Source organism: Castor canadensis, chromosome 11 (genome assembly GCF_047511655.1).
Source record: "Castor canadensis chromosome 11, mCasCan1.hap1v2, whole genome shotgun sequence".
Taxonomy (NCBI): domain Eukaryota; kingdom Metazoa; phylum Chordata; class Mammalia; order Rodentia; family Castoridae; genus Castor; species Castor canadensis.
Window position 1 is genome coordinate 54969806 of NC_133396.1, and position 1153433 is coordinate 56123238.

The 1153433-nt window shown below is 40.1% G+C and overlaps 4 protein-coding genes, 2 long non-coding RNA genes and 1 pseudogene across 18 annotated transcripts; 5 read left to right on the forward strand and 2 right to left on the reverse strand.

Moving 5' to 3' along the window:
- The first annotated feature begins 76705 nt into the window (after positions 1-76705).
- On the forward strand, positions 76706-374060 carry Shisa6 (shisa family member 6). 2 transcript variants are annotated; one of them, XM_020151557.2, is made up of 6 exons: positions 76706-77435; positions 98772-98932; positions 216494-216589; positions 362069-362125; positions 365705-365857; positions 367542-374060. In XM_020151557.2, exons 1-6 carry the CDS (start codon positions 76798-76800, stop codon positions 368084-368086), a joined length of 1650 nt encoding a protein of 549 aa, XP_020007146.2. In that variant the 5' UTR covers positions 76706-76797; the 3' UTR covers positions 368087-374060. The 2 variants fall into 2 exon arrangements, with proteins under 2 accessions (XP_020007146.2, XP_073902941.1); XM_074046840.1 differs by lacking the exon at positions 362069-362125.
- LOC141413824 (uncharacterized) lies at positions 252523-404680 on the reverse strand. 2 transcript variants are annotated; one of them, XR_012438751.1, is made up of 4 exons: positions 404545-404680; positions 313383-313496; positions 256328-256393; positions 252523-255311 (listed from the first exon to the last, which is right to left on the reverse strand). It is a non-coding gene; the product is annotated as an uncharacterized lncRNA (long non-coding RNA). The 2 variants fall into 2 exon arrangements; XR_012438752.1 differs by lacking the exon at positions 404545-404680 and adding an exon at positions 314189-314472.
- On the forward strand, positions 404607-739708 carry Dnah9 (dynein axonemal heavy chain 9). The gene is made up of 69 exons (XM_074046853.1): positions 404607-405081; positions 412556-412752; positions 415460-415618; positions 416639-416769; positions 422427-422638; positions 424443-424676; positions 433098-433265; positions 435531-435647; positions 438924-439074; positions 441503-441617; positions 445272-445340; positions 446910-447036; positions 449511-449766; positions 452279-452520; positions 458615-458750; positions 462481-462677; positions 462770-463194; positions 477366-477588; positions 478538-478704; positions 485511-486381; positions 489031-489161; positions 489817-489943; positions 494784-494936; positions 496073-496198; positions 498545-498784; positions 499382-499542; positions 526393-526549; positions 533649-533753; positions 543845-544002; positions 547785-547923; positions 550226-550513; positions 555355-555565; positions 559557-559684; positions 561345-561453; positions 563511-563658; positions 569474-569648; positions 574637-574810; positions 575302-575509; positions 583848-584013; positions 586093-586195; positions 586804-587043; positions 597827-597988; positions 600560-600756; positions 606980-607142; positions 608949-609072; positions 616190-616332; positions 617327-617488; positions 617694-617927; positions 627633-627893; positions 642254-642679; positions 648235-648354; positions 650664-650852; positions 654127-654362; positions 658441-658563; positions 659956-660160; positions 663012-663176; positions 667773-667913; positions 672764-672934; positions 673958-674080; positions 685763-685956; positions 688068-688216; positions 701574-701701; positions 704545-704772; positions 708832-709023; positions 710118-710309; positions 717768-717938; positions 724327-724509; positions 733335-733724; positions 739286-739708. The coding sequence occupies exons 1-69, from the start codon at positions 404665-404667 to the stop codon at positions 739511-739513; spliced, it is 13461 nt and encodes a 4486-aa protein (XP_073902954.1). The 5' UTR covers positions 404607-404664; the 3' UTR covers positions 739514-739708.
- A 1881-nt stretch (positions 739709-741589) lies between these two features.
- Positions 741590-780096, reverse strand: Znf18 (zinc finger protein 18). 8 transcript variants are annotated; one of them, XM_074046846.1, is made up of 8 exons: positions 764201-764271; positions 757236-757728; positions 755884-756046; positions 755389-755477; positions 748900-748984; positions 748183-748293; positions 742638-742829; positions 741590-742553 (listed from the first exon to the last, which is right to left on the reverse strand). In XM_074046846.1, the coding sequence occupies exons 2-8, from the start codon at positions 757620-757622 to the stop codon at positions 742042-742044; spliced, it is 1539 nt and encodes a 512-aa protein (XP_073902947.1). In that variant the 5' UTR covers positions 757623-757728; positions 764201-764271; the 3' UTR covers positions 741590-742041. The 8 variants fall into 8 exon arrangements, with proteins under 8 accessions (XP_073902947.1, XP_073902944.1, XP_073902949.1 ...); XM_074046843.1 differs by lacking the exon at positions 764201-764271 and adding an exon at positions 780034-780096 and having other exon boundaries at positions 741590-742829; XM_074046848.1 differs by lacking the exon at positions 742638-742829 and having other exon boundaries at positions 748183-748251.
- Map2k4 (mitogen-activated protein kinase kinase 4) lies at positions 764405-914077 on the forward strand. Of its 4 annotated transcripts, XM_074046849.1 has the most exons (12): positions 779534-779692; positions 791848-791880; positions 825738-825840; positions 855837-856011; positions 869013-869132; positions 876018-876137; positions 878373-878424; positions 880524-880651; positions 900862-900939; positions 904340-904488; positions 910253-910298; positions 911501-914077. In XM_074046849.1, exons 1-12 carry the CDS (start codon positions 779578-779580, stop codon positions 911612-911614), a joined length of 1233 nt encoding a protein of 410 aa, XP_073902950.1. In that variant the 5' UTR covers positions 779534-779577; the 3' UTR covers positions 911615-914077. The 4 variants fall into 4 exon arrangements, with proteins under 4 accessions (XP_073902952.1, XP_073902950.1, XP_020029589.1 ...); XM_020174000.2 differs by lacking the exon at positions 791848-791880 and having other exon boundaries at positions 779535-779692; XM_074046851.1 differs by lacking the exons at positions 779534-779692; positions 791848-791880; positions 855837-856011 and adding an exon at positions 764405-764537.
- Positions 914078-1003368: 89291 nt separating this feature from the next.
- On the forward strand, positions 1003369-1049173 carry LOC141414066 (uncharacterized). Its single transcript, XR_012439163.1, has 3 exons — positions 1003369-1003529; positions 1048257-1048441; positions 1048948-1049173. It is a non-coding gene; the product is annotated as an uncharacterized lncRNA (long non-coding RNA).
- A 61336-nt stretch (positions 1049174-1110509) lies between these two features.
- On the forward strand, positions 1110510-1112189 carry LOC109702175 (survival motor neuron protein-like; annotated as a pseudogene).
- Positions 1112190-1153433: the final 41244 nt, after the last annotated feature.

Consider the following 1153433-nt stretch of genomic DNA (forward strand, 5'->3'; position numbering starts at 1 on the left):
GCCTCTTCCACCTTCATGCCAGTTGTTTTCTATGTGACCTCAGTTTTCTGTTTGATCTAAGGAGAGTTGTTGACTTTCAGTTTGTTCAGCTTTTTTCTCATGGTGGTGGAGTGGGCAGAGGGAGGAAGATTTCCAAGCTCCTTACATGCCGACAGGGAAGTCAAGAAGCCTTTAATTTGGAATTTTACTCCTTAGGAATTTATAAACATTATTCAAGTCTTAGAATTGTAGAAAGAAAGCTTTTAACTACTCCTTTTTAAATTGCTTACTTACGAAAGAACTAAGCTTTTCCCTTCAAATAAGCATGTTTAGCAAATCTGGTTCTTTTCTTACAGAGATAGAAATTTTGAGAACTCTCCCATTTTGCAGGTAAACATGCATAGGTACATAAAAGTAAAGTTCACACAGCCAATGATAGAGCCAGGGTTTGAGTCCAAGCCCCTAGTCTATGCTTAAAAGGACAATAGTTTGAACCTTCATTTACAGAGATGATGGTCTTAACAGCAAAGAATCTAGAGGAGGATGTGGATGAAGGGAGGAAATGCTAGGCTGATTCAGAGCCATGAAGAAGCATCCTGATCAGAGGAGGGTGTGTTTTTGAAAAGAAAAAGGGACTTGGAGGCCATAGGAATGTGAGAGTCACCTTCCTTCTTACTCCCAGGAGTTAGTTCAGCACCCTATCCATATTCAGCAATTGTCTGCACACTGATGCCCTCTAGTGGTTGAAGAGAGTTCCCTTCCCCAAAACTTCGCTACAGTAGCAAACTTCAAGTTTGAGTTCCTGGGAGGGCAGTAACTGTCCATCTTCCATCCTTCTCTCTGGCTCAGAGACTTGTCTAACCAGGTTTTTTCCCCCCTGCAGATATTCTCTTTAACTTCTTTTTATTGAACAATCTTAAAACACTTAAAAACATGAGTGAAGGAATCCATTGCCCATCTGGAGACCCAGATGTACCTAAGTTTGAGGACAGGAAAAGAGAAGCCATGGAACGTCACAAAAACACCCCAGGATGTTTACACATACAAATCCATATTCTTGAAATAGATCAAGGTTTTGGGATCCCTAAAGGTTATAAAATTGAGGAGTATCTCTTGGATAAAAATAATACCAAGGTACAAATACACGATGAGGTATAGAGCCTTGAAAGGCTCCTTATTAATCAGTTTCAAAGTGAAAAAATCTTCACATATAACCATATACTTGTGCACATACAGAGAGGAAATGGAGACTGAAACTGGAGCTACTTTTATTAATATTACTCCCCAAATCCTAGAGCTAATGAGAATGACAGCACCTCAGAAAACTGCACTGTTATTTCTACAATATTACCACTAGTTAGAATATGTCTGGAATTGCTTCTTGAAATTGCCTTCAGATCCTGTGCCATATTCCTAGAAATACCATTAATAGTAAAAATTTTTATTAGTTAGGTACAGAGTCCTTATTTTTAAAAAGCCAAGTCCACTCAGAGCCTATCGCGATAAGTACAGTGATAGGTAGTCAGGCCAGATATGCTAGTTTTGGGTCCAAAGGAAAGAATCATTTTTATGATTCAAGCTGTGCTGATGGAGTGGCTCAAGTGGTAGAATGGCAGTGTGAGGCCCTGAGTTCAAACCCTAGCACAACAAAAAAAAAAAGAAAAAAAAATCCTCAAGCCTCTTTTCTTGCCCTTTCATTTGCCTCTGTACTATCCTGGGAAGAAGTTTCCCTGAAAAGGAACTCCAAAATATTTCTAGTGATAAAAAAAAAAACAAAACATTTGTGTTAGTTATGTATAAGGTGGCTGTGTGAATGTTCCTCACAGTCTTCCAACTACAAAAATAAATGACCAGAGGCCCAACTGTGAAACTCATTTACCTGTGCACACAGAAGCCAGGCCTTTGTGACTACTCCCAGTCCAGATCTCAGCACAGTAATAACACCAGGGAAGACCCATTCCCAGCTGGGGCTCTGCAGGGACCAATTTTGGCTCAAAGATACCCCAAAACTTGACCAGGCAACCTTTAGGCTGGAAATTTAAACCTAGTCTTTCTCTGTCCTTCACTCCAGGCCAGACTTGCATAGTGGTCTCATGATTCTCCCAGCTTGCCTGGTTCTCTCTTTATTTTTATTTTCCCTGAAAGATAGTGCACATTTAATCTTTTCTTGGTTTTATTTCTTGCAGGACCTGGTCCAGCTTTCCACAATGACCACTTTCAAGAAGGGAATAATTTTTGTTTTCTCTGAAATTCATGTAACTGTAGTAAAATCTGGCTCCATTTCTTTAAGCTCAACTAATGATAACCTTTAAGCCTCACACTTGTCTCTACTTCTTGTGCTCCACATTTGGGGAAACAGATAAGAAAGCCTGGGTGTTTCTTTCTTGGCACCAGCAGGAACTCCTGCTTCTGCCTGGTAATTCTCATCCTGTCCCTACCCCTCAACCACCAACGAAATCAGGCTCAGTCTTTTTTGCAATCTCTTAATCCATTTTGGACCTGGATATATGGCCTATCCTACTCTTTCAGAGCACTTCAATCGTGCAAGTAAAAAAACTTTTCATACTCTTGGTGAGTGTGTGACATCATTAATTGCAATACCTAAATCATCCACTTTGGGAAGGAGGCCACAACAGAAATTAGATATTGTTAGCTCCCAAATATTGGAATTGGTAACTGTCTTGGTCAGTTCAAGCTGCTATAACAAAATACCATAGGCAGGGTAGCTTGAACAATAGGCATCTATTACTCACAATTCTGTAGTCTGGAAAGCCCAAGATCATGGTGCCAGGAACAAATTTGGTTCTTGGTGAAAACACTCTTCCCAGCTTATAGACAGCCTCTTGCTCTTCTTATAAAGATACTAATTCTATCATGGGAGCTCCACTCTCATAACTTCATGTAAACCTAATTATCTCCCACAGGTCTAACCTCTTCATACCAGCACATTGAAAGTTAGGGGCTTCAACAGATGAACTTGGCAAGAGGGGAACACAAACCTTCAGTCCCTGACAGCTACTTAGGTCCATAATTAAGAAGAAAAGTAGCTTCATACCCTACATTCTTACTTGAGATGACTACTAGCTCTGCTCTTAGTTCTCTTCCTTCACAGTGTGTAAAATGAAACCACTCAGCAAATATAGCACTCCCCACCCACTGCCCCCACACAGCTATAATATAAGGAAGGGCTGAGAGGAAGAGGAGGTGACATTTTAGATGAATGTCATGTTTATGAAAAGTAGACCTTCTCTCTAATGTGGAGGGAGATAGCCATGAAGAGAATCAACCATAAAGTAGAAAGTGCCTGAATTGCCTCTCTCTCCACTAAGTTGGGACTAAAAGCATCTTGTCTGAAAGTTAACAAGCTCATTAATTGGCAAATTCAAGTACTGCTAGGATATATCGGTGGGGTAGAAGAGAGAAGGTATGAGTGAAGTAGGGGGATCCAGTAGTCCCTCTTAATCTGTAGGGAATACATTCCAAGACCCTCAGTGGATGACTACAGCCATGGATAGTACCAGACCCTGTAATTTTAATCTTTTCCATTGTAACTAAGTACTAATCCTGCAAATTGGTGGTAACTTTTGCTGTTTGAGGTATGACAACTAGCATGAATTTCTTTTGCCTTATTCACAATTTTATAGATAGGTGATTATTCTTATTGTAAATCTCAGAAATTTTTCTTTCTTTATTAGGAAACTTTTACCTTTCATGTAAAGGAAGCACATTACAGCTTCTCTTTGGCATATACAAATTCCTAGACTCACTAACCTTGTGCATTGGGGCCATTAAATAAAATGAGAATTACTTGAATACAAGCATTTCTATATCATAACAATTGATCTGATAACCAGGACAGTGACTAAATGACTAATGAGTGGATAACATATACAGTGTGAACAAGGTGATTCACATTCAAGGTAGGATGATGCAGAATGATGCAAAAATGATTCCATTACACTACTTGGAATGATGTGAAATTTAAAATTTACTAATTGTTTATTTCTTAAAATTTTTGTTTAATGTTTTCAGACCTTGGTTGATTTCAGGTAATTCAACCACAGGAAGTAAACTTTTGCTAAGGTGACATTATGTAGCTCAGTGGAAAGCTGGAACCCATCACTAGTTCATGTGGCAAGGATGAATAAATTTCCTAAGAAGGAGTGAAGGTAGATAATTCTGGATATCTTGAAGCTACTTCAGCCTATGAGGATGCCAGCATGGTCGGGAAAGCCCAGAAGCAATATGTGATGGGCAGAGAGCCTTGTAAGTACTGGCAGAAGGAAGAACATTGAAACAGAAATAAATCCAGAGCAACGTGTAGGGGAAGATACCTCCCTTTCCAGGCCCCTTGGAAACACCAATAAACACCAACCATGAAGTAATCATAATTCTTGGAATACTGACAACTGTGTGTCTTGAAAATTAGACACACAGGGAAAATCAATGGCATTGGCTACTCAGTGTTAGAGAAGAAACAAAATCTAACAGAAGAAGCAACAATTTCTCACTGGTGAGTCTGTAAGGGACACATGACATCCCTCTCTTTCCTTTTGGACCCAACATTAACACAATATGTGCCACCTCTATATTCCAAGCCACTAACCCCAATTCTGTCTCTTGTATTGGGGGGGGCATATTTAAAATGATCATGAAGTTAACAAAATAGACAATACTGCATCATAGGAAAAGAATATGACTGATCCATGTCTGAAAGTGAACAAAGAGTTATGGGTTCATCTACAGTATCAGAAAGGAAGTCCACCAACAAAAGGAGGAAAATAGTTACTATACAACAAGTAATAGCAGCAACTCAAACAGCAAAATGATTTTCTATTTCTGTTCCAGTTAATTAATATCCTTAAAATCACCTATGTATATTTTTAATGCAAAAACATCTTCAAAGAAATCGATTAAACATAACCTTTAATTTGGTACCCCCATACACACACAATCACTTCTTCTCCCACTTTTAGATAATGTCTATTTCAATCATGTCCATTATTTCCCCCCTCTAATTATGCTCACATTGTTCTCTCCACCTTGAACATCAGTCCTCCCACTCCAACTCCTGTCTCTCAGTTTAAAATCTTACATTACTAGGAAAACAAAACCATCCTTTTCCTCTCCCTTCAGAGACTCAGGGGAAGACAATGGCCCTTGGCTATGAATTTAATCTAGCTCTTTCAAGAAGTAATTACAAAGCCTCTGTTAGGTTTTTGTGTAGTTATGAGAGCAGTTCTTAAGAAGCATAAAGCTGGAAAATGGGCCCATTTCTTATTTTCAACAGGCCCTAAGGGGTCACAGTTAGAAAGGGTGAGAGCACTTACATTGTTGAAAGGTACATTATATGAGGAGTTAATGACACATAGAGGGGAGGCCTTGAAAACTATGGGGACATTAGAAAAATATTTCTCTTCTACTTTGTGGATTTAGACTGTAATATCTCTGATAATTAATATCACTCCCTGGAAGATGTGCATGTGTGGTGATGGAGGGAGTTTATATGTGTTGGTAAAGAGTTGTAAAGAAATTCCACAGCTCTCCAATGAGCAATCAGAAGAAGATGAGGATTGCCTGCAACTCATTGCAGTATAGAGGCTTCCAGGGAGCTGCATGAAGAGAGCCCTCACTAATCTCAGAGACTCGTGGGGCTTAGGGTTCCAAACCAGCCATCAACAGCTCCTAGGACACTATCTTAAATAACTCAGAGCTGGGTAGAGGTTCTGCTTGAGAATAATCTCTGAAGAAAGACAGAAAGGTCTGCTGGAAGGAGTAAAGAGTCACAGGAGGGTAGAGCAACTGGCTTCCCTCTGAGGAGTAGACCCCAACCCAGAAGAGCAGGAGTAGGAACTGAAGGAGACTTTAAGGGCATTCTCTGTGTAGGCTTCCATTGTGAGTGCTTTCCCCCTGGATGATGGTAAAAGCCATGTCAAGTATAGAGTTTTAAATGTTGTGCTCATATATTATCATTTCCCCTTGTTACTGCAATCCTACAGAAGAGTTGTGTTCAACAGATATGATAGATACATACATACATACACACATGGAAGGAGGGAGAGAGAGAGAGAGAAAGAGAGAGAAATAGAGAGGGGAAAGAGAGATAGAGAGAGAGAGAGAGAGAATGAGAGAGAGAGAGAATGAGAATCATCCTGGTGCTATGTAGGACAAAGGAACCAGGGAAAATATATATAATGAAAAGAGATAGGATCTGCTCAGCCACCCTTTTGTGGGTGGCCATGAAGCAGGAGAAGCATCCTCGTTACCCACTGCATTCCTAGAAAATAGTCAAAGGCCAGAGATGGCATTGGATCTGTGGGAAGGAGAGTAGGGCAGGGAGTCTTGCAAGGCTTGTAAACTACACCTTCCTCACTCTGTATGTATGAGAAGCTGACCTTTCGAAATGGGAAGAGGCTGGTGTGTGGGTTACTCTACTCACTCTTCAAGGCCACCTTCTCAAATGCCACATCCTTTCTAAGCTTTCCCTGAGCTCATCCACGCTAGAAAGAATCCCTCATACCTCTGAAGGCAGTGAACCCTTGATTTGGATCTCCCCTATGGCACTTAGCAAGTTCTGTTTGAAATGAGTTATTTTATAAAGTAACTTTGTTCAAATACCTTGGTTTGCTTCTAGTGCCCCCCCATTCCCATTCCACTTTTTACTTTTTCTCACCCTGCCTTCTGCAGTAAGATGCTGACATGCGTGCAAAACACCAACAGGACCCCTCTGCTGTCTGGCTTGTATGGACTTTGTCCCATGAGTCACTCTTGCAGGGGGAAGGAGGAAAGGTGATATATTTAGTTCCCTACTTTTCTCTGAGAGGTCATATTCTAAGTGGCTCTTTCACTCAAGTGAAGGTCAAGTCACACAAAATGGCAGACATTATGAGACTCTACCTTCTTCCAAGTTCCAGTATCCACTTTATACTTTAGTTCTGCAGGGTGTAGGGATGGCAATGTCCCGCTTCTAGCACAGGTAACCATACTATTCCTTATGCATCCCCCATGTTCATTCCTTTGTAAATAGTTCTTCAGCCTATCTTGTTCTATGTACACCAAATGCTTCCTATTGGGGCTTGGCCTGGTGCACCTGCTTACTATACTATAAATAAAGTAACAGCATAGATGCTTGGATTATGTTTACATCTGAACCATGACTAAATAGATCCAATAAGCATTTGTCTAATTAGTAATATGCCTGCCTGTCTACCTCTGGAAAAGAGTTTGCAAACTTGGCAGTATTGACTCTTTAGCCACATAATTCTTTTTGTAGTTGGGGGGAGGGCTGTCCGGTGCATTGTAACATGCATCACATCTGTTTATTAGAGGCCTATGAGCACTCTAAGTGCAGTATGACAACCAAAAATGTTTGCAGACATCACTAAATATTCCCTGGGGAGCAAAAATCATCCCCAGTTGAGACTCATCACCCTAGATGTTTGCCACTTTTGTCATTTTGGCATTTGTGTCACCAAAACAACATCACTACTTCGTAACAACAGTTTGTAATCTGCATGTATGTCTACACATAGCAAATACATGTATGTGTAAAAAGGGTATTTGAAAGGGCTTTCAAAGTTAGAAAATCAAAGATATATTTTAAATTAAATCTTTGTTATCAAATAAAAAAAAACTCACCCACAAATTGGAGATAACATTAAATGAGATTTCTTTGACCTTTACAGAGTTTCATGTGCTTAGATCTTCAAAAGATCATAGGCATAAGTGAAAATGTGGAAGTGCTAAACATAGCACATGAAATAGGAAATGATCAAAAGAAACAAGGCATTTCAAGGTACAATGGTGGGAACATTGTACTGTCCCCCTGGTATTCACTGGAATGACCAATTGCTTGCTGGAACAGAGAAACATATCACAAAGCTCCTATTTTGCTGCCTACCATAAAAGCACGTTAGGAACCTCAGGAATTTACAAGTCACTATTTTGGCCTTGGTATATTATCTCAGTGTTAATCCTTCTTCCCTCTTTTGCAACCATTTGCTCCTTCTCTGGTTCTTGTTCTCTTTTCCACCAGAGGACACTGTGTCAGTACCTCCATATTGCACAAAACCCAAGGGACACCATTCACTCTCACTTATTAACAAGTCAGCATGGTGCCCTTCTCTTTCCATCAGAGGGACTAAAGATGTTATGGGGTTGTTTAGAAAAGTATTTCTAAGTCCTGGGTGGATCATTGGTGGTGGAGGAAACTTTGACAGATTTTTCTTTAGTTTGTATGTTGAATGTCCTCAAAAGGAACATGTGTTAGAAGCTTGGTTCCCAAGGTAGCACTACTGGGAGACAGTGGAAACTTTAAGAGGTAGGGACTACTGGGAGGTCATTAGGTCAATGAGAATATGCTATTGAAAGGGATTGTGGGATCCTGACTCCCTCCTGTCCCTTTTGTTCTTGGCCTTGAAGTAAGTGGCTTGGCTTTGCCTCACACTCCCACTATAATGCACTGCCTTGCCATAAGCCCAACAACTCATTGAGTAAAAACTGTAAGCCAAATAGATCTTTTCTTTTTATAAGTTAATTATCTCAGGCATTCTATCACAGTGGTGGTGAGTATCACACCAGCAAGCATGACGTTCATATACAAACCAACAAGTCCATACTCATACCCTGACCACCTCCTTCATCAGGTTCTTATCTGCAGGTCACCATCAACTGGTTCTAGTCACTCCACTGAGGCATTTCAGACAAGGGATAGCCGATAGGCCCCAGAGTCTGACAAAATTATTGAAAGTAGCAAATTTTACACCTATTTACCCTGTCTTGCCTATTCCTTCCTATGGAAAATGGGAAAGCTCCTACCTACATTTTCTGAATGTTCTCTGTCTCTTGACTGACTCTAGTGTTTCTTCCCATGGCTCTGTGGGATGTGCCCTACCCCCTGTTTCTAGGGACTATGAGTACAAAAGCTTTTTCCTTCATAATGGTCATTTCTGGGTCTATATGTCTTGCCCTACCTGATTGGAACAAATCCAGGTTATGTTTTTAAAATACAGCCACACAAATATGCTGTCTAATATGGACTATTGTCCTTTGGAGGCTCGGAAGGGATTCAGAGTGTCATTGATCTCATAGAAAAGATGAGCTGAAAGTCAATCCTAAATGAGACCATAACACACTTGGGGATGCTGTGCTCTGTGGTACCCAGTGTGGCACCGTGAAGAGAAGAGAGTTAGTGATTCATTTGATGGTTATTGTGATACACTGTCTCATATCCTCTTATTCAGCACCTATACATGGAGGAAGGTCTGAGTTCAGGAAACCTGAGGGCATAGAGAAGGGAATTATGGCTAAGCCCTGCAGAGAGTCAAGCATCATGAGCATGACATTATTTCTTAACATAAATTGCTTGGAGAGGGGCTTTGTCCATGTTCTGTGGCTAATAACATGCTACTATAGATAGAGTAAGTTATACTGCTGGCCAAGGTCTAGGGGCCACATCCGGTGGTGGCCTTCTTGTTAACAGAGTCCTAGGTGGTATAAAGCAGCTTAGGATTGTAAAAGACAGGAAGCTACATGTGTGTCTATTCTGGTCTCTCTGCCTCTTCTAATAAAGCCACCAGGATTTAATCATGGGGTCCCACCCACCATGATGGTGTTATCTAATCCCAATTACCTTCTCAAAGGCCTCACCTCTAAACATCATTAGGGTTGCTTCCACTCACTTAACATCTCACAATGTGGAGTCCAACATTGATTTATTGGGTCAAACCATAGCAGGGTCTAAGAAGCAGAATAACTTCCTTGAAGGGAAAGATGTGACAGAAGGTAGGCTGTGGACCAGTCCAGGTGTCTGCTCCCATCCCCCTGCTGAATGTAAAAACAGAAGCCACACCTTTTCTGCATCATTCAGGGCACAATTAAGGTTGCACTGATGCTCAAATGGCAAAGGGAAGCAGAGTTGGCCCCCATTTCTGGGAGACATCCTAGAAGCCAGCCTTCCTGGGAGGCTGAGGGTCAATGCAGTGGAGGACAGTGGCACAGTGAGACCACATTGCCTTGGGAGTGCTGCAGCTCCAGCTGACCCAGGAGAGACAGCCTGCAGGGTATACCAGCAGCATTCTGTGTGGAAATCCTCAGTGTCCTCACAGGCTTGGGGCAGGGCTTCATTCAGCTGCCACATTACCACAGACATCAACAAGAAGCTCAGAGCTATGTGTTGTGTCCCACGGTTGGGGACCTGAGCTCTAATAGTGGGTCTTTGGGAAAGGTGATGCAATAGGGAGAGAACAAGAGCAGCAAAATGCAGTGCTCAAATCACCCTAATGCAACCTCACTTTTAATCACAAGTTGGGCCTCCCAAGGAATATGATCAGATATGCGAGCCAGGAAAACTAAGGCAACCCAAGTGCCCAAGATCTCTTGAATTTCCATACCCTTCCGCCCCTCCAGGGACCTTTCCAAGGTTGTTCTCTGGAAGAAAAATGATAGTGCCTCACAGCCTGCTGGGGCCAATAATTCATTTGGAAACAAGTTGCTTATCTCTGATCTAGATGGCAGCTGGGTGCCCCTGTTTGAGGTGCTCCCATGCTGGGGACCCATGCTGGGTCGCATTGACTGTGCTGCTTTTGCTGTGCCAAGGGATGCTAGAAGTAGGAAGAACTCCCTATGTTGGCCAGGTTTGGGCCAATTAAAGGAAAAATGAAAGCAGTTTAGTTGGCCGCTGGATAGGCAGCTTCCCACACTTCTGTGTTTTTGGAAAGAATGGTACTGGAAAAATGTTGCTAGTGATTTCTGTTGCTAAACCACCAGATCAAGTTGGTCACCTTTGGGTACATTGCCTCTGGTTCCCCAAACACCTCTTACCCTGGGTACCAAGTTCCTTTCCTCCTATGTGCCTAAGATAGAAAGAGCTTGAGAAATCACTGGTATCTTCCTCAAAACCAAGGGCTACACACTTTGCTTGGGTTGTACCTGTCTGGCATATTCATTCAAAACAGTCCTGGTTTCTGGTGTAGCAACACAACTGTCTGAGCAGTTTTTCAACAGACTCAAGAGTAGAAACTATCACTCAAGCTAACTACTTCCACATCCTTGAGTCTGTGACAAGGTTGTTTTTCTGGTCAGGAATACTCATCTCCTTTCTAAACTTTGTTGCTTTACAGTTATTGTGCCCCCAAAATCTATAAGAAGATGAAAAATTAAAAATAGAAGTTGCCCAGTATTGCACCACAAAATATCCTATAATCATAAGCATAGTTTACATAGTTATATTCATAGCAGAGGAGGTGCTAGTCTCCCTTTTTCACTTAATAGTACATACCTTTGTTTTCCAAGTTCTTACAGTTTTTCCAATTACGGTTTTAGTGAAGATTCAATATTCTGTGGAGGTTATGTTCAGCTTAACCACTTAACATGCTCTGGATGAAAGTGAACCGTTTTTAAAGGTGCATCTCTGGTCCCATGTCTTTGGTAAACTTTACCTCGGGGGCAGCTGACTCAAAGTCGGGGCAATACTCCCCACTCTGAACTTAAGGGCATGCCTTCTCTATTTGTCAGAGCCTGGCATAACATTTCTACATGTAGATGTGTTGTCCCTTTTTCTAGATACTGATGGTCTCAAGAACAAAACTGAATACTTTCAACTCTGAATCTCCTACATTTGCCAGAATATCTGACATTTTATGGTGCTCACTAAAATATGGGAAATAAACAATTGTGAAAATGGTGTCAGCATCACAGGAGCTCTTCCTTACAAGTCTTAGGGTTCAGAAGACGATACCCAGAGTATGACACTTTGGCATGCTGAATGCTTCGAACTAAAGGAGAACCAAGGTCTCTCAGACTGTCTCCCACACAGTCTCTTGACTCTCTGACTCTGTCTCTTGTGTTTTCTTTCCCTCCTAAAGCTCAAGGAGAGGCTTTCTATGAAGTTCTCTAGTCTACCTGAAGTCCAGGTTCTGTAGAGGACTAACTTGCAGGATGAAAGACAGCGTTGACACCACACCCTGCACTCCAGTGAATACCCAAATAGGGCTCATTCATCTTCTTAAAAAATCATTTACTCTTCTTTTAAAATTGTCTATAAACTCTCCTTGCCTCTCTCCCATAAGAGAGTACTTAAGCTTCAGCCATTTGGCCTTTTATAAAGTTTAATAGTTTGTGTGACTCTTCATGTGCTTGTGTGTTAATAAGTTTGTATAATTTTTCTTGTTAATCTGTCTATTGTCAGATGTTTAATAGACTAAAATTATTAAACCTTTAGGGAGATGTAAAATAGGCTCTTTATCTCCTGTACAAGCCACAAAAACTATACTACTCTGGGTTCATTTAGCAGAAAAAATGCTTAGTAAAATTAAACAGACGTCTAAACTAAGTCCCAGCAATTCCACTCCTAGTTATGAACTTATGAGAAAAGTATGTGTCCACAAAATGTTTACCTCAGTGTTATTCAAAATAACCACAAAATGGAAAATAAACCAAGTATCCATTAATAAGAGAATAGATAAAAGATTTACAGTGTATTTGTTCTATGAAACACTTTCAGCTGTAAAAAAAGGAAATTATTGATTCACAAAACTTGCATGAATCTCAAAAACATTATGCTGAGTGAAGAAAGGCAGACATGGAAGAATCTAAGAGTGAGCAAAACAAACTTATAGTGATAGAAATGTTGCCATTGTGAACTGATAAGCAGAAGACCCCAAACCTTACTCAATTTTCAGGTACTAGACCACAAACACCCACAACTGGACTGTGACTGCTGTTCCTTTGGCTCTTGAGAACTGTCCAAACATACAATTCAATAACACATATGTCCTGCATTGGGGCATTCCATTGAGAATATTTCACTGAAAGAATAACCATGATTGTGGGTCTCCCTGTCCTGGTGCAGCTCCTAGGCACTCAGGATGCTGGAATGGGAAGTACAAATAACTTACACCAAACATAGAGATGGCAGTTGACAATCAGCAGTCTCCTTGGGTTCCTATAATCCCTACTGTATTATGTCTTTTGTACCCTTGTGGGGACATGGAAGAGAGTAGAATATGGCCTGAGGACCTAAGATACCCACTGAGGGATATCTGCATTTTGAGGATGGAGGAAGGAGGGGACACAGCTTCCTTCTTGGCTGTCTTAATCTCCACTAGGCTTCTGTCTTTCATTGGTAAATTTATCTGCTTGCCTGGGCTAAACTGGCAGCTAGAAGCATGTGGGCAGTAGGCTTCTTTGAATCTGGGCTGTTTAAGAACTAGAAATGAATGGGCCTCGTGGCCTAAATTGAAATCACCTGAATGAACAAGAACTGGGTTAGGATTTTGCCTGGGGCTATGCATCATCTTTCTAGCACCAGGAAATGGATAGAAATGGAGGTTCAATAGTCCCTTCTTTCATCATGTTTTATACATGAAGCTATCATTTCTCCTAATGAAAGACCTAACAGCTACTGAGCCCTGGACTTTGGAGAGATAAGTAGGACTATTTAATGAATGATCCATGCAACTCAGGTTGGGCTGGTGGAGTGGCTCAAGTGTAAGGGCTCCTGAATAGCTCCTGATATGCAGGTTTTCTTTCAATGAGCCAGCCAAAGCTGGGGTCTCTCCTATCCCCACGGGGAGATTTTGCACATGATCACCACTTGCTGGTGTTCACCTAAAACCACTTCAAATAGTTCTCCTACCCAAATCCCAATGAGGAAATCCTTTGAACATTGATAGAAATGCAGATAGTATGCAATCAAAGTAAATGGCAATATTCATCAAATTTCTAGTAATTAAAAAGATTTGGGGAGAGTCCTCAGACAGCTGTGTCCAGTGTACATATTCTTCAATTTAATTAGATATGACTGGCTCAGAGATTTAGAGTCAGAAAATATTTAAATTCCATGTTTGTCACCCACTAATTAGATAATACTTTAAAAAATTATTTTACCTCCGTGGTCCTCAGTTTATGGATTTGTAAATTTTAGATAACATCAGCTTCAAACAGGTGTAATGCCACCTAAATAAAATCACCCAGCTATAACTCCAAGTGCTATGACTGGAAAATAGTAATTAATAAATACTAGTAACAACAATTAATAATAATGGTTAACATGAAGAAAGGCAGTAATAAAAGAAAAATAATGACTGTACAACTCTGATATTGGAAGGACAGCCTCAAATCCATCCAACCTCTTCAACCAGCTTCCCTCCTGAAGGCAGCTTCAGAGCTGTGATCTACAAATCCATACTGTCCAGCAGAATTTGGCTCTTCCCACCAATGGTATCAAGACAGGAATAAATATATTAAAAATCAAGATGAAAAGGCAAAACTCTGGCAAATAACTTGGTTTAGATCTCAAAACCCCATTCCCATGAATGGCAAAAAATATCATTTAACCAATTCAACACAATTCACTTGCTACTGTCTAAATTTTAATTCACTTAGGTTAATTTTAGGGTTTCTTCTCATCCTTCTTCATCCTTCTGGACATGAGTGATCTTGGTTTGTAAGATGAGATGTAGGTTGGGACAGGTACATGCCTAGTGTGAGCAGATGTTCAGGGTGTTTACAGCAAGGTGTGGCTAGAATTCTCAACCCTTGGATGTCTGATCTTGATCTAGTGTGACCTCCTGGTATAGTCACTGACTTGTCAACACTCCACCCCAAGGCTCCTTCCAGTATACAAACCATTCTTCAGCTTAGGTGCTTTGAAGCGTCTGTCTTTTTTCCTAAAATTCAGCTAGCTTTACTCCTTTTGGGGCTGGATTTAGCTCTTCCTCAAATTTCTTTATGTAATTTACAGACAAAATTTGCCACCTTCCTTTCTTCAGGCTTCAAATCTTGATAGTCTAACCAAGCTTTTTGAAATTCAAAATATTACTTTTTATTTTTTTTCTAGTACCTGGTTTTTGGAATAAAGATAGCATTCAAGATTATGGTCTCTGTTATAGATTTTCCAGAAAAAAGTAAATGATTAATTAAAAGTTAAAAAGTCCTAAATTTGACCATTTTGCTCACTGAACACTTTGGGCAATGTACATGAAGTCTTTTCTTTAATAATAAAGGAAAAGGGAGAAGATAAAAGAGACAAAACAAAATCATATCCAATAACATCTAAATATTACTTACTTACTGCAGATACAATTATTTCAGTACACACTGTCTGCCTGTACATCAGAAAGAATCCAGGTCATGGTCAAGAAAATATTCCCTTGCCTTTTACACATAGTCATACTCCACTTCAACAAGTCAGAGACCAGACAGGAGCCACAATGTTCCTCAGTGAAATCTGGAATGTACACAAGTGGAGAAGATGAAGGGAGGGGTATCCACCATGTTTGTCAGTGACGAGGTTGGGCTGGGAATACCAATGGTGTGCAAAGGCCATCATTACCTAAATAGGGCAAAAAGATATGGAAAGGGATTAGGAAAACCTCCAAATTTTAGAGGCCTTTCTTCTGTGCTTGGCCAAAAGTAGACCTGCCCTTTTGTGTGTCTGGCAAGGGATTGAGGAATGGAGTCAGTCAGATGCAAACAGATAGTCAAGGGAGGTATTGCCTTGGACCCTGACTGTGTTCATAATTACAAATACAATTCCCTTGTTAAATGCAAGAGAATCTGCTGCAGGCGTAGGATCTTCACTACTAAAGTAGTGACTCCTAACTTTAAGGCTGATAGGTTTTTTTTCCAAGTCAGGGAAATGGCTGTGTGCAGAGTCTTTGTGCCATCTGTCTCTCACCTTTGCCTTCCCTAGAGCCTGTCAATCAGTCCACACTCAGAAACTGCAAAAATTGAGCAGGATTTTGTTTAAGGTCTTAAGAATGGAGGTTTGGGAGACCCATGTTCACATAGCTCTGAATAAGCATTCTGAGGGAGATGTAGAAAGTTCAAATGTCTGTGGAATACTGAGTGTTGAAAGAAGCAGGGTCTATGTGAACAACAGAGAATGAAGAACATCATATATATAAACAAAATGGAAATGCTCATGAAATGAGACATCTTGAGCCTCTGGGCACAGTGTCAGTCCAGTCAGTCATTCCTACTGCTCCAGGTGCCTGTGGTCCGAGGGAAGAGGCAACCAAAGTTCACATTCCAGGCAGCAACTGCAATAGTGTGTAAGTCCTCTTTGGATGGCCTCCTGACTCTATTTCAAAAGTTTTTCAATATTGCTTCCCTTGTAATTTTCCTTTTATTTTCATAAGCCTAGATAGAACCCCACTGTGTACAACTCACCAATTTCTCCATTCCTTCTCAGTAATAAAGTCTTCTAGAAGCCAATAGAAAAAAACGTCAAGTCCAACCAAGAAACCTTTGGGAAGGAGGATCCCTGAACATCTGTAGTCAAGCCGGGATCTGATGAAAGAGGTCCTGACTCCAGAGCCCATGGGCTTTCTACTGGGTCAGCCAACATCCCTCAAGATTTAAATTGAGCTCAGAACCCCAACCCCAATTGCAAGGAAGACAAAAGCCAACTGCTGGACCCTCTGTGGGAGGCCCCTGCAGCAGTTGCATTTACAAATTTATAACGACGAATTGGTGGTTGTATTGGGAGCAATTAGCAGCGTTTGGAAACATCAGCTCAGATAAAATTAGATTTGACCTGAGAGATTGTTCCAAACACCAACTCAACTGCCTTTGATGTTCTGAATCCCATCAAATTGCACATCGTTGTCTCTTCCCAACTTTAAAGTCAGTCTCTTCATCAGAGAAGTGAAAAAGACCTGTTTTTTGTTAAAATCTTTAAAGCTCTTTCCTGGCAGGTGTTGTAACAGGCTGGCAGATGTGGCATCTGTTAGTTGTATCAAATATCACAACACTTGAGCTGGGGACATTAACTGAGCTATCACTTTGAAAGGTGCTGCCCAGGGTCATAGAATATTAAAAAGGACAATACTTATAGATGAAGAGACTGAGAGTCAGAGAAGTCATAAGACCTGCCCAAGGGCATACAGGTCAAATTCAGGAGCCAAGTCTTCATCTCATGACTCCAGTCTCCCTATGTTGTCTTCTTTTATACTTTCATAATGACTTCTGATAATATCTGGGAAAATTTTGACTTAGAACTTTCACAGTTTGGGGAAGAGATAAATTGCTAATTGAGAGAGACAGGATTTGCACTCTGAAACTTTGATTTCAGAATCTAATGCCTTCTCCTGCTATAATAAGGAAGAGAGGCAGATTGAGAGGAGGGCAGGAGCAAATGAAAGTTCCTGGAGAAATGGGTGTATCTGTTCTCTGTACTGCTTTATTCCAGACATAAGCTGTGAGGAAGAGGAAAAGAGGAAGCGGAGGAAGGTCAAGAAAGAAACATGCTATTATCTAAAAGCCTTCTAGCCCTGAACTCTGTGGGTTTTATAATCACTTCTTCAGGCTGAAGTTGTTTTCTTCTAACTTGTTTTTTTGGTTTTGGTAGGGTTTGTTTTTCTGTTTTTTGTTTTATCCAAATTAACATCTGGGTAAGTGGAAACTTGTGATTTTTATTGAGTATTTTTGTTGAGTAATTTTCCCAAGCTCACATAATAACAGCTAGGGCTAGAACTGAGAAAAAAAAAAAAGTGTGACATCCATTAAAGAACACGGAGTTGTGTTCCAGTCTTCTCACTTTGGTGTCCTTTCATCCTCCCTGGTACTTTCAGGAGCTCGTTTGGCTCCAAGTGAAATTTACTTGGGCTGCACATGATTCTTTCTGGGTCTAGATTTTCAGTTAGCAAATCTGACTGAAGGATTCAAACTGGTATCCTTCATTCACTCATGCACTCAATCATCGAACATTCAAGGAGTATTTGTTGTGCTTTTGTGCTATACAAGTTGCTAGGTGGCTCTAATGAATGGGGCTCAATCCATGACTTCCTGCAATAAATAAAGGAAACAAAAAAAAACTGTACACAACTGATGCTATCATTGGAACACCAAGGAGATAGGAACCACTGTCTGGCCTATATGAGAACAAAGACGTCACAGAGAAAGTGATAGGTGAACTGTATTTGAAATATGACTAAGATTTCAATAGGTGAAAGAGCAAGAGTGTGGGGCAGAGAAATCACTCTAAGTAGAAGCTAAAAACTAATTACTTAGAACAAAACCCAGAGTTCTTAACATGGCCCATGAGGTCACCATCATCTGGTACTTGTCTATTACTCTATCCCATCCTTACCACCCTTACCCTTGGTGCACACAGACATAAGGGCCTTCTTTTAGCAACCAGAATCCTTTACCTTATCTCCATCATGAGACATTGGCACTTATTTCTTATTATGTCATTTGCAGGAAAATGAATAGAACTGGAGAGCATCATGTTAAGCAAGACTCAGAAAGATAAATATCACATTTTTCTCTCATGTGCAGAATTTAGATTTTAAAAAAAGACATGAAAGTAGAAGTGTGACTATTTGGGAAGAAGAAGGGGACCAGCAGGATTGGTGAAGGCAAGGGGGATAAATAAAGTCAAAGTACATCAAATGCATACATGAAAATATCACAATTAAGCCCATTATTTTGTTTGATTAATATATGCTGATATACAATATTTTTAAAAGATAACATAGAAAGCATAGACATAAAAGGTCAGATTGATAAATTGGATCTCATCTAAAGTAAAACCTTCTGTTGCTCTTCAAAAGACAGTTTTGTCTTAAAATACATATATTATTTTCCTGAAACATGACCCTATATAAGTCAAGATTTATAGTAGGCTAATTTAAGCAGAAAAGGATAAATTGAAGTGTATTAAATAGTTCACAGAATCCCATTGGAATCAGAAAATTTAAAGATATTTCTGCTACAAAGGAAGCAAAAGATAACATGTAGCTTTTTCTTGGAAACACTGGTGCTGCTCTGATGTGTTTCTAAACAGCTATTCTATGAAGGACTAAATTCTAAAAAAATAATAAAAGTATTCTGGTGTGTAAAGTATTTTTGAATGAGTAAATGAACAAAAACTTGGGAAGATCACAGGTAATACCACTCCTAAGTATGGAGATAGTACAAAGTTTACTTAAAAAGACCTCTAAGAACAGTGTCCCTATTTTTATCCTTTCACTCAAACTAGTAACAGAATTATTGGAAATACAAGATAGGTAAGAGCAGCTACTGTAGCTGGATGGTAAAATATTAGGAGAAATTGAGGTCTTTGAGAGGGGGGATCTTTGTGGTTTTAATGCAAAAATGAACACAATTCCTAATCCAGGTATAGAACAGGCATCTCTTCATGGAGGTCCTTTTCATAGAGCAGTGATGGTGTAACAGCAGGAAAATAACTTCCTAAAAGGTCCCCATGGTGCCAATAACCTAGGAGTCCTCTCCAGATGACCAAGTCTAGATAGATGTACCAGATGGTGTTAATGAGCCTGAAATGACTCAAGCTATTTCTGCATTCTGCTGCCTGCCAGAAGCTCCCTCTTGGCCACAGGTCACTGATCTCTACCCAATCAAGTACCAGAGTGTTCAGTGGACTATGTCACCTTATCTGGTTGACATTCCAAGATGGCGGTGGTTCTAGGGCAATAAGCACTATAGGCAAAGACCCAGACTTGCTGTACTCCTCTAGGGAGGAGCCTGGCCTTGCACACTGAGATTCTTCTTCACAGGCCAGATATCAAACAGCTCCCTACACCCTTTTGTTTTTAGCCTCTAAGAGGAAGTCACATGATTGAGAGTTCGGCTCTCGATCAGATAAACCCTCAAAGCTTCAGTTGAATCACTGATGATGCTTTGGGTATGGAAAGTTATAAGGTGCCTTAACTCTCCAAAATAGTAACTAACATATATTGATTACTATTCTGTACCAGAGATTTTTCTAAACATTTTAGAAACATCACCTCATTGAATTTCAGAATAATGCTAGGTTATGGAAACTTTAACATTCCCATTAAGCAAATGAAGAGCTGAGGGATAGGAAGCCAATAACTTTTTCAAGGTTTTATAGGCAGCCTGTGGTAGGCCTGCATTTGTCAAATTTCAAAGTTCTTAATTATTTAATTGCTGGGCTCTGTTGACATGTCCATGATCTTCAACCCAATATGCCCTAATCTGGAAGTTGATAGTGCATATTACTACCTACCGATATACCTGTGTGTGTATGACGGGACATTTCTAAAGTTTGCTTTCTTAAAAAAACAAATTGTTTTCTATCATGGAAACCTTGGTACCTGTAGTCAAAGATATAGAGATATTCATTGCTTCAGCCATGAACAGAGTTGACTTAGGATCTAAGTGTCAGAAACAATACTGAGGCGTGGCCCATTAACCAGATGGGCAAGCATTATCAAACTTCATATAAACTCTATTAAGTTCAACAAAGATGCATTTTAACAGGGGCCTTCTAAAGGCATTTGATGCAAGGGATGCCTAGAACATAGTAAGGTGAGGTGATGATTTAATCTCCAAGATAAGTAGGGGTGAAATAGGTTGGTCCCATTCAGCCCTATTTGCTTCTAAACCACCACCATCTCTTTATTTGTCTATATCATCATTTTCATCTCAAAAAGTATCCAAGAGTACTGGGTCATTCTAGGAAGATTGCCCATGTGGTAGGATGGAGGAAATCTATACAGGGTGTCAAAACACAGGCGGACATCACTATTAACCAACAAGCCATTGCTTGTTCTGGCATCTATCTGTGAAATGTCTTACCAGATGGAAACGAGATGGAAATTCTTTCAGCTCAGTTGAATGGGAGGGGAAGGTCTTCAGCTCATGGCAGCTCTCACGTGCCATTCCAACACTGGGGACAGATGGAACTCAGGTGGGCATATGTGCTCTGATTAAAGGCTCTGCTCCTATCTTTGTGGATTCTTATCCAGCTGTCTAGGGAAGGGGGAAAATGTTTTTCATATTCTTACATGTGTAGTGGTCCAAAATCCTGGCTTTAGAAATGCATATGTCAAAAATCTGGCTCCATTCTTGCATTTCTGCTTTAACAATCTTCTCTTAAGATATAGGGTAACTGAAGTACTAATGATCTTCCTAATATTTCTGCTTCTGATTAGATCCAAGTACTACCAACCACAGCTGTAGATTGTCAACCACAGTCATCCTTCGTGGGGACTGTTTCATAAGGTTGAGGTACAAAGAGGCACAGAATATGTGCTGCTTGCAGTCAGGTGGGCACTTGACACAGAAAAGAGAAGGGGCTAAACCATGCATGCCCACTTTCTTCCTCTACACCTATCAATCAGATAGTCATTCCTTCTCCTGTGATGTAGACTGAGAGGATGGAGAAAACCCCTTCCCATTCTCAACAGCAGAGTGACACTAAAGGTGCCATGGAGGTTTTGACTCCACACAATTGTGTGATTAATTTTAATGGAAAGTGTGAAGAGGGTAGAATAGAGGGACCATGCCAGAGTAGACCAGACCTCCCATTCTTCAAAATTCTCCTGTCCCAAGTAAAGTAAAAAAATTAAAAAGTACAAAATAGGCTTTTAACTAGACAGAAAGCATTCTGTGTGTTTCTTACTACAACTTTAAAGACTTCTGAGATTGAAAAATAAACAAATTCCCTCTGGAAATTTCAAATACGTCTCTACCAGAGTTCTCTTGAGCTGATTGATTAAATGATCAGAATGCACCTATTATCATCTGTACAATAGTATTGCACTTCAAGCTTAGATGTGTGCTATGTCCAGGTGGCTTTGGCTATGTTGGAGTTCAGAGATGAGACTTTTTGTAAATAAAGATTAGGATTTGAAGAATAGGAAATAGTAGGCAGGAAAGATAGTCATCCACGTGGCATGATATTAAGATAAATTGATGACATTTACTGAATACCTACTGTGAATTAAATTATATGCTTCCTATGCATTCTCTAATATAATCAGAGAAGAGAAAGTACCCTCAATCAACAGATGAAAAAATAGAAGTTGAAGAAGTTAATAATTTCTTCCAGGTTAAAATGCAAGCAAGCAGAGAAACCACTCAAAACCAAGACTACTTAATTCTTAAACCCAAGTTTTGTTTCTCCCTCTTAGTGGTGCTCCTTCTGTAGAGAATGAAGTTGATTGGCCATTGAGGTTCATGTGTCACCACTAAAGATACAAGTCTGCTACAAAGTCTTCTACTGTCAATTTGTGGGGGTGGGGAGGGAGGGGGGAGGACTGGGGTCTGAACTCATGGCTTTCCACTTGCAAAGCAGGCCCTTGCAAAACCAATGCGCTATCATTTGCACCACACATGAAGTCCATTTTGCTCTGTTTATTTTGAGATGGGATCTCTCAAACTCTTTTACCAGGCTCAGCCTCAAACAAAATCCTCCAGATCTCAGTCTCCCAAGTAGCTAGGATTAGGCCTGGAGGTGTGGCTCAAATGGTAGAGTACCTCTTAGCAAGCACAAAGCCCTGAAGACTGACAAACAAACAAACAAAAAGACTATCCCAAGTAACAAGGATTATAGGCATGAACCTCCGGCACCTAATTTTAACCTTACCATAATATGTATTATGGCTTTATTTTAATCGGGTCAGGTACTTGGTTTAGATAAATGAATACAGCTTTTACTAGCTTAAATTAAAAACAGTATCATATATAAAAAAGCAGAATATTCAATATTGCATTGGCTTAAATATGACTGTTCCCTCTGAAACTCGTGCTGAAATCTGACTGCCACTGTGGCAGTAATGGAAGGTGGAACCTTTGGGAGTGAATTGTGGTTAAGACATTAAGAGGAATTAGTTCCTCCTATGGGGACTGCATTAATTCTCTTGAGATTGGATTAGTTACCTGAAGATGGGTTGTTAGAAAGCAAGGCTTCCCCTCGTGTTCTGCCTCTTCCTTACAAGCCCCCTTGCCCTTCTGATCTCCCCCTTGCCCTTCTGATCTCCATCACGTTATGAAGCAGCACAGGCCCTATCGGCACCATGCTCTTAGACTTCCCAGTCTCCAGAACCATGAGCTAAATAAACCTGTCCTCTTTATAAATTACCTAGTCTATGGTATTTCGTTGTAGCAATAACAACTGGACTAAGACAGAGCTCATTGAGATATTTGTTTCCTAGTGCAGGTGCTGCCATTAGACATGTTTAACAAAAGTGGAATTAGAAAATGTTACAGATGGATTAAGACTGGCTAATACCACACTGAGGGATTCTCCTTGGAGGCTTTAGGAGGTTTGCGATGGAATTTAAAGGGTCATAAGTTTGTTTTTTACAAGATGATTCAATGTTGTGATGCCTTGTCCACTTAAAATCATCTTCATTAAGCCAATGGTTTGGTTTTGAAGATGCTGAGGTATCACATCCCTGGAAACATCTTGTTAAAATGTGGCTTCCCCCTGGTCTACCAGAGATTTATTGACCTAAAAAGAAAAGTTGTAGAAGTAATGGGAAGAAATAGTAGAAATAGAGGAAAAGGAAATAGAGGTAAGATTAGTGAGTACTCCTGATACTAAGAATCATGTGGCCATTTTGTTGGTAGAGCCCAGAGTATAACAAACAAATGTTTCTGGTTAATTATTTATTGATCTATATAACATAGAGTGCTTACCATATGCCAAAATGCTCAATTGAGCATTAAATGTACTAATTCATTGAATCATACTGACAACCCCATGAATTCAGAACTATTACAATCCCACTTTAGAAAGAGAGAGAGAGACAGAGAGAAAAAGAAAGAGAAAGAAAGACAGAAAGAGAAAGAAAGAGAAAGAAAAAGACAGAAAGAGGACAGAGAGAAAGAAGAAAGAAAGAAAGAAACTAGTAGGGCCACAAATGATACAGCCCCAATATTTTGTTTTTAAACAACCTCCTAATTTTCTCAGATGATGTTCTCCAGTCTGACAAATTGATTCATGGGTACTGTGTCCACTTTATCATATGCTGTAATCATGAATTTAGTGAACATATTCCAATAATAGGTAGTATTTGCAATGATCTTCCTTGAGCCACAAACATGTCTTGTCATTGAATCCTGTGGATCCAGCATAGACCCTGGCAGTTGTAGCTGGTATTCTATAATAGTAGCCATCATCACTGACTTTGTAGTAGAATACAAAAGTCAGTTGACTGACTGCCAGAAGGCTTGGACTCATCTATCAAAAAACAAAAGCCCGGAAGAAAAGGGTTATCTACATTTGCTGTATATCACATTTCCCATCTATAAAATGAGTATCTTAACCTCTTCCTGTTTGAGGTTAGTTTAAGGAAATCAGTGTAAACTCTTTGTAGATGGCAACCCAGTGCAGAAAAATTCCTGCTTAAAAATATGGTTTCCCAGAGAACATATTTGAGCCAACACTTCATAAAGAGGCTCTCCAAGCTGGGCCTGGTGATGCATACCTGAAATCCTAGGACTCAGGAGCCTGAGGCAGGAGGATCATAAATTCGAGAGCAGCTTGGGTTATATAGGGAGACCCAGTATTAGAATTTAAAAAAAGATATCCAATGAAAAAAGAAAACTTTTTAAAGCTGACAGAAGTGCAGCTTCTTCTGTAAGACCTTCTTACACACCAGCCAGAATTGCTAACATAGAAAAGACAAAAATAAAATTCAAGATGTGGAGCAACTAGAGTGCTAGTACACTGCTGGGAGAATGTAAAAGGTACCATCACTTTGGAAAGTTATTTGACTTTACATATTAAAGGTGAATATGTGCCTATCCTATAAACACAGCAATTCCACTCCTGAGTATATCTAATTTGCATACGTTCATATGTTCACCAAATAACATGTAATAGAATGTTCATATCAGTACTAATCATAATAAGCTAAACTTACCAAATGCCTAGCAACACAGAATGGATAAATAAATGTGACAAGAGTTATACAATGACATACTACTCAGCAATGAGAATGAATGAACCACCAACCAACAGTAAAGAGGAAGTCCACAAGATTAGTGTTGAGTGAAAGAAATCAGACTATATAAAAAGGATGCATAACATATCAGGCAAAATTAAGTGATGGTGTTAGAAGTCAGGAGAGTGGGTACAAAATAAACTTCTGGAGTGCAGGTAATGCTCTGTTCCTCGAGCCAAGTGCTCATTACATGGTTATATGCAGTTTGTGAAAATTAATGGCTGTGTGTGTTTGCGTACTTTCCTGCATGTGGTTTATACAGTAATTAGAAGTCTCTGTGTGTGTGCACATATACATGCATACTTGCTTCATCCTCTCTGTCTTCCAAAAATCTAAATGGGCTCTATAGAGCAGCCCCTGAAATACGCAACTTCCTTAATGGAATTCCTATTAAGATTGCAGAACAAGCAAAAAAATAAAGATGAAAACTTCAGCCTTCCAGTATGGCAGTCAAACCTGTTGCCAACTCTGCAGGGAATGTTCTGTACATCTCAAGGTTATGGTACAGTATTGAAAACAATCTTGACAGACTACCTGTGTGATGCCACAGGTGATTTTGTCCACTTGAAAGTGGCAGGAAAGGAATTTATCTCTTCCTTTTCCGACTTCTTCTTCTTCTTCTTTTTTTTTTTTTTTGGTCTTTTTTGCAGTGCTGGATCAAACTCAGGGCCCTGCACGTGCTCTGCCTCTGAGCTCAACTTCCAACCCTTTTTCTAGTATCTTTATTCTGAATTAGAAACTCAAAGTCTGTCCCTAACAGAAAATTGAGCTCATGCTGGTGCCTCAGCCCAGGGGGCGGGCAAGGAGGGGCTCATCTGTTCTTTCAACCACTGATCTCATTAAGTATAAAAGACTCCTGAAAGTATCTTCATACTTTGTGTGGCTCCCAAGTATTAGGAATATAATTCTCTATTTGTATTCAGGTGGATGTTGCAGCCATGGAGAAAATTTGACTCTCCAAAGCTTTCTTTAAGAAAGTATGCTCATTCTTGGAAATGCATTCTCCCAAGAAGTGTGCTTTCTCCTGCCATATTGTCTACCTCACAATTCTTGTCAAGCTTGTTGATCATTTAATATGATATCTGGTATTGTTTTATTATGCCATTTTTTGGGAACAGTTAAATTATTTACACATTTGGCATACCACACAAGGAGAACTACTAAATCAAACTTTTTTGCTAGAAAAAAATTCCCTAAAGCAATATGCTGGTGTTTTCACTGTCAAGGATTTCAAATGGAAATTTTCTGTTTATTTAAAACTTACACTGAAGTTAATATTTATAATGTGTAAAGTACTCCTACAAGTAAGAAAAAATCCCAAGAAACAATCCCTCCAAGTAGAAAACAGACATCAACAGCAACTTACAGAATAAGTAAAAATGTCAATAAATGTAAAAAAGACACACAACCTTACCATTTATAAATAAATGCAAATTAAAATAATGATGAGATTATATGTGGGTAAGAATTGAAATTAGGGTCTCAAAGAGACATCTCCACTCCATGTTCATTGCAGCATTGTTCATAATAGCCAAGATGTGGAAACAACTCAAATTCCTATCAATAGATGCATGGATAAAGAAGATATGACATTAGAGAGATGGATGAGTGGATGGATGGATAGATAGATAGATAGATAGATAGATAGATAGATAGATAGATAGATGATAGATAGATATAGAGAGAGATAATTCAGCTTTTAAAAAGAAGAAAATCATGCCATTTGTAGCAACATGGATGGTCCTTGAAGACATTAAGCTAAGGGAAAAAGTCAGTCAAACAAAAGCAAATACTGCCAGAGTCTTCTTACGTGAGGTATTTAGAGCAAACTTATAGTATAGAAAATAGAATGGTGGTAGCAAAAGGATGGAGGGAGATAGAAATGGGGAGCTGTGGTCCAATGGGTATAAGGTTAAAGTTTTACAGTTAAGTAACTTCTAGAAACCTGCTCTCCAGCATTGTTTCTATAGTTAATAATGCAGTCATGTATTCTTAAATTTTTAAGAGGGTAGATCTCATATTAATTGTTCTACACACACACACACACACACACACACACATGCACAAATGGTGCGAAGAAACTTTTGAGGTGACAAATATAGTATCATAGTTGTATGCAGATGTCTAAAGTCATTAAATGTTATGCTTAAAATATGCAACCATCAGTATATTAATTATTCACACTTCAATGAAGCTATAAAATCATTAAGAAATGAAAAGATGGAAGAAAACTCAGAAGAGAGTGAAATCACAAAAATCAAGAAAGTGATTCATGAATAACAGTGATGAATGTAATAGTTAGTTCAAATAAATGTTTAAACCTCCCCCTAGATAAAAATATCCAATATTGTCCCAAAAGGCAATTTCATACATTATTGGGAGAGTAAAGTGAGAAAAGCCCCTTTAGAAGGGAACACATTTTATTTTTTTTTATTATTTTATTATTCATATGTGCATACAAGGCTTGGGTCATTTTGCCCCCCTTCCCCCACCCCCTCCCTTATCACCCACTCTGCCCCCTCCCTCTTCCCCCCACCCCCCTCAATACCCAGCAGAAACTATTTTGCCCTTATTTCTAATTTTGTTGTAGAGAGAGTATAAGCAATAATAGGAAGGAACAAGGGTTTTTGCTGGTTGAGATAAGGATAGCTATACAGGGAGTTGACTCACATTGATTTCCTGTGCATGTGTGTTACCTTCTAGGTTAATTCTTTTTGATCTCACCTTTTCTCTAGTTCCTGGTCCCCTTTTCCTATTGGCCTCAGTTGCTTTTAAGGTATCTGCTTTAGTTTCTCGGTGTTAAGGGCAACAAATGCTAGCTAATTTTTTAGGTGTCTTACCTATCCTCACCCCTCCCTTGTGTGCTCTCGCTTTTATCATGTGCTCAAAGTCCAATCCCCTTGTTGTGTTTGCCCTTGATCTAATGTCCACATATGAGAGAGAACATATGATTTTTGGTCTTTTGGGCCAGGCTAACTTCACTCAGAATGATGTTCTCCAATTCCATCCATTTACCAGCAAATGATAACATTTCGTTCTTCTTCATGGCTGCATAAAATTCCATTTTGTATAGATACCACATTTTCTTAATCCATTCATCAGTAGTGGGGCATCTTGGCTGTTTCTATAACTTGGCTATTGTGAATAGTGCTGCAATAAACATGGGTATGCAGGTGCCTCTGGAGTAACCTGTGTCACAGTTTTTTTTGGGTATATCCCCAAGAGTGGTATTGCTGGATCAAATGGTAGATCAATGTTTAGCTTTGTAAGTAGCCTCCAGATTTTTTTCCAGAGTGGTTGTACTAGTTTACATTCCCACCAACAGTGTAAGAGGGTTCCTTCCCCCACACCCCCATCCTCGCCAACACCTTTTGTGGTGTTGCTAATGATGGCTATTCTAACAGGGGTGAGGTGGAATCTTAGTGTGGTTTTAATTTGCATTTCCTTTCTTGCTAGAGATGGTGAGCATGTGTTGAAGGGAACACATTTTAATATTTACAATGTACATTTTAATCAACATTTTAAATTTTAAGCCTTTGACCCTTTGGTTTCTACAGAGACACTAATACAAATGTTAAAAGACACAAGCAAAAGAATATTCCTTGCAAGTTTATTTGTAATAGAAAAATGAGAAGGAACATAAAATTCATCAATTAGAATTTTTAAAGTAAATAATAATATTGCCATATCAAGTTGTTTAGTGCAAAAAATGGGAGAAGGGAATATATACTATAATTTTATAATTTTATAAAAAATAAATAAATAAACAAACATATATGTCTAAACTTAAAAAAAATCCAGATGAATATATAGAAAACTCTTTAGTGGTCATTTTGGAAAGGGTACAATGACAAAAGATATCACTTCTACTTTACATATTTTTGTATAGTTTGAACTTTTACAGTATGTTTTAAAACTGCTACAACAAGGAAAAACAATAAAGATTTTTTTAATAATTTAGAATATGCTCCAAGTGCTAGCAAGTGCTGGGAATTTGAAAGATTTTAAATATTTCTTCTTTTTGTGCTTTTCCAAATTATCTACCATGAATATCTTCTCCTTTTCAAGTCAGAAAAATTTAAATAATGAATATATGCAATTTAAATTGTAGCATATGGTCAAAGTCATGTATAAAATATGCACAGCATAAAGCCTCAAAAGATGTATACCTAAAAGTTAATGATAATGAAATGGGTGGAAGAATTATAGGAGGATTTTCCTTCCTTCTGCTCATTTGCAATCAACAGCTGAGTGATATGAAGATCAATGATTAGAATGACAGTAGATTTATCTTTATTCTAATTGATGTGCTCATTAGTACCTGAGTTCTCTCTTCTCTGGTTTCTTTTTTCATGCTTGTTATTTGCATGCAGCAGCCTTAATGATGGTGATAAACTACTGGAATGAATGTCTATAAGTAGATCCAATGATACTGTGGACATCGCCTAATAGAATAGAAAAGTCTTGAGTTCTTTGTGTCCTACCTAAAGACTAACAGGTGTCTGCATCAGTCCACACATGGAGTTATTAGTGCCTTTCTGGAAAATAACCAAGGAAACACACAAAACTAGATACATTCCAACAACTGTGTACAAATATTCAAACCCACAACTGGTCAGTAACCCTCTACCTTGGGTCTTTCTTTTCTTTTATAAACAAAACTGGCCAATGGTTGTGAACCAGTTTGCTCTAAAACAAAACTCCAGACATCAAAGTTTAATTTTGGGTAATTATATAGAGTGAAGAATAGTAGTTGATCAAGGTCCTCAGTCCTTCAGACCCTTGTCTTTCAAGAATCTCTCACCCAAATGCCCACTGCTACCACCACTTTGCTGGTATTCAGGAAAACAGCAATTATTTTCAATGACCCAAGTAAGCATACAATCTTTTACTTTCATACCATGTCACAGAATAGAGTTTTCAAGTTATTTTCCTAAATTGTAGTACCTGTACAAACTATGAAAATGGTAAAGGTTAAAAAAGAGTACACCAAAGTTTTAAGTGGTTAATCTAAATATATGTTCTTATGTTGACAAAGTTGTTTTTCTAGGCTCTTAAAACTTAGACAGAAACATTTTTATTGTATAGTGAATATTTCACTATGTATGCATAAGTCTTTTTTCATCTCAGGAAGATTTTCTTCTAACACATCTTGGATTATTGATTCTAGTAAAATTGTTTTATTTTCTACTTCAAGAATAATAACTGCATGGTGATTTTACATTCTCTGCTTTTATTATCTATTGTTTCTTTAACTGTAATTGTCCTTTATCTTCTTGGAAAACTGCAACTTGTCCTGTCACTCATATGTGTGTGTATATGTATATATATGACTTAATAAATAAATGATATAAAATAAGTAATACTAATAAATAAATTATATATAAATAAACATATGCATATATTACTTTTTGTGAACCAGTTCCATTCTCTAGCTGCTGTTAAAATATTAGCTTCATTGCCGTGTTCTTCCATCTCCTCTTTCATTGTATACTGCTACCTTTTTCCTTTTTTTTAAGACAGAGTCTTGCTATGTGTCCCAGTCTGGCCTTGAACTCTCAATCCTCCTGCTAAATTTCCTGAGTGCTGGGATTACAGGAGTGTGGACCATGTCTAGCTAATTGCTCTTTTCTTTAGCTCATTCTGTCTGTAGACATATAATCATATGTCAGAAACAATGACTCATATTTTACTAAATAAGTCATCTCCTAAGAACTTCTCATTGATTCTGAAATATAACATTTTCAGATATAAATTCTTACTTGTCTTCATTTTGATGCTATCTTTCTCTTCTTAGTATCTTTCTCTCTTGGTATATTTTACCAATAGATACTTAATCTCCCTTGATGCAGCATTGTGTTTACCTGGATAATGATAAAGTCCTCTGCTCAGATCTGTGCTGTTCACTTTTCAGCCTGATGTTGTCTTATCAATATAAATTGACATGACAACCCTCTGATCCAATTCTGATTTGGACAAAATAAGCCAGTGAGGAGCAGAACCCGGGGTTTTGATGCTGAAAGAGAGCAATGCAGACAGGCTCTGGATCCTGGGAAATGAGAGGGGTACAGAAAGTGAAATAGGAGTGCTTTTGTATTTTCTTTTTTGAAACATACCCCAGACTGGCCCTGAACTCTTGGTCCCTCCCAAGTGCAGGGATTACAAGTGAGTATCACCATGCTCAGCAAGGAGTATATTTTAAGTATACTTTATCTTCTTTGCAAATTTTCTTGGGTCAGCATTGGCTATTTCCCTTCCGATAGGATATTGATGTTTCCTATAAACATATGACAAAGAAGAATTTTTCAGGTTGTGAGTAAGAGTATGAGAGAACAACATAGGCTTCTGTGGTCAAAATATAGTTAGAAAACAGGATCTCCTAAAATTGACAAGAGTGTGTGTGTGTGTGTGTGTGTGTGTGTGTGTGTGTGTGTGTGTGTGTGTTTTAATATTCAGGCATTGAAACATGCTGAGTACACCGTGAAGTTTTAGAAAGTAGCTGTTTTTATTAAGTAACATTGCCCAGACTTCATGTCAATGATAAACGTTTTGATGAAGAACTTATTTGTCAAACATTTCCTGGAAGACACTTTGAGAAACAGGGTGCTAGCTTTTGTACAGTTCTTACTCTGACTCATCTGAGCCTTCTCTGCCTATGCAAATAGGTTAAAGGTCAACAGGGCTCCTTAGAAAAACCAGAGGGCGTCTCAGGGATGAGTAAGCCAGGACCAGGAATGTACACCAAACGTCACCTAGGGCATAAGTGTTTCCTGCCATCCATGGCAAAGAGTGAGGATTAAAGAGAGGAACACAATAACAAACATCTTTTATCAAGGCCCCAAGCCCTTCTTCATTCCATGTGTGCATAGCAGTAAACCTGGAAGAAATAGTACCCTGTGTTTGAGAAAGTTGCATCACTTCTTTTGTTCTGATATGGCCCTTAGTTTCCTGTAAAATTAAAAAAAGTATGAGACCAGAAGGGAATGTGGAGTTCATTGACAATTTGTAAATGGGAATACAGGAGGGCTTGAGTGGTAAAGCTGTAGGGCACCCCAAATAGCAGCACTGAGTCTGAAATGTAGATCTCCCATTTTCCCTAGGCCAGATGGTGCTGCCTAGTAAATAACTTTAAGAAATAATAATGTGCAGTTAAAGACTATCTTAGTCATTTTCATTGCTACTAACACAATACCATAGACTGGGTAAGTTATAAAGAAAAGACGTTTATTTTGACTGGTGGTTCTGGTCCATGTAGAAGACCACATCTAGTGACAGTCTTCTTATTGGTAGAGTCCTGAGGTTGTACAGGGCATCGTATGGCAAAAAGCCAGGTGCCCCAGAGACCTGGCAAAACTGGCTTTTATAGCAGATGTGCTCTTGAGGAAAGCCATTCACCCACTAATCTATTAATCACATGAATGGTTTATCCATCCTTGTGGGTAGAGTCTTAATCACCTCTTAAAAGTCCCACATCGTCCCACCTCTTAAGTCTCAGGGTGGGGATTAAATTTCAACATGAGTTTTAGAGCTAACAAACCATATTCAAGCCATAACAAAGACCAAATACCTAAAAATAAGATCATTTTATTTTAAACATTTTATCATTACAAAACAGTTGCAAATTTTAATTTTCTGGCCTTTCCATTGTGGCAGATAAAAATAAAGTATCATTTCATTCATTCATTCAAGTGTTTAATGAGTATCTATATATTAGTCACTATATTAGGGGTTTGGAGAATGTGATGAAAAAAATTGGTGCCAACCAGCTTATGTTTTGAATTTCTCTGCTGAGATAGCAGACGGGGAAGCCAGGGACCTCACACTTTGTCCAACATTCTGTATAATGTTTGCAGAAACAATGTATACCTGAGTACATTATGGAGGATAATTCAGAAGCTGAGAACAGAAGAGCATGATGGGCAGGGTGGAAGCTAAGCTCCTGTCACACCCAAGAATGGCCTTACTTTCTCCTCAGTTTCTAAGTGCTTTCACCTCTGCTACAGTGCACTTTCCAGATTTCACCAGCCAATGGAACAAAGAACCAATCAGGGATTTGGAGGGAGACCATGTAGGCTTTTCCTCACTAGCTCCTCCACTTAGCACCAGGTGACATTGATCAAGTCTTCATCCATACAGAGTCTCAGCTCTCTCCCTTTTAGAAACCCTCACTTGAAAATGAAATGGAATCACAAGTTTTAAGCCTGGCACACTTTAGGAGTTCAATAAATATCATCTCTTCCTTCCTACCTACTCCCTGCTTCCTAAGCTAACTTGTATCATAAATTGTCCACTAACTAAATATTAGTTCCTAATTGTATCTGGGTCTTCATTTCACCCCCCACAATATAAGGAGTAGGGCAGGAGGTGATAACAGGTTCATTTTAGTTCAAGCATTTTAAGATTCTGTCATCATAACAGATGCACCACACAGAGAAGAAACAGAAGAATCTGAGGTTTCTGTGACTTTGGTTTGTAGGGATGAGTTCCAGGAGGCTCCCCAGCATCAACCATGACCTGTGCAAAAACAAGAAAAATAAATGATTAGGAAAAGGCCAGCATTGCAAGTGTGCATAGCTGCAAACAATTCCCACACAGTTGGAGGCACTCTGCTGGAAACCAGCATTTCATTTGCAGCTTCATTTGCAGCAGAAAAAGTTGCTATTTGCAAGAATGTCAGTATCTGGCAGTTGGGATTCAGTGGCTCCTGGAGTGAGCCACCACCAAACAAGCAATTTTCACTTTGCAAGTCAGAATGACCCTCCTGCTACAGCTAGAGAGGAAGAAAGGTGTGGGTCTCTGTTGGGACAAGTTTGGGCAGAATGTCCACTGGGGCTTCAGATGGCTGTTTCCGGCCTGCAGTTCTTGCCACTTCCAAGCTCTTCACACCACAAACACACAGCTTTTGTTATCTGAGGAGTCCTCAGGAGCCTACCCATCTTTTGGAGTCAAAAAGAGGAGGAAGGCATGCAGTCCATGAAAAAAAGAGAAAATGAAAGATGCATCCATATGAAGCAACAACTGGAATATCAGATGGCCTCAGGTCCTGGGTATTTGTCTCAGATCTGTCACAAGTGCCTACTTCTCTCTGGATGCAGTTTATACAGGTGTACAAGGGTAGACAAGATGGTCTTGAGTGGGTTCCTGTCTCTCTAACTTTCTATGACTCAATTATTCTATGCGGGAAAGGGTGAAGAAAAGGAGAAAATGGAAGAAGAGAAGGAGAAGGTGGAGAGCAGGTGGGTGAGATTGTTCAAGAGGAGGGGGAAGGAGGAAGGACGAGGAAGACTGCAACAATAAAAAGGAAAACAACACAGATTTGCAGAAAGTATTCCTCACAGAGCTATAAGTATCTCTAAAGTAATCATGATTACAATCATTATCATAAACAATGGAAGTCCTAATTAACTTTGTAAAGGGCAGCATTCTGCAGATGACTCAGAAATGCTCTCCCTCCTGACGACCCACTCTCTTCTCTGGAACCCATGGGGATCCCTCCTATTTGAGGACATAGCTTCTTCCTCCCTTTGCTATCCACCTTACTCTGGGGAACCCAGGGAAGAAAGGGGAAGCACTGGACTATGAATCTGGTCAGCTGGTGTTGAGGAGCCCAGGGCAGCCTTCAGAGGTGTTGTCCTACAGAGACAGAGTTCCATCATTATCACATGCACTGCTTTGAACACCACTGGCTGTGCGCATCATTAATATCAACATTCTTCACTGCCATCTGAGATGACACATAGCTTAAGACTAGTGAGCCCTGGCCTCTTATTCATGGAAGAACCATGAGTGACTTTCCAAGTCACTAATGAGTTTTGTATGTTTATAAGATCCAGAATGGTGACAGTGGAACATAATCCACTCAAGGACAATTTCTGAGAAGAAATCAGATTCATATCGTTTTAGGGAATTGACAGGGTTTTAAAACTTTTTTTTTTAAGTGATGCAAGCCATTGTGATTTCTTACAAAGGCCCGTAAGTGATTTGGGATTGGCTTGTAAAAATGTAAGAAAATCCAAATTCAGAGTAAGATAATCCTAGAAACTGTGATGAGTGAGATCATATCAGTTTGTAGTTTCTTGACATGCTCTGGAAGAAAGGGGGTGGATGTGGATCCAAGAACAATGAGAAAGAAAAACCAGTGTTAACTCAAAAGGCAAGGTGAGAAATGAGGTTGCTACCTCTTATAAAATGCCAACTGTAGGGATTTTAAAAGCATTTGTCATGATTACCGATAGCATAAAAATGCTCCCAAGAAAGTCTATAAAACCAGGAAGGGATCTGCAGTAAATTCATCCTAAGGATGAGGAGAGGACAGCAATTTCAGTAGGTAGAAATTGAGAATAGTTTCATTCATAGGAGCGTTAAATTTAGTTTATGACTTTTTGTTCTATAAAATGATTCCAGTATTGTTTTTTAAATTATATGTAAGCATAGTTATTTTAACCTCCACAGGTTATTTTCTTGATGGCTTATTTTTTTATAGAATGGTGGCCTGGCATTTTAGTGTATTGTTCTTTCTATCTTCCCTTCCTGGGGAGTGGGCAACAACAAACTGGCTTGTGTATTTAAATTGTAAAGTGGTAGCTGCCAGGAGACAGTAAATAGAACCTAGAGCTCTCAGACAGTGAGGTTGTGCATGTGAGCATCAAAACCACCTAAAATGCTTGCTGAAAACATATTCCCAGAACCCTTAAAAGGTCTTCCAATCTTAGTCTGAGACTCAGAAATCAGAATCTCTTGGAGAAAGAACCAAGAGAATGGGAATAAGAAACTGTGGCAACTTTATTCTCTAAGGATAGTAGCAATGAAACATCTCCCATCACAAGTCCTCTTCTGCTGGTGATCTTTGCCATCATACCATCAAGAAGTGGGGACAACTGTATTTGTATTATACATGGAGTATTACTAAGCAAAGATGAAGAATGAAATTATGTTGTTGATAGGAAAATGGATGGAACTTGAGATCATCGTATTAAGTGAAGTAAGCCAGGCTTAGAAGGACAAAGGTAGCATACTTTCCTCAAATGTGGAAGTTAGACCTAAAAGATTATAAAGAAAAAAAGAAGACTCCTTGACTCTTTATGGGTTTATAGCTGGTTTCACCAATAAATTACAGTGAAAGTGGTATTCTGTGACTTCTCAAGCTTGCTCATAAAGGGCAATGATGCATCTACCTTCTTTCGAACACTCCCACTTGGAGTACTGAGCACCATAGAAGTCCAACTACGCTGGGGCTGCCTTGCTGTGTGGAAACCAAGACACATGGAAGGTCATCTGGGTGTTCTGGTGGACACTCCTATTCTTCTGGTCATTCTGACCCAGATATTTAAGTGAAGGAGACTTCAGATGACTCTGCCCAAAAGGACAGGCCTCCCAAACATACCCCATCTAATGAGAAAAAAACAGTAACACTTGAGCATAACTGACATCAGACAGCTTTAATGTCAAGATTTTTTTCACTCATTCAATAAAATATTTGCTGATCATCTATTGCCAGACTATTCTAAAACTCTCAGGATAGAGCAAAGGCCAAGAAAAATCCCCCAGTGTCATGGAATGTACATTATAAGGGTGACAGGGCAGGGTGTGGCTGGGGTGGGAGGTGGAGAGGACAGGCCAAACAACTAGACAAATACATTAAAAATCTAACTTAAAGCAATGTTAAGTATTGTAAAGACAAGAAAAAAGGTGGTGTGATAAGGAGGTACTACCTTAAATTATTCAGTTAGAGAAGGCCTCTGACAGGAATTGCTTTAGTAGAGACCAATGTCACTTTGTTTCATCCTCTGAAACAAAGCACCACAGACTGACTGGCTTAAACAATAGAAATATGTTAACTCACAATTCTGGAAGCTGGAGGCTGGAAATCAAGGTGTCCACAGGATTGGTTCTTTCTGAGAGCTGTGACAGAATGTCTGCTCCATGTGTCTCCTAGGTTTTGGTGCTTGTTGGCCATCTTGGACATTTTTCTTGACTGGAGGGGCTTTTACTCTGAACTCTTCCTCCATCTCTACTTACCACTCCCCTTGTATGAGTGACTTTTCTCCAATTTCCCCTTTTTTATATAGGCACACCCTAATCACCTCATTTTAACTTGATTACCTCCATCCTGACCTTATGTTTAAATAAAGCCACATTCTAGAGTACTGGGGATTAAGAATTTTGGTAGAGAGGGGATATAACTCAACCCTTAATAAGACCTGGAGGATGAGGTTGAAGACAAAAAATGAGTAGAAACAAATTTCAAGAACAGACCTGTAGTTCATTAATTGGCTGGTGGAGAGGAAGGGGAGCACAATAGTAGCTTCATTATCATCTCAAACATTCTATCAGCTATGCCCTGGCCAAGAGCAAGATGTCCCCACTATTACATGCAATGAGAGCAGAGCCCTGTCATTTCCAATTCCATTTCATTCCTAACCTGCTTCTCCTTTGCATCTCCACCAGCATGGCTTTGGTCGGGCATTTGTTTCCTTCATATTAAATTACTTCAGTTGCAATTTCATCGATCTTCCTGCCTGTAGTCTTTCTACTCCCCTACACATCAATCCTCTGGAATACCAACAGAATCATTTTCTAAAACAGAAATCTGATCAGATCTATCCAATTATAAAAATCCTCCATTAGCTCTCCATCATGGGCAAGATAAAGAACAAAAGTCTTTAGTGTGGAGCATAAGGTTTATAAACTCAGCGTAGGTTCAGCCAGTGTTTCTATTGTTTCTGTAAATTAGGCTCATTCACCATTACCCAGATTCACTGTGTACTTTCAGGGCCCTCTTTTGGCTCATGATTTCCCATTCTTTTTTTTTTTTCCTTAACATATGCAAGAGCCAATTCCAATCAAATTCATATCTACTAATAAACCAAAATAGCCATTTTTCTTTGCTCTTTTTGGAATGTCTCCCTACTCTCCTGAGCCTGGCAGGATTAATGGTTTTTCTATCACTATTCCCATGGCACTTTGCTCAGCATTTATTCCCTCACCTTATATTTATTTGTTTGCATACTGGTCATTTGTCACCCTTGCTAAACCATGAGTTCTTTGAGGTCAGTGACAGGGCCTAGCATAGTAGGCATTCAATAACTGTTCATCTGACCCAATTTAGTGGAATACAAGGAAAGGCATGAATCTGGTCTTCAGGTCAGCCTCAATAAAGTCACAGCCCTCTGGGTCACTGACATCCACTGGACCCAGCATCATAACATCTGTGTCAATGGCTGTGTTGTCATCAATATGGCTCAGCAGATTTTGGCAGCTAAATATGAATTCAAGTTCCATTCTGTCACAAACCCTAGGGCTTGTCTTAGCACCATCTTAATCTCTCTGAGCCTCAGTTTCTTTTTCTTTTTTTTTTCTGTAAAATGAGACTTTTGATCCAAGCAAACTGTAGCCTTTGTGCTTGATAAAGACCTTAGCATGAGACCCAGGTTTCTTGCTGAAGTCAGAGTTTGTGTAATACAGCTGTGATATCACACTCTTCTTGTTACTCAGTCTTGGTTGGTATCTTTTATATTTTTTACTAGCTGCTGTGACACTGATGTTACCTTCAGCAGTTTTTTAGACTTGCAGGTTAGGAGAAAGAAATGGTTAAGAGGGTAGATTTGCATGGTTTTTTGGTTTTGTTTATAAGCTCCTGGGATGTGGTAAATTAAAGCCACTTTTCTGAGAATTTCCCATGCAGGAAGCCATGCTGAACTTTTCTCCTGGCCTCCTGGACCCTCTTCCATTAATTTCCTTTAATTTTCATTAACATGTTTCTATGCAGACTGGAAGCCCAGAGAAATTCTTGTGCAGCTAATTTAACACCTGCAGGTTTTGAGAGTTAGTAGAAAAAGCACATCAATAAAATAATCACTTGCTTTCTCAGAGATTTTAAATGCAAACCCTTTAAAGGTTAGACTTCTGTTATGGTTTCTATTTATGTTTTTGCATCAAGTCATATGTTAATTAATGCTCTTGTCTTTTCAAATGTAAAGAGAGGCAAACAATCTGAATGAAAACCATTTTTGATATATGAATGGCCATCCTCAAGAAAGTATTCTGATATTTCAGATGTTTTCTTTTCTTTTCCATAGTGCCACAGCCTGCCTTAGAACTCCTCCCACAAAGGTAGGGGAGTCTGGCAAGTAGGGCATGGCCTGGGAATGGAACTAGACCCTTTGGCTTGGAAATTTTGAGGCAAAGGTGGAAGCTAGGAAGCTTTCTGCTCTAGTGAATTGCATTAGTGTGCAGTGTAGCTGAGAAGGATGGGCAGGAAAATCATCAAAGTCTTAAAGCATAGATGAGCCTTAATATGCAATGGGTTCACATTCAGATAAACCAACCTTAAGTTGAAAATATCCTAAGGAAAATGCACCAAATACAATCATCCTACAGAACACAGTGCAGTGCACAGTGTAGGCTATTTCCTTTGGAATCACCTGGTTGACTGGGACGGTTCCTAATACCCAGCATTGAGAGAGAATATTGACCCATGTATCACTAGTCTGGGAAAGGATCAAACTCAAAGTCTGAAGTATGGTTTCTACTGAAAGCTTATCACTTTTACACCACCATAAAGTTGAAAAATCTGAAGTTGAACCGTAGCTGAGGAACTGTACAGGGTTGTGGGAAGTCACTTATTTTCATGGCTGTGGGAAGTTTGTTCCTTCACCCTTCAAAAACCAAAATAACCAGGTGAGAGCAAGGAAGAGGTCCAAAAGCATGATTAGGAGAGATTTCAAGTCCCTACTAGAAGGAGAGGTGGGCATGCCCCTCTTAAGTAGGGTGTTTGGGAGCTGCAAGCCACCCTGGAGCTGCTTTTGCAGCAGGACACCATGTGATAATTCTCAGAGGATCTGACCATGTCCTTGGAGAGACCTGAGCACAGTGACACACTCCCACCCTCCTTTAGGGATCTCTGAGAGCAGAAATTTGCAGGAAAAGCCCTCAGCAAATAGGGAGAAGGTATCAGACAGAGGATGTGTTCCACCTATAAAACATCCAAGAGTAGGAAGAGGAACTTGGTCATCTCCAGAGCATCACTTGGAAAATCATCAATGTTAGAATGGTAGGCAGGAGCTAGAGATGTGTGTGTGTGTGTGTATGTGTGTGTGTGTGTGTGTGTGTGTGTGTGTGTGTGTGTGTGTGTGTGTGAGGTGTGCCTCAGCCAGCCATACTTGATGATATCCCTCAGGAGCAGGGTTAAGAACATGGAGCGCAAGCAAGTCCACAGGAAGATAAGGGGGATGTTGGTGATAACAGAGACTACAGTGAAGAGTTATGTTAAGCCAGGAAAACCTTGAACTCATCTGCATGGATGTCACCATATTTATGGAGACCAACAGGAACAGATGGAATGAGAGGGACCCAAGAAGGCCAAGATGCTACAGAGGACTGACAGTTAGGTGAAGTCATTTCTGATATCCCTCTTACTCCTCCCCTCCCTCATAGAGGAATGAAGTCTAGAAACATAGTGAGAAGAAGACAGCCCTGCAAGAGAGGAGTGAAAGAACAAGTAGACTCCCTCCCATTACACAATTATGAGATCCCAAACTGATTACAGAGGAGTCAGAGAATTTAAAATGGGATTTTCGGTTAAAGCCCTGAATCACTCTGGATGGACCTTCAATAATAGAAAGCGATGAGAAAGTTATGTAATTTGCCCAACTTGTGACTGAAGGAGTGGGAAAAGATTTGACAGAGTGTAGCTGAAGGTGCTGATGGGAAAATCATTGGATTTTAGGAGGTCAGGATAACTATGTTATCAGGCTATGAGGAAGAAACTCGATCAATAGTAAACATATACAAAAGCAACTTCTGAAGGATTCTCCCTCATATAACTTTTCTTTCCCCATAATCTCACTCTGAATTCCTAGACAGGAACAGCTTTATTGGGAAACTCAAGAATGTCACTCTACCTGGTTCTATTTCTTTTCTTTGTAGCTTGCTCATTCATGTTACTTGCCCTTTTCCCACTTCTAGTTTTAAAAGTGTTTTATAAAAATATTTTATATATGGAGTATTAGTTCTTCATCCACATGATACAAATATATTTTTTTCTGGCTTGTTACTTATATTTCAAATTGATTTTTGTCATTGCAAAATTGTAAAAGTTTGGGTAATCACACTCACCTATTTTTTCTTTATAATTCCCAATCCCTTCAGTTCATGGTCATCTCTTTTAATGTCTTTCTTACTTCTACTTCTGAATGATATTCAAGTGCTTGACTCTGCATTTGTAACAGCCTTATTCCTACATTTGTTTCGTATTTTTGTGGGAGGACTTGGGTAAGCAGGCCCTTCATATATAGGAAAGACAAGTGGCACATTTGTTGGATCCTTATTTGCCCATAAAGACCTTTTTCTTTTTTTCATTCTCTTCCCTTCCTCCCTCCCTCCCTTATTCTTCCTTCCTTCCTCTCCCTTCCTTCCTTCTTTCTTCATTCCTTCTTTTTTCTTTCTTCCTTTCTTTTCTTCCTTCCCTCCCTCCCTCTTTCCTCCCTCCCTTCCTCCCTCCTATCCTTCCTTCCTTCTTTACTTCCTCCCTCCCTTCCTTCCCCTTGGAAGTTTGAATATATCAGTCCTCTACTAGAACCCCATGTTGATGACCAGAAATGGACATCAGTCTTCTCATCAATCTCTGTGAGTCACTTCCTCTTCTTATCTTCAGAAGCTTTAAGTAAGTTAGGAAATTCAACAGGATGTTTTATAGGTGGAACATTTCCTTATTCATCCTTCTTCATAGTTAGCAAACAATCTTAAGTCATGTCTACTATCAGCTCAGGGAATTTACTACTACTACTGGCAGTTTTGGGGCTTAAACTTAGGGCTCTGCACTTGCTAGGTAGGCTGTCTACCATTTGAACCATGCCTCCAGTGCTTTTTGCTCTGGTTTTATTGGAGATAGGGTCCCGCCATTTGCCCAGGCTTACCTTTACTGTAATCCTCCTATTTTATGCTTCCTGCCATAGCTGGGATGACAAGCGTGCACCACCACACTCAGCTTTTTTCTGTTGAGATGGAGTTTCATGAATTATTTTTCTGGGACTGGCCTGGAACCATGATCCTCGCAAGACACTAGAGTTACAAGCATGAGACACTGGCACCCAACTGGGAATTTTATTTTTTCTCTATAATGTCTATAATTATTTTAAGTGTTTTATTCCTCTCTTCTCTTCTGAGCACCTATTATTTTTTTTTCTTACATTTTTCTTTTATTGTTTCATATGTGCATACAAGGCTTGGTTCATTTCTCCCCCCTGCCCCCACCCCCTCCCTTACCACCCACTCCACCCCCTCCTGCTCCCCCCCCTCAATACCCAGCAGAAACTATTTTGCCCTTATTTCTAATTTTGTTGTAGAGAGAGTATAAGCAATAATAGGAAGGAACAAGGGGTTTTGCTGGTTGAGATAAGGATAGCTATACAGGGCATTGACTCACATTGATTTCCTGTGCGTGGGTGTTACCTTCTAGGTTAATTCTTTTTGATCTAACCTTTTCTCTAGTTCCTGGTCCCCTTTTCCTATTGGCCTCAGTTGCTTTTAAGGTATCTGCTTTAGTTTCTCTGCATTAAGGGCAACAAATGCTAGCTAATTTTTTAGGTGTCTTACCTATCCTCACCCCTCCTTTGTGTGCTCTCGCTTTTATCATGTGCTCATAGTCCAATCCCCTTGTTGTGTTTGCCCTTGATCTAATGTCCACATATGAGGGAGAACATACAATTTTTGGTCTTTTGGGCCAGGCTAACCTCACTCAGAATGATGTTCTCCAATTCCATCCATTTACCAGCGAATGATAACATTTCGTTCTTCTTCATGGCTGCATAAAATTCCATTGTGTATAGATACATTTTCTTAATCCATTCATCAGTGCTGGGGCATCTTGGCTGTTTCCGTAACTTGGCTATTGTGAATAGTGCCACAATAAACATGGATGTGAGCACCTATTAGATTGCTCTTAGGCTTTCTAGATTCGTCATTTATGTCACTCCACTTTCACTTGCACATTTCACTTATTTTTTTTGCTCCAAGTACTCAGAGGTCTCTTTGACCTTGTTTCCCAGCTCAACAACTTTATCATCTTCTTTGTCCAGTTTATTATTCAACCTATCCCCCAAAATCTTAATTCTCGCAGTAGCTTGATATCAAAACTCCTTTCTTATTCTCTGATTGATATCTTTTCAAAAGACATTGTTCTTAATTTGTGGTTACAATATTGTCTCAAACCCTGTAGGCAGAAAGCTGAGTGTTTTGAAGCTGATCTTCAATCTTCCTCTAGAGTATCCTTTTTCTTCTCCTCAGGGATTATCTGTTTTGTTTATACTGATCTTTCTGTTTCCTTTCATGATTTTTTTCCTAATGCTTTGCAATCTTTCTTTGCAAGTGCTTTTGCAAAGGAAAAATATAAAGAGCTACTTTGATATGTGCAGACAACTGATGTGCATTTCCTCAGCAGTCATATGTGTCTTTTTTTTAAACAATAGGCTTCTTCCTTAGATGAAGGGACCAAATATGACTCCTCAATCAGCAAGCATAATGACAGAGAGCCTGCCTAGTAATGTTTGGGGACTGAGAACAAGGAAACAAGTCAGGGATCGCCATATTTGCCAAAGCATTCCCTTTGGGAATGGAGCTCTTGCATGCTTCAGTTTTGCTCGGTTTCTCTTGCAGTCCCCAACACCTTCACCAGGAGCTCCCCAGGGCAGATGACAGACTGTGCCAGCCACTTATTTACTTTTCCCATTAAAAGGTGGAATTTGATCCATCTTTCCTTGAGTCTGTGGGGGCTCTATGACTGCTTTGACCCTTAGAATATAGCTGAAGTGATACATCAGTTCTGAGAACTGGGGTCAGCTCTCATTTATTGTCTGTTAAAACATTTGTTCTGGGGGAAGTCAATTGGCCTGTGCAAAATCCAACTATCCTGAAACCACCATAATGGGAAGAGCCCCAAGCAGACTTTGGAAAGGGAAGATGAATTTCTGACTAGACCCCATATCTCCTAGCCACTTGAATGTCTTGCATCAACCCCAGGTTTCCTCATTCACATGATTTTACCAGCACCATCCACATCTGCCTGCGTGTATGAGAGTGAGAGAGAGACAGAGACAGAGAAACAGAGAAAAACCGTCAAAGAAATGATAATAAACAATTGTCCTAACCATTAAGTTTTAGAATGATTTATTTCAAAGGAATAATAATTGATCACCAATTTTTGGTGCAGAAACATGTAAACTACTTTCTTTATAAGGTAATTCTCAAGCTACTTTCTCAAGGGTAAAATTGTAGCTGTTAGCAATGCTAATAGACAAAAACACACTGATAAGGTTTTTAAGCTATAGTTCTTCAGTAAAAACCTTGAAGATGACTTCTTGATTCATTCTTGTATTTAAAGACTCTAACTTGAATCTTCCTTCATCTCTCAAAGGTCCATGCTTGACTTTGGTGCCTTGGAATGTTATTTCCTCTACCTTTGCTCCATCAGATAAAATCTGATAAACTCCCATATAGCCCTCAAAATTTAGGAGTTACTAGTGATAATTCTCTATTTTCCCTTGTTCTGTTATAGCGTGCACGCATGTGTGTGTGTGTGTGTGTGTGTGTGTGTGATTCCAGAATAAACTTGGGAGGAAATGGAAGTAGCAGCAGGTGCTCTGGCTGCCACCTTGAATCAGAAACTGTTTCAATTCCTAAAGTGAACACATGGTTAAGAGGGTTCATCATATATTTTAGATAGTTCCAGGAGCACTGGGCAAGTGAAGAATATGTCACTGATGTCTTACAAAAATTATTTTTCTGGGGGAAATTCATGAAAATACACTAAAATAAATATTCCAAGGGAGAGTATTAAGTCCCCTAATGGTGTCAAAAACTGGCTTCTTCCATCCAGGCTTGAACAACAGAAGGGGCAACATCAGAGAGTAGGGGGAAAAGCTGACACAGGATTTTGTGCCTGACATGAAAGTTTTAGACCAAATTTGTAATCTTTCTGTGAATTTGAAGAGTTTGTATTTTATATTGCAGGCCCTTTGGGTAGATGAGGGAAGCAGCAGAATATTAACTGTCTTTTTTGCTTGCATAGGTCAATGAGATGAGATAAAACTTTCAGAGGTGAGAGATATCAGGCAAATGTTCACTCCAGGTTGTATGCTAGAGTTCAAAGGCACTGGTGAGGAGAGACAGTACCAGTGAATGGCCTAAGATGACTTTTCTGTATGAAGCAAGAAGACTTTTATTAGCTCTGGTTGCTTGTCATGCTTGTCAGAAGTTTCCTCAGAGATGCAAATAACTCTTATTTGAGAGTTTAGGGGCTTAATTGGCTTCTCTTTCTATTTTTAATGCATGAATCCTGTGGTCCCTAAAGTCTATGGACTGATTTTTGAGGGAAGGGAATGGGGACATGACAGAAATGGGGACGTTCAAGAATGAAAATATGAAATCAAAGAATTAGACAGTTCTGACAGGCCAGATGGAAATGTCCAGGTTTCCTGGGAAGATTAAAATTTTGAAGCATCTTAAAACCAATATAATTTGAGTTTTTGTTGATTTCTTTATTTATAAGAACAACAGTACGTATAAGTGATTAAGCAGTCAGGGAAAACCAGCGGGATTGGGGTCCTAGCCTAGTCTCTTGTCTAGAACCTTCAGCTCTGGTCTGAGCCTAAAATGTTCCATGCAGAAAAACCAAAGTCTTACATGTAGTTTACAACATCCAATCTTTTTAGAAGGTCATGGCTTATTATTGTCCTCCTCATCATCAGCACCATTGTTATTATATTTGGATAATCATATTGTATGTTTGTCCCTCAAGCAAATTATCAGGTTATTCCCTCATTTTACAGCATGCTACTAAGAGCATTCTCATGAACACAAAATTCTCTACCTTGTGTTATTTTCAGTGATGTTTGAGTAGCTGCATTGGGCTGGTATCCCATACAAACATCCCATTGGCCTGCCTCTTCAGCTGGCTATGTTTTTGTCTTGGTCTGACTTTCTGAAAAGAATTACAAGACATGAGTCAGTGATGGCTTAAAAAAGATCAGACACCACAAAATCAATAATGCTCAGGAGATACCACTGTGTCTGGATAGGCACACCACAGTTTCCTTCCAATCCTCTGTTTCTAACAGCAGTTATTTCCAAAGCTTAACAGGTGTGTGAGTAACCTTGAGAAATTGGTGAAAAGTCAGATCAGAAATTCTGATTCATTGGCTGCAGAATGAGGCCTGGAAATAGCATTTTTAATGAGGACCCCACCCCCAACTCTGGCAAATGTTAATGCAGGTGGAACGCTGACTCTATGCTAAGAAATAATAGGCACATGTTAGACAAAGTAAACCTTACATGACCTGGAAACCCTAGTATATTTACTTAAGATGAGGAAGGACTAGCAAAAGAAATATTGTGCACCTGCATCCTATTCTGTTATGGAGAGCAGAGGTAAGGACCTCCCCAAAACAGGAATGAATGATAGATACTAAAATGAGGGCAAATAAACCCATCACTGGTGGTCCCAGATAACAAAATAAGAAGAGTTTGAAGGATGGCTGGGTATGCTTAAAATTAATCCTTGGAGAAAATGGTCCCATAGGAGACACCTGAGAGCCATGAGAAGAGGGAATTCTTCAGGAAGATTAGTAGAGGAGACTTAGCCTAGGCCAGAGAATGAATGAGGTACCAAATGCATCAAGTCCTTAGATGAAACCTCATAGGAAAGGAAATGTGCTGTGCCAAGAAGGTTTTATCTCTATTTCCAAGTCTGATCAATGGGCAGCAGCTCCCTGAAACACTTTATAAAGAGAGAGATTTTAAAGTCAGTTCTATGCTCACCAGAAAAGTGAGCATTGATTGATTAGCTATGTCTGCCATGGGCAAAGAGAAGGATCCTTGCAATTTTGCTTAGGCAGTGCTTGCAAAGTTATTCAAGTTCCACTGAAGCAGGAAGACTCAGTCATTCCTAATAAGCACCATCTCTTTCTTACTATTCCCAGTGAAGTGGAGATTTACCATGTGAACAATTATAAATGCATTGTGAGATTTTGTTTACATTGCTAAAGATAGTTGCCATGCTAAGACAATCTCAAGTGCTTATCTGGTGGAAATCCATACCTGATAGCCTCACTTACGCTCCATCACAGACTATCTTACAGATCTTCCATGCTCCTTACTCCACTCAATTTTCTAAGAAAGAAGAAAGAGCTGTAAGCGGTTCACATCTTTCTTGCTCCTTTCAAAGCTTTAATTGTCAGGCATTTCCCACTCCTACCCCAGTGACCTCAAGATTTAAAACACACAAAAATGAGCTACACTTCACAAATTGTTGGGTCTGCCTACACTCAAAGAGTAAACTCTTTTAAAGTATCTACTTTCAAAAAAAGATCAGTGTGCACACATATAATTGGGTGGCTAATACATATAATTGGGAGGCTAATTGCCAATCAAATCTGTTCATTCAAAGGAGTGCCTGTCAGCATTTTGTGGCCTAATTTGAGTTAATGTATATATGTGAAAGAAATAAAGCTGCAGTATAGGATGTTTTTAAAAGAAATATAGGTTGAAAGCTTTCTACAATCCAGATTTCTCTCCATTTCAGAATCACCTTCCCCTATTGTAGTAAATATTTTTGGTTGTTTCCTTGCCAACCTCCATTCTGCATCCCCCAGACTTTTCTCTCTTTCTAACGGCTCCCAGTCATGACTGGAGAAGCACGTTGTTCTAGAAAAGTTAATTTCACCCTAGCTGTGTAGGTAGAGTACATGACCAAACCAAGCATTTGGCCTGACTGGCCATAGTGATTGGCTCAATGTTGGGCGTGTGATCTTAACCTGTCTAATAGAGTAACACTTAGCATTATTACTGGGAACAAATACAGCCAGTGTCTGTTTCATGCTGGAACTGTGAAAGCCACTTGAAACTTCTGTAAGCCATTTTAAAATGAAGAGGAGAGTCAGCCTTAGGAAAAGGCCACTGCATATGGTAGCATTATTGAAGTGCTCAAGAAGGTAGACATACCTAAAGCCAAGACCAAGACTACCTGCGGATTTTTCAGGCAAATAAGTTGGTATATTTTCTCTATTGTTAAATCCAGTCTTAATTAGACTCTTTCTTTTCTGTTGAGCTTGCACTGCTGATACACCTAGTTATTCTGAATTGGAAGAATCTGTTTTATCAGCACTCTGTTTCCTATGACTCAACTTTTCTTTCCTGATTTTACTTTATGAATGAGATTTTGGAAGCAGAGTAATAAACATCTAATAATGACTAGAATGAAAATCTCAGTCATATTCCAGGAGATACTTTGGAAAAGAATATGCATCTTCTGAATCAATACCATTTACACAATGCTAATAGGAAGGGAATGGTAGACTGGTTTTGTTGTAGATGGAGATGCTTATGTACTATGGGGAGGAATTAATTATGTAAAATAGTGAAATATGTGCAGACAAATGCCAATTTGTCGACCCATAAACTGAGCTTCCTAAATCTTAGTTTGCAATAAATTGAGTTGTTTTCAAATGTATTAGGCAAATGAGCTGAAATGCTAGTATGATTTTTGTGTTAAATCCTATTGCCCATGAACAGGCTACTTTCAACAGACCTCCAGGGCCAGATTTTATTCTATCTTCTGTGACTACATCTTGTTTCTGCCATAGTAACTACATAGCTGCTCAAATTAAAAAACATGATAATGAAATGGAGTCATAGATTTATACATACAAAGGGGGTGCCAAGTGGAGTCTACCCAGCTAGCTTTTCCCATAACATTGGAAGTGGGTACAATGATCTTCTGTTTAATGCATCCTTAGGAATTTCATTTGCAGATCACAGCAGAAAACATAGCAGGCTCTTGAAGACAGTTCAGGAAGGAGTCGTTAAGAGACATACTTCTCCTGAAAAAGTAGCTTTAGAATCTTGTACAGAAGAGAGACATGTATGACAGGAATAGATAGAGTATGTTAGGGTAAGCTGTTGGTTTGGAATTGCCCTTGCTCACCCCGAAAATGTCATTATCTAGACATCATGGTCATCTCAGGTGCTGCAAAGGAGTTTTCCCTAGGCCTTGTGGCCCCTTCTGATCCAACCACAGAGGAGTTACAAAGCCACCAATGGAGTTGGGCTTGCCTTGCAGAGAAGAAAAAGCAGCCCTGGAAGTTTAGAAGCTTTCCTCTTGGAGTTGTCCTTGGTCATTTGGGCACTTCACTGGTCAGGAACATACTTAATGAAATCAGGTCCTGTTGGAGTAAGTTCAGCACTAAAAATTAAACAGGAGAAGAAAGCTACGGCAGGAGCACTTTAATATCTCCTTTTTCTTTTCTTGGAACATGGTTCTGGAGATGGGGCTGGTATCTTACCTTCAGCACTTTTTACTCTTTCCATGTAGCTCTCCCCATTGGTGCCACCACCAACTCATCCCCTACCCCTACCCCTGTGCACAGAGGTTCAACTTCCTCTCATTCCCCTACAGTGTGGATTCAGGGGATGTGACAGCAAAGGGCCTTGGAAATGTGAACATTTATATTTAGAAAAGGATATTTTTTGTGCCTGCAAAGTTATTTATTTATTTATTTAGGCAGTGCTGGGGACTGAACCCAGGGCCTCTCACATAACTAGGCAAGCACTGTACCATGGAGCTGCATTCCCAGTCTGGTCCTTTTTTTTTTTTTTTCATTGCTGGAGATCAAACTCAGTTCCTTATGCATGCTAGGCAAGTGCTCTACCACTAAGTTACATTCCCAGCCATTCCTCATTTATTCTTGAATGTATAATTAAGATGCATAATTTAACATCTGAAAATCAGTACATGGTATGTATAGAAACTATCTTGTCACTCTTGTAGCTCTCCAAAGTTATTCATCTTTTGTATATTCTTAATGTGAAATTTTAAGTATTTGCAAGCAGTGACCAAGCTATGAACTTTCCCATTGTTATGCAAATGGCAACCAATTATGTACACTGTCCTAAACTTGATTTTTTCACTTCCTATTCATGGAGATCATTTCATATCAGTCCCTAAAGTGCTTCCTTATAATTTTTATGGCTTCATAGTATTCCACTGCATGAATGTACCATTATTTCTTATGCCACAACAGATTGGAATGCAGTTTGTTTGAATTATTTTTGCTGTCCAAACAAGTGCTGCCAGAAAAACTTTTTATGTGGAATAAATCCCCAGAAGTGAAATTGCAAGTTTGTAATTTTGAAAGATTTCCAATTGCCCTCCATAGACATGATGCAACCTACGTTTCATCCTCTGTCCATGAGAATGTCTCTTTTTCTACACAGTCTAGTATGGTGTTAACAGACTTTGTTGATCATTGCCAGTTTGAGTGGTTAGAAAAAAGTTACGATTCTGGGAGTAGAGATCAGTAGTGGAGCACTTTCCCAACATGTGCAAGGCCCTTGGTTCCCTCCTCAACACTGCAAAAAAAAAAGAAGAAGAAGAAAAAAACTTATGAGAGTGTGATTTCACTTTTCATTTATATTCTTATAATTGAAATTTCTATCTTAATCTGAGATGTTTAAGTCTTTTTATCCTTCCTTACGAGCAACGTTTTTAATGGGTTTTGTCTGTTTGTCTACTGAATTGCAGGAGCTCTTTATAAATTGGGAAATCTTAACCTACCATCTGTGAAAAATTGTAGTATTTTCCCAGGTTACCATTTGTCTTTGATTTTGCTTCTCCCATGCAGAACTTTTATTGTTATTATCTTTATTGTTTTTGTTTTCTTTTGCAAAATTTGGGTGTATGTTATACTTTAGCATAATCCTGTATGCCCTTCATCCAGCTTCCTCAAATGATCACATCTTTTACAATATCACAAGCAGAAAATTGACACTGTATATGTAATCTACCAACATTAATCAGATTTCATTAGCTTTCATCACTTACTCAGTGTGTATTTGACTCTATGTATTTTTATCAGGTGTAGTTGTGTATCCACCACCACAGTCAAGATATGGAATGTTCCCATCCTTACAAGTTTCTCTCACACCACCATTTTATAACCAAATCCTTTTCTTTCCTACTTGCGACTCAGTCCTGAACCCCTCATCACAATTTAGCTGTTCCCCATGTCTATGATTTTGCCATATAAGTAGAATAATGCAGTGCTATGGTTTGGATGGGTGTCCCCCAAAGGTCCATATGTAAAACTTGGGTGAAGGTATTTGGAGGTGCTGTGGGCCTTTCAAGAGGTAAGGCTTAATAGGAGGTTCCTAGGTTATTGGAGGCTTGTTCTCAAAGGGGACTGTAGGACCCTCCTCTCTCTCTCTTTTTCTCTCTCCCCTTCCTGGCTGCACTCACTCACTCATACATGTGCTTCCATTATTGCCATCTGCTGCTCAGTCTTGGATTTGAAACTCCCTTTATGGGATGATTACCTCTGGTATTTTATTGTAGTAATGTGAAACCTTTTGGGATTGGCTTTCTTTAGTCAGCATACTTTCCTTGAGATTCCTCCAATTTCTTTCATCTAAAGTTTGCACTTTTTTATTGCTGAGCAATATTTCATGATATAGATGTACTATTGGTTAACCACTCATCATTGGAAGACATTTGTCTTTTTATTTTTTCTTCACATTTTGGGTTTTTATGAGTAAAGCTACCATAAACATTCATGTACAAGAATATGAAAGTAAGTTCTTATTTCTCTGAGATACATACCCAAGAGTGCAAGTGCTAGGTCATGTGGTAATTCCTTTGGTGGGGGAGGGCAGTACTGGGGTTTGAACTCAGGGCCTTGTGCTTTCTAAGCAGGTGCTCTACCAGTTGAACAATGCCCCCAGCCTTTTTTGCTTTAGCTATTTTTTTCAATAGGGTCTTGCATTTATGCCTGTGGTCTGGCCAGGACTGCCATCCTCCTATTATGCTTTCCACATAGCTGGGATGACAGATGTGTACCACTCTGCCCAGCTTTTATTAGTTGAGATGGGGGTCTCTCAAACTTTTTTCCTAGGCTGGTCTTGAATTGTGATGCTTGTGATCTCCACCTTCCAAGTAACTAGAATTACAGGTGCGAGTCATGATGTTTGGCCAAGGCAATTACATACTTACTTTTATAAGAAACTGCCAATTTTTCCAGTATGGCTATGCCATTTCCATTCCTGATAACAATGCAGGAGTGACACTATTTCTCCACATCTTTGTCTGCATTTGGTGCTGTCACTCTTCTGTATTTTTGCCATTCTGATGTGAGTATACTGCTAGCTCATCGTAGTTTCAATTTGCATTTCCCTAATAGCTAAAGGTGTTTAATATATTTTCATGTGCCTATTTGCCTCTTCTATATCCCATTTAGTGAAATGCTTGTTTGTATATGTTGCCCACTTCTTAATTGGGATTTTGGGGTCTTTTTACTGTTGAGTTTTGAGTCTTCTTTATATATTCTAGATACCAGTATTTTGTCAGAAATGGAATCTGCAAATATGTTTTTCCAATCTGTAGCTTTTCATTTCATTCTCTTAAAATCACTTACACAGAGCAGAAGTTGGTTTGTATGAGGTCCAATTTATTAGAATTATTTTTGGTGGTACTGGGGTTTGAACTCAGGGCCTCACACTTGCTAGACAGATGCTCTACCACTTGAGCCACTCTGCCAGCCCCTAGAATTTTTAACTTAGAAAAAAGTGAGGCATGTAATTGTACACACTACTCAAGTATGGCAGTTGAAAATATATACCCTTCCTGTATTCCATAGGAAATGTGGCTGTAGAAACAGAATGCCAGAGCTAGAATTTTCTACCCATTTTACAGATAAAAGACAGTTAAGTGATTTGCTTAAGTAAGGTGATTAATCTAGATGAAAATCCCTTAATTTCCAGCTCAAGGACAGAATGAATGAATTTCTGTGTGCATTTAAGCAGCATGTTGTGATATGGCATAAGACAGCTCTTCTGGTCATTTTTATAACTTAGAAGACACCTGGAAGGTTTTCCTAATTCCCCAGCCAATGCCATCTTTGCCTTCTTTGAATGTAGCCATCACCTTCAACCTCTTTTAAAAGCACTCAAACGCTTCCATGAATGTCTTTAGGACAGGATGTGGCAAACATAGACATCAAAGTCACCCTGGTTACCTCCTGTAGCTTCACTTCAGCAGTTATGGATGGAAAGAGATCCTATTTTGAGGTCCACAAATTAAGACACATAGAATTTTAATCAAGAACAAAGGCTTTTGATTAGGCAGTGAAAGAAGGGTCATTAATGAAGAAAGAATAGTCTATGGAATCAGGCTGGTCTTAGACCCTGCGTGCTGTTTAGAGCCCTGACTCAGCTCTTCATACTGGGATCTGGGAAGGATGTGAGAGAGGCAGCCTTTTGGAGTGGAGTTCTATCCATCGTTGTGCCCTGTGATTATCAAGTTAGTTCGGGCAGAAGCATCCTGCCTACTTGGCAGACCCTGAAAAGAAGGCTGGGAGAGCAGCAGCCTCCCCTGATTGCCATCTGAGGCTCCTTTCCTCTCCATTATCAGCAGCAACTCTGTGGGAGTCTTGTTAGGAGATGGCAGATGCTTTCTGCTTCCTGGTCCTCCAATGCTAAGGGGAGACTTTGAAGGCCTGGTTGCTGGCAGAGCCACCCTGCCTGCAGAGCTGGAGCACTCAATTTATAGGCCCTCCACATGGTGAGAGACCTCAGATAGAGTTTTCAAGAATACCTGTTGGAGAAGGTGCAGGAGAATGGAGCACTTGGAAATAATGCCAGAGAGCTCCACTATTCCTCTTTTCAGGAAGGGAACGTGTGAGGGAAGTGTGTGATGCCCAGTGTATCACAAGGCAGTAGCAGGCAGACAACAAACACAAGAAAGGTCAATAGCCACTAGACCCTGCCCTGGTGATAAAGGGAAGGGTCCAAGCACCTGGAGGCACTCGCATTGCCCAAGGAACCCACAATGTGTTCCCTGGTCCTCATGATGCTCAAGGACCTGCAGACACTGTGCTGACAGGGGTGGGATGGGGATGGTGGTCATCACTGCTGAGGGCGCCTGCCCACGCCCACTGCAAGGCTTACTTCTCTGAACCTGAAACCTCATCTGTAGAATGTGAGGTCCAGGGTTATAGCCAATTAAGATGAAGTGTATCTTTTAAAAAGTTGTACTCTAGAGTGGCCCTAGAATATCAAATTAGGCAGCAACTCCTGGGGCCTGAGCACCCATACCCCTCAGCTCTAGCAGAGCCTTCCTCCTGCCCACCCTGCCCTTCCTCCTTCCTTCTTTCTCTCCTCCTCCTCCTCCTCCTCCTCCTTCTTCTTCTTCTTCTTCTTCTTCTTCTTCTCTCTCTCTCTCTCTGTCTGTCTCTTTCTCTCATCCACTTCAAGGAAACAGTACACGCTCCCAAAGTAGGCAACAGTATTCTTAAGCTAAAAACAACATTCTCTGTGCCAGTATGAGATCACATATCCCTTTATATCATAGCTGAGGTTTTGCAGACAAAATGTGTTGTTGTTATTATACAAAGCTACTCTGTCCTTCCTTCCCCCTTGAGCTACCTTTGGAGAAGCCGAGAAAGAGTCAGAATGATATCTCAGTCTAACCCATTCACAGATTCTGTAGATTTCAGGGCCTCTTAGAGATCATTACTTCGTCTTTCAAGTTCTTCCCCTTATCCCCTTGTTTCTCTCTCAATGGTGTCCTGGTGGATGAAGGGTCACCTGCTTTATAGGGGCAGGAATGCCTCTGCCTCAGCCTCAGGCTGCCTCTCAGTGTGCATGAGGGGTACACAGGGCATGATCCTGTCTCTAGATGTCCTGTTGGTGTGTGCTGCTGGCACTTATGGCTGTAAGTCTGTGGTCTTATTCTTGGCTGGGCTAGGAAACAAGGTCTATCTCCACTAGCTGGGTCTCCTGTCTGCCTTTGCTAGTACTATGCACCCCACTGTGTCTTTGCAATTCCTCCATCTGGACCCCTGCCCAAGATGTTTGCCTCTCAGCATCTGCTTTTTGGTCACCATACAGTTAGTCTCAGGGAACTGGATATGATCGCCCATAGAACACAGGATGCAAGGCAGAGAAGCAAGCTAGCCAAAGGCCTCCCCTGCCTAACCACAGGGATGCCTCACATCATGCATTGTTATAATATAACATATATAAGTACATATGTATGCATATAAATGTATACATATGAACATATATGTAGTGTGTGTGTGTGTGTGTGTGTGTGTAGATAGTATTAAAGTAAATTAAAATGGATACCAGGTCTGAAGAATCCTTCAGCATACAAAACCAGTTAGGCCTCATAAATGGCCTTGCTGGGTTTGTAAATTTAAGTAAAACTTAACTTGACCTTTTTCTTATAAATGCCAGTATCAAAGTAAAACAGAACTTAATCTCAGTCAATTAGAAACACCCAACAAATGTAACATTCTATAACCAGGAACTTTCCACTGGAGTAGACCAAATATAGCAACTATGTAACTGTGACTGATCCCATAAGCTTGCTCCATTTTCCCATAAGTGCTTGCTCCTGAGGCTTTGTCATTGGAACCATAACCCTCTCTGCCTTGCTGGCATTCCCTGATTCATGAATTGCTTCTGACTCAAATTCTCTAAAGTTTTCTTGTGCCTCAGTTTACCCTTTAAACAATAGCTAGACAGATACTAACATTCCAGAAAGGGAAATAGGGCTGCATATCTAATAGTCTCTAGTCTTGCTCCTCATTATCAATTTCCTCTTTTCTCTCTGCCTTCAGCTACCCCACAATCACTCAGTTAGGAAAGAGTGAGATGCTCTTTCCTATTGCTCAGATCTCCTGTACTCACAGCTCTCTGAGCCAGTCGGCTGGCCTTCCTGGATGTGTGAAGTGGGAGCTGGGCAATTAGACCACTGCTGCTTTCCCAACCATGCCCGGCTCCCTGCCCTGTTGTTTACACTACACGATTTTGAAGGTCAGAAGTTCCTCTTTGTTTTCCTTCCAAAACAGTCTTTATGCATTCACTCTCCACCAAACCAGTTCCCTCTCTTCCCCAGGTAGATGAATGCTGTGAGTCTATGAGGAATAAGATCATGTGTACAGAAGGAAAAATGAGAAAAATACACGAATGTTTTAAAAATCTTGTCCCTGTGTTCCAGGAAAAGAAGAGCTCCCTTCAGTAAAACACACACAAACATGCCCCTTTCTCCAACCTGCTGAGCCCTATGGGAATCTTTGAGACAAGGACAGAAAACCTTGAATAGAGTGTTGCCAAGAAAAACCTCAACTCTTTTTAAGGTACAACAAGATGCTTCTGTGCTACAAGTGACGCAACATTTCTTCATTTGGTCACTGTTACAAAGAGTGTAGCAGAATATCAAGGGAAGGAGGTCTTGGTCATAGCAAATTACTCCTTTGGGAAAAAATGTCATCTTTTACCTTGACCATGGCTATGGGTTTGCCTATGTGACCTTGCTTTTTGAAGTCCCACCTGGGCTGAGGACCACGATCCTCCTTGTCCATGTCTCCATCCCAGTTTGGATCTTTTTCTCCAATTTTGAACTCCTCTCTCCATGGTGATATTTGCTTCCTTGCTTATTTCCACAGTCCAGATCTCTTAGCCTGGACTAATTAATGAGAACTTCTGCATGCCTCCATTAGCCCAGAGCCTATCTCTCCAGCCCTGACTTCTCATTTTTAACATGAGCCACCTTGGCTCATCCATATTCTGAGCACTGCCTGGAATTTTATCACCATCTCAGGCTAAGTGACAGGGGAATGAGTACAGAAGGAGAAGAAAGAGACAAGACAGTGATTGTCAGCTGCACTGTTTCAAATTAGACAGCCCTGAAGTTTAGTACCTATTTTTTAATATACTTTTTATCTGGGAAGATAGACAAAAACCTCAACATTTGCCTTGGGCTTTGGAAAGGAGGAAGGACAGATGGGTTGGTGGGTAGATTTTAATGTGCCCATTAAAATAACCTTTGGCTTCATCTGTAACATTTTCCATTTTTATAGGAATATTGTTTGTGAAATTAAGAAGTACTGATGAGTGTATATGTCTAGGATGAAAAGATAAATTTTTGTTGGGTGCTAGTGGCTCACACCTGTAATCCTAGCTACTCAGGAAGTATCTCTATCAGGAGGATCACAATTTAAAGCCAGCCCAAGCAAATAGTTCACGAGATCCTATCTCAAAACAACCCATCATAAAAAAAAGGACTGGTGGAGTGGCTCTAGGTGTAGGCCCTGAGTTCAAGCCCCAGTACCGCAAAAACAAAAACAAAAAAAGATAATTTTTTTTAAAAATAGTAAAAGCCAGAGTCTATGTACATAATACATAAATATTGGTTTGTACATGACCAATAATTTACTTTCTGACATTATTTCTGCACTTGACCAAGAGTCATAGCTTATTGCATCTTCATTGTGACCCATGGATACTGGCAAGTATTTGGCCTTTAAGAACTGTTGTTTGAACTGAGGAAACAGCTGAAATGCCCAACTGATAGATGGATAAAGAAAATATGGACTATTACTCAGCCATCAGGAAAAATGAACTTGAGTTATTTGCAAGAAAATGGAGGGAACTGGAGATCACCATGGTGAGCAAGATAAGCCAAGCTCAAAAGGCCAATTATTGCATGTGGTCTCTCACTCATGTGTAAAACCTAGACCTAAAATGATGATGATAATAATAATAATGATGGGACATGAATGGGGAGGGGGATAGCTGGTGGGGAGAGGGAAAGGAAAGGATACTAGAGAGTGAAGCAGATAGACATACACTACATATATACATATGAAGACAGCAAAATGAAATCCACCAAACACTGTTTGAAAGATGAGGGGAGAGAAAGAGAAGGAACAGGAATACAAAGGAAGGGTAAACTTATTCAAGGTACACTGTACGCATGTATAGAATTTACCACAATGAAATCCTTTTGTATTATTAATGCATACTAGTTGAAAAACAAAATTTTAAAAAAGAGCTTTTCTTTGAAGCTGGGTGTAATGATGCACCCCTGTAATCCCAGGGGTTAATTACAAGCTTTTAATTCTAGCTAACCAGAAGGTGGAGATCAGGAGGATTGTGCTTAGAGGCCGATCTTGGGGAAAAGTTTGAGACATCCCATCTTAATCAATGGTTGGTCACAATGGCATGTACCTGTCATCCTAGTTCTACAGAGAAGAACAAATAAGATGGTCATGGTCCAAGCCCACCTGGGCACAAAGTGAGTACCTGTTTCAAAAATAACCAGTGCATGTTGGTTGCTCATGCCTATAATTCTAGGGACAGAGATCAGGAGGATTGTGGTTTGAGGACAGCTGGGGCAAATAGTTTCAAAGAGCCTGTCTCAAAAATACCCAACACAAAAAAAGGTCTGGCAGACTGGCTCAAGAGGTAAAGCATCTACCCAGGAGGCACAGGACTGAGTTCAACCCCTATAACGGCCCCTCCAATAAAAAACACTATTGTTTGAGTCAAACATAAACAAATCTGACTTTCTAGGGGGAAGGGGCTGGCAGAGGAGTAATAATCCAGAGTTGTGAGTGAAAAGGAAGGACTGAATTGAAGTAAAAACAGAGGGAGTGGCTCTGTCCTTTGATGCCTATCTATGTACAAATGAGCAGCAGGGCATTGGGAGTGGGGCCTTGTTCTGATGTTTTGTTTTTTTTTTAACCTCTGTGCTCCTTGTCATCTGGCCTGTGTATGACTTCAGGGAACTCATCAGGAAAGAGTCTTCTTCAAAGTCTCCCAGCATGATGGAAAGTGAGAATCGTGCCAGTCATGGAGGAAATATATTTCCGTAGTGTCGAGCTCCAACGGCTAGGCTTGCCACTTACTTCCCTAATGCTGTGCCTGTGAATGGTTATAGGCTCCAGATTCGGGGTGGGGGTCAGTCACCATTTCGGGGTGGGGGTCCTCTCCATTTGCTCCTGCATATGCCAACACAATTCTTGTTGCATTAATGTGTTGGGGAAAGTGAGAAGATGGTAGCAGCATTAATTAAAAATAATATGCCACTCGAGAGATAGTTAGAGCTCACTTTGCTTAATATCTGCTGTATACCTTCCTTTTCAATTTATTATTGACACTCCATAGGTGCCAGGGAGGAAAAAATGGGAATATTAGGGAAGGGGCTCCAAAAGTGGTGAAGGCTTTCATTCTTGGAGATGTGTGTAAGGTAGATTTTGAAGGCATGAAAGAGATTATTAATGAGGAATCAGGGGGATTCCTTAGGTGGAAGGAAAGGATTGGAAGAAAATGTTAGAAATGGACACTTAAAAAAAATAAAAAGAAATAGTACCATTCTCCAACAAAAGGAATCAAGGATCCTCAGAGAAATGACTAAATGTAGGATTGGGGCAGGAGTTTTACAAGATGAGCCTGGGGGAGGGGGGTCTTATAGTTCTTGGAAGTGAGGAAGTGCTCAAAAAACAATCAAAACTACAAAAAAAAAAAAACTCAATGGAACATGTCAAATGGACAAAAGAGTCAGTTGAGAGAAGTCCCAATGGATAAGGCTGTAAGAATTTGAGGAAGAAAATAGTGTAGTATTGAATTATGACCCAAAGTATAAACACCCATTAGACCACCCTGATACAAATAAATAATTAAATATATAAATAAGTGAGGGAGAAGAGACAAATCTCTGATATAAAAAAATTCCAAATAATTTATGTAGATATGTCCCCACTCCTTATGTGTGGGCTGTGCAGTGACTTCCAAGGAGTACAGAATGAAGAAGGAGAGAAAAAAGATGGCTTCACAGTGGAAAGAGCTGACAAACCCTGCCTCACCATTACTGGTAAGTCATAGTAATAACATACATCCTTGATATGAATGGTGATTCATCTTGGTGGTCTTCCTCCCTGACCCTATATAGCCCCAGTCTAACCATGAGAAAAACTGTCAATCTCAATTGAAGAACATTCTATAAAATACCTTAGCAGAACTCTTCAAATCTGTTAAGATCACTCACAAACTGTAAAGTCTGAGATAGTGTCACAGTCTAGAAGACCCTGAAACACAACAACTAAACTAATGTGGTCACCTGAATGGAACTGTGAAACAGAAAAAGGACATTAGGGAAACCTGTAATTGACTATAGTTGATAATAATGCAGCAGTGTTGTTTCTTGCCACCATAAACCTCATCTAGAATATGGAATTAGGTGAAGAGTACAAAGGAGATTCTTACAGTTGTCATCAGAACCCAGAAGTTCACAGCCACCTCAACAGCCATCCTTGCATTGTAAAAAAATTAGGAGCATAGCTGTACTTTTAAATTTTAAGATGTTTTAAATGTTATAATTTCAGGTAGTCTCCTTTAGAAGTCAAAGCAATATTTTCAGCTATCCAATTTATTTGTTCTAGTTTTGTTGACAGTAGGACAACTGGGCTAAAGAAGGAAAGGATCCATAAAGTTGACATATATATTATTCAAAATTAAAACAGTCTTCACAAACCCATGTCTTTTATGTGCATCCTAAGATAGGAGGGTTTTCTTTCCTTGATATTCTCTAAGTTTGAAGTTTTCCACTTTATGTTGAATAAGGTTATTTTCATGTAATTCTGCATGCTTTTTAGGGAACTGTCTAATAAATTCAGTTCTATCTGTTTGAAGCCTTCTTCTGTTTCATGTTGTCTGACATCTTCCTGTGTGGCCCTTTGTTTCCTAATCAAAACCACAGCTTCTAAATTAAGTGAAGGAAGGATTTTGTTTTCTCAAACCTGGCAAATCAGAAGCCTGCTCCAGAAGGCTGCCACCTCTTTATTTGTTATGTTAACCAATTAAAAGTTGTTACTCTCTTGGTAATAAGGTGTGACCTGTTTCCTCTGGCTCTTTGTTTAATTTGCTAACTGGGATCACACTGGTCTTAGATTCCAAAATCATCCATGGCTTTGCTTAGGTCAAAGCCCTTTTCTGTTAGAGTGAAATATTGAACCATTACTTCCTTTCCTCTTCTCAGAGCTTGCTGTCACTGGAACTGGAAACAAAGTCAGTGCCACACAGAGCTAATTGCAGAAACCTCTTAGAACAGTTGTTCTCCACAGGGCAGCTGTTCACACAAGGGCTGTACCCTCACAACGTTTATGTGCCAAGAGAGAGTGGGGCATCCAGATAGAAACAAGGAAGCAAGAATGTAAAACTGCCTTTGTCCAAATATCTGGGAAATTGATTGAATAAACTGGATAACCACCACAATACTTCTGTCCCCTTTACACTCACATGCAAACCCAATAAGGAATTGGCTAAGATTTTAAATTGTAGAGGACATGTACTATGCTTCTAAAACAGCACGTCCCTTGCTGCCAGAACTGGTTTGGTTTGACTTTTGATCCAGCCCTTCTGTTTTGATGTAATTGAGAGATTTGGCAGAATAAGAAAAATGAATGCTTTCATTGAGTTTCCAAATTGCTTTCACATTCAGGAAATCATTTGATCTCACAACCTGGTATTGTAAGAAAAGTCAATATTACCTTCTCTATTTTACTACAAAGGAAATGGGGTCACAGAGTGTCATATCACCTAACTAGTAAACAGTTACCCCGAGGAGTTCAGGACTTCTGAGTTTATTTTTTAGGGTTTCCATTCTCTATGAATGCTCATATGCATATATATTGGGGTTTGATTCATTTGATTGTCTGATGAAATTCTCCTAAACCTAAACCTATTGTGCTTGTGCATGTGTACAGCCCATTCCCAATGTTGCTCTTAATTTCAAGATTTTTTTATCTCCAGATTAAGAACCACCATCTATACTTTGTAATTTTTACAAAAATGACAAAGGAAATTCTGTGATGAGACATTGAAGACCTGAAGATGAAAATTAAGACTAAATTCCTTTATTCCTTTGCTAAATTTTCTCCTAGAATATATTAATTTTCAGAGGGAATGGCATATCCTGAAATTAAATGTGTTTTAAATATGTCCTAAGGGGATAGATGCAAAAATGGAAACACGTAGATGGAGAAAAAAAAAACCTAGAAGATATCACCCCCCCCCAAAAAAAAAAAACAGGAAGGAGGGTATAATGAAAAGGAATATCGATAATAGTCAACTAGGCGTTTTCAATTATGGCATGTATGCAACTAGCACATCTATCATGTGTATTTTAGGAAGTCCGTTTGGGTTGGTGGGGTACCTAAAGAGGGGGATGGAAATGATATGAAAGAATCAAGTGTGGTCAGCCCAAAAGTCAAGCAGACTCCCAGTGGGCACGTGCTCATATTTGGCCTTGTGGGATCTGTCCTACACTACAGCTAGCTATTACCATCTGCAAGCCCTGGATAACCCGTGCTTTGCAATAAGTACCTGCTCAAGTTGAGAGCTTCAAGCCATTTCTTAGCCAGGGTCTCTATCACTATAACTTGATCCAGTGACAATGCCTTGCTCTGTCTGTAAATTCTCATGGATGTCCCTATCTCCAGCTGCTAGATGGACATTGAATCATTCTCTTTCCTGCTCTGAAGTCTTCCTGTCTGCTGGGTTTAATTCACTGCCCTGCCTTGACCTCCTCCTTCTGTGCAAACTGTCTGGGCTGACTGCCTAGCTCCAAATGAGTCCTCTGCTTCACTCTCCTCGTGTGCATTCACTGAGTTTGTGACTACTCTAAATGGCTTAAGCACAACTCCAGCTTTGTAAGTCTCAGGATTATTCCTGTCTCACTTTCTCTCTGTGATTTACGATTGTCCACAACCCTCTCGCTGCTTCTGTCACCATATCAATATGACCATGGCGATGTCCTTCAACTCCTGATGGTCTTGCCAGTAGGGGATTCCTTCTGGTAGAAAATCTGGAGGAAATTCCTCTCCAGTCTCCAAGATTTGAAGGGTGTTCATCACCTGTTTCCTGTTATAAGAGACAGAGCTGGGGCATGGGCTGGAGAATAAACAGACAGGGTATAAAATGAGTAGCCACCATTAGGTGCTGAGCTAGGATCTGCAAAATATACTAGAAAAGTAGACCCTCAAACAAAAGTCAAAAAATAATTCTCAGGTCCTCCAGTAATTCCCTTACCAAGCATATTTGGGTCAACTATCCCTTTTTTAATTGGTGCCCGACATTTGCAAGCTCTAGTTCAGTACCAATGTCTTGGTCAGAACACAGGATGTCAGAATGCATGTCTGTTCTCTGAAATAATTCCAGGATCCAATTAGCAATTTTGAAATTTGATGATAGGTAACAATAACGAAATCGGTCCCTTTCAGCTCTGCAACCTCAGTTATTTTAATGATGACATTTGTCTGTTCAGTGATTCACCCTTAACTTGGCACTTGACCAACAGATGGTCCAGCTAGATGGTATCTACTTCCTGACACAGAATCCAGAATTGCTGTTGCCTCATTTGACTATATTAATGACTGCCTTGTGGCCAGTCAATTGGATTAAATCGGTAGGTTAGATTCAATTAGTCAACTCATTTTTTTTCTTTAAGGGACAAAAAAGCCACATATTTAAAAAAAAATCATTTCTTTGTTTTAATTAAAGATATCACTGTCCATGATGTGTATTATGGAAGTCAGATACAGAATTCAAGGTGACCTCAATGACAGTAGACATAAAAGTTACATTCTAGGATAGGACACAGAGAGATTTTTCACAGTTTAAACTGATAGAGAAGACTGGTTGATATAAACCCTAATCTAAGAAAATATCACATCTATGGGTAATGTGCTCCCAACAGGCCTCCTATTTTTATGGAAAATATATTTTGTAGGTTAATTCGTAGTGGTTTTGAATAAAATATCAATAAATTCTGACCTAAGAGAAAATGTAATAGTGTTGTACAGAATCAGCACTTGCATGTCTGGGAGTGGCTGTGTGATTATCTTTGGCTTTCATTTGGCATGCGCTTCATTATCACTTTTCTCAGGAAGAGCTAATCCCAGTGTGTGTCTCCCCCAGCTGTCAATCAGTGACGTCACTCAGGGAAACGCACCTAAGAACCAATGATATTGGTGCCTCTCACAGTCTCCCCCCACCTTCGCTTCATAAATGTTTTAGTTTGGGGCAGTAAAGCTACATAATTGGAACAGAATTCTAAAAAACATGTATACATAGAGTAATAGAACCGTACTTGAACTGTTCCAACTGTCATTTCTCACTGAAATGTTAGGCAAATAGGATTTATTCTTTGTGCTAATTCCAACTCTGGTTAATGCCTGCTGACTATTTGGAGTTTTGTGTGTTGGAGAGCTTTCTGAGGCTATGGTCTCAGCAGGAAAGCATTCCATAATTGATTAGTGATGTCTGCCATGAGCACAGGAGGAGGGTGTTAGTGTGCAACAGGAGGAACTGAATTCACATTCCATGGACCTAGCTAAATGTGTCTGTTGAAAATGATTCAGTACAAGCTCATCCAGGATACACACAACTAAAATTAGCTGTTTCCTGAGCTAATACATGCTTGAGGAATGCAGAACTGCTTTATATATGCTAGAAGAATAGAAAGCCTGAAACTTTTAAACATTGGATGCTATAATCCCTTCTTACTTTTAAGAAAATGGAAATAACTAGACCAATTCTAACTAGTAGGATTCTAAACACCCAGGCATCAGATATCATTGCTATTAATGCTGCATCAAATGTGAAGAAAATCCCACTTGATGGTTCTAGATGACCATGAGAGCAAAGCAGCTCCTTAAGGAGGATTATTTCTTATAAGTTGCTAAGATATTAAGTTAATGTGTTGTTCGCATACTAGATCCTGTGTGATTCCAGCATGTCTTCTGAGGTGATCTGAATTGTCAAAGGCATCCTTCTGGTAGTGTAGTCCATGACCTAATGGAGAGAGTTCATGTCCTAGGGAGCTGCAAGACATTCACCCAAGAGGAAAACCATCCCTAAACTGCTCTCAGAGAGGTACTTTTTCCTCCCAATCTCTGGTATGTGATAGAAGGAAGATAGTTCCATGAGTTCCTAAATAGGATACCAGATCGCAAATCAGAAAGCATAATTTATTTATGTTTGTCTTTTAAGGTCTACACAATGACTTGCACATAGCGGGGGCTGGTGAAATATTTACTGAATGACTGATTGACAGGATAAATAATAAAGAAGGAGTGAATGAATACAGAGGTGAGTTAACCCCAGGCCAAGTTAGTCATAGAGATAATTTGAGGTCATCTTTACTTTCACATGACTGGTTAACTAGATCTAGGCTTAGATGAAAAGAGTTCAGCATATGTGAACTGTTGGGTGCTTATCAAACTTTGAGATGCCACAGTTCCAGAGTTCTAATCATGCATGATGCAAACTTCCTGTGGCTCCATAACAAGGTGGAGAATGCCAGAGAAGCCCTTTCCTGTGCTTCTGATTTGGAATCTTGCTCATCTCACAAGACCAATTGTGTGAAGTCTTGCAAAGGAGATGGAAAAGGACAACCATTTCCAGGATGACCTAAGTCAGCATTCTCTAACATCTCTTCAGTAAGAAATAGTGACAAATGAGACTGCTCCTTCTTTCTTCATTGACACATAAACTTGCATAATGTTTAACATAAATCACATTGCTACTCTATTTAGCAGGTGTCATGGGTTCAGTCATGTCTCTAACTCCCCCAAAATTAATATGTTGAAGGTTCAACCCCTAGTATGCCAGAATGTGAACTTATTTATAGATAAGGTATTCATAGAAATAATCAAGTTAAAATGAAGTCAATAGGGTGGACCCTAATCCAAGGTACCTGGGTTCTTATAAAAAGAGGGGAATGTGAAGACTGAGCATAAACAGGAAGGATGTCATATGAACATGAAACTGGCCAACTATAAGCTTGGTCCTGAACCACGGAGAGAGAGAACCAGACAGATCTTTCCTTCCCTGCCTTCAGAAGGAACCAATCCTGGCAGCATCTGGATTTTGGACTTCTAGTTTCCAGAACCACGAGACAATACATTTCAATTGTTCAGGGCTTGCAGCTTATGGTACTTTGTTATGCAGCCCAAGGAAAATAATATAGCTGCTAATCAAAAATGGCCTCAGACAACTTTATGCCAGAAGTGACTATGTGTCCATTTCTATATAGTGTCTATGTCTGAGGAAGGGGACCAGTGGGAAGCAGGAAGGGGAGACAAGAAGCTAATGGTGGAAGGTGAATATAATCAAAGTACATTTGATTGAAAATGTCATGATGAAATCCATTAAAATGTACAAAAAAAAGGAATAAAATGGAGTCTGTGCTCTGATATGTGGTTTGGTTTAGCTGTCAATTATATTGTGATAAACCACTATAACACTTAGTGGCACAAAACACCTAAAATAACAATGATTCATTACTTCTAATAATTCTGACTTGGCTGGGGCTCAGCTAGATGTTTCTTCTGGTTTCACTTGGGCCCAATCCAAGGCTGCCTTCACCTGAGAGCTCAGTTGGGAACAAAATGCTCAAGCTGGTGGAGTCTCAAATTTCAGGATCTCTTTCCATGTGGCATTCCAGGTAACCCAAGCTTCTTATCAAGTGGCTAGATTTCAAGAATGCAGAAGTGGATGTCACTAGGCCTCTTGAGGGGTAAACCTGGAGCTGGCACAGCATCAATTCTGCCATACTTTATTAGTTAAAGGAAATCATGAAGACAGCATAGATCCAAAGGAAGAAAAAATAGACCCCACCTCTTGCTGGGGGAAGTGGAATGAAGTGTGTAGCCATTAGTAAACTGTCACAAGGATGCTGTTTGTCCCCCTCACTCTTGCTTGTGCCCCTACATTTCTTTAAGCTGCCTTCCCCAAGCCTCAATAATGATTCTATCAACAGGACCTCTCTGAGATAGAAAGGCATGGCAGTAGCTTGGGCTATCTCACTTTCAGTCTGCAGAATGTAACTAAGATCTAGTCTTGCTTCTTGCTTCCCTGTTGCTCCTCCAGTCTCCATTGTGGTCAGTCACACAAGGCAACAACTGCTCAAGTTGAAGCTCTTCCTGTGTCTGCCAACATTGACTCAGTTGGCTAAAGTTTTGGCCAGTGCTCCTGGATATGTCCCTGATTTCAGCTCCCCAGCATCACACTGCAACACCCCAGGACACCACCACAACTGGAGCCCTGCTGTATCATGCCTGGTGGCAGAGGACAATACTCGTCCATAACCAACACGCTGTGTTATATCTTTTGATAATTGCCTGTATCCCCACATCTTGTCTATAGCATTCAATCAGAATGGATACTGTGTTTCTGACAATTCCCCAAATTGCAGTTGAAACTAACATGTTCCTAGACACCTGGTAAGCTTGACTATACCTTTGCCACAGTCTTTCACAGCTGAATATCTTCCCTTAACTTTATCACATCCTGGTGTGACTTTTTATGCCAGGCTAAGTTCACCTAGGCTGCTTCCTTCTCCAAGCTTCTTCCAGTGAACTAGCAGTTCCTCAGCCTAAATCCTATGTTTAGAGGCACCTTGATGACTTCAGATATGAATGGTTATGCAATTGGCAGATCTCCTGCATATTGACCTGCCTTGCTGCTTTTCTCCCCAGTCCCCAGGCCTCAGGTACTATTAAACAGAGGAGAGTACATGTCAGATCGTTTAGAGGAAGGCAAAGCTGCTTCTTCTTACTTAAACACTTATGCTAATTAGCTGTGAGGTCAACTGTATCGGGTAGGACACTTTGGTTTAAAAATAGAAAACCCAGTGAACAGGAACTTAATTAAAATAGGGATATATTTGCTCAAGTAACATAAAAGCACAGGTGTAGTGTAGGCAAACTTCACATGAAGTTATGTTCAAGGTTCAAATGGTGCTAACAGGACTGTGTTTCTCTCCATCTCTTGTGTCAGCATACTACCATGTTAGCTCCTGTCTTGGGCTTCCTGTGAAAGGACTCCAATAGCCCTAGACTTTCCTTTCATGGGACAAGGTACCTGCCATAGTGCCATTCTAGAGGAAAGAGTGAGCATCCTTCCCAATCCTGCCCCCATAAGTCCTGTGGTTCATTTGACTGGATGGTTTTTGCTGCTGGTTCACTCTGTCTGAACATCCAGGTTAAGAAGTTCTGTGGATTGTTTGCTTCAATTTGGACAGTATAGAATCCCACGAAGAGCCCCTGGAATGGGAGTAGTGGGAAGGCAAATCTCAAAACAAAATTTTGGGACTGTAGGCTGGAAGGAAGAGGAAAGTTATGTTGGGAGGCAAGGAATAAATGTCCACTACATTGACAGAAATAGCATGTTGAGTGCAAGTTCCTAAAGTGGTTAAAAGTCTAGAATAACGGACTTGAGTTTTTTTTTAATGAAATAAAATATGCATGCATTATTCCACATGGATGCAAAAAGCCATCCAATGTGAAAAATACTGTACACAACTATGAGCTCAGTATGAGCCAATAACTTTTTTTTTTTTTTTACTTTGTCAAGGAATTTATTTTATTTTATTTTATTTTTCAATTTTTCTTTTATTATTCATATGTGCATACAAGGCTTGGGTCATTTCTCCCCCCTGCCCCCACCCCCTCCCTTACCACCCACTCCACCCCCTCCCGCTCCCCCCCTCAATACCCAGCAGAAACTATTTTGCCCTTATCTCTAATTTTGTTGTAGAGAGAGTATAAGCAATAATAGGAAGGAACAAGGGGTTTTGCTGGTTGAGATAAGGATAGCTATACAGGGCATTGACTCACATTGATTTCCTGTGCATGGGTGTTACCTTCTAGGTTAATTCTTTTTGATCTAACCTTTTCTCTAGTTCCTGGTCCCCTTTTCCTATTGGCCTCAGTTGCTTTAAGGTATCTGCTTTAGTTTCTCTGCATTAAGGGCAACAAATGCTAGCTAGTTTTTTAGGTGTCTTACCTATCCTCACCCCTCCCTTGTGTGCTCTCGCTTTTATCATGTATGAGCCAATAACTTGATATGCCTGTCAGCAACATTAACAAAAGCTAATGTACTCTAATTTTCTCACTATTAGACTATTTAACATTGTAATTAGTGACCTTAGGGGCTAGTTTCTAACTTGTCACTAGATAGGATAAAGCAAATGCCATATAGTTACCTATAGGGATACCATTGAGGATAACTGGGACCCATACACTTATTCATTCATTTATTCATCCAATGTATTTTTGCTGAACACCTGTGGTATAGACTCAGATCTTCCAAAGCAGATACTGAAAATTTGGGATGCAGATTATTTTTAAGAGATCAACATGAGTGAAAACAGGGGAGGAAGTAGGATTGGACAGTGTGATGTAGGCCCAATGAAGCCTTAGCCTTGATGAGCTCTGGGACTTAGAGAAAACACAGCCCACCAGAGTTCTTGCATTGGACTCAAATGACTGGGTATTGTTACTTCCACCTTAATAATATGTGGGCCTTTTGGCGAAGGTGGGGTGTGTTCTCAGAAGAGACAACTTTGTGAAGCTGAAACTGACCCCAGAGGAGCTAACAGTTGGAGATGAGTCCTTCAGTGTCTACAACCATCTACTGTGTGTCAAACGTGATTGTAGGCATCGAGAGTACAACAGTCAGCAAAGCCCAAGCAAGAGTAGTCATTCTAGTAGAAGGTGAGAACAGAACTTTAAAAAAATACCTAAATGAATGTACATCAGTGTAAATGCTACAGTGGAAAATTCATCATGATGAGGTAAAGATAGAATGTGATGGAAGAAGTATTAGGTGTTGGTATGACGATTGTACTTTCTCCATTAGTGATTAAACAGAAGCTTACAGCGTGTGAGAAAGAATGCTACACACACATCTGGGGAAACCCTGCATACAAGAAGACAGAAAATACAGCTTTGAGGAAGAATAAGAGCACCAGATGTCTGGAGGGAAGAGTGGGGAGAAAGATGGAGGAGATGAGTTTGGAAGACCAGCCAGGACAAGGTTATATGAGGCTTTGGAGCCAAGTTTATACTTGGAAGCCATGGTAAAAACTCATGTGGGAAAATACACTAGAGATAGCTTGTAAGAGATATTCCCTCTACCTAAGTTCACATTTTATAAAGGAGAAAACTGAAACTGACAGAATTGATATGATTAGTACCATTTTCACAACTAGGGAGAAACCCTAGAGAAAGTCAGAATTGAGATACATAAACGATGCACCCATTAGGAATGCTATTAGCGAAGCAAAGACAAAAACCACTTGATCATCTCAATAGATGCAGAAAAAGCCTTTGATAAGATCCAACATCATTTCATGATAAAAGCTCTAAGAAAACTAGGAATAGAAGGAAAGTTCCTCAACATTATAAAAGCTATATATGATAAACCTACAGCCAGCATTATACTTAATGGAGAAAAACTGAAACCATTCCCTCTAAAATCAGGAACCAGACAAGGATGCCCACTATCTCCACACCTATTCAACTTAGTACTGGAATTCCTAGCCAGAGCAATTAGGCAAGAAGAAGGAATAAAAGGAATACAAATAGGTAAAGAAACTGTCAAAATATCCTTATTTGCAGACGACATGATCCTATACCTTAAAGACCCAAAAAACTCTACTCAGAAGCTTCTAGACATCATCAATAGCTATAGCAAGGTAGCAGGATATAAAATCAACATAGAAAAATCATTAGCATTTCTATACACTAACAATGAGCAAACGGAAAAAGAATGTATGAAAACAATTCCATTTACAATAGCCTCAAAAAAAAAATCAAATACCTAGGTGTAAACCTAACAAAAGATGTGAAAGACCTCTACAAGGAAAACTATACACTTCTGAAGAAAGAGATTGAGGAAGACTATAGAAAGTGGAGAGATCTCCCATGCTCATGGATTGGTAGAATCAACACAGTAAAAATGTTGATACTCCCAAAAGTAATCTACATGTTTAATGCAATTCCCATTAAAATTCCAATGACATTCATTAAAGAGATTGAAAAATCTACTGTTACATTTATATGGAAACACAAGAGGCCACGAATAGCCAAGGCAATACTCAGTCAAAAGAACAATGCAGGAGGTATCGCAATACCTGACTTCAAACTATATTACAAAGCAATAACAATAAAAACAGCATGGTACTGGCACAAAAACAGACATGAAGACCAGTGGAACAGAATAGAGGACCCAGATATGAACTCACACAACTATAACCAACTTGTCTTTGACAAAGGAGCTAAAAATATACGATGGAGAAATAGCAGCCTCTTCAACAAAAACTGCTGGGAAAACTGGTTAGCAGTCTGCAAAAAACTGAAACCAGATCCATGTATATCACCCTATACCAAGATTAACTCAAAATGGATCAAGGATCTTAATATCAGACCCCAAACTCTTAAGTTGATACAGGAAAGATTAGGAAATACTCTGGAGTTAGTAGGTATAGGTAAGAACTTTCTCAACGAAACCCCAGCAGCACAGCAACTAAGAGATAGCATAGATAAATGGGACCTCATAAAGCTAAAAAGCTTCTGTTCATCAAAAGAAATGGTCTCTAAACTGAAGAGAACACCCACAGAGTGGGAGAAAATATTTGCCAACTATACATCAGACAAAGGACTGATAACCAGAATATATAGGGAACTTAAAAAACTAAATTCTCCCAAAACTAAGGAACCAATAAAGAAATGGGCATGTGAACTAAACAGAACTTTCTCAAAAGAAGAAATTCAAATGGCCAGAAAACACATGAAAAAATGCTCACCATCTCTAGCAATAAAGGAAATGCAAATTAAAACCACACTAAGATTCCACCTCACCCCTGTTAGAATAGCCATCATCAGCAACACCACCAGCAACAGGTGTTGGCGAGGATGCAGGGAAAAAGGAACCCTCTTACACTGTTGGTGGGAATGTAGACTAGTACAACCACTCTGGAAAACAATTTGGATGCTACTTAAAAAGCTGGACATCGATCTACCATTTGATCCAGCAATACCACTCTTGGGGATATACCCAAAAGACAGTGACACAGATTACTCCAGAGGCACCTGCATACCCATGTTTATTGTGGCACCATTCACAATAGCCAAGTTATGGAAATAGCCAAGATGCCCCACCACTGACGAATGGATTAAGAAAATGTGGTTATCTATACACAATGGAATTTTATGCAGCCATGAAGAAGAACGAAATGTTATCATTCGCTGGTAAATGGATGGAATTGGAGAACATCATTCTGAGTGAGGTTAGCCTGGCCCAAAAAACCAAAAATCGTATGTTCTCCCTCATATGTGGACACTAGATCAAGGGCAAACACAACAATGGGATTAGACTATGAGCACATGATAAAAGCGAGAGCACACAAGGGAGGAGTGAGGATAGGTAAGACACCTAAAAAACTAGCTAGCATTTGTTGCCCTTAACTCAGAGAAACTAAAGCAGATACCTTAAAAGCAACTGAGGCCAATAGGAAAAGGGGAACAGGTACTAGAGAAAAGATTAGATCAAAAAGAATTAACCTAGAAGGTAATACCCACGCACAGGAAATCAATGTGACTCAATGCCCTGTATAGCTATCCTTATCTCAACCAGCAAAAACCCTTGTTCCTTCCTGTTATTGCTTATACTCTCTCTACAACAAAATTAGAAATAAGGGCAAAATAGTTTCTGCTGGGTATTGGGGGGGGAGAGAGGGGGCGGAGTGGGTGGTAAGGGAGGGGGTGGGGGCAGGGGGGAGAAATGACCCAAGCCTTGTATGCACATATGAATAATAAAAGAAAAAGAAAAAAAAAAGGAATGCTATTAGCTACATGTAAAAGAAACTTTGGATTCAGATAGGTCCCAATAAAAGGAAATTTAATTATATCACATTGTTAGGATACCAGAGTTAGAAGTGCCTGAACATAGATAGCTCCATGCATGGCTCCATTGTTCCATCTTCCATCCTCAGTGTATCAGCCAGGATGAGCTAGGATATGTTGCAATAGCTCACTTTAATTCTAATGGTTTACAAAAGCAAAAGTATGTATTTGTTAAATTTATCCTATTTGTCTGTGGTGGGGCACTGCTGGACTCAGAGTGACAAAACCACTGCCATACAGAAGATTGATGATCACCATGCCAAAAGAAAATGAGAACTTAGAATGTCCTGTAGCAGCAATTTGATACTGTGCTTCAGGAGTAACAATTTCTGCTCACAACTTGTTGACTGCTACTAATTACTTCCCCCACCCTCCACACTCACAAGTGGGCTAGGAATTGCAGTTCTACTTATACCTGGAAGGCAGAGACATTTAGTGAACTCCTTAACAATTATCAAACTGAGTATCAACTTCAACTTGCAGTTGATGTTTCACTCCTGAGTCATACCATCTTGAGATACAATACTCAATAAAGAATTGTCACTATTTCTAAGGTAAGGAAGATTTCCCCAAAATCCCCCAACAAACTTCCTTCATTCAATATTTGACAACACTGGAGTACATGGCCATTCTTAGCCAATCATTGTTGAGGGGAATAGGTAGGCTCAATCCAATTGGGATCCACCTTTTAGAACCAGGAATTGGCATACTGTTCTCTTAATTGTAGGGCTTTCTGAAGTTGGCATGGGTGTTGGAAAAGATGATTCTTCTCTGGCATTTTTTTTTTTGGTGGTACCAGAGTTTGAACTCAGGGCTTCATGCTTGCAAGGCAGGTGTTCTACTTCTTGAGTCACAGTTTGGACCCTAGTTATTTTGGAGATAGGGTCTTGCTTTTTGCACAGGCTGGCCTGGACTGAGTGGCAATCCTTCTATTTTAAGCTTCCTGTGGTCATTGGCATAACACTGCACCCACTTATTGATTGAGATGAGAGCTCATGAGCTCTGTGACCTTGAACCTTAATCCTCCCTATCCCACACTCCCAAGTGGCTAAGATTACAAGTGTGAGCCACAGCACCTGTCTCTTCTCTGGCATTTTTTAATGAGTTAAATCTACAAAAGAAGAATGCTTCAGTACTGTGAACAATTTAGATACTGAAATTAAAAAGGGAAGATGGGGGCAAGGCATGGTGTTGGGCTTACAATCTGGCCAACCTCAAAGAACAAATGGGGAGGATTTACAGGGTTATAATTTACTGCAAAATAGATTACAATAAATAATCCCTAAATTCCATCCAACCCTGAGATATTTCCTGTGAGTCTGTAAATGCTACCATTTATAAGCATGGGGCTTGGAACATATTTGTGTCTGTATGGGGGTGTCTGAGAAAGCTTAGTCAATTTCCCTCACTCAGTGCCACTGATCAAATACTAGAGTCCAGTGTGATAAAAAGTTATTTCTTCTACCTATCCCTAGGGATCTCCCAGATATGGAAGAGAAAATTCTGGGATAATGAAGAAGTGAAAACTCAGGGAAGAGGACAGAAAACAATGGCTTAGAAATTGCGCATAGTATGAAGATGAAAAGGCACAGGGCTGTTGTCTTCAAATATGTTCTTATGACTACCAAATGTGTATGCCTATATTGTCTTCTGAGCTTTCAATTGTTGTACTGGACAGCTTCACTCAGATACCTCAAAGGCACTTCAATAGGACCACTGCTAACCATCCTGAGCCTTCTTTTTTGACAAGGCTTATCATCTCCACTATGGGCACCAACTGCCAGTCATCTATTTCATACCTTCCTCATTTGCACCTGGATTACCAACACAACTTCCAAACTGCTTTTCTTGCATCCAATGCAGTGTTCCCTACTTCATTTGACTTAGAGATCCAACAAACCTGTAATTCTGACAATGCCTTCTCCTAATTAAAACCTACTAATAGTTTCCCATCAGTTGTCAAATAAATCCAAGTCCTTTGGCAGGAGCTGCAATGTCCTCCTGCTGCCCTTATTTGGAAGACTCCCTCTGGGTTTATACTAAACTGTCTGCATCCCTAGCTCACACACCCTCACCACTTCATAACTTCCTGGTTTTCCTGTTCCTTCTGCTGGAAGCATCCTTTCTTTCTTGTTTGTTATATTTATTCTTAATCATTCTTCAAGATGCTGCTCCTTATCTTGCTGAGAAGCTGTCTCTCCTCTAGGGCCAGGCTAGGTGCCTACATCTGCTCTCAGAACACTCTGAGACCACCTTTTGTCATAGGATATAACCGTGCCATATGGAAATTACTTGACTGTGTCTCTCACCAATGGACAAGCTCAACCTTCTTGTGCAAAGGGGCTGTCTCATTTATTCTTTATCTTATCACTTAGTACTGTGCATGGTATCGAGAATGCACTAAGCAACTGTTTGTTGGTCACAACCATTAAGTGGAGATGAAGTTGGGAACAGGAAGAAGTGCAGAGGAAGAGGGAGGAATGGGGGATAGTAGCAAGTGGAAGGTTGCCAAGGGAGTGGGTACAATCCCTTGATTGTGGGTACGCTCCCACAATCAGGATTTCCCTCTTGTGTCTTGAAATCTGGGATTCAGCTTCAGTTCACTCATTCTGGCATTGCCAGAGGAGTTGCTCAGTCTTTACTGGAATGGGGAGCTGGGTTTGGGTCACACATGAGTAGGACTGAATGGACAGTTAAAGGGAAAATTCTCTACTGTTATCGCTCTGACAGTCTGTTCCCTGCCTTGAATCAAAGCACACAGAGCAGGCAGGCAGGCAGACACCTGCTTATTGTTCTCATCACCCCAGCACCACCTCCTCCAAGGACAGGTATCAAAGTCTGTGATTATGACTCCTTCTTGGGGTGGCCTCAAAGCTTATGAAGTTAGCCCAAACTCTGTTATCCAGACGTGGCCACACACAGAAATGTCCCCCTCTCAAAACTCTCCTAATCAGCTATGGCATAGGAATTTCAGCAGGGGATACAGAGACTTCCAAGCTGTGTCTTAGAAGCTCAGACAGCCTCAATGCTGGGAAAAAAAAAATGGGGGGAGAAAGGGAATAGGAGGTGTCACCAAGCGCTGGGGCTGTCTTGCGCCTGTGAGTATATTGGAGGAGGGTGCTCAAAGGAAAGAGAGTAAGTTCAGTACATTTGGTGGCCCAATAGTCTCAGGCAAGTCACTTGACCTTGGCCTCAGTTTAGGAACCTGTAGTAATGGGTTTGACTTCTTTTCTTGGCTGCGAACATCACCACTAGGGAGAGGCAAAGGCTTGCAGAAACCCCAACTCCCCGCGCACAACCCGGATTCCCTTAGGGTGAGATCCGCCGCGAAGATAGAGGGGCAATGATGAAGGAGGTCTGGCCCTGCCGCGGGCCGACTCTTGGGCTCTAGAGGGGACACTCTCGCCTTGCTTCTGGCCCTCTCTTCGCCCGCCTGGTGCGCAGTGTTGATTAACTGGTGTCCAAGGCTTTGGTGACGCGGAGCTTCAAGTGCCGCGAGGGGGGAGAAGCAAAGAACAGTCCTCCCGCCCCCCCCACCCACCTCGGGCGCCCAGGCGTGTGAACGTGGGCGGCGGGGAGCGCTGTCCTCCCCTCCTCTCCCCGCCCCTCTCTTCCCCTCCCCTCGCGGCACTCCAGTGTGTGCGGGAGTGTGAGTGCGTGTGTCTCCCTCGCTCCTCTCGCACACGCTCCAGCACTAGTGCAGGCGACGAGCCGGTGGCTCTCAGCTCCGCTCGCTCTCTCCGGCCGCTGCGCTCCCGCCTCGCCGCCGCCACCGCCGCCTCTGCAATCTCAGCCGGGCATGGTGAGTGAGGACCAGCCACCGCGCGCGTCCCGGCTCCCGGCCGGACCCCAGCCTCAGCCGACTCCGTCCCGGGAGTCAGCCTGCGGCGGGAGCGCGCTGCGGGGCCAGGGCGGCTGAGAGGCTCCGGGCAAGGGCCGCCGAGGCGCCCTCGGTTCCCCGCGCGCAGGGGCACCCGGCCCGTCCTGGAGCGGGCTCCGCGCTCCTGCCGGCCGGGACTTAGCTCCTCGAGGGCTGCGCGCTCCCTCCCCGCCCGGCCGCCCGCCGCTTCCCTCCTGCCTCCAGGAGCGCCTGTCGCCCCACCCCGTGACCCGTTCCCCGTCTTGTCCCGCAGGACCCGCCCGGACGGGACCACGCCGTTGCCGCCGCTGCTGCCCAGAGCCGCGCTTCGGGTCCTGCCTGAGCCTAGCCGCGCGCGGGGCCACCGCTGTCGCCGGCGGGGGATGGGGCTGCCCGGGAGGCGCGCCGATCCCGCAGGGGGAGCGCGGAGCCGGCGCGCAGCGTGAGAGCCCTGAGCAGCCCGCGCCGGTCCGGTCCGTGCGTACCGCGCACCGCCGCCGCCCGCGCCTCGATGGCGCCATCGCCCCGGCGCCGCTGACCGCCCCGCACCGCTAGCACAGCTCGCGCTACCGCCCTCGGAGCCCGGCCGGCCAGGGTAGCGGCCTGCCGCGGAAGCTTCCCCGCACCCCCCCCCCCTGCGCCCAGCCCCGCCATGGCGCTGCGGCGCCTCCTGCTGCTGCTGCTGCTCTCCCTGGAGTCCCTGGACCTGCTGCCCGGCGCTGACACCGCCCGCGGCCGCGCCGCCAACCGGACCCTGAGCGCGGGCGCCGCTGCCGTCGGGGGTCGGCGTCCCGGGAGCGCCCTGGCCCGAGGCGGCCGCGAGCTGAACGGTACCTCCCGGGCACCTGGCGTCCCAGAGGCGGGGAGCCGGCGGGGACAGTCCGCGGTGGCGGCCGCAGCGGCGGCCAGTGCGACTGTCACCTATGAGACATGCTGGGGCTACTACGACGTGAGCGGCCAGTACGACAAGGAGTTCGAGTGTAACAACAGCGAGAGCGGCTACCTGTACTGCTGCGGCACCTGCTACTACCGCTTCTGCTGCAAGAAGCGTCACGAGAAGCTGGACCAGCGCCAGTGCACCAACTACCAGAGCCCCGTGTGGGTACAGACGCCCAGCACCAAGGTGGTGTCGCCGGGGCCCGAGAACAAGTACGACCCGGAGAAAGACAAGACCAACTTCACCGTGTACATCACCTGCGGGGTGATTGCCTTTGTCATCGTGGCTGGTGTCTTCGCCAAGGTCTCCTATGACAAGGCCCATCGCCCTCCCCGGGAGATGAACATCCACAGGTGAGAGCCACTGCCTGGTCCCTGACTCAGTCTTCCCGGGGCTTCAAACCCTCTTAATTTGCCTCCCTTGTCCTCTTCACACAAGCCTCTCTTGATGCTCCTAGTTCACTTCCAACATCGCTTCTTTTATCTTGTATGCTGTCTCCTCCATTCTTAGGAACAGGAAGGCATGTTTTGGTGTTAGGGAGATTTATAAGGCAAAGAACCAGTAGAGTCCATAAAGTTCAAGTATTAGAATTTTACTAATTCTGTAATCCTGAATGGAGATCCTAGGTGCTGTGTTCATGACGCGTGTGGGCACTTTGGTGTAGGCTCTTATGGACGTAGTTTTTTGAGTCAAAGCAGAGTGCCATTTTCAATACAGGAGTTGATCAGTGTTGGAACCTTACTGAAAAAGAGTAGCAAATAACGGTTTAGCGTGAACTGGGATGTTCCCAGGCATTAGGGATGGGTTGATATGGAAAGGCTGGTGCCTCTGCTGGAAAGATGGAATAAAGGTTTCTACTTCCACGTTGACCAAGCACAGATGGTGTGTCTGTGTTGGAGTGGGATGCTTCTCTTTCCTGCTGAGACTGGAGGACTTGTTCTCTGAGTTAATAGTTCTTGCTTGTACAACTTAGTTGGGCATCTTTTACTGTACACTTGGTAGAGGCGGTGGGGGCTGCCTCCTTCCAAAACTTACCCCAAGAGCTCAAAACATGGTAGCCCGTGATTCCGCTCTGACTACCTCCCTCCCCATAACTCTGGCTCCCAGGGAGTCCTTCAGAAGTCTAAAGGGACATCAGGAACCCAGTCTCTCCTTTAGGAACCACTCACCCAAGGGATACAAAGTTAGCTTTGCTCCCGTTGCCCTCCTTACCATGAATGGCTGGATGTGGTTCAGTAAAGTTTTTTCAGGGACCCTGAAGGCACTGACTTCCGGAAATGCCTCCATTTCTGGCACATGGTGTAGGCACTGACCTAATAATCAGGATTAGCTCCTAGACTGCTGCTTCTGAATTGGCTCACCAGGCCCCACCCTGCATTAACCCATCCACCTCTCTCTCATTGTCACACCCTGCTTATTATCCTCCTGGCCTGAAAATCCCCTCCCTCACAGCTATGGACATTAATCACCCTACCTTGTGGAAGAGATATGATGCAAATAGAAATTTCTCTGCATTCTGAAAGAGTTGCTTGATACTGTGGGTATTGAGAAAAGATGATACTCCCTGACAGGTTTTATTGACCCAAATCCACTAAAGATGTATACTTCAAACTTGAGGGATGGAATTGGGCTGACCTCAAAGGGAGCACCCCTCTTTCTTCATCCAGTGTGGTCACTGCCTTCGCTACCTCCCTCACCTTACTCAGCATCTCCCTCATATCTGGACTGGCCCTGGAGAACTGATGTGAGAATTGTTAGTAGTGGTCTTTGGTCATTCCCTACTCTCAAAGGCAGAGGACAGGCAGGACAGTGAGCAAAATAAGGACAAGATGCTTCCTCCATTGAGTTTCATCTGGCAGCCAATTCTCTCTTGGCTCAGCTTGGAAAGCAGAAAAGGAATCACCCGTGGGCAGGTGTCTTCCTGAAGCAGATGTGCTACCTCTACCTCAGGACTCAAAGGCTCCTCTCCTCTTTTCTCCTCTTGTCCTCCTCTCATCAGTCCTTCTGCTCTGGGTTTTATCTCTTTTTGGTTGATTCCAAAAAGAGATAAACCTTTCTTTGGGTTTCTCTTTTCCCTGTGCCATTGTTCTCTGTACTCTTAGAGAAAGCTGCCCTTTTGTCCTACTCTGCCGTCTCACACAGAGTTTACTCATCATCACCCTATGATAAGGTGGCCTCAGCTTCTGAAATTAAGCATCTTTAGATGTTGGCATTGGCACGTGACCCTGGGGAGGTCACTGTTCCTCTTTGTGTTTGTCCCCTCTTCACCACACAGACATCCCCTAGCCCAAACTAGGGTAAAGGTGGTGACACCATTGGGACATTTCCTCTCTGGGGTTGGGGAAGAGAGGAAACCACAGGAAATGAGGTGAATCTCAGGTCTCAGACCATTATGTAAATATAGGATGCTTCTCTCTCAAGTTCACCTCCTGATTTTATTCAGTTCACAGCTCCCCTCTCAGCAGTTGCAGTCTTGCCTTATCAGTGCTTTGGAAACCATCATACTGGTGCTGGTTGGGAAAGGGACAATATCTGTCTGTGTATGTTTGGGCAGGGCTGAGGAACAGGAGGACAGAGATGAGAGATCAACTAGGACACTTCATGGTGACCTTGGACAGGAGAGGAGAACATATTTTTCAGTTCTGGGTAACTCTGGGCATGGGAGCATCCCATCTTAAGTTTTTTTTCCCCAAGCATGTTAGAGTGAGTATTCACATCACTTATGACTTCCTGGATGGGAGCATGGGGTTCCTCTCATCTGTTCACACCTCAGAGATTGCTGTGCAGACTATCTTGTTGGAGAGTGAAGATAAAGGAAGGACTATTGGGGAAGGAGATTAGTATTTGAGCTGTGATGATTTTTCCCTAGGGAAAGTGGGGAGAAGAAAGAAAATACATGGTCAGAGGTGGAGGGGGAAAGTAGGATTGGCTTTTAGTTATAAACTCTGAAATAGTTCAGCCAAGACTTTTTCTTACTGAAAAGGAAAGCAGAGCTATTCTGGTGTGTGATCCTCTCTGACGATGGGACTTGGGCAAGCAGACCTGAGTCTGAAGGAGTTTCAGTGAGAACGGCCTCATTGCAAAGGGATATTTGTGGGAGTTTAAGAAGGAATGGAAGAAGGGATCGACCATCTGCTCTGCCTTGGTATTCCCAGGCTGGGCAACCCTCTGTCTACCCATGTACTCCTTAGGGTTGGACTTCCTTACATTCCTCCATCCCCTGAAGGGAAGAACAGTTTTTGTCTTTGCCAGAAGTGATTAGACCTTGTTGTCATGATTCTGAGTGAGAAGTGTCTGGAGGGGAAACTCCCAGCTGTCTAGTGGATTCTAACAGATGAACACCACGTCAAACCCAAGAAGCTAGACCCCAGGAAGGAGAAAGAGATGGCACAGAGACTCAAGACAGAGCCATGCCTGATGTGAACTGCCCACCTTTCCTCATTGGAACCCCAGTTACCACTAGGATCTTTATCCTTTCTTTCCCCTATTTTAGAACTGCCCAGACTAAGGCTTGAGCCAATGGACTACAGGTGTTCACCAATTTTAGTGCCTCCTGAGTTGTTCTTCCCTGGAGCTATGGGCTCAGAGAGCTGTCAGTGGGTGTTCTCCGGGGGTGTGTGCTCCGCCCAGGAACTGGCCAAGGAGGCTGGCCCCTTTTGACATTTTATTCTATTCTAGCTGTCACACAGCACATCCAAACCGGTTCCATCCTCCTCACCCTGAGTTGATTCATTAGTGTCTTGGAGATGAGAATCACTCTGAGGGAGGAACTGTGTGGCTTCTTCTTCTTTTTTAAATGGCTAATTAACAGATGGGTCAGGAAGCTATTAGGATGCTAAAGACACAGTTGGTGAAGTCAGAGGTGCCTGGGGCCCTCCCACTGCCTGTACAAGGATGGGGTGGGAGGGGCAGCGTAGGAAGGTGGGCAGCAGGGAGGATGCTCGGGCTGTGGGAAGAAAAGCCTGAGTGAATGTCACCAGAAGAAAAGAAATTCATCAACAGAGTCCTTCATCTTTGAGTTTCCCTGCTTAATTCGAGGGTAAGCCAAGGCGATGTACTATTCCACCTTTTTTCTCCAGAAATTAATTACAAACCCAAAGGGCTCTTACTTTTCCTTATAAGCCATGTAACTGCAGTAACTAGAACACTTTGGTGGCTGATTTAATGAAGAACTCTTCCTGGGCACTTGGGCAACAAATTATCTAGTTCCCTCAAATACTCCAGTTTTTGAAATACTGTGGTTTTCCTATAATAATTTGATCTCAACAGAGTCAACTTCTTTTTTACTTCAAATATAACAGTTGGAAGGAAAGGGAAAAAAATCTTGCCTTGGGCTGAATGTTTTAGCCATGTATGTTCTCCTATTTTATTATTTTTTTTAATGTGTGTAGAGAAAGTCGGAAAATTGTGGAAAGAGTTGAGAAGGCTAATGTTGGAGAGTTTTAGGGGAAGGATGGCAGAAAAACAAAAACAAAGATAGCAAAAGGAGGAAGGCAACTGGGGGAGAGGTTGGGACCACCACTAATGGGACAAAATGGCATTGCCTAGACCCTCACATGGGTGTGTTTTTTTCCTGACTCTTGCATATACATAGATGCATTAGGTCACCAGATGAATCCTGATCACCTAGAGTGGGCAAGAAATGTTTTGAACTAATCCAATATACCTTTATAAAGCACATGTTACCTTTGACACATGACACTAGCAAAGTTCACACTTGCTTTAGTAGTGCAACCATGCAAATACTTTCAGATATCCCTAGATTTTGACAATTCTCCCTGATCTCATCGCTCAGTGTCTTCATGCTCCTTTCTTGCCTTGTTCCATGCTCAGAAGGCCTGCATATTTGTCCCTTTCCCCCTACCTACAGCTCTGTCCAAGACTCAGAGTACATTCATTTTGGGGAATCTGCTGCTAAGATACAAAGAACTTCCCCACAGTTCTAGGCTGCCAAGATGCAGGTGGAGGAAAAAGTCTAACTCATTGTTTTCAACAAATTTTAATGAGCGTTCAGATTGACTGTGCCATTGATTCAGATCAACTGTGCACGAAGCAGTGGTTAAGACAGCTGAAAAAGTGAGCTGACTGAAGGAGATTAATTCACCACCCCAGACAGACCTGCCTATAGACCGGAATAAAAGGAAACCACACCAAAAGGAGCTTCATCCTTCTAGGTCTGTTGCCTAATTTCTCCAGGCCTGGCAGGGTTGTGTGTTAGGTCTTAACTCTATCTCTTTTGTCTACTCAGGGAGAACCCCTACCTATCATATATTGGAGCTAGCATCTCACTCCTGGCTCTAGAGGTTTACCACCCTCCTTCTTCCCTGCCACCCTCTCCCCATTCAAAGTCCTGTACAATCTATGTTTGAAATTATTATCGATTCAAGTACATTTTGTCTTACAATTTTGGTCATGTTCCTTGACAGTATATATCCTGTGGAACCACAAAATCATGGTTTGAATTTATGGATGTGTAAGATGTCTCAGATTAGGAGTAGAGAGACAGAATAGACGAGGGTGTAAGCTAAATTCATTGTGTATATGTCTTCTGCTGTGATTTTTTTCCTCTTTCCTCTGCCTTGAGAAACTCCAACCCATTATTTTTCCTTGAGTTACATTTATGAACTCACATCTGTAGTAATTTTCTTTCCGGATATTATTGATAGGGAAGAGGGATGGGTGTGTAGGGGGCAATTACCAGAAAACCCTCAGAGGGTCTCAGCCACTTGGCCTGGAGCCTGGAGCAGGCTTAGTTAAAAAGTACTCAGGACAGATTGTTAACTTTATTTGTTTTTCAGAAATAAAACCAAAATTTTATGAAAAAGTAGGGTGATACATTCTATTATTTTGTCATCCATTACAGAATCATAGAATTCTTATCGCACACAATTCATTTAATTTAATCTCATAGTTTTTAAAGTAGGAACTGAAATTTGGTGAGGCTAGGTCACAATGCCGGAGTTCCTCAGCTGTTGGGTGAGAGAACTGGCACTGAAAGCCAGGACTCTTGTGTCCTGAGCCTATGCTTGGCTTCCTCTCATCCAATGGAAATCTATTCTGCTTTAGTTTATGCATGATTCTTAGTTAACCAAATAACTTTCAGATACTTGGAGCTGTGAGTGACAGCCTTCTTCTTTCTCTTCCTCCTCTATATTTCTTGAGCTCTGCCTGGTTCATTGTTTCCATTCACTGAAATAATTTCTGTTGATCATCCCCAGTCCTTTGCAATTTCTCCATATTCTCTTCTAAAGGGCAATAACTTGATCTAAGTAAGCATAATCCTTTAATAAGATGTGAGTAACGCAGACCATTGAAGAAGGAAAATATAGCACAAGCCTATGGGAGGTGGCCAAGGGCAAGGAATCACTGAATAACATTGTGGGTAGAAATCTGTAATTAAAAATGCAGGCTGTGGAAGCTTCCTCTCAGCCAGAGATGGGGGTAGAGCTGTCTCACATCAGTGAGGTTCAGCTTTGCCATCATGGCCCTGTGTGTGCATGTGACCTCCAGGGTCACCCTCCAGGATGGCTGCTACATATGGAAGACATCTCTGTGAGCCATAAGAACCCAATTCCTGTGCTAGTTCTTCCCTTTCTCAGCTCTGGACTGAGAAACCATAGACTAGTAGAACTGAAACTTTGGGGCCCAATCATAATGTGAAATGAATCTGTGTGGCATAAAGTTTGGGGGCTGTTGCCTGAGATGTTCTTCCTTTGGAAGAACCAGGGACTCTGTGTCCTATTGTTTTGTCCTTCCCGGCAGTCACCTTGAGAGGCTACATGCTGATTCTTCTCTGGAAAATGGTTGCACAGCACCTCTCTTGGAAGCACTTTGAGAGTCCGTGGCCTGTTGTTTTGACTTTCTGTAATCGTAGCATATTTTTATCCTTCTAGGATAGATTTGATTCTTGTAAGCAGTAATAAGTCATGGACTGAGGCTGATGAATGAAAAAGGTGATGAGAAATCACGAGTGCCTCCAGTAATGAGAGCTGCTCTCAGAGGAGCAGCGCAGCCATCTCTGAAGGCAGGAGCCCAGAGGGGGCATCAGGTGGAGAGATGAACATGAATGGCAGCCCTGCATGGGAGGGCCCTGAACCCATGCCCACCATGTTGACCAGGCTGCTGCTCATGTGGAGGGATAATCATGGGTCTTCAGAAGGATCAGCTTCGTGTTCTATCAATGTGTTGAGCAAGCAGTGGGGTAGTTGGGACAGAGGACAAAAAGAAGGAGTTGAATATGCATCAAACATTTCAAATCACTGCCTGGAAAGGGTGAAAAAAAAAAAGAATGTCCCACATTTCTGCATAAAATAGTAGACAGATCTCTCGATTTAGCATCCTGCTTTGATACCGAGGGTAAAGGGACCCAGTTTCTTTAGGATGCATGCAGAGAGGAGGCATAGGATCAGAGCCCCTATTCACTGCACCCTCCTTCTCTCCATCCTGGGGCCACCGCCTCTGCAGTTCTACATTCAGATGGGGTCGCACTTAGGTCAGACAGCCACAGACACTGGCAAACTCAGGAGGTGAGGCTGCCATGAGCATCGCCCACAGACTCCCAGCGTGCATTTACTGCACCCACCTCCTCCTTCCGCCCCCAAGTTCACATTTACAGGATACAGTTGGTCCCCGAAATGGAGTGAGAGTGAGGGAGGCTGAGTATAAGGGCAGGTGAGAAGGGGCCAGTGCCTTTGCAGGTTGGAGAGCAGCTAGCTGTACTCCTGTGGGTGGGAGTCAGTGAATGGAGAGAGGCTGGGCACCTGTGTCACACATAGCCCTGCCGACACCTGTGAAGGCCACTTTTGGACACTCTGGAGAGAGCTGGTCCTGTTGTGTACTTGGGGAGCCCCTTCAATTGTACACAAGGTCTAGGATTAGGGCAACTCTGTCTCCCAGAACTTCACACTGCTGTGTCTTTTGTGGGACCCCAGAAAGCTGGAGTTGGAGAGGATCTGAGGTTTCAGTAAGATGAGGTCTCAAGCAACAGAGGACACTTACGAGGGCCCGTTCTCAAGAACATGATCTGTACCAGGCACCCTACTCAGCACTTTCCTGCATAGCCTCACTGCATCCTTCCATTACCCCTGTGGGTACAGAGGCCCATTTTACAGACAAGGAAACTGACTCCAAGAGTTAGTAACTTGCCCAAGCTCACCCAACTAGCACATTGCCCATCTCCGTCTCTCCTTGCAGTCCCGGAGGGCAGCTGACTTTCCTAGATGTAAGTGGGTCATTGATACTCAAATTACTTAAGAAGACAGAGTCTCACCTACTTGTGTCCTGGGATAGGTTGTCACCATAAAGGACTGAGAACATAAATGACCTGCCTTCAGGAAACTGCAGCCAAGGCTGGCAACCCCCACTTACACTACATGCAAAGACACAGAGGTGCCCAGGGTAACCAGAGGGCTCTCTTTCACAAATGGATTATATTGGCGATGGTGAAGGACATATAAAGAAATGTAAAAAGCAAAACAAAACCTTGATATTATCTGAGGAAGGGAAAAAAAAACTCAAATGCATCACAGCCTTAGAAGCCTCCGGGCAATTCTGCACCTAAGAATGGAGAAAAGAGCTAGAGGAAGGAAGGAAAGACTGTGCTCTGGGCAGAGAGAGTGGACCATGGGCCATCTCCCACCTTTAATTACTGAGACATACAGCTCACAAACAGCTCCATTTATCACATCCCCTCCACCCATTTATAACATCTAGTGCTGCATGGGTACAACACAGAGAAACACAGACAACTCGCTTCTTGTCCATTCTAGTTTTCTTCTTTTCCCATTCCATTCTCCTAGCTGTTCTTCTCAATGACCTATTCTTTCTCCAAGTCTTTCTGTTCTATTTGTTCTCAAATCCTCTGTCCTGAAGGGCAGACATCCTAGAAGCCCTGTGTTTTCTCTTCAGCAGCCAAAATCTGCTGCAGGCCGCAGGCTTCAGTTAGCTTGGAGTGGTGGCAGCTCCATGACAAGGGGCACCTGAGTAGGGACTCACCTCTAACTGACAGGGTGTGAAAGCTGTTTCACTGGCATCTCCTGGAACCCAGCACTCCTGAGCACTGTGTTTATCCTCTTGCCCTTCCTACCTTGTGCCTACTCCTAGTCAGAGGGATGGGGTGACCCTTGGATCCTCTTGCCTAAGGCTACTTTGTCTGTCTCCAGACCCCTGGGAGTTAAAGCTCCAGAGAGGCTCTGGGTGGCCAGAACCTTGGCCCTGTGCCCCATGCTGGGAGAAGACTCTTGCTTCTGCAGTGAACACTCATTATTCCCTGCTTTTTTGGCATTTGGTCTCGTGTACTGTTCCCATTAGCTTCGGCATTAAAGTCTCATTACTCAGGACACCTGTCCTCTGGACATATTCATTGTTCCCTTAGCCAAATGTCCTCTTCTGGGACGTGCGTTTTCCACCCAAACAGTTCCTTTTTTCTTCTTCCTTCACTATTGCTGCTCCCCTGAGGAAGAACTTGAACCCTGGGAACAGCTGTTAATTTTAAGTGGCATCTGAGAGTGCCTTCTGGAGCCCCTCCATTCTCTCCTTTCCGAGATCTTGGAAGTTAGGACATGTGCCAGGGGTTGGACAGGTTGGGGGCAGAGCAGGGAATTGTTAGTAGGGTTTTTCTCCCTCTATCCTGCGGTCAGACTAAGAACCTGGCCTCGGTCAGAATTTGGGCAGCTTTGTTCATCCTCCTCCTTGAAGTGACGGGGCGTAAAGCCAGCGCAAAAGCTGATGGAGCTGCAGAATGTGTGGTGAATCTGGAGTCCATCCTCTCCACTGGACTTGTAATTGGCTTTCTCAGAGAAACGTGCCTGAAGTTTCTAGGAGTCATAGCCCCTGGGCTTGTAAGACTGTTTTGGCATTGGGAACTAGCACAGCTTTTCCATGCTCAAACGATCCCAGCCAACTTCAAACCCATATCCATCCCTCAAGCATTTGCAAAGAATATCAGGTCTTTGAACAAAGAAGCTGTTGCATCTCCTTCTCTCTCTTTAAAGTCACATCATTAAAATGTTTTTGCTTGTTACTTTTGGTGTCTTATCTATTGTGGTGCTTCTTTTCCATTTGGCCTTCTTTTGATTCCTGGTCACTTCTGTCCAATTCTTTTCCTTTCCTCCTCTCCCTATGGTTCTCCATCTTGAGCTTTCTGGCTGTAATGTCATAAAAGCACATTGATTCAGACAACACTAATTCAAAATTTACCCAAATTAGACCTGGGGAAAGTTGTTTTTCTTTTCTCTGTATGATAAAAAGCTGAGATGAGCAGATTAATAGCTCAGACAAGACTGAAAAGATTGTTCAAGGCACATATACCATGGAGAAGGACAGATTGTCTTCAAGTAGGCTAGGTAGACAATTGGCACGCTAATTATGGATCATTCAGATCCTTCAATAAAGTAGCTCTCCAAAGATTAATTTTATCTTCCTTTTTAAAAAGTTTATTTGAAAACAAAAGTTTATTTGAAATCCTGCAATGGCCTGGGAAGTAGTAAAAAAAAATGCTTTTCCTTTAAATATTTTATAGTTTCCATTCCTGTTTCATTGATTGGGATTTGCTGACCCCTATTTCTGCAGACTTGGTGGTGTTTGACTGTCAGGCTGCTTCCACTTCCTTTTTTAATTCCCTCTGGGGGTTCCCTATAATTTTCCCTCTTCTTGTTTTACTTCTGTCTGTTTTTAGAATCCAACAACTCTCTTTTGGCTTTGAGAATTAAGTGTTATGAATTACTTCATGGCCTCGGGGATTCTTTCATCTTCTTACCTCGGGATGGCCAGCAGGGCCTGAGAAGATAAGGGTCTGGAGGCAGATTCAGGCACCTTGCCCTATTTCTGGGGGATAAGAGGACATTGAAATTTGCCTTTGTTCTCTGTGTGGTTCTTTATCAATGGCCTAAGGCACCTGTACATAAATCACTGTCCCAGCACCACTGTTTGGATGGAGGAACCAGCATCATATCTAGTATAGGACTCAATGTCCAGGAAGTGCTTAGCCAGCACCCTTGGTCCTTGTAGAAAGCACTCTGACCTCAGTCCCTTCATCTGCCATGTGCTCTTGAGCGACCTTTACAGGGACACCTAGCAAAGCTCTCTCCCTCTCACTTTTGGAGGTTGCCATTCTTCTTTCCTTGCTGGAGAGCATTTCTTGGAAGTTGAGATAGGAAGCAGTCAGATCTAAATTTCTCTCATTTTCTCTCCCATGACCTTGAGCAAGTCCCTCATCTCCTCTGGCTCCTCTGGTCTGTTAGGCCAGGATGTGGGATGTGGCCTGTAGCACTGTGGAGGTAGCTATAGCTTCCCTGGCCCATTCTGACCTCAGCACACCTTGAGATTTAGGAAAACAAGTCACATCTACATTTACAGGAAGTGTGGGAGAACAGACATTTTCTTTGTAAACTCCATTCAGTTAAGAATGCTATTGCAAATGGCCTCTTGAATGCTTGATTTTAGCGCTACAACTTGCTGGAGCTGACAGAGGAGAGAGATATAGGAGGCCTTTTTAGTGCCTCCCCTGGATATCCACTCCCTTTCCTTTTGTTCAGAGCAAGTGACCACTCATGCATTCACCCTGTGGCAGTGTCAGGATGCGGTTCTAAATCATTTTCATGGTGAGCAAAATTGACTCCTTTGACCAGGCTTGGGCTCAAAGAACTCGCCCAATGGAATGTATCCTTTTTTTCTACAAGACGTCTTCAGCAACACATTTCCTTGATTATCAAGGTGATCAAAGCCCCTGCAGTGGGTTCCTGGCCTGCATCAGTATTCCTACTTGTGAATCTGTGCTCACAGACATGGCTTCAAGTCTTCCTGCCCATGGGGAGGCCGTCCACCTAGAAATGGGACTTGTCAAGATAAACACTTTGGTCTCAAACTCAGCTTAAAGAGCTGAAGGTTTCTTCTGGGCTTGTTGTCTAGCCTTAGATAGCTAGGTGACAAAGGTCCCACCAAGTAGGGCAGGGCAGAAGTGTTGGCCTGTTTTCTTCATACCCGTGCTCTAGTGCCTAGAATAATGCCTGGGGCATAGATATGACTATGTGACTGGCTGAATGAATTAAAGTGGATAGGATTTAGGGTGGCATTTTTTGTGAACCCTACCCTTCCAATGCGAAATTCAGTCAATTGCACTTGAGCATAGAAATGATAATAATGTTTATACTTATTTTAAAGAAGGAAGAGAAGAAGGGAACATGGAAGGAGGGAAGAAATAAAGAAGGAAAAAGAAGAAAGAAAAAAGGAAGGAGAAGAAACAAGAAAAAAAATCACTGAATTCTTTACAGAAAATGTTGCCTTGGCCAGTTTGATTTGTTTCCATTCCCTGCCCCATAGATCCTGATTGTTTTGTTTATGCTGTGAATCATTTGCATTTCAATGGGCCTTCCTGGGTGCTTTTTTGAAAACTAGTGGAAGCACAGTTCATAGTGGCCTGCTAGAAAGAAACACATACTTTCTTTGCATTTGACCTTCCAGGTCCAAGTTCAAAGTTTAGCAAAAACTACTGTGTGATCACATGAATTCCTGTCTTTAGGCCCTGGTGGAAAATGTGGGCTGTGGGTGGTCCTTTCCAGGATGACCATGGCCACAGCTGGACCATGTAACTGGCGAGATTTGTCAAGTGGGCAAGACTTTTCTGTTCTGCCAGTCCAGGGCTTGTGGTTTTATAGATTGACTCTGTGTAGGGTTTATTTATTCAAATATTTATATAGTGCTTCTTAGATGTCAGGCTCTGTTGTAAGTGATTTACTAGCATTAACTCACTTAATCTTTGTGATAACCCTGACAGGTAGACATTATATTTTGCTGTATTATTTTAGCCTTAAGTTTCCAATGAGGAAACAGAACCTCACTCCAGTTAAGTAGCTAGCTAATGAGGGGCCAGTGTGCCAACTTAGGCATCCTGGCTCCAGAATCCTTGTGTTTGGTTATCAGGCTATACTGCCTGTGTTCTGCTCATCTATAGATTTTGGTCTCTTCCAGTAGCATTAAAAAAAAAAAAATCCCACACAACAAAACAAACAAGCAAAAAACCCCAAACCAAAACAGAACCAAACACACAACAATAGCAGCCCATTGGTACTTTGCCTACAGGTACATTTATTAACCCCTCCATCACCTGATTGGCCTTGTGACTTTGCTCAAAAATCCTGGTAACCATTTTATTTTCCTTCTTCCAAATGGCAGCTACACTTGATATATTTAGATCTTTGATTCATTCTCAAAACAATCCAAATATTTCTGGAAAGTCTACGTTTGGTATTGATGCTTCTAAATTTCCCAGGCCTGGGTAAATTTTCATGCAATTCCTGAGGTCAAAAATGTAGTATGTGGAGATGATGTAATTAGTACTGAATGAGGACCATGAGGGATGCCACACTGACTCTGCTTGGCTCCTGGCTGGTCATCCATCTATCCACAACCCCAGGACAGGCAACCATTGGGATGGAGCAGCTGGTCCTGCTTGCTTGAGAAACAAAACAAGCAGGCCTTGCCTTCCTTCACTGAGTTCTGGGATGTTTATTGGCCATGATGAGTTCCAATTGTGCTGGGGACAGCATAGACCTGCAGAACAGCTCAATGCAGATGCATAGACATTGTTAACTCAACAAATGAGATCTCCACATCCATTCTAAGCCTTTCTGTATGAGGAGAGCGGTCTTGTGCACACACAAAGCCAGCAGCTGTGTTTTTCAAGTGGACTGTGAGAGAACTGGCAATAGGGAGACTAAATTAAGCCATTCTCCTTGGTCTGTGTTTATTAAAAACATATTCATTTCAGTTGTCCTGACTGCATATTTTAGAGGACGAAAGTGCTCTGACTGTCCAGTGGATAGTTGTAAGAGGAGGTGACAGTGGATGCCTGCCATTCTGCAACATCCATGTCAAGTAAAATCTCAGATATCCAGGACTGAAATGACTGGAGTCCTTTACTTAACTGGAGTAAAATGTCTACACTCTACTTCTAAGAAAAACACAAAAGAAGCAGCTATCAAAGATTTTTCTTACAGCAAACAAAGCCCAAAACAACTTCCCTGATTTGTTCTGCACTTTTCATATGAATGATTTCCTAGACTGTCTACATTTTACTTAGCTTTCTCTGTGAAGAGAACCAGAGATTAGACTTATGGCCCTCTCACAAAGAACCTGAATTCTAAAAAAGAAAAAAAGGGAATTAATTATATTCAGTATATTCTACTTAATTAGCAGGGATGCTTTTAGAAAATTCTTCAAAAACAAGAGTGTTCTCATTAGCCTTAGGGTTAAGAACATTAACCAGAATAACTTATTCATGGAAGATTTCATCTATTTGGCCTTTTACTGTACCTAGCCAGAAGCCTCAGTTTCTCCTTGTTCCCCCAAAAAGAGAAAGGGCATGATTGGGGGTCTAAACCATCCAGTTTGCCTTGCTCTTGGCACAGAACAATTTTATTGAACAATAGCAGAACTGATTTTCTCACTTCCACAGCATTTATATGGCTCAGAAATCCAAGGACATGCCCGAGGCCAAAGTCTGGTGTCTGTTTGCTCCACTTCAGTGAGCAGCAATATTTATTCATGGGGTCCTCGTGAACAGGGTATTAATTGAGGTTAAAAATACTTACCAGGTGAACTAAGGGGCCCAGATTCCCCACTTAATTTGAGGACACCTATGTTTTACCACCTGTTCAATGAGTGAAGATTGGGACAAAACTTTCCAAGTTTCTAATTTGGTGCTCCTTTGCCACACTTGTTTTCAAACTTGAGGAAACTAAGGAAGACCAGGGAAGGAGGGGCAGAACTTGAAAGAGCAGGTTTCTAGCTCCTCACTGTGTAGGGTGTTTCCCTACTCCTCGTGCAAATCAAGGTATAGTAAACTATATGGTTTTCTGTTGAGGATTTCATTTGACAGAAAGGTTGGCTGCTAAAATAGTATATAAAGTTTCAAAGCTGTTGATGTCAGTGACTCACAAAGATGAAAAGAACTGAGCAATTGAGCTGCAGCTGGGTTCTTAGGTCTGGGTAGATTTTTTTCACTAAAGACTAAATACCATCTAAAATCTTGTTCGGAGATGCAGGGACATTGAAGGTGAAGAATTAAATCACAAATGTGATTAAGTAGACAGAAGTAAGTGGATAGAAGAATATCCATCCTTCTGTCTACTTAATCACATTTGATTAGGATCCAGATGGGTGGATGGATGGGTGGGTGGGTGGATAGATGGATAGTTGAGTGAATGGATGAATGGATGGGTAATCTATCTACTTCTGTTTGAAATATGAATTCACCATTTACTAGCTGTGTGAACTTGGGCAAGATATCTAACCTCTCAAAGTCTTAGTTTGTTCATCAGTAAAACAGGCTGCTGTACCTATCATATAAAGTTGTTCTGAAGATTTTAGGATAAAATACATGACCTTGGTCCAGTGTCTGGCACATAATAGTCCCTCAATAAATAAATCTTTACTTTCCTAAGTAGGAGAGATTATGGAGGTTATGAGTGAGTTATGAGCAAGTGTTTTTTTTTAAATTTCCCTATTGTTAAGAGAAGTTACCTGCCAGCTTAAGAAAGATGTCATATGTTAAACGCAGGTGGTAACATGTCAGAATGTTGCCTGGCATTGGTCCCTTCAGGCATTGAGATAACTAAACACTTAGGGAACTTTAAACATACTCTCATCCTTGAGACCACTGACAAGTTTTTAAGCAAATAAACAACTGATCTTGACCCAAATCACTCATTTACTAATTGTTTCCGCATGCCCAAATATTAGCTAGCATTGCTAAATTAGCAGGCCCAGCTGGAAAGACCAGGAGGACTCATTAAAAACCGAGATTTATAGGCAAGTAAGATGTATGTAAGAAGCAGTCCTAGTGTGCAGAAGGATGCTTGAGCTTAAGGCAGAAACCCTGAATTGGAATTCCTGTTCCATCATGTTTGAATACTGAAATTAGTGTGAACCTCAGTTCCTTGCTAAAAACTGGGGTGGTAATAGCTACAAAGGTCACAGGGTTAGAAGGAATCACGTGGGGCAAGGCTGGCGAACATATTTAGAAATTGTTAAGTGCTGTTCAAATGTAAGATGGTATTTCCACTGTACAGATAATTAATGTGCAATATCAAAAGTAGAAGAAAACTAAAGTTACCTGGCCTGAATGAACAGAATAACTGTTTTCTGTGACTGGATTTTCTGCCCAATTAATTTATTCTCCCTGCTTACCAAACATCAGAAAAAGCAAAGGAAGACGAGTACAGAAGGGAACAGAGAACCCAGACAAGAACACAGATAATTTAGGCAAAAGAATTCTTTTGTTTGATAGATCAGATAGTACAACAGTGGTTGGCAGGGGAGCAGGAATGGAGTGAAGGTGTTCTTAAAATTCCTAATTTAGGCACATCTGTAGTCCTCATCCATAGGTGCGATGAGCAGTTGGCTCCTACCCTCCCAGACACTGGGCTGGCAACCTTTTCCTCACCCTCACTGGCCTGCTCTCTATCTCCCTCTGAGATTCTTTCCCTCTGGATGGTGCTCTCTGGTCCACTCTTTAGTCTCTGAATATTCTGAACTGCTTTCTATCTCTGAATTTCCCTTTGATTCTCTATCTCTCATTTTCTTTCTTATTCTTTCTACCTGTTTGGTTTGTCTCTATCTCTACATTTCCTCTCTGGCTCCTGATTTTTGTCTCTTTTTCTTCTCTCTTGCTCTTTCTTGCTGGTCTCTCTCTCCCTCTCCCCATCTATTTGCTGTTTGTCTCCATGGCTCCATCTCCCATCCCATTTCACTCTTCTTCCCATCTCACTCTCTCTCTCTCTCTCTCTCTCTCTCTCTCTCTCTCTCTCTCTCTCTCACACACACACACACACACACACACACTCTCACACTCTCGCTGTCAGTCCATCTCTACTGCTCTCTTAGACCCTGAAATCTGCTTCCCACTCTTTTACAAAATCAGCTTCACTGTTCTTCAGTGACCAGTTTTCTTTCTTATGGTTAGAAAGTAGCTCAGGCCTTAACCCATTTCCTCTGGCGTATCCAAATTAATTAGGTGAGACTGGGATCACACATTTCAGAATTAGAATAATATTTATCAAGCACCCTGGAGAGCTAGGGATGGAAGATGGAGAGGAACCAGAGCAAGGAGGGAGGTCACTGAGCTGAGGGGTCCGGAGGGGGAGCTGGCAAAGGGAACTGTTCCTCAGCCTGAGAACTAGGGCTGCCTTTCTAGTGGCCAGAGGGCACTGAGAAAGGTTAGATCTTTGAGAATAGTTCAGGAGTGAATGGGGACCAGGAGTATTTTCCTGGCTACCATTCTCAGGCAACCTCGAGAAGTACGTTTTCCAGCATGGTCCCCTTCTTCGGCTGTGCTGCCCAGCTCAGCCCAGCCCACTGGGCATTTGAAGCCCCCTCCCAAATTACTTTCTTTCATTCCATGGCCTAGAGACAAGAGGAAACACCCTACCTATAACCCAGAGTTATAACTTGTTGACCCAAGCCCACTGAGCTTGCTGGTCTTCAGGAAGGTGGCCATCTAGCAGGGGCCGGACAGTCCTGTAGGGCCTCTTGAGAGTTGGGCTCTGAGAATCTAACTATACCAGGAGAGGAAAACCCAGATCAAAAATCTCTTCTTTGCTGGCTCTTCCTTGGTCTGGAGGAAATCTACTATGAAACTGTCATTAAAACTATCCAGGGAAACACAAGCGCACAGGACAGAAAGCCCTCCAGGCTGGGATAGGGTATTCATCATATGAATAGATCCTTATTGCCTTCTCGGTTTATATCATGGCTGGGCAAGTGTCAAGACCGGGGGGGACAGTGGTGACCCAGGCAGACATGGCTGTTCTTCAGAACACTCATTTTAGTGTTTCTAGACCCTCTGTGTCCCTAGAGCCCAGCTGGTGTTCACCTCCATATGGCTGCATAGTAGAAATCTATGAAACTAGACTGCATTAAGGTCAAACACCCACTCATTGAGTGTCCAGTAGATGTTGATCAGGGTTTCTTAACTTCATCTGTCCCATGCATTGTAGGATGTTGAACAGCATCCCTGGTTTCTACCCACCAGATTCCAGGAGCACATCTCTTCTCAGTTGTCACAACCAGAAAAATGTCCCCAGAGATGGCCAAATGTCCTGGGAGGGGACAAAATCACCCTGGTGGAGACCACTGATGTAGTCAGTCTTGGTTGACCAGAGGTAGTATATTTAACCATATAATCCCATTCCTCTTCACAGGCCCCAGAGAAGTAGGATCCTTTATAAGAACTTAGGAGACAAGTTTAAAAAGAATAGAACTTTTTTTTGGTAATAGCTTTATTGAGATATAATTTACCTGCCGTAAAATTCACCCTTAAATTAAAAAAAACTTATTAGGATATAGTTATTATACAGGGGGATTTCATTGTAACTATTCTAAATAGGCTTATATTGTACATTGCACCCTTAAATTTTAAAGTGTACAATTCTGTGATTGGCATATGTTCACAGAGTTGTACAACTATCACCGTTACCTAATTTTTGAAAATTTTCATCTTCCCCAAAGGAAAAGCTGTATCCATTATCTGTCTTTCCTCATTCACCCTCCCCAGACCTCAGGGTAACTACAGATCTACTTTTTGTCTCTATGGCTTTATCTAACTAGACATTTTATACATAAACATGATTTTTTGTAAAGGGCTGCAGGGGTGGCTCAAATAGACCCTGAGTTCAAACCTCAGTACCACCAAAAATGAAAAAAATGGTCTTGTGTGACTGGCTTTCTTTTGCTTAGGGTGGCGTTTTCAGGGTTCATCCATGTTACCCATGGGTCCTTACTCCATCATATCCTGACCCGTTCGTTCAGGGTCATTTGAACATTCGGTTTGTTTTCACACTTCAACTAAGATTAATAATGCTCCTTGAGTGTTCATACACAAGTTTTATGTGTATGAAACCTGTGCTTTCTTTGCTCTTGGGAGTACTTGTGGTAGAATTGCTGGCCATATATTTACAAAATGTTTAACATTTTGAGGAACTGCCAAACTGTGAACTGAACGGGTTGTACTATCCTACATGCCTACCAGCAGAGAGTGGAGATGCCTCCATCCTTGTCAACACTTGGGACTATCTGGCTTTTTGATTGTAGCTATCATAATGTGTATAAATAGGTATCTCAGAATAATTGGGATTTGCAAATCCCTGATGGTTAATAATGATAAACTGCTTTTCATGTATACCTTCTTTGGAGAAATACCTGTTTAAACATTTTTTGAGCATTTTGAAATTGAGGTTTTTATTTAATTGTTGAGTTGTAACATTTCTTTATATATTTGGATACAAGTTTCTTATCAGATACATGTTTTGCAAATATGTTCTCCCTTTCTATGGATTGCCTTTTATTTTCTCTGGTGCACAGATGCTTTTTAATTTATCTGTTTTTTGTTGCTTATACTTCTGTTGTTACATCTAAGAAACTTGCAGAATCTAAGAAACCACAAAGACTTAATTTTACATTTTTCTTCAAAGAGTCTATAGTTGCATTTAGGTATATGATCCATTTTTAATTAATTTGTGTGTACTAGTGTGAAATCAGGGTTCAACTTTATTCTTGACATTTGGAAATCTAGCTGTCCTAAGATCATTTTTTAAAAACAAAAATATATTCTTTTCCCATTGAATGATATTTGGTACCTTTATTACAAATGAATTGACTATAGTTGTGTGAATTGATTTTTGGATTCTCAGCTTTTTTTCTTTTTAATGACAGAATTAGGGTTTGAACTCAGGGCCTTGCACTTGTGAGGCAGATGCTCTGCCACTTGAGCCACATCTTCTACCCTTTTTGCTTTAGTTGTTTTTCAGATAGGATCTCATGCTTTTTGCCTTGGACAGAAATCCTCCTACCCATGTGTCCCATGTAGCTGGGATTACAGGAATGAGCCATAGTGACTGGCCCTGTATTCTCAGCTTCATTTCATTGATCAATATGTATATTATAATTTGTAGTTCCCTGTTTTCTTATCACAGAAAGATAGTAAGAAAGTGTCTTTGACAATTAGAAAGGTGAAGGAATCATCACATCTTGCATGGATGTATGATTTAAAACGATACATAAAATAACCAAATTGTAGAATCAGAAGAGATCTTAGAGGTCATTAGTTTAAGCCCTTTATTTCTAGTCTCAGAAGTTAACAAATCTTCCCAAAGGTTCAAGGCTGCTCAGTGGCAGAGCCATGTCTGAATCCAAATCTCTTGACTTCCTAGGGCAATGCGTTTCCTTATTCCCAGGCCGTGATTGTCAGCTCTCTGGCCCTACCTGGACTCCAGGCCTGCCCAGTTTCCTTTCACAGAGCAATGAGGTTCTGTGGTTTTTTTCCCTGATGAGTCCATGATAATGCACTAAGGTGGTGGCGTGTGACTGCTTCTTCCTTGACAGGCTGATGGAAAAGAAAGTCAGTGAGGGGAAAGCATTTGGAAAATCTGAAATTGCTATATAAAATGCCACTAAATGATAAGATTGCCAGCTTGATGCTCTTCTAGGCAGGTTCGGTGTGTCACAGGTGGCGTAATGGAGGGAAACAATTCATTCTCAGACACATTTTTAAAGGCCATTAGTGTCACTTTCCAAGGGGGCAGAGCACTGCAGCTGGACTCCAGCGGGTAGGGCTGGATGGGGAGGCCTGGAGGCATGCTGCCTCACCCCCTCCACACCTGCGGGATACCAACAGTAGAGACATGAGCCTTTGCTCTTCTGGTACAAATTAGGGGTGCACCAGGAACAGGAGCCCTGGTTCTGAAGTGATAATAACAGGCGTGGTGTTGGGTGGTTTGTCCACTCTCATCTGTGCCTCCCCAGAGCATCCCTGCATGGCTGTTTTCCATAGTCATTGGTATCTCACATTCACACCTGTATGAAACTAGGTGGAGGAGTGCTTCTCCCCAAATTGTGAGCTCCTGGAGGGCAGGAATGGGTCCCTACCTGCCCCTGTCTCTGGGGTGACTGATGCATCCTGAGTCCTCACTAAGTCCAGTGTGGGTGCTGAAGCTCAGTAGTGAATAGATAAAACCTGCTTCTTCTGGGCCTCTGAGAATCTTGCAGGAGCGTGGGTCTCTCCTGATAAGGCAGTCTTTCTTCTTCTGAGTTTGTTATTGTTCCCTCTTCTAAACTCCGTTTGACTTCACTGTCTGCACCCTCCATGTGTTCTGATGTTTATCTTTTTATCTGTGCATCCTGTCTTTGCAGCTAAATCACACTTTTTTGACAGCGGGAGCTGTGTGTTTGTTGTACTTAGTTGGGTCACCAATATCCAGTACATGCTCCTTGGTGTGTACTTGGTTTCTTGGTTGGGGAGGTTGGTCCCCCTGATAATTAGTGACTGTTGCAGAATTCAGGGCCCATATTGTCAGCCCTTCCCTGTAGTGGCATCCTACTGGCTTGCTGCTGTAGATATGTGCCTGGCATAGGTGGGTATTTGGAGACCCAGTGTTTTGAAAGGGCTCAGAATTTATACATGTAGAATGACTTAAAGAAAAAAACTATCATCATAGCCTTTCAATGTCTGTACCACTAGGCATCTTCTATCCTGTGTCCCTATTGATACCAGTGCCAGACGAAGGTGTGTTTATTGAGCACTGACTGTCATGTCTCTATCTTCTCCTTTAGGTCTGCGAATCAGAGGACCTGTGGCAGTAGGCCCTTTGCCATTGTGCAGTGCGTCTCACTTACTGTGTGATCTCCTTCTTGTTTAGGGCTCTGGCTGACATCTTAAGACAACAGGGACCAATCCCCATAGCGCACTGTGAAAGAGAAACGATCTCGGCTATCGATACCTCTCCCAAAGAGAACACACCAGTCAGATCGACCTCCAAAAACCACTATACCCCTGTGCGTACGGCTAAGCAGACTCCAGGTAAGTGAGAGCTGATAACCTTAGATCTTTGCTGAGACTGGAGAGAAGTCACCGTGCTTTCTGCTCTGGTGGTGCAGGTCGTGGAGCACTTGTACAGTGGAGGATGCACTGATGCAAAGGCAGGCTTGTGAAAGAGTTAAGGGGCTATCCTCCTGAGAAGGGTTTGGTATCACAGCGACTGCCAGTGCCTGCGCTGTATGAGGGCTGGTGTTTGGTGCATCTGTGATGTATTGAGTGGCTGGTATAAATGTGAAAGGGAGCTTGCAAATACCAGGGTGGACTATGATCACCTATTTGCCCATGTGGTGGGAAGGTGCCTAGGATGCTGGATGTGACATAGGAAAGTCTGCATCCAGATGTAGAAGCTACTCAGCTACTGGAATCTCAAAGAATGTTTCCTGAGGGTGAACCCTCTTGTGATTTATAGATTCTCCAGACACATGACAAGTTGCCATATAATGACATAGAGCTGTCCTTTGGTATCTATGGGGAATGGGTTCTAGGACCCCCTAAGGATACCAAACTCTGTAGGAGCTCAAAAACTCACATAAATTAGCATAGCATTAGCATATAACCTATGCATATCCTCCTGGATACTTTAAATTATCCTGGGTTACTTATAATACCTAATACAGTAAATGCTATGTAAATATTTGTTAAGCCATATTGTCTAGGGAATAATAACAGGAAAAATCCTGTACATGTTCAGTATGACAGTTCTTTTGGAATATGTTTGATTCATGGTTGGTCAGATCCCATTGGACTGAATTCTGTGGTTGGTTGAACACAGCAGGTGGATGCAGAACCTATGGACGTGGAAGGCAGACTACACCTTCCACTTTTTTACTTGATCTTCATTATAATGCCATGAAGGAAACTGGGAAGGATTTGTTGTCCTGGTCTTGTGGATCAATGAATGATGCTTAAGGAAGCATAGTAACTTGAACAAGATCATTAAGGTGTTAAAAATGAGGAAAACATTAGGAATAGCAGTAATATAAACTAAGTCTTTATTGGGCTCATGCTCTGTGTTAAATGTTATACTGAGCATTTTATATGTATATTATTTATTCTTTATAGAAATATTGAAGTACTGGTATTCTCATTTTATATGAGGAATAGAAACATTAAGTAACTTTATCCAAGGTCATATTGTTAGTGAGGGAGACAAGCAAGATTCAAACTGAGGCAAGTAATTAACAGTAATCAGGACTGGAAAAATCTAATATTCTTACCCAGTTGGAGAAATAAATGCAAAATATCTGAGGGATCCTTACAAGTAATCTTGAGAAGGCAGATCTGGTTGTAATCCTAGTCCCAGACACAACTTTTTTTTGTACTTGGATCTGCTCTCTTTACATCTGTAATCTTACACCTATAGTTTTTCAAAGGATGGGCTAAAGGATCTGAATTAAACCTGCAATAAGGATGTACCACAGCTAGGTGGCAGTAGGTGTGTCTAAATCTAAAACTATACCACTTGTGCTGCTAAAATCAAATCTCCTCTCTTTAATTTTCTGAAATTTCTTAAATTGCACTTGCCTTTAAGATAGTAGTCTTAACAGTTTTGAGCATCTGATGCAACCCCTCCAAAGTTAGAAATATCTGTTTCAAAGGTAAAGAAGTTGTAATCTGCCTTTGTAAAGTCTAAAATGTACTTTCAGCTTTAACATTCTCGATCCTTAAAATGGAAACAGTAGAAGGAATCTTGGCAAAAACATTTGGAGCACTAGTCACCTACCTCACTGTACACACAGTAGAAACACCTAGGGAACTCTTTAAAATGCTGGTGCCCAAACTCCACAGATTAACTAGAATTTGCAGAGAGGGATGGGGCCGACATCTGTATTTTAAGAAGTATCAAGATGATTCTGCCATGCAGCCAGGGTGAAAGATCACTGGTCCAGATGGATTACTTCATGTTTTGAACAAAGATACTGGATACCAGTGACTCTCCAGTTTGGCTCCACATTGAAATCATGGGGGAAGGCTTTAAAAATTAAGATTGCGTGGGCCCCATCCTTACAGCCTTGTTTTAAATTGATATGGAGGTATGGCTTGAGAATGGGGGAGGTGTTCAAAGCTTGCTGCCTTCAATGTGAGTGAACTCTGAGAACTACTGGGCTCTAGGAATTATAGAAAGGTGCCGTCTAACCATCCTTGTTATCTCTGATCACTGTTCAATCTAACCTTGATACTGTCACCAGCTTTGAGTAGGGTGTTTTTGTTTTTTCTCAAAGACTCATCATTGGAAGTCGGTCTCCTTGTTTGTGACTTTGGAACTTTGTAGCCACTTGGCTCTTTATCCTCACCCCTCTGTTCAGGTTTTCTCTGTCTCACTTGCAAGTGAGCTAGTACCCAGCCACTGAATCCAGACTGATTAAGTGGGCAGTCTTGATTTGCCCTTAAATACCCTTTACCAGGCATTTCTTCTGGTTTCTATACACATCATTTCTTGTGAGCCAAGAAGGAAAGCTTACAGTTGCATGATTCACTTCTATGTTTCAAGAAACCTCTCTCCGTTTTTCTCAAATTGTAACTCTTCCCTTTGCTTTTAGAGATGGGAATGGTTTCCTGGACTCAGGAAAGTGAAACTGAAATGTAAAAGCAATTTCACAACAAGTTACATATAGCTTGTAATGGACACAAAGCTTTTCCAAATAGCTCCTATCTTTTGCCACACAACGTTGCAGTTAGAGCAGAAGTTTAAACAGAACTTTGGGTAAATGTTCAAAGTGGAAATTTACTGTGATTTTGCCACTCATCAAATCAACCACCCACCAGTGGTAATAAAGTGACAAGAAGTCTTAGGGGGATATTAGGAAGATACACAGATATAACCCGCAGGCATCAGAGCACGGCTGTAGTTCTGCCATTCAAAATGCTGTGCTGGACTAGCAGCATCAGAATCACCTTCACCTGCATTATGAGAGCCTGCATTTTGGTGAAGCTTCCCAGCAACTAGAATTTTTTTGGGGGGGTGGGGATGTACTTGGATTTGAACTCAGGGCCTTGTGCTTGCTAGGCAGGTGCTTTATCACTTGAGCCATGCCCTCAGCACTTTCTACTTTAGTTATTCTTCATGTAGGACCTTCCATTTTTGTGCAGGTCTGGCCTCCTACTGCAGTCCTCCTACCTATGCCTCCCAGTAACTGGGATTGCAGGTGTATACCACCATATAAAGCTTATTTGCTGAGATGGAGTTTGCTAACTTTTTGCCTGAGCTGGCCTCAAACTGCAATCCTCTTCATGTCTGCCTCCAGAGCAGCTGGCGACTGTGCCTGGCCACAGCAATTAGAATTTGAGAGGCACTGGAAAGCATGGGATCAGTTTGGTTTGGGTCCTTTTTAATTACTGTGTGTGTGACCTTGCCCTTTCTCATCATGTGCCTTTGCGGTGACTAGCTTCTACTGCTTAGATCATTTTAAGGGTGTGGTGAGTTAAACCAAATAGAGCACTCCAACACGTCCCTATCCCTAGCAAAGACACTACTAGCCATGACCAGGCTATGGAAATACAGCTGTAACTCCTAGAAAACAAATCAAATGAATCTTTCATTCAAAGACAATGAATTGGAGTTCTGATACCAGGAAGGTCTGTGGGGTTGTGTCTGGGATGGGTCAGGATTTAGAAGTTGAAAGCACATACTTGTTTAGTGTAGGAAGTAGAGTGGAGGTCCTCAGTAGTTTTGATACCCAAGTAGCACACGTATCATACATTAAGTACTTACTATAAAAATATGAATGTAAAGCATGGCAGGGCAGCATCTGGCACGAGGGGAATTCTATCCTAAGTCTTCCCCATTCAATGTGCCAGGTACTGTGTGTGCTGTGTGCTTTATGTATAACAGAGAAAGCATCCCATAACACTTTGCAGGTGTGGAAGTTCCTCATCTCACATTGGCAGGAAGATCCTCTCTACTTCTCTGAGTCTTTTTACCCAAACTCCTCCGGAATGCCAGTTCCCAGCTTTAAAGAGAACTCCACGATAGACCCATGGGCTACTCCTCAGATCTGGCTGCCTGTGAAACCTTGCTACTCAAACTGTGGTCGCTGGACCAGCAGAGAGCTGGTGAGAAATACAGAAGCTAGGCCCTTCCTTAGACCCACTGAGTCAGAACCTGCCTTTAACAAAATCCTTGGGTGATTTGCTCACATGGTAAAGTTGAAGAAAATCCCTCCAGCACAGTGGTTCTCAGTCCCGGTCATACATTAGAATGGAATGGGAATTTCTGAATGCCTGGTCCCCATTGCAAAGATTCTGATGTAGTTGGTCTGGAGCAGAACTTGCGTGCTATTAATATTTTTATAAACTTCTACATTGTTCTTATACTCAGCAAGCTGAGATTTGAAGGGAGACTGTCAAAAAGGGACTTTTTGACTTTGGGTTCCCACCATGACTCCCAGGATGAAGCCCAGTTGGTCAGAGCCAGTGGGTTGTATAAGAGACAAGCCCTGTCGTGGCAGGGGGCCCAATGGAGTGGAGGACTCAGGCTCATATGAGAAATAGAGGGGTCAGATTGCAGCTAGACATGGAGACTCCTGGGAAGAGACAGGTGCAAGTAGAAATATCAGAATGAACAGAAGACCAGGCAGAAGCACTATGAGCTACACGTCTAATGCTGCAGGTCCCCTTGCTGTTGGCTTGGTCTTCATGGAGGAGAGAAAGGGAGACTGAGCACTTTCTTGCCTGACCTGACCTTCTCCTAAAGGGTCTGTCTTGGGTGTCTGGGGAGAAGAGGATGCCCTCCCTGGCAGTAGTAATGAGATCATATGCTGAAGTCTCAAGATTTTGATATCCAATTCCCAGTGTCAAGAGTGGCATCAGTTGGAGGCAATAAATATTTATGTTCCATCTGCACACCACTGTGCATCGTATAAACGAGCAATCAGTCATCCTGCCTATTGTCACTGAAACAGCCTTGAGTGGCACACAAAAGGAGCCAAGGGATATACTCTTTAAGCTTCACGCAGGCCAAGAGTGAAGGCCACGGGGTTAATGGAGGAAGCACTTTGCTGCCCTGCCTGGCCCACCCCAGCCTGGCCCCTCTGACCTCAGCTCCTACTGCCTTCTGCCTGTCTTCATTGGCTCCAGATGCATGAGCCTTCTTGGCTTTCCCTTGTCTTACCACTCTTTACCTCCAGGTATTTCCCCCCTCTCTAGTCCCATGGCCCTACATTTTCTGACAGCTTGTATCCATGAGGTGATATTCAGTGCTTAGGTGGCACCATTTCAGATAAGCCTTTCTTGACTCCTCACCTGTTCCCACCTCTCACCTCACTGTCTTCAGAGCATTTAAGCATCTCACATTATACATGTGTTCATTCCTTTATTTATGGTCTCTGTCTCTATTGAAATGGAAAAGTGTGTAGGCCAAGCTTTTATATTTTCATCACTGTGGGGTCCTCAAAACACAAACGTCGTCTGGAAGCTCCAGGCAGCTCAGTACCTGTGTGTGCAGAGAATTCATGGATGACAACATGGTTCTTTCCTTTGAGGTAGGCGGAGCATAGATATTGCTGATGTAGCTGCATGCTTGAAGGGACTCCTCAAGGTGGTCCATCCACCAGTAGCCCTCTCTATAAAGCAAGTGTGGAGTTGGAGTTGGGTGCTTTGGCAGTCCCCTAGGATGGTCACTAGGTGGGGAGCTGCCCCGAGAAGCCTTGGTTTTCAGCACCCACACTTCTTTCCAAGTGCCATGCCCCTCTCATGCTGTCTGGGGCCGACCCAGAACTTGATGGCTCAGTGCAGCCAGAGTCTGGGGGTTTTGCATCCATGGGGCCTAGAGAGGTCATTACCTGGGCAACCCACACATGCTGCCTACCCTGCCTGCCAAGAAAGATACCTTTGTGAAGGCCTTGGGGGCCAGGCTGCTCAGAGTCCCTGCTCCCAGGGACTGTTTTAGGGATGCCCACCAACCAGAAAACCAGTTTGTGCCCCTAAACATGCGAAATATCTGATCCATCTCTGCCTCTCATAGGAGGTGGGATCTTTCTTTTCTCAGTCATCCCCACGAAAACAGAGCAGTTTTATTCTAGAGGTGATAGCCTCACGAGGCTTTGGGGGTGGCAAGATCAACTGGCCCAATCTGAACTTGGCCTGTGACCAGACTGAGGCTCCTGAGGTCACCTAAATGGGAGGCAGTGTCAGTATCAATGCAAATAAGAAGTAAAGCACAGGAGGTACCACCTGACATGAGGGGAATTGTGTTTCAAGTGTGTGCTGTCCAATGTCTTGGTTGCTAGAAACATGTGGCTCTGGAGTACTAGTTATCAATGTTGATTTTACCTGTTTCTTTGTTTTTTAATGAGAATACTAAACAATGTGGAAATAGATATGCTCACCTTGTTATTCATGGTGTTCCATGGAACAGAGCTGCTATGTTAGTGGTAGCAAGGGTCCACCTGAGTAAGTTGTAGTCCTGAACAGAACAGAACCTCTCCCTTCGTGGAGCTGTCGATATGTTGTAGGAGATGTAACATAAACAAGTACATACCTTCTAAGTGAGAGATGCTCAGAATGCAGTCAGGCAGGTGATGTGGCAGTGAAGGCTGGGAAGAGTGGGGAGCAGCCTTTGGTAGTGCAGCCCTTAGTGGATGGGGGGTCCTGTTTTCTCGCTCCCTTCCTTGTTAGAACGAGCTTTTCCTCTCTTGCTCCTGGTTATTACTGAACCTAACTGGGCTTAACTGGGGGCAAATGAAGATTCAGAACATACATAGGATAGACAGACAGACAGAAAGTGGGGTCAGGTGTGCTGGGTGCTCTGGTGGAGACGCCCAACCCTAATTGCTTCTTTTCTCTATCTTGATTCTTTAAGGCCTTGCTCTTTGTAGTTCTTTAAAACCTTGTTTAAAACCTTTTTCCTTAGGCTTGAGCTGTCCCGTGTTTTTTCTTAGTTTATCTTTAGCCTAATCGCTCTTAAAATCTTTTGCCCCAGGCTTGCAGCTTTATTTTAGCATTCTGTCTTTAGCTTTCTTAAAGCCTCAGTGCTCAGACTTGCAAAGTCTCGGTCCTCTATCTATGTTAAAGTTCTTTCTTTGGCTTTGCTTTTCTAAGGCCTATGTTAAAGTTCTTCTATCAACCCCTCTTTAGCTATTCTTTTCCCTTCAGCAATTTCCCTGTAATTCTTCTCCCTTCAGTAATTCTTTTCCATTCCAAAAGCATCCCACACCAAAAAGCCCAAAGCAAAAGAATAAAGTCAAAGCCCCCAAAAGCCCAAGCCCCCAAAGCTCTCCAAACCAAAAGCCAAAGGCAAAAAGCAAAAAGCCCCAAGCCCTCTTTCAGTGGGCCTTTTTTTTCTTTATTCATATATTCATATATGCATACATTGTGTGGGTCATTTCTCCCCCCTGCCCCCCACCCCCTTCATTCCCCCTCACCCTCTCGCTTCCAGGCATAACCTGTTCTGCCCTTTTCTCCAGTTTTGTTGAAGAGTAGACATAAGCATTATAAGAAAGACAAAGCATTTTTGCTAGTTGAGATAAGGATAGCTATACAGAGAGATTCCTAGCATTGCTTCCACGCACAAGTGTATTACAACCCGAATTGATTCATCTCTACCTGACCTCTTCACTACTTCCCAGTCACCTTCTCATGTTGACCTCTGTTGTTTTAAGGTTACTGTATTAGTTCCTCTGGAGTGGGGTCATCAAACACTTTCAAGTTTTGTGTTACCTACCTATCCCCATTCCTCCTGTATGTGCTCTCCCCTTAGCGCGTGACCCAAGTCCAACAACATTGCTGCTTTTGCCCTGGATCTAAAGTCCACATATGAGGGAGAACGTACGATTTTTGGTCTTCTGAGCCTGGCTAACCTCGCTCAAAGTGACATTCTCCAGGTCCATCCATTTACTTGTGAATGATAAGATTTCATTCTTCTTCATGGCTGAATAAAACTCCATTGTGAATAAATACCACTTTTTCTTAACCCATTCGTCAGTAGTGGGGCATCTTGTTTGTTTCCATAACTTGGCTGTTGTGAATATTGCTGCAATAAACATGGGTGTGCAGGTGCCTCTGGAGTAACCTGAGTCTCATTCCTTTGGGTATATCTCCAAGAGTGGGATTGCTGGATCATATGGCAGATCTATGTTTAGATTTTTTTTTTTTTTAATCAGTGGGCCTTTTATAAATAGTGGCAAACAGGGTGGAGCAGAGGCTTTCTGGGAGGGGCATGACATTGTAACAGGAGAAGCCTGCATTCCTGCTTCTCTGAACACAAGCTTAGGAGATGCAGCTGTTTTGCTTTTTCTGTTTCGTGACCCAGTCTGTGCCGATCTTGGCCTACAGGTAAAAGCAATTAAACCACATCTCACCTTGCTTACGTCCAGTTCTCATAGGCTTTTCAGAATCTGCTCTCCACACCACAGGTGGCATTTGACCTGATGAGGAAACCCAGCCATGCACATCTGAGAGAGAACAGCTTGGGATAGCCCTGAGGCAGAAGGAAAGCTGGAACAGAGAGCCGACTTGGTCATGTGGTGAATGAAGGAGTGGGTGGTGTATGATAAGAACAGAGGGATAGACCCAGTTGGTCATGCAGGTTCTTGGAGGTCACAGTGAGGGTGTGGATTTTATTTGACGTGATAATTTGATGCCTGTCTTAATAAGACTACCCTGATTGCCCCGTAGTGGACAAAGACTTTGTAAAGGAAGCCGGGCAGCCACCTCCCCTTTGGAAGGAAGGTCAAATGAGAGAACCTTTTTTGCCCTTGCCCCTAGACAGACACTTCCCTGTAAAGCAGGAAAGCTACACAGTAGTATTCTATAGGTTTCAGAAGCAAACAAAAGGAGGTCTAGATCCCATCCCAGTTTGGACAGCGTGGACATTACTAGTCCAGAGCTCTTAGTCTAGGGCTCAGTAAACTTTTCCTGAAAAGTTCTCTGTGGGAACTACCTACCCGTTTTGGCCTTGGCAGCACAAAACAGCCATAGTCATAGGTTATTTGTGGGTGTAGCTGTGTCCCTGAAAGATACTGTTCATAAAAACAGGCAGTGGGCAGGGCTTGGCCCATGGACTTTTAATTTGTCAATCTCTGCTTTTAACCTCTCTTGGGAAGCCATACCCACCTTCCATTTGACATTTACTTTTGTGTGAAATGAAATTAGGGACCAATCCTCCCCAGTACATGGCAGGGGAGCCAATGGTAAGCACAGAGCACAGGAAGTTCTCTGTAAATGTTAGGCTCTGCTTCCTCTCTTGTCTTTCCTGAGCCTCTGACCAAGGGTGTTGCTCAATCTGATTTTCAAGCTGTGTGAACAGAGCCTTATGAGGGCCATTGAGGGAATCATGTCACAGCAGATATGGGAACATGCAGGATGTGCCAGGTGCTAGGGTTTGCATATGGTTTGTCTCCAAAAGGTTTGTGTGCTGGAGACTTGAGCCTAGTGTGGTTACATGAGAGGTTGTGGGTCCTTGGGGAAAGTGGCTAGGTCATTCGTGGTATGCCCTGAAAGGGATGAAGGAGGTTCTCATGGGACCCCAGATAAGTTTTCTAAAAAGGGATATTATAAACAGAGTAAGACTTTTCCTTTCCTTCTCTTTGCCTTCTGTCTGGCCACGTGATGTCTCTCCTGCTCCTGCTGTTGTGATGTCGTCTATGATGAGGTCCTCATCAGAGCCAAGCCAATGTGGTGGCATGGCTTTGAACCTGCAGGACCATGAGCTGAACAAACTTCTGTTCTTTGTAAAGTTCTCAGCCTTAGGTATTTCATTGCAGTACCAGAAAATGGACAAAAACTCTGGGCCTTAGTTCTCCTCTCTGATCTTTTTGGTAGTTTTATCCATCCATTGGTAATGATGAAGGAAGTTCATCAGATCTACACATGAAACATTACTGGGAGAGATGGCAGCACTCCCTGGATGGTGACAGACTCAGGCTTTAAAATGTCTTAAAGGATAAGAACTACCTCTCATCCCAATGTTACATCGACAGGGCCTTTTTGTCATTCAAGGCTTGTCCTTCCACCAGTACCTTGGATCCATTCATTTCTGGCCCCTGGAGACCTTGCTCTCTCTATTTGTTTCCTCTGCTCCAGCATCCTCTGCCACCCTGTGTCTACAGCATGTGAATGTGCTTGGCTTCCACCCTCACACAGGACAAGCTGCCTTCACCTCCTACCCTCTCACCTGTTCTCTCTCACAGCTAAGCTTATCTGCACCTGCTGCCTCTCAGCCTCTCCTCCACTTCTACCCTGCTCCACAGTTGACCCAGAAGCAGGTTCCTATTGGCTCTGCAGCTGGAACCCCCACCACTCCCTGGAGGCTGAAGTTGCAGCCACCAGACACATTGATTGTTGTGGGGACACACTCTCTTTAGCTTTTTCACCTTCCCACCTATGCCCTGTCCTTTGCTCTGTCTGTATATTCTCTTTTTGCACACTTTCCCTCTGCCTCACCTCTCCTTCCTTGTCTCCTGGTGTTGGCTTAGCTCTCTGACCCACTGCATGAGAATCCCTCCTCTGTATCCAGTGGCTTCTGGGTTTCTGGACATTGCAGAGACACAGCACGGTGCACTGAGGAAGAATGTTGGCCAGGTTCAGATCTCAGCTCTACACTTCCTAGCCATGCCTCAGTTTCCTGGTCTCTTAGGTCTAGATAATAATCCAATCCTCTCATGTGCTGACTGTGCTAATGACCTCTATGCTATCTGACACTGGCACAGCTAAGCCTTCCCTGCTGTGCTCAAACAGGCCGTCCACTACATGTTCATGAAATCAGCAGCCCACTAACACTCCCATATTTGGGCCAGAAGACCCAATAAGTCCTGAGGGGGATTATCGGGTTGTTTGAGAGTTGCCAGTGTGTAACTATGTTCAGTGTGAACAAAACAGAGCAATGCCATAGCTCTTGAAGCAGCTGATATTAGACTTCCTGGGAAAACATCTCACATACAGATCCAGGGAGGTGAATGCCTCTCTTCTCCTGGTGAATGAGTGGCACTGGAGTCACTGTGTCCTGTTGGAGACATTCACACCCCTGCCTGCTAGGGAGAGTGACCTAGCTCCAGGAAGCTGGAGGACTTTTCCAAGTGCATCCCACGGACTGCTCGTATAAGGATGCTATGAGACAGCCTCTATTATCAGACCCACTTCATAGATGAGGAAACTGAAGCCCAGGGGGCATCAGGAGCTTGCCATGATCACAAAGCCAGGAAAGGGCTCTTCTGGGTTCCTAACATGGACAGACTGATTATGGAGCTCAGCCACCCCCACATCCTCCAACCAAACTGATCAGAGGAGCAGCCAGGGAACCAGGAGCTCTCCAGCTACATAAAACTTATCCTGGGGCTAAAGGTCTGCACTGCCCTGCTGGCCACAGTGAATGGACCTGGATTCAGGGAGGACACCAGAATAGGCCACTGTTTGCTCAGCATCACTGTGGGTGTTCTCTCCACAGCTTCAGGATGGCATTCACTCTGTGAGGATCTTAGGCAGGGTTGGGAGCAATGTGAGGCTTTCTAGCATTAGTGGGAGGCTAACCTGGCAACTTCTAAGTTCCTCCCTTGATCAGATTATAATAGAACAGTAGCCAGCACTTATTGAGCACTGGTGGTGTGCAGGTCCTGTGCTGGAGCCCTCCTTGTGGCAGTCAGTCCTTATAGGAGACAGGAAGTGCCGGGCATGGGGGTGATGGGTCAAGCACAGGTGTGCACCCTGTAAATGGTGGATGTGTGTGACCTGGGCAACCCCCTCCAGAGCTGTCTCTCACCAACTGCACTTCTTTTGGGATTCTGTGAACCCAGACCCAGAGCTTAGGCAAACCCCAGGTTCATATCAGTGGACAGGCTCAGTGGAGAGAAGCAGAGTTAAGTCCCACTTCACATTTCATGCCATTCAGAAGAGAGTCTGGGTTCTGATTCTGGGAAGGAAGTGGCTTTTCCCAACCCAGGAAACCAGGATAGGTTTAGAACAGTATGCCTAGAAGCAGACCCTTCCAGAAGGAGATGCCCCTGTCCTGGCCAGGCTGGCTATGCCCAGGACATCCTCCCACCCCATAGGACCTGCCTGGTTGGCTGCACAGGTGTGGCCAGCTTGGCCAGAGAGCACTGTTCCCTGGCCCTCTAGCCAAGGGGGGCAGCCTAAGTGGGGGGAGCAGACAGAGCCTGAGCTTACCATGCAGTCCAGAAAGAGGAGAGTCACTGAGCTGGCCCACTAATTACTCCCTGTGTTTGCCCAGGGAGCAGGATGATTTAGAATATGTTCCAGCTGCTCCACAAATAAGGTGTGGGTGAGAGCGAGAGCAGAAGCACTGAGAGCAGGGTTAGAATTCACAATGACCTCCATGACTTGGCAAAACTGAGGCGCCAACAGAGCATGGCACAGTGAGGAAAGCCAGAGGATGCAGGGCCAGGGAAGCAAAGAGAGTGGCTGCCTGTGTGGCCCTCAGTGTGGTTGGAGGCTCTGAGTCTGTTTCTGTTGCTGTAACAGACTACCTGAAACTGAGTAATTTATTAAAGTTTGCTTAGCTCGCTGGTTTGGAGGCTAGGAGGTTCAGGAGCCTGGCATTGGCACGTGGTAGAGGTCATGTGTTGCTTAACTCATGGCAGGAAGTAGAAAGACAAGTGGACACGTGCAGAGGAGAGGAGATAGGGCAGAATTCCTACGATAGCTAACCTAGTCCTGCAAGAAAGGCACGAATCCATTCCAGAGGGCTTGGCCTGCACAACTCAAATACCTCCTACTGGGCCACATCCCAGCATCGCCACACTGGGGAATTAAGGTTCCACACAGGAGCTTTTGAGAGGTGCATTCACACTATAGAGCAGGGTAAGCACTCACAGGGACAGGAAGAGTCCAGCCTCTATCCTACTGGCCTTGGGAGGGCCTCTTCCCTGTGGGGTTCATTGTCCATTGTGTACAAATAAAGAATATTTGCAAATCAAAGGTGGTACCATGGAGCTATCCAGAGCTAGATGTAAAGCACTGACTAGTGCTAAGCACCATTTTGGTCCTCCAGGAACAAGATGGATAAGACACAGCTTCACCTCAGATGCTTAAATCCAAGAGCAAAAGATAAGACTATGTGAAAAAAAATCATCGGCCACACTGATGTTGTACCAGAATATTCAAAGGGAGGCTGCTGTGATGAGTGTCAGAGGGTGTTTGAAGGGCAGATGGGCTTAAATGAGCAAGAAGAATATGGAGGATGTCCCTAGATGCTTAACCAAGGTCAGCAAGAACCTAAAGGGTGGGAATGCTTAAGGGATGACCCAAGATTCACAAGCGGGAACAATTGTCAGTTCCTTTGGAAAGGTTGGTTCTCTGTCAACAGATAGCAGAGATTAAAGAATTGGGACAAAGGCAGGAAGACACTGGAATGCTCTGTTCTGTTGGAGAAAGTTGCTCTGAGCAGGGGGAGTTTTTCCCTTCATTACATGTACAGACTGTGTTTCTGGGGGCAGGAGATACACGGGCAAGGTTGGAGGGTTCCTAATGTTCAGAAAGCATGTGGCTCAGTGGAGTTGAAGACATGGGGACGGGCAAGGTTCGACCATTCAAGGGGCTTGGAGAAGAGGCCAGTGACAACCCAAGGTAGGCTTGCAGAGGAGGTGACCTGAGGACCACAGCACATTAGCAACACCTGCATGCCTAAGGATGGGGGAAGCAAGGTGGGTCTCAAGGTATACTGGTCCTTTCATACATTTAGAAGTAATTTTTGTCTTTCGCTGAGTGTTAGGCACCACATATGTGGGTGCCTTAAGACAAAAAAGAGTCTTACAGATACATAATCTAAAATCAGGTGGGGAAAGAAAGTAGAAACTGATGGGAAGTGGTAGGAAGGAGATTTATTTGAGGAAGTGATGTTGAAGCAGAGACTCAAATGAGTGAGCCACACGTGATCATCTGGAGAAAGAATGGTAAGTGTGGAGGAGAGAGTATGCCTGCATGTTTGGCTAACAAGAGACCAGTATGGCCAGCCTGGAGAAAGCTGGGGTAGAGATGTGGTACAAAGTCCAGGAGGTGGCCTGTGGATCTCACTGGGATGTTGGGTGTCATGCTAGGTGTGATGGAAGCCATTGGAGCGTTTTCAGCAGAGGTGCAATAGGATTGGACTTGAATTTTTCAATAATCACCTTGACCACCATCTTGACAATAAACTCTGGAGGGGCAAAGGTGGAGGATGGAGTTGGAAGTGGGGTAGAAGCTGTTACATCATTCGGGTAATAGGAAGGAGGTAGAGATTTGCACTGGGATGTTAGTGATGGAGGGCATGAGAAAGACTCAGCTTCCTGGGTTTATTTTTTAACTCCTTAATTTGAACAATTTTTAACCAATGAAAAGTTTGCCAGAATGATACAATGAACACTTATATACCCTTACCAGTTCTTAATATTCTACTGTATTTGTCTGTCTCCCTCTTCCTGTTTTTCATCACTATCATCATCATCGTCATCATCACCAGCAACAGAATTATTGCTATCACCGCTACTGTCATCATCACCACCATGATTTCATCCTCATTACCACCCCACCAGCACCATCACCATTTCCAAGCCACGTGAGAGTAAGTTGTCTGTGTCATGTCTGTTCATTTCAAAACTACTTCAGCATGTCCCTTCCCAGTTCAAGAATGTTCTCTTGCACAGCCATGATACAATTACCAGCTTTATGAACTTTGTTGTTCTCACACTGTTATCTAATAAAGAGTTCAGGATTTATTTGAAAGTAGAAATGACAATGTTTGCTGATGGATTGAGTGGGGGTGGTCTGAGGGAAAAATAGGAGATACAGATGATTCTAAAGATTTTGGCCGGAGAAAATAGTTGATGAGCTTGGCAGGTGAACTCAAGGACTTGGAATGGATAGGTGAGGGTCTTCCCCTAAAGAAGGTCAGGAGCATCTGAGTATTGACAGATGAGCTAAGGGGTGCCTTCAGTTTGCCAGTGGATGTTGCCAGAGCAGTCAGAGTCTGCTTTCAGTCTCTTGTCTCTGTCTCCTGCCACAACCTCCAGCCCCCTTCTCCCCCCTCCCTTTCTCCTTCTCTCCCTCCTTTCCTCTCTCTCTCTCTCTCTCTCTCTCTCTCTCTCTTACACACACACACACACACACACACACACACCCATGTGTACATATACAGACTTCCTTCTCCCATGGATCTAGACCTGAATGATGTAGCCATGGGCTATCTTACCACTCATCTCATGAAGCAGATCAATAACAGTGTACTCCACTGTAAGCACTTGAGCACAGGGTTGTGTCTACTTTGCTCACTCTATCACAATGTCCAGTGCATTTCACAGATCTTGACACCTAATAGGTATTCAATAATTATTTCTTGAATAAATGAATGACTGAATGATTTGTTCTTACTTAATCCATTAGGCAGGGTGCAGCAGTTATGATTTCATATGCTTGCAAATGACTGAATACCCAAAATATCAGTTGCTGATATAAAAGGAAGTTTTTCTCTCTCTGTCAGTCCAGGGACAGTATGAGTCTACAGTGTAAGGGACTAGGGACTGTCTGATTGCTCTGGCTTCTTAAGTATGTGGCTTCTATATTATGGCGTAAGATAGCTGTCCAAGTTCATGCCATTATATCTGCGTTCCAGGCATTAGGAGAGAGAGAGGACCAAGAAGAAAATTTCTTTGCAGATGCTACTTTACATTGACCATACCATGCCTCCTTAGTTCACATTAGCCAGTGTAGTCTTTATTTTTGATGACATGTGAACAGTTAAAGTATGGCAGTTCTTTGACTAGAGAAGCATGGCTCATGAGGGACAGCTAGCTTCTGTGTCACCGTGTAGCCTGGAAGGGGTCTGTATAATGTTTTCTATCAGAAATCATTGGTATAAAATGCCATCAGGTGAAATAGACCACTGTGACTACTGCCTGTGTTTCGCATTGTCAACACAAGTAGCTGTGTTCTTTATAAGGACTATGATGGCTAGGACAGACAAAGCTGCTGGACGCTGCTGGAGATGCATGAGCTCTCTAAGGTGTTAAGTCCTACTTCTGATGCTAATGTGGATGCCATAGAATGGCACGCGATAGTGAAGCCAACACAGCTGGGGCGATCTCTCCTGAGTACCCATCTCTGTGTCCCCGATGGAGCTCCCTGAAGTCAGAGGCTTCATCCTTTCCATCTTTGTGTCCATGCATCTTCACCATCAGGAACTCTCGAGTCTCCTTGTCCTTTGTGTCTCAGAGCCACGTGCCGAATGAGGGCAATCATTTTAGATTCTTTAGAAGTTTTGCAATTAAGCCAGTTTTTCCTAAATAGAACCTATGTGTGGAGGTTTGGCCAGAACTATCTAGAAAATATGTTGATGTGGACAGTGCCTCAGCCCCACCACCTACCCCTGCAAGGAGATGGGCACAGTGTCCCCAGGGTAAGGACCCTGCAGGGGTGGGAAGATAGCCCACAGCTGGGCCAAGTCCCATACTTGTGCCTCTTCTGCTTTTTCATCCTGATCTGTATTCAGTCTTCGTGTTTTCCTTTGTGTGTGTTTAGCTTAGGGATTTATCACCAAGCTTAGATCTGGGATGAAATAGATAAGCCTGCACTTTAATAAATGTGGCATTTCTTTCCCCATAAGAATTAGATGAAAGGAAATGGGGCCACTGAGGAGGCAGACTGGGCAGCAAGGTGGAGCTGGGTGGCTGAGGCAGACAGAAGACACCAACAGCCACACAGTTTGGGGATGGGGGACATCAGGGCACAGTTTGGGACCATTTTAACTGTGATATGACCAGGCTTGCCCTTGCTGAGAAACATCCTTGTGTTTTCCATGCAGTCTTACGCTTGCTGTCGACCCTGCTCTTGGGTGCGGTTTGAAGTCTTGGCTTGACACATCAGCCCTGCATAGGGGTCCTAGAAGAGAGGACTGGGGCTGCAGATCCCCACCAGACTATAGGGCAACCCAAAAGCATGATAGTAGTGGAACAGGTATGAGCCCTTCACCTTTTTGCAGAGACACTGCTTCATCTCTCTGGACCTCTGTTTCCTGTCTCTGTGAGAATAATGATAGCTACTTGGTAGGATCTGCTAGAGATTCTACACAGTGAATGTAAAGCATGTAGTGCAGACCTGGCACATGGTGATAGGCATTGAATGGCAGCCTTAATATTATTACTATGACTTGTCCTTCCAGGGCCCTGCTGATGGGGAGCTCGATGGTTTTCTTTGGTCCATGAGAACCCACTTCTTAAGAAGCTGCTGTAAGGGGATCCTATGATGTCAGTAACAGTATTATCTCTATTACCACATATAAGTGAAGCTTAGAAAGGATGACTGCCTTGTTGAAGGTCAAACACTTCGTTGTGGTTTCAAGGGCTTGTAAGAGACTCCCTCAACTCCCTTGGCCAAGCCCTGTCTCCAGCCATTCTATTAGTTTCATTCACAGTCATAAGGTCACTGTGACCAAGAGCAGCAAAGGAGGGGTTGAAGAGAGTAGAGAGAAAGAGAAAAAGAGGGAGGTGGGGGGGGAGAGAGAGAGAGAGAGAGAGAGAGAGAGAGAGAGAGAGAGAGAAAGAAAGAACGAGAGAGAGAGAGAGAGAGAGAGAGAGGGAGAGGGAGAGGGAGAGGGAGAGGGAGAGGGAGAGGGAGAGGTTATGGTAATGACCTATATTTTCAGTTTTCATTAGCAGACTCTTGCTCTCATGCGCTCAGGGATGCTCTAGGCAAACACCTGGCTCTTTAGCTTTTTCTGTAAAAGAAGCTACTGGTGACTTTGAGAGAATGAAGGCTTAGCTGAGGTCGGACAGTGACCCCACACCTGTGGGCCTGCGTGAGTGAGTAGGGCTAGGAGGGTGTTCTGAGTCTGTGGTTCTCTAAGAAGAAGGGAGAGGTTTTTCAATCTACACATTCTCAAATAGGAGCCACTGAGTAGACAAGCCTTGATAGCATTATTTGTGTTGTTGTCATAAAAAGGTTTGCTTAAGAACCTTACAATTTTGTTTCTGAAATTGCCTCTGGGTATTAGATGGGTATGATTAAAATTTACTCCAGGTAGATTGAGATTCATTAATCCATCATGTAGCTTTTGTATTTATTGACTACTTAATTGTGTTCTAGGCATTGTGGAAAGTACTGAGTAAATGAATGGCATGGATGATGATCTTCTCTGCCCATGGAGAACTCACAGTCTAACTGAGTTCAGCAAGGAAGAGTTAAATAGCACCACAGTGCATGAATTAAAACTCTGAACAAGACTGTGATCATAGAAATGTTCACTTATTGTCCTGAGGGGTAAGGCACTGCACTTAGGTGTTTGGAGAGAGATCACAGTACAACATATGAACCAGAACAAATTGAGGAATAAAAATAATACCTGCATCTCTTATAGATAAGAGTTCCTCTTTGTGTGTCCATGTAAACAGGAAGCATGCTGAATGTTCATTTACTCTCTGAGGCTTTGTTGAGTACCTTCTGCATACCAGGCACCACGCCAGAGGCTGCATTGGTTCCAGTTGGCAGCCTTTGAGGTATTGGATATTGACAGTGACCTTGAAGGCTAGATAAGACTTGGATGGTCAGAAAGCTGAAGAGAACTGTCCAAGATAGAAATGGTCTAAAAAAAACCTATCAGGATAGAAATATCAGGCTTCCTTTTTGAAGCATCCTGGTCTTTGGGATGAGGGGAATAGGACAGCAAATTAGAGAAGAGGTTTAGAAACAGAATAAGAGGACTGAATGCCAGAATTGTTTGAAGGGAATATCATAATGAAAATATTCTTTACATTCACATTTATACTCACTTTCTAAAAACAGCTGACCACCTCAATATCTGATTGTTGCCAGTATATAAAATATGATTAATTTTTATAAAATGACCTGCAAACTTGCAAATCCTCCTTATTCATTGTATTAGCTTTTTCATAGACTCTGTAGGATTTTCTACAAGATAATTTTGTCTACTGCAAATGAGTCTACATTTCTTCTTTTCATGTCCAGATGTTTTTATTTTCCTTTTCTTGCCTTATTGCACTGGCCAGGACTGCCTGTATGACTTTGAATCAGAGAAGTAAAAACTTTGCTTTTGATCAACTGGGGGAAAGCTGCCAGTCTTTCACATTGTGATAGTACCGCCACGGTTTTCAGAGATGACTTTACCAAGTGGAGAGAGTTTCCTTTTAGGGCTGATTTGTGGGTAGTTTAGATCAGGAATGGATCCAATGAATGTTAGATTGGGTCAAATGATTTTTTCATGTCTATGGAGATGTCATGTGGATTTTCTTTCCAGGCTGTTGATATGGTGAATTACATTGGCTGGTTTCAAATTTTAAACCAACCTTGCATTCCTAGGACAAATCTTACTTGGTCATAATGTCTTATTTTTATATATTATTGGATTTGATTTGGTAAAATTTTGTTAAAACTTTTTGTGTCTATGTTCATAAAGTGCAGTTGTCTGTAGTTCTGTTTTCTTGTCATTTTGGTTTGGCTCAGCATAATTCTGGCCTCATTTAATGTATTGAGAAGTGTTCCCCCTTCTCAATTTTGTAGAATTTTTGTAGAATTAGTCAGTGAATCCATTAAACCCTGGAGATTTTATTATAGGAAGACTTTAAACTACAACTTCAATTTCCTTCATAGGTGTACAGTAGTTCAGGTTATCTATTTTTCTTTAAAAAAAAAAAAAACAACCAAGCATGAGTAAAAAGCACTTGAAAATGTTGCTGAAATCTCAGAGCATCCAAGGTAATTTCACCTGGCTGAATTGACACAATGTTACATTCAAACAACCTAGTGAACCTTCAGATTTTTCATTTGATGTTTAAATACAAAAATCTGCTGCTTCTCAAGGTTATTGAACTCGGTTAATTGTTTTTACATAAGCAGTGACTGTTGCTTACTGTCCTTTTAGACAATATATGTAATAAAATTAATTGCTTTTCCATAGCACTCTGTGAAAGCATGTATATAGGCATGTATTGGTAGGTATATCAATTCATCATCTTATTGATCAGTGGATGTCTCATCGTCCATCCAGTCAATTGAGGAAGAAGTCATTATTTCCATTTAATTAGTGTCTTATATGAAGAGTCAGAAGCTTTTAGTAATTTTCCCATTGTCATACAGCCAGTGGCTATTAAACCCAAGACTCGAACTTGACTTTATATTCGTCTGTTTTTTTTCTCCTTCTCTAATCCTGTTCCAGTTACATCTCAGCTACTTTTCTGTCTGCTACAGAATAAAAATCAAGTAGATCTAAATCCTCATGCTGAATAAATGCACACACACGTTAAGTTTTCTGTTCTTTTGAATCTGAATAAAGGAAACTGAGCTAGTCACATTGAAATGGTGTCAGCAGATACTGCACAAAGCGCATTACCCTAGCGTCATTCTGAATTCATGGATGCTATGTAATATTGCCAATACTAAAAGGCCATGCTGTTAGAGCAGTGAAGGAAGATATTGTGAAGGTAAAGTGCATTTTGGATTTCAGTAACTCTAAACTTTAGTGTCTAACAAATCTCGATTCCATTCTGTACGCTGCAGGAACTTTTCTCTTATTATTTTTATTGCTACTAAGGAGGCATATTAGGAATTGATCTTTACAGTCTTTACCTTGAGCTTTGTGTGTGATTTGAACTTCAGTCTTGATAAGGTTTTTAGGTGAGTTGATATTGCCTAGCTCCTTTGTAGTCTGAAAGTATTTCACTCACTCAGAAATTCTTGTGTTTTGCAGGAAGACCTTCATATAAAAACCACACAAGCAGACATTCATATACACACACTTGCATACATTCATCCACATGTGCAACCCCTCTTATCTAGGAAAGAGTGGGGGAAGTGATTTGTATTATATGGGATTATGTTTAACTTCAAGTAACAGAAAACTGACCATGGATGGCTTATACAAATAAAGGTTAATTTTCTTACCTAATGAGAAATACAAGGTAAGCCCATTTCTGAAGTTGGTTCAGCTGCTCAGCAATGTCTTCAGCATACCAAACTCTCCCCATCTCCTCCTCTACCATCCCTAGCGGGCTTCCTTCTTTACTTATGCTGTTATCTCATGATCTCAAGCTGACTGCCCCAGCTCCAGGCTTTAATCTACATTTCAGGCAATAGGAATGGAGGAAAGGGCAATACTAGTGACCTTCATTTAGCTGGACATATTGCTGTCCTAAGTAATGTGGGCTTTGTGAGCCAGGAAGGAGCAGTACCAACTGACTATTTGTTGAATAACTCATAGTGCCTGATGCATCTTTTGGGTGTACTGTTTTGTCTCTTTATGGGTTCATATCAAACTTCCACATTGCAAAGTGGCTTCTGGTTATATACTCAAGCTAACAAAACTCCCCATGATAAAATAATGTGGAGGTCTCTTGAAATTCATTCTGTTTTGTAATGACTCCATTGATGCTGAATTCTACTTCTGTAGCACTTCACATGTCACCATCAGGATCCAATTTAAACCCAACAGAAGTAATGAGATAAGGCATTATGATCGCCATATGTCAGGGAAGAACCAGAGACCAAAGATGCTTGGTGATGTGTTCAACTCCTCCTTGTCCAAGTCTCTATCCATTCACCATCCCTCCTTCTTCCCACAGTTGATAAGGTCCTTAGGAGATGCTACCTGAGGATGACCTGTGTCTTGCTTTCTTACTTGAGCCCTCCCCAGCTGACCCTCTGGCCTGCTGCCCTTTACAGCATGCTAAATCTGATGGCATTTTGCTAACACATGTGGCATTTTGCTGGTAGAAAATCAACAAGGGACAAATGCTCAAAAATACTAACAGAATTGGAATTCAATTTGAACTGATATGCACCCTCGAATGCAGCACGTGCTGCACAGTTAATCTTCCCAGGTGAGACTCCGCAGATGGGGTGTCTGCCTGTCTCACTTTGAGCTGAAGAACTTCAGATGCATTGTTAGAAATCTGAGCAGGGATTGAATTTGCACATCCCAGTTGGGGTGTCAGACAGTTGGGGACAGATTCCTCATCTGAGACGTGGAGGCGTCGCGTGGTGTTTTAAGGAGCCGCTGTTCTCTTCCTTCTATGCGGCTTGTTGCAAATGGCACATCTGGGGTATGGATCCCACCACCCCTTCATCCCGAGAGGAGCAGGTCTTGTCTTGCTGTCCTGCAGTTGTGGAAGCTTGTGTCTTTAAAAGGATGGGTGGGAGGGGGTGTCATTTATTTGAAATGATGCTGTTGATGCCTTTTAAAAATGAAACCAACTGATAGCCCAGGGGCCTTTGACTGGGGAATTGATTCAGGCCTTTGGCTGGGGAATTGATTCAGCTTGATATAATAGATGATTAATGAGAACTTCAACTGTACAAGGTATGGATGGGACTCCCTAGCTGAGCAGGTGCACTATGTGTGCCTGTGCTACCAGGGGCCTGTATTCACTATAGAACACTGCTCAAGGGTCAGATTAGGGGACTGGGAAGTGGCCCTTTGGTCCTTTATAGAAGTTGGTGGCTGCATTGACAATGAATGGAATCAGAGAGAGGGTTGTACTGGTGACAAAAAGCTGTGTGCTTCACGTACTGGTGGAGGTGAAGCCCCATGTAGGTGACACAGCCTTGAGCTTTGCTGCAGAGGGACAAGAGTACCTCCAGCCAGGGAGGTTCAGCATTCTGGGGGTGATGGTTTGCCACACACCCCCACCCATCCTACAGCCCCCAAGCAGACGTGCCTCTTCCTCTACCCAAACTTCAAGCTTCTGGAAGAGAGTTAAAGGGCCCACAGTCATAACTGAGCTTACTCAGTTCTAAGCCTTTGGATTTGCTATTCTCTACTCTGGGAATTCCCTAACCCCATGACCATCTTGGAATCCTTGTCCCCAAAACCTGGTGTAAAATACCAGTGCCTCAGGGTATATCTCCTACCTTCATCCATTTCAAAATTCTCCTCTCCTTCTCTGCTGTAGCTTTTGCATCAGTATCTCTAGGTTGGCTGCCATTCATCTGCCCTTTCCTTGGAACACATCCAAGGAGAATCAAATCTGTCTCTGGGAAACAATGGTGCTGGAGTGGCAGAGAAAGATTTTTTTCCTGTGGGATCAGGGACTAACCTTAGTTTCCCTCCAAAGGATCCAGATTCCAGGACAGGGACCAGCTCTTGCCGGTCCATAGGACCCCAGGATGACATGTCCAGAATCTCAAAATCTTCTTACTTCTGTAACTGATACTAATTGGGAAGCTCTCAGAGACAGCACACATCTTGCCTGGGAAGCAGGATTCAGGGGAGGGAATTTCCAAGTGTTTATCAGGATAAAGAAAAAGAGATAACATCCTGCAGGCCTGATGCGGATATCTGGGTTTAGGTGAGTTGGCTTTAGGCCACCCTAAACCCTTCACTCTTCTGTGCTTCTGTTGGAAATGGCTCCCATACTCCAAACCAAAACTACTGATGCTCTCACTCAAAATTGCTGGTTGACATTTGGCCATTATTTTCATATTTATTAAGTTTTTAGACTACTTTACACAATATTTCAAAACTTGCTCTTTTCACTTAATATGTCATAACTATCCTTGCATATTAATGAATATACATATAGAACATTATTATTAATAGCTTTTTCATGCTATGGAAAAATTAATCATATGTAAAAGTAGAGAGAATGGTGTGTATAATAAATTCTCAGGTTGCATCCCCTTACTCTAAAAATTGTCAACTCAGAGCTAGCTAGCTAGTCCTGTTATTAATCTACAGCCCTACTGCCCCCAATCACACTCACAACACTGGGACCTAGATTATTTTGAAGCAAATGTGGGATATCATATTGTCTGTGACTACTTAAATAGGTTGAGTCTCTATAAGACAAAGGCTCTTGTAGAAAACACATCCACCACGCCTTTATCTCACATAAAGAAGTTATCAGTACTCTCTCAATCTCACCAAATACGCACCAAGATACAAGATCTCCCCTTATTGCTGCATGGGGCCTTCTTGTACCATGGTGGCATAATTTATTCAGCTAGTACCTTGTTGCTGGTGTCAGGAGGTTATATCCTGTTTTTCACTATTATGAACAATACAGCAGTAAATAATTTTGACCAAAATTTGTCCATTCCTGTCCAGTTATTTTCTTAGAGTACATTTTTAAAAGTGTCAAGGCTGATTTGAAGGCTGCTCAGGTTTAAAAGATTTAATCTGAACTGCCAGATTTCTTTCCACATTGGTTGTACTCATTTATGTAGTTTGTGAGCAGTACAGAAAAATGCCTAATTACTCTTGCTGTTTTCTTTTTATTCTTCTGTATAAACTTTAGAATTATTTTATCAAAATAAAAATGTGATGGAGCTAGTTTTTATTTTTAGTGTATTTTATATAATAGATTATTTTTAGGTTACTTTGTAGAATAATGCCAGGAATTCCTGTCCACGAACAAAAATCTTGTAGCCTTCAGTAAAAAAATTGTTTTAATCATCTGGGTTTCTCATATTTTTAAAAAGCAGTAGGTATTTTATATAATTTTCCATAATTATGAAAAGACTCACTTTTCTGTTTCTTCCCCCCAACACACAACTAATTATTGCTAATATTAAAGGATTAAATTTTAGTTCTAGGGATATAGCTCAGTAGTAGAGCTACTTACCTGGCATGAGTAAGACCCTGAGTTCAACTCTCAGTACAACAAAGATTAATTTTTATACATAAATTCTGTTATTGTCAGCCTTCTGAAAATTCTTATTAGTTTCAGTATTTTCTTCTATTATTTTTTTTCTAGATATATATTCTTGTCAGATGGTAATAATTATAATACTTTTAAATATCCATATCTTTTATTTATTTATCCTCTTCAGTTATACCAGCATGTCCTCCAAACAAAAGGCTACATGATGATGAGGATAGTTGACGCCAGTGTTTCACTTCTAACTTGAGTGTAAATGGTTCTGACTGTGGTTTATTTTTGCCTGAAAATGGCTATTGGTTTATAATTGATCTTAACTGAGGATTAATACATATTGGAAAATATTTAACACAGAATCTTTCAGATAGTAAGCATTCAATTGATGCTTTGTTAAATTTTCATCATGATAAAGATTACTGGTTAAGATTTATTTTTAAATTAAGAATAGTGTGGAATTTAGCTGTTGCTTTTTTGATGTAGTGTCTATTGAAATAATTACTTATTTTCTCTGATCTGTTTCTGTGATATAGTAACAGTGACTGAAGCTTCATTCTTGGAATATAAAACAAATTTTGCCAAAAGTTTTTCATTCTTTTGAAATAATGCTGGTTTACTTTTCTAGTATTTTTTTCATAGTATATGCATTGATTTTTATGACTTAAACTTCAGTCTATCATTTTTCAGCAGTACCTTATCTCTAGGTTTGAGATCAAGGTTTTATGCTATTTTTGCAAAATGAATTGGAAAAAATCCCCATCTCTCCTCTCCCTTCCCCTTCCTCCCCAATGTGTCATGTTCTAGGAAATTTTGAAGGCTGTGAAATTTCACTGGTAAGAATCTTTTTAAATATTTGTATAGATATAAACATATGCAGATATATGTATATTGATATATCTTAACTATATTTTAAATTTCTTCCATGATCATTGGGACTTTCGGGTTTTCTTGTTCTTGAATTAATTTTGGCAATTTATTCTTTCAAAGAAAATCATTCTTACTCTGTTAAGTTTTTGGCATAGAGCTGCAAATAGCCTTTTTTATTTAAAAATGGCTCTTCTGGACAAGCCATTATGCACTTTTTCCTTTTCTATCACCGAGTGCTTGAGCTTCCTCTCACTGTGACTGCAGCTGCTGGAGATTTAATGAGTTGTTTCACAGAACATATTAGAGTTGGAGTCCTAGTTCTTTTCCTTTTATTGTTGACTTTTGATTATAAAAGAACTTAACTGTAGGTTCTTCTAAAAGTGGCTATAATTGTATGTAAAAGTTTTTACATGTAATGTATTTGTTACTGGATTATTCTAAATATCTGTATTTTGAATTACATTTTTACCCATAGATTAGTCAGCCAAGATTTTCTTAAATTTCAACTGGTTTGCTTTTTTGTTTGTTGATATTTTTCCCTGAAGATCTAATTTTATTGCATTTTAGATCAAGCATCTGGACTATATTGTGCCCAATTTTGACAATTTTTAGTTTTTGTGTGTACATAAGACACATGATATAATCAATTCTTGTGACTATGACATAGGCATTTGAAAGAGTATCTACTTATACTGTATGATTAAGAGAAATTTTGTTAATCATGTTTTAAAAATATTTAGTATCCTTATTTATTTTTGGCTAATTTGATCAAAGTTGAATGAGAGGTATCAGTTTTTCCATGATGATTGTGTTTTATTTCCTCTAGTATGCACATAGGAAAATTAGTGTTGAATCCTCTTAAATATTGTGAAATTTGTGTAGATTACCATATTTATAACTTTTTAGAAGACAGAGTCTTACTGTGCAGTCCCAGCTGGTCTTGAACTTGCTATGTAGCCCTGACTGGTTTGAAACTCAAGATCCTGTTGCCTCAACCTCCCAAGTGCTAGGGTTATAGGCACGCATCATCAAGCACAGCTCAGTTTCTAATATTTTATAAGTATACTTGCTTTTTTTTTTTACATTAGTATGTGAGAGTTTATTGGGCTTACATATCTATTGTAGATGATACCCTTCCTTATCGCTATGGTTCTCTCTGTATCTACATATAAATGTATACTACGATGTATATATGTATAATGTATATATGTAGTTATTAATGTTTATTGTATATACATTATAAACTTTATTGTATGTATATTATAACATTATAGACATATATGTACACACTTTAATATTTTCAACTTTGACTTTTTGCTTATTTGCATTTCCTCATGTACCTTTGCTCATCCTTCTTAGCAAAACTTTTCATATCACTATATTTTAGGTATATCTCTTTTCCACAGTTTATAGTAATATTTTGTTTTGAGTGCCTGTGGCAGAGGCTTTTATGGCAATGAGGTGTTATGCCTATTCGTATTTATTTGATAACTGTTATATTAGTTCTCACATTTTTTACTTCTTTTTTTTGTTTTGTTTTTGCTTTCCATTATAAAAAGATCCATCCTTACTGTTTGCCTTCAGTTCTTTTCCTATTTTTGCCTCTTTTATTCTCCAGTGATTTGGAAGATATCCAGCTTATTTTTATTCTGCAGGTGACTTCCCCTTTCCTTCCTCTCTCCCGTTTTATCTAGAGTGAACTGGAGGGTAACACCATCTATTCCATCACCTAGAGGAGATTGCTCAGGAACTTCCTTGTGGCCTGCACTGCAGGTGCAACATGTGGGACTGGTGCACAGATCCCTGTTCCTATGGGGTCCTTATTTAGGGAAGGAGAGGAAACAAATGAACAAAGCAGGGAAGGAAGCAGAACAATGCATCCCATGCACAGAACTACCATGGAAGTGGGATAGGAAGTTCTCCTGGCTTCTTTAGATTAGGGAAGGCCTCTGAATTGTTCTGTCATAACAGAGTACCACGGACTGGGAGATCCCTCGGAAGAGATGAGTGCAAAATCAAGGTGCCGGCAGGGTCAGTTTCCTCTGAGGCTTCTCCCTTGGGCTTGCTGATGGCTGACCCCTTTCTCTGTCTCTCTCTCTCTCTCATTTTAGTAATACTGTTTTTACCTAAAACAATGATTGATTTAAAGGTATTCATTGTAAATTTTAATTTAATTTTTAAAAAGTATCTTGTTTCTATTTGAGCTTACAACATGATGTCATAGAATACAGAGGGATGGCAAAATGGTTACTAAGGTGACGCAAATGAACATATCTTACGTAGCTGGTTTTTGTGAAGCATAGCTAAAGTTTATTTATTTAGAAAAATCTCTAATACAGTACAATTTTATTAATTATAGTGTACCTGTAGTACATTCAGTCATTAGAGTTATGATGGCTGCCTTCTTGATGTGTGCTTACATATTCTTTCCTTTATGGGTGTGTCTGTCTGTGCCCTAATTATTTTTATAAAGACAACAGTCAGATTGGACTAAAGATTACCTTAAATACTCATTTAAACTTAAAAAATAATTTTCCATATTTTTATAGTGTACAATGCAGTGTTTTGAGATATGTATACATTGTGAAATGGCTAAATCATGCTAATTAATATATGTATTGCCTCAATTACTTATTTTGTGGGGAGAACACTTAAAAATCTAATCTTGGCAATGTTCAGGTACACAATATATTATTAGTAACTACAGTGACCACATTGTACAAGATATATCTTGAATTTATTGGTCAGGTCTAACTAAAATGTTTTATCCTTTGACCAACATCTCCCCAACCTTCTGTTGTCCAGCAACCTTGTTTTAACATAATCACCTCTTTAAAGGCCTTCTCTCCAAATGCTGTTACAGTCAAAGGTGTTGGAAGTTGGGGCTTCCTCATACGAATTTTCGGGAGACACAATTTGGCTACCATAGCAGCTTTTCTTAGGGGGTAACATTTACATTGAGTTCCAGGTAATGTAGCAATGGAGGGAGCAGCATGCAGAGATCATGGGGAAAAGAATTCGTGGAGGATTACACAGAGCAATGTCCCTAAAATGGAGGGAACAGAGTGAGTGTAAGGGCCCAAGGCCCTTTGGGGCAGGGAACAGGAAGGGAGGGGTGAGATGGAGTTGCAGAATTCCAGTGAGATTTATCAGCTTGGCTGTGACTTCATGGTGTGTGTGAACAGATGTCATTAGAGGGTTTTAAGCAGGATGCATAGTCAGATTGATATTTTCAAAAGTTTTCTTTAGTTACTCTGTGGAGATTGCAAATATAGAAGAAAGAAGCCCTTTGTATGAAGTCAGGAGAAAGTACTGGTAACTTAGATGAGGTGGTGTAGAATCAGAATGCAGTAGGTGGACTTGGGATATATTTAAGCAGGTTATAGGATGTATCAGTGGGTCTAGGGCAAGGGCAGTGTGTAATCGTGCAGAAATACGGAGTGGAGCTGAGCTGCTCACCTTGTGGCAGAGAGCTGCAATTTAAATAAAGTCCTACAACTTGAATAGAGTCAGATTTAACTTGGAACTTCTCACTCCATAGAGTAAACATCAAGTGTAGCACTGTGCTGTATCCTTGTAGAGTCAGTGTTCCTGCCCCCTTCTGAGCGATTGTCCAGAGTATCTCATTGGCTACAATCCTGGGAGCAGATTTCTAACATGCAAGTAAATGCTGTTATCAGTGTCTTATTTTTCCAAGAAGGAACAATGATACTTCTATGTATAAAAGACAACCACAGCATCAGTCCATGGACCAATGTTTCCTGAATAATTGGAGAATACAGTGACAGACTCTAGAACCCACAGAAATCCAGAAATGATGGATATTGTGCTGCTTTGGTAACTACAGCAAGTAGAGAGTGTTTCTTTGAATGTTTGTCCTATAGAGGTTCATTGTGTTCCAAGCTATAAGCATAAAAGTTAAGTGAGAACTAGGACTCCTGTCCTCTGGGACTCCAACATAGGCAGAGGGATGAGGATATGTTATTGAAGGTCGTGGCTACATCTCCACATTCACCACAAAGTACAGGGTATTGCTCAACCATCCTGGTATCTTTCTAAATTGTAAATTAACCACTATAAAATTAATAAAATACACTCCTACAATCTTAAAAAAAAAAAAAAGAATCATGAGAGAGAAAGAGACCAGGAACAAGATGTATCTTTCAAAGGCATGGCCTCGGTGACCTGCTTCCTCCATCCACGCCCCACACCCAACTTTCTACCACCTCCCAATCAAATTATGAGTCCATCGTGGATTAATGGTTGATTCGGTCATCGTCTTCATGATCCATTCACCTCTCAATGATTGGATAATCTACTAGCTGGGGATTAAGCCTTCAACACATGAGCATTTTGGGGGGAGGGGAGAACACTTTATATTCAAACCATTAAAATCATCAAGGAGGATCACTTCTATGTGTTTGAGCCAAGTTGGGATAATTCCCAGAGTTTTGGTGGTGCTGTCTTATTGAGACAAGAAAAAAAAAATGCGAAAGAACAGAGTTTGGGGGTAAAGGTGATCAGTATGGAGCACCTGGTGCAGGAAACTTGGTGGAGCCCAGGCATCCTCAGAGGTGCTGAAATGCTTCTCTTTTAGCATTGAAACCCAGAGCACAGAAATTCCCAGTGGGAAGAGATATCCTGCTGCAGAAAGAAGGCAAGCTTGGAAAAGAGGCTGGTCAGCCTTTGCAGTTCACCAGCTGTGTAACCTTAGTGGGGATTCCAGCATCTAGGCTGCTAGAGGTCTTGGGTGCAGTAGGATTAAGGATGCCACCACATAGATCTGTCTCAAGCATTCACTAGGGTCACACTTGTGAAATGGATAGAAGCCCTGGCACACGCTGGGCAGTTGAGCTGTCCTCAGCATTAATTTCCTCAGTATTGATAGGAGGCCAATTTGGCTGACTCTACTATAGCCTTTTGGTGGTCCTCAGAGACAGTCTGCAGTTTGAAGTCCATTTATCCAGCCTAGTAACTGAGTCTCACTTCAGCCTTGTGCTTTTAATTTTAATCGGTGGCTCTAGGCATCTCCCTGAGGCTCTGAGCAGTGTGAGGACTGTGTCCAGAGAGGAAAGACCACCCCATCCACCTCCTGCAGCTATGATGGAATGAAAACGAGGAGGAAGGAGGCAGCTGTAGACACAGGAGGCAGGGGCTGCAAGCAGGCTCTTCTTTATGCGCAAGACTGCTCCTTGTTGCCAATTTAACAAATTAAACAATTAATTAAACAAATTAACAATTGAGAGACTCAGTCTCTCAAGGATCATTCCCAAGTGGGACAATGTATCTTGTTCATAGCTGGATTTTTCTTCTATTAATAACAGATAACACTAAGGAAGTCAAATACCATTCTTCTTTTTCAGGCACCAGAATTACAAATGATAGGGTCCAAATGAACACATTCATTCAATCTGCTAATGTGCATTCAGAGCCTATGAAGCCTTAGACACATGTTTCGTACTGGGGATATGGCAGAGAGTAAGATTCTGACATCCCAGCTCGTGTGCAACTGCCAGTCATGGTATGTGTGTGGTTGAAGGGAGCAGACAGTAAGTAACAAACATGCTAACATTCCAGTATAGAAACCAAATTAATATAAATCATTGTAAGCTACTATTAATTAAAGGTGATTTTAAATGACAGTAAGGTGATGGAATAAATGAATGGTGTAACAAGTGATTTGAGACATCCTGGCAGGCTGCATTGAACAGAAGTTTATAGTTGAGGCAAGAGAGAGAGAGAGGACAGTGGCTTAGAACATTTGATGGAAAGGGGCATGCAGAAAATGGAAGCGCTACCAAATAGATTTTGAGTTGGATTCACTGGGTTTGGCTTGTTTATGGATTGGATGTAGGGGTACATCCAATGTAGGGATGTAAGAGAAAGGAGTAACCAATGGTGAATCCCAGGTATGAGACTATATTGTAACTGTGAATAGAAGAGAGTAATCAACAGCCAGTACTGGAGGCTGGAGTTGAAGACATATTTTGGACATGTTATATTTGAGACATTCAAAAAGAACTGTCCCATGTGCATGATGGATAAGTGTCTGTAGAGCTCAGGAGTGGCCTGGGCAGAAGTATAAATGCGTGTGTTACCTGCATCTGGAGAGTAATGGAAGTGATGGACTAAAGTTTCCTAAACAGAGAAAATTGACTGACTAGAGAAGAGGACCCAGAACTGAGTACTGAGTCACTCCCAAACTTGATGTTGGCTAAAACAGGAAGAGCCTGGGAGGAATCCCAAGAAGGACCTAACCAAAAGGGAGGCAGAGGAAATCCAGGTGGCTGTGTTGTCCCATAAACAGACAAGGAAGTATATCAGGAAGAGGAAAGTTGCTTACCCTGTTAAAAACTGTGGAGAGGTTAAGCAATATGAGAACAGAAAGACACCCACTAGGGTCATTTCATGAGAGTCATCAGCAACCTTGGAAGGGCAGTCTCCATGGAGCTTAGCAAATTGTTGTGGAATAAAGAGGTATAGAGGGGGAATGGAACTGAATAGATGACATTTTAAGAAGTTTTGCTTTGGAAGAGAGTGAAGAAATGATGCCGGGGCGGGGGGGGATATGGAATGAAGAATGTGTCTTTTGCAGCTGAGAGATACCAGATGTTTATATGTCATAGAGAATTATGGAATATATGAGTAAGTGATTGAGGATGGAGAAAAGACAGATAGAAGAGCGAAATCAAAGAAATGTTGATTGTATTAATTTGCAAATGGATTTGGCTGTGTGTAAAAGAGAACTTAAAGTTCAGACAGGGAATTTAAAGTGCTAGAGGTCACAATGACACAAGGAGGAGGAAATGTGGTCATTCCTAATTCATTATTACTGGAGAGTAGCTTTCTTACTTATGGAAGAGAGATGGAGTTTCAGAAAAATTAACTGTCCCATAGGAGGAAAGGGGACGCAGAGCTGAAGTATATTCAGCAGCTGACATTGATTTTCTATTGTCCCTTCCTGAATAAGTCTATCTCTAATGTCAACCCACCCACAGGGCCCCCTTATATAGGTATAGAATCTAGACTCTTTCTCATCCCTTCAACTCAGCAATGAGCTCTGCCTCCTTGAGTCAGCTGCCAGCAGTGAACTTGGTACATGGTTTGGTCATTAGGAGCCATTATCTTAGATAAGACAGAAGGTTATTTCATTTCCAAGTACTGGCCCAAGATAATCCTTCTAGGGTTGTCAGGGATCCATCTCCTTTATACAACTTGTCCCACCATCTTTAGAGTCATATTTCTGGGGGCCCATATTAATCTAACACTGGGCCACATTCCAAGCATCAGAATAGAAAGAAGCAGGAACATCAAAGGTGCTCTGTCCTTTTAAGGTCATGTCCCCAGTGTTGTAGATGTCACTTCTTTTTGTGTATAATATTCCAGAACTTGGACACATGGCCATGACTACCTGTAGAGGAGACCAGGAAATATAATATTTTTTCCTTGGTATCCATGTGGTCAGCTGAAAATTGGGGTTTCTCTTTCCGTAGAAGAAAGGATGAGCAGCTAATAGTAGTATGTCCCATCAAAGTCTAGTAGTCTTCAGCAGTTTCTTCCAGTCTGTTTAAAAAAGAAACAAAAAAACAGAATCCCTAAGTAAAGTGGAGAGAGATTGCCCTTCAGCAAAAGAAGGGTCAATTAGTTCCTTTGTGTTAGCAGGAAGAAAGGGAAAGTGGATGTTGATGCTGGAGGGTTTGTGAGTCTGGTGGTTAGAGGACAAGAAAGTTCCCTTCTGACAGCCTCTGTGTTGTCAGTTGCATCTACAGTGAGGTCATCAGATGGGAGACGGAATGTCAAAGAGTTTTGGAAAGAGAATAGTAGTTGCTTGTATTTGGAGAGTGCTTACTTTGCACCAATCTTTGCTTTAAAATCCTCATATGCATTAATTTAACCTTTTGAAGAGCAGATGAGGATGCTGAAGTCCAGGGAGGCTTAGTTACATGATTAAGATGCCACAGCTGGTGTGTGGTAGAGCTGGGACTTGAACTTAATGGTTAGAGCTCAGCATCTACATGCGTAACCCCTGTGCCTGGTGCCTCTAGTCTGTAACCAGAGGTGTGGGGCCATCTATCCCAAGAGTGGGAAGTGTTTCCCTCTTGACAAGACTGGAGACTTGCAGTCATGAGTTTAAAGTAATACCATAAGATCAGTGTGGGCTGGGGATGGATATCAGAGGGTAGTGCACTTGCCTAGCATGCATAAAACCCTGGATTCGATTCCTAACACTTCAGCCAAACAAAACAGAACCTCAGTTGTGCAGATGCTCCTGGAAAAATTCAAGTTCAGTTTCTGAATGCAGGTACAAGGAAGAGGTAGATAGGTTCAGCCAGAGTTAGAGTACTCTGACAGAGGGAGACATACCTGGAGACTGGAGACTGTCAGAAATACAGGTATTATTGTGATATTCTGTGGAATTCAAGAGGGAGGTGGTGAAAAGGCCAGGGAGGCTGAGGACAGTCACAGTTGAGAAGCTAAAGGAAGTGAATTTTCTAGGCAGTGGTGCAGGTGGGTATTTGAAATGACACTTTTGAAAGTTTACAGATTCTGTTATATAAGACCCAAGATAGGAGTCTGAGGGTAGATGGCTAGGAAATGGCTCAGCGAGAACCAAAAGCACTAGCAAATGGCTCCCAGTGGACAAACTATATACCAAGATCAGTTTGGCAGCTGACTCAAGGAACCAAAGCTCATTGCTGGGTTGAAGGGATGAGAAAGAGCCTAGATTCTGCACCTATATAAGGCAGCCCTGTTGGGTGGGTTGACATTAGATAGACTTATTCAGGGATGATAGAAAATCAATGTCAGTTGCTGAATGTGCTTCAGCTCTGCATCCCCTTTCCTCCTATGACCTGGGACAGCTGAATCTTCTGTATCTCCCATCTCCCTTCCACAAGTAAGAGAGCTACTCTCCAGTAATAATGAATTTTTAAATAAATTTTTGTTAGGATATGGGGAGATTCATAGTGACAGTTCTGATTAGACTTATGTTGTACATTATTTACATTGCCCCCATCGTCTTTCCCCCTTAGCCCCCTCCCCACCCCACTTAAAGCAATTGCAAGAGGTTTCTTAGTTCTGTTTCATAAAGGTATATGAAGTCCATCTACCCTGTACTGTCACCTTAATCTCCTTAGTGTCAGTAATAATGAATTAGGAATGACCACATTCCCTCCTCCTTGTGTCATTGTGACCTCTAGCACTTTATATTCCCTGTCTGGACTTTAATGTTTTCCCCTATAAAATCAAGCAGTTGGATCAGAATAATCATAGCTAATATTTATTGAGAATTACTGAGTGCCAGATGCTATTCTAAGTGATTTACATATATTATATTACATTTAATTGTCCTGACAGCTCCATCTGAGGTAGATATCATTATTTCTGTTTTTCCCAATGAAGGAACTGAGACACAGAAAATAAGTAACACACTGTATTCATTTCCTATTGTTGCTGCGACAAATGACTACAGACTTATAACAGCATAAATTTAGTCTCTGTGATTAAAACAGCACAAATTTGTTCTCATATAACTCTAGAGGCCAGAAGTCCAAGATAAGTTTCACTGGGCTAATGTCAGTTTATTTTCAGGGCTGGTCTTTCTGGGAACCTTAGAGCAAAATTCACTTCTTTGCCTTGTCTAGTTTCTGGCAGCTTCCCGTCTTCCTTGGCTTATGACCCCTTCCTCTGTCTTTGGAATGCATCAATCCAGCCTCTGCTCCCACCATCCATCACCTTGTTTCTGTTACTCTGGACCACTTGCCTTAACTTGTAAGGATTCTGTGATGCCATTTGTCTACCTAAATCATCCAGGATAGTCTCCCCATTTCAGCATCCTTCACTTGTTCCCATCTGCAAAATTCATCTTGCCATGGAAAGTGACTTAGTTGGAGGTTTAGAGATTAGAATATGAATGTCTTTGAGAGCCAGTCTTCCACACAGACCTGGGGCATGAGCTTCTCACTAGTGTGGACCTGGACCTTGGGCATATCCACGCTGTACTGATTTAGAAAAGGCACCAATGAGTCATGAAAGCCACTACGCTTATTCTTGTGCCGGTGGAACATCAGCAGTTAACCACAGCAGCTCTTTCCCTCTCAGAATCCAAATGCATCTTCAGAATCCTTCTCAACATTGTCTTCCAGGTGGTCTCATTAATTGATCTGATTGGTCATACCTGATGAAATCTATAGCCTACTCTCATTTTATCTCTGAGGTCCCATCTGATGACACCAAAAACTTCTGTGGTTCCACGTGACCTTTTAGAGAATTGTCAGACCTTTGTGCCCTTCTTGTGGAAGAATTCCCTTTTGTCAGTTCAGGGCTCTATGTTATAATTCAGTTACTAAGAAGCATTACTTCTTAGGGGAGATAGTTATAGGAAAACCAGGATTCTTATTTTGGTGTGCTGGCTAGGAGACATGGCTCTGCCTGAAACATTCATCTATGGTTTCAAGAGTTTGGGCCATAGGAGAGGGAGGTGAAGCACACAGGGGAACACTGCTCTGCCTTCCTGCCCCATCCGCCCAGGCATCAAGAACATACTGTAATTGCTGAGCCCTGTATGGGGTGGGGGAAAAAGAAAAATCACAGCATGTTCATACAGAAGCAAAAACAAACTGCCTTCAATATCAGTCAAGGGAAACACTTTTAAAGGGTTTTTGCAAGGCCTGAAGCCAAAGGAAGTCCCCAGCAGAGCCACCTGTCATCTAATCCTCAGCTTTATCTTGAGCCTTCTTGTTTGTGGGTGTCGTCTTTCTGGAGGAGCTGGGTTAGCTTCCTTGGAGCTGCACATTGGACCCCCCCACCATGATGCAGCAGAACTCTCATTAGTGTTCTTCCTCCTTATCAGCCTTCAAGGTAATGGTGGGGGCTGGGGTGGGGAGTTTTGTACTCTCAAGTCAAAGCTGCATTGTTTATCCCCTGGGTATACTGCAGACTCTAGGATCATTAACCACACATTCTCCAGGGCCTTAAATTCCCCAGGTGGGTAAAAATCCCATTGCAATAACAGGGGATGGTACATTGACCTTTATTTGTCTTTCTGATATTCCACTCTTTTGGGGGCCCTTAGGTTCTGCCAGGGCCTAATGAGCTGGTCCCAATGATTGCAGCACTTCGGGACAAATATCTCCTTAATCTCTCTCCTTTGCAGAGGTGCTGGCCAGAGAGCTGTGGTAAGGCTTTGCACCCTCTGGTCACACTGTGCATGAATGATCGTTTCTTCTCTTAAAGCATCCTTCAGTTGACCTCATTATTGTTCCCCTACCTTCCTGCCTCCTCCAGCCAGAGGCAGTGTCCAGAAACCTTCCCACACTGGCTGCCTTTCCTGGGAAGGCTCCTGCAAACCAGATGTCCTTGTGGAAGCCTGAGTCAATGTCAAGCAGGTAGGAAGGATGGAGATGTGGATGCAGCACCTTCAAGACTGCTGTAAGGGGAAGCTGCAAGTTGTAGAAGACTCCTTTCTCTTTACCTAATCTTGGCTGTGGGGGACTAGAGCTTAACTTTAGGCTTGTGGTTGGAGTTTTCTGAAAGAATCAAAATTTTTTCAGCCCAGTTTCCTGACAGCAAAACTGTGGAGAGTTAAAAAAAGACCACATAGTGTTACACAAGAAAGATCCTCAAGTTCATCTAGCATGAAACCATCAATTTGCAGATGAGGAATTTGCTCAGGGTCCAACAGCCAGACTCCATGTCTGGAACATCCAGATCCAGAAGTGGCTCACTTCTTCAAATGGCCCCCTAGGTAGCTGACTCTGTGCATTAAACTGCCTGAAACAGGCAAGCATTTCCTTGGCAGACACATGCGTTTCAAAGGTGAGAGACAGAAAGTCAGAGACAGAAAGCAGATGTTGAGGAAGTAGCTCGAGTGTCTTGGCAGCCTCTAGAACATCTGGAGCCAGCCCAGCCCTCTGTCACTTCCAGTACAGATCGTCTTGCTCCAGTTCTGAAGAGAAGACAGCTCCCAATCCAGCCATTTCCTGCATAGGGTCATAGCTCTCAGCAGCAGCAACCATACTCAGGGACTACAGGTTGCTATAGAAACTGTATGGGGAGAAGCAGAGATTAAAATCCAGGTAGCATGGAGGGGAGATGTTTGAAATTAGAGTGTTCTTGATGGAAGTGAAGTTCCTACAGGCTCTGGTGAAGTTTAATTGTAGGCTAGCGACTGTCACTTCCCATACAGAAGGGTTGTGGGTATGGGGACCTCTTGGGAAAGAAGACATCTGACTGTGATCCAGTGCTGTGATCTACGTGCTGTGTGATTGTGTGGAGGTTTACATCAGTGAATTATTGTGATTGTGTCTGTGTGGGTGAGTTTGTGTGTAGTGTGGTTGTGTGTGAGATTCTGTGTCAATGTAAGTGGTTGTGTGTATAAGAATATGAATGTGAGTGTTTAAGTATGTGAGTGGATGCATGATTGTGGGGTTGTGGTTATGTGTGTGATTTTGAGTGTAGTTGTGAGATTCGGTGTGATTGTGAGTGGTTGCATAAGGTTGTGCACAGTTGCTAGTGTGTGTGATTTTGTGTGCAACTGTATGGTTGGATTGTGATTGGGACTGAATATGACTGATACATAAGTGTGTATGTAATTACGTTGTGTGTGAATATTTTTGTGAGTGTGGTTATATGCTTGTGTGTGTGCATTGTGCATATATTGCATGCACTTTCTTCATTTGTGTATGAGGGAGAAAGAGACGGAGGAAGGGAGGGATGGCGGGGGAGAGAGAGAGAGAGAGAGAGATCTCACCTCATCATGGGGCAGTCAGAAAATTCTAACTATCTGAGAGCCACCCATGAAAGACCCATCTTGAGAGGTGGAACTTGGACACAGAAGGCTTCTCTGGAGTCCCCAGTGTCAGCTGGCCATATGTCTCCTCACTTCAACACTGGCAGCACTGGCGTTAGACGCAACACCATGGGGAACATCTAAGAAGCATACGCTGTGTGGGCCCTAGAGGCTTCAGGTAGGAGTGGGGCCGGGGCCAGGGCCAAGCTGTCCCTATTGGTTTGCTCCATACACTCAAGCCAGAAAAGTGAATAGACATAGGAACGGCAGCAGGATGTCTAAGGAGAGCTGTGTTCTCAGCTGTATTACAGACAGGCCTCGAGCAGGGCCTGGGAGGTGCTCAATATGAAAAAGCAAATGAACAAATTCCTTAGATTTTCCTCCTTCTAGAATGGAGAATGAAAGGTAGAAGGCCACATCAGATGCCCCTGGAGGATAAGAGCACTTTTCTGGGCACCCCTGAGTGGTTTGCATCATTCCTGGTGAATGCTGGGTTCTGATAAGCTAATAAAGCACAGTGGCTGAGAGACCTCTTTGCGCTTCAGGTGCTGCTCTGCCCCAGTGATAGGAACCAAGAGGTGCCAGGGGCAGGAGCTGGCTAAAAGCTATGGGGTAGTGGCAGGTGGCAGCATGAAGTTACAAAAACAAGATGGAAGCTTGATGAGGAGAGAGGGTGAGCTCGTGGAAAAGCACATGGCAGCTGATGTCCTGGCTTCAAGACCTACCTTCTCCTGTGTGGACTTAATCCCAACACCTGCAGTCAAAGAAGTGTTGTTGGTTCCAGCTGCAGCTTCCGCCGTGAGGATCCTGTGAAGTGGGAATGAAAAATGCATGGGGAGCCTTGCTGCTGCAGGGGGTCAGCAGAGAGGAGCAAAGGGTATGTAGGTGCTGAGATGCAGCAGGAGGGGTATTTCAGTGACATTTTGAGTGTGTTGGAGAGGAAGTGTTGGTGGTGGGGTGTCACATGAGATGATAAGGGACCAAAGCTGAGGCACAGCACCCTTTAAGGACTATGCTTTTATGATAATACTGGGAGAAGAGTTGGAGAGAGAAGAACCCAAAATTCTGCTGGGGACCTGCCAGGGACATTTGAGGCCTGAGTGAAGGAGACTCAGACCTAGGACCTGCTAAAATGGAAGACTTGACTAAGGGCCCAGTGCCAGGTGGTTCTTCTTATAGCCCTTAGCCACTAGCAAGAGACTTTATTCCACTTAGCTTCTAGGTGGTTGGTTAGTCAAAGAAGACCAAAGGGAGCCAGGAACAGTTGCTGTGTCAGGGGAACCCATGAGACCTCTGCCTCCATGGACAGCCTTGGAGACATGGTTCAAAGAATTCTTCAAATTACAGGTCTAGAGGTCACACTGACCCCAGTGTGGAGCTTTTGAGGCACTTCTCTGATTAAGTAAAGCACTTGCCCATGATGCATCTGTGGGCAAGTTATTTAACATCTTTTGTGCCTTGGTTTCCTCATTTGAAAACCAAGGACTGTAAGATCAGCATCATTGGGAGTATATTGTTTGCATTGAACAAGAACCTTTCTAAAGAACATAGTACATTGTCAAAGTTCAGTGAAATTAGCTGTGAATTCTTATTCTTAGTCAGTAGGTAAGGAAACTATGATTTGGTGAGTTTAAATAAATATCTAAGCTCAGTAAGCAATGCACAGGAAGAGGAATAAAGCTAATGGGAACAAAAGTGACTTGTATTGGAGAGCTTTGGAAGTGAGGTGGAAAAGGCCAAGGCCAAGGCCCTGTCACAAACCCATCCCCAGTGGGCCAACTAACCTATGAGGGCCCCCTTGGGAAGATGTCAAAGTGCTTTAACAGAGAGATCCAAATGCATTTCGAGAATGGAAGTTTCTTTCGTTCTCTCTTTGGTAACAGTCTGAGTTTGGGGTTGGTGGGTGGCTCTGCCATTCCTTCAGCCCACAGCATTAGCGTTTTCTGAGTAGTCAAAGCTGAGCCACAACCATCTGACCATCTGCACTCTGGGAATGAAAGAGACTGGAGGAGGCTCCCATCCCCACCCCAAACCTCCTGCTTAGCTCATGGGGGAGGCCCAACTGCCAGGAAAGCTGGGAAATGATAGAAACTGTCTAGCTAGGAGCCTGGCTCTGATTTATTACCACAAGATAGAGGAGATGGTGTTTTTGATGGGCCGCTGGCAGCCTTCACCTCCACAGTTAGCTCTTCTGGACATCAACAACTGTTCAGACACCTCTCTGACATGCAGGACACCCTTGATCCTTCCCCAAGGTTAGAGCTCAAGATTCCTGGACCTCATGCAGTTCATGAAGCCTGGATGAATCTGCTCGTATCCAGAGGTCTACAAAATAAAATATGTCATCCCCTGCCCCCCCCAACACACAGTTTTTCATCCATCCCTGCACAACCTCCTCCCACAATATGAGGTGGTGCAGCAGAGCCAGCAAATTCACAAGAACAGCTTGCATTCAGAGAGGGGAGTGAGAGTGACATGGTGCTGGCCCGCTGCAGTTATGGGTTCTGCAGGGTGGGAATTGTAAAGGCCTGCTGCTTTGAGAACAAGGGAAGTTCCTTAGTGAGACCTTAGTGTCACTGGGCAATATAAATTACTACATACAATTTAGCAGGCTTCTACTTTACTTACTTCCTATTAGTTCCACCTTCTAGTGGGCACACTCATGATTCCCTCCTAGAAAAATCAGCTTTATCATTTGCTTCTTCATGTCTGAACCTGTTCCTTTCATTTCAGTGGTGGTTGTTTTAAAGCCACATAAAAGCATGCTTGGGGGGAAGGTAGCATTCTTCAGTTGACCTTGGCCAAAGGGATCCATGCTTTTGTTTGATTGGAAAGTCTTAGCAGATGTTTGACATAAAAGACTGAAGGAAACAGTGTGTCCTCTAGTGTTCAGAATATGAAAGTAAACGAGATTTCCAACCCTATATCTCCCCTGAAGTGCAAAAATTTTAATTCCTTTTTATGTCTGTTTGCTAAATAACCTTTAGCTCACTGCCATCTGTACGGCACTTTGCTTTCTGTGTCAGATAGAGGCTAAGTCACTCTAATAAAGAGATCACAAAGTGCAGTGTCTTCAAAAGGTAGTTGTGGCTCACAAAGCTGAGTTTCAGGTTGGCGAGTCATTCTGGTCCACGTGCTAGGCTGGGGATTCGGCTTCCTTGCACATTGTTTCTCTGCCCTGATTAAGTTATTACTCTCAACTGTATGGCCAAAGCTGGGCTTCAGCATCAGTGTTTCAACTTATAGGAAGAGGGATAAAGCAGGTCCACCCACCTTTCAGGTTCAGCCTGGAAGCAGTACACAGGATTCTTATACATATTCCATAGGTCACACGTGAGAGCAAGGGAGGCTGGGAAAAGGAGTGTCTGGCCTCCTGAGCATCAGGATGACGTCCTACCGTGATTAATGGGGAGGGTGCATTGGGGTAGACAGTGAGCAGTGTCTGTCACACATGCTGTGGACATGAAGTCGGTGACCTCACAAAGTCCACATTGACACAGGAGGCAAATAAATATTCAGATTCATAGTATAACTTTGCCTAATGGCATATACTATGTAGAAAATAATGTGAGTAAGGTGATAACCAAAATTGTGGCTTTAGGTAGGGTTAGAGGAAAGACTAGTCCCATAGTTTATTTTACAGTTGAGAATGCTTCGGTAGATGTTTAGTTTCAACAAGAAAATGAAAGGAGAGTCCTGGAAAAAGGATGATTTCTTTTGGTGTCTTCAACTAATACGATGGAGTTTGATGTCTCAGTTGCCATCCTGATAGTATGAAATGAGTGCCAGGGACTAGAAACCTGTACCACTAGTCTCAGTCATGGAAAGGCAGGAACAGAGGGATCCTTAGAAAGCCTAGTCCAACCTCTTAATTTTATAGACAAGGAACCTAAAGCGCAGATGAAGAAATGATCTGATGCCAAGATGGACAAGGTATAGCTAGAGAGACAGATCTGCAGGAGTTCCATCGGTGCAATTCCAGCTCCTTAAACACACAAACACCTGTCTATACCCAGCCCTTTCTCCCAACCTCAGACATGCACACAAATGCAACAAGTTGAGTTTTCCTGGATATGGCAGGAGCATGGTGTGGTGTTCTGCTTTCTGCATCCAAGGAGAGTATGGGGGCTTTCTCACTTGCCCACTACCTAAGACTAAACATCTCATACTTCCCATTATAATGTCTAAAGTGCTTCATTAAATAACTCACAAACACCACAGGTACTGTGCTCTGCTATGCTCGCTAAACCCCCTCATTGCACAAGCTGATTCAAAAAGCAATCAAGTTTGTCTGACATGATTTGTTCCTTAATAAGGAAACTCTGTGATCTCACAGCTGATCTTTGCCCGGGGCTCAGGCTGCTGCCAGTACTCTAATTCTGTTTGGTAAGTATCCACAGGGGATTTTTCCTGCTCTGGTGGCAGTGATGCAGGAAAGAGCTATAAAGACAATACTTTGTAATGTGGAGGGGAGAGCAGACAACCTTTCAGGGTGGCATCTAAGGGCCCAGTGACAAGTGAGTTCATAAACAGAGAGGATATCAATTTCATGCATTTATTCACTGATGCTAAGCTTCCAAGGAATGGCCAGTGCTGCTGGAGTGTGAGTCATCTACATGAACGTCCTGAAGCAAGTGCTGATGGTGGAGATTGTGCAGAGTTGGCCTTTATCCTTCAGGGAGGATATGATGCTATGTGGATCCAGTTGCCACTTATTTTCTGTAATAACTTCTTTTGATTAATTTGACTGTTTCTCATGCTGAGGCTGTATCTGTCCTGCCTGAAACCCATCTTATCAGTGGCCTATCTGCTGTGTTTCTTTCTTTTGGGTACAAAAAGACACCTGATTGCCTAGGTGTGGCTAGTCCCTGGTTTCTCTCCTTTGTTTTTGTTTTGGTTCTGACTCTTCAATAACTTGATGTTTTAAACTTCTGATAGTAGATTTTTACCCTCTCTTGAGTAATAACTGAGTTCTGTTAAGTGGCCATACTCTACAGCATCATCAATAATTTACAGAGTGGTTTGTCAATAACTTTAGCTCTGTGTTAAATCAAGCGTGCAGATGTTCCCCATATAAGCATTTGCTCTGCCCTGGTTTTGTATGATGACTTCCTTAATTCGCTTTACAAATACTGTGTTTCTTTCCTAAAATTCTTCTTGTACAGAGATTCCTGTGATTTATCTTGGTTTTGAATTTCCTTTTCCTATTTCCACATCTAGAATAGAAGTGCCAGGAAAAGGAATTCATTCATTCACTCACTCATTCCCTCTCTCAGACATATTGGGACATTGTCTTCATCTGAAAGGCCAAAGCTGGGCTCCAGCATCAGTTTTTCAGCTTACAGGAAAATCAAAGGAAGAGGGAGGTGACCAGTCCACTTCTTTTCAGGCTTAGCCTCAGGTAGCACACAGTATTCTTCCATAGGTGAGGTCTTAGGTACCTGTTCACACCTGCAAGGGGAGAGCAGGGGGAGTTGGGGAATGGAGAATGTCTGGACTCCTGAAGATGAGGCTGCACTTCTCCTACCATGGAAAATGGGGAAGGTGCCTTGGAATGAACACTGAGCAATCTCCATCACATATGCCTTGGTCATGAAGTCTGTGCCCTCACAAAGTCCACCTTTACTCAAGTAGGTAAATTAATATTCAAATCCATAATAACTTCACATAATGGCACTGTGTGCCAGGCACCATTTGAGGTCTGAAACCACAAGAGTGAGCAAAATGAAGCCCGTGTCTTCATCGTGATATGCTATCATCTCCAGGAAATGGACAGTGAATATGTAGCCAGGTGCACGATGCAATTTCACACAGCTGCAAACTCTGTGAAGGAAAATAATGCAGGTAAGGAGATAGATGATCACAATTGCTCCTTAGATCGGGTGGTCAACCACAGAGGTGGAGAATACAAAGCCCCGACACTGGACTGCAGTTGGGTTGTTTGGGGAAACACATCAAGGACTCCTGATTGATTGGAACAGAAGAACAGTGGGATGAGGGAAGAAAGAGGCCACTAGAACTTAGGTATCAGGAAGGGCCTTGTGAACCACAGGAGAGCTCTGAACTTTATTCTAGTGAGGTGGAAGCTTTTGGAGAGTCAGGAGCAAGGGAGAGACATGATCCTATTTATACTTTGAAAAGATCGCCTCTGGCTGCTCTGTGGCTAGGAGACTAATAAGTATTTTCCTGGGAACCTTTGTGTTTGTGTGAATGAGGTTTTTCATTAATTGCTGCTTTCATCTATTAGTCCTTTTCTCTTGATTACCATGAGTTTTATTTTCTAACATTCTGAATTGAGAACTTAGTTAATTTATTATCATGCTTTTTGTTTAATGATGACATATAAAGCTATGAATTTCCTCCTTATTACAGCTTTTGCCACGTACTATAAGTTTTACTATGTATTATTCTCATTGTCATGATTTTTAAAGTATGTAATTACAATTTGATTATCTCTGTAATCCAAAAGTAATTTCAGATTATATTTTTGAACATAACATCTGCTGTTGTTTTGAAAATGCACACCGTTTATTTATGGATAAATTTAAAAAGCAAAACCCACTTCCGCCTTCATTCCCAACCTTGTATCAATCCTAAGGAATGAAATTATCATTCAGTTTGGCAAACACGCATGATACAATATGAACATATATAGTTTTGTTAAAACAAACTCATATTATAAATGTTTTCCTAATTCTTTTATTCAACAGTAAGCCATGGAAAAAATTATTAAATCATTCTTCTACTGTAGTGAGTATCTGGGTGTCTGCATTTTCTTGTGCAATAATTTGTGCTGAAATATCAGATCAAAATTACACCCACTTTTTTCTTTTTATAGAGAAAGGCATTGGTGTGATTTTAAACTGGCTATCAAACAAACAAACAAACAAACAACTATCTGATCTCTAGCATTTGCCAATTTCTGTGTTGCAAATACTGCTACTATGATGATTTCATGTAACGAATGGCTCTCAAAAAAGTCCTGGTTACTTAACTGTGGACTCTTGTAAACCTGGATCAGTCAATTCAAACTAATTCTAGCACATTACTGGGAAAGCCAAATTACTTCAGAAATATTGGGTTGATATTTGCATTGTGTGGCAGTGTACTTCCTTATTACTTCAATACTTTTGAGTATTAAGAACCTATTTTTTTGTTGTTGTTTTCTTGTTTGTTTTTGGCAGTACTGGGGTTTGAGCTCAAGGTTTGCATTTCCCAAGTACTTTACCATTTAAGCCATGCCTCCAGCTCTTTTAGCTTGAATTTATTTTTCAAATCCGTTCTCACACATTTTTGCTTAAGGCTGCCCTTAGACTGCTTATTCTTGTACCTGGGCCTTCCAATTAGCTGGAATTACAGGTGTGCACCTCCATGCCCCAGTTGTTTTTGAGACAGATCCGTGGTAACTTTTGCCCAGGTTGCCCTCGATCCTCTCATCTCTCTTGCCACCCTCTGTAGCTGGGATTACAGACATGCACCACCATGCCTAACCTGAATATTTCTATTTCTTTTCCCATATGGCCATTAAAAATTCTATTTTACTGTTGTTTAGTTTGCATTTATTTTCATGTGATTAATACCCCTTACATTTCTTCTATGAATAGCTTATTTATATTATTTGACCTCTCTTTTTCATTCAACAATATTTTAATTGAGCATCTTTTACATACTATGCATTCCCCTGGCTGCTAGGATACAAAAGTGAACAAGACTGATACTAGCCTCTGCCCTAGCAAAGTTTATATTCTAAAGGAACAAGATAACCAGGAACAAATAATCAGACAAATAAAATTATTGCAAGTTGGAAACAAACTGAAGGTTAACAGTCTGAAATAAAACAGGGAACTTCCTGTAGATACTATATTCAGGGAGGAGTCTCTCTGAGGAGGTGACTTTAAACCAAGACCTAAAAGGCATAAAGGAACCAGGCAGACATATGAGCAGAGCTTGGTGTTTTCACGTGGTCTTAGTAAGCTTTCCAAGGAACAGCAACAACCTTTGCAAAGTACTAGAGAATCCAGAGAGATTTGGAATGTCCAGCAAGGCTAGAGCATGGTGATGAGGGAGGAGAGGGAGTGAGACAAAGTGGGGGCCAGAGAGAACGGTTGAGTCATGCAGGACCCTGCAACATTGCACTTTTGCCCTCAGGGACCAGTCAGCTACTCAAGTATTTTAAGTAGAGAATTGATATAATCTTATTGAAACAAGAGCATGGGCATCTCTTTTCCTGTTGTGCAGAGGACAAGTTATAGAGAGACCAGGAATCTGGAACCAAGACTGTGTGTTGTGCTAATCAGTACTAATGCTGGGGAAGAATTCCAGGGGGGGCTCTGTTCAAACTCAACTCTGCTCTGCTGTCACTGACAGCCATATGGACCAAAATGACAACTGTTTGCCTTTTTTTTCCTTACTGGCTTTTAGCTTTTGGGTAATAGTTACACTTTGGTAACTATGCATGTTGCAAATATTTTTCCACAGTTGATTATAGCCTATTTGATGATTCAGAGTATCAAAAATTTAAATTCTCATAAAGTTCAATTTGTTCATTTTTTTTCTTGATTGGTACTGAATTTCCTTGTCATATTTAGGAAAATCTTCACTTTCATAAACTTATAAAATATGCTTTTATTATTTTTCTCACCATCTAAATATTGGGGGGAATATTTAGATGGGGAGAAAAGTACTTAGGTTTTAAAATGAATGTGGAAGTTACTTTGGGATATAAATAAAGACTAACATGATGTGTATTTTACTGTGTATCTTTATCTCTTTCCATGCTGTTTTTAAATTGGAACTCTGTGGTACATTTTGGTGTCTAGAAATGAAAACCTTCTCTCAAAATCTTTTACATGAACGTGTGAATATTCATGTCCATTCACTTTTCTATCCAATGAGATTTGAAAAGAGGTTGAATGGAATTCATGGCTTAACTTGGAGAGAATTGACATTTTAAACATCTTGGGTTTTCCTCTCGTAATATGTCTTTTCAGTTATTTGGGACTTTCCTTTTTTTTTTAATCACTATTAGCAAAGTTTTCATAGTTTTTTATCTGATACTTCTCATGAGTTTATTACAAGGTGTTCTTACCATTTTTCTTATTAAACATACTGGAGTTATTTTTCATTGGATTTTGCCACTGTCTAGGGAAGCTATTGATTTTTATGTGTTTTTCTTCTATCTCGTCACTTTATTGAATTTTCTTACTAGTTTTAATAGTGGTTCAGTCTTAGATTTTATAAGTAAGCTACCATATCATCTACCAATAATGGCAGTTATACCTCTTCTATTTTAATAGTTACTTCTCTTACTTTTTTACCTAGTACATTGATCATGATCTCTTTTGAAAAAGATAAATAATTATAGTAGTAACAGGAACATCTTACAGAAATATGTTTTGGGATTCATCTTTAAGTTAACCTCTTCATGTTAGCAAAAATTATTTTTTTATGAAAAAATGACCTTTCAGGTTACCAAAAATGACTTTCTGCAACTTGGAGTGACAATCATATGATTTTTCTTTTTTATAATGTTGTGAATTATATAACATATTTTGATTTTCTACTGCCGAATTTTCCCTGTGTTCTTAGACCGAATTCACATTGGCCTTGATGCTTTATTGTATTATTACACTGACAGTGTTTGCTAACATTTTATTTAAATTTTTTACATCAAAATTTATAAATGAGATTGGTTTAGAATTTTACTTTCTCCTGACATCCTTACTTATTTTGGTATCAGAAAACAAACAGAGTTCTGTTGCTTTTCTTCTGTTTGTTAAAATGAAAAGGGCTTTTATTGTTTAGACCCCAAGAATGAATTTTCCCCTTCTTTTGATGCTTTAAAAGGTTTTAATAGCAAAGAAATTAAGTTTAAAAAAAAAAAAACTTGATCACATTTAACCATCAAGTGATCTGAGCATGGTGAATTTTGAGGGAAGTAGCTCTTTGGATATCATTATCTTCTCTTGTTGCCAATATAGTAATTTTTATTATATCATTAGCAAATTTTGTCCATTTTATCTTATTTTTCAAATTTACTGATATAAAGTTGAGCATAATGTATAAAAATTCATTGCAAAGTTTCCACAGATGCTCATGTTACTTTTACTTTGTCATTCCTGTTGTTGGGGTGGGGTTTTATGAGGGTTTCCTTGCTTAAGTAAGGCCAGCTTTTCCATATCCACTGGGCTTGTCAAGAAACTTGGTTTGGGTTTGATTTTTAACTCTGTTTTATCATAGTCGATTGGTTTCTCTTTGTGTTTGTATTAATTCCATCTTCTTTATTTGGGTTTATTTAGTTTTGCTTGTTCTTGTTTTCCTACATTTTCACTTCAGGTTATAATTTCTCTTCTGATGAGACTTTGGCCATATTTAAAATTTTTAAATTTAAAAAATTCATCACTTGAATTTCCTTTTTTTTTTTTACACAAAATGTTATTCAAAACAGCTTTTATATTTGCAGTTAAAAGCATTGTGGATGACTGTGGTTTTAGCCATTGCTCACGTGATGTGCAATTCTGATCTGAGGTTGGGCCCTTCGGTATGATTTCAACTTTGTGAGTCCTCCTTGGTGGTTTAGAGATTGGTTTTTCTAAATGCGCTCTAGATGTTTGAAAATGTACCTTTTATTTGTTTATATCCATGCTTGGATATAAAATTACATACAGCTATGCTGTTTTCCCTGCTTCATATTTTAGAAATCCTAGTGGATTGGTCAGTCTTTTGCCATAAATGTGGTCTTGTCCAACTTTTTTTTTTATTTCTTCAAATTTTGCCCCAAATGCTTATCTGTTGTATTTTAATTTACTTTTGTTCAAAAAAATTCATGATTGCTATTATTTTGGTCTGTAGATTTTATCAAAACACAGATTTCCCCTTTGTCCATTTTGATACTTTTGTTGTTTTTGTGTTAGCTGTTATCTAATATTTCTATATTAAAATTAGCTGATTGATTTTTGATAACAAGCATATAGTTCATCTTTCTTTAGTGTATTTTCTGTCTTTTTCTATCATTTTGCTTATAGAATATATATACATGCATACATATACACACATGTGTATACATGTACATATACACTTGTACTTATATCTAATGCTGAAAACAGTGGTTTGGTCAGTGACAGACTGCATATGTGATGTGGTTCCCGAAGGTTATTTTGCCTAGTGACATCACAGCTGGTTTACTTTGTGTGAAAACACCCCATGACACCCACAAAATGACTAAATCAGCTAAAGACATGTTTCTCAGAATGAATCCCACTGTTAAGTGATAACGTGAGCGTGTATGGTGGGTGTGTGTGTGTGTGTGTGTTTGGCTTAATTTCTGTTTTCACTTCTTAGGAATTCCAGTCACAGCATGAATAATTTAGATTCCTCTTTATGTTCATTTGTTCCTTTGCTATCATTTTGTTTCTCTCTGCTTCCTTCCTTTCTTCCTGCCTGTCCCCTTCTTCCCTTCTTTCCTTCTTCTGTTTTTGTTTTTGTTTTGGGACAGTCTCCCTTCCTTTTTAACCACAGATTGTTTGGCAAATTCTAAGAGTGTTCATGTTTCTGAAAATGTGTTTACTATTTTAGATTTAACTACTTTTACTTCCAGTTTTTAAGAATGTTTTTGTTATTGTAAAAATGTAAAGATATACAGATGTTCAGAGAAAGGCGTGACGTGCAGTTATTGCCCAGTTTGTTTTATTTAACCTGCTTCTCACTCCTTCTACCTCATGCCCACCCTGGATACGTTTGTACCAAATCCCAGACAACAAATATTTCATCAGTAAATAATAAATGTTTTGTATGTATTTCTGAAAGATAAAAATACAGGCACTTTTAAGAAACATTGCCATAATGCTGTTATTGCATGAAAATTAGTTCCTTAATATATTAAGATTAGATTCAGACATTTTGAACTTCAGCACTTGAAAATCATCATCCTACTGTTTTCTGACACCTAGTTATACAGGTGAGAAGTAAAATACTAATCTTTTTTTGTAAGTTAATTATTTTGATCTTTGAAAATCACTAATATATATATATATATTTTTTTTTTTTTAACTGGGTCTTTCTGTGTAGTCTAGGCTGGCCTCCGACTCACAGTCCTCCTGCTTTAGCCTCCCCTATGCTGGGATTGCAGGTATGCACCACCACACCCACCACATTTGATTTTTTTTTTACTTGAGATGTACACATTTCATGTCTCTCGTCACCTTCTGAACTCTGACCATACTAGCCCTCTTTTGGTTTCTTGTCATGGCCATGTACAAGCTGCTCCCTCTTCTTAGAATGTTGTTCTCAGAATACTGGTTACCAGGGGCTAGGATGGGCATGGGAAAGAGAGGATGGAGAGAGGATAGTTAATGGTTACAGGGTACAGTTCAGTACAAGGAATAATATTTAATATTCTATAGCACAATCTGATAACTATGGTTGACAACAATTAATTGAAAATTTCAAAGTAGCTGGTAGAGAGGAGTTTGAACATACCCAACACAAAGAAATGATCAGATTACCCTGATCAGATCATTAGGCTTTACTTTATACCTGCTGAAACATCACACTATACCCCATAAATTGGTATAATTACTATGTGTCAATTAAAAATAAAAATATATTTTAAAAAGAATGCTGTTCTCACATGCTTCATCCCGCTGCACCCTACTTCCAGACCCCCACTTCCTAGACGCACTGCCGCGTTTACTCCTGACCTGTACTGTTACGAGACTATTTGCTTCGTCTCTGTCACTCTTCCAAAAGCTCTAACTGTGCATTGTGTGTGTCTGTGTGTGTGTGTTTTGGGATTATATATATTTGTATATATATATATATATATATGTATTTTTTTTTCCTACTATCCCACAAGCTCCCTGAGGACAGGAACTATGTCTAGTTTTGTTTCTCTGGGTACACTCAGCCCTTTGGATTCCACATCCACAGGTTCATTCAACCACAGATGGAAAATTTTTTTTAATTGCATGTGTACTGAACGTGAAGAGACATTTGTTTCTTCTCATCACTCCCTAAGCAATACAGCACAACTATTTGCGTAGCATTTACTTGTATTAGGTATTCTAAGTAATCTAGAGAGAATGTGTACAGGTTATATGCGAATACTACACCATTGTATACAAGGAGCTTGAACATCCTGGGATTTTGGTATTCTGGGTCCCTGGACCAGTCCTCCCAGGATACTGAGGGGCAACTCTATTTATGTATATGAGATTCTTAATGTCTATTAAATAGTTGAGTATGTGTTTGAAGGAATGAGGAGAATCCTCACAAGATGTTAATGACTTTATTATTTGAATACTTTGTTGTTTGAATTTTTTGTTTTATTTTCATTTCGTTCCCCGTGTTGTCCAGGCTGGCCTCAAACTCATGATTCTTCTGCCTTAGCCTCCCCAGTTAGCTGGGATTACGGGCACACACCACTGTGCCTGGCATATGCTCCTGTTGTTCTTACTGGATGGGCATTAGTTCTCACTCACGCTATCTGCAATTGCTTTTAACTTTTCTCTTACCTCTCTTACTCTGTTACACTTTTACCTAGAGTTTAGTAATTTGTATTTCAACCTTGTCTATTCTGGTATTTGTTCTTTACCAGTATTTGTTTTATGTTTTATTTCCTAACAACTTAAATTTCTTCTTAATGAGAATGTATTCTTATTTTATGGGTCTAACATCCTCTCAAGACATCTCTAAGGAAAGTATTTTCTGCTTCTGGAGTTAGCTCTATCTTTAGGAGTTCTTAAGTTTGTTTAGTCTAGTACTTATTTTTCATGATGCTCTATTCTTTGAAGAGTAGAAGTTATGGATTACTTTCTTTTAAAAGTATGAGACATTTCTTATCATCTAAATAAGTCATGACTGACTTACTTCCTTTTACAAATTAAAGGAAAATGAATAGCATAATAGTTTTATGATTATTCAAATTATCCTGTTTATCTGTGCTTGAGATATAAGGATCATTCGGAATATATTCACGGATTCATTAAAGTGTTTAGCTGACATTAATTGAGTTTATACTTCATTGTTATTCATTGGAGACCAAACTGTGAGTAGGTGTCTCATCGTTCCTCTATCAGTTCAGTGAAGTAAATACATGTAAACAGGTAGGTTACAGCATTGCAGTGTTACAGCAATCATGATAATGGATTTACTAAAAAGAGAAGTAGAAGACTAAGGTCTGAGAGGCTAGGGATGTAGCTCAGTGATAGAGCACTTGTCTAGTGTACACGAGACCCTAGTTTTGATCCTCAAAAACTAGGAAAACTTGAAAAGTATTAGAAAGAAAAAATAGTGATTCTTTCCTCTTGTGCCTCTAGTGTTCTGGAATAAAGTAAATACTCAATTCATTTTTAATACATTAATTAGCATTTGAGGAATTGGAGAATTAATGTGGGATTAGAACAGAATTAGTTATCTAGATGTAGTGGAGAAAACTATCCCAAACATTAGTTATATCTGAACTCTCTGTAGGGTACCTTAGATATCCTTGATGCTTAAACAAGTTAAGTGACAAACTTTTTCAGGGAAATTGAGAAGTAATAGGTCTTAATTCTCTAGTCTGTGATTCTTCCATGTTTGTTTGAGAGGGTGGGGGTGGTACTAGAGAGAGAAGAAAGAGAAGAGGAGGAGAGGGGGAGGGGAAGGAGAGGAGAAAAACAAAGGCAAGTAAGGGACAGTTGTGACAAAATGTTCATTTATAACCCTTTCTCCTTCCCCTCTTCTGTATTATGGTATAATAATGCCTTGCAGGAGGCATATAAATAATATGTTAATGTGAGAAACCTTGTTCTCCAGAGAAAACCAGCATTTTGTAAAAATGTATTACCTGACTGTAATTACAGGATTGAGAAATGTGATACCAGACTGACCATATACAGATGCTTATTCAAAATTTCTCTTTATTGGAGCTCTATCAGTTTGGATGTTTTTTCAAAAGCAAAACACAAAATGCTTAGCTAATATTTCATGAACAAATTGAGATATATTTTTCTCACAAAATGAGAGGTATGGAGTATTTATTAAACAGATCAATTATATACTAGCCAGCACTTCTGTCATTTTCTTGGCCTTTCCCCCCATGCCACAAGGTGGCTGCTATAGCACCATATGTCTCATTTACATTCAAGACAGGGCAATGTAGATAAAAAAATGATGTTGGCTCTCTCTCTATATATGTATATCTTTTTTTTCAAGAAAGATAATGTAGCCCCAGTAAATTTCTGTTCACATTTGTATACCAGAACTAGATAATATAGCCATCCCTAGCTGTAAGGGAGGCTAGGAAAGAGAATAGCTAGTGTTCCTGGCTTCTTTAGAGAAGGCAGGCAGACAAGAAAGAGAATGAGATGAATTCTGGATTTGTAATCAATAGTATTGACTAGAGGTTTGAGATTTTGCAAGGCAGATTTTTTTTTTTTTTTGCATCTTTTAATTCCCAGTCTATGCCTTTTTATTTAAAGGGCATCTGTTGCAGACAACATATAGATGGTCTTATTTTTGTAACTAGTTTGACAATCCCTGCCTTTTATTTCAGTATTTCCTCAATGTACTTGTATAATTACAGTTGATCCACCATGTCCACAGGTTCCTCATCTGTAAATTCAACCAACTGTGAATCAAAAATATTTTTTAAATTGCATCTGTATTTCATGAACACTTCTGGAAATTTTTCTTTTTATTATTCTCTAAATAATACAGCTTAACAGCTATTTAAAAACACTTTCATTGTACTATGTATTATAAGCAATCTGGAGATGGTTTAAAGTAAACAGGAGGATGTACACAAGTTTTATGCAAATATTGCAGCACTCTATATAAGGGACTTCAGCATATGGAGATTTTGGTACCTATGGTTGGTGCTAGAACCAGTCCTCCATGGATTAACCTTTAAAGGTGTCAGTCCATTATCTATGATCTCCATTGTTTATAAATAGAGTCAGTAGTAAATCTTCCCTTTGTTCCTTAGGGTTTTTTAAAATTCATCAAATACTATTTTTTTTCTTTCAGATCACCACTTATTTTATTGCATTTGCAGTTCTTTAAGTTTTTGGCTTTTAGCCGCTTCACTAGGATGTGCCTATGTTGTTCCTTTCTCCCTTCCTCCCTTCCCCCTTCCCTGCCTTTTATTATCAAACTTGGTGGTTGAACTTCTTGTGTATAAAGTTTCTTTTTTAAAAAATCAAATTTGGAAAAATTTAGCCAACATTTGTTCAGATTTAATTTTCTTCATTATTCTTTCTCTTTCTCCTCTCCTCTTGCACTTCAATAATGTATAATAGTTTGCTTGATATTTTCTCACAGGTTACTGAGTGTTTTAAAACCATTCTTGTGATATCTCCAATCTGCTACAAAGCACATCCATTAGTTTTTTCATTCTACATATTGTTCTTTTTAGTCATAGAAAATTTGTTCACGGTGTATAAAAGGGGTGTAAGAAGACATGACAATGAAACCCACAAAACACTGTTTGAAAAAGGGGGAGGAGAGAGAGAGAGAGAATGGGAATGTAATGGAGAGAGTGAACTTGTTCAAAGTACATTGTATACATGTATGGAATTATTACAATGAAATCTTCTTGGATTATTAATGTACAATAATTTGAAAATAAAATTTAAAAAAGGCTATTCTTTTAACTTTTTGATTTTAGAGTCACCATTTCTGTTTTATTTTTATCCATTCATTAATACCATATTTTGCACTGCAGCATTTCAATATATTTTTAATAGCTACTTTAAAGCCCTTGTTTTAAATTCCATTCTCTGCATCTTTCTTTGTCTAGTTTTAGTTGGATGGTGTTTTTTCTTGGTTATGAATTACTTTCCCTGCTACTTCTTACATCCACTTATTTTTATTTGTATGTGATGTGACATTGTTGAAAGTTAGGATTTGTAATCTTTCTTCAGAGAGTAATATTTCATCTGGTAGGCATTTAATTTGTAGATGGAATAACTTGATCCTTTCAAATTTATTTTTAATCTTAATTACAGTAGATTGAGTGTAGACAGTGTCTTGAAGCTATAGTAATCTTACTTTCAGCTATGGTTTCTTTAGCCCACGTTGTTCACTGACTATTGTGTCTGGCTACAACACCTTATACTGTGAAAATTCTGGAATCTCTCACAAGCTCAACTATCCTCTCCTATGCTTAAAGCCCTACCCTTATACATCTTGGTTTTTGCCCAAATTTGTAAGGTCAGCCCTATGTAGATTATAAAATTTATTTGCACTGATTTCTTTACTCTGGGCCTTTACTCTAAAAACTGTCAACCCTTCAGTAGTCTGGGACTTTGATCTTTGCTTCACCATCTCAGAGAAACCCCGTGATCTTCTACCTCTCTGTGATATGATCAAGACAGTGCTTGAAGCCAGAAACCTTGGCTATTATGGTCCTCATCTTGGGCATTTTTCCAGTGATTCAAGCCAGATGCAGCATATATTTGTTGTTTATGGCAGGAGGGCTAGTCCAGTGCCAGTTACTCCTTCATGGCTCTCACTTTTATGAGTTCCAATTCTGTTTGAAAACTTCAATGACATGTTGTTGTTTTTTCCTCCATTTTCACCCTACCACTTCCACCATCCCTGAGTACAGGCTTAAACTTTATCTGATTCTCTTTTTTTGAAGTTTCCATATCTCTTCCAGGATTTCATATCTCTTCACCAATTATATTCAACTTATCCTGAAGATTCTTTATCATATTTGAAAGTCGCTTTTGTTATTTCAAGATCCAAGTCATTTAAGGTTTTGCTTCCATTGTCTGTCTTTTTCTTAAGCGTTGGTCACGTTTTTCCTGTTCCTTTACATGTGATCTCTGCTGCCCCATCTCAGAGAAACCCTGTGCTCTTCCACCTCTCTGTATTTTATTGTATACTAAATATTGTGGATGACTTATTGTAGAGATTCTGGATTGTGTTATCATATTCTAAAGAGTGTTGTGCCTTTTTGTAGCAATTCATTAGATTACTAGTGGATCATTAGTTTACTTGTGGATGCACTTTATTGGGAAGGTCTCTTTTTTTGGGAAGAGGCTAAGGGTTAGTCTCTTCACCTGAGATGTAATCTTCACTCTTACAGCATGGCCTTTCTGGAGTTACATTAAAAAGTCTAAGATGTTTACTAAGTTTCTCTAAGTTGGTGGGACTCAAGGTGGTAGCAGCTGAAACCTCTGCCCAACTCTTGAAATTTGCAACTATTCCTTTTTCGTCCAACCTCTTGAAGTTAGGAATCAGCTAGGCAGGGATGTGAGAGGAGTTTTGTGAGTATCATCTTTTGCACTTCCCTCATTTCCAGAATTGTCTTTTTAGCTCTTCTGACAGTAGCAGGCTGTGTTCTCTGATTCAGGCCAACAATATATTGGTTTCCAGTTTGAATTCTAGGTGCTTTCTGCTCCATGGACCAAGGAATTCCCTCTTGACAAAGGTAATATAAATATACAGCAAATTAGACATGCTTCTCTTCGTTCAAGGGTAAAATGCCCTCTAGTTTCTGCCTGCTTTTGATCTTTCTGTAGTGCTTCCAAATGTTTGACTTTTTTTTTCTATTTTTTGTCCAGAGATTATCTTTAGTATTTCTAGGAGTGTTAGTATAATACAGACCATTGTCAGGACTAGAGCTCAGGACTTAAGATATTGGCATATAATTCCTTTTAGTCGTACTAAAAGTAAAAATCTAATTTTATTAATTTTCAATAAATTACTCTCTTCTCAAGGATACCAGCTAGCATATTTGACACATTTGGCGGGGGGGGGGGGGGCAGCAGGGAACTTGTTTATAAATGAGTTAGTCCAAATTTAAAATGCCAGGTTTCTATTTGAGTGCATTCTTCAAGGATCTTACATAAAGAGTCTCAGACTCTGCCATGGTCTGAATGTGTCTCTCACGATTCATGTGTTGGAAAAGTAATGCCAATGTCAGAAATGTTGGGGGCTGGGCCTAATGGGAAGTGGGATCATGAAGACTCCACCTTTAAGGATAGTTTGATGCCACTATAACAGGAGCTTGTAAAAGTGGATTTGTTAGAGGAGTTTGAACTGACCAAAGTAAAGCATATTCACAGCTGGGATACACTGAGAAACCCCTTGAACATTGACTTTGGAATTAATAATGAAAGACAACACCATACCAATGAATATTTTGGAATTAATAATGAAAGACAGCACTGTACCAATGAAATAGGTACAGTGTGTGGGGGGGAGTAGTTGTGGAAAGGGGGGTGAATGGAGGAGATGAAGGTGAAGAATAGAGTTTATGGACTTCATATACATAAAGAAAATAGAATGATGAAACTTCCTATAATTGCTTTAAGTGGGACAGGGAAGGGATGGTGGGGTGGGGGAGATGGTGGGGATAATCTAAGCAATGTACAATGTAAGGCTATTCAGAATTGTCACAGCAAATTCTCCCTGTACAATGAATATATGCTAATGAAAGTGGGGAAAAAAAAGAGTGGGTTTGTTCTCTTCCATTCTCCTGCCACATGAACACACAAGAGTTTTTCTCTTGCCCTTCTGTATTCTGCCATGTGTGAACAAAGTAACAAAACTACAACAGATGCCAGTTCCTAAACCTTGGATTTCCCAGCCTCTAGAACTGGAAGAGAATAGACTTCTTTCTTACACAAATTACCTAGTCTCAGGTATTCTATTATAATATCTCAAAATGTACTAAGACAGGCTCCTGGTAAAAATGTTAAATTACATCCATTCTTAAAGGGTAAATTGGGTGGAGAGGTATCCTTGGGTTGCTTAGTTTAGAAATTAATTTTGAGCTTTGGTTTAAATTTGGGGGAGCATTCGAAGGCTCAAGGGGAAAGGGAGAAAGAGGCCAGGAGAAGAGAGGAGTAACTCACTGGCATTACTGTTTTTGAAAAAGTGTTTTCAGGCCAGGTTAACGAGTCTCCCCTACCTGATGCCCACAGGAACAAACGTTTCCTAAGTCCCCTTTGTCAAGAAAAGTCACAAAAGAACTTGGAATTCCATGCTGTTCTTTGATCTGGCACTGAGAACAGGGTGAGTTCTTTAAAACTCACACCGTTCTAATTTTATCTAAACTTCATTAGCTTGTCTTAAAATAATTCCCAAGCCAAAGAGTAAAAGAAAGCTGGCTCTCATTGCATTCAACCCCCTTTGGGTTACTAATGAGATGTCTGAGACAGAAAGGATTGCTCAAGGTCATAGTACTTGCTGGTGGCCAACCTGCTACTTGGACCTGTAGGCTTTGCTTTCCTGGTCCAATGTATCCCAGTCTCCAACTTATCAGTCACCCCTTCCTCATGGATCCTTTCCTTTCCTTATGCACCTGCTGCCCCAGCAAGGATTGAATCCCCTGGTCCCCAGTCCTGACTTCCCCTGGTCTTCCTTTCCTTTTTCACATAAGTTTATTGATGCATAGTTCATATATCTGAGAGTGCACCCATTTTTCACTTATGTTTTACTACAACTTGAAATCTGGATCCAAGATCACAAAATGTCAAATAGAGAAGGAAGACTGTTCTAAATAAAATGACTTGAGAGAGTCCTGAGTATCTGTCTACCCAGTAGTATATGCACCTCTGTTTCAAGCAGGTAACAACCCCAGAACAATCATATTCCTAAGCTTCTGGCCCCAATCTCCTGGGATTCTTTCCCACCCATCTGCATCTCTTCTCAGCTTTGGCACTGGGTTTTCATCCTATCTGAGATTCACATAAGTGTGTCAGACTGGCACATGTAGGCTGTCAGATCTGATGCCCATACATAAGAGAAGACTTGTTTCCTATTTGTGACACCCTTCGTTCCCTCCGTAATGCAGCACCTGGGAGGAGAATTATCTATGAGCCATCTTTGGCATGAAAGAAAAAAGAAGAAACTCATGTTTACTTGCTCACTCAGAAAATAATTCTTGAGCACCTCCTTGGCATTGTGGCCTGTGCCAGGCACAGGGAATGTGTGGTGAGTCTGACAGAGACTCTGCCCTTGTAAAGCTCACAAGAAATAAATGTCCAGCTTCTTGGTGAGTAGAAGCTTTTTCTGTCCTGGAAGTTTGCAGTGCCCTTGGATGGTGGGTGAGGAAGTAGGGATTGGAGGACACAGTTGTGCCTATGATTGTGGAGTTGACGTAAAGAGCACATGTGCTATGAATCTGTCCCTCCATCCCACTTCCTCATGGTCTGACTTGAGATTTTTCTGCAAGCTTCTGAGAGTCCAGGCTGGAAAACCTGGAACATCCTGGAGATGTGTATGGGAAGGCGTCTAGATTTATTTTGAAATCTCAAAGTGTTATCCATGCTACCCCTATAATAGTTGGGCATCTTAGTTCACAGATGAGGAAACTCTGAGAGGAGACAGAAATTACCCAAGGTGATGTGATCAATTAGTAGCACAACCAGAACAGAGTCTCTGGCTCCATCTACCTGGTCCCCCATGCTTTTTCTACCTCAGGAATTCTGCTGCCCTCTTCATGTTGCCAGGTTTGCTCCATACAATCAAGCAAACTTCCCAGCCCAGCAGAAAACTCTGAATTCATAGCTTAGCATGTGGTTCCAGTTTCTTATTCAATAAGCACCAAGTGTCCCTGAAAATAGAAATGTGCCATCGTTCTCAGATGGTCACCTTGACATGTCAGGATACCCTTGCTCCAGGATAGGAAGCCCCCTAAAGGGAAATGAGAGAGGTGAGAGGCCTGAACGTTGAGTAGGGATGCTGGACTCTGTACTTCAGTTCCTCAAACTGAAGGGGCAGTGGGGCTTTGGCAGGCTGAATTGCATGATAAGCTGTAGAAACAGGACAGTGCCAATACTTTTCTGGGACTGCATCCGATAAACTGGGACATCCACAATATTTCCTGTGCAAACTAGGTTACCCTCCCCACTGCTTCGGCTGCCCGAGGGCATTGGGCAGCTGGGTGACCCAGAAATGGTCATCTCCTTGTCCAGCTCCATCTGGAATTCCAGCTCCCATTTCCAGGGCACTGACAACCTCTAGGTGGATGAGAGCTTGACAACATCAAATGGAATCAAGCCTATTCTTGTAGCAGGAAGCTTATCCCAAACAATAAGGGGAAAGAGGCATTTGGTTGTCTTAAAAAAACACAGAGTTAGGAAGCAAAGTGACAATAAATCTTCCCCATCTACTTTTATGTTTTATAGTCTGGAGAAGCAAAATAATTATAGGAAAGTGTGCCATGTTTTTTTTAAAGCCTTAAAGTCAAGAGACATTGATTTGGGTCGCTAAACTTGGAAAAATTACTTCCTCTCTGGGCCTGACTTTCTCAGTGGGAAAATTGGCTGAGATGGTCTCTAAGAATTTTTCCTGCTTTGAAAGTCTAAGATCATACATGATCTGTAGTTAACAATGCCAAAAAAGGAGAGTCACTGTCTAAGGTGTTCCTGTCCCATCCCCCAAAGCTTGGCAACCTAAGTGATTGGAAGATCCCACCAAGCAGTATTGGAAGCCCCAAATAAGGTCAGGGAAGGTAGCTTAAGCCAGCTGCATTCTCTACTTCCCTGCAGAGATGTGTACACTCACCAGCTCACTTCTATTTCCAGGGCATCTCTGAGTCTTCTATGCATTAATTTGTGTGTGATTAGTATTGTCATTTTCAAACTCTTATCAATGTGAACGAGAAGACAGAACCATCAGGCACTGAATGCTGCAGTTCATCACCAGCAGAAGTCTTAGGGTTGGGGGATAAGCATATTTACTCACTCATTCAAGATGACATGACACCAATATTTTCTGAGTTTCCAAATCTTCCAATTCCTGGACTGTCTGTCTATGGCTTTTAGTTGGTTCCAGTGGGAGAGGTGTTCAGAGGATATTTCAGCCACATGTTCAATGATGAAAAAAATCTTTGTATGCAAACCTCTATGTGGAATCTGCTGGCTTTGAAGGCTTAGACTGACAACTTATGAAGTCTTTGAACTACTAGTGGTATGAATATAGGCAGGCCTTTTCCCCTAGGCCATGCTGTTTTCTCCCACAATGGGAGTCTTCTCACAGGTAGCACGCAATCCCTGGCTTATCTTACCATATGCCCAGAAAGGCAGGACATTAAGGAAACAATCTAAGACAGCAAAATTCTGAAGTAGAAAACTAAATACTACAAAGGACATGGTCCCATAAAACTGACAGCTTCTGTGCCTTATCTCTCTCACCAAAATACCCACTTACTAGTATCAGTGCCCAGATGTATCCTTTCCCTTAAACTGTGTGGATATTTTAACCATTTGGATGGGAATGAGAAAGAAACTCTAGGGCTGGACTACACTCAAAGATAGTCTCAAAAGACTAACAGGGACCAATGTCCAAACGAATGGTTTTGAGGATTGATGAGTCTGAAAACTAAGTATTTGAAACCTGGTCAGATACCAGAGTAATAATTATTTCATTTCTAAATCCATTCAAGATAACGAGGGTATTCTTAAGTTGTATGCCATGATCACACATTAACCTGGAGCAGCTTGACTGTGCCTGGATAGTGCAGTTTAGAAAGAGGACAATGATTGGGTTTCTGCCCATCACTTAACACTAGCAGGTCATTTCCTTGAGAATTAGTTTCCCCATCAAAGAAATCAGAACATGTGACCAAAATATCCCCTAGATCTCTAGCTTCATAGCGACAGGGAAAGAGGTATAATCTTATGACAAAGGACAATTAAAAGTTGAAGTTCTTCCATTCACATTTATTCCAGAAGCATCATACACATGATTACAATAAATTCATAAAATTTAATTTTTTAATAAATTTTAAAACATATGCATATGTCTTGATAAATAAAAATCCATTCACTCTTTTTTGTTGAGAATTACGGCTTATTCCTTTGTCAGTTACGAGTTATACAACCTCAGCATGGTCTTTCCACCCTTCTTACCTCAGTCTCTTCATCTATCAAGTGAAGATCATGAAAAGTATGTCAAGCGACTTATGTGGACAACAGATGAAGGAGTATGGTGTGTTGGTGAGGTACTGGGTCCTGGGCCTGGGTCGTGTGAGTGCAGGTTCTCAGAACTGTGCTCTCAGTGCAGTTTCCTCACTTCTGTGAGTCTTGGCCCCGTCACCCATCAACAAGGATAATGGTAGGACTGTTTCCAGGGATAATTTTGTATGTGGAGATGATGAGGCGCACAACTGTGGGGCTAGAGTTAGAAGGGTCCAGAGCCTGGTCACCGGTTGCAGAATACCAGGGAACTTAATTAACCTTCTCATACCTTGGCTTCTTCTCTCAAAAATGGGAATGGTAACAGTGCTCATCTTCCAGTTTTCTTGAGAATTAAGTTCTTGGGGCAGTGCCTGTTATGTAATAAATAATAAACTGTGTGGGCATGTGTTTGTGAAGCATAAAACAGACAACCAGAGTTATTTAATGAAAATTTCAACAAACATTACAAATAGTAAAGCAGACTATCTTTATCTTACAGAGCTTATATTTGTGTGTGGGGGGGAAACAGATAACATACAAATGAAACAAAAATATGTAGTAGATGAGGTAGAGAAAAGTGATGGAGAAAGAGCAAATGAAGCAGAGACTGGGTGGTGGAGAGTGGTGAAGGGCCCTCCTCCAGGGGAGCCACCTCTAAGGAGGTGGGTTTTTTAATTAAGAATTGCATGGGTGAATGATACATCTTGATGCCACCTGGAGACCAGTATTCTTGGCAGAGGGCACAATGAATGCAATGCACAGGTCCCCTTACTCAAATGTACTTATGCTAACAATGGTGATAAAAATGGCAGTAATGATAAATTAAATGCAATGCTTTAATAATGCTCAGTGGATTATTTTTAAGATGTATTCAGGCACATTTCCTGATGTTAGCCTTTAAGTTATTTCAGTCAGCATGTTTTTAAATTGCAATGGAGGTGTTTCAAAGAGGGCGGGACTTCCCACTTTAAATGCTACCTGTCTAGTTAGTGGCCCCTGGTGTGGCTTCCTCCAGTTTTCTATCCAGAGAACTAAGAAGGCACAGAGAAGTACATCTGCTCATGGCTACTGAGCACAGTCAACCTGCTTTCAGAGTCTTGGAGAACTTCCACTCATACTAACAATGAACTGAATTTTTAAAAAAAACAAAAGTGGGCATCAGCTCTGTGGAAATAATGTTAAGTAGGTCTATCAGACCCTGCTATCTGGGTGGCCACCCATTAATCGAGAAATCACAGTTTCCAGATGAAATGACCATCCTTCTTCTCCCCAAGTGACACATTTTGTCCCTTTACTTCCTGACTCTTCTCTGCAAATTCCAGAAAACAGGAACAAGTGGGTGCAAAGAGCTGCCTGGTAGCATAACTTATCTTGGGAGGAATAGTCTGTACACATCTGAAAAGTTTTAGGTTGGGACAGAGACAGGAAGAGTTGTGGGGGCTGTAGCTTTTCTTATCCTGTTTCTGGTAGGAAGCCCCAAAGAACCAGTCAGTGGAGAAAGAGGAAATCCCATTGTGCTCCAGCAGAACCAGAAGTTCTGGTCTTAGCTCTGTTATAGACTAGAGAAAATCAACTTAAAATAGATCAGGTGGGAGAGGAACATACTGACTCATTGTGAATCGGCACAGCTTGGTCAAGGTGCTCAAGTGATACTTTTGGGTCTCTCTTTCTCTGTCTGTTGTTCTCCCTCCTTCCCCATCGCTCTATTTCTTTTTCGCCTGTGCTTCATTCTTGGGCAGGCTATTGCCATGTGAGGGAAAAATGGCCCCCAGCAACGCCCAACTTTCATCATCCCTGCAGCTTCACAGCCCAGAGGTAAGTGAAGCTCTTTCCCACATTTCCAGCAAACATTCTGAGATTCTGGATGACGTGTCTTTTGGATTAGCCCAAGAGTTAAACCAGCATCAAAGGGGTGGGGTAGTCTGATGGGCCAAACCATGGTCCTTTGGTCACCACTCAGGAGCCTGGGAGAGTAGGAGCCAACCCCATCTGGATCATCTGGACTCAGCTGAAGTGCTGTGGAATGGGGCTGACATGCCCCCTAATGCCAGAGCCAGAAGTGAGTAGAACTAACATCAAGCCACATCTAGGCAGTGGTGAGGATGGTTCATTGAGAATGCTCCCCCAAATTCTGATGATGATGCTGGGGGCAGGTGGAAATTATAAACAGGAAAGACATGGAAGGGCTACAATTATAGAGGAATTCTTAAGAAAATCCACAGCAGTTTTTGAAGAGTCCTAGTCAAAGATAAATCACCTTTCCTGAGCTTCTCTCTGGTCCATGTTAGGAGGCTCCTTATTATAAGCCAGAACGGAACAGAAGGAAAAGACCAAGCCTAGAGCACCTGGCCAGATTGCCAGTATAGGAAAAGTCAGTCATTCAAGATAACTGGAAAATTATGAACTATCCAAGAAATGAAATGTTGGCTGGCCTTGACCTTTGGTCTGGATCAAGGGCCAGAAGCAACCCGGACGTGGTCTGCTGTCTTAAGTTGCTTGTGAACCAGGGACTTCACACCAAAGACAACCCATCTCATGCACGGGGCAACAGGAGGTCATTTCTCTATATATAGTTGTGGAAAATGGAAGAGTGGAAGTTCTGGGCAACCAAGAGATGACTGAAGTTAGGAACCTGAGGGGATGTTTTGCTCATAGAGCTGGCAGGCAGTGCTTGAGGTGAGGGTGAGAAGCCACCACCCAGGAGTCACACCTGCATAGTACTCCTAACCTGGGCTGAGCTGCACACTGCAGGGAACTGGAGCTGTCTTTCTGCTCCATGGCATCTGGAGGAAGCTTACAAGGCAGGCATTCCATAATTCTTTATTATCCATCTTTATTTGACTGATTTATAATTGAACATAAGATATTCCTTTGCAAAAGCTCCTTCCTCAGAAAACTGCAGGCCAAAAGAAACAACAAAAGCTAACCACAGCATTTACTGCCTGCTTGCTCTCACTGGGCCCTTTGCTAAATGCCTCATGTAAGTTATCTCGGGTAAATTTTGCCTCTGAATTCACGAGTCCAATTAAATAGGATTTACAATGACATTTAGAGAAAAAGAAATGCAAAGCCTGCTTCTTTTGTTCTTGAGAGATGGGTCTATGGGTGATTTCTTTCTCTGTTCAGTTTTCTGTCTATTCTTATTTTTAATGAATATGTACTGTATTACTTTTTAAATGAAAAGAAACAATGCACAGTTAAAATAGAAAAGATGGCATGCATTAAACCAAGCACATGGATTGCAGCACTCACATTTCAGCTCAGCACACCTTTCTGCTTGGTCCCTCCTTATTGCTTTTCTTCTGGTCTCTTTTCCTGTGTTACACAACTCAATGTACATAGTTCATTTGCTGTCAGCATCTCTGTTGTGCACTCTCTCCTCCCTCTCTCTCTTTCTTTCTTCTCTCTGTCTCTTTCTCTCTCTTTCTCTCTCTCTCTCTATATATATACAGATATATATATCACACACACATAGTTCTTAGTTTACTTCCTTATCCCCATCTTTCTCCCCACTCAGCTGTTTCTCACAGACACAGGCGTCCAGTCTTGTTGTCATCTCTCAGTCTCTTCCCTTGAGTCTCCCAGCTCTGTACATAAACACAAGCCTTCAGTGGCTGCTTTTCCCACTCTGTATGTCTTTTATTCACAGACACACTCACTGCCAGGCCAACCTCAGTCACTTCCTTTCTTCTCTTGAGCCCTCTGTTCTCATCCATCTTTCTCTGCCTCCCTCCTTCCTTCCCCCTCCGCCTCCTCCTTCTCTCTAGCAAAGCACACACATGCTTGTTGATGAGTTGTGCACACTTACAACCACAGGAGTTATGGATTCAATTATCCAAACCCCACAATCCTCCCTCCATGTCTCTTGAAAAGTGAAGACAAGTGAGCATCCTAATTAAAACGTTACCCGTCTCATTGGCGCAAATAGACAGAAGCACTGGGGCTGGAAAAATAATGGCAAGACAATGTGTTTACCTTCCCCCAGCTGGATGAGTCATCTGTGGGCTCTCTCTGCTTTTACACCAGCCCTCTGCCACTCTGGGTACCATAGACTGAGGACAATTTGCTTTTTGTCCATCCCTTTGGGTAAAATGATGAATTCTTTATCTGGATTCTTAGGAATAAACATGCACTGTAATCCGGGCTTGGCTCAAATCCATGGACTCCCAAAACTTTTGAAAAGGCTCCTTTGTTCTTTGTCAATTGCCTCCCGTGATGCAGGATGGATGAGGGCCATTTTTGATAGAAGGGAAAGAGACTCCAGCCGTCCTCCTTAGCTTTCACTCAGGTTTGCTTTCTGCCTCTGTTAGTACAGATGTGTCTTAGTGGAAATTTCAGCTGGGAACAAGTTTCTCCTATGTATAGGGCTTTAAACTGAAGTGGATAGATTATATCCACTCAGAGCTTCATAACACCTCTACCTTATCAGGTCAATTGTTAGCCCACTCTCATGATTTTTGGAAAAATAGAGACTAAATTAATGAAGAGTTTCAATAGTGCATCACGTGATATTCCATGGGAAGCCTGTCTGGTCTCTGGCTCTGAAGCTTGCAGGAGTGTTTGATGCTGTTGCCTCTTGGGAGCTGGTAGAAGGCCAGTTGCCAATGTCACGCTCATTGTCTCCTGTGGGTTGGCAACAGGAAGAGTCTTCCGGTTGGTAGGAACTACATGTGTGACAGTTGCCAAGGGAAGAATTACTTCCTGGTGTATTGCATCTTTACCAGCATGATGGGCACACAGCAAGAATGGCTCCCTCATGATGTTGCTTGAGAATGTGGGCCTGTTCTGCAATGTAAGAAATATTTACTTCTCAATTTGATTCCCCGGGTGACATGAGGGGTGAGTTCCTCTGGTCCATTGGGAGAGCAGACCTGTGAGAGCCTGAATAATGGGGTCCAGAGAGCTTCCAGGTTGAGGAACACCTGGGCTGTTCTGGAAGCCCATAGAGGTCATGGAAGCTCCATACTCCTCCTTCTACACCTTGCTGTATGCATCGCTCCCATTTGACTGTCCCTGAGTTGTGTCCTTTCTTAGAAACTTGTAGCAGTAAGTAAAATGTGTTCCTGAGTTCTGTGAGCCATTCTGGAAAATTATTGAGCCTGGAAATGGGGTCATGGGAGCTCCCCATTTGTAGCCAGCTGGCCAGAAGTACAGGAAGCCTGATACTATAGCTTGAGTCTCAAGGAGGGAGCAGCCTTGTGGGACTAAGGCTTTAAGTTGTGAGATTTGCACTAACTCCAGGTAGTTAGTATCAGAATTGAATTGAATTGTTACACATCCAGTTGGTGTCTGGAGAGTTAAAAATTGCCTAGTGTGAGACACACACACACACACACACGTTTGGTGTCAGCAGTGTGAGTAAAACCAATAGCTCATCAAGAGTACATGAGTACTAGCCCTGTGGCCTGAAGAATCATTGTCTGCATCAGACTCACGAAGTCATCATCTTCCCTGAGGTTGGCTGTTGGAGGAGCAAGATGCAAGGTCCTCTCATGGAGTACAGGTGGCTGTAACACAGCTTATCTGGCTTTGCCCCCAGGAGAACACTAAGTGTACAAGTTTAGGCTTTAAATTTGAGGCTGAAGCCAAATTGGAGTGCTGGCCAGGACTGCTGTCCCTGCAGATCTAAGGGAGGAGGCACTCGCCAGTGCCATGGGAGAGTGAGGATGCCTTTCTAAAAGCTTGTCCCTCAGATCTTAAAGCTTCGTTGCAGCCACGGGTGCCCTGAGCTGGTGCTGACAGAATGCTGGCCTTTACACTGACTAGCTGCAGGATTCTTAAACACTCAGTGGACACTGACAGGTGGCACTTTAATATCTGCTCTTAAGCTGAAGGCTGCCCTCAGCAACTCAGAGACAATGACAGTTTTGTAATTCAGGAGGCAAATGCCAATCTAGAGCGTTCTGCTTCATCACAAAGACCCATCTACTTATGTCCTTGAAGGTTGGTCCTGGCTCTGGGTCCCTCAGTTCTTTCCAGCTCTCTGCTAGACGACTCATCCTGAATTGCACATCTCTATTTAGATACTAACTGCTCCTTCTATGCACCAGCCACATAGGATCACTGACAAATGGAAGCTGAGCGAACAGGTAACTAAGTGAATAAATATATGAAAATGTTCCCTCTTCGTGCTTGTATATGAGCACATGTGACATCAGAGCAGGGAGCCTTAGTGCAGTAGGTGATCTCCTTGGGGTCCAGAGCCTTTGAAGGCAGGAAAGGAGAAGCCAGACTTCCACCGGAGTACAAAGTTCATGGTTCTTTGGCTCCCCTGTGAAGGATTTTTGTGGTAGGTACCTAGAATCTCAATGAATTTCATTCCCAAGAAAAAAGAAATCTTCCTCACAAATGACCAGGTCCTAAGGTTCCAGCAAGCACAGGGCAAAGAGAGGTAGACTTGAGTTCCTTCTTTGTCTGATACCATGTTTTTTGGCTTGGTAGCCTTGGATATGTCGTGCAACCTCTCTAAAATTCCTCTTCCTCATGTGTAGAATGGGGATCACGTTGTGAGGAATGTACAATGTGGCCGGGAGGTTCAAATGAGATATATAAATGGCACCTTATAAAACCTCAGGCTGTAAATATTAGCTAATCCCATACGCTTCTTTATTTTACGCCTCCAATTCTTACAGACACACTTTCATGAGTATGGGATGGGAAGGGGTGCTGGGAGCTTAACCAGGAGCAAGAAAAGCCATTCTGGAGGGAGATAGTGAAGAGAGAGCAGGCTCATTGAGGAGGTTAGACACTGATGTCACCAGCAGGACCTAAGGTGGTCCCTTTTCCAGAGACCTCACTATTGGGCTCATGGAACATGTCTTGTATTTCTTCACCAGCCACCCTGGGCTGTCCATACTCACTCTGACACCATGATGGACCTTCTCAGCATCACACACCTGGGGCTTGCAAAGGCCAATGAGGAGGGAATAGGGAGGGTGGAAGGAGAAGTCACAATGTCTGTCCCTCCCCTCCATTCTTCCAGTGATCAGACAGAAGCCAAGCTATGAGCACAGTCTTCCCCTGACCATCTCTGAGGAACATTGTGCAATTAAGGACTGACAGTTGCCATCTGTCCTGTCCTTCCCCAGTCGCCCAGGGCACAGGGATTCAGAGCTGGCACATTGTGATACTCTACAGTGCTCATGTCACCTCTGATTCCTTGCAGAAAGTCATTAAGCAGATCTGTGTGGTATCTGCTCCAGCATCTGAAAACCCCTCCAGGGCAGGCAGCACAGAAGTAGTGAGAACACGATAGGATTCCTCAGGTTCAAGGTAGATGGAGTCTGTATAAGGTGAGACAGAGGAATTTAAAGTCAGACAGGGTGACCTGGGCTTAAACCCCAAATGGACTAATTTTCTGCTTCCTTTTTGGCACCCTTGATCTAAGATTGAGCCATAGATCTTCTTTAGGACCCTAAAATCACAAATAGTGTAGAATGTGCCATAACTTAGTTTTCCCAAATGCAGAATCTGAGACAAGAACTTGGCTACAGGTAGTTTATTTAGGAGAGGATACAGGGAACAGAATAAGAGAAGGGAAATGTAGGATAGGATAAGAGGAAAAGTTAGTCACAGAATGAGTGGATGAATTGGTTATTGCTGCAGGAATTCCGCCTCTCCGGGGACCCTCTCCTGTGCAATTAGAATGTGCTCAGGATTGTCCCCCTGGAGGCTGGCCATTTAGCTGCCTGCCTCCATCACCCAAATGCATGAGTTCCCTGCATTTCTGGCTTTCACCTTCCACATGGTCAGGCAAAACCCTGAGGTGTGAAGCAGAGGCACCTGGCACACTTAACACAGGAGGCTAGCCACTTGCAGAGAACTACCCATCACAGCTGAGATCGGTGCCCAGGGAATGGATGTGACCAGGTGGATCACTAGCATCAGCTAACAGAGTTCTGGGAAAATGTGGCTTTTTCATCTTGGCACAGAGAGGCAGAGATGTGGACTCCCTTTGCCCTCTGACAGAGTTGTCCTTTTCCTTGGAGAATCAGTTCATGGAACCTGTCCCAGCATAGCTTTGCTTGGTCAGGTGTGATTAGGTACCTCTGAAATCCTTCTCTTGACCTTTCTGTTGGGCTGTAAAAACCAAAACCCATTACTCTCTGACTGCTTGGTATTTTCTTTACCAAATCTGAGTCTTGGGAGGACCAGGAGCTATGACTGCTTCAACTTTGAGTATCTAAGAAACTACCTAATTAATGATTGTTGGTTAAATATTTATTCATTCATGCATTTGACAGAAATGCCTAGTATAGAAAGTGTATTTACTTGTGACCATTGCTTTCAATCATCAGGGAAGTAGCAAGCTCTAGGTTTTAGGAAGACCTTAAGAGCACAGGTGTCAATGGGGGCTCATTGTGATGCTCCTAGAAGTGATGGGAGCTTGGCATTGGGATACAGATAGGAACAATGTAGAAAGATAGATTGTTGAGGAAGAATCTTCTGGACTCAGTCTGATTGGGTAGGGTTTTTGGTAGTAGATGAAGTGCACAGAAATAGCACATTCAGCAGCTGCACTCATATGGGATGGGACTTGGCATTCATGTGACCTAAGGATGTGGCACTGCCATCATCTCCCCCTCCACATGGCTACATAGACATTTGGGCCTATAGCTCCAAATCAGTTACTCAGAGATCAACTCCTAGTGGAAAAGCAATATACAGTTTACATCTTAGAGCCACCTCCTGCCATGCAAATCCCCTTAATTCCAGAATGCTTTTAACAGAAGGTATCTCAGTCTTTACATTGGCCATCTAAGATTCACAGTTCAACATGAATTTTAGCTGACCATGCTTATGTCGGTCCCTTAAAAATTACTGCTGAAACTGCAAAGATGCATGAAAAAGATGCTGTGTTGCTTAAATTATTGAAAAACTAGGAATAACATAAATGTACAATGATAGGGATTAAAGAACTAATGGAATGGTATACATAAAACCATGTATATGTTACATATATATGCAGCTATGTATATGTTACCTGCACTGGTGTTTAAAATATTGGAAAACAAGAACAATATATATGTCTAACAATAGGGGAATTCACTGAAAAAAAATCTCAAATATGTGTGGTACATCTATCTATACGATAGAAAACTATCAGACGGGCAAATTGCCTCTGCCTATTAAGTACGATAGTGTTGATGCATATTTGTTGATGTGATGGTATGTTCATAATATGCTAAATGAAATAAAAGAATTAAAAATTAGTCTGTACACCATGATCAAATTGCTTTTACTGTATTTAAATATGACTGAAAAGATCTAGATCAATAAATTTCCAAATGTTTAGTTTCAAAATGGATTATGAGGGTTTAATCTACCTCATGCTTTTCAGTATTTGATTTGTAACTTTTCTGCAAGAAACATGTTTCATTTGTGTGTATAGTAATAATAAAAAGTTTTGAGGGATAATTCTGGAAACAAGCAGCTCTCTACAACTCTCTTCCTTCCCTTTTCTCTCCTATCTTGCAGCTTAGTATGATTGCAAGGATTAAGTAGAAGTAAGGTAAGGCCAAAAGATTTCAGCCAGCAGGAGCTTGGAGAAAAATTTCCTTGCTCGGACCTGGGCATGTGGACATGGGATCCAGGTTTAAAGGGCTTTTTTGTTTTTGTTGTTTGTGGTACTGGGATTTGAATTCAGGGCTTTGCTTCCTAGGTGCAAGTGGCTCTACCACTTGAGCCTCTCCCCCAGCCCTCAAAGGCTTTTGAAGGTCAAGGAAATGAGAGAGACATCCAGACCAGAGCTCAGATACAAGGTACGGATTGCCAGAAAAATCAAGGATTGAACTTGTAAAGGAGGGCCTTAGATGACCCAGGAGAGAAACAAAAGGACAAGCTAATTACTATGCTAATTGTGTCAAGCTAATTAAGTAAGGACATTGGGTACCTGACTTGTGCATTCCTGTAGGTTGTTCCTTCAACCATTTTGAAAGTTGAGAATTTATGAATTCTCAGTGAACATACCAGCACAACAGGGCAAGCCTGAGCACAGTGAACTGTGGTTGTTGTTGGGGTTATGAGGAGTATATTAATTCTCTGTTGCTACAGAAGAGTCTATCCCAAAAGTTAGTGAATTAAAGCAGAAGTACTTTATGATTTCTTATACTTCTAAGGACATCGGATGATTCTTCTGGTCTTTACTGAGTTCACACCGCTGTTGCACTCAGCTGGTAGGGAAGCTGAGGGCTGAGGTCACTTGTGCATGGAAGGCTAGGCTTCTCTCTCCTGTTCTCTCTGATATGCAGTAATATATGCTCAGCTTCCAAAGTGTTCCAAGAAGGTAAAAGCAGACACCTGAGAAGGCCTAGCCCTAGATTTGGCCCAGGATTGCTTCTGCTTCCTTCTGTTCATCAAAACAAGTTGCAAGGCCAACCCAAATTCAAGGGGAGAGGAAACAGACTCCACCACCTGATGGAGTAGCTGTATGCATGGGTAGGAATAGCAAAATATAATGGTGATCATCTTTTCAGACAGTCTAGCTCAGGAAGGATCCAGATATGCTGGCTGACATCTTGGTATCTCCAATATCACTTCCACTCCAAAGGAAAAGCCACCTAATAGGGCTGGGATCACGAATTGATGTTCTTGCTCTGAAATGATCATGGACATGGTGCAGTTGGCCTGTAAAAGGAAAGGCCAAGTGACTGTATGTCCAAACCAGACCCTAGGGGAATAAAAAAGAAAAAGAAAAAGAAAACCATGGCTGCATCTTAGATCTGGGAGAAGAAGGATTATAATAGCTAGGCCCTTGGAACACCACTGGTCAGCTACAGCTCCAGAGGTGGCTCTGAGCAAGTAGGAAGCTGTGCCAAGGCTCTTTTGAAGTCCCTTACAAGAATAATAATTGGCAAATGACAGCAATCCCATTCTACCTTCCAAGATCTGCTGACCAGATCTCTGGCTGAGATGCACCCACTCCCAGATTCTTGTGTCAGGATTTGGGGCATCTTCTGGGAGAGACCAGGACTAGATGGGTCCCAGGCCAGTGTTCTCAGTATTCCACAGTGATCCTGCAGTCATAATGATACTAAGGAAGGCAGCAAACATGGAGGAACTTGTATAGATTGACTCTTTTAGTCCTCAGGACAACCCTGTGTAAATGCTGTCACTACAGCTATTTTACCCATGAGGAAAAAGAGAAGTTAAGTAACCTGCCGCAGGTGGAACTGGCTTTTAACTGACAGCCTGATCCCAGCTGTGCTTCTAACTACCACTCTTTACTGATGCTCGGGCTCCTAGTTCTCCCCTGTGCTGTGATTCCTCAGGTCTTTGCTCATAGAATGCACTTGGTAATCTCATTTTATGACAGATTGTCATGAGGAAGGCCATGTATTTAACTGTGGATTCATTATTCTTGTTTCCTTCCAATATGTATTTGATGCATCCTCTTGTAGTGGCAATTATGGCAGTCTCTATCCCCATTGAGCCTAGAATAAGAGGAAGTGAGCTTGAGAGGCTGCTTGCTGATCCCCCAACCTAACTTAGCATCAGGAGGGGATACATGTGGATACAGGTGACTGGGGCGGGGCGGGGGGGGATTCATGCCTGAAGACAAACAAAGGGACTGTTTTCCACTTGTTGGTCTGAAGTCATAGAGGTGGGTTAGGTACCTTCCACTGCCCCCCACCCTCACCCCAGAAGCAGTGTTCCACCTTGAGCAGGAGACAAGGACAAAAGAGCAGGCAATGAGTACTGGACAGAGAGGCTGTAATGCCTCCTGGCTGGAGAGGCTGCTGTTCATCCCCCTGCCCCCAGCCAGTCTAAACAGTGTGGAGGGGCTAGAGACTGGGGACCACCAAAAGATGGAAGCTTTCCTCCACTGACCCTCTCTGCACCTTTCCTGTACTGCCTAGAGTCTCCCAGAGACTCAGTTGTCTTTCTGTGTGTCCAGTCTATCTTGTCTCACAGGCTAAATTTTTATACAGATTCTTAAATGACCTCCCCACTAATATCCACAGTGAAGTGGAGAAGGGGCTTGAGAAAGAAGCTTTGTCCCACTTTGCTCTTTCCTTGTAGACCCTAAGGTCCCAGAAGTCTTGCAGCCTCCCCAGAGCACAGAGAGGTGGTGGTGTCTTAAAAAAAAAAAAGTGAGATCCATATGCTATATCCTAAGGCCACATGAACATTAAATCACCCAAGAGCTACAATCCTGGGGTGGGGAGCAGTAAAAGGAAGAGCCATCCATCAGGAAGACTGATGGTCTGAGAGAGGTGGTCAGCAAAGGGAGAAGAGAAGGGAGGAGATCCCAAAGGCTTGGACTACATCCAAGGAAGCACAAAAGGCCAGGCTCAGGCAGAGGCAGGGGTTGTAGAGTGGAAGTGAGGGACCCCATCTCAGACATCAGCAAATGGTCCTCCACTGCCAGTCCCGAGGAGCCAGGCCCAGTGAAAGTGTTTCATTAGTTTCCTAAAGAAAGAAAATCCCCTGAAGATCAAACAAGAGGAAAAAGATGCTCTCGAGTTTCCCATTGGTGGAGCAGGAACAACATTTGTATCAGTGGGTACAGTTTTGGGGTCACTCCAAATGGTACAGCCACACCTCACTCCTCTCCTGTAGTGTAAGACTGATAGGAAAATTAGATTTTTTTCCTCATGGGAAGAGAAAATTCACTGCACAGTTTCCTATAAGGGTAATTCTGTGCAGGGGTGGGCCTTACTGACCATGGAAACCACAGGTCCTCTCACTACAAGTTTAACTTGTCGAGGGAGGGGGCAAGAAAAAAGCCCTGATATAATGTTGTTACTGAGTCCACTTCCTATGGATTTGTCAAACCGTGTCAATTGCACATCTGTCTAGATACAGAATCAAGGATGGTTGGGGCTTGTGCAGACCTTGCACAGCTTCATGTTCAAGCCTTTCATTTTACAAACCAGGAGAGAACTACTCAAACCCAGAACTGCTTGCAGCAGAAGCTATAAAACACATGAATTGGTGTTGGGAAATGCACAGCCTGGAGTTATACACCTGGAACTCCTGACTCTCATTCCAGCTTGCTCTCTCTCGCTCATCCTCCCTGTCTTTCTCCTATATCTTGTGTAATTTTAGCTCTGAGACAAAGTTTTATTCAGAATGGTAACTGAAAGCCATGCATCATCCACATGATCACAGTCATGTGGAAGGGGACTGTGAAACACTCAGATCTCCTCCTCATGCAAGAGAAGCTTCCCCATGGATTTCCAGAGTCTTCTCTTAGAGGAGGAATCTAATGTGATTGGTCCAATTCTAATAGTCCATGTTCACAAGAATCACTGACTTTCCTTGGATTCCCTCAGAAAGCATGATCCTAAGTTGTGGAAGGATGAGAACGTATACAAGGAAAGAGAGAAAGCTCATCCAAGGGTTATGTGCACATGTGGACAACAGGAGCTCAGTCCTGCTGAGAACATATGAAAGTGCCCTGAAATTGTGTGCTGAGATGCTCAGCTTGGGAGCATTTATTTACTGTGGACTCCTACAACCCTTTGATCAGAGGTGCTTAAAGCCCCTCATTTCATATTTGTGTGTGTGACAGAATGGTGGTGCAGACTCCCACAGCAGAGCAAAAAGCCCCGTAGCAGAAAGCAAGAGATACCAGGTGCAGCTGACTTGATCTGCTCTCCAGATATTTCTACATGGAGCCAGTTGCCACAGCAGTGATGGGCAAAGAAAAATGAAGGGCAGGAGGGTGTGAGACAGGGATACACTGGTACATTGAAATGGCATTGTTTTCCTTCCTATACCAAGAACATGGCTGGGTGACTATGAGATCCTGAGACCTGGGTTCAATCCTGGGGTCCCTTATACTTTAGGAGAAAGCAGTGGGTCTTACTTCTGAGTCTTCTTCAGAACCCCTGGGAGGGCATATTAAAACATTAATATGTTAATATGTCAGGCCCAAACCCATAGTTTCAGGTTCCTTAAGACTTGTAGACCAGTGAATTTGTGTTTTAATAAGTACCCAGGTAGTATTGGGAACCACAGCTGTGGTCTGTGGACCACAGTTGGAGAACCACAGGCTCAGCCCTGTGTCTCAGTCAGCTGAGTAAAGAGTTTTGAAATGGGGTTTCTGGCCTAGGCACAGTTAACACAGTGTCACTGTGTCCCATATGTCATTGCCCATCATAGACTTCATATGAAGAAGTTTGAATGGGATGAAACAAGATTCTAATACTCCTAGCCATAATATCGCCAGTGTCATAAATCCTACTGTTACCAAAAATGTCATCCTTCATTGGATTCAGTTTGCAGTGGATGCTGGATTTGACTCTGCAGAGTTGATGTGACAGGTTTGTAAAAAGCAGCATACAATCACCTATTTAAAGTATATAATTCAAAGGTTTTTAGTATTTTCACAGAGTTGTGTGACCATCACCACAATCAATAAAGGAGCTTTTTCATCACCTCAGAAAGAAACTCCATTCTCATTAGTAGTCACTTCCTACTTCCCCCCAACGTTCTCTACCCCCAGCCCTAGGCAACCATTAATTGATTTCTGTCTTTATAGGTTTGCCTCTGCTGGACATTTCATATGAATGGATGCAAGCAATTTGTGATCTTTTGCAACTAGCTTTTTTCACTTAACATAGTATTTTCAAGGCTCATCTATTCGTAGCAAGTATCAGAACTTAATACTTTTATGTAACCAAATAACACTGTTACCAATTTTGACCTCCAAATGGGTCCTTTTCCCTCTGGGAGTCTGGAGGCCAATAACAAGACCAAGTATTAGGTAAGCAGTGAAAGAAGTTTTATTCTTGTTCAAGAACAAGAGAAGCAGGGAGAAGAGGCCACACAAGTCAACTTCTTAACCTGAACAAGTGATGAGGATCTTTTTGAGGACAGTACTGGGGTTTGAACTCAGGGACTCATGCTTGCTGGGCAGGTGCTCTACCACTTGAGTGTCAGTCCTTTATGCTTTAGTTATTTTTTTAATAAGGTCTCAAATTTTTGCCTAATGGGCATGGACCATGATCCTCCTTCCTACATGGCTAGGATGGATGACAGGTCCATCACACCATACCTAGTTTTTATTGGATGGAGGTCTTATTAATTTTTTGCCCAGGCTGGCCTTGAATCACAGTCCTCCTGATCTCCATCCTTCTGAGTAGCTAGGATTATAGGTGTGAGCCCCCACACCTGGCTGAGATGAGGATCTTTTGATGGTAAGGGGAGGCAGACATTTTAGAAAATGGAGAAGACGATTATTCATGACTTTTTCCAGGAAGGGGTTTGGGTCCATCCAGAGACAGCTACCTTCCTTTAGTCCTTATATGGGCTAGTTCCAGTGTGGGAATTGAGGTGGGCCAAAATAACACTGTGATAGCAATGAGTCTCTGATGAGTAGTAGGCTAACACAGAGTACTTCGTAGCTGAAATTGGGTTTGTAGCATTGGCCAGGGTCCTGGATGTCTGTATGGTTGTCCTGGCAGCTATCTTATCTGAAACATCTTCTGTCTAGATAAAAGGATTGTTTTTCTCAGGGTTTGACAGGAGCTTGCCTGGTGGCAATCCCACTGTATAGATACACCACACTCATTCATTGGCTTGTGGACATTTAAGTTACCTCTGCTTTTGTACTCCCATGAGTAATGCAGGCTGCGCCAGCATGAACCTGCTGAGTGAGATTATAACAGATACAGCTGTTAGTGGGGAAAGGAGAGGGTGGAAAGTCCCCTGGATAGAGATGAGGGCTGGATCTAGAGATTGGATGTCATCTTTTGAGGTACGAAAAAGATGGGATACTCACAGGGGCTGTGCCTTGAGCAGGAAGGAGGAATAAAGACTCAAAACAGGGGTAAAAGGAGAAGCTAGAGGAGAAGGAGAACCTGGGATGAGAAACAGACCAGGAGAGAAACTGAAGCAATGGGAAAGGCTGCCTGAGCTAAGATCAGCCCTTACTGCACACTTGCTACATATCAAGCCATTTGATAACTTTAGAAAGGACATTTTCCATTAGACCTCTAAAAGAGACCCAAATATGTACAAGAAACTAGGCTACATATTTCACCCACGTATTATTATTAATGCTGCCAACAGCTTCATGAGATAGATCCTTTTATTTCCATTTCACAGTTGAGGAAACAGTAGCTTAGAAATGTTAAGTAACTTGCCCAAGGTCAAACATAAAGCCAGTTGTAACCTGGAATTCCAACACAATCTGCCTCTAAAGGAGAAAGAAGGTTAGCAGGTGATGAAGAAAACCAAATCAGCACAGTGCAGGCACATGATAGTCAGGACATAGCAGAGAACACAGAAGTGGATGTCAGAGTCAGGGAGCTCCCTTTCCTCTGGAAGCCCCTGATTGGGTGACAGCAGAGGACATTCAGGGCTGCATCTGGCTTGATGATTTGGGATTTGTCCCTTATCATCTATTCCACTCCTCTTCCATGAACCAACTTGCCCTAGAAAGACAGATCCATGGGGACACATAAAACAGAGCTAAGTTCTGAGAGGAAATAGAATTTTTTTCAGACTGACAGAGCTAATTGGTGATCCACAACAGGATGTAAAATTCTACGTTGTTTACAGAATATAGTAGCTCTGTGAAGCATAATGGCACCATCAGAAATGTGTCCTCACTGAATTAATGAGCCCCTCTACTCCACATGTTGCATGTGCATATGGTGAAACAGCATTTAATTGGGCCCTGTTGCTCTGGATTGTGTGACGGTCTGGTCAGGAGCTAGGCTAAAGATTGTCTTTGCTCTTCTTTTGGGGACTGAAAGGTAATTTGTGCATTATTCATTTATATAAACAAGTACGTAAGTTCTGTCTCCTTAAGAACATGAGCGATTCTCAAGAACAAAATGACAACCACACACCTAGATCATGAATATACCAGCAAGAAACAGTTGTTTTGCCTCTTAATAAAACCTCAAAGATCTGCTGGACAATTCTTGATTAGTTGATGGCATTTGTCACCCTCTGTGTTTAAGATAATTAAATAATTACTTAACACAATAGCTTTACTAAATAATTAGATAATTATGTAATTTCTTTGCAAATATTCTGTGATCTCAGTGTGCCTCTTCACTCTTGATCTGAATTGTTGAATAAAAATTTTTTTCCTTTTATTTTATTGGATATAAGTTATGTCTGAGCAGGCTTTTTTTTTTCCTTTTCCCCTGTCTTTTCCTTTTAAAGAAACAAACTCCTTTTGAGCCTATATTTAGCAGTCTACTCAATCTATATATTTTAACATTTGAGATCCTAAGCAGTAAAATAGAATATATATTTCATGTTTGTATCAAGATTGCTCATTTCTAAACCACATAATTATCTTCTGAGGAACTTACTCCTCGCACTGATGAAAAGAGTTGAATAAACGTAGAAACAAATATCAGAAGTTGAGTCATGGAAGTTGGCCATCCTTTTGCTCCTCCCACTCATCTGGCTCTGCCTCTGCTAGTTGAGGGAAGCATAGGTGTTGCTCTTGCAAGCCAGGGGAATTCATGAAGAAGAGAACTCTCTATCAGGGTACCATACCAGCTAAAGACCATATGGGCTAGGTTCTTTTGACTTAATTTTATGCCACTAGAGAAATATGCTATCAGCTACATCCAGTTATTTGTGCCTTGAATAAGTATAACATTTTGTCTGGCTGCACTATTTGAGAAGAGGTACCACCCTATAAAAAAGCCATTCCATATCTCTGTCATTGGATCAGCAGAGCAGTGGCTGACCAGCTCACCCATTGGCACTGTATTATTGTGTTCATAATGTTGACAGCAAAATGGTGTTTTCTGAGGACCTTGGTTCTTGCATTCCAGCATGGAAGAATCCAAGCAGAATGCATGACTGTACATGGGGGTTGTTAAAAGTTAGGGAAAGGGAGCTACAAAGGGAGCATGGTGGGGTGCAGGTGGAGTCCACTAGCCAAGAGAGCTTATTTCTGCTCTTCAGTAACCCATGGGGCAGGCAGACCCGGGAGCTTCCCATCCAATAATGAACGAGTAGGGAGAGGCATGAGCAGTTCCCAGCCAGGTGAGGGTGGTCTGGGCCATCCCTGGGCAACCTACATGAGCCCCAAACTTTTCCTACTTCTAGCCTGCCTCAAATTCGCCCTCAGACAATATTCCAAAAAAATCTTTTTGGGGGTTGCTGGAGGGGGCGGTCCATCTTCAGTATCTGCTTTGAGCTGACAAGGGGCAGCAGACCCTACCTTTACAGGGAAATTGTCTCTCCTGTTTTTTTCCCTTGGGGCTTATTTGGACACAAGGTGTCTGAATTATTGCCCAGCATAGTTAAGGTTCCTCATGGAGATCGGGGTTGCTCATGGAGACTTCGTTTATTTGTAGAGATCGATAGCCTTGTTGCCTCATTATTTGGGTCCTAAAGGCTTTCATTCTGGAAGAGATAAATCTGATTTAGAAGGCATGACCTGAACAATGAACAATGATAGAAGCATCAGAAGGGGCCCTTCCAGGTGTGGCAGGAAGGATAAAGTAATTTTGAAACATGACAGAGAGTCTTATGGTTACTTTGCCTGTTGGTGTTTATATCTGTAACTATTTTTAACTCTTAGATGGCCCTCTAGTTTGGACTGCCACTATAGTGGAAAGTTAAGGACTGACTATATTAGGGGCCAGGTGTACCAGGGGCAGGTGTTAGTCCAATTAGAGAGTAAACATCAATGAGTCAGTTTTGAACAGAAAAGTAGATTCACAGCATCCCTAAGCAGAAGTTAGATATCATTGAAAGTTATATTGCCTTTGTTTAAACAGAAGGCCTTGGCCAAAGACATGACTGCCTTTTTCCAGAAGCCTAGAAGGCTTAAATATTAGGGCACATGCATAAGGGCCCCTTTTTAAAATCTCTCAGCTTTGGTTACTTTTAGAGGTCTGGTATAATTCACTCCATCTAGAGCTGGAGAAGTCCCTTCGTTTGTGCAGTCCTTTTCAACTGTCTGGTGTGGCTGAGTATCACTTGTTTCTCTGAGGAGTTGGGGGATGCTGACTGCTTGAGGGGTCTCATCCTCTTAAATTGTTTCTCTGAACGGTCATCTCTGAAGACTTTGCAAATTTGGCAGTTTTGTCCCTTGGGGCAGGAGTGCTTCTCCCAGAAAGCCCAATTTTGTCCCACAGAGGAGGGGAAGCAACATATCAAACAGATCGGAAGTCAGTGTCAACGTAACCTTTTTGGCCAAATTAAGCAACAGAGATTTATTTAAAAGATGGGTGTTAAGCTGGTCCTAATAAATCTAATTGCCCCATAGGGGATGTACTGACACCTTTAAATTGCTGCAAGGTGTTAGCAGGTTAACAGTTATAAAGTTTTCACAAGGAAAATGCAAAATGACCCAGTAGTTAAGAATGTCTGTCCTGGTTGATAGATAAGCACTTGTCAGAGCCATTTTTCATGGGCTTGCCTGTAAATGTTCTTGCAGGATCAATACTGTAATGACAAAACTTAAAGCATCCATGGTTAATTACAATTTAAACATTGAATTTTGGTTAGATAAAGTAATGTTAGTGGTTGTCAGTACTGACAATTAAAGACCCTAACTTTTCCAATGGTTAGGAGAAGGCAGTGTTAGTGATTTTAAATAGCCCCTGTCTTGATGCTCAATTGTGTAGTACATATATTATTTAGTTAATGTCAGATAAACCAATGTTTTCTGATAGACAGATGTCAGGCCTAAATGGCAAAACTTTTAGTATTTGTCATGAAGAGCAGAAATGTCAAAGACCTTATTAGATAGAATGTGCCGTAGAAAAAAGATCTATAGCTGTTTACATGTATATATTTTTACAAGGCAGTAGCAGTATTAGAACCATTTAAAAGAATTTTTACTTAGCTTCAACTTAGTTTTTTGTGTTATCAGAAAAATACCTTGGAGTTTTGGCAGGATGTAAAGAATAGTAAATAATTTTAAATGGGCTACATAGAGAGCTAGTCATCTTATTTTTGGTTAGTAGGATCAAAGCATCTCCCAGTCCTGAAGGATACAGCCAAGTGGATATTTTAGCTTCCCCTATGCTGATGGTGGAAAGAGAAAGGGAAAGGAAGGGGGAGAATCCATTTACCCCTCTACCCCTGCATGAGAGCTCCTGAATGGAATTCCCTATGCTGGCTGGTAGAGAGTGAGAGAGAGAAAAAGGAAAAGAGGAAAGTTACCCTTTGGAGAGAGAAAAATGAGAACTTTCTAGATCCACAAAGCATCCTTTTGAACCTTTAGAAAACCTCAACACAGGTCCCACTGACCTGTTTCTATCAGCCATCTGTGGAGCAAGCGAGTGGCAGAGTACTCTGTCTTTTGAGTCATCTGTTCTCCTAAGGGCCTGTTTCTTCCACCCCAGCATGGGGGTTTTTTAGATGGGATGCTGATCCCGAATGTTGACCCAACTATTAAAACATCAGAACTACTATGCACTAGGCAAAGAGGCTGATACCAGAACAACATGTGAAATAAAAAGACAACAATATGTAGGAAGGCCATCTGTTGATTGTTACAAGGGAAACATCTTAATATGAACTTTTTGTACAACCAGTACAGAATTCACTATCACATAATAATATAGCAATGAAGATTAACATCTCAAATAATTAGATAAAGAAACAGAGATAAGGGGGTAAGTATAAAGTTAGGAGACCCAATCACTGAGGGCCATGGCTTGGATGTGGCTAAGAAATTACATCCTAGACTGTTGATGTTAACTAACAGAATGACTTGGGACACATAGCAGGGTTGTTGTTGACCTGCATGTAGCCCCTGGAGCCCAAAAATAACAGGCTCAGTTATTGGGAGTTAATGACACGTGTAAAATGGTATTTGAGGATTTGTTATTTTCTTGTAGCCTCCTAAAAACTTAGTTTTATCATTACATCTGGAGAATAAGTATTCGTTTGGTTTTGGTAAAATTTTATATCAGCCTATAGCACCAAAGAATCTTGATAGTTATTTTGATAAAGCAGAAACCATTTTTAAAATATACATCAGTACCTTAAATCTTGACCTTAGAAAACTCTCTAGGCAAGTTTCACACTATATCCAACACAATTGTACATATATAAACTTATAAACTTTAAGACCTTAATTTGTATCTTAAAACAATCTTCATAAAAACCTGAATTTAGGTAACACTGTTTTTAGTAAAACTCTTAGTAACCTTATACCTTAAAAGACTTGGGAAGAAAATTGAATTAAACCGTCTTTTTAATAATAGCAATTTACAAGAACACATGACTCAATAAACTTAATTATAAAAGAGTTAAATGTAAATTACACGCATGATAGAATGAAACAGATTATTGTTGTTGGTTTTTGTTTGTTTGTTTTAAAGCAATTTTAAGGTTTAAGGTTTTTTTTAGTTTCTTAGTTAGGCCTGGTTGGGATTAGAACTTTTGATAACTTTTGAGACAGTTGTACATATTAACTTTACAAAATCAACTTGAGAACCATACTAAACATCTACACACACACACACACACACACACACACACACACACACAGATATTTTGATCCAGGCATGCCAAAGAATATAAATGCATATTATGAGCTCAAAAAAGTAAAAATTAAATGGCCACAATTGGTAGTGGACAAAGACATACACAGAAAACACAATGATACACAAAGCAATCACATTAATTTAGAGTGTACTCTTATTAAACAAACCATTTCTTTGTCAATATCTTTAGTAGATTAGTCAGCTAGATTCCTAAGTAGTTCACAACAGATCTCCAATACAGTCTACCCTTCATCCAATCCTTAACAGACCAATGCAGCAAAAACATGTATAAAAACTATATTAATCTAGAGAATCTTAACCACAAGTTAGTTATAAATTTTCTGGAGGATGGTGAGATGAAGTCACCCATGAGTTTCCAATTCCTAGGGAGTGCCAAGAAGGTGCTGGACACATGGTGGCTTCATCATGGTGGCAGCATTTCCTGTGACCACATGGTCTCTCCAAATGGTCTCTCAAATGGAACAAAGACATGTTACATGCAACATACAGGCTCAAAATAGCAGTCTGTTATGGGAATAAAAGACATCTCCCCATGAGAGACAGGTGTCCATATAAGTTAGTCATCTTAATGAAAAGGCTGAGTAGTTGAAAAAAGCTAAGGTGGGATTTAAAAGGTTTTGTTAACCAACTCAGATGTGACATCATGTGATAGTTTTGGAGGATTAGTCATAGATTGTAGAACTTTTTCTCCTTAAATTTAATGTCCTGTCTTTTAGTTTTAAAGGGTTATCTAAATTTAGAATTACTAGGGCTAGTGCAAATGACAGTAAAACTTTAAGCTTTGTTAGTTAGTGTTCAGTGTACTCCAGGTGTTTATGATTAGATCCCGGACTTCCTCATAAAGGTAGACTTTATTAGCTAGAAAGCCAAGAATCCAAACCCTATAGAACCCAGCCATTTTCAGATCTACAGTTTGGAAAGCACCTTCAACAAGTTTAGAATCTGACATACTACTTTCTGCTATAGAGAACAAAATTTTAAAACAAAGATAATTAATTGTTAAGAATAAACCTTTAATTAATTAAATTTGCCTCCTTAAAATACCCACACATAAAGACCCATTCTTTTTAACTTCTTGGCTGCAAATAAACCTAATTTTATCAGCAGAGAACAGTTAAAGCTAGAATATTTTTAAGTGTTTATTATATATCACATTTTAGAATAATAATTATAATGGACAGCATTAATTATTACCATTAAGTTATCCTTATCTCGAGTATATATTTAAAACTCACATTTTAGTTTAAAAAATGTCATCTTATAAATAAATTCCCCCTTTTACTTTGCCTTTAGAGTAAATGAATTTTAAATAAGTTACAATTTTTTTTATATTACAGATATACTTTATGGATGACCAATGTCAAATCCTTAATTAAATAGCACTGTTTTTAATTTTAGAAAACATGCTTAAGAGAATTTAAATGCATTTAACATTTAAAGACAGTAACAATTAACATCACAGTTACACAGATGTAGGTATGCAGCAGTAACAAAAATCAAAGCTTTTAGATTTCCTACAAGCTTATGAAGACAGTGCCAGTTCCCCCAAAAGTGACCAAGTGGTAGTCACTTTGTATTAAAAATATAATAGCTTAGCACTGTAAACTTTTGTATAGCATTTAAATGAAAGAAATTTTATAAACAATTATCCTGGTAAAACGTAAAATCTCTCCTATAAGCCAGTTTTTAGCAAGCGTTATTAAGAGTGGCATATCTTTAAGATAGAATTAGATGCTAGCTTTAAGTGAGTTTACAAAATTTTGATTTTAGGAAATTAGATAACCTTTTAAGTTACAGCCATATTAGTTGTATTTTGTTACCTTTTGAACATTGAAGTTTTGTCCCTTTTAAAAAGTAATTTAGGCTCTCCCCCCTCCCCCTCCCCTTTTTTTAAAACTCCATTAATTTCCTTTCAAGATCAGACAGCCAGAGCCCAGAGGCTATCACAGGAGTTCTAAAGTTAGCGGTTACCCTAAAGCCAGCAGTAATCTACATTAGCAAAACAAAAGACCTAACACAAGAAGCAGACTAGGAATCTCAAACGGAAATTTTTTCATCAATTAGAGCAGGAACTGGGTTTTGGGGAGTGCAACTTCCTCCTGCCGCTTTTATTGCCACGGGGCTGGGGAGCCATGCGAGGCGTGGCTGGGGAGAGCACAAGTAGTCCTCATCGACTGCCACCCTATCACCCATCTCACCCCCAGTGCCCAAAGGCTCCGTGGCCTTCCCACTGGTGGAAGCAGAGCAGCGGTACTTTTTCACGCCCCCTTCCAGCAGGCCAGGCACTGGGAGGCTTCCAGCTGGAGGGTGCTGGGCGGAGGTTGCCGCATGCGCAGAGGGCCGGTGCAAGTGCCAGGTGCTGTAGCAGCTTGCAAGCCACCACCGCTGCTTAGCTGGTCATAGTCCCTGTGACCAGGCGGCTGGCTAGGCGAGGCTTGAGCACAGGCCTGCTGAGCAGCAATGAGTTCCTGCCCTTCCACTCGGTTGGGGAGGTAGCTCTGAGTAGTAAAGACCTCCCAGTTCTCTAAAACAGCTGGTTAGGGGAGAGACAGAGAAAGGGAAAGAAACAAGCGGGGCAGGGCGGGGGTTGGGGTGGGGTGGGGTGGAGTACAAGAAATCCAGCCTGAGGCATTCCTAATTGTCCCACAAGGTGGTTAGAGACCTTGGAGTATGATCTCCCACAGCATCTATTATCCCCAAAGGAAAGGACTGGGGAGGGGACCAAGGGTTGGAGAGGAAGAAGGGAAAGCTTGTTAGAGGTTAAGGAGGCCTGGCCTGCCCGTTCTCCGTGAGCCCCAAGCCATGGGGGGAGCACACATCGGGCAGACAGACTCTGCACCTGCCTCTGCAACTGGACTTGCAGGGAGGCCTGCCTGTTGGGCGGATAAGGCTGGGTCCTGACCCAGCATCTGCCAGCTACTTTCCCTGAGGACAGAGCTCAGCCGGTTTCCCTGGCAGTGCAGAAGGAAAAATTGTGAAAAGAATGAGAGTGATACTCTTAAGTGTAGGGTCTGGGGGCTCACCATTCCTTTCTCCTGGCTAGCTTCGCAAATTGTAATTTCAGAAGACCTTGGTTCTTGCGTTCCAGCATGGAAGAACCCAAGCAGATCGCGTGGGTATAAATGGAGTTTATTAAAAGTAGGGAAAGGAAAACAAAAGGAGCATGGAGGGCACAGGTGGAGTCCACAGGCAGAGAGAATGTGCTTTTCTTTTTCAGAAAACCTACACTCACCCATGGGGAGGGCAGACCCAGGAGATTCCCACCCAGTAATGAGTGGGGAGGGGCATGGGTGGCTCCCAGCCAGGTGAGGGTGGTCTGGACCATCCCTGGGCAACCTGCATGAGCCCCAGACTTTTCCTACTTCTAGCCTGCCTCAATATGGCAGCTTTCCCATTGGGTCAGAAGGAAGCTGTTTATCAGCTGTGACTCAGACCCATAGCCTCTTAGATGTAACACGTCCAGATTCCATGATTTCACAGTTAGTTTGGAGTAAATATACCAGTATAGGATTATTTGGCATTTGTATGAGTGCTCATGTTTGCACTTGATTTCATGAAGTCCTTTGAGTAGGGTTTTTGTCAAAGGTAACAATAGAAATTATTGGTAACAATAGAAGTTATTTCTGGTATGGATTTTATGGGTGAACACTTGGAAGGAAACTGTAAATGCCTTCCTAGGCTGTGAGTCTTGTAACTGAGCAGCCTCGGGGGATGTTTGTCTTCAAACTAAGGTCATCCACTTTGTTTATAAAGATCCAGTGCTTTCCAGATGTCTTCAGTATTCCATCTGTCAGTCATCTTCAACCATCTTTGAGGTCTAACAACTGATGGGAAGGTATGAAAACATTTTCTGCTTATCTAACTAAGCATTTCCTTTACTCTCCAACATGGTAATGGGTGGCTTACTGAGGACCACAGAAACTAATGTCCTTTCTTTTTGTGTCACTATGTTCCAGGCCCGCCTGGAACTCATGATCCTCTTGCCTTAGCCTCCTGAGGTCTGGGATCACAGGCACATGCCACCATGCTCAGCTCAACTTTTCCTTTCCTTATGAGTATTACTCATTGGCAGCTAAAAAACTCTATGTGGCTTTGGTTACATGTCAAGAATGAAGTGGTACAACTCTGATGAAACTCATAAGGAACATGAAAATAATGGGTGGAATGGAGCTTGGGAAATGCCACATAGAAACAGAAACATGGTGTTGGCAAAGGCAAAAGTTAGGGTGGGGCATAATCAAAATTTAAAGACCACAAGCAGAGTGGATCATGTAAATAAGAACTGTTCACATGTCCACATGCCAGTCTCTATGGAAATGTGGAAATATTAAAATTCGTTGCCCCCCTCAAAATAGTTGGGAGAAGGGTAAATAGTCACAATTGCTCTTCAGAGGGGCTGGAGGACTAGGTAAGTGGTAGTATGTATGCTTAGCAAGCATGAGGCCCTCCATTCAATTCCAGCACCAAAACAAAAAAAACAATTGCAAAGAGGAAAATGGCCCCAGGAGCCAAAGTTCTGACCCACTCTGACTCTACCTGTACAAGGCACACCAGCTCTCTGTGGGCTTAGCCCCACACAGACAGCTTTGCTTCTGCGGCTGTCTTTGCAACAATGTCAGTGGTCTTATGTCTTGATTACTCATCCTTCCCAGTTGCAGGAACCCTCACCAGCAGTGCTGCTGTGGGTGTCAGAAGCAGCAAAACCTCAAACTGCTGAGAACTCAAACTGTGAAAGTTCGTGGTAGATCAAAACCCCCATTTTTCCCATCCTGCAGTCATTTTAAAGTCACTAATACAATATTTCTGCTCCTGAAATAAGCCAGCTTTTGATTACCAGTAACCACCTAATTACCAAACTTGATTTTCTCTAATCTTTAATCTATTTGTTCTTCTGTATCTGAAACTACTAACCATCTTCCTATCGTCAAGTTTTTTCACCTTTGATGTCCCAGTGTGAACACAATCTCCATTTTATGCCTGGCTTTCCAACAGATGTATCTCCTTCATGTCCCATCATTTAAAATTACATATTCTGTGAAGGTTCTTTTTTTTAAATTTACCTACTGTTTCTCCTCTCTCTTACCAATATATTCTATTTTCATGGCTCTCACTTTCAACCTCTAGGGAGGTCCTTCTGAAATCTACTTCTTGAGCTCTGATTTTGGGCTTTTGCTCAGTCCCTATATTTCTAACATCTCGATGAATGTCTTTATACAAATGGTTCACCAAAGCCTTAAATTGTTATTTTTTACCTTAAATCTATGTCTCTTCCTGACTTAGTGTCTCCTTCATCAACCCCAATCACATTACCCTTTGAGCTTCAAAAAACCTGTGGCCATCATTGATTCCTTCACTACATAGTTTTAAATTATAGCTTTTTTCTGTAACCACAGGACATGCATCTTGAGTCCTGTTCTTCCACATGACATTGTGATTTCCATTTTCCTGAAATTCTTTCTTATTTGACCTTGACCTACTGATAGGTATTAGGCCCTATGCCAGGGTATGGAGACACATAGAAAAAAAAAGCATGGTTCTTGTGGTCATGGTTATCGGAGTTTCATAGAAATAGACATGTGCAAACAAAACAGTTATAATAACTTTGATCACTGCTATGATGAACAAGTGCTTAAGAAATGACAGAAACAGTAGAACCACATATGTAGGAAGAATCTGGAGACACCTACTTGGAGGAGGTAAGTGCTTGAGTTGAAACTTGAAGGAGCAGTGGAATTTTACTGAATAGGCACTTTGGGGACTGAGCATCCTATGACAAAAGAAAAGTATGTTGCAATATGTAGAGACACCCAAGAAAAGTGTGTAGAGAGCTACATCATTTGGTATTTGGATATTCAAAGTCAGTCATGCTAGGAGATAAAGGCAGGATAATATTTTATGCTACACTAAGGAGTTTAGAATTTATCCTTTGGTAGAAAAATGTTAACAGCAAATGGCGTTTCCAGACGGTCTTGGTTCTTGTGTTCTGGCATGGAAGAATCCAAGCAGAATGTGTGGGTGTAAATGGGGTTTATTAAATGTTAGGGAAAGGGAAATACAAAGGGAGCATGGTGGGGTGCAGATGGAGTCTGCCAGCAAAGAGAGCATGCTTTTCTTTTTCAAGTGCTTTTAAAACCTACAGTAACCCATGGGGAGGGCAGACCCAGGAGATTCCCACCCAATAATCAATGAGTGGGGTGAGCCATGGGTGGTTCCCAGCCAGGTGCAGGTGGTCTGGGCCATCCCTGGGCAACCTACATGAGCCCCAGACTTTTCCTACTTCTAGCCTGCCTCAAAATCGTTAAGGAATTCTGGGAAGAAAGTAACCTGATCACATTCATTTGTTTCTTCTATTTTGTTTGCTTGTTTTTGAGATTGGGCCTCACTATGTAGCTCAGGCTGAGCTTGAACTCTCAATCCTTCTGTCTCAGCCTCCTGAGTGCTGGGATTACAGTTGTGACCCATCTGGCCTGGCTGACCACATGTATATGCTAGAAAGATTGCTCTGGTCATTCTGTTTGATAATTGAATAAAAGCAATAGCAAGACCAAGGACATAAAAATAGTAGGTGGGAAACTTTAAAGGTCCTGTGAGAGATGATTGACAGTGGACTTAGGGAAGGGGAGTAGGGCTGGGATATAAGATGGAAGAATCAACAAGATTTGATGAGCTCAAACTAAGTGTCTAAGATCAAACAGATGAATGAATAAAGAAAATGTGGCATATATATATATATAATGGAATACTATTCAGCCTTAAAAAAGGATGGACTCCTGTCATTTGTGAAAATATGGACGCACCTGAAGGACATTATGTTGGGTGAAATAAATGAAGCACATAATGACAAATACCACAAGATGTGTTTGATTTGTGGAATCTAAAAAACTGATCTTTGAGAAGTACAGAGTAGAATAGTGGTTACCAGAGGCTGAGAAAGGTGGGTTGTTGGGGGTTGGTAGGGGAGAGGTCAGTCAATGGGTACAAAGTTATAGTAAGATAGGAGGAATAAATCCTGGTGTCTGTTGCACAATAGGGTGACTATAGTTAACAGCATTATATTCTATATTTCAAAACAACTAAAAGAGAAAATTTTGAATATTTTTACCACAAAGAAATCAGCTGATAGACATGCTTAATACCTTGATCTGATCATTACACATTGTGTACATGCATCAAAACATCACATGGTACCTTGCAAATATATACAATTAGTGCCAATTAAAAATAAATTTGCTTAAAAAGGTGAATTTTAGAAATATGATTAATTAGATATCTGGTATGGATCTTGTTTGGTTCCTTGAATAAGCTGACCCCCCAAAAGGGTTGTTAACTCCTGTAACAAAAACTGTCATCCTGACAAGCCATTGTCAATCACTTCAACCTACAGATAAGGCAAGTGCTTGTATCGAGGCCATGTATAAACCGAGCAAGCACAGTCTTTTTCCAGCTCTGGGAAAACTATGCGACAGGTCTGCCACAGCCCTTGGGAACCTCTATGGTGCACAGAGGGCACCATGATAAACAGGAAGCAAAGAGAGATGCTGTGAGGAATGGAAGAAAGATAATTTATCTGTTCATAATTTAGATTTTAATGTTGCTCTGAAATGGAAGACATCATTCTTGCCTTCTGGGACTGAATGCTGGAAGAAGACATCTGTTTATAGAGTTGTAGAGATTTGTGTTTAAATAATAATTTCAGCTCAGCTATGAGGAAGACAAGGAATGGGTACAGATGCCAATATATCCTTCTTCATATAACAGAACCTTGAATTCCAGGAGCTTCTTCACCTAGTGCTCTGTTCTTTTTTGTACTGAATCTTTGGTGGGGTGGCTATTCTTGTGCATTGTCAGATGTTTATTAGTATTTCTGACCTCTAATCCAGGGCATCATCCACTTCCTCCTCCCCAGTTGCAACAACCAAAAATGTTCCCAGACATTGACAAATGTCCCCTGTAGGGGCAACATCACTCCTGGTATATAACCACTGGTCTATTCTAAAGTTTCTTAAATTCCAGGGTGCCTGGAAATCACCTGGGGACCTTATTCAAATGTAGATTTTAACTCAGGAGGTTTGGGGTGGGGCCAAGATTCTGCATTTCCAACAGGCTCCCAGGAAAACCCAGGCTTCTGCTGAAAGGACCACAGTCTTAGGAGTACTGCCATCTTCTCTTCCTTCTACACACCTTCCTAGCATGCAGCACAAGGTGCCAGGAAGGATGCTTCCTGGGCCTCTCCTCCTGCTAAAAAGGATGCCCACCAAGTAGGGACCCCCATACATCTCATGTCCCTTCCTCCACTTTCTCAGTTGGAGGGGCATAGAGCAGATGGGAGTGAATTAACAAGACACATTGCAACTGTGTTGTTAATGCCTCTGAGGTCGCACAGAAAGCCTTGGGCATCTAGAGACCGGAGGAGCCTGGAGGAGTGAACACATCAGCCCAGGCAGCTGTGTCTTAGTCCACTGGGTGCAGTTCAGAGGCTACAGCCACTAATGGGACCAGATGGTCTGTGCCTTGTTTGTGGGCACGTGCCTCCCCCATCCCCCATACTCACACAGTGATTTCCCTATTTGTTCTTTCTCTCCGGAAACAGAATAGCCATTTTTAAATGAAATGGGCCTGAAGGCTCTCTTTCTTCTCAGCTTGTGTCCCATTGAGCTTTCAAATGTGAATATGTTCAATCATGGATCTGGCTTTAAAAGTCCTAGCAGCCAGCTTTATTGGGAAGCCAACTAAGGTCGTGATTTGGAGCAGAATGAAAAAAAAAAAAAGTCCCTCTACTCCCACTCCCTAAGACAAAATTCCTAGGCAGGGCTTTATCTCCCATTACATACAAATCATTACAGGAGGTGTCATATACTCACACTTTACTATTAACACATTAGGTTTAACACATTAGGTGAAACCCTTTATTAAGAACCGCCTAGAAAAGCCAGCTGAAAGCACTTTATTTCAAACCCTGCACTCTAGACCTCAGTGAGAAGGCAGAGTCCAAAGGCTGAAACAGGTATATCTATTCTCAGCCCCCAAGTAACCAGGAGGAGCTCTGGCTTATCATCCCAAGAAGCTGTTTCATCAAATTAAAGTACTTCCAAACTGTAAGACAGGTGCATGGTTCACTTTGCACCATCTTTATTTCAAAGTTGATTTTTTTCAGCATTTTGAAAATGAGGCCAGTTATGTCACCTGTGCTGTGAACCTTCACAAACCATGGGGAGATCCCAAGGAACTCTACCTTGCACATCACTTGAACCTGTATGTCTGTTTGGTGACAAAGGTTTCATGACAGCTCTTTCACCCACTTACCCTTTAAACTTAAGAGGAACCTGAATTAATATTGGGGTGGCAGGCATCTGTTCTACTACACTCCAAGAAACTGCTCTTCCCTTGCAGCATAATCTGTCCCCTCTCTAGTGACTGTGGCAGGAGTGTGTGGACGCAGCTTTCTTCTCCTGCCATCCTTCTCTGCTTCTGTAGGGATCCTCTGTCTAGGATGTACTTAGTTCTCTACTGTCTCACCATTTCATCTTTCTTTAAGAACCACTTCATGATTTAGCCTTGAAAGGGTGAAAAACATTTATTTAGTTGATTCAAAAGATTATGAATCCAGCTTGCCTAACATGTTCAAAGCCTTGGGTTCAATCCCCAGTACTCCTATATTGCAAAAAGAAAACAACAAGGAAAAGGAAGGAAGGGAGGAGGAAAGAAAGAAGAAAGGGAGGGAAGAAAAGAGGGAGGAAGGAAGGGGAAAAGATTATGAAACAAATAAGAGATATTGTGATATGAAACAAATAGGAGACTGGCAATGGTGGGAAGCTGTTACCACCTTAAGATCGAATGAGAGTAAGGTGTGGGGTGTGGGGGAGGGGCATTGTCTTGCCAAAGCCCAATTACATCTGGCACCAGAGATGCAAAAAGTATATAAAATAAAGATGAAATGCACTGATCTCTCCTTTCCTTTCTCCTATCCTCCATTCATCTCCCAGGACCTCCCACTGGCTAGAAATGAAGACCAGGGTTAGGGGCCAGCCTCCTAGGGCTCTGATGGATAGGACAGGGGAGAGGCTAGTAGACAAGCATATTCCTTTTCATTTTCATCCTAATCTGCATGGTGATTGAGTACTACTCCATAATATTTACACTGAACATCAAAACATCTGAGATCAAAACACAAATGTATGATATTCCATGTAGCTTAAGGAACAACATGACAGCTAAGACCAAAATGGTGAACACCATCTGTTGGTAGTAGACAGAAAGCATGGTCCAAATCTGCATTTTAATAAGATTCCCATGTGATCTATGTGTACATTAAAATGTGAGAGGCCTTGATGCAAAGTTTGTTGTACGTAGAGAAATTTTTAGACAAAGATAAGACCAGCAAGCGAGGCATGCACTGTGGGATTGGCTTAGTGAGCAAACCAACAACAATCCCCATCTTCCCAGTTGATGCCTACTTCCCCTCCAGTGCTTAGAGGCTCAAGTGGTTGTCCAGACAACTTGCAGAATGTGAGTCAGAAGCAGCGTGCAGGCTGTCCAAGCCAGCCCCATCAACCCATGTGAAGGCAGCTAGCTGCCTTCAGCTTGTCTCCTTTGGGTTTTCCCGGATGGTCTGTCTCATTTGCACAAAGCCAGCTCCCAGAGCTGCTGTTTAGCAGATGCAAACATCCTACACAATTATTCCTTCCCAGTCACAGCAAAATAGCTTCCTCTACCCACTTCATCTGGAATGTCTTATTTAAAGTTCACACCCGAGGAGATGTGGGTGTTAATGGCTAATTTCTCCTAAATGAGCAAGAAAACTGGGAGGCCTCTTCCCCTCTGCTAACAGCTGTGGGGTCAATGTCCATCTGTCTGGCCTCTGTGGGCTCTGATGCTGCATCTGGTTGGAGGGTCAAATGGGTACCATCAACAGCACAGCATCTCTCCTATTGGTTCAGGGATGCAATATACCAGCCCCCAGCCCCTCCTCTCCCCAGAATCCAGGCCCAAGGGTGTCCCTTTTGAGTTGCTCAGCAAAGTCCCTGCTGGGTAAGTTGGAGTCTGATGTCAAAAAATTGTCCTTTCCTGTGCTGCCATGTGAGGCATGGTAGCCAAAAAAAAGGGCCTTCCTGGCTCTCCCAGGCTGAAGGAAGTCAGGGGGAGGGGGGAGGTGGGGGGAGCAACAGAGCTGAGCAGGGATATTCTCCCCCATCCCTCAGTCCTCCTCCCCTTATCACTCTGCAGAGATCACAAGAAGCAGGCAGGGAAGCAGCACAGACTAGATGGCCTGCAGTGGCAAGAGGAGGCCTTGCCACGGGCAGCTCTTCATCTTTTCCAAATTATGACTTGATTTTACTCAATTTCTTAACTTCCTCCCAACAAAATGCATCCTATTTCTAATATGGAATATTTCTCATTATAAAGGGAAAACGTGCCCATTAAGGAAAATTTGGAGAACACAGAAGGGTATAGAAAATCACTCACATTATATCTTTACAAACCCCCTGAGAGCAACTGTTTCATTCCCCCACCCACCTCCACATGTATCCCCCCATTCTTTTACAAAGATGTAATCACATTATATATTAATTATAAACATTTTGCTTATCTAATATGATGGCATTAAAATATTCCAGAAAAGATACCATCAAACAACTACATGGCACCCACCCTTTGGATGTAACATAATTTATTCATCCATTCCCCTGTTGATCAAATTTAGCTTGATGTAGTTTTACGCTATTATAAATAATACTGTGATGACAATCATTGCACATAAATCTCTGCTAAGACTGTAATTATTTCCCTTGGATAGATTGCTACAAATGGAATTACTAAGTCAAAGGGTGTGCGTGTTTTCACACTCCTATTATTTATCACTATATTGCCCTAAAGAGATACGGTCTCACTTTATATCTTCTTTTCTGAATTGCCTGTTCAAGTCCACTCACTGTTTTAAATCCCCCTCCTAAGGAAGTTCATCTCTTCTTATTTGTCAGATTTTTATATGTGCTAAAATAATTAGTTTTCTAAATTTTAATTGTGGTAAAATACATAGAACATGAATTTTTCCTTTTTAAAATTTTTTTGGCAGTGCTGGGATTTGAATTTAGAGCCTTGTGCTCGCTAGGCAGGCACTCTCTACCACTTGAGCTACATCCCGCAGCCCAGAAATTTGCCATCTTAATCATTGTTAAGTATATAATGTTTAGTAATATACAATGTAAGTATATTTACATTGTTGTTTAACAGATCTCCAAAACTTTTTCATCTTGTGAAACTAAAACTCTGTACCCATTAAACAACAACTCCCCATTTCTCTTGGTCCCAGTCACTGGCAAATACCACTCAGCTTTCTGTCCATGAATTTGACTACTGTAGATACCTCAATGGAATCAATGTGATAGTTGTGTGTTTTTGTATCTTTCTTATTTCTCTTGCCATAATATTCTCAAGTTTCAACTATCTTATAATATGGGGCAGAATTTCCTTCCTTTTTAAGACAGAAAAATATGTCATTGTATGTACATACCGCATTTTATTTAGCTATTTATTCTTTGGTGGATACCTGGGTTGCTTCTACCTTTTAGCTGTTGGGAATAATATTGTTATAAACATGGGTATGTGCTTGTGGTGATTTTTGACATATAGTCTTCTAAACATTTTTATCAAATATGATCCGTTAGTCCTTTGTTTTGTTGCTTCTTCATTTTCTCTCATGTTTAGCTATGTGTTTCTTACCCAAATTAGAAAAATATTCACAAGTATTTTCTTCCACTTCTTTTACCACTTCATTTTTTTATATTAAATTCTACACTATAACTAGAACATGTTTTGACTAATAGTGTCTTTTCTACCCAGAATATGTGTGTGAGCAAGAAACACAGACCCACTCGAAATGCCTGAAATAAAAAGAAATTTGTTTGGCAATACAGGGGCATCCCATGGCTGTAGAAACAGCTGGGATTCTTGGGAAATGGGAGGCTATGAGGACAGGGAGTCTCCTTCTGTGGCCTTTATCTGCATCAGCTCTCTTCTCTCTTGATCATGGCTTTTGGTTTTCACAGTTTAAAAGTTCACAAACTTAAGGATTGCATATGATTTTGAGGGTCATGATAAGGACCCCAGATCCAATTCTCTATGATTTTACATGTGCAAATACTCCTCTGACTAGAGAAAGCATTTGAAGTTCTTGGTTTATAATTTTGGGAGAAAAACAAAAATTGGCTCAACATAGTTCATGGATCGGTTTCTCTTGTGTCACTTGATATTTTGCCTTAATTATTAGCTCTCACCAAGAAGTGGGAGAGGATCATGTGACATAAAAGAACAAGACTTTGCAGGCTTACTCCTTTATCAGGAAATTAGAGAGGGCTTCCAAATGGGTATGTGAGTTGTCCAAGCAGCCCAGTATGTCTGTATTGAAAGACACTTGCTTTTTCTCAAATAGAGAACCAATACTCCTTTTCTCCATTGCTTTTAATGCCATCTTTGGCCTCTCCTTATTCCTTATATTTACTACAGTATTTTTTTCTGGGTTTTCCATTTTGCTTCATTTATCAATTTGTATACCTGTGCCACACTGTTTTATTATAATATGTTGCTATCTGATGAAAGTTCTCCTTTATTATATCCCTTTCAAAATGTCTTGCCTCTCACATTAATTTTTTTCTAGACTGACTTCAGATTCCATTTTTTAGCTTTTTGAGTTTGCATATACATTGCTTTCACTAGAATTAGTTTGAAACTATTAATAAATTAGAGGAGAATTTACATTTTTACCATTATTTCCACTTATTTTTAAATAAAAATTAATTTAATTCAATTTAGTTTAGAGGTTTTGATTTTTTTAGGGTCATAGAACCAAAGAGCATGATTCTCCTTATCATCAAACAAAACAAGTGCAAAGTTACTCTCATTTAGTGTCCTTCGGAGTGAAGTAGTAAAGGAATATTGGGTTTAGTTTATGTCTGTGGACACTATCTTTATTTTTATTTTACTTTTCTGTGGTGCTGGGGATGGAAAGTGTACTCTGTACCCCTGCCCACATCCCTAGCTTAGTGCCCATGACTGTAATTCCAAAGGGCTGGGCCGTACAAAGCTGAGATAATTGTGTGGATGACTTAGGGGAGGCTAAAGCAGCTTAAAGGCTTTTCTCACCCAGTTCGAGGAGACTGAAAGTTTAATGACCATTCAGCTCTTCCCTGTGTGTACACAAAGCACGGATGTTCCATGACTCAGAGCCTCAAGTAATTAAAATGTGAACACAAACCACTATTTGTTAATTAATTACTTCAACAAATAATGCATGAGCACCCACCGTGGACCAGACACTGTGTGAGATGCACAGTGTCAAACAAGGCAAAACTTAAAAAAAAAAAGTGAAAAGGTGAGATTTTCTCTTTGCTGCACAATAAGTGATATTAGACATGTTCACCAAGAGGCAGAAGCCCACCCAGAGCCATAAAGAAGAGGATCCATGCTGTGGACATTCAGAGATGAGATCTGCTCACTCAGCCCTGGACCCAGGGGACCTTTGCCCTCTGTTTCAAGGGCAAGCCCTATCCAATTGATTCCCTAGGAGTGGGTCGCAGGGGTTGCCAGACACTTGCTCTAGCCAGGGCTTGGCTACTCTTCAGCACATTCATCTTTCCACTTGGCACCACTAAGCTTTAATCTTGATCCTGTATTCGTATTACTGGGCCCACTTCCTTTGAACGTGACCTCTGCTGACCGACTCTCTGTGGCCTTCACTTATTCGACTCTCCTGCAATACAGAGCATCTTTATTTCTCATGGCAGGCTGATGCCACTGAAGAACCACAGACTTGGGAGCAAAAGAAGCTTTGCTCAAATCCTCAGGACTTACATTACTTGCTGTGTAGTTTTGGACAGGTAACCTAAAATGAGGAAGATTTTGTTTTGCTTATGTGCTGTGTGTGGATAATTAATACTTCCAACGTGAGGTTATTTTAAAGTTTCAGTTAAATGAGATTTTTATATAAAACTTATGGTCAAGTGCTACATCCAAAGTGATTATCATTTTATTAATATCAGGCTCTTCCCTGTGAATCACAGCTCTCCTAAACTGAAAGATCTATCATGTGACTTCTGGATTTAGCCTGACTTTACCTTTCGGTGAAATTAATTCCTTTCTCTTAAGTCACTACATTAGAAAGAGTTCTGAGCTTAGTTTATTGGTAGAATAAAAATCTTTAGGCCAGCTCCCTTGATGAATGCTCTCTGCTTTCGGGCATGTACAGTCCACATTCTTTTGGAGTGTCTTTCCCTCATTTTTCACCCATGTAGCAGGCTTAGATAATACAACTCTATTAGAGGCAGAGTTGACACCTCTTCTCTGAGCCCTGTCCACTCAACATTCTTCCCATGGAGTCTGTTCTTCATCCCTCCCTGGACAGCTCCAGGGCACATTCTTTTTCTCTTGAAGGAAGCTTGCCAGGCTATTCATTATCATGGGGTCAGTTCTCCAAGAGTCACATTCTGAATTTCTGTGACTTGGTGGAGAATGGCAAGGATTATCTTTCCAAGCAGAGACAACCCTGTAAAGGAAAGAACACTAGGAAGTAGTTTGCTTTAGACTAATCCTGCCTCTTACAAACACTGAAACTCACTTTTATAGACTTGTTTTCTCATTTTTCTGAGAAGGAGAATATTAGTGGTCTCAGAGTTCCCTTGTAGCCCTGATGGCCTATGGTTGATAAACTTAATTAAATATGAGTAGTTATAGAGCTAAAATGCTAAAAAGAGTTGCTTTCATCTAGGTTAAGATAAACACTAAAACATTGAAAATGTGCCAGAAGTATTTAACCTATCTTTACCTATCTATCCATCACCCCCCTTACTAAGCTCCTATAAAAGATACAGCATTTCAGTTACTCTATAAGATTCCTTTCTCGTTTAAATTTAAGGTAACCACTAGTCTGACTTCTGTCATTATCAGATAGCTCTCTTTTTCTTTTGGGTTCTCTTTCAAAAGAACTTGATCTTAGCTTTCATGTGAGTGGAATCACATGCATATACTATCTTGTATTTGGATTTTTGCTTAGTATGTTTGTGAGAATCATCTCTATTATTGCATCTGCCAATACTTTACACTAGTGTTTCATTCTTTAGGATATGTACTTATTCAATAAGTGTATTTATTCAATCTGTATTTGTTGGACAATCTGGTTATTTCTTTTTTAACTATTTTAACTAACCACTTCAGAGTGCATTCCTACCAGCAGTGTATGATAATGCCTTTTGCCCCACCTCCTTACCAGCTTTGTTATTACCAATCTTTTTCATTTTAGTCATTCTGTTGGATATGTACTGCTGCTTCATTGTGTTAAAAGCATATTTTAAGTCATACAAATCGTGTACTTTTATAATTTGAAAAAATAAATATTTTTTAAACACACACACACACACACACACACACACACACACAAACTTGTATTTGACCTGTAGGTTAACCTGTCTGTGAAAACATGCAAGAAACCAAAGCACTCCAAGACAAGGTTTCCTCACTTATAAAATAAAGGATACACCTCAAGAGACTTTAGGAAGATAAAATGAGACAAAGGGTTACAAAGCACAGAGTCTGGTTCATAAAAACAGTAACTATTTTAGCCATTGTTACTTTTATGATAATGATGTCTGCATTCTTTGCCTGACGTAGCTCAGGTAAAGAACTCTCTTATTTAGTTAAGGTTGCCTTACATACCAGGACACTTTTGGGCACAATTATTGAAACAATGTTTTATGGTATAAAGTTCTAAGCATTTGTCATGAACTTAAAAAGAATGAAGAGAGAAGAAATTCATTCTATCCATGACAACTATCAGTGGGTACAACCTATGTACCCAGCACTGTTTTGTAGGTAATGGGTCCCCTTCCTTTGGAACACAAGTAGGGATTTAGACAGTAAATGATAGCTGAACAGATGAACATCATAGTTTTAGATAATGACACATTTCCACAATGAAATTACAATAGTACAGTGATGAATGTAGGGGAGCTTGCAGTAGATGGGGTGATAGAGAAGGACTCACTCAAGAGACACACTTGCAGTAAGTGCTCAATGATTAGGGAGGATCTAGGCTTACAAAGATCTGTGAACAGAGTCTCAGTAGAGGGAACTTCAAGTGCAAAGGCTATGAGACATCCATGAGCAGAGCATGGTTGAAGAGTAGAAAGAATTCTCTGTGGCTGCCGTGAGCCATGAAGAAGTTGGTGGAAGTGAAGAAAGCTAGAAGGACCATGGCATACAGTAAATAAGTGGATTATTTTACATTTTTGAACATGCATCCTTGAAAGATGTTAAGGAGGGATCCAGGAGATGACTTTGTGGGTATTTATGTAGATAATACATGTGGGTTTTTATGTGGGAAGCTTGGTCCTACCATTGCAGTAGGTGAGAAGAAAAGTGGTTGTGGCTTTGACTAGGACATGACAGGAGAGCTGAAGGAGAGAAGGTGGATATAAGATGAATTTTTCAGAGAGTCCTGATAGGCATTACTGAGGACAGGAGGATCTAGGATTGAGGATCTAGAATTGGGGAAGTGATGATGAGGAAGATTGGGGAGAAATAGTTTGGAGTTGTAGAAATAAACTTTTCTTTGGGCAACTTTTATCATCTGAATTGTCTTAGTTCATTTTGCATTGCTGTAACAAAATGCCTGAGACTGAGTATTATAAAGAAATTTATTTCTCACAGTTAAAGAGTATGAGAGGTCCAAGATCAGGCACTGTATCTAGTGAGGGCCTTCTTGCAGAGAAGAGCATGGCAGATGGCAGGCATCACATGGGAGAGAGCAGGAGCGTGCTATACCAGTCTCTCTTCCTCTTCTTATGATGCCATCATGGGACTTTTCATGACCTCATCTTATTTAAGTACCTCCCAAAGGTATCATTAACACGAATTTAGGTATTAAGATTCCAACACATGAGCTGTTGAGGGATACATTCAAACCATAGCATCTTTCCAAACGTTATCTTGAAATCCTAATTCCCATACATGTGAATGTGACTTTATTTGGAAATAGGGTTTTTACAGATGTAGTCAAGTAAGATGAGGTCATGCTGAATTAAGGTAGGTCTCAATCCATTCTGATAAGGGCATATGGTAACAAATGGAGAGATGAACAGACGGACACAGAAGAACTGAGAACAAACTGTGAAGTAAACAAAGTTCCTATTGGGTACTCTTCCGACAAATTTCACTGTGTAGGACAGCAGAGGAATGAGACAGTGGCTGAAGGGGGGTGGTGCATCAGTGAATGAAGGGTTGCATTTAAGATTGTGAGAGTCTAGACAAGTTTAAGTGTGAATGAGTCCTCTGAGGGAGAGAAATTGATGACTGGGGAGGATGGTGATTATTTTTGGAACTAAGCCCTTGAGAAGATGAAGGAGGTAGACAGAAACAAGGGCATTTCACTTATTACAATAGCAGAAAAGACAAAGAAGGGAAGAGCATAATGTAAATGAGAGAATTCCTTTCTTACTGCTCTGATTTCTTCATGGAGTCTGAGGCAAGTTATCAGTTGAAGGGTGTGGGGAGCAGGAGGTGTTGGAAGTCTCAGGAGCCAAGAGAAGCTATACAATATATTTGGAAATTGGAACAGCCAACAATCCAGGAAAGGAGAGCAGAATCACCAAAGCGTTGAGGGCTTCTTTGAGACTTATGGTCCTTAATCCTAAGGTGATGGTGAAGCAGATAGTGCTTAACAGATTCCAGGCACTCTCCTGCACCTTTATGTCCTTTTATTCATTGAATCCCTTTAGCACAAATCACAGGGCTAGGAAGTGGAATTGAGATTTGAATCCAGATGGTCAATGTGGCACCAGCGTTAAGGACCCTCCCCATGCATCATGTCACTGCTCCTTAGTATATGAGTCATTTTTTTTCAAGCCAGACTTACTTAGGCCTTGAATGGCAATGACAGTCTTTTACTGAGTTAAGTCTTAAACACTTAACATGTATTAATTAATTCAATCACCACAAACTTTCATTGAGTTCTATCATTCATCTCATTTTACAGATGAGGAAATTAGAGTCCAGAGAGGTAAAATAATTGGCCACAAATCCCACAGCTTCTCAATGCAGCTGGCAGTCTTTCTTTGCGGTGGCTCAATTGGGTGAGCAGAATGAAATAAGATAGAGACTAGGGATACTGAGCAGGATAGATCAGGACAACTCACCTGGATGAGGAAGGAATGCTCAGGGTGTAATAATCCATAAATCAAAACTCATTTCTCTCAAGCGTTAAAGTCTGAAGAATTACAGTTCCCCAAATTCTTCCCTCTGTAATTTTTTATTCTGCTCTGTCTGTGTCAGAAGGATGTCTCAAATGTTTTTGAAAAGGTGGTGTTTCTCAGACAGAAGCTTACCAGGCAGGCCCTAAAGGGTACATTGTTTTTGCACCCCAAGAACATTGAATTACTTGAACCCCAACACTCTCCTATGACCCGCTTTTCAACAACATTACTATAATTTGAAAATATGACAAAACACCACTAGATGTCCTACACAAGTGACAACGTTTGGATAATACTGTACAAGACTTTGAGTACTTCTGAGCAAAATTCTGTTCTCATTATCCAGAAGAACCAGTGAAGACAGGTATGAGATGGAGTATTTCCTTTTTGATATGATATTCCTCTCATTTAGTCAGTCTGCCTTCCCCAAAGCACATCCATGAGATGTGCAGAGAGAGCCCTAAACCACTGAGAGATGGAGCTTTCACCTGCTTGAATCTTGGCATCCTCATAGAAATAGTGGATAGAGGCAAGACTTCCCTGGAGCTTTGAATTATTCGAACTTAAAACTCTTCCTTGTCTTTCTCCCAGAGTAGTTTGAAATATTCAGTGTACTTGAGAAGGTTTCTTCCTCTACTAGTAGTAGTAGTAGTAGTAATAACCAGTTACAAACAAGTGTAAGTTGCTCTCACTTTTATCTTAATCTTTATCACACCCTTCTGAGGCAAGCACATTCCCATTTACAGATGAGAAAAACTGAGGCTTAGAAAGCATGAATGGGTGGGCTGGGCATGGTGGTTCACACCTGTAATCCTAGTTACTCAAGAGGCACAGACAGGAGAATTGTGGTTCAAGGCCATCTCTGGGCAGAGTTAGCTTGAGACCCTATCTGAAAAATAAACGAAAGCAAAAGGATTTGGGGTGTGATTCAAGTTGTAGAGCACTTCCTAGCAAGCATGAGGCCCAGAAGCCAATCCCCAGTACTGCAGAAGAAAAAAAAAAAGTATGAATGGTTTATCCAGAGTCAGCCCTGATGTCAGAACCAGACTGTTTTGTTGGAAGCTTGTGCTCTTATCCCCTGTCTATTACTGAAGTCATTTGGCACCTCAGGCTTAGCTTTCCTGGAAGTATGGTAAAATGACGGGAACCTATAGCACAGACAATCAGGAGGTTAGGAGTCTGTCCTAAATCACAGATTAGTCATTCTGTGACTTTGATCATCATTTAATCTCTCTGAGGCTGTTTCTTCATCTGCAAAATGGAGAAGACAATAATATTTTCCTCAGACATTTTCCTCTAGGTAATCAAAGGTGCCCATTGTCAATGTCTCATCCCCAAGGCTCATGGACAGATAATAGAAAGTGGTGGCAGTTTCTCAGGATCACTTCATTAAACCCCAGTAGTTTGGATGTACTTGTAGGAAGCTCAAGTGCAGAGTGTGAGAAGAGGGCAAGAAACAGAGGGGAAAGCAGGTCTCATTCTCCCACAGGTCTAGAACACTATACATCTGCAGGTGACAACAAGAGGAATCTGACCAACTCACTTATTTCATAATAGAGCCCTGAGGTCTACCCTCACCTCCCTAACCTTGTAAGATGTTTACAGCAAAGAAAAAGTTGCCCTTTCTTGCAGAGTGCCTGCATCCTATGCCTTTCCTGTCTGGGTCTTCAGGACTTCTCTTGGCCAGCATCCTGCTTACAACAATGAGACAGCACTGAATGTTGATTGCAGTCAGAGACAGGGATTTAGTTAGACTGGGCATCTTTCCAAGGGGATTGCAGCCAGCGTATCCAAAGAGAAAATAACTGGTGCACTGGGGTCCCCTGGAATAGAAATAAGACTTGGTGCCTTTTCCCCCAGCATGGAGCAGGCTGTGGGCTGTGCGGTGCATTGCTCTGGTCTATACAGAGGCCACCAGTCAAACTTCTATGACCTTGATTGGCTGGTTCTCCCTCCCCAGCCCCAGTTTCCTCATTGATAAATACAGAAGCTAGAAAAGGTGACCTCAAGCACTCTTTTAGTTGCAGTGTCTTCTGATTCTGTCTAGAGGAAAGGAACTAGAGTATAGACCTAAAATCTCTAAAGAGTAATACTGTCTCCACTTAGAAACCATCCTCACTCTTTTCCCCTTGGAAAATAATTAGGGCATGCAAGAAAACATATAGTTTTCAAACTTTTATTTTTAGACCATGTAACGCTTTCTTTAATAATAGAGGAAACAAATCTAACATCCCAGTTACAAGAGACCCTGGTGGAGCTCCCCAGTAGAAGTGAATGAGGTTGACCTAGACTTTGCCCTTGGCTAAAGTGGAGATGTCTGGAGAAATCATGTGTATATTTATGTTTATTTGGTTTTGCTTTTGAACACAAAATACCAAGAATTTTAAAGTCTGTACTGACAAAACTGATGATCTGAGGGAACATTTACTTGAATTGAAAGGGATTTGCTTATGAATTGTTTTCCGAAGGATAGCCCTCTTGTTGGGTGGTTATCAAGCTGTATTCTAGGTTCTTGGTGCTGTCCCACCCTGTCTGGTCTCTTCATCTTTTAGGCATCTGATGAGCTCTTGTGCTTTCGGGGGGCCGAGTACCATCTTGAAAATGAATGAGTTTGGGTCCAAAACTGTCTCCCTGTGTGACTGACTGACCTGGAGAATGCTCCTACTCACCTCTCTGAGTTTTTATTTCCTCCTCTGCCCAATGAGACCACTGGGCAAGGTGGTCTTCAAACTATTCTGGTGACCTAGGATCATCTATTCTGAGCCCTTGCAATTGTGAACACCTTGCCTTCACCAGTAGGCTGGCACCTGGGGATGGTCCTCCTTGTCTCCCCAGGCCACTGCCTAGGCAGAGGAAAGACCCAAGAGGAAAGTTTTGGCCAATAGCTCTACTAACTTCACAGGTACTGAGGACACAGTCCATGTGAGCTGTGTGGGCAAGCACTAGAATTGGCACATGGAATAATGCATTCTCAGCACTTGCTTGCAAGAGATTTTTAAACTAGTAAACATTCCTTATCAGTGTAATGTGCAGTTAGACCACGGCTGTCTCAGTTTACCTTGGTAGGGTAGGCTTGGAAACCACCTTATTTGCTCAGTGAAGAGTGACTGCATGGAGAAGCACAGGTGTCTTTGCTCCCAATCCCCTCCGTATTATAGAGCTGGGTTGTAGGGTCTTAGGAACTGAAAAGAGCCCCCAGGTTTCTCCAGGGGAAAGAGCCCTCAGGTCAGGTCTGATCTTACAGCTGGGACTCTGCAGCTCCTTCTGACTATGACTTTTTCTGGCCTGAGGTCATCTTGAGCACATGCAGAGTAAGAAGTTGCCTGGGAGCCCCCCCCCCCCCCCCCCCCCCCGCCTGAGAAAGGGAAAAGATACTGGGCTCAATGCAAGAGCAACTCCCATTTGTTGAGGGATTATTGGTACTGAGTATTAGAGGAAGTGCTCGATATGCCTCCTCACACTTAATCCCCACCGCCATCCTGTGCAGTAGGTGTTAGGATCTGCGTTTGATAAGTGCTTTGTCATTTACACAGGGAAAAGTGGCCCTGCTCTTTTCCTGGTCCTTGTACGTCATATTACAAAAAGACTTTTATTTATTTATTTTTTTTCATTTTTCTTTTATTATTCATATGTGCATACAAGGCTTGGTTCATTTCTCCCCCTTGCCCCCACCCCCTCCCTTACCACCCACTCCGCCCCCTCCCTCTCCCCCCCCAATACCCAGCAGAAACTATTTTGCCCTTATCTCTAATTTTGTTGAAGAGAGAGTATAAGCAATAATAGGAAGGAACAAGGGGTTTTGCTGGTTGAGATAAGGATAGCTATACAGGGCATTGACTCACATTGATTTCCTGTGCATGGGTGTTACCTTCTAGCTTAATTCTTCTTGAACTAACCTTTTCTCTAGTACCTGTTCCCCTTTTCCTATTGGCCTCAGTTGCTTTAAGGTATCTGCTTTAGTTTCTCTGCGTTAAGGGCAACAAATGCTAGCTAGTTTTTTAGGTGTCTTACCTATCCTCACCCCTCCCTTGTGTGCTCTCGCTTTTATCATGTGCTCATAGTCCAATCCCATTGTTGTGTTTGCCCTTGATCTAATGTCCACATATGAGGGAGAACATACGATTTTTGGTTTTTTGAGCCAGGCTAACCTCACTCAGAATGATGTTCTCCAATTCCATCCATTTACCAGCGAATGATAACATTTCATTCTTCTTCATGGCTGCATAAAATTCCGTTGTGTATAGATACCACATTTTCTTAATCCATTCGTCAGTGGTGGGGCATCTTGGCTGTTTCCATAACTTGGCTATTGTGAATAGTGCCGCAATAAACATGGATGTGCAGGTGTCTCTGGAGTAACAGCCTTTTGGGTATATCCCCAAGAGTGGTATTGCTGGATCAAATGGTAGATCGATGTCCAGGTTTTTAAGTAGCCTCCAAATTTTTTTCCAGAGTGGTTGTACTAGTCTACATTCCCACCAACAGTGTAAGAGGGTTCCTTTTTCCCTGCATCCTCGCCAACACCTGTTGTTGGTGGTGTTGCTGATGATGGCTATTCTAACAGGGGTGAGGTGGAATCTTAGCGTGGTTTTAATTTGCATTTCCTTTATTGCTAGAGATGGTGAGCATTTTTTCATGTGTTTTCTGGCCATTTGAATTTCTTCTTTTGAGAAAGTTCTGTTTAGTTCACTTGCCCATTTCTTTATTGGTTCATTAGTTTTGGGAGAATTTAGTTTTTTAAGTTCCCTGTATATTCTGGTTATCAGTCCTTTGTCTGATGTATAGTTGGCAAATATTTTCTCCCACTCTGTGGGTGTTCTCTTCAGTTTAGAGACCATTTCTTTTGATGAACAGAAGCTTTTTAGTTTTATGAGGTCCCATTTATCTATGCTATCTCTTAGTTGCTGTGCTGCTGGGGTTTCGTTGAGAAAGTTCTTACCTATACCTACTAACTCCAGAGTATTTCCTACTCTTTCTTGTATCAACTTAAGAGTTTGGGGTCTGATATTAAGATCCTTGATCCATTTTGAGTTAATCTTGGTATAGGGTGATATACATGGATCTAGTTTCAGTTTTTTGCAGACTGCTAACCAGTTTTCCCAGCAGTTTTTGTTGAAGAGGCTGCTATTTCTCCATCGTGTATTTTTAGCTCCTTTGTCAAAGATAAGTTGCTCATAGTTGTGTGGCTTCATATCTGGATCCTCTATTCTGTTCCACTGGTCTTCATGTCTGTTTTTGTGCCAGTACCATGCTGTTTTTATTGTTATTGCTTTGTAATATAGTTTGAAGTCAGGTATTGTGATACCTCCTGCATTGTTCTTTTGACTGAGTATTGCCTTGGCTATTCGTGGCCTCTTCTGTTTCCATATAAATTTTACAGTAGATTTTTCAATGTCTTTAATGAATGTCATTGGAATTTTGATGGGAATTGCATTAAACATGTAGATTACTTTTGGGAGTATCGACATTCTTACTATGTTGATTCTATCAATCCATGAGCATGGGAGATCTCTCCACTTTCTATAGTCTTCCTCAATCTCTTTCTTCAGAAGTGTATAGTTTTCCTTGTAGAGGTCTTTCACATCTTTTGTTAGGTTTACACCTAGGTATTTGATTTTGTTTGAGGCTATTGTAAATGGAATTGTTTTCATACATTCTTTTTCCGTTTGCTCATTGTTAGTGTATAGAAATGCTAATGATTTTTCTATGTTGATTTTATATCCTGCTACCTTGCTATAGCTATTGATGATGTCTAGAAGCTTCTGAGTAGAGTTTTTTGGGTCTTTAAGGTATAGGATCATGTCGTCTGCAAATGGGGATATTTTGACAGTTTCTTTACCTATTTGTATTCCTACAAAAAGAATTTTATTAAAGATTTTGAAAAACATCATATAAAGAAGCACCAAGAAGAAAACAAAAAGATGACTCCACCTCAAAAGTTAGGGTAAATAACCTGTAAATGTTACAAAAATAAACGTGACACATATATATGTTTAGAAAATCCAAACAATGAGCAAAGTAATAAAAATTTTAAAATCCTTTCATTTCAGTCCCTCTCCCAAAGGAGAGGAAATCTTATTAGTTTGTGCTCATGATTATTTCCAGAAAAAAACATTTGCATGAACCATCTTACTTGCCATGGACCTGTATGCATTCTCTTCTTATTAATATTTATTTATTTATACTAGAGTTTGAACTCAGGACCTCCTGCTTGCTAGGCGGGTAATCTACCATTTAATCCATACCTCCATTCCTTTTGGCTTTGGTTATTTTTAAGATAGGGTCTCAGATTTTTGCTGGGGACTATCGTGGACCTTTAACCTCCTACTTATGCCTCCCAAGTAGAAGGGATGGCAGGTGTATGCCACCACACCCAGCCTTTTTCATTGCGATGGGGTCTTGTGAACTTTTTCTCCTGGCTGGTCTTCAACCTTGATCCTCCTAATCTCTTTCCTCCTGAGTAGCTGGGATTACAGGTGTGAGCCACCACTCCTGGCTTGGATTTTTCATTGTTATTTATATAATATGGACTGTGCTGAAGCATTGATCTGTGTCTTGCTTATTTTTTTTAACTTTCTTTCTTGGAAATCTTCCCATATCAGCATGCATACAACTGTACCTCATTCCTTTTTACAGCTGCATAGTCTTCCATCACTACAGGGTAGTCAGTTCTCCATTGGCAAAAACTCTTTGCAATCAATTCTGTACTGTTTAGCCCGGAATCATATACTATGGAAAAATTCGAGAGTATATATAAGGAAAAAATTCCTAGAGTGGGATAATAAGTCAAATAATAGCACTGTCAATTCATCCTCCCATGAGCAGTGATGAAAGTACCTGTTCCCTTGGCATTGAGTATCTTTAAATTCATCAGTTTTATCACATTGATTGACTTTTTTTTTTAAAGGTATCTTATATTTTGATTTGCGTTTCCCTAATTAGCAGTTAAGATTAATCATATTTTATGTAACCACTGGTCTTTATTTTTTTTAAAGCTTCCTTTTTGGGGCGAGTGTGAGGTGGTGACAATTTCCTGTTCCTATTTTTGTGCACATTTTTTTTTGTGAGTGTGAGAATCTTCTCATTACTGATGTGATCGAGCTTTTCATAAGGAAAGAAAATGTATTGAAAATTTGTCCTTGGGGTTTGGTATGTATTCTGTCTGTTGTCTTGGGTGTATTTTTCCATAAAGAAGTTTACATTTGGTGCATGGTTGCAGAGCACCCCTCCCCAGCTTGTCAGAGACCAGCTCCACCTTTGTTCCAAGGGCGTGCTCTGCATTGCAAGCAGCTCTAAAGGGGGAGGGCTGTTCCTGTCCCTGAAGCTGCTTTGCACTGTGTTTCATCCCCACAGTGCACTTTTATTGCCCTGTTTGTACACCCGCTTTTCCTGAGCAGCCCCGGTATCCTTTGATTTTGTTTCTGTCCCTAAAGACGATTCACTGAATGTTTTAATGTGTGTAATCTAATTTATCAGTCTTCTCTTAATGAATCTTTGGATATGTGTACTGCTTGAAAAATAACAAAGAAATAGTCACGGTTTTAGAGATTCTGTAGTTTTGCTTCTTACTTGACAGATTTCATCATTGGGTAGGTTTTTACTCTCCCGCTCAGCAGGGATTTGTGGATATTTTAGTCTCAGAGTTCTTAAAACTGTAAATTATTTGTTGCCTTTATTCTTAAAGAAAAATTTGGCAATGAATAAAATCTTTGAGTAACAGTTTCTTAACCCAACATAGTTTATAAGTCTATTAATCTATCTGTCCATCCATCTATTCATCCATCGTCTGTCTGTCATCTGTCTATACATTATCTACATCTCATATCTATCTCTCTACCTTATAAACAAAATAAAATAATTACTTAATAGTGAAATATGTCTCCTGATACTCAGCATAGGAGACAGAACAAAAACCACCTCATATACCTTTCCTCAATTATATTCCCACTCTTACCTACGAAGTATCTGTTACATTAAAATCTACATTTACTATTTTGCTGAGTGTCTTTTTTCCGTTTTTATTAGGATATATTAATTGTACGGGGGGATTCACTGTGACAATTCTGAATGGATTTACCTTGTACATTAGGTGGATCACCCTCACCACTTCCCCCCACCACTGCACACCCCTCCCTGCCCCACTTAAAGCAATCACAGGAGGTTTCATCATTCTATATCATATATTTGTATGAAGCCCATCACCTATAATAATTACGCCCATGTCCTTAAAGCGTACGGTGTTATATTGCCTATTTTAAACCTCCTTCTATGTTTTGCCACCCTGTTTTTCTTCAGTTTGCTTTCTGTGCTGAACATCATAGCTGAGAATTAAGTATGTTGAAATTTAGAGTTCTGGTTCTATTCATTCCATTCCATTTCATTGTATGAACACACCATTATTTATCAATTTTCTCTTGGTGAGAGTAGGGACGTCTCCCCAGTTTGTTGCTGCTGTAAATAGTATTGCATATGAATTTGCTTGTGCATAGCTCCTTATGTGCACTTGAAGATGTATCTAGGGATATACCTAGATATAGAATCGCAAAATTTATGATATCCTTGTTCAATTTTATCAACCATTGCCAACATTCTTTCCAAAGCAGTTGTACAAATTCACCTGTCAGAAGGATATGTGAGTTCTTGTTCCTACTTATCCATGTCAGTAGTCTCAGGCATTTTAATTTTTGCCAGTCTGTTGGGTGTGAAATGACACCTCATTATGGTTTTAATTTGAATTTTCCTGATTACTTGTGAGACTGAACAGTACTTCATGTGTATTGGCCCATTGGGTTTTCTCCTCTATGAGTTGCCTATTCATTGATTTTGCATATTTTTTTTATTTGGATTTTTTTTTTATTAATTTGAAGTTAGTTATGTGTTTTGGGTATTAATATAAATGTATTTTCTAGTCTTTGACATATAACCTTATGATTGCTTTTGATTTATCACAGTTTAAAAGTTTCCCATTGTTTCAAATTGGAAAACAAAAGAAGAGGTGAGGGGGAGGCACAAACAACAGTATGTTGTTTAAAAGAAAGGAAAAACAAACAAACAAAATAAATAAAAGTTTTCCATTGTTTCTTCTCTAGTTTCATCCTTTTGAGTCTTATTTAAAAGTTATTTCACGCTCCCAGATCCAGTAGCATAATTCTCTATATTCTTTTTTTGAACAACTTTTAGGATTTGATTTTTTTATATTTAGGTCCTCAGTCCTCCTTGAATTGATCTCTCTGTTCTTTTGTATATTTGTGTGGGTATACTTTCCCTAATTGTTCTGCCACTGTTGAGTGAAAGGTCTACCTTTTTCGAAGTTTTTTCCTTTCTCCCTCCTTTTCATTGTTTCCAGTGAATTTTAAGGTAGAGGAATGGGATCAAAACATCTTTATTCAAAAATATGAGCAAACTCTTACATAGTAAGAGTACTAGCCTAATATGAGTTATACATTAACTCATTTAATCTTCCCAGCAACCCTACAAAATGGGTACTGTTACTGTTTTCCTTTTCCATTTGAGGAATCCAGAGTTTAGGGAGATTAAAAACATGTCAACTGAGTTGTAGATAACAGTGTTCATACCTTGTTGCCCTCCCATGGAAGTAAGACTCTAAATTCTTAGGAAGGTTGTTTTACTTTCTATAGATTTCATGTTTTATGAAGTTGCCCTGAGGTTTTTTTTTATTATTTGTTTTTATTTTTCAATGGCACTTCATCAGGATATATTTAGATATTGATCCCTTCTTATACTTGATTCTTTCTTTGAATCTAAAGACTAAAATCTCCTATCTGCTCAGAGAAAAAAAGAAACTATGAACTTTTAATTATTGTTTCTGAGCTGTCCTTTCTGTCTCTCTTGTGGGAGTCTTATTTTGAGTGGATTGTGAGTCCTAGAATTGGCCACTGTGTCCTGTCTTTTTTCACACAGTGTTCATCTCTTTGTCTTTCCCTACTGAGTGTGTAGTGCATTTCTCATTGGATTCTACTTCACTAGTTTCCCTCTGAATCCATTTTGTGGTTCAGATCTGCAAGTCCAGGCAAATGGTCCTGATTTGTTTGTTTCCTTCCCAGGACTTTAATCTAATTTCACAGATGCAAAAAATTCTGTTGAGTCTTATGGAGATCACCATCTGGATAGTATCTCATTTTTCCTCCAATTTCTTGTAGCAAATCTCCTTCACAGAGAGACTTTCTCTCTGGTTTCTTCCTTATCAGAGCCAGCAGCACTGTGTGACTCCAGGGAACTCAGCCTGGGACCTCTCTGCTTTAATCTCTTCCTGCCTGGGAACTGTGTCCCTTGCCTCTGTCCCTCTGACTTTGGGCTTCTGCTGAGATTTGGGAAGGGCATGGAATTTTCTCAGGAGGTCAAGGCAGCCTGAACAGAGACTGAGCTACACTAAATCCTCTGCTGCTTTGTGGAGGGCTGTCAGTGGTGAAGATGAGAGTCTTCATTGCAGAACTGGCTGGAGAGATGTCACCCATATGCTGCTTCTCAGAGTTAGGTGTAGCAGGTGGTGCCAGGCATGCTCTGAAGCCTGAAACCACCTCTACTCCTGGCATGGGTTGTGTGCTGGTCTGTCTGTGATGTGGCAAATGCTCATGCTACTTTACTGGGGTGCTTCACAAAGCTCTTGTTTACTTCTGCCTAGAGTTCTGCTGGATATGTGGCTGTTTCTCTGGAATGGTAATTCGGTAAAAGTTTGTACTACTTTGTCCTCTGGTCCTAATAGCTGGCAGAGACTTGGGGGTAGTTGCTGCAGGACAGTTCTTTGTGTTACAGCTAATGAATTCAGTGATACAGATTCTTATCTTTCATATCACCAACCAATCAAAGTCTATACATCACCAAGAAACACAAGAGACATTGACTCCTCTCTCTTCTGCATGGGGCTCCTCTTTTTAGGGACTGTTTATCCTTTCATGATGCCGTTGTACATGATAAACTTTGGAAAGTGCAGAGAAGGTAAATCATTCTAGACCTGGCCTCAGGTCCCGCTGAAGGATGACCTGTCATTAGTTCTAACATAATGGTTCATAAAATGTGAACCGTGGACCAAAGAGTATCAGATGCATCACCTGGGAATTTGTTAAAAAGTGGAATTATCAGGCTCCATCTCTGACCTTGTAGATCAGGAGTTCTGAGTGGGAGCCTAGCAACATTTGTGCCACCCAGGGTAGTTGGGCACATATTTGAGCCCAACTCACAGGGTAGTTGGGCACATATTTGAGGACCTCAGCTCACACAAAAACCGAAGCTGTCACTGTGCTTTTCCATCTTAATCTCCTGGCAGTTTTCCCAAAATGAGTCCTTGGAGATACCTTTGAAACATAAGGACTCCATAGAGAGTTTCTTGCTGATTGCCTCTGAGAAGACCTTAGATTTGGTTTCCATGTAGCTTTTCATTTGATTTAACTCAGTATTTTCCAAACTGATTTGACTGCAGAGTTCCTTACTCCCATCCAATGCTGTTGTTTCTGCCTCAGTGTTCTTGCTTTTTTCCCCACACTCAGACCCCAAGGACTTGAAACTCAACAACTGAGCTTCAACTTCTATAAACTTGGATGTTACCAAGTGGAATTCTCCTGACCTAACACTTCTATTTCGTGTTTTAGGTACAATCTCAGAGGAAAGATATAGTTTCATTTCTCAGGCCATGGGAGTGAGGGTTGTAGGAATGTTGTGGGTTTGGAAGGCAGCTAGATACAGGATAAGTCACTGACTAGCTCCATGAGCTTGGTAAAGTGACCATTTTTCAAGGGGTTCTCTTGAGGAATAAATGAAGCCAAATGTGCACCATGGAATGACCATTGTATTTGGAGTCTGAGGCCTAGATGTAAGTGCTGGCTCAGTCATCTACTTGCTGGATGCAAGTGTTTTTCCATCAATAAAATGGGAGACAATAACCAACAACCTACTAGGCAGTAATGATTAAAATGCAAATTAATAGTGCTTGTAAGAAATCTCCATAAGCTATAATGTACTATAAAATGTCAGCTCTTATTATTTAAAAAAAAAAAACCCTATATTTTCAGAGGCTCCATTCCTCTGCCTGGCTCACAGTAGGTGATCCAGAAACAAGTTCTCTTTCATACAAGCCCCAAAGCACTAGAGCAATGCTTAGTCCTAAGAGACCTTGTTACAGCTGACAAATAAGAATGATTTGTAAATAGCACAGGCCCTGTTTTATGTTCCATCGTCTTTGGTATTGATTTGTTTATCAAAAATTTTATTTATAAAAAGCACAGAAATAAACCAGCCCAGATTCTGCAGGATGTATCACAGGTTCTGAATTAATGAGGCCCAAATTTATGAGGGTTCTGAATTGTTACTTCCTTTTCTTCTGTGACCGGGTGAGGTGGGCAGAGACTGACGGTGTTTGATACAGAGGAGGGTCTCAGTGTTCCCCAGGGTAGTGCAGCTTCCACACATCCCTTCTCCCTCTGGGGAAGATGCATTTCTCCAGGTCCCAGAGTACATCTGGAGCTGTCACACAGTGTGGAATATGTGCAGAAACCTTTAATTCTGCTCTGACAATTGTGTGAACCTATGAGTTGTGACCACAGAGTTTTTCAGAAAGAACGTTCCCTGTGGAAAGCTGTGAGTCCTGAAAAATGGAGTAATGTATTCTGGAGTCAAGGAAGCAGTAGCAAAATTCTCATGGTGCTCATGCCCTGGGTGGCCATTGTCTAAGTGTGGTCCCTGGGTAGCAGCTCTGGCATCTCAGGGACCTTGAAAGAAATGCAAACTCTTGTGCTCTGTACCAAGTCTACTGAATCAGGATCTCTGGGCATAATAGGCCCAACAATTGGTTTGAAGTGCTCCTGAGTATTCTGATACATGCTCAGGTTTGAGATCTGGGCTAGGAAGGAAGGAAGAGTAGCCAGAATTCACCCTCCAGAGAAAGGGGGCTGGAGCCTGGCACGTAAATAGCACCTAAGACGGTCCAGCAAATGTTCCCTGAACCCACCTGAATAAAGTCAACTTGTTAAAACTTGGTTTCTCCCCTTGTGCTAGGATAATGAGTCTCACTGATGGTTCTACATTAGAAACCTAGAGAGTACTTTCAAAATACTCCTGTCTGTGCCAGAACTCTGCATAGACTGACTTAGGATGTCTGGAGTTGCTTTAGCTATTTGTATTTTGAAGAACTTTGGGATGGTTCTCCTGTGCACCTTGGGCTGAGATCTACTGACCCAGAGAGTGTCCTGCTAAGAAAAATTGATTTGGCGTGTGTTTGCATTGGTCATGAATTTCTCTGTTGGACATTTGTTTTACCTGTTTATATTAGCAAAATCATATATTCATTGTAGAAAAAAACTTGTAAAATATAGAAAAGCTCAAAGGAGAAATAAATTAAAACTCATGTTCCAACTATCCAAGGGAAGGTGTCAATAGCTGTGGTTTTCTTTCAATCTTTTCAATTTTTCTATTCACTGGTTTGAAATTTTACAGCACTGGTATCATATTTAATCTATCATTTTCTGTCTACTTTTAACTATATATCTAAAGTAATTCCATGCATTATAATAATTATAATTTTTTTAGTATGCACTTGTGACCGCATGACTTTTCACTTTTGCATGTGCATACTTTAGGTTAGCATTTAGAGAGTTCTTTCTTTCTTTACAATGCCTGTATTTCAAGCATATTGTAAAATCCTATTTTGAATGTTAGAAGTGAAATATTAACTTCTTTCTCTCTGAATTTCTTCTCCCACAGCCCTTAACATGCCCTGTCTTTTTCTTACCTCAACCCCACAGGCAGATGTCTGCATCTGGTTAGATGGGGGGTGGGGAATGTGGTTTTATTGTGGAAAATCAAGAAAGGAAAACACATAAATATTTTCCCAGTGTTCTATAACCTCCATTCTACTTGTCAGCCTCAGCTGTTGTTGAATTTCTCTTAAGTTACTAGTCTATAGCCCCATAGGAAATGTATGATTCAGAAATACACACATACACAAAGTAGCCCCCATCAAGCCCACTCCTTCATGCTAGGAAAGAAAGAAAGCAAATGTACAAGGGAAGAACAAGAAAGAAGAAAGGTAGGACAGAAGAAAGGTTGGTTGGACAAGTACAGAAGGGCTTAACTTAGTACGGTTCTATGTGTGATTTTTGATTTTATGATGGCATAAAAGAAAGCAGTATACATTCAGTAGCAATCAGACTTCAAATTTTGAATCTTGTTCTTTTGCTGGACTAGCAGGATATGCTATGATGTCTTTGTGATTCTGGGCAGTGGCAGCGAGCCACAGCAGTCGGCTCATGTGGGGAAAAACCGACCCTCTCCAGTGTGCAATGCTGAGCTGGGATGTTCAGTAGGTTAGGTGCGTTATGTGTATTTTTGACTTATGATGTTTCAAGTTGGCATGGGTTGATCAGAAATTGACCCCATTGTAAACTGAGGAACACCTACAAAGTAGCAATGTTCTGTTATGGTTTGTGCTCAGTCAGAAATACCAAGATCAAGCCATGTGTTTCCTTTTCCTTCCTCTCTTTTCAACATAACATTATTCTTGGCACAGTAATATATTGACATATATACTATTATATGTAATGTATATATGTGTATCTATGTATATTAATATATATAGAAATATATTCTCAGTAATATATATTATATATATATTATATGTTATATTTTTTGCTGGACTACTTGGACCTTCTGGCTTAGCTGCTGGTTTGAACATAAGCACGCCATCATTGTTGGGTGAGATGGAGCTGTGATTGTCTTCTGTGTGGGTGTTGAGAATGCGTCAGGTAATTCTGCCCCATCTTCTTGCAGGGCATTATGGGAAGGATGCTTACCGAAGTGGAGGACCAGATCTCCATAACTTCATCTCATCTGGATTTGTCACATTAGGAAGAGGACACACGAAGGGTACAGTGGAAACCATTTTTTACTAAAATACAGAGGTTGCCTAGGGAACCCCCAATCTGAAGTGTGAAGATGGTGTGGAGGCCAGAGGCTTATCCAGGACAGGAATAAGTGGGTGGTTCCATGGCATCTTGTCCTGGGGACAGGAGAGACCTGGAGATCACAGGTGTGACTTTAGAGGGTGATAGACTTCCAAGAGACATCCATCCCACTCTGCCCATGGCAAGGAGCAGGATGCAGATGCTTGTGGCTGCCTGTGGGAGGGGACCAAGGCAGCATGGTGGGAAACACCAACAATGGATGCAGCAGCATTTGCAAAGCGTGTGTTCACCTGTTGGCTATTATTCCCTCCCCATTGGAAAGCCACAGTCTATAACCTCATGTCAATGTTCTGTACATGGGTTTCTAAGCCAGCGTGCATGTGGAGAGTTTCAGCATCCTAAGTGTGTCTCTGTATACCTCTGTGATGTGGACACAAAGGTAGAGGTTATACAGACCTTCAAGCTGCAAGATGAAAGCTAACCTAGCGTTTCTGCCCAGCTGCTTTACAACCTAGCTGACAGCTTGCAGAGCATATGTGCAGGAGTATGGAATCCTCCCTGATTCTGGCTCTTGTTTAAACAGAATCCTACTAGTGTTGTGAGCATTCTGTCACACCAACAGTAACTGGATCCCCAACTCCTTTGATTATCTTCCCAACACCTGTGTGCTGTTACAGACCAAATGTGAATCCTGTTGCCGGGATAGTATATTCCTGTGTTCCTCTGAAATACGTGTCTGTTTCAAGTGTGAGTGAACAAGGAAGTCTGCAATATTGTCTTACATTCCATGCACCTACTTTTTAAATTCCCTATGTGATGTTTGTTCATCCTATAGAGAAAAATAATATCTGTATCTGTGTATGTATTTTCTGTTGTGTCTCTTTGTGTCTAAATAAAGTTTATTGAGGATACAGGTGGCATTTGTGGCTACTAAGAGTTGCCGAATCAAATTGGGACCAGTTGGCTCCAGAAGGGAAATGGGATCACAGTTAACCACAGAAAAATACAATCCTAGAGACACTCATATCAACTCAAACCTGGAATTTCCAGCCCCTGCGTCATTCACTTCATGATAATTTTCTATCGTTGTGAAATAGATCACATGAAAATTTAGCATTTTAAAACAATAATAAACATTTATTATCTCATATAGTTTCTATGGGTTGGGAATTTGGGTGCTCCTGGATTGAGGGTCTCTTGTGAGTTTGTAATCATGATGTCAGGCAGAGCTGCATCATCTGAAGGCTTGACTGGGAGGGATATGCTTCCAAGATGGTGCACTCACTTGTGCTGGCTGTTGGCAGGGGGCCCAGTCCCTCACCATGACATTCTCTTCATGGGCTACTTGGGTGGGTATATGTCCTCAGAGCTAGTGATCCAAGAAAGTTAAAGACATAAGCCACAACATCTTTTATGACAAAGCATATTGGTTACATGCCATCATTGTCATAACATTTTATAGGTTACAAAAGTCAGTCCTCTTTAGGATGGGAGGTAGCTAAACAGGAACGATATTAGGAGAGGAGATCATTGTAGGCCATTTTAGAGGCTAGTTTTCAATTACCCACAACTCATGAAGTGAAGCTACAAATCTGGACTTTTCAAACAGAACACAGCAACTCTTAGCAAGACTTCTCTGCTGCATGACTTTACACCCTTAATCCTACCCCTTGTAGGTGGGTCAACCTGAAACACCAAAAACTCCATGCAGTAGAAATACATATTCAACATTTAATGAGGCCTACTATATGCTAAGGAACATTCAGAAGTAAACAAAAGAGAGTCCATTCTAATGGAGTTCACATTTCGTTGGGCTAAGAAGACAAAATAAATTTTTGAAGATAGTTTCAGGAAAAGAACTGAAGTATGTAAGAGTCCAGAGAGTGCTGTGGAAGGAAGTTACTTGTGCCAGGGAAGACCTCTCAGGTAAGGTGAACAAAGACCCACACCCCAGTCAGGGGTTATAAGAAGGCTTGAGGTAGACATTTTCTTGTATAAAGAAATAGGAAGGAGGTCCATTGCTTATGTGAAGCAAGGCAGAACTCTAAGGCCACAAGAGTCAGGACTTCTCTGAGGTTATCTGGGAGATGGAGACCAGGTGAGAATGTCAGAAATGGTTGTCCTATGTGGAACTTTCCAGACCTCACAGAAAGATCCTGAATGGATCTCTCCATTCTGTCTAAATGATGCTCTGAAGAACAGGCTAGATATGACCAATCCTGCTGCCCAGCCAGCCATACCATGAGGTCTGAGGAAGCAAATAAAGGAAGAGAGGCAATGCTAAGAAATAAGATGAGTACTGGTGTGATGGTGGACACCTCGGATCTCAGCTAGAGGTAGGAGGATGGTAGTCTGAGGCCAGCCCTGGACAAAAACATGAGACCCTACTAGAAGAATAACTAAAGCAAAAGGGGCTGGAGGCATGGCTCAAGTGTAGAATACCTGCCTTGTGCCTGAGTTTAAACCCCAGTGCTGCCCCCCCCCAAAAAAAAACCAAAGGTGAGTATGTTGGAACAGATGATGGAATCAGAACTGGAAAAATGACAATCCCTGTGCCAGTTTAGAATCTCAGCAATAAGAGGAGTTGCAAGGTGGCTGCCTGGCAACTCAAGCCCCAGATATGAGCAGAAGAGGCAGTAAAGCTAGACAATAGATCCTGCTTTATCTCTGACTCGCTGAGATGAGAATGCAGCCAGGAATTGGTTTTAACATTCAGAAACTGTACAAATTTTAGCCATTGATGAATTTTGGTAAATGATCTGACAGGAATAAAAGGGAAGGATAACAGAAAGCAAGCATAAGAGCTTCTAGATCAATGTTATGGCTGGGGAATATGATAGTATGGATTTCTGAGGTGGTGTGGCTTTGGGTAATGGGTGGCTGAAAGAAGCAGAGAAGTTAATCAAAGCTGAGTACAGAGACCTCCTCCAGCTTCTTCAGGCTCTGCATGTGCTGCAGGATCCCACCCACTCCTTTCTCCAAGTCTGGGCTCACTAGTTTCTTTCCCCTGGACCCTTCCCCAGGTCCACTTGCTAGTTTGATCAAATACTCCCTAGGGCCATGCCATGCTCACCTCTTCTGCCAGCCCTTTTGTCTAGGTTCCCTGTGGCTTTGCCTTCTATAAGTAGTGAAGATCAGGTCTTCTCTTCTAGAAAAGAAAGTAGGGCTGGGCAGTGGCTCACGCCTGTAATCCTGACTACTCAGGAAGCAGAGATCAGGAGGATCATGGTTTGAGGTCAGCCTGGGCAAAGAGTTCCAAGAGACCCTATCGCAAAAAAAAAAAAAAACTCTTCACCAAAAAGGGCTGGTGGAGTGGCTCAAAATGTAGGCCCTGAGTTCAAACCCTAGTACACAGACACACACACACACACAAAATAGGAACATGGACCACCATGGAACCTCACCCCCACATCAGGATTTCAACAAGAAGTTTCCGACCATCAGTGGATTGTGGCAAAAAGACCCCTGTGCTATCTGAGTAAAGGCATCTAGCTTAGATATTTTCACAGTCTGGAGAGCCAGGGGAGTGAGTGGGTTAGACTATACTAAGGTATTTGAAGGCTGGACTCCAGATAAATCACAGTGCTCAGAAGGCATCCAGTCTCCATGGAAACAGTGAGGCAGGAGGTACAGCAAGAGAAGAGAGGTTCTGGAGGTCTTGCTGGAGAATGGCCTCTGTGACGCTAGTACTACCTGGAAGCATTCTTTCCTGTGCCTTTCCATGAGGGAGGGTGGTCAGATGGAGTGGGAGCAAAGTAAGGAGGGGCTCTCAGGTTTACAACCAAGGGCACCACAGCCCTAAGCCATCTACTTGTAATTTGATCTGCATATGTGAAGCAGCACCCCCCCACCCAACCCCCTCGGGTAGTCCATGCCTCTTCACTGCTGATTAACGGCTGAACACCAAGAACTAGTCATTGACTCCGTGTGCCCAGCTTTACCAAGGGTGTTTCACATGAACCTGGCCAACACACAGGGCTATTCCTAAATCTTCCCCTTAGGAAAATACGTGTCATCAGCACAATTCCATATGTTGTTGTAAATGAGTCAACCTCACACAATGAATGGATTTATATGAATGGTGAATTCCATCCTAACCCATCTCTTAACATAACTGCTATTCAAATAAAATAAAAAGATATAAGGCAAAGCAAAATCCAGTGCAATACCTTCAAGAGTTTCTCAATTGAATAATTATTTGCCAGCTCAATCATTTTGCTCAAAGGTAGTCGTTCTACAGAATTCCCTTTGCCACATGAGCCCTGTTAATAAGAATACCCATGACCCTTCAGAAAGCTGAAAGGATGCTGTGACCTTCCTCCCTATGGCCCAGGACTCTGTCCCCATATAGAGTAGTGTGAGCAGCAATTAAACTATTCAGGCCAATATCAGGATAATAGTGTCTTGCACCCACTTCCTGAGCCACCTACAAAGTCCACCTGTAAGCTAACACCACCTGGTTTGTCTTCAGAGACCCACTCAAGGAAACATGCTGGATACTGGCAAAATCAGACTACAAGCTGGCCAAGGAAATGGACATCACCCTCTGGCTCACCTCATCCTAAGAGAATGCTTGAGTTGAAATGGCACACTGACCGGTGTCTTCATGTGACATCTAAGCCATCCAGCAACTCATATTACTTTGATAAATAATGTCACAGAGAAAACTTCCCATCTACCAGGCCATATGCTGTACATGTCATTGTTTAATGCTTACCTGTGGGTCTGCTATATTGCTCATGTAGGAGCTGGGCCAATCTATAGGAACAACCTGCTGGTCTGATAAAAGGAGAGCAGAAATAGTAGAGGGAAAAAAAGATGCGTGTCAGGAGACAATGAGTCAGCTTGCCTTGGGAAGTTTCAACTCTTCCCTGTAGGGTGCATGGCTATTCTCATCAGAAGAGGAGTAACTTGTGTACAGCTGTACACTCCTATGGCCTACAGCAGTGGAACAAGAGAGCTACTTGGGGCCTTGGAATTCGTGAATGTATTCCTTTATTCCTTAGCTTTTCTATCAGGCAGGAGGGGAGGCTCACATGAAGCCTATCACACCCTGAATCTGGGTGATGTCTTTAAATTCTCTTTGGGAGAAAGCAGAAGATCAAGTTCTTCTGTTTTCCCAGAGGCTTGTTTGCCTAGCCAGAGGTCTATCATCTCCGCACTGCTGCTTTTTTTGCAAGCTTGCTAGTACCAACCTTGAGCTTTCTCTTGCAGTGACCCTGAGAGTTGGCCTTGGGAGTAGGCTCGTTCTAGTACAATCTCTCTTCCTGCTATTGGTCTTGGCATTGCCTGGTCATCTGAGTTGGAAATTTCCCCTTTTCAGTAGGCAGCTTTTGGTATTTTCTTCCTTCATCTTCTACTCACTGCCAAGAGTCTCACAAACCCTGATGGCTAAGCTATGGTATTAAGTCAAGTACTTGGGGTCTGTGGCCAGGAAAAAGATGACCTCTCTACCAATAATTACCAGGATTTCATGGTGGCCTAGAAGTATGGTATAAGATTGGTGTTCTCAGGACACCACTATCTGGAACACAACCATGTTATTCTGAGGCTCTGCTTCTATGCTGAGTATAAATATGGTGGAATAAAGAAATTCAAGCCCTTTCTGCTTGGAGTCAAAGCCTAAACCTGAGTCTCACTTTCCCCCATAGAGTGATATAAGCTTCCCTCATTCAATGATTATGAAAGAAAGAAAATAACAAAAAAAGTCATTGGGAGACATGCTCAACTCCTGGCTCCATCACTTGCTATGTGACTCTGAACTCTGTGACATTCATCTTAAATAAGGTCATACTGCCACTTGCCTTTCAGGACTACCATGAAGATAGTAGGATAACTGTATGAACCAGAGCATGAAGCACTCAATGAAAAGTAATTCTTCCTGTTCTTCCAGCTTCAGAGGTTATAGACTAACACTTCAGGACAGCAGTAAGGGCATCATTTGGGCACTGATTAGAAATGGAGACTCTTGAAGTCTCCAAGTAGAGACCCCAAACTGACTGAATCAGAATCAGCATTTTAACATCTCTTGGTAATTCTATACACCTTAAAATTTGAGAGGCATTGATATAAAAGAAGGTCCCCTCAGTAGTCTTCAAGGTCATTTCTAGGTCTGAAGTCCATTTACCATATCCTGTATATTAGAAGCTAGGTTGTCCTATAGCTGAATAGGAAAATAATTTGAAAAAAGGAATATAGAGGGACTTTTTATTTTTATTTATTTTTTTTTTCATTTTTCTTTTATTATTCATATGTGCATACAAGGCTTGGGTCATTTCTCCCCCCTGCCCCCACCCCCTCCCTTACCACCCACTCCACCCCCTCCCGCTCCCCCCCCTCAATACCCAGCAGAAACTATTTTGCCCTTATCTCTAATTTTGTTGTAGAGAGAGTATAAGCAATAATAGGAAGGAACAAGGGGTTTTGCTGGTTGAGATAAGGATAGCTATACAGGGCATTGACTCACATTGATTTCCTGTGTGTGGGTGTTACCTTCTAGGTTAATTCTTTTTGATCTAACCTTTCCTCTAGTTCCTGTTCCCCTTTTCCTATTGGCCTCAGTTGCTTTAAGGTATCTGCTTTAGTTTCTCTGCATTAAGGGCAACAAATGCTAGCTAGTTTTTTAGGTGTCTTACCTATCCTCACCCCTCCCTTGTGTGCTCTCACTTTTATCATGTGCTCATAGTCCAATCCCCTTGTTGTGTTTGCCCTTGATCTAATGTCCACATATGAGGGAGAACATACAATTTTTGGCCTTTTGGGCCAGGCTAACCTCACTCAGAATGATGTTCTCCAATTCCATCCATTTACCAGCGAATGATAACATTTCGTTCTTCTTCATGGCTGCATAAAATTCCATTGTGTATAGATACCACATTTTCTTAATCCATTCGTCAGTGGTGGGGCATCTTGGCTGTTTCCATAACTTGGCTATTGTGAATAGTGCCGCAATAAACATGGATGTGCAGGTGCCTCTGGAGTAACAGTCTTTTGGGTATATCCCCAAGAGGGTATTGCTGGATCAAATGGTAGATCGATGTCCAGCTTTTTAAGTAGCTAGAGGGACTTTTTAAATGACTCCACTGTCTAGATTGGGAACCAGAAATGGTAACAGAGTATTGCAGTTGTTCATTTTGTCTTTCTATGAGATGCCAGGCAGTACAATTCTTGTCAAATAAGTGGGAAATGCCCTGAAATAGACCCCAAGGAGAGTAGAAGGGGTTCAAAGGAAGAAAGCATAGTTATTTAGTGTCCTGAATGACCTCTTATAGGAGATAGGAGTTGATATGCTCTTTGTTGGGCAGGAAGAATAGAATAAAATTGAATTGAATTGAATAGGTCATTTCAGCATGGGAGCATCTATAAAGTCAAGGACATGGAAATGCTGGTGTTTTGGGAGTACAGGACACCTGTTGGGATAGCAGGAAAGGGACCAGAGGACAGAATACTTTCAAGGAAGACATGGAAGATGAAGCCAAAACTCAGGGATGAAAGCGGTGTTCCAAATCGTCCCAGACACAAAATACAAGTTGAGTTAAAAACTACTGGAAAGGCCAAGCACCAGGCTCATGCCTATAATCCTAGCTACTCAGGAGGCAGAGATCAGGAGGATGGCAATTCGAAGTCAGCCCCAGGTGAACAGTTCATGAGACTCTATTGGAAAAACTCCATCACACACACACGCACACACACACACACACACACTCTGTCTCTCTCTCTCAATCTCTCTCTCTCTCTCTCTTTCTCTGTCTCTCTCAGTCTCACACACACACACAGAGTTGGCAGAGTGACTCAAGTGGTAAGAGCATCTGCCTAGCAAATGTGAGGCTCTGAGTTCAAACTCCAGTGCTGCCTCCCCCAAATGAGAAAGCACTGGAATAGGAAAGTCAGGAGGAGGAAGTGATGTGAAAAGGCTGATCAATGGATGCTAAGGTGCAGTGGATGGGCTGAGAGAGTTCTGATGTGCTGTTGCACAGTAGAGTGACTACAGACAACAGTAACACGTTGCATGCTTCAAAGAGCTAGAAGAGATGATTTTGATGTCTTACCATAAAGAAGTGATAGATGCATGAGGAGCAGAGGTTTTCCCTGATTTGAACATTACACAGTGTAAACATGATTCCCCATTTATATGTGCAGTTTTTTTGTTTTTATGTATCAGTTGAGAAATAAATGTAACTAAAAATACTCCAGGTGGTTAGCACTACCTTTCCTTCCTCTTCCTTTCTACTCTTCAGCATTTAAGACAAAACTAAGAAGCAAGGCAAACACACAATGCAGCCTGTATGTGTGCCTGACTCCTCCATGAACAGTATGGACACAGCAAATGAAAGATCAACTCTCCTGGGCTCTATTCTTCCCATTGAGAGTTGCCTCTCCCATGTGAATCAGTCATTGGGTGGCTCATCCTGCAGAGCTGGAAGGAATTGACTGAGACCAAGTTGATGCTCCCTGGAGACTGCACAGTGGCTCCTGTTGCAAAGAGTTTCATTAGGTCAGACCTCAGTTTCCTCATGTAAAGCAGAGAACAGATGACTGATGAGATCCTTTTTTATTTGATATGCTGGGATAGTTCCAGGATAAGGCACTTTCTGAACATACAACTACTGCATAGAACAAACCAGTGAGTTTTCCCTCAGAGGCGGCCTTTGAGTTTGAGCGCCCTTGTATTCACAGAGTGGCCTTTTTTGCCCGCACTCCAAAGTAGCAGCAGGAAGATCCTCTTGATAGGAGCATGGTGATGGAGATGATGAAGTTGTACCCAAGGTGAACAGCACAATGTTCAAAGTTCATACCTGAAGGCCCTTCTACCAGCAATTCATAAATGTGCAGTCAGGCTTCAGAGGGGCCAGAGCTTATAAATTTTTCATTCCTTGATAGGATGAATGTCTGAGTCTTGTTCTATTCATCTGTTTCCCAATGAATCATTTTTTGCTTTTGACCTGGGGGAGTAATTCTGAGGGAGTATAGTGGTTTTCTGGTATTTTAATAACAGCAATTGAAGGCAGATGCCTGAATCTGCTTGATTTTAATGTGCAGGCACCAGCTATGTCCAGACTGGAGCAGGGTAGATTTGACAGAAGCTTATGCTTGTACATATGAAGACATGGATCCCAGAGCAAGTAAAGAAGGGGAAGCCAAAATGTGGATAATTTGGAAATGGGAAAATGGAACCTAAGCCAGAATCCACAGAGAAGGCCCTATGTGACTAGAGCTAAAGAAAGCTGAGTCTTTGGCAGCCTTGGGCAGGAACAGGGGTGGTGGCAATGGATCAAATGAGTAGAATAAGCAGGCTTCTCTGCCCTCTTTTGTATGTGAGTTGATGAGTTCTGGGGAGGTTCTTGAGTATTTTCCCCTCAGTCTGTGGTTCCAACTAAATTCTGTCATTTGAGCTTTTTCTTTAGATGTAAGACATTTCTTATCTTCAGGAGACCTCCTTGAAGATATCTCTACATATATGGAGACAGATTCTTCTTTTTTTTTTCTTTTATTATTCATATGTGCATACAAGGCTTGGGTCATTTCTCCCCCCTGCCCCAACCCCCTCCCTTACCACCCACTCCGCCCTCTTCCTCTCCCCCCCACCCCCTCAATACCCAGCAGATACTATTTTGCCCTTATTTCTAATTTTGTTGTAGAGAGAGTATAAGCAATAATAGGAAGGAACAAGGGTTTTTGCTGGTTGAGATAAGAATAGCTATACAGGGCATTGACTCACATTGATTTCCTGTGCGTGTGTGTTACCTTCTAGGTTAATTCTTTTTGATCTAACCTTTTCTCTAGTTCCTGTTCCCCTTTTCCTATTGGCCTCAGTTGCTTTTAAGGTATCTGCTTTAGTTTCTCTGCGTTAAGGGCAACAAATGCTAGCTAGTTTTTTAGGTGTCTTACCTATCCTCACCCCTCCCTTGTGTGCTCTCGCTTTTATCATGTGCTCAAAATCCAATCCCATTGTTGTGTTTGCCCTTGATCTAATGTCCACATATGAGGGAGAACATACGATTTTTGGTCTTTTGGGCCAGGCTAACCTCACTCAGAATGATGTTCTCCAGTTCCATCCATTTACCAGCGAATGATAACATTTCGTTCTTCTTCATGGCTGCATAAAATTCCATTGTGTATAGATACCACATTTTCTTAATCCATTCGTCAGTGGTGGGGCATCTTGGCTGTTTCTATAACTTGGCTATTGTGAATAGTGCCGCAATAAACATGGGTGTGCAGATGCCTCTGGAGTAACCTGGAGACAGATTCTTCTATACAATTGCACAGCTATAGTTTGGGAAGGACAACGGTTATAACTGTGCACTGGCTCTTTAACCCTAACCTGCTCTTCTCCTGGTCTTTCCACCTCACTAGCTACTCCATTGCTCAAGCAAAGCCCTACATACTGCATGCTATCCTTGACCTCTTTGTCTCCCTCACCACCTACCTCCAAGTCCACTACTATTCTGTTCCCTTCTCTTAAACTTGTACATGTTTCTCCCCTTCTTAGTCATCATCCCAGTCCTTGTCTCCCATCCAGATAACTTGTAAGGCCTCCTACATAGGATTCCATTCTTGTTCCCATATCCTGTCCTCTACTGAGCAGCCAAATGTTCTAACTCACCTCACCCTGATTTAACCTGGCTTAATCCATTTTATCCACCTAGGGTAAAGCTCAGACATACTGTGACTTCCTATTTTGCAAAACCTAAGGATATCTATTAGAGCCAGAATCTTAAATATTAACCCAGTTCTTTGGAACAACACTCATCCATCATAAAAAATATTGACTGAGTTCAAAACTCTTAAATGGCAATAAGCACGTGTTTCCCTCTCTTCCTATATCCCTTTGTTGATAGCATGACTCAGGGGTAAAGCACATCCAGCTCCTGCTTATTGCCTGAAGCTCTTTCTTGGTACCTGCACTCTAACCAACATTGACTTCCTTTCTTCTCTTCTCTGCTTGGCTTCTATGCATAGGCTGCTCCTTCTGTCTGGTATGGTCTTCCTTGCTTGTCCTTACTGGTCTAGTACATCCATTGTTCAGGTCTCTGTTTGAATTTGCTTTTCTACATTTTCATTGGCCCTTGTCTTAATACATTCTGCACTGCTATAACAGAATACCTAGAGTGGGTAATTTATAAGCAATAAAAATGTATTTAGCTCAAGGAGAGGGCTCATCTTTCTCTGAGTTTTTTTTTAATGCTGCGCTTTTGTTGATTTATTTATTTATTTTTTTTAGAAATCTGATGACAGTTTAAATCTTATGATCTTATAAGTTATTTGATCTTTTTGCTTAAAGCCTTGAGAACATTTTCTTGTCTCTAAAGTCTGTTAGTTTTTCTAGGATATCAGTGTGTCATCATTCCTAGGCTAGGTATCCACAGTCTATTTCTCAGAGACCACATCTTTTTTTTTATTATTTATTTTTTTATTCATATGTGCATACAATGCTTGGGTCATTTCTCCCCCCTGCCCCCACCCCCTCCCTTACTACTCACCCTGCTCTCTCCCTCTCCCCCACACCCCCTCAATACCTGGCAGAAACTATTTTGCCCTTATGAGAGACCTCATCTTTTTGCTGAACTAAATTAACTGTCTTTGAGAAGAGAAGAGGCATTGGGGATGGAAGGGGAGAGATGTACCAGTGTTTTCTGCCTCACCTCAAAGGCAGCATTTCCTCATATGAATTCAATCTTTTGTCCAAAACCAACTTTCATTTTTCATGAAAATTCAGTGACATTATTTTCTTCTAGTTGCCCAAGCTGAAAGCATGAACATTGTTTTGGTTGACTCTTCTTATACACATTCCTCACCCCCGTCCTTGTTCTGTGGGCTTCATTTCAATACTTTCCTGGGCTTGTTCACATCTGTCCACTCCCTCAAAGCAAGCCTTTTGCAACTCAGTTCTAATTTGATTTAAAAGCTGCACACCTGAAAATCCTACCTTCACCTTCTCTGCTCGCCCCTCACCACATTCCTTTGCCAAATTAATCTTCCTCCAACACCATTTTTACAAGTCACACTCACAATTCTAGAGTGGCTCCCAGTTTCTATCTTAATACCATTTCTTAGACTTGTAAGTTTCTCCACCTTCCCAGACATTCTGTTTATCTTTCTACTCTGTTCAAACCTTATATGGGTAGTCTTCCTTGCATGCTTTACCTCTTACTAAATGCACATATTTGTGTATCCATGAAAGCAGAAATCTTTGGCTTCCTACATCTTCACTTACTTTAAGTCCTGCTCATATTTTATGGCTCTATACAAGTCATTTTTTTCCTCATGCATTTCAGCCTCCAAGAGTTTTCCACATCTGAGTCATGAAGCAGTTACTACGTCTGATATACCAACCAGTCTTTAAACTATTTGTTCTCTTATAATGTTACTGAATGATTTGTGCATATACATATATCATGTTTTTTCAGTTTTTAACTTTTTGATTAGAGTAGATTTAGGCAATAATATGAAGCAAAAGAGACTAAGTCTTACCTGGGGACCTCTATATCTAACACTTGTTTACAAGGCATGACACTTAAATGTTTAACCATAAGGAGTTTTCAGAACTTTTAGAAGAGTTCAGAGTAAATTATGTTAGACACATTTATATGCTAGAGTTCTATAATTATCAAAATAATAGGCTATACTGAGATGACATCAAATAAAAAAATCTTGGTGACTGAATACCAACATAGGTTTATTTTTTCTTCACAAACTTTACTGTAGGTTTGGGCAATCCTTTCAAGCAAATGTGCTCCTCATGGTGCTTCACGAATGGGATTTAACAGGAATTGCACCATCCTGTAGCTGCCCTGAAGCAAGCAGCCTCCTTCATAATCACAACAGAGAAAGAATTAAACTGCACCTGGTTCTCGAATACTTACACTCCAAAACGACACTTTATGACCACGCACATGTCAGTGTTAAAGCAACTCACATGCCATGCCTAACACTAAGGAGGTGATAAGATACAGTCTTCCAAGAAAGTGTGATATTTTCACTTCTCAGTAGCAGAGAACAGTGTATAATGGTTAATGTTACTATAGCCCAGGAATCAGATGTTCGGTTTACTTTCTTTCCTGTACCCACAACACACTTCCTCCTTCTCCAAGGTAATGTCAAATGCTCAAACAGTCATGGCATTGAATTAGGGTCCAGGACCACTGAATGACAGTCCTTTGAGCAGATTTATAGGGGAGCCCTTCTTAATACTTCTGCAAATCTATAAACCGTAAATATGTAAACCATAATGTATATGCTTCCCTCCACACACACATTATGGCAGGGAAACCACCACACACTCTCCATTCAGAAAGGCAGGAAAGGATGGCACTGCCCTGTGCTAAGGCACAGGTCCTGACTGTCTGGAAGTTTCCATTAGCAGACATAGTGAGGGCCTTGTAGTCTGGGATGGAGAAGTTCTTGATGAGGCTGCTGCTCTGCTATATGGAGGGACAAAGGAAGCCCGCTGCTTGCCTTAGCCTCTGGCTCTACCCTTTAGCTGCTTTTACATTTTCTATTGTCTTCCTTGACCATATTTGAAACGGCCAAGAACCATGCAGCTTTCTCAGTTCACCCATTTCCCCAAGAAAGTCAGAGGCCCCAGGATTGTTTCAAGTACTTAGCAGCATAAGTTTCTTACCTATGTGATTCCGCTTTGTTCCATATGTTAGTAAATATACACAGTCCTTGAGATAGATCCACCACAACTCCTATTTCCTTTGCTTTCTAGGGCCATTCCTCTTTCCATGCTTTGTGAAAAGTATTCTAAGCCCATCAGCCTTAGGCCATTTGCACTGAATCACTTTATCCAATTAAAATGCTGACCTTCTTAGTCAGGGTTGCCTGGAAAGAGAAGGATATAAAATGGTTCTTCAATGTTTCTACTTTAACATGGTACATGCAGATCCATTCATGTGTCATTGACCAAGGCAAGTCATATAGCCCTGACAAACTTCAAGAGCAAAAAACCATGTTCTTCTGTGTATTGGACTGGAAAGGAGAGGCAAATTAGTTATTCAATTGTATGGGTGTGTCACTTCCTGGTTGGAAGCTGTAGGTTCTGACTGTGAGGGACCCAGGAAGGTCTTATCAAGTGAATAGGCAATGGTGTTGACCATAAGGCACCACAGATGCAGGTTCTCTCCCTTTGGGCCAAGACCAGACAAATAGCTAGAATGCCATGGAAAGAATTATAGTCCTCTTCCTGGAAGCTTCTAAAACTCACAGCTTCCCATCTTTTGGCCTTGATACCCTGAAGCAGCTTTCTCCTGGAGAAGGAGAGTTGAAAAAAGACTCATCTCCATATGGTTTGGGACTCCAGGGAGTAAAGCTCCTGAAAGACCACTCTTCTTGGTGGTTCTGTGGATGTAGTAAGAGATGTGTAGGCTACACATGGCACCCTACTTTAAAGTCACACCCCCTTTAGCTAAAGCCTTTCTAGTGAATTCAGATCATTATAACTCAGTTTGTTAAGCATTAATTGCTTCCAAGGTTAAGACTTTGTAGGAGGAAGTACAGGATGAAGCAGGGGAGAGCAGGATGGAGTCTGAGCAGCACTTTTCACACGCTGTCTCTTCACCTGGATGCAAATATTACCTAAGACCTGCTGCACTCCAAAAAGTGCTGGGAATATGACTGTAGGCTTTTTTGACTTATTTATTTATTTATTTTTGCAATTGGCGGGTTCTGTGGCCCATTCTAGAAGTTTTACTAGGAGCACAACAAAACTGTTGGCCTATTGTTGATGAAATGGGGTCTTGGGAGAGAGGTCAAAAACTCAGTGGCCCCCTATCTATACCAAATCTGGAGATACCAAGCAGAGTGGGGCTTGCCTGATTGTTAAGGCTGTCCTCTGGGTGGGAGTGGGCGTGGAGTGGCTCAGACAGGTGCTCAGGCTCAGCCAGCCTCTTTTTCATTTTGATTAATTGGTTTCTCTTTTGTTTTATGGAACTTGACAGCAGTGGTTGTGGCTTTTCGTGGTTGACTACCCCCGTAGTACCTAATTACAGAGGCGAGTTTTAAAAGCAACAATGAACACACTTTCTAAATATGTTCTCCATCGTTCCCTCCCTCGGAAATTGGAGGCAGGGAGAAAGGAGGGCTGGGTGTATTCCCAGAGGCATCCTGTCAATCAGTTCCTGGCAAGACTCCCTGGGGCCACTCAGGAACAGTCTATGAACACACACAGCACAGAGGGCAGGGGACATGCTTTGTGACCATGAGGCTATACCCAGGCACATAAAGCTCTTGCACCTGCCTTCTTACTCATGCAAGTGGGGGCTGAGGTACCGATCAAGAGCTAGGTGGGAAATTATACACTTTAAAGAAGTAGTTTTCTGTCAAATGAAAAATAAAAACATCAAGCAGCTTCTAGGGAGATGAAAGCAAGATGCAAGTAGCAGCTCCTGACACAGGTGATCAGTTGCAAGAGGAACATATGCTGTAACTCATGCATTCACTCTATGCATTTGACCTGTGTGAGGCACTGAGAGAATATCACTGGGCAGTGAATGAAGACATAGAACAAGAGTCCTCACCTGGCCCACTGAAGACAGGTGAAGGTGGAGCTAGTTTGAAAGATTTGTGCTTGGGTATCCCAACACCCTGTTGGCCTACCCACTAAATAACTCCTAGCTCCCTCTGAATGGAGGAAGAGGAAAGGTGATGCCAGTGGGCTGTAGCTATCTCATATGCTGTTTATGTTTGGCTGTCCTCCTCTTGCTCTGTAGAAGGGCCTGGAACTTTCACTTCCAGTTGCAAACTGTAGTCCAGGTGGTGAAGGAGGTTGGTGTGAGGGATGAATCATAGGGGCTCCTGAGCTGCTGAGATGTTTTTATAAGAAAATAAGGATGCACATGCATGCATACATGCACGCAAGACTTAAACTCTTCATCCTTCAACGTTCCTTTCTAGAAGACCACACTAAAGTTGTTAGTTATTTTGCAGCACCAGGATAACCTCATATCTTAGCCCATTTTCTATCACCATAACAAAATACCTGAGAACAGGTATTTTATTAAGCAAAGAAGTTTATTCTGGCTCATGGTTCTGGAAGCTGGAATTCCAAGAGTATGCCACTGGCATCTGCTCATTATCAGGCGAGGGCCTCATCCTGGGTTATTACATGACAGAGCAAACAAACCAGAAAGGTTAGTTTTATAACAAAGGTACTCCTGTGATGACTCAATCCTGTGATAACCCAGGAGGCAGAGCCCTCATGGCCCAATCACTTCTTAAAGGTCCCACCTTTCAAAAACCATCAACATATGACTTTGGGGGTCAAATTTCCAACATATGAAGTTGGGGAGACAGAGTCAAACTGTAGTACCTCACACTTGCACTCACGTGTTGCCTCCATGTGTTCTCTCTGCTACTACATGCAGCTGTGAAGCCATTCAAAAAACCGCCTTCTCAATGTGAGGGAGACCATCTGCCTCCCTCCCCCAACTTTCTGCAAAAGAGCAATCTTACCAAGATACCTCCACCATGGGCTTCTGCCCAACTTTATTTGCCTAGTAAGACAGTGCTTTGCTTTGCCTTCCCTTCCCTTCCCTTCCCTTCCTTTCCCTTTTCCTTCCCTTTTGTATTTTCTTTTTGAGATAGGATTCCACTATGTAGCCCAGGTTGGCTTCAAACTCATAATCGTCCTGTCTCAGCTTCCTGAGTGGAATTACAGGCATGTCTCAGCACACCCAGCTCAAAGTGGTTTTCAACTACAATTACATATCAAGTGCACCAAAACTTTAAAAGATGTACATATGAAAGACCCCATACAAGGCCTCCTGAATTGTAATCTATAGAAGTGGGAATCTATAACTTTGAAAAGCTTCCAAAGCAATGTCCTTGGTGCTTCTCAATCTGTCCTGTACATTTGAATCAGCTGAGGATGTTGTTAAAATGCAGATTCTGATCCAGCAGGTCTGAGGTAGACCTAACATGTGGCATTTCTAACAAGTCCTTGGATTTGATCCAAGTCCAGGAGCAAACTTTAGGTAGCAAACACATGAAGTTAGGGTTCTCAGCCCCAGCTGATGTAGAATCATCTAGGGAGCACTTTCCAATCTGAAACCCTGACCGCTAAATCATAGTTTCTGGGGCTCGGACTCACACATCAGTAATTCTAAAGCTTCCTGGATGAGAACATTGTACAGTCCTATAGAGAACCACTGATCCAAGAGCTGGTTCCTACCAGAGTGGGTCCATAATTTGCTGCTCAGCTCCCAGTTGAACCAGGCCTGCCACCTACTCTTCAAAACCCATTTTCCAGGCAGCTGGGCAGTGCATATGTTTTTCCAGACAGGAAGATAATACATATTATCATAACAGAAGAGCTCACCCAAACCTGTCCCTTTTTATAGATAACCAACAGCAATATTAGCAAAGTCTATACATCTAGTGTTTTTCCATTGCATAGAAAATTACTTCTTGGTAGTTGTGGCTTCTTGGCTTCTCTCCCTCTTGAGCCAGTCCACATGGTACATTTATCCCACTGCTTATTCAGGGATACGCAGACACTACATACATGAAATTACCTCTGAACTCTCACAGGTCCCTGCATCTTTCCTATCATTTCATACTTCCTGGTCCTTCAAGAACCGTAAGGAATTGACATCTTGCTTCCCCATCTCTTCCACTTTCTCCAGCGTCACCCATACCTCTGAGCTTTGCTACATGGCATTACTCAGAGTGCCTTATCCACCTTGTCATCATGGCTGGCTCCCACTTGTCTTTCAGTCTTTCTTTCTCACCTTTTGACTCTCTCTTCTCAGGTCAAGAAAGGTACTACAATTCTAAGAAATTCCTATGCATTCCACAGGAATATCTAATATAATCACTATTGTACTGAATAAAATGTATTGATTTTCTAATCTGTTTTCCCAACTAGACTCTGAGGTGTTTATGGTTGGGAACACCTTGTCCATTTCTCAGTCATCATCACAATGCCACAATCTGAGCCCAACGTTCCAAACACAGCAGAAGCTCAAGCAACATTTTATTGAGTCAATCAATGGTTCCTCTCTTCTTTCTACCTTTTCTCTGTTAGATTGACTAAAATGTACAGAAATGGTCTGTTTTAGCACAGTTCTGACTGGCACAATTGCTCAAACCAGCCCATACCCAACAAGAATATAATTGGCATACCCAGTCCTTCCAAAATCCTGCCAATCACTCTGCTGTGTAAATAGACACAGGTGATTGGTTCTAATCAAAGTCATTAGGGTGGTTCTGGAACAATCCTGCTGCCATATGTAGATAATTATGGCAGAAGTCTCAGTGTTGGAAGTTAGCCAATCTAAATATCATTAGCATGAGGAATTTGTATAGCACAAAAGAAGGACGGCACAGTATTTGAACATAAATAATAATGGTTAACACATATAGCATTTTCTATGTGCTGGCATTCATCTAAGTACTTTACATCTATTCACTCCTTTACTCAGCATAGCAGCCCTGTTAGATAAGCACTATTAGTATTTGAATTTTGTACATGAGGATTCTAAGGCACAGAGAGGATAGGTAATTTTTCTAAGAAGATTACACAGTGAGACTAGTAGCTCTAGGTATATTCTCTTCACCCTACCACTATACTGAGCTAGAGAATGGGTGCCTTCCAAGAAATATGAATCAAACATCTCAATATAACCTGTTAACATTCCCCATAGTACATTTGTTAATAAATAACAGACCTAACTTGACCTTTGGATTTAAAATGTACCATCTGCATCCTCCATCTTATTAGAATACCAGACCTCAAATTTGAAGAGTATTCACTCTGGTTCTTTCTTTCTTTCTCAAATACACACACACATACATACACACACACACACACACACAAACACACACACATCTCTCAGTAAACAAAGATTTAGGGACCTTCAATGGATATCTATATCTATTATCTATAAAACAAAAACTGCTAAGAATGAGAATAATGTTACTGTCTTCCTAGAGTTTTATTTGCTTTTGGAGATATGACTGGGATCAGGTTAGGCATGCTGACTCAAGCTTGTAATCTCAGCTACTTGGGAGTTAGAGATCTGGGGGACTGAGGTTTAAGAGCATCTCTGGCCAAAAAAAAAAAAAAAAGTTCCTGAGACCTAAACTGAACCAATGGCTATCATCCCAGCTATGCAGGGAAGCACAAATAGGAGGATCGCAGACCACACTGACCTGGCATGAAGTGAGACCCTATCTCAAAAATAACCAACACAAAAAGGGTTAGTAGTCAAGTGGTGGAGTGGCTGCCTAGCAAGTGCAAGATGCTGAGGTGAACCGCCAAAAAAAAAACAAAACTGGGTGAAGATGAGGGTCTTGGTGGCTGGCTCCTGAGTTTAAAATACTCCTATTAACAATATCACTATTAATCATCACTTGAAAGATCTTTTGCAGGTCTTCCAGGAACCTAAGACCTCTCTTTTGCTCTCTGGTGTGTGGTTCAATACCTTTGCTGCATAAAGAGAACTAGAGAGAGGGGGTCCCTCTCTCACATTCATAAACCTGCCTGTGAAATGAATCTGTCCTCATCATTGGATTTTGTTTAAAGTGACTTCGTTGGAGACCTCACATTTCAAAACCTAAGACTGGGAATCAATATTTGTGCATGGCCGTTTCTTTAGAGATGAGTTTTCCCTGCCAGCTACAGACAAATGTGATTTGATGTGCCTGAACCAGAATGACACTCTGCCTCTTCCCGCCTGAGGCCAGTGGGTAGGGCTGGGAGTTGTATGGTGCACATTCTTCTTTTTTGAAAGAAAAATTAGCAAGGTAATCAATTCCTTCATCCTCACCTTTCCTATGCCACATGAGAAACCACTAGCACTTAATTTTTAAAATCAATGTAGTATAGTATTTCTGGAGGCAGAAATCAACCATGTGTATTTTAATTCACACTCTAGGTGATTCTGACTTATGCTAAAGTTTGAGAACCGCTGTCTTAAAGAATTAAGATATTAATCAAAACATGTTTATAATAGTTAACATATAACCAAAGCCTTATGTTAGTAGACAGATAGGCAATGCTGGTATATAGATGCAAATGATGCACCATTATGTATAATATCTTCAAAGAATAGCTCAGCTGATGTTACTTAGAAATGTAGTTTTACACCAAGCATGAACCTTCAGCCAAATGGTCAGGAGCGAGACATACACTGCTAGGAAACTGAAGCTATCTGCTCATCACTGGCCCAGAAAAATACCTCTGCAATGTACAGACCATCATTTGCTCACTGATCGGGGCAGGTGGGATGTGGTTGGAGGCAGATGACTAATTCAGGTGTTTCTTACTTGGAATAGGTCAGCTGTCCTTCTTGCTCTCAGCTGGGACCTTATTGAAGTGATGATATTAAAACTGTGAAAATTCTGAAAGCTAATTCAACCAACTGACTTTAATCACCCAGGGTGATAGGACACACTGAGAGACTATAAAGACCTGGGCTCTGGTCAAATTCGAATGTTATTGCTTTTGACTGGGTCTATTGCAAGACTCACAGAGCAAATGAAATTGGCACAGTGTGATCTTTAAAATTGGTTACAAAGATCAAAACAGAAAAAAGCTGGCATGATTATTCTGAGCATAAAAATTTATCCTTTCAGAAATAATTAATTTGATAAAATTACTCATTAGACCCATGTACTGTTTTATCATTATAGCTGCCATGTCTAAAATAACTGAGCTTTTCTCTTTGAAGAAGCCAGTACAAATTCTAAAAGTTACATACCTAATTAGGTCAGACAGTAACTAACTTGCCTTTCCAGTACTGTTCTATAGAGAATACTAGTTATAATTATCCTTTCAAAAGAAAAATTGGGCACAGGTTCACATAAAAGATTAAGAATAAAATAGAAGGTCATCAAACTCAGGAACCCCAGGTTCATGGGGCTTTTGTCTATTGTTGTCTATGTTAGACAGCACCCTGTGTCTGATTGAGAAAGTTAAGAGTACCTAGGATATCCTCCCAACCACACATAGGTAAAAAAGATCAGCGTTCCAGAGTCACTACCTCATTGCGTGCCATCACCAAAAGTTACCTACGTAGACTGTTGATATTGCTGGAAGAGTTTAGGTCCTTTTATTCTCTTCTTAGGGTATTAGCCACAATTGTAAGTAAGGTCTGGATGCCTCCCAGTCTTCAAGGAGTCAAGTAACTATCCCTGAGTCTTAACTCTCTCTTTAAACCAACTTTGACTCTGAAGCTTCCATTCATAGGGCTAGGCTCAAACAAAGAACAACTTAACCTGGCTCTGCCAAGTACTATGATCTCCTGTGTACTGATGAGGAGAAGGAAGTTTGGAGAGATGAGTGTCTTGCTCAAATTTGCATGGCTATAAAACGGCAGAGCTAATATTTAAACTCAGGTCCAATTAGAGTTAGAACTAGAGTAAAGCCTAACACTAATCTCTAAATGCTTCTCATGGCCCTCATTAGGAAAGTGAGTCATGCTGATAAGCTGCCCTCCGATAACCTCATTGTCTGGTAACATGGAATTTTTGCCAGTGGATGCTCACCAGTGCCCTGGTGCATTTATTTGGTCAGAATGCCCTGTGCATCCACTTTTCTAAGGTAGCCCCATGAATAGTGTAGGAGTAATTGGTTATCAAAGGGTGTCCCCTGGACCCAACCATCTGTGTCAACTATGACCAGGTTCAGACCTACTGGATGAGAAAGTCTGGGGTAGAGCCTGGTGATCAGTGTTTTCACAAGTCATCAGGTGCATGAACAAGATCTGAGAATCACTAGTCTAAAATATTCTTCAGTGTAGCCCAAAACAGTGAAACAGAAACCAAATGCAGTCCGTTCTATCTCTCCTCCTTGCTCTGTCACTGACTTTCTGCCTTTGTGTATTTAGTGTTTTCTTAGATTGTCTTTGAACCTCCAAACTGGTTTGTTCATTTGCTAAAATTGCTTCTAATTTACTGAGAATGCCATGGACTCCCCAAGCCTGGAAGTTGGACAGCTTCTCCATCTTAGAGGACAACACCTGCATCTGTACCTTCCCTCTTTGACCTTGCTAGATGATTAGGATTCTGGTGTAAGTACCTCCAGCATTCCAATAGGTGTGTCCAAATAGTTCCCAGGCTTTCTGAGATATATGACTTAAAAAAAACCCACCAAGCCACTGCCTCTTTCCTTCCATTTTCTCTAATTAATGAATGCCTACGAATTTATGATTCCCTCTTGGAAAGGGAATACAATTTTATTTTAGTTTCCTTTTCCCTCAAGGATACTTTAAGAAGATAAAAAAAAAAGGTTGTCTCTGTGTATGTGAGTCTATTGCTTATTAACAGCAAGTAGTAGTATAAGAGATAAGTTTTGAAGATCGTCAAAACTGAGTTTAAATATCATTTCCGCTTTATCAGCTTTGAGTCCTTGGGAAAAATAACTTAAAATCTCTGAACTTTCTTTTTTTCCCATCTTTAATATAGAGGAAAAAATGCCAGACTGAGCTGTAGTGAAAGTTACATGGATGTGTAAGAGTGAAGTATCCAGCACAATGATTGTCATATTGCATGTTTTAAATTCTAACAGCTGGCTGTTATTATTGTAGATCTAGTATGGTCTTATTTCCCCCAGAGCACAGGTAGAAAAGCCACAAAATAAATGTGTCTATTCCTCAAGGACCAAAGTTATTTCTTGGTAAGAAATATAAATATGATTTCCATATTAAGACAACCAAGATTTTTTGTTTACTCTCTCCTAGGTTTTTAGATTCTTAAGAAAAAGCATGGTTTTGAGGAAAATTTATACTTCTATAAACTTGCCTGTTGCCTTGTACTCTGTACATTCATCCATCCCCAGTATCTTGTACCCTGTGTTTTGCTTCTATATACCTTTAGATATAGATCAGAGGAACAATCTGGAAAGCACTAGAAAGTAAGGGTGGGGCCGCTGGATAGATGCAGTAAGAGGGAAGATTGTGATTTAACTAGAAGTCACTTTCTAACAATTAGAGAAGAGGCTGCACTGTAATGAGGAACCTTCCAGAGGTGTTCTAATGAGGCCCTTTGGGAGAAAATCAGGACTTTGTCATTCTTCACGTCCTTCTCAACCATGAGAACCTGTAGGGTGTGATTCCCATCCACCTGGCTCCCACCATGAACAGCTTGGAAGAGAGGCACTCTTAGATGACTGAGAATAAATGAATGAGTGAATGCACTCACATTCTACATCTCTCCAACCATCATCTCCTTTCAGTGTTCTGTCCTTTAATTGTCATCACCAGTCACTGTAGTCCAGTATGACCTGCAATAGCATCTCATTTTAGTAGGGACCATATTGAGCTGCAAACGACAAAACCTGGCTTTGGCTACCCCGAGTTTATCTACCTCATAAAGCAAGAAGTCTGTGCTCTCCCCCAGAGTCACTTGAGGGCTGGAAATCTCTGGCTGTGGCAATAGTCAGCCTCCAGTGCCATGGCCCAGACATTTCAGGCAGGAGTTGCAAAAACAGAGACAGGAAAATACCATCAGACACCTCCCTTTGTCTTTGCATGTCTTTTCTGCTACTGCTCAACAAACCACCAGAAAACCGGGGCATGACACAGCCACTGTTGACTTAACTAACATTGGTGTGGGCTGGCAGTGTGTCTGCACTTGGTGGGCCCCAGTCAGCAGGGTGGATGTGTCTCTGTGATGGGCACCTGGGCCACATTTCTCTCATCACCCACTGACTCACCTGGGCTTATTCTGGCTGGAAGCCCAGCAGCATTTCCAGGGCAGGACCGAGACCTGGCGTCAGAATTAATGCAATATCATTATGTTTCATTCTGTTGGCTGAAGCAACTCACAGGTTAGTTCAGCTTCAAAACTGGAAAAATACCTGGGGTGGGGTGGGATATCAGGAGGATATCCTGGGGCAAAAAAGTTAGTGAGAGTCCCATCTCAACCAATAAACTGGGCATAGTGATGGATGCCTGTGATCTCAACTACTTGGGAAGCATAGGTGGGAGGCTTGAGATGACACACTAGTCCAGGACAAAGTATGGGACTCTATCTGAAAAATAACTAAAGCAAAAGGGGGGTGGGAGTGTGGCATAAGTGGCAGAGTGCCTGCCTAAGGAGACCCTCAGTTCAAACACGGTGCCAACAAAAAAATTGGAAAAATAGATCTCCCACCTCCTAATAGGAGTTGCTGATAGTCACAAGTCAAAGAGATCTGCGTACAGGGAGGACTGTGGAGTGAGCTCACCAATCTGTGATGATTCATTAGAGAAGATGGAAACTAGGAGTGGGATATCTTCTTTCCCCTATCCCTTACTCCCTCTCCTGCCTTTCCTTTTTTCCCTTGATTATTCCTTCATTCCTTCCTTCTTCCTCTCTCCGTCCCCTTCTTTCCTTTTCTCCTTCTTCTCTACCTCCTTCATTTTCTCTTGTCTTCCTCCTCCTCTCTCTCTATCTATAAGCTGTAAGCTTTACCAGACTCTAAAATAAAGACCGGCTAGAGGAAAGAGTGCTGGGAAAGGCATCAGGATAATCATTTTTCAATCTCTACCATAATACTCAACTCTCATTCTGGGCTTTGCTAAGAAAGGTCTTAGTCTGGTATTCCAATTCTGTGAAGCTGCTGCTTATTAACAGCAAGTCAGAACCCTCAGCTATGACTCATTCCTGTTGGTATATCCCTAGAAGTATTCATTTTGACCCACAAAGGCCTCAGAATGGCGTTGGGTTCCTGTTGAGGCATTAAAGGAGCTTGAATGATATGGGAAATATGCCTCTTTTCTTCCTCTGCTCCCCCCAGCCATTGAAATGTCAGTCACTGGACATACTTGCAAAGTCCTATGAGCACAGAATGGCTGCATGGCTTCCCTGGAGTTTTCCTAGCTCTCCTCAGAAACACACTCTGTGATAAGGTATGAAAGGAGACCTTCAAAAACCCACATATAATTATAACTCCCTCTAAGGATTTTTACTTGAAAGCCGAATGATTTGTAAATGGAATGTAGATAAATATCAGTCTGGAGGCAGATGCATGCAGGCTACGTTGACATTTCAGTGCCTATATATATTCTGAGAATAAAGGTTCTTGTTCACAAAAGAAAAAACCAATCGGCTCATGATCTAAAGTTCACAAAAATAATAGCATTTATAAAGCACTTATTATATGCCTGGTAGTGTACTGAACATTTTATGTGACCTCATTTTATTCTCAAACAACCAGTGAAGTAGGAAATGTCCCCATTTTACATATGAGGAGACTGAGGCACAGAGGAAAGTTATCTTCACATGGAAATTCAGGAGTCAAATCTACCTCTGTCTTCTTCTAAGCTCTAACTCGTGACCATTACAACTCATTGCATTCTACACGTACATAATCCATAAAAGTAATTGTGAATACACATAGAAAATAATTAATGCTTCATAAATATCTGTTGACAATCTTGACTGAGTCTTTGTCCCTGTGTGAGCACCAAAACGATTAAAACCCAAATGAATTTGCGGTTGCTCAACAGCTCTAATGTCCATGGTGCTGTTTAACGTAGAATATATTATTTAAGTCAGATGATTATTGATAATTTTAAAAGGTGTAAACAAGATCTTTACTAATGAAATTGTTGATTAGCTTCTCATTTATGTATATTAAACTACATGGCAGCCCTGCTGTTGTTGCTTGTTGTTTATTTTTTTATTTTTGTGCTACAGGACTTTGGCATCATCCAACAGATTAGTAGTCATCAAACTGTGTTCCTTAGGAGATGTGATGATTAATTTTTAATCAATTTGATTGGATCGAGAAACACCTATGAGCTTAGTGAAGCACACTCCTTGTGAGGCAGTTTCCAGGAACAATGGGGTGGATCCTCTGGTTGCTGCTCTCCTCTCCTTCCCGGGCACCCCCTGCCATTATGGACCAAGCCCTCTGAAACCATAAGTATAGTAAATCCTTCCTCCTTTGAAAGTTGTTTCTGTCAGGTATTTGATCACAGTGCTGAGAAAACTGACTAATGTAGCAGATTCCCTCTGTTATATGTTTGTCTTAGTCAGTTTGAGCTACTATAACAAAATACCATAGACTGGGTTGCTTAAAAATCAGAAATTTATTTTTAATAGTTCTGGCAGCTAGAAGTCACAGGTCAAAATACCAGTAAATCCAGTGTCTAGTGAGGGTCTGCTTTCTGGTATGTAGGTGGTCTTCTTTTCCTTACATTACCCATTTGATGAAGAAGGGCAGAGAAAGGAGAAGGAAGAAAGAAAAGGAGAGGGGAGGAGAGGACAGGAAAGGGAGCCTCTCTCTCATAAGGCACTAATCCCATTTAAGAGGAAGCTACTCTTGTGACTAATACCCTCCCCAAAGCTCCACCTGCAAATGCCATTGCATTGGGGATTTAGTTTTTAACTTAGGAGTTTAAGGAGTGAGGGCATAGCAGTCATCCTACATTATAGGTATGCCACGACCAAAGAGTTTCATAGTCAAACTCATAAATCATAGGACTGGTTTGTATGAACAAACAAGTTTTTGTTTGTTTCTTTGCTAAAAGACTTGTAAGAATCTTTTACACGTTGTAACCTATATTATGGATTTCTAAGACAATAATCGTGTTGCGTTGTTCTCTATATTTACCTGATGGTGAGATATAGACATCTATATGTGGTCAATTTGATGCCATTGTTGTTGGTGAAAATTCATGAAGCGACAGTGGAACTGTATGGATCTCCAATTCTACTTATGAATATAATAATGTTGAATGCATTTTAAATTGTTTTCTTCCCATCCTTTTAAAATTTATTTCCATTTTGAATGAAAATTACTTGGACTTTAAATATCTATGATTTCCTGTGTTTATTTAGCTAAAAATAAAGACATAATTTATATGTTGGCTTTTAAACACCAAAGAACATTCATTATATTCCTTATGTAGATTATGTCCAAAAATATATTATATCCTCACTTGGATATTACTTTACATTTCTGGTGCCAAATTCAAGAAAAAGTGAATTGGAGGAAGAAACAACATTTTTGGACTGTTTCCCATGTATCCATCATTTTTATGTCTGACTCATTTCTGTTACAACTCTTTATGGTAAGTATTTGTGACCTCATATCTATAAATGTAAGACCACATCCCAGGAAAAATCAAAACTACCTAAGTTTGCACAGGTAATAAAACCAACGCCAGGGTTTGAGCCCAAAACTTTCTGTCTCTAGAGCTCATACTCTATTATGAATAAACAAACCAAAAGAAAGTTTAAAAAAATTAGAGAAAACCTGTCATTTAAAAACAGCTCTGATGGGCAAACTAATAACAACCACAGCAATTCTATTACTTCCATGTAACAGAGAAGGCTAAAATGAGGTATAGTCAGTTCATTTCTGTAAAACAATAAATGGTGACTAAGAAACTATTCTAGTCTACTCATCAGATTTGAAAATTAGGGAATAATTCTTCACATTTCACTAGAGTTATTTTCAGAATCATCAAATTATTAGTGAACAGAATAGGTAATAAAATTATAAACCAGATTACCACAAAGAGATTATTTATTCCAAAAGCATCAGTAGTTTGAAGAAGTAAATGAATACGTTACCAGTAATTTGTATTTTAAGCTCTTGACTCAAAGTCACCTAAGACCAATGTGCTTGCTCACAGTGCACCCTTTGGTGTCCCCTGATAACTGGACAGGCAGTCTGTTTAGTATAATGGGGATTGTAGACCGATCCTGGGATGCTGACAGTTGCAGTGGAGACGCTGGGACAGATTTGGCCTCTTGTCAACTGAAAGAAACCATTCAGAGACAAAACCTTCTTTCATATAAGAAGATGAGAAAGGATTCTCCATGTTCCTTCTTCCTGTTTTCCTGAAAACACAGCTCTGCTTTAACACACACGCACACAGACAACTTTGAAGGCTGAGTCAGATCAACTAAGCAGTCACTTTAGGCTTTTTGGTCATGGTAGAAATGTGGTTTCTGGAATTTGAGCGGGAGCCTGGGCTTTTGTGAAGCAAGGTGATTAACAGATCCATCAAGATGTATACTTCCAACTGAATAAAGTCAGCCTCCATCACCATCAGCAAGGAGATGTAGGAATATGCTCGATCTGTTTTAAGGGAAGGTGATAAGGAGAATTACTCAATGTACTTGTTTAGTTTTAAGGGAAGGTGATAAGGAGAAGTAAGAAACACACATTGGTGGGTTTCTTTTGTTTTTGGTGAGATTGGGGACTGCACTCAGGACTTTGCACTTGCAAAACAGGCAGTCTACTGCTCAAGCCACACCTCTAGACCATTTTGGTCTGGTTATTAATTTTTTTGGAGGGAGGGGGGGTCTTGTGAACTATTTGTCCAGGCTGGCCTCCAATTGTGATTCCTGATCTCAGCCTCCCAAGTAGCTAGGATTACAGACATGAGTCACTGTTGCCCAGCACAATAAATTCTCTTGTGAGCAGGGGCACATGTGGAATACAGCCCATATCACCCCTACTAAACCTCAAACCCCACAATAGGCAAATGTCTTCTACGTGTTGGAAACAAGGTAGAATAGGTTGAAAATATCACAATAAAAATTGAAATGTACGCCATGGTTCTTTAAGTATGCTCTGTATTTAGTTTTGTTTTGTTAAATCATTATCATAGAAAAAATTTTGTCAGTGTGACTACCTTGGTATCTGTGCATTGGTGGTGCGTGAATGTACTGGTATGCTGTCTCATAGAATCTTGTACAAGGTAAGATTTTATTGTAGTGGAGCTTTTATCAGTGTCATTCCTTTTAGCTCATGACAAGAGGCCTGTCTAGTCCATACATCTTCCCACTTGCTTTTACAACTGTCTCTCATTTTTTTGCTCTTTTTTCTTTTTGCATTCCCTCCTTCCCCAATCCTGCTCTAGTTTATTCTTGGCATCACTATTTAGTGGCTATGTGATACTTGGCAAGTCTCTTACGTTGGAGCCGATTTCTTCGTATATAAAGGAAAATGATAACAGCTGTGTTCGCCTGACTTTGTAAACTGTAAAGTGCCATCTAAATATTAATTTGCTGCCATGATTACTTTTGCTGTATCTCCACCTCCTGTATGATGGCATAAGTATGTCCCTGGTTGAGGCTACCAGTCATTTTGCTTGTTGAAAGGGCTGATGGGGGATGGAAACACCTCTTCCCAAATCCACCCATCTACTAGGTGGGATCACAGTCTTGGCTTTAGAATGGACTTGGTCTTTTCCCTCTTGTCCATTTGAGTCTTGTATGGTAGAGGAGATCATTTCATTTCTATTCCATTTTCATCTACTCAGCAATCATTACTGATTGGATCCACCTGTTTCTCCATTCCTCTGCTTACCTGACTTTCTTCTCCACCAGGAGATGAGACGCTTCCCAGGTATGTTAAGGAATATGACTACATCACAGGGCTTAACCAGGGCAGAGGCCAAGAGAAACAGGAACGGAGAAACAAATGACATTAAGACAATATGAAGGATGTTGAGATAAGTAAAGCAGATTCTCCAATGCTACTGTTAATTCACTTGAGGTATAGTTAAATCTGTTACAATAAACCTCCAGTTAACCACTAGGAATTAGCAATGAATGTCACAATGTTTTAGTGAGACTTTTAAAAACCCCATGCAAAGATTTCTTGAATCCTTTCAATATAGTGAAGAGATGTCTTATTTGATTCCTAAACCACCTGTAAAAATAAGTACCAAACAAAACAACCTATAAATTTAATTAAACAAATGTACTCCTTTGGAAGAGGGAAATAAAGAATAAAGAAATTGGACAACAATTTGAGGAGATTTCTTCCACCTTTTCCTGGGGTGACCTGAACAGTACTAACAAGCATAGAGCACTATCAGATTAGAAGGCAACTTCACGGTCGTGATCTCAGTTTGAGCCCAGGTGTGATACCAGTGGCAACGTAGTAAAAGCACAGGAAGTTCAACTGGCTCGTGCTCTGCCCCCATCCATACTTGGGTCACACTGAAGCCATTCATTTCAGTAATGCTCATTTGTCTCATCCATGCAGCACAGTTAATTAAGCATCCCCACATGCTTCTTTTAAAGACAAAATAAGACCATGTTTATAAAAGTGCTTTGCAAAGGCTAAGAAGTCACATAGCAATCTGTGGAATTTCATGAACACAGGAGAAATTTTAGACCTTCCACTGGAAGGATTTTTGGTTATAAGCAACAGAAACTCACTCTGTAAATTGAACAGAAAAGGAGCCTATTGGAACAATATCACATAGTTCAGAGACTCCTATAGCAATGCTGAAGATTCTGGATCCGAAATAAAAAAGCAGATCAACCATTTGATATAATTATCCCAGTTCCAGGTATACGCTGACAGAAAATGAAATCAGCATACCAAAGAAACACGTGTATACCATGGTTACTGCAGCACTATTCACAATAGCTAAGACATGGGATCAGCCCAGGTGCCAGTCAACAGATGAAGAATAAAGAAAATGTGGCCTACATACACAATGGAATATTATTTGGCTAAAAAGAAAAATGAAATTCTGTCATTCACAGCAAAACAGATGGAACTGGAGGACATTGTGTTAAGTGAAGTAAGCCAGAGACACATAAAGACAGGTATCATAAGTTCCCATATATGGAAGCTAAAAAAAGCTGACCTTAACATAAAGTAGTGATCATTAGCAATGGGGAATGGTGGAGGGGAGTGAGACAGGGAAGCTGCATGCAATCAGAACATGCTGTATTGCATGTTTGGCAATACAGCAAAACTGACGAATATGTACAATTGTTAAGTGTTAATAAAAAACATACAGGAGTCAAGGTGAGGTGGGGCCAGAATGTCAGCTGTGTCATGCCACAGGGAATTCATGGTTGGGCATTACTGTTGGTGCCACCACTACTGGCCACCACCACCTTTAAAAGGAGATGACAGTACTACCACCATAATGACTTTGAAATGGTCATTTGCTTTGTAGCATCATTTGCTCTAGATTCAGAGCCTTAGGTGGGATCAGTCAGTTGGCTGACTATGCTATCTACCTGCATTCAGGTTGCCATGATGCTCAAAGAGGGGGCATCTGACCCTCTTCAGCTCCTGAGGTAGGGAGTGTCTCCCCTGGGGTTTCTCCCTATGTTGGAAAGGTATTTGGGGATCCATTTCAGGACCACATGGCTTAAATGAACTACTCAAGGGTCCAAAAATCCCATGAGGCTAAATCTCATGTCTATTTGATTACAAATCTCCTAGACCTTGTCATCATTTCATGTGTCCTCATGTAAATTTGTTCAGTCTTCTAAATATTGAATCTTCCCCATATACCTTGCCCTATGGTGGGATCCCCCTCTTTCTCATATTCTGGGACTTTATGATGAACATTTCAATGTAACATTTTCCTGGTGACAAAGCACACTGTGTTAAGAACATTGTTTTCATTATGAAATTTTAGAAAGCCTTAAATTTAAAATGAAGATGACTATCAGAAATATCCTGCAGATTCAGCAGAGAGGCAAGGCTGGAAAAGATAATTTGTTCAACAAAGAGAAAAGAGAAATAACAACACCAGGGGGATTTCTTTGGGCCTCAGCAATATCCACTGTTAAGGTTTATGATGTAGACCAAAGAAGAGGTCATACAGTGCCAGAACTTATGACCCATAACATGAATCTAGAAGTCAGCTCCCTTCAGCACTGCCTCAGTCTTGAACTGCATGTGACACTGCCATTTCCAGTCATTGGCTCCTCTTCATTTGTATTGGGCACAAGATACACTATGACCATGAGGCAGAAGGCACAGGAGCTTGGAGTGTCTTTCCAGCTGATATCCACATTAAAATCAATGGAGGCTATGACCTTGTCCTCACAAAGGTGCCTGTCTTCTCCAGTTGTTACCTGATTAGAAATATGGGGAAGGACGATAGGTTGCATAAGGTAGCTAACAAGTGCCTTAGGCTGAGGTCCCTAAAAAATGAAGCTTGATGTAAGTTCTTAGGTGGTATGTGTATAGAGGAGTACAACTCCAGGAAAGCCAGAGTGCAGTGCCCCAGAAGAGGCAGGGGAGCAAGTTTAAAGGATATCATAGCTTTTGTAAAAAGCACAGTTGGAGCTGGGAGAGTGCTCAGTAGCAGAGTGCATCTTAACATTCATGAGGCCCTAGGTTCAATCCCTAGCAACAAAAAAAAAAAAAAAAAAAAAAAAAGAAAGACGTTAGATAAAAATTAAAAAAAATAAGAAACAAAGTTGATCAGTTGGTCTCTCAGGATATCTCAAAGGGCCTACTGAAATGTCTATACATTTTGATAACTCACCTGGGGTGGGGACGAAGACAGAAGAAATTTTTATGCCAGCTCTTGTCTCCCTTTGGTCAAAGTTGTCCCATGTAACATCTGTTCACTTATACTTCTGGATTTACCCCCTTGCTCCTTCAGGAGCCACCTTGGAACCAGATCTCAGCACAGTAAGGCAGCATCCATGATACAAGCCACACAGCCTGGTTGAGTCTATGAGGGAGCAAGTTTGTGGCATTCCCCATCTCTCCACCAACAGCCTCATCAGGTTGGCTTGGTAAGAAATTGCAAGTGTCAAGGAGTCCCACACTGTCACATACCTCCATAATAACAGAAAAGCCCAGGAATGAGAGGCAAAGGGATGCCAGGGACACAGAAAACCATGCCTGTGAGTGACACAGGGATCTAGAGCAGCTACTTCAGAGTCCAGTCAGCAAAGCTACTGCGACACCAAGGAGGAGGGACAGAGCTCAGCCAAGATCAAAACATTCCCTCTTCACCTTCAAGAACACATTTGAAGGTCTGCAAGTGATCTTCCTGCAGTCTCATTAGTGTCACCAATAGGAAAACTTGGCCAAGGGCACCCAGAAAGAGCATATATAAGTTACTGATTCCAGTAACCTATGGGTAGGATTTTGTTTTTATCCCAAGTACACAAAGGACACAAAATCTTAGGTCCAATCAAAGTGAGAAGCATGAAGACAGAGCTCTCAAAGGACTGTGTCCTGAACGCAACTAAAAAATATGTACTTACCCAGCAGTATAAGGCAATGAGTAAATGTGTATCTCTCTTGCCTTCCCTTCTCCTTCGTATTCTTGCCTTTTTTCTTTTCTTTTCTTTTCTTTTAACAAAAATTGACTTTTAGTGTACTAAAGTCTGGTTAACTTGTAATATTAAGTTTCACGTTAGTACAGAACATTCCATCTGTCAGATTGTCAACTGCCTGTGCACATTGCACCATTATAGCCCCTCTGCCTGCAACTTAGTAAAGCAGCCCCTGCCCCAGAGGGCATTCAAGGAAAACCTCCCCAATGGTCTAGAGTTTCTCAGACCACCATTTTTTTCTGAGCTAGAAAAGTTATAACTATCAAGAAAAGAGCAGCATTAAGAACTGAAAAATGTCTCCCTTATGAATACGGTGCAAGAAAACATCTTTCTCTCTCTCTCTTTTTATCTTTTTGGCAGTACTGGGGATTGAACTCAGGCCCTCACACTTGCTAGGTAGGCACTCTGTCTCTTCTTAAAATATCTAAGTGCTAACCTACAATCCAGTGTCTAGAATTATAAAGACTACAATGTAGTAGTCAAATGAAATGTTAGAAAGAGTCTTAAATATAAGTCCTCCTCCAAAGACACGCAGAATACATTACATATTTGTAACAGAACACAGTTTAAGGAGAAAGCATTTCTTAAAGGTTTGAAGTATGATTTTATGTTTCTGGAGAAGTATAGTAAACCATGAAGTGAAAATACATAATAAATCATATCATAAAAGTTGATTTCTCTGACAGGAATACTCCTAGGGTGCTCAGTAGAAGCAAAATGAGAAAAAAGAGGAAAACAGAGGATTTCTGAACAACAACAAAAAGAATATCCTGCAAAAGATCAGTTCACCATATAGTCAGACACATCTCATGATAAATACGTTTCTGGAACTTGATCAGAAGAATCTGAGAAATAATATAAAATGTATCTTCAAAATTATTGAAAATCTAAACAAAAGGATTCAATCTATTAACAAAAAAAAAGAACAGACAGTTTTGAAACAATACCAAATACAACATCTAGACATAGGAAATGTGATAACTGGAAAACTAGTGAACAGAACAGTAATAGATTAAACACTCCTAAAGAGAGAATAAATGGGTTGGAAAATAAATTTGAGGAAATTAGACTGCAAAGCAATGAAAGAGCGTAAATGAATGAATTAAGCTAAATATTTTTAAATATGTAGATTCCCCACACACATTTAAGAGGACTTCCAGAATGAAAGGACAGAGAGAGGATATGGGGAAAACAATATTTGAGTTGATAATGACAAAGTATTTCCAAATACTGATGACTAATTTGAATCTACAAATTCAGGAGACACCATGACTCTCAAGGAGATGAAATAGACTCCAAATTCACATCTATTTAAATCAAGTAGAAATTAATGACAGGGTTCTTACCCAGTAACATATTTGAACTGGCAGTTAGGTTCTCAATATACACAATAGTGCCTGATGATGTTGTGATGAGGCAAAATAAAAATCCATCAATCTAGAAGTCTACAGCTAGTAAAATTATCATTCAGCAGGAAGGACAAAACAAATCCTTTTTCATACAATTGAAGACTAAGAAATCTACTATCAATGTAAATAAATCTCAAAACCTAATACTGAATGAGAAAAGTATAACACAACAGTATTTATACTATACATTTGACATAAAATCATAAAGCCCAACACTAAAGTATCTACTATTCATATATTTAAACAATACTTATTAAACAATATATGTTGTTATTTAAATATATATGAATATATAATTAAATGTATATATAACATACATATATATTTATTTAAAGCAATAGTAAGAAAAATATAACCTCATTTGAGAGTATAGCTACCACTGGGTGTGATAGATGGCAAGCAGAAAGGATGGGAAAGGCAGTGGTATTTCAGCTTTAATTACAGTGTCTTATCTTTTTTAATAAAAGAAAAATCTGGGGAAAATGTCAAAATATTAACATTTGTTAAATTTAAGTGGAGGTATATGGTGTGTCTGTGATTTTATTTCTTTTTATGTGTTTGAAACATTTCAAAACAAAAAATAAAAATCTACATCAAAATAGGAGAGAGAAGGAAGTGAACAGGGAGAAGGTGGCTTAGCTTTGTGAGCTCTTGAGGATGATTGGAAAAAAGCCAGAAGAACTTCACCCCTGTAGAAAATGAGAGTTCATTCCAATCTGACTGGGAAGAGGTGACAAAGAGGTCTGGATGTCCAACACAGATCATGTCTGAACTCTACCACCAAGCAACGGTGGGAAAATACACACACAGACTGCCACTCCCTGACTTAGGTTCCTCATTTTGTAATTAATGAGATCAGAGCTAGTGAATCTGTAAGATCCTTTCCATTTATTGCATTCATTCATTCTTTTGCCCTTGACTTTTCACATGGCTCTGTTGTCAGGCATAAAAATGCCTTTTCACTAATGTCTTAGTAATGATTCCTTTGGCATCAAGCGACAGAGAATTCCACCCAAATTGGGTCAATTAATGCAAAAAAATACTGGTTTATATAAAATGAAAACCTCAGGGCTGGGTCTAGCTTTATGTACAACTGGGTTTGGAACCCAAAAATGCTATCATGAGCCCCAGGTATTTTCTTTTTTAATCTTTTGTACTGTGTCTTTAGTTATATTGTCTTTCTTCTCAGCTGTCATGATGACTGAGAAGCCAGATGGTGGTTTTAACCAGATGGTGATGGCAGCTTTAACTCTTAAATCCTCTAGGTTTTGTCAACTGCAAGAAAAGCAAAATCCCTTTCCACAATGTCCCAGTAAAACACTCATTGTATCTCATTAGCTTTGATCATGTCCTAAACCCAACATACAGCCACTCATTTTAAGCAGAGCAAGCTTATGCAGTGATCAGTTTGAGCTTCGACCATGCTCCCTCTGTGGAAATGGCATGTGTTTTTCAGCTTTCCATCACTACAACAAAATACCTGAGATAAGGTAACTTATAAAGGGAAATGGTTTATTTTGGCTCACTGTTTTGGAAGTTCCAGTTCAAGATCAGTAGATCCCATTGTTTGGGCCCTTAGTGAGGCAGCACATCTTGGCAGGAGGATATGCTCAAACAAAACCATTTGTACCATAAGATAAGAAGATCTGGGTCCCATCATTCCCTTTATGGTGCGCTCCTAATGACCTATAGATCTCCCACAAGGCATACCTCCTAATCATATTACCTGGAGACCTTTAGGTTACATTCAGGGTCCATGCTAGAGTAGGGTATGTCCTCAGCCATATAGACTAGGAGTATTACAGGGTACCATTTCCCAGACAGAAACCAGGATATGCCAGAAAGGGGATGAATGGATATTGGATGGCATATGTCCTCACACCAACAAAATTACAAGAATGACTTCCCAATAAGAATAATCTACCAATTTTAGTCATTTTGTACAGAATGACAGCAGGTGAGGAAATCTTAAAATTAAAGAACATTCCAAGTATTAAAAAGTGTTCATACAAACACAAACATGCATTAGCCTCAATACTAGCATTTATAAACCAGGCAGAGTCTTGTTTAACTTAAAAGATGTAGTTTTAAGATCAGTCAAATGCAGTTCTAACTGGAATGACAGATAATAATTATGGAAAATGTGGGCCATAGTGATGTTCCCTAATACTAAAAGGGAAAAGTCAGTGGCTTAAGAAGGGGGAGGTGGAGCATAACATTTTACCATGAGATATTGGGCACAGCACATTTATACCTACAGAGAATGGTGCTTCAGAAGGCAAGTATCAATTCTGCCTGTAGCACCCATTCAGAAATAGAATATGAGGTTCTTCAAATCATTTATCTTCACAGCACTGCAAGAAAAAAAATCATTTACTTTTGATCCTCTCTTAAAACAGTAAATGTAAATAAATGTAACAAATTTAAAATAGAAATAGATGCTTATATAGTAGGTTAACAGTGGTATTTATTTGATATGATTTCCACAAAGTTAAATAATTCCAGAAATGGGGAGGGTATCAGGGAAGCAGGGTAAGAAAAGGGAAGCACTCCTTTCTCTGTCTTTCCTTATCTGTAGACCCAGCTATCCTACACCTTCAACCTTCATCTTCTCACCTGACATCTTCCTTTCCCATACCTTTTATGAATGGAAAACAACAAAAATCACATTGCAATGCTGTATTAAAAGGGCTGGAGAGACATTACCAGAAACAACCTTGCATTATATATTGTAAATTAGGAATGTGTGCAAGAGCTCTGAAGATAACACAAAACTTTCCTAAAGTTCCTCCCTGATTGCCATTCAGTTTGAGACACCCAGAAGACCCCCTCTCCCTCTCCCTTCATAATTCCTATTCTACTCCCCTGTCCTCCAGACCAAGCTTTATTCTGCAGGCTCCCATCCAAATCCATTTTATAGACCCAACTGGATGCTGCCTTGACAAACCCTGTTCTATCTTGGATGCTGACTATTCAGGACAGAGCATCATCAAGATAATTAACTCATCAAATAACTTTTTAAAAATATGCTGTGCACAATCTTCCTTGTATGGCTTCCTCATGACATGACTTGCATGAATTATCATGCTAAAGGACTTTCCACCTGAGATGAGTGGTGTGTAATGGCCAATGGGAGGTGAAAAAGACAGAGAACCCAAATTCACTACATAAATGAAGAAAAATAAAACCTCCTTATTGCATGGGTTCACTGCATCATGTTCTTGGGTGGAGGTAAGGGAGTAGCACATAAATATAGTTGAGCTGAATTATGACCATCCCTGGCCCTGGCTACTAATTTAGATTGAGTGTAATTGCTGAGACCAGAATAGCACCGAGAGAGGATAGATACTCACCAAATACTTTGCCTATAAAAGTGAGGCATGTGTCTGAGATTAACCATGGCTAGCATCTATGAAGCACTTCCCATTCCCCAGCCACTAGGCTGTGCTCTTTACACTAGTCTGTACACTAGGTGCGCTCATTTTACCCTCTTACAACCCCAAGTGCTGTTTTGTTCCCTCAATAACACAAGAAAACAGAAACCAAAAAATGTAGAATAACTTTCCCATGGGCTAGGATCATGCTTGACTTCAGAATCTACAATTTTAACCAATAGACCAAACTATTTCCCAATAAAAGAACTGGAATCAGGGCAGGAAACAAGGATGCTCAGTCTTTTAAAACAGTTTAAGGCAGAGTTAATCAAGCATGAGGAAATTAGGGGTCAAGGGAAGCACGTGTGTTTTTTAAACAGTCCACTTGAGCCTGGTCACCCTGGACTTTGTGCAAGAGCAAGCTATCCTTGTTTAAAAGAAAGAACCTACATATGGTACTGGGTGGTGACAGCAAGATTGTCTCTTTAAGGAAAGGATATGTTCTACTCATCAGTGGCTTCTACACTTGGCAGAATGCTTGGCATTTAGCTGTGTTTATATTGGCTATCTATTGCTGTGTAACACTTGCTCAATATGTAATGGCTTAAATTGTTAAATTATAGCTTCTGCAGGCCAGGAATCCAGGCATGGACTAGCTGTGCGTGTCTGACTCAAGGTTTTTCACAAGTCTCCCATCACCAAATTGTTGGGACTATAGTTATCTTGAAGGTTCAGTGGAGGGAAGGGTCCACTTCCAAGTTCAGTCAATACTTGTTGGCAGGATTCAGTTCCTTCGGAACTGTTGGAATGAGGCTCTCAGATCTTCACTGGATGTTGCCTGGATTCTGCCCTCAGTTCCTTGCCACATGAGCCTCTTCAACATTGTAGCTTGTATCTGTAGAGTGGTTAAGAAAGAATGATATATAGAGAGAAAACAGAAAGATTGAAGTCACCATCTTTTACAACCAAATCTCAGAAGTGACACCCCATCACTGACAACTTTCAAGGAGAGGGAATTCCATATGGGTGTTCACGTTAGGAGGTAGAAATCATGAGCCCTATTTCAGAGGGATTTTTTTTCCACAACAACATCCAAAGTCTTTGTATCCAATTAAACTTCAAAATCAAAATGTAAGTATCTCCCACAGGAGTTGGGAAAAATAAAACCCAGTAAATTTAAGTTGTTATCTACATTTAGAGCTGATTGTTAAATTATATACATCAAGATACTTATCTGCAATAAGGTCTTTAATAGGAAAATGAAGGAAGAGAACTAAAATTTCTTTGTGGCCATTTTATGTTCTATACACTAGTAGATTTCCCAGGGAAGAGATTATTTCCTCACTTCCCAGATGAAGAAAGTGTCAAATAATTTGCTCCATACCACAGCTAGAAAGGGTGGAGTAAAACTGTAACTCAGGGTTTCCTGCCCTTAAAATCATATTCTTCCCATTTATTTAAGTGGTTGGTGCTATCTGTCAAATTTAGGACTGCACCTTCTGACCTTCTTGCAATTGGGTGAAACCATGAGTATTGTAGCCTACGTGTTATGAGTAGAAGTAGAGTCTCACTTGCAGGCCTAAGAGTTTTATTGCAAGACTCTTCAGAGGCCCCTGGTGTGGCCACAGCACAGGCTGAGTCTGTGAAGGACTGTGATGAGCTGACCCTTTCATCCCATCCCCTCCCACCAACCCATAGTGGGCATGCATCATAACAATGAATACACTTTTGTTGTTTGGAGTCACTAAGGTTTGGGGACTGGCTGGTGTTTGTTACCCCAGAATACCCAATCTGTCCTTCCTGGTGTGTGATTAAAGAGAAGATAAAGGAGCAGGAGGAAGGGGGTGTGGTAGCTCGTCAAGGGGAGTCCTACTTATGTCGATGGCTACATGAAATACAGCAATAACTCACCTTCACCTCAGCTGACCTGAGCTCCATGCTGTCTGCAGACTGACAGACTTCTATTTCTGGACACAACTGGGCAGAATAAAAATAATAAGAAGGACCAACAGTATTACTTAGAGACAGGGTGTGAACCCTGTCACCTCCTCTACACTGAACGCTGCTTACTCTAGAGCAGCGAAGAACAAACAGAGCAGAAGTGCTGTCCCCTCCCAGGTCTGCTCAGACACACAGCACAGCACAGGGCTTTTGAAAGATGCTTAACTGGAGCAGCAACTTCCACTCCACCAGCTTGTCACTCAGGGGCCTTTGTTACTGGCATGCGTATTTGCTGAGTTGCTATCCCCTCACTGTTCTGTAGACTGATGCACACTGGGCTGGAGTGCCAAGTTTGGAGAAATGTGGGGAGGGGCTGAAGCATAGATTATTATGTCAGTCAACATTGACTTTCTACTCCCATTGAGAAGCTGGGAGTCTCTCCTTTCCATCCCCTGTTGTCAACCCAACAGCTTCTTCTGTTCTGGTTCTTTGCTCTTCTTCAGTGTCCTCAACACTACTGAGGACTTCTCTCTTACTGAACCACAGCACCTTTCACACAGACAGCAGCAGATAGGGGACTGTGGGGCAGGATTCTCTGTTTTATTACTCTGTTCCTCTAGTCTGCACCCCCCAAAACACAGGGCAGTATTGTTGCATCAGACTTCACCCAAAGTTTGGGATCTATCAACCAAGGACAAGAAGTCACATTTTCTTCCCTCTGGAGGAAGTGACATTATGGCTACCCCACCTCCTAAAGTTTATTCTTTGTTTTCAAGCATGATATTTTTTTCAGGTTTATTCCCTTAGACATCTACTATGTGAGTTTGTTCCCACCTTTCAGAAGACCCCACCTTAGGGGTTGATCTCTCCCAGGAGCTATCTCTTCCCTGTTCTCCATGCTGCAGCAAGCTTCCTTAACCCTATTCAGTCTACAAGCACCCCAGAGCGTGGGGGAGAAGCTCTAGCACCACCTTCTAAGATAGACTTTGACATTCCAAGTTAAAAGAAAAAAAGAGAGAGTAACTTCCTTCCTTGGCCTCAGCTACCCACTTAGGGTAGCATTTGAAGAACTTATTCTGTTGCTAAACAAAGTAGAAACATGACAGACTTCTCTAAATACCCCCACATCCCCCACTTTGTAAATGTAATCCTAAAAGACCCATTTGCTTATAAGAGGAAATAAAAAGATTCAAACATGCTGGCAGCTCATACAAGTCTGGTCCAGGAGACCAGAAATTGAAAGGTTGTTGAAAAGAGTATAAAAGCCTGAGGAAGTGGTGGTTTATTGAGTAATGGTTTATTGAGAGGAAGCTAAAAGTATGAAAAATAAAAACAGGTTTCCATGACTTCATGCTTCTGCATAGGGTGGGTTCTGCTGTTGAGCAAGAGCATTTTCCTTGGGACGTGAGGTGGGAACCCTCTGAGACAGTAAGAGTGGGATGGTTAAGGAGATGTTCAAAACTTTGGTCACCCATAAGGTTTATGCTCAGCCTACTTCACTGAGAGTCCCAAAAAGAAATGCTGAAGTTGAATGGGGCACAAGACTGGGTGCTACCTGAACCCTAGCAACTAGATCAGAAATATATGGAGAGTTATAGAGAAAATTTTATCTGTTACAGTTGTTTCATTTCAAGCAATGAAAACAACCCTGCCTAACTTAAGCAAATAGGAATTTACTAGGAAAGCGTTTCACTAATAAAAACAAATCGGGGAAATAACCCAAATGTCCATCTGCTCATGAATGCATAAATTAAATGCACCAGCTCCATACAGTAGGATATGATCAAGCCATAAATTGAATGAAGTACTGACACACGCTACAACACAGGCAAAGCTTGACTGCTTTATGCAAAGTGAAGGAAGCCATTTGCAGAAGACCACATTACATGATTTCATTCGTGGGAGATGTCCAGACTCGACACACCTATAGAAATGGAAGGTCCATCAGTGGTCGCCAAGGAAGGAAGAGTGACAGGAAGTGGAGTGAGTGACTGCTGATGGGTGCAGAGTTTCTTTGTGGGCTGATGAAAAGGTTGTAAAATTGATTGCAGCAGTTGCAAAGCTCTGTGAATACCCTATGATCCATTGAGCTGTACATCAAGTGGATAAATGGTATGACATGTGAGTTGTATTTTCAATAAATCTGTTTATATAATTACATTCAGAAAATCTTCAAAAAATAAAATCCTGATTGGATACATTCAAGGCTCTAGAAATTCGAAAGAGCCCTGTTATAAGAGTTCTCTCCATGGATTAAATGGCCCGTGGCTGTCTTTGTTCTTGTTTTCTGACTCTATAAAAGCCCCAGGAGAGCATCCTATAGACCTTACTTGGGGACTTTTTGTACAAACAAAGCTATACCAAATAGGAAAGAGGTAATTGGTCAAAAGGAAATCACGAAGCTGTTGCCAAAAAAAGAAAAATGGATGTTAGAAACCAACATCAGTGCACACTCTTTCCCAGTATGTCTAGAGCTTTAGTCTGTACATCACAAAAGATTCCTTGTATTGGAATTCTTTTGTTCTATCATCTGGGTCCAGACTTATCACAGCCTAAATATGCTTCCTCCCCAGTTTTCTCAAAAGTCTATGTTCTCCTATTTGTAGTGTTGTCTAAAAGCAATGTGAGCTGACTGGCCTGAACTCTCTAGCTGTCTGGCCTCACCCCCAATCAATTATTTTCACCATTACTTTTATAAGAATAGCATTCCCATGTCTCTGAGCATAAAAGGAGTAACTAGGTTCAGATAAATTCATCTTCATTTTTCTTCAGTTGTAAGTTTCATATCTATGTACAAAAAAAATTTACATGAAATGTACAATTTTTATGTAGTGGTACCTAGTACCATTTTTCTCATGTTTTACAATTTTTCTAGTCTAATGCATTGCTCCAATCCTTATTTACCTAGTATATTTAATAATCTTTGGACCTGAAATGCAAAAAAATATCCAAGGAAAAGAAGAGAGAAGGGAGAATTTGTGACTACATTTCCAAATATTCCTACTCTGCTCTTTTTCACAGGTTTTAACATGTTGAAAAACAGTGAAAGGTTGTTAAACAAGGCATTTTTACAGATTGTAAATGCCCCCCACCGCACACACCATAATCATATGTTGAAGTCCTAACCCCCAAAGTGATGGGTTTTGGAAATGCAGTCTTTGGCAGATAATTAGGGTTCCATGAGACCATGAGGGTAAGTCCTTGATAATGACATTAATGCCCTAATAAAAGACACCTAAGATCTCTCTCTCTCTCTCTCTCTCTCTCTCTCTCTCTCCACACAATGAAAGAAAAGTACATGTGATCACATAGCAGGATGGGGTCTAGAAAGAGGAGGCCTCAGAAACCTACCTTACTGGCATCTTAATCTTGGATTTCTGAGTCTCCAGAAGTGTTGAACTAAATTCCTGACATTTAAGCCACCCAGTGCATGGCATTTTGTTATGACAGTCTAAGAAAATAAATACAGACCCTGAATTGAACTTATGTTTATATATTCACATTGTTTTCTATAAGCTCTAATTCCCATTCCCTTGTAAATGTTAATTGACAATTATTTACAGATTTTTTTTATTCCAACACAATCCCATTCTTCATCAGATCTCCAGCACATCTCTGTATTTCTTCTTGGTTCTACATATTAATGTATTTAACTACTCACTTAATCTCTGTTTCTGCCAAATTATCAGCTCCATGAAGGCAGAGACTCTGTCCTTAACTCCATTGTGTTTTCAGAGCTTATTACAGTAATCACTGAGAAATATTTGTTGAATGTATTAATATGTGAATGAATCCCAATGCTAGAAAGTACTGATGAGTAACTTCTTGTGGTTAATTGTTTTAATAAATAATTCTGGCTTTTCTTTCCTTTTTTTTTTTAGCTGTACTAGGGTTTGAACTCAGGGCCTCATACTTGCTAAGCAGACTCTACTACTTGAGCCACTCTGCAAGCATGTTTTAATAATTTGGTTTTAAACTTTTGAAGAGCATAATATAATTTTAAAAGTCAGTCTTTAACTCAGGGTTACCCTTGTTGGAAATCTGGCTTGTCTAACCATGAGATCAGACTTGTTCATGGCTATCCACATTATAACCATCATATAACCAAAGCCAAAAGGCCTGAGAGAAGAAAATCATTAGATGTGTGATGTGTGTTTGTAAGAGGTGGCTGTCAAATCTCTTCCTCAAGAGCAGAACATGAGAGAGGGGCTTGGATTCTGGGTACTAGGAAGGTATTCCAAGGAAACAACAATGAAGGACAGGAAGATGAGAGAGAAAGAGAAAGGGGGTTGAATAAGACTGTATTGTCAAAGTCATTAGTCAACAACAGAGGCTTGATTAAGCTTCAGCCTCTGCAAAGTACACAAACTGTGTGCTAGAAGCTGGTCACTTACACAGCAGCCCTTTCTCCCATGGGCTGAAGACTACCCTGGGACTCTTTAGCCCCACATTCCCAAGCTGCCTTTGAGTGAAGACTTAGAGGATTCCCAGTGGTGTGGAGGAGGTGCTGAGTCACAAAGGGAAAGAACACAGTGCATTCTTGCAATGGGCCAGGGGTCGGCATAAGTCCACACTAGCAGGGAACTGCCCCACCAAGACTATGCTTGAAGGCAGAGGTGGTATAGCACAAGTGCCTGCTATCATGGCAAGCATTTTTATTGTATTTTATTGGCAGTACTGGGGTTTGAATTCAGAGCTTCATGGTTGCTAGGCATGTGCTCTACCAGTTAAGCCATACCTCCAATCCTCTTTGCTCCAGTTATTTTGGAGATAGTCTTGCTTTTTGCCTAGGTCACCCTAGACCACAATCCTCCTATTTTAGGCTTCCACCATCAGTGGAATGGCAGGCATATGATACAGTGCCCAGCTTTTTATATTGAGATGTGCTCTTGCAAACTTTTGTTGGCCTGGATCTGTGATGTTCATGCTTACTGCCTCCTGCATAGCTTGGAATGACAAATGCACAACTCTGTACCCAGCTATTGGCTGAGATGGAGTCTCACTGACTTCATCCAGGCTGGCCTCAAACCACAATACTCTTAATCTCAGCCTCACAAGTTGCTAGAATTACAGGCATGAGTCACTGGTGCCCATTACTGTTTTTTTTTGTTTTTGTTTTTGTTTTTTTTCAGTAATGTACTTCCTTTTCTCTTTACCTTAGATGCAAGTTGACTATATGCTTGTTCTCTATTCCATGAGCTCACTTAGTGTGGCTATTTGGAAACCAGATAAGAAGATTCCCCAAAAGAGTAGTAAAACCACTGATCACACTCAAAGCCTTCAAAGCAGAGCTCCCAAAGCACAGTCTACTCCATGTGCCTACAGGTTTCTTTAATGTTGGTGTGCCACAAGTTTCTCTTATTCATTTTCTGATTCTGAGCCTGGGTCTGTGTATAATATTTGTGAGCTAGTGGTGAGTTGGGTTTGAAGAACAACCAATTCAGCTTAAGTATGCCTGGGGAAATTAAGCAGTCATCCTTTGATATTGGAGTTGCAGCTACTGTTGCTCCTGCTGAAGGTGGGCTAATGATGCTAATGTAGGAAATCATGATAAGATGACTCTGGTTGCTGTGTCTCTCATTACAGTTTAGTTTTGAACCTTGGAAGGTTTAGTTAGGGTGGATAAGGATTTATGCCAGACTTATTTTCTGCCCTTTATATAAGATTCTCTCATTTTACTCTGCTCCCTGAGGACCAGCACTGTATTATAAATCTGTCACTCATTCCCTGCTTGGTACATGAGTTGCTTTTAATGATTAACTAATTAATTACTTAATGACATTTTGTTTTCTCCTTGTTTGCATCCTCTCCATTCTTCAAGCATCAAGAAAGCATTAAGCTATGCTTATTAACCCAGGGTGTGCCATTAGTAACTGGATTAGTTTGCTAGGGTCACCAAGACAAAATACCACACACTGGGTGGCTTAAACAACAGAATTCATTTTTTCACAGTTCTGGAGGCTGAAAGTTCAAGCTGCCAATAAGAGTTGGTGTCTGGTGAATCCTCTCCTCCTAGATTATGGACAGCTGTCTTCTCACTATCCAAACCTGGTCGTTCGTGTGTGTGTGTGTGTGTGTGTGTGTGTGTGTGTGTGTGTGTGTGTAGAGAGAGAGAGAGGTGGGGGAGGGAGCGAGCACTCATTAGCTCATTTAACCTTAATTAATTCATTAAAGGTTCTTTCCCCAAATACAGTTACCTTAGGGGTTAGGGCTTCGTCTCATGGATTTGGGTGTGTGGGAACCTAATTCAGTCCATAAGAGTTACCATATGTAACAGTCTGTTTACAATCTATTTAATCCTGTTGTGAGCAATGAACTCGCCTTTAGGAACCCAAGTCATACATGATGAAGCAGGAGTTATGGAAACTTTGACTTCCCCTGAGATAAGGATTCATGTGCAACTGACTTATAGCAAATATCAAGATTGGTAAGGGAATGGGAGAAACAGCAAGAAAGATAGCAGAGATGGAGAAGGAAAGAAGATATGAAAATCCAGGCAAAACTCTGTGGACTGATCTACCACATGCTCTACAGTGTTAATTACACCTCACAGCTGTGCTGGCCTGAGGTCTGGACCTTCATACTACTGAAACTTTTTATCATTGGCAAAGGATCTGCCTGAGGGATATTGATTTCTAAGCATTTCTGGTTCTCTCTACCACAGAAAATCCGTCAAATGGCAAGTATGTACATTAGAGGCAAAAACATACTTACCCAATACAGCAAAAGCATTTGGGGGACCTGGGAAATTCAGGTAAAACACCAAGGCTGTCTGCTGCAGAACTCTAGAAGAATGTGTAAGGATGGAGAAGAGGGTTGGCACAGAAGCCAGTGTCTGAGAAGCTCTCAGTCATGTCATTGCCTTGACTCTCAGACTGAAGCAAGACACTAGTCACTTTTTCCTAAAAAGACAGAAAGCACTAGTATTTAGCAGTGGAAAGCCACACGTGTCATGAATGGAAATTTCAAAAAAGAATGGCTTTTTAGACATCTGTTTTAAAAACTAGGGAAACTGAAATCTAATATGTCCAAGTTGAGTCCTTGATCTATAACTTACTAATTGTGTGACACCATCACTCAAGTTGAATAACTCAGTCCAGCTAATCCTAAATGTCATCTGTAAGATGGGAACATCACATTAATACTGCATGAATGAAATTACCCTGCACTTAGTAGCACTTAAGAAATAAACACTAAAAAGAAAAAATGAACTAAACACTAGTTTCTCCTTCTACACCTGTCTTCTTTCTGAGCAGTCACACACTTACCCCTGGAAAAATCTAGATGTAATTCTGCATCCTTATGTCTCTTTTTTTGGTATAAAGTTTTTATCACTTTTTGAAGGGTGGGTTTTAATGGTATAGAATGGTGGTTTTTTCTTCCATGTTTAATGACTCTTTATTGAGAAAAGAGAAGAGGCATCCTCAATTGTGATTTGTAACATACTAGGGGATGGACCCCAATTGCACTATGACCATATAGCATAGTATCCCAGATAAACAGGAGGCAGCTGAGGTCTTTAATGTGTTGACATGATGAATGCATTCAGGCATTCTTTCCATATTTATCCAGAACCTGCTTAGTGATAAATACTGATGTGCCAGGTCCCCAATAAAAGAAAGAAAGACAAAGATGGGGAACCTGCCCTACAGGTATTTTTTCTCCTTAGTGGCTTTTGGAAAGGGTGCAGAAATAGAAGATTGGTGAGAACCATAGCTTGCACTAAACTGCAGTAAACAACTATTGCCATCCTGTGATCCCTGGGGTTCCTTTGAAAGGAAAGGAAGAATGATAGGGGAAAATCCAATTTGCAAGAAGAGAACATAACAGTTCTCTATTGTTCCTGCTTTCACCCTTCACTTTATTTCTCCACACATTCCTGGTGGTTCTGGACTTACTCTAGGAGTGAATGAAGAAGTAGGCTAGCGTCAAAGAATTTATATTCTTTATTTAGATCAAACTAGCCTTGGGGCTGTCTTACTATAACACTTGCCTCTCTGTGGATTTGGAAATCATAGTTTCTCTAAGTATCCATTTGCATTGTGTATAGAATCAGGATGAATTTAGAACAAGTGCCTGCAATATAGTAACAGCCAGCCATCTAGTAGATGGAGGATATTTTGTTATTCCCTCTTCCAGTACTATCACCGCTAATGTTGCCACCACTGCAATCACAAGTCTGCTCCAATATCCAAGAGTTAATCATTGGGGGGTTGGATTTGTCCCTTCCTGCTCCAGACACTCTCAACCCATGCTCTGCTTACAACTTCATTGAGAGATGAGAGAGGAGGTGGAGGTAAAATGGCATGGGACCAAGAGAAATGGCTGATCTAGAGGAAAAGGAGGAAGTTTTGGTGAAGTAGAGAGGAAAGGACAGCAATAGAAAAAGAGAAGAGAGAAAGAGGAGGAAATGAAGAAGAAAAAGAAGTTGAGTCCCTGAACACTGTCTTCCCATAAAGCTTTATCCTCTTCTTATGAATAGGGGAAATTCTGCCCTCCATAAATCCAGCCTTAAACCAATCCCAGTTCTTCTTCCATTAGGAACCCAAACTTAAGGCACTGAGTGGAACACGCCAAAGGCTTCCTTTCCTGAAATAGCCAACTTAATCAAAACAAATTCAGCAAACAAAATTTCAAACTACCCAAAGGGGAAAGTTTGAAAATAAATGACTGTAGAGTCAGAAGTGTGAGGGTATTTTCAATTCAAAGAGGGATTGCGCATTCTAAAAGATGGGACATTGAGAACATGGACACAGTTGGGCTCTTTAGCATCAGGGAGGTGTAAATTTACTTATGCAGGCCATAGGTGGAGCGGGCAACCTTCATCACAGTGAAATGCTCATCAGCAGACATCCTAGAGCCCCACGTTCAGTGAGAATCTGATGAGAGATGGTGTTTAAGAGTCACTTCTGATTTGAGTATCCATGATCAGTAAAAGAAAGATTGAAAGTACCCTTCATTTTACCTGTCTACTGAGAATGCCCACGTGTTCTCAGTGTTGGCAGCACACATGGGAGGGAAGGAGGAAGAAAAGAGTCATGATTTGAGATTTAAGCCCCAAATGTACTCTGACCCATAATGAGTCTCATAATATTAGACATTTTCATCTGCATTTAGCTAATACAAATTCACATCCTGCACGCTTTCACACTAATTTTGTCTGGTGGTCCACAAGCTGTGTCAGGTGTCATGATGAAGAGCATTGACCCAGCATTGGGGAACCACTGTGTAGAACTTCCAAGGGAGCCTGCTGTGAGTAATGAGCAGCTCTGCAGACATCTCACCTTTGATAATGAGAGAATGCTGAAGATCCTTTATTCCTAACAAGTGCAGTGCTCTGAGCAACTCCTCAGAGGTAGAACATGGACAAACCATAGACAGAGAAAAACTGAATGCTGCCTCTCTTCTTGTGGAGCTCCTCGTTCCTATCACCCCTGTCCTGGATGTATAGAACCTTCTTCATATCCATAGACCTGGTACCATGGTATGGGGTTGCTCACCAGCCTTTTGGCATTTGGTGCTTGGAATACTACTATTTCTTTGTATTGCTATCCCTATTTTGTAACTAAAGAAAAAGAGCCTCAGATTCAAGGTCACTGGGCTGCCAACAACAAATCTTCCCAGAGTCACCACGAACCTGATCTACTTGGATCTGTCCAACAGTTTCCTGAGTTTTTTAATCCTTTCCTTTCTTGCTGTTCTCCTCTTACTCCAAAAATTCTACCTGTCCCTTATTTCACTCCATCAGAGGCCCTAATTTTGAGAACAAGCAGAAAAAACACTGTGATGTGAAGAACTGTTCTCTGGGTCTAGTCCCAACTCAGGCTTCACTAGCTGTATGACCTTAAACAAAGTATGTAACGTCTCCAAGCCTTGGGTCCCTGCCTGAAAATGAGGCTAATTAATAGTGGTACCTCCCTTAGAGGGCTGTAGTGAGAATTAAATAAGAAAACACATGTGAAATATTTAACTTAGTGGCACACAGTAAAGGCTCAATACTGTTTGGTAGTATAATCTATGCTAACAGATTCTGGTGATAAAAGTTTGTCTTTGGACAGCATTCTCCTATGACAAAGCTCTAGCTACCTGTGAGAGTGATGGAAGGGAATCTCGACACATGAGGTTGCAAGGTCCCAGGAATGTAGAAGGGTGGTGTGGGCCATGCAGCTGAACTGGGCTGGTTTGGGCTGGCCTTACACATCCAGTCTAATGATGTCTTACCCATTTTCTGCAGTTTCCCTTTGTCCAAACCACTGCTCATCAGCACTGTGTCCAGTGTTCAGGCAAAGAAGAAGAGTGAGATGGAGCTAATTTCTGCCCATTTTGGCACTTTTAACAGCAAAAAGGCCAAGAAATAGATAAAAGTTGAGTCGTAGTTGAAGAGTCAACAATTACACTGAGGTCAGCAGGCTACCTCTTTTCCCCCAATCTTGGATGTCTGACTGGAGGTTGCATTTGACAGTTTTGACACATAGTTGACCAGCCTGAGAAGCCTTGCCTTCAGGACACCCCTGGGATTTCAAGAGTTTCTTTTCTCTTGCAGTTGCCTGAACCCTCAAACAAAGGCTGAACATCTTGGCATAAAACATATGGCTTACAATTTACACACCTGGATTCTGGCTTCAGCTCTACCCTTCATTATGTCTACCTCCATATCCCCATCTCAATAACACGCAGTATTATTGCTCTTCGTGAAAATAGCAGTAGTCCTAATATTTCCAGTATTCTTCGAGTTTAGCAGTGTCTACTGCATAGCTTAAGGTTCAATAAATATTTACAGAATAAATGCTGAGTATATACAATTATGCTACTCACTTCTCTCGTCAGAGCTGGATATAGATATTTTCTATTTTTTACGGGATTTGAGGCAACTTATCATAAATAACAGGCATGAAATAAAGTCATAGAAAAATCAAGATTAAGAAAGAGAGAAGAAAATTAGGTTTTTGTCTGTTTCTCTGTTATTGTACCTTATTCAAACAGCCACAAGGAATTCCTCCCCAGATTATTCAGCACACATGAAATCCCTTTAGATGGATTATGCAGAAGCCCCCAATGAGATGAGTGGCCCCCACAGCCACTCACTGGGGTTGGGAGGGACATGCATGAATTCAGATGCTCTGGATCCACACAATATAAAAATAACAACAATAAAATTTGAGTCACTGAAGGAGAAGCTGCTAGCTAAAGTCCTAGATCTGGATAGAACTGTTTCTCAAACAGGCAACCCCACATAGCTATACTGAGGAAAGATTGCAAAGAGATCGTTTTTGTTTCAATGATGATTTATAATTCTTCCGAGAAATATCAGGAGGTCAGAAAGCAGTAAACAGAGTGATTGAGAATCAGTAAGTAAGATTCAGACAGGATTCTGAGCTTCCTGGAAGCCATGTCAAAAAGAATAAGTGGTGAGATACAGATAGATAGATAGATAGATAGATAGATAGATAGATAGATAGATAGATAGTTACTAGAAAGAGAAGCTTGCCAATTCCACGGAAGAGGCCATGATTTTCTCAGTGTCAAATTCTAAAATAAGTTTATTGTGCAACAAAGAGAATTTCCATAGAAGACAGTAACAGCTCTCTAGAAAAAGCAGTTGTAGAGAGGTGGTTTTAATATGACTTTTTAAAAATGTCATTTGGTGAAGCTGGATGTAACATAACACTAAAGCAAAACTCAGTAATAATATTTAGGAGAGGATCTGCCTTTGTCTGAATCCTTTTGGGTTGCTATAACAAAGTACCACAGATTGTATGACTTATAAGCAATAGAAATTTGTTATAGTTCTGGAAGCTGAAGTCAAGATCATGGTGCCAACATGGTTGGGTTCCGGTGCCAGCCCTCTTCCAGGTTGCAGACGGCTGCCTTCTTCTTGCATTCTCATGTGGTAGAAGGAGGCAAGGGAGTATGTGGTCCTTTGTACAAGGGTTCTAATCCCACTAATGAGGGCTCCACCCTCAGGACCTAATTTTCCCTTACAAAGGTTCCACCTTCTAATACCACCACATTGGAGGTGAAGATTTTAACACATGAATCTTGGTGAGAGAGAAACAAACGTGCAGCCCACAGTAGCACAGAACTAATTGCTCCTGAAAAAAGAGGCACAGTTGCATGAAGACCATCACTATACTCACACATGCATCCTAGCAAAATAACTCATGTTAATTAAGATTAATGTACTTTAGCAATGTAAGTATCCTTGAATTAGTCAAATATATCAAGTGCTAATTACACAATAGCTTTTTGTGTATGCTTTTGCTCTAGGACATGGGACATTTATTCTTTATAAAATCCAATCACATTCAACAAGCAATGATTGATTTGGTACTATGTGTCAGGCACTGTGCTAAGTACTGGTGACAAAGAGAGATAAGAGATACTGTCCTTGGCCACAAAAAACTCACAAGCTTGGGGAGGTGATTACAATAAACAGACAAGGAGGGCTGCAATGGTGAGCACTCCTCCTGGGAGACAGAGAGAGGCCTCCACAAGTTGACAAAAGACTGGAGCATGCTTTTTAAAGGGAGATGGCATGTGGCTGAGTCTAGAAGATGCACAGAAGTTGTTCAAACCAAGAAAAATTCAGTGGGGAAGAGCATAGGTCAAAGCAGTGTGCATGGATGGAGCTGTCTCTTGACTGTAATGGTGGTCATCACATGAATCTACTTAGGTTCCACACCACACACACACACACACACACACACACACACACACACACACACACACGACCTTCACAGACAAAGGCTTGGGGCCTTAGGATCTATAGTCACATGCTGCATAATGTTTCAGTCAACAACAACTACATAAACAAGGGTTGTCCTATAAGATTATACGGTGACATACATTTCTAATGTCACCTAATGGTGACAGTGTGGTCGTGTACAAATGTAGCACAACACATTACTCACACGTTTTTGGTGATGCTGGTGTAAATAAATCTACTGTGTTGCCAGTCATATAAAAATATGTCACATACAATCACATACAATAATACACAGCTATGTTATTGTTTATCATAATTTTGGAATGTACTCCTACTTATAAAAAGGTTTACTATAAAAGAGTATGTTGCATTACACAGCAACTTCATACATCTTGTGTTCACATCAAGAGATAACATGTGATTGACTTAGACCATCTAGGTGTGTATTAAGCATAACACAGAATCTCCTAAAAACACATTTCTCAGAACTCATTGCCATTGTTAGGTAACACTGGACTGGACAGAAACACGGAGCTCTCTGTCCTTGCTGCCATTGTTCTGCCCCTATTCAAACATGTTTGCACTAATTTCTGTTGCTCTAACCTTTGGAACATAATATTCCTAATGCAGTTCCCCAACACGCCTTCCCAAAAAGGCTGCTGTCAGCAAAATACTCTTAGACAAATACTGTTTGAAAAGAAATTGCTGCAGACAGGTAAAGATGAAATTTGTACATGGCAGAGGCAAGGGAGTAGAGATGGTTTCCTGCTATGTCCAGCCCAGGATGTCAATTATTATTTTCCCTCTATTGGATGTTTCTGACCAGCCACCTGATCCAGCTTTATCTGGTACCCCTCCCATGGTGTGGATTGCAGGAAATTTTCCATCTTTATTTTTGTGATCTTGTGCAAGTCCCTTAAATTCTGAGCCACAGATTCCTGCCTGAAAATCAGAGTCCTACTCAAAGAAGATGGTACAGTCCCATTATTCAACTTTTGTCTATCTAAAAATCTTTATTCTGTGGTCTGGCTAAACTTTCTGAGTCCCATCTGAACCTGTCTTCTCATAGAACAGGTGCCATTTTGTTTCTTCCAAAGGAAAGAAAGTTGCTTCTTCTCAGTAACAATAAACTATGTGTAGCATCCATGAAGCAGCATGAAGCAAGTAATACAATCTAAGCACAAGAAATGGTGTTGAGGTTACATTCAGAATAGACACAGCATTCAAGGAAGGGAGGGAGGGAGGGAAGGAGGGAGGGAGTAGAGTCTCCAAATTAAAGACCACATTCCCAGAAATTTAAGGCTGGACTAATGCACCCAATGTGAGCTTATTGTCCGGTTCCCAGAATACTCTGGGGAAAGTGGTATAATCTGTGGGAATAATGCACAGTTGAATATTTTAACTTACCTGCTGCTGACCTCTGAGAAGTTACCCCATAGCTTCCCAGAATGGGCTGAATCAAAGCTGGGAATGAAGCCGCCTTCCTTGGGTTAACACAAATTCCTTAATGCCAGATTCGTTAACAGCTCACCACACTCCAGCCTCTGCAGGTTTTCTTTTCTTTTTCTCCAGTTAAACTTTTTCACGGAGGAGGCAGGCATCACCTAGTTCTCCATATATTTTCCCCCTGCTGATTTAAAGAGTCCTCCTTTGTCCTGTATGGTGGGTCTATGGGAGAACTGCTTAGTTAAAGCCTTATCGTGAGCTCCACCACCATCTCCTCAATGAATTTTTCTTTTTTCATTCTCTTTCATTCTAAACCAGTGGCTGGCATAGTCTGTTAGTGATGGAAATGCCCCCATCTGTGTGTGAAGGGGCATGACATGAAGATGGAGGACTGGTAAGCCAATAGATGGCTTATCAAACCTAAATTCAGCAGTGTGCAGGGCCTGAGAACAGTGGCCTGGGCAGTGCGGTGGTGGAGTATCTCCTGCTACCTGTGCATTGGCTTTCTAATGCTGCTTTGGATTGGCTGATGGGGCAATGCGTTCACAGACTCAGGACTTGGTGTGGGAGGGCTCACAATGGGAATATCACTGCCTCGTTTATAGTCCCCCTGGGAACAGAGTGGGGGAAAAGGAGGAGACAGTGGAGAGCACATTTAGGGGGCACCTTAGCACTGAGAACTCTGCCTGCATTATTTTATTTTGTTCTTACCAGTAGTCTCTGAGGTGACCTTAATTGTCCTAATAAAAAGATAAGGAAAAGAAAACTCTTAGACTTAAGTTGTCTCAAGCTAGGACTATGTGTATGTGCCTCCATCAAGGTTTACTGAACACAAAGTACACCAACAGTTTTCTGATGATACTCAGACTGTGATTTCAGTGTCTACTTGAAGCTTACGGGAGACACTGCAAATTTTTTTTAAAAGATTCCCTCTTTTAGGGAATTTACAGTCTCTTTAGAAAGAGAGAAAGAAAATAGAAAGACTTAGCTCACGCTCACTATCCTCAAGCCTCTGTCTCTTGGGTTCTGGGATTACAGGCATGTACCACCATGCCCAGCCTTCACATGTAGCTTTAGAACACTTCAGATGTGGCTAGTCCAAACTGACTTATGTCGTAAGCATAAAATACACATGTGATTTTGAAGACCTTATTACAAGCATCAAAAGGGTGGAAAATATTCCATTTTTCATTCTTATACTGATTACAGATTGAAATCTTAAAATTTTGGGTATATAGAATTAAGTAATATGTATTCATAAATAAAAATTTACCTGTTTTTATGTACCTACAGAAAAATTAAAGTTATATACATGGCTTGCACTATATTTCTGTTGGAAATTTTTTAGTTAAACACTTGTTTTTTCCTATTTATAGGACAAATGTTTATTGAATAACTGCTGTATCTCAGAATGTAGCAGATATTCCTCATTTCCTAGAATTTACAGACAATCTTTCCTATGATCTCACATGGAGATAGTGTTTTCCCATGCATTACAAAATAACCAAAGGGGAAAGAAGATGCGATGATGCCAGAGAAGTTCAGAAAAGGGAGACCAGGGACAGAAGCCTCCTGATGGCTGTCTGACTTCTGCTGTCCCTTTTTCTGTGTGTAATGCAGGGGATAGGGTCCTTGATTAGGACAGGATCTCACTATGCAGCCTGGGCTGGCCTCAAACTCATGATCTTCCTGCTCCTGAGTGCTGGGATTACAGATATGTGGCATCACTCGTGGCAATCTCAATGGTTTTCCTTTTAATATAGGATTTTTTCTCCCTGAGCATCATTCAAAATTATACCACTTAAAGGAAATCACTGTTCACAGTTTAGTATCTTTCATTCCAGTGTTTCGTTCCATAAATACATATCCTTTTCCCTGCTGTGAAAATGGAGGCAGGCAAAGTTCGTGCCTGGTGTCTTGCTTGTAGCACTAGCTTTCAGGTGGGTAGGCTAAGCACCCTGGAGGTCTGAGATTCTAACCAGAAAGCTACAATTTAAACAAACTTACAGAGCCAACATCTTCCCCTCCCTTCCTTCCCCTCCCACTCATCTCCTCTTCCTCTTTTTCCTTCTTCTCCTTTCTTCCACTTCTCCCTCTCTTCCTCCCCTTCTCCTCCTCTTTCTCTGCCCATTCTCCTCCTTTTCTCCTCTTTCTGTTCTCCTCCCCTGCTCTTCCTCCTCTTCCTACTTCTCCTCCTACTTTTTCTCCTCCTCCATTTTCTTTGCTATCTTTAGCCTGGATCCAGGTCCTTGGAAACACTCCGCAGCTTTCTCTGAAATGTAAAGCACAGACGGGGAGCCATGTTCCTTTCCTTCCAGCCTGTCCTCTCCTGTCTCAATTCACCTGTTCATAATTTTGGAAAAGGCTCAGGGATACTGAAAGTGGTCCCCAAACTGGGTAAGACCCACATAGAGACATCAGAAACAATGAAAGGTAGATGCCAAAAGGTTATTTTTTCAGGCTAGCCTTAGGACAGTCTTAGCCACAAAGCGTATACTGGGTGAAAGGTAGAGTCCCAGGAGTTCTCATTGCTGGGAATCAATGAGAGTCAGTCTCATTGTCTTACTGAATCTTCTGTTAAGCATAATGAAAACGTACTAAACTAGAATTTATGGAATTTTAATACCGCTTCTTTATCTTCCTCCTATTCCACCAATGTGTTTTTCCTCCATTTTGCCCAGATCAGAAAAAAGTACAGTTATCCACTTAATATTTTTCTGCCCCTTTTCTTCCTATTTAAAATTATTTTAAATGTCTGTTTTTAATTTGCATGTATTAAAGTTGCCTTTGTGTGGAAACATTGCTGGACAACAATTAAAAAATAAGAAGTGAGCTCTCAAACCGTACAACAGTGTAGTAATAAGAAAGGCAATTGTGCTGAGTAGAAGAAGCCACGCTCAGAAGGCTGCATACTTAGGATTCCATTAATATGATGTTTTGGAAGAGGTCAAACTATAGGGACAGAGAGCAGATCCTTGGTTGCTATGGATAAAGGATCAGGATACACTATGATGTATTTATCTACTTACCCACAAAGAATATTTATGTTATAAGATTTTGTTTAGACCTAAGTTTTCATTTCTCTTGTGTAAATGCCCAGCAATGGGATTCCTAGGTCATATGGTATGTTTATGTTTAATTTAATAAACTAAACAAATAATTTACTTTGGCTTGTGTAAACCAATAAACCAAACTATTTTCCAGAGTGGCTGTCACCCATTCCATGTTTAAGGTCAAACCTAGAAATCACTATCATCGCTCTTTCCGTATCTCCCACATTCAGCCTCTCCGCAAGTCTTTATGATTCTGTCTTCAAACTATAGCATTAAATGGTCTCTTCCCTCCAATGTATCGCTTCCATCTTGAAGTGAGTCACTGTTATCTCTTGCCTATGCTCCTGTAAAATCTGTCTGGTCATCTCCCACATCCTCTCTGACCCTGCCCCTACAGCCCTTTCCACAGAGCATCCAAATTGACCCCTTTCAGACACTCGTCTGAACCCCATTTCAAGCCCACCATCAGTGTCCCATTGCACTGGGCAATCTAGCTTGTGGCTACATCTGTTTTTCCATTCCTCTCTACACTTTCTCTGCTGCAGTCAACAAGCCTCCTTTAAGTTCTAGAATGAATTGAGCTCTCCCAGATCTCTCAGAGCCCATGGATACCTTGTCTCCTCTGAGACAATCACTGATTTGGGGTCCAGCCATTCAACAGCCCCTAGTTTAAATGCTACCTTCTCAAAAGGTCTTGGCACTTACCAAAATTGGTTATTTTTATAAGCATTTGTCCACTCACTTGTTATTTGCTGCTGCCCAACTAAAATGGGAGCACCGTTGGAATGTGGGACCCATCTGGACAATCACTAGTACTGAGATGGTCCCTCACACATGGTAAGTGAATCTTAAAAATATTCAAAATGATGCAAAAATGAGAACCTCTACTGCTTACTTTAAAAAACTAAAGGGGATATTGTGATTTCTCTTCAGACTGTATAAAAACAAAAAACTAAAGGAAGATCTTGGAGATTTTATAGGGCTACAGTACTTTTCTCATAGGTTAGGATCACATGATCAGGACATGTCAGACACCTGCAGCAGGACCTGGCACACACTGAACACAATATAAGGTAAACTTTAAAAATAATGATGAAAAGCCAGGTGTTGTGGCAAGCACCTGTCATACCAGCTACTTGGGGGCTGAAGCAGGAAGGTCCCTTGAACTCAGAAGCTCAAGACTAGCCTGGGCAATACAGTGAGACACCTGTGTCAAAAATAACAATACTAAAGCTAAGTGCTTATGCCTGTAGTTCTAGATACTTGGGAGGCAGTTTGAGGCCAGCTCAGGCAAAAAGTTAGTAAGACCCCTTCTCAGCAAAAATAGTTTCACACGGTAGCATATACTTGTCATCCCAGCTACTCAGGAAGCAGAAGGAGAGGGATCATGACCCATGCCAACCTGGGCAAAAACACAAGACCCTGTCTTAAAAATAAAGCAAAATGGGTTAGAAGTCAGGATCAAGTGATAGAACACCTGCCTAGCGAACACAAGGCCCTGAGTTCAAACCCTAGTACCACCAAGGAGAAAAAAATATTAATGATGTTAATTATAGTGATGGGGGAAGCAGATTCATGAGAAAGAGAAGAGTTTTCAGCCTTCTTTGGAGAAGACATGTGCCATTCAAATAGCAAGTACTGACTATGTCTGTGTGGATGGAATTGCGTGCACAGACATAAAAACCACGTGCAAATGCATTTCTCGTACGAAGAGAGTACAGGCCCTTCATGGTATTCTCCAAGAGAGACCAGGAGTGCTGGTTCTCATCCGCTGAAGGTCTGTCTCTGTGGCATCCTCAACCCACTCAGAAATCGTGGCGTATGAGGGCAGTCTGCATCCCACTTCAGAAGGGTACTCCTTGAGGCAGAGCACTGCTATAGGTGCTGTCTGGCTCTACAGTGAATGTGCCTCCTACAAATCCTTCTAGACGTCAAAAATCTCTTAGGATGTCTCTTTGGATTCAAAGCAATAAACATCATTTTAAGATATTCTCCAAATCATGTCTGTACTAAAATTAGCTCATTTTCTTCTAGGGAGCCTGAAGGATTGCAATTTGACAGCAAACGCATAGAAGTTCCTATTGTCTTAAGGCACCTTGACTGCCACTCTTCACCCCTCTAAGTATCTCAGTCTCTTCCAGCCTCCTACTCTTACAATTTAAATTGTCAGGACCAGGGAAGCCCTTTGTAAATTAACACTCATCGTTTTCCTTTTACCATGGTATTCTTTACCAGATGAGTCATGAGGATGCCTTTGTGAGTGCAGGAGGCGTTTACTAAATGCAAGTTTTTAACAGTTCAGAGAGGGAAAGATAGGCTACAGGGAGGAAGGAAGACGCACAAATGGTACTGGGGAGCTCTCCAGATTCGCTTCGAATTTCTCTTCTGCACTCAGGTGCCCCGTGGATGGAGCCTTTTTGCTTACCGAGACTGTGACTACCCAGAGGAGTCCCTCTTAGTTCTTAACTCACCCAAAGGCACTGAAGGAGCCGGCAGAGGCTGGCTCCATGAGCAGCCTCCTTCATAAACAGCAGGAACAGGAGTGCTGGACCGAGCAGAGCTAAGTTTCAGCTTGGATTGTGCCACTAACTTATACGGGACTTTCCTTGTCTCTGGCTCCCGGCATGCACATCCATAAAATGATGAGCTTGGATAAGACAGTTGTTTTTCAAACATTTTATTTTATAGCTGCAGTGCCCTGGCCTTCAATGAGATTGTTCTCTGAAGGTAATGAACAAAGTAAATGACCTTGAGGCTGTACAGCTGGAGGAGGGAGGGGCCTGGAGCACATGGCCTTCCTGTGGCTGTGCCACACCCCTCAGCACATGGTGAACAGCAGCAGGAGTCCTTGACTCTCTAACGACTTTTTTATCACTATGTATTGTGGTTTCATAAGAACCTGCTAAGCAGGGAGGTGTCCTCCAGAGATTGTAGAAAGTTGTGCACAAATGCAAATCATAAGACCCACAATCCTACTGTGTGACCTGGATCTTCAACTGGGTGGTGTATTTTCAATCTTTGTAGCAGGGTTCTCAGCTCCTGTTTCTGTTACTTCTCTTCGTCGAAGCTTCTAGCTCTCTGCCTCTGCTGATCCCGTCCAGTTCTCTGCAATGGCATATGTTCACTTGATATTGGGAAATTCTGAAAAGGAGTCAGGGCCCCTTGTCAGTTCCAGCTCTCTGAAGAGTCTATCTGCCTAATTGAATATTCATGATGACCAACTGAATATTTATGATGTTCGAAAAGCTCCATAGGGCTCTGTCTTATCCCCTCCTTACTTGCACTGTTTCTAATGCATGCAGCCTTCCTTGCCGCTGCGAACTGTCCCTTCCCTCAGTCTTCCCCACCTTGTGCTGTCCCTGTCACTCATCTATCTACCCTGCATTCTTCTTCCTTTGCTGTCCATCCTAGTCCATCAGTCCTCAGTCTTCCTGAGGATCCTTTTTAGAATTGGACCCCACCCACACAGACTACAGATACAAAGCAAGTTAAAGCCTCCCTTTAAAGTAGAAGTTTTCCATGAACTTTGTGGGGTTAATTTATGCACAGGGAAATGCCATTGGCTTTCCTGAAGATAGACAAGATGCAAGTGCCTATTGCATTTGTCAGGCAAATACAACATCATCAAATAAACTAGCATTTATTAACCATTTAGCATGTGTTAAGGATTATCATAAACACTTTGTGTGTCATATCCTTCTCAGGTCAGATCAGTGAGTATCTACCTCCAGGGTGATAGCAGAACTTTCTCAGCCTTTAGTTCTCTCATCACATTTTTCTTTCCTGCCTGTTGTGTTGTTATGTGGATGGAATGATGAAAAGAAATCAGTTTGCAAAGCTAGTCACAGGCACTGACAGTAGCAATCCTCCTTTCTCCCTATTCTTTTCTCTTCACTCCTCTGGATTTATGTCAGGGAACATAGAAAGCTAAATACCATGAGGAGTGAGTGCTGAGCCCTGTTGAGCCAGACACCAAAGGGGAAGCAGTTATTTCTGCAGCCACCCTTCATAGTGTAGCATACCATGTGCTAATGAGGATGGATGAGGCTGGCCAGTGAAAAGGATCTCCTCTCACAGAGGACATGGTACTGTGAATGCAGTCATGATAGTGAGAATGAAGACTCTCTGCAAACTCACAGGCTGGACCATACCTCTGGTTTAGTGCATAAAACCACCTTTATGTCTTTGGACTGACTGGGCATCCACTTGGAGAATCTAGCCCACCCCTCTCTTCTGAGGAGCAAGATGGCAACACACTGCTCCTAGATTTAGATAGCCTCCATGTGAATCTGCTATGTACCCTAGGTATGGCTTTCCATAGGTCACTTCACATCTCTGAGTCCCAATGTCCCACTTGACAAAGGAACATAATCCTACCCTGTCCCTGTCATTGTGTAGTTGCTAGAAGTAGACAGAGTCGTGGTGTTAAAGAGGTTGTAAATACAAGACTAATTTCAAATGTTTCATCCTACCATGAAGATCTCCCTCACCCTCCTACACTGAATTAATCTTATATTCCTCCAGATTGCCTCCTGAGTATTAACAGCATTGCACACAGACTTCCCTGGATAATAAGGAGTTACCCACATGCAGCTGTTGACCTGCTGGACCATCATCTCTCTGTGGGCAGGTTGGCAGGGTATGGATCTTGTTCATCTCTGTAGTCACCACTGTGTGCAGCACAGTGCCTGGCCCATAACAGATGTCCAACAAGTGTTTAAGAGATGAAACAATCACTTCCTCTTTCTGCCAAGCACCAGCTTCCTGTCACCTTTTATGTGCTGGTCAGTTATCTACAGTTGGGAGAGGAAGGTTTTGTTAAGGTCCTAGTCCAGCAAGCTAGTGACATAAAGTCAGAAACAATGGGAAGTGTAGGGGTTGGTATGTGAAACACAGCCCAGCTTTTTCCCTCCATCATTTTCTGTGTTCTGCCAGAACACAGAGCATATCCCAGGAACTGGATGGAGTCTTTGAAGCAATTGCTTCTTGTCTCTGAAATTGCTTCCCTGTCTTCTTGGCAAGTCCCTGAAGTGGCTGGAGAGAGGCTCAGCTGTTTAATAACCAGTCCGCTGATAGGAGTGATTGCTCATCAAACCCCACAACCCAAATGCATTCAAGAGGGATCATCAACAGCCTCGGTCGCATAGGTCTCAGACAAATGGCTGCTGAGTGGATTGGCCAACATTAAGCAACAAACATGATTAAAGGCCAGAAAATAGGACCTGCGAGGAAAGGATGAAGCCATCTATTTGATTTATTGTGGAGGCAAACAAATAACAATGTGCAAGTCTGTGGAAATTTTCTACAAGGATAGCAGTGCCCCACTCAATGAGGCTGGAACAGGAAGAGAAGGGCATGAACTGTTGCACGAGGGACTTTGCCCAGACATAAGAAGAAGAACTTTTCTGCTGCTGGGCAACTGCTCAGCTAGGCCCCAGAAGCAGCTTTGTAAAAATCATAGAGTTGAGTCTAACAAAGAAACCCAACTATTGGTGTACCTGGAAGCTGAGAAAGAGAATCACGAGCTTTTATAATTCCCCATTCTGAGTATATCCAGATTTCCCAAATAATCCACCAGACAGGGTCAGTGAGGAAGAGGGGACAGAGTGACCTCAGAGGTGGAAACTTTGACAAGGCAAAGCCCGTGTCACTCAGTGTGGGTCCACACACTATCTACAAAGTGAAAATTCCCTGAATGTCTCTTAATCAACTCAAGATGACTAGAATGCCCTAATTAATGGACTGTGACCTATATAACAAGTGTGCTTGCAACATAGAAGGATTTTTTAGAAAATTTTTATTGATTAATTCATAAATGGTTATCTCATAATTTAATTTATGAATGATTACCAAATAGTTTCTGTGTTCACCAGGAGCTATTAGTATATCCAAAGGGAATGCAACAAATCTGTTAAAAAATTGAATCTGTTAAAAATAACAATATTTATAATAAATATACAAATCATTTAAATAGCAAATGCTCTTGTTTTAAAATGTACCTAAGATTTGTTTTAGCTGATATGTTAAGGCACACAGATACAGAAGTGACCATCATTAAGAAAGACATTTGTATATTCATAGGTCCCTAGAAATACACAGGCACACTTGGCCATACAGGTTCACTCCAGGAAGCACCAGAGTGAGGCAGGAGGCAGAGGGAGCAAGGTGGAAACAGAGGTAAAGAGCTTTTATTGTGGTTTCCATGTGAAAGATAAACAAGGCAAATAAGTTTAGGATTGGCTAGTGTAACTAACTTCAGCAGGCTATGGAACTTAGGTATTGTCCCTAGTTGTCTGATACTTGGCTCTGGAGTTACTGAGGCAGGTAGAGCATAGTCTAAAACTCCAAACCCAAAAGAGGAAGAGGGACAGTAAATGGGGGTAATCTCTGAGTTGGGTGCTTTGCATGTTCCCAAGAAAGTCGTTCACTGTCTCCAGGAATTCCCTAACCCTGGGAAGGGCAGTTCCTTCCCACAGCAAAACACCAGATATGAGAGCATCAAGAAGACAGAGAGACTAGGGTGTAACTCATTGGTAGAGCTCTTACCTAGCATGTGTGAGGCCCTGGGTTCAATCCCCAGCACCGAAAAACAAAAAACAAAAAAAGAACACAGACAATAAGAAATTATAGTTAATACAACTATATATCCAGGTACAAATGGGTACAGTTTGCGTTGTATTGACATTGGTGGAAAATTGGATATTAGCGAAACTTAGAGAGATGCAAAACATTTCAGGCAAGCCATACAAATGGGGGGAGGGAATCAGTCGGATAAGAGTAAGAAAAGGCAAGTTAGAGAAATGGGGACAAGTGACAGATAGTAGTAATTGAAGCTCCTCTCCCCCTTCTCTTTCCTCCTTCCCTCTGCCCTCTGGGACTGGGGCATAAGTAGGGCAAAGTCATTGTGCATCTGTGACTCATGAAGTATTCCTGGAGGCTGAACGGGTGAGCCAGTTACATGTGTCTTAAGGATGCCACCAATAAGCATTTCTGTGCTTCCAAGACCACGGATTCTCATCTCAACCCCATTATCTACCAAGTGTGTGGTCACTGGGAATGACTCAGATGCCATAGAGCCCTCTCCCTACTGAGCCAGGATGCAGTGCTCCGTGGCTGCCCATGGGTGATATAATTAGCAGAATCTGCTCCACAGCAATCACCCGCATCAATATCAATGGTTAGGCAACCATCAGAGAGATCTTCTCTTTATTTCCCTCCTTCCAGATATGATAAACACAACATGGCTGGCAGTGTTTGTCAACTGACACCCTACATAATTTTAAGTGCCAGCTCATTCATTTGACAAACATTTGTGGAACACCTGCTAGAGCCAACCATTGTGCTAGGTGCTAGAGATGCAACAATGAGCATGAGAACCACAGTCATGCCCTTGTTTGGTAGAGGGAGATAAACGATAAGTAAACAAAATAATTAGTTTAGTTGATTACATATTGTGTAAGTGTGGTGACAGAGATAAACAAGGATGTGTGGAGGAGAATAATAAGGGGGCCTATTTAGAAAGATCAGGTTTGGCTTCTCCAAGGGGAAGAAAAGAAATCCGGAAGCCGAGAGGAAGCCAGCTTGTGACAAGGCAGAGCAAGAGCTTCTCCAAACAGACGGAACAAGAAGAACAAAGGCCCCAAGGAGGGCAGAGTCTGACTTTTTCTAGGAACTGATCTCTAAGGAACGTGAAGGAATTTGGATTCTATTCCAAGGGCAGTGGGAGGGTTTGATGCTGGGGGCATGACAGGATTAAATTAATGTTTTTAAGAGATCACTTTGGCAGTTCTATGGAGACTGAATTTCAGGGAGGTAAGAAAGAGCAATCAGCCAGGAAGCTGCTGCAGTGAAGCAAGTGAGAGAGACAGCGGTGCCTGGGGCAGCAGGTGGATTCAGAGGTACTTGGGAGTAGCCGAGTCACCTGTTGAGTAGAACCCTGGAGCAGTGGAGGGAGGGAAAGAGAGTCAGGGCTAACCTCCAGGCTTCTGGCTTTAGATGAACTTGTGCAAATTCTGCTAGGATATGCTTGCTAGTTGCATGGGGTAATCTCTGATTGGCCAGTCTGTTGAATTGGGGCATGTCCTGCAGCTTCTGGGCTAGGGCAGTTTAGGAATGTCATATGGGGTCGTGAGAAGGCCTCACTCAACAGAAAAAATGTACACCCAAATAAATACAAAGCATCCATGCCACGTGCTTCCCTGTGATTTCCTGATCTAGTGTCTAAAATCACCAATTCAGCACATGAGACAGAAAATGCTTAGGTTATGTTGCATGTATGTCTCTGACAATGAGGTCATCAAGTGGTGGAGGAAGCATTTGAATTCAGGTCTTTAATGCCAGACCGTGTATGTTTTCTTCATTATGCCAATACCCTACAATAGAGTCTGTGACACAACTCAAAAAAAAAATCAGTGTCGGATGATGTCACAGTCTCAGAGAGGAGAAAGAACAGGAGATAAGACCCCTTCTCAAGCTACTAGTTACACACACATGTTCTTCCAGCTTGGCCCTCAGCCACAACCTATGGGAACACAGTGAAGGTCCACTTGTCATCCCTGGCAGATACTACTGGAGAAAGCCTGGGATTGCTGCCCCTTACTATTCAGTTCCCCCTTTCCTCTACCACCATGCTCCCCCAGCACCTGGCTAGTCCTCTTTGTTTCTCCTATATAAGCACAATCACACCATGGTTGAGAGACAGAAACTTCCACCTTAATAAAGCTAAGTTTCTTCAAGCCTGGGTCCCTCCTTAAAAGAGGCCCAAACATGTATCATATGTATTATGCTTTGGATCTTAACTGTCCCCTAAAGACTCATGTGTTGAAGTCTTTATTAGTCCCCAGGAATTGGTGGAACCTTTGGGAGGTGGGGCCTATGGAAGAAAGTTAGGTCACTGGGGTATGCCCTTGAAGGAGATGTTGAAATCCTGACCCCTTGCACTCTCTCTTGCTTCTGGGCCACCATGAAGTAAGCAGCTTTGCTCCTCCAAAGGCGCCCAGTTCTGCCTCATGACAGGACCAAAGCCACATTGCCAAGCAACTATAGACTGAAACCTTGGAAACTGAGCCAAATAAACATTTCCTCCTTTCAAGTTTTTAAGTCTCAGGTATTTTGTCATAGTGATGAAAATCTGGCTAACACAATCCCCACATCTGAGATGCTTTCTCCTTGACACAAAATTCCACACACACCCTCCTCTCCAGCAGGTACTCAGGCTGACACTTCACAGAACATTTCAGATCCACATCTCAAAGATTCTGTGGAAAGACTCCTGGGATCAGTCCCCGCAAAAGATGGGATGAGCATTGGCTTCCTTTGCTGTAGACAAAAATAACTTGGAATCCTCTAGCCATTTTCTTCCCCCATAAAGTGAAGCTCAAAATAGTATCTACTTATAAAAGAGACTGAATTAGTGAGTTAATGTTTATAAAGTCCTCTACACAGGTTTAGCATCTAGTAAGCACTCAACAAAGCATAAAAAAAAGTTATTATTCACTACTAAATGAATCACATGCTTTTAAGGAGTGAACATCCTTTATGAATCTTCTAAAGAAGAGTTTTTATTTTTTTTAAAAAATTGAAGCACAAACAAAATAAAAGTTGCCCCAAACTCCACCATTTATAATGATTAAACAAAGAAGTGGAGATCATAGGCTCTTCTCCAACTTCATCTTCTACTTACTAAAATGCTTTTAACAGAATCTTTTCCAACATTTTCAATACTTCATCACATATCTGTATGTGATAAAAGCAAAACCATTGCTATCTGTACGGTTTCTTTCACTTGATAATGTGTTGTGCAGAATGTTCCTGGTCAACTTACTCAGATCCATCGTGTTCTCATTTTGACAGCTAAACAGTCTGCACAGTGTAAAGGCCACCATCACTTATTCCACCAGGCCCTTTGGGTGGACATTAGGTTGTAATATATATATATATATCAAGTGATATCTGATATGGAACACCTTTTGCTTATTCATTTTGCAAGTACATGCCGAGCAGATGTAGGTACTTAGAAAATGAGTGTTGAATTGAAGATGGTACAGAGTGTTTACTTAAATCTATAATATGCCATTAGCCATATGATCAGTGGATTCCCCCACCTATTTGGACTAACTGTAATTGTTAACATCATCAAACTTGGCTAATCCCCTTGCTCATCTGGCTGTAACCCCATCACCCCTACTTTTTAGATTCTGGAGTTGGAGACAAGATGACCCATTTTTCAACTTACCTGAGTGATCCTTGAGTCTTTTCACTTTGAGAAATGTGTGGCACAAGGTAAAAATGACCATCTCCACCTGATAGCAGCTTTCCTTTCCACACAGACCCCATCTCTTGCTCACTTCCTTGAGGTGAATGTGTTGTACACCCTACAGAACGGAGCCAGAAAAGCTCAGTCCCCATTGAGAAAGGCCTCGTCATGCTCCCAGGCAAAGAAAATCATGAAGCCAAAGAAATCCCCTTATATAAGTCCCAGGTTCATCCTGATATTGAAAGATCAAAAAGCCACCAGCTTGATTATGTTTCTGATTTTTCTCATCTATTTCAGTTGCTCTCTATTACTTACCAAAAGACTAAATTCTTAAGATCAGCAATTTAACATCTTCAATCCCTTGGCCTTTACTGACTGTTCCAGCTTTGTGCCCTGAAGGATCTGACCAAACATCCAATCTACACCATGTCTTCTCAGCATACTGTGCCCTTTTTCACGTATCCTCTCTCATCCTTTGCTCTCTGCTGTCTCCAGCTAACTAAATCCTACAAGACACTCAGCACTTAGCACAATGGCCTCCAGGAAGCCATGGCTATAACAACCGTATCTCTCTTTTCAATTATTTTATTATTCATTATAAATTCACTATGAATCTTACATTTAGCCATGCATTGCTGCTGTTTGCATATATACGGTTTATGTCCTTTATTAGATTATCAAGTCCTAGAGGACAGGAACCAGGCCACATAGGCATTTTTTACAATCTAATGTTCCCTGCACACAATAAACACTTAATACATATTTTAAAACATTGCACCAAGTTAAGTGCATGACTTACAGCCACACTGTTCATTTTCCTAGTTTTTCCAAATCAGCATCTAGTTGATGGGCTTTCTTTTCTGTTTAGAGGAGAGATGAGAAGGGCAGGTTTTCTTAAATACATTCAGCTTTCTCAGTCTCCAGGAAGGTTTATGCTGGCATAAGTTTGGGGAAAGTAGTGAATATGGTCTTTCACCAAAGGGATAGAAGGGGGCTTTGAGAGAGCCAGGAAGTTGATATATTAGAGACAACTCAGAAATGAGTCATGTAGCCCTTGAAGGTTTTTTGCTCAGTATCCCTTGTAGAGATGTCCTAAATGTCTGACCCAGGAGTTCTGAAAGCTTCTCTTGATGGTAGAGCCATGCCCTCCACCCACATTCTGGCCCACTTCTACCTGATCTCACCTTTCCCATCTCCTCCTACCCTGGCTTCTTCTCCTTCAGCCCACATTGCCCAGTCACTGCAGAACCCTTCTCTGCAGAGATCCTGTGCTTAGTGAGGAACTGGGGCAGGAGGGCACTGCTCCAAGGCAGAGCTTCATACTAGGTGATCTTGGTCTGTGGGCTCTTCTCACAACTGCATCTGTGTTAGGGAGCTGTTGCCTGTGTCTTCACACTTTCTCCCCAGCTCCAGAGGAACATGCTTTGAGGACAGAGAGCTTGTAAATAGACATGTTGGCATTATGACACACAGCTCAACTCTGCTAATTGCAGAAACATCCCATCTACCACTATCTCAAACCCAGTGCCTAAAACTTCAAGCTAACGGAGGTCCTCATACAGTGGAATCCCAGGGAAGGGACCATAGGTGAATAAGACCTCATTCTTCTTCTTCATTGTACAGGGTGGCCACAGCAGACTTTGGTCACAAGGTCTCTGGGCTAGAACTAGGATCTGGGGTCCAGCTTACTGCCAGCACACACAGCTCCTGTACCTGCTGAACATATGAACAAATGAATACAAATATCCAGAGAGTAAGAACATATCCGTAGTAAGTCAGAAATGTTGAGTTTGATGGAGTCTGAAGATTCTCAGATGCCACTGATCTATGGGGATCAGTCAGGGGAGAAACCCAAATAAGGGGAGAAACCCAAATAAGGGGAGGAACCCAAAGCCAATAAACCAGGCAGAGTAAGCAGCTTGAGGAAAGGAGGATGTTCCTGATGAAGGCAAATAGCCCCCATCCAAGGTCCCCAAGGTAGTTCTGGCCTGTTTATGAGAGACTGCAGCCCAATGTCCACAACCCCAGACCCATGCTTCCTGAAATAGCTTGCTCAGGCATGCTCTCTCAAGTCCCCAGGGTCTGTCACCACAGAGGAGAGGGAACTGTGGGCACTCCAGCCTGGTTTTCTTGCCTGCCCATTTTAGAGAGATGTTGTCTGTAGAAGAATGATGAGACAACCCTGTGGTAAGGACTCATGGCTTGGCGAGGATGTTTCCAGGGCAAAGAGCACAAGCTTGGAAATCAGTGTTCTGAGGTTCTGATTACATGTTCTGCCTCATACCAATTCTTCTCCTTGGATAAGCCTGGATGGAGTTCCCAACTCTACAACATGAAGACCTGCCACTTCTACCAATCAGTTCTTTCATACTTGGCATTTTACAAGGATGGCTAATGGAGAGGACCTAAATTGTGTGTTTGGGAGGACAGTCCCCTCCCCTCCAGTCTTTTCATGGGTCTCTAGATCCTAGACTAAGATGAGGAAAAAGAAGTCATGGTGAGCCACCTGTTATTACTTGTTAGTGAACCAGGGTGTTGAGGTGACCAGCAGTAACCACCTCCCACCCACATACTCTTCTGAACTTTTCCAGTAGTCTCCCTTCTTTACACGCTAGATTATTCCTGGATTTCAATGGAAAAGTATTGTATTAGTTTTCTGCTAAGCCTGTAACAGATTATCACAAACTTAGAACTTAGAACACAAGTTGCATCTTATAGTTCTAGAGGTCTGAAGCCCCTCAAAATAGGTCTCAGAGACTAAAATCAAGGTGCCACAGGGCTATTAGAGGTTTTTGGAGGTGGTAGGGGGGAATCTATTTCCTGGCTTTTTGTAATTTCTTAAGGCCTGCATTCCTTGGCTCCTAGTCTCATTGCTCCAACCTCTGCTTCTGTCACCAGATTCTCTATACTTCGAATCTACCTGCTTCTCTCATAAATACCTTGTGATTAGATTTGCCACCCTGATGGCTAGGGGTGATTCTCCCATCTCAAGAGCTGTAATTGCACCCTCATAAAGGCCTTTTTGCCATGAAAGGTAGCATATCCAGATACTGCAGGGACATGCTTTGTAGGGGACATTTTTCATCTATTATCCGTACATTTGTCTCCATTCATTCCTGGGTCACATTGAAATTTATGCCTTCATGTGCCATCACCACTCTTTGCTCTTCAATTAGACACCCTCTTTTTCTTTTCTTTTTTTTTTGATGGAATGGGATTTGAACTCAGAGCTTCATACTTGCATAGTAGGTGCTCTACCACTTGAGCCACACTGCTAGTCCATGTTGCTCTGGTTATTTTGGAGATGTGGTCTCACAATTGCCTAGGCTGGCCTTGAACCTTGCCGAATCCTAGCCTCCCAAGTAGCTAGGATTATAGTTATAAGCCATGGCACCCAGCTCAGAAGCCCTCTTTTTCTTGACCACCCATCCCAGACACCATCACCATCCTATTGTCCACTCTGAAAGACCTAGTTACATAAGATTTTTATAAGCACATTTCCTGAAGATTTGGGGTTAGAAGCATAGAATAAAAGCAAAGAGAAGGAAATAATTTCTAATATGATGCCAGGTATCATTGATCCCAGAAATTTTTTGGTCACTGCCTCCCACAGGGACTTTTCCTCTGAGCTTGCCTCCTGAAGCCTGACTTGACCTTCCTGTTTTCTGCTTACTTAGGACTTTTATGTGGATTAGGTTCTCTCCCTACTTATGGCCAGATTTCCCATTTAGACCTACTCTTCATGTGTATATCACTCAATGCTTCTACACAGGAGGCCATGACTCTAGATCTCCCCTCTCAGTAGCCACAAGGAAACACCAGAAACCATGACATTGCAGGTTTTCTTACTACTTATTATCAATGACCTTGTGGGGAACATTACCAACATATATTTATCCATAATCTGTCCAGAGTTAGTTGCTATGAGTTTGAAAGTTATTTACCTCATAAGTATTTACTCACTCCATGAATATGTATCAAGCACCTACTATGTCTAGGTACTGCTTTTGGCTTGGGGTTATAGTGGTGTGTTACTCAGTTTTCTATTACTATAACACTTCATGACATAATCAACTTATAAAGAACAAAAGTTTGTCTGGCCCACAGTTTTAGAGGTTTCATTCCATGATAAGTTCGTCCCATTGCTTTGGGCCTGAGATGATGCATTATGGTTGGAGCACATGGTAGAGCAAAGATACTCATTTCATGACCAGGATCTCACAATCCCTTTCAAGAGCACGCCCCCAATGACCTAAAAACCTCTCACTATGCCCCACCTTTTAAAGGTTCCACTATTTGCCAATAGCACCAAGCATTTAACATATGGGCCATTTAAAACCCAAATTATGGCAAATGGTGAATGAGTCACAGGTTCTTACCTGAGAGACAGTTTATGTTTAACTTCAAGGATAAACCACTACCTACAACTTCAATTTGTAAATTTTAAAGACCACCTCTATTCCTATTACCATGTCCATAGTGTGACAATGTCAGTATGACATAATATATGTCATAGACTTGTCAGTCCCTTCTGTTATTTCTTACTTGGCAAAAAGGCATGCAGGATGACTTTGTTCCTGCATAAAAGAAGAAAAGCTAGAAGACAGTGGGATAAAGGAGGGCCTCTACCCCTCACTGTGATATGTGAATCTAATGTACTTCAGAGCCTCTAAGCTTCTAGCAGGTCCAGGTCTCACTAAGGGGTCTAACAGGAAAGCCTTCCACTCCTTCAAAATTGCTTCTCATATCTTTGAGGAGTGGTTAAACGATGGATTAAAAAGCCTATTCTTGTGATGTACAGGAGAACAATATCCCTGTTCTGAAAGCTTAGTGTGGTCTATCAGATCCAGCATAGGTACCTGAATGCAGGCTTGCTTTGGATAACCCTTCATTCAGATTATGGAACCAAGTGCTCACTTTTCCCCTCTAGGCTTTCTGGTGTGTGCAGCAAACATCCTTGTTCCTATTTGATACAGCTCCTAAAACCTTTTAAGCTTTGAAAATCTCCTTGATATTACCAGTTGGTTTATTCTTTTCCCTGAAAGCTTACAGAAGCATAAAAATTTTAATCCTGGAAGGGACCTCAGAGAACAGATGCATTATTTAATTTATATTCTTAATTTTCCTAATTCAACAACTTCAGGGAGATGAGTTTATTCGCTCTGCTTCCTTCTGGTCCCTGGTCTGTTTCCATTTATTGCCCATTTTCTGCCCTTTCCTCCTGCTTCCCATCAACTCCCCCAGCCAGCTTCCCCCGCTGGAAAATCATCCCTTGATACTCCTTGCTTTCCTGAGCCACTGTTTACATGCCTTCCATAGATTCTGTCTCCTGTACTTCAGTTAAGGTATAGCTATAGTTTGCCTACTTAGAGTCTCTTAGCTGGATCACAGGGGAAAGTTTATACACAGACAAGACCCAGATTTTGTAAGTGGGGACAAAATCAGCCAGGGGCACCCTCCAAGGCACAGCTCACATGCTGGAGCTCATGCAAAAGTGGGTTACTGTGCCTGATTGTGTTAGACAGTGAGGACAGAGGAGGCCTAGGGGAGACATTTCATCTAAACACTAATCTTAGGAGAAAGGGAGCCCTGGGTTCTCTAGCATTATTCCTGGAGGACTCATGGGACAGTGCTTGGATTTATCTGGCTAGTCCAAGCCTGATTCTCACAAGGGAAAGCTCAAAGCCCACTGCTCCTTTGTGGGGGAGAAGGAACAGCAAGATTCCATAAACCATGTCCATCCTTGAGGTGTCTATTAATTTTATTTGAGGTAGGGGCACTGTTGTGCCACCATGAAGGATCTTCCTTTCCTGCATAAGCTCCCTGGAGTTAGAACATATATGGACGCAGTAGCCATGATATCCAGCTCTGAACATTCTTGAGTTTCAGGGCTGAGAGTTCATTTGACATGGGGAGCCATGACTGGAGTCAGGTGTTGAGTCTGGGACTTCAGAGAACAGCTGCTGTTGTATCCACCCCACCAGTTCCCACTCATCAGGCTCATGTTCTCTTCCTTTTCAATAACAACTGAGGGATGTGAGGGCGATCTGGCTACGACATCTGTCACCCCATTGATCGCCAGGGTTGATTCGGCTGATCTGGCTGGCTAGGCGGGTGTCCCCTTCCTCCCTCACTGCTCCATGTGCGTCCCCCCCGAAGCTGCGCGCTCGGTCGAAGAGGACGACCATCCCCGATAGAGGAGGACCGTTCTTCGGTCAAGGGTATACGAGTAGCTGCGCTCCCCTGCTAGAACCTCCAAACAAGCTCTCAATAACAACTGAGCAGGACTAGCTGTTCCTAAAGAGGCCCCAATCAACACTTCATCCTGATCTGGATTCTGTGGTTTCCACCATTACATCTGAAGATAACTCTTTGGGACCCAGTGTCTTTCCAAGGACAGAAGACAGCCTATGGCTAAGTAGAATGAGACTGTGGAAGGAGCAATATAATAGCCCTAAAATTGCCCACATCTAAATTCCAAGACTTGTGAATATGGTACCTTACATAACAAGGGAGATAAAAAATTGGAAAATGATCCTGGATTATCTGGGCAGGCTCAGTGTAATCACCTATTGAGGAAGGAGATCATAAGTTAGAAAGAGAATTTGGAAGCTTCTACCCTGATGGCTATGAAAACAGAGGAAGGGCCAGGAGCCAGGAATGCAGTAGCCTCTAGGACAGGGAATGGATCATCCCCTGAACTTCCAAAGAAAGACAACCCTGATGATGCCTCAATTTTAAGTCAGTGGGTCCAGGTTTGGACATCTGTCCTCCAGAACTTTAAGGTAACAACTTTTTGTTGTTTTAAGACACTGAGTTTGTGCTGCTTTGCTGTAGCAGCAATAGGTCTTTCCCCTCCTGCAAAAAGGAGGAATGCAGAGCTGGACTTGAGGGTGTTCTGTCACTCTATGGGTCAGGTTCACCTGACCTGAGCCTCATAGGAGATTATCAGAATCTCCTCCATCTTGGATCTCTCTCCCAAGCACTGGCACTTCCTCCTTCTCCCTGCTGTGAAGCACAGCTTTAGCCTTAGACTGTAGTGCATCAGCAACAGACCTTCCAACTCTGCTTTTCTTTTATTAAGATTGAATTTTGCTCTCCCTCTCAATTCATTTCTTGAATCTCTAACCCTCACTGTGACTCTGTTTGGATATAGGGTCTTTCAGGAGGTAGCTAGGGTTAAATAGGTCCCCATGGTGTGGCCCTAAGTCTAAAGAACTGATGATCTTATAAGAAGAGGAAGAGCCAGAGGGTTCTCTTTCTTCCTCTGAGTATGCACACAGAGAAAAGTCCATGTAAAGACACAAAGAGAAGATTCTCACTAGAAATGAATCTTGGAGTTGGATCTTGGACTTCTAGCCTCCAGAACAGAGAGATAATTATTTGCCGTTGTTTAGATACCCTGCCTAGGTGTTTAGGACAGCCTGAGCAGATAATACACTCATCCTGGATTGTCAAGATTTGAGTGGGGCAAAGCATCCACTGCCCTTAGCAGTGTTCACATAGCTGGGCCAATTCAGAGCACTGCTGCTGTTTTCTCTCTGAGTTTCCCCATTTCAAATGACCAATTATGCATACAGTGAGAAGGAGGTCAGGAGCATCTCTAGGGAGCATTCCACACAGTATTGGTCCCTAGAGAAACACACAGAAAACTGCTGATGCTCTTCAACCTTCTCTTGCTCAAGGGGATCCCAAGGTCACACAAATCCCATCAGTCTTAATTCTCTCCCAGAAAGATGATGACACACATTTTTAGGAACAGCCAAGATCTAGCTGTCTGGATGGAGGCATCCTCTCCTCAGGCCCCACCAGCAGCAGGCAAAACAAGATTAAATGAAAAGGGCTGATGTGAAGGAGAGTGTAAGTCAGTTCAGTATGCACTGAAGTTACAATAACTCTGGGGAGAGAGTCATCACTCTTGTGCCCTGACAAATTTATGATTTCTCCTATCACTCTCTAGTGGCAGGAAGCAATTGTACTTGAGGAAAGAGAAGACATAATTTGGGGGAACCAACAAGGAATAGTATAGTTCCAAAGGCTTACTAAGGTCGGAAGTTGTCATAATCCCAAGGACTAAAGAGGCAACAGGAAGGATAGGTTCCAGAACCCAGAGATGGACCACATACATAAGTGAGCCAAGTAGTCAGGAACTGGGGTATGCAGACCTCTAACCGAACTTGTTCACCCTGCAGACTTCCTGATGCCCTTCCCAGTGACTGAACTAAATGGGCAACCAGAGGGCTAGGGAAATAGGGGCATGGTAGAGACAGTGAGAGTAGGTTAGGAGAACTGATGGAAGGTACCAGCATGCTCACCATGCTTCAACATGCTACTCTCCTCTCTGTTCTCTAACATGCCAGGATCCCTCTCATATTTCATGTCTCAGCTCAAATATCTACTCAGAGGAAGTCTTCAGTGATCACTCTAAAGTAATGCTCTAAAGTAATAACACTTGATCTTTGCTTATCTTCCAAAGCATCCACCACAGTCTAATCAACTGTTGCGTGGTTGCTTGGATAATTGCTTGGTTGGTTAGTAGCTGCATGGGACTGTTTAGTCTTCTAAAGCCAGAATGAAAACATAGTGGGGTGACCTTGTAACTAGCACTATGCTTAGCACTCACTCTTTGAAATATATTTGTACATACATGTATACTTCTGTTTATATGTGTACATATATACAGAAAAATATGCATTATGTGCATTAACAGAAGTTTTAGGCTCACAGCAAAACTAATAGGAAGGTACAGCGATTTTCTGTATACTCCCTATCCACATGCCTCCCTCCATAGTCAACATCTCCCACCAGAGTGGAACATTTGTTACAATTTATACAATTACATTGATACAACATTATCATCCAGAGTCCATGGTTTCCATTGGTACCCAATCTTGGCAGTGTACATTCTAAGAGTTTGGATAAATGTATAATGATATGTATCCATTATTATGGTAACGTAGAGTATTTTTTTTTTACTGTTTCCATAGTCTTGCATTTTCTGGAGTACCATATAGTTGGAATCATACAGTATGCAGCATTTTCACACTGGCTATTTCATTTGGCAATATGCATTATGTTCCCTAATGTCTTTCTTTTTTTTTTTTTTTTTTCAGTACTGGGGTTTGAACTTGCATAAATTTTCAACTTCTTTGGGTAAATATTGTAGAGTACAGTTGTTGGATCATATACTACGAGTTTGTTTACTTTTATAAGAAATCACCAAAGTGTCTTCCAAAGTGGGTGCATCATTTTGTTTTCTTACCAGTTCCTGTCATTCTACTTCTTCAAAGATAATTAGTATTGGCCGTGTCTAGGTTGTGACCATTGGATTAGATGTATAGTGGTATGTCATTGTTGATCTGATTTGCATTTGCCTGATAACATCTTTTCATGTGCTTATTTGCCATCTGTAAATCTTTTTTCATGAAGTGTCTATTAAGGTCCTTGACCTACTGTTTATTAGTTTATTTATCTTCTCTTTTTCCCCGATTGTTAACTTTTAAGAGCTCTTTGTATAATTTGCTTAACAGTCCTTTATCAGAAGTGTTTTTTGCAAACATTTTCTCCAAGTCTATGTCTTGTCTTCTTATTAATTTGAAGTTATCTGTCACAGAGTAGGATTTTTCATTTTAATGAAGTCCAGTCTGATTATTTCTTTCATTGATCATGTATTTGGTGTTGAATCAAAAAAGTCATTGCCATAACCAAGGTCAGCTAGGTTTTCTCCTATGATCTTCTACAAGTTTTATAGTTTTAGATTTTCATTTAGGTATGTGAATCGATTTTGAGTTAATTGTGGAAAAGTAGAAGGTTTGTTTATAGATTGACATGTTATATGTGATGTCCAGTTGTTCTAGCATCATTTGTTGAAAACACTATCTTTACTCCATTGTGTTATTTTTGCTGAAGTTCAGTTAACTGTATCTATGCCTATTTCCAGGATCTCCATTTTGTTCCATTAGTTATTTGTCTATTTTTTTTTTTTTGCCAATTACACTGCCTTAATTACTATAGCTTTACAGTAAGTCTTGACATTGGATAGCGTCAGCTTTCCATCTTTGTTCATTGTGTTGGCTCTTGTGAGTCTTTCGCTTCTCCCTATAAACTTCAGAATCAATTTGTCAGTATCCATAACATGCACAGAATAAGTTGGGATTGCATTGAATTTGTAGCTAAAGTTGAGAGGAATTTACATTTTCACAATATTGAGTCTTCCTATCAATGAACATGGGGTATTTCTTCATTTATTCTTTGAATTCATTCAGCAAAAATTTATAAATTTCCTCATATAAATGTTATATTTTGTTAGATTTATGCCTAAGTATTTCATTTTTGGAGTGCTAATTAAAAGTATCTTGTGTTTTAAATTTCATACTCCATTTGGTCATTGCTATTATACAGGAAAGAGATTTTTGAATATTAACCAGTATCCTGCAACCTTGTTATAAATGCTTCCTGGTTCCAGGAGGGTTTTTTGTTGATTTTCTACATAATGATCATGTCATCTGCAAACACAGACAGTTTTATTTCTTCTTTTACAATCAGTGTACTCTTTATTTCTTTTTCTTGTTACATTGCACTAATTGGTACTCCTAGGAAATGCTGAAAAGGAATGGTGAATGAGGACATTTTTACCTTATTCCTGGTCTTACTGGGAAGGCTTCAGGTTTCTCATTGTTAAGTATGTTAGCTGTAGTTTTTTCATAGGTAGTCTTTATTAGGTTGAAAAACTTTACTCTATTCCTAGTTCACTGAGAGTTTTTATTGTTATTTATTATGAGTAGGTGTTAGATTTTATCAAATGCTTTTTTCTGCATCTGTTGTTACAATCATGTGATGATTTTTTTTTTCAGCTTGTTGATTCATTAATTGATTGACTATTGAGCCAGGCTCACATATCTGGGATAAATACCACTTGGCTATGGAGTAAAATTCTTTTTATGCATAATTGGATTTGGTCTGCTAATACTTTGAGGATTTCTGTATCTATCTTCATGAGGGACATTGGTCTGTAGTTTTCTTATCTTGTAAAGCTTTTTTTCTGAATATGGAGCATTTGAATTATGCTCCTCTGCTTATATCTTCTGAAAGAAAATGTAGAGAATTATTATAATTTCTTCTTTAAATGTTTACTAGAAGTTACCAGTAAACCCATCTGGGCCTGATGACTTCTCTTTTAGACTTTTATTAACTATTGATTCAATTCCTTTAATACATATAAGTGTATTCAATAACTTCTTGTGTAAGTTTTGGAAGAATATATATTTGAAGGAATTGGTGCATTTTATCCAGGTTGTCAAATTTGTGGGCACAGAATTACCTATAGTATTCTTTCATCAATGTCTTTTAATGTCTATAGAAACTGTAATGATATCCTCTTCTTAATTTCTGATACTAGTAACTTGTGTCCTCTCTTTTTCTTAGGAAGCTTGGCTATCTTTTCAAAGAACAAGCTAAGCTTTGGTTTTGTTGTTTTTCTCTGTTTTCCATTTCAGTCACTTCTGCTCTAGCTTTTATTATGTCTTTTTCCTCTGCTCACATTGAATTTAATTTGCTCTTTTTTTCCTAATTTGCTAATGTAAAAACAGATTATTGATTTTAGATCTTTCTCCTTTCCTAATATATGCATTAATGCTATACATTTCCCTCTAAGAACTGCCTTTGTTGACTCACGCAAATTTTGATAAGTTGAGTTTTCATTTTCATTTATTTGAAAATATCTTTTAATTTCTCTCAAGTTTTGTTGTCTGACCTATGTATGATTTAGAAATGGTTTCTTTAATGAACATGTGTTTGAGGATTTTCCATTTATTTTTCTGTTATTGACTTTGAGTTTAATTTCATTTTTGTCTGCCATTATATTATTTCTATACTTTTAAATTTGTTAAGGTGTGTTCCATGGCCCAGAATGTACTCTATCTTGCTGAATGTTTCATGTGAGCTTGAGAAAAATGTGTATTCTGCTGTCATTAGATGAAGTGGTCTATAGATGTTGATTATAGTCAATTAATTGGTGGTGTTATTGAATTAAACTATGTTCTTAGTGACTTTTTGTCTATTGGATCTATTTTGATGGAAGAGTGTTAAGGTGTCCAACACTAATTGATCATTCATCCATTTCTTCTTGCAATTCTGTTAGTTTTTATCTCTCATGGTTTGGCTCTCTGTTATTAGACACACACAGTCTCTCTCTCTCTCTCACACACACACACACACACACACATATACATGAAGAACTAATCTCCTTATCTTTATGTATGCTCATTCTCCATCTCTGATAAATTTCCTTACTTTGAAATCTGCTCTGGCAAAAATTAATATAGATGTACCAACTTTCTTTTGATTAATATTAGTGTCTATTAATTGTTTTTTTCTGTCCATTTACTTTTAACCTATTGTTTTTCTGTCCATTTACTTTTAATCTATATTTTTCTTTTAAAGTGGGCTTCTTCTAGACAATATACAGTTGGGTATTGTTTTTTGATCCACTCTCAAATCTGTCTTTTAATGATGAATTTAGACCATCAGTATTCAAAGTGATTATCAATATTGTTATATTAATATCTACTGAATTTGCTCTCTAATTTTTGCCCTTAATCTTTGTTCCTGTTTTTTGTTTTTCCACTCATTTCTGCTCTCTGTGGTTTTAATTGAACATTTCATATGATTTCATTGTCTCTCTTATTAACATATCAGTTACACATCTATTGTTTTTACTATTTTGTGGTTGCTCTAGAGTTTATAACATGCATTTATAAGTAATCAAATTCTATTTTTAAGTAATGCTACAACAACCTCACAAGTAGTATCAGTGCTTTATAATAATAAAATGATCTGAATTTTACCTCTCATTCCTTCTATCATTGCTATCATTCATTTCACTTACATATATGTGTGTGTGTGTATGCCACTTGTATATAATAATCTATAAGTATGTGCTTATATATGTGTGTATTTATATATAATATAGGATATATACATAATCATACATAATTAAATACATTGTTATTGCAAAATACTAGCATATTTTAACAAATCTGCTAGATCAAGAATTAAAAAATGGAAGCTTTCTATTTTACGTATACTTATTCCTTATGAAATGCTCTTCCTCTATAGAGATCTTAATTCTTACATCATTTTCCTTCTCTCTAAAGAACTTCTTTTAATATTTCTTGCAAGGCAAATCTACTAGCAACAAATTTCCTCAGTTTGTTTTGGTCTGCAAAGTTAACACTTCTCCATCACTTTTGCAGTGCAATTTTGCAGGGTCCAAGATTGTTGGTGGTTTTATTCTCCCAATACTTGAAATATTTCATCTTACTCTCTTCTTGCTTGCATAGTTTTCTGAGAAGCTGTATATAATTCTTATCCTTGTTCTCAATAGGTAAGTTCCCTCTATGGCCTGTTTCTCTCAAGATTTTTTTCCTTCATCCTTGAGATTATATAGTTTAAAAATGATGTGCTTCAAGTATGTTTTTTGCATTTATCCCACATGGTGGTCTCTCAGTTTCCTGGATGTGTAGTTTGGTGTCTGACATTACTCTGGGGAATTGGTACACTTGTTAACTGAATCAAAAACTGGCATTTGTGGAATGAGTAAATGAGTAAATGGATGAATGAAATGGAAATCTAAAGAATCAGTAGGAATTGGCTATGTAACATGCCACCATACCAGATAGCCACCAAGACATGGCCAGGCTCGCCCCAAAGTCACAGGTTCCCTCATTCTTTGGGGTCTTCCTGATTTGGGGACACTATCTGCATGGTGGTGTCTCCTCCTCCTGAGTTCCCCTTGTTGATCCAAGAAGGGATTGAAGTCCCTGACATTGCTATCTACAAGATAAAAAAGCTGAGCCTTGGCAGGAAAGAATGTCACAGATCCATGCTGTTACCATGCACATGCTCCTTAGGCTTTGTGCACACTGAGATAATTGTGTGTAAATTATACTAACTCAGCATCTGAATGGGGAACCTATCTGGGACAGAACAAGGAGGTCTCCAGGAGAATCTAATAGGGCTGCATCTGGAGCTAGTCCAAATTGAAATAGCTGTCTTATTTAAAGGTAAGTCAGTGGGGCCAGGGGAACTGAAGTATATTACAAAGATGAACTCCATAAATGATAAACATCATTAAAGAATTAGAGATAAGAATTATTTTAAAATTTTAGAAACATATGAAAATATTAGATAACATGCATTTTAATTGAAATAGAAGAGAACATATGCTTAATAAAATAGGAGATAAAACATCAAATAATAGGATGACAATGTGAGATTATTTAAGAACATGGTAGGTTAAGAAAAGAATAGAAGAAGCAAATCACATCTTTAGAAGTGACATTGACTAAGCAAGGAGAAAAAAATTCAATGCAGAAAGTTGACAGGGGGCTGAGGGTATAGCTCAGTGGTAGAATGCTTGCCTAGCATACATAATCTCCGGCACTGAAAAAAAAACATGCAAACAAAAAGAAAAGAGACAATCAACAGGGATGTGCAGAAGTCAACCTGAAGATACTTGAAGATAAAAAAACAAAGAGGTAAAGCAGGGTGGAGGAAAGACCTCAAAGTTCCAGATAGTAAAAACCAACATATAGGTAAAGGGAGTCTGGAATAAGAGTTTCTTTAATCAAAGGATTTGAACTATTATAAAGAATTAAGTAGGATTGAGTGGGAAAAAAACTTAACCTGGATTGAGAAAGATTTGAATTCAGAAAGATTTGAAGGTAAAAGGAATGGTTTCCCTGGTGCAATTAATTAAAAGTAACCAATAAATAGACAATATTCATGATTTTTTTAATTTCAAGGATGAGCAAAGCATTTGACAAATATCTAGGCAGGGGATTCAAAAAGAAAAAGCTATTGATAAAGGAACACAAGTTGGATTTGGTACAACCATCTCCATCTGGTTATGTAAATTCCAGGAGGCAGATGCTACCCACAGGACAGGTCTGTGGCTTTGATCGGAGAACAGACGAGCCAATCAATATGTCATTTACTTTTTAAGGCACTATAAAGACTTTCTCAGATATGCACTCCTTCCAAAAATATAAAATGTATCTTGCCTCCTTCCCCCAAATAGACAGTAAGATGTTTATGTTGGCTGGATGTGGAGCTCAGTGCTAGATTAATTGTCTAACATATGTGAGGCCCTGGGCTCTATCCCCAGCACTGCAAGACTGCAATACAAACAATCAAAAGGTGTTTTAAGACAACCACATAAATCAAAGCTCACAGGAAAAGGTTCTGTCCTTGGTGCTGAACATGGATATTACATAAACAGGTCTAAATAATTACTGTCAATGCAACTACAAAATGGAATGCGATCTAATCCCTCACAGAAAGAGAGAGAGGGAGAGAGAAAGAAATCACCTATCAAAATTTTACAGGACCAAACAGGTAAACCTGGAAGAGGGAGAGGGAGAGAAAGTGTTGGAAGGAAGGAAGAAATGAATGAAGAAACAAAGGAAAAGAAAACAATGAATATAAGAATCATCTATTAATGTTTGACAGCACTAAACAGGTGAAGCTGGGAGAAAGAGGGAAAAGGTGTAAGTATGCAGTAACATTTTCCTCCTCTGTGTATATAAGTCATTAGTTCACTATTAACTTTGATAATTTGATAATTGACTTTGAAAAAGTAGATTTGGCAATGTTTGTAAAATTTAAGTAACTTTGTAGGACAAAGTATAGAACATTATAGAGGGAAAGGCAAAGCAAAGCAAAACAAACAAATGGTTCCATAGTGCTAATGCTATGAAGTAATACAAATAGCAAGAAAATGTAAAAGGCCAAAAATACATAACTAACATTAATGATACAGACATAAAAACAAGCAGGTATGAGACAAAGGTAGGTGAACCTGACTCCTTTATTAAATATCAAGCTTTCAAGTGGTTGAATAAATAAGATTTAGTTTTAGGTTATCCACAGGACATATACTTACAACATAATTACTACAAAAATATAAAGTTAATAGCTGAGCAACAGCAACAAATGAAATACCAGGTGATGCGAATGAAAGGAAAGCAGGGGTTGTGCAGGATCCATGTGATGAGTCACTTAGAGATACAGTCATTTTTAGTGACGGAGTTCATAAGCTAAAGTGAGGGCCGAACAGTCCTATTATCCCTTCACACACATAATGCTTTATCCAAACCTCTAAAGTGACAATAATTACATTTTTAAAAAATCAACAAAAATAGTAAAAGGGGAACATTTCTTGAGCAATGAATTGAGAAATGAATTCCGAGAATTCAAACAATAAATAAGACTGGATTTATCTGAATAGCCAATAATTAAATATTTATGTCACTAACCTACAGAGAAATAAAAATATCTCCTTTTCTAGTGGAGATGGGACATATACGTAATTTGACTGCATATTAGTTTGTAAAGAAAATGTCATAAATTAACTGAAAATCAAAACAAAAACAAATGAAGACTGTGGAAGGATATAATTAAATACATGCTGGGAATTTGGGAGTGCATAACTGATAAAGATAAAAGCAGAAATTAATAAGTTACAAAACAATTGATTAGTTAATGCAAGATCTGTGGATTAAAGAAGAAGTGAAATATACAAAGCACATATCTGCATTAATGAGAAAAAGCTGGAGAGAAAGATCTGACTATACAAAATAGGATAAGAAAACACACATAGAAAAATAGGGTTTTTAAAAAATTATCCACAAAAGGGCAGTTTTCTAGAAAACTATTAAAATTGTGCCTTAGGAAAGTTGGCTTTTTTTCAGAAAGTAAATTAAAAAGTCTAAATAGATGAAAAATTAAAAACTTTGTCAATAAATTGCCCCTAGAAGACTATGAGCAGAGATCCATTTGCAGGCACTATAAGCAAACACCATATGAGACACTCGTACTACATAAGTGAATCTGTAATCATGTGACTTTTCCAATTTAAAAAAAGATTTTATTTTAGCCTCACAGAACCAGCTCATTGGATCACTTAAAACTGTCAAATTTTCAGTTCTTCAACTCAGTCTTTTTTTTTTTTTTTTTTCATTTTTCTTTTATTATTCATATGTGCATACAAGGCTTGGTTCATTTCTCCCCCCTGCCCCCACCCCCTCCCTTACCACCCACTCCACCCCCTCCCGCTCCCCCCCTCAATACCCAGCAGAAACTATTTTGCCCTTATCTCTAATTTTGTTGTAGAGAGAGTATAAGCAATAATAGGAAGGAACAAGGGGTTTTGCTGGTTGAGATAAGGATAGCTATACTGGGCATTGACTCACATTGATTTCCTGTGCGTGGGTGTTACCTTCTAGGTTAATTCTTTTTGATCTAACCTTTTCTCTAGTTCCTGGTCCCCTTTTCCTATTGGCCTCAGTTCAACTCAGTCTATTAAATTTTCTCCCTAATTTTTAGAAAGGAGAGAAACTTTGCCCCAATGTCCTTCCTTAGGCACAATGAATGCAACAAAATTCTCTCCATCTCTGCTCATTGTTAAAAAAACATAGAGTATTTTTGTTATCAAGATAGATGGGAGAGAAGGGAAAGGTCTCAACATTTCCAAGAAGTGGAAAAACAGCAGAGGAGGGAAGGAGGCCAGCACCACTATAGACGGAAGTATTTCATTTGCTCACTAAATACACTGAGGAAAGAGGTTCTCTCTGCCATGAGACCCAGAGTGACTGAGTGGGTGGCGAGGCAGGCTGAGCTGGATGTGCATACACCTGTCCTGGGAACTTTGGCATGCAGGTGATGGCTGAACGATGACCTCTCACATTAATTACCCACAGTTGTCTTTGTCATACCCCAAATCCAGAGTTCCAACCGATCCTCGAAAGTCCCAAAGAACAATCTGGAGCTGTTGGTAAATGCTGCCCTGGAGCTCTCTGGACCAGACAGGCAGCCTGTGCACCAGGTGAACTTTCTCCTCTGCAAAATGAGTTTTCCCACAATTATTACAAAAATGACCTAAGAGGATGAGAGGACCCAAGTTGGCCCCATTCCTAGGGGCTACAGGAAGTGGGGGAGAATGGGGAGAAAGGGAACAAAAATGCTTCGCCAGCACTTAAAAAAAAAAAAAACAGCCACACTTCTTGTAAACGACTCTGGGCTTGTTTTTCATTCAGCCTGATGTGCTGAGGCATTTTTATTTTGCTCCACTTCCCTCCCACCCTACCTTCCAAGCAGACTCTATCCCAGAGCTGTTGATTTCTGTCTTGCGACCATTATGGAAATCTGGCTTCATTTCTCCTCCTAATTTATGATCTTGTTAACATGCCCGCATGCCAGATGGTCCTGTTCTTCAGGTTGGGAGATAATGAGATAAACAAAAACTGCTGTAAGAAGCAAAAAGGGGGAGGTTTTTTCTTTGAATGGGCCGCTCTTCATTTCTACAAATGTGCTTGGGAGGCCTCTGCTGGGCTCACTCTGATTCTAAGCAGGTGAATGTGTTCAGTGGAGCTCAGGTGGCTGCTGTGAGGTGACTTATGTCTTCCATGGGGGCACTGTGCTCTGGAATTCTATCCAGAAAGGCAAGAAACCTCGGGGTTACCCCCTCCTCAGCCAATGGTAGAACTTGGACCCACTTATCATTCCACAGTACTGTTTGCCTGTGCTGTCACAACACTTATCACATTGTATTGTAATTGCTTATTTTTCTCTTTGTCAACTACACTGTGAGCTCCCTGGGACCAAGGACAGGGCCTTTTTCTCTGAACCACAATGCCTAGCCAAAGGCCTGGCACGTAGTTGGCAGATATTCAGCAAATAATTGTGAAACTCTTCCACTGTAAATATGCAAAGTGTGCACTGGAGAAGAACAAGGAGTTGAATGAATAAATATTCAGTCATTCCTAGGTATCCCTGGGGCTTGGTTTTAAGACCCTTCACAGACACCAAAGCCTACAGATGCTCAGGTCTCTCATACAAAATGGCACAGTGTTTGCATAGAACCTATGCACATCCTCCTATATGCTTTCTTTGTTTTTAGATTTTTTTATTTTAAGTGATTTACAGTAATTGTGTATATTTATGTAATGCAATGTTATATTTCATTACACATATACAGTGTGCAATGATCAATTATGTGAAATGACCATGTGCAATGATCAGATCATGTATATTATGTATATTATGGATATATGCATATCTATCAACACAGGCATTATTTCTTTATGTTGAGAACATTCAAAATCTCTACTGCCCAGTGTGGTGGCACACATATTTGCTCTCAGCAACTCAGGAGGCTGAGGCAGGAGGATTACAGTTTGAAGCCACAATGGGCAACATTGCAAGACTCCATCCCCAAAATAATTCTATCTTCTAGCTATTTTGAAATATTCCATTAATTATTGTCAACCATAGTTATACTATTGTGCTATGGAAACATTAGAAGTTATTCCTCCTATTCAACTATACCCCTGTGCCTATTAACCTTTCTCTCTCCATCCCTCCCTCCTCCATTCCCTTTCCAGTCTCAAATAACTACTATTCTATTCTCTAATTTTATGAGGTCAACCTTTCTGCTTCCACATGTAAGTGAAAACATGCAGTATTTGTCTTTCTGTGCCTAATTTATTTCACTTGGCATAGTGTTCCCCAGTCCATCCATGTTGCAAATAACAAACTTCCATCTGTTTTTATGTCTGAATAATAGCCCACTATATGTATACATATATATATATACACATATATATATATACATTTCTTTATCCATTCATCTGTTGATAGACACTTCAGTTGATTCCCTGTCTTGGCTATGGTGAATATGGCTGCAATGATCATGTCAGTGTGGAGAAAAAAGACAACCTGATTGCACTTCTTTTGAATATATACCCAGAATTCTCTCATATACTTTAAATCATCTCTAGATTATTTATAATTCCTAATAGAATGTACATGCTATATAAATAGTCATTGTATTATATTGCTCAGGTAACAATGACAAGAAAAATCTGTACATGACACATTTTTCCCAAATATTTCCATCTGCAATTGGTTGAACTGGAGGATGCAGAACCTGAGGAGTCTATAGAGGGCGAGCCGTATACCACAAATGGTACAAACAGCAGAACTGATTTAGAGAGGTGTCAGGAACTCCAACCCTGGGTGGGGCTTATGCCTATCATCTTTAAGGATTCAGATACCACTGGAGATAAGATTATAAATAGGCACATTGAGGAAGAGTTTCCATCAGTCTTCCTCTACCCAGAGCCCTTGCCTATGGCTGTAGGAGGAATCTCACCCATTCCCCTCTGTCATCAACAGCTGTTCTGGTACTTTCAGGCGAAGAGCTAGATAACACCCATTGAAGAAGGGGGCATATAAATTAGTCAGACTCTCATACTAAGTCCGTGGTGGCAAACCATGCTTGCTGTGCTTGGTCCCAGTCCACCGGTCAGCCAACATGGCCTGTGGGCCACATCCAGAGCCATCTGATTTTGTAAATAACATTCTATTAGAATCACATATGAATTTACAAGCAGTCCATGGCTGCTTTTGAGCCACAATGGCAAAGTTGAGTAGTTGTAATGAAGAACATATAGTGCACACAGCCAAAATATTGACTCCCCGGCCCTTTACAGGAAAAGTGTGCTGACCTCTGATCCAAGGGAAACACAGGCAGCTCTGTCCACACACACACACACACACACACACACACACACACACACACACACACACACACACACACTGGCTTGCTTAAGCTCAAGTGAATCATCACCACACCCACAACCTGAGAAGCTAGAGTCTGAATGAAACCACAAGAGTGTCAGCTTCTCTCCTCTTCCTCCACCAGGCATCCATGCCAATTAAAGCTCAAAAGTCAGGAGGAAAGTAGATTTCCATTGCTGCTTTTCATTGTTGCAAAAGAAACTTTCTATATTAGTCAGCTTTCTATCACTATCACAAAACACCTGAGATAATTAACTTATGAGGAGAAAAGGCTTACTTTGGCTCCATATTAGAGATTCTAGTCCATGATAGAGCAACCTTGTTGTTTTTGAGTGGTGAATAGATCATGGCAGAAAACATGATGGAGCAAAATCACTCAGTTCATCGGAAAGGAAGCAAATTGAGAGAGAAAGAGGCTGGAGTCCCATAGCTCCCTTCACACTGTGGGGCATCCCCCCACAATACCCCAAGGTCTTTCACTAAGCTCACTTTTTAAAAGATTCTACCACCTCCACTAGCCTTTTACACCTGGACTACTGGGAAACGCTTATGCAAACCACATCATCTTCTCACTAATTTACCCCAATTACCCATGAACAGTAGTGGGATGTGGTTAGGAAGAGGGTGGGTGGAAGACAAGGACTGACTTCGGTCCTATCCTAATCCAGGCACCTACCTGAGAAATATTGCTAAAGCACAGAGAGCAGGAATGGAAAGCAGCCCCTTGTCATAACCCACCCCCAAGATCAGGCTTCAGCCAGAACACACTGGTAGACTTCCAAATAATATGATTAGCCTTACCTAGATTGCACTAATGCTTCTGACTCTTTCTAAGACTGGAAACATTTCAATTTAGCAAATTGCTAATGCCAGGACCCTCCTGCAAATACCTTCTCAGGTCTGCTACTCTCTTTAAAAGCCAGCTTCAAATGAAATTAGTTTGCATCTCCCCCTCCTGAGAGCCTGGAGTGTGGTCTTAGGGATGTGACCCTTCTTGCTAACAAGTCAACTGTTGCCAACTCACCTTTGGGCCAGCTTCCCTGAGGGCCACAAAGAGCCTCTCAATGCAGATGATTAGGAGCCTGACCCAATGCTTGCTTAAGTTGTTTTGAAAGGCAAAAAGCTCATTTAAATCTTTTTCAGACTAAAGGGCAAAAGTCTGATGCAATCATATTGATTTTTGTGGTGGGGGATGGGACCATTGGAATGAAGAACCTAGAATGCTATAACTGGAGGAAGATTGTTAAGTTTCCATTGAAGAAAAACTTCCCTGACTTTATCATAGTTTTTGTTCAGGGAAAGTCCTGTCAGCCATCAGCTATCTGGAAGCCACACAGAGTATGAAGCATTATCCAGTAACTGAATCTGGGAATGTCCTGGAGTTCAAGATTTATAGGTAGAAATTACTGGTAAGAGAGTAGTCGAACCCATGACATTTACTAGCATAAAAGGTCCTTCAGCATCATCTTGTTCAATACCCTCACGTTGTAGAGAAGTAAATGCTGAAGTTCAGAGAAATGGTATGGCTACCTACAACCACTATTCCAGTTCCTAATTCATATGCCAACCTTTTTTCTGCTTCCCCACATGGACTCCTTACATTACTCTTCCAACTGCAGGAGATAACTCAAAGTGGACTAAACAAAACCCAAGAAATTTAGTGGAATTTATTACCTCATTTTGCCAAAAATGCCCTGGGGTTCTGGACTTCACACATGGCTGAATCCAGGTGAACATATATCTCTGTCTCCCTCTTATTCTGCTTTGTTCTATGTTGACTTCATTCTCAGGAGGGATCCTTATATCCTTCCTGTTTAGTAACCTCAGCAGAAAGAACATATGTCCTTTTCTATGATTTAGCCAGAAGTCCCAGGGCTAATGTTCATTGGCTCTGGTTGGCCTCACTTGAGTTACTTGCTCAATCCAGAGTCTATTGCTGCAAGCTGGATAGATACTTCTAGTTACTCTGGAAGTCACATGGACAGAAAATGAAAAAAAATCAGAGTAATATCCCCAAAGGACAGGGCAGGAGACAGAGGGTAGCCAAATCTGCAGATCTCTACAGTACTCTCCGACAAGTGCAGATCTGAAGCTCTTTTGTTTTTTCATTCAGGGTATCGACTCCTGGTTTGGGTCCTCCTTCCAGGTGTTCTCTCTCTTTAGGGCTGTCCTGACATCTTACAATCTCTGTTCTTTTATCTCACTTTCCCTTCAGCTCCATGTTACAGAGCCCTTCCTCAACTTCTTCAATCCTTCCCTCCATTTGGGGAAACTGCCTCAGACTGACCGTCAGTGCTGTTCAGAGTTCTAGTTTTTAATAAAGATCTTTCTCTTCTATTTTCCTGCTGTTTTCCTCCTACTACTCTGATTGCTGAGTCCCCCCTCCTTTAAACAATTTTCACAAGTCTTCCAATCTAATCAACTGAATTTCTGGCATGTCCTTATTCATCACCATTTAAAATTAACTCTGCCTCGAGTATCTAGTGTGTGTCTTATTTGCATATAATAACATAGTGGAGTGCTCAAACATATTTTATGTAATATTATGTGGTACTTTAGAGTTCGTATCTCATTTGTTCTTTCCATTAATCCTGTGAAGTAGGCAATGACCCCATTTGCAAAATGAAAAAACAAAATAACCTGACTCAGAGAGTTAAGTATAGCAGAGCCCAAGGGGAGGCACTAGCAAGGGTGAGCAGCTGCAGTACCCAAATACTCAGGTTTGAGCTTCTATTTAAAACACACAGATGCCTAAATGAGGTGCTAAGCTTAAACAGAGGGTCTCCACTGGGGGTAATTTTTCTGACCTGGGAATATTTGGCAATGCCTGAAGACATTTTTGATTAGCCCGACTTGGAGGAGGAAGAGAATTTACCAGTATCTAGTGGGCAAAATGAAGACCACTAAACATTCTACAGTGTACAGGGAAACACCTCCCATATTCTCCCAACCTCCCCTCAACGCATGAATTATCTATCCACAAATGTCAAAAGTGTCCAGTCTGTGAAACCCTGACTTAGGAGTAACCAAAGAATATAGATTCTCATCCTTGGCTCCTAACAGTTTTCCCTCTGTCCTCAGCCAAAAAGCAAACTAAATGGATCATTACTATTATTTCTTCTTTGTCATAAGAAGGTTGGAAATATGTAAACCTGGGTACAAGCATCAGGGAGACGGACATGTCTTCCTGACATCCTTTCTAGTTTCATACAACCACAGAAAGCTGAGTCTTTGGCCTGTGCTTACAGTTATCAAGAAAAGACATGGAATAAATGCATCATATAGGACGTATGGTACCCAAGAGAGAAGGGGGTTAAGAAGATGAGAAGTGCAGACACTGAGAGGGTAAGAGAAAAGGAAGACTGGAGAAGGAGAAAGAGCAAGAAGGATGATGGAAACATCATCCTTGAAACAGGAAGAGAGCATCCCAGGTCACAGGGGAGGGTAGCAGGAGTCTCCCTGCCACCTCTGCAAGCGTCCAGGAGTGCCATGTTAATGTGTGACTAATCAAGTCAGAAGCAGTTCCCATTATTCACACTGCTCCGGTGGCTTCAGATTCCAAGTTCTCTGCTTCACTGGGGAGAGGTTCAAACATGGATGCTGGGATCCACAGAAATGGCAAAGAGGAAGAAGGCAGCCTGGCTCCCAGCCATGGGTGGTCAGACCTGGACCAGGGACCTTCCTGACAATTCCTGTCCTGTAAGCTCCACATTGTGTGACAGTGCATTTGTGGATGAATTCATGGGGGGACTGAGAAGTCCAGTGAGAAGTATGCAGCCACAAGAGCATTTTATGTCTGATGACCTCATCCATCACACTGATGGCTCCAGGCAGAGACAGGGGCTTTCCAGTGGCTTTATGACCTACACAGTGAACCTTGTCTGGGCCACTCAGGACAAGTAGGGCACATGCAAATCCAGGACTTGAACTCAGGTCTCATACCCCAGCCCAGTTTCTGACCAACAGGGAGGAAGGGATGCTCTCCATCAGCCTGTGTCCTTTCCACTTTAGTCTTCTTAGGCAGTGGTTTCCTCTCATCAAGATTTCTGTAAGAATCTTTGGGGTCAGAAAGTGGGATGCTGGGACAAGCCCAGCACTGTAACTTACCCCCTGCCCTGAGATGGAGACACCTGCTATTGCAGAATGGACCGGGAAGATTTCATGGAAAGAAAGGCCTTAAGAGGAGATTTTAGCAGCAGGAATTGTGTCTGTAGAGGAAAAGAATTTGGGGAAAAGAAACGTATAAGAATAGCTGCCTAAGAGGTATCCCTTTTGCCTAGTGTGAAGGAAGAATGGGAGGAGAGGCTCTAAGGGCCATATGTGTGGGAACATAAGTGCCCACATGAAAATTTGTATCCAGGTGTGTGCTTGCAGGAGAAATGTTGATGTTTTTGAGACATGAAGGGTAATATCATCAGTGTTTTGAGTGGAGACAAGGTGGTATCTCCTTTCTGGATCTTCACATTTTCCTTAGAGCTTTCCCAGCATGCCTAACCAAAGATGGATGAGAAGTATGAAGAGCTGTAGACCACAGAAGCCCAAGGATACAGGCTCTGAAGTGCTCAACCTAGTATTGTTCAGTCTGGGTTTCATGACACCCACAATTACAACAGCATTGCACTGATTGGGCCCAACACTTGTTCAAGGAAAACATCATTGGCCAGCAAGCTGAGTAAGCCATGGAGATGGGGTGGAAGATCAGACAGACTGGGGACATAGTCTTTGCTTTCCCTTTACTAGCAGGGGGTACTTACTGTGGGTAAATCACTTAACCTGCTGAGCCCCTAAACATTCTCAAATTTGTCATAAAATTAGAACAATGATGGATATTTCCCAAAGTTGTTGTGGACAGTAAATGCAGGAAAGTGTCAGGCACTAGTGTAGCAATGCTGAGGGCTCAGTAGACACTGTCTCTCTCTACCCATGCCCATCTCTTTGTGCACCTAGTGCTGATGAGCCTTTGCTCAGTTCCTGCAGCCTGGTGATCTGCATGCACCCCTCTGGAGACCAGACGCTGGTATAAGCTCTCCGAGTTCAGGCAGTCCTCCCCCCCAACCCCCCCTTCCTTTTGCTTCCTTTCTCTCTCTCTCTCTCTCTCTCTCTCTCTCTCTCTCTCTCTCTCTCCTCCTTTTGCTTCTTTACCATTCACACAGGCACATGGGGCACTATCTTCACAGGCTTTCACTCTTCCCTCTTCACCCCCTCAGTCCCACAGTCTTTCTCAGTCATACCAACCTCAGTCACAGAATCCCAGCCCAGAAGGAAGGAAATGTGGAGGGTGACTTATCTGCCATCAGCCATCTTCTGGCAGGTAGGAACCCCTTCTCTGATATTCTGAGCACTAACACTTATTTAACTTTTCCATGGATGTAAAGAATGTTCCTGAAGCTCTGACTGATGACTGCTAAAAGTCCAGGAGACCTCCCTCATCTATATACCAGGACCATCTCCTGGCCACTGTGGCCACTTGGTTGATCAGCCAACAAGACTCTTGAAAGATAAAGCTACTTCTATTTATTTAGCACAACACACACACACGCACACACACACACACCTCATCTGTCAAAACCCCTGAAGGTCAAGAGAGACCTCGGGTTCTTTTCTGGATTCAGCAGCAGTGATGCCAGGTCCAAGTAGCCCCATACGGAAGGCATCAAAGAAGGTGATCCATTGAGTGGTGAGGGTTCTCAGCCTCACCAACCTCAGAGCCAGTTAGGGCTTCTCCCCCATCTGGGGAGAGCTGACAAGGACTAGAGTCTATGCAGAGAACTTAGCCTTTTGACACCTGACAGGTGGCTAGAACAGAAAAGGAAGTAATGTTTCACTACACACAAAAAGAGCCACTTTAAAATATGTCCTTTACTGAATTCTGTTCTCCCATGTATTTTTTTCCTGCTTGTGCTTTTTTTAATACTAATTTCTCATTTGAGTCAAAAATTATCTCACTGGAGAGGTGGTGATTAAATCTGATAATTAGGAGAAATACCAATTAAGTCAAGCTCTGCAAGCAGAAGGCAGTCCTCATTCACATCATGGCTCAGCCAGGGGCTCCTGCCTCTTCTCTGCATGCTCACAGCTCCCAATCTATGTGCTGAACAGGATGGATAGATCTCTTGCAAGCAGAGCCAAAAGGGTATAGAAGCAGAGGGTCTTCCCATCCCTCATCACAACCTCTTGTCATGTTCCCCACTGTGTTCCTGCCTTCTGTTGTTTGGAGGCCCCTTGCCTAGCCTGTTCCCACAGGTGGCTCATGGCCTGAATCTAACTCTCAATTTCCTGGCCCCTGTTTTCTGAATTACTGGTTACTTATCAGCAGTGGTATTGATAGGCTAAATGTGCTATTATTTTATCTCAAAGTGAATATCTTTCCCCAAAACACCACCCCTACATAGAGCTTCTGGTGAACAGGACTCCCGGGTGTAAATGCTTAAAATAATGGTTTGTATGGAATAGTGTGAAAACATAAGTGAATTAGGGAAAGACAGGGCTGGAAAATTAGACTGAAGCCATGGTGGATTGGAGGAGCTCTTGGGTGCCAGAGTGAGAGGTTCCTACTTATTTTGTTAGGAAATAGTCATAGGAAGGATGTGGACAAAACTGAGAAGGTGATGGGTTAACCTGGTCAGGCTTATTCCTCAGGTAAAGCCAGGGATTTTCAGCCTTGGCTGTGCTTCAGAATCACCTGAGAAGCTTTTGACTCTCTCAGTCCCCAGGCTGAACTCTGGAGCAATTAAATCACAGTGTGTGGAGTCAGGAGTTAGTCATTACTATCACTCAAAGTACTTACCACTGTACAACCAACCTGAAGATTACTGGCTGAGAACCACCTACATTCTGATAAGAGTGAGTTTCCTGGTAAGGTGGGGGTCCCCTGAGACATCAGCATTTCCAGACAAAAGCCAGGCATGGATGGAGCAGGGTGGAATGTCAATTACCTGCCTTCAGTAGACTTTTCAGAGCTCTATCTGAGAGAAGTCAAACCTCAGGGTAAAGTCATCTTGTCCACTGTCAAGACTTTTGGAGTCAGACCCCATCTCCATTGCTTAACAACTACATGACTTTGAGCAAGCTGCCATTTCAACTAGCATTTCTCTACTTTTCTTTCTCTTCCTTCTCACCATCTCTGGAGTCCATAGCTTGAGCTACATTCCTGGGCTGTGTTCTCCAGCACAGGGGCCAGATGAAATTAAGTTCCATAGCAATCAAGAGAACTGGAGACTCCCCAAATGTTATCAAAGAAGGGGAAGGGTCAGGGGGGAGGGAGAAGAAGAGACTGGTCCACGCTGGGGGTCCCATTCTGTCTGTGGTTAGGTACACACCACATATACTTTCCTTCAGCCACTTCCAGTATCAGCAGAATTTTTCAAAGGGAGCCCTATGGCCAGGATCTTCACTCTGGAGTTCCTCTTGGGGCAGCTGCCTCCCTGTCCATCCCTTAGGTATGTCCCAGCCTGGCTGTATGACATGAAGACTGTCAGGCTGTAGGCATCTTCCCATGGTTCCAGCCACAGGCCAGCCACTGTGACATTCCTATGAGAACTAAGTGGGTATGCTGGCTCATATGTTTGGGGCTCACATTCTCTCAGGCCCCTTTGTTTAGAACCATCAAGATGTTGAGTTATCTATGGAATGTGAAACAGTTGTGTTGTTTTGGCTGCAGGCCAGAGTTTAAATCATGCAGTTAGAAGCTGAGGGAAAGAAGTGTCAATTATTAAGGCCATCTGTGTGTAGCAGATTCCCAAGGAGACCTCTCCCAGAGCACTTCTTTATTGTCTGGCCCATGCCTCCACTCATCCATCCACTCATCTATCTATCCATTCTTCCATCCATCCATCATACACTGTCTATTGATGGCCTACTATGTGCCAGAAATGCTGTGGTACCTACTGTCCTGGTGTTCACAATCTGCTTATGATAATGCTGATGATTTTTCAGCTGAGAACAGATTGCCCTCCTCAGGGATGATGCAAAGGTGTTCAAGTTGGCAAGATTTCCAGGTCCGCAGGAGGGTGTGCATTTTCTTATCAGTTTTCTTCCTAACCAATCTTCTGCTGCCTGAAACTCCTCTAATATCCGTCAACCCACCATGAATGCAACCTCAAAGCAAGCTTCTCCAACAGTAGCCATCATGATTTTGATTTACTGCAGGGTAAAAATAATAAGATGGGCTTAAAGATGTTTTAGCATGGGGGTTACAAATTCCCACACAAATTCTGTGCAAGAGCCAGGCAAAGAATGGGATGACATGGGACAGGTGAGAACCAATGAGGAGTGGTGGGGACCTTGGCAAGCTGTCAGGACAGCTCCAGTGTAAGGAACCAGCTAACAACTACTGAGCTTCCTCCAACCATTTCCCTATGGGAGTACAGAGCCTGTGTGGTTGCATCTTCTTATTTCCCAAGAGAAGCTGGGAGTTCAGATTTTGTACATCCTTCCTAACTTTAAAACAATGAAGGCCAAAGAAAGACCCATGTAGACCAGATTCAGTTTGCCTCCCGCCTCCCAAAGCTGTCTGTGGACACTGAGTCCATCTCTAGCAGGGAGTATCTCAGGCCCCCTATTTCCCATTGATCTCCTTCAACAGGGAAAGGAAGTGAGAGTAATATAGGAAGGTAAAGATAGACAAAAAAAGAAGGGAAAGGAAGAGCTGAGTTGTGGAGCCAAGCAGAACTGGTTTGAACTTCCAGTTCAACAATGTAATAAACCATATGACCTTGTAGGAAATATTTGCCCTCTCTGAGGCTGGATCTATGAAGGATTCATTTAACAATTGGGTGAAGTGGTGGCCCTAAAGTGCTTAGTGCAGTGCCTAGCATAGAGTCAACTCTATCAATGTTACTTTCTTGTCCTTATTGTCAGTAACAAAGAGAAAGGAAGAGATAGGTAGAAGATGCTGTCACACTTTCTTTTGTCACCAGTACATACCTTGGACCTCCAGGAATTGGGCTGATGACAGCTGTTGCTTCACTCTTAGCAGCAACGCACAGACTGGCTTTCTAAGGATGCAGAGTTGACATCCAGTCAACTGAAGTTTCCATTCTGAAAAGAAGAGAGAAGATGCAAACTCAGGACCCTCTCTGGAACATGAAGCCCCCAGGGCTTCATCCTCCCTGGGTCTCCCTTCTCAAGGCAGTGGTAGGCCTCAAATATCTCTGCCTCAGCAAAACAGCTATCAGCTAGTTAGCACTTTAGCATAGGCTAAATTATGCTAAGATGTTAAAGGCTACTAAGACTTCATATAACTCCTTCAGTGCTTTAATAGGGAGCCATACTTTAGCTTTTAAAATGGGTATAAATATCAGACAGTGGAGCCTTATACCAAGGTAAACTGCAGGCTGATTTTTCTAGGCGGTCTTGGCAAAGGGAAACTGACCTGATGCCACATGAGTGCACTCCTCCCCTTCTGCCATACATCTGTCACTCCCCCTCAGAAACTGCATACTGACTTAGCCTAGAAGCCCTGCATGACTTTTAGGAGATATCAGAAGCTTTTGAAAAGCAGCTTTGTCAAGCCCACGAATGTTTAGAGATGGAAGTAAGACTGAAGCTGCACAACTCCGAGGGGGTGCCCTTCCATTGTATTCTCAGTAGATAGAACAACACCAGCAGGAGTGCAGTGTAAGGACTATGTGCTCATATATAGCAGCCCTCGGTGCAATGGGTCTTTCTTAAAACACTGGTTAGCTCCTAATTTCGTGGGTGGGAAAACTGAGGCACAGAAATAAACTGACCTGCTCAAGCCTCCATGATAATGTCAAGTGGGCTCCATATTTTATACCACATTTTCCCTGGTGTGTTCAAAAGGCTAGCTGTCTCCTCCTGCACAATGAAGGTATATTCACAAAGAAAGCATGCTGTACTTTCCAATATAGTAGTCACTGGCTGGTGGCATGACTCAAGTGGTAGAGTGCTGGCCTCACAAGCACCAGGCCCAGAATTCAAACTCCAGTACTGCCAAAAAAGAAAAAAAAATAGTGTGCTGGAAATATAGTAGTCATTGGACACAAATGGTTACTTAAAGTTATATTAATTCAAATGAAATAAAATTAAAAATTCATTTTCTGAGTTGCACCAGCCACATTTGAAGTGATCAATAGTGCCATGTGACCAGTGACTGCTCTATTGGAATTTCCATTATCTCAGACTGTTTTATTGGACATAGCTGGAATATGGATTATACTTAGGTCTATAGGGAAATGAGGAAGCAAAAAAATGTAGGCATTTTTTTTAAGGTGAACAGTATGCCAGACATTGTGGTAAACACTTCACATGTAAGACTTCATTCAATCTTCACACAGCTGTGCTGCAGGTGCTTTCATTAATACCATTTTACAGTTGAATCAGAAGCTCAGCAAAGTTAAGTAACTTGCTGTGGTCACACAGCTTGTAAGTGGACTTGAACTCAAATCTGTTTGATTTCAGACACCAGGATTTAAGAATTAAAGGATGGGCCAAAGTACTGCTATAGAGCCAAGCAAACAGATGCTAGTCTCAAGATAGAAAAGACAATTACAGGGCTCAGAACTGATTGCAGGAATTAACAAGGCTTGTTGTGTATTAGGAGATAAGATCCAGGGATGAGTTAATCCCATAGCTAAGAATGGGAGGCTGCTTGGCAGGCACACTCCATAGGTGATAAAGGACAGAGAAGAGAAAGGACAAAGAGCAAAGAGGATGCTAATGGTCACAAAGTGGTGCTTCTTGAACATGGAGCAATGAAGATAGAGAGAGAAAAAGAGAGACTAAACGAGATGACCACCACAGCTAGAAAAAGGAGTGTCCTATCACTCACCGTCCATGGCTCCAATGGTGCCTTGCCTCTGGACAGGCACAAGGACAAAATGCTTTTGTTCCCTGACCTAATAGTAGAAGAGAAGAGGAAAAGGGAAGAAAAGATAGATAGGCATGGTGGGGGAATTAGTGTCCCCTGGCCAATGCTTTGTTAGGAAGTGGACAATTCCTTGGTGCCAAAAATCACTTGGTTTTTCCTTTTTTCTATGTTGGTTATCTTGCACTCTCTCTCCTTGGACCTCAGGAACATAGAGGAGGCTGAACTGCTAGAACCTAATAGAGATAACTACTCTGCCATATAAAGCTGCAAGAGGTTAAGAATAAAAACAGCTATTTGACAGGCACTGGCTTGGACTCGTGGGGTTTTCCAAGGAAATGCAAGGTCATATCTGATTTGGAGGTACTAGTTTTCTCCTAATCCCTGAAGTCTGCCCTCAGCAAAATAGGAGGAAGCCTTTTTGGATGGATTTGGGCACAAAGCCCAGTCTCAAGGTGTCTAATTGCTAGATTTTGAGGTCTGGTCTTCAGGAATGACTGTGTGATATGGGAAGGGGATTGGGAAACTGGATTACCTTTGATCAACCATTTCCTTTTTGTTTTATGTCTCCTTCAGAAAAAGGTGCTATTAAAACTCGCCTGAATTTCCCTCTATAAGATGTGGAAGGGTTCTAGAGGTCAACTTCTTGACAACACCCTCATATTACAGATGAAGAAACTGAGGCACAGAAAGGTTAAGTGACTTGCCCGAGATGACTCAGCTAGCTGATGGCACAGCCAGGGATAGAACCCAAAGCTGACAGCAAGGAGGCTTGGATGACAGTTCTCAAGAAGCAGGGCATTGTTCTTTGGTTATTATCCAGCATTGGGAATGTAGCCACCAAACAGAAATTATACAAAACAAAAACAAGCTCCTCTTGATTTTCCAGGGAGTCTGGAGAGTAGAGATGGGGCTGTAGCTGAGGGTCTGGACAGAGCTCAGCTCAGCTATAAAGATGAGCTTTTGGTCTCTTTGGTATCACTAAGGTTCTTGAAAATGTGGTTCCCTTGTGCACCTGACTCCCCCCATTGTCCCACTTAGCCTGACAGGTTTACTCCCCTCATTATTCTTGTGGTTGCTGCTTGCTTCTTTCTGATCCTCAGAGTCCAGGCGGAGACAATCCCAACAAGTTCTTTGAGGTTCACTAGACTTTCTCTCACCCCCTTGAAGATGTAATGAGGCTTTGAAAATTGTTGTTCTTGAATGTAACTCAAATGGATTTTAACTGATGTTGTTTATCAACTGACATCTGCTGTCTATATCCTATGCTCTGTTTTGTGTAGGAATGTAACCAGATGTGGCCAGCACCCTATGCCTGTGTCTGTACTGTATGTGTATTTGTATGCTTTGTCAGTGTCTCTGTATTCTTCTCTATGTACAAGCATGTTAATGTATATGCTTTCTGCAGTCTTCTGATGTCTGTCTCTGTGTGTATCTAACCTTGTACCTATGTTCACAATGTAATAAAAACAGAACCAAAAGAATGCAACGCCTTCTGGCGATTTTTAAATCTAGAGGAGATTCTTACTTACCTGAGATGGATGTATGAGTTATTACTAAAAGGCATGGGCTGAACAAAATGACTTCTCAATGACCTTGAAAGGGTCTGTGAGTTCCTTGCCTCTGCACTAAAGGTAGGCCAGTAAGAAAGTGCTGGCACATATGGAAGAAGAAGGAAAGCTGACTTCATAGGCTTGGCAGGTGAATCATTGCAATCCAGAGTGTTCTGAATTAAATCCCAAAGTGCAGAGCAGAAATGAGGCAGCTAATTAGCAGACTGTGCTTCTTGGTATCTGTGGAAGCACCATAGAATGCACTTTTTAAAAAATTTTTTAAACCACTGTGCAAAATTTTACTTTGAGAAATGTTCTTTCATCATGAGGAGAAGGTGGACCATCCCTTCTTCTCTGTCCTCTCTGCCCTGATCATAGAAACCGGGGCACTTAACCCATTTAGGAGAGGCTGGTCTTAAGATTTTGACATTGTCCTATTGATAAGCAATAAACTGAGTATCTCTGTCCTTGGCCAAAGATGTGAAGTTATGGCTGTGGAAACTGTCTCTCAGTTCACCTGGATCAGTCCAGGTAGAGGAGGGGGGTCTTACAAAAAGAGAGATAGGAGAGTCTATGGTTACAGCCTAATCCAGGGATCTAGTGAGCTGGAACATCTGGGAAAAGCTCAACAGGGATACCACAAATAACATGCTGATGAGAGAAGGGAAGGGGTATATCCTCCCTCACATTCCTCATGGGAAGTACACAAATTCTAAGAACCTGGAGACACTGGAATTGAAAAGGAGCTGCTGGTCCCAGACATGCAATATCACTGCCAACAGGAGGTGAACATAGCACCCATTTCCCCAGAGGCTCCTGAAGTCTCACAATGATGTTCAGTTAGTATATGCCTAACACTGCCATGAGGCTGACTGTGCTCCTCTGGGATTCCTAAAACTAGACTTCCAAAATCTTACTTATCTGGGACTGTCATATTTGAGTAACACTTCATGGTTTAGGGGCTAGAAAAATCTGGCCAGAATCTTACCTTTTTGTGTTATTGGGAGAAAAGTTCCATTATTTTCAAAAAAATCTAGGCAGCTCTGCCTCTCTTCTTTCTCCCCACAATTGTTACTTCTCCTCCAAATAGGTGGTGGAGGTATAGAATTCTGGGCTCACACACTTCACCATTTGGAGAAGTTCTTGCCAGGAACATCCTTCTTGGACATTCTTGGGTTCATGAATGGATTTCAGAAATGAAAACTTTCCTGTATGCTAACAGGGAGCAAGAGATAGCTCCATGGGTTCCAGCTCACTGCCTTAGTGAATGAAGAGCCCAGAGTATCTCTCTAAAAGCTTTCCTACTCTAATTCTGCTGAGTCTGGCCACCTTGCACATAGTCTACAATACTCTGGAAATGCTGCCTTGGAAACCAGTCACCAAGGTCAGTGACTCCCAAACTCAAGGTGCTCCTCAGAGCCTTCGGGTGGATGGGAGTGCAGTGGAATGGGAGTGCAGTGGAATGAATAAAGACTGGACTGTGAGTCAGAAAGGGTGACTGGGTTCTTTCATGGCTATGCCACTACTATAAAATTGAGTCCTAGATACCTTCTAAAAATGATTTCAGCTAAAAATTCCAATTCATCTATGCTATATTAAGTACCTTCTTGTGAATGAGTGTGTTTGGTGTTGTGGGAGACATCAACCCTCCCAAAATAAGATGAATTCTCTGCCTTCCCAAAATGAGACAAAAATCAAATGTAGAAGAAAAACACAGGTACCTCCTTTGGTCCATAAGTGTTGGAACAGCAGTGCAATCTAAGGGTCCTGGAGAATTTGGGGAAGAAGAGGTTTCTTCCAGGTTTGATAACCTAAGCAAACTTACTGGAAGAGGTTGGACTGGAGAGGTACTTAGGAAGTACCTTGGCTCTCATATCCAAGGGTCCACTCCTTAAAAGATGTTGTGGGCAAAGAAGGCCATGTGATGAGAAGGGAAAGGGTGGGGAGGTATTCGTGGGACTTGGAGGATGGTAGCACTGGGAAGGGAGTTTAATTCTGAAGTTACATGTGACAATTGTCCATTCCTAAGGTATACTTCATGAAAGAAGAGATAGAAAACAAAGCATAAACAGGGGATTATGTTCTTGAATGAGACATATTCTTGAATCTGATGAAAACTTAGTCTCTGAATGATACTTAAGGAGGTGGCTGGAGCATCTTATTTCCTTACCCCAAAACCACTGTACCTTGATTCCTTTTCCTTTCTGGTCTCTTTGCATTTTTTTTCCTTTGTGTCTTTCTTCCTTTCCTCTTGTTCTCTCTTTCTTCCTTTTCCTTGACTAGTGTCTCTAATCACTTTGCAGAGATGATATAAAATAGTCCCTGCAGATCATATACCAGTAACTTAGCATTTAATGAATCCTCTGGTCATTACCTCTTTTCACCTTTGGAAAATAGTGACATCTTCCTTATTTGACATAACCTCTCAAAACCCATCAGTTATAACCAAGTATATGAGAACTGAAATAGGATTGAGCACCACATTAATATGTCATTCATTGGCCCATTCTGTTATGATGAAGTCTGGCAGCTGTGTTCAACTTGTCCCTGGGGAATCATTCTCAGCCCAGGTGAGTATACTAAGTGGAGGTGGAACATACGTTTGGCTAATATCTAGGAGAACAGTGATCTCATGCACTGTGAACTGCTATGATATTTTTATAAAGTAACTTGAAAATATCATCAGTTATGGCACACAGACTTCCTTCTATGTCCACTTGCACCTTAAGTTTTACAAAGTAAAGTTCAGTACCTAGGACAGCAGCACTGCCCCATCCACCTCCTGTCTTGCCAGGGAAAAGTTGGCAGGAGGTACTACCACCACACTGAATCAAAGATGACCATGAGGAAAGAAGAGAATCAGTGCACCAGGACTGCTGTTGAGCCTGTCTGCCAGGGAAGAGATGCTGTTGGAGCCTAGACATGTTGACATAATGTGGTCTAATGTCCAGAGTGGTGGTGGAGAGGTTCAAGTTACCACTCTCCAGCTATGTGTCTTCAATGAGTAAACTGGTTCTCTCAGCCTCTGTTACTAATCCATAAAATGAGGAAAACAATTACAGTTACCTATCAGTATCTCATAAAGATTCAATAAACTAATGTGTATCAAGCACCCTATAGTAGAAATTGTTTAATTGACATTGCTTTTTCTAATGTTCTTATTATTAAAGGTCAGGCAAGCAGGCTGGAGAACAGAATGTCTGTCTTTTCCTTAAAAGTGGTACATAAGATTTGCCACCCACATCAAGCCTAGAGTTTCTTGGCCTCTGTGATGTGTGGAGCAGAGCCATCCCCCTACCATCTCAGCCTTCTGCTCAGGCATTTGTTCTCCACCACCCTCCAGGCACCTCTCTCCATCCTTCTTTAATCACCTGGGTACATCACAGTCCATGCTGCCTCTTGCAGTAAGAGATCTCTCATGTTTTCCACATATGGAGGATGTAACACATTGACATTCCCTCCTACCCTTAAACAGCTACAACTTCCCCTTCCCAATTTCCCTGGATCTCTGAGAAAAGATACTGTCCAACAGTACAAAAGTAATGATATTCACCCACTTTATTACTAGAAAACAGCATTTGGAGAAAATAAGTACAATACATATCTGCCTTCTGCTCCCCCAAAGCCTCCCAATTTCAACATTATTGTTGTAATGTGTTGCTTGGCACTAACTTCAAAGTACATCTCTTTTTAAAACAATCAGATTCTTTAATTTCTGATCTTCAGCAGCACTTCGAATCTCATAATGTCCCAATCCTTTGTGTATTTCTTCTTGAAACATCTGTTCAGATTCCACTTGGTCTGTGACTTGTACACCTTGATATAAATACCACCCTCCCCCACCCACAGAGGACATGAGGCCAAAGGGAATGAGTCAGCCTGTGGAGCCCAAGGCTCACCACTAACTTGTCAGCTTCTCTTCCACCATTCAGGTAATTACTGTGGGTCACACTGAGAACCTTCTCTAAACGTTATGCTAAAGCTGCTTTATTTTTCTCTTTCTGAAGACTCTTGAGGTAGCAAGGTACAGTGAGGTCTGTACCTTGTAGAATCAGACAAGGTCTGATTCCTATTCTTGCTCTGAAACATATTAGTTATGTGACTTCCCTGGTCTCTTTGTGCTACCATAACAGAATTTCACAGTCTGGGTAATTTATAAAAAGACAGAAATCTATTTCTCACAGTTCTGAAATCTGGAAGTCCAAGATGAAGGCACCAGCACCTGGTGTCTGGTGAGGGCTGTGTCCTCATGTGGCAGAAGGCAGAAGGGCAAAAAGGATGAACTCCCTCTGCCAAGCTGCTTTGTAAGGATACCTAGTCCCATTAATGAAGGAGGAGCCTTCGTGTCTGATCACCTCTTAAAGGCCCCAGTTCTTAACACTATCACATTGGCAGGACCTTAATTTTGAAGAGGACACATTCAAAGCACAGCAGAACCCTGGGTGAGTGTCTGTAGCCCTCTGAGGCTCATTTCCCATATTTTAAGAAAAAGAGAGATTTAGACTTGAAGACTCTGAGGCCTAGGAAACTGTGGCCACATTCTCCTGCCCACTGGTGATTGGACCACCACCTTGGGCTTCCCTTTGTCTATCCTGCCACTGCCCCCTGGTCATTTCTCACAGGTGGTGTCCACAGATGGGTGCCATATACAAGGTGTCAAACACAGCATCCAGAGAGCCATTTCCTTCCTACTGGCCTCCTTGACTATAACTTCCTCTTTATTCATCCAAAAAATACTAAGTTTAAGTTATTTACTATTCACCAGGCACTCCTTTAGGTACTAAGGATGTAACAGTGAACAAGACAAATGTGGTCCCTCCCTCAAAGGAGTATCTTCTGGTGAGGGGAAGACAATGATCAAACACACAAACAATAAGGGAAACTTGTAAGAGCCAAAGGCAATAGGATACAAAGGAGCCTCTGTCTCAAGTGGCACACATTTGAGATTTGGGGGTTTTAGAGCACATGCTTAGCTCTAAATATCAGGGAAGTCTCAGCCTTGAGAGTACCTGGAGGAAAAGGCTTCCAGGCAGAGAGAACAAATGCAGAACTCTTTCAGGTAGTAATGAGCTTACTGGTCTTGAAGAACCAAAAGAGGGCTCAACTGGTTAGAGAAGTGTGTGAGAGAAAGATGGAAGCGGGTTCCGAGAAGAAGGCAGAGACCAGAAAAGACTGGAGAGGCTGCAGGCTTTGTTAAAGAATATAGGTTTTATTCTGAGCACAAGGAAAAGCCATCGGAGGACTCTGAACCTCCAAAATTTGGTGTGTTAGAGCCAACATTGTCTGAGAAACTGAATGTGAGAGGTGAAGGAATGAGAAGAATTAAGGAGGGTGACTCAAGTCACCTAGATGAAAAAAACAAGCTCCCCAGAACACCCATCCCCTTTCTCCTTAACTCTGCGCACCTCTAGCACATACCACATACCCACTCTGTCCTTGCTGTTCTTCCTACTAGCCAACATCCCCAAGTAGGAGCGGGGTGAGAGAGAGACAGACAAACAGGCAGACAGAAAGGACTGGAGCCTTTCCTGCATGTCTTTAGAAGGGTGGCTCTCCTACTGTTGGGTGGCTGGTTCCTCACCTCTCGGGTTACTTCCTTTCCAAGTGATCATAGTAAGTTTCAATAAAGCACTCATTTGTCTGAGGATTACATTCAAAGTCAATCATTTTCATTTCTAGAAATAATGAGCACTGGGGTAAAGATTTCATACCTGAGTGGCATAATAACACCTGCTTAAAATCTTCCCAGGAAGGTTTGGCTGCAGGAAGCATTGACTGTCTTTCAAAGGATCGGCAGACTCCTACACAACCCACACAGCCTACAAGCCTACACAATCCTAGTCTCTTGGTAATACAGATCAAACAAGGGTTTGAGGGTGTAGTTCTCTAACTGGTGGTTTATACAGACCCCAGGCAGGGGTAGGAGAAGTTGCTCAGCTGCTGTGAGTAAGGAATTGTTAAGATTTATCCCAAGCCTCTTTGGGTGGGTGGAGATACACAGGCTGCTGACATTTGCTCAGAGTACACATCCATTTTCAACCACAGCATTGCACATAAGGCCCTTCAGACATGCACATGGTTTCATCATCAGTGGAGCTCTTTTGGCTTCTGTGAAGCCTGAGCACAACTGTATGAGGCAGGCAGGAAAACAAGCTTCAGAGAACTTGAAGAATTGCCTGAGGTCACCCCACTTGCTGCTGGTGTAACTGTAACAAGTGCTTTCTACTAACCATGGAGAGCTGGTTTCTGTACATTCACACATGTCCTTGCTCTCACCTTTGGCAGCTTCTGCCTCTGCCATTGAACGATTGGTCTCCAGCCTCTCCAAAACTCATTTCTGAGCTGCCTCCAAGAGACCAGAGCAAATGGCTTAACACTGCAACAGCAAGAAACACAAGGCTAGATTTTTCCTAGAGGGACAGTGGTGCCCCAAACTGAGGTAAGAAGAGGGAAGCTAAGATGGCAAGATCAGGATGAGGAGAGATACTCAGCTTGCTCATGTCCTATGATCCTACAGGCAATTTTGTTTCTTGCTCCAGGAGGAACATTTGTTGTTTTATTGATCACTGACACCTTGGGAAAACAAGTTTGAAAGCTGGAATCCATCAAGGAGACAGGCATTTGAGGTAGTTGATGGGACAGGAGAGGAGGAAATAAAGAAGAGCAAAAAAGACACAGAAAGGGGAAACTGAGAAGAGAGGCACATACTTACTGCCTGCACCTCTGCACCAAGCTGGCTCCTCAAGGGACACCAATGACTTCACATTACCTCTGTCTCTTGATGGTAACAGCCCAGGGAGTCCAGTCCCTCTGTCATTCACTGCCCCCTTCCCAAAGCTCACATGGCAGATTATTTCTTCATGTTAGAGCTCAGTGGCACTGTCTTCAGCAAGCCTTTGCTGACACCTCACCCCTGCAAAGGGCCTGCATCCTTGCAGTGCTCCAGCACCCCCAGGGGGAACCACAGGCAACCATATCCTCACCTGTCTGCAAGCTAAACTGAGTGCCTGAGTAGCTGGTGAGTTCCAGTTAAAGAAAGAAACACATTGGCCTCTATCCTTGCTCAGTTGAAGGCTTTCCTGGGCTGGACGAGATTTCTATAGCTACAGAATGCAGAAACAGCATCCAGTGGACCTTGCTCACTGAGGGGGCGAGCCAGTGAGGAAAATTCCCCCACACTCCATGACTGTTTAGGTAGTGCTAAGCCACAAATCCTGAGATCATCTGAGAGGTGAGTACAACTCTTGTCCTGACTAGTTCCTGTACAAAGATTCAGAATAGACCATGTTGTGTGCCTCTTTTCTTATATTTGACCTGCTAGAAACAGTACAAGCGTTTACAGGATCTCTCTCTCTTCTCTTCCCTTCTCTCTCTCTCTCTCTCTCTCTCTCTGGCACTGAGGATGGAACCCAGGGTCTTGTGCATGCTAGTCAAGCACCCTTCCACTGAGCTACATCCCCAGCCTAGCTATGAGTCTCCATACAATTTTCACCACTTATCCACTGTCTTAGATTTGGGTAAATAACACCAGTGTCCAGATGAAATGCAGATCACATTATTTAATGAGTAGGATGTCAAAATGGACCCAGCTTAGTTCCTGGCTCATGAACAAGTCTCATCAAATGGCAGGCATTGAACTGGGCACAGGTGGTTCATGCCTGTAATCCTAATTACTTGGGAGGCTGAGATTGGAGGATGGTGATACAAATCCAGCTTGAGCAAACAGATCTCGAGACCTCATCTCCAAAAATAACGAGGGGAAAATGGATTGGAGGTACCACTCAAATGATAGAGCGCCTGCTTTGCAAGTGTGAAGTCCTGAATGCAAACCCTAGTCCAACCAAAAAAAAAAGTCAGGGATTGTCATTTTCGTTGTTATTTTAGGAGACTTAGTGTGGTTGGAAGCTAAGGATTTGGACTCTGTGACAGATATCCTGGGTTCTAATACTAGAAGTTCTGCCATTCTCTGTATGTGTCACCTCAGGCAAGGTATTTTCCTGAGCTGTGCCTCAAAGTTCTCATCTATAAATGGGACTAGGAATAGCACTCATCTCATAAGCATCATGACTGTGAAATGAGGTAGTATATGAACAGGACTCAGAAGCATGCTTAGTGCTTAGTACAATCATGCTTGCTATTATCCACCCTTATAGTTACCTAAAATTTGAAAGGTATGTGAAATTATCATAGCACTTTCATCTTCTGCTACGGTTGCAAATCAATAAAGCCACTCCATACACCTTCAGCTTGCAGAGCACTATGAAGGTATTGTCGGAGAGTAATGAGATCCCTCAGTTAGGAAGATTGTAACCTGGAGGGTGGCTCAGACACAGGCAAACAGAATCCACACATGACTGCTAATAGCCTGTCCAGTTCTGAATGTGTACACAAGCCAGAAGTAGGGAGTGTTCGGGGTGTGGAACAAAGAGCATTGGGCTAGAAATCAAGAGACCCAGATTCTAATTCCACTTTTCCAGCTGACTGAGCAAATTATCTCTCTACCCTCTCTGACCCTTAATTTCTTCATCTATAAATGACTTTGATTTACTCTTCCTTCCAATTTAAATGCTAAGTCTAATTATCATTGTACCCTTTGTTGGCTATTTTTGTTTCTCACACTTTGGTTTTTGAAGAAAATTTTGAAGAACTTTTGAAGAACGTTCTGTTCAAACCAGCTCCTTGAATGAACCTTTGGAGATCTACATAATAAAGGATAACTTCATCATCCAGTGGCCTTAAGATATACTGTTTCATCTGCATACCTGGAGGAAAGTCCCCTGCTGGTGAATCTGTCTGCCTTCCCTTTCAGGCAAATGAGAACAGGCTCACTTCCTGTGGTTCTTTTTTGTCTTTGCTACAAGGCAACTCACAGACAACCGCAGAGCCCAGTTACAGTAATCAGTTCATCCAATTCACCCCTCCATACAGTCAGATCATTCTTTCACTTCCTGTAGCAAATCTTGGTTTGCTAATTTTATCCATATAACCTTGTAACTGTATGTTAAGTCAAATAAAGTCTGTTTAGATAGCGGCAAATTTCAATCATTTTAATTTTTAAAATTATGAGTAACTTTATTATTGTAACACCATAAGTAAACCGTAGAAAAATGAGAACATATGAATCAGACAAAATGCAAACAAAATTCAACCATTCACAAATAACCCTTATTATGATTCATTATAGATTGTGTTACTTTCATATCTACAACACATTTTTCATATATATATATGCCTTTTCAGTTTGACAGGAGAAAATAGCATCTTGTTGTTTTAATAGCTATTTCTTGACTCACTGAAGCTGGATATTTAATGGCCAAACATATTTCATTCATCCAAGGAAGACTTTTTAATCACCTACTATCTGTCAACCACTCTTCAAATATTTCTTCTTCTATGAATTCCTTGTTAATGTAGAAAGATATAACTTTTAAATGAGATTTGCTTCTTAAATCCTTTCATTTTCAACCTATACCACATCTCTGTGTAATAGACATTAATTCATTCAAATTCTCTCCATTCTCCATGGGGACGGACATACCTGGGAACTCATTATTGATCTTCCTTGGCTTTCTCTTCTGCTTTTTAACTAAATGAGTACAGAAATTTGAAGAGAGGTTCCTGGGAGAATGCCAGCGAGCTGACCATAGGAGCCCTCCAGTGTGGGATCTAAGGTGGTGAATTCATTCCACCTGAAAGTTGAGAATTAGCTTAACACATCCAGAAACCTGACCTAGTTAGTGCCTCAGATCTGATCCCAAGCAAGATGACTCACAGTGACTAAAATCACAGGAGACCTGAATATATAAACCTGAAAGACAACTTATTTGTGATGAGAAACATAACTGTCAGACAAGACAGACAAATGGTGGACTCTCCAGTACAATTTGTGCCCTGACAAGCTACCAATGCAGCCAAACATCCCAAAAGGGAGTTTACAGGCAGGTGAGCAGAATAAGGTGGTAGATTCCGGAATTTGAAAGTTCACTAGCATGGTGCTCCCATTTCCTACCCTCTCCTTGGACAGAAAGAACCTGAGTGGACAGAGTGGAAACCAGAGTTTTGGACCCCAGACCCAAACTCCTAGGCTTCCATGTCAGGTCTGAATACTTGCCCCTATATGCCAAATAAAGGGTAATAAAAGGATAGTGAAGAGCAGAAAAAGGAAATTTATTACATGGTCCCTGTCACAGGGTGGGAAGAGTCAATAAAAGCACTCAGCCCATCTTTATTCATCTTGAGAGTACAGACATGAGTTTTAGCTTTAAATAGACAAAGAATTAGGTCAGGAGACAAAAGGTATGAATCGTTAAACAGTCCCTTCACAGGTGTGGTCTGGTTGGTCATTATGTCAGTCCATATTCTTCAGGGGTTCTACAGAAGTTATCCAGAGTCATCACCTGGGAAGTGGTCCATCCTGAAGAAGCTTTACTGTTAGGGGTAGTTTCTATCTGTTGTTATAAAGATGTTATCAGTTTTGTCTCTCTTGTAATCCAATGTGATTACAAGTGATTGCAAAGAGAATGGCTTAGAGAAAAGGCAGATGCAAAACTGAGGCAGGGATGCTAAGCTTTTCTCCTGCTTTTAATTAGTTGTGGGCCCTATGTGTTTTTCAGCAAAACCAGCTTAAGCACATCTTACACAGCCAGTTTGGGCTCTTTACTTGGTGGCTGAGTGGCTTACCTCCACTTGGTTAGCCCTGTTGTGCCTTAGCTGTGATCACAGCTTCAGGCGGAGTGTCATGGAGTTTTACTATGCTGTCAATCATTTTGTTTTTCTTTAAGATGATTTGACCCATGCTAATGTCCTAACCAAAAGTTTTATACTTTGTTTTATTTCCTCATGTTCAATGCATGTATATTGAGAACTTACAATGTTCTTTGGATGTAAGACTTGGTGCTGGCTGATGCAGCATAGTTGTAAAGGGAAACCGAGTAACCAGTTCTAATTATGTCCTCCTTTTTGGAATGGCCCTTGTAGCCACTTTGAGATGTGAAAGAAAGTTACTGCAGTAGATCTCTCCACTACCTGGCATCCCAAGCCCTTGGCCCGTTTGTGTGCCCATCCTCAGCTGCAGTAGATGGTTTCATATGGCCTCAGGCTCCCCAAGCGTGCAGCATCCTATCTTCAGCATATCTCTGTGCCTTGTACTCAAGGGCAATGCTGGATGCCACAGAAACTCAGGAACCCATAGAGTTAATGCAACCAGGGGTACTCATCCCAGGAGGGATGGGAGCCAGCTTGTAAATGCCTTCCTTCAGATGACAGTACAAGGAAGCACCTGTTCCTTGCTCAGAAGTCCCCCTACAGAGCACATGTCCTATTGCACATCGCAGCAGCCTGAACTACAATACCTTTAGGATGTCTTGTTTTCCTCTCAATTCCAGAGATTATCCTCCAAGTAAAAAGCATACACCCATATCCTTGACTCTGTGCATTTGTGGAGGTGTTGTGGAGGCTAGGAGGGGTGATCTTACCGTGGCGCAGGTTGCTGTGAAGGCAGAACATGGAGCCTTGTGAACCTCCTTTAGAGACCATAGTGGGTGATGATGTTACTGACAGGCAGCCTGAGGTCTCACAAGGAGGACCCAGAATTCCTTAAAATCCTTCTACCAGGGATGAAATGACATTGTGAGAGAAACCTTAGAAGATGCTCAAAATAACTACTAAGACTTCATTAATTTCTTGGATCACTAGAATAAAGGAATTTCCTGTCTTCTGTTGGGTTTCTTAGAAGCTGCTCCTAGGAGGGGATTTTTGGGTAAGTGAGTTATTGATGGAGTTTTCCCTGGAAAAGAGAATTAGAGGAAAAAAGATGTGTCAGGGAAAGAAAGCAAAGTATGGTCTCAGCTGGGGTCTTATTTCTGTATGATCCCACTAAGTGTGCCAGGTGTTGGCCATACCTTGAGGCAAAAGGTACCATTTGTGCTCCATATCAAGCAGGCATTGGCTGAAGGCTGCCTTATCTCCCCCAACACTTCCCTAGTAAGGTGACTCAGATGCTGACTGGGAGATCTTCCCAAGAGCTGGAAGAGAGGGGCTGAGTCTGGGCTCAGTGGCAGGGTGCTTGCCTCACATGCACTGGGTTCTGTAGGCCCTGAGAGATAGATGCACCAGTTCAACAAAGGGGACCTGGGTAGAAGACAAAGGGGACCTGGTTAGATCACCAACAGCACGTACTACATTCTCCTAAGATGGGAGGTCCTGAGGAGTGAGCAATTTTCCCTTCACATTTGTCATGATGCAGAGACTTCTGCTCTGGCTGTGGGCTTTGAAACTTCCTTACCCAAGAGTTCTCTATTTAATCTTCAAGAGCCTCTTTATCATCTTCATTCAAAACAAAGTTCCAGCTGAGAGAGCTCAGTGGAGTGCCAGGGATTCTCCCCAAATACAGATTTGGGGAAGATGTTTTAAGTGTTATGACATCACACCAGTCATTAGCATGAAAATGCTCATAAATCCCCATCATTCCCTGCAGGGTTACACTCAGATAATTAGGATTCTTTTTATAAGCTGTACACCAGAGCATTTCCTCAAGTACTGCACTACCTCAGACCTGAAGCCTCCACTCTCCTGTAAGGAACTCTGACAGAAAGCTTAGGGGGTATCTACCTTGCCTAAGCATTGGTGGCAAATGCCAAAATGATAGCTGTAACAATACATCAGGGTTTAATTCCACACAGTCTGCAGACTTTCAGTCAAAAACACTAGATTCCAATTGCGTTCTGCTGCTCACCAGCCAAGTGACACCTCACCTCCTTCCCTCACCCTCCTTCAGCCTTGCTGAACTCACTGTCAGGGACAGAATAAAGATTAGATTCCAAATGAAGATAACAGCACCTGATTACAACAAGGCACCAAATCAGTGATATGCTAAATCCATCAAAATGGTGGCTCCTAGTTCCTTTCCACATAGACAAATAATTTAGGAAAGGAGCCAAGGAGGACAACTATTTCCAGCTATAGATAATCTCTGCAGTGAAGTCTAAAAGAATCTTGGTCTGATGCTCATCTAAACTTTCAAACATGTAGATAAAAAGCCTCCAATGTGCTAACACTTATTACAGCCAAGGCTAACCTAAGTTTAGCACCTTTCTAAGACAGGCATCACGTCAAAGATGGTGCTAAGACATCAAGCCTTTGAGATTCAAGATAGTGTAGTATACACTAGTAGGAGTCTGGAAACCAGAAAGAGAAACGGTTGGGGAGATGCAAGAGGCATTTCTGAGTTTATAATGAGCTTTTAGAATACAATGGTGTAGGTAACCAGAAGACTGTCAAAACCATAGCCGCACCCTGGTGAGAAAACCAGCCACACACCAACCACTCCTGTCTTTGACTGCTTTCCACCATCCAGCTTTGCCACAGGCACTGCACTGGTCACCTTCCTTCCAAATAACCCACTGTCACCAATGACATTAGCAGTAGCACCAATGACATTAGCATGGAGAGATACAGTACAGGGTTTCAAGGTCTGCTTTAGACATACCTGTTTGCCAAAGTTCCCTTAGCTCGTACCACCATTGCTTCTGGCTCTTTTTTGGAGCCTTCTCCTCTAGTATATGAAAAATTTCAGCTCTGTCCTTGGTTCACATTCCCACACAGCTTGCTGCTCAGCTGACATACCCCTAGCATTAACTGGCAGGGTGCATTAACTGGGTCCAGCATTAACTGGACCCACCCTCCATCTACCTGTCACTCCTGAGCATTTTCTTGCCAGAGGGTTTATCAGAGGATTTCTTCCAACCCTATGAAGTGAATTCTGCTAACTCCATTCTCTCTGCTTTGTGTCTTAGGAAGGGCAGGGCTGGTGGACCATGTTTTAGATCATGTACACAGAGAGGACATGGTCAAGAGCTCAGACTTGAGATTCACAACATTTCCTGGTCTCAGGTAGCCTGACAATCATGCATTAGGTAGGAGAGTGTCACACCTGCCTAAGTTTATTTTTAAACTTCATTGTCATATCTGTAGAATGAATATGTTGGCTATTGTGAGAACTGAAGGAATGAATAGTAAAATGCTCAGAAGCTTGCTGTATTTAGATTGACTTTACCTGGTACTGTTATGGATAGAAGTAATGCTGTTAAGTTGATGGGCTCTTAAATGAATGAGCTTAAAAAGGAAAAAGCTGATAACAGAGATTTGCTGGATTTCAACATGTAGGCTGGGAAACACACACACACACACACACACACACACACACACCCTGTAATCTGTACTGGCTCATTTCTCTTGAAATTCATGATTACAAATCTCAAATTGAGGCTTTGACATTCTTGTCATTGTTCTCTAACAAATTTACTTCCCTACTGTAAGACAGTCTTTCTCAGCCCATGGGGCACTTTAGAATCACCTAGGGAGTTTTTGTTTCTTTGTTTTATATTGGCAAATTGTGGTTTTATATATTTATTCAGTACCAAGTGATGTTAAGATTTTTTAATACAATGTGGAACGATTAAATTGTGCTAATTAACATATCCATCAGCTCAGAAACTTGATATTTTTTGTGACAAGAATATTTCAAATTTACTCTCCATGGTATTGAAGGGGATTTTCAATTATTGGCTATATTCACTATGCTATGCAATAGAAGTTTTAAAAAATCAAACTCATTCCTTCTATCTGAGACTTTGTTCCTTTGGGCTATATCCTTCCCATTCCCCCTACCCTTTCAAGTTGTAGTTACCACCTGTCTACTCTGCTTTTGTGAATTAAATTGCTTTATATTCCACATACAAGAGAAAATGCATTTTGCTTTTCCATGTAAGAGAGTGATTCTCAACTCACAGAGCACATGACAATCAACTATGGAATTTACAAAATTATAGATGCCCAAGACCAATTAATCACAGCCAGAATGTAGGGGGGCAGCAGCTGAAAGAATCTTCTGAAAGTTCTGCATTTAGATGGGTCTAAGGAGCAGCCAAGAACAGAAATCTTGCTTTAAGAGATTATTTCATACTTTCTCTCTCTAAACCTCCTCCCTTTCCCTCTCTTTTCAACCCCCAGCAAACAAACTTGCCTAATACTTCACAGAGAAAATCACAGCCTTTTGGAGGAATCTTCCTTACCTGTCCATTGTCAAAGCTATTGAAGTACATGCATCTAGAGCACAATCTTCCTCTTCTCTTCTTCAGAGAAGTCCTGCCCAAGTCCTGCCCTCCTCCCTGTCATCACAGTTCTTGTCCTCATTGCCTCTTCTACCTTCAGTTATCTCTTCTGCTCAAAGTTGTCTCTTTTTCTCCATAGTCATTGTTCACAGTCAGTGTACAAATATGCTCTGGTTTCTCTTAGCTTGGGAAACAACAAAAGCAAAAGCAAACCTTCTTTTGTGACTACACAGCCCTTCTAGCTCTCACCCACGTTACTCTACTCAGAAGAGCTGACCATGCAGCCACATTTACAGCAGGACTTTTCAAGTGTCTATGGATGGATCAATGGAAAAACTGGATATGGTACATTATACAATGGAATGGAATTATCCCTTGGTACACACTGGAGAAATTAGCTCGAGACCTCCCACAGATACCAAAATCCATGGATGCTCAAGTACCTTCTATAAAGTAACACAGAATTTGTCTATAACCCATGCACATAATCCCATATATTTTAAAATAATCTCTAGATTACTAATAATAACAAATACAATTAAAACAGTTGCAACATTGAACTGTTTAGGAAATAACGATAAGAGAAAAGGTCTGTACTTATTTAAGATACATGTAATTATTTTTTCAAATATTTTTGGATCCATTGTTGGTTGAATCTGCAGATGTGGAACCCACAAATCAGAGGGCTAAGTGTAAAAAAGAAGGAAATTCAATATATGCTGCAACAGGGATGATTCTTGAGGACATTACATTAAGTAAAATAACACAGCCACAGAACGACAAATATTGTATGATTGTACTTAGATATGTGTCATGAATAAGCAAATTCACAGAGATAGAAAATTGAATAAAGCTTACCAGGGGTTAAAGTAAGGAGGGAACAGGGAGTTAGTGTTTAAAGGGGACAGAATTACAGTTTCAGCTCCTAAAAGAGCTCTGGTGATGGATGTGTTAATGGTTGCCCAATAATTTGAATATTCCTCATGTCACTGGATTGTACACTTCAAGACAGTTAAAATGGCAAATCTTATATGCTATGTATTTACAATAATTAAAAATAAAATAATAATGATAATAACAGCTGTAAACACCTGCTCCCGCACCTGACCTCCCATTTGTTCCTCAGCTCACAACTGATTTGGATTCTGCTTCTCCCCTCCACCACACTGCTCCAGCCAAGGTCACCTTGACATGCATGCTTACAAATACAAAGGATTTGCTTGCTTCCATTCCTCTCCTTACTTGCCTAGCTGAAGTGGTTAGCTGTCTTTTTGAGGTACTCTGTCCTCTTGGTTTCCATGGCTCCATAGGCTGTTTTTAATTCCTAACTAACCCCATCTCCTTCTCTGCTCCCCAGGTTTAGGTTTTAGGTTTAAGAGCTCCTCAGTTCTTCGTGTCCTTTTCTCTCTCCCTCTGGGTCACACTGTTCTTTGGAGGAACTCATCTATGCTCATAGTTTTAGATGCAATCTACACATTGATAACTCTCTTAGCTACCTCTTGGCCTCAGTTTTTTCTTGTCAACTCCACTGCCTACTTAACCACTTAGCTGTTTCGCAAGCATCTCCCACTTAATGTGTTCAAAATGGAACTCTTGATTTTACAGTCTAGCCCCAAATTGTGCATCCAACATTCTTTTCCATCTTAAGTCTGAGTAGCATCTCACATTTCTGTCATTTATATACACATACCTGTATATATGCCTATATATATATATATATATATATATATATATATATGTTTCCTGAAATGATGTCTTGAGTCTGTCCACTCTTCTACATACTTACTACTTCTTTAGTCTGAGTCACCATCTTTCTTCAGCTAGCCTATTGCAATAGCCTCCTTATTGGCCTAGGGTTCTGAACAACTCCTCTTCACTGTCATCTCTAGTTTCTCTGCTCCTTGCCCTTAATCATGATGTTCTAGCTACAATGGTCATTTCAGTGTGCTGACTATGCTTAAGTAGCTTAGCTTTGTTCTACTCCAGGGCCTTTGAAAACACAGAACACATACAAACACTTCTGCCTCTTGTTTCCCTCACTCCTTGTCTATTTTCATGGCTGGCCCCTTCTCAGCCATAAGTCACTTCTTCAGAGAGGTCTTCCTTGATCTCTCTAACCAAGTAGGTACCACTTTCTCTTATCACCTATCTCTTATGTCTGTTATGTTCTTGGCCTTTCTCACTCAGTCATTCTTCGTGTGTGCTTGTTAACTTGCTATTACTTATCTCTTCTGATACCCTGCCCCCTATGGATACTGGAGCCTCATCTGTGTGGCTAGCCATTATATTTCTAGAAACCTAGTGAAAGCGGCTGCCTGGGACACAGTATCCTCAATGAATCCTTGTTTGACAGACTGGGATATAGTGTTAATATGGGACAGGATGCATTGGATTTTAAGCTTGGGTTCAGATTAAGATATGCTTTTCTAATCATGTCCCAGAAATGTATAATCCTGAATTCCCCCATTTTTATTAATAAAAATTTAACTTCTTGTTATGATAAATGATATTAAATAGTATTAACTAGTAAGTTATATTTACCTTTGATCAAGTTTATAATATATAAATAATGATATATATATATGTAATTATTATCATAGTAATTTATCTTAATCCTAATCCTAAAATTGGACAAAACTCTCTTGGACTTGAGACTTCCAAACAACCTGGCTTCAAAAACACTTATACTGCATCTTACAGTTGCTGATTACAAACTTGAGACTCTTTCTTGCAATGGCTGCCTTTCAATTAGTATTCATGAAAAGACAGCTAGAGTTTAGCTTCTCTCTCTCTGCTTATGTATTCTGTCTTTGAAGGGACAGAAGAAAAGTGAAGGAGGAAACTCTACCAAGAGTATATGCAATTTTTTTCTTTCTTTTTTTTTTTGTTGCACTGGATGGGGGTACATTGTGGCATTTACAAATGTTCTTACAACATATCAAATATATCATATACTTGAATTCAACGCCTCCACCATTCTCCTTTATTTTCCATTCCTGGAACAATTTCAACAGGTATCATTTTTCCATTTACATGCATGTGTACACAGCATTTGGACTGTATTCACCTTCCCATGCCCTTTCCCCACCTCTTCTCCTTCGCATTGGCACCAGCCACCCCAGGCAGTACCTGTTCCATGCTACTGTTCTCTGATTTTGTAAAAGAAAAAAAAATGACAGTTTTGCTTGTTTAAGATAGCTACACAGGGAGTTTCCTCGTGACATTTCTAACTATATGTATATGTATGTGTGTGTGTGTGTGTTTGTGTATTATAACCCAAATTGGTTAATCTCCTCTATTTTTCTCCTTTCTGCCTTAGTCCTCTTCTTATGGTGGTTTCAACAGGTTTAAAAATTTTATATTCATTCTTGTATAGGAAGTACATCACCCATATTCACCTTCTTAACTTCCTTCTTTTACTCTCCCCTTCTCATATGTGGCCTTCCCTTAGAGTGACCTGTTTTTCAAAATATTGCTGTATTCGTACTAGGTCTATAATCCACATATGAGAGAAAACATGGTTTTTGACCTTCTGAACCTGGCTAACTTCACTGAAGATGATGTTCTCCAGTTCCATCCATTTACCTTTGCAGAGTGTCTTAAAAGAAAACTTAAACTCATAATCAAAACCTTTCTTATTAATAGGTGGTATGTTTTATATTATTTGAGCCATGCTTTTGTTCCCCACTCTGATGAAGTATTTCCAACAAGGATCTCTTTATATTGATTTGCATGTCATAATACTTGATATGTATAAGCTTCCAGAAGCTTCTTTGCCCTATCAGATTCCTAGATTTGTCCTGAGATCATAGACAGCCTCAGAGTCACTGTCTTCAGAGATTTTTTTCCAAAGCAACTTGTACACTTTGCTTGAACAGAATCTTCTAAAGAACTTTTAAAAACCAGTGCTCATTGCAATCTCTCAGCAGACATTTATACTTGTTTCATCTGGAGACTGATGCTGAGCACTCTGGAGTGCTAAAAAATCCAACAGTGTGTTTTCTAGGAACCACCAGTTAAGCCTGTTAGTTATCAAGCAAGTGTGCCATGTGAGCAGGCACAGTCTTGGAATGAGCAGGAAAGGTGCAGAGGTCTCCTACTCTAAAGAAATAAAAGAGAGAAAACCACCCTGCTAGCTGGACTTGCTGCTGCTTCACAGGCTGCAGCTTCACGTTGGCATCTCTAACAATGTATTCCTCCTGTGCCTGTGGAAGGATTAGAGTCTGCAAAGGGAATCTGACAAAACAGTGGAAAGTGTGGTTGAATAAAAAAAATATCACTGCAGAAGTAGGCAGATGACTCTCTTGTGAGCCAGGGAGATAGATATGCCTGAGAGAGGAGAAACACACATCTGCCCAAAACTTGAGTGAGAAGTCAAAGTGTATAGTGGGCTATCCGGGGGATTTGGGCACCTAGCAGTCAGGTGAATTTCACTAAGTATGTTAGTCTAGGTGTGTGTGTATGTGTGTTTGCACGTGCTTATGCATGTGCGTCTGCTTTGAAAATGGTATGCTTTGGCATTTATTTAAAAATGTGCTTGTGTTTATCCTCTTTATTCTACACACGCAGCTATTTATTAAGTGGAGGGGTAAAGAGCTATGAGCTTGAGCTCTTTGAAAATAATATGCATACATTTCAGCTTGAGTCACAGAACCAGGTGACACTTATGTCACCTGCTAACAGGGCCCCCCAAAAAAAGGGCTTGGACTCTACCTCTTTCAATTTGAAATTGCAACACTGGAAATCATAAGATAATGATTTGTGGAAAAGTGAAATGGAAAATAAGTATTCTAGAGTGACAAATGGATATTTTTCTTCTGTAGATTGACATCATCCAGAATTGTTGAACAAAGTGTTCCAGAGGAGGTAGATTGAACTCATGGATAACATAAGTAATGTGGTACTTCTCAAGGTTGTGGGCTTAGAGGTGATTTTCATTTTACTATTTTTCTATAATTTTGTGAATATTTTGCAACATTAATTACTTCTATAATCTTAAGTTTAAAAAAGTAATTATAATGGAGCTCAGCCATAGCTCAGTGGTAGAGCATCTGATTAGCATGTGTGAGGCCCTGGGTTCAACTCCCAGCATCATTAAATAAATAAAGCAATTTCCATTAAAAGCAAAGAGGTTATAGTCTGGCTGCATTGTCTTTCCTCCACATTCTGAAACCCTGAGACAATGGGAGGGGATGGTCTTGAGTCTAGCAGATTTTGGTTGTTGTTTTAAATTCCTTGTTTCAGAAAGGAATTAAAGGAGCCTTACAAAGGCCAAAGAGGACTTAAAAGAGGAAGTAAAATATAAGTGGAGGGGACAAAGGAAAGGCAGAATTAAGCTAACTACATGGCTCCATCATCTACTGCATATTAAGTTTGGCTGTTGCAGCAGTCAGAGGAATGGATGTCTTATGAGTAGTATCACCCATAGAAAACAACGAGCCGTGTGATAGATCTCTACCTAGTGGAATGACAATCAGGTGTCTTTCTCCCAACTGTTCTCTTAAAGAGATTGCATTGACATGAGCAAGGCTATTAGAAATGGTGAGTTTGGAGGAGTTACTTCATATCACAGTCTCCCATAGGCTGAGGGAATTACTCTAACATGAATATCAGTAAACACATATGATGAAAGACACTTGCCCAGAAACTCCCTGCTCTCTGTTGACTTGGCTTTGCTCAGATATTGTTTCAAGTATCAGAATGAATAAATTGCCTATATTTACTTCCTACAGTTCTTCCTGGATACTATTTCATTCAATATTTGATAAATATTTTACTCCTGGGCAGTACAAATACTCTGTTGTGTAACAGATGATGCCTCTGGAAGAAGTTCACATGTACTTGTAAAAACCAAGAAGCCTGGCAAGAGTGCTTGCCTAGTTTGACAGCAGAGCTGAGTCAAGGATGTACCTATAGACAGCACTGTTTTCTACCTGCTCTCCATGTGTACCAGTGGGCAACCAGAGCATCCTACTTGTACTCCACAGAGCAGGGAACAAAACTATTTAGCTGGTTAAGTTTTAGAGCATGTCGGCCACATGTCCACCTCAGTCAAAATGAAATACTCAGCATCAACTTTCTCATTTGAACATTGCCACATCATAGTATCTTCAGGGGTAAGTGATTTGCAAAATGAATAAGGCAACTTATATGAGATTTTATATAAACATTATGAAAATTAGTGACTACTGATCAAAAATAATAATTTCAGATTTTTAGAAGGTGACCTACATCAGGGGTTGGCAAATATTTTTCATAAAGGGCCAGAGGGTAAATATTTGAGGTTTGAAGGCCATATTGTTTCTCTCATAGTGACTCAAGTCTATAATTCCAGCATCATAGACAAAACCTAAATAAGTGAGCACAGTTATGTTCTAATAAGACTTTATTTACAAAAACAGATGGCAAATTACTTTGGCCCATGACCAACCCTGGATCTATGTCATTCTTTCTGACAAATAATTACCCAGAAAGATAAGCATGTTATTTTTAATTTAATAATATAATAAAAATAAATAATATTAACTCTATATAAAAAGAATGATTCTTTCTCTTACCATATGGGTGAAAATGCATATGGTTCATAAGTAGTTCAATAGTAAGATCCATATTAGTACCAAATAAGACAAAATTCAGAGGAATTGACCCATCCAGAGATGTTTACCAACTCCTAGAGTGATAATGCAGGATACTTTCTATATTTTCATCCACACCAAGATTCTTTGTGGAAGTTCTACAGCTTAACCTTTAGCTAATTCCTGTCCATAAACCAAAGGTTGAGGAAACTGTCATCAAATCTGTGTGTAATCTATCACTTTACATTATATATTTCTTCCCAGAATAGTAAGGCATATTCCAGAGGTCTTTATGGAACAGCCAAAGGTAACATCCTCCATTCTTCATATGAATGGTGAGTAATGTTCACATGGAAACCCAAACCTATGGTTAAAGCAAGAAGCTAGCTTATTCTTTGAGTAAAATATCCAGGAAAGGAATAGGTCTGTAATTTGGAGTGATAAAGGGTTGACATTTTTAGAAGATAAAATCCACTTTTCACCTGGTCCAGGCAGGTAGCCAGTGAAGAGCAGAGCTACCATATAGAATGGAGCAGCCCTAGGATCCAATACCATCTGTAGTTCCACCATTCAGTGCTACATTCTGGTTGTTGTTGTTGTTGTTGTTAATTCAGTTGTATAATGAGGAATTATAAAAGGGCTCTAAGTAGAAAGGACCCTGAGATAAAGCACCAGGGCAGTTATCTAGTATTTCTCTCTCTCTCTCCCTCCTTCTTTCTTTCCTCCCTCCCACCCTCCCTCTCTCTTCTTTCCCTTCCTTCCTTCCTTTATTTCTCTGTTTCTTTCTTTCTCTCTATCCCTCCTCCCTCCCTCCTTCCTTCCTTCCTTTCTTCTTTCTTTCCTTCCTTCCATGCTGGGGATTGGACCAGGGGCATTGAGCTCACTAAGTGCACACTCCACCACTTAGCTATACCTTAAGCAGTTGCCTAAATTTAGAGACAAATCAGACCTCCTAGTATCCCTCAGAGTGTGTGCATCCACAGGGTACCTTACACCTCTGAATCAGATCACCTTATCAGCTATGATTGACAAATCTATTGTCCCACAAGATTTATTTCTAACTATGTATTTGTTGGTCTATTAGTTATTTTGTTAAGACAAAGAACTTTGTAAGTTTAAATATTAGATAGTCCCATAGAATTACTTTCAAATTTGAGGTGTTTTGATAACTTATGACTTCCCTAAGTTGTTTTTGGTTACTTGATAATATTTACAAAAGTAGGCACTTACATAAATTATAGCAAGAAGAATATGAAATAATTACAAATAAACTTTATTATTGAAAATAGATAGGATCAGGCTAGAGGTGTGGCTCAGTGGCACGGTGCTGGCCTGCCATGCGTGAATCCCTGGATTTGATCCCTAAGCCCTCCACCCCCCCCCAAACAAAGTATATGGGATCAAAATAAAAAAGACAATCATATTTACTAAGGTACATAATAAGGATGTAAATAAGTAGAAATATATATACCATGTGCCTGAATAGGGAATTTTCAGCTATCTTCCAAATTAATTTTGTCATCTTCAAATTACCTCCTCATGTAATTCCAGTCAAAAATTCTGAATTTGTTAATTTGAAAAAATTACCCCTGGAATTAAATACATTTGGAAGAATAAATGCAAGAGACACACATGTAGAAATACAGATAGATATGTGCACTGCTAGATATTTAGATACTTCAAAGTAATATAAGTTTTAATGATTGAACTGTGAGAATAGTACTAAAACCAGATAGAATAAGTAACATGGAGTTGTGTACATGACAAGTTCTTGACCATGGGGAAAGCACTGTAACAACTACATTTGGTGGAAATAAATGTTACTTAATAAATAACTGACTTGCACTTATGTGCACATTGTAGGGACCCAGGGGACAACAGCCCAGGCAGCCAGAAGCACACCAGCTGGTGTCCAAACCCCATGGAGATACTCTCAATTTTTTCTTGTCATTTAATTTTTTTGATTCAAGAATATCTTACATTCAAATGTAGTCAACTTCCTCAGTACTTTCCTCTATGTTTTGTCACTTTGGTAATTTATTAATTGATAATTTATAAAGCATTTATTAAAATATTTTATAAAAATTTTATAAAAATATCAAAAACAGCAAGCCCAGATGACAGTAGCCCACAGGAGGTCAACATCATCAGGTCTAGCTTAGTGTTCCTTCTTCCATATCCATGCAGTTTATTTTGTAAGGTAGGTGTCCAGTCACAATCTTGACTTTCCCCAGCTGCTCCTCTACTATCAGAATAGGCCCAGAACTATTGAGTGGCTTCTGGATATAAGTTCATTGATGGTTCTCTCTATGGACCTCTCCTTGGGCAACTCTCCCTTACTACCTTCCTGAATGCTTAGCTGCCAAACTATGCTATCTTCCACAATGACTGGTGATTTGGTGAAGGGCTAAGATGGATTTGCATACATGTGAGGAAAAGCTGCATTATAGTCAGTATTTAACCACTTTATAATAAACTCTTATGACATATAGCAACATAGAGTTCATGTATATTGGAGATTAAAACAACAAAAATCAGAACGTAGTATGTGGTATGTGTGCCACGTGGGAACAGGGATGATCTCCATGGGTTGATCTGACTCCAGACCCAGAGCCTGTGTTCAGAAACTGCTTTGTGTGTTAGGGACATAGCTCAGTGGTATAACACTTGCCTAGCATGAGCAAGGCCTGGCTTTCATGCCCAGCATTGGAAAAAAATGCTTTATAAGTTATAAATTAATAAATTATCAGAGATGAAACAGAGGAAAATATTAATAAAGTTAACTACACTTGACTGTAATGAGTCAAATGAATTAAATGAAAAGGTAAAAACTTTCAAAATTTAAGAAAAGTGTGATATATGACAGAGGGGTAGGTCAATATCCTTTATTTATAGAACTCTTATAATTTTCAAGAAAGATAAAAGTAAAGATAATCATCCCAATGGGCAGAAATGGGCAAAAGAAACTACCAAACACATTCAACTATATATTCAAATTAGAATCAAAATACTTTCCCTATCAAACATAAGAAAAATGAAAAGAAAAAGAATAATCTCACCATTAATGGCATATGAAGTGAGTTGGACACTCACACATCTTTCAAGTTGAAAAAGACAGCCTACCTCCCCCAATTTTTTAAAATCTAGTGCTACCCAAGATGAGGGGAAATGGTTATTGAATTCCCATTCAAAATTGGAAGAATTGTCAATCAGAACAGTAATCTGACAAGAAACTAAACCAAAATCTTTAAAATTATATTCCTTGTAACCTAGAAATTCTGAATCTAGAAGTTTTCCATAAGGAAAACAATAAGGTTTTCCTGTAAATAGGTACAAAGCTTATTTATAATACATCAAAATGGAAAAAACTTAAATGTCTAACAATAAGGAATTGGTTTGAAGAAAACAACCACAAGGATTATGATGTATTTATTTATGGAGCTGTATGCTAAGCTACCACTTACAATCAGAGAAGTGTTCATTATTAACTTGGGAAAATATTCACATTATTTTGTTACTGTAAAAGCACATCCCAAAATATTTTGTTCCACATTGTCCTGTTTTGATGGACAAATGCACATACACATCTTTTTGTTTCTGTGTTTAGTTTTATTTTCTAGTTTTTCAACAATTGCAAGTGTTGATTATATAGCTTTTAAAGATTAAAACCACAACGACTGGAGTTGTTTTCAGAAGGGAGACCAGAGATACTCAGCTTCTCCCTGAAGCCTGACAAATGAGTGCAGAAATGGCAGCATCTTGTGTGCTTTCCCTACCGTATCCTACTTGAAGGAGTGTCTCAGAACACCATGCTATAGAGTTCTAGCAGCATCGCTGATGTGTCTGTAGTCAAGGTTGGTCATTTATTTAAGATGTTCTTCTTTGTGGAGGGTTTTCTGCTCAAAAGAGAGAGCAGAACTAGGATGTGGATTTTTCACTATGGAGAGGGATATGTTTCATAGCTGAACTCTAAAATGATGCTAAGTGTTTCTTAGTCAGACAGGCAAGTAAAGTTGTTCTTTCTTCCCCCTGGCAACATTAGCTGATTTTGGATATTTTATTGTAATATTGATATGGGCAGAATTCACAAGGGACCAATAAGTTCTTTTCAGTTTATCTGCAAAACTGATGAGTAGAATGTGCCCATGACCAGATCAACTGTGTAGCACTAGGGAACAAAGACACAGCCATGATTCAGTTAGTGCAGGCTCTGTGGGCAGCTCTGCAGATCAACTGTCTGAGTTCACCAACCTATGCCATTACCACAAATATGTGACCCCTGGGTCTCAGTTTTCACATCTATAAAATGGGATAATATTAGCTTTTATCTCTTGAAGTTGCCATAATGATTAAATAAGATAATGTATGTAAAGAACCTAGAGAGATCCTATAGTTTATCGAGCTTTTTGTGTTTATGACATTGACACTAGTGGCTTCGTGCACAGACACAAAAGCAATGACTTAGATAGGAAGAGTAAGATTTAGAGACCTGTCACACAGAACGGTTACTATAATTAATAATAATGTGTTGTATATTTCAAGATTGCTTGATGATAAGGTTTTAAATGTTCTTGCAAGGCATGGTGGTGTGTGCCTGTAATTCCAGCCAGTAGGGAGGCAGAGGTAGGAGGATCATGGTTGGATGCTGACCCTAGGCAAAAAGCACAAGACCCTTTCTGAAACAAACTAAAGCTAAAAGGGATGGGGGCATAGCTCAAGTGGTAAAGCATCTGTCTAGCAAGCACAAGGCCCTGAGTTCAAGCCCCAGTACTGAAAAGAAATGAAGGAAAGAGGGAAGGAGAGATGGAAGGAGGGAAGGAGGAAGGATTCAAAAGGAGAAGAGAAAAGATTCAATAAGAAGTCAGATGATACAACAGTTATGTAGAAGTAGAAATTTGGTAGGGCAGAAAGAAAGTTGAAATAAATGAAATTCAGACTGGTACATGTTGTAACTTGGCCAGCACTGGCTGGTAGATTTGAACTGGGATAAAAGTTTAGAAGTGAAACTGGGAACTGAATCTTCCCCAGTTTCACAGCAGATCAATCACACATGCCATTCTCCACTCCTAGCTGAGACTTGTATGATTAGTGTCTGGTGAAGTCACAAACGTAAGGCAGCAAACACAATAAGGAGCATTTTATGGGCTCCAAGACCATGGTGCCTGGTGCCCAGTGAACACAGATCCTTCCTTCTTGCTTGCTTTTCTTTATCTCCCCAGAGGATAGCAATGTCTGTCTGTCTGTCTGTCTGTCTCTGTGTGTGTGTGTGTGCACAGATGCCCTTTCCTTCAAGTTCCTTTTTTGGGAAATTTTTTCTGTGGTGCCACATACTCCCCTCCAGTGAGCATTTCAATCTAACTATCAAAACAAGTTAGACACAGATGGGGATTTTGCCACAATCTTGGAATTCCAGTTCTGCATTGACTGAAAATCCCGAGTTTCCTCATCACATGTTCCCACCTCTCGGCACAGCATGATCTTCAGGGTCTCCCCAGAGCATGGACAATGGCAGCTCAACATACCTCTCTGCTGGACACCTGGTGCCCAGACTTGTTAAAGTATCTGTGCTCTTTGTGGAAGAAGTGGGGAGCAGGTTACAGCATCTCTCCTTCTTTCTTTTTAAAGACATTTTATTTAGATCTCCCAAAAGATCTCTCTTTTAAAGCCAGACATGACCCATCATGGGACATGCCTGTAATCCCATACTTAGGAGGCTGAGGCAGAAAGGTTATGAGTTTGAGGTCTGCCTGGGCTACACAGCAAGACAATGTCAAAAGAAAGAAAGAGAGAGAGAGAGAGAGAGAGAGAGGAAGGGAGGGAAGGAGGGAGGGAGGGAGGGAAGGAAGGAAGGAAGGAAGGAAGGAAGGAAGGAAGGAAGGAAGGAGAGAGGGAGGAAAAGGAAGGAAGAAGGAAGAAAAAGGAATGAAGGGAAGAAGGAAGGAAGGAAAAAACAAGAAAACTTTCTTCTTAGGGATTTGACAGACTGCATGAGTGTGAACAGCTACTCTAGGTGCTAAGCTCTATTTGCCACAAACCCTGCCCAACTGCCAGAGCTAAATGCTGTACCCAACAACCAATAGGAATGAGTCCTCCAATGAAGAAATGAAACCAGATATTTATTATCAGTCTTCTTTACATCTTCTGTGTGGTCCTTTGTTCATTAAACACAAAGACTATAAAATATAGAGACTTTTGTCTAGAAAAAAAATCTCAGAGTTTATTCTGCTCCCACTTGAATTTCTATAGTAGTCTCCCAACTCATTTCTCTTCTTCTTTCTGGTCCTTCCCACTGATTAATTCTTAAAAAAAAATAAACAAAAAACCAAGGCCTTTGCCACATCATCAACAATGCCTTTCAGGATAGAGTCAATCTCCAGTGTGCCACTGAAAAGTGTGATAATCTAACCTCATTCTTAATTCTTGTCCTCTATCTACAAAAGAAGTCCTCTACTCTGACCTCTCTTCCCCTAGACCAAAGTAAGTCCTTTATATAGCCTAATTCAAGATTTATTAAGCTTCCCTTCATTGTTCTTACTGAATCAAAACCTACAAAATATTTTTGTACTCTTTGCAATCACCTATGCATATATTTATTCTTTCATCTAAAGTATTTACTGAACACCTATTATGGACAGGTTGGACTGTGTCTGGTGCACCTTCACATCTTCCCAGATGTCCAGAATAACAGCCTCAATTTATTCATCTGATAGACACTCACAAAGTGAAAGCACTATTTAGATTTCCTGGGAAATATAAAGATGAATTCTCTACCATCTTCCTTCATTAAGAAGTTTAATGATTTAGAAAAGACAAAGCATGCACATATAATTATAACACCATGTGGAAAGAGGTAAACACCCCTAAGAAATTACCAAGCATAAGTGAGTTCACAGTGAGGAGAGATCACCTGCAGTGGAAGGATTTGAGAAGGCTGCAGTGGAAGAGGTGGTATTTTAGCCAGCTTTGAAGGATGGATGAGAATTGAGCAAGTATAAGCCAGATGTGATACCACACGACTATAACCCCAGCTAAGAAGATTAAGGCAGGAGCATGGCAAGTTTGAGGCCAGCTTGGGCTACATAGTGAGACCCTGTCCCAGAAAAAAGAAAGGAAAGGAAAGGAAAGAATTGAACAAGCCTTAAGAAAAAAGAAAGAAAAACAAAGAGTTGAGCAAGTGTTAAGGGCGGAAGAGACGTTCCAGGGAAAAAGAAACAAGAATTCAAGAAACTGATGGCTGCATACAAAATGAGGAGTTTGATGGAAAGACTTGTAAGGAGTTGGGTGCTGGGACTATTCTTAGGATCAGTAGAGAGGAATGGGAGGGCAGAAGACCCACAGCATGTTCCCCCATCTCCAGATGGCCATGACTTACTCTCTGGAAGCAGTACTGTGCATGATGTTCCTCCCAAAAAGAGCACTCATTGTCCAACTCCTGGCCTTGTATGTCTAGTTGCCTTCCCTGGTAGTGTGGCCAGCTTCTGTCAGGCTGCATGATCCAGTGGAATGTGATGGCTTCAGGTGAAGGACAGAAAGGCTCAATAGGGAAGTACAAGTACACCACCAATGGGAGACGCGAGGTCAAAGAATGGCTGCTCTGCTTTGTGCTAAGGCAGAAGCAGCCCACATGGAAGCATTTGGGTAGCATGTAAGGTGGCCCTGTAGATTAGAAGTAGTATGAGATTATCTCTAAGTATCATAATTTATTACCAGTGTACAAATCTAGATCCCCTAGAAACCCAGACCAGCTCAATAGATGAGTTCGTATTTGTACATTCTAGCAAGCTAGCAGTCTAGTGTAGAGTTCAAGAGCACATTGTGATGTCTTTAAAAGTGAACTGGAATCCAGGATCAGCATCTTCTGTGTGACCTGCTTTGGCAACTCAATGTCATCTATAAAATATTAGTGACCTTACAGAATTGTGAGGTTTTAATAGCATGGCATTTTATAAATTACTTCACAAAGTGCCTGACACAACAACAAATGGTAACTGATAGGAAGAGGAGAGACAGAAAAATAGATAGATGATAGATAGATAGATAGATAGATAGATAGATAGATAGATAAAGGTAGATAGATAATATTTGTACAATCACAGTAAAACTCCATTAATACTGTGGTAGCAATGTATGTGGCTTCTTGGTCCAGCCACTAGACTTAGAATTGCCTCCAGTTGGTATTATAATATGTAGAATAAACATGAAAGTTAAACAAGGACCTAATTCCCAGAAAATCTCACTTCCAAAAAGGAAATATGATAGTGTGTCATTTATACTCTTAATATTACTAGGAAGAGGCAGGTCCTATGGTGATTGACTTTTTATTAGGAATATTTTGGGGGGAGTGTTCCCAAAAGGTTACCTATCTTTGAAATATCAGTTATCATTCTGTTCTGGTTATTTCTACTTGGGTCACATTTTGAGGTACTGAGTCACTTAGTGTCACCTAGTGGATGCATTAGGGGCCTAGACCAGAGGTTGGGAGATTGTGAGGCGAGGTACCTGGCTGGGGTATTTGAAATTTGCAAAGGAATTTCATAACAATCCCACTTCTGAGAGACTATCATAGGCCTTAAGCCCCCATAGGGATGCCACTTAAATTGCAGCTTGGCACAATGCAGAAGACATGCCCAACCCACCCTCTGCAGATTCACCTCATCACTCACCTCCGATGCTCACACATGATCCCACCTCTAGGTAATTCCAGGGCATTCCAAGGTTGTCTTCCCCAGGCAGGATTTAAACAACTCTCAGAGATGCACCAGCCTGCCTCATTACCAGAAGGAGGATTAGCACCCTGGAGCTGAGAAGAGGATGGTAAATGCTCCTTTTGTGGTGATTATAATAACCATGAGCAGAACAAACACAGTCCCAGCTTCTCCAGGCTCAGATGAGCCAAAGCTGCCCTGAAGAAGAGGATCACAGCAGGTGGCAGGCAGCTCTCCCAAGGAGACCTGAAGTCTGCCTTTTTAAGTGAATCTTGCAGAAAACACATTGTTTCCCCATGTGGGATTGACAGCCCATGCAGTTTCATTTTTTAAGGCAGAACTGAAAATGAAAATCCTTGCTAGAAGTAGGAAAGCAGAGCAAGCCCTTTGGGGAAGAGCTCACACAAAGCTGATTCTCAGAGGTGGGAAGCAGGAGACCCTGAATGAGAGCTTGTGGGGTAGGGGAGAAAACGCTCAAAGGAGAAAGGAGGTAGTTGGACAAGGACATGGAACCAATGACCTCACAATATCATTGGCAACCAACCTATCATCCTTGGAGGAATCTTGCCTTCTGACATCAAGACAAAAAGGCTGTCTCTACACTGAATTCTTCATGCCACCAGTATGAAAAAAAGTTGTGTTGGGATGCATTAGAATGCAATCAATCCTCAAGAAGTATCAAGTGTGGGCTGGATATAACCTATGGAAGGAGGGTTAATTCCCCCATACACACACATACTCACACACATAAAATATTACAACTCACAAACATGGCCCAGAATATTTGGGGCCTTAAGAAGACTAGAGAACAAGAAGAGAGAAAGTAGGGAAAGTAACACATTATTATCACCATGTCCTCTGACCCAGGTCTGGCTGTCTCAAGAGTTGATTTGTCAGCCTGGCGCTGGTGGCTCACACCTATAATACTGCCTACTTGGGACACAGAAATCAAGAGGGTCACGGTTTCAAGCCAGCCTAGGCTTATAGTTCAGGAGACCCTATCTTGAAAATACCCAACACCAAAAAGAAAAAGGGCTGGCAGAGTGGCTCAAGTGGCAGAACACCTGCCTAGCAAATATGAAGGCCTGAGTTCAAAACCCCAGTACTGTTCTCCCTCCAAAAAGTTGACTTGTTTATTCATTTATTCATCATTCAAAAAACTGCACAAGCACCTCAAAGAGTCGAGGAAGTATTGTATGAAGGTAAACAGAAAGAAAGGTGATTCATCTCATCCTCAGAAATGTTCATTGTATTAATAGCTTGGGTGAAGAACATGACATGAAGAAGTGTTTAATCACCTTGAAAGACTGAGTGAATGAGATGGAGAAATAATAGTGCAAAATATGATCCTATGATCAAGTATCAAAAGCAAAGGATGGTGGAAATAAATGCTCTGATTATCAGAAGGAGAACATCATTGTGCACTGGAGGAACTGAGGGTGACATAGAGATGAAACGGGAGTTTTATCCTCAGGAATGGGAAGGATTTAGGTGAAGTGAGGGAGAACAATCGAGGTGGAAGACATCCCAGAGCCAAGTGCTGAGTAAAGGGGAGACAAGAAGGAAAACCAGTCCATATGAGTCCCTGGCATGTTGGGTGACATAAAATGGGCCTGAACCTGAGAACTCTGAAAATGCAGGTACATCTGCAGCACTGTTCAAAGTGCAGTCCAGGCTCCAATGCAGGAGTCACTTGGGATGCTTTTAAAACTTCGGAGCCTTAGGACTTACCCACCACTCCCAAATCATAATTCATGGGGTGCAGCCAGAAATTTTTTTCAGGTGATTTTTAGGAAAACTAGAGTTTGAAACTCTTTGGCCTTACGTATATAAATTTTGACAAATTGGGAGTTTGCTGTGCTTGTAGGCTCAAGGCCAGGATGACATTCCTATCTGAGAAACATTAATCCAGCAGACATGCAAGCTGGATCCAAAGCGGCAGAGACTAGACACAGGGAGAAAACCATAAGGTTTTCATAGCAATTCCAAAGTGTGGTGATCAGGCCTATGACTTGAGAGTCTACATGCATATCATTTGTTTGTTTTGTACTTTCAGAATCCCACTGGTCAAACCATTGGTTATGTACCACCAGAAATAGAGTTTGCTACAGCTGTCACTAAAGTACCAGTAAGAATGCCAAACATCAAATCACCCTTCTCTTCTCCATCCTTCCTTCTATCCTTCCTTCCTTCCTTCCTTCCTTCCTTCCTTCCTTCCTTCCTTCCTTCCTTCCTTCCCTCCTTCCATCCTTCCTTCCTTCCTTCCTTCCTTCCTTCCTTCCTTCCTTCCTTCCTTCCTTCCTTCCTTCCTTCCTTTCTCTCTCTCTCTTTCTTTCTTTCTTTCTGACAGACTATGTAGGCCAGGCTGGTCTCAAATTCACAATCCACCTACCTCAGCCTCCTAAGTGCTGAGATAAAGGCAAATACCACCATGCTTAGCTTCATCCTTCTTCTCTTTCACCTCCTCACCACTCCAAACATGCATATGCAAACATGTAAATATGTGCACACATATATATGTGAACAACTTATTTGTTCCACAGAGAAACTGGCCACTTCCCTTAGTAGTTACTCCTAGTAGCAATGCCAGGAAGTCTGTGGTCAGCTCCATCAACCTCGGCCACAGAGGTGAGGAGGGAACTCCAGTTCTCAGAGACCTACTGACTTGGGTCAGAGAGTTACATGTTCTGTGTGGGCAAAGGCTCCCCCATCCTGCTTCTCTGCTTCTGTCACACAGCCTTGGAGCTCAGGTGGATATTGTTTTTCACTTTATAATCTTGTCAGCATATTGATCAATGAGTCTAATTAATTGTTATGTTATCCTGCTTGATCCATCAAGAGAGCTGGTGGCCCAACTGGGCACTATGCCAAGTTTGCAGGACTCGTTAATGGGAGAAGGGGAGGGGAAGACTGGTAATTGAGGGAGCGAGATGTGATCAGTTGATAAGTCCAGGGAGAGAAAGGATGCCAAATTTAACAGACCACAATACATCTCCACAGAGAAGAGCTCTGGGGAGAATCTGGGGCTTCCTATTCTGCATACATCATGAATTCTGCTTGTTTCCTTTCTGCACAAACACCTACTTCCCACACACCCCAAACCTCCATCCATTACCTAGAATGCCAATTTTCTGACCTCCACAGAACATCTTTGGGGTACATTAAAGCAACATTTGTCCAAGTGGGTTAATAAGTCTATGGTGAACAGTTTTCCCATTTGATCCTCCAAATGGACTCTCTACCTTATTCACTGGTCACAGATATTGACTTTTATGGATTGTTTCACTGGACTGTGTCATTCTGTGGCTATTAGTTGATCTTGACTAATGGTGAATCCTCAAAAGTGGGCAGAGGAATGGAAGAGAGTGAATTTGAGTCATTTAAATCCCAAACTATTTCTCTGTACCTTCATAGGGTTCTGGCTGTTCCCTCAACCAAAGATCAGAAGCCCTGTCCACTCAGCTCTCCCTCCTGTGGTCTCCAATTTGGATAAAGCTTTACATTCTTACTAGTTTCTGGGCACTGTACCATCCCTGTGGATTTCCAATATCTTGCTCACACCTTTGAATATAGTCTTTTTATTAAAGATCCTGCCAAATACCCAAGTTGGATATGTGTCTGCCTCATCTCTGCATTCAGACTGTTAAGTTCCTAAGAACTAGTCTTGGCTCTGCCACCAACTTTGTGGTCTAGGACAGGTAACGTCATACTTCTCTGGGACTCTTTCCTCACCTGTAAAAGCCAGTAGGCTAACATTATCAATAGGTTTTACACTTCTTATTACCAATGGAAATGTTTCTTCTAACAAACCCTTAGGTAAAAGCCCAATTCAGAAGTCAGATGGGTGAGGTAGGGGCTGAGGTGGAGGGACAATGCAGACACTTCATCTTCTAGACATCATCCCTTGAACACTGGTCCTGGAGACATCTCTAAAGAGCCTTCAGAACTCCCTAGAGCTGGGTTGAAATACCTTGGCCTAGAGGTGTCCCTCAGGGCCTGCTTTGATGTGATCACAAAGTGAGTCTTCACAGAGCATCACTGTTGGCCTCTACCTGGACAGGTGCAAAGTCTGCACTTAGGGCAAGGTGAGTAAAAAACTATACAGGGAATCCATTATTGTTGTTACTATTATCATCATTATTATTATTTCTGAAAATGTATCAGTTTTAAGCAGCAAGTAATTCTCTTGTTCTGAGGGTGAAAGAACTTTGAAGTCTATTATACCCTTCTAGGAGGTGTCTTTAATACTTATAGACTCTTCCCAGCCAATGTTTTAGATATTAAAATGTATGAATGTGGACACAGATCTTGCTTTTCCTGGATACAAAATGTTTGGCTTAAAACATATTGGGGATTTTTTTGTACCAAAAGTTTTGAAAAATCTTTAAGCTACTCAGTGAGTAAGGACACAGCTACAGCTCCCTTTCCTCACCACCTCAGCCCAACATCTCTTTGGCTAAGCACTGATGTCTCCTAGCAACTAGAAAGCTACAGTGATTGGGAAAGGTTGCTCTAGGACATACAGGAAGCTGGCCATGCCCTAATGAGAAGGTTAGTGAACCTTCTCCCCATAAAGTAACTACAAAGCTGGACCAATTGACAAAAGCAACCATTTTATTGCTCTGGAAATTGACTGTGATGGTTAATTCCAGATGTCAAGTTGACTGGATTAAGGAACACCTAGAAACCTGGTAAAGCATTGTTTTAAGATGTCTGGAAGGCATTTCCAGAGATTAACATGTAAGTCTGAGTGGATTAAGTAGGGAAGATCTACCCTCAGTGTTGGTGGTCACTAAACAATTTGGTGGGGATCAGGAGAGAACAAATACAAAAGATAAGTCAGTCTCTTCTCCAAGAGCTGGGATATTCTTCTTCTGCTGCCTTGGACATCAGAACGTTAGGCTCTCTGGCCTTTGTACTCCAGAACTTACCATAGCACCTCCCTATCACTAGTCCCCAGGTTCTCAGTCTTTTGACTTTGAACTCAGAGTTACAGCAATGGCTTCCCTGAGGCCTTCAGACTTGGACTGAATGATGCTATCATCATCCCAGGGTCTCCAGCCTGCAGACAACCTGTTCTGGGCTTCTCAGCCATCATAATTATGTGAACCATTTCCCCTAATAAATCCTCTACATGCCTATAGGTCTAGGTGAGAACCTCCTGTCTGGAGACCCTTGAATAAAATACATTGACCAAAGGTATGTAATAATCTGAGAAGCATTTATGCTTTAAAAAAACCTGCTGAACTTCAGGTAAGAACAGTGAGTACTTACTAGCTCTATACATTATAGCTCACAGCTGTTCCATCCTCCTCCAGATCAGTCAGAACAGAGGTCCTACCAGAGAGGAGGAGGAGACTAAGTACTGGCAACTGTGCTACTGAGTCTATAGGGACTTAATGGATTTGGAGCATTGGTCAACATCTTCTCATCTCATCTCATATAGAAGAGCAGCAATATGACTAGTAGCTGACTTCTTGTAAAAAATAAAGGCCAGAGGCCTTTAGGAAAACCTTTCCAAGTGCCAAAAGAAAAGCCTTCAAACAAGAACTCTATATCCAACAAAGTTAACCATCAAATATAGCAATGAAATAAGTACATTTTCAGATAAATAAAGACACAAAATTCTTTGCTATCAGGTCTGACTTCCAAAAAAATCCTAAAGAAAGTTCATAAGCTGCCAGGCATTGTGGTACATTTGGGAGGCAGAGACAGTGGGGATTGGAGTTGGAGGACAGCCTAGGCTACATAGTGAGTTTCAGGTTATATAGTGAGACCATGTGTCAAAAAAACAAAGAGAGGATGAAAGTTCATAGGCTGAAAGAAAATGGACATCACATAATAACTCAAATCCAAAAGAAGAAATAAAAGTCACCAGAAATGATAAATATGTAATTAATATGAGACCTTATAAATATATTTTTCTTATATCTTCTTCTAACTTAAATATATATATATATATATATTTCCCTATTATACACATAATAGGGAAAGCAATCTGTGCATAGTAGCACATGCCTATAATTCCAGTACTCAGGAGTAACTCAGGAGGTTAGGGCAGAAGTATCTAGAGTTCTAGGCCAGCATGTGCTACAGAGCAAGTACCAGACCAACCTGCAGCTACATAGTAAGACCCTGCCTGAAAATAACAACAAATACACACACACACACACACACACACACACACACACACACACACACATACACACACACATATAGTCTTTTCATGGGCAAGAATGTCTAGAACTATATATTAGGTATATATAATTATACATAATTGTTTCATATTAATAATATGTCAATATTATTAATACTAGTATTACTTATGCTAGCAATAATTATTAAACAATTTAATGTAGTTTTAAATTGTTATATATTAGTAATAATTTTAGTACTACATTGTTTGGCATAATATATGCACATGTATACACATGGATAGATATATGTAATAATATATGGCAATGATAATAAAAAGGAGGAAGCTTTCTTGGAATAATATTAGAGCAAAGTTTTCATATTCTATGAGAATTAAGTTAATTCTGAACATTGCAATAAGCTAAGATGCATATTATAATCTGTAGATCAACCACTAAGAAAATAATTTTTAAATACTTTGAAAATTATAATAGCATATATAATAACATAACTATCAAAGGAATTAAAATGATACAATATAAATAGACATATCATGCCATGAATTGGAAGAGTAGAGGGAGTAAAGGTGTCAATTCTACTCAAAATAAAACAGAGGTTTAATAAAATTCTTGTCAACATCCCTGCAAGACATTTTAGACATATAGTCAATATTACTCTAAAATTTACATGAAAAGGCAAAGGAACTAGAATAGCTAAAAGAATTTGGAAAAACAAAAACAAAGTGGAGGATCAATCTACTCAAATTCAAAGAAATAGCAAATATCTAAAGTAACCAAAACTGTGTGATATTGGAAGAGAGAAAGACATGGAGATAAGTGGAACAGACTTGAAGACCCAGAAATGAAAGCCAGAAACAGATTCATGCCAATATGCTCGATTGATTTTTTTAAGAAAGATACAAAAGTTATTTAATGGAGGAAAGATTCTTTTATAGCAGTGATTCTGGGACAACTGAATGGGGGAAGAAAGAACTTCAACTTAAGTCTCATGCCTTATATAAAAATTAGCTTGAAATGGATCATGTATTTAAATGTAAAATTAAGAAAAAACTGGGAGAAAATCTTCAGGATTTGGGCTAGGAGAGAAAAAAATATATATATATATGAAATATGATAAATTGATCTTTATCAAAATTGAATGATTTGGTCTGTGAAAGATGCTATTAAAAGGTTGACAAGACAGGCTATGGACTGGAGAATGTATTTGTAAATCACATATCCAATAAGGAAAAAATATGTAAGATATAAAGAGAACACACAAAACTTAACAGGAAAACATGCAATCTAATTAGAAAATGGCCAAAGAAATGAAGAGATTTAATTGTATAGGATATACGATGAAAAGATACTCAAGACCATTAGCTATTAGGGAAACCACAATAGAATCTACACATCTATTGTAGACACAACTAACAAAAACAAAAAATTTTGACACCTTCAAATGTTGGCAAGGATATAGAGAAACTGGATTACTCACTCATTTCCAATGGTAATGTGAGCTGGTACAGCAGTGGGTGTGGTGGCACATGTCTATAATCTCAGCATTCAGGAGGCTGAGACAGGAAGATCACAAGTTCAAGGCAAGCTAGATAGCAAGACTCTGCCTCAAAAAAAAAAATTAAACATGCAACTGCCATACAATCTAGTAATCATGCACTTAAGAATTTAGACCAGATAAATGAAGAGTTGCTATGACACAAAAACCTGCACATGAATGTTTATAGCAGCTCCATTTATAATATCCCCTAACTGGAAACAACCCATATGTCCTTAACAGGTGGGTGGCTAGCAAACTGTGATTCATCCGTACTGTGGAACATCTGCTACTCAGCAATAAAAAAGAATGCATTGTTGATACATACATCAGTAATGCATAGCTTCAATGGATCAGTCTCCAGAGAATTATGCTTGGCAAAAGAAAATTCAATTCCAAAGTTGTATGAGTCCACTCACATAGCGCTCTTGAAATAGGAAAACTAGAGAAATGATAACCAGTTAGTGGTTGGCAGAGGTTAAAGAGAGGATGGGTGCAGGAAGGAAGTAGGTATGGCCATAAAAGGGCAATGTGAGGAATTCTTGTGGAGATGGAAATGTCTGTAATTTGACTGTATCAATGGGAATATTCTGATTTTGATATAGTACTATAGTTTTACAAAAGTTTTCCACCTAGGAAACTAGATACAGACTCCATAGGATCTTTTTGTATTTATTACAGTTACACATGAATCTACAACTACCTCCAATAAACATTTTAACTTTTAAATGGTACAATAAAGACATTTATTTTGCTTATAAAACTGTAATTTGGACAATATTCACTGGGGATGGCTTGTCTCTGTTCCACTTATTTCAGCTCTGGCAGCGAGAAGGCTCAAATCAGATTAATCTTAAATCTGAATCTCACCAGTGGATATTGGCTGTTGATTAGCTGAGGTTTATCAGCCCTTACATGTAGCCCCTTCAGGTGGCCTGGACTTCCTTACAATATGATGAGTGAGTTAAGAGAGAGATCACCAGATGACAGCAGCATCACCTTTGCAACCTGAGATGTCATGAACGATTACTTCTGCCTCATTCTGTTCATTGAGGCAGTCACAAAGGCCCTTCAATTTCAATATACTCTATGTAAGCAGGAAATAGCAAGGTTCTGGGGGAGTGTGTGAAACTAGAGATACAACTATGGCCATTTTTAGAAAATACAATATGCCACTATTTCTAAAGACTGACTTTCTCCCAAATCTACATGGATGCCCAGAGCTACCTAGTTTATATGTTGGTTTCAGCCATACAGAGACAGCAGCTCTCTTTCTTGTAACAATTACTGATTTCTGAAGTAGGAGCTGTAATCAGCCAAGGTCAAGTCAGGTACACACACCTGGTCAAATCAACCAGGATGCCTGGGGTCTGGGCAGCATGAAGGGTTCCAGGATCATATTACACAATTATAGCAGGAAGCAGGGATATACTTCAACAGAAGACAGGACAATTTTATGAGTAGAGGAACCACTTTTAGCTGTCAGGACAACCCAGAAAGTAGCAAAGTACATAAAGTTCACTGAATCTGTATCTATATTCATAGTTGTATGTATATCTATAGTCTCATCAAGAGAAAAGATTAGAACATGGTATGGAAAGGTTAAGATATAAAAGGATGGGCAAAGTTTATCAGGCAAATGCAAACCAAAAGGAAGCTGAGTTGACAATATAAATATCAGATCAAGTGAACTTGAAGGCAAAGAAAGGCATTAAATAGGATGGAGAGTGTTATTTAATGTAGATAAAAGGAACAGTCTACAAAGAAGACAGAAGCATCGTGAGTCTTTTTTTGTGCTGCATAATGTAGCTATGGAATATATAAAACCAATTCTGCAATGAATAAAGAGAAAAATGACAGAAACGTAAGAGTAGTGGGAGACCTGAACACACCTCCCTCAGTCTTTGACAGAGTACGTAGGCAAAGAATGAATTAGGGTATAGAGAGACTAAATAATGTATCTCATATGCCCGATGTAATAGATGGCAATTGTGTACTCTACAAAATAAAAATTGCTTTTTCTCTAAGCATTCATAAAACATTTATAAGAATTAATCTTATATTAGCCCACAAAGGAAATCTCATTAAGTTCCAAAAAGTAAAATTTGGACAGGAGTTATTCTCTGACTGCAGTACAATAAAACTGAAAATTAATGGCAAAAGTTCAAACCAACAACCCCAAACACTTTGAAATTTAATGACATTCTACCAAATAACTCGTGGGTCAACAAGAAAACCACAGTTGCAAGTACAGATCATTTGGGACACAGAACAATAAGAACACTGTGTGCTGATGCTCATGGGATAGTGCCAGAGATAAATTCATAGCTAGAGACCTTATAATATTAGCAAAAAAGAGGGAAAATAAATGAACTAAAGATTCAAGCCAAGAAATTAGAAAACAACAAACAAAAGAAAATGAAGACTCAGGAATTTACAAATCCAAAAGCATAAAATAATGATTTGAAGAGGAAAACTGCAGGATCAATATGTATAAACAGTAGTAGTTCTTTAGTGAAAAATAATGATATGAATAAATTGATAATCCAGAGGACATTGACACAGATAATAAAAACAAGACAAGGGACTGGTGGAGTGGCTCAAGTGGTAGAGTGCTTGCCTAGCAAGCATGAAGCCCTGAATTCAAACCCCAGTACTGCCAAAAACAAAACAAAACAAGACAAGGGATATCTTTTCATAGAGAGTTCCATGTAACATGTTTTAATTTTAAGCAAATAAAGTTTCAAACATCCAATAGATTTTTTAAAAAGAAAAATAGGAATTACTAATTGAATTTAGAATTAGAAATCTTGAATAAATCAATATGTAGGATCGTGTTGGCAAGTATGGGAAGACAGCATGCATATTGGTTAAGAATTTGTTAAGGATTTGAGCTCTAGTGCCAGCTTGCCAGGATTGGCAACTCGGCTTTCCTTGCTGACTACAGAATATTGGACAAAATATTCAACCACTCCAAAACTCAGTCTCCTTATTTCTAAATTGGTAATGACAGCAATATTTACTTTCTGAAGGTGCTATTGGATAGTTAGCAAAATATCATAAGCCAAGCCTCTAGACTGTTCTAACAGAAGGAGCCCTGGAAAGACACTTGGAAAGGTGTTTTTATTATTGTTTTCCTCAGACCTCCAAGGGACAGATGTTTCATATACTATGTTAATAATTTCAAAGCATAGAAAAAGATTCAATGTTACTCACTTGGCTTTAAAAATCATTATCTTAATACAAAAACTTGACAGTGATAACATAAAAATACAGAATATATATGTGTATATATACACATAAATATGAGAAAATGAAATTCAGACTTGTAATGAAATAATGAGACAACAGAATCAAATAGGATATGCCCCAAGAATAGATGAATGTTCCAATATGATAAGAGCTAGCACCAACTTTGTCACATTTTTGGGCAATTGATAACGCGTTGACCTAGAAATACTTTTAGTTACTAGCCTAAGGAAATAAGACATGGCCAGAGATTTGTGTTCAAGGTTGTTTGGTGTAACAATATTAAACATTTATACAATGCAAATACTAAAACACAGAGGAATACTTAAATATACTTAAATATATTGTTCTTAAGCAAATATGTTGCATTTAAATGATACATAGATAATAAAGACCAGGCTATTCTATAGAAAGACTATTGTGAAACCATAGAAAATGTTTCAAAGAATATGTCAAAGCATGAAAACATACTCAGGATATATTGTTCATTAAGTATAAAAATGATTTAAGTAACATATGCAGCATGCTTGTAATGGGGAAACTGTATCTTTTTGTCTCTGTGTGTATATGTGTATGTGTATATGTTTGTGTATGTACAAGGATGTATGTTTCCTTGCCTTTGCTAATGTAAAAATGTTGCAGTGAATAGCCTCATACATTTATCATTTTGCACAAGTGAAGATCAAATCACCATCATGCTTTAATCCACTTTAAGAATTGTAATTTGTGTGGAAAATGACACACATGCAAATAATTTTGTGATAATGATTAAGTGTATGTGTGTGTGTGTGTGTGTGTGTGTGTAAGCCCTCAGGTATTTATGGAGGAAGGGAGAAAAAAATTGAAACAAAATGTCACAATGGTTATTTTAGGGCAATTTTAATTTTCATCTTTCTACTTAATTTAAAATATCTCTTCTTAATGCCAATGTAGGGGAGGAAAGCCCACTGTTAGAAAAGTGCTTTCAGTGAGATTCATGAAAAAGAAAAAAAAATCTCTGCACTAATATGCAAAATACCAAATTCAAGACATTTATACTGTTTTGACATCATCTTAAAAGTGAAATAAAGATCATAGTTAAGGTATTTAGAGAATTGTATTCAATATCTAGAAAATGATAGGACACTAATGTATATTTAATCTACTCCCTACTTAAATGAAGATCACTGCCATGATTAGCTGAGAAAAATGCATGTGAAAAAAGTGTTAAGTGAAATATGTCAGACACAGAAGACAAGCAACACTGCATGGTCTCTCTCATATTAGAAGCTAAAAAAAAGTTGATCTGAATGTAGAATAGTGATTGCCAGAGGCAGAGAACGATGGGAGAACAGTGGGGCCCTATCTACTGGATTTCAAGTACCAAAACAGCCAGGCAAGAAGAATAAGTTCTACTGTTCCCCACACTGGTAGGGTGTTATAGATAGTTCACAATAACCTGCTATGTACTTTATAAATAACTAGAAGAGTGGAGCATGAAGCTTCCAAACATAAAGCAATGACAGGAGATGGAAATGTTAATTACCCTGATGTGGTCAGTATACATTGTTTTCATGTTTTGAAATATCACACTGGATCTGATATATATATATGTACAATTATTATGTGTTAATCCAATCACTTAATTTTTGGGAGATAGAAATGCTGACTACCCTGATTTGATCACTACACATTGCATATGCATTGCAGTGACTTATCACACTGTACTCCCCAAATAAGTACAATTAAAATATAAAAGCAACTTAAAAAGAACAAATGGCTGTGCAACCGCTTAGCATAGGACATGAAGCACAACTGGTTATAGGAAATGATTTTCTGGATCCAAATTATCCATAATCCTTTCCTGGTGTCACTCAAACTCTCAGATGGAAGACAAGAAGTGTTTGTCATTAACTAGCACTCTCCAACCTTCAACCTGGGTGCTCCTATTTCTTGATGCTACCATATTGCTTAAAAACAAGCAAACAAACCAAATAAAAACAGAGTGAGACAGAAAGAAAGAAAGGATGAAAGGAAGGAAAGGGACAGAGGGAAGGAAGGAATATGTAAGGAAAGATGGAAGAAGGGAAGAGAGGGAGGGAGGGAGAAAGAAAGGAAAACAATGACTCTGAATTTTTTCTTGCCTCTGGAAGACAAACAGGAAAAAAATTCTATCCTTTTCTCCCTCCCTGGATTTTCTCTTCATGCTTAAATCTAGGTCTAGTATAGAATTGATTCAACCTTTGGCAAATAGTTCTTCCTGGGCTATAACTTTATCTGTCTTAGGAAGGACCAGTGTCTTCCTAATAGGTGAGGAATCCTGGCCTATGGTCCAAGTCCACATCTCCACTGGATGTGTGCTTGACTATTTCAAGTCCAGTCTTGCTGGACATGGTGGTTCATACCTAATAATCCTAGCACTCAAGAGGCTGAGGCAGGAAGATGGGTAGTTCTAAGACCAGCCTGGGGCTACATAGCAAGATTTTTGTCTCAAAATAATTTTTAAAACTGGAGTCCAATCTTAACAAAGTAATGATGAAGGGAATTTATTGGCTTAGCAAATGTTGTCTGGAAAGAGGAAACAGGATGGTTGGTTTGAGGAATGGCCAGAGATTAGAGCGAAGAGGATGCTTGCCAAAAACACATACTATGGCCTAGAGTCAGGAAATGACTATAAGAAGAAGACTTTGAGGTTCAATGGTTACTGAGGACAAACAGAGAGACATTGTCAAGATGACTGAAATTTCACATTCCAAGTCCAAGGAACATTAGTGCTAGGGACAGAAGCTTGAGCATTGTAGAATAAGATGATGAACTTGTTTTGAGACTTAGTAGTTTGGGGTAAGGACAGAAATTTCAAGGGGGTATCCATAAGTGGTTTATATTTTAACCATACAGATCAGATTGACCTTAGGCTAATGCTGTAGATTTAGGGACAATTGATTTGGGCAAAAGGGTAGAAGCCATGGACTAGAGATGAAGTCTTCACAAAGACACCTGAGTTTAATGGAGCCCCCAAAGTTAGACAAGAGAAGAGAAAAGGGATATAGAAAAGGAGCTACAGAATGAGTTGTCAGAGAGCATAAGGCCAAGGGTAGGAAAAATAGTTTCAATAATATGTACAGAAATGGAGACAAATATCCTAGCCCTGCAAAGATATCAGAGCTATAATCCATAATTTAGGTAAAATAAGTGTCTTTTCTTCCACTTGCTTTGGTTGAAATTAGATACATGCATCAATGAAAGGTGAGAATACAATGTCGAGTTGAAGCAACAATAGAGTGTCAGAGTATACTTTATAGACAAACCAAATCTTCATTCAAAACATTTCAGAAGCTCTTGAAATGCCCTAAATCCTGAACTTTGGCAACTATGCCACTATTAATTTGGGGGACCATTTGGTCTAAGTTGACTTCTGCACAATTAATAAAGGAAATGCTTTTGAACAATTGGGCTGTGTTATTTTGCCTAGAACCCAGGACTGATCTTAGGAAGTGGATAGTTCATGTCAGATTGCCACATTTCAAGATGAACCTAGATACCAGTATATAAAGGCCATAGGTCAGAGCACCCTCTTCCTGGTTAAACAAACCCTAACACTCACCCAACAAAAAAGAACCTACTTCCCAATTTACCACCCCACTTTTGTGTAAACTCCCCTCTCCTTCTCAGTCCCTGTAAGTCAGCCAGATTGAGAGATGGGGGTGGAAGTCATCATGGTGACAGAGGAAGCCCAAAGTGGGAGAGAGACAAAAATAGTGGGGCAAGTTTCTTTTAGCCAAATATACTGCCTCCTACCTTTCTTAGACGGGCTTCCTTTGAATCAGAGAAACACATTAGAGGTAAAGAGAACCACTGTTGTGCTGGAGAGATGGTGGAATGCCTGAACTCTTCTTTAAAATTTTCTTTTCTATGACTTTCAGGTGATCATCAGTATAATCATCCGATTTTAAGCAGTGCTACCCAGACCCCTACACACGGTGAGAGCTGATTGAGAGCACTATGCACTCCATCTTCATTCCAAGTGACTCCATGCTAACTTCCAATGCTTCTCAGAGCATTGGAAAAATGGTCATTGACTCATTGAACCTAAGGAGGTTTAAGGAGCCATGTGCCTACCCTACTCCAGGGCCACAAAAATCTTCATTTTCCCTTTGAGACCATTGTCGCCTTGGTGTTTCTACCTCTGTCATCAGAGTGATTTTCTGCCATGAAAGGAAAGAAGCTCAACTTTTAACTCATTTGTATTTGCAATCTATATCACTTCTTGCAGTCATAAATGTCATATGTCCATGGCAAGGAGATTAATGCTCTCTTTAGCCCAAAGCTATGTGTGGTACCATTTACAAATGACATGAGAGTTGGTTAAACTACTTTGATCCTCCCAAAACTAATGAAGATTTGCTGAAACTCAAAACTTATTTGGGCTTTAGTCTCTTGTTAGAAAAAGAAGCTGTAAGTTGTATAGCAATACAGTGCCAAAGGGCTGCAAAACCACACTTTCCTCTTAGGTCATATATTGCCCTCTCATCAGATCACAACTTAACATTTGGAACCATGTAGAAAAATTATTTGCAATACCTGCTCAAAACTCAATAGAACATAAGGCAGCCACGTAAAATGTGAGCTACCAGTCATTCTTGTCTCTTTGCTATGAAAGAGTACATTCACTCTTCAAATTATCATGAGAGAAAATCTTAAAGATAAACTGGACAGCCCATGTGGAAGATATACCATGCTGTGCTTCAGCATTGAGGTTGAGGGGCATTTTAATTAGAAGGAGGAGAGTGGAACAGTTTGAGATGCCCCTCTGTGCTATGCACCTAGTGGAAATATGTGATGAAAGTAGCAGGATAGTCAGATGTTTCAGGCTGTAGGGTGTAAGAAAAATGAGAACTGGGAGAACCTGGGGAGAGGTTGATGTCCATGGTAATGACAGTAGGAACAGAAAGGTGGATTGAGCTATAGAACATTTTGAAGAAAGAATTAGGAAAGCTTTGTCACTCAGTGATTGTGGTCAATGAGAGCCAATGATGAGTAATATAGTAAGCTAAGCTTGGTTAGAAGGTTGGGGTTGGGTTATTAACACCATGTAAGGAATAAGGTGAATAACAGTATACAGGGGATGGGGTTGTCAATGGGTGAGTTTGGATCTGGACATCTAGAATTTGGTGGATATAGGAAATGCAAGCAAAACCATTCAGCAGACAGTTAGGAATTGAGTCTAGAAATAGGTTAGAACTGAAGATGCACAATGAGCTTTGGAGGCAGTAACAGAAGCCTGGAAGGGGACAGTCTATGAAAGAATCTTGAAAGAGGAAAGTAGGAGGAAAAGACAGGGAACCTGGTTTGGTGGGGTGATGCTTATGGAGATGAAGTAGTGGGAAGAGGAGCAGAAAAAGACAAGCAAGGAGAGCTCCTGACTGCTCAGTAACACTCGGGAATAAAACAACCCCTGAGCTGAGTTTCCTCAGAAGGAGCCAACACAAGCACAGACCCCTGAACTCAAAAGGAAGGACTGTGCCCCTCTTTCTTTTCCTGTCTTCTCTCTTCCAGCTTGTGTAAAGAGATGAGGGAGATAGGATCCTCAGCCTGGCCTTGAGGAGCTCACAGTGCAGTGTGGGCAGAGTTTTCTCTGCATTGGTTTTCTGAATGTTACCCTTACCCTTACCCTTACCGTGGGAATTGACGGAACAACTATTAAGAAAGGAGGAAGTCTGTGTCCACTTGATTGACCAAAGAGCATTCACTGGATCCTTATTTTGGAGCTTGCAATAGGAAAGAATCAGGAAACTTGGAAACTAAGAGCTGTGATGTCAAGGAGATTGCAATCCTTAGAGGTCAATAAGACCAATTCAAGTCAAATTATTAGTGATCGATGTAGAACTGACTAGAAGAGGAATGTGAGCTGGAAGGCTGAAAAGATGTAACAGGGTCACAACCCAGAGACTTGAATAAAGAGAGAATTTGATAGAGGAAGGATAAAGAAGGATATTTCAATAGGAGAGGGAACATGAGCAAAGGGTTAGGGCAATCATGGTGGGGACAGAAGACACAGTAGAGCTAGCCTTGGCTCAGTAGCATGTTTCAGAAACAGTGGTGGGGTAATAGTGTCCAGGAATATGGCATTTGGAAGGGGGTAAGCTGAATGATGCCCTTTTTGGGAGCAAGATGCCCAAGGACAAAGGGAAGTCTGTTTTTCTCCAACATGGCCAGAAGTAAAGAAATAAGAGCTAAGGAATTAGTGGCTATTAACCAAGTCTAGGGAATAGCATTCCCAGCTTCCTGCCCACTTCACTTCCTGACATCTGTCCTATCCATGCCAGGGAGGCTCTTTCTGTACAGCATGTTCTGATCTCTCAGGGATGCAGAGCATCCTCAACTCCCTCACATATGTACTGAGCTGGCATGAACACAGCTGATTGGCTGAGATCCCCTGGCCCAATGCCTAGTGCTGAGGGTGACAATGCAGGCAAGCAGGGATAGAGAAGACAGGAGTTTCCTGTGCTTGTGGCAGCCCTTGGATTAGACCTGAGTGGGCTTCTCTCTGTCCTGCAGTCCACAGAATCCTTGCATTCTAGGATTCAGCACCCGCCAAGAAGTGTGGGAAACCACAGTTCTCCTGCATATCTGTCCCAAATTAGAGTCTTCCACTTCTCAGGACTTCTCTGGCCTTAAGCTGTCTCAACCAAAGAGGGATTGTGTAGCCAGAGTGCAACTTTCCAACAGTCACACTTCAAGAAGTGGTACCACTATCTCCTTGGCAACTGCCTGTTGACTTCTTTCTGTGGCTCCTCCTCCTCATGTCAGTCAAGCACCAAAGCATGCTTACCTTCCTTCCCTGGACCTCTCTTTCTCATGGACCTCCATGCTCACTGTTGCATCCTCACCCAGCCACATACTCCCTCTCCTCTCTCCTGTGTTAGTCCTAATTTGGCCCAGAGCCAAGCTCACCCTGCATGTGCCTCCATTAGTCATCTACTTCCTTTCCCTTTCACCTTGTTCTCTCTTTTCCCAGGTCTAATACTGAACCACACTCCACTGTCCCTCTGCTGAGTTTGTAATCTCAAGGCTCTATTTCAGGGGAAGAAGACCCCATTCTTCTACCATTGCTGCAGCTCCTCCAAAGTCAGAGTTGCTGAGCCTGAAAGCTAGGTTTTCCTACAGCCATTAGGAAAGGGGCAACACTTTCACACAGAAGTAGATGGCTTTATGGCATTCTTCAGGTGCATCAGGCTTACATTTTTTATCAGACAACTCAGTGGCACATGTGAGAAAGAATCTGCAGCTGAGTCTGCCATTCAAAGACCAGTCAACTGCCATGAGGACCGGTGGCAGCCAAAACAGCACCAGCTCTCAAGTTCCAGTTGACACCTGGGACTGAGCATGAAAGAAAATCACAGCACCCTCTGTGTCCTAGCAAAGAGGGTGAGGAAGGCAGAATGGGACTGTATTCAGGGATGAGGCAGAAAGTGGAGAGAGAGAACCTGGACCTTCTCTTCTTGCCTGCCTCAGGCTTTGTCTTCACTAATGCAAGGTACCCCTCCCTTTTATTGCAGAAAAGCCACGGATGAACAACATCCTGACATCGGCCACCGAGCCCTATGACCTCTCCTTCTCCCGCTCTTTCCAGAACTTGGCCCACTTGCCCCCATCATATGAGTCTGCAGTGAAGACCAACCCAAGCAAGTATTCATCTCTGAAGAGACTAAGTAAGTCAAGGTCCCCTGGGGTCAAGGTTGAGGTCTCTGGGGTCTCCAGGGAAACCTCCTCTACCTCATTCTCTTGTCCAGGAGGCTAGTGTGGATCCCAAGAACAACGAGAAAGTTGTACATAGAAGAAGAGAATAGACAAGCCCTTTTCTTTTATTCTTTAGAACTTGAATTCATTCTTCCCATAGAAAGAAGAGAGGCCACAGGATCTTCAGCTCCACACTCCCATATGAGGCAGCTCTTCAACTCATGCTCCAGTTCAATTGCAAGAGAGAGCCTTTCCCAGTCCCACACACCACCTGCCTTCTTCAAACCACAGGCCTTCCTTGCTATATTGCACTACCCTGGAACTGAGGCTAGCGAGGGCAAGAGCTTTCTCTGAGATCCCTCCCAGAAACCCACAAATCAGCTCCCTTTCCAATGCCACCAATATCACCTCATGCACATACCCGAATACCCGAATTCATCTATTAAGTCCAGTGTTCCCCCAGGATTCCCACTCTGCTATTTGAAACCTGGGAGGCTGTGGGCATTGATGTGTTCAAGACACTAAAATATCAAGAAAGTACATCAAGGGACAGCTCTTTGCTTTGGCTTTCTGACCCTCCCTGTTTTCCCTATGGGTCTCTTTTGATGACCATCCACCTGCAGTTGGATCCCTGGGTCTGAGCATTTGCTTAAAGCTGCAGGGTAACCTACAGGTCCAGCCCAAGTTCAGATGCCCTAGGATGAGGGAATGGGACTCAGTAGGCAGACTATACCTACCAGTGACTACCACTCCCTTGGCCAATTGAGGAGCAGGCAGCATTTCCACACTTGGCAGAGACCTTGAAGGCTGCCTGTAGGAGACCTTGTTGCTGAAATTTGGGGGCAATGCAAGTTTGTGTGTGCGTGTCTTGAGGGCAGACAGTGTGAGCTGTGGAGGGCCTACTGATGGAGAGGAGGGAAGAACATCTGAATGAGGTGCCCTTATAGGATCATTTCAGCCTGCAGTGTTATGGGCACAGGCAGAGAATGTGTAGGCTGATGACATGATTGTGTGGGAGCTGGATGCCCATGTGCTGGTTTCCTGTGCATTGGCTTACTCCAAAGAAAGTGTTACTATGTTCCTAAGTTACCAGCTAAGCATTTTCACAAGTGCCTCCTAGCTGTACATCTTTATTCTAGCACAAGGCTGCTTCTGCGACCCAGCTTCCATAAAGAGAGGCTTTAGACTTCATCTGGAAGCTGCCAGCTGCTACTTGGGTAGTTTTGAAAAACAGGTCCAATATATAGATATAGCAGGGAAGCAGGAGGAGCATGGGGTTGGCCTTGCCATTAGCCCTGTCATGAGCTCACTAGGGTACCTGAGGAAGTGCCTTAACCCCTAACTACTCAAGGTAGTCCTTGGACCAGGAGAAGTACCTGAGGGCTTGTGAGAGATGCAGACGCTTGGCACACTCCAGGCCCTCTGAGTCACAATCTGCATTTCACATGCCCCCAGGGATTAGTTTGCACATACAGTGCAGCAGCCCCAAGTCCCTTCTCTGACCCTCAATGTCCTATTCTACAAACTAAAGGGAGGGGTTAACTATGTTATCCTTTGAGGTTTACAGGTCTGTGATTAAGCAAGAGAGCTGCAGGGCCATACCTGAGTCCTAGCTTGGTGTCACCTCATTGCCTTCTCTCTCTGTTCCCTCTGCAGCTGACAAGGAGGCTGATGAGTATTATATGAGGCGCAGGCACTTGCCAGACCTGGCCGCCCGCGGAACTCTGCCCCTCAATGTCATCCAGATGTCACAACAGAAGCCCCGTGAACGACCCCGCCGGCCCATCCGGGCCATGTCCCAGGACAGGGTCCTATCTCCACAAAGGCGCCTGCCAGATGAGTTTGGCATGCCCTATGACCGCATCCTATCCGATGAGCAGCTGCTCTCCACAGAGCGCCTGCACTCCCAGGACCCGCTCCTCTCCCCAGAGCGGACGGCCTTCCCCGAGCAGACGCTGTCGCGGGCCATCTCACACACGGACGTCTTTGTGTCCACACCCGTGCTGGACCGCTACCGCATGACCAAGATGCACTCCCATCCCAGTGCCTCCAATAACTCCTATGCCACCCTAGGCCAGAGCCAGACGGCGGCCAAGCGCCATGCCTTTGCCTCGCGCAGACACAACACAGTGGAGCAGCTGCACTACATCCCGGGTCACCACACCTGCTACACAGCCAGCAAGACCGAAGTGACTGTGTGATCAGCGGGCAAGGCAGGGCTGGGCTGCAGGACAGGGTGGGGCGGGGCAAGGCAGGCGTCAGGAGCAGAGATTCTACCTTTGCTCTTCTCCTTCGCCAGTCCTCTCCATTGGAACTGGGAATGGGCTGACCATGGTCCAGAAAGCCATATACTCGGGGGCAGACCCAGCCCTGATGGCCTGGTCCAACACATTGCAGACCCAGGATCTAGAATAATTGCTGTTTCTCTTTCAATAGAGTCCTTGGGAAGTGGAGAGGGGAGGCCCCTGTCTCTTCCCACCCACTGCCTGCACCAACTCCCTTCAGTCCTCTCCCCTCTCCCCCTCCTGGGGACTCAGTTGCAGGTTCTGTCAGCCAAAAGACCCTCATCTGACCCTGATCTGAAGCTGCCTGGTTTGAACAGCCAGCAGGCCAGTCAGTGGGCTGACCAAATAGACTACTCAGTCTCATTTATTTACCTAGAACCGCATCACAGAAATCTTCTAGTGCCTAAAAACTGCCTGCTCGCTCTCAGCCAGAGAGCTGCTGTGTCCATAAGCACAATAACGATTCTCTTCTGCCTGCTGGAACTCTGGTCCCCAATGAGTGGCCCTTCATTCGCTGACCCAGCCTGGCCCTGTGACAGTCCCTTCAGCCCCAGGACAGAGGAGGATTCCCTTCCTTCAGCTGCCTCATACCTTGCTGGGAACCTAACGCATTCCAGCTGGCTACCCTGGCCCCTCTCCTTTGGGGACTTGGCTCCCCTAGCCCTAGCTGTTTCACCCTCAGGCTCTCTGGAGGTTTATTTCTTGCCCTCCAGAGGGGAGTAGCAATGGGGTGCAGGGATTTGAGAGGTGGCCTCTACCCACCTAATTGTTTCCTCCCTTCCTCCAGACCTCTAGGTCTAAACAATGATGGCTACTTATGCCTGCCTTCACCCCTCTACTGCTCCCAGGAGGTGCCTGCATTAGTGGTCAGAGAGAGCTAGGGTAAGGAGAGTCATGCCTGGGATCACAGGAGCTGACATTTCCATTTTCTAGAACTCTGCCTGTCCTCCACCATGTACCTCAGGGAGGATAGAACCAGAGGCTTCTAGACAGCAGGATGCTCAGTCCCAAAACAAGGAGGACCTTCCTGAGGTGGTATGTGTTGGACCCTGACCTCTCCTCTCTCCTTATCTCTACACACTCCACAGGCCTCTTCTCTGTCCAGAATTCACTTTCTCTGTCTTCCATTCTCCAGTGCCCATCTCCCCTCCTCATCTCCTGCAGCTCCATTACTCTCTCCTGGCTGCTCTTGCCTCAGACCAGTAGGTCAAGGGGGCAGAGACACCTTGGCTGATGCAAACAGAAATGGTACTCCAGGTTACTGGTCTGAGGACTAACTGGGCAGCTACCCATTGCGTCCCTCCCTCCCCACGGTGGGCACTCCAGCATCAGACAAATCCATGTCCACCCTCAGCTCTGTGAGGGGGCCCCATTGCCAGCTCATCTCAGCCCCTTTTTTGTCTCTAATCTGGGAGTGGGCAGGGTGTTAAGCTACTGATGAACAGAGCAGCATCCACCCCCCCCCAAGACCAGGGGTAGATAGATAAGGGAATCCTCCCTTCTCAGGGTCAATGCACATCCCTGGGGTGGGGCTGGAGGCAATTGGCTTCCATGGTCTGGTGACAGTGAGATATTAAACATGGAACTGTCACCGGTCAGACTCCAGTAACCATGCCCTTAAACAGGATTTTACATTCCCTCTGAGTGAGTGGACCTTAAACAGGTGGAGTGGAAAGAACTCTTCAGTCTGTGCCCTGGAAATTTTTAATCCAACCAAATCCACAAACACAGAGAAATCAATGGACTGCTTCTTCTTACAAATTTCAGGAACTCCAAAGCTGTCTTCTCCTCCCCTCCCTGGGCTCACTTCCCAGTGTGAGCAGGAATCCATGGTATGAATCATGAGGGGATGGAGGCTGGGGGTTATCCCTCATCTTCCCCACTGCAGTGCTGTCCCTGGGACCATGGGACTGGGAGGCCAGAGTTGACTCTTTCTGCTTTCCTCCCCACAAACACATAAACCTTCTTAAGGGCTGGTCCCCACAGGTTTATGAACATTTGTTCCAGAAGGTGAGGCTAAGAAATCTGGAAAAGAGGAAGTCAATATAAATATAGAAGCTGATTACTCCCAGAAGCAAAGATGTGTCTTACAGCTGGGGCCCTAAGCCCAGCACCCTTTAACTCTTTAACCCTTGGCCAGTCCCCTTGAAGGCCACCTGCTAGTGAGAAGGGGGAAAGGTAGGACACAGATGGGTGAGACTCCCCTCCCTGGGTGTCTATACATGCACACACTAAGCCAGAGATCTGATCTCATCCTGTGAAAGGATCTTCTAGACACCAAGTCCTTCACTCCTTCGTGGGATGCTTTTCCCAGGCTCCTTCCTCAGCCCTGTCTCTGACACGGTGTCTGTCTGTCTGTTTGTCTCAGGGGTTGTTTGATAGGTTGATTCTAAAATATTTCTCTTCTCAGCCTTACCATGGTCTGGCTTAAAATCTCTGTGTCAGTTAGATCAGAAAATTCTACTGGAATGCTTACTTCTTTTAAAGGATTTCTTCTGCTTCATCCTTGGGTCTGGAAGGGAGGAGGAGAGGAAAGGAAGAGAAAAAGAAAGATAGGTCTACAAACTTGGTCCAATTCAGTCTCCCATTTCAAAATTGAGATAATTAAATCTCAACTGAAACTTGGAGGTACAATAGTTCTCCCTTATTTTCAGTTTTGCTTTACCCCATTTCAGTTATCCATGGCCAACCATGGTCCAAAAATATTAATATTTGTCTTGACTTTCAAAGACAGAATCCACACTCACATAACTTTTATTATAGTATATTGTTACAATTGTCCTATTCCTGTGCCTAAATTATAAATTAAACTTTATCATAGATATGTATGCATAAGAAAAAACATAGTATATATAGGATTCAATACTATTATTGATTTCAGCATCCACTGGGGGTCTTGGTGTGTAGCTCCTGGGGATAAAAGGAGGACTAGTGTATCCACCCATTGATTCAGTTGTCCCATCCAGCTCTATGATCAAGCAAAGTCACACTGACAGGTACATTCACATAAGATAGGGTTCTGGGGCTAGAACACAGATATCACAATTTCCAGCCCTAGCCAAGTAGTGTCCTCTGTCACATGTAGAAAGGCCATCCCTCCATTATTATAAAGTGTTCCTGTCCCTAGCAAAGGAACCCTATATCCCAGGATTTCCCTCTGCTATTTATTCTTTCTTATATGTCTCCATCACTTGGCTAGGAATGGACTGGAGTCCATACAGGTTTCATCTGCCCTGAATATTCTTTCTGAAGATCTTAATATTCCTCATGCCCTCTGCCTTTCCTGTCTCAATTCTTCCAGTGAACTCTGGCTCCATGCATTCGTGAATCACAAAGGCTTGCCAAGAATTCCTTAGCCTCCTAACTGGACACTCCCCTCAGAACTCCCTAATGTCTTGGGCAATGTGTCTGCCCTTTGGAAAGTTCCAACCCTTTCACCAATTGAAATTTCTCCCCCTCTTTCAACTCTCATTCTTATCTCAACCTTAAGTCTTTATGCCAGTTTCCACTTTCCTTCCTCTCATCTCTCTCTTCCTCCTTTTATCTTCCTCCATTCCCTAATTTCTTTCCCCTGGCCCCGCTATAATCTCTAGTTTTGAGAATCAGGGTTCTTGATGAAACTATGGAAGAGTCAGACATTTTTTAGGTCCTCTGTTTGCCTCATTGGTTTATCCTCAACTTCCTACACCTGTGAGATGACACCCAAGGGCACAGGCCCAGGGCTCTCTCCCTTTCAGATCTTCAGGAAGAATGGGAGAGAACTGCCAGGTCAGAGGTGTGATGGCCAGAAGATCAGCTGTGATTCCTGCAGCTGCAAGACCTATGGAGCTCCTGACCCAGCCTGCTACTAGCCCAGAGGCGCAGGCTCTGGCCAAAGATTCATCACCTTGGATGATGTCTCAGCCACTGCTCCCATTCACTCCCCCTTCATGCTAATGTGCATCACAGCTTCCCCTTTGTTCCAAAAGATTTGGGGGCCTCATAACTTGCCAAGCATGGAGGAATATTCATCCCAATGTCCCTACCACCAAACACAATCCATCTCCTTCAGAGATACCTTGGTTGCCACCAGCCTCCCATCCTGATTCCTTCCACAGGCAACTGTGAACTCGACCCAAGGTAATAGTTTAGAAGAGCTGCCAATCTCTTGGCCCCGAGAAGGCACCTGCTCTGAGAAACTGGCACATTACCTCCTTCTACATCCCAGTCATCATTTCCAAATCTGGGAAACATTGCTCTGTAGTGTTTTCAAGGAAGCTTGTGTTTTAATGAAGCATTTTTCAAGGTTCAAATGTTATTTTTCATAAATGTGGCATTTTAATGGCAGATGTAATATAAAAGACAAGTCTTCCTGCTTCTATATTTGATTTTGGAAGGCAGCATATTGAGGAGAAAAGAGCACAGGGCTGAGGCTCTGGAGACCTGGCTTCCAGCCGTGGCTTTGTCTCCATCCTGCCATGTGACTAAGGGCGAGTCATTTTCCCACACAGTGCCTCAGTTTCCCCATCTATAAAACAGGGGGCTTTGACTAGATAAGCCCCAAGTTTCATCCAGCTCTCTTACATTTTAGGGCTTTCATTCCTCATTGTTACCCCATCCTTTCTCCACATTCCTCCAGCTAAGCAGCACCCCTTCCATTATGCTTGCCCCACTCCCACTATGCTTGACCCACAGTGACATACTCAGATGTCCTCGATAGCTACCAGACTCCTCACCAGAGCTGGGATGGGCCATGTGGACTTGGCCACCCATGGATGCTCTCAAATCTGAAAGTTAAGAGCCTGACTATTCAACAGGTCACCAACCGTGTGTCATGGAAGCCTCTCAGACACACCTAAAACCACTTGAGTGTCTGTGTTGCTAGGAAATTCTGAGTTTGGAATTTTCATTTTTGATGTGGTCCTTATAGCTGGAGGGAGGCGGTTCACTTTCAGGAGGGGATGGACTGGAAGAGAAAGGTTCATACGTCTGCCCATGCCATCTGGGCATGGAATTTGAGGACAGCTGGAAAGCACATTCCAAGGCTCCAGAGGAGCACGCTTGGCAAAGGCTCTGTGTAGCAAAGGATGTTATTACATCTACCTTGGGAACATGCATCTTGAAGACTGTGTCTGGACACTGAGGCTCCACTCCAGCTGAAGAGGATGAAGCACCGTCACCTGGGCTGCTGGGAATGGGCACTGACTCAATTCCAGTGTTTTTCTAGCCACTCTTCATGAAACTACTGTCCTCCCCGTGAAGGCTTGTGAAGCAAGAATGGAGATTCTAAGACAGTATCATCAAACAAGTCTTGTAAATTGGCAAACACATTAAACTTCCATCATTCAGAAAAACGATGCTGTGTGTTACCTTAATATCCTCCTGCTGAGGGAGGAGACCCTGCTCAACTTGCTGCCCACCCTTCAGTGACCCTCGAATGTCACTCCATGGGAGGACCCATTCATTCGCTTCATAGTGGCAAATACTCCTCTAGTTCTATAATTCAACTAGACATTTTGTAGTAAATAATTCTTGAAATTCTCTAATAAAAAGCAATTCTTACTGTAATATTTTTAGTTTGGGAACACAATTTCCTAAGGGGGGATTAATGAACATTTTTATGCATTAGCCCAATTTATGGATTCTATGTTTATTATATGGTAGTATTGATGACAAGTAACTTTCTATCCATACCTTTGCACAGTTTCTTCATTATTCATATGTAAGTGTCATCATGAGCAGTGCTCTTGTTACTGCTTTTGTATAAATCTCATCGTTCTACTTACCTGTCAAAGCACATCCTATATGTACTGTAAACAGATATCACTTTAGTAAGATTTAGTCTTAAGGATTTTTTCCACTTTTGTCAGTAACAGGTATTTATGAATTAAAAAAATAAAGCTGTTTCAACATAACCGGTGTCTTATAAAGTAGCTACGTGCTTACTTTTACAGCTTCTAAACCAAAGGTAATTAAAAAGCCAGAAAGGTATGCATAAAATGATTGGAATGGGGCGGGCGGGGGGGGGGGGGGGAGAGGCAGCAGGGAACAAAGCAGGGATGGGCTGGAGGGACTTTGAAGGTGATGAGAGCATTTTGAAACTGGGTTGTGGTTATGGTTGCTCAACTGAATAAATTTAGTACAATCACTAAAGTGTATACACACAATGGATGAATATTAAGGTGTACAAATTAAGCTGTAATTGTGCTTTTGAAAGTGGAAAACAAAATGAATGTAGAGTAGGGAGGTAGACTCAGAACAAGTGTCAAAGGACAAAGTCCACCAATTCAAAGCAGAATTAGAAATCCTATCATTGTATTATACTCAACTACTCCAGTTCCATTTTTCTTGGACATTAGGCCTTAGTTTGACTATAGAATTAGTTCCTGTAGTTACTATGGAAGATTGGAATAAAAATGTTTAACTATCCAGACCACTTAACCCAGGAATCAAGTTGCACCATAAAAATTGATATAGATTTGGAGTTTTGTTCAAGACTCTTTCTCTAAACATGTCTTTTATTAAGTTATTTTCTTTGGCACATGTTTACATTTGCTACTAAGGTTATCTTCTGATCACCAGAACATAGATGTATGTTGAACAAACAAAGTGTTGCTCAACAGGACAGTTGGCAAAACCCCCAAATGCAATAACTTCGTTGTTCCTAAAATCCAGTCAGACATACCATCTCCCCAACTCTCCAACTCTCTTATGATAAAATCCTGCTCATTGGAGGCATTGGTCTTATAATCAAAACTCCTTTTATTTCCTCCTTCAAGAGCATTGAATCTCACAAGCCTGTGTGATTTTCTTGTACATTATACCACATAACCACACACATTCTGGAATGTGTCTACTCATTACAACACACACACACACACTACAAGAAAAACTTCTTCATCCCACTATTAAAAGGAAACCCAAAGGGAATCAAACTTCTGATTAGGGAATTTTAAAAAGAGAAGTACAATTTAATTCCAATGTTTACACGTACATATAATAATTAAATTAGACTAAAACTTACTCTCCAATAGAAACTCTCAGGAGACTTTCCTTATTGAACAGGTAACAATAAAATGTAACTACAATTAAAATCGTCAAGCGTATGGACCAGAGAGTTGTAAACATACCTTACATGCTGCTTCTAAAATACTTAAAAGACTCTTTTCCTCCCTTCCTTCCCTTCTTTCCTGCCTCCCTTCTTTTCTCTTCTTTCCTTCCTACCTACTCCCTTCTTTCTTTTTTGTCTTTTTTGTTTGTTTTGTTATTGAGACAGGGTTTTACTATGTAGCTTAGGCTGACCTCAAAGTCATTATCCTCTTGCTTCAGCTTTCCAAGTGCTGAGATTACAGGCATGAACCACCATGTCTGGCTAAAACACTCTTTTCTTTAATAGGTTAACTAATACCCTCTCAATATCATTAACTTGAACAATTTGTTCAACTTTCTCTTTGACCCTCAAAGGTAAACTGCCATTTAGTCCCTATCACTTTTGTCCCTAATTCCAAATTGCCAAGATCTGAGTAAATGAGCATTTAACATGACTGTCATCAGCAAGCCAAGATCAAAGAAAACTCATGTTGGAAACACTGAGATTCCAGGAATCTTGGACAGCTTTTCTCCCACAATGTCATGTTAGATGCTAATGTTCTTTTTTCTCCTCTCTGATTGAGCATGAAAATAAAATTCAAAACATCTAGTGGGGAGCAAGAAAGATTTTTCCTTCAAGGACCAAGGAACACCAAGGACATCTGGGTTGCAAATGTCAGGAATGGGAAAAGCAGAAAGGGTTTGGGAGCAGAGGAAAGAAAAGCTATTTCTAAAAGCTCCAGAAAAAAGAGAATCAGTAAGTTTATATCATGGATGTGTTGTCCAGTGTCATATCTGGGTCTTGGTTTTCTCATCTGTAACACTTAGGAAACTGGATAAGCTCTAAGATCCTTTTTCTGTCTAATATTTTATAAATTAATAATCACAGAACAATGCTCAAATTTATACCTGGACTTCTCAGTATCTAGAAGTGGTCAAGAGTACCTACCCTGCTGTCATTTTTGGTCCTGCCCATTTCAATCTTCCCATCCTAGGAAAATAGGATGTGTTGAACAGTACTGAACTAGGAGTCAGAAGACCATATTCAGTGTACTGGCTCTGCCAGTATTTTGCGGAGAGTCCTGGAAAAATTTATTTTGCTTCTTCAAATCTCAATTTTCTCACTTAAAACAAATTGAGCCAATCTCTAAACCAGGCATTCTGTAAAATATTACTCTGCTTCTTTAGTCTCTACTTTTTTGGCTTTGGTAAACCTTTTCATGGAACTGATAAATTTAGTTTGTATCAATCATGACAGAAAGGTAGAGTGGGAGGGTAGAGTGGGCTGTGGAAGAGAAAGCCTTGCTGGATCCACTTAGGAAATAATACCTTTCCAGCTGCCAGTATCTCTACACTTGTGTCATCAAGATGGCTACAAAGCAAAAATATGCAACAAGAAGAAAATTATCTCCTCTGTTGGATTTAACTTTCTGTGATTTCTCAAAATCAACAGTTTGGTTGTCAAAGAAATCCTAAAGATTGAATTTCACAGAAAGTTTTCAACAGTTCATGATTTTACTGTCCTTCCCTTAGAAAGAGAGTTCAAATGTGTTTGAGCTCCACAAAAATGAGACATTTTTCCACCCCTAGCCTTAATCTCAATCCCAAATCTAAATTGTAAAGATATGTAGCAACTGCAGTACACTCAATATACTAAGACTTCTGCCCTCATTCTTAGTCGGGTATATTTTAAAGAATCTCATTTAGAAAAACTACTCTCCAGTCATAGAGAAAACGTTTTCTGCTCCATAATAAACATTGTTCCATACATTGGTCTTCATTTTAGACTTAGAGAAAACTAAAAACCATCATCTAAACTTTGCTTCTCAAAATGAGGGCCACAGAACAGCCACATCAGTGTATCTGGGGCTCATTGCAATGCAGCCATCCAGTGCCCACCCCAGACTTTCAGAATCAGAATCTCTGGAGGTAGGACCTTATGATTTGCATATTTATAAGATCCCTAGTCATCATTTTGACTTTTTTTTTTTCAATTTGGAACTTTTTAAATATATGTCAAGAATAAAGACTTTCAATTCTAGGGATCAGAATAGCCTTACGATTTTAGATAACCAGCTCAAATTAGAACAAAAACTGAACTGGTGGCATGACTTAGTGGTAGAGCACCTGCCTAGCAAGCATGAGGTCCTGAGTTCAAACCTCAATATCACCAAAAAAAATATTACAACAATTGACAGATGACTACGTTTTTAGGAAATGAGGAGGAAGCTGAGTGAGTGTGCATAAATGATATATAGAAAAGATTAATAGCAAAGAAATTGTGTGACAGACAGCATAAGGTTGAATGGGAATTGTTAAAGATTTTGCACACCTGTATACATCAAAATTTGAAGGGATAGGAGATTAGGGAGAAGTATGTGCATACAGAACAAGATCCATCCCTTCAGATATGGGAGGAGTACTGGCGGGGGAGAGGGACGGTCAGAACTGCTTCTCTGAAACTTTTTGGGAAGGTAAGGGTAGGGCCATTGTGAGACAAGAAGGAAGTACTATTAAGGGAAATTCCCCCAACCCCCTTAGTTGTGTATGATGAGGAGTCATTGAAACACAAAGGGTAGGCTTGATTATGCTGTAGTGATAAATCTTATTTTCCACTTCCACTGTGATCTGCTGGAAATCTGTTGTCCTTTCTCATCCTTATTCAAAATAGATAGGACAGCCACCATCACTAACAGCAAAAGAACACTCCAGTGGGTCTGGAAAGGAGAATTAAATGGTAGCCCAGAGTGGCTCATGTCATTCCACTCACGTCTTCTTGGCTGTACTGACTACACAGTCCCACTCCACCATGGGAGACCTAGGAAATATGATTCTACTATATTCCAAGAAGATAAGAGAACAGGAAATACTCAAGGAGCAGCATCAATGACCAACATAGTTGCCAGGTTGTGTTTAGAGAAAAAGACTAGGAGTTTATGAGGCCAATAGGAGAAGGGGACCAGGAACTAGAGAAAAGGTTAGATCAAGAAGAATTAACCTAGAAGGTAACACACACGCACAGGAAATTAATGTGAGTCAACTCCCTGTATAGCTATCCATATCTCAATTAGCAAAACCCTTGTTCCTTCCTATTATTGCTTATACTCTCTCTTCAACAAAATTAGAGATAAGGGCAAAATAGTTTCTGCCAGGTATCGAGGGGGTGTGGGGGTGAGGGGGAGAGGGAGGGGGCAGGATGGGTGGTAAGGGAAGGGGGAGAAATGACACAAACATTGTGTGCACATATGAATACAAAAAAAAGAAAAGACTAGGAGTTTACACAGCCAAAGTCCCCCCTAATCTATTACCACAGCAAAGTGTTCTCATATTTAAATTAAAACTTTTCTGCAGTTGTTTTATTGCATAGGAAGCCAGTGGTATGTCCACTACTTCAAATTGGTTAGTGGATGTCTCAGAAGTCATAAAACAAAACAAAACAACAAAAAAACCACTCAAAGCTGAGTATGGTGGTGAATGCCTATAACGCCAGCCCTTGGGAGATTGAGGTGGGTAGATTGCGAGTTTGAGGCCAGCCTGGGCTACATGGCAAGATCTCATCTCAAAAAGCAAACACAAAATATCAAAAAGTCCACACATACACTCAAATTAGAGGCAGGAGAATAGTGAGACCGTATCTAAAAAACTAAACACAAATAAAAGGACTAGAAGCATGGCAAAGTGGTAGAGCACTTGCCTAGCATGCATGAGGCCTTGGGTTCAACCCCTAGTGCTGGGAGATTAAAAGAAAAGCTATGTTACCTCATCTGAATACAGTTAAGTCACATAATGCAGTCTTTGGGTCAAACATTTGTCAGTTCCTGCCCAGTTCAGGGCAGAGAATACAGATTTTGTTATTTGAAGGAAATATAGCAGTTACCTTGTAAGAAAAAGATATTGTTGGAAGTTATGCTATAGTTCTTTGGAAAATATAATCTGCCACATTTTGGGTCAAATGTCTATCCCTGGCCCCATAGCTTTTGTCAGGGAAACTGGGTCACATACTAGAATATGGTTGTAATCATCCACCCCTAGAGATGTAGATAGCTTCAAAAACTGAAGTGTGGGGTGAGTATTTACATTGAATAGCCTCTTTGTAATGGGACATCCTTGAAGTGCTGAGCAAATATCCCATGGAACAGCATCTGCTCTTTAGGTTTATCCCAGGACCCTGCAGATGACAGTGAATGTGATATGCTAACAGTGGATTCTGTGGGATCAACACTAAAATATTCCCTATAACAGGGGAATGATTTAACACTGTGAAGGTGTCCTCTTCTTTCTTTTACTTCTACTCTTTATCCCCACCCCAACCCCCAGGCCAAAGAGTACTCCATCATCTACTATGCCCTTAGGGAAAAAGGAGATTTGTCCCCCAATCCTCCTGCATTGGGGACAAAACTCGGGGCGTATTAAATAAGAGAAAGTAAGATATAAGGTACATTGGAGAGTCTGAGGACAGAATGGACTTCTGCCCAGCTTCCTGCCTAGACCTCAGAGAAGTCAATTCCTGAAGAATGTCCCATGCCAATACAGGACAGTTTTGGAGGCAGAGAAATGGAAGTAAGGCAAGACGACATAGAGAAAGAGTCCCTTACTCATCCCAGGCTGCCAGTACCCAGGTCCCCAAAAGACAAGTGACCTGGCTGGGAATTTGAAAGGTATCTCCAAAGATCAGGTATCTCAAACTTTACAACAGAGAGGACCAGCATTATGAAGACAAGTACCAGTTTGCACACTTAAGTTAGTCATAACATCTGAAGCTGCCCTACCCACATATTGAGGTCTACTCTTTCAGCAGCAAGTGTCAAACCTTTTTGACTCAGGACCTTAAAAATTACTAAGGACACCAATGAACTTTTGGTTATTTAGCACATACCTGTATGCATTTATTATACTCAAAAATAAAATGTAGAACATATAAATTTTATTTATTAAAACCACAACCAGATGGAAGGAATAAGTCTGGTGTTCTATTACACAGAAGGGTATTTATAGTCAACAGTATTGTACTGCATAATTCAAAATAGCAGAGAGGATCTTGAATGCTCTCATCACAAAGAAGTGATGTTTGAGATGATGAAGAATCTAAATATCCTTTAATCAATACACAATGTATAAATGTATACACCATACTTATTATAATGTATTATAATATAATACATAAATATAGTATATATAATATATAAAATATAATTATTTATTATAATGTATTATAAATACATTATATAAGTATAATATATAATGTATTTATAAATGTATAAGTGAAACACCATACTGAATCCCATAAAGATATACAACTGTGATCTGTCAATAAAAGATAAATAAATGAACAAAATGTACTTATTAACTCCACAATAATAAAAGATAAATAAATGAACAAAATGTACTCATTAACTCCACAATAATAAATCTCATGATGTGTTACCATGAATAACATATTTTTCTGAGAAGTAATGACATGTTCAAAAACAAATTAGTGAGAAAGGTGAAGTTATTTCACATTTTCGCAAAATTCTTCAATATCTGGCTTACTAGAAGATGATGAAATTCTGCAGTTAACCTTCTTCAATATCACAGATTGCATGGTCCTGAGGGGCAGTGTGGTGACTATGGAAGTACGAAAAAGAGGAGGAAGAACAAAAGGAGAGAAGGGAGAAGAGGAGAGGAGGAAGAGGACCAAGTGGATGAGCAGCAGCAAAGGGGAAAAACAGCTTCAACAGAGGAAACGGAGAAGCAGCCACCCCTTCCCTTGGATGCTGGCCAGCCTGACTGGAGGGCTAGAAGCTTTTGTTTTCTAGTAATTTGGAAATTAATATTATAATGGACTGGACTTAATTGTTAAGCAAGAGAAGTTGCCAAATGACTTCTTGTTCTGGAAGAACATAAAAAGCAGGGATAGGAGGAAGGAAAAAAGTTTACTGAGGGCACCCTAGGTTTACATGCTTGACATAACAATTATGGAGATAAACAAGCCTGGGTTGGGACCTATGCAAAACAGCCCAGATTAATGAAAAGGGAGCATTGTGCTAAAGGTTTAGTGGAGAAGCATAAAATTGTAGGGACGAGAAACTGTCTGACTTTCTTGATAGACTCCAAGAGGACATGGCTTTTATAAATCAAAACCAGAAAGTCTTCAAGAGAAAACAAGATAGGATGGAAAGGAGAAAAGGTGATGCTTGGACATCTGATTCTTTGTCCTACATCATCCTGGTCCCCATCTTGTGCCCCCCACCCCACTTCCTGAGAACAGACTCCAACCATACACTAGCCACCAGCGTGGGGGTATGACTTAGACCAGACCAAACTAAAACTTAGAGAGAAAATGTCTTCCTTGTTGGGAACTGAAGCTTAATTAATGCTATAAATTTAAGGCTACTCATATCCTTTTCTCAGACAACATGGAGAAAGACTGAAGGCAACCAAAGGGCATAATGATGACAGCTAACATCCATTTGATGTTTACTGTGCATTAGGCACCATTCCACAGCATTCTGCATGCATTAATTAACCAAATCCTCACAAAGTCCCTTAACGGTATCAATTATTGTGTGATCCATTATTAAGGAGTTTGGCCTCATCCTAAGAAGAAGGAGCCATTGAGGGGCTATGGGAAGCACAGGTTAAATTCAAGTTTATGCTGTGCCAGACGGATCATTAGTATTCTACTGTAGAGCATGAATTTGGTGAAATTGACATTGAAGGCAATGCCACTGATAAGGAGCATGGTGGTATTCTATCAAGACATCTACCAAATCAGAGTTTTTTGCCTGTTCTTAAAATTTTACTTGCAGAGAGCAATACAGTGGTCATTTAAGGATTCTGAATTATTTTCTCATTGTTTCAAATGGATGATCAAAGCTAGGCATGGTGGTATACACCTGTAACTCCAGCACTCAGTGGGTTGAAGCATAAGGATTGTGAGTTCAAAGCCAGATTGAGCTACACAGTGAGGCCCTGTCTCAAAAAGCAACAACAAAAAATGGATGATCATATTGGATGATATATATCATTATTTACTTTAATATAGACAAATAATTTGAAAGTAAATTATATTCGTTACAATATCCCCCTTATCTTACATCTGTGATTATCCTAGTGCATATTTTGTTTACAAATCTGGAGTATGTGTGTGATGTGAAGTAACTACTTAAATAAATCAATTATGATATCAGTAGGTGCCAGGACTGTCTGATTTTCAGGCCAGCCTGGCGTAAATACAAGACCCTATTTTTAAAATAACAACAGCAAAAAGAGCTAGGGGCATTGGCTCAAGTGGAAGAGTACTTATCTAGCAAGTGCAAAGTCCTGAGTTAAAACTCCAGTATTGATGAAAAAAGGAAACATTTATTATTGTCTAGGTCCATGAAGAATGCTAGTAAACTCAGCTGAAACCCATGGAAGACTCTTTCAATTAAGAGTTGAAGGAAGGATAAAAGAGAAGGAGAGACTAAGTTGAAGACACAATCTGAATCTGAATGTCCAGCCCTTAATGACCCAGACAACTCCATTTCATGGCACAACTCAAGTTGGCTTATGCTAACCAATAGGGAAGATTTCAAAGGAAGAAAGGCCAAACAGAGAAGAGGGCCTGCCTTTCTGTTTAGAAAACACCACCAGCCTGCTCTCATTTATCTGACCTTGTGAATAAGCATCCCCAAGTGTATGTGTTGAGGCAGGAGGGGTAGAGGGTATATGGAAAGGTGAGTGTAGACAGTCCTGGTGAAATTGAGCTGATCGGCTCTTCTCTCCCCAACATATCCCTACCCTTTCTTCTTCTCTACACATGTGAAGAAAAGGTGCCCATGTGATTCATTCAAATTTTAACCTCTTTAATAGTTCCACTACCCTAGAGCTGGGACTGTATCCTGGAATTTGGTCAACCAAGACAGACACCATTCTCTTTGAACTTAGTTTGAGTATAAGGGGAAGAGACAGTCTAAAAAAGGAGCTATGAGATTCCTCATCCCTTGGAGGCCAGACATTCCCCCAATTTTCCTGGGCTCAACTCAAATCTACTGTCAACCATGGGACACTGCTGTGCCTGGGATGGGAAGTTAGTGAAGTCCAGAGAAATCCTTCATGGGATGCCTCTGACTCAGGTCTCCTCTGATTGTCATGAGGGCCAATGATGTGAACAGTTCATCTCTCACTACTATAGTTGTTGATTTTGCTGTCAGAATCTGATAAAACAGATGAACCAAAGACAGTAGAAATTAGGTTGCCTCCAGGCCAAACGTTATTCTCTCTTCTGTTTCTCCACAGAAATTAAGGTCAGCTTCAACTCCAAATTAGCTCGCTAGACAGGATTGTACAATATGCCAACAAAGCAGCCCCTTCAATTTGAAATGTCATTCTATGAAGTTTCACATTTGTTGATCCCATTAAAAAAGACAAGATCTTCCTGGTTTCATATTTTTCAGGGTGCTAGTCAACACATGTAGGTTTTCTACATAATCTATCACTTGGGAGAAATTTCTCTACAAAGGACAAAAGGACAAGACGTAGGCTACTTTCTATCTGGAGACCTTACATTTAAACTCATCTTGCTTCAGTCTACCTGCCTGTAAAATAGGGGTTACTACAGTCATAGTTTTTGTGACAATAAAGTAGCTCAATACATATGAAGCACTTAAAACAGCACTTAGCACAGAGTAATTTCAATGAAAGAAGCAATCATGACTTAACTCCATATAATGGCTGTGTCTGGGAGATGAGATAAGGAGGACCACAATTCTAGGCTAGCCTAGGTAAAAAATTAGTGAGATGCCATTTCAACAAACAAGCCATGCATGGTGGTTCACACCTGTAATCCCAGTTACACAGAAGGCAAAGGTAGGAGCATCACAATCTGGGGGTGGGCCCAGACAAAAAGTGTGAGACCATAAGCAAAAAATAACTAAAAGCAAAATGTGCTGGGGTTGTGGCTCAGGCGGTAGAGTTTCTGCCTAGCGAGCATGGGGCCTGAGTTGAAACCCTTGTAATAACCAAAATCTGGAAAAACTCCAAATGTTTACTCAGCCTTGGGTGAACAGATAAGTAAAAACATACAATGGCATGCTACTCAGTAATAGAAACAAATGGACTCTTGATACACACCATAACATGAATGAATCTCAAAATAATTACGCTGAATGAGAGAAGCCAGAACTAAGCACACAGTGCTTGAACCCATTTATATAAAAATTACACAAAATGTCCTCAATCTAGAGAGACAGAAAATAGGGAGCAACTAGGAGAGGCAAAAGGCAGATATTAACACAAGGAACTTTCAAGTGAGGACTATGTTCTCTATCTTGATTACACTGGTCATTTCCCAGGTATATAAACATGTCAAAAATCTATCAAACCATATAATCTAAACATGGGAATATGCTAATGTTAACCATTCCTAAGTGAAAGTATTAAAAATACATTTGCTCTCTAATTCCTCTTTGGTGGATCTAAGGGTGTGAACATCCTGCATCCTATGAGACAGCTCCGGTCCACAGAGCAAGCACTCACTCTCTACAGGCCCTGCTCCCCCTCCTCAACTCCTGTCTCCTCTACTTCTGACCCCTCTCAGGCTTCCTCAGCCCTGTGCTATAGCAGCCAAGGCAGGCACCTCTTCCTGAGGCCTATGAACCCTGCCTCTTTGGCAAGAAGTCTTCCTTATAACCCATATTTTCCCCAAAGGCAGACATTATGGTAAAATGTTTAAGAACTTAGACTTGGGAATCAGCTTGCCTGCAGTGTCAGCAGTATTGGGCAGGAACTTAATCTCTCCACCTTTCTCCATCTGTAAATTGGATATAGTAACAACACTCCTTATCAGGTCGTTGATAATAATGAAATAGTTTTAACAGTGCTGAGAACCAGGCCAAGCATAGGTAAGCACTCATTAAATGCTGTCTATAGAGAGACTCTAGGTAAGTTATATGTCTGCTTATTTTTCAAAGAATAGGACATGGAAATAGTCTTATTCTTTTCTTACTTATTTTACTGGAAAAGTTATCCAAATGTTGTTTTAAGAGTTGTCTACAAAAGCATCGATTGTTCAACAAAGTCCATGAACCTGCTAATTTCCTGAGCAGGTCAATTCCACCTGTGGAAATCAAGTCCTGGCTGACCACTGCACCCACAGCGCTCCAACGCTGCCTTGAGTGTGTTTTCTCTGCTCACACAAAGTTCCCCATCTCTCAGATATGAGAGAGATGCTCTCTGGGAGAGTAGATTTCTACTCACAGCTCTGTGAACACTACAACTCAGTTAGCACTGCCTGAAGTCCACAGCCTCTATCCCATGTGCCCTCCTGAAGTCTCCACAGACTGTCCCCACTGTTGCTTCATCACTACAGGTCATGAAGTAGGGGGAGTTAAGGAGGCAGAAATCCCCACATTATCTTTTTAGTCTGTTTTAGTCAGAGTTCTCCAGAGAAACAAAACTCCCTCCGTTGCTGTCTGCCAGCTGAACGCCTTGGAAGGTTGGTGGTATAGTTTGGAGGCCTGAGAGCTGCAGAGCCAATGGTGTTGACTCCAGTCAGGATCTGAGGCCTAAACACCAGGCATGCAGAGCATGGAAGATCAATATCCCATCTTGTGTGGTTAGGCAGAGATAATTCAACCTTCTTGCACATTTTCTGTTCAGGATCTCAGCCCACACTGGGAAGGGCAATCTGCTTTGTATAGTCAAATGCTAATTTCTTCTGGAAACACCCAGAAATAATATTTCTTCTGGAAACACCCAGAAAAAAATGTCTTTTTTTTTTTTTTTGGTGTTACTGGGGCTTTGAACTTGTACCATGCCTAGCATGAGTGAAGCCCTGGGTTCAATTCTCAGTACAGAGAAAGAGGAGAGAGAGAGAGAGAGAGAGAGAGAGAGAGAGAGAGAGAGAGAGAGAGAGAGAGAGAGAGAGAGAGAGAGAAGAGAGAGAGAGAGAGAGAGAGAGAGAGAGAGAGAGAGAGGGAGGAAGGAGAGAAAGAAAGAAAGAAGGAGAGAAAGAAAGAAAGACCTCTTCTCAAGTGTTGGTGATGCCTTCTCTGATCTGCCCCCCCACTTCAAAACCAGGACAGCCTAAGACAAAGGAGTCAAAAGTATATTATTATTATTATTATTATTATTATTATTATTATTATAAGTATGAGTGTTGTCTTTACCTGGAGCTATAAACAGGATTTATTGTAACACATGCTTCTCATTACCTTTTTTCTTTGAAAACTTAAGTATTTAATATCATAATATATAATGTTACATACTTTAAAAAGGAGTGGGGTAGGGGTGGGGATGAGTCAGTTCTCCCATTACGTTGGCCCTATATAAGAAAGAACTTCCCAAAAGACAATTCTCTACCCTGGCTCTGCCAAGGCTTGGGCCCTATCCCCAGGTGCTACTTCAGTTTATTGGGTCAGGGCCTGGTAGTGATCATGTTCTTTGTCAATGTTGGTGATTGAACACAGGGCCTCAAGCATGCTAAGCACATGTGCTCCACCCCCAGCCCCTGTTGATACTTTGAAATATCCCCAAATGATTTAAGGTGCAGTTGCATTGAGAACCCCTGGAACAGAGAGCAGCATTTTCAAGGTGTGTCCATCTCCAACCCCTTGGACGCTCCTCCCCCAGTAGACACTGATCCACTGTATCCTGGAAATAATTTGTCTCACCTTGACCAGTTCAAAGGTGAACACAATTTTTCAGACTTTTGTTAATATATATATTAATTCAATTCACTTGTATATTCACAAATGAACATATATTGCACAAATTTATAAGCCTAGTACTACCAGGAAGACTGGCTCCCTGGGCCTCTAAGCAGTGTAATTTCCTCCAAGCTCATGGGGACCATATCTAAGAACCAAAGTTCACCCCAACCCCCAACATTCCCACAATTGTAAAAAGAAAGAGCCAAGAAGGTATATGTTTTCTGCAGCATTTCTTATTCTGCCCACCCATGTCCTAGGGTAGAAAATGTGCAGTTATACTCTACAGATTATTATAATTAAATAGTATGTGGAACTCATTTTTAGAAATAGGTTCATGAAGTCTTCATAGCATATTTCTACAAGACAAGTGTATGTGAAAAGCAAGCAAGGATTGTTATTGTTCACCATGTTTAATTAAGTAAGTATTTCTTTCATCCTTCTGGGAATTAAACATTGAACAGTGAATAAACACAGGGATATTTGCCCATATTAATTTCTAGTTTACTGCCTTCATTCAAAAGCAGGGTAGAAACCAAGAGCTGTCTATGATCTGGAGTAATTATGTGTTAAGCAAAGTAATTGAAGGTCTACCCTTCATACCTCCTGTAGAAGTGTCCCCTTGATATTTTTTCTCTCACTGTATCCTTGAAGAACTCCTTCCCCCTCAACAAAAAGCATCTTGAAGCATGCCACTGGCTTGTCCCTTCAGAGGGACAGAAAAGAGAACTGAAGCTGGCTTGCTGGGAGGAGGAAATGTCCTGGCTTACGTCAGTGTGTATGCCAGACCTAGGGCTCAAACAATGTCATCAGAATCTGCTTTCTCTTCTCCATCTCTCACCTCCACTTCCATTGTCTTAGTTCCATTTTCAGACGACTCTTTTCCTCAATGAACCAAGGAGGCTGGATGACCTCTGCTCTTCATCCTCCTAGGTTCAAATCCAATAGGAAACAGAAAGCCCTTTCTTACCCCAGTAGTCAAACCAAAGTTCAGGTCTGACTCTACAGTCTTGATGAGATCACATGCACATCACACATTGATAACTACGACCAGAACATGGAATGATGTGTGCCCGGGTCAAGTCACCATGCTTGTACAGAGTTGGGGAATGAGACCTATTGAGCAAGTAGGCTAGGCAGTTAGCTAAAAATAGAAGCTAGGACAGAAGGGACTCTAGAAAACTCCATTATGACCTACTTGTGACCTTAAAGGGCAGAAAGAAGGAAAAGCAGGGAGGACTACAATGAGGACACTATGAGGACTGGTGGGAATTTCAAATCCCCATGACTTAAAGGACACCACCAATCAAACATTGTGAGCACAGTCAATCAGAATCTGGTTCTTTCTGCACACCTAATTAGCATAGAGATTGTGCGATGCTCTTGAGTAAATGAATAAAAACCCTACCCCAAGTCACTTCACCTGCAACCTGTGCAGGGCTCATCCCTAACTCGTGTAGATGCTTTGTCCTTTCTCTCTCTCTCTCTTTTTTTTTTTGTTTTGGTTTGCTGGTACTTAATTTATTTTTTTATTCATTTATTCACATGTGCATACATTGTTTGGGCCATTTCTCCCCCCTGCTCCCCCCTCCCACCCTCTCCCCCATCCCCCCTCGCTTCCAGGCAGAACCTGTTCTTCCCTTATCTCTAATTTTGCTGAAGAGAAGACATAAGCATAATAAGAAAGACAAAGCGCTTTTTGCTAGTTAAGGGTAACTATACAGAGAGATTCCTAGCATTGTTTCCATGTACAAATGTGTTACAACCCAAGTTGATTCATCTCTGACTGATCTTTACACTGGTTCCTGATCCCCTTCTCATGCTGACCTCTGTCACTTTAAGGTTTCTGTATTAGTTCCTCTGGACTGGGGACATCAAATGCTTTCATGTTTTGGATTTTCTACCTATCCCCATACCACCCGTATGTGCTCTCCCCTTGTCATGTGACCCAAGTCCAACAACGTTGTTGTATTTGTCCCAGATCTAAAGTCCGCATATGAGGGAGACCATACGATTTTTGGTCTTCTGAGCCTGGCTAACCTCGCTCAGAATGATGTTCTCTAGTTCCATCCATTTACTTGCAAATGATAAGATTTCATTCTTCTTCATGGCTGAGTAAAATTCCATTGTGTATAAATACCATTTTCTTGATCTATTCGTCAGTAGAGGGGCATCTTGGGTATAAAAAGCACATTTTCTTGGTCCATTTGTCAGTAGAGGGGCATCTTGGTTGTTTCCATGACTTGGCTATTATGAATAGCACTGCAATAAACATGGGTGTGCAGGTGTGAATAGCACTGCAATAAACATGGGTGTGCAGGTGCCTCTTGAGTAACCTGAGTCAAATTCCTTTGGGTATATCCCCAGGAGTGCTATTGCTGGATTATATGGCAGATCTATGTTTAGATTTTTGAGAAGCCTCCAAATTTTTTCCAGAGTGGTTGCATTAGCTTACATTCCCACCAGCAGTGTACAAGGGTTCCTTTTTCCCCACATCTTCACCAACACCTGTTGTTGGTGGTATTTTTGATGATGGCTATTCTAACAGGGGTGAGGTGGAATCTTAGTGTGGTTTTAATTTGCATTTCCTTTATTGCTAGAGATGGTGAGCATTTTTTCATGTGCTTTTTGACCATTTGAATTTCTTCTTTTGAAAAAGTTCTGTTTAGTTCACTTGCCCATTTCTTTATTGGTTCATTGATTTTGGGAGAATTTAGTTTCTTAAGTTCCCTGTATATTCTGGTTATCAGTCCTTTGTCTGATGTATAGCTGGCAAATATTTTCTCCTATTCTGTGGGTGGTCTCTTAAGTTTAGAGACCATTTCTTTTGTTGTGCAGAAGCTTTTTAATTTTATGAAATCTCATTTGTCCATCTCTTAGTTGCTAGTCTGCTGGGGTTCTATTGAGGAAGACCTTGCCTATACCTTATTTCCAGAGTGTTTCCTGCTCCTTCCTGTACTAACTTCAGAGTTATGGGTCTGATATTAAGGTCTTTGATCCATTTTGAGTTGATACTAGTACAGGGTGATAAACATAGATCTAGCTTCAGTTTCTTGCAGATGGATAACCACTTTTCCCAGCAACATTTGTTGAAGAGGCTGTCTTTTCTCCATCGTATATTTTTGGCACCTTTGTCAAAAATAAGGTGGGTATAGTTGTGTGGATTCATATCCGGGTCCTCTATTCTGTTCCACTGGTCTTCATGTCTGTTTTTGTGCCAGTACCATGCTGTTTTTATTGCTATTGCTTTGTAATATAGTTTGAAGTCGGGTATTGTGATACCTCCAGCATTGCTCTTTTTGCTGAGTATTGCCTTGGCTATTCATGGTCTCTTGTGCTTCCAAATGAACTTTAGGGTAGACTTTTCAATCTCTGAAAGTCATTGGGATTTTGATGGGAATTGCGTTAAACATGTAGATTGTTTTTGGTAGTATAGCCATTTTTACTATGTTGAGTCTACCAATCCATAAGCAAGGGAGATCTTTCCATCTTCTGCAGTCTTCCACGATCTCTTTCTTCAGGGGTTTGTAGTTCTCCTTGTAGAGGTCATTCACATCCTTTGTTGAGTTTACTCCTAAGTATTTCATTTTTTTTTCAGGGTATTGTAAATGGAATTGTTTCCGTATGTTCTTTCTCAGTTTGTTTGTTGTTGGTGAATAGACAAGCTACTGATTTTTTTAAGTTGATTTTGTATCCTGCCATCTTGCTATAGCTGGTAGTTTTTGGGTAGAGTTTTCTGGGTCTTTAAGGTACAGGATCATATTGTCTGCAAATAGGGATATTTTGAAAGTTTCTTTACTAATTTGTATTCCTTTTATTTCTTCTTCTTGCCTAATTGCTCTGGCTAGGAATTTCAGTACTATGTTGAATAGGAGAGGGGATAGTGGGCACCCTTGTCTCATTCCTGATTTTAGGGGAAGTGGTTTCAGTTTTTCACCATTAAGTATGATGTTGGCTGTAGGTCTGTCATATATAGCCTTTATAATGTTGAGGTACTTTACTTCTATTCCTCATTTTCTTAGAGCTTTTATCATGAAATGGTGTTGGATCTTGTCAAAGGTTTTTTCTGCATCTATTAAGATGATCAAGTGGTTTTCGTCTTTGCTTCTACTAATGTGCTGTATTATAGATTTGCATATATTGAACCACCCCTGCATCCCTGGGATGAAGCCGACTTGGTCATGGTGGATGATCTTTCTGATGTGTTGTTGGATTCGTTTGTCATTATTTTATTGAGGATTTTTGCATTGATGTTCATTAAAGAAATTGGCCTATAGTTCTCCTTTTTGGAGGTGTCTTTGTCTGGTTTTGGGATGAGAGTAATATTGGTTTCATAAAATGAGTTAGGCAGTGTTCCTTCCTTTCGTATTTCATGGAACAGTTTAAGGAAGATTACTGTTAGTTCTTCTTTAAAGGTCAGATAGAATTCAGCAGAGAATCCATCAGGTCCTGGACTTTTCTTTTTTGGGAGACTCTTGATTGCTGCTTCAATTTCATTTTGTGTTACAGAACTATTTAGGTGATTAATATCCTCTTGGTTCAGTTTTGGATGGTTGTAAGTATCTAGAAATCTGTCCATTTCTTCAAGATTTTCAAATTTATTAGAATATAGGTTCTCAAAGTAGTCTCTGATGATTTCCTGGATTTTCATGGTGTTTGTTGTTATCTCCCCTTTGCATTTCTGATTTTACTGATTTGAGTATTTTCTTTCCTCATTTTAGTCAGGTTTGCCAGAGGTCTGTCAATCTTACTTATTTTTTCAAAGAACCAACTTTTTGTTTCATTGATTCTTTGTATTTTTTGTTTGTTTATTTGTATTTCATTGATTTCAGCCCTTATTTTTATTATTTCTCTCCTTCTGCTTGTTTTGTGATTTGCTTGTTCTTGTTTTTCTAGGAGTTTGAAAAGTAGCATTAGGTCATTGATTTGAGATCTTTCTGACCTTTTAATATATGCACTCATGGCTATAAACTTTCCTCTTAGGACTGCCTTTGCTGTGTTCCATAGGTTCTGGTAAGTCATGTTTTCATTTTCATTAACTTCCAGGAGCCTTTTAATTTCCTCTTTTCTTTCATTAAGACCCATTGATCATTGAGCAATGTGTTGTTCAGCTTCCAACTGTTTGCATGTTTTTTACTGTTGCTTTTGTTGTTGATTTCTAGTTTTAATGCAATGTGATCAGATAGAGTGCATGGGGTTATTTCTATTTTCTTATATTTGCTGAGACTTGCTTTGTGCCCTATGATACGATTAATTTTGGTGAAGGTTCCATGAGCTGCTGAGAAGAATGTATATTGTGCAGAAGTTGGATGAAATATTCTGTAGATATCAGCTAGGTCTATTTGATCTATGGTATGATTCAGTTCTAGAATTTCTTTATTGATTTTTTGTTTGGATGACCTATCTATTGGTGATAAGGGGGTGTTAAAGTCTCCTGCTACCACTGTGTTGGAGTCTATGTATGTTTTTAGGTCCTTCAGAGTATGCTTGATGAACTTGGGTGCATTGACGTTGATTGTGTATAGGTTGATAATTGTTATTTCCTTTTGGTGTATTTCCCCTTTTATTAGTATGGAATGTCCTTCTTTATCTTGTTTGATCAATGTAAGTTTGACGTCTACTTTGTCCAAGATAAGTATTGCTACCCCTGCTTGTTTTCGGGGGCCATTGGCTTGGTAGATCTTCTTCCAGCTTTTCACCCTCAGGCAGTGTTTGTTTCTGTCAATGAGATGGGTCTCCTATAAGCAACAGATTGTTGGATCTTCCTTTTTAATCCAGTTTGCCAAATGGTGTCTTTTGATGGGGGAATTAAGTCCACTAGCATTCAGTGTTAGTATTGATAGGTATGAGGTGATTCCTGTCATTTAGCTGTCTTTGTTGTTTAAGGGTTTGATTGTATGTCCTTTCTCTTAATAAACTTCTCATATATACGTTCACCTGTTGTTGTCCATGGACTGCATTCTTCATGTTCATTAGACAAAGAATTCAGTATGAATCAGGAATCTTTTAGAAGAACTTAAAAAGCTGTGGCTCAGCCAGCACAGCAGACCCCCATCCCACAAGAAGATTCAAGTTTCACTAGTGCAAGTACTAGTACTTGGGCCTAGAAGGAGGCCAAGAGAGTGAAGGTATTTTTCCAAAAAAATAAACAAAAAAGATTAATAACTACTAGAAGAATATATGAATTGGGGTTTTACAGTAAAACACATTCTGAATCTTCATCATGAGACTGAGGCTACTTTATAGCTTCTTCACCTTGAGTCTTTACCACCCAAAAGATTTGATAGTTGCTAATATAAAGTAAGGGTCAGCAGACTTTTTCTGTAAACAGTCAGATAATAAATGTTTTAATCTTTGGGGCCATATATTTTCTGCATAGTTACAACCATTTTGGTGCAAAAAAAGACATAGACAGTTTATAAATAAATTGACATGGCTGTGTTCTAGTAGGATTGTATTTGCAATAACAGGCAGTGGGTTGAATTTGGAGATGTTAGTCAGGAGAGCTTAAGTGTGTTAAGGAGCCAAAGGAATATTTCACCTTCTCCAATCCCCCCACCCTCCAGCTTAACCTTACCACACATTCTCTATTCTCATCAGTCTTGTATAATTAGAAACAGAAATTTCCATAAGACAAAGGGACTGATCAGGGATTGTATTCTGGTAAATATATACTAAAAGGCAGTAGATAATAGTATTAGTAGGTAGTGAAGTTACATTTTCCATGATCACAAAACTCAGACTAAAAAAATTGTAAGAGCTGTAGATTGAGAGACTTTACAAAGGGATAATTGCCAAAGTATATCTGAAACAGAACTCAGACTTACAATCTGCAGTAGCTAGTCTAGGAGGTCAAACAATAACTGCTATATTAATAGGCCCCAAATGGCCAGAACTTGATTCGTAATGACAAACTCTCTAGTTTTTGCCCCACTTCCAATTTAGGACCAGATGGAGAAGACCAGACAAGCTCTCCCAACTAATCACATAGTGAGGCTAGGTTAGGGATAGTCTGGGACTGATCTCCCTATTGGCTTAAGGGCTTCACCCCCTAGCTCACAGGTGAGAGGATCCAGGTGATGATGCAATGTCTCCCCAACTCCAAGCTCAAGGTAGTATAAAAATGACCTACAAAGAGATCCCAGCCCTTCTTCCCCTTCTTCTTCTTCTTCCCTTTCCTCATCTGGCAGAACTGGTAACTCCCCTTCCCTCAAGAAAGCTATCTTACCTCACCCCATCCATGTGCTCTGATTGGATTTTTCCATTTGGAGCACAAAAGCCAAGATCATCTGATCACAGACTGATCACCAGCACCATTAAAAATAGGATGGTCACTTCTGAATGAACCTGCCTCCTACTTCCCCATGCCAACAATCTCCAATCAGGGCGCACTTAAAGCCTTCCTTCTCTTCTCCTTTAAATCTTCCCCAGTCCTCTGCTTGCCTTTCAGTCTGGACCCAAAACACAAGTGACAGTATCAGACTCCTTGATTATAACCAAACATTGAATAAATAGCCTTTATTTGTTCTTATTTGAATGCCCTTTGTTTAGTTCTATGTTATTTTCTATTTCTAAACTAAAGTTTCCTCAAGATGATCTCTATTACCAGTTGAATCGTGCAAAATTCACACACTGAAGTCCTGATTCCTAGTGTCTCAAATGGTGTCTGTATTATTGAGATAGGGCCATTAAGGAAACGTTAACATGAAACCTTTTGGGTGGATTTGAAACCAATCTGACAGGTACCATTATAAGAAGAGAAAATTTTGACATATACAGAGACACCAGAGGTGTGTGGACAAAGGAAAGACTGTGTAAAGACACAGCGAGAAGATGGCCATCTTGCAAGCCAAAGAGAGGCCTCAGAAAAAACTAAACCTGATGACACTTTGACCTTGGATTTCTAGACTCTAGAATATGAGGATGCAAATGTCCATTGTTTAAGCCAGCCAATCTGTGGTAATTCTGCCACATAATCTCTTGTTCTAAATCCTCTGTTATCAATCTGTCCATCCTTGGTCCATCTCTCCCTCCTAAGACAAGGAACTACATTTCTTATCATGGAGTAAAATTCACAAGAGATTTTTTTTGGAAGGGAGAAATGAAAGGGATGCTGTTATAGGTAGGGCTGTTAAATTTTACAAATACAGGATACCAGTTAAATGTGAAGGTAGAATTTTTGTATAAGTATGTCTCATTTTTAGCAATACTTGGGACATATACTAAAAATTTATTATTTATCTGATATTCGAATTTAAGGGACACCCTAAGTCTTTTCTGGTCATTTATCCTGGGGGACATTGAGGGAAGTGGGCAGAGGCAATACCTTTGCAGAATGTCTCCAAGAACTCCCCTTTGTGGTTCTGGTAGACATGCTTTGGAAGTATTGGGTCTGGGGACCTAAAGGACAGATGTGTGAGTCAGTATGCCGTCCCCCATGGAGAGCACTATGAGCCCTGCACCCTGAGAAGGAGATACATGGCCTCATAAATCTGCCATGGGGCTAATAGATAGGATGCTCTCAAGGTTGTTTCCCCCCACCAAGGGGCAAACAGACCAGCTCATCAAAGAGAGCCTGCATGTGTGAATCCACAGCCAATGGAAAGAACCCACCTAACCCTTACCCAAACCCAGAATTAAAGTGTCCATAAAAAGCCCCAGTCTTCACCTCAGCGGGGTGCCACCCATTTCCAAGCTCTGTTGCACTGCTGTACCTGCAGCTCTTTCTTTCTCTAATAAATTCTACTTTGTATGTTGACCTTGTCCCATGAGTCAATCCACTGCCTCATGAGCCAATTCTTTGACTTGTGAAGGCAAGAACTCTTGACATCAGCTCACAACATTTCTGGCAACCATGAAGGGATACATCTTCTGGACCAAGGTTGGTATGACTGAGCACCAAACCAGCAGGAGTTTGCCTAGGGTGTGACTGTGAGCCTCCTGTGTCCTGCTGGATTCTCCCTCTGGGGGAAACTCCCTGCTGAGGACTATCCAGAAGCAGACTTCCCTGTGTCACTCTCTGTCTCTCTGATCCTGTCTTCCTGAGGGACTTTCCCATCATGGTATTGGACCAACAGTTCCTAGCCAACTGTGGCCTCATGGCGATTCTGGCTCTTGGGGTGCTCTCTTTTCCCGTCTTGTGATCCAAGACCCAGACCGGAGTTGATTCAGTATGCATTATGCTACGTTGGAGGAGGCCTGTTTGTTTTCAGCACCTGGCATTCTTCTTCCCCCACCTTTAGTACCCTCTTCTGCTGGAGCCAGTGACCCGATATTTGTAGAAAACTCCAAAAGTCTGTGGCTGAAAGGGAAAAGTCATTGGACCAACTATTCAACTAGCCATGTCTGTACACTACAAACAGGACCTCACTAAAAAGAGAGAAAAAGATAAAAACACTATGACCTCATCACAGCTCTCAGGGAGTGCTCCACCCAACAGGGACCTATATCCCAAGTTTGCTACCATTGTGAACAGGAGGGGCACTTCCACAGGGAATACCAAAAGGGGGACAGCCAGGGAGACAGCCCCGGAACCTTGCCTTCTCTCCAAAGGTAACCATTAGAGGTTTAAGTTCCCCTGTCTCCAGGTGGAAGGCTGGGTGCCTCCTCCTATGGATTGATGGGTTCTGAGGCCTTCTGTCTAGGCTCCACTTCTTAACATCAATGTTGAGGAGCCTCAGTAGCCACAACAGTAGACAAGCAAAAGGTCATCTTCCTCCTAGACAGTGGAACTTATTTCTCTGTCTTACCATTCTCTCGTGGTCCCCGGTCCAATAACAAGGTTATCATTTGGGGCATATCTGGCCAGCCCCTAGAGCACTATTTTACTTGGTCTCTGGCCTGCTCTTGGGGAGACCTCCACTTCTGTCATTCTTTTCTCATTGTCCCTTAGACTCCAGTGCTCCTGCTGGGATGGGATTTACTATCTCAACTAAAGGGTCAAATTCTACTCCTCCCCGAGGACAATTTCTTTGCCTGCTTGTTCAGAAACAAGTAGATCCCACAGTTTGGACTGATGGAATGACTGTAAGGTGAGCAAAAACCACCCTCCTGATTCAAATAAAACTCAAAGATCCCTCACAGTTTCCACATCAAAAGCAGTCTCCCCTCAAGCCTGAGGAATGATGAGGCCTCTTACCTAACATAAATTCCTTAAAATAACAATGGCTGCTAATCAGTTGCTCCAGCCCTTACAATTCTCCTATTCTTGATGTCCGGAAAGGACCAGATAGAGACTTGTTCAAGATCTCCAGCTCATTAATGAAGCAGTCATTCCCCTCTACCCAATTGTTCTCAATCCCTATATTCTATTGGCTCAAATATCCTCAAAAGCCCAATATTAATCTGTACTAGATTTAAAGGACTCTTTCTTTTACATTCCTCTGCACCCTGACAGTCAGCCTCTGTTTGCCTTTGAAGATCCCACTAACTCCTCACAACCGTGAGCTAGCCAATCCATGGTCCTTCTGAAACAACATGGAGCTGGGCTCCTTGGACACTACCTCTGGCTGGCCCACTTTTTATGCTCCTTTTAATGCTCCTATTTGGGCCTTGTATAATAAATGCTCTCTCCAAATTCATATCTCAACAGGTCCAATGGCTCAAATTCCAGTTCTTATTCAAGGAGTACTCACCTCTGCCTATGCATGAGCCCTCCATCCAGTTCTATTGGGGGCCTCTGAAGACAACACAGGTCAACCCCTGAGACAAGTACTACCACACCTATCCCCTGTTGCCCCATTGTCAGCAGGAATCAGACAGATGAGACATCACCCTTCTCCCCAACAGCATTTGGGTACTTGTCTCAGAGGGGGGACTTGTTGGGTCTGGGAACCTAAAGGACAAATAAATCAGTATCCCATCTCCCATGGAGAGCACTATGAGCCCTGCACCCTGAGAAGGAGATACATGGCCTCATAAATCTGTCATGGGGCTAATAGATAGGATGCTCTCAAGGTTGTTTCCCCTCACCAAGGGACAAACAGACCAGCTCATTGAAGAGAGCCTGCGCATGCAAACACATGCCAATGGAAAGAACCCACCTAACCCTTACCCTAATACAGAGTTAAAGCGTCCATAAAAAGCCCCAGCCTTCACCTGAGTGGGGAGCCACTGGTCTCTTGGCTCCACTGCACTGCTCTAGCTGTAGACTTTCCTTTCTCTAATAAATCCTACTTTGTGTGCTGACCTTGTTTTTCCATGAATCAGTCTGCTGCCTCACAAGCAAATTCTTTGGCCTGTGAAGGCAAGAACTCTTGACACAAACCCACAACAGAAGATATGTCCAGGGGTTGGTGTTTTGTGGCTCTGGTCTCTCACACTTTTCCATGAGCCTAGGCTATTCCATTCATGCCAGTCCTGTGTGCTGACAATCAGATACAGCCTTCTTGACCTTTGCTGCCCAGATCTTGCCAAACCTGTGCAAGTTCTAATTTCTACATAGAATATTTTTTATTTCTTTAACACTTGGAGTAGCACTGACCAAACACACACTGATTCACCCTGATTCATCTATTGAGTGGTAAGAAACAGTTTGCCAATTGAAGGCAATTGAATCACTTGAAATGTTTCTATGGTCTTTTTAGGATTCTTCCATTTTATTCTCTTCTCTAAAGGGTTGTAAGTTCCTGAATGACTTGTCTGTCATCCAGCCATCAGGAAAGAGACATCCAATGAACATCTGTCTTTTGTCTTCACTGAGGAAGAAAAAACCCTTTATAATCATGTATTGTCAACCATGAAGGCCTCCGGATATTACAGCCAACTGTACTGTGTCTTTCCCAGCCTAACTCAAAACTAGTCCTCTTTGCTTTTCAGTTCTCCTATAATTTTTGCTAAAAAGGACTGACTCCTTATTTAGGTCCATGAATTAATAAAAGCAGAAGAAAGGCATGGCACCTCTGTGTCAATCTTTACATCTGTCTTTGCTCTGGGTCATTCAATTTACAGCCACCTTGGAATCCAGGGACAGGACTAATTGACAACATTTTTATAGGAAGAGACAGAGGAAACTACTTCCAAGGAGGGAAACAGCAGAACTTATTCAGGATAGATGACTCACCAGGCAACAATGCCTTATTAATAACTTGCTATCCTGGCCCTGACTAGATTGCCCTCCTCAAGTGATGACAGTGATAATAACTTCTCAGGAACTCTCCCAAAAGGAGGACTGAAATAACTGATGAACCAGGCCTTTCTCTGGCCAGTACTGTTTAATAATTATGGCCACCATCACCCTCTGCACCAAATTCTTTCTCTACTTAAACCTAAAGCCCATGTTTGTATACCCTGAAGATGGGCTGACATGCTTACTTTGCCTCCTCCTGTGCTGTACACATGCCACATTAATAAACCACCCTTCTCTGAGTGTCACCATTACTTGTCTCTTTATTTGGAATGTTGGGCCAAGTGGCCAGATGTGGAATTCCCTGGAGTTCAGCCTTGGGACCTAAAACTCTATTTTTGAAGTGTGGTTCACTGTCCCCTACTCTTGGGCACTCAAATGTTTTCTTTTCAGTCATTGTCATCTCGTTCCTTCCCTGAATCTTCCTGAAAGAGTCAAGATTTCTGCAGCCATATCCAAGATGTTCTTTACTCCTCTACTTTGCTTCCCCAACTGTTCTCCCTCTCCTGGAAAGGCTCTTATCTCTTCTTTATAAGGAAATTAGCTCATGTATTTTAAAACAATCAAGTACAGCAATATAAATCTTCTCTCTCTGTCTCTCTCTCTCTCTCTCTTCTCCTTCTCCTTCTTCTTTTCTACTCCCCCGCTCCCATGCTTGGCTATTGCACTATTAGAAAATAAATATCATGGTTTTTACACCTATTGTCTCTGTTATGTGTTTAAAAACTATTCAGTCAATGGGATGCTTTAGGCTGTATCTACCCTTCCCTGAGGTATTAAATGTTGCTAACTCACTAAGTGGAAAGCAGTAGGTAACATTAAAACATATGAGAATTAAACAACACAATTTGTGTCTCAAAATGTATTCCCTACTTGTAAATGTTAGCACATATTATTAGTTTACATCACCAGAAAACTAGACCAGAAAGTACAAATGGAAAAAAGTCATTGGGGGGAGGAAGCTGGGGAAAAATGTGAAAAAGTAATAACCCAAGATTCCATAGAATGGTCTTTCTATCTGTGAAGAAAACTTCATTATGAGAACAGAGTGGACTTAGAGTTTGGGGAAAAAAATCTAATTAATGAAACTTTACTTTTAGCCTAAATTTTTCTTAAGTCACTAAAGCAAAAAGAGTGAGAAAAAAATTCCTTAAATGTTCAAGTAGTTTCAACATGCTACCTACAAAGGAACAAAAATGGGGCTGAATTCAGACTTCTCTTTTCTGTGACACTATGTCCCAGAAAGCATGGAACAACCTCTACAAAGATTTGAGGGAAAAATTTTACCCTAAAAGATTTTATCCACCCAGTTCTGTACTGGAGATAAGGATGTATGAGTCAATAGCATAGAGAGAGAATTTTGCCTTAGGTGAATAAGTTCATGCAAGGAGAGACTTTAAAGTGAGAAGACTAGAGGATGTGAGAGAGATGAATAAAAAGCACCAATATCCAAAGGACAGGCATAGAGAAAGTAGTCAAAGACAATGAAAGTGGCACTGGGGAAGGGCTTAGGGCAAGGAGGTATCCCTGGTAAGAGAAGGGGATCCTTGACTCAGCTACCCAATTATCTTCCAATTCCTAGGCTCATGAATTCAATGACAAAAAATTATTTGAGATGATTCACAAACGAGACCCCTTAGGTAAGTGGCTACCAAGATTTATTAGCAAAGCAGAGTGAAACAAAGACCAAAAAAATGAGAAAGCATGACCACCTCTGACATCCAGAGGGTGGGAGCTAGGGGCTCCAAAGGAAGTCCTCTTCCCAGGAGTATTTATATTATCCTGGGAGATTCCAGTTTGAAATTTTACCTAGACACCTGGTTATCTGTCTATCTTCAATCATTTTGCTAACTTCCTGTTTTGATGTGTCATTCAAACATGGAGACAATGGAATTAGGATGCTTTTATTATTACCTAAACACAAAGACAATGGTCTAGTAGGGTGGCCTCACAATTAAAGGGTCTTGTGACATGGATGTCTGCTTTCTGTGTCAAAGAATCACCTTCTATTTTCAGATCAAATTATCCATTTTAGGAAACTGTAACTCATATAACATCTAAAAGAAAGGAAGTGTAATGGAAGAAATGCATACATGCTTAAGTGATTAATTCAACTTTTGAGGTCCTAGTGATTTCTTTTTAATTGTAGCTCCTAAATCTGGCTTATTTTCTGATTGTTTTTGATTTCTTATTTCCCTTTCACCTTGCCCCATCTCTCTTGCCTCAAGAGGAAGTGGTCACAGAGGAGGGACAAAAACTAAAAAGAGTGCTGTTGTAAGTCAAAAGAATAAGATCTTTCCACATCCAGGAATTGGAAATCAACTGGGTTGAACAGACTCAAAAAGTTCAGTAAGAGAAAAGTTGAACACTGCATACTGGATTTGATGAAAAAGAGGTCACTTATCAAATTTAAATTCTAAGATGTTTGATTGTAATTTTATAAATATAATGAAGTAAAAGCATTTAACTGAGTAATAATACATTCATTTTTGGTAAATGGAATACATTTTCTTACAACATTCAAAATACATGAAATAATGCATTTCCTATCTATCTATCTATCTATCTATCCATCCATCCATTATTTGAGACAGGGTTTCATGTACCACAGGCTGGCCTTGAACTCACAATCTTCCTGCTTCAGCATCTCAAATTCTGGGACTACAGTATGCACCACCACACCCAGTTTACATATTTATTATTGCAAGTTATATCATATATACACAAAGAAGTACATAACATATATGTATAGTTTAAGAATGGTAAAAATGAAAACCTATAAGTTAGATTAAGAAATAAAACACTATAGTTATGCATAATGGTACGCACCTATAGTCCCAGCACTTGGGTGCTGAGGCATAGCTATTTCAAACAAAAAATCTAGTTATAAAAAATGTTATGCTCATAGAAGCAAATTCAAGTTTCTATGTTTAAAAATGGAAATTATTTAATCCGAGCATCATACACAAATTCAATACCTTCCTTAATATCTTTTGCAGTAGCTAGCTTCCAAGATAACATCCAATGATTCTTGTCCCCTGGTATTCACATCATTCCTTCTCCCACTGAAAAGGACACACCTCCATATCTCATAGGACTATTGCAGAAACAACGGTGTATGACTTCCAAGGCTACATCATAACAGATGTTGCAGCTTCTGTCTTGTTCTCCCTTCAATCACTTAATATGGAGAGGCAAGCTGTAGTGTGAGGAATGCACTCATGCACTCAATGGAGAGTTCCAGAAGCTGGGAAATCAAATCCTCCTGCCAATAGTCAGCAATGATCTCCCAGCAGTGTGAGTGTGCCGTCTTGAAGAGGCTTGTCCAAGCCCAGTCAAGCCTTCAAATGATGTAGGCCCCTCACAAGATCTTGCTTGTAACATCGTGGGAAACCTTAGGCAATAAGCACTCAGCTATGTTGCTCCTAAATTTCTGATCCGTGAGATTAAAGTGTTTATTGTTATTTCAAGCTACTAAGTTTAGAAATGATTTGTTACTTAGCAATAAATAACTAATAGCAATTATTGTTTTATTTTTCTTTTCACATCTGTACAATATAAAGAAAATATCAATTGTTTTCAGTAAAGCCTATAGAAACAACCCCCAAATCATCTTCTAAAATGGAGAGAAAGTATCTTATAAAGAAAAACAAAAACAAAAACTGGGATGCTGTGTTCAGCAGCCTCTACCCTCAGACAGCTGTCTTCATAGGTTCCTTTGTTGCTGTCTATGAGGACAAACGATGATGAACAAAAAAGGCCAGGATGGAGGTGGCACAAATTACTTGAAGGGTTTATAGGAAGTGAGTTGTCTTAAATTCACTGTATACAAAACATGAGCAGGACTGACACACTTGGAGACCCTAGGCATCAAAATGATAATAATGCCTCCCTATGGGCAAAAAAAAAGGAAACAAATAAAATTATGATATATTTAAGAAGCCCCTGACATCTCTATTTTTCCCTAATGCTTTCTTTGAAATGTCAATTATCAAATTCATCTTAAATCTCATTTTAGTGGTCCATTTTGTCCCTTTCCTCCTAATTGGTCTGCTTATTGTTTAATGTAGCAATGATAAAACACTCTTTACAGACACAAAGATTCATTTTCTAATGTGAACAGTTTTCATCACAGTAAGTCCGGTATCCCGGTTATTATGAAATCAATCATTTTACCTCCCAGCCACTGCTGTTTTCCTGAGGGGTTCTTGTTAGCCAAGCTGCCTTTGATAAGTTCTATTCTGTTAATAGTTCTTTGAAGCTTATCATAAGCATTTATTTTACATAGAAATTCTGTAGGCCCTGATAGATGACTAGACCAAGAATGGAGAGACAGAAGGGAGCTCTGTGCAGACATGCTGGCCTCATGCTAACCAAGTTTTCTATTGCCTTGGCACCCATACACCCTCACCATCCATGAATGCAAAGGGCCAAGATGTTTACCCTGATCGTGGAAAAGGACTCAGTAGGTGACAAATGCTACTTTCTGAACTCAGGCAAGGATCTTCACATTCTCGCTTTTTGAAGACAAGTTGTACATACAGGACAGAACGAGGAGGCTCTGAGCGTCCTGCATATTTACAAGGGCTTTGTTACATTTAAGAAGAACTGAATGGGGAATACCCCCATGGAAATCAAGGGACTCTGAGAGCATGGTATCTTTTTATCATATGAAACACACACCTAAAACATAGGCAATGCAAGACACTGGGAAAACTTTTTAAATAATTGATATTAAAACTTTGAAGCTGAGCCAGGTGTCAGTGGCTCTCACCTGTAATCCTCGCTACTCAGGAGGCAGAAACCAGAGGATCACAGTTCCAAGCTAGGCAGGGAAAATATTCATGAGACTCTATCTTGAAAAAAACATCACAAAAATAGGACAGGTGGAGTGGCTCAAGGTGTAGGCCCTGACTTCAAATCCCAGCACTGCAAAAAAAGAAAATTTTTGCTTTGAAACTGAGATGTCCAGTGCAATAACAATTAACATGTGCCTATTTAATTTTAAAATTAAATAAAAGTATAATTTCATCCCTTCAGTGCCACCAGCATATTTCGTGCCCCTTATAGTCCTCCTGTGGCTAGCAGACATACAGAAAATTTTCACCATTGCAAAAAGTTCTATTGGACAGCAGCGTTCTAAAGAACTTAAGATGTCACCATGGAAAATGAATAAAAAATGCATTGGCTTTCTGTACATCTGTTTTATGACTTGGCATTGGATATAAGTTTAATAACGCATTTAGAATAGAAGTGAGAGAATCATACCATTTGCAGCGTCTAGAGACCTCTGAAGAATTTAATCTGACCTTGGCAAAAGGATCCTGAATAGCAGTTATATACTTGACCCTCCTTTTCATGCACACCACCAATAAGTCACTGCCCTCCACAGTCACCCCGAGCACCTACAATCAACCAGACAAGTGGAGAAGTTGGAGCCTCCGCTAGTATCCTAGCAACAGTGACGCCACCCCCGCCCCTTCCCGCTGTTCCCCGCCCCCCCCGCCTACCTTATTAAGCCTGGAAGGGGCGGGCCCAGGAGCCAAGTGCCCAATAGGAGGGGAGTAGAGGAGGGAAGTCCTGGCCGCGTCCCCGTCGCTAGGGAAACCGAAGCAGCCCGAGTCCCAGCGATGCCGAGCGCGGAGGAGCGGGCCGCCTTCGCTGCGGAGAACGCGGACGAGGAACCCCGCGCAGACCCGAGACTGCGTCTCCTGGCGTCCTACGTGGCCCAGAGCCTGCGGCCGGCGGCGGGCGCCTGGGAGCGCTGCGCGGGGACAGCCGAGGCGGAGCAGCTGCTCCAGGCCTTCCTGGGCGGCGATGCTGCGGAGGAGCCGCGGCCGCTGTTGGTGGTGCGGCCTGGGCCCGGGGGCCTGGCGGTGCGACCCGGGCTGGACGCAGGACCCGAGTCCGGCCCGGCTCGCGCTAAGGGACTTTATTTCCTGCGCACCCGGGCCGAGCCTCCAGGAATCAACAGCCTCCGCGCTGCAGTGCTCTGCGGGGACCTGCCCGCGGCGCCTCTGGAGCACCTGGCCATACTGTTCTCCGAGGTGAGGGTGGGTTGCTGGCCCCGCGCGGACAGAACCTGGGGAGGGGGAGAGGGCGGAGCCGTGCGGGCGGAGGCGGGGCCAGACGGGGAGGGGCGAAGCTTCAGGGGGAGGGCGAAGGGGCGGGGTCATAGGCAAAGGGGCAAGGCCAGGGCAGAGAAACTGACCATGTGTCCAGTTCGCGAAGAAAATGGGATGGGATGGGAGCAGAGCCAAAAGCGAGTGGAAGGGCGGAGTTGGATGGAAACCAAAACCAGGACAAGACATCTGAGGCGTGGATGGCATGGCTGACCTGTTACAGGGCATTTGGGGGAAGTCTGGGTAGAGGCCAGGCCAGAGTGAGAATGGGAAGGTGCTAAGACTTGGGTCAGTCCAGGCCAAAGTCGAGAGGAGGCTACAGTCTGAATGGCGCCTAGTTCCTGATGACTTTTTAAATCAGTTTTTTAAATCCCTCCCGTACATTGGGAAGGGCTGAGGACAGGAAGTATCGAATGAGGGGCATCTTTCATGAATCTATGGGGTGAAAGGAAATAAAAGACCATAAGCAGTGTTTACTTATGCAGAATAAGAGTTTAAGGCAGGTAATTTGGTTTTGATTTTCATCTCGTTCGTTCATCATACAACTGTTTATCAAAAGTCAGCCTTGTGCACATAGAAGTTGAGCATCCTTTTGGAAATGCCCAGCAGACATCTGGAGGGGTTTAGCCTAAGCTGAGGAAGGTGGGGATGTAGATTATGGAGTGCTTTGGTGGCATCAGAGAGTGAGGCCTCTACAGTGTAGGGGATTTGAGGGGTTCTTCAGGAAAGAAAGACTCTTGAGCCATTTAGACCTTCTGAAATGGGAGCAAACTTCCCTGGAGGCTGGTGCCTTTGTTCCTGCAGATTGTGACATAAGTGTGAACAGAGTACTGCTATATAGTGTTTTGTGTGGTAGGTGCTATGAGGTAGTACCAAAGAAGTAGAAGGCAGGCTCCATCCATGAAATGTTTACTTTAAAGAGCTAAAACAAACGCAATTCATCACATGTTCAAAATTTTTAAGACTACTGTGACGGGATGGGGGTAGAACTCACCTGAAAGTTGGCTCCTGGACGCTCCCTGCCCCTTAGTTGCTTTATCGTGAAGCTGTGGGAGGGGAAATTGGATAGACGAGCTTTCAGGGGATCAGAGAAGCTAAGCTTATCAGTAGGCAAGGAAGGATTTTTATATTTTAACAACCAAAATGGTCTTACTACTGTACACATCTGAACACCATCTCTGCAGAAGTACAAATTTGGGTCAAAACCCCTAATGAATGATGATAGAAAGTGTCATTGGTTTCAGAGAAGAAAAATATGCATGTGTCTGAGAAGTGCTCTTGACCTTAAGTGTTGAACTGGCTCCTGAACAAGAAATAGGTTCCGGATAAGTACAAAGCAAGGCAGCTTTCAAGATATGAGGATAGACTGAACAAAGATTCAGAGACAGACCATAATCTAGCGTATGGGGGGAGGTGGGCCCATCTCAGAGTAGTGTTATGGCTAAGGAAATGTGCTCTATCAAGCAAAAATGATTCCCAAATAATTCAAATCCTCAAATATTCAAAAATTTTCCTTGGTGTATTGAAAGAGATGGAAGACAGTATTCCTCAATCAGGGACTCAGTGAGTGAATTATAGTCCATTTACACAGTAAAATACTGTGGAGCTATTAAAAAGAATGATTGATGTGAGGAAGTCCTCATGGCAATTTTTTTATTTTGGCAAAAAAAAAAAATACGTAACATAAAATTCATCCAGCAATTTCCAAGAGTACAGTACAATATTGTCAAGCACACACACTTTGTTGTACCAGAAATCCCTTATCCGGCATGACTGAAACTATGCTCACCAAACAATTTCCAGCATTGTCCTCCCCCAGTCCCTGATAAACACCATTCTACTGTCTGTCTTTATGAATTTAGCTGTTCTAGCCACCTCATGTAAGTAGAATAGTGTGTATTTGTCTCTTTCTGGCTGGCTTATTTCACTTTTCCTAATGTTCTCAGGTTCATTCCTGTTGTCACATGGTAAAATAATATTCGACTATGTGTGTGTATAATATTTAACATATATGTATATCATACCTAATATATGTTTTATATATATATATATATATATATATATTATATACTATGTGTAAAGGAGAAAGGATAGAGGATGGGAAAGAGAAAGAAAAGAAGGAAAGGAGGATGGGAGAGGGAGATGGACGAAGGGAGAGAGGACTGAAAGGGAAGAATGGAGGAAGAGAGGTAGGAAGAATGGACACTCTAGCACCAATCCACAGTCTGGGGAAAATGAATGGTGAAGGTACAAAGATAGGTAGAAGGTTCATTTTTTCACTTTAAAAGCTTTTATACATTAAATATTTTGTACCATTTAAATGTATTATTTACTTACAGTTTAAATAAAACAATTTAAAGATACTTCAGGTTCTTTACTTACATTTCTTAAAGCCTGGAAGAGGAATCCTCAGTTCATTCAACTCTGATATCCCACTTATTTCAGTGTCCCTGGAAAGCCTTGTTCACCTCCTATCTGCTAAGCCACCTCCTTCCCCCTTCTGGCTCTCTTGTCCAACCCCCCCACCCCCCACCTCAGTACCTATAGATGCTTAGCTTCTGACTTCCTATTCCCCTTTTCCTTCCACCTCTGTGCTCAGCACCACTAAAGCAAAGAACCCACCTAGCTCAGAGAAGTCTTCCTGTTCTGTGTGGGGGCAGGGGGAGGTGTTGACAAGGAGAGAAATCTGTAATTTCAACGTTATCTTTGTCCCATTACACTAGTACAAGGTACAAAAGAAAATACATCTAAGAAATGTTTGAAGGAAGAATTAATAGCATCTAGTAACTGTTTTTCCCATTTATTTTCTCCTTCCTCCAAACCACTTGATTCACTGCTGCCAGATTATTTTTCCTAGTATTCTGAGACTTGGCTGCTATTTTGAATTTTTATGTTTTGGAGAGTGAGTGAGGAATTTGGAACCTGACAGATGAGCATTCAAACCCTGGTTCTGTTAATTCAGCAGTATGATATAAGTGGGTTAGCCCACTCTGTTGGGTCCGGAATGTCTCACAGGTTGTTATGAAGTATAGTCTTAATATTCTGGAACACCTGGAACAGAGTGTGTGACATTGTAGACATTCCATAAAGAAGAAGAAGCATTGTCACACTACATCCACATACAATCCTTCCCACTTCTCTGACTGATCCTTGCTCTAGCCCAGACTGGCACTTCCCCAGGATTCAGCTGTATTTTTTCCACAGTCCTGTTGCCTATGAGCCTAGAGGGAGACGGGTGTCCTGCTTGCTCTTCCTTGCCACTTCTGCATTCGTGTTGCTCACCCTTTGGTTTAAATGTCTTATCATCAGACAGTCACCCACTCTCATTGTTGCATCCCATGTTGATATCATGGCCTTCATTTCTCCACAGTTTTGGCCCCTGGGCTCACTGTGACTCTTCCAACATTGCTTCTGCCTTAACACATAGACAAATAAATGGTCCCTCTAGCAATGTGGCTCTGGGCTCCCTGCACCTCTTTCCTCCAGTGAGCCTGTCCCTCTGACTTAAGCACCCCTCTGCTGGACATTCCCGGACCGTGCATTGTCAGTAACCACCACCCTCATTGATCCAGCTTCATGCACCTCCTTCTAACCATTACTGCCTTTCCAACTCCCTCTCTCTCACACAATGCAACAGTCCCTGGACTATGCTGGGGCCTCCAAGCTACTGAACCTGCTGCCTTCCCCTCTCCCATATCCACACCCTTGTCCAGCTTGAGTAACACACTCCATCATTGTCCTCATTCCATTGCACCATCTCTGATTTACTGGCTTCTACATTGTGGTGGTGCTCTCCTTTGAGAAACCCATGATCCTGGTGAAATCCTGCTTTCTACAAGCTCTATACTCACACTATGAAGCTGATTTGGCATAGGGAAGAGCCAACTGGCTCTACCTGACTTTGAACCTGTAGTAGGCCTTTTTTGTAGTAGGCCTTTTAAGTTTCCCACCAGACAATCTATATTTTTAAATATTCCAACTAGTTTCTTGTTCTTTTAAATCACTAGTTCACAACTTTCTTTTCCCTTCCTTCAAATAGCTAAAACTTTCAACATTACTTTTTTCCAAAAAAACCAAAAAACAAAGAAAATAGAAACAAAATTTCCACAAACTCTTACATCTGCCACATCTTCCAGTACCTTTTCTTCTATCCTCTGCCACCCTTCCATTGCTACAGGTGGACTATCTTGTCTGATGTCAACACTAAGACAAAAAATGCCAGCTTTCCCCTGAATCCCACCATAGCAATTTCTTCCCTCTCTCCTTCGTTCTGTTATTTCCCTTGCCACTAGATAATTCCCATAAAGCACTCCCCCATTACCTTATTTTAATGATCCACTTTAAACCAAAATTTCTGGAATGCGTGTATCTTCTTTCTGTGACACAGCCTTTTCTGTTGTCTCATACTCAATCATCAGGCTTTTACTCCTGCGCTTCCCAGAAGAGGAATGAAAGAACTTGGCAGTATTTCTAATGATCGCCACTTGACCAAGTTGAATAGCTATTAATCAGTTGTCACCCAGCTGGATCTGTGAGCAGCCCATAGCAGCTCATGACAGGCCTCTCCTCATAAACACACTTTCTTCCTTTGGTTTCCAGGACCCCAGGCTTCTGTATTATTCCAATGGCCAGAGCTATCCTTTCTCATTATCCATTGATGGTACCTGCCCTTCCCCCGACTTCTTAACACTGGAGAGCCCTTGGGTTCATTCCTCGGGCACCTTCTCTTCTCTATATGTTCTCTTTACTGTGGGCGTCCACATTTAGTTTCAAAATTTTATAAGCTATTTCTGACAGCTTCCAGATTTTTTATCTCTTTTTCTTTCCCTCTGATCCTCCACTAGCATATCCATCTGCCTACGTAGCATCTCCATCTTGAACAATGGATGCATCCAATTTTCTCATGTCCAAATGCAAGCTCCTGGTCTTCTTTTAAGGGCTTCACCCTTATTCTCCACATAAGTGTGTGGCAATTCCATTTTTTTCTGTTGTTCAAGACCCAAATCTTGAAGTCATGTTGACACTACTTTGTCTCTCACAATCCCCAAACCAATTCACTAAGTCATCATTATCTGTAACTTAAAAATTTATATATAATCAGATTTCTTCCACCTTGACCACTAACCCTGTGTCACGCCACAATGCTCTATATTATAGCAGTAACTTCCTAGCTGACCACCTTTTTTCAGTTTTGCTCCCTAGAGTTCATTCTCATCACAGCAGCTGAAGTGATCCTACTAAAAGATGTCATGCTGTGTCACTCCTTTGCTAAAAACCTTTCAATGGTATTCATTTCTCCGACAGTAGAAGTCAAAATCCTACAGACATGTATTTGACCCCCTTTCCTCAACTCTACTTTTTTTTTCTCACCCAGCTCCATATTGCTTGATTACACCAGGTGTACGCCCACACCTGGGGCCTGGCTATGCCTTCTACCTGCAATATACTTCCCCTAAGGCTTTGCAAAACACTTTCCTCATCCTCTCCAATCTTTGTTCAATGTTATCATCTAAGTGGGGTATAATTAAAACTGCATTCCCTCTACCCTACAGTCTGGATCCCCCTTCCATTTTTCTTTAAAATTTTTATTCAAATAACTTACTGTTTATTGCCTGTCTCTTTGTAGGACATAAACTTTATGAGGGCAGAAACATTTGTATCCTAGACCTGGATTAGTAACTGTTTAGTAGGATTATAGGTGTGGTGGCACACACCTATAATCTCAGCACTTGGGAGGTTGAAGCAGGAAGATTGCAAGTTCAAGGCAACCCTGGCTCAGAACACCAAGAAAAGATGCACTCAGTAAATGAGTGAATGATTAGATTTTCATTTCATAGACACTTCACATTCATTATTTTTGTCACTCAAATCCCTCCAAAATGCAACCCAAACCTACCCACTACTTTTTCTTTAGATAAGATATATTTATAGATCTCTATGGGCTGCTCCCTGAATGCCAGCCCAAGGCAGGATTATAGTTATATAAGAAGCAAATGAGATAGATCCTAAGAAAATCTTCTGCCCTGGGACCAAAGAGTCTTTTCTCAGCATAAATGTGATAGTGTTTATGATCTCCCCGCACCCGACTTTTTGTGCTCTCCATTCACTTGTTATAAATTCTCAGTTCAATGAATGTACCCAGAAAGACCAAGCAAGAACGATCCTCTGGAATTTAGTATGCTGGTCATATACAGAACATAATCAACAGTATGGATCCAAATTTCCTTGGTTTTATTTTTTGGTGGCTTCCTCATCACATTACCTGGCCATCATATTACCTATCTTTCTGTTCATTGTGTGGTTTTAAAAGGCAGAAGTCCCTAGTGTGTTGTACTGACAACTTTTTAAAGTTGTTAATGATAGAAATTCATTTTAAACTCAGAATCTTCAAGAGCAGCTTGGTTTAGGGGCTCATATGGTAAGCAGGACTTGTTCTTTCTCCCCCTGTAATTTCTCTCTTCTCTAAATTGATTTTATCGAAAGGCTCCATATGGGAGCAAGATGACAACCTAAAGCTCCAGACTAGTAGAAAAATTATCTCTTCACTGCAAAGCTGAGATAAGAGATTCTGGCCCTCATTGGGTCAGATTTGGTTCCATCAATATGGGAATGGGTCCCAAAAGAAGAGGAAATATGTTGGGTCCAAATCCATTAACATTCACCCTAAAAATGGCTTCAAGATTAACTTTGCTTCATTATTTTTAGAGTACCCCTGCGTACCATCCATAGGCAGATGGTCATTTTTACCTATGTGAATTTTTTGTTTTGTTTTTTGCTTCTGGCCTATGTGATAGTTTCAGTCAATCCTATCCAACCTGTTGTTGAGGGAGGGATTCCTGCCCTAGGGTAATGGTGACAGCTGAACACATAACACCCAACATCGAGCAGATGACATGGGCAGTGGTTTATTAGTCATATATACTCACAGCAGAGAGGAGGGCATGTACCTTGTGGGGCCACATGGGCTTGCACTTGGGAACACAGTGACCAACCAGGGGCTGTGGGAGGCACGCTCTGTCATATGAAGAAGGGATGGTGCCCTCTGGTTCCTGTGGGAGGATGTAATTGGCTTGTTTGAATAATTCCGAAGGATTTCAGGGAACTGAAGCCTGAACCTCAGGGAGAAGCAGGCAGTGTGCCTGGTTCCTCCTCCATAAGGAGAGTTATTGGCTAGAGACCATTATCTGCAGGAACAGAGCAAGAAGAACTTCTGGGTAGTTTTTGGAGACCCTAACAATTTTACCTGATGCCTATAATGTTGGATTTCAGTTTTAGGACTTACAGCAAAGTGGCCAGCAAAAGAATATATATGGCTTCATGGGCCTTTTTTTCAAAATGTCTTCTTTAAGGTCTCAAAAGTAGAATGCCCACCTTTCTTCCCTGTGTACCTCTGTTACAGATTGTGATACCTGTCCTGGCCAATGAGAAAAACCACCTGGACTGGCCCCACATGGTGTGTCAGGATGTCAAGCGGCATGCCCACACCCTGCAGTGTGAGCTCCAGGTTATTCTTGAGCAGGCAAAGGGGAGAACTTTGCTGCCTCTTCCAGTAGACTCAGAAAAATTGGAGTTTGTGGATTCTGAAAGTGAGCCAGTGTAAGTACTATCAGTTTGGCCACATAGGCCTCTGAGATATGAGAGAAGTTTCTTTGAGTGACTTCTGTTACTGACTCCACATCTCCTCTATACACAAGCCCGCTGTCTGTTCTGTTGGCCGACATCCTTGAACTGCGTGTTTATGCTGATTACGTGCCTTTTCCCCTTGTCTCTGAGAAGTCTTTGAAGGACTTCACAGCAGTGTGGCCTTCATTCAGAATCATTTCAGTGATTTTAGTGTTTTGCTTATCTGGATACAGCTCATCATTGGAGAGCACCCAGGTCCAACTGGAGGCTGAGGCTGAGCTCTCCTCCCCACATTTACTCAGTACATAATGTCACAGCACTAACTGGTGACTCTTATTACAGTTCCAGACTCTCCTCTATGAGCAGCTGCAAACCTTTTTTAGGTCATAGAGATTTTTCCCCCAAATAAGAACAAAACTGGCTTCATTGGGGAGGCCATGCCTCCTGATACTGTGTGAACATTAAAACCCTGGCCTCCTCTCCTTTTAGATGTTATGTTGGGCTCCATCACCATTCTAGCTTTGAGTTGGCCTTGTTTCTGTCTCCTAGGATGTTTTTTCCTTTTAAAGCCAGGCTATGTGTATAAAGAGTATACTTTGTTTTATTGTATCCAGAATTTCTATGTGACTGTGGCAACAGGTGATCCTCCTACATCTGCCATATTGTCAGGAGTTTCAATATTTTGCTGTCTTTGCTGTTAATTCAGGAATCAGGATATATATGAAGAATAAGTAATATATGTAACAGCAATATACTTCATAATGAGTTTTTTTTAATGGAAAAAGTAATTTGTTTCATATATAATTTGAAGTAATTTCCCAATTGGAAAACTGATTGTGGCTTAATAAAAATATCCAACTTTGAAAATAAATAAACTACCCTTTTTTGGTCCTTTTATACTTTAACTTAATAACATTCAGTGTGTGTGTATAATCCTTGCTGAGTTTGTCTCCCTTTGTTCAAATTTGATTATTTCCCAAAAGGCTGAGTCATTTTGAAGGAGGTGGATATCTTCTCCCTTTAACATGTTTCGTATTCATTTGTGCCATAGCATGTCTCAGCAAATACAAATTTAATTAAATTAAGCAGAGGTAGGTTTCTGATGCTAAAATGTGAACCATTGTCACTGTGCCCTTATAAGATTTTCTGTGAACAAGCAGCCAAAATGTATTTAGAATTTTTTTAGTATCTTCCAAACAATAAGTTTGGTTTTTTTTTGTTTTTTTTATTATTATTCATATGTGCATACAATGCTTGGGTCATTTCTCCCCCCTACAATAAGTTATTTTTTCAAAAAAGTAAAAAAAGATGTATGAGGCAGAAAGCTTGGGAAATTCTTTTTTAAATTTTTTGGAAGTACTAGAGTTTGAACTCAGGGCTTTGCATTTGAGAGGTAGGTGCTCTACTGCTTGAGCCATCAGCCCAGCAATTCCATTCTTCATTGAGAAGTAAAGACAAAGCAAAGTGATGATGGTGGTATTCAGAGAGCTATTGGTTTGCCTCATGGAGAAGGATACCATATTTCTTCTCACTGCAGAGGTTAGAACTAACAGCTTCATGAGGGAATTCTAGAGAGGTATATGTGGTTCAGTGAAGAGATTAAAGTTCCTCTCTATGAGAGGTGATCTACTTAGTAACAAGTTGCTTCATCATGTGTGAAGCTGGCCTTCACTGGAGAGATCCAAGCAAGGGTTGGGTGGTCATCTGCAGGGTATTCCTGCATTGACAAGAAGACTCAATGGCATTGATAGCTCTTAAACTAATCTTTGGAATATTGGTAAACCTCTGAGTTTGCATAAATATTGTTGAGTGTATACTCAAATACCTATGTTTTCTGAGGAGAAGATCTATATGCTTCATTGACTACTCAAGAGAGTCTATTGCCACCTGTAATCCTAGCAATAGCAAGGATGAGGTAAGAGATCAGTCTGGTCAGTCTGGCAGAATCAGTCAAGGTCAGCTTGGGCTACATAGCAAGACATTGCCTCAAACAACAATAACAAAAAACAAAACCAAGAATTCACAGGTTAAGTGGAACTACCTATCTGTTGTTATTTTCCTTTTTTTTGGCAGTACTGGGGTTTGAACTCAGGACTTTCTGCTTGCTAGGCAGGCACTCTAACACTTGAGCTCTGCCTCCAACCCCCCACACACTATTTTTTAAAAGATTCGGGGTTCTTTTTTGGAGGACACCCAGGGCTATAGTTTGAATATAGTTTGAGTTTATCCCCGAAGGGCTCCTGTGCTGGAAGCTTGTTTCTCAGTGTGGTACTGTTGGGAGGTGATGGAACCACTAAGGAGAAGAGCTTAGTACAAGATAATGCTTTGCCCTCAGGGAAGACTACTACAGATCTTGTGGGATCTCAGTTTAGTCTAGAGAGGTTGTTGTGGTAAAAGAGCAAGATTAGCCCCTCCCTGCCTTCTGGCTTCCTGTCTTAGAATGTTTCTTCTTGTACATACTCCTGCCATGATGCCATCTACTGTGATGCCCTCAGCAGATGTCAAACAAATGTAGATGCATGATGTTGGACATCTAGCCTCCTAAATCATGAGCTAAGTAAACCTCTTTTCTTTAAGTTTCCCAGCACTGGGATTTTGTTACAACAAAGGAAGATGGACTAATACACCCAAGCCTAAGTTATTTCCACATGTTCCAGGAGATTTCTTTTGCCTTTCACAGCTTGGATTCCATGGAGAAGTCTGTCATCTATGCCATTGAGTCTGCAGTGATCAGGTGGAGCCATCAAGTCCAGGTGGTGCTAAAGAAAGACCCTTCTCAGCCACTCTTACAAGGAGAGAATCCCACCCCCAAGGTGGAGTTGGAGTTCTGGAAGAGGAGGTAGGCGGGGAGGCACATGCCCAAATTCTGGGAAGAGGATATTTTACAGAGGGTAAAACTGGAGCTGGCCTGGGGGAGCCAACCATTAAGTCCATTCCCTCCTGCCAGATATTTTTCATCCTCCCTAGGGCAGATGGCTTGTTATCTTTGAATCAGTACAATTTTTCTGTGGAATGGGAGGTGAATTCTTTCCTCAAGGTTCAATTTTCACCCTTCTTTTCTTAGGCTACTGTCAGTTCATCTTCTGGTATTTCATCAAAGTCTCTTTAAACTAGAAGTAAAATTAATCCACTCTTTTAATCTGCTAATTTCTATTCCTTTCTCCTTGGACAGGTGAGGTTGGACACATATAACTTTTGTAAGAATCTGAAAACAGAGAAGGGTTTTTGGAAGTTGGCTGCAGAAGAGCCTCTCCTAGGTCCCAGCTCCTTAGTAGCATCTAGTCTGTCCCAGTCTCATGACCAGAAATGCCTCATTATTATTTCTGATTAGTCCTTGCTTCTACTTATCATTTTACTGGCAAATCCTTTTCTCAAAAGGAGACAGACAGATATTGGATGCAGATGTCTCTGCCCTCAGACTGAATGGAGATTGTGTCACATGATCAGGCCTGCCTATAGGGCTCCAAGCTGTCTGCACTGCCGTGCTGAGATACCCATCCTCTTGCCTGCTTTCTGACCATTTGCTGACCTATGGCGAGGTCCTTCTCCAGCAGCCTTGCTCCAACAATGCTTCTCTCCCCCTGCCCCAACCTTGTTGTAGAGCTAATGACCTCCAGCTGCCAAGCTTTTGAGCCACCAGATGGTCACAGCCATTTGGAGCTCCATTTCCTGGAGCTGCCCCTTTGAACCTGTGTTCCCAACTCAGGCTTTTGCCCTCACTGTTCTGGAACAGATGTCCCAGCTCTGTGGAGGCACCCTGAGGAAGGGCTCCCTTCTGCCTGCATGAGAGTAGGTCATCATAGTGTGGCAGCTGTTTCCTGATGCTCACCTGGATTCGCCCTTCTCTGTGGTATTGCAGGTATGAGAATCTGGAATACATTTATAATCAACTGAGAGCAATTAAGGTGAGGGGCATGGCTGGGCTCCTGGACAAACTTCAGAGCAGCTACTTCCCAGCTTTCAAAGCCATGTTAGGAAATGTTGTGGCAGGTAAGAACCAGCAAATGTTTTCACAAATACTTTTGACTTAAATTTTTCATTGAGTGACACATTTACTTCTCTTTTTCTGACTCCAGCACCCTCAAGTACTTCTAACCTTCTAATACAATACAGCATGGTGGAAAGAACACCAAGTCTAGAAGCAAGGGAACAGCCAAACAGAACTATGCTCTGCTTGCAGTTCAATGGCTTTGTGACCTTGGGCAAATTCACACAACCTCCCTGAGCTTTTGAGTGTACCATGTTTATGGTACCCATACTTCTCACCTACTTTACCTCTCTTAGCTCTTGGGAGATGAACTAGGTGGAGGAACTTTATTCTCTACAACACACCATCCACATGCATGTTGTTATCTCTCTCCTCTGGAATTCATGTTCCTGCACTCTTGGCTCCTTGAGAAAACTCTGTTCTGTGGTGAGCTCCATCCTGCATTTTCTGTTCATATGATCAGATGGAACAGCAATTTCCTGTCCCTCTGAGCACCAGACAAGATCAGCCCTTGTCAAAATTGCAAAGCCAGCAAAGCCTACGATTAGAAGGAAGTAGCTCTTTTCAAGGTTCCCTCTCCCCTTATTGTGCACTTTTTTTCTTCTTTCCTTTTTCTATCAAACCTCCTACTCACCTTTTAGTACCATAGGTCAAAATATGCTTTTAAAAGTATTTGCAATTTTATATGTTAAGCTTAATCTAAGCAGTGATTTTCAATATTTTTCCTCTCTCAAGAACTTTCTATAAATACCATCTCCCATGTAAGTCCAAAATATAAAATCCATCAAGGTCTGTTTGCTGGGGTAATGAGGATTGTGACCTGTGTCCAGAGCCCACTGGTTGATCTCTCATCCCAACTTCCAACTTCCAATTTGTAAATCACCTAGACAAAGGAATAAAAATTATGGTGATGGAGCTTCTTTTTTTTCTCTTTCTTTTTCTTTTTCTTCCTCTTCTTCTCCTTCTGCTCCTCCTCCTTTTCTTTTTTGAGAACAAGACTCTCTGTATAGCCCAAGCTGTGCTCAAACTTTCTATCCTCCTGCCTCAGCCTCCCAAGTGCTGGGATTGCTGACCTATGCCTCCATGCCCAACTTTGGTTATAGTTCAGATATGAACTATATAATAGAGAAAGACTGGCGTACATAGTTAGTCTTTGAGTTCCTTCTAGGTCCTCAGATCTCACTGCAGAGACTGCTCTGCCAGCACGTGAAGCTGGCTTGAACAAGATATCTCTTGAAGTTTTCTGCCTCACTGAGAGAGGCTGTGTCATGGAGGAGCCAACTCTTGCTCCCAGTTTGCACTTTAATCCAAATAGACAAGTGTTCCCAAAGTGGTATGAGATAATTGTGGGATGTATGTGGGCAGGTATTTTGAAAAATGACTTTAAGTATGGTTCTCTTTTGGTAAAAATGGTTTTCCATTTTGGATAGTGATTTAAAGTTTTCATTTTATGTACAGTAAACTCTCCATTTCTGTGGGTTCTGCATCCATAGATTCAATCAGGTATGGGTCAAAATATGTTTTTAAATTGTACATATTGAACTTGTACAGAGTTTTCCTTGTCATCATTCTCTAAACCAAGTAGTATAACAACTATTTACTTAGTATTTATATTGTGTTCAGTATTATACATAATCTAGAGATTATTTACAATATACAGAAGATGTATAGGTATATGCAAACACTATGCCTTTTATATAGTGGACTTGAGTGTCTTCAGATTATTGGCCTGAAGCCAATCACCCATGGATATTGAGGAATAGCTGTGATTTTATTTAGGTTAAAATGGGAGCCAATTTGGAGAAAATTATTAGGGAAGCAATACTATAGGTTGTAAGCAGATATGACACTTATCATAATGGAAGTATGAAAATTCCTAAAACTTGAAGCTCTGAAATAAAACAAGATGTAGTGAAAGTATGTTATAAATGGGTTATTTAGTACTCCACATATATTTTTCACATTCATATATTAAGAAACTAATTATACACATAGATTAATAATTGTAAAGGATTTGTTTCCCTAGTCCAGGTTGAAAACATTCTTTCTAGTAGAGTATATACTGACAATGAACTTAGAAACAGCTACCATTATAATAGCACAAAATCAACACTACTATAATTGTGTAATTCAATTTCCATGATGGAAGAAAAGAAAATTTGATTAGAGGTGTTAGGTAGAGTCTTGGTCAGAAATTTTGGCAGGGTCTACTAAGAATTAAAAAGATTTTAAAGGCTATTGACTGATTTTATCATTTATAATTTAGTTTTGGAGCATCTGGCTTTCTTTATCTTAAATAGATATACTATGTGTATTATAGTCATGATCAGAGTAGTTTGTTGGCTCAATGATGGACTGAAGAGAGAGAGAGAGAGAGAGAGAGAGAGAGAGAGAGAGAAAGAGAGAGAGAGAGATCTGGATTAGTGAGAACAAATTAGAAAACAGTGAGAAATAAAGAAGGAGGTTAAGGATGAAGGAAATGTGTGGGAACAAGATCATCAGAAGGGGAATTGATTGTATGATGAGCACAACAACACTCAGGAAGCAACGGTCCTCCTGAGAGCAATAAAGGCTAACTAGGGAATTCTCCTCCCTGGCTATTAGTGATACATGATTGGCATAGTACCACTCACTTACCAATTGTCTTATCTCATCTGTGCTGCCATGACAGACTACCAATGACTGTGTAATTTATAAAGAACAGGAACTTATTTTTCACTGTTTTGAAGACTGGGAACACCGAGATCAAGGAATCAGCATGTTGAGTTGTTTGGTAAGGTTGATTTATGCTTCAGTGATGGCATCTCATTGCTGCATTTTCTGGAGAGGAAGAATGCAGTGTCCCCACATGTTGGAAGGTGGACGGGCAAGCTAGCAGAGTTCTGCATGAGTCTCTTTTGTAAGAGCCTGTACCCTTTTCACAGGCTAGGAAACTTCATAGCCTGATCACTGCTTAACAGCTCCATTATTTAGTGCCATCACATTGGCTATTAAGTTTCAACACCTGAATTTTAAAGAGGACTTAATCAAACCACAGGCTCTCCATAGGTGAATGTGTGGAGGAAAAAAGTCAAAATCCAGTGCTATAATGGGGCCAACTTGGATCAGTTTACCATTGTATGTATCTCTTTTTAACTTTCTCACCCCCATCTTCCATGCAGCACATACCAAGTCAAATCAGTAACTTAAAAATCAGACACAGTGGGAATATTAGGAATATTGACATCACAGAGATTTGCAAATTTATGTCAGAGATTTACCAGCAAACCACTGGACATACTATGCAACTGGGTACTTATTTAAGTCAGTCTTCCATGGTTGAGGGTTAACTAATGGGGCATCAAAAATATCTTTAGAAAATAAAAATAATAATATAACAACATGAAACAATACAAAATTTAAAAATTTAAAATGAGGCTGGAGGTGTAGCTCAGTGGTAAAGCATTCATGCTTGGAATACATGAGGCCTTGGGTTTGATCCCTTGCATCACACCAAAAAAATAGTATGACAGCTACTTATATAAAATTTATATTATAATAGGTATTATAAATAATCTAGAGATGACTTAAAGTATATTGGAGGATGTGTGCAGATTCTATGCAAATACTGCACAGTTTTACATAAGGGACGTGAGCATCCCTGAATCTTGGGATCCAAAAGGGTCCTGAAACCAATCTCCCTCAGATATCTAGGGACAACTGTCCTTTTAAAAAATGGTGCTGGGCACTGAACCCAGATCCTTGCATTTTCAAAGCAGGTACTCTTCCACTGAGCAACATTCTTAGCTCAACAACTGTCTGTTTTGAAAAAATGTGAACCAACCTCTGCCTGTCTCTCTGTCTCATTTGCCTTGTCAGCCAAAATGATTGCTCCTTGCTTGAACTAGAGAGCTACTCATCTTTTCTCAAATATGCCCTGAAAAATCAAGGCAGTGCCTATTTGTATGATTAAGGGAGATTCTGTCTTTTAAAAGGCCTTAGAAGAGTATCAGAAAGAGAATGCTCCTCCTTCTCTAGCATGATGGGCCTAGCCTGTTGTCCCTCACAGCACAAATGAAGCCAGAGCGTGTGCTCATTAGAATGGCTGTTGGATTCTGAAATCCTCCATCTCAACCCAGCAGTTCTAATACTCTCCACCAGCTCTCTGGCCTGAGAATTGCTGCTCTAATGAATTTACCATGGCATTCGATTGCAGTTCACATACTGCTTCTCACACACCAGTGGGGACAGAAAGTGCCAAATATACACGTTGGCATGGTCCTGTGTCTCAAGGCTCACAAGCATCAAGCCAGAGGTTCAGAATGATACGCGTGGGGCAATCTTCCCTTTGTATAGGCAGACAAGACAGGTTAGTTCACAGCGTAAGTCTAAGTTATTTAGGTCTTGAAGTGGGGAACTAAAGCTGTCTCATAGAGCTTTATATGACATGGTGTAAGTCCTACCATAGAGTGATTCCTGGTGTATTGGAATTGTTTTGTAAAGGGAGGATATTTTGAGTTTCCTTTATATTTGTACTAACTGTCAGCCCTCCATATGTGAGGGTTCAACAATGGGGATTGAAAGCATTAAAAAAAAATCAATATAACAACATAAAATAATGTAAAATTTAAAAACAATAGGGCTCGGGGTGTAGCTCATTGATAGTGCTCATTCTTAGCAGTCATGAGACCTTGGGTTTGAGCCTTTGCACATCAGAAATACTGAGTGTCATCTATATGGCAAATCTAAGATCACCTGCCTTCATGTGATACCAATTGATTGTCTGCCTGGCAAAGAACCGTTCTCAGATGCTCCCTTCCAGTCTAGTTTGCTCACAGGCTTTCACATTTCCTCTAGTTTGCTGTGCAGACTTTAGTGCCCAATACTTCTGGGTTTCCTATTTTCCCCTCTGTTACTCCAAGACATCTGGTTAAGGCTCCTCTCTTTCCTTGGCTATGTTCAAAGGATATTGTAGGAGATTTTCCTGGCTCTGAAAACCAGCAGCACCCTACCCTCACCAGCTTGTGCTAGTGCTCTGTTCCTTTGACTTCTCCTTTATAAGAGTTCAATAGGATGTTTTATTAACAAATATTCATCAGAGACACTACCATTTATCAAACGCCTGCTATGGTCCAGCACTGTGCTAGTTGTTCATGAAGATTCCATTTCTAGAAGATTCTATCTTCTGTCTTCATAAGAGCCCTTGAATTTTCCTACATATCAGCCTATGTTTGAGGCTTAGAGATGTCAAATGTGGCCAAGGTCATAAAATTGCTGAGTGTCTCGGCCAGCATTTGAAGATAGGTTTTTCTACTTCTAAAATTTGTCCCCTGTCATCTGTTTCATCTTGGAGATATCAGCAGCAAAGTGATCAGCAAATATTTCTCAAGGGATGTGTCTGATATTACAGAGCACCAGACCACAGCAAGGAGAGCCAGGGAGAAATCCACATAGAAAAATGTTGTGAAGAGAGAAGTCCTCAGAAGTCAGGGCTCTCAGAGTTCTGTTGTTTTGCATAACAGCCAGAAAGTTTTCTGGAACCAGCCTTCTCACTGCTTGCTCAGTTTAGGAAGAAATTGCAGCTAAATCTTGGCAGATCCTTCGCTTCCAAGGCCCGAGGGCTCCACCAGGTGGGCAGTGCCCCAAACAGGGATTGGTGACCATCTCCAATTCCTTCCAGCTCTGACAGAGGCTCAGGACATCCATATGCACCTGCTACCACTCCACCACCACTTGGACACCCTGGAGAACTTGGAATTTTCTGAGGTGAAGGCCCGGCTGCGGCCTCTGCTCCACGTGGTCTGTCTGATTTGGGCTACTTGCAAGTGCTACCGCTCCCCAGGGAGGCTCACAGTGCTGCTCCAGGAGATTTGCAACCTCCTCATCCAGAAGGTGGGTGGCTCTCGCCATCCCAGACACTTCTCCCCAGGGATGGGTGTCATGATGATATAAGAAAAGATGATTTCCCCAGGTATGGAAATAATTCTGGTCCAAAGAGTTCTCATACTTGAATTATTGTAATTTCACAAGCCACTAATTCACAGAGGCTTTTTTGGTAATGACAGAACACCAAGGAGGCCCAGTCTCCCTTTACTCTCTTACAACAGCCCTGAGGTAGGGCATAGGGCAGGGCTAGGGAATTTCAACCTCCTTCATGATCTGTGTTGAGGGATTAGAACAAAGTCCAGCAATTAAGAATGTATCCTCTGGAGTCAGGGGACCCTGTGCCAAACCCTGGCCTCACCACTTATCAGCTGTGTGTGCTGGGACAAGCCACTTACCTGTTTCCAGTCATTCTTCTCTATACAATGGCACAAAGAAGAGGACCTACCTTAATGATATGCTAGGTGACTATGAGGTTTGAGTGCAGTAATTCACATACCCTTCGTATGGTAAGAGTTCCACACCTGTGAGCTATAAGCTGCTTGTTGGATCACACATTTCTTGTTCCTCTCTTTTTCTTTTTTGTACAGTGGATTTAGCCCAAGGCCTTGCACATGCTAGGCAAGTGCTCTGTCTCTTAAGGTACATCCCTAGCTCTTTTTAAGTTTTATTTTGAGGCAGGGTCTAACTAAGTTGCCCAGGCTGGCCTGTAACACAAGATTCTCCTGGCTCACCCTCCCAAAGGTATAATCCTGGGATTACAGATATATGCCATACTTGGTTTTGCTCCACTTTTGTAGGGATGTCTGTGGTGCTGAACAGACCATATAAATCTCAAAGAGTGTATCTGTAAATAGAATTAGCCTTAGGGAGGGTTGGGTGATCTTCCCCCTCAAATTGGTTTCTTTTGCTTCTAAAGAGCTATATCCCTGAGAACACAATGAACTAAGAGTAGCTCAGGTAACCAACATCCATGGAGCATACTGTGGCTATAAGATGCTGTTACATTTGTGATCTCAGTCAGTTATCAGATATACCTTGTGAGAGATACAGGAGGGCTCTTATTATTTATTAATACTTCATTAAAGACATGGGCTCAGTAGGGCTCTGAAGGTTAACTGCCTTCCCAAGGACATCCAGAATCCAGGTTTGACTCATAGACTAGCACTTTGCCATCACTCCATGTTGACAGCTAGGGCCTATTTGGTTGAAAAGAGACTCAAGCAAAAGCAGCATCAACAAAAAGAAAACATTGGCTCCTATACTTTGAAAGTCCAAGGTAAGGCTGGTTTCTTTCCTGACTTACAGGACATCATCAGGACCCAAACCCAGTTCTCTCTTCCACTGTCTGTGGTAGTAAAAGTGGTTGTCTGACAGCTCCAGCTTCCCAGATTTCCAGTTTCAAGTCTCTTAGACACGGAGAAATAATTATGGCCCAGAGAATTCTTGCACTCAAATTATTTCCAATCAAAAGCCAGGAGGTTACAAAAGAACACCTGGGAATGAATACCTGTCCAAGTCCCAGTTGTCCCAACAAAGTTCCACTATGCCTCCCTACCTCTGATTGGTCACTTGTCCAATCACAGTGATTGACCCAAGTCACTGTCGCTAAAGGACACAAAGACATTTTGGCTTATACCCAGGTTCTGATACACCTGTGGAACTGAAAGTGGGTGGGTTCAGATGTTTCCTATTTTGTACTTGTGAAAAATATTACATGTGCCATTGCTCAGTTCTGAGCTGGTGTTGACGAAGTTAGGGATGTCCTGCATCTGTAGCTAGGCTCACGGACAATAATCTGTATGTATTCCAGGCTTCTAATTACCTCAGCCCAGAAGACCTCCTGAGAAGTGAGGTGGAAGAAAGTCAGAGAAAACTGCAAGTGGTCTCAGATACCTTGAGCGTCTTCAAGCAGGTGTTTCAGGACAGAAGGGAGAACCTTCATACTTACTTCAAAGAGAAGGAGGAAGTCAAGGAATGGGATTTCCAGTCTTCTTTGGTCTTTGTGCGATTGGATAACTTCCTGGGCCGACTCCATGTGGTGGCGGTGAGTGTGTTCATTCACTGTAAGCCTCGGCCCCAGATGGGAGAAAGTGCAGGGACACCAAATGTAGAGTAGGAGAATAGAGCAACACAATCCAATGGCCAACCATCCACTGGTTGGAAGAGTCCATAAGAAGGGTTCAGTAAATAGTTGTTTGTATTGATTACCATGTAGTTGTTCTTCTATTAGAAGTTTAGAAATTATGCTGTGTGTATTAGTTGTAGTAGTACAGGTCTGTGGTCCCAGCTACTTGAGAGGCAGAGACAGGAGGATTGGGGTTTGAGACCATCCAGGGCAAAGTTAGTATGAGACTTTATCTGAAAAGCAAACTGAAAGCAAAAGAAAGAGAGGCATGGCTCAAGCCATGAACACTTGCCTGGCAAGCTGATGCCCCTGAGTTCAATCCACATTACCACACAAAAAGAAGGAAGGAAGGAGAAAACATGGCTTTTGCTCACAGTTGTATCTCTTGATTATTTAAAAATTAATGTGAATTTTAGCTTAAGTGCTAATGACATTAGAAGACATGAAGTTTTGAGGCTTACTCTTTTTTTTTCTTTTTTGGTGGTACTGGGGTTTGAACTAAGAGCCTCCAGCTTTCTATGTAAGCACTCTATCACTTGAGCCACACCTGTAGTTTGAGACTTATTCTTTTGATTGTTTCACTCTTCAGAATTTAGTATGGTTAATACCTTACAGGCAGGGATTCACTGATTGAACTTTGCAGGGAAGATAATGTAAATATGAATACATACTTAAATCTGATTTGAGAAATTCAGGGTTCAAGATGAACCAAGGGAACTGAGAAGGAATTAGAATCATGTTCCCAATAAGTAGAGATGTGGAGGGAAGAAAGATGCATTGAAAAGAGGCTCTGATGAACCCAGCAAACCATGGGATGACAAGGATAAGAGAATATGAGACTGAGTCTGCTCAGGTTAGCTCAGAAAGTACAGGCCCAGCATAACCATATACTGGATACTGAGCTAGGTACCAGGATACAAAGATAACTGAATTATTGTTTTGCCTATGAGAACTTTGTGGATCTGCAGCCATCACATAGGATAAGGGAGACTGGCTGATGGAGGAAATCCAGAGGTAGGAAGGCCCCAAATCAGTAAGCTTTAGTGAGGTGTATTGCATGGCAAAATGAAAGTGAAATTGGTGGGGTTTGGGAGCTAGTGAGAGGGTGCTCTAACTCAGCAGGGCTGTGAAAAAATAAAAAAAGCAAGTAGCACAAAAGGAAATGGATTTTGAAACTGGATAAGAATTCTCCAGGTAAAGAAGATGGGGGAAAGCATAAAGACAGAGAGTGTGTGAGAAAGCCAGGGCTGGATCTTATGAAAGGCATACCTTAAATCCTTCATCAGGATTGTGGAGAGTGTAAATAATTGATACCTAGTTTCATTCTAAATGCCTCTTCTCCCAGCCATTTCCAGCACAGCTTTTGATGAGCAACCCCTTCTGCCCTCCCCCTTCTCTGTTTCTTCCTCTCATCTCCCACATCAACCCCTTTGCTGTTTAACCAGAGTGATGGACAATTGTGCTCCACCCTGCCCCTGACCTAGGCTGACCACAAGAGGGATAATCGCCTTTGTCACTCTGTCATGTTTGCAAGCTCTTCAGCCTTGAGAAGGAATGGCCCTGGGGGTGGTGACAGAACATAGCTCAGAATGAGTTTTCTGGGCATGCTCCTCAGGCCCTGTGCACACATGCTAATGATGTGATTTTTGCATACAGACAGCTATTCTAACATTAGGGCACCTAATCTGCTGGGTATATCAGTAAATATAAGCGGAGCTGGCCACCGGCCTCCTGGGAGTCATTGCCCTCACAATAATCCCCTCTCAGGCTGCCTTTTCTCCTGAATCAAGGGCACAGATGCATAAAAAGCAGTTGCCCTGGTTTAATTAGAGAAGGAATTGAATGCTCCCATGCTCTTCTTTCTGCTTCTGCGTCTCTGGAGTTTCCTGTTGATGCTCTGGTTTACTTCTTTGCTCCTGGGCACAACTCACTACTTCTTCTCTCTCATTTTTCATCTTCCAAGCATTGGCTCAGACTCATTCCCCTTGCCTTTGCTGTCTTCCTCTCCTCCATCTCTTCCCTTCTTAGCTCAGTGCAGCAGGACAGGGGACTATTGATTGTCTTCTGGCATATTTCATGTAGCCCTTTAGTTAACATTCTGTGTATCACTGTGATCGATGCCTGTTTGAAATGGGATTAATTTGCTTCTCTCCAGCAAGAATTAGCATGAATTTAGCCTTCATCTTCTGTTCTAATACAATATATGATCACTAAGATGATGATACCTGCAATTAATAAAAGCATGAAGCCAAATGAATAAAATGACATCAATGCCTTTAGTCCTCCACTTGCTCACACCAAGGGGTTATATTGCAAAGAGCTGGTTTTTAATCTCCACAATTCTCCCTGACTTTTCCGCTCTGATTTGTGATGCACAAATGATGCCTATTTTGCACAAGAGAATTTTGTTGTGCAGGTCCATGCTTCCCTTCTGGGCGCTTGGGAAATGAAGGTGGAGGGGGTAGGAGGGTACTGCTTCAAAGGTGAGTGTGTATTACTGAATAGTTTTCAGCAGGTCTGCAGAATGTAGACTAATTGCATCCTCAGAATACCACCACTTTCATCCTCATCATCGCAACTGTGGTACAGCTAATCTTTTAGACATCTAACCCTTGTGGAGGAAAAGGAAGAAGAATAGAAAAATAAGGAAGTAATGTAGGTCAAGAACCTATATCATGCCAGAGCCTGTATCTGTCTGGACACCATGCAATAATCACAAGGACTAGGTCTCAATATCCTTACTTTAACAAATGAGCACAATTCAGTCTGATACATAAATTAACTTGTCCATAGTCACACAGCTCAGAGAGTTTAGCCAGGATTTGTACCCAAGCGCATGTGATCTTTTCACCAAACTTTGGTATCTTTCAGGGAGTTTTAAAGGTCTATTTCCTTTCCTCTTTCCATCCATCCCTTTGTCCCTTCTTTACCGTTATGAGGGTCTGTAGCTGGATTTGTGGTTTTATTCTGCCCTTTTACTTTCTGTTCTGTCTTTGTACACCCTGTTTTGCAGGTCTATTTACTTAAATAGGACACTCAGGTAAAATTACAATTCTTATTCCCTGAAAGGGCTTTTTTTGACTTACAACTTTATAAGGGAATCCCAGAAGTATATAAAATCTTTGCAATTTGAATGAACAAAGAATGGAAGTAAAGGAGTCTTTCAGTTGCCTCTGAATTCCTTCCATCATCCTGCCTTCCTGTGTGATGCTCCAGCACACACACACACACACACACACACAAATTCACTTCTGTGCCATAATATTGTAGATTCTGCAAATCCCGTTTATGTTTCTGCCTGCAGCCTCTTCCCTGCAAACAATGCAGGGAGCAGCTTGGAGCGAACCCTCATTTCTTTCATTATAAAATTGCTGTAAAGCTGTGATTCACTTGGAGACAAAATGATTTCCTGCTGAGGCTTTATGCAAAGTGATTAGCAGGGAGATAGGTAATAAGCTGACCTAATACACGGCATTCCTGTCTGTTCTTTCTGTCATCTCCAGCCACTCTGCCTGTCCTCTTTTTATTCTCAGCCTAATTGGGACAGCTTCCGTTTCAGCCTGGCCGGCACATGCAGTCACATATGAGACCATTAGCTGCATAAGGTGGGTTGCAGTCTAAAGGTAAAGAAAACAGTCTTTTTCCAAATGACCTTTTGAGATTTTCATCTCTGAATGTCTGCTTTGTGCTCTCCCTTAATGAATTCTGAAGACATTTCTTTTAAGACGGGTAGCATGACCTCTCCTTCAAAATAGGATTGCTGTTGGTGGAGCCTGCCATTATATCTGATTTTGATGCTTCACCTCATGGGCCAGGGCACAAATTGAACCCTTCCCCCCAGACCACTACCTGCAACCACCATTAAAAGTAGAACCGTTTTTCATAAGAATAGGCCCCAATCAGTCTAGTAAGCTGCCTAGGACCTTGGAGTTCTTTGTGATACCTGTGTGGAAAGGAGCACCAAAATGTCCCCTGTATAAGCCATCATACATCTGGTAAAACCAGAGTTGTGTGACTCTGGTGTTTTGGGCCCTAGATCTTAGATCCTAAGCTCTTTTTCAAAATGCTGTATGTCCTAGCTCCATACTTCATATTTTCATTCTGTAAATAGCATAACAAATTTCATGTGCTTATTACTGTGATAAATAGAAAATAGATTTTTTTTATGTGCTGGGGGTTGAACCTAGAGCCTCCCACTTCTGGGTAAAGATTGTATCACTTGAGTCATCACCCCTTCCCCACAACCTTTTTGGTTTTATTTTTGTTTCTAAAATAGAACCTCAATAATTTTGCCCAGGCTTTCCTCAAAATTACAATCCTCCTGCCTCCACATCCCTAGTAGCTGGGATTACCAACATGCACCATCACACCTGGTTTCAAAAATAAATATTTAAAAAATATTATTTAAATCTCTTATTGGCTTAAATTTCCCTTTATCTGTTATATGAATATTTTAAAATAAGCAATGTAAAAAGCTTAAGTCTAAATAATTAAGAATCAAAGCTGAAGTCGTGGTCAATATGATAAATTTGTCTTTTCTACAATACTATCCACATTACAATGTATAGAACCTACTCCTTCTTTGAGCAGCCCATTCTATGGTTGAACTTATCTAGGCATTGGTTGGTTCTGTTTTATTCTATGGAATCACATAGGACATGGTCATTTTTTATAGATGAACATTATCACATATTAGCAATTTCATAATTCCAACCTGTATGATAAGACCCAATTTGTAACTTTGTCTCATTCACTCATTGGCATTCCTTCTAACTTAAAGTAGGGTCATGGAAGATTCCACCTTGCTCTTGTCAAAGGCCTTCTCAACATTGACATACCTTGCTTTGTAATTCTCCTCTCCTACCTAATTCCCTTGTTTTCACCAACTGCTCTTCAGACGTCATGGTTCCTGAGTCCTCTGTCACTTTGTTATCTTCTGGACTTGGTTTAGCTCTGTCAGAGCATAAGAAGTATGCCCACATTCAACAAATGTTTGTTCAGCATCAAGATCTCTCCAGGCAGTGAAGATACTGGGCCACCTTTGGGACATTTACCAACTACTGGGGAAGATGGGCAGAAAATGAACAAATAATATAACATAAAGTTAAGTAATATATTCTAATGCAGGAGTGTGATAAGATCCCTGAAGAAAGCTAAAGAAAAGAAAAAGGATAGAAAGTGCCAGGCAAAGGTGAGGAGGCAGAGCCCTTTTGATAGAGGTAGAAGGAAAGCTCTAAGACTAGGAATTGAGCCCCAAATAAATGTGTCATCCACCATGTTTGTTGTGTTCATTGTTTGCAGTCACTAGACCTTCTCCAAAAATAGAATAATTAAATATTTCTCTAATACCTGTGATTTACCTGTAGATTAGATGAAATACCTCCAAGTGACCATCCTTCAAGTGTTCTTAAGAAATGAAATAGCATAACAAAATTATCATGTTGTTTTCTGATATAACCAAGCATATGAAGATACCTCTGTCTTTTAAAATGGTTATTGAGTACTTCCCAAAAGTTGAAGGTGACATCAACACAATTGTGACGAATGAGTACCAAGGTTATATTCCCGTGCATATTTTTTTCCTATAAAACCAGTGACAATTTACCACCTCATGAGAGATTTGAATTACTGTTGAAATCAATTTCATTAAAAAAAATGAATTTGTTTTCTTCTCTGTATGTAAAGTTGAATAACTTTTTGTTGTTGTATTGAAATAGGGTATCCTTATGTGGCCCAGGTTGACTTTGGACTCAGAATACCCCCAACCTTCTGAATGCTGGGGTTACAGGTTTTGTGCCTCATGCCTAGCAAAGTTTTGCAAGTGTTTTTATTATTATTAATTTAAATATACAAATTTGTGAGAAGCGATATAATAACTTGATACATGTATACAGTATATAATGATCAAATCAAAGTAGTTAACATTTCCATCTCCTTAAACAATTAAACAATTTTTATTAACAATTAATTATACATATTTATGGGCAAGGTGTGATATTTTAATACATTATGCAATATGTACTGATCAAATCAGGATAATTAATGTTTCCATCTCCTTATCATTACTTTGTATTTGGAGACTTCCAGCACTGTCTTCTAGTTACTTATTCATAAAATATGTAATAGCTTATTGTGAACTATAGTTACTTCATTGTGCCATAAAATACTAGAATTTATTACTTCTATCTAACTGTGTTTAGGCTCACATTATGTAACTCCCACTATCTCCCCTTCCCCAACCTTCCTGGCCCCTTAATAATCATTATTACATATTCCAATCAACTTGTTAAAAAGATTCATATATGAGAGAAATCCTCCCATATTTGTCTTTCTGCATTTGACATAATGTCCTCCAGCTCCACTGATTTTGCTACAAATGGTAGGATGTCATCATTTATAACAAACTTTGTTTATTGTCAACTGATGGACATGAAGAGTGGTTCTATATCTTTTTACATAATTTTTTATTATTAGGATATATTATTTCATTCATTCATTGTGAAAATTTTGAGTAGGCTTACATTGTACATTGGCTAGATCACCTCACCATCTCTTCCCCTCATCCTTCTACCCCACTTAAAGCAATTGCAAGAGGTTTCAGTGTTCTATTTCATGTAAGTATATGAAGTCCATCAACCATATCCCCTCACATTACTCTCCTTCCTTCACCCTTCCCCTCCTACCAGTAACCCCTGCCCTGACCCACCCTACCCCTGTACCTATTTTACAGTCCTCTCCATCTTATTAATTTCTAAATCAATGTTCCAAGGGGTTTCTCTGTGTCTGGGCTGTGAGTGTACTTAACTTTGGTCAGTTCAACTCCTTCTGTTCCTCTCCCATATTCCTTCCATCCCACCCCCATTTTTCAACAGATTTCAATGTGTATCTTTATATCTTCAACCTTTACAGATGCTATGTTTTACAATATTGTTGACATTCTATCATTCCATTTCCTTTCTCTCTTTCCCTGTGTTCCATAGAGTAGTTCCACTGGTACAAACTTGTTCTACATATGAGTTTGAATATGATCATGTTTCTTTTTGTGTATATTTATCTTTTGGATCTATCTTCCACATGTGAGGGAAAACATTCTGCCTTTATTTTTCTGTTTCCGTATCTTAGCTATCTTGAATAGGGCAGCCACACACGTGAGAGTTCAGGTGTCTCTAACATACTGAAGATTCTTAGTTGATATAATACAATTTGTTTATTTTTTCTTCTGTTTCCTGTGTTTTAGGGATCTTATCCAAAATATCATTGTTCATACCAATGTGTTGAAAGGTTTTCTTCTAGTATTTATTTATTAGTTATTTAGTACTAGGGTTTGAACTTAGGTCCTTCCACTGTCTAGGCAAGTGCTCTACCATGTGAGCTATGCCCTCAGCTCTTTTTCATTAGTTATTTTTCAGAAAGGTCCCACACTTTTTGCCCAGGGCTGGTCTCTGACCAGATCCTGCTACCTCTGCCTCCTGTGTAGCTAGGATTACAGTTGTGTGCTACTGTAGGGGTAAGTTCAACCTGTCCTGTTGGACATACTCAGGAGGTGAAGCAGTTTCCATGGGCTCAGGAGGGACTCCTCCACAGGCTTCTGGGCTGTTTCTTTCACCTACCATTTAATTCTGAGCACAGCTGGAACACTGCCATATCAGGAACAGTGACAGTAATGCTTACCATGTCCCCAGATGCATGTAAATCTTAGGCCTGCATTAACTTAGTTAGTTAATCTCACTATCATACTAGGAAGTATTATTGTTACCCTGTAACAGATGGAGAAACCCAGCATAGAGATGCTAGGGAACTGCCCTGTCACCCAGCTGGCAACATGATATGAGACGCTTCTTACATTGGGCAAGAACATTGCAGGAGACTTTTTTCCTTGTCAGGAGTTACTCAGAAGGCTGGTGTTACCCTCTGGATTTGTTTTTGGACTATTTGGAAGATCTGTTTTCTTGTTCCTATCCTCTAAAACAACTGTCTTTTTAAATAGCCATTTGAAATTGACTTTTTAAACAAAAATCAGTGGTAAAGCCACCAATCATGTGAGCAATTTTCTTCTTATTATCATATTTTATAATTTATTCTAAAATACAAGGACAGAGAGGCTGAAGCATATGTTTCATTTACTTATTTATTTCAGTTTCTGTGAGTCTCTCTTTGCTTTGTTATCAAATTTAACCGAGAGTTATTTTTACCAATCCAATCTAATAATAAGTTTACAAAACTAATCAGGCGCACATTTTCCTAAGCAACCACCACCCCCATGTGATTTCTAGCTGTTCCCATCCACAGTTGGTATGATGATGATGACTATTTTAACTCTTTTGTGAATTGTCTCTATAGGATCTTCTGAAGACAACCTTGGATTTCCACAAACTGGAAAAGCTTGAGTTTAGTGGTATCAGAGGGAATGTCCTGAGTAAGCAGGTCCAGCACATGTATGAGGAATTTCAAGAGATATACAAGGTCTTCTTGGAGTGCTCTTATGACTGCTTGGACACAAAAAACATGGTAGGGAATAGAAGAGCTGAGTTGCAAGCTTCTTCCCTTTCTCAGTTACCTGTACCCTTGAGGGCCTAAGTTTCACTTTCATTTTTCTTGGGCATTTCTTTTGGCTCTGTATCCCAGTGGTTTTAGTAATTATTTACATTAGGAGAAATTATTATTATTATTTCTCTGTCATTAGAAAGATCCTAATTATTCTTTGTGTTAGAAGAAAAGTCAAAAAGGACCTCTTTTAACCATTAACCACTCCAAATTAATGATACTCAGAGTTGCAGAGATGTGATGGGCACAGGATGACAGTGGAAGCTGTAGTCACCATGTGGCTTCAAATGTTTAAGATAAGTGAAATAGACACAGAAAGACAAGTACTGCATGACCTCACTTGTATCTACAATCTAAAATATTCAAACTCATAGAAGCAGAAGGGAATGGAAATTACCATGGCTGGAGGGAGAGAGAAACAGGGAGGTGCTGGTCAAAGGGTACAGAGTTTAGGTATGCAAGATGAATAATTTCTGGAGATCTAATGTACACCGTGGTGATGACACTACACAACACTGTGTTGTGTACTTGACATTTGCTTTGAGGTACTCACTACACACACACACACACACACACACACACACACACACACATACACACACATACATACGCACACACATACACATATACACACACACATACACACACATACACACATACATACATATACATATATACTCATACACACACGTACACACACAGATACACACATACATATACATACACACACATGGAGAGAGAGAGGAAGAGGAAGAGGAGGAGAAGGAAGAGGAAGAAGAGAAAATGGTAACTATGTCATTTGATGGATATGTTCATTATTTTGATTACTTTATGGTTGTGATCATTTCACAGCATATGCATATGTCAAAACATCATTCTATAGCTTAAACATATACAATTTTTTATTTTCCAATTTTACCTCACTAAGGCTGGAAAAAATGTTTAAAGTTTCATGCAGACTGATAAGTGAAGGCCAGGTACATTAGGACAGAAATTTGTTAGTGGCTCAGGAAGGGGCAGGTGAAGTTTTAACACACTCGATATAAGAAAAAGCATCTTACAGGGTCAGGACAAAGAGCCTACATCTCACCTGTAGCCTCTCAAAGCCAAGATCTATGAGTTCAAGAGCACAGGGGAAGAATAAAGAAAGGACTAATATAGAAAGAGGGGATAGGATTCCCTAAAAATAAAGGCAGAATTACTGGAGAGGAAATGTTAATGCAGGAAGGAAAAGGAGAAAGAAACTAGAGCAGGAATCTGTTCTTACCACCTTTGGATTTGCAGGGGATCTTACTTGGCCAAAGCCCAGAAGACACCATTTTCTAAAAATTCTACTAGTTGAAAGTAGAAAAGATGGGTTATAAAACAAGATACAGAACATATATTTGTAGTCCCATATTAACAAAACCCTATACACTGGTAAAATTCTGTAAGGAAATACATCATAATGCTGGTATAGCTGGGTTAGGAAATAGATCTATACTATGTTTTCCTACTTTCTTTTTTTATATAAGAACACATATTACTATTGTAAAACAATAAAAATTAAAATTGCATGAATTAGATATAAGTTAACAAACTTTCCCTGAAAATTGCTGCATTCTAAGAAAAGGAACACACTTAGGGTTGTCAGATAAAATGCAATAATTAGGACATACTTATGTATTAAAAAATCATTATTTATCTGATATTCAAAATTAACTGGGTGTTCTTTGTTTTTATCTGCTAAATTTAGTTATCAACCTTAGGAATGATGGCTAGTAGCTGTCTTAAACCAATTAAGGTACATTTAGAAGAAACTGTGTATTCATTTAATTAGCTTATTTCCTCCTAATGACTAGATTAATTGGGTTACATTGAAAAAGATGGGATTTTGATTTGGGGAAGAAAGGAGAGTAAGTGATAATCTGAGAATAGCCCATTTTCTGGGGTTGTTTCTGCTGAGGTGGTTTTGGGGAAATGGAAGACAGGGGTACAGAAAGGGAGGTAAAAGACACCAAACTCATATTTTATTTACTTTGCCATTTTGCCCTGAATGTCTAAGTAAAAATGCTGCAATGATAGGGTACCTCTTTACATGGAAATAAATGAAGTGATACTATGGCAAATTTTAGAAAATAAAAATAAATCTTCAGTGTGACTGATTCAAGTACAAAGGATAATGAAGACCATAGTGGGACTTGCTTTCAGAAAGTCATGTTTTATTACTTCTTTGTGATGTCTTCTCAGGAATTTGAAAATGATCTTTCTGAATTTAACCAGAGAGTAGAAGATCTTGACCAGAGATTGGGGACTATCTTTCTTCAAGCTTTTGATGATACACCTGATGTGGAGCATGCATTTAAGGTTTGTACAAGAGAGACAGGAGCCATCCCTATGCTAGATGCTTCCCTGGCCTTGACCAGAGGATGTTAAGGATACTCTTCCACTACTTTGTCTAGTAGAAAAGAAAGTAAATGTCGTAGGGCTGAGGAATGTACAGAATTGGGCTTCTTGGGCTGATCATTCATGGTTTTTTGAAAACATGATAATGTAAAAAATACTTTTAAAAGCAATGTCTTCTGCAATGCTTTATTTAGCTGTCATAGTTTTATCAGTAGGGTAGCCATTAAAAGTGAGAAAGAAAGTCTGCTGTTGTCTCTGTTCTGAAACTATGACTCTGCAGAACATTGGCTATATAACCACCATGGCAAGGTTGACTTGGGCTGGAGCAAACCACCTTCCAGGAAAAGGACTGAGGATTCAGTCATCAGTAAGTGGAATAAGACTTGTGCTACTTTGCTCTTGCCCTATCTCATCCAGATTAGGTGGCACAAACAGTATGGGGTAGAAGGTTTAGGACAATGCAGACATAGATACTTGCACCCCTACCAATTCTGAATAGTGAATAGAAGACTTGGAGGAGTATGATAGGTTTCCTGCAAACTATGAAAAGGCTTACCCTATAAAGCCTTAAGTATTCGAGTCATGAAGAAGTTACATGGAGGCAGATTTGGGTTCAGTAGAGAAAAGAGATTTCTGTCAAAGCTGTTCAAGATGGAATAGACTTCCTTGACAAGCAGTAAAGTTTCCAGTCACTGAAAATGTCCAAACAGAGACTGAATGACTGATGGACAACCATAAAAGAGGTCTCATCTCTGGATGGGCGAATTTATGCTATCCTAGAATATTAAGTTACTCAAGTGTGCTAGGCTTCATTAGCTAGTGTGTGTGTGTGTGTGTGTGTGTGTGTGTGTAAAACCCTTAATAAACATCTGCTTTTCCCAAACCCAGTAAAACTTCTAGGATTCCCTCTTCAAGTATTCAAACTAATTCCAAGAAAGGGGCTTTTGGGTGTCTACTAAGTGATCCTATGTAAAGACTGAAGGCATGGCTCAAGTGGTAGAGTGCTTTGCTTAGCAAGTGCTAAGTCCCTGAGTTCAAACCCTACTACTGATTACTGATATATAAATCAGTAATCAACTAAAACAACCCCCCTAAATGATCCTATGTACCATTAACTGTCATGGTTAATTGGGACCTGACCACTCAGATAATTTGTGAAGCTGTAACTCCTCTGTTCATGCGTGAGAATGCTCAGACCTCCACCTCCATCCTATGAATCTCTCTGCACCTGGAGTTTCAAGGAGTGTTAGAGGATGCTGCATGTGTATCTTCAAATTGTTCTACCTGTGAAATCTCTGTGTCTCTGCTCTGAGTTGACAGTCTTGGAAATTTCATCTGTCCAGGAAAGTGTTTGAAGGAGTCTTACTCTTGCTCTTTAGATAGTTCCCATCATGAAAATGCCTATGTGTTTCCCAAGAGTGTATCTATAGGCTTGAAAAAATCTAATCCTTGAGATTTTTATGGAGGTATAGGGTTCTGATCAGAGAAAAGGGTGTCATTTCAACTTTGTACCTGGTCACTGAACATCACTGTTTGTCACTAGAGACTTGAGGGCTTTCATAAAAGCAGGATCTTTACTGTCTGGCCCTGACTCCACTTCTCAACAGCCCATGGAACTGGTAATAAAAATTATAGTTATTTAGTCCCTTCTGCCTGTTTTGTTTCTGGTTTTGGTCATCTCAACAAGAAACCAAGACCTTTCCATCCTCCTTTGACCAAGACAAAAGCCCCAATATATGTAAGTTCTTGCAAATAAGGACTTTTTCCAGGGTTTGAGGAGTAGGAGCTGGCTAGAGAAATCACCTGATACCCTGATCAAGGCATCCAAATACCTCTGTTATTTCTATAAGAGCATCTCAATAAGAGGTTTGAACCACAGAGCACAGTGGGTACCTATTCTGTATGTCTCCATTCAAAAGGAGCTGCTATTCTGTTAGGCATTTGGGTGATTTTACTGGAGGAAACACCAGGCCTAGAGCCTTTTAGAAAGCTTTTAGCACCTTTATCAAGTCTCAGAGGGCAATGGAATCATCAAGGAAACACTTCAATCTCTCTGACCTGAGAAATACCTGACCTAGGATTTCTCTCTCCTCCCATATGGGTTCTTCTTTGTGCTTTGCCACTCCCCATGACAATGCTTAGAGGTCCAGGACTTCTGAGAGCTATCTCAGATACTGAGTTCATACCAACCAGCATTTGGAGCTTTCCCTCTCTCCCCCCACTCCAGACTTCGAAAGGCAGTGAAGAAAGAGGTGATGAGAATGGCCCAAGTTTAAAAGAGATAATATGAGCATGAAGTCTTAGACAAATGGAGGTCTATTCAGTTTCCAGCTTTAAGATATGTGAAGGTAACCTTGAGATTATGTCTCTTACTCATTGACTTCAAGCAAAGGCCGGCAAACTTTTCTCTGCAAAGAACCAGAGAATAAATATTTTAAACCTGAACACATATGTTCTCTGCAACATCTTCTTTATTTTTTTTAAAGCTCTTTATTTAAAATGTGCCATACACTAAGGTCATGGGCCAGGTTTGGCCACCCATTGGATGTTCTTTATCAACCCCTTACTTGAAGCATGAAGTAGAGTTGGGAGGTTATAGTGTAATTCAAGTTTAGAAGCAGTATATTACTACACCCTAAAATTAACTGAAATTCTGTAGGGCCTAGTCTTGGCTGCATCACAATTAAAGAAGCATAATCCAGAAATGAAGAAATAACTAAAAACATTCCATATCTTGTTTCTGCTGCTTTAGGAAACTTTGAAGGGCTAGAGTAATTTTAATGCACAGGAAACATCTTCAAATCATCCTCTTCATCACCACCATTCTCAGGGCAACTGCTCCCTGAAACTTTTTCTTACTCCTACTCTCAAATTTCAGCCCTCCAAATTCTTCCAATGCCCGTGCCACTTAGCTTCTTTCATTTCTTTTCCATCACCACCTCCTTCTGTTTTAGATCTTTATTGTGTTGCTCAATTTAAGCTTGCTGTCATCTTCAGTTTTCCTTTTATTCAGACTCTTCTGTCAGAAGAGCACCTGGTGATAGCCCAGCAGACAAGACTCCTCCTTTAGAAGTTAAGGAGGATAACCATATACTGACATAATTATTGCTACAGTTCTACAGTAACAGTTGTGTACCCTCTTTCTTTGGTAGGCAGATGAAGGGAAAACTAGAAAATGAGATTTATGTAAGTTTGGAAAGGTTTAATGTGGGTCTTTTTTCTCTTTCCTCTCTATAGCTGCTAGACATTGCAGGAAACCTCCTTGAAAGACCCCTGGTAGCACGGGATGTATCAGGTAAATACCTGGTCCTCATCCAGATGTTCAACAGAGACCTGGATGCTGCGAGGATCATCTACAGTCAGCACATCAAGGAGGAGGCAGAACTTGGTAGGCTTTGTAGCCAGGGGATTTTGATGGAGAAGTTCTGTTATGGGGAAGAGTATAATGTACTCATCTTGGGTTTGTGAAATGTCCACATATGGATCTATGGCAGTCTCTAAGAACATCAAGCATAATCCTCTTGATTGAAAAACCAGACCACCTTGGGTGATTGTAGACGTCATTGAACTATGGATTTCCCGGTATCTGGGGCTGAGATTGCCAGGGTGACCCAGACCAGCAAGGTCTTCACCACCACTGGTTGATTGTGACCTTGGCATATTGGATTTGTTGGCCCCGATCTGTGTTGCCACACTGATTAATCTTCAACATACCTCAATTCACAATAGATTTTTACTTGCCTGAAAAAAGCTTTCTATCCTTCCTCTGCCATAGCAACTGTGCTTCTAGTGGGAGGAATTGGCATAAGATCTTGACAAAGGGCAGTCACCTTGTGGAGGTCTGATATTTTCATATTTATTACAGTTAGATGTCCTATCTTATTTATTTGAAAGTCCAACACAAGTTCATTTCAGTTTTAAGAGTATTTCTTGAGTGCTTGCTATGTGCGAGGCCTGTTTGTGGGCACCGTATGTAATGGCAGGTGTAGGAAAGGGGCAAAATAAATAACACTGAAAGGTGTTTGTTACAGAATATGAACAGTGATCCATTCAATTTGTAAGGAATGGTAGCCAAAGAAGATCAATCATGGCTGAGAGATTTAAAGCACATTTATAGAGAAGCTGGTATTGAGTAGAGCCCTGAAAGACAGGAGGTCGACAGTAAGGGAGAAGAGACCAAAGTTTCTGAAGCAAAGATATGAGAAAATGTGGAAGATGGCCAGCCAAAACTGCCTATAACCAAACAAAATATGTTTGGGGTCAGATTGTGAAGTGATCTGAATACCATGTTAATTGGGAAATCATCATTCAGATAATTTATTGAAGGTTTTTAAGTAGCTGAGTAACAGGACTACTATGTTTATGAAAAAGTTTCATAATGAGGTCATTAACAAATTGCCTCTATTGAGGAAGTCATTCTCAGCAACTCTTCTGGTCCAAGCTTTATGTGGGACCATCGTAACTTCTTACAGTCAAATGCAGACTATGAAACTTCAAAACTCTTGAGGGCCATGCTGGTTTTCTATTGCTGCATAATAAACATTTGCAATCGCAGTAGCTTGAATCACTTCCCATCTTTCAGCTCGCAATTCTGAGGGTGGAAGTCTAGCATGGGTGTCTTGGGATCTCAACTCAGTGTCATTAGACTGAAACTGAGGTGTTGGCCTGGCTAAGTTCACTTCTGAAGGTTCTCAGGGGAGCTCACCTCCAAGCTTATTGTTGGTAGAATCCAGTTACTTAGGATCACAGGACTGCATCTCCATTTTCCTGCTAGCTATTAGCCAGGAATCTCTCCTGGCAACTCAAAGCTATCCACATTCCTTGCCATGTGGCTACCTCTAATTTCAGGCCTGCAGTGGCTCATTGAATCCTCTCATGCTTCAATCTCTGGCTTCTTCTGCCACCAGCCACAGCCCTGCTTTTACAGGTCTCATCTGGTAAGGTCAGGCCTACCCAGGATCCTCTCCTGTTTGCTATATAATGTCACATGATCACGGGAGTAAAACACCTTCATAGTCACACAGTTTCCACTTCTAGTCACAGTTATGCAAGGCTGAGGGTCATCTGGGCCATTTTAGAGTTTTTCTGATCATGGAGGACAAACAGGAAATGACTGAGTGTGAGCCATTGGAGAGGAGTGGAGACCGTGCAGAAGTAAAGGAGGCACCACTCTTTAACTACATTGCTAGTTAGAAATGGCAGTAGACTGTTGCCAATCTTTAAATTTTGCTGAAGAAGTTGAAAACTGAGGTGTGTTTTTTAAGCTTTAATCTCACATTTGCCAAATATTGACAACTAATAAAAGTAAACACACTGACTGTATGGATTAAAGTAAGAAAGTCCAGGCTACAGTAACTTCACTGAAGTGCTTCAGAGCCCACATGGTGTGTCTTATTCATAACCACAGAATTCTCACAGAAACCTTCAAAGTTCATTAAACAGGGAAGATATTATTCCCATCTTATAAGTGAGAAAACTGAGACCCTGGGAAATTACCTTGTTGGTTCAAGGCAGTGTCTCTCAACCTGACTGTACAAGTGGAATCACCTAGAGAACCTCTAAAACTACCTATGACCTGATGCCCACACCAACTAAATCAGAATGGCTGGGCAGGAAATCCATGTTCTCCGATGCTGTTCCTTGCAAGGTAGCCCTTCCTTTTTAGCAAAACACCCAGCCTCACAGGAACTCTGCATTGTGGGCTCTTCAGTCTGGAGGTAGATGCCACAATACGGGAGTAAGTAAAGGAGGTGCTTATTGATCGGAGGGAGCTGGGGGCTGTGTCCTTGCTTCAGTCTGGCTGTCTGTGTCCCCAGGGTTCTCCACAGTGCACAAAAACATGCCTGCTGTGGCAGGGGGCCTCCGGTGGGCACAGGAGCTGAAGCAGCGCATCCAGGGTCCCTTCAGTAATTTCAGACGCATCACACATCCGTGAGTATCTGATTCCTGGAAGGCAGGTTTTTGTTTTTGTTTTTTTCCCTGCTCAATATGTTGAGTACAGAAATGTAGCTCATTTACCCATGGCATGAAAACCATCTTCATGTCTGCATTTCCAGCAACAGACTAAATAACTGTTGGCCAAAACAATAAAGATATTGGTACCTTTTGAGTGAGGTGTAGGTCTTTCTGTGTTAAGTGTGGCTTAATGGACCATAGGCTTCCTTTTGCTTGGTTAGGATTCATTTCTGGAGAAAAATGAGTCTGGGACTTCATGCTCTGTGGAGGTCTCTTGCATTTCTCCTTCAGACAAAATGTTTCTTTGCTACTGAGGCTGCTGAAAAATAATGAGTGTTTCCTTATGTGCAGTGTGAGGATCCTGCACATTAGAACACCACAGGGCACTTGTTAAAGATGCAGCTTCCAGGGCCTCACCTGTCACCAACTAACTCTGAATCTGGCCCGGGGGGTGAACCTGTCTTTGTCCAGCTCCCTTTGTGAATGACTGACAAGAATGGGAGTCACATACCTGTTTCAGGGCTGTGTTTAGAAACTGGGTACTTAGAGACCTCTAGCTGCTAGGAGTGCATGAGAGGAACAATTTAGGATGTTATGTTTAGGATATGCCTGGGGACAAGCAGTCTTTCCCTGATCCTTCTTTCTAAAAGACTCAATCCTGTTGAAAGCACTTCGCTTTGGCAAAGTCACCAGAAGCAAAGGAATTGGAAGCTGGTTATTGGCATCATAGGCTTTTTGGAGTTAGAAAGGACTGAAAAGACCCTCTGACCCAGGGAGCAAGATTAAATGCCTTCTAAGACCAGGAAAGCACAAGGCATATCAAGGGGGATGATGTAAGACAGCTGGGATGGGGTCTAGAAGGGGCTGCCACCACTCCACTCAAGGGTCGCCAACCAGAAAAGCAACCCCTGTGTGAGCAATCTCCTAACTGTTGGAAAGAAGCTGGGAATCTGGATTCCAAAGTTGGATATTCCACTTTAAAATGACTGAGGATCCCATTTTTCCCCCAATTCTGCACAGGTCTACCAAAGCTTGCCTGTGAGTGAGGTCTGCTCAGTGTGCGACCACCATTTGTAGCATCTGCTCTGCTCTGGGCAAACTCTTCATTCTGCAGATAAAGAAACAAAGCAAACAGAAGTCAGGTGACTCACCTAAGGTCCTAGAGACAGCAGAGGAAAGAACTGGAAGAAGCATGTGGGTCTCAAGGTTCCCAGACCAGAGCTTTTCCCAGGGGGGCCCCAGCCTTGGAAAAGTTTGGCCTTGGGTAGAGCAGGACCCTCAGACTTCTCAGACATGCCCCCTTGGGGAAGAGTGGAGAAGACACGTGGGTAGGGGGTGAGGGTGGTAGGAGCTGCTTCCAGATGTGAGGACTGCAAAGCCATCACAGGGCTGGTTCCCAGGAAGCAGACTCTGAGGCACATGTGCAGAAATTGATAAAGATGCTTTCAGGAATGGCACCCATGAGGGACGGAGGGGAAAGAGATTGGTGAAAGGAGAAGCTAAGCTGAGCTGCTGAATAACTGTATCTGATGCTTCCATAGAGCCTTCAGGGCTGGCTGACCTTCATACCTTCCAGAGGAGCTAGTCCTTGGGGGTGGGCTTCCCCTACATGAGCATGACCTTGGGCAAGGTGGCTCTCATTGACTGAGGCTTGTTCCCAGAGGGGCCAGCAGCTGTTCTTCATCTGCAGCCAACACACCTGGCCAGAAAGAAGGGTTGGGGTTTGTTGGGGTGGGGGAGGGAGAGCTTAGGGGGTGGCCAGAGTGTCTGGTCCCAGGAGGGAATCTGGATGTCATACCTAAATGACTGCTACAAATCTCACAAAAATTCCCAACTGTTTTCGAAATGAACTCAGATGTGTATTGTACTCTCTAATATACATTTATGTATTATTAAGGATGTCATAGGTTTCTCACCATGAAGTGAAATGAATGGTATGGGGAGTCTCATTGTACTGATTCTTGTGACTTCTCAAACCCACTAGGCAACAGCCTCATACCCTGCATTACTCCACTCTGTCTCATTCTCTTCTGGGGAATTGAGATCTGAGTGTGTGAGGCTTGGGGAAATCCCACAGCTTCTGAGGGGAGCACGAGGTGTGAGTCTGTCCACCTGGTGTGGAGCATTTTCCACTTCTTGCTTCCTCGTGGACACATCTGCTCATTCACTACAAAAGGGAATGAAGTGACTTGGAGCCCATTGCTTTCTCAGCAGGCGTGAGGGCTTATGTGGAAGTCTCAAGGGATCACATGAAGAAAAAGAAACCTGTGTTGGCTCGAAGAGCAAATGGATCTAAAGGCTCTTTGTGATAAGCTGCTGCGTTTTGCTAGCAGGACAAAAGCAGACTCCACACAGCTAGAGTGAAAGTTTCTGAAAATTAAAGATACTTCACCAATTTTCCCAGGAGTTGGACTTCCTCTTAGCGTTGTAGCAAGTGTCAAAAGCAGGGGAAACTGTTTTGGGTAGCAGTGCCTCAGGCCAGACTCTGCTGTCCTCTGATCTTCAGCATTCCTGTGGAAGCCTCTCTGTGAGAACATATATATGTATGCGTGTGCATGTATGTGCATTGTGTGGGTATATTTCAGGGGTGAGAGGTGGGTGGGACACTCATGTAAACTTGAACTGGCATTGTTTTTGGTCCCTTGTCCTAGAAGGATTTCAGAGATAGGGAGATGTCTATCTACATAAGGCCATACACAAATTTAAACTCAAATTAGCATTGTTTATACATACATGTTTTATGCAAATGTAAACATTACTTATACATAGATGTTTTATGACTATATAAACACTGCTATATACAAATGCATATGTAATGTTAGGTGGATTATTGATAGTTTTTTCTTAAATATGGAAGACTATAGCATCTAGAATCTTTCTTTAGCATCTCAATTTCCCTTTTATTCTGGTTCTTTTTTTTTTGGAGCACTGGGGCTTGAACTCAGGGCCTTCACCTTGAGTCAATCCACTAGCCCTATTTTTGTGAAGGTTTTTCAAGATAGGGTCTCGCTAACTATTTGGGCTGGCTTCAAACAGTGATCCTCCTGATCTGTGCCTCCTGAGTAGCTAGGACTATAGGTATGAGCCACCAGCGCCCAGTTTATTCTTATTTTTGAAGGACCTCATTTACCTTGTGTGTGGTCAGGGAAACCAGATGAAGGATTGGTGGAGCCTGAGGCAGGAAAATTTAGGGTGCCCTTGTCACCTGTGGGGCTGTCTGGGTTTTAGCAGTGCAGATGCCCTCTAATGGCTCTATGAGGAAGTCCAGGAAGAAGAATGCAAGCTCATTTAGGGCCATTTGGGAACCAGCCCAAGAAGATGCCATTCAGCGTCTCTCTCTCTCTCTCTCTCGTTCTCTCTCTCTCTCTTTCTCTCTCTCTCTCTCTCTCTCTCTCTCTCTCTCTCTCTCTCTCTCTCTCTCTCTCCTTCTATTCCTTTCTTTCAATCTCTTTATTTCTATCTCCCTCCCTCCTTTCTTTTGAGACAGGGTCTTTCTATGTAGCCCATGCTAGCCTCGAACCCAGAATCCTCCTGCCTTGGCCTCCCTAGTGTCAATATCTTTTTTATGTTCCTCAAATCATTATTTTGACTTCTAATTCTATGTCATTTTTTTCTCTTGTGCATGGATAGTTGCATGGAAACTGCTGAAGGAAAGCGAATGATACAAAAATATGAAGATATGCTATCATTGCTGGAAAAGTAAGCAGCTTCTGGATTACATCATTTTGAAAACTGCAACCCCCCCCCCGACCATGTCCATAGTTTGTGTAGATTCCTTAGTAGCTCTGAAATGTCACCGTGTTTTATGTTATAGCCATGATATTTGTGAGGACAGTATTTCTGGGTTGCACACAGAGGATCTCTGCAAAGTGCAGCTCTATTCTAGACACAAATACATTCCCAATGTAGCATTCCCAGTGTAGCTAACCTTGCAGAACTAGGAGTGGGGTGCCTGGTGTGGCACTCCAAGATGAGAATCCTGGAAAATCACAGCTGCTGCTCACTGAGCAGAAACCGATAGTATGTGCTGCACAGGGAGGAAACAAGTCTCAGGAATACTTCCTGAGTCATTTTATGGAGAAAGTCTAAGAATGAACATTTCATATGGCTTCATAGTTGCTTCTGCTTTAAAGACAAGTGAGTCTTTTGGGAATGCAGCCTATGATCTCACTTTCCCCTCTGTCATTTGCTCGCTCTCTCTCTCTCCTGGTTCAGGAGAGTAGGATGGTATACCTGATAATTCGGATGCTGCTTAGTATTATGTTGACAAATCAATTGGTGGCAACTCCACCTGCCAGATAGCACCTGCTGTATCCCTTCTACCTCTCAAATGGCTTCAAGTGTTCACTCCTCCTTGTCCCTACCATCAGCATCTTCACAAGAGCCTGGAACTGCTCTGGCCTGAGCTGCTGCAGAGCTTCCTGACAGTCCTCCCTCCTCCACATTTGTGTCTCTTAGGGCCCACTGTAGCCAAATCCAATAATGTCACTACTTCACCACCAGTTGGAACACTTTCAGAGGTTCTCATCTTGATGTGACTTGGATATGGCCTTTGCCTCCCTCTCTCCACCTCCAGACCCACACATGCTGTCTGCTACTTGTTCCTAGCACACAGCTATGTATTTCTCACCTCCATCCTCAGCCATGCATTGCCTCTGTCTGGAATACTTGTTCCCCCTTCAGCATTCCACTTCTGCTCAACTTCTGAGACTCAGTCAAGCATGACTTCATAATCACTTCCATGAAACTTCTCTGATGTTCTCATTGCTGTCTAGTGCTTCCACTCTGCCATTAGATGTCTGGCACTCTGTATAATTCTCTAGCAGGGTCCTGGCTTTGTTTTATTATAGTGATCTGTTTATCTGAGGTCTCCACCACCAGCTACATCTGCCATGAGGTATTGACTCATCATTTTATTCCTCAAGACCAGCACATGGTAGGTGTTAAGCCTGTGTATGAAGATTGAATGACAAATATCCATAAGCAATGTGGAGAGTGAGAGCAAATGTTACCCAGTGACTTACTTCCAATGTTTACTGAGACTAATCACAGCTTCCTTTATCCCTCAAAAAGATCCCATGGAATCTTTCTACACTCCTTTGATGGAAGCTGTGCCATCTTTAGAAATAAGTGGTCACCTGCAGGAGCTGATCCAGCCTGTCTAGACTAATGACTATTAGTTTCTTCAGTTCATGTTATGGAGTATGGCTGGGAGCTAGGGAGGTAGGAGCACGTTTATGAAGTGGCTATTTTCTCTGATCTTTGTAGGTATGAGACAAGACTTTATGATGGCTGGTGTCAGACAGTGTCAGAGAAGTCACAGTACAATCTCTCCCAACCACTTCTGCAACGCGACTCCGAGACCAAGCAGATCACTGTCAACTTCAACCCACAGGTCAGTTCCTGAAGCATTTCCCTCACCTGCCGATCTCAAGGGCAGAAGGCTCATTATAAAATATGCAAATCGTATTCAAAAAAATTTGCACCTTGGACTTCTTTTGGGGATAAATGCTAGGGTTTAACATCTTCTTAATTTATTCATGCTCATGTTTTTCTCTAGGGTTGATCAATATATTTTCTCTGACAAAAGTACAACAGGAAATCTAGACATGTATCACTTAGTGGCGTGAAAATGCTTTTGAAGAGTATGTTACTGTGTGATTCTGTGATTGTGCAAACACCACATGTTTACACAGTCTAAAACAGCAATGATGTCACTAGATAACATAACCTTATGGAGCTATGGTTGTCTATGTGGTCCATTCATGACCAAGATGTTATTGTGTGGCATATGACTATATTACAAAACATCACTGACCATCACTAAACATCCAGGGCCTGCCTTGAGTATTTAGAACAGGTGAAGCCTGCTAACAGGATGCTGGGGATATCACTGAGTGTGCACAAGACTTGATTCCTGTCTTCAAGGAACTCATAGTCTGGTTGGGATACACATGCAAGCATCAATCTTTATGAGAGAGCATATGATGAATCCCCAAGGACTGGCTTTGGACCTAACATTAGACTGGTCATCCTGAACTGGGAGTAATTTTGTCCCCCTGGAAACATTTTGGTTTGTTGCACTTACAGGGAGTGTCAGTGGTGTCTAGTGAGTGAACAGCAGATACTACTAAACTTCCTACCAAAAGGGCATTCACATTTTACGACTTTTCATGTATATTATCTTCTTGTTATTCAGAAAGATAGCTCTCATTCTCTTGCCCACAATATATAGTCCATTTTTTTTTTTGGCAACACTGGGGTTTGAACTCAAGACCTTACACTTCCTAGACAGACACTCTTACCACTTGAGCCACTCAGTCAGCCCCTTTTCTTGTGATGAGATTTTTGAGATAGGGTCTCTTGAACTATTTGCCCAGGCTGGCTTTGAACTGTGATCCTCCTGATCTCTGCCTCCTGAGTAGCTAGCACCTGGAAAGATATAGTCCATTTCTTTAAAAAAAAGTTACCAAACTGTTGAACTAAATACAAGAATCTCCCTTCATTTGCGTTTCTTCAATTACTAGTAAAGTGAGCTTCCAACATGTGCTCACTGGCTGCTTATGCTTATGGATTTCTGGTCTTCCTGTTTGCTTGTTTCTGTGGCCCACGGTATAGTTGAAGTGCCTTCCTTTCCTGTGAATTTGTTAGAACATTTGGGAAATATTTGTTAGATATTAAGAAATAAAACAAATCGATATGTTTCATATGTTATCTCCAGTTTGTTTGTTATTTTATTAGGTGTCTGGTATTTCATGCACATAAATTTTTATGTTTTGCTTTGTGGTTTTATGTTTGGAATGGCCTTCTGTACCTCAATAGCATAAAAATAGCCACACATATTTTGTTTAAATTTTTTGTTTTCACTTTTTATAAGCTTCTAATATCTATCTTGAGTTTATTTCAGACTAAACTAGGAGACTTTCATTCCCTATCTGAATGGTTAGCATTTGTCTTTACTCTAAGTAGGGCTGGCTGGTCAGCCATGGAAAACTCGCCCAGAGGAAGGGTATGGAGCAGCCTAGATGTCTTTATATGAGGTGAAGGTAGGGACAACCGTGGCTTTGTACTTATTGTGTCATCTATGCCTATATCCATCTGTCCTCATAGGTTCCAAAAAAATATATTGATAAGAAAGCAAGCAAAGGTTGAGGAGAGAGTGCCCAGCAGCCTGTTTTTGCCTTGGACCATGTATGCTTGGCTTTTCATTTCTTCACTTGCCAATAACTTGGGGGCCTCACAGAAGTTCAGCGAGGCCTGGCTGACTTCCGTTGTTTGACCTCCTACTATATTAAAACATGAATTGCCAGCTTGGGGTTACAGAGATCGTGAGGTATTCCAAATGAGTCTATGTAATAATTAAAGTCTTGTTATGGGCTTCTCAACCTGTCCAACATCTCTCTGTGACTGTGTGTGCAATCTCATTTGGAGAGAACACTGAAGTCTATATTTGAGGCTCCCTATGCATGAGGGTGGCATAGGCCAGGTGACCCCCTCTTTCTGACAAGCCCTCCTCCATGGAACTGGCAGGAGAGCATGAAGGAATCTCTCAGTAGCCACATGCCCCAAAGCACAGGAGGCAGCACCCTCTCCTGCTTCTACTGCTGGCTCCTTCTTCAGGACCCCATTTTCTTACTCTTGTGAATGGTGATCCACACATTCAGTAAACTTGTGGCTTTCTGAGTCATTTACTTTCTGCCTAATACTTGATTTTGCTTCTCTGAGACTAGATTTAAGGCACTGATAAGAACAAAGGTTAAGAAGAGGCCTGGAAGGTCTTTGGGTCCCTGGACCTTCAGTCCTTGATGGATATGGCAGCTTTTCTATTCTCCCTGGATTATTGTCACTTGTGTCCATTCTTTCCTCCAGCTGCTTTCAGTGCTGAAAGAAATGAGCTATCTTGAGCCTGGAGAGATGAAACACATCCCTGAGACAGCAGCAACCATGTTCTCCTCCAGGGAGTTCTATCGGCAGCTTGTGGCTAACTTGGAGTTGATGGCAACTTGGTATAACAAGGTTATGAAAACTCTGCTTGAGGTGGAATTTCCATTAGTGGAAGAAGAACTGCGAAATATTGATGTCCGCCTGAGAGCTGCAGAGGAGACCCTGAACTGGAGAACAGAAGGTAACAGGGCACCACCTGCAGTCTGAAAGACACATGGGGACTCTAGGGCCAAATAAAATTAATGGAACCCCAAATTATGCACTAGTATCTGACTGGGCTTGGAAACACAAATCTGGTGTGACGGGATACGGCCTCACACTTTGTTAGGCAAGCGCTCTACCTCTGAGCCACACCCCAGTACTTTTTGGTTCGGTTATTTTATTTTGGCTTTACTAGGGTTTGAACTCAGGGCCTTATGCCTGCTAGACAGGTACTTTACCATGTAAGGAACATGGTCAGACCAGCTTCGTTTATTTTTGAGATGGGGTCTCACTTTCTGCCTGGACTGGCTTAGACCATGATCCTCCTATCCCAAACAGTGGCCCACTGTACATTTCTGCCCGGGCTGGCCTTGAATATCCATCCTTCCGATCTCAGCCTCCTGAGTGGCTGTCTTTTTCCTCTGATGCATTTCCCAGTAGAAGAGCAAGGACAGTTGTTTTTCCTCCTCTCCCTCCACTTAGGATGTAACTGGCAGAAAAGTTTTAGAAAGCTTTGCTGCCTGTACTTAGAAAGGGTTGGAAGGTGCTCAGGATGCCCCCTCTGTCTCCAGTCCATACTGGGCATGCCATGAACTAGAGCTCTTATTATGTTATCATTGCTCAATTTCCTCATCTAGATTGTAAGCATCTTAAGGGATGTATTTGCTTCTCTGATGTTGCCCAGTTCAATTCAGTAAACTTTTTTTTTTTTGGTGGTCCTGGGGTTTTGGACTCAGAGCCTCATGCTTGCTAGGCAAATGTTCTACCACTTGAGCCGCATCCTAGCCCTCATTTCAGTAAACTTTTATTGACTGGTTAATACGTGCAGGGTATTACATGAGGGATTGTAGGGAGAATGTGGAACATGAGGCCATGAGACACAGTCTCTACCCTCCATGGGCTCATTTAGTGAGCATATGAACATTCCAAACCACATGAGAGTGACCATAATTTTTTTAATCCATCATAGAGTTAAAAATGAAGTGTGAAGAGTCATAGGAGAGGGAGATTAAGTCAAATTATGGTCTTCAGAAAAGTTAAATTTTCAAAAGAAGTTCAGAGTCACCTCATGAAAGTTCTGCAATGTCATATTAAACAAGTTAACCAGGTACTCGGGAGGTGAAGATTTGGAGGATGAAGGTTTTAGACTAATCTGGGCAGAAAGTTAGTGAGACTGCAGCACAATAAACAAGCCAGATGTGGAGACATGTTCTTATAATCCCAGCTACTTGGGAGGCATAGATAGGAGGATCACAGTCCAAAGGAGTAGAGGTGTGGCTCAAGTGATAGAACACTTGCTTAGCAAACACAAGTGTCTGTGAGTTCAAACCCCAGTACACCCTCCCCCCAAAAAAGTTAGACTTTATTCCATATATAAGATGGAAGACATTTTCAACATTTAACACATTAAAAGTGCTAAGGGAACTACATGTAGAAACAGATGGATCAGATGTTTGGAAAGGTCCCTCTCCCAGGAGATAGGCTGTGGGAAGACAGAGTGACAAAAACTTCCAAACCTTGAGATTCCCCCTTCAGGAAACCAGAAAAGTGAACTCAAAAACAGAAAGATTCTGCTACTTAGGTTATTTTTCCAAAAGTGGGACAGGTCCTCTGAAGACACTTGTCCTAAGAACCCAGATGAAGATAAACAGGTGCAGGTGGACAGGAGGAAGGCATCTGAGACCTGATAAAAGCCATAGTGACTTTAGCAGGACCATTGGTCCTGATTGTGCAGTTCCTAAGGTTTTGAAAACTCCAGTCAAAATCCAGACTAGAATCCTTGGGTTCAACTAAGGAGCACACAAGGCTGAATGATGACACAGCTTCCTTCTGCCTCCCACCCAACCCTGGGGTTCTATGTGGGGAAGCAGCCCCTTCCACCTAAGGTTATCTCTACCAGGGTCCCTGGTCAGCCATGGGGATATAGGCATCTCATTTTAGGGAACTTATTCAGGTTCCTTGGGGCCATCACCCCAAAATTAAGCCCTCAGCTATCAGGGTCAGGAGGTCCTGGGATACATCCCTGAGGGGTGGAGCAAAGAGGACTGACTTCCTCCCTCAGCTTTCTCCTAGCCACACAGAAAGGACATTCTAAACTGACTTCTGAAATAAGAAGACAATGGCTGCTCTTTGTTATGTTTGAAAAAAAATGGAAAAAGAAAACTCTATAGAAACATTGATTAATCCAAATAAAGCCATCAAATTGCTCTTGTATCTGGATGTAAAATTATATCCCTAGCAACTGTGCCAACTCTTGTGTGCTTAGTAGGTATGCATGATCTCTGTTTCTCTTCCTCCATTATCAGGGTTGTGGGTAGGGGTGGCTTTTTGACACAACTAGGAAGGAAAATGTTCTAATGGTAATGAAGAAACCTGTGCAGAAAACTCTCATAAAACCTGCAGACATCGAATCCCTGTCTTTCATAGCAAGTAGCCCATTAACTTTGCCACTGTACAGAATTTCCTTTAATTATATTTCTTTTGGCAAACAGGCATCTGGGATTATGTCACTCAAGTCACCAACAGTATTCATGACCTTGAACAAAGAATTCAGAAAACTAAAGACAATGTGGAAGAGATTCAAAACATCATGAAGACATGGGTGACTCCAATATTTAAGAGAAAAGATGGAAAAAAGGAGTGCCTTCTTTCTCTGGAGGATCAGCATGATCAGATGGAAAAGTATTACAGTCTCATCAAAAAATCTGGCCTTAAGATTCATGCCCTGGTTCAGGTAAAAATGACCTGCCTCTTAGACACACCGTGAGTGCAGAGAAGTATGCTTGATGGCAAAAAGGAATGTGGAAATTAGAATAGTCGGTATGTGCTGGGTCTTCGGCAGTCTAGAGTACAAGTTTATGCTGATAGCACAAGAACTACAGTGAGTAGATTAAGGGAGTGAAAAGTCACATTCCGATAGCACTGTACCATTGTCTTAATTGTGACATCACTTAGTTGTCACATGACGAATCTCACACCTAACCCCAAGGGTATAGAATGAGATTATGCACTGTGCTATTGACTCCCATCCCCAACTCGCCCATAGTGTGGTCCTCCAGAACCATCCTTATGCCCTGGCTCTGGAGAGATAAAAGAGTGCATGGAGTCCCTGACTGCACTTGATGGAGGAGAGAATGTGGAGTGTTACACGTAACACAGCAACACTCTGCCCTGTGCTATGGTCAGGGCAACTTCATGCTATGTCATCAAAGACTGGCTTTTTCCTGTGAACATTGGAAAAGGATATAAATGGCCACCAGCTCAAATCCTGTAGAAGTAGCCACAGGGCAGTGTCTGACAGGCTGATTTATGCTAGAAGACTAGAATGAATCATAGTCATTATAAATGAATTATCTGGGGTTTGAAGCAAAATGAAAATGTCCAGTCGTAAATACAAATGATGACCAGTTAAGAAGATAACTGCCTGAATTTTGCCTTTGAGAGATAAAGAGTGCTTCAAATTGATTTATTTTTTTTAACTCCTTATGGTCCATATTCAGTAATCCAGTAGCAAGTATTGAGTCCAGACATCTACTTTTCATCCATCTTTCTTTCTTCAATCTACTCACCTGTCTGTCCATCCATCCGTCCATCCATCCACTAAACCATCCAACTTCTATGTTTCCAAAAATGTTACATTCTGCCTGGCCAATTATATGTATTCCTTTATGAATTATCTATTTATGTCTTTTTCTTACTGTAAATTGGGTTGTTTGCTAGTTCTAGAAGTCCTTTATGGCTTCTGCATACACATTTTTCACCAGATATGTGGATTGTGACTATCTTCTCCAACTCTGTGTCTTGTCTATTTTTAATTGTGTATTTTTGTGAGAAATAGTTTTAAGTTTTAATGTAGTCTAATTTACCTTTTTTTCCTCCTACGGTTAGTGATTTAGAGTCCTATATAAGGAAACTGCCTCTCTCAAATTTTCCAGCAAACAACATGATTTTGGTCCTGTTATAGTTGAATAATACTCCACGGTGTATATATACCACATTTCTTTATCCCTTTATCCATTGATAGGTATCAAGGCTGATTCCATAACTTGGCTATTGTGAATAGTGCCACAATAAACATGGATTTTCCTATGGTGTACTGACTTAGATTTCTTTGAGTATATACCCAGGAGTGGTATAGCTAGATAATATGGTGGTGCTATTTTTAGCTTTTTGGGAATCTCTATACTGATTTTCAGAGAGGCTAAACTAGTTTCATTGTATTAGGGTTCTTTCTTCTCAGATACTTGTCAGCATTTTTTTTTTTTTTGCTTTTTTAATGATAGCCATTCTGACTAGGGTAAGATGAAATCTCAAAGTCACTTTGATTTGCAGTTTCCTGATGGCTAAAGATGAACATATTTTTCATGTCCATTGGCCACTTGAACTTCTTTTGAGAAATTTATTGGCAAATCAATAAATTTGCCAATTTATTGATTGAATTATTTGGGGGGTTTGGTGTACAATTATTTTAGTTCTTTATATATTCTGTGTATTAATCTCCTGTCAGATGAATACCTGCAAAGATTTTCTCCCCTTCTGTAGATTGTCTCTTAATTCTGCTAATTGCTCCCTTTGCTGTGCAGAAGCTTTTTAATTTAATGTAGTCCCATTTGCTAATTCTTGCCATTATTTCCTGAGCTATTAGAGAACTATTCAGAAAGTAATTTTCTATACCTATATCTTTAAGAATTTCCCCATTATCAAAATTTCAGGTGCTACATTAAGGTGTTTGATCTGTCTTATATTGATTTTTGTGCAGGGTGAGAGATAGAGACCTAGTTTCAGTCTTCCATATGTGGATATCCAGCTTTTTCAGCACCATTTGTTAAAAATGCTGTCTTTTCCCCCAATGTATGTTTTTGGCATGTTTGTCAATAATCAGATGGCCGTGGATACATGGGTTTATTTGTGAGCCTTCTATTCTAGCTCATTGATCTACATGCCTGTTTTGTGCCAGTATCATGCAGTTTTTGTTACTGTGGCTCTGTAGTATAATCTGAAATATGGAATTATGGTACCTCCACCTTTACTCTTTTTGCTTAGAAGTTGAATTTTATCAATGATTTTATGCATCTCTTGAGATGATTGTATAACTTCTCTCCTTTATTCTGTTAATGGGAATATTGGTTCTCTTAATGTTAAACCTATTTTGCATTTGTGAATAAACCTGTTTGGTTTATTTTAATTTGCTAATTTTAAAGAATTTTTGTGCATATGTTTATGAATGACATTTGATCTCTTCCTTTAATGTTCTTATCTGGTTTTGGCATCAAGATTATGCTAGTCTTGGTACTTTTTCTTTTTTTCAGTCCTGGGGATGGAACCTATGACCTCATACAGGCTAAGCATGTGCTGTCCCTATGTTAGCCTTCTAAAATGAATTGGAAAGTATTTCTTCCTCTATTTTCTGAAATAGTTTGGGAAGATTGCTCTTATCTACACCTTAAATGTTTCATAATTCACCAGGGAATATTTCTGGATATAGAGGTTACTTTTGGGAGAAGTATTTGACAATGGTTTATTTGGTAGATAAAAGACAATTTGGGTAAATTTTTGCAGCTCACCTTTATCATTTTTTCAAGTTGCGTTTCTCAACAAACGTTTGTTTTATTTATTATCAAATTTCTTAGAAAAATTGTTCATAATTATTTATTGCCATTATGTACCCATAAGAGCTGTAGAGATACTTCCTCTTTCATTCCTAATGTCAGTAATTTGTCTTTCTTTTTTGCTTGATAAAATTTGCTAGATTTTCTTGAAATTTTATGAATCTTTTTAAAGAACCAAATCTGGACTTTGTTAGTTTTCTCTGTTAATCTTGATATTTGCTAATTTATTTTTTCTGGTTTTTATTATTTCTTTCTATCTATTTTAAGGTTGTTTTACTCTTTTTCAAGCCTCCAAGGTCTCAAACTCAGGAATTTGATTATATTAATTTCCCACTTGGCAGTACTTATTTCATGCCATCAGTTTGATCTGCCTCATTTTCATCCTTAGTTTCTTTTGTTTTCTTTCATAACACTTCTGTAACTCATTGGCTGTTTACTAGTGGTTTTTTTAATTGCCCCATATTCAGGGTTTTTCTAGCTTACTAAATGAAATTGATATCTAACTTAACCCTGCTGTGGTCAGAGCAGATGCTACTTAAGATTTCTGTCTTTTAGAGTTCACTAAAGCCATCTCTACCACCTAGAACCAGGTCTATTATTGAATATTTCTTGGGCACTTGGAAATATTTATTCTTCTGAATGATATTCTTCTGTTGTTGGGTTTAGCTTTCTATAAATATGAGTTAGTTCAGAGCAGTTGATAGTGCTGTTAGGATCTTTTGGGTACATTCTGATCTTTTATATTTATTTATTCCATCAATTGATGAAGGCGGAGTATTAAAATCTCCACTATGGTTGTGGATCTATTTAATCATTTAGTTCTTTCACTTTTTTGATTGTGGGTACAAACATATTTGGAATCACTAAGCTTCCTGACAAGCTGACTGTGACATCATTATGAAATTCCATTTTATTTCTAATAACACTCCCTGGATTTTGAGTCTGTTTTTCTGACAGCAATATAAACCTGTCCCCTACAAGTCAACATTCCTACTTTTTGTATCGTCCATTTGTTTCTTCATATTCAAATTTTCTTCCCTTCCTAATTGGCATACAGTAAAAGTATACTTTTTTCAGTGTAATAAACTCTGTCTTTTAATGGACTATTTAGACTATTTACATTTAATATAAATATTGGTGTGGTGGAATTTAGTTCCACCATTTTGGTATTTGTTTTATATTTGCTTCATTTCTGTTTTGTTCCTCTGGTCTTCTGTGTCTATCTCCTTGTTGGTTAATTGCATATTTTTTAGTACACTATCTTAATTTCTTCTTAATTGACATTTCAGCTTCACCTTGCTGCATTACATTTCTAGGTGTTGCTCTAGGTTTCAGTTTAGAGTTTTCTCATGAAATGGAGGGACTTTGCAAGAGTATATTTCAATTTAACCCCTCAGCCCATCTTTTGTGCTATTATTGTATTAAGTGATATATTGACACATTATATATAATAATATATTAAATCCCATAATACATTGTTACAAGTTTTGGATTGATGGGGGGGCAGTACTAGGGTTTGAACTGAGAGCTTTGCACTTGCTAGACAGGCACTCTACTGCTAGTCCCTAATTTTTGCATTACATTTTAATAACAGTATTAATAGTGCTGTGTTTACCCACATACTCACCATTTTTAGGTTTATTATTCCTTTCTGTAGCTCTGAACTGCCTTCTGGGGTCATTTCTCTCACCTTGAAGAAATTTCTTCAGTATTTCTTAAAGTTCAAGCCTGCTGATGACACATCACATCTAGTTTTTATCTAAAATTGTCCTTATTTCACCTTTGTTTCTGAAGGATAATTTCACTGGGTATAAAATTCTGTGTATTCTTGTTTTCCTTTCACAAGTTATTTTCCCCTTATCCTCACAATGTCTCTGATAAGAAGCCAGCCATAATTTATATCTCTCTTCTTCTGTGTGTGATGCATTGCCTTCTCTCAGGTTACTTTTGATAGATTCTTAATCTTTTGGGTTTTCTTTTTTTCGTTTCACTTCAGCTATGATGTACCTTCTAAATGGGTTTTCTTTGTATTCATCCTGCTTGAAGTTGTAAGATTTTGGGGTCTGTTTTTCACCAAATTTGAGAATGTTTTTTGCTTGTATATTTGTTTGTTTTACAACTATGATATCCTTGTCTGCTAATTCCCAAATATATTTTCTTAGTCTCTTTGTAATGAAACAGAAGTTTGTCATCTAAGATAAGTCTGTTATTTTGTGTAGAAGCAAACAATATACACATTTTTAACACCTGCAAGCAACTATACATGATCATGGTGTTATGATTTGTATGCTGATGAGCTTTAAGTCATTAAAAAATCTTAAATCATCTTAGGAAAGAAAGGTAATACATCTTAAAATTTTTAGAACCATGTTACTTAAAAACAGGATCATCAAATTGTTTAAATCCAGGGCAATATAAAACATGGCAATGTTTCCTAAAGGGTAAGTGTAAGTCATCTAGGAGAGTTACTTCTGTGACTGGTTAATGCCTTCTTTGAAGATATGGCATCATTGGAAAGCTGCTGTCAAAGTCTCAATAATGAAAAGGATGAAAAGAAAATGGATGTCTGTACTTGGCATCACTGAGCATTGAGCTTCCTCTTCTTGAAGTCCAAACCTTGTTACCATGGTGATGTTTGTTATTCTCTGGGTCAGGGACTGTATCAGGTAAAAGAGACAGATGGGGGGCATTTTTTATATGCATGTGTTTTCTAAATAACTCACTATGATGAAGGCTTTTAGTTTATATCAAGTGCCAGCCATATAAAACACTCCAGCTCATTTCTGAGGATTACCCAGGAAATTATTTGCCTCTTTCAACATTAAATTTCTTATGAACCCTGAATAAATAGTGTCTCTACTCTTAGACTTCCTTCCTCAGCCTATCCTGCTTCAGCTCTGATGTGGTTTCCTCCACAGTAGTCAGCAACGACAAAGCACACGCATTGTACCTCCCAGCATTTCTCCTGTGAAGGTGGCCTGACCCCTCCTCCTACTTCAGGGACAGGATCAGACCCCTCTCTCCTTCATGGAAATAATTCTATGTTCCTTTCAATTGGTTGTTATACCTACTGAAAAAAACCTGATTCTAAGGATGTGCAATAATAATCTCTGCATATGCAGGCTTTTTCCTCCTTTTTTTCATTTCTGTTAATGATGATTATTCAGTTTCTTCTGAGCTATGAAACATAGTTTATTTCCTTCCCTCTTTCTTTTACAGGAAAACCTAGGTCTGCTTTCAGCAGATCCAGCCTCCAGCACCTGGAAGACTTACATCAACTATATTGATGAAATGTTGCTAGATGGATTCTTTCTTGCCATTGAGTGCTCCCTCAAATACCTGCTGGAAAACACTGGTACCTACCAGCTTATGGATATGGTTTATTATTGGGGAGATAGTACCCATAGCTCCTGTGAGGTTAAAGTGAGGTGCAGTTGAGTGTTCTGTGGTATTTCCTCAAATGCTGTGGAAATATTATGACATTTCATAATATTTGATACACAGTAAATTGGCATAGGTATTGAGTTTCTAAATGGTTTGTAGAGAAAAGATTTCAAGTCTTTAAAAAATCGGGTGACAAACCAGGCTCTAAGAACATGAAGTCCATAGCAAAGGCAAAAACAAAAAAATGAATTCTCCATGAGAGGAATGACTAAGTTGGAGCAGCAGGAATCAACTTGGTAAGGATGGCTTCCTCCACATTTGACTCACAGAACGATGGAAAGAAGCCTCTGTGCCTTCAAAATCCATGTGCTCTGCCTCTGTAACCTTTTGGAAACACTGAAGAGATGTGGTAGCCAGGTTAAGTAGAAGAAATAGACGTTTTACTGTGTGAAAAAAAATTCAGGCAAGAAGAAGGGGAGAAAGTAACTTTCAGAAACAAAAGGAATATTAAGAAGGTAATGAAATCTCTTTGATGCTATTAAAAATACATAATGGGTTTGCATTTATGGTGGACAAACTGGGATAAGGTGAACAGAGTTGAAGATCTAATGAGGGCCATCCTTGGTCGGTAAATGGTGAGGTTGAAAGGGGAGATGAGTGCAGGACTAAAAGTTGAATTAAACCTGAGTCAAAATGCAATGACGGATGTGAATATTTTGAAACCGGATGATGAAAATGAGGTGAGCATTTACGGTGTTTACAAGGATTGAAACCAAATGCAGAGTTAAAATAAGTAGACCAACATGGTGTCTCAGCACAGAATCCTAGGCTGAGAGTATAGACGGCATAATGCTCAGCGCTGTGCAGCCCACATGGGCAATCCTGGGGTTTTGGTAGATGAAGAGGCTGAGGTGTGAGACCTGCAGGAAAGAGGGCTGCTCCAAATCCAGAAGTCTGGAATCAGGACCCGGGGAGTCCAACATAAACTGGTGGGAGGTCACCTTCTTGGGCCTGGGAGCATGGAGCACTTACTAAGACTGAAGAGCTGGGTCCTGGAGAACAACACCAGTAGTTCTCACTATAGTGAGCTGTCCAAGCCACCTGTGATGTTGGAGGTTTGGACAACCTCGTCCAACTCAAATGCAAAATCAGTCCTCCCCTCACTGTCGGAAGATGCTCTGGCTACACGTGGGTGCAGACAATGCATAGAGATCACGTTTCAATGTTAAGACTCCATCCTTGTCAATGGCTATCTGACTCTCAGATCTGAAGTGTCTGATACCCCACTTGCCCTCTTGTGGGAAGGACAGAGTGAATAAAAGGGGATGGAGAGAAAAGCTAACAGTCTTTCTCCAAAATTGCTGAAGTTATCTTCCCTCTGTAGAGATAGGAATACAGAAGAATACCTTTCCTTTAGTACAGAAGAAGCCCTCAAAATTCTTTGAGTGGATAGAATTTGGACTTCATAGATGCCAAAACAGAGACACTATAGATAAAATTTAAGGCCAGGTATAGTGCTTCACACCTGTAATCTCAGCATTCAGGAAGCTGAAGCAAAAGGATCATGAGTTGAAGTCCAGCCTGGGCTACATAGTAAATTAAAGTTTGGTCCATATAGCAAGACATTATCTCATTTTTTTCCTGAAAGGCATTGGTTATCTAAGGGGAAGTGAAGGGGCCTAAAGAGTAGTTTTTTTCTTCCCGGATCTGCCTTACCATTTTTGCCTTCTTGAATTTGATCAAGCCCATACCATTCCAATGTCTTGGACTGATCTCTCTGTCATCTCTCAAAATCTAAATCTTGCCTAAATACATGCAAGATTGCAGGCATGGAATGGGCAGATGACATGCTACCCATTCCCCCAGGAAATGTTCTTCCTCCTCTTACTTCTCTCCTAAAATGACTTACTCGTACCCAGGACAGTTTCTCTTCTGTGATACTTATCTTTGTGTTATATCCAAAGTAGTTATTTTAGGTGCTCAAGCCAGCATATGGGGCAAAAATCTCATAGACTCAAGTATTCTTTAAAAATTTCCAAATCTTATAACCCATATGAAGCCTTGTCTATTAATTTATAAATATATAACATGTAGTGATGCACAATGTACCATGAGTATATATACAGGTTGAACATTCCTGATGGGAAAATCTGAAATCCAGAATGCTCTGAAATCCTAAATTTTTCAAGCCCCAGAAGTTTTGGCTTTCAGAGCATTTTGGATTTGGGGTTTTTGGATTAGGGATGCTTAGCCAGAAAAGTCTATGCAAATATTCCAAACTCTGAAAAAGTCCAAAATCTGGAACACTTTTAATCCCAAGCATTTCATAAAAGTGCTTCAGCCCATATAAAGCCTAATATTTAGTTTATTGTTTTGGGTTTTAGGGGTTGTTTTTCAGTGCTGGGAATGGAAACCAAGGTCTTGTGTATACTAGGCAAGCATTCTACCACTGAGCTACATCCCCACAGGGTATGTTTAAAACTATTTTATGATATTAGTATCATAAAATATGACATTTTATGATATTAACAACATCATTCCTATGCTATTAGTAAACTAGTTTTTCCTTAAGTTAAAGTTAATTCCCTTAAGTTTTTTGGTTAGAGTGGATGACTAAGCTGTGGTAACACAAACCTGTGAATAGTGTGTTTTAAAGGACAAAGAGTTCTACCTCCTGGAACTATTGCTCCAGATGAGTATTCCACTTTTGTGCCAGGTTCCTTTCTTCCTGTGGTTCTACTGTTCTCTAAGGTCTTGTCATCTCTGTAGTTTTGCTCAGCTTTGGCCATATGCAATCTCCAGTCTGGGGGAGAGGAAAAAAGAACAAATAAAGAGGGCTCACCTGCTATCTCAAAGGTCAAGCCCAGGAGTGCCACAATCACTTCATGTCATATTCCCCTGGTGAGGGATTACATTGCTACCCTTACCTGCCCTAGGGCTGGGAAATTTGGTCACATGCCCAGTAATAGGAACTAAGAAGGCAGTGGATTTCAGGGAGGAGTCTCTCCAACCACAGCATCCAACCCATAATAGACTCCTAACTATTTCTATAATCAAAAAGATACATGAAAATAAGGGTTATTGTAAAAGTTTAAGCATTTACCTTGTACTTGGTACATTGTGCTCCAAGTTGTACTTTGATTCAAATATAGAGAGGCAAGTTGGTTTAGCAAGCAATCAAAAACTTGTGAATTATTTATACTGTCTTTAAAATTTTTATCACTACAGGACTTCAGAATTAAAATCAGTTCTGTATTTTTAAGAAAAGGAGCCTCAAGAGTAGCATCCTGACTTCTCTTTGTTTTTAATGCTTATGCAAGTGTTGACAGGCGTACCCTATTCATCTAGTAGCTGCCAGCAGAATGGCGTGGCCTGTGGAGAAATCAGCTGCTTATGAGAAACTGGCTTTGAAAAATCAACCTTTTCTCATAGAGAAGGCAGTACTGCCACTGGGGGCATTTGAAATGTGGAAGGGAACTGGCTTGGGTTGGTAGGTCACTGGAATGTGGTCCATGGCATGGAGAACAGAAGTCGTGCAGTAACCAGGAGAGCCATGTGAGAGAAATGGCTTATCCAGAGTGTCAGTGATGCCCCAGTGGAGAACATTTTCACTTTCCTACACTGCAAAGAAGCACTCTAGGTATTTTAAAATGATAATCTACCTTGCCCATTTATCATTATTTTTTTGGTTTATTTCCCAGAGGATAAAGCTGGACTCACCCCAATATTTGAAGCCCAACTCAGCCTCGTCATCCCAGAATTAGTTTTTCATCCGTCTCTGGAGTCTGGAGTGAAGGGGGGCTTCTATGACATTGTTGAGGGTCTTGTCACAAGCATCTTTGGGATGTCGTCTTTAATACCACGGCTGTCCCCACACAATGGCTCTCCTCTCTATCAGGTACTGGATCTCCCACCAGCTGTCCTCCAAACACATCTGGATCACCCTCCAAGTGCTGGTGTAACCTGCATGCTGCTGTCTCCCTTCCCCAGGTAGACCTGGAGGGCATGGCCGATTTAGCAAGCATGAGGAACACGCTCATGGAGAGGGTCCAGAATATGATGGCCCTCTGCTGCAGCTACCGAAACACTTTTGGCCAGTATTCCTACCTGTATGTGGAGGACCGGAGGGAGATTCTGGGCCAGTTTCTGCTCTATGGCCATGTCCTCACACCCGAGGAGATGGAATCCCATGCAGACAATGGCATCCCAGAGAATCCACCCCTCCTCCATCAGTTTAAAGTGCAGATAGACTCCTATGAAAAGCTCTGTGAAGAGGTGTGCAGCCTGGAGCCCATCAAGCTGTTTGACGGTTGGATGAAAATTGACGTTCGCCCCTTTAAGGCATCTCTATTGAGCGTAATTAAGAGGTGGAGCCTCATGTTCAAACAGCATCTCGTTGACTATGTCACTAACAGGTAACACAGTTGTCCTAGCTTCCTTGTAGCCTTCCAAGCTGCCAGTACACCATGCCTGTAATCTTCATCTTTTCCCCCATGGGATCATTGGTTAAATTAAAAATTACAACAATTAATTGGAGATTCCAGTCTTTTGGACACCATAGTAACTTCAATTCTGTCCTTTCCCTTCTTCACCAGTTAATGGCCTCTGTTTTATTTTCCACTTGGTGCCCAGTGGATGAAAGGCACCAAGTAAGTGGTAAATAATGCTAGAAACAATAATCACAGATCCAACCTCCCTTCACAATTCTAACTGTGAAATCTATTTAAGCCTGGGAAGCAGAGGGGGTCTAATGGACTCTTAATTTTATTTCTTACCACTTAGTCCTTGACTCAGATGTCCAGCTGCGCAATGTGGAAGTCACTAGCATCCCAGGCTCCTGTATGCCTGTCTGTGCCATTCTAGCCATGCTGCAGTCTGGATCTGAAATTCTGTCTGTCCCACTAGGAGCCAAGCCACCCAGCCCAGCACCTTGCTCTCAAATTCAAATCATTGCCCTCTGATGAATAATCTAGTTGTCAGCTGTCCCCTTGTCACTCCACCTTAGCCTTATCCCCAAGAGATTTGCCACAGTCAGACTCTCACCCTCTATCTGCACCATGAATCCTGGAGGGGCAGGGGGTGGGGTGTGGCCCTTGGCTCAGTGATTGCCTTTGGTGTGTTAAATGACACTGCAGAAGGCCAACCTGACCCCTTCTCCTTGATTTGGCGCTGGTCTTGCTCAAGGCTGCAGCTGCCTTGCTCCATGGTTTAGAGCCCTGAACAGAAAGGAAATGGCAAAACTGAGGGTCTCTCTACTTAAAAAGAGATTCCAGGAGATGTTGCAAGAGTGGTGCTCCACCACTGTAGAAAACCCCAGGAGAGTATTGTGGAGATAATTCAAAGAGGTTCCCAGGGGTTATTTAAGAAGAAGCAGTGCCTTTTCATTCAGGAAAGTTTTTGCTCACTGCAGAATCCAAAGGCAAGATGAAGAAGTGCCAGCAGGTGGTAGGGTAGTGAGAGATGCCCTCAAGTAAAGCACTTTTGCGGGAACAGCTGCTCTGTGGTCCTCTGTGTGGTAATCCAAGAACATAGGGCTTGTTGTAAAACATTGGTTTTGTTATTATTTAGGCAGGTGAGGCCAACACATCTGAAAATAGCTGCTATCAGAAGGACTCACAGTTCCCAAGGGTACGGCAGACCATACAGAGTCACATGGGGGGACATTCCATGTTCTCAGGCAGGGAGAGGAGAAAGAATATGGACAAGAGCCTTTAGAGAGGTTTCTGTAGGGAGAAATGGGTAAGGTGGTATAAGCTGGCTTAAGGATTGGTGACATTGATAATTTCAGTGGGCTCTGGAACACAGGGCTGTCTAGTATCTGTCCCTGGGATGATGGGACAGAGAACTATTGGCCCAGAGTGTGTGAGCCAGATACAGGAAGTGCCTGGGCTCTGAATTAGTTGGTTTGCATATGAAAAGTGTGCTGTCAGGTCAGGCATGACTTTCCAAAGTGTGGCTAACCCTGCTGGGGACAGTCCCTCCAGTGACTGTAAGGCCCAGATGTGAAAGGACCAAAAACACAAGGCATAGTGACAGCAGCTGCTAGCTAAAACTTCAGAGGGTGTGACAGTTGGAGGCCTGAGTCCTTGCCTTTGAGCCTCAATTTCTGTACCTCTGAAAAAAGACAATACAATTGGATTGTAAGGAGCCTTCCAGCTTGACCATTAAGTCACTGATTCCATTAACTGGCTGCTTTACTGTACTTTAAGAGAATGTTTTATTGTGTTCTTAAGGCTTAGATAAAAATAGAAATAGTAAGAAAAAGAAAAACCATTTATCACTGAATATCTACTCTGTGCTATGCAATTATGTGATTTCTACCTTACCTTAGCACTCAGGATTGGTCCTACCTTGCCTTACATCTTATCTACTTTATTCACTATCAGAGTCCAACCCTCTTTATCACCTTCACTCTCATCCCCATTCAGCACTTAATGCCCCAATCTGACTCAGCCCCCACTCCCAAACTCACAGGCCCTCACTGCCCTCCTAATGCCTTTCCCTAGACCAAGGGTCTTTCATCAGCCAATGCCCAGTTCCCTTCTCTTCTCTCAACACATTTTTTGCTCCAATTGGACCCTGGTTCTCCTCTGAGGACACTGCTCCTCACCTCCATCCCCCAGCCCTCCTTTTAGAGGTAGACTCTTCTCCTGTATCCCTCTTTCCAGTGAGCTTACAATAGGGAAGGCATCCTTGCTCTGCCATGCTGCTTCCAGACCAATTCACCACATTCTCCCTGAAAATCACCAGCTCCCCTGAAGTGACTTCTATCAGGCAGTACCAACTGCCATACATCCTTACTACAGTTACTACCAGACTCTTAGATACCTTTCCTTGTCATCGCAGAGCTACTCATCTGGCTCTCCTTCTTCCTTTTCCACCCTCTGGCCACTATCACCCTCAGTGCCCTAACTTGACCCAAAGTCTTCACTACACCTGCTGCTCGTCTGGCTGACCTCTTCCCTCTGCCATATGAGTTATCTCTCCTTGTGTGTTGTGCTCTCTGCAGGAGGGAAAGGTGGGGAAATAATGTCTCTGCCTCTAGAAGCTCAGGTGTAACATTTCATTCTCTGACCACACCTGGTCAGCCCTGCCATACAGAATTCTTCAGATCCTTCAGGATTTCCAGTCCATTGACTCCACACCTTCTCAGTGTCTCTCCCCCACTTTCTGGAAACCCTGACTTTGTCTAAACTCAGTGCTCCCCCTCTGCCACTGAGCAATTCATCTCTGCTGAAGTAAAAACGAACCATCCTTCTGACCAATCTCACATTACATTTCTGAACAAACATTGCAAGTAGGCGATCCACATTTCCCTAGATGCCTCCAAGCTCTCCTTGATGCCCAGTTCCTCATTCTGCTCAAATCCCAAACAACCCCTCTGCCCTTGTGTCCACACAAGGGATAATCACAAGAGAACTAATTCACCTTTTCACCAACAAGTCTACCTCCCAACCTACCTGCATTTGAAATCATGCATCCAAATACCTCACCTATGAGGACTCACCTATGAGGAGAGTCCCTGCTCTTTAAGCCAACTCTCTAATCTTCTCAGGGGTTTACTGCTCCTTGCTATGGTTTAGACTTTGTTTGAGTGTGTCTCCAAAGGTTCATGTGCTACAAGTCTGGTCCCCAGGGTGGTTGTGTTGAGATGAAAGAATATTTCAAACTTGGGACATTGTGCTCAGAAGGAGTTAATGTTTTTCTCATGAAGTGAGTTAGTTCTCATGAGGACAGGTTGTTATAAAGCATACCACACCGTATGCTTGGCCCCTCCTGGAGGCTGTTGGTTCCTTTTCCCCTTCTTTGCCATGTTGCGATGTAGCCAGGGTACCTGTCCAGGATGCCAGCATTGTACTCTTAGAAGCCTTTATTTTTTAAAAACTCTTCTTGGTTTTTGTTTTACTCCCAGGGTGTGCTTGCTGTGCAAGCATTCTACCAGCTGAGCCATGCCCTCAGTCCCCTTTGGATCCTTTAGCAAAATCTTTGGATCTTACCAAAATCATGAACCAAATATCACTGCACTTTATAAAGCTCTCAGCCTCAAGTTATTTTGTTATAGCAGCAGACTAAGATGTGCCTTAAATATTCCCTGTCTCCAACATTATCAATTTTTTCTTTGTTCATTCTTGGTAGCATGTGAATTGATTGTTATATCTTCCATATTTAAAAAGAAAATGGACAATGTTCTCACAAGTCATTCCTAGTCCAGCTATACTATTTCCTATACACCCCTGATAGCAAAATTCCTCAAAACTTGTCTCTGTAATTAATTTACTTGTTTTACTCCTTTACTTTTGCCTTTCTTTCTACAAAAAAAAAGTTTTACTATGCAGTATACCATACATAAAGCATAGAGTAAAACATTAAAACAAATACTTACATTTGCACTTTCAAGCTAAGAAATAGAATATTACCTATATTTTCAAATTCCTTTCATCAGTTCTTCCTCATCAAATCCCTCTACGTCTCTGCAAGATGTTACCTCTACCATTGGTGTGACACAATCTTTCTCAAGCTCTTCTGCATGGCGTGTGTGTGTGTGTGTGTGTGTGTGTGTGTGTGTGTATACACATGTATACATACACATATGCATGTAGAGAGAGATTTGCAATGAAATTTTATATAAATGAAATGAGATTGTATACTATGTATCTTTGTGTCCCATCCTTTCACTCAGCAGAAATTTGAGATTCATCCATGTTGAGAGTATGTGAGTAGCTTTCGTTTTTCACTGATGAAGAAAATTGCATTAGATGACTATGCCACAACTTCCCTGCCCTTTTTATGGTTGATGAGAGTTTGGAATGTTAAGATGGCCTTGTTAAGACCAACAATGTTGCTCTCAGTACTCCTATCCTTGTATCATGACCTAAGAGCAGAATTGAGAGGTCAAAGAGCATGCATGTAGTGGCAAACCCTCTCCAAGGCAGAGACGGCCACAGGTGAAAGTCCCAACACTTCTTGGTGTTGACAAACTATTTCATCCTGGCCAATCCAGTGAGGGTCTTGTGTCAACTCATTGAGGCAAATATTTTGCATTACTTGGATTATGAATAAGGTAGCTTACCTTGTTTTTTACTATTTGGGAATTACTTACATTTTCTATATCTAATCCTTTGCTAGTTGCATGAGTTACAAATATACAACCACCCAGCATAGTTTCTCATTTTGTAGCCTGTTTTCTCACTCCTTCTGAGGTGTGCAGATGGGAGTCTGCATTCCTCTGACTCCATGGGGTCTGCATCTGCAGATTCTACCCACCACAGATCAAAATTATGTGCAGACATTTTTCCTTCTCATTATTTCCAAAACAGTACAGTCTAACAACTATGTACATAGCATTTATATTACATTAGGCAATAATTAATAATCTAGAAAGATAAATTAGTAGGAGGATGTATGGAGAATATATGCAAATACTACACCATTTTGTCTATGGAACTTGAGTGTCCATGGATTTTGGTATCCACAAGTGGTCCTGGCACCAGTCCCCCATGGATACCAAGGGATGATTATATTTTGATTAATAATTCCTAATTTCAGGGTAGCCAAATATATCCATCTTTTCCCTTATGTCATTCTCCTTTTTTCTTGTTACACAAATTCTTTTTTGTGGGTGGGGGCGCTGGAGATTCTAATGCTACTGTGCTATATTCTCTTCACATGAAGCAGTCCCTTTGTTACACGAATATAACAAAATCCTTACTTAGCCTTGTAACAAATCTTGATAGCTGATAAATCAATTACCCCCTGCTCATTTGCATTCACAATGTCTCAACAATTCTGGACCATTACTTTTGAATATACATTTTATTCATCTGTTTGTAGAAGAAGAAGCCCATTTGGATTTTACATTTGTACTGACCACAGACCAATTTGAGAAGAATTGTCCTCCTTATACCACTGAGTGTTCCTGTGCAGGAACATGCTGTCCTTCCACTTATATTCTTTTAATTGTCAGACAATAAAATTTTGTCATAGTTACCTTTAAAATAATTTTCATATCTTTATTAAGATTTATTCCACAGTATTTTATTTTTTGATTCTCAGTATTAAAATCATATTGTCTGTGGAAATGGAATTAATTTTTGTAGATTGATGTTTATATCAAGCAATCCTGCAGAATTAATTTGTTAATCCTAATAATTTATCTATACATTCTTTTGGGGGGTTTTATGTGCATAGGCACCACCTACAAATTTATGGGTTTTCTTTCATCCTTCTAAGTTATTATGCTTTTTATCTCTATTTCTTATCTTATAACACTGGCCATGGCTTCCAATATAATGTTTAATACAAGTGGCAATGACAGACACACTTGTCTTATCCATGACCTTGAAGGAGTTAACTTTCTACTTTTCACTACTGAGCATAATATTTGCTGTAAGTTTTTGTGAGTTCTCTTTGTCTGATTAAAGAAGCTCCCCCCATTCCTAATTTGATGAGTGTTTAGCTTAAGTGGGTGCACAGTTTTATCAAGTGCTTTTTCTAAGTCTCTTACCATAATTTTGTTTATTCCCTCACAATGCTGAAATGGTGAACATTATTATTATTTGATTTCTAATAGTAAACCAACCTAGAGTTACTGAGATAAACTCAGTATGAAGTATTTTCTTTCCCATATATCCACTGGTGATTTTGTCTGTAAATGTTTGTTTTAGCAGTGCTGCACCTATGTTTGTGATTAAGATTGGTCTCTAGTTTTCTCTTTTATACTGTCTGAGTTTGGTTTTATGGTTTTCCTAGCTTCATAAAGTGTGGAAGTAATCCTCTCTGTTCATTCTCTGCAAGAGTTGGTATAATATTGGAATTCTTTGATCCTTGAAAGTTTGATTGAAATCTTTTATCAAGGCATCTGGGCTTGTAATTTTCTTTGTGGGAAGATTTTAAACTATAATTTCTTTAATGGTTATAAGGCTATTAAAATTTTTCTATTCCTTAGTAAGTCGTATTTTCTAGAAATGTATCCATCTCATGCAAATTGTCAAATTATTGTCATAAAAATTATAATATCCTCTTACCTGTTTAATTTCTGCAAGTCTGTGGTATGCCACCCTTTTCATTTCTATTCATTTTCATTTGTGCTTTTTGTCTCTCTTTCTTGATTAATCTGGCCAGAGATTTACAAACAACTTTAAACTCACTGATTCTATTTATTACAGTTTGATTTTTTATTTCCATAACTTATTATTTTATATTATTTCCATTTACTACTTTCTTTGAATTTATTTTCTATTATTTGGCTAATCTAAAATAGGTGTTTTATTAATTTTGAGCTTTCTGGCTTTTTGAATGCTAGCATTTAAGGTTATAAATTTCCTTCTACACACATTTCACAAAGTTTAGTATTTAATATTTTCATAACAATGTAGTTCAAAATATTTTTAATATTCATCATAATGGGTTTAAATCTTTTTAAATTTTCAAACATGGCATTTTTTCAAGTTATGTTATTAATCTCTAACTTAATCCAGTGTGGTCAGAGAATGTGATATATATAATAATAAGCTTTTGAAATTTGTTGAAGTTTGCTTTATACACTCTAGTCAGTTTTTATAAATGTTTTGTGCACATTTGAAGAGTATGAATTCTGTAACTACTAGGTGTAATGTTCTGTGCGTGCCTATTTGACCAAGCTTGTTAACTATACTGTTCAAATCTGCTGTATCCTTACCGCCTTTTTTAATCTGCTTAATTTATCAATTACCAAGATAATTGTACTCAAAATCTTCCACTTTGATGCTATGCTGTCAATTTCTTCTTGTTTCCTGTCACTTTTTTGTCTCGTGTATTTTGAGGTTACATTATATGGGCATATAAATTTTGACTTTTTATATCATCCTGAAAAACTGAACCTTTAACCAAACATTAAAGATTTTCTTTATCACTACCTATATCTCTTGTAGTAAAGCCTGTTTTGTCTTACATTAATACAACTATATTCATTTGTGTGATATTTGCCTGGTACATCTTTTTTCCTTTTGCTTTCAACCTTGCTGCTCAATTACATTTCCTAATCAGCATAGAACTGGATGTTTAGCCACCTTAGCAATAGTTAGTCTTTCTCTGGAGGGCTTTTTCATTAGCATTCAGTGTATTGTATTTGGGTTTAATTCTGTAATTTTATTATATATTTTTATTCTTTTTTCTCCTTTATTGCTTGCTTTGGGTTGAATATGTTGATTTTCCTTCCTTATTCCAATTTTTCCTTCTGCTAATGCAAATGTTCACCTATGTAGTTCTACTGTTCTAATGGGTACCACAGCTGTTTTAATAAGCATCCTTAAAATAAATAAGTTCACCAGCATTTTTACTCTTCTCAAGAACAATACAAGAAGAGTTACCATGCTACTGTTCATCCATCAAAGTGTATCCTTTCATTCCTGGTAACGTATATTGCTCTCTATCATTTATTTAACCCCTCCAATTATACTTTATTTTAGATATTTATAATGCTTTTTTTTTTTTTTGCAGTGCTAGGATCAAACCCAGGACCTTATGTATGCTAGGCAAACACTTGACCATTAAGCAACACTCCCAGGGCACCCTTTTTGTTCTAATGGTTTTTGTGTGTTTTTTTGTGTTAGCATATAATAGCTGTACAGGGAATACATTGTGATATTTATGTATGTGCTTATAATGTATCTTAGTTAAGTTTACCCCCCATCATTCTTCCTCTTCCCTTTCCCCCCTTCTTACAAAAATTTCAATGGGTTTCATGCTTCTATTTTCATATACAAATGCAAAATATCTCCCCATATGTTCACCTCCTTCACCCTTTCCTTATGCCCACCCCCTCCCACTAACACTCACCCCCAGGAAAGACCTATTTTTCCCACCTGCCCTTCATTTTTTTTAAGTATATATTGATAATCCATGGGGGTTTCATCTTGGTACTTCAGGCCTGCTTATCTCATGCTTTTATCAAATTAACCCCCCATTACTTATTCTTTCTCTATCACCATGCTCCACCAAGTTTCAGCAGTTTACAGTACAGTGCATTACATTATATTCATGTAGAGATGGGTTGTTTGAATATGTTTCATTCTCTAACATTTTCTTTCTCTCTCCTAACTACAGTATTTACCAACTTATTAGATCATTGTTCATTACATCGCTCTACATTACAAACCTTCCTACTGAAGTGAATCCACTGGAGGTTCTTTTAGTAAGGGTCTGTTGATGGAGCTCTTGTTCCTACTTTGTTTGAAGTGTATTTATTTTGCCCTTGCTTTTTAAAAAATGGCTTAGAGAAAGAGAATTTTAGGAAGCATAAATTATTATTCCACTATGTCCTGGCTTCCATTTTTGCTGCTGAGTAGTTAGCCATCAGTCTAGTTATTCTTTTGGTAATCTGCAGTTTCATATTGAACTCTCTGTGTGAGAGTAAAAATACTCATTTTACCTGGGATTAGTTGGGCTTTCTTGAAATTATACCTATTAAACTTCAGCAATTCAAGAAAATTCTTAGCCACTGTCCTCAAATACTGTTTCTTGGGCTGGGAGGTGTAACTCCATAGTAGAAAGCTTGCCTAGTATGTGTGAGGTCCCCAGTTCAATCCCCTGTACCACAAGAAAAAAAAAAACAAACAAATGTTTCTTGACCATTATCTCTGTTATCTGCTTCTGGAGTTCCCATTACACTTATGTGAATCTTTTTACTATCCTCTACTGGATATTGAACTCAGAGCTTCTGGCTTACTAGGCAGATGCTAGAGTACTTGATCCACGCCCCCAGCAATTTTTGCTTTAGATTTTTTTTAATATGGTCTAACACTTTTTACCCTGGCCATCTTGAACCATGCATGATCTTCCCACTTATGCCTGATGAGTAGGTGGGATTATAAATATGAGCCACCATGCCCAACCACTTTCCCCTATCTTTTAACAACTTTAATATTTTTTAAGTATTTTTTTTTGTCTTTAGGTGCTACAGTTTAGATAACTTCTCCACTTCTGTCACGTAACAGTCTAATTCTTCTTTCATCTTTGTTTAGGTCTCTAGTTTAATATGTTGGTTGAAATTAATTACTTAGTTAATTTATGTGGTACTGGAGATTGAGCCCAGGGCCTTGTACATACTAGACAACCAATCTACCACTTGAGCCACATCACCAGTTGTTTTGTGTATATTTTGTTTTTGAGATAAGGTCTCATTAACTTTGCCAGGGCTTGGCTAGAACTTGTGATCTTCCTCCCTCCCAAGGAGCTGATATTTTAGGCATGAGCCACTGCTCCTGATTTCTTGCTTATTTTTATACTCCCACGTTATTTGCTCTAATAGTAAGCCTTCTCTTTCATTTAGTAAAATAATTTTGAATTCTTTTTAGAAGATGAACTTTACTACTTTTGATTTGTCAACTTAAAAATAGTTTATTTCTTCATGCTATCTATTAAAGGTGACATAGAGGCCTACAGAAAATTATTAACTTCTTCCTCTGAAATTGCCCATTAACCTAGCACAGTACAATCACTTTTACAAGGATAGAACACATATAAAAAGCTTTTTCTTTATCTTTTTTTTTTTATGTGTGATACTGGGGCTTGAATTCAAGACCTACACCTTTAACCACTCCAGCAGCTCATTTTTGTGATGGGTTTTTTTTTTGAGATAGGGTCTCACAAACTATTTGCCTAGGCTGGCTTCAAACTGCAATCCTCCTGATCTCTACCTCCTGAGTAGCTAGGATTACAGGTGTGAGCCACCAGCATCCCATAGGGGGGGGCGGGGCACAAGCATTTTCTATGCTTCTTTTCACAAAGTAATGCCAGCACAGGTCACAATTCTCACAATTGTAGAGTTAATGATCCTTTCATAATTCTGTTACTATCTACTTTATTCAATTTTGTCACTTTTCTGAGTCTATCCATCAATGCAAAGATCTATGCACTGTCATGGATTCTGACCATGTTTGGAGAATCCCTGAAATTGCCCCCATTCTTGATTTCTCTGTGCAATGCCAAATTTATGCTTGAACATAAAGATCAAGTCAGGCCCAGGACAGGGACCTATTGAGACTATAAGAATTCATCTAGGCCATGAAGGCTGACTCCTAAAAAAAGCATTTCTGTATAAATTGGCATACCATGCTTGAAAAGAAGTGTTTCTTAGTCTTGGATTAGTGCCCAAGAAACTATGAAGAAGATACTTTCTCCTACTTTGTGGGACGGAAATGATGAAGTTAGACAACTCAACTAGAACTTCTTGGTTTTTAAACAAATTACATTTTGCAATTTTGTATTCTTTATCTGAATTCACTGTCTGAAATCTTTCCAGTTTTATTTTCACTCATTTTGCAACTCTCACTCATGGTGACTTCTTTCTTTGTATATTTGTGATTTTTAAATTCTAAAATAATATTTTCTGGAACTTGACCTGTGGGTAATACTTTGAGGACTAGATTCTAGTTATATTGCTGCAGAAAGGATTTGCATTTGTTTCTCCCAGTCATCAATGGATTCTACCACCGCGACCCAGTTGGACTACAACCTGCTGTAGTTCACCAAGTAATAAGGTCAAAACAGGCAAGTTTCCTTAATATCATTTTCTGTAAATTATCTTTACTTCTTGTTTACCCTTATGGTTTCCCCACTTTATGTGCAGCCTCTATTAGATTCCTCATCTCAAATAGACTCTAGGACTTGTTCTCTACATCCCACAAAGCAATCAAAATAGAAGCTTGGGTCTCCCAGGTTCAGTTGAAATTATCATGTGAAAGCAGCTTTGGATGTTGTGGTCTTCAAGAGTTCTTGTTACCACATTTTCTGCCTCTGGAGATTCCTTACCTTTATGCAACCCTAATAATGCATTATTGATTGATTTTGGAATATTTGCTGAAGTATTTCAGTTGTTTTACCAGAAGGGTTATTCATTTTATCATCTACACCATACAACTAGAAACAGAAGTCTCTCATTTTCTAAGTTATTTTCTTGCAAGCCTCGTGAGCTCCTGGTCCTGACCTAACTGGGGGCAACTACAGATTGAGAAAGGACAAAAGATAGACAGACATGCATAAAGCTGGGATCAGATGTGCTGGGCGCTCGGATGGAGACTCATTACTTCTTTTCTCTATTAACTCTTCTTTTACTTTGCTTCTTTTCTCTATTCTTTAAAACCTTACTTCTTTTCTATTCTTTAAAGCCTTTCTTCTTTTCTATTCTCTAAAGTTTCTTTACTTAGATTCACACTGTTTTCTTTAGCATAACTTTTTTAAAGCCAAGTATAAAGTTCTTGGTGCAGAAAGCTGCTCTGGTGGAGACACACAACAGCCAGCAGCAGCAGCACCTTCATCAGCAGCCAGCCAATCCATCAATCCATCCATCCCCATCCTTCTTCAGCTAGTCTTTTATATACAGTGGTAAACAAGGAGGTGGAGCAACAGTTCTCTGGAGGGGCATGACATTGTAACAAGAGAAACCTGTGTTCCTACTTCTCTGAATGTAAACAACTTAGGAAAAGCAATTGTGCTGCATTTTGCCTTTGCCCCCTTCTGTAGCTGGGGCTGTGCCAAACTCAGTCTGCTGATTTGACGAACTGTGCTTATGTCTAGTTCTCATAGGCTTCTCATAATCCACTCCCCAAAAATCACCAATGATTTTGTATGATCAAATTCCAGGGTAATTATCAGTTTCCATCTCACTTTTACTTTCTAGCAGATTTTGACAGAGCTAATCCTCCCTTTTTCCCAAACAGGATCTTCATGTGGCCTTCAAGTCCCTTATTTTCTTCTACTGCACTGTTAATTAGTTAATAAATAAATTAATTAAAAATATCTATGTCCAAGGTGTATTTGGCACATACCTTTGATCCCAGTATTCAGGAGCTGAGGTAGGAGGATTGAAAATTCCAGACCAGCCTGAGCTACATGTCAAGACTCCCCCTATTTATTTCTGTCTCCTTATCTATCTATCTATCTATCTCTATACTGATGACTTCCAACTTTATTTTTTAAGTCTCATCTTTCAGGAACTCCAGACTTAGATGTAACTGCCTAATATATTTCCCTTAGGTGTCTAGTGTCTTTTAGGTGTCAAAACCTAAAATGTTTGAGGCATATTCCTCTCCTTTTCCCCACAAAGTAACTACCAGCTTTTCCTAGTTCTTCCACATATCCATGGCATCACCATTTACCTCATTGCCAAGAGTTACTGATTTTTCTCATTCTTTTACATTTCATTCAATTCATCGATGCTCCCTGTTGGCTCCATACACAAAGTTATGCTGAATCTTCCCATTCCTCATGTCCACCATCCAGGTAAAAGGCAACATGCTCTGTCACCTGAACACCCCAATCATCCCCACCTCATGGCTTCCTTTCTTATCTCTCTACCACCAAAGCCATCATATCTGATTAAAATCTGCTCTTCAGCTACAGATCTTTTTGAAAATATGAATCACATCATGCATTCTGCAACTCAAATTCATACACTTACAGTAAAATCTGAACTCCTTACCAGGGCCAATAAGGTCCTCTATTACCTGGCCCTTCCTTATTCCTCTGACTCTTCTGCCTACAAGTTTCCTTCTCTTTTCCTTAGACTTCTGCAAGCCTGATTTTCACTCTTTTCCTCAAGCAAAGCAGATTTAATCCAGGCCTCACACTTTTGCTCACACCACTCCCTCCCCATGGAGTTCTCATCTTCCCATCTCTTTCTGTAGCTAACTTTTTGTAATTTACTTTTCTACTTAACATCACCACCATAGAAAGGCCTCTGCTGGCCACCCCAATAACAAATGTCTATCTTTATTCTCTATCCCTTTAGCCTGACTTTTCTCATTATCACTCATTACTATGAGAAATGATAAGATTTATTTTGCTGATTTCTTACTGTTTACTTTTCTCACAGGAGTGTAAGCTTCAAAAGGGCAGAGTCTTTGTTTATCTTGTCTGTCAGTCCATGCTCAGGACCTGCAAGCCCTCTGGGTCTCATAGTAGATGACTATTTGTTCAATTAAAGCATGAATCTCATTTAACTCTCACTAAAGTCACTTAGATGGAAATGATTCTTCTACTCTTCCAGATGAGGAAACTGAGGCTCAGCGATGTTAAGTGGCCTGTCAATGATCACATGTCCAAGAAGTATCACAATCAAACTCAAATGTGTGTTGTCTTACTTTTAACTTGTCACTTTAAAATCATTTCAGACTTAACAAAAAAATTTCTAAAAATAATACAAAGAGTTCCTGTTTACTCTTAACTTTCCCAAATGGTAATTTTCTACTTGTAGTATAATGATCAAACACTGGAAGTTATTATTGATGGGGAACTAGTAACTAATCTACATACCTCATTCTCATTTCATCTGTTGTCCCATTAATGTCATTTTCTGGTCCCGGATCCTACTCAGGGTCACACAGTACATTTAGATGTCATGGCTCATGAAGAGAGAGGTCAGTCATTGTGTCTTACAACCTTCCCATTGGTACAGAAAGCCATATTGACATCAGGCCATGGCCTATGTCTAGTGTTGGGCACACAGTAAGTGTTCCATGATAACTGTACTTGTTGGGGGAAATAAGGACATATTCCTTTGAAGGAGTGGAAGGAGACTGACTCCCATTGTTCTGTTTGTGTTGATTAGCCTGAATGACCTTGAAGTATTCATAAAAATTAGTGAGAATGGTTTGCTCAAGAAAGTTGAAAAAGGAGATGTCCAAGGATTGGTTGAGATCATGGGACATCTTCTGGCTCTTAAAGAACGTCAGAGCAGCACTGATGAGATGTTTGAACCCCTAAAGCAAACTATTGAATTGCTGAAGACCTATGAACAAGAACTGCCAGAATCTGTGTTTAAACAACTAGAGGTCAGTGCAGTTATGTATTCCTTACAAAAGAAACAGAAGAAAGCTTTAGGCTTTCAGAGTGGTGTGAGATGGGTTGATGTAATGAAAAACAGGACTTGGTGATGATTCAAGACCCATGTTTTACCAGCAAAACCCCTTGTTCCTTCCTATTATTGCTTATACTCTCTCTACAACAAAATTAGAGATAAGGGCAAAATAGTTTCTGCTGGGTATTGAGGGGGGGAGCGGGAGGGGGTGGAGTGGGTGGTAAGGGAGGGGGTGGGGGCAGGGGGGAGAAATAAACCAAGCCTTGTATGCACATATGAATAATAAAAGAAAAATGAAAAAAAAAAAAAACAAATGTTAAAATTTGAAGTGTGAAAGGGCTTTAATAGAAGTGTGTACTGCATAACCAAACACCCCAGAACCTAGCAGATTGAATAATAAATATTTTTATCTCAAAAAAAAAAAAGACCCATGTTTTAGGATTATAATGGGTGATACATGGGTAATGTCTAGCACATTCTGGGAACTCAGTAAATACAGAAGAATAGAACGCTGGGGATAGGTACAAGAAATAACACAGATGAAGTTATTTTTTCCTAGAATTAGAGATGAGCCAGCTTTTGGATTTGAGGGAAATAAGCAGGCATGTGTGATGTTAAGATTATCTAAAAGGAAATGTGGGGCATCAAAGAAAATCACCAAGCACTCCTGAAGAATATAGAAATGGGCAAGAGTTAATGGGTTGGATGCTAGTGTTGAGACAGAAGTGTGTGATAGTGGAGACAGCAGGTGACCAGAGAGGTAAGTTGAAGAAGAGGAGGATGCCTTATAGAGAATGGCCAGATGATGCCAGCACATTCTAGTGTGATCTTACAGCATAGATGAAAGCAGCTGGGTGATGTCCAGTCTTGGCATATGAGAGAAAAGGGAGCACTGTGTTACCACATTGAGGTCTCCTTTGCAGGAGCTGCCAGAGAAATGGAATAACATAAAAAAGATGGCCACTACTGTGAGACAGCAGTTAGCCCCATTGCAGGCGAATGAAGTGCCCCTCCTCCGGCAGAGGTGTGTCGCCTTCAACATGGAACAGCAGCAATTCTGGGAGCGGTTCCACAAAGAAGCCCCCTTCAGGTATAAACAAGTAGCCTCTGCTGCCTCCTTTCCTTTAAACATTGTGATTTTTGGACCATTTTGGTCTTTCTGTTGAGTTGTGCACCACATTCGTTCAGCAGACAAAATCCAATTCCAAGTCTTCCCTTCCATATAGGTCCTTTGGTTAGAACATGCTGCAAATGTGGACAGAGTCCTATCATGACCTGTGTGAGATGACTGAAGATGTACAAATACCTTCTTTCCTTTAAAAAAAATCTAGAAGCTTTTTACATTACCAAGTTTGTAAGAGGATTGTATGTGATCAAATAACTAGGATTTTACTTTAAAAAATCCTAATTTTTACTAAAAAAGACTTATGTTCTTTTGTTTAAAGTGGTTGACAACATTTTAAAATAATTTAGGGGGGCATTTTGGTAGCTTAAAGGAGATTGGGGTGAAGGTTTACTGTAGGGAGGGTTCTCTGTGCTTGACAATCCTCAAACACCTCTCTGTTGGTTGTTACAGGTTTTTACATAAATAAAGAAACTGCAGGCGGGGCAACACTCCTTGCATGGGTCCATAGGGCACACCCTGGGCATTCCCCTGGTGGAGAATCTGTTTCCTTGCACTGCTCAGCCTCCAAGGAGTCTTCTATCCAGGAGGACAAGCTAGTTCTTATTGTTAGGTACCCTTGTCCCCCTCCAGCACCCTGCCTTATATTCTGTTTCTCATGAGTTTCTTGCTGTGACTTCTCTACAAGGAGACAGATTTGGAAATCTCCAAAGGGAAAATGCCCTGTGTAAGGAGTGAGCAGCTTTTATATTCTCGAAGTTTACTTGCTGACAGAAATACTGTAAATCAACAAGCCAAACCAAAAAGTGCAACTTTACTGCGATGAAATATAACATGATTAAATACATGGACTCTAGATTCAGGCTGCCTGGGTCTCACTTCAGCTCCACTACTTATACCTGTATCATGGCACATTACTTAATACCCTTGCCTTTCAGTTCCTAGTCTGTAAAATGCAAATAACAAACAGCATTCACCTCATAGGTTGTTATTAGGATTAAAGAAGTAGCTACTGAGAACGCTCAGCATTGTGCCTGGCACGACAGCAACCAGCTATGCTGGTGAACAGGGAATGTTCTTATTGTAGCACTTAAAGTCTCATGTCTAGGCACCCCCTCTGTTCCAGGCTCCCTGAGGATGTCTGTCTTCCAACCTGGCACACAGTAAGGGCCTATTCTTTTTTTACACTTATTGTTAATTGATAGATAATAATTGTGCATCCTCATGAGGTATAGTGTGATGTTTTGGTACATTTATTCTTTGTGTAATGATCAACTCAGGATATTGAGGTTATCCATCATTACAAGCATTTATCATTCCTTTGTGATAAGAATATTCAAAACCTTCTCTCCTAGCTGCTTTGAATTATATCATACAATATCGTTGCCTAAAATCACCCTCCATGTTAGTAGGATACCACAACATATTCCTTCTATCTAGTTGTGACTTCGAACTGCTGACCAATCTCTCCCCAACCCCTTCCCTTCTTCTTCCTCAATGAGAGCCTATTCTTAACTATCATTCAGCAGCTGCCAGCTCCCAAGAATTATCCTTGGAACTATGAAGAACATGACAAGTATGTTAAGAGACAGGGAAGGACAGGTGTATAAACAACACATAGGATATAAATATATGAAGCAGGGTGCCGCCATTTTGACTGCACAGCAGAATCATCTGTGGAAGAGCTCCCAACTTCCAGCCTGTCCTGAAGAGCAATTAAATTAGACTCTCTGGGAGAGGGGTAATAGTCATGCATGAGTATTTTGTGAAGCTCCCCAGGTGATTCCATGTACAGCCAAGTTTAAGATACACTGCTCTAAAGGACAGAAACTACTTTCTTCTTAAGCAATCATGCCAAGGTGTCCAGATGACTGTGTCATAGAATTGCCTTAGAACCATGGCCTTGTTCTCCAAGCATTTATGGAACTCCCTTGAGGATAATTCTTTCAGAGTTTGAGGACTTTCCTTTTGACTGTCCTTTCAGCATGAATTGAATATTCAAAATTGAACAGGGACCATACAAAGTAAAAGATAATGAGGGCAGTGGGTTCTCAAGCTGCTAGGTGTTAACCACAGCCACATCAATGGCAGGAACCATAAAAATAATATCTTAATATTAGCTGTCTCCTTAAAACAATTAAAAAGAATTGTGCAGATGCTTGAAGAAAGATCTTCCCAGAGAGATTTCTCAACTGCTTGACTGGAACCATCACTGGTGGGCTTTTAGGAGCCTGGTATCCTTCTTTCATTTTTATGTCATATGTGTATTGATTAGCCATTATAATTTTTATTTTGTTTTATTTTTTCTAATAGCTGCATTTTTTTTCTTTCTTTCTTAGCTCTTATATCTGCTGGCTGTGAGGACACTGATACTTTTAGCTGGGTTTTCCAAATTCACATCTGTTAATTTGACATGCAGATGAATCTTTGGAAGAGAATGCTTTGAAAAGAACTGCTCACAGCAGTGTGGGAAACCAAACGTTACTGCAATTTTGATGTATTTCTCTTCTTGTCAAGAAAACCATCAGGGCTAGAACAGAATCATGGATTTGTTGCTAAAGGGAATCTTAGAGGATGTCAACTCACATGTTTGTTTTGTTGCTTACTTTGGTGTATGTGAGTGTTTAGAATTTGTAGCTGCTGAGTGCATGCAAGATCCTTCACTTTTAGGTCATTTATGAATTTCTAAATTGCCAAGTCTGATGAATTTCTTTGTGAATGCAAGTTTCTATTCCTGATTAGATGTCACAGTCTAGACTCAGCTTCTAACGCTCTTGTGTTTGAGAAGGAAAAGAAAATGAGTGTCCAATTAGACTCTTGCTGCCTGACAGGCACTGTGTGAAGTCAGGTTGCTTGGGTTCAGGTTCTCTCTTCACATTCAAGTCAAGTTCTTCTTCTTTTAGCTCTTAACTCTAAGCTGACCTCAGCTTATTCCTAGCTGAGCTCTCACACTTCAGAATAACTGGCTAAACTATCATACCCAGTTTCAAGGACCTTCTACAACTCCTTAAATTGGTGAATAATTCTCCTCTTGAATGGAAGGAATGCTCCATGCTTCTGACAGCATTCCCTTGTTCAGCCTTTGACCTTGAGCATAGTCTTCCTGACCTCAAGGAATGGTGCCATGTCAAGTGCTCTTCTTACCCACACCATGGCCATGGTAATCCAGGGATATCAGTCAACACAGTCCAACCCAATGAGCTCCAACTCAGCGGAGAACATTAGTATTTTCAGGTGGCAGCCAGACTCCATTAACAGCTGGGGAAGCCTTTGTAAAGATACCCTCCATTGGGAGCTGTCCTCCATGGCAACTGGAGAAAACAAAGCTTTCCAAATGACCCAATACATCAGACATGAGGAAAGAAGGCTTTGGTCCTGGTTGTACAGTGTCGATTAAATCTTCAAAAGCTGGAGAAAAGGGCAGCGTTAGTGACTAAATCTCCCAGGTACATATGAATATCCTAAGCCTTATAATAGGTTCAAATTCACCCTGATCTTACAATTAATCTGACTTATTCACATGACTTAGGCTTCCATAGAGTGGTTAAAGCTGTGATCTCAACAGCAGAGTTAACAAAAATGATGTGGGTGCTAGGATTTTGATATAATACACATCCTTTGACTTCAAGGACTTAGAGCCTCAAGGACAATTTCAATAATGGATAATAAGACACATATACTGGGGCAGGTCACACATCCTAAGAGAAGTTGGTACTTGAGCCAATGGCAAGTAAGAGCCATTGGGATAAAATAAAAGGAGCATCAAGTGAGGATATTCTGGGCAAAGTAAACAGCACATATAAAAAAAGCACAGAGGCTAAAATGTAGGAACCAGCTAGAGAATTTCAGGTGTGTGTAGCTGAGATGCAGGAAGTAGGAAATGAGAATGGAGATGTCCAAGTGGCCCAGTTTGACTCGAGTCAACCACTAAGCATGAAAATGACATTCACACTCCTCACAGTGGGGTTTCATCCTGATGCCCATTGTAAATGGAAAATACTGTGCTGAAAATGCATTCAGTAAACAAAACCTGCCGAATACCATAGCTCAGTAACACAGTGTGATGTAGAGTACCGACTGTTTCCCCTCAGGATGGCATACATGGTTTACTGGGACTTGCTACCTAGCATCATAAAAGAGTATCAGACTGCATGCATATCACTAGCCTGAGAGGAAATGAAAATTCACATTTCAAAATACAAGTTCTACTTAATATGTATCACTTTTGCACTATTATAAGGTCAGACACTCAAAAGTTAAACTATCATAAATTGAGGACCCATCTGTAATATAAATCCTACTCTCATGATTACAGACAACAGAATGGAGCAAGACAGACTCAGGGCTTAATTGGGGGAGAGGTTATAACAGCCCTGTTTTAACCCTGTTTTAAAGTTGTAAGGCCTGAACTAAAGAAGTGGCAGAGATGAAGAGACATGGACTTGAGAGATGTTTAGGAGAGGGAACCAGCAGGACTTGTTGAAGATAGGAGATGAGACAGAAGGATGATCCCCCATCTTCTAGTGTGGATAAATTGGTAGAAGTTCCTATTGTCCTATTGGCCACTGAGAGGCACAGGCACAGAGTGTGAAGGAGCAGCAAGAGCATATTTAGGACTGGGCACACTGAGTTTTATATGCCTGTGGAGTATCATGCAGAGGCGTGCTATCCTTCATCCTCTATACTGATGTGATAGCGAGGTTGACATTTACGAAGACTAGTTTCTCAAGAATCAATAAAATGACTTACCTTCTCTGCCTCTCTAGGCTCATGTTTGGGTGAAACCTGAATCAATCATTTTTCCACAATCATATGCACATGAGCTCCGTGTTCCATTTCTCTTAATTATGGTTTTATTCACGCAGACTTCCCAGACATCTCTCTTTCAGATTAAAATACCCTTTACATTATTACTTCAATTTCAAAGACTTAGTACACTGTTTTCCCTCCTCTGACTTTCTTGTTCTTAAACTGTATCATCCCCCCTGGATTTGGAGAACTGCTCCAGGCTTATTAGGCACATGAATCAGGTTTATGAATATCCTGACAATTTTCCCTAAAGTTTTTTCTGTTTTGTTGGTTTTTTTTTAGCCCAGACTGGTCTTGAACTTTCCATCCTCTTGCCTCAGCCTTTCAAATGCTAGGATTACAGGCATGAGCCATCTCACCCAGCTTGTCCAAAAGTTTTAAAATGATATGAGAACTACCTGTACTTGTGTCTAGAGGTTCCCTGCACAATTTAGAGCAAGTTAGCTTTCATATATGTTCAGCTAGAGGAAATGACTGTCCATAAATCTTAACAACAAAGAGTATGCCACTGGTAGATATGTTTGGAATGAGTTTGACAAATTCTCACCTCCTACAAATCTTTGAAAAACCAACATTAATTTAAGAATGTAATATGTGATGAGGAAATAATGGTGAGTAACTTCTTTATTAACTTCTGTGTATACTTCAAATACTCTAATAGCTCATATCTTATCTAATAACTTATTCCTGAATCATACTCCATTAAGAAATTAAATAGGATGTGATCTTGTACTAGCACCAAGGGGCTGATTTCACTTTCTAAGTTCACTGTAGTCAAGAGAAAAAGTAGACTCCACACACACCAATGACTGGTCTCTGAAAATGAAGAACAAAAAGAATCACTCACACTTGGACATCCTTCTTGCTGCGCCACTTGCCACAAAGATGTTCCATCTTTTTCATCCAGTTCTTTTTCTATTGATCATCTTCTACTGATCCTCACCTACATAGATGGAACATGCACTTTCCAGCTCTGAAAACTCCAAGCTGGTATTCTGTTCTGAAATACTTGGAGCTGAGGAATAGCCCTGACATGCAAGTGGTGTTTAGTTTCACTCTCTTAAGATGTAGTTCTACAACCATAGCTCATAAGCCAAAAATGATTTAGATGGAACAAGCAGAAATCAACCACAACAAGCATCAATGTTAATCTGACACTAATTTAATGGTATGCATAACTGTTATTGTGTTGCATGTTAATTAGGTGTAAGTGGTAAACAGTTCAGGTAAATGACTTTAATTAGGATTACTTTCTTTCAATCAAGTCAAATATTTCTAAAGACAACTGAAAGAAGGGACAGCTCAAGAAAAGGTGTTTATATGTCACATTTTTCCCTACTTCCCTCCCCTCCATATCCTACCAACAGACACTCAAATAGATTCATGTGTGTACAGAGAGAAATACACACCTGAAGATAGGAGGAAAAGGCCAATTCTCCAGTCACTCATTTCCTTTCAACTTTTCCCACACGATGAGCCTGTGGTGCTCTGTTCAGGTTTTAGAACATACTATTCTCCCTTAAGTCATGGTATGCCCAATATCTAACTCTGCATAAACACAGAAACAAGAAAACCTGAGCTTGGGGAAGATAAAGGGAGATTAGGGAAGGAAAAGGAGAGGCTCTTGAAACTTGGGTCATAAAGTGCCTGTCACCACAACATGGGTGCGTAAGTTTGGCAAAGTGGAAAACAAGAGGAATAGTTTTGCTACCTTCTCAAATTTGTAAAAGGGTCCAAGCATGATATTCCTCTTGTATTCCTCTTCCTCCATTGGTTCCCACCCAAACCATTCTCGTGTCTTTTCCTCTCAGGATCAGTGACTGGTAAAAGTCACTGCTGTTTCCTGGAATACTAAGTATTTTAAGATTTCCACTGGAGCTACCCTAGCAATTCTAATTCTCAATTACCCTAGCAATTGAGTCCTGTGTGCTGCATTTACCAAGGGAAAACATCATGTTTTGTAGGTTTGACAGCATCAACCCTCATCAAATGTTGGACGCCAGGCACATGGAGATCCAGCAGATGGAATCCGCCATGGCCTCCATCTCTGAGTCCGCCGGCTTGTTTGAGGTCAATGTTCCTGACTACAAGCAGCTGAGGCAGTGCAGAAAGGAGGCCTGCCAGCTGAAGGAGCTCTGGGACACCATTGGAATGGTGACCTCCAGCATCCATGCCTGGGAGACTACCACTTGGAGGGATATCAATGTGGAAACCATGGACATGGAGTGCAAACAGTTTGCCCGGCACATCCGGAACCTTGACAAGGAGGTCAGGGCCTGGGATGCATTCACAGGCCTGGAAAGCACTGTGATGAACACCCTGACCTCCCTACGGGCAGTGGCTGAGCTGCAGAACCCAGCCATCCGGGACAGGCACTGGAAGCAGCTGATGCAGGTGACAGGCGTGAGCTTCACCATGGACCAGGACACCACCCTGGCCCACCTCTTGCAGCTCCAGCTGCACCACTTTGAGGACCAGGTCCAGGGCATTGTAGACAAAGCTGTAAAAGAGATAGGTATGGAGAAGACCCTAAAGGAGCTGCAGACCACGTGGGCCAGTATGGAATTCCAGTATGAGCCCCACCCGAGGACCAATGTCCTCCTACTGCGGTCTGATGAGGACCTCATTGAGGTTCTAGAGGACAATCAAGTCCAGCTTCAGAACCTGATGATGTCCAAGTATGTTTCTTTCTTCCTGGAGGAAGTGTCAAGCTGGCAGAAGAAGCTGTCCACTGTAGATGCAGTCATCTCTATCTGGTTTGAGGTGCAGCGCACCTGGTCCCACCTGGAAAGTATATTCATCGGATCTGAAGACATACGGGCTCAGCTACCCCAGGTACTTGCTGAGGGAATCCTGTGCTGTTTTCTGATCCAGGTCGAGGGAAGATCACCTTGTCTCACAGTGTCAGAATTCCTTCCTTTTCAGCCTCCCTGCTTTGGCTTCACTTCAGAAGTACCTCCCCCAAAAACTGACCTTACCTGCCACCAAAATTCTGGCAGAGGAAAAGAGAGGAGGAAAAATACACACCAATCAGTTTGTCTTAAGATAGATAGGAAAAAGAAAGAAGTGGTTTTCTTTTCTTTCTTTCTTTCTTTCTTTTTCTTCCTTCCTTCCTTCCTTCCTTCCTTCCTTCCTTCCTTCCTTCCTTCCTTCCTTCCTTCCTTCCTTCCTTCCTTCCTTCCTCTCTCTCTCCACCCCTCTCTCTCTCCTTTCTTTTTTTTTGAGACAGGACCTCACTATGTGTACTCCAAGCTGGCCTTGAACTCATATCTCCTGCCTCAGTCTCCCAAGTGCTGGGTTACAAGCATGAACCACCATGCCCAGCTTCATCTTTTTGTTTAAGTACTGATAAGAAAGGAGAAAAAAAATAATAGCTACTGGATGAGCTCCTAATAGGCTGCTTCACACATCATTAAAATGCAGGTACTGAAGGAAAGTGAGTCTTGTTTCCAGGCAAATTCAAGTCCATCTCATCAGCTACCATTCTGCAAGCCTCTGGCCTACACTAACGTGCTGAGAGCCAGTTCTCTGCTAAATTCCAAACGGTACATTTCCTCAAAATATGTGTTCCCATTATTACCTTTCCTGTGTTTGCATCACTTATTAGCCCTAATTAAAGTGCTGTTAACTCACCCTTCTCTCAATCGACTCAAATTCTTCTTAATTCTTTTTCATACTTCTGTATCCCTTCAGTACAGAGGGTTCTTTGTTTACAAATTAGTTTGATTTCGAAATGTCACCATTTGTTTAGAAATTAAAGCACACTTCTGCTCATCCCACAAAAGCACATTCCGCATAGTCATGTATACTAAAGTCGCACATGAAAAGTAGCAGAGAGCAATTCTGTTGCAGCAGTTGTAATTAAGCCAAAGTGACTAAGCCAGATTTTATTTATCTCAAATGCCAGTGATTGAACAAGAACAGACTTAATTAGGAGCAGAAAAGGGCACAGGTGGAGACTTTGGTAGACTTGAGGGAGACATTGGAGAACTTTTTATTAAAAATCTTAAAGAATTTAGTATCCAGTGTTCCGGGTCTCTGTACAGAACATGTAAATACAACAATATAACAGAAATGATTTCAAAACACAGCAAAATTAGTCAGAGTCTTACACTCTAACTAGTAACTATTTTCATTCATTATGAGTATTTCCCAACTTTTGTTCACATATATACATATTTTACATAATTTCTCTCAGTGTAATTACAATTGTTGTTCAGTTATTTTCATTTGTCAGGTAATTTTCAACACCTCCATAACCTCAATGTCGCCTCAACTTTAATCAGAGCAAAACACCTCACTGAAGAATCATAATCTGCTTTTTTTTAAATCTTAGGAGACAGGTGTGGATTACAGAAAGGCAGGGACCACAGGCCTGGGCTTCAGTCCTAATTGCCCTGCCCGCAGTTGTGGGACCTTCGGCAGGTTACTTAACTGCTCTGTGCCTGGGTTTCCTCCTATGTAAATTGGGACACAATTTACTACCTGCTTCTGAGAGTTCATTAAAACAAGTTGCATAGCACATACCATACGACTGCTGTTTTGTAATAATACCACATGCTCTGACCAGGTACCAAATGTTGAGCTAAAATGTCTGTCAGTTATTCCAATGACACGTTTCAGGAGGCATGATGATATTCATAGTAGGCCAATTGCTGAAGAAAAACTCACTTTGGAAATATATATATTTTTACAAGCATAGGAAGCATTTGATCCACTGTCTCCATGACTTAGGAATCGTGTGTCTAATGCCCGGGGTGGGGGTGAGACCTTTCCAAGGGGTCCTGAAGGTCAAAACCATTCCAGTGACCACAGTGACAGCTATTTGGCTTGTTTACTCTCATTCTTTCATAAACACACAATGGTGTTGTCCAGGGGCCGCCTGACACAGTATATCACAATAAACTGAGTGCAGTGGCAGAGCTGAGACCTGCTGATGTCTACCAGGTCAGAAAGGAAAGCAATCTGAAGGGAAAAGAAAAGTGAAAGGATACCACATTCGGTGATTCTTTTGTTTGGGAACATATCATTATTTTAGATAAAAACATGCTAGTCATGCTAACACTGTGGGTTTGTTGCTGTTACTTTCTAAATGACTTAAATATTTTAACTTTTTCTTTAAAAACACATTTTATCCCTTGCCTATTACGCCTAATATTTTAGGTTTGCTCCCCAGAACCCTAGACTCACAAAGAAAAAAGAGGAAAAAAACACTTCAGCTTCTAGCGTGCGCACGCACACACACAAAAATGATATTCCTATAAAAACAAAAAGCTCTTTAGACTTCTCGACAATCGTTTTAAAGAGTTTCTAAGATCAAAGTGCCTGAAAACTGCTGTTTAAGGCCCGCAGCCCGTCCTTCTCGGAGTCTTGTGTCTCACAACCCAATAGCAGCTTTCTGCCTGTAAGTGGCTATGTGAATGGAGCTGGTGGGAACCGAGGACAATGGTCATTGATTTTTTCCCCCACATTTCTTATTTGCAGGATTCTAAAAGATTCGAAGGCATCGACGCCGACTTTAAGGAGCTAGCTGATGATATTCAGAAAACTCCAAATGTAGTGGAAGCCACCAACAAACCAGGTCTCTATGAAAAGCTGGAAGACATTCAGAGCAGGTGTGGTCCGCTTGCTGCCCCTGCTGTCCTGGAGAATGCAATGTTTCTTTCTCCCCTGGGTCTCTGAGACCTTTGCTTTATTGAATTGCCCAAGTGAATGAGGGCATGTGTGTGGCCTTTGCTTTGCCTGTATGTTTGGGTAGTGTGGGGTATAATTAGGGGTGTTGATGCTGATGTCAATGGGTCAATGCATATGATTGCAAAATCCCTAAGTGTTTCTTGAGCTAACTTCTGCACCTGTCCTAAAATTGCATATACAGTGGTCCCTCAGTGTCCACTGAGAACTGGCTATACAGAAGTCTGCAGACCCTCAAGTCCCTTCCATAAAATGTCATAGTGTTTGCATGTAACCTGTGCACATCCCCCCACCAGGTACTATAAAATAAGCTCTAGATTACTTTGAATACTTAACACAGAGTAAATGCTGCATAAATAGTTGCAGTGTATTGTTTACAATTATTTAGGGAATAATGACAAGAAAAAATCTGCACATGTGTTCACTACAGATACAATTCTTAAAATATTTTCAGTCCCCTGATGCAGAACACTCACAGATCCCAAGGGCTGCCTGTGTTTGCATTTGCATTTAGGTAATATGTGTAGACCCATGGATCTAGGCTACTTAACAAGGAGGCCCTCTGTTCTGTGCCCTCAGACTGTGCCTATGTGAGAGAGCACTGGCAGAGCATCTAGATACCAAAAGGCTTGCCTTCCCTCGGTTTTACTTTCTCTCCTCTTCTGATCTGCTGGACATCCTTTCCAATGGCACAGTTCCGCAACAGGTAAGCTGGGGCAGCACCTCCAAAAAGGAGGTGTTCCAGAAGGAGTGAGGAGCTTCCAGCAGCAGCTTCCTCGCTCTGGCAATGAGAACACCTGCCCTTCAGACTAACCTCCGCCTTTCCTTCACTGCCATAATTATTGCTGCTCAGGATGTCACCTGCCAGTCAGAGGCCAGTTCCTAAAGTGGGACTGGAGAATCTTTGAGGAAGGCAAAAGTGAATAAGGGAAACCCTTTACAGAGCATGCCTTTGACCTGTCTCTGAAGAGACATCCAATAAAAAGTGGTTAACAGTGGCACATATAAAAAAAAGAAAGAATGAAATTCTATCTTTTGCAGTAACCTGTGTGGAACTGGAAGACACTATGTCAAGTGAAGTAAGTCCAGCACAGAAAGACAAATACTGCCTGCTCTCACTTACATGTGGAAGCTCAAGCTGATCTGATGGAGACAGAGAACAAAATAGTGGTTACCAGAGCAGGGGAAGGTGAGGGGCAGGGAAGGATTGGTAATGGTTACAGGGATGCAGTGAGGTAGGAGGAATAGCTTCTAATAGTCTATAGCACAGTAGGTTAACTATGGTTGAAAATAGTTATTGTATATTTCAGAAAAAGCTAGCACAAAGAAACAATAAGTGTTCAAAGTGATAGATGTACCAGTTACCCTAACCTACTCATTACACATTGTATACACGTATTGTTACATTGTACCCATACATGTGTACAATTGTTATGTGCCAATAAAATATATATTAAGAAAAATAAAAGCTGCACATGGTAGGGCACATCTATGATAACAGCTATGGAGAAGGCATAGGTAGGAAGATCATGGTCTAAGGAAGGCCCTAGGTGAAAGTGAGACCCTATCTAAAAAAGAATTTTAAAAAGAAAAAGGGGCTGGAGGCATGACTGAGTGCCTGCCCAGTAAGCTCAAGGCTGTGATTTCAAACACCAGTACAGAAAGAGGGAAGGGAAGGTGGGGAAGATGATGAAGGAAGGAAGGATGACAAAGGAAAGAAGGGATGGAGGAGGGAAGGAAGGAAAAAGGATAGCTATAATTTCTATGGGGATTCAAGAGTGGAAGTTTTGTTTATTGGATGCTAAGGTGGTCTAGAGGGAAAGCGTCTACAATAAGTCCAAAATTTGGGGTTCTAGCCTTTTATTTTAGCCACTTATTAGCATTATAGTCTTGGGTATATAGTTTTTTCCCTAGTGCTGGGGATTGAACCCAGATAGTGCACACTAGGCAAGTGAGGTACCACTGAACTAAATTCCCAACCCTTGTTTTCTTTCATACAGACAGTCTCACTATGTAGTTCAGACTTGCAATTCTCCTGCCTCAGCTCCTGAGTGCTGGGATTACAGGTGCACACCACTATGGCTGGTAGAATATTACTTTTTTACAGCAAATTTTCCTCATCTATAAAGTAGGAGAAGCCTGCTATGTTGTAAGGTTTCTTGAGTCTTAAAGTAACTAACTGAATCTGCTGATGTTTGGAGATATAGATAGTGGTTCTCAAACTTGAGGGAGCAGTGTAGTCACCTGTATGGTCTTTTATAAGTACTGATTCCCAAATCTTCTGATTCAGAAAGTCTGGATGGGGCTGGAGAATTTGCATTTCTAAGAATTTCCCAAGTGATACTACTACACTGTGGAGCACACATTGAGAACCACTGCTCTCAGCCATATAGTCTGTGTCTTAAAATGACTGGCAGGAGGAAGAGATGGTGTTTATACCGTATGCTCCCTCAGCTCTCCTCCTTTCTCATTCTTCCACTTTTCTTTAGGAAGAGGATACGTAACCGAAACACAATTCAGAAGTTACTTCATAAGTTCATTTTCCCTCTCTTTGTGGTTTTGTCATTCATATATGAGTTCATTTATTTCTTTTTGCTTTCAGTTTTAGGGTGTTTTCATCCTTATTTTATTATTTTGAATATGTAGAATATTGATTTAATTCCATGAGTCCAACCATGGAAAAAGATATGTAAACTCTCAGAATGTCCCTCCTATCTGTTCCTTCCCCATTGTTACTATCTCCCCTCTATCCCCTGCAAGTAGATGATTTTATTACTTTCTGGTTTATCTTTCCTATGTTTATCTTTATAAAAATAAGCAGATGTACATTTACATTCATTTATATACATCACCTTATCTCTCTCCTTTGTTACACAAAAGGTAGCATAAAATCTCTCTCCTCTCTCTCTCTCTCTCTCTCTCCCCCCCCCTTTCCCATCTCTCTCTCCCTGCTCTCTTTCTGTTTTGGGTCTGAACTCAGGGCCTGCAAGGCAAGTGCTCTACTTCTTAAGCCATGCCTCTAGCCCTCTTTTCCTTTTGAGACAGGATCTCCCTATGCAACCTAGGCTGCCCTTGAACTTGCAATCCTCCTCCCTCAGCTTCCCCAGTGCTGAGATTATAGGTGTATACCACCATGCCAGCTTTGTAGTTTGCTTTTCTTAAACTGAGTTATATAACCTGAAAATCATTTCTATCAATTCAAAGATATATCTCTCTCCTTTTCTTTCTTTCACATTTGCATCATATATCATGTTATGTTACACCATAGTTTGACAATGGGTCAATTACGTTTTGCAATGAGAAATGATGTGGCATTGGATGACCTTGGACTTTGTACTATTGGAGGTCTATCTTCCAGGTATATTCTTAGGAGTGAGAGGGCTGGCTCAAAGTGTGAATGCATATATAGTCTTGTTAAATATTACCACATTTTGTACCCTTTTACATCACCAGGAGCAATGGATAAGAGCTTCTCCAACAAGACCAAAAGATGGTACCCAGGCATGTTTTTGATTTGTTGATCAGAGCCAAATACTAAAGAGAGATTTATCCTCTCATAATTTGTGGTCCTTTTGCTTTTCCCTATAGTTTGAAATATTTTCAAAGTAGCCTAGACATTGTTAAGTTGAAATATTTACCAAATCAACATTATGTTTTGCATATTTTCACTAATTCCATGTATAAAATGAGATCACTGCCAGCCTTTTTATATCTTTTATACATAAAATAGTCATTCTTAAATATTTATTTTGATTTATTTTTCATTTGGTTTTAATAAATCTTTGAGTAGTCCCTCTTTATGTCTTAAGGAATAAAGCATGGTGGAGTAACTCCTAATTCCTCCTATATCTGTTACTCTATGTAGTTTTACATGTGAGTGAGTGAATGGTTAGGGCTAGAAGTCAAAGTTCATAGCAACTATCCCTATAGACTTTTCTCTGTTGTTCCTTGTTAACAGAGATATCATCTAAGGCTTGTCTGCTTTTGTAAAACCTTTCCAGATAGCCTAATTTCTTTCTTTCTGTGACTCCATAGAAACCAAATTTAAATTTGTTAAAAGCTTGTATTTGTTTAGGTACTTGCTTTATTTTGTTAAAATTTTCCCAACACATGGTAAGGTTTTCTCCTAACTGAAAACCATAACTTCTCTTATCTTGAAAATTTTCTTCCAGTATATTTTAAAACAAAATTTCTATTCTATTGTCCTGGCTATTTTTTTCCTTTAGGTTCATCATATTTCTATAACCTGAATTTCTATTGTCTTTGTTTTATTTACCTTGCCTTTTCTTCAGCCATATTTTTATTTCTTAGTCCTCTTCTTTGTCATTCTTCAAAAGTTTCCCAAAGCTTGTCCACCATGTTTAATCTTTTCTGTCAATCCATCCCTTTGGTATTATTAATACTGTTTTAAACTACACTGTGTCATTGACAGTTTGTTTACTCAGTGTTTCTACCAACTCATCTTTCACCTATTTTATAGTTTGTTTCTTTCATTTAATTGAAAGCAAAACACTATGATATTTGTTTCTCTTATTAAATATTTCTTAAAATGTGTGTGTTTTTCCTTTATTTCTTGAGTCCTGTTTTCTAACTCTTTTCAGTTTCAGGATATTTTCATGTCCCATATTGTTTGTTTACTTTTAAAAATTCTTTACTTGTTCTTGGAAAAATAAAGATCTATCCTATCAAGGTGCTTGGCCCCACTCAGTATGGAAGTGTCTCTTTGAGTACCCTCACAGTTCACCCAAATACTCTTCAATTTTTCCTCTCATCTCATAGGCTAGAGAGTTGAATGTAAGTTTAGCCTTACACCTAAGGGTTCCATGATCCAAGAGCCCTGGGTGTCTCTTCAAGAAGCTTTGCTATAGGGCAGCTTTCTGCTTATTGTTTTCCTTCAATCTGCCATCTTCTTCACCTCAGGACCACGGTGTGGCTTTGTCCAGCATCCTTCCCAGAACCAGCACCATAGTGCCATTACTGTAAAGGCCTTCTGCATTGTGATATGCTGTGCCTGGGAACAGCAGCCTGGTGTGGCCAGGCTTTCTGCTTGGCATGAGTATGCTTGCTTTGTACCCTCCTGATGTTTGTCTGCTGCATAAAGAGGTTCCAGCAGTGGAGTGACTTCTTCCATAGCCCATCCTCACCATTGCTCTTGACCTCCTAGATTTGGGGGTGTTATCATTTTTCTGCTAGACTATCTATCCATCACTCATCTCCTGGTTCACATTAGTGTTTTCTTAGGTACAATCATTTTTTTTTGTAAGTGGGTCCTATCTACAGAAAATCTAATAGAAATTAATCAGGCCATTGTGATTCCTGTAACTGGTACACTGTCCCAACCAGTTTTGTATTTTGTTGACAATTTCTATCCTGTTCACTTCATTTCCATTTTCACAACATCATGATTCTCACAAACTTCCTTCTAAATGCTCAGTATTCACCACTCCAACTTTTACAAGGGTTGTCACATGTCAGGCCCTAAGCAACTCTAATAAGCACCTTCCTGGACATGCTTTCCAATTCTTCAGCTCGGTTTCACTTTGTAGGTTCAACGCCACCTTTCCAAACTCTTTGACAATATGGCCAAGATGCTGTTCCAGCTAGATGCCAGCAAGAACCCAACCAAGACAAGTCTTGGCATGTACAGCAAAGAAGAAGAATATGTGGCTTTTAGTGAGCCCTGTGACTGCAATGGGCAGGTAAAATGACAGTTTCTCTCTCTCTCTCTCTCTCTCTCTTTCTCTCTCCCCATTCAAATATGGCCAGCTTCCCTTCATTTGAACTGACATTGGAGCAGACTCTAGTGCCCTGCTGTCCTCTCTCTGGGAAGGACACATGTCAACACTCATATCTCTTCCTTAACCAAAGACCTGTGCTGAGAGGAATAAGATACACAGAAACAACTGCTTGAGTCAACCAGAAAAAGATTTTAAAATGATCAGCTGCACCAGGAGACATTACACGGCAATCCCCGGAGCACCCCACAGGGAAATCTCAAACACTGACACCTTCCCCAGGAGAAAATATCCTTTGAAATCAACCACTTTCCTGCGAGGTCCCTTCTCTATACAAATGCACCCCAGAGTCACTTCCTCTCACAGCTCTTCCCCTCAGAAAGCCAACTACACCCCTCTCCAGGAAATACTACTGTACCAACAAATCTCCCATGTCTAATTCAAGACACAAATTGAGTACTATTCTCTCCTTCAACTTTCTTCTCTTTCTTCGTCACCACCAATGTGTAGGTCTTCTTTGCTCATTATCCTAAATGATCCAGCAAAGCTTAATCTCTGGGGGTTATAGTCTAGTGCAGAATAACACCTGGAAAAATATACCTTTTCCAGAGTTCCACCTTTATCCACAAGTATCTTGGAAAGCAATTCTAATCCCAGAAAAGAATCTGAAGTTCTCAGTTAGAAGGGGGTGATTGGTAGTCCTGGGGTTTACTTCAGACTTTTGTAGACCCAGAAGACTCTTAGCTGGAAATACAATCCCAGTTTACACCTCCATGTTCAGTGCAAACAAGTCCATGAGAATCTACTTGACCACATCTAGCTCATTCCAGATTTGGGCTCCTTTGTATAAATTCTGGGCGGCAGTCCTCTACTCCTTTAACCTGTCACCCTGTATTGTAGGCCCATTGGCCTAATTCTCACTCATCACATTCTGATTATACAAAGGAGATGTCTCCTTGTGCCTTCCTGCAGTCATTTGGAGTTATATACCATGTTTGGACTCCATTTTCTTTAGTCCCTCAGGCTGGGTGGAAAAAAGTGTGTAGTATTGATCAAAGCTTCTTGCGTTCATGGTCTCTAACTCAGAGTTCTTCTTTCAGGTAGAAATATGGCTGAACAATGTGCTTTCTCACATGAGAGCCACAGTGAGGCATGAGATGACAGAAGGTGTGACCGCCTATGAGGAAAAGCCAAGGGAGCAGTGGCTGTTTGACTACCCAGCTCAGGTATTCTCCTATTGGGACTTTATGGACCCCCATCTTCCACTGGCTCTCTTCCTCAACCCCCTCTGTCAGCCTTCTGAGGCTTCTAACCATTAGACTTATCATGTACTTCACAATTAAAGGGGCTTGAATCCCAGATGGCTGTGAGGGGTCAGGAGAGGGAGCAGGGAGACTTACATCCAAGACTGAATTCAACTGTTACCTTGGAAAATGGGTTTTGGTAGGAAGAAACTATAAACAATTAAATTCTTTGAGCCAGATTACTTTACATGTGCCAAGCTCTGTACTGAGTGTAGGAGATCCTAAGGAAACAAGACATTGTTGCCTGGTTTGTTTAATCTCATGTAGAGTTCAATCACTTATAAATGTGACTTCTGTGATCATAGGAGAGGCCTAGGTTCTCTATCTAGTGGAGTCTAGTACCATTAGCATCTCTCTGAGGCTATAATATTTAAGCCAATTTAAAGTAGGAGTTAGCAAGTTAAAAAAATGGAGTGAAAGATCAACCCTCGTAGGGGAGAAATATTGGCAAAGGCTCAGAAGCAAGAGAGCCATGATGTGTTTCAGGAAAGGACAGGAAAGGACCTGGCTGAAGCAAGGGTAAAAGGTGAGGGAGCAAGAAGAAGCAGATGGATTCTAGAAGGGAACCAGAAGCCAGTTCTAATGACCAGACTGAAAAAACTGACTTGATTCCAAGATTTATCTGAATTTACAGGTTTCTCAGGAGGGTCAGACTAAAGAGAGCAAACCTAACAGTGAATTTTTTAAATGACTCTGACTGCAATATACCACTCTTCTTTTCCCCTGGTAATAGGACAGACCTAATCCTGGTTTAGTTGGGGGTTGCTGTCAGCTGATAGTAATCAAAACCATAGAGTAGATTAGACTGCCCTTGAAAGGAGGAGGAATGAGGTGAGAATGTAGCACAAATCTTTGAATATCATTCAGAGCCTGAGTAGGTAAGGGAGAATCAATAAAGCAGAGTGAGAAAGAGTCTTCTTGGACAGAAGGAAAACCATGGAACAGTAACCGTGGAAATAAAAAGAGAGCTGTTGAAAGAAAGATAAAAAGTAATGTGAGAGATTCTGCTGAGAAAAAGAAAAGAGAAATAAGTCCACGTGGCACAGGAGAAGAGACATTTTCACAATACAGTTGACATATCCCATCAAGCCATCCCAACAAGGGGATGCAAGAGGAACTTCTTTAACAAAATCCAATAGGAAACAAACTCAAAGGTAAAAACAGTCAACCTAAGGGATGGTACTGTTTACTTCAGCACTTTTATTTCACAAAAGGAATCATTCCTGTAAGGATTCCTCATAACAGAATTCCCATATCATAATTCTGAGACAAAGCTAAAAGTGGTAGTACATGTCTGCAACCCCAGCACTCAGGAGGCTGAGGTTGAAAGATCATGGGTTCAAGGCCAGCTTGGGCTGCATAATGACAACTTGTCTAAAAAAAAAGAATTTTGAGACAAGAAATAAGTTGCCTCCTGCTATTGCAATAAATACCATCTAGAACAGTGTTTCCCCAACAAAATGCCAATATAGATGAGCCTTGTGTCTCAGTTCTCCATCACAAGCCCTCAAACTTAGGCATTTTCTTTTTTCTTTTTATTTATATTAATTTATTCACATGTGCATACATTCTTTGGGTCATTGCTCCCCCCTACCTCCCACCCCCTCTCCAAATTAGGCATTTTCTATATAAAATTTCTCAGCTAATAGAATAAATACTGATTTGAATCCCGTTTCCATTTATTTTTAATCTCTGAAAAAAATATACTGAGTACACTAAATTTTGGTGTTATTCATCTTGGCCTTCAAAAGTAGCCATTTTAAATTTATGGGTTTTGAAAAATTAAAGATGTCATGAAAGTATTATAGACAAGCAGATTTGGGCCACAGATGATCAGCAGTGACCCACTAAGTTAGAATACTTAGAATACAAGAGGATCCAGAGGAATACAACAAAGACTGAGTGTTACTGAGATGCTCTTTCAACTTGCTATCCTCCCAAGCATGGGAAAGGTGCTGTCTCTGAGAAAAAAAACTGAACAATCTGTGTAACCATTTCTAGAAGACACTGACATTGACCAGAGTCAGACTTTGGTTCTTCTCAACCAAATGATACATCTTTCAGGAGCAGAAAATGCTGTCCAGTTGTGTTCTAATTACTTCATATCTCCAAAGATTTGGAGATTATGGTTCATATAGTCAGTGATAGTGGAAGAGGGAGGAAAGGGGCCTGTCATCCACACGATTACATCCTGACCCTTTGCTGTGTCATGAGTGGTCATTGGAAACAGCCTGGTAACAGTTTCACTAACAACTCTTGGTGCCACAGGTGGCCCTGACCTGCACTCAGATCTGGTGGACAACAGAGGTAGGCATTGCGTTTGCCAGGCTGGAGGAAGGCTATGAGAATGCCATGAAGGACTACTACAAGAAGCAAGTAGCTCAGCTCAAAATCCTCATCACCATGCTGATAGGTCAGCTCTCCAAGGGGGACCGGCAGAAGATCATGACCATATGCACCATCGATGTGCATGCCCGAGACGTGGTGGCCAAGATGATTGCTCAAAAGGTAGGTTCCATATACCTAGAGATGCTCCCTTTTGTGAGCAGGGAGTAGTTCATGTACAGCCAAAGCAGGGGCCCAGATTCTACACACTCACTTTGGGGGAAATTATGTAGATGGTTTCTGAATTATGATGGCTTAATTTATGTTTTGACTTTATGATAGTAGACAACCAATATGTATTCAGTAGGAACGGTACTTTCATTACAGTATTCAATGAATAACATGAGATATTCAACACTTTATTATAAGATAGGCTTTGTTTAAGTAATTTTGCCCCACTGCGGGATAATATAAGTGCTCTGAGCAGTTTAAGGTGAGGCTAAGTGATGGTATTCAGGAGGTTAAGTGTATTAAATATACTTTCAACTTATGATATTTTCAACTGACAGTGGGTTTATTGGACCATAACTCCTTTGTAGGTCAAGGACCATCTGTAGTTGGACCAGCTTCTGCTTTCTATACTGTGATCCAAGCATCCTATACTCTTGCATGACAGATAACACCCAAGCCACTCAGAGACTTATGTGACCTTCAGCTTGGGGAGGGGCACATGCTACCTGTTGAACACTGTGATTCACTGCTTTGCCACACTCTCTTTAGGTGGACAATGCACAAGCTTTCCTCTGGCTATCCCAGCTACGCCATCGTTGGGATGATGAAGCCAAACACTGCTTTGCCAACATATGTGATGCCCAGTTTCTATACTCCTATGAGTACTTGGGAAATACATCTCGCTTAGTGATCACACCTTTGACTGACAGGTGAGTGCTGTTGTCAGCTACTGACAGTCCTACTGCTGTTTGGTTCCAGCTATCCTGTGGCCATTGAGTGTCAAAATTACTGTCATTTGGTATTTGTTCATATAGCTCGATGGGGAGAACCTGACTCAACACAGCAGATGTAAAATAACACTGAAAGGATACAGAGTAGAGTTGGGCTCAGAGCAATGCCAGAACAAATGAATGAGTCATGAATTTCTGAGGAATTACTGGGCAGTTATACACACCTGGATTCTAACACCAGCTCTAACACATGCCAGCTGCTTCACTGTGAAAATTTTGACTTAATATTTTTTTTCCTCATTTGTAAAATGAAGGTAATAACTCATACATTATATGATTTTTGTAAGGATAACACAGGAATTCTTATGAAGACTTTAGTGTATAAGTGCTCAGTAATTGATTGCTATTATTTTCTTATCATCCAGTCGATCAATCAACTGTTACATTTATTTAGTACATCTCACTCTGAGGATACAAAGTACTAAGCAACATAGTCCCAAACATTAAGGAGGTTACAATTTTGGGGGTCAACATATTCTCTGTCATTCATATTAATGCATGCATGAGTTCATGTCAGATCCTGAAGTGGTCACTAGGAATTCTAAGATGACTAAGATATTTCTTGCCCTTAAACTCCAATTCTGGTGAGGGAAATAAAAATATATAGATAAAAAATTTAAATAGCACAAAAAAGAGAAGTACAAGCCATAGTATAAAATAGTGTTCAAAGCCATATGTGTAAATATCAAAACACCTGACACAAGAGTGAGCCCTGTTAGCACGGAGGGCCTATCTGCAGTGGGAAGAAAACAGAAAAAGTTTCAGGGAACAGAAGGCATCTGACTGGGACCCTGAAGGATGCATTGGATTCCAATGAGAGGTTGTAAGGTTGTTTCCAGGGTGCCCATGAAATTGTACAGAAATCCATTTACATATTTTTTTATTTAAAGGATCAACAGCATGTGCTAATTGTTAAGATAGATCCCCAAAAGTTAAAGGGCAACTAATAAACATTTCTGGAAAATGAAGTACTATGGGAAAAGTCTGGAAATCAGAGAACTCAAGGTGTGTTATTGGAAGAGAAATGTAGACTCTTGACTTTAGGGGAGGCAGTCAGCAATCAAAGACTCAGACAATAGCAATAATCTATCAAAAATTTTTCATAGGGGAACAAAACAATGAAGACTGTATTTTATGAAGATTTATCTACATGCAGATTAGGGCAAGGGAGAGGCAGGGTAACAATGTAATAAGAAATAATATTTTTAATTCTGCTGAAATTTTTGTAAACTCAGCTAGGAGTTTGTACCTGTCCTCATAATAGCATTGAACACTAACTCTTTTTTTCTCTAGAAAGAGGGGTGCGCCTGAATATCAAAATGAGGACCTTGTAAATAATGAAGACATTGTCATAAATTGTAAAGGTCAAAATGGTCTGTGTCTCTTAATTTTCTCTATTTTAAGTGATATCACATGTCTTGTAGTCAAGTTCTCAAATACATTTCAAAATATCTGATAAATATTTCCAAATTCCTTAAATTGTAATCACTGTTCAAGGAATAAATAGAACATGGGAAATCCAAAGTCCCAACATCCTCTGTAGATAAAGACCTTCTGGTTCACATTCCTCCATGTTTTTTGTGTAATTCATTTTCCTACCCAGTTTGAAGTCTCATCCACCCAGAGTCCCAAGTTATTTCCCTTTTTTCTTGCATCTCTTTTCTTTTTTTGCTTTTATTTTATTCATATGTGCATACAATGTTTGGGTCATTTCTCCTCCCTTCCCCCTGCCCCCTCCCTTACCTCCCCACTTCCTCCCTCTCCCCTCCCCCCACCCCCTCACTAGCAGGCAGAAACTATTTTGCCCTTATCTCTAATTTTGTTGAAGAGAGAGTATAAGCAGTAATAGGAAGGACAAAGGGTTTTTGCTAGTTGAGATAAGGATAGCTATACAGGGAGTTGACTTACATTGCTTTCCTGTGCATGTGTGTTACCTTCTAAATTATTTCTTCTCAAACTAACCTTTTCTCTAGTTCCTGGTTCCCTTCTCCTAATGGCCTCTGTCTTAAAGTATCTGTTTTAGTTTCTCTTCATTGAGGGCAACAAATGCTATCTAGTTTTTTGGGTGTCTTACCTCCCTTGTGTGCTCTCACTTTATCATGTGATCAAAGTCCAATCCCCTTGTTGTGTTTGCCCTTGATCTAATGTCTACATATGAGGGAGAACATGATTTTTGGTCTTTTAGGCCAGGCTAACCTCACTCAGAATGATGTTCTCCAGTTCCATCCATTTACTTGCGAATGATAACATTTCGTTCTTCTTCATGGCTGCATAAAATTCCATTGTGTGTAAATACCACATTTTCTTAATCCATTTGTCAGTAGTGGGGCATCTTGGCTGTTTCCATAACTTGGCTATTGTGAATAGTGCTGCAATAAACAAGGGTGTGCAAGTGCCTCTGGAGTAACCTGTGTCACATTCTTTTGGGTATATCCCCAAGAGTGGTATTGCTGGATCATATGGTAGATCAATGTTTAGATCTTTAAGAAGCCTCCAGATATTTTTCCAGAGTGGTTGTACTAGTTCCTTTTGTCCCACATCCTCATCAACACCTGTTGTTACTGGTGTTGCTACTGATGGCTATTCTAACAGGGGTGAGGTGGAATCTTAGTGTGGTTTTAATTTGCATTTCCTTTATTGCTAGAGATGGTGAGCATTTTTTCGTGTGTTTTTTGGCCATTTGAATTTCTTCTTTTGAGTAAGTTCTGTTTAGTTCCTTGCCCATATCTTTATTGGTTCATTAATTTAGGGAGAATTTAGTTTTTTAAGTTCCCTATATATTCTGGTTATCAGTCCTTTGTCTGATGTATAGCTGGCAAATATTTTCTCCCACTCTGTGGGTGTTCTCTTCAGTTTAGAGACCATTTCTTTTGATGAACAGAAACTTTTTAGTTTTATGAGGTCCCATTTATCTAAGCTATCTCTTAGTTGCTGAGCTGCTGGGGTTCCATTGAGAAAGTTCTTGCCTATAACTATTAATTCCAGAGTATTTCCAACTCTTTCCTGTACCAACTTTAGAGTTTGGGGTCTGATATTAAGATCCTTGATCAATTTTGAGTTAATCTTGGTATAGGGTGATATACATGGATCTAGTTTCAGTTTTTTGCAGACTACTAAACAGTTTTCCCAGCAGTTTTTGTTGAAGAGGCTGCTATTTCTCCATCGTATATTTTTAGCTCCTTTGTCAAAGACAAGTTGGTTATAGTTGTGTGGCTTCATATCTGGGTCCTCTGTTCTGTTCCACTGGTCTTCATGTCTGTTTTTGTGCCAGTACCATGCTGTTTTTATTGTTATTGCTTTGTAATATAGTTTGAAGTCGGGTATTGTGATACCTCCAGCGTTGTGCTTTTTACTGAGTATTGACTTGGCTATTCGTGGCACCTTCTGTTTCCATATAAATTTAACAGAAGATTTTTCAATCTCTTTGATGAATGTCATAGGGATTTTGATGGGAATTGCATTAAACATGTAGATTACTTTTGGGAGTACAGACATTTTTACTATGTTGATTTTACCAATCCATGAACATGGGAGATCTCTCCACTTTCTATAGTCTTCTCAATCTCTTTCTTCAGAAGTTTATAGTTTTCCTTGTAGAGGTCTTTCACATCTTTTGTTAGGTTTACACCTAAGTATTTGGGTTTTTTTGAGGCTATTGTAAATGGAATTGTTTTCATATATTCTTTCACAGTTTGTTCATTATTAGTGTATAGAAATATGAATGATTTTTCTGTGTTGATTTTATATCCTGCTACCTTGCTATAGCTGTTGATGGTGCCTAGGAGCTTTTGAGTAGAGTTTTTTGGGTCTTTAAGGTATAGGATCATATCATCTGCAAATAGGGATATTTTGACAGTTTCTTTACCTTTTCGTAGTCTTTTTATTCCTTCTTCTTGCCTAATTGCTCTGGCTAGGAATTCCAGTACTATGTTGAATAGGAGTGAAGATAGTGGGCATCCTTGTCTGGTTCCTGATTTTAGAGGGAATGGTTTCAGTTTTTCTCCGTTAAGTATAATGCTGGCTGTAGGTTTGTCATATATAGCTTTTATAATGTTGAGGTACTTTCCTTCTATTCCTAGTTTCCTTAGAGCTTTTATCATGAAATGGTGTTGGATCTTATCAAAGGCTTTTTCTGCATCTATTGAGATGATCAAGTGGTTTTTGTCTTTGCTTCTCTTAATGTGGTTTATTACATTTATTGATTTTCGTATGTTGAACCACCCCTGCATCCCTGGGATGAAGCCTACTTGGTCATGGTGAATAATCTTTTTGATGTGTTGCTGAATTCGGTTTGCCATTATTTTGTTGAGGATTTTTGCATCAATGTTCATTAAGGAGATTGGCCTATAGTTCTCCTTTTTGGAGGTGTCTTTGCCTGGTTTTGGGATAAATGTAATACTGGGTTCATAAAATGTGTTAGGCAGTTTTCCTTCTCTTTCTATTTCATGGAACAGTTTAAGGAGAGTTGGTGTCAGTTCTTCTTTAAAGGTCTGATAGAATTCAGCAGAGAATTCATCAGGTCCTGGACTTTTCTTTTTTGGGAGACTCTTGATTGCTGCTTCAATTTCATTTTGTGTTATAGATCTATTCAGGTGATTAATGTCCTCTTGGTTCAGTTTTGGATGATCATAAGTATCTAGAAATCTGTCCATTTCTTCAAGATTTTCAAATTTATTTAAATATAGGTTCTCGATGTAGTCTCTGATGATGTCCTGGACTTCCATGGTATTTGTTGTTATCTCTCCTTTTGCATTCCTGATTCTACTAATTTAGGTTTTTTCTCTCCTCATTTTAGTCAGGTTTGCCAGGGGGTCCATCAATCTTGTTTATTTTTACAAAGAATCAACTTTTTGTTTCATTTATTCTTTGTATGGTTTTTTTGGTTTCTATTTTGTTGATACAGCTCATATTTTTATTATTTCTCTCCTTCTATTTGTTTTGGGATTTGCTTATCCTTGTTTTTCTAGGAGTTTGAGATGTATCATTAGGTCACTGATTTGGGATCTTTCAGTCTTTTTAATGTATGCTCTCATGGCTATAAACTTTCCTCTCAGGACTGCCTTTGCTGTGTCCCATAGGTTCCAGTAGGTTGTGTTTTTATTTTCATTGATTTCCAGGAACCTTTTAATTTCCTCTTTTATTTCATCAATGACCCATTGTTCATTAAGCAATGAGTTATTTAGTTTCCAGCTGTTTGCATGTTTTTTGTCTTTACTTTTGTTGTTGAATTCTAGTTTTACTGCATTGTGATCAATAGTATGCACGGTATAATTTCTATTTTCTTATATTTGCTGAGGCTTGCTTTGTGCCCTAGGATATGATCTATTTTGGAGAAGGTTCCATGGGCTGCTGAGAAGAATGTATACTGTGTAGAAGTTAGATGAAATGTTCTGTAAACATCAAGTAGGTCCATTTGATCTATTGTGTATTTTAGATCTAGGATTTCTTTATTGATTTTTTGTTTGGATGACCTATCTATTGATGATAATGGGGTGTTAAAGTCTCCCACAACCACTGTGTTGGAGTTAATTTATGCTTTTAGGTCTTTCATGGTATGTTTGATGAAATTGGGTGCATTGACATTGGGTGCATATAGGTTGATAATTATTATTTCCTTTTGGTCTATTTCCCCTTTTATTAGTGTGGAATGTCCTTCTTTATCTCATTTGATCAATGTAGGTTTGAGGTCTACTTTGTCAGAGATAAGTATTGCTACTCCTGCCTGTTTTCGGGGGCCATTGGCTTGGTAAATCTTCTTCCAGCCTTTCATCTTAAGCCTATGCTTATTTCTGTCGGTGAGATGGGTCTCCTGTAAGCAACAAATTGTTGGATCTTCTGTCTTCTGTTTGTTCTATTCTGGTGGATTGGCCTTCCATTTTGTTTTGCAGTTCTGTTTCATTCTTTTTTCTGAGGTTTTCCATATCCTGGGTTGTTTCCTCTTTAATGTTGTCTGTTTTTGCCCTGAGTTCATTTACCTCTTTATTAATCATGTTCTCTGTTACACTTCAGTGTTTATACAGTGCTTCTATGGTTTCCTTTATTTCTTCTTTTGCTTTTTCAAATTCTCTATTTTTGTTGTCTTGGAATTTCTTGAGTGTCTCCTGTACATTTTGGTTGACCATATCCAGTTTCATCTCTATAAAATTGTCATTGATTACTTGCAGGATTTCATCTTTCAGATTATTCGTGTGGGCTTCATTGGGTTTTTTGGCATAGTTTATGTTCGATTTGTTGGAGTCTGGATCTGGGTTTCTGATTTCTTCATTTCCCTCTGGTTCCTGTACTAATTTATTATTGGGGGAAAATGATTTCCCTCTTTTTTCTGTCTTCCCATCATTGCCCTTGCTATTGTTACTGTTCCTGTACTGTGTGTTATTCAGTATTGTCTAGCTTGTAATAATAACAATGGTGATATCTAGAATGGAAGGGTGAGAGGAGAGGGAAAGCAAAGAAGGTATAGAAAAAGGGAAAAAACAAAACAAACAAACAAACAAACAAAAAACCCCAAACAAACAATAAAAACAGAGTCAAAGAAATAAACAGGGAGAGATAGTGTACTAATCAACAGTAAGCTAAACAGGCATTAGAGAGACAGAGAGAGAATAATGAAAAAAAAAAAGACAAAAAACCACAAGTTCAAATGCAATAAAGTTTCAGTCTTAATAATTTTGGTGTTAGTCCTTCAGCCTCCAGTCCTGAAGACTTCTCAGTGCCTGTGAAGTAGTTTTGTCATTTTCTCATCAAAGGGGAAAAACAAAAAAACAAAAAACAAAAACAAAAAAAAAATCCCTAATTCAAATGCAATACAGTTTCAGTTAGTCCTTCAGCATCTGTTGTTGTTGTTTCATCAAAGGAAGAGAAAAAAAAGGGGGGAGTCTGGAGACAGCTTTGTGAATGTCTGTCTGAGGCTGCAGCTCACCTGCCTCCTTCTGTCAGCCATCTGCTGCTTCAGGCTTTGTTTCTTTAGAGTTCTCCTGGACGCACGTCCCTTTTGTTTTCTTCAGTATACAGCTCTACCCACCTTTTGCAATTGTCGTCTTTTTTTTTATATAGTTCACGTGGGGAGTGGCCCTCCCCACTCTCTGGTGGAGGTTTCCACATGACAGCCACTGTTACAAGCCTTTCCCTTCTCCAAGCACACCGGGGGGGGAGGTGGCGCCACTCCTGCCTTCTCCAGCCCACTCGTTTATTTACAGTTCGCATGAGGGATTGCCCCTCCCCCACTCTCTGGGGCTCGGGGTACCAGAGAGTGCCCCGAGGCTATGAGTCTTTTTTTTTATTCAGCTGCTTGTGTATTATTCAGTTTCTTTTTTTCTCTTTTTTTTTTCCCCTGGGTGGGGGTCAGTCTGTCCAGGGGCTATGCTGATCTGGCCCAGGGTTGTCTGTGGGAGTACTGCATGCTGCTTAGATCACCTGGTTGTCTGCATCTTCCCATGCAGTCTGGGAGCTGGTGTCTGGTGGCGGCACGGAAGCCCTCCTAGTTTCTCTGTTTAACGTGAAGTGGAGATGCTATGTGTGGGCTGGGGGTGTGGAGGAGTCTGAGTTTTGCCTCTACTTGGTGGTTTTTCCTGCAAGGTGTATCTCCAGTGTCTCTCCAAGATTTTACTTTAGGAAGCACACTTTCTGCTTCCTCCCTCTAGTCACCATCTTGGAATCTCCTCTTCTGCTGCTACTTGTATTTCTTTGGATAGCAAAGACGATGGAATCATGGCACTGTGGTGAGAATGTCCTGTCTTGGATGCAGGAAGTCTCTCATGATGACTAATGAAAGTTTTAGGATATCTAATGGCAGAGACCCATGGCTTCTCTGTTGTTAATGAATCACATTCTAGAATGTGCCTCTCATTACTTCACAAACTATGCAGCTTCAAACTAGTAACACACCATCATTTCCCTCTTCTGATGCATCCAGGTGACCTCCCTATTGTCCTGCAGTCAGAAGATTTCACAAAGCTTCCTGGAGCTGTGTAGCCTTTGTATCGCCTTTCTTTGTAAGACCCTGTTGAGGTCACATCTCTCTCTCCCCCTTGGCTCCCCACTGCACTTATACAAAATCTGTAGTTCTTATAAGAAACTGGTAATTCCTGTCAACTCTCCCATTCACTACAAATTAGAGTCTTCTGCCTGGAATGCCCTGTTCTAGGCTCTGTGTTCCACTGCTCATCCCATCCTTCTAGAACCAGTTCTAAGAGGCCATCCATGACCATCCTTTCTAAAAGACAACCTCTCCCACCTCACATGCACACACACAGCAGACAACCCTGCTTATCTTCTTCAGAACATTTGCCACCATCTGGAATGACCTTACTTGCTTAATTGCTTGCTGTCTGTCTGTATTCATCCCTCTCTGTAATCAGTGACATTTGTCTACCTTGTATGCAAAATTCCCAACACCCAATAAGTGTTGAATTAGTATTAGTCAGCTGAATGAATGATGGTTGAAAATTGAAGACCCCAACCATCAGAACAGACAGAATCAAGGAGAATTGACTTAGGGGAGGGGGGCCTATCCAGGACTCTGTGTCTTGATGTTCTTGCACATCAGTCTGCAGCTGGGATGGTAATAGCAGCAGAAACTCTTGGGGTCTGGAGTCTTAAGGGTTTTAGGTACACCCAATTAGTTCTGGGATTCCAGAAGTAATGAAGGAAATGAAAGAGAAGTTTTCTCACCTCAAGCTACCTCTAGATGGAACTCTCTTAAATGTCTTTGTCATTGCAACAATTCTCAACAAGACATCAATCATTAGCAGGGAGATCTGGTATAGCAATTCTTTCTGCAGTGAGTTTCTCTGTCTGCCTTGGAATATGAACTAATGGAATGGGCATTATATCACTTGAACCAGAATAATGAAGCCATTATATATTTGAGCAATTTGATTAATGTCTGTCTTCCTCTGTAGACTGTATGTTCCTTGATAATATTGACTTTGATTTGGTCTCTGTTGTGCTCTTAGGACCTAGCTCTGTGTCCAGCATTTAACAGGCATTCAGGATATACTCCAGAGTGAATGCAGTGGAATGACTTCTGAGAATCTGGTTATGTAGCTAGCCTCTCCACGCTATTCAGAGTGGAGAGTATTCAGTATTTCCTTCCTTTTTTGCTGACCTATCAGACATTATCATTCCAAGTAATAAAAAGTACAAAACTCTTTTATTTCCCTGGATCTTTGCACCTGCCCAGAAATTAAAGAAGATAATTACTTCTTTTTGGACTTAGAGGTCTCTAGTATACTCAAACTGAATGCCTTATAGAGGAAAAGGGTAAACTTTGACAATGAATTATTTCTAAAACAGGGATTTATCACCTCTTCTGTGAAATAATGCAAGTAACAAGTTGAAAGGAAGATTTGCTGCAAATAATGGCAAATATTATATAGACCTTGACCTTGTTTTGCACATTAGATGTCTTTCTGACAAAGTAGTATAGTTGAATATTTATATGGTAAATTCCATTTTCTCATTCACTTCTGTTATTATCTTAAGTGTTTTGCCCAGAAAAAAAGAAAATTGGCCTCCATATAGAAAATCACATTTTAAAGAGTATTCAACCTTTAACTGGTGCATAGCACAAATACATTTAATTCTCTCCTGCCAGAAGAATTAATCAAATGGACAATTGATCTGTACAACCTTTGCACATTCATTAAAAGCACACCCATAATACCATACATCCAACTTATTATGCCTATTTCTTTGGAATTTCCCACTGCCTGGATGGGACTTGAATGTATAAGTAGGTACAATGGCTCAGCCATTGTCCCAGGACTTTGGCACAACACTAAACTCAAGAACCAAGTACAAATGTTTTTTCAGGCTGAACAAAAGCAATTCTCATAAGTTGCCTTTAGATGATCTCTCCCCCTTCTCCCCTTCCCTCACCTTCACACACAAATGCCACTTTCTGCCTTTTGCTGTGTTAAGTACTGTTTAATCAACTGCTTATCAATCTGGAGTACCTCTTAATTTCTCAGAATAACTGCAACTAGGAAAGATATAATTGATGCAAGAGTCTTTGAAGGTGATTTACTGGACAAGGACACCAGTAGCAAAAGTCACACAATTTCTTATGCAATTTTTCTCTGATGTTTTTATTGAAGAAAATTTAATAATCTGTTAAAAAAAATAAGAAAAGTCACCCAGTGACAACCCTTGTTAATAGTTAGCCCTCTTCCTTTTGCATATTGGTTTTGAAAACTGAAATTGGGATCATACACTGTATATAAAATATCAGAGATTGCCAACATTAGATTGTGTGTATACTATACATTTTATTTAAGATACTTTGATTGCTGAATTACAGATGACTTACAAGAATCCCATAATTTATGTAACATAACAATATTTTGGAGTATTTCAGTTATACCTAACTTTTTACTACTAAAAAGCAGAATGTACTCATCTGCTCATCACTTTTCACCATATTTCTTATTATTTCCCCACGATAGATTCTGAGGAACAACTTTTTTCTTAAAAACAATGTTGTTCCCACTTTCACTAGTAGTTCATGGAAGTGTTCACTACATAATACCTTAAGTAGTTTTATGTATCACTGTTAAAGTTTTCATTACTTTTGTTACTCACAGTTGTATCTCATTGGATTTGGATATGCTAATTACTCACAAGCATCAGAATTATGTGTTTGTTAGCTATTAGATTTTTCCATTGCTATCATTGCTCATTTTCCTCTGGTTCTTTTAGAATTACTTTCATGCTTACTAAGTCCCTGTTCATTTCAGTAAAAATTTAATATTCACCTGTATGTTATTTTAGCTTATTTTATTTTGCTTTTTGCATTTGACCACTGAGTGAAGTGAGTCAAAAATATTTTTGTCAAAACATTTACAAGTGATGGGAGCTCAACTCAAACCAACTTAAACAGAAAAGAGGAGTTATCTCACATACTAGCCAGGAATTGGGCCTAAAGAGGGAGATATCAGAGCTTAAACTTCTACAGACATCCCTCATGCTTTCTGTCCATTCATCAATTGGTGAACACTTGGATTTTATCTGGTTGGGGCCATTATAAACAATACTGCTATGAATATTTTTGTGCAAGTCTTTGTATAGATACGTTTTTGTTTCTCTTGGATGGGAAATTGTTGGGTACTGTATACTTTCATGTTTAATTTTTTGAGAAAATGCCAAACTGTTTTCCAAAGTGGCTACACCATTTTACGTTTGTACAAGTAAAATGTGTAGATTCTCATATCTCTACATCCTTGACAGCATTTGTTATTATCTGTCTTATCATAACCATTCTGGTGGATGTGAAGTAGTATCCTGTTTGGGGTTTTTCTTTTTTATTATCATATTATTGTGTATGGGGGTACATTGTGACATTTACAAAAGTTCTTACAATATGGCATAGTCAAATTCACCCCCTCCATCATTCTCTTTTAATCTTCCTCCCCCCATCCCTGGAATAGTTTCAACAGTTCTCATTTTTCCATTTACATACTTGAGTATCTAATATTTCCACAATATTCATCCTCTTACACCCTTTTCTTATATCCTTCCCCCCTCACTGGTACCAACCACCTAAATAGGACCTGTTTTCCCTCCCTGTTCTCCATTTTTTTTAAAAAGACATTTGTTTAAGCTAGCTATACTGGGTGTTTTTTTGTGATATTTCCATGTATATGATTTTATTTTGAGTTTTAATAGTGACTAATGATGGTGAGCAACTTTTCATGTGCCTATTAGCTATTCACATATCTTGTTTGTTGTACTGTCCACCCATATCTGTTGTCTATTTATTGTTTGATGGTCTGTTTCTCTTTGTATGATAAGCTGTTGAGAATTCTTCATATACTCTACATATGCTGTACATTTGCATGAGATTTCAAATATTGTATTCTAATCTGTGGTTTATCTTTTTGTTTTCCTAATAGCTTCCTTTGAAGTGCAAAAGTCTTGAGGATTGATCAGTTGATCAGTTTTTATTTTATGGGCCATGCTTTTGGTGTTTTACCTAAGAAATATTTGCCTAACTTCATATATCTTGAACTTTCTTTCACTTTTATATGTGAAAATTTTAATTTTTGTATAATTTCTTCCATTTACTGTCCTGCATTACATATTCTAAGAATTTATTCTTGATTCTCTTGGAATTTTTTCTAGGTCACTTCTAGAATTTCTAGTCATACTTGAGACATACAAATAGTACAAAACATAGTCATACTTCTCAAGTTTAGTTACCAGGCATGCTGTTATTTTTCTAGCCAGATCATATGTGGGATATTTGGAACATTTCCCTTAGTTCTCTCCTGTCACATTTTGAGAAGAATACTCACCAGCTAGTATAAGTAGGGAGAAAGATAAACACTGGATTATGAAGGACCTTATAATAATGATATATGGAATAGATACTAGAATTAGGGGCATTTGTAAGGACAAAGAGTTTTTAAATTCAAATATTAAAATGCTAGAAAAGGAATGGATTTTTTTTTTAGGTTGATGCTGAGAACATTTTTCTTTTAATGCTGCTTCTCATGTTGAGCTTGGGAAAAAAAATCTCTGAGTTTTTTCATGTGAACTACCACTTAACCGTGTTTCCCCATTCTCTAGGTTTGCAACTGCTTAGAAGATTTTCATTTGTCCTCTTAAATTTGACTTCATTGAATCTAGCCCATCATTTCATTTCTTTCCTTTCTGTTTATTATTATTTTTTGACAGCTTGAACTCAGGGTCTTGCACTTCTAGGTAAATACTCTACCACTTGAACCACAACCCCAGCCCTTTTTGCTTCAGTTGTTTTTCAGATAGGGACTCATGCTTTTACTCAGGCTGGCCTCAAACTGCAATCCCTTTGTCTCCACCTGGCATGAGCCAGTTCGCCCAGCTAGACCATTATTGTTAATTTTTAAAATTGTTTACAAATTTGGCCTTTAGAAATTGTTAAAATTATTTAGAAATTTGTTTTGAAGTTGTTTAGAAATTATTTCTTAATTCAAGTTATCAATAAAGATCTTGAACATCAGGGAGCAGCTGAGTCCTGGACATGCTGCTGGAGGCCTCTTTTCAGGTGACATTCTTTTATCACATTCTTTGTAAGATGTAGAATTCTCAAAATGACCCCAATGACTCCCATCCTGTATAATCCCCTTATCTTTGAATGTGGGTGAAATTTGTGACTAGGTAATATTATTCTCATGATTGTGTTCTATGATATAGTGTGTTACTCAACTTTCTGTTATTCTGACAAAATACCCAAAAAAACCTGAAGAATTTTTCTTGAATACTAAGAATACTTGAAGGAGGAAAAGTTTATTATACTGAGATCAACATTTATACCTGGTCTCAGGGATATCAGTCCATGGTCACATAGCCCTGTTGCTTTCGGCCTGTGGCAGCACAGTACATCATAAGGAGAATGCATGGCCGAGAAGGCCTGTTCACTTCACAGCAGTCTAGAAGCAAAGAAAGACAAGAAAGGGCTGGGGTCCCAACATTATCTTCAATGTCACACCCTCAATGACCTAACCACATTCCACTAGGCCCAATCACTTAAAGGTTCCACCACTTCATAATACTACCACACTAGGGAGTAAAAATCCAGCATGTGAAGTTCATCCAAACCATAGAAGACCCGAATGACTTTTTTTTTTTAAGAAACAAGGATATTTTGGTACTTTGGCCTTGTCTCATAGACACTGAAGCCTCGAAAAAAATCAAATACCTAGGTGTAAACCTAACAAGAGATGTGAAAGACCTCTACAAGGAAAACTATACACTTCTGAAGAAAGAGATTGAGGAAGACTATAGAAAGTGGAGAGATCTCCCATGCTCATGGATTGGTAGAATCAACATAGTAAGAATGTCGATACTCCCAAAAGTAATCTATATGTTTAATGCAATTCCCATCAAAATTCCAATGACATTCATTAAAGAGATCAAAAAATCTACCGTGAAATTTATATGGAAACACAGGAAGCCACGAATAGCCAAGGCAATACTCAGTCAAAAGAACAATGCAGGAGGTATCACAATACATGACTTCAAACTATATTACAAAGCAATATCAGTAAAAACAGCATGGTACTGTCACAAAAACAGACATGAAGACCAGTGGAACAGAATAGAGGACCCAGATATGAAGCCAAACAACTATAAGCAACTTATCTTTGACAAAGGAGCTAAAAATATACGATGGAGAAATAGCAGCCTCTTCAACAAAAACTGCTGGGAAAACTGGTTAGCAGTCTGCAAAAAACTGAAACTAGATCCATGTATATCACCCTATACCAAGATTAACTCAAAATGGATCAAGTATCTTAATATCAGACCACAAACTCTAAAGTTGATACAGGAAAGAGCAGGAAATACTCTGGAGTTAGTAGGTATAGGTAAGAACTTTTTCAACGAAACCCCAGCAGCACAGCAACTAAGAGACAGCATAGATAAATGGGACCTCATAAAACTAAAAAGTTTCTGTTCATCAAAAGAAATGGTCTCTAAACTGAAGAGAACACCCACAGAGTGGGAGAAAATATTTGCCAGCTATACATCAGACAAAGGACTGATAACCAGAATATATAGGGAACTTAAAAAACTAAATTCTCCCAAAACTAATGAACCAATAAAGAAACGGGCAAGTGCACTAAACAGAACTTTCTCAAAAGAAGAAATTCAAATGGCCAAAAAACACATGAAAAAATGCTCACCATCTCTAGCAACAAAAGAAATGCAAATTAAAACCACACTAAGATTCGACCTCACCCCTGTTAGAATAGCCATCATTAGCAACACCACAAACAACAGGTGTTGGTGAGGATGTGGAGAAAAAGGAACCCTCTTACACTGTTGGTGGGAATGTAAACTAGTACAACCACTCTGGAAAAAAATTTGGAGGCTACTTAAAAAGCTAGACATTGATCTATCATTTGATCCAGCAATACCACTCTTGGGGATATACCCAAAAGACTGTGACACAGGTTACTCCAGAGGCACCTGCACACCCATGTTTATTGTGGCACTATTCACAATAGCCAAGTTATGGAAACAGCCAAGATGCCCCACCACTGAAGAATGGATTAAGAAAATGTGGAATCTATACACAATGGAATTCTATGCACCCATGAAGAAGAACGAAATGTTATCATTTGCTGGTAAATGGATGGAATTGGAGAACATCATTCTGAGTGAGGTTAGCCTGGCCCAAAAGACCAAAAATTGTATGTTCTCCCTCATATGTGGACATTAGATCAAGGGCAAACACAACAAGGGGATTGGACTTTGAGCACATGATAAAAGCTTTAGCACACAAGGGAGGGGTGAGGATAGGTAAGACACCTAAAAAATTAGTTAGCATTTGTTGCCCTTAACGCAGAGAAACTAAAGCAGATACCTTAAAAGCAACTGAGGCCAATAGGAAAAGGGGACCAGGAACTAGAGAAAAGGTGAGATCAAAAAGAATTAACCTAGGAATTCCAAGATGGCGGCTAGAGGTAGGAAGCAGAAAGTGACCCTCCTATAATGAAATCTTGGAGAGACGCTGGAGACACACTTTGCAGGCATAATCACCGAGAACAGGCATAACTTTGACCCCTCCACATCTCCAGCTGGTGCAGAGAATCTCCACTTCATGTTAAACAGAGAAACGAGGAGGGCCCCCGGGGCCGCCAGTGGCCGGCGCCCATACAGCTTGGGAAGACGCGGACCAGGTGAGCTTCGCGGTACTGCGGTACCCCCACAGACAAGCCTGGGCCAGAACAGCATAGCCCCCTGGACAGACTGACCTCCACCCGGGAAAAAAAAAAAGAGAAACTGAGTAATAAGCAATAAGAACAGTTAAGACATGCTGGAAAGAGGGTGGGGCGCCCTGAGCGCTGAAGATTGGGGGAAGGGAATCCTTCCCGGGACTGTAAATAAACAAGCCAGGCGGGCTGGAGAGCCTCTGGCGGGAGCGGGGTGCGCGCCCAGCAACCAGGAGCAGGAAAGCTTGTGAGAGGAGGGAAGACCCACTTCCCACGTGAACTGTAAACAAACATGGCGGCCGGCAGGAGCAGCAGCACCGCCCAGTAAGCAGGAGCAGGAAAGCTTCTGAAAGTGGCAGTGGGAGGTAAACTTCAGAGGAGAGGGGGGAAGACCCACCTCCCACATGAACTGTAAATAAACATGCAGGCCTGACAACACGGGGGCAGTGTCACCTTTCCCAGTGCTTGGAAAGGGGAAAGCCTGTAGCAGAGGCTCCCACACAGGAGAACTCTGAGCAAACAAAGCCTGTGGGACCAGGTGAGTGCTAGCTCACCCCAGAGATCTGCATAAATAATGCCGCCAGCTACAGGCTGAGAGCAGCAGGCAGGCAAGCCACAGTTGCAGATACCACTCTCAGAACTGTCTCCAGACGCTCTTTTTTCTTTTTCTCCCTACTTTGATGAGAGAACAACCGAATTACACCTGCAAGCCGAAAAACTTACTGAAACTGTATTGCATTTGAACTGGGGACACTTGGTGGGGCTTTTGTGTGTGTGTGTGTGTGTGTGTGTGTGTGTGTGTGTGTGTGTAGTTTTGTTCTACTTTATGCATCCCCTTTGATGAGACAACTACAGAACAACATCTGAGGCACCAACTCCAGGACTGGAGATTGAGACGGACACCCAAATTATTAAGACTGAAACTGCATTGCATATAAACTTGGAAGTGTTTTGGTTTTTTTTTTTTAATTTTCTATTTTCCATTTTATTTTAATTCATTTTTATATATAGATATTACTTTCATTTACTTATTTTTTATTTTTTTATCTTTGATTTTCAATCCTCTCTCTGTCTCTCTAATGTCTGTTCAGCTTACTGTCGATTAGTACACTAACACTACCTGTTTATACCTTTGAAACTCTCTTGTCTGATACCTTGTTCTGCTTTCTCCCTCTTGTCTGTATATTTGTTTTCCCCTTTTCTTTAACTTCTTGCTTTCCATCTCAGCTCACTCTTCCATTCTAAATATTACCATTGTTATTATTACAAGCTAGAAAATACTTAATTACACACAGTACAGGGACAGTAACAACACCAAGGACAATGACAGGAAGACAGAAAAAACAGGGAAACCAGTTTCCCCACAGCAAAAAATTAGTACAGGAACCAGAGGGGAATGAAGAGAACAGAAACTCAGATCCAGACTCCAACAAAATGAAGATAAACTATGCCAAAGGACCCAATGAAGCCCACAAGAATAATTTAAAAGAAGACATACTACAAGTACTCAATGAGAATTTTATAGAGATGATACTGGATAGGGTCAACCAAAATGTACAGGAGACACTCAAGAAATTCCAAGACAATAAAAATAGAGAATTTGAAAAAGCAAAAGAAGAAATAAAGAAAACCATAGAAGCACTGTATAAACACCAAAGTGAAAGAGAGAACACAATGAATAAATGGATAAATGAACTCAGGACAAAAATAGACAACAATAAAGAAGAAAACTGCCAGGATATGGAAAACCTCAGAAAAAAGAGCAAAACAGAACTGCAAAACAAAACGGAAGGCCAATCCAGCAGAATAGAACAAACAGAAGACAGAATCTCAGAACTTGAAGATGAAATGGTAATTAAAGGAAAAACCGAAGAACTATTAATTAAACAACTCAAGACCTGTGAAAAGAAAATGCAAGAACTCACTGACTCCATCAAAAGACCAAACTTGAGAATCATGGGCATCGAAGAAGAAGAGGTGCAAGCGAAGGGAATGCATAATATATTCAACAAAATAATAACAGAAAATTTCCCAAATCTAGAGAAAGATATTTCCATACAGATGCAAGAGGCCTCCAGGACACCAAACAGACCAGATCAAAATAGAACTACTCCACGACATATCATCATTAAAACAACAAGTTCAGAAACCAAGGGAAGAATATTGAAGGCTGTAAGAGAAAAAACAAGTAACATACAAAGGTAAACCCATCAAAATCACAGCAGACTTCTCAACAGAAACATTAAAAGCAAGAAGAGCGTGGGGTGAGATCTTCCGGGCACTGAATGAAAATAACTTCAACCCCAGGATACTCTACCCAGCAAAGCTATCATTCAAAATAGATGGAGCAATAAAAGTCTTCCATGATAAGCAGAAACTAAAACAATATGTGACCACAAAGCCACCATTACAAAAGATTCTGCAAGGGATCCTGCACACAGAAAGTGACACCCAACTTAACCATGAAAAGGCAGGCAGCACCAAACCACAGGATAAGAAAAAGCAAGACAGTAGACAGTAACATCAAGTTAGGTACACACAATCAAACCTTCAAACAACTAAGACACCTAAATGGCAGGAATCACCACATACCTATCAGTACTAACGCTTAATGTTAATGGACTTAATTCACCCATCAAAAGACACCGTTTGACAAAATGGATTAAAAAAGAAGATCCAACAATTTGTTGCTTACAGGAGACCCATCTCACTGACAGAAATAAGCATATGCTTAGGATGAAAGGCTGGAAGAAGATTTACCAAGCCAATGGCCCCCGAAAACAAGCAGGAGTAGCAATACTTATCTCTGACAAAGTAGACTTCAAACCTACATTGATCAAACGGGATAAAGAAGGACATTCCATACTAATAAAAGGGGAAATAGACCAAAAGGAAATAATAATCATCAATCTGTACGCACCCAATGTCAACGCACCCAGTTTCATCAAACATACCCTGAAAGACCTAAAAGCATATATAAACGCCAACACAGTGGTTGTGGGAGACTTTAACACTCCATTATCATCAATAGATAGGTCATCCAAACAAAAAATCAATAAAGAAATCCAAGATCTAAAATATGCAATAGATCAAGTGGACCTAGTAGATGTCTACAGAACATTTCATCCAACCTCTACACAATATACATTCTTCTCAGCAGCCCATGGAACCTTCTCCAAAATAGATCATATCCTAGGGCACAAAGCAAGCCTCAGCAAATATAAGAAAATAGAAATAATACCGTGCATACTATCTGACTACAATGCAGTAAAAGTAGAACTCAACAACAAAAGTAAAGACAAAAAACATGCAAACAGCTGGAAACTAAATAACTCATTACTTAATGAAGAATGGATCATCGATGCAATAAAAGAGGAAATTAAAAAGTTCCTGGAAGTCAATGAAAATGAAAACACAACCTACCGGAACCTATGGGACACAGCTAAGGCAGTCCTGAGAGGAAAGTTTATAGCCATGAGTGCATATATTAAAAAGACTGAAAGATCCCAAATCAATGACCTAATGATACATCTCAAACTCCTAGAAAAACAAGAACAAGCAAACCCCAAAACAAATAGAAGGAGAGAAATAATAAAAATAAGAGCTGAAATCAACGAAATAGAAACCAAAAAAACCATACAAAGAATTAATGAAACAAAAAGTTGGTTCTTTGAAAAAATAAACAAGATCGACAGACCCCTGGCAAACCTGACTAAAATGAGGAGAGAAAAAACCCAAATTAGTAGAATTAGGAATGCAAAAGGGGAGATAACAACAAAGACCATGGAAGTCCAGGAAATCATCAGAGACTACTTTGAGAACCTATATTCAAATAAATTTGAAAATCTAAAAGAAATGGACAGATTTCTAGATACATATGATCATCCAAAACTGAACCAAGAGGAAATTAATCACCTGAATAGACCTATAACACAAAATGAAATTGAAGCAGCAATCAAGAGTCTCCCCAAAAAGAAAAGTCCAGGACCTGATGAATTCTCTGCTGAATTCTACCAGACCTTTAAAGAAGAACTGATACCAACCCTCCTTAAACTGTTCCACGAAATAGAAAGGGAAGGAAAACTGCCTAACACATTTTATGAAGCCAGTATTACACTTATCCCAAAACCAGGCAAAGACACCTCCAAAAAGGAGAGCTAAGGGCCAATCTCCTTAATGAACATTGATGCAAAAATCCTCAACAAAATAATGGCAACCCGAATTCAGCAACACATCAAAAAGATTATTCACCATGACCAAGTAGGCTTCATCCCAGGGATGCAGGGGTGTCTCAACATATGAAAATCAACATAATAAACCACATTAAGAGAAGCAAAGACAAAAACCACTTGATCATCTCAATAGATGCAGAAAAAGCCTTTGATAAGATCCAACATCATTTCATGATAAAAGCTCTAAGAAAACTAGGAATAGAAGGAAAGTTCCTCAACATTATAAAAGCTATATATGACAAACCTACAGCCAGCATTATACTTAATGGAGATAAACCTAAACCATTCCCTCTAAAATCAGGAACCAGACAAGGATGCCCATTATCTCCACTCTTATTCAACATAGTACTGGAATTCCTAGCCAGAGCAATTAGGCAAGAAGAAGGAATAAAAGGAATACAAATAGGTAAAAAAACTGTCAAAAAATCCCTATTTGCAGATGACATGATCCTATACCTTAAAGACCCAAAAAACTCTACTCAGAAGCTTCTAGACATCATCAATAGCTATAGCAAGGTAGCAGGATATAAAATCAACATAAAAAAATCATTAGCATTTCTATACACTAACAATGAGCAAACGGAAAAAAAATGTATGAAAACAATTCCATTTACAATAGCCTCAAACAAAATCAAATACCTAGGTGTAAACCTAACAAAAGATGTGAAAGACCTCTGCAAGGAAAACTATACACTTCTGAAGAAAGAGATTGAGGAAGACTTTAGAAAGTGGAGAGATCTCCCATGCTCATGGATTGGTAGAATCAACATAGTAAAAATGTCGATACTCCCAAAAGTAATCTACATGTTTAATGCAATTCCCATCAAAATTCCAATGACATTCATTAAAGAGATTGAAAATCTACTGTTAAATTTATATGGAAACACAAGAGGCCATGAATAGCCAAGGCAATACTCAGTCAAAAGAACAATGCAGGAGGTATCACAATACCTGACTTCAAACTATATTACAAAGCAATAACAATAAAAACAGCATGGTACTGGCACAAGAACAGACATGAAGACCAGTAGAACAGAATAGAGGATCCAGATATGAAGCCACACAACTATAAGCAACTTATCTTTGACAAAGGAGCTAAAAATATACGATGGAGAAATAGCAGCCTCTTCAACAAAAACTGCTGGGAAAACTGGTTAGCTGTCTGCAAAAAACTGAAACTAGATCCATGTATATCACCCTATACCAAGATTAACTCAAAATGGATCAAGGATCTTAATATCAGACCCCAAACTCTTAAGTTGATACAAGAAAGAGTAGGAAATACTCTGGAGTTAGTAGGTATAGGTAAGAACTTTCTCAATGAAACCCCAGCAGCACAGCAACTAAGAGATAGCCTAGATAAATGGGACCTCATAAAACTAAAAAGCTTCTGTTCATCAAAAGAAATGGTCTCTAAACTGAAGAGAACACCCACAGAGTGGGAGAAAATATTTGCCAACTATACATCAGACAAAGGACTGATAACCAGAATATACAGGGAACTTAAAAAACTAAATTCTCCTAAAACTAATGAACCAATAAAGAAATGGGCACGTGAACTAAACAGAACTTTCTCAAAAGAAAGAAATTCAAATGGCCAGAAAACACATGAAAAAATGCTCACCATCTCTAGCAATAAAGGAAATGCAAACTAAAACCATGCTAAGATTCCACCTCACCCCTGTTAGAATAGCCATCATCAGCAACACCACCACCAACAGGTGTTGGCGAGGATGCGGGAAAAAGGAACCCTCTTACACTGTTGGTGGGAATGTAAACTAGTACAACCACTCTGGAAAAAAATTTGGAGGCTACTTAAAAAGCTGGACATCGATCTACCATTTGATCCAGCAATACCACTCTTGGGGATATACCCAAAAGACTGTTACTCCAGAGGCACCTGCACACCCATGTTTATTGCGGCACTATTCACAATAGCCAAGTTATGGAAACAGCCAAGATGCCCCAGCACTGAAGAATGGATTAAGAAAATGTGGTATCTATACACAATGGAATTTTATGCAGCCATGAAGAAGAACGAAATGTTATCATTCGCTGGTAAATGGATGGAATTGGAGAACATCATTCTGAGTGAGGTTAGCCTGGCTCAAAAGACCAAAAATCGTATGTTCTCCCTCATATGTGGACATTAGATCAAGGGCAAACACAACAAGGGGATTGGACTATGAGCACATGATAAAAGCGAGAGCACACAAGGGAGGGGTGAGGATAGGTAAGACACCTAAAAAACTAGCTAGCATTTGTTGCCCTTAACGCAGAGAAACTAAAGCAGATACCTTAAAGCAACTGAGGCCAATAGGAAAAGGGGACCAGGAACTAGAGAAAAGGTTAGATCAAAAAGAATTCACCTAGAAGGTAACACCCACACACAGGAAATCAATGTGAGTCAATGCCCTGTATAGCTATCCTTATCTCAACCAGCAAAACCCCTTGTTCCTTCCTATTATTGCTTATACTCTCTCTCCAACAAAATTAGAGATAAGGGCAAAATAGTTTCTGCTGGGTATTGAGGGGGGGGAGCGGGAGGGGGTGGAGTGGGTGGTAAGGGAGGGGGTGGGGGCAGGGGGGAGAAATGAACCAAGCCTTGTATGCACATATGAATAATAAAAGAAAAATGAAAAAAAAAAAAAAAAGAAAATGTGGTATCTATACACAATGGAATTTTATGCAGCCATGAAGAAGAATGAAATGTTATCATTTGCTGGTAAATAGATGGAATTGGAGAACATCATTCTGAGTGAGGTTAGCCTGGCTCAAAAAACCAAAAATCGTATGTTCTCCCTCATATGTGGACATTAGATCAAGGGCAAACACAACAAGGGGATTGGACTATGAGCACATGATAAAAGGGAGAGCACACAAGGGAGGGGTGAGGATAGGTAAGACACCTAAAAAACTAGCTAGCATTTGTTGACCTTAATGCAGAGAAACTAAAGCAGATACCTTAAAGCAACTGAGGCCAATAGGAAAAGGGGAATAGGTACTAGAGAAAAGGTTAGATCAAAAAGAATTAACCTAGAAGGTAACACCCACGCACAGGAAATCAATGTGAGTCAATGCCCCGTATAGCTATCCTTATCTCAACCAGCAAAAACCCTTGTTCCTTCCTATTATTGCTTATACTCTCTCTACAACAAAATTAGAAATAAGGGCAAACTAGTTTCTGCTGGGTTTTGGGGGGGGGAGAGGGAGGGGGCGGGGTGGGTGGTAAGGGGGGGGTGGGGGCAGGGGGGAGAGATGAACCAAGCCTTGTATGCACATATGAATAATAAAAGAAAAATGAAAAAAAAAAAAAAGAATTAACCTAGAAGGTAACACACATGCACAGGAAATTAATGTGAGTCAGCTCCCTGTATAGCTATCCTTATCTCAACCAGCAAAAACCCTTGTTCCCTCCTATTATTGCTTATACTCTCTCTACAACAAAATTAGAAATAAGGGCAAAATAGTTTCTGCTGGGTATTGAGGTGGTAGGGGGGAGAGGAAGGGGGCGGAGTGGGTGGTAAGGGAGGGGGTGGGGACGGGGGAGAAATGACCCAAGCCTTGTATGCACATATGAATTAAAAAAAAAAAAAGAAACAAGGATATTTTGGTACTTTGGCTTGTCTCATAGACACTGACGTCATTCTGCCTATCTCCAGAGTACTTCCCAAGGAAGCAGGAGCAGATTGAAGGAGCTGGCTTAAGTGTTTTAAGAGATGGACACTCTAAGAAAACCACAGAAGGTTTCCTAAATCAAGGGTGTGTCCAAAAGACTAGGATGTGCTGAGGCTCATGCATCTTGGCAGCCAGTCCTGCAGCAGAAGGAAACAATGCTTCTCTCTTTTGTTTGTGGCTTTCTTACAGGCTGAGCTCAAGCCCCACTGATCCTGCTTTAGCTATTAGAATTCATTAGATAGCCCATTTTCCCTTCCTAAACCTCAAGTCTATCCATCTGTAAAATGGAGGGTGAGATGGGTTGACTTTGGAAACCCTTTTTCATCCTTGAGTTCTGTTATTATGGAGGAGAAAATAATAATGTTTGATATTCCCCACAAGCTTCTGGAGGTGATAAAAAGCTCAGTAGATGCTCAACATGAAATCAACACCCAGCTCCAAGGATTTCTTTCAAAGGATTCTTCAGTTTTTCTGTGAAATAGGATTTTGTGAAAGCTTGCTCTTTCTTCTAGACTTCCAAATTCACTTGAGAGCTCTGTAGCTCCAGAGGAAAGAGCCCTGGCCTTTCTCTCTGGCTGCAGCTGAGGCAAGCTGTGGGATGGAAAAGGGTAAAAGGAAAGGGAGTGAGGTGAGTTATATGAGGGGTTGGGACTCTGCTTGTTCAGAGAGCTGCCTTTCCTCCTGGGATGAGAGGTTGGGGGATGGGGTACCATGCTATGGTGGCCCTGAACAGTTCTAGAAGAAGTCTAGAGTTTGGAAGAGATGGAAGGCATGGGGCCAATCAGAGCTTAGGCTGTGCATAGGACTCCATGAAGATCTTGCTAGTATCTGAAAATAGTAACTAAGTGGCCAAGAAAGACAACTGAGATCCAACTTTTCACGGTAACCCTACCCTGATTTACCTCATGATCTATCAGCTGTTCAATGTCCTAATGTCCACAGGGAAAGTGAGGCAGCTGTATGAGCCTGGATAACCAAGTGTTAAAAAGTTAAGTGTAGTCCAAATTCCCCCAGTCAGCTAAGTCAATGCAATCCATTTCACAGGAAAACACGAATTGAAATAATAATTCTGTACACCTCTCCTCTCTGCTCAGAGAGCCTGCCTTACTGGGTTTCATTTTCAAAGGCTCAGACAGATAAGGAAATTTTGCACTTAATTAGAAGAGAAAAAGGGCACTTATTTCAGGTCCTTTCAAAGCCATTTTTGTTCTGTGTTCAGTCAAGTTAGTACAGAGACCCAGTCACCATCTGGCAACAGAGACATTAATTGAGTGTCTGGTCAGTCTGAGACATCAGTTTCAGGAACAGAAACAGCATATTTTGGAGACCCCACCAGACTGTACAGCCTGTGAGTTAAGCATCCATATATTGATTTGCTAGATATTGAAAAGTTAGACCAATGGTACAATTTTGATAGTTTTATTGAGACATAATTTACATGCCTTAAAGTTCACCCCTGACAAGCATAAAATTATAAGTGATTTTTTAGTAAATACGCAGAGTTGTCCATCATCTCAACCCAGTTTAGGAACATTTCCTTCACCCTATTTGCAGTAAATCCTTGCTTCAAAACCCATCCGCAGGCAGCCACTGATCTGATAGCTATCCCTGTCTTTTTTTGGACATTTCCTATAAATGGAATAACAGTATTACTCTTTCACATCTAGCCTCTTTCATTTGTGGGGCATAATATTTTTGAAGTTCATCTGTTTTGTAGTATGTTCATGATTTAATTCACTTATGTCACTACAGAATATTCTATGGCATAGAAATGCTACATTTTGTTTATCCATTCGCTATGGATGGGTATTTATGTTGTTTCCAATTTTCTATTGTTATAATTATTTTTACCATGAACAAGTGCTACCAAGTGAATTTATTTCTCTTGGGTAAATTCCTAGGGGGTAGTTTCTAAATCATTTGGTAAGATTTACTTTTTTAAAAAAAACTACTGAGCTATATTGCAAAGCTATATTCCCACCAGCAATGTTCCCAATTTGCATTCTCATAAACACTTGCTATTGCCATTTTGGGGGTTATAGCCATCCAAATGGTATGTAATCACACCTCGTAGTGGATTTAATTTTCATTTCGCTAGTGACCAATGATCTTGAGCAATTTATTTCCTGTGCTTATTACCCAAAGTCACATTTTTGCTGGTGCCAAGGTTTGAACTCAGGACCTTACACATGCTAGGCAGGCACTTTACCATTTGAGCCATTTCACCAGCCCTTGTTTGTGATAGATTTTTTTCAAGATAAGGTCTCACAAACTATTTGCCTGGGGCTGTCTTTGAACTGCAATCCTCCTGATCTCTGCTTCCTGAATAGCTAAGTTTACAGGCATGAGTCACCAGTGCCCCACCAAAGGCACGTTTTTTAAGTGAGACAAAAATATTAAAGGAAATAATCTTAAAGCTGAGTTAACTTTATTGCCATTAGTAAAAACAGTGACAGGAAAATGAGATATATTGAATGATTGATCAAGTCTCTCATGGATTCATTCTTGTGTTTCATAAATAGCTATTTAGGGCTTATATGTGCCTAAAGATGGAGATGAAATAATAGATAACAGATGGACCCACTTTATGTATCTTACAAAGGTGTACACAGACGATGTATATGATCTATATGGCAAAGATTAAAGAGCTCAACTGAGGGAGCCTCTGTTCAACGACTGCAGTGTTGGGGGATCCAGGAACATTTAGTGGGTAGATTTTGAGTCCCTAGGGGTTGCTAGTCATTAACTAGACAAAGATTTAGGAGGAACTCACCAAGGTAGACTTGAAGGAGGTGGGGACTTGGTGGGGGAGGGAAGAGGGCCATGCACAGCCCTAGAGTATCTGGCAAGTGAACTAAGCTCTACAAAGCTAGAGGTTAGCATGCTGGGGGAGGGCAAGCAAAGTAGTGAGAAGTGAAGCTAGAGTGGCGAAGGTCAAGATGACCCTGCAGAGAGTCACTGATGTGGTGTAAGGAAGAGGTGTTGTGGTGAAGTTGTTCTGGAAAGGTCTATCTCTGACAACAGACAAGAGGGTGTGGAGCTCTGGGATTTCCTTTTCAGAAGCTGTGTCAGGCCTCTCCTGGCCTTGAATCTTTTATCTCCCAGGTATCCATCAGGGTCACCTGTGGCACTGAGGTTGATATTTTCCCTCCTCTGTTTGACAGGTGCTATATCACTCTTACCCAGTCTCTGCACCTGACCATGAGTGGGGCTCCAGCAGGACCTGCAGGCACAGGCAAGACTGAGACCACCAAGGACCTGGGCCGAGCCCTGGGCATCATGGTCTATGTGTTTAATTGCTCAGAGCAGATGGACTACAAGGTATAGGTCCACTCAGCTTTGGGAAGGCACTGGGTGGTAACTCAATCCAGGGATGGGGTTTATCCACACTGTGCTGGCCCAGATCCCCCAGGTCTCAGAGTCCAGACAAGGACATTTGTCCTTGCTCCTTCATGGTAAAGCTGAAGATCTTTGACCCATGGGATTTGCTGACCTCCCTGTAAGCCTCTTACGTGACAAGGAGGCACAGTCTCTTGAATCCTGATTCTAATAATGAGCCTTGTGAGCCTTGTCATTTCTTGGATATTCCTTTCATCATCTATAAAATGAAGAAGCTATACATACACCCCAAACCCTAAATTCTCTATTGTATCTAAAAGCACAGAAAGGCTTCTAAGAAGCTAAGATGAAGACACTTGTCTTCATATAATAGTTAGGTTTCAGCTCCTCTGCAAAGTGGATAGAATGTTCTGCAAGGGTAAGTGTGACTTCTTAATCAGACTAGATCACCCCTCATCATTACATGAGATGCTTGCAGAGGACAAGTGCACAGGTAGTGTACTTCATTCAGGGGCATAGCCTTTATGAAAAAAAATCTAATATATTCCAGGTTGTGTCATAGAGAAAAGCCAGACAAACAAAAGGCCCATGAGGTTACTTCTTAGCTAGAAATATTCTGTCCACAACTGTATATAGATTCATTTTTTGAAATGTAGTAACAGATTGACTCACCGTCTCATTTTTAGTTTGTTATATTGTATGTTTTTTATAAACCACCTTACATCTCTTTTGTAAACAGAAGACCATGTAAAGTAATTTAGAGAAAAAACAATTGTGGTAAACATTAAATACATATAAGTCATGAGATATATTGATTGTAAGATAAATTTAAAGCATAAGTAATTTTAAAGATTGCAAGGTAACTCTTGCAGTTAAAGATCTGTAAGATTTTTTAAATAAGGCTTATCTTCTGTAACTTGAACAATTTCTCCAGTGTAACTTTCTGTACAAATAGAAGCAGAGTGCTGTTACACCATGTTTTCTTATAGCAAGCAAAAAAAAGAAGGTATCCAAAATAACAGTCCTCCCCATGGTCCACATCTCCTAAATCTGAGCACAGCTGCTTTTATTGATGAACACATTAAGATAATGTTTCTTTTTAAGGCTGGAAGAAGATTTTTTTCCCTGTTAAAGAAATAAACTCAGCCTTAAGGATTATTTTAAGCTTCTAGATTCTTCTATAGTTGGGTATTGGCAGCATTGCTGCAATAAGTATAGTCTCCCAAGGGGAACATTCTGAAAGTCACGCTCATTTAGATGTAGGAGACGTGGTGTATTGATTGAAGAAAATGAGCAGATTTCTTCAAAGTCAAAGTTAGCATAGCAAACAGGAAGAAATGACTTAGCCCCACACCCAGGGGTCACTAAGGCCATTTTACCCAATTTTTTCAAAAGTAATCACTGAGTTCTAATCCCACCTGTTCCTGTCCAGGATAGGAGGAAGAGTCTGTTCTTGGTTTATTTGAACTGTAAGTGGAACTTTGATCATCCAGTCTAAGCCAGTCACAGACTGGAGCAGCATCAAAACAAAGGTCGTTCCTCCTTAGGCACCAACTACCTCGGGAACAAGACAGCCTCACTAAGCTATTTGCAGACATTCATTCCCCTTTGTTGTCCAGCTGCTCCAAAATTATTTTTTATTATGAAACCCTCTGGAAATCAAGTGAATTTAGTGGTTATTATCATTGGTCTGTATGTGCTGGGCATTGTGGGTGGATACCCAAAACAGATGATGCTTCATCTTGGTGAATTTGTAGCTGGAGTTGTCCTAAAAGCAGTAGCGGGGGAGTTCCTACTAGGGAACATCCCAAACCATCCTAAAATGGGACTTGTTGGGAGTCCAAAGAATGAAGCCCTGAGGGCTTGGGAGTAGCTCAGTGGTAGAGAGCTTGCTTCACATGTACAAAGCCACAGGCCCTAGTGTCCATTCTCAGTGAAAAAAAAAAGGAAAGAAACACTTAATGCCGGACAATCAGTCCAAAGGAACTTTACACAGTCCTGAAGTTTATCCGGATGGTGGACAGAAAGGGATGTTCTACCTCAGTGAGGGGGTCAGGGCATGAAGTTTATATGAGACTTTAAGGAATTATCTCTCAGAGCTAGAGCCAGTTTCTTTCAGAGTTTTCAGTGACAACCTAAATGCCTCATCAATGTCTGTCACTGATGAAAATGTTCAAGGGCTGTGTCCGGGGGCAAGCCTATTGGAGACACACTGCAGCTTCTGGGTCACAGTGTGGTCAAGGCACCCTGTGGTTTCCAGTTAGGACACAGAAAGAAAGTGAGAGGAGGATAGAGATGAATGACAGAGATTAGTGATAAGTGACAAATAGACAGACAGATGGATAGAGCATAATTCAGTCTATCTGGACAGATAAAACATATATAAATAATTAGGGGAGCTAATTATCACCCAACATAATCCACTATGCTAATTTGTACCCTACAAACTCTAGGTCCTGGAATATTTCAGAATAGGGAGAGAGCCACAGAAGAAACACACTGAGGAGCACGAGACCCAAGGCTACTTGAGTTTTGGGGTGTGACATTTTAACACAGTCTAACTCATTAAAATATCAGCTTTGAAGTCAAAACCAAGTTCTGTATTGAGCCAATACCTTTCCCGTACTTCTCATTCTGCCTTACCCCTGAGCTGTCCTCCCCAGGTCTGGCTGGGACAAGGAGAGGAAAGGAATGAGCGTCAGGAAGAGCTGTCATGCTTTTCTTTTGCCCAGGGATCATTTTGACGTAACATTCATGATACGCAGCAATATATTCAGGTCACATCTCACCAGAGTAAAAGCTTGAAATAAGCATGGTGCAATGGCTAAGCTACCTTAGGAGGACTTGAGGAATGAAAGAAAGTTGATGGGGTTGAATAAGAGGGAAGCACCAAAAGTCACCAAGAGGATCTGACCTTGAAGTGGTAAGCTACAGAAAGACCTGAGGGCTTAGGAGTACAGCATAAGAATGCCATGTGAGGAAGACCCCCTGGACAGTCAGGTGAGTAGCTGCAGGGAGCCTGGAAGGGAGAGAGTCTCTAGTGACAGCATTGCAGTTGTTCAAACCAGAAGGGCAAGAACCAGATGATGGGGCATTAGAAAGGGGAATGAAAGATTAAGAGGTTTGAGAAAATAAAGGTTAATGATACCCAAGGGAACCTCAGGGTGGCAGTGGGTGGTGAAGCAGCAGAGCATTTTAAGCTGTAGTTGGGGACCCCCAGAACCCCTCTGCCTCAAGAATTCTGTAAGGAGGCACCAGTTCCTTAAGGTCAGGATGTAGGGGGTTGGGGTGCTCACAGAGCAGTGTGAAGACATGGGGAAAAGAAAACTTACTGCTTTACTCTGGTAGTACTGGTTGGAAAACCCATAAAACTAGCTTCTTTCTCTGGAAATGGTTGCAGTTTTAAGTTCTAGGAAGTCATATTCTAGCAGCAATACTCTGCCCCTTGTCCTCAGTTTGTAGAGGTTACTGCAAATGGTTTTGCACCCGAGAGTGTTTGGAATTACTTCTAAGCCTCTCTGAGACTCAGATCCATTGAGACTCCTGACTGTTTCTCAAGACTCCCACTTCCCTTGGCTTCTGAAACATTACACTTCCACAGTTGTCTTAACTCTCTGCTCTCTGGGTCTCTCCATCCCTTTTGCTAATCCCTTTTATAATGTCCATTTTTGCATGCATACTGATAACTCCCATATCTTATCTCCAGCTTTACTCATGTTCTAGTTCTTGCTCTGTCTAGGCAGTGGATGACTCCATTTGTATGTCCTTCTCTCACTCCCATTCTTCCCTGTCAGATTCTTCTCCCATCAGTAAGGATTGTCCCTTTTCCTGAGGTCCAGGTAGAAATTTGGTCATCATGATTGTTTCATGTATCTCCCTCCCCAGTTCCAGTCACTAATGTCAGTTCTCCCTTCAGCAATCCCCCTCACTTCCAGCCTTTGACCTGTTCTCCCTGCCCTATCCCAGTCCGGAAGCTCACCATCTCATGGCCATGTGACACCGCTGCCTAGCTAATAACACCAAGAGATGTGTGAGTAAACAAATGGGTGTTGTATACTCTTGGGGCTCTGTCCTAGCCCTCAGAAAGCAAAGTGTAGGGGTGACAAGCATCTACTTATGGAAATTCTACTTAAAACTTTATATATTGGGCATCCATTTTATGAAAGGGATCCACAACTTTAAAAGATTTAAAAACCATTGCTGAATGTGGATTTTGATTCCTGAATTTGTACTGTTTGTGACACTTAACAGGTTGAGACAGATAGGCAGACAGAAAGATAAATAGATGAAAGGAAGGAAAGATGGATAAATAGGTGGGTAGATACAGGGGTCGATAGACAGATAGATAACTTACATACATGCATACATAAATACATATATAGATAGAAAATTTCTATCTGTAGGATTATTTGAAAATGAAATGAAATAATCTCAACACAAACCATAGACATTATCCCTGACTCCTCACTCTGAAGTCACCATACCACCCTCAGTTTAAGACTCCAGTGGAACTTCTGCCCTCTCACTTTTTGCTATTGATGTTCGTTGTCTTTTTCCCTCACTAGAATGTAAGCCACATGAGAATGGAGTCTTTGCCTATCTCATTAATTGCTGATTCTTCATGACCTAGAACAATCTCTGGCAGATAGTGTCTTTCAATAAATATATGTGAATGAATACAGAAATACATTCATTCCAGAAACTTAATAAAAGGTGGCAACTCTTTTCCCTCCCTCTTTTTAAAAAAAATTTATTATCTTATAATAGTTGTACAGTGGGACATATGGTAATATTTACATATGTATTTACAGTATATCTTAGATTTACCCCCTCTGTAGTTCTCCCTCTTTCCCCCTTCCCCCAATTCTTAGAACAATTTCAACAGGTTTCATTCTTCTATTTTCATATGTGGATACAAAATATATCCACCATATTCACCTTCATTTCCCCTTTCCTTGTGTCCATCCCCCCTCCCATAAGTACCCACTTCTGGAAAAGACCTATTTTTTCCCTCCTGCCCTCCATTTTTTTAAGTGTATATTGATAGACCAAGGGGTTTTTGTCTTGGTACTTCAGGCCTTTATATATCTTGCTTTAATCAAATTAACCCCTTCCCCATGTTATTTACTCATTCTTTATCACCTTGCTCCCCTAATATTCAATAGCTTTCAGTACAGTGCATTATATTATATTCATATATAGATGGTTATTTCAATATTTTTCATTCCCTAATATTTTCTTTACCTCTCCCATCCTCCCTCAGACAGACTCACTAATACAATTTTGTTTTCTTTGACACTATACATATGAATGCATTTATATGATCATTTATGTATCTATATATACATTTAGCTTATAGGTTTAACTTCCACATATAAGGGAAAACATGTGACCTTTGACTTTTTGAGCCTGATTTACTTCACTTAACATGAAGTTCTCCAGTTCCATCTGTTTATCTGCAAACAACATAATTTTGTTCTTCTTTATGGCAGAAAAAACTCCACTGTGTATGTATACCACATTTTCTTAATCAATTCATCCGTCATGGGGTATCTGGGCTGCTTCCAAAGCGTGGCTATTGTAAATGGTGCTGCAATAAACATGGGTGTGCAAGTGGCTCTATCATATCCTGGAGCACTTCCCTTTGGTTATATGCCCAGGAGTGGTATCATTGGATCGTATGGTAGTTCTATTTTTAGTTTTTTGAGGGACCTCCGTATTGATCTCCATAGTGGTTGTACTAATTTACATTCCCACCAACATTGCAGAAGTGTTCCTTTTCCCTCACATCCCCCCAGCATTTGTTGTTTGTGTTATTGATGATAGCCATTTTGACTGGTTTCCCTCCCCCTTTAAAGTTTGCCTCCCATCTAACGTGGCCTATGTGGAAGTTTCACTGATTCTGCCAAAGTTTAATTCTCTACTCCAAACTTCCAAAGAACCCTCATAATAGTTCAAAGCTTTTTATAACCAGAACTTTCTTTAGTAATTCAATTTTCCACCAAAAATGGCGTCTTTATTTTTTTCTGGGCACATCATTGTTTTGCTCATTTTTCTTCCATAATTCCATAACCTTTCCTCCTCCTGGAAAGCCTTTCCCTGTTCGTTTAGCCTAACAGCTATAAGCTAGCACTTCCCATGTGTGTTCCAAAGCACACAGTTCTGTGAAATGCCACTACCCAAAACTTCTACCTACAGTCTTATGATAGTCCCATAATAGCAATGTTTGCCTGAGTGTATTCTAAGAACATCAGGAGTTACATGAGTTAAAAAAAAAAAAAGAATCCTGGTCATATGACAAAGTTAAATTAATTGTTTTACTACAGGACTTCTTGGGGCCTTTGTGTGTGTGTGTGTGTGTGTGTGTGTGTGTGTGTGTTTTGGTTCTTAGAGGGACTCAGTGCCACCATCATAGCTAGCACATCATCTATGCACAAAGTGACAGTGAAATGATGCCAACTGAGTCAATTAACAGGGCTTTCACTGTTCGCATCTTCTCCATACTTTAATGAAGTCACCTTGCCAATGACCCCCAGTAACTCATTCCTTATATTACTTTACCATTTTACATTAAATACCAGAATAGGTTTTATTTTTAGTATGAAAATACCTTCTTCCCTTTGAAATTCTTTCCTTGCTCTCATCTGAATAATTTTTTTTGGTAAATGTTGCCACCTCTTGTCCCATTTCAACCTCCCATCATTAGGGAAAACTGGGTGGCTGGGCATGGATGTAAAGATGCAGACATAAGCTTTCTATCAGGGTTGTTTGTCTGTATGCTGTGAGAAAAATCATTTTTTATTCATTTCCTGGGATTTTGAAAACTATTGGATCAACAGTTATGCAACTCTGATGACATTTTAAAGGGATTTTCACCCAAGTGTCTTGGGTGTTTGGCTCCATGTTAGCACCTCTTCACCCTCAAAAATTTAATTGTTCTTGAAATTTCAAAACAAACTTCTAACCAGGAGTCTTTAGGGAGCTGGAAGTGTCTATAATAAAGAGGATGGAAAATGACTTTAGACATGTATCTGTAAGTCTGGCATCACTGGTAATTTAATCCTTATACATTTCCTTGCAGTCTTGTGGCAATATCTACAAAGGCCTTGCTCAGACTGGTGCCTGGGGCTGTTTTGATGAGTTCAACCGAATCTCTGTGGAGGTCTTGTCGGTGGTGGCAGTGCAGGTATGCAATCTTTATGGCAAGCACTGTGGAAGTCTATACCTCTTGTTTTCAGTCTCTCTTCAGCACCCATCTTCCCTCTCCCCTTACCATTTCATACCCCTTTCTCTACCCTCTAAAATCAGGTCTTAAGGAGGCTTTTCTCTGATGTAAGTACCCTGAAAATTACAACAATACATCCATTTACTGGCTATGAGACTGTTTCCTTTACTGTAAAATGGGAATAAGGACCCTCTGTCCTACTTACTTCACAGAGGTACAGAAAGGATCAACCAAGAATTCAGAGCCCAGTTCTTGGTATAGTCAGGCACTTTGGATACAGACTAGGGTTGAAATTTCAGCTCTTCCATTCCTCATCAAAGTCGTTCAGCAATTTGATCTACCTCTCTCAGCCTAATTCACTCAATTATCTATAAAGGGAAGAATCTGGCATTGATATTGTTGAATGAAGTCCTTCTTTGATGAGATTTTATGTAAGCATACAAAAAATACCTGTCTTTCAAGTCACCAGAAAGTATTCATTGGACATCTAAAAACATAGTGCTAAAAACTGGGTGAAGATGCCCAGTTGGATAGGAGATGATTCCTCACTTAAAAAAAATTTTTTTAAGTTGTTGAGACATACATGAGCATTTTCAACATTCAAGAAGTGATTTGAATTCTGACTCACAGTATAAGAAGAAGCTTCCAAATGCATTATCTCAAAGCTAGTCCTGGAAAGGCTAGAGAAGACTTGAATTTGGGTACCAATCCCAAAGAAAGTGTAAGCAATCAAAGAGGAGAAGGCAAGAGGTGATTAAACCTTTGTTAGAAGTCTTCTGTACCAGGCCCTTTTCACTACGATCTCTTTAGTCTCCCAACAGCTCTGCTATTACACCCACTATCTAAATGGAGAAACTAAACAGCAGGGAAGAAAAGTAATTGCCCAAGGGTATACTGTTGCAAAGTGGAGAGGTTAGGATTTGAACCCAGCACCCCTACCCACATCATCCAGGTGCAGATATGAACATAGATCTGGTAGCAAGGGGTAAAATGGAAGAGGAGAAAATAGGCTAGAGAGGCAGGTCTGAGTCAAACAGGAGACAGATTTAAATGCTTTCCTGAAATAGGTGCGGGAGCCTGGAGGACCTCTGAATACAAAGTTATCCTCTATTTGACAACAGTTTTAAGGAGAGGCTAGGCAGTAGGAAGATCAGGGACTGAAGTCAAGTCAAAAGTGCCTCATGAGGTCCTTGTTGGAGCTACAAATGTTCAGTCCCCTGGGCCTCCCATCACCACGAGGAAGCATATTCTTTGCCAATACCTGTCCCTACATATCTCCTTGTAAGCTGAGCACCCCCATTTCCTGCTAGAGGTGGCTGGTTTCAAAGCCATCTGCCCCACCCACCTCTACAAGGCAAAGCCACTGCAGGATTCCACACAATGACAAACATTGCAATGAGGGGATTGAGACAGGGGTGTGCCAGGTGCTCCTAGTTTGTGCCCACACACCATACAGAAAAAAAAAAATGGTTGAATTTTCTTCCTTTTTGCTTTTACTTCCAAAACAATGTGTAGATAGTACAGAAAAAGAAAAATGTAGCTATGGGAGACCCTTTAGTCCCTATAGGCCGCTCTGTAACCCTTTCAGGTCCAGTTGAAGGAAGAAGGAAAAATTCATCTGGACTGACATTTTTCTTATGCAAGAGTGTGGGGTCAAGGGACAATGGGCAAAATGGGGGGGTGGGATGGAATGACAGGGAGGTCACTCATGGTGGGAAAAATTGGCTGAAGCAACATCATCCTCTCCACTGGACTGGCAGGGGCCAAGCTCCATCCACATAACCCCTAGACTGTCACCCCTTTCATCTAGTATGCTGTCTGCATCACTGGTAGGCTGGACTAGGTACGGAAGCAATTACAGGCTGCACAGTGGTGGAACTCATCATCCACTCTCCATGACCGCCCTCATCTCTGTCAGGGGTGTTCAGTGTAGGTGTACTGTGCCCCCTCCTTGCCGTCTGTCACATTCGACAGCCAATTGCTGACCCTTGCTGGACTGTTCTTCAAGGAAGCTCCCCACAGTTGTCAAAGTGTGGGCTCTTCTCCTGTTTCCAGTGCTGAGATATGGCTTTCTCCTTCTTTGGGTTTGCTCTGTGCAGTAGGCATTAGTAGAGGAAGGAAATGATTGGCCTAAACACTCTCTTGGACTGAAACCCTGGTCTGGTTGGCTCAAAAGAGCTGATTATGTGCATCGAAATAGTGTGACACAGCAGAGCATTTCCATCATGACAGCTTGTAAAATCTGCACGTCAAGGACATTTTTGTTTTCCCAAAGAGCCAGTTGGTAAACAGTTACCAAGCTCACCTCTGTCTTGCAAGGACTTCACATTGCCAGATCTTTCAAATATTAAAAAGAAGGTAAACATTCATGTTTTTACAAGAAATCATATTTTTACTTTTTCTATGATTATGAAAAATACCCAAGGCTGAGTAGTGTTATAAATAAGAACGTTTGTTTAGCTCACAGTTCTGGAGGTTCAAGGGCCCACATCTGGTGATGGCTTCTTACTGGCAGAGTCCCAAGACATTATAAGGTGAAAGGCCTGGAGCATGTGTGTTCACACATTTATATGTTCCCTGTTCTCTCACCCTCTTATACAGCCATATGATTCAATCATGGGACCCTCCTGCCCTGATGACCTCATTTAATCCTAATTACCTCCCAAATGCCCCCCTCCAAACACTATAGTTACATTAAGTTTCTGTCCTCTCAATAACTCAAAATTAAATTTCAACACATGAACCCTTGTAAGATACATTCAAATCATGTAAACATATTTTCTGACTTTTCCACCTTTTTGGGGGGTAGTGTACTAGGGTTTGAACTCAGGCCTCACACCAGCTAGGCAGGCACTCTACCACTTGAGCCATGGCCCCAGCCCTCTGTTTTCACCTTTGGTGGTTACATCACAACCTGAATCCAGAAATGATGCCCTTTAAGGTCTGCTTGAGTTTTGGGTGCTAAACCATTCTGTGGTATAAGATGTGGGGTAAACAAATAAAACAAACCTTTCTCAGAGCACTAAGTCTAGCCTCGGAATGATTTTGAAAACCTGGAGAGAAGTTGAAGCTTTCCCCACTGGGGCCAATGGGAATGTCTTTGTTTCTTCCATTATATTGTGTACATGGAGTTTTTCTTCTTCGTTCTTTCACTTCAGGTATTTATCTTTTACTCCCTTGACTATCCTTTGTTATTGCCACTCACCTTCATGTCTACCTCTTTCATCTTTACAGTTATATTTTTTGCACTCTCTCCTCTGGCTGCTTGCTGCAGAATTTGGAGGACATCGCTTGTTCTCACCAGCCAGGCTGACTGCTGTACCTGACTTCACCTAAGCCCAGGACCATTCATCATGCATAATTGCACTATGGGTGCACTGGGGTGATGCTCAGGGACAAGGGATGGCCAAAGGCTGTCTCAGTGTGTGAGCCAAGGAACCACTTTCCAGTGTGCCCCCCATTGAGCCCAGAGCATACAGAAAGAGAACAATGAAAGCCAGACCAGGGTCAGCAGAAAGCCTGTCTTGGGCTCCAGAGATTATGTAAGCAAGCTCTTCATGCAACTGGGATTTTTTTAAATGGCTTTTTATGCAGTGGAGATAGATAGGCAATGGGGTGGGAAGTGGTTCCATGTATAAGCTTTGAAATCAGACTGACAGTGTTCAGTTCTGGTTCTGACTCTTACTAGCTGTGTGACCTTGATCTTAAGGTCTATCTCTGTAAAAGCAGTTGATAGTACCTAGTTGAGGCAGTTGTAACAATGTTAGACAGTATTATAATCTGTGTTGAGATGTTGGTGATCAAACCCAGGACCTTGCACATGCTGGGCAGACACTCTACCACTAAGTCCATCCCCAGCTCTTTAGATATTAATGAATTGATATCTAAATCACTTAAATCTAAGCCCTATAGATAGTAGGTACTCAATAAGTGTTGTTATGATGAAAATAATAGTGATGGTTGTGATGTTAGTAGTGAAGGTGGTGACGATGATGGTGATGGTAATAATGGTGGTGACAATCATAAGCATGGTGATTGTGGTGGTGGTGACTATGGTGGTAGTAGTTCTGATGATGGTGGTGATGGAGATGATGGTGGTGGTGGCAAAGAAGGTGATGATGGTAGTGATGATGAGGATGGAGGTGGTGGTGATGAAGGTAGGTGATAATTATGATGGTAGTGGTGGTGATGGTGATGGTGGTTGTGGTGATGAGGATAATTAGTATTATTATTACCCTAACACAGCAGAGAATGGGTTAAAGACAAGCAGATAGCTGAGCACACGGGGCAGGGAAGGAAGGTACACACTCAGGTCTCACAGGCTTCCTCCACACCTGCACTTGCTCTCAGCCGGACAATCTTTGGGTTATCTTACAAACTTAACCAATGAGACAGTGCGTAGCAGCTATTGTCCCCACTTCTTAGTAGACAAACAATGAATTTACCTTATTTTCAATGTGTCCAAGACAAGGTCAATGAGGGGTTCCCTAGATCAGTTTATTCTTTTTGTTCATGGAATTAAGTGAAATAAGTTCAACCTGGAGTTCTCTGCTGCCATCACACTCTGATCTAGGAACACATCCATAGAAAACATTCTCAAAAAAGTGGCTTAACAATAGCTCGAGCAAAATCTAAGCTGGTAACATTTAAAATCATATAACCATCCAAGGAGAAAATTGTTCTTAATTATTCACACAGTAATCCAGGCTGGCATATTGGATCCGAAACGGCTCCAGCTGCTGACAGTTCTTCTCTGTTGCCCTCCCCTCTCCTTCTCTCCTCTCCTCACTCGTCTGTGTACCTCATCCCAGTAACTTCTGCAAAAGTGATTATGCTCCAGTGTCTTTATTGCTGGATATTTTCATATCTCTGTCAGATTAGTCAAGCAGAATTGCATATCCATTTGAGAAAATTCTCAGTGCAATATTCCAAGAGAAATTATTCTGCTATTTTTAAAAGATACTAGTTAATTCTTTTCAGAAGCCCTAAATTACTATTGCAATCAGCTTTCTAGACCTTGGATTGTCTGAGCCTGGGGACAAGTGCCAGCAGGGCACACCCCATGACCCTGAACTCCATCCCCTGTCCCCCTCCATACTCTGTGGTCAGGTGTCCCTGCCATCTCCTTCTCTCCCCTATGGTAAAAGTGCTAACAGTGGACTGGGACTTAAGCAGAAAGCAGCTAGAAGCATACGATCCATTAGCAAGGGAGCCCACCTAGCAGGGTTTGAAATACTCCAGGCACCAAACAATGAGCAAAGGCTCCAATCTCTGTGCCAAGGGAATGTCCTAAGTAGCACCCTTTATAGAGGAGATTAAGGCCAATGCTAAAAGTGCAGAAAAATGAAAGAATTTACAAAGTGGTGAGTGGGTTGCACTTCCTGAAGTGAGCAGACTCCAATCTGCTGTTGCAGAGGGAAGCATGGAATGAGCTAGACAGGATTTTAATAACACATGGCATTTGGGGCAAACGCTTGAAGAAAGAACAAACACAGAATAAGCTACTTCCCTAGAATGGCAGGGGCAAGGTGGAGGGGTGTGAAGAAAAACTGAGAGAATCACGTGGAGTAGGGCTCACCCAAGACCTCCTTAAATTATATCACTTGCAAAGAGATAGGAAGACTTAAGCCCTCCATTGGGTGTGCCAGATGCAAGGCTGTAGCCTGAGAGGGAGGAAACCATGACAGAAACTTCTGAGATCACCAGCTTCCAGTGTAGGAGAGGAAAGAGCATTTTCAAGTGGGAAATGGTGCCTAATGGTAAGACAAGGTGGATAACAGCACTGACAATGTGAAACCAGGGCTGGCCTCACAAGACAGATCTTCTTGGAGCAAGCTTTCCTGTCAACCTCACACACAGTAAACTCAAGGCCGTGCTGCTGGAACACAGTAACCTCTCAAACCTGGCTGACACTGGAATTGCCTGAGTGATTCTGGAAATGAGGAATGGCGTGTCTACCCCCAAAACATTCTCATGTAATTGGTCTGGAATAGGGCCTGGACATTGGTATTAAAAAAAAAAGAAAACACAACTTTCCACATTGTTCACACATTCAGCAAATTCTGAGGACCAGAGCCGAGAGGGAGATGTCAAATAAGGAAAACTCCTTGAGGTCTGTAGAATTGGGGTTGACATCAAGACTCCCAAGATTGAGCGCAGTTGGTCCTAAGAGTCAGCTGCAGGAGCAAGGCCTCAGGCCAGGAAGGGCAAAAGGAAGTGAAGGACTCAGGCTCATCCAGAAGAAAAGGAGTTCAGTATACAGTTATGAATGGGGCACCGGGGCAGAGATAGATCTGGGTAGATGTGTAAGAATTAACTGGACCACAGTGCTTCTCAAACTTTACATGGATCAGAATCACCTGGGGGGCTTATTAAGATACCCTCTGGTGGACTCACACCTTCAGAATTTCTGATTTGGTGAATCTGGGGTGAAATTAAAATTTTTATGGGGGCCAGTCATGGTGGTTAACATTTGTAATCCCAGCTATGCAAGAGCAATAGGTAGAAGGATCGTGGGCATAGGCCAGCCTTGTGTAGAAATGAGAGATCCTATCTGAAAAATAAATAAAGCAAAAAGGGCTTGAAGTGTGGCTCAGGTGGTAAAAGCACCTGCCTAGCAAGCATGAAGCACTGAGTTCAAACCCCAGTGCCATAAAAAATAAATTGCATGGGGGATTGGAGGTATAGATCAGTGATAGAACACTTACCTAACATGCTTAAGGCCCTTGTTTCATCCCCAGCTATGCAAAGAACAAACAGAAAAGAATTTGCGTGGTAATTTGGACCTCAGGACCCATGCTGTGGGATGGTAGACAAGTCACAGATATCTTCTTGGCCTCAGTTTCCAACTTGGTCAGGGTTTGTCAACATCAGCACTGTTGACATTTTAGGATGACAGCTATTTATTGCAGAGTTCTTCCCTGTGCACTGTAGGATGTCTAACAACTGGATGCCAGTAGCATTCCTCCTCACAATTATGACAACACAAGTATCTCCATATGGTGTCAGATATGTCCTATGGGATGGGGTGCAAAATCATTTCCAGGTGAGAATACTGGTGTCTGCATAGCTTTTAATTTTTTTAATGAGCAGTAAAAACAACTTTTCTTGCCTTGTGGAAAATATGCCTCTAAATTACAATACACATGATTATTTTCAGAGCAAAACAAATTACTCTGAAAATGTATATGCAGTCCTGTTCTACATAATAACATTTTAGTCTATGACAGACCGTGTATATGAAGTGGTCCCATAAGATTCTATCACCTAAGTGATATCATGCCTTAATCATGGCTTAAGTACTTTATGGTGTTCGCACAACAATGAAATTGCCTAACTACACTGTTTTCAGAACAGATCCCTGTCATTAAGTGATGCACACTGTATATGATAAGAGCCCAGTATGTGACTGGCTTCTGGTATAAGGGGGTAGAGGGAATGGCTGAAAACATATGCTTTGGGACCAGCTTGCCTGGTTTTAGACTTGGGTTGCCCCACTTACAACTGTTGGTTGTTAGCCAAACTTCATTTTTTAAGCCAATTTCAGATTTATAGAAAATTTGCAAAAATAGTATAGAGTTCCCACATATTCCTTCCCTAGCCTCCCTGAATGCTAGCATCTTACATAAACTGCCTTCCATCTCAGTTTCTACCTCTATAAAATGACTCTCTAAAACCACTCATCTCCTACAGCTGTTGAAAGAGTTGAGTGGAATAATTTATGTATAATATTCAGAACAGCACTTGGAAACTTTCAAGAGTCAAAAAAAAAAGTCAGTCTTTTTAAAAATTATTATTCCCTATGGCTTTGTGCTCTTTAGTGGAGCTACAGATGCCCATAAGTGCATAGAGAACCTGGCAGCCTTAGCTACCTGTCTGTGCCTTACCTCCTCCTGGCTGGACTTTCATTTAATCCTTACCTTTCCAGTCCACCTGCTTTTCCCCTCTGGCATCCTGAAATCTAGACTTTTCCAGAGCCTAGACTTTATTGAGGCATTCTGGATGCTTGTCCCAAAGACCTCAGTTGCTTCTAAAGCAAAGTGGAAAAGTCCCTGCAAATGGTCTCCTGACCAGTATGAAGCAGGCAAATGGAAATGTCTGTGAGCATCAGTGCTCCAGCCTTGCCCACATCCTCCAGTCTATTTAGCGCTCTCCCTCAAGGGCCCCCCTTCAGAATTTTACACAAAAGCGCAGATGCCTCCTATCTAAAAGTGCATCATAAATTCTTGCTGAGCATGAGGTTTCTGGGCTTCAGTGTTTTGGGAGAGAACGCTGAGTCAGAACAAACAGCAGAAAGGGTCCTGGGCTCTAGCCTTAACCTTCGCCCAAAGGTAGAAGAGCTACTTGTAAACGCTAATTAAGCTTATCTCCCCACTCCCTAGCCAGGAGAGTGCTCTGTGTATTTTATAGATGCTAGGACTGGGGACGAAGGAGGGAACCAGAGTTTCCCAACCTTGTCACTTGCAGAGTGATGAGGGCAACAAGGGGCTCCAGGGCATAGATGGGCAGGGCTGTGAGCTCCACACAAAGCAGTAGAGCTTGGTCTGGGTGGCTGACATACTGGGTGCTGAAGATTGCCTCTGCCAGGATGGTATTGCTATTCTGTATCTAAAAAAGAAGTTTTGGTCTCCCACTAATTGCTTTGAGCTCAAGTGCATTCAGTCATTAGAACTTTATTAATTGCAGAGCTGTCACATGTCCTGGCAAATGCTGCCCTCCCAGGAGCTGGAGACAACTTTGCCCAGTAGTATATGGTCCAGCTACACCTCCCCCCCCCACCCCATGCACACACACAACTCTGCAGCCCCATCACCACAGAACTAGGCTACCCTTGACCTCTCTAGCAGCGAGACTTCACAGACATGCTGGAGGCTCCTTTAAACCTGTACTGGTCCTAGCTTTCTGATTTTGCTTCCAAGAATCTTGAGAGGCTAGAAATTCCCAGAGACATTCTGGGACCTGGCTGAGCAAGGCTAGCCTGCAAGTGTGCGCCTTCTGTCTTTCTCCTTCTGTTAGCTGATCATTTTTGCACATGTGTTTCAAAGCAACAAGGTGTGTAAACAGAAGTGGAGGGGTTTCTGCCCCTCTTCTCACCTCAGTAAGAATGATCTAAAACATAGATCAAGTTTGACTGAAGCTTGAATTGATCTGGCTCCAGATCAATTTAAGAAAAAGTACAGTCCCCATAGGAAGGCACTCATGACCCTTCAGGGTGTGACCCCAGCTTACCTTTGCCATGATAGCTCTTGCCTCTCCTTGTATAGACTGCCTCATCATTCACCCTCCATCTGTGCTCTTGTTATCATTCTACAGATGTGGTCTGGGGAAAGGCAGAGAGGTCTAAGACTCAAGGACCACAGCTGCAGTGATTGTAGTTACATCAACAATTTCCATGTGTGCTGCTGTTTTAAAACCTTTTCTGTACACCAAGGTCTTTATGGACTTTAATCCTTAGAACAAGCCCAGGAGCTAGGCATTGGAGTTCTCACCAGCAGGCAGTGGCCAAGAGTGTATTTGCTTGGTGTCAAATGCTGTTGCCCATGCTTATGTTTTATCACAGAGAAATGGGGTGAAGACATTAAAGTGCCCCTCCGAGGATTGTGGTAATACTCAAGTGAGTTAATACATAAAAAAAGTGCTCAGGAACTGGGGATGTAGCTCAGTGGCAACATGCTTGCCTGGTATTTGCAAAGCTCCGTGTTCTATCCCCAGTACAAAAAGAAAAAATGATTGCTCAGAAAAGTGCCTGCTTGTGGCCAGCACTATTATTCGTACAGACAGAGCCAAGGGTCAGCGCTAAACACCCTTTTGCGGTTCACTCCCATCCTTATAGCCACAGTGCTATAAATGTGAATATGGGTGGTCACACATTTCTTTTAGACACATGTTCAGTGTCCATCAGAAAAGGGTCCAGGGTTGGGTCATGGTTCCTGTCCTTCAATGAAAGGGCCACAGGACAACTGTCTGTGTTTCGTGTGACTATGGTTTCAAACTTGAGTTACCACCACCACTAAAATGCAACGAAGACATTTTTTTGCTGATTGGCTCACCAGGTAAAAAGCATCCAGGATGCAATTAGAGATAAGAAGCAGCGGTTCAGCTTCCTTGGGGAGGAGATTAGCCTGAATCCTTCTGTGGGCATCTTCATTACCATGAACCCAGGCTACGCTGGCCGCACGGAGCTGCCTGAGAACCTCAAGGCTCTCTTCAGGTAAGTGTCAGCATTAACCCACACAAGGTCCCCTCAAAGAGAAATTTCTTCTGTTTTTCCCACTGAAACTATATGATATAGAGCAGAGAAGATTTGGAGCATTTAGGAAAGTAGATTTTTATAAACTACCTATAATGCCATAGCCAGTAAAATTATTTCCTACTCAATTGTGTTTGGTTCTTTATATGTATATTTTAGTTTGAGGCATTTGTAGTCTCCATTTGTGGGCCATATAGCTTTGTATTGCTTTATTTTTTCACTTCAAGACTATGATAAATATTTTCTTCTACTGGATATTTTTAATAAATCTCATTTCATGTCTGTATATTTTTCTATCAAGCACATAGTCCACAATATAATTAACTAGTCCCTCATGAATGGATATTAAGAATGTTTCTGAAATTAAAAATAAATTCATACATAATGCTGTAATGTACATTTTGTATGTAAATCTTTTTTTCTGTATGCACGATCATTTTGTTTGGCTAGCTTCCCAGAAGTGGAATTACTAAGTTAACGAGTGGGAACATTTTTAAGGCTTTTGATACACATTGCCAAATTACTTTCTAAAAAGCATAGTACCAAATTATACTCCTAGTAGCAATGCGTAGGAATACCTCCTTTATTTCACCCTTGCCACCCGTGCATATTGCTATGATTTAAAATCTTTATTTTGATAAGAAAACACAAGTGTGTTTCCTTGCAGGAGCTGGGATCTACATTTCCTTTTCAGAGAAGTGGCATTGGCCCAACAAAGAGAAAACTGAAGGATGCTTCCTGCTTTCTGATTTTCTGCTTACTGAACTTTTACCTGGGAGAGATAGACAATAGCAGCTATGGCAAAGCTGTTTATCTCCTTTTTAGGCAGAGAGACCACGCTGTCTGGGGAGGTGGCATCATCACTTTCACAGACTTTTGGAGCCATTGGAGGCCACTGGGCCCTGTATACTTTAGTCGCTTCCTTTTAACCTGCCTCAGCCATGGCAAATCCCTCTGTCACACAAGCAGTGCTAGCATCTCCCCATTCAGCCAGGTCCCACTTTAACCAAGAAGTGTTGGAACATTAACAAGCATCGAAACTGTAACATGGAGTACTACATTGTTTGCTTTTGTTCACATAAAGTATTTATTAAGTAAGTGTAGCCGACAATGGTCCTGGTAGGCTATCCCCCAGATAAGAATTATTCCTTATGTTTTTCCCGAAGTTTAAAGGGAACAATTGTCTTAATCTATTCCAGTTGCAACAACAAAAGGCCATAGACTAGGTATCCTAAACACCAGGCATTTGTTTCTCATAGTTGTGGAGGCTGACATTCAAGGTCAGGGTGCCAGCAAAGGTGGACTCTGGTGAAGACCTGCTTCCAAGTTTCAGAGGGCCAACTTCGTGTTATATCCTCCATGCTAGCAAACAGGCAGTGAGCTCTCTGGCCTTTTTTATTATAAAGGCACTAGTGCATGCACGAGGGCTCTGTGCTCATGACTGAGCAACTCCCAAAGGCCTTGCCTCTAAACACCATCTCACTGGATTCAGATCTCAGCAACGAATTTGGAGAGACATAAACCTCCAGTTCATAACACCCACAGCATACATCCATAGAAGAAATCTGGGGGGAAAGAGAAGAATATTTTCATTTCATTTACTTTAGTGTTTTGTTCTCTGTTTTATTTTAGACAGTGTCTCACTGTATAGCCCAGGCTGACCATGAACTCTCAATCCTCCTGACTCAGTCTTCCAAGTACTAGGATTACAGGTGTGTGCCACCATGCCCTGCAGAAAAATATTTTTGCAAGCAATAAACACAAACATTTGCTTTACACTTAGTCATCACAAAGATCCTATAATATGGATAGTATTAACTCCCCCCTCGTACAGAGAAAAAACAGGTGGATTCCCTGGGCAGTAACTCCAGTTTTACTACAGTTAGCTAGAAGCCCAACTAGTAAAAGGCTGAATCAGAGTTTGAACCCAGAGCCTTGCTCTTCCCAGCCTAAACCTATCACCAGAGATAATCCATGTAACCACATGGCATTTCCCTTCCAATACTGTGTCAGCATTTATTTTCCAAAACTGGGATCCAGCTCCATATTGTTTATCATTTTGCTTTCATTAATTGATGTTTTCTTAAGCCATTTAATAGTTTTCCTTTTACAGCATTGTTTTTCATGGCTACATTGCAATCTGCTGAGTGGGTACAAATTAACCTTAGGTTCAGGTTGCCAAATAACTTTTAGAATCTAAGTATTTAATGGCACCTTTGAATTTGAATGCAATATAAAATATTTCTAGGAAAAATATGTACTTGATTGAAGTGATTTTGAAAACTTTATATCAGTATAGAGAAAGAAAATGCAATTAAAGAAATGTAAAAGTGTTACTTCCTAGAACATACTTAATAGATTAATTTTAAAAATAAGTCATTTTATGGATGGAACTGGAGAACATCATCCTGAGGGAGGTTAGCCAGGTCGAGAAGACCAAAAAGTCATATGTTCTCCCTCATATGCGGACTTTAGATCAGGGGCAAACTCAACAAGGACTTTGATCACATGATGAGGCGAGAGCACACAGGGAGGTATGAAGATAGGCAAGAACCCCCCCCCCAAAAAAAAAACAAGATAGCATTTGATGTCCTCAATGCAGAGAAACTAATGCAAAAACTTTAAAGTGACAGAGGCCAATAGGAGAAGGGGACCAGGAAATAGAGAAAAGATTAGTTCGAGAAGAATTAATTTAGAATGTAACACACATGTACAGGAAAGCAATGCGAGTCAACTCCCTGTATAGCTATCTTTATCTCAACTAGCAAAAACCCTTGGTCCTTCCTATTACTGTTTATACTCTCTCTTCAACAAAATTAGAGATAAGGCAAAATAGTTTCTGCCTGGTAGCGAGGAGTTGGGGGGAGAGTGAGGGGGTGGGAGGAAAGGCAGGGGGCGGGGGGAACAGGGGGAGAAATGACCCAAACATTGTATGCACATATGAATAAAAGAAAAAATTAAAAAATAAGTCATTTTAGTCAGTTATGGTGGTATATGCCTATAATTCCAGCAGTCAAGAAGCTGAGGAAAAGGGGATTGAGAGTTTCCAGGCCAGTGTGGGCTACAGTGAGACCCTGCCTCAAAAAATAAGGGCTGGAGATGTAGTTCAGTGGTAGTGTGACTTGCCTAGCATGTGCAAGGCCCTGGGTTCAATCCCCAGCTCCACAAAAAGGAAAAAGCAATCATTTTAAAATCAAATGTTACAAATACCCGAGGGAAAAAAAATCATAATAAATCTTTATACATAGGCAAAAAGCTCCTTCTATATTCTTTTATTGTCTCAGGATAGGATTTGTAGGTACCTACTTTAGGCCTCAGCATTAGAAATTTACATTTGTATGCAAATAAGTCCTCAGTGTCTGGGATTTGGAGGAGACACACATCATTGAGGGAGACTCTGCTTATTATAAACACCTAGAGACTTGATCCTCAGTCTCAGTCCCTTATCTATTTTAGACAACCTACTTTATTAATTCCCATCCTGTGTAAGGCACATAGGTCTCAAGTTACAAGACCTGAGGTATAAGCCCCATTCTGCCCCCATCTCCTAACATTATGCACTCTTTGGGATAAGAGTGTACTTCCTTTATCCTTACACAACTCATCATGACATTGGAGGTCTGAGATGAAATGATTACACAGATGCCTCCCTGTGTGATCTTGGCCAGTGACTCTTGTCCTAATGCCTACCCTTCAACTCTGTAACTGGGGAACTGTTTCAGCCTCTGTCTCCCTGTACCCAGGCCTTGTGCGATGGTTGTTCCAGACTTTGAGCTAATCTGTGAGATCATGCTGGTGGCAGAAGGATTCATCGAGGCCCGGTTATTAGCCAGAAAGTTTATCACCCTTTACCAGCTGTGCAAAGAGCTTCTCTCCAAACAGGTAGGATCTCCAGGAAGGCTGGTCTCCAAGCACCATGCCACAGGCCCACTTCTGGAAGGGTGTTGCGCTGATGTATTAGGGTTTTCTCATGGAGAGTCACTGTACCCATAAGCATATTAAAAGCTCTGAGTACTTTTGGGCAGCAAAAGTTCGTGTTCATTTTTAGCTCAGCATTTTTCAAGATTCCACAGAATTCTATTTTTACATAGATTTCTTAAGGTCCTGTGAACACCAGGGTCTTGTGAGAAACATTGCAGTGGTCAAGGAAACTCCCTGGAGGGACTAGGTCTCTACCTAAAGGGACATAAGGCAGGGAAGATGATAGGAAAAGAGTTGGACATAACCAGCTGTGTCCTCATTCTGCTTGGCCTTAGGTATGGCTTCTACCAAAGGCAGGCCCACACAAGAACCAGAGCCTTAACAAAACGTGATCAAGCAGCCAGATAGTTTATACCCTGGATGAGGAATTTCTTGGTGGCAAGGATAGCCAACCAAGCTTCCTGGGCTATTCCCAATGTGTTTCACCTATCCTTTGGCATCATTTTGCTTAGATCACCATTGCTGCCAAGGGCTCTGTCAGCCCTGTGGATTCTGTCCAGGAGAGAGAAAATCTTATTTTCTTCATACTTCCTTTCTCATTGTATCCTCTCTCTAGGTTCCTACCACCATTGACTTCCAGGCCAATAACTCCCAGTTCTATCCCAAACCTCTCCTTTGAGCTTTAAATTCACATCATTGATGGTCTATACCACAGCTCTCCCTGAGTGTTTAAAAAGCACCTTCACTCAGCACATCTAAAACTGTTCTTCCCAGCTGGCCCCACCAGCCCTGCTTCTCCTCCTTTTCCAGATGCAGTGTGTGAAGCCATCATTCATTCACTTGCTAATGCTAGGACCTCGGGAGTCATCCCTAACACTTTCCTCTTCCTCACCTACACTTAATCATGAACAAACTCTTGTCGATTTTATTCTTTGGGCAGTTCTTAAATAATTTTCATTTTTTTCATACTCACTACTATCAATTTAGTTCCATGTACCCACATCTCTTGATTGAACTATTGCTAAGTCCTCTATACTAGTTTCTGTACCTCTCCTCCAGTTCCTCTAATCTGCTCTTTAGGTACTAGTTAGAGAAACTGTGTTTAAATGTTCATCACTGGTCTTAGGATAAAGACCTGTCTTTATCACCCTAGAAAAGAATATATGGTGCTCTGTCTCCTGCCTGCCTCAAAAGTTTATGCTTTGTGGCTCTCTCCCTCCTATGCTGTGCTCTGTCTGCATTGGTGTTTGAGTTCCTTGAAATTCTCACCCCAACCCTATGGATGTCCTATTTGCCCTGGCCTTGACTATTCTCCTCTCTCAATAATGCTTGACTGGTTTCCACTCCTCAGGTCTTCTTTATTGCCTTTCCTCCAGGGGATTCTGATCTACAACCTCTGGTACAACCATGGTGTCTTTGTCTTCACTGCACACAGAAATTTTCCTTTGTTGCAAGTATCACAGCTCTAATTAGATAGTGATCTGGTACAAAGCAAGTAGCAGAGCTGGGACATGAACCCAGCTCTGTCTGAGTTCAGACTCTGGATTCTGAACCACACTCTACCACCTTCCCTCACTGACCTGGTGTCAGTTTTTTTGATCTATTCATCACCAGAATATACTGCTAGGACTGATACTATAAGAAACTATTGTTGACTGTGTTTTTTAAGTGCTGGGGACTAAACCCAGGGCCTTGCACATGCTAAGCAAGCATTGTTAGCTTCAGGAAGTGTATACTTTTAGCTCCTTTTTCTCAGAGAGTTTGAAGGCCTCCAAGGTGGAGCAGGTAAGCTCAGCCTGTACCTTCTCTGAGAACTAATGTGCTCCTTCCTTGGCAACCCTTCCACCCTCTGAATGTATAAGGAGTAATCACATGGATTTGAGAATGATTCTGTTTATTCCAACTGGACCCCAATTCCTTGTATGTTCTGTCTGCCTCATTGTCATCATAGTTGGAAAACTAGGTAATATAATACCAGGAACTAGAATTCTGTGATCAGGATTTTCTAAGTCAAGGGCTGGAGTGTGACTTAAGTGGTAGAGCACTTGCCTAGCAAACCTAAGGCACTGAGTTCAAACCCCAGCACCACACACACACATGTGCGCACATGCACACAAAGTTGGAGGAGACTTTTCTAAGTCATTAATCCTCTCCCATGCCCCTGCAGAGGGCTATGAGATGGGTTATCTGTAACTTTGTGGTCTGGGCATGAGATACACTGAATGACAGCAATTTTTGTATAACCTGTGTTACCTTCTCACAGGATCATTATGACTGGGGCCTGCGAGCCATCAAGTCTGTACTCGTGGTGGCAGGATCCCTGAAGCGAGGAGACCCTGACCGGCCTGAGGACCAGGTCCTAATGCGCTCCTTGAGAGACTTCAACATCCCCAAGATTGTGATAGATGACATGCCTGTGTTCATGGGCCTGATTGGGGACCTCTTTCCCTCCCTGGATGTCCCCCGAAGGAGGGACCTAAACTTTGAGGCTTTGGTACGGAAGGCAGTAGTGAACTTGAAGCTCCAGGCTGAGGACAACTTTGTGCTAAAGGTATGTGAGGCTTTAGCTCTCAAGAGTTCTCTCTTAATTCTCCTCTTGAACAGTGAGTTATCCTTCATCCTTAGTCCAAATGGCCTCTTTGGATGCACAGGTATTTATCCAGTTAGAAATAGCCCAGTTTATTCAGCAGTTCTTTATTGGGGACCCACAATGTGGAATACACAGTAAGGAAGACAAAAGAAAGAGAGAGGAGCCCTACCATCAGCATCAATAGGAGGCTGATTCATTTAGTGATAAAGATCCAAAGGAAAAAGCTGAAATTTAGTGAAAATATAGTTTCTTCATGGCTTTCAAAACCACTGTGCTTTGCACTCTGTCTTCTGTGGAGGCTGTAAGGGCAGATGAAGAGCTTTGGAAACCTCCCTTATGACAAAGCAATGGATTAATGAAAGGCTCCATCTGGATTGGATCTTTAATTGTGACTAAAATTATCTCCAACACAATCAAATGTACTCTGGATCTATCTTGGAACGAAGACCCATGGTTAAGGTTGCAAAGGATGTTCTGACCGTGAGGCAGAGGGAAAATGCTTAGGGAACTTAACTGAGCTAGCATTGTCATTAGGGTTAGGATTCATTGGTGAGTTTTTAGGGCTTTGAATACAGAGTTCTCTACATTTACAATGGCCTACTCCCAGTCCTATTTTTTCATAAGTCTGTTATTTTTACTGTACAGTTTTGCAGAAGGTGATGTTTTCAGATGCATACAATGTAGTTATGGCAGAAATACCTCCAGGCAAAAAAGCATAGCTTGGAGTACAAGGAGACTCCTGCTGTGAAGAAAGTGAGGGCTCCTGAAGTTCAGAGATGTGAGCAGAGTTTTCTCCCTGTTCAGTAATAATGTGTGAGAAATACATGAACATCACTTTAGAGTTCACAGTGGCCTTATATTCTGTCTCACACTTAATTCTCCCAACCCTTCCCACACATACACACCAGCAAGCAATTCAGATAAGGGACTTTACTGATGAGAAAACCAAAGCTTCTCCAAGACACTCCAGGGAGGCATTTCATGGGCGAAGACAGCCCCCCTGGGGGGAGGTTTCTTCTACCGCTACTCTCAATGCTTTCCTTGGTAGAGATTAAACCCTGATTGCAAATAAATAAAATTAAGGATGAGTGGGAATAGTCTCCCCCTCATAGCAAGTGTCTGCTCACATTCCCTGAATTCTCTTTTGCAAAGTGTTACCTGTTCCTTTGTAGCTGTGATTGCTTCTATAGATTGGTCCATCCCCACCTCCCACCTCCCACTTCCCTTCTCCCAAGTTCAGTGGATAGACTTTTTTTTTTTTTTTTTTTGGCCTTACTAGGGTTTGAACTAAGGGTCTTGCCCTTGCTAGGCAAGTGCTGTTCCACTTGAGCTACACCTCTAGCCTTTTTTACTTTAGGTTGTTTTTCAGATAGGGCCTCACACTTTTTGCTCAGGCCTGCCTCTCACTGTGATCATGCTACTTACACCTCCTATACCTGGGATTATAGATTTGAACCACCATGCCTAGTTTATTTGTTCTGATGGAGGTCACATTAACTTTTTGTTTGGGCTGGCTCCAAACCCAGTCCTCCCTATCTCTGCTTCCCACATAAAATGGATAGACATTTGACATAGAGAGGGGCAAGATGGAGTTCTAGGTAGAGAAAAAAGAGTCAGCAACGGGGTGTATGTTGGAAATATAAAGATTTACAAGGAACATTAGGAAGTCTAGGTATAGAAACCAGGTGCTGGTGGCTCACACTTGTAATCCTAGCTACTTGGGAGGCTGAGATTGGGAGGATCATGTTTCTAGACCAGCTGGGGCAAAAGTTTGCAAGGCCCCAATTCAATGGAAAAAAGTTAGGTGTGATGCCACACACCAGTCATCCCAGAGAAAGTGAGAAGCATAAGTTAGGAAGATCATGGGACAGGCTGGCCTGGGCAAGAAGTGAGACCTTATCTTCAAAATAAACAGAGCAAAAAAGGACTGGAGATTTGGCTCAGCAAGCATGAATCCCTGAGTTCAAACCCAGTACTGCTGAGAGAGAGAGAGAGAGAGAGAGAGAAGGAGAAGGAAGAAGAAGGGAGAAAGGAAGAAGGAAGGGAGAGAGGAAAGAAAGAAAGAAAAGGAAAGAGAAAGAAAGAAAGAAAGAGAGGGAAAGAAAGAAAGAAAGAAGAGAAAGAAAGAAAAAAGAGAGAAAGAAAAGAAATGCAAGCCAGGGTAGAGAATCAGGGAGTGAGCAATAAGACCTGAGACAACATGGGACCATGTTATACAGGTTTCTGAATGTCAGGCAAGGTCTTTCCCCTTAAAGGTCTGACCCTCAGAGGTACCCTCACCCCAGAGATGACTTAAACCTGATGTATTCATAGGATGCTTGCACTGACGATGATGTCCTAAAATCAGGACAGTCCTGCCTTTCCAGGTTCTCCAGCATTTGGTCCTCCCCCTCCCCATGTTCTGCATCTTTTTCCTTCTCAGACTCTTCCTCTTTCTTTCTGTTTATTTGTCTGTTAGGAAACATTCTGTTTCCTTCTTTTCTTCTTCTTTTTTCATAGCTACTTCCTGCTCCTCTGATAACACCAGGTCTCTGCTAATGGATTTTGGAGCATTTGACAATGACAGTGTGTCTACAAACCTTACATTGTCCACTTGAATTTCTGAAAAATAATTCCTCAAAAGCTGCCTCATGGGCTCTGGTGGCATCGTGAGTCTTAATGTGATAATATATATATTTTTAGGAAAAAGGAGCAAACTCATAGAACTGTGAAAACTGGAAAGAGGGCATGTAATAAATTTCAAAAAAGATGGAAAGGATGAAAGTGAGTTGATAGACCCAGCAGAGGGAGTAGTGGAATAGAATACATTTAGAAATGGCTTCAGGGGAAGAGGGGTCTCAGATAGCCATTCTGCCTGGAGAAGCAGCTGGTAGTTAAGGAGGCAACAATGAGAAAGAGAATTGAAAACAGCAAGGGCTGTCATTAAATTGGTTTACCTTTTACTTTTGCCGCTAGACTCCTCATACTCTTCTGCCAGGACCTCCTTCTAGTTCCCAATTCCCAGGTAATGCAGACCCTGTGCAGCCAGGCAAGTCAAGGCCAAAAAGAAAAAAAAAGTCTTCAAGACAATTTAATAAACTTTTTAGAGGAGACTAAAACTGCTTTTGGGGCACTGGTGCCTCAAAGACATTCTCTTTGGGGTCCCTCAACAGAAGGCCCGCTACCTGCTAATGCACACACAAGTGAAAGAACAGGACAAAGGGCCAGATCTGACCATGTCCACAGAGCTTCCACTCACCCTATCCTGGAGAGACTTGAGTGACCAGCCACCAACAAAAACCAGCTCAGCTTCCAAGGAAACACGGGGCATCTCTTTATTTAAACTTAAGGCTTCCTCAATATTGGAGAAAATCAACAACATAGGCACGCGCACACACACACACACACACCCTAGTGAAAATTAAAAAGAGAACATTCAAAATGTTCTGATTAGTATCATTGAAGATAAGAATGAAAATAATATCCATAAAACAAGAATAAGATGCTATAATAAAAAGACTTACTGGAGAATTGTAAAGAGCTCTTTGGAATGTAAAATTATGTCATTGGTGACATAAAAAATTCAGCAAGAGGATTAAGAGATAAAGTCAAATCTCCAAGGATGGAATGCTACATGTAATGTACAGTAAAATAGGTACACATAAAAACAGAGTCAAAGTGTGACAGGCAAGATGACACAGAGACCACCAATCTAAGTTATCCAACATGTCACCAACAGGAATTCTAGAAAGAATCTGAGAAAAGTTATTAGAGCTAGCAAAGTCATGTATCTAAACTGCAATCACTCAATACTGAATACAGAGTGAATTTAAATGGGCTTATTCAAGACACATACTAATGGAATTTCAAGGGTCAAGTGCAAAGAATGAAAAGTTTTCTAGTTGAACAATAGAGTAAGAAGGTACTGGAATTGATCCAGAAAGGGAATGAAATCAAATGACCTCAGAATCTCTCATCAACATGGGGTCCTAGAGGACAAGCTTAGAGGAACCCCGAAGTTCAAGGGTGGGACACCTGTACTAACCTGGTTCTGATGAGGGCCTTCTCAGTTATTTCACATCGTGATGGATGGCAATGGCAGAAGCATGTTCATATCTCAATGCAGGAAGCCAGAAAGAGCTGGCAGGTGGGAGGGGGAGGTTCGGGGCCAGGCTCAGAAATTATTTTCATAACAATTTTCTTCTGAGAACTAACCAGGTTCCCACAAGAAATGCCTTAATCCATTTTGTGAACATGTCCCCAGTTGATATAAGGACATCCCACTAAGCCCCACCTCTTAAAGCTTTGCCTGCCTTCAGTGAGCTGATATTTGAATTGTGATACAGAAAACTAACCATTACAATATTGTCAAGTGCCAGGATGTAGATTGTGGGTATGGGATACCTACCCCAGACCAAAGGTTTCCTGGGGACTATGCAGAGATTGGCCAGAGAAATGTAGGAGAAAAAGTGACTTCTAAACAGAAGGCAGAGTATGTTTAAAGCCACAGGCATGGGAAAGCATCACTGAAGAGCTCCAAGTAGTTGTCTGTTTGCCAATGTGACTTTCTTCTCCACCAGAACACACACCCTCTCTGAATCTACCTTATAGGGCACACTAGAGTCTCTAGCACTTAGCTGGTGACTAATAAATGCATGACTGCATCAATGGATAAATTGGGTTGCCCTTTGATTCAGACCCCATCACATTTGGGGGTAAATAACCCTTTGCTGTTGACTTCAGATCCCACTTCAAACACCAGCCTGGCTCACAGAAGAGCAGGTGGCAGGTGGTGACAACCAGGTTCCTCCCCTATCTCCCAGGTGGTCCAGCTGGAGGAGTTGCTGGCTGTGCGGCACTCCGTGTTTGTTGTGGGTGGTGCTGGTACCGGCAAGTCCCAGGTGCTGAGGTCCTTGCACAAGACCTATCAGATCATGAGACGCCGCCCCATCTGGACTGACCTCAACCCCAAAGCAGTCACAAATGACGAGCTCTTTGGCATCATCAACCCAGCTACACGAGAATGGAAGGATGGTAAGAGTGGGGTCCCCACAGAGAAAGTCCCTACTATCCTCTGAGTCCCCGGGACAGAATTAGATCTAGTAGGGAGAACATAGAGAAGAGAACGCCTGTCTGTTTAGGATCACAGAAGGAGATGTAAAAGACAATGGAAAGGAAGAACCCAGTTTTGGCTAGGAGGGGAACCTCAGCTTTTCAGATGTTCTCCCTCCTCCAAGGCCTTTTCCAGCTGCCTTTTGGAGAGAGCCCTGGTAGAGGAGAAAGCAGAGCAGACATTCAGCTGTAGTTTGCTGATTCCCTGAGTCTAGAGCACACAGCATGGTGTAGAGTCAGCACACTGCCTGGCAGTGGATTTAAGGCATTCCCATAAAAGTGGTGTGGGCTGGCATCCCTAGAGGCCACTTGCCACTGTGCCACTGCCCCAGCAGTAATAGGGACACTGTGTGCTATTGGACACTGTGCCTGGGTCAGGCCCCTGGTGATGCAGGGATTGTCCTCTCAGTTCCACATTCCCTTCCACAGTGATTCAGAGGACTCCAAACCCATGTTCACACTGTACTGTGAGATAAGAAATACCAGCTCCTCTTAACGTTCCAGCATCTGACTCTATCAGGACCAAACCTCCCGGATCTCTTTAATTTAGCAGTTTCAATCAGAGGCCTAGGGCAAAGAGACTTAGTGAGCAGCTTCTCTAATTTTCATTTCACTCACTATTAGTGAGGCTTAGCAGCTTTTCCTTCTTATTGGTCTTCGTGATTTGCTCTTTTGTGTTTTTATTTCCCCTTGTTATTTTATACCAGTGTGCAAGAGTTCTTTATATAGAAAAGCTAATGATGCTTTATCTGTTATATGTGTTGCTAATGTGTCTGTCACTTGCCCATAGACACATCATGTCATATTTTGCCATGCATATTTTTTTAAAAAGGAAATTATGCCTGTCTAGACTTTTTAGCATCTGGGATTCCTATTTTGTTTATGACTCTAATTTTCAGCTACAGATATAGTACCATAAATTTGGTCAATAAGGATTCTTTTTACATTAACATTTTTTAATCCATCTGGAATTTATTTAGGGACTTAGTATGAGGTGAAGTAGAAAATCAACGTTATTTTCTTCCAGATGGATAATTGATTGTGCCAGCATCATTTATTAAGTAAGCCATCCTTTCTCTTTGATCTTAAACACCAGCTTGTCATTTATTAAATTCCCTACATACTGTGATCTGATTCAGGGCTTTCCATTCTGCTCACTCTCCTATTTATCTGATCCCATACTAATATCATTCCATTTCAGTTGCAATCATATTTTAGCATATTTTAACATCTGATGAGGTAAATTGCTCCTCAATATTCTTTTGTAATTTTCTTGGATAGCCTCAAACACATCTTTCTCCATATTAAACTTAAGTTCAATAATATAATTCAGCACTTTAAGCTGTCATAATTCTAATTAAAGTTTTATTAAATTTGCACATTGAATTTGGAGAAACTGACAAGAAAGACATAATAATCAAGAATGTGTATTCATTAAACAATGTAATTTCAAAGTCAATGGAACACAGCCTTTTAGAAATTTTTAGGAGTACCTGATAAAAATAAAAACACAATCTTATTAAGACTTTTTCAAAATTAGATGATGTTGGTGCACAGAAAAATAAGAGGAATTTGCAAACACATGATCAAACACAGTAGGACACATAATTATAGAACTTTGCATCCCACAAATAGAAAGCATTCCTTTCTTGGTTGGTTCATAGAACATTTGCAAAAATTAAACATTTGGTTGGCCATGGAGGAAGCTACATTGTATTCAAAAGTATCAATTTATAGGCCATATTCTCTGATAACGCAACAGGGTTAGAAACAACTATCAGGAAAATCTCTTTACTACTTGCAAATCAAACAATGCTCTCTACTCCTGTATCAAAAGGAAAACTAAACTGAAACACTTCAAGGAACCAATAAAAGAACAATTCATAGAAAACCTATGGGGCATATCTAAAGCCTATAAGAAAAAAATATTAAACTCTATTATGGAAAGTTAATTGGAAATAAAGGAAGTTAGTATTATATTAAGCAATTACTCAAGCTAAATTTGAAGAAAATGATGAGGGCAAAGAAACTAATAACAACAAAATCTGAAATAAGCCAGAAAAAAGACAAAGAAATCATCAAAAAGAGAAATAAATATAAATATTGGTTCTTTGTAAAGACCAATAAAATACATTCACTGTGAGCATGATTAATGGGGAAAAGGGTATCAGAAAGGACATATAATAGATACACACAAGATTAAACTAGAAGAAAGTATTTAATTAGATGGCACATATATGAAAAAGTAGACAAAATAGATGACCCTGTAGCAAAATACAAATTAGCAACATTTATTGAATAAGAAGTAGAAAACTTGAGTAAACTAACGAAAAGGAAAATTTAAAGATAGTAAAAGAAAAAAAACCCAAATAATTCCAAACTCATACAAAGACAGCTCTGAAATCATTTTTGAAGCCAGAATAATCTTTATATCAACTTCTATGTAGAAGCAAAATTCTACATAAAATGCTAGCAATAGAATTCAGTATCTCAAAAGAATTGTACAGTGTGACAAAGTAGAATGTATTCCAGGAGTGTAAGGATAGGTCAGTTATCTTTTATAAAATAGTAACAAAAAACATTGACAAATTAAAGGGCAAAATAATTTGATCAACCAATAGATACTTAAAACTTTCTATTTCTAATAGAAAGTTCTAAGTAAAATAAGAATAGAGGAAATTCCTTAAGTATGATACTGTAAATATCTGAAACCAAAGAGAAAATGAAATCACTCTGAATAATGATACAATAAAGCCATTTCCATTAAAACCAGGAACAATCTAGTAAGGCCTACTATTAATTATTATTCGCTTTTGGTTATGGGGCTTTTAGAAAATGCAGTAAAACAATAAAATGGAAAACATTTTATAAATTGGAGAAAAAAAAGAAAAGTTACTGTTTTGGTGATTCTACAATTTTATACCTAGAAAACCCATGAAACATTGGAAAATTACCAGAGTTAATAAGAACATTTATTAAAGGTAACTGAATGTAAAATAAATACACTAAGTTTGGTAGCTTTTCTCTAAACTAACACCAGCCAGCTGGAAATAAGGAAGAGACAACCCATTCACAATAACAATAAAACTATGAAATATTTAGGAACACATTTAGCCAAAGAGATATATTTTAAAAGCAGTAAAATTTTATTATGGACATAAAACAATATCTGAATAAATGAAAAGACATGCCATATTGTTGACTGGGAAAGTTTAATATCATAAAAATCAATCTACCCAAATTAACATATAAATTCTAATATAATAACAATAAGAACCAGTTGAGTCTTCTCCCAAAGCCTGTCTTGGGCAAGATTCACTAGGACTGCAGTTACAAAGAATGAAAACTTTACCTGAAAAAGTTTCATATTAATATAATTGCACCATGCTACAGCCACTGGCTGAAATGATTCACTGGGTCTTTTGTCACTTAAAAAGGTGGTACTAGGCCAGGTGCAGGTGGCTCATACCTGTAATCCTAGCAACTTAGGAAGCAGGGATCAGGAGGATCACAGTTCAAAGTCAGCCTGGGCAAATAGTTTGTGAGACCCTATCTCAAAAATACCCATCACAAAAAAGGGTTGGTGCAGTGGCTCAAGGTATAAGGTGTAGGCCCTGAGCTCAAACCCCAGTACCGCGAAAATCAATCAATCACTCAATCAATCAATCAAACTGTTACTGTCAGGCATTGTTGCTACTGTTGTTCTCGTGGTCTTGTTGATGTCACAGGTTAGACTGGAGCACAAGAGAAAATGCACCTTGGGAACTGTCAAGTTTGGAGGTATAGCAAGACACAAAGTCCTCTTCCATTTATGTCTCCTTCTGAGTGATATAACCAAAGAAAGGAAATAGTGTTAAGAGAAAGAGGCTGATGATGGTGAAGTAGAAAGCAAGTTATCCATGGTTTCTTTTAGGCTTGTTCTCTTCCATCATGCGAGACCTTGCTAACATCTCCCATGATGGGCCCAAGTGGATTTTACTGGATGGTGACATAGATCCAATGTGGATTGAATCTCTGAACACAGTCATGGATGATAACAAGGTATCAGAAGGGGAGGGGAGGTCCCCATGTCATCCCTAGTCATCTGCAAAGCCAGATGAGTGTTACATGATGGCTGACACAGAGTAACCAGCTATCACTGGTGTCTAACAGACATCTCAAAACCGATCCATTTCCCACCATCACCTTAGCTACATCAATGGCACTGCTGTTGCCTACCTCATTTTTGGCCTGATTGTCATTTCCTTCAGAATTGTCTGCCTTTTAATGTTTAGAGATGAAAAGAATCTTAAGCTGTCAATTCAAATCTTTTTTCTAATTCTTTCCCTTTTCTATAAATAAGGAAACTAAAGATCGGAAGCACTCTAAGCCTGTCAAACACCCTCCAGGTTTGCAAATATCTATCCATTGAAAGTACCTGTTATTTTTTGGAAACAGTGAAGACTAATGGAATGTCAGCAACATGGCTGCTAAGCTGGGAGCTGTCCTTAGACCTGTTCAGAAAGCTCATCCAGATTGGGAATGTTGAGATGGAACTAACATTCCCAGCATCCTTAGAATAAAAGTACACTCTCCCAGTGCGACTACTTAGGAAGGGCAGTAATATGAAACCAGAGCTCTTTTTTTTAATGGTTATATTATTCAAATGTAGTTTAGTTTGTTCAAATTATAGGCATCAATATAAGCTGTTTAAATAACTTTTTTTTCCTGATCAACACACACAGAAGACAAAGGGGTGGGAGTGGAGAGGGGTACAGGGTAAGAGATTTCTACAGGATTACTGTAGAAAATGCAGGAATACTAATAATGAAGGCCAGCCACAGCGGCTCATGCCTGTAATCCCAGCACTTGGGAAGCAGTGAGCAGGAGGACTGCAGTCAGAAGCCAGCCCAGGCAAAAATTACTTACACCCCATCTCAACAAACAACCTGGATGTGGTGGTACAGGTCTGTAATTCAGCTGGTTAGGAGGCATAGATAGGAGAACCTCAGTCTGAGAACAGCCCAGGTAAAAATGCGACACCTTTTGTGAAAAAAATAAATAAATAAATAGGCAGGTGCTCTACCAATTAATTAAAAAAATGGTGGGGTGGGGGGGGCTGGCTCAAATGGTACAGTACCTGTTAGTAAGCCCAAGGTCCTGAACCCAAACCCTGGTACTGAGAAGAAGAAGGGAGGCGGAGGAGAAGGAGGAGAAGGAGGAGGGGGAAAGGGAAGGGGAGGGGAAGGAGGAGGAGAGAAAATAACTAATAACCAAAAATAAGAAAAGAAAGAAACTAATTGTTCTGTTTCTGTGCTACTGTAACAGAATACTCGGGATTGGTAATTTATAAAGAAAAACATTTATTTGATTTACAATTCTGGAGGCTAAAGTTTTTTAAGATGGAGGGATCACATCTATGAGGACGTCCTTGCCCTTCTTGCTGTGTCAGCTGAAGATGAGAAGGGGAAGGGCAAGAGAGCCAGGAAGAGAACTCACAGCCTCAAGCCTCCCCAACCTGTGATCAGCATTGATCCGTTTATGGGGTGGAGGCCTTGTGACCTCATCACCTCTGAAAGGTTCCACTTCTTGATGTTGTTGCATTAGGGATTTAGTTTCCAACACATCCATAAGCCTTACCCACAAGAATCCACCAAATCCCTACCAGCTGGCTACCTGTCCTAACCTTTTCCTAACTGCATGTCCCGCCCCTTGGTTCTAGGTGCTGACCCTGGCAAGCAACGAGAGGATTCCTCTTAACCCCACCATGCGGCTCCTCTTTGAGATCAGCCACCTGCGCACAGCCACCCCGGCTACAGTCTCCAGAGCAGGTATGACCTCAGGGGAAATGCACAGCTGAGCAGTTTGTGGACCCTGAAGGAAGTCCAAGCAGGAGCCAGAACCCTGATTAACCAGTATTCTTTCCTGGTTCTCAGCGCTAATCCACATCCACAAGAGCACGCAGGTACCCTAAGGCCAGGCCCAATGAGTTTGTTAATTCAGAAATGTGGCAATAGTGGAGATGTGGAGAGGAACTGTGGATTGCACAGAATTGTCTAGAAGTAGGCTACTACATTCAGACCAGTTCTAGCCTCCATGTCTATGGACATGACCAAATATTGCCAGTTCTCAAGATCTCCTAATAGAAAATGGCAATGTTACCTTAACTTTCCTGTCTACACCAACTCAATTTGGTAGCAGAGACTAGAGTGTAAAAATAAGCAAACCTAAAGAAGTAGAGTAGAATGGTGGTTGCCAGGGCAGGGGAGAGTGGGGGAGTGTCCAGCAGGTACAATGTTTATGTGGGAGAAGGAAGTTCTACAGACCTGCTGTATAACAGAGTGTCCATAGTTGACAGTGCTGTATTATATACCTTTAAGATTTTGTTAGGAGGATAGATCTCAGGTTAAGTGTTCTTAACACACACGCAGTATGAAGAATTTTTAGAGGTGACAGCTGTGTTTATTACAGTAACTGTAATAGTTTCTATAGCTGCTTGGATGCGTCCAAATTCAACAACTAGTATACATTAAATATGTACAATGTTTTGGATATAAATTATACCTCTGTAAAGATGTTAAAATATCTTTTAAAATAATAAAGAAATAAGATAAAAATAAATGATAAAAAAAGGAAATTTTTCTCTCAAGGACCTGGCTAAGCATAGTAAGTACAGGTCAGGAGAATGACTTCCCACTCTGCCAGCTTTCTAGGCTGCTGTAATAAGTGTATCAAATCACTGTAAGCTTGGTGGCTTTTAAAATAGCAGAACTTTATTCTCTCACATTTCTGGAGGTAAAACATCCAAAATTAATGTAAGCAAGGCTTGCTCCTTCCAGTCTTCGGGGGAGAATTCTTCCTTGCATCTTCCAGCTCAAGTGCTACTTTGGCTTATGGCCTCAGAACTCTAATCTCCACCTTTTTCACATGACTTTTTTTTAATTAGCATATATTAATTGTACAGTGAAGTTTCATTGTAGCATTTCCATTTACCCATATATTGTACTTTGACCAAATTCAACCCCCTCTATTACCCTTTCTCATCTCTTCCCCCATCTTTTAAAAAACAATTTTAGTAGGTTTCATTGTGCTATCTTCTTCATATGTACATAAAATGTACTTCCATTATATTTACCCCTGTCACCCTTTCCTTTCTCCCTCCTGTTTGTTCCCCTGGAACAGTCCCCCTTTTACATTCATATTGTATTTTTATTATGTTTTAGGTCTAGATTCCACATAAAAGAGAAAATGTGGTATTTGTCTTTCTGAGCCTGGCATTATGCTTAACATGATGGTCTTCTGTTTCGTTCATTCTCCTGCAAATGACATAATATTTCTCTTTATGGCTGAATAATATCCCATTGTGTACATATACCACATTTTCTTTATCCATTCATTGGGCACCTAGGCTGATTTCATCACTTGGCTATTGTTTCACATAGCTCTGATCTGCATGTGTCTCTCCTCTTCTTTCTCTTATAAGAACGCTTTAAAATTTCTTATCTCAAGATCTTTAACTGAATTACATCTGCAAAGGCCTTTCTTTCCAAGTAAGTTCATATTGACAGGTTCTAACAGTTAGGACATGGACTCACTGTACACTTCCACATAGTGACAAGTGTTGCTGATCAATCACAGCCTTCATTCCTCTTGAGCCTGGACTTAACCCTTGGTTCCTCTAAACACTGATCTCCATTCATCTGTTATCAGTCAGTTGACACTGGTCTTCAATGGCAAACTCAGGTGCCCTCTCTGACTGAGACCAGGTCTCTGTCTGCTTAAGTCAAGTCTTCAGCACTTTTTTTAGTTCAAGAAGCTAACTCTCTAGGGTGAAAAACATAGTGAGGTATATGGAATACTCATTGCACAATCTTCCCTGTACTACCAGGAATCCTGTATATCAACCCAGCAGACCTGGGATGGAATCCTCCAGTGAGTAGCTGGATTGACCAGAGGGAAGTCCAAACAGAGAAAGCCAACCTAACCATTCTGTTTGACAAGTATCTTCCAACCTGCTTAGAAACACTCAGAACCAGGTAAGCAAAGAAATAAGGAAGCGAGCAAATTAATGCAGCAATAAAGAACTGTTGGCTCATATCTGATGTCCTGCTGATGTTCTGTCCTGTCCCCAAAGTCAGAACCCTCCAGGCACAGCAGATGGCAGAGGGAAACACACATTAGGATGCCCCTGGGATGCCTATTGTCAGTTCAGGCAAGAAGAGACATAGTGAAGAGGAAGAGGATTTAAAGTGCTTTTCATAAGTGCCATGTGGATATATCTGAAGGAGGCATCAGTTGGAATATCAAATAACAGTTCTGAGAGTCAGATCCTTTGTGTCTGCAGGGCCAGCAGCTAGCTGTCCTACAGAGGCTACATAGGCCAGACCAACAGGACAAGAGGTGAAGATGACACTTGTCAGGGACCAATAGGGGCCACTTTCTGTTCCTGACTATGTGTCATCACAGCTCAGATAGTGTGGGATTAGGTATTATGCATCATTTGACCAGTCCTAGGCATTTGTGAGTTTCCTTTTTCTCTATAGTTTTGGAAAAGTAGAAGCAACAAGCCCTGGCCACCTGTGTTAGTTAGCTTTCCATTGCTGTAGCAACTATACAGCGATCATCAGCATATGAAGAAAAAAGACTTGTTTTGACAATGTCAGCCTATGGTTGGTTGACCCTGTTGCATTGGACCTGTGGAGGTGCATTATGGGAGGAACACGTGGCAGAGCAATACCACCCATCTCATATTTGGAAAGTGAAAGAGAGAGAGGAAGAGACAGGGTCCCACAATTCCCTTTGAGAAACACCTCCCATATGGCCCCACCCCTTCAAGGTTTCCAAAGTCCCAAAGTGGAGACTAAACCTTTAACACACAGGGGCCTTTATGGGACACTGAAGATCCAAACTATAGCACCAACTATTACCTAAATAATAGATTAATTATTCTTATGTAAAGATACTTATGATAGCAAGAATATTGCATGTGTCAGTATAGAGAGGTTCCCAGGCCTGAAACCTGCTTCTGTTTTATTTGTGTATTTATTTGCTATTTCATACACTAATCTGTGAATCTGGGACCCATCTCCAAGAATGGGCACCAGAGGCTGGTGCTATAAAGACAACATGACTCTGAAGATCCCACAGTTTTGAGTCAGGATTGTTTCCAAGAAATTACAGTCCATCACTCAAATTGATTGTGACTCCAGCTGCTCACAATGTGGAGGCAGAGGAGGACAGAGAATTTCAGCAGACAGCACCAGTGTTGCAAGGGCACTCTTCCTCCATACGCCCTGCCTCTCACCCTAAAAATTCCACCCACATTAAAAAGTTAATTTTGTGTAAGTAATAATTAAGTTTCAATCTAGTAGTTCACATAATGGTATATTTTAGATAGTTAATGAAACATTAATTTTTATTCTACAGTTTTTATATTTCAAGGCCAATAATTATTTTTCCAACTATCAGCATCTTCATATGCCTCTGCAAATCCTTCAGCCCCTGGCGGCCCTTGGCTCTGTGCCCTGATGGTCTAATGCAGACCTGGTAGCCAGCAAGGTCTGGAATGTGGCAGTATGGTTAGTGCCACACAAATGGGCCAGGGCAGCAGGGAATTGAAATGCCTGAGAAGGGCCAGCTGTTAGGAGGATAGTCCATCTCTGCCACCTTGTCTTTTGCTGGGACACTTGTTCAAAATATCCTTTGACCAAAAGTCCTGCCATTTCCCACTCTGGGTGTTTAGAATAAGAGACACCAAACTCCTGTGTGTGTGTGTGTGTGTGTGTTTGTAGTATGTGTGTGTGTTTGTGTATGTGTGTTTGTAGTATGTGTGTGTGTTTGTGTATGTGTGTTTGTAGTATGTGTGTGAGTGTGTGCTGGTACATGCACAGTCTTTGAAACATCTGCAGAGATTCTAACTGTATTAAGTTTATCCAGAGACAGCTCGTATATGAACAAGGAAGAAGAATAGTTGTCATTTACAGTCACTCTCTCTGGGTGCAGTTTCATCTCATTCTCATAGCTCTCCTGAGAGGCTCAGCAGCTGTGATGAGGGAATGAAAGTTGAGGTTCCCCATGCTCCCAGGGCATCATAGCTGGTTGTAGCAGAGGCGTTGACTTTAAGGCCTTACTTCTGCAGCCCTGTTAACACAAAACTATGCGATATCAACACACACTAATATTTTTATAGAACAAGGGGTGGTTGTAAAACAATTATCTTGTTTCCAGTTGTCCCTTCAAAACCAGTTTGTATAACTAGTTCTCCTCCTGCCCATGGGTGAACTCTAGGTCAATGTCCAAAGTTTTCTGATCACTCTTTAGTAATAAAAAGCTACCTGGTCACTTCTAAAAGCACACACACACACACCACACACACACACACACACACACACACACACACACACACACACACACACACACGTCTAGTGAAACTTTAAAAAAACAAACCTAATTTGCAATGGGATCTTCTGTCTCCACAGTAGGCTTGCAGTGGGAAAGGGAAGTGCTCTAGACTTCTTTTATCTTTCCTCAGAAGTTGTAGCTTCTGACCCTCAGGGTTCAAGGAGGAAAGAGAGCATTGTAGCATCAGTTACTATAACTATAGCTGATCTTAACATCTGACCTTCTCTTTGGAGGACTTGGGGAATTCGTTGAATCTCTATGCATCACTAGAGATCTCCCATCTGTATCTTTTAGCTAGTCACATGCTGCTCCTCACACAAACCCCCACACTTCACCCCACCATGGCACCCCCTAGCCACATGCACTAGCTCATACCTGGATTCCCCAGGAAACACTTGCCCTTACTTTGCTTTGACAAACTGAGGTTCAGTCTGTCCCAACAAGAAACTCTGTACACTCCACTGTAAAATCCTAAGGCTAATTGTGGTCTCCCAGGCATGAGCCCTGTACTAGTTTGAAGTAGTCCAAATGAAGCCCCTTTCCTAGCCTCATTATCAGTGGCAAGTCCTGCCTTCCTTTGGGGAAGTGAACACTCATGCTTCACACCAAGTCTTTTTCCAAAAATCCTCTGAGCTTATTTCTAGCCCCTCCAGCATCTGATCCTTGATACCACACTGACAGGGTGAGGGGCCCTTTGTGAGTACCACCTAGGTCATCTGGAACATAAAGGCAGCTGGCCCTCTTTCTTGGTGCTTCATTTAACATTGAGCATCAGATGGTTCCATTTTATTTATCTGTGACAAATATGCATCGAATAAATGAAGGAAGGCCCATCAGGGATTCAGCTTTCTCATTACTCATGGAAGTGATTAGACCATGTCCTAGTACCTTTGGAAGGACTGCAAGCAGATTAAAAACAGTCACGAATGAAAAACACTGGAGAGAATGGATGCCAGACAACTTTAAGGTCCAAAGCTGGTAAATGACTTCTTCTTTTTTTTTTTTTTCATTTTTCTTTTATTATTCATATGTGCATACAAGGCTTGGTTCATCTCTCCCCCCTGCCCCCACCCCCTCCCTTACCACCCACTCCGCCCCCTCCCTCTCCCCCCCCCAATACCCAGCAGAAACTAGTTTGCCCTTATTTCTAATTTTGTTGTAGAGAGAGTATAAGCAATAATAGGAAGGAACAAGGGTTTTTGCTGGTTGAGATAAGGATAGCTATACAGGGCATTGACTCACATTGATTTCCTGTGCGTGGGTGTTACCTTCTAGGTTAATTCTTTTTGATCTAACCTTTTCTCTAGTACCTGTTCCCCTTTTCCCATTGGCCTCAGTTGCTTTAAGGTATCTGCTTTAGTTTCTCTGCGTTAAGGGCAACAAATGCTAGCTAGTTTTTTAGGTGTCTTACCTATTCTCACCCCTCCCTTGTGTGCTCTCCCTTTTATCATGTGCTCATAGTCCAATCCCCTTGTTGTGTTTGCCCTTGATCTAATGTCCACATATGAGGGAGAACATACGATTTTTGGTCTTTTGGGCCAGGCTAACCTCACTCAGAATGATGTTCTCCAATTCCATCCATTTACCAGCGAATGATAACATTTTGTTCTTCTTCATGGCTGCATAAAATTCCATTGTGTATAGATACCACATTTTCTTAATCCATTTGTCAGTGCTGGGGCATCTTGGCTGTTTCCATAACTTGGCTATTGTGAATAGTGCCACAATAAACATGGATGTGCAGGTGCCTCTGGAGTAACAGTCTTTTGGGTATATCCCCAAGAGTGGTATTGCTGGATCAAATGGTAGATCGATGTCCAGCTTTTTAAGTAGCCTCCAAATTTTTTTCCAGAGTGGTTGTACTAGTCTACATTCCCACCAACAGTGTAAGAGGGTTCCTTTTTCCCCGCATCCTCGCCAACACCTGTTGTTGGTGGTGTTGCTGATGATGGCTATTCTAACAGGGGTGAGGTGGAATCTTAGTGTGGTTTTAATTTGCATTTCCTTTATTGCTAGAAATGGTGAGCATTTTTTCATGTGTTTTCTGGCCATTTGAATTTCTTCTTTGGAGAAAGTTCTGTTTAGTTCACTTGCCTATTTCCTTATTGGTTCATTAGTTTTGGGAGAATTCAGTTTTTTAAGTTCCCTATATATTCTGGTTATCAGTCCTTTGTCTGATGTATAGCTGGCAAATATTTTCTCCCACTCTGTGGGTGTTCTCTTCAATTTAGAGACCATTTCTTTTGATGAACAGAAGCTTTTTAGTTTTATGAGGTCCAATTTATCTATGCTATCTCTTATTTGCTGTGCTGCTGGGGTTTCATTGAGAAAGTTCTTACCTATACCTACTAACTCCAGAGTATTTCCTACTCTTTCTTGTATCAACTTAAGAGTTTGGGGTCTGATATTAAGATCCTTGATCCATTTTGAGTTAATCTTGGTGTAGGGTGATATACATGGATCTAGTTTCAGTTTTTTGCAGACTGCTAACCAGTTTTCCCAAAAGTTTTTGTTGAAGAGGCTGCTATTTCTCCATCGTATATTTTTAGCTCCTTTGGGTAAATGACTTCTAAGATGGCAGCTGATGGTGTTTTTCATCTTATAACAGTGGACTCTACCTCCCTGTAGCACATCATTCTGTGGCAGGTGGCAGTCAGAGTTGTTTGTGGCTATGTAGGGTGCATTGTGTATACACAGGAAAGGATGTGTGTGTGTGTGTGTGAGTGTGTGTGTGTGTGTGTGTGTGTATACACTCCTAGTTTCTTGGGCATAGGATGTCTTCTGTGCATCTCTTGCTATCTGCCTTTCAATTAAGACCTCTAAAGCTGAAGTTAAAAATAAAAACACTGGACCAGGGAAAAGTCATAGAGGTACATTTTCAGATAAAAAATATTCCATTCAGTTCATGATTGTATAAAATTGCCATCTGTCCCAGTCCCCTTTAATCCCAGATAAGACTCTAGCCCCAGGAACCTGTTTTCAGTGTGTTTTAATTGAAAGAAAATTATTGAGGTGAAGGAGTAAAAGGACAAAGCTCAGAATTGTGCCCAAATTCTCTTTTCAGGTGTTTTATTACTATGAAAGAAATTGTGAGAAGAGTGAAAGAGTGAGGTGCTGGCATGTTTTGTTGCAACTTCTGACATTCTCCAAAGGAGGGCATATCAATGCAAAGAGAAGGGAAGAGAGAGGGGTAGGGTATCAGTGGAAGGAAGGTGAGAAAAGGAACCTTCTCTGGAGGGCTCCATTCCCTTACTTCTCTACAGAGGAAGCTGACCCAAGAGTAGCTGATGAGAATCAAGACTTAAGTAGCACCAAAGTCCTCTGTAATCCCAAAGAATCTGACAAATCATGAGTCCTCTGAAACTAAGGGGTTTCCATGGCTGTCTAAGTGACACCTCCAAGATGAAATGTCCATGGTATTTTAGAGCCAATCCTGGTCTCTCTTTGCAGATTTAAGAAGATAATTCCAGTCCCAGAGCAGAGCATGGTTCAGATGCTGTGCCACCTTCTTGAGTGTTTCCTGACCAAAGAGGACATCCCTACAGACTGCCCTAAGGAAACCTATGAACTTTATTTTGTATTTGCTGCCATCTGGGCTTTTGGTGGAGCAATGGTCCAAGACCAGGTAAGGAGATGTGCTGAGGTCAACACCATGTTGAATTCTGCAGCAGCCAACACTGAACCTCCAGCAAAGATTTGGAAGACAGGATACCTGAGTGTTACAATTCATTAGAAAACAATAGACTCTTTAGTAATCTGCCCCACTGCTCTGCTAAAGGTTTCATTTGCTGTGCATGGGCCTCAAAAATTAACACCGTGGTAGAGGGTTTATAGTTGTTGTCTTTTGAGCTTGTGATCATCTATGTTTTCTTTGAGAGTTGTACAGAGTTGGAGTTTGAACAGCTGCTGGTACATGTACACTACTTTGCCAGGTGATGTGTGTTATATAGAGAGTGGAAAGATGCCATGCTGTAGGAACTTGAGAGGAGGGAATTTCTTCAGCCTTCTAGGAATCTTCCAGAAGGATGCATTGCTCTGTAGTAGACCAGAGCTAACCAGCACGTCTCCATACCTTGAAACGCACTGTCCAGAAGAGGCTGGGCCATGGTGTTGGCTGCTGTAACCTTGTACTGTTTGAGAGTAGCAATGTTGGCTTGCAATATCCTGGCATCCTACCCCCTAATATTTCCTGTATTTTCAGCCTTTTTTCTTTACTTACAAATAAAAGAGATTTATGTATCTAGAAATAATACTCAAGATTATGCAAACCAATCTCTTGCTGCTAATTATAGCTACCATGTAATATCATATAGAAGTTAAGAACATGGACTCTATTAGCAAATTTATAGATATAGAATAAGGTATTGTTAGCTATAGACAATATTCTGTACAAAAGATTTACTCACCTTGTATAATCCAGACTTTGTACGCTTTGACCATCCTTCTCCTTTCCTCTTCCTCCATCCCCTGGCTGTCCTGATTCTACTCTCTGATTCTGAGTTTGACTATTTAAATCCATCACATACATGGACGCAGCACACATGTCGTGTTTGTCCTTCTAACTCTGGCTTATTTCCCTTAGAATAATGTCCTCCAGGTTCATCCATGTTGTCACAAATGACAGGAGCTCCTTCTTCTAAAAAAATTGCCTAGAGAGTAGATCTTATGTTTAATATGTTTACCATGAACAACAGCAACAACAGTAAGTACAGCAATAAATAAGAAGGAAGGAGGAAATGAGATGATGCATCAATTATGTTGATGGTTTCACAGGTGTATACTTAGCTCCAAACTCATCAAGTTGTATACATTAAATATGTACAGCTTTTTGTATATCAATTACATGACAATGAGGTAGTTAAAAAAAAAGCAGCTGAGAAAAGCCAAAAAAAATTTTTTAAATAACATGGACTGTAGATTTGATTTGTGACTCTATCACTATTACTTGAGAGACCATGAGCAAGAATTTAACCTCTCTCTACCTTAGACTCTCCATTTATCCAAAGGGTGATGATGCTAGTACTGGTTCATTGGTCATGGGTGAGAATTAAGTGAATGCTAATCACCCAACACAGATATGTGCAAAGCACTTAGAACAGTGGGGCACATATATGGAATTATTGTTAATATTCTTCTAATGTAAATATTTGGTTTCATAGCAAGTATCTGGTGCATTTTTTTATGACAGGGGACAAGACAAAGAAGAAGTTGCTGGAGAGTTGTGATTTACCCTCCCTGTTCTGGGTTGATTGTGAGGCTCTTTCAAAAAAAGAGATAGAAAGATAGAAAAGTAAAAAGTTTCAACCTTGCACTGCAAAGTCATGCTCAAGGACTCCAAATAGAAAGTAAACTGGACCAAGAGAATAGACAATTAACTCTTTTCCATTTGCACAGGTCCAGATTCTGACATCCATCCTGTGTTGCTCAGAATTCAGAAAGCAGCTCTCACAGGCTTTCTAGAAGTGTGCTTTTTCCTCTCCCTCCCTAGAGCCACAGGCCCTGAGGGCAGAATGGGAAATCTCCAAGGACAGGAGGATGCACAGACCAGGAGTTTGACATCTGAGAATGTTGTGCTCTCTGCTGTACAGTCCTTGGAGCTTCTCTGCGGACTGCTTCTTTGACAGCTTTACATTTCTCCTTGGAGGCAAAGAGTCTAGCAGGATGGATGAGACTTGGCTGAAAAGCACAGAGATCCCCAATGCATAGATTTTTTGCTTTCCATCAAATGCAGTCTCTGACCTTTCGGCTGCTGAGATGTCAGACAGCAACCGCTGGGCTTCTCTCCCATATTGGTGCCAAACAGGCAGTGGGGTATCAGGATGAAAATACATAGTCAATTTTTCTGCCTCTGTATAGAGAAATTTAAATCCATTCCACTCTTTTAAAAGGCCAGGAGAAAGCATCCCTCCAGGTGTCCTGGGTTGTGGAGCACTTGGAGCTGTAGCCACCATGCTAGCCCCTGGGGAGAGGACACAGGAGAAAGCTTTTAGCATCAGGGAATGTCCAGGACCCCAACCTGCTTTAAAGCTAAATACCAAAAATAGTGCTGTAAATTGTGAAGTACAAATCTGGCCAAAATATTTGCATCAGGAGCACCCATGGTGCTTACATCTAAAAAGCTGCTCAGCAGGGTGATGTACACTTCTCACTCATCCCAGCTACTCTGGAGCTAGAGATCAGGAGGATCATGGTTTGAGGCCAGCCCAGGAAAAAAAAGTTTGTGAGACTCATCTCAACAGAAAAAGCTGTGTGTGTAGATACATACCTGTCACCTCAGCAGTTGCGGGAAAGATAAATTAGATGATGGTCCAAGGCAGCCTGAGCACAAAGCAAGATCCCATCTCCAAAATAACAAGAACAAACAGGGCTGGAGGCATGGCTCAAGTGATAGAGCACCTCCCTAGTAAGTATGAGACCCTGAGTTCAAAACCCAGCACTGCCATTCCAATTAAGAAAACAAAACAATAACCTTTCTGTTACACACATGCACACACGTACACAAAATCCCATGGTCCTTGCTGAATACTTTGCAACCATCACAGAGAGTGATCTCCCATAGAGAAAGCACCAGTTTGGGGGGTCTGAAATCCTGGGTTCAACTCCCAATTTTGTCTTTTCACATATAAAATGGGGATAATTTTAACTAGCCATAACTGAGGGCATTGTGAAGATCAAATGGGCTGAAACTGAGTCCCAAATTCTAGACAGTACATCAGTAAAGTGTTGGCATCATACAGGTTAAAGGGCAGAGGGAACAGAAAATTCTCTGAATCTGAAGAAGATGGGAGTCAGCAAGGTAGGGAGGTTACTCTCTAAGGTCCATTGCTGAGAAGAGGTCCATAGAACTGAATGGAGAAAGGACCATTGGGTCGGCTCAGCAGGGATCACCTAGTCTTAACAGATTCCTATTTTAGTAGAAGCCGAGATCAAGGGCCAGGTTAGAGGGCAAATGACAATGATAGCATGACCCAGCTAATAGCTTGGTTGAGAAACTCACCAGGTAGCTCAAGAGGGATTCCAAGTGAGGAAAGACAAGGATCTCCAATTTCATTCTTTAAGAAGGTGGCATCACCTAAAATCTGGTTTTTTCAGAGAAAGCTAGAAGTATCCAAGAGTTTTATCCATAAGTTAAAAATAGGGCTTTCCCTAGACTTCTGATTAGAGAGGACAATCTTAGGAAGCTGTAATACCCACTTCATTTGAATTAAAATTGGAATCAGAACAAGAAATAAAGCTGTCCCTATCTATGACTTATCTCTATACCCATTTTATAGCAAAAGGATTCATAACACTTATTGAATAGACAGCAAAATGAGGAGTGCCTCATCTTCAGGGCCCAGATTTGCCTGCACTAGCTCCCTGCCTGACCAGCCTCTGAGCTGTCCTTGCCCTCTGTGGACATTTCCTACAATGCCCAATCCAGGTCTCTTATATTTTTTAGGATTTTTCTTATGTCTTTGTGTTCAAAGGGAAGGTTTGCACTCCTAGAGGGCTGCCTGTTAACAGTGAGTACTTTGTGTGTGTGTGTGTGTGTGTGCGCATGCCTATGCCTATGTGTGTGCCTGTGTGTGTACTTCAGGTTGAAAAACATAGGATAGTTTGAGAACGCCAATGAAAGCATGTGAATCATATATCTCTACTTATTCCCTTTGTTGGAAAGGGAAGTATAGTTTTGTCTCCTCAGCTTAGATTTTTAGAATTTGACCTCTTGAAGGAATCAGAAATCTTTTCTAGAATCCTCATCTTGTTGATGAGGAAACTAGAGCACAGAAAAAAGTGATTGTCCTGTGGTCACATGCCTGACTTCCCTCTGAAGCACTTCTCACCTTGTGCCCCAAGGTGTCAGTTGTCACCTCTGACTATCATCCTGGAGATTGCTCAGTCTCAGCTGTCTAGGAGAGTGGGTCTAGTCTCTCTCCTCAGGAGTTTTTGGCCCACACTTGCCCTTCCTGTGATTAGGACTTGCCACTCTCTTTTGTGTTCTTATGGCCATCCTCCCCTTGATTGATTCCCTGCCCCTCAATGACTGTATGCTATGCCAATAGCAGAGTTGCTCAGCAATGTGGTCAAGCAAGGGTGCTCATATGTGCTTTTTAGTCCATTTTCTATTGCTGTTACCGAACGCCACAGTCTAGGTAATTTATAAAGAATGAAAGTTTACTTAGTTCACAGTTCTAGAGGTTAAGATCAGGATCATGCGGGATCATAGTGCTGGCGTCTGGTGAGGGCTTCATGCTGCATCACAACACGGAGGAGAGTATCCCATAGTGAGACAGAGCAAGCATGTCAGTTTGTGTCTCTATCTTCTCACAAAGCTGCTGATGCGACCATGGAGGTTCTACCATGTGACCTCATATAATTCTAAAAAAAGCCCCCACCTCCAAATACTTTCCACGTATGTCTTTGGGGATTAATTTTCCATCACATGAATTCTGGGACACATACCCAAACCATAGCCACCCAAACCATAGCTGCCCAAGACAGCTGGGCCGTGTCGGGGCTGGTCCTTGGAGCACCGTGTCCCCACCCTGATCATCTGTCCACACCAGGGCCTCTTGCCTGAGCTCTTTAGCTCTGCAGGATATTGTTCCCTGACCTGATTTACTTTTGCAGCTTGTGGACTACCGGGCAGAGTTCAGCAAGTGGTGGCTGACTGAGTTCAAGACAGTCAAGTTTCCTTCCCAAGGGACAATTTTTGACTACTACATAGACCCAGAGACCAAGAAATTCGAGCCTTGGTCCAGGCTAATCCCCCAGTTTGAATTTGACCCTGAGATGCCTTTGCAGGTGAGTATGACTCAACAGCGAAGACCAGGCAGTGCCTGCAAGATCTGCAAGCTCTCGGTACTGATCTGGCTGAGACTGAGGGTCATAAGCTGGTTAGGACTCAGCTTCATGCTTTTTCAAATCATAGGTGTAATGAAGCCACAGGCCCCTCTAAAGGACAGGAAGCAAGTACCAGACAAAACCAGCATCCTAAAGACAGAGGAGGAAAGGCAGCAGGGATCAAGTGATTCCTTAATACATTGGCAAGGCCTCAGATAGACAGTTGAGGGTGGTAGAGGGAAGTGGGGATGCTCTCAGTGAGCCTCGAGGAGCCCTGGGCTGAGTTCATAGGATGGGTTTGCTGTGGATGTTAGGCAAGACACTCCAGATCTACACTCACTGGGTGAGTTCCACAGAGACAGAATCCCCTCTTCTGAAATGCTGCCAAATGTTGGGCACAGTGCACCTGTGTCTCCCTCAAGCCCCTGGCACCTCTCATGTTCCCATTCCAGGCCTGCGTGGTGCACACGAGTGAGACCATCCCAGTGTGCTACTTCCTGGAGCGGCTCACGGAGCAGCGGCGACCTGTCATGCTGGTGGGCACCGCCGGCACAGGCAAGTCGGTGCTGGTGGGAGCAAAACTGGCCAGCCTTGACCCTGAGGAATACCTGGTGAAAAACGTGCCTTTCAACTACTATACCACGTCAGCTATGCTGCAGGGTAAGAGCACCTGTGTGCAGGATGTCTGGCATCATCTCCATTTCATAGATGAGAAAACTGAGGCACAAGGAAGTTAAATAAGCTGCCTGCAGCCCACAGTATGAGTGGAGCTGAGAACCCAGACAGCCTGACTCCAGAGTCAGTGCTAGGAACCAGCAGGCCCTCTTGCCACTCTGGCAAGAAAACTCTTTGCAAACTGAAGTATTTGGCAGTACTATGTTATCACTAGAAGTACTGCTCAGGTAGTTCAGAGGTGTGATTTTCTATAATCCTATTTAAATTGTTTTATAATGTTAAAAAAACTTTAGATAGAGAATAAAATAGGAAGGGGGAATGAATTTCTCACATTGCTCTATCCTGTATTCTCTGGATCCCTCACCTAGAGGAATTTTTCCTTTCCTTTTGTTGTAACATGGAGACTTCCAAAAAAAGAGTCACAAAATAGTCAAACAGAGCTAGAAAGAACACTGGCTGTCACTGCAACTGGACATTGACCAAAACAGCACTTTCTGTCCCTTGTTAATTCCCTAATGGCTTTTCCATAGCATCAACCTTGATGCCAACTTCCTGTCCTGGTAGGGGGTGGATAACTAGCTGTCCTACGACCTCACCTATCCAGAAACAACTGGACATCGGGTGAGCAGCCACATCCCAGAGTAGCCAGCATATGTGTAATGAGTGCCTGCAGCAAAGCTCCTGCCCATGACCCTTACCTGGAAACTTCTTCCTCCTGCTCTCATCATAGCCCAAATAATCTTGATTATTTGGCCTACTTTGCCTAATACAACAAAAAGCAGGGAACAGGGTGCTATTGATAATTAGAAAAGTAGGAGCCAGAAGCCCAGTATCAAAGAGGGAAATGAATACTGAATGCTGAAAAAGGATGCACAGAAACACTCTGGTGTCATTCAGCAAAGATGCAGATGAGGCACCTTTTCCTGAACCCTTTACTCTTTTGCCACCCAATGCTTTAACTGATGTTGGCACTTAAGACCTGGTGGATTTAAGATTGAATGCAGTGTGGCATAGTCTGCTTTAGGACAGGTCGCACACCTAGACAGAAGTGCAAATGTGTGCTTATTATGTATCCATAATGACTAAAGATGGGAAAAACACTGACTGTTCACTTGGTGGAATAGTAAGCAGGAAAGTCTGCCTGTACTGAATTGGAACTATTTCTCAAGTTTTGTTGAGTAAGAAAAGCAATTTCTACTGCAGTATATGTAGTAGGGTCCAAATTATGTCCTCTTTAAAAAGAAATGTATAAAATGTATTCCTATGTGATTTTTTTTTAACTAAGAAAAATTTACATGTATAATGCACACGCAACAATGCTTGAAGACATGTGAGGAATTGGTAGTATCAGCTGTGTCTGGCAAGGGGAACTAGATGCTGAGACTGGAATGGGTAACTGCTTAAACTTTTTTAAATTATGAAATATTTCAATCATGCAGGAAAGTACAGAAAATAATATGACAGATGCCCGTGTACCACTACCCAGACTTAACAGATGTTAAATGTTGTCATTTTGCTTTGGTCTTAGCATTGTAAGTACAGCTTATTCGTCAGCCCCATCCTTTCCTCTTTCCTGTGGCTTTTTAAACAGAGAACATTGGTTTCCATGTGCTGTGACTAAATCACAGCTCTTTTATCCGTTGTTCCATTGAAAGGCAGTAATTTTCTTTACATTTTTTCCTTTTAAAAAAAAGTTTTATTGAGTTATAACTGACATGCAATAAAACTACATATGTTAAAAGTGTACAATTTGATATGTTTTGAAATATGTACACACCCGTGAAGCCATCCACATAGTTGAAATAATGAACATGTTCCCCTCCAAAAGTTTCTCAGGGCTCTCTTCATGACCCCTCCCTCCCAACGTTCCTCACCCCACCCTGTTCTGGGCAACTACTGATCTGCTTCCTGTCACAGTAGATTAGTTTGTATTTCCTACAATTTTGTGTGATGGAATCATCTAATATGCATGTCCCCTTTCTTTGCCTGCCTTGTTTCATTCAGCATGATTTTGAGATTTATCCATGTTGTTCAGGGTATCAATAGTTCATTCTTTTCATCTTTGAATAGTAAGATAAAATTTGTAAAACACTTAGAAGGATCCCAAGCATACAATGAGTGCTTAGTAAATGGAAGCTATTATTATAATGACATTAACAAAATGCTTCTCAAATTTGCAAATCTATATTGAAGTAATCGCTAAGTCCCAACTGCCAAAACAAAAAGCACACAAGCAAACTCCTCTTGCTTAAAAAGGGAGCTTAACAAAAACTGTGCTGAAAGAAAAATGTTTCTGGAAGAAATGTGCTAGCTTTCAAATAGGCGAGAACTCCTCCCAGCAGTTCAGTTCCTGGTGATCAGCTGGGGGACATTTTGCAGCTCTTACATCCTGCTTGCCCAGCAAATGCTATTTTTCTCAACATCAGGTGTTCTTTTACAGAGGAGGCAGCTGATTGATAATACCTGCATCTCTCCTCTCTCACTGCATCCAATTTTGAAGTCTCCATTGAGTACTTTTCTAGCTCATTGAAATACAAATGAGGGTTGTGCTTCAGGCATTCACATAGATCACCACTATGGGGTAGCAGTACTTCATTTAGTGTTTACAATGTACCCACCCTTGTGCTAAGGCTGTACCCAATTTAGTTCATCTAATCCTCTCCATTCTATGAAACCCTGTGTCAATAATGCTTCTGGCTGCAAGTAAGCCAAAATCTAATGCTAGTGGCATAGAAATTATTTTTTTTTCTCGAACAACAGGAAGTCTAAAAGTAGGCAGTGTCAAACTCTGGATCAATTGCTCAATGATATCAATGCTAAAATATTTGCTATTCCCTTGACTGTTCCCTCAAGGTGGCAGAGTGGCTACTGCTTCCAAATTGGGGTGAGGGGGTGGGTGTGGTGGATACCTATAATCCCAGCACTTGAGATCCTGAGACAGGAGGATTCTGAGTTTAAGGCCAGTCTGGGCTACATAGTGAGACTGTCTCAATAATTTATTAATTTAGTTAGTTAGTTAGTTAGTTAGTGAATGAAAGCAAAGGGAAGGGTAGTGCCCATATGAGGAAGTGACAACTCTCCAGGTATTTCATAGATTTATGCTTGTGCTTTTCTGTTCAGAACTGTGTCACATGCCACCCCAGCTGGAAAATGACTAAGGAGGATGAACTTGAGAATGGTTTTGATCACAAATCTGATATTAGTTCCCAGTTTTACAAAACGAGCAAGTGAGGCTTAAGGTGTTTAGTCACCCAGTGACTGACTGGCAATGTTGTCTTGTTTCATCAAATTATACAAGTCTTCTACTTTGATAAGGCTTGTAAAGCATGCATCCTAATTTTCATAATAGAATGCCAGCTTTGCTTTTGTGCATCTGCTGTCTGGAGCACATAGATATCTTTCTTTGATGGTAAATACAACAAGAACTTCCATGGTCACCTAAAAGTTGAGACTTTAATGGACAATTCTCCAATAGGTGTGCAAACTCAGGTGAGTGTCAGGGACATCTCCAGTTGAAAGTTGGAGGTCCTAGTTCCCTCTCCATTTACCAGCTCCTCTTAACTCCACAAAGTCAGCTGTATTGCTTTTGTCCCCTTTATTGAGTGACAACTTAACACTCCACCCATGGGTTTTATGGAGGGATAGTATCATAAAAAATCATTTTAGGTTATTTTTATATATTATGTAAAATCTCATTTTGTTGCCTGATACATCTTTTGTATCCATGATATATACCTCATAGAATTTAAGTGCCTAGAAAAGTTATTCGGATAGAAGAAGAGGTGAATTTCTCCCAGTAATCTGGGATGACATGGTTACTATAATTAAATGCTATAATTAAATACTGGTTTCAAGCAAATGGTTCATAAAGGAAAATGTGAGATAAAATTTTTATGTGGATACAATAATTATGTCATCCTAGATTACTGGTGCAAATAAGTTTCCCCTCATTCCAAACTTTTTTGCAATCCCTTTAGTTTTTATTTTAATTGTTCTGTTGCTGGATCTTCAGATATCTTAATGTCTTCTCATTCTTTTTGTAAATGTAAATAATTTTTTTTAAATAGACTTTGCAAAGACTCACAGACAGGACAGTTAGAGACAGAAGAGGAGGAACAAAGAACGTGGCTAAAGCGTGAATAGTCTTATAGTCTGCATGTAAAAGGAATGGACTAAATATTATGTTCAGTGCAACCCTGAATTCTCTTGTCATCCAACTGAAATTTGAATTATTAGTTCAACAAATACTTGAGTGCTTAATTACATTAATTAAAAAGGAGCTCAGACATCTGAGACTGTGTGTAAAATGAGTTCCTGTAACCTGTTCATTAAAACTTAAGGTTGTACAGAACCTTAAAAGATCAAACTCCTAGCCTCAAAGGAACATTGTGCTTCCAGTATTGCATATGGACAACTCTCTTTCATTTAATGTCAACCTAAAAGGAGATGACACAAACCAATGTTAAGTCATCAACAATTCATCATCTAGCAAGCAAGACTTTCTGCTTTGAATCATAGAGGGTTCAAAGTATAATTAAATTGAAAACACCTTTCTGACAATAAAGAAGTCATTTGATAAATTTTGTTGCATCCAAATTATGGAACATAATTCAATTAAAATCATGCTTTAGGGGATATTTATTATCATATAAAGAGTTATAAAATAGAGCCAGGCATGGTGATGCACGCCTGTAATCCCAGCACTTGGGAAGCTAAAGCAAGAGAATCCAAGGCCAGCCTGGACTACAGAGCAAGACCCTGTATCAAAAAAATTGAATAAAGAGGTCTATAATATATTAAATGATAATTAAAACCTACACAAGCAATGAATTTAATACAATTCTGATTTTGTAGAGAAAAGAATTCTAGAGAAAAAAATAACTCAAATGAAACATACCAAAATATTAAAACTAATGCCAACTGCTAGGCAATAGAATTGTGACCAGTTATCACTTTCATCATTATGATTTTCTGTGCTTTCTAGACTTTCTAAAATGGATATGTATTATTTTTATAGTCATGCAAAGAATGTTATTTTTAAAAGAGTAAATCCAGAGCCTTTACAAATGTAACTGAAAACATAATACAAATAATAAATAAAAAGAAAATAGTTCCAACACGGGTACACAATTATGTCAATGCAAAGTAAGACTTGATTATTAATGATCTCTGTAATGAGTTAACTAAACCTAGAGTTTCTGAAGGGAAGAAGCCAGGCTGTAACAAAGCTTAAGAGGTGATTACATGAGGTTCCACAGTCAGACAGACCTGGGTTAAAATCCTGGCTCTGCGGCTCAGTAGTTGTTTGACCTCAGATAAAAATCCCTTAATTTCTCTGAACCTTTTTTCTCATCTGCTAAAAGAATTTAAAGAGGTAATGATGCTATATGGTAGGGCTCTGTGCTGGGTTATGATTTTGTGCAAGTCATGTCCTCACGACAGCCAGGTCCCTCACAGTGCTGCATGGATGATGAAGGTGCTGATCTCAATTCAGAGAGGGCAGGGACCAAAAGGTCCTGAGTGGTCAGGAACACCCCAAAGAGGCTGAGCTGTGAGGGTCACAAGGACTCTCTCACTAAGTGAGGTGAGAGCGTTAGAATCACTATGTAAAGATCTAGATTCTGATTCCAGCCTCTAGGTCCTTAATTGCAATACAGGGATAATAAGGTTTCTTTACCTATCTCATGGGGCTTGCTATAATAATCAAATACATGCATTCATTCTTTAATTGAATAAAATTCCTGAGCACTCTACTATGTACTAGATAATGTGCTAGGTCCTGCAGTTATGACAATGAAAAAAAACCCAGAAAGATCACTATCCTAATGGAGTTTAGATTCTAGTATGGAGGGGTGGATGAGATAATAAACAAGACAAATAAGTAAAGATGTAGGATGTTAGGTGATGAGGAGTGTTTTGAAGAAAAGTGAATCAGGAGAGATGAAGTGGGAAGTTTGTTGGAGATAGAGTATCAGGAAGGCCTTGCTGGGGAAAAAAAAATAGCATTCACGTAACTAACAGAGAAAGCAAACGCTGCTGGCATTTGGAAGAAAAAGATACCATGGAGAGGAAACTGCCAGAGTAAAAAGGCCCTGGGGCAGCAAGTGATGAGTGTGTCAGAAGCAGAGTGTAGAGAATGACCAGGGGAACAATAGAGAGAAAAACAGAAATGCAGGTTTAAATGGGGAAATATCCAGAATGACTTTTGCTTAGGGTGAGGGAAACGGAGATGGTCTGGTTTACATTTCACAAGGGTACCCATCTGCTGTTTTGAGAATATAGTGAAGGGGGTCGAGTGGGAAAGTAGGGAGGATGCTAAAGTTATCAGGAAAGAGCCAATGGGCAAGGATGGTAGCTGTGGAGATGGTGAAATGAGGTAAGTGGGAAACCACTTTGAAAATTAAATTGCTCCTCAAATATATGAAGACAAAGGCTGCCAAATGGTGTCTGGGGATTGACATGATAGGGCGGGGAGATGGGGGTGGGCGGGGACACTGCTGTATGTGGCCACAGACTGGACTCTGTCATTCCATACGGATCTCAAGGAGAGATTCAGTCAGAATGTACAAATGAACTGTGGGCCTGGAAATGGGCTGGAATCTCAGATCTGTTTATGGCAATCAGAACTCAGTCAGAAGTGCAGTGAGAGGGTCATATTTCTAAAACATGCATCTCATTTGTTTTGCACCTTCAACATCGACACCTTTGCTCAACTTGACCCTACTCCTCCAGTTCTGCCTGGACGCAGAATCACTCAGTGTCATTCCATCCTAGATGTGATGTGGAGCAGAACATGGTCAACAAAGGATCCAGCTGTGTCTGCCTTTCCTTTTTTCTATGGAGAATGGCACATCTTCCATTTGAGATAATCCAGCACATGCCAAGGCCACTTCCTGCTGGTGGAGGAGATTTTCTCCCCAACAGTCCTGTAGATTCATAAACAGCCTAATCAACCCAAATTACAGGGTATGCTTAATTCCAAGGGTTGATTTGAATGTCAGTGCCTTGGGAGGAGAACAAGTCGTCCTGAGGAGAGAATTTCCTTATTAACAGTACTGTTCTCAAAACCGTGTCCTTGGCAGTCCATTAATTATATTTCATTTTGACAGCTTTCGTATATAGTTGTTATGTCTTTAGGGGGGAAGAAGGTGTTGGGTGATTAATTGGTTGATAGTGTATGTTAATTGAATGCTAATTAAATTTAAATTTAATTCATATTTGAAACACTTAATTTAACTCGGGACCAGGAAATAAGAATATTCAAGCTTCTTGAAGGAACTTGTCTTTCTATCTGTCACCTTCCTAATCTATTGACACTCTCTCCTTGTTTACAAACTTGTTTTTCAAGAGAAGAAATCAGATGGCTCTTAGAGCTCCCAGTTGTAATAAAAAGTGTTGGTTCTTGCAATCCATAAATATTTAATTGCTTTACTGAAGAAGAAAAAAGAAATCTCTCTCCACCCTATCACTTAAGTTTATTCTAAACAAGTCCCATCAGGCTAGAAACGGTGTTTTCTGATTCCTTCCCCTTAAGCTTGATAATTGAAGAAACGAGTCCAGAAGAGCCAGAAGAGAATCTCAATGCTTAGTCTCCAGAAAGGCACTGGGGTGCTCTGCAAGGGGGCCAGGGAACTGAAGGCAGGGGAAGGAGCTGTTCATGACTCAGGAAGCATCTAAGAAATTCCCTGATGCAGTGGCTTCTGCTCCCCATCACGGAAAACGCCATGAGATGAGCTCTTTGCAGACTATTGACAAAATATCCAATGATTCCTGTCCTACATCCGTGGTGGGGAGGAAGGGTGGGATGGGGGAGGTAGATAGGAACCACAGTTCCTTTGCTGTCTTAGGCAGAGAGATGGGTCTACCTGGGATCCAGTTTTTGTGTACCTAGCCTTGGGACTATGAGTGCATCTTCGATTTCTAGTCTATAAACAAAGAAAACTGATATGATAGGACCATGGGCTTTTAAGTTTAACTACTCTAGTCTGCATTCTGGCTCTTCCGTAGTGACATTGCTTAGTTCTTCTGAGCCTCAGTTCCCTTGCCTGTGAAATGGGCTGCTACTAATCCTAAACAAAAACCTAGCACAATGCATATAATAAGATGTTCAGTGCCTGGTGGGCACTGCTGCCATTACTGCCTGGTAATTTCCAACTTTACCTGGTCATCCTGTGGAATGGCTGGCTGACTGTAATAGCAGCGGTTGTTGTCGTTTGTGCAAACATGTGAGCTACACTGTGGCTTGTCCTCCACACCGCTGCTGTCTCAGTATTTGCCTCTGAGGTTTGAATCTCCTTCTCTCATTAACTGGATCTCTCTTCAGCTGTCCTGGAGAAACCTCTAGAAAAGAAGGCTGGCAGAAATTATGGCCCTCCAGGAAGTAAGAAACTCATCTATTTCATCGATGACATGAACATGCCTGAGGTGGACACCTACGGGACTGTGCAGCCCCACACACTCCTCAGGCAGCACCTAGACTACGGCCACTGGTAAGAGCCCATGCATAGCTGGGTAGTGGCACACACCTGTCATCCAGAACTTGGGAACTGAAGCAGAAGGATAGCAGTTCAAGGCCAGTCTGGGCTACATCGTGAGACAGCCTCAAAAAAAAAAAAAAAAAAAAAGACCACACACACAAGGCCAAAGGTTCAGGCAGGACTGGAGGCACCACTTGCTCTACTACTGAAATCACAGAGCTCAGCTTAGCTCTGGTGCCAGGTGAGAATTCCCAGTGTAAATTACTCTCCCCAGGGGATCTCTATTTCCTGGGGTGCTTGCTCAGATACCGGTTGAAGGTCCTTGTGGAAAGTAAGCCTAGAGATGATACATAACTCTCGTTTAAAGAAACTTAGTTTTTTCTTCAAGACTCATCTCAATGATTTAGCAGTCTTTGGGAAGTACTTGTGTGCTGGAAGAGGGAAACAGAGGATGGAAAAAGGGACTTTGTATCTTATCAATGCATGTTATACGCATACATGAAAATATCACATAGAACTCAACGTGCACCATTAATGTGTGTTAATAATTTTAAATATAAAATCACAGAATAACAAGATTTAAAAAAGAAAATATTCATCTCAAAAGTCGTATTCTCCAGAAGGTTTCCCAACCCCCAAAGTAGAATTAGCTCCTCCCCCTCCCGGTGGTCCACCTGAGCAGGTGCTCTGAGGATACACAATGTCCGAATACCTGCTACAGTCTTCAGAGCAATACACAAAGTCTTTCAACAGGTATGAATTGTCCAGGGGGGAAAAGTGAGTGATTTGAGACAACTTCGACTTACCTTCCTTCCCCTCACTGAATCAGCTGCTGAGAAAGAGTGGGGAATGGGAGGAGAGAATTGAGAGAGAAGAATCGTATTAAAGATGCTAACTTGAGTTGCCTCTCATTCCTTCTTAAGGGAATGCCTTCTGTATATGATTGCCCTCACTCTCCACACCAGTATTCAGGCTACTAACCTATACTGGATAACCCAAGTCAACCTTGCTAGATTGGCTTTAGATTCATGGTCACGATTCTTAAATTGGAAGTTGAAACTTCTTGGAAATTCTATCATACTAACATTCTCTGAATGTCAATTTCATACCGTCTCCTCTCTCTTAAACTTCCTATTCCACTCAACTGATAGCTTTGTGTTCTCAGAGAACCCCATGCCAACTCCATCTCTGCTTCCACATCAGTATAACTCACTTGCTGCCCCTTGCACCCGTTCCTCTTCCCTCCTATTCCACCTCCCTGTGAAGCTTAACCATCCACCAGCATCTTGGTTCCACGGTCTCCCACTTCTGAGATCTTCACTTCATCAGCCAGTCCCTGCCTCCTGTTGGACTTCATGTCATTGAAACTTGCATACATTTCCTCTATTGTGTTTTAAAAAAATAATTTTCCAATTACTGTCCTATCTCTCTCCTTATATAATCAAACTCTCTCTTCTGCCCCCACTTCCTTTCCCCCACTCACTGCTTAATCCACTTCTATTTGATTTCTTTTCTTCCCACTTTACTGTGCTCCTCTTGCTGGTGTACTGCCTATGTTGCTATTGCACAACCCGTGGAGCCCTGTGGAGCGCCAACTCTCTTCTCTCTGCAGTGCTTGCCTTTGAAGACTGCTCCTGCCTTTTGGAAATCCTGGCTTCCTTTGCCATCAGCGCTGCCACATACCCTCGATATTCCTCCTTCCTCGGAGTCTATCTGTGTGCTTTCTTCTTCCCATGCTGTTTCCACAGCTATTGGCTTTCTCAGAAATTTGTCTTAGGCTTTTGTCTTTTCTCAATCTCTCTTGGGGATATAGCATGTTTGTTCTTTTTAGCTACCCAAACACAGAAATGACAGGGCATACATACCCTATCTTACCTCGAAGAAGGACTCACTTGCCTTGGCCCTCACAACTCTCATTGGAAGTTTGTTTTGTTTTAAAACAGGGTCTCACTATGCCCAGGCTGGTCTTAAACTTGGTAGGTAGTCCAGCTGGCCTTGGGCTCAAAATTCTCCTGCCTCAGTATCCTGAGTGCTGGAATTACAGATGTGCAGGACCATGCCTAGCTCACTGGAGATTTCTGACTATTCCAGGTATGATCGGAGCAACCTGTCCCTAAAGGAGATCATGAATGTACAGTATGTGTCCTGTATGAACCCCACTGCAGGCAGCTTCACCATCAACCCACGGCTTCAGGTATAGGAGTAGCCAGATGTGAGTGCACCCTAAGAGGGGTGATGTCACTTGGTTATAAATGACAGTTGGCCTTTCCCATGCCACCTTATCAAAGTGGTAAACCAGATAAGATGCCAACTTGCATTTCTAGGGGGAAAAAGAAACTCCTAGACATTGTCAAAAAACTTTTAGAGCTTGAAGGGGTCCTGGAGTTCATCTGATTCAACTCCATCATTCTTCAGATGAGGGGACTTCAGAGGAATGAAATTACTTTCCCAAGAACATATGTCTTGGCAAGTGTGAGGCCCTCAGTTCAAACCCCAGTGCCATCAAAAAAAAAAAAAAAAAAGCCACCAAGGGCATATGGACCCAGTACCAAATTAAGATTTGAATTTCATTCTTTGCCCATTACCCCATGTAGTCATCTTTGACCAAAGATCCAAAGCCATTATTCCAATCATTTTAGGTTCAACCTAAGTTTGGGTGTAGCATGAGAAATAGAGGATATAGAACTCAAGGCCCTTTGAAGAATTCTTCATTATTGCAACCAAATCCAGAAGAGAGGGTCTTTATTCCATGGTAAAGGATGTACAGCTATGGTCCCCACACGCCTTTGTTTTCTTGTTCAGCGTCATTTCAGCGTGTTTGTCCTGTCCTTCCCGGGAGCCGATGCCCTATCCTCCATCTACGGCACCATTCTAACCCAGCATCTGAAGCTCGGAAACTTCCCAGCCTCCCTGCAGAAATCTGTCCCCCAGCTCATCAATCTGGCCCTCACTTTCCATCAGGAAATTGCTGCCACATTCCTGCCCACAGCGGCCAAATTCCACTATGTCTTCAATCTCAGAGATTTCGCCAACATCTTCCAGGTCAGTTCACCTACACCACCTACACTGCGATCACCTAGAAGGCTTAGGGATGATCCAGGGTTTCCCATCCTTAAAATAGCAAATGCCAAACTCTTAGACAAAGACACAGCTTCCATGCGTGATAAACACAAACAGGTAAGCAGTGCTGTGGGCTTCATGAGAAAGACCTGAACAAGAATCTTTTTTTTTTCCTTTTTCTTTTATTATTCATATGTACATACAAGTCTTGGTTCATTTCTCCCCTCTGCCCCCACCCCCTCCCTTACCACCCACTCCACCCCATCCCTCTCCCCCCCAATACCCAGCAGAAACTATTTTGCCCTTATTTCTAATTTTGTTGTAGAGAGAGTATAAGCAATAATAGGAAGGGACAAGGGTTTTTGCTGGTTGAGATAAGGATAGCTATACAGGGCATTGACTCACATTGATTTCCTGTGCGTGGGTGTTACCTTCTAGGTTAATTCTTTTTGATCTAACCTTTTCTCTAGTACCTGTTCCCCTTTTCCTATTGGCCTCAGTTGCTTTAAGGTATCTGCTTTAGTTTCTCTGCGTTAAGGGCAACAAATGCTACCTAGTTTTTTAGGTGTCTTACCTATCCTCACCCCTCCCTTGTGTGCTCTCACTTTTCTCATGTGCTTATAGTCTAATCCCATTAGACTATGTGTTTGCACTTGATCTAATGTCCACATATGAGGGAGAACATACGATTTTTGGTCTTTTGAGCCAGGCTAACCTCACTCAGAATGATCTGAACAAGAATCTTGTCTGTAACTTGTGTTATTTCTCAGTAAAGAGAATATATTTTTGAGTTGGTTCCTTTTGACGTAAGTATCTAGGAGATAATGCTATGTAATAACTATAGTGTGCCTGGGAAGGAAAATGGGACAAAAAAAAAAAAACCTAAAACTAAACTCCTATTTTGGAGCCCCTAGTGGCATACCCATTTTTCTTGGAATGAAAAAGAATGTCCCTCAACCATGCAAAATAAAAACCATGTCGCAGTACTACCAAAACACCACCTGTCAAATTCTGAGACAGCCTCAGTCCCCCAAATTTAGGTCATTTCCAGGCCGAGCTATTTCAAGATGGACAAGCCATCTGAGTAGTGATGGCCTGTCTCTGCCCATCACATCCAGGTGCTTGACCCATCACCATCAGAACTTGCTCCAAAGACAACCCCAGATGCTCTCTCCCCTTGGGTCAGGTGGAGTCCACCTCTTGGACAAGCATCTACAGAAGCTTCTTTTAAAAGAAATGCCCCACCTCCTGAGTTATTATGGAAGGAAGGATGTCTTTTATACCAAGTAGAGTCCTCACCCAGAGGAAAGTGCCAAAGTGAAGTGATCAGACAGTGACACAACCACGTGGAGCAGATGTAGTTGGAATCTACTATCCAGGACACTTCCCGGGGAGCTTTAGACCAGCAAAGATGCAGACTCTGAGGACGTGGCCAGAACTCTTGGTTGTAAAGGACAGAAACCTACAAAACACTGGTAAAGAGATGCAAGAACTATGTACCAAGAAGGGGTAATAGGAAGGGGGAGCCCCTGAGCCTTACAGATGAAAAAGTGAGGCCACATCTAGGCTGGCTCAGGACAATATTCCTGGATCAGATTAACTCCAAACATTAACTCACTTTGAAAAATAAAGAAACAGACACCCAGGCAGAGCATACAGATTTGTCTAGAGCATACAAGCAACCAGGGAAAGAACTGGAGTCAAGGTCCTCAGTTCCTGATCTGGACCCTTTCTACCACGCCATTCTACCCTTCTTACATGAATTTCTGAGGGGTAAAATAAGCATAGAAAAAGAAAGACAGAAGGAACACTTGGTTCCTGTAAAGTTGGCAGCTATAGTCTCCAGGCCTGGACAGTGTCAGTCTTTGCTTACCCATGATTTATTCCCATCCACATCCATTACTTGAGAAAGACAATCCCTAAAATCTCACTGCAGCACAGTGGAGTGGGGTGTTATTGTCTGCATTTTCCAAATGAAAAGAAGGATGTAAAGTTGTTTAATTCAACTTGCATTCATCACAAGTAGCTAAACTAACAAGAAAATTCCCTTCACCAGAAACAGTCTAGCGTAGGCTCCTGCCTAGACAGCCGTACACTCTGAAATTCACTAGTCATATCAACCCTTTTGGATAGACATTATTATCTCAGTTCAGCAGAGGCTCAGAGAAGTTACTATGCAGCAGGTAACAGCAGTAGTGGTCATAGAGGTAAGCTGTGCTAGGGGAACAAGTAGTTCAACCTGGAGGGACCAGAGTGCTATGGTTGGGGTTGCTGAGAGATGAGATTGGAGGAATAGTTTGAGACCAAAATCAGTCCTGGCAAAAAGTTTGACTTTAGTCTAAAATAACAGATAACATTTATTGAGCTCAGCACCTAAGCTTTTCACACCCACCAACTCATTTAACCCTCACAATAACCCTAGAAGGTAAAATACTGATTATAGTCAGCCCTCTCTATCCAAGGGTTCCACATTGGTGAATTCAATTGACTATGGATCAAAACTATTTTTAAAAATTTCATCTATAGTGAAGATGAACACTTTCTTATCATTATTCCCTAGACAATAGAGTATATAACAACTATTACATAGCATTGATATTGTATTAGGTGATATATGTAATCCACATATGATTTGAAGTATGCAGAAGGATTACATTGGTAATATGCAAATATTTTTCTGTTTTATATAAGGGACCTGAGCAGCAATGGATTTTGATATCTTAGAGGGAAAAACTTTTATCTTGAACTATACCATTAGTTACATCATGCAAGCTTTTATATGTCACATTTAATTATCTTCACTTCATAAAATTTCTTAATTTCTACTATATCAAGGGAGTTTTTGGAAGTATTCTAATTTAGAGATTTTTTAAATTATCTTTCCCTTCTTGGGGTCTAGCTTACTTTCACTGTTGTCAGAAAAATACTTTATATGGCTTTATTCCTTTGAAATTTAATCTAAATTAATTTTATTATTGTCAAAAATATGAAATTAATAATAATTATAATAATCTTGAGATCACCTTTTGGTGACCTTGTTATTGCTGGGATGGCAGAGTGGCTCAAGTAGTAAGAGCACTGCCTACCAAGCACAAGACGCTGAGTTCAAACCCCAGTGCCACAAAAAAAATATGTGTGTGTGTGTGTGTGTGTGTGTGTGTGTGTGTGTGTGTGTGTATGTGATTTTGTTCCTTTGAAATTTGTTGGGATTTGATCTCTTTCCCAAAATATAATCAATGAAAACTTTTAAAACGTGTTCTGCAGATGTTGAGCATCAATGCACTGACTAGGACAAGTTTGTAAATCATGTTGTTTAAAGTTTCTACATACTTACTGATTTTTTTTGTCTACTTCTGTAGAAACAGGTATTTAACTTCCCACTGAGATTGTGGACAAATCTGCTTACCCTTTTATTTCCATCATATTCATATTTTCTATTTCGAAACTATGTTCTTACACCCATATAAACTCATAACTAGTATATCTTACTAGTGCATTTAGGGTATATTCATAGTCCGTTTATCTTCCTGAACTTTTTCTTATTTATCAAATGTATTTCTTTATCTCCTAAAGTGGCCCTTACTTTAAAGTCAACTTTGTATAATATCAGTGTGATTACTCTATATTCTCTTAGTTTATATCCATGATATGACCATTCCTCAATACCTGTGGGGATTGGTTCCAGGACCCCTCATAGACACCAAAATCTGTAGATGATCAAGTCCTTTATATAAAATTGCAGTGTTTGATATAATCTGCACAAACTTTCCTATATACTTTAAATCAGTGATCTGTAGTTTACTTATCATACCTAAAACAATGTGAATGCTATATAAATAGTTATTGAACTCTATTGATTAGAAAATAATGACCAAAAAGTTTATACATGTTCAGTACAGACATAATTATTCTGAATATTTTCAACCCATGGTTGGTTGAATCCATAATTGTATAAGCTTTGGTTAGGGAGAACCAACTAGATATTATTTTCATTTTCTTATGGTCAGCTTTTCTATATTTTTGTATTTAAGAATAAATATAAGCAGCATACAGGGGTTTTTAGTTTTGTTTTTTCACAAAGGATAAAACAAATTAATTTTCAGTACTTCAATTGTTTAAAATCACACTACTAAATACTAGTTTTACTACTTGTCATTTTTGTATATATTTATAGGTGACAGTGAAGAGTTTTTAATGTTTTGACAAAAATGTTTAAAGGTTTCAGAACAATTGTAGTTTCTTTGCATGGATCACAAGATTGCTTTGCATGTCAGCTTGCCCAGTCATCTTTATAGTCTGTGTTACAATGCATAGCAAAGACTGCCTGTATTGGGCACCTCCAAGTTAACACGACTATAAATTTACACATTACCTTAATCCCAAACCATCTCCTTCTCCTGAAATCTTGGGTCCAGTTACACTGAGTGGAATATAGCAGGTAGACAGTCAATGTGTCCTTCCTTTCCTGTCTTCCCTATTGTTTAGGCCATCATAAATGCCTCTGTCCCTCACCCTTGCTTCATTAGCCCAAACCCTGCCCAAGAGGAAACCAACTTTTTGGTTAATCTCTCTTCTTTCTCTTATCTATCTGTCTTCTCAAGTCCTTACTGTCTTGTTTACTCTCTGATAGCTCTGAAAATATGAAGCTTTAAGCATAATTTTTCAATCCTTTCTAGTTGATCTCAGTAAGTCAGTCCATGATCAGTTATTCTAGCATAACCAAAAGCAGAAATCTTAATGGAAGCCCTTAGTATACTATATTACAGTGCTCAAAATACGTAATATTAGTCCATTCATTCTTTTGACAAGAATTCAGTCAGAATTTACTATATTTCAGATGCCTTGCTAGATGCTAGTAATACAGTGATAAAAATGAACCTCCATCAAAATGAAGTCTGCCAGCTTCCCTACCTTTGATGCACTTGCCAGGAGCTGAAAGAACCAAACTTGGACAAAGAATAGTAGCTTGAGAAACTAGTAATTCTTCTATACTGGAGATTTACGTATAAAGAGCTATGTGGGCACATCAATAGTAATGCTGTTGAATAGCAAAGACAGTGTCTCAGGAAAGTTCAACAAAGACTTATCAACTGAAGTTACAAGAAGGAGCATGACAAGCAAAGCAAGAAGAAATAGAGGCATGGAGAGTGTGCAAGATCAGAAATAATTTGTGTTTTTTGAAAGTAGAACCTAGGATTCATGATTAGAGTGAGCCCAAGGAAGAGTGTATGAAGTTACAAGCAGATGTGTATGTCATACAGATGATTCTACAAGCAATGAGGAATAGTTAAATGACCCCTTTCCTCAAGGACAAGAAAGTAATGGGAGCAAACAAAGATGAGGTCTTACTGAGCTTGTTACAGGGCTCTAATATTGCTGGTCTTCATAGAAACAGATGCTAGGACATTGGCTAATGGTGGCAGGAGAGGTGACAGAAATTTGAAAAGAATATTAAAAATTTGAACCATCCCTCTGTAGGAATGAGAACTGAATAGAGATGAATGAATAGATTGCTGACCTACACAGGGTAGCTATAGCCATTCCAGCTCTTTGTCATAGTTCTGATTTTACATAGTTAATCATTACCTAAATCAGTTTTCAAAATGGCACTGTAAAATTGAAATACAGCAGAAAAACCACCTTTTACCTTATCATAGTGATTTGGACTATAATGGTTAAAATTATAGGAACTAAGGTAAGGAAGACCTAGTTTCAAAACTTTGTGGTTTTGAAGTAAGTGAAATTATTCTGTCATTGGGCGTATTTTCAAACTTTCTGAATTCTGATCTACATTATATATAATGGATGTAGTAAAAATTTTTTATAAGATCACAATGAAGACTGAATCAGCATTGCCTTGCAAAATATCTATGTGCCTGCCACATAGTTGGTTTCAATAAATTATTAGTTGTAACTTTTTTATGATGAGCACAAAACAATAATTTCAATTTATTGAGTGTGTTAGATGAGACATACTTGCTTCATTAGACATATTAATCTGAATTATTTTGACATCTCTAGAAAGTCAATATTATTATTTCTGTTTGAAAAGTGAACGAACTAAGACTCAGAACTCTCAAATCCCTTGCCCAAAGTCACACAGTTGCCATATGTGTGACAATATTTGAGGTCAGATCTGTCTGACCCCAACACTTGAAGCTTTCCCCACAAGCTCCCTCTCAATATTCCAAGTTTCCCCTCCACTGTGACATGCTCTGTACTGAGATAATCCTCAGGCCTCATCTCAGGTTGGAGAAAATGCTCCAGAAATTTTTCTTAGATGTTGTACTGTTGCAGGAGCACTCAGACAGAGACTAAAAGGGCACCAAAGCTTTTGGGAAGCAAGTTTATTAGGCAAGCCGGCAGCAACTCAGAAGACTCACATCCAAAGGCTGAGCACTGAGAACAAAGGGGGCTTTCCTTATATACCATTTAGAGCAGGTTACAGAAATGGTGGTGGTACAGCTTGTCCCATACATAATCACATGTTATTTCAATGACTGTTTTAACCTCTGGGGTGAGGTGACCCCCTCTAGTCTCTAGGTCACATCCTCCAACTTCAGTTTTAGTTTGTTTCAAAGTAGCACTCATAAATCTTTCTTCCTCCTCCATGCCTTCCTGCCACATTCCCCCCTTTGATGCTTGGACACACTTCTGGGTCAAAGAGCATCATCTTGATAAAAGACCGCAGTGCTGGGGGATTAGGCAGGATAATATCAAGCACACTCCTAAGACAAGGAATGTTGTCCCTATTAAGGTCTTGGACCAACCTAGGGTTGAGAACCAGCCCCAAATAGGTCATTGGGACTTTATCCCTTTTAGGTCTGTACAGGAACATGGGCAAACTTTTTTATCTTGTCAGTAATCTCTTTAATTACCTTTTTAATCATCAATCTGTAAACACCAGTTACTCAGATTGATTGGTTTAGGCTATTGTAGCCAGCAGGTGAGGTTGAGGCTCCATGTGATTGGGAGCTCCCCACCATTGAGTCTCCTGAGTAGTGTCATTGTAACACTTTTGTCCCAAGCAGATCAAGTCCCTTGCCAGGGTGGAGAATTGGCCTTTTGAACAGGAGATACAGTAATTCCCAACAGAGGTTTTTAGGAGTCATATACTCTCCCCATGGCTGAGGGAGTGGTTTCATTAAAGGGCTCTTGTGGGTTTGGCGATTTTGCCTCCCATGGACAATGGTCTCTCATATTCGTTCCTCCACAAACATAACACAAAGTTACATTCAGAGATTGTGCTATGGACTCAGCTAATGAGAGGAACAGGTAACTGAGATGGGAGAGCCCCACCTGTCTGTGGGGCCTGACCTAATCCTGAGCAAGGCTCTGGGCAGTAACTGCTCCCATAGTAGGTGGGTCTCCTGGCATAGTTTTTTTAATTGTAACTTTTAGAGTCCTATTTATACATTTTATTTTTCCTGAACTCTGGGGATGGTAGGCATTTGTACCTTTTGGGTTATTTTTAATTTCTTAGCCATCAACCGTACCACCTCAGTCACAAAGATCTACCCATTGTCTGACCCAGTAGACACAGGTATTTTGAATTGAGGGATGATTTTCTTTAACAGGCACCTGGCCACTTTTGGGGCTTTTTCAATCTGAGTTGGGAAGGCTTTTATCCATCCTGAAAGGTGTAGACAAACACCAGCAAATACCAGGAATTGTTTCTGCACACAGACTGCACCTCTCACATACTGTCTTACTTATGCTGGAGAGCTTGGGGACATAAAAATGCTGGGCCAAGGTGGTCTCAAGAGCTGTGCACCCTGAGTGAATTCCTTCCTGGAACTGTTTGACAAAAGAGGGAGCCAGTGACTCAGATATGGCAGTATGGCCATCAGTAAAATTCCACCATCCATCCAGTAGAAAATTTTCTCCTTCAGTCAAACCAAGCCTGTTTTTGTGAAGTATGCCACGGTTCCCATTCAGGTAAGGGACACAGGAACAAGACAACTGCCACTGAGGCTCAGGTTTGTTCTCCTGTGAGGGCTGCTCACTTGGCTTTTCCATCAGCCTTTTGATATTTCCCAAACAGCTGTTGGTCCCCCTTCTGGTGCCCTTGGCAGTGCATGACCACTACTGGCTTGGGGACCCATACAGCTTTTAGTAATTTTAGAATTTTTTTGTCCATATTTAAGACTTTTTTCTCCCGAGTTAGGAGTCCCTACTGACAGTGGTCATATTTTTAAAAACAGTGTGCAGAGTCACTACTGCATATCCAGCAAAATGTGTGTCTTCCCGGACAAAGCTGTTGCCATCTGAGAAACACTCAACATCTGGATGACTAATGTGCTGATTGGTCAAGCCTGGCCAGATGGAGAACACCTCATCCATAATCTCTAAACAGTCATGCTCCAGTGGGCCTGAATTAACCCATAATAGGGTGTCTGGGTTTAGAGTCTTAACAACCTCTAACTGGATATGTGGATTTTTACATAACATTCTATGGTATTTGACCATTCAAGAGTTTGTTAACCAATAATTTTCTTTATATTTCATGAGAGCCAAAACAGAGTGGGGAACTTGGACTGTGAGTTTTTGTCTCAAAGTAAGTTTGTGTGTGTTTCAGCCACCAAGACAGCAGTAGCTGCCAGGGTGCACAGGCAGGGTGACCAGCCTCAGGAAACTGCACCAAGTTGCTTTAATAAATAGGCCCCTGGGCAGTGCCAGGAACCCAGCAGCTGGGTTAACATTCTTACAGCTCCAGTCTCTCATGTTCATATAGGGAGAAGGGTTTTATCATGCAGGCCCAGAGGAGGGGCAATTGTGAGTGCCCTCTTAATTCTTTTTAAAGGCCTTTTTTTGTTGTTTTTCTCCCCATACCATGGATTTTTGTCCTCTCCCCTTTGTGGCTCCATAAAGGGGTTTTGCCAAGAGAGAGTAATTGGGGATCCAGATCCAACAGAAACCTGGAGCTCCTAGAAATTCTTTAATCTGTGCAGTGGCACACGGGGGGCACTCCTTGGGGTCCCCCACTAATATGGGTTTTTTTGGCTTTTTACATTTTTCCCTGTACTTGGAAGCTGCTTCCCTGGCTACCATAACCTTTCATGCTTTCTCTAGGTGGGGCTTTAGCCACGTGGGCTGACTGAGGACTGCATCCTGCCAGCACTCAATATAAGGAAATTGATCTAGGTGTTCCAGGCTCCCCTACAACCACTTCAAAAACTCTATTGACTATGACCTTATCTAATGACCCCTCCAAAGGCCATCCTATACCAAAAGCAGGCTGGTCTACTTCACAGAGAGTCCTAAGCTTGCCAGGAGTCAGCTTGACCCATAATCTGCATTAAATCTAAAGCAGATACCTTAAAGCAACTGAGGCCAATAGGAAAAGGGGACCAGGAACTAGAGAAAAGGTGAGATCAAAAAGAATTAACCTAGAAGGTAACACACATGCACAGGAAATTAATGTGAGTCAATGCCCTGTATAGCTATCCTTATCTCAACCAGCAAAAACCCTTGTTCCTTCCTATTATTGCTTATAGTTGCTCTACAACAAAATTAGAAATAAGGGCAAAATAGTTTCTGCTGGGTATTAGGGGGGAAGGGGAGTGGGTGGTAAGGGAGGGGGTGGGGGCAGGGGGGAGAAATGAACCAAGCCTTGTATGCACATATGAATAATAAAAGAAAAAAAATCCCCTCTTACAGTTCTAGGGGGTGTCGTTACTCTGACCTCCTCCCTTTCCTCCCATTTGCCAGACATCTAGACAGAGACAAAGACAAAAGGGATGAGGGCTGTGCAGAGGAGGTAAGGGGTCCTCCTTTCTGGCACATGGGGGAAAACAAATAATACCACTCACTTTGTCCATCTCAGGCTGCTCCCCTTGCAGGGATTTAGGCATCTCTTGGTTGTAGTGAGTCTGTATAAGCCCCAGATCAGAGGCCCCGTTAGGGCTCACCCTAGACCATATGAGTTCACCACAGACCCGTGGATCAGGACTCCACACTTGCTTCATAACTAGGCTATGTCTCAGGGTCGCACTTTCACACACTCACACAGCACAGTACTTCCACCCTGTTCCCTGAACCTGAAAGATACAGTTTCACCCCCCAAAAGAGTAGTTACTGGTGTGCCTTTTGAGAGTTAATCAGACTCCCCTTCTGCCTCCTGAGGCAGGCCTGAATTTGAAAACTGGTTCTTACCTGTATTATGAGTGGGGCTCCCAGGTTGGCTCCTGAGCCTTTCCAGTTCCTTTATGCAACCAGAACTCACTTCCTCACCTCACCAGGAGAGGGGCTTCCTCCCCCAGATCAACATGGTCTAGTGGCACCTGACAGGGGCAGCCCTACCGGTGGGCTGGGGAGACTAAGCTGGAGGCAAGGAGGTGAAAACACCACCCTCCAAATCCCGGAAGAGCCCCTAGAAATGTTGCAGGAGTGCTCAAACAGAGACTAAGAGGGCACCCAAAGCTTTTGGGAAGCAACTTTATTAAGCAAGCCAGCAGCAACTCAGCGGACTCATGTCCAAAGGCTGAGCCTGGAGAACAAAGGGGGCTTTCCTTATATACCATTTAGACCAGGTTACAGAAATGGGAGGTACAGCTTGTCCCATACATAATCACATGTTATTTCACTGGCTGCTTTAACCTCTGTGGCAAGGTGACCCTCCTCTGGTCTCCAGGTAACATTACCCAACTCCAGTTTTCCTTTGTTTCATTGTAGCACTCATTAATCTCCCTTCCCCCTCATTGCCTTCCTGCCACAGTACTTCTGAGATGTTGTTAATGTTATTTTTGGTCTGTTCTCCTTGAAGGGTATTCTTTTTTCCTCAGTGGAATGTGTCAAATCCACACAGGACCTTGTAAACCTCTATCTGCATGAATCAAATCGGGTTTATCGGGATAAGATGGTGGAAGAAAAGGACCATGATCTCTTTGATAAAATCCAGACCAAAGTGCTCAAGAAAAGTTTTGACGTAAGTATTGCCCTGTGGTTTCATTTTTTTTTACTTTTGAGAAATAATAACTATTCTGATGATCACCCAAATGATATAATCTAATCCATTAATTGGAAAAAGGTTAGAGATTAAGTTAAGAAAAGTAATTCTATCATTACTTTGCCCAGGCAAAAAAGTGTATGGACAAGATAGACACAAATTAATCATAGATATCAGGACTGAAAGGATCTACAGAGATCATCAACCCAAGGGCCCATATGATACCAAGTTCCCTCAGTATCATTTCTGAGGGAAATGCCATCTTCACTTCTGTGGCAGTGTTTTAGATAGTTGACCAGAATTTTAAATAATTTGTTTCAGTTTATTTTTACAGGTCAAACATCCTCAATTATCCTGCTTCTCTCATCATTTTTGGTGTCTGATGTTCATAAATCTCACATCTTAGATGCTCCCCCGCTTAGGCATTACAGAGTGTGACAATTTATGTCAAAGCAACCAAGCTTTGATTGTCTTTATGAGTTGGTCTGAGCTACACTTTCAAGTAACAATACTCAGTTTCTTAAGTAGAGCGAGCATCTGAAGTGGGTTTGTACACAAAGGCCACCATCCTTTTCATTACAGACCCAGTTAGCTGTGCAACTACTACCTTTATCCACGAGCATTTGTAATACCAGCCTGAAGCACCATTGCCCACATCAAACCTTGGTATTTGGGAGGTTCCCACTAAAGAAGTGATGCAATCCTGCTTCTACCGTTATCTACCGTTAACATTTAAAGTTCTCCGATTCATGGCCCTGCATGATGTGGCATCACTATTAAATAATTTTTGATTCATTGTGTTGGTGGATTCTCTCTCTCTCTCTCTCTCTCTCTCTCTCTCTTCCCCTTCTACACAATATGGCTCTGATCATTAAATTGGAGACTGGTTTTGTTCATAAAAGAGTCTTTGTAAGGGCTGGGGGCATGGCTCAAGTGATACAGTGCCTGCCTAGCTACTGCAGGGTCTGAGTTCAAACTCTTACACTACTACCAAAAGAAAGGAATCTTTGTAGACCAAGCTTTTCAAAACTGTGTTTTCATTTCTTCTTTGCTATGGCCTTAGTGTAAATTGATGTCCATCAGGACTGATCCCCAATGTATAAGCCCATTCTCAAACTGGATAAATATATTCCTGCATTGCTTTACTGTGTGTTTTCCTAAACTAACAAAAGTATCTCTCTGGCATTGCGTTTACATCTTCCCCAAGTGTTTGAACATTTATAGTTACTGTCAACAAAGCCAGAATATTGTAAGGTTTTCTATGGCGCTGAAGCCACTTTCAAAATACTGTGACCAACACTTTGATAGTTAGATCTTTCTAGTCTTTTATTTTTAACCAGCAGTCCTGGTTTCTCTGCACATTATTGCATGCTCACTCATGTGTCTTATCTCATGAGCTTTCAGGCTCCCCCTGCAGTAGTTTATGCCCTGGACAATGCCACTGCTGGTAAATTGCATACCGATTACCTCTTTCCCAGATAGGTCTTTTAATCTGAACTTTAGGAGAAAAGAATAATCAGTAAGACAATGGCTTGTGCTGCAAAAACTTCCTGCATGTCTCAGAAAACCTTTCTGGGGCTTATCTTCTCCATAACACTTCTTCCTACCTGAAGTTTCAGGTACTTGAATTTTGACAAGAAAATAATTCCTTTCTGTATCCTCTGGCATATTTTTTTTAAATTAGTTGCCTTTCTAATACTTATTAGATAAATTGGTAATGAAGAGACATAGAGTCCTTATCTTTTAAATTAATTGAGGTAGGGATAGGGGTGTGGCTCAAGTCCTGCCTATTAAGTGCAAAACTCTCAGCTCAAACTCCAGTACTGACAAAAGATAATTAACTGAATTATACTATTTGTCAATATGATAACATTTGTCCTGTTACACTGTATATAAGATCCGACACAAAATAAGCCCAAATCCCAAATTCTTATGAAAGTTTTATAAATAGGAGGTTTCACTATAAGTGTTTTAATATGAACAATGACCGACCACATAAATAAACCAATCACCAAAGAATCGCTAGTAGCATATTTTTCAGAAGCCAATCCCTCTGTATGGAACCTATAAAGCTGGGGCTGCCAACCTGTATTATGCAAGCTCCTAGGACATAGGAAAGGATGTTATATGACCATGCAATGGATTGGGGAGAAAGACTTGTTGGAATGCATGTAGGGGACATGAGACCATTGGTCATACAACACTGGTAAAAGAGCCCCTGCTTAGAGAAATCCACCCACATGTCCTCATCCACTCTTTTGACCACAAAAGTACTCTTAGTGTTCTTATGAGAAGGCTGCCTCCCACCTTCCATTTTCCCATCCTCAGTTCACAAAGAATAACCAACAATATCCTTGACTTTGTGGAGCTGGTAAGTGAATGCTAAGTGTCCACTTTACAAGGGCTTCTCAAGAGGGAAGAAGTGTTGGAGGTAGCACTGATACTTAGTTTCCAGGGATTGTGCAGAAAGAAAAAGCAATCAGGTGTCTCTCTTCTCTATGTGGAACCAGAACTGGCAGGAGAGTCTTCATTCCTGTGTCTCATCACCAGGATATTAAAGACACCATGGGGCAGATCCGAAGCCTGAATATGTATTGCCATTTTGCAAATGGCATCGGTGAACCTAAGTACATGCCTGTACAATCATGGGAAATTTTGACCCAGACTCTGGTAGAAGCCCTGGAAAATCACAATGAAGTCAACACTGTGATGGACTTGGTTCTCTTTGAGGATGCCATGTGCCACATGTAAGTGTGCTTCTCTTCTTGCCTTTCCTTGGTTGCTTCCCTTTCCCAGTGTCAGGGGTCTCATTTGGCTCTTGCAGGACACTTTCGTAAAGCCAGAAAAACAGCTACTGTTTCTCCTGTGAAGGCCAAGATGGCTGTTGGCAGAGCAGCAGTTTTAGTTTCTTGGCCCTAGGAGGGCAGAACAGTACTGAACTCAGGCAGAGCTGGATTTATTTCCATGTCTGCAATTAACTATAGCTGGGCACATCACAGTGACACCAATGGGAGATTTGAGATCATTAGAGACACCAGAACAGATCAGAACCTCAAATCCCATCCACACACTGGTCAAAGGAACAATTTAAAAAATGACATAGGGTTTTTGTTCCAGTGCACACATATTTCAAAACTTAAATATCCTGTTGAATTATTATTGCTGCCCAGTGAATCACAAAGAGTAATAATGAAGCTTCCCAGATAATTTATACTCACACCAATGCTGTCCCTATCCTACTCTTTACATTCCCCAACTTCAATCCCATTTACCAACTCCCAGCACTCCAAAACCCCTCTACCTTGCCTGTCACTTCCATGAAGCAAAATCTCCTTCAGCTTCAGCTTCATTGAACTTTCCCTTCTATGCCAATTCTAACTGAAACCTGACTGGCCCCTAAGTTGAGGGAATCTGCTTTTCCTTCCCTATCCATCCTATGTACCCCAGGGCCTAGAGAGAGGGTAAGGCTTCTCCTTACCTCCAACCCCACCCCAGTGACACATTCAAGTCATTTCTCCTTTTATCCTTCACAAACCCAGGTTCTTTTAAAGGATAGCAATCCACCTTTCCTATTCCTGCTCTCTCCTTGTCACTCTCAACTGCTGAAGTCCAGTCACTCCCCATCATTCAGCAAGGGCTTAGCACTTAGACCATCTTCCTCTCTTCACTCATGATTTTACCCATTCCTGGCATCTAACACCTGGTCTTTCTGTTCTGTGACCTCCATAGCTCCTGGGATCTTGTCTTCCACCTTGCTTCAGCCCCTCACTCACAGATTCCTATCCCAAAACATCTATCATCAATAATGGTCCAACCTCCAAAATATGAATTTGGAGGATGGGATATTTGAACATGCCACTCTCTGACTTATACTTCCTACCTTTCCACTCACATGCTCTAGTCTCTTATTTCAGCTCTTCTTAAACTACATCAAGACTTCATTTAATGGGCCAGCTACCTTCTCAAGTTGCTCTATCCATCCCCCTACCATGTCTCCATTTTCATCTTTATCTGTTGACTACCCTTGTAAAGATTTATATTTACATAAATATTTCTCCTCCTGTTTAAGACCTACAAATACTTCTACATTAGTCTTGGAATTGAGCCTTTGTCCTTTCAGGATGAATTTAATTTGGGAGAATAGCTAGTGATTCAGTCAATGTGATTTCCAACATGGGTGATCAAAGTGACTAATATTGTTTTAAGAAAAAAATAAGGTCTGGCTAGGAGAACTGGCTTTTCTCCTGAGGCCCATAAGCAGACTCTGCTGATAGTTTCATGAGAGGACTGAATCACTTTTAGCAATGGAAAAACAATGGAAAAGTGAACTGCCTTGAGCAAGATGGTTCTGGAGAATAACTTGTATTTGGATGTATACTTCCTGTACATTTGTTTGGAAATATCAATATCCCATTACTTTATCCATGTACTGTCCTTCCATCCCCTCCCTGGGGACTCATTGAAGCTGGCTGCATTTACTGGCCAGCCAGAGCAGAATTTGTCTTAGACCACAGGAAGGAAGGTAAATGATAAAGTGAGAAGCAGATAAACCAGAGGTGTCTGGAGATTCTACATCTTCCCCTCGCTGCACACAGTGCCTGAGACAGAGTTCGAAGGTCACTCCAGGAAGATCTCACCTTCTAAGACCTATGGTGGGAATGGACAGGGTGGAAAGGAAAGAGCCTGTATGTGCCTTACCAGGAACCCATAGGTCCTGTGTCCCAGGAGCAAGGCAAGAGCTGACTTTGATGGTACAGTAAGGAATATGCTCATTGTGACTTCATCTGGCTATTTTGTTCTCACCACTTGAGTACTTAACATTTTTTTAAGTCTAATTGCCCTACACCTTCTCCCAGTTTTGCTTCTTTTCCTTTCTCCTGCTTTGATGCTGAGCTCAATACTGGAATACTGTGTAGTTGCTAGGGACATGAGTTCTAGAGATTGAGTCAAACCAAGTTCAAAGCCACAGTCTTCCCTGAGTTGTTGGGGGTGCTTTAGGAAGGACACTTTGTTTCCCCAAGCCTCAGTTTCCTCATTCAGAAAATGAAGATAATAAGAGTGTCTAGGTCACGGTGCAGTGCTATGTGAAGTGCTCTTGCTCTGAACAGTCACAGGCATTGCTAAGATGTTTCTCTTTGTGCTACTGCTTTCTTTCCTTACTAGAACCATTTTTCTCTCTCACTGACTTCCTTCACCATTTCAGTAGATTCTGTTCTGCTTTTTCTTAAAGCCTTAAATTAGATCTTTTCACTCACTTTTGAACTAATCTTCATTCATCATTTTCTTTGCCTCTCTTTGTTTTACATTCTCTTGCATATTTTCAGCCTGCTCTTTTTTCCTCTTAGAATTGCTTAGCAGTCATTAAGCAAACAGAACTTCAGATGTACTTCTTTTGTGCCCCAAGTGTCTTATTAGTTCTCCAGAGGTTGTGTGTGCATGTGTGTGTGTGTGTGTGCGTGCGTGCCTTTAGTCTTCAGTAAAACATCTTCCTCCAGCTGTGCCATGGTGCATCTTCAGCTTTTGTTTTTAATCTCGTAGAAATTCAGTGATGGGCTTAACATAGTCTGCCTTGGTTTTCTGGCCCAGGAGCCCTTTAGAATATTGATCTTCTTTTTAAATTTTGTAATTTAAATGCAGAGTCCTTTGCCCTCATCAGAGGTTGTTAATGAAGCCCCAGCTGGAGTCTAATGCTGACGGTTGCAGACTTAACCATTCTTCTTTGGAAACTTCATCACTAAGGGTGCATTTCCCATTTCGATATTGAATAACATGGGCCATGCTAAGCTGAGTTCAGGCCTTCTGGAATAGGAGTGGGTGTTGGTCAACCCAGAGAACCCAGCTGGACTCCAGCTCTTCCTCCTAGCTTGCCTCTCTTCTCCACTAAAATATTCCTGCCCCACCTTTTCTGAATCAGAAATGAAGGCCTAGATGTCTTAGGACACTAGTTTCTCCCCTTATCAGGCACCAGTACAGACACAAAGCAAATAATCTATTGCACACAATGCAAAGAATGATTACATACATTTCCCCAAATGTGATGCTGAGTATAAGGCATGTATTGTTCTATTTCAATTTAATAAAGTTAAATTGGATATCTTCAATGTGCTAACACTATAATGGATATAAAATGAATAGACACACTCTTAAGACATCTGGAAATGGTGGTTTAATAAGAAAGCAAGAGAAGGGTAAATTCAGCTGATAAAGACAGAGTATAAATTTCACAATTAAATAATTACAGTGAAAAAGTAAAATAAAAGAACCAAGTACAGGTCAATAAATAACCCTTGAATATTTAGATTGGTAAATTTAACTATATAAAATTCACTGAGATGTACACCTAAAAAATCTCTAAGAAAACTAAAAAGTGAATGTAAAAAATTGGAAGGTAATTCAAAACATACGCAAAAGGATCCTATAAATCTAAAAGCACACTTAAATTGAAAAGTAGGCAAAGGGCGTGAGAAAAGAAAATTCACAAAAGAAAACTGTATGAAAAATGTTCAGTTCCCTAGAAAACAAATAAGTAAAATTAAAAGCATAATATTTTCAACCATTAAACTGGCAATGATTTATACACACGCATACACATATGTAAAGATGGGGTCCAGGCCCAATTACATGCTACCCATGGTATGTTGACACACCCACACTTGTACCAGAATTTCCTTCCCAACAGAAGGGAGACGAGGCAATGGGAACCTATGAACACTTAGCTTTGTTACTAATTACGACCAAGTCTTCTGCACATGCAAGACATTTGCAATAGCAAGAAAATTCCTGCTACAGGAAGCTCCATATGAGCCCTGTAACCTCAAACACTCATATTTTGTAACATGTCAAACTCCACCCTCCAATGCAACTCCACAGTCCTTCCTCAAAACTGAGGTTAGTTCGACCTTGAGTTGTTCCATTGCTGTATTTGAATGTGCAGTTTCTAATTACATCATTAACCAAAGGCAGGAATATAGGAGTGGAATCTGGGTGATTAAATTTCAAATGCTCTATTTGGTTGAATTCTTATTCTCATACTGTTTTTGTCCCATGATTGCCAACATCTGACTTCACTGACTTACCTTCTTAATCTAACAAATACAAACCAATATGTCCTCATTCTCCAACATAACAGATTTACTTTTTGACCAGTTCTAACTAAAATAAGAAAAGTTGATACCACCATACAGGGGTTGGGGGACAGTATTTCTTCAGTATATATCAAGAGCTGTAAAAAGTTGTCTTACTGTTTGATGCAGCAATTTAAATTCTAGAAACTTATCCCAAGGAAATAATTAGAGATAGAAACAAAAAACATTTTATCTCATTATTTATAATGGAAAATGTTAGAAAGAGTCTAGGCATCCAACAGCAGGCTATCACAGACAAGCAACTTATTTCTATTATCAATACAATGTTGACATTCTGTACAATATTATTCCACCATTGAAAGCATGGCTTAGGAGATTATTTGATCACATAGGGAAATAATCACAGTAATGCTAAATGAAAACTGGTCTCAAACTGGGCCTCAGTGGCTCACATCTGTAATCCTAACTACTTGGAAGGCTGAGATTGGGAAGATCAAGGATCGAGGCCAGCCTGAGCAATTAGTTCATGAGACCCATCTCCAAAGTAACCAGAGCAAAATGGATTGGCAGTGTAGCTCAAGCGACAGAGTGCCTGATTTGCAAGTGCAAAGCCCTGAGTTCAAATCCCAGTCTCACCAAAAAAATAAATAAGTGATGGTCTCAAAACAGTATGTCAAAGGACTGAGTGTGTGACTAAAAGTAAAGTACTAACTTAGCATTTGTGAAGACCTGGATTTGATTCTCAGCACTACAAAACAAAACTACTATGCTCAGGATATAAGGTGAACTCAATTTTTAAATATCGATGGGATAGAAATATATTGACTTTGTGCAGGTGTAATAAATGTATAATTCAGAAATATATTTATAAACCCTAGAAAAAATCTTGGAGGCCGTATAATTAATGTCAATAGTATTTATTGCTAGATAGAATGTTGAACTTTTAATGCATTTTATCCATTTTGTACAATGAGTAGCCACTGCTTTTAAGATGAAAAATGAAATGGAGTGGGATTATTTTTTTTACAAATAATGTAGCACATTACCTAAAATACACTGCTGACAGGGCTGTAAGAAAAGGATGGCAGTATATGCTGGAAAAGAGGCTGAGGACAGCTCCATGGGATGGCATTTGAGGAAGCCCTCACAGGACAGGAGAAGTGGCCTCCTTTGGAAGGGGTGGTCTCAGCCCAGCAGGAGGCCTGCACTCTCCCCACTCCTCAATGCTGGATGGGAAAATGGTACCAAGAGTGGTGAAAAGTGGGGCTTAGAAGGGGAGAATCTGAAGCCAAGGATGTGTGTGTCTTGTTGTCTGACAATAAGAATGTGTGAATACTCATTACAAGAGCATCGGTGCCCAGGAAGGATTAGAGGAGGAAAAGAAAAGAGCTATGTCAGAACTCTGTTCTTATCTGCTGACTTGTTCCTTTTCTTTCCTAAGAGTTCTTGCCTTGTCTGCCAACCTTCCCTCAATAGTATATTTTCTATTCTTCTCTTTTTCCTGCCCCATTTTTGTGCCCCAAAGCACAAATAAGTGAGGCAAAGTGAAGTGAAGAAGTGAGGCAAAGCCAGGCTCAGCCAGAGAGAAGAAGACAGTAATCCTGAGTCCCTCTCCACGGCCATCATGACCCCACCAATCCTGTCTGCCTGCCTTAGGCCCTTCCTCCACACTGACTGGTTCTGGCTTCAGGCAAAGCAATGGCTTCTTACTACTAGAGTAAGAAGGCAAAGCAAGAACTGGAGACAATTTAAGTAGTGTCCCAGAGCTCAGTCCGTGGAGGTACTTCCAAGGAAGGCTCCTGTTCCTACTCCAACCATTATACCATATGTGGTTCTCACCATGAAAAGTCTGATTAAGGCATCGTGCCTTGGCTTCCTTCTCTAGCTGCCATATCAGTCGCATCTTGGAGTCCCCACGGGGAAATGCTCTGCTGGTTGGTGTAGGTGGGAGTGGTAAGCAGAGTCTGACAAGGCTGGCAGCTTTCATCAGCTCCATGGATGTATTCCAGATCACACTGCGCAAGGATTACCAGATCCCTGACTTCAAGGTAAGAAGGACACCTATGAGGGGGAAGAAACTTTGACTCTCGCAACTGCCCACAAGTCCCTGTCATTCTTCAATGGTTCTCCAGTTCCCCTGTCTATAAGCTCCTCCAGTTGTCCATTTTTGTCTTAGTTTCTGGGCTGGTGACATGAAGAGCTCTTTCCTAATTGGACTTATCCTGAAACAGTGACCTTTCCAAGGTCTGTCTTTGTGAGACCTCAGTTGCCTTTCTTATAATGGTGGAAGGTCAACACTTACCCAAATCTGTATCAAGTTTAGCACACAGTTTGCTAGCTGCTGAAGTAGACAGGAGGAATTCCAACAGTCTGCCCAAGTTTTATTGGGCAAGTTCATATTTGAAAAGATGGACTCAGTAACCATTGGCCTCTGGGACCTGCTGTGACATTTTCTGGTTTTAGATGGCAACATTTAGGAGCCATGATGTTCTAGAAAGTAAAGAATGGCATTATTACAACCTTCAAATGTCATTTATCCAATTCCCTTCATTGGCCTTTGTCCATGGCTACAAGCCAGTGACAGGAGGAAGTCACGGTGTAATTTCCATCAGGATTTGCCCCTGATGTTCATGGGAGAACTCCAGCCAGCACTAAGCTAGACCTACCCACCTCACTTAATACTCCTAGCCTGTGAGGGGAGAAGTAGATCTCACTTCTGTTCTGAAACCACAGCTAAGTTACTCAATGCTGATTATATCCAAGGTCATACATCAAGTTCACATTACATCTTTCTTTAGTGCTTCCAAAAAAGACAAGACAAGATAGTGTGATGGGAAATATGCATTTACAGAAAGATATAAAACAGTACTTCTACACAAAAACCTAGGACTCACTGGGGATCGTCCAATAATGCTGATGCCTGCATCCCACCCCCAGCTGTTCAGATTTAACTAGCCTAGGGAACAGCCTGTGCATCAAAGTTGTTCAAAGCATCCCCCAGATGATTCTAATGAGAATAGAGCAACACTGTCTCAGATCATTCTGTAAAAACATACGGTGAGAGTCATTGATCTGAAAGGAAGTGTATTATCTTTAAAGGTAAGTTATTTGGACTCTACAGAAACACTGAAAAAAGAGAAAGTATGAGGGTGTTAGGAAATGAGCTCTGAGTGGTGCTGGTAGAACAGAGCAAGGTAAGGGAAAATGCAGAGCTTTGTGAAGGTGATACAGCAGAGAAACCAAAACTGACTAAGCTGAATAAATTCAGGGCTTGGTATCCTAGCAAAAACTTCATCCACCTGCAGCTTTGAATGGGTGTGATTTCCTGCCGTGATTGTGTGCATGTGTTCCTCAATACATTTTTTCAACAAGCCTTTTACTAGAGCTACTCATAAGAACACAAGACACTGTTAGCATAACATAAATTCATGCCCAGGCAGGTAGCACCATGTACATGACTCCTCTGTCAAGACCAAGAGCAATTGCTTGCTCTCTGGAGCAGGAGACTCACTTGCATGAAGACATAAGTAAAATACATGAACAAGAACCACCTCTGTCCTTTGGAAAGAACATCTGTTACTTCTTTGCACAAGCTGGTGCAGGAGTCACTGTGATTGTTTGAACTAAAGGTCCTCACTATTCAGTTCTACTTGCCCATCTCCACTTGCACTGAGACCTGTAAAAGAGACATATTTTCCTGTCTGTCCATGCAAAATGGCACTCCTCCCCACCTCCCATTGTCATCTTGCTTTATTTCCACTAAAGATTTGAAAATGGTTCTATTCCTAAAGAGTGGATTGAGGATCTCTTTCAAAAGTCCTTCTCAAAGATTTCTGATTTTGCTGTTCCTTCAGGTGGACCTTGCCAACCTGTGCATGAAAGCTGGGGTGAAGAACCTCAGCACAGTGTTTCTCATGGCTGATGCCCAAGTGGCTGATGAGAGGTTCCTTGTGCTCATCAATGACCTTTTGGCATCTGGTAAGAGACTTTGCACTTCAGTATCTCCAATAGAATCAGAGGAATTCAAAGGTGGAAATGAAGTCCAAGGTTAGAAAAGCTGGGTCACAGAAATGAGAGAGAACTGATACAGCAAAGTGCTGGTTTGCTAAAGCCCTTCCTAGGTCTGGTTCTGTGCCAGCTGTCCTGACTCTTAGATTCTACTTTCACTGCAAATCAGACAATAATCTTGAGGTTCTCTTAGTGGGACAAGAGCTAGCTGATTATGGAAACAAGAGCAAGTTTAGCACCTGAGGGCCTGCTGAGCCCTTTTGTGCTCTCTCCATAACCGTGACAAAAAGAAACCAGAATGTATATAGACTTCAAGTAGATTATGCATTGGCAGAAGTTAAACACAAGGGAGAATATGCACACAAAACACACAGTAGGGCAAGATTGGGTTTCCAACTTAATTAACCAAGGATTCAGAAAATTGTGGAAGCAGGAACAGATGTAGAGTATCTGCACAGTTTTCCTTGGTCCCCAGTCAGTGGCCTTGACAGGAATTAAGTGCCCTGTAATGCTGTCAGTGCAAGGCTGAACTTTAATGGAAGCTCAATTCTTGTTACTTAATTGTCCTCAGTATTTGAGGACTTATGTCAACTATTCCAAAAATTTATAGACACACACACATATTTATTTAAGGCACTAGAGTACATAAAAATACAATATAGTGCATAAATTATGTGTGTATTTATGTCAATTAAAGGGAAAACATGCTTTCCTGAGTCTTAAACCAAATGCAGTCTCATCAAAACCATCTCTTCACCTGGGTAAAGAAAACTCAGTGTACAAATGTTCCTGAACAAAGTTCCTGCCTTCAGATTCCCTGCAGTTCACAAACCCATTTCAAAACACTCTTTAGTTTAAAAAATTGCAAGGACCATGATCAGAAGTACATTTCCCCATCATCTATCCCATGTCATAAGTGATATGTTTTGGATTTGCTAAGAACTTCTCTGCTTCAGAATTATTGTGTGCTTCGTATTTTCTGGCATTGCACCCCGTACCATTTTGCTGTCATTCCATGAAGAGCCGCTTTCCCCAGGAGCAGACCGGGCACTAACAGGTCCTCTAATGGCTGATTTCTAACGAGGAGCCGTGCCTCAGGTTCCTTATTATGCTGGCTACTAGTGTTATACTGATGCCACACTCAATCCTTCCCAACCTATCCTACTTAAGGTAACATTATATCTAGGAGTTTTCCTCCTCCAATACACCAAATTGTTCCCTTCCAAAATACTCTGTATTTTCTGTAATATCTCATCATGGTAGTTAACCTGTAATACTGCTGTACCTTTTGTTATTTTATTAAATGAGAGGGCTCCAATTGGTCTCCCACCCTGAAGCTATGCTGAAGCCTAATTTCTAAAACAACCAAGTGAATAAAACTGTGCTTCTAAAGACACAGCTTTGGGGATGTCAGGCATGTTGCCAGTCACCCTGTATTTCCCTGGCTTCAATCCAGCCAGGTCACCTTCTCCTGAAATAATGTCTGAGACACAGAAATTGTTATACTTTTGCCAATTTGAAGTTTTATTCCTCAATTAAGTGACTTTAATTTTTCATTTAGAGGACACTTTTTTAAGTGCAAATGAATTTCTGAAGGCTTTCCCAGTGAAAACTTAATGTAATCAGCCTGCTCCAAAGTCATGGTGTTTCAGATTCACAGTTCTCATTTGAGTCTTCTATATGTATATATTTTTAAAAAGCATGATTTGAGTACATATGTTAAGGTGGAGATCCAGTTAAAATTAACACTTTTTTCCCCAAATGGTCTTCCCTTTTTTAACTTAACCATTTCAACAGGGAGGATTAGAGTGTATCTTAGTTTTAATTTTCCCTTTCAAATAATTAATTTCTGACCAGAAAATAACCAAATGCCAGTCCAGCCAAGGCTGTAGGGATTTCTCAGAATCTCACTATCTCTGTAATTTTTTCAGTTGTATGGGGTTATGCAATTCCTCCACCCTTGGAAAGCACAGTAGTGAGTAGGAAACTATACCCAGTTTCCCTCATTACTTTATAATTATCTGCAAGTCCTGGTTAGACTGCCTATAAAGGTACACTGAGTGAATGCTACTGATGCAACTTTCCCCCAAAAATGTCTCCCTCACATCTTTAGCCTGCTGTTTTATCCCTTGGTATTCTGACACCATTGCCCAAAAACCCCACAATGATATTTGTCTTCTGAATCCTTCTTCTGATATCAACTACACATTTTAGAACCCATCTTTATACAAGTTGCATTTTAGGTGGGTTACAGTTTGACAAGAAGAAATCCTATACACAAAGTAAAAAAAAGATTAAATTCCTGGCTTTAAAATTCACCAAAAGATACATAATTGTATTTAGAGTAGGGTGACCACCTAGATCAGAAACAGACAAAGCATATCTTTGAGCCACTTCCCTTTTCTACCAGAGTCTGAAGTGGGGTCATTTAGCCACTAAGGAGACTGTGCTTTAATATAGACCCTTGCTGGATCTGAAAAGCTCAACCCTTGCTTTCTCCTTATTGACATGTATAATAGTTTCTGAAGAATGTACACTGACCATCTAACTTGGGTATTTTAGGAATTCTTACCAAAGTTGTTTTCTTGGTCTTTGATCCAAATTCAACAAGTCTCCATCCTAATCTAGAGGGAAAAATAAGAATCAGCCCCTGGATTTCCAGGACAGCACCTCTATCTCCATCTTTCCAGCCTCTCAGAAAGTCGTTTTACTGCAGTAAATTAGTCAGCCAATTAGCACTAACCAGCTAAAAAGAACTAGTCTACTCCAAGTATGATGTCTTTTCCTCTCCTAACTCAGATTTCATACTTCATTTTATTTAGGATCTTATGTTAGAATTTTCCTTTTTTTGAGGGGGGGTTGTTTTTGGAGGGACTGGGACTTGAACTCAGGGTTTAGTACTAGCAAAGCAGGTACTCTACCATTTGAGCCATGCCTCCAGTCCATTTTGCTCCAATTATTTTTGGAGATGGGTTCTCAATAACTATTTTCCCCAGCTGGCTTTGAGCCACAATGCTCCCAATCTCAGCTTCCCAAATAGTTAGGTTTACAGGCCATAGTTTGTCTCCTCAGCATCCAGCATTTTGTAGATAAAAAGCAAAAAAAAAGAGATAAGTCCTACATCTTTGATGAAAGGTAAACGATGTAGACTATACTATTACAAATAACCTAAGACCAAAGAAAATCCAAAGAGGGCTCTAACATATTAACAGATAATCAGAGATCAAGGAGAAAGAAATCCAGAACACTGCAGGCAGGTCCAAGTATGGTTCTATTTAAGCACTTCTTTTAAAAAATTTTCCCTGAACTCCTAAACTCCCAAAGCATGCTAAGTATCATTCATCTCTCTAGCAGTTTTCTCTGATCCCTGTTCTCATCAAAAGAGGCTATCCCATTAGGAAGACCTTGATTCTGACAAGTTACAGTACAGGGTGTTTTATACTCATGCTATTAAATATCTTAAAGAATGGAAATTAAATCAAGTTTGTCCAATTAAGGCAAGAAAGTAAATGATCACTTTCATGAATTCATTTGACTTTTTAAATGATTAAGGCTAATTGAAATAAAACTCTTCTTAGACGCTTGACAGGGTCAGTGCTGTCAAACCAAGTTTCCTATAGATTCAGTATTAGTTCACGGAAGTGCAGAGATTTCATGGATGACAGGATCATAATTTCAGACACTCTGACTAGGTAAAGACCATTTGCCAAATCACCCATGTTGAGGACCACAACCACATCCCCAAGGAAGGAAGTTGGGTAGGGTGGCCCCAAGAACTTCTTCTATCTCTATTCCTGTACCTCTTCCATGAATTGCATACTTAAGTATTTTGCCATTTGGTTCTTGGACTTTGTCTTTTTCCTATGGATTTATAGGAGCTATTTTTATATTTTGGATATTAACCCTTTCTCATAGTGTGGGTTAAAAGTATCATTTTGAAGTCTTTGACTTTTTTCATACCAATTTAGTTTTGATGTTTTAAAAGCTAGCAGTATTTTTTATGGTTTTTGTATTCCGTTTTAGATATTTTGTCCTATCCCAATGCCATAAAAATAATTGCCTGTGTTTTAAGTTATTGCTGTTTTTCTCTTCAGATTTATGTCTTTAATCACTTGGAATTTATTTTTATACAGTAATTTCATTGTATTTGTGATGCTAATATTGAATTATCCTAGCATCACTTGTTTATCAGTCTGTCCCTTTGTTATATCATTTTCCTTTTTGTATCTGGGTCAGTTTCTAGGTGTTTCATTTTTGCTCCACTTATTTACCCCAATACCAACTTCACATTGCTTTAAAGATCATAGTTTTATAAGGAGACTTGAACTCTGGTAAGGCAAGTCCCTCCTGGTTCTTCCTCAGGAATGTCATTCTTTACCCTTTACTCTCCATATACATATACATACACATACTCATACACATACACATATACATATTCTTGTCAGGATTAAAAAATATGCCTACTTGATTTTTTAAATGGAATTGCATCTTTGTGATAGTGGTGTTACTATACCAATCCCCACAATTATCTTCACCTATTAATGGTTTCATTTATTCCTTTCAATAGTAGGCTATGGTTTTTACATTAAAATCTTGTATACAGTATTACTTAGTTGCCTATGGTTTTTGTTGGTATTCTAAATGATGACTTAAATTAACTCTTTTTTTAGCTGGAGAGCAGGAATGTGATTCAATTTCCAGTATTGATTTTGTATTCAGTAAACTTGTTATTGAACACTTATGAGTTCTGATTCTTTGCTTGAATATTCCTTTAGATTTTCTATGTATAAAATTAGATTTCAAACAATAATATATATTGCTTTCTTAACTATCCTCACATATTTTTCCTTAGCTTTTTTCACATTCTGAGACCTCATGTATAATGTTCAATAGAAAACATAACATGTTTGTCTTGATACTGATTTAAAAGGGAATATTTAGTATTTTCTTATTAGCTAAGATGTTTGCTTTGGATATGGGATTGAGAGCTATTATCAGGTTAACAGAAATCTTATTTATTCTGAATTTGCTAACAGTTTTTTTTAGAAATTCTGTGCATCTGTTTCAATGGTTTTATTATTTTACTTCTTTAATTTGTCAATGTGGTGAATTATTTTTATAGTTTTTTTTATTTTGTAACTATCTTTGCATTTCTGGAAAAAACTTTATTTAGTTATCATATGATTATTATATAGTTAATTAGGATTTTTGAATTTTATTCATTAATGAGATTGAGCATATAATTTTACTCTCAGATACTGTCTCATTAAAGCAATGTTTCAGTTCTTGATAATTTGGTAAAGAAAAACAGTAATTAAGCTTAATTTAAATATACAGATCTGCTATTATGAGTGATAATAATAATCAGGTTTGCCAGCTTAATTTGTTTAAACAAAAAATAACTAAGCAGCTTGATGTCTGTGTCCATTAATGTTTTTTCATTATTATTGTTGTAGTGGGGGTACATTGTGACATTTACAAAAGTTCTTACAATATATCATAGTTGAATTCACCCCCTCCATCATTCTTTCTTATCCCTCTTCCCCCCATTCCTAGAATGGTTTCAACAGGTCTCATATTTCCATTTTCATACATACGTGCCTAATATTTCCACCACATTCACCCTTCTACACCCCTTCCTTATATCTGCTCCCTTCCCACTGGTCCCAACCCCTCCAACAGGACCTGTTCTACCTTCCTGTTCTCCCTTTTTGAAATAAGATGTTTTCATTTGTATAAGATAGTTACATAGTTCATTGTGATATATATGTATTATAAGCCAAATAATACATATAATACATATAAGATATGTATTATAACCCAAATTGGTTCATCTCCTCTATTTTTCTCCTTTCTACCTTAGTTCTCTTCTATGGTGATTTCAACATTGTATATGAATACCACATTTTCTTAATCCATTCATCAGTAGTGGGGCATCTAGGCTGTTTCTGTAGCTTACAAGTGACGTTGCACATCTCTTCATATATCCGAGACATGTTTATTTCCTTTACTGTGAACTCCCATTTCAAAGCCTCCATCTATCTTTCTATTGATTTACTGATCTTTTATTTGTAGAGAATTTCTTTACATAACCATTTAACAACAATCTGAGTTAACATATATTTTCTTAATTATTTTCCTTGGGTTTCATTATGGTTATTTTTCTTTGCCTGTGGTGTTTTCACCATGACATTTTTCTTTATTTTCATGTTGTCAAATGTAACCATTTTTGTACATCAGTTTTTACTTTTTTTTTTTGGGCAGTACTGGGGTTTGAACTCAGAGCCTTGCACTTGCTAGGTAGGTGCTCTACCACTTGAGCCACACCCCCAGCCCATTTTTGTACATCAGATTTATCTTTCTTTTAAAGTAGGTCGAGTTATCGTTATAAAGTCCCTCCCCACTCAGATGTTATAAGCATTTCCCTCAATTTTTCTATTATTTTCATGGTTATTCTTATAGATAAATCACTGGTCCATTTAAAATTTACCCTGGTATACAGTATAAGATAAGGATCCAACCAAAATTTTTAGATCCAGTTTTACAAATATCATATACTGAATTATTGAATAGTTTATCTTTTCCCCACCAATTTAAGATATTATACTTATCATACACTAAATTCCTTGTAATCCTATAGGAAGTGACTGCTCACTCTTCTTAAATACATGCATTTATCTATATGGTTCTTTATGGCCCTTTCTACCCAACAGCCTCATAGATAAATATATTTGATAATTTCCTACTAAATAGTAAGGTCCTTAGGGATACAGCTTTCAGAACTACTATCCTCTACAGTGATTAGTAAATAAATGTTTTGAGCAAAAACAGAAAAGACCATTGAAGTGTTATAAATGATCTACACCAGTTCAAGAAGGTACTCTACACCCCATTCCACTCATTAATGTACTTATTCCCCTGTCTGTGTTTGAGGTATTAATGGTGTCTGTCCAGTTTCACCAGCAAGCAAGGTTGAACTTGCTGTAAAACTCGAGAGTCCTGTGTCCCAAAGCAAGATAGTCCCATATCTGATTACATCATGTACGAAGAGACCAATGCTACCATTCTATGCTCCATTTATTCCCAGGAGAGATCCCAGATCTCTACTCTGATGATGAAGTTGAAAACATCATAAGTAATGTGAAGAATGAGGTCAAGAGTCAAGGTCTGGTTGTTAACAGAGAGAACTGCTGGAAGTTCTTTATAGATCGGGTCCGACGACAACTGAAGGTAAAGAAAGATTTACTGATTTGCATAGGCAGAGATGGTTCATGGGAGCATCTGCTGATGTTTTGGACACATCTGTCCTTATGAACCATCTTAGAAATAGGTGGTGAGGGTGCCGTGCCCTTCTCACCTGAGCACCATCACAAGGATGTCATTTTTAGCTGCTTTATGAACAGTGCCCTCTCATGCATTGCTTGGTCCAGAATTCTTGAGCTCTTGGCTGGAAGAGTTGGCTGGTATGGACAGATTTTGTCTCTGTTGTATGTGTTTCTCAATTTTTGGAGTGATCAAACCATGTGTGCCTTCAAAAGCCATGTGTTTTCTCTCATATGTGGAATATAGATCTAATACAAATACAGAAATATTATGAAGTACAGGTTACCCTAAGGGGAGGTCACATATGAGAGAGAGAGGATAAGAGAAGGAAGTTAGGAAGGCAAATATGGTTTATGTACTTCCTATACAAGAATGAATACAGAATTGTTAAACCTATTTAAATCACTATATAAGGAGCTTAAGGTAGAAAGAAGAAAAATAGAGGCAATGAACCAATTCGGGTTATAATACATATTATATATGGAAATGTCACAATGAAACACCCTGTATAGCTATCTTAAACAAACAAAAATGTCATTTTTTTCTTTTAAAAATCAGAGAACAGGAGGGTGGAACAAGTCCTGCCTGGGGGGAGAGGGCGGTACCAGTACAAGGGGAAAAGATGTGGGGAAAGTATGTGGGAGGGTGAATATAGTGCAAATACCACGTATACATGTTGTAAATGAAAAAATGAGACCTGTTGAAACTACTCCAGGAATGGGGAGGAGATAAAGGAGAATGATGGAGGGAGTGAATTCAACTATGATATATTTGATACAGTGTAAGAACTTTTGTAAATGCCACAATGTACCCTCAGCATTAAAAAAAAAAAATCATGTGTGCCTTGCTGCCAGTGTTTCTCTGATACCTTGTTGCTTCTCCCCACCCTCTGGCTTCTCAGGTGACTCTCTGCTTCTCCCCTGTGGGGAACAAGCTGAGGGTCCGCAGCAGGAAGTTTCCAGCCATTGTGAACTGCACGGCCATTGACTGGTTCCATGAGTGGCCTAAGCAGGCACTGGAGTCTGTCAGCCTCCGCTTCTTGCAGAATACAGAGGGCATTGAGGTGAGGGGGGAAAGGAGACCCTTCTCAGGATCCTCCCACCTCAGGGCATAAGGGATTCCACGTGCAGATGTCAGGGTTAAAGGCCAGACTTGGATAGAGTTGTGGACCCACAACTTTACACGTGGTGAAACAATGAGTGGGCTGGGAAGTCACCATCTGTCTCCCCTGTGAGATGAACCCATTGTTTCCTGCTCTTTGATTTTAGCCTTCAGTAAAGCAGTCGATTAGCAAGTTTATGGCCTTTGCCCACACAAGTGTTAACGAAACATCCCAGGCTTATCTGAGCAATGAGCAGCGCTACAACTACACAACTCCCAAGTCCTTTCTGGAGTTCATCAGACTGTACCATAGCTTACTGCACAGGAATGGAGAAGAGCTCAAGTCCAAAATGGAGCGGCTTGAGAACGGGCTGCTGAGGCTGCACAGCACCTCTGCCCAGGTGAGTCTCATCCTCTCCCCTTACAGGGCTTTCAGGAAAAGGAGCAGCCCCGTGCAGATGAGGGAATCACAGCCAAAACCCGAAAATCATTTATGGTCATTTATGGGCCCCATGGCACCAGAAAGAGTACCAACATTGGTGCACATCTTCAGCTTCAATCTAGTTTGCTCCATCTCACTAAGGCTGGAATCCCCTGAGGGGCCTCTGTTCTTTTCCTCTTTGCAAACTTTTCCTTTTCCTCTGTTTTCTGTTCCTCCCCAATTTACTTCCTTCTGTCATAATCTGTTTTGTGCTGCTATAACAATATTTGACCTGGGGTATTTTATAAAGAAAAGGGATTATGTCATTTACAATTCTGGAAGTTCAAGAGCATGGCCTCAGGAACTTCTTTGCTCTTACTGACAATCTCATGGCCCATGGTGGGAGCATGCACAGAAGAGGGGCTCAGGAGGTACCAGGCTTCTTTGTAACAACCCATTCTCATGGGGACTAATCCAGTCTCATGGATTAGTCTCTCACTCCTGAGAGACAACATTAATCCATTGATAAGGGTAGATCCCTAATCAATGTGACCTAATTACCTTCCAGTTGGCCCCTCCATTTAAAGATATACCACCATACTGGGGGCCAAGCTTTCAGGATGTGAGCCTTTGGGGGATCAACCCACAGTTAAACCATAGCAACTTCCACCCTCAAATCCAAATGAAATGAATGGTGGAGATGGTTTCAAAGTTCTAACAATTTTCTCTTATTTCTTTTGTCTTACTGTATTATCAGTTAATCAGCCATTGCAACTTCATTTCTTCAAAAAATTCTTTCTCATTTCATGCATTTCTTCTAACATTTCTTTTTTTTATTTCCTTTTTTTTCATTTTTCTTTTATTATTCATATGTGCATACAAGGCTTGGTTCATTTCTCCCCCCTGCCCCCACCCCCTCCCTTACCACCCACTCCCCCCCTGCCTCTCTCCCCTCCCTCAATACCCAGCAGAAACTATTTTGCCCTTATTTCTAATTTTGTTGTAGAGAGAGTATAAGCAATAAAAGGAAGGAACAAGGGTTTTTGCTGGTTGAGATAAGGATAGCTATACAGGGCATTGACTCACATTGATTTCCTGTGCGTGGGTGTTACCTTCTAGGTTAATTCTTTTTGATCTAACCTTTTCTCTAGTACCTGTTCCCCTTTTCCTATTGGCCTCAGTTGCTTTAAGGTATCTGCTTAACATTTCTAAGCAGCCGGCCATCATAAGAAGGCTCGTGTTATCCTGTCCTTCTTAACTTGTTCAATTAATTCTTTCAAGTGGAGAAAGTTTATTTCAGTCGTCTGCTATTCTGCCCTTGAGCATTGAGACAACTCTAGCACCTGCTCCACCTCTGTTCATGCTCATCAAGTACTGTAGTTCCTTCCATGGCTGTTTTTGTTCTTCTTACCAACAGCAGAGCTGGCTGCTCAATAAGGTAGTGAAATTTTAAGAATTTGCACAACTAAACTAATATTCCTCTTGATGTCTAAGCATTTTATTGTCTCAGATTTTTGCCTTTGGAATTGCTCTTTTGAACTGTTTTCTCTTGACTTGTCCCTTCTCCCCACTTCAGTTTCTTGATTCAGAAATATAATGTAGCTAAAGGTCTTAACTTCATGTAGCAGGATGAAGTAGGCCCTTGCCAGCTTTACACATAGGCTTTTTTCCTCTCAGGAAATCCCTCTTCTGTGGTTTTGTTCCTCCACTCTGTCCTCTCCTCTAGGAGGATTGGCTTGCTGGATAACTTCTCCATTCCCCGGATCTATTATGTTTTCAGTCCTGTGGCCATCTCTACCTTCTAGGAGAGCTTTTGAAATTTACCCTCAACAATCCCAATTTAATAGTATGTGATTGCTTCTACTTCATATGCTTTCAATGCAAATTTTAATTATGCTAGTGCATTTTTAATTTCCTAACAGCCCTTCCTCACCTCATCCTTTCCCTCTCAGCACATCCAATTGCTTCTTTACAGAACCTGCTACTCATGATGCCATGTCTTTGTCTGGGTCTGGTAATGGATAATTTTCAAAACTGTGTGTGTTCCTTAACTAGATGGCTGTTCCTTTCCTTTTTTGGAATTACTGTACAGACTTCTCTTTTTTTCTTCTTTACTTTCAGGTAAGATGAGGTCAGTTCAAGCTCAATATGTTATCAGCAAATATGAACATTATCTATGCCACTACTGCCTTTCCATTTCTGTGATGACCAAAGCTCCATCATAGAGCTCCAGTTGAAGGCAGGCAAAGCTGAGGTACACAGATCCCAGGTGGGGTACTAGCAGCTTATCTACCGTGTACCTTTAGTATAGATATGGTAGCATATTTCCTATCAATCACCTTTTCTTTCTCTCAATATCTGAAATAAAAGAAAACAGCATATAATGCATCCCAGAATTCAGTACTACCAGATTTTTGAGACTTCCCACCTCTTCCTTTTTCTTTCTCCCCTCACTACCTTCAGTGCCCTCAGATGTTCTGTACCCCTACCAGCTCCTGCTCTACCCTTGTGTCCTCTGGTAATCACTGTGTAAAGAATGGATGCCAGAAAACAAGGAATGGCAAAGATACTTTGACCTCTCACAGAGCAGAACCCAGTACCCTGTTTTGTGCACATGTTGAGTCTTTGAATAGATAATGAAGAGGGTACAAACATTTGTGTTCCTGATAAGTGACCTCTATTTAACAATGAGAAGCCTGGTTATATCATGAGATAAATTCAGTTCTATGTGTACATGCTTTGTGTAGAATCTTCCCACACTCTGGCATCAAGTTCAGTGTCTGAAACCACCAAGAGCCAGCTTTCTCCTTCGATATTCTCTACTTCAATGAATGGCACTTCTATCTACCCACTTATCTAGGCCAGAAACTAGAGGTTTTCTTAGATTCTCCCCCTTCCCTCACTTCCCACATCTAAGAATTAGCAAGTTTTGTATGTGCTGTACATATCTCTGAAATCTGTCCATCTGCTCTTTCCTCATGTTCGATGTCTTCATGTAGACCCTTCTTACCTGAATTATCACAATAGACTGAACTATATCGCTCCCCCACTCCGCACCTCTTCACCTACTACCTCTTAAAACCTCAGCTCAGGACAAAATCCTCAGGGTCATCCTTGACTCTTCTCTTTCTTTCTGTCTTTCACTTCTACACCCAAGCCATCAGAGCAGAGTTCCTAATTCTGACTTCAAAGTGAGCCCAGAATCCCACCCCTTCTCACCCCCTTCACTGCCATGACCTCAGTCTGAGCAACTAAAATCTTTTCTTGAGCAGCCAGAATACCCTTCAAACTCATCTGTCTGCCCTGGTTTTTGTCCAGCTACAATCTGTCCTCAAGTGAGCAGAGTGGTCAATTTCAAACATAAATCAGATCTGTCACTCTTCCACTCAAAACCTTGTGAAGTTCCTATTCCCTATCCCAGTGGCTCCTGGGGTACTTCCCCAGCCATTTTCTATACCTCTGAGACCTCATCCCCCATCCCTACAACATCCCTCCCCAACCGTCTCTTCTGTCTCCCCAGACACATCAGGCTATTCCCTATCGCGAACCCATGGCTCAATATCACCTTCTGCATGAGTCCTACTCATGACTCCATTACAAATTGTTATTCCTCACCACTTTTGCTCCCCTTATTCTGCTAGTTTATTTTTCCTATATCGCACACTCTCGTCTAGCATGCCTTATAATTTGCTTCCTTGTTATGTTTATGTTTATTATTTGTTGTCTGTCTCAATCCCTTGGTAACAAGCTCTGTAAGGACAGAGATCCTGGTCTGTTTGTTCACTGATGTACCAAGTGCTTAAGACAGTGCCTGGACAGGGCAGGCACTCAGTTAATATTTGTTGAATGACTAAATTAATAAATGAACAGCATTGTACTTATTCTCCCTGACTCTATTCTGGCTGCTATCTTGATCAGCACCACCCTGGAATATTGTTCCATCCTTTTCTTCCTCCATTTTGCCACACTGTACCCTGGAGTTCAACAGTATTATTTGTAGTTGCCCAAAAACTCCACAATTAGTTCATGTCTCTGTGTCTTTACACATGCCCTTGCCTTGTCAGCTTTTCACTGCCAAGACCTGAAGAGTCTGCTACCCACCCACCCCCAGAAGCCCTTTCTGAGCTCTGAGCAGTTGTGTATTCCTTTCTTTGTGGTCCCTTCCTTGAATGATGTTTCTTTTCCTGTGTTGATCATGCTGTGCCATAAAGAGTAAGGTTCATTTATCTTTTATCCCAGAGACCAACACATAGTAGGTGTTCTACGAATGGACTAGATGGAAGGCAAGTAGATGATGGATGGATGGGTAAATTAACAAATGTACAGTTCAAAGTCACCTCCAAGTTCAGGGTGGGGGTGGAGGATGGCTTTTGGCAATACAGCACACATGGTATACATTCCCTGAGTACTTATGGGTGGTTATAGTGGTGATCCTTCAAGTAAAAATGGCACTTGAGGCTCCTGATTCTGGTATCTGGAATTGTTTCTTCGGTAGACAAGAACTAAAACATGCCGTCATAATCCTGGTAGGAGTAATGACTTAAATATATTGTCTTCAGAGTCCCACTACCAGACTGACAGTTTTCAGTGTTCATGAGCTGGTGAGTGTAGGCTAAATGAATCTCACAGCTCTGGCTCAGATAGAATACAAGTTTATTTAGCAGTGCTACTTGTATTAGAAGTGGTACTGATTGTGATAATACTGACAAAATTAACAATTTTGTGATAATCTAAGATTTATCAACTTTAGGGTTAAGATTTTATACTTTGAGCTGATCAGAATTTTTCTATAACCAAAGTCAACTTATTTCTGTATCCATCATATGCTTTTAAGAGTAGAATGCTCTTACTATTGTGCTTCTGCATGATTTAGTCCCTTCAGGTGCGATGGATTGGGTATGTTTGGGTATCCCTCAAGGGATATGCTGGAAGTTTGGTTCCCATTCTGGTGGTGTGGAGGTATTGGAACCTTAAGAGGTGGGACCCAATGTAAGGGAATGATGTCATGGGGGCATCAACTCTGACCAATGATCTCACAGAGTGAGTTAGTTCTGGAAAAAGTGGGTTATCATAAAGCCCACTGACTGCAGATGGCTCTTCTACACAGCCAGTTCCTTCTCCACATTGTGATGCAGCTGGGGAAGTGGAAGAGTGGGAATGGAGCTCACCAGGACACTTGTACCATGCTGTTTGGACACTCTTCCCACCAGAATTATGAGCCAAATTATAAGCCTCTTTACTTATAAATTACCTAGCCTCAACTATTTTCTTATAGAACAGATTAAGTTAAAAACTTAGTGTTTGGCAATGTATACACATATGAATAAATGTATAAATTTAAAAAAAACTTAGTATTTGGAAAGTAGTTCAGTGTTCAAATTCTACTGTGGGGTTTTGTTTTCCTCTGCATGGTTTTTCCTCCTTCTCTCTGCAGTGATGTGGGGTGTCAAGTCATCTGATAAACATTCTGATGTAGTGTCAATTCTCATTGACTCTAATAAAGAAAGTCTGGTCCTCCCGTGTCTTTAAGTGGAATCTTCTTCTGTTTTGTTTGTTTGTTTGTTTTGTGGTTCTGGGTTTGAACTCAGGGACTCATGTTTGCCAACCAGGCACTCTACTGTTTGAGCCACACAACCAGCCCTTTTTGTTTTAGTTATTTTTTTTAGATAAGATCTTGCATGTTTGCTTGGATCTGGCCTCAGAGTATGATCCTCCTACCTACACTTCCCATGAAACTAGGATCGCAGGCATATGTTATCATCCCAGCTTCTTTGTGGAGACAAAGATCTCCCTAACATTTGACCTGGCCTGGCCTCCAACTATGATACTCCCAAACTCTGCCTCTCAGGTAGCTGTAATCATAGGTGTGAGTCGTACTCAACCCTCTTTTTCTGCCTTTGCATCTGCTTCAGCTTAAGTCTTTATAACTAGTGCAAACTGGGTTGCTCTTGATGCAGTCAGGACCTCCAACTTGACTCGGATTTCCCTTCATCTCTCCTGACACTGTCCAGAAGCCACTGTCATCCTCATTTCTGTATTCATGAGGAGTACAGTGTATTCATGAGGAAGAGAGACTATTGGTTGGAAGAAATGATCACAAAAGGCCGAAAGGGACAAATCTGTCAATCTGGAAATTTTAGTAAAAAAAATTAGCTGTATTTTTTTGATTGACACATGGTATTTGTACATATTTATGTTATACAATGTAATGTTGTGATTCATGTATATTAAATTCAGTTTATCTTGGGATTTTCACATTGTCTCAGGCCACCAAGTTCACCTAAAGTTGGAAGTTTAGTAATTTATGTTGATGTATTTGTCCAGATTCTTTTGATTGCAAATGAAAAACACCTAACTCAAATTCACTTAGCAAAAAGGAAAACACAAAACATTAAAGGAAGGAAAGGAACACAGGAAGGGAACAGGAGCAGAAAAGAAAAAGAAAATCTTAGGACTATGTCATACAGTTTCCAGAACTCTTCTGATGCCAACCAACTAAAATTTAACTTAGGCTGATACAGACAAAACAACAAATCAAAATAAAAAGAGATGAATTAGTTTGTACAACTGAAAATTCAGAGATAAAACTTAATTTGGACAGGTCTGGAACTAGACTCTGACATCTTGGTTCCCTTCATTCTTTGGCCCCACTCTCCATTTGTTGGACTTGTGTTCAGGCAGTTGACACAATGGCCTATGACGACCTCAGATATATATTTGCCTGCTTTTCAATCCCAGTATAAAATTGAGGGTCTGTTTCCCAGGATTTTCAGCCAAGTTTCTAGGTGAATGGTCACTGGCTCTGATAAGCCTCTTTGGATTATTGCCCATTGTTGAATTATCTGTGACTTGGATAACTCTCTGCCAAGCCAGGATCAAATGACAACTGGGACAACCCCACACAAACTATAAGGACTTAGGAAGGGGTGTTCTCCAATGGAAAAATCAAACTATGATACCAGATAGGGAAAAGATTTTACTAGACATGCAAACATAACAGATATAGAAGAAAAGCATCTATATCTAAAAGGAGAGCTTCACTGAAACCCAAACTCACATCAGAGTTCTTCCTCTGTGGAAGGTGATCTGGACATCCAACCCCCTGTGGACTATTTATTGCCCAGGCCCTCTTTCTCTGGTCATGATCACATTCCTCTCCAAACACCTAGAACTACAGCAGAAAGATTTCTCCCCATAAGCAAATGCAGAGAAGCTACATGCACTTTTGCCCTGGAAAAGTAGCCCTTCTTGGCTCCTCTATTGGCTTCTCAGCATCATTCCCAAGGTTTCTGGAGCTCTGGGGAAAAGTCCATGGGAAGTCCAGCCTCTCCTGTGCTTGGTCTTTGAAGAAGAGAGAGCTGTCTAGCACCCCTGCATTGTCAGCCCTCTCCATGGGCATTCATTCCCCTACTCCCCACATCTGGTCCCAATTCATGGGGACGAGCAGGACTGCTGGAAAGGATCTCTTCTGTGTTTGTGGCACCCTTTTCTTAATCTTGCCATCTTGGGAGTTTCTAAGTAAGGAGAGATCTAATGTGTAGCTTCAATGTTTTGAAAGTAATCTGTTCCAATTTCCTGTTCTATTGCAGAAGAATCATGAAATGAACCTGAGTTCTGCCTTCTCTGTAGTTTGGGGAAAGAGTGGCCAAATTTTGACTCATATCACTGTATGTCATAGCTTAAGAGCTATTAAGCTCCTGTTCACAGTTTGAGGGATTATTTACCTGGGCCTGAGGTCACAAGCCATATCTGCAATCAACAAAAAAACAACTAGAAAAAAAAAAAAACACTTCAAATTTCTCAAATCTCCCAAGATTTAAAAAGGAACAAAAAGTTACTGGTGTGTTTGCTGACTGGAGTGATTATGTGACTCAATCATTTTGATTTACAATTGCATCTTTGTCCTTGTAGAAATAACTCTCTATAGCTGAACAACGGGAGATGGAAACAGATTAACCTTCCAACATGTGAATACAAGACGAGTTCCAGGGAGCAGCCTCTATTTGAGGTTAACACAAAGTCTCCGGTTTCCATGAATACACAAAATTAAAAAGCATTCTTTTCTTCCCCCTTTTCTTTCTTTTGATCTGCCATGAAAAGGGAATTATCAGTGGCGGGTGTCTAAGCCTCAGTTTTATTTTTCCCCTTACGCATTTTGCATCATAAAACATTTGAATCTGTTTGACATGTTCCGGGAACTCTGAAGTAATATTTGGTCATTGCATACAATAGACTGCAGAAAAATAAAATGCAAGAAGTTCTGGAATGTAAAGTTTATGGGCCATACTGCAAATACAAATGGCATTTTTAGTTTTCAGAAATAAAGAGGACTGTGCCTTCCCTTTGTATCTGAAAAAGCCACTACACTAGATCAGTGACTCTCAGACCTGGACAGGCATCAGAATCCACCAGAGGGCCTGTAAAGCTCAGAATGCCAGGCCCCACCCCCAGGATTTCTGACTCACTTGGTCTAGAGCAGGGCCTAGGAGTTTGCTTGTCTAGGATGTTCTGAAATAATGTTGATCCCGAGAACATACTCTGCTGACCCGAATGTAAACAGAAAGCCATTCCTGTCTCCCCAGCTTATGAGACCAAATAGACGGTGTCCCCTTGTTGATACTCCCATCACTTCATTATACCTCCTGAGGACATTTGACTTCAGAGGCTGAATGGGAATCCAGCTGATCTGGACAATTAGGATTCTTTCTGTCTTGTTTTAGCTGGGTCATCTATTTCTAGTAAGCACCATGAAAATAAATGAGAATCACCAAAGGCTACGTAGTTGGAGCTTCCTGCAGCAGGGAGTCAGCCACTATTACTGGTGTTTAGCAGAGGTTTGAGCCAGACAGAGAAGTGGGAAAACTTTCTAGTGAAGAAGGAGAAGGCTTCAGGCTTCCCTGGTTTGGAGGTGTTGGCCTGAGGAAGCTGTAGGTAGGCTCTCTACAACTGAGCATCCTGTGTTACTGGTCAGGGGAGCATGCTTGGCTTTTTTTGATTGGTTCCAAGTTGGAAGAAGGGACAAAAAATTATCCATTATTACTCATTTGGGGCCAATTGCTATAGGGATTATTGTTTGTCTTGTTGGATTGTTGGTAGAGATGGCAATCTGACTTCCTATATACCTAACTTGCAGGCTGGCTTGCTGGAGTGGATATTGTAAGTAAGAGGTTGGTTTCCTGAACAGGTTGTTAAAGGTTGTGGGTCAGAATTCTACTCTTATATATTCTGGCCATTATCCTTTCATATATTTGGTCTCAGGCTACACAGTAGACATTCCCTTTTTGTAAATTCCTGGCACATTCTATACTGGCCAATTTTAATTAAACAACAAGTGACCTTTATTACGGTCACTATGGATAAAGTATTATGTTAGGTATATGAAGTTTTAAAGACATAAGCACCAATGTCAGTGAGAAACAGCCTAAATCATTTGGGCATGAAGAAGGTCCTGGGCACAGGGTATTTAGAATACTCCACCACACTTGCTATGGAGTGAGAGGGTGTCCAACATTCATTTCCTTTCCTAGGTCAGGGAGCTTGGTCTTGGTCTAATCCCAGAGTGTAGCTTGCACTCTTGGATCAGGAGGTGGTTTTCTGTTCTTTTCTTCAGAGCTAGCTCCTTGGGGCCATTCCTACCATCCCTCTGGTCACTACTCCTGATAAGCCCCGTGCCTCTCCAATGCAGGTGGATGATCTTAAAGCCAAGCTGGCCATCCAGGAAGTGGAGTTGAAGCAGAAGAATGAAGATGCAGACAAGCTGATTCAGGTGGTGGGCATGGAGACCGATAAGGTGAGCAGAGAGAAGGCCATCGCAGATAAGGAAGAGCAAAAGGTGGCCCTCATCATGCTGGAGGTGCAGCAGAAGCAAAAGGACTGTGAGGAAGACCTAGCTAAAGCAGAGCCAGCCCTCATGGCCGCCCAGGCAGCCCTCAACACCCTCAACAAGGTAGGAGGACGGTACACTGTGACTACTTGCTTCCCCAGGGTGGGGGTGGGGAGAGCAGGACAACAGACAATTGTTCCTGAGCGTTCTGAGGGCAAAGCTGAGAGGACTAAAGGTGAACTCCAGCTGTCACTGGTTTACTCATTCAGTAAGCAAACGTGACTATATGGCAGGGTCCAAGAGCTACCAAAGAAATTCCAAATCTGAATGTTAATCTTAGAACCATCCAAAAACATGAAAGATCAACTGGTCCAGGCTCCTCACTTCTCAGATGAGAAAGTCAAAGCCCAAAGAGGAGTCTGACTTGCCCAGCATCACAGTTGTAAATATTAGAGCTGGGAGTTGAACTTGCATCTTCAGAACCAAATCCCAGAGATCTTCCTGTTTAGCAACTCAGACACATTTTGCCCATTAGGTACTAGAGGACACAGGAGCTTATCCTAAAAGCTTAAGACATAAAATAAGATGTTGGCTCCAAAATAAGAAAAAAATCCATAAAATAAAAAACAGCAAATGTTCAACAATCAAGTGGCAGCAATGAAACTATGTCAACCAAATTCAACTCCCATACATAACCATTTGGTGGAACCAGCATGACTTTTGAGATGTAAGTCACTAGGCAATTTTATTTGGTTCCCTTTAAATTTGTTTTGGGAGTCCATGATTAAATTTGCCTTAAGGTCCAAGGTTCATTATGTCTACTTTCTCATTTGGATAACCAGAAGTAAAGGAGAAAAAGGAAAACATGGGGGCAGGGAGTGAAGTTCATGTTGTTATGATATGGCATCAGAAAGAGACTGAAAAACTGCCCTTTTCTCTATCAAGATGCTCACATGGGTTCTTTGGAGTTGCTCTACCAGCCACTGGAGACCTTACAGATTGCTTCTCCTGATTCCCCTGCATCTAGCAATTAACTCACCCCCTTTAAATTAGCCACTTGGACAGGATCTAAGACAATGTATGGCAGCTCTTCCCTGCATGTGGTTCACCTCTCATCTGTTGGAGACACCTCTGTCTCCTCTCTCCAAACATCCTTTGAGCACTGGCCGCCCAATGTGCCATATTCTCCCTACTCCACTATTGGGGAGCTATCCAGCTCTCCTCACATACTCTAGATTTCTGTTGTGTAAGTTAGCCCCTCTTTCTAGATTTTATGTAAAAAGAGTAGCTGCCTCACATCTTCCCTTAAACACAGAGTGGGGGGCATCAACAGTCCTCACTAAAATGTCCCTTTTAATCTTCAACTTCCTGGCCCTTTTAAATAGACGTTTTTATTTATTTGTCAGTACTGGGTTTTGAACTCAGGGCTTCATGCTTGGTAGGCAGGTGCTCCACCACTTGAACCAGTCTTCCAATCCTCCTGACTCTTTTTATCCTTAATAAGGATTTGCCCTTATAGCGTGAAGAGTTTAAGAGTCAAAAAAAACCAAAAAACTAGTCCTGTGAAGTCTTTTACAAAGTGATGTTATGACTTTGAATTCAATATGGGATGATTAAATCAAGCTAATTAGCATATCCATCACCTTAAATATTTACTATTTTTGTTATGAGAGGATTTGAAATTCATTCTCTTAGTGATATCAAGATATACAGTACTTAATTATTAGTTATATTTACCATGGTGTGACTAGATCTCAAAAAAATCAAATGTAGTCCTGCTATGAGGTTTTGAGTGTAAGGTCTCCATAATTCCGACCTTGCCCAGCCTCTAGTAACGACCGTTCCACTTTCTGGTTCTATAAGTTCAATCATCTTATGTTTGATATATAAAATCATTTGGTATTTGCCTTCCTATCTTTACTTATTAAACTTAACATAATGTTCCATAATTCTACACACATTGCCACTCACTTTTTAAAGACTGAAGAGTATTCCATTATATATTACACATACATCGTTCTCTTTGCCCAGTCACCTGTAATGGATCCTTACATTGACTTCATTTATTGTCTACCGTGACTGGAACTAAATTTAGCATGGAATACAGGCATTTCTTTGGCATAGTAGTTTTGAATCTTTTGGGTAAACACCCGGAAGAGGGATTGCTGGTTCATGTGATAATCCTATTTTTAGTTTCTTCTAGGGTCTCAATGCTTTCCATGATGTTTCTACTAATTTACGTTCCCACCAACAGTGTGAGATTTTCCCTTTCTACCACACCCTCTCCGATGCACTTACCTCTTGCATCTTTTTATATTAATCATTCTAACAGATGTGGATGATATGTCATTGTGGCTTTAATTTTTATCTTCCTAATGATTAAAGAGATTGAGCATTTTTCCATTTATCTGTTAGCCAGTTATATGTCTTCTTTTGAGAAATAACTATTTAGGTCCCTTGTCCATTTCTTAGGTGGATTATTTGTTTTCTTTTTATATAGTTGTTTGAGTTCCTTATATATAGGACATTAATTTCCTTATCAAATGTTTAGATTACAAATATTTTCTCCTGATCTGTAGATTATCTCTTTACTCTCTTGTTTCTTTTGTCAAACAGAAGTTTTGATGGAATCCCTTTTGACACCTTGTGCTCTTGTTGCCTGTTTTTGAGATCAAATCTAAAACCTTCTTGCCCAGACTAATGTCGTGTAACACTCTCCTGTGTTCTCCTGAATCTATAGATTCAGGTCTTGTGCTTAAGTCTAATCCATTTTGAGTTGATTTTTGTATATACTGTAATATAGAGGTTTAGTTTCTTTTTTTTTTTTGCATGTGTATATACAGTTTTTCCACACCACTTATGAAAGAGATTATTCCTTTACCCATGTATACTCTTAGCATCTTGTCAAAAATCAATGGATTTATAAGCTAATGAGATCATTTCTAGGCTCTCTATTTTGTTCTACTTGTCAGCATGTTTATTTATATACTAGTACTATGCTGTTTTAATTTCTATCACTTTGTATATAGTTTCAAATCACGTAGTAGGGTACCTCTAGTTTTGTTTCTTTTGATTTAACTGCGTGGACTATTAAGGGGTTTTTTGTGGGTCCGTATGAATTTTATGATGGTTTCTTCTATGTATATGAAAAATCGCCTTAGAGTTTGAGAGGAATTGCATTGAATCTGTAGATCACTTTAATAATGTGAGCATTTTAACAATATTAAATTCTTCCAATCCACAAACACAGAATTTGTTTCTGTCTATTTGCATCTTCAGTTTCTTTCATTAATGTTTTATAGTTTTTGGTAGACAAGTCATTCATCTCCTTGGTTAAATTTATTCTGGCATATTTTATTTTGTAGCTATCATAAATGGGATTCTTCTCTTAATTTCCTTTTTTGGAAAATTTATTGTTGTTATACAGCACTGTGTGTTGACTTTTGTCTCCTGCAAATTTTCTAAATCCATTGATTGGTCCTAATAGTTTTGGAATTTGACACTGGAATCTCTATGGTTTTCCATATATAATACCGTACTGTTAGCAAACAGCAACACTTCTTCCTTTTATACGTTTTATTTCTTTCTCTTGCTTTAATAGCTCTTGCAAAGATTTATAATCCTATGTTGCATAGAGAGGGAAAGAGTGGGCTTCATTGTCTTCTTCCAGATCTTACAAAAAAGCGTTCTGATTTTTCACCATTGGATATAATGTTATCTTTGGGCTTATTGTATATGACCCTTGTGTTGAAGTACATTCTTTCAATACATAATTTGTTGAGCATTTTTATCATGAAAGAATATTGAATTTGGTAAATGATTTTTCTGCATCTAATAAAATGATCCTATGATTTTTATCCTTCATTCTGTTAGTGTGGTGTATCAGATTTGTTGATTTGCAAAAGTTGAACTGTCCTTGTATCCCAGAGATCAATTTCACTTGATCATGGTGAATGATCCTTTTAATGTGTTGTGGAAATGGGTTACTAATATTTGTTGAGGATTATTACATTTCTATTCATCAAGGTCATTGGCCTGTAGTTTTCCTGTGATGTCCATTCTGGCTTTGGTATCAGGGTAACTCATAAAAAGAGTTTGGAAGTATTTCCTCTTCTGCAAGTTTTTGGGAAAGCTTGCAGAGAATGTGTGCTACTTCTTCTCTACATTTTTGGTAAAATTTCTCAGTGAATCCATCAGGTCCTGGGCTTTTTTTTTTTTTTTTTGATGGAAGACTTTAATTACTAACTCAATCTTTTCATTCATTATTGACCTATTCAGATTTTTAAATTTTTTTTCATGATTTGGTGTTGATAGACTATGTAAGTTTGTTTATCTCTTTTACTTTATCCAATGTAGGGCACTTAAAATGGAAGTCTGATTGTGTCATCCCTCTATTCAGAATCTCACATTGGCTTTCATTATGTTCAGAATAAAATCCAAGGAGGTCATTCCATAACTACAAGGCGCTGAGTGATTTTTGCCTGTGCTGCCTCTTCTGCCACATCAGTTACTTCTTCTTGTTTTGCCATTCCACTCCACCCATGCTGACTGTTCCTCAAACACTCCAGCCACTGACCCACCCCAGGACCTTTGAATGAGCAATCACCTCCACGTGGAATGCTCATCCCCCATGGTCTCTGCTCTTTTTTTTTCAGATGTTTGTCCAAAAGTAACCTTATCAAGAAACAAACAATAAAAGTATTTATTAATTTCAGAAAAATCAAGTCATACATGAAATAAAATATAACCCATGGGATCAGTATGTATAACTGTATATACATATATATATATGAATGTTAATTTAACTAGAAATTTGATGTAACAATAATGGTGGACTATTAGATGAGAAAGTAAAGTAAAAATAATTACTCACACTCTGCAGTGGGAAGTCACTTAATAATGTCTGAGAAGGAAAACCCAACAACATAAGCACATTCTTCATTGACAGGAGTGAGATTTGGAAGTAATGATGGAGGCAACTGTATGTGCTGGCTGCTGAGAGCTGTGGACAGACTTGTTTCCTCAGCCTTGTAACTCTACTAGAGTTTGTAAGCTATGTGCATGCATTATGACAGAGATAAAAATTAAGGGTTTTTTTCAATGACTTGAAAAAACACAGAAGAGGGCAGAGCGAACTGCTGGCCAGGTAGAAAATCAAGAAGAGATAGTGCCCCAAGCAGGTACTATCAGGATGGATATTTTACTGGATGGAGAAGGTGGTAGGAAAGGCCATCCCATGAAAGAATACATTTGCAAAAACAGGATGCATGGAAGGGCATGGTGCATCTGAGTTAGGGGTACAAAGGTGGGTGCCTCAGAAGGTCATGTGTCAGGAGAGGTTCTAAAGGTGAGTTTAACACCATTAACAGCCCTGCAGCATCTCTAAGAAGTTTGACTGTAGCCCAGGGTTTACCCTCTACAGATTGCAAGCCATTCATGGATCTCAAGTGGCTTCTTCTCCTTCTCTGATGGAGTAGAATGTACCAGAGTGTACTGCATATAGGTAAAGCAGGAGGTGCTTCGTGATCCAAGAACTCCTGGGCATAACTCCTGGACTCATAGCACTTGGGTATTTAAGGACCATTTCCCTGTTTGTTCATCATTTTCAAAGTTAACAATAAATCTACCTGTAAGAGTGCCACCAAAAAAAAAAAAAAAAAAAAAGAATACCCATAAATCAGAGCTTGGTAGTAAGTCTCTGCACATTCTGTCTCCATTTTGGCACTTTTATTTGCTTTTATAGCTAAACTGAAAAAAATCCAGTGTAACATTTTCTGTATTAGTTAAAGAATGGTTTATCTTTCAATGTCATGGCCTTTATTCCCTCAACAAAGTTACTTGTAATTTTCTATTTCCCATGCATTTTACAATGAATTTACTTTTTATTATACACATAATATGTAATGACATTTTTATTGGTAAAATAATTCAAATAGTACAGAAGATATAGGGTCAAATATAAAGTCATTCCAGTTTTCCACTGCAGATCTTTCTCAGAAGGTAGTTCCTATAATGACTTGGGTGTATTTCCCCTGGCAATTTTCGTTTTCATTTACATTTGTATAATGCACATATAAGATACAGCATTTTAAATACAAATAAGATACAACAATTTAAATAGAAATTGACACTTTTAACTTACTTTGCCTCTTTTTATTACATATATTTAAGGTGTACAATGTGACATTTTGATGTACATTGTGAAATAATTACTGCAGTCAAGAAAACTAACAAAGCTGTCTGCTCACATACTTGTGTATGGTATGGTATATGTGTTAGGAACACCTAAAATCTACTTTCTTAGCAAATTTTCTATATACAAAAACAAGTATAGGCAAGGGTGTAGAGATAAAGGGAATACTTGTGCACTGTTGGTGGAAATAAAAATTATACAGCCATTGAAGAAAAGTGTGGAGCTTCCTCAAAAATTAGCAACAAATTTACCATATGATCCATCAATCCTTCTGGATCTATGACAAAAAAAAAGTCACCCCTTAGAAATATAAACATCCCCATGTTTGTTGTAGTATTATTTACAATAGCTAAGCTATGAAAACAACCTGTATCTATCAACAGATGAATGGATTTAAAATGTGTATACATACATACATACATACATACATATATAATGGAATATTATTATTCAGTCTTTAAAAAGGAGACCCTGCCATTTGTGATGAGAGAGATTAACCTGGAGGACATCATACTAAGAGAAATAAGTCAAAAAGAGAAAGAGAAAGAAAAACACTATGTGATCTCATATGTTGTTTTTCCTCTTGAAACAAGATTATACATTGAACTCTCTTTTATTGAATTCATTGTAGTATTCCATGTTGTAATTGCACTATTTTACTTTCATCTACTATGGAGCATTTAGGATTTTTCCCAATGCAAATACTCTTCTGCATATATCTTTATTTCGTAATTGCATGGATTTCTCTGGGCCAAATAAGTACAAGCACTTGGTAGAACAATGTGGCAGACTAAATAATGCCCCTCCTCCACAGATATGCATGTTATAATCCCTGTAAGATGGAATGTTACTGTGTATGGCAAAAGTCATTTTGTGGGTATGATTAGAATAAGGACCATGAGATGAGGAGGTTATCCTAGCTTATCCTGAATTACTGTACATATACTCCCAAAAGTCAATAGAAGTGGGAGAGGAGAAAGCCAAAAGAAGGTGATTGATGATGGAGGAGAAGGAAAAAGGTGATGTGGAACCTTGAGTTAACAAATTAGGACAACTTTTAGAAGTTGGACAAGGCATGGAATGGATGCTTCCCGAGAGATATCAGCCCTTCCAACACCTTGACTTCAGAACTGTGGCTTACAGAATTGTAAGATAATAAATCCATGGTGCTTTGAGTTACTAAGTTTATGGTAATCTGTTACAGAAGCCACAGGAAAATCTACAAACATTTTTATATACTGCCACATTTCTACCCAAAATGGCTGTTCTTATTTAGAGGACTGCTTTTCTCATATTTTTGCCATCCTTAGATATTTTCAGTCATTCTAGTTTTTCTCAATGAAATGAGTAAAAAAAAATTACTTTAAATAGTTTCATCCTAAAGAGACTGGGCATTCCTTCAAATATTTAGATTTTTCTGTCTATTACCTGTTCAGATTCTCCGCCCATATTCTCTTGAGGTAGTTTCCTTTCTTGTTATTGCTTTACAATTACTCTTTGTAAATTCTTGCATCAATTCCTTAGTATATATGTTGTAATACTTTTTCCCAGTCTGCCATTTATCTTTTAACTTAATACTAACAAGTAATATAAAATCAATTTTATAATCAAATAATTTTGGGAGTTCCAGGATAACAGAATTAGACAAAGTTCTTTCCTGAGGAGCTTTTGCGGGTCTTCATGTGACAAACTCAATCCTGAAAGTGATAGACAAAGCTTAAGAAAATAAAACCTCAGTTTGGTTTGACTTATGAATGATGGTATAAGGCATGCCTACAAAATACTAGTAGGTTGAATCCAGCATTTTATTCCAACACTAATATGGCAACAACTGGGAAGTCTTACCCAGTACATTAGGCTATTCACATAATCATACCCAACCATGCATCTGAGAAAAGCTCAAAATGATATTTGAGAAATGTCAAAATGATATTTCAGCACAATTCAACATCCATTTCTTATTAAAACTCTTAATAAGGATGGAGGGAGTTAAGGAAATATAATGGAAAGGATGAGCTTGTTCAAAGTACATTGCATACATATGTGGAGTTATCACAATAAAACCCTCTCATACTATCAATGTATGCCAATTTAAAAAATTAAAATAAAAAACTCCTAGTAAAGTAGGAATAAAAGGGTATGTAGATATATTGCTAGCTGAAGGCAGCCAATCCCCATCTGAGGTCAAAGCACTCCATCTAATGATAGGGCAGGAAAGGCCTCCCATTAACATAGAAGGACACAGTAATGACCCCCTTCATTATGACCAAAAATTCATCCTGAATTCCTAATCAATGCAATAATAAATGAAAAATATTAGCCATGAATGCCATGAAACAGAAGATAAATTCATTATTATTCATAGATGTTATAAAAATGCAGTAAGACAAATAAAAGGGAAGGGTTAAGGTTTATTACAAATTAAATTATAAAATGTAAGAGCTTCCTAATATCCACAGTAGTCAGTTGGAAAATATAATTTCAAAATAACAACCAAAACATAAGGTACAAATAAGTGTAAGGAAATTTCTTGAAACTGTGAAGAAACTGCACATCTCTATTGAAGGATATAAAAAAGGTGCAAATAAACAAATATATACCAAGTTTATGTATAGGGAGACTCAATTTTATAAGGATGTCAATATTCCTCTAATTTATTCACAAGGATTAAATACACATATAATTGAAATCCAGTTTGATTTTTGGCTTGTCTCTAATGCCAATAAAAGTTCATATCAAGCCAGGCACCAGTAGCTCAAGTCTGCAATCCTAACTACTTGGGAGGCTGAGATTGGGAGGATCGTGGTTCCAGGCCAGCCTGGAGAGAAGCTTTGTCTTATAAAATAGTCAAGAATAAGAGAGAAATGAAATTACAAAAGAAGTAGAAAACTTTGCATAAGTTTTCAGATCAATTTTAATATTTGTTAAAGATATTTCTAAGAATAGAAGCAAAGACAATATCATTTAGAAAAAGATTACTAAATTTGACCACATAAACACTTTAAACTACTGTAGGCTGTAGATCATAAAATACCATCAAAATTAATAAGAAACTGTCACTGCATATGAGAAAAGGGTGACTGTCCTTCATACATATAAAAAAACTCTCATAAAATCTACTGGGAATCTGTCACGAATTTCTCTCCTGCCCATTTCCAAGTCTGGTTTTCCCTTGACCTGGGAGACAGACCACCGTGGGTTGTATCAATGCACTGTCTTTGACCTCCTGCTTGCTGTGACCATGGCCTAGATGAGCATCATCTGTGGCTGGAGGGAGAACAAGAGTGAGAATCCGGGTGATCACTCCCTTGACACCATCCTGCCCACAGCTGAAGGTTGACAGGAATCTGTCATTTCTCTCCAACTGCCCTGCAAAGACCCTAAACCAAGCCACCCTTCCCTCTGCCCAGACAATTTCAGCAGCCTCCGTAACTTCCACATCCACTATTCCTCTACAATAAGCTCTCAAAGCCTAAATCTAACCATTTCATTCCCTGCCTGAGCCCTCCAGTGGCTTCCTATGGAAAAGAAAGTAAAGAGAGCCCACCCTTCCTCCTCAAGTTCTGGCATCCACTCCTCCCCTTATCTCCTCAGGCCCAGGGACTGACATGGAGTCACCTTTGCTCACCTCACTCCTATATTAGTAGCCCAGGGTAATGTATTATCTCTGAGCGTTCTTCAATCTTCACTTTTATAATAGCTCCTTTGATTAGTTTTCTTCAAAATAACTGGTATATTGTATCTTCTTTTTGCCTACAGGGACCCTGACTAATAAAGTAATCAAAACAAAAAAATACATATAGCCAGTACAAAAATAGGCAAAGGCCCACAGCTACAAAAAATTCAAAAATAGGAAATTCAGATAGCTTATACAAGTTTTTAAAAATATTTAGCACCACTAATAAATATACATACACATACGTAAATGAATTAAACCAATGTTATGATGCCATTTTCAACCTGTCAAACTAAAAACATTAAATATTACAACTCAGTGTTGAAAAGAATGGGAGTGTATATAGGCTCTCTCAAACACTGATGTTGACTTTGTAATTTCTGGGAAATAATCTGATCATATGTACAAAGAATACTAAAAATGAACAAGTGCATTTTAAAGAATATTATCCTAAAGAGCTAATCTAAGATTTCACAAAGATTTATACACAAGAATGTTCAGCAAAGCATTATCCCTAAAGTAAATTTTTGGAAATGATGTAGGTTTCTAGAGATTTTATACCTTTTACATAAGTTGTGGTTCATCCATCTGATGGAACACAGACTTTAAAAAATCCTGTTGGAGGACAATAACTAGGGACTTTCACATTTTGTGTTAGAACTATCAGTAAGTTCTGCCTACACTATTTCAAAAATATGTTTCAAATCCAGTCATTATGAGAAGGCTGGACCAAGCTCCCTAAGCCTCTGGAATAGACAGCCATAGCAGTCTTACTAACCTGTCATTCCACCTCTACGCCAGCCCCGCCACAGTGTGACCATAGCACCACAGGCTGTGCTTGAACTGAATTAAGTTTGGCCTAAAGCTGCCTTCATGCGTATTTTAAGTTTGAACTAAAGTTTTCTCCATATAGTATACTGTGACCTAACGATGTATAAACAGACTACAACCTACTCTTGTCTCAGCCAATCACTGCAGCTGAGCGGCAGCAAACCAGAGGGGCCAACTAACTATTCAAACCAGGTTCACAGTAGGACAAGCGCCATGCTGTGATCCAGGAGCTATCCATGTGCATCACTTCTGCTTTCTGTAGGTCACTTCTTTTTCTCTAGCTATAAATACAGCCTGTTTCTGTAATGAGCAGAGCATTCTGAATCGTTTTGTTCCAGATCTTTGCTAGAATCTAGACTCACAAGCAAAAGCCAATTAAAATCTGCAGAACTAGATTTGTTGTAATTTTCTCTTTTAACACTCTCAAAGCATAAACTAGATAATTTCATTCCCTGCCTAAAACCTTCCCATCGAAAGGAAAATAAAATCCAAACTCCTCTCTGGACCTCTGGAGCCCTACTAGTCTGGCCTGACTGCTTCCTGGGTCTTTGCACATATGCTGACTCTTTAGCCTGGAACAGACCTCCTGCAGATCTTTGTAGAGTTACCCTTTCTCATTATTTAGATCCCAGCTGGAAGGTCAGGTCATCAAAGAGGCCTCCCCAGAACGACTTCCATGGCTAAGGTGGCATCTTCACATTGCAAGAATTCTCTATTCCATTAGTCCTTTGTGTGTGTGTGTGTGTGTGTGTGTGTGTGTGTCTGTCTATCGGTGTGTGTTCTCACTATCAAAAATATCAAAGATTTCTATCTTTGTTGCTTGTATTGCCCACCTGAAAGAATAAAAGTACTTTGGTTTTCTTATTATTCTATCACTCAAAACAATGCCTGACTCAAAGTAAGTAAGTATTTGTCCAGTCAATGACTGTGCACAACATTTATTCATTCATTTATTCACTGAGAAAAGACTTATTGACTATTCTTTGTCAGCCAGGCAGGGATGAACTAAGATCCCTGCCTTTAGGAAGCTTAAATTCTAGCAGAGGCAAGAAGCAAGACAAAATAAGCAAAAAAAGCAAAAACAAAAACAAAACTTTATACAGAGTCAAAGTCATAGAACATGACATGCCATGGGGGAAAAGAAAAATGTGGAACAGAAGGAGTTCTGAGGTGGCCAGCTAAGGAGGGTAGGTGGCAGGAAGCAGAAATGAGTTTCTAGTGTTAACGAAGGTTGTATAAGCCTTCCTAAGAAGTTTGAGAAAACTTGAAGAAAGACAAAGTTACCAGCTGATATTGGAGAAAAGTAGTCAAGGCCACAGCTAGAACCACAGCCCTAAGACAGGAATGGAGTGGAGCCAAGTGCACCGAATGCTTGCTCACTCAGAGCAATATCTACCTCCTTCTGAGGAAAGTTTCTTTCAACCTTGTGTGTGGCTGCCTGCCCCCATGATGCATGGTTTGAGGATCCATGCTTAACAAAACTAGATCTTTACCTGGGACTTTTAAATTTTTGTTTTGTGTTCAAGAAAGGGGTCTCTTTCCCTCCTGGTTGCAAAGCTAAGGATGTGAGCCAGGCTGCCAACACTCACTATTCCACACAACCATTCAACACTCATTCTAATGAGTACCTACTAGGAAACAGCCTCTGCTCTATACCCTGGAACTCCCATACTTAACAAGACAGATGGGTCTCTGTTCTCATGAAGAAGAGGAATATTGTAAGTCAACAAGGAAAGAGCAATGATCATTTCAGATTGCAATGAGTTTTCTGAAGGAGTTTGTCATGGTGCTAGGATAGGAAAGGACTAAGAAGGAGAGTTATGAGTAGAATTTTGATATCTTGAAGGAATCAACCATGCACATTTCTTGGGAAGAAGAGTTCTACCAGAGATCCTGAAGTGGGAATGAACTTCACAAGCTAATACCCTTAAAGGAAATGTATTAGTCGATTTCACATCACTGTAACAAACAGGGTTTATAAGGTAAAGAGAAGTTTATTTGGGCTCATGTTTCTATAGGTTCAAGGCAAAGATTAAGCCTCTGACAAGGGTGACACATCACAGTAGGAGCACATATAGGAGCTAGTGTTCACGTCTCCAGTTAGGAAGCAGAGAGAAGGATAGAGGACAGACTTGAATCCTATAATCCCCTTCAAGGACACTCTCCCAGTGACCAAAGGACCTCCCACTAGGCCTCACTTCTCCAAAGTCCATAGCACTTCCCAGTAGTGCCACCTTTGGAAGCAAGCTTTTACATACAGACCTTTCATGAGTAATATGAAATGAGTAATAGTGTGAAGCAGCTGTGGTCAGGGTATAATGAGAAAGGGAGAAAGTGGTCCAAGGTCCATGGTCAAGGCTATGCACCTTGCAACACCAAAAAACTGATGTGCAAAAAAGAAACCCACATAAAAGGAGGTATAGCAGCAAAAGAAGGTCCAGAGATTCCTGTGGACATTCAAAATATGATTCCATTCATCCTTGGAGCAGGTCCATGCCCACCCTTCCCAGACACATGAGCAAGAGAAGCCCCTCGGTACTTCAGCAAGGGTTTCTGTCACTAAGACCAACAAAACTCTGATTGAATAGAAAAGACTAGAAGGAATTATATTGAAATCATAACCACAAACTATCTGGGTCATAGAATTCACCTGCTTCTTTGCATTTTTCTATATTGTTCAATCCATTGAACTTGCTTAATTTGTACTATTTTTAAGTGGCTGAGTTTCTTATTTCTGTTTCTCACTTTGCCTTTTCTCACCTCTATGGAGGACACAGCCACAGTTGGGTTAGCAACCCTCCTTGCATCTGTGCTGTCCTTCATTCCTGCCACTGACAGGGTTTCATGACCAAATATGAAAACAGTTCAGGAATAAATGTAGCATCCTCCTCAATGCTTCTGTTAGAGTCTAGAAATAATCCCCCTCACTGATGCATTTCCAGGCTCACAAGTACCTGAAGTTACTTTGGAAAAGGATCATCTAATCTTTGAAATTGAGATTTCCTCCCACTTACAAAACCATCCCCCTAAGCACATGTGTCACAATCCAGGCCTTCTGGCCAAATGTCACAGCTCGCCTTGCATCAACTTCATGAACAGTTAAGAGGGAGCCCCAACCCCCAATTTACAGATGAAGGTACCAACACCTGGAAAGTCTAAGTGATGTGCAAAAGTCCACATTTTCAGACACATCTTTCCAGAGCAAGTGAGACTTAGAACAAAGGACAAACCTGAGACCACAGAGAGACAGCTAACTCATGAGCCATGCCCAGGTTTCTGTCTGAATTATTTCTTGGCAGAAAATACCACTTTGCTATCAGGACAGTCAAGTGTAGTTAGAAGGAACTCGTGGAACAAAGCAGTTTAATTAAAGAAAAAAAAATTAGTTGAGTTTCAGTGCTATTCTCTTCAATCCAAGATGGAAATTAATTTATAATAACCTTATCTTTTATTCATGTCAGGCTGCATATTTCAGAGTAGCTTGGCATCCTTATATTTTTCAGCTGAATGTGAAATAATTGTGTGTTTCTAATGAGTTGCTAGTCAGTTAGAATGCTGCAAGTACATAGCTGAGTCCCCTGTAACCATTGAGGGAAGCCTGAAGTCACAGGGGAGCAGTTCACTTGCCTTTTGATGAGTCATGATATTTAAAATTCAGAGGGCTGCTGCAGGCTTCAAAGCAGCCCTTTCAGACTGATCACTCCACAGCCTAACTCCATTAGTAGCTGGGAACAAAGAAAGCGCATTCATTTTCCTCTAACCACCTCCTTCTCTTTCCCTCAGACCAACCTGACAGAGCTGAAGTCATTCGGATCCCCGCCTCTGGCCGTCAGCAATGTCAGCGCTGCAGTGATGGTGCTCATGGCCCCAGAGGGCAAGGTGCCCAAGGACCGCAGCTGGAAGGCTGCTAAGGCCACCATGGCCAAAGTGGACAGCTTCCTGGACTCACTCATCAACTTCAACAAGGAGAACATTCATGAGAACTGCCTCAAAGCTATCAGGCCGTATCTGCAGGACCCTGAGTTCAATCCGGACTTTGTGGCTACCAAGTCCTATGCAGCTGCAGGCCTCTGTTCTTGGGTCATAAATATCGTGAGGTTCTATGAGGTGTTCTGTGATGTGGAACCCAAGCGCCAAGCACTGAGCAAAGCCACCGCAGATCTCACAGCAGCCCAAGAGAAGTTGGCAGCCATCAAAGCCAAAATCGCTGTGAGTGAACCCAGAGCCCCTTGCTGCTAACACAAGCCACACAACTTCTAATACACACAAACACCCTCTCATGCCCAGACCTAATGTTACGACTTTTAAAGAGAAATGAGGAAACCAAATACAAAATATCCTCGTTTTTCAATAGAGGTAAATTTTACATTTCTTTCTCCAACACCTTCTAGGCCAAATAAGACAAATCCCCTGGACCATTGATTTATAGTTCAGGTCTGCAAAGGTTTTCTCCTTCTCCTCTGAGGGGAGAAAAGATGACAGATGGACATGTATAATGAACGAACTGCATTGTCCATGAAGCCAACTGTTAGCCACAAATGAATTTAACATCCCTGCACGTTTGATAGTTAAAAAGAAAAGGTTAAGATTTCAAGATTTTTTTTCTTTTTTCCCTTTGAAATGTAGACTGTCTGCCCATCTCACCCAACAATATGGACATGTGGGCATTTTTTATGCAGACTGCATTGTTTCATGAAAACGTGTATGACCAAGTCATACATTGTGGTGTAGGGGTAGTCCCTTGTCCATAAATATAAAACTGTGAAAGTCATTAGCATTTATAAACACCATGTAGATATGTTATTGTTTCTGCTTCAGAACTGGGGTTAGTGATAGTGATGTAGGGGTCAAGATTTCCCTCAAACTTCACCTTTACCATTAAAATGGATGCTAACAAAGTGAGAGGTAGAAATCAGAATCCTTCTGATAGCACAGCAGTTTAAAATCTGTCCTACAGAACTCAGTTCTAACCCAACCTGTGATACCTACTGGCTGGGTCTTTAGAATGCTCAGAAGTCAGTTTCCTAAAGTGAAATGGGCACAGTGTTAGTGCCTGCTTTATGGAATTGTCCTGAGTTGAAGAAAGTCGTGCATGTAAAGCAAATCACAGCCCAGAGACGGCCTGTGATAACAAGAGCAGCAGGACCTGCCTCCAGACTGTGGTCACAGCCATTATTACTCTGTCCTCCACCCTCCTTTGCTGTGTGTGCTGTCTATCCTAAGCACATCCAACCATGTGCAAGAATCCAGTCACAACCATGATCAAGTTTAACCCAAAGAATATTCTGGAGCTTTAATTTCTATACATGCTTTCCAGGCAAATAAGATTCTTGCTACAAATTTGTCATAACAATAAAGAGTTTTAGAAATTGTGAAAAGTAGGATTATAGACATTTGACATTCCTCATGTGACACAGGCTTATTGATTGTTAGGTTGAAGTCTCTGAATGAAGGCTCTAGTTCAAAGATCCTCACAACCAATCTCTCTATTTTAAAAGGATGCATTAGCAAGACAAGTAATCTCCTCTTAGTATGCTTGCTTTGTAAATCCAGATGTTCACTATTTGCTTAAAGCAGACAATCTCCATAGCTGGCCCCCTTCAAAGAACACCAAGTGCAGAATACTTTAACATTTCCATTCTGGCTTTCTAATAATGGTCATGTTTTTCAGTCTCTTCCAGAAAATTATATGAAGAATTTTCAAGGACTCTTTACTCAAGTTATTTTAGCTAAATGAACATTTGGTACAAAGGGAATGTTTTCAAAATGTTTATACCTTTTCAGTAGCCGACATTCACATGATGGGCCCACTCAACCTGCAAAAGCAAGATGGATATCTTAAAAATACTTAGCTACATTAGGAAGGCTCTCTGGCAAAATATTTTCTGGAAAAAAAAGTATTCTTGTTAACAACCTCCTCTCCATCTTTTGCTTAAACACGTACCTATCAACACCCCAAAAATGTGGACACTCTCTGCTAATAACAGGGGAGACAGCTCAACACTCATCCCTAACAAGGAGGCCTACCCAGGGCAAGGAGGTTCTTCCCTGAGTGCTGATGTGGCCATCGTATCCTTCTCCACTCGCATGCACACACACAAACACATGCACGCACACTCACATGCATGCCCGTATGTACGTGTGGTTTATTTTTAGTGTTTCAGGATAATACCAAGAAAAGAATTTTCTTTTTGGATACATAAAAGGGGTGCATATAGCAAAACACATTGTACAAAGTAATATCTATTTGATTATATAAAATGGAGATACATAGATGCTAAAAGTAATGATTATCTCTGAGTGGTAGATTTGAGTTGGTTTTTGTTTGTTTGTTTGTTTGATCATCTATGATTTCTTTCTTTTTGTGGGGAAGGGAGTGCTGGAGATCAATCCTAAGGTCTTGCACATGCTTAGGCAAGCACTCTATGTGTGTTTTCTTTTTTTTTTTTTGTTCCACAATAAACATGTATTAATGTTACAATTTATAAAAATAATCATAATAAGAACAAGTAAGGCATTTTCACTAAGCTTACAGTCACCCACAGGTAAAATATCAAATAGTAAAGAAAGGCTTCTAATGAGAGACCACAGTCCCCTTTTAATTCTTTCATCTCTTTCAACTGATTTCCTACCTACTGGCTTACCTGTATATAGTATTCATGAGTGACTTAAAAAATTACCAATATTTAAAATGGCATGAGCTTTTAGGTACAAATCTGATTTCTAGTCATTCTTAAAATAATTAGAACATTCCCACACATCATTTACTGACCCTGGAATTAACTAGTGCCTTTCCATTCAAGCGCATGGAGTTGTTATATTTTGCCATAAGTCCCACCAGCTCATATTTTTTCCATTACTAGACTCATTTGGCTAGTTTACATTATCTTCCTGCTCTCTGCTCATTTGAATTTTTAACTTCCATCCATATGCTAAGGTGATAGCTCTATTTCTTGATGGGTCTTATTCAGACAGCTGGCTGTCTGCTAGCTAGATGAGGCTATAAGTTGTTTATCCCCATGTCTTTCCAGTAAAGTACGGCAACTAGTTTTAGATGACATCATTTTTATTTCTTGTTCTAACACATAGAGGTAGCTTTTTTGGAGCCATCACTTTTTAGGGTGAAGCTAAAAATGACCCCAAATTTCAGCTCTTCTCACTTCCTTCTACCTCCCAACTTTTTTTCATCTTGACTTACTATTTTGTAATTGCCAAAATCAAAAACATCTTTATTGTCTTCTCTAACCAAAAGTAACTGTCCACAGACTCATTCATGAAATTGAAAAATCAATAAATTCCATTTCTATTATGTAAATCTGTCTATATTATTCACAGAAGATCAAGGTGGTACACTATAATTAGGTTTCTTCTTTGTGCAACCTTTACTCTCCCCCTCCTGAAGTTTCTATCTTCCTCTGTTAGCTCCATTTGCACAGCCTCCATTATTTTTAAACTCTCCATTCAATCCAATATTCTGTCAAATCTTTTTTCACTAAGACCGTTCTCCCTTGTCCCCAGTTGAGAGTTTCAGCCAGTGTTGGAGAATAAATAAATGTCGTCAATTTCTTGGGTCAGTTTCAATGGCTTCTGGACCCCATTCCTCCTCTTTTCTTAGTTTATTTTTTAATTTGCTATAACTCATCCTTAAGTAACTTTCTCAGAAAATTTCAGTGAGAAGTGGATTTTCCGAATAGTGGCTGTTGAGAAATGTCTTTATTCTTAAACTGAATACTTTGCTGAGAACTAAATTCTGAGTTGCTATTTTTCTCCTTTGAAACACTGGATGTTTTATGTTCTTATCTGATAAGAAGTCTAATGAACCATCATTGTCTCATTCCTGTGTGAGTGTGCTCTTTTTCTCTCTACCTAGAAATCTTTCAACCTTTCCTTCATTCTTAGTATATGAAGCTTTACATTGATGTGCTTGGTTATCATTCTTTTTTAATTCATCATGTAGACATTTATTTTCTTCAGTACTGGAAAATTATTTATTATTTCTTTGGCAATATTGCTTCTATTTTCTTTTCAGTCTTATCTTCTGCAATGTATATTGGTTGGATGTTGGACCTCTTAATTTGGTTCTCACCTTTTTGTCACTGTATGTTTCCTCAAAGTCATCTTTTAACCCTCACCTGAGTTTATTGCCTTTGCATTAATAATACAATAATGATAATTTCCACAACAGTTGTTCTCTTCTGTCCTCCTTTTAATAGCATTCTGTTCTTGTTTTATGGATGAAACATCTTGCATCTCTCTACAAAACTAGTTATGAAGGTTTTTAGTGTTGTTCTTATTGCTACTGAAAATGTAGCAATGTTTTTCCCAGGTCATTGTTTTCTTCCTGTTTACCTTAATCTAGGTTTTCATTAACATCTTGTCCTTTTGCATTCAGGAGAGTAGTGGTCAAAAGCTGATTATAACTCTACAGGTAAGAGCAGAGCTGACTGACAGAATTTGTTCCCAAGAGTAGATGAGTGGTTCTGTATGCTCTCTAAATGCCAGAATGTGATGTCTTTTCTCTGCAATTATTGACTCTCTGGCCAGGTTGCACTGCACTCTGAACATGTGTATGGAGATGCAAGGTGGGGATCAATAAGGTTCCAGTTAGCCCTCCTATTTTTAGCTCCTTAGTCAACCTGATGTTTCCAAAATCTCCAGTTTATGTGGGACTCTTCAGGCTGACTGGCTTCCCTTCTGATGAACTGTGGAAGCTGCAGCTTCCTCTGCACTTCTCCACCCAGCTCCACTCATCCATCCATGTGATATTCCATAATCTTTTGGGATCTCTCACTCTCTGTAGCCCTCACCAATTTGTTTGGTGACTTCATAATTGCTTCATAATCGTTTCGGAGATGGCTTGGGAAGAAGAGGAGGTAATTCAGTGGGGCCAGTCTGCCATCGTAAATGGGGTGACTCACCTCCTGCTTTTTAAACTACTTGGCTGTATAAACTTGGCCTTACATTTACTTCTCTAATGACCAACAAATCAGCCTGAACCCCAGTTATTACACAGACAGAGGACATATTTGGAGGTATCTGCTGGGTGTGTTTGAGTATGCAAATATGTATTCTGAGAGCAATGAATGCTCTATGCTTTAATTTGATTTAGAAAAAAAATTTTTTAATGTATCTTATCTAAAAGTGTTCCTACACTTTCTAATGAGAGGAAATAAATGAGGTTCAATAAACATTGTTTTATGTCCCTGGAGCCTTGTAGCCAGGGGAAGGCTTAGGTTCCAGACAGTGCAGCCCCAGACCAGTCACAGCAGACTCAGTCAGTATTCCTCCAAGGGCCACCCAGAGACTCATGTGCACGTGCTTGCTTCCTCCACCTGTGATGTGCTTTTGCTTCTTATAACAGCACCTGCTTCATTTTGACAGGACATGGAACCCTTTTTCCCCACCACCAGGAGAGGCAGGATTTATGCCCCCTCCTCTCCTCCATGTCATCTCACCTCACGGCTTTGACCGGGTAACTGAGGAGTCAGAGTGGGGATGCTAAGCTCTCCCAACTTGGATCAGAAATCTCTGGCTTCCACTCTGCACTCCCCCTCCTGGATGAAGCTGGGGTCCTCCCTGAAACTCCACCTGAGATCCACCCCTCATTTGTCTTCCTTTCTCCCCTGACCTGCTGTCCCCAGACACTTAGGCTCCCCCCACCCAGCACTTCCTTCAGAATCACCTCCAGGGAACATTCATTCCAGCAGCACTGGAGGTGGCTTGGGCTGGAATGACTGACTGACCCTGGATTCCTTCCTAAATAGCACCTTAATGAAAACCTGGCAAAGCTCACCGCCAAGTTTGAGAAAGCAACGTCAGAGAAACTCAAGTGTCAACAAGAAGCTGAAGTGACCGCAGGCACCATCTCCCTTGCAAACCGCCTGGTGAGTGTGTGCCTCACGGCCTGAGCTCAAATTATATTAGCAGTGCATGTCAAGCACCACAGAGGTGTGAAAGAGAGAAGTACAGCTTAGTGCTGCTTTGACTGGGGAGAGGGGGGAGTATTAAAATGTGTAGGATTTAGGGACTGTGGCCAAATTCTGTGGCAAATTGTGAAGCTCTTATCTATGTTATGTTTTGATAAGGTCTGACTAGGATTAGGAAATGAGATAGAAGTGGAAAAGAATGACTGGCCCTGAGCATTTCTGACCATGACATCCATGTGCACATGTACACACATTCACACACACACACACACACACTAGCTTTCCTGAGAAAATGAGTCTGAAGGTTAGAGCAGGTTGCTTGTGTTAACAGGTGTCTGTTTCTGCCTAATAAATTACCCTAAAATTTAGCGATTCAATCACTCCACTACATTTCACAAGTTTGTGGGTCAGGAATTTGGGTAGAGTTCAACCGGCCAGTGTTTCTGCACCATGACTGGGGCTGCTCAGTGTTATTCAGCCAGTGGCTTTCTAAGCTGGAAACTCAAGGATGACTTCCTACACCTGCCAGGCTCTTCGGCAGGGATGGCTGGCAAAGTGGGCTCAGTAGGACCTCTCCCTCTCCATGGAGTCTCAGGGCCTCCCTCCAGATGGGTAGTCACATATCTACATAGTGATCCAGGACCCCACAAGGAGGTGTTCCAGGAAACAGGAAGCAGAAAGTACTATTCCTTTAAAACCTGGGACCCAAAACAAGCACAGTGTCACTTCTGCTATATTTTTTCTGTGAAAGTAGTCATGTATTCAGGAAGATGGAGATAGACATTTACTTGGTTTGTCTTGGTTTTGGTTTTTGGAGACAAGGCCTCACTATTTAGCCTAAACTGGCCTTAAACTTGAGATCCTCCTGCTTCATCCCTCTGAATGCTGGAATTACAGACAGGCACCACCATAACCAGCTTGATATCAACTCTCAATAAGAGGAGTGTCAAAGAATTTGTGGCCTTTTTCAGCCCTCCATGGTTTATATTTCTTATTATCTCTAGCAACTAAAGTCCTACAATAAGCAGTTGTCTGGTGGATGTGATTTTTCTTCAGTGCAGAGCCCTTGGAGCACCTTCCTCACCATTAAGGGAAATAAAATCGATTTCTTTTCACATTTTTTCCAGTCACTGGCTATTTACATAATGAAGCCAGATTTTTTTTTAATTTAGAGAGAAATGAGTCAGCCATCACTGACCTGAGCCATGCTGTAGTGAAGAAAGTCTATACCATGAGGATATGGCTGTGCAGTTGTGTGGGGAGCAGCTGTTGCACAGCTTTGAGATAATCTACTTACCCAAACAGCTTGCTTAGAGACAGCTGTCCTGCAAATGTACAAGAAGCCATCCAGACAGTCTGCTGGCTGCCTTCTACTCAGCTTCCTGCTTGATTTCCAAAACCCAGCATAGCCTGCTCTGCCTGGCTGGAGCACCTTCTGAGTTGGTTCTCATGGAAGGCAGATAGCACCCACTCTAGGTGACTCTGAAGCCACCTCTGCCTCTACCAATAGCGATGCTGGGGAGGTGCTTGAAACTTTCTGATCTAATCCAGAAATGGGAATGGTTGGGTTGGCAAATCCATCAAGGCTCTCCCAGCTCTGACATTGTATGCTGCCTTTGTTTAAGGCCAAAATAAATAGTAAGTCCTAACACAGAAGTTAAGCTCCATTGTACACATAAGAGTCCTCCACAGAAAGGACAGGGGTGCCATCCCAAAGTGGGCTGGCCAGTCAGGATGTGTTGTGTACTTGTAGTACTTTGTACAGACCCGTGTACTTTCAGCAGTTCCAACACTGTCTTAACTGCCATGCCTTTCTCCCCATACACTGTGAATTATTAATAGCACACAGACCTGATTTCCTCTATTTTCATTTCTCCGGCATCCATTGAGAAGGGAGAGATCCCTAACTTTCTAACACGTCTAACAGACCATGTAAGGGATTAACATGCACCACATGGAGGATATATTCAGACCCCCAAGAACGTTTTGGAGTGGTCAGATCCATCTCCACATGTGGAAAGGGCAGAAACCAGCAGCCTGCATTCATGACCTGTCATCTCTCCATGGCCCACACAGCACAGAACCGGGACCAGTTTGCTGAAGTGTTTGCTGCAGCCAGGACAAATCTCCGTTGATAGAGAGGGCTACACAAATGATGTCCTGAGACTTCTAGCTGTGAAGTGCAGCATGTGATATTCAAGACTGATCCACAGCCTGTAGCCTGTGGTATGACACCTCTTCTTTCCTCTCGGCCTTTGAAATGACAGGTTAGAGGACTCGCTTCTGAAAATGTGAGGTGGGCAGAAGCTGTGCAGAACTTCAAACAGCAGGAAAGTACGTTATGTGGAGACATTTTACTTACCACAGCTTTCATTTCATACCTCGGCTTCTTCACAAAGAAATACAGACAGACCCTCATGGATGGGATCTGGAGACCCCACCTGAATCAGTTGAAAGTACGTATGACCTGACAGAATCAGCCCACAGGTACCATGAGATCACATGACCATAATATCTCAAATCCTCTATCACCCTCTTGCATCCTCAATCCTGCCACCTTCTGAGCACCAGGCATGAGACATGCACACCAGTGTCCGTGTACACTGCCTTGCATTTTGGTCCACTACCCTCTAGGCCACTAGAGGACAGAACCTCACCTCTTAATGAGGTTCTCCCTAGGAACTCTGGTCTTCTGGCCAGAGGTTGTCTCCTGGCTCCCCTCAAAGCTATAAACCTGGAAGACATCAAAAGACACTAAAAGATCTCCAGAGCCAAATAGGAGTAGGCAAGGAAGTTCCCCTTCCCTCTTTATTGTACCTTGTCACTGGGCCCCAAAGCTTCATGATTTGTGCCCATGGCTCAGAGACACCATTATGAAAATAGCTTTGTCCATCACAACTCAGGTGCTTTCTTCATGGGCTGTGCAGCTGGCCCTCTTCATGTAACTAGGTAGATTTTACTTACCACCCCTCCCTCTACATCTCTCCCCTCAATATAATGAAGTGGAGAAATCCCAGCTCTAATTTAAGGGGCTGCCAAGCCACACCTGGACCCTATAGAATAGTTCCTGATGTTCTCTGTCTTATTCTCAGCACTTGTGATGATCAGCCCTTAAACACTCACTAAGTGTTCATTGTGCCCTACACACCATTAGAAAGGAGGTGAAAAGGACATTGAAGGCCAGGATGCCTTCAGCACAATCATAGTCCAGTTGAGGAGATTAGATTCATAAAAATCAGCTACAAGAAGAGTTATCATAGAAAATTCACAAAATAAAGTCAGGAATATATTCCAAAGCCATTGGTAGCTGTATTCTTAGAATACGAAACATTTGCAGAGTGATGGTTTCTCAGATGAGCACATAAAATCCTACACACATGAAGATTTGTTTAACTCTGGTTTAAAAACTGGTACGGTACTAGGAACAGTATTAGTTAAGCTGTTACTAACATGGTGGTATAAGTTATCTTAGCTAGTAGTGTTGACAGTGCTGGTTAAGCTGTACTTTTGTTCATCTTAAACACTTGTGAAAAAAAGAAATTGTTAAAAGAACCATCAGCTAGGTAGCAATGTATGCAGATTTTTCTGAGTTTGTTTGGGGTTCTTAAATATTTTGGTGCCATAGACTCCTTTGGCACTGTCCTAGTCTGTTTTCAGCAGCTATAACAGAATATCTGAGGCTGAGAAATTAATTTAAAAATGGAAACTTATTTGGTTCACAATTCTAGGGCCTTGGAAACCTAAAGGTATGCCTCTGGCATCAAGTGAAGGCTTTCATGTTGTGTGACCCCATGGTGGAAGGCAGAAGGGCAAGAAAGGATGAGAGCCAGAGAGCAAGATTGTGGCTGAACTCAGTGAAATAACAAATCCACTCCCATGGTAACTAACCCACTCCCTCAATAATAACAGTAATCCATTTTGGAGGGCAGAGCCCTCCTGAGCCAATCACTCCCTATCCCAGCACTTGCACTGGGGATGAAGTTCTAACACATGAATCTTGGGGGAACACATTCAAACCATTGCAGGCAGTTTGGTAAAGCCTATGAATTACTTCTCAGAATAATGCTTTCATGCATAAGATTACAAAGAAAAAAATATTGAAACACATTTCTGATCCCAAATAAGATCCCCCAAGGGCCTGATTTCCCTTTAGAGACTTGCTTGATGATATAGTACAAGCCAACTGAGCCCTTAGTAGATACAATTAAAGAGACAGGAGATGGTTTGGAGAGTTTTCTGCTGGTAATTGTGCAACACAAACAAGAGAGGGGGAGATGGAGGAATTAAAAGGGTGTGTGTCTGAACCTCAAAAACATTATGCCAAGTGAAAGTAGTCACACACAAAAGGTCATCCCTTGTATGATCTCATTTATGTTAAATAACTGGCACAGAAAAATACATAGAGGCAGAAAACATATTAACAGTTGCCAGGAGTTTAGAGTAAAGTGGGTAGTGATTGTTTAATGAGTGTGAGATTTCCTTGTTTTTGTTTGTGCTTATTTAAGGGCTTTTCTATTCTTTGTTTGTTCGTTGTCAGTTCTGGGGATTGAATCCAGGGCCTCATGCATGCCAGGCAAGCACTCTACTACCTGAGCACACCCACAGACCTTTTGTTTTTATTTTGTTTTTGGGACAGGGTTTCATTATCTTTGCCCAGGTTGGCCTCAAACTTGAAATCCTCCTGTTTCAGTTTCTGAGTAGATGGGATTATAGGTGTGAACCACCATGTCTGGCTTGAGATTTCCTTTGGAGGTGATGAAAATGTTTTGGAAGTAGATAGAGATGATGACTAGACAACACTATGAATACACTTAATGCCACTGAACGGTGCACCTCAAAGTGTTTAATTTTATATTGTGTAAACTTTACCTGTTTGAAAGACATAGTATATGAGTCATCAATGAAAAAAACACTTAGAGAATAATTAAGTGAGCTAGCAGAGGCAAAAGAGAAGAAAAGTAAGGGTCTGGTATCCACATGGGACCCCTGAGGCTGCGGGATGCTCGCCAGCTTCCTGGCAGGCACCAGCAGACATGTTTTCAGGGAGGGGACTGCAAGCAGCCTGGGAGTGGGATGTTGGGGATGAGAGAAAGCAAGCTTCTCCAGCTCCTGGTAGGCTGGTGAAATAGATATGAGGACAGAGCGGCTCATGTGGGGTGGTGCTGATGGGAGAAAATCCACTAGACATGTGTTTGGGGAACACATTCAAACCATTGCACTCAGTCTGGTAAAGCCCATGAGTTCTTGCTTAGATTGATGGTTTTTATGCATAAGGTCACAAAGAAAAAGTATTGGGTCACATTACTGATCCCAACGTAAGAACCTCAAGGAACTGGTTTCTCATGTGCTTGATTTCTTATGACTTGAGGAACACAGATGAGAAACAGAAATGTAGTAGAGAAATCAATGTACACATGGTTGAGGTTTGTAGGGGGTTATAGATTAAAATATAAATAACCTACAGTGGAAACTTGATTTAGGTGACTATACCAAAGAGCTACAAGTTGGTCAAATAGGCTGAATTTCTGTTGTTCATCTATCAAGAGAAAAAAATGCTATCAGGGTTTTAACAAAACCTGCTTCCAGAAATAATCACACCACCAGGAAAGCACTCTTCAGGGCATATTGATCTTGCTTTTAACAGAGTTATGTCCTATGGTGAGATACTGTGTATTCATCGCCACTGAGAGACCAGTCTTCCATTCTGAGCATGTGTCACCTCTTTACCAGGTTTCTATCCCCATCACTCCCACCCTGGACCCCCTAAGGATGCTGACAGATGATGCCAACATGGCCACCTGGCAGAATGAGGGCCTCCCCGCAGATCGCATGTCTGTGGAGAATGCTACCATTCTCATCAACTGTGAGCGCTGGCCACTCATGGTGGACCCTCAGCTGCAAGGCATCAAGTGGATCAAGAACAAATATGGAGAGGGCCTTCGGGTCACCCAGATTGGTCAGAAAGGGTAAGTAGCAGAGCACAAAAGTCATTGTTTTTGCCATTTGTGCAAGGGAAGAAAATGTGAAGAGCACATATGAAGCCCTAGAGGCTTCTTGCTCCTCTCCATATCTCTCCAGAAGAGACATGAGGAACCTCTTGATTTCCCATTTTAAGAAACATTGGTGAAAGGTGCCTGTCTACCAAGTCTTTGCATCTCTTTCTCATTAGAAGTCATGTGTTTCCAGAGGGGAGACTAGAGTTCACAACAACTTATTATATGTTTTATAAAGAACCACAAGAGAGGAATTTGAAGTTTCCCAATACAAATAAATGAATATTTAAGGAGTTGGAAATCCCAATTACCCTGATCATGACATATGCCTATGTGTATCTAATTATCATTCTGTACGCCATAAATATGTACGGTAATTATATATCAATTAAAAATGTGCTCAACCCATTCAGAAGTCTTTCCCACCATATCCCTGGTATTCATCCTCTCATCTCTGCCTGAACACTTCCTGCCTCCCAAAACCTCCTTATCAGAAAACTGTTCTACAAAGTCTTCACACTTAACCAAAGGCTGCTTCCCTTACCGCTCCTCTATCTTTCTGTTCCTATTGCTGCCTTAGAGTCATATAAAACAAACTTAAACTCTCTTTCTGCCGAGGCATAATCAGACATTTCAGTTAGTCACATGGCAGCTGAGTTAGAAAAGCTCTAGAACCCTTTGTACCTGCCACACAGCATTGTAAATAGATGATGGAGATGTTACTCCATGAAGGGATGCAAATGGCAGAGAAAATGCCTGGCCAATGTCCACCACACTTCACCAGCCTGGGGCTCAGCACCTGTCACCCCATCACTTCATTAGCACCATTGTAGCCTGGCTTTGCACTTCCAGCACTCAATTCTTGTTCTCTGTCACTAGGCCCCATGGAGAAAGCAGGATGGGACACTAGGGAAGAGGCAGACACCATTCATTAGAAGTTGACAGATGCCAGTCTTGGTGGTAGAGGCTTTATCCCAAATTCACTCTTTAACCCATACAGTCAGTAAGGTTAGAACCATTGGTTCCACTTTGTACGTAAGGAAAATGAGGTTCACAGACATTAAATTTCCCAAGAGGGACATGATGGATATTTTACACTAATGTTCAGAGGAGCATTATTTACAGTAGCCAAGCCAAGTGTGTTCATTACAGATGAATGGATAAGCCAAATATGATACAAACTTACCGTGGAATATTATTCAGCCTTAATAGGAGGAAAATTCTGACATATGCTACAATACGGGAAGATCTTAGAGATTTTACCATCATTAAAAATGCAGTCATACATGTCAATTACTGACAGGGATACATCCTGACAGATGCATTGTTAGGCAGTTTTGTCACTGGGCATACATCTTAGAGTGTCCTTACACACATAGCCTAAGACAGCTATGATATCACTAGGCTTTATAATTATATGGGACCACTGTCAGATACACAGCCCATAGTTGACTAAACTGTCATTCCATGGTACATGACTATACATTAGTTACCTTTTTTTAGTAATGGAGGAAATATTTGAACTTAGGTCATCCTCACTTTGAAACTCAAGACTCATCCACTCTAGCACACGGCTACTGCTGAGGTTTGCTGCCCAAGCCATGTTTCCTCCATGTGCTCTCCCAGGGGTCCTCTTTACTCAGGGTTGTTTAAGTCAAATGTACAATGATAAAAATAATAGTTAAAAAAGCAAATATTGAATTACAAAAATGGATCCCTTTTATAGCATGAACTTTGTTAAGAAATGAACACTTAGATGGGACAAGATGTGTTTTATCTGTATCTTAGTCACAAAAAAGTCTAACTCTGGACTAATTCTCAAATGTTGATTAAATAATTTCCTTCTATTGACTAAATGCATTTTAGGCAGAAGTCTGTGTCTGTTTTGCTCGTTGCTACAAACCTCCTACGTACACATCATAGGCCTTCGATAAATATTTGTTCAATTATTCTCTGTTCATGTCCACTGATTACTTTTCTCTTGGGTGGTTTTCTAGATTTGTTGTATATTATTTGAGTACAAATATTGTATTATACATAACGTGTCATGAATGGAAATTTGTTCAAGTGTCTTACTTGCTTTTAATTTTGTTTGTGAGGTTTTGACATACTGCCATTTATTTTGTTTTAGTTTTTATTTGGTCAGACTTGTCGCCCATTTCTTCTATGGACCATACTTTTAAAAAAAATTTGTCTGCAGAAATTATTTAAATCTTCACCTATATTTTTAGTTCCTATGGATTTTCTTTTTACATTGAAATCTGGTGTCCTTAAATTTATTTTAAGGTCCTAAATGAGGTACAGACTAATTTTCCAACTGGTTAGCTATTGTTCCAATACCATCTATTACATTTTCCATCTTTTCCTAAGTTAATTAGAAATGCCATTTTGCTATTCTAAATTATTTTATTAGGCATGGCCTTTATTCTTTTTGTGCATCTAATAGTACACTAGTTTTTAATTATTTAGTTCTATATTTAGTAACACTGTTGTCTCATCACTATAAAAAATGTGGGGAGGAGTTACTATAAGAAACAAAAAAAGAAAAACTATAAATCACTATTCAAAACCCCTGCTAATTATTTATTTGATCTATTTTAAGACTTCTTTGTATATATCTGTATTATTTACATTATGTAAAATATTTTAGTACTAAGCTGAGGGTTGTGACCTATAATCCCAGCTACTCAGGAGGTGGAAGCAGGAGGACCAGCTCAGCCAATGTTAACAAGACCCTATCTCAAAAACAAAAAGCAATATAAAAGGGCTGGGAGCATAGCTCAAGAGGAGAGCAAGTGTGAACGCTTGCTATAATCCCCAGCACCACACCAAAAAACTAGCATTCAATAATATGAGTTCCTCTTCTTCTTCATTATTATTTATTTATTTACTTATTTATTTGTGAATTTTTGGTGGTACTAGGCAGGCACTGTACCACTGGAGCCATTCTGCCAGTCCTTTTTTGTGATGGGTTTTCCCAAGAGAGGGTCTCACAAACTATTTGCCCAGGCTGGCTTCAAACTGCCATCTTCCTGATCTCTGCCTCTTGAGTAGCTAGAATTACAGGCATGAGTCAAAAGCACCTGCCCATTTTATTTTCTTTATCCCCTCCTTGCATTCTTTTAAGTTAATCTTAAGATCTTGGGTCAAGTTCTATCACATTTTATCCTTATTTTTTGCTTGAATTGGAATTAAGTCAAACTTACAAATTGACTTAGGGAAAATCAGCCTATTTCCATGTTCATTAAACTCTTTGAATTTTTCTACTGAAAAATTCAAAGCAACCAGGTCATTATTAAATGATTGCTAAATAAATTCAGTTATATAAATAGAGAATAATACCCACTCATTAAAAATTGCTTTAGAAGAATATTTAGCAGCATGGGGAAATATTTACAAACATGTCATGGACAAAAAGTAGATTATAAAACAAGAGTGCCATATTAATTCAATAATGTAAAAACTAAACTTGAAAATACAATACAGTCAGACCTCCATAGCCATAGGTTCCACATCCTCATACATCAGAAACATCTGGAAAAAAATTGCATTTGCACTTCACATTTACAGACTTTTTCCTTGTCATTATTTCCTAAACACTACAGAATAACAACTGTTTACATAGCATTTATATTGTATTAGATATTATCAGTAAAAGTATATGGAAGGATTACGAAGGTTATGTATAAATATTACACCATTTTATATAAAGGAGCTGAGCATCCATAGGTTTTGGGATTCACAGAGGTCTAGAACCAATCCCCTATGGTTACCGAAGAACTGCTGAATATCCAAATGCACACAGTAAGCAACAAATTGTTAATAATAGATGGAAGGATTAGGGTTCATTTTCACATTCTTTTTTGTATTTTGTAATTTCTCCTTATTTTTAAAAATGTATAAAATCACATAAATGTCATTTTAAATAAAAAAAATGTGGCTGATGATGACATTTTTAATAGCTGTGCCTTTGAGGCCACAGTTGTCTTGTTAAATTGCCTCTGAATTCATGCCTTGCCACAAGCTCATGCTGCCTGATTTGCTCCCCTAGTTACCTGCAAACCATAGAGCATGCCCTGGAAGCTGGAGATGTGGTGCTGATTGAAAATCTGGAGGAGTCCATTGATCCTGTTCTGGGACCTCTGCTTGGGAGAGAAGTTATTAAAAAAGGACGGTAAGACTTAGATGTGTGGTTGTCACTTTGTGAGGAGCTGGTTCACAGCCCCTGTTAAAACTGTGGAGAGGTCTGCTCTTCCTAGAATCTCCTCTCCTCAGCTAATGTCAAGTAGCTCCTGCAGCTGGAATACTTCCTCTCTTCCAACACAGGGCTCTTTAGCTGCCCTCTGCCCCTACAAAAGGTTTCCTGGAATAGACTTTGCCTCCATCCATCAACAACTCCTTGACTTCCATCTAAAAGGCTGTAGAATACAATTTGGGAGGAACTTTAAAGGAAAGTGATCAAAGGCAGAATAACTTTTAAGATGAACTTTTCATGCAAGCTAGACATCTGAGTTCCGAGAACTGTGCTCCTTGTCAATTTGAAGCACATCTGTGTCTTTGGATGCTAGTCACATGATCAGAGCTTGTCAGGTACAGGCCAGAGAGAAGAGGCGATAGGGGAGAATGAGAGAAAGTAGAAGCCTATCAATATGTATGATAGGAAGTGATAATTATTATAAAGGCATGCTGTCTTAAGTCTGTTTTCTATTGCTGAATCAAGATATCTGAGACTGCGTAGTTTATAAAGAAAATAGACTTATTTAGCTTACAGTTTTGGAGACATGACATCTTACCTTTGGTGCATCGTAACATGGTGGATGACATCATGGAAGGAGTACATATGAAAGGGAGAGAGGTCATGAGGTGAGATAGGAAACAAGAGACCGGTGAGGGGCCAGACTCACTCTTATTATAACAACCATGCTCTCAGGAACTAGTCTACTCCTACCAGACCCGACAACATTAATCCTTCCCAGGGCAGTGCCTAATTACCTTCTACCATATCCCACTTCTCAAACTTCTACCACGACAGTACTGTCACACTGGGGACCAAGCATATCAACAAGCCATATCCAAACTATAGCAGAAGTCTCATCCTCAGCTCAGGCTCTAAGTTGCTTTTCCACATATTTAGGTTGTGCCCATTTATGCATTTAGTTATTTTCACCCATTGAAATCATTCTGTCAGCCATTAGAAAAAGTAAGCCCAGAAGCACTTTTGTCCAAACTACAAGAGGACGCTTCCTCTAAACCCTTTACTGCCATCTGCTGGAGCATTTCCACAGTATCCTAAATTATATTGATTACAATGGGAATTGCTCTCCCTGGAGTTGCACAGTGCAAAATCAAACACGGTGGACAAGGGAGGAAGTCCATATATTTCCATATCTGTTCCCCACATTAGGAGAGAGAAGGATCTTAAGGTGCATGATAGACATGCTGAAGAAAAATCCATCCAAATATGGCCACATTGTTGGCTATGATCTTCAAAATAAATTTTTAATTCTGTCCCTGAACAAATCTCACAGAAAGGTACTCCACTTTCACAAAAGCCTTTATGTTTCAGATTCATTAAAATTGGAGACAAAGAGTGTGAATATAATCCCAAATTCCGGCTCATCCTTCACACCAAGTTGGCCAACCCTCACTATCAACCTGAGCTGCAGGCTCAGGCCACCCTGATCAACTTCACTGTGACCAGGGATGGCCTGGAGGACCAACTGCTGGCTGCTGTGGTCAGCATGGAGAGGCCAGACCTGGAGCAGCTGAAGGTGCGTTGGGTGTTCATTGGGGAAAGAAGGAAGAGAGGGAGGAAGGAATGCTCTGCCACTCTAGGAGTGAGGCAAGAGGGCTGTTTTTCCTGGAACCAAGCAGGGTGGGCTCCGCAAGCCATTGAAAGAGTGCCAATCCCATCCAGCCACAAGGGAACACCATGTTGGGAAAGGGAGGATGTGGTCAGCTGAAGAACAGAGGCAGAGGACAGTTGGGAGAACAGACACTCCTGTCACCGATAGCAGGATCTGGCACAGGACTTTAACCTCGGAGCACACATGCTCAAATTCTGACATCCAGAACAAAATGGAATTAAATTTGGCAAAGGTAACAGAAATGGGTTCAGCCCTGCTAGTGCTGTGTCTTAGTCAGCTCAGGATACCATAACAAAATATCATGGACTAAGTAGCTTAAACAACAGACTAGAAGTCTGTGGTCAGGGTGCCAGCATAGTTGGTTTCTGGTGAGGCCTCTCTTCTTGGCTTTCAGGCGGCCACCTGTCTGTTACATGACCTCTTCTTATACATGTATGAAGAAAGGAAAAGCTGTCTGGTGTCTCTTCTAAGAGCACGAATTCAATCCAACCAGGGCTCCACCCTTATGGCCTTACTTAACCTTATCACATTCCTAAAGTCCCTATTCCCATACAGTCGCATGAGAAGTTAGGGCTTCAACATATGACTTTGGGAGGAGCACAATTGAGTCCATGGCAGGTACCATGCTTGGCTTCCTCTCTTTGAAGGTGATTAGATTAAATATTATTATATTAAAATTACAGTATTTGTGAGACTGAGCTCAAGGTTCCCTGGGACTCTGCCAACATTTACTTATGAAGCACCAAATCCTTAACAGGCAAGATTATATGCACAGAGGATTCAACAGTGACCAAGAAAACTATGTCCCTGTCTACATGGAGCTTACAGTCTAGTGGAGGAACACAAAAAATAAGAATTCAAACAAAGAAATAATGTCCTTCCATCTAATGAAAAGAATTTTGAAGAAAATAAAGCAGAGCAATATTAGAAAACCAGACGGCTCATTTAAACAGTGGTGGTCCTCAAAAGATTCTATGAGGAGATGGTATTTAAGCCAACTCTTCCTATTTATTCTAATAATTTGAAAGCCTGTGGGTACAAAATATCTCGGGCAAAGAGAGCAGTGAATTCTAGTCTTTTAGGGCAAGATTAAGGCCTATAATTTTAAGAAATCAATATAAATCCAGGTGCAGTGGTTCATGGCCTGTAATCTTAACTCAGGAAACAGAGATCAGGAGAATCAGAGTTTGAGCCAGCTCAGGCAAATAGTTAGCAAGAACCCATCTCAACCAAAAAAATCTGAGCCTGGTGGCTCTCACCTGTCATCCCAGCTATGTAGAAAGTGTAAGTAGGAGGACTGAGGTCCAACTCAGCACAACCATAAATATTGAGATACTATTTGAAAAATAACTAAAGCAGAAAGGGCTGGTGGTGTGGTTTAAATGGTAGAGTGCCTGCCTAGTCAGTGCAAGGCCTAGAGTTTAAATCCCAGAATCAAAAAAAAAAAAAAGAAGGAAGGAAGGAGGAGTGAAGGAGGGAGGGAGGAAGGAGAGAGAAAGAAAAGGAAGGAATAAAGAAAGGAAGGGAGGAAGGGAGGGAGGGAAGGAGGGAGGGAGGAAGGAAGAAGGAAGGATGGAAGGAGAGAGAAAGAAAGAAATAGAACATAGATCAGGGTGGCTATGGTTGAAGTCTCAACACATAGGTGAAGGTTGATTTTTCCACAGATCCAAAAGCTGTACAGGCAAAGAAGCTACAGCTACCTGACAATAACTCCCCAGTCCCCAAATAAAAATAAAAAGTGCCCAGTGGAAGCATGGCTGAAATGGTAGCACACTTGCCTACCAAGCACAAGGACTTGAATTCAAACCCCAGTTCTACTAAAAAAAAAAAAAGTGCCCAGTGCTTTAAGATAAAGCCTAACCATCAAAAGGGAAGAGTAGGTGAGACACCCGGATGCCAGTTCCCTTCCAGCCTCAAGAAGCTTTTGTAAGGTTCTTGTCTAAACCATACAGGACAGTGTATTTTGGTCTTTTCTTTTAAGTAATCCATGGGAGAGAGCTACTCATTTGGGACAGTAAAGTGACAATAGAGAGGACCTCCAAAGAAGGAAAATTTGACCTTACCTTCAATTCACAGCAATAAATTCCATTTAATGACATTGACTTTATCAGCATAAGCATAGCACAGAACTCATAAGGGTAGGGACTGGGATTAACCACGATGAAATTAGTGACATGTAATGAGTGTGAATCAGCCTAAGGTCTCATGCCCAAAGCTGTCATCCCTCTGCATGAGTGGAGATGGGGGTCCAGGACTCCCTCTGAAATACCAAGACCAGCTAATACTCAAGTCCCTTAAATAAAATCATGTGGTACTTGCATAGAACCTACACACATCCTCCCATATACTTTAAATCAACTCTAGATTACTTACCATACCTAATGCAATGTAAATGCTAGGTAAATAGTTGGTATGCTGTGTTTTTCAGGAAATGATGGCAAGAAAAAAATCTGTACATGTTCAATACAGATGCAATTTTTAAAACTATTTTCAATCCAGGGTCAATGGAATTTGCAGGCACAGAATCAGCAGATACAGAGGCCAACTATGTGTGGTACAGTTAGGATTGGACTCATCTGCTTGCCTCTTCAGCTGATCTTTTGCTCACTGCCTCAAGCACTCTGCTATTTGCCTCCCGTTTCCTCTCTCTAAGGAGAGGTGTTCTGGCCTGATGAACATTTATTTATGTAAACCTGTCTTGAGAGTAGAATATTCTCGTGTCTCTACCTGACTCCATCTTACTTGATATTTGCAGTCAGATCTCACAAAGCAGCAGAATGGATTCAAAATTACACTCAAAACATTAGAAGACAACCTGCTGTCTCGCCTCTCCTCAGCATCTGGGAACTTCCTTGGAGAAACAGCCTTGGTGGAGAACCTAGAGGTCACCAAGCAAACTGCTGCAGAGGTGGAGGAAAAGGTACCTTTGCTCTGATGAGTCAGGGAAAGCAACTAAGGCCAGGTCCTCCTGCAGTTTTCTCTGCTCTCAGTGCATAGGTCTGACTTTCAGAAAAATGAAGTCAGAGTAACAGGCAGAATTTCCATCTTCTAAAGTTTCCTCTAGGAAGTCCAGCTAGGCAGGATTCCTGAAATGGCTACCTCTGTGCTGTACCTCACTTTCAGTGCAGGGGATACTGCATAAACTGAAAACTTCAGATTGTGGAATTGCCCTGAAGCTAAGGAGTCACGCTGCCAAGGAATCACAGTAAAAGTTGACTGATTTGGGTGTCATTGCATACTGCGAAAACCCACTGGACTGACAAAATCTCACAAGTCTGATTTTAGTGAGAAAATTTCAATGATTTATGAAGCTCAGTTCTCAACAGCTATATCATCCTGAGAAACAGTTATGGTCTGTAGCATCCTTACTTTATATCACAGTGCCTGGAAGGCTTTCATTCCCCCTTGTGAGGTTTAGAAGACAGATCCCAAACCTACATAGGCCTTTTTGCATTTTCAGTCCTGCTCTTAGATAGGAAGACCAGCATAACACTGGTTCTGATTAGGACATCACACGTCTGTAACAGTGTCCATGAGCAATATGCTATTACTAATTTACTGGGATTACCCCAAATGTGAAATACTTTGTTCCAGGTAGGGATAGAGTAGAAAAATGAAAAGTGGGGTAGGGGTGTAGCTCAGTGGTAGAGTTCTTGCCTCATATAGTCCCTAGCAATGCAAAGCAAAAAGAAAAAAATGGGAAGTAATGATGAGTGAACAGATAACCCAGGTCACACACACTCCAGACAATTTATCACTCAGGTTGAAGTGCTGATTGCAAAAACAAATTCCAATCTACCATTGGTTCAGCAAGCTGCTATGTGACCACCAGGTTTTACTGCCAGTTATCTGTGGCCTGGACATTTCAGAAGGGTGGTATGTGAATTTATAAAGTAATTATGATAGAAAGTCCACTGCTCTGGGCCAGAGATACCCATCTCACACAGAGGGAGTAGGTCAGATGATAACATCAACCATAGTCATCTCTTCTTGCTGCCTCCTCACCCAGCTTTCTTTTATCTTTTCTTGAAAATCAATGGACAGTTGTTGAGTACCTACTGTCTGCCAACTGTCAAATAAAACTGTTTTGTTGTTCCATTTTTTAAAATCTTTTTTCTCCTCATTCATCCAATGGATTCTTATTAGGAGGCTAATATATTCCAAATTCACTAACAAAAGATGGACTACAACAGGGAGCATGAGGGATTGGAAAGAAAAGGAAAAGGGGCTGGTGAGGAAAGACTTAAATTCATAGGAATGAAAGGGAATGTTTAATATGGTAGGATACATATAAAAGTTAGGGGAAATATAGTCAGGTCACAGATGAGAAGCTTGTCTTCAAAAACAGTGGATAGTCCATTTCCAATGTCATAAGGGATAAGGAAAAACGTGAGTCCAGAAATGGGTCATGGGCCTATTGGGGCCATGTGGGCAACTGGGATAGGGAGACAGATAATTAAGGTAATATGCGAGAGGAAGAAATTAAGGTAACTCATTCCTAATGGTCTTGGCAACTTTTTTTTGAGTCATTGTCTCATTAGGTAGTCCAGGCTGGCCTTGAACTCAGTATCCTCCTGCCTTAGCCTCCCAAGTGCTGGGATTGTAGCACCATGCCCAGGTCTCAAGATGCCTCTATATAGTCATGCATAGCTTAACAACGGGATGTGTTCTAAGAAGAGCATCATTTTGAGAACATCACAGAATATATTTCCATAAACTAAAACAGTTTAGGTAGCATAGTCTTATGGGACCACCATTGTTCATGTGACCTGTCAACCAAAAATGTCATTATGTGGCATTAATGACTATAATTTGGGAGCATATGAGTCAACTTTATCTGCTGAGAGTGAGGGAATAGTGAGGAGGTGAGAGCTTGGGGAGAAAAAAGTTGGTTAGAGCATGGAGACTAGTGAACAGCACTAAGGACTCAAGTGAGGTTGAAGGTGAGGTAAGGACACTGATCTGAGCATTTATGGGTCTTTATCCCCTCCTAAGGATCTTGGTCTTTTACCTACTTAACCAGTTTACATTTATTAGCAACATGGACACACATAGTTGAATTTCTTTCTACTATCTTAATTGTCATTTTATTAATGAGCATTTTTGTTTCCTCAAACAGTAATCATTTCTCTGTGTATGGCCTTTTATACTTTTCTGCTCTAGCTATTTTGAAAGAGATCATAGCTTGTTGTAGACTATAATTATCCTGTGAGGTTACAGGACAGCAGGACTATTTACTCCTCGCTAATTGTGTTTGGGTGCTCCCTATCTAGCCTCTCTCCATCCCATCTCCTCCCCATCCAGTTTCTAGAGACCACTCTACTTCTATGAGATAAATTTTTGTAGCTTCCACAAATGAGTAAGACCATGGAGTAGTTATGTCTTTCTGCCCCTGACTTCTTTCACTTGACATAATGTTCTCCAGTTCCTTCTACTTTGTCACTAGTGTCAGGATTTCATTCATTCTTTTTTTTTAGTTTTAACAAGGATTTATTTCGGTATAGCAGGTTAAAGTATAGACAGGGAATGCGGGGGAGAGAAAAAGAAAGAGACATTTCCTGCCCTCATGCAGGAAATGGGAGGAAAGACTCTCGTTCTTTCATTTGGTTGAATAATATTCCATTGTTTATATGTACCACATTTTCTTTATCTGTTCTGTCCATGGATATCTAGGTTGGTTCCATAGCTTTGCTATTGTGAATAATGCTGCAATAAACATTGGGATGCAAGTATCTCTTTGAATCTTGATTTAATTTCCTTTGGATATATACCTAGAAGTGGAATTGCTGAATCATATAGTAATTCTATTCTTAGTTTTTTAAAGAATCTCCATACTGTTTTGCATGGTAGCCATAGTAATTTACACTCCCATCAACAGTGCATAAGAGTTCTCCTTTCTTCATATCCTGTCCAGAAATTATTTTATCTTTTGAATAAGAGTCATTCTGAGGTTTGGTCTTTTTCTCTTTTATTTACTTTTCTTTATCCCTCTTCTCTTTCCTTTGCTGATTTAAAACCATTATATTTTATTTTATTGATTATACTTGTTTTATTTATATATAAAAATGTGTTTCATTTTAAATATGTGACTTTAATATATATTTTTAATGAAGTCTAAAATTAAGCAATATATCCAACTTCTTCTAAAACAATGTAAAGACTTTAGAGTGCTTTAACTCTTATCATTCCTTCCCATCTTCTGTTATTGTTATGGCTTGTTATTGCTATTGAGAATTTGCTTTCAGTCTAATTGCTATTCCTTTAAGTACTTTGTCCTTTCTGGTTGCTTTTAATATTTTCTCATTGCCATTTATGTTCTGAAATTTCACTATATAGGGAACATATATTTTTATTTATTATATTTAAGAATGATATGCTGCTTCCAAACAATGGCTCTGATTTTTTGTTAATTTGGGAAAATTCTTAACTATTGAAACTCCAGACATTGCCTTACCTTCATTTTCTCTAGTCTCTAGAGAAATACTAGGTGTATTTAAATCTTCTCATTCTGTCTACTAGTTCTCATAAACTTTCACATACTTTCCATCTTTTTTTTTTCTGAGTTGCTTTTAGAACAGTTTCCTCTGATCTTCCTTCTAGTCTTCTTATTCTCTTTTCAACTCTATTATTTAGCCCATGGATGTTTTTACCTAAATAACTGTATTCATATTTTTAGAGATTTAGGTTACTTGTTTTTCAGATAGGCTTGCTCCTTTTATAATGCCATTGTTTTGTGCTTTCTTTTATATCTACTGTTCATGGGTATACTTAATTGATGATTAGCTTTGGGTCATTCCATCATCTTTGTTTTGGAAAAAAATTCTATTTTTTTTTCTGAGACAAGGTCTTGGTAATAATAATACCAATATCTTGGTAATGATAATCCTCCTATCCCGAGTGCTGGGTGGAGATATTTTCTAACTGTCCCATTTGGTAACACTTTCTCCTGTAGTTTTAACCTATTTTGGAGTCTAAGGGCAGAGCATATTGAAGTTTATATTTAGTGGCATGTTCTTACAGAAATTCACCTTCCTGATGTTTAGGTCTCTTTTCTTATTTTTATCTGTGATGAGAAATTTTCCAAAAGTAAAATATTCCATTGTGAATTGACATACTAACTACTTCACAAAAATTAAGAATAGGGCTGACTGTGTAGTCCAGTGGTAGAGGGCTTACATAACATGCATGAGGTCCTGGGATTAATCTCCAACAAGAGAAAAAAATGAAAAATAATATTATGCTTTTTTCCCTGCACTTCTACTACTTGACATTCTAGTTTGTTTTCAAGTAATATTTATTTTGACACCCTCACTCTTGTAAAAGCCCAGCTGTGTATAATCTCATTTTTCCTTCAAGTTTTGTTAGTGGTTTGTCAAGCCTCTACCCGCTATTCCCATCCCAATTCGCTCCACCCCATATGCAAACACATATCTACTCACACAAGGAGGCCAAGTTGATTCTTGGAAGGCATATTTGGTTTAAACAATGAATAGACTGCTATGTATTTTTCCAATAGGTCCAGGAGGCCAAAGTGACCGAAGGGAAACTCAATGAGGCCCGAGAGTACTATCGACCAGCAGCTGCCCGAGCCTCTCTTCTCTACTTCATCATGAATGACCTCAGCAAGATCCACCCAATGTACCAGTTCTCTCTCAAGGTAACTTTGACCTGAGTTTTCACATAATCATAATAAAGCATGATAACGCTATCTCTATGAGATTCTGTCCATGTACTTCATTAGCAATGGCAGGTCTTAAGATCAAAGTCAGAGAATGGAGAGATGGCTCAAGTGGTAGAGCACCTGCTTTGCAAGCACCAAGCCCTCTCTATTACAGTCCTCATGTCTTTGACTGGGTCTTACGTAACTCATTGGAGTAGAAGGGATGCTACAGTAAGTCTTGGCCTCATTCATTCAGCAAGCACATTCAATATGGTTTACTATGCATATTAGATTTGTAGAAGAGGACACCATAGAAATATAAGTGATCTCTGTCCCCAAAGAGCTTAAAATATAATGGAAATTATCAAATATGCATATTGTTTATGTTGGTGAAAAGCCAACGCTGGCAATCATTATAGGCCAACTTCAAATTACTTTCTTTATTACCTTTATATCCCCAAAGCTACTACTTTATGGTTGTTGAAATATTCCCCAAACCAAAGTTGTTAGCAAATTGTAAGTACTGACTAAATTTATCTTACTCGTGAAAAAATAAAGACCTATAAATTTTAAGTGAGCTCTGAAAGTACATCTTATCCTCTAGTGCATTCATCAAAAGACCATAATTAAAGAAGCATTCAGAGGTGTGGAACATTTCTGAACAACTTCATTGGTTTGACCCAACAGACAGAACATGTACACAAAAAAAATGGATAAGAAAGAGAGAAAATATGCATATAGACACACAGATTTCGTACACATACATAATACATACATTCACAAACACACACACAGAGTTCACACCTTGGATCTGCGAAACGGTTCAGGCTAAATCAACATATGAAATTCAAGGTGTGAGGATGACAGTGAGCTCTGGAGAAATCAGAAAGCCACTAGTACCAAGGACTCATTTATTTAGAAATGGCATTTCATCATTTCCCAGCTCCTTTCCTGTTACTCAGTTTCTACAGATTAAGTTGTGTTTGCAAATGAATTGTGCCTATGCTATTTTATATTCTTTGTTTAAAAGGAACTCATTACTTGCCTTGTATACAGATCATAGCACCAGATGAAAGATTATAAAGATATTAAAAGACCAGTATAAGTTATCATGAGCCTAAGGACTACAGACCACCTCTGTAGTTCCAAGAGAAGTTGAAACTAACTATAGGTATCTATAAGAAGCCTACCACAGCGACTCTTTCTGAAAACTTGAAACCCATGAAAATATGTGTTGTGTCCAAAAATAAATTGTAAGTTGTTTTGAAGCAATAGCATCCTAATGTAAGAAACCCTGAAGTACTAGTTTAAAAAAGGATGAAGTGCATTTCTGGGCCCCATGTTGTTACTTAAGAATTGCAAAGGACAACTGTTTTTTACCAAGTTGACCACTGAAAGCAGATTTAAATGCTTCATGACTCCAAGGGAAGGATTTTCAGAAATATAAAAACAATAATGTATTAAGAAGTTTTCTGTGATTTAAACAAAAATGGCCACTGGAATTTTCCTGGTTTTAGTTTTTATCTGAGGTTGGATTTTCCAAGTCCCATTTCTGGCAGAGAGAGGAGAGAGATACTTAGAGTTTGGGAACTCCAGATGGGTCAGTATGCTAGGAGCTTTCAAAGGGTTTTGAGCAAGAATATATCAAAATGTGTGTAATTGATTTTATATAAGCAAAAACTCTTCAAGATCCAAGTTTTGTGTGAACTTGGAAGTTCATAATATGGTTAAGATGGAATTAAGCAATTACAAAGAATTTTTTCTTCAAGACTCAGCCAAAAGCTAAGAGAGGGTTAATGAAACATGCATGCAAGGTGCTGTGATATCATGAGTGAGAAGACACATGACTTGGGGTCTCCTGCAGACTGTTGGCTTCTCTCACTGCAGAGAGGTCTGGGTGGAGGCATCCCATTTCTCAAAGAATTCAGAGAAGAAAGCCTCAGATAGCAGAAGCCAGAAGAACACAGATCTCTGATCTCAGGCCAGAGGCCCATGCATTTGCCAACCTATGCTTTTTGATCCTCAAAGGGCGTTTCAAATACTTTAAATGGTTACTCATATTTAAAAATAAGAAGTGGGCTGGGGGTGTAGCTCAGTGATACAGTGCTTGCGTACTAAGCACCATGCCCTGGGTTCAAGTCCCAGAACCACAAAAAGTAAAAATAACCCAAAGAGAATTCACACAAATTTCACTTTCTGATTTTTCATAAAAATAGGAAGGTTGGCAACACTTCATTCAGTTTCCACACATCATGGATTTACTGGAGCTAAGGCCACTGCTCCCCAGGCGGTACACACCCTTTGTGTTGTGGCAGCCCCTCCCCTTCCCTCCCGTTTGGTCTTTTACTCCTGGCTCCTAAAGGTGTTTGAGTTTAAGACCCTTAGTCTCAAGCATCCGTCATACTTCTCCTAAGTTCTTCTGGACATTAGCAGGTCATAGTCATTCATTCAACAAATATTTTTCAATGCCTATTATATGTGAATAACTGATAAATATAAAGGGAGTAAAGCCTGGCCCCTTCCCTCACTGTGTTCATGTTATTTTCATAGAAGAGAAAGGATAACATTTTCAGGAGGCTGGGAGCATGGCTCAAGTGGTAGGACACCTGCCTAACAAGCAGGAAGCCCTAAGTTCAAACCCTTTACCACCAAAAACAAAATTCCTAAGACACTAGGCAATGGGTCTGGACCCTTAAAATGTTACAGTCGCTGATGAGTATCTTGGAGGATAGCTTCAGTCAACAACCAGACCATGTGGGCAGAAGAGACCTCCTGGAGGATGTGCTGGATGAGAGAGTCAGGCCCAACAGCAGAAGCGAGAGAAACATGGAGGTGCTTCTTAGGATGGGAAAAAAGGCAGCCAAAATGAGCTTAGAGTAAAGAAAATGCTAAATGTAGCCAGATTCTTGTTTGCTTGCTTGTTTTCCTTAGCTCTTTTCCTGAATTATAAATCACTTTACTCAAACTCAGTAACTAGAGATTCTTTACTCATCACTGTCATTTTGATAAAGATAGTGTTTTAGAGGAAAGACACAGTAACCACCTTGGAGAAGGCTATCTGTTCCATCTCTGTGGTCCTGTTCTCCAAGTGAAATCTTCCAAAACTGTTCTCTGTGGTCCTAGGGGACATTATCAGCCTCTAATGAGCTATTACTCCATTTAAAATCTGCCAAGTGAAGGTAATCATCACAATGGATTGGGTTGAACATGGGCTGAAGATTTTGCTGAGATCATCAAAGGTAAATGAAGAAGAAGGGTTCCAAGAGCTTTGTTAACAAGAAATGCCATGGAATGGGGAAATGAAAAAAGAAGTTCACATCATTTTCCTATTTTGCAAATGAAGAAACAGTGAATTTCAAATCATATATGGCTTCTACTGATTTTCAAATACTTGGTGTTAACACGATGTAAGTGTTTTTTTTCTTCTCCTTTTTCTTCTTCTTCTTCTCCTTCTCCTTCTCCTACTTCTTCAAGCTACAAAAGAAAAATAAAGAAAAGACTGAATGGCCAAAAAATTTTAAAGTCCAATTAAATCTTGGTTTTCATTTCCTTTAATGATTTGTTCTAGATATAACACACTTAAAATGTAGTATTCCAAATGTTTGGATTTTTTACTCATTACCTAAGGTTAAAACAACAGAACATTGACGCATATGATTTTTATTTAATATCATACCCACAATGAGTAGCACACAGGCAGGCTCTGGTCCCACCACTACAGTAAGGGGCCAGGGGAAAGAAGGACACTTGCAAGGACCCACCAAATGACTCCAAAGCTAATAAGAAAAAAAAATAACCTCTGAGATTCTGATCATTATCAAAAGGAGAAATCATTAATTAAAAATATTCTCACTTCTGCTTTGTAAGCATTAAGCCCTGAATTCAAACCCCAGTTCCACCCAAAAAACAAAATCAAAAAATATTCTTGCTTCCTAATATGTGAAGGGGTTAGTTTTAGACAACAAAGTTGTACAGAACATTGTTTCTGCCCATAATAATTTTATTGTCTATTAGACAGCATCATTAATCCGAACTGGTCATTGTTGAATATGTCTACTTTGTATTCAGTTCATTAGTCAATAAAAACTTACTGGATTTAAGTAAGTTTTGGCTATTGGACATTTATTCTTCACTGATCTAAGCTCTGTATGCACCTGTCTTAGACCATTTTCTTTTACTATAACACATTACCATAGACTAAGTACATCATAAAGAAGGAAGAGAGCTGGTGGCTTAGCTCAAATTTTGCGCACCTACCTAGCAAATATAAAACCTTGAGCTCAAAACTCAGAACCACCAGAAAAGAAAAAGAAGAGAGGCTATTTTAGTGGCTATTTTGACTTATAATTCTTGGCCTGAGGGTAAGAAACTATGTCTGGTGATGGCCTTCTTGCTGGCAGAGTCCTAAAGTGGTTGTAAGATATCACATGGTAAAACCTAGGAAGCCCATGTATGTCCTGGTCTCTCTCTTTCTAATAAAATCACTAGGATTCAATCATGGAGGTCCCACTCCGATGACTTTATCTAATTCTAATCACCTCCCAAAGACCCCCCCACCTTGAAACACCATAGTTGGGTTTAGTTTCTACCTTCTAAATAATAAACTCCAACATGAGTTTTGGAAGAGACAAACATATTCATGCCATAGCAGCCCCATAACAATGTAATAATGCATATGGGCAAACTAAGAGCTAGTTGTATGTCTGGTTACCATTGTCTTTTCTTGGCAATGTAAGCTGAGAAAACGTTTCTTTGAGTGGGCTGGAAAATTATAATGTTCTTCACAGGCAAAATCACTCATATATGCATTATGTGTAAATTGCCAATATGCTACCATCTGTCCTCAGGCCTTCAGCAGCGTCTTCCAGAAGGCTGTGGAGAGGGCTGTTCCCAATGACAACCTCAAAGAGCGGGTGACCAACCTAATTGACAGCATAACCTTCTCTGTGTACCAGTACACTACCCGTGGGCTCTTCGAGTGTGATAAGCTGACCTACCTTGCCCATCTCACCTTTCAGGTAAAAGACAATTGAAAATGTTTCCAGAAGGCAGGTCATTTTTACTGTCCAATCATCAGGTGCTAAGGAACTTTTCTTTTTTAGTCTCACTGCCCAAAGTGTGAACAGACTATCTGTGTCTAGGTGGAGACATCAGGCAAGAAGTTTCAATATGGTGCACACATGCTACCCCACCATTGTTCCATTCATGGCAGATATGCTAATCAACCATTGTCCCACTTATGGCAGGCATCCTTAACTAATCATTGCACTTTTTTCTTGCTGATCCTGAGTGGTCTAAGATCCTTCTCAAAATATCCCTGCAGTAACCACTACCAGTCAAACAAAACTGTCAGGGAAGATGAAACAAGATGGTTCTTCCAATAGCTACATGGGTTCTCAGATGCCATGAGAACTTTAGTCCCATCAATGTTTACTTTTAGACTGATCAAATATCCCCCTGGAACAAGAAGGTTCTCAATGACTTCGGAACTTCAGCAACTTCCAAAGTCTTTGAGGCGAAGCCTTGGTCCTCTGTGTGATCTCAGCATCAAAAAGCCATAAAAATTTACTTCCTTGAACTTATCTTCCTAGTGATCTAGAATTAGGATTTTTCAATATATAAATTGGTAGCTGGTCATTCCTCTAGTCTGGAACCCCTTTCACATTATTGATTCATATACACATTTCTATTTTGCATATATTCATACGTCACTTTGACACTTTCTCAAATCAAGTTATTTGTATGTGTCATTTTTCCAATTAAATTGCAGGCACATAGTCCATGGCATTTATGACTGATACATAATAAATACTTACTAACCAAGATATATAGTCATGCACTGTGTACATTTAAGTCACTCTGGTATTTGGAGTGAAAACAGATGCACACAGAAGTAATTTGCATGGATATACACTTTCTTCTACTCCACTCTCTTTTAAAGCCAAATGGATGGATAACCTCTAGTGTTACAGGCAATCCCCAAGATATCCAGGACCCTGTGACCATCACGAGAAACACAGTGTTGTTTTTCCACATTGCAGATTCTCCTCATGAACCAGGAAGTCAATACAGCAGAGTTGGATTTCCTGCTCCGATCCCCAGTAAGGACAGGCATCCCCAGCCCAGTGGAGTTCCTCTCTAATCGAGCATGGGAAAGCATCAAGGTCAGTGCTGGTCCTTAGGGGAAAGTCAACTTCTTACCTCAGAGTTTTCCCTGCCACACTCCCCTATGTCCCCATGACACCAGTGGGGTTCACTTTTGGAGTTTAATCATGGAACTGAGTTGAACATAGGTCCATCCCTTTCCTATGACCCCCCCACAATAAGCTCACCCTCCCCAGGTATGCAGAGGAAGAACAGGTGTACTCTGATGTGAGATGCTTTGCCTCCAGGGTAGGAGGGAACAGGAAGTCCCCACATGCTACTCTGAGTTACCCACCAGGGCCTAGGGCTGCAACACGGGCTCCTCAGTGAGTACGGGTTGCTGATGTGGAGCTGCTGTCACACCATTTCCAGAAAACATGAAGGTATGTACATTTAAGTCACTCTGGTATTTGGAGTGAAAACTTCTTGTGAATATGAACTCAGACTCCAAGTAGGGGATGCATTAGCAGTTATTAATGGTTCACTTCTATTGAGTGACTGGAAATGAGTGCTTTGAAAATATCTTCTGCCTTTTCATTTCATGTCCATCCAGGTGAATAAGTACTATTTGTTCCTATTTGACATAAGGAAACTGAGTTCCACCACTTACAAGTAGCAAAGCCAGGACACACATTTTGGTCTGTCTAATGGCAAAACCCATTTTCATTCCATGTGCAGCTTAGTTTAGTTGGGATCCTATGAATATTGAAAAGATCACACACTGTAAGGTCCTTTCAGTGGGGACTTTGCCTGCAACCAGAGAGCCTGACATGGGCTGGGGATGTAGTTCAGTGGTAGAGTGCTTGCCTAGCATGCACAAGGCCCTAGGTTCAATCCCCAGAACTGCAAAAGACAAAAAATAAGCAAGTAAGAAAGGTTGACAGAGAGTCTGACATGAGAACCGGCAGGCAATGTGGATGACTAACTCCTAGCTCCAGAGTGTCCTGGCCCATGCTCCATATGGGGAGCTTTCCAGTCCATATGTGGATGACACTCATGAAATAGCATCTGCATAAGATGAATCCTGTTTATGATCTTCCATCTTTGTTGCATTTTACAAGTGCTGAATAGCACAGAGAAATCTGAATATAAAATATGATTGAACTTTTTCTTTGTATTTCTTATTCAATTGTTTTTATTTTGAGGTAATTGTGGATTCACAGGTATTTGTAAAAAATAATTCAGTTTCCTACAATTATAATATCTTGCAATACATTAGTACAATAATACATCCAGTAAATTGACATTGACATATCTGTGGATCTTATTCTGATTTCACTAGTTTTACATGCATCATGGGGGGGTGGGCAATTGTTTAGTTTTATCATATAGGTAGATTTATTTAATCACCATTGTAGTCAAGAATTCATAAAGTTCCAGCATTACAAAGATGCTTAATATTGGCCTTTTATAATCAAAACCACTTCTTCCATCCCCTAGCTCCTAATAATGACCAACCACTAATCCGCTATCCTATTTGTATACTATTTATATAGTATAGAATATTCCAGGTTAATTGACTAATGCTACCATTACTCAAAATATTTTCATAACCTCATTTGCATAGTCTATAGCTGTTCTTTTAATCTACTTTAGAACTGTATCTAAATCAAGAGTCATCAAACTCTGTCTCTGCAAGGTCACATAGTAAATATTTATGCATTTACTCAACCATACCAGAACCACATACAGCATGGAAATGGACATGACTGAGTTCCCATATATTTTTATTTACAAAAACAGGCAATGGACTGGATTGGGCCTACAAGCTGTAGTGTGTTGATCCATGAATCTGAATATAAAGGTGTCATTTGATTTTTGTTTAATTCCACTCATCATTCTGAGCCCAATCTACTAAACAAGAAGGGGGATAATATATTGGTAGAGAAACAAGGAAGTATTCAATTCACAATGGCAACCAAAATCACAAATTTCCAAATGTCTAAGAATAATTATAATAAATGCAGAGATCTGGAAAACAATCAACTTTCCTAGGCCACATCCTATATGAATGAGTAGTACATGCCAGAGTAGCAGTGGCCAAAAGAAACAATGCATACCATGCATGTAACTTTAAATTTTCTAATAACCATACTAAAAATATATGAAGAAATGGTTTGTTTTAGTTTTAATAAGATAAATAAGATATTTTCTTTAACCCAATACAGCCAAAGTATCATCATTGTAATATGAATATTCTAAAATTATTGTGTTAGTCAGCTTCCATCACTGTGACAAAATGTTGAAGGTAAGCAACTTAACAGGAGGAAGTGTTAGGACTGGGATGGAGCTCACTGGTAGAGAGCTTGCATAGCAGGTGCAAGGCTCTGCATTCGATTCTTAGCACACACACACACACACACACACACACACACGCCCCTTAAAAGGAAGAAATGTTTCTTTTGGCTTATAGTTTCAGTCCATGATCACTTGACACCATTGCTTTCATTTTTGTTTTTGTTTTTGTTTATTTTCTGTTTGATTTTTATTTGCATAAATTAATTGTACAAAGGGATTCCTTGTGATATTTACAACTTGAATATAACGTCCTTTGATCAAATTTATCCGATCTACTACTCTTTCTTAACTACTTTCCCTCCTTCTCTCCTCCTTTTGAATAGTGTTTGGTAGGTATTGCTGTTTTAATACACATATGTAAGATACTTCTATAATATTCACCCTCTAATTTCTCCCCTCTTCCCCCCACTTCAGCTCCCCCAAAACAGTCCCCCCTTTACAATCATGTCACTTTTTTTAGGTCTTCCACATAAGAGCAAAAACATGCAATAGTTGTCTTTCTGAACTTGCTTACCTCACTTAACATAATTATCTCAACTTCCATTTTCCTGCAAATGACATAATTTCATTCTTCTTCAAAAATACTCTATTGTTTGTATGTACCACATTTTTTATCCAGCCATCAATTATTGACCACCTAAGCTGGCTCTATATCTTGGTGGTTTTGTTTTTGAGACAGTCTTTCTATGTAGCCCATGATCCTCTTGCCTCAGCCTCCTGAGTTCTAGAATTACAGGTTTAACCCACCACTCCCAGAAGCCCCATTGCTTTGGAGTCTGTTGAGATGATACATCATGGTACAAGCATGTGTCAGAGGAAAGCTGCTGACCTCATGGCATCCAAGAAGCAAAAAGAGAGACAGATTTGGGGTCAGAATACTGATAAAATTTTCAAGGGCATTCTACCAATGATCTACCGTCCACTAGGCCCCACCTCCTAAAGGTTCCACTCTCTCCCAATAGTTCTACAGCTTGGCAACCAAACATGAATGAAGCACATATGAATAAAAGAAAAAAAAGTAAAAAATATATAGAAACAAGAAAGGCTACAAATGGAGTTATCAGTACATACTTGTGGTATACATGCATACTGTGTATGCACACTGTTTTTCCTTTTAGCTCTAGTCACTAAACAGCTTAATGGCAATGCTTACACCATTGAAAATGAGTATCTAATTATTGGCTTCTGGATATAATTCTCCATTAAAATAAACCAAGAGAAATTGCTGATTTCAGGGTTATGTATGGCAAAGTACAAGATGAGCCTGATCAATGCTTTCCCACTGGAAAGTGAGGGAATACTTAAAGAACTATAAACAAATGTTAAAAGACACAGGACTCACTACCTTACAGGAGCTTCCACTGGTGAAATTTGGGGAAATTCAAGTAGAAAAATTAATAACTAAATACCAATTACTCATTGACTGAAATAAGAATTCATGAAATCAAATAGAATATATAAATGTTATAATAAAAGCTCTTCTTAGAGTAAAATAGAAACTAGTATGTGTAGTAGGAAGGTTAAAGTTGGGAAATCATCAATGGATGATAAAATATTCAGGGACACTCTACTAAGAAGTAGAATATTGAAATAGGCTTATACTTGTTCCCAGGAAGTATCTCATTAAAAATAATAACTTTATAGAGAAACTTGGAAGACACTGCTTTAAGTGATTAACATCAACATCACTCACATTAGAAAGTCATTGGGCTTTCTGAAAAGCACTGTGGAAGAGGTAATGTTATTCGGGTGTAACCTGTCCCAAATGCATGAGATAAATGCAGCAAAGAAGAAACATCAGAAATACACACAGTAAGAAACAACCTTTAAAACCATAAGACTATATTCTTTAAAAATATCGGAACAAGAATGAGGAAAGTCTGAAGAACAGATCCATTCTACAGGAAAGCAAAAGACAAAATGATCAAAATTAAGACATTTTCCTGGGTTAGATCCTGGTGAGAAATTCATATGTACAATGCACATTAATGGAGAATTGTGTGGTCTTAGATAGGATGATTTTGTCATTTTTTTAGTTTTACTGCACTGAAGCTAAGGTCTTTATCTTTCGGAAACACATAATTATTTGGGGGTTATCAAAACTTTGTATGTAATGCAGAGGGGTAAAGAAAATATAACAAAATATTAAAAATTGGGAAATTTTTAATGCTAAACAGTACTATGGAAGTTCATTATATTATTCTTGAATTTTTTCTTTAAGTATGAAATTATATCAAAATATAGAGGAATTCAATTAGCATTATCTAATTAATACACAGTTTATTATGAAAGGTGAAGTAATGCCATCAAAATAACCTGATATATTTGTACAGAATGAGATTAGTTGGGGCAGTGGCAGGTATGATAGCAATATGTTCTTATCATTAGTATCTGCTATGACTATATGGGTATATATAATTGAATTTTCTTATCATTTGGAAAAAAATTTTTACAGACAATAAAATGTGTAAATACACTTACCACATGAAATGACTAAACAAAAAGATATACATTCACCACAGTAGTAGTTTTCCAATATACTTTCCTGACCCTATACTCCCCATTTATGCCCCCCAATCAAGATCGTACAATAACCTTAACTCAATAAATGATGTGCCAGGCACACTGTGCTGTGTATATTTATATGTAAATATACCTAATGGAACATGTTGCTTGAGGTGGTTGGTGAAGAAACTGACATCAAATAAATTACTCGAACATAAAAAAAAAACATGAATTAGCACATGAATCTTTGGGTGACATTTTAGCTTCAAACCATAATAATAATTATTGAGGTATTTTATATACTTATACTAAGTCTCTGAAAGTTGCAGTGCACTTTTTATACATATAACTCTTCTCAATTTAGATGTTAAATTTTCATCAGAAATATCTGTATTTAGATTTCATAAAGTTATTGTTGAAACAGTTGATTTATGTACCCAGTTAGTTCCAAACATCTTTTTCTAATTATGAAAACAAGTTCTAGTTTCTACACAAATTTTAAGACCATTGAAATTAAATTCAATTAAAAATTTAGTTGTGAGCTAGGCACAGTGGCATGGGCCCATAGTCTCAGTTACTCAGGGACTGAGATAGGAGATCAAGGTCAGCCTATGTCTTGAACAGGATTTTGTCCTCCTTCCCACAAGAAGTTAGCTATGTCCTGAACCTGGGCAAGTATCCCTATGGTGGGATTGGGATATTACCCAAGGCAGACTTAGGGCAGAGGCAATAAAACCCCGGCAATGTCCCTCAAAGACCACTCAGACACTTGGGTCAATGCAACAACATTTATTCACCCTTCAAATGTACACTTCCAAGGTCCAAGAGGGAGTCAGAGCATGCAGTCAGTCTCCTCTCAGGGCACTGCTGCAGGTAAGGCTTGTGCTCCACAAGGGAGCCCCACCAAGCAGTCAGTTCTTTCTGACTAAGATTGCCAGGAGCTCAGTCCACTCAGGAGGAAGAGCTACTACATGGCAAGACCTCCCTTGCTCAGGAGAGAGAGATCCTCTGGCAAGGAGAGGTTACATAGAATACTGAGCCCCCCTCTCTAAAAAAGGGAATCAGACCTTCACTCACACTAGTCATATCTCAAGTGCTCAGTAGTCATTCACGCCCAGAGGCTACCTTGTTGGACTGTATGGCCCCGGACCTTGAGAATACTCATTCATAGTCTGATGACCTGATGGAAACTATGTTCTATAAAGCAGTTCTGAACTAGAGCAATGATAGAGATGTACTAGCTAACACAGGCTCTGGAGTCAGACATACCTAGGTTTAAGTGTGAGTGTGTGTGTGTGTGTGTGTGTGTGTGTGTGTGTGTGTGTGCAGCCTCTGGTATGTTATCTAATTCCTCTGAACCTTCATTTCCTTATGTGTAAAATGGCCATCATTGCTCCTTCCTCACAGGATTATTTCAGACATAGAGGAAATGGAAGCTAATTATGGTTATGACCATTGTATTTGTTTCCTAAGATGCCATAACAAAGTACCATAAGCTGAATAGCTTAAAAAAACAAGTTTAGTCCCTCAGAGTTGTAGAGCCTAGAAGTCTGAAATTAAGGTGTTTCTTCCAAATCCTGTGGGGAGGATATATATCCTTGCCTCTTCTAGCTTCTGGTAGCCACTAGCTTTCCTTTTTTTGGGTCCGAACTTATCCAATCTCAGTCTCCAACTTCACAGTCCTCACGTGGCTGTCTTTCATCCTGTGACTCTAAGGGTACCAGTCATATTGGATTAGAGCCCACCCTAATGATGTCATCTTAAAGACTATTTCCCATTAAGGTCACATTCATACATCCAAGAGGTTAGTCCTTCAAATATGCCTTTGTAGGGGACACAATTTACCCCATAACAATGATGATTATTGATTAACCAGTTATAAGGTGTACATGTGCTGTGGGTGACATGGGATGTGCCTGATAGATTCTACTTCAGAAAGAAAAACTTTCAGCAACTGTGAGTTGCCCAATTGGGCCAAGTCTAATCGCCTTTCTCTATATTACCTCACAAAGCCTTCTGCAGCAAAAGTCAAAAAGAATAAGTGAGTCACAGGCTTTCATCTTGCATAGCTCAACTCAAAAGCAGTTGTGCAATTTTGTTCTGTTTCTCTTTTCACAGAATCAATTGTTTGGTTGGCTTGGCTTTGCTTTGCTTCACTCTTTTTTTTTTGTTTTGTGGGCTGAGCTCATCTGGCTGTTCAAAGTCTTTTTGCAAATGAGCAAAGCTTTATCTCTCTATATGAGTTTGTTGTATGGAGCAGCAAAAAATCCAGATCCATCCAACTTGAACACAGCATAGGATGTGTGCAGGTGAAGCACAATGTAGTACACAGTACATATTGTCAAGAACCTTGATAAATGCTTTTAAAGTATTTGCTTGGATTTTGGCCTAAAGAAAGTAAGTATAATTGAATAGTACATGAAAAAAAAATTTTAAAGCATTCTCTGTAATGAGAAAAGTCGACTGTGTTGTTTCTCCAGAAGAACTAATAAGCAGGTAATGAATGAAATTTTTCTGATAAAATCAGCTTTTATTATTATCCTTTGTAAAGATGTTTCTCAGGCCCATCAAATTATGAAATTTAAGGTAATGGACATGTTCTGTTCTTCATTAGCAAAATCTCATCTGTAATGGGTTTCTTTGTGAGCATTTGAAAAGGCCCTTCACTACCACTCTGGTTGCCAATTTAGCTCAGTTGTATTTTGCTACTCAGTCCAAAGTAATTAGGTTAATTAGTCATTTCCACTTAGCTTATTAGAAGGCTAGAAATCCCTTTCCCTCATTTGAGAGATTAAATGTTGCAATTGTGTTCAATCCAGGGCTCCAAGAAAATAGTTTCCAATCCTATCCTGGCAGCTGGGAGTATGGATCACAGTGTAATTTGCTCTGGTTTGTGGAGATGCCAGAGGGGATAACAGGACTGCAGAAGGGTTAATGATGATGCAAGCTGGGAAGAGGGAGTGAGAGGCTGTCTGGAAGAAGATGAAAGTTGGTTCCTCCACACAGAGAGAAATAATTATAGCAGTTGTAGCTTTTCTCAACCCATCAAGAACCCTCCTGCTGGCCACCCAGATGTCAAACTTTATTAATTGAGCACTTCCTAAGTGTCTTGTAGTGTCTAGAAGGTTCTTGCCCACAGGGAACTCACAGTCTTGTGGGAGTAACAGACAAGTCAACCAGCAATTACAGTTCAGTAGCTATCCAATCCCCAAGGAAGGGCTAGGGAGGCCCTCTGCATCTTCAAAGCATAGAGTCTACCCTACAGTAGGAGATATGGCAGATGGTTACTTGGCCTCATTTTCCACAGGAAAAAAAAAAAAAACAAAGCCTGTGAAAGTTTCAAAACAAGCTCCAAGTCCAGTGGCTCATAAACAGTGGTACTACGGCCAGAAGTTTGTTTCCCTGTGCCTCCTCCACTAATTTGCACACAACCCCACTCTGTTTAGCAGCATGAATAAAGGTGTTCCTGCTCTAGGTGAAATTGGGAGGCCACAGAGCCCATGAAAGAAGAGTGTAGGCAAGCCTAGGTCCAGTGTCTATGTCCTTCTGTGTCCTTACCTTGCCCTTGTCACCAATAAGCTCTGCTATTGTATCACAATGGTTTCATTACTGGGGTGAGTGGTCTAAGAAGACACTAATCCAGAAGATCACAAGTTCTTGTGTCACATGAACAGAAAACTGGACATAAACCCAAATTACAAAATGGTAGCAAAACTTTATTAAAATAAAGGGGAAGAAACAGTAAGAGGAAGCACCACAAGAGAAAAAGTGGTGGACATAGAAGCATTGACTTCTTTGTTTAAGGACCAATTTATAAATTGTAAGGCAGGAAAAATCTGGGCAGTCTTTAGGGAGGGACCAAGGTGGCTGGTAGGTTTAATTAACTCAGCCTTATATAATATGGGATATTCTGTACATGTGCTTACGCTAATTTCAAGGCCGTTTATGTATGAGATGCTGCCAATATCCATAAGCTCTTAAGTGAAAGACTTTGCCTGAGACTTGAAATTGGGGCATACTTCCCTTTGACTAGGCAAGCCCAGCTCAGAGGTGCCCCTTTGGATACTATCTTGCCAAGACATTTCTACTGCCAAGGTATTTACAACTTAGAGGGGATTTATTACTCTAGAGATGGCTCAGGGTGGTGGGAAAAAAAGTCTTGCATGAGTATATGTTTGTTTAAGAGAGGGAATCCCATGCCAGGTTATTTTTCTGTTGCTAGCCTGTCTCAGTTTCTATTATGCCCCACCCTCCAGGCTTCTGATTCTTCCCATAGAATGCCCTTCCCTTCTACTTCTGTCTCAACCCAACAGAATTCTACATATCTAATACCTCCCTTGTATCCTTTCTCCTTAACTTAAGACTGAAAATTCCTTGAAAACCTGTGTCCTTTTTTGGTCACCATTGTATTCCCAAGCCCCTGGCATGAAGTGCACATTCAATAAATGTTAAAAGAATGACTGGATTCAAACAGCAACCATGGGGCCATGTGGGGTGGCGCATGCCTGAAATCTCAGCACTTGGGAGGCCAAGGTGGGAGGATCATGGATTCAAGGCCAGCCTGGGCTACATAGTGAATATAAATGTATTGGAAAAAAAAGAAGCCCAAGAATGTATTGGGCTCCCTAAACTCCTAAAATTCATGGCAGCCCACTAGTGTTTTAGCTCCATGGTTTAGCTTTAGAAAAACCATACAGACTGCAGGCCACTGTCAACATCAGTGATGTTGATGTGTGGGCACTCTGGTGAAACAGGATGGACCCACACACACAAAATTTGATTTTAATTTCTTTGTGTGTGTGTGTTTGGTATTGGGGCTTGAACTCAGGGCCTACACCTTGAGCCACTCCACCAGCCCTTTTTTGTGATGGGCTTTTTGAGATAGGGTCTCACAAACTATATCCCTGGGCTGGCTTCAAACCATGATCCTCCTGATTTCCGCCTCCTGAGTAGCTAGGATTACAGGAGAGAGCCATGGGTGCCTGGCTCAATTTCAAGATTATGATGTCACTCACATACGAAGAGGGTATGAAAGGGTTTACTACTCCAGTAATGAGTTTCTGGGGACAGTGAGGGAAGTTTCCAAGCAGTCTGAAAGTTGCTGGAGAGAACTGGAAAAGAGACTGCCTTGCAGTGTTTATGGTAGTTATGGGTGGGGTTGGGGTAAGGATTCCTATGCATGTGCAGGATTTACATGCTACAATTTCCCTCCAGCATTACTGGAGGGAGTTCCCAGGCTTACTTATCAGCTTGTTCACATATGGGGCAAAAGAGGAAGAAGGAGGGTTAAGACTGAAAAACTATCAGCAAGTCAAACATCTAAAAGTTGAGTGGTTATTAAAGATTTCAGCTCTATGAGTAGCTGTAAGTGCCCCCACAGACTGTGCTACCTGTTCTAGGTTACAGAGGATGTGCCTGAGGGTGGTTGCAGATTTTGAACTGGACTTTTAACAACTTGCAAGATCTTAAATGGTGAGCATGACCAGCACAAGAATAGGAAGGAGCAGAATTTGGTAGAGAAGAGAACAGGGCCTTGGATACTGTGCAAAGTAGTGTAAGAAGGAACTGAGTGGGGAATGAGTCAGGTGTACTACCAAGGCTGGGACAGGGAAGCTCAGTCAGGATAGGATGGAGCAGGACACCTGTAAAACTGGATAGATTTGAGGAAGGCACTAAATGAAGAGATTTACTTACCAAGTTACATACTTGGACTTGCAGCTTACAGAACAAGCAACCCATAGAAAGGTTGAGTGTTGGCGTTAATACAAAGCCAATGATTCTTTTTTTTTTTAATTCATTTATTCACATGTTCATACATTGTTTGGGCCATTTCTCCCCTCTGCCCCCGCTCCCATCCCCACCCTCTCCCCCCCCACCCCCCTCACTTCCAGGCAGAACCTGTTCTGCCCTTTTCTCTAATTGTGTTGAAGAGAAGACATAAGCATAACAAGAAAGACAAAGCATTTTTGCTAGTTGAGTTAAGGATAGCTATACAGAGAGATTCCTAGCATTGCTTCCATGCCCAAGTGTATTACAACCCAAATTGATTCATCTCTACCTGACCTCTTCACTGTTTCTTGTCACCTTCTCATGTTGACCTCTGTCGTTTTAAGATTACTGTATTAGTTCCTCGGGAGTGGGGACATCAAACACTTTCAAGTTTTGGGTTTCCTGCCTATCCCCATTCCTCCTGTATGTGCTCTCCCCTTAGCATGTGACCCAAGTCCAACAACATTACTGCCTTTGCCCTAGATGTAAAGTCCGCACATGAGGGAGAACATATGATTTTTGGCCTTCTGAGCCGGTTAACTTTGCTTAAGATGATGTTCTCCAGTTCCATCCATTTACCTGAGAATGATAAGATTTCATTCTTCTTCATGGCTGCATAAAATTCCATTGTGTATAAATACCACATTTTCTTGATCCATTCGTCAGTAGTGGGGCGTCTTGGTTGTTTCCATAACTTAAAGCCAGTGATTCTAAAGACATTGTGAGAGCTGAATGGACAGGGTTTGCTGGCAGAGTGAATGTAGCAATGCAAGGAAGACTAGGTGTTCAAGCTCCATGACCAAAATAATCATGGTATCCCTTCTTCTCCCTCTTTTTCATGCAATACCATGCAGGTGGGTGTGGCTCAGTCTCTGCTGCCAATAGAATCCTAAGTAGTTCATTTGATAAATCTTGCCTAATGTTGGGGGGAAGTTTGCTGAGGATGAGCTGATCACTGTCCTCTTTCTATGATTTTTCTTGGAGGAAGATCTAAGACTGCAGACCAGACTATAAATGAGAAAAAAAAAATGTGTATGTAATACCACTTGCTTCTCAACCCCCAACACAGTGCAAACTACAGTTTTGTAAAGAAACTACATTTCAGAGCAGGATTCTCTGAAATTTTCCAGGCACTTTCATCAATGGAAGAATTCTGTAATCTGGATCGGGACATCGAGGGATCTGCTAAGAGCTGGAAAAAGTTTGTAGAATCAGAATGTCCTGAGAAGGAGAAGTTTCCCCAGGAGTGGAAGAACAAGACAGCCTTGCAGCGCCTCTGCATGATGAGGGCCATGCGGCCTGACCGGCTGACCTATGCCATACGGTAGGGAGTGGGGGATTGTGGGAAGCCTTGGACAGGCACCCAGCAAGGACAATCTCAGGATGGCCATTCTGGCAGGGTTGAGCTCCAAGGCCATGAAGTAATGAGAGCCTTTGTATCAACATCCCAAATCCTGTGAGACTGTTTGCTCTAAGTATGCTATGTGTTTTCTTGATGTCTTAGTGGACAGTCTAGAAAGAGATGGTAAACAATATCGGCATTGCAATGGATGCTGGTAGGGCTCAAGAGCAAGTATGATTTCCAGAAAGGAAGGACAGAAAGAAAAATAGAAGAGAGGGAGGGAGGGAGGGGAGAGGGAGGAAGGAAGGAAGGAAGGAAGGAAGGAAGGAAGGAAGGAAGAAAAGAAACAGGTGCTCATCTAATATGGTGGAGGAGTGTGGGATGACCCAGAGAACAGATGGAGGATCCATTCTTAGTATCACAAAAAACAGAAAGAGAGATGATTGTGGCTATAAGTGATAAATGAATGGCAGAAAAATGAGAAGGATTTTTGTCTGGTGGTTTCTAATTGTCCTGAGAAGTAGGAAGATCATCAATTGAGTTTGTGTAAAAGAGAGAGTGGCAGGATCAAATAGTTGAAGAGACTGAAGATTTGAAAAAGAATGTGAAAAACTGGAGAGAAGGCTGACCAGGGAAACTCAAAGAATTCCAAGTAGCATTGAGAGTCTGCCTAGTTAACATTCTGCATTTATAGTGGCACCAAATTTCGCCATTGAACAGTTTTCTCTAGAAGCACAGGTATTGAGTCAGAGCTACACTGATCCAGATTAGTGATTGCCTGGGATGGTTTGAGGGTGGGGGAAGGGAATAGGATTTAATTAGCAGTAAGGAATCTCACTGGGTTATGGTGAACATTTCATAACTTGGTAAACTCATTAAAAATCATTATATAGTACACTTAAAATGGATGAATAATACAGTATGTTGTAGACCTTGATAAAGTTTACTTGTTTAAAAGAATAGGGAAAAAGTGAAGAGAGAAAGGAGATGATTAAAAATTCCAGAGGAGCCAAGATACTGAAGCCCCTATATTTGTAGTTGTACCAATGCAAGCAAAGAATAGATGAAGGAAAGATACAATGGCAAACAAAAAAACCTATAAGGATAGGGAGGTCTGGGTCAGAGAATGGGATGTTTCCATTTATTGTTTCACACATAGAAAAGATTCCCAAGTAATGACATGGATGCAGGTGTGGCCATAGAATTCTATAGCTGAGGGGAGAAGAAAGGAAGATCACGTGAATAGTGGTCACTAAGAATCCACATGGATGTTGATGTCATCCAGGCAGGAGGACCGAAAGTCCATGAGTCCAGTGTCTAAGTAGTCTATGAAAGCACTGAGTAACCAAATGGGGTAATAGATGACCTTGGTACACATGGGTGGTGGTGATACAGCAGAAGAAACAAGCCTCAACAGAACCATGAGAGTGGAGAGATAATGGTTTGAAAACAGAATTGGGCAGTGGGCAGGAACTGGTCACTGCCCATGCTGAGATACACCACGTACTGGAGAATGAGCCCAACTAAGAAGCTACCGGGGAAGTAGTGTCCTTGCCTTGGGAGGATAGTAGAAGTTTTTGTGAAAGTCAGGAGTTTGGTCAGACATTCCATGAGTGGTTGTGGCTGTGAGGATTTGTTAAGCTCAATATGGGCCACTTTGGAAGGGAGCATCATTAAGCAGAGTGAGATGAAAGGAAAGCCAGAGAATGATAGAATGTGAAAGAATACAGTCATATAGGACCTTAAGTCTTGGACAGGGATAGAGAACTTGGCAGATTTTGCTGTCTGCAAGTGTTCAAAAGGCCTTGGTCCTAATAGTCTCCTGCTGGATGAGGTGATGAGAGAGGGCTCCAAGTTCCACAGAAGCAGTTGGTGATGGCCTGGGTGCACAGTGGTTCAGAAGGAATACTGACCTAGATGAGCAGCCCTGTATTGAGCAGTCCAGGTTGTAAGTGTTGAATTGACAAGGTGTGAACTTGGAACTGGTCCTATCTACCCCATGACCTTAAACACATCCTTTCATTTCTAGAGACCTCCATGTCTTGAATGTTAGGATTTTGTGACCGATCCACATATGTACTATCTTTGTGCAGACATTTTGTTGAGGAGAAGTTAGGAAGCAAATACATAGTAGGAAGAACACTTGACTTTGCATCCTCCTTTGAAGAATCAGGACCAGCCACTCCCATGCTTTTTATCCTGTCTCCAGGGGTGGACCCACTGAAGGACGTGGAAAACCAAGGTGAGAAAAGCCTCTGCATGGAGCCAAGGCTGCATTAGCCATGTTCCCTTTCATTCACTGGGTCTGTTGATTTTAATTTTCCACATTCACTGTGCAATACTAGACATTTGCAAACCATGTAGAAGTCAGGGTCATTTCTGAAGCAAAACAGAGTATCACCCACCAGAGAGAGAAAAGACCACTCTGAATAAGGCAAAATCCACAGTAGCAGTTCCATAAAGAGGCCTTAGTCCCTTCCCCCGATAAAGCCAGAGCAATCTTTCTGAAATGCAAATATGGTCCTTTCAACTGTTGCCCTCAACTCCTTAAAATGGCTTACCAGGAACTTTGTCACCTTGCTCCACCAACCACTTTCGTTCTCCAGCCTGCTTTCTGTCATTAGTATCCTCCAGCTGCTATACAATTCCACAGACTTGGAGACTTAAAACAATGTAATCCTACTGTCTTATAGTTATGAGGGGTTAAAAGTCATAACTGGGTCTCTTTTTCTGTAGAGTCCTTCACATGGATATGTGAAGTAACATATCCATGGAGTCCAGAGAGTAGGATGAAGATGTCTGTGGGGGTCCATCATCTGCCTACACACTTTCCTATTCTCTTCCTTACCACTGCACTTTTCCACCAGACTTAACTAGTTATTCTCTCATTCTGGTTCCCTCTTGCACACCTTCCTTAACCTAGTCACCACTCATCCTGCAGATACCAACTTTGATGTCGCCCTCCAGGAAGGAATAACACCAGACTCCCAAGATGTAAGGTTTATCTCCCATGTATTTCTTGGGCACCCTATCTTTATGAATGCCTCATTGTCATTCATTGCCTAGCGACTCTGATGTCTTCCTATGAGTGACCACTCCTTGGAAAATCAAGCATATTTTTCACTGTAGTATGCCCAGCTTCTAGCAATGTGCCTTTCATTTGACAGCCCTTAGTAAATACATGTACACAGCTGTCCCTTAGCCCCTGTGGGGATGATTCCAGGACCCCACACAGATAGTGAAATCTTTGAATGCTCCACGTCCCTTATATAAAATGGCATAGTACTTGCATATAATCATGTGCAACCTCCAATATGCTTTACATCATCTCTGCTTATAATACTTGTTATACTATATCAGATGAGTAGGGAATAGTAACAAGAGAAAAAATGTCCTACTGTGTTTTGTATGGACATGAATTTTTAAAAAACATTTTTCATCCATGGTCGAAATGCAGAACCCAAGGATATGGAGGACCAATTATTTAATGAAGGAATGAGCAAACAAATGACTAATAAAAACTAAAAAAACTACATTTTTCAAAGTTAAATAAAGACCTGGTAGGTTTTTATAAAGCAAAGGCTTTGTAGGTGAAAATGCAGGCCATGTAATATAACTCCATTAGCAGTTAGTTTTACTCAATTAATAACAAAACGAAAATACAGTATATGCCTTATGTTTTGGGGTAGGTGAGATAAAGCTAATTTGTCCTTAAGAAGTAGACAAAAGTTGTGTAATGAAAGAATTGTTCTTTATTCACTAATGAATGTGTATTTTCATAGTCTCCTAAAAAAAATTCAAGTAATACCTGCTCATAATATTTTCAAAGAATTGATAATAAAGTCAAATTTAAGATTAAAAAACAACAGAGTCCCCAGCTGCAATCTTCCCCATACCATGTCCTCCTTCCCAGACACTGTGTTTTGGTCCCTTTCTGAACTTCATCTTCCTGAATTATTTTTTTATTTCACACTAATAATCTTTTATCACCATTTCTGAATTTATCAATTTTAGATATCTATTTATTCCTTGCTATGAAAAGTAAGTCTTTCACACCCATTGTTGCCTTAGGTTCTGTACATGTCTGTTAGCACCTGTGCATAACAGGACCAACTGAACTGAATAGACTTTCTTGCATTCTTGGCAATCTGGCATTAGTGACCTTGCAGACAGAAGAGAATAGCTCTCCTGAACCAGCCAGTGACTAAAGAGAGCAGAAGAGCCACCTGGGAGCACACCTCTCACAGCAGACGAACCAATCCTCATGCCCACAGATCTCCTTTCTCTAACTCCCCCACACCAAGCCAATGTTCCTCCTACCCTAAACCAACCAGGATTGGGTACTAGATAATTAGGGGCACTCCCTGTGCCCCAAAGATCAGCACAGTTGTGCAAACTAGCCATTCCTAAACTATTTACCTTGACCTACCTTGTGTTTCCCACAGAAACCCACATGAAGGCTTGGGCCTAGGATTTCTCCTGACTCCCTCTGCCTCCTGTCCAACCTAGTGCTTCCTCATGTGGCCCTGCGTGGCATGTTCCCTGCTCTCAGGAAACCTAAGTGATAAATGTCTTCTTTCAATTTCATTAGCCTCCCCTTGTCACACAGTCACCTTCATAAGTGAAAATCCAACAGGTATAAATGGGACAGTCCTGCCCACTGGGACTCTCTTCTTTTTTCCAAAATTTTCACTAAGATATAATTCACAAATCATACAACTTGTCCATTTAAAGCATACAATTCAGCTAGATGTGGTGACATACTCCTGAAATATCAGCTGTTTGAGAGGCTAAGGCATGATGATGGTGAGTTCAAGGCCAGCCTGGGCAATATAGCAAGACCCCCATCTCAAAAATAAAATATAAAATACACAACTCTAAGTATTTTAGTATATTTACAAATCTGTAAAATCATCACCATATTCTAATTTTATAAAAAAACAGTTTCCCAAAAGAGAAACTTCCTATGTGTTAGCTATCACTCTCTGTTGCATGCTATCTCCCACCCAACATAGTCAACCTTCAATTTACTTTCTCTAATATTTGACCATCTAGACATGAAATCATACAATGTGTTCTCTCCTATGATTGGCTTCTTTCATTTAGCATAACATTTTCAAAGTCTGTCCATGGCATAACATGTATCAGAACTTCATTCCTTCTTATGGTTTGATAATATTCCATTATATGGCTATGTCATGTTTTATTTATTTGTTCATCAGTTGATGGACATTTGGGCTGTGTCTTCTTTTGGTTATCATGAATGATGTTGCTGTGACCATCCATGTACGAGTTTTTGTGTGGACAAATGTTTTCAGCTCTCTGGACTAGCCACCTAGGAGTAGAACTCCTGCATCATATGCTAACTTTGTTTAACTTTGAGGAACTACCAGTGTTTTCCCAAACAGCTGTACCATTTTACATTCCTACCAGGAGTATGTGAATTTCATTTCCACCATAGCTTCTCAACACTGGTTATTGTCCATCCTTGAGTTGTAGCTTCAGAAGGGGGATTAAGCAGTTTGGATTTGGTTTGGATTGCTTCCCAAGTAATGGCCATCATCTTTTCATGTGATTATTGGATATTTACATATCTTCTTTGGAGAAAGGTCTTTTTAAATACTTAGGTCATTTTTTGTTTTTTTGTCTCTTTATCGTTGAGTTGTAAGAATTTTCCACATATTCTGAGTATAAGTTCCTTATCATATATATGACTTACAAATATCTTCTTCCATTTTTTGATTATTTCTGTTCACTTTTTTAAGAAAAAGTATCTTAAAAAAAAAAAAAAAGAAAAAGTATCTTTAAAATGTTGAAGTCTTGTGTATTTTTTCTTTAGTAAATTGTGCTTTGGTAATGTATTTTAAAAAACATTGCCTAACCCAAGGTCACAAAGATTTGCTCTACTGTATTTTCTCCTAAGAGATTTATTGTTAACCATTACATTTGGGTCTATGACTCGTGTTGAGTTAATATTGTACATGGTATAAGAAAGAGGTCCAGTTTGTCCTTCAGCATGTGGATATCAATTGTCCTGGTGCCATTGTTGAAAAAACTATTCCTTCCTGATTGAATTGTTTTGGAACCTTTGTCAAAATTAAGTTGACCATAAATGTTAGAGGTTATTTCTGGACTGTTAATTCTATTGTACTGATCTATGTGTCTATATATATGCCAATAACACTCTTGACACTGTAGTTTTGTGGTAAGTTTTTAATCAGAAAGTATGAGTCCTCTAACTTTATTCTTAATTTCAAAGTTGATTGGGCTCCTTAGAGGTCTCTTATATTTCCATATAAATTTCAGAACTAGCTTGTCAATTTCTAGAAAAAAATAGATCATTTTCAGTCAGAATTGCCACACTTACTTTATATATCAATTTCAGGAGTATTGACATTTTAACAATATTAAATGTTCTGATACATGACATGGATTGTCTTTCCATGTACTTCATTTTCCAATTTAATTGATTTTGACGATGTGTGGTTCTTAGTATGCAAGTCTTATACTTCTTTTGTTAAATTTATTCCTAAATTCTTTTTCTTTTTGATTCTATTGCAAATGAAGTTGTTTCTTTATGTTCTTTGAACATATGAAATTTCAGTTTCATTGATAGTAAAATTTTGTGTATTATAACTTCTATCCTGAAAACTTGCTGAATTTACTCATTGTTTCTAGTGTTCTTATACATAAACTCCTTAAGATTTTCTGGATGCAAAACCATGTCACCTGCAAGCTGAGATAGTTTTACTTCTTTTCCAATATGGATGCCTTTTAATTTATTTTTCTTTACTAATTGCTCTTGCTAGAATGTGCAGTACAATGCTAATTAGTGGTGGCAAATTTGGATATCTCTGTCTTGTTCATTATCTTAGGAGGAAAATTACAGTCTTCAACATTAAGTATGATGTCAACTGTGGGGTTTTATAGATGTCTTTTATCAGAATGAGGAAGTCTTCCATTTCTAGTTTGTTGATTTTTTTTTCTTTTATTGTATAGAGGTATAGATTTTTGTTAAATGCTTGTTCTATATCTAGCAAGATGATAATACAGTTTTTTCTCTGTTCTATTAATATGGTGAGTTGTATTAGTTGATTTTTTCAAATTAAACCACTAGCCAAGATCCCAACTGGTCCTAGAATATAAACCTTTTTCTGTATTCCTAGGTTCAATTTGATAATATTCTGTTGAGGGTATTTGTGTGTGTACTCATAAGGGATATTGACCTACTTTTTCTTTCCTTATGTTGTCTTTACCTGGTTTTAGTATCAGAATAACACTAGAAATCTAAACATCAGACTGAGTTGGGAATAATTCCCTCCTTTTCTACTATTTTATCTTAGCTTATTTTGAAGATTATGTGAAGGACTGGTGTACTAATGGCCTTTTCATCATTGCAACAAAATACTTGAGGCAGCTAACTTCATAAAGAAAAAGAGACTTATTTATTTTGGAGGCTGAAAGTCCAAATAACACAGTACAAGCTCTAGTGAAGGTTCCATGGTGTGTGGCAGGAGTATATAAGGGAAGAGAATCATAGAGGGTGGGAGCAAAGAGAGAAGGAAGGGTCAGGCTTGCTACTTATATAAAAACCCTCTCAGGAGAGCCCAGGGGTCACACAAGATAATCCTTTTCCAGGGCAGGGCACTCAGTGACCCAAGGACTTCCCACTAGACCCCATCTTTTAAAGCTTCTACAACATTTCCCAATAGCACCCTTCCTGAAAGCCCAGCCTCCAATCACATGGACCCTTGGAGGGCACCCAAACCATTCATTCTCATGAATGTTCTGTAGAACTCAGTGGTGAAGCCTTCTGAGCTTGAGTTTTTCTGAGTAGAACATTTTAAAATTACTAGTTCAGTCTCTTTACCAATTATATGTGTGTTCAGATTTTCTATTCCTCTTTGAGTCAGTTTCAGTGATTTCTTATTTAGGCTTCTGTTCATTTCATCTTTTACATGATTTGTTGGTAAACACCTCTCAAGTTTTGTTATCTGTATTAAAATGTTTACTTCCTCTATTGGATATGTTTTAAACTAAGGACTATTAATAAAACTTAAGCTTTATTTCATAAATTTTAGATAATTTTTCTTGACTTTCTTCTCTGTCAGCTGAGACTTCCATTTTCCAATTTGTGCCAGCTATGCTTTTATTTTTACATAATCAAGATTAACTTCATATTCATTCTCTTCTGTTTCCATCCCTAATTTTATGCATGCCTAGTTGAAGGGTTAATCTTTAAATTTGAAGACCAATAAATATCACTTATTTCCTAATGAATATAGATATATTATGCACTGAAGAGGCAAGCAATGTCTAGGATTACATTTCTTCTTTTTGACTCCATGTCATAATCTCTAGGGGCCTTCAGAGAAAAATGTTCTTAGCATACAGGTTTAAAAACATGTGAAATTTCAGTTTGTGTCATATATAAATGATTATGTTCTTTGATAGCTTCTAGTTTTTCCTAGAGTTCCAGATTGTCTTTTATTTTCTTGAGAGAATAAATAAATATCCCATTTATAAGTATCAACAACTTTTTATTCATTTTATATGCTGAAAAAAAGTCTACTTTTTTCTTTTTCCTCCTTTTTTGTTAGCCATACTAGGGCTTGAGGTGCTGTACCACTTGAGCCATGCCTCCAGCCCCAATTCATTCTTCTTGAGGATATTCTTCCTAGAGCTTATTGCCATCCTATTCTAATATAGACAAACTGTATTTCAAACTTCTAGGAAGCTAACATCCTGGGAGATAGTTAATTGATAATCTATATTAGTTCTACTGTCTTTAGATCCCACTTCTTTTATTTTCCATTTTTCATCTTTAGTTTGTTGGCACAAATGAACAGAAAAGAATCATTTAAAGTAAAATTTATGAATCCTCCAGTATCTAAAAAAGACTTTTATTTGCCCAGACAATTGTCTGATAGTTGTACCAGGTCCAAAATGATTTCTACTTAGAACTCAGAATACATGACTCCATTGTCTTTTAGAAGTCAGCTTTGTTCATGAATGGCCATATAACAATGGAGTGATACTCTTTTGTTGCTTGGTTTGTGGCCCATTTTTCTTCCCTGGGAACTTGAGGATCTTATCTCTGCCTTGTGTCCTGAAATGTCATGAGCTTTGTCCAAATGTGGGTCCTTTCCATTCATCTGCTCAGTTCTCAGCATGTCATTTTGTGGAAAAGTGGCACACCTTTCTTTAGCTGCAAAAGTTTCACTGTTTTTTTGGTCGATGCCAGTACCATTCACCAAATTGCTTGTGCCAGAAACCAGGGAATTAACCATCTTGAACACTTCCTCCACCACCTACCACATTTAATCCTATTTATTCATTCTCCTAAATATGGTTCATATCCATCAAGTTGCCTCTGTTTTCCCTTAGATTCTAGTCTGAACCATAATCTCTGAGTAACTTCTTAATTTATCTCTTCTCTTCTCCCCCTACAATCCTTTGCCATCCTGCAACCAAAGTCATCTTGCTAAATCTCAAATCTGGTCACATCACTCTGCTACTTAAAACTTTCTAGTGAATTCCCATTATATTAAAGGTTAAGTTCAATATCATTAAGATGATCTATTGTGGCCTGTATGGCCTGGCCTTTCTGTCAACTTTGGATCTAACCTTCCCCCATGCTCACTCTACTGGAGCCACACAGCCCTACGATGCTCGGTCATATTATGGGCCTTCCTGAACTAGGGCATTTTAACAAATGGTTCCTTTTATCTGAAATATTCTTAGCAGCCCAGAGCCCACTCATCCTGCAAAGATCAGATTCACCTGACCTCCTCCTGGCAAGACCATTTGGTTCCCCATCGTACATTCTTGTAGCACTCTGTATAATTGCTTTAGGGCAATTAATACATCTCAATTTAATCATTCTTTTAGGATTTTAACTTACATTTGCCTGCCTGTGTGTCACTGAGATCCTCGAGATCAGGGACTTTGTCATCATGCTCATCCTCTTACCAGAGCTAAATCATTTAACTAGAATAGAGAATGTGCTTAGTAAATATTTGTCAAATGAATTAACAAACAAATGAAAAATTAACTATCATAACTGTTGTTGCTAAGTCATCCCTGATCTGCATGCATAAAGTGCTCTGTGTTCCTTCTGTCTCCTGGAGATTTTGTTTCTTCCATATAGGTAAATCTAGTTTCCTCATTTTTATTCAGTATTTTCCCTTTTGGAAGCTTTTATACACTCTGTTTATGACAATTGCCTACTGTTCTTAGCCAATTGACCTCCAGCTATTCTATCATGTAATTTGAAGCATGCTGTCTTCTCAGGCAAACTGACCTCTTTCCTGATCTATATTGGGTTTTTGTCTCTGAATGCATTATCTCAACCTTGCCCTTGACTCAATCTTAATGCATACTTCCAGAAGCAATCTTGCTGCTCATCAACTAAATATTACTTATGCACCTGTGCCTCTCCCTCTCTCTATCTCTCTCTCCCCCCCTTTCCTGCTTTCTTGATGCAAGTTTGATTTATTTTCCAAACCACCCCATTTCCCCATTTAGACATATATTCTGGGGACATACACGTTTCCCACATCTTATGGTCCCCTATTCTCAGGTTTGAATCCACATGGCTGACCCAAACTTTCTCCAGTTTCCCCCTAGCCTGGTGCATTAAGTAAACTTACTGTCTCTTTGTGCAGAATCTAGGTATCAAACAGTTCATTGCACTCCTCTATTTAGACTCTGAAGGCTTGGTATCCTTTCCCATCGGTAGACATTTGATTTGTTTTAATGCCTTCATTCTCTATTCCTTTGTTTTCTATGGCAGTTCATAGTATTGGATAGGCTTTTAAAACCCTGAGAGTCACACAGCAGATTTGCTCCCTTGCCTCCATTCCACTCCCTAGTCAAAATGCATGCACCCACAGACAAGCAAAACGGGGCTCTCTAAGCTTCTGAAATTCATCTACTGACCCTTGCTTAGGAATCAATACTTTTCTGGTATTTTTTGTGTCACTCAGACTCCTCCAGGATTTTCCTTCCTGAACAATTGTGGAGGAGGAAGAACAGGAGGAGGGGAGGGGAGGGAAGGGGAAAGAAGAGAAGGCTGGATGAGGAGGAAGGAGTTCAATCTACTCTTCTAAGCCTCTGTTTAACAAGAACTCTACCACCATCCACCTTTGCTGCCTTCTTTCTTGCATCTCCTAATTAATCCCTCAACAGTGCTTTAATTTTACCTTTCTTCTCTCTTTTCCCATCACCTTATTTGCACATTTATTTTCACTTTTGCTTCATCTACTTCTCTTTGTTTTCCATCACCCAAGTGACCTTCCTACCTGCTAGGGTCACTGTGAAGATAAAAATGAAATCTCAGATGTGAGAAGACTTTGAAAAGTTAAAAGTACAGTAGCACTGTACAGCATGATAATGACGAAGATGCTTCGTCTGTTTTCTAAGGCAGCTCAGTGTGCTCCTTCCTTCACATCCTCTTGTCACATCCTTTCAAAGTGGAGCCTCATCTTCGACCATCCCCGCGCTGCCCTTCCACGGGCATCTTCTCTGGTCTTTCTTTCACACATCTGTAGCATGCTCTTGGTTGGTCCCCCTCCTTCTTTGTCTGGCTTTGACAAAATGAATTCTGTCATTTCTATTTTGTGATCAAAAGAAGCTATATATCCCACCTTTGGCTTCTATTCCCTTCTTTTTCACTTTCCAGTGTTCTAGTCAGAACACAGTGTTCACAGATCTGTATAGGCTGTTACCAGTTGTGTTCAAAGAAACAGATTTCACTTAGTGTCTTTATAGCCAGATTACTAATACTTTGCTTGGAATTTCTTTTTTATTGTGCCTAGCGCTATTTTCTTCACTTTGAGTGGGCATTAGAAGTAGATTAGATCTGAACAAGTGTGGTCATTTAGTCATTTAGGGTGGCTTCAGAATTTATGGAGTATCGTTTTTTTCTGATGAGAGAAACTCATTTATTCATGTATCAGGAAGCAGGAGAATGAGCAGAAAGATAAAGTTTGAAGATACAAAAAGAGATGGGATTTAGAGAACAGAATGATGGGCAGAAGGAGGACACCCCTTCCATTGAGGGGGATGTGTATAGGAGCAGATAAAATGGCAGTTAAGTTGAAGGAGTTCCTACCAGATGGCATGTATAGTGAGTAATGCAAGTTGCTGAGAGTAGGAAGGGTGGGGTCCATTAGGAGGCTTAAAGACAGATGGTTGGGGTGACAAAGCTAACTTCTGGGCACATGGAAAGAGTTCCCAATAGAACCAATGCTGAGTACCATGAGTTTGTGCTGGCACCAATTCACCAAATGCACTTTTCTCTTGTCCTAATCTTTGGGTTCATCTAGGGGTGATGTTCCATAAACGTTCCATAATAAAGAAATGAAAGTGGGCAATGAAGTTGAGGATTTTATAAGATCATTGTTCAAAATAAGGGTATTGAGCCCATATTAAAATAATAAAGTGGAGATTAGAAAACTAGAGACCCCAATAGCCTGGACATTTCGTGGAAGTAGAGTAACAGGGGGAGGAAGTAAGAGAGTGAACACTCTGAGAAGTAGGATAAGATGGTCATGAGTGGGTATGGAAAAACCATAATAAACATAATTCTCAGCAATAAGAAAGTCCTGGGTAGCAGAAATGGAATGGAGTTAAATTCTTTGATGATGAGGAAGGTAAAGAAACATGAGGCTGAATATTGACTCACAATGACACGTATTGGCTCTAATGTCACAATGATATTAGAGTTTACTATGATAATAATGAAACATGAACCAAGTTCCAAAGTCAGTCTCACTGGGAAGTTGATAGAAGACAGAGGACAGAAAAGAGGATCCATAGCCACATTGCGTGTGCTTTGAAAGAGGAAGGGTTCCTGTATGAAAGCAGAGAATAAATAGCTTGAAAATAGCAAGAGAAAACTAGAAAAATGTTCCCCTTCCTCCAGCCCCAAAGGTATATGGAACTAGATGGCCATGGGCTCTTTAGTGACCTCAAAGAAACTGGAGGAGGACAAAGCACACTGAAAAGGCTACAAGGGGTTTACAATGGGTGCAGGTGACATCACCATATGGAGAGTTGGAAGGAAGGTCAGAATGGGAGAGATGAGTTGCAGACAGTGTGGTGACAGCATTGAAACCATAGCACAAAGCAGTATGAATCTGAACCCCCAGAGAATAGAGCTGCCAAGAGGGGCAGCCTGGAGAGCCTCTGAGTTGCGAGGAGAGGGACTCTGCAAGTTCACCCCACACACCATGAGGATCCCAAGTGTCACAGTCATGTCAAGCTGAGTGTTGAGTCGGTAACAGTCCCATTAATTTTTCCTAGTCTCAATATTTCAAGATCCATTTCTTCTTAGCCTCATTGTCTTGCCTCAAGCATGGATTAATGCAAACTAATCCTAGCTGGGCTCTGCAACACAAGGCTTTGCCCCCATCTATGGCCCGTCCAATTTGTAGTTTTCAAGCTAATCTTTATTAAGCACCTATCTTTCTCTATATTCTTCTCTTGTTAATAAAGAAAACAAATAGGCTCTTTTGTGAGCAAAACTGTCACGGAATCCATCTAATAATCCAACACCTTTTACCCTGGTATTTTTTTATGGAATTAGTTGTTTATCTCCTGAGTTCTAAAGCTGACATGAAATGTATTGCCAGCTAGGATTTATAGAGTTTAATAAAGGCATTTCTTGGGTTCATCTCAACTGAATCTGTAATAACTATTTTTCAATACAAAAAGTCATCATCTTGCTTGTCCTATACAGTTGAAGGAGAGTCCAAATATTTCTTTTTAGTATTTAAAAGAAAGATCCAATATTAACTGCTTTTTTCAAAGCTTTTCTTGCACAAGTATCAAATTATGTCTACAATTTTGTTACCTCTGAAAGTAAAGTTTTTGAGTACAATTTTTTTCTTTTTTAATTTCTCTTCTCTTCTCTCATCTACTTCACCTTCTTCATAAAATTACTTGATTATTCCTTCATGGTATTACACATTTTTATGATCTCTTTATCCAAAGAATGATATATATTTTCTCTGGTTTATTGGATTGGGCTAATATCTAATGTGTAAGCAGAAATGGCTCCCTATATTGAGATCATTTTTTGTGCTAAGTTTCCCTTAGGCTTGGAGATCAACTCGTGAGTGTTAGCCTTGCTGCCATGATGTGGTTAAGATATTTTCACATGTCTGTATGGTCATTCCTTTACTCTTTTCCAACACCAGAAACCCTTTTCAAAATACACACAATAAAACATTCCAACCAATGCATGCATCAAGCCCCTTCTTGTCTTGCCTCTTCCCTTTCTTCACTCTAATGCATGCAAAATCATGAGACAAAGTTTTCTGTGTGTTGTGAATAATAAGGGAGGAGGTTAAATAGGATGTAAAGTGCAAGAATACAGAAGTAACTAATGGAATCCTGCCCCAACTGGCCACACTTCCCAGAAGAGTTCCAGGAAAGATGCAATATATATTCAGAAGACAAAGCTGGAAGAAACCACACCACATTCTTGCTCTTTGACACTTTTTACATCATACTTTGTAGGTTAATGGATCGATGCCCAGTCTTCAAATGGGAGGCATATAGAAGAGCGTCAGAATCCCAAACCATTATTGGGTATTAGCTGAAGAAGGAAGGTTAGAGCAATTTTGAAATGGACAAATGTTTCCTTTTATCTAGGATTCAAAATCTGAGAGACATAGCCTCCTGAAGGAAAGAGTATATGAAGTTTGAGTATGGGTTTAGGTGCAATGGGTTTTATGGACGGTATGTGCATTTCCTTATGTGCATTAAACAACACAAACCATTAGACTCAAGAATTGCTTTCCAAGCAATTCTTGCAGCTGGATTCGTTTTGTAACGAACTTGTAAGTTCTACTTACAAAGGAAGTAGATTCCACACTGCTTGGGAAGTTGACATTCAATTGAAGTCCTTGCTGGCTGGCTTTGTTCAGCTGGTTCATTCAGCTGTTGACATATGTGGACATTAGATCAAGGGCAAACACAACAAGGGGATTGGACTATGAGCACATGATAAAAGCGAGAGCACACAAGGGAGGGGTGAGGATAGGTAAGACACCTAAAAAACTAGCTAGCATTTGTTGCCCTTAACGCAGAGAACTAAAGCAGATACCTTAAAGCAACTGAGGCCAATAGGAAAAGGGGAACAGGTACTAGAGAAAAGGTTAGATCAAAAAGAATTAACCTAGAAGGTAACACCCACGCACAGGAAATCAATGTGAGTCAACTCCCTGTATAGCTATCCTTATCTCAACCAGCAAAAACCCTTGTTCCTTCCTATTATTGCTTATACTCTCTCTACAACAAAATTAGAAATAAGGGCAAAATAGTTTCTGCTGGGTATTGGGGGGGGAGAGAGAGGGGGTGGAGTGGGTGGTAAGGGAGGGGGTGGGGGTAGGGGGGAGAAATGAACCAAGCCTTGTATGCACATATGAATAATAAAAGGAAAATGAAAAAATAAATAAATAAATAAATAAAGGAGACTGAATCACAAAAAAAAAAAAAAAGAAACCCCAAAACCCCAGGCCCACCAAAAAAAAAAAATAAATAAAACGAAAAGAAAAGAAATAATAATGACAACTCCATCCTCCTTTTAGGAAAAAAACTTGGCTATACCTTCAACAATCGCAACTTTCACAACATGTCTTTGGGACAAGGACAGGAGGTAGTGGCTGAGGCTGCGCTGGATCTAGCTGCCAAGAAAGGTCACTGGGTTATTTTGCAGGTATGGCCCCTCTGCCCTAATCTGGGTCATTCTTAGCACCATGCCTGTTTGGGCTTCATCTCATACTCTCTGGGCTTCTCTGCACACTTATTGTCCACCTGTCCTTTACCCCTTCACTTCCTAATCCCTAATTCTCCTCACTCGGACAGCCTGTTCCCTATGCCACCTCCAACAACTCTTCTCCCCTCACTCACTCTACCACGCTCTCTAAACGGTTCTACCTACAAAACGAAGTGGATTCCACTCTGCTTGGGAAGTTGATATTCAGTTGGAGGCCATGGTGGCTGGATTCATTCAGCTGTTTTTTCCTTTGAATTCCATGGCACTTTCTTCTGCAGCACTTTCCTCTGCAGTGTATGTTCTTAGTTACATGTAAGACAACATGGAAGCTACCCTGGAAGTTCATGTTGGTATCTGGAACAGCTACCACTGGTAATTTCACAGAACTTAAAAGGAAAAAAGATACCATTCTTCTATCAAAGCCTGTCTGCTTAAACCTCTTTTGTGCAACTCATCTGGATGCTGGGGCAAGGGTGGAATAAATGGCTTATTGTTCTTTTCTCTAAAGCACTTCACCATCACTTCAGTTAGTGCATCCATTGCTGTGTTGATATGATTTGTGATTTGACTTGTCCTTCACATGATTTTCCTTAGGGAAAGTGATGATCCTTGTTTAGCTATTACCAAGCTCATAGACAATGCCCAACAAAAGCCTACTGAGCAAAAGAATCAATGAAGAAATTAAAGAAAGAATAAGTGGGAAGGCAGGCATTCTCAGCCCCTCCTGACTTTCATTACTGAGAACATCATCTGTCTTCTATTTACTCACTGTACCACATCTTGCTGCTGTATCTTCATCCTCAATTATTCGGTCATCTCAGGGAATCTGCCATTCCCTGGGACTCCATTTCTGGAAGCAGTGGGAATCCCAGGAGAAAAGATGTCAACATCTGGAGTTTTCCATGGACTGGGAGTTATGATTCCCCCAGCCGTCTCAGGCTCATTTGCCAAAAGACCCCCTAACACCTTCAGGAATCCTGCTGCCTCAGCCTAGAACTGAATTCCCAGAACCTGAGTATGTGATCAAGGCTCAAGCTCTCTTCCCTCTTTCTTCCTGTCTGTGGTAGTTGTGGAGTAAGTTTCCTAGGCCCTCTTCATGGCACAGTCAGACCATGAGCCCAGTGAGCAGCCTCAGGGATCCCTGAATCCCCCTCTGTCTTTTATCCTCAGCCAGCAGAGGTTCTTTCTCCCTGCCCTGCCCTGCCCTGCCCAGGAGCAGAAGTCGGCGTTCTTGAAGAAGTAGCTGACTTCTAGCTTCATTGTTCGCTTATGGGTTGCTGGTGCTACTGGCTAATAGGAACCCTACCTTTGCAAGTAGCCCACTAAACTTGCTGCTCCAATAACGTGATTTTAAATGTATTCCTTAACAAATTTTCATTTCATCCACCACTCCTAAATCATACATAGCATTTTACAAATCCATTGCCTTTGATTATTGGCAGCAATTAAGTATGGCAAACATTATTGTTCTCTTTCTATAGACCAGAAAAACAGCATTGAGAGACCACATTACTGTGGTCTTAGTTCTGCTCAGTGCTGATCTGTGTATTTCCAGCTCTACAAGCCTACTTCCTCAAATGTTGGTGGGGGAGATTTTATCTACCCATCATAATGAAACATATTACAATGAAGCCAGGTGACTATCCTTACTAAAGTGAATGATGCATTCTACAAAGCAGTGCTAAGAAATAACTATGGGTCTCCACAGAAAGACAGAGACAGACAAATGGAAATCAGATTTGGGGAGAGGAGACCAGACAGAGAACCTCAGCATTGAAGTAAGGAGCCTTTGCGAGTCTTTGAGCAGCAATGACTCAGTGTGTTTTAAGGAAGATAAGTTTGGCAACAATTAGCAGAATGGTTTGGAGAGGGGGAGAGACAACTCAGGAAAGCTAGCTAGAGGGAGTTTAAATCAATGCCTTTCAAGTTTTAACATGGATACAAATTACTGGAGGAGCTCATTAAAATGTGCTGATTCTGTAAGTCTGGTAGGGTCTAAGATTCTGCATTTCTAACTAGCTTCCAGGTAATGCCCACAGTGCTGGTTTAGAGCCCCCTTTTAACTCTCAAGGATTCAAATGATCCAAGTGTTGGGTAGTGGGGATGAGGAACTGGAGTGTGACCATGTGTTGTACTCAAGGTGTAGAACCTGTGCCACAGCACGATGGTGTCACCTGGGATCTTGTTTGAAATGCAAATATTCAAGCTCCACTCTAGATCTACTGAGTCAGAAACTCTGGGATGAGACCCAGGAATCCAGGTTTTAGCAAACCTTCTGGGAGATTCTCACACACAATCAAGTTTGAGAATACTATATTAGAAAAGGTTAGGGTTCTCAGAGGATAGGGCTCAAGTGTAGGATACTAGGAGTTCCCCATTGTGGGGTATCCCCAGACTCAGTGTTCTAAATGTCTAAATGACATTTCCGTCATTAAAAAGCATGGGATGTGCAATGATATAAATGCATGAAATGCCACTGTGCACTTAAAAGTGTACATTATAGAGCCTGGAGTGTGGCTCACTGGCCTAGCATGCATGAGGACCTGGGTTTGAACCCCAGCACCACCGAAAATAAGTAAATAAATAAACACTATACACTTAAGTGTGGTTGAGGTGATAAATTTTACATTAGGTCTATTCCATCATAATTTTCAGAACATTATTTGAAGGCTAAGACCAGTCCTCCCCTCTACTGGCCTTCCTGATCACTATTTGCTGCTAACAACAGAGCTAAACTGAAGCCTGAACTGGGGTGGGGGTGGGGGTTCCTTCCTTCCCACCAGAACATCCATCTGGTAGCCAAGTGGCTCAGCACCTTGGAGAAGAAGCTAGAGGAGCACAGCAAGGACAGCCACCCAGAGTTCAGAGTCTTCATCAGCGCCGAGCCTGCACCCTCCCCTGAGGACCACATCATCCCCCAGGGCATCCTGGAGAACTCCATTAAGGTCACAAATGAGCCTCCCACAGGCATGCATGCCAACCTGCACAAGGCCCTGGACAACTTCACTCAGGTACTTCCTGGGAGGGAGGGAAGAAGAGAGCCCATCTTACAAAGAGCTAATTGGAATTGGGAAGGGAGAAGAGAGTGGACCTAGGTTCAGGGAAGGGTGCCTGCTGGGCTATGCATCAGTGCCAATGTGGGAGAAGAGTTCTCCTGTGTGAATGGCCTCTGCCCTCTGTCCACTCTGTACAACCCAGCTCCTAATTGCCACATGTACCTGAAGGAGTCAGGTTTGCAGCCTTTCCTTAGCAAGAGATGTGAGGACGCTTTCTGCAAGTCTGCCGAGAGCTAATATTCCACAGTGGAGAAAGGCATGCTGCCATAAATCTAGCTGACAAGAACACTGGATCGCGTACTTACTGGCAGGGTAATGATGCTCTCATTCAGATGGCGTCACTTACCATCTGCATGCACCTTGAGTATCAATGGTTCCGATGATCCAGGGGGCAGGTAGTAAGAATCTGGAATTGGAAGGTTGTCTTAATGTGTGGTCTGTGGACCAGCGGCACCAGCATCACCTGGGAACTTGTTGGAAGTGCACATTCTCGGAGCCTACCGAACCAGAATAAAATAATCATCCTCAAACAGCACAGCTATTAGGGAAACAGGAATAAGAAAGAGATCAGGTCTGCAGTTCATCCTTTATAAGGTTAAAATGCACCTCTGAAGGAACACGGTGAATGGACATAAAGCAAGACCCTATCTCCAAAATAACCAACACAAAGAATAGGCTGGCAGAGTGGCTTAAGTGGTAGAGTGCCGGCCCAGCAAGCATGAGGGCCTGAGTACAACCCTCAGTATCATCAAAAAAAAAAAAAAAAAAAAAAGGAAGAAGAAGGGACCAGATTTGATGGTGCACCCCTGTAATCTCAGTTGCATGGGAAGAGTAAATAAGATGATCACAGTATGAGGCCAGCCTGGGGGCAGAAGTGACACCCTACCCAAAAAATAAACTAAAGCAAAAAAAAGCTGAGAGTGTGGCTCACATGGTAAAGTGCTTGCTTAGCTAGCACAAGGCCTTGAGTTCAAACCCCAGTACTGCCAAAAAGGAAAACAAAAAATAAAACAAACAAACACCCAGAGTCTCAGAATACGAAGGCATGGTATTCTTGCTACTACACTGCAAGAATTTTTATTACTGGGAATGCCAAGACTCATGCTGTAGAGTAGTTAAAGCCAAGGCCAGGCCCGTGGTGGCTGCCCTGTTTGTGAAGTAGCACCTACAAGGGCTGCAGCTCAGGCCTCCTTCATCTCTCAGGGAAGTACCATTTCTTGTTGCTTCTGCCTTGAGAATTCCCACGTTTCTGAATAGGGGAGTGCACCAGGAGGCTGAGGCCAGGAAGTTTATCTTAAAGTCCATCCACCCATTGAGCTTGGTTGGAGCCTAAGGACAAGCTTCTGGAAGCTGACAGGGATGTTTTCCTCTCTGATACCATCTTAGAATGACACCAATCAGTCTTTGGTTTCTTAGGAGCTGTGCTCAAAGTCATAGTCCCAGATGGGTTATCCAGGAAATTGAGGTAGGCCATCCCACGGGATAAGTGCTCCAGCTAGCCTAACACAAACCACGAAGCCTGCTGGCCCTTTGGGGCCTAGCTTAAGTTAAAATTTGGTGAGGTCATCCCCTCTTTTACTCCCCCCTTTCTAGCCCACCTCCAAAAGCCAGTGTTATCTGGAACACAGAATGGAGGGACACTACCAGGAAATTTAAGATAGTTTAGCTTGGAGTTTTTGTTAAGAAATATCCTGTCCATTGCAACATGGGACAGAAGATTGGGTACCTCTTCTTTTCTTTTTTTCCAAACAGACTTTGATGAACCTCCAAGGTGCTCTGAACCAGAATACAAAAGTTAAAACGTATAAATTTGAGCTGGAGGAGTGGCTTAAGTGGTAACATGAATGCCTAGCAAGCATGAAGTCCTGAGTTCAAACTCCACCACCACCACCAAAAAAAAAAAAAAACAACTTGTAAATTTTCTAGCTTTTATATTCCAGATAGGGGAATCATACACACTTAAGTTTTAATTCCATAGCCTTTTTTTAATAAAAGCTATCTTTATTTCAAGCAGAGAAGTTCTGCCCTTAAAAAGGCATTGGACTGCCCAACACAAAGTGCTCACAACACCATTAGCTGTGCACTTAAAATGGAGAACATGATGAATTGTATATATGTTTATTTTATCACAAATTTTTTAAATAAAAAGTTGGAGTAAGGAAAAGGCATTAGGATGAGGTTAGCTTTGCTCTGCTGGCAAATCATAGTTAGCTTTCCTATACCGAGGGTCTTAGGCAGAGTTAGGAGGACAGCAGATCGTCTCACACCACAAACCTCCTAATCATATAATTTATTTACAACTGCAATCGCTGCATCCTCTCAGACTCCCCATGGAGCAGTGTTCTTGGGCATCTCTCCCTGAAAACCTGATGTCCAGTCTTGGTCACTGGGCAAGTAGGATATATATCCCAAGAGATGTTGTTTCTTTCTGGCTATTCTGTCCCAACTACAGGTGCCTTGTTTGTCATTTATGACCGCCTTTAGTAACTTGTTCTGGAAAGAGAGATGGGTTGTGAGGAAAGTCATTATTTACAAGAGTTTGAATTGCTCCATTCTGCTTCCATGAGTGCCAGAAACAGTGGCCTGTATAACATTCACCGTGTTCCTTCAGAGGTGCATTTTAACCTTATAAAGGATGAACTGCAGACCTGATCTCTTTCTTATTCCTGTTTCCCTAATAGCTGTGCTGTTTGAGGATGATTATTTTATTCTGACTTTTATGAGTGTGTCACTGTTGACCAGTTTGGGCATTTCAATGTAAGATTTCTTATCTGTGCTTAAAAGCATTTTTCGGCAAGACCCAGTTTTTTTCAAATGTGTAAGAAGTAACAAATGAAGCGTCCTACCTATCTATAGAGAACAGCTCTATCCAGAAAGCATTTATTAAGTTTTTGCCTGTACAAGGCATAGCCTTATCTTCTGCACTACCTCTGACCTTTTCATCCCTGCTTTTGTGGCAAACATGGTGCCCAACCAAGGCACCACAGGCCCCATAAGCCCAGAGAGGTAGAAACTGTGTCATGGGCTCTCCATGGAAAAATCAGACCTACCAGAATCTCATTCTGCTCCTGCCCATGAGAATAGACCAATTCCTAGAAGAAATGCCAAGACTGAACCCAATTAATTAGTGGGAGCTTGGAAAGTGCCTTTCTTGGGCTCCAGCTGCCACATCTTGCTCCATCCTGAACAGAAAGGATCTCATTCACAGCAAATTGTTTTTAATTTCAAATAATCCAAGGGTTCCTGCCTACTGCCCTTCAAAATGGAGGCTTTTCCCCTCTCTGTCATCACCACCATTCCCCTCAGCAACCCCAAGCATGATGTCATTGGCCCCCTCTAAACCACCTCCTGCTTCTCTTTCCTTCTGCCTGTCACTTCCTTCATCCTTTCTTCATGAGCTCCAGCCCCACATCTCATGCTCTGCAGCCAGGACCCCTTCATACTCTTGCTTCCTCAGTGTCATGTCCAGTTGCCCCTGTTCAGATTTGGGGAGCAGTGAGGAACATGGGGAGAATATGACCCTTTCTTACTCTTGTGACTCTGGTTCTTGTCCTCTCCTCATTTCAGGTAGTGTTCAGAAACCAGGAGCTCCTCAGTCGCTTGTATAGTACTTACACTCACTAAGGTTCCATGGAGGGCAAGAAAAGCATGGTGGGAAGGGAAGGTTTAAAGGTGATGCTGTAGGAATCCCGACTCTAACCCCAGGGCACCGTGACTAATGGAATAAGACATTCCCATAGGCCACTATTAGCAATGCTAAGCCAAGCCCTTTTTTATATGAATCTAAAGCTTAACTCAAATGCTAACCTAAAACTCAACCCCTCTGCAAGTCTGCCTTAAGCCCTGATCCCCAACCAGCCTCAGGTTAGACCACAGTCATCTGGTTGTAGATCAAACTCCAAACAGGATGTGAGGAAACTGTGTCCAGCATGGACTTCAGTGGTAAACCCGCCCTTACCTGCCCCAAGTAAGGGAAGCTGTGTGTCAACACTGCAAGTGATGCTCTCCTTTCAGGACACTCTGGAGATGTGTTCCCGGGAGACAGAGTTTAAGAGCATCCTCTTTGCTCTTTGTTACTTTCACGCGGCGGTGGCAGAAAGACGAAAGTTTGGGGCCCAGGGATGGAATCGGTCCTACCCCTTTAACACTGGGGACCTCACCATTTCCGTGAATGTGCTCTACAACTTCCTGGAGGCCAATGCAAAGGTAAAGGAAAGGGGTGCAGGTGTAGGTCAGGAGGGCCACCAGGCAGCATTCCCACACAGAGGAAGGGGAATGTGCCCCAGGGAATGTCTACACCGAGCACAAGGGGAGTAAGGAAGTGTCAACCCCAAGACCAGACAAAGGCTGAGGAAGACTGCAGTGAGGTCAAAGTTAAGGAAGCTCAGAGACCTGGGCAAGTGACAGTGTGAGTCAATCCCATGTGAATTCATCCCAAGACTCACCAGATCACCTGCATGCACCCAAAGCATGGCAGGTGGGCTGTGGACTGGCGGGAAGAGTCCCCACATTTAGCTGTGTAAGTAAGCAATTTAATTTGCCAAGGATTCAGAACTTCTCTTGGGGCACACAGCTCCTCACATGGATATGGTTTGCCACAATTAAAGAAAAAACAAATTCTTGCATCCCCTGACTCCTTTTCTCATTTGGCAACTCCAATTCAGAAAAAAAGTTTATGCTAACAGTCAGCATTCCTCTGAGTAAAAGGCTATTCACACCACCAGGATCTAGTTCATGAACCAAACACAGCATCTACATGGCCACCACCTCTTTCTGGTGGAGAAAATCAAGCAGACTCAGATGCCCTGACATATTCTTCTACCTCTAGCCCCTGGGTCCCAGAGAGCCCAGCCCCCCCAATAATCGTCATCCTGCCATTTGTTGGATTCCCTCCCTAGCTTTCACCCCAGTGATCTTGTAAGCTATATTTCATTTATTCTGGACTTTCAAAAGGGACAATTAATTAATTTGTCATCACTGGCAGAAATTTTGAAAAATACCCTGGTTCTCACTTTTCTCCATTTGTCACCTATTTAAAGGGCTTCTAGGAAGATCCTGACTTCATTGTCACAGTTAATGACCATGAAAGGGGGATGGTATATGTTTGAAGGGGTTGGCACCTTACCTATCCTCAACATTTGACATAATTCTTCCAAGCATTTACTGAGCTCCAAAAGTATGCTTAATGCCATTGGACAATAGGGGGGTGAAGATAAAAAAGACATTTCTCTTAATCTCAAGAAGCATCCTATTCTGTGATGGTACGGGTATCTTCCTTCTTTCTTGCCCCCGTCTCTCAGGTGCCCTATGATGATTTGCGGTACTTGTTTGGTGAGATTATGTACGGAGGTCATATCACGGACAACTGGGACAGGAGACTCTGCAGAACCTATCTGGAGGAATTCATTAAACCAGAAATGTTAGAAGGGGAGCTGTCCTTGGCTCCAGGATTCCCACTCCCGGGCAACATGGACTACAGTGGTTACCATCAGGTGAGGCTGTGCTCTGTGCTCACAAGGGATCCTGTTATTCCTGCAATACATTCTGCGCAATCCTAGATGCAGGCTGTGGGCTTCAGGCAGGGACCAGGGAAGAACTGCCTAAGAACCTGAGCTGACATCGACTTTCATTCTCTTCCCAAGTTTGCTCTGTTCGACCTTAGAGATACAGGATTTCTAGCCTTGAATGAATAAAACTGGTTAACATTGAGGCTTTGAGATACTTTTTCTTTCTTGATGTTTAATTCAGTCATACCATTTTTTGCTCTTTTTTACAAATAACCTCTGGGGCAGTTATTTGCTTATTTTCATTCAGGATATTGACCAAGCCATTATTGATAGTACAAAATTTCAGGTAAGAAGTTAGAGAACTTCTGGTAAAGTCTGTCAATGATTCGATGTATTTTCTGAAAGATTGATCCTGGAGCTGGATCACTCACCCCTCCCATTTCCTGTCGGTTGCTAGGAATGGAGGCAAGCACATCCACACTCTAAGAACACAGCTCTCAGGGACACTTTTCTTACTATTAATTCTAGTTTTTCATCTAGAAAACTGCATTTATCACTGCAGTTATTTTTAGAGCATTCAGCTTTGCCTATTTAATTTGCCATGTAAAATATATTAACAGATAATTTTTGGAAATTTTTTATTTTTGGATTTTTTAACACACTTTAAGGAACTAAAACTTACCAAAATTGATACCATATTTAAGGGCAAGATTGGTCATAGAATACTAACTATAAGCTTTTAAATTTTTTTAATTCATAAAATTTGAGAGGATTAATAAAAAATCATTTGATCCAAGAAATCGTGCCTATGAGAAGAAATAAAAAAACATAAGACTCCATGGAAAAGAAGAAATTTTTTAACTACCTTTAAAGGCCTAGAGGTTTTATCTAGGCAAATAGTGCGAGAGCGCCTCCTAGTGTCCATGTGATAACTTCACAAGAGGCTGAAGCAGGTTGGATGGGCAGTGAGAGGCATCCTAGGCAGGTCTGTTTCTGGGAACCAGCAGTAACATGGTTTATGCATTTCCTTATGACTCAGGTGGACTTTCCTTTGTTCACACCTCCCTCTAATATGTCAGCTAATAGATGGTTGTAAGCCATCAGCCCAGGGTCCAGGCGTGTGCTGCCTGCTGGAGGAAGTACAAAGATAGATGTGCAAATTTGTCTTTAAGAAATGAGCAATATTTAGTTAGACTACATGCATCTGCTTAGAAGAGTGAAGCCCTGAGTTCGAACCCCAGTAGTGCCAAAAAATAAAATAAAATAAACCCAACTATCTGGAGAAGAAAGTGGTCCTTACAAACTGGGCAGGGTTTTTCAGGGCCAACTGTGGCAAGTAGAACTAGCCACAAAAATGTGTTGGAGTGACAGGCTGTTTAAAAACTTTAACTTGAGAATCATGGGCATCGAAGAAGGAGAAGAGGTGCAAGTGAAGGGAATGTGTAATATATTCAACAAAATAATAATGGAAAATTTCCCAAATCTAGAGAAAGATATTCCCATACAGATGCAAGAGGCCTCCAGGACACCAAACAGACCAGATCAAAATAGAACTACTCCACGACATATCATCATTAAAACAACAAGTTCAGAAACTAAGGAAAGAATATTGAAGGCTGTAAGAGAGAAAAAACAAGTAACATACAAAGGTAAACCCATCAATATCACAGCAGACTTCTCAACAGAAACATTAAAAGCAAGAAGAGCATGGGGTGAGATCTTCCGGGCACTGAATGAAAATAACTTCAACCCCAGGATACTCTACCCAGCAAAGCTATCATTCAAAATAGATGGAGCAATAAAAGTCTTCCATGATAAGCAGAAACTAAAACAGTATGTGACCACAAAGCCACCATTACAAAAGATTCTTCAAGGGATTCTGCACACAGAAAATGACACCCAACTTAACCATGAAAAGGCAGGCAGCACCAAACCACAGGAAAAGAAAAAGCAAGACAGTAGAGAGTAACATCAAGTTAGGTACACACAATCAAACCTTCAAACAACTAAGACAACTAAATGGCAGGAATCACCACATACCTATCAGTACTAACGCTTAAAGTTAATGGACTTAATTCACCCATCAAAAGACACCATTTGACAAAATGGATTAAAAAAGAAGATCCAACAATTTGTTGCTTACAGGAGACCCATCTCACCGACAGAAATAAGCATATGCTTAGGATGAAAGGCTGGAAGAAGATTTACCAAGCCAATGGCCCCCAAAAACAGGCAGGAGTAGCAATACTTATCTCTGACAAAGTAGACTTCAAACCTACATTGATCAAACGAGATAAAGAAGGACATTCCATACTAATAAAAGGGGAAATAGACCAAAAGGAAATAATAATCATCAATCTGTATGCACCCAATGTCAACGCACCCAATTTCATCAAACATACCCTGAAAGACCTAAAAAGCATATATAAACGCCAACACAGTGGTTGTGGGAGACTTCAACACCCCATTATCATCAATAGATAGGTCATCCAAACAAAAAATCAATAAAGAAATCCAAGATCTAAAATATGCAATAGATCAAATGGACCCAGTAGATGTCTACAGAACATTTCATCCAACCTCTACACAATATACATTCTTCTCAGCAGCCCATGGAACCTTCTCCAAAATAGATCATATCCTAGGGCACAAAGCAAGCCTCAGCAAATATAAGAAAATAGAAATAATACTATGCATAATATCTGATCACAATGCAGTAAAAGTAGAACTCAACAACAAAAGTAAAGACAAAAAACATGCAAACAGCTGGAAACTAAATAACTCATTACTTAATGAAGAATGGATCATCGATGAAATAAAAGAGGAAATTAAAAAGTTCCTGGAAGTCAATGAAAATGAAAACACAACCTACCGGAACCTATGGGACACAGCTAAGGCAGTCCTGAGAGGAAAGTTTATAGCCATGAGTGCATATATTAAAAAGATTGAAAGATCCCAAATCAATGACCTAATGATACATCTCAAACTCCTAGAAAAACAAGAACAAGCAAATCCCAAAACAAATAGAAGGAGAGAAATAATAAAAATAAGAGCTGAAATCAACGAAATAGAAACCAAAAAAACCATACAAAGAATTAATGAAACAAAAAGTTGGTTCTTTGAAAAAATAAACAAGATCGATAGACCCCTGGCAAACCTGACTAAAATGAGGAGAGAAAAAACCCAAATTAGTAGAATTAGGAATGCAAAAGGGGAGATAACAACAAACACCATGGAAGTCCAGGAAATCATCAGAGACTACTTTGAGAACCTATATTCAAATAAATTTGAAAATCTAAAAGAAATGGACAGATTTCTAGATACATATGATCATCCAAAACTGAACCAAGAGGAAATTAATCAACCTGAATAGACCTATAACACAAAATGAAATTGAAGCAGCAATCAAGAGTCTCCCCAAAAAGAAAAGTCCAGGTCCTGATGAATTCTCTGCTGAATTCTACCAGACCTTTAAAGAACTGATACCAACCCTCCTTAAACTGTTCCACGAAATAGAAAGGGAAGGAAAACTGCCAAACACATTTTATGAAGCCACTATTACACTTATCCCAAAACCAGGCAAAGACACCTCCAAATAGGAGAACTATAGGCCAATCTCCTTAATGAACATTGATGCAAAAATCCTCAACAAAATAATGGCAAACCGAATTCAGCAACACATCAAAAAGATTATTCACCACGACCAAGTAGGCTTCATCCCAGGGATGCAGGGGTGGTTCAACATACGAAAATCAATAAACGTAATAAACCACATTAACAGAAGCAAAGACAAAAACCACTTGATCATCTCAATAGATGCAGAAAAAGCCTTTGATAAGATCCAACATCATTTCATGATAAAAGCTCTAAGAAAACTAGGAATAGAAGGAAAGTTCCTCAACATTATAAAAGCTATATATGACAAACCTACAGCCAGCATTATACTTAATGGAGAAAAATTAAAACCATTCCCTCTAAAATCAGGAACCAGACAAGGATGCCCACTATCTTCACTCCTATTCAACATAGTACTGGAATTCCTAGCCAGAGCAATTAGGCAAGAAGAAGGAATAAAAGGAATACAAATAGGTAAAGAAACTGTCAAAATATCCCTATTTGCAGATGACATGATATACCTTAAAGACCCAAAAAACTCTACTCAGAAGCTTCTAGACATCATCAATAGCTATAGCAAGGTAGCAGGATATAAAATCAACATAAAAAAAATCACTAGCATTTCTATACACTAACAATGAGCAAACGGAAAAAGAATGTATGAAAACAATTCCATTTACAATAGCCTCAAACAAAATCAAATACCTAGGTGTAAACCCAACAAAAGATGTGAAAGACCTCTACAAGGAAAACTATACACTTCTGAAGAAAGAGATTGAGGAAGACTATAGAAAGTGGAGAGATCTCCCATGCTCATGGATTGGTAGAATCAACATAGTAAAAATGTCGATACTCCCCAAAGTAATCTACATGTTTAATGCAATTCCCATCAAAATTCCAATGACATTCATTAAAGAGATTGAAAAATCTACTGTTAAATTTATATGGAAACACAAGAGTCCACGAATAGCCAAGGCAATACTCAGTCAAAAGAACAATGCAGGAGGTATCACAATACCTGACTTCAAACTATATTACAAAGCAATAACAATAAAAACAGCATGGTACTGGCACAAAAACAGACATGAAGACCAGTGGAACAGAATAGAGGACCCAGATATGAAGCCACACAACTATAAGCAACTTATCTTTGACAAAGGAGCTAAAAATATACGATGGAGAAATAGCAGCCTCTTCAACAAAAACTGCTGGGAAAACTGGTTAGCAGTCTGCAAAAAACTGAAACTACATCCATGTATATCACCCTATACCAACATTAACTCAAAATGGTTCAAGGATCTTAATATCAGACCCCAAGCTCTTAAGTTGATACAGGAAAGAGTAGGAAATACTCTGGAGTTAGTAGGTATAGGTAAGAACTTTCTCAATGAAACCCCAGCAGCACAGCAACTAAGAGATAGCATAGATAAATGGGACCTCATAAAACTAAAAAGCTTCTGTTCATCAAAAGAAATGGTCTCTAAACTGAAGAGAACACCCACAGAGTGGGAGAAAATATTTGCCAACTATACATCAGACAAAGGACTGATAACCAGAATATATAGGGAACTTAAAAAACTAAATTCTCCCAAAATTAATGAACCAATAAAGAAATGGGCATGTGAACTAAACAGAACTTTCTCAAAAGAAGAAATTCAAATGGCCAAAAAACACATGAAAAAATGCTCACCATCTCTAGCAATAAAGGAAATGCAAATTAAAACCACGCTAAGATTCCACCTCACCCCTGTTAGAATAGCCATCATCAGCAACACCACCACCAACAGGTGTTGGCGAGGATGCGGGGAAAAAGGAACCCTCTTACACTGTTGGTGGGAATGTAGACTAGTACAACCACTCTGGAAAAAAATTTGGAGGCTACTTAAAAAGCTAGATATCAATCTACCATTTGATCCAGTAATACCACTCTTGGGGATATACCCAAAAGACTGTTACTCCAGAGGCACCTGCACACCCATGTTTATTGCGGCACTATTCACAATAGCCAAGTTATGGAAACAGCCAAGATGCCCCAGCACTGACGAATGGATTAAGAAAATGTGGTATCTATACACAATGGAATTTTATGCAGCCATGAAGAAGAACGAAATGTTATCATTCACTGGTAAATGGATGGAATTGGAGAACATCATTCTGAGTGAGGTTAGCCTGGCCCAAAAGACCAAAAATCGTATGTTCTCCCTCATATGTGGACATTAGATCAAGGGTAAACACAACAAGTGGATTGGACTATGAGCACATGATAAAAGCGAGAGCACACAAGGGAGGGGTGAGGATAGGTAAGACACCTAAAAAATTAGCTAGCATTTGTTGCCCTCAACGCAGAGAAACTAAAGCAGATACCTTAAAAGCAACTGAGGCCAATAGGAAAAGGGGAACAGGTACTAGAGAAAAGGTTAGCTCAAGAAGAATTAACCTAGAAGGTAACACCCACGCACAGGAAATCAATGTGAGTCAATGCCCTGTATAGCTATCCTTATCTCAACCAGCAAAAACCCTTGTTCCTTCCTGTTATTGCTTATATTCTCTCTACAACAAAATTAGAAATAAGGGCAAAATAGTTTCTGCTGGGTATTGAGGGGGGTGGGAGAGGGAGGGGGTGGGGGCAGGGGGGAAAAATGAACCAAGCCTTGTATGCACATATGAATAATAAAAGAAAAAGGAAAAAAAAATTCCAATTTCTTCCTCCAGGTGTTGTGAACCCTTTAGGTCATGGCCAAGCTTACTTCCTCCTACAGTCCAACTCACACGTTCATTTTGTGTTCGCAAACCCATGAATGTGTTTCTTTGTCAGCCCTTAGATAAACTGAGGGACAAGAGAAAGAATTTAAAAGGGAGAGGGCTGGGGTCCTAAAAGAGCTTGAGTAAAGATGCCAGAGAGGGATTCATACTTTTGAAGGACCATGAGAAGCTCAGCAGGGGCACGAGAAGGAATAGGACAGAAGATGGATAATGTCATCTGAGCCTCTCAAAACAAGAGGTGGCCATAGTGACCATGGCGGTTCTGGGAAACTTACTGGAGTGAGACATGCTGTCAAGAGCAGGCTGGGCATGAAGAAGAATGAAATCCTGTCATTCGCGAGTAAATGGGTGGAACTGGAGAACATCATTCTGAGCAAGGCTAGCCAGGCTCAGAAGACCAAAAATCGTAGTTCTCCCTCATACGTGGACTTTAGATCCAGGGCAAAAGCAGCAATGTTGTTGGACTTGGGTCACGCGCTAAGGGGAAAGCACATATGGAAGGAATGGGATAGGTAGGTAACACAAAACTTGAAAGTGTTTGATGACCCCACTCCAGAGGAACTAATACAGTAACCTTAAAACGACAGAGGTCACTATGGGAAGGTGACGGGGAAGCAGTGAAGAGGTCAGGTAGAGATGAATCAATTCGGGTTGTAATACACTTGTGCGTGGAAGCAATGCTAGGAATCTCTCTGTATAGCTATCCTTATCTCAACTAGCAAAAATGCTTTGTCTTTCTTATAATGCTTATGTCTACTCTTCAACACAACTGGAGAAAAGGGCAGAACAGGTTCTGCCTGGAAGCGAGAGGGTGGGGGGAAAGGGAGGGAGCGGGGGCAGGCGGGAGAAATGACCCACACAATGTATGCACATGTGAATAAATGAGTAAAGAAAAAAAGAGCGCAGGCTGGGGAACGGGATGCGCACTGCTGGGAGGGATGTGCTTAAGTCCTCCACCAGGGTTGGTGAGCGTGTACCCTGGAGGACCCTGCAGAGGACAAGCCACCGTGGGAGGCTGAAGACACGTCTTAGTTGCCTCTGCAGTGAGCTTGCTCTTGATTTCAGTACATCGATGCCGAGCTGCCCCCAGAGTCGCCCCACCTCTATGGCCTCCACCCGAACGCGGAGATTGGCTGCCTCACCCAGACCTCGGAAAAGCTTTTCCGCACCGTGCTGGAGCTGCAGCCTCGGGACAGCCACGCCGCAGACCGAGGTGGCGCTACAAGAGAGGAAAAGGTGCGTGGTGGGACAGCTTGAGGACACCCTGGGGAGCCCCGGGATTGTAGCACATCATCTTTCTGCTGGCTGCAGTGGCCATACCCAGCATCGATGATACAGACCCGAGGCAAGGCCAGTCAACCTTGAGATGCTGGGCTTTCACCGCCCCCGCCCCAGTCACGCAAAACGGCCTCTGGTTGCGTCCTACGATGTTCCTGCCATTGGGTTTTTTGCCAGGCCATCCAAAGTCAGTTTTTATCCCACTTGTCTGGCAAAGTGAAGAAATGCCAGGGCTGAACAATGGTGATTTGGGAACTTCATAATTCTTTGGCAAATTAAGAGCTGCTTCTCTACCCCTCCTCCCTCATTCCACCAACTGGATACCCCTTTGGATAAGCACGCTCATGGTAAAAAGGGTCCTTCTCTTGGTGTGAGTGACTTCTAGACACAACACGACATCTCTGAACACACAGTTAAGGACTTATGCCAGGGCCTCCTGAAGTTTCAGGAAGGTAGAGGACAGTTATGGAGTAGAAAGGCAGACTAGGGTGAGGTATGGACTTGAGGACTCAAGGGCACGGGGCGGGGGGGCCTGCTCCTGATCGGGGGGCCGGGTAGAGTGAGCCACCAGTGAAACTTTTGGTGAAATTTTTCCTAGGACAAGCTCATTCAACCTCCAAGAAATCTAAGCTCACAAACCCACATCCACCTGGTGGTACTTCCTGGGTCTCTTTAATTAAAGATACTGTTAGCTTTATAAGGAGACACCCCTAAAAAAGTAAGGGTTGGGAAACCTGCGTGGTTACCAGGCACTGATTTTCAAACAGCAACCAGATTGATATTAAAAGAGTTGGACTTTTGCTTAAGGGCATGGAGTGGTGTCATTAAAGCAGGAGTTCTCAAATTTTGTTGTTTTCTTTGTTGTTGGGTTTTGGCTGCATGGGATTTGAAGCCAGGGCCTTGCTCTTGCTGGGTGGGTGCTCTACAATTTGAGCCACGCCCTGTCCCTTTGATTTCCTTTTTTTTTTTTTTTTTTTGTAGGGTCTCATGTTTATGCAGCCTGGACCCTGACCGTACTTTTGTGTTGTTGTTGTCTGGTTTTGTTTTATTTGGGGTACTGGGCTGTGAGCTCAGGGCCTCTTGCATTCTAGGCAGGTGCTATACAACTTTAGCCACACCATTAGTTACTGTTCTCCTGTTTACACTTCCCTGTAGCTGTTTTAACAGGCATGTGTAACCACGCCCAGCTTTTTTATTGGTTGTGATGGGGTCTCGCTAACGTTTTGCTCAATCTCAGCCTCCTGAGTAGCTAGGATTGTAGGTGCGAATCACAGTGCCCAACCAAGATTTCTCAATCTTTTTTTCTTTTCTTTTTTTTCCTTTTTTTGGCAGTACTGAAGGTTTATCTCAGTGCCTTGTGCTTACCATGCAGGCGCTCTATTGCTTGAGCCATACTCCAGCCCTTTTTGCTATGGCTATTTTGGAGAAAGGGTCTGGCTTGGACCTCAGTCCTTCTATTTTATACTTCCTGCTGTAATTGAGATTACAGCTACACACTACCATGCCCCACAATTGGTTAAGATGTTAAGATGGGGTCACTAACTTTTTTTGTCTGGTTGGCCTAAAACTGTGATTCTTCCAATCTCAGCCTCCCAAGTAGTTAGAATTATAGGCTTGAGCCACCATATATGGTTTATGTTTGTTACTTTTGAGGTCAGGTCTCATTTTATGCCAAGAATGACCTGGACTACGATTCTCCTATTTGTACTTCTCTGTAGCTGGGATGACAGGTATTTGCCACTGTGCCTAGCCATTGGTTGAGATGGGATCTTGCATACTTTTTGCCCAGGTTAGCTTTGAATCATGATCCTCCAGATCTCAGCCTCCCAAGTAATTAGGATTATAAGCATGAACCACCGTGCCTGGCTTCAATTTTTAATATGCCTAAAAATGAGCTAGAGAGCTTGAAATTCTGATTCTGGGGGATAGGAGCATAGCTCAGTGCATGCCATGTGCAAGGTCCTGGGTTCTATCCTCAGTTCTGGAAAGAAGGGAGGGAGGGAAGGGAGGGAGGGAAGGGAGGGAAGGGAGGAAGAGGAGGGAGGGAAGGAGGGAGGGAGGGAAGGAAGAAAGGAAGAAATGAGGGAGGGAGGAAGAGAGGAAGGGAGGGAGGGAGAGGGGAGGAGGAAGAAGGAATCTATTCCCTTGTCCACATTTCCATGAGGGTCACAGAGGTGACAGCTAGCAGTCTGCCACAAAGTTCAACTCACAAGTATACTTTCTTTCTCAGACCTCATGAGCTCATTTGATTAACTGCTTGGCCCCTAGTGGCTCTGTTGGGCAGATGAATCTACTGTGATCAGGGGTAACTGACTGCCATATCAAAATACCACAGGATGGGCAGCTTAAACAACAGAAATTTTATTTGTCTTAGATCTAGAGGCTGGAAGTCCCAAATCATGGTGTAGGTAGGTTTCATTTCCCTGAGGCTTCTCTGTGTTTGCAAATGGTCACCTTCTCGCTGTGTCCTCAAATGGCCCTTCCTGTTGAGCCCTCTTTCTTGGTGTCCACATTTCCTCTTCTTATAAGACATCAATAAGAATGGATTAGGACCTTAATGGCCTAGTTTTAATTTAAGCTCCTCTTTAAAAGCCTTATCTCCAAATACAATCATTTTCTGAAGAACTGGGATTGGGATGTCACCATATGCATTTGGAGGGGACACAGTTCAGTCCAAAGCCGTGGGCTGCCATGCCCCCTTAGATGGAAGCTTTCCTCCTTCCCTAGTGGAGGAGCAATCTGTCTCCCCCACTTAAATCCTTTCATTACTGGATTTCTTTAGTGTTGAACAACCAGCCAGTCATCTGGAGGAAAAAAAGCAAGGTCCCTCACTCCTTTGATCAGGGTCTATTTCAGATGGCCCAAATATTTAATGAAAACCTCAAAAGCCTAAAAGACAGCCTGAGTAAATACTGGTATAAGCTTGCAAAAAGGAAGGCATTTTTTAACTTTTCTTAAAAATTCAGAATCTGTAAAAAAAAAGATTGGTAGAGTTCAGTGCTTAAAAAATGCAGAATGTCTGCGAAGCAAAAATTGCTATGAACAAAGTCCAAGCCAAGCAAGGAAGGCCTATTTGCAACACAGACCCTGGGCAGTAGCCAGATTTCTTATGTGTGGAAAAAAGCTGAGAGAAGGGAGGAGGGAGAAAGATAAGCGCAAATGAAATCCACATAAGAAATACAAATGGCCGATAAAAATAGCAAAACACCCCCAACAGTGCTCCTTCTTAAAAGAAGCTAAGCAAAATACCATTTTTTACCCAATGATATGTATTTAAAAATACGATAATATCAGTGATAACAATGTAGGAAAATAGACACTCTTGTCTCTGTTGACAGATGTTTAATGTGTAGAACAATTCGACAAAAGCTACCAAAATTCAAAATGTTTGTATTTTTAACTGATGGTACTATTTTCAAGAAATTGGCCAGTGGAAACACTGAGAAGTACACACATTTTATTTTATAAATATATATGCAGGTTATTTATAGCAGTATAAATGGTAGATCAAATATTTATCAATAGGGGAATCATAATAAATTATGGTATTTCAAAACAGTGAAATACACAGTTAAAAAAATAAGTCAAATTTATAAATTTATATGCGGTAACAAGAAAATGTGTTCAAGATTTATGGGGCTGAGGATGTATGTAGCTCAGTGGTATAGTGTTTGCCTAGTGTGCATGAGGCCCTGGTCCAATCCCTAGCACTTCTGGGAGGAAAAATGATTAATTATAAGGTAGAAAAAGCAAGCTAAAAAAGCTGTGTGTAATATGATTTTAAGAAAGAAAGAGAGAAAAACCACATGGTAGACATGGTAGATGAATGGATGGATGATGATTGAAGGACATCTACAAGAATATAAACAAAATGACTAAGAATTTATCAGTGTTTTCCCCCTTTTCGGGAAGAGTCAAGACTATGGGAAGGTTTTGCTTCTAATATCAAATATATCTGCAATATTTGGATTTTCTGGTAAATAGTATAAAAAGCAGAGGTGTTGCTTGTAGAAATAAAGTAGATCACATTCTTTGGAACTCACTCCTCTAATTAGAAGGGTGCCTGGGGTTCCCTGAGCTAGAGAGTCATGTATGCATGTGTTGACCAGCTCCTTCCCTATGCACCCTCTCTAGTCGCAGGCCTCCAAATCCTTCCTGGCCTGATCAGAGACAGGATGGGACTCTGCATCCCTATATTCGATGTATTTTGGAGCAATCTTCTCATCTCTTTGTGACTAATGTCCAAATGGCAGCTCACTGATATAGCGCTGCTTCTTCAAATTCCACCCCAGAGACAGAAACATGATATAAATTTAGCCATTTGTCTTTAACCCTGGCTGCAGCTTTCAGGTACCATTAAAATTCCATTCCAGTTTTTGCTATGACAGCACCAGAGACCCATTTGTGATGGAGTGATGGGTTTTTGGTTTCTTTCTTTTTTTTTTCTAACATCAGCTTTTTTCCTGGAGAATGTATTGTATGTTAACAATACAAGGCAAGGTGAATATTAATCATCCTTACATTTATATAGCTCTTTATAGCTTTCAGATGCTGCCTCATTCCTCAGCTCATTTCATTTGATCTTTGCATCAACCCTGGGAGTTAGGAAACAGGAAGCTAGCAGAGAAAGGCTGTCTTGGAAATTTTTACAGATGAAAACCATGAGGCCTAAGTGACTTTCTCACGTTCATATAAGCAATGAATAGCAGAACTGTATTAACTCAGACAGGGCTTTTTGGTTGTAAGCAACAGACACCAATCTAGCTGAACCAGGCAAGGCCTAGTTCACTATATCACAGGAATCAACCAAAGAAAGGAAAGGATTAGGACCCCATGGAGAAGGGAAAGTGAACAGGCCATCATCCTTGGCTCCTTGGATCCTAGGTTTCAAACTTCCATGAAAAGATAATTTGTTGAGCCTAATAGAACAGGGGATTCTGGGCCCAGTGACCTTCCCCAGAACAATGGGGAAGATGTAATTTCTCAAAGGAGGTAAGAGCCTGCTTCTGGAAGAAGGCAAAAGAAATGATGAACAGACAAAAATCCAGGTGAGCAACATAGTCTCTAGATCTCAGCTCCCAGGATTCCAGGATGGACTCCCTCCCCATTCCCCTTCCATTCCTGTCTGCTGGCCATATGGCCTATTATGTTTGTACTTGCTTCATTTTTCTTTCTCTGCTGACAGACCTCCTGGGCTTACTCATTTGTTCCAAAATGGCAGATTCAGCCTTCAAGTGCTTGCCCTGAAATAACCCAGAATCTCTGCACCAATTCCAATTTTCCAGGAGAGAGACCCTGGTTGTTCTAATTCCCCTGGTTTAATTAGCTGACAGTCTGTGTAGGAAGAGGAATCGTGGGTGCAAGAGGAAGTTTACATGATAGATGCTCATGCCTCTTTCAGAACTCAAGATACCACAGTAGAGACTCATAGTAACATAGAACTCTGTGCGTGTGTGTGTGTAAGATATCCCTCCGTATTCATTGGGGTTGGCCCTAGGACTCCCCACAAGGGTACCAAAGTCCACAGTGCTCAAGTCCCTTACGTAAAATAGCATGGTGTTTGCATTTAACCTATGCACCTCACCATGTACACTTTGTTTACTGTGGTGCTGGGCATCAAACCCAGAGCCTCACACAGCCAGACATGTGCCCTACCACTCAGCTTCTCCCTGAGCTCTCTTGTATATTTTAAATCATTTCTAGATGACATCTATTATCTAATACAGTGTAACTGCTATGTAAATAGTTGTTATACTGTATTGTTTAAAGAATAATGACAAGAAAAATGTCTGTACATGATCAGTACAGTGTTTATTTTTTGATGCATGGTTGGTTGAATCTAAGGATTCAGAGCCGGCAGACATGGAGAGCTGGCTGTACTCACATCTCACACACACACACACACACATGCACACACACGTGCGCGTGCACACACACATGTGCACACGCACATACGCATTCAGTATAGCTGCCCCTCACTTCAGCTTCATGTGGCCCACAAAGACCGTCTTAGGCTGAGCCTACTTACGGTTTTCTACTTTGATTCCCACAGCTAACTGGGTCAGTTTCTCAGTTTTTTTAACCCCAATTCTTAGAAAAGCATCTGTGTTCATCTTTTCAAGCTGGTCACACAAGTCACAGGGAGCTGGCCAGTCTACAGGGAGAGTCCCCTGTGGACAGTCCACCCTGACCTGTTGACTCAAGCAAGCAGGCAAGAGTGTGGCCAGGGATGTAGAGGGCAGCAGGTGATGGGTGACTGGCATCTCTAGTGCCACCCTACAGGAGGATGCAGTCCTTCTGGACAGTTAGAGCTCCTCTTAACCCTGTGTTTTCTGCTGTGGGGCAGGTCAAGTCCCTTCTGGAAGAAATATTGGAACGGATGACAGATGAGTTTAACATCCCAGAGCTGATGGCCAAAGTGGACGAGTGCAGTCCCTACATAGTAGTTGCTTTCCAGGAGTGTGAACGGATGAACATCCTCACCAGAGAGATTCGGTGCTCACTAAGGGAGCTGGACCTTGGCCTAAAGGTGAGGGAGGTGCTGGGGCCATGGCTCAAATGGCAGAGCACTTGCCTATGTGGGAGGAGCTGGGTTCCATCCCCAGCATGGGGGAAGGGAGGAGTAAGGTAGTTCTTGGGGAGTGGCATAATGAAAGAGGGGAGCGAGGGACCTGGAACTCCACAGGTCCCATAGGAGGTCCCATAGCTTGTCCTATAGCAACCTAAATGTGACCAAAGTCAGGCTCTGAAAGAACCATGATATTGCACAAGCTCTGCCATTTCCCCTGAGCAGAGAGACTAGTGTTCCTCCTAACAATGAATTAATAAGAACTAAGTTTCCTTTATTCACCATGAGGTATAAAGTACCTAGCACAGAGCTTGTTTTGACTGTTTCACCTGGATGACAGGTAAAAGGGACACCTTTGCTGCCTTCCAGACACTTCAAAGAATTGTAATCCTAGGCTGAAGGTGCAGCTCAGTAGCAGAGCACTTGGGGTGGAGGGGAGCACAGAGGGAAGGAAGGAAGAAAAAAAGAATTAAAAGGATCATATTCCAGACAGAGGGAAGTGAAAAGCCAGTGCTGGAACTGACAGTGAACACTCAGGCAAGCTCTGAAGTTGGGTGTGGAACGTGCTGGTGCGCTTGTGTCCAGTTCTTGGGGGTTACATCACCACAGTCATATGTGTTTAGGAAAAATTTTGAATTTTCATGTGCAGATTCATAGAAACTATGAATCAGACTGCAAAATCTGGATTAGTGGGTTTTTAAAAATCTTTTAATTTCTTCTTACCCCCAATATGGGTGGAGGAAAATAAGGACAAAAAAACAGAAATGCGATGTTGAAGACTGACAGTTTTTGGCAGTGTTCCCAAATTCTGTACCAGCATGTAATCAAATGAAATACAAACTTCCACAGAATGATCTCAAATGTAAATAAGGACTCTGCTGTCTTGTTATGCATCCCCATTACTGTGATAAGCAGGTAGATAGTGGCAATTATCTTGAGAAGTTTTGCTGCAATTTTAGCTTATTGAATCCATGCAATTTGGTGCAGTCTATTTTCCCATTTGACTTTCAATTCATTCACTCATTTTTCTTCCAAGAGCCTTTGCTGGGGTCTTGTGTCGTGAATCACCCAGTGTGCCTGGGCACACTCCTCTCGGTGTAGTCCACATAATGCTGATTGATGAGCCCTTTGGGCAAGTTGTAGCAGTGTTCTGTGGGGGAGGACGTGAAGAAGGCTGAATGGAGTCTTCCTTTCCTAAAGGACAGTCGCCAAGAGATGAAGGGGGACACACAAATGGATGATAATGCAAGGCAGGATTCATTAAGTGCCACATGGAGAGAAGAGGGGAAAAAGGAGAGACGAATATGTAAGTTAAAGTGCCCAGAGACAAAGCAGCAGTGAGGGCCCTGAAGGAAGGGTGGATCAAGACAGAGGATGACAAAGGGAGAGTCCCAGAACCTGTTCAGAGAGTTTCCATGCTTTGGATGGTGCAAAGGTCTACTCAGATGGACAGTGGTGATATGGTGAACTTCCAGAAGGTGAGCTTCCAGAACAATGACCCAGAAATAGTCAGTGACCTGGAGGACACTGAGGACCAGGAGAACAGAAAGAACAATCTCCATTCAAAACGCCATCAAGAACCCAGTCTCACAAGGAAAGCCTAGTCATCAGACTTACTGGAGGTTTAGCACAATACATATCTCACCTCTACCCTCCATTTCTGCTGCCACCGGGGAGGGGGGGGGGGGTGGAATCCAGCTTGTGAAGCACAGCAAGAGAAGGAAATGGTAGAGGAAGTGATTCATTACAATGAAGGCCCCAAGTAATGACAACTGAGTTCAGAGAACAGAAAGTGTCCAGGTCTAGGGAAGAGAGACGCTGAACTGGCAAGAAGTGAGAAGATATGAGGGAATGACAACAGGGGGACTGAGACAGGAGGAGCTTACAGGACAGTCTGGAACATAAGGAAGAAGTTGAGGCTGGAGTGCTCGGTATCTGTTATATGGAGCAGTGGGGGACTTAAGCTTCATGCTTGCTACCTGGACGGCTGTGGGAAGACACACTTGGCTTTGATGACCCACTTACCTTGCAAGGTCTGGGAGGAAAGAGTAAATTCCGCTTGGCATTCCCTTCTTTAATGTCCGTTCTCTTTTACAATTCCTTTAAAGCTCTGGACTATTTCCAGTTGAGCGGAGGACATGGGTCAACTTATGTCCCCAACACACTTGACAGGCAAACCCAAATGCTCTGCCTGGAGCACCAAATTTGGAAAATTTCTAACTTTTTAAAAAGTGGCTTAAGTGAATACTTTTAGCATTTATGATAAATTTTTTATTCACAGTAATTCATAACTGACTACATAGGAGGCCATAATGTCCACCCAAAAGAGCACTAGCTGACCTGAGAGGCACAGCACTGTAGGCTCTGAGGACTGTGGGAGCCGAAGCACACAGAGGTGGAAAGGGGGAGGACATGTTCCTTGGGGAAGGCCAGCTGGCCACATGTTCCCACAGAGAGACTTTCTTGGGAATTCACAGTGAATCTGACTCTCAGCCCTAAAAGATGAGGAACCAGGTCCTATGAGTATCCCAGAGATAAGGAAGGGCTACTGACTCCTATTCACTGAAGTCACACTGATGTACAAACTCTAAAAGGCTAATTTATTCTTTTAAAGTGACAACTAGCTATAACTTTAAAGGGCCAGATACTGATGGAAGACGATCCAGAAAATACTCATGTGGGAAAAATAAAGAATCCAACTTTTTATAGACTTGCACTGTCTGATACAATGTACACTTATGACAGGTGACTACTGAACACTTCAAATGTGGCTAGTTCAAGGGCTGGGTGTGTGGCTTAGTGGTAGAGCACTTTCCTAGCATTTGTGAAGATCTGGGTTTAATCTCTAATACTGCATGAAGAAAAAAAGTTTCTCAGACATGGTAGTATACATCTATAATCCCAGCACTTGGGAAGCTGAGGCAGACAGGTGTCAGATCAAGGCCAGCCTGGGCTACATAAAATAAATGTGGCAAATCCAAATTGAGATGTACTATTAGTGTAAACTACATACCAGATTTCAAAGATATAAAACCCAAAATGTGAAATCTGCCCTTAATAATTTTAGATTGACTATCAAAATATTTGGTATTTTAGATATTAAGTGAAATAAATTATGAAAATTAAACTCATCCATTTTACCTTTTGAAATGTAGAGTCACCAACATGACTCACTTTTGTAGCTTGTACCTCATTTCATTTGGATATTGGATCCCCTAGATGGCGCCATGGCCAACTTAGAGTCTGGGAAGGCTGGGAAGTACTTTTCACTATTTAAATGTTTGATGCCATCAGCCACTTTTCTATGCATCAGTGTTTCTAAGTATATGAAAAATGTTTACCTAGGATCCTTTCTTTGGCTCTTTACTCCTGTACACTATTGGCTTCTAGTGTGGGTCTGGAGGGGTGCCCTGCTCTGATCCTTTGGTCATCACCCACTGGGCAGCTGTCCTGGCGCAATGGCTTTCACCATCTGATACTCCTGTCTGGTTTTCAGCCTGACAGGAAAAAGTGGCACCTCTCATTTCCACTTCCTACCTCCTCACCTCCCTGTTCCCTGTATCTTATACAAATGAAAGCTAGATGCCAAGAATATCTTCCTAGGGAAGACAGGGTGGAGGGGAGCTGACCCCTAGCATGGGGTACAGCATGGAGCCTCTCAAGGAGCACTGGTGTTGCTGCCTGGCCCTTGGTTGTGTGGATTGAATGCTGCTGCATGACCATGAGCCCAGGCCAGCAGCTGCTCCAGATGTCCAGAAGGGCCCTTTCCAAATGGAGGGTCCTGGCCTCATTCCCAGAGATCCAAGTCCTTGGGTTTGGACTGGAACCTAGGAATCTGAGCTTCTAGCAAGCTCCCTGACTTAAAGGAATGAAGGTCGACAAGAAAAATAAGGTTTTTACTCTGTATTATACCAAAAATGATTATGAAAGCATTTATTTATAGGAATGAATAAAGTGGTTAAGGTCATAGCCAGCCAGCCTTCATCATATCCAGGAAAAGGTGCCACTCAGCCTATAGTTCTCCCAAAGAGGAAACCAAGGAGGCCTGTCACAGAACCCTGAAATGCAGGATTGCTGAATACAGGGCTCCAGTTTTTAAGTTTTCTTTTGCTGAGCTGTGAGCAATATATGCAGAAATTAATTAAGAGTTACATGGAACATAAGCAGATTTCTTTATTGTGGTATAGCTTTACTGTGGTCTTTAAGAAGGGCTCATGTACCCAGAGTTTGGCCACACCATCTTCTTGTCCACCCACCCCAGCCTCCACTAATCTGACAGAATTTTAAGAAACTTTTTTTTTTTCCTGAATACCTTTGAGCTACTTTGGCCTAGAGTTTGTAGATGTATTTTTATCTTCCTAAGAAGGGAACACAGGTACACTTAGTGAATGGGGACAGGGTTTTCTCATATTTCTTCTGAGCTCCTCCTCTTAAAGTCAGTCCTTTCTACTTTGGCTCAAAGTCATAAAAATAACTGAGTTCAGAAATCTAATTATTGGCCAGGTGCTGGTGGCTCACGCTTATAATCCTAGTTACTCAGGAGGCAGAGATCAGGAAGATCGTAGTTCAAAACCAGCCCAGTGTAAGTAAATAGTTCGCAAGACCTATCTCAGAAAAACCCAACACAAAACAGGGCTGGTGGAGGAGCTCAAGCAGTAAAGCGCCTGCCTAATAAGTGTGAAGCCCTGAGTTCAGACCCCAGTACCACCAAAAAAAAAAAAAAAAAAAAAAAGAAAGAAAGAAAAGAAAAGAAACCTAACTATAGGTGGATGATTTCTTCTTTTCCTAAACTATTCCAACTTCTCCGGTATTCTGAAAAATCCTAAGAGACAGTTCATCTTTAGGTTTCCATCCTTTGCACATTCAATTAGTAAGTGCAAAGTCATCACCAGAATAAATAATCATCTTATTATAAGCAGATATGAGAGACTTTTAAGGAATCCAAGTTACACATTTCATGTTCTTCTGCTATCAAAGTAAGTTTAGATTTCTGAAGGGTGTTAAAGAATTAAGTACTGCATTTAAAATTTTTTATTTGACATCACTTTTTAGAGCAGTTTTATTCACAGTAAAATTGAGAAGTTACAGATTTCTCATATGGCCCAGCCCACCACACACAAACTGCCTCCCTCCTCCTCTCAACCTCCCCACAGCGGTACATTGTCACCCAGAGTCCATAGTTTACACCAGGGTTTGCTCTTGCTGGTGTACTCTCAGTGGATTTGGGACACATAAATAGCAGCTGTACCCATCATTATAGCATCATACAGAGTAATTTCACTGCCCTGAAAACCCTGTGCATGGTATATATTTTAACCATTTTAGCACACGATTTCTTCTTATAAGAAAACTCATAGAACTAGTTTGCAAGTGAGTGGCTTCACTGAGGCCTGGTAACAAAGAGTAAGTTGTTGACTTAGCCTGGGAAGATAACCAGAAACAAAAGACTTCTCTGTATAGGCAAACTAACACCAGCTGTCAGCACCTGAAGTTCCAGCTGACTCTTGTATTTGTCTTACTCTAGTATAGTTGTCAAAGCAGGTGCCAAAAGACCAGGCCATTTTCAACACTCTTCTTCCAATACTTCCAGCAGTGCATGACCTGACTCACTATTATGAGTCCTCTTGGGTCATGTTATGGGACAAATCCAGGATGAGGCCTTACAACTCCATCAGTTCGTATGACAGATGACTTCCCCATGCACAATACACTTCCACAAAATTACCCACATGTCATAAAACCCAAATCAATTTGTGAAGAAACAGACTCAGTCATTATTTGTCAAGCACGGTGATGCACACCTGCGATCCCAGGACACAGGGCGGAGGCAGGAAGATTGCAAGTTTGAGGCCAGCTTAGCCTACATAGTGAGAGTGTCTCAAAAAAAACAAAAACAAAGAAAAAACCATTATTAATATCACTATATTGTTTGCAAAAGCATTTCATCAAAGTGGCAGTTAATTGGCCATTGAGAACTTTTAAAGGAAAAAATAAATATGGCCAGTAATTTTTGTTAATCTTATTGTACTTAATTTCTTAATAAATGATGACTCTCATACATATCTTCTTAACAAGACTGGCAAGCAAGTAGTGATATTATATACACATAAATATTTTAATTAAAACTATAATATATAGGATTTTAATTAAAACTATAATATATAGGATTTTAATTACAGCCCTCACAAAAGCATACATGCTATAGTTCACATCACCAACAGAAAATGTGGCCTTTCCACCTGTATTGTACAACAGAGCCTCTGAAGGGGCTGCAGATATGGCTCAAGTGGTAGAACACTCACGTAGTGAACATGAAGCCCTGACTTCAAACCCTAGAAAGAAAGAAAAGCTTCTGGGATGAGAGAGGCATCCCATGTCTTTGCTGATATGGTCACATGTGGCTACTGAGTGGTGACCTGCAGCTGATGTGACTTAGGAACTGAAGTTTTCATTTTATAATTAGTTCACTTGCATTTAAATAGCCATTTGTGGCTGGTGGCCATCACATCTGACACTACAGGCCTGAAGCATCTGCACTGGGTACTGTGATGTGAGCCAAGAACATGGGGTAGGAGTTTGCCTGTAGCTGCGTTTGCTAAAGAGAGGATCAGGTAGTTTCCTCATCCTAAAAGTGAACCCAGGGGTAGAGCTCTTGCCTAGCTTGCAGAAGCCCTGGGTTTAATCTGCAACACTTAAAAAAAAAAAAAAAAAAGGAAAAGGAGAAAAGGAGAAGAAAAGCAGAGAGAACACTTCCCAACAGATTTCACGTGTAGGATTAAGTTGGTATCCAAACCAAACACTTGAGAAAAAAGTGACAGAGCAACACTCCTCACGAGCATACAAACCCTTAGCAAAATGTTAGTAAATCAAGTCACACAGTAAAAGAACAGGACACCTTGTGACCACATGGGCTTATCCCAGGAATGCAAGATTGGGTTTAACATTAAAAAAATCAAAAAAGTTTATCCATAATAATGCACTACTTCACAAAATATGATAATCTTTATAAATGCATTTAACAAATTTAACACCAAATACTGACTGTAAAACATCAGAAAAACAGAACTAAAAGGGAATTTCCTCAACTTGAAAGCTAGCTAAGAAAAATTTACCTTTAATGGTGAATGTGTGAATGCTGCCCCTCTAAGTAGGGGAAACATGGCTCTATTCACGTAATGAAGGTCCTTGGCAGTGCAGCAAGATAAGGCAAGTCTCCACAGATGGGTCCCATAAAACAAACATATGGTGGTCACCTTTGATCATTTATTTTTCCCTTTGAACTGAAATTAATCTTTATACTTCATGTTATTTTAATAATTAACTATTTTAAGGGAAACTTAACTGGTATAGTTTTGTATAAACTAGTATGTATCATATTGCATATGATAATGAATTTATTACCTAACTGCAAACCTGAGAAAGACTACACAGTCTCAGAAGTTTGATTTGGGCTCAAATATGCAAGTAGTAAATTATACCCTCTTTTCAGAAGATGTGTATACTAATGCATGGATTCCACGAGAGAAATTTTTTTTCTGTTTTAGCTTAATAATAGTATTCATTTCAGCAGACCCTTAAGGGAATCTACCAGAAGAAATGTGTTCACCTAATGAGTGCAGTTAGAAGTGATTAAGACTTTGTTGGTAGATACAGTGCACTTGTACACCTCTTCTAGAGGCCTCAGACTCCTTCAGTGCTCTGGTCAGCCACCTCAGTACATTTGAGTAAATGCTTGAATCTGTTTTCTATCATTGCAATACGTTTCTTTTGCGAGAGAGGAAAACATCCCTAATTCAGGAAGTACTCATTCAGGTTGACCTGTCTGGCACTGGTCTGATCTGGGATGCTTGTGTTTTCTTTAAAATATTAAGGTATCAATATCTTAATATAGTCCAACCACTACAGTAGACAAAATGTATGGAAAAATCACAAAGAATTTATTAGTCTAGTCTATTTCCTGTAAGTTAGGAGTCTCTGGCTGTCAGTCAGGATATTAAAATATATTCATCTTATGGTGGGTATGATTACCAATTCTTAACAGCTCTAAAAGTTAAGAGAAAGAGTTGGACCTAGAATTCCATGGTGCAAGTCACAAGGCAAGGGGACTCCAGACTTCCAGGCTTCAAGGGAGTAGGAGGGACACACTTACATTCTAGCACTCTGCATTTAATGAGTGAGCCAAACCCTGCCTGACAGGTACCCCAACCCCTGTTGCAGAAACCACTGAAATAGAAATCGGGTCATCAAGAAATCGCTATAGCTCTTTGGTAAAGCCAGAGTTACAAAGTTTAACTCAAGGTGTTTTTCGATATAACCTCTCCTTTACAAATTCCATCTAACAACTTCTGCAAGAGGATTCTTTAATGTTGATGGTTTATCCAATAGCTTGATTTCTGATGGACATCTCTAATTTGGGGAAAGGTTCCTTTTGATGGGCTTTGGCCTCTTGGATCTCAGAGCTGCATGCATCAGCCTGCAGGGCTGTTGCAAAGGCTGCCAGTGCTGAAGCTTAATACCCACAGGTGTTTGAATGCTCACAGAAGGAAACAGTTACATTTTCTGACACTGACAGTAGACAAGTGAGACTCTGTATCACCAGAGCAAGGGAGGGTTTCAAATGACCAACTCCATGAGACACACCTTGCAAAGCAAATGCTAGACTGGGCCTATGGCTGCGGCACCCACCTTTGGAGTCATTTCCCATCTTACTGGCCATGAGTCAGAGGTCTCACAGGCAGTGTTTCCAGCTTCTTCAGGATCCCTTATTCTTTCCCTTTTGTTTTCAGGGGGAGCTGACTATGACCACTGACATGGAAAACTTACAGAATTCCCTGTACCTAGATGTGGTGCCAGAGTCCTGGGCCAGGTGTGCCTACCCTTCCACAGCAGGTCTGGCAGCCTGGTTTCTGGACCTTCTCAGCCGAATCAAGGAGCTGGAGGCTTGGACAGGTGACTTTGCAATGCCTTCCACTGTGTGGCTGACAGGCTTCTTCAACCCCCAGTCCTTCCTGACTGCCATCATGCAGTCCATGGCCCGCAAGAATGAATGGCCACTGGACCAGATGGCCCTGCAATGTGATGTGACAAAGAAGAACAGGGAGGAGTTCAGGAGCCCTCCTCGGGAGGGGGCCTATATCCATGGTCTCTTTATGGAAGGTGCCCGCTGGGACACTCAGGTAAGGGCAAAGGGCATCTGGGGAATAGCTGATTAAGTGCACACAGTGTGGATTCTCCTGACTCTTTGCACCTACAATAGAGAGGTGAAAAGTGAAAAGAGGTGGTGGATCTGACCTCACCATCACCATTTATTAACTCTGTGACCTTGGCATAGTTTTTACCTCTCAAGATCTGTCTACTCAACCATTAAATGGAAGAATGGAGTCATTGTGAAAATCAAGCAAGTTGTTGTGTAAAACACTTGAATAGCACCTGACACAGGAGCAATGCTCATTCCTGCTGCTGTGTGACCCTGGGCTCTTATTTCACTTCCCTAGTCGCACTTTCCTCATCCATGAGCTCGAGGCGGGCAGGAATTCCTTCTGCCTTAATGTCATTCTGTAGCAGCAAAGAGCCAGTATGTATCTCTTAAAGTTACATTTTGAAAGAATTCCTCACTAAAGGCTAATAAAAATTTGAGTCACCAGAGATTAGTGATGTTTAGTCACAGATGGCTTGGGTAATGAATGAGCAAAGATGAACAGCTCTGGAGCAAGTTTACGCTTGTCATACCCATGATCTGGGAAGAGTGTCTCATCAAATATCTCCCTTGGTGGAAGACACAAACTATTTCTAGCAGACAATACTAAGTCAATCAGGTAAAACCATTAGAAGATCTAGAAGATACCAGGAAGACAGGTGAATATGCATATAGAGATGCCCTGTGTAAGCAGGAAACTGAAGGCTAAAACAAAGGTGTAAACTGCTTGGCTGAGCATATAAGACACGCTCCCAACACAAACAGAGCCTTTCAGCAAACTGAGAGACTTCTTGTTTCCAGGCACTTAAGAAAATTTGTCTAAGCCAGTATGCTGTAATACCAACCTGTAATCCCAGCACTCAGAAGGCAGAGGCAGGATGGTTCCAAGTTCAATGCCAGCCTGGGCTACATAGTGAGTTCCAGGCCAATCTAGCATACATAGTGAAACCCTGCCTAAAATAAATAAATAAATAAATAAATAAATAAATAAATAAATAAATAAATAAATAAATAAAAGAAAATCCATCTATTATTAAGCTAATTGAGCAGTCTTATAACAAGGCACAAAGACTTCTCAGAATCTACACAGAAAAGTCTCTAAACAAATAACAACAAAGCCTACAGAGAGAATCTGATTTCCAGAGAGGCACAACACATGAAAACAATTAGGAGCTGGGCACCGATGGCTCACACCTGTAATCGTAGCTACTCAGGAGGCAGAGATCAGGAGGATCAAGGTTCAAAGCCAGCCTGGGCAAATAGTTCACGAGACCCTATCTTGACTAAACTCATCACAAAAAAAGGGCTTGTGGAGTGGCTCAAGGTATAGGCCCTGAGTTAAAGCCCCAGTACCACAAAAAAAAAAAAAAAAAAGTAAAAACAGAATGAAGCATGAACAGAACAGTCCTCCCAGGACCTGTGGGAACCCAAGCACAGACATTTTCAGAGTGGGTATTTCAGGAGAGCAGGGATAAGGGGCCAAAAAGAAACTTTTTGAAGAAATAATGGCGGTAAACGTCCCAAATTTGAAGAAAACCCTAAGTCTACACATCCAGTAAGTTCAATGAACTCTAAGTAGAATAAACTCAGAGATCCATACCTATATATATTATTATCCAACTTTTGAAAACTAAAGACAAAGAGAGAATGTTCAATGAGAGATATAGCTAACTTCCCATCAGAAACCATGAGCCCCAGAAGGCCATGAGACAGCAGTCAAGGAGCTGAAAGAAGAGGCCATCAGCCAAGAATTCTATATTCAGCAAAGCAATCTTTCAAAAATGAATAGCCAGGGTGTTGTAGTTCATACCTGTATTCTTAGTGCTCAGGAAGCTGGGGTAAGAAGATCACAAATTCAAGGCCACCCTGGGCTACTTAAACAAACCCCGTCTCAAAAAAAAAAAAAAAGAAAAGCAACAACAAATACTAAAGGCAGAAATAGGCAAAATGTATTTTTAAAACAAACCAAAGGGCTGGGCATGGTGGCTCAAACTTATAATCCCAGCTATCTGGGAGGCAAAGATTGGGAGGATTGTAGTTTGAGGCCAGCCTGGGCAAAACAAGTTAGTGAAACCCTGTCTCAACAAGTAAGCCAGGTGTGGTGGAGTATTTTTGCAATCCCAGCAGAGAAGAAGGATCATGATCTAAGGACAGCCTGGTGAAAAATGGAAGATCGTAACTGAAAAAACACCTGAAGCAAAAACGGCTGGGGGTATGCCTTAAATGACAGAGTACTTGCTTAGCCTGAGTTCAAAATAGTACCAATTTAAAAAAAGATGTCATTATATGTGTCTATAAGAGACACACTTTAGAGGCCCTGAGTTCAAACCCCAGTGCCCCCCAAAAAAAGTTGAATATAGTTGCTAAGGTAGATGGTTCGTTTGGCTACCACTATTTTTGGCTAAGGTAGGACAAAAAGCAATTTTTAAATTTTTTTATTTTTAGACCACACATGAGAAGCCTTTTATTGGACCTAATGTTGCAACACCAGGGCACAGTGCAGGAGGGTGTAGCCCAGCTGGCTCCACAAAGAAAGCAGTTTTATTTATTTAGTGCAGAGGATCCAACTCAGGGTCTTGTCAATGTTCTAGCTTTCTACCACTGAGCTACAGCCCCAGCACTGACAGCAATTTTTAGAAAAGCACTGAAGGGCTGGGGTTTTAACTCAATTGGTAGAGCCCCAGTACTGAAAAACAATTTAATAATAACAATAATATAAAAAATAGCACTTATGAAGAAAACTGTTTTGAAGGACTGGGGGCAAAGGAGCATTTGCCTGGCATGGGCAAGGACCTGAGTTTGATCTCCATGCCACAAAAAATTTCTAAATAAATTTATAGCTTCTCATGCCATTATTATTATTATTATTTTCGTGGCACTGAAGTTTGAACTCAGTGAAACTGAAGTTTGCACTTGCAAAGCAGGCACTCTACTGCTTGAGCCACACCTTCAGTCCATTTTGCTCTGGTTATTTTGGAGATAAGGGCTCAACAAGGTATTTGCCCAAGCTGGCCTTGAACGGAAATCCTTCTGATCTCAGCCTCCCAAGTAGCAAGGATTACCGGTGTGAGCCACTGGCATCTGGCTCTCATGGTGAAGCAACGTATACTTAAATAAATATGTTGAGGAATATACATTTGTATATTGGTTCTTTACTTTGGTTGTAATCACATGGGAAGCTTTAAAATATGCTGGTACCTTTGTCCATCTCCACTCCCCAGAAATTCTGATTTAGTTGTTCTGGAACTTGGTCTGGGCATCAGAATTTTAAAAGCTCCCACGTAATTCAAGTGTGCAGGCAAGCTTCAGCACCACTGCTTTAGAAGAGCCCTTTTGGGGTTGGAGATGTAATTCAGTAGTAGAGTGTGTCTAATATGTGTGAAAGCCTGGGTTTGACCCCCTTAATACTGCAAAAAAAATCTGCGTAATTCTGTTTATATTTCCTCCTACACTTGAGTTGTTTCAGAGAGGGCATTTAACTTTCCAGACAGAAGTATCTATTTTTTATTTTATCAAATTTTAATTTATTGTATTGTGAATGTTCTATGTGCATTTGAGTACAGAAGCAACATTCTGTTATTAAATTAAAATGCACAATATAAAAAAAAGCAACACATTTTAGATTCAAAGATGCAATAATTTGAAAGCAAACAGATGAAAAAGCTATGTCATGCAAGTATTAACCAAAAGACACCTGAGGTACTCAGGAGACAGAGATCAGGATTGAGTTTCAAAACCAGCCCAGGCAAATAGTTCATGAGACCCTATCTTTTTTTTTTTTTTTTTTTGTGGTACAGGGTTTGAACTCAAGGCTTCATGCTTGCTAGGCAGGAGCTCTACCACTTGAGCCACTGCACCAGCCGAGAGCCTATCTTGAAAATACTCAACCCAAAACAGAACTGGTGGAGTGGCTCAAGTGGTAGAGTGCCTTCCTAGCAAGTGTAAGACCCTGAGTTCAACCCCCAGTACTGCAAAAAAAAAAAAAAAAAGACAGCTGAGTATCTACACTATTGTCACAACACACTTTATAAGGTAAACACTGTCACTGTAGAAGAGACAGAAGTTAGAAATCAGAGACAAAATAGAACATTTTACGATGACAAAGAGGATAAACCATTAGTCATTACAAACATATATGCGGCTAACAAAAGAGCCCTCAAATACATCAAACAGAAACTAACAGAATGAGCCAATCCAACAATGATAACCAGAGCTGCTAATGCCCCAGTGCGGTAGTGGCTAGTCATGGTTACGGAGCTTGTGGGGTGATAGAAATGATCTGGAATTAGACGGTGGTGATGGCTGCGTAACACTGTAAACATATGAAGCATCACCTGCCCTGCTGCTACTCCTTGCTTAATTCTGGGGACAAGGAGATCCCACTGTTTACTTGTACCAGCCTCTAAAGGAACTGAAGAGGCAAAAAAAAGAAAAAAAAAAAAAAGAACTGAAGAGGCATATCCTTCCTTTTGCATTCAAAACTTCATGAAAATAAGCCACTGCCCATAGCATAAAGGGCTCAGAGTCACATGGACAAAGGTGAGAAACTGTCAATCACTCCAGCTCAGCATTTCTCAAAGTATGTTCCAAAAAACACCACATGAAATGACCAGGTTGCAAAGAAAAGTGTCCTGTGGTCAATCAACTAAGTCTGGGAAACACCAGGTTAAATTCAGATGAACTGTTTTCTTTGCTGCTGGGACTTGTGTGCACCGTCATGTGCTCATGTACACTGCAAAGCTCCAAGTCCAGAGTACCAAAGCACCATTTCCCAAATTTATTTGACCAGAATCCTCTTGTTCCTAAGAATGTCTAGGACTAGGAGAAAACTCTACAGTCAACTAGACAGTGGCCCTAAGCAACTCTACTGAATACCAGAGGAGGCTCCACCTGGAAACCTATAAAATGGTTGGGTCCTTGTTACGTGACTAAAACAGATGTAGCTCTCTCTGATTAAAAAGCTGAAATGCTCTAGAGGTGGATGAGACTGTATATGAGACTGAAAAAAGAGGCAGAAACAGGACATAAGCTAAGTCTTAAAGTCTAAAGCATTTGCTGGCAGAACTGTCTCCATCCTCTTTAAATTCTAGCACTTAGTGGGATATATCTATCAAATAGCTGCATTCATATGAAATGAGGGAAAAAATAAAACTAGAGGACAGTCCAACACCAAAAGGATTAATCTGTACACCATAAATAAAAACTTCTGGAACTTTACATCAAGGAGTGATTTAAAGCCAGTTTGGTATAGTATAGAAGTATGCACTGTAATCCCGGCTCTAGGAAGGCTGAGATTAGAGGATCACAAACTTGAGGTCAGCCTGGGCCACACAGGGAGACATTGACTCAAAAAACAAAACAAGTGATTTAGGCTGAAAAGACAGAAATGTGTTTTCCAAGAGTGTGATGCCTTCCACTGTGGGTTGTTGGAGAAGGCAGGCAGCCAGGGCATCCCTATCTCACCCCTCAGGTCTTCTGACAGAGCGAGGCTCTGGGCTCTGGGTCTGATCTAAGATGGCTTCTCTCATGTTCTTGTCTCAGGCTGGGATCATTACAGAGGCAAAGCTGAAGGATCTCACACCTCCCATGCCTGTGATGTTCCTCAAGGCCGTCCCCAAAGATAAGCAGGACTGCCGCAGTGTTTATTCTTGTCCTGTGTATAAGACTTGCAAGCGGGGACCCACCTACGTGTGGACTTTCAACCTGAAGACTAAGGAAAACCCATCCAAGTGGGTGCTAGCTGGCGTAGCCTTGCTTCTCCAGATTTAGCTTCCTGAAGAGCCTTGGAGAAAACAAAGAAAGAGGCTGACCTGGAGGCTCCCTGACAAGACAGGTGGGTGAGGGTGACCACTGACATTCAGATAAGTAATCATGAGCACTCAAGGGACGCCTAAAGTGATGCTGAGCTGGAGTGTGGGCCCAGGAACTGTGGTGGGGTTATTCTGTTGTACTGGATCTTTCCTAATAAAGTGATTTACTCTTCAACTCAGTCTGTCCCGGCTCTTAGAGTTGCTGAGTCATAAACAATCTTGATGAGGCCAAGCCACAAACATGGGAGCCCTGACCATGTTACACAGCACTACACTTACTGTTTAAGAAACATCATCCTGAACGTGGGGTTGCCAAACTGTTCTGAAAAGAGCAAGGTAGAAAACACTTGAGGCTTTGCATTCCATATTGTCTATTTCAGTTACTCTCCTCTGTTACTGTAGCTCCAAAGCAGCCTAGCTGATTGTAAATGAATGGGTGTGGTTGCATCCCAATAGACTTTATTCACAAAAATAACCAATGGGCCATATTTGGCTGACCTCTGCTGTGGAGGATAAGGAAGTATATATATATTTATTTTTTTAATTAACACATCTTTACCTAAATCCCTACAGCCTGCAGAAGACACAACTGTGAGTGTACAAGCAGGTTGTTTCCTCATTTCTCCATCACTCTGGATATCATTTAATAGGAATCCAAGGAGACACCTTCCCCTAAAGCTTTATACTAAAAGTTTTCCAGATTTTCCTCTAGAAACCTCTGGAACAACTTGCCACTGGAAACCCAAAAGGCTCCACAGCTGGGATGAGTATTGTGGTGAGTTTTAGAATGGTCCATGAGGTGAAATGAGGTTAAAAAAAAAAAAAAACAAACTCTGGGAGTAATCCTTCTGGGGTCATTAGTTTCTCCTATTCTTGCAAAGACTTAATTTTTGGGTCAATTACTATTTAGATCAGTGGTTCTTAAACTACAGCAAGCATCAGAATCCCTTGGAGAGCTTGTTAAAACAAAAATTGCTGAGTTCCACCCTGAAGAATTTCTGACTCATTAAATGTTTTAACAAAATGCCATGGCTGCTGGTTTGGAGGCTACTTTGAGAACCCAACTTACACACCCAATCCTATCACCCTGCTCTACAGAATACAGAATCTAATACCAAATCCTGCCATGATTTTCTGCTTTCTTCCCTTAAGTGCATTCCACGTCCCCTCATGTGTGGTTTTACTCCTCATCTTTACACCATCTAACGAATGCCTCCTGGAGTCCAGGAACTCCAGTTTGAGTTCCCTCTCATCAACTAGTACTTCCTACCATTTTGCAACTTCTTGTAGTCCCCAGTTTGTTGGTTAATCCATTTTCAGAGAAATAGCTCTGCCCTTCTCAGGAATATCACCATTCCTGACCCTCCCCTACAACAGCACAATTAGACCCAGTGGGGTGGAGGATGTGTAGGTTAGTGAAGAAGTGCTCATGGTGAAGCTACCTTGCATAAGGCCTGGATTTGATCCCCAGCACCATAAGAAAACAAACAAACAGAAAAAAGATCAAGCAAGAGGACCAAGATTGTTACAGATGGAAATCCCGCTACATGAGAGCAGGAAACTGAAGCATGCAACTTTTGAAGACAAGGACAATTGGACAGGTAGCTTTATATGTTTATAAACCTCTAGACAATATTAAAAACTAGATCAATATTACTGATTTCTTCCTAACACCTACTGGCACAATAAGATATAAGGATGATTTTAAAACATAAAGTACTTTGGCAAAATGATAGCCCAAGTAGGATGCCAGGAGAAGGAAAGGAAGCTTGAAGCATGTGATCAAGTGGCAGGGAGGCTCAAAACAGGGATACCAAAGACAAACTTACCTGAGATGAAGGTGTGCCCTGCACTGGCCACACTCTCACCATCTGAGCATTAGGCAGCACTTCCCTATCACTGTTCTGTTACATCACAGACTTGATAGGTTTCTACGAGCTGATCTTGGGACTCAACTACCATGCAGGATCCTCTATGAAAACAATGTGCTTTAAGTTAGAGTCAACACACAGTGAATATGTCAGACACAGATAAGCTAGGAAGTGACCCGACTCAGTTTATTTCAAACAAGGAATACTTAAAGGTAATTTTTCACCTATATGACCAAAAAACACAAATGCATTCCTGGGCCCTCATTTCTCCCCTTCTGTAAAAGAAGACCTGCTCTAAAGGGCTGACTCCAGGTTCCCTGGTGAGCAGCCACTCCAATTAAACACTCCCCAGGAAGCATTTCTAAAACCAATCTCTAAGTGAGACCTTTTCCCTAAAGGGTACAAAAGAAAAGATGAGCTGAAACATAAAGACTATTCTTTCTCGTGGTGCAGAAGAAACTAATCCTTGATAAAATCCAACCCAGAGGCCAATATATCTCCCAAGTTCAGAATCATGTCCAGGTTCTCCCCCTGCTATCCTCCCAGGGATACAGCTCCTCAGGTGGAGCTGAATGTGTTTTAAACGCACAGAGCACAAACAGGGTTGAGAGCGTGACTACTGAAAGGGCCTCTTTCCTAAATGAGACCTCTGATGTTTGTCAAGGCTCGAGCTCCAGCTGAAACTTTTGCCACAGTGGGAACATTTATAAGGTTTCTCTCCTGTGTGAACCCTTTGATGTCTATTAAAGTTTGACCTCTGAATAAAGCTTTTCTCACAGATGGGACATTTATAGGGTTTCTCTCCTGTGTGAATTTTCTCATGGTGGCGCAATCCTGAGAAGTCACTAAAGCCTTTCCCACAGTAATCACATTTACAGGGCTTCTCTCCTGTGTGAGTTCTCTGATGTTTCACAAAGTCTGAGCTCCGCAGAAAGGCCTTTTTGCAGATGGGGCACTGAAAGTATGTCTCTCCGGTATGAGTTCTTTGGTGAAAAACAAGCTGTGAATTCCTGTAAAAGGTCTTCCCACACTCCCTGCAGGTGGGGAGTTTCTGGGCCATGGGGGCTCTCAGCTGTCCCTTCTGAGAGGCCTCTCTCTTCTCCTCAAGCCACAAGGCTGACAGCTCACCTGGAAGAGGAGCAGGCATGTACTGACCTAATTGTTTCCCAGAACTCCTTTCATGAGAGGAGAGCTGTCCCCCTGGCCCCTCACCATGAAGGCTTTCCAGAGACTCAGGGAGATTCTCTCCTTCTCCAAAGCATCCTGGTTCATCCTCAATGAAGAAGCCCCTCAAAGAACTCTGAGGAGGTGCCTCTCCTAAGGCTTGACAGGAGGCATCTAGAGCTTCCTGGTCCTTGTGGTTTTCCAAGTTTAGGTTCTCTTTGTCATTCTCTTGTCTATCTCCTGAAAGGAGAAAGAAAGGTGTGACATGGCTCAATGAATGCTATGCCATTTTTCTAACTCATATATCAAAGATGGGGTCCTCAGACAATATTCTTTCTTTTTTTACCAAGAGGGTATAAATGAATAAGGAAGAAAACTAGCATCCAGCCTAAATGCCCCAGACTCAACTTCACTTGTGTTGGGTTCAAAGTTAAGTGGATCAGCTCTGGAGCTGAGAATTTCTGAATAACCTAGGAGGACTCCTAGCAGGTTTTTCTGACCCCACCATAAATAGCATGTGTGTCTTAAGGGCAGAGAAAACAAGTATATTGTATGCAAGTGGTACTTTTAAAAATGACTGATTTTTGGGCTGGTGGAATGGCTCAAGTGGAAGAGCATCTGCCTAGCAAGCACAACACCCTGAGTTCAAACTCCAGTGCTGCCAAAAAAAAAAACTAAAAGTGACTGATCTTTCCTGCTTACATATAAAAGATAAATGTAATCACTAAAAAAGAATCTGTAAAGAGAAAAAAGTATACACAAGAAAACCAAATACACTTCGAGTTTATTACACAGAGATAACTATGAGGATATACTTCCTTCCAGTCTTTTTTATTTAACCTTTATGTGTGTGTGTATTTTCAGATATAATTGACATATCGTGCACAGGTCTATACTGGACTATGTATGTAAATGGAGGTATTGGTCAATGTAACATGGATTCTTCTATTCACAAGTAACCCGAAAATTCATGAAATTCATTAATGTGTCATTTTACTCTGGGTGCCAGGCAGTGGATCTTTAATGTAAAAGTGAATCATTTGCTTAAATCCAACATTTACATGTGCTTTACTTACTATCTATCTATCTATCAATAAATCATTTTATTTTTGAGACTAGATCTTGCTATGTTGCCTCAAACTCCTAGGGTCAAATGATCCTTCTCTGTCAGCCTCCCAAATAACTTGGACTACAGATGTGGGCCACTGTACACAGCTACATACTTTATTAACTCATATAGCAGTTTTATTTTTTTCTCATAAATTAGATTTTTTTTTCTCATACTGGGTATTGAACTCAACTCAGGACCTTGCACTTGCTAGGCAGGCGATCTACCACTTGAGTCACTCTGCCAGCCCATAATTTAGGTTTTTGATTATTATTACTTAATGATCCATATGATAAAGATTTTTATTTGGGTTATAAGATTGATTTTCAACTATTAAAGTTATTTTATCCCTATAGATCTAAAAGTTATAGATTTAAAGCCAAATGTGCTAGTGCATGTCTATAATCCTAGCACTTGGGAGGCTGAGGCAGGAAAATCACAAGTTCCAGACCAGCTTAGGCTGACCTAGTGAGACTCTGTCTCAAAACAAACTAACAAGAGGCTATTTACCTCTCTTTTTTAATACATCTGTTTTTCTCATTTCGTGCCAGAGATCTAGACATCTGCTAGAGAAGTAGAACTGACCTTGTTAATTCTCGAGGCACTGGAACATGTACTCAAATGGCAAAGGTACCATTTGCAGTCTTTTAGAGGCCTTGGACTAGAGGTGTGGCTCAAGTGGTAGAACACCTACTTTGCAAGCGCAAAGCCCTGAGTTCAAACCCCATTCCATCAAAATAAATAAATAGATAGGTCTTCATTCGTAGAATCATAAAGAGCTGAGTAGTATCCATCATGAAGGTGTTATCATAAACACCTAATTAATGTATTTAAGAACTCCCCTACTGTGGATACCTATGTTGTTTATTGTGCTTTTGCTACTATAAATAATGCTGCCATAGTCATAGTTTTCCCCCATGTTTCTGATCAACACCTTAAAAGAGTTGCTCCAAGCAGAATTATGGTGTCATTGAGCATGAATATTAGGGTTCTTGATGCCTACTGGTAACATGATTTCTAGAACAACTCTGCCATCTCTGACATTGGAAGCTGGGGAGGTGAATAAATACTGAAGTATTGAATGCTTTTAAATATATGCTATTTGGATCAGTAAAAATGGTTTTTCATTATGTTTTAAATTTTAATTCCTCATTTATGAAAGAATGAATCTTTTCTCAAATTTATGAACTATTTTTAATACTCTAAGACTGTGGTTCAATTGTTACTGGGAAAGTAATTTTTTTCTTATCAACTTGCTTTAAATTTTTTCTATATTAAGAAAAATAGGGCTGGGGGTATGGCTCAAATGGTAGAACACTTACCTAACAAGCACAGGGTCCTGAATTCAAACTCCAGTACCACCAAAAAAAAAATAGTAATAATAATAATATAGGCTATCATTTACATGTCAGATTAGTGAAAAGTATTTTTCACCAATTTAGTTACAATTACTTTGTTTGGGGTTTTTTATATATAGAAACTGTTGGGGTTTTAACTTTTTAAATATACTCAAGTCTAGTAATCTTTTCCCTAATGACTTCATCACTTTTATATTTATAAAAATTTCTTCCCATTTAGACACAGTTCAAATATTCACTTATTTTTCTTTTTTACATTTCATTTACATATTACATTTTTAAAAACCTACTTCTGACTTATTTTTGAGTGTGACACAAGTTAAAACCTAAGCTGAATCTTCTTCCCCCAGCATCTTTTCTCCTCACCCTGCTTGTTTAGGTACATTTCATGCCCATGGATCTTTGTGGCTTCTCCATCATGTGTTCATTCTTACACAGACAAGCATCTCTTTCTGGGATCCTTTTTCAGGTTAATTGATTTGTTCACCATTTTTAATGATTTTTACCTTATATATACAGTAGAATCTTAAGATTTCTAGATCTAACATTCATGTACCATTCTTCTTCCAAACTTATTTTTTGCTATTCTTGCCTGCTATATTCTTCCAGATATCTACTCAAGAATCATTTTACCAAATAATTCTAATTACCAAATAATTTTAAGTCTTTGGGATCTTGATTACAAGTGAGCATATGGTTTTCTGAGGCTGACCCCTATTGGTCTGCTTTAGCAATGAGTTGTTTTTCCATATAGTCAAAGAAAATCACATATCCATTCTCTCTTGTTCTTTTGCCTGACTATAGGTCTGGCAGTTTGGCTAACTGTTCTATTTTTCAGACAAGACAGTTCCCATTCCCAGTTCCTGTGACTCCATACTAGCCCGTGTCTCTGTCCTGGACGACAGGACTCCTGCAATGACTCCTCACAGGCTCTGCTTTTCCAAGTATTCCCTTCCTATCTGTCTTGCACATGGCCACCAAATTAATCTTTCCAGACTTTTGCTATATATACTTTCTCTCAAGAACCTACAACTATATTTCTTTGGCTATCAAGATAGGCTGGCCTTGTAAACTCCACAGTCAGGTTCAAGGTAGGATCTAATGCAGCCAAGGTCAGCAAGTAGGATGAAGAAGAAGGGAAGGGAAGGGAAGGGAAGGGGAGGGGAGGAGAGGGGAAGGAAAGGGGAGGGGAGGGGAGGGGAGCAGAGAAGGGGGAAGGGAAAGGAAGGGGAGAGAAGTGGAGGGGAAGAGAGGGGAGGGGAAGGGGAAGGGAAAGGAAGGGGAAGGAAGGGAAGGGATGGGGAGGAGAGGGGAATGAAGGAGGAAGGGAGGGGAGGGGAGAGGAGGGAAGGGAAGGGAAGGAGGAAGAGAGGGGAGGGGAAGGAAGGGAAGGGGAGGGAAGGAGAAAAGGGGGAGGGAAGGGAAAAATCTCACAAATAAAATCATATTGCCAGAAGGTATAAGGGAAATCGCTGAACCTTCTACTCAATTTTGCTATGAACCTAAAAAATGCTCTGAAAAATGAAGCCTATCCAAAAAAAGAAAAAAATTCTACTCATTGGCCAGTTTGAAGAATATTGCTCCAAAGGCATCCTTGTAAAATAGAATAATGGTAAATGTATTAGTTAAAATTAAAATCATGGTTGGGGTTAAGTTCAGTGATAGAGTACAAGTTTAGTACATACAAAGCCCTGGGTTCAATCTCTAGCACCCAAAAAAAAATAAAAATTAAAACTGCATGTCTCAGTTGATGCTTGTTTTCTGTGTTAATATAGTAGCAAAGGAAAAGTAATTAATTAGACACCATTGAGAAGAAAGGATGATTTGTCACATAATTCCCATCCTTGATCCTTTCCTTCCTCCATGTTCTGGGACTTATAAAAGTGTGTGTGTACGTGTTTGTGTGTCTGGACAGTTAAGTTTTACATAATTTAATTGCTTTAGAAAGAATACAGACAGCAAAGAGTGATGGTCAATTTGTAACAGAATTACCCCAGTCTTAAAAGATCTGATTTATTTGAAAGTATTTGTTGATACTGTAATTTAATAAATATTAGGTGTATACAGATTAGGTAAAACATGTTTGTTTGTTTGCTTGTTTTAGCTTGTCAAGGATGGGTGGCTGCTATTCATTGCAACCAGAATAAGAAAGTCTAAGCTGGGCTCCATGCCTGTAATCATAGCTACTTAGGAGGCTGAAATCAGGAAGATCATGGTTAGAAACCAGTCTATGCAAATATTCACGAGACCCCATCTCCAAAATAACCAGAGCAAAATGGACTGCTTGAGGTGTGGCTCAAGCAGTAGAGAGCCAGCTTTGCAAGCATGAAGCCCTGAGTTCAAACCCTAGTTCTGCCAAAAAAAAAGAAAAAGAGAGAGAGAGAGAGAGAGAGAGAGAGAGAGAGAGAGAGAGAGAGAGAGAGAGAGAGAGAGAGAAAAGTCTAGCCACTCTGAACTTTCTTTCTTTTTAGTACTGGGGTTTGAACTCATTGCCTATGCCTTGAGCCACTCCATCAGCCCTTTTTTTGTGTTGGATTTTTTTGAGACAGGGTCTTGCAAACTATTTGCCTGGGGGCTGGCTTTGAACCAAGATCCTCCTGATCTCTGCCTCCTGAGTAGCTAGGATTACAGCATGAGCCACCAGTGCCCAGCTTTTCTTTTTTTTTTTTCTTTTGGCAGCACTGGGGTTTGAACTCAGGGTCTCACACTTGCTAGGCAAGTGCTGTTACCACTTGAGCCACTCTGCCAGTCCCACTCTGAACTTTCTTGCTAAAAATGGCAATAATGGTTATTATGTAAATCTTTTTGTAATGAAACTCTAGCTATCTCTGCACTGGCCTCGATCTGTACAAATCTTAATTCTTTTTGAGAAAGAAAGTTATCACAATAGACAAGACACAGGGCAGCATATCCAACATGTAGTCTTCTTTTCATTGTTAGATATGTCAACAGCCCAATAGCCAGAGACAAGGAGACTCAACTTGGGTTGGCATTCAAACCAGACCAACCCAATCATGGCTAGTTATAACCAGTGTAATAAAACCCAAAGTCCTAATACTTCCTCCACCACCTATAGTTTAATAAAAGAAGGACAGAAATGGCTAGAGCCCAATGAACAAACACTGACCTGCACGGGGAAGTCTTGGGATCTTCTCATTGATGTGAGTGTGCAATCCTGCCAGCTCTTCCCCAAATTCTGTTGAATTAGACAGGTCAGGTTTAGAGTTGGAAACGCCTGCTACAGAGAGATAAGTTTGTGAGCTTGGATGAACGGGGAAGTCTGGGAAAGTCTGGGAAGCTGAAGCTGTCTTTCAAATGAATAACCTGAGTAACATGAATGGAAATAGGAAAATGCTATAGAGAACACATAGGGAAAGTATCTAAGAACAGTCTGTGGAGCCAGTACTTACAAGATGGACATATGGCGAAGGCCACAAAAACAAGAGTCTGCACAGGTGACCAGAAGGGCCTGGCCTATAGACCACTGGCAGGCTGGTGCAAGAATCATGACAGAAATCCCATCAGTGTATTTTTATTTAATGTGATTTAGAAGGAGCCAGCCACACCTCTACCCTCTCGTCATCTTTAAGAGGGAAATATCATCTATCATTTCATAAATTAAAGACATTACTACATGCAGAAAACTCACAACAGTTCCCAGCAAACAGAATATTCTCAACATGAGGAAGTTCCATTATAACTCTGTTATCTCTAACTGGCCCCAGTTCCCAACTGTGTGTCTGATGATGTCCTTCATCCACAGAACCTGAAGTTGCCTCTATGAATGCACAGAAAATACTTAACAATTTTCCAGTCTTTCTATCAAGCTGACCCACGCCCTCACCTCCTGAGACCATTTTCCCATAGGTCTCCAGCATGAGATCCCAGTACTGCTCCTTTTGAGTGGAATCCAGGTTTTTCCACTGCTCCTGGAAAAAATATAATAGTGTCACTCCAAGGAGGGTGTTTGAACCTGCCTTCCTGGCCCAAAGGACAGCTGAGAAGAAAGGAATGTGATAGAGGATCTTAGCCATCAGAAGAGCTAAGAACTTGAGAGAGCATGCCTTGGAACAAAGAGGCCAATAAAATGACAGTCCCTTACGCAGTAGTTAGAAAACAGGGTTTCTGTTTTTGTTTTTTGCTTTTTTATTTGCGGTACTGGGGTTTTTAACTCAGGGCCTTCATCTTGAGCCACTCCACCAGCACTATTTTTGTGACTTTTTTTTTCAAGATTGTGTTTCACGGACTATTTGCTTGGGCTGGCTTCAAACTGGGATCTTCCTGATTTCTGACTCCTGAGTAGTTAGGATTACAGGCGTGAGCCACCAGCGCCCAGCTCTGTTTTGTTTTTGTGTTTGTTTTTACTTGCATATATTTAAGCGTGGAGAACATAAAGGAGGCAGATAAGTCTTTTCTACATTGCTGCTTTTTTTTTTTTTAAACTCTTCCAAGTGGTTGTAGAATTGATCTTTGGACAATAGGAACCTGGCATTTCCAGTACTTAATTAAAATCTAGAAATTCAAGAAGAGGAAGAAATTTTTAAAGGAATTTGTCAGAAATCAAGTGCAAATCAGCACAAAGGTAAGAAGAACCGGTAATGAAGTCAATTGCACTGTAAGCCTTACTCTGAAACAAAGATTGTGGCTTCAGGAGAATAAAGTGATATTGCAGCCATACACATTCTCAATAATTCTGCATTTAGGGCCTAATATTAAACCTGCTTTACTCCATTAGGGAGAGAATGGGTTGTCTGGAGCAAGATATCCTTCCATTATTCACAAAAGTTCCTATGGAACAACAGACAGAGGACCCAAAACTGATGCCGCCAGACTAGGATCTACTTTCCTAAACTCAAATTCTAATCTTCCCAGAGTGAAGCTGACCGTCTGAATGATTAGTAGCCCATTCTTTGGAGTCAGACACACAGGGTTTCAAGTCCCAGCCTCACCATTTTCTAGCTGTGTGACCTTGAACAAGTTACTTAAGTATCTGGAGTCTTGGTCTTCACCTGATGATGGCACTGGATTGGAAAAATTATCAGGAGACATGAAAGAAATAAGGTGTCACCTGTTTCCAGAGCACACTATACTTTTCACTCATAGCAATCATCAGCTTATTAAACATTTATTTGTGCATGAATATATATGTATATTGACAAGCCCACGTGCATATTTGATTAACTGTTGTCCCTAATAGCATTAAATTCCATGAGAAAAGGACTGTCATACCTTCCACTCTACTTTCCTGTCCCCAAAACCCTGCCTGCAACAGAGAAGGCCTAAATTTATGTTGTCAGGGTGAAATAAAGCCCATGGTGTGTAAGTCCTCAGTAGATGATACATATCATTACCATCATATGCAGTCTCCCAGACTCATGCCAAAGCTTTGCATAGAGAACTAAGGGATTCTGCAGAACTTTGGGGACCCCCAAGTTGATACGATGCATATATAGTCAGGCTTTAGCCTTCCCTTTAGGGAGCAGAAATGAGGAGAGGAATTATGAAGTCATCTTTCTACTATATCTAATATTACTCAAGGGGGCATTCTCAATCCTAAATCCAGTTTGCCCCCAGGACATCCAAAGGAGATAGAAATGGCTCAAAGAGAAAGTAGACACCACCAAGTATTAAATTAGCAAATGTTAATAAATGAGAGAGAGAGAGAGAGAGAGAGAGAGATTGATTGATGGGATTTTTTGTTTTGGTGGTAACTAGGGTTTGAATTCAGGGCTTCACACTTCCTAAGCAGGCACTCTACTGCTTTAGCCATGCCTCCAGTCCTTTTTTTCTGTGGTTGTTTTTGAGCTAGGGTCTCATTTTTTTCCCTAGGCTAGCCTGGACTGTAATCCTCTTTATCTTACACTTTCTGTTACTGGAAAGACAAGGTCGAACCACCAGACCCAGCTTTTTCCATTAAGGTGGGATATCACAAACTTTTTTTGCCTGAACTGGCTTGGAACTGCACTCAGTCTCCCACATAGCTGGAATGACAGGCACACTCTACTGACCCCAGGTAATGTTTGAGATGAGGACTCTTGAACTTTTTGTCCAGGCTGACCTTGAAACCTGGTCCTCCAAATCTCAGCCTCCTGAGTAGCTAGGATTACAGGCGTCAGTCATGGACACCCAGATAGAGATTGGATTGTTTTAGTGTGGAAAAGAATAGGAAGCTGAAAAGTAATTAATGTTTTTAATATGAATTTCAATTTATAAGTTTTAATTTGTAAAGCATGAGTTGCTAGTAGCTTATTTTGTTAATGCTCTGTGAATAAGGCTATTTAAACAAGGTCCTAAAAATAACCAGCATTGCTGAATAGAGGAGTCTTCCATCTTTGTGGTCAGAACACAGACACTTACTTTAGAGCTAGCAGAGAAAAGGCACAGTAATAGCTGATGGACACCTAGCCTGCTCCAAGGACATCAGAAATCACTACTCAGAACTGTACAAGACAAAGCCCTAAATCCCCACAGACCACAAACAGCTCATGTGAAAACCAGAAAAGGTACTTCAGAAGGCTCTGAACAGTGTACTTCCAGCTGAAGGCTACATGCTTAACTGCCAAGAAACTACAGAAGCTTGAACACAATACCCTACATGAGATGGAAGACACCAATGGCAGTCATCATGCCCTTTTCTCATACTTATAGAGAAGGAAGCCTAATTTCCCACTCTAGAAGGATGCAAGTGTGGGGTTTGATGAGGAAGTCATCTCTATTTTTATGTGGAAATAGCACCATCTTGTGGATTTAGGAGCTATTACTGCAATTGAATTATAAAGGAGTTGTCCATACTGTGTTCCTTTCCTCTATCTTTGAAAACACGGCCATGTAATAAATGCATCCATCCTTCCAGTCTAGGCAAGGGTCTAACTCAGTAATGGTTCTGATAATGAAGCAACACTGATGATCCCACTTCAGTACTCTGGCATCATTAATGAAGACCCTAATTCATGGACAAGACTGAAGGAAGTGATTACTTGTCTTTAAATTTTTCTTCACTTTCAAAAGATTCCATTAAATAACAAGGTCTTTCTGAAGCAAATAATGGTTGCTAGTTTGGGGTGGGTATGACTTTTGTTTGTTTGAGTGGGTGGTAATCAGTTGTGACATAAATGTAGATATATGAGTATGTACACAGTCATCAGTAACAAATTAGTGCTGCTGAGCATTTTGATTTTTTTTTTTTTGAGATAGGGTATCATTATGTACTCCAGGCTAGTCTCAAATTTGCTGTGTAGCCAAGGTTGGTCTTTAACTTGTGATCCTCCTGACTCAGCCTCCCCTGAGTGCTGGGATTATAGATAAACACAACCAGGCAAAGCTTTGGATTTCTTAAGTTGCCAAAATAGGTAATGGTTAATGTCTGAGCACTCTATTGGTTAAAACATATTAATTACACATGTCATAGGTGTTTCCCTATACATACTACAATCCTCTAAACCTGGTTGAAATATTTCACAAAATAACCAAATCTCTTTCCTTTTCTTTTTTGTGCTAGGGATTGAACCTAAGGCCTCATGCATGCTAAGCATGTACTCTACCACTGAACTATACCTCCAGCCCCCAAAATCCTTTTTACCAAGCAACCTCTGCTTAACGACTTGGTTTCTGGGTGCCTTGAAAAGAGAGATACACTTGACTCAAAGCTATATCCCTCCCCTGTCACCTCTCCATCTTCCTTACCCAATGTAAACTGAGATGCTGGCATTCGATTCTAAATCTGGAAAGCTGAGGCTCAGGCCCTGGTGTGAACATGGCATTAACGACTACCTACCACCTTCTCTGTTTTTACCTTTCCTCCAAAGTAGCTTCCAAGGCAAGTGCCAAAAGGAGTTCCCTTGAGGTTTTAAATCTTTCAATTAAGAGGTATAGGTTCCTGAATTTTCTTTAATCAAATGCAACTTTTCAGAGTCATTAACTACATATCAACATAAATCCGTTCAAGAGCAACTGGATTTGCCTTTTTGTCTGAAACGCTAAAATGATGACAAAATATATGAAGCAATGGATTCTAGACATTGCACATTATGCAGAGCAGGACAGAACAGAGATCCCTGAGAGAGAGGAAATAACTAAGTCCTACAGCTGTCCAAATGTACTGCCTGGAAAGAGGATCTGGGAAGTAACACAGAAACAGGGAATCTGAGCTAAACCAGGTACTTCCTAGGAGTGGATCAGGAGCTCACGGTCTAGGGAGGCCAAGATGGTTATAGAGAGAAAGAAGAAGCACAAAGAGAGGTTTAGAGATCTGCAGAGGGATCCTCAAGTCCAGGAAAGATAACAAACCAAAAGAATCGAAGGGTCAGGCATGGTGGTGCACACCTGTAGTCTCAGCTATTTGGGAAGTGGAGACAGGAGGATTTAGCATTCAATGCCAGCCTGGGCATTGAACACTTCCTCACAAGAAACAAAATGGGGGATGGAAGTGTGGCTTAAGCAGTATAGTGCCTGCCCAGTTAGCAAGAAGACCTGAGTTCAAACCTGAGTACCACAAAAAAAAAAAAAAAAAAAGAGCTAGAGGCATAGCTCAAGTGAGTTCAATCCCCAGCAACACACACACACACATACACAGAGAGAAAGAGAAAGAGAAAGAGAAAGAGAAAGAGAAAGAGAAAGAGAGAGAGAGAGAGAGAGAGAGAGAGAGAGAGAGAGAGAGAGAATATGAATCAGAGAGAACATCCTGGAGTAATGGAGGGAAAACAACAACTTGCTTCCCTGGTGCTGTCCAGGGAATCTGCAGTTTCACTTTCTCTGGTTTTGGTTAACTGTTATTTGGAAATATTGAATGGAAAATTTCAGAAATAGAGAATTTGTAGGTTTTAAATTGTGTACCATTCTGAGAACGTGATGAAATCTCTCACAGGATATGAATTATCCCTCTGTCCAGAACACGCACACTGCATAGGCTACCTATTAGTCACTTAGTAGCCATCTTGTTTGTCCGATCACAGGGCTGGTGTTCAAGTAATCCTTATTGTACTTAATAAAGACCCCAAAGCACAAGAATAGTGAGGCCAGATTCACCAAAAGGAAGCCATACAGTGCTTCCTTTAAGTGAGAAACATGAACATTCTTGAGTTAAAAATCATATACTGAGGTTGCTAAGATCTACATTAAGAACATATCTTCAATCCATGAAATTGTGAAGAAGGAAAAAGAATGGTAGTTTTGCAGAAATTATGGCCACTGTGTATGGTGAACACTTAGTCATTCATCCCACTTCATCTCAGCACATGTGACTGTATCATCTCACATCAGCACAAGAAGGGTGAGTATAGTACAGTAAGATATTTCAAAACAGGCAGCAAGCACATTCATGTAATTTTTATTACAGTATATTATTCTACTTATTAGTAGTTATCAGTTTATCTCTTCCTTTTCCTGATTTATGAATTTACCAACATTATCATAGGTATGTTAGGATAAGAAAAAAACAGCACCTACAGGGTTCAGTACTATATGTAGTTTCAGGCATCCCCTGGGGCACTTGAAATGTAACTTCCAAATCAGGGGAAACTTTGTCCAAATACCTTAACTGCATCCCAGAGAAAAATTTAACAACACTTATAACAATACAGCATCAGGGTTAGGGGCATAGCTCAGTGACAAAATGCATGTTTAGTATGCATAAAGCACTGGGTTCAATCCTTCAGCACAAAACCTATAAAGTAAAATAAAACCAGTGAGAAGATATTAAAAGACATAAAGGAAAAGGTACATTATGTGCAGAAGAAAAGAGTGTTTTGGCAAGATTCCATTTTAGATACAATGCTAGAAAATGCAAACTAATGCATTATGATAGAAAGTAGGTCAGTAGATGCCTCAGGATGGAATGCAAGTGAAAGGGGACAGGAGAGAGGAGCAGAAAAGGTGAAAAGGAAGCCTTTGCATGCAATGGATATACTTATTATCATGATTGTGGTCGTAGCTTTAGGACTACACATGTATATCAAACTTACCAAACTGAACATTTTAAATACACATCCATAAGGCTGGAGGAGAAATTCACATTAGAAATAACCATTCAGAATTTCAAACTGACTTCTATATGGGTAGGAAGTGAAAGAGCCATTTATAAGCATAACCTTCAAGAACCAAGAAAGAGACGGTAAGACAGTATTGGAGTCAAAACAAGATTTGTCTTTGCAGTAATTGGTACCTTTTCCCAGAGGCCAGATGAAGAAACATGTAACTTGAGGGAAGTACTGAAACCTGGGGCTTATTCCCCAAGTGCTGTTAACTGTTACCCCTTTCCTCCCCTGCCAATCCTCCTAGGTACTGACACTCCTTTGAAGCCTGATCAGGGTAAGAGAAGCAAGGGAAGCCAGCTCACCTGTGGTGCTCCTGGGAGAAGTGCTGTTCCAAAGTCCTGGTCTCCCAGCCTTTCCTCAGGTCTGGCAGGAAGCTGGGAAGCAGCCAGAGCTGCAATGAGAGGAGGAAGTTTCCAGAATCCAGATGTCTTCCTTAACCACTACCCAGAGGGTACAGATAAAAATCTTCACAAATTAGAACAATCTGTTCCACTATCCAAATTTCAAGGCTTGTGTTTACCTTCTAAGAAACTCTGACCCCTCCAAACTTCCATGCTTACCCATCTGTCTCCCATCTCCTTACTCAGAAACAAAATCCAAATGGTCTGGCCTAGTCACAAAGTGATTTAAAATACAGACTTTGAGTCTCCAAGGCAGAATGGTTCATGGAGTTCTACCACATTTCCAAACATTCCAGGGCACCACATCATTTCACTTCACGCTTAAGGCTTACTAGCCAGAACCCCCAAATTTCTCCAAGAGAGTACCACATAGCACTGTGAGTAACTGTCCCTCACCTAATTCTGGCTCTGTGTCCAATTCCTCCTTCACGTTGTGGTGCAGCAGTTCCCCAGGCCCTGAGGGCAGATTGTGAAGCCCCAACTCCTGGGGCTCCACTTCCCAGTGTGGAGAGTCGTTCTTCTCTGATAGGACATCCTGCCCCAGAACTTGGATGCTGATCTAGAGACCAGACAATACAGTCAAGGTTCCTGAAAGATGTGCAACTAACCTTCTGTAACAGACCACAAGACAGTCTTTACACCCACAGAGTAAACAGAAAACCAGCTTTTGGTCCAGCAGGAACCAGTGAAAGAAGTATCCCAAAAGACACCAAAAGCTGAGGCCAAACCAGGCCTGGGACACCTCTGAAACATGCCACTAATACTGAGTTCTACTAGAAACTCTCTGCCAGTTAAAACTCAGGGCCTTTCAAATAACTCAAATACTAAAGGTGGAGTGGGATGGGAGACTTCACTCCCGACCCCAATGGCTAAAGGTGTTGAGTCATAGAGAGTCTTAGAATTTGATAAGGTAGAGAAAACACAGGTTTGGCATATGAAACATCTAATTATCTTTGTCCTCTGATCCTGGAACAGAGCTCATAAAATTCTTATAACTTCCCAAGTGACAGGAGTGAAAGAAGTCTTTTTTACTCACAATAAAGACTTTTCAGCTGGGTGCCTGTGACTCACATCTGTATTCCCAGCTATTTGGGAGGCTGAGAATGGGAAGATTGTGGTTTGAGGCTAGCCTGGGAAAATAGTTTGCAAGACCCCATCTCCAAAATAACAAGAGCAAAATGGACTAGAGATGTGACTCAAGTAGTAGAGCTCCTGCTTCACAAGCATAAAAGCCCTGAGTTCAAATCTCAGTCTCACCAAAAAAAAAAAAACAAGATTTCATTTATACTGGAGTTTGTGCTAATGAGGCAACTCTAAGTGGGCCCCTAGATAGCTTCAGGGGCTGGTTGCCAGAGGAAGCAACCATGTCATTCAACAGTAGAAACTTGGCTGTGCATGGTGGTGCATACCTGTAATCCCAGGTACCCAGGAAGTGGGGGCAGGAGGACTGAGGTTTGTTTCAGGCCATTCTGGGCAAAAAAATAAATGTTAGTGAGACCTTATCTCAACTAACAAGCTGGGCATGGTGGTTCACATCTATAATTTCTGCTTTTGGAAAGCAGAGGTAGAAAGAGTGTGGTCTGAAACTGAACAAGCAAAAACATGAGACCTTATCTGAAAAACAAACTAAAAGCAAAAGGACTGGGGATGTGGCTCAAGAGGTAGAGTGCTTATCGAGCAAGCGCAAAGCCCTGAGTTTAATTCCCAGTACTTCAAAAACAAACAAGCAAACAATACCCTCTGCTTACCCACTGCCACAGTCTCTGGGGATCTCCCTTCAAGCTCTCCACAAGGGTCACTGCCTCTTCCCCACTACCTGGGTGCTGTTTCCGTACCCACGTCTGGATCTCCCCAGGGAGAATGGTCAGAAACTGCTCCAACATGAGGAGCTCTAGGATCTGCTCCTTGGTGTGAACTTCTGGCCGCAGCCACTGGAAACAGAGCTTCCGAAGTTGTCTCAGGGTCTCCTGGGGTCCAGACCTCACCTGGTAACGAAACTGCCTAAAAAGCTGGCGTGCAGTCTCGGGGCTGGAGAGTTCTCCTTGACAGGCAATGTCTGGTCCAGAGAGTGAGGCATCCTCAGCCTTTGCCAGTGAAGGCAGAAGGCCAAGGGCCTGCCCCAGGTCTGTGGGCATCGTCTGGCTTCACAAGTCCTTTAAGGTGCAGTGCTTCCAGGGTGGAATTGTCTCTGAGGAGAACCAAGTCTTCAGGAGGATGTTAAAGAGGTAATGAGATCGAAAGCTGTACAGAGGAGAAGGACACATATTCAGAAAGAACAATGCACATGCCCACCGAGAGGCCCTGCAGTCTTCTGATCTGCTCGACATATACACTATTCTATTTTGAAAGAATGTAAACTTGAGGCTGTAAAGCAAACCTCCAACACAGGATAGAAACAACCACCATCACCCTGCCCAGTTAATAACAGTCTCTGTTGGCTTTCAAATGCCCAGACCATGCAGAAGAATAAAATGTAGCATATGAAGCATTGTCACTATGGGTTTCCAGGTAACAGCTCTTCTGCAAAACATACTTCTATATATGCACCTATACATCTGCAGACTGAAAAATAAAGCCAGATTGAGACAATAATGCCTAGGATACAGGCTTATGTTGAAAGGACCAGATGCTTCCATGGCAACTGGACACCTCTCCTCTGCCACAGGCTCTTGCCATGATGTTCTATCCCACTAAGTCACCATGGACTAAAACTTTTGAAACCATGAGCCAAAAGAAATTTTTCGCCCTTATAAGTTATTTGTCTCAGGTATTGTATCACGGTGACATGAATCTGACTAACACAGTATCAAGATTTTAGAAGACCACAACTGAGGCAGTGAAAAGAGTGGCAAAGTTAATATTAACATTTCAAAAGCTCACACGCTTTGTATTTCTAGTTAACTTTCTTGCAGGTGTTCCTAATCGTGGATCATTGGATGAAGCCTTAAATGTTGTGAAGGAGCTAAAAGGTACCATTTCCCCGTAATACTAATAGCAACAAACAAACAAATGAAAAACCACACTCAGTCACGTGGGTTTCTGACCTAATTAGAGATCAGCATAATACTCTAGCTGTTTTGAATTTTCCCTTTTGGAAGGGGGGCATTTTTGGGATTTAAACTCAGGGCCTCTCCCTTGCTAGCCAGCTGCTTTATCACTTGAGACGTACTTCCAGCCCTCTAGCTTTTTTAATAGCTGTGTTTTTCTTGACGTATAAGAAGCAATGTCCTCTTCCCTAATGGATGAGGACATTTCTGTCCTCCTTCTGATGTAGTCATCCTACATCAGAAAAGCATTTAGCCTAGTGTGGTGGTCCATGCCTGTAATCCCAGCATTCAGGATGCTGAGGCAGGAGGATTATGAGTTCAAGGACAGTCTGGGCTACATAGCAATAACTTGCCTCAAAATAAATAAATAAATAAATAAAAATAAAGGGCATTTTAAAGCCAAAACAGGAGAAGAAATAGGAATGCAATTTTTCCCAGAGTCCAACAAAAGAAAGAATGAGGTAAAAAATGATCAGCATATGTTTCTCAGGCAGAACTATTTTTTTTTAGTTTTAAACAAAACCTACATTTTTTATTCATATATTTATGCAGCACCCAGTGGCAATAAGTGACATGTGCTGGGTGTGCTCAATAAACCTGTATTTGGAGGAATTCTGCTTTTCACCTTGGCAGAGTAATCAGTAATATAAAGGAGCCCCCCCACTGGAAGCAGCTACGAAACTGGAAAAGTATAAGGCACTGCAGAATAAGGAAGGGAAGAATGCAGTCTCTGAGAGAATAGAAATGTGTGAGGAAAGCCCACAATCATTTTGGCTGTCTGTTCAAGGATAAAGGCCCAACTACTGTGCAGGAAGTGGAAGTTCAAGTAGAGCAGAAAGGTCTCACTAAGCTGAAGATCTGAGATTAGAATGTGGAACAGCTGAAGCAGCTGGAGTCTCAAGAATAGGGCAGGGAGGAATCTGTGGGGATGGGAACAGTAACCTGTCTGGGGTGTCCTCATCAGCCGCTGCACAAGGCTTGGCCTGCACACCAGTAGGATGAAACTGCAAGGTTTAATAAAGAGCAGTTGCAAGAGGGTTAAGAGCTAAAGACTGATGAGTAATGAGATACTGGAGTCTTTAACTGTCCAGACAGAAGAGAGCTTTCTGCATATCCAAGCAGTCCTGAGACATGAAGAAGACTACATGTCAGGGGTAAAGTCCACACACTAGAGTGAGGCCCACTTTCATCTGCTCTAACAAAACCTAAAACCAAGCTTCAACAAGATCTACAGATGAGGTCATTCTTGTTCTCTCTCTAGAGATGACCACTTTCACTCTATTCTTTTTTTTGTTTTACTTTCACTCTATTCTAAGTGTATTTCTTTCCTAATAAACTTTACTATCGAGAAAAAAAAAAAAAAAAAAGCCAGGTATCAGTAGCTTGTAATCCTAGCTACTCAGAAGATAGAGATCAGGAGGATCCAGCCAGTCTGGGCAAATAGTTTGTGAGGCTTTATCTCAAAAAAACCCATCCATCACAAAAAGGACTGGTGGAATGGCTCAAGTGGTAGAGCACCAGAGTTCAAATCCCAGTACCACCAAAACAAAACAAAACAAAACAAAAGATCCACAAGTGAGACCCTGCTTAGTTTTATCAACTTAGAAAGACATGGAAAACACCTTGGACTTTTCAGAGATCTTCTAAGAATAAAACTGAGCCTATAAGTTGAAAGTGATCAGTCAGTAAATGAACTGCCTGCTACAATCTTTAAAGGAAGATAATTGAATCTTTTGCATCTACAAAATGCTATCCAAATTAATATCCAGACTATAATCCAAAATTAATAGACATGTCAAGAAACAGGAAAATATAACCCAACGTTAAGGAAAAAAGGAGTCCAGAGAAACCAACTCAAAAATGGTTCAAGGACTTAAAAAAAAAATATAGCTTTAATGGGAAAAGAGATAGGGACTTTCCACAAAAAACATAAAAAAGAAAATATAAATTATAAAAAATGAATTGCAACCTATAAGTCTACATCCAGCATAAACATAATAATAATCCTTCAGAAATTAGAATTAAGACACAATTTTTAGGGTCCATGGATGAAGCCCTAGGTTCAATCCCCAGAACCTCAAACACACAGACACACAGTTTTAAGATAAACCAGGAGAATTTGTCCCCAGTGGATGTGCACTACAAAGAAACGCTAAGCCATATTCTTCCAAATTATGGGAAACTCAAATGTACAGAAAAGAATGAAAAGCATCAAAAATAGTTACAATGTGGTGAATAAAAATAAAACACTACAGTTTTTATTCTTATAACTTCTTTAAAAGACATCTGGTTGCTAAATGCAAAGCTAATTACAATGTAATAATAAAAGACATTAAAATAGCATGGGGAGGGTAAATGGAATTAATCTGTTACTAGATTTGTGAATTGCCAAGTGAGAAATAGGATTAGAAGTGAAAAGTGAGCAGTGAGGTGTATCAGGTGGGAAAGCAGAAGTGTGAAGGTGTGACAGGAAAAATGACAAATGTGCATTGTCATTTGTAAAGCGGTGCAGTCTTAAGGAGATTTTGATAAGTTAAATTTTGTTAAGGAGGTATATTGTTAGCTCTGCAAATATGTTTTATTTCAAGATAGGGTCTTATTATGTATCCCAGACTGTCTTTGAACTCAAATGATCCTCCTGTCTCAGTCTCCCAACTGCTAGGATTACAGGTGTACACCACCATGATCAGCTAAAAATATTATTCAAAGATGCATACCTTAAAAGCAATAAAGGAATACCAAAAAATACTCAATAACTCAGAATGTGATAGGAAAGGAGCAAAAAAAAAAAAAAACCAAAAAATCAATAACCAGAAAAGTTAAATGAAAAACAAGACAATATGGTAGACTAAATTCCAACCATATCAAGAGCTATATTAAATGTAAATAGACTAAACACCTCAACTACAGGCAGAGCTTGCCAGATTTTAAGAACCAAGACACTATATGCTGTTCCCAAAAGATGTTTTAAAGACAGAGACAGGAGACTGGGAGTGTACCTAACTGGTAGAGCACCTGCCCAGCATGAATGAGGCCTTGGGTTCAACTCTCAGCACTGCAGAAAGTTGGGGAGAGGAAGGGGGAGACACAGGTAAAAAATGAAAGGATGAAAAAAATATATTCTATGCAAACAGCGAGCATATCAAAGCTGATATAGCTATATTAGTATCTGACCAAGCAGACTTGAAGACAAAAAGAAAACTAAAGAGGATCATTATGAGAAATGAGTCAATTCATCAATAATAATTATTGTACTGACAAGGAAGACTTCAATATAAAGAGAAATAAAAGCTAAGCATGGTGGTACAAGCTGTAATCCCAACTACTTGGGGAGACTGAGGCAGGAGGATTGCAAATTCAAGGCAGGCCTGGTCAACTTATTGAGATACTATTTCAAAATAAAGAAGGGGGGGGGCTGGGGATACTAGCTTAGTGGCAGAGAGCATGCGCTACATGAACAAAGCCCTTGGTTCAATCTACCCCAAAAAAGGAAAGAAAGGAAGGGAAAGGAAGAGAGAAACGAAGGAAGGGCAGAAGGAAGGGAGGGAGGGAAGAAGGGAGGGAGGGATGACATCATCTAAAATAACCCTAGTACCTAGTTATTACCCAGATGTACCTAGTATCAATTGTAAAGAGAAATCCTCAGTCATTACTAGAGAATACAACACCCTTCGCCCACTAACCGAAGCATATGAAACAAAAAAAAAATCTGTAATGATATATAAAATCTGAATACTATAAACCAAATTGGTTTACTTGGCACATACAAAACACTAGACCCTACAGTTGCAGAATATACTAATTTCCAGTATATAAGAAATATTCATTAAAACATGATATACATAATACATTTCAAAAGATTGGAATCTTTAAGTACATACTGGCTAACCACAGTGCAATTAATTAGAAATCAATGCTAGTACGATACATAGAAAAATCCCAGTTTATGGACACTAATAATCCATAGTCAAAAAATATCACAAAGGAAAATTATATTTTCATACTGAATGATAATGAAAATACAGCATATCAAACTTTGTAGGAATCAGCTGGGGCGTTGCTTAAGGAAGACCCACAGTGTTAAATACTTGTTTTAAAAAATGAATAAAGCTACTCAGGAGGCAGAGATCAGAAGGGTCGCCATTCCAAACAAGCCCAGGCAAAAAAACTCACAAAAAAGGATTGGTGAAATAGCTCGAGGTGTAGGCACTGAGTTCAAACCCCAGTACTGCAAACAAAACAAAACAAAAAACAATGAACCCCAGCGCTGGTGGTGCACTCCTGTAAGCCTGCTACTTGGGAAGCTGAGCAGGGAAGGATCATGGGGGGGGAATAGTTCGTGAGACAGCCCCCCTCCTCCATCTGGTTCAATTGGTAGAGCGCCTGCTTTGCAACTGCAAAGCCTTAATTTCAAACCAAGTATGGCAAAAAAAAAAAAAAAAAAAAAAAAAGAAGAAAACAATGAATGAATATACGTACAGAAATCCTTCACTAGCTAAATGAATTTGGCTCCTGAGTTTTAAATAACATGTAGCAAAATACTGATCTGTAAATTTATTCAAATTTAGCTGGTTTCTGAATTAAGATAGTTTAGATAACACTTGGGAGAAATTATATTTAAGGAAAACTACAGACCTTACATAATAATTAAATCCAATCTGAGTAATTATTATACACACGATAGTAGTAAAAAAAAATCTCTTAATTATTCTAAATTACTTTATATAGGGGTTTATATCCCAAGACTTCATGAGGACCTGCTCACAATGTATCACAAAGGTATACTTGTTTTTCTTGGTAAAGCATTAACAAATTAGAATGAAATTTTAAATGTGAGGCTCCGTAACCACTGTTAGTATATATACGTTACTACTATATATACATGTTATCCACATAGTTGCACATATAAGTAACCATTCGCTGAGCACCGACAGCTCACTATCAGGCTTCTTTCATATTGTTTTCTAATCTTCACTTTCACCCTGCAAGGTAAGTAGTAAAGCTTACAGATCAGGTGCCTCTGAGGTTCCCAAGTGGCAATGGAATTCAAACCCAGGAAGTGCTATCAGGCCTGTGCTTTAGAGATGAAAGTCAACATTTGGTAGTTTGTGGGAGCGCTTTTGGGGTTATCACAAACAGCTGGGGCAGCACTGGCATTCAGTGTCCCGAGGCCAGGGCAGTGCTGACCACTGTATTACTCTCCAGCCTGTGCGCCCCAAAGGCAACACCCTGGTCAGAGAGACAGAGACAGGGAGAAACAGAGAGAGAGAGGGCGCGAGCGAGCCCAGGCGTCATTCCACCAGGACCCCGCTTCCAAGGCTCACTTCCACCCCTCGGGCGAAAAACATCGGGGAAGAGCGCGTTTTCCATCCCAGCACACGGCCCGGCGGAGCACCCGACACCGCCTCCAGGCACAGGAACTCAGGACCGGGTTAGGTTCCCGGCGTCCCCACGCACCCAGAGCCCACGCACGGCCCGGCCACCCCTCCCCCGCACTCGACGTGTCGCCCGCGAGCGCGCTCCCAAGCACACGGGCGCGCGCGTCCGCTGTCCCTGCCGTGACTCCGAAGGTGGGAGGACCCTGGCTGAGTCTCGGGCGGACGCGAGCGGCGCCAGGCCCGACCCCGGGCGGCCAACGGCGGGACCTGCCCAGCCCACTCCCTCACCTCGGCCGCGGCGCCGGCTCGAGCGCATTTCCGGGAGCTGGGCGGCTGCGCGCGCCGCGGGCGGCCCGAGCGACGCGCGGCGCAGGGGCGGGGAGGACCGGAGGGGCGGGGCCGGAACTGAGATCGAGGCTCCTATTGGCCTCCAGGGTGCCCCGCCCCGCTCCGCCTCCCACGCTGTCCGCAGCTACAGCGGGCGGGGCCCAGGGCCAGCCGAGCCTTCCTGCTCTCCATTCTTCCATTCAGTCAAGCTGCGTGCACGTCTTCGCGGCTCCCTAGATACTTAATGCGTGCCTATTCTGCATGGAGTACTAGGCCAAGCACTGCGAGAGTTACGAAGGTAATACCCTAGTCCATTGCCGACTCCTCTGCCTATTCCATCCCCCAGGTTGAAATGCTCACGCCCAATCTCTCGCGCCATTCCTGCCTCACCTGGCCTTCCTGCAGCATTTGATTTGCCCTAACCTTACTCTGCCTTGGTTCACCGACTCTCACGAACTCTGTATTTTCTGAGTTCTCTCTTCTCACTTCTCATCTCATTCTTGTTAGACTTAGTGAGATGCCGCACTTGCTTCTCTTCCAAGTGTCTCTCTCTCTCCCTCATTTTTCTCATTCTTCAACATGGATGTCATTCTGGATTCCTACTGTTCTCCTTTCCTCTTCTATCCACCAACAATTGCCAACTCGTAGGATTTTTTTTTTTAATCTCATTGTCTGACAGACACCTTTCTCTCTCTCTCCATTCTTACCTCCACATAATTCTAGACCAAGACAGTGACCACAGACTTTTCAGCAGTTTCCCAGATGCCCATTTCCAGGCCATCTTGCCCCGGGCCACAGCAGTCATGTTGTGATACTAAAGCTGCATTAACAGAAGTATCACATCCAAATCTGGGAATCCAGTCTTGAGGAATTGACAAACACGAGGGTTTTCCAATAAGGGAATTGCTCTGGTCACATATCTGAAGGAATAAGGAATAAGTCAGCATACGATAGAGATACCTGTACAACCGTGTTTATAGCAGCACTATTTACAATAGCCAAACTATGTAATCAGCTAGGTATCCATGAACTGATGGATGGATAAAGAAATGTAGTATTTATATAGTAGAATATAATGAAGTATTATTCAGCCATAAAGAAGGAAATTATGCCATTTGCAGTTCCACTGATCGAGCTAGAAATCATTGTACTAAGTGAAATAAGCCAGACTGTAAAAGGCAAATTCTGTTTGTTTTCTCTCATATGCAGAATCTAATACTCCCCCTCACTGAAAAAAGATGTAAGTGTAAAATGGGGACCATTTGGGGTCTAGTGGGATGAGGGAGGATGAAAGGAGAAGGTAAAGGGGAGAGTGAACATGATTGAAGCACTTCTTATGCATGTAACAAAAAATAGAATAAAGAAACCCATTAAAATTCTTTTAAAAGGGAGGAAAGGACTAAGAAAGACGAACAGATGAGGCAAATTTGATCAAAGTACATTCCATTCATATATGGAACTATCATAATGAAACCCCTTTTTACAATTAATATGCAGTAGAGTGAAATGTCCTGATGTCCTCTCCCTGTCCCAGGTTTAGAAGAATGGAAGACATCTCTAAGCAATAAAGTATGTGGGGGAATGATGATATAGTCACATACCTGAAAAACTGGTGGAAAAAGGAATTCCACATGAATGGTACCATTTCTGTGCCCAGCACTATTGTACCGGCTAGGTATACAACAGTGAACTACACAAAGTCCTGGCACTCAAGGGACATATTTTGTGGCAGGTGTGGGACAATGAATAAATGCACAACCAAAAAACATTTGGGGTGGCTGGGGAAATAGCCCAGAGGTAGAGTGCTTGCCTAACATAAACTAGGACCTGACTTCGATCCCCTAGACAGCAAAACTAAAAACAAAAAGTATGTTAAATAATGATAAGTGTTGTGTAGAAAATTTAATCGGGGTAGGGAAGGTAGTGGTAGCAATGGAGTACAGTTTATATATGATGGTCAGGCAAGAAGTAATAGATAAAACAAACTTGAACCCAGACCTCAAGTTAAAGGAGCAAGTCTGTATATAGCTGGGGGGAGTTTTCTACAGAGGCAAGAAATGTCTAACCCCCAAGAAAATGAAGGAAGGGGCATAAGGACTGAGTCCTGGGCCACATCAACCAGGAGGGCCTAGAAATAAGGAGGATCTGTTATCAGTGGGTGGGGTGTTCTAGATGTCCCATGATTCTTTGGGTACAATGTCTAAGAGTAGACCAGGTGCAGCACAAAAGCCACAAGAATAGGAAGAGAACACAGAGTAATGTATTACAAACGAGAATTACACCTTAAAATGGAAGCCAGGCAACTTGGATTAGGGTCAATTGTATCGAAGCTGAATGGGCTTGGGTTTTACCATCCAATACTACTAGGTGGTGAGAAACTGGGGCCTTCTCCTTGTGGCCTTTTTCCAAATGGTTTGAGGATTGTGCAGTGGCTACTTAAGTTTGGGCAGTGATATGCACATGATTTTGAGAAGGTGAGGGCAGGTGCCTTATATCCATCAAAGCACATGACCATATGTTAGTGTCATGGGCTTTCAGAGAATTGGCTTGTGAGGCAGTGGATTGACTCGTGAAACAACAAGGTTGGCACACAAAGTAGGATTTATTAGAGAAAGAAAGAGCTGCAAGTAGAGCAGTGCAGCAGAGCCTGGAAACCGGTGGATCCCTGCTCAGGTGAAGGTTGGGGCTTTTTATGGAAGCTTTAACTCTGGGTTAGGGTAAGGGTTAGGTGGGCTCTTTCCATTGGCCATGGATTCGAATGCAGTGGGCTCTTTTCCATGAGTTGGTCTGTTTGCTCCCCTTATTGGGGGGAAACAACCTTGAGAGCATCCTATCTTTTAGCCTTGTGGCAGATTTATGAGGCCATGTATCTCCTTCTCAGGGTGCAGGGCTCACAGTGCTATCCGTGGGGGATGGGATACTGACTCACACATCTGTCCTTTAGGTCCCCAGACCCAACATTAGTTTGTCTTAATCTTTTACAATGTACACATAATCAAAACATCACATGGTACCCCAAAATAGATACAATTATAACCAATTAAAAATTCTAAATTGTTTAAATGTTACCAGAGTTTTAGGGCAAAAGTCCTGGCTTTAGGGGTCCCAATGGACTAGTAGGCTCAGCCACCCATCCCAAAAGCTCAAAGACAGGAGTAATGGCAAAAGGCAGAGAAAGGAGATTTATCTGAATGTGGCCACTGGAAAAGAAAGTAAGCATTTCAGTCTTTCTGCTGGTGTGCTGACATCCCCTTCCAGACTATGCAGAAAAGGGGCAAGAGCATGCCTATGTAATCAGTCTTGGTCAAACTGTAGTCTGAGTGTATATCAGGATTAGTCAGGAAAGGACTTGTGATGATAAAACAGTCATTTCTGCCTGGAGGGAGTAGATTAACTCTTGTCACAAAGATGTTTATCATCAGTTCTGTTGTTCTGGACTTCAAGGTGACTGCAGGGTTAAACAGGCAAAAATAAAGCCAGAGAGGGCCAAAACTGAGTTAGTTAGGTAGTGCCCAGTGACCTTCTTCAAGTTATCATTCTATTTCTATAGGGAGGTTAAAGGCCAAAGGTCATTTTCTTCAGTGACTACTTCCTGCTGAGAAGGGCACCATAGGAATCTTGAAATGGAGGACCTTGACAAGATCAGAAACTTTGTTTCCTGTGCCTTTTCTGGGATGAGATAGGTTAGATACTTAGATACCACTGGTTTTTATACAGCTGCTCCTTGGATTAACATGCCTATGTGCAGTTAAGCAGGAGTCTGACCCAAAGTGGTTTTTGCTGGTTTTTTGGGTGAGATTGGGGTTTGAACTTAGGGCTTTGCACTTGCAAAACAGGTGCTCTACCGCTTGAGCCACACCTCCAATTAATTTTGCTGTTATTATTTTGGAGACGGGGATCTTCCGAACTATTTGCCTGGGCTGGCCTCGAGCCTAGAATTACAGGCATGAGCCACAGGAGCCCAGCTTGACCCAAAGCTGTTAACACAAGGAGAGAGATGCAAAATGAAAGCAGGAATGCCAAGCTTTCATTCTGCTTTTAGTTAATTTGTGGGCCCAGATGAGGAGGCAGTGCTTTTCAGCAAAAGCAGTTTCTAACCTTTGTATAACCTTTTGTTATACAAAAGGGTGAAGAAAAAAAAAAAACTAGAAACCAAAAGAAGATTATGTGGGAGAAAAAGAATGAAAGAAAGAATAAAACTTCAAGATTTTTTTTTACAATTAAAGATACTTTTTTTTGGAGCTAGGTTACTATGTAGTCCAGGCTGGAAACTTAGGATCCTCCTGCCTCTGGCTCCCCAGTGCTGGAATTAAAGCTATCTAGCCCTCATGACAGTCAGTCATGGCAAACATCCTGTTCCCATTGTAGAAATAAGAAAATAGATCCAGAGTGGCTAAGTGCTTAATGCAAAGCCTCAGAGACACTCCATTGCTGACCCCAAATTTAAACTCTACCTTTTGTGACTCCAAATCCAGGCTCTGTCCTCTCTCTGCTGTATTTGCTCCAGGATAGAGCAGGGCAGACAAGACAAGCTGTTCAAAGAGATTGTATAAGGTTTGGAAGCTCTACTATGAGAAGAATTTGGAAATTAATACAAAAATGAAGTTAAATTGCATGAGATTGTTAGGGGCTTAGTCATTTACTTCATCAACATTTTCCTAAAATTTAGGAGCAGAAATTTGAAAAGACCTATTGAACTGTGAAAGAGGTTCAGACTGATTCAAAATGAAAGAAACATGGGTATCAGTGCAGGATATCAGTTACAGGCTGTAGAGAAAGGGCTGACCAAAGGAACCAGACAGGGAAAGGAGACCAAAACAAAAGCTAGTCCCAGTATTCTGCTTCTGCCACCAGCAAATGATTGTGTCCTGTTGGCTTCAATGTAGCAAATATTGATTTAACTCCTGACAGAGGTGAATTGTCTTCTATGGGATGTTTAGAGAGCAGAGAATCAAAGTTATAACTCTTACAGGTTCTCCCTGGGGAGGAAGAAGGGGTAGGAGGGTGAATGTGGTACAAATAATGTATAGACATGTCTGTAAATGTAAAATGATACTTGTTGAAACTGTTCCAGAAATTGGGGAGGTGGGATAAAGCAGAGCAGGGGAGGAGGTGAATTCAAGTAAGATATATTTTAAACATTGTAAGAACCTTTGTAAATGCTACAATGTACCCCCACCCAGCACATCAATGATTTAAAAAATTGTAACTCTGTTGTTTGTCCTGTTTGTTTTTGTTTTAGCTAGTTAGCCCTACCAAATGACTTGTCGTATGTTGGATGTTCTGAAGATGTTACAAGTGAGGCTGGGAAATAACCCTGTGGAAAAAACACCTCAGTTCTTGAAGTTAATATATTTTTTAAAATCTGAGGACAAATTGTGATGCTGCTCTAACCAAACAAAATTCTTTCCTAAGGACATAAAATGTCTTTAGGCAAGAGGTTCTCAACCTGAGACCTGAGGATTTCAGTAGCTACCACCCTTTTGTGCAAATGTTTGTAGGTATAGACATTTTCCTCAAATGGAGCTAATAATTGTACACATATACATAATAACTGTACATACAGCACATAATAATTGTATGATTATTTTTTCACTACTGGAGAATGAACACAGGACCTCGTACATGTTAGGCAGCTCTCTACCACTGAGCTATGCCCCTAACTTCCTATAATTTTTTTTAAGTTTATAAAGCCAGACTCCTTTAGGTGAGAAAGAAATTCAGCTTCACCAGCATTGAAACATAATGGATTTACTGGACCCCTCAGTGGGGCCATGTTGAAGAGGCTGGGGTCACAGTGAGGGGGGCATGAGAATGAGGAGGTGCATACCATGGAGCAGCTGACAGCGAGTTCTCACATTTGCACTTGTTCTCAAACTGAGACAGACTGACGTCCACATGTGCTGGGTTCAGTGGATCTGTGGGTTATGTTATCTACTTTTAACTCAGCTAACCCTAACAAAATGCACACAGATGCCTGTGTCATTTTATAAGTTCCCTGCAACATAATTTCAGTTTGAAGAGAAGAGTAATAATGCAGGCACAGGTAAACAAGAAGGAAATAGCAGAACTACACTTCTAGCTTAATCGCTTTTTCAGATACTCTGGGAATCAATTACAATGCCAACCCAATCAGATCTGATTAAAATTCTAACAAAACAGTTTTAAATATTAAGAAGTCTACTAGAGATCCAGGTGTGGTGGTACATGACTGTAATCCCAGCACTGAGGAGGATTTTGAGATTTGAGGCCAGCTTGGGCTACAATGTGAGACCATGTCTTAACAACAACAAAGATTTCAAAACAAAAAAGTCTATTCTAAATGTGCATTTATATGTTTAGTATCATTAGTAGGGAATGTTCTCTTACCTATAAATGTATAGTTATGGGTATATTTATATTAGTGTACATAAATATATAAAAACTTTTGTATGTACATATAAATATCTATTACACATTAATATATGTATGCATATGAGTATATGTTTACACTGTTATTATAAGTTCATACACTATATATATGCATGTATACATATGATAATGTATATATACAGGTTATATATACAGATTTATATATAAGAATAATATATGTACACATAGATTATATGTGTGTGTATGTATACATGAGTGTAGCTCAAAAACATGAAGAAACAATGTTCAGCATAGTTTAAGGTCATACAATATTCCATTCCCCTACTGGGAGATTGAGCCTATGGCCTCCAGCCTGTGCTAGGCAAGTGTTGTACCCACTGCTACACCTTCAGCCCTGTAGGAGATTCTTTGTTTCATTAACTATCAAGGATCCTTTAAAGTGTAGGGAGTTCTGTGCAGGTGTGGATCTTAGAGGGATTAGGTAACAGGCCTCAAATCCCCTTAAGTCTTTCGCTACCCAGAATTCTCCTTTGGTTCCCATAAGTACTCCATTTTGATCCTTTATTAATTGACCTTGCTTTTTGTATACTCACTTGATGCCACCTGTGGGCCTCCTTCACTTTAAAGTGCCTGACTCCTTGCTGGGCTGATGGCTTTGCTGACTTCTGATAGTAAGACTTTGCCCTTGCTGTGACATCTAAGTAACCTTGATGAGAAGGACTCCTGAAAATCCTTCATCACAGAGCCATGGGTGGCCCCATCTGTCCCTGCTGCCTATGCTGGGGATGGCTGGATGCCTGCCCACACTGAGATTCTGGCTGCATTCGATCTTCCAGATTGAACTTGTCTCCTTCTGACAGAAATCTCCAGGAGCATGTGGTAGCTTCTGAAGGTCCCCTGGATCAATGAGAGAAGCAAGCTTTTTCTTCCCCTGGAGGGAAGGCAAGATTGGTGAGTCATCTGTCACTGTTAATTAGCACCATAGGCCTGAACATTGGGGAACACACAGAGGGAAAAAGATGGGATTAACCAGACATGAGGATGCTTTTTGTTTTTAAAATTATTTTCCAGAATGTTGCCTAATCATTATGTGGTATTAAGAGAACAGAAAGAAAATACAGTCAGCAATGGTGGTATGCTTGAGAAAGTCTTAAAAGGGTCTCAGCAGAGAGCTTTAGGTTGCCCATAGAAATATGCAGAAGAAACAAAATGTAACCAAAGGCATAAAACATAAGTCCCATCTTGGAAGAAGCTGGCTTCCAGGCATTAGGCAAGAAATGCATTCATTAAAGCTTACAGAATTTTATACAAGATATGTTCTCTTCTGATGATGGTCCTCCAAACTGGAAGTTGGAAAGTGGCAACAAAATTTTTAAAATTCTTACTTTACATTGGAAAACTTTTCCATAGTACATGCGATTCGAAGTTCAACATGTCTGACTATCCCTTTAATCAAATTACTTTACACAGTTATAGTGCTTAGCCACCTGGTCCTCTGGAGGTATTTGAGCAGGATTGCTCAGTAGTATTCCTCAGAATACCAAAGAGTTTAGATGGATTAAGGTTAAGTATGCCTACCGCTGGATTCTGGGTTGTGGTACCTCCTAGGGATGCCTGAAGACTGTGGCCAGAGGACTTGGAGGTGTTTAGGGGAAAAGGCAAAGCTGACTCCTGCAGACTGGGCAGGGCACTGCTCTTGCCATATTCCTTATCCCACAGTTCACTCCATGCTTCTTCCCCAGTCTGTTGCCTCTACCTGATGCTAGGCATCTGAAGAACTGTTGTCCTCAACATCTCCAATACCCAGGAAACTTCCAAGATAGGCCAACAGACAAGAATGTAGCCTAAGTATAAGGTGATTATATGACAACTATATTCCCAGAATCCAAGTTCAGACTTCATGGTCCAAAATTGGAAGCATAGTATTTGAAATTGTGACTGCTTTGGCAAATTTGAATTTGTTTTATATACTTATTAATTTTTGTGGTGCTAGGCTTGAGCCTGGAGCCTTGTGCATACTAGGCAGAGCTCTACCACTGAGCTACACTTCCGGCCACTGCCCTGGAAAATTCCTGGCAAATGAGCACAAGAGCTATATACATCTCAGCCAGTGCTCACAAGGGAAAATAAGGGAAGAAGGAAAGAGTTTGAGTCTGGAGCCCTATCTGAGATAGGAATGCAAGTTTTCGGAGCTATACCCACTTTAAAAAAGAATCTAAATGTGATATATTGTAATCACATATGTAAATATCACAGTGTATCCCCCTGTACAACTATTATATGTTAATTAGGAAAAAAAAGGTGGTGGGGGGGAGATCTGGGAGCCAGACATGGTGGCTCAAACCTGTAACCCTAGCAACTGAGCAGGCAGAGATCGAGAGGATCACAGTTTGAGGCTAACCGGGACTAAAAGTAGGCAAGATTCCATCTCAATAAATGGCTGGGTATCGTGGCACGTGCCTGTCTTCCCAGTTACATAGTGAAGCATAAATAGGTAATGGTGGTCCAGGCCAGCTGGGGCATAAAGGGAGACCCTATCTCAAAATTACCCAACAGAAAAAAGGGCTGCCAGAATGACTCAAGTAGAAAAGCACCTGTCTAGCAAACAGGAGGCCCTGAATTCAACCCCAGTACCTCAAAAGGGGCAGGGGGAAGGTGGGGAATCTGGGTGCTGGTACAGCACTTGCCGGGCATGAGTACAGTTCTGAGTTCAACCACCAGCACTGAAAAAAAAAAAAAAAAACCTGAACTTGAACTTTTTTCTCAGTGAAAAAATCCACCAAATTATCTTGTATTTCCTCCACACATTACAAAACAGATACATATCCAGAAGTACAGATTAAGATTATTGTTGACAACTGGCTTTGTAGCTAGTGTGTCCTTGTAAGGCTGCTCCCAGAAGTTCCTGTTCTCTGTTCCTGTTCCAAGAAGACAGCCATGTGTCCAGGCAGTCATGTTCTTTTTATCCCAAACTTAAGTACAATAATTTTGGGGTGATTTAAAGAGAAAAAAAAGGAAGCCAGGTGCTGGTAGTTCATGCCTGTAATCCTAGCTACTCAGGAGGCATAGATCAGGAGGAGCCTGGGCAAATAGTTTGAGAGACTCTATCTTGAAAAAAACCAACACAAAAGAAACAGGGCTGGTGGAGTAGCTCAAGTGGTAGAGCGCCTGCCCAGCAAGCATACGGCCTTAATTTCCAACCCCAGTACTGCAAAAAAAAAAAAAAAAAAAAGTGCAGTATAAGTAAAATAGAATGTAAGGAAAAGGTGTATCTTTATAAATCAGACCTTTTGAAAACTTTATTTCTATGGCTGGGGGCATAGCTCAACTGGTAGAGTGCTTGCCTAGCAAGCACAAGGTCCTGACTTCAAATCCCTGGTACTGAAAGAAAAATTACAAATGTATGATAACAAGTATTTTATAAGAATGCTTATTGGAATAACAAAAGCATAATCATCATTCCTGATTTACATATTAATTCATTAATTTTCATTAAGAATTGCATTCATGGATGTGAGGGCGATCTGGCTGCGACATCTGTCACCCCATTGATCGCCAGGGTTGATTCAGCTGATCTAGCTGGCTAGGTGGGTGTCCCTTCCTTCCTCACCGCTCCATGTGGTCCCTCCTGAAGCTGTGTCCGGTCAAGAGGAGGACCATCCCCAATAGAGGATTGTTTTTCCATCAAGGGTATATGGGTAGCTGTGTTCCCCTGCTAGAACCTCCAAACAAGTTCTCAAGAATTATATTCATGATATTCACAATTCAAAAGCAATCCAAGAATATATAATGCAAATCCTCCCTCTCAATCCTTTTTGTCATCACCTGGTTACTATCCCTTGAGATAACCAATATTTTCAGTATCTTTCCAAATATACTTGAAACAGGCTTGTGCATATTAGGTATACATTTTCCTGTTTTTATTCAAACAGTAGCAAACACTGGCTTACATCTGGATTTGTCACCTAATATTATATGTTGGCAGTCATTCCATACTACCATACAAAGGGCTTCCTCATTTTTACATCTGCAAGGTAATCTTCCATGTTTCTTCTCACTTGAGCCAGTACACCAGCTTGCATCTTTGTATTTTTAAGAGATATATTTCCTTTTTGTGATCTGTCTGTTGAGATCTTTGGTACAATTTTCTGTTGGGTTGTTGGTATTTCTCATGTTGATTTGTAGGAAATTAAAATTTATTTTTTTGGTGCTGGGGATTGAATTCAGGGCTATGCACAATACATATCCTGATCTGTAAGAAATTTTTATTAGTAAAATTAGCTCTTTATCTAAGTTATAAATTGAAACATAATTTTCCTTATTAGTTGTTTTCTTCTAACTTTGTTTATCATAGATTTTGACAAGAGGAATTTTTAAAACTTTGTCTGTATTGACTTTGTGTCATCCTTAGAACTGATGGGTTTATCCCACATTTTAATGGTTTTTTCCTTTTACAATACAAATTTTGATCCATTTGGAACTCATCTTGATTTAAGGTTTGAAGTATGATGAAGTATCTCAAATCTGTAATCCCAGCTACTGAGGAGGGGAGATCAGGAGGATCTCGGTTTGAGGCCAGTCTGGACAAAAAGTTAGGAAGATCCCATTTCAATAAATAGGCCAGGCACATTGAGTCATACTTGTAATCCCAAATAAGAAGGAGACATAGGTATAAAGATTTTGGTCAAAGGCTAGTTGGGATAAAAATGAGAGACTCTATCTGAAAAAACATTTAAAGCATAAAAGGGCTAGGGTTGTGGCTCAAGTCCCAGAGTGTGTCACTTGTCTAGTGAGTATGAGGGCTTGAGAAAAGCCCAGGACATGAAGTTTAAGGTGTGAATTCTGGTTTAATTTTTTTCAGATGTCTTTTTGAATTGAGATCCCATCTTTAATTATACTCTCTCCTAAGTATTTGAGTTGTAACTAGTTCTGTCATTCTATCTATTTATGTGCCAGTACCACAAAGTTTCAGTCATTATAGATTTAAAATATTTTAATATCTGGCAGGACTAGATCCCCTTATTTTTCTTCTTTTATGTATATTTTTGCTCTTGAACTTTATAATCAATCCAATTTTATTAGACTATGAATAGAAAAAAAATTTTTTCCCCTATAAAATGTGCCTAGGTCATAGAATTGCAAGTCATATAAAATGTATAAAGGGGCTTAATGTGATAGAGCATCTGCCTGCCAAATTTGAGGCCCTGTGTTCAAACCCCAATTCTGCCCCTCCCCCCCAAAGAAACTTAATTTAGGTTTTATAAATAATGACAATATGATCAATTTAATTCTTTTGGATGATAGAAGTGGATTGATAAAATTCCATTTAATGAATGAATGTAAAGAAAATATACTTTGTGGATGGTGGTATAGCTCAGTGGTAGAACTTTTGCCTACCATGTACAAGGCCCTGGGGCCAAAAAAAGAAAAGAAATAGACAAGATCAGGACAGAACGGCCCACTACAGATCCACATGGTGGTATGCACTCGTGCCCCTGGAGTCTTTGGGCAACATCTGGACACAGTTCTGCTTGTCATGATTGTAGGGGTCACAGTGGTGGCACCTCTAGCATTTACTGAGTGGGAGACACAGCTGCTGCTAAACATCTGTAATGCACAGCCTCACAGCCCCCGATCCATCATCTGCCACACAAATGTCAACAGTGCAGAGGTTGAGAAGCCATGATTTAAAGGAGAAAGAAAGATACATGTTTTTGGTTTTGGTTTTATTTTGTTTTTTAATAAACAATGGAAGAAGAAGATGTAGTGTCCTGTGAAAGAAAACCTTGGAAATCTAAATCAGTATCAGAATGCACCTGTGTATCGTGAGCTATAGGAAGATGTTTGCCAGTTTTTAGCTAAGGATTGAGACAGGGTGGCATAGAATGACTTTGAATGAATGAGTTGAGTTTAGTTAATAATGACTTTTCCTGGAACTATTGGGACTTGTATCTGAGATGCTTCATTATCTTAGAAAGGCCAATAGAAAAACATACATTATGAAATGTCTTTATATTTGTCAATTTTATTAGTACAGTATTGTACATCATTATTGTTTTAATGCATATTGCTATAATTATGCATGAGACTTGTAATAATAGGTTACAAATAATCAAATATAAGGAAGTCATTTATATTTTATTAATTTTTATTACATAGTGTTAACTTATTGACTTGTGTACTCTTTAGGTATTAAAATGATCAAAGTTTTTTTTTTGCCATTTATATATCATAAACAAAAGCATAAACTGGTCAGGTGCTGATGGCTCATGCCTGTCGTCCTAGCTACTCAGGAGGCAGAGATCAAGAGGATCACAGTTCAAAGCCAGCCCAGGAAAATAGTTCAAGAGACCCTATCTTGAAAAAACCCATCACAAAAAAGGACTGGTGGAGTGTTTCAAGGTGTAGGCCCTGAGTTCGAACCCCAGTATCACAAAAAAAAAAAAAAAGAGAGAGAAAAGAAAGTATAAACTGTTCCTGATAGCTGGGCCTGGTGGCACACATCTGTAATCCCAGCACTGTGGGGCTAGGACAGAAGGATCTCAAATTCAAGGCCAGCTTGGGTTACACAGAGAGACTCTGCCTCAGAAAAACAAAACAAAGTGTTCCTGGGCTATAATGTGCTTTTGTTTTCAGAGATATAGTTCATGAGGCTCTCAGCATCTGACTAATGTAAATTAACACTTTTTTCTGTGTATATTATTTCTTTTTGTAAAATCTTATTCAGGGGCTGACAGAGTGGCCTGCATACCAATCACTAGACCCTGAGTTCAAACCCCAGGACCACCCAAAACACAGTCCCAAAGATAGTCCCTGTACTTGGGGTTAGGGCTTCACCAAATGAATTTGGTTGTGTGTGTGAGAGACATAATTCAGTCCAAAATAACCACAAAACACAAATATATAGAAAAATATCAACATAATAAAAAGAAAATAGACAAATCAAAGACTTTTTTGTTTTTGCCCAAATGCAGACTTAATCAGTGGTTCTTATCTATTAATTTCCAATACTAACAATGATGCAAGTATATGTGGGTTTAATTACAAGCCCAGCATTAGACAAATAAATTGGTTAGTTTTATATTGTTCTTTTAATTTGATCTTTCTTAATGAATTTGCTAGGTTGAATGTTTGTTTCCCCTTAGATTTCTTTGTCACTTAATGTTTTTCTCATTTATGTTCATTAAATATATCGGGTCAATATTTTTCTTACATGATTAAATTCCTTTTGAATAACCTAGACACAGCCTAAAGCAATATTAGAAAAACTTACATGTAAGTTTTCTAGTAGTTTCCTAACTTCTACAGTTGTCTTTAGGAGAATTAAATAAATGAAATAAATATATATGAAGTTCCTATTAAAGAAGTAGGTATCATTGGAAAAGTTGGTTTACCATAAGACTGCAAGTATGTCGGTAATCCACATCCAAGAATGGGAGCGGCTGGCCCTGGGTTCAAACCCCAGCACTGTCAAGAAAAGAAAAAAAGAATGGGGATGCTCATGGTGCTTACAGGGTGGGAAGACTAAAACTCTGCCAAACTATTTCTTGGCACCAAGCCAGACCCCAAGGAACTGGAAATGAGAAATGCAAGGATACACAGTACAGTGACGTCAGACAGTAGGAATTGCTAAGAACCCTACTGGCAGGTACTGGAGTAAAATGCCGAAGATTGCTCAAACTGTTTGTGTGGTCATTCTGCAGATATTTGGGACACTGTCAGCAAACTGTGGGGCTACTGATGCCCTTTCGTTTGGCCAAAGGAAATGCAAAAGCTATTGTATGGAGGCGGGTTCCCTATTTTTTTCCATCCATTTTTTTCTAATTATTGCCAAGTTGTGTTGAAGTTTAAAAACTGCCTCTAACCACCTCAAAACATCTCCTTTTCTTTATTATTTGCTGATTTGCTGTTTCTCTCCCATCATCATTATATGGAAGATACAAACTATTTATCCTGTATTCTGGGCTGAACAACATGGATGGGAATCTTTCCCTTTGGATTCTTTAAAAAAATTTTTTTTACTTTCTATTTTTTTTTTTATTGTTGTTGTACTGGGGGTACATTGTTCTTACAATATATCCTTGAATTCACCCCCCCTCCATCATTCTCCATTATTCCGCCTCCTCCCATTCTTAGCACAGCTTCAACAGTGTCTCATCTTTCCATTTTCACACATGAGTACGTAATATTTCCACCATATTCACCCTCCTACACCCTTTCCTTACATCCTCCCCTCTCACACTGGTGTCACCCCTCCTTCCCCAGACAGCATCCGTTTTACCTTCCTGTTCTCCATTTTTTTTTTTTTTTCTGGCAGCACTGGGGTTTGACCTAAGAGCCTCACGCTTGCTAGGCAGGCTGTACCACTTGAACCACTCCACCAGCACCTGTTCACCGTTTTTGAAAAAAAGACATTTTTGTTTGTAAAAGATAGCTATACAGGGAGTTTCATTGTGACATTTCCATGTATATATGTATTACAATCCGAATCCCTTTGGATTCTGATAAGATTTCTCTTTCAACCCCCCCCCCCCCACACACAGACAATGTAGAAGGCTGGGGCTAGACTGGGACCACAGCTATAGCTGACTCTTCCCTGGAAGTGATGGATCAGAGAGACTGGACTTGATTTTGGGTTTTGATATTCCAAGAAGGAGGTTCTTCAGTTTTGGGGAATCAGAGCCATCTGTGGGAATGATGAGAACTACGGATCCCCTTTTGCCCCAAAGCACCCACACTCCTGATTCTGCAGGGGCAGGCAGCTGCAGCTCTGTGCCCAGTCTCTGAGCCCAGCGCTAGGTCAGCCCTGGTGCAGGCTGCCCGTCAGGTTCGGAAGGGGGCGTGCCCGAGGGGGCGTGTCCTGGGCGGGGCCAGAGGCGGGCGCACGCCGCGCCCTCGCCCGTGCGAGAGGCCGAGCTTGCTGCATTGCAGCCGCCGCGGCGCCGCTCGGCTCCTCACTCCCAACAATGGCGGCTCCGAGCCCGAGCGGCGGCGGCGGCACCGGGGGTGGCAGCGGCAGCGGCACCCCGGGGCCTGTAGGGTCCCCGGCGCCTGGCCACCCGGCCGTCAGCAGCATGCAGGGTAAGGAAGACGGCCGCGCCGAGACCCCCGTCCCCTCGTGCGGCGGGCGCTGCCGTCGCGGCCTGGCTGAGCGGCCGCGGACGCCCACGGACCCGGCTAAGGAAGCCACCCGAGCCGCCCGAGCCTCCCGCTCTCCATCCCTTCCTCCCTCTTTCCGTCCCGGCTTCTCGCCTCTCCGCTGCCGGCCACCTCGGGTCCTGCCTGGACCCGGACTGCGGCCCACGCAGGCCCCAATCGCGGCCTCCGCCCGCGCTCGGCCCTGTCCGGCTCCCCGCCGGCCCTCCGGGCCCACCTGGCCCGGGACCGCCCCCGTGGCCGTCCCCTTCGCGCCCACCGCTTACCTGGCGCCCGTCAGGCCCTCGTTTCCGGGACTGCGCCGAGCTGGGGCTGCGGCGGGCGGGCCTCGCTCCCGTCCCTGCGGCCACGCAGGTAGGTGGCGGCGGCGGCGGCGTCCCAGCCCGGCGCCCCTCGGCCCCGCCGCCGCCGCCGCCGCAGTGGGGCCCGCTCAGGGCCATCTTGGGTCTCGCCAGGGCACCGCTGGAACCAGGCAGCCCAGCTGACCTCCGGGCCCCGTGGTGCTGCTGCTGCTGTCGGAAGCTACGTTTGCAAAGTTTTGCTGGGTTTCTGTGCGCAGGGAGGAGCGGGGGGTTGGTCAGGCCTGTGCCACCTGTAAGGTAGGTAGACAGCCATTAGCCTGGGAGAGAGAGGTATTTTGTTCCAGGCCAGAAAATTGTGTTAGCTAGTATTGCATACGGAAAATAAGGTAAAAATAGAAGACTGCATTCGGTTTACATGGAGGGTTTCAGGAAATGGAATGGCAGAGGTCAAAGTGGTAGTGTCTGGACATCTGAGGCAGCTCTCTTAATTAATAGCTTTTCCCACTGGGAAGGCTTATTAGCTCTGGATGGCTCTTGACAGGGGGTGTTGTGGAAATACTGGGCCCGAGCCCATTGGGGGCTATTTCGTTAAGTTTACTGGAGAATTTTGATTAGTAATACTATTTTTAAAAAAGAGAATCTCAGTAATTTCTTGACAGCTTTAGCAAATGACTTACATTGATTTGTTAGCAGAATCGGTTGGGGTTCTTTGGTAGTCAGTATGACCATGGTTAGTTTTTGATTCAATTCTTCCTAAAGGGCTCTCTTTGTGTCTAGTTAGGTTCAACAGTCATTTGTTGAATATTTTGTGTCTTTGAAAGCATGCTGTGATTCAGGTAGCAGAAACAGGATTTTTATTCATTTTTACATCACTCTCCATAAGACAATAAAAAATGTGATAAGAGATAGACAGGACACGTTCTGTGCAGGCCCTAAGCTAATTAATTCAAATTGAATTGTTATTGGGTGCCTACTACGTTGCACAGTACATAAAACAGAATACAAGATTGGTTTCCTGATCTTACAGCTTTCAAGTCTAATCGGTGGGAGGGGGAAATGAAACAGCAAAATGAAACTTTAGGATTGTATGGTTTGTTCAAAATAAGTGGCATAAAATAGTTCATATTTTCGTTTTTTTTTTTTCGAGTAGGTAGAGAGGCTGACAGTCTGAAAAAGCTTTTCAAGCATTTATTTTTGTTGTCGTTGTTGTCATCCATAAAAAATATTTATTGAGCAACTGTTGACAGCCAGGCATAGTACTGTAGTCTCTGTATAGAGAAGAGTGACTGGAACTGTCTCACCCCTGATGGAGCTTACCATTCTGTGAGCAGGGGGAGGGCAGACAATATGTAGGCACATAAGAAAAATTACTCATTGAGAAAAGTGTTATGAAGGTAACAAGCTGGGGTTTGTAATGGAAGATAATAGGATAGTCTGCTTGATAAGATGGTCTGAGGAGGACTGTCTGGAAAGAACAGAAAAGGGTCCTAGCAGAGGGAACAGTGAGTGTTAAAGTTCCCAGCAGGGAAGAGCTTGGAGTATTTAGAACTCAAAGTAAGTTGTGTAATTAGGAATTACTCTGGTGTTCTCCATTCTCCTCCCGTATGTCTGTGGTTTTTTTTTTTTTTTTTTTGATACCAGTACACTGAGCTTTCCAACAAGCAGAACTCAATGTTAAGATGGAGAAGAGGGCCCCAAATCTGTCTGTGAATAATTGCTGAATTTTCTTTTATCAGTGTTGTGTCTATCTGACATAATCTTAGACACAACACTGATAAAAGACACAGTCTTAGATTCAGAAACATGCTAGTTCTGTCTTGTTCTTGAACCTCTTTTGGTTACTCAGTATGAAGAGACACTTGAAATTCTAAAGCTTTAGTTTAAGCTTTAGAGTAGGACCTCTTTTTTTGTTATGCTGTGTTATAGCCAAACCTCCCATACCTTATCTACCTATGATTTTCTTTGGCTTTATTTTTGTTTATTTTTGAGATGGGGTCTTGCTGTGTTTCCTAGACTTTTCTGTCAATCCTCTGTCCCTCCATTATCTGCTACTACTTGTTACCCAAAATATTACCTGTCTGGGAAAGGTTAATGATCATGCTCTTCCAGCCAGCAGGATTCAGTTGAAGGATATGTGGAATGCATTTCATCCAGCAGACATTAGACATCCTCCCGTGGGGTAGCCATCCTGCTGGGCACTGGATGACTCTGTGTACTTTTCCATGGCTTGACTTTTGTGACCAAATTGGGAAATACTGTTTTTTTTTAATACATATATTTATTTAATACATACTTATTTTAAAATGCTTAAGAGCCAGAACTCTGTAGTTCTGGTTTGACTCCCTTCTCCAGGATTTAAGCTTTTTATGGATATGGGCAAAGTATTTAACCTCTGTGAGTCCCAGTTTCTCAGTTGGAAAGTAAGAGTAATGCTATACTTCAGGAACTTTTAGAATGCATTCCAAACACCATGCATATAGTCAGGAGACAGTGCAGGTTAGCCACTATCATTAGCAACAGACCTGTGTTGTCTGCAATGCTGTTTGTCTCTTTATCTGGTGAGTCCCTAACCCCTCATGATCTACCTCACTTTTTTTTTTTTTTGTGGTACCGGGGCTTGAACTCAGGGCCTTCACCTTGAGCCACTCTGCCAGCCCTTTTTTGTGATGGGTTTTTTTCAAGATAGGGTCTTGTGGACTCTTTGCCTGGGCTGGCTTAAAACCGTGATCCTCCTGATCTCTGCCTCCTGAGTAGCTAGGACTATAGGCATGAACCACGGGTGCCTGGCACCCCCCCCTTTTTTTTTTTTTTTAATATTCTAGAGGATTCTTCATTATTCAACTCCAGATCTATCTTGCCTGGATCTGAAGATTCTTAAATGATTATAATATGAATGATATGAAGTAGAAGTCTAGCTGTAAATTTGTAGAGGAGAGGCTACGTAGATGGCAGGAATAGGAATTATAGTGAGTTTGGCTTTATAGTAGTCGTCATTCTGTTACATTTTCACACTAGTAGTTGTGATTTTTTTTTTTTTTTTATTATACTAGGGTTTGAACTGCTTGGTAGGCATGCACTCTAAATGCAGCCCAGCAGTTGTGACTTCTAATCTGGCAATTTTCCTTTTTTTTAGCATTCTTCCCATTTTCTCTCAGATAATGGGGACAAGTTAGGTAATTAGTTTCATAAAAATATATTTGATATTAGGACAAGTTTGCTTTTGAGGAGAAAAATATTCAGATGAATTACTAGGAGATACCCTTTTATTGTTAATATTTCACCAATTTGTCATCATAGGTGAATTTAACTGGGAGGTTTCTTGCATATAGAGTATGTATAATACTGTGATTTTTTTTTTTTTTTTTTTAGTCAAAGAAGTTATAATAAACTTAAGGTATAAGAATGACTTGTTAATATTTGAGAAATGTTCTAACAAGGCTTGAGTTTTCTGTTATGGTAAATCAAAAGCCAGTGAATTTAGCCAGGTTAGTGAAAGTATGTGAAAAGAAGCACAACACATTACCTGATCTCAGGTGAACAAGGATTAAGTTTAGACCATAATATTAGGTAGTATAACTGCTTGCATGTAGCAAGCGTATTCTGGTGAATAGAGTTCTCCAGTTGAGAGTTCAGTAGCTGCTATGATGAAACAGCATAGGAAGGGTGATGTCTTCTGTACTAGTAGTTTTACATTTCCATGTAGTAATATTTTAGAAACAAAAAGATTTTGAAGTGAGGGAGGATGTTGGGTTTGGATCCAGTAAATGAAGGCTCAGGTAACTGCTTTGCCGTGTACAACATCTGTCCTTTTGGGGGAAATTGCCTTATTATTATTATTTTTTTTGGCAGTACTGGGGTTTGAACTCAGAGCCTTGCATCTGCTAGGCAGGCATTCTACCACTTGAATCAAACTATGGAGTTTCTCGTCTGCTAAAACAGAGATTAAAGATAACTTGTAGTCATAAAATTAATGCATGTGAAAATACCTTGAAAAGTATAAAGTAGTTATAAGTATATAAGGATTATTAGACATGATACTTACTTGCTTTTTTTTGCTAGTCATTTGTAATAGATTTAAAAGATCTCAAACATAAGTTAAATTCATTCTAAAGACTTAAAGCAGAGAAAAGTAAAGTTTTTCCTTAAATGTTACTTTGGTGGCTAAGAAATGTTACGTTAAAATGTTTTAATGTTGCTGGAATAAACTGGGCACCAGTGGCTCACGTCTGTATTCCTAACTGCTGAGGAGGATCATGGTTTGAAGCCAGCCTGGGAAGTAGAGCGCTTTGTACAACGATCCTCCTCATCTCTTCTTCCTCAGTAGCTAGGATTACAGGCATAAGCTACCAGCACTTGACTAAAAAGCTTTTTTTATTTTGTGTGGTACTGTGCTTGAACTCAGGGCCTTGCACTTGCTAGGCAGGTGCTCTACCACTTGAGCCACTCCACCAGCCCTTGTTTTCTTTTTTAGTACATTTCTTCCACTCCATTTCTTTTCTAATTTGAAAAGCTGGATTTGTTTGGGCCCAGGGAGCTTTCCTTTCCTTATTTTAAGGAGTCCAAATGTCATAATCACCTCCATTCTACATAATCCAGACCAGTCATTTGCAATCTCTAGGAGATAGAGATGGGTCAGATGATAACCTGAGAAGTTTTAGTTCAGACTGAAAAAAAAAAAAGTTAATATAACTCTTTTTCTTCTTAGATCTTTAGTATAGGTATATAATATCTGTACTTGTCCAGACCTTATGTATTTACCCTCAGCTGAGCATTTTACTAATTTACTGTTCACAACCATATTTTAAGGGTAGGTGGGCATAGTCAGGTTCTCTGAGCTGTCTTTAAGTCATTTTCTGCCATTCAAATGTAAAAGAAGCTTTGCCAGAAGTGATGCACATTCAGGCACAGATGAGAGATTATTTTAGGCTTCAGTCAGGGAGAAGAAGCTTTAAGCAACCAACTACCTTTTGGGTTGATTTTGGAGATTTGGTGGTTCTCGAAAGCACTAGAAAGTTTTTAGTAGCATTTTGATGGGGATCTGCAAGTAAATAGAAGACTTGAGTTAGACATTGGCCCAAGATCCCAATGTAGCATCCTGTTAGCACTATATATAAAATATATGAAAGGAACTAATTTTAGAAGTTAACATATGTTCCATTCTGACTAAATTTGTCATCTGGGCAAATTACTGTAAAACTAATGGGCATGTCTACTTCTTTTCCCCAACCCCCTGAAGTCCTCAAGTGTCTATTAACACTCTTAGCAAGGTTGGGAGTTTAATGTGTACTTGCAAAAATGATTCAAGGGCAAGGAGTCGTAGATTACCCTAACTGGCAACACAGTGAAAAGGAAGCATTGGCTGGTAGTTAGCACTACTCAAAATAGGCTTTTTGAAAGAAGAAAACAATTACATTATACACAGCTTGATTCTTCAAGAGCAACACATCACTGTTAGAAAAGAGGACAGGACACCGTAGGAACTTTTTCAAGCTATGTTTTATTTCATCTTACTCAAAATCACTCAAACAGAATTTTCAAAAAAGGAGAAAGAAATGTCGGTAGACATACCTTGAAAGTATGTGTGTCTTGGACACACAGACACACACATTTCATGCCTATGCTGTTTTATTTCCTGGCCTTGCTGTAAAGTAAGTGACACCAAGTGGCTCCTTTGGTGCTTCCAGCTGCTGCCCTAGGATCAGGGTTAGGTGCTTGTCAGGTAGTATTCATTTTGGGATTAAGAGTCCTTTGGACACTAGGGTGTGCCCAAGAAGAGCTGTGGCTGAGGCATTTTGTCAGAAAAACAAAGTGTATTTCTTCTGCTCTCATACCAGAACAGTCAACACACAAGACTTCTGTGACCTCAGAAGATATGCAGATTTCTCCCTACCAGCAAGCAAATAATCAGTTTTTGCAGCAGCAGACACCACTTCTGACACTTAATAAAAAGTCAGATTCTACAGGTTGAAGACTTTCCCAATTTTTAGATGCCATTTCTGAGCCCCAGGTAGTTTTACCTATGTTTCTGACCACTGGATATATATTGGACTTTCTACAGTCTCCTCTTTGGGTTCAGTTAATTTACTTGAACATCTCACAGAACTCAGGAAAACATGTTTTGTTTGCTGGTTTATTACAAAGAATGTTACAAAAGATACAGTGAAAAGATGCACAGGACAAGGTTTGAGTGGAGGAGCTTGGAGCTCCAGGTCACCCTCCAGGAACCTCTGTGTGTTCAGCTAGCTACTCAGAAGGTTTAAACTCTGTCCTTTGGGTTTTTCTGGAGACTTAGTTGGTTATCTAATGCTAATCAAGGCCTGTCTGCCTTGGAATTCTGGTTGCTCTCTCTGCAGCATTCCTCCCTCCAGGGTATGGGGGCAGAACCCTTTGAATTGTGGAGGGTCTTATGACAAGGTTAGGCCAGGGAATTTCTTTTTGTGGTTTATTTTTTTCTTCTTTTCTTTGTATTTGGTGGTCCTTGTGATTGAACCCCGGGCCTCACACATGCTGAATAGGTGCTCTACCACTGAGCTACACCCTTAACCCTGGTCAGAGAATTATGGCCAGCTCCAAAATTCAAAGGCCAGGAAAGACACCCTCCCCACTCCCTTTGGGGAAGAGAAATTCTAGTTTCTTTGGTTTGCCTTGAGGAGGAAGCCAGGAGATGGAAACCAAAAAATATATATCACAATATCACAGGGATAGAGTGTGGGGTGGAGTTGTCTACAGTGTTTCCCTTCTAACTGGGAACAAAAGGGGGACAGGTTTTGCATAGGTTAAGCTGCTCTGATGAAATACCTGGAAAGGTAGGGAAGGTGCTATAATTCCTGCTCTTCAGAGGGAGAGTAACTTGCTCTATTTTAGGCTCTTTGTTGTACATTTTAGATATATACTTTTCTCATTTAATCATCATAAAACATTTTTTTAGTATAACAGAGATTAGATCCTACCCAAGGTCACATAATGGTAAATTGCTTTCACTGGGTATATTGTGTGCATTGAGTAGGCTTGAGAAGACAATCTGGTGTTTAGTACACCAGGGAGTAAATAAGGTGACTTTTGGCTAGAGGGACAAAAAGAGCTGGCATGTAAGCACTGCAAAATCTTGAGTTTAAAAAATATGGGAATAATTTAATTAGTTTTTTTTTAGTGTGTGTGTGACTGGGGTATTGAACTTAGGGCTTTGTGCTTGCAAAGCAGGTGCTCTGCTGCTTGAGTCACACTTCTAGTCCATTTTGCTCTGGTTATTTTGGAGATGGGGGTCTCATGAACTATTTACCCCTCCTGTCCTTGAAATCACGGATCTTCTCTATTTCAGCCTCCTAAGTAGCTAGGATTATAGACATGAGCCACCAGTGCCCGGCTTAGTTGGTATTTTATAAAATGATGACTGATGCTGGAATTACTAAATTTGGGAACCTTTCTTTTGATAAGAAAGAGATTTCCTTGAAGTAAGGAAATCTAAAGGAAATAATCCAGCAGAAAATAAAATTGTGGCACTCATTCTAAGTACAATGAAAATACAATTTTAGGACAAGTTTAGATACCTCCTTAGATGTTAGAGCTGTAGTAATGTACTGTAGCTTTGTAGTACAGAACATGATGTACTGTAGTTTATCCAAAGTATTATGACTTTTGAGATTGAAATTTGAAGGTGGTGAAAACTCTACTTTTCATGCTTGTGCTCACGGAAAGATTTTGTAACATGGTCTGGGTATGACACAGCAAGGCAGCCCTGATTTCTCTTATGTTAGTGTGGGTTCATAATGAAGTTCATAAGGCACTTTCAGCAGCACAATAACCCAGAACGACCAGGCTATCAAGGAACTATGGAGGAGGTAGGAAACCACTGTGCCCCTGACTTGCACTGTGTCCCTGACCGGCATTGTGTGATACAATCAACCTCAGGTAAAGGGGAACAGGGACAACTGCAAAACCCAAGAGAGGCCAATATACAAGCAAAATTAGGTTTATGTACATAGTTTTCAAACACTAAGAGATTACCTGATGTTCTCCTATTATGTGTAAAAGAACTAGGGCTCAAGTGAAAATGACATAAAGTTTCACAGCTGAAACTTGAATGCTTATCATATTTTATCAAATACTGTTTGCCTTTTGTTTTTATATACTCTTATATTTTTCCTTTTTTTTTAATTGGTGGTACTGGAGTTTGAACTCAGAGTCTTGTGAGGCACTTTATCACTTGAATTATACCCCAGCCCTTTTTTTGCTTTAGTTATTTTTCGGATAGGATTTCTCATATTTTGCACAGAGGCTGGCCTTATACCATGATCCTCTTACCTATCTATGCCTCTTGCATAGCTGGGATTACAAGTGTGTACCACCAGGCTCAGCCCCTTATGCTTACATCTTAAATAGCCTTTTAAACTATTGGGGACTGCCTCTGTTTATTTGATAAGCACAGTAAATTGTAGGTTTCATGTTATGGCCAGTTAAGGGCTATCACAGTTGAGGTAAGAGGGTGAGAATAAGAGGAAAATATGGAAAAGATATCCAGAAGAAAAGTGGTGGGAGAGGTAGATAGCAAAAGAAGGGAAAAATCCCATGCAGCTTCATTTCTTTTATTGGCTTAGTAGCGTTTTGTGCTATACATCTTAATATTTATTCTCACAGGAGAGTAGTATCTAAGACTTACATAATATAAAATTTCTTGGGACTAGGAAAAATGATAAGACAGCTCCTCATTTGCAGTAGCGAAATTGAAGTGGAATTAAGTCCCAGGGTACAAGTAACTCACTAAGATTTGTAAAAAGTGAGGCACATAAGACTTTTAACATTAATCAGTTACATTAAGCAGATTCAGTTGACATCTAACACTCCTAGAGATGTAGGTAGAACATAGATTAAGTGAGTGGGAAGAGAGAATTTAGGAGGCAAGGGAAATCTCCAAATTTGACACATTTGAATGAGTATTAGTGGACTGTATAGCATAACCACAAACTTGCTTTCATGAAGTTAAGGATTTTGGGAGGTGTCCTTATCATTTCTCTCCTACCATCTTGTACAAGCTCCTTAAGTATAGTAAGCCTAGTGGAGGTATTTGACATTTTCCCAAGTCTGTATTGAAAAAGCGGAAAAGACTTTATTTTGTAACTTTTTTTATTATACAACTTTACATACAATTCCAACTCCGCTTTTTTGGTGCTGTATTGAAGCACCAACTTTCTGACTTTTGCAGGTCTTTTATATACACACGTGCGCACGCACGCGCGAGCACACACACACACACAATCTTTTATATGTGTATATTAATTGTACAGAAGGTTTTAACTGTGGTGTTTCCATACATGCCTAAAACATACCTTGATTATACTCACTCCTTTATTACTCTTTCTTATCCCCTCTTCCATGTATTATTTTTTTAGAGTCATAAAATGACTTAGCTGTGATATCTTTTTTACCTTGTTTGATAACATATTTTTAAAAAGTCATCGAGTTGCCACAGAAATGGATAGCTATTACGAATTTGTTGAGTGAGATAATGTAGAGAAGTGAATATATGAGGCCTGAGTCTGGTCACCTGATTATTTTACAATTAGGTAAAAAGAGTAAGTTATAATTCTGAGAGTTTCACACCCCCTCTCCCTTTTTAGTTACTTGCATTGATTCCTTACACATGATGGAACTTCCAAATTTTGAGAATATGTTTTTAGCACTTAAACTAGAATTAACTTTTAATGTATTAGAGTAGTTATTGGTGACAGTCCACCATTCTCAATCTTATATGCCTTTAAAAAATCTTATTTACTTATGCAATATTGGGGATCAAACCCATGGGTTTTTGTGTATGCGAGGCAAGTGCTTTACATTTGTGCTACATCCCTATTCCTTTTCTATTTTTTATAGGCTTTATTTTGTAACTTTTTTTATTATAGAACTTTACATACAATTCCAACTCTGCTTTTTCGTGCCTTTCCAGTTTATTTCTTGCCTTATTCATCATGAATATTGCTATTTTGTTCACTTCTTCGCCACCCCCTCCCCCCTTCGTTTTGCTTCCTGGTAGCAACCATTCACCATATTTAGAGCTACAAAGAGTAAACTGTAGCTTTAAGTTTGTTTCAGTGTTTCCCCAGCTTCCTCCAGTTGTAATAGGAGGTGAGTTTTTCTTTCCTTCTTCAGGGGGTACTGGAGAGAGATTTGCTGCTGAGCTAGGCAAGCTGAGGCACCCCAGTGCTTTCTCCTACTGTGTGCAGGTTGCCTTCCTTCCTGACTTGTACTCTACTCATTTTGCCTGGTAAGAGGCTGGCTGTTTAGACTTGAAGGCTTATGGAGTTCTGATTTTTCTTCTTGAATTCTGTCCCTGCTGCACATGTGGTGGGCAGCATATTGACCTTCGTAGTAGGGAATGGTCAGTGCTCTGCCTTCCAGGATTTCCCAGAACTTCTTTCCCATGAAATCTGTGTATTTCCACTTTCTTGTTATTTGTGTGATTAGGTAGTCAGAAATGGGCTACTTTTGTGGTGTACCAAAGGAACCTTTGTGTAAAATAGCTACATTAGTATTTTTCAATTTGGATACATTATAAACCATAGCCCTGTCTTCTTAGAATCCTAAGAACTTTGGTAACTGGCTGGGAAAGAGTACTTGAACATACTCTTTGCTTTAGTCTTGGTTCTTTTGCTTTTATATTTTGATTGAATTTGTATAATAAACACAAACTCCTTCTAATTTAATTCCCCCACTTCCTTCCCCAAAGCAGTAATACACACCAGCATAGGTAGACTACTAGGAAAACCACATGGTCACTTAATAAACTCGGGGGTGGAAGAACATTTTGTGAAGAATTTGGGCTTTTATTGTTTGTTTCTTGAAGCAGTGCCTCAGTATGTACTCAAAACTTTTGATCCTTTTGCTCCTGGGATTTACAGTGCTTGCGACCATGCCCAGCTGTGGCTTTTATGTTGAATGACTTATTTTATAAAAATTCTGTATATGTATACAGTATATGCATAGGGTAGAAGCAGATCCAGTTGGAAAATGCTTTTCCAGGAAATTTCACAGGTTTTTCTTCCTATAACTTATGAAATCTTACTCTGGCTTATTGTTTTTTTTTTTTTTTAATCCTACTTTAGAAAGAATTTCAACTTCTCTTCAGTAGTCTTTTTTATCATTTGAAATTAGTTGATTGACTAGGAAATGTTTATTTTTTTACTAGTATTTTAGTTTACTAAAATAACTTGTAATATATTGTGAATTTATAGGTTGAAAACATTGCAAAAATTGATAGACTGATTTTGAAACATTTAAGGGCTAATATTCTTTTTTACTGAATATATGTGAAAGATTAAGACAGCTTAAGACAATTTAAACTTGACATCAGTGCCATACAACATCTGAAAGAACTGAGGTTTTTCTTTTTTTTTGACTCAGGAACTCAACGCTTGTGCCATGCCTTTAGCTCTTTTTCCTTTAGTTAGTTAGGGTCTCTCATTTTTGCCCCTGTGATCCTCCTACCTAGGTGCTTCTGTATGACAGGCATGTATCAAATGTACCCATTTTGTTGTGTGAGCCATCTCTTGTTGGAGGGAGCTTGAGAAGGTGGTGTTTTGTTTTGGTGGTACTGGGGTTTGAATTTAGGGCCTATGCCACTTGAGCCAGGCCTCCAGTACTAGAGCTGTAATGGTGGGGGTAATGATTTAAACTATTCGTCAATTACTTTTATTCAAAATGTAATATAAAAATGCAGTGTCATGTTCTAATTTTGGTTTGTTTGATTTACAGTAAATGAACTGGAACTTATCTCTTTTGCTTTAGGCTTTCAGATAAACTTCTGTGAAAAGGCACAAAGTAAGCTACAAATTTTGATATTATGCTACTTATTTTTTTCATATTCATCTTGGTATTGGGAATGTATCCACTATTGTTTCAACTAACCAATCATGGCAATTTTATATTAAAAGAGCTTCCATTTTTCATTCTGGGTCCTACCCCCCCATCTGTTGTTACAGTTTTGACTGTAAATTGTTCTTGTTTTTACTTGAAACAGGAAAAAGACACATATAGATATTCAGGTGGGGTTAGCGGTATAGCTCAGTGGTAGAGTGCTTGCGAGCATGTGTGAGGCCCTGGGTACAGTTTCCAAAACCTGTATGTATATGTATGTAGGTATAAAAAATATCAGTATTCAGACTTAAGTATAATTTAAACCACAAGTTAAAGGATGTTCACTTTCAAGAGTATAGCGCAGAAAGTATATAACTGCGTTTATTGATATTATGCTTTAAAATTGGATTGTTCTAAAGCATGTTTAATGCATTTTGTTTTCTTTAAAGCCAAACTTGTTTCTTCCTTCTTTCCCATCATTTTGAATTAGGACCTTAGTTTTCATAGAATACAGAATTGATACTCTATTAAAAAAGCAACATTTTTAGAGCTAAAACAAATTAAACTTTAAACTTAATTGTATAAAGTGCAGTTAAGAATTTTATCTCAAGGAGAATACGCTCCAGTTAACATAAAGATACTCCAAGCCAGGAGCCTCTTGGGAGGCTGAGTTTTGGAGGATGGAGGTTTAAGGCCAGCCTGGGCAAATAGTTCATGAGACCCCCCATCTCCAAAATAACTAGAGCAAAAAGTGAACTGGAGATATAGTAGAACACCTGCTTTGCAAGCATGAAGTCCTAAGTTCAAACTGCAGTCCCACCCCCCACACACACACAAATTTCCAAAATACAATGTTTAAAGTAATTTCATCTTTTACATGTTCTTTCATGGTCTGGGGAAGAATGATGACTACTCTTTGATATGTGTCATTCTTAAGTAAATTATTTCAAAAGGGAAAAAAAGTTTAATCTGGGGAGAAAACATTTCTGCTATGTTCATTTTGTGTTTTTTTGGTACTCCTTGGGTTTGAACTGAGGGCCTTGTGCTTGCTAGGCAGGTGCTCTAGCACTTGAGCCATACCTCCAGCCCTCTAGCACTCCAGCCCTACATTTCTTTTTTTATGGATTCAAATTGCTTAATTTTTATTGGTTGACCATTTGTGGCTTCCTATGAAATGTGAAATACAATGAGCAAAAAAAAATTTTTTTTTTTTTTGGTGGTTTTGTGGTTTGAACTCAGGGCCTCATGCTTGATAGGTAGATGCTCTATCACCAGCCCAAAATTTTGTGTCTTGAATGGTCACCCATGATGTGAATATGTAGTAAGTATAAGAGATAGGCAGAGGGTAACCAATTTTTAGTTGATACATTATTATCACCTTTCTCTTGCCTTCAAAAGCTAGAAGTAGGGATGATTTCTTGCCCATAGTCAACCTATGAGTATAATGTATATGTATATATATATGTTAATATGTATATATTAGTATAATTTTATATATTATACTACTTTATAATATATAATATGCTATAATAGCATAGTAACATATATAACATGTATTATATATTTTATGTAATATATGTAACAATATAATAGTATAATATACATATGACAAAGTTATAATTTCTTTTTCCTGCTATTTTAATTTTAATACATTCACTGTGATAATTTTTAGCTTTCATTTACATTTTAACATAAAATACTCGTTCAGTACTTAGGTAGGTTGCAAATGCCTTTGGACCTTCTGAATGGTTTTATCCTCTCCAATTGCTATAGGAATAATAGGCTTGCAGTGCTGCCTCCTTTGATATCCATGGGAGAATTTAATAAGGAAGGCTTGGGACTGCAGAACCTATTGGAACATAGTCATGTGGGAAGCCTATGATACATTCCCACTTTGACACTTTTCATTGCCTTCACTGGCTCATCTCACTATGGCTGCTTTCTTCTGGCTTGTCACATCTCATTGCTTCTGGAATTCAACATGAAGCACATATTGGACACCTAAGAATCATATAGTGACTGAGATTCTCATACAGAATAGGTACTTGCCCTTAGTTGGATTTTATTGTAGTGGACTAGAGTTGATCCTTCGTTGATTATAACTGTCTAAGTACTGTCTAATGTGTTTGATGCTGCAAACACATTGATTAGTTGCTGAAGCCATGTGGTTGAAGGAGTGGATGTGTCCTGGCCATATGAGAGAGAGCATAATGGGTGCTGTCTCATGATCACCACATTTTTTCTTTTCTGAGATGGGCTCACACTTGGTTGCTAAGGCTGGCCTTCATCTTGTGGATTCCAAACAGTCATACTGTCCCAGACTCTGGAGTAGTTGGGACTACAGGTGTATGCCACTGTGCCTGGAACAACCATTGCTTTCTTACCAGAGATAGTGGCTCAGGGATCCAGCAGTGGGCCTACCCCTACTATGGGGCTAGGCAGAACTATATGTGCTGGTTCAGACCTCAGTGGGATTCTCAGGACAAGGAGCACAAATATCAGGGAGAAGAGGTGCTGAGGAGATGTAAGGGATGGCCAGTCTTAAGTAGACAGCATATATTTTTGTGCTGCCAGTGTCAGCACTTTAGGATTAGTTTTTATTGCTTACATATATTAACATTTTTTCCCCAAGGCTGGTCTTACGATTTCATGAATTAAAAATTAAAAGTAAAGCTGGATACCAGTGGTAATCCTAGCTACTTAGGAGGCAGAGATCAGGTGGCAAATAGTTGGAGAGACCCTATCTGAAAAAACACTTCACAAAAAGGCCTGGGGGAGTGGCTCAAGGCGAATGCCCTGAGTTCAAGCCCCAGTATTGCCAAAAAAAAAAATTACAAGTGAAATTTTAAAATGTTTGCAGATAGTCTTCCAGTTTGCTTTGGAATACAGACATGAACATTGACTTTGCTAAAAGTGATTATTCATTTCTTTAGAAATCAAGGACTTAAAGCTGGGTGCCAGTGGCTCATGCCTGTAATCCTAGCTACTTTGGGAGGCTAAGATCTGGAGGATCATGGTCCCAGGCCAGCCCAAGCAAAACAGTTTGTGAGACCTCATCTCAACAGAGAAAATCTGGGCATGATAGTGTGTGCCTGTTATCCTACCTACAGCGGGAAGCCTCAAATAGGAAGATTGTGATCCAAGACAACTTGGTGCAAAGTGAGAGCCCATCTCCAAAGTAACCAGAGGAAAAAGGGCTGGAGGTGTGGCTCAAGCAATACAGCACCTGCCTAGCAAGCACAAAGCCCTGAGTTCAAACCCTAGGGTCAGCCCCCCCCCAAAAAAAAAAAAAAACCAAAAACCCAAACCCAAAATCAAATGAAAAAAATTAAGGACCTGAAAAATTAAAGGAGTGGTTTTTCTCTCATTGGGGCATACTCTAGTGCCCTAAGCTAAGGGTGTTTCAGAATTATCAGAGAAGGTTAACCTTTAGTTCATTAAAAATAATTATATATCATACAGTAGTTGTAGGAGGGACAGGGCAAAGAACACAACATTAGAGATTGTTAAAGTCCAGTGAATTTGAGTATTGCTATTTCAAATGCTCAATTTTCCATCAGAAGTTAAAGATTTATTGTGAGAGATTCTGATGATTAATGGAAGCTCTGAAGGATTAATTCTTTTCATTGTTTGACTTTCATGTAGTTTTTGTTCTTTATATTGCTGCATCACTTTATTCCAAACAATTTGTTACAATTGTCTGTTACAAGTTAGTGGAGTTTTATTGGAGATGTGTGTGTATATATTTACATGCACAGATAGTGTGAGATTGCATATATATTTTGGGATCCAGATTCCTATAGAAAGTAAATAAATGCACCTCATGGTCTTTCTTTCTGTAAATTATAGTTTGTGCATTTGTCTGATTGTTGGTTTTCTAAATATATACCTTTATTTAAGGTAATATATTTTAGATAAATAAAATGTTATATTTAAGACAGCAGTGTTCTTTTTTTTTTAATTTTTATTTTATTCATGTGTGCTTACAATGTTTGGGTCATTTCTACCCCCTTCCCCCCACCCCGTCCCTTACCCTCTCACCCCTTCCCTGTTCCGCCCTACCCCCCTCACTACCTGGCAGAAACTATTTTACCCAGATCTCTAATTTTGTTGAAGAGAGAGTATAAGCAATAATAGGAAGGAACAAGGGTTTTTGCTAGTTGAGATAAGGATAGCTATACAGGGAGTTGACTTGCATTGATTTCCTGTGCATGTGTGTTACCTTCTAGGTTAATTCTTCTTGATCTAACATTTTCTCTAGTTCATGGTCCCCTTCTCCTGTTGGTCTCAGGTGCTTTAAAGTATCTGCTTTAGTTTCTTTGCGTTGAGGGCAACAAATGCTATCTAGTTTTTTAGGTGTCTCACCTATCCTCATACCTCCCTTGTGTGCTCTCGCTTTATCATGTGATCAAAGTCCAATCCCCTTGTTGTGTTTGCCCTTGATCTAATGTCTGCATATGAGGGAGAACATACGATTTTTGGTCTTTTGGGCCAGGCTGACCTTACTCAGAATGATGTTCTCCAATTCCATCCATTTATCACGCGAATGACAACATTTCATTCTTCTTCATGGCTGCATAAAATTCCATTGTGTATAAATACCACATTTTCTTGATCCATTTGTCAGTAGTGGGGCATCTTGGCTGTTTCCATAACTTGCCTATTGTGAACAGTGGTGCAATAAACATGGGTGTGCAGGTGCCTCTGGAGTAACCTGAGTCACAGTCTTTAGGGCATATCCCCAAGAGTGGTATTGCTGGATCATATGGTAAATCAATGTTTAGCTTTTTAAGTAGTCTCCACATTTGTTTCCAGAGTGATTGTACTAGTTTACATTCCCACCAACAGTGTAAGAGAGTCCCCCACCCGCCCCCCATCGTCGCCAACACATGGTGGTGGTGGTGTTGCTAATGATGGCTGTTCTAACAGGGGTGAGGTGGAATCTTAGTGTTGTTTCAATTTGCATTCCCTTTATTGCTAGAGATGGTGAGCATTTTTTCATGTGTTTTTTGGCCATTTGAATTTCTTCTTTTGAGAAAGTTCTGTTTAGTTCACTTGCCCATTTCTTTATTGGTTCATTAGTTTTGGGAGAATTTAGTTTTTTGAGTTCCCTATATATTCTGCTTATCAGTCCTTTGTCTGATGTGTAGCTGGCAAATATTTTCTCTCACTCTGAGGGTGTTCTCTTCAGTTTAGAGACCATTTCTTTTGATGAACAGAAGCTTTTTAGTTTTATGAAGTCCCATTTATCTTTGCTATCTCTTAGTTGCTGTGCTGCTGGGGTTTCATTGAGAAAATTCTTGCTTATACCTATTAATTCCAGAGTATTTTGTACTCTTTCCTGTACCAACATTAGAGTTTGGGGTCTGATATTAAGATCCTTGATCCATTTTGAGTTAGTATTGGTATAGGGTGATATACATGGATCTAGTTTCATTTTTTTGCAGACTGCTAACCAGTTTTCCCAGCAGTTTTTGTTGAAGAGGCTGCTATTTCTCCATCGTATATTTTTAGCTCCTTTGTCAAAGACAAGTTGGTTATAGTTGTGTGGCTTCATATCTGGGTCCTCTATTCTGTTCCACTGGTCTTCATGTCTGTGTTTGTGCCAGTACCATGCTGTTTTTATTATTATTGCTTTGTAATATAGTTTGAAGTTGGGTATCGTGATACCTCCAGCATTGTTCTTTTGACTGAGTATTGCCTTGGCTATTCGTGGCCTCTTGTGTTTTCATATAAATTTCACGGTAGATTTTTCAATCTCTTTAATGAATGTCATTGGAATTTTGATGGGAATTGCATTAAACATGTAGATTACTTTTGGGAGTATAGACATTTTTACTGTGTTGATTCTGCCAATCCATGAGCATGGGAGATCTCTCCACTTTCTATAGTCTTCCTCAATCTTTCTTCAGAAGTTTATAATTTTCTGACCCATTGTTCATTAAGCATTGAGTTATTCAGTTTCCAGCTGTTTGCATGTTTTTTGTCTTTTTTTTGTTGTTGTTGAGTTCTAGCTTTATTGCATTGTGATCAGATAGAATGCATGTTATAATTTCTATTTTCTTATATTTGCTGAGGCTTGCTTTATGTCCTAGGATATGATCTATTTTGGAGAAGGTTCTGTGGGCTGCTGAGAAGAATGTATATTGTGTAGAAATTGGATGAAATGTTCTGTAGTCATCAAGTAGGTCCATTTGATCTGTGGTATATTTTAGTTCTAGGATTTCTTTATTGATTTTTTGTTTGGATGACCTATCTATTGATGATAGTGGGATGTTAAAGTCTCCCACCACCACTGTGTTGGAGTTAATATATGCTTTTAGGTCCTTCAGGGTATGTTTGATGACATTGGGTGCGTTGACATTGGGTGCATATAGGTTGGTAATTGTTATTTCCTTTTGGTCTATTTCTCCTTTTATTAGTATGGAATGTCCTTCTTTATCTCGTTTGATCAATGTAGGTTTGAAGTCTACTTTGTCAGGGATAAGTATTGCTACTCCTGCCTGTTTTGGGGGGCCATTGGCTTGGTAAATCTTCTTCCATCCTTTCATCCTAAGCCTATGCTTATTTCTGTCGGTGAGATGGGGCTCTCGTAAGCAACAAATTGTTGGATCTTCCTTTTTAGTCCATTTCGTCAATCGGTGCCTTTTGATGGGTGAATTAAGTCCGTTAACATTAAGCGTTAGTACTGATAGGTATGTTGTGATTCCTGTCATTTACTTTTCTTAGTTGTTTGAAGGTTTGATTGTGTGTACCTAAGTTGAGGCTACACTCTACTTTCTTGCTTTTTCTTTTCCTGTAGTTTGATGCTGCCTGTCCTTTCATGGTTATGTTGGGTTTCACTTTCTGTGTGCAGAATTCCTTGAAGAATCTTTTGTAGTGGTGGCTTTGTGGTTACATATTGTTTTAGTTTCTGCTTATCATGGAAGACTTTTATTGCTCCATCTATTTTGAATGATAGTTTTGCTGGGTAGAGTATCCTAGGGTTGAAGTTATTATCATTCAGTTCCTGGAAGATCTCACTCCAAGCTCTTCTTGCTTTTAATGTTTCTGTTGAGAAGTCTGCTGTGATTTTGATAGGTTTACATTTGTATGTTACTTGTTTTTGTTTCTCTTACAGCCTTCAATATTCTTTCTCGCATCTCTGCATTTGTTGTCTTTATGATAATATGCCATGTGGTAGATCTATTTTGGTCTGGTCTGTTTGGTGTTCTGGAGGGCTCTTGCATCTGTATGGGAATATCTTTCTCTAGATTTGGGAAATTTTCTGTTATTATTTTGTACAATATATTACGCATTCCCTTTGCTTGTACCTCTTCTTGTTCTTCAATGCCCATGATTCTCAGAGTTAGTCTTTTGATGGAGTCAGTGAGTTCTTGCATTTTCTTTTCACAGGTCTTGAGTTGTTTAATAGTTCTTTGGATTTTCCTTTAATTACTGTTTCATCTTGGAGTTCTCAAATTCTGTCTTTTGTTTGTTCTATTCTGCTGGGTTGGCTTTCCATTTTGTTTTGCAGTTCTGTTTCGTTCTTTGTCTTGAGGTTTTCCATATCCTGAGTTGTTTCCTCTTTAATGTTGTCTATTTTCGTCCTGAGTTCATTTATCTCTTTATTAATCATGTTCTTTGTTTCACTTTGGTGTTCATACAGTGCTTCTATGGTTTCTTTTATTTCTTCTTGTGCTTTTTCAAATTCTATTTTTGTTGTCTTGGAATTTCTTGAGTGTCTCCTGTACATTTTGGTTGACCATATCCAGTATCATCTCTATAAAATTCTCATTAATTACCTGTAGGATTTCTTCTTTTGAATTATTCTTGTGGGGTTCATTGGGTTCTTTGGCATAGTTAACTTCATTTTGTTGGAGTTTGGATCTGAGTATCTGTTTTCTTCATTTCCCTCTGGTTCCTGTACTAGTTTTTTGCTGTGGGGAAATTGATTTCCCTGTTTTTTTCTGTCCTCCTGTCATTGCCCTTGGTGTTGTTATTGTCCCTGTGCTGTGTGCAATTAAGTATTTTCTGGCTTGTAATAATAACAATGGTGATATTTAGAATGGAAGGGTGAGAGGAGAGGGAAAGTAAAGAAGTTAAAGAAAGGGAAAAATAAATTTAAAAAAACCAAAAACAAACAAAAAATGTTTCAAAGATATAAACAGGGAGAGATAGTATACTAATCAACAGTAAGCTGAACAGGCATTAGAGAGACAGAGGATTGAGAAAAAAATGAAATAAAAATAAAATAAAAAAATCTCCAAGTTCAAATGCAATAAAGTTTCAGTCTTAATAATTTTGGTGTTCATTCCTCAGCCTCCAATCCTGGAGATGGTGTCTCAGAAGTAGTTCTGTCATTGTCTCCTCAAGGGGGAAAAAAAACAAAAAAAAAACCAAAACAAAACAGAACACCACAAAATGTTCCAAGTCCAAATGCAATACAGTTTAAGTTTTTCAGCATGCAGGTGTAGTTAGGTTGTTGTCTTATCAAAGGTAGAGAGAAAAAAAAGAGTCTGGAGACAGTTCTGTGAATGGCCATCTGAGACTGTGGCTCCACTGGCGTTGCTGTCAGCCTGCTGTTGCTGGAGGCTTTATTTATGCAGATCTCAGGGGTTACCTTAACACTCACCTGGCCCCACAGGCTTTGTTTACTTAGAGTTCTCCTGGGCACAACCGCCACTGCTACAAGCTTTCTCCTTTCCAAGCACACTGGGGGAAGTGACACTGCATCCGCTTTCTCAGGCCGGCATATTTATTTACAGTTCACATGGGAAGTGGGTCTTCCCCCCTCTCCTGTAGAGTTTTCCTCCCACTGCCACTTTTAAAAGCTTTCCAGCTCCTGGTTGCTGGGCGTGTGCCACTGCTCTTTGCCTTCTCCGGCCAGCTTGTTTACTTCCAATTCCGTGAGGGATTGCCTCTCCCCCCCTTTTCGGAGTTCAGGGCACCCCACCCTCTTTGCTACGTGTCTTTTTTTGTTATTGCTTATTATTCAGTTTTTTTTTTCTTTTCCCCCTGGGTGGGGGGTTGGTCTGTCCAGGGGGCTATGCTGATCTGGCCCAGGGTTGTCTGTGGGAGAACCACATGCTGATTAGCTCACCTTGTTGTCTGCATCTTCCCAAGCGGTCTCGATGCTGGCGTCTGGCAGCTCGGGAGCCCTCCTGGTTTCTCTGTTTAACATGAAGTGGGGATGCTGTGCACAGACTGGAGGTATGGAGGAGTCAAAGTTCTGCCTCTTCTTGGTGGTTTTTCTTGTAAGGTGTATCTCCAGCGTCTGTCCAAGATTTTACTTTAGGAAGCACACTTTCTGCTTCCTCCCTCTAGCTGCCATCTTGGAATCTCCAGCAGTGTTCTTTTAATCCTGTTAAACCATTGAATTTTTAAAAATATTTTTGTAAAAATACTTCAAGGAAAAGTATCTTTTCATATGTAAATGTAGAATTCCTACATTTAGAAGTATAATCATCATTTAAGAGGTTCATAGTTTAATTTTTTTAAGTGTTTTTGTACATATAGCGGTATTTATATAATTTATATATTTGATGGCTTTAATTAGTCAACTTAGAATTCTTTAGAATATGATTTGCTTGCTTTATAAAACCAGATCCTGGGGATGAAAGTGAAGGTTTACCTAGAAACACAGTATTTGAGAAATTCTTTTACCAATTCTCCTTAGGTTTGTCAGCACTGTGATTTTTTTTTTTTTTGGTTGAGGACAATGCCCCTTAGGGATTTTCCTCAGAAACTAAAAGGAATCTTGTGTTAATCAAAGGGAGAGTAGTTTAAAGAGTTTGTCAACTACTCTTTTAACACGAGGGTACTGTTAGCTGTTTTTTTCCTATACTACAGTGTATTATCAGCACATAGGTCTTTGGATCTAAAGAAAATTTTCATTGCATTGAGTTTCTGTAATTTTGCCTTTTACATCTTTTGTGATCTTAAAAACTTTTTTTTATGGGTTTTAAGAAATGTTGTACTTGGGAATGTTTGCATAGCAGTGGAATATTTGGAAAAATTATGTGTAATAGGGTTGAATGTTGTTTTTTGATCACAGAAATTGAAATAGACTACAGATGGTAGGTAGTTATTTTTGGTGGTACTGCACATCAATGTATTTGGAGAATAGAGTAATGACTGATTACTCTATTATTTTTTTAATTATTTTTTTGGTAGTACTGGGGTTTGAACTCTGCCTTGTGCTTGGTAGGCAATCTACCACTTGAGCACATCCTCAGCCCTTTTGGCTTTAGGTATTTTTCAGGTAGGGTCTTATGCCCAGGCTCACCTGGGCTGTGATCCTCCTATTTACGCTTCCCATGTAGCTGGGGTGACAGGCATGTGCTCTCAAGCCCAGACTTTTTTTTTTTTTTTGGTGGTACTGGAGTTTGAACTCAGGGCCTCACACTTGCTAGGCAAGCGTTCTACCACTTGAGCCACTCTGCCAGCCCATGCCCAGGTTTTTATTGGTTGAGCTGACTGGGCTGAACCTTGATCCTGCTAATCTCCACCTCCTGAGTAGCTAGAATTACAGGCTTGAGCCACCACACTTGGTTTACTTTTGATTTTTAATTTATTTTTTGAGTTAGGATCAAGCCATGTAGCTCAGCTGGTCTTGAACTTGAACTCATGATCTCCCTACTTCAACCTCCTTTCACTGTGTCATACCCTAATTGTGAAACTGTTCTTTTATAATAAGTGTTGGTAATTATTCTTAAATTGGTGATAACAAAAGGGCAATAATAAAAGAGGAGGAAGGATATTTTGTGAATCTTTCCAGAAATTTGTGGTATATATTAATAAGTTGCTGACCTGATTAGAGTTTATGTAAAAGATGATGTTTTGACTTCCTTGGAAGTAGAATATAGAGAACGGGGAAAAGTCAGTGAAGGGAAGGTCAAGCCTTCCTTGCTTAAAACTAAGAGCTTAAAAAATTCAGCTGATTAAATTTCTAATCCCCATTTTTTATAGTAAAAGTCTGTAACTAATGATTAAATTTTTATCATTTGGGAATTACTAAATTCAGCTGAGCTTTTCAGCAATCTTAGAAGCAAAATAACCACATTTGCTGCTATTGGATTTTAGTATAGTTTGTTTCAGTTTGTATAGATGATGAAGTTAGTTGACATATAAGATTTTTGTAGGATTAGCCATAAACTAGCTGACATTCAGTATATTCATCACTGTCTATGGGGACCATGATAAACTGCCAATGTGAAGTTCATCTTCTTGGAAAAAACATCTTTTATACTAGTTAGTCTAATAGGCAGAGTCAAGGTTTATCTGTTCCCTATGTACCTTATACTATTCCAAGGGAAATGTTGCCTAATTATTTTTGACTTTGGAAGTTGATTGAGAGACCCTATCTTGAAAAATTCCATCACAGAAAGGGCTGGCCGAGTGGCTCAAGTGAAAGTTGATAGGAACCTGAATTCTTCCTTAAAATTATTTTTGTAGCTAGGAGAAGGAAGGTTTCTAACAGTAGTCATGCCTTAAAAATAACTTGGAGAAGCTTAATGTGTGATATTTTCAAAAAAGAAAATTATTAAGTAGTAATTCTCTCATATTGCAGAAAGCTTCTCTTTTTATGCCAGTTGAAATTTACTATAAGTTAAAAGGATTTTTGACAGAACTTTTGTGGTTGAATAGAGTAGAAATGATACGGAGAATTTCCAGAAACTATTCCACTGTATCCACAGTTAACCAAAGTAGTTTTCAATGTAGCTTATAAATTTAGGGTGATGGTTTTGAAATAAGGTGTAGTTGAATTCTCACTACATAGTTGTGAGCGTTTTCCAAATCTAGAAAAAAAAATCCAGATAAGCTGAGTATGGTGGTACGTACCTGTAATCCTAGCACTTGGGAGACTGAGGCAGGAGGATTGAGCATTCAATGCCTATTTGAGCTACATAGCAAGACCCTGTCTCCACTGTTCTCTCCAGCTCCAGCCTCCAAACACAAAAAAGAATCTTGTGATCCCCATTAGATAGATCTCATTAGGTAGAACTTCCAAGTGATCATTAATCACAAATTAAGATAAAGCATATACAAGCATGTTTACTCCCCTTTAGAGAATCTCTTAAAAGGATAAGTAAGCAGAGGCTCAAATGTAACAGCTAACTTATCTATCTTTATACTGTAGGTGTATCTATCTGTATATTCATGAATATAACTGGAGTGTTTAAAGCAGAAATGAATCTAGAGCCTACTTTGAAGAACCTTATATTCTTTGAGAGATTGAACATATATTGATGGGCTGTATGCTAAAAATAATAACTTACTGTGTGCCAAACCTGGTTCTAAGCACTTACATTAACTTCTTTAATTCTCACAATAACATTATGGAATGGGTATAGTAGTTATTACATATGAAGAACCTAAAGCACAGAAAGGTTCAATGAAATTTCTAGTCATACAGCAATTAATGGCAGGACTGAATGACTTTCAGTTCTGGTCACAGGTTGCATATTTAAGCCACAGTGTTTTGCTGATTCTTGAAAAAAAATAATAAGAAAGCATTGGGTGCACATAAAAATGATTTTTCTAAACCACATTGCTTTTGAGGGATCTTCCCTTGAAAATCATGAGATCTGGAACTACGATTTATGTCATTTCTGATTTACTGGGTCCAGGGAATTCTATCATATTATCTTATAAGCCTTACTGATCATAAAAATAGAACATTTCCTTCTTAAGGCTCTGAAGCTAGGGAGATTGAGGATCTACTACTAGAGAAAAAATGTTTAATAAAAATCCAAAACTCTCATGGCCTAGACAGATGCAGGGAATGAATTGCTCCTGGATTCTCAAATAGCTATCATGTTGGGGACAGCTGAACAGTATTAGTAGGTTAAGGGATGAAAGTGGCATAGTGCTGAGCTACAAGAGGATACACTGCATGGTGATTTTAGCAGTGGACCTGTCTATGCCTCCACACCCACCTTCCCTTTGGCAAGGTGGAAAAGAGAATAGAATTTAAGTTTTTAAAACTTTTAATGATAGAATTTTTTTAGACATACAGAAAAAAGTAATTCTGTGATGAACTTGTATACTTGTTATGTGGCATCAACAATTACCAACATATAGCCAGTGTTCTTTTATTTCATTTGTTCTTCCTCCCTCTACCAGGGTGCGCCAAAATATTTTATTTGTTTAGTTAATTAGGTATTTGTTTTAGGTGGTGGGGATTGAAATCAGAGACTCGCTTGCTCTAAGCACATGCTCTACCACTGAGCTGCACATGCTAGCCTACTGAAATATTTTGAGACTGATATGCTATCTACTGTGATAATAACAAACTTGAAATATTTTATAGTAAATTCTTTATTATATTTCATCCATTTAAATGTCAGTCATATGTTTTCTAATTGATAAGGACCCCTAAATACTTACCCCTCTGTACTATTATCATACTGTTAAGTAATAAAATATTAATAAAATAATACTATCATATAGCTAACCAGTGATTCTATTTCCTCCAAAGATTTATAGATAATATCTTACTTACAGTTAATTTGTTCAAGTTTAGGTCCATATACACATTTTGTTTGGTTGTTATGTCTCTGACATTTCTTTAAATCTATTTCTCCTTGCTATTTCATTAATTTTATAGTATTTCATACATTTTGGAGTTTCCTGATTATATCTGTCAGTGGTGTTTTACATGTTCCTCTATGCCTGCATTTCCCGATAACTGGTAGTTAAATATAGATGGTTGATAGGTAATCCTATATGCTTGCTATTGTATCATTTTTTTTTCCTTTTTTAGCAGTACTGGGGTTTGAACTCAGGGTCTCAAGCTTGCTAGGCAGATGCTCTACCATCTGACCCACTCTGCCAGTCGTTTTTTCCATTAGGCATTTTTCGAGATAGGGTGTTGTGACTGTTTGCCCAGGCTGGTTTCAAACTTCAGTCCTCCCAATCTCTGCCTGAGTAGTTAGGATTACAGGCAGGAGTCATGGGTGCCCACCTTCCTATTGCATCATATCAGGAGGCAATCACTTCTGGGTGTAGCTCTTATTAAGGTAGATACTGCTCTGCAGAGTAATCCATATAGGATGAATTTCCCCATCAGCCTTTCACTTCATTGTTTTGTCTGGTTAATTTTGTCTAAATTATTTCATTCGGGATAGGTTAACTCATATCAAAATATTTCTGGGGTCTGCAGATAGTTGCTGTGTCTAGCTAAAAAATGAAGCTTATGTTTGAGGCATAACATTGAATGCAAATTGTAGAGTTAAACATTGATCATCTCTGACATAACTGTGTCTGAATGAGTTTGTGTATGTGTACACACATTATGCATGAATATCTATTAGGGCCTTTTTGTGTTGTGAGAGAATAAGAACTGGGTATCTGTCCTTCATGACTTGAAACATGAGTTGACCTATTCATTAATCAAGGATTCCCCCCTTCCCAATTTTTAAAAAGCTTTTAATCTCTGAAGCTAACCAAAAGTCACATGAAGTAGTAAGACATTCTCTGGTGAAGCTGAAGAACTGTGGGTGTGCAAGACTGGTTTTTCCAAGTTAGTAGTCTAGCTTTTTTTTTTTGTTTTTTTTATTATTTTTGTTTTTTGCTGTACTGGGAATCAAATCCAGAGTTTCATGCATGCTAGGCAAGTGCTCTACCACTGAACTACATCCTCAGCCCTTTGTTGTTTTATTTTGAGACAAGGTTTTACCCAGTTGTCCAGGTTGGCCTCAAACTTGGGATCCTCTGCCTCAATCTCCCTAATAGTTAGAAGACTCTTAACAGAATTTCTAGATTTTTTTGTGGAAAGGGGAGTGGTCTGGGGTTTGCACTCAGCTTCATGCTTGCTAAGCAGGCACTCTACCACTTGAGTCACTCCAACAGCCCATTTTTTTAAAATTTCTTTTATTCATATGTGTATACAATGTTTGGGTCATTTCTCCCCCCTTTCCCCTACCCTTCCCTTCCCCCGCTCCCTCCCTCTCTCCCCAACCCCCTCACTATCAGGCAGAAACTATTTTGCCCTTACCTTTAATTTTGTTAAAGAGAGAGTATAAGCAATAATAGGAAGGACCAAGGGTTTTTGCTAGTTCAGATAAGGATAGCTATACAGGGAATTGACTCGCATTGCTTTCCTATACATATGTGTTACATTCTAAATTAATTCTTCTCAAACTAACCTTTTCTCTAGTTCCTGGTCCCCTTCTCCTCTTGGCCTCTGCCGCTTTAAAGTTTCTGCATTAGTTCCTTCACGTTGAGAACATCAAATGCTATCTTTTTTTGCGGGGGGCGGGGGTGGGGGGGGTGGGGGTGGGTGGGTGCGGTTCTGGCCTATCCTCATACCTCCCTTATGTGCTCTGGCCTCATCATGTGATCAAAGTCCAATCCCCTTGTTGTGTTTGCCCTTGATCTAATGTCTGCATATGAGGGAGAACATATGATATTTGGTCTTTTGGGCCAGGCTAACCTCACGCAGAATGATGTTCTCCAATTCCATCCATTTACCAGTGAATAATAACATTTTGTTCTTCTTCATGGCTGCATAAAATTCCATTGTGTATAAATACCACATTTTCTTCATCCATTTGTCAGTAGTGGGGCATCTTGGCTGTTTCCATAACTTGGCTATTGTGAATAGTGCTGCAATAAACATGGGTGTGCAAGTGCCTCTGGAGTAACCTGTGTCACATTCCTTTGGTTATATACCCAAGAGTGGTATTGCTGGATCATATGGAAGATCTATGTTTAGATTTTTAAGAAGTCTCCAAATTTTTTTCCAGAGTGGTTGTACTAGTTTACATTCCCACCAGCAGTGTACAAGGGTTCCTTTTCCCCCACATCTTTGCCAACACCTGTTGTTGGTGGTGTTTCTAATGATGGCTATTCTGACAGGGGTGAGGTGGAATCTTAGTGTAGTTTTAATTTGTATTTCCTTTATCGCCAGAGATGGTGAGCATTTTTTCATGATCCAACAGCCCACTTTGTGATAGGTTCTTGCAAACTGTTTTGCCCAAGCTGGCTTCATGCTATGATTATCTTGATCTCTGCCTCCTGAGAAGCTAGGATTACAGGTTAGCCACCAGTGCCTGGCTCAGATTTCTGGTTCTTTAAATTTAAATTCAGGTGCTTTGATTGCTCAGGTACTTCCAATATTAGCAATACTTGGGAATCAGAATGAAAAGGCAGTTTGGTCAGGATAGAAATAAGTAAGAGCTCTCCAAGATATATTTTAAAAATAAACAAAAAACAGATAAACTGAACTTTTTCCAGTATGTTTTTTGTCCAACAGATGTAATTCTCCCTTCAGCAGTAATGCTTTCTTAGTCAGTTCTCCTTTTTTCAGTACTCCTATTTAGTCATCCATCTTTAACGTGTTAAGTATCCTCCTCATATTTTTCTGCAACTGACTTGATCTTTCATTTTTCTTTCTTGGATGATGAGAATGTACATAACAAATTAGAAACATTTCAGTCTGGACACTCTTATTCACCACATACACGGAGTAAATAGAATGTAATATGTCCTCATTGCGTGCCTTTCACTCTTGATTATTCCTAATTTAGTCTATTCTTTTAAAAAACTTCAGTTTATAGAATACATTTACATGCAAGCAATAGTTCTTAATTGTGTCAGTAAGAAATAAAAGTCTTATTCACATCTTAATGGTTTTGAAATTGGAAGGTATTTAATGCAGGTCAAAAGAAGCTATTCATATGGGGAGGAAAAGGCTAATAGTGCTGTAGTTACTGTTTATACATATACAATGCTAGCTTTGTGTAGAAGATGCTTGTTCATTTTCCACCTCTCTTATTTGCCTTGGTAACAACAAAGTTGCATTTAATTTAAATTGAACTGTGCTTTGTTTCTTTGAGCAAATGGGTACTTTTACCATGAAATGTCTTATAGATTTCTTTTTTTAATCTGTTTGCTAATAAAGTTTTTGCAGAATTGAAGTCCAGAAGAGTTACTACTTATGACTGGTGGGATCCCTCTTGGCATTTGGGCAAATAAGGGAAGAATGGATCAAATGCACCTTTTACAAAACTCAGGCTTTCTTTTGTGTGGTTAATATTATTCTAAGGAAACCTTCCAATGAGGAAAAGACAGATCTAGTCGTTTTGCTAGCTTCTCAAGTTTGTGTCCTGCTATAAATATTTTACCTGCGTGTTGCAATATAGATCTTAGCCCTCAGTGGAGCTCCAGATCAGTGTGCTTCATACAGAAGCATCCCGTTTTCCTGCATTGCGTTGAACCCATCTTTTTATCTCATCACAGTACATATCAAAAAGGCGTGGAAGTACAGATTGAAAAATACTGGTGGACTAGAAGGAAAATGTGACTAAAGTGCTCATGTCATTTATGATGAAAAGTTATAACAGAATGGTGACACAGTGTTGTGGGGTTTACCACAGGAAAAATAAATGTGATCCATGACCAGTGAGTCCTTTGGTTCTTTGTCAGAGATAAAGCAAGGCATTCTTCTGAGATTATCTATGTGCTTCAGTCTCCACTGTGAGGAGAAGCTAAGCCACAGTCACTTCATGGGCTCTGGGGTGTTGATGAAAATTAGAATAAGCCTTAGAATTTTTCTTGACCTAGCTTTCAGTATGTTTTTTGTCTCACAAGAAAGAATGCTATCAAAAAATAAGAGTCAGTTATATGGATGGTTTTCCAGAAATCCTACTATTTGCCATTTGTTCAGAGCAGGCAGTAACTTAAACCTTTGGGATGCACATGAAGAGGTTAATTAGAATGTTGAAGAATCTAGGAGACAGAGATCACCTTACAGAGGAATAGATATGTTGACTGTAACATATAGAAAGATTTGTTAGTGTTGATCAGTGTAAGCTTTGTGCTTCACTTAATTCCCCTGTTAATATGTTCACAAATTTGAGGCTTGTAAATATAAATGCCCTATGGATTTGGCAGAGTAGGCATTGCATAGACTTAAAGAGGTCTGAGCCCTTAGATAAAGTGCTGAGTGTCTTTGCCCACACTCGCTATATGTAAATATTCTAACCTTCTTTCTGGCTAGAACTTTCAGTAACATGTACAACAATTGTGGTTTTGTGTGAATGATATACTATACTAGTTCAGGTATATAACAGGTTAGGTCTTTTTTTAAATGAAGAATTGTGAAAGATGAAAGGATATGAGAGCTCCTTAGCTGAGCTGGGGACAATTTGAGGACTCAGGGAATTAACAGTTCTTTCTCCCCTAAGCTTGTGGTGGAGCTGTGTTAATAGAAACGCCATCCACTTTTGAGGTATCCATTTGGAGCCTTCTAGGGTAATGTATAACTTGAAATTCTAACTCTTAAATTCCCATGGAGTTCACTTGTAAAATCATTGAAGTATGTAGTTGGGAGTTGTATTAGAAAAGATTTTTCCTATTTTATTAGTGATTACAATATTGTTAAATTTAGTTGATACATATACTTTATTTTATTTTTTTCTTTTTGGTGGGACCAGGGTTTGAACTCAGGGATTCCCTCTTACAAAGCAGGTGCTCTACCACTAGAGCCACACCTCCAGTCCATTTTGCTCTGGTTATTTTGTGATGGGGTCTGTTGAACTGTTTGCCCAGGTGGCTTTGAACTACCTGATCTTAGCCATCCAAGTGGATGTGATCACAGGCACAAGCCATCCTTGCCCGGCTCAGATACATGTACTTTAGAGAATTTCAAAAGCTATCATCTCTGAAATACTTAAAATGATAGGAGTGTGGAAATGCTCAAGTTGTTTAAGCAGGTGTATAGAAATTCCTGTATTTATATTTTTAAGGATTTAAAAAAATCTTGTTCTCCAGACTCAGTATGATTGAGTTTAGGAACAGAGTGATCTCTTTTAAAAGGTCTGGAATAAGTGGCAAAGAAGTTGTAATTATTGTTGTTTTTTTTTGATGGCACTGCGTTTGAACTCAGGGCTTCGTGCTTGCTGGACAGTTGTTATACCACTTGAGCCACTCCACCACTTGCCTACTTAATTAAAACAATCAATGTTTAGTATAGAAAAACTGAAACAGAGTTTTAAAAGGGAAAAAGTGCTTGTAATTGAATTAACCATAACTGACATTTTAGAGAATGATATGTGTGTACAGATAAATTAACACACAGGCATATATTTTCTAAAGTAGAAACTTATGAGTCACATTATTTACTGCCCGTTTTTTTTAAGTCACTACTACGTATTCATGTTTCCTGATGTTAATAGTTTTTATGGTGTTCTTTCTTGATAGTAATGTAGTATTCCAGTTATATGTAACATAATTTTTGTAAGTAGTGTAGCATTAATACCACCTCATTGAATAGCTTCTTTGCATAATCTTTAATTTTCTTATGATAAATTCTTAGGAATGGTGTTATTGGTTAGTCATGAGGATAGTTTGAGGTGTTTCCTCTGCCTTTTGGAAAGTGGACCAATTTATATTCACAACAATAATGTATTTGTTCATTTGTCTGTGTTCATTTATTTACTGAGTATATGTTAAAGATTTCTGTATCTGCCATAAGTCTAGGCACTGAGGCATGTAAGAAAAAAAAAACATAATTTTTGCCTTGCAAGCAGATAACATGGGTAGGCTGGGGAAGGTGGATGTTAGTTAGGTAAATACAAATGTAGCAATACCTCTATAAGTTATGAAGAGGCTGCCTGCTGCTTCATACCTTTCTTCTTTTTATTTAAATGTGGTATTAAAGGTAGCAATTTGTACTAGTTAATATTATCCTCACTGTGACCAAATATATGATATATGCAACTAAGGAAGGAAGAACTTGGGATTTCACTTCATGATTGTTTGGCCCCATGAACTTAGGCAGGAGGACATCATAGCAGTGGGAGCCTGTGGTGAAGGAAATTTTTCACTTCATATTAGATAAGAAGCAGAGAGAAAGGGAGACAGGAAGGGGCTAGGGACATGATTCTCCCAAGAACCCACCCCAGTGACCTGCTTCCTCTAGCTAGGTCTCACCTCCTAAAGTTTCCTGAACCTCTCAAAGTAGTGCTACCAGCTGGAGACCTTGGCTTTAACACATGAACCTGTGGGGGACATTTCATATTGGAATTGTAACATACTTGTATTTCAGTTTTTTGTATAACTAGAAAGTTTGGTGATATCTCATGTTAGTGGTTTACTTACATATATCTTTTTTCTGGTGATACTAGGGTTTGAACTCAATCTCACTTTTGGTAGACAGACATTTTACTACTTAGCCACACTTCTAGCCCTTTTTGTTTTATTTTTTCAGATAAGGTCTTGTATTTTTATGGAGGACTGGCCTTAGAATGCGATTCTTGTGTTACAGGCATGTGTCACCACACTCAGCTTTTTTCTTTTTTTTTTTTTTCCAGTACCAGGGCTTGAACTCAGGGCCTTCACCTTGAGCCACTCCACCAGCCTTATTTTTGTGAAGGGTTTTTTGAGATAGGGTCTTGAAAGCTATTTGTCTGGGCTAGCTTCGAACTACTGATCTCTGCCTCCTGAGTAAATAGGTTTACAGGTGTGAGCCACTAGTGCCCGGCTCAGCTTTTTTTTTGAGATAGGATCTTGCTAACTTTTTGCTCTGTCTGGACTCAAACCTCAATCCATCTATCTCTGCCTTTCAAGTAGCTGGGATTGCAGGTGTGAGCCACCACACCCAGCCCATTTAGTCTGTTGTTAATTATTTATATTTTTGTTAAAAGTAATATAAGCCTCACCCACCTCTAGTTTGGACTATGTAGTTAAGACAAAGGTATATTCTTTTTTCTCCTTAATGAATCTGGAGACATCACTGGAGAATGGGATTGTAGAGATTCAAGGGTGAGATTCTGTTTCATGGAATCTGTTTTGAACAGTTACATTACTTGTGGACAAGCATCTCCAGTCCTTGGAAATTATGCTATTTTCATAGCCACAGTGGGGTTTTCCTGGATTAGCCCCACCCCAAGCCCGTTTTGCTTCCATCTATTTTTCACATTGGGCTTCACTCTTTTGCCTTTTCTGGCCTCGGACCGTGATCCTCCTACCTATGTCTCCTGCATAGGAATAACAAGTGTGTCCCACTATGCTCAGCCTCCCTAGATATTTTTGAGGAGGTTAGAGTATTTAGGACTTAGTCAAAGAGATTTCCAGTTTAGCTGAAAAATTATATATTTACTTGTTGGTATATGCAAGAAATAGTTTAGAGTCTGATAAAGATATTGCTACTGTCTTTAATTGTGATAGCTCAAAGGTGTGGCTACCTGTGGAATTCCATAAGAATGGCACTTTGCATAATTGAGGTAAAATTACTGTTAATAGAATTGATGTCAGAGCTGATTAGCTAAATCAGTGAATAAAAAGTAAGTTTTTATTAATGGGTTTAGAAGAATTGTAGGATGTATTGATACATCTTACAATTAATAAGAGAGTTGATAAACTCTTATTTCTTTCTATGACGGAAATGAGGTTAAATTTTCTTTTTCCTTTTTGGATGAACACCTTGGGAGTGTTTGGTGCTTTTAAGCCTTTGAACTCTCCCTGACGACTTGATAACCGAACAAGGGCTTTATGTAGTTTATGACAAGTAGAATACTATGTTTGCCTCTGCTTGGAGTCCATAAGAATCTGTTAGGAACTAAGTCTTTTGTGTCAAAGCAGTACATTTCTAGGAATTGATGGAGGAAAGTCTTTCTTTTCAAGTCACAGACTGTGAACCATCTGTGAGAGATCAGGAGTGCTGAGAATGAATTATTTTGGTTCTTTCCTTGGCAGCAGAGCCTCTGAGACTCAAGATTCCCAGATAGGGAAGATGTTTCACAATTAAGAAGCATGACTGTTGGGGATATAATGCCACCCTAATTCAGGATTTTCCCATGATACATACCTAGACATAATTGATAATGATGAAACCAACATCATTATCAGCATAATAGTAATACCTTTTCTCCTCATAATACCTCATTTGGCAGGTATAGGACCTAGACAGAGAGGTGAAGTTATTTGTCCAAACAGTGTGTAGCCAGTAAGTAGCAAGAGTTGAGTTTCCAAACTAGTCAGACTGGCTGTACTATGCTATATTGCTTTTTCTAGTCTCAGTTGAGTACCAGTAGGATGCTGGATGTTGATAGGAATAGAGATTTTTGTGGGATAGTAGTTTAAATGAATCTACAAAGCAGGCTAAATTCCTTTCCTTCCTTTGTGCTAATATATTTTGTTGTTTAAATGCTATCAAAAGGCTTGAGGTGTGTCTCAGATAGCACAGTGATTGCCTAGCAAGAGTGGGGTGCTGAGTTCAAACCCCATAATTGCCAAAACAATAACAAAGCTATTAGACCAAAACACTATCAAACTTTTCCTGTTTCATTTTCTGGAAAATATAATAATTAATTTTCAGTTAGTTTTTCCATTTGTTTTTGGTATGATATGTATGTGCGTATGGTGCTGGGGATCAGGCCCTAGGGCTTTGCACATGCTAGGCAGGTGCTCTACCATTGAGTTACATCTCCAGCCCTGAATTAGGTTTTAATACTTAAGAATAATATGGTAGTTACCATTTTTCATACCTGATGTTTTCCAGCCATTGCATACTTAAGGTATATTAATTCTCACGAAAACAGTGTCGCCAAGTAAAGAAATGCTTTACTTGGCAGCACTGCCAATTTTATAGATAGATAGATAACTATACCACAGAAATATTGGTGTTCTTACTTTTGTTATTTCAATGGATAGGATCTAGCAAAAGCAATTTTCTTCTGTATTCCTATCCTTTATTCTGTTCCTACTACATACTTTTAAAAATTTTGTTTTTTGTTCGGTGGGACTGGGGTTTGAACTCAGGGCACCACACTTGAAAGCAGGTACTCTACCACATGAACCACACCTCCAGTTCCTTTTGCTCTGGTTGTTTTGAAGATGGAGGTCTTGTGAACTGTTTGCCTGGGCTGGTATCAGATGTGATCCTCCCTGTCTCAGCCTCCCAAGTAACTTGGATTACAGGTATGTGCCACTTGCACTGGGCTCACATGCCCTTTTAATTTTGTTGGGATGGCAAACAAAACAGTCATTGTGGATGGGTCAGCTAGCTTCTCTGTCTTTCTGTCTCCACTGCCTGGCACAGTAGTGTGCATGTCATTATGATATTTCTCTATCATGTGGCTACATAGAGGATTACATTGGGCTTTTTGCACTCATATCCTTCAAAATGTTAAAATGTGCTAAAAGTTGCATACTTGATTTCTTCAGTAAACTCCAAACAATTCAGTTTCTGAAATGCTTGGCTGTATAAATGAATGGCAGTGTTTTATTGATGAGAGCTCAGTGTTTGAATGAGATTTTATGAATTTGGGGGTAATTTCTCACTTTTAATGTACATAAAGGTGGAGGGGGAGCTAGAGCTGATAATAGCTCATTTGCTACATGGAGACATGGACTGACTGCCTTACAGTCCAAGTGCAGGATAGACTGACAAAGTTGCCCTTTCTTCTAACTCCAGGTCTAACTGTTAGCCTTCCCTCTCTTTTTCTTTTGAGCTTATGAAATAAGTTAGCTAGTACTTTAAAAGGGAAAAGGGAATAAAAGTAAGCTCTGCTACTTTATTTCATATTTTATGAAATTTGTGTGAGTATAAAGTTGCATGGTTGGAATTGTGTTACTCATTTCATAACCAGTGTTTACAGGTGATTAAAACCGTTAACTGTGAGCAGTCTTTCTGTTTTAAAAAGGTAATAGAGAGCCAAGGGAGAAATGAGCATTTAAAGCAGTTTCCCCACCCTCCTTGGGGTGCCCTAAATACTAGTAGATGGATCACCAATATTCTGAAAGGTCTTCTGTGAGTGACTTGTACATTGTAATTTTAGTCTTCTCACTTTCTCCCTATGATTGGTTCTAGGGAATCCCCTGTGGGAGCAGTGGGGGTTCCTTAAGAGGTACTGATTGCTTTTTTGGGGAGAGTGGAACTCAGCCTTATGCCTGCTAGACAAGTGCTCTGCCACTTTATGTGTGTTTTTATAAAGTAGATTGTCTTTGGTTGCTGTTTTGCTCTTTATGGCATGTGACTAGTGGCTTGACAGCGCAGCTGTTTAATGTTATGATTTTGTTCATTGTTGGGTGGTAGCTCTGTTCGTCTCATCTGAGCTTACTTGTGTGTCCATGTAGTAGGGCTGTTAGGGTGAAGGGCACTGCTGGACAGCTACCTATATTAGAGCTTTCCTCAAGGAGGCTGACTGAGTTGCTTCACCCTAGACTCAGGGTGGTTTTCCAGGAAGCCAATGTGAAAACTGCAAGGCCTGATGGAGAGCTTAGGTTTAGAAGTCATGCAACAACCCTTCTATGTTCTTCTGGTGAAAGTAAGTCCTGAAGCCAGCCCCTATTTCAAAGATAGGAAAATGGAAGGAGCTGCAAAGTCACACTGCAGACAGAGGGTTATGAATACTTTAATTCACTTTTAGCTGTTTTTATAGCAGCCTATCACATATCCCACAGTGATCTGTAAGCATTCTATATGTAATACTCTAAAGACAAGGATCTTTATTGCTACCTACAGTGAAGAATTTTGTTATTGCTACGATAAATGTTAAACATGGGCTTTCGAATTTTATGAAATTGGTGGTGTTGAAGATACGTATGGATTTGCTAAAATATTTTAGAAATGGTCTGCATTCTTAAAAGCTGGGTGGGATAATTTAGGTTATTCTGTTTTTGATCATATGGATAATAGAATCTTGCTTTCTTATAATAAGCTCATTAGGTTGGGTAACAGGGCAATGAAATACTGATTAAAAAACCTAATAATTTGAATCTAATAAATGCTTATTGAACTGTTCTTTTGTTCTAGGTATCAGTGATGTTATAGGGGATTTGGAGAGTTTAAAGATAAATTATGATACTTAAAAATTTAGAGCAGGGGTAGAAATGACCAAAGCCTTGTATGCACATATGAATAATAAAAGAAAAAAAAATTTAGAGCAGAAAATCATTTACAATTTGAAAATAGAAACAGACTTTTGACCATGCTCAAGGGCATAATAGCATGGTAACAAGGACAATTCATTGTAAACATAGTTTTTCTCTCAGGATGGACTTGTTTTGATGATTTTGGAAACTGCAGTTAATGCTGGTTCTTAATGAACCATGAGGAAGTGACATCTTTTCTCAGCTGTAGAAGGTGAAGGAGAGATGCTCTCTAGATTCCAAAGATTCTGTAGATTCCACATTAATGGGGGACTATCATCTGTCTGCACTGGGGTCATTGGCCAAGATGGAGATTATAGAAAGTGATGTTAAAGGTTTGTATGCTTGAAAGTTCTTAGGGGAAAATATTCAGGGCTCTTTATCATCTTGTCAAATTCACTATTCTGTGCATCTATCAGTTGTTTGTATTTAAAGTATGTTCTAGGCCCCAGTGGGTATGATCTGGTTGGCCAAATCCCTGACCTTCATCATCTTGGTTCTTAATATCGTTGATGGTCCTGTGCTTGGCAGTGCTTTTCTCATAAGAACTTTGGGGAGAATATTTTATACAGATGATGTGAGAAGCTTGAAAAACTTGAATAGTGCTGGATGTTCTCTTAAGGGAGAACGTGGACACCAGACTTTGAGTGTGATGCCAAGAGGTTGCTTCCTTCAGTATTTGGAAATGGGGCTTGGGGCTGCTGAATTACCTGGGCAAGCCTCCAGTCCAAGTATCGTTCTTATTTTTCTAAAGTAATGAAAAAATGTTCTCATTTTTCTATAACCCACAACAGGAAAAAATGTTAGGCAGTGTTTCCTAGAGGGATGGAGCAGTACTTGGGAAATGTGATGAGTAAAGGTAACTCTTTACCTTATAAAGTATATTCTTGGTTGCAAACAAGAGGAATAGAATGCAAAATATATTCATAAAATCTTTGGCTATTTAATCAGCTAGAGTAGAGTTATCTGAGACTGTGTATGTTAATGTGAAAGCATTTTCTATATCAGGCACTGATCTCAGGTTTACAGAGAATCTCCTCTCACAGGAAAACCCTTACAGATAAATAATTTAAGATGTTTAATCATGCCTGGTTTCTCTCTTGTTGTAGTAAATGGGAGACAATGTTCATCTCTGTTGACTGGTTAAGGAGCTGATTCTATGACACTCCCTACAAAGGGGTATCTTCACAGATTCATAATCTTTTTTTGATCAATTATTTGAAACTCTTTTGTACATCTATTTTAATCTCTTTAGCATCTGAAAATTCCCACATGCTATTTATAGCATCGTTAATCCTTTTCTACCAGAGAAACTTGTTTCAGACTTTTTTGTTTGTTTGTTTTGCCACACTAGGGTTTGAACTTAGGGTTTCATGCTTGAGAGTCAGGCACTCGACCACTTGAGCCATTCCACCAGCCCAGTTTTTTCAGACTTTTGAAAAAATCTAAAATAATGGCCTATTTGTTTATTGTCTTTGTGATAAAAAAAATCTGGCTGGAGGTTCTAAACTACAGAGTAGAATTGCTTTAGCTGGGGAGAGCAGAAGCTTCTATACTTGTATGTCTCTAGACCCCAAAAGCTCTCCTTCCTACTAAGCAAATGACCACACTGAGAGTCTATGTGGATCTTCAAAACTAGTTGGAAACTGGTACTGAAACTCAGACATAGAACAAGTTCAAATAGCAATGCAGAGATGCGCACTGGAAGTGTCTGCTGGTGTGCCACCACCATTAGCCTCCAATGTGACCTGGCACGAGTCAAGTGGGAAGCGAGGTAGGAATAGGCATGGTCTAAGTGACTTGGGAATTGTGTGAGTTGAAAGCCAGAGCTATAGCACTGGAAGTTACTGCCAGTGTGTAGTTAACCTGGTGCAAATCAGTGGGGAACAAGTTGGGAGTTGGCACAGGTTCTGTGATGTGGGAATTACACAAGTCAAGTAAGAGTGATCTAGGAGTTGACAGGAGTTTGAGTGACACGGGAATCACAACAAATTGACTAGGGAGTTAGCCTGGAGTTCATACAAACTGAATGAGGTTGGAGCAAACTGGAAGGTTAGGATTCGCCAGTTGCCAGGAGCCAGGAGGGTAATTGTGCCCAATTTGCCAACAGTATTTTATGACTACTTGTGTTGAGGCTCAGGCTCAGGCTCAGGCCTTGCAAGTATTGGGTGGGTGGTCTGCCACTGAGCTAAATCCCCAAATCAGATAAACTGCTTCTGGCCTAATCTTTTTGAATTAAAAAAAAAAATTAACAAGATGACAAACAAAACTGCTAGGATTGAGAGAGGAATCTACCTTCTTCCTCAATAACAAAGAAGTAATGATTGTGGTTTCTTTTGTTTTTTCCTCTTTTTTGGCTTTTTTTGCAGCCATTTGTGGTTTAATCTTTTCTGACTGCTTTGTCTTTGTGCATACTTTTAGTGTATTCTCTATCTGATAGCATCACACCATATACTTTCCCCCTCTTTGTATCTTGTTTCTCTTTTCCTTTCCTTTCCCCCTTTTTAATACTTATTAATATCTGTATCTTTGAAAAAATTTAAACTCCTAGTTTATCCTATAAGCATCTTGGTTCCTTTCTTTATAACCTTATTGGGGGAACAGTTGATTTTTGCACTTTTTTTTTCTTTTAATTACATTTGAATGTGTGTTTTGTTTTACAATTGTTGGTTTTGTTATTGCTCTTGGCTTTCTCTTCTCTGAGTGTTAGTGAAAGAGAATCCAATGTAACAGATAAGCAAATTGTAACACAGAAATACAAGTAGTATGAAAAGGCAAGGCAATTTGACTCCTCCAAACACTTCAATAACCAAAATTAGAAATACTGAAATGTCAGAAAAATAACTTAAAATTTTATTTTTATAACTGATCAATGAGCTCAAATAAGATTCAGACAAATAGATAAATGAAGTAAGGAAGTCAATTCAAGACCTAGACAAGAATATCAGCAAAATGGATGAGAAATTCAGCAAGGTATTTGAGATTCTGAAAAAAAAATGTAAATATTGGAAATAAAATGCTTAATAAATCTGATAACATATATTAGAATATATCACCAGTAGAGTAGATCAAGCAGAAGAAAAAATATCAGGGATTGAAGACAATCATACAGCAATGAAGAAAAAAATAAACAAGAACTCAACCTTCAAGAATTTGGGGACATGATTAAGAGACCAAACCTAAGAATCCATGGGGTAGAAGAAGGAACTAAAATAAAAACTGAAGGCATAGAAAATGTATTCAGTGAGGATTGGGGGGTGGAGGGAGATGAGGCATGGCTGAAGTGGTAGAGCCCTTGCCTAGCAAGCATGAAGCCTTGAATTCAGTCCCCACTACTACCAACATAAGAACAAAACAAAACATTAAAAAATAGAAAACATATTCAGTAAAACTATAACAGAACAAATTTCCAAATGTAGGTTAAGACATGGACATCGAAGTAAAGGAGGCATTTAGAACCCCACATAAAAATGATCAGAAAAGAACCTCTCTAAAACACATTATATTAAGCTGTCAAGATTAGAGAACAAAGAAAGGATAGTCAAAGCTTCAAGAGAAAAAAAATCAACTTACTTACAAAGGTATTACCTCAGATCTCTCAGCAATAAAGCATGGAATGATAACTTCAAGCTCTGAAAGAAAAGAAATTAACCACTGTTGTTGTAGTCAGTAAAATTATTCAAAGTCAATGGAGAAATAAAGACCTATCAAGATAAACATAAGCTCAAGCAGTTCATAACCATTCAGCTAGTATTGCAGAAGATACCTAAAGGAGTCTTACACACAGATGAGAAAGACAATTACAAACATGAGAAATCAGGAAAGGAGTGAGAAGAAGGAAAGAATTAAACATGTTCAATTAAGTAAACTCCTAAGAGAAACAGGGAGAAATTAAAAACAAATAATGCTCAAATCTGTAAGGAACTGTCGAACAAAGACCATGCCACATGTAGAAAAGAAAGATTTATTGGAAGCACAGACTGCCGGGCTGATTCTCAGGTTCAGAGTGCAGCAGCTTAGCTGGAATGGGTAGTGGGCTTTATAGGAGGGGGCTACACTGTAGGGGAGAGAGGGTATTTCTTCTAGAGAACAGGCAGGCCACTGGTCCCCGTTTATCTGTGCTCACCAGATGGAACAAGTCGACATGCATAGCTAGTTGAGAAATGGGAAGTTCCTGCAGTTTTGCAAGCAGGGTAACAAGCAGGAGAGTTTTGCAAGTGGTCATAAATCAGGGGGTCTGGTTTCGGCATTAGCCTTGGGACTGTCCACCTGCCCCAAGAATGCCAGGGACCTAACAAAATCAACCTGGGAAGAAATCCAGCAACACCACAGGTATCAGCAAATACCTCTCAGTAATAACTCTAAATTTTAATAGTCTTAACTCTAATCAAAAACATAGACCAACTGATTGGATTAAAAACTAGATCCAACTATTTATTGTCTACAAGAAACACACCTCCCAAACATATAGACTAAAAGTGAAAGGATGGAAAACAATATGCCATGCATGTGGAAATTGAAAACAAGTAGGAGTAACTATACTCATAGTAGAAAGTAGTCTTCAAGCCAAAATTAGGAGCACTAAAGAAGGAAGTTTTACTACAAACTAGTAAAGAGGAGAATCCATTAGGAAGATATAACCATTGTAAATTTACATGTGCTGAACTTCACTGCTTGCAGTTTCATAAAACAAACACTGTAGACATACAGAGCCAGATTGGGCCAGATAGAATAATAGTATATGACTTTATCATCCCACTGACATCAGTAGATAGGTCATCCAGCCAAAAAAACAAACAAAAAATCAAGCCAGATTCTCAGAGTTAAGCTGCACCATAGATCAAATGGACATAACAACCTTCTACATAGTTCTCCTTCCAACAGCTATGGAATATACATTCTTCTCAGCAGATCACAGCACTTCTTCCAAAATAGATCACATTTTAGGCCATAAAGCAAATCTTAACAAATACAAAAATTGAAATAATTTTCATATCAAAATGGAATAGCATTAGAAATAAACAGCAAGAGAAACTGTAGAAACTATACAAACACATGGATATTGAGCAACATACTTTGAATGATTAGTGGGTTATTGAAGAAAGCAGTGACGAACTTAAAAAAATTCCTAGAGAATCAAATGAAAATGAAAACACAATTTGCCAGTATGGGACACAGCAGAAGCAGTGCTAAGAGGAAAGGTTATAGCTAGGAGTGCCTACATTAAATAATTAAATATTTCAAAATTGTAACCTTATCATTCATCTCAAGCTCTTAGAAAAACAAGAACAAGCCAAATCCAAAGCAGTAGATGGAAAAAAATTATTAATAAAGGTTAGGGCAAATATTAATGAAATGAAGACTAAAAGGATAATACAAAGAATCTATTAAGAAGTTTGTTCTTTGAAAAGACAAACAGGATTTACAAACTCTTAGCCAAACTAACAAAAAGAAAGACCCAAGTTAATGAAATTTGAGATGGAAAAAATTGAACCAAGGAGATATAAACAACTCAAACAGATTTATAGCAAGAGTGAGATTGAAGCAGTAATAAAGAATCTCCCCACAAATAACAGCCCATAATCAGATGGATTTACTGCTGAATTCTACCAGACCTTTAAAGAAGAACTAACACCAGTGCTCCTCATATTATTTCATAAAATAGAAAGGAGCTGGTGCTGGTGTCTCTCTCCTATAATACTAGCTATTTGAGAGGCTAAATCAGGATTGTGGTTCGATGCCAACCCTTGGCAAATAGTTCACATAGACCCTGTCTCCAAAATAAACAGAGCAAAATGAACTTTGCTAGAATGAAGCCCAGAATTTAAACCCCAGTCCCACCAAAAAGAAAAGGGAAAGGAATGCTACGAAACTCATTCTATGAAGCTAGCATTACCTTGAAACCAAAAGCAGAGAAGGACCCAGCAACAACAATAACAGAGAGAGAGAGAATATGAATGAATTACAGACCAATTTCCTTGATGGATATAGACACAAAAATTCTTAACAAAATAATTACAGGACTGGAGGTGTAGCTCAAGTGGTAGAGCGTCTGCCTAGCAAGCACAAAGCCCTGAGTTCAAACTCCAGTACCACAAAAAAACCCCACAAAACTTACAAACTAAATCCAACAACATGTAGTAAAGACCATATAGTCTGATCAAGTTGGTTTCATTCCAGTAATCAGAGTGTCATTCAACATATGCAAATTAATATAATACAGTACAGAAACAGAATTAAGGGTAGAAATCACACAATCTTAATAGATGCAGAAAAAGCCTGTGACAAAACTCAATAATTCATGATAAAAGTCCTAGAGACAGTAGGAATTGAGGGCCCTACCTCACATAATAAAGTTTGTATATGACACATTGATATCCAGCATCATACTCATATGGGAAAAAACTGAAATTTTTTTTCTAAAATCAGAAGCAAGAGAAGACTGTCCACTTTCTTCACTTTTATTCATTATAGTGCTTGAATTTCTTAGCCAGAGCAATAACACTAAAGAAATAAAAGGGATACAAACAAGAAAGGAAAAAGTCAACTTACCCTTTCTGCAAATGATGTGATCCTAAGAGACTAAAGACCATACCTAAATTAATAAATAAATAAATATCTTAGATCTGACAAACACTTTTAGCAAAGTAGCAGGATATCAACTCAACATGCAAGTATCAGTAGCTTTTCTATACCAATAACAAACTTGCCTAGAAAGAAATCAGGAAAACAGTCCCATTTACTATAACCTCTAAAAATAGAATAAAATACCTAGCCATAAAGTTAATCAATAATATTAAAGACCTCTACAATGAAAAAAATGACCTCTGCAATGAAAAGAATGAAACACTGATGAAAGAAATTGAAAGGAGTAATAAAGAATCTAGAAGATGTTCCTGGGTTGGCAGAATTAATATTGTGAAAATGAGTATACTACTGAAAGTAATCTATAGATCCAATGCAGTCCTTATCAAAATTCTAATGACATTTTTCAGAGAAACAGAAAAGTCAATTGTAAAATTCAGATGGAAGTATAAAAGAGCCCAAATAGCCAATGCCATCCTGAGCAAAAACAGCAATGCTGGAATTACCCAGATTATACCATGGAGCCATAGTAACAAAAACAGCATGGCACTTTCATAAGAACAGACATGTAGACCAGTGGCACAGAATAGAAGACTCAGAAATAAAGCCACACTACTGTAGCCATCTGATCTTTGACAGAAGTTCTTTTTAACAAATGATGTTGGGAAAACTGGGTATCTACATTTAGAAGACTAAAACTAGATACCTGTCCTCACCCTGTTTAAAATCATTTCAAAATGGATCAAAGACCTTAATGCAAGACCTGAACCTCTGAAACTGGTAGAGTAAAACATAAGGAAACCACTTGAAGATATAGGCATAGGCAATGACTTTCTGAACAGGATACCAATAGCTAGGAAATAAGAGCAAACACTGACAAATGGGATTGACTATCAAATTTAAAAAATTCTACACATTAAAGACAATAATTACCAAAATAAAGGGCCAGCCTATAGAATAGGAGAAAAATCTTTGCCAGCTACTCATTTGACAAGAAATTACTATCTAGATTATATAAACCACTCAAAATTAAAAAACAACCTCCCCCCAAATAATCCAATTAATATATGGGCAAATGATTTGGAAAAAACAAAAAAATAATAATTCTCAAGACAGATACAAAATGGCTAACAAATACATGAAGAAATGTTCAGTATCCTCAGCTATATGAAATGCGGATGAAAAATGACATTGAGATTCAGTCTTACCCCCTCAGAATGGCTGTGGTCAAGGAAAGACAAAACCAAATGCTGTCAAGGATGTAGGAAATGGAACCCTTGTGAAAATGTCAATTAGTTCAGACACCATGGAGGTTCCTCAAAAACTAAAACTAGAACTACCATATGATCCTGCTATATACCACATTTGGGCATATACCCAAAGGAATGTAAGTCATCATACTATAGAGATAGCTGCCCACCCATGTTTATAGCAGAAATATTCACAGTATCCAAGCTGTGAAATTAGTGCAGATGGTGATTCCACCCTTATCTATTCCAACGAATGGATAAAGAAAATACAGTATATTTACATAATGGAGTATTGCTTAGTCAGAAAGAATAATGAAATTATGTTTGCAGAAAAATGGATGGAACTAGAAATCAATATGTTAAGTAAAATAACCCAGACTCAGAAACAGAAACACTGTATGTTTCTCTCATATGTAGAATACAAATTTAAAGAAATACATACATGAAGTAAAAGGGGCCTTGTTAGGGGGATGGGGACAACCTGGAGGGGTAGGAAGAAAGGTAAGGGTGATGGGGGTGGTAAATGTTATCAAAGTACAAAAAACAAAAATAAATCGGGACCTGATTTAAATTGTAGGGAGAAAAATACATGTATGTATGTATAGGAAAAATGTCTGCAACAGAAAGTATGGGAGTAATTACTTGAATTACTCATGTGATTAACTTGAAGTAGACTCCACCATGGTGTTTTTAGCACAGTATGGTTGTAGAATGCTTCAGATTCTCTAATCAGGTGTTAATTTTGAACTTGAGGGAAAATGATTATTTTATTAAGCTGAACGCATTAAATTATAAAACTGGAGAGGTAGCAGTGCTTCACAATTTTTTCAGAATGTCTGTTGGGATTAGTGATTATTACAATAACAGGTATTTTCCTTTGTGTCACACTTCTGAACAATGTAAACTTGAAGCACTGAGTATCATTACGTGATGTAGCATATTGAATAATTTGTGCTTAGTAACAACTACAGATAATTTTTACTTCTTTTATTTCTGAGAAATTCATTGTTACCTTTCAAAATGTTGTCCTCTATTGACTGTTTAAAGCAAGTTTTTCTGCCTTTTAGTGGGAATTTCTTATGCCCTCAGAATAATACCTTTTACTTTTTATTTGTTATTTCTCAGGTAAACGCAAAGCACTGAAGTTGAATTTTGCAAATCCACCTGTCAAATCTACAGCAAGGTTTACTCTGAATCCCAATACTACAGGAGTCCAAAACCCACACATGTGAGTATTCTCATTAATCAAATAAAAGGCTCAACTCAAGCAAGGGTTTTAAAGTTAATGTATCTTATGATTTTTTCCGAGCCAAGTGGTTGGCATTTCCATCACCTTATAACTATTTGAAATATTACTGTTTGAACTTAATAGAAAATTCTTGATTCTATAGTCTTAAGTTGTTAAATACAATTTTCCTCTTTATCACTTTACTTCAGAAAAAAGAGCCCAAGATGCAGATGTATTTACATTTTTTTAATTCCTCTTGCCAAACTTCCTGAAAACATTGTTTATCCTGTTTCCCTGGATTTCCAGTTACATTGCCCTCTGTATTTAATGTATTCAATTGTCCCTCACTGTGTAAATCCTCATCACTTACTGACAAAATAGGTCCCATTCTTAGTAAACTAAATTTCTGAAAAGACTTCATTCATAGTAAATTGAAAGTTGTGTGCATGTCAGTGTACAGGTATCAATGATTTTTTATTTAGTCACTGAATATTTTTAAAAAAATAGAATGTGTCATCTTACTGAAAATATTATTAGAAACATGTTAGTTAATTTAAAATAACTTCAGGACAATATTTTACATTAGCCTTAAATTTAAGTGATGTGATACATTAAATCATAATCTCTTCTTAAATTTATCCTGAACATGACGGTGGTGGTGCTGCATTTATACCTATACTCATAAAAATACTTTTCAGATGGTCCTAGTGTTGTGAATTCCAAAACAATCAGTGAAAAATACTTAAAAAACTGGCACAGAGCCAGGAGGATCACAGACTGTCAGACCTTATCTGAAAAACAAACTAAAAGCAAAAGGACTGGGGATGTGATTCAGGCTGCAGAGAGGTTGTCTAGAGGCTCTGCCTTCACTTTCCAGTTACCAACCCCCCTCCCCCCCCAAAAAAAAAGCTGTAGCAGGATACATTAGATAACTTCTTAGCAATTTAGATTCAAACCTTAGTAGACTTCCAAATATATTTAGTCCTCCCAAGGAGGGATATTTATTTCTATTTTCTTTTAATGGTTAGTATACATTGTATTTGCAAACAGTAGCATGTTCGTAGAAGGCATAGGGTCCTTTGATAGGCATGCCTAAAACATTTTGTTATTTTTGAAATAGCAGTGTAAGGGTGTATGTGTGTGTGTGTGTGTGTGTGTGTGTGTGTGTGTGTGTATGTGAATATATACTCATGTTTTCACCTGAGGCCTTAGAATGAAAGGTACATTAAATGAATATTGCAGTAACAATTTATTTGACTAGAAATGCTATCAGTTTTACTAGACTGGCACTCATAATAAGATTTTTCTTCAGAGCTCACCTTTACCTTCTTTGAGACATCAAGTGAGAGCTATATTGAGCAAGAAACCTAGTACTTTTTAATTAGTCAAAGGACTGCTGGAGTGGCTCAAGTGGTAGAGTGCCTGCTTAGCAAACATGAGGCCCTGAGTTCAAACCCCAGTGCTGCCAAAAAAAAGAACACCAGCTGCAAGAAAATGTTCTCAAAAGAGTCTTCTTCCTCATTTCCTAGAAGTTTCTTATGAAAGCTAGTATAAAACTAATTCTGAAATGTCCAATTCTATTACTTTGGTTACTAGCTGAGCTACATATTTGAAGTCTTAAGAAACAAAGGACATATATAGTAATCACCCAGATTATCAAATCTCTCATTTAAAAAGCCCTTTTCAACAGGGGAAAGAGATCCTGACTTAAATTTAGAACTGGAAGGACATTTGCATATTTCCACTCTTCTCTGAGTTCCTTTATTTATGGAGATTTCATGGACAAAATCTCTTTGTATTTCTGTTTTTTAAATAAGTAAACACAGGGTGAAAAAAGCTTTCGTTTGTAAATAAAAGTTGAGTTGGTTGGTTCTAATTTTAATTTTTAACTAATGTTTTCTAATAATCCTGTAACCAGTTAGATTTTCCATTCTGTTTCTCAGCAAATGTTAATGTTTGAGAGGACATGGTAATAGGTATTTTTACCTTATGATAGAATCTTTAGAACTTGATTCTTCCATATAAAAATTTTAGAACCAGACTTTGTTGGAATTTTATTGTTACACAGATCTTTTGACCTGGATAAGAAGTAGACAACTGCTGGCAGTGGTAATTGTTTTATTTCAAAGGACCATGTATGTCTCTGCCTCCCCAGAGCCTTCTATAAAATGGCCTTTTATTCTCCTCCTCTGAGTTGTGCACCAGCAGGCACTTAAAAACCATTGGTAGTTACTGTTTAGGATAAGTACTTTGCAGTTAGAAAACATTACTTGCAGTTTGTGGAGTTTTGAACTAAGCTATCTCTTGCTATTTTATGTTTTTCCTCCTAAAATATCCTTGAGCTTTAGTTATTGATATAATGTAAATCTTGTTCATGAATTTAGGAAAAGAAAAAGATATAATGAAGATATGTCTAGGTACTAGTTTCAGATCTACCTGGCATTTTATTTCTGCTGAGTGCAATTGAAAGATTAAAAAAAAAATTGCAAGATGGCATCTCTAGTTTCTAAGAACCAACAGTTTAAGTGAAATTCAAGAAATGAGAGTTGGCTATAGCAATTCAAGAAGTTAGGAAGGCATGAGGTAATACAGATTGAGTCATATGGAAGGTACGGGGATGGGGAGGTTAAGATAACTTTAGATAAACTACTTGGTGAAAAGTTTCACAGAGGAGAAAGATTTGAATTGTGTTTTGAAAGACTGGGAAGGAAAGATGGAGAGAAGGGAGAATAGCATTTTGGTGAGTTAAGTGTAAAATTGGGGAACCACGTGTAGATCTACTTAATTGTAGCAGAGATGTTATTTACAGATTACCTTTTTTCCCTATTGGAAGCTTTTAGCATTGTTTCTTTATAATTGGTATTCTATTATATGAGGGTGTGCCTATGTATAGAGCATCTCTGTGTACTAGATGAACTATTTTATTTATTGGTGTTAGTTTGTTGTTTTAGTTTTTGATGGTACTGGAGTTTGAACTCAAGTCCTTGAATTTGTTAGGCAGGTGCTCTACCACCTGAGCCATGCCCTAGTGTTTTTTTTGCTTCAGCTATTTTTTTAGATAAGGTCTCATGCTTTTTGCTCAGGGCTAGCCTTGAACTCTAATCCTCCTACCTATGCCTCCTGCATAGCTGGGATTGCAAGCTTATTTGTTGAAGTGGATCTTGCTAAATTTCTTTGTTTTTTTGGTCCTGGCTGGCCTTGAACCACAATCCTCCCAATCCCTACCACTTTAGTATCTGGGATTACCAGATACATCTTTTTAGTTTAAAGATCCACGTATCTGTTTCTAAGACAATTTCTGCTATTTTCCTTTTGATACATTACTTTGTTTTTTCTATCATCTATACTTGAAATGAGTTTTTTGGCTATTGGACTTCCTGAATTCCCTGTGATTTTTATATTTTAATTTATATTTTCCATCTCTTTTGTTTTCTTGCTAAGACTAATTTTTTGGCCTGTGTGTGGAATGTTCTATTCTGGCAAACTGTTTTAATCTCTAAGGTTTGATTGTGGCTTTTTCTTAGTATTATCTGTCCTCTGGATTATGTTTACTCTGTGGTTAGCTTTTTTGTCTTTCTCTTTTATAATTTTTAAAACCATCTTGTAATTCTTGATTTTCCATTGTTTGGAACATCTGATTATGGGTCATCCCCTGGTGGGTTTGGTTTTACTTTCCTGTGAGTAATTTGAGAGCTCCCTGTTAGACGTGGAATAGTATAAATGCCAGTGAGCAGGGCATACCTTCTTCCCATGTATGTTTGTTGTTTTTTTTTAGAGACACGCTCCCTTTGCGTTATGCAGGCAGCTTGAAGGGGAAATGTGCCACTCACTAGACCTTTCTATAGAGATGATTTTATTTTCTTGAAAGTATTTATTTATGAGACTAGAGTCTTATGGAACCCAGTCTGACCTCGAATTGACAATCCTGCTTCAGCCTTTCCAGTACTGGGATTTCGTGTGTGTATCACCATGCCACCTCCACTATAGAAATAATTTTAATTCAGTTGTTTCTAAGCTTTCATTCTTTTTAATTTCGAATCCTCTCTTTTAAAGTTCTGTTGTAATCATCACTTATTTCGTATTTGTTGCATATTCAACCTCCTACCATGTGTCATGGTACTAATAGTTTTTCTATTACTCTTGCTCTGTCCTTTGTGTTTCAGGGAATCAAACCCAGGGCCTTCTGCATGCCAAGCCAGCTCTCTATCACTGAGCTATGTACCCAGCCCTCTATTTCTCTCTGGGTGTTACTGGGGTTTTGAAATCCAGGCTTCATGCTTACTGGTCAGGCACTCTATTTCTTTAGCCTCTAGTTCCTTTTGTTTTGGGTATTTTTGAGGTATGATCTCTCTTTTTGCCTAGACTAGCCTGGACCAGGATCTTCCTGTGTACGCTTCCTGTAGTACAGTAGCAGAGGTGACAGACACATGCCGTTATATTGAACTATTGGTTGAGATAGAGTCTTACCCTATCTTCCTGATCTCCACCTCCTGAGTAGGTAAGATTACAGGTATGAGCCACTAGCACCTGGCCAGTGTTGTTTTTCCTATTTCTACATCCCCCTTACTTTTTTTTTTTTTGCAGCACTGGGGCTTGAACATAGGGCCTACACCTTGAGCCACTCCACCAACACTTTTTTATGATGGGGTTTTTCAAGAAAGGGTCTTGCGGAACTATTTGCCTGGGCTGGCTTTGACCCGCGATCCTTCTGATCTCTGCCTCCTGAGTAGCTAGGATTATAGGCGTGAGCTACTGGTACCCAGCCATCCCCCTTACTTTTAACTAAAGCTCAGCCATTATTTCTTTCATAAATACTCCAGAATGCCTTTCTGAAAAGCAAGGATTCACTTTAAAAAATAAAATCATGGTGCCTTTATTACATGCATTAGAATAAATTATTCTTTAATACATCAAACAGATTGCCTTGTTAGTATTTTTTTTTTGGTAATAGTTTGAAGCAGGATCTAAACAAGGTTCTGCACCAAGTACATGAGGTTGGTTGCTGAGTCTTCTAAGCTGGAGTCCCTTGTCTTGAGAATAATTAAATTTTCTTCATCTATACATTTTTGTTTGCATTCAGACATTGACAAATTTATTTAAAACTCTAAATTTCTTCATTGTATCTTTTCTTTTTAGGTTCTTTTTCATTTGAGTTCTTGGATGTTATGTAGATAAAGCTTTACCATAAAAAGTTGAACAGTATATGAATTATCTAGACACTGTTGGTTAAGTTATAACAGGCTTTATATTTCAAACTTTTCTGTCTTGGAATTAACAGGAGGTGGAAATTTAGAAGTCATGGTTTCTAATCCCTGTATTGTCACTATCTCTGGCCTTGACTGTGCCAGTTAACTTTAGTCTCAATTCAGGCATTGAATTAGGATAGTGATAGTCACTATTTATTTAGTGAAATAAGGGAGAGAGAAAGGGGAAGGGGGAGAGAGAGAGAGAATGAATTAAGTCAGTTTTGTACTACTTTCTTTATATAAAATCTCATGTACGAGTGTGATAGATTAAAAAGACAAATGAAGAACTTCTCTGACTGGTGGGAAAGGGATCTGTAAGCCTTGTATGCCCTCATACCCAGAAATAGTTCCTGAGACTGTTTTTTGAGACAGGGTCTTGCTGTGTAGCCCAGGCTGGCCTCCAACTTGCAATCTTCCTGCCTCAGCTCCTCACTGTGCATGCCACCATTGCAGAGTCGTTCTGAATTTCTGTGCAGGTACTCTGCATTTGAACCATGTACCCAGCCCTTAATGGTGAATACTTAAGTGTGAAAGCAACTTGTCTACATGAATTTGGCAGTTTTTTTCCATTTCTGAAAATTCTTGAAGCAGTTGTAGTAATGTGGAACTTCTATGATGGAACACTTACAAAAAATATCAGTAATGGTAGAAATAATTATAGTTACAAATAGTTGCTGATGTTTTAAAACCCCAAATGTTTTGAACCCATGGAACATTTTTTTGAGGAGGGAGGGAGGGCTTATTTGGCCTTTCTGCTGCAAACCCTTTCCTTCTTTTCTATTGTGATAAAATATATATAGCATAACAACTTTCATGTTTTGTTGGCAGCACTGGGGTTTGAACTCTCAGCCTCATGCTTGCTAGGCATGCACTCCATTACATGAGCCATGCCCCCAGCCCATCATGTTAATTATTTTTAAGCATACAGTTCAATGATACGAAGTACTTTCACAGTGTTGTGCATCCCTCACCACCATTCAAATCCAAAACTTTTTCATCTTCTCAAATTGAAACTCGACCTATTAAATAATCATTCCCTCTTTTTCTCTCTCCATGGCCCCTAATAACCATTATTCCACTTTCTGTCTTTGAATTTGACTACTGTTGAAAACTAGTATAGATGAAATCAGAACAAAATTTTTCCCTTTGTTCCCAGATTCTTTCACTGAATGTAATGTCTTTAAAGTTCATCCTTTTTGTATATGTGTCAGAATTTCCTTTTCAAAGAGTGAATAATATGTTATGTGTATGCAACATTTTGTTTAACCATTCACCTGTTAATGGACATTTGGGTTGTTCCGAACTTTTGGCTTCAGTGAATAATGCTGCTGTCTGCATAATCTTTTAAAGCTTGTATTACACTTCTGAAAGCTGTAGTTCACTGGTATTCAAGCTTGTCCTCCACTATCCATCCACACTCTTATTCTAAAGTGGAGTGAGTGCACTTCACAATTTCTTCATGGTTTGTGAATGCTTGATTTTGATTCCTTTTTTCTGCATTTCACGTTTTTTCCTTCCTTCCTCTTCCCCTTCCTCCCTCCCTTCCTTTTTTCCTCCTTCCCTCCCTCCTTTCCCCCTTCCCTTCCCTTTTCTCTCTGTACCCCCTCTCTCTCCCTTCTCCTCTTCTCCCCTCCTTCCCTTCCTCCCTCCCTCCCCTTGTTTTGGCAGAGTGTACTTTCTCAATCTTCCTGAGATAAGTTTTTTCTTAGTAAATACATTTTATTGTGTTTTTGTATGCTGAAAATTATCTTTATCCAACTAACCCTTGTAGTAGAAAGTAGTTTTATTTGCTGTAGGATTCTGGAATACATATTTTTCTTCAGAATTTTGGAGGTATTACTCTTGTTTCCTATCTTTTAGGCTTACTTTTAAAAGTCAGGTATGATTGTGATTACTGAACCTTGGAAATTGATCTAATTCCTAATTGTGGTTTTTTTTTTTTTCTCCTCCTCAGTGTCTGAAATCTCACTATATCTACATTGTTTTCTATTCTTTTCATTCTTCTTCTTTACTTTCTTTCCACCTTACCCTTGGCTGTCTGACACTCACAATTGTGAAGTGAGACATAAAAAGTTGATTGGAAGATTCCTAATGTTTGGACAGTGAGGTGGAAGAGAGGCACCTGATGTTTTTTTTTCCTTGGGGGAATCCAAGAGTTAGTAGCTGGAGATCTTTTCCTCTTTTCTCTTCAGCCAGTCTCTCTTTTCTCTTTCATATAACTTCTGTTTAAGGGTGGGTGGGGATTTGACCATTGTGCTGAGAGAAAGTATAGCTATCGGGCTGCTACAATTCTGGGAGTCAAACTAAGCAAAGAAGGCTATATGTAGTTCTATTATGTAGATTTTAACTGTATTTCTTCTCTGTGCTTGGTGCCTCTGTGATACAATTTCTTTAGAATAAACAGCCTAGATCACCTGCTGAGGTAGAAGAAGGACCATCTCCTTATTGGTGTCATCTGAAGACCTGATTGCTTTTTTGGCTGTACTGTGGAGTGAACTCAGGACACTTGTTAGGCAAGTGCTCTACCACTTGAGTCACACTTTCAGTCCTTTCACATTTAGTTTTTTTTTCAGATAAGGTCTTGTGCTTTTGCTGAACTGGCCTTGGACCATGATTCTCCTACTTCCACTTCCTGAAACGCTAAGATTACAGGCATGTACCTTTCTTTTATAGTACTTCTGGATTTAGCTCCCATGCCTCATCCTCATTGATCCTTCCCATCTTTGAACTTTTATGGGTTTTATAGTAGAAATAAGTTCTTTGGGTATTCTTTCTGTAGGGAGGTTTTAGTTTCAGCTTTCTCTGCCTTGTTAATTCATTGCTGCTTATTCATTTATTTTTGAACTGCCACAAATTTGTTTCTATTTCTCCCCTAGTCTTATCTCCTCTTTACATTGTGAGCTTGAATCTTGAAAACATTTTCTTTTGTTTCATTATTGCTTTAAGAGCAAGAATAATTATCCATGTGTACTTAGATGCCTTTTCATTAAATGGGCTTTTAAAATTAAACCTTTTGACTGAAAAATGAATAACAGGCTCTTTTTGTAACTGATCTTTTTTGAACTTGCTATGTAGCTCAGACTGGCCTCAAACTTGTGATCTTCCTTCCTCACCCTCCTGAGTGCTGGGATTATAGGCATGCACCACCACGCCTGGCCATAAAGGTTTCTTAGAGCAGATTTTTTTTTTTTTTTAAAAAAAGAAAAGGGCACTAATTAGACTCAGTTGAGGAAATGGTTACAGGTTATAAATGAATACAGAAAAAAGGTGTAATGATATTTTTAATAAATATTCAAATGCCTAAGCAAGGCACAAGCGCAAAATCATTAGAAGAATAATGAATCACCTTAAGGATCTAGGTCAACCCATAAATAAGTAGAAGAAAAGAAATCAACAAAATAGGAAATGAAGGAATAGTAGAGAATATTAACCATTTCACAAGTTTTTTTTATAAGTTGACTATGTATAGTGGAGCACATCTGTGATTGAAGTACTTGTGTGTTTCAGCAGTCTTGATACTTGGTAATAAATATATGAACGTAGTGTTTTTATTGAGCTCAGCTCTTATGCCTATGCTATAGTACTGAAACAGAGTTTATTTTTGCCCATTTGATTTTTCTACTCATAATATTTGAAAGAAAGCTAGAGCAAGATTTTATTTATTTATTTTTTGAGGTGCACCAAGGACCTAAGGAACACTAACAGGCCCTCTCCTACCAAGCAATATACCCAGCTATGGAGTGAAATTTGTAAGCAGTTTATCAAGTGTCATTTGAGGATTAATCTAGGGTATTTGTTGCATCACATTAGGTATAATGTACCCCTAAGTAGCCGGATCCCTCTAGATAATATGTGACGACACAGTCTCTATTGTGCTTCTAAAAGGACATTTATGAACCAGGTATGGTAGTCCCAGCTACTTGGGAAACTGAGGCAATAGGCTTGCTTGTGGCCAACCTGGGCAACACAGTGAGATAGTAGACATCAGAATTTATAATAATTTACACAAGTCCTTAAATACTCACACACAAGTTAGCTTTATTATATACTGTTTTGTGACTTGATTTTTTTTTTTTCATAGTACATCTGGAAGATACTTCAAATGTAGCATACCCTTTTAAAAAAATCTGTTATATAGCATTCGTTATATTTTATTATATATTTAAATAGTTCCTTACCAGTGACAGTTGAGATTATTTTCATTTTATTTATTTGTTATTTATTTATTTATTTAGTTTGCTACACTGGGGTTTGAACTCAGGGTTTCACGCTTGCTAGGCAGTTGCTCTTACCACTTGAGCAACTCCACCAGCCCTTATTTTCATTTTTAAATTCGAAACAGTATTTTAAAGAAAAAGTTTGTGCTGGTGCAATGTGTTTTTTGATTTTAAAATGTTTAATTCTTCATAGAGTGGTAATTTCTTGTCCCTTCTATCTTAAGAAAGACTGGAAGTAGCTCTGTCTTCATCACTATGGATATTTTGGGCCAGAAAACCCTTTGTTGTAGAAGTTGCCTGTGCATTATAAGTCATTTAGCAACACCTCTGGACTCTTACCTACTAGATGCCAGTATTACCCACCTTCCCTTATTGTAATAAGCAAAATGTCTCTAGATGTTGTCAGGTGATCCTTGGAGTGCAAAATCCCCCCAATTGAGGACCACTGATACAGAAAGTATTGCAGGTTCCCAAAGATGGTTACCATCACCTCTTTCCTGAATAAGGAGATGTAGCAGTCAGATATATCTTGGAGCTTGAGTGGATACAAAAGAGGGACAGTTTGGGGAATGGATTTAGGGATGTTGCATAGGGCCTAGGGAAAACATCAAAGCTTTGTGAGCAACTAGTGGGTGTCAGAAACCAAAGCAACCCAGTAAATGTTGTCATTCATTCATCAAGTGTTTCTCGAATGTTCACCATCTACTAGTTAACTGTGATATGGACATGGGTGTTTCTAGTTGAAAGAGTGTTCCTACTTCATGAAGCTTAAGGTTTAGAGATCAACACAGACACACTGTGTGTATGTGTGTGTGTGTGTGTGTGTGTGTGTGTGTATGTGTGTGTATAAAATTATAAACTGTAGAAAGTGGGAGTAAGATCGCGAATTGTCGACATCCCTGTAGCCCAGTGGCGGCTAACTACTGGGCTGGAAAAGGAAGTTCAGGGGACCCCAAAAGGTACCCATGGGGTCCCATAACCAGTGAAGCAAAGCTTTCTCCAAATCCACAAATAGAGAAGCAGCTAACCATGGGAAGAATAAATTGCAGCTCAACACTCCTGACCCCCCACCCTTGAAGTCTCCAAACAGTTCCAGGCTCCATTACTCAGCACTTGGTGCAAAGTCCTTTTTCCAGGCACACACAGAACTCAGAGCTCCATGCTCTCCACACTACATGACCTGATATCTTCACCCTGAAACACCAGGGAAACTTGTTTCCCCTGTGCTGGCAGCAGTGCCATTGTACTGCACTTCTGGAAGCCCTCAGAACTCCTGCTGCCCCCAGACTTGGTTCCACCATGCCCGCAGCAGCTGCTGTAGCTTCTGGTAATCCATGCCAGCAAGCAGGACACAGGCCTCCCACTGCCTTCAGGTTTGGTTCCCCTTGCTGGCAGCAGCGCCATTGTACTGTGCTCCTGGAAGCCTGTGCCAGCAATCAGGTCCCAGAATTCCTCTGGCTTGGTTCCTCCATGCCTGCAGCAGCTGCCATGTCTACTGGTAGCCACCTCTGGCAAGTAGACCCCAGGGTTCCCACTGCCTGAAGGCTTGGTTCCCTGTGCCTGCAGCAAATGCTGTGCCTGTGCCAGGAAGCACGCCCCAGGGCTCCCACTGTCTGCAGGCTTGGGTTCCCCATGTCCGCAACAGCTGCCATGGCTCCTGGAAGCCCACACCCCAACTCAAGTAGACCATAGGGCCTCCTCTGCCTTGTGGGCACCAGACGATTCATGCCTGCCTGCCAGCTTTGCTGCTCACTGCCAGGAGTCCACTGCCACACACACAAGTGAACCCCAGGTTCCACGCTTTGCTATTCTGCTGGTGCCAGGAGGCTCAAATCCCCACGGATTATGGAGGCCCAATGCTAACTACCAAGCCCTCCCATGGGAGAGCCCCCACTGCCCTGTCAAAAAAGTAATAACCCAGCTCCTCCACTGAGTGGCAATCTGCTATTCTTTGGGTGCCAGGAGACCTGTTTCCCTAAGACACAAAAAAACCCAGCACTTCCTATTGTGCCCAACCATGGGCTATCCCCCACTTCTCCGTTAAAGAGCAAAAACGCCAGATTCCTCACTGAGGGGAGGAAAGCTGCAGCCTACTACTCAGTGAGTGGCACCAGAAGGCCTGCCTCCCAAGGTTCAGAGGTCCAGTGCTCATTGTGCCTGACAGCTCCACTATCAAAGAGTGAGAACACCAGCTTCCCCACTGAGGGAAGGAAAGCTGTAACCTTCTACTTTGTGGACAGCACCAGAAGGCCTGATTCCCAAAAGTGCACAGAGGCCCAACACTTCCCACCTCACCAACCTACAGGAGAGTCCCATATCCCTTGTGTAAGAGCTGAAACCCCAGCTACCCCACTGAGTGGCAATCTGCTACTCTGCAACTGACAGGTGGCCAGCTTCCCAAGATGCACAGAGGCCTAGCTCTATCCACTGAGCTGTCTCTGACAGCAAAAGAGCCCTCACTCCCCCGTTAAAGAGTAGGAACTCCAGATTCCCCACTGAGGGGAGGAAAGCTGTAACCTGCTACTTTGCAGGTGGCACCGGAAGCCCTGTCTCTCCAAGGTAAACAGAAGCCAAGTGTGTTACAACGCGCCTCTCTGCAGGAGAGTCTTATCTCTCCTGTCCAAGAGCTGGAATCCCAGTCCTCCACTGAGTGGCAGTCTGCTTCTCTGGTGGTGCTAGAAGGCCTGCCACCCACAGTGCACATAGACCCAGCACTCCTCACTGTGATTGCAGGAGAACCCCATCACCCCCATCAAAGAACAGAAATGCCAGCCCCCTCGCTGAGGGGAGAAAAGAGGTAAACTGCACTACAACAAAAGCCCTGCAAGGGATAACATTTCCAGCATACCCCTCTCTTAAGAAAATTGCTGGAGCTCCAGCAGAAAAAACTCAAAACCCCAACTATGGGGGACATGGGATTAAAACCTAACCAAAAACAGCCCCAGATGCAGAATGAAACAGCAAGACAACCACTCTCCCTCAAAAGGCAATTCCACCATTAAGGATCTAAACCCCTGTGTAGAGGAAGAGATATCAAACATCGAATTCCAAAAAACAATAGTAGCAATGATTAATAACCTTAAAGAAGAAACACAAAAACTAGTATTAGACTTCAAAGATGATGTGAATAAACAATGAGCTCAAAGAGGATTCAAACAGATAAGTGAAATTAAGAAGACTATCCAGGATATGAACAAGGAAATCAATGAAGATACAGAAACCCTGAAAAATAATCAATCTGAATTAACTCAGTATCCCAAATAAATATCATAGTTGAAATCTTGGTGAACAGAGTGGAACAAGTTGAAAATAGAGTATCAGGAATGGAAGACAAAGTAGAGGAACTAGACCAAACAGTAAAAGATCATGAAAGACTGCTAAGAAAATACGAATAAAATATGCAAGAAATCTGGGACACTGTGAAAAGACCAAACTGATGAATCCTGGGTGTAGAAGGAAAGGACATACAAACTAAAGGCATTGACAACCCATTCAATAGAATAATAGCAGAAAACTTCCTAAGCCTTGAGAAGGAGAGTCAGCCAGATGAAGGCAGCTTACAGAACACCAAACCATCAGGACCAAAAAAAGAAACACCCCCAGGCACATCATAATCAGAATACTTAGCACACAGAACAAAGAAAGAATTCTGAAAGCTGCAAAAAGAAAAAGGTCACATATAAAGGCAAACCCATTAGAATAACAGTAGATTTCTCAACTCAAACTCTAAATGTAAGAAGGTCATGGAAAAACATAGTTGAGGCCCTGAAAGAAAGCAACTGTCAACCTAAACTAGTCTATCCAGCAAAACTATCCTTCCTAATTCAAGGAGGAATTAAAACCTTCCACAATAAGGAAAAACTAAATGAAGTTGTAGCCACCAATCCAGTACTACAGAAGATACTTAAAGGACTTTTACATATAGAAGAAGAAACTAGAGTGAAACAGGAACACTCAAGAAAGAATAAACCATCTTGAGCAAGCAGGCCAGTAAATAAGGAATAGGCAAAACTAAACAGTACGGGAATAAAAATGGCAGGAAACGACAGACACCTCTCAGTATTAACACTGAATGTAAATGGCCTCAATGCCCCAATCAAAAGATATAGAACAGCAAATTGGGTTAAAAAACAAAGCCTAACCATATGTTGCTTACAAGAGACTCATCTTACTGAAAAAAACAAAACAAAACACTGGCTTAGAGTCAAAGGCTGGAAAAAAGTTTTCCAAGCAAATGGATGCCATAAATAGGCAGGAGTAGTTGTACTCACATCTGACAAAGTAGTCTTCAGACTAAAATCAATCAGAAGAGACAAGGAAGGCCACTTCATATTAATGAAAGGAACAATTCATCAAAAGGAAATATCAGTCCTTAACATATATGCACCAAACACAGGGGCACCCATATACATTTAAAAAAAAAGAAAGAAACTTAATGGCCCTAAGAGCACAGGCAGACCCTAACACAGTCATAATGAGAGACCTGAATACCCCACTGACACCAGTAGATAGGTCATTCAGGAAAAAAAATCAACAAAGAAACTTCAGAGATACTCCTCACCTTAGACCAAATAGACATGGTTGATATGTACAGAGTATTTTACCCAACAACTAGGCAATACACATTGTTTTCTGTAGCTCATGATACTTTCTCCAAAAGAGACCATATTTTAGGACACAAAGCAAGTTTCAGCAAATTTGAGAAAATTGAAGTAACCCCCTGCATCATATCAGATCACAATGGAATAAAACTGGACCTCAACAACAAAAGAAATCACAGAAAATATTCAAACACATGGAGACTGTACAACACACTGCTTAAAAAAATCAATGGATGACAGAAGAAATAGGGAAGAAATCAAAAAGTTCCTAGAATTCAATGAAAATGAAAGTACAACCTACCAGAATCTATGGGACACAGCAAAGCCCATGCTAAGGGAAATGTTTATAAGTGCGTACATTAAAAAAAACAGAGACCTGTCAAATAAACAACCTAATGATGCACCTTAAGTTCCTAGAAAAACAACAATAAGCCAAACCCAAAACCAGCAGAGGGAAGGAAATAAATAATAAAGATCAGGGCTGAGATCAATGAGATCAAAACCAAACAAACTGTACAAAGAATCGATGAAACAAAAAGTTGGTTCTTTGAAAAGATTAACAAGATCGACAAACTTTTAGCCAACATGACAAAGCAGGAGGGAGAAGACCCAAATTAATAAAATCAGAAATGAAAAAAGGGGACATAACCATTTATACTAATGAAATCCAGAGAATCATTAGAAAGTACTTTGAAAACATATTCAAGAAAACTGGAAAACCTAGATGAAATGGATAAATCCCTAGATGCAACCAAATTTGAACCAAGAATGTATTTAACACCTAAATAGTCCTATTACATGCAATGAAATTGAAGCAGTAATAGTCTCCGTACAAGGAAGAGCTCAGGACCTGATAGATTCATGGTCAAATTTTACCAAACCTTTAAAGAAGAACTAACACCAATACTGCTCAAACTTTCCAGGAAATAGAAAGGGAAGGAACACTACCAAACTCATTCTGTGCAGCCAGCATGACACTCATTCCAAAACCCAATAAAGATGTAAGCAGAAAAGAGAATTACAGACCAATATCTTTTGTGAATATAGTTGCAAAGATTCTCAACAAAATACGGGCAAACAGAATTCAACAACATGCCCAAAAGATCATACACCATGTATGATTTCATTCCAGGGATGCAAGGATGGTTCAGCATACATACATAAATCCATAAACATAATACAGCATATAAACAGAAGCAAAGTCAAAAATCACATGATCCTCTCAATAGATGTGGAAAAAGCCTTTGACAAAATCCAACACCCTTTTATGATGAAAGCTCTGAAAAAACTAGAAATAGAAGGAAGGTTCCTCAACATAATAAAGGCGATATATGACAAACCTAGAGCCAACATCATACTAAATGGAGAACAATTGAAACTATTCCCCCTAAAGTCAGGAATGAGACAGGGCTGTCTACTTTCTCCACTCTTATTCAATATAGTTTTGGAATTCCTAGCGAAAGCAATAAGACAAGAGCAAGAAATAAAAGGGATTCAAGTAGGGAAGGAAGAAGTCAAACTTTCTCTATTTGCAGATGACATCCTATTCCTAAGAGACCCCAGAAACTCTACAAAAAATCTACTGAACAGAGCTCAAAAAGCTCAGTATCTAAGAGAAAGAATGAACAAATTGGACTGCATCAAACTAAAGAGCTTCTGCACAGCAAAGTAAACAATCACCAGGCTAAAGAGTCAGCCCACAGAATGGGAGAAACTTTTTGCCAGCTACTCATTTGATAAGGGACTAATATCCAGAATCTACAGTGAACACAATTGCCCTGAAAGAACACCCCAATGAAGAAATGGGCACATCAATTAACCAGGGAATTCTCAAAGGAACAGGTACAAATGCTCAGTAAATACATGAAGTGTTCAACTTCCCTGGTTATAAAAGCGATGTAAATCAAAATAACACTTAGATTTCATCTCATCCCAGTTAGAATGGCCATAATCACAGGTCATAACAGCAACAAATACTGGCAAGGATGTGGCAAAACAGGAGCCATTATATACTGCTGTTGGGAATGCAAATTAGGACAACCACTATGGAAAGCAGTATGGAGATTCCTCAAAAAACTAGATAGATCTGCCATATATCCAGTGATACTGCTTCTGCACATCTACCCAAAGGAACTTAAGACAGGAAACAGTAGAGACACTGTACGCTGATGTTCATCGCTGCTCTATTCACAATATCCAAGCTATGGAAACAACTCAGGTGCCCTACAGCTGATGAATGGATCAAGAAATTGTGGTATATATACACAGTGGAGTATTATTACTCAGCCACAAGGAAATGACATGTGGTTTGAAGGTAAATGGATGCAATTGGAGGAAATTATGTTAAGTGAAGTAAGCCAGGATCAGAAACAACAAAAGCACATGTTTTCTCTCATCTGTGGACGACATATCCAAAGATAAACATATATACAAAAACAGGCATGATCATACACAAACTCAGATGCAGAACATGTTTATAACAGTGGTACTGTTCTATGGAACTTGGGGAAAGAGGGAAAGGAAAAGAGAATGACAGAGCATCAGTAATACCGCATAACATAAGATGTGAAGGTAGAGGATAAAAGGGTGTATACTGAAAGCTGTTGAAAAATGGGGGGTGGGAGGTAAAGGGGTAAGGGAGAGTAATGGACGTGGTTGAACAGACCAAAGTAAAGCACACCCACAATGGGCATACATTGAGAAGTCCCTTTGAACATCAACTTAATAATAAAAATCAGGACTCTAAAATAGGTTCAGTTGTGTGGAGGGGAGTATTAGGGGGAGGTGGGTGGGTGATGGAAGGAAATCGAGGTTATGATGGTATGTGGTAGATGGACTTCATATACATATATGAAACAGAACCAAGAAACCTCTTGCAGTTGCTTTAAGTGGGGTGGGGAAGTGGCTGAGGGGGGAGAGATGATGGGGGACATGTAACTAATGTACAATATAAGTCTAATTGAAATTGTCACTATGAATCCCCCCCATGTAATGAATCTATCCTAATAAAAATTTATATAAAAATTATAAATGTGCATATGCTATTGAAGCAAATAAACCAGATGCTTCAGTACGGGTACAGCTATTGAAGAGGTTGCCCTTGAAGGCTTCTAAACCCGATTAGGGTTTTACTAGATTCTTGGGTGGGTCAATAGCATGCATTTCAAATTGCCAGTACAGGGAAACTTCAGGTAATCAGACATGGAATATGGGTTGCATGATGTGGGACTTTGTAGACAAAGAACCAGGATGACATTGTCGGACCTGGTGGTGCACATCTGTAGATAGTAGCACTCAGGTGGATGAGACAGGAGAATTGAGAGTTTGAGACCAACCTGGGCTACTGGCCTACATATTGAGACCTTGTCTCTAATAAACCCCCACAAACAACAAAAAAAGTGGACTTGGGGATATAGTTCCCAGGCAGAGTGCTTGTCTAACATGCCCAAAGCCCTGGATTCCATCCCCAGCACTGAAAAAAAAAGAAAATCAATCAATAGATAAATCTGCAATATTTTGAAGCAGTATTGGTTTAAGAATGAAGAAATGTTTTATCAGTAAGGGAAAGAGTGATTTCAAAGAGGACTAGATAAACATTCATATTTGTATGTTGCTGCAACAGTATGCATATTCCCTAAGAGCTGATCCTATGACAGCTGTACTCAAAGCTTACATTACAGTAGTTTTCCCAGCTGTGCTTCATATAGAAAAGCTTAGGAAAGCTGCCCTAAACCAACAGGCCGTGTTTTCGTAAGTTTTTTTCTCTGTCTGGGCTGCAGTCTCTACTGATGGTTAAAGCACCTCCTTGCACCTATGTACATAAGAAATTAATGTAGTTTAAAGTCTTATTATAGGAGTTTCTGCCAACACAGTAGCTATGCCAGTGCTGTCACATTAGACATAGCTAATCACAATCCCTTTCCACTTCTCTAAAACAATGATGGATTTCTGTGCCATCATGCACTACTAACTTGCTTCTTACCTCTAAAGCATCTTTCTTACTCTTTGCCTGTTCCTCAGCCTCTAAAAGCTACACTTCCTTATGGCTTAGCCCTGCATCCATTTTTTTCATCAAAATTCTCTTTGTAGGCAACCTTATTGCCAATATGCTGACATCATCAATTTTTTTAATCTCCATCTGTACACCTTCCTCTTGCACCAGACTCAATTGCAACACCACAGTATGTGAGAGGCATATATATATGTGTATTACCTTCATATTTCTAGTGGGATATATCACAGGATTCTCAAACTTAGCACATCTAAAGTTGAATGCTTGCTATGTTTCTTTGTCTATAGATGCTCCATACCAGTAGTCTTCCTTCATCTTAGTATGTCAAGCAAACTCATTCATTCAAACCAACATTCCAGCAGTTAGTTACTATGGACACTTTCCCCTCTTCACCGCTTTCGCCCAAACTATTGCCAGTATTTGTTAATCCTATTTCTAACTTCACTGTCATCAGTCTAATTTATTGTCATCTGTCAAGTTTCAGCTGTACAGCTATTCCCTTACCAGGACTCCTTAATTCAATTTTTGCCTCCTTGCGCTATATTCCACACAGCGACCAGAGTAATGTCTTTAGAATATGCATCAGATAGTGCCGCTCTCCTGCTTATAACCCATCTGTAGCTTTCCACTGTACTTTGAATGCTATCCCAGTTAGTTTTTGAGACAGGGTCTTGGTATGTACCCCAGGTTGACATTGAGCTCATGATCCTTCTGTTTCAACCTCTCAAGTGCTGGGATTATGGGTTTGCACCACCATGCCTGGCTCATCTAATACATTCTGAAAATGAGTATTAGAATGTAAAAATTTCTATTTAGAGTGTTTTAGCAATTCTTCTAGGCGTCTTTTTTCAATTTTTCCTTTTGCTTCATCTGAGATCTAGGCAAAGATACTCATTTTGTCAGTAGTGCCAGGAAGCAGGCAGTTTCCATGGTAACTGACAGACCGAGTTTACTGTGGAAATTTCCGGAATTAACAGAGCTGCATTGCAGAGGATGCATAAAGCAGTATTCATCTAGAGATCCTAACGGTGTGGACACAGAAGAGCACTTGCAGTGATATGCAGGGTATGTGTTACGTTTATTTTCCTGTCTAAGAGAGATTAGCAGTTCCATATATGTATATACTGAAGAGAGAGTAAAAGAGTTTTGATGCATTTAGTACATGCTGGCTTGATAGATTTGATTAGAGAAAAAGAAAGAAGAAATTATTTGGGAAGGAAGATATGCTTGACAGCATTGGGAAGAAATCAAGATAAGTGAGATAGAAGAATATGTTAAAGTAGGAGAAAACATATTTCAAAATCATTAGATAATTTAAGGTTCCTGTGGATGGTAGTTTTAGGCATAAGAAGATGTTTATTTATCAAAGGAAAAGTAGTAAGCATTGGCATATTTGAGAAATTACATCCTCATGTCCATGAAGAAGAAATATATGAAGATAATTAATATCTGCTGAAAAATATGTAGATAAGAGATTTCCAAGGTGTTAAATAGGCTTACAACCTCCTTAGTGTGCTTAGCTGAGGGATGAGAGAATCTAGGAAGGGCTGTCAGACTCTAATCTACTTCCAGTCCTGCTTGATTTATGGGGGATTGTTAAGAAAAATTTTGAAATGTATTTTGATATTAAATTCTGGATATAAAACTTGTCACATTTGAGTAGATAAATGTGGTTTCTTTTAGAGCATAATTTTATATATGAAAAAGGATATAGAAAATAGAAAGGGTTTAGATCCCTTAAATGATAAATTTGATTTAGTTGCTTAAGTATCATTTAGGTATCAATTATATCATATAGTCAGCAGACTACAGCTCATGAGCTTAATCTAGCCCATTTGTTTTTCATAAGTAAAGTTTTACTGATACATTGCTACACCCATCTACTTGCATATTTGCAAGAGAAAATTTATTGCAAATCTTTAATTCTGAACCCTGAAATTATTGTTCTTTGATTCTTTACAGAAAAATTGGGATCTCGAGGTTTAGGTGATGTGTTGGACTCTTAGGGATGCCATAATTAATTTCTGTAACACTATTGGTGACTTAAAGCAACAGAAATTTCTCTCCATAGTTCTAGAGGCCAGAAATCTGAAATCAAGTTGTTGACAGGACCAAAAGCTTTAGAAAAGGATCCTTCCTTCCTTCTTCCTCCTTTTGTTAAAATGTCTACCTTTATCTTCACTTGACCTTCTTCTCTGAGTCTCTTACATGAACAGTCATTGTTATATTTAAGGTCCATCCTAATCCGGAGCTGTGTTTTTGGGATCTTTAATAACATTTGTAAAGATAAAGTCATATTCAATTCACTTTTCAAGGATAAGGCCATAGAGGCATAGTTAAAACTCTTTGATGCACACATAAGAAGGAGAGAAGGGGTAGTACTAGAATATTCACAGGAGGAAAAGTACTAACATATTCACAGGAAACTGATGAAGACTAGTACCTGACATTTCATATTGTTCTCTTCTTATCTCTTCATAGCTTTCATTAGCTCCCACCCCTAAAGAACAAATGAATTTCGAATTTTAATGAAAAAATAGTTGGTACCAAGATAAGAATCAGTGTTTTGAGGAATAAGTCTCATGTATGATCATGGCACTGGAAAAATATATGTGATTCAAAAGAAGTAGACTTAATAAGCAAGTCCCAGAGTGGCAATGCAGAATGTACACAACAGCATACAAGTCTTAGAGCCTGAGACATGGCTCTTGTTGGAGCATCTTTCTGTCATTGTGAGAGTATATAAGTAATTAACTTAGGTTGAAAAGAAGGTATGTGGTGTTTCCTCCCACCATATGGACACATTTGTAAAGCCACTGGAATGGTAGTAAATATCATATTCTGAAATGTTTGAAATGTGATAGTTATATGGTGAAGAATCAGATAGTCAGCAAGGGATTCCATTGTGGATTCTTGAACTGGAGAGAAACCCCTTTGAATTCTATAACTTGATAGCCTAATGCCTACATCCTTACACGTGCAGTCAAAAATGGAGCCTCTGATACAGACTTTATGGAGATAAGCATAAGATTTACCCAAAAATGTTTAGTAGTAGATCCAAGTTAAGATTCACTAAAAATAAGGAGTACTAAAGTAGTTTAACATACTTAAAAAAAATATTAGTGAAATTATAGATCGGGAGTTTGCCATGGACTGAGTGTATCTTAATTTCTCCATATATGGGTACAGGGAGAAACATGAAGGCCAATCAGGATTTTCAGGGAGAGTTCCTTGAAAGACTGGACTGAATGAAGTCTTTGATTCCGTTAGTCTATCAACTCCTCATTGAGGTGACAGGAAGCCATGGGAATGAGTTTTCTTTCTTTTTTTTTTCCCCCTTTAACAAAACATTCATGCATAATGAATTGTATGCATAAACTTTACAGAAAGACTCAAATTCCTTTGAATCCAACTATTAAATTTTAGTTTTTCTCTTGGAATGAGTATGTATAAGAATATCATAAGGAAATAGAATGAAGTCATCAGATTTAAAGCATAACTTGGGATTAAATTAAATTGATCACAGTTCATATACATAAAATTTAAGCAATAGAAGGACTCAAAAACACTGTAGATTTTAAATATGTAACTGATATAAAATACATGTGTTCCTAAATGTGTATGTAAATAAAGTATATTTCTGTAAAATCTTTTTTTGTCATTGATTTGTTTGGATAAATGTCTCCAAGATAAAGTATGCTTGAGAGTATAGTTGTTTCATAGTTACGTGTTGAAGAGATAACTCACATAATAAGAGTGTTAAAAATCAGCTGCAGACTATTAATGAAAAGTAGTTGAGACTGTTGGTTCTTATTTGCTTCAGGAACTGAAGTTCTGACTTTGTATAAGAAAGTTCAGGTGTGTAGTACAAAATTATATATGAGTTAACAGTGCCCTGCTACAAATATTTATTAAGAAACATGTTGAAAATACAAAACACTGAAAATTAAGACAAAACTGTGTTGATAAACTTTTTTTATTTGGTACTTCTAAGGACCATGCACTTGCTAGGCAGGTTCTTTACCCTTGGGGCCACACCTTTAGCCCTTTTTGTTCTGCTTATCTTCGAGATAGGGTCTTACTTTTTGCTCTGGCTGGCTTGGACCACAATCTTCTATATTATGCTTCCCACCATAGTTGGGATAACAGGCACGCAATGTGCCCAGCTATTGATTGAGATGGGTCTCACCAACTGTTTGCCTAGGCTGGCCTCAAAGTCCAGTCGTCCTGATCTCAGCCTCCCAAGTAGCTAGGATTACAGGTGTGAACCACTGGCACCTTCTTTTCCTTTTTTATTTTTTGAGACAAGATATTGCTATGTAGCCCAGGATGGCCTGGAACTCAAGATCCTTACCTTCTATGTGCTGGGTTTTTTTTTTTTTTTTTTTTTTTTTTTTTGGTGGTACTGGGGTTTGAACTTAGGCCCTCATGCTTGCTAGGCAGGCACTCTGTCCTGTTAGCCTTTAGTCCTCTTTTTGTGTACTTTTTGAGATAAGATCCCTTGAATTATTTGTCCAGGCTGATTTCAAACTATGACCCTCCTGATCTGCCTCTGTATTAGTTAGGATTGCAGGAGTCTGCCTCCGGCACCCAGCTCAGGCATGTACTGTTACACCTGGCTCTCATGCTAAACTTTCTGTAGATTTTCTGGTAATAATGATTCAGCCAGAATAAAGAAAAACGTTACCTAGGGTTACCTTACAGCAGAGACTGACTCAGGAAAAGGTAGTCTCCTTGTGCCATTAGTCCAAAGACAGCATCTTTATCTTCTTTCATGCTTTTCTCTCTAACTGTTCTCCAGGAAGGAGAAATGGATGGTGGTAGGTTTTATCTGGGAAATGTGGTCATTGGGAGTAAAATGTTCTAGGTAGAAGTAGAGGAAAATTATAGCAGCAGTATAGAGTAAGGAGGTATAAATGATTGACCTACAATAAACAGCACATACATAAGATGTACAGTTTTCTAACTGTTGCCATACATATCTATCATTCTCAAAATTTCCTCCTGCTATTGTAGAGATTATGTGTAGACGTTTGATTTGGTTATTTTTCATATCTTTTGTTTAACATGTTCTATCTAGTTTCCTAAACATGTAGAATTCACAGTTTCATTGTTCTTATCTACTAATTCTATCATCTCTGTCATTCCTGGGTCAGTTCCAGTTACTCATTTTTCTCATTATTGTTCATATTTTTTTGCTCCTTTGCATACTTTGGTGATTCTGGATTACCTGCCAACTATTGGTTACTGGATACCTTTCCAGTAATATTTTTACTAGTATTTTTGAGTTTTGCTCTTTAAGATACTTGGAAATAGCTTGATCATTTTAGGTCTCGCTTTTCAGCTTTGGTAGTTGAGACCAGTCTAGAACTATTTTTAATTACACTACTTAAAGCAAAATTCTAGTGGGTAGGCACAGAAACTGCTTTTATTCCCCTGGGTATTGTTTCTTCTAAGCCTTCAGGGTGGTTCTTTCCTCTAGCTTGTGTAGGTTCCTTACAACTCTGCACTGTTCAAGGAGGACCCCCTCTGCATGTCTGTGGACCTTGTTTTCTGTGGCACTCTCTCTGACCTGCTGTTCTTTCTTGCTAATCCTAGCTACCTTGGTTTCCCCAGACTCCAAATCCATGTTGTCAACACAAGGATACCATTAGATCTTCCTGGATCCTCCTAACTTGCATGAGTCGGAAGTCTCCAGGCAGTAAGCTGGGGTCAGTTGTAAGGTTCACGTAGTATATTTCTTATTTCTCTGGGCCCCATTACCCTTTGTTGCCTGATGCCCAGTGTCTTCATATTTTCTTTTTTTTTTTTTTTTTCATTTTTGAGGGTAAGTCTCTTTCCTGAGACTCCATAGTGGTCAGTTCAGATTCCACAGCAATACTGATATGGAAACAGTAATTGTGATGACTTTGAGAAGGTGTATTTCTGAGTAATATTTCTCCAAATTCAAAATTTTTTAAAACAATAATTATTGGCATTCTTTTTTGCAGGGGGAGAGAGGTTGAATGAACTTAGGACCTTGCGCTTGCTGGACAAGTGCTTTACCACTTGAGCCATACCTCAAGCCCATGCTTGGCATTCTTCATTGTGTGGAAGAAATGGCATTTATTTGAAGGGTATTATCTCAGGTGGTTAATAAAACAGGAAATACTTGTTCACTGAATAGCATAAGGGAGAGTGTTCAGCTCTAAGAGTAGTAAAATAACATGCAGTTGGAAAGAGTCATGTAAACCAAGTAGCCTTTCAAATTGGAACTTGAGGGAAAAAGTTCAGTGGGCAAGCACCCAGGCTACTGAAGATGAAGAACAGGTGGAGACCTGCTGTGCAACCATTACAGCAGTGAAAATACTGCTATGTTACAGTATTTTAAGTACAGTCTACACAGTGTAGATATTATGCCTTTTTAAATCTATACACATAGTGTAGAAAAAAACAAAAAAGTCTGGATGGTTTTCTTTCTTATTTATTTATTTATTGCCTGAGTTGTCCCAAGTAACTTCTTTGGCTGTGTCACTATTTTTTTTTTTTTAAACAACAGTAGCAACAAGAAGACCATCCAACTGTATGCAAAGCCCTAGGCAAATTTATTAACCACCCAATCTGTTTAATGTCTGGAACATCATGTCATTGTTCCGTGTGTGTGTGTGTGTGTATTTGTGGTCCTGGGGATTGAACTCCAGGCCTTGAGCATCTTAGGCAAGTGCTCTACCACTGAGTTACATCCCCAGCCCAGTTTTTTGTTTTGTTTTTCTTTTTTTAACTTGTATGATTTCACTAATTTATAGATTTGTTTGGGTCAAGGAGAAAAATGACAACTAACAAAAATGTAGTACTAAATAGTAAATGGATAAATTGGTCATTTCTTTCCAGAAAATAATCAGAAGGACCTCAGCACAAACATGTAGTCTTGAAGATGGCAGTTTTCGGTTTTTTCACATAACAAGATAAGTTACTGATTTCACAATATCATTTAATTTTATTTTAACAAAGCTTGTATGGATTCAAGCCCTATATTTAGTATCCCACTTAGAATCTTTCATATTTTACAAAACTTATGAACACACATTTCTCTTCTTTTGAACACCTAAGCATGTGTCAGTTGTTTTTTTTCTCTATGAGTATGTCTTTGTGTTTTCTCTAGCATATGAACTGCTGAGTCCATAGGAGCCAAGAATTATCCATTAGACATAGAATTTAGTAGGGCTCTAAGTAATCAGACACTATAATTGAGGATTAAAATTCAATTGAAGGAAGTACTTTTGGCTGGAGCTGTGAGTTTGAAGATGTTTAGTATGGTTGCCAGTCACTAAGTACTAATCATTGCTCTTCCCAGTCATTGTGATAAACTACTGCCCTGACTCCCTCAAATCCTGATGCTGAGGTGTGGGATACTACCTGTTCTTTGAGAATCTCTGGGACATAAAATAGTATTAGGGGCTATACTAATTAAATTTTTTCTCAAATAAACATCAACAAGGGCAAAAATAAATAATGGCATAAACCAGATAGTTTATTTCCCTTTTCCATAGATAAGTTTGGAGATAAGTAGACTAGGGTTGATGTAGTGGCTTTATTGTTATAGAGTTCATAGTGCTTTTATGTTCTCCTCCATCATTCTCAGGACATTGTTTCCATTCCCAAGGATCTTGAGGGTGTCTGGGGCTCTAGTTGTTACTGACATTCTAGGTAATGGATAAGGGAGGGGGCGGATTAGATAAAAAGGACATTCTAACTAAGGCAGCTCCTTTTTAGTGCTACATTCTTATTTGTGATCTCCGGATGGTTGGTGTCTTAGCTTGGCCTGCCATTAAAACAACCACAAAATCACAGACTGGGTGCCTTAAAGAACAGAAATTTACTTCTCACAATTGTAGGGGCTTGGGAATCTGAGATCAATGTGTCAGCAGAGTAGTTTTATTCTGAGGTTTCTTCACCCACAAATATCTGCTGTCTCATTTGGGTGCTCACATGATCTCTTTTTTGTGCATGCTGAAATGGAGCTGTTTGGTGTTTCCTCTTACAAGGATGCTAATCTTGGATTGGGGCCCTACCTTCATTACCTATATATAGGCCATATCTTCAATACAGCCACATTAGAGGTTAAGGTTTCAACATGTGAATTTTGAAAAGGAATACAATTCAGTCCATAAGTAGTCACAGAGTACCAGCCTTTTAGCTGAGCGTATTGCTGCCCAAATAGAGGATCCCATCAGGAGAGATAAAAAGGAGAACAGATATGAGGTGGCAGCAGGTGGTTAGTTATTGCCACAGGTGTTCTTAGCTTCCTAGGTTGACAATGAGGAGCTTGCAGTTAGAATACTGTTGGTTATTCACTGAAGAAAAGTAAGGGTGATCTGTATAAAATTGTGCATAGAAAATTATGAAGAAAAAAATGAGGGATATTTGGGAATTATTTTTTGATAAAATGCAGTCCCATTCTCAAGAAAAAGTGTTTTCCCGAAAAGGTGTTAGGAAACTTTTTTCTCTTTAAGAGTATAAACCTAAAAGTGTATAAAATTTACATCTTAGCTGATTTTTACTTTTTGCCAGTCTTCTCAGTTGGTGTATTTTCTGTTGTACATATGCTTTCTTTTTGAGGCATCTAAAGTAGTTTAGGATAGAAACTGATTAACTGCTAGAGTTTAACAGTAGGGTTCATCAGACTTCCAGATTAGGCATCCAGTTTTGTATCTGCTTGTCTTTCTTTGGAAGCCACTGTGGTTGGGCTGTTGATTCAGTTTGCTGGAAAAGTTGCTAGCCCAGTATGAATGAAGACTGTATGAATATGCTGTGGTGATGTTATAGCCATGGTATATTTTTCTGTGTGCTTTATAATTCTTTTTTCCTGTGTAAATGAGACACATGGAATCCTCTGTAGTAATCGTTCTTCTGTTCACCTTTTTCTTCTAAAAGCTCTACTCTGATAAAATTCACATGGCCTATAATTCCATTTTAGTTGTTATTAAAACTATTTACAGAACTGTATATCTAATATCTTACTCAACTTTTTGACATTTTCTTTAGCCCAAGAAGATAACTTTGCATCTCTTAGCTGTCAAACTGTTCACTTTCAAAATGAAAAGAAACTGCCAAATGTGCTGTACACACCTGTAGTCTCAGCTGGTTGAGAGGTGGAGGGATTGTTAGTTTGAGGCTAGTCTGGGCTGAGAAGTTAATGTGAACCATATCTTAAAAACAAAAGGGTTGAGTGATACCCAAGTGATACCATGTGTGCCTAAAATGCAGGTGGCCCTGGGTTCAATCCCAGTATGACACACACACACACATATGCAACAAATAAACCAGCTTAAGGCTTTATCTGTAAATTAAAGCAGACTATAGTAAGCTGAACTATTGGCAGAGGTATTCCAAAATACTAAACTTCATCTAATAATAGAGAAAATATTATATATTCTGTGATTTTTATGTAATAAAGAAGTATTCATTTCACCTCTCAAGAATGCTAGGAAGAAGTGTTTCATAACATAATGCAGTCATGAGAGTGACATCCTATCACTGTTGCCATATTCTCTTCGTTGGAAGCAAGTCATAGGTCCCACCCACACTCAAAGAGAGAAACCTATACAAAAGTATGAAACTAGGAAGGTGGAGACATTGAGAACCTCCTAGAGCTTGTCTGCCATAGTCCTTATATTAGTGAATACTTAAAAATGTTGCTTCCAATTTACAAATAATTTTAATTAACTTTTTTCAATTACTCTGTGGTAGGCTGGTGCTGTTATGTTTCATCAATGATTAAAGTCATGGTGCGATGCCGTTTACCTGCCAAAGTTGTAGAATAGTAATCATTATTTGTAGAATTAAAAAATACATGTATATATTTTTGGCAGTACTGGGGTTTAAACTTAGGCCTTCATGCTTGTTAGGCAAGCACTCTTCTGCTTGTAGAATTTCTTTATGTTAAACAGTGTCTTTGCTTAATCTGCCTACTTCATGATAAAGATTACTGAGAAATGTTTGTATTCTTACCTAGATATAATTTTTATCTTGAAAGGCCAGTTCTAGTTTTACTTCTACATAAATGGTCACTTAGGCCACTGCTGGCTGGATTTGTTGTAACTCTGGACACTAGGATTCAAATAAAGTGGGCGAAAGTGTTTTGAAGTGAAAAGCATTTGTATGAATGGAAGCTGATATTATGACTTAGCAATACTGTGATTTGAGAATTTGTTATTTGGAACAAATAACAAATAGAACTATATGCTAATGAGTTCAAAGATAATAATCTTTGAACTGAGTTCTGGTTATTTGTTTATTATTCATATTAGTATATATAACTACTCTGGAGGAGAGATTTTAACATTCTAAAATTTTGAGAATGTTAGTAGCTGCAGAAAACAGTTTATCCTAATGGGAGAAAACATTCTAGAATTTTGGAAGAAAAATAACCAGGCACATAAAGCTTTCTTCATTCATATCACAAGATGAGAGTTTGAAACAGATTCTGAACATTAACTATGAAATTGAAAAATGTAGTTGATATTCAGTGGATGCTGTATTTATATTGCACTGTCTAGCTTGGCATAGTTTGTTTCCACACATTGGGGTATATGTATGTGGGGGGAGACAGCTTGATTTTACATTTTTTTATTGAATTTGTTTTTTCTCAAAGCATGGTTAGACATTCATACTTTGATCTCCAGGTTGGAATTTGGGAGGTAATATTTAATACACATCTGTTATAAGTGAGCTCTTCTTTCCATGAGTAACTCATTTTTCAGCCTAGTGTTCTACATATTGAACAGAAGATGAAATTTTGTTCTTTTTTTTTAATTATCATATTCTTGTTGTACTGGAGAGACATTATGACGTTTACAAAAGTCCTTACAATCTATTTTAGTCAGATTCACCGTCTCCATCATTCTCCTTTATCCTCCATCTCCCCTTCTTAGACTATTTGCAGCAGATCTCATTTTTCCATTTTTATACATAAGTACATAACATTTCTACCATAGTCACCCTTCTTCACTCTTTCCTTATATCCTGCCTCCTCCCATTGATACCAGCCCCCAGACAGGACTTGTTTTACCTTCCTGTCTTTGGTTTTTGAGAAAGAGGGAAAAAAAAAAGAAGATGTTTTCGTTTGTTTAAGATATGTATACAGTGAGTTTCATTATGACGTTTCCATGTATATATGTATTATATTCCAAATTGACTCATCCTGAAATTTTGAATAGCTCAAGATAGATTTCCTCTTAGAGCTATTGGCTATTTATTTAACCTTTCTCCCACTTCATTGTGCTATTAACAAGAAAAGGAGGGACAGCATATGAAGATACTGTATATTAAACGTTGCTGGGATCACCTTAAGATATTTAAAAATTGTGCTTTCTGACTCCTGTATCCAGATATTTTGTTTTAATTGCTATAGGATGAAATATCTGGGCTTTGGAATTTGAAAAATCTCTCCCAGGTGATTCTCAGGTGCTGCAAACTTTGGGAACAACTTTACTAACTAAAGTTAGTAACTAAAGTTACTAACTAAAGGTTGAAGTCCTGGAATAATTAATGTTGGGTAAGATAGAGTAAGCACCTTTTGGAAATGATGCTTTTTAAGCTCTTGGGATGCTCATTTGATAATACAGATTTTCAGAGTTTGAAGAGGATCTAATATATAGAAATTAAAATATATAGGCAGTGTTAGTTTAATCAGTAAATGCAAATTTGATTTTTATAATTTTCAGTAATGCTATATCTACAGGATACCTAAATTTAGGTTTTTAAAAATTCAGTGTGTAAAAAAACAAAGTGGCGCAAAGAAAACAACCCAAAACCTGGAGATCAGACTGTTTAATTTATGAGAAAACAAAATTTCCCACACTTTAATCAGTGCTAGCTACTAAAAAAACGTTAAAACCTATTTAAAATGTGGAAAAATTGCTTCCCAATATTTTAACAGAGAGAGACTGAGAACACACAGCATTGAGTCATCAGGAAAACTGAAGATCTCCCCTGAACAACACTGGGATTTCACTGCAGAGGACTTGAAAGACCTTGGAGAAATTGGACGAGGAGCTTATGGTTCTGTCAACAAAATGGTCCACAAACCAAGTGGGCAGATAATGGCAGTTAAAGTAGGTGATGCCATGATTATTTTTGGTACTTTAATACATTAGGTGAAATTTTGTGGTGCAGTAATACCACTGTTGTTCTGTTCTTACATTTTTGGTAAATAGGGGTGCTTAAAAAATTGTGTCTCTTGATTCCTTGGGGATGTTTTGTGTAGAGGTTGTCTTGTTGGTGGCATGTTTTCTTTCTGTGGAAACATGAGTGTATGAAGTGTGCATGTTCATTGCACTTTTGGCATGATGCATTAACAGGTTTTAAACTTCCGGCCCTTCTACTGCCAAGGTGAGTTCAGGCTGGGCGTCTGCACCCTGGGAGCAGGGCAGTGCTGCTCTGAGCCAGGCGGGAGCTGGAGGAAGAGGCAGCACACTGGGCTGGGCAAGGTGCGGGGCTAGGGCTAACAGCAGTCTTGCTGAAGGTTTCTTGGAAACCACACACATGCTGTTGCCACTAACCTCAACCTTACTCGGTCCTGACCGGCTCGGCTTCTGTTTGTTTATTTCATCTCTACTCAGTACTGCCCTGTTCCCTGGTTTTAAAGTTGTATTGAAATGCATACTTTGTGAAATGCTGTCACATTCTGTCTTTATTGTGAGTGTCATGCCACTTACTATGTTCATTTAACAACAAAAAAGGCTGAAATGGAAATTTGGCCCATAGACTGTAGCTTGCAGGCTTTTGTTGGTGCCTGTGATGAACTGGTGGCATCTCTCTGACTCCTGTTGGGTTTATGTAATTGCACTTTATTTGTTTGTTCAGATGTTTTAACAAATACTTGTTCTGTGTAAGATATTTGAGTAAAATCAGCAATGCAAGAACAATTTAAAGAGAAAAAGGAAAAACAGAGGTAAGATGTGGCCATACCCTCACTAAACTTAAAATTCCTTTGGGAACAAATAACATCAGAGTTTACAACAATCAAGAATGGTTTTGCAGACAATCTAAGCTACTGTTAATCTGTTATTTTGAGAATTTGTCAAAGTGGCTTGATAAGATGAGGGCCCCAGGTTTAAACTTGACATTTGGGATTGGGTTTGTGTCACACTAATTTAAAATGCTTTCTATGTAGAAGTCTGTTGCAAGCAAAATCTTACTGTAACTATTTTAGTCTCTTTCATTGTTGAACATTTCTCTTTGTTTCTGGTCATGTAAAAGGAAAATGTTTTATGATTCCTTGTAGGCTTTTGGTTTTTTAACCATGTTGCTTGCAATGAGGGATAACTGGAGGCTTTTTTCTTAGGAAGATGTGCATATACACAGTACACAAAATTTTGCATACAGCCTTCAGAATTCTAAAGATGTACCTGCTGACACCTCTGCTCTGGATTATCCATTAAGATAAAATGTTTTCCTTGGAATGTGAGAGGGCTTCTCTGCTTGTGTTTTGTGTTCCTGCAGTGTAAATGGGAACTGGATCATTTTATTTAGACTCTTCTGGACGAGTGTTGAATTTTCATGTACTATCCATGTGTGACATCCAGATTCAGTAGGCTGGGTCTTTAGGGAAACTTTGCTATATACCTAAAGATCTAAACTCTTCTCCCAGATATGAGGGAAAGTATTTTTTTTTAAATTGTTGCAGCTTTTTTCACTTTGTGTGTGCTTAAACTATGTTGATTATTTTAGTAATATGAATAGACTTTAACCATGATGAAAAGGTTTTAAAGATAAGGAAAGTAGTTCATTTAAAACAGTTTTTTTCAGTGATTAATTTGATCATTTTTAGAGTTGTATAATGCTTTTGAAGGCTTTTAAGAGTGAAAATAGGAAATTATTGTTTAGCATTCATAATGTATATTTTATCAGTGACTACTATGAGGGCCTCAGTTGGAATGCTCATACAAATCCCAACTCTTAAGAAGTGCTAAGAGGCAGTCATGGGATCTATAGACTCATTACTGTCAAATCTGTACCTCTCAGGTGGTACTGTCTTTGTTTACTGCCTTACATAATCAAGGAAGCATAATTATTTGGGATGGGAGAGGATGGCAGTATGTATATCAGTCGACAAATAGATGGGCTGTATTATTGAGTTGCATGACTTTATTAATACTGGAAGAGTAAGTCCTTTTGTATTTAATAAACATTAAAATTTGTTACCAATTGATGATGAATGTCCACCATCTTCTGTGAATTTTAAAATGTCTTTATTGTCAGTTTCTTCAGAGAGGTGTAGTTTTTCATCACACCTATTAGAGTTCCCTTATCACTCAAGCACACAGACCAGATTGACAAGTATAATTATGCAAAAGCAATGTATGATTAAGGAGGAGTTAAACTTGGCATGTTACATTTAATGGAACAGTGAGACAATGATTCACATAGCTGAGAACTTCCCATTGCTCTTAGTGAAACACACTTTGAAATAGCTCTACATTAGCATTTTAATACATGCTTTGGGAATATAGAAGGATTACTTTATTAGCTGCTAAGCCTGTCCTGGAAATTATCCTTAACATTCACTTGCAGTAGCTGTACAAAAATCAACTGCGGAATTAGCCTGGGTTTTTTTTTTTTCTTCGTGTATGTGTGTGTGTGTGTGTGTGTGTGTGTGTGTGTGTATTTCATCATTTTTAGTTTTGAGGAAGCCCTTCTCCAAATTTATCGTGCCATATTTAAGAAACTTTTGAAAAGGTGACTTCTTAGTTACCAGAAATAATTCTCTCAAAGACTTAATCTAAAATTCACTTAAGGTATAAATAAATCAGTTTCAGTGAAGCATATGTAAAACTTATGCTTAAGAACTTAGGGCTTCATGCTTGCTAGCCAGGTACTCTACTTCTTGAACCAAGTCTCTGGCCCTTCAAACAGTTTTTTCATGTGCAGCCTTAGGACAGTCTCCCAGGCAGCCAGTGAGGTTGTTGGTTAGGACCTAAGATGGGGACATTTTTAACCCCTCAGTTTTAATTTCACATAACCCAAGAAAGAGGTCTTTGGTGAATGGGAGTAATACTATCAGTTTGTCAGCCAGTGCCTGAATAACTGAGCTATAGGGCTGCCTAGGGCAAAGCCATTTTTAAAACTCAGGAAGGACAGCCATCAGCACTAAGTATCTACTCCTGACGTTCATCAGCATCTTCTACAAATCTAATGCTCTGTTTTAAAATTTAACTTTAAAAATGTTAAAATGGATACATAAAAATTGTATATGTTAATGGGGTAACATGTTTTGATACATGCATACATTGTGTAATATTTAAATCAGATTACCTGTACCTATCTACTCAGACATTTTTCTTTTATGGTGAAAACAAACTCTTTTCTTCTACTTTTTTGAAATATGTGGTAGGTTATCAGTATCTGTTGTCTTCCTGCTGTGTAATAAATAGCACACCAGAACTTCCTATTGTATCTAACTATAACTTAATACCCATCGGTCAAACTTTTCCCATCTGTCTCTCTTTTACTCTTCCTCACCCTCTGGTAGCCATCACTGTACTCAAGTTAATGAGATCAACATTTTTAGATTCCACAAGTGAGGGATGGTACGGTGCTTGTCTTTCTGTGCCTGGCTTATTTAACTTAATGTAATGATCTCCAGCTTCATCCATATTTTCATGACTTTCATGGCTGAATAGTATTCCACGATGTGTATGTGCTGCATTTCCTTTATCCATTCATCAGTTGATGGATACTTAGGTTATGTCCATTTCATGGCTATCCGTGAGTAGTGCTACAGTGAACATGGGGATTAATGGCCCATTTTGCATGTTGGTGGTAAAACCACTGAATGAAAAAATGAGATTTCAACAGGCTTCTCTGGGTAGCTGTTTACAAGGGTTAATTGCAGTGTGGTAAAGCTCAGAATTTAGATTCAGACTTAGAAGATGCAGTTAGGTTTAAGTTTCTGAGCTAGCGTTAGCGAAATTCAGGTCTGGGAGAAATAGCAATAGGACTTAGGTGATCAGAATTAAGATCACAAAGCAAATTCTAGGCACAGGAGAAAAGAGTGAGAAAGAATAGAATAGACACTGAAGTTGAGTGAAATTTCAAGCACAGATTGATAGCAGAAGGAAGGATGATGGACAGGGTTGTTCACCTGAGTCTACCCACAGTAAGTCCTGTATGCCTAGAATACGAGCTTTACTGTTGTTGTCAGGAAGACTTGTGCACATGAACTTATTAAAGCTATGTATGCACTTTTCATGTTTGCAGTCTATGAAAGAAAAACCAGGAAAGGGAAAGTAAGAATGCAAGTGAGAGGGAATGTGAGGGAATGAAGTTCTGTTACTAAAAATGCCAGGCAAATGAGTCTGGATTGTTGTCTGAAGGGTTAGTGCTGGAATAAAACTGCCATCTCATTGGAGAATGAAACTGGTGTTGGGTAAGTAGGTAAGGATGGAAATATGTTATGTTAATGTTGTGACTGTTGATTACTGTGATGACTTTTCAGTCCTCTGCTTGAGAAGTTACCTGGGTTAATCAGAAAAACAGTTTGGTTGTGTGAGGTTAGATGCATACGCAAGACTGAGTTAGCATGTGATCTTGTATGTGAGGGCTTCAGATGTTTTCTCTCTGTTGGTGATCTGCTTAGCCTATCTTGTTCCTTCTACCCTCAGCTCTCTTTGTCACCTCTTCCATTTCATTGGTCCAGGCCTGGTTACTTGATCTTTGGTATTTGGATTTTATTGTTCTTGATCTGGAATTCAGACCTAGTTTAACTGCAATGGTTGGTAGGAAGGACTACATCCTTTTGACAGTATCAGCCACCCCACAACTCAGTCCTTCCTTGTCCTCTGTTGATTAGGTAGGCCTCCCTTGGTGCAGATGATATGGCAAGAACGGGAAGTCAGGAATCAGAAAACTATGGCTTTGCTTGTTTTTCTTTCACTCTAGGGACCATGCATCCATTACTGAATGATATTGATGGGAACTATGATGACCAATAATAATTGGAGGAGGTTCATTTTAGTCTTTAAATATTGGTCTTGCATATTGTTCTGAAAGTCCTAGGATGATATTTGACAAGGGTGACTTTAAATTGGAAAAGCTCCTTTTTTGGTGGTATAGAGTGCTTTGTTATGCGATTAAGAAAGACCATAGTGATGATATTCGATTATGCAAATCTCTGTGAGATACACAAGTCACAGCTATGTTGTTTTGAATAGAATGAATTCCATTATTTTATACTCTTATTTGATAAATCAGATCATACAGCTTAATTAAGAAATCTGTTTTATATAAACATATATATACATATTATATAATATATATTATACATACATATTATTTAATATATTAATATGCTTCTTAGTGTTGCTTACAGGCATGGTGTTCATATGGAAAGTGTAAGTGGAGTACTTCCAAGAGTTGGTAGATGCCAGGCATGTGCCTTTCATTTAGTCTTGGTTTTGAGCTACATGTGTGTTTCCTTTGCTGTTGCTTCAAGTCAGTGGTTTTCAGACTGTGGATTCTTTATAGTAGTAGAATTGTTTGTGGAAAACTATAAATAAAATGAATCAGTACTATTCTGGTGGATGTAGAGGGTATGAGGCGCTGAGGGTATAACTCAGTGGTAGAGTACATGCCTAGCTTGCTTGAGGTCCTTGGTTCAGTCTTCAACTGAAAAACAAAACTACAATAAAAGAACATAACAAAACAAAAAAACAGTGTAGGAAGTGGTGACACTACCTACCTATATTGGAAGCTCTCAGGGCATAGGCTCAGAGGAAACACCAGAGATCCAAGTAAGACAGTTTGGACATGGTTGCTGTAGGTAAATATTAACCATCCATTGTATGTTTCTGGGCATATTTGATATCTAGTTCTGAAACCTACCATTGCTCGATTGACCTAACTTAATTGTGATTTTGGACTAAATGCCAGCATATATAGTTATTGAGAGGAAAAACTAGGCTTATTCATACCTCATTCTGCATGGGAGACATTTGAACTAATATTTGATATATTGCACATTTTTATAGCATTGTTTGTTGTCTTATGGCCATGTCTCTGAAATTGTTTATATATTAGATTTGTACTGCTGTCTTACTTTATTGTTATTGGTACTAAAGTGGTATTTAGGCCCTTATAAATTTCAGTGCTGATTGGCATTTGTTCTCTTAAAATATGCATAATATATTTAGTGAACAAGAAGAAGATAATATCCTATCAAGGCATATCAAGCTTGTTCCATTAACATAGCTCTTCCCATGATGTAATATAACATATGCTTTTGGAACTGATCTCCCATGTTCTCTGATGGTGCATAGTAGAAGATATGTAAACAGAATTAATTGGGCCTAAGTATCCTCAGTGAGAAGAATTGGAAGTAGTTCTACTAAGTAATTAATCTGGTAAAGATAACATCTGGGAGTTCATGAAATTGATTTCAGAAACTTAGATGATAGATGATTTTTGTGGGTAAGGATTAGGATCCTTTCTTCTGTTCTTAGTAAAAGCATATACCTTCATAATTTAAAACAATTGACTTAACAGACACCATTTTTTACTTTTTTATATGGAAGCAAATTTTGCATCTGTGATCAGCATTCCATATACCTTACTTTTTTTTTTTTTTAACTATTTGTTTTGGTTAATGTTACCATATGTTTTGACCTTATTAGTGATAGTATTGTGAGATGTCATGGGCATTTTCATGCATGATCTATGCAGAAGACTGAGGATGAACTTGTGCTGAGGGAATATGAGTCTTGCTGCATCTGTGAGGTATAGAATTTTTACTTTGTAAATCATGAAAATAAGAATTCCTAACTTCCTGTGGCCCAGAGGAAGGTGATGGCATATTGACATGCTTTAGTGCCTTCTGGGTTTTTTTGAACTTTCTGTTAGAACTGAATTCTGATCATTTTGGCTGAAAGAACAGCATATTTGCTCATAAGGATCAGAATAGTGGTGAGATCTGAGTTTATCACTTTTGAATTTTCTCTACAGACACTAACCTTAGAAGGGGTCTTTAGCAAGTGATGCTCAGTGTGTATCTATTGCATAGCAGCATTAATAGATCACAGGGAGTGAACATACTTTCTTTTTCCTTTCTTTTCCTTCTCTCTCCCCTCCCTGTCTCCTCCCCTTCTCCTCCCTGCTTGTGGTTTTTGTCATGGGAGTGGTTTTTCTTGCCGTCATACTAATTTGACAAGACATTTGGCAATTGCTTGAAATGTAGGATACAGACACTTAGATAGCCTTAGGTAATAGGTGCTTATGTAGAGGAATCATTCATGTGAACTGAAATAGGAGCTTTAGCCAACTATGAGGAAATACCTCTGGGGTTCTGATTTTGGTCAGTGATAAATTGAAAATGACACTTCATCTTGACAGTGGACAAATTTCTAGTAACTTGCCTAGAATAATATTTAAAGCCCTCTACTGATTTCCCCTGTAGTTATTAAATCTATCACCTGTGGAGTTTCATTGTGTTCATGCCCTAATTTCTGATTGGGGAAATCACTTATCTTTCACTTTAGAATACTCTTGCCTTATTCCTACTTTCCTAAGCAGTGAAGGATGGACCTGTTAATTGGGAATATTAGTGTCTTATCTTACTCATATATTTCACTGTAGTGTCCTCTCTACCCTCAGCTCAGCCAAACAGAGAACTGGCAAGAATTGGTCATGTGAGGATTTAGAGACTATCTACCAGGACTGGGGGCCCTTCCATGTTAGTTTTCCCATTTCTTCTGTTCCCCAAGTCTTATTCCTACCATTGTAGTCTCCATTTCAAAACAAAACAAAAATAGTATCAGTTAGAATTGTTAGCCATTTTGTGAATTTATGTTGCTATTTTCAAGTCAAGTCTGTGTACTACACCCATTGCTTACTCAAGTCAGTTCCTGGTATATTTGCTAATGACTCATATCCTTTTTGCTTGGAATGTTCACATTCTAGGAACTGATATCTGTCATATACACTGTGAAATTACTTTTTTAAATCAAGAATATATATGACATATCATCAGTTTTCTTTCTTTTTTTTTGCAGCACTGGAGTTTGAACCACTCCACTAGCCCACCAGTTTTTTTAACTCTGAATCTTTTGACTGATTTCCCTTTTTCCAAGCAGGAATGGGATCAGGTAACTCAGAGTGCCTCCATACACACACACATTGTTCAAGAGATAGAGCTTGTTATCTGCCTAGCCTTTTCTCATGATTTGACTTGATAGGAAGAAAAACTCTGAGAGTAAGTACTTTTTACATCAGGACATAGGGAGTCACAGAATAATAACTTCAAGCAGTCTTTGGTGCTCTAGAAACTGAGATATTTTTGAGAACACTGACTTGGAGATAAAAGGGTTAACTCTGAATCAGAGTGGTGGGAGAAGGGGGACAAGGACCACTATGAGAATCAGCTAGGTGATTTTGTAGCACCTAGGCAAATGCTGCTTAGGACCAGCCTGTGAGCCTTTCTTATTTTCTTCCTCTATGATTCCATCCTTGACCATTGTACTATCAGCCTGCCTTCCTTTTCTTTTTGCCGCATTTGAGTCTTCCTAACCTCACCCCCAGTGGTCATTGAGTCATCATTGTACTGTTTCCCTGTACTTTCTCTCCCTCTCTCTCCTTATCACTGAAAATAAATTTAGAAAAGTAAGAGAGGAGAATCACCATTGTGGCTAGATTAAGTCACATATTAATTTTCCTTAAGAGTATTCAATGCCTATTTCCATTATCCTGTTTGCGTCACTCTGTTTCCTACCCTCTGGTCTTGTGAATTTAGTTTTACCAAGTTTCTCCAATCTCTTGCCATAGTAACAATGTGTCTTAATCTACATCAAAGCCCCTCATACTTACTATTAGTTTTGTCACTAGCCATTGATCTCTGATGAGTATCAGCAAATTGTGTGTGGGAAGTGGGGTTGGCAGGGTTTAGACATAAGGCTAGAGAACTGTATTATTTTGAAGATGCCCTGGACATCTCATTGTAAAATTAGAGCACATCTAGAACAATACCACATTTGTAGAGTTGTTCAGTATCAGTTTAAAAAGGACTTTTTATGCTTTATATTCAAGATGTTAGAACCAGAGACATTCCACAAAAAGTCAAATATAAGGCTTCAACATTTAAATTTACCAGCAACTTCTAGATACCTTATTCTGCAGAAAGGAGGAGAGTAACCTTTCAACAACTTCTTGGGATTTGGGCCGTTTCTCTATGATTGGGACTGTTCTCAAAGTAAACAGTCCTGTTTTATAATGTGGTAGGAGAGGACAAGAGGATAATTTCTAACTAAAAAATTTTAACTTGTCCCATGGGACTTATTAATGTTTGATAACTGCATCCTAGTCCATACGGAACTCTCAAAAACTGAATTTACAGCTACTCCAGTCAGTGGTGTGAATTGGATTGGTAGTTTTAGAAAAAAATGAAACTCTGTATTTATTTGTTTTAATTCAGTAAGAACCATGTATATAATATACTAGTCCTAAAACCAGAGAATTGGAAATTTATTCTTTTCCCCAGTGACTTTAGTTGGAATCAATTTGTCATTTCTAATCGGTACCTTCATGTTGTTTTTATTGGTATTTGCCTACTTTTAAAGTTTTATTAGCATATAAGAACCTTGAATACAAATTTTAACAATTAAAAATTTTTTTCTTAGCTTTAAGTGTGTAGGTTTCTTCATTGGAAAACAACTTGCATATGTAGGGTAGTAATTCTTCTTTTGATTTTACATATTTTCTCTATATTATGTTTAAGTAAAGTAAAAGTGGAAATAATCCAAAAATATTTTTCAGCATTGGAAAAGAGATGTGAATTGTTTTTCAAAAAGACAGTTTAAGGGCTGGTGGTGTGGCTCAAGTGGTAGAGGCCTACCCAGCAAGCAGGTGGCCTGAGTTCAGACTCCAGTACCTCCAAAAGAGGTAAAAAAAGGAAAGAAAAAGTTTAGCTTGTTCCAAAGGCATGAAATAACTTAAGTTAGTTTAATAAAAATGACAGCTGTAAGAACTCAATCTCATAATGAAGAAAAATAACAATTTTGATGAATTGTAATACTTGGGTGAAAACGAAACATTCTTTAACACTTGATATTCTTGAGATAACCTTAAAAAATATTTTGTGGTCTCCTGTGGACATTTCCCATTGCTGTAAAAGAAGAGAAAGAGAAAAGTTTGCTACACTCACATAAACGTCAGCCTTATGTGACTTAAATTTATGATATAAGTCAATGAAAATTTCCTGGAATTGAAAGCATTTACCAACAGATAGGATTTCCTAGCATTGTGATTGCAAAAGAGCTTCAGGTAACATCATTGGCTTAGTTCTGCACTTCTGTTTTCCTATGCTCCTAATTAAGGGCAGATTTAAAAGGGAAGGGAAGTTTGTTCTTATTGATATATTTACTCTTACATAGTTATGTTTCCTTAATATTAAAGATCCTGATGACCTCACTTGTTGAGTTACTCAATTAAAATAATTATTGTTATTGTAGGTGTGTGTTTGTACTTAATCCCTGGTTTGGGATCCTTTAGGACTTTGGAATTTGTTTATTTTATTAAGTGCTCATATAAGATAAGTGTTACAACCCAGCCCTAAAACTTCGGTGTAATTATTTAGCTGTACTTGTTCAATCCCAAGTAAATCAGATACACATACTAACAGGTAGCTGCTTTCTTATCCGCAGCCAGTCACTTGGACAGAACGTTTGGAGGGCATGAAAGCGTTAATTTGTTGAAAAGCATCCAGGAGCACCTTCAATTTCATGTTAGACCAGTAGGCTAATCCAGCTGCTCCATGTTCCATGTGTGCTAGAAGTGGCACTGAAGAATGTTACAGACGAATAGGTTTTCTTGCATGTGATGCAAGGTTAGAATTATTCCAGGAATAATCTCTACATTCTGCTTAATAACAGTTCTGTCAGGGATTGTCTAAATATTAGCTATCAGTTAGGTTCAGAGATGTCAGGCCTCTAGTTTATGTAGGAGCATGTGTTCTTTCTGCAGCCACAGCAGGGTTTCTAAAATCAACTTCCAAAAGTCAAATATTGGTAACTTTTGACTATAGTATACTTTCTTAGAGTTGTATTAGCATATGTACAAATGTAAATTTAGAAAGCCACATGACCAGTTTTGGGAAACAGCAAGAACAACAATAAAATTAGCAAAGACAACATCTTTTTAAATGTTGTCTGGTAAGCATGTGTATTAGTGTATATACATTTGCCAGTATATCTATGCAAATAAGGTAGAAAAAAAGTAGTTTTTTTTTATCCTGCAATAGTGAGAATTCTTTACTAGTAGGTAGAAATCTTTTCTAACCAGAGTGTAACTTGAATTTTCTTCTGTGCTTGTCTCTAGTTATCAACTCTTTGTTTAAATTTAGATGTATGTGACTACTAAGACCCTTTTAAAAATAATCACCTTGAATATTTTCACAGCTTCACTTTCAAAGTTACATTTTAAAAGCATAAATAAGTGTAATTGAAATAATTTAAAAACTTATTGTCATGTTTTGAACAAACATTTTTGGGCTTCTTTGACTTTTTAAAAATATTCTTTTTGAACATTTAGATTCAAAAGTATTAATTCCAAACATATGAAAGTATAGAAATGACAGAGAAAGGAAATATTTAACTTTGTTGTCTTTTTTATTCTGCTTTTCGTTCTTATTTCTGTCCTTATTTGGCAGTGATAGTCAATGTAAAAATTTTTTTTTAAAATTGATGTATACAAGATATATGCCTGTTAACACATTTTGATAGGAAATAACTGTAGATAGCAAGGTATAAAATTTAAGTAGCAAAGTTACTTTTTTTTTTCTATTTGGAGCATATGGAATTCTCATGTAGGGACTAAAAATGAAACCGAGAGAACCTGCTTCCCTACTTTTAAACAACTACTTATTTTCATATCACATGGAATACATCTTTTGTATCTCTCTATGCGTCTGGTTTCTCTTCTGTAAAGTGGGCTCAAGAATTTAATTGACTGCCTTCATCCCTTTCAAGAACATTGAGAACAGATACCTTGAAGTGTTTGGAAGACAAAATGCTACCTTGTGTATTTTTTGATACTAACTTGCCTTGTAAGTATGTGCTATGTGTTGTATATAGTGACGCGGTGTGACATTGTGAAGTTTTAATGAATATAAAACTTGTGTGCATGCTTTAATATTAAGCTATAGTTCCATTATTAATGTTATATATATTCTGAACTTGAGTCTGTTCTTTCTCAAGTGCAATGGGGACTGTTTTTTTTGCACACCTACACATTTTATACCGTCCCTGGATGGGAGGCAGGCGGTAGAGGTACTAATGTTTTTCTGGCAGTCTCTGAGAATTGTGCAGAGAAGTTGTACAGTTGGGTTGGGGATATGTCCCAGATCTGCAGTGTACAAAGGAGTGCCTCATCAACTTAGGGATAGACAAAAAAGAGCCCTCTATTTCTTTGTTTAGGTTTTCTCCCACAGTTTCATGCAGAACCATATGCTGACTCATGAGTAGAAAATCAGGTAGAACTTCTGGTTTGTAATGTACAGAAAGTGGGGTGAAGGAAGAGAGTCCCAGTCTAGGATTTAAGAGAGCTGGATTTTGTGTGTGCACTGCCTCACACTAGTATTCACTTTTCTTGTTCTGGACTATTGCCTTTCTCTAGTGAATGAGGATGCTGTGGTGTGAGGAACGCTAGGGAGTAAAGAGGACTGTTCTTACATTGAATGCTAGCTCTCTTAAAATTCTGAAATGGTGATTAAAAACATGTATGATGTTACCTATAATTATTCATATGAAACCATTGTAACTCATTACGATTTTCTTTATAGTTGCATGTGGATGTTAATTTTCATTGCTCAAGAATTGTGTTGCATAACTTCCAACATTATCAGTGAATGCTTGTCCAAAGTCCTGTGCTGTTTAAAGAATTCCTGAGTGCTATTTTGTTAATTTTTTTCCTGCAATAAAAACTTTCTGTAAAGTATAAAGGAAAGATGATTGTTTTTGTGTCTTGTTAGTATTTGTGAAATTAGGTAATTTTCAGTTCTACAGTAGAGGTTTTACTAAGATTTCTAAAACTGTTTGATGTTTTTATGACATTTGTTGTCATTCTTTTCCAGAGAATACGGTCAACAGTGGATGAAAAAGAACAAAAACAGCTTCTTATGGATTTGGATGTAGTAATGCGGAGTAGTGATTGTCCATACATTGTTCAGTTTTATGGTGCACTCTTCAGAGAGGTAGGAATAAACTATTGGGGTTTTAGCTGATAAGTGAATGTCTTATTGGGACAAGTAAGAGGATAACAGCATTAGATTCTAATCTCCACCCAAATGCCACACATTAGTAATAAGCTGATGCCTCAGTATTGTAGTATTGAGCCATGTTAATGTATATGTTGACTCCCACCATTCATTGTTCTTTGATTAATGGATGACTATCATATATACATATGCAAATACATTTGTATGTATTTAAGGCTGTTACTTCTGAATCCCATAATTTTTTTAATCTACAAATATTTTCTGTTAAGAAGCTGACAAATCTAAATGCTTGCAGTTTAAAATAGGTTTAGAGTCTGTTTCTTTTGGCCTTTGCCTCCCTGTCTAAACTTTTACTCATTTTTGTTATCAAATAATATCTGCATTCAATGTAAACATTTTTTCTCCACCCACAATCCTCAGTTATACACATCAGCTGTGGAAACTAATATTTGCAATACAAATTATTTTTTCTAATTCTGTTACCCAGAGTTTTATGTAGAAACTAATACTTTGATTTGTTGGTTTCATGAGTGTGTTTCTTCTTTGGGCCTCTGAATATTCTGTGTCCCAAATCTGCCTCCATCTGTTAGTTCACACACTCATTTCCAGTCATCCAACTGTCTCTAAAATCATGAAGTGAAGTAGGACCATGTTGTATCACATATCAAATTATTGTTGAGTACTATCTGTAATATTCCATTTATGGATATGCCACAATTTACTCACTCACCTGTGACTGTCATTTCCATTTGGGGCAATTGTTTGTCCATTACGAAGTTGCTACAGGCATTTAGGTTCAAGTCTTTGTTTGCCCGTGTGCTTTTGCTTCCCTGGGGTAATAACCAGCAGCTGACTTACTAAATCACTTAGTAGGTTTATGTGTTTAACTTTTTAAAAACCAGGCAATCTGTTTTCCAAGACAGTTGTACTATTTTATACTTATACCAGTAGTATGAGAAAGTTTGATTTCTTCCTTTTCAGCATTGATGTCATAAAATTTTCAGCCATTCACTACACATCTCATGTGTGATCTCATGTGGTTATAATAGTTCCCTTACGACCAACACTGTTCTGCATCTTTTCATGTGCTTACCTGTCAACTGTATGTCTTCTTTGATAAAGTTTCTATTCAAATTTATTGCCCATTTTTTAAAAACTAGATTTTAAAATTCAGTATCATGAGTTTTTAAAGTGTGTTCTAAATGTAAGTTTTTTATCAAATATGATTTTCACATATTTTCTATTTGTATACTAAATTTTTAAAGATCTTTATTTTTCTTTTTGAATTATCATACATTAATAATACAAGGGGATTTCATTGTGGCAATTAAATGCATGTGTACCTCCTCCATTATATTTATGTTCTCCTCTCCTACCTCCCCTTTTTCAAACAGTGTTTGGTGGGTTTCATTATGCTGTCTTTATGTGTATATATGTAGCATACTTTGATCCTCTTTAGATTAACTTTTTGTATTCTTAACGATACTTTTTGAAGAAAAAAATCTTTATTATTAATAGAGGCCAGATTTCCAGTTATTTCTTTTATGCATTACATTTTTGATACTATATCAAAGAAATCTATGACCAACCAAGGTCACTTACATTTTCTAGTAGCTTTATAATTGCAGGCATCACATTTTTATTTATCATTGATTTGGCATAAGTTTTTACATATGGTGAGGGTTATGCATTGATACATATATTGCACACGCACTCATATGTAAAGGGTAACTGTTACATTTTTATAGGAAATCAGTTGTTGGTACAAATGTGGGTCTGTTTCTGGCTGTCAAGTTGTTATGTTGATCTCTTTGTCTGTCTTTGCACTGATCCCACACTGTCTTGGACTACTAGAAAATCTTTAGGTTTGGGAGTGTTAGTCTTTAAACTTTGTTCTTTTAAAAGTTGCATAGGCTCTTTCAGGTTCTTCCAGTTTCCATGTGGATTTTACAATCACCTAGCAGGTGGAAACAACCTGTGTGGGTACCAGCTAAACAGCTGAGCTGGGTACAGTGATATTAGCATAAAGTCCCGGCACTTGGGAGGCAGAGGCAGGATTGCTCCATACCACTTCAAAACAAACAACAACCAACTGGGATTATGTTTTAAATTGAAATTACGTCAGTCTGTTCAGCTAGTAAGAGAATTGGTATTTTAACAATATTAAGGCTTATGACCAATTAGCATGGTATTTTTACTCCATGTCTTCTTTTATTTTTCTCATCAGTATTTTGTAGTTTTGATTGTGCAGATCTTTCACATTTTTTGCAAGATTTACCCTTAAGTATTTAATATTTTTTATATTATCAATGTTTAATTTAGTTTCCTCTTGTGGTTAATGTAAACAAATTCAGATATTATAAGGTGAGATTGTGTGCTTTAACTTCGTTAAACTTAGTTTCTAGCAGCTGTTCGTAGATTCCATCATATTTCTTACATAGAACAACATTGCCTGTGAATATATCCAATAGCACTCTAAGTGGGTGTCACTGGATATGAGGGCGATCTGGCTGCAACATCTGTCATCCCATTCATAACCAGAGTTAATTCAGCTGATCTGACTGGCTAGGTGGGTGTCTTCTTCCTCCATTGCCACTCCATGTGCATGCCTCCCAAACCTGCACTCTCTGTCAAAGAGGATGACCTTCCCTGATACAGTTCCCTGATACAGTTCTTTGGTCAAGAGTATAGGAGTAGCTGTGCTTCCCTGCTAGAATCTCTGAACAAGCTTGTGAGATCCAACTGCATGCCATTTATTAATTTATTTTTGTCTTATCTTATTGCAATGGTTAGAATTTCTAGTACACTATTAAATAGAAATGGTGAAAGTGGATGTCGTTGTCTTTTTTTTTTTTTTTTGTCTGATTTTCATTAGGCAAAAAGCATTCAGGCTTTTTACCACTAAATATGATATTAGCTATGGGTTTTTTGTAGATGTCTCTGTTAAGAATTGGGAAGTTCTATGTTTAGTTTGCTGAGATCTTTTGTTTGTTTGTTTTTAACAAATCAGGAATGGACTTTATTTTCCACATCCTTGAGATGTTTGTTTGAAGTGTTAAACCAACCATGCATTTCAGGGAGAGATCCACTTGGTTATGATATTTATCTTTATTTGAGTACTGTTATTTTCAGTTTGCTAAATTGCTAAAATTTTAACCAACTAGCTAAATTTTTATTTAGACTTTTTGTATCTATAAGAAATATTGGTCCGCAGTTGAATTATAAGAAGTTTTCTTATAATTCTTATAAGTCAGAAGAGCTTTTACTAAGTTTTGTATCAGTGTAATGCTAACTTTATAGAATGATTTGCAAAATATTCTCTCTTGTTTAATTTTCTGGATGAATTTGTATACATTGGTATTCTTTCCTTTATTTTTAACTGCAAATTCAATTTATTTCAATGATAGACCTCTGTTAAAGTTACCTATTTCTTCTTGAGTGATCTTTGGTAGTTTCTTTGAAGAAATCTGTTCCTTTCTTACACATTATCAGATTTATTGGAATAAAGTTATTTATAATTTTCCCTTATTATTATCTTACTATCGATAAAACCTTCTTCTCTCCCTCTCCTTCCTTTTGCTCATTCTTGATATTAGTAAGTTGTGCTTTTCTTCCTGATTGGTCTGGCTAGAGGTTTATCAACTTTATTGATCTCAATAAACCAAATCTCAGTTACATTAATTTTCCATACAAATTTTCTGTGGTTTTTTTTTTTGTGGGGGGGGTGGGAAGATTTGTATTCTCGAGGCTTTTCTCTTATTTTTGTTTTGTTTGCTTTTGTTTTTCTAGTTTCTTAAGGTGGTCCTTGCTCTTTTAAAACTATGAAATATATCAAGCATACAGAAAACTACAGAGGAATAATAAATAATAGTATACTAAAACCCCACTATTAATATTAGTATTTTGTCGTATTTACTCTTTATCTTTAAACATTATAGATATGGTTAAAGCTTTTGTCCCATTCCCCTTTTTACTCTCTAGTTTTAAACTCTACTTGGAATCTAATATTTCCTTCAGTTTGAGTAGGCTTTCCATATATTCATTTCTCCCTAAATGATACATAGTATTTCTTCATGTATTTTCAACATTTGCATAAATGAAATCATCCTCTATGCATCCTCCATAGTATGTTTTATTCAACAGTTTTCAAACTTTGTCCATGTAAATGCAGATCTGTAATATTTAGGTTTACTAAAATTATTTTAATTGGTGGATAGTATTCTGGTTAAATATATCATTTGATTTTTAAAGTAATCCTAATATAGAATATTTCAATTTTTTGCAGTTATGTTTAAGAGATCATTTTGTATGTCTCTTTGACAATTTAGGTTATAGATTCTTTAGCATCTGTTCTGGAAATATAATTAGTAGCTTAAATCATAAGAATGTCTTCAACTTGAATGAATTGTGGTTGTACTGACTTAAATTTCCACTAGTAATGTGCAAGAATTTCTGTAACAGGAATCATATCCAGGTGTCAGTAATGGAGACTTAGTGGCTTGCGTAATTTGTGGTTGCTATTGTTAAGATTACCTCAGGGTCTCAGTTGGCACCCCAGGGTTTAGCTGTGAGCTTTGCCTTTTTGTTGTTGTTTGTTTCTTTACACCTAAATAAATGTTTTTATCTTCCTTTGAACTTTTGCTATGATGTTCTTTTATTATACAGAAGCATTTGTTTTGCTAGAGTTAAATTTGACAGGCCTTATCTTTTGTGGTTTATTCTTTTCATGTCTTTTTTTGGGAAGAAATTTTTTCCTATACTGGAGATATGAAAATCTCATTCAAAAGTTTTAAACCTTTACTTTTACAAAAAATCCATTGGGAAATTTTGTATTTATACTTGTGAAAGTCTTGAAGTAAAGATCTAATTTATATATTTTTTTCTCTATGGAAGACCAGTTGTCCTGCAGCATTCATTGAATTCTCTACTCTTTCCCCACTATTTGTTATCTCTAGCAGGTATCAAATTTCTGAATTTACATAGACTTTTGAGTCTGGATAGTCATCCCTCCAAGGCCTTGCCCATTCTAGGCAAGCACTTAACATTGAGTTATATCCCAGGTCCTTATATATCTTTAAATTATAATAGCGTTAGGAAAAAAATCTTTGATTAGTAGGCCAGTCCCCTTAAAGTTTGTCTCAGCTGCTCTTGGCTCTACTTTCCTATATAAGTTTTTGTGTCAAGCTCTTCAGGTCCACGAAAATTTTTATTAGAATTTTATTGAGTTATTAGATGTATTAGGGGGGGAATCTGACATCTTTATGATCTTGAATCTTTATATTTGTAAGTATGCTCCGTCTCTCCATTTGGTCAGGTTCTTGTTGTGTCCTTTAGCCACATTTTACAGTTGTTTTCATAAGTGTTTTGCCTATTTTGTTAGTTATATTCCTCTGTGCCTTTCGGCTTTATTTCTGTTGTGAGTGGTGTCTTTAAATATTCTGTTTTCTAACTAGCTATTGTGGGCATATAAGTATACTATTTATTTCATCTGCATTTTATCTTTAGGAACCTTATGTTAGTAGTTTAGTATTTGATCATCTTCTAACATGTTTTTCTTTTGAGTAGTGCAAGTACCTTTACCTCTGTTTCTCATCCTCAGTTCCCAGTGAATATTTTACCTCTATTCCCCCCTGCTTTCCTGTCTTTCTTTCTCTTTTGTTTACCTATTTATTTTTCTTTGTAACTATTTTTTAGTACCTGTCATTTGTTAAACCACTGAACCTTTATCAAAACAGTCTGTTGAGGTGGCCTATGTGTATATAAATAGGAAGTTTACAACTTATAATTTGTTTGTTTTTGGGATTTTCCATTTAATATTACCAGATTACATTTTTCTTGTCTTATTATAAAATTGCTTTCATATTGGCTTAAACAATCTGTAATGTTGCAGTCAGTGTTTGAATGATTCAGCTTAATTTTAGCCAGTATTCACTCATTTAAGAAATACTCACTGTGCTCCTGGCCTGGTAAAGGATACAGTCTAGTAGTGATGGTATGTGAGAAACATAGTAAATAATTACAGGCTCTGTTAGAAGATGGTAGAATGCACAGAGTACACAGGGTAGAGAATGCTGGGTGAGGTGACTTGTATTTTATGTCATCTAGAGTGGACTTCCCTGAGAAGGTGGCATTTGAGCAGGGTTGCTTTATGATTCCCCCCACTCATCCCAGTTTCTTGATTTATTGCTAATTTGAGACTTTTATTAGCTTGCTCTCTGTCATCTCTTTTCTTTGTTAAAGAGAAAGAATGGCTTTCCACATATTTCTTAATTTTGTGTTCAATTGTGATGGTATTTGAAATTTTTTTAAAAACACAAACATTTCCTGTGTAAGACTGTCTTCTCTGTCTGTATGGTTACGGGTAGGTAAAATTGGCTTTACTTACTATTTTTTAAATTTTTGGGTTTTGGCATTCAGAGCTTGAACTTGAGTCACACTCCCAGCCATTTTTGCTTTTCATTTTCTTTTCCAGGCCTATCTCAGACCGTGATCCTCCTCTATCTATGCCTCCTCTGCAGCTGGAATTACAGGTGTGCTTTACCACGCCCAGCTTGTTTTTTGAGATAGCGTTTCACTATCTTCTTGTCAGAGTTGGTCTTGAACCACAATTGTCCCAATTTCTGCCGCTGAGTAGCTTGGAGTTTAAATGTGTGTGCAACCACAGTGGGTTAACGTTGACTTTAACCTCTTAGTTTGTGTCTAAACCTGAGTAGAATATTCTGCCCAGGCCTCTATTAGGAACCAAAAATTATCACTAGTTCAAGATTCAGTATAAAAAAGAATTTGACTTCTTTCCTAATTCTATTTAAGTAAAAACAAAGAGGTGATTAATATTAATAACAGATATTTGTTGTCTTACAGGGTGACTGTTGGATCTGTATGGAACTCATGTCTACCTCGTTTGATAAGTTTTACAAATATGTATATAGTGTATTAGATGATGTTATTCCAGAAGAAATTTTAGGCAAAATCACTTTAGCAGTAAGTACCTGATCTTCCAACTGTTCATTGTATATATGTAATTGTATAGAGGAGTTGCTCGTGTTTGGAATGCACATCTGCATGTCCTTTATAGATTGCCACTGCCTTCTGGGAGAGTCATGCATATTAGGATGCAATACAAAAGTCACTGCTGTGGGATCATAAGAACACTTTCAAAATACCATGTAGACAAATACTGACAGTGCTGTTTCATTCAGATCTCAAAGACTGAGCTGTAAATAAAACTAGAAAAAGCTATTTTCTTTCATTGCTTTAACTATACTAAAGTAGGTTATATGACTACATTTACTCCCAAGTTAATCAGAATTGTAGAAATGTATTTGAGGCTGTATGTTCACTATGATTTAAGATTTACATTATCCATTTTTAACTGTTTAAAATCTTGACTAGCAATTTCAGGAACCAGCATTATTGACAGTTTGGTCAGTTCACTTTTACCAGAGTACTCTTTTGAATATGTGTTTCTAATTCTGAAGGTGAATTCATGATCACATCCTTTTCTGCTCTGAATGTTTTAATTGGCAAGTGTTTCCAAGTGTTTTTCCCAAAGGGAAAGACAGTTTATTTTTAACAAATCAAAATCAATAAGATTCTTAGAATCTGAGAATCTCAGCTAATGACTTGTTCTGGGTTAGTTGATATGTAAGCTACATCATACAGGAATTAATGTTGCATGTAATTTCCTATCTGGTTTTTTTTTTTTGCATGATCCTCCCTCTCCAGCATAGCTCACCTGACATTTCCCAGTTTGTCCCGGTTAATCATGAAAGGGTCATTAGATTGGTTAAAAAGGTGGATGATTTCTGAACTGTGTTTTAGTTGTAAGAGATGTGTTTGTTTAACTGGATTTTAACAATTAGATTGAGATACAGTCATTATAATTTAAGATTGATAGGTCTTATGTCAAAATTTTATCACTTTACCAAATTGATTAAATTTAAATGTTTATTAGCTAGTTAAATTTATAATGCATTCCATTTCATATACTTTCATAAAAAGCTGAGAAATTTATCATTATGTAGATGAATGTATGAAGTCTTACACTAATCAGTTTAGACATCTCTCTAGTGTACAAAGCAGCATTGTCTTGGACCTTGCTGCCGCTGTTCAGAACAATGGGCTGTAGGGTGCTGTGCAGCAGTGGAATAGTCCTGGGCAGTAGTAGACGAATGGCAATAGTTAATCGTTAGTGAGTGCTTATTCGTGTCCAGCCAAGGTCTCATCATACTTCATCTTCACGGCACCTCTCGATGGCACATAGCGTAAATCGTTTTTGCAGGTGATAAGCCTGAAGTATGGAAAGGTTACATAATTAATTTGTTTTGATGTTTATGATAGATGCTTAAAGCCCATGCGGCCTGGTCCCAGAACTTACTCTTAACCACTGTACAACAGGATGACCATGAAACTGGAAAACAAAGATAAAATTATTTTTATCATGTATTGCAATATGCAATACATATGAATAATTTGTATATTTATATTTGTCTATGTTTCCAGACTTGATGATCACCTTATATGTTAAGCACAATATTTAAAATTACTTTATGTTAAGTCTCTTGCTAATTAATAGACCAGTGAACACATAAGCATAGCTATTGAGGCAATACAAGCTGGTGTGTCCTACATTCCTCATACTCAGCAGCTTGATGACAGCAGAGACTTGACTTTTTTATAGCAGATGGTTAGCCAAGTCTCTAGCCGCTCCTTTCTGAAGAAATCTGTGACCTTCTGATCATGAGCAGTGACAGGGCAGCAGGGTACATTGTGGATGAGTCGCTGTACTGGCTGAGCAGGTATATTGGCTCCGCAAGAATTACTTTGAAGGCTTAGCACCCAGTGAGGGCGAGTGGTTGTGAGGAACTGAGGATTTGTGAAAAGTAGTGGTCATCATTATTGACAGTGGAGCCATTCTGTTGGACTCTCTTGTACTGTTTTATTCTTGAAAAGATTTGTGGTACAAAAAACACAGTACAACCTTTTAATGACTTATGAACAAAGTATATCTTTTTTATATGTCAGAGAGCATTAGGTAAAGGCAACTAAGTTTTCAGATCTAAAATCATCATTTAGCATCTTCAGTCAACAAAAAATGACAGAGAATATTGAAATACTACACAAGGGGCTACATGGGCTATTACATATGACAAACTGTTGTGCTGTTTTATTTAAAAGAAACAAATTCTTTAGGCCATTTCTTCTTTTTCTCCCTAGACTGTGAAAGCACTAAACCACTTAAAAGAAAACTTGAAAATTATTCACAGAGGTGCGTATGGGTTGCTTTTTGTAGAATAGAAAGTAACATTTTTCTCCTGAATTGATTAAAAAAACAAAATTGCCTTGTCACTGTCTAAACTTTCCTGGAATATTTGTACTTTTAGCAGAAAATGCTCTTACGTACTCTAAAACTTTAGTTATGTCCTCTCTTGGATTTCTATAAATTTCATTCTAACTTACTGATATATTGGGCTTAGAAATTAGACTTTGTGATAAACTACTGCTCTTAATTAAAAAATAATTAGTGCCCATAATGAAACCCATTATTTTGTAGAATTAATATATATTAAAAAATAAATTAATAAAAGGAAATAAGTTAAATGAATAAAAAAATACTCATTTTGCCTGATAATGTTTTTCTGCATACAACGAAGACATCAAGGTACTCTTGTGAATATTCAAATGTCATTCAAGCTTCAAGGTTTTCTTTTCTTTTTTTTCTGGTTTTGGTTTTGTTTGTTTTGTTTTTTGCATTGCTGGGGATTGAACCCAGGGCCTTGTGGATACTGGGCACTGCTCTGCCACTGAGTTATACTCCCAGACCCCTTCTGTCCCTATCAAATGTTTCATCTTCAGTTAGAGAATGTTTTGTAAATTGAAAATGATCCTTTAATTAGTGTTGCAAATTGAAATTTCTCTAAAACATTATATATTTGTGAGAACTTTGATTGGTAACAACTACAGCATATGATATGATAGTATCATATCATAGCTTCCTGAATAAGAGGCTCTCAATTCCTATATGGTTGTCTTAGGAGTAGGAAAATATCCCTACATATCTTTACTGTTTTCTCATATCCTATTCACTAGAATTGTCTCATCTTCTGAAACTAATTTCTATCAGGAGCATGAGTCTACTCTGACAATGCTGAGACCAGTCAGGAGCCAAGTTTTGGAGGAGCAGAATCATATGTAGGAGAATAGATACTAGCAAGATGCAGGTTCCATGCAAAGATGAAGTGATTAGGAATGGATATTTTGGAAAGGCAGTCAGCTGTGTCAGTTATGATAGGAGATCTTTGTTTTTTTGGTTTTTTGAGTTACTTTCTATATATAGATGTTTTCTGAGTCCCGTATTTACAAATCTTTTTATTCATTGGCCCATGATACTGACAATGAAATAGAATTGTGATAGGGATAAAGATAGCTGATTGGCACATACAGGTGGTGAGTTGATTGTCAGTAAGAAGGGACTTGACTTTCTTCACTTTGAAGGAAAGTATACACTGGAGTGGTGGAAAATAGTCTGATTTCTCAGGGATGAGTTTTAGAAAGTTGGTTGTAAGAAACTGATGAAGCCATTAAAGATCAAAACGAATTTCTTAGAAATAATTGACTGCATTTATTGAGACTGGATAACGTTCACATATGTGATACTTTCCTACATTAGATAGGCTTCACTTTAATGAGCCATAATTTGTATACCTTATGTTTATTTCTATAGTTTTGAAATTTATTATAAATTAGTTTAGTGTGCTTTCTGATAGATTTGGTTTGTTATTCCTATTTTGACTATTATCTAATGAATTTGGACCAAGTAAATGAAAACATTGTCTCTTGATGAAAATAAACATTTTAAAATGTATAAATTTATTGTGAAGCTTTTTTGGTTTTTTTTGTTTTTTTGGTTGGTTTTTTGCCAGTACTGGGGTTTGAACTCAGGGCCTTGAGCTTGCTAAGTAGCTCTCTGCCACTTGAGCCATGCTGCCAGCCCTGTTTTTCGCTATTTACTTTTCCAGAAAAACTTTTTTCCCTTTCCAATAGAGAAAAATGATAGTTTTGTATATGTTTTATGAACATGATGAAGTTAGGAGAAAAATCCTCCTCCATATCTGTTTTTGGCTTATTAAGATGTTGCTGGTGAAATGAGTTTACCTATGTCACATTTATACACTTCTAGTCGCTAACATTGTGTATTCCAAATATCAATAATGATTGCATGTGCTAAATCAAGATATTTCACTTCTGAATTTAAAAACTTAGCCACTATTAAGGTCTCACATTTTTCAATATTTTTGATTAAGTTACTTTAGAATATAGTTCATTTCAGTGATTAATTGTATATCTAAAGACATCTATCTCTTGCAGATATCAAACCTTCCAATATTCTTCTGGACAGAAGTGGAAATATTAAACTCTGTGACTTTGGGATCAGTGGACAGCTTGTGGACTCCATTGCCAAGACAAGAGATGCTGGGTGTAGGCCATACATGGCAGTAAGTATGAAGCCCAAGCTTTCTTGCTTGGTAGCCATTATTCATGCTATCATGCTGCAGTATTTTCCTCTCCTTAAGCCCAAACCCAGGTTCTAGCATTTTTGTGAGCTTTGATAAGTTATTTCAGTGAGCTCCTATATATATTGCTATGCTTTAGCTCACTTATTTGCTATTAACATTTGTGGTCATTTCTAATTGTCATTTTTTTTTTTTTTATATTCAACTGACTTAACCACAGGTAAGTTCTTAGAAAGCGTCTTTGTGTTTCTAGCACATCTTGTGCTTTCTTGTCTGTTCATAGTCAGTACATGTTTAGGATGTGTCCTGAGCTACTAAAGGTTGCTGTTTACAGTTACAGAAACATAGAAAGAGTTGAGGTCCTAGCAGAGTGCAAAATGTCTTAAGGAGCCTGAAGCTGTGTTTTGAATATTGTCAGTTCCACTTTAAGACTGGATGAAGCACACAGACAAATGCAAGGCTAGAATAGAAGCCATACATATTTGCAACCTGAAGCTTCTTTTCCTTTGGGGAGACAATGTATAGTATCCTTTCAGAGTATTCATGCTCATTTTCTGGTATGTTTTGCAAATAGTGTTCCTATGGTCTGCATTTTGATCTATATTTGAATTGAAGTTTAGTGTTTCTATTTTAAACCATCTTCCCTTGGTGGTAGTGTCTTACTTCAGTGTGTTCATGTTATTTGAAGACTACACACTGCTTTAAATGGTGATATATAAGGTTTTGCTGTGGTTTATTGAGGCATTCTTGCTAGTCTGTTTCAGTCTTTATAGACTTTTTTTTAAACTAAAGATTAGTTTAGAATTGAATAAAATTCTTCTCTTTTCATTTGTTTCCTCCAGGATTTATATGTTTCCAAAATATTATTAAAAAGAAATAGAAAAGTCAGAATAGTCACAGGCTAGCTGTTATAGGTTTTCTCATTTTTTTATGAATTGATATTTTTTCCTCATTTATATTTTTGGTTTTTTATTTTTATTTTATTTTATTGTTGATATCTGTATTTCTAAAAAACAATAAATCATATTTCCCATAACATTTCAAAGTAAATTTTACATCCACAATTCTGTTCTGATTTACCTCTGAATGTATAGGTAATGTAAAAATCAGTATTGCATGTTCTTTGTACGTGTTCAAACACTTGTTTATACTATGCCTTTGTGTTTAGAAAACTTTACATCTGAAAATTTTCAATGCTGACATTATTTTAGAACTGTTGCATTTTTCAGTGCTGCTTTTAGTTTTGTTAGACAAATGAAAGTGTAAGAGAGGGCGTGTGTGCATGTGTGTGTGTACTTTTACGATAAAAAAGAGAGCTGTGTTTAAAATCTGGGCTTTGTGAATATTGAGTAGCCAGGGAGATTCTTGGAATAACTTAGGAAATCAAGCATTTCTCATATAATTAGGGACAAATGGTACAACAGATTCAAAGACAAGAAATCAAATTAATTAGACATAGAACATTGCATTTAGGAGATGGTATAATTTACACATTTAGTAATAGGAACCCAGGGAATTAACTAGATGTGAATCTGCACTTTTAGGGCTTGTTTCAGTTCTAAGGATGACTAAATGTTTTACTATATTAGTCTGTTTTTTTGTTGCTATAACAAAAAACCTGAGGGTAAGTGCTTGTGAGGAAAAGAGATTTATTTAGCTATTCAGTGTGGAAACTGAACGCCCAAGATTGAGTGCCCTTCTCCTGCCAGTTGGCTTTTGATGAGAAACTTCTGGCTGTATCACAGTATGGTGGGGAGATGGAAAGGGAACTTGACACTTAGAAGGCAGAGACCTGGAGGATCAGTTTGAGTCCTGCCTAGGCAAAAAGTTAGCGAAATGCCATCTCAACATGACTTTCATCCCAGTAATACATGTGGCATAGAAGGATCACCGTCTGAGTTTAGCCCTAGGCAAAAACCACGAGACTCAGTCTGAAAAAAATAACCTAAAAAAGCAGAAAAGGGCTGAAAATGTGGCTCAAGTGGTAGAGTGCCTGTGTAGCAAGTACAAGGCCCCGAGTTTAAACCCCAATACCATTAACAACAACAACAAAAAAGCAATTGTGCCTATTCTAGCACTTGGGAAGCTAAAACTGGAAGATTACAGATTAGAGATCAACCTAAACTGTGTAAGTGAGTTGTAGGCCGGGGCAGCCTGAGCTAGATAGTGAGACATTGTCTCAACCGAGAACAACAACACAACATTGCAGTTATGGACCAAATATAGCAAAATACTTCACATTCAGGTGACTTGTAATGAAAAAAGCAAAAGCAGACTTTCCTTTCTTGGACCATGCAGGCTGACAATAAACTCTCTGCTTCTAATGTTTACTGGACCAAATGAAGAACTCTTGTCCATTTAAGTTTGTGTCATTTTTTTTGTTTCTTCACAAAGCATATCAGAAATATCCTTTTATTCAAGACTTATAATTTGTCTTTAGTCTACAGAAATTGAAATTACTCATTAAATTGTTGAACATGAAAAAATATATAACATGTAGAGTTTCCATGTAAGTTTTTCCATAACCTAATTGTTACTATTTGTCAGCCTCCCTTTCCCATAAGGGGTAGGGGTGTGCATGTGCATGTGTGCATGCTTTCTGACCATGTAAAGGAAGGTGCAGATATCATGAATTGCACTTTTAACACTTCAGTGCATGTCTTCCAACATAGCCATTTTTCTACATGACTACAATATCGTCAGCACATGTACAAAAGTTATGAATTTCATAATACTATCTAACACATAGTTCATACTTCAATTTCCCAAATTATGTTAAGATTACATGTTGACTTTCGTTGTTACTTTTTTTTTTTTGGTTGCAGTACGGTTTGTACTTAGGGCTTTGTACTTGCCTAAGCAAGGGGTCTACCACTTAGAGCTATGCCTCTAGCCCTAGTTATGAAATTCTTTATTTTAATCTAAACTTGTCTGGACCATTGTGATTTTTGTTGATTTTTTTTTGGAAATGGTTTTAGAATATTTAAATTAGTCTGATTATTCCCTCATGATTAGATTCAGACTAGTATAATTTTTTGCAGTAATTACTTCATAGATGAAGTGCTTTGATTGCATCAAATAACAAAATACGTAATGTTTACTATTTGTAATGGTTAACAGACATGCCTTTTTTCCTGTAGCAGTTGAAGCAGATGCAAAATATAAACTGGTTTCCCTGTTTTTTCCTAATGTTCTCCTCTTGCAAATGAGTGAAAACTCTTTGATTTTCAAAGGATTCCCTCACCCTTCTGCTGCTACAGTCCAACACAAAGAGATTTTTAAAAAGTTATTTCACCTTCCCTGTTTTTTTAGAAGCTTTTCTCTCATCTGTTTTCTTGTATTAGAGAAGTCTTTTCCTTTTATTTTATAGTATGGTTTTAGATCATTGGTGAAACAGATCTGGACTGGTTTCATAGCAGTACTTTCTGATCTTGAGTTTTTCTTAAACCCTGTTACAATCTTCTCTTACAATACTTATAGCTGTTAGTGGAAAATCTAACCAGGCTTAACCTGATCATAGGAAATGGTGTGTCCCTGCTGTATGTTCAACAAATTTGATATTATTGATTCATTTTTATTCCTTCTTTTATCTCTGCTTTGTCAGTGTGCTTTTAGTTTCAAAGAACTTTATGTTTTAGGACATAATTTTCGTTTTCCACTTTGATATAAAACTGAAAAAAAGTGTTATTCACTTCTGCCCTTTTGTATAACCATACAGGTTTTTGGTGTGTCTGCTAAAGAAATTACTTGCTAAGTAATTTCAAGCTGCTATTGGATTTTTCTTTGTTGGGAAAGTTTTAATTACAGATTCAATCTTTTTGCATATTGTAGCTATATTCAGGTTTTCTGTTTTTTACTGAGTTGTGGTAATTTGTTTGTTTCTAAGAGTTTTTCCATTCCATGTAGGATATGCAGTTGCTGGCACAAAATTGTTCACAGTATATAAAAAAAGTCTTTCTATTCTGAGGTAGGTAGTAATGTTTGTTTGGAATTCTTGTTTTATTTTCATTTTTTCTTAGTCTGGGTAAAGTTTTCTTAATTTTGTTGATTGTTTCCAATAACAAACTTTGGGTCCTTGTATTCTCACTTTTGTTTTTCCATTGTGTTTCATTTTTATTCAAATTTTCAGTGTTTCCTTCTGGTATCTTTATGTTTATCTTTTCTGTTTCTAGTACTTAAAGCTATTATTTTTTAATCTTTCCTTTTTAGAAAAAAAAGATTTATAGCCATATTTTTCCCTACTCTTTTTGAATCCAACTAGCTTTGCCTTTTATGTTTTCATTTTCATTCAGCACAAAGTACTTTCTAAAGTTGTAGGGTTTTTTTTTTGATCCATTGGTTAACTGTATTAAATTTCACATGCTTGTGAAATTTAATTTTTCTATTTGTTACTAATTTTCAGTTTCATTCTATTTTGTTCAGGGAAAAATGTATAATTTCAGTATTTTTCAATGTATTCAGACATGTTTTGTAGACTAACATGTGATCTGTTCTGGAGACTATTCACGTGCACTTGAGAAAATATATATTCTATTTTAAACCTGTTGAAATCATTATAAGAAGGAGACTAAGGTAGAAAGAAGAAAAATAGAGGAGATGAACCAGTTTGGGCTGTAATACATGTATACATGGAAATGTCTCAAAGAAACTCTCTGTGTAGCTGTCTTAAACAAACAAAATGTGTCACTTTTTTTTTCTTTTACAAAATTGGAGAACAGGAGGGTAGAATAGGTCCTCCTGGGGGGTTGTTTCCAGTGGAAGAGGGGGAAGAGGTGGGGAAAGGGTGTGGGAGGTGAATATAGTGAAAATACTATGTGCACATGTATGTAAACGGAACATGAGACCTGTTGAAACTATTCCAGGAATGGGGTGGGGGGCACAAAGGAGAATGGTGGAGGGGGTGAATTCAAGTATAATATTTTTGATAGATTGTAAAAACTTTTGTAAATGCCACAATGTACCACCCAGCACAACAATAAAAAATGTATATTCTATTGTTGGGTAAAGTGTTCCCTTTATGTTTTGAAAGGCAGTTTTGCTGGATAAGATACCAAGCGCTTTAAGCCAGCTGTAATGGTGCACACCTGTAATTCCAGCACTTGGGAGGCTAAAGCAGGAAGATTGTGAGTTCTAGGCCAATCTGAGCTACACAGTGAGATCCTGACTTAAGAAAAAAAAAAAAAATCAAGCACATGTTGAGTGTTTTGTCTATGGGGAGGAGAGGCATGGTAGTACTTAAGGGTCAAGTAGGGAAAATGCACAAAGTAAAACAGTGCAGGGACTTTGCACAAACTTACGAAGGCAGGACACCTCAAACATGATGCTCTCTGAGTTAAAAAACAAAATTATAGCCAAAGTTGAACTATTCCTACTGCAGTCTTCTAAGGGACTATTTATTAATTGTTTCCTTCTTGATTACTCAAACTTTCTTGGGTTTCTATCTCTAAAAAGCAACCAGACAAAAATATTTCTTAAATCCAGATTTTCCCAAATACTTGTCACTGGAACCTCATTTGTTTTGTGGCATACCTGTTAGTAACTAGAAGAATTTCTGTTCTAATGACTGTTTGAACTAGGCCTCCAATAGGAAAAAAAATCTTTTTACTATAGTTAAGTGGGACTCTACCAAAATTGTTTTTATAGCTTTTGTTCATCAATTAAATATGAATTTTGGCTTAAAAAATGAAGGCTTAAAACCATAAGCAGTACCATTTCATACCCGTGAACATCACTAGAATCAACAAGTCAAATAATAACAAGTGCAGATGTGGGGTAATTGGGACTCCCATACCTTTCTGGTAGGCATGTAAAATGGTGTAGTCACTTTGAAAAGGAATCTGACAGTTCATGTACATCCAGCAATTTGCATTCCCAGGTATATACCCAGGACAGCTGAAAACATATATCCATACAAAAACCTGTACATGATGCTTATAGAAACAACAAATGTCCATTAGTGAATGAATTGTTAAAACAAAATGTAGGTAGAATTATTGCTCAGTTATACAAAGAGATGAAGTACTGATTCATGCTGAGGCATGGTAAAACCATGAAAATATTATGTGAGATATAAGAAGCTGGATGCAAAAGATCACTTATTATATGATTCCATTAATATGAAAGTACACAATGGGGGATTTTACAGTCACAGAGTAGATTAGTGGTATTGGGAGGACAGGAGAGAATGGGGTAGTGATTGCCAAAGGATGCAGAGTTTCTTTTTTAAATGATGAAAATGTTCTAAAATTAACTATGGTTACAGTTGTACATCTGTGAATTCACTAAAAGCCAATGACACTTTATTTTATAGTGAAAGTGATAGTAAAGTTTATTAGGAAAGAGATACTTTCAATAAAATGAAATCAGGTCATCTAGAGAAAGAGAAAGAGCCAGAATTACACACCTTAAATGGGTGTGTTGTATAGGTATGTGGCTTGTATCTAAATAAATATGTTAGATCTGAGTCAGTATTGAGATTGCTGGAGGTGTGTACTGCAGTGTTTGAGAACTTTAACTTTGAAAATATCATACCGATAAACAAATATCCATTGGCAACACTACTATCATCTTTTGAAAGAGACCACCCACAGAGTGGGAGAAAATATTTGCCAGCTACACATCAGACAAAGGACTGATAACCAGAATATATAGGGAACTTAAAAAACTAAATTCTCCCAAAATTAATGAACCAATGAAGAAATGGGCAAGTGAACTAAACAGAACTTTCTCAAAAGAAGAAATTCAAATGGCCAAAAAACACATGAAAAATGCTCACCATCTCTGGCAATAAAGGAAATGCAAATTAAAACCACACTAAGATTCCACCTCACCCCTGTTAGAATAGCCATCATGAGCAACACCACTAACAACAGGTGTTGGCAAGGATGTGGGGGAAAAAGGAACCCTCTTAACTGCTGGTGGGAAGGTAAACTAGTACAACCGCTCTGGAAAAAAATTTGGAGGCTTTTTAAAAATCTACACATTGATCTACCATATGATCCAGCATATTGGGGATATACCCAAAAGAATGTGACACAGGTTACTCCAGAGGCACTTGCACACCCATGTTTATTGCAGCACTATTCACAATAGCCAAGTTATGGAAACAGCCATGATGCTCCATCACTGACAAATGGATTAAGACAATGTGGTATTTATATATAATGGAATTTTATGCAGCCATGAAGAAGAACGAAATGTTATCATTCACTGGTAAATGAATGGAATTGGAGAACATAATTCTGAGTGAGGTTAGCCTGGCCCAAAAGACCAAAAATTGTATGTTCTCCCTCATATGCGGACATTAGATCAAGGGCAAACACAAGAGGATTGAACTTTGGTCACATGATAAAGCGAGAGCACACAAGGGAGGTATGAGGATAGGTAAGACACCTAAAAAACTAGCTAGCATTTGTTGCCTCCAACGCAGAGAAACTAAAGCAGATACTTTAAAGCAACTGAGGCCAATAGGAGAAGGGGACCAGGAACTAGAGAAAAGGTTAGTTCGAGAAGAATTAATTTAGAAGGTAACACACATGCACAGGAAATCAATGTGAGTCAACTCCCTGTATAGCTATCCTTATCTCAACCAGCAAAAACCCTTGTTCCTTCCTATTATTGCTTATACTCTCTCTACAACAAAATTAGAAATAAGGGCAAAATAGTTTCTGCTGGGTAGCGAAGGGTGGTAAGGGAGGGAGTGGGGGTGGGAGGGGAAAGGGGGGAGAAATGACCCAAACATTGTATGCACTTATGAATAAAATAAAAATTAAAAAAAAAAGAAATATAGATTTGCAGTTAAGTTAACCAGTACTATTTCTGTTTATTAGTTGAATTATTCCTTCTTTTTTGTTTGAGACAGGGCCTTGCTATGTAGCTCAGGCTAGCCTGGAACTTGAGATCTTTCTGTCTCAGCCTCCTGAGTATTGGGATTACAGACATGCAACATCACACCAGCTTGGGTTATTTATTTCTGAATGTGAGACAGCTGCCCCTCATAGTCTGGTCATAAATTGGTGATGTTTTTCTTCTAAGAATGGCTTGTTACTTCCATTTTCAAGTAAATTTAGATTTATTGTTTAAGAAAGCATATTGCAGTAGTCAGGGAGACATTTCTAGGTCTGATTTTATTTCCCCTCTGTAGGATGCATATATATCTTTGAATGTGTGTGTGTGTGTGTATATATATATATGTATATGTATATTCCCAAATGGAATGCACGTGTCACTGCTTGTACCTATTAACCTTAAATAATTTAGTCTTAGTCCACAACATTTTTACTTCCTGGTAGAAAAATTTCTTGGTAAAAGTTCATTTTGAGATCCCATTGTATTACTATTTCTGTTTTTGAAAATGTTAAATTTGTTTCAACAACTTCACATTGATAGGTTTGTAAATGTGTTTTTTATTGGGCTATTTCCCTAATAAAATTATTAAAAATAAAGAATATAGGCATACTTTGTTACTACACTTTGTTTTATTGGCTATATTGTGTATTTTACAAAGTAAAAGTTTGTGGCAACCCTTGAGCAAATCTTTTGGTGACATTTTTCCAACAACAGCATGAACTTTGTCTCTGTGTCATATTTTAGTAATTGTCTCAGTATTTCAGATTTTTTCATCACTGTATCTGTTGTGATGATTTGTGATCAGTGACCTTGGTGTTACAGTTGTAATTATTTTGCCTACCACAAGCTGTGCCTACATAAGACAGTGAAATTCATCAGCGTTTTGGTATTCTAACTGCTCTATCAGCCTAGCTAGACCTCTCTGACCAGAGACCTCCCTGTTTCCAGAGGTACAACATAATTGAAGTTAGGCCCGTTAATTATTCTGCTATAGCCTCTTTAAGTATTCAAGTGAAAGGAAGAATCTCAAGTCTCTCTCTTACAGTCAAAGCTAGAAATAATCAAACTTGGTGAGAAAGGCATGTGGAAAGTAGAGAAAGGCACCAGTCCACTTGTGAATGTAAAAGAAAAGTTATTGAAAATGAACAAGAAAGTGAAATACTGCTTACTTATACAGAGAAAGTTTTAGTAGTTTGTATAGAAGATCAAACCAGCCACAACATTCCAAAGCCTAATCCAGAGCAAAGCCCTAACTTTTTAAAAATATTTCTTTTAAGTATGAGAGAGGTAAGGAAGGTGCAGAAGAAAAGTTTGAAGTTAGCAGAGTTTGGATCATGAGGTGTAAGGAAAGAAAGTATCTCCATGACACAAAAGTGCAAGACGATGCAGCAGGTGCTAATATAGAAGAAACTATTGCAGGATACCTAAAAATTCTCACTAAGAAAGTTGATGAAGGTAGGTCTACTAAACAATAGATTTTCAGTATAGATCAAATAGCCTTTTATTGGAAGAAGATGACATGTAAGACTTTCATAACTGAGAAAAAAAGTCCATGCCTGTCTTCAAATGTCAGGCTGACTCTTACTAGGGACTAAGGCAGTGGGTGACTTGATGCTGAAACTAGTACTTATTTACCATTCTGGAAATCGTGGGAGCCTTAAGAATTTTACTAAATCTACTCTGTTTGTGGTATATAAGTGGAACTGGATCCTGGATAGAAGCACATCTGTTTACAACATAGTGTCCCTATTTAAAACTCACTCTTGAGACCTACTTGTCTGAAAATACAAGTCCTTTGAAAATATTGCTTGTTGAGAGTGCACCTTGTCACCCAGAAGGTCTAATGGAGGTGTACAAGATTAATGTTTCCATACCTGCTAATGTAGCATCAGTTCTGTAGTCCAGGGATCAAGGAGTAACTGACTTTCAAATAAACTTGTTTCTTTGTTTTATGTGTTTGTTTGGTGGGACTGGAATTTGAACTCAGGGTGTTGACTTGACAGGCAGGTACTCAACCGCTTGAGCCACTCCTCCAGCCTGTAAGAAACATATTTTTTAAGGCTGACACTGCCATAGGTAGAGATTCCTCTAGTGGATCTGGGCAAAGTAAATTGGGAACCTTCTAAAAAGGATCCACTCAACTAGATGCCATTAAGAGCAGTCATGCTTCATGGGAGAAGGTGAGCATATGCACATTAATAGGAGTTCGGAAAAAGTTGCTCACAATTTTCATGAATGACCATGAGAGGCTCAAGACTTCATTGGAGGAAATAATATCAAGAGAAACAGAATTAGACGTGGAGTCTGAACAAATGAGTGAAAAGTTCTCCTGCTGGCAAAATGTTATTAAAAGAGCATTGCGTGCTACAGAGAGATCTTTCATACAAAAGTCAGTAGATGCAGCAAACATCTTCGTCTTAATTTTAAGACTAAAAATTGCCACAGCCACCCCAGCCTTTAACCCCAGCCACCTAGACCTGTCAGCAGCCGTCAACATCAAGGCAGGACCCTCCCCCAGCAAAAAAAAAATGACTGTTCGAGGAAAACTCAAATGAGTGTTAGCATTTTTAGCAATAAAGTATTTTTTCTTAGGGTATGCGTGTTGTTTACATTGGTATCTAATGCTGTTACTCAGTCAGTAGACTACAGAATAATGTGAGAACAACATTTATTTGCACTGGCAAACCAAAAAAGTTATGTGACCTGCTTCATTGCAATACTTGCTTTATTTTGGTGGTCTAGAGCTAGACCCACAGCTATCTGTGAAATAGGCTGTTGTAAAACGGAGAATGTTGTTATGCATAATACATTCTTAAAGCATAAAAAAAGTTTTTCTGTGAGTATGTATACTGTGTCATTCTTATGCACATAGTACTTCTTGTCTATTGGTATTTTTCTAAGTTGACATTTTCATATATAACTAATTGAGCCCTGAAAATTATGTAACTTTCTATTTTTGTCAACCTAAATGAAACTCTGCTGTAAACATTTTAAAACTTCACACAGTTCTATTTTATCTTATTTATCTTTTATGAGTTTGTTTACTAAACATTTGTCACAAGTGAACTAAGAAGTTGGGCCAGAAGGTTTTAGTCATATCATAATTTCATAAGCCAGAATAGAATCTCCTTTTAATGTAATGGGTTTTTGTTATGTATCTATATATTATTAATAAAGTTAAATGCTTTTTATTATTGTTTCCACTTTTATATATTATGTTTGCCCTATTTTTCTATTAGAATGTTGATCAAAATTGATATAAAATAGAATTTTAACCCCTTCTCAATTAATTTATATGTGCATTCTCAGAGGTTATCATTTGTCTTTAAATTTTACATTTTTTTTGTTGAATTATGAAAACAGAGAATTCTAATGCCAGGAACTTATCTTTTTGTCCACCCTCCCCCCACAGTACTAAGGATTGAGCCCAGGGCCTTGCACATGTTAGGAAAAGCATTCTACCATGAGCATACGCTGTCCCCAGTTTGAATTGTTAACTTTCAGATGGCTGGCCATGATCATGTCTTAAAAAAAATCTTTCTCATCAGGACTAGAAATAGTTGCAGAATTTCGATACCTAAATTTAAGGTTGTTTTTCATCAGTACTGGGAATTCAACCAAGGGCCTTGTGCATGTTAGGCAAACACTCTTCCACTGAGTTACAGCCTTAGCCCATGCTTTTGTTTTTTTATTTCATTTTTAAGTCTTACTACAAACAGTACTGCTAAAACTCCATTATTTAGAATTAATGCTCCTATACTAAATTCTTAGATTTTGAACTATTTCTGCATTTTATTGCTGTTATTTTTCAAATGGATATTAGTATCTTTTGTAAAAAACTGGAATCTCGTTATTTTCTTAAACTTTCTATTTTATAATATTGAGTCTTCCTCCCTCAAAAAAATAATAGTATTTATCTCCATTCAAGTTGTCTTAGTGTTTCTTGTTAATTTTTTTCATATAGGCTGGATGTATATAAGTCTTTTTTTGCATTACACTTGTCATCTCTTAAGCACCTGTGATACCAAGTGTCTGTGCCTTTTCTCTTTTCATTTTTTTTAGATCCAATCTATTGTTTTTTTTTAATTCCCATCAATCTACTTTAACTGTTTTCATCAGAATAAGCCCTATCTTCCAGTTTGCCAAAGCCAGTGATTAGTTCTGAGAGTTCTGACTCATGATCTTCCTTAATCTATCTGAAATGTTTATAATACTGTATTCTTGAAACACTTTTGTTATTTGATTTTTTTAGGACATTACCCTTGCTAGTAGGTTCTATCACTAGCTGGCTTTACCAGTCCTCATTGTTTGAGCCATTGATGTTTCTTACCTATCTATTGCTGTGGTCTCCATATTGGTTTCCCTGTTTGTATTGTCTGTTCACAGCATAGCAGCCAGGGGAGGCCTGTAAAATCATCAAGTTAAAAAGCTGAGCTAGTGTACATCTGTAGTCCCAGCTACTTGGAGGGTGAGGCAGGAGGTACTGGAGCCCAGAACATTGTGAGACCCCCGTCTCAGTAAAAAAAAATCAAGCACACAATAAATGAGGGAAGGAAGAAGTCAGATATTACTAGTCCTTTGCTTAAAACTCACTGGAGTCCTTACCATGAGCCTGTAAGAACCTACCTGGCCCTCAGTTGTCTTTCTGAGTGTTTTCTTTGTACCTTCCTCTCTTTGCTGAGTTCCAGCTGCCATGCTGACCTTGCCCTTACACAAATAGATGGGGGATTTTTCCATCTCTGTCCTTTCCTTTGCCTCTTCAACCCCTTCCTCTGTGAATATGTCTAGTGTGCTATTCTTTTACTTTGGTTAATCTTTGAACAAATATTACATCCTTAGAAAATCTTTCCTGGACCACCACATCTGAAGTAGCACCTTACATCAATCATTATCTCCTTAATCCTATTTTGTTTCTTAGCCCTTTACCTCCACCTGTTTGTTTTGTAGTACGTACCTCTTGGGTATATTGTGAGCCCTTTGAGATCAAAGTATTTGTTTTGTTCACTGCTAGAGTTATGGGTGCTAAGATGGATTTTTTAAAATTTCTTTTATTTATATGTGCACACAATGTTTGGGTCATTTCTCCCCCCCTTCCCCCTACCCCTTCCCTTTCCCCCACCCCCTCTATCTTCCTCCCTACCCCCTCGCTTCCAGGCAGAAACTATTTTGCCCTTATCTCTAATTTTGTTGAAGAGAGAGTATAAGCAATAATAGGAAGGACCAAGGGTTTTTGCTAGTTGAGATAAGGATAGCTGTACAGGGAGTTGACTCACATTGCTTTCCTGTTCATATGTGTTGTTATTTTGAATGGGGTATGTTTTTCTGGCAAACACTTGCTAATATAAAGTAAAGCTATTTGATTTATGATCAGTCAACTTACTGATATGCTTTAAAAGAGTAAGTTTCATATGGTACTCATGGTATCATGCCACAAATAATTTTGCCTTGGTCATTCTCATATTTGTTGATCTTTCTCATAGATTTTAAATCTTTCTCACATTTACTTTTGTTGCTTTGCCTACAACTTTTAGATCAGTGTTGAATCATAGTAGGATTCTTGGGTGACATCAATAGTAAGATTGTGGTTTCTTTTTCTTTCTTTCTTTTTTTTTTTTTTTTTTTTTTTTTGTGGTACCGGGTCTTGAACTCAGCCTGCTTGAGTCACTCCATTAGACCTTTTTTTTTTTTTTCTTTAGATAGGATCTCATGAACTGTTTGTCCAGGCTGGCTTCAAACCCAGACCCTCTTGATATCTCCCTCCTGAGTAGCTAGGATTACAGGCGTGAGCCACTGGTGCCGGGCAACAGTTTCTGATTTGAAAGCAAATGCCTCCCGAATATTGTTGAAGAGTTTCCTTCTGTTTTGGTTTGCTAAGTTATGTGTGTGCTGTATGTGAGGGTGTGAGATAGAGAATGAATAAACCAAGAGTGGCTGCTAAATTTTGTTAAATGTCTTTTGGTATTATTAACTGCATGACAAAATGTTTCCCGTGTAGTTTTCAATAGGACAAATGATTGTTACATGTATTCCCCATGGTTGAACCACTCTGGCATTCCAGAAATAACCCTGCGTGGTTCATGATTTGTATGTTCATGTGGCATTGGTTTAACCATTTACTTTGTAAAAACTCTACATGAGTTATGCTAGCTTTAAATTTAGATTGAGAAAAATTCTATTGTTCATACTGTAAAAATTGTTGATTATGTAACAAGCAAAAAAATTTCTTTGGCCTTCTTCTCAGCTCAGAAATTTCCAGTCTTCAGTCTTGAAGTTGGCATAGTTTTCTGTTCATCGAGGTTCAGATTTATCTTAGCCAAGAATTTTTGGGGGAAGGATAGATGATTCCTTGAGAACTATGAAGTTAGAATCAACATTTGGAAGGTTTGTGCATAGGAGGATACACATGCATATGCATATTTATACCTATATGTATTTTGACTTGCTTAGTTGTTTTAAATGTTAAGGGTAAAAACTGGAGTGTTTTTTAATGTCCAACTGTATTGTAGTTTTAAAATATGTCCACGATTTCTTTAATGCAGCTCACTTCAAAAGTAGAGAATAAGTATATGAACATAGACTGAACCTTGTGACTTGTTTCTAATGAATAGCAGGTAGCAGAAAAAACTGTGTGTGTCTTCTGAGAATAGGTCATAAAAAGGCACTATGTCCACTTTCTTTCTTTTTGGCCTGCTCACTTTGGGGGAATCCATGTTTTGAAAACACTCAGGCAGTTTTATGAAGAGCCTATTTGGTTCCTACCAATAGCCTTGTAAATGAGATTGGTGACAAATCCTCCTACCCCAGTAAAGCATTCTGCCTGAGCTCACCTCTTGTAGTTTCATGAGAGATCCTGTTAAGATACTCCCAGAATGTGAATTCACATGAGATAAGGAATGCTTCTTGTTTTCAGCTAGTAAGTTTTGACATTCGTTGTGCAACATAGCTAACTAATACAAAGCGTCTAATTGACTTTTTATCTTTGGGGTATTAACTTGTTTCCGTAGCATTTTAACCTATGCAGTTCTGACTTTCAGGACGTACTGTGGTTGTTTGTGGCTTGACAAATGATCACTTAAAAATGAAATATTAGAAAAGATCTGTATTATTAATTATATTTACGCAGCACTTTTTTGCCTCTTTAATGAAAAGGAATTGAGAACTTGTTCAGAATTTGTTAACATTGTGATTACCAGTTTCTCCTTATTCACTAGGTTTTATTTTATGTATTCCACTATGAACTAACTTGAGTTGTATATCTTTTGTATATTATGTGTATTTTTGATATGAAATCATTTCATCTTTGTTTTTGCTTTTTTAAAAAAATTAATGGTGTACTCTCTGTTCTCTAAAATAGTATTTCCCTGTTATGCTTGTAAAAAGCATTCTGTTTTTCAAGCCTGTATTTATGATTAGTATCTAGAATACAGGATCTTTGAAGAACTTCCTCAATCTTAGGTCTGTACTTTTCAAAGAATAACTTTCAAAATGTTCACTTAATAAGCAAATAAAGAATATGTTAAAAATGTGTTTAGCTCATAAACAAAAACTTTGTATACTCAGGATGTTGTAAAGCTGGCTCAGAGTGTTTGATTAATTATGATCACAGAAAATAGAAGGTTGCACTGAGGTTGCTAGGTTAAATATCTAGTCATTAGGTAAAATTATTTCTAGGTCATTAAAAAGGTAATTTTTGGGGTCATTTGCATTTGTACTGAAAAAAAGTCTTCAGGTTATCAAGTAACATAAGTGTCTGGACCCTAATGTGTGCTAAATAATCAAGAAAGACAAAAGCACACTTAAATATTCCTTGGGTAAGCTTTAATGTTCCACCATTGCATTAAAAAGAGACGGAATGGTTTTTGACCTTATTTCCAGGAGTTGATTAAGTTTTCCTAACCTGTACATGCTACAAATTCTAGCTCCTTCATGACATAAAGATACAAGGAAGTTTCAAAATGACATTAGCACCATACAAGTGATAGCTCCCAAGCTTAAGTATGTACTTTGAGTGTTGGCAAATACAGTTACTCATGTAATCACAGTCAGGGTATCACCTGTTACTTGAAAAAGATTTCTTTGCATTTTTCTCAGATGTTCTTTGCCTTATACCTTCCACTCCTACCTAAGGCAACTATCCATCCTACTTGCTGTCACTATCAATTTTGTTTTTGCTTTGTTTTCTTTTGAAAAGACACTGAATATTTTTATTGTAGTTAAAAACGTCAAATTTACCACCTTAACTTTTATTTATTTATTTTTTTTTTTGGCAGTACTGGGGTTTGAACTCAGGGCCTCACGATTTCTAGGCAGGCGCTCTACCACTTGAGCCACTCTGCCAGCCCAGATTGTAACCATTTTTAAGTGTACAGGCCTCTTTAGTGTTAAGTATATTTACATTGTATGGGACAAATCTCCAGAACTTTTGACTTACGTATTTGTTATCCAACAGTGGAAATAATTAAACATTTTTTAGTGCCTCTGTGCAACCAACAATTTTTTTCAGATCCCTGAATTTTCAGAATACTCTGAATATCACCATGATGCATAAACTACCCCAAAATATAAAGCACCAGTACTCTGACTTTTTTAGGTTATTTCTGTTTTATTTTCTGTTCAAGATCTTTCCACCAGCCATTATCTTCTTTGGGTCACTCTCTACTTGATCATGCCGTACTGTTTTCTTCCATCTTAAATGATTTTCTTGAGAATACTTTCTTTTGTGACATTTATATAAGTGCTTACAATCTATCTTAGGGTCATCCCTACTGTTTTTCTCTTTTATCCCCCTTCTCCCTCTTCTTAGAAAAATTTCAACAGGTTTTACTGTTCTGTTTTCATACATGAACACAAACTGTTTCTACTGTATTTGCCTTCCTTCACCCTTTCCTTATGCCCTCCAACTGGTGCCCACCCCTAGACAGGAACTGTTTTACCTTCCTGACCTTCATTTGTTAAAAAAGAACATTTTTGTTAGTTTATGATAGTTATCCAGGGGGGTTCATTGTGACATTTCCATATATATATATATGTATGTATTATACCCTGAATTGGTTCATCCTCTTCATTATTCTCCCTTCTGTCCCATTCCCCTTCTTATGGTGACTTCAATAAGTTTCAGTATTCCATCTTCCTACTTATATAGAAAGTACATCAACCATATTTGCCCTCCTTACTTCATTTGCTCTTCCCCTCCTGCTAGTGCTCTCCCCTTTACGTGACCTGTTTTATGTTCCTGTCCTTCATTGTTTAGGTGTCTATTCATTGTTCAGTGGGAATTTTGCCTTGGTATTTTACCTATAAATATATTGTGCAGAAACTTGAGTTCCATATAAATATAATCATTTGTTTGTTTTTGCAGACAGGGTCTTGCCATGTATCTCAGGCTGGCTTGAACTCATGACCCTCCTGCCTTAGACTCCCAAGTGCTGCGATTGCAGATATACTACCATACCTACAATGCGAACTTATTTGTGTCTGCCTTCTTTCTTTCAGCATGTTTTGAAGATCTGTCCATGTTGGCATGTGTATTAGTTCATTCTGCTGTATTCTTGAGAAGTTTTGTATTGTACTGATCTCCATTCACTCATTCATCTGTGGATATTGTGATTGTACTGAGTATTTTTGTACCTAGTATGTTTCTCTGTTCACTTAAGGTCTCATTGCCATTAGCAGTGTTTTGTAATTTTCAGTGTGAAGTACTTAGTCACTTTGAAAAATCTTTGCTAAAGAATTCATAGGTTTTGGTACTGTTGTGAATGGAGTTAAATTTTTTTTGATCTTTTACTATTATTACATAGAAACACAGCTAGTTTCTATATGTTGGCATTGGCATCTTGTAACCTTACTAGTCCAGTTTTGTTGTTAGTTTTAATAGGAATTCCCTATGTAAAGAGTTCTACAAATTCAAATGTCTCTGAATAAAGGCAATAATTTCTTTGTTCTCTTTTGCCTTTCTGTACAGACCACAGCCCAATACAGTGCTATTTAGAAATAGAGTAGACATCTTTTCCTTGATCCCAGTACTGCTTTAATTAGAAAGGAAGTGTTCTATGTTCCACCAGTAAGTATGGGATTAGCTCCATGTTACTCTGTGTACCTTTTGTGAAATTGTTTATTGTTGCTTTTGTTAATAATGGATTTTGAATCTTGTCAGATGTTAATTCTACATCTATTGAGATGATCGTATAATTTGTCTCTATTCTAAATATGGTGCATTTTGTTGATATTTCTCATGTTAAACTAATATTGTATTCCTGTGGAAAATTCCACATGGTTACCTCCTCCTGTGTTGCTGGATTGTATTTGCTTATATTTTGTTAGTGATTTTCGAGTCTTTGTGTACAGAGATATGTCTTGCAACATCTTTGTCAGGCTTTTGCGAGTACTTGTGCTGGCCTTGCCAAATGAGTTGGGAAGCATACCGTCTTTCCCTGATTTTTTTTAAAGAAATTTGTTATTTCTTCCTTGCTTGTTTGAAAAAGTTCACCAGTGAGTGCTTCTAAGTTAGTTTTTAATAATAAATTCATTAAATAACATAGTCCTAAGTTATTCATATTTCTATATTATTTTTTCACTTTTCTCTTATTTTCTACACATTTTAAACAGTTGTCAATTTCATCAATTCCTTTCAGACCATTTTCATTTTGACTTTAGTAATTTGAATCTTTTTCTTTTGGTCAGTGTAACTTAAGGTATATCAGTGTTGTTCTTTCCCAGGAATCACTCTGGTTTTTACTTTTCTCTATTACTGTTTTTTTTTCTATTACTGTTTCACTCTCCTTTTATTACTTCCTCCCTGTTGCTTGCTTGCTTTCTAACATGTTAAGCTGTAAAGTTAGGTTATTGATTTGAGATGTCTATTTGAATATATGCATTTAACACTTTCCTTCTGAGTACTACTTTCATTGTATCTCATAGATTTTGATGTAATTTTATTTTCATTTAGTTTAAGCTGTTTTTTTGGTTTTTTTTTTTTTTTTTTACTGTTGCTTGAAAAATTCTTTGATCCATGCGTTATTTAGAAAGTGTTGTTTAATCTCCAGACATCTGAGGATTTTCTAGGTATCTTCTGTTACTGATTTCTAGTTCCATTATTTTGTCATCTGAAAACATGATTTGCATGATTTAATTCTTTTAAAATACCATGTATTTTATGCCCTAGAATATGGTATGTTTTAGTATTACATGGGAATTTGAGCAAACAGTTTATCTTGCTGTTGTTGGGTAGAGTATTCATTCTCTTGGTTAAATACCTGGGACTATTATGTAATGTGCATCTTATCAGGCAAATAAATATATTTATAGCTAAAACAACTAGTTTTGGTGAAAAATGATGCATCACATGTTCTGATGTACTCATGTTCAAATTAATATGTGTATGTCTCCAAATTAGTCATTACTGGCAGGCAGAGAATGTGACACACTGAAATACGATGCTTCCTCTGTACACTTCTTCCAGCAGTAGTTACTGTTAGCCTCATTGAAGGACCCATTGTCAACTCTGTGCCACTGATAACCTTCTTCTACTTTTCTTCTCCTTCTCCGACACTGTAAAAGATGGTGCCTAATTCCAAGGAAATGTAAAAATGCTTCCTTCCTTCACAGAAGTTACTAAAAACAGGTTTTGTGCTGGCGAAGTGGCTCAAATGGTAGAATGCTTGCCTAACAAGCTTGAGGCCCTGAGTTCATACTCTGTATGCTCCACCCCCCCCCCAAAAAAAAAGAGAGATTAAAGGCGGGTTTTGCTGTTCATGTGACAGGATAATATGTTAGTCCCTTTTACTGCTTTTATTTGGTTAAAGATGACTAGAATCTTTAAAGATAATGATAGAGATAAATTTAGCTTTATCATAAAGAATTGGTGGGATAATTGTAATAATTTTAGCTCATGTTTTTCTTTTTGCATCTCCAATATATTGTGGTATGGCCTTATCCACTGAAACAAAGACTGGTAAAAATCAGAACTTTAGTCTTTTTTTTTCTCTCCAATTTATCACTAGTTGCTTCAAATTTGACCATATAATTCTTTTTCTCCATTTTTCCTGGATTCTCCCCAGCCGCCTTTTCTCCTTCTGGCCATTCTCCACTTTAGTTTTGTAAAAATTAGAAGAGTTGCTATGTGTTCCCTTCATGGAATTAACCATTGAGTTGACTTGGGATTTTTTTGTTGATGTTTTGTTTGTTTTTTATTATAATAATGGCTTTCTGTTACTCCCAGTCTGGCCTTATATATAAATTGTTTTAGTAAGATGCTGATATTTTGGCTACCTATCAGGCTATTGCTTCCATTTGCTTGTTCTTCAAGATAAGCATAATTAATACCTTGACTTCTCTTTGTGTTCCAGCCTGAAAGAATAGACCCAAGTGCATCACGACAAGGATATGATGTCCGCTCTGATGTCTGGAGTTTGGGGATCACATTGGTATGTTTATGTTGAGTCAACTGTGTCTTGGTACTGTGCCAATAAGATATTTAGAAGTGAAAGACACTGAGAAAGAATAGTGAGAAAGTTACTAATTTGCAAAAATCAAGCACAAACAAAATAAACTTTTCTTCCTTACATATGGTCTGTATTGAAATTTTGGTTCCATTAAAAAAGAGTCTGTTTCAGTTTGACTGTTTCAACAAAATATCATAAACTCAGTAACTTATCCAGAACAGAAATTTAAGGCTGAGGATGATGCTTAATCATAGAGTGCTTGCCTATCACACACAAAGCCTTGACTGGGTTCAATCCCCAGCACTGAAAAAGAAAGAAAGAAAGAAACACAACCCCCAGATTTATTTCTTACAGTTGTGGAAACTGGGAAGTCAAGGCACTGACAAGTAATTTTATGTAGTGAGCTGCTTTTTGGTTTCTAGAAGGATGTCTTCTTGCTTGTGTCCTCAAATGGCAGAAGGGGCAAGGGACCAGTGTAGGTCTGTCTTATAAGAGCACTAATGCTATTTCTGAGGGCTTCACTCTGATCACCAAACACTTCCCCAAAGCCCCACCTCTTAATATCATCACCTTTGGGATTAGGTTTCAACTCTAAATTTTAAGGGGATACAGTCTATAGCAATGTCTTTATGTGCTTATTTCCTTTTTCAAATTTTTTTTTCTTGTGTTTGCTGTTCTACTGCGGCTTGCTGTGATTTTTCTTTTCCTTCTTCAGATTTTTAGATAGCTTTTATATCTTTTTTCATGTTTTTTGTAAATTTTCTGCCCCTGGTGGAGCTGTCCTGTGAGATATACAGCCTAAACCTCTTCCTTCTTTTTTCCTCTCATTTTCACTTTGAGTTAGCTAAGACTCTATAGTGCAGGCATAGAGCAATGAGCTTTTTTTGCAGCCTGCTAACCTGCATTTATTCATTGGCATTATGTGGTCCAGGCATCTTCTTCCTGCAGTCAAAGTCTCTCATACCCTTGTTAGCTATTTTTGGTGAGTAATGTTGCTAGGCTAGTGACTCTCTGTACAGAGAGTTTAATGGCTCACCTCTGAGTAGGGCTCCATGTACCTGTCCCTTATGATCAAATGTAAGAGATATCTTCTAGAGTCTGTTCTCATTTTAAAGCCAACTGGCTAAAATAAGGGTCTGGCAGCTGGTCCCAAAGACTATAGCAAGACCTGTAGATTGCATCTGAAGCAAATGTTTTTGTATAAAGGAATACTTAGAATTCTAAGTAACTAGAATTCAGAAATATCTCTGTGGCTTATAGTGGTTTGTTTTTTGGCAGTACTAGGATTTGAATTCAGGGCATTGTACTTTCTCTGCCACTTGAGCCATGACCCCAGCTCTTTTTACTTTAGGTATTTTTCACATAGGGTCACGTTTATGCTCAGGCCCGCCTTGGACTGCCATCTTCTTATTTACATTTCCTGAGTAGCTGGGATGATAGGCACACACCATTGTGCTGAACTCTTACTGATTGAGATGGGGTTCTTGATAACTTGCAATCTTCACCTCTCAAAGTAGCTAGGATTACAGGCTATTCCTGACCCTAACTAATTATGTTTTTAAAGGTAAGTGCATATTCCTTACAAAAAACAAAATTTTGTTTTGTGAAAGGTTTGTTTCATTTCATTTCGCTAAGACCTTATGCATGAGAGGCAGGAGCTCTACAACTGGTCTACACCCCAAACACATGTAAGGTTTCAACGTAGTAATTTTTAAAACAAGTTCCTATAAGTACCTTTAGTGAAGCCTTGTTCTTTAAAAGCAAGGTATGCAGCATTTACAATTGTTTAATTTATTTTTCATGAGAACAATCTTATAAAAATTGTGAAATATATGAAGTGAATTTCTACATTCCTAAGTCCTTCACTTTGTGATGTGTAGGCTACTTGTTCCTTCTCTTGTTAAAAACTGTTTTCTAGAATGAATCTAAGGAAGTTATTCCCTACTTTATAACCAGTAAGGTTTAACTTTTCAAAACATTTGTAAGTTTAACAAAAAGAAACCTCAGCCAAAGGAATAAATTTGTGTGCGTGTGTGTGTGTGTGTGTGTGTGTGTGTGTGTGTGTGTGTGTTGTGTATGTATGCTTTCCTGACCTTCCTGCTTTCCTGAACACACATGTATGAAAATGCAGACAGCAGTGAGCTGACAGAGCTCTTTGGGAAGGAAACTCTGAATTAGTTTTCTGAGATAGTGTCTGTCCTATACAACAGCTTCCTCTGTATTAAGTTTAGAACCTGATCCTTATATATCAGATGTCTGACAAGCATGTTGTAAAATATAATTCATTATCCTATGTAGTATATTTAGATGTATTTCTTAGAAAAACACGATTCCTAGGTTTTCATTATTTTCAGTACAGAGTGGGGAAAAGATGAGAATATGAGTCATTGGTTATTAGCAAATATATTTGACCTTTGACAAGTTGGGACGTATGTACTTAAGATTCTTCAGGAGTATACTGATAGAGTTTTAAAATACTGAGCCCTTTATTAGGGCTCAGAGAAAAATATTTGATTTCTACTTTTTTTTGGTGGGAGTGGGCTGGTACTGGTGTTTGAAATTAGAGCCTTGTACTTGCTAGGCAGGTGCTATATACACTTGAGCCACAGTCCCAGCCTTTTTTGGCTTTAGTTATTTTTCAGATAAGATCTTGTATTTTTGCCTGATTTCAGGCTGCCATCCTCCTACCTGTATCTCATGCATGTCTAAGGTTATAGGTCTGCACCACCACACCTGGCTTGTTGGTTGAGAGGGGTATCTCACTAACTTTTTGCCCAGGCTGGCCTTGAACCACAGTTCTCCCAATCTCTTGACTCTTAGGTAGCTGGGATTATAGGTGTGAACCACCACACTTGGCTTGACTTGATTTCCTTAGTGACAGTAAAATCTGGTTGTGGTTGAAGTTGTAGAACTACAGAATAGTTGTAGAACAGAATTTGCACATTGTTTCCTTCAAACTCAGATTGGACTTTTGTTTTACCTTAAAAAGAAATTAGACCACTATTCTAGACCATGGCCTTCCATTGAGATGAATACAGATTGTGCAGCAAGTCTATATCCTAAAAGTTTTAAACCAAGCCTTCCAGAGTCTCTCATAGAAAGGGAGTCAGAACCCAAGGCCTGCATTGAGGGGACATAGTGTAGGCTTCAGTTTGGTATTTGCATGTAGTTTGAGTTCTTGAGTTTAGTTAATATACAGTTTTCTATGTTATTTTGATTTCTAAATGTAGCCTTCATGATTCTGAGGATTCTACCTCAGCCTGGTCAGTAATCAACTCAGGCTTTAACAAGTTTTGGAGTTTAGGTTGTCATCATGGCCATCCCTGTGAGGAGCAGTAAATAATACCTACCACATTTGCTTTTTCCTTTTTGTTCTCTTTAGTACGAGTTGGCCACTGGCCGATTTCCTTATCCAAAGTGGAATAGTGTATTTGATCAACTAACTCAAGTCGTGAAAGGAGATCCTCCACAGCTGAGTAATTCTGAGGAAAGGGAATTTTCCCCAAGTTTCATCAACTTTGTCAACTTGTGGTGAGTACTGGATTTACCGATGCTGAAACACTTGTGATGAGAACAGTGAGTTGAAGTTGCTTAATCTTAGCTACATTGATGCTTAATACAGGGGAAGGGACTCTTCATCATATTACCCTGCCTTCCCAGCTAGTACTCTGAACCACTGCATCAGTATGGAAGGCTCCAGCTAGCCCAGAGAGCATTATCCTCTTATTCTGTTACTCAGGTATTGGTGAAAAATGGCCATGGGTAGTTGAGAAGCTGCTGCCTCCAGACCTCCAGTACCTTGTACAACAAATACTATTTTAAACCTCTAGGTGAGGCTGGTCATTTTGTTGTAGTGTGGGTCTCACAATGAAATTATACCAGAGTCATCAAATGAAGATGGTCAGATCATACTTTCAGGGGTGGATCTCTACTCTGTTAATAACACAGGGTGCAGTCAGGTATGGGTATATGTAGTAGAGTTCAAGCCCAAAGCTTAATTGGTAGAACTATATATGTTGGCTCTCTAAAACCTTATTCCAAAAAAAAGAGGTGTGAGCTCCATAGCTATTGATGTATCTTGTGTCAGTCTTTCAGAGGGGAAAAGAATCCCTCAACTTCTAGGTAGAAGAAGGCAATGTGAATGACTGAGATTGACTGTTTTTTTTCTTTTTAAAAGCAGTCTCTTGTGTACTAATTTGATATATACTGTTTGTATAATTTTATAAATGTACTAATTCTGTATATTCCATTTTTATGAAAAAGTTGCTTAAAATCATTTATATAAGTCATAGAGTGTAAATCTAAAAATGATCACCTGTGAACCTACACCAGGGTTTTTTTGTTTTCGTTTGTAAATTTGCAGGCTTCTGTATTGATTTTGTTCCACATATGTGTAGTACTTCTGTTTCCCTTGATACCGTAATAGATACCTGTTACAAACATCCATGTTCCATGGTTACTAGTGACTCCAGTCATTCCAAAGCATTAAGGGCTATAGTTGAAGTGCATTTATTCCCATGATGCACTCATATTAGCCCTCCACATTCATCTGTTCTCCCTGCCATTATCCTTGTCTTAAATGTTGTCTATCATTTCTAACCTGGGTCATTCAGATTTCAAATTGATTTCCTTATAATCCAAAGTACCTTGTTCAAACTGTTTTCCTTTCAATTAGAGCTGTATTTATTATGCTGCATATCTGGTCATGTTGCTTCTCTATTCAAAACTATGGCGAACAAGCATTCTTAATAGGATAATGTTGACACTAAGGAAGCAAAAATTGATTTGGAGAGACAGAAAATCATGGATCATACATTGACTTATAGCCCCCCCCCCCCCAAAAAAAAAGCTATAGAATGTAAATATATAGATGGTATAGCTGCAGTATTTAAATTTCATGGTTTGAGAGAGACAATAATGAAAAAAAAAGATTGAGGAACTTTCTTGTCTTGAAAATAGTTAAAGATAATGTAACTTTCAAAGCCCATTATGAGGTGGACTTGGTTTATTGGTCTGGTCACATTTCTCACTGTTCCATTGGAAAATGTTCTGCTGAACTGAATTCTCTTCAGTGTATAAATTAAAGACATCTAGAGGATATGGGAAAATATTTTTATTACCTTTGGATAAGATTTGTTAAACCACACAGAGAGCAACTGAGCATAAGAGTGATTGTAAGATTGATTTCATTGAAATTAAGAACTCCTATTGATTAAAAGCACTAAATGAAATGCCAAACTATTTAAGAGGATAGGTTTCTTATAGATATTTGTCATGGGACTGTTACACAGAGTGCATAAATAGTATTTATAAAACACTTAAATATGAAAATGATGACCAAAAATGGCAAAATAATTAGAAGGCACTTAAAAAGATATTCAATAGATCAGTAAACATATTAAAGAATACTTTTACAGCATTATTAGTCATCAATGAAAGGTAAGTCACAACTGCAATGAAATACCAATAAAATCCTCCTAGTCACAACTTAAAAGACCAGCAGTTCCAAGTGTTGGTGAGGATCTGAAGAACTTGGGAATGTAGTTTAATACAGTGCCTTTGGAAAACTGGCATTACCTAATGTAACCAATGTGTACCCTATGAGCCAGCAGTGTGAGTTCCAATTATACATACACCCAACAAAGCAAGAGCATCACTGTTCCAAAGACCCTGTGAGAATGTTCAGAAAAGCACACTTGGCTCATAATAGTCTATAGTCAGAAAATGTATCAACAGTAGGACAGATAGATTACATATTATACCTTGATATATAACTTCAAAAAGATTAAACCTTGCTTATACTTAACCAGCAAAAATCTCACAAGTCATATTGAATGCAAACAGTAAGACATAAAAGAGTGTGGTTCTATTTATGTGGAAGGTAAACACAATAATGAGGTAAGGGAAGTCAGGAAATTGTATCTTTCATTTTAGCTCTACACTTAGGAATTATATTCATTGCTGTGTGTTTCTTCACTTAGAAACTTGTGGAAGGGAAAAATAGGGATGAAGATAATGGTTCCTCTGCAGACTTCAGCTCACATTTTAAGCTCTTCCCCACATTAACTTCCTTTTGAAATCATCCATGGAATTTTTCTTGCTTTTGATTTTTGTTGGTACCATGTTTTGAACTCAGGGCCTCTTGCTTGCTAGGCAGGTGCTTTACTACTTGAGCTAAGCCCTTGGCCTGCTCTTGAAATTTTGAAGAAGGCAGGAGGTATTTTTATTTGTCCTGGGAAAGAACCACCAAAAGGATAGCCTTAAGAAATTTTTGTGAAACTGTGTAGATGAGAGTGGATTTAGGGAGGGAATAACTATTCCAGAATTCATCATATAACAGGGGAAGGGAAGTGGGAAAAAAACAAACAGAGGAGGATATAGGCCTGTAAACAATTCCCTAACTTGGTACAGCAGAACCTAGAAGAAAAGGCAGTTTGTGGGATAGACAAATAAAAAGTAAATCTGAAACCTAAAAATGTCTTAAGGAAATGTTTATATGCTAGCTCCCACTTTCAGCTGAGATTCTGTGTCAGTGAAGGTCAAATTATCTGTTACTCAAATGCTTGAAATGTTTCAGATTTTTTCAGATTTTGAAATATTTGCATATATGCAATGAGATATCTTGGGCATAGGACCTAGGTCTGAAGAAGAAATTTGTTTCATATGTATTTTGTACACATAGCTTGAAGGTAATTTTACATGATACATTTAATAATTTTGTGCATGAAACAAAGTTTCGTGGTGTGAAATTTTCCACTTGTAATGGAATGTCAACTCTCAAAAAGTTTTGAGTTTTCAGGGGACTGGAGGTATGGCTCAAGTGGTAGAGTGCCTGCTTTGCAAGCACAAAGCCCTGAGTTCAAACCCTAGTTCTGCCAAAAATATTAAAAAGTGTTGGGTTTTCAAATATTTCAGATTTTCGGACTAGGGATGCTCATCCTGTATTCACCCCTGCCTTCCACCTGACAGGAGGAACCCATAAAGAACTCAAGCTTTGCTGAAATACGGAAACTTGTGTTGGTTCAAGGATGGTAACATAGTACAAAGCTGTTATAACAGACCCAGAAAATAAGTTCCTTAGCGAGGTGATAATGCTGTAGTGATAGTCTCTCATATTCACCAGGAACTATACCTGAAAGCAACTTGTGATGTTTGATAAGCCCTGATGTCCTAAAAGAGAAGAAGAAATAAGGTCACTGACAAATGAAAATACTCAGTGGCTAAGAGAATTGTACCACAATGGAAAATTTGAGCAAGTATTTTCTTGTGAAATTGTCACTGAAAAGAATTAGGGAAAACATTACGAGCAGGGAATACTTTGAATTCGGGAAGTTTTCAAATGGTAAACATGATTTCTGAGTCAAATGGAGGAAATAATGGTGCACAGCATATTCGGAATTGCAAGTTAAATCTGTGAAGTAGGAAACACCCTTCAGTTAATCTTCCAGATGCTAGGAATAAAAAAGTGAACAGAGGTAATTAAGAGATACAGAAGAAAAATCCTAGAGATTCAATATTACTGATAGTAGAGACGGAACTAAAATAAAATTTCCTTTGATTTGGAGAAGTTGACCTTAAAATACCAGATCAATTAACCAGCAGTATGGAATCACGTGTAGGTATATTGTGAGAAAAGGTAACTAAGACTGGACTGGACAAGCTTTCAGTTAAAATGTGCACATAAAGTCAAGCACCAGTGTCTCACGCCTGCAATCCTAACTACTCAGGAGGCAGCAATCAGGAGGATTGTGGCTCAAAACCAGCCCAGGCAGATAGTTCACGAGACTCTATCTTGAAAAACCCCATTACAAAAATGGACTGGTGGAGTGGCTCAATGTAGAAGCCCTGAGTTCAAGCCTCAGTACTGCAAAAAAACAAAAAGTGTGCATATACATGTACAGTAGTGTAGAAAAGCCTGAAGTCAGAGCAGTACCTGAAGAATAGACAAACAGTTCCAGAAAGATGTATGTGGCCACTTCATATTATTTTAGTGGATTAGGTATTCTGCACAATACTTCCCATGATACTGAGTAAGCATTTTTAAAATGTCAACCTAAGATTAAAGAATTCCCAAAGATAAGTGGAACACTGGAGGGCTCAGACCTGCAATCCTGGCTAACTGGGAACTGGAGATTAGGAGGATTCTGGTTCCAGGCCACCCTGGGCAAAAAAAGTCCATGAGAACCCATCTCAACTGGAAAACACTAGGCGTGCCTGTTATGCTAGCTACAGTGAGAAGCTTTAAATAGGATTGTGGTCCAGACTAGCCTGAGCAAAAAGTGAGACCTTATCTCCAAAATAATAAGCAAAAGGGCTGAAAGTGTGGATCAAATGGTAGAGCACCAGCCTCACAAGTGCAAAACCCTGGGTTCTATTCCCTGGTACTATAAAAAAAAAAAAGTCTCCAAGATAAAGTTAAATGAAGTATGAGCACTCTACAAAAATTGTCAGTACACACAAAAGAATGAAGAGTAGTAGAAATAATTGATCACTGGAATAGATTTGCAAAGATATCAAATATTACAATGATCAGAAACAGGAAGATGTGTGTCAGAGTAATTGAACTACAATGCATTCTCAGTGAAGACCACACTCAACTACTTGGAAAGCTATGAAGTTGGAATGACAGACTGTGTTACCAGTATTAGCTTTGATAGAACAAATGAATTTAATTCAAGTGGAAGGGGAATAGGGATTAAGATACAGGCCAAACAGAATGAAAATGATCCAGGTAACTTTAATGTACAAAGTAAAATTCAAGGGGAAGGTATCAGCAGGGGTGAGATTTTTATATTGATACAATCTTTAGTAAAATAGCAGTATGTTGAATATTTGAACCAAAAAACATAGCTATGAAATATGATATAGAGTTCAAAACTTTTAAAAACCCAAGGACAAATTGATTACTAGATTGCTGATTTCTCTTTATGTCTATTAAAAATACATGTATATGTACTTGTGTGTATGTATATGTGCATATACATTTGTTTAAAATGTGTACATACACAAACTGTATTCTATTTGCAGCTATGCTATGATTGAGTCAGTTCTCAACATTTAACTTTTTTTCTAATTTTTCACTAACGATCCTGTACTGAATAGCCTATGTATAAATCCTCAGTATAGGTTGTCTGATTTTGTGTGTGCACACTTTTCTATGTTTAACAGGGTCTGTTTTGTTACTTGGGGTCTGAAGGAAAACTATTTGGTTCTTTGTAATATTTCATTTGTGGAAAGAAAAATACCTGGGTGAATGTGTCTTCATTTTAATACTGTCGTTTTTATGTTATTTCAGCCTTACAAAGGATGAATCCAAAAGGCCAAAGTATAAAGAGCTTCTGGTGAGTATGAGACTTTAGAAACTTCAGATAACATCTCTACCCCAAATCCTCTTACCAAGCTGGTTCACAAAGTGAGCACTGAGACTCTGTCAAACAGCTTGACCTCATCAAATGGTTTTAAACATTTTAAACAAAGGTATTTTCAAAGAGAAAATCTGTAGCTATAATTTTCTGCTAATTTATTAGCTATATTCTCATGAGATTTTTGGTCTTAACATGTTATAAAATTAACTCCCAAGGAATTCCAACTTTCACTTAAGGAGCCATTTACTATTGTATAATCCTATGTATATGTAACTTATCCATAAGAAAAAGTAGAAGTTTTATTCAGTGAACTTATACTGCTTTTTTTAAAAGCTCATGTACAAATTTACATCACATAGCCAGTTTCCATTCCTTTGAAAGTTCTCATTCATCCATGCAACTTGAATGTCTTATGTTAGGTGTGCCATTGCTCTAGGCAGAGAAGAAATTACTTTGATCCAATGATGTGGAATATTTTAATAAAAAATTTACTTGTCACATTTAGCTTTTTGTTCTCCAAGGAAGTTAAGTCAAACTTAGGATCAATCCAGCAATGATTGTAAAGGTACCCAGCTGAAGAGAAACATGTTAATAGTGATAGAACACAAAAAGATAGGTTGGTGAAGCAGATACTAGACTAGGCTCTGAAGAGTGCAGGTCAGAAGTTCATAGGGCAAGCCTCTGCTGGACCTCTTTTGGAAAGGAGTTTGGAAGGATTAAAACCAAAAACATTTTTGTAACATCCTTCTGGTACCTATGGGAGAAGTGAAGGATTGGGATTTATGCCATCCTGATAGCATAAGATAGCAACTGGTATTCATGTAGTTCTTTTTGGCTCTCAGATGGTGTGGTAGAGGCTCCAGCTATGTTTTGTGCTGAGGAACAAACAACTCTGCTCACTGCCTCAACAAATACTCTCTGATATACAGATAAGTCCCAGACTTCACTGCCAGGGTGGCATCTCCAGATCATAACACAATGTATCATATGTAGGCACACTATACCCACTAACATATCTGCATGAAATAAAGGCTATATTTGCCTCTGCAGTGATACCCTACAGCCATATGTGGTTGGGAGCCTGCACTTACATGTTGTGTGGCAACTGAGAAAAGTTCAGCCTGGACTCTGATACAGACTTTTGCTGTTTTCTTTTTGTTTTTTCAATTCTTTTGCAGAAACATCCCTTTATTTTGATGTATGAAGAACGTACCGTCGAGGTCGCATGCTATGTTTGTAAAATCCTGGATCAAATGCCAGCTACTCCCAGCTCTCCCATGTATGTCGATTGATAACGCTGCTACATCAGACTCTAGGAAAAAGGGCTGAGAGGAAGCGAGACGTAAAGAATTTTCATCCCGTATCACAGTGTTTTTATTGCTCGCCCAGACACCATGTGCAATAAGATTGGTGTTCGTTTCCATCATGTCTGTATACTTCTGTCACCTAGAACGTGCATCCCTGTAATATCTGATTGATCACACAGTGTTAGTGCTGGTCAGAGAGACCTCATCCTGCTCTTTCGTGATGAACATATTCATAACATGTGGAAGTCAGTACGATCAAGTTGTTGACTGTGATTAGATCACATCTTAAATTCATTCCTAGACTTGAAACCTGGAGACGCAGCTACTGGAATGGTGTTTTGTCAGACTTCCAAATCCTGGAAGGACGCAGTGATGGATGTACTGTCTGAAAATAGAGACTCGGGCTTGAGTGAGAAGAGCTTGCACAGACAGCGAGACACATTGCCTTCTGGAGCTGGGAGACAAAGGAGGAATTTACTTTCTTCACCAAGTGCAATAGATTTACTGATTTGATATTCTGTTGCTTTACAGTCACAGTCGATGTTTGGGGATCGATGTGCTCAGCCAAATTTCCTGTTTGAGATATCATGTTAAATTAGAATGAATTTATCTTTACCAAAAACCATGTTGTGTTCAAAGAGTTGAACATTAAAATACTGAGACAGGACAGAATGTGTTATTTTCTCCTTTACCAGTCCTTCTGCTCTTCGTTGGGAAGACTCAGGAGTCTGCCACTTGTCAAAGAAGGTGCTGATCCTAAGAATTTTCATTCTCAGAATTTGGTGTGCTGCCAACTTGATGTTCCACCTGTCACAAACCACCAGGACTGAAAGAAGAAAAAAGTGCAGAGGGCAAAGTTTACAGATGTTTTTAATTCTAGTATCCGGAATAACTTGTAGTAGCTATATATTTCCCCTTGGTCCCAAGTCTGATACTTTAGCCATCATAACTCACTAACAGGGAGAAGTAGACAGTAGCAATGTGCCTTGATTGATTAAAGATTTCTTATAGGCAGCAAATGACCAAATCTCAGTTGTTTGCTTCTTGCCATCATTGGTCCAGGTCTTCAGTTTCTAAATCTTTCCCTTTTCTGTGGTCTATTGCCACAGTATGACTTTTGCTTAATTCAATGTTTTGCCTTTTTTTCTATATCAAAAGCCTCCATAATTACCAGGGATATTCTTTATTGAGACTTTTAGCCCCAAATCCTTATTTTAATATTTAAAAGGCTGAGAAAAACAGGGCCCAGCTGATGTAGTGGTGATGAAGAGGCCGTGTTTTCTAAAGACACATTTGGCCAGAGAGGATCTGAAATGGCAGTCTTTAGATAAGCTCACCACCTGCTTAAATTACCAATTCACCATCATTTCTTAGACTTGGATTTCTAACCCCTTCCCCCCCAATAACAGGCAAAACAAAAAACCCAGAATGGTTTAGAAGTAGCTACTTGACATCTTTCCCTCTTTGTCTTTACCTACCTATTCATTAACCAACTTCTCATTAGGTTTTGCTCCAACCTCCCTGGAACTGAACATTAGGCTTTGTATAGCAGTTAAGCAGCACTGTGAGTGGTCCAAGCACACTGGATTGTAAAACAGCCATGGTCTAAAATGCAGGTGATGCCATTACAAAGCCAAATTGTGGCAAGGTATTACTGTGTCTCCTCCCAAAGTGACAGTCAAAAACACTATAAAACAATAAAAGGAGAATGGTGCTGTTTAAAGTTACATCCCTGTAAATTACAAATTCAAAAGTGATTTATTTCTTTGGTCCATTGCCTAATTTCTGTTTTCTCCCCCATGGCATCCTAAACCTTAGACTTCCCAGTGTTGTGAAAGGAGGCGTTGCTATGTCTTCCTTCATCTACACCAAGCCATCATCCTCCATTGTTCCCAGGACTCAAGAGGAATTTGTTTCTCTGCTGTCACCTTCCTGTCTGGCTCAGCATAGGGTCACTTTGCCATTATGCAAATGGAGATAAAAGTAATTCTGGCTGTCCAGGAGCAAATCTGACCATTCTGTTGTGTGGATGACCACATAAAAAGGCAATTTTAGTGTATTAATCATAGATTATTATAAACTATAAACTTAAGGGCAAGGAATTTATTACAATGTATCTTTATTAAAACAAAAGGGTGTATAGTGTTCACAAACTGTGAAAATAGTGTAAGAACTGTACATTGTGAGCTCTGGTTATTTTTCTCTTGTACCATATAAAAGTGTATAAAAATTATCAAAAAGCTAATGTGCAGGGATATTGCCTTATTTGTCTGTAAAAATGGAGCTCAGTAACATAACTGCTTCTTGGAGCTTTGGAATATTTTATCCTGTATTCTTGTTTGAATTCCTCCTCTATTTAAGATATATACATGGAATCGAAGTGTTTATGTAATAGTTCTATCCTTTTGCCTGCAGGTCAGTTGTAATAAATTTAGGATGTGATGATGACTTTGTAATTTGATTTTCTGAAGTCAGACCCTAAGAGGGTAAAGTCAAGTGAATTACATTAAATTATGTATGCATTTCACATTGGGGAAGTAATCTTCTAGAAGTGTTTATGGCTTCTTTCTTTTTCCTCATACCTTCTCATGGCTGAACTTTCTTATCCTTTAAAACTACAGCTATATCTGTGATACACAGCTTTGCTTTCTGTTTGCACAAATGTATCACAGTCTATTCAAGTTTCTTTCTTTGTTGGTTACCCTGATCTGCCCCAGCTTCTTAACGCTAAAGGAAGGGGAGTACAGTCCAGTGTATACCATGGTGGATAGGTACAGCTTGTAAGAACCCATTCTGCCTTGACCCCGTTTATATTGCCATCCATGCTTTCTGTTCCTGATTCTGTGGCTGCCAGGTGAGCATTAGATAGTAGCTTATGTATTAGTTTGTGATTCCTGATAGAGAGGGATAGGGAGGAGATTTGTGGGTAAAAGCTGGGTAGACCTGGGAGGCTTATGGATTACGGGTGGGGTAGGAAGTGTGTGACAGTGGAGGTGAACAAAAAGCCATAGAACCTGGAAACTGATGGAGTGACGCACTTTGCAGCCCTAGCACTGGATTTTTCCATTATACTACCACTAGTCATTGATAAAGTGCTTACTCATTGATCATATAGTAATTTATCACCTTTCCTTTTCCTGTGCCTGCTCCTTACTGTACCTGAGATGCCATTACAGAACCAAATGTATCAGATGTTCTCCAGAGTAGGGTGTGACTACAGGGATCCTAGCCTCAGCTGGTAAGGGGATGTATACCGCAGGGAATTTCTGTATCCTGGTTGAGCACCAACTGTGTGCAAGACAGAGTGGTATGAGAGACTGACTGTGTACTTACATGTTTCATTGGAGGTTACCTTGCATTTGTTCATCTCATTTGGTCCTCAGCACAGCCCACCAAAATAAGGTGGTAATAACTTAAAATAGAATAAAACAAAGTTTAGAGAAATGAGTTGTAGCCCAGAAACAGCTGAGAATCAAATCCACAGCTATAATACAAAAGAAATTAGCATAATAATGTAATGTGGTCATTGCAGGCCTTTGAGTTAGTATTTAAAGGGCCCTTTCATTTATTGTCTTGACAGGAACTGTCTTGACAGAGAAAGGACGCATCAGTCTTGAAAGTACCTTTGGAACACGTGACTATCGACCCTGTCTTGGAAGCCTACCAGCTGTTTTGTGTCTCCATCTGTTGTCTAATTATCCTATTGGAGACTTACTGCCTCAGGCAGGCTGATCGTTTAGTACTGTTATGTATAGGAATGAGTTGTCAATACCTCCCTTTCCTATCTACCTCAAAGAGTTATATTCACGTTACACCTGTAGAAGGACTGTGAAAAACTATAAATTCTACATAGTTCTTCAGCAGAATGCATATATAGGTACAAATTTTGAATGCAGATAAAAATTTGATTTACTATATGTTATGACTATTCAACTGTGACTGTGCTATATGGATTAACTTACTTTTTGGTGGGACTGGGATTTGAACTCAGGGCTTCATGTTTGTACATCAGGCACTCTACTGCTTGAGCCACACCTCCAGTCCATTTTTGCTCTGGTTATTTTGGAGATGGAGCCTCACGAACTATTTGCCTCGGCTGACCTTGAACCATAATCCTCCCAGTCTCATCCTCAGCTAGGATTACAGTTGTGAGCCACTGGCTCCTGGTTTGGATTAACCATTTTAAATAGCAGGACTACATCTTACAATTACAAGATATGAACTCATTTGGCATATTATCAAAAAATGTAGGTATAGTACCAATAATTCTTATGAGTTCAAGACTTGAGAATTTTTGGATGCTCATTTCTGTCCATTTTGTGAATATATCACATATTGCTTATTTATTGGTGAACAACAAATGTAGCTTTGCCATTTGGTTAATATAAATGCTGCTGTGGGTGTTCATATGCATATATCCATGTGGACATATTTTTTAATGTCTCATGAATATTTCTAGTAGTGGACTTGCTGAATCATATATTATCTATCAACTTATTTACAAAGCAGTTGCACCATTTTTTTTATTATCCATATGTGCATACAATGCTTGGGTCATTTCTCCCCCCTGCCCCCACCACCTTACCACCCACCCTACCCCCTCCCTCTCCCCCCCACCCCTTCGATACCCCACAGAAACTGTTTTGCCCTTATCTCTAATTTTGTTGAAGAGAGAGTATAAGCAATAATAGGAAGGAACAAGGGTTTTTGCTAGTTGAGATAAGGATAGCTATACAGGGAGTTGACTCTCATTAATTTCCTGTGCATGTGTGTTACCTTCTAAGTTAATTCTTCTTGATCTAACCTTTTCTCTAGTTCCTGGTCCCCTTTTACTATTGGCCTCAGTTGCTTTTAAGGTATCTGCTTTAGTTTCTCTGCATTGAGGGCAACAAATGCTAACTAATTTTTTAGGTGTCTTACCTATCCTCGCATCTCCCTTGTGTGCTCTCACTTTTATCTTATGATCAAAGTCCAGTCCCCTTGTTGTGTTTGCCCTTGGTCTAATATCCACATATGAGGGAGAACATATGATATTTGGTCTTTTGGGCCAGGCTAACCTCACTCAGAGTGATGTTCTCCAATTCCATCCATTTACCAGTGAATGATAACATTTCGTTCTTCTTCGTGGCTGCATAAAATTCCATTGTGTATAGATACCACATTTTCTTGATCCATTTGTCAGTAGTGGGGCATCTTGGCTGTTTCCATAACTTGGCTACTGTGAATAGTGCTGTAATAAACATGGGTGTGCAGGTGCCTCTGGAGTAACCTGTGTCACAGTCTTGGGTATATCCCCAAGAGTGGTATTGCTGGATCAAGTGGTAGATCGATGTCCAGCTTTTTAAGTAGCCTCCAAATTTTTTTCCAGAGTGGTTGTACTAGTTTACATTCCCACCAACAGTGTAAGAGGGTTCCTTTTTCCCCGCATCCTCGCCAACACCTGTTGGTGGTGGTGTTGCTCATGATGGCTATTCTAACAGGGGTGAGGTGGAATCTTAGTGTGGTTTTAATTTGCATTTCCTTTATTGCTAGAGATGGTGAGCATTTTTTCATGTGTTTTTTGGTCATCTGAATTTCTTCTTTTGAGAGAGTTCTTTTTAGTTCACTTGCCCATTTCTTTATTGGTTCATTAGTTTTGGGAGAATTTAGTTTTTTAAGTTCCCTATATATTCTGGTTATCAGACCTTTGTCTGATGTGTAGCTGGCAAATATTTTCTCCCACTCTGTGGCTGTTCTCTTCAGTTTAGAGACCATTTCTTTTGATGAACAGAACCTTTTTAGCTTTATGAGGTCCCATTTATCTATGCTATCTCTTAGTTGCTGTGCTGGTGGGGTTTTGTTGAGAAAATTCTTACCTATACCTACTAACTCCAGAGTATTTCTACTCTTTTCTGTATCAACTTTAGAGTTTGTGGTCTGATATTAAGATCCTTGATCCATTTTGAGTTAATATTGGTATAGGGTGATATACATGGATCTAGTTTCAGTTTTTTGCAGACTGCTAACCAGTTTTCCCAGCAGTTTTTGTTGAAGAGGCTGCTATTTCTCCATCATATATTTTTAGTGCCTCTGTCAAAGACAAGTTGGTTATACTTGTGTGGCTTCATAATCTGGGTCCTCTATTCTGTTCCACTGGTCTTCGTGTCTGTTTTTGTGCCAGTACCATGCTGTTTTTATTGTTACTGCTTTGTAATATAGTTTGAAGTCAGGTATTGTGATACCTCCAGCATTGTTCTTTTGACTGAGTATTGTCTTGGCTATTCGTGGCCTCTTGAGTTGCACCATTTTACATTCCAACTAGCAGTATATGATGGTTCTAATTTCTTCACATCCTTCGTTTTCTAAGAGCTTTATAATTTTAGCTCTTATATTTATGCCTTTGACTCATTCTTAGTTAACTTTTTAGCTGGTGTGAGGGAAGAGGTCAACTTCATACTTTTGTATGTGGCTGTCCAGTTGTCTCAGCACCATTGCTGAAAAGACTTTTCTCCTTCATTGAATAGCCTGGTGCCCTTGTTGAAAATTATTTGGTCATAGGTGTACGGGTTTATTTCTGAACCCTCAATTCTATTCAGTTTGTTTTATGTCTGTCCTTGTGCTAGTACCTCGCTGTCTCGATTACCATTGCTTTATAGTAAAATTTGAAATAAGATGTTTGAGACATCCTGCTTAGTTCAAGATTGTTTGGCTATTCTGAACTACTCACAATTCCATGCAGGTTTTAGAAACATTTCAGTGTCTGTCCTATTGTGAGATTCATCCTCAATGGCAAAATATTGCAAGTTTCAGGAAGAAGGCAAGAACACCCACTTTTTCCCAATTTCTATCCAATATGGTGCTGAAAATTATATCTAAAGTTATTCAGGGGAGAAAGCATCCAAACTAGAAAGAAGTAAAACCTCCATTTGCAGATATCTTAAATATAGAAAAATGTACGGATTTTACATAAAAGCTATTAGAACTGATAACTGAATTAAAGTAGTAGGATACAAAAATCATTTGTGTTTCTGCTACCAGCAGAACAGAAAATAAAATAATTCTGTTTATGATCATGTCAAAAGAAGAAAATACTTAGGAATCAATCAAGGAGATGAGAAATGGAAACCATAAATCTTTACTGAAGGAATACATAATAAATGTGAGCACATTCCATGTTCATAGGTTGGGACACTTAATATTAAAATGTCAATGCTACACAAAACAATCTACAGATTCAATGCTAATCCCTACCAAAATTCCAATGGTTTTTTTTTTTTGCAGAAATAGAAAAACCCATCCTAAAACTCATGGTATATGAGGCCGGTCCAGGGCAAAAACATGAGACCACCTGAAAAATAACTAAAACATAAAAGGACTGGGGGTGTGGCTAGAGTAGTAGAGCACCTGTCTAGCAAGTGCCCTGGATTCAAGCCCCAGTACCACTCCCCTAATAAAGCAAAATGGCTTGTTACATTTTAGCATGAAGATAGACCTATGCACCAATGGAATAGAATAGAAAACCCAGAAATAAACTCACATACGTAGTAAAATGATTTTTAACAAATTCCAAGAACATTTAATAAGGAAAGACAGTCTTTTCAGCACATGATGTTGGAAAAAAAATGTCCATCTGTAAAAGAACGAAGATGGACCCCTGCCTAACTCCTTATAGAAAAATTAACTCATGATGGATCATGGTCCTAAATTAAGACTATAAAAAGTTTAGAAGAACATATAAAACAAAACTTCACCATATTGGATGTAGAAGTGAGTTCTTGGATAGAATACCAAAGGCACAGGCAACAAAAAGAAAGGAGTAAAATTGAATCTCATGAAAAAGAATTATGCATCAAAGGACACTATCAACAGTGAAAGTGCAGAATAGGAAAACTACTTTGAAATTGTATATATTATGATGAATTAATATGCAGAATATAAAGAGAACTCCCAAAACTCCATAATGAAGACAGCCTGATTTTAAGATGGGAAAAAGAATTGAATAGACATTTCCCCAAAGAAGATTTATAAATAGGCAATAAACCTGAAAGGATGGTCAACATAATCACTAGGAAAACACAAAGAAAAACTATGCAATCGCACCTCATAACCAAAGGATGGTCAACATAATCACTAGGAAAACACAAAGAAAAACTATGCAATCGCACCTCATAACCATTAGGATGACTGCTATCAAAACAACAAAACACCAGAAAGTAACATGTCAGATGTGCAGATTACAACCCATGTGCACTGTTGGTATGAATGTAAACTGGCCGGGCACCGGTGGCTCACACCTGTAATCCTAGCTACTCAGAAGGCAAGATCAGGAGGATCGTATTTCGAAGACAGCCCAGGCAAATAGTTTGTGAGACCCTATCTCAAAAAACCCTATCACAAAAAATTGGGCTAGTGGAGTGGCTCAAGGTAAAGGCCCTGAGTTCAAGCCCCACTACTGGGGAAAAAAAGAATGTAAACTGGTGTAGCAGCTGTGGAAAGCAGTTCCTCAGGAAAAAAACATCATAATAAAGCTCTGGATATAAACCCAAAAGAATTGAAAACAGGATCTTCAAGAGATACTTGTGCACCTACAGTCACAGCATTGTATTCCCAACAGTTAAGACATGGAACCAACCCAAGTGTACATCAACTTAGGAATGGATAAAGAGAATATAGTATACGCATACAATGGAATACTATTCAGCCTTGGAAGGAAATTCTAATAGAATTTAGGATGAACTTTGAAGATATTAAACTAAGATAATCCAGTCACAAAAGTACAAATACTGCCTGGTTCCACTTATATGAGGTACCTAGAGTTGTCAAACCCATAAAGCAAAAAAAAAAAATTCACATGGCAAGATGGAGACAGAGGGACATCACCCAGCATTCTTCCTCCTGGGCACATCATATTGAATACCTTTTATTACACATCATTCCCTGCAGAACTGCTAAGAAGGTTGGTCCTGGAGGCAAAATAGTTTTGAAACCATCAACACCTCACAAGTTCTCCAAATAAATGCCAATAACAAGGATCCATGTGGCCTGGGGAAAGAAGCAGTGGCAAGCAGCTGGCAGCTGGAGGATTATCTGCAGCATATAGCCTGGGGGCAAAAAGATACCCATAGTGCGCAACACATGACCTGGGGCAAAGAAGCTACTTGGCACATGGGAAAGCACAAAAACACAGAGCACAGAAACAGTGGAGGGTCCAGTGGGTGGTTTCTAATGTGGCAGAGAAACCAATGAAAGGAAAGCATGGTTATGCATCCAGCCATAACCTCATCTAAGAAATGCTAGTGGTCTGGCATCTTTGCCAGTAGCTCCTTTGCTGTGTCTGTAGAGGCTGCCACCAGAGTCAACATCTGACAGAAATCTGCCCCCTGAATAGAAGAGTGTGAGTAGTTAGGGGAGAGAAGGGGGAAGCTGTAAATTAAAGGGAAACAGTATGAGATTGGCATGTTGAGAACCCAAACTCCAGAAGCCTTCACTGGAGACTGTGTTCAGATTTCCAAATACACCCTCCCCATGTGAGCAGATACCAATCCAGAGTTGAGTATCTGACTACACTGTGATTCAGACTCTGAAAGGGAAAAACAAGGCTCAGAAGAGCATTAGAAAATTTGGAATTTTTAATGCTAATTTGTTTTTGCTCCTATTAAGTTTTAGATGTTTACATTTTTATGCATTTGTATTGGTTTTTTTCTGAGTCGGACAATTTCACACTTTCTCCCATTTTCTCTTTAGTTTTCTTTTCCATTTTCCTTTTTCTGCGGTAATCATATAAGAGCCATGAAATCTGCCTTTCAGTATTCAATCTTAAATCATTTATTCTCCTTCCCTTTCCTATTACCCTCCCCCATTTACAGCTAGAACAGGTCCCTTGCTCATATTTTCTTCTATTTCTGCCTACCCACCCATAATCCTCATTTGTTACTTATACTTTTGTCAGGTAAATAGATTCCCAGATTTTTTTATTTTATGTACTTAATTTTCTCTCTCTTCCTCCTCTCTCCCTCAACACAACATTAACTAGATCTCTTCTACCTGTCCCACTCCACTTTTTCATAACCCCTTCTATTAAGCCTAGCTGCCACCCCTTTCTGTCTCATAAAACCATATACCTTGTATTCCTCATTAGAGTTATCCCCTCATCTCTTTCCCATCATCACCTTTTACCCTGGGTTTTCATGAAGATTCATCTTTGCTCCAATATACTTTTAAAGATACTGGAGCAGTAGTAGTAGCAATTGATCTTCTTTTGGGACTACTGAGATCTCAAGGCTGTGGTCTATTGTGATAGATTTAGCAGCTAATCTTTCTTTCTCTGAATGGAATATGCAGTGGCACCTAACATCTTGAGAACTGAAACTGAATGCTTGACTACTGAACCACACTCCCCAGTCTAGAGACAAGAAAATTCACTACAACTTAGCAACCACCCAGTCCTAAATAATTTTTGAGAAATCTCTAAAGGGACACAGGGAATTGGAACCTCTAACCACAAACAACCCCAAATATGTAAATCCCAATGTAAAAACATGAAGCAAGAGGCAGCAACTCTCCCTCAAAAGTCAAGAACTCCACAATAGAGGGCATAAGCAATAATGAGGTAGAAGAAATATCACATCACAAAGTAAAAAAAACAAACAAACCAAGAATGGTGAATGAATTCAAAGAGGAGATGTATAAGCAACTGAATGAATTCAAAGAGTACAAAAAAAACAACTAGTTGAACTCAGAGAATTCAAGCAAACAGATGAATGAAATGCAGGATGTAAAAAAGGAATTCAATAAAGATATAGAAATCCTGATTAAAATCAAATTGAAATCTTGGAAATATCACAAACAAAAACTTCAATCAACAGTCTGGCTAACAGTTGAGAAGGTTGAAAATAGTGATGGAAGATAAAGTAGAGGAATCCAATCAATCAGTCAAAGACAATGAAAAATTCCAAGAAAATACAAATGGAACATGCAAGACCTCTAGGACACTACCAAAAGACCAAACCTACAAATCATGGGTATAGAAGAAGAGATACAAAGATACACAGATAATGTATTCATTAGCATAATAACAGAAAACTTCCCCAATCTCAAGAAAGTGTGTGTGGGAGGGCACATCAGATACAAGAGACACTCAAAACACCAAGCAGGCAGGATCAGAAAAGAAGCACCCCCCACATATATTATAATTAAAACACTAAATATACAAAATAAAGAATATTGAAATCTTTAAAAGGGAAGTGACAAGTCATATATAAAGGCAAACCCATCTGAATAACAATCAGATTTCTCAACAAACTCTAAACATAAGGAAGGCATGGATTGATGTATTTCAAGCCCTGAAAGAAAACAACTGTCAACCAAAACTAGTCTCCCCAGCAAAACTATCCTAAATAATTGAAAGAGAAGTAAAAACTTCCACAATAAACAAAAACTAAAGGAATTCATGACCATCAAACCAGCACCACAGAAAATACTTAAAAGGAATCCTAACATAGATGAAGAAGATAGACTCAAGCAGGAAAATGTAAGAAAGGATAAATCTCACTCACTAATCAAGTAGATTAGCAAACAAGAAAGGGGGCAGGGGAAGTAAGCATCCTCTATTTGAAAAGAAAATGTCAAATAGAGGGGAACTAGAACAATAAAAAGGGGACCCTCTAAGTACTTCAGCAGACTATCAGTTTCTGGGTCAGTGGCTCTCTGAGTAGCCTTTAATTTCACTTTGTAGCAATAAAGATTCCTTTGCTTAAAAAAAGAAGAAAGAAAGAAAGAAAGAAAGAAAGAAAGAAAAGAAAGAAAGAAAGAAAGAAAGAAAGAAAGAAAGAAAGAAAGAAAGAAAGAAAAGAAAGAGAAAGAAAGAAGAAAGAGAGAAAGAAAAAGAAAGAAGAAAGAAAGAAAGAAGAAAGAAAGAAAATGTCAGAAAATAAGACATACCTTTCAATATTAAACCTGAATGTTGATAGTCCCAACTTCCCAATCAAAAGACAGAATGGGAGTTGGATTAAAAAGCAAGACCCAACTGATTGTTACTTACAAGAAATGCATCACACAGACAAAGACAAACATTAGCTTAGAGTGAAAGAGTGGAAACAAATAGACCCCAAAGGGAGGTAGGGGTAGCTATACACATATCTGATCAAGCAGACTTCAGACCAAAATTATTCAGAAGAGACCGTGAAGGTCACTTCATATGAATAAAAGGAGCAATTTTCAAGAGGAAATAGCAATTGTTAACATATATGTGCCAAACGTTTGTGCATCCAACTACAATGTTAAAAATAAAATTAAAAGGAAAACATTACTGGATTCAAAAGTACAGATAGACTCCAACACAATAATAAAGGGGGATATCAATAATCCACTCTCACCAATAGGTCATGCAGACAAAAATCAACAAAGAAACCTCAGAATTAATTGACACAATAGAGCAAATGAACTAAACAGAAATTTACAGAGCATTTCATCCATCCACTGCACAATACACATTCTTCTTGGCAGCCCATGGAACTTTCTCCAAAATAGATCATATTTTAGGGCATAGGGAAAGTCTTTGCAAATGTAAGAAAGTTGAAATAACTCCCACTATTCTATCAGACCACAATGGTATAAAAAATTGAGAGATCACAAATAACCTAGTGATGTACCTTAAACCCTCAGAAAAATAAGAATAAGCCAAACCCCAAACTAGAAAATGGAAAGAAATAATAAAACTTTGGTCAGAGATTAATGAAATAGAGAACAAAAAGAAAACTATACAAAGAATCAATGAAAGAAAGTAGGTGGTTCTTTGAAAAAATAAGATTTATAAACCCTTAGCCAATCTGACTAGAAGAAGGAAGGAAAAGCCAAAATTAATAAAATTAGAGGTGAAAAAGGGAATATCACAAGTGCCAAAAATATCCAGAGGATCCTAAGAGAATACTTTAAAACCTATATTCAAACAATCTGTAAAAATCAGAAGAAATGGATTAATTTTAAGATGCATTTGGCCAACCAAAATTGAATTAAGAAGATATGAGCTACCTAAATAAATCTATAATAAGCAAGGAGACTGAAGCAGTAATAAAGAGTCTCCTAACAAAGAAAAGCCCAGGACTCTATGGCTTCCCTGCTGAATTCTACCAGACTTTTAAAGAAGAACTAACACCAATACTCCTCAAACTTTCCCATGAAATAAAAAGGAAAGAAACAATACCAAACTCATTCTATGAAACAGTATTACACTCATTCTAAAACTGGGCAAGGACACAACAACAAAAAAATAGAATTATAGACCAATCTCTTGAATGAACATAGGCTCAAAAATTCTCAATAAAATACTTGCAAACTAAATTCAGGAACACATCAAACATCATATATATCAAGTTGGTTTCATCCCAGGGATGCAAGGATGATTCCACACACACAAATCAATAATGTTACACAGCATATGTATAGAATCAAGGACAAAAATCACACTTCAATACAGAAAAAGCATTTGACAAAACTCAAAATTATTTTATGATAAAAGCTCCAAAGAAACTAGGAATAGATGAAATGTACTTTCAACATAATAAAGTATGACAAAACTTTGCCAGCTGCATACTAAATGGGGAAAAAAAACCTGAAAGCACTTCCTCTAAAGTTAGGAATGAGACAAGGGTATCCACTCTCCTCACTCTTGTTCAATGCAGTATTGTAATTCCTAGCCAGAACAATAAGATGGGAGAAAGAAATAAAAGAGATGCAAATAGGTAAGGAACAAGTCAAATTATCTATATTTGCAAATATTATGATCTTATACCTGAAAAACCTTAAAAACCTCACCAGAAAACTCTTAAATCTCATAAACATTTTTAGCAAAGTAGTCTGATATAAAGTCAACATGCAAAAATCAGTAGCTTTAATACCACTTTTGGGGATATACCCAAAAGACTGTAACACAGGTTACTCCAGAGGCACCTGCACACCCATTTTATTGCAGCACTATTCACAATAGCCAAATTATGGAAACAGCCAAGATGCCCCACTACTGACAAATGGATCAAGAAAATGTGGTATCTATACACAATGGAATTTTATGCAGCCATGAAGAAGAACGAAATGTTATCATTCGCTGGTAAATGGATGGAATTGGAGAACATCATTCTGAGTGAAGTTAGCTTGGCCCAAAAGACCAAAAATCATATGTTCTCCCTCATATGTGGATATTAGATCAAGGGCAAACACAACAAGGTGATTGAACTTTGATCACATGGTAAAAGCACACAAGAGAGATATGAGGATAAGTAAGACACCTAAAAACTTAGTTAGCATTTGTTGCCCTCAACGCAGAGAAACTAAAGCAGATACCTTAAAAGTAACTGAGCCCAATAGGAGAAGAGGACCAGGAACTAGAGAAAAGGTTAGATCAAGAAGAATTAACTTAGAAGGTAACACACACGCACAGGAAATTAATGTGAGTCAACTCCCTTGTATAGCTATCCTTATCTCAACTAGCAAAAACCCTTGTTCCTTCCTATTATTGCTTATACTCTCTCTACAACAAAATTAAAGATAAGGGCAAAATAGTTTCTGTTGGGTATTGAAGGGGTTGGCGGGAGAGGGAGGGGCGGAGTGGTGGTAAGTGAGGGGGTGGGGGCAGGGGGGAGAAATGACCCAAGCATTGTATGCACATATGAATAATAAAAAAATTTTTAAAAATCAGTGGCTTTGCTATTCACTAATAATGAACAGACTTAGAAAGAAGTCAGGAAAACAATCTTACTGATGCCTCAAAGAATTTAATTTGCTAGGAATAAATTTAATGAAAGAAGTGAAAGACATCTACAATGAAAATTATAAATCACTCAGGAAATAGATCGAAGAAAATATCAGAAGATGGAAAGATCTCCTATGCTCACAGATCAGCAGACTCAGCTCTGTGAAAATGGCTATATTACCAAAAGCAATTTATATGTTCAATGCAATTCCCATCAAAATTGCAATGACATTTTTCACATAGATAGAAAAGTCAATTCTTAGGTTAATGTAGAAGCACAAAAGACCTCAAATAGCCAAAAGAATATTGAGCAAAAAGAACAATGTTGGAGGTATTACAATAACTGACTTCAAAGTATACTACAGAGCCATAGCAATTAAAGAGCATGTTACTAGAACAAAAACAGACATGAAAACCAATTCAGTAAAATGGAAGACCCAGAAATAAACCCACACAACTACAGCCATTTGATTTTTGACAAAGGAGCCCAAGACATATGTTGGAAAAACGACAGCCTCCTCAACAAATGATCCTGGGAAAATTGGATGTCCACATGTAGAAGACTGAAACTAGATCCCTGTCTCTTACCTTGTACTAATATCAATTCAAAGTAGATCAAATATCTCAATGAAAGATTTAAAACTTTGAAAATACTGCAAGAAAGATTAGAAAAACACTAGAATATATAGGCACAGGCAATAACTTCCTGATTAGTACTCCAATAGCTCAGTAATTATGAGAAAGAATTGACAAATGGGACTGCATCAAACTAAAAAACTTTTGCACAGCAAAGGAAACGCAGTCACTAGACTAAAAAGACAGCCTACAAAATGGGAGCATATCTTTGCTAGCTATGTATCTGATAAGAGATTAATAACCAGAATATACAAGGAGCTAAAAAAATGAAAGTCCCAAAGAATCAACAACCTAATTAGTAAACGGGTAAAGGAATTGAACAGACAGTTCTCAAAAGAAGTACAAATGCTAATAAATACATGAAGAAATGCTCAACATCCCTGGTCATAAAGGAAATTCAAATAAAAACAATGCTGAGGTTTTACCTTACTCCAGTCAGAATGGCTGCCATAGCTGGGCACAGATGGTTCATGCCTATAATCCTAGCTACTTGAGAGCCTGAGATTGGTAGGATTGTGGTTTGGAGCCAGTGCAGGCAAATAATTCATGAGACCCATCTCCAAATAACCAGACAAAAGTGGATAGACCATTTGTAATAGTGGAACTGTTTAAGAGGAGTAGGTTAAGGCAGGAGAGGAAAAGAGAATGACATAAATTGAATAAATAAATTCATTGCATCTGTGTGTGAAGATGCTATAATGAAATGCACTGAATGCTGCTATAAAATATGGGGGAGAGGAGAAAGGGAAAGAGAGCATAATAGAGGGGGTAAATCTGATTCAAGCAAAATACATTCATGTGTGAGATGCCAACAATGAATAGACACTAGAAAAGAAAGGCAGGAATATAAAACAGGTCCTGTTCAGAGGCAGGTACTAGCAGGAGTTGGGGGGGGACTGGAGAAGGAAAAAATGGGTGAATATGTTCAATGCACTTAATATGCTTATATAAAAATAAAACAATGAAACCTGTTGAAATTGTTTTAAGAATGGGGGAAGAGGATGTGGGAGAACAATGAAGGAGGTAAATCTAACCAAGGTTCCTTGCAAATATGTATGTCACAATGATACCCTCCTTGTACAACTAATATATGCTAATAAAAATGTTTAAAAATTAAATTAGCAATCTCCAAAAAACCCCATCAAGATAAAAAGTAGAATAGTTGTTGTCAGGGGCTGAAGACGTGGGCAATGGGGAAATGTTATTTAGTGGGTATAGGGTTTCAGTTTTAGAAGATGAAAAGAGTTTTGGAGATGGATGGTGGTGGTGGTTGTATAACATTAAAATATATTTCATACTACTGAACTGAATACTTAAAAGGGTTGCAATTACAAATTTTATGTTGTATATATTTTATCACAATAAAAATTGAAGAAATAAAGATGCTAGAGAGTAACAACAAAAAAGTAGTATGGGAAGAACCGTGGCAGTTCTCAGTGTGCTACACAAAAATAGCAACAGAACAGACAGCCATAACAAGGGGTGGTACCTTCTAAGTTCTCCCACCGGGTTATAACTTGTTGAGCTATGGAAAATCAGCTACCCCATAGGACAGGCTATGCAGGCTGGTGGAGGAAATGTCATTTATTCTTTCTCTGGAATTTGAACTTGGAAATGCAGAAGTAACAAAGTAGGTAGCAGTGGGAATTGAAAGACAGGAAAGTGTGATGTCCAGGTCATGTGTGAGTCAAAGTCTGAGGGAGTAGAAGCCACCTTGTGAACAGAGCTACAAGGTAGAGGATGTCCAGAGAGAAAGGCAATTAGTTCAGGAAGAGACCATCGATAGGCTTGAGGCCTGGAGGCCTAAAATGTGATTCTTTCATCCCCTGCCTACTGAGCACCCAAGAGCTGCTATGGAAGCCAAGATATTTCAGTCTCTGAGCCCTAGTGCTTGGCTCCAATTTCTTTCTTTTTTACTGAATGCTTTTTTTTTTTTTGACAGTATTGGGATCTGAACTGAGGACTTTGCACTTGCTAGGCAGATGCTGTACCACTTAATTCATGCCTTGGCTCCCATTTCTGTTTCCTTCTTCCTGGAAGCCCTTCAAAGATCAATACATCACCTGCTCCCCAACCAGGATGGTGAGTTCTCTCTTCCTTATACACTAGGCTTGATTAACACAATTCAATTATTCTTTGAGAAATATCAAAACTACCTGGAGGGCCTCTGGGCTGCACAAGATGCAGGAAGTCCACTGCAACCTCTTTCTTCCATGCAGAACAACTAAAAACTCTAGAAGAATACAGGAAACAACCACCCAAGGAGGGTGAAAAGTAAACAACAGCAGATAGACTGAGGAAAAGTCAATGTTTGACTATACCTTATCAAATCTTATAGAAATGTACAGCAAAAAGAGACCCAGATAAAAAATTAATTTAACAATAGCACATGAAAGAAGAAAAACTAGGGAACATAGGTCCAGGAGATGTGGATTCCGCAAGGACCATCTCCTTCTTAATTGCTTGTTCTTGGTCACTTGACTGAACTTGAAAAAAATAAAAACACTCCCAGACTACCTGGAGGTCAGCAGGTAAAGTAAGCCAATTTCGGCACACTTTCTAGTTCTGCTATCAAAGGTGCTGGTCCAGGGACTGCCTGAGGTTGAAGACTTTTTTCCATTAAGAATGGATATAAGAAGTCTGCCCTCTTTTTTATAGCATGAAGTGACTGGACAAAATGCGTAGAGGTACTGGTTTTCCCAAGGGACCTTGGGAAATGCTTTCTGACCTGAGGTAGTGAGAGGGCAAGCTCTTTTATCTCCAGTTGAGCTCTGAGTCACTTTTGCCCAGACAAGTAGTCATGCATGACTTTCTAAATCAAGTGCAGCACTGCAGCTTGCCATTAACCATTTTACCCTTTACGGAGACTCTCACTGAAGAACTTAGTTGTCAAGAGCTCAGACTGCCTGGGTTTTATCCTGATCATCATTTCCCTTTCAATCCTTTGTTTCCTCAACAGTAAAATGCTGATAAAAACAATAACTACCTCATAGTGTTATAGTGAGGATTCAATGAGAAAATTTGTCCAACTTCTTACCCCAATGTCTGACACCCAGACACTGTTGAACGATTGGTAGACAAATTGAATTCTGAATAACCACCACATACAATGCAAGGAATTAATCCCAGTTAAATTCACACCATTGGGCACTTGAGGGAGCCATACAGCTGTAAAACAAACATGTTCTAGGAAAGGTTGATTTCAGTAAAGATTTTAGTCGCTGACTATTAAGACAGGGAGGGTGAAGGGTCATCTAATTCTATCCCTCACTTTTGCAGATGGGGAAACAGAGGCCCAAAAAAGAGAAATAATTTGTTCATAGTCACAGAAATAACTGCTAGTGTGAAGACTAGAGTCTATTTCCTAGTTTATTAACACATTACTTGATTAAAAAAACAACCATAGTTAAAGCCTGCTAGATTTCAAACACATCTAACTGTGCCTTCTGCTGTGAAGCTTAAAACAATCCTTTCTTTCTCAAACTCTCTCCATTCAAGTACTAACCAGGACCAAGCCTGCTTAGCTTCTAAGATCAAATGAAATCAAGTGCATTCAGGGTGGTATGGCCATAGACTCAAATTCCCTACTCATGAATTTTTGTTGTACATTTTATTTTGTTGAGATCTGTGCTTAGCAAACAGTAGCTTAACAAATACTATTCATGAAATTTACTGCCTTGATACATAAATACAGTTTTTAAAGAACACAAGCAACAGGCATTGCCTTAAAAAAGATTATCTATGGGAATAAAGAAAAGCACAAACTCTCTTGGTGATCACATTCAGTTTCAAAGCTAAGTACCACTGATAAGTGGATAATTCTCAAATTTCTATTTCCAACCTAGATATCTCCTCTGAACTTGAGGCTACCTATCTAATTTCTTACAAACATTCCCACTTGGAAATTTAGGAGACATTTTATGTTCTTGACAGTTAGAGCTCAGCTCCTTATCTTCTCCTGTTCTTATTCCTCCAATGTTCGAATTCATAGCAACTCTGTCCTTTTATTTGCAGCACTGGAATTTGAACTCAGGACCTTATGCTTCACAGGCAGACTCTCCACCATTTGAGCCATGCTCTCAGCACCTCTGCCCTTCCATTTACTCAGCCAAAACCTTTGAGTTGCCTTTTAAACCTCATCATACTTCTTGACCCTATCATCAAAAGAAATCCAGGGTCCAATTACTTCTTGCCAGTTCCCACCGTGGTCCAAACCACCATTATTCTCACCCTAGGTATCACAACAGCCTCCTATTGGTCCCCCCACTTCTACCCTTGCCTACTCTACATAGTGGCCCTGTGATGCTATAAAAAAATCTCAGACATATATGGTAGGCCTCTGCTTCAAAATCTTCTGTAGCATCCTGCTATGGTCTGAATTGTCTATGATCCCCCAAAATTCATGTGTTGGGCTGGGGGCATGGCTTAAGTGATAGAGCACCAGCCTGCCAAGAGCGAGGCCTGAGTTCAAACCTCAGTATCTAAAAAACAAACAACCTCCCAAAATTCATGTGTTGAAATCCTAACCTGTAAAACAATAGCATCTTTGATAAGTGACCTTTGATGTGTCATTAAAGTGAAGCCCTTATTATGGAATTATATAAAATTATATTATATATAAATTATATTTATATATAATTATATATAAATATATTATATATTATTATGTATATTATATAAATATATTATATATATTATTATTATATATATTATAATATATATAAATTATATATATTATATATAAATATATTATATTTATATATAATTATATTTATATTATATATAAAATTATATAAAAGGGGTCCTGGAGAAATTTCTCACCTTTTCTATCACAATGGCAAGATGGCCCTTTATGACCCTGGAAATTTGAAAACTAGACTTGACACTCTGGTACCTTGATCTTAGGCTTCCAACCCACATAATTGTGAGAAAAAAGTTTTGTTGTGATTAGCCACTCAGTCTGTGGTATCCTGTTATAGCAAACAAAATAGACTAAGACACATTTTATCATGTTCACCTTCTTAAAGCAGCAGCCTGGCCCTTCTCAACCACATCTCCAAATGTCTCTAGCTCTTGCCAATTCCTGCCCCACCCAACAGACACCATCATGGGTGGATATCCTATACTCTGATTCTGGACATGCTCTAGTTATTGTGAGGTATGAGGTGGTAACTAATAGCCTAGGAAAGCCACTGGCCCTGGGACAGAGGTAAGATATGGCTAGGCAGACAGCAATTTAGCATTCAGGAAGTGTCTGGAGGTGGCTTGAAGGCAGGTCAGACAATAAGAAGTATGGTGGGAAAAAAACCCAACAAAGATAGGGTGAAGCCATGTTTGAAGGGATTTGTCAATAGGTCAAAGTTCAAGCTCCTTAGCATGGAATTTGTGGTGAGGCATAGACCATATTGAGAAGGACAAGACTCAGGTAGTAGCTTAGAAAGAGCAGTCTATTGAGGATAGATTAGAGAGGGGGGAGTCTAGGAGTGGAGCCAGTGAGAAGGTTGTTAAAGATTTTAGGCCAGAACTAGTATGGGTGGCTAGAACTGGAAAAACAAATGGAGAGGGAAAGTTGGAATAGGACAAGAGAGTGGAAAGTTAGTGGTAGGGTTGGGGTATGTGGCTTAGTGGCAGGGCACCTGGCTGGGATGCTAGAGGCCCTGGGTTTGATGTTAGAGGTAAAGAAAAGGTAAAAGAGAAAAGTCACTTATATGTACAGAGTGGAAACTGCAGGAAGAAAGAGGAGAAACTCTGTGATGGGAGAGAGTGAGAGATTGATCGGCTATCAGTATTTTATAGGGAAGGAAGCTCCAGGTTAAGGTCCATTTTTTTGGGTGTCTTCAAGCAAAGCCTCAAAGTTCCAGAGAATTCTCTATGTGGGAAGACCTGTGACTGAAGGCAAGAGGGAAGGAGCCAGCACAAAGGCTCAAGATGCTGGGCAGCTTCAAGGAGAGGCTTGCCTTTGTAAGGAGAGGTCTCCGTCCAGTGAGACCAGGGGGCATGTGAGCAACTGGAGAAGGAAAAGAATTTGAGGTACAGATAAGGGCACACAAGTGAGCTTATTGCTAGGTGACACCTCTCCGTGAAGAAGGAGGGACAGCTATCTGGCAAGAGCAAGACAGAGGTGAGAGTGAGAGAGGAGTTTGCCAGACTTTGGGAGTCACATGGCACAGGTAGCGATTGCAGAGCATGCGCCTATTGCTCAGTGACCTTTGTGACCAACAAGACTTAAAGATGCCCTCACTTCTGTCCCCTGACCATCATTCCCTTCCCTTGCTCTATTTATGTGCTTGCATTGTTCACAATGTGAAATCATGTTGTTTGCATACTGATTGCTGTCTCGTCTTTCTAGAACGTCAGTAGGGAAGTGTACTGTGTGAATGAGGGCAACATTGAAATGATCATCTGTGCAGTAAAGCCCACGTGCTAACACCACCTTGGTCAAGAAGACATCGGTCCCTTGGTTCTACCATCTTTTCATTGTTCCATAGTATTCTTATGTTCTTGCTTCCTTCATATTTGCTTTAAATCCATGCATAGCCAAGCATTTTCTTCCTTTCCGTGTACTCCTTCATTTTATTATTGTGTTGCATTATATAATAGTAATAATTAATATTTGTGATACTGGGCAATGGACTCAGGGCCTTGTGCTTGCTATGCAAGGGCTCTATCACTTGAGCAACACCCATAGATCTTTTACTTTTAGTTTGTTTTTCAGGTAGTGTCTTGTGCTTTTGCCCAGGCCAGTCTTGGACTGTGATCCTACTACCTCTACCTCCCAAGTAGCCAGGATTACAGAAATGTGCTATCATACTCACCTTGTTTATTTTTATTTTTACAAAACCATAACTCTGATATGATGCGACTCGTTGCCCTCTCTGCACTCATACTAAATGAAAATGGTTGGAGAGAAGATAAAATGATTACAACTCTGTTGACTGCTTTCCATTTAAATTCATTCTGATTTACTCCAAGTGTTGTTGGGCAAAATATAACTAGACAACTCACCTAATCTCCCAGACAGCTATGTTATTTTCCTTCTTTCTATTCCAGCATGTCTTCCCTTATCTACATTTTTAGCCAATGACCTTGTTTCTTATTTTACTGATCAGAACAATGGGGTGAGAACATCTATATTCTCACCACTGTATCTGCCCATGCATGTGTGCCTGTCTCTGTAGATGCTGCCTTACTAGGTGAACTCTTCCCCAGGTTGAGCAAGGGCCAATACATTCACTGAGAACCAGACCCCCCCCCACCCCCGTGCCTGCCCAAGAACATTACTTCTGCAATAATCCCCAACTCTCTGCTCCATCCATTCTCTGCCCTCCTGTGAGACCTCTCTGCCTATTAACATGTCATTCTCTCTCTTGACAGACATCCATGCTGTTTCACTTTTCCCTCCAGCTAAACATTTTCTTTTTACTCACTACACACTATTTTTCTAAAGTTATCTACATGCTATTGCCAAATTCTCACTATTTTTTCCCTTGACCCTGTTTTAATCATGCCTTTACCTTTACCACTCCATCAAAAATGCTTTCGAAAAGTTACCAATGACTTCCATGTTACTGAAATCTTTAATATTCACGGCTCTCATCTCGCTTAACTCAACAGATTTGTTTAGCAGCATTGACCTCCCTCTTCTCTCTGAAGACTCTCTTCTCTTGTCTTCCTGAGCACTGTATTCTGCTTTTCCTCTGACTTATTTCCTTCTTATTTCATTGCTGAAGCTTCCTTATCTACATGTGCTAAAAACACTGGAATGCCCCAAAAGCCTGGTCCAGTGACCACTTCCATTTTGTACATTTACTAATGTAGTGATTTCACAGAATTTCTTGACTTTAAATATTGTATATACTCTTAAGATTAAAAAATTTATATTTTAGAACTTCCACTTCTGACATAAGGAAGTTACCGTGTTCAGGGTTGTCCCCCCACTATAACAACTACAAAACAGGGCAAATTATTTGAACAAGCACCATATCTTTTTTTTTTTTTTTTACAACACTGGGGTCTGAACTCAGGGCCTCACACTTGCTAGGTAGGTGCTCTACCACTTGAGCCACCCCACCAGCCTAAGGGCAAATTTTTTGAGATGACAATTTTCCAACATTGACAACAGGAAATACAGGACTGTCATGCCTCAAATAAGGACAAAATGAACTCTATGACTAGTCTGCTTTTCTACCTGGAAGCAACCTTCAGACCCTGACACAGGAAGAGTGGAGCCAAACAAAGCTAGCAACCTTATTGAATTGAAGTGAGTGAGAATTTGAAGAGGACATGGCATTTAGAATTTATAGGGAAGAATAATAGAGAGGAGAGAGCTGAGCAAAGAAAGCGGTCAAATAATCTTTTCAAAGGTACCATAGAGTCTGTGTCTGCATATAAGCAAATTATTTCAGGCTGTAGGAAAAGCAATCTTTAGGTGAAGATCAAGTCCTAGAGAGAAATAAGTTGAATAATCTCAGAGCTCACAGTGAGGACATCCATGAGTTTCCACCAGCCAGGGAAGAGGGGCTTTATTAAATACATGGGGTGATAAGTAAAAACATCCCAAAGAGAGATATCCCTTAGCAAGGAGGCTAAACTAGCCCTACAGGAAGTGATTGTGTGGATTTGTCTTAACATAAAAACTTTCCCTGAAAGTGTCAAATAACTTTTCAAATAAAATCGTGCCATAATGAATTACAACAAAATCCAGTGCATGGCATAATATTTATAATGAATTGTACCCACTAACAATGATAAGACAGGAAAAGAAACAAAAAAATCTAACCCATTACCCAGAGATGAATTAGGCAATAGCCATGACAGAGATGATAAAAATAGTGAGAAGACAATCAAACTATTGTAAATTCATCAGGTTCCAGAATGGAAAGGAAAACACGTCTACAATGAAGAGCGAATGGCAGATACAAGAAAGATCTGACTGAAATTTCTAGAGATGAAAAATATAATTTCTGAGCTGGAAATGTCACTAGAATAATGGTATAAATAGTAGATTAGATATGAGATGTAAAAAGATTTAAGATGAAGACTTAAGACAGTAACTATTGAAACTGAAGAGCGTGTGTGTGCACGCACACACACATTTACAACTAAAAACAAAGGAACAGAGCTTTGATGGTGTCTGGGAAAAAATGAAGTTTTCTACTTTCTATGCAATTTTTTTCGAGGGGTGGTTGGTGATGGAGATCCTATTCAGCCCTTCCAGTTGTTTAAAGTCAGTCAAGAAAAGAAAGGAGAAGAAATATACACTTACACTTTTTTTCTACTTACCTACATAAATGCTTTCAGCAGAACGTTTTGTTTTCACTGTGGATTTGCATTACTGTCTGGTGTCATTTGCTTTCATCCTGCAGTCTCCTTTTTAATTTCTTATAAGGTATGCCTGCTAATAATGACTTCTCCTTATGTATCTTAAAATGTCACAATCTCTCCCTTTAATTTTTTTATTTTAATTAAAAATTTTAATTTTAATGCAGAATTATCCCTTGATTTTGAAACAGCTTTTGCTGGATATAATATTTTTTAGTTGACAGTTTCTTTTTCTACCATTTTGAGTAGGGCCAGATGACTGCCTTCTGGTCTATGTTATTTCTAATTAGAAGGCAGTTCTCCTGGGGTTTCTTTGTATGCAAGGAACTATTTTTCTCTTGTTGCTTGTGAAATTTGTCTGCATCATGTTGGCTATGATGTAACTGTATGACTCACTCTCTTAGTATTAATCTTACTTGCAGTTTGATATGCTTCTTATCTGTATAAATTTTTTTAAAAAAATGTATTTGGGAAGTTTTCAGTCATTATTTCTTCAAATATTTTTTCTGATCCTTTCACTTTGTTCTCTCCTTCCAGTACTTTTTTTTTTCTTCTTCTTCTTTTGATGGTACTGGGATTTGAACTCAGGGCTTTGCACTTGCAAGGCAAGTGCTCTTTTGCTTGAGCCACTCTGCCAACCCTCCTTCTAGTGCTCTTTGTATGGATAATTTCTCATTTTTATCTGAAGATCTTTTTTTCCCCCCATCCTCTTTTTCTCTGTTTGTGGATCTTTCTTCTGTCTGGTGAAATCTACATTTGAACCCCTCTAGTGATTTTTTTTCATTTCAGTAATTTGTATTTTTCAATTCCAAGATTTCCATTTACTCCATTTTTTTGTGATTTCTATCTCTATTGATATTCTTTATTGAATTTTCCATTTTCATCATATCTTCCTTTAATCTTTTAAACTATTTGAACATACTTATATTACAGGTTGATCATCTCTTATCCAAAATACTTGGAACCAGTGTTTCAGATTTCAGTGTTTTCAGAGTTTGGAGTATTTGCATATGTATAATAAAATAGCTGGAGGATGAAACCCAAGACTAAATACTAAATTCATTCAAATATACATGAAAGGCTACTTTCACATAGCCTAAAAGTAATTTTTATTTTTACTGCATTTTAAATGTGACCTGTCATACAAGGTCAAGTGAGGAATTTTCCATTTTAATCCTCAAAAAGATTCAGATTTTGGAGCAATCTGGATTTCAGATTGGGGATGTTTAATCTAAAGCTGCTCTGAAGTCTTTGTCTGCCAAATCATTTTCTGGACCCCTTAAAGGCAGTTTCTATTGTCTTCTGTTATTCTTATTCATAAGTCACACTGTTCTTTTCCTCCTGTCCTCCTCCTCCTTCCAAATCTTGTCTTTTTTGTTTGTTTGTTTGTTTATTTGCCTGAAAACCGGGCATTTCAGGCAACATATTGTCGCAACTCAGTATACTGATTTTCCACCTCAGAGGGCTTTGTGGTGTTGACATTTTCTTATTTGACAGTTTATTTATTTAGAGTCTCAGGTGGGCAAGTACTATGAAATCTACTTCCCCATGCAAGGCGCAAATATTGATATTTTTCCTCAAGTGCTATCCTCACTCCAGGGATGACAGTGACTTCAACCAGTTTCTCTTTGAATTATTCTTTCTCCAGTGTCCCTGTAAATTTCTGGCTGGTCCACCTGGATTGGTCCTCACTAATTGGAAGTTGATTGTTCTGTTGTCTTCAATAATGCCATGGACATATACTGCTCCATGGTCTGATCCAATTAGAGTCAATTAAAGCCAGTCCCTTTGCAGGGATGAATTTTTAAGGTTAGGTTTTTTTTGTTTGTTTGTTTTTGTTTTTTTATGCTTCTGGGGTTTGAACTCATTCTTGCTAAGTAGGCACTCTACCACTTGAGCCATTCCACCAAGAGAGCTATTTGCCTGGGCTGGCTTCAAACTGTAATCCTCCTCCTGATCTTTGCCTCCCGAATACTGAGGATTACACTTGTAATCCTCAGTATTATCCCCATGATGGCTCTTCTTAGCTATCTCCCTGTCTTCCCTGCTTCTTTCTATTAAACTTCTGGCTGATCTACCATTTTGGTTATTTATTACTCTCTGGAGCTACCAGCCTTCTCTAATTACTCACCAACAAAATCTTTATTGTTAATGAAATTCCCTTAGGGTTGAACTGTCACACACTCTGCTACAAATAAAGTCAGTCTTCTCAGGCAGAGCTGTGGGAATCAGCTCTCTGTTCTTATGGCCTGCCTCTCCTGCTAAGCAGAAACTCTGCACCATTGCTCTGGAGCTGGGGTGGAGGACACTCTTAGTGCTATTACAACAGAACACCACAGACTGAGTAATTTATGAAGAGCAGAATTTTATTTCTCACAGTCCTCACAGTCAGAGACTGGAACATCCAAGATCAAGAGGTCAGTAGGTTTGGTGTCTGGAAAGCACCCATTCTCTATTTCTAAGATGGCACCTTGACTGCCACATCCTTTAGAGGGGAGGAATGCTGTTCTTCACCCAGCAGAAGCGCCAAAGAGGAAAAGAGAAAAGAGAGAAGAGGGAGGGAGAAGGGGAGAGAGACAGAGGGAAAGGGAAAAGGGGAGGGAGAGGGAGAAGAGAGGGAGAGAACTCTCTTCTGCAATCCTTTTGATAGTGGTGTCAATCCATTCATATAGTTGACCGTGCATGACCTGACTACCTCCCACCAGGCTCCACCTCTCAACACTGTTGCATTGAGGATTGAGTTTATAATAGATGGTTTTGGGAGCCACACTGAAACCATATGAAGGAAAGACCCATTTCTCTTTGAGTGATGTCTGTTCTCTGTGAGCACAGGTCTAGGCCTGAGTGGTAAGCTCTGGTTTTCTGAGCTTTCCTCTCAACACAGATCCTTCACTGTAAAAGTGACTGGAGTGAGGGAAATCTGCACCAAGCATTCTTGCTGTGCTTGGGGAAGAGTTTCTACCTATGAATGTGGGTGGGGGAAGGGAATCCCCAGATTTCTGGGTTTCATCCTCCTGCAATACAGCTTCTGAAACATGGAGCTAATGGAGAAGGATGAAAAGTGATGGCAATACGCTCCTCCCAGGAGGAAACTGTGCCATAGAGAGCTGGGGGAGAAGTAGAGCCTCTGTCTCACTGAGGTGGGAGGAGGTGACTCAGAAGGAGTGGATTATTGAGTGGATTATTGCTCAAATATACAGATTCTCACTGTACAACTGAGATTTAGATTTTTCTGAAGAAATGTTTCTCCATTTGCCACATGCCTTCAGAACAATTTCCATAGACTTAAACGGTTGCCTTATAAATTTCACCAGTTATGGTTGTTGCAATGGGGGGAGGGTATGTGGAGCTTCTCAGGCTGCCATCCCAGAGTGCATCTTGAATGCCACCTTGTCTATGTGTTGACCTTGTTTCTGGGAATCTTGCTGCATCATCTCATTCATTCGTTCATTCATTCCATAAGTATACATTCTATAAACTTTCATTATTTTGATTGCTTTCAGCTTTCTATGTACTCAAATGCACATAATTACAACTTTTCAAATAACTCTTCAAATAACTGCAACTTCTCCACTTTTTCAGTCTTCTACTTCTTTTTTTAATTTTAGTGACTCATGTAAGGACTTCCAAACATGACAAACAGTAGTAATTAAAGCAGGTATATTTGCTTTGTTCTTTGCCTTAGTAAAATATCTCCAGTAATACGGGATTCAGGTCACACTAAGGGGAGGTCGCCACAGGAGGGCTAGGGCAAGGGAAGGAAACAAAAAACTAGAATGTGGTTGATGTCTCCTCTGTACAGGAATGAATATAGAGATTTAAACTGGCAGGAGCCACCATGGGAAGGGGACTAGGGAGGAGTGAGGAGGACTAATGGAGGTGAACCAATTGGGGTTGTAATACATATATCATGGAACCAACACAAGGAAACTCCCTGTATAACTATCTTTATCTCAAACCAACAAAACCGTCATGTTTTCCTTTTTCTTTTTTATCTTTTTTTCTTCTACAAAATTGGAGAGCAGGAAGGTGGAACAGATTCTGTGTGTGGGGGATGGTACCATGGGGGGGAGGTGGTGGGAAGGGGGAGGAGGATGAATATAGTGTGGATACTGTGTACACATGTATGTAAATGCAAAAATACAGCTGTTGAAACTGTTCTAGGAATCAGAGGAGGTGGGATGAAGGAGAGTGATGGAGGAGGTGAATTCTAGTATGATATATTTGATACATTGTAAGAACCTTTGCAAATGTTACAATGTACCCCCACCCAACACAACAATAAAGGAAAAAAATAGATTAATAGATGTTCTAATGTAGAAGTTTTCTCCAATATTTGGGATAAAGTCTATTTGATTGTGATGAATTATTTAAAAATACGTGCTGATAATCCTATTTTATTTAGGGTTTTCATTTATATCTGTAAGGAAAATTGGCCTACAACTTTGTTGTTTGCCACTGGTTTTGCTATGAAGGTTATAAGTGAGACTGTTTTCCTTCTTTTTCTAGTTTTGGTGGGGGCACAGTTTGTAAAATGTAAGGGTTATTACTATGCTTTTATGGAACTGGGACTTCATTCATGCTAGGCAAGTGCTTTACCACTTATTGACACTCCTAACCCCAACATACTTTTTAGTTGAGTGCTTGGTAGCATGTCAGTAAAGCAATCTGGGTCTGGCTTTCACGTGAGTGTGAGCTCTGGAGAGAAGACTTATTATTATTTCCTAAATTTTTAAAGTATTACTGATCTAAATATTCTTTTGTATCAATTGCTTTTTGCACTCTGTACTTTATTTATTTAATTTTATCTTTTAGCTCTTCTGGGGTTTGAACTCAGGGCCTCCATGCTTGCTAGGGGTGCGATACCACTTGAGCCACTCCATCAGCCCTGTTTTGTGTTGGTTATTTTCAAGATAGGGTCTCAGGAACTATTTGCCTGGGCTGGCTTCGAACCTTGATCCTCCTGATCTCTGCCACCCAAGTAGCTAGAATTACTGGTGTGAGCTTCCAGCATATGGCTGTACTTTGTACTTTAAAAGTAATTCAGCTAGTGCATCTGGCTTTTGAAATTTATTGATGTCGGCTTGATCATAATATTCCTTTACAATTATTAAAGTTTTATCTATATTGGTAGCTACTATTATGTTTATCTGTGTCTTCTGTTTTTGTACCTCGATCATTCTTTATAAAAGTCGACTTCATTATCCTTTTCTATGAGCCAACCTTTTAAATTAATCATCCAATTTTTTTGATCCTGTGCATGGTTGACCCTTATTATTTTTTTTGTGTGTATTTCTGTTTTTCTGAAATTTTCATCTATAATCTGTCATTGACATCCAAGCAAGGAGCTCAATTAGACTCTTATCCATGGCACCTTCTGAGATATGGTCCTCATTAAAGAGAACCACAAAAGTTTTGGAACATTCATTTGTAAGAGTACTTTGAAGGCAAATATTTGATGTGCTTATTTTGAATGCATTTTCTACACTGAGATCAGAAACACCCCTGGTTCTCCCGACACAGTCGGAGATAGCCACACGGGTGAGGGCTCTTTGCATCTGTGATTCTTTTTCCCATGTAAAGTGTGGCTCACATTGAAATTACCTGGAGCCCCACTCCAACTTCTAAGTCAGAATCTGTATTTTCACATCTTCAGGTGAATCATTTGCACCATGATGCTTGAAAAGCAGGTAGTCTGACACATTCATTTTCTAGGTGCGAAACTAGGAGCCCAAGAAGGTAATTAAGACTCTGAACAAGAAGAGTTTTCTTAAGAAAATTAGGAGAGGGAAAGAAAGGGGGCATTGGGGAAGCATTCTTTACCCAGGGTACAGTTCTGAGGCCAATCCTGTGCATGCCGAGTAGCCAGGAATATTTTTATTTACAATAATATGTTTGTCTCAGTGCCCTTGATATTACACTTTAATGGCTGTCAGAAAACACACTTGGATTTCAAGAAACCTCAGGCTGTTTTTCTGGCAGTGACAACAGCAGTCACAAAGGCTAGAAAACAGGAACATCTGTTCCACAGCTCTGGAGGTGCCCAGGTGTCACAGCCCTGGGACCAGCTGTCCTTCTGCAGCATGGACCCCTCAGACCTCCCACTTATCTGCAGGCCCCCAGGCTGTGGATCGCCTGCCGCCTGGAAGATATACTCATAAATCTGCAGTGACCCTCGCTGTCTGTGCATGGAGCTCCCTTCCAGGAACCTTGGGAATTATTTATTGCAGCCCATAGAATTCTCCGCAAGATTTCACCCCCAGATGCAGGAGATTCATGTTCTATTTCTATTTGACATCCCTTGTCAGAAGCGAGCCCTGGAAGAGGCTTAAGTAATTCAGCATTATATACAGACGGTGAAGTTGTGTGGTGATATATCGTCACCAGGCACTGGAAGTCCTTGGAAATCAGGAGAGTATAATTTTAGAATGAATGTAATGAAAATGTTAAAGGGGATCCATTTTTCTCCTCTACCTCTGAGATGAGCTAAAAATAATTGGAGAATTTTCCAAGTGTGGATGAACGCCTTCTGCTGAAACTGCCTCCCTGAGGAGGACACTGATTTGGAGAGAAGACTTCCAGGTCACCAGCCCTGACCTCTCTGGATTTCCAAGACCTGAATTGCCAGCTGCTTCTCAGACATTTTCCCAAGAATGTCCCGCCCATAGCTCCTCAAACTCAGTATGTCTGAGACTGAACTCATGCTTCTTCCAAATTCCACCTCCTTCTCTATTTCATGTCTAGATTATTAGCACCACTCATTTCCCTGATACTCAGGTTCCAGAAAGCAGCCCTCCCTGACATTTCCCATTGTTTTACTCCTGCCATAGACAGGTGACTGGTTCCTGACAGTTCTGTCTCCAGAAGGTTCTCATATTCATATACTTTTTTATTCCAACTGTAGCTGTCCTCATTCAGGCCCTCACCTTTCATTTGGATTGTGGTACTTCCCTTACCTGCAGAGGATACATTCCAAGACTCCCAGTGAGTACCTGAAGTCTGAGATAGTATCAAAACCCCATGCAGACTGTCTTTTTTCCTATATACTCAACACATAATACTAGACTTAATCTGTCCTTCCATGTTTTATGCACAGATGCCTCCTTTGGGTCATTCTCTTGCATTTGGGGGCCATAATTAAATAAAATAGGAGTTACTCGAAGACAAGCACAGTGATATTTCAACAATTGAGCCTGACAGCTGCCTTGAGACTAGTGGGTGGGTAGTGTATATGGCATGCACACTCTGGATTAAGGGATGATTCACAACCCAGGTCAGACAGGGTAAGACAGCATGAAGTTTCACTATACTACTCAGAATGACATGAGTAAACTTATAAATTGTGTATTTCTGAAATTTTCCATTTACTATCTCTGACCATGGCTGACTTTGGAAAGTGAACTAATAGATAAGGGGACACTGTTGTATTGCAGTGACTCCAAAGGGCTTCCAGTCTTTGTCCCCATAGTCACTATCATCTGAAAGCTCCCAACAGAGCCCCTGCCTGGAGGCCTTTCCTTGGGCAGAATAAAGAACTCTATTTCAGAGTATCTCTCTGTGAACTGGTCCTGGCAATCTTTCCACTCCCTCTGTTACTGTGTCTTCCCATGCTGCCTTGGTCACATTAGTCTCCCTACCCTTCCTTGACAGCTTTTATGCCTCTGGGCAGCCTATGTTCAAGGATCTGAGTGCCTTACTCCCTTCCTGCAGTCCAAAAAACTGCTATTTTAACAATCTTACTCTTTCCTCCTCAGCTTTCTGGGGATAATGTATTCTCTGTATTTCGATGAAACCTCAAGTGGGTAACAAGTTCATTCTTAAAGAGGGTACTGACTCATTCTTAATTAAAAACATTCTCTGCTCATTTTTAGCTATGAAAATGTGCTCACTTTAGTAATAAATATATCCAGTTCGATGTGATGTTTAAGAAGAAAAGGACTCCAGATTTATTTAAGGTTAAAATCTCTCCATTGTGCCTAGTGTGGCAATTTCAGTGTGTGTGTGTGTGTGTGTGTGTGTGTGTGTGTGTGTGTTGGGTAGGAATTTGTGAGTGGGTGGGAAGCTTTTTTTCTGTTTCCCACCCTGTGCTCTGCCCCACCATCAGCTTTTTGAGCTAAGATTTCTGACCCTCGAGGTCAGAATGAGAAAGGGAGGTGAGGTCCAGAAGAGGTCTAGCATGACTGGTATTCACAGAATGAGAGTTGACCGCTTCTGACCAAAGCAAGTTAGTAGATGAACAAAGTTGACTCCATTTGTTGGGCTGCATCTGTGAGTCCTTTGGAGTCTGCACTGGGAATGTTCAACTTTGCTTTTAGTAAATGCCATGTATGTATCTTTTCACTAGGAACCACTTCGTTTCCTCCCTCTGCTCTTAGAAATTCAGGCCTAATTCACCACCCAGGTTAGGATCATCAGGTCTTCCCAGGTGGATGTCTTAGGCAGTATTTCGATGTTCTGTAAGTGCTCTCTGTCCTGTGGTTCACACTGAATCCATTAGCGATATTGATGCATCTTTACCCCTGATGTGGGTGGATATGTCTTCCTCTTCTGGTGCATAGACATAGCTTCTCTTACAAAGAGGCACTATGATAGGAAGGTTGACTGTTTCTGAGCACAGCCTACAGTGTTGTCCAAACTCCAGGGATTGCCAGCAAAGCCCTCCAGCAGCTCCATGTAGTCTCTCTCACTGGGCTGAGGGGAAGAGGAAATAATCACCTAACCATGATCACTCTCTCTCTCATGGCAACGAGGGAGAAATTATCTTTCTCCCTCGTTGCCAGCTTCAATTTTGCTTTTTTTTTAGCTTTTTAGTAGGTCAAGCTGGGCTACAAGTGACGGAATCATTCAGTGATCTCCTTTGTAAGACCTGTCAAACTGATCAAATCCCTCCTTTTGGACTTTGAGAAAACTTGTTATCTTGGGGCACTTGCTGAAATTGGCACAGCTGTTTGGATGTTGTCACTGTAGAATTTACTCAAGTTGCCCCCTCCTTTGATTAGGGAGGGTCCCGTCATTCATAAGTGGAAGTCCTGGGAGCACAATTTCCCAGATAAACTGGAAGCTACTTTTTCTTTAAAAGGGCCTGAAAGTGAAGAAGGTGCCTCCAGCCGGTGGAGCTACAGGAAGTTCACTATGTCCTGAGAGATGCAGGTGTGCATCCGTGCCCACCCAGGAGCGCCCTCTGCCCCCCACAGCTCTGCTTCCAGCCTCACTCGGGCTTTCCAGTCTCTGAGAACCAGGGCTGCCTCCCTGGAGTATCAGAGCAAAGGGGAGATGTATTTGAGATTCTTGCCCTACCTTGGTGCAGTTAGAGACAGCCAGACAAAAGTGACCTAGTTAGTCATTCCAGAAATATTTGGACACCAGATATGCCAAGCCCCAGGCTAAGTACTGTGAATGCAATGATGAAAGGAAAACCAGAAGACAGAGATAGCTCCTACTTTCACCGAAGGGGTATTTTCTAATACTTTCTAGACGAGACCTAGTTGGTAATCTGAGGGCCAAGTCTGAGTCATGTGCTTTTTTGTACCCATACACTATTCTAAAATAAACTGAATTGATTGGTGTTGACAGATTATACAGTTTTTAAAAAAAATTTCTGTTTTTTTTATGTTTCTCTGGAATATCAGCAGACCTGGCAACAATGGTGTCTCATACCCCCAGAGCAACCTCCTGCTGGAGTAGAGTAGCAGCCTCCTTTCAGAGGCCTGTATGATCCAGTTTGCCACAGACCCCATCACCCTCCACTACATGCTTCTCAGACGCTCACTCACTTAGGCAACTTATCTCTCCTGGAGAGGTTTGATTTTTGGATTTGTTTCTGAACCAGTCATTTTCAAATTGCTTTTAGCAAAAATAAAAGAGATGCTTTTAAACCAAAACAAAACCAAGGAAATTTTATGCAAACCTGAACTTGACTACAGGTTGTCCATTGGTATCCTCAGAAGATTAGATCTAGGCTCTTCCTCCACCCCAGAACACAAACTGCAGATGCTCAAGTCGCTTATATAAAATGGCATGGTATTTCCAAATAACCTACACCATCATCCCATGTCCTTTATATCTTCCCTAGATTACTCGAAATACCTGATCCAATGTAAATGGTATCTAAATAATTCTATACTGAGTTGTTTAGGGAACAATGATTAAAAAAAAACCTGTACATGTTCAGCTTGGATGTGACATTCCCTCCCCCCGCTTTTTTGTGGTGCTGGGAATCAAACCAAGGGCCTTGTGCATGCTAGACAAGTGCTCTACCACTGAACTACATCCCCAGCCCTTTGTTTTATTTTGTTTTGTTTGTTCTATTTTTTGTTTGAGACAGCATCTCACTAGCTCAGTAAACTTGTGATCCACTAGCCTCAGTGTCTGGAGTAGCCAGTATTACAGACCTCACCACCATGCCTAGTCCAATTTTTGACCAGCAATTGATTAAATCCATTTAGTGGAACCCACAGGCATGAGAGTCAACTGTGTACAAAACACTCAGAAGCAGAGCTGCTTTGGTTGAAAGCAGAGCATGGGCATTAGGTAGCTGAGGGCTTATGGGGCTTCATACAGGAGCTTGGGATCTGTAGGATTCCTAAACCTGGGGAATCTTACCTAAACTTAACCCTGCAGCACTTGCGGATCCTGGCCAGCAAACTATGACTCTGAGGTACAGCACACTACTCCTTCCTTTACCACTGTGAGACCCTTCTGGCACCTGCCACTCTTTGTGCCTTGGTCCATGTGGTCTCAAGGCTGATGTGGGCAGTGTGGACTTGCTGGGAGGCCCTTCTATAGAAGGCTTCACTGCTGTTTGTGTTTCCTACAGTATTTTATACAAACACTGTATTTCCTTTTGACTTCAGTCTCTATCTGATGAATTGAAACAAGTAATGCAAATATAAATTCAACAGTGCCATAAAATGCAAAGGATTCAGGAGAAGAGCCCTTGATCTGAGCATAGAATGGTCCCTAGCCTCATGGTTCCTAAACATTTGCTTGTCAGGTTCTTATTACACATTCACCTGTCCACGAACCATGTATTTACCCAAGTGAAAAGAAATATACGCCCACTTTAGGACCTGAATGCAAGTGTTCATGGCAACTTTATTCATGATAACCAAAACCTACAAATAATTTAAGTGGTCATCCACAGGTGAACTTGCGATTTGACTACTTTAACATGAGGTCAGGTGTGGAATTTTCCACTTGTGGCATCAGGATTTCATCAGAAAGCTTCAGCTTTTGGAGCATTTTGAATTTTGGATATTCAGATTAGTACCATGGAGACTGAAAGACTGAACAACACCCCAACCATGTCCTCAGGGAATAGGTGTTCCCTTAACTGATGGAGGCACAGAAGAGTGATAAGACTTCTAGAGAAGTTGAGAATTGCCTTCTGAGCTCTGTAGGATCACTTGGATTTGGTTTCGTCTTGATTTTGACTTAAAGCACATTCTCTTCCTTAGCTTCCACAAGAAATCTCATAGCACTAGGCATCAGTGACATGCTGATGCTTTACTGGAGGTTTGTGACATCATGGTGGATACCAGCCTCTACTTTGAATTTTCCTAAATCATTTTTATCAAGACATTTCTTCCTAATGTCTCCTTCTAGCCCCCATCCTGAGGACTGACTCTCCTCCATCCTTCTCACAGTTGTCTGCCTCACTCCTTCCTTTTCCCCTTGATGGGTTCATTTCCTTTCATGGAATCCTACAGCAGGACTCATCTCTCCTCCCAATGACCCCTCATCAATACTAAGTGTCTTCTTTACCAAGAACCTTAACAAATTTTGACTTTATAATGGTGCAAAAACTTATCCATACAAGCATTCTGATTTTACTTTTAGTACATAATTCAATAAATTACATGAACTATTCAACCCTTCATGATAAAATGGGCTTTGTGTTGGGTGATTTTTCCAACTGTGGGATAACATGTGTTGTGAGCATGTTTAAGGTTTGTAGGCTAAGCTAGGAGGTTCAGTAGCTAGGCATTATATAAAAGAGAAAAGGTTTTATAAACCTATAAAGAGAAAAGGTTTATTTTTACCTCATGGTTTTAGAGGTTCTAGTTCATGATTGGGGGAATCTGTTGCTTTTTGATTACTGGTAAGGATACCAGATGGCAATGGTGAGGATCGCATGATGGAACAAACAGCTTACCTCATGGCCAGAAAGCAAAAGATAGAGGAAGGGGCCAGAGTCCCACAAAACCTTTTAAGGTCACACTCAAATTACCTAAGGAGCTGTCCTCATAAGGCCCTTCCTCATAAAGGTCCTGTGATTTCCCAGTAGCACCACCATGGCGGCCAAGATTTTAATATACGAGCCTTTGGGAGACATCCAACATCCAAACTGTAACATTCTTCTCCGTGGTCCCCAAAGGCTCAGGCACAATGCATAATACATTCAGTCCATTCCTAAAAGTCTCTTAAATTTTAACTGTTCTGATATTGCTCAAAAGTCTCCTCCAAGACTCAAGACAAACTCTTAACTGTGAGCCCCTATAAAATCAAAAAGAAAGTTACACATTTTCAAGATTCTATGGTAGAATAGGCTTGGGGAAAAATTCCTATTTCTAAACAGAAGAATAAGAAAATAATAAGAGAAACTGGCTCAAAGCAAGACTGAAATTCAGGAGGGTAAACCTCAAATGTTAAATCTGTATTTCTGACATCAGGGGCATGCTGAAGCAAGGTGTGTGCTCCCAATGGATGGACAGCTCCACGAATGTGGCTTTGCTGGTTGTGGCCATGTGGCCTCTCTTTTGCCTCTAGGCCATGAAGTAAATGGCTTTGCTCCTTTGGGCACTCCCATGATGATATGCTGCCTTACTGCACGCCCAAAGCAAAGGCACCAAGTGATCATGGGTTGGAACTTCAAAAACTGTGATATAAGATCTCTTTAAAAGTTGATTATCTTAGGTATTTTGTTGGAGTAATAGAAAGCTGACTACATTAAATGCATTTTGGCATTTTATATTTTCAACTTACATAAGTTTATTGGGACATAACCCCACCATAAGACCAGAGCACCTGTGTTTGAACATATCTTGGCTCCATGAAGTGCTTGGGATGGGATGGACAAGGAGGCTGTGCCTACAGGGAATAATCTGTTCCCTGTGAACTTGGGCCTTTCTGGGTACTCCCCCGAGGCAGATGTGGTTGACAATTGTTGTCTGTTCATCATCTCATGTTCACTGTACAGATCCTTCCATTTTTTAGTAGCAATTAAACAGAAGGCTGGCAGAGTTGGTTTTTTCCTTTTTATTAAGCTTTTTATTGTAGGACAGTTTCATATTTATAGAAAAATTGTGAAGCTACTATAGAGAATTCGCATATACCCGCTATTAGTATCCTACACTGGCGTGGTGCATTGTTATAATTAATGAGCTGATATTGATGCATCACTACTAACAAAGTCCATACTTTATTCAGAATCCCTTGGTTTTTATTTAATGCCCTTCTTCTGTTCCAGTATCCCACATAAGTTACCTTGTTGTCTTGAATTGCCAGGTCTCCTCTTGGCTGTGACAATTTCTCAGACCTTTCTCATGTCAAATGATCTTCATCTAGCATTTAAACAGAGAAATGTTTCTTTCATATCATTATGGAAATCATATGAAGATCAGGATAGATGAATTCTGCCTGGGACGATGTGAGAAGACTTCTTGTAGAATGCAGTATTTGAGCTGAGCCTTCAAGGATGGCTCAACAGGTAGAGTTGGGCAGAAAGCATCCAGGTAGAAGCGATTGTGTGAGTAAAACCATGGTGGTGGGAAGGTGATGGTTGTACTTGGGGAATTGTGATTAGTGCAGGAGACGTAGAGAGTGTGGAGTGATGAGGAAGGGTTTTAGTGCATAAATGGGCTGGTTAGGGCGCACAGGTATGGCTAAATTAGCAAGGACTCTCACCAGCTTCCCTACTTCTTTCTCATCTCTTTTCTGGCTAGGTAGTAAATGAAATGACCTATAGGAGAGAAAAGAGGCCCTGGCCAGCTCTGTCTGAGTAAGGTGCTTTGTTGGAGGAACTTCTACATGATGTACCCTGGTCTTGTCTGTCTTAGTAATTAAGAACCCAGTCTGCTGGGTACTGGTGGCTCATACATGTAATCCTAACTATTTGTGAAGCTGAGATTGTGAAGGTGGTGGTTCCAGGCTAGCCTAGGCAAAACAAAGTTTAGGAAACCCTATCTCAATTTTAAAAAGTTGGACATGGTGGTGAGTGCCTGTCACAACCAGCTATGGCAGGAAGAGTAAAATCACAGTCTAGACTGGCCTGGTGAGAAAAAAAGTGAGACCCTACTATCTCCAAAGTAACCAGAGCAAAAGGGCTAGAGTTATTGCTCAAGCAGTAGAGTACCTGCCTAGCAAGTGTAAAGCTCTGAGTTCAAACCTCAGTTTTGAACAAATACCCCCCAAACCTGCAAAACAAAACAAAAACCAAAAACCCAGTCTGTTTCTCTCACCCTGATTGCAGATGTCCATGGCCTTCGTAGGGTTAATAAGGGACACAGCTTCTAAACTATTTTAGAGATGGCTTTCCAAAGTCATAAAAATGCACAATTTTACTGACATTATATTACAGTTACTAAAAATATCATATGACCATTGGTTAGTCCACAGCAACAGATATCCCACAGGCTAATTTCATCATTGGCACTAGGCCAAGCAGTCTCCAGACAGGATCAGAATCACACTGGGGGCTGCTAAATATAGACATATAAATTTGGGTTTATTTAGAAGGATTTGCAAACTGAAAGAACACTGAATCAGGATGCAAGCATGGTGGTATAGGCCAAAGGCACATCTCTCCTGGCCTCCCTATCACCTTGCACTTGGGTCTGCCCTGCACACCCACCCTGCTTCCATCTTTTCACTGGGAATGTGAGTCAGGTCCGTGTTTTGACAGTAAGTGAGGAATTGTGAAAGAGTCTGGGCTGGAGGTGGGTTTCTCTTCTAGATCTAGCATCATTTCCAGAGGGTTACTGTGATGCTCTGCAACAGATCAGTTTCAGAAATGACTGCAACTGCCCTCCTATCATTCATGCCCTTTTATGTTGTGTTTTTTTTCTACACTTTCCATCAAGATCTTCAAACACCTGTCTATAACGTCTCCTTGAAGCTTCATACAGGGCCAGTAGAGTAATGAGTCTTGTAGGACATGATTGAAAGGAAACAGGGATTAAACAAAGTTTCATTGCAGTAATTATGTCCACACATCCCTCTTGCTCAATGTTTATTCTGAGATGGTGCCTTAAAGTATCATCAGACATGCTCTGGGTAGGTAGGGATTAGGACGTGTGATGACCAGGTGTGAAAAGCACAGTGATGAGTATCACTCATGTCATTAATTAGGATATTATCCCTAACATCCCTGAGAAAGTCACCATGGTTAAAGCTACGGGCTCTTGTTTGTTTTGTTGGCTTTCTGTTTTTTGGTGGGGGGTGGTACTGGGCTTTGAACTCAGGGCCTCATGCTTGCTAGCTAGGCAGGTGCTCTACCACTTGAGTCACACCTCTAGCCCTAGACAAAGCATTCTTGAATACACATCAGGACCAGCTCAACAAGTCTAAAGTCCACCTCAAGTGGCTTTTAAGGCCACACCAATCTGTCCTCTGGGTGCCTCTGTCATATCATTTGTGACAACCCTCCTCCTGCTTGCAATGCTCCTATTGCACTAGCTCCCTTGTTGTCTTCAAACATGCCAGGAAAGAAAGACAGAAAGAAGGAAGGAAGGAAGGAAGGAGGGAGGGAAAGTGAGAGGGAAGGAAGAAAGGAGTGAATGAAGAAGGAAAGAAAGAAAGAAGAAAGGAAGAAAGAGAGAAAGAAAAAAGGAAGAAGGAAAGAAAAAAAGAACCCACCTTAAACATTTCAGAATCCATGTCCGTGGCTTGGGAGGAAACCCAGGACAGAAGGAATTCCAAGATGGCAGCTAGAGGTAGGAAGCAGAAAGCGACCCTCCTATAGTGAAATCTTGGAGAGACGCTGGAGACACACTTTGCAGGCATAATCACCGAGAAAAGGCATAACTTTGACTCCTCCACATCTCCAGCCGGCGCAGAGAATCTCCACTTCACGTTAAACGGAGAACCGAGGAGGCCCCCGGGCCGCCAGTGGCCGGCGCCCATACGGCTTGGGAAGACGCGGACCAGGTGAGCTTCGCGGTACCCGGTTCCCCCACAGACAAGCCTGGGCCAGAGCAGCATAGCCCCCTGGACAGACTGACCTCCACCGGGGAAAAAAAGAGAAACTGAGTACTAAGCAATAAGAACAGTTAAGACACGCTGGAAAGAGGGTGGGGCGCCCTGAGCGCTGAAGATTGGGGGAAGGGAATCCTTCCCGGGACTGTAAATAAACGAGCCGGGCGGGCCGGAGAGGCTCTGGCGGAGCGGGGTGCCCAGCAACCGGGAGCGGGGACGCTTGTGAGAGGAGGGAAGACCCACTTCCCACGTGAACTGTAAACAAACACGCAGGGCTGACAACGCGGGGCAGTGTCGCCTTTCCCAGTGCTTGGAAAGGGAAAAGCCTGTAGCAGAGGCCCCCCTCCCCCGCACAGGAGAACTCTGAGCAAACAAAGCCTGTGGGACCAGGTGAGTGCTAAGCTCACCCCAGAGATCTGCATAAATAACGCCGCCAGCTACAGGCTGAGAGCAGCAGGCAGGCAAGCCACAGTTGCAGATACCACTCTCAGAACTGCCTCCAGACGCTTTTTTTTTCTTTTTCTCCCTACCTTTGATGAGAGAACAACCGAATTACACCTGCAAGCCGAAAAACTTACTGAAACTGTATTGCATTTGAACTGGGGACACTTGGTGGGGCTTTTTTTTTTTTTTTTTTTTCTTCTGTGTGTGTGTGAGTGTAGTTTTGTTCTACTTTATGCATCCCCTTTGATGAGACAACTACAGAACAACATCTGAGGCACCAACTCCAGGACTGGAGATTGAGACGGACATCCAAATTATTAAGACTGAAATTGCATTGCATATAAACTTGGAAGTTTTTTGGTTTTTTGGTTTTTTTTGTTTTTTTTAATTTTCTATTTTCCATTTTATTTTAATTCATTTTTATAAATAGATATTACTTTCATATACTTATTTTTTATTTTTTTTATCTTTGATTTTCAATCCTCTCTCTGTCACTCTATTGTCTGTTCAGCTTACTGTCGATTAGTACACTAACACTCCCTGTTTATACCTTTGAAACTCTCTTGTCTGATACCTTGTTCTGCTTTCTCCCTCTTGTCTGTATATTTGTTTTCCCCTTTTCTTTAACTTCTTGCTTTCCATCTCAGCTCACTCTTCCATTCTCAATATTACCATTGTTATTATTACAAGCTAGAAAATACTTAATTACACACAGTACAGGGACAGCAACAACACCAAGGACAATGACAGGAAGACAGAAAAAACAAGGAAACCAGTTTCCCCACAGCAAAAAATTAGTACAGGAACCAGAGGGGAATGAAGAGAACAGAAACTCAGAGCCAGACTCCAACAAAATGAAGATAAACTATGCCAAAGGACCCAATGAAGCCTACAAGAATAATTTAAAAGAAGACATACTACAAGTACTCAATGAGAATTTTATAGAGATGATACTGGATAGGGTCAACCAAAATGTACAGGAGACACTCAAGAAATTCCAAGACAATAAAAATAGAGAATTTGAAAAAGCAAAAGAAGAAATAAAGGAAGCCATAGAAGCACTGTATAAACACCAAAGTGAAAGAGAGAACACAATGAATAAATGGATAAATGAACTCAGGACAAAAATAGACAACAATAAAGAAGAAAACAGCCAGGATATGGAAAACCTCAGAAAAAAGAACGAAACAGAACTGCAAAACAAAATGGAAGGCCAATCCAGCAAAATAGAACAAACAGAAGACAGAATCTCAGAACTTGAAGATGAAATGGTAATTAAAGGAAAAACTGAAGAACTACTAATTAAACAACTCAAGACCTGTGAAAAGAAAATGCAAGAACTCACTGACTCCATCAAAAGACCAAACTTGAGAATCATGGGCATCGAAGAAGGAGAAGAGGTGCAAGCGAAGGGAATGCGTAATATATTCAACAAAATAATAACGGAAAATTTCCCAAATCTAGAGAAAGATATTCCCATACAAATGCAAGAGGCCTCCAGGACACCAAACAGACCAGATCAAAATAGAACTACTCCACGACATATCATCATTAAAACAACAAGTTCAGAAACTAAGGAAAGAATATTGAAGGCTGCAAGAGAAAAAAAACAAGTAACATACAAAGGTAAACCCATCAAAATCACAGCAGACTTCTCAACAGAAACATTAAAAGCAAGAAGAGCGTGGGGTGAGATCTTCCGGGCACTGAATGAAAATAACTTCAACCCCAGGATACTCTACCCAGCAAAGCTATCATTCAAAATAGATGGAGCAATAAAAGTCTTCCATGATAAGCAGAAACTAAAACAATATGTGACCACAAAGCCACCATTACAAAAGATTCTGCAAGGGATCCTGCACACAGAAAGTGACACCCAACTTAACCATGAAAAGGCAGGCAGCACCAAACCACAGGATAAGAAAAAGCAAGACAGTAGAGAGTAACATCAAGTTAGGTACACACAATCAAACCTTCAAACAACTAAGATAACTAAATGGCAGGAATCACCACATACCTATCAGTACTAACACTTAATGTTAATGGACTTAATTCACCCATCAAAAGACACCGTTTGACAAAATGGATTAAAAAAGAAGATCCAACAATTTGTTGCTTACAGGAGACTCATCTCACCGACAGAAATAAGCATATGCTTAGGATGAAAGGCTGGAAGAAGATTTACCAAGCCAATGGCCCCCGAAAACAAGCAGGAGTAGCAATACTTATCTCTGACAAAGTAGACTTCAAACCTACATTGATCAAACGAGATAAAGAAGGACATTCCATACTAATAAAAGGGGAAATAGACCAAAAGGAAATAATAATCATCAATCTGTACGCACCCAATGTCAACGCACCCAATTTCATCAAACATACCCTGAAAGACCTAAAAGCATATATAAACGCCAACACAGTGGTTGTGGGAGACTTTAACACTCCATTATCATCAATAGATAGGTCATCCAAACAAAAACTCAATAAAGAAATCCAAGATCTAAAATATGCAATAGATCAAGTGGACCTAGTAGATGTCTACAGAACATTTCATCCAACCTCTACACAATATACATTCTTCTCAGCAGCCCATGGAACCTTCTCCAAAATAGATCATATCCTAGGGCACAAAGCAAGCCTCAGCAAATATAAGAAAATAGAAATAATACCATGCATACTATCTGACCACAATGCAGTAAAAGTAGAACTCAACAACAAAAGTAAAGACAAAAAACATGCAAACAGCTGGAAACTAAATAACTCATTACTTAATGAAGAATGGATCATCGATGCAATAAAAGAGGAAATTAAAAAGTTCCTAGAAGTCAATGAAAATGAAAACACAACCTACCGGAACCTATGGGACACAGCTAAGGCAGTCTTGAGAGGAAAGTTTATAGCCATGAGTGCATATATTAAAAAGATTGAAAGATCCCAAATCAATGACCTAATGATACATCTCAAACTCCTAGAAAAACAAGAACAAGCAAATCCCAAAACAAATAGAAGGAGAGAAATAATAAAAATAAGAGCTGAAATCAACGAAATAGAAACCAAAAAAACCATACAAAGAATTAATGAAACAAAAAGTTGGTTCTTTGAAAAAATAAACAAGATCGATAGACCCCTGGCAAACCTGACTAAAATGAGGAGAGAAAAAACCCAAATTAGTAGAATCAGGAATGCAAAAGGGGAGATAACAACAAACACCATGGAAGTCCAGGAAATCATCAGAGACTACTTTGAGAACCTATATTCAAATAAATTTGAAAATCTAAAAGAAATGGACAGATTTCTAGATACATATGATCATCCAAAACTGAACCAAGAGGAAATTAATCACCTGAATAGACCTATAACACAAAATGAAATTGAAGCAGCAATCAAGAGTCTCCCCAAAAAGAAAAGTCCAGGACCTGATGGATTCTCTGCTGAATTCTATCAGACCTTTAAAGAAGAACTGATACCAACCCTCCTTAAACTGTTCCATGAAATAGAAAGGGAAGGAAAACTGCCAAACACATTTTATGAAGCCACTATTACACTTATCCCAAAACCAGGCAAAGACACCTCCAAAAAGGAGAACTATAGGCCAATCTCCTTAATGAACATTGATGCAAAAATCCTCAACAAAATAATGGCAAATCGAATTCAGCAACACATCAAAAAGATTATTCACCACGACCAGGTAGGCTTCATCCCAGGGATGCAGGGGTGGTTCAACATACGAAAATCAATAAACGTAATAAACCACATTAACAGAAGCAAAGACAAAAACCACTTGATCATCTCAATAGATGCAGAAAAAGCCTTTGATAAGATCCAACATCATTTCATGATAAAAGCTCTAAGAAAACTAGGAATAGAAGGAAAGTTCCTCAACATTATAAAAGCTATATATGACAAACCTACAGCCAGCATTATACTTAACGGAGAAAAATTAAAACCATTCCCTCTAAAATCAGGAACCAGACAAGGATGCCCACTATCTCCACTCCTATTCAACATAGTCCTGTAATTCCTAGCCAGAACAATTAGGCAAGAAGAAGGAATAAAAGGAATACAAATAGGTAAAGAAACTGTCAAAATATCCCTATTTGCAGACGACATGATCCTATACCTTAAAGACCCAAAAAACTCTACTCAGAAGCTTCTAGACATCATCAATAGCTATAGCAAGGTAGCAGGATATAAAATCAACATAGAAAAATCATTAGCATTTCTATACACTAACAATGAGCAAACGGAAAAAGAATGTATGAAAACAATTCCATTTACAATAGCCTCAAAAAAAATCAAATACCTAGGTGTAAACCTAACAAAAGATGTGAAAGACCTCTACAAGGAAAACTATACACTTCTGAAGAAAGAGATTGAGGAAGACTATAGAAAGTGGAGAGATCTCCCATGCTCATGGATTGGTAGAATCAACATAGTAAAAATGTCTATACTCCCAAAAGTAATCTACATGTTTAATGCAATTCCCATCAAAATTCCAATGACATTCATCAAAGAGATTGAAAAATCTACTGTTAAATTTATATGGAAACACAAGAGGCCACGAATAGCCAAGGCAATACTCAGTCAAAAGAACAATGCAGGAGGTATCACAATACCTGACTTCAAACTATATTACAAAGCAATAACAATAAAAACAGCATGGTACTGGCACAAAAACAGACATGAAGACCAGTGGAACAGAATAGAGGATCCAGATATGAAGCCACACAACTATAAGCAACTTATCTTTGACAAAGGAGGTAAAAATATACGATGGAGAAATAGCAGCCTCTTCAACAAAAACTGCTGGGAAAACTGGTTAGCAGTCTGCAAAAAACTGAAACTAGATCCATGTATATCACCCTATACCAAGATTAACTCAAAATGGATCAAGGATCTTAATATCAGACCCCAAACTCTTAAGTTGATACAAGAAAGAGTAGGAAATACTCTGGAGTTAGTAGGTATAGGTAAGAACTTTCTCAATGAAACCCCAGCAGCACAGCAACTAAGAGATAGCATAGATAAATGGGACCTCATAAAACTAAAAAGCTTCTGTTCATCAAAAGAAATGGTCTCTAAACTGAAGAGAACACCCACAGAGTGGGAGAAAATATTTGCCAGCTATACATCAGACAAAGGACTGATAACCAGAATATACAGGGAACTTAAAAAACTAAATTCTCCCAAAACTAATGAACCAATAAAGAAATGGGCACGTGAACTAAACAGAACTTTCTCAAAAGAAGAAATTCAAATGGCCAGAAAACACATGAAAAAATGCTCACCATCTCTAGCAATAAAGGAAATGCAAATTAAAACCACACTAAGATTCCACCTCACCCCTGTTAGAATAGCCATCATCAGCAACACCACCACCAACAGGTGTTGGCGAGGATGCGGGGAAAAAGGAACCCTCTTACACTGTTGGTGGGAATGTAGACTAGTACAACCACTCTGGAAAAAAATTTGGAGGCTACTTAAAAAGCTGGACATCGATCTACCATTTGATCCAGCAACACCACTCTTGGGGATATACCCAAAAGACTGTTACTCCAGAGGCACCTGCACATCCATGTTTATTGCGGCACTATTCACAATAGCCAAGTTATGGAAACAGCCAAGATGCCCCAGCACTGACGAATGGATTAAGAAAATGTGGTATCTATACACAATGGAATTTTATGCAGCCATGAAGAAGAACGAAATGTTATCATTCGCTGGTAAATGGATGGAATTGGAGAACATCATTCTGAGTGAGGTTAGCCTGGCTCAAAAGACCAAAAATCGTATGTTCTCCCTCATATGTGGACATTAGATCAAGGGCAAACACAACAATGGGATTGGACTTTGAGCACATGATAAAAGCAAGAGCACACAAGGGAGGGGTGAGGATAGGTAAGACACCTAAAAAACTAGCTAGCATTTGTTGCCCTTAATGCAGAGAAACTAAAGCAGATACCTTAAAGCAACTGAGGCCAATAGGAGAAGGGGACCAGGAACTAGAGAAAAGGTTAGATTAAAAAGAATTAACCTAGAAGGTAACACCCACGCACAGGAAATCAATGTGAGTCAATGCCCTGTATAGCTATCCTTATCTCAACCAGCAAAACCCCTTGTTCCTTCCTATTATTGCTTATACTCTCTCTACAACAAAATTAGAGATAAGGGCAAAATAGTTTCTGCTGGGTATTGAGGGGGGGAGCGGGAGGGGGTGGAGTGGGTGGTAAGGGAGGGGGTGGGGGCAGGGGGGAGAAATAAACCAAGCCTTGTATGCACATATGAATAATAAAAGAAAAATGAAAAAAAAAAAAAAAGAATTAACCTAGAAGGTAACACCCACACACAGGAAATCAATGTGAGTCAATGCCCTGCATAGCTATCCTTATCTCAACCAGCAAAAACCCTTGTTCCTTCCTATTATTGCTTATACTCTCTCTTCAACAAAATTAGAAATAAGGGCAAAATAGTTTCTGCTGGGTATTGAGGGGGGAGGGGGGAGAGGGAGGGGGTGGAATGGGTGGTAAGGGAGGGGGTGGGGGCAGGGGGGAGAAATGACCCAAGCCTTGTATGCACATATGAATAATAAAAGAAAAAAAAAAAAAAAAAAAAGAAACCCAGGACAGACCATAGAGGAGATGTTGGAAGATACTCAGTGTCACCAGCAAGAGCCCCAGAGGATGGAAGAATACAGATGACAAACTGTGCACTTTAGGGTTGAAAAGCAACTCAGAACTGCTGGACTCTTAATGTGAGAATTTTTAAAAGTACCACAATCAATGAATATAGCATGTGTTTTCACTTTTATGTAGGCATAGAAGCAATAAATGATTTAGTCTTGTGTCTAAAGAAATCTAACAGAATTCTTTCTATAATAAGTATAAAATAGCAATTCTGAATGTTAAAAAGTCTGGTGTCAAAATTTCACTGGCAGAGATTTTTATTTTTTCAAGTTTTATAAAATAACTGCATCTTTTAGTCACTGAGGTCTCAGGTTTACTGCAATACCGTAAAATCCATTTGAAAATCTGAGAAAATGGTCTAGGTTAAGAGGGCAGTTTGGACATCCCCCAACTCTGAAAACCCCAAGTCTGAAATACTCCAAAATGAGAGGCTTTCTGAGTGCCAACATGACCGCACACCTGACCTCATTTGATGGATCACAGTCAAAATGTAGATGCTCCAAAAATACAGTGGAAAATGAGCTTCAGGCTGTGAGTATAAGGTGTATATGAAGCATACGTGAATTTCGTGTTTAGAATTGGATTCTGTCCCTAGTATATCTTATGTATATGCAAATTTTCTGAAATATGAAAAAAAATCACAATCCTAAGTTCTTCCAGGCTCAAGTATCTTAGATAAGGGATGTTCAACTTACACCAGGTGAAATGTGCAAGTTGTTGGGGGAGGGGCTGAGCAGTGGCTGCATCCTGGTGCATTCTGGGAAGGGAGTGAAATTGAGCTTATGGGTTATTTTCTTCAACATCAATGCAATGTCATCTTAATAGCCCTCGGTACAGTTCAAGTGTAAGAATTACTTTGCTACTAACATTGAGCACAAACACATGGCAGAGAGACACAATACTTACTCTCCAAATTACCCCAAATAAATAAGCAGAAGAATGTTACTTGCACCCTAGGGATCTATGGGGAAGAGAAAAAAAACAAGGGTGAGCTAAGATTTGTGGGAGGGGAGATGTCTGGAAATACTGTTTGGCTGGCCAGGTCATTCAGGATTTGCAAGCAGTAAATGAAACTGTCCAAATTTGTTTTCTCATGAAAACGTCAGCTTGAGAGTATAAAGTAAGTAATTCTTTTCTTATGGCCTGAAAAAAGAAGCCCTTTTTATTTTGTTACCCCTGAGACAAAAGAAGCTTTTTGTTCTCGTTCCATGTTTGCAGTTTGTTGATATTTTTCAGATTTGCTTATACAGAGGGTGATATAAATTTTCAGGTGGAAGAGGCTGGATGCCAACATGTTTGTTTGGTTTTAGCCAATGCGGTCACCAGTGACCTCAGGGGGAGGGGACTCTTGCTCTCCCTTTGGTGCCCAGGTGAGATTTGTGGCCTGCAAATGGCTCTTTCTTTGCAAGACATTTTAACAGGATGGGACATAAAAGGCATATGGTTGCATAATTCTTGTTAATAAATGTCCTGTTTAGTTACCTCATGTGACTTAATCTCTAAGTGAAGGCACTTTGGGATTTTGTTTGGGCTCAAGCAGAAAAATAACGTGTGGCTCTTATTTGAATGCTTGGTTTTGTTTCTTCTTTCTTCCTTTTCTCCTTCTCTTTCTTTTCTTCCTCCTCTTCCTTTTCCTACTTCTCTACGTCCTCCTTTCCTGTCTCCCTTCCTCCCACTGTCTCTCTTCCTCCTTATTCTCTTCTTTCCCTCCTTCTCTGGCTTTCTTCTCTCCTTTTTCCTTCTACTCCTTTTCCTTCTTTTTCTTCTAATTCTCCTCTTGCCTGTAATGTTTCTTTTCTAAAGCATACACCAGAGATCAATATTTAATTGTCTGGCTCATGGAAGAAACATCAACTTAACAACTGGAAAGGACGTAAGAAATCACTGTTTTTCAAACTGCTCCGAAGACTCTGATGGGTTTTAATGGGGCCAGAATGCCTGGTGGTCAGGGCTTCTGGCATTCTTCCCCTGATTCAGTAATAGTGGCTTGGTGTTCTTTTTGGTTTTATACACGTGATTTGTCTCAGGTTTTGTAAAGAGAAAAACATTGGCGTCTTAGCAAAGTCTGAAAACTGCTGATACAAATCAATACTCTCATTTGCAGATGAGGAAACTGAAATCCAGGAAGGTGAAGTGATTTTCCCAAGCTCGCAAAGCTGCTGAGTGAGGGAGTTGGGACTGGGAGCCCTGTCCTTTCTGTGCTGTGTAATGCTGGATTGAGAGAGGAACCCCGAAAGCATAGCCAATGTGGGAGGATGGTAGGCTGTGCTGGTTCTGTCTCCCTGGAATGCAGAGAAAGATGGGTGTCTTGAAATACCTCTTGGGCCACCAAAGGTGACCTACCATTGTGGCCACCAAGAACAAAAAATGGGAATGAGACACTAGTCCCTGGTCCCCTTGGAGCTAGATGAGAACAGGTAGCATCTGCTGTAAGTCTTCAGTCTGTGAAGTTAGTTCCCATGACTTTCCAATTTCACTGTAAAGGAAATTTTCTTCTCTACTCTTTGGTTTCTTCTTATTATTTTTTGGTGGGTTTCTAGGAAGGATTTTTGGAAATGTCCATTAAGTCTGCCATCTCTTCCAGTTGTATCAATTTAAAACTTAGCATTGAGTCATATTTAGGCCTATTAACCTAGAAAAAGATTTTAAGGAAATAATTAGATATATTTTTCATTTTTTTATAATTAGATAATTATAATTTTAATTTTTTTATAATTAGATAAAAGCAATGCTTTTTATAGTTTTCATTAAAACAGTAAATTTTTTTGAGAAGTTATACTGTGATAAGAGACTCTGGAAACCTGCTTCTGCTCTTTGTTGTCTGTGTGACATTGGGAAAGTCACTTACTCTCTCTGTGCCTTGGATTTCCCCATCTGTAGGAAAATTAAATACCTGGAATATGGAAAGCCTTTACAGTGGTTCCCAGGTTGAGGTTCAGTGTGCTTCATTAATCTCAGCATTGGTATCTCTTAGCAATTCTGGAGTTCTGTCTTTAATTATTGTCTTTTCCCCATTCTGCCAGCTATAGACTGAAAATTTGTAGCCTCTTAAAATTAATATGTTGAAACCTACTCCCCAACATCATGGTATTTGGAGTCGGGGCCTTTGGGAGGTGATTAGGTCATAAGGGTTGGGATCCCATGAATGGGATTAGTGTCCCTCTAAAAAGGACCTCAGAGAACCCCCTTGCCCCAGCTGATGCATGATGACACACTAAAAGCCATTTATGAATCCTGAAATGGCCTTCATAAAGAATCAAACTTCCTGCACCGTGATCTCATACTCCCAGCCTCCAGAACCGGAGGAAGTACATTTCTGTTATGAGCCACCCAGCCTATGGGACTTTTGCTCTAGTGGCCTTTAGAGCTGAGACAATGCCTCCTAGGCCTTCTCAGGACCCGTCACCTCTCTCTTATGTCCCCATTTCCTTTCTCTGGAGGCGTTTCTGGGTCGTCTCTTTGGTTCCAGCTTTCAACTCACCTACGTTCTAATGTGCCCTGCTCACCATGTCTTGTGACCTATTTGTGATGGGGACAAGCTGCTGTGCACAGAAATCCACTCTTCTGTATTAATGGTGTTGCAGTTGGACACATGGCCACTCAGTGGCCTTTGCAGCTGCATGTGGCCAAGTGACTAAAGTGAGTAAGAGTAAAGTGCATCACTTCTGCAGACAGGGGGCACTTTACATCTTTCCTGTGTGGGACTCGTGCTCTCAGAGTTGTCTGTTCACGATAGGTACGTGAACTGTCACTGGTTTGCAATGGGACAAGTTGGAAAATGGAGAAGAAGGACATGAGAACTATTATGGCACTCACAATTTTGTCACAACATTATCACAATACCCAAGTGTCACAAAAACCCGAGTCATCGTCTTCTGGTAATTCATTTTATTGTACTTTACAAAGGTAGTGGTTCAAAAATATAATAAAACCATTTGTCACCTGTGCCTGTGATCATATGAGGCTAATGTCCTATGGAATGCCTAAGAAACGAGATGAAAGGCACCTATGTCTGAATGACCACCTGGAGCAGTGAGTTGTCTGCCGACTTGTAATGCTCACCTCCAGATTTATGGAAGAGGGAATACTGAATTAAGGGAGAGAGAAATTAAATAACCACTTAACTTGCAGGATTATGGCAAGGCCTCTTCCTGTAGCAGCCCAACCTCCCCACCTCAGATCATTCCACTTTACATCCCAGTTAATATGTATCTTGCTTCTACAAATTACATTCAGATTTTTTCAGATTTTGTTTGTTTTTAAAAATAGATTCATGTTCCTTGATCATATTTGCAAGCTTCTGTTATTTTTTGATCTTTCAGTATTGGTTAAAATAAGTCTTGCTTAAGCACCATGGAACTGCCAAATCTACCATACGCAGACACTCATCAGGAATTTCCAGGAACTTGTTCTGCAGCACTTACATGTTCTCATGACTCTGAAAGTATGAAACAGTTTTGAGAGTAGACGAGAAAAGACATTAGTGAGAAAGGTCTCTTATTGAAACTCGACATTGAGTTCTGTCCTTTCTCTATCCTAAAGAGAATTTTGCACCAGAATTTGTAGGGGGCATAAAAACAGAGCTGGCCCCTGGGGAGGGCCAATGTCTGTGTAGACCTTAACCAATTAATTAAAAAACTAGTTGAAAATATCCTTTATTTCTCTCTCCTTGAATTAGCTGAGGTAAAAAATGATAAAAGTTGGATGTGTTGTTACAAAATGGGTACCATAAACTAACAGAAATTTATTGTCTCAAGGTACAGTAGTCTGAATTCTAGGTGATGACTGAGCCATCCTCCCTCTGAAGCCACTAGGAGAAGATCTGTCCTTGTCTCTTCTAGCTTTTGCTATCCCTCGGTGTTCCCTTGGCTTGTGGCAAACCCCCCCACCCAGTCTCTGCCTCTGTCTTTACATGGCCCTCTCTCCTCTGTGTCTGCACATGTCATTTCTTTGTGCAAAACTTCCCTCCTCTTACGAGGTCACCAGTCATTTAGTCATTGCATTAAGGGTCCACCCTACTCCACGATGATCTCATCTGTACTGGTTGCATCTAAAACGACCTTATAGGCTCACTCTATGTGGTATTAATGGCTAAAACTTCAACTTATCTTTTTGGAGGACATAATTCAACCCATAACACGGACAGAGAAAGCAAAGATGGGGGACAGTCCCAACAATAATAAGAAGTCCATCTTCTCAGTATTGACTTCCTAAAACCCATGACCTGCTCTACTTAATCTAATTCTTATTTCCTCAATAAACTTTTGATACAAACTTCCTGGTTCAAAGACTCTTGACCTTCCACGCTCACCTGATTCTGTGCTCCGTCATAAGCTTGTCCTCCACTCCGGCCAACTTTATGCGTCCTGTCTCCATGAGGGAGCACATTCACCTTCCTTCCTGGGCCCCCACTCCTCAGTATGGTGGGCAGACAAGGTCATAGCCCTGACTCTGCTTCTCCTCCCCAACAGTATGCATACCAAGGCCCTTTGGCTTATTGCCCAGCACACGATGAGCCTCACATGTCTGGAAGGCTTGCCTTACAGTCTCCTTCTTCCTTGACCTTGTGGGTCGGGTCATGTGTGGGAAGTTGTACTCTGGCCACCTGCTTGAGGGATGCTTCTGTGTCTCAGAGCTGGGAATCCCAAGTTCTTGTGTTGAACTTCGAGCTTCAGGGCTAGTATGACAGTTAGATACATTTGTTAAGGTACAGGGACTGGTGCTTGTAAATGGGGAAGAGACAGCCATTGGAGAAACTTTTAGTATTAGGACATATTCATGTGGTGGAAGGTATGAAATTAAATTGAGGCCCAGAGTCCAAATTTCCTCAGCCAATGAATCCTCAAATGTAAGCCTAGTATGTTGGAAAACATCCAAGAGCCCTGAGGTGGCCTACTTAAGATTTCTTCAGAATAACCTTCCAGAAGACAAGGATAACATTTAGGAGGTGAGAGTTTTGGTGCGAGCACTAGGAAACTGAAGCAAATCATTTCACCTTTCTGCATACCAGTTTCCCCATAGGCAAAATGAAAGAGCCTACAAAGTCCTTAACCCTAGCAATCCAATTACATAAAACAATTACATTAAACCTATGAAATACCTATATCCTAATTCAATACATTTATACACTTTTGTTACCAAAAAATAATCCAGTGACTTTTTATTTCTTTAAGAATATTCACTCTACCCAAATCCAGGAGAGATTAGTTATAGAAACTTAAAAAAAACTGCAAATTAGCTATAGAAACTTAAAAAAAACCCTTTATGAATCTGGAAAATTTAAAACCCTCAATACACATTTTTGGTTTTTTTCCCTAAACACATGAGCCAATCTAAAAATTATTTTTCATCTGAACACATTGTCCAGAGACATCTTCATGAAAGAATGCAGCCAAAAATTTCTTCCTCCCTGTAAAGCAGTTCTTTAAATCAAGACCAACTCTTTAATGATTCAAACACAAAGAAGCATTTTGGATGCTGAAGAAAAAACACTCAGACATGAATTTCTGCTTCTCATTTCCCCTAATGAGGCTGTAGTTTCAAGTTTAGGAAAAGTTCTTTGGAGATTCTGCATAACTACAGGTTCAGATGCATGGACCCACTCAAGGGGGAGTTTCATAACAGCATTTTTACTGTAATATACAGGTGTCTCATAAAATCAGTGCTTTGCTTTAAAAAATTACACTGTTAAAAACAAATGTACATAGAGACTAATAATTGGTCAGAAATGTGTGTTACCTGTTTGGGGCTTGGGTGTGGGGGTGGTTTTGAAGTGGAGGAGATTGGCTAGTAGCTGTGGACATTTGGCTAGTAGCTGGGTGTTCCTTTGGCATCCATTTATCTTGTTTTTTGGGGGATCTCTTGCCTGCATTTTGTGTGGAGCTCCAGGGTGAGCCCTGCTTGGAGTAAGCAAATTTAGGAAGTCTCATCTTATTTGCATCAGTTAAGCACTTTGTGTCCCCATCTCTCCAAATTCATATGAAATATTTCAACCCCCACAGTGATGGTAGTAAGAGGTGAGGTCTTTGGAAGATGATTAGTTCACAAGGGTAGACCCCTTCTCATTGGGATTAGTGCCCTTATGAAAGAGGCTGAGAGAGATCCCCTCACCCCTTCCATGTTCCGTGAGAATATAGGGAGAGAGCACCATCTATGAGTCAGGAAATAGACCCCCACCACCAGACTCTGAATGTAAAAGTACTTTGATCTTAGACTTTCTAGTTTCTAGAACTGTGATCAGTAAAATTTCATTGTTTAGGAACTACCCATTGTTTAGGAAATATGGTAGTGTGCTATAGCAGCTCAAATGGAATATGACAGTCTCAGTTGTCCTCTGGCCACAGGGATTGGCACAGAGTGCTCAGGTATCAGGAGAATTGGTGTTTTTGTGGGAAGTGGCTCATTAGAACTAGGGTGCAAGCCCTTGTTTCTACTCTATGAGCTACTAGGTTATCATCCCGAGGGAAGAAAAACTGCTAATAGCAAAGATGAAAAATTGAGCCATTCAACAGCAGAGAAATCTTGTGGTGAGCGTGGGTAAGAGTGGAAGCAGGGAGGAGACCGACAGTAAATATAAGCAAAGAAATACATGAGGATATTGTGCTAAGAAGTGAGGTCGAACACACAATGGGCAGGGAAGGAGGATGGGAACCTGCCTTTGATGGGGCAGTGGGAAGCCTGATCTGAAGTCCCTTTTGTCCCCTGCCCCATGGACATCTGGGTCCTGAGAAAGAGGGAGTTCCCCCCGACAAGGGAATCTCCCATGTGTCTTTGCAGCAGAATTCCAGCTGCATTAGTACACACCTGTCAATTCCTTGAACCCTGTGGACCTTATCTCCTTGTCTCCTTCCTGACTTTTAGACACTGGAGACCCTGTGCAGTGTTTTGCTTGATTCGGTGGATCACAGTCTCCATTTTTACCATTTGCTGGAGAGGGACACAAGAATAGAGAAAAATCTCTCTGGACTCCCCATTAGACTGTGTCTGTTGGAAGGAGACTTTCACCTTGAAGCTTCCCCTCCTTGTAGACCTGCCAAGGAATGTGCACTGAGTAGAAGAATGTCCACAGCTGTGTGGAGGGTGGTGTTCAACAACGAGGCCCCAGCCCATGGGGAAGAATTGGCCCTTGCAGAGAGGTCAAGGAAACCTAGAAAAAAATGATGGAAGGGATGAAGGCAAGAATGGTGAAGAAATATGAGAAGAATGGAGATAGTATCTCCTTGAGGAGACGAGTCTAGAAGCAGACAGTTCACATGGGAACCTGATTTTGAGGAAGACTCTTTCTCTTTCTGAGACTTAGTTTGCAAATCTGGGAACTGAAGCAGATTAACTATGTTAACCATTATAGCTACTGAAAATTTCAGCATTCAATTCTGTGATTCTAGGAATATGTCTTACATGTTGGAAATTTTTTTGCATAAGGTGGTATCTGTTTTTCAACTCTGTGGCAACAAAAGGGGAAAATATAAACTTTAAGGGCTGGGGGTTTGACTCAAATGATAAGAGTGGCTGCCTAGCAAGCATGAGGCCATGAGTTCAAACCCTAGTACAAAAAACAAACAAATAAACAAGACTGGAGGCAGTTTCTTGATTCTGAAGTTGTTTTGACCCTAGGAGAAGACAAAGGATGTTATAAAATCCTGGTTTCTTGGAATAATCCAAAGAATTCACTCCATAAACATGTGAGTTTGAATTTCATGGTAGCTAATATGTTAACATGTAAATTTCAGGCCCTAAATTCTTCAAAAAGTTCTTGGATGCTAACTGGGAGGTCTGACGTGCTATGTGAGCTGTGGAATTTTATCCACATGAGTTGCTTATAAAGAGGAGATGCCTTCTAAACTAAGCAGGTGGGGTTTATAACCCTGAGGTGGAAGAAGAGAAGACTTGGAAGCATTAGGTTTATTAATTAGTATTATTATTGAAACAATGCTCCAAGTTTTAAAATGTGGTAAGTAGACTCATGGTCCCTCCATGGCCTACAATGTCTCCAAGTCCCAATCCCAGGAACTGTGTTACTTGCATGGCTGAAGAGATTGCAGTGTGATTAAATGAAGGATTCTGAGATGGGGAGACTGCCTTGCAATCACAAGAGTCCCTAAAAGATGAAGAGGGAGGCAGAGGGTCAAGGAAGATGTGTGAGGAAGGTAACAGGTTGGACTGATGTGATTGCTGCCAGTGCATAGCTAAGGAATCCGAGTTCCTTTAGTGAGTAATCACAGAGATCGTCCTTCAGAGCCCTTGAGGGTCTTGTGGCCCTGCTGACAGCTTGATGCTGCTGGCCCAGTGAACGCATTTCTGACTACAGATCTCCTGGAGCCCGCAGAAGGTGGGGTTGAGAATGGTCAGGAGAGAGAGAGGGTGATGGGCCAAGGGAGGGTAAACAAATCCCCTTCCCAGTCATCTTGCCCTCACCCCTCCCCAACTGAGGTAAAGGCTTATGTGTACTTGTGTGGCAAATTTGAGAGTGATGGAAAGGAGAATGGAGTGGTGAAGGAGGGGGTCTGAACGCAACACACGTTATTGAGGGGCCTTCTGCTGCAGGTGGTTGGGCCCTGACCTGAGCAAGCAGGTGGCAGGGGCAGTCCCAGCAAGAGAGGCTCTTGCTTTAGGCTCATGCACTCTTAGCCTCCATGCACTCTTCTGTATAATGAGCTGCTCCTTCAACATGCAGTGATTGTTACAGATTTCTATCAAATCATCAGTTAGACATCCACTGTGAGAATCTGAGTGTTGAGTGAGGAACAAAAGTCTTTTGGGGGTACCTACAGGAGGTAGTGGTTCCCGCAAGTAAACATTTCTAAGACTGGTTTTTCTTAGAGACCTTGGTGATAGAGAGCATGCTGATGCCTTGCCCTGGCTGTTGGAATTCTTCAGTTACCATCGCCAGAGCCCTGGTCTTCCCATCCCAGTCTACTTTCTCCTGGGGAAACCCTTCCTGGAGTGCGAGTGTGACTCAAGAGAACAGCAAGCCACCTGCTGACTTTTAGGGAGCGCCATTGGCCTCACAAAGCTCACTGGCACTGTGGGGACAGTCCTAATAATAACCCAAATTCAGAGGCCCTTCTCACCACCACTCCATTAATACCCCACTCTGCATGGCCAGTGATGGGTGTTATCTAGACAGACCAGAAGTGAGCTGCACCTGTGACTTTCGCTCCCAATTCAATGAGTGTTTTAAGGTGAGCTATTCCACTAACCTTTTGTTTTAGTGATCACTTGGTATTTTTTTTAACATTCTCATGAGCATAGGAAAGTTCCTAGGTGCCTATGGACACTTCCAACTACTCAGCAACAAGGATGGTGCTCTGACCTCTGTGTCCTTCTAGGGTTATTAGACCTAGGATCCAGCCTGTGCAGGCAGAGAAAATGCCAATGCTACCTGCATTTTACTGGCCTTTTAGAGAAATGTGGGAAAGAGAGACCAAATGGGGGTGCAGGTATCTGTGTGGTTTTATGCCATCTGTGGATAAGGAGTCACAGGATGCATCCTACATCAAATATAAGCTTCCTACAGGGAAGTCTTCGTCACCCTCACTGGACTGTGTCAAAGGCTCTGGGGAGGTAGCTCCTCCCCCTGGCTCTATTGGGAGCAGTGCTAGACTCCTCTCTGACATTTCACGGCTCTTGGTTTCGTGTCCTATCAAGGTGGAAACAATGTCAATGCTTGCTTGCTTTTTAATTTCTCTTGTTGGGCACATGGGAAAATGGCACTTCCAGCCTCCCTTGCAGTTGAATGGAGATCATGTGACTAATTCTGACCATGGCCCTTCCAGGCTGGAAGAGGGGTGAATGGGAAAGAGCTCTCTGTGCTTTCTTGTCCCCTGCTGGTGTGACGCTGCAGGCTACACACCAAGATCTCAGTTCACAAGACATCAGGGCCTCTGTGGCTGAGTGACTCAGCCCACTTTGGAGGTATAGCGTGGGAGAGAGATGGACTGTCATTGGGCCAAACCACTGAGATTTTGAGATTAACTTGTTACTACAGCATAACCTTGCTTATCCATACTAACACCCAGAAGAGCTCACTTGGTAGTTTTTTTTGGTAAGTATAATCAGAATTCTCTCTTTAGGTATTTTGTGATGTATGATTAATTATTGTTAATTATATTCATCCTGGTATGCCATAGAATACCAGAATATATCCCTCCTATCCAATTGGAAGGCCATTTCTATTGGCCAACCTCTTCCTATCCCCCTCCCTGTGCTCCCCACCTGGCCTTTGGCAGCCACCATTCCACTCTCAGTTTCTATGAGATCTGTAGAATATTTAAACCTGTTGAAACCACCCTAAGAGGGGACTAAGGTGGAAAGGGGAAAAATGGAGGGGATGAACCAGTTCAGGATAATATGTGACATAATACATATGTCACAATGAAACACCCTGTGTAATTGTCTTAAACAGAAATGTCTTTTTTCAAAAATGAAGGACAGGAAGGTAAAACAGGTCTTGCTTTAGGGTTGGCACCAGTGGGAGGGAGGAGGATGTAAGGAAAGGGTGTGGGAGGGTGAATGTGGTGGAAATATTACGTACTCATGTGTGAAAATGGAAAGATGAGACCTGTTGAAACTATTCCAGGAATTGGGAGGGGAGATAAAGGAGAAGGGAATGAATTAAACTATGATATATTGTAAGAAGGTCTATGAATGTCACAATGTACCCCAGGGCAATTATACTATGTTACACATTTCCATGAGATCAACTCTTTTAGGTTCCATAAATGGGTTAAATTATGCAGTGTTTGTCTTTCTTTGCCTGGCTCATTTTACTTAATATAACATCTTCCAGGTCCATCCATGTCATCACAAATGACAAGATTTTGTTCTTTTCTTTTGGGCAGTACTCAGGTTTCAACTCAGAGCTTTGTGCATGCTACACAGATACCACTTGAGCCATACCTTCAGCCCAATTTTGTGCCCTTTCATGGCCACATGGTATTCTATTGTGTACATGTATGACATTTTATTTATCTTGATGGACATTTCACTTGATTCCACATCTAGAATCAGGTAGCAGTTCTGAGGTTCTGAGTATTTTTACCTCATTGAAATGTCCCACATTTACTTTTATTTTCTGTTCAATACACATATGTGTTTATCCTATGCCAAGAGCAGTAATAAGATAATCCCAGGAAGGGAAACAGAAACCAAGGGAAGCAGTGTTTCTGTGTTTGACAGCCTGTGGGAGGTATAAATCAGATGGTGATGAAAATGGAGAATGACACAGATTTTGGTCAGATAATGAGCACTCTGGGGGGACGTCTAGGGTGGGATGTGTTTATGCTGCAAAGATGGTACTTCTGGTCACAGTGGTCCTCTTTCCTTTTGATAGTTTTGGTGTTACTGTGCTATACAAAACAGCAAAGAACATTTGCTCACACCTACCCATGTCACCCTCGGTCTGGCCTGGACAGAACGGTGGGGCAGGGTGGTCGATAGATTTGAGTTCAGCACACACTTTCAGGGACTGGGAGAGGCAAGCCTCTCTCTCTGCTGTTCTTATATCTACCTTCCCCTTGGACTTGGCTTGGGGATCTACTCCCCAGTCCTAGGCAAAATTTCCTTTCTGTCCCTTCCAATACCTGTGACCGTTAAGATCCGTTGTGAGATGTTTTGCTGTCTTTCCTTTTTTTCACTTCCACCCCTATCCTGACCTTCTAGGATGGACCCCCATGCTCCAAAACTTTCTCCAGGAGCTTCAGTCCCCATTTGCCCATTCTACTGTTGGGGTTTGATGGGGGAAAGTCACTCTTGCTCTCTATGATCACTGGCTCATCTGACCAACTCTGCTCTTAGGGCTGTGTAAGTGCACGGCTGATTTCATAGGAATGGGAGGAAGATGGATTCATTTTTTCGTGTCAAAGTGGATAAAAATATATCACAATACTCTCTTAAAGGGCGGGATATTTAGGGCATTTTCTATCTGCCTCAAAGTAGGGCTTCTCAGCACTCTCCAGAGTACAATGCCTCCAGGGCTTTAAAAAGTACTAATGATGACCTCATTTTCATACATCAGTTTCTTCTTTTTCTTCCTTTCTCTTTTTTTATGGAGCTGCATCATTGATGCTCATTTATCATTCATTAATCAATAACAATGATAGATTACTGAGTAGTTGTTATTGATTAATGGATGACTATCAAGCACTATCTTTCTGCCATGTACTGTCCCAGACACTGGGGAGATAGAGGATGAAAAGCCAGGAATTTGGAGGTGGCATTCCAGGCAAGGGGCAAAACAGGAACAGATGATAATAAATAATACAGTAAGGGACCAGGGTGATTCCAGTGTGTGAAACAGGCCAGGAATGGAGGCAGGGGATATGATGGAGGAGACTGAGGGAGTTGTTGCTAACATAAGATCTTCTTCTCCTTCTTCTCTTCCCTGTCCTCCTCTTCTCTTCTTCTCTACCATCTCCATCTCCATCTCCATCTCCATCTCCTTTTCCTTCTCTCTTCCTCCTCTTCCTCCTCCTCCACCTCCTCCTTTTCCTTCTTCTTCTAGGACAATACACCCTGGGCCACCCAGCATGTGATTCCCAGGATGAATATCTCCCCAATCTCTCCAACTCTCTCCAACCCCCAAGCCCTGGCAACCACCATTCTACTTTCTGCTTCTGTGTGTGACAATAAATGACAATCGACATATAAGTGATCTCTGCCCTTTCTGAGCCTGGCTTATTTCACTTAGCACAATATCTTCCACAGTCATCCAGGTTGTTGTTGTTGCAAATGGCAGTGTTCCTTTTTTAAAGGCTGAATAATATTCCATTATAGGCATAGACTGTCCTTTCTTTATTCATTGAAGAACATTTGGATTGCTTCCATGTCTTGGCTAATGTGAATAATGGCAAATTTAATTGAGAAATAAACAATGAATAACTATGATTATTTTCAAACCTGAGAAACTGCTGCTGCCTAGACTGAAAGGAAATTGAAAATGGTATCACTATCTGACTCCCAGAATAGCTGGATCCTCTTTACTTAAACCCTTAGAGCTAATCTCCAGTCCCAGAGGTGGCCCCTGTGAGACCCTCTGAGGACGCAGAGCCTGGCTGGGAAGCTCCTTGCCTCTGCAGTCTTAGTGGAAGATCTCAGGGGGCTTCAGCTTGCGTCCTGCGTCCTGTGCGCATCTCACTCTCTGCTTCCTTGAGTTAATGTTTCTTCTCACTGCACCCTGCTTTCCTGACAAAAATTGTGGACTTTGAATAATTATTTTCCTGCCTTCAATTGGACCGCAGGAAGTTGCAATTATTTTTAGAAATAATTGCAGGGTGAGTGTAATTTGAACAGAGAGCTCCCCACTGCCAGCTTCTTTGCTGGTTCTCCAAGCCCCTGCCAGCTCTGCTCCCACCTGGAGCCTTGGAAAACCGTCTTCCTCCCAGCTCAGCTGTGGACATGGTGCCAGGTAACAGCTGCAGTGCATTTGCTACTCTGTTTGGATGGTTTCTGCGGAGGGGTCACCTGTCTGTATGGATGTCAGCCACTGTCTTAGTCCAGAGTCTCCAGAGAAATGGCACATCTCTTTCTGGATCTGTATTTGTGTCTCTATCTGTCTATGTATCTATCTTCTAGTATCTATCTATCTATCTATCTATCTAATGTCTATCTATTTATCTATTAATGTCTATCTAGAGAAGATTTTTTACAAGAATTGGATCACTCAGTTATGGAAACTGAGACGTCCCACCATTTGCAGTTGCAGGCTGGAAAACTGAAAGCCAGTGATAGAATTCAGACCAAGTTCAAGGTCTGAGAGTCAGGTGCAGGACAATGATATAAATCCTAGTCCAGCTCCAAAGACTGGAGAACTGGGAAGGTGGGAGAAGCTAGAAGTCCCAATTGAGGTACAGAAAAAAATCCACCCTTTCTCCACGTTTATGTTCTGCTTGTGCCTTAGGCAAGTGGAGGATGTCCACTGCCATGTTCAGGGTGGCTCTTCTTCACTCAATCCGCTGTTAGAAGCAGATCTGGTCTGGAAATATCCTCACAGACACTCCCAGGTCCAGTGCTTCATCCTTCTGCCCAACTGGGTTGGCACATGACATTGACCACACGGCCGCTGCCTATTGTCCTGTGCTCAGGTCACACCTTGTCAAGTAGGCAGGTTAACGGAAGCAAGGAGCTCAACCCCCACAAGACCCAATTTCCAGTCCTTGTACGCTTTAGCCAGTGCTAAGCTCACAGATCATCCTTCTAGAATCCAAAACTCTGCTCCTATACCACCTGGAGAGACAGATTAGTGCTTCAGTTGGTTCTTACACATTCAAATACTTGATTTATTGCTGAGTTGTTAACCTCACTCCAATGAAGAGAAAGGAATATTAGACTGACAGACGCACAAAACCAGTATAGAAATTTAAACATGAAAAGCCAAGGCCATGTCTCACCTCCAAACTCCCACCATGACAACTCAACATCCAAATCCAGAGATAATGTCAGACAGAGAATTCAGAAGCCTATTGTCACAAATGGTTAGAGACCTTAAAGGACCCAAATAAATAGATAAATGAAGTTTGGAAACCAACCCAAGACCTACACAAGAAAGTCAGCATCATGGAAGAGAAATTCAGCAAGGAAGTGGAAATTATGAAAAGCAATCAAATAGAGATTTTAGAAATGAAAACCTCAATAAATCAAATGTAAGCCCCAATGGGTAGTGACAAGATCAAACAAGAAAAAATGTCAGAGATGGAGGACAAGATTGAGGAGCTATTGCAGGCAAGCAAACATAAAAAAAAATTAATACACATTAATAAACATACAAGAACTCTAGCACACCATCAAAAACCAAACCTAAGAATTCATGGGGTGGAGGAAGGGGCTGAAATACAAACTAAAGGTAATGAAATCATAGCAGAAAATTTCCCGAATCAATGTAACAATGTAGACACCCACGTACAGGAGGCATTCAGACTCCAAATAGAAATGATCAGAAAAGAACAACCCCAGGACAGAACCAAGGTGGAGTGGGCAAGCCTGGGGTATAGAGTCTGGACCCCTGGTTGGGAAATTGGCTTCCCCACTTTCGGCCACACTCCTCTCCATGACTTTAAATGAAGGGAGGACCTCACTGAATGAAGCTGATTTGGCCAGTGTGAGGACTGAAGTCTGAGTCGTGCAAATCAGGAGCACTAGGTGCCTTTGTAAGGGGCAGGACTGAGTTCAGCAGCCGGCCAGTGGCAGAGTTTGAGGCATCTGTGCACCTCCTTCTAGGAGCTCCGAGGAGCCAGACAGGAGAGGAAGGACGTCAGGAGGCCCAGACTTGGGTTTGGGCCAAGGTGATGGGCTTGTGTGACTGTCAGGGGAATCTGAAAAGGTCTTCTGGTGTTTTCTAGAGGAAAGCACCTGCTACATGGTCTGATTGTGTGGCTCCATTGCCAGTTTGGCACCTCCTTTGCCTTCTTTTGGCCTCTTGGGAACTTGCTGCTTCTCTCTTGCCCACGGTCAGGTGGCCTATTAAGTCTGAGGCTCCAAGAAGTGCCCTGATTTGGACCTGAAATATTCCCCCAAGGCCTGTGTGTGAAAGGATTGTCCCCAGGTTAGCACTATTGGAGCCCTTTAGAGGTGGGGCCTAGTGGGAGGTCTTTAGATTATTGGGGGTGTGCTGTCACCCAGCCTCTTCCTCTCTTTTTGCTTCCTGGCTTTGAGGTGAGTGGCTTTGCTCTGCTGTGATGTGCTGCCTTGCCACAGGCTCAAAGCAACAGGGCCACCTGATCATGGACGGAAACTTTCAGTGCTGTGAGCCAGAATAAACCTTTTTCCTTTGCAGATGGATTGTCTCAGGTATTTTGTTACAGTATAGAAAATTGACCCACACAGAGGGGACTGGTCCTCCTGCCCTAATTAACTTCATCCTTTCGTTTTCCTGTAGAAAAGCATTTATGCAGAAGGGGAATTTACCTGCACAAATTTCCACGATCATAGAAAATGGTGGCATTGCCATTACCGTGGGCAGGACCCTGGACACCTCATCGATCTTTCAGGCTCCTCACCTAGCAGTGCTCACTGAGCTAGGGTTGTTGTGAGGGTTAAAAGTGACCATGTATTTGACGTTCCTAATGTAATTCAGGTGCTGTGATAGATGAATCAGGTTTGCTCTGTGTTACAGAGGAGGCAATGAATGTGGTGTGCCTGAGGTCATCAGTTCACAGCAGGGCTGTACCAATGGCCACAAAGAGAGCTCTTGTCACTTCTATAAGGCTGAGCGTACATGGGAAAGAGAACCTGTCCTTTCTTTCTTGCTGGGGACGGGACACAGCGACACATATGTAACTGGGTTGATGTGTCCTAACAGATTAGAGCTGTCAGGAAAACCCCAGGATATCCACTTCAATCAAGCCTGAGATACTCACACCAAGAATTTGCTCACTATTTATCTGAAATTCAGATGGACCTGGGCATCCTACATTTTTATTTGCTACCCCTGGCAACCTCTCAATAGATAAAATTCACATCGAAACGATTTAGCAAAGTGAATTATGGCTGCGTAGACTTGTCCTGGGTCACTACAGAGTCCCAGTGCTTTCTGGGAGTTCTTCAGAGGCTGTGGCTATCTGCAGCCATGCCAAATCTCGATATGGAAGCAGAACGACTTGATTGCTTATTCACAGTCTAGATGTTTGCACCGGGTAGACAAAATATCGAGGCACTTGGCAGAACTGCTCAATTGTTCTTCGCAGTCTGGCATCACATGGCTGCAGGCTTGGAGCTCTCCCTCTGCCGAGACAGGCACCTCAGCCCAGTTCTCTGAGCTGCCATGACCCCGTGGTCCCTGCCCCTCCTTTCCAATGGGGCCCCGGGACATGCTACCAGAATTTTCAAGGATTTGGCTGAAGTCTGGACGTGCTTTGCATTGTGTTCGGTTTTTGGCCCTGCTCCCATGTGTACATACAGTTGTTTTACTTCAGTCTGCAGATAAAATTTTGGCTCCAGCAGCCTGCTTTTCCTTAGTTTCTGCTAGGCAGGAAATCCAGCAAGACAATCAGATCTTTCCCGCTAAGAGCACAACACACCGAAATCAATCCTGTAGTGACAACCCAGTGAGCCGTGCAGAGGGTGGATGGAGAACGGTGGCTTCGAACACAGCAAGCTGGAGGAACGTGCGTGCACAGATTTAGTTGCTCATTCACTTATTCAACCCAGCTTCACAGGCAGCTTCGTGACATGGGAGAGTGGCTCGTGACAGACTTGGTGTGGCATTGCTTGGCTCCTGGTCCTAGTTCTGTGTAATAGTGGTTAGGTATTTCATATCTCCATAGCACTGTTCATTTGCTCATCTGTTAAATAGAATTTGTAGCAGTCCCAACTTCACAGGCTTATGGAGGGATTAAATGAGATCCCGTGTAACTGCTAGAGAACCACGCCTGACATTTAGTAGGTATGCAGAGCTGTGGGGATGCTTTGATCTCACTGAAGGCAGCCTCCTTTCCCTAAAGGTGAAACTCAGAGCGATTATTTGGCAAAGCTGGTTGTGAGTCATGACTGGAGAACCATGAATGGCCCTGATTCCCAATTCTGGCTAATGAGAATGTAAAATGGAAACTTTCTGGCTGGAACTTTTGAATAATCTTGTGCTTTCCTGGAAGGATCAGGAGGAGGAGAAGAAAAAGAGGAGGAAGAGAGAACTTGACCTGGAACATGGTTGTGATGTTTGGTGTTGCAGCACTCACTTTGTGACCCTGAGATCATACCATAAGGGCAAAAAATATGCTGAAGGTAGAGAAAAGAGTGAGAGAAAGGACCCAGATCTCTAAGGATATTTGAATAACTTCACCAGGTGGCCTACCTCCAGACTTATTAAGTGATGAAAGTGACATCTATCTTTTTAAGCCACTGAACTCATGTTTTCCATCATATCCCAGGACAATGACGTGAACAAGTAAAGAATGTGAAATGCTTTGTACATAAGAAAAAGAGCAATTATTAAGTGATGGTGTATTCTATTGGGTTGTAAAGACATAGTGCTGCCCATTTAAAGCAGCATTTTATGACCTCAATGCATGACCTGTCACCCATCATATGGTCCTCAGTCAGAACACCCTTCCACAGAGTCCCCACCTCAGCGAGAGCTAACTTCAAATGATACTGATTAAAGAATCAAGGAAAGCTTGTACAGTGACTCATGCTGTAATTCTAGCTACTTAGAAGTGGGAGATCAGGAGGTCCATGATTTGAGGCAAAAGATTCATGAAACCCCATCTCAACTGATAGCTGCTGTGGTGATATGCCCCTGTCATCCCAACTACATGGGAAGCCTAAACAGGAGGATCGAAAAACAGGAGACCCTATGTGAAGTATACCTAAAGCAAGAAGGGCAGGTGGAGTGGCTTAAGTGGTAGAGCGCCTGCCTAGCAAGAGTGAGGCCCTGAGTTCAAACCCCAGTACTGCTAGCTAAACACATAAAGAAAGAAAGAAAGAAACCCCAAAAGAATCAAAGAAAAAAGCCAAAAAATTTGCAGTAATGCAAAAAGAAACTTTCAAAAATTTCAGAGGCATAATTTTTAAACTTCTGTCACTTGAGCCATGCCAAGCACTTTTGTTTTTAATTTTTTTTTGTTGGGGGAATGGGGGCTAGGTTTGAATTCAGGATCTAGCATTTGCTAGGCCAGCTCTCTACCACTTCAGTCACCCCCCAGCCCAGCCCTTTTTCCTTCAGTTTTTTTTTGGATTGGGTCTCAGATTTTTTCCCAGGGTTGACCTTGGACTGTAATCCTCTTATTTCTGCCTCTCCAATAGTTAAGATTACAGGTGCCAGTCACCGTATCCAGCCAATTAGTTTTTGCAGATAGGATCTCAGGCACTTGCCAGGCCAGGCTCTGACCATGATCCTCCTAACTCTGCCTTCAAAGTAGCTGGGATTACAAGTGTGTACCTTCATGCTTGGTTAAAGGCATAATTTTAAACAATGCAAATTTTTTATTACTTTGACACACAATAATTGAATAGTACAATATTTCAATGCATGTATACAGCAAGCAATGATCAGGTTGGAGTAACTGGTATATCCATCACCTCAAATATTTTTCATTTCTTTTGTGTTGGGAGATTCAAAAATTCTCTCTTCCTGGCTAATGGACTCCCCCAGCCAGGCTTTGCACAGTGAAAAGCTCAGTTAGGTAAACTTTTATCTACTCATTCCCCCTCGGTTGGGAAGTGGTTTTTGTGTCTTCTACACACAGCCAGTGAGAAGGCTTCTGACTGGCTTGGCCTGTCTCTGTAAAAGGATGTCATTCAAATGAAAAGTTAGAGGTGGTAGATGGTCTGGTGGTTCATATGACAATTATTTTATTTGACAGGTTTTCAAGCTGTTGCCCTGGCTGCCTTCTAAACTGAGTTTCTCCCGCTCCAGCCTCTTTTTTTTTGATGGTATTGGGGTTGAATTCAGGTCCTTGAGCTTGCTAGGTAGGTGCTCTACCACTTGAGCCATTCTGCCATCCCTTTTTTTTCATTCATTCACATGTGCATACATTGTTTGGGTCATTTCTCCCCCCTGACCCCCGCCCCCCTCCTCCTCCTTCCCACCCACCTCGCTTCCAGGCAGAAACTGTTCTGCCCTTATCTCTAATTTTGTTGAAGAGAGAGTAAAAGCAATAATAAGAAAGACAAAGCGTTTTTGCTAGTTGAGATAAGGATAGCTATACAGAGAGATTCCAAGCATTGTTTCCATTACATTCTAAGTTGATTCTTCTCGAACTAACCTTTTCTCTAGTTCCTGATCCCCTTCTCCTATTGACCTCTCTCACTTTAAAAGTATCTGCATTAATTAGTTCCTTTGCATTGAGGACATCAAATACTGTCTAGTTTTTGAGGTATCTTACCTATCCTCATATCTCCCTTGTGTGCTCTCGCTTTATCATGTGATCAAAGTCCAATCCCCTTGTTGTGTTTGCCCTTGATCTAATGTCCACATATGAGGGAGAACATATGATTTTTGGTCTTTTGGGCCAGGCTAACCTCACTCAGAATGATGTTCTCCAATTCCATCCATTTACCAGCAAATGATAACATTTCATTCTTCTTCATGGCTGCATAAAATTCCATTGTGTATAGATGCCACATTTTCTTAATCCACTCGTCAGTAGTGGGGCATCTTGGCTGTTTCCATAACTTGGCTATTGTGAATAGTGCCGCAATAAACATGGATGTGCAGGTGCCTCTGGAGTAACCTGTGTCACACTCTTTTGGGTATATCCCCAAGAGTGATATTGCTGGATCAAATGGTAGATCAATGTTTAGCTTTTTAAGAAGCCTCCAAATTTTTTTCCAGAGTGATTGTACTAGTTTGCATTCCCACATCCTCACCAACACCTGTTGTTGGTGGTGTTTTTGATGATGGCTATTCTAACAGGAGTGAGGTGGAATCTTAGTGTGGCTTTGATCTGCATTTCCTTTATTGCTAGAGATGGTGAGCATTTTTCATGTGTTTTTTTGCCATTTGAATTTCTTCTTTTGAGAAAGTTCTGTTTAGTTCAGTTGCTCATTTCTTTATTGGTTCATTGATTTTGGGAGAGTTTAGTTTTTTTGAGTTCCCTGTATATTCTGGTTATCAGTCCTTTGTCTGATGTGTAGATGGCAAATATTTTCTCCCACTCTGTGGGTGGTTTCTCCAGTTTAGAGACCATTTCTTTTGTTGAGCAGAAGTTTTTTAGTTTTAGGAAGTCCCATTTGTCTATACTTTCTCTTAGTTGCTGAGCTGCTGGGGTTCTATTGAGGAAGTCCTTGCCTATATCTATTGCTTCCAAAGTGTTTCCTACTCTTTCATATACCAACTTTAGAGTTTGGGGTCTGATATTAAGGTCCTTGATCCATTTTTAGTTGATACTAGTACAGGGTGATAGACATGGATCTAGTTTCAGTTTTTTGCAGATGTCTGCCATCCCTTTTAACTTTGGTTATTTTTGAGATAAGGTCTGTCTGTATGTCCAGGCTGTCCTGAACCACAATCCTATTTGTGCTTCCCCGTATAGGTGGGATGGCAGGCATGTACTACTGTGCCCAGCCATTGGTTGAGATGGGGGTCTCATGAACTTTTTGGCTGGAATTGGCTTGGACTTGGAGCCTCCTGATCTCTGCCTCCCAAGTAGCTAGGAGTATAGGCTTAAGCCACTGTGCCCAGTTCCAGCATATATATTTTTTAAAAAAATTAAACAGCTGTGTCAGGTACTGGTTCAAGAGCTTTACATATATTAAACACTTAATTGCTTGAGAAACTCTATGAGATTTAGTCTCATTTACAGATGAGGAAGATGAGGCCCAGAGAGGCAAGGGAGACTGCTCAACGCCACATAGCTATTATAAGGTGCAGGCAATATTTGGATCCAGTGGTCAGTGACCACTGCTCTATATAGCCTCTCAAGCATTCTAATCCACAGTCTCTATTTTTTAGGTCAAATGTCTGAAAGTATGAAAAAGTTCCTAGGGCTTATGACTGCGATTCCAAAGTTTAGATGTCGCCCAGAGATTAAATGGAGCAACAATGGAAGAATTGTCCATCTATTTCATCTGGTGCTGGTTTAAGGATGAAACCTGGTTTAAGGACAGCATGAATCCTACTGTTAAGTTGAAGGGTAGTTACAGCCCAGCGAGAGGAACATCTACCCCAAGAAGTGGTCAAAGTCTGTAAGAGGAACCATATCATCTGGTTTAAACACTCAATGGGGTGACTGTCACTCATCTGAAAAGGACATTGCATAACACCTAGGAGAGATTTCTTTTTTTTTATTGTTTTATTATTCATATGTGCATACAAGGCTTGGGTCATTTCTCCCCCCTGCCCCCACCCCCTCCCTTACCACCCACTCCACCCCCTTCCTCTCCCCCCCATCCCCTCAATACCCAGCAGAAACTATTTTGCCCTTATTTCTAATTTTCTTGTAGAGAGAGTATAAGCAATAATAGGAAGGAACAAGGGTTTTTGCTGGTTGAGATAAGGATAGCTATACAGGGAGTTGACACACATTAATTTCCTGTGTGTGTGTGTTACCTTCTAGGTTAATTCTGTTTTATCTCACCTTTTCTCTAGTTCCTGGTCCCCTTTTCTTATTGGCCTCAGTTGCTTTTAAGGTATCTGCTTTAGTTTCTCTGCGTGAAGGGCAACAAATGCTAGCTAATTTTTTAGGTGTCTTACCTATCCTCATATCTCCCTTGTGTGCTCTCGCTTTTATCACATGCTCAAAGTCCAATCCCCTTGTTGTGTTTGCCCTTGATCTAATGTCCAATGATGAGGGAGAACATAGGATTTTTGGTCTTTTGGGCCAGGCTAACCTCACTCAGAATGATGTTCTCCAATTCCATCCATTTACCAGCAAATGATAACATTTCGTTCTTCTTCATGGCTGCATAAAATTCCATTGTGTATAGATACCACATTTTCTTAATCCATTCGTCAGTGGTGGGGCATCTTGGCTGTTTCCATAACTTGGCTATTGTGAATAGTGCCGCAATAAACATGGATGTGCAGGTGCCTCTGGAGTAACCTGTGTCACAGTCTTTTGGGTATATCCCCAAGAGTGGTATTGCTGGATCAAATGGTAGATCAATGTCTAGCTTTTTAAGTAGCCTCCAAATTTTTTTCCAGAGTGGTTGTACTAGTTTACGTTCCCACCAACAGTGTAAGAGGGTTCCTTTTTCACCGCATCCTCGCCAACACCTGTTGGCACCCAGCATCTAGGAGAGATTTCTTAAACAGCAAAAAGGCACATTAAAATGTGCTGAAGATTAAGATGGATGTATGGAGCTGAAAAGAGAGCCACAGATGCGGGTACAGCCCTTTCCAGTGCCGCTGCCTCTGGGGGACTGGGGCTTGAACTCAGGGCCTACACCTGAAGCCACTCCACCAGCCCTTTTTTTGTGATGGGGTTTTTCAAGAAACTTGGGACTGGAGGGAGGTGTGACCCGTCGGTGCAGAGAATCTCCACTTCACATTAAATGGAGAAATGAGGAGGGCCCCCGGGGCCGCCAGTGGCCGGCGCCCATACGGCTTGGGAAGACGCAGACCAGGTGAGCTTCGTGGTACCGCGGTAGCCCCACAGACAAGCCTGGGCCAGAGCAGCATAGCCCCCTGGACAGACTGACCTCCACCCGGGAAAAAAAGAGAAACTGAGTACTAAGCAATAAGAACAGTTAAGACACGCTGGAAAGAGGGTGGGGTGCCCTGAGCGCTGAAGATTGGGGGAAGGGAATCATTCCCGGGACTGTAAATAAACAAGCCAGGCGGGCCAGAGAGGCTCTGGCGGGAGCGGGGTGCGCGCCCAGCAACCAGGAGCGGGGAAGCTTGTGAGAGGAGGGAAGACCCACTTCCCACGTGAGCTGTAAACAAACATGGCGGCCAGCAGGAGCAGCAGCACCGCCCAGTAAGCAGGAGCAGGAAAGCTGCTGAAAGTGGCAGTGGGAGGAAAACTTCAGAGGAGAGGGGGTAAGACCCACCTCCCACAAGAACTGTAAATAAACACGCAGGCCTGACAACGCGGGGGCAGTGTCACCTTTCCCAGTGCTTGCAAAGGGGAAAGCCTGTAGCAGAGGCCCCCGCAAAAGGAGAACTCTGAGCAAACAAAGCCTGTGGGACCAGGTGAGTGCTAAGCTCACCCCAGAGATCTGCATAAATAACGCCGCCAGCTACAGGCTGAGAGCAGCAGGCAGACAAGCCACAGTTGCAGATACCACCCTCAAAACTGTCTCCAGATGCTTTTTTTTTCTTTTTCTCTCTACCTTTGATGAGAGAACAACTGAATTACACCTGCAAGCTGAAAAACTTACTGAAACTGTATTGCATTTGAACTGGGGACACTTGGTGGGGCTTTGTGTGTGTGTGTGTGTGTGTGTGTGTGTGTGTGTGTGTGAGTGTGTAGTTTTGTTCTACTTTATGCATCCCCTTTGATGAGACAACTACAGAACAACATCTGAGGCACCAACTCCAGGACTGGAGATTGAGACGGACACCCAAATTATTAAGACTGAAACTGCACTGCATATAAACTTGGAAGTTTTTTTTTTTTTAATTTTCTATTTTCCATTTTATTTTAATTCATTTTTATATATAGATACTACTTTCATTTACTTATTTTTTATTTTTTTATCTTTGATTTTCAATCCTCTCTCTGTCTCTCTAATGTCTGTTCAGCTTACTGTCGATTAGTACACTAACACTCCCTGTTTATACCTTTGAAACTCTCTTGTCTGATACCTTGTTCTGCTTTCTCCCTCTTGTCTGTATATTTGTTTTCCCCTTTTCTTTAACTTCTTGCTTTCCATCTCAGCTCACTCTTCCATTCTAAATATTACCGTTGTTATTATTACAAGCTAGAAAATACTTAATTACACACAGTACAGGGAGAGTAACAACACCAAGAACAATGACGGGAAGACAGAAAAAACAGGGAAACCAGTTTCCCCACAGCAAAAAATTAGTACAGGAACCAGAGGGGAATGAAGAGAACAGAAACTCAGATCCAGACTCCAACAAAATGAAGATAAACTATGCCAAAGGACCCAATGAAGCCCACAAGAATAATTTAAAAGAAGACATACTACAAGTACTCAATGAGAATTTTATAGAGATGATACTGGATAGGGTCAACCAAAATGTACAGGAGACACTCAAGAAATTCCAAGACAATAAAAATAGAGAATTTGAAAAAGCAAAAGAAGAAATAAAGGAAACCATAGAAGCACTGTATAAACACCAAAGTGAAAGAGAGAACACAATGAATAAATGGATAAATGAACTCAGGACAAAAATAGACAACAATAAAGAAGAAAACTGCCAGGATATGGAAAACCTCAGAAAAAAGAACGAAACAGAACTGCAAAACAAAACGGAAGGCCAATCCAGCAGAACAGAACAAACAGAAGACAGAATCTCAGAACTTGAAGATGAAATGGTAATTAAAGGAAAAACCAAAGAACTATTAATTAAACAACTCAAGACCTGTGAAAAGAAAATGCAAGAACTCACTGACTCCATCAAAAGACCAAACTTGAGAATCATGGGCATCAAAGAAGGAGAAGAGGTGCAAGCGAAGGGAATGCGTAATATATTCAACAAAATAATAATGGAAAATTTCCCAAATCTAGAGAAAGATATTCCCATACAGATGCAAGAGGCCTGCAGGACACCAAACAGACCAGATCAAAATAGAACTACTCCACGACATATCATCATTAAAACAACAAGTTCAGAAACTAAGGAAAGAATATTGAAGGCTGTAAGAGAAAAAAAACAAGTAACATACAAAGGTAAACCCATCAAAATCACAGCAGACTTCTCAACAGAAACATTAAAAGCAAGAAGAGCGTGGGGTGAGATCTTCCGGGCACTGAATGAAAATATCTTCAACCCCAGGATACTCTACCCAGCAAAGCTATCATTCAAAATAGATGGAGCAATAAAAGTCTTCCATGATAAGCAGAAACTAAAACAATATGTGACCACAAAGCCACCATTACAAAAGATTCTGCAAGGGATCCTGCACACAGAAAGTGACACCCAACTTAACCATGAAAAGGCAGGCAGCACCAAACCACAGGATAAGAAAAAGCAAGACAGTAGAGAGTAGCATCAAGTTAGGTACACACAATCAAACCTTCAAACAACTAAGACAACTAAATGGCAGGAATCACCACATACCTATCAGTACTAACGCTTAATGTTAATGGACTTAATTCACCCATCAAAAGACACCATTTGACAAAATGGATTAAAAAGAAGATCCAACAATTTGTTGCTTACAGGAGACTCATCTCACTGACAGAAATAAGCATATGCTTAGGATGAAAGGCTGGAAGAAGATTTACCAAGCCAATGGCCCCCGAAAACAAGCAGGAGTAACAATACTTATCTCTGACAAAGTAGACTTCAAACCTACATTGATCAAATGAGATAAAGAAGGACATTCCATACTAATAAAAGGGGAAATAGACCAAAAGGAAATAATAATCATCAACCTGTACGCACCCAATGTCAACGCACCCAATTTCATCAAACATACCCTGAAAGACCTAAAAGCATATATAAACGCCAACACAGTGGTTGTGGGAGACTTTAACACCCCATTATCATCAATAGATAGGTCATCCAAACAAAAAATCAATAAAGAAATCCAAGATCTAAAATATGCAATAGATCAAGTGGACCTAGTACATGTCTACAGAACATTTCATCCAACCTCTACACAATATACATTCTTCTCAGCAGCCCATGGAACCTTCTCCAAAATAGATCATATCCTAGGGCACAAAGCAAGTCTCAGCAAATATAAGAAAGTAGAAATAATACTGTGCATACTATCTGACCACAATGCAGTAAAAGTAGAACTCAACAACAAAAGTAAAGACAAAAAACATGCAAATGGCTGGAAACTAAATAACTCATTACTTAATGAAGAGTGGATCATCGATGCAATAAAAGAGGAAATTAAAAAGTTCCTGGAAGTCAATGAAAATGAAAACACAACCTGCCGGAACCTATGGGACACAGCTAAGGCAGTCTTGAGAGGAAAGTTTATAGCCATGAGTGCATATATTAAAAAGATTGAAAGATCCCAAATCAATGACCTAATGATACATCTCAAACTCCTAGAAAAACAAGAACAAGCAAATCCCAAAACAAATAGAAGGAGAGAAATAATAAAAATAAGAGCTGAAATCAATGAAATAGAAACCAAAAAAACCATACAAAGAATTAATGAAACAAAAAGTTGGTTCTTTGAAAAAATAAACAAGATCGATAGACCCCTGGCAAACCTGACTAAAATGAGGAGAGAAAAAACCCAAATTAGTAGAATTAGGAATGCAAAAGGGGAGATAACAACAAACACCATGGAAGTCCAGGAAATCATCAGAGACTACTTTGAGAACCTATATTCAAATAAATTTGAAAATCTAAAAGAAATGGACAGATTTCTAGATACATATGATCATCCAAAACTGAACCAAGAGGAAATTAATCACCTGAATAGACCTATAACACAAAATGAAATTGAAGCAGCAATCAAGAGTCTCCCCAAGAAGAAAAGTCCAGGACCTGATGGATTCTCTGCTGAATTCTATGAGACCTTTAAAGAAGAACTGATACCAACCCTCCTTAAACTGTTCCACAAAATAGAAAGGGAAGGAAAACTGCCAAACACATTTTATGAAGCCAGTATTACACTTATCCCAAAACCAGGCAAAGACACCTCCAAAAAGGAGAACTATAGGCCAATCTCCTTAATGAACATTGATGCAAAAATCCTCAACAAAATAATGGCAAACTGAATTCAGCAACACATCAAAAAGATTATTCACCACGACCAAGTAGGCTTCATCCCAGGGATGCAGGGGTGGTTCAACATACGAAAATCAATAAACATAATAAACCACATTAACAGAAGCAAAGACAAAAACCACTTGATCATCTCAATAGATGCAGAAAAAGCCTTTGATAAGATCCAACATCATTTCATGATAAAAGCTCTAAGAAAACTAGGAACAGAAGGAAAGTTCCTCAACATTATAAAAGCTATATATGACAAACCTACAGCCAGCATTATACTTAATGGAGAAAAATTAAAACCATTCCCTCTAAAATCAGGAACCAGACAAGGATGCCCACTATCTTCACTCCTATTCAACATAGTACTGGAATTCCTAGCCAGAGCAATTAGGCAAGAAGAAGGAATAAAAGGACTACAAATAGGTAAAGAAACTGTCAAAATATCCCTATTTGCAGACGACATGATCCTATACCTTAAAGACCCAAAAAACTCTACTCAGAAGCTTCTAGACATCATCAATAGCTATAGCAAGGTAGCAGGATATAAAATCAACATAGAAAAATCATTAGCACTTCTATACACTAACAATGAGCAAATTGAAAAAAAATGTATGAAAACAATTCCATTTACAATAGCCTCAAACAAAATCAAATACCTAGGTGTAAACCTAACAAAAGATGTGAAAGACCTCTACAAGGAAAACTATACACTTCTGAAGAAAGAGATTGAGGAAGACTATAGAAAGTGGAGAGATCTCCCATGCTCATGGATTGGTAGAATCAACATAGTAAAAATGTCGATACTCCCCAAAGTAATCTACATGTTTAATGCAATTCCCATCAAAATTCCAATGACATTCATTAAAGAGATTGAAAAATCTACTGTTAAATTTATATGGAAACACAAGAGGCCACGAATAGCCAAGGCAATACTCAGTCAAAAGAACAATGCAGGAGGTATCACAATACCTGACTTCAAACTATATTACAAAGCAATAACAATAAAAACAGCATGGTACTGGCACAAAAACAGACATGAAGACCAGTGGAACAGAATAGAGGACCCAGATATGAAGCCACACAACTATAAGCAACTTATCTTTGACAAAGGAGCTAAAAATATACGATGGAGAAATAGCAGCCTCTTCAACAAAAACTGCTGGGAAAACTGGTTAGCAGTCTGCAAAAAAACTGAAACTAGATCCATGTATATCACCCTATACCAAGATTAACTCAAAATGGATCAAGGATCTTAATATCAGACCCCAAACTCTTAAGTTGATACAAGAAAGAGTAGGAACTACTCTGGAGTTAGTAGGTATAGGTAAGAACTTTCTCAATGAAACCCCAGCAGCACAGCAACTAAGAGATAGCATAGATAAATGGGACCTCATAAAACTAAAAAGGTTCTGTTCATCAAAAGAAATGGTCTCTAAACTGAAGAGAACACCCACAGAGTGGGAGAAAATATTTGCCAACTATACATCAGACAAAGGACTGATAACCAGAATATACAGGGAACTTAAAAAACTAAATTCTCCCAAAACTAATGAACCAATAAAGAAATGGGCACGTGAACTAAACAGAACTTTCTCAAAAGAAGAAATACAAATGGCCAGAAAACACATGAAAAAATGCTCACCATCTCTAGCAATAAAGGAAATGCAAATTAAAACCACGCTAAGATTCCACCTCACCCCTGTTAGAATAGCCATCATCAGCAACACCACCAACAACAGGTGTTGGCGAGGATGCGGGGAAAAAGGAACCCTCTTACACTGTTGGTGGGAATGTAGACTAGTACAACCACTCTGGAAAAAAATTTGGAGGCTACTTAAAAAGCTGGACATCGATCTACCATTTGATCCAGCAATACCACTCTTGGGGATATACCCAAAAGACTGTTACTCCAGAGGCACCTGCACATCCATGTTTATTGCGGCACTATTCACAATAGCCAAGTTATGGAAACAGCCAGGATGCCCCAGCACTGACGAATGGATTAAGAAAATGTGGTATCTATACACAGTGGAATTTTATGCAGCCATGAAGAAGAACGAAATGTTATCATTCGCTGGTAAATGGATGGAATTGGAGAACATCATTCTGAGTGAGGTTAGCCTGGCTCAAAAAACCAAAAATCGTATGTTCTCCCTCATATGTGGACATTAGATCAAGGGCAAACACAACAAGGGGATTGGACTATGAGCACATGATAAAAGCGAGAGCACACAAGGGAGGGGTGAGGATAGGTAAGACACCTAAAAAACTAGCTAGCATTTGTTGCCCTTAATGCAGAGAAACTAAAGCAGATACCTTAAAGCAACTGAGGCCAATAGGAAAAGGGGAACAGGTACTAGAGAAAAGATTAGTTCAAGAAGAATTAACCTAGAAGGTAACACCCATGCACAGGAAATCAATGTGAGTCAATGCCCTGTATAGCTATCCTTATCTCAACCAGCAAAAACCCTTGTTTCTTCCTATTATTGCTTATACTCTCTCTACAAGAAAATTAGAAATAAGGGCAAAATAGTTTCTGCTGGGTATTGAGGGGGGGGAGAGGGAGGGGGCGGAGTGGGTGGTAAGGGAGGGGGTGGGGGCAGGGGGGAGAAATGAACCAAGCCTTGTATGCACATATGAATAATAAAAGAAAAATGAAAAAAGAAAAAAATGTGCTGAAGCATTTTGCACGTGTAAATGTAAATTACACCTAAGAAAGATGTAAAACAGGTAATTTTGGAAAGTTGTAGCGTCAATAAGGAGTGTTTTATGACAGCTAAGGGACTGGCTTGTGATAGGAAGAAGGGCAGACACCTCCCCACAGCAACCTCAGGGATGTCACAAGGCTGGTCTTATGAAGGTCATGGTATGTCTTTTTGATGTGGAAATTGTCTCTTTTAGGCAGGTTAGGGCAAATTTCATGAGAATAAACTGTAATAGAAAAGTCTCTCACCCTGAGTGAGCATACTGTAACTTCTTTAGGGAATCAAATGGTGTGCCTGGAAGAGGGGACCTGGTGCATCCAGTCACACTTCAGTTAAAGGATCCTGATGTCATTGTTCCCAGCCTATTGTTACTGTCCACAAGGGGTGCTTAGGGTTTTGGTAATAAAACAGCTTCATCTGAAATCCACTCCTGCAAAACTGTGTACAGTCTCTATTATTACCTCCTAAGACAGAAAAAATGGATGGAAAGGTGGTCCAAAGCACACTCGTATAATAGGAAGACAGAACAGGGAGGGTTGGTGCTTGTGACCTAAGGTCTAGCTGAAATGACCCCAAGCCTTCAGTGGGAGGAAGCAAGCTGTAAACCTACACATTCACCCCAGCAGGAAACTTTTCTACTTACCATTCAAGGGCCAACGTAGCAGAGAAGAATAGCAATCCACCAATGCTAATTAAAGCCATCACTGAACCTCCTCCCACCTGGGGGACAAAAACATCCATCTCAGAGAGATTTGGGGCGTCCTCACCCGCCTCATCCCCTCCGCCATTACTCAGGGCTTTCTACACCTTCCAAAGTCCTCACACTGCCTGGCCGAGTGGGCTGTTGGCAAGGTGTCTCTGTTTTCTGTTCACTTTTGTTACTGTTAAAAGTACTTGTTATATAACATGTACTTAGAAATGGCTTTTGCTAAAAAGCACTGACTCCTCACTTGGACCTGCAGTTGTCCAAAGGGTGACTAAAAGCAGGAGAAAAACTTGGCATCCTTGCCTCCATTTTGCATGTCTCCTTTGCTGAGTCTCTCCTGCACTCACCTCTGATTCCAGGAAGGACAGGACTGACTGATAACATCTTTGTGACAAGGGGCAGAAACTACCCCCAAAGAAAGGAACAGCAGAGTCTCTCAGGACAAACCCCTCTCCTCACAAGTGAGAACAATCGCCTACGATGATGAGGCTGCACCCTGAGAGCAAGAATGACCAGCTCAGGGGGACCAGCTCGCCCCCTAAGTGATGAAAGTGATGACAATTTCTCTGGAATCTCTCTCAGAACCAGAACGGAGATAACCGTCCACCAGGCCATACTTTATCTGCGACTGTTTAATTATGCACACCTCCCTCCCTCTTCCCCAGTTCTTCCTCAACTTAAACTTAGAGCTTTTGGCCAGACCCGAAAATGGGCTGAAGTGCTTACTTCATGTGTCCCCACAGCTTTCCCATCTCCTTTCTATGTCTTCTCTGTGACTTGCCTATTACTCATATTGGGGTGAGTGGCCAGACCTGTCTTGCCTAGAACTCTGGTTATGGTTATTCAGATACACTTGTTCCTGATGCTTGACCATGCTGCATGTTTCTTGCTGAAACTGGGACTTCAGTGTGTAGGGTTCCAGTCCCCAGCATGTGAGACTCGGCCATTGATGGCAAAGGCAGGTTCTCTTCACATCCCAAGATTCTATACGGTTTTCCAGCATTGGTCTGAGGACAATGGGATGCGTTAGAAGAAAAACTTTTTTGGAAAGGCAAAAATAACAACTGTCATAGAAACATGAAATTAATATGCTCCAAAGATTTTAATTAATTGTTGATGATAGCACCAATAGGATGATAAAAGTTCAAAGGACAAGTCAAAGAAGCACATGCATAAGTGATCAGTAATTCTAAGTACAAATTTTCTAATAAAGGCAAAACTGGTCCATTTGTATTTTATGTGCAAGAATTACTTGCATTACTACCAGCTTCTCACACCTTGCCTGTGGTAACACAGCTCAATGACAATGAAAGGCACAGCTCCTTGAAGAATCAAGTCACTCAGAAGGATGTGTCTAGTATTTGCTGAAAAGGACATCCAGCAAATTTTTTTGCTTATTTTAAAGTCACATTTTTTTTCTTGACAGTGTGTAAATATGCTAAACTAAAATGTGGGTTTCAGGCAGAAACTCTGCGACTAGATGATTCTAAGTGGCAGAAGACGGTGGTGAAAATGAGCTGGCTGTAATGAGTGGGATTGGATGGCTAGTATGGAGGATGAGATGGTTGGTGTTAAACAGCCTCTTCTACCAAGTGTGTGTGGGCAAAGGGACAGGAAGAGATGACAACCCAGCACATCTTATCAGAAGTGCACTTAGGGCTGGCATCATGCTTCATACCTGTAATACCAGCTGCTTGGGAGGTAGAGACGACAGGAAGATCTCGAGTCTGAGGCCAGCCCAGGCAAAGAGGTAGTGAGACTGTCTCAAAGATAAAATAAAAACAAAAGGATGGGAGTGTGGCTCAAATGGTAGAGCACCCTAGCCCATGCAAGGCTCCATCCCCAGTACCACACACACACACACAAATTGCATTGGGGTCAACAGAAAGGTATGTGTGCTGTGGTCCTTAAACTGGGTGTGTATTATAGAAGCAGTTTAAACAGATATGCTTTTGACATGAGGGTACCAGAAGTTCTGTACTTTTCTCTTTTTTTCCTTTATTTTTATCAGGACATATTCATTGTACAGGGGGGATTCATTGTGACAATTCCCAGTAGCCTTGCTTTGTACATTGGTTAGATTGCCCCCACCATCTCCCCTCTCCACAACCCCTCCCCGCCCCACTTAAAGCAATTGCAAGAGGTTTTCATCGTTCTAGTTCATATATGAATATGAAGCCCATCGACCGTATTCCCTCACTTTCATCTCCTTCATGCCCCCTCTCCTCTCACATGTACTTCCCTCATACTCTCCCCATTTTACAGTTCTGTAATCCTGTCTTTCATTATTAATTCCAAAGTCAATGTTCAAAGGGGTGTCTCAGTGTATCCCCGCTGTGAGTCTACTTGACTTTGGGCAGTTCAACCGCATCCATTACTCTCTCTTCCCCGTTTCCTCCCAACCCCCATTATTTAACAGCTTCCAATACATATCGTTATATATTGCATCTGCGCAGATGTTATGTATTTTGATATTGTTGATCCTCTTATCTTTCTGCTTTCCTTTCCCTCCTCCCCTGCATTCCATAGAGTAGTTCCACTATTACAAACATGTTCTACATATGAGTTTGTATACGATCGTGTTTGTTTTTGTGTATATGTTTATCTTTTGGATCTGTTCTCTATATATGAGAGAAAGCATGTGGCCATTGTCTTTCTGAGCCTGGCTTACTTCATTTAACATGATGTCCTCCAGTTGCATCCATTTACCTTCAAACCATGTGTTTTTGTTCTTCTTTGTCCTATACTTTTCATAGAACAATTTAGGATTTGCCTTGGTGAAGATTTACAGAGAAAAAGAAAATAAAAGCAAAAACTCACTAGAAGTTAGCTATTGGATTCCTAAATTGGAGTCTCATTTGGTCTGATTTCCCTAGGCTCTCAGGAGAAACCCAAATGCTGCTTTTATTCTCTTCACTTGCAGTAGGTGGAGCTCTGAGCTACCGTTTTGTCTGCCACCTCTTAATCATGGGTGAGAATTTCTGGAAGCAGTCACACCCCAAAGATCTCACAAGCATCTAATTTACAGCCTGGGCTGGAGGAGTAGCTCAAGCAGTATGAACGACTGCTTTGTAAGTGTGAGGCCCTGAGTTCAAACCCCAGTGCTGCAAAAAAAAAAAAAAAGCTATAGCCTGTAATTATGTTTTGGCCCCAAATCTTCCCTATTAGGATAATCATAAATATTTTCTCATTTGAATTTTTATTTATACTTTTAATTTTGAAATAATTTTAGATTTACATACAAGTTGTCACAATAGCATGAAGAGTTCCTGTAGGCCTCGCCCTGTTTCTTACCTTACTGTGGTATATTTCTTGAAACTAAGAAACTGACATTATAATATCCTACTATCCTGCTAACTTAACTCCAAACTTTATTTAAATTTCCAGTTTCCCCATTAATTTTTTTCATTCTATTCCAGGATCCAGGCAGTTAGTCTCCATGTCTGCCCAGATTTCTGTGGTCAGTGACAATTTCTCAGTCCTTCCTTTTCCTCCCTTCCTTCCTTCCTCCATTTCAGTGCTGAGGATTGAACCCAGGGCCTCATGCATACTGGTCAAGTGATCTACACTGAGCCCTACCCCCAGCCCTTAGCAGATCATGAGTGTCTATCAGGCACCATGATATTGGCCTTCCCAGCCTCCAGAACCATGTGAGAAATAACTTTTTCTTTATAAATTACCCACTCACAAGTATTCAGTTACAGCAACAGAAAGGGTGATTTCTACTTTCTAGTCCCATTCTAGTCTAGAATGACTTAGACAGTTCATTTTTCTTTTTCCTTTTGTTCATGTGAGTTTCAAATAACTCATTCTTAAAACTGTCAGGGCCTAGTCTTTTTTGGAAATAAATTTTCGAAAAAACTTTCCAAATATTTTTGTGATGAGTTACTTGTACTCCTACATCTTCTAGTGTCAGATTGATTGGTAATTAAAAAACTATAAAATGGATCCATTTCAATGTGATATTGAAATTGAATATCAAGTGTTTTGCCTGGCGTTTTCTATTCTTATCTATTTGGCAAGTATTTCTGATACTGATGTTCACGTTCTTTTCATGAGCAGATATGCTGTTTATATGTTTTCTTTTGTGGAGGATATGGTTTGTGAAGTCCAATGTATGAAAGCCCAGAAATGGGAATTAGCAAGATATATGTTCATGAAATGATGAGCAAGAAAGAACGCTGGAGCCCAGGGGCTGATCCACGGGTCCAGAGTAGGTCTAGGTGAAGGCAGGCCATTAATGCCTAGGTCTGAGTTTCTGCTTATTTCTACTAGAAGCTGCTTTTTTCTTTTTTTTTTTAAACTGATCTAACTTATAAATATGGTAGGATATGTGCAGATATCTTCTTGGTAGATGAAAAAGACTGCATTTGTTAATCTATAAGTTGGTTGAAACAGTTCAGAAACATTCTAAAAACATGTACAAAAATCTTTGAAGAAATATACATCAAAAGATAAAAAACATAAAATCCACATAAAAAGCGACATTTGATCTGAAAAAAGACTGTGATTATTAATCCTCATTGCAAACTTGACTGGATTGAGTTCAGAATATGTCTTTATTGGGAGATGGAGAAAAGTAGGAGGTGGTGCCTACTTTGAGGAAGTAGGTCACTGGGGGTGTGTCCTTGGGGGCCTCTTCCTGTATTGTTCCTTTTTCTGTTCCTATGAGCCATGATGTGAACTGTTCGACTAATCATTTCCTCTCCCCCATGTTGGACTGACATCTCTGCAACCACGAACCAGAATAGAGAATTTCTCTCCTTAGGTTGTTTCTCTCAGATATATGATAACGGTCAAGATGAGAAAATTCATTTGTCAATGGCTCATTAGCCACAATTATTTTAGATGGTTCTCACTCTAGAGACAAGCTGTAAAAGCTCTTTTTGTTAGACATTCTAGATTAAGGGTGGAGAGGCAGCACAGAATTCTGGGAAAACGACTATAGTTACTTCTTGCCAGTGATCTTTTTTTTTAATTAAATTTATAGCAATGAATTTAGACTTAATTCATCCCTTAGTTTTCACTAGAATCAGAGAGAATGAACTCCCAGTTAGCCTCTTTAAAGACAGGAACAGCTATTGCCAATAATCCCACATTTTTGTCTTTGCATTGTATTTTCTACCTTCTATGAAATACGAGTAACACTGTCATCTTAAATTTATAGTTGAAACAGTCACAGACCTAACTAGGACACAGCCAGCACTTGACTAATCTGAGTTGTCCTTTTTCTCTGCAATTGTGTTGCACTGCTTTCCTGTGTTAGAATACATGGGTCGGTCCCTTTAGGTGAGAAGCACTGAAATAGTGTGAGTTAGATATACTGATTATCTGTTCTGCTTCGTTATATGAAGAAAGCAAGTTGATCATTCATTTTAAAGCAATGTACTTTGTTATGTGCTAGCTCCGCCTCCTGGCCTGGAGAGAATTAAGACCTGGGGAGTACCATCAGAGAAGTGCTGACTGTATTTGGGTGCTACAAAAGCAGACCTTGACAAGTTCACTTAAGTGGTAACTGTTGGTCAGAAAAAGAATATATTAAACAAATATGATCATGTAAAATTATAGTACTCAACCCTTCTAGCAAAATATTTTTTTTGCAAAATAAATTAAATGCCTGTATATAAAAAAATGAATTCTGGGAGAGCTAGCAGAAGATGGTTTTCACCCCCACCCACTACTCTCCAGACTAGGTTCTGCTAACAATCACACAGATGTGATTGTGCATCCACAAAGGGCCTCTCTCTAGTTTAAGAATTACATCCATTCTGTACTGTATGGATGTCTAGTACTGTACTGTACTAGACTGATGGGAGTAGGTACTTTTGGATTTTTAGGGCAAGAAAATATCCTATAATGTCAAGTCTCTGTGGGACCTCTGGTTCAAAGCTATCTCCTTCTCTCTATATTTTAAGGACATTGAAAATTAAGGTTAAACAAGGGAAAATGAAATTTCCAAAGTCACAAAAAAAAATCAAAGGCAAAACTGGGACTGGAACTCTGATTGATTCCCTTGTTCCCAGTATCTTTCCATTTGCCATGCTGTCCTGACTTTTGTCCTAACAGATCTAGAATGTCAGAGAAAAGGCACTGCACATCATGGTGGATTTTGAGCTCCTATAGCCAGAGAGCCAGGGAGCCAGGGAGCTCTTCACAGCCTGGCTGTCTGTGCACTCTGCTGTGGGTGGGTGCTTGCCTCAGTGCCTGCCCTGGTCAAACCAATCATAAAAGGATTGGCCCTGCAAATCTCCATCAATAGCACTTTACAAATCCCCAGAGAAAGCAAAGGCGTATTTGGAGGAGTTGCTTTATCTCTTCAATCTACTTCTGAAGTAATCCTGAACTTTGAGTGTGTGGCCAAGGGCTGGGATCACTGCCAGTCCATATACACACTGTCCATCTGTAGGGGATAGACCAGAATTCAGGCTACATGGAGATTCCCTCTTTTGGCTGCTGTGTGCTGTCTCAGATTGTGTATCTTGAAGCAGGATCCACATTCTTGGCAGGTCAGCTGTGAAACGTGTTTGACGTTGGTGGAAAAGGGCAGTTCTTGGATCCAGGAATCTTGCTTGCTTGTGTCTGTCTGCACTCCTGAGGAACCCTTTTGCAGAAGCCAACTTTTAGAGAGTCTGTTTGGCTCTGTCTTTGACACTGATGGAGCAGGGGAGGCTGACTCAGGCCTCCAAAATGTCCCCTCTCTCAACTTTGTGCAGAATGCATACAAGAAGGCTACGCATAAATGGGCATGTTCTGTGCCCATTGGATTCTCTCCTCACAAGAAGAATTATTATGGGAAATGTAAAAGCAAATTAAGGTTATGATATGATGTTATATTATAGGCTGGTAATAATTTAATGAAGGGAAAACCATTTATTCTCAGACTCTAGGTCCCAGACTTGATTTGTTTTTATCACATTTTATGTCTGTGGAATTGCACATCCTGGGCTCCTGACATTGAACTCAAACTAGATCTGGATTTTTCCTTTCTATGCCTATTGCTTTTGTAATTTCTAATGGCCCATTTGGAGTCATCTTACACTTTTGTTCACAAGGTAAATAACTGTCTTGAAGTGGAAGTCCTCGTGAATACAAATGAAAACACAGAAGAAACCAAGGTAGAAAGATGCATTCCCCTGAGATTGTGTCTCTGCTGTGTAAAATTTATTCCTAGAGATCTTTTGGGACTTATCTCAAATCATGCACCCATGTCTTCCTCCTGCCCTGGCTAAGACAAGTTGACTGATGGGCACACTGCTATGTCAAGAAATGTAAGAGGCTATACCATGTGAAGAAAACCCAACTCCTTTAACAAAGTACGTGCAAAGCTCAGCAAGGGGAGAGAGGGCAGGTGGTTAAGCAACTGCTTCCTCTGTAGACATCTGCTGTACCACAGTGGTTGACTCTAAATTCCATGATCCTTCTGTACCTGGCAGTGACATGCAATGGGAACATAAAATCCCTGCTTCAGCAGCTGCCCCAAGAATGGAAAAAGGCCGAAAACGAGTCTTCTCCTCAGAGCTTCAGCGGAGCTCTGAGCATGTTTTCATTCACTATAAAAACACAGAAGGTTTCCCTTGTCCATGGAACTAAGGTAGCAGCTTACTAATTCAACCACATTTAAATGAAAACAAACATCAGCAAGGTTTTAAAAGTCCTATTTTTAAAATACTACTTATTTATAGTTACATTTTTCATACATTTTGTAAGTATACATGTTCAAGTCAAATGATTGGTGATTGTATGTTCAAGGTAAAATAAAATATTTAAGACCTGCATGTTTCACTTTTTAAAAGAATTCTCTGACCATGGATTTCTTGATCAACTATCAATCCTGATCTATCGACTGTCCCAGTTTCTCAGAAGAAAGCCACCTCTCACCACAAGCTCTGTAAAACTTGGTTTTCCGCTTTGTATGATGGGACTATCTCCAGCTCAGCCTGTGAGGATTCAGCTGGATCATATTTATGGAAATGTCTAGCAAGTGCTTGGGTCACAGTAGGTATTCAGTAAGCATTACTTCCATCTGAAAGTACAGAAGGCTACAAAGGGATGAGATGAGTTGCCTTGTCTGTACTGGGTCTGTATTGTAATGGGTTCCCACAATTCTCTAACATTCTGTTCATTACATACAGAATCAGAGGGATGTGTTTAGGGAAGACTTCATATTTGGTGAAGGTTGCTGGTAAAACCTCTCTGGTTTGTCAGTTTTACACTATGTCCATTTGGAAAAACAGGAGCACACCATACTTGCTGTCATGGTTCCCAAGCATGTCAGTTCCTATGGGTAGTGGCGATGAACTCGGCATAGTACAGAATCATCCACTGGGCACAATGTTATAAAAAGCAAATAGACAACATATTATAACTGTTTGTCATGAATTGGTGTATTCATTGGCTTGAACTCGGTGGCTGTCAAGTGTAAATAATTTTTTTGTTCTTCATACGCTGTCTTGCATCTTACTCTTGTCTCATTTTTTCTGTTCTTTAATGAACCGCAAGCCCATACCATAACTTTCTGACCACTCAATGCTATTAAAATTAAGTTCAGGGATTTCTGCTCTGGCCTAACAAGAACCAGAAGCCATTAAACAGACAAAAATCTGTGAACCAAAGGCTTTGGGACATTGGTCATCAAGGATCATGAGAGGGTGAAACAAAAGAGGTGAGCCCCTTTGTTGTGGTTGCCCCAAGTGTGCTGTCTGAAGAGCGTCCAAGCTGCAGTACGTGGTAGAGACCCAGGCAGAGCAGTCAGTCCCTGAGCTGAGAAGACAGAGATGGAGGAGACAAACACAGGAACACCAGGGCAGCTGCATATAACAGGGCTCATGTGCAAGAGAAGAGGAAGCTCACAGTCAGAAAGCTCCAGAGACCTGCAGAGGCCCCCTTGAGACTGAGGTGAGGGCCAGGAAGCTCATGGATGTGAAAAAATGTCCCCCAAGCTGGGGAAAGAACCACCCAGAATGATTGGAGGAACTACATCCTGAGTTTTGTATTTGGGAGTGGGGTTGTTAGAGATACAAAGGGAGAAGCAGAAAGATCCAGGGCCCCAGTGAACCAACAGGACATGGATGAGTAACTGGGTTGTGGATGGCTTGTGTTTTGGATAGTGTGGCCATTCTGAGCATCCCTTTATTTTAATTAAAATTTTAAGTGGAGTACAGCGTACATGTAGAAATGCACACAATCACAATGTACTCACTGAGTTTTCATTCACATGTGTAAATCAGACAAAAGCCAGAAATTGTACAGAAACCCCTTTTGTGCACCCACCAGCCTCCAGGCCATGTGAGCCCACCACCACAACCACCCCTGCCACTGATACTGCCACCACCACTATCACCACCACCATCACCACCATCACCACCACCACCACCACCAAGGCAAACATTGTCCTCACTTAGGACATTTACAGTTCTCTATTAGCTGCTGCTTCTCTGTCTGACACTGCTGGCCAGTTATGAACTCTGTGTCATATGGCAGGTGTCCAAACACTGGTTGGTTGGGGGGTGCTGCTCGAATTCTTTGGAGCACTCTGTGGGGTCTCCCCATTCTTGGCTGTGGATAGATGTCCATTCTTTGTCAGCTCCATTCTGAAAGTCTGCTTGCCTGGCAGGCAGCCCTCTTGGTGGGGTACGGGAAAGATGGCTCAAGACCAGCCACATTCCACAGTGTCCACTTGACCCATGGGAAGCTCATGAATCCTGGCCTTGCCAAACAGTGGACTGAGGACACTCCATGACTCCCTGGACCTCCCTCCAGTTCCTGTTTCTCCTGTTGGCAAGCCTGTTGAGGACAGAGCTCTCCAACTGAAGAATGCAGTGCCGGTCCCCTTCCTGAATTCCCCTGTCATTAGTGGAAAAGATGATCTTGGATATACTCATCTCCTTGCTTGGCTTTGAGAGGAGGGACAGCCACTGCTCACCACAAGGCTGCTGACTGCTTATGCCTACAATAATCCTTCTATTCCTCTCATTCTCTTTTTATTTTATTTTAATTTTTTTGGGCAATTCTGGGGTTTAAACTCAAGGCCTTCAGTTTGCTAGACAGGCACTCTACCACTTGAGCCATGCCCCTCCCCTAGTTTGTATTTCAGGTAAGGTTTTGTGCTTTTGTCCATACCAGCAATGGGATTATGATCCTCCAACCCACACCAGGACTACAGGCATATGTACCTACCACCACACCAAGCTTATTTTCTTTTTTAAAGAGGGGCAAGAAAGGGAGCATCTGGGGAGCAAGGACAATGTTTTAGCAGTATCTGAGGTTTGCTTTAATCAGGTCTGGTAAGACAGACAGACGTGGAAATGTCTGTCATGAGGGAAGGAATAAGTTAATTTATTCATAGCTCCCTAGAATCAGGAGGCACACCATACTATGGGATACACAGGAAACACCAAGGTTGGCCAGGAGGCAGAGAAAGAAAATGTAGGCAAGAGAAACAGACAAGATGAAGTGTATCTTTTCCTGGTTGTCTGGTACCCAGCTCTGGTATAATTAGAGAAGGGGATAGCAGCAAGGAGTGTGAAAGCCAGTTAGGGGAGGTGGCAGGGGAGTGGGCTCTGGCTTGGTGGTGTACATTTGGAAGATGAGTTCAAGGCCAGTCATTTACTGTATTTATGAATTAGCTGACCTTGCCATGGGTAGGGTCTCCAGGGTCAGTAGAGCCCCATGATATCAAAGCATCCAAATACAGAAAGTGCAACATATGGTTAATACGATTGTCTCATAGTGAGCTCCAAGGTAGCTTTCCGGTTGTGGTTGTTTCTGTAAGACACTTTTTAACTCTTTGTCCCCAGTGCCGGAGACAATTCTGCTACATAGGGATCAACATTCTGCAACATAGTGACCAGTGAAAAACATATTTGATATCATAGTATCTACTTGCTTATTAGAAATTAAAGTAGCAGATGGTGAAGTGTGAAATGAACTTTTGATTGGGCCTCTGGGAGCAAATTCTTAGGTGAAAGCAATAGAACTCACTGGCTGATTTGAACAAAAGCAGACTCGGTTGAGTGGATGTGGAGATGTTCACGTGGAAAGAGAAGTTACTGCCAGGCGTCTGAAGGGACAGGGTACTGCTGGTGGCATTGTTTTCCCCCAGCATTCTCTGTGCCCAGGAGTGTCCAAGTGTCCAAGAATCCAAAGAGGGGACACTTGGCTGGAAGTTTGAAGTGGGGGATTTTACTGATATTCTCATAAGAATTTTTCCTAAAGCAAAGTCATGAATTCCCAGAGGAAAATAGGAACTGCTACCAAAAGGAGAGGATAGGCAAAAATAAAAGGTGTTCACTACAGGTAGACAAGTATAGAGAAAATACAGATTCTTTCACTTCATGAAAGCCTTGTATGAATTCTCTCTCTGCTACTTACTCTTTTGGTTACAATTTCTATGCACTCCTGTCATCTCACCTGTAATACAGACGGAAGCAATACCTACCTTACCACGCTGTTGAAACCTGTAACAAGAAATGCCGTGAACATGACAAACACTATATTGTTCATATAGCAATAGTGTGGACGACATCTTTCCTTCTGTTCAAGTCTACTGTGTTGGAGATGCTATATGCTTTTGTCACTGGTTGTTGATGGCCTCCCTATAGCCACATGCACTGATTTCAGAGCAAAGCTCAAAGACTTTTAACATCCCATGGAAATGCCAGCATGTTCTAGTTTAAGAATATTTTTGGCTCTGAATCCGTAAGTGGAGTGAATTTGACATACAGCTATCAGTGTGCCTCACTAACACTAAATTACTACAAAAACCCCTTTAGTTACCTAGCTCCTCTGTTTATCTTGAAAAGGACAGTCACTGAATCCAGAGGACTTCATGCTTCTCAGCATGCAAAATGCCAAACTGATCTTATCTGACCTGTTGTTGCCCTGTGCATAGCCCTGAGCGGCTCCAGGATCTGTGTTGACAATATTGTAATGTGTTCAGCTGATGTGCCAAAACCCATCGAAAAGCCCAGGCCTGGACTGTGCAAACAGCACCTTTTCAAGTCCTTGAAATCCAGGCACATCCTGGGAGGAAAGAGGCCTCCGAGGTGCCTCTGTTCTCTTGCAAGGGAGATGGGTGGGAAGTGGAGCCAGACAAAGTGTTGGGCATTGCGAAGAATGGGAAATTATGTATAAAAAAGCTGCAGCTTAACTTGCAGCCTTGTCCTCTGCTGGGATGCAGGCCTTTCAGTGGGGACCTTTGCCCGAGAGTCTAAGGACCTTCCAGTGAGAACATGATTCTGAGTGAGTACAAGGGTCAGGCACATTCTTTGCAGCCTTTAATAGACTTCTAGTTGTTGAAGGAATGGGTAATGCTGAGGACAGAGCTGGTTTATTTATACTTATTTCACAGGCTAATATCCCCATGGTTGCATGGGGGAGGATGAAGTGTGGATCTGTTACATGTGTTGTGATGTGAAATAAACCTCAGTTACCCAGAGTCTTAAAGATGTCAAGATACAAATCAACATTGTTTTGTTGCTAGAAAAAACAACAACAACAACAGCAGAACAGTGGAGCAGGGAGAGAGGCTGTTTTCATTATAGTCATTCCTCCTTATTCACCAGGAAATGCTCAAGACCCCCATGGATACCTGAAACCGAATAGTATCAAAGCTTATATGCACTGTTTTTCCTGTACATATATACCTGTGATAAAAGTGAATTTATAATTTAGGTACAATAAGAGGTTAAAAAAATAAAATAGAACCCTTATGACAATATACTATGATAGACTTAATTAAAACCTAAGAATTGCTTACTTTCTAGAATTTTCTATTTAATATTTTCAGATTGCAGTTGACCTTGGGTAATTAGAACTGCAGAAAGTGGAACTGTGGACAAGGAGGCAACTGTTTTTACTGCTGTGTGACAGTGTATCACAAAACTTAGTGGCATAATGCAACCACTTTTTTATTAGCTCTCATGGTATTGGGAATCAAGAAGTTGGGTGGGGCTTGGCTGGGATATTCTTCTGCTTCACATAGCATCCTCTGGGTCAGCTGTGGTATCTAGTGGATGCTTGTCTGGTCCGCTATGTCTTCATTCACACCCTGGCATGGTATAGCAAAGCCTGCTCACCTGGTGTAGGCAGTGCCCTAACAGGGCAGCTTGCTTATGAGACGTGAGTAGAAGTGAGTTCATCCTGTAGTCCTCTCTCTCATTGAGCAGCAGGCCAAAAATGGCTAATACAGGTGTTAGCTGGCTGGACTTGAGGGTATCATGTGAAAGATGACTTTGGGGGACTCCTAGGGGTACTCAGGGGATAGCAAGGTGGATGGACAAAAACTCTGTACACCTCCTGCATGGATAGTGGTGTATAAAATCAGATAAGGGCAGCAGAGCCTGGGGCATTACTGTTATTCCATCCATAGGTCTTCCCTACCTTACATGCATACCCAGGGCAGATGAGGTTTATGGAAAAATAGGTAATGGGTGTCAAGACTTCTTCCTCCCACCCACCCCTTCAAAGCCCATCCCTCAGAAGGCATTAGCACACCAGACCTCCATTTTGCCTCAATGTGACATTGCCTGGGATGTGATGAACCCTTGGTGAACTCCAGGATTCTCTGTGGGGGCTCACCAGCACCCATCCTCACCTCCCTTCCTCTTTCTCACATCTCCACTGACCTGGAATGGGTCAGTCTCTCATTTTCACAGAGAAGGAGACAGGCTGAGAGGTACTCAGTCATCCCACAAACTCACACAGCTCTAGTAGATCTGAGTGTTGGGGGGGCTCTGATGGCCAACAGTTGTCTTTAGCAGAGGTCCTGCCTCCCTCAAAGTCCTCCCAGGCACCAGTGTTTTGGTCCCACTAGGAAGATGAGGCCATATTCCCTCTTTTACCAAAGAGCCTTTAGCTGCATTTATAAAACCTGCTTACGGTGTCCTTTCTCTTTCTTCTATTTTATTTATTTATTTATTTATTTATTTATTTATTTATTTATGTGTTTATTTGGTGATATTGGAGTTTGAACTCAGGACTTTGTGCTTGTTAGCCAGGTGTTCTACTGCTTGAGCTGTACCTACAGATCTTTTTGCCCTGGTTCTTTTGGAGATAGGGTCTCTCTTTTTGCCCAGGCTGGCTTGGACCATGATCCTCCATTGCTACTTTTCAATTATGTCCATGAATCCTATTTCAAAGTCCATTGAAATAGTTTTAAATGTGCTATTATGTGTTTGAGGCTTGGTATCTTGAGAAATTGATTTTGAGGAATGCCATCTGCTGTGATTTGTGTATTGAATCTCCCCCAAAGTCACACTTCCCAGGTGGAGGTAGTAGGGGGTGATGGGACCTTTAAGCCTAGTAGGATGTCTTAGGTCAACAGGGGAAACCTTTTCTCTTTATGAGTTAATTATTGCAGGTATTTTGTTATAGTGATAGAAGGCTGACTTCCTGAGGTGGGTTTGAGCTCATACTAGTGCCTGGCAGCCTGGGATGAACAGCTATTGGATGTTAACCAGGAAGCTGTCATTAAACCCTCCTCCTTTCTCCTGCTTCCTTCCTCTCTCCTTTGCCTTTTCTTCTTGCCTGTCCACACACCTCACAACATAAGAAAATTAAGTCTGGAATTGGAGTGGGCTCCTCTTACCTGTTCTCTCCTTATCATTAGTCAGCCTTCAGCTGATTGTTCCTGCTGATTCACAGCCATGTATCCAGAAGTCCCTTGCTGTAAAGCTTTCCATCTCATGCTGTGACCATCCATATCTCCTATTATCCATTTAAGGCTCTTCTCATTCCTGCTCCAGATCAGCCACCCAAATCCTTGTCCTCATATCAGGACACATCGGGCTAGTCACCTTCTCCTAAACCAGTTTCGACCTCTGTATCTTGCTAGTAGAATTCCTCTATCTCAAATGCTCTTTCCCGACAATTTTAGTTTTCACAAGTTTACCAACTTCTCAGAGTCATGCACAAATTTTTGTGTTCTAGGGGAATCCATCCTTGAATTTCACAGCCTGCATAAACCTCACCTTTCTGAGTAGTATTTTCTAAGAACTTTCTTATAGACCTTGTTTTCTAACACAAAGGCTGGGGCATTGGGGGCTTTTGGAAATGTTTGTTAAGATGGAATCCAGTTATTTCTGTGCATGGCTAATTAATTACTGAAGTTCAGAGACTATGGTTGTGCTTGCCTTTGGATACTTTTCTTAAAATGAATATTCAATAATTGTGTAGAATTAAATGATAGTGGATTTTACACATATTTCTTTCCTTCTGGAATTACTTGAAATTTTCTTTGAAATGTTCATAACCTTCAACTATTTAAAAAATAGTCATATTTTTTGCTATTCAAAAGTGAGCAACACCTGGTTCAGACATGTGTTGAATTAAGTGGCCTATTCATTTCAGGCAAAGACTAGGTTTATTTTAATGGGACCATGGTATTTACCACCACTTGGTGGCAGTGTACCCCAATTATGAGACCTTCCCTAAGGGACTACTGGACTCTGATAAATATTAAAATTATAAACCCACACAAGTTACAAAGTGACAGTCAGTATCATCCTACATCTAGATTCTAATATAGTTCTGTATTCCTAAACATGTACTAAAATCAGTTTGTTGGGGATGTCACTACTCTCCAGTTGACCGTGTCTTAATTATCTTTTTCTTGTGAATGAAGAATAGAGATAAGCGTTCTTATGAGCAAAACCCAGAGAATTAGCTATAATGGACATGTTAAGAATGTTTTAAATGTTTAAGATAAGGCATTCACATATGACTAGAGAGTTTTAACCTCTCAATATGATTTATAAAATCTGTGCAGAAGGAAGGGTTCTGTGTAAAAATTTCTACTCCTCCCTGAAAGTAACACAAATACAATTCAGAAGGGGACAAGGTGAATTTCTGGAAAAATCTAGGCCTACAAATGTAGGAAGCATCAGTTGTGGAAATGTCATGCAGTGAGGCAGCTTGGTGTGTGGGAGAAGAGAAAGGAGATTTTGGAGGCTGGATCTGGACACAAGTCACATGTTCTGCACACATGCATCTGCACTTGTGTGCCGTCTTAGCCATGTAACTAAGGGAGCAAGAAGAAAGGTGCAGTTATGTTTGCATTTGAGGGGAGTGTTGGAGAGAAGCAGGGGCCCAGAGAATCAAGAGGATTCTTGCTGGGGACTTGTCCTTGGGCAGAGTGCACATGCTGGGTGTCCCCTTTCATGCAAGACCCTTGCTCCTGCAGAGGTAGGCAGAGCTGCTTAATGACAGCTTTATTTGCAAACCTTGTGTGTGTCTGAATCAAAGTGAGTAGGAAGTCTCCAAGTGGTGGGGCACTGGATGTGGTAGTCATTTAACTGCTGCAGGGTTCCCAAGAGACACCTTTCTTTGCTCCATGACTCAAGGCAGAATAAGAAGAGAACACACTGTGTATGTGATAATTGGAGGAATTTGATTGCATCAAACACTCTAGTGACCTTATTGATAATTAAGACTTATTTATGGCTGGGCATAGTGGCTCACAGGTGGTGGAGATCGGAAGGTCCTGGGGGACAAAAGTTAGCAAGACCCAATCTCAACCAATAAGCTAGGCCTGTGATCCCAGCTATTCAGGAAGCATAGATAGGAAGATTGTGATCTGAGACTGGCCATAGACAAAATCAATCAACCCTACCTGAAAAATAACTACAGCTAAAAAGGGGATGGGGTATGAGTCAAGTGGTAGAGCACCTGTCTAGCGAGCGTGAGGCCCTGAGTTCAAACCCCAGTAACCACACAAACCCAAAAAGATTAATTTGTAGTTTTACATGTTGTGACTTTAAGTATATGCTATAGTATGTAGTATACCTTATTTTGCTCTTTCATCATGATTTTTTTGTAACTTGTGCTTTACTTATACTTAAGAGGCAGCTTCATGCAAGGGAAGATATTGTGTTATAAGGATAACATTTACTAAGACCAGGCTTCAGGCTCAGCATTATTTAGGGTTAGGATTTTTCTGGTTGCTGGCTCTTACACTGAAAAATGCTCTGTTAAACAATACAAACTTCTACTCTTCTAGGACCACTGGTGTTACCACCAGGCTCTTGTGGGTTCTATAATGCAGTTATTTCACTCAATGCTCCAAACTCCTGTATGTGACAAGTTCTCTTGGAAAGAGGCCCAGAGGTTACTTAACTCAGTTAAGTTTAGGCAGCTAGTCCCTTGTGAAGCTGGGACCTAAATTATAGCCTCTCATCCAACCTGGTTTCCCTAAGACCTGTGGGGAAAACTGTGGAGGACAAATGGGCCACAGAAGGACATGACAAAAGTAGGGTGGCAGGCCCAGTACTTACTTACACAAGGCCAGTAGATGGCATTCCCACAGACCGTGAGAAAAGTGTCCTAGTAATTAGGTATTACTATGGACCTGTTTGTTGGACTACCTTCTAACTCAGAGATAAGTCATTAAGCTCCCATTTTTGGATACTATAAATTATATCATCAGAAATGCAATAAATAATGATGCCCGGTCTTTGGAATACTGAAGCATTTCACTGCTCCACATGACTGTATCTCCCTGCCTGGGTCCTAGGAACAGGACCATTTGAGATTCTCTTGGTCACTGTAGACAGTAGTATTCCCATATGTGCAGACACCAATATGAATGAAGCTAATGCCTGACATGTGATAATTGTTCATTATATGCCAGGATCTTTCCAGATCTTGCTTCAAATAATCATTCCAATGAGTTTTTATTTCAATCTATTTTATGGTGGGGAAATGGAGTCCCAGAGGGACTCACAGGCTATTAAATGACATAACCAGTTCTTGAACCCGTGCCTATCTGGTTTCACAGTGCATCTCTAACCACCACTCTCTGTTCTCCTGGTTAATAATGTGATTTTATGTCAGTACTTGAACATAATGGAGACAGAAAAGACTTACTAGCTCAAATGAAACTGTCCATATGGCTTAGGAAGTGCAGCCTATGAAATTCTGACCCATGCTAGACTGTGTAGAAATCCATTCGTTACTAGCTGTGTGATCTTGGGAACATGAGCTAATTTCCTCCGTGTAAAATAGGGAGAATAATGGCAGCTACCTCTTAATATTACTGTGAGGGATAAATGAAATCATGCATGTAAAACCCTTAGCAGAATGGCCTTGAAGATTTGGAGAGGCCCCTAGTTTAGGGAGGAAAGCATAGGATCCCATTGAGAAGTCTTCCACATTTTCACACTGGTGCTTTTCCTATCCTTTTCTCCTACTGGCCCTCCATAAAGGCCATCCACCCTAACTGCACAGACTCCCGTGGGTCCCAAGCAAGCTTCACCCCTTTCTGCTCACTTCCTTCCTCCTGGGAACGTGCTTCTACCTGACTTTGGAAGTCCAGTAAAGCAACCAAGGTGTGAGTTTATCTGTCCTGCTATTCTGTTCATCCTGAACTGAATTTTTTCTTTCTGAACCCAACTTAAATTTTAAAAAATTTGTGGTAAAATACACAGAATATAGAATTGACCATCGTAAGTATTTTTAAATGCACAGTTCAATGGTATTTAAGTATATTATAATCACCACCATCCATCTTCAGACATTTTTGTCTTCCCAAACCGAAACACCATACCCACTAAACACTAACACCCTATTCCTCCCACCCCTAATCGCTAGCAATCACCAGTCCATCTTTTGTTTCTATGAATTTGACTACTAGGGAGACCTTGTAGAAGTAGAATCATATGGTATTTGTTGTTTTGTGACTGGTCTATTTCATCTAGCTTAATGTCCTCAAGACTTATCCATATTATTACATGTGTCAACACTGCCTTGCCTTTTAAGACTGAATAATGTATGGATATACCACAAGTTGTTTATCCATTCATCTGTTGATGGACACTTAGGTTGCTTCTACTTCTTGGTTCCTATGATGAATCATACTACTGAATTCCACTTTCTACTGTCCTGTTTGGGAGATATGTTTTCTCTTAACGGAGAGATTTTTTTAAGCAGGAAAAGATGATTGTGACTTCAGGCATGAACAGGAGGAGAAATCCATTCTCCAGGACCAGGGGCTGGTCATTTCCTGCTTGGGGTTCTCTCATGCCCTAACATGACAAATGCAAAAGCCTCAGGTGGTCCTTAGTCCTTGACCACAGTAGCTCTTGCTTCAGGGGAGCCACATGCAGCCCTGTGAGACCTTTGCAACAAAATGGTGGTGTAAGAAGTCAATCCACAGAGTCGTCTGGAGCTGTTGCTGGTGGAATTTAACCTTGTAAGAAAATTGGCCACAAAAGCAATAGATTCTGAGGGAAGCCAAGGTGTCGGGGCAGTAGTAAAAATATCCCCCTCAGCAAACCCCAAATCCTGCATCCAATCTGGTTTTTCTGAGATGGTCATGCTGCTCTTATTCTTCACTTATTAAGTCTTTGTTGGGAGTGTATTGCATGCTGTGGTAAGGCATTGTGAAAGATATTTTAAGGTGCAATGTCTCTGTCTCTTGTGGCTGTTATTAATTAGAAAGAATAAGATAATAATAATTAGTGCAATTCAGCATGTAGAGGAAAATAGTGGCCAAAGTAGATATGACTGAGTCCAACATGTTCAAAGTAAGGCACACTAAGGAGAGAGTAGCCTTGAACTCAGATGCAATCCTGGCAGGCAGCATGGAAGAGGAAACATGTTTGGGGTGGATTCTGAGGAATGCTTCTCAGAGAGAATGGGAATATTGTTTTACGAAGGACACTTTAGTGGTTTCTCACTCAGGAAAAAAAAAAGAGTATAACATTAAACTCAACAAACCAATTGCTACTACAGCTGGGGTCTGAGAGTTGGCATTCATCATTTTGACTTTAAAATTTGAGATTTTCAGTTTTGATTTTTCACAAAACTGTCACAGAGTGTAGGAACTAAGTTGCAGTTGAGAAGAAATGGTTAGGAAAAAGGGCTTACAACATTTCTCCTTTTCTTCATCTAATTTATACCAAAATATTTTCTCTCCACTGAATTCTCATCTTCGAGTCTTAATCCATTAATCCTGAGGGAATTTAAGAAATGAAGGGGCTGTGCTCCAGCAAAGATGTGACTGGAGAGTTTGCAGGCAATGGCTAAACTTTTATAAAAGGATTGAGGGATGGAGAAAAGCTCTGAACACAAACAGCTTGGGTAGAAGAGATGGTGGTTCCCATCAGGAAGGGTCAGCTAGAAAGTCAACAGAAATAAAATTTTGGATTAATTTGCTTATATGACACCCAGCAACATAATTTAAATAATAAAAAAAGAAAACCACTTGTGGTGGTGCCTGTGTGTAAGCCCAGCATTTCGTAGTAGAAGGCAGGAAAATCATGAGTTCAAGGCCAACCTGGGCTACACAGTGAGACCCTATCTCAAAAATAAAATAAAGTAAAATAAAAAAAAAAACTCTTGGACCTCATTTCTCTTTCACAAAACACTGTACAGTCCAGGACATGATTTCTTGGGGAGGGATCATCAGACTAATTTTTAAGGCGTTTATAAAAAGTATCAAGGCTTAAGAGGATCATAAAGCGTAAGAAGGAAAAGTTCTCTGTCTCTAAACACATTTCTCTTGTCTTTATCATTGTGCCACAGTGCTCAGTTCAGCTCTTCACACAGCGTGGGAAGTCAATTTCTGTGGAAGAAATCCATTCATTCTCTTATTCGTTCATTCCACAATGCTAATTGAACTTCCTTGGTGGTAGGCAGGCAGTCTTCTAGGCGCTGTGTTATTCATAGCGGTACACATATGTATTATGGCAGGACAGCTAATGATAGCTGAATATATACTGCATATCTATATATAGCACTGTATATACGACTAAGTGTAGAAGCACAGATATTTACTGCTATGTAGAATTTATTGGTCCAAAGTGCTCTCTGTCTCTCTCTTCCCTTCATCCCATCCCTTCTACAAGGAGAGAGAATTCCTTTAATATGGAGAATATAGTCCTTCCTCTGTTCTGTAAGGAAATCATTCTTGGTGAACACTACTAATAGAGAATAAATGAATGAGGGAACGATTACGTGAATAAATAAGTAAAATATGATATCAGATGGCTATATGGTCTAGACAAAAGAAGTAAATTGCATTAGTTTGCTTTGAGACTGCTGTGACAGATAGCCACATTCTGAGTGACTTAAACCATAGACATTTATTGCCTCACAGTTGTGAAGGTTGAAAGTCCAAGGTCAAGATGTCTGCAGGGCTGTGCTCCCTCTGAAGGTGCTAGCAAGGATCCCGTCCTAGCTTCTGACAGTTCCTTGGCTTAGAGCAGCATAATTCTAACATTCACATGAAAATCCTCCATGTCTCTGAGTCCCAATTTTCCACTTATTTTGGAGTAAGGACCTCTCCTTAAATTGATCATCTGCAAAGATCTTATTTCCAAATAAGGTCACACTTACAGGTATTGACAGGACTTCAACATCTCTTTTCGGGGGAGACACAATCCAATTCATAACCTTAACCTTTGGGTTAAGTAGTAGGTAGACTATTGTTTTATAGGAGTGATCAGGTGAGGCGTGATAAAGTGCCTTTGACAATGAATCTGAAAGAGCTGATAAAGCGAGCCATGGTGGGTATCTGGGAGAACAGCCTTCCAGATGGAGAGTGGGAGAATGCTCTGCACATTCCAAGAGCAATAAGGAGACTGATATGCTGGAAGCCAGCTGAGTGAGAGAGACGTGGAGGCAAAAGACAGAGCCCATAAGACTATGAGGCTTTCCGTCTAAGTAGAGAGTTCTTAATGAGTCTGAGTGGTGAGGTATCAAACCCTGTTGTATGTTTTCAAAGGATTCTTCTGAATGGAGTGAGGGTGAAAGAAGAGAAATAGTAATTAATCAGATTTCCATTACGGTAACAAAACACCTGAGATAATCAACTCGTAAACAGAAAGGGCTTATTTTGGCTCATAGTTTTAGATGTTTCAGTCCATGATTGGTTGGCCATTATTGTTTTTGGGCCTGTGGTGAAACAGCACATCATGGTGAGAGTGTGTGGCAGAGCAAAACCACTCACCTTGTGGCTGGGAACTGAAAGAGGAAGAGGAAAGGGCTAAGGCCCACAGTCTTCTTCAAGGTCACCACCCCCAATGACCTAAAAACCTTCTACTAGTTCCCACCTCTTAAAAATCCACTACTTCCCCATTGTGCTACACTGGGGAACATGCCTTTACACATGGACTTTGAGGGACATTTGATTTTTTTTGGTGGTAGTGGGGTTTGAACTCAGGGTCTCATGCTTATTAGGCAGGCAGTCCACCAGCTCTTGGGGATGTTTATGATTCCACTGTAGCAGAGAGCATTGCAGGGAAGAATTGATGATGGTCTTGTTCAGAGCTGAATGGATAGAGGTGGTGACAGGTTTTGCATATGGGACATGTCCTTAAGGAGGAGACAGCAGGGTTATTGTACAGATTGGATGTGGGATGTGAGAACTAGAGGCTCAAGGATGATGCTTAAGCTTTTGTTTTTTGCAACTGAAAGGTTGGATTTGTTTGTTGAAATGGACAGAATATATTTTGTTTAGTAAAAAACAAATATTGGCTTTAGGATATGTGAAGTATGAGATGATTTTTGGCATCCAAGTACAGATAGAAAGTAGGTGGCTGGAGATAGAAATCTAGAGGTCAGAAAGTCACTGGAGATGGATGGTCTACAATGCTATGGCTTGGGATAAATCCCCCATGGAAAGAGTAGATCTGGAAGAGAGAAAAGATTCCAGGATCCATGAATGGTTCCTTCATCATTTAGAGCTTGGGGAGGTGAAAAAAAACAAACAGAGGAGACTAAAACTGTGTGGCCAGTGGGGTTCTCTTGGTGGGGAGAACCAAGAAGAGAGCAGAGTCCATGAAGATGAGTGCAGAGACGGTTTGGAGGTGGCATAGGGGAATCTGTGTTAAGAAAGAAAAGAACTGGGGACTGAGACTGACAATTGGACGTGGCAGTGTAAAAGCTACTGATGACTTTGACATGAATATTTTTAAGGAGCAAATGGGAGGAAAAACAGATTGTACAGTAGGTTCCAGGGGTTGGTCAATGAGTTGTTTATGCTCAGCATCTCTAGCTCTTTCAATAATTTATCTTTAAAGAGAAGCAGAGAAATTACTGGATCTAAGAGTATATGTAGAGTCAAGGGAGGGAATCCTTTTTTAGTGGACAATAGTGCAGCATTTTATATTCTGTTGGAGATGGTGCAGTAAGAGAGGGCAAATTAATAATAGGAGATATGGCAGAACAGTCGAAGTGATAGCTTTCACTAGGTAATAGGTTATAAGATAAAGTGTCAAATGTAAACATTAACTTTTAGGGGCACAGACAATCCGTAAGAACAGGAAACCAGATGAAAGAAGAATATTTAAATGAGTATAGACATGATCGGTTAGTAAGAGGCTATGGAAAGTTTTTTGTTGTTGTTTTGTCAAAAAAATTATAAGCAAGGGCACCAGGGGAGAATGGAAAGGGATATATAAGACTTAAAGACTGAGGTGATCATGAAAAACATCTACTAAGTGCATGGAAAAGTAACTGGATTAGGGAAATACAGTAGAATGGATGAGCAGCTCCAAGCACTAGCTTAAAATTGGTGGTCATTAATTTAAAGTAATTTTGGTAAGTATGGTCGGGTGGCTTTCTGCAGCCATGATGAGCCACACAGGTTTAGGGTCAGAGATGGTGAAGAAAGCAACCAATGGAGAGAGGAGAACGAAGGAATTGAGGAGAATGCAAATCAGTGACTATAAACATGGTCTATGGAACTTAAGCTGTGTGAGAGGGAAGTAAGAATGAAAAGATGATGAAGGAGAGTGAGAGCTGGTTGGATGAATGGACTGAGGCCCTGGTAGGAACAGAGGAGTGCTGAAATAGGGAATAATTCAAAACAATGAGGTAAGAGAGTAGGGGTGAGTCATGAGTGAGTCATTACAAACAGGCAATGAAGATTGTGGGAGTGGAAGGTGTAGTTACTGGTACTAATCAGATGTAGAGCATGGCTACTAAAGGGTGGCTGAGAAAGGCAGAGAACAATATATTTGGAGTTGAGGAGGATAGCTGGGAAGCCAAGGTTTTGGAAGAATCATTGCCTTGATATTATAATAACTGGGGATTTTGACAAGGGTATTATTAGAGTTCAGAATCAAATCTTGAAGGACTGAGGAGAGTCTGCTGATGTGTGTGAATGACTCCTAGAGAGAGAGGGAAGGGTAAAGGCAGGAGCTTTGCAGCTGAGGGTGTTGAGGAAGAGAGGAAAAATAGGTAGAATACTTGTGAGGAGCAGGGAGGACAGAACCCCATGTTCAGCATGGGGTCCCAGGGAATATGAGGGAGAAAGCAGTCAGCCCTTCAGAAGCCTGCAAGGAAAACTGTATCCTCAGCAATGACCCAGGTTTTAATTACTACATGTGATGGAAGTATCCAGAGGAGGTTTCCAAATGTGGAGAAGCTGCCTTATGAAAGATGAGTTCAGGTTGGTGAGGAAGTGTGAGGAATGGGTCAGACTAATGATGTCCAGAGTAGTGAGATGACAAAGGATAGCTAGGGAATCTTGGGCTTCCTGAAGTGACTGACTCCATCAGGGATACAGACCATTATGGCTCAATGGCAGACTGAAGTAGTAGAGGCTGTTGGAGTGAATGTGAGCCATGGATAGTGGGCTGTCTCCAGGAGCAGATGGGGCTCTGGTATTTTGCAGCCTGGAGGGACACTGTTACATCTGGGTCTCTAAGAGCCTCCTTCATGTCTGCTGCTAGCTGTGGTAGGTCCTCAGAAGGAGATTTGCTTGCATCCCAGCATCCTGAAGTTTTGCAGATATGACTTGGAGCAGTCTCAAGGAGGAGGAATGCCTTCTTTCTGGAGGTCGGTTTAAAATGAGATGATTTTAAATGAAAAGGAGCAACAAGTGGCTAGGCTAGGAGCTAAACTCACAGGCACTGTGTCTTAGTCATGTTTGGTTACTGCCAGTTGTAACTGGGCTTTGGGATTCTGTTCAATTATTGCAAAAGATTCTAATTATCCAAGTAAATTCACAATTTTGTTTCACTATGGAAAGATAAAAGAGCATTTCTCCCTCATGATAAACAAAAAGAATGTTTTTTCAGCTGAACAAAAAGTTAAACTGCCATGCACAATGTTTTGTCTGAAAATTTTTGATTTGGTTTTTTACCATTTATAGCTATGTAAAAAGGTAGAATTTTGGGTAAATATGGTTTATGAAAGAAATTTGAAGATATCTGTGACTTTAGTGGGAACAAAAGATCCAGCTATTCCACAGAAGTGTTGAAATACCCTTCTAAGGATTTGTTGTTGTTGTTTTGTGCTTAATTACTTCAGAGAGGCTAGTCTATTTAATTCTAGAGTAACAAAAGGAGGGACTATCAGAAGATGACTTGAAATATGCCTTTTAGAGTGAGAAGCATTTATGAAAGTGCCTGGAATCATGAGGAGAATGGTGGTGAGAGGAATTTTATCAGAGAGCTAAAATAGAAAATATTTCATCAAGTCTCTAAAAAATAAGATATAGATGTATATATACTTAAAAAAATCTAATTAGAAAAGCAATATGTAGATGGCTTTCAAATGAAATGGCAACCCTACCTGACTTGCACTAGGTATTCTTTTCCACCACAACCACAGAGAATTGCTGAATAATTTTATAAATGATATTTTGTAACCCCTACTTAAGTTAAAAGAAAGAAGGAAATCACAAGGTGACAGACGTTAAGAGATAAATCTAGGCCAGAAGAGGAGGTGGAGCTGATGTTTTTCTGGTCCTGTGAAAATGTGAGCCTTACCCAAAGCCCCAGGATGAAGGCTGCCAGTTGATTGCCCACAGAGGGCAGGAAGGGGAGAACTTGCACCTCCTAGAGCCCACTTTACCATATATCCTGGTACCTCCAACGGCTGACTATTTCTCTGGGGGAAATAGAAGGATTGCTTCCCAGTCCCCAGAGAAAATATCAAGTCACCCCTGAGAAGTTCAACCCCAGGCCTGTACCACTAGTTTAAGCCATCTCCTTTGTGTGGGAAGACTAAGCCAAGAAATTAATAGAAAGAAGTCTTCTAGAAAGGATGAAAGCTCTGGATTTATAGCACAAGCAACTCATTAGTGCTCTACCTGGGTTATTTTCCAACTTAGAACATAGGAGGAGAAAAATGAAGAATGACACAAGATGAGCGGGAGTGTGCATGTACCTTAAAAAACTGCTCACTCTCTAGATGATATCCTGTGGTATTACTTAAATATTCCCTTTATACTATTGCTTTCTACCAATGAAGAACATTTCTTCTTCATTCCAGATGCTTCTCAATTCCAGCTTACCCTCAAGATAGCTCCACTGGGGAGTCAAATAAGCATCACTAACACATGGAGGTAATCAGCCTAAAAGACAGCCCTCAAGGACCCCCACTCCTGGCATTCATACCCTTAAGCAATGCAAACCCTCCCACACCAGGGTAAGAGTGGTCTGTGTGGTCGATGGGATGTATGGCAAAAGCATTCACAAGAAAACTATAGCAATTCTAGTCTAATGATGCAGACACAAAACATAAGAGGGAAACAAATGGACAGACCTAAAAAAACCCAAATGAACGCATTTACAATTACAGTAGAAGTTGTCAACATATCTATTAGAAATGAATAAATCAAGAAAACAAAATAGTAAACCTAATCAGGTGAAGAACATGATTATTGGGGATGATTTAATATCTGTCCTTAAATATATAGTAATCCATGGACAACTTCCCCAATGTTTTTTTGACATTCAGAACCTAAAAATTCCATGTATTTCAGCCAGTAATGTATCATCTGTCTATCTATCTATCTATCTATCTATCATCTATCTATCCATTCATCCTTTGACCATAATGTATAATGCATTTAAAATTGGAAATCATTTCTTTAGGAGTAAATGATAAAATCTCTATTCAGGTAAATGATGCACTTATGAGAAAGGGTTAAAGAAGAAGTCATATCAGAACTTAGGAACTATTTAGTCACACAACAATCACAAAAAGACATGTGAAATGGAGTTTGACATTGTAGAAAAACCAAAAGTTGAAAATCAATGATTTAATCATTTAACTCATATAGTTAGCAGAAGAGAAAACTAAAACAAAGAAGAAATTGTAACAAGAAATTAAATTTAGAAAAAAAACAATGAATAAGGAAGGTGCATAAAGTAATATCTATCCCTTGAAACACAACAAATACAAAGAGGAAAAGAATTCCTGCAAATCTAATGCACAAATGCTCTCTGCCACTATTTTGGTTCAAATCTTTTTTGTTTCATTTATAAAGATGGAACAGATGCTAAAGCTATGACAGAGATAGAGGAAGAGATTGGCTATGTCTTTCCATATATAAAGCCTGGAGTTTTGAAGCAAGAAACATGGTTTGAGAGTGGCAGAAAGGAAAGTGCTGCCTGATTTCTTGGTACTGGTGGTTTTGGGAGGAAAACACGTGAGCTACAGGTATATCGGAGTTTCAGGAGCCACTTAGGTTTCAGGTAGGTTAAGGAAAGGTAAGGGCTTTTGAGAAGAGACTAAGGGCACAATAGAGCTTGTGGAATACAAATCAGGAGGTCCAGATAATGTAATACTGGGGCAGCTTGAAGAACAAGGGAGTGGGTGGTGACTTGAATCAGACTGTACAGAATGTAAACTGTGGGGGAAAAGTGGTCCAGTGTAATGTGTCCTTTTGGCAGAGTTGGAACCTGGAAAAGACTATAGTCCACGGAGAGATGGCATGACATGGTTATTCCTAGTGGTTTTTAGAGAAACTGTAAATAAGAGTTTAAACTGTGCTCTTAAAACTGAATAAGATGGTGACGGAGAGCTTTGTCCTGAAGTTCAAGAATGTTGACAAGGAAGGGGATGAAGAGAGAGTAAGGCTGCCTGCTCTTTTCTGCCATCTGGTCACCCTTGTCTTCTCTTTCCATATTTTTAACCAATTTCTGGACAACTAAAAGCATCTATTCTTATTTTTCAGTATAATTATGAACTATGGTAGTATCCCCCTTATTTGCAGGAAATATGTCCCAAAATTCCCAGGTGACACCTGAGATCATTATAGTGGATCAAACCAAGAAGACTATTTATTGACCAACAGGTGAGTAGCATACACAATGAGGATACTTTGGGCAAAGGAATGATTTGTGTTCTGGGAGGGACAGAGCCACTGTGAGTGGGATGATATGAGATTTCATCCTGCTTATCAGCACAGTTTTTAACTTAAGACTTCTGAGTTGTTTCTGGAATTTTTCATTGATACTTCCCACTTGCAGTTGACTGCAGGTAACTGACATTGTAGATAAGTGGGGACCACTGTATTTAAATTTTCTTCTGTGAGTTCTCACAATGGGGTGGGAAGAGAAGGCAAGGTGGAGCTCAGTGTGCCATCCAGATCTGAAGATAAAGCATCAGTTTTGTCTTTATTTTCCCTGGGCCATGAGCCTCAAGTCCTCCCTGCTCAACTCCTTCAAGCAATAGTTCTCTCTGGGGGTCACAGTTACTGAGAAAAGCTGACAACGATGAACATCAGAGCAGGGCAGACTCTAAGGAAAATTATTTAAATGAAGAGAATGAAGTTAAGTTACATTTGTGCTGCCACCAACCATGGCCCTTATATAGTCCCTTAAATATACTCTGGGCTTGGTCCCCACAGACACCAGCAGGGAGAGATTTACTTTCCCTCCTATCTATGGCCCCATTAGGAATCTTTCCTCCTACCGCAGCCACCGTCTTTGATTAAAAGCTGGTTCTTGGAACTCAGATGACTCAGACGGGACATGCCTGTGCAGTTTTACAGGTGACAGGTTTTCTGAGTGCTCACGAGCTGTGTTTTACAAGTGCATTTATTCCTTGCAGACTTTTGGCTGCCCTATAAGCTTTGGGCTGAGAAAGAATAGTTGATTCTGGTTATCAAGGCTTTGTCTAAATAAACGGGGACCTCACTATATCTCTTTTGGCTATAGAGTTAGGTATATGGACAATCTGCCTTGGAGGCTTTCCAAAGTGAGGATCGTTATTGAAGGATATAAAAAACATGCCTCCTTATATAGAAGTTTCACCTAGGAGGAAGGTCCCCAGCATTGACTTAGCAAGTAGCATTGTGGTGTACCTCTGACATTTTGGAGCCAAATATGAGTCTCTCTGCCCTCAACCTAAGATGCAGCTTGGTTTTTATAGGCCAGATGTAAATCTGAGAAAGTGTAATATAAAATAGATTGGGTCTATCTTGAAGGCTTAAGAAACAACTTTTACAGGTTAATTCTTAGGAAATCGATTGGAGGCTATTTAGAGAAGTTGCCCTTGCAGGGAATGGAAGCTTTCTCACCTTATCTTACAAGTTCAGTTGGAATCAATGTTTCATTCAACAGTGGGGCTATGAATTTTAGGCTCCTCTTTCACATGGGGCAGGGAAAGCTGTCTTCCTGAGTTTACCATTAGCGGGCGGGGGATCCTTTGTTACATCTATGTCAGTGGACCTCTGATCTCAGTGCTTGCTTTTCTACCTTGTGACATCTTTTCAAGTTTGTATTCTTACTTGGTAGCCTACCTTCCAGTGCAAACACCAGTGGCTTGGGTAGATGTCACCCAAGGAGCCTGTGCTGGAAGCAAATTCTGCTAAATAGGTCAACTTCACAGATGAGGAGGCTGATGGCCTAAGACAGGGACTCTCTTCTTCTTTTAAGTTTTATCAGGGATTTATTTTAGTATAGTAGGATAAAGTAGGGGGAAGTGGAGAAAAAAGACAAACATTTCCTGTTTCCCACACAGGAAATGGGAGTAAAGATTCCAAATGGTGGGCCTCATTCGTGGACTCTCTTCTTTTAACAAACACCACTATGTGCAAAGCCTGATGCTTAACTCTTTGAGGGATATAAAAATACATAGGTCCTCAGAGAGGGTTCCTAATGATAAAAGAGGTAAAATTAGTATAGAAATGCCTGTAACATATAATGTGAGAAGAGCTTATAGTAAGAGAAATATACAAAATTCATTGTTCCGGGGTCTAGATATTTAGAAGGCAATTGGAGGAAGGCAAGAGGGAGGAAGCCACCTGATGACTAGTAAGGGTAATCTCAGTAAGCAGTTTTGCATGCTTACTATCCCAATAGTCAGGAGGCAGGAGAATTGTGAATTTGAGGTTAGCAAAACCCTGTCTAAAAAAAAATACCTCCAAAAAAGACAAAATCATCAAAATTGTGTGATTTTTTTTGCCCAGGCCAGATGGAACTTTATTAACTCTACTACAATGGGAACTCCCCCTGGCACAAAAAGTCCACTTTGGTAGGAGACTAGATTATAGTACAGTAAGAACAGTAAATAAAGTTGGAGAGGTAGACTGAGGAAAGGTTACGAGATCCTTGAAGGTTAAAGCAAGCAATGAGACTTTCTTTGGTAACTGAGTACACAAGGCTCTGAACTGGAGGCAATGTGAATGCAACAGGAAAGATAGCTAGAACAGCAGCAATAGAAACATAAGAAGAACAAGAGGATAATCAGAAACAAGGAAGAAAACAGATTGAAAAAGTAGGCAGTGGCTATGTGTCAAATACTTCCAAGAGGAAGGAGAGTGGCAGAGAAATACTGATCAGTAGCCAGACTCAAGGGGTCAGGCAGAGGGTGGTGGGCTGAGCATATTGAGACCGACAATAGGGATTCTTATGAATAGTTTCCTGGTAAGGAAAGAGTAAAGGTAAGTAGGTAGTTTGTGAGGAAAATGGAGTCTTTAGGAAGTTGTTACAGATAGAGAGGAAAGAACTGGTTGCAGTGAAACCCAGGATTTTCTGAGGATTGGTAATCTGGCAGATGCTGAGTTCCTGAATGTGTTGGTACTACAAGCCCCTTCCTAGAATCCAAAATCTGTAAGTGGCTATTTCGTCTTATGTCAAGACTAAGAGTCTTGAATTTGGAAATCGAGACCTGAGTTGATCATTGTTGTGCTGACAGCTGTTTAGAGATGGATGAGTGGACTCTTGGACAATGAGCAGATTAGCTAGCCACCCACCAGAGGGGCTCCCAGTTCTGTATGCTCATGTCATCTGGGGACCCTGAGTTGCAGCCTCTTGATGGCAGACAGTCACAAGTATCTTCACAGCGGACAGACATTTAGATAATCTTCCCCCAGCAGATCAGATCAAAGGAAATTGAATGCTTTCTTCAAGCGTTTGGCAAGTATCTCATTCTTTTAGAGATGGTTTTGAGTTTTGTAGAATTAAGACTTTTCTTTCCCCAAGCATATTTCTATCCATTTTCAAAAGGTTGGGTACTTGTGAGAAATTTAATCCACATGTTTAGGATTCATTTAGACTTTACTCCTTTCAAATTTATCTTTGGAGCATGTGTGGGTACTTGAGAAGCCTTTTAAGGGTTAGGACTTTGAGAACCGGATAGTTATTTTGTTAGATGTATCTAGAAAACACATATCAAACATTTTCATGAGCTCAAAACTCGGAGTTTGGAGGGTCGCCTGAACATAGCAGACTCTAACTCTTGGCAATGTATTTTCAACAGCCGATGGATAGACAAAAGACGGTGAAGGGACAGAGAGAGAGCAGTTTTACCGAGCAGTAGAGGAAGGTATCTGTGTTTACAGGAGTGTCATCCCAGTTGCTTCAATTAGTCCCAGAGACAGCAGGTCTGGGAAGCATCATGACATCCATGCCCTTCCTAGTAGGCCCCAGTGCTTTCTTTTTTACAGTTTCTGATGCCTAGATCATAGAACACCTTCCAGAACATTCCAGACCATGTCATGCCTACTTCAACCTCTGTATTTTATAGTTGAAATAGAAGCCCTCCAAGGTTAAATGTCTTGTTCAAGGTTTCACACACTTTAGTTCCCACCACATTCATTTTATACCAATAAGAGTATGAGATAGAAGTCAAGGTCACACCACTGGGACTAGGTATGGGGTGTGGGCAGAGTGGGGGGTGGCAGTTTTTGGAGCGTGGAGACAGATGGAGCGCTCACTCCCACATAAGGAGTTCTCACTGAGACATTCTCCCTTTTGGATCAGCTGCCTATTTGGAAGAGGGTGCTTCTGAAGAAATAGGCTCTTAAAACTTGACTCCAAAAGTGGTTTCTCATGGGAAGAGTGGAATACTCTGATCTGAAGCCCTCTTCTACATCCTAATTTAATGATGATGCTGGGATGTGGCTGAGGACTGTGAACAGATGCCTTCCCTGCTCAAGAGGATGCACATTTCCCATCCCAGAACACCATTCGCTTGCTCTTAAGATGAGTCAATGGGCAGCCATTCTAAGTGCGTTGGATCCAGTCCACCACTGCCACTGCAGAGGCTATCTATTGACCTTGGATACAAACTTATGCCCAAATGGCTATGCTTGGTTATGTAGTTTAGTTGTAAGAAATGTGAGAAATGGATTAATATCAACAAAAGTCTTAATCTTTGTTCAGCAAGGGAACTGTTGGTGAAATTTATGAAGACTGTTTTTGTTTTTAACAAAACATATTCACACATTCACACTATTTTAAAAAACATGTGTTTGTAAAAAAAATAACTATAGAAGTATTATATGCTCATTGTGGAAAACTTGAAAACTTGAAAAATTCCGAAAGTATAAAGAAGAAAGAATAAATATAATTCATAATTCCATTACTTAGAGATAGCCAATGTTAACATTAACATTTGAGAGGTTCCTATCCTTTTTTTAAGTATATTTGTAGGTGTTTTTGTTTATTTTTTATAAAATACATGCTTTTCCTAGGTTACAATCTATGTTTTGTTCTTTTACTTGTAAAGATCAAAAGGAGGAAAAAATGTTTCCCAAGCATCTAAGACCAAGTAGCCATGCATATCAGTCCATTTTTGTTACTGCAATGAACGGCCAGCAGAAGACTAACTTATAAAGAAAAGAGATTTATTTAACTCACAGTTCTGAAGGTTCCAAGGCCCGCTTCTGGTCTTCTTCTTTGTAAGAGTTCAGGCATCAGAACAAGCGTGTATCTCCTCCCATCTCTCACTCTCCTAATAAAGCCACCATATTCAATCATTGAGGCTCCATCCTGATGACTTTATCTAATCCCAATGATTTCCTAAAGGTCCCACTCTAAACACCACCGTCAGATTAAGTTTCCTCCCTTATCTACCTCATGGTGGAGGTTAAATCTGAATACACAAATGCTTTAGGACGTCCTCAATCAGACCCAAATCGTAATGCCATGGTGTTCCCAGGTTTCCAGGACTAGTGTGGGATTCAACCTGTTTGTAGGGCCTGAGGCAGTTGAACTTGAAGTTCATGAATCTTTGGTTGCCTCCCTTTCTGACAGTCTGCTTCTCTTCCCACCACTAACTACCAACCGCCTTTCCTTCTACCTGCTGGCTTCTTCTCACAGATAGTCTCTCTCATTTCTGATAGTTTCGGTTTTCTGTGACTGACCACGGGCCCATTCTACCTCATGACCTCTTTCCACTCACCATGTGTGTCACAAACTATTCAGAGAGAGAATCTCATTTTTTCCACTAGTAAATCTTATTCCTTTTTGAGCACATCTTTGCACCCAGGCTCTGCCGTAAATTCTTACCAGTTGGATAGTTGCTTTTCTAATCAATTCAGGTATGGGCAGCTATTTAAGAAACCTCAGGTAACATTTAAAAAGTAATATAGAAAACAATAAAAAAAGATCAGCACAAATACTGTCACTCAGTAATGGGTATTGTTAATATATATTATGGATTTTGTTTTAAAATTTTCCCCAGATGTGATTTATTGATTTCCCTCAGGAACAAAGAACACTTTAATGACCACAACATGGCATCATTATTGTTGTCATGATTTTTTTCTTTCAGTATATACACACGTGTATACATAGGTGTATATTCATGTGTGAGGGTACAATGAGTAAAGTGATTTTACCCCATTTTTAGCTGATCATCACAGTTTGGATATTCCCTAATACCTTTACCAGTTTTGCCAGAGCCTGATTTATAGTGGTGTACCATCTTTCATTTTATGGCCATGCTGATGCTGTCTTTCATAATCCCAGTATTAGTGGGAACTTTTTGGTGTCTGCAGTAGGAGGAGTCTGTGTCCTGTGAGGTTACATAGTGGTCTGACATAACGTTCCTAAATTAGGGGTGTTCAGTCAAGAACTTCTAGATACCTATTGCAGGATCTCTATGGAGATCCTTTAGTTTTATGATCATAGGGGCACTTGTATTCTATCTTTTATGTTTTTTTCAAATTGATTTCCTTAGACTTTATGAAATTTATTTTGATATGCAGCATGAAGAAGGAATTAAATCTTAATATTTCCCTAAAATTTTAGCCTCTTGTTATAGAACCATTATTCACTAATCCTCAACTGATTTGAACCATGACAAGATTTATTTCTTTGATTCTTGGATGCAATTGATTGTGAGGGTCAACAGTGACTTAGAAACCATGGCAATATGAAATTCTTCTGTCATATCCTGATATCAAAAATACTCTAGCCAAGGAAATGTGGTACTGAATTGTCATACCTACTTGGCTGTTTCTGGGTTTTCTAATCTCTTGCACTGGTTTATTTTTAAAGCATATTATTTTAATAGTTATGAAAGAAAGCTTATGCTGGTATCTGGCACTCTCCTCGTTGTAATTTTTTGGCCTAATTCTTGCCCATTTGAGCATCTATGTGATCTTCAAAAGGAGCTTGCTCCCAAACCATTATTTCTCCAAAGAACTGCATTAAATTTGCATTTTAAATTTCAGTAAATTTGGAACAATTCACGTGCTTATAATATCAAATGCTTTTATGTGCAGGATAACTATTAATTTTTCATATCACTTAACTCATGAATTGTTATACTTTATAGCTGTCCTTTAATTTTTAATATATGCACAAATGTGATATTAATTATCATATTAAATAATTATCATTATTATTATTAATGCTTTGACTAATGGCATTTGTTGTGATGCCTATTTATCAGAAATTAATATCATTTTAAGAAAATATACTAGTTTTTTCTTACTTGAATTTTTTTCTTTGTTCATTTATTCACATGTGCATACATTGTTCGGGCCATTTCTCTCCCCTGCCCCAGCCCCATCCCTCTCCTCCCCTACCCTCCTTGCTTCCAGGCAGAACCTGTTCTGCCCTTATCTCCAATTTTATTGAAGAGAAGACATAAGCAATAATAAGAAAGACATAGTGTTTTTGCTAGTTGAGATAAGGATGCCTAGAATTGCTAGAGAGATTCCTAGCATTGCTTCCATGTGCGAGTGCGTTATAACCTGAATTGACTCATCTCTACCTGACTTCTTCACTACTTCCCAGTCACCTTCTCGTATTGACCACTGTCATTTTAAGGTTACTGTATTAGCTCCTCTGCAGTAGGGACATCAAACACTTTCACGTTTTGGGTTTCCTACCCTTCCCTATTCCTCCTGTATGTATCCTCCCCTTAGTGTGTGACCCATATCTAATAATATTACTGCATTTGTTTTAGATCTAAAGTCCACATATGTGGGAGAGCATGTGATTTTTGGCTTTCTGAGCCTGGCTAACCTCGCTCAGAATGATGTTCTCCAGTTCCATCTGCTTACTTGCAAATGATAAGATTTCATTCTTCTTCATGTTTGAGTAAAACCACTGTTGGTGGTAATGAAAGCTGGTGCAACCACTCTGGAAAACAATACAGAGGCTTCTTAGAAATCTAAACATAGATCTGCCATATGATCCAGCAATACCACTCTTGGGGATATACCCAAAGGAATGCGACACAGGTTACTCCAGAGGCACCTGCACACTCATGTTTATTGCGGCACTATTCACAATAGCCAAGTTATGGAAACAGCCAAGATGCCCCACCACTGACGAATGGATTAAGAAAATATGGTATTTATACACAATAGAATTTTGCTCAGCCATGAAAATATACTAGTTTTTCCAAAAGTTTTAATTAGCATTAAATGTTGAAAAATTGTTTAATACTAATTTGCATTTATCAAAGACACACTGTGTTGTTATTTTTTTAATCTTTTATTATTTTTGGCGGTACTGGAATTTGAACTCAGGGCCTTGAGCTTGCTAGGCAGGTGCTCTACCACTTGAGCCACAACTCCAGTCCTTTTTACTTTAGCTATTTTTTGAATAGGGTCTCACATTTATGCCTGGGCTGGCCCAGACTATGATCCTCCTACTTAGGCTTCCCACATAGTTGGGATGACAGTGTGCACCACCATGCCCAGCTTGTATTGGTTGAGATGAGGTCTCCTGAACTCTTTCCTGAGCTGTCTTCAAAGCCCAATCTTTCTGGTCTCCATGTCCTGAGGATCTAGGATAACATGCTTCAGCCACTGCGCCTGGCTGGTGTTTTCTCTTTTGAATTTGATAGATTTTTAAAAAAAATCTTTTGTGGATTATATTTATCAAAGGTTAACGTTCTGTGGCTATATTCATCAGAGAGATTTAGTGGATAGCTTTCTGTGTCTTTTCTTTTTCACTTTTTTCTTTTAAATAGTCTCTGGTGTAGTGGGTTGACTTGTCAAGTTTCCTAGTGTATGGCACACTGTTAGCATAGGTCTGTGCTAGATACACACTATTTATCTGTTTATTTTTTTTCCACTTAGGCCCACAACAAACTCCTATTCCGTTTGTTCCCACCTTCCACAAACAACTATTTTAACATTAAACATATATTTCACTGTTTTTGCTATGGTGGAGATGGAACCCAGAGCCTCCTGTGTGGCTAGGCAAGGGCTCTCCCACTGAGCTATGTTCCCAGCCCTATTTTAACATTGTAAATGTGTGGGTTTTGATTTGACTGTGTTCTTTTAAATGTGCACGATCACCATGTGATCAGGCATTGTCAATCCATCCTGCCATAGGTCTCATTCTGTTTTGACTTGCTTAAACGAAGTTCCTTGTGTTTGAGAGCACTTCTGCCCGCTGCACAGCACTCGTGGAGTGTGTGCATACCCTGGATTTCTCCTACCCTTCATGTTTTGTGTCATGGTTATGCCAGATCCACGGAATAAAATTTTGGGTTTGTTATATTTTGACTTTAATATATTGGCAAAATTTAACTTGTGCAGAAAACTTATTCCTTGAAAATTTGAAATATTTCATCCATAAAACTATTTGTGCTGGGTGCCAGTGGCTCATGCCTATAATCCTAGCTACTCAGGAAGGAAGAACAAGAGGATCATGGTTTGAAGGCAGCCCAGGTAAATAGTTTGTGAGACCCTATCTCAAAAAAACCTATCACCAAAAATTGCTGGTGGAGTGGCTCAAGGTGTAGGTTCCAGTATAGAAAACAAAAACAAAAACAAACTATTTGCATCTGGTGTCATTTGGGGAATAATTGTTACACACATACCCCTCTTCTGTCATCACTGAGCCATTTAAGTTCACCCTCTAATTATGAAAATTTTATTAACTCATATTTTTGAGAAAACTGTACTTTTCACATTAAACAGCATATAGTTATTGATATTTTCTTATGAACTCAATCTATTTTATAGTTGTGGTTGCATTACCGTTTATGTTCCTAATGGTACATATTTGTGTTTTAGCCTTTGCTTTTTTAAAAGTTAAACCTCTACTTTAACTTTAATATGGAGGCTTTAAAGGTTCTCTTTTTGGGCAATTAACTTTGTCCAGCACTCATTCAATTTTTTGTAAGACACAAGGGACTGGGAGTGAGACTCAAGTGGTAGAGTGCCTGTCTAGTAACTGGGAAGCCTTGAGTCCAAACCCTAAGACTGCTAAACAAAGCAAAGCAAAACAAACCAGCCAAATTAAAAAAAAAAACAAAAAAAACAAAAAAGGACAGGTTCTTTATCAATTGAGATGGTTTTTAGTTTGCCTAATTAAAAATTTTAAAATAATTATATTTTTGTTTATTTCCTTTACTTGTCTTTTAAAGATTTTTAAAGGCTACTTCAGCTTGCTGGATTGAATATTTGATTCATGTATTTTAAATCGTTCTTGTTTAATAATAAGATCTCAATGCAATTAGTTTCCTTTAGTGTCTCTTTGGCCTCAGCCCTCCATTTTATATGTTTTATTCTTATTGCCATAATTTAAAAAATAGGCTATACTTGTAATTCTTATTTCTTCTTTGTCTCAAGAGTTATTTAAGTGAATTAGACATTTCTAGTGTTTAAGAAAATTCTTTGGTTATAATTTCTGGGTATATTACCTTGTGGTCAGAGAATGTGATCTGCATTATTTCTACATTTTGGAAAATAGTAAGATGTTTTTCATGGATTAATATATGACCATTTTCATTAATGTTCCATGGCATTTGAAAAGAATATGTATTTTCTGAGACTATCTGAAGTTTGGTATCTATTTATTAAATCGGACATATTAATGTGTTATGCAAATTGTCTATAGCCTTTTATCCTCTCTTCATGTGTATGCTGGTAAAGCCAGAAGATGTTGTATTAATGACTCTCACAGTGAGTGTAGCTTTGTCAGTTTCTTTAGTGGTCCTCAGCCATTTCTTTTTGCAGGCTCTATCTCAGTGGAATTGATGGAGCATCTCTCAGTCTCTTTGTTGCATTCTCTATGATGCCAAAAGGAGATAGGCTACAAAGCAGAGCATGGCTTTATTATACTTGGTCTAGTCAACTGGTATAGTATGGGGAATTTAGCTCATATCTGAACACTAGTTTAATTTAGGCTGTTGTGCTGTGTGAGTTTTCCTATATTTATTCCTTTAATGTGGATCCACAGAAGACTTTACTTGTACATCTCCATTGAACACACACTCTGTATTTGTCAGAAGTCATTCCTCTGACAAATGAGTATCCATCCCTCTGAGAAGGCCATTCTTTTTTGCCTCAAAGAATTCTAGTCTTGCCATGTGACTTTTTTGACCAATGGAACGTGATTGGAATGGTACATATGCCGTCTCAAAGTGCCATGCTTTAAGTGTTATTTCACAATCTGCCATTGTTTTTACTTTGGCCATAAGAAAAGTTGGTCTGGAAAGAAGCCACTCCTTCCTTCATCCACAGCCACCATGAAGAGGCACGTGCAACACTGTGGCCAAAGTTCAGTGACAGCTGGTGAGTATGCAGCTCCCCTGAGCAACAGGTCCTGTTTCAGGCATTGGGGATCTAATCCAGAGCTAAACCAGACTTGACCCTGTCTTTCTGACTTGATTGGAAAGTTGGAAAATCTGTGTGAAGTGCCACTAGCCACTACTTTTGTAGGTCTCAATGACATTTGATAGTTGTCTTCAAATAGAATATGTACATTTCTTATTAGGCTTTCCCAAAATATTTTGCATTTTTTTTGTTACTGTGAATGCAAGTTGAGTGTCCCAGATCCAAGATGCTTGGGAAAAGAAGTGTTTTGGGTTTTGGAATTTTCCAGACTTTAGACTATTTGCATAAACTTTATCAGTTGAACATCCCACATCTGAAATCCTCCCAAATCTGAAACATTTGAGTGTCATGCCAGTGCTCAAAAAGTTTTAGACTTTGGAGCATTTTGAATTTTGGAGTTTTGGACTATGGATAGACAAAATTTGTAATCCATCTGAACACTTATGACTGCTGCATAAGAAATCTACCGATATTTATATTTATATATATTATCTGTATATTTTATTAAGTTCTCTCATTCTAATAATATGTAGTTTCTATTGGATTTTTCTAGGTATATAACCATATTGCTAAATTTTCCTCTTCTTTGCAATGATTATAACTAACTTATGCTTCATAGCTCATTTAATTGGTCAGATTTTCATAAAAATTTAAAATAATAATGGTAATGGCAAACATTCTTGCCTTATCCTCCATATTAATAGGAAATAAATCAGCATTTGACTCTTAAGATCTGACTTGTTCAAGACAAAAAGTCTTTGCTATGTTGGGATCATTTTCTGTTTCTAGTTTTTTTCTTATTCTGAATATGTGTGGCATTTTAATAAGTACCTTTTTTAGTAACTATAAAGTTTACTACATGCTTATCTATGATGTGTTTTGTTGTTAGATTTCCTAATATTAAAACACTTTGGCATTCCTTTGGTAACTGGTTGCTTATAATGGATGATCTTTGGTATATAATTTCATTCAGTTGTCTGCTATTTTGTTTAGAACTTTAGAATTTGTTTTCATAATAGATTTGTTCTATAGGAGGTTTTGTGTGTGTGTGTGTGTGTGTGTGTGTGTGGGTGCTGTCTTTGTGTAATTTTGGTATCAAGATTGTTCATGTAGCTGAGCTTCGGTGGCTCACATCTGTAATCCTAGCTACTCAGGAGACAGAGGTCAGGAGGATCATGGTTCAAAGCCCTATCTCAAAAAATCCTATCACAAAAATGGGCTGGTGGATAGGATTCCAAGATGGCGGCTAGAGGGAGGAAGCAGAAAGCGAGCCTCCTATAGTGAAATCTTGGAGAGACACTGGAGACACACTTTGGAGGCAAAACCACCGAGAAGAGGCATAACTTTGACCCCTCCACACCTCCAGCTGGTGCAGAGAATCTCCACTTCACATTAAATGAAGAAACAAGGAGAGCCCCCAGGCCGCCAGTCGCCCGTGCCCAGATGGCTTGAGAAGACGCAGACAAGGTGAGCTTAGTGGTACTGCGGTACTCCCACAGACAACCCTGGGCCAGAGCAGCATAGCCCCCTGGACAGACCGACCTCCACCCGGGGAAAAAAGAGAAACTGACTAATAAGCAATAAGAACAATAAAGACAAGCGGGAAAGAGGGTGGGGTGCACTGAGCGCTGAAGACTGGGGGAAGGGAATCCTTCCCGGAACTGTGAATAAACAAGCCAGGTGTCCCGGAGACGCTCCGGCAGGAGTGGGGGCATGCGCCCAGCAACCAGGAGTGGGAAAGCTTCTGAGAGTGGCGGAGGGAGGAAAACTCCACAGGAGAGGAGGGAAGACCCACTTCTCATGTGAACTGTAAACAAACATGGCGGCTGGCAGGAGCAGCAGCACTGCCCAGTAATCAGGAGCAGGAAAGCTTGTAAAAGTGGTGGTGGGAGGAAAACTGCACAGGAGAGGGGGGAAGACCCACTTCCCACATGAACTGTAAATAAACACGCAGGCCTGAGAAAGTGGGTGCAGTGTCACCTTCCCAAGTGTGCTTGGAAAGGGGAAAGCTTGTAGCAGAGGCACACAGGAAAACTCTGAGTAAACAAAGCCTGCAGGGCCAGGTGAATGCTAAGCTCACCCCAGAGATCTGCATAAATAATGCCTCCAGCAACAGCAGGCTGACAGCAGCGGGCAGGCAAGCCACAGCCGCAGATACCATTCACAGAACTGTCTCCAGACTCGTTTTTTTTTCTTTTTCTCCCTACCTTTGATGAGAGAACAAGGAAATTAACACCTGCATGCTGAAAAACTTACTGAAACTGTATTGCATTTGAACTTGGGACACTTGGTGGGATTTTATTTTTTGGGTGCATGTGTAGTTTTCTTCTACTTTATGCATCCCCTTTGATGAGACAACTACAGGACAACGTCTGAGGCACCATCTCCAGGATTGGAGACTGAGATGGACACCCAAATTATTAAGACTGAAACTTCATTGCATTTGAACTTGGAGGTTTTTTGTTTTTTTTGTTTTTTTTTAAATTTTCTATTTTTCATTTTGTTTTATTATATATATATATGTATATATATATATATATTTCTTTCATTTACTTATTTTTTATTTTTATTCTAATCTTTATTTTTTTTATTTTTTATTTTCAATCCTCTCTCTGTCTCTCTAATGCCTGTTCAGCTTACTGTCAATTAGTACACTAACGCTCCCTGTATATACCTTTGAAACTTTCTTGTCTGATTCCTTGTTCTGTTTTCTCCTTCTTGTCTGTTTATTTGTTTTCCCCTTTTCTTTAACTTCTTGCTTTCCATCTCCTCTCACCCTTCCATTCTAAATATTACCAGTGTTATTATTATAAGCTAGAAAATACTTAATTGCACACAGTACAGGGACAGTAACAACACCAAAGACAATGATGGGAAGACAGAAAAAGCAGGGAAACCAGTTTCCCCACAGCAAAAATTAGTACAGGAACCAGAGGGGAATGAAGAAAACAGATACTCAGATCCAGACTCCAACAAAATGAAGATAAACTATGCCAAAGGACCCAATGAAGCCCCCAAGAATAATTTAAAAGAAGACATACTACAGGTACTCAATGAGAATTTTATAGAGATGATACTGGATAGGGTCAACCAAAATGTACAGGAGACACTCAAGAAATACCAAGACAACAAAAATAGAGAATTTGAAAAAGCAAAAGAAGAAATAAAGGAAACCATAGAAGCACTGTATAAACACCAAAGTGAAACAGAGAACACGATGAATAAACAGATAAATGAACTCAGTACAAAAATAGACAACATTAAAGAGGAAACCACCCAGGATACGGAAAACCTCAGAAAAAAGAATGAAACAGAACTGCAAAATGAAACGGAAGGCCAAACCAGCAGAATAGAACAAACAGAAGACAGAATCTCAGAACTTGAAGATGAAATGGTAATTAAAGGAAAAACCCAAGAACTATTAATTAAACAACTCAAGACCTGTAAAAAGAAAATGCAAGAACTCACCAACTCCATCAAAAGACCAAACTTGAGAATCATGGGCATCGAAGAAGGAAAGAGGTGCAAGCGAAGGGAATGTGTAATATATTCAACAAAATAATAACAGAAAATTTCCCTAATCTAGAGAAAGATATTCCCATACAGATGCAAGAGGCCTCCAGGACACCAAACAGACCAGATCAAATTAGAACTACCCCACAACATATCATCATTAAAACAAGTTCAGAAACTAGGGAAAGAATATTGAAGGCTGTAAGAGAGAAAAAACAAGTAACATACAAAGGTAAACTCATCAAAATCACAGCACACTTCTCAACAGAAACATTAAAAGCAAGAAGAGCGTGGGGTGAGATCTTCCGGGCACTGAATGAAAATAACTTCAATCCCAGGATACTCGACCCAGCAAAACTATCATTCAAAATAGATGGAGCAATAAAAGCCTTCCATGATAAGCAGAAACTAAAACAATATGTGAACACAAAGCCACCACTACAAAAGATTCTTCAAGGGATTCTGCACACAGAAAGTGAAACCCAACTTAACCATGAAAAGACAGGCAGCACCAAACCACAGGATAAGAAAAAGCAAGACAGTAGAGAGTAACCTCAACTTAGGTACACACAATCAAACCTTCAAACAACTAAGACAACTAAATGACAGGAATCACCACATACCTATCAGTACTAACACTTAATGTTAACGGACTTAACTCCCCCATCTAAAGACACCGTTTGATGAAATGGATTAAAAAGGAAGATCCAACAATTTGTTGCTTACAAGAGACCCATCTCACTGACAGAAATAAGCATAGGTTTAGGATGAAAGGTTGGAAGAAGATTTACCAAGCCAGTGGCCCCCGAAAACAGGCAGGAGTAGCAATACTTATCTCTGACAAAGTAGACTTCAAACCTACATTGATCGAACGAGATAAAGAAGGACATTCCATATTAATAAAAGGGGAAATAGACCAAAAGGAAATAATAATCATCAACCTGTATGCACCCAATGTCAATGCACCCAGTTTCATCAAACATACCCTGAAAGACCTAAAAGCATAAATTAACTCCAACACAGTGGTTGTGGGAGGCTTTAACACCCCATTATCAACAATAGATAGGTCATCCAAACAAAAAATCAATAAAGAAATCCAAGATCTATACAATAGATCAAATGGACCTACTTGATGTCTACAGAACATTTCATCCAACTTCTACACAATATACATTCTTCTCAGCAGCCCATGGAACCTTCTCCAAAATAGATCATATCCTAGGGCACAAGCAAGTCTCAGCAAATATAAGAAAATAGAAATCATACCGTGCATACTATCTGATCACAATGCAGTAAAAATAGAACTCAACAACAAAAGTAAAGACAAAAAACATACAAACAGCTAGAAACTAAATAACTCATTACTTAATGAACAATGGATCATCGATGAAATAAAAGAGGAAATTAAAAGATTCCTGGAAGTCAATGAAAATGAAAACACAACCTACCAGAACCTATGGGACACAGCTAAGGCAGTCCTGAGAGGAAAGTTTATAGCCATGAGTGCATATATTAAAAAGACTGAAAGATCCCAAATCAATGACCTAATGATACATCTCAAACTCCTAGAAAAACAAGAACAAGCAAATCCCAAAACAAATAGAAGGAGAGAAATAATAAAAATAAGAGCTGAAATCAATGAAACAGAAACCAAAAAAAAAAAAAAACCATACAAAGAATTAATGAAACAAAAAGTTGGTTCTTTGAAAAAATAAACAAGATCGACAGACCCCTGGCAAACCTGACTAAAATGAGGAGAGAAAAAACCCAAATTAGTAGAATCAGAAATGCAAAAGGGGAGATAATAACAAACACCATGGAAGTCCAGGAAATCATCAGAGACTACTTCGAGAACCTATATTCAAATAAATTTGAAAATCTTAAAAAATGGACAGATTTCTAGATACATATGAGCATCCAAAACTGAACCAAGAGGATATCAATCACCTGAATAGATCTATAAGACAAAATGAAATTGAAGCAGCAATCAAGAGTCTCCCCAAAAAGAAAAGTCCAGGACCTGATGGATTCTCTGCTGAATTCTATCAGACCTTTAAAGAAGAACTGATACCAACCCTCCTTAAACTGTTCCACGAAATAGAAAGGGAAGGAAAACTGCCAAACACATTTTATGAAGCCAGTATTACACTTATCCCAAAACCAGGCAAAGACACCTCCAAAAAGGAGAACTATAGGCCAATCTCCTTAATGAACATTGATGCAAAAATCCTCAACAAAATAATGGCAAACCGAATTCAACAACACATCAAAAAGATTATTCACCACGACCAAGTAGACTTCATCCCAGGAATGCAGGGGTGGTTCAACATACAAAAATCAATAAACGTAATAAACCACATTAACAGAAGCAAAGACAAAAACCACTTGATCATCTCAATAGATGCAGAAAAAGCCTTTGATAAGATCCTACACTATTTCATGATAAAAGCTCTAAGAAAACTAGGAATAGAAGGAAAGTACCTCAACATTATAAAAGCTATATATGACAAGCCTACAGCCAACATCATACTTAATGGAGAAAAACTGAAACCATTCCCTCTAAAATCAGGAACCAGACAAGGATGCCCACTATCTCACTCCTATTCAACATAGTACTGGAATTCCTAGCCAGAGCAATTAGGCAAGAAGAAGGAATAAAAGGAATACAAATAGGTAAAGAAACTGTCAAAATATCCCTATTTGAGATGACATGATCCTATACCTTAAAAACCCAAAAAACTCTACTCAGAAGCTTCTAGACATCATCAATAGCTACAGCAAGGTAGCAGGATATAAAATCAACATAGAAAAATCATTAGCATTTCTATACACTAACAATGAGCAAACTGAAAAAGAATGTATGAAAACAATTCCATTTACAATAGCCTCAAAAAAAATCAAATACTTAGGTGTAAACCTAACAAAAGATGTGAAAGACCTCTACAAGGAAAACTATACACTTCTGAAGAAAGAGATTGAGGAAGACTATAGAAAGTGGAGAGATTTCCCATGCTCATGGATTGGTAGAATCAACATAGTAAAAATGTCGATACTCCCAAAAGTAATCTACATGTTTAATGCAATTCCCATCAAAATTCCAATGACATTCATTAAAGAGATTGAAAAATCTACCGTGAAATTTATATGGAAACACAGGCCACGAATTGCCAAGCCAATACTCAGTCAAAAGAACAATGCTAGAGGTATCACGATACCTGACTTCAAACTATATTACAAAGCAATAACAATAAAAACAGCATGGTACTGGCACAAAAACAGACAAGAAGACCAGTGGAACAGAATAGAAGACCCAGATATGAAGCCACACAACTATAACCAACTTGTCTTTGACAAAGGAGCTAAAAATATATGATGGAGAAATAGCAGCCTCTTCAACAAAAATTGCTGGGAAAACTGGTTAGCAGTCTGCAAAAAACTGAAACTAGATCCATGTTTATCACCCTACACCAACATTAACTCAAAATGGATCAAGGATCTTAATATCAGACCCCAAACTCTTAAGTTGATACAGGAAAGAGTAGGAACTACTCTGGAGTTAGTAGGTATAGGTAAGAACTTTCTCAACGAAACCCCAGCAGCACAGCAACTAAGAGATAGCATAGATAAATGGGACTTCATAAAACTAAAACGCTTCTGTTCATCAAAAGAAATGGTCTCTAAACTGAAGAGAACACCCACAGAGTGGGAGAAAATATTTGCCAGCTATACATCAGACAAAGGACTGATAACCAGAATATATAGGGAACTTAAAAAACTAAATTCTCCCAAAACTAATGAACCAATAAAGAAATGGGCAAGTGAACTAAACAGAACTTTCTCAAAAGAAGAAATTCAAATGGCCAAAAAACACATGAAAAAATGCTCACCATCTCTAGCAATAAAGGAAATGCAAATTAAAACCACATTAAGATTCCACCTCACCCCTGTTAGAATAACCATCATTAGCAACACCACCACCAACAGGTGTTGGTGAGGATGCGGGGAAAAAGGAACCCTCATACACTGTTGGTGGGAATGTAAACTAGTACAACCACTCTGGAAAAAAATTTGGAGGCTACTTAAAAAGCTAAACATTGAGCTACCATTTGATCCAGCAATACCACTCTTGGGGATATATCCAAAAGACTGTGACACAGGTTACTCCAGAGGCACCTGCACACCCATGTTTATTGCGGCACTATTCACAATAGCCAAGTTATGGAAACAGCCAAGATGCCCCACCACTGACGAATGGATTAAGAAAATGTGGTATCTATACACAATGGAATTTTATGCAGCCATGAAGAAGAACAAAATGTTATCATTTGCTGGTAAATGGATGGAATTGGAGAACATCATTCTGAGTGAGGTTAGCCTGGCCCAAAAGACCAAAAATCGTATGTTCTCCCTCATATGTGGACATTAGATCAAGGGCAAACACAACAAGGGGATTGGACTTTGAGCACACAATAAAAGCGAGAGCACACAAGGGAGGGGTGAGGATAGGTAAGACACCTGAAAAATTAGTTAGCATTTGTTCCCCTTAACGCAGAGAAGCTAAAGCAGATACCTTAAAAGCAACTGAGGCCAATAAGAAAAGGGGACCAGGAACTAGAGAAAAGGTTAGATCAAAAAGAATTAACCTAGAAGGTAACACACACGCACAGGAAATTAATGTGAGTCAACTCCATGTATAGCTATCCTTATCTCAACCAGCAAAAACCCTTGTTCCTTCCTATTATGGCTTATACTCTCTCTACAACAAAATTAGAAATAAGGGCAAAATAGTTTCTGCTGGGTATTGAGGGGGTGGGGAAGAGGGAGGGGGCGGAGTGGGTGGTAAGGGAGGGGGTGGGGGCCGGGGGGAGAAATGACCCAAGCATTGTATGCACATATGAATAATAAAACAATAAAAAAATGGGCTGGTGGAATGGCTCAAAGTGTAGGTAGGCCCTGAGTTCAAGCCCCAGTACCACACACACACACACACACACACACACAAAGTGAAGAGTTGAAATTTTATTTTACTTTTTTACTATTCAGAAATAGTTTATATTGCATGGGAGTAGCTTTACCTTGAAATTTTTGAGCTGACTTGATAATAAGTGTCTGGGTAAAACTGTCTTTAGGCGGTAATGCATTAGTAACTTCCTCAGTTTTTTTGCTGGTTTTATTTTTCAGATACCCACTTTTCTAGTCAGCTCTGCATCCCAGTCCATCTCTGGGCCAGGAGTCTGTACAAATCTGAGCCAGTCACTTGATTGGCTCCACCATCTACCTACACTAGCTCTTCCCTAAATTCTGCCCCTAGAGTCATATTATTTGCCTTTAGTTAAAAATTTCACATTAAGTACTTATGAAATTTCTTACGATATACAGAGTTGGCATTTCCCCCAGCTATGTATCTGGCTTTGTTTCTGTTTCTTAGTGTATATTTACATGCATGTTGGCATTTAATTGAGACTTTCTTTTATTGTAACGCACATCAGGAAATGGGAATAGTTGGGATCGGGTAGACTTAACTGCTTCACAGACCTCTAATCACCAGAACTGGCTGGTATTTACCAAAAAGAACCTGGAAATTGTGAGCAGCCAAGTCGGCTTAAGTTGTTATGTTCTTAACAATTCTCTTGTTGTATGTGGAGCTGGCAAAGGAGCATTGTGGCTACCTCAAAATGTCCCCTTCATGCAATGCACAAAGAGTTGCCATTATTGCAAACCTTAAGCATTCAGGTGTATTAGCATCTCAGAGCTGCTGTAACAAATTACCACGAACTAGGTGTCTTAAAGCAACATAAATTTATTGTCTTATACTTCTGGAGACTAGAAGCAGGAGACCAAGGAGTTGGCTGAGTCCATTCCTACTGAGCTTCCGGGGAGAATGTGGTCCATGCTTTTCTCCTAACTTTGGGTTGGTTTGCCAGCCATCCCTGGCATTCCTTGGTTTGTAGATGCAACACTCCATCTTCACTTGGCATTCTTCCTGTATCTCTTCCTATCATCTTCCCTTCTGCACTTCTGTCTCTTTGTCCAAACTTTCACTTTTTTACAAGACAACAGTCATATTGAATTAGGGCCAATTCTAATGACCTAATTTTAATTTGATTGCCATATTTGTAAATAAGTTCACATTCTGAGGTTCCTTGTTAAGACTTTAACATATCTTTTTTTGGGGGGACACAACTCCACCCATAACACTAATACTGCCAATAGAAGGGAAGTCCGATGGGCTTCCCCAGTGCCATTGTGACTGGTGGCACTCTGTTTCATGCAGCCACCTAGGAGAGGACAGCCCATTGCTGTCTTTCTTAATCTATCAGCTGCCTTAGGGAGTAGATAATGCTTTTAAATTCTGTTAACAGATTGCTCCAAATTTCCCAATATTAACTTTTAGAGGAACCATGAGCTTCAGTGTATTCTTTGTAAGAGTACTTTACTGGGAAGAGGAGACAGGTTCTATCACACCTTGCTAGCTAAGAATTAGAGTAGCTGCCAAATTATGTGTCTCTTGAATTTTCTGCCTTTTACTTCTTCCCTGTATGAGCACCAGCAGGTTGCTACCTCCAGACCACAGCTCTTTGAGGATGCTCCCCTGCTTTGGAGTTGTGGAAGAGTGCAACTGTAGGGTGGCATGATTCATAAAGACTGCAAAAGCAAACTTTGTGGGAGAACATTTGTGGGCTTATAGCTTCTCTGCACACTCGTGGTATCATACCAACGGTTTCTGTGTAACCTCTTCAGGGATCCCCAGCTGTCTCTAGTGCTCACAACTTTATTATCTCCTGAAGGCTAGAGGCTTATAAAATAGCTATTTTGGCCAAAGTTATACAATAAAGAATCATATTTGACTCTCACATTTCACCTCCTTTCTTTCTAGCTAAATAATGTGACATTTCAAATTTGGAATCCTCAAGTTTAGCTTACATTTTTGGCTTTTACTAATTTTATCAAGGTCTTACTGGGATGCTTGTCAGTTTCCAAAGTGCTTTGATACGATCTCATCTTATTCTCACAATAAGTTGCCTTTTCTGCTCATTTTTCATAGCGATAACTCACAGAAGTTACTGGAGGCACGGGGGCGACTTGGCCAAAGCCACACAGATAGCAGGAGAGCCAGGACTCCGACTCAGGTCTGCTGACTCTCCTCCCGGCTCCTTTCCATGAGGTCATTCTGCTCTCCTCCTACCTCATGGTCCAGCCAAGTCTCTCTCGGCATTTACTCAAGATTTCAAAATACCACCACCTCCTCCCCAGAGCCTTCCCAGATTCAGTGGGAGATAGTAACTGACAGCTTTCCATTATACTGCTTGTCCGAATGGAACAGCAGCCTGCTGGCTCCCTGGCCTGTTTTTGCTAGTTGTTGAACACTCTTTTGACATTTTTAAAGGGTTATAAAAAAAAGGAATGAGAATATTTTGACGGAGATATATATGGCCCTCAAAAACTTAACTATTTACTATGTTGCTTTTTGCAGAAAAAGTTTGCCAGTTCTTGGTCTTGATAAATGTACCTCCTGATACATGATTTAAAACTTCACTTGCCTTCTCCTGTGGTCTGAATATTCCACAAAACTCATGTGTTGAAACTTAATGCCCATTGTGGTGGTCTTCTGGGAAGTAACTAAGTCATGAGGGCTTTTCTCTCATAAATGGATTAGTGCCTTATTAAAGGGCTGGAGGAAACTAGCTTAGCCCCCCTTGCCCTACCTCTCCTACCAAGAGATGCACCATCTTGGAAGCAGAGAGCAGCCCTCATCAGACATAGAACCTGTTAGCACCTTGAACTTGGATTTCCCAAGCTCCAGAACTGTAAGAAATAAATTTCTGCTTTTTTGTAAATCACCCAGTCTCAGGTATCTTGTTATAGCAGCACAAATGCACTAACACACTCTCTATCTGTGTTTATTACACATTGTTGTGTTGTTGTGGTCCATTTATTTATTTATTTTGTGGTCTCTTTATTTATTTAAAATGGACCTAGGATAGTGGCTTTGGAATATGCAAAGCTCCCACTATTCTCCCCTGGTATTTCCCCCTTCTGTCAGGCACTTTAGGAATAGGCATAATGTTTTAATAAACCATGCCTTACAACAGATATGGAGAGAAAGGGAAAGTCTTGGTAGCAACTGTATTCATTTATACTGCATGTGCAATGTATAGGACCTGAAGTAAATACAAATGCAGTTTGAAGGAAGACAAATTCTTGAGGACTAGCTATTAAGTCCCACTGGGGAGAAAATGTATTTTTCTTTTTTACTGCTCTCCTCAACATTTAGCACAGAGTTCTAACTAATTACCTGAAGAAGACTTAAGATGGGAAGTGAAATTTTACTGATATTTGAAGAAGGAGTAAGATTTGAGTAAGCAAATCGGAGTGGACATTGCACTTTGGGCAGAAATAGAATAAGTTAAGAAGATACAGATGAGTGTACATTTTCTTCATAGCATTTATTAGCACTGTAATGAATTAGCCATTGTTTGTTCAATCTTTCTGTCTGTTTCTTGTTTTTGCTGTGTTCTGCTAGGCAAGTGTTGTACTATTGAGCTATATCCCCAGCCCAGTGTGTTCAATGTTTGATTTGGCAAGATATCAAACATGAGTGGAGAGACTTTGAAAGGAGCAATGTTCTAAAGAGCTGTGAAAGCAGATTAGGACCTTATAGTGGGGCATCTTCAATACCATACTAATTATCTTGAATTTTGTCTTGTCTTAGTCCAGGGGGGTCACAAACTCCAATCTAGAGCCCAAATTAACATATTCATTTATGTCTTTTCTCCAGCTGCTTTTACTCTCCAATTGTAGAGGTGAGCAGCTGTGACAGAGATGGCATGTGTGCCTTGTTCACAAAGCCTATTTTCTGTTTTCCGAACTGTACTGAAGGTGGTGAAGCATGGGAAATCTGATGCTTTCATGAAGTTGGTACTGGTTTCCAGCAGTTGGGAGGGCTAGGACTGCAGAGCTCACAAGTCCAAGACCTGTCTCTGTTCCAGAGACTTCCCAGGCACCTCTGTCTTGACTTAGAATTCTTACGGTCACATTCAGGGAAAGTGTTGATTCTTAGAAAACAGTGTGAACTTTGCTGGTGTCTAAATAGCTCCCTCACACCCTGCACATGCACTCATTTTATAATTTTCTGAGATGGACTTAGTAAATGATTTCCTCAGGGAGTCCCCAGCCTTCTTTATTGCTCAGCACTCTCGTTATCTTCTGAAGGTTAACAGTTTATAAAATGGGATGCTTGGCAAAGCTGCATAGCAAAGAATTATTTATCAGCCTGTCTGTTTTGCTCCCCTTTCTCGTGGTAGTTATGTTAGTCAGCTTTTCCGTTACCATTGGCTCACAGTTTTGGAAGTTTTATCCACGGTCAGTAGACTCTGATGCTTTTGGGACTGTGGTGAGGCAGCTCATCATGGTGGGACCATGTGGTAAGGAAGCCGCTCACCACATGGCAGCCAGGAAGCAAAAGAGAGACAGGAACAGACTGGAATCCCACTGTCTCCTTCCAGGACACACCCAATCACCTAAACCCTCCCACTAGGTTTCCACCACCACTTAAGAGCACCAAGGTGAGGCTCAAGCCTTTAACATATGGGCCTTTGGGAACCACCTCAGTCTAAACTTAAGCAGTAGCTGAGGACTGTGGCATTTTGAAATTTGAATATTCATGTTGAGTGTATATTTTGAACTTTTCCAGTTTTATCAATAAATTATCACCCAGGGAGCATCTTATGAAAATTTTTGGTTATTCATTAGATAATCTTTATGCTGAGGATTTTAGGCCATAAGGTCCTGTTCAAAATATGCTATAAAGAGTTGGGAGAATTTGCAGAGAAAGGTAGCCAGACATAGAGAAACTAGCCTTTCAGCCCAGGTGGGTGAGGTTTGCATGATATGCCCTGCTCAGCTGTGCTTGATGCTTTACAAATATGCTTTTTAAAATCTTCTTCTTACCTTACTTTCATTATATAATGTCTTGTAGACATATTAATGACTTTTGGGACTCCCATTTTGCCCAGTTATAATTGCTTTAACTTTTTTATATTCCAACATAATGTAAGGTGATTTGAGGGCCTTTGGTGAACAATAGGGCCATAGAATTTGGAGTGAAATGTACCACGTGTGGAATTCACTTGGTAGGTCAAGTATTTGAGCCCAGAGTTGGAGGGATAGTATTTACTATTCCCATGAAGATACATCTTTACAAAGCCATTGTTACATAAAAGTTGGCTTTTATGTAATTATATTTTGAGTCTCATCTTTCCCTCATTCCTACCTTCTTAGGACTCTATGGTTGATACAATAATATTCTTTCCTAAACAATGGCTTTCTTGCTCAAATTCCTCAAATTTGAAAATTTACTTCCAAAGGATATTTTTTCAGACTTGAAGGTTTTGACCTGAGTAGGCATGTGTAACAGGGAATTTTATTTATTTATTTATTATTCATATGTGCATACAATGCTTGGGTCATTTCTCCCCCTGCCGCCACCCCTTCCCTTACCACCCACCCTGCCCCCTCCCTCTCCCCCCTACCCCCTCAATACCCAGCAGAAACTATTTTGCCCTTATTTCTAATTTTGTTGTAGAGAGAGTATAAGCCATAATAGGAAGGAACAAGGGTTTTTGCTGGTTGAGATAAGGACAGCTATACAGGGCATTGACTCACATTGATTTCCTGTGCGTGGGTGTTACCTTCTAGGTTAATTCTTTTTGATCTAACCTTTTCTCTAGTACCTGTTCCCCTTTTCCTATTGGCCTCAGTTGCTTTTAAGGTATCTGCTTTAGTTTCTCTGCGTTGAGGGCAACAAATGCTAACTAATTTTTTAGGTGTCTTACCTATCCTCGCATCTCCCTTGTGTGCTCTTGCTTTTATCTTGTGATCAAAGTTCAATCACCTTGTTGTGTTTGCCCTTGATCTAATGTCTGAATATGAGGGAGAACATATGATTTTTGGTCTTTTGGGCCAGGCTAACCTCACTCAGAATGATGTTCTCCAATTCCATCCATTTACCAGCGAATGATAACATTTCGTTCTTCTTCATGGCTACATAAAATTCCATTGTGTATAGATAGCACATTTTCTTAATCCATTCGTCAGTGGTGGGGCATCTTGGCTGTTTCCATAACTTGGCTATTGTGAATAGTGCTGCAATAAACATGGGTGTGCAGGTGCCTCTGGAGTAACCTGTGTCACAGTCTTTTGGGTATATCCCCAAGAGTGGTATTGCTGGATCAAATGGTAGATCGATGTCTAGCTTTTTAAGTAGCCTCCAAATTTTTTTCCAGAGTGGTTGTACTAGTTTACATTCCCACCAACAGTGTAAGAGGGTTCCTTTTAACAGGGAATTTTAGCTAAGTAGGAATCAGAATGCAGATACTGCTGGGGAGAAAGTTGATCGCATGCTCCATCTTTCTGATCTTGACTGAGCTGGGGGAGGAGCTGCCTTATTCATTTGCATAGCGATTTGAGGGAATGGGACTTGGGATATAGGGACCAGAGATTGGGTTTTAGAGGTCTATTTGGCAGACTGATGTGCCCCCAAAACAAGACCAGATTACAGAAGAAAAACAAAATAAAACAAAACAAGCATTTAAGGGTCTGTAAGAAAACTAACCCAAAGCCAAGAGGGGATCTAAGCCGTCAATTAGAAGGCTTAGCAACATAAGGATACTACTGGTCCTGGGCGTGATCCATAGCTGATCCCAGAAGCTTCCTGTTCCTGTTCAAACAGCTAGTGTAGTCTACTTCCCGAGGACTCAGTGGGACACCAATGCTTGGACCAAGTGATGTGGATATAAAATAAAGTCCTAGCATTTATGAGATCTTTCTACTATTGCCGTAACATGAAACAGTGGTGCAGTCTGTTACATAAAAGTACAAAGTACAGCTGTGATGAAGTGAGCACAAGTATATTCAGATGTGCAGCCAGAAGAGACTTTCTTTATATTTTGTAATGGCTCTTATTTTGCTCTTGACAGCCCCCTCCCTCTTCTTCCTCAGTGTCTGGGGAAGAAGCCATATTTTACTTTTCATTTTCTGTGCAGTTATCTTCCCCACCCCCATGTCTCTTTCCCTCTCATTAGTCTCCCAAAACAAGGTACTCAGGTAAATTATAGTAACAGATGATGTAATATATTTTAGCTTTTTTGGGACACATATAATCTAAAACAGAATATAAAAGTACAAATATACATACATATACACATATATTAAAAGGGTTAAATTATAAAAATTGGGATACAATTATGCACACTCTTCTGTATCGTAATTTTTTTCACTGAATTATGCCTTGTGGAAATTCTTAATGGAATCACCGTAATCATTATTTTTGGGGATTGTGTCACATTCCACATATATGTACACACACACACACATAGTCATTTTTCTATTTAGCTGCATATTATTGTTTCCAGATTTTTCCTCAAACATTGCTATAATACTCATGTGCTACTTGGGAGACTGATGTTGAAGATTCTGGTTCAAGGCCAACCCTCAGACAAAAAGTTAATGAGACCTCATCTCATCCAATGAAAGCTGAGTGTGGTGGCATGCGTCTGATATCTCAGCTATGTGGGGAGGGTAAATAGGAGGATCGTGGACCTGGAATAAATGTAAGACCCATTTCAAAAAGGGCAGGGGCTTGGGTGGTGGAATACCTGCCTAGCAGGCACAGGGACTTGAGTTTGAACTTCAATATTACAAAAAAATTCATATGCATTTCATCTTATAAACTAACAAGTTAATATTTCTACTTGGTGTTGAGGGTTGGGGACAGAGGTGGACTCTGGTGAAACTCTAAGAATGATATCACTTCAACTTGGTTAAATTAGGGTAAGTCTAAAATAAGTCAGAAATCAGTGTTCCCATTCCTACATCAACCCTGTCTCACAATCTGATTGGTACTTCACCATTAAGAACCTCTGTACATTCCTTTGTTTATTCCTTCATCCATCCATCTACTTCTCCACTGATTGTCCCATTGATCCATGGATGCATGCACCCGTCCATCCAAGCATGAATTGAACATGTACTATGAACCTAATATTGTCTAAAGGAAATCTGAAAATATAAAAGGGATTATGCATGAAGAGTGTGATAGTTGAGAATCGAGCCATATGTGAAGGAATACTTATTAATGGCAAAAGACTGGATTAAGATGGAGGACACTGACCAAGTTCCTTATGCTTACTGTACTTGTGTCTCACTCATTCCAGGATTGTGTGGAGATCAGTTCACCATTCTAGACCTCAGTTTCTTTATCTGCAAAATAGCAGAGTGGACTGAGATCATAACTGAGACATCACGAATCTGTCTTCCCTTCATAGTTAAAAAAAATCCAAATCAAAGGCAGTACATTTTGTATAAAAGTATGGAATTTTGGGTTTTCTCAAGAAACCAGTGAGAAGATTAATACCCAGGATACATGCCATTCCCACAAAGTAAAGATTGGCTGAGGCTGGGTAGAGGTCATTCACTTTAGAAAAGAAACTCATGCTCTAGTTCACCACAGTCCCCACCATTCCCTAAAGTCCTCTCACCCAGGTGAGCTGTCAGTTGCCAATTATCATTGTGCTAGCTGGATGATATTTCTTTTGGTAGACAGACACAATACTTGCATCTGTGTCAAAAGTACGAATATATAAGATCTAGGAAGAAAGCTGAGGGTTTCTAGAAAATGGAAGGGATTGTTCAGGGAGAGACAAAATGAAGAGTATTCCTACATGCTTCTTTTGCCAACACAAACTCTCTGCTGGAAACACACCTGGAAGTCCGAGGGCTGGAGTCAGGCCCCAGGCTGTTGCCAAGGGGCAGCTGGCCCCTCCTCCACCCATGTAAACCCTTGTCACTGCACGTTAGACACAGCATGTCAAGCAGCGCCAGAGGAGAGCAGGTTCGGAGCCAGCTCTGCAGAAAGGGAAAAAAAAAAAAAGACAGAAGGAGAGCAGACCCTGCTATTCAGAGAAAGTTCTTTGCTTCTGCAAAGACTCTCTTGGAAAGCTTGTGGTCTCTGATTTCTATATGGTTTTTGGCACATCGTTTTAATCAAAAGAAGAAAAGGAAACACTGTGAAGTCTTCAGACCCTAAACACAATGAACTGGCAAAGGAAGGCATGGTTAAGTCATTCCAATAATATGCCAGGCTCGGAATAACAACATCTGTTCCTGCAGGACAGTGCACAGAGGACTGAAAACAAGAAAGAAACCTGAGATTTTAATGCAAAAAGATTTACTGACTGGAGACTTCAACCCCTGTTAGACAGCTCAGAGCTATTGTCAATAGCAGGTGGGTGTCTGACGGCAGGTTGTAGGGGACTAGGCCCGGTGGTGAGTGAGTTGAGATGAACTCTGATGTCCTCAGTCAGTAATTTATGTAGACAAGCACTTCTGTGCATTAAAAAGTGCCATGGGTATTCCTGATACAGCATCAAACCCTAAAACATTCCCCTTGTGTCTTCTAGGAGGGGTTCTAATCATCTCTGTGCAAGTTTATAAGAAGATCCTGAGTGTTCACCCCATGTACCTATGTGGCACACACCTCCAAATCTGTCCCTTTCCAAATATGCTTTCAAATCTTTGGGTCCATATGAGCGAACTCCTCAACTGAGTGTTAATCGGGAACACCTAATTTCCCTCAGATCCTATGGTAAGCATTTCTGTTTTCAGAAGGGTAAATTTGTAGGTATAAAATCTTCCATTGAGCACTCTTCCAATCCCTTCTCCCTGTCCCCATAGCTCACATCACAAGCCATATCAGCATCTGGATCAGTCTGTGTTTTGACCACCATCTCCTCCAAAAACTTTTACCCTCTAGTATACAGTTATTCCTGTCATTGCCAGTTCTGCATCTGAGGATCCAACCAACCAAGGATCAAAAATATTCAAATACACTGTCCTGAACATGTATGCATTTTCTTGGTGTATACAATGTAAACAGTACAGTATGATTCACATAGCACACATTGTCTTAGGTATTATGAGCAGTCTGAGATAGTTTAAAGTATATAATAGGGTATGCATAGATTGTACAGGTTCCTGCAAACACTGCCATTTCATAGAAAGGACTGGAGCAGCTGTGGGTTTTGGGATCTGCAGGGGGTTCTGAAATCAGTGCCCCATGGGTATTGAGAGACAACTGTACTTCATGCACAGGTGGAGTTCCTTCTTATGAGGATCGAGGCTCACTCTCCCTGCTCACCAGGGTAATTCCTGCATATCTCCCAGGATCAGTGGAGTTTCCCAGGATGCCTGCTCCATGCTCACCCTCAAAGTAGTGCCTGACCTGTGCTTTCCTGTGGTGCTTGCACGTGTCAGAAGATCCGACAAACCTCATCATAGAAGGTAAATCACCCACCGGCTTACTGTAGGAGATGCTACTTCAAAGGTAATTGAATAAAAGCAACCATTTGTTCAGCATTTGTCAGTTTGTTTGCCTCCTGATGTTTTTCCTTGGGAGCAGGTTTCCTTTCTATTCTGGATAGATAGAAGGAGGGTGAGGGAGATGAGAGGAAAGTAGATGGGGAGAAAACTACACTCCCAAATGATTATACCCCTACAGGTATCTGCTTCCAGACAAGGCTTGAACTGCACCATGTTGGAAATACACTCATTTACACAGTTAGTCATGAAGCTTCCTTAGTTTCATTAGTGTTTTCTTTCATCTTTTTCAGTAAAATGAGGGACCCCTAAATCTTTTAACTCTCAAAGTCTGATTTTTTTTATTTTTATTTTTTGGTGGTAATGGGGACTGAACTCATTTGTACTTGTAAGGCAGGTGCTCTACTGCTTGAGTCTCACCCCCCAAGCCCTTTTTTCTCTGGTTATTTTTGAGCTAAGGTCTTGCTTTTTGCTGAGACTGGTGTGGACCTCCATCCACCCCATTTATGCTTCCTGCAGTAGCTGGGATGCCAGGCCTGTGTCACCATGTTCAGCTTTTTCCATTGAGATGTGGTCTCGTGACATTTTTGCACAGGCTGACTTCAAATCTTGATCCTCCTGATCTCCACCTCCTGAGTAACGAGAATTATAGGTGTGAGCTACTAGGGCCCAGCTCATAGTCTGAATTTTTGAATCATTCTTTTAATTGTACTTCTCACCCCTGGAGTAGCTTTCTGGAAAATTCCCCTCCTGTGGCAGAAAGATATTGTTTCTGCTGTACAAAATTTGGTTAATTCAAAATGCTTTTCCTTTCCCAAACAGTGTTCTGGTATAAAGAAAGCCTAGGTTTGAATTGGGGCTCTAATACTAGTTAATTAGGTGACTTTGGTTGAGTGTGTTAATTTCTCTAAGCCTCAGTTTCCTCATTTATAAAGTGGGAATAATCCCCAAAAGTCACAGGGTTTTTTGAACACCAAATAAGATAGAGGAAATCTTAGCACAATAATAATTACATGGGTAGTGCATAATAGATGTCAGCTTTTAATTATTATTGTGACTCTATTCAATAACAATGGATTTTATTATTAGTGTTAACATACTAAAATATTTTCACTTATTGTGATGTGTAGCACCAAGTTATATTTTAATAAGTAGCCTGTGAAGAATTTTAATTCTAAGCAGTATTAAGTTTGTGAAATTGGTACTTATACATATTTAAAAGTAGTTTTGGAGTGATAAAATTGGTTGTATTTAAGCTGTATGATGAATGAGAAATAGTATAACAGAGTCCACCAACTTTGCTCAAATAAGGTAGAAGAAACCAATCAACCTCAAAGTCTCTGCCAATCATGTGAATTGTTTGCACCTTGCCACACCTGGGAGGGTGGTTTCCATTGCCTCCTCTGCCTACTTGGATATGTGGACACTCTTCCATCCTCTTCCAATGGTCATTCAGCAAGTGGTTAGGTTTGACCTACTTTAGCTTAAATGAGAAGTTTTCCTTTCTTTCCTTTTCTCTTCTTTTATTCTGTCTCTCTCTCTCTCTCGCTCTCTGTTGCTGGATTGAACTCAAGGCCTCATGAATGCTAAATAAGTGTTTTACTACTGAGGTATGTCTCCAGCATCAGAAATTTTCTTTATATGCTCCATTAAGAGTAGTTACTTAAAAATAAGAACTTAATAATTTATGAAAACTATACTAAAGTTATTATAGATGACTTACTGACTGGAAGATAAATAATAATAACATTAGCATACATTTGTGGAGAAAAAAATACCAAGATTCTTTATTGTGTTTAAAAATATTTCTATTATAAGTGAAATGGGATGAAAGGTTTTTTTTCCCAGTCTTACTGAATGACAGTTTTTATACGGGTTGAATTACTTGGAACTCATTTATTAATTAAACATAATTTTCTACCTCAAGTAGGTAAACAAGTATTATAGGCTAAGGGATAAGAGAAACTAACTATTGCAGTTAAAGCAGAATTTCACAGGACAGCTTCTTATAAACACACTACTGAATTTTATGATGAGAAGACACAGAATAAAGTATAAATATAGCAAGAGAGAACATTCACAGGAACTGGCTTCATGTTTAAATTCTTCATAAGTTCAAGGTAAATGTTTTTCATCTTCTATCATTGGTGCATTGCATTTCAAAGTCTTTCTGAGGCTTGGTGGGCTTTGGCATCAATTTGGGACCTATAATTTTACATTCTATGTTTTTTAGTCACAAAGAGCATTTGCCAAATCTGTTTCCAGTTGCCACATTTGCCCTTCCATCTGTTTCCATCTCCTGTCCTGAGAGAGGCCACCTGAAGCTCCCTGGAAGAAGGTGCTGAGACCAGGTGGCTTTCCCTCTGAACATTTATAAGGTTTGCATTCTCTTTCCTTTTCTGGAAGTCAAAATTTCCATCCTGGACTGATTTTGGTTCTTCTAATTTTCATTAACAATGCCATTTCCCTTGAGGAATTAAGTGTGTGAAGAAAGGGAGGCACAAGGATGACTATCTCAAGACATTCTCTTATGAAGCACATTATCTCATGAAATTCCCATAAGCACCATAACAGGTGTAGTGTATTATCCAGTGTTTTTGGCTTGCAAAGCCGAGGATGCTGAGGCTTAGAAAAGCTGAATGTCCTGCCTAATATTAACTTGCTTGTAACTTGGTTTTCCCGTACAAATTACATGGGAGCCAACTGGCCAGTCAGAGGCCACAGAACAGGCTTGAACCTTCACCTTTTATCACTGAATCTTATTCTTCTTCCATCTCACTCCAGAGATGAAATAGAGCGGGGGATGCCTAATGGGAATTTTTACCAGGAGCTATGACATCTAGGGAAGCACAGAAATGCCATAAGTTTTAGATGATATACATCTTAAAAATATGAACCATTGGTGGTGGTTCATCTGAAAGATCAAGAAAATCTAGCCAAAGACTAAAAATATATTTCAAGTAAACTCCAGCAAGCTAACATCATGGTGACACTGGCAGATATCAGGGAATAAGTTTTCTGAGGCTCTTTATTCAATGCCTGACCACTGCTCTCATTTCTGTCTGAAGTTCTCCATTTGTTTGGTCTTCCAGTGCTACTCATATTCCTTATGTTTCTGAAGTCTGCTGTTGTAGCTCTGTTGTCTTTGTTAGCTAGCAAGCTGAGGATTTTGTTTTTTCAAGTATCTAGTGTTTTTGATCTTCATCACAAATTCTTCCAGGGCTCTTAATACTATGTTTTAAAATAGCCTCTAGAATTCCTGGGAGTTATTAACTTACAGTGTGACGTTCAGTCACCCTCCATACATATTTTTTCCAAGTTCTATTTTCAAACATTAAATAACTATGTGGTGAGCATCTTTGCTATAGTATCTTATTCCATGGAGAGGCTATAGACATGTCTGTCTTTTTGACAAGCTGGGAAGGGAGTGGGTGGGGTAATGGAGTTTAAAATGAGTTGGCTCTGTGTGTGTGTGTGTGTGCGCGCGCGCGCGTCTGTGTGTCTTATGTTTTAAATCATGGTAATAGATACATAACATAAAACTGACCATTTAAATCATTTTCATTCAGTGACATTTAGTTCATTTACACTGTTGTGCAACCATCAGCACCGTCCATCTCTAGAATTAATTGTGTTTTAAAAATGCCTATGCTCTTGAGACAGTTGGGCAGCAGAATTAGGCAAGGAAATAATGTTAGTCATCTTGAGCTACTCTTAACAAAATCCCACAGACTGGATGGCTTGACCAACAGGAATTTATCTCTCACAGTTCTGGAGACTGGAAGTCCAAGATTAAGGTGTAGGCAAGGTAGGTTTTTAATATGAGGTGAATTCTCTTGGCTTGTAGGCTGCTAGCATTTTGCTTCATGCTCACATAATCTCCGATTTGTGTTTGTGACAAGACAGCAAATTCTCTGGTGCCTTTTCTTATAAGGGTGCCAGTCCCATCATACCAGGGCCTCACCCTCATGACCTCATCTGACTTTTAACTGTCATCACAAAGACTATTTTCCAAATATCATCATCTTGGAGGACTGGAGGTTAGGGATTCAACATATGAATTTTGGGGAGACCCAAACACGCATGTCAATAGCAGTAGTTTACTTCATAATTATGAAGAGTTCATTAGGAAAAGTCAGGACCATTGATGTGGATCCTAATGATGTGGCTTAGAAAAACATTACAGAACTAGGGAAGAGGCTGGGAGAAGAAGGTAAACCAGCAGGAGTTGGGAAGCAGTTCGGAAACCCAGGCAACTCCTCAAGTCTACTCTAGTCGTTCTGAAAGACATAGAAAACAAAGTCCAGTGAACTGACAGGTGTGCTAGAGCTCTGGGGTGACAATGAGGTGGCCACATGTAGGTGACAATAGCATTTGGGTACACAGATACTGACAGCTTCTGTACTGAAAATAAGTCAACCCACAGAAGGAAGGACAGAGACTCAACAACAAAAGCCACATAAAACTAGGAGCTGAACTGGAATTTTGTAAGCATGAGTTTAAGAAGAAACACAAAGCACTGATTCATTATACTTGTAGCTTTGCATTCTTTTTTAAGTTTGTGCTGTTCTATTTTCTCTCATTTTTTACAATAGTATACTCAGATTTAACTATTGTTTAGGAATATATCTATCCTGTCATTTTTATTAATATTATTTATATTGACAACTATTTTCATGAATTGTATATTTGATACACGTACATGCCACATAATTTTTTTTAGTGGTATTGGAGTATGAACTCAGGGGCCTTTGCTTGCTAGGCAGATGCTCTACCACTTGAGCCACACTCCAAGCCCTTTTTGCTTTAGTTATTATTCAGATGGGATCACATGTTTTTGCCCAGGATCAGCCTTGGGCTAAGATCCTCCTACCTCTGGCCTCCTGTGTAGTTGGGATTATAGGTACACACTACCATGCCTAGCCTAAATTTCAAAAATATAAAGGCGTATACAACAAAACACATTCCCTTCCTACCCTGATCCCCCAGCAGCCCAAGCTACTCTTTCTAGCTTTTTTTGCATTCTTTCATGTGTATGCATTGCATGCATGTATGTCTCTCTCTGTGTGTGTGTGTGTGTGTGTGTGTGTGTGTGTGTGTATGAAGGTTCATCTTCGTTGTAAAACTAACTGGAAACACCTAGGAGATTAGTAAAACACAGCTCAGGGTGTGTTTGTGATGGCTTTTCCAGAGAGGATTAACTAGGGGTTGAGATTCATCCTGAAGCTGGGTATCCCCATTCCGTAAGCTTGGGCTTAGATGGAGTAAATGTAGGAAAAGAAGAGAGCCCAGGAGTGTAATGTAGCCATTTGTTCTTTCTGCTTCCTGTATGCCATAAGGTGAATACTCTGTCACGTGTTCCAACTACCACAGTGTTCTACACAGAATCAATGGGACCAAGGACTATGGACTGAACCCTTTGAAACTGTGAGCCCAAGTTGTTTGTGTCAGGTAGTTTGGCACAGTGATTTAAAAATCTGACTAACAAAGAAAATTGGTACCAGAGAAGTGGGATCATTGCTGTGGTTACCTTACCAAGAGGTTCAGAAACCTTTGGATATGGTTTGTGGGAGTAATTTTAAAAAGTGTGGAGATGTAGGCTAGAGAAGCTCTGAAATACTGTAAAAAGAGTTTAATGAGCAATTCTGGTGGGAGCTCAGAAGACCACAATGCTCATAGGAATGGAGATAGCAAAGACTGTGCTTGTGAGGTTTCAGCAGAAATGAGGGCTCTAGTGGGAATTGATCTAGAGGTCATTTGTGTTACTTTGTGGCAGAAAATACCTCTGTATTTTGTTCATGCCCTAAGACTTTGTGGGAGGGGAAGTTTAAAGGTGGTGGACTAATTAATCTGGTGGAGGAAATTTCAAGGCAGCCTAGCTTTTAGGCTGTGGCACAGGTGTGTTATCACAGGCAGATAGGTAGGCAAGAACAGGAATAGTTTAGTTCACTTACCCATTTCTTTATTGGTTCATTAGTTTTGGGAGAATTTAGTTTTTTAAGTTCCCTATGTATTCTGGTTATCAGTCCTTTGTCTGATGTATAGCTGGCAAATATTTTCTCCCACTCTGTGGGTGGTCTCTTCAGTTTAGAGACCATTTCTTTTGTTGAGCAAAAGCTTTTTAGTTTTATGAGGTCCCATTTATCTATGCTATCTCTTAGTTGCTGAGCTGCTGGGGTTCCATTGAGAAAGTCTTTGCCTATACCTATTAGTTCCAAAGTATTTCCTGTACCAACTTTAGAGTTTGTGGTCTGATATTAAGATCCTTGATCCATTTTGAGTTAATATTGGTATAGGGTGATAAACATGGATCTAGTTTCAGTTTTTTGCAGACTGCTAACCAGTTTTCCCAGCAGTTTTTGTTGAAGACAAAACTGCTATTTTTGTTGAAGATGCTATTTTTTCTCCATCATATATTTTTAGTGCTTTTGTCAAAGATAAGTTGGTTATAGTTGTGTGGCTTCATATCTGGGTCCTCTATTCTGTTCCACTGGTCTTCATGTCTGTTTTTGTGCCAGTACCATGCTGTTTTTATTGCTATTGCTTTGTAATATAGTTTGAAGTCGGATATTGTGATACCTCCAGCATTGTTCTTTTGACTGAGTATTGCCTTGGCTATTCGTGGCCTCTTGTGTTTCCATATAAATTTAATGGTAGATTTTTCAATCTCTTTGATGAATGTCATTGGGATTTTGATGGGAATTGCATTAAACATGTAGATTACTTTTGGGAGTATAGACATTTTTACTATGTTGATTCTTCTAATCCATGAGCATGGGAGATCTCTCCACTTTCTATAGTCTTCCTCAATCTCTTTCTTCAGAAGTTTATAGCTTTCCTTGTAGAAGTCATTCACATCCTTTGTTAAGTTTATACCTAGCTACTTGATTTTTTTGAGGCTATTGTAAATGGTATTGTTTTCATATACTCTTTCTCAGTTTGTTCATTATTAGTGTATAGAAATGCTAATGATTTTTCTATGTTGATTTTATATCCTGCTACCTTGCTATAGCCGTTGATGGTGTCTAGGAGCTTCTGAGTAGCATTTTTTGGGTCTTTAAGGTATAGGATCATATTATCTGCAAATAGGGATACTTTGACAGTTTCTTTATCTATTTGTATTCCTTTTATTCCTTCTTCTTGCCTAATTGCCCTGGCTAGGAATTCCAGTACTATGTTGAATAGGAGTGGAGATAGTGGGCACCCTGGTCTAGTTCCTGATTTTAGAGGGAATGGTTTCAGTTTTTCTCCGTTAAGTCAATGCTGGCTGTAGGTTTGTCGTATATAGCTTTTATAATGCTGAGGTACTTTCCTTCTATTCCTAGTTTTCTTAGAGCTTTTATCATGAAATGGTGTTGGATCTTATCAAAGGCTTTTTCTGCATCTATTGAGATGATCAAGTGGTTTTTGACTTTGCTTCTGTTAATGTGGTTTATTACATTTATTGGTTTGCATATGTTGAACCACCCCTGCATCCCTGGGATGAAGCCTACTTGGTTGTGGTGAATGATCTTTTTGATGTGTTGTTGAATTCAGTTTGCCATTATTTTATTGAGGATTTTTGCATCGATGTTCATTAAGGAGATTGACCTATAGTTCTCCTTTTTGGAGGTGTCTTTGCCTGGTTTTGGGATAAGTGTAATACTGGCTTCATAAAATGTGTTAGGCAGTTTTCCTTCCCTTTCTATTTCGTGGAACAGTTTAAGGAGGATTGGTATTAGTTCTTCTTTAAAGGTCTGGTAGAATTCAGCAGAGAATCCATCAGGTCCTGGACTATTCTTTTTTGGGAGACTCTTGATTGCTGCTTCAATTTCATTTTGTCTTATAGATCTATTCAGGTGATTAAGATCCTCTTGGTTCAGTTTTAGATGATCATAAGTATCTAGAAATCTGTCCATTTCTTTAAGATTTTCAAATTTATTTGAATATAGGTTCTCAAAGTAGTCTCTGGTGATTTCCTGGACTTCCATGCTGTTTGTTGTTATCTCCCCTTTTGCATTCCTCATTTTACTGATTTGGGTTTTTTCTCTCCTCATTTTAGTCAGGTTTGCCAGAGGTCTATTGATCTGGTTTATTTTCTCAATGAAACAACTTTTTGTTTCATTAATTCTTTGTATTTTTTTTGGTTTTTATTTCATTGATTTCAGCTCTTATTTTTATTTTTCTCCTTCTATTTGTTTTGGGATTTGCTTGTTCTTATTTTTCTAGGAGTTTGAGATGTATCATTAGGTCATTGATTTGAGATCTTTCAGTCTTTTTAATATATGTACTCATGGCTATAAACTTTCCTCTCAGGACTGCCTTTGCTGTGTCCCATAGGTTCTGGTAGGTTGTGTTTTCATTTTCATTGACTTCCAGGAACTTTTGATTTCCTCTTTTATTTCATCAGTGACCCATTGTTCATTAAGCAATGAGTTATTCAGTTTCCAGGTGTTTGCATATTTTTTGTCTTTTTTTTTGTTTTTGAGTTCTAGTTTTATTGCATTGTGATCAGATAGAATACGTGATATAATTTCTGTTTTCTTATATTTGCTGAGGCTTGCTTTGTGCCCTAGGATATGATCTATTTTGGAGAAGTTTCCATGAGCTATTGAGAAGAATGTATATTGTGTAGAAGTTGGATGAAATGTTCTGTAGACATCAACTAGGTCCACTTGATCTATGGTATGTTTTAGATCTTGGATTTCTTTATTGATTTTTTGTTTGGATGACCTATCTATTGATGATAGTGGGGTGTTAAAGTCTTCCATGACCACTGTGTTGGAGTTAATATATGCTTTTAGGTCCTTCAGGGTATGTTTGATGAAATTGGGTGCATTAACATTGGGTGCATATAGGTTGATAATTGTTATTTCCTTCTGGTCTATTTTCCCTTTTATTAGTATGGAATGTCCTTCTTTATCTTGTTTATCTACTTTGTCCGAGATAAGTGTTGCTACTCCTGCCTGTTATCAGGGGCCATTGGCTTGGTAAATCTTCTTCCAGCCTTTTATCCTAAGCCTATGCTTATTTCTATCAATGAGATGGGTCCCCTGTAAGCAACAAATTGTTGGATCTTCCTTTTTAATCCAGTTTGTCAAACAGTGCCTTTTGATGGGGGAATTAAGTCTGTTAACATTAAGTGTTAGTATTGACAGGTATGTGGTGATTCCTGTCATTTAGTTGTTTTAGTTGTTTGAAGGTTTGATTATGTGTAGCTAAATCGATGTAACACTCTACTTTCTTGCTTTTTCTTTTCCTGTAGTTTGGTGCTGCCTGTCCTTTCATGGTTATGTTGGGTTTCACTTTCTGTGTGCAGAATCCCTTGAAGAATCTTTTGTAGTCATGGCTTTGGGGTCACATATTGTTTTAGTTTCTGCTTATCATGGAAGACTTTTATTACTCCATCTATTTTGAATGATAGTTTTGCTGGGTAGAGTATCCTGGGGTTGAAGTTATTTTCATTCAGTGCCTGGAATACCTCACCCCAAGCTCTTCTTGCTTTTAATGTTTCTGTTGAGAAGTCTGATGTGATTTTGATGGGTTTACCTTTGTATGGTATTTGTTTTTTCTCTCTTACAGACTTCAGTATTCTTTCTCTAGTCTCTGTACTTGTTTTAATGATAATATGTCATGGGGTAGTTCTATTTCGGTCAGGTCTGTTTGGAGTTTTGAAGGTTTCCTGTACCTGTATTGGCATAGTTTTCTCTCGATTTGGGAAATTTTCTGTAATTATTTTGTTGAATATGTTACGCATTCCTTTTTCTTGCACTTCTTCTCATTCTTCAATGCCCATGATTCTCAGGTTTGGTCTTTTGATGGTGTCAGTAAGTTCTTGCATTTTCTTTTCACAGGTCTTGAGTCATTGAACTAATAATTGTTTGGTTTTTCCTTTAATTACCATTTCATCTTTGAGTTCTGAGATTCTGTCTTCTGCTTGTTCTATTATGCTAGATTGGCCTTCCATTTTGTTTTGCATTTCTGTTTCATTCTTTTTTCTGAGGTTTTCCATATCCTGAGTCACTTCATTTTTAATATTGTTTATTTTCATCCCGAGTTCATTTATCTCTTTATTTATCATGTTCTTTGCTTCACTTTGGTGTTCATACAGTGCTTCTATGGTTTCTTTTATTTCTTCTTGTGCTTTCTCAAATTCTCTACTTTTGTTGTCTTGGAATTTCTTGAATATCTCCTGTACATTTTTGTTGACCATATCCAGTATCATCTCTATAAAATTCTCATTGATTATTTGCAGGATTTCTTCCTTCAGAGTGTTCTTGTGGGCTTCATTGGCTTCTTTGGCATAGTTTATCTTTGTTTTGTTGGAGTCTGGATCTGCGTATCTGATTTCTTCATTTCCCTCTGGTTCCTGTACTAATTTATTATTGGGGGAAAATGATTTCCCTCTTTTTTCCGTCTTCCCATCATTGCCCTTGCTATTGTTACTGTTCCTATACTGCATGTAATTCAGTATTGTCTAGCTTGTAATAATAACAATGGTGATATCTAGCATGGAAGGGTGACAGGAGAGGGAAAGCAAAGAAGGTAAAGAAAAAGTGAAAACAAAACAAAACAAACAATCAAAACCCCAACCAACCAACCAAACAAACAAACAAAAAAAACAGAGCCAAAGAAATAAACAGGGAGAGATAATGTACTAATCAACAGTAAGCTAAACAGGCATTAGAGAGACAGAGAGAGGATAATGAAAATAATAGTAATTTAAAAAAGACAAAAAACCACAAGTTCAAATGCAGTAAAGTTTCAGTCTTAATAATTTTGTGTTAGTCCTTCAACCTCCAGTCCTGAAGACTTCTCAGTGTCTGTGTAGTAGTTTTGTCATTTTTCTCATCAAAGGGGAAAAAAACAAAAAAACAAAAAACAACAAAATTAAAAATATTCCAAGTCCAAATACAGTACAGTTTCACTTAGTCCTTCAGCATCCAGTGTTGTTGTCTCATCAAAGCAAGAGAAAAAAAGAGGAGGGGGGGAGTCTGGAGACAGCTTTGCGAATGTCTATCTGAGGCTGTGGCTCACCTGCCTCCTACTGTCAGCCATCTGCTGCTGCAGGCTTTGTTTATTTAGATTTCTCCTGGACACATGTCCCTTTTGTTTCCTCCAGCATACAACCCTACCCTCCTTTTGCAGTTGCCGCCTTTTTTGCGTAAGGACTGGCCCTCCACCCCCTCTGGTTGTGCTTTCCACATGACACCTGCAGTTACAAGCTTTCCCCTCTCCAAGGTTTCTGGGCGGGTGCCGCTGCTCCTGCCTTCTCCAGCCTGCTTATTTATTTACAGTTCACCTGAGGGATTGCCCCTACCCCACTCTCCAGGGCTTGGGGTGCCCTGCCCTCTTTGCTACATGTCCTTTTTTTTTTTAAAATTCAGCTGCTTGTTTATTATTCAGTTTGTTTTTTTCTCTTTTTTCTCCCCCCTGAGTGGGGTCAGTCTGTCCAGGGGGCTATGCTGATCTGGCCCAGGGTTGTCTGTGGGAGTACTATGTGCTGCTTAACTCACCTGGTGGACTGCTTCTCCCAAGCAGTCTGGGAGCTAGTGTTTGGCGGCACAGGAGCCCTCCTGGTTTCTACGTTTAATGTGGAGTGGGGATGTTATGCATGGGCTGGGGGTGTGGAGGAGTCGGAGTTTGGCCTCTTCTTGGTGGTTTTTCCTGCAAGGTGTATCTCCAGCGTCTCTCCAAGATTTTACTTTAGGAAGCACTCTTTCTGCTTCATCCCTCTAGGTGCTGTCTTGGAATCAGATCTACACTATCTTAACACTCTGCTGGGTTTCCATCTTGCATTGGTCCCATTACTGCTTTCTGTGCCCCCATTCCTCCCTTTCAGAGTTGTGTGTTCCAAGGATACATACATACTTACAACTTGCTTTTTAATTTTTACAGAGGCTCACAATTAAGAGTGCTTTGAGTCTCAGAAGAGATTTTGGCCTTAGAATTAAAAAAAGTACTCAAAATGTTAAGACTATAAAGACTCTTGGAACTGCACTGCATGCATTTTGAATTATGTGATGGAAATGAGCTTTTTGGGGGCTCAGAGTGGAATGTTATGGTTTTAAAGAGATGTGTTTGGGTATAAAGTTGACAAGGGGTTGACTTGTGATGGTTAATATTGATTACTACCTTGACTGGATTGAAAGATGCCTAGGAAATCAGTAAAGCACTCCAGGTTGTGTTTGAGAGGGTATTTTCAGAGAGGTGTAGCTAAGGATTGAGACCCATCCTGAATGTGAGTGGCACCATCTTTAGCTTGCAGTTGGATGAAACAAGAAGGGAAAAATCAGAGAGCCTGCTAGTACAGGCATTCACTGTCTCTGCTTCCTCCCTGCTGTGAGATGATTAGTATCTGCCACATTCTTCTGCCACCAAGATGTTCCTCCCTCACCGTGGGCTCAGAATCAATGGAACCATGGCCTATGGGCTGAAACCTCTGAAACTGTGAGCCAAAATAAATCCTCCCTCATTTACATTGTTTATGTTAGGTATTCTGACATAGAGACAAAAAATCTAACATAGTGTTCATATGAAAAATTTTTGCACATAGCAGTTTACACAAATGGTAGAACTGTATACATGTTTCTGTATTTTGTTTTTTTCATTGAATAGGTGTTTCATATCAATACTTGTACAGCTGCTTTATTTTCTAAAATAGCTCCATTGTATTTTAGTGTGTGTTTGAATCAGAGTTTAGTTTATTGGTCTCATTTGTTTATTGCCATCTTTACCAAGTATTATTTTCTTCTTTGTCAAGATGAAGGATTTATTGTGTTTCTTGCTGTATCTTCAGTAATGAGAATAATGCTTGATACAAAGTAGACCCTCAGCAAATATTTGGTCTGTGAGGTGTTGACTATCACACTTTATACTTGTGCAAGTTGGATTGCTGGGAAAAGTGGTATGTGTAGTTGTAATCATGTCAGCTCTTGCCACTTTTCTCCAAGGGGCCTGACCCAATTTATTCTCCCATCACCAGGACTGGAGCATTACACATGTTAACATGCAGGCCTGCCAACTCAGGATGCTTTCTAAGTTTATTTTTGCCTATCTGCCATGGGTGAAATGCATCTTGGTTTTACATTTTTTATTATTACAAAGATATTAAAATGTTTAAAAGCATTTATGTTCTCTTTTCTGTAAATTTTGTATGCTGCTTACAGAGCAAGGGAATTCATCATTCCTTTCTCCCTCCCCCTCCTCCCCCAATGTGTCATATGAGTTTGTGGTAATTTATGATATATTTTTTTCATTCAGAACTTAGGATATTAAAAAATAGCTTTTGATTTTGATATAGTTAAATGTATTAGTCTTTTCTTTAAGGATTACTTGGTTTTTGGGTACAGGGTAGTGATAATTATAAAGGTCTTTCTCATTTCAGGATTATTTAAATTTTTTATTTTCTGTCAGTATTTTTCTAGTTTTGACATGTTTGAACTTGTGGTCACCTAAAATTTATTTTGGTGGTAGGAATGAGGTAAAGAATTCCCCACATTCTCCCAGTTGATACCACTTGGTCAATGATGATTTCTTCACTGATAGGCTGGGTTGTCTTTAGCATTTCTTTATTTTTCTTTTTGGCTGCATTTGGGGTTTGAGTTCAGGGCTTCATGCTTGATGGGCAGGTGCTGTTTCTGTTTGAGCCACTCTGACAGCTCTGTCTTTATCATTTACAAAACTCCCCTACCCTAAGGGTTTACTGATGGACTCCCTAACATTCTCCATTGAGCTGCCTGTCTATTCCAGCATGAGTACCACATCATTGTAATCTCCACAGCTGTATAATATTTTTTAAGTGAACTAGTGCTTGTTCCCACATTTTTTATGAATGCTCCAACAACCATTGCACATTTATGTTTCTATGTGAATTTTAGTATACATTTCTCTAGTGTTTTAAAAAAATCATACTTGTAGCATTTGTTATATTTACCACAGACTAATTTAGGGACATCTGAAATCTTCATAATATTGAGTGTTCCTGTTTGAACGCTCAATATTTAAAAATAAACTCTATCAGTCTTACCTTAAATTTTTGTGTATGGAACTAGCATGTTTTTATTATATTTACTTTGAGGTAGTTTTTGTATTGTTAGGTGCTGTTATTGCTATTCTTAAGTGAAATAAATCTTTCCATTTTATTTTCTATCTTATTGTATTCATTGAAGATTCTATTATTTACTTTTTTACTTCATTAATTTACAGAATTTTCTTATTGTTATTAATAGCTTAAAATAGTTTCTTTTGTGTTTTTTAAGCACTCGATACAATTTGCAAATGATAAAGAGATTACTTCCTTCTTTTCAAGGTTTGTTATTTTCTTCTTTCTCCTATCAAATTGATTTGGCTACTATCTAACAATCATTCCTATTCCCACTATGTATGAAATTGGCATCTATTTCTATTTCATTCCTTTTGCTTTTTTTGGTCAAGAATGGATATTGAATATTATCAACTGCCTTCCAAGTATCTTTGGAAAAGATCCCATGATTTTTCACTATGTGCTATTAATAAGGTAAAAAATTAGTCATTTTATTAATATAAAATTTTCTTTTGAATATCCTTGATTATGATTCCCAGTATTAGTTGAACTTGAGCACAAATTTTAACATGCGATTATAGTAGCATTTTATGTAAGGTTTTAACAGCAACATTTACAAGTGAAATTTATCTAAGTGATGTTTTGTTTTCAAATATTCAGCTTCACCAAGACAATTGGAAGCTTTCCTTACTTTTTTATGTCTCAAACAATTAAAATAGAATTGGAATTAAACATGAAAGGTTTGGCACAGTTATTTTGTGAAATTATGTGGAATACTTTATTAGGGAAAGCAAGTTTCATTTATTAAATGTGTGTTATGGTTTGGATATGAAGTGTCTCTCCAAAAGGTTCGTGTATTGAAGATTTGGTCCCTAGTTGGTGGCACTGTTTTGGAAGGTTCTGGAAACTCAGCTAGGTTCCTGAAACCTAGCTGAAGGAAGTAGATCACTGAGGGGCATGTCCTTGGGTGCTGTATTTTGTCCTGGGACCCTCTCTGTCCCTCTCTTTGGTTCCTGACTGGCATGACTTGAACAGCTCTACTCCACCATGCCCTCCTCACCATGATCAACTAAAACCATGAGCAAAATAAATCTTTCCTCTCTTAATTTGCTTTCTCAAGTAGTCTGTCCCAGTAACAGAAAAAGCAATTAGCATACTCTGTTTTCTACATTAATCACTTTATTTTGATTTTTTTTTCAGACAGAGTAATCTTATAAAAGCCTAAATTGGATTCTGTCACTTTCTCCCTTGAGACCCTTAGTTTTTCATCATCTCAGTCCTTGAAGTTTGAGGTAAACTTGGGCTTCTGGTTCACTAGGCTTTCTGGTCTGATTTCATCTCTTTGTACTCTCCTGGCTGCACTCTAAGCCCCTGCTTCTGCTTCATCACATGCTTCTGTCACAAGTTCACTTCTTCTACATCTCCTGATATCAGACTGGGTTGTTCATACTTTTATATTAAAATATTGCATCCACCTTTTCAAATGCATTTGCACAGTGTTCAGCAAAGTACAATACAGCAGTCCCCTCTTATCATGAAGGATACATTCCAAAACCCTTATTGGAGACTTGAAGCCATGGATAGCACTAACCCTATAATTTAGTCTCATTTCCATTTAGCTGAGTGCTCACCATGCTGTGTCTATAACGTTTGCAGTTCCAGTGCAACACATGCATAAATTTCTTCTTCCTTCTTCACAATTTCATACCTAGAAGTGTCATTCTTTCCATAGATGATAGCAACTTCAGAATATGATTATTTTTATTGTCTTAAGCCAAGGACTTTCACCTTTTCACTTTAAGAAACACTTTTCTTCTTTTTGACATATCCCAATCACCAACATCATTGCCCTTGAACACAGGCTCTAACAGTATTGCAAAGGTGGATTTTATAACTAAAATAACTACAGATTGACCATTGAGTGGGTCATTTATGCAGTGAAGATATGGTGGACAAAGGGAGGGCTCATGTCTTGAGTGGGGCAAAGTGGGAAGGCATGAGATTTCTTCACAATATTCAGAATTTTAATAATTATTTAATTGTACGAAAGGATTTTGATTACATTTCCATACTTGCCTATAACGTACTTCAATCATATTCATCCTTTGTACTGCTTTTACCTCCCCCTTTCCCTTTCCACACTGCTAAGTCTCCCTTTTAGTTTTGTGTCCTCCTCCCCTCTTCCAGATTCTCCAGATGCAGATTAGCTTTGTGAGTTTGGCTTATTTCACCTGACACAATGATCTCTAGTTCTATCCATTTTCCTTCAAATGACAGGATTTCATTCTTTTTTTGTTGTTGTTTTGGGTACTGGGGCTTGAACTCAGGGCCTATACCTTGAGTCAATCCACTAACCCTTTTTTGTGATGGTTTTTTTTTTCCAGATAGGGTCTTGTGAACTATTTTCCCCAGGCTGGCTTTGAAACCCAACCCTCCTGATCTCTGCCTCCTGGGTAGCTAGGATTATAGGTGTGAGCCACAGGCACCTGGTGTGGGTGGCGGGCTTCATTCTTTATGGCTGAATAAACTTCATTGTGTATGTACCACATTTTCTTTTTCCATTCATTCACTGTGGGCGGGCATGTAGGCTGATTTTATAACCTGGATATTGTGAATAGTGCAGCAAAAAACTGGATATGTAGGTATCTCTATAGTAATCTGACTTTGATTTTTTGAGAATATACCCAGAAGTGATATAACTGGATCATGTGGAAGTTCTGTTTAAATTTTTGAGGAACCCTCATTCTGATTTCCATCCTCACCAACATTTTCTTTCTTTTTAAAAATTTTTTCCCTTGATGATAGCAATTCTGATTGGAATGAGATTGAATCTCAGTGTACTTTTGATAGGCATTCCCCTGTTGGCCTTTTTCACATATTTACTGGCCATTTGTAAGTCTTCATTTGAAAATGTCTGTTCAGATCATTTCTGCACTTATTGATTGGATTTGCTTTTTTGCTATTTAATTATTTGAGTTCCTTATATATTATGGGTATTTATCCCCTGGTTAGATGAACAAATGGCAAGAACTTTCTCTCATTCTGTAGGCTTTCTTTTTCACTCTGTTCATAATTTCTTTTGATGTACAATCTCATTTGTCAATTCTTGCCCTTGTTTCTTGAGCTATTGTAGACCAATTCAGAAAGTCATTGCCTCTGCCTCTATCTTGAAGTATTTTTGCTTTGTTTTCCTCTAGTAAATTCAGAGTTTTGGGTCTCACATTAAGGTGTTTGATCCATTTTGAGATGATATTTTTATAAGGTGAGAGGGTTTTAGTTTCATTCTTCTACATGTGGCTATCTGATTTTCCAAGCACACTTGCTAAAGAGACTGTCTTTTCTTCCCCCAATGCATGTTTCTGGCACCTTTATTAATAATTGGATGGCTTTAATAGTATGGACTCATGTCAGGATCTCTGATTCTATTTGGTTGATCTACATGTCTGCTTTGTGCCAATGCCATGCTATTCTGTTACTAGGGTTCTGTAATATAGTTTGAAGCCAAATGTTGTGATACCTCCAGCAGTGTTCCTTTTGCTTAGGGTTGATTTTGCTGTTCAATGTCTTTTATGTTTATATATGAATTATAGAAATTTTTTTTTATATTCCTATGAAGAATGAGTAGAATTTTGATGAAAATTACATTGAATCTGTAGCTCATTTTTGGTAATATGGCCATTTTGAAAGTATTAATTCTGTCAATCCATGAACATGGAGGTCTTTTTATTTTCTAATGTCTTCTACAAGGCCTTTCTCCAGTGATTTGCAGTTTTCACTGTAGAGCTTTTAACATCGTTGGTTAAGTTTGTGCCTGGTTTTTTTTTTTCTTCAAGGCTATTGAGAGAATTGTTTTCCTGACTTCTTTTTCAGCAAGTTTATTGTTGATGTGTAGAAAAGCTACGATTTTTGAATATTTGCATTCTACTTCATTACTGAAAGTGTATATCTGATCTAAGAGTCCTTTGTCATATAATTTGCAAGTAAGAAAAATTTGACTTCTTCCTTTCCTAGTTGTATACTTCTATTTCTTTGTCCTGCCTTGTTGCTCTCACTAAGATGTCAAATACTAAATTGAATAAGAGTGGTGAGAGTGGACACTCTTGTATTATTCCTGATTTAAGAGAAATGCTTTCAGTTTTCACCATTCAGTATAATGTTGGCTATTGGCCTTTCTTATGTTGAGTTATGGTCCTTCTGTTTCAGTTTCTTCAAGGCTTCTATCATGAAAGAATGTTAAATTTTATCAAGAGCATTTCTGCATCTGTTAAATAATGATGTGATACTGTGCTTGATTCTATTTATGTGCTGCATTACATTTACATGTGAATGTGTTGAACCATCCATGCATTCCTTGTATGAAATCATCTTCATCATGGTATATGATCTTTTCAATGAGTTACTGAGTTCATTTGCAAGTATTTGATTGAGGATTTTTGCATGTAAGTTCAAGGAAATTAGTTTATAGTTTTCTTTGTGTGTGTGTGTGTGTGTGTGTGTGTGTGTGTGTGTGTGTCTGTGTCCTTACCCAGTTTTGGTTATCAGGATAATTCTGGTTTCACAGAATGAGTTTGGTAGCATTCCTTCTTTTTATGTTTTATGAAATAGTTTGAAGAGCATTGGTGTTAGTTCTTTAAAGATCTGGTAGAGTTCAACAGTGAATCCATTTGGTCTTGGGCTTTTCTTTGTTGAGAGATTCTTTATTACTACTTCAATCACATTGCTTGTTATAGATATGTCTAGGCTTTCTATATTATTTTGGTTTAATTTTGATAGGTCATATGTGCCTAGAAATATATCCATTTCTTCTAAATGCTCCAATTTACTGGAGTATTATTTTTCAAAATATCTTCAAGTAATCCTCTGAATTACAGTGTATCTGTTATAATGGCCCCCCATTCATCTCTAATTTCACTAATTTGGGTCTTCTCTACCTAACTTTATCTTGGTTAATTTGCATAAGGGTTTGTCAATCTTGTTTATCTTTTCAAAGAAGCAACTCTGTTTAACTTACCCTTTGTTTTCTTTTGGCTTTCATTTCATTAATTGTAGCTCCGATCTTTATTATTTCTTTACTTTTACTGATTTTAGGTTTGGCTTGTTCTTGTTTTTTCCAAGACTTTGAAGTACATCATTAGTTTATTTATTTGAGATATCTCTGATTTTTTAATATAGGCCATCATAGCTACAAACTTCTCTCTTGGAATTACCTTTGCCATATCCCACAGATTCTGGTAAGTGATAATTTTCACTTTTACTTATCTCTGGGAAGTTTTTAGTTTCCCACCTGATTTCTTCAGTGAGCTCAACTCATTGTTCAAAGCATGCTGTTCAATTTCCATATGTGTGTGAATTTTCTGTTGTTGATTTCCACTACGATCTATTAAGCTGCAGGAAATTATTTTTTTTGTGTGTGTTTGTTAATACATGTATGACCTAAACTTATTATTTTGAAGAAAGTTCCATGGGTTTTTCATAATAATGTTTATTCCATGGCTGTTGGATGGATATCCTATAGATATCTGTTAAGACCATTTGATCTATGGTATAATTTGACTGTTATTTCTTTCTTAGTTTTTGTGTGGATGATCTATCTGTTAATGTCAGTGGCATATTAGAGTACCCAAGTATTATTGTATGTTGACCTCTATGTCCAGTAGTGTTTGTTTTATGAAATTGTGTGTGGTGATGTTTGGTGCATATAAATTTACAAGCCTTATATCTTCTTACTAGATTTATACTTAAATCTGGATTTATACTTAAATTCAGTAAGAAGTATTTAAGTATATAGTGACCTTTTTTTCCCCATTTAAAGAAATTATTTATTTTTATCATTGTTGTACTGGAGGTAAATTGTGACATTTACAAAAGTTCTTAAAATACACCATAGTTAAATTCACCCCCTCCATCTTCCCCATTCCTAGAATAGTTTCAACAGGTCTCATTTTCCCATTTTCATACATGAGTACATAAATTTTCACCACATTCACCCTCCTACACCCTCATATAGTCCCATTTGTCCATCCTTTCTTTCAGTTGCTGGACTGCTGGAGTTCTACTAAAGAAGTCCTTGCCTATACCTATTGATTCCAGGGTATTCCCTGCTCTTTCGTGTACTAACTGCAATAAACCCTTTACTTGGATCCTCCCGCCTCTCATTGGTACCAACCTCCAGACAGGACCTGTTTTACCTTCTTATTCTGCAATTTTTATTCCTTTCTTTTATTTTATCATTTTTACATTTACTTACATGTGTATAGATTGTTTGGGCCACCTCCCCCCACCTGCTTCTTCTCTGATTTTGTTGAAGACAAAATATAGGAGTTAATAAGAAAGACATATCATTTTTGCTAGTTTGAGATAAAGATAGCTATGCAGAAAGATTCCTAGTGATGCTTCCATGCACTTGTGTATTGAAACCCACATTGGTTCAGCTCTGCCAGACCTCTTCACTACTTCCTGGTCTCCTTCCCATAGTGACCCCTGCCAGTTTAAGATCAGTTTATTCACTCCTCTACAGTGAGGACATCGACCACATTCAAGTTTTAGGTTTCCTTCCCTTTCTCTATTCCTCCCATGCATGCTCTCCCCTTAGTGTGTGACCCATGTCCAATAATATTACTGCATTTATTTTAGGTCTATAATCCACAAATGAGGGAGAACATGCGATTTTTGGCCTTCTGAGCCTGGCTAACATTGCTTAAGATGATGTTCTCCAGTTCCACCATTTACTTGTGAATGATAAAATTTCATTCTTCTTTGTGACTGAGTAAAATTCCATTGTGTATAAATACCTCATTTTCTTAATCCATTTGTTGGTAGCGGAGCATCTTGGCTGTTTCCATGACTTAGCTATTGTGCGTAGTGCTGCAATAAACATGGGTGCGCAGGTGCCTTTGTAATAACACATTCCTTTGGGTATATCCCTAAGAGTGGTATTTCTGGATCATATGGCAGATCTATGTTTAGTTTTTTTTTTTTTCATTTTTCTTTTATTATTCATATGTGCATACAAGGCTTGGTTCATTTCTCCCCCTGCCCCCACCCCCTCCCTTACCACCCACTCCGCCCCCTCCCTCTCCCCCCCCTCAATACCCAGCAGAAACTATTTTGCCCTTATTTCTAATTTTGTTGTAGAGAGAGTATAAGCAATAATAGGAAGGAACAAGGGTTTTTGCTGGTTGAGATAAGGATAGCTATACAGGGCATTGACTCACATTGATTTCCTGTGCGTGGGTGTTACCTTCTAGGTTAATTCTTTTTGATCTAACCTTTTCTCTAGTACCTGTTCCCCTTTTCCTATTGGCCTCAGTTGCTTTAAGGTATCTGCTTTAGTTTCTCTGCGTTAAGGGCAACAAATGCTAGCTAGTTTTTTAGGTGTCTTACCTATCCTCACCCCTCCCTTGTGTGCTCTCGCTTTTATCATGTGCTCATAGTCCAATCCCCTTGTTGTGTTTGCCCTTGATCTAATGTCCACATATGAGGGAGAACATATGATTTTTGGTGTTTTGAGCCAGGCTAACCTCACTCAGAATGATGTTCTCCAATTCCATCCATTTACCAGCGAATGATAACATTTCGTTCTTCTTCATGGCTGCATAAAATTCCATTGTGTATAGATAGCACATTTTCTTAATCCATTCGTCAGTGGTGGGGCATCTTGGCTGTTTCCATAACTTGGCTATTGTGAATAGTGCCGCAATAAACATGGATGTGCAGGTGCCTCTGGAGTAACAGTCTTTTGGGTATATCCCCAAGAGAGGTATTGCTGGATCAAATGGTAGATCGATGTCCAGCTTTTTAAGTAGCCTCCAAATTTTTTTCCAGAGTGGTTGTACTAGTCTACATTCCCACCAACAGTGTAAGAGGGTTCCTTTTTCCCCACATCCTCGCCAACACCTGTTGTTGGTGGTGTTGCTGATGATGGCTATTCTAACAGGGGTGAGCTGGAATCTTAGTGTGGTTTTAATTTGCATTTCCTTTATTGCTAGAGATGGTGAGCATTTTTTCATGTGTTTTCTGGCCATTTGTATTTCTTCTTTTGAGAAAGTTCTGTTTAGTTCAGTTGCCCTCTTCTCTATTGGCTCATTAATTTTTGGGGAGTTTAGTTTTTTGAGCTCCCTGTATATATTCTGGTTATCAGTCCTTTGGAGTACAGGTAGCAAATATTTTCTCCCACTCTGTTGGTGGTCTCTTCAATTTACAGACCATTTCTTTTGTTGTGCAGAAGTTTTGTAATTTCATATAGTCCCATTTGTCCATCCTTTCTCTTAATTGTTGGGCTGCTAGAGTTCTACTGAGGAAGTCCTTGCCTATACCTATTGTTTCCAGAGTATTTCCTGCTCTTTCGTGTACTAACTGCAAGGTTTCAGGTCTGATATTAAGGTCTTTAATTCACTTTGAGTTGATACTAGTACAGGATGACAGGCATGGATTCAGTTTCTGTTTTCTGCAGGTAGATAACCACTTTTCCCAGCAACATTTGTAGAAGAGACTGTCTTTTCTCCATTATATATTTTTTGGCAACTTTGTCAAAAATAAGGTGGGCATACCTGTGTGGATTCTTATCCAGGTCCTCTATTCCGTTCCACTGGTCTTCATATCTGTTTTTGTGCCAATGCCATGCTGTTTTTATTGCTATGGCTCTGTAGTATAATTTGAAGTCACGTATTGTGATATGTCCAGCGTTGCTCTTTTTGCTGAGTATTGCCTTCTATATTTGTGATCTTTTGTGAACTTTAGTGTATATTTTTCAATCTCTGTGATGAATGTCATTGGAATTTTTATGGGAATTGTGTTGAACATACAGACTGCTTTTGGTAGTATAGCCATTTTTACTATGTTGATTCTACCAATCCATGAGCATGGCAGATATTTCCACCTTCTGTAGTCTTCCTTGATTTCTTTCTTCAGTGGTTTGTAGTTCTCATTGTAGAGGTCATTTACATTCTTTGTTAATTTTATTTCTAGATATTTGATTTTTTGAGGCTATTGTAAATGGAACTGTTTTCCTGTATTCTTTCTGAATTTGTTCATTGTTGGTTGATTTTTGTAAATTGATTTTATATTCTGCTACATTGCTGAAGCTATTTATGGTGTCTAGGCATTTTTCAGTGGAGTTTTTTGGGTCTTTGTGGTATAAGATCATGTCATCTGCAAATAGGGATACTTTGACTATTTCTTTACCTTTTTGTATTCCTTTTCTTTCTTCTTCTTGCCTTGTTGCTCTGGCTAGGAATTCCAGGACTATGTTGAATAGGAGTGGGGAGAGTGGGCACCCTTGTCTCATTCCTGATTTTAGGGGAAATAGTTTTGGTTTTTCCCCATTAAGTATGATGTTGGCTATAGGTTTGTCATATATAGCCTTTATAATGTTGAGGTAAATGCCTTCTATTTCTAGTTTTCTTAGAGCTTTTATCATGAAGTGGTGTTGGATCTTATCAAAGACTTTTTCTGCATCTATTGAGATGATCAGGTGGTTTTTGTTTTTGCTTCTATTAATGTGCTGTATTACATTTATAGATTTGTGTATGTTGAAACATTTCTGCATCCCTGGAATGAAGCCACCTTTGTCATGGTGAATGATCTTTCTGATATGTTGTTAGATTTGGTTTGCCATTATTTTATCAAGGAATTTTGCATCAATGTTCATTAAGTGAATTGCTGCTTCAATTTCATTTCATACTATAAAAGATCTATTTAGGTGGTTATTATCCTCTTGGTTCAGTTTTGGATGGTCATAAGTATCTACAAATTTGTCCATTTCTTCAAGATTTTCCAATTTATTGGAATATAGGGTCTCAAAGTTGTCTCTGATGATTCCCTGGATTTCCTTAGTGTTTGTTGTTATCTCTTTTTTTTCATTTCTGATTTCACTAATTTGGGTCTTTTCCCTCCTCATTTTAGTCACATTTGCCAGGGGCTTGTTAATCTTGTTTATTTTTTCAAAGAACCAACTCTTTGTTTCATTGATTCTTTGTATGGTATTTTGGTCTCTATTTCATTAATTTCAGCCCTTATTTTTTATTATTTCTCTCCTTCTGGTTGTTTTGGGTTTTGCTTATTCTCATTTTTCTAGGAGTTTGAGATGTAGCATTAGGTCATTTATTTGAGATCTTTCTGTCCTTTTAATATATGCACTCATGGCTATCAACTTTCCTCTTACAACTGCCTTTGCTGTGTCTCATAGGTTCTAGTAGGTAGTGTTTTCATTTTTATTAGCTTCCAGAAACCTTTTAAATTCTTCTCTTATTTCATCTATGACCCACTGATCATTGAGCTTGTGTTATTCGGCTTCCAATGGTTTGCATATTTTCTGCTGTTGTTTTTGTTGTTGAGTTCTAATTTTAATGCATGTGACCAGAAGAATGCAGGGGGTTGTTTTTATTTTCTTATATTTCCTGAGGCTTGCTTTGTGCTCTAAGATATGATCAATTTTGGAGAAAGTTCCATGGGTTTCTGAGAAGGATGTATATTGTGCTTTTGTTGGATGAAATATTCTTAAACATTGGTTAGGTCCATTTGGTTTATGGTGTCAGTTCTAGAATTTCTTTGTTGATTTTTTGTTTGGAACCTATCTATTGGTGATAGAGCAATCTATCTCCCACTACCACTGTGTTGGAGTTTATATGTGATTTTAAGTCCTTTAGTGTATGTTTTATGAAATTCAGTGCACTGACATTGGGTGCATATAAGTTGATACTTGTTTCCTTTTGATGTATTACCCCTTTTATTAGTATGAAGCGTCCTTCTTTATCTCATTTGATTAATGTAAGTGTGAAGTTTACTTTGTCTAATGTAAATATTGCTTCTCCTGCCTGTTTTGGGGGGCCATTGGTTTGGTAAATCTTCTTCCAGTCTTTTACCTGAAGCCAGTGTTTATTTTTTCAATAAGATGGGTCTCTTATAAACAACAAATTGTCAGATCTTCCTTTTTAATCCAGTTTTCTAAATGGTATCTTTTGATGGGGGAGTTGAGTCCATTGACATTCAGTGTTAATATTGATAGGTATGTGGTAATTCCTGGCATTTAGTTTTTTTATTGTTTAAGGATTTGATTGTGTGCAGTCAAATCAATGCTACGCTCTGATTACTTGTCTTTTCTTCTCCTGTGGTTTGATACTTTCTATCCTCTTATGGTTTTGTTTGCTTTCATCTTCTATGTGCAGAATTCCTTGTATTATATTCTGTAGTGGTGGCTTGGTGGTCATGTATTTTTTTAGTTTCTGTTTATCATGAAAGATTTTTATTGCTCCATCAATTTTGAATGATAGCTTTCCTGGGTAGAGTATCCTAGTGCTGAAGTTATTTTCATTCAGTGCCTGAAATACCTCACTCCACGCCTTTCTTGCTTTTAAGCTTTCTTTTGAGAAATCTGCTGCTATTTTGATGAATTTACAGTTATATGTTATTCGTTTTTTCCCTCTTACAGCCTTCAGTATTCTTTCTCTGATCTCTGTGCTTGTTGTTTTAATGATAATGTGCTGTGGGGAGGTTCTATTTTGGTCAAGTCTGTTTGGTGTTGTGGAAGGCTTCCTATATGTGAATGGGCAAAACTTTCTCCAGATTTGGGAAATTTTTTGTTATCATTTTATTGAACATATTACATATCCCATTGAACATATTACATATCCCTTTGGTTTGCACCTTTTCTCCTTCGTCAATGCCCATGATTCTCAGGTTTGGTCTTTTGATGGAGTTGGTGAGTTCTTGCATATTCCTTTCACAGCTCTTGAGTTGTTTGACTAAGATTTCTTCTATTTTTTCTTTGATTTCTATTTTATCTTTGAGCTCTGAGATTCTGCCTTCCACTTGTTCTAATCTGCTGGAGTGGCCTTCCACTGTGTTTTTTGTTGACTAAAGGGAACTTTTGTTTCCAGGATTTCTGTTTGATTCTTTTCTCTCAGGTTTTTCATATCTTTATTCAACTCCTCTTTTATGTTTTGTGTTGTCATCTTACATTCATAGCTTTCTCTTTTTATAATGTCCACTTTGGTGTTTGTTGAAGTCCTCTCTGAGTTCCTTTATTTGTTTCTGTGTCTTCTCATGTTCTATATTTTTGGTGTCTTGAATTTTCTTGAGTGCATTTTGTACATTCTGTCTAGTATCTTCTCCACATATTTCTTGGTGCTATCTTCCAAAATTTCTTCTTTGAGGGTTTTTATGTGGGTGTCACTGAGCTCCTTGGTGACATTTATCATTGTTTTGTTGAGGTCAGGAACTGGGTATTCGTTTTCTTCATTTTCTACTGAATCCTGTGTAGAACTTTTTTTTTTTGAGGAGAGTGGTTTCCATCCCTTCTTCTTCCCATCACTACACTTGGTGCTGTGTAACTATGTTTTTGATAGGCTAGTTGGTGGTTTTAATTGCCTAATTTCTTTCCCTGATTTAATTCTTCTGTTGTGACTGACTTGATTGTTAGCCAGGTTGATGTGCTCTTTCTGTCCCTGGCCTGGAGGTATAATATAGCAATTACAAATTCACAGGTTCAATGCCAGACCATTTGTTTGCATATTATATAGAAAACCCTTTGATGATAATATCTATAAACAGTGGGAGTTGGGGCAGGTGATTTTTATTAGGCTAGTTGTAGATTTTGGGGAATTGGTAAGAGTGGTACAAAAGGGGGAGGTGGGGAAAAGGGTGGGTGGGTGAGGTAAGAGGTATGGAGGCTGCTGGGTTTTGTGGCCCTTGTGTGTGTTTGGGTATATTTCTGTTGTTGTAGTGGAGGGTGCTTGTGTCAGGGATTGCAGGGGCTCGGGTTGTGTACAGTTGGTACAGTAGGTTAGTCATTGGGTGGTGAGTGTGTAGGAGCGAGGGGTAGTGTGGTGACAGATTGGGGGAGGATAGGAAGGAGAGGTGAAGATTGGGGACAGAGTAGATGTGAAGAGGCAGAAAGAGTAGTTGGGAGATAGAACAATGAATTGTAGCCCAGGAGAAGGAGGGAAAGAGAAGAGGGTAGGAACAGGGATAAAAGAATAGGGAAGGTGAAGTTAATAATACAGGAATAATAAAAATAAAAATTAAAAAAAGAAACACAATAAGAAAACACCAGGTTCGGGAACCAGGTTCAGTCTTTTGGTAAAAGTTCTGGAGTTTTTTCCTTTGGTGTCCAATCCTGGATTGGTGTACAAGTGGAAGCTCTGATGTGGTCTCACCAAGTGATGGGCTCATGAGTAGTATTTGGTTTTTACTGTCCACAAGATTAGTTGGAGTTATGAGGTGAGGTAAGACTGCCAGCTCATGCAGAGTTTATGTTTTTCAGAGCTATTTTCACCAGGCAGCAGCTGGGTTGCCCTTCAGTTGCAGCTGTTTGGTCAGCTCCTCTCCCAGCAAGATGAGGCAATTCAGTTTTGAATGTTGCCCTCTGTCCCAGAGATCAGTTCTGAGACTTACCACCTGCCCTGCTTTGGGAGGTTGACCTGTCACCCCACCCCTGCCCTCAGCCTTTGTGTTTTTCCTAATATCTGCTGGATGCTGGCAGCTCCTTTGGGAGGTTGACTTGTCACCCCACTCCTGCTCTCAGCCTTTATGCCATTCCTGATCTCTGCTGGGTGCTGGCAGCTCTTCTGGGAAGTTGGCTTGTTACTCTGATCCCACTCTCATCCTTTGCTGCTTTACACATGTGTTAGTTCACTGAGAGTTCTGTACTGAGAGTTGGCTCCTTGCCCCACTCCTGTTCTCAGGGCAGGTTCAGCATTCCACCTCCACCTCCACTGTCAGTGTTAAATTACAGTTCACTGTTTATGTTTTTCAGTTTTGTTGGGGGTTGGGGGTTCAACCTGCCCAGGAAATGCACTGGATTATTTTGCAAGGTGGTGGGTAGGGGAGTCGTGTGTGGTGCATGATGCTCACCTGTTTTTCTGCAGTTTCACACAAGCACCTTTAGAGCTGGCTGGTGGGGAGAAATGGTCCACTCTTTTCAGTGTGGCATGGTGTAGGGAGGCTTTCCATGGGCTAGGGGTCCAGGATGTCACAGAGTTTGATTCTGACTGATGCTCTGTCTTCAGCTTATTGGGAGGACAAAAAGCCCCAAAAAATAAACAAACAGAAAAATGGCTGGGGGTGCTTTTCTCCCATGGCTGGAGCCCAGACATGATTTTTGTGGCTGTTAGGTGCAATTAAAGGCAGATTTAAGGGTTAGTCTTTGCATTTTATCTGCACCTAATGTGATAGCAGTTATTATTTGGGCTAGGAGTAATCATAATTACCCGTGTGGTTCCAATGTCTCAAGGAGGTTTCTGGGGTCACAGAGCTTAGGATTTCTGATTCCCTACCCTAGCCACCATTTTTCTATCCCTTATAGTGACCTTCTTTATCTCTTTTAACTAGTTTTGTCCAGCAGTGTACTTTGTCAGATATGATTACAGCAACTCATGCTTGCTTTCAGATTCCATTTGTGTTACATATAATTTTCCATCCTTTTAAATTCTCTGCATATCTTTGCCAATGAGGTGCATTTCTTGCAGACAACATGCAGTTGGGTACTGTTTTTAATCCATTCATGCAATCTTTGTCTTTTAATTGGAGAGGAAGTTTATTTACGTTTTTGGGTTATTATTGAGTAGTATGTACTGATTGACCTAGCTTATTGGTGATACTTTCCACTGTGTTTTTTATTTGATTAATTGAACTTATCATTTGCAACATTTTTATTGTTTTTGTTGTTTGTTTTTTCTTTTTTCAGAATCTCATTTCTTTGCTGAATTCTCTTCCATGTTGCTGAATTTCTCATCCAGGTCTGAAATTGACTTTCTTACTTCATTCATCTGTTTGCTTTAATCCTCTTTGAGGTCATTTATCATTTTCTAACCTAGATTTTTGAGTGTTTTATGTGCTATTTCAGTATCTTTAGATTCAGCTATTGAAGAGTTAAAAATTTTTGGAGGAGTTATATTGCTTTGCTTTGTTTTATTTCTTGTGTTTCTATGTTATGTTTTGTGCATCTGGGATAAATACTCTTTTAATGTTTTTGAGGGGTTTCTTAGTGAACAGCTTGCTCTAGGGGTCATCATCCTCCACCACTACTCAGGAGAAAGCATGTAGCAGTAACAAAAAGAACAATTAAAAATATCCCAGATATTTAAATGTAGTAAGAGAAAAACAATGGTAAATAATAACTACACCCCTTATAAGGTTAAGCGAAATGAGCTAGGATGCTTCCAGATAAATTAGGAGTTTAAAAATTAGTAAAATGAAGGCATGAATTAGGTAATAAAAAGGAACTGAGACTGGGGAAAAGGAGAGAAGAAGCAAAATATTAAAAGGAAGAGTGTATTGGATGGATATAAGAAATAATAGTGAGGGAAAACAAAATACCATGAGTACAGAGAAACACAAAGTAGTTTAAAAAAATCAAATCCTCCAGTCAGTACATTTTCCTTGCTGAGGAAATAAAGAATGGAAATGCTTAGATTTCCCCCCACCCCTCTACCCCAACCTGTTACTTTGCAGCTTACTTTAGTGTGAAGGTAAGGGAGGTATTAGCTATTTTCTCTCTGAAGTCCAAACAGGTTAGACCAAAAAAAGCTGTTTGCATATTGAGCCCCAGTCTGCCTTTTCTTTTCAGCATGCTGCCGTACCATGCAAGTTGGTGGGATGTATGCCTGTCAATGTTTTTCTGTGTGTAGGCTTGCCAAAATAGTATAATTGAACCTAAATATAGTCATCAACAAAGTGCAATACAGTCATCTGTCTTAGTCATGTTTTAAGTGGTTTGGGTTCCACTCAAGTTTAAGGGGGAAAGGATTATACAAGGGCATGGCTAATCAGGGGTATTCTTAAGATCTGTCCACCACGCAGTCCCCTTGGCCTTCTTCTGAGTTTACTTGTGGCTATGGAAGACAATGGTTCGGTTGGCAGCTTTTAATCACCAGTATTTGCTGTGGCTTCCCTCTTCTCTGCTGAGGTGCTTCTCCCTGGCTATAGCTCACGTAAGGCAGATAGTGTTCTCTGGGGCAGCCTTCAACTAATGTAAGACAAGACTCAGTGGATCAATATCTTTACCTGATGGGAAAGCTCCAAGGTGCATTCTTCCTTCACAATTTCTTCGAAGGTCCCCTGCAAAACAGATCCAGGTGGTAGCTCCCTCATTTTACACACCATACACTCTCTACGATGATAATGGTGGTGGTGGTGGTGATTTTTCTCTCTTCCTGCTTACTTTCTCCTTCACATTTGTCTTCCCAACAAAGTTCTTGCACCCAAGTCCTTATCTTGGGTTCTGTTTTGGGGAAACCTCAACTAAAATGTGGTTTATTAGGATTTTGTATTTTGTTATGTTTCTTTTTGTTGCACTGTGGTCTGAGGATGTGAGTCCTACTTTGACACATTTGGAATATGATAAGGATTTCCACATGGGCTGTTCCTTTGTCAGTTTTTGTAAGCACTTCTAAGTATCTGTGTTTGTTTCAAGGTTATGGAAACTGCTACATAGAAATTCAGTCTAATTTTTATTATTATTGTTATATTACACATGCCCTTAGCAACTCTTTTGTCCACTTACTATGTCCTGCACTGAAGGAGGTAAATTAAAATCTCCATTTACTAATGTTTTCCCTCTTATTCTTAATAATTTTTGCTTTATGATTTTGATACTCTTACTTAATGGGTAGTTATTAGTTAGCAGAAGAGTAACTAATGTGACATGCAAAAGTTTAAGCAATTTTTTCAAGGAACCATATTTATTAATTTCTTTTAAAAAATTCTTTTTTGAAGTCTGTGCTCAGTCTTCCTGTATGTTGAGATCAGCTGGATACTCACCAATATTTTTCTAACCTCTTTAAGGTTTAAACGTGACTCTAACTCTTCTGAAATTCATTTTAAGGACATGCTTTGTCATCAGAATTCTAAGTTTCAACTGGGCACTGGTGACTCACGTCTATAATCCTAGCTACTCTGGAAGCAGAGATCAGGAGGACTGTGGTTCAAAGCCAGCCAAAATAGTTTGCGAGACCCTGCCTGGAAAAAAACATCACAAAACAGGGCTGGTGGAGTTGCTCAAGGTACAGGCCCTAAGCTCAAGCCCCAGTACTGCAAAAATAAATAAATAATTAATTAAAAAATTCTAAGTTTCCCAATAGCATTCATTATTTGAAAAAAATATTGCTTTTTTTCTTCATTTTATTGTTTTTCAAAATATCTATTACTAAACAATTAAGTTTTGGGTTTATTTTTTTCTTCACCATTTATTTTATCATTTTTACATTTACTTACATGTGTATACATTGTTCGTGCCTCCCCCAACCTGCCCCCCAACCCCCTGCTTCTAGGCAGAACCTGTTCCAAGAACTGCAAGGTGAGATGAAATTATAGGACAAATTTAATACAACATCAAACTATCTTTATCTAGTGAAATTTAAAAATCTTTCCCTGATTTATAACATGGGTTATCTTTTGATAATTGTCACAAAAATGAACTTCAGTGAGACAGAGTGAAAATAAAACAGGGGCAAAATTCAGCCCAACAACCTTTATATATGGTTTTAATCAAACTAAATATTTTTTGACAACTGAATAAAAACTAAGAAGCTAAGTAATGAGTGTCCACATAGATATTTCTAGATTATTACTTTAATCAGCATTTAGTTTTAGTTATAGCGTATATGAGATAGGATGCCAAATAAATGGCTCTTTTTTGACCCAAGTACTATAACCAGAGGAGTGCTGTTTCATTCAATGTGGCCACTCATTTTCGTAAAACTTCCGTAGTTGAAAACATCTCTCAAAGTTGTCTTGCAAAATTGCCTTTAGGGAAGATAATACATTCCTTTTGCTTTCTTCATTATCCTTTTAGGGTGAGCATAAGTTTTGGCAACAGTCTAAAGAAAGTTGGATTCAAGTTTGGGGAATATGTTTGTACAGATTAATAAAAATGAGAGTATAATGTTGTCTTACTACATTGTGTTCAGTTTTGAGTAATGTAGAAATCCACTTATGATAGCTGAAACAAATTAATTAATTTTTCTGACAATTAAGTTCAAGACTACTGGCATAGGTTTGAGATGCTCATTGATGTCAGATCTGGCATTGTTGCAATTCTTTTAAGTCTTTCACTCATGACTGCTACTCCAGGGTCATAAGATGACCAGTCTAACCTCAGGCATCACTTCTATGCCAAGAGCAAGGAAAATCACCAATGTTTTCTCCTTGTATCAAGTCACACAACAATTGGTTCAGTGTCATTGGTCAGAAGCGGGTCACACTGACATCCCATCAGCCAGAGTGCTGAGAAAGCAGGAAGTAGTCTTGACTGGCTAAGGCCAATCACCATCCAGACATCAAATTGGAGCCTATTGTATTTTCCAAATAAAGATGGGCATTCTGCTGGCAAGAATGAAATGGGAATGGGCTGTACCATCAATTGTGCTTGCCATATGTATGAATGATGGTGGGCTGGCTGTGAAGGCAGTTCCAAAAAAGAGCTTTGAAGTGAATGGAGGCAGTGTCTAGATTTGAAAAATGCATTATATTTTAAAAATATATTCTAGCACTATATTTTAAAAATATTAGTAGTGTGTTTATTCACACTTTTCACATTTGTTTTGCTAGTATTTTGATCTTGTCTTTCTTCTTAGATTGTATTTTTCCTTCAGAGAGTAACTGGGTTTATTCTTCAGATCACTATGTATTTAGGATTCCATGTGTTTTCTGGGCACTAAGGACATATCTATTTCCTAGTTAAATGGAAGTCAACTCCACATTCATTAAGTCTTTCTGGGATGCAACATGTTAGGCTTATCATCTCACACATTGATGGACAGCTATTCATGAGACATGACGGCTAGAATTCTTACGTTAACTCAGGGATGTGCCAGGGTGTTCTTAGGAATAGAGCATGGCTAATATGGTCTCTGGGCCAATCACAAAGCCCTAAAATTCTTGGAACCTCAGAAATACTCAAAAGATAAACTTACTAGTACTTTTGACTAAATGGAGTCAAGTATGAGAAAGACAGTAACCAGAGCCCTTCAACTTTATCTCAATAAGGAGATGTTCTATGTTCTCGATTTTTGATGAAGTTGTATAGTGTGAGTAATCCAGGAAGGTAAACAGATAAGTGTGCAAGCACATATATTCCTGTAGCCAGAATAATGAAGTTTAGGACTGGGTAACCTGCAGGTTTTATGGTAGAAGTTTTTGAATTAGGTTCATTACTGACAAAAGAAACAAGGTAAAGAGATAGTATACTTGGGAACATGAATTATTAAATGCAGGTTTTAGGCAACTGCATCTGGCTTCCTCCTTTGGGCAACATTGAATACTAGGGCCACTAATGAGCCATAGGACTTTGTGGTATAAAAGTCCAGAAAACAGGCAAATGACCCAGGATTCTTTTCTTGCAAATAGCCTGACACAAGCCACATTGTCAGAAAAGGTTATTAATTGGTTGACATTATTGGTAAGGCCAGCATTCAGCCAGACACATGGTGCAACTATTGTTCCTTGGACAAGATGCTCTCAGTCTCTAACTTGGTTATGTTTTCCTTGATGCATTTGATTGTTGTCACCTGGGTTGTCCTTTCATGGGCATAAAATGGTTGTCTCAGGTCCTGGTATCACATTCTTTGTTTCAGGTCTGGGAGGAGAAGAAAGAGTTCTTTCCCAACAGTGAAGCCAAAGACCAGAGCCTGGCTCATTGATCTGAGTAGAGTTCAATGTCATTGTCATACCCACCCTAGAGACCAGGAGGCCAATCAGTGACACACTGGTTAGGTTTTTTGTTTTGTTTTTAACAGTACTGGGGTTTTAACTCAGGACTTCATATGTGCTAGGCAGATGCTCTACCCCTGGAGCCATGCCTCCAGGGCTTTTTTCTTTTTGGTCACTTTATTGAATAGGGTCTCGTGTTTTATCCTGGGTCATTGTGAACTATGATTCTTGTCTGTGTGTCTCTCACATCTGGGGATCACAGGCATATGAATCTCTTGAACTTTTTGTCCAGGCTGGCCACAAACCTCAATCTGCTTAATTTTTACGTCCTGAGCAGATGGAATTATAGGCATGAATCACTGTGTGTGGCTCATACTCGTTAGTTTGATCCATCAGTGTCCACTCAAGCTCTCAGACTCTTAGGAAGTCTTCTCTCTCGTATCTGAGCCATGTGAAAATATCTGTGACTATCTCTCCTTGGCACCACACATAGAGCAGTGGTTCTCAAAGGTGGTCCTTAGACCAGTGATATCAGCATCACCTGGGAACTTGTAAGAAATAGAGATTGGGCATCCTACCCGAGACCTGTGACACCAGAAAATGTAGAGATGGGACTGGGTGTGCATTTTTACAAACTCTCCAGGTGTTTCTGGTGCATGTTAAAGTTTGAGAACCATTGGTTTACAGAAACTGACTCTTTCTGAGAAAGAGGCCTCTTTTTGGGGGAGATTATATTTTCATAGCAATAATGGCAGTTTAGTCCAAGGTCAAATTAGATGAACTTGTAGAATCCATCAAATGCCAGAAAAAGAGAGAGAAGAAAAATATCTGCAAGAGAAAGTGTTGTGTGCTGTCTGAACATGACTATTTTGACCCTGAAAAAATGCAAGTGCATTTTTGCCCCTTTAGCGCACACTCTGCAGTCCAGCAGTAATGCATTGTAAACAGACCATATTAAAACAAATAGTCCTTGGCTGATCTTTTTTCAATATTTTCTCTAAATAGTTATTTGGTAATACACATTTTTCTGTTTTGTTGAGTCCCTAAATAGCAGAGGTCTTAGTTCCGAGGAGCCAACTCGTGCCTTTGACTGCCAGAATGTTCGTGGAGTTTTCATTTTACTAAATAAAGAACTGGAGCTAATGCCGACCCTGTGGTGGCACTGGGCCCTAGACCCAGGAGGAAAAATAAGGAACTCATAGTTCCCTTCTCTTCCTCAAACCAGAGCTGGCCTTAGACTAAATGGCGCCGAAGGGGAATCTCATCCTCTGGTTTTCTGTTTCTTCCTTTCCAGTTATTTATCTTCAGAATGCCCAAATTGATGGACTTTGTCACAACATTGGACTCATGCTTTTAAAGTCAGGTGACGATGTATTCTTCTATGTCACGTAGCCAACCAGTTTCTCTAAGGATGAGGTTTTCCAATAAAATACCTGAAAAGGTTAATATTGAAGGAATTCTGTAAATATGAAGGCAGATTGGTAGCTTTGGGATTGCTTCTTCAAATTCATCCATACAGTAGCTTTCAACAGACCAGAATCCAGAATGTTCCTATTAACCCCTCATTTCTTTGTCTCAGATGTGGGACTCTAGGCTCCCTTATGATTCAATGGTTTTTGTACTTTGAGCCTCACAAATTCATGGTGTTGGAGGTAGAACAGACTTTGGCAATTGATCATAAACTATTGGTTTCCACTAAAGTAGACTCCATGTGCAAATACCACATGAGGATTTAGGATTCTTGCCAGAGAGAGGAAGATGCTCGCTGATTCATGGTCTCAGGGGTTAATATCGCCTACCTGTGCCTCCCAGCACCTCTCAAAGGGCATCCTTTGCTGCTAGAACTGTCCTGACACCCGTTCCTCTGCCAGCCAGAAGCAGTGTTCTACAGGTGTTAGTCTAGTGTTCAAACATGTGGGGTGTGGAGACAACAGGTTTTCAAATAGCTGCTGAGCTTTCTGCTAGCTCTGCTTCTTGGGTGGGTAACTTAACATGTCTAGTCTTAATTGTAAAATGAGGGTCACATTAATACAAGAGGACTGTGGTAAGAATAAAAGGAATGAATAGACAGGAACTGCTAGACTCATTCCTGGTGTGTGGGGAGCACTCAACATAGGCATGGTCTCCAGAATGGTCTCTTTCTCTCTCTCTCTCTCTCTCTTTCTCTCTCTACCTCATATCCTGAGTTAGAAAAATGATTCATGCTTCCCTTACAAGATGGGAATGGTCACCACAAGGGCAAGGCTATATCTGTTTATCCTTTAGTGGCAAAACCTCAGCACAACGTCTAGGTCTTAATAGGGGCTTTCAATATAATTGAAGGTCTCTTACCCTGGGCACCTTGGTAAATTCCAGAAACACAGGCCTTGCTGCCTCTTTCTTTCACTTGAAAGAGAAGTCCCCCAACATCATCTGCTGTAAGAACCCTGCCAAGATCATGACTCTCTAAATTCCCTTTGCAAAATTATTCTTCTCACTGCCACAGTTGCCCACTGCTCACTCTCCCTGCCTGAGGTCCCTCCCATTAAAAAATAAGAAAATACTGGCCAGTCATTCATTTTTGTCATCTTGTAGGATGCTTTTTCTATTGCATTAAGGGCTTTCAGCATTTAAACTAGAAGCATAGATGAAGGAACCATCTTTTGTCTCTTTGTATGACTCTCCTGCCCCTCTCCATACTTTGGAACTAACCTAATTTATTAGCCAAAAAAACACAAAATGGGTACTTGACTGCTCTTGGGTTGCATCCACAAAAACCCATCAGTCCTTCTGAAATTCTCTTCCAGGTGTCCAGCAATGCCTGGTCGCTTTTCTGCTGTTTCAGGTCAGCTGACAAAGGAATTGATTAAGTTGGCAGAAGGGCAGGAATAAGTTAGAATCAATGCAATGGACTGTGAAAAAATTTACTCCTTGGTAATATCTTGGGAATTGAAAACTATTACTGCCCCCCACTCAGGGTTTTGTGCATGCTAGGCTGTGATACTGAGCTACTCTAAGGCTGATCTTGAATTTAGTATGTAGACCAGACTGACATTGAACTTGTGATCTTCCTGCTTCTGCTAAGTTTATAGTCGTGAGCTGCCATGTCTGGCATCATTTTCTTTTCTAAATTTTCACTCCACTTCCCAACAATTGATCTGAGAAGCTGGGAAGTGTCTTCATTCCCTAGGCAGCCCTATAAGCTCTACAAACTAGATGGCTTAACTTGACAGAACTTCTTTCTTTTACAGCTCTGGAAGCTGGATGTATAAAATCAAGATGTGGATAGGACCACACTTTCTACTGCTCTAGGGAAGAATCTGTTGCTATGGCCTTCTCTTAACTTTTGGTGTCACCAGCAATTCTTAGTGTTCCTTGCTCATAGACACATCCCTCCTATCTCTGCCTCTGTCATTCCATGATGTCCTCTTCCTGGGTCTTAATGTCATCTTATAAGGACACCATGTTGTTGGATTAGGGCCCATCTTGCTCTTGCATGACATTGCCATAACTAATTACATTTTCAATAACCCTATTTCCAGCTAATGATATATTTCAAGGTGTTGAAGTTTAGGATTTCAACATTTTCTTTTTGGGAGGTCACAGTTCAACCCATTACAGAATGGGAGATGTTTTGATTCCATTGTGCAATACAAGTTTTGATACTCGTGTGAGCTGGATTTTTGAATATTTTAAAATAAGGTTGTTCTGTAAAACCTGAAAGGGTCTGGAAGGAATTATTGTTTGGGATGTGATGGAGCAGGTTTGAAGGTATCGATGGAGGAAAAATTAACTCACTGCAACTCCACTAACTAAATCCTGCCCTCTTAACAAACTGGATACAAACATGGCCAGACTCTTGCTCTCATAGATAAGCGAATTATGGCCAAAGAAGTATAAACTTGGATACAGCTGGATTTACGAAAACCTCCCTGTACTAGTGTTCTGTTGTTCACTGTGTTCTCTCCATTGTAAGTGGAGGGAAATGAACTTTTCAGGTTTCTGTTTTCACTAGGAAGTAGCCTCCAGTCAGATTTGTTGGTCAAGACTCTCGTGCAAACAACGGAAACTCAACTGAAGCTAGTTCCATGTAATTGAAAAGATCAGGGCTAGAACTAAATAGATTCAGATGTACTTAATTCATGAGCTTGTTTTTTGCTTTCTCTGTTGGCTTCATTCTCTGTCATTACTACCATTTCCTTCCCAAAGGTAACTCATCTGTTATCCTGATTTCCATCACTATGGACTCATTTTGTCTGTTTGGGGATTGTATATAAATGGAATCGTGCTGTGTGTAATTAAGTGTTTACTTCTTTTACCTGCATTTTATGGTTTGAATATGAAATGTCCCCTCTAGGTTCATGTGTTGAAAGCTTGGTTCCCAGCTAGTGGCACTGTTTTTGAAGGTTGTGGAAACCTTAGGAAGTGGGGCTTAGCTAGAGGAAATAGGTGACTGGGGCATACCTTTTAAGGTTATCACTGGTTCTAGTCCCTGTCTCACTGTCTACTTCCTGTCCACCAGGAGGTAAGCAGCTGGCCTCTGCTACTCTGTTCCTTCTGCCATGAACCCTCTGAAACCATGAGTCAAAATAAATCCTTCCTCCTTTAAGTTGTTCTCTCAGTTATTCACAGAAAACAAAATAACTATTACACTATATGAGGTTTGTGAGAATCATCCATGTTGTTAGGTGTAGTTATAGTTCATTCACTTACAATTCTATTTGCATACTGTATCAACATACCACCGTTCACAAACCACTTCTGTTTCTCTGTAGCTGACCATCCCTCCCTCTGGTTTTTGACCATTACTAATGGCAGTGCCTTGAACTTTTTAAATACTTTTTTCTCCCCCACATAAATATTTGACTCTTGGGAGTAGAATTGTTGGGTGAGAGAATTTGCATATATTCAAATTTAGAAGGTAATGTGTAACAATTTTCCTAAGTTTTTCCTAAGTGATTACACAAACTTAAGACTCTCACGAAGTACATGAGAATTTCACTTGCTCCACAGTGTCAGTCTTTAAAATTCGCTTCTCTGATGGTATATCATGATTACCCATTGTGAAATAATTTGATTTTCTCTCATGATTGGTGAGAAAGTGAGAGACTTCTATATGTTTATTGGCCATTAAAATATCCTACTCTGTAAGAGTCTTGTTCAAATCTTTTGTCCATTTTGGGAGTTGTTTAAGTTTTTCTTACTGTTTTGAAGAATTTTTTTAAAAGGATATGTATCTTTTATATAACTTGTGTCTTGATTCTCTGAAATAGAATTTTTTCACATGGACTCTACCTTCCCCTTCTATTGTCAGAACCAGTGACTATTGTGAGTCAAGGTACTTTCTCTCATGGCTTCACTATCAAAACAACTGTTAATTCTTTTAAATTTTTAAATTTTTTTAGGGAAAATAGTATTTTAGGATTTACCTTACCTCTGATCTAGATTTTACCTGTATCTCAAACAATCCAAGAATTTATTTTCAGTGAGAAATAGTTTTATTTTTCTGTTCTTGGGGTAGTTTGTGTGTTCTGCAAATAAATGATTGCCATGGGTTGGTTCATTCTTATAGAATTAATTTGTTTTATTAATTTCTATGGAAATGTTAAAATTGAAAGCCAGGTTGACTGAACTATCGCTGATGTCCATAAAGGAATAATTGGAGAAGGATTGTAACAGTGTTCTATTAATTTAAAATTATTACTGAACATGGTAACTTGAAATTTAGTTGTTGTTAAATATTTTAAATACTTTTACCAGGATCACTGAAGCATTTAACTAAAAGACCTCAAAGTTTTCAAGCATCTCAAGTACTCTAAGAGACGCATGCATACTCATAAAATACTTTTGAAAAAAACCATGTATCTTAAATATAATTACTGTGTGGCATGTGTGTATGCAAATATTTTTTCCTACTTTGTGGCTGCCTTCTTACTCTTTTATGTTGTGTAATAATAAACAGAAGTTCTTAATCTTAACGTAATCCAGTTTGCCATTGTTTTTCTTGGAAGTTAGTATTTGTCTGCATCTGTTTTAAGACATTGAAAAGTTTGATTGTTTTACTGTTCATATGAAAGTCTATTATCCATCTGGAATCTATTTCCATATGTGATGTGAAGAAAGGGTTAATGATCTATTTTCTTTCACTCTGATATCCAATTTACCCAACACTAGGCACATTTCTTTAACCTTATTGTCTGTCCTTGTGTCAGTACTGCTTTAAATATTATAGATTTACAATTTTCATTTACATCTGGTAACATAAATCTGTTCTTCAAAATTATCTTTAATTTTAACATTAGAATCACCTTTTAAATTTCCACACACATTAAAACCTGCTGGGATTCTGAATAGAATTTTATTGAACCTATAACTCAGTTTGGGAAGATACACATATGCAATATATAATGTTCAGTCTTTTAATCCGTAAGCATGGTATATCACTCTATTAACTATTTAGATGTTTTTCAATTTCTCTCAATAATGATTTGTAATTTTCTGGACATATGGCCTTTCCCATCTTCTATTTGGTTTATTCCTGGGTTTATATACTTTTGATTCTGTTGTGTTGCTATTTTTAGTATTTCAGTTTCTCATTTTTATTGTTATTGACTAGTAATATGGTGTAGTTTTGTATAGTGAATTTGTATCTAGTGACCTTGCTAAGTTTATGTATTAATTTTCATAAAATGTCTATAGATTCTTTGAAATTTCCTTGTACATACAATCCTATCATCCGTGAATAATGATAATTTTTCTATCCTTTCAGTCTTTCAGATTTTTCTTCCTTTTCATTTATTTTTTGTTTACTGTACTGGCTAGGATCTGTAGTGCAGTGTGAGATAGAAGTGATGAGTTTAATGTTAGGGTTTTCTAATGTAAAGGGAAATGTTTTCAGCATTTTAATAGGATGTATGGTGTTTGACATAGGCTCTTTTGTAGATACCTTTTGGTAGGCTAAGTAAATTACCTTCCATTCCTAGTTTGCTGCTGTGGTTGGATGTGAAGGCTTATCCTATGCTTTTTCTGCATCTTTTTAGATGGTCATATGAGTTTTGCAATTTCCACTGACTGATTTTGATGTGTTCAACCAACTTTGTCTTGCTGGATTAAGCCCCGCTTTGCTGGGATGCATGAGTTTTGTATTACTGAATCTGAGTTGCTACCCTTTGATTTAGAATGTCTCCAACTTTGCTCATGAGCGATCCTGGCCTTCCTTGTTCTACTCTTGCCAAGTTTTGGTAATAAGATTATATTGGCCTCATAAAATAGTTGAGAAGTGGTTCCCTTTCTCCTCCCTAGTCCCTAGATGTTTTGCTTAAAATTGTTATTTTTTCCTTAAACGCTCAGTAGATCTTAGCAATAAAGCTCTCTGAGACGGGAGTTTTCTTTATGAGGAAGCTTTTTAAATAAAAATTTTTAAATTTATCATACATTAATAATGCATGGGGGTTTCATTGTGATAATCCCATACACGCATACAGTGTACTGTGAACAAGTTCCTCCATTATGTTCCCATTCTCCCTCCCTTTCTTCCCCCATCTTTAAAAAGTGTTTGGTGGGTTTCATGAAGAGGTTTTAAGTTACAGATTTGATTTTTTAAGCAAATTTAAGATTATTCAGATTTTCTATTTCTTCTTTTGCTAGTTTGGTGAATTGTGTTTTTCTAAGTATGTGTGGTGTCATTTGAAATTTCAAGTATATTTGCATAAAGTTGCTCAAAAATGTTCTCTTACTATTTCTTGATTATCTAAATGATCTGTACTGATATTTCTCTTTTCGGATTCAATATTGAATATTCATACCTTTTCCCCTCTTGACAAATTGTATTTCTTTTTAAAATAAGTCGTTTTGGTCTTTCAAGGAACAACTTTTAATTATATTTTGAGACTTTGTATTGATTCTATTTTATATCTATTTTCTGTGTCATCTTTTCACCTTTTTTTTTGATCATACTGGGGTTTGACCTCAGAGCCTCACACATGCTAGGCAGGTGCTCTGCCACTTGAGCCATGCCCTTAGCCCATCAATTTTTATTTTCTAGCCATACGTTTCTTTTAATTTTCTTAAGTTTAATTTGATTTCTTATCCTTATGATTTTGGAGGAATACTTAAATCCCTGGTTTTCAGCCTTTTCCTCTTTGAGTATATGTATTTAAAGCTAGTTTCCTCCAAGTACTGGTTTAGTGATAGCCTGAAGTTTTGATATGCCATAATTTCATCAACACTGTATTTGAATCACTCTCTAATATCCATTTTTGTTTCTTCTTTCACCAAATGGATATCTAGAAGGATCCTGCTTGATTTCTAAACATTTGAAGATAATCTTTTATCTTGTGTGCTCATTTCTAAGAATGAGAAAATTCAGAGAATGCAGCCTGTATGACTTCAAATTCTTTACATTTATTGGAACTTACTTAAGGATTAGTGTATAGTACAAGGGTGAACTTCTAATGCTCCCTGAAAACTTGAAAAAAAATGTGTATTTTGAAGTTTTTGAGTTCAGTGTTTTATGTATGTCAATCAAATCAAATTTGCTCAAAATGTCTATATTTAATTTGTTTTTTTACATGGTTGTTTTATCAGCAGCTGAAAGAAATGTGTTTAACTCTCCCATTTATTGTGAAGTCATCTATTTTTCCTTTGTTTTCTTACTTTTGTGATGAATCATCCTTTGGTTTCATTTTTATTTGTTTTTTGTTAGGTATATATTCTCTTACTTTTCTTTTGTGGTTACTGTTAGTGACGAAGCCATGGTTCCTTGACATATAAAAGTATAAGTTGGTACTTTTTACCACTTTCTTCAGGAGATTCCCTCTTCTGTGTGATGCTCTGTACTTTCCCTTGCATACATTAATCTCCATATGGCATTGTTATTGTTGCATTGTACATCAAATATTCATTTCAATTTACTGCATTTGTACTCGTTCCTACAGTCCTTTTCTTGGGCATGTCCCTAGTGACCTAAAGACCTCTTACTAGATCCCACCTTTTAAAGGTTCCACTGCCTCCCAAAAGGACCATCCTGAGGATCAAACCTTTAACATGGGCCTTTGAGGGACATTCAAGGTCCAAAAAATTGTACTTCTATCTTTTCTGTTTAAAAGTTATTTGTAAGTTTTATTGTTGATCCTTTGAAGTAAAATTTATCCTCTTTCTCTGTTGTTTTTCAATAATTCTGCCATGATATATGAAGATAGGATTTTCTTTGTTTTGAATTCCATTTGGAAACAGTACCATTCTTGAAACTGTGGCTTGATGTCTTCAGTTTTGGAAAGTTTTCTTCAATTAATTTTATAAGTAAAATTTCATCCCTGTTTCCTTCTAGATTTAAATTATACACCTGTTATACCTTTTGCCTTAATCCCTGTGTCTCCCATATTCTTTTGCCTCATATGTTCTTGTATTTTACTCTAGGGGCACAGCTATATACTTTGTTCAGCTTTGCTTTACCTGCTGTTAAACCCACCTTTATTAACTTCATCTATTGATTTTTCAGTTCTATATTTTATATCTTTCTTACAGATGTCACTTTTCTACTAAAATTCTTCATCTTTCTTACATTTTACTGACAATATTGATGTTAATTTAGAAGCCATAGGAGATCAGCTCTAACATCATTGGCCTGATCCATGAATTTGTTTCGTGTATCTTTTGCCCACTCTTCATTTTTGGAGTTTTTGGTCCTATGTCCTGGTGTCCCTGATATTTTCTGACTAATTGTTGAATGCTGCACATGAAAAGTTATATAGAATCTGGCTTATTCTTTTGGCCAATTAGTCTGTTAGCATTTCAACCCAGTGATGCTTATAAAGTAGTCAAATGCCTTGGGTCACTTCTCTGTGTTCTTGGCTGTTATCTCTCTGATTCCTTTAAACAGATTACTTAATTTTTCCTTTAAAAATTAGTTGTTCTCATTGGGAGAAACAAGTTAGTGTGCCACAGCTAAAAGTGATATCTTCTAAAAGTCTTCATCTTTGAGTTATAAAACCTTTTCTATGGGTACCTTAGACTCCTGCACTCACAGTTTTAGTGCTGTTAACCCCATTGCCTTGTGCTCAAAGAAGACAGTGAAGGTTACATATGACAGGCAGAAAGACACTCATTTGTCTTTCTTATATAGTGCACGTGTTATCTTTTAGAAGACCAGAGAAATAATTTAAAAAGCACTCTTGCCACAAAATTCTCCCAACTTTGAGTCTTTAGGGAATAAAGTCTCTAAGTATTTTCAATTCTTCATGCTAGTACAAGAATTCTTTACATTTACAGAATTTCTCTGTGACTTTCTAAATTTATATGATGGACATGGGTCTTGTTGATTTTATTAATGAGGACAGTGGTTTCCTTTTCCATTCCCTCCAAATTGAGTGGAAAATAACAGGTTGATGGAAGAGGGTCGTCATACTGACTTACATAGAGCAGTGGGCAGAGAGAATCTGTTTCTGGAACTTAGCCTCGGAGTTTACTGTGTTCTGTTTGAGTTTAGTTTTGGGTTTAGGTTTCCTTGTGGGCATATGTTGGATTCTACATTCTTTACAGGTCTCTATTCATAAAAATGGGTTCCCTTTATATGGGATTGTAATCACTGGTTGAGTTTGGAAGTTAAAGATAACATTTCTAGTGGTGATTCAGAGGTAAGTTTAGGTGTTCCATACCATTGTGGTGGCTAAAAGGAGCCTGCTATTTTTATGCAGAATGAGAATGAGAATTTCAGTTCCTTAAAAAGTGATTAACTTTAGATCAATTCATTGAAAAGTAATGGAGTATTGGTGTCCAAAGTCTTAATCAGACACTGATCCCTGAAATGATGAATGTGTTAGAGGGCCAGGATGTGTACTATGGGGTGATAAAAGGAAGGGAACGAGGGTTAACAAAAAATGAAGTTAAGATACAAATTTTATTTCTTGGGTCACTTCTCAGAGATGTGTATATGTTTATTATATATACTGTGATTCTCCAAGGTGGGGAAGGATACAGAAGTATATAGCATTTTCCAAATGAATCTGAACTTTGTCTAATTTTAACATTTTTAGCTAATTTAAGTATAATTCACTAGGTTTGATGATAATACTGGGAGAAGGGAAGTGAAAGAACAAGACAGCCCTAGATGAGATGATAAATTTATTTTCCTTCTACTCCTTGTATTCATTTTTACTATTGTCAGGTTAAGAAATGTTTATTTGTGTGGGTTCTTTTTTTTTTTTTTTGTACCTACTTTAAACTGTTGGCAGGACAATTTCTATAGAAACTCAGCAACTAACCAAACAGAATGCTTCAAGATCCTTATTTCCCTTGGGAGTTAAATTTAAGGGGTGGAAAGAAGGCAGCAGTGGCAATAGCTCCCCTGGAGAGCTTCATACTGGCTCCTTCCCCCATCTACAATTCACCTGATAGCTTAGTTTCTCCACAGAAACTGTTGGATTGGGTAGGATGAGCCTCTTTGGAAGAGAATCCAGGCAAGCCACACCTTAGAGGATAAGTTCTGGGGGCAAATCCTACCAAAGTAAACCTTCACACTCACCCCCTTATTCAAGGGCAGGCTGGAGGAGAAAAAGATGTTAGGAAGACATGGTTTAGGGAAAATAGTGGCTAGTTATTTATGTCATTGATAAATCAAATAAATCATTTGATTAAGCCTTCTCTTTGTCATGAGACCACGACATCTATGAGTTATTGAATATCTATTACTGGTATACTCTGTGTGCGTCTGTGTGCACAGGCTCGTAGGGAGACTGGTGTAGGCATGATCCCATATTTAGTCTCCTTAGGTCCTACATAGAAAAATAGCTTCCTGTGGCTATGGGTAACCAGAAGGGAAGCTTGTGCCTTATTTGATATCAAAAGCATATCATCTCCCCTCTTTTAGGGGCTCCATCTTTAAGGGAGATGATTGTGCTATTGGAATAAAGGTAAAACTTGGAGTGTTGGAAAGAAAAATTACAGATAACAACAGACCATTTTTATCAACCCCCACTGTGGCACTGGAGCCTGCTCTCTCCATTATTCTGAGCGAGGTGGTAGTGGTGGCGGGGAGGCTGTTATTTTCCTTGACTCTTCCAAAGAAATTTCATAAATACTTTGCCTAGTGTGTCAGTCTGTACATCTGGGAACCATAATGCTTTCTTGGCACCGTGGTCCACTGTGACGTCTGTCGATTGCCTCTTGCAGGAGAAAAAGGGGTTGAGTTTGTCTATTTAGAGTGTTGGGTATTTTGGTGTCTATTATTTAGAAAGTTGTGATTGGAATCTCTCTTCAAGCTGAGATTATTTTTGTCTTCAAATAATCAAAACCAGACTTCCCACAGGAGGTCACCGGGTGGTGGCTGGTGCACTTCAGTAGAACCAATTGCTATCATGCAAACCTTGTCTCCACATTAGTGAAGGAGAAGGGGGTTTTTATGGGGAAAATTGCTCTGGAGAGGTTTGCCTTTCTGGTTTTGATAATGCATATGGCAAAACTGGGGAATACAAATATATGTTCTCTAGGATAAACAACATAAAACTATAGCTTCTTTGACAATGTTTTGCCTTGATTTTGGAAAGGGAGATGACAAATTAGGCAACAGGGTAAAATTATAGTCAGGGAAACCTAGTTTCTAGTTTCTTCTACTCTGCCACTGAGAGTTTGTGATTTTGCAAACAAAAAAATTCTCCATCCAGTTCATAGACATGAGAGGACCTGCTGCAAATGCTGTGATGATAAATTTTGAAAAGTAGAAGATCCTGAAATAATGAATTTCTCTTTTTGTCTTCCTTCTACTGTTGCTATTAACATTGCAGTTGCTCTAATGACCACCATAATCTCTTAAACAATCTAATTGACTGTTTAGAGTTACTGGTGTTAACCTAACACCTTCACTCCATCCTTCACCCCTTGAATCATTACTAGACTAACCTTGCTGAGACAAGTCTTGGTTCCTGACATCATGCTAGCCAGAGGCTATAATGTGGATGGTCAGTATCTTTGCAGCCCTATGTTCAAAGTCCTGTACAGTCTGGATCTAACATCCCTCTCTAGCTTCCCAGTAGCATCCTGTGCTACTGGGAAATGGAACCGTCCCTGTTTCCCACACATACCCAGGATTTTCAGTTGGCTCCATGCATCTGTGGGTTTCAGATTCATGGATTCAAACAGCAGACTGAAAATATTTGAAAAAGAATTATTTCTGTAGTGAAGATGTACACACTTTTTCTTGTCATTATTCCTTAAGCAATACAGCTTTTTTACATTGCATTAGGTATTATAATTCATCTAGAGACAATTTAATGTTTACAGGGGCAAGTTTGTAGGTTATATGCAAATACTATGCCATTTTATCTGAAGGACTTTGGCATCAGTGGATTGGGGGATGGTCCTGGTGGTCCCCCCTGGATGCAGGCCCTGTACTTGTCTTTGCCCAGGATCTCCTTGAGCAGAAATGCTCTTCCCTCCCTCTCTCTATGGACAAAAGCCATTCAACCTTCAAGATGTAGCTGAAACATTACTTTCCTCAACCCAGGACAATGTCTTCCTCTTCTAACTTCCTTCAACACTTAATCTGTTCTTTTATGGTGTCACTTATCACATTATCTTTCAGTATAGTTTCAAATGCATTATCTTCTCTAAAGCTGAGTTAGAAGGTCCTTGAAGGCAAGGGTCCCATGGTTGTCCTTTCTGCACTTGCCATATATGGTACAGTGATGTGCTGTATGTTGCATTATTTTCTTAACTTTGCCCTTTATTAATTTTCTGGAGGGAACTGTGTACCTTCTCAGTATTTAACTTTATTCATTTGTGAAGCATATCAACATGGCTCTGCATTGTTCCTCTAAAATACTTTCTACTGGGAATAGCTTTCTTGTATGGAGAAGGCAGTAATGGGACAGGACTGCCAGAAAATGCATCCTTGTGAGCCTCTGTGACATGGGGTGATAGAAAACCATTCTCTTACTGCTGCCAACACTCTTCACACCACCTCTACCTCCCCATCACTCCCCATGTGCATTCTGGGATTTTCAAAGTGCCGTCAATCATTTCTATGACATTAAATCCTCTCTAAGAGGAAAGAATAATGGCTATTGCTATCCTTCCAACTGTGAAGAATTGTAAGGAAATGAGAGAAAAGCTCTTAAACAACTTGTGTGCAATTGTACAGCTTGTTGGTGGTAGAGTAAGGGAAAAACTCTAGAGTCTCTCAAGTTCTCATCCTGTAGATTTCTACCAGACCAGACAGTGTTCCTCAAACTATACTTATCCGTTATTTATATTCACAATTGTTCTTCCAGTAGCTAAGTAGCATTTGTGTTTTTGTTTGTTTAATTCTTTTGTTTTATCTGTTTTTTTTGGCAGTACTGAAGTTTGAACTCAGGGCCTCATGCTTGTTAACCAGGTGCTCTACCACTTGAGCCACTCTGTCAGCCCTATTGTCTGTTGGGCATTATTGAGACTGGGTCTCATGAACTATTTGTCCAAACTGGCTTCAAAACTGATCAAGATCCTCTTGATCTTTGCCTCCTGAATAGCTAGAATTACAGGTATGAGCTGCCAGCACTGGCCTGTTTAATCAATTTTTAAACTGAAATATGTTGATTTAAAAGGAAGTGTTAATTCACTGCCATTAATACAACACCAGTATCACTTGCCATAGTATGGTAAAATACTAAATACTATAATAATACCAAATACTAAAATAATACTTTTTTTCTTTTTTGTAGTATTGGGTTTTGAAGTCAGGGCCTTGTGCTTGCTAGGCAAGTACTCTACCATTGAGCCATGTCCCCAGCTCAATATCATTGTCATGAAAATATGCTGTTCTGAGCCATAACAAAGGCAAGGAGCAATGAGAAGCCAATTGTTAGAGAAGCAGAAACAGAGCAGAAGCCATGCATAAGTAGAAACCAAAATGAATTGAGAGTGCATTGTATATAACTGGTATAGATACCAACTTCTATGGAGAGATAGAAGTTGAGGAAGGAACTGAGTCACCTCAATAACAGGGTGTATGACAAAGTATTAGTCACTAGATCTCTCTGGTCTGGAGTGGCCAAATGACATTTCACTCTCATGAGGACTGACCATTGTGAGCTGTCTGGGTTCCAGAGAAATTCTTTATATCTTGGTTTTTATTTGTATGCTTATACTAAATAGATCATTGCTCCAGGCAATTTTAAGGATTCTATGTTACTTAAAAATAAATCAGCTTGAGTCAATTGTAAAGTTATTTCTTCCTTAGTGGTCCTTAGAAGGTATGAAGGAAGTGGGGAGAGGGATTGAGGGGGATTGAATACAAAGATGCAGGTGGGAGAAATAAGTTCTACTGTTCTACAGTACAGTAGAGTGACTGTAGTTTACAACAGTTTATCATACATCTTATGGAGAGCTGGAAGAGAAGAGCTGGAAGGTTGCCAATACAAAGAAGTAATACATGTTTGAGGAGATGCAAATGCTAATTACTCTGATTTGATTGATATACATTATATACATGCCTAGAATTATCATACTGTAGTTTATAAATATGTATAGTTATTTTGTGTCAATTTAAAATAGATGTTTGTTATCACTAAATTAATTGGGACGTTTACTGCTATGCTAGTTAAAACAAGAAGGATTTATATTTTTAACCTTAAAAAGTGACTTTAAAGTTTGACAGAGAGAGTAAGAGACAAACCTAACCAAAAACATCAAGATGAATGAGAAACATACATTCCCAAATTTTAAGAGATTTATATAAATACAATAAAAGATAGTATGGAACCAATACCAGAACTGATGGTCTATGGGAAAAGACCAGAATTTAGAATATGGTAATGGGGCAATTCATATTTATATATGTCAACATTTATCTAACTGCTCCTGAAAAAGATAAATTAGTTGATAGCAAATAAATTCCAGATTGATGAGAGAGTTCAATATAAAATGAAATCACAAAAGATTCAAATCTAAGTATAAGAGAATCTGATCTAGGTATGGTGAAATTATCTTCCTATACTTTACATGGGGTCAGCTTCATGGATGTACAACGAGGGCATCCCAAAGACCCCACATTTGACTGAATGCTCTATGGTTGCCATTTTGAAAATCTTAATTGCTTAATGAGACCCCCACTATGGTTTGAATCTGTCCCCCAAAGGACCATATTTTGGAAACAATTCTCAGATTCATATTAGTGGGGTCTTTGGGCAAAAATCAGGATTAGATGAGGTGATGAGAGTGGAGCCTCTATAACAGCATTCGTGACTTTATAAGAAGAGGAAGAGGAAGTGAGCTAGTACACCTGCTCTTTCTTACCCTGTGATGCCCTCCACTGTGTTACAAGACAACAAGAAGGACCTCACCAGATACTGAACTGATGATGGAGCCAGATTCTTGGACTTCCCAGCCTCCACAACCGTGAGCTAAGTACACTTGTATTCTTTATAAATTACCCAGTCTTAGGCATTTTGGTATAGCAATAGAAAATGGACTAAGACAACCCTGTCTTTTTGTTTTGCTCGGGGCCTAGCAAATTATATAGTGGGTACTGCCTATTTACAAAGGTAAAAACCATATTACCAAAGAATGCTATGTAAAATTAACCACTTCTCCAGATTCAAAACATTAAGCATAACATTAAAATATTAACAGAAAATTGGTAGGGAATTTTTACAACAGACACAGCAAAGATAAATTGTGTGAAGAGTCTTTCAAAATTATTAAGAAAAATTTCAGGGGCTGAGCATGGTGGTGTATGTCTATAATACCAGCTATTCAGGAGGCAGAGGTCAGGAGGTTTGAGGTTCAAGTCCATCTGGGGCAAAAAGTTAGTGAGACCATATCTCAACCAGTAAGTCACGAGTGGTGGTGGCGAGCAGTGGTCTCAGCTATATGGGAGGTATTGGTAGGAGGACCCTATGGAAAAAATAACTAAAACAAACACAGGCTGGGTGTGTGGCTTGTGGTAGAGTGCCTATCTAGCAAGATGAGGCCCTTAGTTTAAACCCCAGTGCCATCTGAAAAAAGATTAAAAAAAATAAAAAGGAAAATGCAAGCACTTTAAGGAAAAATGTAAAAAATATTCAAAGAATGTATCAGTGTAATAGCAATTTATAATACTCAGTGCTGAATCAAATGAAAGCAAAACAGTTTTTCTTAAGGTCTTGTGTAAATTGGTACAACTTTCCTGGGGAAAATACATTTTTTTCCAAATTGTTAAGAAATATACAAACACCCCAAGGGGGAGAAAGGTCAAAGGACATGAGAAGAAACGTCACATATTGCACACAGTTGACCTTTGCTCTCTGTGGTTATTGTCATTCCTTTTTTTTTCTTTTGCTTCCTTATCCCTCCAGCCTGTAACCCTTTGCACTAATTTGCATCTGACCTTGAAGGTCTGCATCAGTTTCCCAGGCCATTATAATGAAGAACAATCAGGGTGGCTTAAACAGCAGGAATTTATTGTCTCCCAGTTTTGGGGGTGGGGCAGGCATGTGAAACACAGGTGTTGGCAGGGTCCCTCTGCCTCTGAAAACCTAGTCAAGGCTCTGCTCCATGGAATTGCTGACTTTTCATGCACGGCCTCAGTCATTCCTCGGCTTGGTGGATACATCACGCTACTACTCCCCCTCCACATGGCCTCCTCCCTGTGTATCTTCCCTTCATCTTTCCTCTGTGCTTGTCTATCTCTGTGTATAAGTTTCCTTTTTTATGAAGACATCAGTCAGTTGGATTAGAACTCCCCCTTACCATGTCATGTTTAACTTGGTTACCTCGTTGAAGACCTTATCTTCAAATAAGATCATATTCTGAGGTTCTGGGGGTTAACATTGCAACATGTCTTCGTTGGGGGACACCATTCAACCCACAGCAAGGCATAACTTGGACTCCCTCAAGCATGGCCAATTTGATCTTTCCTTGAGTCTGAATTCCTTCTTATGTCTACCAGCACTAGTAGAAGACTGTGCATTTTATAGAAAGGGGGTTTATAGTTGTTCAGAAAACTGCTTGGACTCCCCTCTCTCATTCACCATCTTTTCAAGGGGTCTTCTTTAACGTTCGGAACTGATGTATTCCCTTCCATGAGAAGTTTCCTGGTTGCCTGTAGTAATTCCAGCCAGGCCAGCTCCAAATCTCTGAAACTCATTTGGGGAAATTTCCCATGAACTCTGTGGAGTCATTTAACCTTTGAATAGGTGGTTGGGGTCAGACAGAAGGCAGGAAGAACCAGGAGCTGAAGGGAAGGTGTTGGTTGGGTGGAAAGCAGTGATCTCAGCATCCACTCTTAGCCCAGACCCTCCCCATGTTGCTAATGCTTTTTCCCACATTCGCATCACCGCACATCACATATCCTCCAGCTGTTTTCTTGGGCTCCTTGTAGCTCAGTGCTGGAACTATGAAATAAAGTTCAAAATGAATAAACAGAAAGAGATGTGAGACACTAAAGACCCTCTCTTGGCTCATGTGAGCTCTGGTGGGAAGAAACCTACATGTGGAGTCAGGTTAGCCTGTGGTCAGGGTGAAGTGAGGGACTGGGATGTGGAACTGGAAGAAAAGCATGCCTTTAGTGTGACTCAAATATTCTTGCAAATTGGAGGGCATGGGAGGAATGCCTCGACAAGGCGACATCACATTCTGAGCAACTAATCTCCTTCCTGGGCTTTTGGGCTCTCTGAAACCTCCGATTCGTCTCTCTGCTCTTCTGGCACGGCTGACTTTCATTGTCCATCCTCTTTCCTCTGACTCCCAGGGCTGTGGAAAGAACCCAACTTCTTTCCCTTGAGTTTAGCCCATATAAATTATCAGTGACTATAAAAACGACACCTCCCATTTGTATGGTGTCTTAGTGTTTATATAATTCTTTCATTTACACCATCTTGTTTCATGATCAGATAAGGCAAATATTCTTCAAATTGATCTTTATGGAGGAACTAGGGCTGAGGAAAAGAAGCAACATTTCAAGTCATAAAACAATAGGACAACAGATTTCTTCTATGAAGTAAGAAGGCCTCACCACAGAGAAGTTTGGTGGCTCAGTCTTAGCACTTTCAGGAGTACAGCATCGGACAAGTCCTTCCTCACACTTTCTAATATGTGCTCTCTTCGTGGTCAATGACTAAAGAACAATCACTTAAACATTTCCTGAGTCTTAATGATGATAATAAGACATGAGATATGTGAGGTTAGGTGATCTCGTCATTGTGAACATCATAGAGTCCACTTACACAATGTAAGATGTCTATGGTATCACTAGGTGATATAATCTCATGCTAACAGTGCTGTGTGTGACAGTTATATAATGGCCCCTCTAGTGACATTGGAGACAAGACTAGTGGTAGGAGATGACAAGAGGAACAAGATGTAGACACTTTCTTCAAGGAACACATCTGACTGCAAATGAAGGTTCTGGGAGGAGATTTATCTTTCCAACAGCAACATGTTCTCAATTGAGACCCCTGAAAACAGATAACCTATGGAGGACGTGGTTCTAAAAGGAGTACGACCAGAGCATTTTATCTGATGGTCCCATCCAACAAGAAGGCTGGACACCTAAGATCTGACAAAATGAACCATTATTTGAACTTACATTCATTACACACAAGCTTCATGGTGGGGGGGGTGTGCCTGTGTGTGTGTGACCAAGGCCTTCTGTCTACTCTCAGATCCATTCCTCTATTCTTGGTCAAAAGGACCCATCTTGTCCTATGTGTTTTCCAGACTTTCACATCAGCCAGTTTCAACCTAGAGACTCTCATTGAATGCCTCTAATGGGAAAACAAAGAGTGAAGGAAGAAAGAAAGACCCAGTGCATTTAGTCCATTTGGCACTACTATACTGAAATATCTACAGCAGGCTACTTGATAAGGAAACAAGATTTATTTTGGCTCACAGTTATAGTCCAAGGTTGAGGGACTATATGTAGTGATGGCCTGCTGGCTGGCAGAGTCCCAAACTGGTGCAAGCAAGGCATCCCATAGTGATTCAAGGTGGGGGGGCGTGGTGGGGAGAGAGAGAGTGAGAGAGAGAGAGAGAAGAGGAGAGGAGAGGAGAGGAGAGAGACTGATCTGCTCTCTCTGTCTTTTCTTAGAATGTCACCAGGATTCATTCACAGGGGCTCTACTCTGATGACCTTATCTAATCCTAATCACCTCCCAAAGACCCCACCTCTAAATACTGTAATTGGGTTAAATTTCTACCCTCTTAATATCTCACAAAGGGGATTAGATTTCTACACATGAACGCTGTGGGGGAGGAACCACATTCAAACCATATGCAAACATCAGCACTGGGTATTTCTCTCTTTTCCTTTCTGTTTCCAGAAACTTCTTCAGCAGTCCCCAGTCACCTTCATGGCTCCAGCTGCCATCAGACAGACCCATTGTACTTCTAGCTACTGTAGTGGCCCTAGACCCTGGGCCTCTGCCTCCCCCCTTGTCCCTCCAGCTGGGGGCAGTAGGAACTTCTTTTTTTTGTTAATCTTGGGGTTGCATCACTACGGGCCATTTGGTTTCCCAGCTCATCTATCACCTAGAACAACATTGTCCTACATTAAAGACCCTCTGTTCTAAATATTCAAGTGATTTTGCTTCCTGGTCAGATCCTGATTGATAAATCCTCCTGATAAGAAAGATCCAAAACTCTTGGGCACAGCTGTGAGAGATGCTTTGTTAAAACTCCTCTCCTGAGAGCCCTTCACCCTCCAGAGGGCCTAGGGCCCTCTATAAGCCTTTTCTTGGATGGAAGGGTTGGAAAATTGGACTCTGTGATTTGTTGGACACATGTTTATACCGAGGGCCTGTGTAGTCCTACAGATTTCATGACTCCAAGACATTCACTGACTTCCAAGTTTTATATATTTGAATGTTTAAAAAATAAATTTGGCTCAAAGATAAAAGCACTGGAAATAATTTCCATGTCCTCATTTGTGTGCCTCAGATACTGCTACTGACATTTTGTAAATATTTTAAACCTTTCTTCACCTTCTATATGTCAAGATAAAAAAGGACATTTTAGATAAGAGCTGAGGTTGTGGGTGGTGACTCTTTTCTTGATGGGGGACTGATGATCTATGAAAAGACACAGTGATGGTCATTGGACACTTTGTGCAGCAGCATTTTCCAAAGCACACAGTGAAGAGTCATCTGAATGTTGGGTAGTGTCACAGAATTTAGTGGTGTGAGGATTTTTTTTTTAGCCCCAAATTTTCCTGTGCCACATCCTCCTTTCCCTGCTGCCTCCAATCCTGTGATTTACACCCACGGCTATCCCCAACTCCCTCTGCTTCCTACTCCAACTGAACCTTGATCTAGCTTAGTCTCCCTTCTCCTTCCTTCTCTAGGTGACCTTCCTTTACTCTTCGCTTTTATTGTGCACGCCAGGGTTTAAACCTTGCTCTTTTTTAAAGAAAGGAGATCTTTTGTGAATAATAATAATAATGATGATGATGACAATCTCATGAAATTGAAGCCCCTCTGTAGGTGCGTTGACACTAAATATTACACATAACAAGTTATACTATGAAAGGCCATTCATGAATCACAGTTGAAGAGACTCTGCTATATTCTGCACCTTTTATGCTGGAGCTCCTCCTCCTTTTACTTTTTTCTTTTGGTAGTACTGGGGTTGGAACGCAGGACCTCATGCTTGCTGGGCAGTGCTCTGCCACTTGAGCCATTCTGTCACCCCCTACAGCTTCTTTTCACACTCTGATTTTAAATGAATTACTTTTGCCTTGTGGCATGCACCACCCTCTCCACAAGTCTCTTTTACAGAAACACTCATTTGAATTGAATTCAATTTTGTTTCATTCTGTTTCACTCTAATTTAATTCCATTGTGGTTGAAGAACATACTTTGTAAGATTTTATTCTTTCACATTTGTTGAAGTTTGTTTTATGAGCAGTGTTCCATGTGGTCTCAACCACACCATGTTTTCTAATACTGGTGGGTATAATGCCTTACCCGTAGTTGACTTATAGTGTTAAAATAGCTTGTATCCTTGTTAAACTTTTATTGACTTGTTCTATTCATTCTTGAAAGTGGGTTATTGAAATCTTCAGTTATTATTGTTAAATTATTACTGTCAAATTGTAGCTCCCTGCGATTCTATGAGTTTGTTGTTTCATATATTTAGGAAGTTCTGTTGTTAGGAGCCTATATTCTTATAATTTTTGTATCTTCCTGATGGGCTAATACTTCCACTATTATAAAACATCCCTCTTTATTTCTAGTAACCACTTTTGTTTTAAAGTTGATTTTGTATAGCCATTTTGGCTCTCTCAAAGTTGCTGTTTGCTAGTATAACATTTTGATGCCTTTGATTATTTCTTTAACCATATTTTTTTAAACTAATTTTCTTAATAGTTCTCTGGGCCCACAATATACATTTTTACTTACCAGAGTCTATTTCAGGTTTAAATTGACTTACTTTCAGTGGAATATGGAAACTTCTAAGCAGCTCCATTTCTTCTCCCTCCCCCATTTCAGTATTATTACTGTCAAATAGAGCAGGTCTGTGTTACAAACCCAATGATGTATTGTGGCTCTGACTTCATCAAATGTTATAAAGAGAAGAAAGGAAAGCAAGAATATATTTATAGTGGTTATTGTATAAACATCATTCATAATTTCTGGCTCTCTTTATTTCTTTCCTATGAATTTGAGTCACTCCTTCCATTTCATTCCATTGATTTCTTCCCTATCTGAGGTAGAAGGAGACTGTTTGCTTAAATTTTCCTCATGACATTTTCTACCAAAGCCTTAAAGTCCTGGCTCTTTGGAAATCCCTTATCCATTCAATGACTGTCCCCCTGCTTTTGGTGGTGGTTCTTCAAACTCAGAATAACTTTTCTCACTGAGTTCATCCCTGGGTTTGATTTCTTTTGTGCCATGTTTTTTGGTGATTTTTAATAACACTTTGGCCATATTCTTGCTCTCTGGGGTCAATTCCTCAACTTCTTCTTCATTTCCCCTATTTCTGCCAATAGTACTTTTTTCTGGCAATCATACTTTACATCTTACCTTTCCTGACACAAATGCTACTCTGAACATGCCTTTTCTGGTCACCTCAGCCTCCCCTGACCCCTGTTGAAGTTTGCTGAACCTGTTTTTGCTTGTGTCAATTTTTGCCCCTTAAATTTTTCCTGATTGTTCAACACACACTCTCTGGATTTACATGCTTCTTCCCATGCTAAGTCAACATGCAATGCTATTCCTGCTGGTGTACTGAATCTTTTCCTTTTATTAATTTTTTTCTTCTCTACCATTCCCTAAATTTTAGCCTCTAACACTCACTTTTGCAGCCTTTGTAATGGATGTTGGTTGGTTTTCATGGCCCAGCATCTACTCACTCTGTTTCCTTTTGAGTGAGTCAGGCCATGTACAGCAGTAGAGTTGGCTCTACCTCAGCTCTAGGGGTAGACCTTGGACATAAACATGACAGCTAGGGTTTGAATGAAAGCTCCTTAAAATTCTATTTGTTGATAGCCTGGTCCTCAGAGTGGTGCTACTGGGAGGTGGTGAAGCCTTTAGAAGATGGTGCCTGGTGGGAAGTTCTCAGATTTTTTGGTGTGTGATCTTGAAGGAGACTGTGGGATCCTGTTCTTGACCTTTTTTGCCCCATGGATTATCATGAAGTGATTGATTTAGCTCTGCTACATGCTCCTCCCATGATAGGTTACTTTGGAATAGGTCCAACTGATCATGGACTGAAACCTCCAAAACTGTGAGCTAATTATGTCAGATAATTTCTGTCACTGTTTATGGTAGTGACAGAAAGCTAACATGACAACCAAAAAGAATATCAGAGTTCCCTATCTACAATGCTTCATCTAGAGATGAGCATAATGAAGTAAGAGACAATGAAATTTAACAGCTTTACTGGGATTGGTTAGGAAAGAGGCGCGAGGTTTGTAGAGTGAATTGTGTCCAAACCCCTCAGGTGGAATGTGCAGAAGGCAGAGTCAAAGAGGAGAGAAACATTGAATCTGTGGTATTTTTTGAGACTCTTGATCAAGTCACATCTCAGGCTAGAAGAGCTCCTGAGTGTGTCTACCACCAGACTAATACATTCCCTTTTTATTCCTTTTATTTATTTTTTCTTTTTGCTTTGGCTAGTTTTAGTTGGATTTCTGAGTTTGGCACTAAAAGAATTTCAGCTGATAGCTATGTCTTTCTTATGGCTGACATTTTAGGATACAACAAAAGCAAGCTATCTGGATGAATTAAAAGTCTTTTGATTCTTATAGCAAAAACAAGTCCTTAGACAACCTTTCTCCCTCATAGAAAGACACAAAAGTCATGGTTAAGCATTTCACAAAAGAAGTGATGCAGATAGCTACTACACAGAAGAAAAGTTTAACCTCATTGTAAATCAAGAAATGCAAAGTAAGTCAAAAGATACCATTTTATTGCAAATGAAATTGGCAGAGTCTTGACCTAAAATGATAATTCTTAGTATTATTATCCATAATAATTGTAATAATTGTTGATGCTACTGTATATTACTACAGCCTTCCTGGATGCAATTTGATAATATCAATTCAAATAATAGATACTTTGTAAAGCCTCCTGTTCAGATATTTCACTTATGGAGGTAATTAAGGACTTCACAGAGATAAAACTGTGTTGCTGTTCTTTGCAACATTAGATTCAAAAGCAAATATTTAAGAAAAATACAAATTACAAAAGATTTTGCCTAGTAATTAAATAGTGGTTTTCTATTGGTACTTAAATGGTGAAGAAATGTTATATTTTAATGGTCTAAATAGTTCCCAAGAACCAAATTTTAAAATATTATTTTTATTTAACCAAATAAACTTTTTGAGTGCTCATTATAAAAAAATAAACGGTGCCAGATCCAAGTGCCCTGGGATATAATTTCTGTCTTAACAAACTCCCAATCCAGTGGAAGAAAACAACTGTCAAGGACAGACAAAAATGTTAAATGCCATCATCCTTAATAGTTGGTAGAAAAATCACAAGAGAGGATGAGTTCACTGTAACAGGTGGGACCAGGAATGGTTTACGGAAGAAATGCATTTGAATTTAGCTTTGTGGGATGGGCAGGACCGGGAGAGACTGTATGTGGTCTATATGTGCCTGCTTACATTTCACAGCAAAAACTCAGTAGAGGAGGGTATGTGGTGGGAAGCTTCTAACCCTAGCTCAGGCCACACTGTCCTGGCAGTCTGCCACTCCTCAGGACCCCCTTCTCTCCAGAGAGCACTGGCTTGAAAACCTTGCCTGAGGTCCTTCGTGTGGGTTGGCTCTGTGCTGTCATTCCTGAGAGTTCAGCTTGTGGTCTGAGTATATTTTCCATCAGATTTATCTTGCAATGTCAGGGTCCAGAGGAGTAGAATAAACAGAAAACTAGGAAATTCTGCTTAAGTTCCTTCAACGAAGAGCTTGAAGAGAACTCCAGAAATATGTATATCAGTTGTGACTTTCTCTACAGACCTCTAGGTGTGCCATGGGCTTTCTTGCACAGTGATAAAGGTAGATTGTGGCTACATGGAAAAATTTATAAATGTATTAGTGCATTGCTCCTCTCATATTGCCTTATATTTTGGATTAAGAACTGTGACTCTGAGATCACTGGACCATGTAAAATATAAGACTGATCATGGGCTTGTGATGGCCTGGATAAGAGCATAGTAATTGCAAAATGAGAGAGGGAAAGAGAGAGAGAGAGAGAGAGAGAGAGGGAGAGAGAGAGAGAGAGAGAGAGAGAGAAGAAAGAGAGAGAGAGAGAGAGAGAAAATGAGAGAACAAGTGACTCAGCAGTTCCCATCCAAGAGACTCTGGGGAGTTTATAGACATGGGTGCAGCACAGAAAATGTCTGTTTTCCTGATTCTAACAGTTTTAGTGCAATAACATCACAATAGAAGATTAAATATAGCACACAGGGAGAGGTTGGCAGTCTAATAAATGGCTTTACAAGGTTGAACTGATCTAAGACAGTAACATATCTTGACTCAGATTCTGGACTCAGAATCCTAATTTTGTCAGTATACACATTAATCAAACATTTTCAGATCAACAGATAAAACTAGAATGCTATCACTGGACTTTAATGACAGACAATAAACTAAGACCATTCTCATTTCTACTTGCAGTTCCTTCTGCCTGACATGTTTCCCTGCTTCCCCTTCTGCCTGTAGTCTGCCCATCTGGATCCTTCTCATTTAGGTCTCCATGTCATTACTCAAGACTCCATTACCATTAGGACAATGAGGGACAAGCAAAGAGCTCAGTGAGGAGGCTCTGTTCCACGGAGACCTTCAGAGATCCAGCAATGGTTCTTCTAATTTCAGTCATAATTCTTTAGGTCATGTAGGAACTTGGGCTGTGTTATAAATGGAACCCAAGAGTTGTACAATATGGAGGCCCTATTTTGTGTTTCTGCTACACAGAACATTGAAAGGTGATAACAGATCACAGGAGGTGGTCACTTGGACTGGAGGGAGATGTTGGCCTGGTTGACATATGTTCTCTTTTATACAGTTCAGGGGAAGTCAAGTTGTAGTCAGTGGCTTCTCGTGTGTGAGCAGGCACAGTTCATACAAACACGATAATGGAGTCATGATACATCCATCTCTGTGACAGGTCAATTTTTGTTCCAAAGTCTAAATAAGCATGGTCCCTGAGTCAGAACCCTCTTTCTAGCAGGTCAGACTAGGAAGAGGATTGCCAAAAATGTCTACCATTTTCCTTATTTTCAACTGAACAACTGAATCAATTCACTAAAACTATGATCTCAGATACTCTGTAAAATTCTGACTGTGCAAGTTATGTTTTGATATACTACATTATTTTTTATTGTTGACCTCTTAGATTGCTTATTAAAGAAATCTTGCCTAACCCAAGTAAGGCCACAGTCGTCAATCACAAGGTACCTTATCATTGACAATGTACTTGCTCTTAATATATACTACTTGATCCTCATTGGTTTGATCCTTCAAACAGGCTAGGAGGAAGACAAACCAGTTATCATGGCCCATATTTTATAGGTAACCTCAGAGAAATATGACTTGCCTCTGCTCACACAGGAAATACATGCCTTTGAGATCCCCATTTTTTCACCTGTACCTTCAACCATTCCTTCTACTGGCTCCTTACCTTCAACATAAGGATATGCTTAAGTCACTTTTGCCTTATAAAGCAGAAACAAACACCCTTTGGTCCTGCAGCCCCTTCAATCTCTATCGCCATGTGACTTCTCACCCTCTCTTGATGTCCATGCTTCTTGATCATGACACGCTTTATCTCCTGTCTGCTTCTCAGCCCATGCTAATCCATTTGCTGCTGCCACCATGTACTGTAACCTACTTGTTCTCATCCACTAAACCTTTATTGACCACTGTTTCCATTCCTTCCACAAGCCTGTCCTCTAGCAACACAGGAATTCTGACAAATTATTCTTTTCTTCATTCCCAAAAAATAAGTTAAAAATATATATTATGCATTTGCGTATTTCTGACTAGAGAGAGAACTTCTGTTTGGACCAAGTGTTCAAGATAAACGAATCCTACAATTTTGCACACATGCAAGTTGGCAGAAATTTTCCACAGACATTTCAAATCTTATTTGTCTTTACTACTCACTAATTTTTAGTGTCAAGTGTTATAGGATAAATAAATATCAGGATAAAAACTCTGATTCTACATCTTCTTCTTATGATGCTAAGTGAGTGAGAAGGCACCCAGTAGGTGTTGTCCAAAGCCATTCTAACAGCAGAATGACAAATAATAATTTAACTATCCATGCAAGTAAGTGTGGACCACATAAATATTTTCCACTAAATAAAAACCAATATATCTCAACTGACCTGCCTTTAAAGCTTAAAAATGTCATCTAGTGCCACCCAACAGCAGGGTAATAGCAGGGAAGTCAGAGTGTACCTGATTAGGTTGGCAATTTTATAAAACAGGCAACCATGTATTCACATTGCTAAGTTCCCTGTGGAAGAAGCCTAGGTAGGTGACTATCCCTGAGCTTCATGAGTTTCCTGTTGAATTTACTCTGGTTTGGTTCAAAGTCATTCAGAATTAATAGAAAAGAGCAGAACTGACTTCTGACTTAACTGCACCAAGTAGAATGGACTGCGAGTTGATTTAGTATCTAGCAGAATCCTTTCCTTAACCATCAAAAGCTTAAAATATAAATTAGTCTTTTGTTGCTAAGGCTCCCAACCAGTGCTGGGTCTGGCTGCCCTTGGACTCATTCCTGCTCCATGGCCTCCTCCGCTCCCTGACACAGAGTGGTCAACTTCTCAGACAGACCCTCCTCCAGCTCTTGTTCTTGCTAGACTGGCCTTCTGTGGTCCAGCTTCCTCAGAGGTTTCTGCCCTCTCCCTATCACCACCTTCTCCCATGTCTGTCTAGTTAGGATTTGACCTAGCTTCCTGCTGTCACCAATCCTGGTTAACTCACTTCTATCACCTTGCAGTGATTCTCGGTGGCAAATTCCCTCTGCTAAAACATTTTTGCTTTCTTGATCAGACTTCAACTGAGTAGATTCTATTTTCTAAGACATTAGAGAACCATTGACCTTGAGATGTAAGCAGATCATTCTGAACTGAACTGAACAGTGGTAGTAAAACAGTTATTTGAATTTCACAAAGAACGTGAAAGGAACTGGAGTACATATGCTCTGATACTCATTTCAGGATCTAGAAAGTACTATAAAGATAGGAAGCTGGGGAGCACAGGTGGTGGCAGTGGCATCCTGGAGCTGGAATACTCAGTGCTGTTTCCATGCAGACGGGCCAGGGTGATGATTCTGACATTTAGGATGATACAGCATTGATTAAAGCTTGTGACAAAGCTGTGACTTCCTTTAAGCATGCTCTAAAGAATGGTGATATTTGTGAAACTTGGGATAAACCAAAGGGTACACTTAGTAGAAAATCTGTTAAGAAGAATAAAAGCCAAAAGAAGACTCGCACAACTCCTTTGAAACAGTAGACTGTTGGTGGCAAATATTCTGCCATTTGATCAGAAGATGGCTGCATTTACCCAGCTACCATTGCTTCAGTTGATTTTAAGAGAGGAAACTATGCTGTGAACTACTCTGGATATGGAAATACAAAGGAGCAAAATCTATCTGATCCATGTTCCCCAACTTCTGAAGTAGCTAATAATGTAGAATAGAATGCCCAGGGAATGCAAATGAAAATCAGGTTTCAACAGATGAAAGTTAGAACTCCATGACACCTGGAAATAAGCTAAATGATAATAAATCAAAAGCTACTCCATGGAGCCCATTTCTCCCTCCACCACCCCCAATGCCATCATCAGGACTGGGACCAGGAAAGCCAGGATTAAAATTTAATGGGTGTACCTTAAGGGATGTCACATTTCTAGATGTGAAAGCAATATACCTTCAATTTGTTGGTGTGCTCAATGTAATTCCATGAAGAAATTCTAATGCTATTTTTTAGAGTTTGAAAAAAATAGCCAAAATAATTTGGAAAAAATATAATGAATGAACCTTCACTATTAGAAATTAAAATAGGTTGCAGATTTGTAAGGAGCAAAACAAGAATGGAAATGGCATGAATTTAGTTGGAAGAGGATAAGAATTTAGGATGTGACCTATTATTCAACCTCATGGATTATCTAATATGCTGATGGAGCAAGTACTTGATAAATTTGATTATTATTTTATTTCTCAAAGCAAAATAAAGTTCTGATAGACTTTAGCATGAAGAATTCTAAAGCCAGGACCTATTGTTCATGGCTATAATACTAGCTACTCAGGAGGCAGAGATTAGGAGGATCTCTGAGGCCAGCCCAGGAGGGAAAAAAACAAGACCCTATCTCAAAAATGCTCTACATAAAAAAGGGCTGGTGGAGTGGCTTAAGTGGTGGAGTGCTTGCCTAGCAAACATAAGGCCTAAGTTTAAACCCTAGTACTGCCAAAAAAAAAAAAAAAGAAAAGAAAAAAGAAGAATCTAAGTGTCTGGAATTAGGGTATGGATTAAGAAATCATAGACAGTCAACCAGATGGTATACCATACATTTGTTAAAAATGTTATCTGTATTTATATTGGGAATTTTTTGTTTTATATTTTTAAGAAACAAAATAAGCACTACATATTTCATATGCATTCTTTTTTATTGTTTATTCATTTATTCATATGTGCATACATTGTTTGGGCCATCTTTCCCCCCTAGCCCCCTGCTCCCTCCCTCCCCCTCCCCCCCAACCCCCTTCACTTCCAGGCAGAACCTGTTCTGCCCTCTTCTCCGATTTTGTTGAAGAGAAAACATAAGAGATAATAAGAAAGACAAAGCATTTTTGCTAGTTAGAGATAAAGATAGCTATGCAGAGAGATTCCTAGCATTGCTTCCATGCGCAAATGTATTACAACTGGAATTGATTCATCTCTACCAGACCTCTTCACTACTTCCCAGTCACCTTCCCATAGTGGCCTCTGTCAGTTTAAGATTACTTTATTCACTCCTCTACGGTGGGCATATCAAACATTTTCAAATTTTGGGTTTCCTGTCTTTCCCTATTCCTCCTGTACGTGTTCTCTCCTTAGTGTGTGACCCATATCCAATAGTATTACTGCATTTTTTTTAGGTCTAAAGTCTGCATCTGAGGGAGAACATAGGATTTTTGGCCTTCTGAGCTTGGCTAACTTCGCTTAAGATAGAATATGTATGATCATGTATGCAAATATTACAATGAAAACCTTTCTTTACAATTAATTATGCTAATAAAGAAGAATGCATATAAAAACACCAGAAAGACATACTACAATGTTTATGTCTGTTTTCGTTCCTGCTCTTCTGGTCCATGTTTCTAGCAAGTTCATACAGGCAGCAGATGCATGTGGAATAAATGGTTCCTTTGGCATTTAGTCATTCTGCCTTTTTTTTTTTTTTTGGTGTCATTGGGGTTTGAACCCAGGGCTTTGTGCTCACTAGACAGGTGATCTATTGCTTGATCCATGCCTCCAGCCATTTTTGCTCTGCTTATTTTGGAGACAGGGTCTTGTTTTTTGCGCAAGTCAGTTTGAACCACCAAGATCCTCCTTTTTTTTTTTTGGCTTCCTGCTGTAGTACCTGGGATGATAGGCATACTGCTATGCCCCACTGTTTTCCCTTGAAATGGGTCTCAGAAACTTTATTGCCCACTCCCATCTGGAACTGCAATTCTACTGATCTCAGCCTCCCAAGCAGATAGGATTATAGTGGTAAGCTACCAGTGCCTGCCTAGTCATTCTACACTTTTAAGTGGAATTATTTTCAAGGAACAGAACACAAGACCTAAATCACTTACAGGGAGGTTCCTTGGGTTGTAAGCCTCCAGAAAAGAGCTATTGTAAGTAGAATCAAATTATGGGAGAATTGGCCTTGATTTTTTTTATCATTCATATTAAAGATGCCTGACAGGAAGTGAGTCGGGTCGAGTTACACCACCAGCTCTTTATGATGCTTGGACCAGTGCTTCTCACCCTTGAATGTGCACACAAGTCACCTGGGGCTCTCGTCCAAGGGCAGATTCTGATTCATAAGGTCTGGGGCTTGGCCTGAGATTCTGCATTTCTAACAAGCTCCTGAGTGATGATGATGATGGGCATGGAGCAGTGAGAACTTAGCCAATTCTGATAGCTCTTTTCAGTTTTGTTCTAAATGATTTTCTGTTCTTTTTTAAAACCACGAGCCTACAAAAAAACAACAACCTTTCTGTGTTCATTTCCTTTCTTCTTGGTTCTAACCTGTTCATTTCTGATTGCTAGCAATGAATGTTCTACCTGGGATTTCAGTCAAATGTGGGGTTAACGCCTCACACCAAGAGCAAATAGAGAAAAAAAAAATGCATGGAAAAAATAATATTTTTTATCCTAGGCAAATACTTCAGTCAGATAAAACAGAAAATATCTTTATGAAACTATTAATAAATCCCTAAGACATCTCAAATTAAACAATCGCAAGAAATGTTATGTTTGTAGAAATACATAAAATTCATTTGAAGTCAGGACATTTTATGGTGTCAGCCAATAAAGCAGATGGGAGATTCCACTCATTTGAATGGGCCTGGGATAAAGCTGTCAGTCCTTGGAGCCAGGAGACTGGGGGTTCTGTTCTGGCTCAGGTAACAGAGGGGCAGGTCACCCTCGTAGTTGATTTCAGCAGTGGACTTTTGGGAGAAGCCTGTTAAATAAGATATACTGTTGAATGGCCTAGACTGCTCTGTGAGAGACCCAGTCAGCAATGGACTCAGATTGGGGCCTCATAGACCCATGACTGAGGAAAGTTGTTAGGGTAATGCTCGCTGCTGTAACAAATAAACCTTGCATTGTTCAATGGCTCAAAGGCTAGAAATTTGTTGCTCTCATCACAGCACAAGGTAGTTGTTTCTAGTTGGTGAGCAGTGTTCCTTCATGTAGTGATTTGAGGTTTGGGATTCATTCTATTTTGCCCTCTCAATCCAGTCCACACAAAGGGAAAGGGCAGAGAGAGAGGCGAGACAGAGAGAGGGAGAGAGAGAGGTAGGTGGGTAGGGAGATGGGGGAGGCAGGCACCTCTGTTTGTTACATTTTTTTGGCCCTGATGCAGTAAGTTGAGAATGACTTTGCAATGGTGAGAATCCAGTCACAGAGACACATTAGTTCAAGAGAGGCAGCTAGAGAATGAGGACTGGCTATGTGCCAAGTAGAAGAGTCAACTACTGTTGGAAGGTCATCTGTGCTGGAGCTGATAACTTTCTGGGCTTGAATAAGCAATGGCCTAAACCCTCAACCCAAAACTCAGACTTGTAACAGAAGGGGTGCTTTAGAAGATTACAAGTAGAAATATTCTAAGCTTTTTCTTGGCAAAAAAGTTATGTTTAGCAAATTGGGTGGCTGGGGGGAAATTATCAAAATAATATGAGAGCAAGTTATGTTTTTAGGTAAGATGAGGGACAATTTATTTCCTCTGAGAAGCTTTGCCTGTGATTAAGAAAAGCTCTTACTAGGTGATAATGGGGCTTCAGGTAACAAGATATTGCAATTCGTTTCTTTAAAAAGAACCACTACAAAAGTTCAAGACCAAAGGCCCACCATGCTGTAGAACTTCCCAGACAGTGTGCTGTGGGTAATGGCATGTCACAGAGGAGTGACAGGCACAGCCGGGATGTGGAGATTTACCTCTTGAAGGATGGGTGGGGCCCTGTGTGGTCACAGCTCCTGGGCTGGTGGCTTTTGCCTGTGTGAATTTTCCCTTTTCTCTAGCTCAGATGTTATTACTACATTGTCCGTGTGTGGCTGGACAGGAAAAGGCTTGGGCAGCACTTCTGTATGTAAAGACAGGCAGAATGTTTTACGAGAAGCTTATATTCTTCTCGTTAATATTGACTTCATCTAACATCATTCATTCTACTCTCAAACTTCAATTTCTCTCATCCAGCATTTACTGAGTGACTGCTTTGTGCCTGGCACAGTTCTAGGCTCTGACTCCTGACTTTCAACCATCAATATCCTGTTTATTCTCATGGCTGCCTATCTAGTTCCTTTTTTCTTAGCTCTGGGTACATTTTTCCCAGTACCCTGACAAGTCAGAGCAGATATTGATACTTAATTGTGCTCTCATGTTCCTAAGATTAAATGTTTTTTTTTTCTTTTCTTTTTTTTTTTTTTTCCTGAGGTCTACAAATAGGACACATGGCAATTAAGAAGATCTTTAGCTTGGGAAAAAAAAAAAAAAGAATGTAGTGACAATGGTTTTCCAATCAGAAGAGAGGAATTTTCCAACCAAAACAAAAGGAAAACCTCCATCTTTCGACAGGTAGGTAATAAGTAAAATGGACCCACTGCTGCCAGATTTTTATATTAAACACTTAGTTTCTGTTTAATGTTTCCTTTATCAAGATTCTGATACTTCATCAGGCACACTCAGCTTCAGTCAGGAGCTCCTCGGAGCTGAGGAGCTCGCCTTCCTTCCAGAACCAAAGATGTTTAAACAACATTTAAACAAAACAAAACAAAACAAAACAAAAACTTAACAAGGATTTTTAAACAGAGATTTATAGTGGTTTCATCACAAACTCATTCCTGCAGTGCTCTGCCCCGGTGGCCAAGCCTGAGTTGCCAAAGCCTGTGTGGTTGGCTCTTGGGCTCAGCTCTGCTCCGGACAATGGCCAGCCAGACTGAGGACACCCTAATGGAGGCTACTCAGAACAGCCCAGGGTCCTCTTTGGTCCTAAAACTGTAACTGTAGATGCCAGAACAATATTTAGAGCACTAATACCATGTAGACACACAGCTGGTGCTATTTACGCTCTTAAGGATACTTCTAGGAGGAAATGATTTCAGGGAAACCACTAGTTGCAATAGCTCAAGTTCTGCCATCCAAGGGTGTCCAAGTTTCTTCTGCAAAGATAGCAAAGTTTGTGACTTAGGAGGCAAAGGACTATATTTTTGGAAGAGGAAGTCTTGGAGGTACAAACTCACTCCGTCGTACTGTTGCTTGAACTCAGTTAAAGTAACTAATGTGGGGAATCTAGAATGTTCCAACTTTAAGTCGGCCTCAGACCAACCAACTCACTTCCTTTCATGCTGGGCCCTGGGTGGCTTTAGTTCTTTCCTTCTGGACCACAAATCTACCAGTCTCTTCCAGGTTTCAACTGTCTCTCCGTGGTAGTCTAAATATTGACATAATGCTTCTATTCCCTCTTGACTAGCCCTTTTTTATCAAGCCTCTCTCTTTCCAGGCTCCTGCTAAGAAGCTGGGCAGGTTCTCCCCATGTCTGCTCCATTTCCCCAGGGTTTTGTAGTTGACCTCTGAGTATGCAGTTATGCTTGGTGTCTCTGGGCCCTGTGGTGTCATAAGTTGCTGTACATCATATAGCCCCATTTTGCTGTCAAGTCTCTTATAATTTTGCTTCCTTGCCCATTCTCTCCCTCTGCTGAAACAATTGATTAGGAATTCTCTTCATCGAATGACAATAGTACTATTATTTCTCATTTCTTATGACTCACATACCAAAAAAAATACACTTCAAAAAAAAATCACAAACTACTTTTGGAAATAATTTTTTTAACAGGAAATCAATGTCATCCAAAATAGGTGTTTGAGAAAAAATAACAAAAAGGGTTTCAACACAACACAGCCCTCAACAAATACTGTCTTCTCTTTGTTTGATGGCTGCTTCTGTTGCACAGGGACAAGAGGACATTGTAATTTAGCTACTTCTCCATCAAGTCCTAAACCAGGAACTCAGTGTAATTCTGAAGATCTGAAGCAGGTTTAATACAGGATCCAGTTCAATTATTTGTTTTTGCAATAAGCTGTGTGCAAGATTACAAAAACTCAGCACACTAAAAGACTGCTCAAGTTTTATTTCTTTCTGTTTATAGATTACCTAATAAACGATGTTTTGAAGGGATTTATGCAAAGGACTGGTACTCAAATGAATTGAAAAATTAATCCTGGGCTCCATAAGATTGGGACATTTGGAAAATGTGTTCGTTGCTCTTCCTGCCTTTGGAAGAACTTGACAGCTGAGTGGGAAAGATGAGCATGGTGGCTCAGCACAAGGCATAAGGCTAAATGACAGCGGGGCAAGATGACCTTGACTAATTTAACTAATGTGGGCACTTGACAACCACCTGAGGAAGTTTAGACTTGAGCAAACTCCAAAAGAGTCTTAGTTAAGCAGCATGGACATAGCAAACCATTTTGGAAGGAAGAACCAAGTCTAGGTGATACAAGAAGAGCACAGGTAGAGGAAGGTGAGAATCCTGGCTTGAATGAAGGAAGGTCAACTGTGAACTTGGGTGAGGCACAAGCTGACCAGTAAGTGATGGCCAGATGAAGGTAGACTTTTGCTTGCAGAACTAGCTTGTTGGTTGGTTGTCTAGAAATCTTAACAATTTTTCCATGTACTCTGGCTTCTGAAAGAATAGCTAAGAGGAGTAAATTCCTCTTCTGGCACTTTGTCTCAGTGAGAAATTGCTAAGGTTGTCCTCAGTAAAACTCAGGCTGAAGCTTAGTTCCTCAATGCAGCTGTATTGGGAGGTGGGGCCTAACAGGAGGTGTTTGGGTCATGGGTTTAGAGTCCTCTGAAATGGGTTGACTAATGCCTTTCTTTCTTGAGTGAATTGTCTTTCTTGTGGAACTGGATTAGTTACAGCAAGAGTGGACTTTTATAAAGCAAAGCCACTCTCATGTTCTTTGTCTTCAGCAATGTGAGCACTTGCCCTTCTGTTTCTGCCATGAGCAAGAGGCCTGTCCAGATGCATCTGTCTAATTTTGGACTTCCTGGCTCCAGTTCTTCTTGTCTTTATAAATCATTCAGTCTCAGGTGTTTGGCAAAGAAACAGAAAATTGAACAGGTATCAACAAGTCATCATTATCTTAAACGATACTTTATTTTGCCTTAGATTTTCTCATATGCAATCTATCATTTTCCTTTTTTTGCTTGTGTTTCCTTTGCTGGCATATATTTTTGAAGTTGTTTCTTCTATTCCCTTGTCTTTATGTCAGGAAGTAATACTTGGGTATAGGATTGTGTGTATTTATCTGAATGAGAAACAATGTCATTTATATCAAAATTCCTATTTTATTGTAGAGAGCTGAAATCCCTGTAGCCTTTTGCTGGAGAACTGTTGAAATGGTTCTCAGTGATGGAATTCAATAAGAAGTCATCAAAGCAACATTCATGTAAGGAATCTTGCAAGCATTTCCCCCCTCTGAACCTAAGATTCTTTCATATATTAACATTGGCCTAGTGATACTGAGGATATAGAGTGCTGGATCCTGGGCATCTAGACTTTGGACACATTTTTCAGTTCTCTGTGCATCCCTGGAAAATAAGATGAATAAGTATGTTTGCTATTTTTTTCCTTTTCAGTGCCATATCTTTATGGTCTAATGGTGTTATGTAGTAACCCAAATTTAAGTGCTTCTATCTCAGCCATAAAAACAAAATACAACTTTGATCAGTCTTGAATGGTTGAAGAATGCAGTTGGAGAGGTAGGCAATCAGAGTCTCTTAAGAGTTGTTTTAGTAAGGACATGTCTAAAATCAGTGTCCCTAGTTCTTATACCCCAATATTATGTGTAGAGACCTTCCCCAGAATTCTTTTGAAGACAACTTTCAAAGTGCCAAATAATACTACATTACAAGAGATTCTAAGTGGTTTTGTCACCTTTTCAATCAAGATCAAGCCCCTTTCAACTTTTCATCTAAATCTTATCCATCTTTTAGAGCCACTTAGGATCCATCTTCCCCCAACCTGTCTCTCTCACAATACCCTGCCTGACCTCACTGTGTCTTACTATATGTACAGTCAGTATAATTGATGTAGGGGTGTGTGTGTGTGTGTGTGTTTGTTATTTTTTTCTCTCTTTCTCACAGGTTAATCCCCTCCTTCTGCCCTCACCCAACTTCCCAAAATAATTATATGATCTTCTAGCTCAGGTCTATAATTTAGCATTCTCTATAGCCCAAGCAAAATACTAGGCAATTTTGGCCTCTCAGTAAATATGCATTGATGGAATCATTGATTAAGCATCACAACACTGGGGCAATAAATACATAACAGAAGGACCAATAGACATTTTAAGTTCCAGAATCATCTATCTGCTTGGTCAGGTCATCTATACATGTGGGTGATTCTGTTTCAGCAAAAACAGTCTTGTTAATAGCCCATATTAAGACCAGGAAATGTTCTGAAATAGAGATGATGCCACGCCTGGACTCTGAAGACCACCCACAAAGGTTTCAATAGAAAGGAGAAAGACCCTGGAGAGGGATAAAAGGGACCAAGGATGAAGAGACTGGACAGATGGATGGAGGACCACAAGGTGACCCAACTTGGGGCAAGAAGGAAGAGAATAGGCTGCTGTAGGTCTTGGGCAGCAAGAAGTTTACAAGGATAAGTTTATACTGTTGGATTAATACTGTTTGGCTGGGAAAAATAGTGTAAATAAGATGAATATAAGCCATCTGGTTGGTATATTGGTGCACAATGTTGAACATTAAGTAATTGGGATAAATGTTGAAAATAATAAGAAGTGCATTTCAGCTTTTTAAGAACTACTGCAGCTTTGTTATTTAAAACTTGGAGAAATGTACTGGGTCATTGATAGTCGCACACAAAGCGATGGCGTGCTCCGAAGCATTTGGGCTTGCTTTGCCGTCATGGCTAGTGGTCTCTGAAGTTTCTCACCCTTGGAAGCTGATAATAATACTTTAGGGACGGCCAACTCTGATGGCTGAGCACATGACAGCAGCTTGTGTTGCCATTAATTAAAATTTACAGCAGTTAATCTGGCTGCATCCACATATTTAACTATATGGATAATTGTTGTTATGCTGGGAAGCTTTTACGAATGAATGGTGACCAGATCATATAAATGCCTGTAATTTGTGTTTCTTTACACAGTTGAGCTGAGTCTTTACAGATTTTTCTCCTCTTTGTTAGGGGTCCAATATCCCAGAAACAAAGCCAATGTTAACAATTTTCTGTGACACCAAATTAATCCTCTAAACATACACATATACACACACCACACACACACACACACACACACACACACACACACACACACACACACACACACACACACACCTTCACAGACAAAGGTCCTGGTTTGGTTCTTTGGCAATGGGTTCTCAATGGCTTGAATGGTCCACCCCAGACAGGACCAGGGCCCACCCTCGTGTTTCTCTCCTCCTGTTTCTTTCCCTGTCACATTCCTTGCCCACAGAGAAGCCCTCCAGCAATTACACCCTAGATTCCAATGCCATCAGGAAGTCTCAGAGAGCCTAAGCCCTGGACCCTCTCTGGCTATGGGATGAAAACTGATGAACCCCTCTGAGGAGTCCTACACTCAAGAGAGAGGCCTGGATGGGCGTATGAGGTAGGCCAGCAGGGAGGATCCATTCTCTGGGAACCTTGTAGAAGAGAAAAAAAATAAATTATGCTTAACTCATAAATTGCTTTGTTTTTCTTATTTTCCCTACATAATATATTCATAATTCTTGGAAAAATTTAAAAATTCAATTAAGTGAAAAGAAGAAAAATGAATATGACATGCATTTGTAGTTCTGTGTGCAGGTCACACCTAACTACAGGGGATTCTCTCAAATGGGGTCTCACTTTCCTTCCTTCCTTCATTCCTTCCTTCCCCACCCCTTTCAATTTTGGATGATACTGGGAATCAAAACAGGGCCTTTTACATGCTAAGCATGTGCTCCTCCATAGAGCTGTAATCTACATTTTCTCTGAAAATTTTGTGAATAACCCCAAACATTATTTCATATTCATTCAAGGCATGATTAATAATAACATAATGATAATCTTTAACAGGTGCTTTTGTTTGGTGGCACTAGGATTTGAACTCAGTGCCTCAGGATTGCTAGGCAGGTGCTTTTACTGCTTGAGCCACTCTGCCAGCCCAGATAATGACAATCTTTAATTGTATTGTGTGCTTGCTAGGTATGTATTAGAGGACTTACAGGAATTTGGTTTTCAAGGTAGAATTGATATCACAATATTAAGTAAATGTACCTTGCAGGAGAAAAGGATGAAGGAATTAAAAAAATCTAAATGAAGAGGAGCACTATTCTGACCTTCTAGTACTTATGAGTAACTTTGAATATTTTTATATTTCTTAGTTCTTTTTGGAAGGATATGGAGTTAGGGGGTGGTATATGTATCCTTAAGCCTCTACCATTTGTGGGAAACATAAGCACATGCTGTTTTCCAATAGAGGCATATATTATATCACCAATAAGTGACTGAAATTAATGTACTGCATTTTTCCATTTTACAAAATGAGTAACCATGAAGTTGCCTTTTTTCTTCTGTACAATGGACTGGGATTTGATGAGGAATCTGTACAACAGGAGGGGACTGAACTCCCCTCCCCAAAAGAAGCAAATGTAGAACTTGCTGTTGAGGACAGGAAAGCAAAAGCTGGGATGGGGTTGTAACTTAGTGGCAGTGGCAAGTACTTGCTTGCTTAGTATGTGCGAAGACCTGGGTTTGATTCTTAGCAGAGAGAGAGAGAGAGAGAAAGAGAGAGAGCTGGAAAGCTGGCCTGGGATAGAAGAGATATGTGATGTGTATCAGCTAGCTATTGCTGTGTAACTTACCACTGTAATAGTGTCTTACACTCATTCAGTGGGTTCATCAGGAGCTAACTGATGTAAGCTATGTCCAGATAGGTTCACCTGGGCTAGGTTTCTTATTGCAGTTAACACTTCGGTCTGTTTTACATGGGTTATGGAACTCAGGATGAAGGACCAGCAACTGCCCAGAGTAAGCTTTTCACACAACAATGGCAAAGGTACAAGTGCTCAAATATCACCAGCCAAGTATATTCCAAACTTTAATAGTATCATATCTGCTAAAATCTCATTAGTCAAAGCAACTTACTGGTCAAGCCCAAATGCAAGAGAGAAAGTTTTTTATATTGTCTAAGCCATATCAGTTTTTCTAGGGACTTTCCTGATTTCAGGCAACCATTGAATTGTGAGAAATCTCTCAGGCTTAAAAAACTAGGATGGCTGATTGGTTGACCTAAGGAAGGCATACCCTAACTTTAGTTGGAAATATTGCAATTATATAATCAGGATCATGAACACAGGAAGGAGAAAAGGATTGGGGGACAAAATTTCAGTTGACCACAGAGTGGAGGGTATGAGTCCAGGACTAGAAATTCTATATCCATCTGTTGAAGATGGCTTCAAATCCTATATGCATATGTGTCTGTCCACTTAAAATTTGTCTGTGCAATAAACATATGTACATATGCAGATGTAGATCATATTCTCACTCAAATGGTTCCTACAATGAGCCTGGGTGGGGAGGCTAGGAGAGACATTTTGGACCATCTCAGTTGCTATTTGAGGAAACTGTAACAAGGACTTGCATGTCTTGACCAAGCTGGAGTAAGTCAGCTGGGAGTCCTTGTTACTAAAGGGTGGACACAGATCTCAAGCCAGGGTCTTTTGACTTTCATTCCCCATTCATAATCTTCTTTCTAAAAAAACAATTGATTTTGGTGGATGTGTGGAATCATTGGATGAAAGGAGTAAGCCAAAAAGCCGTATTCTGATCTCCTTTCCAAAGCCCTCCAGTTCTAGTTCTGTTTGCAAATAAGGGGGCTCCACTCTTCACACATGAGCAGCAGAGAAGATGTCGGCGTGCATTAGCTGCCTAAGTTCAGGTGTGGGGCACTTGCCCGAGTGGTTGACAATGGCAAAGTCTCCCTTTACTTCTGGGGACTCTTGAGAGCAGCCTGTGAGGAATGTGGTAAAGGAAGGACTGTGATAGTAGAAAAGAGATTCTTGCTCACTTTTTCACAACAGAATTTGAAAGAAAAATCTATGCAGACTGAGTGACCCCAGGAAATGGCCCGCCCTGCTTCTGTCTGTCCTACTTCGGGTGTAGTGACCCTGTCTAGAGGTTCTGTATTTGTGAAATGTGGCAGGCTCTGTGGCCTTCCTCTAACTTGTCTGGCATTGAAGACTTGAGAGATTTCAGGGCTGGTACCCGGTACACATCCAGAGTCTGAGTCAACATTTCAAGGAAGTCAAATGCAGCCGTTGGTGGTTATTTATAAGGACTGATGTAAGTTGCTCCTTACAAATCATTTACTATTTAGCTGAAAGTGATGAGCTCATGCCAGAAAAAAGCTTTAATGAAATGATGGACTTTTGGGGAGTGTTTCTCCTGGAGCCAGTTTATTCTGGATGAGGGAGGGAGGGAGGCAGGGAGGAAAGGAAGAAAGGAGGAGAGGAGTAAGCTTCATGTTCCCCTTCCAACAGATCTATCAAATCTTATAAAATAGGGGTTTAGCTATATTTTCCAGTAAGTGGGGTGACTTCACTCACATGGCAAAGATTTATGAAACAAGTTCACTAACACAAATGTCTATGACATTGAGTCTCTTTGACCTCTCAAGTATTCTCCCTTGGGTTGGAACTGTTTTCTAAGCTTGAACTCTGGAGTTTTAAAGAATGGTCTGATTTAAGGAGGAGTCATGTCTATGAAATTTGAATATAGTGTAAAGTGAGTTGTTTGCAGTCAAAGCTTAAATGTTCATGGTTCTTCACCAGTATGGAGACCCAGAAATAATTCTGAGATCTTTTAAATCAAGAAGATGACTTGTTTCAGTTTTCCTGATGGAACTCTCCGGTTAACATAATAGGTTTATGGACTTTTAAAAAAAAGATTAGTCTGATATATTAAATATGGTGTCTTCACAAAATACGCACACACATACACACTCTCACACACAATCTATTATTGCCAAGAACAAAAAAGTCACCATAGTTTTTCATTAAAATAAAAGCAAAATCATAAAAGCTTTTTAAGCTAGAGGTTTTCACATAAGAAATCAAGAACATACAAAAGCTATAACAAGTAGTACATTCACAATTCAATTCAGTATTGTGAACAACTAGGAGAGAGACAAGATCAGTTAGGATAACACTGTTAGCTAGGAGAAATCTATGGAAAGGAGAACGGACACTCATGGCAAAGGCAATCAAGGGACAGGGAAAAGAAGATAAAAGACCCTCTCAGCCCCTGGATCCCATCCAATTGACCTCAATGGCTATACCTAAAGGAGGACTGAAAAAATCCATCTCTGTAAGACTCTAGGCTTTATAAAACTCTCACAGCCCAGTATTTGCTTCTGATCACAAAACCGGGGAGAAGTTTGTCAAAAGTGACAAACTCAATTGTAAGGCGGGTAAGTTCTTGGACTCTAATGTACGCATGGGGACTATAGTTCTAATACTGTATCTAAAAGCGTCTACTAGAATTTTGATAAGAGCAGATTTTGTGCCTTCATCTAACCCCACCCTCCAAAAATGGTAACAATGGGTCATGATTGATGTGTTAATTATTGTGGTAATCAATACACGATGTATGCATTATATCAAATCATCACATTGTATACCTTGAACATATACAATTTTATTTGTCAAGAAAATATTTGAAAACAACATAAACCAGTTGGAATGAATATGTATGTGAGTTTATATACATATAGATACATATAAGCATATACACATTTTTATTTGTGTGTATCACATATCACACAATTTACTAACTTAAAGCATTTAAGGTTTGTAATTAAGTGATTTTTAGTATATTCCCCAAATTATGCAAACATCATACAAGTCAGTTTTAGAATATTCTTCTCACCTCCAGAAAAGCAGACTTATTTGACATGTTTAAACATAGCCCTTTCTTATTGGCTCTGTAGTTTTTTACATTGTGTTCCTCAAATTATTTTTAGAATAACTTTTCTACTGATCCTACATTAATAGAAAAATTCTAAATTTAAACCTAGAAAATGATCTGCTTCTAAAATGGAAAAAAAAATCACTGCTTTCCACACACCACGACTGCATGTTTTTCAAGGTAAAATTTGTTCTATGAAAGGCTGTGTGTCTGTAAGACATCACCTTGGGAACCTTTTCTTTTTCTGTCTATGTTTGTATTTCCATTTTAAAAACTGCCCTTTCATTTAGCCTTTCTTCTTATGGTCTAAAGTGGTTTATTCAAACTCCTGGCTTTTTTGTGTATTTCACAGCTACGAAGGTCTCTGTGTTGCCTTATACTAATGAGTGTTAACATAACCCTCCCTTTCTCCTTTTCTCTCAAGCAAACTCCATGTTTTATTGTTTCTCATGGAATTTGAAACCTTATGAAGGATCATTTTTGTGACATCCTATAAAAAGGGGATATTGAATTCTATAGTGTGAAGTTATCTGCATATCAGGATACCATCTCTCTACCTCTATTTGAAATAACAGGTGGTTTTTAAAGCTCCTAAAACATTCAAATTTATATTTCATTTCTGCACCTGTAGGCAAAAATTGGCTTTATGAGGAAACAACAGTCCCCATACATTAATTTCTTAATTTGGGCTGTGGCAAGTTTTCTAGAATTAAGCTGAAAGCTCAGGCTAGTCAAAGGCTGTGTCTCTTTTTTCCTAATTTAAATTACACTGAAAATTGTTTATAAAAGTTTCTTTATGTGGGCAAACCAACAACAACAAAAGGCTAGGCAGAGGCATATTTTATTTTTCTAAGCCAGTTATATTTGTTTCCAATGGGTTTAGTCTCACAAAAATCTGAGGAAACTATGTGTAATACAGTTACTAAAAGCTAAGTGACTTTTATTTACCTAAGAAAAAAAAGGCCTAATGAGAATGTAGTTTGCAATATAATTCCTATTCTTGTAGCCCAACATTTTCCCATTCTAAAATTATCCATACAAACCTGATCCCTTGATCTCTAGAAAGATGTTTATCTTTTCAGTGCTTAGAACATCATTGACGTTATGGTGATTGAAACCAAGTTGTAGGCTTAGCACAAGTTCTCCATCCGAATGTGGAGGCAAATGTTCTTAGCCCTGGATTGATTTTCTTCTTCTTTCCCTCTGCCCCTCATCATGGCTCAGCATTTAATTAACCCCTCTTCAAGTACATCACCTCATGGAAATGCCCTGACCCCCCAGTCCAAAAGAGTGTCCTTTTTCTCACTCTATCCCTCTGTCTTGGTTGGCTATTTATTCTTTCATTATCCATAACTAAAGATTTTATATTCTTTTATTTATTTACTGCCTTGCCTGTTAGATATAACCTCTGTGAGGTAAGGAAAATCACAATTTTCAATGTCTAGAATTTTACTTGGAACATACTAGTTTCTACGGCTTAGATCTAAAAGGTCCTGTATTGAAGGCTTAGTCCCTAAGCTGGGACACTATGGAGAGGTGGTGGAAGATTAAGGAGGTGGGGCCTAGTAGAAGGAAATTAGGTCATTGGGGGCATGCCCTTCAAGGAGTTATTGGAACATCAGCTCCTGTCTCTGTCTCTTCTCTGCCTCTGCCTCTATCTTGTCTCTTTCTGTTTCTATTTCCTAGCACCATGAAGTGAATATTTTTTTCTCACCATATTCTCCCTATTATGATGTACTCTTTCATCACCAGCCCAAAGCAGTGGGCCTACCACCCATGTCCTGAATCCTCCAAAACTATGAGCCAAAATAAACCTTTTCTCTGTTTAAGTTGATTTATCTGAGGTATCTGTTACAGTAACAGAAAGCTGACTAATATGCTAATAGGTCAAGTACTTGTTCCTACTAACTACTAGCTACAACATACTAGTTGTGTGTTAACATATTTGTGTGTGGGGGGGAGTGGCGATGTATGACAGAGGGGACAATAGGTAGATAGATACTCTCTTCAAAATCATCCCGCCTTTGGTTTGAAAAATAGCCTTTAAGGGCCAGGAGTAGATGTGGAAAAGCAATTGAAAACTTATAGCAGCCCAGGTGGGAAGGGGTGCAAGTGGAGGCAACAAAGAAGAACAAAGATGATCTGAGAGAGCTTCAGGGTGGAAAAAGGCAGGGCTGTGGAAACCAGAGTGGGAGGTGTCAGGGTGATTTTCTCTGAATTGATATGGAAAGACAGAGTCAGGCATGATGGAGGCAAGAGCCCTACAGACGTTCCACAGAGCAGAACTTACCCAGTCCTTCACACTCTCTTCTTCCCTTCCCACCTTTCCCTTTCTCTTCCCTTTCTCTTTTAGCCTGTTTTCTGTTGCTATTATAAAATACCTCAGACAGGATGACTTATAAAGAATAGATGTTTATTTATCTCACGACTCTTGATGCTGTAACTCTAAAAGCATGGCCCTGGCACCTGCTCCACATCTAGTGAGGGCCCTACTTGCCACAGCATAATGTGGTGGACAGGACATCTCATGGTGAGATAGAGCAAGTGTGCCCTCTCAGGTCTCCCTTCCTCTCCTTAGAAAGCTACTAAAGTCATCGCAGGGGCTCCCACCCCCATGACCTCATCCAATCCTACTGCCACCCCAAAACTCACCTCCAAATACCATCAACATATCACTTGGTGGATTTAGTTTAGGGAAAACATAAAATCCTAGCATGCTTCTTGGTCTTGTCCTAAAGTATTACAATATAGACCATTCACACATCATACTACCAGCTTGTGTTTGTGTGTGCACTCCTTTCAAATGACTGTCTGTAAAAGAGACTTTGATTCATTCCACACAACTGCCAAAAATATCACTAGCTGTCTATACCGGCAGGATAAATAGCTGTGTCATTTCTTGATTCTGCCATTGTGCATTTTGTGCACTCCTCTTTGGGGAACCCCCTTTTCTTTCCTTTGCTAATGGGCTAAACCTGTCATCTCTTCTCATCCCTGCCCAATGCAGTCTTTGGTAACTCTATCTCTTCTGAAACAGCTCTGTTTACCACACGGACCATTCATTTGTCATTAAGCACTTAGTTCAACCGAATAAGCACTCATTGGGTACCCACAACATATATGTAGAGACTTGTACCAAGTAAGTGAAAGGTATAATCCTTACATAGCATTTTACAATTTGCCATTTTAAGGAAACATTCATTACTAGTTATAATTTTTACTAGTTATGGGCATTAATTGTGATTGCCTAATTACTATGGAGAAATGAGTGGGATGAATTTAATTATTAGATCTTTTCATTAAATTATTTTGTAGCCTTTAGCTAAATGCTACTTCATTAAGGAAGAGTGTTATTTTAATATCCTGATAATTGTTTTCTGAGTATTTTATTGGGAACCTTTTAACTTTATACATTACACTGGCTTATACGTTCTCTTTTCTGCTGTTGTTAGTTTTTTTTTTTTTTTGAAAATTCAGACAAGGAGTCAAGACCCTGAAGAGTTTACATATTCTTACAAAGCTTTGGTCCCTGACACCTTGGTGCTCACCTCAGCACATTATTTTGGCTCTAAGCTTTGTCGGATGGTGACGTCTCTGAAAACCTTCACAGTTCTCCCCAGTCTCTACAGGTTTTCTCAGTCTTTTGGGGGAACATTTCAGTGATTTCCTTTTTAATATTATGGTTAATTTCAACAGAGGTAGAAGTCTCAAGTCTGATTGGAATGTGATGTTTGCTTACACTCTGTGTTTGTTATGTTCCAATTATTTGCTCTAATTTCATCCCTGAAGTTCTGATTTTCCCTCATTAGATTTTCCAAAAACTTACCTATTTTAGTTTTTTTTTTTACTCTAAGATCAAACTTCACTTATTTGTTACTTTCCTCCCATTTCTATCATCAAATAACTTAATTCTAGTGTTTGCAATAATGAAAACACTTAGGGTTAGTGACTTTTCAATATAACTTCTTTTACTGTACATATTTTGCTATGATGTGTTCTTTTTATTTAGTTAGCTTGTATTTTCAATTTGATTTTGATTTCCTCCCTCCCTCCTCCCTCCCTCTTTCCCTCCCTCCCTTCCTTTCAGTGCTGGAGATTGAACTCAGGCCTTCCATTTGATAGGCAGGTGCTCTACCACTTGAGCCAGGCCCTAGTCTTTTGTATTTGAGTTATTTTTCAAGTAGGGTTCCATGCTTTTGCAGGGGCTGGTGTCAGATCATGATCTGCCTACCTACACTTCCTGTGTAGCTAGGATTTCAGATGTACACCACTGCACCCAGCTTGTTCATTGAGATTGGGTCTTGATAACTTTTTTCTTTTTTTGCCCAGGAAGGCCTCAAACTGGAATCTTCATGTCTTTGCCTCCAGAGTAGCTGGGATTACAGGTGTGTACTTCTATACCCAGCCCTGATCTCCAATTTCTTTGATGAAGAGTTATTTAGGAAAATATTTCCTAATTTCCAAGAAGTAAAAGGTTTTTTCCATCATATTTTTTACTTCTAATTTTTTGGATTATAATCACAGATACAGCCCCAAAACTCTTTGCTTCTTTGAATTTGTTAAGCTATCTTTGTGGCCAAGTATGTAATTGATTTCTGCAAAGGGCCCATGACCATAAAAACATATACATCTTTATACATTGTTCAATTACTTTGTGTTCAAAAACCACCTCATGTTTTGATATAGCAGAACCATCTGATTCTGAAGGAAACACATCAGTATGCTTCATGATAGCTGTTTCTTTTAAAACAAAAGTTTCTTTGAATCTCTAATAATATTATTCTCTTTGGTGCTACATTTTCATAGGACATGAAGGTTTATGATCTTTGTTTCTTCTTCATAAATTGTATTTTATTATTACACAGTGTTCCTCTTTATTTTGTTTGCAGCTTTTAACCTTAAGTTCCACCCTGTTTGATGTGAATATTGTCATTCCTGCTTCCTTTTTGTTTACATTTGCTTGACATCTCTTAGTGCATCCCTTTATTTTCAACATTTCTGTTCTATATTTAAGAGAATTCCTTATAAATGACATATATCTGAGCCTTGTCTTTCCACTCAAAATGACAGTCTTAGTTATTTACAGCATAATTTGTCCTGTTCATGTTTACTTTAAGTGGGACTTCATTTCATCACATTCATCTTTATGTCTAACATTCATTTTGCTTTGTGACTCTCTAGTTTTTACTTTTTAGCTGATTTTGTCATTATTCTATGATGTTCTTATTAGTTTGAAATTCCTACTGCATTTTTTCATTCCTCTTATGTTTCCCTTTCATTTTCTGACTCTCATAATCAAGTGTGGTTTTCCACTATTATGTAGAAGTAAGAAATTCCTACTTTCCCCCATTAGGATGGTTTGTTACTGACCTACTTCCCTACTTCAAATTAGAATATTTTTATTCTCTCCTCCCAATCCTCAAATTCCTATGTTCTAGGACATAAATTTCAGCTCAGTGTTAGATTTCCTCTCATCATCTCTCTCCCACACCAAGGATCCTTACTAGCCATTTTGGTAACATGGTAGAATATGCTATTAGGACAAATCCTACTGCTGGAACTTAAAAAATTCTGGAGAACATATTCATTAAAAGTTATGCTCATCAGAACTGAGCATGGTGGCTCATACCTGTAATCCCAGCACTGGAGTTGCTGAAGCAGGAGAGTTGTGAGTTTGAGGCCGGCCTGAGCTACCCAGGGAGTTTTAGACCAAGCTGGACTACATAGCAAGACCTTGTCTCCAAAAAAAAGATATCTGCAACAGCATCAAGGAAATAACAAAACAGTAGAATTAAGAATCCCCAATCTAAAGGATGCCAGAGGTAGGGAGAACCTGAAATAACTTTGGCCTTGAGTGTATTTGACAATGAGGAAATCTGTTTTGGTTGCAATGACAGAATATTCAAAACAGAAAAAAAAATATAAGCAACCAAACAAGCAGGTCAAGAGACTCCCCATGTAGGAATCTAAAAGAAGATGCTTCTGTCATAAAATAGGAATCCCAACATGTCAAGCTCTTAGGGGAAGGTGAATCAGTGTGAACTTTCCACTGTACCCCAGTCCCAGGAGGCTGCAGGGAACCACGTCTTGGTTGATGTTTATTTGTCTGTCACTGGGCAGACCAGTACGAAGTTATTCCTAGGAAGTTGTAACCACAAGCTTGTGCTCCTGTAGATTTGTCACACACATCCCAAGACCTGGTGGTCAAGGACATTGATCTGCTAATTCTGTTAAAATGCTCCAGAACTGGTAGTGGCTCCAGGCATCTGACAAAGGCACCGGCAAATTCTCTCTTCATCTCTGCTTTGCAGAAGTTTCACAGATAATTTTCTAGGAAAAATGACTGTTTATAGTCAAATTAACTGAGCACAATAGAAAATAAGGAACCATGACCAAGAAGCAGCAGAAACAACCAGCAGTATAAGCTCCTGAGTATTTAATTATTGGAATTACCAGATACAGGTAATAAAATAACTGTTCTTTACTATGTCTAAAGAAAAAAAATAAAATAAGAAATATCTTTTAGGAGTAAAGAAACACTAAGAAACTGACATAGCAGTTTAAAAAAAAAGACTAAATAGAACTTCTGGAAATACGGTAAAATAATTGAAATAATAAATCAAATCAATGCATTTAAAGCAGATTAAACATGGCTGTTGAGTTTGTGAACCATCTTAAAAAGTAAGATAGAAAAGTACAATATAGTAGTGCTAAAAAGACAACCAAAATAAAAATAAAAAGAAGGGAATAATAAGAAAAAGGAAGGGGAAAAAAGGAAGAGCAACAAGAGTAAAACAAAAGGAAGAAGAGAGGGAGGGAAGAAGGAGAGAGGAAAGAAAAATGGAAAAAGAAAAAAAAAATCCAATTTCTCCTCTCAAAGAATTACCAAGAAAGATAGTTTGGGAAGAATAAACTATAGGGAATAAATAGAACTCAAAAGTACACGACTTAAGCATAGTAATTTTCTTGGTCATGGGAGCGTGGCATTCCTGGTTAGTAGACAGCTCTCCTCCATGTGGTAATTCCTGCTTCTTGTCTCTTAAGACCCTGTATCCCATAGGTCTCATCATTGTCTGCATCCAGCTGCTGGCAAGGAAAAGATCGTGTGGAGAAGGTATACTCTTTTTTTTTTTTATTTCTTACAAGCCTTGGCCTAGAAGTGGCACTTAACCCTTTGGCAGGTGGTGAAAACCACTGGTAGCCAGGAAGGTTGCAAGGGAGTCTGGGAAATATAGTCTCCAGCTGGCAGTCATATTTGAATATAGATGTGATCAGCAGCTAGCCATCTTTGTTTCACCGGTAGGTTAAGAATGCACAGGAAACCTCATCTCCATGTGCAGTGAAGAATAATGCTGGAAGGCATATGATGAATGTTGTGATGGCTTTTAACAAACTTTTAACTAGTGCATACCATACATTCAGAAAAGAGTACAAATTATCAGTGTACCTGAATAAAGTAGGATCCCTGGGAAGCACTCAATACACATGTGGTGAGTTGATTAATAATGAGTATGAAATCTCTTACCAATGCCTACTTAGCTAATTATCTACTTTATACATATTAACTGATGCCCAAAGCACTCTGAATTCAGATAGTAATCCAGAACATAGACACTTACTATTAATTATCAAGAACCATATACTGTGCATACTGTACATGCTCTTCTTTTATACAGCTGGCAGTACAGTAGGTTTGTTTGCATCAGCAATACCACAAACACCTAAGTGCTACAATGTTATAATGGCCGTGACATCACTAGCCATTATAATCTGTTCCATTACAATCTTATGGAGCAATGCACCTTGCTGGAGTGGTTACTTTTATATGTCAACTTGACTGGGCCATAGAACGTCCAGATTTCTAATTAAATTTTACCTCTGGGCATGTCTGGGAGTGTGTTTAAAGGAAAGATTCGCATTTGAATTGGTGGATTGACTGCTTGATCTGGGACTTTGAGCCCCTGCTCGGATGAGTGAGTTTTACTAGGAAAACTGAGCAAAATTAGTCAGATGGAATACTACATATGGTATGTCATTTATGTAAAGGTCAAACAGACAAAACTAATCTGTGATGCTTTGAGTAAGGATACTGGTTATCTTTGAGAAGGCTCAGGATGGCGATTAGGGAAGGGAAAGGGGAGTTTCTCAGATGCAGGCAATATTCTACTTGATGTCCTCTCCATGCCTCTTTATTCAACTGGTTAATTTCTGCTCATCCTTCAACACATGTTTGAAAAATCATCTCCTCAGGTAAGCCTTCCCTCTCCTCTACAGCTATTTCATAACATTTACTGTGTTGCTTTGTGCATTCTCCCATAGTCATGCTTACTACTCTGTACTGAAAAATAGCTTTCAAGTCTCTCCAAGGTATGAACTTTATGGACTAAGGCTTATTCATATCCATAATTCATTGTACAAAGCAAGTGTTCAATAAATGTTTGTTCAATGAGTAGCAAAGTTAATGTGGCAAAAAGTAAAATAAAAAGACTATTTGGGGAGGCTCTGCTGTCACTTGTGGACGTGTGATCTTTCTCTTATGATCATTTCTTTCTTTTTAGTAAGTCACAAAGCAGATGGAGGGGATGTGGCAGCTATTCTTGACTTTTCCCTATGGAAAATTAATTTATTATTTGTATTACATTTCTCTTTTTAAAGCAAAAATAGCGTATGCACAAGCCTTAGTGATCAATGGTACTGCATTCTTGAGCGTGTCTTTAGACTAGATATATTGCATCAGTTACCAATGGGTGCATGATGATGGCAACACATCAGTGGCAACACATTTATTATCTTTCAGTTTTGTAGGTCAAGAATTTGGGTCCTCTGTTTAGGGTTTTGTAAGCTACAGTGGAGGTATGATCACAGGTGTGATCTCATTTAGATTTGAGTAAGGAAGTCAAGTTTACTGAGCTTACTGTTTGTTGGTAGAATTTAGTTGTAAATGGTTGTCGAATTGAAGGCCTCACTTTCTTGATAGCTGTTGGGCAGTGGTCATTCTCAGCTCTTGGAAGCTATCTGCAATTCTCTGTCACATAGGGCTTTTTTCTACAGTGCTAAGGATTGAACCCTAGGTCTTATGCCTTGTAGGCTAGTGTTCTACCACTGAACTATAGCCCCAACCCTTCTTTCATTTTGAGTCAGGGTCTCTCTATGTAACTCAAGTTGGCTTAGACTCACTATGTGACCTAGTCTGGTCTTAAACTTGAGATTCTCCTGTCTCTACTTCCCCAGGACTAGGATTACAGGTGTGTGTGTGACCTCTCCTGGTGCCTTCACATGGGATTTTTAAATGAAAATTCTTGCTGTCTCAAAACCATCAAGGAAAGGAGAGAATTTCCTTGGGTGGTGACAATTTTATGTATGTAATAATGTATATGTAATAGGACATATCTCATCACCTTTGCTGTTATATCTATATATCTGTATCTATATCAATCAATCTATATACATTTTGGAGGTACTGGTTTTGAACTCAGGCTCCACTGATAGAAGAAACTATTCTTTCCCTTCTGCTCTTCAGTGCCACTCCTGTCACATGTTGAGTGCCTCTATATGGAGGTTCTTTGTAAACCTCCATTTCTCCCACTGTTCTATAACTATAGTTATAGTCTTCAACTTTCCTCTTTGTGACTGTCATGTCTATATTTGACCTTTTATCCTTTTATATGAATTTTAGAATATGATTGCTAATTTTCACAAAAGCTTTCTGGGATTTTTATTGACATTGCAATAAATCTATATAGTACATAAACAAGAATTTAATTTAGTCTTTATACTCTTGAGTGTTCTTATTCGTGAGCATCTCTTATTAAGTTTACTTTGTCTCAATGTTTTGTAGATTTTTTTGTATCCAGGTCCTATGTAACTTTTAAAAATTTTATTCCTAGGTACTTGACTCCTAGTTTTTAATGAAATTTTAATTACATTATTAAAATTTTGTTTTTTATTATTATTGTTGTAGTGGGGTACATTGTGACATTTACAAAAGTTTTTACACTATATCATACTTGAATTCATCCCTTCCATCATTCTTCTTTGTCCTCCCTTCCCCATTCCTGGAATAGTTTCAACAGGTCTCATTTTTCCCTTTACATACATGTGTACCTAATATTTCCACCATATTCACCCTCCTACACCCTTTCCTTATATCCTCTCCCTTCTCACTGGTACCAACCTCCCAGGCAGGACCTGTTTTGCCTTCCTGTTCTCTGTTTTTGGAAAAAAAAAGACATTTTTGTTTGTTTAAGGTAGCTATACAGAGTGTTTCATTGTGACATTTCCATGTACATATGTATTATAACCCAAATTGGTTCATACCCTTCATTTTTCTCCTTTCTACTTTAGTCCCCTTCTTATGATGATTTCAACAGGTTTAAAAATTCTATATTCACTCCTGTATAGGAAGTACATCAACCATACTCACCTTAACTTCCTTTTTTTACCCTCCCTCTCTTGAAAATGACTGGGTTATGGAAATATATTTGTCTTATATATTATCTCTGTATCTAGCAACTTTGTATGTAGAATTTGAATTCAGTTCTTAATTCTAGTAATATAGCTATACAGTGCTTGGGACTTTATAAGTACAATATCATGAATAGTTTTTTCTAATCCTTATATCTTTTCCCCATTTTCTTCTTGAACTAGATGGTCACCCACACAATGTTAGAAGATATGCTTTTTTTTATTTTGGATTCTGAATATAAAATTTCAAAATTTCACCAATAAACGTGATACTTGCTGTAGGTTTTGATATATGTAGCCTCTATTAGATTAAGAAAGTTCATTTCATAGGACAACAGAGAAAGAGTAAGTAACAGAGGAATGTTAATCTGATTAAACTAATATATATGCACTAAGTACCATGACAAAAAACCCATTTAACAATCAATATACACTTAAAAAAATGAAGGACAGAAAGGCAAAACAGCTTCTGAGGGGCACACCAATGGGGAGAGGGTGAAGGAAGGTGAATATGGTCGAATACATGGACTTTGTACCCATGTATGAAAGCAGAACAATGAAACCTGTTGAAATTGTTCTAAGAAGGGTGGAGGGAGATGAGGGAGAAGAATGGAGGGGGTGAATCTAACTAAGATACCTTCTAAGCACATGTAAATATCACAATGACTCTCCCTGTACAACTAATATATGCTAATAAAAGTGTAAAAAGTTTGCCAAATTTTTTATACCATGGTGTATGAATTTTACAAAAAAATTATGCCTATTGAGATTATCACATAATTTTCTTCTTATTATGCTAGTCATGTGACTTGCATGGATTGATTTTTGAACATTAAGCTAACCTTGCATCTCTGAAATATACTAAACTTTGTTAGAATGTATTATTCTTTTTGTGTATCACTGTTTACTTATTTTCTGTAATACTTTGTCAAGGATAATATATCCATGTTTATGAAAGATATTGGTCTATATTTTTTCTTTCTGATACTGCTCTTATCTGTAACATTATGCTAGTCTTATAAAATATGTAATGAAATTTAAATTTTCTGGAAGAATTTGTAAGATTTGTGCTATTTCATCTTTTTATATTTGAAAATATTAAGTGCTAAAGCTATCTGGGCTTGCAGGTTTCTGTGCTAGAAGATTATGGACTTAAATTGTATGAAAGGTATATAACTCTTCAGATTTGTAGTGTATTTTATAACCATTTGTTAGTTTTTTGTTTACTAGGAGTGTCTCTCTTATCTCAATTTTCATATGCATTAGCTTAAAGTTTTGAAAATGTCAGTTTTGTACTGCACTTTTGACCTAGCTATCATCTGCCTTTATTTCAACTGTTTCTAGTCTTCATTTTCTCTGAGTTTAATTTGTTGTTCTGTTTCTAACCTTTCAAGATGGGTAGACAATTGCATTTCAACCTTTATTCTTTTCTAACATGCGTATTTAAATGATAAATTTCCATGTCCAGGTATGTGGTGCAGAAGTGAAGGGAATGTTTAGCATTCCCCTTCACTGGTTTCATCTCTTTTGTGTTTGTTCTTATTTAAATCTGTTTGGTAGGCCCTTCCCGACTATGATCAAACAAAAAAAGAAACAATGACTACCAGACCAAGAATCTTATCATTATCAAATACAGCGTTGTGCTATATAGCAACATTCTGTTCAAGGGTAGATGGTGGGCCTATGGAATTACATAGCCTAGTGACACTGAGGCCATCTTAGTCTCGCTGATGCTCACACAGTGATGAAATCATTCAGGGATGGTGTTCTCAGAACACGTCCTTGTTGACAGGTAACACACTAAGGTAGTCTTCTTTGCTTTAGTGGCTAACAGGTGTGCAGAACCTGAGAGGCCTTGCCATCTTACAACTTGCTGTTTTCTGCTTAGATTGCTTCTCACTGGGACATTGATGACAGTGGGAGCTCAGAAAAAACAGAGTTGAGGGATATTGAAGGAAGAGTTGGCAGAAAGAGATTTCTAGCTGGAGATGGTCCCAGCACTCAGGATGCTGAGGCAGGGGGATCACTGAATTCAATACCATCTAGTGAGATCCTATCTCAAAATAAAACAAAACATAACAAAAAAAGAGAAAGATTCAAGAAGAAGCTAACAAATACTAGTATTTTATTTATTCATCAAACATTTGCTAAGTGGCTGATGTAAATACAGTGGTGGAGGTTGGTGGCAGTGCCCTGGTAAAAGTCACAGCTAATGGGGGAATGAGCTGCTTTCATGACTTCTATTGTTAAGACATGATAGAGGAGGTCCTTAGCTACAAAATTCTAAGAGATACTCGTATGTAGATAGTTTCCAAGAAAGTCTGTCTCTTTCTATATCTTTCTTTGTCCTTGTCACTTCACACTGTAGCTGTATAACTGAGGCAAATTATTCATTGTCTTTATTATTTAATGTTCCCCAGTCTTCATGTGCAAAATGCTTTCCTTATACATTTAATCACAGTTTTGGACAGAAACAAATAAAAAAATCTCAGTAACGTGCTTACCATTATGCCTGGCACAACCCAGGTCAGATATTATTGTTGCCTCTTACAGATTTTCTTTGTGTTATTTTCTCCTGTCTGTTGCATGTGCTTATATTTCTAACTTCTATGTTCCTTCCATATTACCTACTATAATAAAGAATAAGAATTATTTCTAGTATTTTAGGGATTTACTGAGAAAGTATGCTTCCTGTTCTTGGTTTAAAAATTAAATGCATAATTTGTCTATGTTTTTCTAGAGTGAAAAACATCCAAAATTAAAATAATAAGGAAAATTGCATGGTCGACTGAAGTTTTACACATTTCTTAATTATGCAATTATTTTTTCAGATCTTAAAATTTTATTTTCTAAAAGCCATCATTCTTTTTAATATAGTTTAATCTGACAAGCTCTGTCCAAAAGCATGCTCATTAATTTCCTCTGAAATTGGTGAAATTGGAGAAAAAAATTAAAATTCATTTTGAATACATACTATCAAAAGTCTTCCCTGAATGTGGTCTTATTTGTTTATATCAAAAGGTTTTCTAAGATAAGTTTAAGATTTTCTTGAACGAAACAAACAAAAACCAGTATACCTTCTAATACGTGAACTTACAAAATAATATAGCAGAATGCTAGGCACACAGAGTATAACCTGAAATTATCCACCGAAAAGATTTGAAAAGTGACCTTAAACCTATATAAAAATTATAACAAATCTTTATTTCATTTACCTAACACTATTTCATAAACACCATCAGAGTAGCTAGTACTGGTTTAGGATGAAACTTAGAACTACACCCTCTCCTTTACACGCTTTCTTTATAATCTAACATCTTTGGGGCAGATCTTATACGTTTTAGTATTTCTTTCATTTATTAATATAATAGTAACTATTTAGTAAATATTTGAATAACAATGTGCAAAGTAAATGCAATGTTTTGCACCTATTAATTTGCCAAAGAAGAGGGGGCTTTGTAATAGAAGGGAAGAACTGAAGCAATGTGTTACATCACGTGGTACCATTTGTATTCACGTCACATTTTCACCCTCCTATGTATCTGATAGGTAAAATTCCCTTAGCTCTTTTCACTGAAAATGGAGCATTTGTGTTCATGCATGGACGTGCGCATGGGGACATACACATGCAAACTCCACATATACTTTTCTTCTTCTTCCTCCTCATAGGCAAACACACTATTTATATAGTTGGAGATGATGAAAAGTCTGATTTTCCAGATGCCAGAAAAAGAGTTGCTTCGAAATGGAATCATGAGTGGCAGTGTTGAGTTCAAGTTGGAATCTATTCCCAGTGCTCCCAGAGTGCTCAGTCAGACAATCCTTGCACGTCACTCAGCACTCCTACGATGGGACATTGACTGAAGGAAGAGGCCTTAAGCAGCCTCCCATCTGTCATGGTGTTGCTTCTGAGCTGTCAAAGACTGTGCAGACATCAAACCAGAAGGACTCAGAACTGTTATTAATGGATATTTTCATGCAGATCTGACTTTTTCCTTTGTGAATGGCCCATTCAAATTTAAAAACCAAAATCAAAACAATAAAAAAAAAAAAAAAAACCTTGGAGTATCCCAGTAGAACGCCAATGTGGGGGGGAAAATCAGATTAAAAAAATGTAATGTGGCCAGTTTGTGGTCTCCTTTTATTACCCAAAGATTTATCACATTCATTGTATAATTAAATCTCTACATCTGTGGGGCACAAATGTTTTATGTTTCCAACATTTATGGTTTGACATCGGAAACATCTGTGCAGGCCCAGTATACAACATCTGGAAGACATTTCTGAGCTTTTATGACATGCAGAGTGATCTTTGTTTTGGAACAAGTGTGTGGTTTTCTCCAGTAGCTCTTCCTGCTGGTTATGTCCTTCTAATTGGCATTTTGCTGGAGGATTGAAAGAAGCCTGGCTTCCTGACCTCCTGCTGGGCGGAAGAGGAGTCTTCATAAGAGTCTTCCCTGAGTCATGATTCACAGAGGGAGAAGATGCGGAGTCATGGTTTAGCTGGCTTAACCATGACTCCTTGACCAGGGGAGGTGGTTAAGAAAAAAAAAAAGAGAGCTTGCATTAGCTAGCCAGAAATTTCCAAGATGCTTTCTTCAAATGAAGGCATTGATGACAAAATGAAGGCCATTGTCCCCACTTAGCAGGGAGGAAACTGAGTCTTAGAAATGTTAATTTTCTTAGGTCACCTAGCCAAAAAGTGGTGGCTCTGAGACTGAAGCTGAGATTTGTCTTAACATTGTGTTAGAACATGGTATCCTTGCACCTGAAGAGTGAGCAATGTTGTCTAACATTGGACAAGTATTTGTTGAGTGCCTACTAGGCATTAGGAAGCATTTTAAACGCTGAGGATGGATCAATGGGTAAAATAGTCAAAGTTTCCAGTCTTTGTGGGGCTGGCATTGCTGGCATTAGTGTAATAGCTTAGCTAGTGCGGCAGAATCGCACCCTTGGTTCATCTAGTGCAATGTAATAATAATAAACAGTAAATGCTTGAGTTACTGTGTAGGTAGGAAGTTAATGACTGCTATGAAGGAGCTAGGGGTGGATTTAGGAATGTTGTGAAAAGGTTTATTTTTGTTTGGGTTTCCCTAAGCAGAGTCTGAAACAAGGACTTGGAAATGGGTGAGTTTATTTGGGAGTTGATCCCAGAAAGCAAAATGAGGGAGTGCAGATAGTGACCCAAGGTGGGGAGGAAGGCCAATAAATGACCCATTAAAAAACTGATGAGGTGTCAGGTGCCAGGTGCCTGTAATCCTGACTACTTGGGAGGTTGAGATCGAGAGGATTGTGGTTTAAGGTCAGTTCGAGCAAATAGTTCAGGGGAGCCCATCTCCACAAATAACCAGTGCAAAATGGATTGGAGGCATAGCTCACAGGGTAGCTGGCCTGCTTAGCAAGTGTGAATCCCTGAGTTCAAACTCCAGTCTTACTTCCTTTACCCCCCAAAAAAGAACTGATGAGGGCTGGAGGGTGTGGCTCTGTGGCAGAGCAGTTGCCTGGAATGTACAAAGTCCTGGGTCCCATCCCCAGCACTACAAACAAATAAACAAAACTGATTTATCCCTGTGGACAACTTGGGCTCAGTTCCCCTTGGAATTCTCTGAAGAACCATGCAGAACATACCCCAGAATTATCCTATGGCACATAAGGAGCTCAAGAAGTTTAGCCTTTATTGGTTAAAGGTTGCTCCTGAGGAATCTCCACCCCCTTAAACCTTCAAGTTGGGACTGCATAGAATGAAAGATCTTCAATGACTTCAAAACAGAAAAGCAGAAAGATGTCAAGGCACCTGCTTAGCATGAGATACTGCCAATGTTGCTGAATTCAGGCATGCGAGGATCCAGTGGGCTACAGGCTCTGATGTATCTCACACATCCATGACAAGGTCAAGATTTAAAGTGGGGAGATCACTGTGGGCCTCCCTGTGTCTGTGACATTTAAGTGAAGCCATGAAAAATGCTAAGGAGGCTATCAGCAGCTATCTAGATAAAAGAGCCAGTTCAGAAGCCCTGATGTGAGAGGATATCAATTCCCATCCAGTACAGTCAAGGAACACTGAGCAGACCTGGGTGACTGGAATGGAGTTAGCCTGGGTGAAAGTAATAAAAGATGAGATCAGTGGGTGGCAGAGGACCAGATTGTGTAAGCCTCACAGGTTTCTGTAATGATTTTAGATTTTGCTATGAGAGAAAAAGTGAGCCAATGGAGAGTTCTGAGCAGAGGAGTGACATAGCTTGACTTACACTGGCACAGATTTGCTACATTGAGTACTGGCAATAGAGGGAATGATGAAGATGGCGGAAAACAAGGTAGAAGCATTGGATGTGAGGTATAGATAGAATTGGCACATGCTTTGTAGGTAGAGCCAACAGGATTTCCTGGTAGACAAGAAGAGTGAAGGAGCAGTGCAAGTATTTTGGCCTCAGCAAGTAGGTAATAGAGTTGCTATGTAGTGAGATGGGGAAGATGGTAAAGGAAGATCAGAATTCAGATTCGGACATTTATAGTTTGAGGTGAGTATTGGACGTGAAAGAAGAGATGCCAAGCAGAAAACTGGATCTGAAACCGGAGTTCAGTGTGAGGCCTGGGTTGGAAATATAATTGTGGGAACCCTCAGTGTTCAGATAAGCTTCAAAGCTCTGAGACCATGTGAGATTACCCAAGGAAGAAGGCTGAGGGAGAAGTGCCACAAGGACAGAGGCCTGGGGCCCTCCGATATTAACAAGTCAGGAAGAAGAGGAAGCCAACAGAGAGCACTGAGAGAGTATGGTCAGTGAAGCAGAGGGAAGCCAAGAGAAAGTTTGTGAAGTCAGGTTGGATGCAATTTAAGAGGAAATTGGAGGAGAATACTTGGGTTTTGGAGAAAAAGCAACTTTTTTTTTTAAGTTTTTAAAGTTTTTTTTTTTTAGCAAGGATTTATTTTAATATAACAGGATAAAAGTAGGAAGAAATTTAAAAAGAGAAGAAAAACACCTCCCGCTACAAGTGCAGGGGTGGGAGATAAGATTTTTTAAAAAGGTGGTTCTTTTTGTTGGTTTTATATGCTCATGTTTCTGACCAGTTTTCTTCTGAAGACATCCATTGACCAATCACTCTGGTTTGGCTTTAATTATCCCTTGTTGCCAGGATGAGAGTTTATGTTTAAATTTAATTTTGTCTGCCCTGTAGGTAATATCCTGGCATCTTAGAAAATGCTGCTCAGTTTACTTTGTTAGATAGAAGTTGCACTTTTGTTAGAGATGTTTTGCATGACTATGATTGTAAGCACTTTAGAGAAGGATCCAAATTGTAAGTTAGGAGAGAAGTGAATATTTTAATCTTGGGGTTCCATCAATACTGGATATGATGTAGCTCCATTAAGAAAGATATCCAGTGATGTCAAATTAAGGCAGAAAATTGGGCGCTGTTAATCTACCTTTGAGATTCAACTCTTGTCTCTGATTTACCAATCTTATGTCACCAGATGAGAGGTGGGGGTGGGTTTTCCCTCAGTTTCCCAGTTTCTGTGAAAAATCACAAGCACTTGAGATTCATGCGTAAAAAGCATTTCAAAGTTTCTCATACACAAAAAGGAGCACTTTAGAAAAGGTTTATTTTAGTATAACAGAATAAAAGTAAGGAGAAGTTTAAAAAGATAGAAGAGAAAAAACTTCCTTCTAGAAGTGGAAGTGTAGGGGACAAACTCCCCAAAGCAACTTCTTTGAGGCATTTTGCTGTAAAGAAAAGTTGACATATGGAGTAACAGCTAGATAGGAAGCAGAAAAAAGAGACAAGAAATAGTAGCAATTTGTCTTCTGGAGCTGTCTTTCTCTAGGAAGAAATAATTGGAGATATAGAAGAAAAAAAGGAGACTTGATGATCAATCCCTACCTACTGTGGTCAGAACTGATGGCTAAAGATCTTAAGAAAGTCTTTAGCCTTGGATAAGACAAGTATAGTTTATCATTTTATCAAGGAAGATATGGATTATAGATTCTGGAAGACATGGAGATGTACTAGGAGGAGTTTGTGGAAATCTTTGCTGATTGCTTCAGTTTTCACAGTACAGTAGGACCCAAGTTCATAGAGTTGGATGTTGAAGGAGTAACGTGTAAAGTATTTACCTAACAGAGAAGGAAAGAATGAGCCAGTGAAGTGTTATTCATTTTCCAGAAAACTGCATGAAGGGCTCATCTGAACTTCACAACCATAAATACCTATTTCTAGTAAGGTAGGATGCATAAATCGATCATTAAAGCACGACGGGGAAGGGCGAAGTCAATGTTGCTGGTAAGTGAGCATCCTTTGCTGCATGCTCCCAGAGTGTATCTCTGCCTTTCCGCTCATCGGATTTTATAAGGAAGCAGGGAAATCGGATATTTTCCTATATGAATTAATGGCAATGAAAATTGAAAGATCCTTCCTGGTAAGCAGCTTGATCAGGTCAAATTTCTTAAATATCTTCATTAATCCACCCCACAATTTTGTAGTGTGCAGTTCAACTGTCCTTCCCTCAGGATCCCCATTTCTGCAAGCCTCAGGCGCTCACCTCCTCAGCTTCTGGCAGTGCTAACATGATGGCCCTGCCTCTGTCAGGAGCAGCCCATATCCACCGATTGTTTAATGCAGAGTCAGGGTGAAGGCCCACCATCTTGCCTCAGCATGGGATCCTCCTAAGAAGGCTATATAGCTGCAGAGCTCCCCATAAGAACGGAGGTTTTTGTTATGGCCACATCCCAGGTCACAACTCTGTCTAGTTCTACTTCCTTCACTCCTCAGTACCCAACAAGTGATGCTTTTGAAGGCATCCTGACAATCTTCCCATGCTCAAATCCCTGTCTTTGCCTGTTTCACGGGAACCCCAACTGACAATATGAAACAAATAGGGAAGCAAAGATTCTTCTGACATAATGCTTATAATAATACAAAATTGAAATGACAATGATACCAGGAAAGATTGCTTAAGTTATTTATGGCACATTCATATTATAGAGCTGTCAAAATGCTATATGTGCATATTTAAAGACCTGGGAAGATTTTCATATTTTGTGGAGTAAAAAGTGCCATTTACAAAGCAGCAGGCTCCCTCCTAGTGAACTCATTAAAATGGTCTATGAATACATTATATGAAATATGTATATACTAAGCAATCTTGAAAAATAATCTTTAAGGTCTTTAATGTAGTTAACTGGATGTTAGAATTGTTGGCAGCTTAAATAATATTTTTTGTTTTTATTGCTTGTCTGATTTTGACATGTTGGCCATAAGATGCTTTTGTAATAAGACCAAACAATGCATTATTTTAATTTGAAGATAGAAGTATTACAATTGCTTTATCTTCTGTGTAAGAGGAACAGCTGTAGAAATCTCCCAGAATGGATGGATGAAGCTTGGTTATATGCACAGCTAGAGTGAACTTGGGTTCATTTCAAGACTTCATGTGGACGTGTCTACATTTACCAAATTCAGGATGTGTGGTTTTTTAAGGGGTGCACGTGCTGCTTGGCACATCTGTCCCAGAGATGGCCTCAGAACTTCAGTTCAGTTGCTGAAATGTCAAAGTTTCCAGGACATATCAGTAATATCTGGAAACAATAAGCAGAATATTAAGTTAAGACATTAAAAAAAAAATCTAACCTCTACGATAATCACCATCAATGTAGATATATCCTTTCTCATAACAGAGACCATTTGATACATGCCAACATCCTGCTGCAACTTTTTTTGGGGGGGTAACTGGGGTTTGAACTCAGTGTCTCACACTTGCAAGGCAGGTGCTCTAGCACTTGAGCCACTCCACCAGCCCTGTATTGTGTGAGGTGTTTTTTTTTTTTTTTGTGGTACTGGGGCTTGAACTCAGGGCCTACACCTTGAGCCTTCCCACCAGCCCTTTTTTGTGTTGGGTTTTTCAAGATAGGGTCTTGTGAATTATTTGCCCTGGCTGGCTTCAAACTGTGATTCTCCTGATCTCTGCCTCCTGAGTTGCTAGGATTATAGGCACGAGCCACCGGTGCCTAGCTTGTGGGATATTTTTGAGAAAGGGTCTTGCGAACTATTTGCCTGGGTTGGTTCTGAACCACCATCTTCCTGATCTCTGTCTCTTGAGTAGCTAGGATTACAGACATGAGCACATAGCGCCTGGCTATACTGCAACTTTTGATAAAAGATTTACATTAATGATGCTTAAATTTCAGTCATTTACATAAGACATTCATGATTTTGTATGTATGAGCCATCTATAACATTAGTCAATTCTTTTCCTTAAATAGGCATTTTGTAGAAACGTAAGAACTTTAAAAAAACCTGATTCTAAGTAACAATATTCAAGGTAAAACTGACTTAAATTACTAGTAATAATTTTTAGGTACACATTAAAATCAGTACATAACTATCAAAATAGAAATTGTTTGTCCATGTATCTCTGAAAACTCATCTCTTGCATTTGTACCATGCTTGGGAACACCCTGGACTTGGTTGTCAAAATCTGACAGAACAGGCATTTTTGGGACCTCCAGCGGTCCTGCTGAGCTGGAAGAAGAGAAGGAAGGCACTCGAAAACCTTAAGCCTGGCTTATTCTCAGACAGCCAAACCCTGACTTCTGCCAAAAATTTATTTGTAAGTCAGTCATGTGGAACAAGAGCATATTATTTCTTAATTTTTTTTATGAGCTGATGGGAGAAGGTGATCACCACATAGAAAAGTAAATTTTTATGGACTTCTTTCTCTGAGTATACTGGATGTCACTGCAGATAGGTGATTTATGTTATTTATTTTGGCCAAGGACAATTTACCTGTTCCTGACACTTAGTTGTTATTGGTGGGTATTTCTTGAATTTAATTGGCTAAAATAATTTAAAACTTTTCTTCAGTTTTCTTAGAAATTTCATTAAGTGAATGATTCTCATTTGAAATGGAAAGTAATTAAGAAGCCACATTGGGACAGGGAATAGGAAGTAAAAGAGAAAATACCAAGGAGGTTGATGAGAGAATATTTGATCTCATCAAATATTTGATGAGACCCTCCTCCTGTCTGCAAAAAAAAAAAAGGGTTTTGGAAATTACCATGGATACCTAAACTATACCAAGCAATCAAATTTTCTTCCTCCTCCTCCTCCCCTCCTCTTCTTCCTCCTCCTTCTTCTCCATACTGGGGTTTGAACTCAGGGCCTCCTGTTTGCTAGGCAGGAGCTCTACTGCAGCCAGAACCACAGTCCTCCTATTTGTGCTTCTCCAAGTAGCTGGGGATGACAGGCTTATGACACTACACCCAGCCGTTGGTTGAGATGGGGGATCTCAAGAACTTTTTGTCCACGCTGGGCTTGAATCATGATCCTCCTAATTGCCATCTCTCCAGTAATTAAGATAATAGTCTCGAGCTGTGGCTCCCAGCCACAGTCAAATTCTTAAATTGAGGTGGTAGGGTCACTATGTGGGAAACCTCACCTGAATTCTCATACTTTCATGTAAAACATGTCATTTGACGTTGATTAAAAATTTCAAGTGTGGGAGAGACTTCTTTTCATTTTCTAAGCTGTCTCTGGCAGGTCTTCTTTCTTACTGGAACCTAAATAATATAGCAGCAACAACAACAAAAGGTTAGCCTGTTGCCATTTCACAGACTTCTTATTCTGCTCCAATATGCCAACTCTAACCCACTTTTCTATTTATAATTCTGAAAAAGGACTGACAGCATGAGTTCCCATTAATATATCATATACAAATACTTTTACACCACTAAACAAGAGCCTTGAAGATAAATCGAGTCAGTTGAAAAATGGTTATAAATAGCCTAACTATGCACTGGATATTTGTGTATGGACATAGAAAAAGAGATTCGGGGTTGGATTTACTAAGATTATTACTTTGTAAGGTATTAAGTTCTATGTAGATATAAGGAATAGTGATTGATTTGTTCAGCTGGCCGCTTAGTCCCTCTCTCAGTCACCGTTTAATGCATGCTCTAACACTTAGCTGTCTAAGATTTTGAATTGCAAATGTGGTAGCCTGTTACTTTAGCGAGTCCTGGCATTCATGTCCTGGTGTATCTCCTTCCATTGAGTCCAAGTTGCTCTGTAACCTGCTTTATTCACTAATATATGGAAGAAATGGCACTGGTCTGGCTCTTTACCTGAAACTTCAGAAGGCCTGGAAGCCTTTATTTTTGTGTCTGGGGAAGCCACCTGCCATGCAAGAACTCCTACTATCCTGAGATCATCATGCTGTGAGGAGCCCAAGCGAGCCAGGTTGAGTTCATGTGCAAGAGGATTGAGGCCCTCACTCAATAGATCCAGGTATTCACAGCTCTTAGCTATTTAGCCATGGGAGTGGGACCATCTAGGAAATGGATCCATTCCCTCACTCAGGCATCCACAGGGGATACCACATGGAACAGAGATGAGCAATGTGTTAGATTGCTAAGGCTGCCATAACAAAGAAGCATAAACTGGGAGACATAAGAGAATAGATGTTTATTCTTTCACAGAAGTCTGAAATCAAGGTCTGCATGGCAGGGCCTTCCTTTTGATGGCTTTAAAGGAGGATCCCACCTCACTTCTTCCAGCATCTAAAGCCTAGTTATTCCCTTGGTTTGTGGGAGCAAATGCCAATCTTTGCCTCCATCCTCACATGACTGTACTCTCTGTGGCTGTGTCCCAAGAAAGGCACTAGTCCTTGGGTTAGGATCCACCCTAATGACCTCATCTGAACTTTGTTATATTTACAAAGACCCTGTTTCCAAATAAGGTCACATTCACTAGTTCTGAGAGTGAGGATTTCAGCTTGTCTTTTGGGAGGACACAAATTAATTCACAACAAACTGTCTACACTGAACCCTGCTCTAATTGAAGAATTGTGAGCAAAAAAAAAATAGGCTGATGTTGCTAGCCATAGAGTTTTGGGTTACTTTGTTTTGCAACAGTAAATAAGGGACACCAAGATGGCACTTTCCTTCTGATGTTTTTTCCTCCACATACTATATGATCCTACCTTATTTTCACTTTTTTCTTTGTGTGTGTGTGATGCTGAGGCTTAAACCCAGGCCCTAGCACATGCTAGGCAAGGGCTCTACTGCTGAACTCTGCTCATAGTCCTCTGTTTCTTGCTGTGTAGCCAAGACTGGCTTTGAACTCTTGATCCTCCTGCCTCAGCCTCCCAAGGGTGGGATTACAGGTGTGAAACCACCATGCCTGGCTTTATTCTCATTTTTAATCAAGCAAGCTTGCATTGGGAGTCATGCCATTCCTTGCTTTCCAAACATGATTGTTCCAATATGACGTCAAAGTCATCTTTTCTGCATTCTCAGTGTCAAGTTTTTCTCTTTCTGCCTTATGTTTTTAGGTCTCTGCTGGATGTCTGGCCTTACAGTCTTCTGACTGACCCCTTCTTCCCTTTATCATTCTGTGTTGCTTATAAGGATTTGACCTTTTAAAGCTTTCAAACAGAGCTGACTCTCTAACTTGTGCTGAGGATTGGGCAAGTGTGATCTGGGTCTCATGATAAATACAAAAAATTGTTTTATGTTTCTTGGGTTTTTTTTCTTTTTTTTTTTTTTGGCAGTACCAGAGACTGAGCTCAGGATTTGTGCTTGCTAGGCAGGCATTCTGCCTCATGAACCACACTTCTAGGCCTTTTTGCTTTAGTTCATTTTTCAGATAGCATCTCACTTTTGCCTGGGCTGGCCTCAAACTGTGATCCTTCTCCTCCTGCTTCCTGTGTATCTGGGATTGCTGGAGTGTGCCACTATGCCCAAACAAAGGATTTGGCTTTTAAAAATATGTGTCCAGGTTTATCTTCAACCCACATTAGCTTAACTGGAGGTGAAGAGATGAAAATAGAAGGCAGGGCTAGGTAGTTGGTGGGAATGCAAGATGGGAAAGAATGAAACATTGGGACAGGAATGAATGCATGGACTTGTTCTTCTTAATCTATTTTCTATTCCAACCTAACTCCACTGTCACTCTTATGCATCCATATCCTGGCTTGTCTCATTGCTAGTTCTGAAAGTTATCTTCCTCTCACTTTTGTATTTACCCACATCATTTTTTCCTTCCAGAACCCTCTCCAATCTCCTTTGTCTCTGGAATTTTATACACCTTTCCCATGCACTATGGATATGCTTGCACGACGTCTTCCTGATATAGCCCCTAGCTTCTACTACAATAAGCATTGATGAAATAACTCAGGATTCCAGTTTCAACTTCAATGTTCACATCTCACACAGAGAGAGACTCTGGAGCGTCCGCAGGTTTATCTGACTTGGTAGATCCAGAGTGCTACTGGTTGAAGACATTAAGAGTTGAAGGTGGAAGGGGGTACAAGATGGTTTCCTAGAATCTTAGAACCAAAGGAGATCAGAGTAACAAGGAAGCAAGAATCAGAAAGGAAGACCTTTCAATTCACATTACACTATAACTTTCCAGAGGGTTTTATGCTTCATGAATTCTGAATGGATAGTTCCTTCATGAAAGTAAGCAGCTTGATATGCCTTGCAGCACCTGATCAATGCACCAAAAAAGAACAATCAAGGATAGAAAGGGGAGATTTTTATCTATTCATGTGCAGCTGGTGAGAAAGGGACCTCTTCTTCAATTATATGTATATTATCATATATGCAAACTTTAAAAAAAGATGCTAGTTTGAACTCAGAGTCTCACACTTGATAGGCAGGCACTCTACCACTTGAGCCACGACTCCAGCCTTCATATACAACAACATTTGAGGCAGAGAAATTCTATGTCAAAGTGACACTGAGGTTGAGTTTGAAAGAAAAAGAAACACTTATTTTTTCATTCTACTCCTTGCTGGATCAAGCCTTTTTGTATTTTTTGTATTTTTGTATTTGATGTTACGTATCTTAAGATTAGTTCCCTGGAGAATACCTGAGTTGAAGATTTTGTGCAAAGCTTTTATTAAGAAAGTTTACCAGGATAACCTGGAAAAAAGAGGTGAAGTCTGGGGCTTCCTGAGAAAGTGTCTAGAGGTTCTGGACTCCTTAAACCCAGAAGTTTTCTTTGTGTTTTGAATAGGCAAGGAAAGAAACTGATAGAGTCAAGAAATTTTGGTCCAAACTCTAATTCTGACCATTGATTAATTCCTTCAAAAGCATTCTTAAAATACAATGATACAACTAAATAATATATGATTTAAACAAATATCTCACAAGACCCTTCTACAGGTGAAGAACAGGAAGATAGAGAAGTAGACACTCCATACTTTGGGAGACACACAGCTATGATAACCAAACTGGATTCTTGAGTTGATGCAGTTGATTACAGGTATTTTGCAGGGGTGCCAGTAAACTCTGGCCTCAAATGTAAATATAGTCTTTAGTTAATTTAGGATTCCACTATGACTATTTACAATAGTGGAAATGTGCCCCATAGCAATAAAAATTCGCTTCCTCCTTATCTAGGCCCCACTCCTACCAAAATAAGCATTCATGAAATTACTTAGGATTCCAGTTTAAAGTATGGTTTTCTTATATCTTAGCTATGGGACCAGATAGTTTGTGCAAAACACCCACATGCTTGGACCTGGCCTTATTTGAGAACACCTCTGCTGGGAGATCATAATCATGGGCTCCATGCATCATAGTGAGATGTTTTAGGGTATAAGACAGTTGAATTGTTAGGGAAGAAACTGCTGCACCTCATTCAGTGCTCATTTGTTCATTCAACAAATGTTAACTGAACCCCTGTTAGCTTCCAGGCATTATTCTAAGACATGGGGACCCAGCAAGGAGTAGAATAAATACAGCTACTCTCATGGAATGTATATAGCAGGAGAAAGGATAGAGACATAAGTATAATAAATGAGCAAACAAAACAGTGTTTCTGGTGGTAACAGTGCAAGAGGAAAGTAAGTCAGGGTAGGGAGTGGGAATGTGTTCTTGTATAGGGTCATCAAGGGAGAAGTCAAAGATAAGATGGCATCTGAGGAGAGCTCTAAGGGTGATGCATCCCTGACAGCAGAGATAGGAGAGAGGGGAGGGGAGGAATGGTAGGTCATAGTGGTAGGAGGGAGCATGTTATATAGGGCTATATTCTCAAACTTTGCTGGACATTAAAACCACTTGTGAACTTTTAAAAAAATCCAAATGTCCAAGCCTCACTGTAGGTCAGACTCTGGGTTAAGGACATCAGTGGTTTTTAAAGCCCCCAGGTGATTCCTAAGTGCTGCCGCCAGGGCTGAGAGCCAGCAAGAAGTAGCCTGCAGACTATTGTTAGGAGGTACAATGGTTAATTATGTGTGCTGGCTCATATGGGCCACAGTGATCAGATACATGATCAAACATTATTCTGAATGTTTCCATGAGATAAATATTTAAAACAGTGGACTTTGGGTCAAGCAGATTGTCCTCTAAAATGTGAGAAAGCCTCCTATAATCAGTTGTAGACCTCAACAGAGCAAAAGACTGACCTCTCCCAGAGCAAGAGGGAATTCTTCCAGCAGATGGCCTTTGACCTTGGAACCCTGAACCACTGGCTCTTCCCTAGGTCTCAAGCCTCACAGACTACCCTGTACATTTTAGACCTAGCAGCTTCCTTTCTTAAACTTCCTTCCAAAGACTGAGAATGATTATATTCTATAACGTACCCCCTACCACTCCGATCTCCCACCCTGCCTCATTGGAGTCTCTCCTCTTCCCTCTCCCTTTCCTCCTGCCCCCTCTTCCTCGCTCCTCTTTCTCTCCCTTTTATACTTCTCTCCTCTCTCATAGCTCATCTTGTGAGATCACTCAAAAGCCATCTTATCTTTGACTCCTCCCTTGATCACTCTATACCTTCTTTTAACTCTTTATGAAAGGACACATCTTATTGGCTCAGGTTCTCTGGGGAAGATTGATATAGGAGCGTTATAAACAGGAGAGGAATAGGATCTGGTTAAACCATTAGATAAATCTCTGGTCCCTGTGTTGAACTTGTGTTGAACTTAGACTATAGAGGAGTTAAGGGTCAAATGGGGAGACTGTTTAGGGGGGCACACTGAAACAATTCAGTCTAGAGTTAATG

What these genes read in the sequence shown, in the direction of transcription:
- Shisa6 (XM_020151557.2), top strand. Translation starts at nt 76,798, where the DNA reads ATGGCGCTGCGGCGCCTCCTGCTGCTGCTGCTGCTCTCCCTGGAGTCC. An exon ending in CGGGAGATGAACATCCACAG is followed by an intron (nt 77,436 to 98,771) that starts GTGAGAGCCACT and finishes CTTCTTGTTTAG; the next exon opens with GGCTCTGGCTGACATCTTAA. An exon ending in TACGGCTAAGCAGACTCCAG is followed by an intron (nt 98,933 to 216,493) that starts GTAAGTGAGAGC and finishes ATCTTCTTGCAG; the next exon opens with GGCATTATGGGAAGGATGCT.
- Dnah9 (XM_074046853.1), top strand. Translation starts at nt 404,665, where the DNA reads ATGCCGAGCGCGGAGGAGCGGGCCGCCTTCGCTGCGGAGAACGCGGAC. An exon ending in ATCACACCTTTGACTGACAG is followed by an intron (nt 499,543 to 526,392) that starts GTGAGTGCTGTT and finishes TCTGTTTGACAG; the next exon opens with GTGCTATATCACTCTTACCC. An exon ending in CCCTCAACACCCTCAACAAG is followed by an intron (nt 627,894 to 642,253) that starts GTAGGAGGACGG and finishes TCTTTCCCTCAG; the next exon opens with ACCAACCTGACAGAGCTGAA.
- Znf18 (XM_074046843.1), bottom strand. Translation starts at nt 757,622, where the DNA reads ATGCCCACAGACCTGGGGCAGGCCCTTGGCCTTCTGCCTTCACTGGCA. An exon ending in GGACACAGAGCCAGAATTAG is followed by an intron (nt 755,478 to 755,883) that starts GTGAGGGACAGT and finishes CTCTCATTGCAG; the next exon opens with CTCTGGCTGCTTCCCAGCTT. An exon ending in TGGGAAAATGGTCTCAGGAG is followed by an intron (nt 748,294 to 748,899) that starts GTGAGGGCGTGG and finishes ATCTCTCTGTAG; the next exon opens with CAGGCGTTTCCAACTCTAAA.
- Map2k4 (XM_074046849.1), top strand. Translation starts at nt 779,578, where the DNA reads ATGGCGGCTCCGAGCCCGAGCGGCGGCGGCGGCACCGGGGGTGGCAGC. An exon ending in CTTCTGTGAAAAGGCACAAA is followed by an intron (nt 791,881 to 825,737) that starts GTAAGCTACAAA and finishes GTTATTTCTCAG; the next exon opens with GTAAACGCAAAGCACTGAAG. An exon ending in ATGGTGCACTCTTCAGAGAG is followed by an intron (nt 869,133 to 876,017) that starts GTAGGAATAAAC and finishes GTTGTCTTACAG; the next exon opens with GGTGACTGTTGGATCTGTAT.